This window comes from Pseudophryne corroboree, chromosome 2, assembly GCF_028390025.1.
Source record: "Pseudophryne corroboree isolate aPseCor3 chromosome 2, aPseCor3.hap2, whole genome shotgun sequence".
Lineage (NCBI taxonomy): Eukaryota > Metazoa > Chordata > Amphibia > Anura > Myobatrachidae > Pseudophryne > Pseudophryne corroboree.
The window spans coordinates 649,442,662-650,386,528 of record NC_086445.1 but is presented as its reverse complement, the minus strand read 5'-3'; the positions used below and the strand labels follow the sequence as shown (position 1 = coordinate 650,386,528).

At 46.4% G+C, this 943,867-nt stretch overlaps 3 protein-coding genes across 10 annotated transcripts; 1 reads left to right on the top strand and 2 right to left on the bottom strand.

Moving 5' to 3' along the window:
• Positions 1 to 65,261: 65,261 nt before the first annotated feature.
• PIGW (phosphatidylinositol glycan anchor biosynthesis class W) lies at positions 65,262 to 132,636 on the bottom strand. Of its 4 annotated transcripts, none has more exons than XM_063955001.1 (5): positions 132,443 to 132,636; positions 132,241 to 132,366; positions 107,233 to 107,364; positions 67,956 to 68,046; positions 65,262 to 67,833 (listed from the first exon to the last, which is right to left on the bottom strand). In XM_063955001.1, exon 5 carries the CDS (start codon positions 67,830 to 67,832, stop codon positions 66,333 to 66,335), a length of 1,500 nt encoding a protein of 499 aa, XP_063811071.1. In that variant the 5' UTR covers position 67,833; positions 67,956 to 68,046; positions 107,233 to 107,364; positions 132,241 to 132,366; positions 132,443 to 132,636; the 3' UTR covers positions 65,262 to 66,332. The 4 variants fall into 4 exon arrangements, with proteins under 4 accessions (XP_063811071.1, XP_063811074.1, XP_063811072.1 ...); XM_063955004.1 differs by having other exon boundaries at positions 107,233 to 107,353; XM_063955002.1 differs by having other exon boundaries at positions 132,485 to 132,636.
• A 21-nt stretch (positions 132,637 to 132,657) lies between these two features.
• Positions 132,658 to 583,216, top strand: MYO19 (myosin XIX). The gene is made up of 24 exons (XM_063955000.1): positions 132,658 to 132,820; positions 157,656 to 157,785; positions 213,758 to 213,906; positions 237,856 to 237,969; positions 245,500 to 245,632; positions 246,560 to 246,629; positions 246,917 to 247,019; positions 254,377 to 254,473; positions 258,247 to 258,323; positions 270,654 to 270,744; positions 298,417 to 298,585; positions 304,906 to 304,979; positions 319,785 to 319,906; positions 335,530 to 335,643; positions 404,393 to 404,569; positions 415,128 to 415,268; positions 431,065 to 431,172; positions 436,908 to 436,978; positions 445,765 to 445,871; positions 506,634 to 506,782; positions 555,223 to 555,352; positions 555,512 to 555,597; positions 558,672 to 559,004; positions 582,194 to 583,216. The coding sequence occupies exons 1-24, from the start codon at positions 132,773 to 132,775 to the stop codon at positions 582,311 to 582,313; spliced, it is 2,913 nt and encodes a 970-aa protein (XP_063811070.1). The 5' UTR covers positions 132,658 to 132,772; the 3' UTR covers positions 582,314 to 583,216.
• A 13,888-nt stretch (positions 583,217 to 597,104) lies between these two features.
• On the bottom strand, positions 597,105 to 705,386 carry ZNHIT3 (zinc finger HIT-type containing 3). 5 transcript variants are annotated; one of them, XR_010235441.1, is made up of 5 exons: positions 705,080 to 705,362; positions 634,470 to 634,556; positions 607,808 to 607,867; positions 597,678 to 598,757; positions 597,105 to 597,532 (listed from the first exon to the last, which is right to left on the bottom strand). XR_010235441.1 is itself a non-coding variant. In XM_063954997.1 (5 exons), exons 1-5 carry the CDS (start codon positions 705,357 to 705,359, stop codon positions 598,524 to 598,526), a joined length of 531 nt encoding a protein of 176 aa, XP_063811067.1. In that variant the 5' UTR covers positions 705,360 to 705,370; the 3' UTR covers positions 597,105 to 598,523. The 5 variants fall into 5 exon arrangements, 4 of the variants coding, with proteins under 4 accessions (XP_063811067.1, XP_063811069.1, XP_063811066.1 ...); XM_063954997.1 differs by having other exon boundaries at positions 597,105 to 598,538; positions 598,669 to 598,757; positions 705,080 to 705,370; XM_063954999.1 differs by adding an exon at positions 657,656 to 657,687 and having other exon boundaries at positions 597,105 to 598,757; positions 705,080 to 705,159.
• Between the last annotated feature and the right edge of the window lie 238,481 nt (positions 705,387 to 943,867).

The following is a 943,867-nucleotide window of genomic DNA, read 5'->3' as shown; positions in this document are numbered from 1 at the left end:
TGCAAATAGTTGGCTTGTTGGAATAAAAATCTGGAAATGTATGGGAGCAAATGACATTTATTATTTTGGAACAAACTGCCGATTGTCATTTGCTTCCATACATTATCGGATTTTCATTCTAACCAGCCAACTAGTTGGAGGAAAGTTGGTCTGGTTTATGGCAAACTTAACAATATGTTCTGGTATTTTAAAATCCTCAAATTTACTGTTTGTACAGTATAAAACACAATGCACACAAAATTTCATGCTTTCATTATTTGGTTATAGTCAGATTGAATAAGACAGGACAGGACATGGTTTGCAGAATTCTTTAATCATGCATAGGTGAGTTGATCTACAGAATTTTGCTGGGTCAGTAATTATCCACCTGTTTCCACAGACAAAAATCCTTAAAACATGACCTGATGGGGATACTTGAGCACTAAGGCTGAGAACCGCTGGAATAAGATATTTACAAGTTCCTCTCCTCTGTACTAGAAAGGATGCTGAGAGCTTTGCTGTTTATCCACATATGATGATTATGTTCCACTATAAAAATGTTGGACAGTAGTTCACAATCTCATTGTTACCATTACATATATAGATGTTTCACTGCATAGGTATATTTTACTTCCACTACCTAAATAAATGTATTGGACATATATTAAGTGCAGACCCCTGCTTGATAGCGGCCTCGTAAAAAAAAAAAAAAAAAACAGAGGCCACCATTTCAACCTTTAGGAAAATTATATGGAACAAACTGGCCCAAATGTATTAAGCCTTAACTAGAGATAAATCTGAGACGCATAAGGAGTGATAAATGACCAGCCAATCAGCTTCCTAACAGCCATGTCATGTTAGGAAGTACAGTTAAGAGCTAGTTGAAACCATATGCTGTTCAGATTGTGTGAGCATACACATTCTACCAATACTTGGCAGACTGGCTGCCACTCACACGCATGAATTGGGAGAAGAAATGGACAACCCACTTGTAGGAGTGCACTGTATATTGGTTTTGTGATGGGCCCCTTTGGGTATCCTTGACTCAGAGACTCGAATGACTCATGGTAATAAGAAACTTTTGCCTACTATTTCAATGGTTGCTCATAAATGTATCTTATAGCAATGGCCCTCCTATTTCCCGCACTTCCTTGCCCTATTTCAAGAAAAACATTTTTTTTTTTTAAATATTTAAATAGGATTGAGGCCTACCTACACAAAGAGGTACAAGTTAAAAACTTTTTATGATTTGGAAAAGCCATATTGACCTGATAACACTAAGCCCCAAATCCAAATCTGCTTCCATGCCACACAGTGGTTTGAAACCTGAATATTATTGAGTGACCCTTCAGTGAAACCTGAATATTATTGAGTGACCCTCCAGTGTATAGCTATTTATTTAGTGCATGTCCTCATGAGGGGGGTCTTCTCTGCTTTACCTACCTGCTGCTGCTCCCTGCATAGCAACTTTGTTGTTCTATACACCTTATATGCTCACTGCTTTTTTCTTCCTCCACATTTCCCTTGTTCCCTTTCCCTTTCCTGCTTCCCTCCCCTCTTTTTTCTTTTTGCCTTTGTTATTTTCTCTTCTCTCCTTATGTTTTCTTTCCTTTTGCATACCATATGTTTTCGCCAAAGTCCTCAGCTCTGGACCATAATGAAAAGTGGAAAAGGAAAAACAGATGATCGCTACACTTTTACTTTCTCTTACAGGAAGACCTTGGGAATTATTTTCTGGATTTGTGTCCATTGATGTTTTATACAGTCTACTTTGTATTTGTTAACATATACTACACTGTATGATTTGACTATAATATTCCTCTTTTTTATCTTTTATCCCAATGGTTTCTGGTTGTTGCAGTATTATTAACCTTTGATTATACTGCTATTGTTTGCTCAATAAATACAATATAGAAAAAAATAAGAATTTACTCACCGGTAATTCTATTTCTCGTAGTCTGTAGTGGATGCTGGGAACTCCGTAAGGACCATGGGGAATAGACGGGCTCCAAAGGAGACTGGGCACTCTAAAAGAAAGATTAGGTACTATCTGGTGCGCACTGGCTCCTCCCTCTATGCCCCTCCTCCAGACATCAGTTAGAATCTGTGCCCGGCCAGGGCTGGGTGCTCCTAGTGGGCTCTCCTGAGCTTGCTAGAAAGAAAGTATTTGTTAGTTTTTTTTATTTTCAGGGAGATCTGCTGGCAACAGACTCACTGCTACGAGGGACTGCGGGGAGAGAAGCAAACCTACCTGCTTGCAGATAGCTTGTGCTTCTTAGGCTACTGGACACCATTAGCTCCAGAGGGTTCGAACACAGGGCCCGACCTCGATCGTCCGTTCCCGGAGCCGCGCCGCCGTCCCCCTTGCAGAGCCAGAAGACAGAAGAATCGACGAAAACCGGCGGCTGAAGACTCCTGTCTACATTAAGGTAGCGCACAGCACTGCAGCTGTGCGCCATTGCTCCCACAGCACACCACACGCTCGGGTCACTGGTGGGTGCAGGGCGCTGGGGGGGGGCGCCCTGGGCAGCAATTAGTATACCTTTTGGCAAACTGCACATAATACAGTTTATAAAACTGTATATGTGCCTAATCCCCCGCCATTAACATTATAAAATAAGCGGGAGAAGCCCGCCGTGGAGGGGGCGGGGCTATCTCCCTCAGCACACCAGCGCCATTTTCTCTTCACAGCTCCGCTGGAAGGACGCTCCCCAGGCTCTCCCCTGCAGTATAAACTACAACAAGGGTAAAAAAGAGAGGGGGGGGGGCACATAAATTTAGGCGCAAGTGTGATATAAGCAGCTATTGGGAAAAATTCACTTTTCTGTTAGTGTAAATCCCTGATTTGTGATGTAACCGACCCCAGGAAAACTTGTCAATACAACAGAACTTTGGATGAAAAGACATTCCAGATTTTACAATACTATACTTGCTTAAGGCAGTGTGGACACCACACTTTTATGACACCATGCCTCCGTGAACAGGACACGACAGCCCAGTTCAATGTTTGTTTTATTACACCTTGGAATCTGACAAACCTATAATTACCTATTCCATTGGAAACTATGAGAATATGATAGTTTGAATTGGTAAAATATGAGATAAAAGGACCAGACTTGTAGTTAGAAGGAAGAGGGAGAGGGAGAAGAAGAAGGAGAAGGAAGGAAGTCAGTCAGGAGGAGAAGTCATGGAGAACATGCAGAAGGAATGATTCTTGGGATGGCAATCTTTAACTTGCAAGTATAAATATGATAATAATTGAAACTGTTTGTGAAACTTATGTCATGTTGTTTTATGTTATGTAACGAAGGAAACATAGCATAGCTTAATATAATTATAATTAGTATATATATCACTACTGTGTATATCTTATTCTGTACGATTTGATCTGCCTGTAAATAAAGAATCATATAAAAAGAGCGGTAATATTCAAGCTTGAACTCTCTTTAAGGAATCTTAACTTCATAATTTCATGTCATATGTATATATAAGGACTGCATATATTTATCAGCCAATTAATTTGTAAGCCTGACATAATATATTTGCAGATATATATGATAACGCATATTAATTTAAATATATCCATATATTAATAACCATATATGTTATATTAAATATTAATATTCATAAATATGATTCCATAAAGAAAGATTGGCGACCACGAATTGGACTTGTTATTACTGAATCTGATTATCTGATTTATAATATTTATGAGGAGTAGCAAATGCTATAAGCTGGCTACCAAATCTACAGAATCACGGTGGGGATGTATCTATGAAAATTTATTACCATTGTGTAATGTCAATTTTGTATTCTGTATAACCTAGGATAAATGTGTTAGTGCAATATACGTTATTTTAACTAACATAATATCTATTAGGAAGCAGCACCAATGGCTGTAAGCCTGCTGGCAAAGTACAAGATCACAGTGGAATAGGTTACAAATGAGAATAAAGAATTTAAAGGCCTAGAATAGAAAATGTGCACAGTGGAAATGAGTATTTCCAAATAAATGTATAAATGTACCAGGTATTAGAGTTTAACCTTAAGACACCGGTCAATCTTAAGGAGAGGATACCTTCAGTACTAAAAACAAAGAATATATAAATTTAGCATTGTAATGTTAAATATGCAAAAAGTTGCAGCAGCATTAGGAAAAATGCGCAGAACTGCGGCTTTAGAAGCCAAACAGAAATGTAAAGAAGGATCAGGTTCACGTCTTCGTAAGGCGTGCCTGACCATTAATGCAAAAATGCATTCATTATTTAAGTCCCTTAAACAGAAAAATAAACAAAAAAAGTTTGGGGCAGAAGCAAAAAGCCTGGCAGATTGTAAGCAAACTGTCATGACCTCTCATGAGGAGATAAAAGGAAGTACAAGGGAGAATATTGTAGATGTAGGTGAGACTCAGGACAGCATTGTCCATGTGCAGCACACAGAGTCTGCTATGGTCACACAGACCACAAGCAGAACAGCCTCTTTGGTAAATGAAGAAAGTAGCAATGTGCCGGATGTGTCTATCATCAGACAGCACATTAATGTAAAGGAGGTAGCAGCAATAGGAGATGTCCCCTATACTGTTTCTACTAAAGGGGAAGATTATTGTAACTCAGATTATGAGTATTCTGCTGAATACACTCTCAGAGTTCCCAATGTAAATGAAGAATTTGTTATGCCCTTAGGCAAAGGTGAATTGTCAGCAGATTTAAACACTGATAGCTGCAGTACAGTGCACACAGGGGTGGAGAAGTTCCCCATGGTGAAAACTCCCATGGCAACCAGAGTTGCAAACCTGGAAATGTATTCACCTGGAAACATGTTTAAAGGGAAAATCCATGAAATTAATTCAGGAATGCATGTTTACAAACAAAGTTCCCAAACTTTTGTAACCCCCACACAACACTCAGAGAAATCTAGTGATGGTGCAAATGTTTGCATGCTCTCAGAGAGACCACATGCAGAGTGTCATTCTGCAAACCACACACCAATTAACAATGACACAAAGTATCACCAGGATGAGAATCTTTTTATGCCCTGGTGCCATAACCATTTTATTACAGGTGTGGAAAGACAGAAAGCCCTGGAACCTACAAAACATATTTGGCAAAGTCTAACAAGTTTCTCTCCCCACAAGAATATTTTTCAGGAAATACAAGATGCTTCAAGACCAAGAAGCCATGCCAAGCAGCAAACGCTATGGTTGGAGACAGTCTGGGACCAGGCTGCATCACAAGGGAGTATGGTCACAAGTGAATACGGTAGTATCATTCCTTTACTTGTTAGATCCAATGTAGCCATTGTTTGCTTTGATGTTCCAACAGCCACAGTTTCCAAATTAAACCTGCATCATATCTGCAGCGACAATTGTGCTGCCATTGACACACAAGGTGACAGGAAAGATTGGCACAGGCCAGAAACAATTGTTTGTTTGTTATTCAATCTTTAAAGACACATTTGTAAATTCTGTACCTGATAACATGCAGCAGATAGGACAGAATGCATAGCACGGAAGGTTAAATCACTGTATAAATATCTGTGATATTCATTGTATGTCTTTTTGTTTGATTCATAGTAATCCTGGCAACCTGTATACAGAATGGTGCAAGACTCCAAAAAGACTCTAATTTACAAGGGAAAAGGTCTTCATTAACCCTTTCATCGCTGCTATCCAGCAAAATCTACATAGCATCCCTAAAGACTGATATATGGACAAATCCTCAAGGAGTTTTCCAGTTTCACAAGAAAGGGGAAGGTTTTCATTAACCCTTTCATCACAAGTAATCATTACTTGTCTTTCAAACTACATGTACACCCCCACAACAGTGTACAGCACATCTCATCACTGTGATTATACAGAACTGTCTCATCCCTTCATATACCTTAATCAAATATATATGTAAACATTTGTCTGATATATATATATATATATTTTATATCATTGTATTATATACCTTGTAAATATTTTATGTTTTTTTTATATTACACAGTAGATACTACCTATGCTTCCTTCGTAAAAGCTTCAAAAGTAATTAAATATCTAATACTGGATGGAATTAGATTTAGTCAAAACCATTCCTAAATGATATTTAATATCTGTTTGAAGCAAAATTGTATTCATTTATTGTATTGATAGGATGTTACTATATACACATCAAAAGCATTTTAAATAATTATTAGTCAAAATATAGGTAGGATAGAAAACGCCTTTATATGGGTTAAACTGGTATAGGGTTATTTAAGATTGAGATGTATAAATAGGTACAAGGTAGAATAAGGAGATTTAAGACAGCATGGTAATTTATTCAGTGAGGAAATACAGTAAACAGAGTAGGTGTACTACTCGCAGCCATTTGTGGTACTATTGCCCGAAGACAATTAAGACCTACTATTAACAAGCAAAGAAAGAAAGAAAGAAAGAAAGAAAGAGAAAAAAAAAAGACTGTTTCATATATGCCTGTTCTATTCAAAATCACAACCTGTTTGTGCAAAAGCAATATGGACACTTGTCACAACTGCGGCATTGGAAAAACATTTAAAGGACGCACAAGGCTAAAGACCATTACTGAGGGTCGTCACAAGTACTGAATGTTCAAGACACAGCACTCGACGTACACAGCCCTCTGCCTCAAACAGCGAAATGGCAAGCAAACGCAAGGCGTCTCCAATTGCAAGCAAACCACGCAGATGACAGTCTTATCCCAGTAAATTGCTACAGCCAAGAACAGCAAAAATGTCCAAACGTACTGATCCAGATACAGAAAAAAAGGTCTACAATTGGGCTATGGTATTCCAAATGTCTGTAGAAATTAGTTTTCCTCATGAATACTGAATAAAAACCTCAGTCTTGTCTGCTTTAGTTAAAAGTAAAAGTAGAATAAGGTTAGGTAAGCTAAGAATTTTTAGAGATTTTTAAAATCACAATGGTTATTATTATTACACTTATAGTTTATATTATGGTTACAACGAAAGTTATGTTTGAAGGAATATTTTGAAATGTATTTGGAAGCAATTACGCTAGTTTAATGTGTGGCCAATCAAAAGAATTTCTCATGGCCACAAGGGGGCGACTGTTGCCTTATAGGTAATTGTCTGCACTTCGTCTAATATTAGGGCAATAGATGTTGTCTGAATCAAAATATAATTCATTATAAATAGGCGATGTTACCATAGTGGACAGTATAGTGGATATATATAGTAAGGAATAGATATGAAATAAGTTTGAATGTATGAGGTAATGTTTAGCTGATTTAAGAAATTAGGTTTGTGTATGTGTTTATATAGATATACTGTATATTTGTGTTTTACTGCAAGATGGTAAAAAAAATAGTGTAGGGAACAGGTTTATTCTGCTCTAGTCATAAATAAGGCCAGAGAGGTTACAGTAAGATCAAGAGTCATTGTAGAGAAAAGGTATTAGGCCATAAATGATAATAGGTATGTGACAGAGCTCTGTTGGTCATTGGAATTCACAGGTGTGCTTACAGTAGATCAGAATCTACTGGTTTGTCTATTGTCCAGTGAAGGCTAAAAGCTAGGGAGTATAAATTAACTACTATGAAAAGAGATCACATCCATTGATAAAACATTGTGTAACCGACCCCAGGAAAACTTGTCAATACAACAGAACTTTGGATGAAAAGACATTCCAGATTTTACAATACTATACTTGCTTAAGGCAGTGTGGACACCACACTTTTATGACACCATGCCTCCGTGAACAGGACACGACAGCCCAGTTCAATGTTTGTTTTATTACACCTTGGAATCTGACAAACCTATAATTACCTATTCCATTGGAAACTATGAGAATATGATAGTTTGAATTGGTAAAATATGAGATAAAAGGACCAGACTTGTAGTTAGAAGGAAGAGGGAGAGGGAGAAGAAGAAGGAGAAGGAAGGAAGTCAGTCAGGAGGAGAAGTCATGGAGAACATGCAGAAGGAATGATTCTTGGGATGGCAATCTTTAACTTGCAAGTATAAATATGATAATAATTGAAACTGTTTGTGAAACTTATGTCATGTTGTTTTACGTTATGTAACGAAGGAAACATAGCATAGCTTAATATAATTATAATTAGTATATATATCACTACTGTGTATATCTTATTCTGTACGATTTGATCTGCCTGTAAATAAAGAATCATATAAAAAGAGCGGTAATATTCAAGCTTGAACTCTCTTTAAGGAATCTTAACTTCATAATTTCATGTCATATGTATATATAAGGACTGCATATATTTATCAGCCAATTAATTTGTAAGCCTGACATAATATATTTGCAGATATATATGATAACGCATATTAATTTAAATATATCCATATATTAATAACCATATATGTTATATTAAATATTAATATTCATAAATATGATTCCATAAAGCAAGAATAGCGCTGTGGTGTGTGCTGGCATACTCTCTCTCTGTCTCCCCAAAGGACTTCTGTGGGGTCCTGTCCTCAGTCAGAGCATTCCCTGTGTGTGTGCGGTGTGTCGGTACGGCTGTGTCGACATGTTTGATGAGGAGGGTTACGTGGAGGCCAGAGCCGGATTAAGACCATGGGGGGCCCGGGGCACTTAAGAGAGTGGGGCCCCTAATAGAGAAGGCAGAAAATATATATATATATATATATATATATATATATATACATACATACATACATACATACATACAATACACACATACATACATACATACAATACACACATACATACAATACACACATACATACAATACACACATATATATATATATGTATATATATATATATATATTTGCCTCCCCAAGCAGCACACCCCCTGCCACACCGCAGATCGGATCTCTCTTCCGATCCGATCTGCGGTGCTGTGCTCCCCGGATCCCGTCCTCACTGCAGCAGCGGGCGCACAGACAGGACAGCTGAGCTGAGCGACGGCTCAGCTGTCCAATAAAGTATGAATGAAGCAGCCTGCCGCTCAGTCATTGGCTGGGCACGCAGGCTGTTTCATTGATACATTATTGGACAGCTGAGCCCAGTGGCGTACCTAGAAATTTTTCTCCCCCAAGCCAAAAAATCCTTCGGCGCCCCCCCCCCCCCCATACCCCCCGTAATTGGCACTAGCAAAGGTAGAAAAATGTGCACGCCGCAGGCGTGCGCCAACAAAAAGGGTGTGTGGCTTTGTCGAAATGGGCGTGGCTTTGCGTGGAGGGCGTGGCATTGCAGGAAAAGACTACCTTATACCCCAGTTTTGCAACCTGCACGCCCATACGTTGGCCACCACAGGAAAGAAAAATAATCCTGATTCATGCCCCTTACATTATTTGTCATTTTTCCTCCTTATAGTAATGCCCAGTATACATTATTCCACATACTGCAATGGCCCTTAGACATTATTCCCCACACAATAATGCACATGACACAATATGCACACACTGTAATGCCCCAGACACATTATGCCACACACCGTAATGCCTGTGACACATTATGACAGGAATCGCAATGCCCGTTATACATTATGCTACACACTGCAATGCCCCTGATACATTATAGCACATACAATGTCTGTGACACAGTATGACACACACCACAATGATCCTGAGACATTATACCACATACCACAATGCCCGTTATATAGTATACAACACACCGTAATGCCTGATACATTATGACACACACCGCAATGTCCGTGATACATTATGCCACACACCGTAATGCCCATTACACATTAAGTTCTACAGTAAGGCTTCTAATTACTTTTAAATTACCTGCTCGTTGCCAGGGGTTTCATGTTCTTGGTTCCATGCACGGTGCCAGAGGTTTTCATGCTCAGGGTGTCATGCTCGTTGCTAGGGGGTAGTGCTTGTTGCTAGGGCCATGCTCCCAGTGCCACATATGCCCCCAGTGCCAGATATTCCCCTACAGTGCCAGGTATATGCCCCTAGTGCCAGATATTCCCCCACAGTGCCAGGTACATGCCCCCAGTGCCACATATACCCCCCCCCCCCCAGTGCCACATATGCCCCCTCAGTGCCTGCTCCCCCCAGTGCCAAATATTCCCCCCCAGTGCCAGGTATATGCCCCCAGTGCCAGATATTCCCCCACAGTGCCAGGTATATGCCTCCAGTGCCAGATCTTCCCCCCACAGTGCCAGGTATATGCCCCCAGTGCCAGATCTGCCCCCACAGTGCCAGGTATATGCCTCCAGTGCCAGATCTTCCCCCCACAGTGCCAGGTATATGCCCCCAGTGCCAGATCTGCCCCCACAGTGCCAGGTATATGCCCCCAGTGCCAGATCTGCCCCCCACAGTGCCAGGTATATGCCCCCCAGTGCCAGATCTGCCCCCCACAGTGCCAGGTATATGCCCCCAGTGCCAGATCTGCCCCCCACAGTGCCAGGTATATGCCCCCAGTGCCAGATCTTCCCCCCCACAGTGCCAGGTATATGCCCCCAGTGCCAGATCTTCCCCCCCACAGTGCCAGGTATATGCCCCCCAGTGCCAGATCTTCCCCCCCACAGTGCCAGGTATATGCCCCCAGTGCCAGATCTGCCCCCCACAGTGCCAGGTATATGCCCCCAGTGCCAGATCTGCCCCCCACAGTGCCAGGTATATGCCCCAAGTGCCTGCTCTCCCCCCCCCCCCCCATGTGTTGGAGGGACACGGACCGCATCGCGCGTCTCTCCTGTGTCCCTCCCTGGCTCTCCCCCGCTGGTCTAATACAGGAAGTGCCGGTTCGTGAGCCAATCAGAGCTCACGAACGGCACTTCCTTAGACCGGCCGGGGGAGAGCCAGGGAGGGACGAGAGACGCGCGATGCGCTCCGTGTCCCTCCAACACAGCAGGGAGGGAGAGGAGACCGCAGATTGACATGCGGACGCTCGTCCGCATGTCAATCTGTTCTAAGGGAGCCGCCGAGCCGGGGAGCGGAGCACAGCACCGCAGATTGGATCGGAAGAGAAATCCGATCTGCGGTGTAGCAGGGGGCCCTTTTGGAAAGGGGGGCCCGGGGTACGTATCCCCCGGGCCCCCCCCTTAATCCGGCTCTGGTGGAGGCGGAGCAGGAGCAGATAAGTGTGGTGTTGCCCCCGACGGGGCCGACACCGGAGTGGATGGATATGTGGAAGGTATTAACCGACAGTGTCAACTCCTTACATAAAAGGTTTGATGACGCAACAGCCTTGGGACAGCCGGCTTCTCAGCCCGCGCCTGCCCAGGTGTCTCAGAGGCCATCAGGGGCTCATAAACGCCCGCTAGCTCAGATGGCAGACACAGAACTCCAGTGTAGATGAGGATGAGACAAATGTACAGTCCACAAGGGCCATCCGATGCATGATTACTGCAATGAAAAATGTATTACACATTTCTGACATTAACCCGGTTACCACCAAAAAGGGTATTATGTTTGGGGAGAAAAAACTGCCAGTGACTTTTCCCCCATCTGATGAGTTAAATGAATTGTGTGAAGAAGCGTGGTGTTCCCCTGATAAGAAACTGGTGATTTCTAAGAGGCTACTGATGGCGTACCCTTTCCCGACAACGGATAGGCTACGTTGGGAAACGCCCCCTAGGGTGGACAAGGCGCTCACACGCTTATCAAAAAAGGTGGCACTGCCGTCTCAGGATACGGCCGCCCTAAAGGAGCCTGCAGATAGAAAGCAGGAGGCTATCCTGAAGTCTCTATATACACACTCAGGTACTATACTGAGACCTGCAATTGCTTCAGCATGGATGTGTAGTGCTGCAGCAGCATGGTCTGATACCCTGTCAGACAACATTGATTCCCTCGACAGGGATACTATTTTGCTAACCATAGAGCATATAAAAGACGTTGTCTTATATATGAGGGATGCACAGAGGGACATTTGCCTGCTGGCATCTAGAATTAATGCAATGTCCGTTTCTGCCAGGAGAGTATTATGGACTCGGCAGTGGACAGGTGATGCGGATTCTAAAAGGCACATGGAGGTTTTGCCTTATAAGGGTGAGGAATTGTTTGGGGACGGTCTCTCGGACCTCGTATCCACAGCAACAGCTGGGAAGTCGACTTTTTTACCTCAGGTTCCCTCACAGCCTAAGAAAGCACCGTATTATCAAGTACAGTCCTTTCGGCCTCAGAAAGGCAAGCAGGTCAGAGGCGCATCCTTTCTGCCCAGAGGCAGGGGTAGAGGAAAGAAGCTGCACCATGCAGCCAGTTCCCAGGAACAAAAATCCTCCCCTGCTTCCACTAAGTCCACCGCATGACGCTGGGGCTCCACAAGTGGAGCCAGGTGCGGTGGGGGCGCGTCTCCGGAACTTCAGCGACCAGTGGGTTCGCTCGCAGGTGGATCTCTGGGTTATACAAGTGGTATCTCAGGGATACAAGCAGGAGTTCGAGGCGACTCCCCCTCGCCGTTACCTCAAATCAGCCTTGCCAGCTGCTCCCAGGGAAAGGGAGGTAGTACTGGCGGCAATTCACAAGCTGTACCTCCAGCAGGTGATAATCAAGGTTCCCCTCCTTCAACAGGGATGGGGTTACTATTCCATAATGTTTGTGGTACCGAAACCAGACGGTTCGGTGAGACCCATTCTAAATTTGAAATCCTTGAACACTTATATAAGGAAGTTCAAGTTCAAAATGGAATCGCTCAGGGCGGTTATTGCAAGCCTGGAAGAGGGGGATTTTATGGTGTCGCTGGACATCAAGGATGCTTACCTGCATGTCCCCATTTACCCGCCTCACCAGGAGTACCTCAGGTTTGTGGTACAGGACTGTCATTACCAATTCCAGACGTTGCCGTTTGGTCTGTCCACGGCACCGAGGGTATTTACCAAGGTAATGGCAGAAATGATGATACTCCTCCGAAAGAAGGGAGTTATAATTATCCCGTACTTGGACGATCTCCTTATAAAGGCGAGGTCCAAGGAGCAGTTGTTAGTCAGCGTAGCACTATCTCGGGAAGTGTTGCAACAGCAAGGCTGGATTCTGAATATCCCAAAGTCGCAGCTGATTCCTGCGACGCGTCTGCTGTTCTTGGGCATGATTCTGGACACAGAACAGAAGAAGGTGTTTCTCCCTGGGGAGAAGGCCCAGGAATTGTCATCTCTGGTCAGGGACCTCCTGAAACCAAAACAGGTGTTGGTGCATCAGTGCACGCGGGTCCTGGGAAAGATGGTGGCTTCTTACGAAGCAATTCCTTTCGGCAGATCCATGCAAGGATCTTTCAGTGGGATCTGTTAGACAAATGGTCCGGATTCATCTTCAGATGCATCGGTTGATCACCCTGTCCCCGAGGGCCAGGGTGTCTCTGCTGTGGTGGCTGCAGAGTGCTCATCTTCTCGAGGGCCGCAGATTCGGCATACAGGACTGGGTCCTGGTGACCACGGATGCGAGCCTCCGAGGATGGGGGGCAGTCACTCAGGGAAGAAACTTCCAAGGACAGTGGTCAAGTCAGGAGACTTCCCTACACATAAATATACTGGAACTAAGGGCCATTTACAACGCCCTGAGTCAAGCAGAGCCCCTGCTTCAAAACCAACCGGTGCTGATTCAGTCAGACAACATCACGGCGGTCGCCCATGTAAACCGACAGGGCGGCACAAGAAGCAGGATGGCGATGGCAGAAGCCACAAGGATTCTTCGATGGGCGGAGAATCACGTGCTAGCACTGTCAGCAGTGTTCATTCCGGGAGTGGACAACTGGGAAGCAGACTTCCTCAGCAGGCACGACCTCCACCCAGGAGAGTGGGGACTTCATCCAGAAGTCTTCACACTGATTGTAAATCGTTGGGAACAGCCACAGGTGGACATGATGGCGTCCCGCCTCAACAAAAAGCTAAAAAGATATTGCGCCAGGTCAATGGACCCTCAGGCGATAGCTGTGGACGCACTAGTGACACCATGGGTGTACCAGTCGGTTTATGTGTTCTTTCCTCTTCCTCTCATACCCAAGGTACTGAGGATAATAAGAAAAAGAGGAGTAAGAACTATACTCATCGTTCCCGATTGGCCAAGAAGAACTTGGTACCCAGAACTACAAGAAATGATCTCAGAGGACCCATGGCCTCTGCCTCTCCGACAGGACCTGCTACAGCAGGGGCCCTGTCTGTTCCAAGACTTACCGCGGCTGCGTTTGACGGCATGGCGGTTGAACGCCGGATCCTAACGGAAAAGGGCATTCCAGATGAAGTCATTCCTACGCTGATAAAAGCAATGAAGGATGTGACAGCAAAACATTATCACCGCATATGGCGAAAATATGTTGCTTGGTGTGAGGCCAGGAAGGCCCCAACAGAGGAATTCCAGCTGGGTCAATTTCTGCACTTCCTACAGTCAGGGGTGACTATGGGCCTAAAATTGGGGTCCATAAAGGTCCAGATTTCGGCCCTCTCTATTTTCTTTCAAAAAGAACTGGCTTCACTGCCTGAAGTTCAGACGTTTGTTAAGGGAGTGCTGCATAATCAGCCCCCTTTTGTGCCTCCAGTGGCACCTTGGGATCTCAACGTTGTGTTGGATTTTCTGAAATCACATTGGTTTGAACCACTCACCACTGTGGACTTAAAATATCTCACATGGAAAGTGGTAATGCTGTTGGCCCTGGCTTCAGCCAGGCGTGTCTCAGAATTGGCGGCTTTATCCTATAAAAGCCCTTACCTAATTTTTCATTCGGACAGGGCAGAATTGAGGACTCGTCCTCAATTTCTCCCTAAGGTGGTTTCAGCGTTTCACCTGAACCAGCCTATTGTGGTACCTGCGGCTACTAGGGACTTGGAGGACTCCAAGTTGCTGGACGTAGTCAGGGCCCTGAAAATATATGTTTCCAGGACGGCTGGAGTCAGGAAATCTGACTCGCTGTTTATCCTGTATGCACCCAACAAGCTGGGTGCTCCTGCTTCTAAGCAGACTATTGCTCGCTGGATTTGTAGTACAATTCAGCTTGCACATTCTGTGGCAGGCCTGCCACAGCCAAAATCTGTGAAAGCCCATTCCACAAGGAAGGTGGGCTCATCTTGGGCGGCTGCCCGAGGGGTCTCGGCGTTACAACTTTGCCGAGCAGCTACTTGGTCAGGGGCAAACACGTTTGCTAAATTCTACAAATTTGATACCCTGGCTGAGGAGGACCTGGAGTTCTCTCATTCGGTGCTGCAGAGTCATCCGCACTCTCCCGCCCATTTGGGAGCTTTGGTATAATCCCCATGGTCCTTACGGAGTTCCCAGCATCCACTAGGACGTCAGAGAAAATAAGAATTTACTTACCGATAATTCTATTTCTCGTAGTCCGTAGTGGATGCTGGGCGCCCATCCCAAGTGCGGATTGTCTGCAATACTTGTACATAGTTATTGTTACAAAAATCGGGTTATTATTGTTGTGAGCCATCTTTCCAGAGGCTCCTCTGTTATCATGCTGTTAACTGGGTTCAGATCACAGGTTATATGGTGTGATTGGTGTGGCTGGTATGAGTCTTACCTGGGATTCAAAATCCTTCCTTATTGTGTACGCTCGTCCGGGCACAGTATCCTAACTGAGGCTTGGAGGAGGGTCATAGGGGGAGGAGCCAGTGCACACCAGATAGTCCTAAAGCTTTACTTTTGTGCCCAGTCTCCTGCGGAGCCGCTATTCCCCATGGTCCTTACGGAGTTCCCAGCATCTACTACGGACTACGAGAAATAGAATTATCGGTAAGTAAATTCTTATTTTAAATGTAATTATGTCTTTGTTGTATTTTAATGTGTAGTAACTCGGTTAGGTATTTTATGTTAGTTTGGTAGTGTATAACTTGTATTGTGTATTCTTTTGCGATTGAACGTTCATTCATTCCCTTAAAAGGTGTTAGACCCTTAGACCGGTATTTGAGTGTTTATTATATTGCTAAAGGGTTCTCAGAGCGTAAGAATCGCTCATACAGCTTTCTAACTAACAAGGTTACACTGTGTTGCATTTACACCTTATCACTGCACAAAGGTTTACAATATAAGTACATTGTTTATGATATTGTTACAAAGGTTTAACTCTGTGAGCGTCAGCGCCGCTCGTGATCTCCTCGTGGTCTCGAGCGTCCGCTACGCTGATAGCGTATCATTACGGTAACCGGCAGCCTATTAGCGTGCTTCTGAAGAAACAGCCCCGGTATTAGAGGCTGAGAAACGCGTCAAGCATCCTGCCCGACGTCCTGCCCGGTATCCTGGGTGTTCAACATTCAGCACACCCACAGCACATTCAGCGGTTCCTGCTACGGATGCACGAGCGAACGGCTCCTGACTTCATCAGCCGCGAACGGCTTTCTGGTCTCAGGTAGCCGCGCTCTAAAGTGGTCCCCGTGAAGCGCAGCCTTCAACAGTGATACCGACACCTTGCTGTGCCGCTGTTTAGCGGTGTGGGCAGCCGGCGCCCACCACAGGAAAAGACACTAAAGGGAAATTTCCATCATTTAAAAGTGGGTAAGCTTCATTATATGAGACTGCACAATCAGTGATTTGGCTAAATTATCACTGCACATATATGGAAATTTGCACAAATTAAGCTACCCATAGAAAGTCTACGTGATCTGGATAAGACTGCAATATACAAGCTGATTAATACCATATAAATACTTCACTGTGGATGGACTTTCTAAACAGCATCTAAGGAACCCATGTGAATTAATTAGCCCATGCGTGGAGCTTAACCCTATAAGTACTAGTACATTTTAATTGCTGCAGCATTTATTGGGAATTAAGAGGTTATGTTCTTTTTAAAGGTGATTATTTAGAATGTTTGGTGTGTATTGTATGTTGAACATTCCAGGACAAGCGGATCATTTTATTGAGACTATATTAATTATTTTTAATAAATAAATTTATCAGACTGTTCATTGGTAGCGCTTCTCTGAGTATTTATTGTTTTGCATTTTTTGGGTTGAGGATCAGCATCTCGCCCTTGAGAGGCTGCAGCCAGTGAACAGCTATAATATTTTAGGTGTCCTTTAGCCATGTTTCCTAGCGCCCACACAACTTCTCTCTTTTTTTGTATTAGCGTGCCTGCCTTTACGTTTTAAGCCGTGAGCGAACGTGCCACTCGTGCGTCTCGTCCACGGCTAAGCGTTTGTTACGCTACGTGCGTACTCTTACGGTATTCCATACGCCAATTGCGTACTGTGTTCATTAACCTTTTAGAGTGTTTAATATAGGAGATATATTAGGCTTTGTCAATTGGGGACTCGCCCGCTCTTCACATATCTGCACTAGGTAATTTCAGCAGTTTATCGGTCAGCAAAAGGCGGGAGGTAATATTCCTTGTAGTGCTGACCAGATAAGCGTCTGCTTCGCTTAGTAAGGAGTGCTGAAGGAATCCGGAACCGGAAGGTAGGAACAGTACGTTATTGTCTTTTAAAACCTGTTTAGTTTCTGTTTTGCGAACCTACGCATAAGCACACACACCTGTATTTCGTGTTTAGCATTATTTGTCCGTACCTCATTCTCCTGATTGCCACACACTAGTGATAACGTGTTGAGACATTTGTTGTTATTAATAGTTAAAAGATAAATATTTAAGGGAATAATTGTAAAAGGCACGCACACAGTCTCGCCTAGAAAACAAGGGAGATTTGGGTGGTGTCAGTGAATGATTACTGTTAAAGATCATTCACATTGATAAACGTGTAGTGTGTTACTGTGGACGTACTTGGTCTGCGTACACGTGTCCTTACAAGGGCAGGGCGTACGCAACGCAAGGGTCGACGCACGGAGCGTATATCACGCAACGGAGCGTACGGATACGCCCACATAATACAAACCGCACGATAGTATTGTTTTAATAGGCGATAAGGAAGCAACGCGAAAATAACACAAATCTATCTCAAATCCAAAAGTTTAAAGTTAAAAGAAAAAGACTTTCTCTGTTATAATTCTTCTGGGTTAGACTATTACTGAATGAAAGGAATTCTGTACAGAAATAAGAGTGTTCGAATGTAAGAGTGTGTATATATAAGATTTCTCTTTTATTACGGAAGTGGGAACCATAGGCCAGTGGAAAGAGGTACACCAGCGAGAGTGATAGCGTGGGGTGGCTTGGGAGGCGTCCCTTGTTAATCTCGACATATTTATGAGCAGTAGAGTCTGCTGTACATAACAGACCAGGAGGTCAAGGACCAGGAGGTTCAGGTACAGCAGACTAGAAGTAGAGAAGTGCAAAAAATGGAATTACTAAGTAATTACCTTTGGCGCTCGTAGTGAGTTGCTTTTCCTGTAGCAGCTAATTAAACGGGGTTAGTGAGACCCCCACAACTAAAATACCAATAACAAGAAAAAGCGCTGGGAAACTGGATAAAAATAAACTAACAATTTAATCAAGAATTAAAAATTCATGTATACTGTTGCAACAGATAATAAAAACAGCCGTATATACGATTGAAATTTAGGGCATAGTATAGCACTGCGTAGAGTTTAAAAAGTCCCATATATTTAATATGGATAGAATACTGTTGGCCGGTACTCAAATGAACCAGTTAATCCCCAAATGAGTGCCACAGTCCAGGAACAATTGTAAGCGAATGATAGTATTACCAACTGCAGTTAGAGATGACCTTGTTAGCTTGGTTCAAGATGCTACTTGGTCCAATTGATCGCTCAGGTCCCAAATTTTTGCAGATGTTCAATTCGCTGATGGCAGAGTTCCTATATCCGACTTCTAGGCGTTTGTAGGGGTATAAGGAATGAGAGTCCAGCCAATCCACCGACGCGTTTCGCTGTTTAGCACAGCTTTCTCAAGGTGATAAATTGCAGTGATTGAATGCCCTTTATATAGCAGTGCTAATAGCCCATGTGAGACAGGTGTGTCAAATTACAACATTATAAACAATGTATAAATTAAAATTCTATCCAGTTTCCAAGTGAAGTGACAGACTTTGAGACTAAAAAAACAATAAAGCGTCTTATTTTTCTAAATGCAAAGTCCGTTTTTTATGTATGTAAACAATTTAGTATAGTTGGGCTCCGGTTTCCGATCACGTGATCACAGGTTAATTTCCTGTGTTTGGAGCGCAAAACCGCTCTAATTTCCTATATGTGGAACGCAAATTCGTTCCTATTGGTTGGCGCCCGGTCACGTGGCCGGCACAAAGCCACACCTCCGGTCGGCCCAGCATCCTGTTGCTAGGTGACGGCCTGCTCGAAGGAACCTACTCCGGCCACGTGACCGGACGCTCATCATAACATAGTGCAACACTCGTGGTCTCCGTCACTAGGTTAATTTAAATATCACATGACCGCCCGGACCTATAGTTACACGGACATTTCATACATTAGATCAAACAAGTATATTATATTCCATAATAAAACGGACCTTGCAGAATAAACTGAACATAACATCAGTGCATAAGTATAGTAAATGTCCAATATCATATGGGTATATCCAAAATCATTTATATTCATGTATTATATTATAAATACGGGGATTGGTGCCATCTTGTGGAGAAAAATAAATATTGCACCCTCCACCTAGTTTTTAATCAACATATCCTAAACTTATTTTATCAGGAGCTCATTTGTTATTTCATACTTGTTTTTAATAGTCAAATTTTGTTTATACTGTATACACAAGATGATATGTATTATTTTTCCAAAAAACCTTGTTTTTAGCATTCCAAAAAAAGAGAAAGAATATCCAGATTCTTAAGAAAAAGAATGTTAATACACTTCTTAAATGACTTAGTCTCTGTTGGAAAAGGCTATATTTGAAAAAACATATAGAACTATACATAGATATGGATATATAAAATTATATCAATAAATAGATATAAACACGAGTAGGTATATCAACGATGAAGCAAAATTAAAGGACTGCATTCAGCTCAAGTGCCTCGTTAAGGCCACTGGGAAAGAGTGTATTTAAGTGAAAGGTCCAAAAAATTTCCTGTCTGCAGAGTCTAGTAAACCTATCACCCCCCCTAGTTGTTTTTGGGATGTGTTCTAAACCTGTGATTCTTAGGGTAGATGGATCCTTATTATGAAAAAGGGCAAAATGTCTAGATACGCTATGTTTTGTTACACCATTTATAATGTTTCTTCTGTGTTCCATGAATCTTATTTTTAGCATCCTGGTTGTTCTGCCTACGTATTTTAACTGGCAGTCACAGTGCAAGAGATGCACAACCCATTTAGTATTGCAGTTGATAAAAAATTTTATCGAAATATTTTTCCCTTCTATGGGTAAATGAATAATATTAGTTCTATCACAAGTATGGACACATGTAGTACATCTTGTTGCTCCACACTTAAAAAAACCATTTATCTTATTTTTTAACCAAGTCGAACCCTTATCATGTGTATCTCCCTTAGATCTTAATTGGCTCGGTGCCAGTATGGTTTTTAAAGATTTATTTTTCCTAAAAACAAAGTCAGGCTTCAAAGGCAAAATGTCACACAGGACCGGATCACACCGCAGCATATGGTAATTACGTTTGACTGCGGATCTAATCTCATTGGATCTTGAATTAAATTTCGAAATGAAAGCCCATTCCTTATTTATCCCTGTCGATTTATTTTTATCTTTATCTTTCAAAACTAATAAAGATTCTCTATCCAAGTCCAATACTTCTCTCATAGCTTGATCCAACAAATATTGAGGATAATCTTTATATTGTAATGTCTTTATTAGAGTGTCTGCTTGTTTGATGAAAGACTCTCTAGTGGAACAATTTCTACGGAGACGTAGCAATTGTCCTTTAGGTATATTGTTCTTCCATGCCACATGGTGCGCACTCCTATAGTTCAAAAAAGTGTTACAACCTACTTCTTTAACAAAATTGGAAGTCTGAATCTGGCCGTTGACAATTTCAATAGTCAAATCCAAGAAGTCAAGTTTGGAGACGCTAGAAGAAGAAGTGAAAACTAAATTATAGGTGTTGGTGTTGAGATAATCAACAAAATGTGTGAAAGAAGAAAGATCCCCATCCCAAATAATAAATAGATCGTCTATGTATCGGCCATAGAGGACCAGGCCCGCACCAGGCCCCACTCCCCAGAGGAGCTCCTCCTCCAACTCGCCCACATAAAGGTTGGCATAACTCGGCGCGAACCTGGTCCCCATGGCCGTGCCCATAATCTGACGATAAAAAGTGTCAGAAAAAAGAAAATAATTGTGTGACAGAATAAAAGAAATAGAATCTAGAATAAACTTCCTGTGTCTCTCGGTGAGGTCCCCATCGCGGTCCAAAACTTTCCTAATTGCCTGAACACCAAGTTCAGAGGGGATGTTGGTGTACAGGCTAACCACATCAAGTGTAGCCATGAGGTAAGAGGGCTTCCAGGATATTTCTTTAATTAATTGTAAAAAATGCACGAGGTTGTAAGTATCTGTCAACATAGGCTGAAAGATAAGAAGTTAAAGAATTAACACCCGAAACAATGGGACGTCCAGGAGGTGCAGTGAGGGACTTGTGAATTTTGGGTAAGTGATAGAAAATAGGAATAGTCGGAAATGCTGGAAATAGAAATTTAAACTCCTCCTTGGATATGACGCCATCATCTAGTGCATCTGTAAGTAGATGATGCAATTCACTTAAATAGGAAGGAGTAAGATCACCTGGTAAGACATGGTAGAATTGGTTATCCAATAATTGTCTATGGGCTTCATTTATGTAATCAATTTTGATGAGTATAACTAGGCCTCCGCCTTTATCCGCTTCTTTGATGACTATCGAATCATCCTCTGTTAGTTTTTTTATTTTTATAATTTAGTTTTCACTTCTTCTTCTAGCGTCTCCAAACTTGACTTCTTGGATTTGACTATTGAAATTGTCAACGGCCAGATTCAGACTTCCAATTTTGTTAAAGAAGTAGGTTGTAACGCTTTTTTGAACTATAGGAGTGCACACCATGTGGCATGGAAGAACAATATACCTAAAGGACAATTGCTACGTCTCCGTAGAAATTGTTCCACTAGAGAGTCTTTCATCAAACAAGCAGACACTCTAATAAAGACATTACAATATAAAGATTATCCTCAATATTTGTTGGATCAAGCTATGAGAGAAGTATTGGACTTGGATAGAGAATCTTTATTAGTTTTGAAAGATAAAGATAAAAATAAATCAACAGGGATAAATAAGGAATGGGCTTTCATTTCGAAATTTAATTCAAGATCCAATGAGATTAGATCCGCAGTCAAACGTAATTACCATATGCTGCGGTGTGATCCGGTCCTGTGTGACATTTTGCCTTTGAAGCCTGACTTTGTTTTTAGGAAAAATAAATCTTTAAAAACCATACTGGCACCGAGCCAATTCAGATCTAAGGGAGATACACATGATAAGGGTTCGACTTGGTTAAAAAATAAGATAAAAGGTTTTTTTAAGTGTGGAGCAACAAGATGTACTACATGTGTCCATACTTGTGATAGAACTAATATTATTCATTTACCCATAGAAGGGAAAAATATTTCGATAAAATTTTTTATCAACTGCAATACTAAATGGGTTGTGTATCTCTTGCACTGTGACTGCCAGTTAAAATACGTAGGCAGAACAACCAGGATGCTAAAAATAAGATTCATGGAACACAGAAGAAACATTATAAATGGTGTAACAAAACATAGCGTATCTAGACATTTTGCCCTTTTTCATAATAAGGATCCATCTACCCTAAGAATCACAGGTTTAGAACACATCCCAAAAACAACTAGGGGGGGTGATAGGTTTACTAGACTCTGCAGACAGGAAATTTTTTGGACCTTTCAGTTAAATACACTCTTTCCCAGTGGCCTTAACGAGGCACTTGAGCTGAATGCAGTCCTATAATTTTGCTTCATCGTTGATATACCTACTCGTGTTTATATCTATTTATTGATATAATTTTATATATCCATATCTATGTATAGTTCTATATGTTTTTTCAAATATAGCCTTTTCCAACAGAGACTAAGTCATTTAAGAAGTGTATTAACATTCTTTTTCTTAAGAATCTGGATATTCTTTCTCTTTTTTTGGAATGCTAAAAACAAGGTTTTTTGGAAAAATAATACATATCATCTTGTGTATACAGTATAAACAAAATTTGACTATTAAAAACAAGTATGAAATAACAAATGAGCTCCTGATAAAATAAGTTTAGGATATGTTGATTAAAAACTAGGTGGAGGGTGCAATATTTATTTTTCTCCACAAGATGGCACCAATCCCCGTATTTATAATATAATACATGAATATAAATGATTTTGGATATACCCATATGATATTGGACATTTACTATACTTATGCACTGATGTTATGTTCAGTTTATTCTGCAAGGTCCGTTTTATTATGGAATATAATATACTTGTTTGATCTAATGTATGAAATGTCCGTGTAACTATAGGTCCGGGCGGTCATGTGATATTTAAATTAACCTAGTGACGGAGACCACGAGTGTTGCACTATGTTATGATGAGCGTCCGGTCACGTGGCCGGAGTAGGTTCCTTCGAGCAGGCCGTCACCTAGCAACAGGATGCTGGGCCGACCGGAGGTGTGGCTTTGTGCCGGCCACGTGACCGGGCGCCAACCAATAGGAACGAATTTGCGTTCCACATATAGGAAATTAGAGCGGTTTTGCGCTCCAAACACAGGAAATTAACCTGTGATCACGTGATCGGAAACCGGAGCCCAACTATACTAAATTGTTTACATACATAAAAAACGGACTTTGCATTTAGAAAAATAAGACGCTTTATTGTTTTTTTAGTGTCAAAGTCTGTCACTTCACTTGGAAACTGGATAGAATTTTAATTTATACATTGTTTATAATGTTGTAATTTGACACACCTGTCTCACATGGGCTATTTGAATGCCCTTTATATAGCAGTGCTATCACTGCAATTTATCACCTTGAGAAAGCTGTGCTAAACAGCGAAACGCGTCGGTGGATTGGCTGGACTCTCATTCCTTATACCCCTACAAACGCCTAGAAGTCGGATATAGGAACTCTGCCATCAGCGAATTGAACATCTGCAAAAATTTGGGACCTGAGCGATCAATTGGACCAAGTAGCATCTTGAACCAAGCTAACAAGGTCATCTCTAACTGCAGTTGGTAATACTATCATTCGCTTACAATTGTTCCTGGACTGTGGCACTCATTTGGGGATTAACTGGTTCATTTGAGTACCGGCCAACAGTATTCTATCCATATTAAATATATGGGACTTTTTAAACTCTACGCAGTGCTATACTATGCCCTAAATTTCAATCGTATATACGGCTGTTTTTATTATCTGTTGCAACAGTATACATGAATTTTTAATTCTTGATTAAATTGTTAGTTTATTTTTATCCAGTTTCCCAGCGCTTTTTCTTGTTATTGGTATAGAAGTAGAGAAGCACAACCGAAGAGGGTTGGTGCGAGACCCATATAGGCCAAAGAAGCTCATTGCTGAAGGAATTCGCAGCCGAAATTTTAGATTCCACTGATCTTTCCGCACATAAGATTAGTTGCTTGTGTGCAGATACGATTGTACCGCATGTGATTGTGTGCATTAGCGTGTCTTGAATTCAGAAGAACGCTACTTGCACATTGTTAACGTGATTTGTGTAATTTTTTTATTTTAAGGGAAGTAGCCTGATCACTCAGGGACATTCCAGCGACTGATACTTGCTGGGGAGGGTAAGACACTCCCACACGCCCGAGCAAGTAGACGTACTTAGGGGCCCTACGTTGGGTACGGAACCTCTGGGAACTTTGGTTGCCGTATTGGCCAGCGTGGGTGGAGTTAAGTGGGCGGACCTCGTTGCAAAACCCCCACCGCAGCCTTACCCCGGACATCTTGGTTTTTGTAAGGGTTGCCGAAGACCCTGATTTGAAGTCAGAGGTAGTGAAAGCAGCACCTGCAGAGATGGGGGCCAGTTGTTCAGGTAAGGGGCGATCAACCCAGGTTCAGGTTGATTTGGTAAACCGACCAATCGGGTCGGCAAGGTATATCATGTGTGAGAAATATGGTCATCACACAGAAATGTTGTGCAATGAATGGGAAAGGATGACTGTGCATGACGGGGAAAAGATTCCCCGGGTAGGTAGTTTTAACCCAGAAGTATTACAGAATTTAAGGAGAAGAGTTTGCCTGATTAAATCTTCAAAAAGGCGTATTAGACATTATGATTATTTAACATTGTGGCAACAGGAAGGTGAAATACAAAGGGGGTTGGCACAAGCCACTGGATCTAACCCTATCAGGAAACTGATAGCCACTGCACCCCCACCACCGTACATACCTGGAGAGAAATTGGTTGCAGAGAATGGCACTCAGGGTTATGTTAAATGTGTAGAAGTTAAGGATAATGTAACCAAAGTAATTAATGCTAACACTAATCCGTGCAAGTTGTACCCTGTTTTGAACTTTCCCCAGGATTGTGACCAAGAGGATGAGCCCACAACAATATCAGCACTCTCCCTAGCAGCCACCATATCAGAAACAGCAGTGGGCACGACCCAACCCGTAAGATTAGTAGCAAAGGCCCCTAGCGGAGGGACAGGTGAGGTCGTATCGACTGGTAAGTACGGCACCATACACTATGCTGAAACCATTTCACCACATGTTGTAGAATCTACTCAGAATGATGTTATTGGACTTAATCCCGTTAGGGTAATAGCAGTGCCAAATGGGAAAACTGAAGCTTCAGGAGCAACTCCTGTCAGAAACATCGCCATGCACTGTCCCTTTTCCCGAGCAGAATTAAGATCAATGATGTCTGAATTCCCTGATCCTAGGAAAGACTTAGTTGCATGTCAAAAGTATATTAGGGAGCTAGGAAATTCTGCAGAGCCAAATAACAAAGATTGGAGGACAGTTTTGAGGGCATGTTTACCCCCCAGTGTTGATCCGTTAAAGTTTATAGCTGATTGCAAGTTAGATGAGGAAGTACCACTAACAGACGAGTATAATCAGGATAATGTAAAGAGAATCAACTTACAGTTAGGGGTATATTTTCCTGCAGTAGTAAAGTGGAATAAAATCTTTACAATAAAACAAAAAGAAGGTGAATCCACACCAGAGTATTTTTACCGGGCTCTGCAGGATTATGGCTAGGTACACTGGTATAGATGACATTAAAACTAATGTACACCACAGGGAAGTAGCTGTTTCAGTATTAATGGACGGTCTAAAAGAGGTTTTAAGGAATAGAATACAAGCCACTAGGCCTGATTGGAGAGGTATGTCGGTGGATGCATTGGGAGAGGCTGCTGCTGGGCATGATCGGAATATCATCAGACACAGGGAGTCACAGAGTGATAAGTTAATGGCTGTAAGCATACAGGCCCTCACTACCCGGCCACCTCAGCCCAGAACTGTGACCCCTGTGGGTAAGTCAAGAGGTATAAAATGTTATAGTTGTCACAGAGAGGGACACATGTCACGTGATTGTAAAGCAAGACAAATACAAAATTCATACCAATCCCCTAGACAACGACCTGATACAAGACATTGGGATCAAGGACCGAAAGGGCGGAGCTATGAACCACATGCAGGGGAAACAAAAAGGTATCCCCCAAGAAGAGACTGGCAAATCTCTGATAGTTCCCATCTACCCCCACCACAAGTAATTGCTGCCAGCGCGATTCAGGGAGGTCACCATACCCAATAGGGGTGTGGCCACACCTGTAATCTGCAGCCAGTGAAATTGATTGCAAGTCTTGGAAGTGAACCCGAGATCACAATTGATGTAGCTGGTAAATCATTAAATTTCCTTGTAGATACGGGGGCGGCCAAATCAGTGATAAATTCGACAGTGGGCATGAGAACCACTGGTAAGACAATTCCAGCCATGGGAGTAACGGGAGTAGTACAACACTACCCTGTTAGCAAACCAGCAGAGATTACAATAGGGCCCTTGCATACCAAGCATTCCTTTTTGCTGGCTGCATCGGCACCGACTAATCTCCTGGGAAGAGATTTATTGTGTAAAATGGGGTGCGTCATTTATTGTACTCCAGAAGGTGTATTCTTAGACATACCTGAGAAACACGCCCAGGAAGTACAAGATATGCTAGACTCCCCATCAAAATTAATGTCACATACCCTTATGATAAATAGGAGTCCATCCCAGGTAGAAGAAATGACATCCCAAATACCAGAGTCACTTTGGACTAAAGATGGACAAGACACTGGATTAATGGCAAACATAGCTCCAGTCGTTGTGCAAGTAAAAGATGGTAGGATAGCTCCAAAAATCCCACAATACCCTCTGAAGCCAGAGGTGGAATTAGTAGTGTACCCCGTAATAGAGCGCTTGCTACAACAGGGCATTCTGGTAAGAACATCCAGCACTGCCAATAGTCCCATCTTCCCTGTGAAAAAGAGTGGGGGGAGGGGTTACAGGCTAGTGCAGGATCTAAGGGGGATTAACAAAATAGTTGAGAGCCAGTTCCCCGTAGTGCCAAATCCAGCGGTCATCCTTATGCAAATCCCTCCCACTGCGAAATTTTTCACTGTTATTGACCTCTGCTCCGCCTTCTTCTCGGTACCTCTGCACCCTGACAGCCAATATTTGTTTGCATTCACATACAGAGGAGTCCAATACACATGGACTCGATTACCACAAGGTTTCATAGACAGTCCAAGTATATTTTCACAGGCTTTGCATGATTGTTTACAGTCTTTCCAACCAGAGAGTGGATCAGTATTGATCCAATATGTGGATGATTTACTACTATGTTCAGATTCACTGGAAGCGTCCCTGAAAGATACGAAACAGCTCCTGTTTCATCTTTCAGACACAGGACACAAGGTTTCCAAAGACAAGTTGCAATTATGCCAGACTAAAGTAAAATATCTGGGACACTGTCTGACACAAGGACTGAGACACCTGACCGCTGATAGAATTCAAGCAATTCGAGACATGACACTGCCACAAACTCAGCAACAGATCAGAACATTTTTAGGAATGTGTGGGTATTGCCGTAACTGGATCCCAGGTTTTTCCATTCTAGCATTACCTTTGCAGGAGATGGTCTCATCAAACAAACCTGATCGGATTTCGCATACAGACGAATCCGAGATGGCATTTGAGAAACTTAAACAGTGCCTAACGCAGGCACCAGCATTAGGTATGCCAGACTATGGGAAACTCTTTGAGCTGTACGGAACAGAAAGTGCTGGTTGCGCGGCAGGCGTCCTAACCCAAAAGCACGGTGATGCCAGCAGGCCGGTAGCATACTACAGCGCTCAGCTAGATACGGTAGCGCGATCCCTCCCCACATGCTTGCGAAGTGTAGCTGCGATAGCATTGCTAGTAACGAAAAGCGAAGATGTAGTGCTAGGACACAACCTCACAATCCATACACCTCATGCAGTGTCAGCCTTACTAAATTCTGCCCAAACCAGACATGTCTCATCCGCACGGTTTACAAGGTGGGAATTAGCACTAATGGCCCCTGTAAACATCACCATAAAGAGATGCAGTGCACTAAATCCAGCAACGTATCTCCCAGGTGTGCCTGGACAGGCACAAAGGGTGGGGGATGAGAGTGATGGTGAAGGAGGATTTGGTACAGACACTGACTCACATGACATCAGTGACAACCCACTGGAAGATGTAGATCTTACTTTCTACACTGACGGTAGTTGTCACAGACAGACGGACTCGGGAGACTTGTGTACTGGATACGCAGTCGTAGATGACCAATGCACCATAGAAGCAGAACCGCTAGGCCCACCTCACTCAGCCCAGGTTGCTGAACTGGTTGCCCTAACCAGAGCATGTGAATTGGCTAAGGGCAAAACAGCCAATATCTATACTGATTCTAGATACGCATTCGGAGTAGTCCATGATTTCGGAGCCCTATGGCGCCTCAGAAATTTCATGACGGCAGCTGGTACACCGGTAGCGCATGCAGCTCACATCAAAAGGCTTCTAACTGCGATACAGGAACCTGACAGAGTGGCTGTTATCAAGTGTAAAGCACATACATATAGCCAAGACCCGGTATCACTTGGTAACAGCCGAGCAGACGAAGCTGCTAAGTTAGCAGCTGGTACCCCCAGACAGACAGACACCACACAACTGATGGTATTTAATACCGTCAACACACAGAAATTGTGTGAAATGCAAAATTTGTGTTCCACACAGGAAAAGGCAGTTTGGAGGGCAAAAGGATATGGCCAGGAGTCCTCAGGACTCTGGACAGATGGGCAGGGTAAACCAGTGGCACCCAGAGCATACCTTCCAAGTTTAGCAGAAGCAGCACATGGGCTGACTCATCTAGGCAAGGAAGGGATGTGCAAGTTGGTAAGAGCATATTGGTGCGCCCCAGGATTTTCTTCCCATGCGGGAAAAAGGGCAATGACATGCCTCACCTGCTTGAGGAAGAATATCGGAAAGGCAATACCAACAGAACCATCTCATATCCCACCTACAGGCGGCCCTTTTCAGGTAATACAAATTGATTTCATACAATTACCCCCTTGTCGAAATTTGAAGTATGTACTAGTTTGTATAGATGTGTTTTCAAATTGGGTCGAAGCATTTCCTGCGGCCACAAATACCGCAATGTTTACTGCTAAGAAAATTGTGCAGGAATTTGTGTGTAGATACGGTATCCCTAGGATAATTGAAAGCGATAGGGGTACCCATTTTACAGGTGATGTCTTTTAAGGAATGTGTAAGTTGATGGGAATTGATAGTAAGCTGCACACTCCGTACCGCCCCCAGGCGAGTGCGAAAGTAGAAAGAGTGAACAGCACTATTAAAAATAAATTGAGCAAAGTTATGACGGAAACAGGATTGACATGGCCACAAGCTTTGCCCCTTGTATTATACAGCATCAGAACCACTCCCAGGTCCCCTCTTAATATGTCCCCTTTTGAAATTCTGTTTGGTCGACAACCGCATGTTATGATTAACCCTCAGGATGATTTGAAGTGTAATAATGAAGTGACTGTAAAATACTTGGTTAAGATGAGTAAACAGCTAAGGAATCAGAATGACAATTTGAAGTTGGTGATTCCTGATCTGCCAGATAGTAATTGTCATGACATTGAACCTGGGGATTATGTAATGATACAGAATTTTCTACGCTCAGGTTGCCTTATTGACAGATGGGAAGGACCATGCCAAGTCTTATTGATTAGCATGACAGCATTGAAGGTTGCCGAGAGAGAGACTTGGGTTCATTCGTCCCATTGTAAGAAGGTTGCTGATCCAGAGAGGTCCCGTGATAAAGAACAGACGGTAGAGGAAGTTGTATCACTGGAGTGTCTGTTTCAGGAGGACTGAGACGGCACCTGAGCATTGAGAATAATAAGATCGGAGGCAGTTGTCGATTCCCTGTTCCCTTTTCTTGTTTTTCTCCACTTCCCATCCCATCTCCCTCAATTATTTCTTTCCCCCTTCTCATTCTTCTCCATTTCCTCCTATAAGATGGACTTGCCCCAAGAGACTGTGATCCGGATTTTCCTGTTGACCATGATGTTGACCAGAGCAGTCTGTTCCGGCGAGAGTACCATGGAGGTCGAGAGAGGTTCTGGAATGGGTTCTGATGACAGAGATGGAGGCGTAGATTTCCAAGAACAACATAATCACCGAGTAAAGGCGAGTATCAGAAAACGATCTGGTAGCATTGACAATAGAAGGAATTGTGAAGGATTGTTAGCTGAAGAGAACTGTATCTGTAGACTCTGTGACAGTGTAGTTGAGGATGGGTGTATCAAGAAATGCCAATCCAGTTTTAATATCCACATGGACCGGCATCCATTGAGTGACTATCACTCCTTAGTGGGTAAAGTGTTAAATCAGACAGATTGTTGGGTATGCTCTCAAGTACCTCAAGGCCATAGCAAATCAGGGTTAGTACCATTCCCTCTAACTATAGGGGAGGTACTTGAGCTAAGTGGTGGGAGGCCGGTGGACAGGAGGTTTAATATCTCCAGTCCTCCTAGTTTGAAGCTCCACCAATACCATGTGGATAGATCCCTAGTATGTTTTAACATTTCCAATCCCCGAAAGCCGGGAAATTGGGAAGTGTCATGGAACAACCAAACCATGACCTTTTCATACAGAGCCGATAGAATGCCTACAGATACAGAACTTATACGCCACATAGCCGGTAGTGGAAAATATTTCCGATATAGGTATACCCTAGGAAGTAGGATCATGAGAGTTGGAGAAGTATCACCAGGATACTGTGCACATATCGTACAAACAGATACGTGTACTAAACAGATGGGAGAACTAGGGTTAGGAGATTTCATATGGAAAATTTGTAATATGGTAATGTCCTATTCCGTCCCATATGTTCTCCCCGATGATGCATACTTCATATGCGGGAGGAAGGCGTATAAGTGGCTTGCCCCAAACTCAGAAGGGTTATGATATATTGGAAAAGTACTGCCTGAGGTAATGACCGTATCCCACACTAAAATGAAGGATATTCACCGCAGTGCCCAAGCTCCTTATACTCACACTCATTACGAACACATCGTTAAACGGCACCTGATAGAAAGAACAGAGCATCCGGCTTCTGACATGATCCATGAATCCACCGGGATTCAATTCCTAATCGCGTTAGATATCACTCGTACCGCCAGAGGAGTGATAAATTATAAATATATATCTGCGCTTGCAAATTTATTAGACAATATCACTGAAATGTATGATGACACATTCAGGTATACCGGAAGGGAGCTCCAAGCTTATAAAACAGAACTGGTTCAGCATAGGATGATTCTCAATTATCTCACAGCTGTGACAGGCGGGTATTGTGTTACCCTAGCGACTCAGTATGGAATAAAGTGCTGCACGTATATTACAAACAGCACCGAGGACCCGGCCGAGGTCATAGACCAAAAGATGGATGACATTTTGCAATTAAAATGGGAGTTCCGAAGGAAACACAATCTCACCCTTGCCGCTGTGGGTAATGAGCTGACCGGTTGGGTGTCATGGTTGAACCCGCGAAATTGGTTCTCTGGTTTAGGAGAATGGGCTCAAGGAATTATCATGGATGTAGGGAAATTTCTTTTGTGTATTCTGGGTGTCATCATATTGGTCGGCCTGATATTTAGATGCGTTCGGGTTTTAACAAAGTGTAAACGTAGCGCCCGAGTGATGAGTTTAAGAAGTGAAGATACTGTAATAACAACGACTGATTTGATTTACGACCCAACCATTGAGACAATGTTGTGATGAAAATGTGATTCCACGGTCCGTTTCTTTCACCCGTTTCTCCTTTGTTTTTCTCCAAGGTACAAAGACATCCGCTTGGAAGAAGAATTTGACAACCTTTTACACAGACAACTGATGGACTATGCCATAGACCCCCCATATCCCTAGTAACTTTAACTTTACGCTAGCCCAACATTTTTTGTAAGTCTATGGACATTGAAAAAGCTTTTTGCACACCGTTTATAGCAAAAGCATCGGGAGACTACAGTCAACATGTACATCGAGACAAGACAAGACAAGACCTCAATCGGCAAATGTATATTAAACTCACATAGTTTATGACTGCATTTACCATAATTGCTCTTTATCTTCATTTCTACAACCTTCAGGTAATAACACACATAGTCGATAGGGAATATAGGCACAGATATCAGCACTCACATATCCCCCCATTCATGTATCATCAACTAAAATGTGCTCCCCCATTTTGTTGCAACCAAAAGCCGAAAAGAGCTCGGTAAAGTTTGACAGCCCATCCACAGACCCTTAATACGGGATAAGAAGGAATTCAAATGTATACTTCGCAATACCTCGAAGCTTGATTTAAAACACGTACGGCACGATGATACATGACCCCCCAAACATGGATTCATACACACATGCTTCTACTATCTCACTAGGTCATACCGTTTTCCCACCTTCTTCTCTTCTCCCCTACCCAACCATAGAAATGTATTATACATGACATATATTTTTTCTCTTTTTGAACTGTTTTAGGAAATGGCAGTTATTGGTGACTGCCAAAGGGTGGACTGTCAAAGTCAGAAAAATATCACGCTGCACATTGCCATATATGCACCTCATGCGTGTGCCCGCTGCATGAGCATGAGCTCTCCCGTGCGTGCGTATACTCGCGGTCGCGTGCACTCGCAGGCGCGCGGTATGCGCATTTACGGTAGAGTTTGTGTGCGTCTAGCGGGCGACTCAATCGTAACATAATTTAGTCATATAATGTATTTTGTAGATTATGGTCCCTTTGATAGAATCTGAAAGTTTAGTTAATATAGCATGTTCGGGGACAAAGAGATTCCTCTTTGTTTGATACGAAGGGTCAGACAGGGGTTACACAGTGGTGTTTAGTATCCATCGGAAGAGAATATAATTAGCAATATTCCGGTGTTGGTTTGATGCGGATTACTCGCTCGTGCGTATAGTTATGGACATAAGAAGTTTATGGACATTTACTATATTTGCACTTTATTACCCATGCGGCGGGAAACCCAGTTTCCCTCCCACCTGAGCAGTTTGAAATAGTCACAGCCCACCTGTATGAACCAACCTATGACCTTTTGTTATAATGCGGAGACGGATTCCTGTGTCCAATGAACAATAAGAATGTAGGGACCATTGTACTGTACTGTGTGTAAGTGTATATAAAGACAAGCCGACCTGGGCCAGCTCTCTACTCTTTTCAACGGTTCTCATCACTGATAATCGGGAGCTGGATATCCAGAAAGGCGCTTGCGATTGTTCCCCTTGTGCGTAAGTTCTCTGCAACCATATTTATCTCCCATTTTGTTGTAAGCCATTCTCTCTCTCCTTTCCCCCTTTTAAATGTAATTATGTCTTTGTTGTATTTTAATGTGTAGTAACTCGGTTAGGTATTTTATGTTAGTTTGGTAGTGTATAACTTGTATTGTGTATTCTTTTGCGATTAAACGTTCATTCATTCCCTTAAAAGGTGTTAGACCCTTAGACCGGTATTTGAGTGTTTATTATATTGCTAAAGGGTTCTCAGAGCGTAAGAATCGCTCATACAGCTTTCTAACTAACAAGGTTACACTGTGTTGCATTTACACCTTATCACTGCACAAAGGTTTACAATATAAGTACATTGTTTATGATATTGTTACAAAGGTTTAACTCTGTGAGCGTCAGCGCCGCTCGTGATCTCCTCGTGGTCTCGAGCGTCCGCTACGCTGATAGCATATCATTACGGTAACCGGCAGCCTATTAGCGTGCTTGCCTTTACGTTTTAAGCCGTGAGCGAACGTGCCACTCGTGCGTCTCGTCCACGGCTAAGCGTTTGTTACGCTACGTGCGTACTCTTACGGTATTCCATACGCCAATTGCGTACTGTGTTCATTAACCTTTTAGAGTGTTTAATATAGGAGATATATTAGGCTTTGTCAATACTACAAGTGGTCACTGACTACACAAGTTAATCACTAGTGTTTACAGTTCTCTGCTCACTCTCAAGACTGCACACACATTTCCAACAGGGTATGGGCCCAGGCACAATAGACCACAGACACAGTTACAGCAAGACACTACAAGTCACAAGCACTGCATGAACGCTCCTAGAGCTAGCAACTGTGACAGGAACCCAGCACACTTCACTACAGAAGGGTTACCTCAATATATAATTAGAAGTGGGATTAGAGCCTTCAGAGTATATACAGAAGTGCACAAGGCACAGTGGGAAGATCGTTGGTGCCATCTTGGACACAGGTTAAGTTAGTTAAAGCTGCTGCTGCATACAGAGAGACAAGCACAGTGTATTTTCAGCTAAAAGTTGTAAACAAATCCCCTAATTTTACAGTATCAAAGCTGCTATATAATGTCTGTAAGGAGCACAAGGATAATACATATAATGGGGTTTATTAAACTTTTAAGATGCAGAAAACTAAACATATATATTCACTAAGGAAACTTAAGTGGGATAGACTGTGGAAAGTAACAGTGGATCCTGGTGACTGTCCAAACCCAGATTAAGTAGAGAGAGCCATAGGCTTAAGTGTAGAGCAGCATAAATATTCCATAATACATGGGAAAGTGTCAGCTATGGCCATGTGGATTGCATTGCAAGAAGGAGAATAAACTTAAGGCATGTACTGTCCAACACAAAGTTACATTAATGCAGAAGTATGAATGATTATGTAGACAAGATGGGATGCATTTATGTTACAGGCACTCGGGATCCCAGCAGTCAGCATGCCGATGCCAGGATCCTGAACGCTAAAAATGCCGGCAGTCAGAATACTGACCGAAAGGGTCTATTCCCACTCGAGGGTATCGACACCCATAGAGTGGGAATAGAACCTGTGGCGAGCACAGGGAGCCACCGAGCCCACTGCGTGGAGAGTGCAACAAGCCCGCAAGAGGCTTTGTTGCACTCTCCCCCCCACCGGCATTCTGCTGCTAGGATCCCGGTGTCACTAACCGCTAGGATCCCGGCAGCCGGCATAACATACCCAACCTGACAAAATAATGTCTATATCTCAGCAGTCAGTGTCTGTTGGTGTAAATATAGAAGATAAAGACATTGCAATTGCCATGCTTCTGAATCTAACACCAGCGTTTGACTTTTTAGTCATAGCATTTGAAGCAAACAGTGCAAAATTAACAACAGACATAGAGCAAAGCTAGTAGTTTTCAGGAATGTGTACCCTGTGTAATGTTAAGACAGCTGCACTACAAGCAAAAAGTTTAGAAAACATAAATTCAAGTTTGATTGTTATAATTGTCACAAGGCAATTAATTACTAACAAAGAAAAGTGGATCCAGCCAGAAATGTGATGAGAAGGATCAGTTCACTGTGAGTATAACAGATAACCAGAGAAAAGATTCTTGGTATATCGATTCAGGTGCAGCAAGACATTTCAGATGCATTGAGGAGGGTTCACCAAGTTAAACGAGTAAGACCCTATCACACGGGAATTGGCAATCACTGCCCTCCACAAAAGTTGGGACAATTGAAGCTCAATTGAGTTTTGGATCAAAAACCAAAGTCACACAATTCTAAAATGTATTCTATGTACCAGAAATGGGAACAAGTCTTCATATTAGTTGTCTAGCGCAAAGAGGTCAAAGAGTTCTATTTTGCAAGAGGAAAGTGTATCGTGAGAAACAGAAGTCAGCCAATCAACACTACAGGCACAAGATACTAGCAATTATATGTGCTATACAATGATAACAAGTGAATCACACTCATTGAAACTCTGGCAAAGAAGGTTTGGTCAAAAGTTCAAGAGCTGCAGAATGGGATGATCACAGGAATAACAGTGATTAACACAGTAAAACCCAAGTGTACAAATGGCATATTTAGAAAACAGTCTTCAGGCATTTCCAAAGTCAACCAACGGAGCTAAATTACCACTTGACATGGTACATTCAGACTTGTGTGGACCAATAGATCGAGACTTTGTAACATATATTGACAACTTCACAAGAATGATGCACGTATACTTCATGAAGGAAAAAGCTGAAGTAGCATAGAAAATTGCGGACTACAAGTTTTTGATGCAAAAACAATAGAGGAAGGGAGTTTAATCAGTAACTTAATGAGAAGAAAACTATCTTAGTTTCCAACCTGTTGAAGTTTGGAATCAACAGGTTTGAAAAGGTCTGTGGGTCAGTGCAGGGTCAGTAAAACTCCCAGTGTGAAGATGTTGCACGCCCTGCTCATCACTTTCCTAGATTATTCTCATTTGACTTCCAATCTCTCGTCTTGCTTCTCTTCAGTCTATCCACAATACAGCTGCCAATCTCATTTTCCTCTCATCGATCCTTCTCTTCTCCTTGTCCGTCCCTCCACTGGCTTCCTGCCCTGTATAAAATCAACTTCAAACTACTCTTACCTACAGAAAACCAAACTTAAACTATTTTCACCTCCCTTCTTCTTCAGCTCAATTCCACATGCACACATTTCTGCCCACTATGCTTTGTCAATGACTGCAGCCTCACCTCCTCAATTACAATTTCCCACAGCCACCTTAAAGATTTCATCCATGTTGCTTCCAACCTTTGGAATGCCCTCTCTCACCCAATTTAGTGCCCTTAAGACACATCACGTCATTTAAGCCTACCAACCTTCTAACTTTCCAACATCTCCATTCCCTAACTCTGCTTCTTTCTCTTTCCTTGTGTCCACCCATATCCCCTCTAAATTGTAGGGATCGCCTTTATTTTGTAATTATATAACTTGCTGTCTGTAACTATATAATGTATATTTGTAAACTTGTCTGTAACTAACTTATGTAATTTGTTCTATCCCCTTGTGACACTATATTAAAGATAATAATGCCCTGCAAAAAAGTAGTGAGATGATCAGTTGATCTACCCGATAACTCAATTCCACCAGAAAGACAACATAGTGATATGCGATGCCCATCTTTGATTCATCTGATATCACACATTTATGCCAGGGATGAAAAATGTGTCAGCCCTAAGTCTGATATATATTTAATACAATTAAGACTCTAAGGCAGACTTTCTCAGACAGAAGACACGTCAAGAGAGCAAGGATTAAAATAATTGAACATGGGGTATTCTTCTGTTGATGCGATTTACTTGAGCTTTTGAGAGCAAAGACATACTCCACTCTTATCCTGCCTTCAAATGAGGGTTGGAAGTAAAACATATCGTGCTTCTGCTAGAGATAACCTCTCTCAAACCCAGAAAATTATCGACTGTGTCATACCTGCTCAACAGCTTGTTTGGGGCCAACAAGGAAATGCAGTCTTCTCATGAGTCATCACACAACTCTCTGTCCACATGAGTTGGGATCCTCCTTGGTGGAGGACATGGTCATGGTTAACAAAGAAAAGATCACCTCCTACTTTACAGGTGGAACGGACTTGTCCACCATTTTAGACTGGGCACCAAAAAAATGTTTAACAGATAAACTGTATTGTACCAAATATCACTGAGGTACTCTGAATTGCAATTGTATATAAAGCCCAAAAGCTCCTTCCTAGACCCAGTAATAAACTAGAGCAAACTGCATCAGGAGTAGGGCTGTCTGTGTTCAGATATGGTTGTGTCCCCTACTTTTGTTAATTTGTGTTGCTTGTCTGTTTTGTGTAAGAACTAGTAATTGATCCCACTAAAGTCAGAGAAGCCGTGATATTAGGATCAGTAGTAAAATCTGGAAAAAATGCACCTAAAAATCATGCTTGATGTAGCATATCAGAGGCTAGATCAGGCATTCCCAACCTCAGTCCTCAAGGCACACTAACAGGCCAGGTTTTAGTGATATCCATGCTTGAGCACAGGTGATTTAATTAGTTTCTCAGTTATTTTGATTTAACCGTCTGTGCTGAAGCCAGGATATCACTTAAACCTGCACTGCTAGTGTGCCTTGAGGACTGAGGGTGGGAATGCCTGGGCTAGATCATAGTTTCTGTAATATCCAGCATACTGGCAACTAGAGGCCTAATTCAGATCTAGTCGCAGCAGCAAATTTGTTAGCTAATGGCCAAAACTATGTGCACTGCAGGGGGATCAGATATAACATGTACAGAGAGAGTTACATTTGGGTGGTGTGTGTTCAAACTGAAATCTTAAATTGCAGTGTAAAAATAAAGCAGCCAGTATTTACCCTGCACAGAAACAATATAACCCACCCAAATCTAACTCTCTCTGCACATGTTATATCTGCCCCACCTGCAGTGCGCATGGTTTTGCCCATTAGCTAACAAATTTGTTGCTGTGATTAGTTCTGAATTAGGTCTCCAGTTTTGGAGGTCAGCAAAACCTTTTTTGCAGAATCTTTAGTGTCCATTATAGACAGGGATTACCGCTATTATATATAAACTTGATTACTGAGCAGTTGTGGGGTTTTCAATACAGCTCGAGTTCAGCCAATCCCCATGGTAAGATGTGCATAGCACACATTAGGAGAAAATATGCTATATTTTAATGGGTTTATATTTACCATCATTTATAAATAAAGAATAATAATAATAATAATTTGTGTTTAGACAAATAGACATAGGCTCCATTGCAATATGCATACCCCTCAACTGTACCTTTTAACCAGGTACAGTACCTTTTTTTTATGGTCTGTCCCGATATTTGGCTCTCCAAACTTCCATTGAAAGTATAGGAAAAGGCCTTTACCCGTGGCTATGCCCCCTTTTATCATTTGTACCGATTTTTGTGTGTAAAATGTTGGAGGGTATGCAATATGTACAGTATACACAGGGCCGGCAACAAAAATCTTGGGGCCCTGTACACTGATATCTCTGGGGCCCCATTAGCCCCCTCAATCCCTCCTCCAAACAGTCCTCCCCTGCATGTGCACACATACTTACATATTATATACATACATATACAGTACATAGTACGTATATATATATATATATATATATATATATATATACACACACACACATGCACAATGTTCAAGTGATTTAGATTTATTACTAAACTCATAACAGACTGTCACAGCTAAACTGTTTGGTGAGGATGCCAGGATGAGGCACCTCTGAGAAAGTCTATGACAGTGTACCCAGTATGAGGCTGGGCACATCTGCTGAGCTGGCTGAGGGCTGCTCATCGGCGGTGGCGGCAGGAAGAGACAGGGATAGGTGGATGCTGTGTCTGGCTGGCTCTTTCTGGGCCCTGATGTTTCCTTCTACCATGCTGCCGCAGCTGCTGTGGGAGTCTGGAGACACTCTGTACTGCCGGGGACCACTGCAGTGCGCTGGCTTCCACAGGTCATTACCGGCATGGGCCCTCCCCTTCGTCTTCCAGTTAGCAGTCACATGCTCATTATCACGTCAGTGTGCGGAAACTCTGTCCTCTCCTAGCCAGGGAGGACAGCGGGAGACAGCGTGATCTCTGCAGGTAATTGGTGGGAGGTCAGATTAAAAAAGTATCAATAGGTGCTAGGGCCCTGTTTATTGCGTCCCTGCTCCTTGGGGCCCCTCTGACCCTTGGGGCTTGGAACGGATGTCCCCTTTGCCCCCCCCCCGTCCCGTCGCCGGGCCGGAGTATACAGTATGTGATATTCCATTCTGCAACAGCCCTAACCAGATTAGGCAGAAGCAGTGTTCACGTTACTTAATTAGACCAAAGTGAAGCAGTCACTACTGTATATAATACACATCAACTCAGGACTTGTAGATATTTATATACCAAGTAACTGGTCATTGTTATCAAGCTCCCATCATAGACTTGCCAACCCAATCAGGTCCTGTGTGCTTGCATTGTTTCACTCCCCCTGGATAGTGGTATAAAAAACAGCACTACTGGAAATGGATAGGGTGCTATTCTGACAGAACTGGTTAGAGGTTATCATTTCTACTGGACTACTGAGATCCAGATTGTTGAGGTGGAGCCTAGCATTCTGAGAGAATTAAAGAATCTAAACAACAAATACCCCTTTTCACTGAAATACTGTGTCTGTCCCAGGTTTTGGAACATAATTCCAACTGCAGGTCTGACGCGTGTTATTCCCGGGATAGCCTTTCACACTGCACCTGTGTGCACAGTGTTAACTGTTCTGCCTGTGCGTGGAGATGACATCTCCAAGCACCAGTGAGCCGGCTCTCACTATGTTTTTAATGGGCCCTGGGTTGGATGACCTGGTGCACCCATTTACACTGCCCAGTTACCAGAGTCCTTCCTATGTCCGACCCTGCTCGCTGCTTGGATTCGATTCCAGGGTCACTTTTTTTGGGACCCTTTTCACACTAACGGGTTATTCTGGCAATAAACCGGGTTACTGCAGCAGTGGAAAAGGAGTAGGCATAACTTTTTATTACTTGCTAAGCACTGGGTACAGCAAGTCGTGGTCAATGGGATGTTCTCCAGCTGGGCACCAGTAGTCAGCGGAATACCACAAGGGTCCTTACTGAGGCCAATACTGTTCAACATATTTATCAACGACCTTGAAATAGGCTTGGAAAGCACAGTGTCAAACTTTGTAGATGATACTAAACTGTGTAAGGTAATTAATTCGGAAATAGATGTGAAGTCTCTACAGAAAGACTTATCTAAACTTGAAATCTGGGTGTCTAAATGGAGAATGAGGTTCAATATAGAAAAATGCAAAGTTATGCACTTCGGGACTAAAACAAACTTGCAACCTACATATTAAATGGGGAAAATCTAGAGGGCACAGTATTGGAAAAAGATTTGTGGGTACTCATTGATAACAGGCTTAATAACCGTATACAATGTCAAAATGCAACAAAGAAGGCAAGTAAGGTGCTAGCATGCATAAAACGGGGAATTGAGACAATGGACGAAGATGTAATCCTGCCGCTGTACAAATCATTGGTACGTCCGCACCTGGAATACTGTGTTCCGTTTTGGGCACCACATTATAAAAAAGATATCTGCGAACTCGAAAGGGTTCAAAGGCGTGCTACTAAATTGATTAAAGGGCTAGAGGGACTGGAGAACGAGGAAAGGCTCACTAGGTTGAAGAGGAGACATTATTATATAAAGGGAAATTACAAAGAGTTATCAAAGGAATTGATTAAAAGAACTCTGTATAAGACACAAGGTAACTCGCTGAGGCTAGAGAAGAGAAAATTCCATACACAATGTAGGAAAGGGTTCTTCACTGTTAGGGCAATAAGGATCTGGAATTCCCTGCCAGGGAAGGTGGTAATGGCAGACTCTATGGGGTAAATTTACTAAGGTGGGAGATTTTTAGAACTGGTAATGTTGCCCATGGCAACCAATCAGATTCTACTTACCATTTATCTAGCTGCTTCTAGCAGATAATAGATATAATCTGATTGGTTGCTATGGGCAACATCACTAGTTCTAAAAATCTCCCACCTTAGTAAATTTCCCACTATATCTGCATTTAAAAAAACGGATTGGATAAATTTCTGACTGAAAAAGATATCCAAGGTTATAGCATTTAAAATATTGACATTGTTAATCTGGGAGGAACATGATTTACAGTTGAAAACTAAACATAAAACATTATAATGAACTCGTCTTAAGACAGATTACAGGTTGAACCCGATGGGCATTTTGCCTCTTTTCAACCTCATTAACTATGTAACTATGTAACGGTGTCTTTGAAAACTTTGTTCACACTGTGTATGGATTTGGCTTGCTATAGGTTTTCAAATATTAGTAGTTCGTTAAATATATGCAGTTCTGTTTCTATTTCTGTCTACAAAGAGAAATCACCTCCCATGTACAATTGGTAGGCATATTGAAAAGAAGTTAGACATACAATAGTGCAATAACTTCTAAAAATGATAAATGTAATAGATGACAATCCAATCACAAAAAAACATTAACAATCACATTTAACAAAAAGTGATTAAAACAGTATACAATAAAGTTGCATACAATAATAGCTAAAAATAAGCTATAAAAACTCCTTTAAATAAATTCCAACCAGGGAAATCAATCCAAATGATCAATCCCCGAATTCCAGAGATTGGGTTGAAGATTTTAAAATTAAAATCTTCAGTGCCCCCCTTCCCCTTCCCAGAACCGCCCAGCCCACAGAACTACTCACCAACCTCTGGCAGTGCGGCAGGTTCACTTGCTGTTGGCAGTGGGCGGCGAGGTGCAGTCCGGGTAGAGTGAGCAGCTGGCGTCAGACTGTGCGCACAGCATGGTGCAGGGGGAGCCGGGAGTAGGGAGCTGGGCAGCGTCTGAGCCTCCGGAGGCCGCTCAAAGCTGCCTGGTATTGAAAAACAAGGGGGCTTTCTAATCACGAAATCCCTGGGATTGGAAGCTCAAATCCAGAGATTGAATCCCACCAAATTTTATGCCTAAATCCCGGGATACCGATCCCGGGATTGGCCATCCTATTTTCAACAGAGATCACAGTGGGTACAATGCATGCTTATCCTAGTGACAGATAGGTACAAGTGGAACACTCTAGGGTATTGATGTTTCCAGTATAATGTAATTGCAGACTGAGAATGATGTCTAGAATGTATCTGTCACAGGGTTAATGGTGTGGAGGATGCAGGAACGGATTGGAATGGAAAACCAGCCCAGGAAATTGATGGAAGCAGTCCTAATGGGGGTGGGGTCTGCTGAAGGGGTGGGATCTGTCAAAGTGGGAGGGATCCCTCCTTATAGGGCCCGATTTTCAGTTGGACGCAGTTGCGGCCATCGTTACGTCTTTTGCTACAGTTGTAATTGTGATTTTCTACTAATGCCACAACAATGCATTTACCTGGTGTACAGGCATCTGAATATGTAAGGACCGAGACACCCACTGTGTCTACAGACGCTGAAATCATACTTTGTGCGTCTTTAAACGCTACAGTCGGTCACACCATTGTAACTTTCACCAGCCCTGTGCTAGGTGCAGATCATCTGAGTATGGCCTCCAATATGAGCAATATGTACTGCAACTCTGTATGAACAGCATCAGGACACATGCGCGGTGCAACGCAGATGCATGCACAGACTAAAAACACATTAGGCTCCACAGGAAACACACACACACACACACACACACACACACACACACACACACACACACACACACACACACACACACGTCCTACAGAAAAAAAAAAACACATTGACCAACACAGGAAAAAAAAAATTACTGGTACCCACAGAAACAAAAAAACATTGGCCCCTACAAAAAAAACAATAAAACACTTTGGCCCCAAAGGAAAAAAAAACAACAACTACAACAACAACACATTGACCCTGGACAGTAAGAATGAAAAAATATTATCCCCCACGGGAAAAAAATTAAATACTTTGGCCCGGGGGGGCGTGGCCTGGATGTCCTAGGGAGTGCATGTGGATCCCAGAGCTCCTGCCTAATTAACCCTCATTTCAGGTTTAATACCCTCCTAACCACCCCCAGACTGCCCCTAATTGCCTGGGAACACTCTCTGGCAACTGCTGTAGGGAACCCGCGGAGTCGGGGAGTGCTTTTAAGCACTCCCGCGGATTGCGGCCTTCCCCCTAGCCTAAAGCCTGGGACTCGATTTTGGGGCTGGACGGAACGGGACGGACGTCCCACGAGAGCCTATCGCCTCTCCACCTCACTACAAGTGATCCCCAGCACCTCCGGAGCCGCACCAGAAGAGGAAACGAGCCACGGGGACCTCCTGCTCCCTCTTGCTGCAGACAGCTCGTGACCCGACGGACGCGCCCGGAGCTCAGACCGCAAACCCGCTAGCCGGAAGGAGACGGGATCGGACGTGGACAACGGGATAAGTCGAGAGGCTGACTCTCCCTGCACCCCTAGCCCTAAGACCCGCTGTCCGGAGCCGCAAAGAACAGAGGCCTACCCGCTGGGCCTGAGCCGGGACCTCCAGTGAGACGCCAGCCCGCCCACGGGTCACGGACCCGATTAGCTCACCTGGGAGCCCTTTAACAAGCCCCGAGAGGCCCCTCTCTCCTGCTCCCTCTGCAAATACTCACTCCCCAGCCAGCCCTGCCGCTCCTGACTATGGTAGCCTACCCGGAAGGGCATTGAAGCTGCACGCCGTCTCCCCTCCATCACTACCCCCACAGAGGTCAGACACATCTTTAGCACTAAACCCTGCAGGAGACCCACTTCACCTCTACATAAGTGCTCGCTGGAGCTAGCCCCGAACCCAGCCGGTGATCCTCCTCTCCTGGTCCCAGCTGCAGACCTCATCCCCCGCTGAGTAAAGCCCCCCCGGTCGCTGGCTGGTCCGTGTCCGGGACACGCTTCCGCGTTTTCTGAACGGGGGTCAACGCTATAAACGGCCTCCCCAGGTCATATTACACCCCCCTCCGGTGGAGAGATACCGTGAACGCTCTCATCTGCTTCCTCCCACCGACATTCTCCACATCTGCAGCATTACTCAAACCTCTAAGCTTCTCCTTCTTGCTGCCTGACGCCCACATATCGCTATGTACTGCCCTGGACCTTTGTTTCCTACTACTCTACCCGAAGCCACCTGATGGTCATCTGAAATCAGGCCACGGGGGATGACCGCTTCCTAAGAACCATGTCGCCAAATGTATCCTGCTGATCCTGACACACCCTGAGTTACTTGCAAACATCCTCCCTACTGTTCCCCTTCCGGAATATGAGACGTACCTCGAGATACTCTAAAAGGAGCAAAAACAATCAACCACGAAAAGTCACAAGATCTCAATCTGACCTGAGGCCCTTCCTTCAACCTACGATCTCCCCACAGATGGAGAGCCGTTCCTCTCCCCGCTCCCCTACCTCTCCTTCAGCTTCTTTGACCTCAAATCCGGCTGATGAGATGGCTGACCCTACGGCAGCTAGCAGTCGCGAGCTCCGAGATATCCTGACCTTTATGAAGTCCCTTCCTACGAAGCAAGACCTTCAAGACACCATTAGGAACGAGCTCGCCTCCATCAAAAGCGATATCACACACCTATCCGACCGGGTGGTTACCCTAGAGGAAGACCAAGAAGCCAGCGCTTCCTGTGTGTCCCAGCTGAGAGACTCTGTCCTTGCTCAATCCAAAGAAATCCGAGCTTTACAATCCAGAATGACGGATATCGACAACAGGGGCAGGCGGAACAACATCAGAGTCCGGGGTCTCCCAGAGGAAGTTCCCCAATCTGGGCTAGTGGACGCCCTGTCCAAGATATTCAACGAACTATTGGGAACAAGCTCGGATAATGTCATCACTTTTGACAGAGCCCACAGGGCCCTTAAACCAAGGGGCCTCGCCACTGACCGGCCTCGTGATGTTATCTGCCGGCTCCATTATTTCGCCCAGAAGGAGGAAATCATGTTCAAAGCCAGACAACTTGATGGTATCGATTTCAAGGGCAGCTCCATAAGCCTCTACCAAGATCTTTCCTGGTACACACTCCAACAGCGGAGATCCCTGAAGCCCCTGACAGACGAACTACGGAAACGTCAGATTCGCTACCGCTGGGGATTTCCCTTTCACCTTCAAGCCTGTTCCTCGGGGAAATGGTACACCCTGTCCTCCCACACAGGCCTCATCCCCTTCTGTACCTCCCTGGGCCTCCCTCCAATGTCCATTCCGGACTGGGAATTTCCTCTTTCGGACATACCTCCTCCTAAACGATCTTCTAACGTGGAACCATGGCAAGAGGTTCGAGGCACTAGGAGGAGATCCCAGTCAACTACATCTCCTTCCAAGACCACCTAGCTGTAAAAGACCCTTTTGATGGATATTGTTATTCCCTCCAACAGAAATGCTCGCTGTTAAAGCAATGTGGGAGGGTAATTTTCATTCTCGAATGGGACATGACGAGGTTACAGATCGTTTTCCGGTTGTCTAGGGAGGTTGTTGATAAATGGTTAACATTCCTGCATATGTTGACCGGCGAGGGGAGGGGGCGGCGGACTCTATCGCTGCCCTTGTCCCCCCTCCGGCCACCCCCCTTATTTATCCTTCTCTCCCCCCCCTTTTCCCTGTGTCAGTTTAAATATGTTATTGCTGTTATCATGGTTCGGGTTGCGGTTCACCCCCATTCCCCCCACAATACCCGCCTCTGACTTATTGTCGGTAGGGAGACTGACGGGATTACGATTCAGTCTCTCTCCTGCGGGTCTTTTGCTGATGTCATTACATTGTTTTTGTACTCCTTTCTCTTTTATTTCTTTTTCCATGCTTGCTCTTCCTTCTCCCCTCTCCTCCTCCCTCCACTTTGAGGTTCCTGGAAACGTGTTCTACTTCATTCCACCATGAGCACCCCGGGGAAGATTAAAGTACTGTCCCTCAATGCACGTGGTCTCAACTCTCCGGAGAAGAGATCCAGTCTTCTGCGTCTGTTAAGGTCTAAAAGCAGACGTTGCATTGGTGCAGGAGGCCCATTTCAAGGTTGGGATCCGCAACCCCTCTATCACCAATCGCTACTTCCCAATAGCGTTCTACAGTAACAACCCCGGTGGCAAATCCAAGGGAGTGGCTATTGTTTTCTCTAGGGATTTACATGTCTCAGACGTAGCCTTACACAGGGTGGTTCCGGGAAGGTTCCTTATTTTGATTTGCAAGATCTCCGAGCAAATGTTCACCTTTGCGGTGATGTACGCCCCTAACCAGGCCCAACTATCCTTCTTTAACTCCTTCCTCCCGAAACTAGATTCTTTGATGCAAGGCGTCACGGTCTTAGGTGGTGATTTCAACTGGACATTGGACCCTAATACTGACACCTCATCCCAAACCTCTAGATTTGTTGCATCTAAATACCGCCGCGTTAAACACCTACTCCACACACAACAATTGGCCGACTCCTGGAGAACCCTTAACCCCACAGGACGTGACTACTCCTACTACTCCCATCCCCATAGGGTTTACTCCCGCATTGATTATTTATTCTTCAGCCACAGACACCTCCCTCTTCTTATAGAAGCCACTATAGGCTCGATCACATGGTCTGACCATGCCCCGGTGACTTTAACCTTGTCCCTCCCTCACGGCTCTCACAAACAATGGACCTGGAGAATCAATGAGTCCCTCCTATATGACACACTCTGTAAAGAAGCCTTAGACAAAACTCTAGATGATTATATTGCCACGAACGTCACGGGTGATGTCTCCCATCTCACCGTGTGGGAGGCGCATAAATGTGTCCTTCGCGGTAAGTTGATACAACTAGGCACCCACAAAAAAAAACAGAGACAGTCTCTGATCACAGGTCTTTTACATAAAATTCACGTCCTCGAGACGTACCACAAGGTATCCCTGTCAGATGTGACCCTAGTAGAATTGTCAGAAGCCCGCTCCCAGCTGAATAAGCTCCTCTCTAACAACATAATCCATTCCATCCGTAAATGTAAACAGAAATACTACCAGTGGGGCAACAAGCCCGGCCGAGTCCTAGCCCAGGCCATACGAGCCCAACACTCAGCCTCATTTATTGGCTCAGTGAAGGACGCCGGAGGGACTCCCAAATTTAAATCACCTGAGATTGGGGCCTGTTTCGCACACTTTTACACCTTGCTCTATAATCTAGAGAATACATCCCCTGATACAGATCCCCGTCTTCTACACCAAAAAATAAAGGACTACCTGAAGTCCATCGACTACCCTGTTCTTCCACCTTCGAAGCTTACTACACTAGAAGCCCCCTTCACTACCCAAGAGATAGACCAGGCCATCTCCTCTATGAAGCCGGGGAAAAGTCCTGGCCCCGACGGCTTCACTATAGCATACTATAAGGTGTTTAAAGATAGACTGCTCCCTCTCCTGCTCCGTGCATTTAACTCAATTTCACCTGGCTCCCACTTTTCCCGTGATTCACTTGAAGCCCACGTGTCGGTGATACCGAAACAGGGCAAAGACCCCTCGGCCTGCTCCAGCTACAGACCCATCTCCCTCCTTAACGTAGACCTGAAAATCTATGCGAAGATTTTGGCAAACAGACTTAACGGACTGATCCCTCTCCTGGTCCATAGCGACCAGGTAGGTTTTGTAGTGGGTCGAGAGGCCAAAGACAACACCACCAAAATCCTCAATCTTGTTCACCTAGCATCCCATAGTTCTATCCCCACCATTCTGCTCTCTACTGACGCCGAAAAGGCATTTGATAGGGTTAGTTGGAAATTTATGAAAACGATCCTGGAGCACATAGGACTAGGTCCTAATGCACTCACATGGATAATGGCCCTATATGATTCCCCGACGGCAAGGGTTCGCTTAAATGGCACCCTGTCAGACCCATTCATCATAACCAATGGTACCAGACAGGGCTGCCCACTATCTCCCTTGATTTTCGTGCTATGTATTGAGGCATTGGCCAGGTCCATTCGAGCTAACCAGGCTATCAAAGGTTTCACGGTAGGTAATGACGAATACAAACTAGCCTTATTTGCCGACGACCTCTTGGCCATAATATCACACCCTACTGACTCCCTCCCGCACCTAATGGAAGAACTAGACCTATTTGGACATCTCTCCAATTTTAAAATTAACTATAAAAAGTCTAGTGCTCTGAACATTTCTGCTCCTGCAGACTCCGTTACAGCCCTCAAACACTCTTTCCCTTTCTCATGGCAGCCTTCCCACATAACATACCTAGGTGTTAAGTTGAGCGCTAAAGAGTCCCAGTTATTCTCACTGAACTATCTTCCCCTATTGCAAACGATTCGGAATGACTACTCCAGATGGAATATGAAATTCCTATCCTGGTTCGGGAGGATAAACGTAGTTAAGATGAACACCCTCCCCAAATTATTATATGTAATGCAGACCCTCCCGATCCAAATCCCGGAGACCTGGTTTCGATCTATTTCACTCTTGATCCAACAATTTGTCTGGCAACGGAGAAGACCTAGGATTAGTCGCTCCCAAATGTCAAAACTGATTGTAAAGGGAGGCCTTCAGCTTCCCGACATAAAAAATTACTACCATGCCATTCTCTTGAATAGAATTATAGATTGGACGAGATACCGAGAGCTTAAACAATGGGTGAAGTTGGAGGGTCTGTACGTACACCAATTTCCAGAAATTTTCCCCTGGCTACCCTCCCCCCCCAAACTGCTCAACCCTCATCCCACCATTACTCCTACACTTGCTATATGGAAATCATTACGCACACTACCCTACATCTCTTCTAAATTCGGTCCCCTGACGTCCTTCCTGGCCAACCCTGAATTTGCTCCGGGAATCAACCCAGCCCACTTCTCTCACTGGGCATCAGCAGGCCTGTTCAGGGTCGGCCAGATGGTGTCATCAACTGGAGTTAAGCAGTTCTCAGACCTTAGGGCAAATTGGGACATCCCCCAACAGGACTTTTGGAAATTCCTGCAAATAAGACACTTCTTGATATCTAGCTCTAGACTCCAGAAAGCCGCCAGAGAGATGACCCTTTTCGAGAAACTCTGTGTCGCCGTCCATGACCCGACTCATACTATCTCCACTCTATACAAGATTGTCTGCCATACCCAACCTTCTGACGCTCCATCCTATGCGTTGGCATGGGAAAGAGACCTAGGCATTTCTCTGTCAAGTAGGGACTGGGAAAAAATATGCTTAAAAACCCATACAAGCTCTGTTTGTGTTCAAATAAGAGAGACTCAATATAAAGTCATGACAAGATGGTATAGGCCCCCCTCCCTTCTCCATGCTATGTACCCCTCCTCATCGGCACTCTGCTGGCGCTGCTCCTCCCCCTCTGGCACCCTTCTACATATTTGGTGGACATGTCCACTAATACAACCCTTCTGGCGGGAGGTTATACACATCTCCCAAATCATCCTCAAGACCCAAATCCCACATGACCCTGCATTCTGGCTTATCAACCATTCAACAATTCCAATCTCTCAACACAAACACTCCCTACTACGGCACTTAAGCAATGCAGCACGTGCTGTGATCCCAACCAAGTGGAGATCCCAAATTCCACCCACGAGTCGTACGTGGTTCACTAAACTGAACTACTTCATGAGAATGGAGGATTTGTTCCTCTCATCAATAGGCAAATCTAGTGGATTCGATACCGCGTGGGCCCCTTGGTTGGAATACAAGACCTCCCAGGCCTACCTAGCCACTCCCTTGGATGGTAACTGAAACTTTTCTTCACTACATTCTATAACCTTATTAAGTGGTAACCCCCCCCCCCCCCCTCTACATTTCTAACCCCCTCTGTCCTTCTCTTACCCTCTTCCTTTCTTACCCCACACATCTTTCTACTTCTATCTTATCGCCCTCGGGCGCCCCTATTCTTTGACTCATTTTATTTTATTACTCTACATATTCTTGAGGTGTGGGAGCGCCCTCATGGATTCAGGATGGATTTATCTCCTACATCACTTAGAAGACACCATCCCTAACACATCAATTCGCTACCGCAGGGTTGTTTACTCTTCCCTTTTGACATCTGTTCAATTTGACTTGTACTTAACGAATATGCACTGTTGATGTCGATGTTTTTTCTACCTGTGTTTATGTGGGAGCTTTCCCCCTATCTGTTGATGCAATTAAAACCTTTAATAAAAACGGATTATACAAAAAAAAAAATACTTTGGCCCCACAGAAAAAAAAAAAATACAGACACACTAGCCCCACATGGAAAAAACCCAAACACACATTGGCCTCCATAATAAAAAACACATGTAGTGGACAGTGTATGCCCTGGGATGTGGCAGAGCCTCAGAGGTACTGTGTCTAGGGGGCTGACACACAGACAGACATTGACACACAGACAGTGACACACAGGTGCTGACACAGACAGATGCTGACATTCAGACACTGACACACGGACTCATGCTGGCACACTGACCCTGACACAGACTGGTGCTGGCACACTGACCCTGACACAGACTGGTGCTGGCACACTGACCCTAACACAGACTGGTGCTGGCACACTGACCCTAACACACATACAGATGCTGACACTAACACACAGAAACTGACAGACGCTAACACACAGATGCTGACACACTGACGTGGACACACTGACACATTGAAGCTGACAGATGCTGACACACTGATACACAGAGGCTGACACACTAATGCTGACACAGACATATTCACCTTCCCATAATGTGTTTTGCTCCCCGTGTCCAGCCACCTGATGGGAGCCCAGTACAAGCCACAGCCTTCGGGTGGGAGGGCACAGTATAAGCCAACCGCTCACTGCCACCACGTGGGAGGGGGAAACAGTGCAAGCCACAGCCTGTTTGTGCATGGATGGAGAGTAGACGCGTTGAGCTGCAGCTGGGTCCTAGTGCCTATTGGCTGCTACGGCACTGGTCACGGAGGCAGCGCAGAAAGGATGGACTGGTGCACCCAGCACCTGCCGACTGCCAGTGGGTCCTAGTACCCGCTACCTGCCGCGGTGCTGGAGGGAGGATTGGGGCACCACCAAGCCGGCAAAGTATAAATATATGAAATCGGCATTTAGTATGTGTGTGGGAGCACGGCTACTAAGGAGAGGACAGGTCCCGGCCCAGCAACAAACAATACCAGTGCCCCGCTGGGCCAATCCAACCCTTCTAACAAACACTAATTTATGACATCAGTGATAATAATTTAGACTTTACAATGATGACATCAGAATTTACTGTTTGTAAGCAGAATTATGTAAAGACATTTACTTGTATCATCATTACCTGTGTAATGTATACAACTAAACACCAATCAGAATGTTTTCACCATAAAGTTAGCAGCACAAATGAAAAGACCAGAGGCATTAACAGTTACACAAATTACAGCAATAATCACTGGGTACATGAAGCAATGAAAAACAAGATTTATGGTAAGAACTTACCGTTGTTAAATCTCTTTCTGCAAGGTACACTGGGCTCCACAAGGAATAACATCGGGGTGTAGAGTAGGATCTTGATCCGAGGCACCAACAGACTCAAAGCTTTGACTGTTCCCAAGATGCACAGCGCCGCCTCCTCTATAACCCCGCCTCCGTGCACAGGAGCTCAGTTTCGTTAACCAGCTCAATGCAGTAGCAGGTACTAGAGACAACAATCGCTCGTAGCCAATTACACCACACACTCACCGCAGGAGAGGGTGTCAGCGGCTATGCCACACGAACCCAAAGAAGCCAAGTGCGTCAGGGTGGGCGCCTTGTGGAGCCCAGTGTACCTCGCAGAAAGAGATTTAACAACGGTAAGTTCTTACCATAAATCTTGTTTTCTGCTGCAGGGTACACTGGGCTCCACAAGGAATAACATTGGGGATGTCCTAACGCAGTTCCTTATGGGAGGGGACACACTGTAGCGGGCACAAGAACCCGGCGTCCAAAGGAAGCATCCTGGGAGGTGGAAGTATCAAAGGCATAGAACCTTATAAATGTGTTCCCTGAGGACCACGTAGCCGCCTTGCACAATTGTTCAAGGGTCGCACCACGGTGGGATGCCCAGGAAGGTCCAACCGACCGAGTAGAATGGTAGCAGGAGCTGGACAACCAGCCTGTTCATAAACATGTGCAATCACCATTCTAATCCATCTGGCCAGGGCCTGCTTGGAAGCAGGCCAGCCATGTTTGTGAAAACCAAACAGTACAAACAGGGAATCAGATTTCCTAATGGAGGATGTTCTCTTCACATAGATACGGAGAGCCCGTACCACATCCAAAGGACGCTCTTTGGAAGACAACTCAGGAGAATTAAAGGCCGGAACCACAATCTCCTGGTTAAGGTAGAATGAAGACACCACCTTGGGTAAATAACCCGGTCGTGTTCTAAGAATCGCCCGATCATGATGAAAAATCAAATGGGGGGACTTACAGAATAAGGCACCCAAGTCCGAGATCCTTCTAGCTGAAGCAATAGCTAGCAAAAACAGCACCTTAAGGGAAAACCACTTAAGGTCAGCAGAGGAAAGAGGTTCAAATGGAGACTCTTGCAAGGCCTCCAGTATTACCGACAGATCCCAAGGGGCCACAGGAGGTACATACGGAGGCTAAATCCGCAACACGCCCTGAGCGAATGTATGAACATCCGGAAGGGCAGCAATCTTTCTCTGAAACCACACCGACAAGGGCAAAATGTGAACCTTGAGGGAGGCCAGACGCAGGCCTAAGTCCATGCCCTGTTGTAGGAAGGCCAACAGTTTGGTCGTGCTAAACTTGAAAATATAATTATTGTGAGACGCACACTAAGTAAAGTAAGCATTCCAAACCCTATGGTAAATCCGAGCAGAAGCCGGCTTACGGGCCTTCAACATAGTTTCCTCCTTCTTGCTTGAACTTCCGTATTACTCTGGGCAGGAGTGACACCGGAGGGAACACATACGGCAGCCGAAAGTTCCATGGGATTGACAGAGCATCCACGAACGCTGCCTGAGGATCCCTTGTCCTTGCTCCGAAGACCGGAACCTTGTGACTGTGTCGAGACGCCATCAGGTCCACATCTGGAAGGCCCCACTTGTCCACGAGAAGTTGAAACACCTCTGGATGGAGTCTCCATTCTCCGGGGTGTACGTCCTTACGACTGAGAAAGTCTGCTTCCCAGTTTAGGACTCCCAGAATGAACACTGCGGATATGGGCGGCAGATGGCGTTCTGCCCACTGAAGAATCCGTGATACTTCCCTCATTGCCATGCGCTTCGAGTGCCGCCTTGATGATTGATGTATGCCACCGTGGTGGCGGTGTCCGATTGTACTTGATACTTGAACAGGTCTGTTCTGTATTAGATGCTGGGCCATTGTCAACGCATTGAACACTGCCCGCAGTTCCAGAATATTGATTGGAAGTAGAGACTCCTCCTCGGTCCACCGACCCTGAAGAGAGAGTGTTGTCCCAACCTCTCAGACTGGCATCTGTCGTCAGGAGAACCCAGTTGTATATCCAGAAGGTATTGCCCCTGCTCAATCGTTGGTCCTGAAGCCACCAGCTCAGTGACAGGCGGACCTCCGGAGACAAGGAGATCATGTGAGATGTGATCCGGTGAGGCAGGCCTTCCCACTTGGTCAGAATTAACTTCTACAGAGGGCGAGAATGGAATTGAGCATACTCCACCATGTCGAAAGCAGACACCATGAGACCTAGCACTTGCATTGCCGAATGTATCGACACTTGCGGACAAGATAGGAAGCATCGAATCCTGTCCTGAAGCTTCAGGACTTTCTCCTGCGACAAGAACAACCGTTGGTTGCGAGTGTCCAATACCGCTCCCAGATGTATCATGCTCCGAGCAGGAACCAGGGAAGATTTCTTCCAGTTGATCAGCCACCCGTGGGCGTTCATGCACTGGACTGTCAGATCTAGATGACACATGAGAGGTTCTGGGGAATTTGCCAGGATCAACAAATCATCCAAGTACGGCAGGATCCTGACCCCTTGACGGCGGAGTGTAGCCATCATGACAGTCATAACTTTGCTGAAAACTCGGGGAGCCATTATCAAACCAAAGGGTAACGCCCGAAATTGGTAATGAAGATTGCCCACCGCAAACCTGAGGTACTGCTGATGAGACACTGCAGGAGACCATATAGTCCCCAGGCTCCAAGGCCAGAACAATAGAGCGCAGAGTTTCCATACGAAACTTGGAGACCCGCCCAAACTTGTTCAAGGACTTCAGATTGAGAATGGGCCGGGAGGACCTGTTCGGCTTCGGGACTAGAAACAGCGGTGAATAGTACCCCATGCCTCTCTGAGCGAGAGACACCTGTACCACCACTCCTGTGAACAGAAGGGAATGTACCACCGAATGCAGAGTGTTTGCCTTTGTCGGATCCAGAGGAACATCTGTCAGACAAAATCGATGAGGGGGACGATTCTTGAAGGATACAGCGTAACCTCGCGTGACGACTTCCCTTACCCAGGCATCTGAAGTAGTCTTCAACCATTCCTGGGCAAAACCTAGAAGTCGGCCCCCCACCCTGGAATCCCACAGAGGGGAGGCCCGCCCCGTCATGCTTGTCCATTTTGGAAGCAGGCTGACGGGCAGCTCAGGCTCGTTTTTGTCTGGGCTTGGCAGGTCTGGAAGCACGAGTTTGCTTTGGGTACGCCTGACCTTTTGCTTTTCCTGGAGGACGAAAGGGCTGAGGGAAAGTACTTTTAGCCTTCTGCGTGGAAGGAGCAGTACTAGGTAGGCAAGCTGTTTTAGCCGTAGCCTGATCAGCCACAATCTTATTGAGGTCTTCTCCAAAGAGAATGTCTCCCTTGAAAGGAAGCACCTCCAGGGTTTTCTTGGAATCCATATCCACCGACCAGGATATCAACCAAAGGATACGTCTGGCCAAGACGGACGTAGTAGCAGCCTTGGCCACCAGCACCCCGGCATCAGATGCCGCCTCCTTAAGGTACAGCAAAGCCATGGTAATATACGAGAGACATTGTCGAGCATGCGCAGATGCGTTGGAAGGCAGTTCCGCCTCTAGCTCCTGAGCCCACGCCTCAACAGCTACAGCAGCCCAGGTTGCTGCAATGGTTGGCCTAAGCACAGCCCCTGTTAGGGTGTAATTCACTTTCAAACAACCCTCCACACGTCTATCCGTCGGTTCCTTCAGAGAGGTGACGGAAACTACCATGCGCACTACATGAGAAACTACGGGCGGAGGAGTTTCCCAATTTTTACAAAGTTCCACAGCGAGAGGATAGCGAGCCAACAGTCCATATTCGGTGTGAATTTTGTCCCCAGATTTTCCCATGACTCCTGAAGTATGCCAGCCAGGTGTTGAGAATGAGGTAAAACTTGTTTAACCACCTTCTTACGCCTAAATCTGTCCGGCTTTTTAGAGACAACCTCAGGCTCAGGTTCATCAGAGACCTGAAGAATGAGCCTGATAGCCTCAATCAAATCAGGGACATCCACCGCTGACTTCCCTTCTCCATCAGAAATATCTGAGTCAGTGTCTGTGGGGTCAGTATATGCACCAAACTCCTCAGAGGAAGTGTCTGGGATAACAGTGGATTGTGAGGAGGTAATGGCCCGTTTAGAAGATGTCTTAGTCTTAGGAGGGTCAGAGTGAGATTTAGATTTAGTCAGTGACCGGTTCAATTGCTGTAACTGAGTTGAGATTTGATCTGCCCATGGCGGATTAATTGCCGGGACCATAAACTGCTGCATTGGCACAGGTGGTCCCACAGGGGGCGCCAATTTAGTTACAAGCATGTTTAACAGCGTGGAAAAGGTAGCCCAAGGTGGGTCATTTGTTGCCCCCGATGCTACAGACCCACTGGGGGGTAAGGAACCCCCTGAACTCTCTGCTGCCATATTTTCCTCCCAAATGTCCGTGGCATCACAACCATGCAATGTGGGAGAAGCCCCAGCTCCGTTGCCTCGTGTAGCTCACATACTAGTAAGCACAATAATGGGCAACCTGGTACAATTCTTAGCAGCTATATACCTAGCAAGAACTCCCAGTGAAATGTAACTGTGTCAGCACAAACCGGGAATCCAAGAGATATATGGTGACTATAAATCACAAGGAAAAATAAGATTTTACTCACCGGTAAATCTATTTCTCGTAGTCCGTAGTGGATGCTGGGGACTCCGTAAGGACCATGGGGAATAGTCAAGCTCCGCAGGAGACTGGGCACTCTAAAGAAAGATTTAGTACTACCTGGTGTGCACTGGCTCCTCCCTCAATGCCCCTCCTCCAGACCTCAGTTAAGGAAATTGTGCCCGGAAGAGCTGACAGTACAAGGAAAGGATTTTTGGAATCCAGGGTAAGACTCATACCAGCCACACCAATCACACCGTACAACTTGTGATAAAATACCCAGTTAACAGCATGAACAACAAACAAGCATCACTCAACTGATGCCACATAACATAACCCTTTAGTAAGCAATAACTATATACACGTATTGCAGAAAGTCCGCACTTGGGACGGGCGCCCAGCATCCACTACGGACTACGAGAAATAGATTTACCGGTGAGTAAAATCTTATTTTCTCTAACGTCCTAGTGGATGCTGGGGACTCCGTAAGGACCATGGGGATTATACCAAAGCTCCCAAACGGGCGGGAGAGTGCGGATGACTCTGCAGCACCGAATGGGCAAACACAAGGTCCTCCTCAGCCAGGGTATCAAACTTGTATAATTTTGCAAATGTGTTTGAACCCGACCAAGTAGCAGCTCGGCAAAGCTGTAATGCCGAGACCCCTCGGGCAGCCGCCCAAGAAGAGCCCACCTTCCTTGTGGAATGGGCTTTCACTGATTTTGGATGCAGCAATCCAGCCGCAGAATGAGCCCGCTGAATCGTGTTACAGATCCAGCGAGCAATAGTTTGCTTTGAAGCAGGAGCACCCAGCTTGTTGGATGCATACAGGATAAACAGCGAGTCAGTCTTCTTGACTCCAGCCGTTCTGGTTACATAAATCTTCAAAGCCCGGACTACGTCAAGCAACTTGGAATCCTCCAAGTCACAAGTAGCCACAGGCACCACAATAGGTTGGTTCAAATGAAAGGATGACACCACCTTTGGCAGAAATTGCGGACGAGTCCGCAATTCTGCCCTGTCCATATGGAAAACCAGATAGGGGCTTTTACATGACAAAGCCGCCAATTCTGACACACGCCTAACCGAAGCTAAGGCCAACAGCATGACCACTTTCCACGTGAGATACTTTAGCTCCACGGTCTTAAGTGGCTCAAACCAGTGGGATTTCAGGAAACTCAACACCAAGTTAAGATCCCAAGGTGCCACTGGTGGCACAAAAGGGGGCTGAATATGCAGCACTCCCTTAACAAACGTCTGAACCTCAGGCAGTGAAGCCAGTTCTTTTTGAAAGAAAATGGATAGGGCCGAAATCTTGACCTTTATGGACCCTAATTTTAGGCCCATAGTCACTCCTGACTGTAGGAAGTGCAGGAATCGACCCAGCTGGAATTCCTCTGTAGGGGCCTTCCTGGCCTCACACCAAGCAACATATTTGCGCCATATACGGTGATAATGCTTTGCTGTCACGTCCTTCCTAGCCTTTATCAGCGTAGGAATAACTTCATCCGGAATGCCTTTTTCCGCTAGGATCCGGCGTTCAACCGCCATGCCGTCAAACGCAGCCGCGGTAAGTCTTGGAACAGACAGGGCCCTTGTTGCAACAGGTCCTGTCTGAGAGGCAGAGGCCATGTGTCCTCTGTGAGCATTTCTTGCAGTTCCGGGTACCAAGTCCTTCTTGGCCAATCCGGAACAATGAGTATTGTTCTCACTCCTCTTTTTCTTACAATTCTCAGCACCTTTGGTATGAGAGGAAGAGGAGGAAACACATAGACCAACTGGAACACCCACGGTGTTACTAGTGCGTCCACAGCTATCGCCTGAGGGTCCCTTGACCTGGCGCAATACCTTTTTAGCTTTTTGTTGAGACGGGACGCCATCATGTCCACCTGTGGCAGTTCCCATCGATTTGCAATCTGCGTGAAGACTTCTTGATGAAGTCCCCACTCTCCCGGGTGGAGGTCGTGCCTGCTGAGGAAGTCTGCTTCCTAGTTGTCCACTCCCGGAATGAACACTGCTGACAGTGCTTGTACGTGATTCTCCACCCAACGAAGAATCCTGGTGGCTTCTGCCATTGCCACCCTGCTTCTTGTGCCGCCCCCAGGCGGTTTACATGGGCAACTGCAGTGATGTTGTCTGACTGAATCAGCACTGGTTGGTTTCGAAGCAGAGGCTCCGCTTGACTCAGGGCGTTGTATACGGTCCTTAGTTCCAGGATATTGATGTGCAGACAAGTCTCCTGACTTGACCACAGCCCTTGGAAGTTTCTTCCCTGAGTGACTGCCCCCCATCCTCGGAGGCTTGCATCCGTGGTCACCAGGACCCAGTCCTGTATGCCGAACCTGCGGCCCTCGAGGAGGTGAGCACTTTGCAGCCACCACAGAAGAGACACCCTGGCCCTGGGGGACAGGGTGATCAGCCGATGCATCTGAAGATGCGATCCGGACCACTTGTCCAACAGATCCCACTGAAAGATCCTCGCATGGAACCTGCCGAAGGGAATGGCTTCGTATGACGCCACCATCTTTCCCAGGACTCGCGTACAGTGATGCACCGATACCTGTTTTGGTTTTAGGAGGTCTCTGACCAGAGTCAGGAGCTCCTGAGCCTTCTCCTCCGGGAGAAACACCTTCTTCTGGTTTGTGTCCAGAATCATGCCCAGGAAGGGCAGACGCGTCGTAGGAATCAGCTGCGACTTTGGAATATTCAGAATCCAGCCGTGCTGTCGCAACACTTCCTGAGAGTGTGCTACGCTGATCAGCAACCGCTCCCTGGACCTCGCCTTTATGAGGAGATCATCCAAGTATGGGATAATTGTAACCCCTTGCTTCCGAAGGAGCACCATAATTTCCGCCATCACCTTGGTAAATATTCTCGGTGCCGTGGACAGGCCAAACGGCAACGTCTGGAATTGGTAATGACAGTCCTGTACCAAAAACCTGAGGTACTCTTGATGAGGTGGATAAATGGGGACATGCAAGTACGCATCCTTGATGTCCAGAGACACCATAAAATCCCCCTCCTCCAGGCTTGCAATGACCGCTCTGAGCGATTCCATCTTGAACTTTAATTTCTTCAGATAAATGTTCAGGGATTTTAAATTCCAAATGGGTCTGACCGAACCGTCCGGTTTCGGTTCCACAAACATAGTGGAATAGTAACCCCTTCCCTGTTGAAGGAGGGGAACCTTCACTACCACCTGCTGGAGATATAGCTTGTGAATTGCTGCCAACACTACCTCCCTTTCCATGGGGGAAGCTGGCAAGGCCGATTTTAGGTAACGGTGAGAAGGCGTCACCTCGAACTCCAGCTTGTATCCCTGAGACACAATTTGTAAAGCCCAAGGATCCACCTGTGAGCGAACCCACTGGTGGCTGAAATTTTGGAGACGCGCCCCCACCGCTCCTGGCTCCGATTTAGTGGAAGCCGGGGAGGACTTTTGTTCCTGGGAACGAGCTGCATGGTGCAGCTTTTTTCCTCTACCCCTGCCTCTGGCAAGAAAGGATGCACCTCTGACTTTCTTGCTTTTTTGTGAACGAAAGGACTGCATTTTGGCAATACGGTGCTTTCTTTGGCTGTGAGGGAATATATGGCCAGAAATTTGACTTCCCAGCCGTAGCTGTGGAAACTAGGTCCGAGAGACCGTCCCCAAACAATTCCTCACTCTTATAAGGTAACACCTCCATGTGTTTTTAGAGTCGGCATCACCTGTCCATTGCCGAGTCCACAGGACCCTTCTGGCAGAAATTGACATTGCATTTATTCTAGAGCCCAGTAGGCAAATGTCCCTCTGGGCATCCCTCATATATAGGACAGCGTCTTTTATATGCCCCAGGGTCAGTAAAATGGTATCCTTGTCTAAGGTATCCCGTTCCTCAGACAGATTATCTGTCCAAGCTGCTACAGCACTACACATCCAGGCCGAAGCAATTGCTGGCCTCAGAAGAGTACCAGAATGTGTATAAACAGACTACAGGATACCTTCCTGCTTCCTATCCGCAGGATCCTTTAGGGCGGCCGTATCCTGTGACGGCAGGGCCACCTTCTTAGATAAGCGTGTCAACGCTTTGTCTACCCTAGGGGAGGATTACCAGTGTAACCTATCCGTTGGCGGGAAAGGATACGCCATAAGTAATCTTTTGGAAATCAGTACTTTCCTATCAGGGGAATCCCACGCTTTTTCACATAACTCATTTAATTCACGTGAAGGGGGAAAAGTCACTTCTTGCTTTTTCTCCCCAAACATATAAACCCTCGTCAGGGACAGGGTTTTCCTCCGATATGTGCAATACATCCTTCATTGCTATAATCATGTATCGGATGGCTTTAGTCATTTTAGGCTGCATCTTTGCATTATCGTCATCGACACTGGAGTCAGAATCCGTGTCGACATCTGTGTCAACCAACTGGGATAGTGGGCGCTTTTGAGACCCTGACGGCCTCTGAGCTGTAGAATCAGACATGGGTTGAGACCCTGACTGTCCCAAGGCTTCAGCTTTATCCAACCTTTTATGCAAGGAGCTTACGTTATCATTTAACACCTTCCACAGATCCATCCAATCAGGTGTCGGCGCCAACACCACATTCACTTGCACTTGTTCTGCCTCCACGTAACCGTCCTCGTCAAACATGTCGACACAAACGTACCGACACACCGCACACACACAGGGAATGCTCTAACTGGGGACAGGACCCCACAAGGCCTTTTGGGGAGACAGAGAGTATGCCAGCACACACCCCAGCGCTATATAACCCAGGGATTACACAGTAACTTAGTGTTTACCCAGTAGCTGCTGTTTATGATAATTTGCGCCTAAATTTATGTGCCCCCCCTCTCTTTTTACCCTTTTTCTACCTTGATACTGCAGGGGAGAGCCTGGGGAGCTTCCTCTCAGCGGAGCTGTGGAGAGAAAATGGCGCTGGTGAGTGCTGAGGAAGAAGTCCCCGCCCCCTCAGCGGCGGGCTTCTGTCCCGCTTCTATATGCAAATAATGGCGGGGGCTCGTACATATATACAGTGCCCAGCTGTATATATATGTGTCTTTTTGCAAAGAAGTATCCTAATTGCTGCCCAGGGCGCCCCCCCCTGCGCCCTACACCCTACAGTGACCGGAGTGTGTGGGTAGTGTGGGCGCAATGGCGCACAGCTGCAGTGCTGTGCGCTACCTCATGTGAAGACAGGAGTCTTCTGCCGCCGATTTCGATGTCTTCTTGCTTCTGCCGGCTTCTGACTTCTGGCTCTGCGAGGGGGACGGCGGCGCGGCTCCGGGAACGGACGACCAAGGTTAAGATCCTGTGTTCGAACCCTCTGGAGCTAATGGCGTCCAGTAGCCTAAGAAGCACAACCTAGCCGCAGTTAGTAGGTTTGCTTCTCTCCCCTCAGTCCCTCGTAGCAGAGAGTCTGTTGCCAGCAGAAGCTCTCTGAAAATAAAAAAACCTAACTAAAATACTTTCTTATTAGCAAGCTCAGGAGAGCCCTCTAAAAGCACCCAGCTCTGGCCGGGCACAGATTCTAACTGAGGTCTGGAGGAGGGGCATAGAGGGAGGAGCCAGTGCACACCAGGTAGTACTAAATCTTTCTTTAGAGTGCCCAGTCTCCTGCGGAGCCCGTCTATTCCCCATGGTCCTTACGGAGTTCCCAGCATCCACTAGGACGTTAGAGAAAATACACAGCAAGTATAACTTGTGAAAGACCTATATTATATAGAAAAACACCTGATACACTTAGCCCCCTCAGGTTACGGAATATAGGCGTAGCACGCTGAGTGAAATACCCAATAAGGCAACCATGCAGCAGCTACATGCACACACACATTAATAGTCACAAACCTACCATGCAAAAATTATGTACCATAAAACTGCACTGGAAAAGCAATACAAAGTAATACTCAGTATAGCTATATTTGTAAACAGTTGATATAACAAAACACAGTAGATACTGGATGTATATCACAGGGTGTTTGCACCACACAGCTCTGAATGTATGCACTCTTTCTTAACTAACACTGTCCCAGTGACAGGTAGAATACTTACAGTAAGTGACCATGCACAGCGCTGGCGATCAGGCGACTTTACAGAAGAGGATTTGCCCCAGCAGTCCCAGGAACAGCGCAGCTCCATTGTGATGGCTGCTGACAGGGAGTGAGGGAGAGATATGCAGCTCCAGGGCGGGATCATTCACTGAAATGGCGCCCTGGGGCTGGTGAAGGGGCTACAGGTTAGGCCTTCTCCCCCTGCTGGAATCCCCAACGGGCGCTGCGGGCTATGAAAAATTGGGTTTTATTAGAGGGAAAACCCTCCACCTGTGCCCAGTGTCCCTGGTGACTAGTGGAGCGGCTGCCCAGTAACCACGGCCTCCCACGGCCACGCCGGGTCGCGGTAAACAGTGGCCAAAGAGACCCCTTACCTCCCCATGTGTCTGAGGTCACGTGATCCTGGAGGGCAGCGGCGTGTGTGTGTGACTTACCAGAAGTACACCTGAGCCTCCTCTGTAGTTACCCGGCAACCAGGACGCGGGAGTATACAGCGCCGCTGGGGGTGATGGAGCTGCAGCAAAGTATGTCTATCTGACATTAAACGCTGCAGCCCTTGAAGTATTCTTCTTTCTTCAAATTAAGCTATAAATGGGCTGCAAAACGGCAGTTCCCCTGTTGATTGCCTGCTTACTGCATGGCACCAACTTACAAACTGATCTCCTGTGCACGGAGGCGGAGTTATAGAGGAGGCGGCGCTGTGCATCTTGGGAACAGTCAAAGCTTTGAGCCTGTTGGTGCCTCGGATCAAGATACTACTCTACACCCCGATATTATTCCTTGTGGAGCCCAGTGTACCCCGCAGCAGAAAGTTAGATAAGGAAACATACAGTACAATACCATAGTAATCCCAAAGTTCATCAATCAACAAAAACAGCATAATTCAGTATAAACTGTAGGGAGGGAGTTCATGCAAAGTATGTCCCAATGGATTAAATCAGTGGATGTCAGGTCAAACTTGTAAATTATCCTTGTCTTTTTCCTCTCCTTACCGTCACTCCACCTAAGAAATAATGTATAATGCAGTATCAGATACAGACAGACACTATGGGGGATATTGTTCGAAAAGTCAATTGGGATGTCTGTTTTTTCCTATCTAATAGACAGGAAAAAACAGACACCCAACCGACTTTTCAAACAAATGAATTCCACCCTATGTATACAACTGGATAGATGGGGGATGGTTACTCACCCACAGATGTACATCTTGTTGCTGGTCCTGACTGCTCACAGGTTCCTTCTGCCTTAATGGCGCGTGCATGTGAGGGGAGGTGGTGGTGATTGGTTAAATTAAAGAATTAAATAGACTGTGAATATCTGCTTATACAAATGCTTTTATTGTAACGCTATATAGCAAATGTTACGTTCATCACTGTGTGATCACTGTCCAATAAAGTTCAATATAAGTCCCATTCAAGCAGAACCAACCTGGTTCAATTAGAGTCCGTTAGCTGTGGGGGTCCTATCATGTTTCAGCCAGTGTCTGGACTTCGTTAAAAGCATTGTTAGGTTGTGTCTGTTCTGCTTTATAAATGATCTGTCCCTGTCTCCCGCTGCTGCCGCATCTCCCCGGGTCCTTTGTGAATGCGTTGTCAGCCGCCACTAGAACTCCGCTTCTGGCCACACCGCACATGTGCAGGGACACATTGGATTCCTATCCTAGTGCCCTGAAGATTTTGGTAAGGGTCTGGGGTGCAGCTCCCCCTGGGATTCGAGTGGCCGGGCTGCTGTGGGGTAGCACATTATAATATTTATTTAGCACCCCCTTTAACACTTTTATTAATCCTTTAGGTCTTTTAATTACACCGTCACTAGTATATCACTTTTTGTATATAGATTTTGCTTTCACTTTAATTAACACATACTAATACTTTCACCTTTGCACATGTGTGCTGCCCTGGGGTAACTGGCCTGTGCCTGTTTGTGGGGTCCTGCACCCCAGGCCCAGATATAGTATTAGGACCACCAGCATCAGAGGAGCATTGTTGAGGCCTGGTGGCTTTGCCATATTACTGCAGATATATGTAACTAAGACCTCCGGATTTCAATTATATATAGCTTTTCAACTCATGTTAACAGTATAGTTAGGTGTGCTGGGGGGCACCGGGGGGTAATCCCCATCCTGTCTCTTGCTCAGAATTATCTCTCCCTTTCAAGCACCTGAAGAATATTGTCAAATTGATATGAGCAACTTGCATTCTGTTGTGCCGATTTTGGTAAGATACTGGGTGATTCTTAGAGTCCTGGAAACCCACTCTCCCCAATACTGGTAGGATGGTCTCACACTTGCTGTCCTGTGGAATCGAGAGTGTGCCCTAATGGTCAATGTCATAGATGTTCCCGAAGATCTTTAAGTTCGAATCGCGTTAGCACAATTAGGGGACACCGGCTGCTGCACAGGACAACAGATAAATAATATGTACCAGAGGAAAGATCAGGGCCACCATCAGGAGGGTGCTGCTGGAACTGCAGTTCCAGGCCCAAACAGAGTAGGGTGCCAGCCCCTGGCTCCTACCCTGGGCACTTAACCCGGATGCAATGCGTTACTGCTCGTTAGCCACAGGGCTTAACATAGGATATTCCTCCCAGCCTTAAGAAAAACATAAAGATGCATTAAGGTCATCAGAATATTTTTTCTTTATTATGCATGCTAAGTTAGTTGTAAGAAAATCATAAGTGGAAATCCTGAGCATAAATACATTACTCTGCGATCACCTTATAATTTAACACCAAAAAAACGCATCATCAAACTCCATTCATTCAATTTTAGAAATTTAAGGCCTCAATGAGATTCAGGGTGCAAATTTTCAGGTGCACAAACCATGTTTCAGCGACAACGGTGCATATTCAACTTTTCTCCATGCAGGAAAACAATTCCTCCTTTTGCATGTAGCACTCAATTACTGGGCAGCTTTATTCTAACATTGTAAACTAAGGGATGAATTTAGATACTATTGCAACTCTAAATCTGTCTGCACATCTTAAATGTGGTGCTCCCCAACCTCATTGCTTCACAATATGGATTTGCAAAATTACTTCCCAGTAATTTACTCTAAATGAAATCTAAGTTGCAAAGATGTATAGTGGTATTAGCCATCAACCACTTTGCCAACTCAATCACAGCTAGGAGTGAATCCAATTACAAAGCACAATTTAGTAAATCTGTTACGATGCAATTAAATTGGGATTGTGGTGGTGGTGGTGGTGGTGGTGGTGGGGGGGGGGGGGTGTCAGAATTTAAATTAAAGATTGTAACATGAAAATAAAAATGTCCAGTAATTGTATGTTTTAACAGAAGAAGTAGCCTACTTTGTGAATGCAAATACAAACATGGATTTGCACACATTGCATTAAAAGATGGTTGTCCGGGTGCAAATCTGCTCCCTTTAGCTGGATGTGCTCTTAACTCTAAGGATTATATTTACTTAAGTGTGGGCTTTTAGAAGTGGAGATGTTGCCCATAGCAACCCATCAAATTAGCAACCAATCAGATTTAACTTATTTATCTAGCACTTTCTAGAAAATGTAAAGGTAGACTCTGATTGGTTGCTATGGGTAACATGTCTACTTCTAGAAAACCCACTTTAGTAACTATAGCCCTAAATATCCTCTATGCCAGTTTCAAGCACATTTACTGTATTACTTTACCAATTATTTAATTTTTTGATCAATTAGGGAAATACATTGTATTCACCACCACTTAATAGTAATATTGTTGATGTGTAAAAGGAATGCTATCAAACAGTTTATAAACATGTAGGTGATAAGTATAAAGAGAGAAAATAAATTGTTGCTGTGAATTGTATCTATTAGCATATTTACCATGCCAGTCATGATGTTCGACAGTAAGAAGAACAGCAACTGATTTCTATTGATAGCTTTTATAAGACATAAATGTATTTCCTTTTTTGAATCTCTCAGAGTTGTGATATTTTCCTTAGAAAAATGGTATATATTCCATGTGCTTGGCACACTGCTACCAGGAGTCAAGTATCTGGCAAACACCAGAATCAGGTCACATAATAATATTAGGCAAAGCCAAGCCATACACTGGGCAACAACCCACATACAAAATGGCAAGTTTGCCATTCTGCGGGAAATGGGTTCCACATAAATCTGCAACATAGTGCAACCCATGAACAGCAGCAAAGATATAATAGCTAACTTGTAGATGGGGGTTATCCATTCTTTTACAAACATCCTTTTCTTTAAAATATATAATCCAACTTGTATTCCAACCATGTAGATTGCAATATAACCAACTGAAGAGAAAATCCCTTCTCTGTTGGCATTTATGAAACCTACTCTAGTGTCCTTACCATCACTGCCATGTAAAATAAAACCCTTCAGATTTGTCATCTCCAAAAGAAATTGATAAAATGAGATAATGACTGCAGCCACAATCCATATTTTTTGTGGTGGGATTAATGTGAATAGAGCAGCTGACAACACTCTAACAATCGCCAATGTGAAAAAGAAGTTCCAGTGAATGCCATACTCTGATGTGTGTTCATGATACTCTGTTGCCTTCACGCTTATTAGTCGTCCAAATCCTAGAAGAAGCAGTGGCCACACCGACATCAATTGCTTTATCACTCGCTGAGATTTAGAGGCCACATCTCCTTGTGATCTAGCTTCTGGGGAAACAATAGCGTTTGCAAAGATAAAGCATCCCACTCCTATATCCATAACTCCAGTTCCATAGGTCTCCGTTTTGGCATAACGCCTTGGAAAGATGGGGAAATCCACTGCCAATATGGAAATTGCAGTGACCACATTAATGAAAACACGAAGAAATGTAACAGCTGGCACAGTCCTATTTTCCAACTGTGCATTTAAGAAGGACTTGCAGATACTAAGAGGAGATTTGTTTTTGTAACTCTTTCTACCTATGTATATAGTGTGAAACAACAAAAAAGAAAGTGTAGCAACACATATTGGCACTAGGTAGAGGTGATCAGAGAGGACAGTACAGGACAGTACCTGTGGAAGTACCAGCAGAACAAAGTCAAGGATAAAGTGCCATTTCCATGAGTGGCCAAAGTCACCAATTTTCTGATAAATATATATATACATCAGTCCTCTATAAAGCATGCATAGAGTGGCCACACTTGAGCCTAATGAGATCTCTTCAATACTGGTCCCATTGAGGTTGCTTACAAATGCTTCCTTAAGCTGTTTTTCAGACATTCTGTTACAAGATAAGAAAATTAATGTTATCAACCAAACAATGGAAATTTAAATGAAAAAAAAAAAGAGTCAAGTAGTGGTTAACATTAAGCCAGAATATTTATAAAAAGAAATAAAAATTACCTTATTTGATAATTTCAGGCAAATTTCTGTAGAGTGCGCCTTCACTTGACCAACAGAGGGAGCGCAAGTCGGGTTATCCTGATGACCACACCTGTAAAACCATCAAGTTCATGGCAAATATCAATTGGTGGAAACTACTACACACAATTAAACAACACAAACTAATTAACATATACAGCAGTTGCTGATTCTGCATTGGGAGCAAAGCAAAAAAAGCAAGTAAGTTTGTATATGGAACAAAATTGCAATGCAACGGGTGCAAATATATTTATTATTTTCGCATGCAGGGTAAATCCTGGACAGTTTTATTTTTACATTGAAATTTAGATTTGAGTTAAGCCATACCCCTCTCAAATCGGTGCAACATGGTTTTGCCATGGTACAACGTTACGTCTATTTTTATTATTTTTGGGGGGGTTTGGTCCCCACTCAGGATCAGGCCCATAGCTGAAAACGGATTATTCTTATTTTACATGACCATACTCTAACCTGATTTTTTTTATTTTTTTATAAAATTCTTTATTTTTCAACATTTTTCAGAGGAACCTAGAGCAAGTACAGATGTGTCCTCATACATCTAGCCTCAATACGCCATACAGCATGAGATGCCTGACGCGAATGAGCTGCCAGGTCCTGTGCAACTCTGCTAGCGTTAGGTGTCTTTTTTTGCTGAAAATGCGTCTTAGTCGCAACGTAATACAACTAAGACGCAACATGATAGTGTGACACATGGAACTTGTATTGGAAAAAAGCTGTGGCTACTACACTGGCGCACTTCATATACAGATTCAGAGACTCAGTCGCACACCAATATGTGTCCCATATCAGCACCATCTCCTGGTGCAGCCTAACTACATCACGTTGCGACTAAGACGCATTTTCTGCAAACAAACGAGTTTTATGGTAAGAACTTACCCTTGTTAAAACTCTATCTGCGAGGTATACTGGGCTCCACAAGTCTGGACAATGGGGTGTAGAGTAGGATCTTGAACTGAGGCACAAACAGGCTCAAAGCTTTGACTGTTCCTAGAATGCACAGCGCCGCCTCCTATATCACCCCACCTCCCAGTACAGGAGCTCAGTTTAGTTAACCAGCCCAATGCAGTAGCAGGTACCAGAGACGACAACCGCTCGTAGCCAAGTACACCACACTCTCACGAGAAGAGAAGTGTCAGTGGCTAATGCCAAATGAACCCAAAGAAGCTAAGTGCGTCAGGGTGGGCGCCTTGTGGAGCCCAGTGTACCTCGTAGAAAGAGTTTTAACAAGGGTAAGTTCTTACCATAAAACCCGTTTTCTGCTGCGGGGTACACTGGGCTCCACAAGTCTGGACAATGGGGATGTCCTAAAGCAATTCCTTATGGGAGGGGACGCACTGTTTCGGGCACAAGAACCCGGCGTCCAAAGGAAGCATCCTGGGAAGCGGCAGTATCGAAGGCATAGAACCTTATGAACGTGTTCCCGGAGGACCACGTAGCCGTCTTGCACAATTGGTCAAGGGTCGCACCACGTTGGGACGCCCAAGAAGGTCCAACAGACCGCGTAGAATGGGCCGTAATGTGAACAGGAGCCGACAGACCAGCCTTCACATAAGCATGCACAATCGCCATTCTAATCCACCTGGCCAGGGTCTGCTTGTGAGCAGGCCAGCCACGTTTGTGAAATCCAAAACAAAACAAAGAGAGAATCAGACTTTCGAATAGAAGCAGTTCTCTTCACATAGATACGGAGAGCCCGTACCACATCCAAAGACCGCTCTTTGGGAGACAAATCAGGAGGACAAAAGCTGGAACCACAATCTCCTGATTAAGGTGGAACAAAGAAACCACCTTAGGTAAATATGCAGGACGAGTCCTAAGAACCGCCCGGTCACGGTGAAAAATCAGATATGGGGAACTACAAGACAAGGCACCCAAATCCGACACTCTTCTAGCAGAGGCAATAGCCAGCAAGAACACCACCTTAAGGGAAAGCCACTTAAGGTCAGCTGAACCAAGAGGTTCAAATGGAGGCTCCTGCAACGCCTCCAAAACCACCGACGAGTCCCAAGGAGCCACAGAAGGGACATAGGGAGGTTGGATACGCAACACACCCTGAGTGAAAGTATGAAAATCAGGTAAAGTCGCAATTTTTCTCTGAAACCCCACCGACAAGGCAGACATATGAACCTTGAGGGAGGCCAGATGCAGGCCTAAATCTAGGCCCTGCTGTAGAAAAGCCGAAAGTTTGGCTGTACTAAACTTGGAAGCGTCATAATGATTAGATGCGCACCAAACAAAGTAGGAATGCCAGACCCGATGGTATATCCGAGCAGAGGCCGGTTTCCGGGCCCGCAACATAGTTTTAATGACCTCTTCAGAAAAACCCTTAGCTTTTAAGACGGAAGCTTCAAGAGCCACGCCGTCAAAGACAGCCGGGCTAGGTCCTGGTAGACACAGGGGCCCTGAACGAGGAGGTCTGGGCGTTGTGGAAGTAGAAGTGGACGCTCTGACGATAGGCCTTGCAGGTCTGAGAACCAGTGCCGTCTGGGCCACGCTGGAGCTATGAGAAGCAGATTTCCTTTTTCTTGCTTGAACTTCCGAATTACCCTGGGCAGGAGTGACACCGGAGGGAACAAGTACGGCAGCCGAAACCTCCACGGCACTGCCAGCGCATCCACGAATGCTGCTTGAGGATCCCTTGTCCTTGCTCCGAAGACCGGATTCTTGTGATTGTGTCAAGACGCCATCAGATCCACATCTGGAAGACCCCATCTTTCCATGAGGAGTTGAAACACTTCTGGATGGAGGCCCCACTCGCCGGCATGCACATCCTGATGACTGAGAGAGTCCGCTTCCCAATTCAGGACTCCCGGAATGAATATTGCCGATATTGCCGGTAGATGGCGTTCTGCCCAATGTAGAATCCGTGAGGCTTCCTTCATTGCCAAACGGCTTTGAGTGCCAGCTTGATGATTTATGTAAGCTGCTGTGGTGGCGTTGTCCGACTGCACTTGAACAGGACGGTTCTGAATCAAATGCTGGGCTAGGTTCAACGCATTGAAGACCACCCGCAATTCCAGAATGTTGATCGAGAGAAGAGATTCCTCCTTGGTCCACCGACCCTGCAAGGAGTGCTGCTCCAGCACCGCGCCCCAACCTCTTATACTGGCATCTGTCATCAACAGGACCCAGTTGGATATCCAGAAGGGACGGCCTCTGCACAATTGTCGGTCCAGAAGCCACCAGAGCAGCGACAGACGGATCTCCGGAGTCAAAGAGATCATGTGAGACCTGATCCGGTGAGGCAGGCCGTCCCTCTTGGCTAGAATCAGCTTCTGGAGGGGGCGAGAATGGAATTGAGCATACTCCACCATGTCGAATGCTGACACCATGAGGCCCAGCACCTGCATTGCCGAATGTATCGACACTTGCGGACGAGAAAGGAAGCAACGAATCCTGTCCTGAAGTTTCAGGACTTTCTCCTGAGACAAGAACAACCTCTGGTTGTGAGTGTCCAACAGCGCTCCCAGATGCACCATGCTCTGAGCAGGGACCAGGGAGGATTTCTTCCAGTTGATGAGCCACCCGTGGGCTTGTAAAACCGGACCGTCATATCCAGATGACGCAGGAGAAGATCTGGGGAATTTGCCAGGATTAACAAGCCGTCCAGCTACGGCAGTATCCTGACCCCTTGACGGCGGAGTACCACCGTCAACACCGCCATAACTTTGGTGAAGACTCGCGGAGCCGTTGTTAAACCAAAAGGTAACACCCGAAACTGGTAATGGAGGTTGCCAATAGCGAACCTCAGGTATTGTTGATGTGACACTGCTATAGGAATATGCAGGTAAGCATCCTGTATGTCCAGGGAGACCATATAGTCCCCAGGTTCCAAGGCCAGAACTATAGAGCGAAGGGTTTCCATACGGAACTTGGAAACCTTCACAAACTTGTTCAGTGCCTTGAGGTTGAGAATGGGCCGGGAGTACCCATTCGGTTTCGGGACTAGAAACAGCAGAGAATAGTACCCCCGGCCCCTCTGAGCAAGAGGCACCTGTACTACGACTCCTGTATCCAGGAGGGTCTGTACCACTGAATGCAGAGTGTTTGCCTTTGTCTGGTCCGACGGGACGTCTGTCTGGCAAAATCGAGGAGGGGGTCGGTTTTTGAAGGCTATGGCGTAACCTCGAGTGACGACTTCCGTACCCAGGCATCTGAAGTGGTCTTCAACCATTCCTGGGTATACCCTAGAAGCCGGCCCCCCACCCTGGGATCCCCCAGGAGGAGGCCCGCCCCGTCATGCGGCAGGCTTATCGGTCTTGGCTGCTGGCTGACGGGCAGCCCAGGCTCTTTTGGGCTTCGGCTTACCAGGTTTGGAAGTGCGGGCCTGCTTATGGTACGCCTGACCTTTTGCTTTACCTGAAGGACAAAAGGGGCGAAAGGACGTGCCTTTGGCCTTCGACACAGAAGGAGCTGTATTAGGCAGACAGGCAGTTTTGGCAGTAGCCAAGTCAGCCACTATCCTATTTAAGTCCTCCCCAAACAGAATATCCCCCTTGAAAGGAAGTACCTCCAGGATTTTTCTAGAGTCCAGATCCACAGACCAGGATCTCAGCCACAATATCCGGCGAGCCAGGACTGACGTAGTAGAGGCCTTGGCTGCTAGGATACGGGCATCAGAAGCCGCCTCTTTAATATAGTGAGAAGCTGTGACAATATATGACAAGCATTGTCTAGCATGGTCAGAGATTTCAGCCTCTAACTCCAAGGCCAATGCTTCAATAGCCTCTGCCGCCTATGTAGCTGCAATAGTGGGCCTTTGTGCAGCACCCGTGGGGGTGTAAATCGCTTTTAGACAACCCTCGACACGTTTATCCGTAGGCTCTTTTAGAGACATGACGGTAGTGACAGGTAGAGATGAGGAAGCCAACATCCTAGCCACATGTGAGTCTACTGGAGGAGGCGTTTCCCAATTCTTAGACAGCTCTGGCGTGAGGGGATAGCGAGCCAGCATCTTCTTTTGAGGCACAAACTTCGTACCCGGGCTTTGCCAGGGTTCCTGACGTACAGATATGTCCTGATATAACGTTGCTGCGTACCGCATAGCGGGCGCCATGCAACTCGCGCCAGCTCCTTGCGCTATAACTCCAGTTATAAGATGCGTTGTAAATGTGACGTCACGTTATAATTGTAACATGCATTCTACTTTCTGTCCACCAGATGTCGTTTTTCCTAAACTCTATGGCGAATGCCTCAAATAGCCAACGGACCCTTCGTAGCGCTACCTGCTGATTGGCTGACGGGTTCGAATCCTAGCGGGACAAGAATTATTATTTTTTTGGGAAAAGTCAGGAAAAAAAATGCGTGGGGTCCCCCCTCCAAAGCATAACCAGCCTCGGGCTCTTCGAGCCGGTCCTGGTTCTAAAAATCCGGGGGAAAAACGGACAGGGGTGCTGGTGCAAAAAATACGGGGGACAAAAAGAGTAGGGGTCCCCTGTATTTTTTACACCAGCATCGGGCTCCACTAGCTGGACAGTTAATGCCACAGCCGGGGGTCACTTTTATACAGTGCCCTGCGGCCGTGGCATTAAATATCCAACTAGTCACCCCTGGCCGGGGTACCCTGGGGGAGTGGGGACCCCTTCAATCAAGGGGTCCCCCCCCAGCCACCCAAGGGCCAGGGGTGAAGCCCGAGGCTGTCCCCCCCATCCAAAGGCTGCGGATGGGGGGCTGATAGCCTTGAGAAAATTCAAAGAATATTGTTTTTTTCCAGTAGTACTACAAGTCCCAGCAAGCCTCCCCCGCAAGCTGGTACTTGGAGAACCACAAGTACCAGCATGCGGGAGGAAAACGGGCCCGCTGGTACCTGTAGTTCTACTGGAAAAAAAATACCCAAATAAAAACAGGAGAGACACACCGTGACAGTAAAACTTTATTTCACACCTGCCGACACATACATACTTACCTATGTTGACCCACCGACTGCCACGTCTCCCTCGTCCGGGGTACCTGTGAATAAAATTATACTCACCTGATCCAGAGTATAATCCACGGACTTGTAAAAACAAACAAACCGCAATTACCCGGACCACACGGACTGAAAGGGGTCCCATGTTTACACATGGGACCCCTTTCCACGAATGCCGGGACCCCACGTGACTGCTGTCACAGAGGTCCCTTCAGCCAATCAGGAAGCGCCACTCCGTGGCACTCACCTGATTGGCTCTGTGCGCGGCAGAAGTGACAGAAGCGCATCGCACAGCTCCCTCCATTATATTCAATGGTGGTAACTTTCCGGTCAGCGGTGAGGTCACCCGCGGTCAGCGGCTGACCGCGGGTAACTCCACCGCTGACCGGAAAGTTCCCACCATTGAAACTAATGGAGGGAGCTGTGCGATGCGCTTCTGTCACTTCAGAGGCGCATACAGCCAATCAGCAGAGTGCAAGGACGTTGCGCTCGCTGATTGGCTGAAAAGACACTTCTGTGACAGCAGTCATGGGGGTGTCTTTGCATTCGAGGAAAGGGGTACCATGTGTAAACATGGGACCCCTTTCAGTCCGTGTGGTCCGGGTAATTGCGTTTTTTTTCTTTTTACAAGTCCGTGGATTATACTCTGGACCCTAAATCAGGTGAGTATAATTTTATTCACAGGTACCCCGGATTCTACAGTGACGAGGGAGACGTGGCAGTCGGCGGGTCAACATAGGTAAGTATGTATGTGTCGACAGGTGTGAAATAAAGTTTTACTGTCACGGTGTGTGTCTCCTGTTTTGATTTGGGTATTTTTTCCCCAGTAGAACTACAGGTACCAGCGGGCCCGTTTTTCTCCCGCATGCTGGTACTGTGGTTCTTCAAGTACCAGCTTGCTGGGGAGGCTTGCTGGGACTTGTAGTACTACTGGAAAAAACAATATTCTTTCAATTTTCTGAAGGCTATCAGCCCCCCATCCGCAGCCTTTGGATGGGGGGGGACAGCCTCGGGCTTCACCCCTGGCCCTTGACTAGTTGGATATTTAATGCCACAGCCGCAGGGCATTGTATAAAAGTGACCCCCGGCTGTGGCATTATCTGTCCAGCTAGTGGAGCCCGATGCTGGTGTAAAAAATACGGGGGACCCCTACTCTTTTTGTCCCCCGTATTTTTTGCACCAGCACCAGGCGCAGAGCCCGGTGCTGGTTTTAAAAATACGGGGGATACCCTGTCCGTTTTCTCCCCGGATTTTTAGAACCAGGACCGGCTCGAAGAGCACGAGGCTGGTTATGCTTTGGAGGGGGGACCCCACGCCATTTTTTTTCGGGTTTTCCCCATTCCATTTAAAAAAATAAAAAAATTTAATCTTTTTAAAAATATATAAATAATACTTGAGCCTCCAAAAAAGACAAACCAAGTACCTAATCCCTTCTAATATAAACATGGTTTGTACACAGACACCGGGCAAAATCTGTTAATAGTACAACACATCAAAACACATCATATATTTACCTGGAGTACCAACTCATAACATGGTCAGCAGTGGCATAATGGTTACAGTGTCCGCTTGCAATGCGTGCATCCCGTGTTCGAATCCTGTTGAGACTAGAATTTTTTTTTTGTTTTGTGAATTTATTTAATGTCATTTTTAATGGAATGGGAAAAGTCAGAAAAAAAAATGCGTGGGGTCCCCCCTCCTAAGCATAACCAGCCTCGGGCTCTTCGAGCCGGTCCTGGTTCTAAAAATCCCGGGGAAAAACGGACAGGGGTGCTCTGCGCCTGGTGCTGGTGCAAAAAATACGGGGGACAAAAAGAGTAGGAGTCCCCCGTATTTTTTACACCAGCATCGGGCTCCACTAGCTGGACAGATAATGCCACAGCCGGGGGTCACTTTTATACAGTGCCCTGCGGCCGTGGCATTAAATATCCAACTAGTCACCCCTGGCCGGGGTACCCTGGGGGAGTGGGGACCCCTTCAATCAAGGGGTCCCCCCCCCAGCCACCCAAGGGCCAGGGGTGAAGCCCGAGGCTGTCCCCCCCCATCCAAAGGCTGCGGATGGGGGGCTGATAGCCTTCAGAAAATTCAAAGAATATTGTTTTTTCCAGTAGTACTACAAGTCCCAGCAAGCCTCCCCCGCAAGCTGGTACTTGGAGAACCACAAGTACCAGCATACGGGAGAAAAACGGGCCCGCTGGTACCTGTAGTTCTACTGGGAAAAAAATACCCAAATAAAAACAGGAGACACACACCGTGAGAGTAAAACTTTATTACATACATGTCGACACACATACTTACCTATGTTGACCCGCCGACTGCCACGTCTCCCTCGTATGGCATTCAGTTCTATAGCACAATCGGCGGATCCCCCGCAATCGTTCTAGTCAAAAACCATTCTGTATTAGATAAAGAGCTATGGAGCTGTGACTTGACTGCTGTCGACAAGGTCGTTATATACCTCAAAGAATCTCTGTATCTTAGTATCTTTTTCTAGCAAAATTCCTATCCATTCCATCCGAAAGAGATAAAATGATTTGGCCTTAAATAACTAAAGTGTAGGTGGATCTCTAGCAATCCATACTTGCAGAATAGCCTTCCTGGCCGCTATACTAACTGCCAGCAGTAGCTTTTTACTTCCCTGAGAGAGACGTAGGTCTGGTGAGAATATACCAAAAAGCGCCCATTTTGGGCACAATCTCCAATAATTCACTAGGTTAGTCGTTAAGCAATTCCTTATCCTTATCCAGAACTGTCTAATCAGAGGGCATGTCCACAAGCAGTGATACAGGTCTGCCTGGGGAGAATCACACTTCCAACAAGCATGCGTGTCAGCTAGTCCAATGAGATATCTTCTATGAGGCGATAAATAAGTCCTGTGCAAAATATTAAGAGACATTTCTTTATACCTAGAAGAGGAAAATAGTTTACAAGCTTTTACATGGGCCGTAAGCAAGTCAGACGTCTCGATCCCCGGGAGACATTCCGTCCAGGACCGGATACCTCGCTGTCCCGTAGAGTAGTCTAGAACAGTCCGAAAGTAACCATATGCCATTGATATTGCCTTACTAACTCTAGGGGCTTGTTGCAGTAGTTTGTCTATCGGATTGCTCCAATCCATAGGTGAGAAACAGCTAATAGTAGCAGAAACATAGTGTTGGGCTAATAGAAAGGCCACAGTATATGCCAGTAAAACAGGATGTCTAGTAGTGGCTTCCTGGAACGTGAGCGGCCTCCAGCCCCGCAAATCCACCAAATGAGCAATCTTGGAAACCCCCCCCATCCGCCAGATGTTGAATGGATATTGCGCCCTACCCTCCTGGAAGTCTGGATTAGCCATGAACGGAAGGTACAGTGATTTGTGGGAGTTCAGATCTAATTTATTACGTACATCCGTCCATAGTTTTTTAATGCTCCACAATAGTGGATTCCTCCTCCACTCCCCAGACACCTCCTGAGCATGTAGATGTAAAGGCAACCAGGTCCCCCGCTTGTAAAAATTCTCTGTCTAAGTCAGTATTTGTGTAGTTGTTGTCATTGTGCACCCAGTCATGCAAATACCGTAGTTGAGCGGCATGGGAATACCAAAGAACATTAGGAAAATTCATTCCCCCATTCCCGTGGTTTGCTGTAACTTAATCAACGCTATACGTGGTTTTCTTCCCTGCCAAATAAAGCGTCTAAAAAGAAAATTGATGCGTTGAACATCTTTAGGTAGGAGCACATGTGGCATGGCCTGAATAAAGTACATCAGACGGGGGAATGATATCATCTTTATCAAATTCGCTCTCCCCATGTATGACAAAGGCAGAGATTTCCAGGTGTCAAGTTCTGCCTCAATTTTTCTGATAGCTGAGGTAAAATTTAGGGTGTAAAGTCGCTCCGGTTGTCTCGATATTTGAATCCCCAGATAGGTTAATTGATCTGAGCTCCATGTCAGTGGTAAACCCCCCACCCCGTTTCTCAAAAACGCACCACTCCCCAGTCTTAGTGCCACTGACTTCGACCAGTTAACATTGAAGCCAGAAATATGTCCATACGCCTGCAGTAAATTAAATATATGAGTCAAGGAAGTCCCTGGATCTGAAACATACAGTAGTAGATCCTCAGCAAATGCAGTAAGCTTTAGCTCCCTGCGACCTATCTGAATGCCATGAAACTGAGTGTCAGTCAATAGCAAACGATGGACGGGATCTATGGCCAAATTGAACAACAAGGGTGACAAGGGGCAGCCCTGCCGTGTGCCACGATGCATAATCACCAGATCACTGGTATAGCCATTCAGTAAGAGGGTAGTGGAAGGAGAATCATATAAGTAACGAATAATATTAATAAAGTCTTGGTGGAAGAGTCTACGTTCCAAGACCCTGAATAGATGGGGCCAAAGTACCGTATCGAAGGCCTTAGTAGTGTCCAGACTGAGGAGTATATTCCTGGATTGGGGCGAATGAGCAGTGGCTATGACTGCAGCAATAGCAGCCCGAATTCCTTTTACCGAATGGGTATTACGAACAAAGCCAAACTGATGGTTAGTTAGAGCGTAGGGGAGAATCGTTTGTAGTCGATCTGCCAAAATCTTGGTGAATAATTTTATGTCGGTATTCAACAACGTAATGGGTCTGTATGAATGAAGTCACCAGTTGAGGGTCCTGGGCGAGCTTGGGGATCATAACGGTATGGGCTGTTGTGAAATGATGAAAAGGGGCACGATGATGCAACAGGCCGTTAAACAGTTCTAGCAGAGTCGGAATTATATGAGGCTGGAGGATTTTATAAAATTCATTGGATAGGCCATCCGGGCCCGGGGATTTGTGCAGGTGGCGTTTGGACATAGCCGAGAAGCTCCTCCTCAGTAATTGCACTCGCCAGTAAATCCGACTGCGCACTCGTTATAGGAGGCAAGGCTGAATCAGGTAAAAGTGCGGCGTGAGCACAGTCATTAAAAGGGAGATCTGAATATAAGTCGGCAAAATAAGATTCAAAATGTTTCACTATAGCAGGAGAAGTGGTAAGGAGATGCCCCGTATCCCGATGTTTAACAGCCGTTATGAATTTGAGTATTTTTCTTCCTAGCCATATTAGCCAAAAGTCGACCAGACTTGTTACCCCACTGATCATACTTGTGAGAAGAAAACACCACGTCCCGCTTTGCTTGCGCCAGCAAGTGATCATTCAGTAGTTTTGCCTGCAAATAGAGCCGCAAAGATTCCTCAGTTTGCAGGGTATGGTGACTCTGCAGCGCAGCATCTAACTCCGAATGTAGTGCCGTATAAGTCGCCAGATTTTTCTTCTTCAATCTATGGACATACTCAATAATTTGACCTCGAAGAACAGCCTTCGCCGCACCCCAGAGAATATTTGGGCGATCCCAGTGTTCAAGATTATCGTCTAAGAAATTGGCCCAATTAGTTATCGAAAATTTTCGGAAGTCGTCGCAATTATAAAGATAACTCGGAAACCTCCAGTTTCTGGAGCCCCCCGACTGAAGAGTTCCCTGTAGCGTCAATGTCACCGGAGCGTGATCCAATATCAAAATGTTATGAATATCGGCATGCGCGACTCACGTAACAAGAGAATCCGCAATTAAAATCGAGTCAATCCTGGACCAGGATCGATGAACCCCAGAGAAAAAAGTGAATGATTTGTCAGAGGGGTTTAGGAGACGCCAAACGTCAGTAAGCTGGAGGGAGACCATTAAAGTTTGAAGGTGTGACCAAAAAGAAGATTGGGAAGTGCGTGGGACAGGAGATTTATCAACAGTAGGATCATCAACAGTATTACAGTCACCCCCCAGGACAAGCTGAAAAATGTCGCGTTGCAACAACGGAGAACTCAATTCCCGGAGGAAGGCAGCAGTTTCGACATTGGGTGCGTAGACATTTACTAGTGTATACTTGTTAACCCAAACTTCCACATCTAAAATTAAATAGCGCCCCTGCGGGTCAATAATAGAGTTCAGAATAGTGTATTGTAAACTTTTACTAAATAGGATCGCAACCCCCCTGGTCTTTCGTGTATTGTCAGCGGAAATACAGTCATCTAACCAAGGTGCCCGAAGAGCAGAGGAGGCTCCCGACATCCAGTGGGTCTCTCGGAGAAATATAATCTGGGGTTTAAACCGTTTCAAATGTGTAAGAACCCTCTTACGATTAATCGGGGAGTTGAGGCCGCCCACATTCCAGGACAGAATCTTAAAAAAGGCATCCGAGGAGGAGGCGCCTGTATCGAAGTCAGTCATAAGTCTGCTAACCTACACCCACCCGAGGGTGGCAATCCAGAAGGAACATTACATCACACAGTTGTCCTCCCCCGTCCCAGCGAGCGGAGAGGGATAATCTGAACCACAGTGTACCATAGAGCTCAGCAACGGATCTGGTGAGGTAGGCACGGCACGGGGGAAAAAAAACAAAAAAAAACAAAACAACCACACATTGCTTCACATATCAATTTTCACATTTTCCAAACCAAACTAGTAATAGCGCAAGTGCTAAACCATCCAGTAGCACTGGCGAGGAACACATCAATAATAACTGTAGTAATTGACTTAAAGTAAAATTAAATTAAGCTGAGCAGCAGATAACGAGACCAAAGGCCTCATTCGTGTGTATATTAAACCAACTCAGTATATAAGGTAGGGAATATCAAAACAACTAGAATTCAGCAGCGCAGACGAAGACCACAACAATAATAGATACTTCATTGAAGGTTAAGCTGGTTGGCGTAGAACGGGACTTAAGGTCTCCTAATTGTTGAAGAAAAACCAACTCAAGGCAGTAAACATGTTGTAGAACAATAACTATCACTTGTGTTACGGGTTCTCAGGAGTCAACATACGTGTGACGTGGGATTTGGCAGTAACAGGATCAGCAAATAGTAGTGTGCGACCATTGTCATGCACCCTCAACTTAGCTGGATACATCAACGCAAATCTAGTATTGCTCTCGTGAAGCTTCCTGCAAACGTCAGAAAACTCTCTCCTCTTTTGCGCAACAGAGGCAGAGAAATCCTGAAAGAGCAAAATACGTTTACCATTCACTAGCAATTGCGGGATTTTCCGGTAGAAGCGCAAAACATGTTCCTTCATGCGGAAAGCCATAAACCTTGCAATGACAGGCCGTGGTCGCACATCAACATCAGGGCGAGTGGGACCAATTCTATGCGCTCTTTTAATATGCGTTAGGAATGGGGGATCAGAGATATCTAGAGCTGAGAACAGGTCATTCAGTATAAAGTCAGACAACTACCCGTCCCTGATTGATTCAGGGATGCCCACGAAGCGCAAATTCGACCTCCTATCCCTGTTTTCAAGATCATCTATTTTTGCCTGCAGAGCCTTGAGGGACGAATCTTGGGTGGCAGTAGATCGTTGGAGTGTATGCAACTGATCCTCCCCGTCACTAACCCTTTGCTCTAAGGAGTTTATCCGTGAAGTGTTCTGATCAATCTTTGTAAGTGTGGAATCTAGTAGTGTTTGTATCTGTTTCAATCTTTTATCAATTAACGGCATATTTTCAAGTTTCTTGTCAATTTGGGGCATGAGGAGTCGCGAGATCTCCTGTGCCATATGTATTAAAGAGGGCTGGTCAGGCAGAGCCTCTGTTTCTTGAGGCTGAGCCTGGAGATTGCCCACACCTGGAGGAGAGGGGGGGGTTAAGTTTCCCTGCAGTGTTTTTATTTTTACTCATTCTTGTATTCACTGAGGATTGAGAAGGTCTAACCGCTGAAGTCTTATGGACGTACTTGTCCATCACCCGGTCGTTAGACCGCTAAACATAAAGGGTAGCAGGCCCTGATGTGAACACGCGGTGGTATATGGTAATGAAACACCTCACGTAAGAGCTCAAGTTGGAAGATATGTCAGAGCTACTCAGCGAAAACAAAAAAATCAAAACATCAATTTACATAATATGCATAAGAAGGCACGCCATAATCATGACGTCGCGTATCCATCTAATGGAAATTAAACTCAAAGCAGTACCATAGCTTGCTGGATATGAATAATCCTGTGAGAGCAACCAGAGGTTACACAGCACAGCATAATCCACAATATGCTGTAAATCAATGGAACAATTGGAAGCGACAATGACTACGTTAGCAATAACAGAGGTTGCTCAGGATGAGGAGCTCTGCAGCGTGCATTAAACAGCAAAGGAATTGCGCCAGTAAAGTTATATTGCACAACTGCAAGCAGGCACCAGGTGGCAGCAGAGTCTAAGATATACCTTAACTCCAAAATAGCTCCAAATTTAACCCCTACAAGTGCGTTGTCAAGCCCCGTGAGGCAAATCAAGCAGCAATAACAATGACAGTACAATTGTGGCCCCAGCAGCAGAGTCTCGCAACTAGTGACACAGTCAAAGTTACTGCCAGTAGGACTTCCAGCCACCAAGCAGGTTCAGCTGCAGCAAGAGGTAAGGAGATGCAGCCCCCTTTTGCAAAGCTCCTAAGTCCCAGATACAGACGCAGTCCTCAGCGATAGTCTCCCCTGCGCCTTGCGATCCCCGCAGGACGACAACGGAGATCAGCAGGGGTATCAGTGAGATCACGGGATGTAGGGTCACTGGGCCTGGGAGCAGGGACAGGAGGCAAAAGGTAGTAGAGGGGCAGTAACGGATACCTCCCCGGGGTCTCAGGCACGAATGCCGCTCACCTCACGCGGTTAGGCTTTTTCTGGCAGTCGTCCTCCGCACTCAGGTGCAGCCGGCATCCACCGCGTAGCAGCAAGAGGTAAAACTTGTTTAATAACCTTCTGACGCTTGAACCTATCTGGTTTCATAGGAGGAACGGATGGCTCGGGATCATCCGTAATCTGCAGAATTAACTTAATAGCCTCCAAAAGATCAGGAACATCCACATGTGAACTACCCTCCCCATCAGCCGTATCCGAGTCAGAACCTGTGGGGTCAGTGTATGTGCTGTCTTCATCAGACAAGGTGTCAGTGACAGCAGTGGATTGTGAGGAGACAAGCGCTCGCTTAGAGGACCTCTTGGACTTAGGCGAGCGATGGTCAGACTTTTTAGTAGTCAAGGACTGGTTCAACTTCTTTAATTGAGAAGATAAATCGTCCGCCCACGGCGAGTTAGCTGCAGGGACCACATACGGTTGTACCGGCATTGGGGGTCCCATAGGGGGTGTTAGTTTATGAACTAGCGTATGCAGAAGCGTGGAAAAAGCGGCCCACGGAGGGTCAGTATGTGCCTCCGTTGCCACAGTCCCACTGAGGGGCAAGGAGCCCCCAGAACCAGAGTCCACAGCTGCTATATTCTACATATATGTTCCAGTGGCTTCAGCAACACCAGCAGTGTGTACCGCCCCAGAACCGTTACCCTCAGAAGCAGACATGATATAACTTGCAGTATCAGGTAACACAGTACAATTATTAGCAGCACTATATCCCTAAACCCAAACCCCTGCGCAGTGTAGTCAGCACCAGCAGAGATAAAGGAGAGATATGGTGACTAAATCACAGAGAAAAATACGTAATACAGTATATCTTTGTGAAAATCCTATATTAAATAACACCTGACGCACCAAGCCCCCTCAGGTTATACAATATAGGGATAGCAAGTTGAGTGAAAGACACGAGATGGACACCACTCGGCTATCAATGGACACACAAATAGTCACAGTTTGTACAATGCAGAGGTTATTACAGACAATAATACTGCAGTGGACTAGCTTACACAGCTATATAGTCAATAGATATAACACTTCACAGTAAGAAACTGGATGTATATCACAGGGTAATTGTACTATAAACCCCTGACTAAATGCACTCTTTCTTGCTAACACTGACTAAAAAGGCAGGTAGAATACTTAAGTGTCATGTAAAGTCACAGCACTGACAACCAGGCGGCTTTACATAGGAGGATTTGCCCAAACAGTCCCAGGAACAGTGAGCTGAGGAGTAATGGCGCCGCAGACACTGACAAGGAGTGAGGAAAGACAGAGATGCAGCTCCAGGGCGGGAACACTTGCTGGAGATGGCGCCCTGGGGCTGGGGGAGGGGCTTCAGGTCTAAGCCTTATCCCCCTTGCTGGCAAAACCACCGGGTACTGTGGGCGATATTAAAATCGGTTTTAAGAGAAAACCTGACCTGCGCCCATGCCCTGGTGATCTAGTGGGATCGCCTGTACTGCCACAGTGTCCGCCGCCAGCGCGCGGGCCGCCTCCCACTGACCGCGCCGGATCGCGATTAAGACCGGGTCCCGCTCGCGGGACCCACTTACCACCTCCCGAAGAGCGGCCACGCGATCCTGGAGAGCCCCAGCCGTGTGTGTCTAACGTGAAGTAAACCGGAGCCTCCGCTGTAGGTACCTGGCAACCAGGGCTCGGGAGTGTACAGCGCCACTGGGGAGAGCTGGAGCTGCAGCAGAGAATGTCAGAAGACATTTACCCCTGCTGCTGTCCTTGAAGTCTTCACTTTTTACCTCATAAAAAGCTTTTCTCAGGGCTGCTTGGAGCAGCCCCTCTGTTAAGTGCCTGCTTACTGCAGCACCAACTAACAAACTGAGCTCCTGTGCTGGGAGGCGGGGTGATATAGGAGGCGGCGCTGTGCATTCTGGGAACAGTCAAAGCTTTGAGCCTGTTGGTGCCTCGGATCAAGATCCTACTCTACACCCCATTGTCCAGACTTGTGGAGCCCAGTGTACCCCGCAGCAGAAAGATGGCTGAAGCTAGCAGAGCCTCAAGGGACCTGGCACGCTGAGAGGGTTGTTTGGCACGACTGCAGCAAAGATGTATGAGGACATATAAGCAGTACAGAATGTGTAATGGTTAGTATTACTGCCTCACAGCAGAGGTCATGAGTTAGATTCCCAATATGGTCCTAACCGTGTGGAGTTTGTATATTCTTCATGTGCTTGAGTGTGTTTCCTCCGGGTACTCTGTTTCATTCCACAATCCAAAAATATACTGGTAGGTTAACTGGCTCCCAACAAAAATGAATCCTAGTGTGCAAGTGTGTGTACACACATTGGCAGACTAGATAGGCCAAATGATTCTTCTCTGCCTTCAAATTCTATGTTTCAAATCAGCATAGACAGTAAAAGTTATTATTGATAACACTACAAAATCAGCCAAATTACAAATTTTACAAAATGTATAAGGATAAACGAGAAAATAAATGAAGGAAAAGTAGAAAAAGAAGGGTACGAAGGAGATGGAGTGGACAGCATCCAGGGCTTGAGGAGTGCCACAGAAGTCAGGGTTTATAATTGGCCAAATAACAGAAGGATGCTACTAGGTATAAATAAAACCTAGTAGTACTGGGGAAATGTTAAGGGGCAAGGAATGTGGAATTATTCAGAACATACACAGTGGCTATATCTGTGCTAGGTATTGAAGGACTGTGATGTGATGTTGTGTTCTCCGTTCATTGCAGGTACACTGAACCCTTGCAGTGCTGCGCGGAATACTGAATATATGTTGCAGTCTGACTTTATTATATTTGGATAATTACTATTCCAATATTTATATCAGCAGTTATTAGTCTGTAGTAGGAAGAAACTTTATATAACTTCATAAAGTGGTGTCAATCTACTATCTCAATGTTCGTTTTTAGTGAAGTTTTATTACATGATTTGTATTTGGATGTGGACTGTTGGGTTATTGACTGGAACTATTGAACACACATGCCTAGTATCCATTCTTAAGGAGAACTGCTAGGCTGTTCAGCTGTTTGGCTGGTCAGGGGTTTTCATTCTATAGGGTTTTGTTTTAAAAGGTTAGGAAATATTATGAAAATTCAAGACTTATTCAGGACTTTTATAAACAAGTTGAAAACAGATGGAAAAAATACATCCAATCATCCTTGCAGCTGTAGATCTACCAGAAAATCAACCTGCCTTTCACCCTAATGCAAACTCATCTGTGTATGCAAATGTACATTCATATCTTTCAATCTGAAATCCTCACACTGTCTGAGAACACTATGCAACCAATTTGTATAATATATATGAAAAAAACCTGTTGTAATATCATGATTTGCTTGCAACTGTAATTACCTGTATTTGAAATTTTGATCAGTGATGCATAGTTAATTAAAGACATATTGGGCTGGTCTTTGCAAAGTCAAATACGGTGTTATTTAGAACCTTTCATTAGCTAAACATCTGCCTCACTGGTAGTCTGTATTAATTAGCCATAGAAGTCCTTTAGATGTAACGCAGCAATATAGAAATCCAGTTAACCTCATAGACATCACGTCTCACATCACATTCCAAGTCCTAAAATGTGGCTTATGGAATGCATGCTGTTTGTTACAAATTAAAATCCATCCATGACCTCTTCATCTCTAACAACTTCAACGTGCTGGCTATAACAGAAACATGGCACACACAATCAAACAGGTCCTCCCCTGCAGCACTCTCGCACAGCAGTGTCCACTTCACACACACACATCCAGGCCTGGTAACAGTAAAGGAGGTGGGGATGGAATATTACTATCCCAATTTCTCTTACGTCCTAGAGGATGCTGGGGACTCCGTAAGGACTATGGGGATAGACGGGCTCCGCAGGAGACATGGGCACTAAAAAGAACTTTAGATATGGGTGTGCACTGGCTCCTCCCTCTATGCCCCTCCTCGAGACCTCAGTTTGAGACTGTGCCCAGAGGAGACTGGGTGCATTACAGGGAGCTCTCCTGAGTTCTCTGAAAGAAAAACTTTTGGTAGGTTTTTTATTTTCAGGGAGCCCTGCTGGGACTGGCCAAAAATATATATATAGGCTGCAGGCTGTATATAGGAAATCCCCGCCAGTTTTTAAAGAAATCGAGCGGGACCGAAGCCCGCCACTGAGGGGGCGGAGCTTGATCCCTCAGCACTCACCAGCGCCATTTTCTCCACAGCACATCGCTGAGAAGCTGGCTCCCCGGACTCTCCCCTGCCGAACACGGAGACAAAGGGCTTTAAAGAAGGGGGGGCGGGGCACATAATTTGGCGCAGTGAAAATATATATATATATATATATATATATGTGTAAAAAAGCGTTATATCTATCTGGGAATTTTTCCAGGGTCATTGGCGCTGGGTGTGTGCTGGCATACTCTCTCTCTGTCTTTCCAAAGGGCCTTGTTGGGGAACTGTCTCCAGATTAGAGATTTCCCTGAGTGTGTGGGGTGTCGGTACGCGTGTGTCGGCATGCCTGAAGCGGAAGGCTCTTCTAGGGAGGAGGTGAAGCAAATGAGTGTGGTGTCTCCGTCGGCAATGCCGACACCTGACTGGTTCGATATGTGGAATGTTTTAAATGCAAATGTGAATTTATTACACAAAAAGTTGGACAAAGCAGAGTCCAGGGAATGTACAGGGAGTCAAGCCCTGCCTTTCACTATGTCGCAGGGACCTTGTCAGGTTCGGTTTTACTTGTGTCCCCGGAGCGGGCGCTAGTGGGTCAGTGGAGGTAGGATGGAAGAAGTGAGGAGGCTGGATTGGGTTTCTGCGCATCAGCGCAATGGTGTTTTATTAACATAAAAGTTCACACAATAAGGCAGCAGAATAACGTGCAGGAATAAACAATAAAAAGTATGCAATGGAAATGGTGCAGCTTGGAAGCTGAGAGTCTATGGAGGAAATGGTAATGATGGATAAGTTCACTGGTGTGAGAACCAGAATGGTTTAAAACGTGGAGCCAGCAGAGATGGTAATAAATGTGTAGCAAACCTGGTAGCAGATGCAGGAGACTCAGGTGGAAGTCCACAGTGTAGTTCGTTAGGCACAGGCAGCTAGCAAGCTGCTTCACAGGTGAGGTGATGGAATGCACCTGGAGAGAGTCTCTACTGCTGAGGCTGAAGCACACAGTGGTTGTAGATAGGTGTGGAGCCAAATACAAATGCAGGGATTGCTGATGCTTGTAGTTCCACGGAAATGCAGGAAGGTAACCAGGAACACGGAGGAACAGGTAGGTAACCAGGAACACAGAGGAATCCAGGCACATGGGTCGCAGGAGTGACACAAAGTTCAGGACAACCACAGGCTCACCCTGCAGCTCCTGATATACCCCTGGTGTGCAGACATTGGTTGGAGTGGGAAAAGGAGGTGCGGCCAAGCTCCGGATTGGCCGCCGTACTCTGACCGATGGAGACTGTCATGGCGGCGCCCATGCCGCGGCCCGGCGGGAACGCGGCGTGCTCACACGCCCGCTGTTACAGGAGCGTTCCTAGGCCCAGGATGACGTCTGGCGGCAAAGGAGCGGACGACAGCAGAACGTAGGGACCCCGGACGGAGTCCGCACCGACGGTCAGATGTGGCCGTGGTGAGTCAATTCCTGACAGTACCCCCTCCTTTATGGGTGGGCACTGAACACCCACGTGGCTTGGAAGGATGAGTTCTGTGGAAGACACGGACCAACCTTGGAGTATGGACATCTGACGAATTCACCCAACTTCTCTCCTCAGGACCATAACCGGACCAGTCGATAAGGTATTGTAGACGACCGTACCGGCAACGGGAATCCAGAATCTTCTCTATCTCGAACTCCACGCCCCGCTGAGTTCGCACTTTGGGGCCGACTGGAAGAGCTCTTTGGAAGCGATTCAGGACTAACGGTCTGAGGAGAAACATGAAAGGCATTAGGTATTCGTAGAGAAGGTGGTAACTTGAGCTTGTAGGCCACAGACTGATGACTCTTTCGATGGAAAAGGGACCGATGAAACGTGGTGCAAATTTCATCGACGGGACTCTAAGACGGAGGTTCCGGGTGGAAAGCCAAACCTTGTCACCAGGTTTCAGGCTAGGAACTGCACGTCTTTTGCGGTCAGCAAAGAACTTATACCGGCTAGAAGCCTTCTTGAGAGAAGTATGAATCTTCCTCCAGGTTGAAGAGAACTGACTCAAGACAGCAGTGGCAGCAGGAACATCAATGTGAGGAAGTTCTTGAAAATCTGGAACACGGGGATGTTGTCCATATACAGCAAAGAACGGAGTTGTTTCTGTAGCAGTATGGTAGCGGAAATTGTGGGCAAATTCAGCCCATGGGAGCAGGTCCAACCAGTCATCTTGAGAAGACGAGACATAAAGTCTTAAAAAGGTTTCTAACTCTTAGTTTACCCTCTTCGTCTGCCCAATCGTCTGAGGGTGGTAGGCTGACGAAAACTTGAGGTTGACTTGCCTGGCAGAACAAAGGGCTCTCCAAAATCTTGCCACAAACTGAACTCCACGGTCAGATATAATTTCAGTGGGTAGTCCATGTAAGCGGAAAATCTCCCGTAGGAAGATTTGGGCAAGCTTTGGTGCGGAAGGAAGACCCTGGAGTGGTACAAAATGGGCCATTTTGGTAAACCTGTCAACCACAACCCAGATGGTATTGAATCCTTGAGAAGAGGGAAGGTCAGAGATGAAATCCATGGACAAGTGTGACCAGGGAAGGCTGGGAACAGATAATGGTTGTAACTGACCTGCTGGAGATTGTCGAGGAGTCTTGTGCTGCGCACACTTCGGGCAAGATGCCACGAAATCTTTGATGTCAACTTTCATCTTCGGCCACCAGTATGTCTCAGAGAGGAACTTGAAAGTTTTCAGGACACCAGGATGCCCAGTGAATTTGGACTGATGAGCCCAAGACAGCAACTTGGAACGGAGTTCTGGGGAAACAAAAGTCTTACCAGGAGGTGGAGCAGGAGAAACTTGAGACGAAGCAAATACCACTGGACTCAGGATGGAATGCGGAACCGAGTCGGACGTCTCCTCTTCGGACTCCATAGATCGGGATAAAGCGTCTGCCTTGATATTCTGAGAACCTGGGCGGAAATGAAGCTTAAAGTTAAAACGAGAGAAGAACATAGCCCACCGGGACTGGCGAGGATTGAGGCACTGGGCTGCCTTCAAATAAAGCAGATTTTTATGATCCGTATAGATGTTGAACGGAAATTTGGCCCCTTCCAGGAGATACCTCCATTCCTCAAGGGCCAGCTTGATCGCTAGTAGTTCTTGATCTCCAATGGAATAGTTAGCTTCTGCAGGGAGGAATTTACGAGAATAAAATCCACAAGGGTGAATCTTCCCATCAGTTCCCTTCTGGGAGAGAACAGCTCCAACTCCTACTGTGGAGGCATCCACCTCCAACTCGAATGGCTTGTTTACATCCGGTTGAGACAGAACTGGAGCAGACATAAAGGCCAGCATGATCTTTTGAAATGCCGCTAAAGCTTTTTCTGACCAGTTGGAATGATCTGCCCCTTTCCGAGTTAAGTTGGTAATAGGAGCGATGAGAGTTGAAAATCCTCGGATAAACTTCCTATAATAATTGGCGAATCCCAGGAATCGCTGAATAGACTTGAGACTACTTGGAATGGACCAATTGGCAATGGCTTCCAACTTTGTCGGGTCCATCTGGAGATCCGATCCGGAAATTATATACCCCAGGAAGGGTATGGAGGGAACTTCGAAGGTACACTTGGATAATTTGCCGTAGAGACGGTTCTCACGAAGACGTCGGAGGACCTCACGGACTTGCAGACGATGAGAAGAGAGATCTTGGGAGAAGATGAGGATATCATCCAGGTAAACTACGAGATATTTGTACAGAACGTCACGGAAGATTTCGTTAACAAAGTGCTGGAACACTGCTGGGGCATTGCTCAACCCGAATGGCATTACCAGGTACTCGTAATGACCATCTCGAGTATTAAAAGCTGTCTTCCATTCGTCACCACTACGGATTCTGATGAGGTTGTAGGCACCGTGGAGATCTAACTTGGTGAAGATGCGGGCTCCCTTAACTCTATCAAACAATTCAGTGATGAGTGGTAATGGATAACTGTTTTTGATGGTAATGTCATTGAGACCCCGGTAGTCAATGCATGGACGTAATCCTCCATCCTTTTTTTTAACAAAGAAGAAGCCCGCACCAGCGGGTGAAGACAGATAAATACTTTCTGTAAGTTCTCCCTGATGTAGTCGCTCATCGCCTCAGTTTCAGGAACGGATAACGGATAGGTACGCCCCCTTGGTGGTTTCTTGCCGGGAATGAGGTCAATAGGGCAATCCCACTCTCTATGGGGCGGCAGAACATCAGCGGCCTTTTCACTGAAGACGTCAGAGAAATCTTGGTAAGCCGCAGGAAGATTTGACTGGGTTTTGACTTCAGAAGACTTGATAGGACAAACTTGGGCTAAGCAGGACTGGCGACAATGTGAACCCCAGGAAGTGAGTTGTAACGTAGACCAATCAATATGCGGATTATGTAGTTGGAGCCAGGGCATTCCCAACACGATCTCCTGGGTTGCCTGAGGAATAACTAAAAACTTTATTAATTCAGAATGCAGGAACCCGACTCCCAGAACCACTGGTCTGGTTTGGTGAGAGATATTCCCCTTGGAGATTCGGCTACCATCTACTGCAGTGATGTAGACTGGATATGAGAGTTCGCAGATAGGCAAACGAAACTTATCTACCGCAGCTTGAGTGATGAAGTTTCCTGCGGCTCCACAGTCCACTAACGCAGATGCAGACTGAAGACCATCTGTAGTCTCTAAAGTCACAGGAAGAATGAGGTCTTGGTTTGAAGGAGCTTGTCTAGAAGATCCCAACTTGACTCCTCCTTTACAAGTCAGGATCTGGCGTTTCCCGAACGCACTGTACAAGAATTGATCTGGTGACCTGCAGCCGCACAATAAAGACACAATCTCTCACGGAGTCTTCTTGACCGCTCCTCAGGAGTTAGGCGGGACCTATTGATTTGCATAGGCTCATCAGAAGGTGGAGGCTGAAATTGTACTGAAGGTACCATTCTTTACTTGCGCGGCTCACTACGAGCACGCTCACTGTTGCGTTCGCGGATGCGAGAGTCCAACTTGATGCATAGAGAAATCAGTTCAGGCAATTGCTCAGGGACATCGCGGGTTGCCAGTTCATCCTTGATCCGATCTGAAAGTCCATGCCAGAAGGCTGCTACCAGGGCTTGATTATTCCACTGAATCTCTGCGGCTAACGTCTGGAACTGGATGACATATTGTCCCATACTCCGGGTACCTTGACGAAGCTGAATAATGTCTGCAGAGGCTGATGTTGCACGACCTGGCTCGTCAAAGATACGTCTGAAGGTTGACACGAATTCAGCGTAGTTGTTCATCAGAGGGTCAGCACGTTCCCACAGAGGAGACACCCAACTCAAGGCAGAACCAGAGAGCAGTGAGATAATGTAGGCAACCTTGGATCTTGACGTGGGGAAATTGTGTGATAATAATTCAAACTGGATTTCACATTGGTTAAGGAACCAGCGACATAACTTCGGACTGCCATCATATTTGCTAGGCACGGGCAGGTGCAAGCGTGACACTGGAGCTGATGCAGCCGGCGTAGAAGAACTCACAGCACTTGCAGGTGCTGGGGTAACTGGACTGGAGTAGCAAGTACACTAGGCAGGGTTTGCTGTAGTGTATCAATCAGGGAGGACATCCCTTGCAGAAACTGGAACATCTGCTGCTGCACAGCCTCTTGACCATCCAAGCGGGAGACCAGATTTTGTAAGGCCCCTGACCCCACACTCTGACCACCGTCCGAGTCCATCGGTCCTGAACTTACTGTCAGGTTCGGTTTTACTTGTGTCCCCGGAGGGGGCGCTAGTGGGTCAGTGGAGGTAGGATGGAAGAAGTGAGGAGGCTGGATTGGGTTTCTGCGCATCAGCGCAATGGTGTTTTATTAACATAAAAGTTCACACAATAAGGCAGCAGAATAACGTGCAGGAATAAACAATAAAAAGTATGCAATGGAAATGGTGCAGCTTGGAAGCTGAGAGTCTATGGAGGAAATGGTAATGATGGATAAGTTCACTGGTGTGAGAACCAGAATGGTTTAAAACGTGGAGCCAGCAGAGATGGTAATAAATGTGTAGCAAACCTGGTAGCAGATGCAGGAGACTCAGGTGGAAGTCCACAGTGTAGTTCGTTAGGCACAGGCAGCTAGCAAGCTGCTTCACAGGTGAGGTGATGGAATGCACCTGGAGAGAGTCTCTACTGCTGAGGCTGAAGCACACAGTGGTTGTAGATAGGTGTGGAGCCAAATACAAATGCAGGGATTGCTGATGCTTGTAGTTCCACGGAAATGCAGGAAGGTAACCAGGAACACGGAGGAACAGGTAGGTAACCAGGAACACGGAGGAATCCAGGCACATGGGTCGCAGGAGTGACACAAAGTTCAGGACAACCACAGGCTCACCCTGCAGCTCCTGATATACCCCCTGGTGTGCAGACATTGGTTGGAGTGGGAAAAGGAGGCGCGGCCAAGCTCCGGATTGGCCGCCGTACTCTGACCGATGGAGACTGTCATGGCGGCGCCCATGCCGCGGCCCGGCGGGAACGCGGCGTGCTCACACGCCCGCTGTTACAGGAGCGTTCCTAGGCCCAGGATGACGTCTGGCGGCAAAGGAGCGGACGACAGCAGAACGTAGGGACCCCGGACGGAGTCCGCACCGACGGACAGATGTGGCCGTGGTGAGTCGATTCCTGACAGACCTTCTGGGACTCAAAAGCGCCCACTATCCCAAATAGTAGACACGGATACCGACACGGATTCTGACTACGATGATGCGAAGTTGCAGCCAAAATAGGCTAAAAGTATTCATTATATGATTACTGCAATAAAAGATGTGTTGCATATCACTGATGACCCCTCGGTCCCGGACACGAGGGTGCGCATATATAAGGAAAAGAAACCTGAGGTTACCTTCCCCCCTTCACATGAGCTAAATTAGTTGTTTGAAAGGGCTTGGGAAACTCCAGAAAAGAAACTGCAGATTCCCAAAAGGATTCTTATGGCGTATCCTTTTCCGGCTAAGGATAGGATACGGTGGGAATCCTCCCCAAGGGTGGACAAAGCGTTGACACGCTTATCCAAAAAGGTAGCGTTGCCATCTCAAGATACCCCAACCCTCAAAGATCCTGCTGATCGCAGGCAGGAGACTACCTTGAAGTCAATTTACACACATACTGGTACATTACTCAGACCGGCGATAGCGTCGGCTTGGGTTTGTAGCGCTGTAGCAGCGTGGACAGATACCTTATCTGCTGATATTGATACACTGGATAAGGAAACCATTTTATTGACCCTGGGTCATATTAAGGATGTGGACCTATATATGAGGGATGCTCAGAGAGACGTTGGCCTACTGGGTTCCAGAGCAAACGCGATGGCGATTTCTGCTAGGCGTGCCCTATGGACCCGACAATGGATGGGTGATGCTGACTCGAAGAGGCATATGGAGGTTTTGCCTTACAAGGGTGAGGAATTGTTTGGAGAAGGTCTCACGGACCTGGTTTCCACGGCTACGGCAGGTAAATCAACTTTTTTGCCTTATGTTTCCTCACAGCCTAAGAAAACGCCACATTATCAGATGCAGTCCTTTCGGTCGCATAAATCCAAGAGAGTACGGGGATCTTCCTTTCTTGCCAGAGGTAAGGGCAAGGGGAAAAAGCTGCCAACTACAGCTAGTTCCCAGGAGCAGAAGTCCTCCCCGGCTTCTACAAAATCCACCGCATGACGCTGGGGGTCCGCTGAGGGAGTCCGCCCCAGTGAGGGCACGTGTTCGACTTTTCAGCCATGTCTGGGTTCAATCACAGGTGGATCCCTGGCAATAGACACTGGGGGTAATTCCAAGTTGATCGCAGCAGGAATTCTGTTAGCAATTGGGCAAAACCATGTGCACTGCAGGGGAGGCAGATATAACATATGCAGAGAGAGTTAGATTTGGGTGTGGTGTGTTCAATCTGAAATCTAATTTGCAGTGTAAAAATAAAGCAGCCAGTATTTACCCTGCACAGAAATAAAATAACCCACCCAAATCTAACTCTCTCTGCAAATGTTATATCTGCCACACCTGAGGTGCACATTTTTTTGCCCAACTGCAAAAAAAATTCCTGCTGCGATCAACTTGGAATTACCCCCATTGATTCTCCCAGGGTTACAGGCTGGAATTCGAAGAGGTGCCTCCTCGCCGGTTTTTCAAATCGGCCCTACCGGCTTCTTCCCCAGAGAGGGTGGTGGTTTTAAATGCGATTCAAAAATTGTGTCTTCAACAAGTGGTGGTCAAATTTCCCCTGCTTCAGCAGGGGATGGGGTATTACTCAACCCTGTTTGTGGTCCTGAAACCGGACGGTTCGGTCAGACCCATTCTGAATTTAAAATCCTTAAACCTATACTTAAAAAGGTTCAAGTTCAAGATGGAATCGCTCAGAGCGGTCATCGCCAGCCTGGAAGGGGGGGGGGGGGGATTATATGGTGTCCCTGGACATAAAGGATGCATACCTTCATGTCCCCATATGTCCTCCTCATCAGGCGTTCCTGAGATTTGCTGTACAGGATTGTCATTACCAATTTCAGATGTTGCCGTTTGGGCTTTCCACGGCCCCGAGGGTTTTCACCAAGGTAATGGCGGAAATTATGGTGCTCCTGCGCAGGCAGGGAGTCACAATTATCCCGTACTTGGACAATCTCCTGATAAAAGCGAGATCAAGAGAGCAGTTGTTGAACAGCGTATCACTCTCCCTGAGGGTGTTGCAGCAGCACGGCTGGATTCTCAATCTACCAAAGTCACAGTTGGTTCCAACGAACCGATTGCCTTTCTTAGGCATGATTCTGGACACAGAACAGAAAAGGGTTTTTCTCCCGAGGGAAAAGGCCCAGGAACTCCAGAGCTTGGTCAGGGACCTGTTGAAGCCGAAAAGGGTGTCGGTGCATCTATGCACTCGAGTACTGGGAAAGATAGTGGCGTCTTACGAGGCCTTTCCATTCGGCAGGTTCCATGCAAGGACTTTTCAGTGGGACCTTCTGGACAAGTGGTCTGGGTCACATCTACATATACATCAGATGATCAGCCTGTCCCCAGGGGCCAGGGTATCTCAACTGTGGTGGCTGCAGAGTGCTCACCTTCTACAGGGTCGCAGGTTCGGCATTCAGGACTGGATTCTGGTGACCACGGACGCGAGCCTCCGAGGATGGGGAGCAGTCACACAGGGAAGAAACTTCCAAGGTCTGTGGTCAAGCCAGGAGGCTTGTCTACACATCAACGTACTGGAATTAAGGGCCATATACAACGGACTTCATCAAGCGGAGAATTTGCTTCACGACCTACCGGTTCTGATTCAGTCAGACAACATCACCGCAGTGGCTCACGTAAACTGCCAAGGCGGAACAAAGAGCAGAGTGGCAATGACAGAAGCCACCAGGATTCTTCGCTGGGCGGAAAAAATAAGAATTTACTCACCGGTAATTCTATTTCTCGTAGTCCGTAGTGGATGCTGGGGACTCCGTAAGGACCATGGGGAATAGACGGCTCCGCAGGAGACTGGGCACATCTAAGAAAGATTTAGGACTATCTGGTGTGCACTGGCTCCTCCCCCTATGACCCTCCTCCAAGCCTCAGTTAGGAACTGTGCCCGGAAGAGCTGACACAATAAGGAAGGATATTTGAATCCCGGGTAAGACTCATACCAGCCACACCAATCACACCATATAACACGTGATAGGAACCCCGGTTAACAGTATGATAACAAATGGAGCCTCTGAAGAGATGGCTCACAACAAAACCCGATTTTTGTAACAATAACTATGTACAGGTATTGCAGACAATCCGCACTTGGGATGGGCGCCCAGCATCCACTACGGACTACGAGAAATAGAATTACCGGTGAGTAAATTCTTATTTTCTCTGACGTCCTAGTGGATGCTGGGGACTCCGTAAGGACCATGGGGATTATACCAAAGCTCCCAAACGGGCGGGAGAGTGCGGATGACTCTGCAGCACCGAATGAGAGAATTCCAGGTCCTCCTCAGCCAGGGTATCAAATTTGTAGAATTTTGCAAACGTGTTTGCCCCCGACCAAGTAGCTGCTCGGCAAAGTTGTAAAGCCGAGACCCCTCGGGCAGCCGCCCAAGATGAGCCCACCTTCCGTGTGGAATGGGCTTTTACAGATTTAGGCTGCGGTAAGCCTACCGCAGAATGCGCCAGCTGAATAGTGCTACAAATCCAGCGCGCAATAGACTGCTTAGAAGCAGGAGCACCCAGCTTAGCGGGTGCATACAGGATAAACAGCGAGTCAGTCTTTCTGACTCCAGCCGTTCTGGAAATATAAATTTTTAGGGCCCTGACTACGTCCAGCAACTTGGAATCCTCCAAGTCCCTAGTAGCCGCAGGCACCACAATAGGTTGGTTCAAGTGAAAAGCTGAGACCACCTTTGGGAGAAACTGAGGACGAGTCCTCAATTCTGCCCTATCCATATGGAAAATCAGATAAGGGCTTTTACAAGACAAAGCCGCCAATTCTGAAACCCGCCTGGCCGACGCCAAGGCCAACAGCATGACCACTTTCCACGTGAGATATTTTAAATCCACAGTCTTAAGTGGTTCGAACCAATGTGATTTCAGGAATGCCAAAACCACATTGAGATCCCAAGGTGCCACTGGGGGCACAAAAGGAGGCTGAATATGCAGTACTCCTTTGACAAAAGTCTGAACTTCGGGTAGTGAAGCCAGTTCTTTTTGGAAGAAAATCGACAGAGCCGAAATCTGGACCTTTATGGACCCCAATTTGAAGCCCAACGTCACCCCTGCTTGCAGGAAGTGCAGGAATCGACCCAGTTGAAATTCCTCCGTCGGGGCCTTCAAGGCCTCACACCAAGCAACATATTTTCGCCAAATGCGGTGATAATGTCTTGCGGTGACATCCTTCCTGGCTTTGATCAGGGTAGGGATGACTTCCTCCGGAATACCCTTTTCCTTCAGGATCCGTGTTCAACCGCCATGCTGTCAAACGCAGCCGCGGTAAGTCTTGGAACAGACAGGGTCCCTGCTGCAGCAGGTCTTGTCTGAGCGGCAGAGGCCAAGGGTCCTCTGTAAGCATCTCTTGAAGTTCCGGGTACCAAGCTCTTCTTGGCCAATCTGGAACCACGAGTATGGTTTTCACTCCTCGCCTTCTTATTATTCTCAGTACCTTGGGTATGAGAGGTAGAGGAGGAAACACATAAACCGACTGGTACACCCATGGTGTCACTAGAGCGTCCACCGCTATCGCCTGAGGGTCTCTTGACCGGGAGCAATATCTTTTCAACTTCTTGTTGAGGCGGGACGCCATCATGTCTACCTGTGGTTTTTCCCACCGGTTGACCAGCATTTGGAAGACTTCTGGATGAAGTCCCCATTCTCCCGGGTGGAGGTCGTGCCTGCTGAGGAAGACTGCTTCCCAGTTGTCCACTCCCGGAATGAACACTGCCGTCAGTGCTAATACAGAATTCTCTGCCCATCTGAGAATCCTTGTGGCTTCTGCCATCGCCATCCTGCTTCTCGTGCCGCCCTGTCTGTTTACATGGGCGACCACCGTGATGTTGTCTGACTGGATCAGTACCGGCTGGTTTTGAAGCAGGGGTCTTGCCTGGCTTAGGGCATTGTAAATGGCCCTTAGCTCCAGGATATTTATGTGAAGAGAAATCTCCTGATTTGACCACAGTCCTTGGAAATTTCTTCCCTTTGTGACTGCCCCCCAGCCCCGAAGGCTGGCATCCGTGGTCACCAGGACCCAGTCCTGTATTCCGAATCTGCGGCCCTCTAGTAGATGAGCCCTCTGCAGCCACCACAGCAGCGACACCCTGGTTCTGGCCGATAGGGTTATCCGCTGTTGCATCTGGAGATGGGACCCGGACCATTTGTCCAACAGGTCCCACTGGAACGTCCTTGCGTGGAACCTTCCGAATGGAATTGCTTCGTACGAAGCTACCATTTTTCCCAGGACTCGTGTGCATTGATGTACCGACACTTTTCCTGGTTTTAGGATGTCTCTGACCAGAGATGACAATTCCTCGGCTTTTTCCAGTGGAAGAAACACTCTTTTCTGGTCTGTGTACAGAATCATTCCCAGGAACAGAAGACGTGTCGTCGGGACCAGCTGTGACTTTGGAATGTTTAGAATCCAGCCGTGCTGTTGTAGCACTTCCTGAGAAAGTGCCACCCCCACTATCAACTGTTCTTTGGACCTCGCCTTTATCAGGAGATCGTCCAAGTACGGGATAATTAAAACTCCCTTCTTGCGAAGGAGTATCATCATTTCGGCCATTACCTTGGTAAAGACCCTCGGTGCCGTGGATAACCCGAACGGCAGCGTCTGGAATTGATAGTGACAGTCCTGTACCACAAATCTGAGGTACTCCTGGTGCGGAGGGTAAATGGGGACATGCAGGTACGCATCCTTGATGTCCAGGGATACCATGTAATCCCCCTCCTCCAGGCTCGCAATAACCGCCCTGAGCGATTCCATCTTGAACTTGAACCTTTTGATATAAGTGTTCAAGGTTTTTAAATTTAAGATGGGTCTCACCGAACCGTCCGGTTTCGGTACCACAAACATTGTGGAGTAGTAACCCTTTCCTTGCTGAAGGAGGGGTACCTTGACGATCACTTTCTGTGAATACAGTTTTTGAATAGCCACCAACACTGCCTCCCTGGCAGAGGGAGTTGCCGGCAAGGCAGATTTTAGGAAACGGCGGGGGGGAGACGTCTCGAATTCCAGCCTGTACCCCTGAGATACTACTTGAAGGACCCAGGGATCCACTTGTGAGAGAGCCCACTGTGCGCTGAAAAACCTGAGACGTGCCCCCACCGTTCCCGATTCCGCCTGAGCAGCCCCAGCGTCATGCTGTGGACTTACCGGACGCAGGGGAGGACTTCTGCTCCTGGGAACTAGCTGTGTGCTGCAGCTTTTCCCCCCTTCCTCTGCCCCTCGGCAGAAAGGATGAGCCTCTAGCCCGCTTATTTTTCTGGGGCCGAAAGGACTGTACCTGATAATACGGTGCTTTCTTTTGCTGTGGGGCAGCCTGTGGCAAAAAAGTCGATTTCCCAGCAGTAGCTGTGGAAACGAGGTCTGAAAGACCTTCCCCAAAAAGTTCCACCCCTTTATAGGGTAAAACTTCCATGTGCCGCTTGGAGTCGGCATCACCTGACCATTGCCTAGTCCATAACCCCCGTCTGGCGGCAATGGACATAGCGCTTATTTTTGATGCCAGCCGGCAAATATCCCTCTGTGCATCACGCATGTATAAGACTGCGTCTTTTATATGGTCAATCGTTAGCAAAATATTGTCCCTATCCATGGTATCAATGTTTTCCGACAGGGAGTCTGACCACGCAGCAGCAGCACTGCACATCCAAGCTGATGCAATAGCGGGTCTCAATATAATGCCAGTGTGTGTGTATATAGCTTTTAGGGTACTTTCCAGCTTTCTATCAGCAGGTTCTTTTAGGGCGGCCGTATCCGGAGACGGTAGTGCCACCTTCTTTGATAAGCGTGTCAATGCTTTATCTACCCTAGGGGGTGTTTCCCAGCGTGACCTATCCTCTGGCGGGAAAGGGTACGCAGCCATTAACCGTTTAGAAATGATCAATTTCTTATCTGGGGAAGTCCACGCTTCCTCACACACCTCATTTAATTCGTCAGATGCAGGAAAAACTACTGGTAGTTTTTTCTCACCAAACATAATACCCTTTTTTGTGGTATCATCAGAAATGTGTAAAACATTTTTCATAGCCTCAATCATATAACGGGTGGATCTATTGGAGGGTACACTCGTCTCATCATCGTCGATACTGGAGTCGGTATCCATGTCGACATCTGTATCTGTCATCTGAGGTAGCGGGCGTTTTATAGCCCCTGATGACATTTGAGATGCTTGGATAGGCACAAGCTGAGTAGCCGGCTGTCCTATGTCGTCAAACCTTTTATGTAAGGAGCTGACACTGTCACGTAATTCCTTCCATAAGTCCATCCACACTGGTGTCGACCCCGCAGGGAGTGACATCACATTCACAGGCATTTGCTCCGCCTCCACATCATTATCCTCATGATACATGTCGACACAGCAGTACCGACACACAGCAGACACACAGGGAATGCTCTTACAGAGGACAGGACCCCACAAAGCCCTTTGGGGAGACAGAGGGAGAGTATACCAGCACACACCAGGGCGCTATATAACACAGGGATATCACTATACAGAGTGTTTTCCCCTATAGCTGCCTATAATATATATATATACTGAGCCTAAATTGTGCCCCCCCTCTCTTTTTTACCCTTTCTGTAGTGCAGGACTGCAGGGGAGAGCCAGGGAGCTTCCTTCCAGCGAAGCTGTGAGGGAATAATGGCGCCAGTGTGCTGAGGGAGTTGGCTCCGCCCCTTTTTCGGCGGGCTTTCTCCCGCTATTTTATCGTTTCTGGCAGGGGTTAATATACACCTATATAGCCTCTGGGGCTATATATGGTGTTAGTTTTGCCAGCCAAGGTGTTATTATTGCTGCTCAGGGCGCCCCCCCCCAGCGCCCTGCACCCATCAGTGACCGCAGTGTGTGGTGTGCATGAGGAGCAATGGCGCACAGCTGCAGTGCTGTGCGCTACCTTGGAGAAGACAGAAGTCTTCAGCCGCCGATTTTCCGGACCACCTTCTTGTTTCTGGCTCTGTAAGGGGGACGGCGGCGCGGCTCCGGGAACGGACGACGAGGTCGGGTCCTGTGTTCGATCCCTCTGGAGCTAATGGTGTCCAGTAGCCTAAGAAGCCCAAGCTACCACCACTTAGGTAGGTTCGCTTCTTCTCCCCTTAGTCCCTCGTTGCAGTGAGCCTGTTGCCAGCAGGTCTCACTGAAAATAAAAAACCTAAACTATACTTTCTTCTAGGAGCTCAGGAGAGCCCCTAGTGTGCATCCAGCTCAGCCGGGCACAGAAATCTAACTGAGGCTTGGAGGAGGTTCATAGGGGGAGGAGCCAGTGCACACCAGATAGTCCTAAATCTTTCTTAGATGTGCCCAGTCTCCTGCGGAGCCGTCTATTCCCCATGGTCCTTACGGAGTCCCCAGCATCCACTAGGACGTCAGAGAAATATGTAAGCGCTCTAACAGCAGTCTTCATTCCGGGAGTGGACAACTGGGAAGCAGACTTCCTCAGCAGACACGATCTACATCCCGGAGAGTGGGGACTTTATCTGGAAGTCTTTACAGAGATTACAAGTCAGTGGGGGCTGCCTCAAATAGACATGATGGCGTCCCACCTCAACAAGAAGCTTCCGAGATATTGCGCCAGATCAAGGGACCCTCAGGCGATAGCAGTGGACGCCTCTTCCTTTCATCTCAAAGATATTGAGAATCATAAGACGAAGAGGAGTAGAGACAATTCTCATTGTTCTAGATTGGCCTCGAAGGGCCTGGTATCCGGAGCTGCAGGAAATGCTCACAGAAGATCCATGGCCTCTTCCTCTCAGAGAGGACCTGTTGCAACAGGGTCCCTGTCTATTCCAAGACTTCCCGCGGCTGCGTTTGACGGCTTGGCGGTTGAACGCCGGATCCTAGCTAAAAAGGGCATTCCGGATGAGGTCATTCCTACTCTGATAAAGGCTAGGAAGGAGGTGACGGCAAAACATTATCACCGTATTTGGAGGAAGTATGTGTCTTGGTGTGAGTCCACAAATGCTCCTCCGGAAGAATTCCATCTGGGCCGTTTTCTTCACTTCCTCCAGACTGGCGTGAATTTGGGCCTAAAAATAGGCTCCATTAAAGTTCAGATTTTGTCCCTATCCATTTTCTTTCAGAAGGAATTGGCTTCTCTCCCAGAAGTACAGACTTTTGTGAAGGGAGTGCTGCATATCCAGCCTCCTTTTGTGCCTCCAGTGGCACCATGGGACCTTAACGTAGTGTTACGGTTCCTTAAGTCTCACTGATTTGAGCCGCTTCAAACGGTGGAATTAAAGTATCTCACTTGGAAGGTGGTCATGTTGTTGGCCTTGGCGTCTGCTAGGAGATTATCTGAGTTAGCGGCTTTGTCTCACAAAAGCCCCTATCTGATCTTCCATGTGGATAGAGGTGAGTTGCGGACTCGTCCTCAATTTTTGCCTAAGGTGGTTTCCTCTTTTCATATGAACCAACCTATTGTGGTGCCTGTGGCTACGCGGGACTTGGAGGATTCCGAGTCCCTTGATGTGGTCAGGGCATTGAAAATTTATGTAGCCAGAACGGCTCGGGTTAGGAAAACAGAGGCACTGTTTGTCCTGTATGCAGCCAACAAGGTTGGCGCTCCTGCTTCTAAGCAGACTATTGCTCGCTGGATCTGTAACACGATTCAGCAGGCTCATTCTACGGCTGGATTGCCGTTACCAAATTCAGTAAAGGCCCATTCCACTAGGAAGGTGGGCTCTTCTTGGGCGGCTGCCCGAGGTGTCTCGGCATTACAGCTTTGCCGAGCGGCGACTTGGTCGGGTTCAAACACCTTTGCAAAGTTCTACAAGTTTGATACCCTGGCTGATGAGGACCTCATGTTTGCTCAATCGGTGCTGCAGAGTTATCCGCACTTTCCCGCTTTGGTGTAATCCCCATGGTCCTTACGGAGTCCCCAGCATCCTCTAGGACGTAAGAGAAAATAAGATTTTAAACCTACCGGTAAATCTTTTTCTCCTAGTCCGTAGAGGATGCTGGACGCCCGTCCCAGTGCGGACTACATTCTGCAAGACTTGTATATAGTTTTGGCTTACATAAGCGTTATGTTGCAGTTTTGGTCAGTCTCGGGCTGATGCTGTTTGTTTCATACTGTTAACTGGTTCGTATATTCCATGTTATACGGTGTGGATGGTGTGGGCTGCTATGAATCTTTCCCTTAGATTAACAAAAATCCTTTCCTCGTACTGTCCGTCTCCTCTGGGCACAGTTTTCTAACTGAGGTCTGGAGGAGGGGCATAGAGGGAGGAGCCAGTGCACACCCATATCTAAAGTTCTTTTTAGTGCCCATGTCTCCTGCGGAGCCCGTCTATCCCCATGGTCCTTACGGAGTCCCCAGCATCCTCTACGGATTAGGAGAAAAAGATAAACCGGTAGGTTTAAAATCTTATTATTTCACATTTACAGTTCTACCAAAGGATCCATCACTCACATTCACATCAGTTGAAGTACATTCTTTCAGGATTTATACTCTTTTCTCTCTGCGTGTTGCAGCTATCTATTGCCCACCTAGGCTACCCAAACAATTTCCTGTCTTCCTCATTTCCTATCTTCTTACATCTCCATCATCATGGGTGACTTCAACATCGCTATTTACAGTCCAAAATCTGATGTTCATGCATTCAAACTACTCTCTTTAACCTCCTCTCTCTGCCTCTCCCAACGGACTGACTACTCTACTCATCAGGAGGGACACTGCCTTGATCTTGTATTCACCAGACTTCGCTCAGTTTCTGAATTCACTAAAACTCCTTTCCCTCTCTCAGATCACAATCTTATCACCTGCATTCTCTCCTCCACTGGTCTTACTAAAAAGAGCCTCCCACCACTACAATCCATTCTGACTTCAGCTGCGAAGCTAATCACTAGATGTTTGTATTCAATATAAAAACTTTTACTCACACACAAGGCCATTAACCAAACTACACCAACGCACATCTCTTTGCTTATCTCAAAATATCTCCCACCCCAATCTCTTCACTTGTCACAAGATCTACATCTCTTATACACACTCATTATTCACTCCCATTAATGATTGCAGGACTTTCTTCAGGCTGCACCCGTTCTGTGGAATGCCCTTCCAAGCACAATAACTCTCCTCTAGTCTACAAACCTTCAAGCTTTCCCTGAAAACTCACCTCTTCAGGAAAGCTTCTGAAATTCTGGAACCGCCCACATAACCTTCATAAATTGTACAGTCCAGACATATTTTCTCTTTCTTCACTTTCACATCCTCCTGACCTGTCCAACATTACTGTGAGACCATATCATACAGCCCACTAAAACCTTTTGCAAACTAGTGGACTAGTGCCTATTTCAGTATAGATTGTAAGCTTGCGGGCCCTCCTACCACTATGTATGTCTGTTAATTTTGTTTTAATCACTGTTATTTCCAATAAGTGCAATATAATTTGCTGCACTACATCAGAACTGATAAGATGCACTACATAAGAAACTGATAATAAATAAATAAAGGTGGTTTTGAAATCAATCCTGTGGAACAAGGTGGCAGTGAATTTGGCATGTTTATCAACAATAGAGAAAGCGATAATTTATAGCTATAGTCTTATGACACCACTCATTAAGTCTGAAGGTAGAAACACCAGCACACTGTTATGACAGTCCTGCTGTATTAATATGCTTTAGCAGAGATTTATTTCTAAGGGGCCCTACACACTAGCTAATCCGCCGCCGACCCGGCGGCGGGGGGGGGGGGGGGGGGGGGTTTAGTGACGGGGGGAGTGAAGTTTCTTCACTCCCCCCGTCACCCGGCTCCATTGAAGTGCGGCAAATATGGACGAGATCGTCCATATTGGCCTGCATGCACAGCCGACGGGGGACCAGCGATGAACGTGCGCGGGGCCGCGCATCGTTCATCGCTGGAGCCTCCACACTGAAAGATATGAACGAGTATTTGATCATTCATATCTTTCAAAAAAATCGGCCAGTGTGTAGGGCCTATAAGAGAAAGGTATTGCAGTCTCATAGTAGAACAAGAACCATAACCCAGGGCTGGTGGGCACATTGACCAATGGTTACCTTGGCTAGATTTATTATTTTGGATCAGAAGTGAGTGCAACTCCACCGGATGTGTACCGGAAAGCACCTGATTTTTTTTTTTTTTTATACCCACTGTAAAGAATAGGATACAAAAACATACTTACATGAACAAATATTATTGGGTGAAATCATTAAAGCTAGTTCCTAAGGGATAAAACTAGATTGATTGTTTGGATCAAAATTTCCAAAGCCAATCCTTCTTGCTTGTGTAAAGATTTAAAGAAAATTGGCAGTATGGAGGTGGACATGGTAAAGAGGGATTTCCTATTGTGAACACCAATTAAAAAGCTGGGCACACACTAGACAATATGTCGCAAAATTCTGCAGATGAGCGCAACATATCAGGTACATCTAGTGTGTACCCATGATATGCGTGCTCCTGCGGGTCACTAGCGACTTCTCCCGTCGGCCCTGCAGCAGCATCATTGGGGGATGTCACTAGTAATTTCACGCTGCATAATGCAGCATATCATATGGCTCGCCCTGTCGGACCCGGCATCGAGTCCCATCGGTGGCACCCCCTGTCGGACACGGCATTGGCAATGCTTTAGAGTAAATTTTGTCTCTGGATACAACAAAGATTAGAGGAAAATGCAATCTATTAGTAAAATAAAAATGGGGTACAGATGTGTCCACTTGCTGCATATCTAGTCTTCCTTCACATTAAATAGCCCTTCTACTTACTCTATGTCATGGCATGACTTGGTATTGCCGAGCTTCTTTAACGTGCAACTTTTTCCATTAAAATTAGTTTTATTTTCAAAATACGAATAGGACGCACATGCAACTTTTGCGGATTAAAATGATATGCAGAAAGCCTATATTCAGTCTGCAACCATGGCTGTATATGCATAAGAAATGATACGTAACACTGTTTTCCTAGAAAACACTGTAATGTTGCAATTCTTATGCAGATACAGCCAGAGTCGCACAATGAATATAGGCATGCCACATATAATTTTAATCAGCAGAGTCTGCTTGTGCATCTTATTTGCATACTGATGTGAATAAGAAGCATTTTTGACAAAAAAGATGGCAGATGATTACAGAGTTGTATGGGACCTGTCAGCTCACTCATGCCAGGTATATCCTGCTGTGTGGCGTATTGAGGCCACATCTGTATGTTGAATTCAGAGCAACTTGAATTTAATGGAGAACCCTAGATTCATAGATAGTAGAGCCCTTATTTTGAGGCGATCTCTTGGATATATTCACTTAACCTGCATGTACATATAATCTTTTTGATATGCTGGACATACACTGTGAGATCGAACTCACCATCAGCCAGAAAGGTCAATTATCTGACTATGCAATACACTGTCAGATAACTGGTCTGTCTGATGGTGAGCACATCTACTGTCAGATCCTAACAACAATGATCACATCTGTCATGCATGCTGCAAGATATCTCATGACAGTCAAAGCAGCTTGGTAGTGCCATACACTGTTCAATTATCAGCCAGATCAGCTGATAAGTGCATGGTATATCGCCGCCCTAACACTGGGCCAGTATGGAGTGTTATTCAACTGACTGTTGAAGAAGCCCATCACCAAAATCTGAAAGCTGTTAAACCCATTTCTACGCTTTTACATACTGTAGCTCTATAAGTGCAAGTTTTATTATTTTAATAATAAAACTTTGACAAACGTACGTGTGCAGCGCTCTGCAACTCTATCAATAACAGAAGTAGGAAACAGAAACACCAAGTTGAGCACGATTATTTGGTCTGATAAGACCAAGGTTAAAGTTCCCGTCCTGAGCATTAGGGACCACTTTTGACACAAGCCTAATAATGTACATTATTCTAAGTATGCTTTTCCTACCATGAACCACGGTGGTTGAGACATAATGCTAGGAGATGTTTCTTTGTTTCAGGGACTGGAAATCTTGTCCAAAGAGTGGCCAACATAGATGGAGATAATCCTGAATAAAACCTGCAGCAATCTGCAAAAGTCCTAGAAGAGTATTTATACTGTATTTTAACATGACAATGACCTTTATACAGCACAGACCACATTGAAGTGGCTTAGATATAAATACAAGCAATGTCATGGTAGGAAAACATTGAGTGATATGACAATTATTGTCAACCAATGATCCCCACTCAACGGTATAAAGCTCAAGCAATTACTGTGAAGAAGAATGGGAAATATTGCAGCATCTAGCTATATAAAGCGGGCAGAAACTTGCCCCCACAAAAATAAAAAGTATTATAGCAAAAACAGTAAACACTTATTAAATAAAATATATTTGACAGACTTTTACATTTTTAATTAATTAACAAAAGGCTAATTTGTAACAAGTTGAACTCAGTAACAAGTTTATCTTGATTTCATGATGGAAGAAAAGAAAAATATGAAAAAGAGGGCAACATCTTATTAGCCATTGTATGACAGAAAGCAGGCAGAGAGTTGGCAGACATCTCCCTGAGTTTGCTCATAGCCTGCAGACAGGAGTGCCGCTTCCCTTAGTCAGAGCCATGGGAAAAACGGTTGCATGGAGGTGGTAATGCAGTATTCCAACAAATTTGAGTTTTGAATCACAGTTTCCTTTTCTCCCACTTTGTCCCTATGAAGAGGACCTTGCATACTAAATAGATTTTATACGACGGCAATTTAATTTGTAAATACAAAAGAAAACAAGTGGTAAGCAAGGAATTACCTCAAATAATGATCTCATATACAAAGCTACATTTAAATTCAAAAGCATCAAGCAGAAAAAATGAATATAAAGTAAATAAAACATATATAGCATATTAAAAAAAAATAGTAATCCAGCAAATAGCAATAGACAGCAGTTAAAATAAACCATTATTACGCTGATCAAAGCCAACCTTGCAGTATTGGGGTTTTGAAGGTTTTTTCTCCATTCTATTTATATTACCAACTGCTTGTATATTCCACTTTACTATTTCTCCATCACAAAAACATCTGTATGCCTAGTACATGTGCACAAGAAATATGTCTCAGTTGAGGTAATCATTATTTGGTAGCAGTGCCAGACACTGAGCTGGTTAACATGACAGTGATGTAATCGATTGGAATATATACATATCTCCCAACTGTCCCGATATTCGCAGGACAGTCCTGTTTTTTAGAGACTATCCTGCTGTCCCACACTCAGGCCACAGTGTCCCGCAGTGACGGTGGGGGGTAACAGTTTCGAGGCTCTTGTCACTTACTCAGTGAAAAGACAATGTGCAAAGCATCTATTCACGGGAGATGAACTGGGGGCATGAAAGCAGCTCAGAGGGCTGGGCATTTCCCCACAGTGATGGAGTACAGGGACGTGGCTTGCGATAGTGGCATTGCCATAAAGATACCCCCCCTTTTGATGAGGCCACAACCCCTTTTCAGGAGTATGTGAGAAGTCCCCACCCCTGCAAACACAATGATGGGAAGTATGATATACAGTATATGCCAGAGGGGCTGATGGGCTGATGAGCTTTTCACGCAGCCTCACCTACTGTGGCTCTGCTCAACCAGCATGTAGAGAGATGGGGTGTGCTGTGAGGTGACGCCCCTTTACTTGTTACATACCCCAGTAAGATGTGGCGACTTTCCTGTGAGACTTGGCCAGGACCCTTTTTCGTGCAGGGATGCCGTTCCTGAATTGCAGCCCCAGTACCTTCGTGTCAGGAAATTGTAAAAAAAAAAGTGCTGCTATATACTGTATACTCTCGATATCCATTTGATTTTTTTTTTTTTTTTTGGGGGGGGGATAAATAATAGCTTTTGTTGCTACATATCGACCGCATCATTCATCTTTTATCAGACCATGGGTGGATCCTCAACTTGCAGAAGTTCCACCTGGAGCCAACTCAGAGGCTCCAATTCCTGGGGATGTTGCTGGATACTGTGGCCCAGAAGGTGTTTCTAACAGAGGACAAGGCGAAGACACTTCAGGAGATGGTCCGCATGGTGTTCCGACCTACTCGAGTGTCCATCCATCTCTGCATAAGATTGCTAGGAAAAATGGTTGCCTTATACGAGGTGATCCAGTATGGGAGGGTTCCATGCCAGAACATGTCAATTGGATCTCCTGAGCAAGTGGTCCAGTTCGCATCTCCAGATGCACCGGATAATTCAGCTGTTGCCTCAGGCCAGGATTTCGCTCCTGTGAAGGCTACAGTCCTCCAATCTCCTAGAAGGCTGGAGTTTCTGGATTCAGGATTGGAACCTTCTCACGGTGGATGCAAGTCTACGGGGTTGGGGAGCTGTCACTCAAGGGGCGCAGTTCCCACGAGGCCCTCCATCCGATCACCATTCTGGAACTTCAGGCGATATACAATGCTCTGCTTCAGGCCTCTCCTTCGCTCAAGGATCACGCGATCCAGGCACAGTCGGACAACGCCACGGCTGTGGCGTATATTATTCATCAAGGAGGGACAAAAAGCAGGGCCTACACTCGAAGGGTCTCAAAGATACTCCTTTGGGCAGAATGAAATGCAAGAGCAAAGTCAGCAATCTTCATTCCGGATGTGGACAACTAGGAGGCGGACTTACTGAGTCGTCACAATCTCCACCCGAGGAGTGGGGGCTCCACCATCTGGTGTTCCAACAGTTTATCGCCCGGTGGGGTTGCCCACAAATAGACATGATGGCTCGTCTCAACAAGAAACTTCCCTGGTATTGCTCACGGACCAGGAACCCTCAGGCGAGGGCAGTGGATGCACTGGCGTCGCCTTGGCCGTACCTGCTGGACTACCTGTTTCCTCCGATTCCATTGATCCCGAGGGTGCTAAAGCAAATAAGGAATCAAGGTGTCTAGGCAATTCTGATTGCCCTGGATTGGCCTCGGAGAGCGTAGTACGCGGATATTATGGACATGTCTGTCGAAAACCCTTGGCCTCTACCATTAAGAAGAGATCTTATTTAACAAGGACCGTTCGTATACCCGGATTTACGGCGACTTCATTCGACGACATGGAGGTTGAGCGGAACATCCTAGCTCACAATGGCCTTTCCAAAAAGGTTATTGCTACCATGGTTCAGGCCAGGAAACCTGTAACGTCAAAACACTATCATCATATCTGGAGGAGATATGTCTCTTTGTGCGAGGAATGCATGTATCCGCCTGCAGTACATTACTTGGGACGTTTCCTATGTTTCCTGCAGCCTGGTGTGGATAAGGGCTTATGTCTGGGTTCCATTAAGGTCCAGATTTCATCCCTCTCCATTTTCTTCCAGAAGAAATTGGTGCTGTTGCCTGAAGTTCTGACCTTCTTGCAAGGGGTGCTCCACATACAACCACCTTTGGTACCGCCTACGACACCCTGGGATTTGGATGTTGTGTTGGCATTTCTACAGTCCTCCTGGTTTGAACCGCTGATGACGGTTGAAGACAAGTACCTCATGTGGAAGACAGTGATGTTACTGGCCCTGGCTTCTGCTCAATGTGTTTCAGAATTGGGGGCCTTATCGTGTAAAAGTCCGTACTTGGTCTTTTACGAGGACAGAGCGGAGCTCTGGACTAGGCAGCAGTTCCTGCCGAAGGTTGTCTCCGCGTTTCATCAGAAAAAAAGGGTTGCCCTGCTTCTAAGCAGTCCATTGCTCGTTGGATTAGGCTTAATATCCAGCAGGCCTATGTGTCGGCAGCCTTACCTGTTCCTAGGTCTCTAAAGGCCCACTCTACAAGATCTGTGGGCTCTTCCTGGGCGCCTGCCTGTGGAGTCTCGGCCTTGCAACTATGCCGAGCTGCTACCTGGTCGGGGAAGAACACTTTTGTGAAGTTCTACAAATTTGATACCCTGACCAAAGAGGATACCCAGTTGGGCAGGCGGTGCTGCATCAGTCTCCGCATGTTCCCGCCCGTTCTGGAAGCTTTGGGACGTCCCCATCGTATCAGTTTCCCCCAATATCCCTTATGGATGCTAGAGAAAAATAAGATTTTAAACCTACCGGTAAATCTTTTTCTCCTAGTCCGTAGAGGATGCTGGGGACTCCGTAAGGACCATGGGGTATAGACGGGCTCCGCAGAAGACATGGGCACTCTAAAGACTTTAGAATGGGTGTGCACTGGCTCCTCCCTCTATGCCCCACTTCCAGACCTCAGTTAGAGAAACTGTGCCCAGAGGAGACGGACAGTACGAGGAAAGGATTTTTGTTAATTTAAGGGCAAGATTCATACCAGCCCACACCATCCACACCGTATAACCTGGAATATACGCAACCAGTTAACAGTATGAAACAAAACAGCATCAGCCAACGACTGATCTTAACTGTAACATAACCCTTATGTAATCAACAACTATATACAAGCCTTGCAGAAATATGTCCGCACTGGGACGGGCGCCCATCCTCTACGGACTAGGAGAAAAAGATTTACCGATAGGTTTAAAATCTTATTTTCTCTTACGTCCTAGAGGATGCTGGGGACTCCGTAAGGACCATGGGGATTACACCAAAGCTCCAGACCGGGCGGGAGAGTGCGGATGACTCTGCAGCACCGATTGAGCAAACATGAGTTCCTCATCAGCCATGGTATCAAACCAAGTAGCTGCTCGGCAAAGCAGTAAAGCCGAGACGCCTCGGGCAGCAGCCCAAGAAGAGCCCACCTTCCTAGTGGAATGGGCCTTTACTGAATTTGGTAACGGCAATCCAGCCGTAGAATGAGCCTGTTGAATCGTGTTACAGATCCAGCGAGCAATAGTCTGCTTAGAAGCAGGAACGCCAACCTTGTTGGCCGCATACAGGACAAACAGTGCCTCTGTTTTCCTAACCCGAGCCGTCCTGGCTACGTAAATTTTTAAGGCCCTGACTACATCCAGGGACTTGGAATCCTCCAAGTCTCCCGTAACCACAGGCACCACAATAGGTTGGTTCATATGAAACGATGAAACCACCTTAGGCAAAAATTGAGGACGAGTCCTCAACTCTGCTCTATCCACATGGAAAATCAGATAGGGGCTTTTGTGAGACAAAGCCGCCAATTCGGACACCCGTCTTGCAGATGCCAAGGCCAACAACATGACCATCTTCCAAGTGAGAAATTTTAAATCCACCGTCTGAAGAGGTTCAAACCAGTGAGATTTTAGGAACCGTAACACCACGTTAAGGTCCCATGGTGCCACTGGGGGCACAAAAGGAGGCTGGATGTGCAGCACTCTCTTTACAAAAGTCTGGACTTCTGGGAGAGAAGCCAATTCCTTCTGAAAGAATATAGATAGGCTCCATTAAGGTACAGATTTCGGCCCTAACTTCAGGCCCATATCCACTCCTGCCTGTAGAAAGTGGAGAAAACGGCCCAGGTGGAAATCTTCCGTAGGAGCATTCTTGGCTTCACACCAAGATACATACTTCCTCCAAATACGGTGATAATGTTTCGCCATCACCTCCTTCCTAGCCCTTATCAGAGTAGGGATGACTTCCTCCGGAATACCTTTCCCAGCTAGGATTCGGTGTTCAACCGCCATGCCGTCAAACGTAACCGCGGTAAGTCTTGGAACACGCGGGCCCCTGCTGCAACAGGTCCTCCCTGAGAGGAGGAGGCCATGGATCTTCTGTGAGCATCTCCCGAAGATCCGAATACCAGGCCCTTCGAGGCCAATCTGGAACAATGAGTATTGTCTGCACTCTTTTTCGTCTTATGATTCTCAATATTTTTGAGATGAGTGGAAGAGGAGGGAACACATAGACCGACTGAAACACCCATGGTGTCACCAATGCGTCTGCTGCTACTGCCTGAGGGTCCCTTGACCTGGCACAATACCTCCGAAGCTTCTTGTTGAGGCGTGACGCCATCATGTCTATTTGAGGAAGTCCCCAAAGACTTGTTATCTCTGCAAAAACTTCTTGATGAAGTCCCCACTCTCCTGGATGGAGATCGTGTCTGCTGAGGAAGTCTGCTTCCCAGTTGTCCACTCCCGGAATGAAGACTGCTGACAGAGCGCTTACGCGATTTTTCGCCCAGCGAAGAACCCTGGTGGCTTCCGCCATTGCCACGCTGCTCCTTGTCCCGCCTTGGCGGTTTACAAGAGCCACGGCTGTGACGTTGTCTGATTGAATCAGAACCGGTAGGTCGCAAAGAAGATTCTCCGCTTGTCGTAGGCCGTTGTATATGGCCCTTAATTCCAGTATGTTGATGTGTAGACAAGCCTCCTTGCTTGACCATAGTCCCTGATAGTTTCTTCCTTGTGTGACTGCTCCCCATCCTCGGAGGCCCGCGTCCGTGGTCACCAGAACCCAGTCTTGAATGCCGAACCTGCGACCCTCTAGAAGGGGAGCACTCTGCAGCCACCACAGAAGAGACACCCTGGCCCTGGGGGACAGGCTTATTTTCTGATGAATTTGAAGATGGGACCCGGACCACTTGTCCAGATGGTCCCATTGAAATGTCCTTGCATGAAACCTGCCGAAGGGGATGGCCTCGTAGGTCGCCACCATTTTTCCCAGCACTCGAGTGCATTGATGGACTGACACTCTTTTCGGTTTTAACAGGTCTCTGACCATGTTCTGGAGTTCCTGGGCTTTTCCATTGGGAGAAAAACCCTCTTTTGTTCCGTGTCCAGAATCATGCCTAAGAAAGATAGCAGAGTCGTTGGAACCAACTGTGACTTTGGTAGATTTAGAATCTAGCCATGTTACTGTAGCACTCTCAGGGAGAGCGACACGCTTTTCAGCAACTGATCTCTCGATCTCGCTTTTATCAGATCGTCCAAGTACGGGATAATTGTGACTCCCTGCCTGCGCAGGAGCACCATAATTTCCGCCATTACCTTGGTGAAAATCCTCGGGGCCGTGGAAAGCCCAAACGGCAACTTCTGAAACTGGAAATGACAGTCCTGTACAGCGAATCTCAGGTATGCCTGATGAGGGGGATATCTCCTTCCAGGCAGGAGATAACTGCCCGAAGCGATTCCATCTTGAATTTGAACTTTTTCAAGTACAGGTTTAGGGATTTTAGATTTAGAATGGGCCTGACCGAGCCATCCGGTTTCGGAACCACAAACAGGGTTGAATAGTACCCCTTCCCCTGTTGAACTAGGGGAACTTCGACAACCACTTGTTGACACAGTTTTTGAATTGCAGCTAAAACTATCTCCCTTCCCTGTGGGGGAACATAAGGTAAAAAAGTGGATTTACCCGCAGTAGCTGTGGAACCAGGGCCAATATTTACTAAAAAAATTGAGTTTGTCCGATTTGTGTTTTTTTTCCAAAGTCCCAATCCGGGAATTCACTAAGCACAAATCTTGGCAGTGTCTGGTCTATTCGTAATGGATTTAACGGCAAAGTTCTGAAATACGAATGAATAGACCATCGGTCAAACGCGGCTGTTATTTCATACAATACGGGTATTCACTATTCATTCGTATTTGGGTGTTAGTCTCTGAGTGCTCAAGTGCAGGTCTATTTTTTTGCGATTCGTTAAAAAAAAAAAAAGCAGCAAAAAAATAGACCTGCTTTTTCCAGTCGAGTTTGGATAACCATGCACGGATCAGTGAGATCTGTGCATGGTTATCTATGGGAAAGGGTGTGTTTAGTGTAAAAACAGGAAAAAAAATTGCGTGGGGTCCCCTCTCCTAAGCACAACCAGCCTCGGGCTCTTTTGAGCCGGTCCTGGTTGACAAAATATGGGGAAAAAAAAATGACAGGGGTTCCCCCATATTTCATCAACCAGCACCGGGCTCTGCGCCTGGTTCAAAAAATACGGGGGTCAAAAAGCGTAGGGGTCCCCCGTATTTCTTAAACCAGCACCGGGCTCCACTAGCCAGGTACATCATGCCACAGCCGGGGGACACTTTTATTGTGGTCCAGGCGGCCCTGGCATTACATACCCAACTAGTCACCCCTGGCCGGGGTACCCTGGAGGAGTGGGAACACCTTAAATCAAGGGGTCCCCCCCCTCCAGCCACCCAAGGGCCAGGGGTGAAGCCCGAGGCTGCCCCTCCCATCCAAGAGCGGCGGATGGGGGGCTGATAGCCTTGTGTAAAAAATGAGAATATTGTTTTTAGTAGCAGTACTATAAGTCCCAGCAAGCCTCCCCCGCAAGCTGGTACTTGGAGAACCACAAGTACCAGCATGCGGTGGAAAACCGGGCCCGCTGGTACCTGTAGTACTACTACTAAAAAAAAAAAACCCAACAAAAAACAGGACACACACACCGTGACAGTATAAGTTTATTACATACATGCACACCTCCAAACATACATACTTACCTATGTTCACACGAGGCTCGGTCCTCTTCTCCATGTAGAATCCTCGGGGTACCTGTGAAAAAAAATTATACTCCCAATATCCAGTGTTGCTTGTCTTCTTTGTAAAATCCACGCACTTGGCAAAACAAAAAACGGAAACCCGACCACGCACTGAAAGGGGTCCCATGTTTACACATGGGACCCCTTTCCCCGACTGCCAGGACCCCCCCTGACTCCTGTCAAAGAGGTTCCCTTCAGCCAATCAGGGAGAGCCACGTCGTGGCACTCTCCTGATTGGCTGTGTGCTTCTGTAGTGTCTGTGAGGCTGCACACGGCAGAGATACAATGTAGCGCCTATGCGCTCCATTGTATACAATGGTGGGAACTTTGCGGTCAGCGGTGAGGTTACTTTCGGTCAACCGCTAACCGCAAAGTTCCCCTTTCAGTGTGTGGTCGGGTTTCAGTTTTTTTGTTTTGCCAAGTACGTGGATTTTACAAAGAAGACAAGCAACACTGGATTATGCGAGTATAATTTTTTTCACAGGTACCCCGAGGATTCTACATGGAGAAGGGGACCGAGCCTCGTGTGAACATAGGTAAGTATGTATGTTTGGAGGTGTGCATGTATGTAATAAACTTATACTGTCACGGTGTGTGTGTCCTGTTTTTTGTTGGGTATATTGTAGTAGTAGTACTACAGGTACCAGCGGGCCCGGTTTTCCACCGCATGCTGGTACTTGTGGTTCTCCAAGTACCAGCTTGCGGGGGAGGCTTGCTGGGACTTATAGTACTGCTACTAAAAACAATATTCTCATTTTTTACACAAGGCTATCAGCCCCCCATCCGCCGCCCTTGGATGGGGGGGGGGGGGGGAACAGCCTCGGGCTTCACCCCTGGCCCTTGGGTAGCTGGAGGGGGGGGACCCCTTGATTTAAGGGGTTCCCACTCCTACAGGGTACCCCGGCCAGGGGTGACTAGTTGGGTATGTGATGCCAGGGCCGCCGGGACCACAATAAAAGTGTCCTCCGGCTGTGGCATTATGTACCTGGCTAGTGGAGCCCGGTGCTGGTTTAAGAAATACGGGGGAACCCCGGTCATTCCCCCCCCCCATATTTTGTCAACTAGGACCGGCTCAAAGAGCCCGAGGCTGGTTGTGCTTAGGAGGGGGGACCCCACGCAATTTTTTTCTGATTTTTTAACACTTTAAACACCTTCTTAAGGTACACAATGAAGCCCTGCATGGATCTCACAGATCCGGCCGGGATTCCTTGTGTTTTGTCAGGCAGTGTTTTACTCATCACTCCCGTAAAACACTGCCTGACATTACGAATCACATCAACATCGGAAAATCCGAATTTGGAAAAATCTGCAGCTTAGTGAATGATCGTATCAGAATTCAAAAAGTTGCAGTAAAATGTACCCGATACCATTCGAGTTCAAACACCCTTAAAAACGGCAAAAACACGAATCTTTGTAAATATACCCCCAGGTCCGCGAGACCTTCCCCAAATAAAACCTCACCCTTGTAAGGCAAAACTTCCATATGCCTCTTTGAGTCGGCATCACCCGTCCATTGGCGGGTCCACAGGGCTCGCCTAGCAGAAATCGCCATGGCGTTGGCTCTCGAACCTAGCAGCCCAACGTCTCTCTGAGCGTCTCTCATATAAAAGACTGCGTCTTTAATGTGACCTAAGGTCAATAAAATGGTATCCCTATCTAGGGTATCAATGTCAGCTGACAAGGTATCTGTCCAAGCTGCTACAGCGCTACAAACCAAAGCCAACGCTATTGCCGGTCTGAGCAAAGCACCCGTATGTGTATAAATAAGAATTTACTTACCGATAATTCTATTTCTCGTAGTCCGTAGTGGATGCTGGGGACTCCGTCAGGACCATGGGGATTAGCGGCTCCGCAGGAGACAGGGCACAAAAGTAAAAGCTTTAGGATCAGGTGGTGTGCACTGGCTCCTCCCCCTATGACCCTCCTCCAAGCCTCAGTTAGGATACTGTGCCCGGACGAGCGTACACAATAAGGAAGGATTTTGAATCCCGGGTAAGACTCATACCAGCCACACCAATCACACTGTACAACCTGTGATCTGAACCCAGTTAACAGCATGATAACAGCGGAGCATCTGAAAAGATGGCTCACAACAATAATAACCCGATTTTTGTAACAATAACTATGTACAAGTATTGCAGACAATCCGCACTTGGGATGGGCGCCCAGCATCCACTACGGACTACGAGAAATATAATTATCGGTAAGTAAATTCTTATTTTCTCTGACGTCCTAAGTGGATGCTGGGGACTCCGTCAGGACCATGGGGATTATACCAAAGCTCCCAAACGGGCGGGAGAGTGCGGATGACTCTGCAGCACCGAATGAGAGAACTCCAGGTCCTCCTCAGTCAGGGTGTGCCCCTGACCAAGTATCAGCTCGGCAAAGTTGTAAAGCCGAGACCCCTCGGGCAGCCGCCCAAGATGAGCCCACCTTCCTTGTGGAATGGGCATTTACATATTTTGGCTGTGGCAGGCCTGCCACAGAATGTGCAAGCTGAATTGTACTACACATCCAACTAGCAATCGTCTGCTTAGAAGCAAGAGCACCCAGTTTGTTGGGTGCATACAGGATAACAGCAAGTCAGTTTTCCTGACTCCAGCCATCCTGGAAACTATATTTTCAGGGCCCTGACAACATCTAGCAACTTGGAGTCCTCCAATTCCCTAGTAGCCGCAGGTACCACAATAAGCTGGTTCGGGTGAAACACTGACACCACCTTAGGGAGAAACTGGGGATGAGTCCGCAGCTCTGCCCTGTCCGAATGGACAATCAGATATGGGCTTTTTTGAGACAAACGCCGCCAATTCTGACACTCGCCTGGCCGAGGCCAGGGCCAACAGCATGGTCACTTTCCCTGTGAGATATTTCAAATCCACAGATTTGAGCGGTTTAAACCAATGTAATTTTAGGAATCCCAGAACTACGTTGAGATCCCACAGTGCCACTGGAGGCACAAAAGGGGGTTGTATATGCAGTACTCCCTTGACAAACTTCTGGACTTCAGGAACTGAAGCCAATTCTTTCTGGAAGAAAATCGACAGGGCCGAAATTTGAACCTTAATGGACCCCAATTTGAGGCCCATAGACACTCCTGTTTGCAGGAAATGCAGGAAACGACCGAGTTGAAATTTCTTCATGGGGCCTTCCTGGCCTCACACCACGCAACATATTTTCGCCACATGTGGTGATAATGTTGTGCGGTCACCTCCTTCCTGGCTTTGACCAGGGTAGGAATGACCTCTTCCGGAATGCCTTTTTCCCTTAGGATCCGGCGTTCAACCGCCATGCCGTCAAACGCAGCCGCGGTAAGTCTTGGAACAGACATGGTACTTGCTGAAGCAAGTCCCTTCTTAGCGGCAGAGGCCATGAGTCCTCTGTGAGCATCTCTTGAAGTTCCGGGTACCAAGTCCTTCTTGGCCAATCCGGAGCCACGAGTATAGTTCTTACTCCTCTACGTCTTATAATTCTCAATACCTTGGGTATGAGAAGCAGAGGAGGGAAGACATACACCGACTGGTACACCCACGGTGTTACCAGAACGTCCACAGCTATTGCCTGAGGGTCTTTTGACCTGGCGCAATACTTGTCCAGTTTTTTTGTTCAGGCGGGACGCCATCATGTCCACCTTTGGTCTTTTCCAACGGTTCACAATCATGTGGAAGACTTCCCGATGAAGTCCCCACTCTCCCGGGTGGAGGTTGTGCCTGCTGAGGAAGTCTGCTTCCCAGTTGTCCACTCCCGGAATGAACACTGCTGACAGTGCTATCACATGATTTTCCGCCCAGCGAAAAATCCTTGCAGTTTCTGCCATTGCCCTCCTGCTTCTTGTGCCGCCCTGTCTGTTTACGTGGGCGACTGCCGTGATGTTGTCCCACTGGATCAATACCGGCTGACCTTGAAGCAGAGGTCTTGCTAAGCTTAGAGCATTGTAAATTGCCCTTAGCTCCAGTATATTTATGTGGAGAAAAATCTCCAGACTTGATCACACTCCCTGGAAATTTTTTCCCTGTGTGACTGCTCCCCAGCCTCTCGGGCTGGCCTCCGTGGTCACCAGCATCCAATCCTGAATGCCGAATCTGCGGCCCTCTAGAAGATGAGCACTCTGTAACCACCACAGGAGAGACACCCTAGTCCTTGGAGATAGGGTTATCCGCTGATGCATCTGAAAATGCGATCCGGACCATTTGTCCAGCAGATCCCACTGAAAAGTTCTTGCGTGGAATCTGCCGAATGGAATCGCTTCGTAATAAGCCACCATTTTTCCCAGGACTCTTGTGCAATGATGCACTGACACTTTTCCTGGTTTTAGGAGGTTCCTGACTAGCTCGGATAACTCCCTGGCTTTCTCCTCCGGGAGAAACACCTTTTTCTGGACTGTGTCCAGAACCATCCCTAGGAACAGCAGACGTGTCGTCGGAAACGGCTGCGATTTTGGATATTTAGAATCCACCCGTGCTGTCGTAGAACTACTTGAGATAGTGCTACTCCGACTTCCAACTGTTCTCTGGACCTTGCCCTTATCAGGAGATCGTCCAAGTAAGGGATAATTAAGACGCCTTTTCTTTGAAGAAGAATCATCATTTCGGCCATTACTTTGGTAAAGACCCGGGGTGCCGTGGACAATCCAAACGGCAGCGTCTGAAACTGATAGTGACAGTTCCGTACCACGAACCTGAGGTACCCTTGGTGAGAAGGGCAATTTGGGACATGGAGGTAAGCATCCTTGATGTCCAGGGACACCATATAGTCCCCTTCTTCCTGGTTCGCTATCACTGCTCTGAGTGACTCCATCTTGATTTGAACCTTTGTATGTAAGTGTTCAAAGATTTCCCATTTAGAATAGGTCTCACCGAGCCGTCTGGCTTCAGTACCACAATATAGTGTGGAATAATACCCCTTTCCTTGTTGTAGGAGGGGTACTTTGATTATCACCTGCTGGGAATACAGCTTGTGAATTGTTTCCAATACTGCCTCCCTGTCGGAGGAAGACGTTGGTAAAGCAGACATCAGGAGCCTGCGAGGGGGAGACGTCTCGAATCTCCAGTCTGTACCCCTGGGATACTACTTGTAGGATCCAGGGGTCCACTTGCGAGTGAGCCCACTACGCGCTGAAACTCTTGAGATGACCCCCCACCGCACTTGAGTCCGCTTGTACGGCCCCAGCGTCATGCTGAGGACTTGGCCGAAGCTGTGGAGGGCTTCTGTTCCTGGGAATGGGCTGCCTGCTGCAGTCTTCTTCCCTTTCCTCTATCCCTGGGCAGATATGACTGGCCTTTTGCCCGCTTGCCCTTATGGGGACGAAAGGACTGAGGCTGAAAAGACGGTGTCTTTTTCTGCTGAGATGTGATTTGGGGTAAAAAAAGGTGGATTTTCCAGCTGTTGCCGAGGCCACCAGGTCCGATGGACCGACCCCAAATAACTCCTCCCCTTTATACGGCAATACTTCCATGTGCCGTTTGGAATCTGCATCACCTGACCACTGTCGTGTCCATAAACATCTTCTGGCAGATATGGACATCGCACTTACTCTTGATGCCAGAGTGCAAATATCCCTCTGTGCATCTCGCATATATAGAAATGCATCCTTTAAATGCTCTATAATCAATAAAATACTGTCCCTGTCAAGGGTATCAATATTTTCAGTCAGGGAATCCGACCAAGCCACCCCAGCGCTGCACATCCAGGCTGAGGCGATCGCTGGTCGCAGTATAACACCAGTATGTGTGTATATACCTTTTTAGGATATTTTCCAGCCTCTCAGCTGGCTCCTTGAGGGCGGCCCTATCTGGAGACGGTACCGCCACTTGTTTTGATAAGCGTGTGAGCGCCTTATCCACCCTAAAGGGTGTTTCCCAACGCGCCCTAACTTCTGGCGGGAAAGGGTATACCGCCAATAATTTTCTATCGGGGGAAACCCACGCATCATCACACACTTCACTTAATTTATCTGATTCAGGAAAAACTACAGGTAGTTTTTTCACACCCCACATAATACCCTTCTTGTGGTACTTGTAGTATTAGAAATATGTAACACCTCCTTCATTGCCCTTAACATGTAACGTGTGGCCCTAAAGGAAAATACGTTTGTTTCTTCACCGTCGACACTGGAGTCAGTGTCCGTGTCTGTGTCTGTGTCGACCGACTGAGGTAAATGAGCGTTTTACAGCCCCTGACGGTGTTTGAGACGCCTGGACAGGTACTAATTTGTTTGCCGGCCGTCTCATGTCGTCAACCGACCTTGCAGCGTGTTGACATTATCACGTAATTCCTTAAATAAGCCATCCATTCCGGTGTCGACTCCCTAGAGAGTGACATCACCATTTCAGGCAATTGCTCCGCCTCCTCACCAACATCGTCCTCATACATGTCGACACACATGTACCGACACACAGCACACACACAGGGAATGCTCTGATAGAGGACAGGACCCCACTAGCCCTTTGGGGAGACAGAGGGAGAGTTTGCCAGCACACACCAAAAACGCTATAATTATACAGGGACAACCTTTATATAAGTGTTTTTCCCTTATAGCATTTTAATATATATATACATATCGCCAAATAAGTGCCCCCCCTCTCTGTTTTAACCCTGTTTCTGTAGTGCAGTGCAGGGGAGAGCCTGGGAGCCTTCACACCAGCATTTCTGTGAGGGAAAATGGCGCTGTGTGCTGAGGAGAATAGGCCCCGCCCCCTTTTCGGCGGGCTTCTTCTCCCGTTTTTCTGAGACCTGGCAGGGGTTAAATACATCCATATAGCCCCCAGGGGCTACATGTGATGTATTTTTAGCCAGAATAAGGTACTATCATTGCTGCCCAGGGCGCCCCCCCCCAGCGCCCTGCACCCTCAGTGACCGCTGCTATGAAGTGTGCTGACAACAATGGCGCACAGCTGCAGTGCTGTGCGCTACCTTATGAAGACTGAAGAGTCTTCTGCCGCCGTTTCTGGACCTTCACTTTTCGGCATCTGCAAGGGGGGTCGGCGGCGCGGCTCCGGGACGAACCCCAGGGTGAGACCTGTGTTCCGACTCCCTCTGGAGCTAATGGTGTCCAGTAGCCTAAGAAGCCAATCCATCCTGCACGCAGGTGAGTTCACTTCTCTCCCCTAAGTCCCTCGTAGCAGTGAGCCTGTTGCCAGCAGGACTCACTGAAAATAAAAAACCTAATAAAACTTTTACTCTAAGCAGCTCTTTAGGAGAGCCACCTAGATTGCACCCTTCTCGGCCGGGCACAAAAATCTAACTGAGGCTTGGAGGAGGGTCATAGGGGGAGGAGCCAGTGCACACCACCTGATCCTAAAGCTTTTACTTTTGTGCCCTGTCTCCTGCGGAGCCGCTAATCCCCATGGTCCTGACGGAGTCCCCAGCATCCACTTAGGACGTCAGAGAAAATTGATTTTAAGGTAGTTTCCTGTCTGCGATCAGCAGGATCCTTGAGGGCTGCCGTGTCTGGCTACGGTAGCGCCACCTTCTTGGACAAGCGCATTAAAGCCTTGTCCACTCTGGGCGAGGATTCCCACCGTACCCTGTCCTGTGCAGGGAAAGGATACGCCATAAGAATCCTCTTGGGAATCTGCAGTTTTTTGTCTGGAGTTTCCCAAACTTTCAAATAACGCGTTCTGCTCATGAGATGGGGGAATGGTTACCTCAGGTTTCTTTTCCTTAAACATGCATACCCTCATGTCAGGGACAGAGGGGTCATCTGTGATTTGTAAAACATCTTTTATTGCAATAATCATATAATTAATACTTTTGGCCACCCTTTGGTGTAACCTGGCATCATCATAGTCGACACTGGAGTCAGAATCCGTGTCGGTATCAGTGTCTGCTACTTGGGACAGGGGACGTTTCTGAGACCCTGAAGGGCCCTGTGACACAGTCAACGCCATAGATTGACTACCTGTTTTATCCCTGGACTCTGCATTGTCCAATCTCTGATGTAATAAAGACACATCTGCATTCAAAACATTCCACATATCCAACCAATCAGGTGTTGGCGTTGCCGACGGAGACACCACAATCATCTGCTCCACCTCCTCATTAGATGAGCCTTCCGCTTCAGACATGCCGACACACACGTACCGACACCTCCACACACTCAGGGATATATCTATATGGAGACTGTCCCCCAATAAGGCCCTTTGGAGAGACAGAGAGAGAGTATGCCAGCACACACCCAGCGCCACCGGACACTGGAATAAAATCCCAGTTAGTACAGCGTTTTTACAAAAATATATAAATACACTCACTGCGCCAATTAAATGTGCCCCCCCCCCTCTTTTTTGCCCTCTGTAACCGTGTTCAGCAGGGGAGAGTCCGGGGAGCCAGCTTCTCTGCAGTGTGCTGTGGAGAAAATGGCGCTGGTTAGTGCTGGAGGATCAAGCTCCTCCCCCTCACCGGCAGGCTTCGGTCCTGCTCAAATTATTTATACTGGCGGGGGTTTTCCAATATACTGCCTCTGCAGTATCTAATCTATCTGCCAGTGTCCCTTGAGGTTAATATTGTTGCCCAGGGCGCACCCCCTGCACCCTTACAGTGCCCGCTGTGTGTGTGTGTATGTGTGGGAGCAATGGCGCGCAGCGTTTCCTCAGTGAAGATCTGAAGTCTTCTGCCGCCTTTGAAGTCTTCTTTCTTCTTAATACTCACCCGGCTTCTATCTTCCGGCTCTGTGAGGAGGACGGCGGCGCGGCTCCGGGACGAACGGCGAGGGTGAGACCTGCGTTCCAACCCTCTGGAGCTAATGGTGTCCAGTAGCCTAAGAAGCAGAGCCTATCATTTAAGTAGGTCTGCTTCTCTCCCCTCAGTCCCACGAAGCAGGGAGCCTGTTGCCAGCAGTGCTCCCTGAAAATAAAAAAACCTAACAAAAAGCCTCTTTTCAGAGAAACTCAGGAGAGCTCCCCTGCAGTGCACCCAGTCTCCTCTGGGCACAGGATCTAATTGAGGTCTGGAGGAGGGGCATAGAGAGAGGAGCCAGTACACACCCATTCTAAAGTCTTCAGAGTGCCCATGTCTCCTGCAGAGCCTGTCTATAACCTATGGTCCTTACGGAGTCCCCAGCATCCTCTAGGACGTAAGAGAAATAGGATTTTAATACCTATCGGTAATCCTTTTCTCGTAGTCCATAAGGGATACTGGGCACCCGCTTCAGTGCATGGACTTTTCTGCAGGTTCTTGTTCTATAGTTACCCGTTCAGCTGTTGCTGTTGTTGTTACCAGCTGTTGCCGGTTGTTGTTGTATGTTAGTGGTGTGTCGGTGCGTAAATCTCACCACCTTTTCCGTTATCATGCTCCTTCTCTCATATATGTCCTTTCTCCTTGGGGCACCTTTTTACCTATAACTGCCTTTGGGAGGGGGCATAGAGGGGAGGAGCCAGCACACCCAGTTAAAGAAATTTAAAGTGCACTGGCTCATTTGGACTCCTTATATACCCTATCGTACTAGTTTCCCACAATATCCCTTATAGACTTCGAGAAAAGGATGTACCGGTAGGTATTAAAATCCTATTATATGTAATTATGAAATTGGACAAAAATAGATATATTTAAGATATACAGTGCATCTGGAAAGTATTCACAGCGATTCTCTTTTTACACATTTTGTAATAAATTCATTTTCCCCCTTAAAATTCTACACATACCCCATAATAGCAACATGAAAAAAGGTTTTTTTTTTAGACTTATGCAAATTTATTAAAAAGAAAAATCTAAGAAATCACATGTACATAAGTATTCACAGCCTTTGCCATGAAGCTCAAAAGTGAGCTCAGGTGCATCCTGTTTCCACTGATCATCCTTGAGATGTTCTTACAGCTTAATTGGAGTCCACCTGAGGTAAATTCAGTTGACATGATTTGGAAAGGCACACACCTGTCTGTACAAGGTCCCACACTTGACAGTGCATGTCTGACCACAAACCAAGCATGAAGTCAAAGGAATTGTCTGTAGACCTCTGAGACAGGATTATCTCGAGGCACACATCTGGGGAAGAGTACAGAAAAATATCTGCTGCTTTGAAGGTCCCAATGAGCACAGTTGCTTCCATTATCCATAAATGGAAAAAGTTTGGAACCAACAGAACTCTTCCTGGAGCTGGCCGGCCGTCTAAACTGAGTGATCAGGGGAGAAGGGCCCTAGTCAGTTAGGTGACCAAGAACCCAATGGTCACTCTGTCAGAGCTACAGCATTCCTCTGTGGAGAGAGGAGAACCTTCCAGAAGGTCAGCTATCTCTGCAGCAATCCACCAATCAGGCCTGTATGGTAAAGTAGCCAGACGGAAGCCACTCCTTTGTAAAAATAAGAAATTACTCACCGGTAATTCTATTTCTCGTAGTCCGTAGTGGATGCTGGGAACTCCGTAAGGACCATGGGGAATAGACGAGCTCCGAAGGAGACTGGGCACTATCTGGTGTGCACTGGCTCCTCCCTCTATGCCCCTCCTCCAGACCTCAGTTAAGGAAACTGTGCCCGGAAGAGCTGACATTACAAGGAAAGGATTTGGAATCCAGGGTAAGACTCATACCAGCCACACCAATCACACCGTACAACTCGTGATAACTATACCCAGTTAACAGTATGAACAAAAAACTGAGCCTCATTCAAAAGATGGCTCATAACAATAACCCTTAAGTTAAGCAATAACTATATACATGTATTGCAGAGAGTCCGCACTTGGGACGGGCGCCCAGCATCCACTACGGACTACGAGAAATAGAATTACCGGTGAGTAAATTCTTATTTTTTCTGACGTCCTAGTGGATGCTGGGAACTCCGTAAGGACCATGGGGATTATACCAAAGCTCCCAAACGGGCGGGAGAGTGCAGATAACTCTGCAGCACCGAATGAGCAAACTCAAGGTCCTCCTCAGCCAGGGTATCAAACTTGTAGAATTTTGCAAATGTGTTTGAACCCGACCAAGTAGCAGCTCGGCAAAGCTATAAAGCCGAGACCCCTCGGGCAGCCGCCCAAGAAGAGCCCACCTTCCTTGTGGAATGGGCTTTTACTGATTTAGGATGCGGCAGTCCAGCCGCAAAATGTGCCAGCTGAATCGTGCTACAGATCCAGCGAGCAATAGTCTGCTTTGAAGCAGGAGCACCCAGCTTGTTGAGTGCATGCAGGATAAATAGCGAGTCAGTTTTTCTGACTCTAGCCATCCTGGAAACATAAATTTTCAGGGCCCAGACTACATCCAGCAACTTGGAGTCCTCCAAGTCCCGAGTAGCCGCAGGCACCACAATAGGTTGGTTCAAATGAAACGCTGATACCACCTTTGGGAGAAATTGGGGACGAGTCCTCAATTCCGCCCTGTCCATATGGAAGATCAGATAGGGGCTTTTACATGACAAAGCCGCCAATTCTGACACACGCCTAGCTGAGGCTAAGGCCAACAGCATGACCACCTTCCACGTGAGATACTTTAACTCCACAGTCTTAAGTGGCTCAAACCAATGTGATTTCAGGAAATCCAACACAACGTTGAGATCCCAAGGTGCCACTGGAGGCACAAAAGGGGGCTGAATATGCAGCACTCCCTTAACAAACGTCTGAACTTCAGGCAGTGAAGCCAGTTCTTTTTGAAAGAAAATAGAGAGGGCCGAAATCTGGAACTTTATGGACCCCAATTTTAGTCACCCCTGACTGTAGGAAGTGCAGAAATCGACCCAGCTGGAATTCCTCTGTTGGGGCCTTCCTGGCCTCACACCAAGCAACATATTTTCGCCATATGCGGTGATAATGTTTTGCTGTCACATCCTTCCTAGCTTTTATCAGCGTAGGAATGACTTCATCTGGAATGCCCTTTTCCGATAGGATCCGGCGTTCAACCGCCATGCCGTCAAACGCAGCCGCGGTAAGTCTTGGAACAGACAGGGCCCCTGCTGTAGCAGGTCCTGTCGGAGAGGCAGAGGCCATGGGTCCTCTGAGATCATTTCTTGTAGTTCTGGGTACCAAGTTCTTCTTGGCCAATCCGGAACGATGAGTATAGTTCTTATTCCTCTCTTTCTTATTATCCTCAGTACCATGGATATGAGAGGAAGAGAAGGGAACACATAAACCGACTGGTACACCCACGGTGTCACTAGTGCGTCCACAGCTATCGCCTGAGGGTCCCTTGACCTGGCGCAATATCTTTTTAGCTTTTTGTTGAGGCGGGACGCCATCATCTCCACCTGTGGCCGTTCCCAACGATTTACAATCAGTGTGAAGACTTCTGGATGAAGTCCCCACTCTCCCGGGTGGAGGTCGTGCCTGCTGAGGAAGTCTGCTTCCCAGTTGTCCACTCCCGGAATGAACACCGCTGACAGTGCTAGTACGTGATTCTCCGCCCATCGAAGAATCCTTGTGGCTTCTGCCATCGCCATCCTGCTTCTTGTGCCGCCCTGTCAGTTTACATGGGCGACCGCCGTGATGTTGTCTGACTGAATCAGCACCGGTTGGTTTTGAAGCAGGGGCTCTGCTTGACTCAGGGCGTTGTAAATGGCCCTTAGTTCCAGTATATTTATGTGTAGGGAAGTCTCCTGACTTGACCACTGTCCTTGGAAGTTCCTTCCCTGAGTGACTGCCCCCCATCCTCGGAGGCTCGCATCCGTGGTCACCAGGACCCAGTCCTGTATGCCGAATCTGCGGCCCTCGAGAAGATGAGCACTCTGCAGCCACCACAGCAGAGACACCCTGGCCCTCGGGAACATGGTGATCAACCGATGCATCTGAAGATGCGATCCGGACCATTTGTCTAACAGATCCCACTGAAAGATCCTTGCATGGAATCTGCCGAAGGGAATTGCTTCGAAAGAAGCCACCATCTTTCCCAGGACCCGCGTGCACTGATGCACCGAGACCTGTTTTGGTTTCAGGAGGTCCCTGACCAGATATGACAATTCCTGGGCCTTCTCCCAGGGGAGAAACACCTTCTTCTGTTCTGTGTCCAGAATCATGCCCAAGAACAGCAGACGTGTCGCAGGAATCAGCTGCGACTTTGGGATATTCAGAATCCAGCCATGCTGTTGTAGCACTTCCCGAGATAGTGCTACGCTGACTAACAACTGCTCCTTGGACCTCGCCTTTATAAGGAGATCGTCCAAGTACGGGAGAATTATAACTCCCTTCTTTCGGAGGAGTATCATCATTTCTGCCATTACCTTGGTAAATACCCTCGGTGCCGTGGACAGACCAAACGGCAACGTCTGGAATTGGTAATGACAGTCCTGTACCACAAACCTGAGGTACTCCTGGTGAGGTGGGTAAATGGGGACATGCAGGTAAGCATCCTTGATGTCCAGCGACACCATAAAATCCCCCTCTTCCAGGCTTGCAATAACCGCCCTGAGCGATTCCATTTTGAACTTGAACTTCCTTATATAAGTGTTCAAGGATTTCAAATTTAGAATGGGTCTCACCGAACCGTCTGGTTTCGGTACCACAAACATTGTGGAATAGTAACCCCGTCCCTGTTGAAGGAGGGGAACCTTGATTATCACCTGCTGGAGGTACAGCTTGTGAATTGCCGCCAGTACTACCTCCATTTCCCTGGGAGCAGCTGGCAAGGCTGATTTGAGGTAACGGCGAGGGGGAGTCGCCTCGAACTCCAGCTTGTATCCCTGAGATAGCACTTGTATAACCCAGAGATCCACCTGCGAGCGAACCCACTGGTCGCTGAAGTTCCGGAGACGCGCCCCCACCGCACCTGGCTCCACCTGTGGAGCCCCAGCGTCATGCGGTGGACTTAGTGGAAGCAGGGGAGGATTTTTGTTCCTGGGAACTGGCTGCCTGATGCAGCTTCTTTCCTCTACCCCTGCCTCTGGGCAGAAAGGATGCGCCTCTGACCCGCTTGCCTTTCTGAGGCCGAAAGGACTGTACTTGATAATACGGTGCTTTCTTAGGCTGTGAGGGAACCTGAGGTAAAAAGTCGACTTCCCAGCTGTTGCTGTGGATACGAGGTCCGAGAGACCGTCCCCAAACAATTCCTCACCCTTATAAGGCAAAACCTCCATGTGCCTTTTAGAATCAGCATCACCTGTCCACTGCCGAGTCCATAATACTCTCCTGGCAGAAACGGACATTGCATTAATTCTAGATGCCAGCCGGCAAATGTCCCTCTGTGCATCCCTCATATATAAGATGACGTCTTTTATATGCTCTATGGTTAGCAAAATAGTATCCCTGTCGATGGAATCAATGTTGTCTGACAGGGTATCAGACCATGCTGCTGCAGCACTACATATCCATGCTGAAGCAATTGCAGGTCTCAGTATAGTACCTGAGTGTGTATATACAGACTTCAGGATAGTCTCCTGCTTTCTATCTGCAGGCTCCTTTAGGGCGGCCGTATCCTGAGACGGCAGTGCCACCTTTTTTGATAAGCGTGTGAGCGCCTTGTCCACCCTAGGGGATGTTTCCCAACGTAGCCTATCCGTTGCCGGGAAAGGGTACGCCATCAGTAGCCTCTTAGAAATCACTAGTTTCTTATCAGGGGAACACCACGCTTCTTCACACAATTCATTTAACTCATCAGATGGGGGAAAAGTCACTGGCAGCTTTTTCTCCCCAAACATAATACCCTTTTTGGTGGTAACCGGGTTAATGTCAGAAATGTGCAATACATTTTTCATTGCAGTAATCATGCATCGGATGGCCCTTGTGGACTGTACATTTGTCTCATCCTCATCTACACTGGAGTCAGACTCCGTGTCGACATCTGTGTCTGCCATCTGAGCTAGCGGGCGTTTATGAGCCCCTGATGGCCTCTGAGACGCCTGGGCAGGCGCGGGCTGAGAAGCCGGCTGTTCCAAGGCTGCTGCGTGATCAAACCTTTTATGTAAGGAGTTGACACTGTCGGTTAATACCTTCCACATATCCATCCACTCCGGTGTCGGCCCCGTCGGGGGCGACACTACACTTATCTGCTCCTGCTCCGCCTCCACGTAACCCTCATCAAACATGTCGACACACCGCACACACACAGGGAATGCTCTGACTGAGGACAGGACCCCACAGAAGTCCTTTGGGGAGACAGAGAGAGAGTATGCCAGCACACACCACAGCGCTATATAACACAGGGATTTACACTAACAAAAAAGTGAATTTTTCCCAATAGCTGCTTATATCACATTTGCGCCTAAATTTATGTGCCCCCCCCTCTCTTTTTTACCCTTGTTGTAGTGTATACTGCAGGGGAGTGCCTGGGGAGCGTCCTTCCAGCGGAGCTGTGAAGAGAAAATGGCGCTGGTGTGCTGAGGGAGAAAGCCCCGCCCCCTCCGCGGCGGGCTTCTCCCGCTTTTTTTATAATGTTAATGGCGGGGGTTTAGGCACATATACAGTTTTATAAACTGTATTATGTGCAGTTTGCCAAAAGGTATACTAATTGCTGCCCAGGGCGCCCCCCCCCAGCGCCCTGCACCCACCAGTGACCGGAGTGTGTGGTGTGCTGTGGGAGCAATGGCGCACAGCTGTAGAGCTGTGCGCTACCTTAATGAAGACAGGAGTCTTCAGCCGTCGTTTTTCGATGATTCTTCTGTCTTCTGGCTCTGCAAGGGGGACGGCGGCGCGGCTCCGGGAACGGACGATCGAGGTCGGGCCCTGTGTTCGAACCCTCTGGAGCTAATGGTGTCCAGTAGCCTTAGAAGCACAAGCTAGCTGCAAGCAGGTAGGTTTGCTTCTCTCCCCTCAGTCCCTCGTAGCAGTGAGTCTGTTGCCAGCAGATCTCACTGAAAATAAAAAACCTAACAAATACTTTCTTTCTAGCAAGCTCAGGAGAGCCCACTAGGAGCACCCAGCTCTGGCCGGGCACAGATTCTAACTGAGGTCTGGAGGAGGGGCATAGAGGGAGGAGCCAGTGCACACCAGATAGTACCTAATCTTTCTTTTAGAGTGCCCAGTCTCCTTCGGAGCCCGTCTATTCCCCATGGTCCTTACGGAGTTCCCAGCATCCAGTAGGACGTCAGAGAAAAGCACATGGCAGCCCGCCTGGAGTTTCCCAAAATGCACCTGAAGGACTCTAAGACCATGAGAAACAACATTCTCTGGTCTGATGAGACAAAGATTGAACTCTTTTGAGTGAATGCCATGTGTCATGTTTGAAGCAAACCAGGCACCTCTCATCACCAGGCCAATAGCATCCCTACAGCGAATCATGTTGGTGGCAGCATCATGCTGTGGAGATGTTTTTCAGTGGCCGGAACTGGGAGACTAGTCAGGATAGAGGGAAAGATGAATGCAGAGACATCCTGGAAGAATACCTGCTCCAGAGCACTCTTGACCTCAGACTGGGGTGACGGTTCATCTTTCAGCAGGACAACGACCCTAAGCACACAGACAAGATATCAAAAGAGTGGCCGCTCATCGTTCATCGTTGGTGCCTACACACTGAACGATATGAACCGAGTTCTCATTCATTAATGAACGAGAACGTTCATATCGTTTAGTGGTATCGGCAAGTGTGTAGGGCCCTTAACTATTAGCGTGCAGATTGCTAGTACATGCATGATAATGTAGCAGATTAATAACAGCAATGCACTGTAGAGAATACACCATAGTCCACCACTGACTGAAAAGTATGTGCATTAAATATAAAAATCATTTTTGAAATGAGAGAAATATGTTATATTATATGAACAATGCGACTCGCATACTGTTTATATGTCTTACCTCTGTGTAATGGAACCTCACTTTAAGCATTGCAGCAGCTGCAGGTAATATTGTAACGCTGACAAACAAGTTCCAGAGCCAACACCCCCACACACCCTTCTAATTACAGGTTGCTCCTCATAACATCTGGAATGAGATAGATAGAAAGATACTGCTAGATGATAATCTCAGACGCCAGGCAGGAATAACATCAGTCACTCACCACGCAGCCTGTACAGTCTGTGCGATTTATACCATCACACACCCAGTGAGGGCACTACATACAGACGAGTATGTCAGTAACTGCTGTGGCAGTTGTTAAATCTTTTCCTATACTTCCGGGTCTGCTGTCGTTGCTGCTGTTGCTCGTAGAAAGATTGAATGAATGCTTGGAATGCGGATGATGACGTTGACCAATCGTAACTCGGCAATAGTTGTACGCGATAGGCGGTAGGCGGGACCTTTTCTGGCGGTGGCTCCGCCCCTTGTCCTTCAGGCTCTCGCTGTACAGGTGGTAGCGTTGCGTCCCTGGTGCCAGTCTATAGTCATCATCATGAGCGGCGTTGTCTATGGTCAGGGCACAGCTGGGGAGATAACATGGGTAAGTCACCAGAATGGTCATGTGGGCACTTGTAGTACTTCTTAGTACCTGCCTGCGTGCTTGTTGAAGGGGTATGATGTCAGCACAGAGTGCAGATACCGCAGACGCATTTTTGTATTTGGTTGAGCTGAGCACACTTCTCGAAGTGTAATCAGCGCTTTGGCTATGATGATTTGGAGGTATTGATTTTGCTTGGCTTTGTGTTGGTGCCAGAGTCAGTTTATCTGGGAGAATCGCTGTACAATACTGGCATATGTCTCTGTAGTGGGCACTATATTGTTTATTGTTAGTTTTGTTTCTCCCAACATATGAAGTTGGAGGCACACAGTGTATTTTGGGGCGTACTTATTCCTTTTTTTTGTTACTAACAATGTGAAAATGGTTGTTTTTATAACTTTTTCACATTATTTAGGTATCTCTTAATGGAGACGTTTACGTAAAAAAATAAACCTCTTCCAAAACCTTAAATTTGCGTTCTATTAATTTTGCGGTTTTGCAGAGGCGTATCTAGGGTTTTTGGAGCCTAGGCGCAAGATTAAGAATGCCCCCTCCCTCTATGCCCCTCCCACCAGACTCAGTTTAGAAAATGTGCCCGGAGGAGCCGGTCACATCTCTGGAAGCTTCTGAAGAGTTTTCTGCATTTATTTTTTCTGTTTGTTATTTTCAGGCGGGACTGGATGGCATCATCCTGCCTGCTTCGTGGGACTTAGGAAGGGGGGGAGACGGGGGACGGGCCAACCCCACTAAGGGTTAATGGTCCCGTTCCACGCTGACAGGGCACTAGCTCCTGAGGGAACTATTCGCAAGCCCCACCATGGCAAGCGTACATTCCCGCAGCACGCCGCCACCCCTAACAGAGTCAGAAGAAAGAAGAGTGATGAGTACTTAGCCGGCGTACTGGTTAGCTGACCATTATGGCGGCATTAGGGTACGGAGATGCACGGCTCCCACATGGGGCGGACTGAGTCTCCAGAGTTCGTACACAGTACCCATACCGGCAATACAGGCTTAAAAGGGGACTGTCTGCATTTTATGCACTCAGACACATAAAGCAAGTATAGAGAAGAGCGGGAAGACCACGCACCATTGAAGGGGTGGGGCTTCACTATGAGCGGATCCAGCAGCTCACAGGCGCCATTTTACCCCACTGCAGCTGACATAGACGCTGACTGACAGGGACGCGCAGCTCCTCCGGAGAGCGGTACAGGGGAGAGCTATATACTAGTGTACTAAGGCCCTAATCTAGGTACTTATTCTGCCACCTGGCTAAGATTGGCTTTAGCGATAAGGGCGCCGTGTGCTGGTTCTATCCTCTCTCTGTGTCTCCCGGGAAGGGCTCTTTGTGGGTTAATTGTGCATTTAACCCGTCTCTTACGTTTTAGTGGATACTGGGGATCTGTACTTTAGTACCATGGGGTATAGATCGGGTCCACTGGAGCCTGGCACTTTAAAACCTTTAGTGTGTGTATGTGTGTACTGACTCCTCCGCTCTATGCCCCTCCTTCCAGACTCCGTTTAGAAAAATGTGCCCAAGGAGCCGGTTGCATTTCTCTGGAGCTCCAGAGAGTTTCCTTTTTATTTTTTATTTTATTATTTTCAGGTAGTACTGGTTGGCAATCAGTCTACCTGCTTCGTGGGACTTGGAGGGGGGGACTGAACCAACCTCCTGAGGGTTAATGGTTCATAATCCCAGCTGACAGGACACTGAGCTCCTGAGGTGCTGTTCACACACCGTTAGTGTATGTGCCCACGCCAGCAGCTAACCGCCACCCTCTAACAGATGCTGAAGATCGATGGGTGCAGTAAGTGTTAACACCGTGGTCCCGGTTAGCTGGTCGGGGCTTCCCGGCGCAGGACCAGAGGCTGGAATGCGCCATTTCCTGCTGCTGCGGATCATTAAGGCTGCATGCCCGCTGCTTCTCCAGGGACCCACGCTGTTACAGACTCTATACTGGTACCAGGGGGTCATAGCGGGGGGGGGGGGGGGGGCTGTAGTGCCGCTGCAATCAGGTTATACTCCTAAGTCTCACACTGCGCTGCTGTGTTGTGTTCTGTGTGCTGGTCCCCATTCCTCAGTGTCACTCCAGGGACTCTCTAGGGTCTGTGTGGAGGTGTTTGTCAGTGAGCTGCACTGTATTACAGTTGTGTAGAGATGTCTGTTGACATGGTTATGTGTGCTGCTTGTAACTCTACCCCTTCTTCAGCGTGGTCTCTCATCTGTGAACAGTGCTCTTTATCTCCTCAGGGACACGATTCACCGGCACCTGACTGGATAGATAAGGGGGGAACACATGGAGCGATGTTCAGCTAATTTCTAAGAAATCTGACTAGATTGCTTAGAAATTAGCTGAACATCGCTCCGTGTGTAGGGGAGTCGGCAACAGCGACCAGCCACCGTTCTCAAGTTCTACAAATTAACAGCGTCTTAAACCCCTGCACTTCAGTTCTTCACATCATCAGCGTCTCAGTCACTGTTCACAAGTTCTACAAACTAACAGCGTCTTAAACCACTGCACTTAAACTCTGCAAATCATCAGCGTCCTAAACCTCTGCACGTTAGTTCTACAAATTACCAGTGTCTTAACCACCGCTCACAAGTTCTACAAGGTATCAGTGACTTTTAGACATCACCCACAGTTCCTACAGTCATCAGCATTTCTAATATTGCCCACTAAACCCTTCAATGGGTCTGGACATTCCCTCATAAGTTCCTTTATGATGTATGACTTTAAGTTGTTCTTTTCCTACAATAAAGTTCTTCAATATTTCATCAAACCTTACTGTCAGCGTCCTGTATGAGGAAATCCTATATTAGGCCACCCCAGTTGCAGCTCAGTTGTGGTTCCTCTTCCCGACCATCGGAAGAATCCCCGAGTCCACAACATCCTCAGTCTAGGCCAGTGACAGCTATATCTCGTTCATTACCTGCCCTTCTTGAATTTGTACGGGCGTTTGGCTTTTTCTCAGGCATTTGTATTAATTGAGATAAATCAGTGGTGTTTCCGTTGAATCCCTCTACATTACCTCCCCTTTTCTACGATCTTCCCCTTAAACCCAGTTTAAATATCTCGGTATTCAAATTTCTCATTCTCCTAAAGATTTTGTTGCCTTGAATTTGATCCCTCAGATTGATAATTTGCGTATAAAGACGCAAATCTGGCAAAAACTCCCTTTAACTGTTATGGGTCATGTGAACATTGTTAAAATGATCATCCAACCCAAATTTCTCTATATACTGCAGAATGCACCAGTTTATATCCCTGCCTCCCAGTTCTTGTTGATTTCCCAGTATATCACCTCTTTTATTTGGGGAGCTAAACGGGCCCGCATTGCATATAAAACCCTTAGCAGACCCAGAGTGGAGGGCGGCCTGGCATTGCCGAATATACGTCTATATTATTTAGCTGCCCAACTAATACAACTTTGTGAGTGGATTGCCACGGGGGACTATGGGAATCTCCCAGTGGCTCTTTTGAATAAAGCTGGCCTAACATTTTCTCTATTACAGTTTTTACTGGCACATAATTCATTGTCCTCTCTTCCCCCATTATTAAAACAGGCTCATAGAGTGTGGCTGGCAACTGAGAAATTGCTGGGTGATTCCACAATAGACCCTTGCTCTCCACCGTGGTACAATATGTATTTTTCTGAAACTTGTGGTTTAGAGGGCAACTCCGGCTGGACCTCTTATGGGGTGTCTACCATTGGACAACTTTACCAGGATGGGGTGCTCCATAGTTTTGATTACTTATCTACTACATATGCCATTCCTAGACATTATTTTTTTCGGTACTTACAGCTCCGACATGCACTGACAGCACAGTGGCGAGGCTCTGCTCCTATCTGAATCCCCTGTCCATACAATAATCCGTACGTTACCTTCTTGTGGAAGGGTCTCTGTTCTCTACTCCTCCCTCCTCTCCTGGGTCTGATGGGCTGAGCGCCCTCCGAGATAAATGGGCACAAGATCTGGGTACAATTGATGATGAAGACTGGAACCATATCCTGGCTTCCTCGCATGGGGCCACAGCGAGTGTTAGAGTCCAACAAATACAGCTGTACATTTTACATAGGGGCTACTGGACTCCTTGTGGCTTGTTTAAGTTTGGAGGCTCGACTTCTGATAACTGTCTGAAATGTTCCGCTCCAGCTGCTGGGTTCTGGCACTTGCTTTGGCAGTGTCCACGAGTGCATGCCTTCTGGGAAGATGTCACGTCCTCAGTGTGTCACACAGGTATACAGTTTGCGTTGATGACCCCATGTATTTGTATATTTGGTCTTGATTTACAGGAATTCCTCCCGTCTCATTCTCGTCTTTATGTCAATAACACTTTAGCATTAGCTCGAGTGTGTATAGCCCGTAACTGGATGGCTCATGCCCCGCCGCCATCTGCTGAGTGGGTTGCCCTGGTTAATCTACTCTCTCCCATGAGCGTTATATGTACACTAAACGTAAATGCCTAATGAAATTTGATATGGTATGGGGCCCCTGGAAGAACTCTCGGCACTTTATTGATCCTTAGCTCTACATATTATGTGGAAGTGTTGTATATAACGCTGAGTAGCTCCCGACGCGGGCCAGTCTTCCCCCATACCTCCTCCATGCATCTAAGCACGTAATCAGATTATCTTTTCTTTTTTATATTCTGATAGACGAAATTTACATATCCTTTCAATTTATTAGTGTTATAATATCACTTTTATATTGTCACTTAGTTGACAGGAGCTTAGTTTGTAAGTTGGTGCCATGCAGTAAGCAGGCACTTAACAGGAGGGCTGCCTCAGGCAGTCTATTGATAGCTTAAATGACAAAAAAATGAATATTATTTTCTAATCAAGACTTCAAGGGCTGCTGCAGACAAGTCTTTCTGACTTGCCTCTGTGCGGCTCCCTCACCCCCAGCGGCGCTGTATACTCCCGCACCCTGGTTACAAGGTCACTGCAGCGGAGGCGCCGGCTTCTTCTTAACGTGAGTCACACACACGCTGCCGTCTCCTGGATCGCGGGGCCGCAGACAAGGGGCCGGTAAGGGGCTCCTGTGCCCGCTATCTACCGCGATCCAGTGCGGCCTCAGGAGGCGGCCCGCGCGCTGGCGTGGACACTGAATACTGGGCAGCCACTCCACTATCCACCAGGTTCAACTAATGGGCACAGGTCAGGGGGAAATTTTCTTATAAATCTCCGTTTTACAGTGCCCGCAAGCACCTGGTGGGGATGCCAGCAGGGGGAGCAGGTCGGACCTGAGGCCTCTCCCCCCAGCCCCAGGGCGCCATTCCAGCAATGTTCCAGTCCTGGAGCTGCTTCTCTCTCCCTCACTCCCGGTCAGCAGCCATTACAGACAGAGCCTTGCTGTTCCTGGGACTGCTAGGACAAATCCTCCTCTGTGGAACCGCCTGATTACCAGCGCTGTGCTTCCTACAGGACACTTAAGTATTCTACCTGTCACTGGGACAGTGTTAGTAAGAAAGAGTGCATACATTCAGGGTTGTGTGGTACAACGCCCTGTGATAAACATCCAGTGATTACTGTGCATTGTTATATCTATTATTATCATCATCATCACATATAGCTATACTGAGTATTACTTTGTATTGCTAGTCGAGTGCAGTTTATGGTACATACTTTCTGCATGGTACGCTTGTGACTATATATGTATAGTGTTCACTCTAGGATTTTTTTTAGGGCAGGGGCACATTTTTAAGTTAGAAGGGCAAAATTAGGTACATACTGTAATGCCTGGTGCTCCCATACCTATAGGTTAAAGCATGGACAGTGCGCGCCTAAGGCGTGCAGCAAAAATGTAGGGGCGTTGTTTCGTGGGGAACAGGCGTGGCCACATAATAGTGGCAATTCACATTACACCACACAGTAGTGCACCTAATACACATTGCACCAGGTAGAACCTCCTATACACACTGCGACAGGTAGAGCACATTATACATATTGCGCCAGATAGAGCACGTTATACATATTGCATCAGGCAGAGCACTGAGACACACTGCACCAGGTAGAGAGCACTGAGACACACTGCACCATGTAGAGAGCACTGAGACACATTGCACCAGGTAGAGAGCACTGAGACACATTGCACCAGGTAGAGAGCACTGAGACACACTGCACCAGGTAGAGAGCACTGAGACACACTGCACCAGGTAGAGAGCACTGAGACACACTGCACCAGGTAGAGAGCACTGAGACACACTGCACCAGGTAGAGAGCACTGAGACACACTGCACCATGTAGAGAGCACTGAGACACATTGCACCAGGTAGAGAGCACTGAGACACATTGCACCAGGTAGAGAGCACTGAGACACACTGCACCAGGTAGAGAGCACTGAGGCACACTGCACCAGGTAGAGAGCACTGAGGCACACTGCACCAGGTAGAGAACACTGAGGCACATTGCACCAGGTAGAGAGCACTGAGGCACACTGCACCAGGTAGAGAGCACTGAGGCACACTGCACCAGGTAGAGAGCACTGAGGCACACTGCACCAGGTAGAGAGCACTGAGACACATTGCACCAGGTAGAGAGCACTGAGACACACTGCACTAGGTAGAGAGCACTGAGACACATTGCACCAGGTAGAGAGCACTGAGACACATTGCACCAGGTAGAGAGCACTGAGACACACTGCACCAGGTAGAGAGCACTGAGACACACTGCACCAGGTAGAGAGCACTGAGACACACTGCACTAGGTAGAGAGCACTGAGACACACTGCACCAGGTAGAGAGCACTGAGACACACTGCACCAGGTAGAGCGCACTGAGACACATTGCACCAGGTAGAGCGCACTGAGACACACTGCACCAGGTAGAGAGCACTGAGACACATTGCACCAGGTAGAGCGCACTGAGACACACTGCACCACGTAGAGAGCACTGAGATCGAAGTTTACAGCTGCAGTACTTACAAGGTAAATTTAACCCAGGACACAGAGGGGGAGAGCTGATCACCACACTTGTGGAGCTGCATTAAAGATGGCAACCTGTAGATCCTCCCTGGCATCTCCGAGTCCTTTTAAACATTTATACACAGGAGGGCTGGGTTTGCCATGGCGGGAGAGGCAAACCCAGCCCTCCTGTCACACCAGATCATGAGCAGACCTATAGTCTGCTCGCAGAGGAGGGGAGCTGCTGTCAGTCCCTGTGTCAGCGCAAGGCTGAGACAGCGCCGGCTGACAGCTACGGATGGGCGGGGCGGGCCGCAGGGGACTCTCATGCATGGAGACAGTGTGCTTACCAGGTCCGGCGGCGCACGGTTGGGTCCGGCAGCGCACGGCTAGGACTAGCGGGCAACAAACGGCAGGGCGCACAAAAACGGGCTGTGCGGTATTCAGCTGTTTGAAAAAGGGGCAGAGTGCAGCGCCCTGTGAAAGACACCTAGCGTGAACACTATATGTGTGTGTAGCTGCTGCGTGGTTGCCTTATTGCAGGGTATTTCACTCAGTGGGCTATTCCTATATTGCTATACCTGAGGGGGCAAAGTGTTTCAGGTTTTTCTTTATGTTTAATATAGGATCGTATCACAAGATATACTGACGGTGTATGTTTACTTGTGATTTATAGTCCCCATATAATCTATATCTCTCGGACTCCCAGTCTGTGCTATCATAGGCACACTTTTGTGAGAGTTCTAGGTATAGTGCTGCTACACTTTGTACCAGGTTGCCCACTATTGTGCACATAGTTATGTCTGCTACACGTGGCAACGACGCTGGGGCTTCTCCCACACTGCGTGGTTATGAGGCCGCGGACGTAACGGAGGATAATATGGCAGCTGAGAGTTCAGGTTCAGGGGGTTCATTACCCCCCAGTGGGTCAATAGCACCTGGGGCATCACAAGACCCACCTTGGGCTACATTTTCCACGTTGTAAAACATGCTTGTGACTAAATTGACGCCCCCCGTGGGAGCCATGTCAGGGAAAAAAGCTGTGTGATGGATAAGATTAGACAGAGGGGAGAGCTGTGTTAGGTATAAACTGTGTAAGGGCCCGGGGGAGCTGTGAGAGGGGGGAGCTGAGTGAATTATAAGATGCTTGAGGGTTTAAAATGCATGTGGAATAAGATTAACGTCCCTACTGTACCTTTACTAACTTTGGCATCACAAATGGAACAGATACCTTCACAAATGTAGCCACTGCAACAGGTTATGGTCCCTGCTGTAAACCCGCTATGGGCGGATCAGCTTTCCACTCAGTTACAGCATTTGAACCGATCTATGACTAAATCCAAGTGTCACTCTCGCCCGCCTAAGACTAAGTCGTCTTCTAAATGGGCCATTACCTCCTCCCAATCCACTGCTATTCCAGACAAGTCCTCTGATGAGGATGGCGCATATACTTATCCCACAGACACTGACACTGATGTTTCTGAGGGGGAAGGAAGGTCACTGGTGGATGTCCTGGATTTGATTGAGGCAATCAGGCTCATTCTTCAGGTGGCTGATGATTCTGTGCCTGAGACTGTCTCCAAGAAAGCGGATAGTTTTAAACGTAAGAAGGTGGTTAAACAAGTTTTACCCCATTCTGAACACCTGGTTGACATACGTCAGGAATCCTGGGAAAATCCGGCAACAAAATTTACACAGAATAAGAGACTAATGGCTCGCTATCCTCTCTCTGCAGAGGTATGTAAAAATTGGGAAACCGCTCCGCCCGTAGATTCTCATGTGGCGCGTATGGTTGTTTCCTCTGCTCTGCCAGTAACTACAGTCACCTTCCTGAAGGAACCGACGGATCAACATGTGGAGGGCTGTTTAAAAGTGATTTATACCCTAACGGGGCCTGTGCATAGGCCAACAATTGCAGCGACTTTGGCTGTTGAGGCCTGGGCTCAGGAACTTGAGGCGGAACTGCCTTCCAATGCATCTGAGCATGCTCGACAATGTCTCTCGTATATGGCCACGGCTTCTCTGTACCTTAAGGAGGCGGCCTCCGATGCCGGGGTGCTCGCGGCCAAGGCTGCTACTACGTCCGTCTTGGCCAGACGTATCCTTTGGTTGAGATCCTGGTCGGTGGATATGGATTCCAAGAAAACCCTGGAGGTGCTTCCTTTCAAGGGAGATACTCTCTTTGGAGAAGACCTCAATAAGATTGTGGCTGATCTGGCTACTGCTAAAACAGCTTGCCTACCTAGTACGGCTCCTTCAATGCAGAAGGCTAAAAGTACTTTCCCTCTGCCCTTTCATCCTCCAGGAAAAACAAAAGGTCAGGCATATTTAAAGCAAGCTTGTGCTTCCAGACCTGCCAAGCCCCGACTGAAGCGTGCCTAGTTCGCCCGTCAGTCAGCTTCCAAAACGGACAAGCCTGCCGCATGACGGGGCAGGCCTCCCACTGGGGGATCCCAAGGTGGGGGGCCGACTTCTAGGTTTTTCCCAGGAATGGTTGAAGACCACTTCAGATACCTTGGCGAGGGAAGTCGTCGCTCGAGGTTACGCCATACCCTCCAAGTATCGTCCCCCGCAGCGGGTTTGCCTGACAGATGTGCCTCTGGATCTGGCAAAAGCAAACACGTTGCACTCGGTGGTACATTCCCTCCTGATCACAGGAGTGGTGGTACACGTGCCTCTGGCTCAGAGAGGCAAGGGGTGTACTATTCACCGCTGTTTCTAGTCCCGAAACCGAACGGGTCCTCGCGGCCCATTCTCAATCTGAAGTCCTTGAACAAGCATGTGCGGGTCTCCAAAACTCTGCGCTCTATTGTTCTGGCCCTGGAGCCTGAGGACTATATGGTTTCCCTGGTCATACAGGATGCCTAACTGCATATTCCTATTGCAGTATCTCATCAACCGTACCTGCGGTTTGCGGTGGGCAACGTTTATTACCAATTTCGGGCGTTACCCTTTGGTTTGACAACGGCTCCCCAAGTTTTCACCAAAGTAATGGCGGTCATGACTGCTACACTCCGCCGACAAGGGGTCAGGATCCTACCGTACTTGGACGATTTGTTGATCATGTCAAATTCCCCAGAACTTCTCCTGTGTCATCTCAATCTGACGGTCCAGTATATGACAGCCCACGGGTGGCTGATCAACTGGTAGAAATCCTCCCTGGTTCCTGCTCGGAGCATGTTACACCTGGGAGCGTTATTGGACACTCACAACCAATGGTTGTCCCTGTCTCAGGAGAAAGGCCCTCATTCCGAGTCGTTCGCTCGGTATTTTTCATCGCATCGCAGTGAAATTCCGCTTAGTACGCATGCGCAATATTCGCACTGCGACTGCGCCAAGTAATTTTACAATGGAGATAGTATTTTTACTCACGGCTTTTTCATCGCTCCGGCGATCGTAATGTGATTGACAGGAAATGGGTGTTACTGGGCGGAAACAGGCCGTTTTATGGGCGTGCGGGAAAAAACGCTACCGTTTCCGGAAAAAACGCAGGAGTGGCCGGGGAAACGGGGGAGTGTCTGGGCGAACGCTGGGTGTGTTTGTGACGTCAAAACAGGAACGACAAGCACTGAACTGATCGCAGATGCCGAGTAAGTCTGAAGCTACTCTGAAACTGCTAAGTAGTTTGTAATCGCAATAATGCGAATACATCGGTCGCAATTTTAAGAAGCTAAGATACACTCCCAGTAGGCGTAGGCTTAGCGTGAGCAACTCTGCTAAAATCGCCTTGCGACCGATCAACTCGGAATGAGGGCCAAAGTCCTGAAACTTCAGGACAGGATTTGATGCTTCCTATCTCATCCACAAGTGTCGATACATTCGGTAATGCAAGTTCTAGGTCTCATAGTGTCGGCTTTCGACTTGGTGGAGTATGCTCAGTTTCACTCTTGCCCTCTGCAGAAGTTGATTCTGACCAAGTGGGACGTCCTGCCTCACCGGATAAGATCTCACGTGATCTCATTGTGTCCGGAGGTCCGCCTGTCACTGAGCTGGTGGCTGCAGGACCAACAATTGAGCAGGGGCCGTCCATTCTGGATATCCAACTGGGTCCTTCTGACCACGAATGCCAGTCTGAGAGGTTGGGGCGCGGTGTTGGAACAACACTCTCTTCATTGTCGGACCAAGGAGGAGTCTCTACTCCCGATAAATATTCTGGAACTGCGGGCAGTGTTCAATGTGTTGACAATGGCCCAGCATCTCATACAGAACAGACCTGTTCAAGTACAATCGGACAACGCCACCTCGATGGCGTACATCAATCATCAAGGCGGCACTCGAAGCGCATGGCAATGAAGGAAGTATCAAGGATTCTTCAGTGGGCAGAACGCCATCGGCCGGCCATATCCGCAGTGTTCATTCCGGGCATCCTGAACTGGGAAGCGGACTATCTTAGTTGTCAGGACGTACACGCAGGAGAGTGGAGCCTCCATCCGGAGGTGTTTGAACTTCTCGTGGACACGTGGGGCCTTCCAGATGTGGATCTGATGGCATCTCGACACAATCACAAGGTTCCGGTCTTCGGAGCAAGGACAAGGGATCCTCAAGCTGCGTTGTTGAACGCTCTGTCAATTCCATGCAACTTTCAGCTACCGTACGTTTTGTCTCCAGTGTCGCTCCTGCCCAGAGTAATACAGAAGTTCAAGCAAGAAGGAGGAAACCTGCTTCTGGTCGCTCCAGCGTGGCTCAGATGGCACTGGTTCTCCGATCTGCTGGGTCTCTCGTGGGATCGTACCCTTCTACTTCCACAACGACCAGACCTCCTCGTTCAGGGCCGTTGTGCTTACCAGGATTTAGCCTGTCTGGCTTTGATGGCATTGCCCTTGAGGCTTCCGTCCTGAGGGCTAAGGGTTTTTCTCACAATCATGAAGTTTTCAAGTTTAGCACGGCCAAACTGTTGGCCTTTCTACAACAGGTCCTGGACTTAGGCCTGCGTCTGGCCTCCCTCAAGGTTCACGTGTCTGCCTTGTCGGTTTGGTTTCAGAGAAAAATCGCTACCCTACCTGATGTCCATACATTCATTAAGGGTGTGCTGAGGATTCAGCCGCCTTATGTGCCACCTGTGGCCCCTTGGGATTAGTCGGTGGTTTTGGAGGCCTTCCAGGAGTCTCCGTTAGAGCCTCTTCCCTCTGCTGACCTTAAGTGGCTTTCCCTTAAGGTGTTATTTTTGCTGGCTATTGCTTCAGCTAGAAGGGTCTCGGACTTGGGTGCCTTATCCTATAATTCCCCCTATTTGATTTTTCACCGTGACTGGGCGGTTCTTCGGACACGCCCAGGTTATTTACCCAAGGTGGTGTCTTCTTTCCACCTTAACCAGGAGATTGTGGTTCCAGCCTTTAATTCTTCTGAGTTATCTTCCAAAGAGCGGTCTTTGGATGTGGTACTGGCTCTCCGTATCTATGTGAAGAGAACTTTCTCTGTTAGGAAATCCGATTCTCTTTTTGTGTGGTTTGGTTTTCACAAACGTGGCTGGCCTGCTTCTAAGCAGACCCTGGCCAGATGTCTTAGAATGGTGATTGTACATGCTTATGTACAGGTCGGTCGTCCGGTTACTGCTACCATCAAAGCCCATTCTACTCGGTCGGTTGGACCTTCTTGGGCGGCCCACCGTGGTGCTACCCTTGGACAATTGTGCAAGGCGGCTACGTGGTCCTCTGGGAACACGTTAATTAGGTTCTATGCCTTTTATACTGCCACTTCTCAGGATACTTAATTTGGACGCCGGGTTCCTGTGCCCGCTATAGTGCGTCCCCTCCCATAAGGAACTGCTTTAGGACATCCTTGATGTTATTCCTTGTGGAGCCCAGTGTACCCCGCAGCAGAAAACGAGATTTATGGTAAGAGCTTACTGTTGTTAAATCTCTTTCTGCGAGGTACACTGGGCTCCACAAGGCGCCCACCCTGACGCACTTAGCTCTTTTGGTTTGGTATTGGCATAGCCGCTGACACCCTCTCCTGCAGTGAGTGTGTGGTGTAATTGGCTACGAGCGGTTGTCGTCTCTGGTACCCGGTACTGCATTGGGCTGATTAACTAAACTGATCTCACTGGCATGGAGGCGGGGCTATAGAGGAGGCGGCGCTGTGCATCTTGGGAACAGTCTAAAGCTTTGAGCCTGTTGGTGCCTCGGATCAAGATCCTACTCTACACCCCGATGTTATTCCTTGTGGAGCCCAGTGTACCCCGCAGCAGAAAGTTAGTTAAGGAAACATACAGTACAATACCATAGTAATAACATCTGTAGCCACATGCCACTCACAGAAATAAGTATAGCCTATCAATCACCTGGCCAGGCAGCCTTCACGGAGCTGAGCTTCTGCTTGTCCTTGTAAGTTCTTACCATAAATCTAATTTTCCTGATTGTCGGGACCCCGGCGGTCGAAATACTGACGACGGAATCCCGCCACCCGCTGAAATGCCGGACCGCCACCCGGAATCCCCACTTGGGTAGTATTCCACGCCACCACCCGAGGTGACACGCTGCGCTCGAGATCGAGATTCTGGCGTCAGTATTTATACCGCCGGGATCCCGCCAGTCGGGATTTCCCACAGAATCCATGTGTGTGTGATTATATATATATATATATATATATATATATATATATATATATAGAGATATATATATATATATATAGAGATATATATATATATAGATATATATATATATATATATAGATATATATATATATATATATATAGATATAGATATATATATATATATATATATATATATATATATATATATATATATATATATATATATAGAGAGAGAGAGACCTAGGCGCTTTAGTACAGGTGTGCAGTAATAAGATATTAAAAAACACTCCTTAACCCCTTTCAGAGTTTTAGTGTTTTTTAATATTATGTTATTACTGCACACCTGTACTAAAGCGCCTAGGTCTCTGCTACTATATCTTTACTCTGGTAATTTTCCAAAGGCAGCTAGTACCTGTGCTACATTAATAATGTTTAAAAATAGGGGTCATGAGAAAAGAAATGACCTCTGTCATCAAATATTTGATGAAGGAAACCCCAATAATGGAAAAAAAGATATACCTAATACTTCCGATATAGACTCCCTTTTTTGGGAAGCAGAAAGACTACTTACCAGGGAAATTAAAACATGGTGGGAAATAAAAAGTCTTGAACAATATATCACTGTGAATAGGATCTCTAGGGGCCTAAGACTTTAGAAAAGACCCACATTTTGCCTAGAAAACCAAAAATTTATAAAGAACTGGGATGAGATACTTCATAATTGTTCGATCAACCTCATGAAACTCATTATCAGTGAAATGAAGAATACCCTCACTAAGATCGAAGAAGAACTCACAACTAAAGAACAACAACTAGTGATCCACAAAAACAAAGATGATTTTAGAGCCAACGACACAACCTTGACCAAGAAACTTGAACATATAGAGGAAGAAGTCATTAAAGGCAAACAGAATTTTTTTTTAGAGACAAACAAGACCATCTTAACAACCGCATCCAAAATTGGAGTAGATTTAAAGAGAAAAAATACCCCACCATTCCTGTTTTCCAAGACCCAAGAATGAGAAAATGGAAATCTACCCCATATTACCAAAAAAGGAACAACCGCTTGAACCAATTGGGAAAACAGGGACAACAAGTCAGAGACAAGGTGAATTCTCTGTATCCTACCTATGTGAACACTCACAATAGATTTTCAGCACTTCAAAGATGCGAATCGAATAGTGACTCTGATTTTTTATCTCCGGATCCCACTATAGAAAATCAATCCTCCACAAGGAAAACCTTTTTCCGAGAGAGATTAAAGGGAAGATCCCCCCCTAAAAAGAGGTCTACAAGAAGAAGAGGTACCCGGGGCGGACGCAGGAAGACTGAACAAAAGACGCTATCTCCAATGAAAGACCGAGTTGAACAAGGTATATTCAACTTATCCAACCATAAATTAAAGAAGGACAAAATTACAGTTTTAAGCAAGGGCCTCAAATTTGCGCCATCAAAACAGATGAACAGATTCGACACCTTCATCGATTTAAATAAATTTGCTAGATCTCTGACTCTCAAGAGACATTTTGCCAAGAAAGAACTGGATATGACTCACCTAGTACCTTCTAAATCAGGCCTAAAAAGAAAATCAAAATGTTACCCGCTAGAATCAAAGGATAACCATATTAATGTCTTTCAGGAACTCGTCAAAAAGGACCTATGTGATATTGATCCAACAGGGAAAAAGAAGCCCTGAAAGCTCTACAAGAAAATACAAACATTGTCATAAAGCAAGCGGACAAAGGGGGCGGTATTGTTCTTCTGGACAGGGAAGCCTATGAACAAGAAGCCTACCGCCTTTTGAATGACACAACATCCTATAAGAAGCTCCCAAAAGACCCTACAGGTCTCATTGAGGAATTGAGACCAATACTACATGATTTTCATAACAATACTCTGGACAAGAACGAATTCCAATTCCTATTGATGACAACTCCGGTGATGCCCACCTTTTACTACCTACCCAAGATACATAAATCATTAATCAAACCACCAGGAAGACCCATTATTTTGGGTATTGACTCGCTCACAAGCCACCTTTCTGAATATATTGACATCTTTTTACAAAAATATGTTACTTCATTAACATCTTTTTTGAAAGACACCAGCAGTGTAATCAACATCTTATCTAAAATTGAATGGAAAGAATCATATATGTGGATTACCGTCGACGTCCAAAGTTTATATACCTGCATTAAACAGGTATAGAAGCATGTAGAAGATTCATGGATAGAGATCTGGAAATTTCAACAATCCATAAAAATGCAATCTGTGACTTTATGAAATTTACTGTCAGTCACAATTACTTCATTTTTCAAAAACACTTCTTTCTACAATTCTGCGGGACCGCAATGGGGACTACTTTTGCGCCCAGTTTTGCTAATCTGCTGATGGGATCGTGGGAGGAGGACTGTATCTATAACAACAACCAGTATCTTGAAAATCTGATCTGTTCAAAGAATTATTTGGTATATTGGAATGTAACCACTACAATCTGAAATTTACACACAAAGTCAACAGTGAAAAAATCAAGTATCTAGATCTAACTCTGTCAAATAATGGAACACAGATCATTACCAGCAATCACATTAAAAACGTTGACACTAACAGCTACCTCCATTTCAAAAGCTGTCACGCTAAAAATTGGAAAACGAATATCCCCTATTCTCAATTCTACTGTATTAAGCGGAACTGCAGTGACAAGCAAGACTGTGACAAGCAGCTAACCACATATGCCGATAGATTCAAGGAGAGAAAATATCCTGAAACCGTGATTGACAAAGCATTGAAAAAACAGAGAATACAACGCGACAAGAACTGTTCCACAAAAAAACCAAAGCAAAAGATAAAAACTTCACTCCCTTCATCACCACCTTTAGCAACCAAGAACAGAAATTCAAACAATCCGTTAAGAAACATTGGGACATTCTCCTACTCGACCCGATTCTTAAAGAAATTCTCCCTCCAAAACCGGACATAGTATTCCGAAAAAAACAGCAATTTGAAGGACATTTTGGCCCCCAGCCATCTGCCAACCAAGTCATTGAACACAAGTAATACTTTTGAAACCTGCAAGGGATCCGACAAATGTGGTAACTGTTATGTTTGCAAATTCCTTCACCCGAATAGGAAAACGTTCTTTAATCATAACAACACAAAGGAATACCTAATAAAAGATTTTCTTAACTGCAATTCCACAATGATCATATATGTCTTAGAATGCACCTGTGGATTAAAATATGTTGGCAAAACTAAGAGGATCCTAAAGCTACGCATACAGTAACACTTCAGAAATATCAAGAATAAAGTCGATAATCATACATTATCCAGACATTTTCACAGAAAAACTCAAATCAAACCCTGAAGAAATTACCTTTAAAGCCATTGAATGCGTTAAACTTGGCAATAGAGGAGGTGACATACTCAACAAACTCTCCAAACGAGAGATGTTTTGGATTTATGAACTCCAAACACTTTCACTACAGGGACTCAATGAAGCCTTTGAAATTGCCCCATTTCTTTAATTTTCTAATTCCGTAACCTTGATACTTATACACTCTACACTTTGCTATATATTATTTAAAAGTCGATCCATTCTTTTTAATTGCCCTTCTACTTAAATAATATGTATATCCTTTATTTGTTCTATTTCTATTTTTTCCTACTCTATTTTTTCCTTCTTTACTATATACTTAATAGTACACTTTGTAACTACTAGGGGAATACATAAGTCTTGTTTTTGCTCCCTTTTTCCAGTTGATTCATCTCTATTGAAATCTACAGACGTGATACTCCTATATGTTGGACCCGAACTTCTGGATCTACCTGAAATCTTAATAATTAATTAAAATATTCTAAGTCCCTTTTTACACCTTGGTGGCCATTCTCTCAAAATGGTGGTGTATTTCAAATTTATGTTCCACCGGTATCACTTAAATATAGTGCTGAGCTCTTTAGACACTTCTGTTTTCATATTATTTCCTTAATAAGGCCACACATGTCCCTTTTCACACCTTTCCTGATTTCAAAATGGCAGTGCGTTTCCCCTGCATTATCGGACCTTTGTGCTTATCTCAAAATGGTAGTGCGTTCCACCTTCCGTTTTTAAGATGGCGGTGTGTTCCACCATACTATAACCGCCATGCACAATTTAAATCACCTTTAAACCACCTCTAACTATGTACCTCTAAATAAATATGTATTTTTAATACGTGTTTAACACATTTTACACATTCCACAATGGAGCTGTCCCCCCGCCGGCTACGGCGCTAAGCAGCGGGCACTCTATCACATACAATAGCGGTGCGTTCCACCAGTCCATTGCACGGAGCGGCGGAAGTGACGCATCAAAGATGGCGCTGTATTTCACCTGTTTTTTAGACGGCAGTGCGTTCCAAATTGCATTCCACCGCCGTCTCATCACTAGCCCTCACTTTGTAACATCTTTTCTCTCTTTTTTTGATTAGAATCTGCACTTGTATTCTCTGCACCACTATATAAGCACTCAAGTACTCATTAAAAACGTTGTCTTTGTCTCAATCTTGTGACTAACATATACATCACTACAGGAAGTGATGTCAGATAGACTAGTCATGTGCAATCACCATTTGAATGGTATAAATAGAGCATTTTAGGCCCACTGGCCTTACCCCCTTGAAGAAGTCCAGACTTTGACGGACGAAACGCGTTGGGTCTGTTTTTTTGCTGAACTCAAATGGACAGATACGCGTTTGAACTTTTAATTTTTCTCTACGCATGTTCTCTGCCTATTTTATATCCATTGGGACTGTCTGCTGCTGTGTCCCCTTTTAGATGGACAGATAAGCTTTTTTTTAAAAAACGTTTGATCTTGTACGTGTGTTGTCTAGCCATTGTGTGTCTTTGTATATTAAATTGGTATTATGTTTTTTTAAATGTCTGGGCTACTAAATATGTTTAATTGGGAATAAGCATGTTCCCTAATCTATCGCCCTCCACTGCAAATGCTATTATTTGATTGTGAGAACGGTACACACTATGTTTTGTTGTGTTTTTCTCTTTACATGTTAATCCAAAAACGATGAACACTCGTTGAAAGTTCTTGTAAAACCAGATACAGGTTGAGTATCCCATATCCAAATATCCGAAATACGGAATATTCCGAAATACGGACTTTTTTGAGTGAGAGTGAGATGGTGAAACTTTTGTTTTTTGATGGCTCAATGTACACAAACTTTGTTTAATACACACAGTTATTAAAAATATTGTATTAAATGACCTTCAGGCTGTGTGTATAAGGTGTATATGAAACATAAATGAATTGTGTGAATGTAGACACGCTTTGTTTAATGCACAAAGTTATAAAAAATATTGGCTAAAATTACCTTCAGGCTGTGTGTATAAGGTGTATATAAAACATAAATGTATTCTGTGCTTAGATTTAGGTCCCATTGCCATGATATATCATTATGGTATGCAATTATTCCAAAATACGGAAAAATCCGATATCCAAAATACCTCTGGTCCCAAGCATTTTGGATAAGGGATACTCAACCTGTAACTGTTCTTGGTTATAATTACACCCACCTGGCTATTTCCTCTATAATCCGTTGTTACACTCAGAAGCGCTTATTTTCTCTACTACAATATATATATATATATATATATATATATATATATATATATATATATATATATATATATATATATAGCACTGTCTCCACGTGCGGCACTCCTGGGCATGAAGTAATCAACTCTATTCAGGCAAATAGGGTAACGTTTCAGTGCCCCCTTTATTAAATCGGCACTTTCATCAGACAAACAGGTACAAAATAAACTCTTACCTAAATAAGTGCTCCCATCACCAAGACGCCAATCACCGGAAGCCAGACTATCCGGCACACCCGGTCTCATCAGGAGTGACGTAATTCCCAGACACGCCTCACACGGACGCGCCGGTCCAAAGGTCACCACCCAGTGCACTAATAAAAACAATGCAAAGTACAAGCTACACACTCCTTGCAACTCTCATAATTGTACCAATAATAATACAGGTTATTACATATAACAGTTATTATTAATATCATTTTAAACTGGAGACATGCTTAAACATTAACCATGCATCTAGCTGTTAAGCAAATCCAGAGAATACTACATAATTCCTAAAGTTTCCCAAACCTAGTAACCCTACAAGGACAATAGTGTCTTAGAATTATAAGGATTATAAAAACCAGTTCAAGCCCAGATGTTCGTTTAACCCCTTGGGGCTAAGCGTATCTAACCTAAATATCCACTCTGACTCACGTTGAAGTAATTTGAGTGATCTATTGCCCCCCCGAATCATCGGGGGTACATGATCAATCATGCAATATCGTAAGGTGCTTAATGGATGTGCTGCCATGGAAAAGTGACAGGCTACAGGCTGTTCACTGCCCCCCTTGTTAATGGCTGCCTTAATAGCACTCCGGTGCGCAGCCATACGTTCTTTAAAGGCTCTTTCGGTTTTGCCTATGTATGATTTCCCACAAGGGCAGATAATTTGATAGATAGTGAATTTAGAATTGCATGTCAAAAAGCATGTCGGATCTTATACTTTTTACCTGACCCAGGGTGATAAAATGTGTCACCTGTAATTAAAAATTGACAGGTGGTACAAGCACATCTCATACATACCATTTTCTTCTTTAGAAAGGTTTCTCTAATAGTGGCTTCGGATCTTACATCCGTCCGCACCAGTATATCTCTCAAGTTTCTGCTTCTAGTTTAGCAACTGATAAGTCTGGTGTTATTAAGTTTCAAATCCCCATCTGATTGGATAATGGGCCACACATTTTTCGAGAGTTTACTTATGCTAACACTATGTTGGTTAAAATCCTGTACCCAGGGGATCATATTCATCTCCTTTTTATTTTTACATTGCCTAATTAATGTATCTCTGTCAAGTCTGTGGGCTTTCTCCTTCGCTACCAATAATTGTTCCAGGTTATATCATCTGCAAAGGAATCTACCGATCATAGTGTCCATTTGTTCTTCCGCTCTAATCGGGTCAGATGTGATCCGACGAATGCGGAGCAACTGAGAGAATGGCAAGCCACGTTTAAGTGGTGTGGGGTGAAAACTCCTACCATGAAGTAAATTATTCCTATCTGTCAATTTCGAGTACAAGGAGGTAGAAATCTTACCCCCTTGTTTCTTGATCATGACATCTAGGTAATGAACCTCAGTTCTACTGATAGTGTATGTAAATTTCACCGGATGTTCGCCCTCATTATGTTGCGCAATTACAGATACAAATGACTCCTTAGACCCCTGCCAGAAATCAGCAGGTCATCTATCTATCTGGTATAAAACAATATATTCTTTGCCACCTCTGGTCTAGAAAACAAGATATCATTCTCTTCCTGGAACATATATATATATGTTGGCCTACGATGGGGCCACACTGGCCCCCATCGCACAGCCAACACATTGCAGGTAGTACTGCCCATCAAACATAAAAAAATTCCGGATCAAGACCAAATTCAACAATTCCAACAAGAAATCCAAATCAGGACCCATATTCAGAGCATTATTCATAAGAAAACGTCTAACCGCATTGAGACCCTCCTCATGGGGGATAATCGTATAGAGGCTGCATACATCTATGCTACATAACCATACGTCATCATCTACATCCCCTAGATCTCTAAGTTTACCAAGCAACATAGTGGTATCCAACAAGTGATTAGGGTGCACCTGAATACAAGGCTGCAGCAGCGTATCGATGTATACAGACACAGGTTGAAAAAGGGACTGGACAGCCGCAATAATAGGGCGTCCTGGAGGATTCTCCATTGATTTATGATTTTTTGGCGTAGTATACATAATAGGTACCCTAGGATATGCAGGTACTAGTGCTGCACTCAGTTTAGCTGTTATAATCCTGCTGTCCAGTGCCTGTTTCAATACATTAGAAAGCTCTGATTTAAATACACTAGTAGGATCTTTATCTAGGAGTCTGTATGTATCTTTGTCACCAAGTAATCATTTAACTTCCTCTATATATTTGTCACGATCTTGTATGACAAGAGCTCCCCCCTTATCGGCTGGCCTGAATATGAGGGTTTCATTTTTTGATAGTACAAGTAGAGCTTGATATTCTTCATGCCGTAAATTATGTTGTATAGGTAGTGGATTCTGTATCTGTTCATCTACCTCGCTACCAAGCATCCTCATAAATGTTCTTATAGTGGGATTACCAGACTGCGGGTCAAATGTGGACTTCGGTTGTGATCTTCGCAATTCATATGGAATAGCATCACCTTCCTGTTGCTCAGTAGTGTTTTTACCGAAGTACTCTTTAATTTTAAGTTGTCGACCCAACCTATGCTGTTCCACTTGCCACTGAAACGGTTTAAATAGGTTGGTCGGTACGAATGAAAGGCCCAGCGAAAGTACCTTAGTCTCTAGAGGTGTAAGTTCATAAGAGGAAAGGTTCACAACTAGGCTTTGTTCTGGCTGGGTGGTTTTGCACCCGATCTTGCATCTTGCGTGGAGGCCACTGGCCTCCACGCCTGGTGAATTTTCGTATCCTCTGCCTTTGCCCCCTGTGTATTGTGCCCTGGTCGTCAACCCTAAAGGGCCAGTGGTGCGTTTTGTTCTTTGTCTGTGTGATGGCCTATCAGGATCCGTAGTAGATGAATTAGCCTCGCTATTAGGTCCTGATGTATAATCTCGACCATGGCCTCTACGGAAGAATGGTTGCCTATTATACATACTCCTGGGGCCACTGGTCCACTGATAGACTGTGTTGTTATCATAGTCTGCATCGACTTTCATTCTCTTTTCTTTTTTGAACTTAGTAAGGTCACGCTTGAACACCTGCATCTGGGCAGATAATTTCTCGTACCAATTTACCGAGGTATCATTCATTAAAGTAGCCTTATGTAGCGTTTCATACGCACTGATTTTTTCTTTAACAGCATTCATTTCTTTTGTTGACTGCTCTATAATAAGTAGGATCAGGTCCATTGAGCATTTATTGGTGATGGCCACCCATTTTTTACAGAACATGGCATCTTGCCTGCCTATTGTGGGGCCATTTTTCACTCTTAGACCTCTGGGAATTTTTCTTGCCCGGTGATAATCACTTAGAGAGATACAATGATAATAGTATTCCATTTCTTTTTTATTCAGTTTTAAGAGATCTCTATAAATGTCCTCCAACGGTATCACTTCCAGCTCATTCGTGAGCTCTGCATTATATAGGATGCTTGCAGCTTCAGATTCTGAATAGCTGAAAAGATCACCTATGGCATAAGAAATATGTGTATAGCCCGCAGCACCCACTTCATTCTCAGTATTGGCCACAATATTGAGCAGTGCTGCACAGTAGTGTTGGTATCTCTGTATCCACAAGTCCACAGCTATGCGTCTGGCAAATTAGCAGCAAGCACTTATTGCCAAGGACAATACCTCAATGCAATATATATTCAAATGTCCCCGTCTTGCAAGACAACCACGCAAGGTATGAGCATAAAACACAGTCACTATTAAAATCAACAGCTGCCGCCACACTGTGCGGTCCGGCGCTAGTCAAACTGATGAATAGGATATGACTTATTAGAATCACTGGTAAGGGAGCCTTGACAAAAAGCACTAAGCAAGCCACGCATAGTACTTATCCATATCTCCATAGGTGGTCCGGCTCTCCATATTAGAATATTGCCAACCCGGGTGCCCCCACACCTCTCACAATAGCACTGTCTCCACGTGCGGCACTCCTGGGCATGAAGTAATCAACTCTATTCAGGCAAATAGGGTAACGTTTCAGTGCCCCCTTTATTAAATCGGCACTTTCATCAGACAAACAGGTACAAAATAAACTCTTACCTAAATAAGTGCTCCCATCACCAAGACGCCAATCACCGAAAGCCAGACTATCCGGCACACCCGGTCTCAATATTCTAATATGGAGAGCCGGACCACCTATGGAGATATATATATATATATCTATATCTATCTATCAATGCTTGGTATATGGTTGCGGGCAAAGGACTACAGGGATCATTCTGACCCATTCACACGCTGCTTTTTTTCGCAGCCGTGCGAACGGGTCTGGAATGCGAATGCGCGTCGCTGCCTGGCAACGGGGAACTCCGTGTAGTGACTGAAATAAATAGGAAATCGATCGCTACCGCGATCGCAACGTGATTGACAGGAGGAAGGCGTTCCGGGGTGGCATCTGACCGTTTTCTGGGAGTGGTGAGAAAAACACAGGCGTGTCCAGGCGTTTGCAGGGCGGGTGTCTGACATCAATTCCGGGACCTGACAGGCTGAAGTCATCGCAGTGGGTAAGTAAGTCCAGACCTACTTAGAAACTGCACAAAATGTCTTTGCATAGCTCGGCTGCACAAGCGATCGCAGCCTTGCTATGCAAAAATCCACCCTCCCATAGGCGGCATCTAGTTGATCGCACGTACTGCAAAAAGGGGCAACGTGCGATTAACTCGGAATGAGGGCCTATATTATCTCTTCATTGATGGCAATAATATAATCTTCTCGAACCCAGCTGGAGACGTTTCTTGTTGGTTACTTTAATGGGTTATAGAGCCAAAGGGCAAATGTAAAATACAAAATTACAATAATTGTTTTAAGTACAAGTATTAATGAACATCAGTAAAAGCTGACTAGGAACATGTTCTAGTACTGCAGAGCTGTTGCTCATCTCACTGTAATCCTACAAATAGTTTGCAGAAACATTATTATGAGATCTGCTTACAGATGCATATGCTTCTATTTGGTACTCAGCATGTATGCATTTTGTGTGAACACACACTCACGGGTGGTCTTCAGGTTGCCAGCGGCCGAGCTCCCGACGACCACCATACCGGCGCCGGAATCCCGAACGCCGGCATACCGACATCTTTTCTCCCTCTTGGGGTCCACAACCCCTCTGGAGGGAAAATAGATAGCGTGGCGCGCGTAGTGCTGCGAGCGCAGTGAGCCTGCAAGGGGCTCAGTTGCGCTCGCCCAGCTGTCGGTATGCCGGCGGTCGGGATTCCGGTGCCAGGAGCCCGACCGCCGGCATCACATACTACACCCCACACTCACAGTACGTCACCTACGTTTATACATCCCCTATAAGCCAAAGTTGGCATATTAACGGCGATTTGGTGCAGAGTGCGAATTGTCGCATATTGTAGGGATAAAAAGTAGTGAAATTTGTTTACATCTAGCTCTGCATTAGCCCTGTACAATACTTTGCTTGTCTGGACTGATGTGAGGGGGCATCGCTAATTAAGAAGTAGTGTGGACATAAGCATGTATCCTACAGCTGATCTGGAGTAAAAGAGGGAAATGGCAGGAGTGGAGAGTGAGGACAGTAGTAGATGAACACAACCTTTAATTAAGTAGAAGAATGCTAATTCTTTTTATTTTCATTTTAGCCTAATGGACTGGAGGAGAAAACTTCACATGAATCAATCAGCAAGGAATTAAATGCACTCTTAATTGAGGAAAAACAACTTCATTTGTACGATGATCTCACCAAAGTAAACCCAGTTACCACTGAAACGGGTAAAATAATAATTGTATTTTTCTGTTAAAATATTTGTTCTGGTAATGTAAATAAGAGGTTTCTGGATATTGCTTTTAATTTTGTTTTTCTGTATGTTTAGTTAAAATGTCAAATGTGAATATGTGGCAGGGTCAAGGAAGGGCTGGGCCTAGGCTAGCCTAGTATGGGCACTTCCCATGTGCCAGGTAGACTGCTACATTGACTTGTTTCATGTGACTGTAACGGTACCGAAGGTACAAGGCTTGCATTTAGTGCCTAATTAAGCACTTTTAGAGTCACGCACAGCCAGCATGCATGACAACAGGGAAAACTAGTTGCTTTTACCAGGACCTGCGATGAAGGAATGTACAAGGTACCTATGTGAAATTGTGAATGAGGGGAAACTGTGTCTTCCCTTGACACCTGGTGCCTGATTGAGGTTTCAACGCAAATTTCCGCTGTTCAGTACTTTCCAGGCTACGGGCTACCAGTGATTGACAGTCTGATGCCGTTTGGGGGCACGGAAGTGGTGTCAATGTTGTTGGGGCGGGGGGGTGGGGGCAGGATCACCATGTGAGGATGGAGCTTTCATGGCCTCTTGGTTGGACCTGCCCCATGAGTCACGCGACCAGCCAATGGTGTCAAAGATGATCCGATATTGCGTCCTAGAATGCAGCGCATTATTATCATATTACAGCCATCACTGCTGCTTCCAAGAGAGCAGCAGTGATAGCCTGTCCTACCATATCTAAATCAGTCCACTGGTTCACCGTTTGCTCTCAGCTGATCCATGAGAGAGGACCAATGTAAATCTATTACTGCTCGGGCATCATCTCGTGCTACTTGGTAAATACTAAAGGCGATAAATTCTAGGCCCAGTAATACCAACTGTAATGATCAATGTACTTTTCTTCCTTAACGATCAAGTAACCAACTCTGGCTTATAGTGTCTTCAATCCCATGTATTACATTTTACTATCATTACATAATGTGCTGAAAATCCTGTTATTATGTTTGTCATTTAAAAATAATTTCAACTCCATTCTATATATTCTTTGTATTGCACACAGGCTTCCATACATAAAAACGCATTGTACTGTAGCTGGTGCTGTAAATCAAAAATGAATCCAGTGGAGTGTAGAATTATAATAATAAAAAACATAGGTTACATTGACATGAAAAGTAACCCATGTTCATACATGGCCAGTTATATGTAAATAAACTATGATCGATCATGCCAGTGGCGCAATTTCCAGTTCAGCTAAATACATTACAAAGGAAATTTCATTTTTATAAAATACTTTGTGTAGCTTGATGGATAATATTCCCGCTAAAGCTTCAATGACTTGTATAGTAAATGCTTTAACATAAATGTCAGCAATACATATGAAAACCAAAAGACTAAAATAATCACTAGTTAACACAGGATACAGGTAGGTCTGTGCAATAATCGTACTTTTATGAATGGTTCAAATGAAATGAACTGGTGATCAGTTCCGTAATGAACACCTACAGTACGGGAAGCTTTGTGACATCCACATATGAGCAAAGTGCAAATGAAAGGTTACATAGAAAACAAGGTGAGTCCAGTTGTGTCAGTTCTGTATTCCTCATAAGCACAAGAATATATAATGTGGATGGTTCACAAACTCAGGTGAAAGTGTGAGGGGCGGGTTCGCATACCCTAATTTTGAACATAATTAGAGTGGCTACCATGCTGAAAGTTTTAGTGCCCTACAGGAGAAAGAAGATGCTGGTACACACCCAAAGAACACTAATAGTCAAAACAGGTGTAATAAACTCTGGAAGTCTAATTGAGGCTCTTGGTGCATATAATACCGTATGATGGGGGTAATTCTGAGTTGATCGCAGCAGGATCTTTGTTAGCAGTTGGGCAAAACCATGGGGGTCATTCCGAGTTGTTCGCTCGTTGCCGGTTTTCGCTATACTGCGATTAGTCGCTTACTGCGCATGCGCAAGGTTCGCAGAGCGCATGCACTTAGTTATTTTACACAAAAGTTAGGTATTTTACTCACGGCATAACAAAGCTTTTTCATCGCTGTGCTGATTGGAGTGTGATTGACAGGAAGTGGGTGTTTCTGGGCGGATACTGGCCGTTTTATGGGAGTGTGCGGAAAAACGCAGGCGTTCGAGTTGCAAAACGCAGGAGTGGCTGGAGAAACGGGGGAGTGGTTGGGCAAACACTGGGTGTGTTTGTGACGTCAAACAAGGAACGAAAAGGACTGAGCTGGTCGCAATGGCTGAGTAAGTCTGGAGCTACTCAGAAACTGCTAAGAAATTTCTATTCGCAATTCTGCTAATCTTTCGTTCGCTATTCTGCTAAGCTAAGATACACTCCCAGAGGGCGGCGGCCTAGCGTGTGCAATGCTGCTAAAAGCAGCTAGCGAGCGAACAACTCGGAATCACCCCCCATGTGCACTGCAGGGGAGGCAGATATAACATGTGCAGAGAGATGTCAAAGTCAGAAAAATATCACGCTGCACATTGCCATATATGCACCTCATGCGTGTGCCCGCTGCACGTGCATGAGCCCTCCCGTGCGTGCGTATACTCGCAGTAGCGTGCACTCGCAGGCGCGCGGTATGCGCATTTACGGTAGAGTTTGTGTACGTCTAGCGGGCGACTCGATCGTTACATATTCTAGTCATATAATTTATTTTGTAGATTATGGTCCCTTTGATAGAATCTGAAAGTTTAGTCAATGTAGTATGTTCAGAGACAAAGAGATTCCTCTTTGTTTGATACGAAGGGTCAGACAGGGGTGACACAGTGGTGTTTAGTATCCATCGGAAGAGTATTAAATTAGCAATATTCCGGTGTTGGTTTGAAGCGGATTACTCGCTCGTGCGTATAGTTATGGACATAAGAAGTTTATGGACATTTACTATATTTGCACTTTATTACCCATGCGGTGGGAAACCCAGTTTCCCTCCCACCTGAGCAGTTTGAAATAGTCACAGCCCACCTGTATGAACCAACCTATGACCTTTTGTTATAATGCGGAGACGGATTCCTGTGTCCAATGAACAATAAGAATGTAGGGACCATTGTACTGTACTGTGTGTAAGTGTATATAAAGACAAGCCGACCTGGGCCAGCTCTCTATTCTCTTCTCAACGGTTCTCATCACTGATAATCGGGAGCTGGATATCCAGGAAGGCGCATGCGATTGTTCCCCTTGTGCGTAAGTTCTCTGCAACCATATTTATCTCCTATTTTGTTGTAAGCCATTCTCTCTCTCCTTCCCCCTTAAATGTAATTGTGTCTTTGTTGTATTTTAATGTGTAGTGACTCGGTTAGGTATTTTATGTTAGTTTGGTAGTGTATAACTTGTATTGTGTATTCTTTTGCGATTGAACGTTCATTCTCTCCCTTAAAAGGTGTTAGACCCTTAGACCGGTATTTGAGTGTTTATTATATTGCTAAAGGGTTCTCAGAGCGTAAGAATCGCTCATATAGCTTTTAAACTAACAAGGTTACACTGTGTTGCATTTACACCCTAACACTGCACAAAGGTTTAAAGTATAAGTACATTATTTATGGTATAGTTATAAAGGTTTAACTCTGTGAGTGTCAGCGCCGCTTGTGATCTCCTCGTGGTCTCGAGCGTCCGCTATGCTGATAGCGTATCGTTACGTTAGTCGGCAGCCTATAGCGTGCTTGCCTCTACGCATTAAGCCGTGAGCGAACGTGCCGCTCGTGCGTCTCGTCCACGGCTAAGCGTACGCTACGCTAAGTGCGTACCCTTACGGTACCACATACTCCAATAGCGTACTGAGTCCCTTAACCTTTTAGCGTGTTTAATATAGGATAAATTATAGGCTTTAACAATTGGGGACTCGCCCGCTCTTCACATATCTGCACTAGGTAATTTCAGCAGACATTATCGGTCAGCAAAAGGCGGGAGGTAATATTCCTCGTAGTGCTGACCAGATAAGCGTCTGCTTCGCTTAGTAAGGAGTGCTGAAGGAATCCGGAGCCGGAAGGTAGGAACAGTACGTTATTGTCTTTTAAAACCTGTTTAGTTTCTGTTTTGCGAACGTACGCATAAGCACACACACCTGTATTTCTTGTTTAGTATTATTTGACTGTACCTCATTCTCCTGATTGCCACACACTAGTGATAACGTGTTGAGACATTTGTTGTTATTAATAGTTAAAAGATAAATATTTAAGGGAATAATTGTAAAAGGCACGCACACAGTCTCGCCTAGAAATACAAGGGAGATTTGGGTGGTGTTCAGTGAATGATTACTGTTAAAGATCATTCACATTGATAAACGTGTAGTGTGTTACTGTGGACGTACTTGGTCTGCGTACACGTGTCCTTACAAGGGCAGGGCGTACGCAACGCAAGGGTCGACGCACGGAGCGTATATCACGCAACGGAGCGTACGGATACGCCCACATAATACAAACCGCACGATAGTATTGTTTTAATAGGCGATAAGGAAGTAACGCGAAAATAACACAAATCTATCTCAAATCCAAAAAGTTTAAAGTTAAAAGAAAAGACTTTCTCTGTTGCAATTCTTCTGGGTTAGACTATTACTGAATGAAAGGAATTCTGTACAGAAATAAGAGTGTTCGAATGTAAGAGTGTGTATATATAAGATTTCTCTTTTATTACGGAAGTGGGAACCATAGGCCAGTAGAAAGAGGTACACCAGCGAGAGTGATATCGTGGGGTGGCTTGGGAGGCGTCCCTTGTTAGTCTCGACATATTAATGAGCAGTAGAGTCTGCTGTACATAACAGACCAGGAGGTCACAGACCAGGAGGTCACAGACGAGGAGGTCACAGAACAGGAGGTTCAGGTACAGCAGACTAGAAGTAGAGAGCACAACCGAAGAGGGTTGGTGCGAGACCCATATAGGCCAAAGAAGCTCATTGCTGAAGGAATTCGCAGCCGAAATTTTCGATTCCACTGATCGTTCCGCACATAAGATTAGTTGCTTGTGTGCAGATACGATTGTACCGCATGTGATTGTGTGCATTAGCGTGTCTTGAATTCAGAAGAACGCTACTTGCACATTGTTAACGTGATTTGTGTAATTTTTTTATTTTAAGGGAAGTAGCCTGATCACTCAGGGACATTCCAGCGACTGATACTTGCTGGGGAGGGTAAGACACTCCCACACGCCCGAGCAAGTAGACGTACTTAGGTGCCCTAGGTTGGGTACGGAACCTCTGGGAACTTTGGTCGCCGTATTGGCCAGCGTGGGCGGAGTTAAGTGGGCGGACCTCGTTGCAAAACCCCCACCGCAGCCTTACCCGAGCATCTTGGTTTTTGTAAGGGTTGCCGAAGACCCTGATTTGAAGTCAGAGGTAGTGAAAGCAGCACCTGCAGAGATGGGGGCCAGTTGTTCAGGTAAGGGGCGATCAACCGAGGTTCAGGTTGATTTGGTAAACCGACCAATCGGGTCGGCAAGGTATATCATGTGTGAGAAATATGGACATCACACAGAAATGTTGTGCAATGAATGGGAAAGGATGACTGTGCATGACGGGGAAAAGTTTCCCCGGGTAGGTAGTTTTAACCCAGAAGTATTACAGAATTTAAGGAGAAGAGTTTGCCTGATTAAATCTTCAAAAAGGCGTATTAGACATTATGATTATTTAACATTGTGGCAACAGGAAGGTGAAATACAAAGGGGGTTGGCGCAAGCCGCTGGATCTAACCCTATCAGGAAACTGATAGCCACTGCACCCCCACCACCATACATACCTGGAGAGAAATTGGTTGCAGAGAATGGCACTCAGGGTCATGTTAAATGTATAGAAGTTAAAGATAATGTAACCAAAGTAATTAATGCTAACACTAATCCGTGCAAGTTGTACCCTGTTTTGAACTTTCCCCAGGATTGTGACCAAGAGGATGAGCCCACAACAATATCAGCACTCTCCCTAGCAGCCACCATATCAGAAACAGCAGTGGGCACGACCCAACCCGTAAGATTAGTATCAAAGGCCCCTAGCGGAGGGACAGGTGAGGTCGTATCGACTGGTAAGTACGGCACCATACACTATGCTGAAACCATTTCACCACATGCTTTAGAATCTACTCAGAATGATGTTATTGGACTTAATCCCGTTAGGGTAATAGCAGTGCCAAATGGGAAAACTGAAGCTTCAGGAGCAACTCCTGTCAGGAACATCGCCATGCACTGTCCCTTTTCCCGAGCAGAATTAAGATCAATGATGTCTGAATTCCCTGATCCTAGGAAAGATTTAGTTGCATGTCAAAAGTATATTAGGGAGCTAGGAAATTCTGCAGAGCCAAATAACAAAGATTGGAGGACAGTTTTGAGGGCATGTTTACCCCCCAATGTTGATTCGTTAAAGTTTATCGCTGATTGCAAGTTAGATGAGGAAGTACCACTAACAGACGAGTATAATCAGGATAATGTAAAGAGAATCAACTTACAGTTAGGAGTATATTTTCCTGCAGTTGTAAAGTGGAATAAAATCTTTACAATAAAACAAAAAGAAGGTGAATCCACACCAGAGTATTTTCACCGGGCTCTGCAGGATATGGCTAGGTACACTGGTATAGATGACATTAAAACTAATGTACACCACAGGGAAGTAGCTGTTTCAGTATTAATGGACGGTCTAAAAGAGGTTTTAAGGAATAGAATACAAACCACTAGGCCTGATTGGAGAGGTATGTCGGTGGATGCATTGGGAGAGGCTGCTGCTGGGCATGATCGGAATATCATCAGACACAGGGAGTCACAGAGTGATAAATTAATGGCTGTAAGCATACAGGCTCTTACTACTGGGCCACCACCTCAGCCCAGAACTGTGACCCCTGTGGGTAAGTCAAGAGGTATAAAATGTTATAGTTGTCACAGAGAGGGACACATGTCACGTGATTGTAAAACAAAACAAAGGCAAAATTCATATCAATCCCCTAGACAACGACCTGATACGAGACATTGGGATCAAGGACCGCAGAAGTGGAGCTATGAGCCACATGCAGGGGAAACAAAAAGGTATCCCCCAAGAAGAGACTGGCAAATCTCTGATAGTTCCCATCTACCCCCACCACAAGTAATTGCTGCCAGCGCGATTCAGGGAGGTCACCATACCCAATAGGGGTGTGGCCACACCTGTAATCTGCAGCCAGTGAAATTGATTGCAAGTCTTGGAAGTGAACCCGAGATCACAATTGATGTAGCTGGTAAATCATTAAATTTCCTTGTAGATACGGGGGCGGCCAAATCAGTGATAAATTCGACAGTGGGCATGAGAACCACTAATAAGACAATTCCAGCCATGGGAGTAACGGGAGTAGTACAGCACTACCCTATTAGCAAACCAGCAGAGATTACAATAGGGCCTTTACATACCAAGCATTCCTTTTTGCTGGCTGCATCGGCACCGACTAATCTCCTGGGAAGAGATTTATTGTGTAAAATGGGGTGCGTCATATATTGTACTCCTGAAGGTGTATTCCTAGACATACCTGAGAACCACGCCCAGGAAGTACAAGATATGCTAGACTCCCCATCAAAATTAATGTCACATACCCTTATGATAAATAGGAGTCCATCCCAGGTAGAAGAAATGACATCCCAAATACCAGAGTCACTTTGGACTAACGATGGACAAGACACTGGATTAATGGCAAACGTAGCTCCAGTCGTTGTGCAAGTAAAAGATGGTAGGATAGCTCCAAAAATCCCACAATACCCTCTGAAACCAGAGGTGGAATTAGGAGTATACCCCGTAATAGAGCGCTTGCTACAACAGGGCATTCTCGTAAGAACATCCAGCACTGCCAATAGTCCCATCTTCCCTGTGAAAAAGAGTGGGGGGAGGGGTTACAGGCTAGTGCAGGATCTAAGGGGGATTAACAAAATAGTTGAGTCAGTTCCCCGTAGTGCCAAATCCAGCTGTCATCCTTATGCAAATCCCTCCCACTGCGAAATTTTTCACTGTAATTGACCTCTGCTCCGCCTTCTTCTCTGTACCTCTGCACCCTGACAGCCAATATTTGTTTGCATTCACATACAGAGGAGTCCAATACACATGGACTCGATTACCACAAGGTTTCATAGACAGTCCAAGTATATTTTCACAGGCTTTGCATGATTGTTTACAGTCTTTCCAACCAGAGAGTGGATCAGTATTGATCCAGTACGTGGATGATTTACTACTGTGTTCAGATTCACTGGAAGCGTCCCTGAAAGATACGAAACAGCTCCTGTTTCATCTTTCAGACACAGGACACAAGGTTTCCAAAGACAAGTTGCAATTATGCCAGACTAAAGTAAAATATTTGGGACACTGTCTGACACAAGGACTGAGACACCTGACCGCTGATAGAATTCAAGCAATTCGAGACATGACCCTGCCACAAACCCAGCAACAGATCAGAACGTTTCTAGGAATGTGTGGGTATTGCCGTAACTGGATCCCAGGTTTCTCTAACGTCCTAAGTGGATGCTGGGGACTCCGTAAGGAGGAGGGTCATAGGGGGAGGAGCCAGTGCACACCACCTGATCGGAAAGCTTTACTTTTGTGCCCTGTCTCCTGCGGAGCCGCTATTCCCCATGGTCCTTTCAGGAACCCCAGCATCCACTAGGACGATAGAGAAAATAAGAATTTACTTACCGATAATTCTATTTCTCATAGTCCGTAGTGGATGCTGGGGACTCCGTAAGGACCATGGGGAATAGCGGCTCCGCAGGAGACTGGGCACATCTAAAGAAAGCTTTAGGACTATCTGGTGTGCACTGGCTCCTCCCCCTATGACCCTCCTCCAAGCCTCAGTTAGATCTCTGTGCCCGAACGAGAAGGGTGCACACTAGGGGCTCTCCTGAGCTTCTTAGTGAAAGTTTTAGATTAGGTTTTTTATTTTCAGTGAGACCTGCTGGCAACAGGCTCACTGCATCGAGGGACTAAGGGGAGAAGAAGCGAACTCACCTGCGTGCAGAGTGGATTGGGCTTCTTAGGCTACTGGACATTAGCTCCAGAGGGACGATCACAGGCCCAGCTTGGATGGGTCCCAGAGCAGCGCCGCCGGCCCCCTTACAGAGCCAGAAGGCAGAAGAGGTCCGGAAAATCGGCGGCAGAAGACGTCCTGTCTTCAACAAGGTAGCGCACAGCACTGCAGCTGTGCGCCATTGCTCTCAGCACACTTCACACTTCGGTCACTGAGGGTGCAGGGCGCTGGGGGGGGGGCGCCCTGAGACGCAATAAAAACACCTTGGATGGCAAAAAAATGCATCACATATAGCTCCTGGGCTATATGGATGCATTTAACCCCTGCCAGAATCCATAAAAAAGCAGGAGAAAAGTCCGCAAAAAAGGGGCGGAGCCTATCTCCTCAGCACACTGGCGCCATTTTCCCTCACAGCTCCGTTGGAGGGATGCTCCCTGTCTCTCCCCTGCAGTCACTACACTACAGAAAGGGTTAAAAAAAGAGAGGGGGGCACTAATTAGGCGCAGTATTAACTATACAGCAGCTATAAGGGGAAAAACACTTATATAAGGTTATCCCTGTATATATATAGCGCTCTGGTGTGTGCTGGCAAACTCTCCCTCTGTCTCCCCAAAGGGCTAGTGGGGTCCTGTCCTCTATCAGAGCATTCCCTGTGTGTGTGCTGTATGTCGGTACTTTTGTGTCGACATGTATGAGGAGAAAAATGATGTGGAGACGGAGCAGATTGCCTGTAATAGTGATGTCACCCCCTAGGGGGTCGACACCTGAGTGGATGAACTGTTGGAAGGAATTACGTGACAGTGTCAGCTCTGTATAAAAGACAGTGGTTGACATGAGACAGCCGGCTACTCAGCTTGTGCCTGTCCAGACGTCTCATAGGCCGTCAGGGGCTCTAAAGCGCCCGTTACCTCAGATGGCAGATATAGACGCCGACACGGATACTGACTCCAGTGTCGACGGTGAAGAGACGAATGTGACTTCCAGTAGGGCCACACGTTACATGATTGAGGCAATGAAAAATGTTTTACACATTTCTGATAATACGAGTACCACCAAAAAAAAAAAGGGGTATTATGTTCGGTGAGGAAAAACTACCTGTAGTTTTCCTGAATCTGAGAAATTAAATGAGGTGTGTGATGATGCGTGGGTTTCCCCCGATAACAACAGATAATTTCTAAAATGTTATTGGCATTATATCCTTTCCCGCCAGAGGTTAGGGTGCGTTGGGAAACACCCCCTAGGGGGGATAAAGCGCTCACACGCTTGTAAGGGCTCTACCTTCGCCTGAGATGGCCGCCCTTAAGGATCCTGCTGATAGAAAGCAGGAGGGTATCCTAAAAGGTATTTACACACATACTGGTGTTATACTGCGACCAGCAATCGCCTCAGCCTGGATGTGCAGTGCTGGGTTGGCGTGGTCGGATTCCCTGACTGAAAATATTGATACCCTAGATAGGGACAGTATATTTTTGCCTATAGAGCATTTAAAAGATGCATTTTTATATATGCGTGATGCACAGCGGAATATTTGCCGACTGGCATCAAGTCTAAGCGCGTTGTCCATTTCTACCAGTAGAGGGTTATGGACCCGTCAGTTATCAGGTGATGCGTATTCCAAACGGCATTTGGAAGTATTGCTTTATTAAGGGAGGAGTTATTTGGGGTCGGTCTTTCAGACCTGGTGGCCACGGCAACAGCTGGGAATTCCACGTTTGTACCCCAGGTCGCCTCTCAACATGAGAAGACGCCGTATTATCAGGCGCAGTCTTTTCGTGGACAAGCGGGCAAAAGGTTCCTCATTTCTGCCCCGTGACAGAGGGAGAGGAAAAAGGCTGCAGAAATCAGCCAGTTCCCAGGAACAGAAATCCTCTCCCGCCTCTGCCAAGCCCTCAGTATACGCTGGGGCTTTACAAGCAGAATCAGGCACGGTGGGGGGCCCGTCTCAATGAATTTCAGCGCGCAGTGGGCTCACTCGCAAGTAGACCCCTGGATCCTTCAGGTGATATCTCAGGGGTACAAATTAGAATGCGAGACGTCTCCCCCTCGCCGTTTCCTAAAGTCGGCTTTACCGATGTCTCCTTCTGACAGGGAGACAGTTTTGGAAGCCATTCACAAGCTGTATTCCCAGCAGGTGATAATCAAGATACCCCTCCTGCAACAGGGAACGGGGTATTATTCCACACTGTTGTGGTACCGAAGCCGGACGGCTCGGTGAGACCGATTCTAAATCTAAAATCTTTGAACACTTACGTACAGAGGTTCAGATTCAAGATTGAGTCACTCAGAGCAGTGATTGCGAACCTGGAAGAAGGGGACTACATGATGTCTCGGGACATCAAGGATGCTTACCTTCATGTCAAAATTTACCCTTCTCACCAAGGGTACCTCAGGTTTATGGTACAGAACTGTCACTATCAGTTCAGACGCTGCCGTATGGATGGTACACGGCACCCCGGGTCTTTACCAAGGTAATGGCCGAAATGATGATATTCCTTCGAAGGAAGTGAATTTTAGTTATCCCTTCCTTGGACAATTCCCTGATAAGGGTAAGATCCAGGGAACAGTTGGAGGTCGGTGTAGCACTATCTCAGGTAGTGTTGCGGCAGCACGATTGGATTCTCAATATTCCAAAATCGCACCTGGTTCCGACGACGTGTCTTCTGTTCCTAGGGATGATCCTGGACACAGTCCAGAAAAAGGTGTTTCTCCCGGAGGAGAAAGCCAGGGAGTTATCCGAGCTAGTCAGGAACCTCCTAAAACCGAGCCAAGTCTCAGTGCATCAATGCACAAGGGTTCTGGGTAAAATGGTGGCTTCCTACGAAGCAATCCCATTCGGCAGATTCCACGCAAGAACTTTCCAGTGGGACCTGCTGGACAAATGGTCCGGATAGCATCTTCAGATGCATCAGCGGATAACCCTGTCACCAAGGACAAGGGTGTCCCTCCTGTGGTGGTTGCAGAGTGCTCATCTTCTAGAGGGCCGCAGATTAGGCATTCAGGACTGGATCCTGGTGACCACGGATGCCAGCCTGCGAGGCTGGGGAGCAGTCACACAGGGAAGGAATATCCAGGGCTTATGGTCAAGCCTGGAGACATCACTTCACATAAATATCCTGAAGCTAAGGGCCATTTACAATGCTCTAAGCTTAGCAAGACCTCTGCTTCAAGGTCAGCCGGTGTTGATCCAGTCGGACAACATCACGGCAGTCACCCACGTAAACAGACAGGGTGGCACAAGAAGCAGGAGGGCAATGGCAGAAGCTGCAAGGATTCTTCGCTGGGCGGAAAATCATGTGATAGCACTGTCAGCAGTATTCATTCCGGGAGTGGACAACTGGGAAGCAGACTTCCTCAGCACGACCTCCACCCGGGAGAGTGGGGACTTCACCCAGAAGTCTTCCACATGATTAAAAACTCGACAGGTATTGCGCCAGGTCCAGGGACCCTCAGGCAATAAGCTGTAGACGCTCTGGTAACACCGTGTACCAGTCAGGGTATGTGTTCCCTCCTCTGCCTCTCATACCCAAGGTACTGAGATTGATAAGATGGAGAGGAGTAAGCACTATATTCGTGGTTCCGGATTGGCCAAGAAGGACTTGGTAACCGGAACTTCAAGAGATGCTCACGGAGGATCCGTGGCCTCTACCTCTAAGAAGGGACCTGCTCCAGCAAGGACCCTGTCTGTTCCAAGACTTACCGCGGCTGCGTTTGACGGCATGGCGGTTGAACGCCGGATCCTGAAGGAAAAAAGGCATTCCGGATGAAGTCATCCCTATCCTGATCAAAGCCAGGAAGGATGTAACCGCAAAAACATTATCACCGCAATTGGCGAAAATATGTTGCGTGGTGCGAGGCCAGTAAGGCCCGACGGAGGAAATTCAACTGGGTCGATTCCTACATTTCCTGCAAACAGGAGTGTCTATGGGCCTGAAATTGGGGTCCATTAAGGTTCAAATTTCGGCCCTGTCAATTTTCTTCCAAAAAGAACTAGCTTCAGTCCCTGAAGTTCAGACGTTTGTAAAAGGGGTACTGCATATACAGCCTCCTTTTGTGCCTCCAGTGGCACTTTGGGATCTCAATGTAGTTTTGGGTTCCAAAAGTCACATTGGTTTGAACCACTTAAATCTGTGGAGTTAAAATATCTCACATGGAAAGTGGTCATGCTGTTGGCCCTGGCCTGGGCCAGGCGCGTGTCAGAATTGGCGGCTTTATCCTGAAAAAGCCCTTATCTGATTTTCCATTCGGACAGGGCGGAATTGAGGACTCGTCCTCAGTTTCTCCCCAAGGTGGTTTCAGCGTCTCACCTGAACCAACCTATTGGTGGTGCCTGCGGCTACTAGGGACTTGGAGGCCTCCAAGTTGCTAGACGTTGTCAGTGCCCTAAAAATATATGTTTCCAGGACGGCTGGAGTCAGGAAATCTGACTCGCTGTTTATCCTGTGTGCACCCAACAAGCTGGGTGCTCCTGCTTCTAAGCAGACTATTGCTCGTTGGATTTGTAGTACAATTCAGCTTGCACATTCTGTGGCAGGCCTGCCACAGCCAAAAATCTGTAAATGCCCACTCCACAAGGAAGGTGGGCTCATCTTGGGCGGCTGCCCGAGGGGTCTCGGCTTTACAACTTTGCCGAGCAGCTACTTGGTCAGGAGCAAATATGTTTGTAAAATTCTACAAAATTGATATCCTGGCTGAGGAGGACCTGGAGTTCTCTCATTTGGTGCTGCAGAGTCATCCGCACTCTCCCGCCCGTTTGGGAGCTTTGGTATAATCCCCATGGTCCTTACGGAGTCCCCAGCATCCACTTAGGACGTTAGAGAAAATAAGAATTTACTTACCGATAATTCTATTTCTCATAGTCCGTAGTGGATGCTGGGCGCCCATCCCAAGTGCGGATTGTCTGCAATACTTGTACATAGTTATTGTTACAAAAATCGGGTTATTATTGTTGTGAGCCATCTTTCAGAGGCTCCTCTGTTATCATGCTGTTAACTGGGTTCAGATCACAGGTTATACGGTGTGATTGGTGTGGCTGGTATGAGTCTTACCCGGGATTCAAAATCCTTCCTTATTGTGTACGCTCGTCCGGGCACAGTATCCTAACTGAGGCTTGGAGGAGGGTCATAGGGGGAGGAGCCAGTGCACACCAGATAGTCCTAAAGCTTTCTTTAGATGTGCCCAGTCTCCTGCGGAGCCGCTATTCCCCATGGTCCTTACGGAGTCCCCAGCATCCACTACGGACTATGAGAAATAGAATTATCGGTAAGTAAATTCTTATTTTCTCTATCGTCCTAGTGGATGCTGGGGTTCCTGAAAGGACCATGGGGAATAGCGGCTCCGCAGGAGACAGGGCACAAAAGTAAAGCTTTCCGATCAGGTGGTGTGCACTGGCTCCTCCCCCTATGACCCTCCTCCAAGCCAGTTAGATTTTTGTGCCCGGCCGAGAAGGGTGCAATCTAGGTGGCTCTCCTAAAGAGCTGCTTAGAAAAGTTTAGCTTAGGTTTTTTTATTTTACAGTGAGTCCTGCTGGCAACAGGATCACTGCAACGAGGGACTTAGGGGAGAAGAAGTGAACTCACCTGCGTGCAGGATGGATTGGCTTCTTGGCTACTGGACATCAGCTCCAGAGGGACGATCACAGGTACAGCCTGGATGGTCACCGGAGCCTTGCGGCCGGCCCCCTTGCAGATGCTGAAGTAAGAAGAGGTCCAGAATCGGCGGCAGAAGACTCCTCAGTCTTCTAAAGGTAGCGCACAGCACTGCAGCTGTGCGCCATTTTCCTCTCAGCACACTTCACACGGCAGTCACTGAGGGTGCAGGGCGCTGGGAGGGGGGCGCCCTGGGAGGCAAATGAATACCTATTTTGGCTAAAAATACCTCACATATAGCCTCCGGAGGCTATATGGAGATATTTAACCCCTGCCAGAATCCGTTAAGAGCGGGAGACGAGGCCGCCGAAAAAGGGGCGGGGCCTATCTCCTCAGCACACAGCGCCATTTTCCCTCACAGAAAGGCTGGAGGGAAGGCTCCCAGGCTCTCCCCTGCACTGCACTACAGAAACAGGGTTAAAACAGAGAGGGGGGGCACTAATTTGGCGTTAGAAATATATAAAAAAGATGCTATAAGGGAAAACACTTATATAAGGTTGTCCCTATATAATTATAGCGTTTTTGGTGTGTGCTGGTAAACTCTCCCTCTGTCTCTCCAAAGGGCTAGTGGGTCCTGTCCTCTATCAGAGCATTCCCTGTGTGTGTGCTGTGTGTCGGTACGTGTGTGTCGACATGTATGAGGACGATGTTGGTGAGGAGGCGGAGCAATTGCCTGTAATGGTGATGTCACTCTCTAGGGAGTCGACACCGGAATGGATGGCTTATTTAGGGAATTACGTGATAATGTCAACACGCTGCAAGGTCGGTTGACGACATGAGACGGCCGACAAACAATTAGTACCGGTCCAGACGTCTCGAAAACACCGTCAGGGGTTTTAAAACGCCCGTTTACTTTAGTCGGTCGACACAGACACAGACAGGGACACTGAATCCAGTGTCGATGGTGAATAAACAAACGTATTCCTTATTAGGGCCACACGTTAAAGGAAATGAAGGAGGTGTTACATATTTCTGATACTACAAGTACCACAAAAGAGGGTATTATGTGGGATGTGAAAAAACTACCGTAGTTTTTCCTGAATCAGATAAATTAAATAAAGTGTGTGATGATGCGTGGGTTCCCCCCGATAGAAAATTATGGGCGGTATACCCTTTCCCGCCAGAAGTTAGGGCGCGTTGGGAAACACCCCTTAGGGTGGATAAGGCGCTCACACGCTTATCAAAACAAGTGGCGGTACCGTCTATAGATAGGGCCGTCCTCAAGGACCAGCTGACAGGAGGCTGGAAAATATCATAAAAAGTATATACACACATACTGGTGTTATACTGCGACCAGCGATCGCCTCAGCCTGGATGTGCAGAGCTGGGGTGGCTTGGTCGGATTCCCTGACTAAAAATATTGATACCCTTGACAGGGACAGTATTTTATTGACTATAGAGCATTTAAAGGATGCATTTCTATATATGCGAGATGCACAGAGGGATATTGCACTCTGGCATCAAGAGTAAATGCGATGTCCATATCTGCCAGAAGATGTTATGGACACGACAGTGGTCAGGTGATGCAGATTCCAAACGGCACAAAGGTGTATTGCCGTATAAAGGAAGAGGAGTTATTTGGGGTCGGTCCATCGGACCTGGTGGCCACGGCAACTGCTGGAAAATCCGCCGTTTTTACCCTAAGTCACATCTCTGCAGAAAAAGACACCGTCTTTTCAGCCTCAGTCCTTTCGTCCCTATAAGATCATATCTGCCCAGGGATAGAGGAAAGGGAAGAAGACTGCAGCAGGCAGCCCATTCCCAGGAACAGAAGCGTTCCACCGCTTCTGACAAGTTCTCAGCATGGCGCTGAGACCGTACAGGACCCCTGGATCCTACAAGTAGTATCCCAGGGGTACAGATTGGAATGTCGAGACGTTTCCCCTTCGCAGGCTCCTGAAGTCTGCTTTACCAAGGTCTCCCTCCGACAAGGAGGCAGTATGGGAAAAAATTCACAAGCTGTATTCCCAGCAGGTGATAATTAAATTACCCCTCCTACTACAAGAAAAGGGGTATTATTCCACACTATATTGTGGTACTGAAGCCAGAAGGCTAGGTGAGACTTATTCTAAAAAATTTTTTTGAACACTTACAAAGGTTCAAATCAAGATGGAGTCACTCAGAGCAGTGATAACGAACCAGGAAGAAGGGGACTATATAGTGTCCCGGGACATCAGGGATGCTTACCTCTATGTCCCAAATTTGCCCTTCTCACTAAGGGTACCTCAGGTTCGTGGTGCAGAACTGTCACTATCAGTTTCAGACGCTGCCGTTTGGATTGTCCACGGCACCCAGGGTCTTTACCAAGGTAATGGCCGAAATGATGATTCTTCTTCGAAGAAAAGGCGTCTTAATTATCCCTTACTTGGACGATCTCCTGATAAGGGCATAGTCCAGGGAACAGTTGGAGGTCGGAGTAGCACTATCTCGGATACTGCTACAACAGCACGGGTGGATTCTAAATATTCCAAAATCGCAGCTGATCCCGACGACACGTCTGCTGTGCCTAGGGATGATTCTGGACACAGTCCAGAAAAAGGTGTTTCTCCCGGAAGAGAAAGCCAGGGAGTTATCCGAGCTAGTCAGGAACCTCCTAAAAACAGTGCATCATTGCACAAGGGTCCTGGTAAAAATGGTGGCTTCCTACGAAGCAATTCCATTCGGCAGATTTCACGCAAGAACTTTTCAGTGGGATCTGCTGGACAAATGGTCCGGATCGCATCTTCAGATGCATCAGCGGATAACCCTATATCCAAGGACAAGGGTGTCTCTCCTGTGGTGGTTATAGAGTGCTCATCTTCTAGAGGGCCGCAGATTCGGCATTCAGGATTGGATGCTGGTGACCACGGAGCCCAGCCCGAGAGGCTGGGGAGCAGTCACACAGGGAAAAAATTTCCAGGGAGTGTGATCAAGTCTGGAGACTTTTCTCCACATAAATATACTGGAGCTAAGGGTAAATTTATAATGCTCTAAGCTTAGCAAGACCTCTGCTTCAAGGTCAGCCGGTATTGATCCAGTGGGAAAAACATCACGGCAGTCGCCCACGTAAACAGACAGGGCGACACAAGAAGCAGGAGGGCAATGGCAAAAACTGCAAGGACTTTTCGCTGGGCGGAAAATCATGTGATAGCACTGTCAGCAGTGTTTCATCCCGGGAATGGAAACTGGGAAGCAGACTTCCTCAGCAGGCACGACCTCCACCCGGGAGAGTGGAAACTTCATCGGGAAGTTTTTTCCACATGATTGTAAACCGTTGGGAAATACCAAAGGTGGACATGATGGCGTCCCGTCTGAACAAAAAACGGGACAGGTATTGCGCCAGGTCAAGAGACCCTCGGGCAATAGCTGTGGATGTTCTGGTAACACCGTGGGTGTACCAGTCGGTGTATGTGTTCCCTCCTCTGCTTCTCATACCTAAGGTGCTGAGAATTATAAGACGTAGAGGAGTAAGAACTATACTCATGGCTCCGGATTGGCCAAGAAGGACTTGGTACCCGGAACTTCAAGAGATGCTTACAGAGGTCTTATGGCCTCTGCCGCTAAGAAGGGACTTGCTTCAGCAAGTACCATGTCTGTTCCAAGACTTACCGCAGCTGCGTTTGTCGGCATGGCGGTGGAAAGCCGGATCCTAAGGGAAAAAGGCATTCCGGAAGAGGTCATTCCTACCCTGGTCAAAGCCAGAAAGGAGGTGACCGCACAACATTATCACCACATGTGGCGAAAATATGTTGCGTGGTGTGAGGCCAGGAAGGCCCCACAAAGAAATTTCAACTCGGTCGTTTCCTGCATTTCCTGCAAACAGGAGTGTCTATGGGCCTCAAATTGGGGTCCATTAAGGTTCAAATTTCGGCCCTGTCGATTTTCTTCCAGAAAGAATTGGCTTCAGTTCCTGAAGTCCAGAAGTTTGTCAAGGGAGTATTGCATATACAACCCCCTTTTGTGCCTCCAGTGGCACTGTGGGATCTCAACGTAGTTCTGGGATTCCTCAAATCACATTGGTTTAAAACCAGTCAAATCTGTGGATTTGAAGCATCTCACATGAAAAGTGACCATGCTCTTGGCCCTGGCCTGGACCAGGCGAGTGTCAAATTGGTGGTTTTTTCTCAAAAAAGCCCATATCTGTTTGTCCATTCGGACAGGGCAGAGCTGCGGACTCGTCCCCAGTTCTCTCCCTAAGGTGGTGTCAGTGTTTCACCTGAACCAGCTTATTGTGGTGCCTTGCACCTACTAGGGACTTGGAGGACTCCAGGTTGCTAGATGTTGTCAGGGCCCTGAAAATATGTTCCAGGACGGCTGGAGTCAGGAAAACTGACTTGCTGTTATCCTGTATGCACCCAACAAACTGGGTGCTCTTGCTTCTAAGCAGACTATTGCTAGTTGGATGTGTAATACAATTCAGCTTGCACATTCTGTGGCAGGCCTGCCACAGCCAAAATATGTAAATGCCCATTCCACAAGGAAGGTGGGCTCATCTTGGGCGGCTGCCCGAGGGGTCTCGGCTTTACAACTTTGCCGAGCAGCTACTTGGTCAGGGGCAAACACGTTTGCTAAATTCTACAAATTTGATACCCTGGCTAAGGAGGACCTGGAGTTCTCTCATTCGGTGCTGCAGAGTCATCCGCACTCTCCCGCCCGTTTGGGAGCTTTGGTATAATCCCCATGGTCCTTTCAGGAACCCCAGCATCCACTAGGACGATAGAGAAAATAAGAATTTACTTACCGATAATTCTATTTCTCGGAGTCCGTAGTGGATGCTGGGCGCCCATCCCAAGTGCGGATTATCTGCAATACTTGTACATAGTTACAAAAATCGGGTTATTATTGTTGTGAGCCATCTTTTCAGAGGCTCCGCTGTTATCATACTGTTAACTGGGTTTAGATCACAAGTTGTACGGTGTGATTGGTGTGGCTGGTATGAGTCTTACCCGGGATTCAAAATTCCTCCCTTATTGTGTACGCTCGTCCGGGCACAGTACCTAACTGGCTTGGAGGAGGGTCATAGGGGGAGGAGCCAGTGCACACCACCTGATCGGAAAGCTTTACTTTTGTGCCCTGTCTCCTGCGGAGCCGCTATTCCCCATGGTCCTTTCAGGAACCCCAGCATCCACTACGGACTCCGAGAAATAGAATTATCGGTAAGTAAATTCTTATTTTTTCCATTCTAGCATTACCTTTGCAGGAGATGGTCTCATCAAACAAACCTGATCGGATTTCGCATACAGACGAATCCGAGATGGCATTTGAGAGACTTAAACAGTGCCTAACGCAGGCACCAGCATTAGGTATGCCAGACTATGGGAAACCCTTTGAGCTGTACGGAACAGAAAGTGCTGGTTGCGCGGCAGGCGTCCTAACCCAAAAGCAGGCCGGTAGCCAGCAGGCCGGTAGCATACTACAGCGCTCAGCTAGATACGGTAGCGCGATCCCTCCCCACATGCTTGCGAAGTGTCGCTGCGATAGCATTGCTAGTAACGAAAAGCGAAGATGTAGTGCTAGGACACAACCTCACAATCCATACACCGCATGCAGTATCAGCCTTGCTGAATTCGGCTCAAACCAGACACGTCTCATCAGCGCGGTTTACAAGATGGGAATTGGCATTGATGGCCCCCGTAAACATCACCATAAAGAGATGCAGTGCATTAAATCCTGCAACGTATCTCCCAGGTGTGCCTGGACAGGCACAAAGGGTGGAGGATGAGAGTAATGGTGAAGGAGGATTTAGTATAGGAAAAGACATGCATGATTGTATGGAATATTTGACCCAAAATTTCACGGCAAGGCCTGACATCAGTGACAACCCACTGGAAGATGTAGATCTTACTTTCTACACTGACGGTAGTTGTCACAGACAGACGGACTCGGGAGACTTGTGTACTGGATACGCAGTTGTAGATGACCAAGGCACCATAGAAGCAGAACCGCTAGGCCCACCTCACTCTGCCCAGGTTGCTGAACTGGTTGCCCTAACCAGAGCATGTGAATTGGCTAAGGGCAAATCAGCCAATATCTATACCGATTCTAGATACGCCTTCGGGGTAGTCCATGATTTCGGAGCCCTATGGCGCCTCAGAAATTTCATGACGGCAGCTGGTACACCAGTAGCGCATGCAGCTCACATCAAAAGGCTTCTAACAGCGATACAGGAACCCGACAGAGTGGCTGTTATCAAGTGTAAAGCACACACATATAGCCAAGACCTGGTATCACTTGGTAACAGCCGAGCAGACGAAGCTGCTAAGTTAGCAGCTGGTACCCCCAGACAGACAGACACCACACAACTGATGGTATTTTTTTTTTAAATAGAGTAATTTTTATTCGCCACAAAATTAGAGATACAGACATTTCAGAATACATTACTGGTCATAGTGTATAATCACAGTATTCAGTCATTCATAATATCTTTATGGTATTATACATGCATGAATGAAATTCCCCATATTCCATTTCCGTGCGGTCTTCCCGCGGTATACATATTGTTTGTAGTCTGTAGCCAAGTCATGGTTCACATACTTAACATTTTTCAAGTTTTCTCCCCCCACCTTATGTGTAATTACCCCGTCTAGTGAGCCGTATATAGCCCACAACCCCACTACCCCCGAACTAACCCTCTAAACAAACTCAAGCCTAGTCAAGCTGATGTGTGCATGGTGTGATGCGACAGCTAAGTATTTAAGCAACTGCGTTAGGAGAGGTAAAGGGTTCGGCCCAACGCCCCGGGGCCCAAACAGCGCCCCTGCAGCAATGGCCAGTGCCCGTTACATTTGAAGGGCAAGGGAGGAGTATGTGGAAGTGATCCAAGGAGACCAAATCTTCTCGTATCTGGTAAGGGCATTATATTTCATATATACATATCGTTCTTTTAATAGGGTATCATTGATCAAACTTTTAAGAGCAGGTATTGTGGGAGGGCTGGGGGCCATCCATGTCCGCGCGATACACACTTTTGCAAGTGCGCATACGCTGCGGGCATACATGTTTTCCCATCTAGACCCAGAATCCGAGTCACCCACCCCCAGAATGCAAAATCTCGGAGTCAGCATTCCCCTCTGTGTTCCCGTGTGTTCCAGAATCGACCTGACCCCAGCCCAGAACACCTGTAGCAACGGGCATTCCCATATGAGGTGCCAGAATGTGCCTCCGGCAGCCCCGCACTTGGGACAAACATCAACATTATCAGACCTGAATCTGGCCAGCCTGCTCGGTGTCATGTATGATCTATGCAGAATGAAAAGCTGTATCTGCTGAAACCGTAGCGATTTGGTGGCCTGGCTCGGATTGCCCAGAGCGCCCTCCCAGTCTTCCCCGTCTATGGGACCCAAGTCACACTCCCAGTTCGCCCGAAGATTCGAGAGCGGGTCTGCATGTATTGTTTGAAGGAGGTATGAGTAGGTGAAGGAAATTACCTTGACTCGACCCAGTGTTTGTAGAAATGTTTTGATGGGAAATGGGAGGAGCGCCGGGGGGAGTCTCTAAATTGCGCCTGCAAGGCGTGCCTGAGCTGTAAAAATCTGTAGAAGTAAGAGTTCGGGAGTCCAAACTCCTCCTTTAATTGGTGAAATGATTTCAATGAACCGTCACTATATAATTGGGACAGTGAGTCTATCGAATACGGAGCCCATACCTCCCCGCCCTCTAGGGACCTCAGTTCATTAAGCATTGTGGAGTGCCATAGGGGAGTATCAGGGTCCATGCCTTCATACCCGAGTAGGCCCTTCAATGCTAGCCATATTCTCATCGCCTGAAAGACAATAGGAGGTAAAAATCTGGAAGGGTTTTCCCCCACCAGGACCTGTGCCGGGGAAAGGTCTGGGTAATAGCATTGAAGGAACGCCCGGCCCAGCCCAGCCCCACCCCCCTCCCGAAGCCACATATTGATATGTGATAGCTGAGCAGCATAATAATATAGTTGGAAGTGGGGCAAGGCCAGACCGCCGTCCCCTTTCTGCCTGGTGAGGGTGGTTAATTTAATTCTAGCTCTTTTATTGGCCCATACAAAGGAGGACAGGACGCTATTTAATTTCCTGAAGAAGGCTGGAAAAATGAACACAGGGGACTGTAGTAGAACATACAATAGTTTAGGCAGGACTACCATTTTAATAAGGCCGACCCTGCCCGTCATTGTCAGTGGTAGCTTACCCCAGGCTCTAGATTTGCGCACTACTGTTTGTACTAGGGGGTCGAGGTTTAAGGGCACAAAGTCTGATGGGTCGTGTGTAATTAGAATTCCGAGGTACTTAAACTGAACTGTCCAGCACAGTGGCAGGGATATTTTCGGAATCTGAGGGAGGGGGCCTATAATGGGCATAATAAATGATTTAGTCCAATTTATGCGGAGACCCGAATACCCACCGAATGTCTCGATGACCCGCAGCACAGTGGGCATCTCTACTGCGTAGTCTTGAAGGAATAACAACAAGTCATCCGCATAAAGGGCTATCTTGTCAGTACAGGGGCCGGTACCTATTCCCCCAATGTCCGGGTGCGATCTGATCAGGCAAGCGAGAGGCTCTATGGCTATGGCAAACAGGGCAGGAGAGAGGGGGCATCCTTGTCTGGTGCCCCGTGTCAAAGGGAAGGAGGAGGAAATGTAGCCGTTCACCAAGACCCTGGCGCGTGGATTCTGGTATAGTAGTTTGATCCATTGAATAAAGTTTGGGCCGAAGCCCATGTTCCTCATGACTCCCCACAGGTAAGGCCATTCAACGCTGTCGAATGCCTTGGCTGCATCCAATGAGACTACAGCCGCGTCCGAGGGGAAGTCGCGGGGGGCCTGCAAAATGGTGTATAGCCTGCGCAAGTTAATGGATGTGGATTTCCCAGGCATGAAGCCGGTTTGATCCGGATGAATTATAGATTCAATTACTAGGTTGAGTCGGACCGCAAGAATTTTCGCCAGGATCTTGGCGTCAGTGGGGATAAGGGAGATTGGCCTGTAGGAGTCCAACAACTTGGGGTCCTTTCCAGGCTTTGGAAGCATTATAAGGATCGCCTCGGACATCGAGGGAGGAAGGCTGTTAGTGGCAGTCATTTTAACGTACGTGTCAAGCAGCTGGGGACCAAAGAACTCTATGTACTGTTTATATAGTTCCGTGGGAATACCGTCACTGCCCGGGGATTTACCTCTAGGAGACACCTCCACCGCCGACACCACCTCTTCCAGGGTCAGAGGCGCGTCTAATGCGTCTCTGGCCTCATGGGAGAGTTTAGAAAGGGGAATGTTTGTCAGGTACAGGTCAAGTTCCTCCGTGGAGCATGTCAGTCTACTGTCGTATACTTCTCTGAAGTATTCGAGGAACATCTGAGCGATGCCGGGGGTGGCATCTACCGTGGAGCCGCCTGGGTCTAGCATTTGCGCTATCGTGGTCCCAGGTCGATCGTAGTGCACTAAGTGGGCCATCAGGCTACCTGGTCTGTCCGCCTGCATATATATGTTAGTAGCCCTAAACAAAAGGGAACGTGCGTTTATATCTGAAAGGTGGGCCAGCCAGGCCTCCTGAGCCGCAAGCCAGCGGGCCCTCAGCTCAGGAGTACCCTCTGTCAGGTAACGCATCTCCAGATCTCTACACTCAGTCTCAAGCTGTCTTTCCGTCGCCCTTCTAGCCACCTTGCAGGCTGCAATTTTGCCGATCATTGTACCTCGCAAATACGCCTTGAACGCGTCCCAGACAACCGGGGCCGGGGCCGATCCCACATTGTCTGCAAAAAATCCCTCCCATGTGGACACCAACTCCGGGCATTCGCCCAGCTGGGCCAGCCAGGAAGGGTGTAGCCGCCAATATGACTGTCCCCTCTGACATTCCCCATCTATTGAGAGCACCAGGGGCGAGTGATCTGACACCCCCCGTGCCTCGTAACGGACATCCGTCACGCCAGGCAAAAGCCCAGGCGAGACCAGGGCCAGGTCGATTCTAGAAAAAGAGCCATGTGTACCCGAATAACAGGAGTATTGCCTAAGACTAGGATTCCGAATTCTCCAGACGTCTACCCATTGCATACCGTCTAGAAAGTCTGCGAATTTAGATCCCGATGAGGCTGAACCACCCCCCGTCCCTTGATCCCGGGGAGCCCTCCATCTGTCTAAGGAGGCATCCAACACAGCGTTGAAGTCCCCCAAGCAGATGACAGGGGTGTGTGGGGAGGAGGCAACAAACAAGGCGGCCTTTTGCAGGACATCATATGAAAACGGGGGGGGAACATACACAGACAACAGGAAAAAATTACGTGAGAACAATTTACATTCTATGAACACGTATCTACCATGTGGATCTGTATTTACCCTAATCATCTCAAACTGCACAGTCCTCTTAATCATTACCGACACCCCTCGGGAATAGGAGGAGTGCGAGGAATGATATGCCCAGCCCACCCAAGGCCTACGGAGCGACAACAGCCTATTTCCCTCCAAATGGGTTTCGCTTAAACAGATAATATCTGGGCAATATTTCTTGATCATCTTAAACACTAAGGATCGCTTTACTTTGTTGTTAATGCCCCGGACATTCCACGACAAGATTTTTAAGGGAGGCATGTCAGCCAAGTCATCAGCTGGGGCGCAACACTCCTATCTACCACCCAACCCCCCGGCTCCTTAGTCGCGCCGTCCACCGGCCCCGGACCTCAAGCCAAACCCCTGGAAACAGTGCAACCCCACCACACCCTCCGAATAGCTAATATGTAGGCTTCTTAAATTCAAAACATAAAACAGAAAAACTACTGGGGGACCAACAGCAGCCCCCCGGCATCCCCCCTCCCCGTATACCTCCCCGAACTGTGGCATACCTAAATCCCTAACCGAACTCTAGCCCTGGAGAACCCAAAGCCTACGGCAACACTGTACTAGGCGTACAGATCAAACAACCCAAAATATTTAAACCCTTATACGTTATACGTTTATAACACTTCTCAGCAAAGTCCAGAACCACTAAACGAGAGGAAGCTCCCTGGACTTATACTTGCGAGTTGTAGGCCCATAAAGGAAGGCGACCCGATGTCAGTCTGGAGCCAGCTGGCGTGCCCCCGGAGCATATCTGTCCAACCAGGAAGCCGCTTCCCTGGGCGAGCTGAAGAATTTGGTCTCCCCATCCGCCACCACTCGCAACCTGGAGGGAAACAGCATTGAATAGGATATATTCAGGTCACGAAGGCGTCGCTTTATGGGGAGAAACTGTGCTCTGTCTTTTTGGACGTCCGCTGCAAAGTCCGGAAATGCCGACACCCGGATTCCATTCCGTATCAGGGGACCCTTCACACGTCCCAGGCGCAGGACGGAGTCCCGGTCCTTGTAGTGCAGGAATTTTGCTATAAAAGTTCGTGGTGGGGCACCTGGTGGTAAAGGCCGGAAGGGCACGCGGTGGGCCCGCTCCACTGCAAACTGAGATGTAAAGGATTCAGCACCATATGCCTCTTTTAACCAGGATTCCAGGAAATCCTCGGGGTGTGCCCCTTCTTCTTTTTCGGGGAGGCCTACGAACCTCACGTTGTTTCTGCGGAGTCTGCCCTCCATGTCCAGGAGTTTGGCTTGTATCGTTGTGACCTGCTGTGTAACCGCAGACACCGATTGTTGCAGAGGGCCGCTGAGGTCTTCCAGGTTGGAGACCCTTGTCTCAGTTTCGCCCACCCTCTCCCGTACTCGCTGGACGTCCTGTCGCAGCAGTGATAAATCGCACTGCACCTTCTCCATCTTGTCCGATAGGCGTTGCTCGCTGGCCGCTATGGCCTCCAGGACCTGCTGGATGGAGGGTGCAGACGGCTGCGTATTCGCCCCCGAGTCGGCCCCAGCCGATGGATCCATTCTGGCAGGGGGGGAAGGCTTAGGAGATGACTGCGTCGACTGAGATGTAGGCTGTCGGGCAAACTTCTCCAGTTTAGCCGCGGCCGCACTCTGGCCGCCCCTCACCATCTTGTGGGGGTCCAGCTGTAATGAGAGTCCCGTTATTCAGTGTCAAAAGTATAACAGTGGAAGGTAAATGCAGCAACAGCAGCACGCCAGTCACTGGGAAAGCCAGACGTTGTAATGAAGGGAGAGGGGAGAAGGGGGACCTGGGGGGTCCAATGGTATAAATAAATATGTCCAGTGTGTGGTATTCCAGCAGTATAAGCAGTAGGAGGCAGGGCAGCTGGGACAGTATCAATCCTTCAGCCCAGTGCAGTCTTCACCCACACTGCACCTTGCTGTGTTCAGTGCCTCAGGGAGCTGCAGGTAAAATGGCCGCCCAGCACAAGGATTTCCCCCTCCTTCCCTCTCTGCACCAGCCTTCAGGGTATCAGGATGGCTTCTGTATATGGCCCTGAGGGTGCAGGAGTGGGGTGCCGCTCCTTTCCTGTGCCGCTGGACGCCGCGTCCGCCTCGGGCGCTCGATCGTGTGCGCGCGCGCACGCGCCCGGCGGAGCTTCAAAATCGAGGCCGGGGACTGAGCTGCGGCCTAGGCCCGGAGTCCGGGCGGCCGCCGACGCGAGCCGGGAGCGCTCGCACACACGCTCCACCGCCTCCCCAGCACCGCCGGGCAGGAGATTAGTCCAGAGGAGAGCAGGATCGGGGCCCCAGGATTGTTGCAGGATTAATTATCCAGGGAGCTCCTCGATCCTGCTGCCTAGTCCTCTGCTGCCGTGGCCACGGGGAATACAACTGATGGTATTTAATACCGTCAACACACAGAAATTGTGTGAAATGCAAAATTTGTGTTCCACACAGGAAAAGGCAGTTTGGAGGGCAAAAGGATATGGCCATGAGTCCTCAGGACTCTGGACAGATGGGCAGGGTAAACCAGTGGCACCCAGAGCATACCTTCCAAGTTTAGCGGAAGCAGCACATGGGCTGACTCATCTAGGCAAGGTAGGGATGTGCAAGTTGGTAAGAGCATATTGGTGCGCCCCAGGATTTTCTTCCCATGCGGGAAAAAGGGCAATGACATGCCTCACCTGCTTGAGGAAGAATATCGGAAAGGCAATACCAACAGAACCATCTCATATCCCACCTACAGGCGGCCCTTTTCAGGTAATACAAATTGATTTCATACAATTACCCCCTTGTCGAAATTTGAAGTATGTACTAGTTTGTATAGATGTGTTTTCAAATTGGGTCGAAGCATTTCCTGTGGCCACAAATACCGCTATGTTTACTGCTAAGAAAATTGTACAGGAATTTGTGTGTAGATACGGTATCCCTAGAATAATTGAAAGTGATAGGGGTACCCATTTTACAGGTGATGTCTTTCAAGGAATGTGTAAGTTGATGGGAATTGATAGTAAGCTGCACACTCCGTACCGCCCCCAGGCGAGTGCGAAAGTAGAAAGAGTGAACAGCACTATTAAAAATAAATTGAGCAAAGTTATGGCAGAAACAGGATTGACATGGCCAGAAGCTTTACCCATTGTATTATACAGCATCAGAACCACTCCCAGGTCCCCTCTTAATCTGTCCCCCTTTGAAATTCTGTGCGGTCGACAACCGCATGTTATGATTAACTCTCAGGATGATTTGAAGTGTAACAATGAAGTGACTGTAAAATACTTGGTTAAGATGAGTAAACAGCTAAGGAATCAGAATGACAATTTGAAGTTGGTGATTCCTGATCTGCCAGATAGTAATTGTCATGACATTGAACCTGGGGATTATGTAATGATACGGAATTTTCTACGCTCAGGTTGCCTTATTGACAGATGGGAAGGACCATACCAAGTCTTATTGATTAGCACGACAGCATTGAAGGTTGCTGAGAGAGAGACTTGGGTTCATTCGTCCCATTGTAAGAAGGTTGCTGATCCAGAGAGGTCTCGTGATAAAGAACAGACGGTAGAGGAAGTTGTATCACTGGAGTGTCTGTTTCAGGAAGAGGGAAACGGCACCTGAGCATTGAGAATAATAAGATCGGAGGCAGTTGTCGATCCCCTGTTCCCTTTTATTGTTTTTCTCCACTTCCCATCCCATCTCCCTCAATTATTTCTTTCCCCCTTCTCATTTTTCTCCATCTCCTCCTATAAGATGGACTTGCCCCAAGAGACTGTGATCCGGATTTTCCTGTTGACCATGATGTTGACCAGAGCAGTCTGTTCCGGCGAGAGTACCATGGAGGTCGAGAGAGGTTCTGGAATGGGTTCTGATGACAGAGATGGAGGCGTAGATTTCCAAGAACAACATAATCACCGAGTAAAGGCGAGTATCAGAAAACGATCTGGTAGCATTGACAATAGAAGGAATTGTGAAGGATTGTTAGCTGAAGAAAACTGCATCTGTAGGCATTGTGATAACTTAGTTGAGGATGGGTGCATCAAGAAATGTCAGTCCAGTTTTAACATTAACATGGACCGGCATCCATTGGGTGACTATCACTCATTAGTGGGTAAGGTGTTAAACCAAACAGACTGTTGGGTATGCTCTCAAGTACCTCAAGGTCACAGCAAGTGAGGACTAGTACCATTTCCTTTAACGATAGGGGAGGTACTTGAGTTAAGTGGTGGGAGGCCGGTGGACAAGAGGTTTAATATCTCTAGTCCTCCTAGTTTGAAGCTCCACCAATATCATGTGGATAGGTCCTTAGTGTGTTTTAACATTTCCAATCCCCGAAAGCCGGGAAATTGGGAAGTGTCATGGAATAACCAAACCATGACCTTTTCATACAGAGCCGATAGAATGCCAACAGATACAGAACTTATACGCCACATAGCCGGTAGTGGAAAATATTTCCGATGTAGGTATACCCTAGGAAGTAGGATCATGAGAGTTGGAGAAGTATCACCAGGATACTGTGCACATATCGTACAAACAGATACGTGTACTAAACAGATGGGAGAATTAGGGTTAGGAGATTTCATATGGAAAATGTGTAATATGGTTATGTCCTACTCCGTCCCATATGTTCTCCCCGATGATGCATATTTCATATGCGGGAGGAAGGCGTATAAGTGGCTTGCCCCAAACTCAGAAGGGTTATGTTATATTGGAAAAGTACTGCCTGAGGTAATGACCGTATCCCACACTAAAATGAAGGATATTCACCGCAGTTCCCAAGCTCCTTATACTCACACTCATTACGAACACATCGTTAAACGGCACCTGATAGAAAGAACAGAGCATCCGGCCTCTGACCTGATCCATGAATCCACCGGGATTCAATTCCTAATCGCGTTAGATATCACTGGTACCGCCAGAGGAGTGATAAATTATAAATATATATCTGCGCTTGCAAATTTATTAGACAATATCACTGAAATGTATGATGACACATTCAGGTATACTGGGAGAGTTACAAGCCTACAAAACAGAACTGGTTCAGCATAGGATGATTCTCAATTATCTCACGGCTGTGATAGGCGGGTATTGTGTTACCCTAGCGACTCAGTATGGAATAAAGTGCTGCACGTATATTACAAACAGCACAGAGGACCCAGCCGAGGTCATAGACCAAAAGATGGATGACATTTTGCAATTAAAATGGGAGTTCCGAAGGAAACACAATCTCACCCTTGCCGCTGTGGGTAATGAGCTGACCAGTTGGGTGTCATGGTTGAACCCACGAAATTGGTTCTCTGGTTTAGGAGAATGGACCCAAGGTATTATCATGGATGTAGGGAAATTTCTTTTGTGTATTCTGGGTGTCATCATATTGGTCGGTCTGATATTTAGATGCGTTCGGGTTTTAACAAAGTGTAAACGTAGCGCCCGAGTGATGAGTTTAAGAAGTGAAGATACTGTAATAACAACGACTGATTTGATTTACGACCCAACCATTGAGACAATGTTGTGATGAAAATGTGATTCCACGGTCCGTTTCTTTCACCCGTTTCGCCTTTGTTTTCCTCCAAGGTACAAAGACATCCGCTTGGAAGAAGAATTTGACAACCTTTCACACAGGCCATTGATGGACAATGCCATAGACCCCCAATATCCCTAGCAATTTTAAAATTTTACGATAGCCCAACACTTTTGTAAGTCTATGGACATTGAGAAAGCTTTTTGCTTGCATTTTGGCAAAAGCCCAAAGAGACTACAGTCAACATGTACATCAAGACAAGACACCAGACAAGACCTCAATCGGCAAATGTACATTAAACTCACATAGTTTACGACTGCATTTACCATAATTGCTTCTTATCTTCATCTCTACAACCTTCAGGTAATGACACACATAGTCGATAGGGAATATAGGCACAGATATCAGCACTCACATATCCCCCCATTCATGTATCATCAACTAAAATGTGCTCCCCCATTTTTGTTGCAACCAAAAGCCGAAAAGAGCTCGGTAAAGTTTGACAGCCCATCCACAGACCCGTTCCACGGGATAAGAAGGAATTCAAATGTATACTTCGCAATACCTCGAAGCTTGATTTAAAACACGTACGGCACGATGATACATGACCCCTCAAACATGGACTCATACATACATGCTTCTACTATCTCACTAGGTCATACCTTTTTCCCACCTTCTTCTCTTCTCCCTTACCCAATCATAGAAATGTATTATACATGACATATATTTTTCTCTTTTTGAACTGTTTTAGGAAGTGGCAGTTATTTGGTGACTGCCAAAGGGTGGACTGTCAAAGTCAGAAAAATATCACGCTGCACATTGCCAAATATGCACCTCATGCGTGTGCCCGCTGCACGTGCATGAGCCCTCCCGTGCGTATACTCGCAGTAGCGTGCACTCGCAGGCGCACGGTATGCGCATTTACGGTAGAGTTTGTGTACGTCTAGCGGGCGACTCGATCGTTACATATTCTAGTCATATAATGTATTTTGTAGATTATGGTCCCTTTGATAGAATCTGAAAGTTTAGTTAATGTAGTATGTTCAGAGACAAAGAGATCCCTCTTTGTTTGATACGAAGGGTCAGACAGGGGTGACACAGTGGTGTTTAGTATCCATCGGAAGAGTATTAAATTAGCAATATTCCGGTGTTGGTTTGAAGCGGATTACTCGCTCGTGCGTATAGTTATGGACATAAGAAGTTTATGGACATTTACTATATTTGCACTTTATTACCCATGCGGCGGGAAACCCAGTTTCCCTCCCACCTGAGCAGTTTGAAATAGTCACAGCCCACCTGTATGAACCAACCTATGACCTTTTGTTATAATGCGGAGACGGATTCCTGTGTCCAATGAACAATAAGAATGTAGGGACCATTGTACTGTACTGTGTGTAAGTGTATATAAAGACAAGCCGACCTGGGCCAGCTCTCTACTCTTTTCAACGGTTCTCATCACTGATAATCGGGAGCTGGATATCCAGGAAGGCGCATGCGATTGTTTCCCCTTGTGCGTAAGTTCTCTGCAACCATATTTATCTCCTATTTTGTTGTAAGCCATTCTCTCTCTCCTTCCCCCTTAAATGTAATTGTGTCTTTGTTGTATTTTAATGTGTAGTGACTCGGTTAGGTATTTTATGTTAGTTTGGTAGTGTATAACTTGTATTGTGTATTCTTTTGCGAATGAACGTTCATTCTCTCCCTTAAAAGGTGTTAGACCCTTAGACCGGTATTTGAGTGTTTATTATATTGCTAAAGGGTTCTCAGAGCGTAAGAATCGCTCATATAGCTTTTAAACTAACAAGGTTACACTGTGTTGCATTTACACCCTAACACTGCACAAAGGTTTAAAGTATAAGTACATTATTTATGGTATAGTTATAAAGGTTTAACTCTGTGAGTGTCAGCGCCGCTTGTGATCTCCTCGTGGTCTCGAGCGTCCGCTACGCTGATAGCGTATCGTTACGTTAGTCGGCAGCCTATAGCGTGCTTGCCTCTACGCATTAAGCCGTGAGCGAACGTGCCGCTCGTGCGTCTCGTCCACGGCTAAGCGTACGCTACGCTAAGTGCGTACCCTTACGGTACCACATACTCCAATAGCGTACTGAGTCCCTTAACCTTTTAGCGTGTTTAATATAGGATAAATTATAGGCTTTAACAGAGAGTTAGATTTGGGTGTGGTGTGTTCAATCTGCAATCTAAATTGCAGTGTAAAATAAAGCAGCCAGTATTTACCCTGCACAGAAACAATATAACCCACCCAAATCTAACTCTCTCTGCACATGTTATATCTGGCTCCCCTGCAGTGCACATGGTTTTGCCAAACTGCTAACAAAATTCCTGCTGCGATCAATTACCCCCGATATTTGCAGAGTTTAATATATCTATTTTAACCATCATTGTTCTTGCTGCTTATAGGGGCTAATTCAGACCTGATCGCTAGGCTTCGTTTTTGTAAAACGGGCATTCAGGTCTAAACTGCGCATGCATATGCATCACAATGCGCAGGCGTGTCGCACGGGTACAAAAGCGGATCGCCGCTCAGTGATGGGTTTGTGCAAAGGATCTGTTCGCACGAGCGTTCACAATGAGATTGATAGGAAGAAGGCGTTTGTGGGTTTGTGGGTGGCAACTGACCATTTCAGGGAGTGTTTGGAAAAGCGCAGGCGTGTGCAAGCGTTTGCAGGGAGGGTTCGTGACATTAATTCCGGTCCCGGACAGGCTGATGTGATCGCAGCGGCTGAGTAAGTCCTGGGCTACTCAGAGACTGCACAAAATCTGTTTGTACAGCTCTGCTACACATGCGTTCACATACTTGCATAGCGAAAATACACTCCCCTATGGGTGGCAACTATGCGAACGCAGGACTGCAAAAAACCTTAGCGAGCGAACAGGTCTGAATTTGCCCCATAGTGTGAACCAGCCTATTCTCTTTATATAATGGAGAATGTTCACTGCAATGCTCTTTGTCATAATCCAATATACAGTATATCAAAATCCTGAGGGGAAACCTTCTAGATATTCTTCTTAAGCTTTAGAAGCATGTTCAAGCTTTTCATAAGAAGAAGTTCCTTTCCCCCTACCCGTCTTCTCTGTAATAATTCTTCTCACATTTCTCAGTTATGTCATATAAGATAAATATAAAGGGTACCCCAATAGTGTGTTGCAGTATCTTAAATTAGTTTCTGCTGCGGAGTACACTGGGCTCCACAAGGAATAACATCGGGGTGTAGAGTAGGATCTTTATCCGAGGCATCAACAGGCTCAAAGCTTTGACCTTCCTCCCAAGATGCATAGCGCCGCCTCCTATATCACCCTGCCTCCATGCACAGGAGCTCAGTTTGTAAGTTGGTGCCATGCAGTAAGCAGGCATACAACAGGAGGGCTGCCTTTTGCAGCCTATTGATTTATTTGAAGAAAAAGAAAGAAGAATACTTTTACAGACTTCAGGGCTGCAGCGTGTAAAGTCACATAGACTTTCCTGGCTGCAGCTTCATCATCCCCAGTGGCGCTGTATACTCCCGCGCCCTGGTTGCCGGGTCACTGCAGTGGAGGCTCCGGTATCTTTACAGCGTCAGTCACACACTCGCCGCTGTCCTACTGGATCGCATGGCCGCACTTTACCGCGATCCAGAGCTGCCGTCGGAGGCGGGCCGCGCGCGCGCTGGCGTGGACACTGTTATTGGGCAGCCGCTCCACTAGCCACCAGGGACACTGGGCACAGGTCTGGGGGTTTTTACTCTCAAAAATCCCCGTTTTCAAAGCCCGCAGCGCCCGGTGGGGATGCCATCAGGGGGAGCAGGCCTAACCTGTTGCCCCTCCCCCAGCCCCAGGGCGCCATTTCTGTAAATGTTCCCGTCCTGGATCTGCATTTCTCTCTCTCACTCCCTGTCAGCAGCCATCACAACGGAGCTGCGCTGTTCCTGGGACTGCTGGGGCAAATCCTCCTCTGTAAAGTCGCCTGATCGCCAGCGCTGTGCATATTACAGGACACTTACGTATTCTACCTGTCACTGGGACAGTGGTAGTTAAGAAAGAGTGCATACATTCAGGGTTGTGTGGTACAAACACCCTGTGATATACATCCAGTATCTACTGTGCTTTGTTATATCTATTGTTGACACATAAAGCCATACTGAGTATTACTTTGTATTGCTAGTTCAGTGCAGTTTTATGGTGTATAATTTCTGCATGGTACGGTTGTGACTATATATGTGTGTGTGCATGTAGCTGCTGTGTTGCTACCTTATTGGGTATTTCACTCAACGTGCTACTCTTATATTCCTATACCTGAGAGGGCTAAGTGTATCAGGTTTTTTCTGTATAATATAGGATTTGTTTCACAAGATATACTTGCTGTGTATTTTTACTTGTGATTTATAGATCCTATAGATCTCTTGAACTCCCGGTTTGTGCTGACACAGTCACACTTCACTGGGAGTTCTTGCTAGGAATATTGCTGCTAAGACTTGTACCAGGTTGCCCGATATTGTGCACATCAGTATGTCAGCTACACGAGGCAACGGAGCTGGGGCTTCTCCCACATTATGTGGTGGTGATGCTGCAGACATTTTGGAGGAGAATATGGCAGCAGAGAGTTCTGGTTCAGAGGGTTCCTTGCCCCCAGGTGGGTCCGTAGCATCGGGGGCAACAAATGACCCACCTTGGGCTACCTTTTCCACGCTGTTAAACACACTTGTAACTAAACTGGTGCCCTCTGTGGGACCACCTGTCCCAATGCAGCAGTTTATGGTCCCTGCAATTAATCCACCATGGTCAGATCAAATCTCCACTCCGTTACAGCAATTGAACCGGTCACTGATTAAATCTAACTCTCACTCTCACCTACCTAAGACTAAGATGTCTTCTAAACGGACCATTACCTCCTCACAATCCACTGCTTTCCCGGACAAATCCTCTGAGGAGGATGGTGCATATACAGACCCCACAGTCACTGACTTGGATGCTTCTGATGGGGAAGGGAAGTCAATGGTGGATGTCCCTGATTTGATTGAGGCTATCAGGCTCATTCTTCAGGTCTCTGATGAACCTGAGCCTGCAGTGGTCTCTAAAAATCCGGACAGATTTAAACGTAAGAAGGTGGTTAAACAAGTTTTACCTTATTCTCAACACCTGGCTGACATACGTCAGGACTCATGGGATAATCCGGGAAAGCATAAGAGACTGTTGGCTCGCTATCCTCTCTCTGCGGAGCTATGTAAAAAATTGGGAAACTCCTCCCCCTGTAGATTCTCATGTGGTGCGCATGGTAATTTTCTCTGCTCTGACAGTAACTACCGTCACCTCTCTGAAGGAACTGACGGATAAACGTGTGGAGGGTTGTTTGAAAGCGATTTACACCCTAACGGGGCTGTGCATAGGCCAACCATTGCAGCAACTTGGGCTGCTGAAGCTGTTGAGGCGTGGGCTCAGGAGCTAGAGGTGGAGCTACCTTCCAACACACCTGAGCATGCTCGACAATGTCTCTCGTATATTACCACGGCTTCTCTGTACCTTAAGGAGGCGGCCTCCGATCCCGGGGTGCTGGCGGCCAAGGCTACTATTACGTCCGTCTTGGCTAGACGTATCCTTCGGTTGAGATCCTGGTCAGTGGATTTGGATTCCAAGAAAACCCTTGAGATACTTCCTTTCAAGGGAGACATTCTCTTTGGACGCATGACGGGGGCGGACCTCCCTCTGGGGGATCCCAGGGTGGGGGGTTGACTTCTAGGTTTTGCCCAGGAATGGTTGAAGACCACTTCCGATGCCTTGGTAAGAGAAGCCGTTGCTCGAGGTTACGCCGTACCCTTCAAGAATCGCCCCCCTCATCGATTTTGCCTGACAGATGTTACTCTGGACTCGGCAAAGGCAAACACTCTTCATTCGGTGGTACATTCCCTCCTGACCACAGGAGTGGTAGTACAGGTGCCTCTGACTCAGAGAAGCAAGGGGTACTATTCACCGCTGTTTCTAGTCCCGAAACCGAATGGGTCCTCACGGCCCATTCTCAATCTAAAGTCCTTGAACAAGTATGTGCGGTTCTCCAAGTTTTGTATGGAAACTCTGCGCTGTATTGTTCTGGCCTTGTAGCCTGGGGACTATATGGTCTCCCTGGACATACAGGATGCCTACCTGCATATTCCTATTGCAGTGTCTCATCAGCAGTACCTGAGGTTTGCGATGGGCTACCTTTATTACCAATTTCGGGCGTTACTCTTTGGGTTTTTTTCACCAAAGTAATGGCGGTCATGACGGCTACACTCCGCCGTCAAGGGGTCAGGATCCTACCGTACTTGGGCAATTTGTTGATCCTGGCAAATTCCCAAGAACTTCTCCTGTGTCATGAAAGCCCACGGGTGGATAATCAACTGGAAGAAATCCTTCCTGGTTCCTTCTCGGAGCATGGTATACCTGGGAGCGTTATTGGATGCTCACAACCAACGGTTGTTCTTGTCTCAGGAGAAAGTCCTGAAGCTTCAGGACAGGATTCGATGCTTCCTATCTCGTCCGCAAGTGTCGATACATTCGGCAATGCAAGTGCTAGGTCTCATGGTGTCGGCTTTCGACATGGTGGAGTACGATCAATTCCATTCTCGCCCTCTGCAGAAGTTAATTTTGAACAAGTGGGACGGCCTGCCTCACCGAAACTGATCTCACATGAGCTCCTTGTCTCCGGAGGTCCGCCTGTTACTGAGCTGGTGGCTTCAGGACCAACAATTGGACAAGGGCCGTCCCTTCTGGATATCCAGCTGGGTCCTGCTGACCACGGGTGCCAGTCTGAGAGGTTGGGGCGCGGTGTTGGAACAATACTCTCTTCAGGGTCGGTTGACCAAGGAGGAGTCTCTACTCCCGATAAATATTCTGGAACTGCGGGCAGTGTTCAATGCGTTGACAATGGGCCAGCATCTAATACAGAACAGACCTGGTCAAGTACTGTCGGACAACGCCACCACGGTGGCGTACATGAATCATCAAGGAGGCACTCGAGGCCGAATGGCAATGAAAGACGTATCATGGATTCTTCAGTGGGCAGAACGCCATCGGCCGGCCATATCCGCAGTGTTCATTCCGGGGGTCCTAAACTGTGAAGCGGACTTTCTCAGTTGTCAGGACGTACACGCCGGAGAATGAAGCCTTCATCCACAGGTATTTCAATTTCTCGTGGACAAGTGGGGCCTTCCAGATGTGGACCTGATGGCGTCTCAACACAATCACAAGGTTCCGGTCTTCAGAGCAAGGACAAGGAATCCTCAAGCAGCGTTCGTGGATGCTTTGTCAATCCCATGGAACTATCGGCTGCCGTAAGTGTTCCCTCCGGTGTCACTCCTGCCCAGAGTAATACGGAAGTTCAAGCAAGAAGGAGGAAACCTACTTCTGGTCGCTCCAGCGTGGCCCAGGCGGCACTGGTTCTCCGATCTACAGGGCTTGTCGTTGGATTGTCCCCTTCTACTTCCACAATGACTAGATCTTCTTGTTTAGGGCTCTTGTGTTTTCCAGGACTTGGCCCACCTGGCTTTGATGGCATGGCTCTTGAAACTTCCGTCCTGAGGGCCAAGAGTTTTTCTGAGACGGTCGTTCAAACTATGTTGAAGAACCGTAAGCCGGCTTCTGCTCGGATTTACCATCGGGTCTGGAATGCTTACTTTACTTGGTGTACGTCTCACAATCATGACGTTTTCAAGTTGAGCACGGCCACACTGTTGGCCTTCCTTCTACAGGGCCTGGACTTAGGCCTTCTTCTGGCCTCCCTCAAAGTTCACATTTCTGCCTTGTTGGTTTGGTTTCAGAGAAAGATTGCTGCCCTACCCGATGTTCATACATTCACTCAGGGCGTGTTGCGGATTCAGCCTCCTTATGTACCGCCTGTCGTCCCTTGGTCTCTGTCGGTGGTTCTGGAGGCTTTGCAAGAGACTCCGTTTGAACCTTTTGCATCTGTGGACCTTAAGTGGCTCTCCCTTAAGGTTTTGTTTTTGCTGGCTATCGCTTCAGCTAGTAGGGTCTCGTACTTGGGTGCCTTATCCTGTAAGTCCCACCATTTGTTTTTTCACCGTGACCAGGCGGTTTTTAGAACGCAACCCTGTTATTTACCCAAGGTGGTGTCTTCCTTCCACCTTAACCAGGAGATTGTGGTTCCGGCCTCTAATTCTCCTGAGTTGTCTCCCAAAGAACGATCTTTGGATGTGGTACGGGCTCCCCATATCTCTGTGAAGAGAACATCCTCCATTAGGAAATCTTATTCTCTCTTTGTACTGTTTGGTTTTCACAAACATGGCTGGTCTCCTTCCTGGCCAGATGGATTAGAATGGAGATAGCACATGCTTATGTACAGGCTAGTCGTCCAGCTCTTGCTACCATTGAAGCCCATTCTACTCGGTCGTTTGGACCTTCTTGGGCGGCCCACCGTGGTGCGACCCTTGAACAATTGTGCAAGGCGGCTACGTGGTCCTCAGTGAACACGTTCATGAAGTTATATGCCGTTAATATTTCCGCCTCCCAGGATGCTTCCTTTGGACGCCGGGTTCTTGTGACTGCTACAGTGCGTCCTCTCCCGTAAGGAACTGCTTTAGGACATCCCCGATGTTATTCTTTGTGGGGCCCAGTGTACCCCGCAGCAGAAAACGAGATTTATGGTAAGAACTTACCGTTTTTAAATCTCTTTCTGCGAGGTACACTGGGCTCCACAAGGCGTCCACCCTGACGTACTTAGCTTCTTTGGGTTGGTATGGCATTAGCTGCTGACACCCTCCCCAGTGGTGAGTGTGTGGTCTATGTGGCTACTCATGTTTGTCATCTCTGGTACCTGCTACTGCATTTGGCTGGTTAACGAAACTGAGCTCCTGTACACGGAGGCGGGGTGATATAGGAAGCGGCGCTATGCATCTTGGAAAGAAGGTTAAAGCTTTGAGCCTGTTGGTGCCTCTGATCAAGATCCTACTCTACACCCCGATGTTATTCCTTGTGGAGCCCAGTGTACCTCGCAGAAAGAGATTTAACAACGGTAAGTTCTTACCATAAATCTCGTTTTAATTTGAAGAGGCATAGTTTCCGAGGGGTGGTATTCATCCCGACTGCCCACATGACCTCCACCAACATCCCACCCCGTCACTATCCCGACGGTCAGCATGTTGACCAACATGAGTGGTGTGGTCGCCACCGAGTCCGTAGCGTGGCGAGTGCAGCAAGCCCGCAAGGGGCTTACTGCACTCGCCCCTCCCCGCAGGGATCCCGTCGCCGGTATGCTGCCGGGATCCCGGCGTCAGTATGCTGACCGGCGGTCTCCTGGCCGCTGGTCGGCCATACCACACCTGTTTCCGAGTCATAGGTATGCTTAATGGAATGTGCCCTGATCATTCTCTGTTGGTGTGTCACTTACCGATCTGCAGCATATACATGATGTTACAAGCTCAGTTCAGGAAGTAATCTAATGGATCTTTGAAGTATCTGTGGGAACAGATAACAGCCAAGTAGTAGCCATCAACATGTTTTCAACTTTTGAAAGTTTTTTTTTAATGTGTATTATGGTGGTGAAAGCCTAGCCAAAATATACCACCTCTCATTGAAAAATGCTCGGACCTTAAAATTCCATCTTAATTTACTACTGCTCTCATATGTATACAGGCCCGGCGCTACCCGCTCAGCAAAGGGAATCAAAGCAGGTAGGCGCCAGGCAGGAGAGGCGCTCTGCCTGCTTTGCATCCCTGTGCTGCGCCTGGGACCCTGCTGCTGCCGGCTGCTGTGCCTGCCACATCGTTTGACAGGCAGCGGCTCCGGCAGCTTGATCCTCCTCGTACACACACACACACACACACAACTCCCCCCCTCCCTTTCCTGTAGTTTAATGTCCTGTCCAAAAAGAGGGCGGGGCTACACGGCACCGAGGGGCGGAGCTACACAGGACCAGGCTTCAGTGCAGAGGAGGACAGAAGCTGCTTGTGCTACTACAAATCTGGCCATCCAGCCAGCCAGCCAGCCAGATGGTATGTTGAGGGAGTGAGTGAGTGAGAAGGTGTGTGTGTATCTACAGTGTGTGTGTGTGTGTGTGTGTGTGTGTGTGTGTGTAGCAGCGCCGTAACTACGTTTGTGCCAGGTGTGCCTGGCACACAGCGCAGTTGCCCTGAGGGCGCACGACCAGCGGCTTGTAATGAGTCAAATCGACTTATTACAAGCCGCCTGTTCTGTGCTGTGTGCGCCGCGGCCGGAGGAGAAGAGGAGAGCAGCAGCGCCGGACACAGGGGAGGAGGAGGAGGAGGGAGGGGGACTGGAGCCGCAGCAACGCTATGTAATTGGTAGTGGCACTGCTGCAGTAGTCCCCTCTCCTTCCGCATTGGCTACCCGGCGCTGCTGTAAATACTGGGATGCGCTTCCCTCATCCCAACATTCACAACAGCGGCCAGCCAATGCGAAAGGAGAGGGGACTGCTGCAGCGGCGCCTCTACCAAGGACATAGCGCTGTCTGCCGGAATGTGTAAAAAGGGGGACTGTCTGCCATAATGCGTAAAAAGGGGACGCTGTCTGCCATAATGTGTAAAATTGGGGACGCTGTCTGTCGTAATGTGTAAAAAGGCACGCTGTCTGCCGTAATGTGTAAAAAGGGCGACGCTGTCTGCCGTAATGTATAAAATTGGGGATGCTGTCTGCCGTAATGTGTAAAAAGGGGACGCTGTCTGCCATAATGTGTAAAATTGGGGACGCTGTCTGCCGTAATGTGTAAAAAGGCATGCTGTCTGCCGTAATGTGTAAAAAGGGGTACGCTGTCTGCCGTAATGTGTAAAAAAGGGACGCTGTCTGCCATAATGTGTAAAAAGGGTGATGCTGTCTGCCGTAATGTGTAAAAAGGGGACGCGGTCTGCCGTAATGTGTAAAATTGGGGACTGGCTGCTGTAATGTGTAAAAGGGGCTTTATCTGGTGTAGTGGCGCTACTGTGCAGCGTAATTTGAATAATGGAGACTACTGTGCACCGTAGTATGAATTGGTATTATTTTGAGGCCACGCCCCTTCCCCATGAAGCCACGCCCCTATATATTTTTTGCGCGCCTACGCCGCACACTGCCCCAGTCTTGCATAGGAGGGGAAGGGCTATTATGTGTATAAGCGCCACTAGTACTGGGGCTATTGTGTGTTTCAGTGGCGCTACTACAGGGGTTGTTATGTGTATAAGCGGTGCTTACACAGAGGCTATTTTGCGTACTATAAGCGGTACTACTACTACAGGGGCTATTTGTATAATCGGTGCTACTACAGGGGGTATTATGTGTATAATCAGTGCTACTACAGGGACTATTATGTGTATAAATAGCACCGTGTGGCATAATTTGAAATGGGAGTATTATTGTGTGGTACCACCCCTTCCTTGTGAGACCACACCACTTTTTTGTCGCACGCTGTTCCTTTGTAAACTATGGTAGGGCGCAAATTTATAGTTTACAGGGGGGCGCCAAACACCCTACCACCGGCCCTGTATGTATGTATTTAAAATGGAAACTAAAAATTGGGAGATACTCTACAGTAGTGTCAATATCTTATGAATTATCAAATTATATATATATATATATATATATACATCACAATAAATTCCTTAGGTGCGCCAATATACTCAGGATAAATTTTAAAATTATCCTCTATGGACCTAATGTCCCTTTTCTTACAACACCAATGTCGATATGTTTTATATTTTTTACATTTATTCAAATGTACATATAAAACATTTACATAAAACCCAAACAGCATAATACAATGAATAATATCAACAAGACCTGTCTATTAATACAGAGGCTGGATGTTCATGCACTTTGCCCTTACGGGAGTGTGCTCACTAAAAAAGATACACTGTATATTTTGAGGTCGTTTAAACGTGCATGAACATCCAGCTCTAGTGCCTGCTGTAGGTCCTCCCCAGCCAGGAGTCAAAACATAAGCTTGCAATTCAGCGGCACCCGGACAACATCATAGACACTCCAATGCAGGCTAAATGCAACATTTCGATTTATTTATCCATCGTCATCAGGCATATAAAATAAATGACAAATACAATGCTCACCTTATATCTCCACCATGTGTGTCCCCACCGGAACCGGAAGAATGACACCCACCAATGACCTCATCTCCGCTCATCCGTTACCCAGACTTCCGGCACTAACATAAAAAATTACAGTGCTAAAGTGTAACTTCATATGATACAATTTTTACACACTAATATCGATACAAATAGTATTTACATCAACTGCAACACAAAACTGAGACACAATGCAGATTTGATCCAAAAATGAAGAAGGTTACCGTTAACTACTGCAATTAAAGCTGTGGTATAGGACCATAGTACCGATTACATCAATGCTAGATTAAATAAATGCATGTAATCCTAAACTTTCGTTGAACTCCATGGGCACCAGTGTATTCAGTCTGTGAATCCATCGTGACTCGCTTTTCAATACGTATACTAGCAGGCACATGATCAGTGATCATGTAACGCAGCTTAGCCATATTGTGGCCTGCCTTCACGTGCTATGGATTATTCGCTCTATACCGTTTCAATATACCGTGTGGTGCATGTTACTTAATGATGGATATAAAATCTCTTTCCACAATAGGGGTGGCAAGAACTATTCCCTGAGATCAAATAACGGCATGTTATACAGTTGATACATTTGTAGCACCCAGTTTTTTTACTTAAAAAGTGAGAAGAAGGGGCAACAGAGGTCACGTTGGTAATATCCATTCTCATAACCCAATCACGCATGTTACCAACTATGTGTGTAAAATGGCATCACATTTACCTCCTGTAAATTTAAGTCAGCATCTGATTTTACAATGGGCCATAACCGTTTACAGGCACCCTTGATGTCACCACTGGTTGTATTAAAATGGTTCACCCAAGGCATGCCTTTTACCAGGGTCACGTTTTCTCCCTGTACCAAGAAACTCTTCCCGTGATAGAGCTCTCTGTTTAGCAGTTAATAAATCCGGTAACTAAGTAGGAGAGAGTGCATAGGACAAATAGATCATACCGATATTGCCAGATCTCCAATATCTGGAGTGTATTTCCAGAAATATTGGAGATCTGGCAATATCGGTATGATCTTTTTGTTCTATGCACTCTCTCCTACTTGAGGATATTTATTGTTGGAATTCTTTGCATAGAAGGTAACAACTATATATAGCATCAAAGCTCTTTGGTCTATGCCACCAAAAGGATGTCTAGCTCACATATTTCTTGATGTGAAGTGACTATAGTATCTATTTCGCATTAGCATTGCAGTGATAAACATCATATTTGCGTATATACGCAACTAGAGGTGCTTATTTGCATCTGAGCATGAATGCTACATAGTGGTGGGCCGGGTCGGTACTTGGGTGGGAGACCACCTTGGAACACCCTGGTACTGCAAAAATTGCTGTCTTCTGTATGCCTCAATCATACTTGATAGCTGTGGCATATATCCCCAGAAATATTGGAGACTCGGTAATATTGGTGTAATCCAAATGTTCTATGCATTTATCACTTACAGCATTGGATTAGGTCTATGTCGCTAAATGTATGCTTGATTCATATATTTAAACATTATTGCTGTGAGTGATTATAGAGCATCTATTCAGAGTTAGTGTTACCAGTGACATAGATCACACTTGCGGATATACGCCACAGGTGGTGCTCATTTGCATCTGAGCATTGGTGCCAATTAGTGGAGAACTTGTTCGGTGTTTGGATGGGAGACCATCTTGTAACGCCCTGGTACTGCAAAAAATTGTTGTCTTTTTGTATAAATCATTGCATAAATAATTATAAGGTTACGTAACCATGTGGATTGTATGTGTTTAATAACCACTTTTTGTGCAAATGTGTAATGGTACTCAGTACCGCATAATGATCATACTGGTGACCTAAATTATTTACCATTTCTTGGAATATAAGAAAGGACTGGGACTGCATTGGATAATTGTGGTATTCATTTAGTCTTGCCACATAATTGTTGCATCCATTTTTGTCTATGAGCCTAACTGTCACGTGTGCTCTATTCTAATCTGTCACAACTGAGGGCTGGTGCTGACCAGGAGACACCTCAGTTGTAGGGGCTGGTGTATATGTAAATCTGGGCGGCAGTATAGGACTTCTAGACATGCAGATGGATTTGTACCACCAGGGCCTGAAGGCGTGACCACGACAACAAGGATAACATTAATGAGTATTTATTTAGCACAGTTCCGATGGTACATCGGCAATTGCAGTTGTAAGATATGAAAATAGTTAAAAGCAGTACACAGTTCCACTAGATGCAGCAATAGATGGAATGTCCTTTGGTGTGGTATCCACAACAAGGCAAGCTTGGGGATTAGGAGATGGAAAGTCCTTTTATCAACACCTATGTGCTGAGTGATGAAGTGGAAGCAGGAACTGACCAGCAGATGTTGTACAGAGGCTGAATGTACTGTAGAGTAAATGATACACGTAGACTGCCGGGTTTGCCGGATGGAACCGGTAATGAAGAACTGTTGAAGAAGTGCAGATGAACCAATGTAACAGGAGGAGAGTAGAATGACACTGGTGACGCTAGAGATCGGTGATATTGAAGAATAGATGACAGCACCGATGGTATCAGGAAAACCGATGGCGGAGCACCGATGATATCATGAAGTTGATCACCGCTCAGAGCCAGACGCTGGAAGCCGGTGTTTAGAGCACTGCTAGTCGCAGAGAGCAATGAGGACACTGTAGAGTCAGGCTGCACCGCAAGGTGGTGATTGGTGCGGGTCTCTGGTGGAATGAAGACACAGGAGCTGGAATACCTGGAACAAATAATCAACCACAAGGAGCAGAGACAGGATACACTGGAAATGACAACCAAAGCACTGACAACTTCCTAGTTCAGGAACAGGCCCTTTATACCCAAAGCAGTGCAGGGATTGGATGAACAATCAGGCAGAGTTCAGTGATGCTGTAGATTGGTGGAAATAGCGTCATGTGATTAGAGCCAACATGGCTGCGCCCATACTGGCATTTGGAGGGAAATCTAGTTTGTAGTCCCATGTGAATATTTACAGTAATGGCGGCGGCGGCCGCAGAGGACAGTGGACGCCAACTTGCGCACTTGACACACGGAGCTGGCGGCAGAGGCCGCAACGGGCGAGAAGCGCCATGCAGACCTGTTTGTGCATTTGGAATACAATGATGGTGGCAGAGGCTGCAGCTGACAGGAGATGCCATCTGAGTACTGGAAGTGCAGCAATGGTGGCGGAGGCCACGGAGGGCTATAACGCCATTCCAACTACAGGAGTTCCTTGTGACAGCATCTGCGGACTGGCAGAGAGGAGATGTGAAGTGAGGATGTTATTTAGCATAACTGAAACCTGAGCCAGCCTCAGGAGACACCTGAAAGGTAGGTAATGGCGTCCAGTAACCCGGATCATGACAGCATCATTGTGAGTACATGATAATCCCCACTTTCAGTTAGAGTGACAAGAGGGGCAAGCATAATAATTGCGGGCATACCCCACTGGAGATGCCCAATCTCTTCCTAGCAGTGGAGGGCCGGATTAGTACTTGGATGGGAGACCACCTTGGAACACCCTGGTACTGCAACAAATATTGCTGCCTATCTGTGTGTCACCAACAAAGAATACTGACTGGCACTCGGATCTATATGACCTATGATTTAATTCTCTGCTACTAAATTTCCCTAAGGGATTCTCGCAGAATGAATGATGGTCATACTTTTCATAATGGATATCGCTGTGATCACAATGTGACAATCTATTGGCCATAAAAGACTTTCCGGCTCATTTCATATTATAGCATTTACGCTACTATATACTTATTCTAATTTCTATAATATTTTTGCCTTTGATCCACATATCGATATTAATTGAACTCCTGTAATTATATTTTAATAAGAGTCCATTAAAGATATTATTATATCAGCATAAGGTACTGAAATACATTAGTCCATCTGAGTTTGAATGCTCCCAAATAAGAGTCTTCTTCTGTCCATTCTCTTTATTTGGTATTTTGTTCTGATACTTCCTGACTCAAGGGAGCACCACTGAATGGTAACCCATACATACACCTTAAAAAGATTAATATCTTTCATGTGTATGGTTGCCTTAACCAGAAATAATTCTGAAACATAAATTCAGCTTCTCAGAGGACATTATCTCCAGCGCAGGGTGCGTTAGGGTCCTCTCTCCTGTGTCTCCTCTCACATACAATAGGGCTGGCTTTTATATATATATATATATATATATATATATATCTGTTTTGTGTGCGTATTCTTACTGTTTTCTGCTTGAATATAGTAAAACAGAAGATATGCAGTGTGTGTAATGCTAGATTCTCTACTAGTTCATCTAGCTCCATATCATGTAAACAGTGTAGTCAGCATCTCAGAATGCTGACATCAATGTGGGGGAGAGTCCAGAGCCGCCCTGGTTGGGGGCTATCAAAAGTATGATGTCTGATATGTCATCTCAGCTCACTGCAAAGACTCAGGAACTGCAACAAGCACTGGCAAGTCTAGCTGCTAAACATCCCCCTCTGTCTACTACAGGTGCACAAAAACATGCTCTACCTGCACTCCTATCGGATGTACTATGTGTTGCCGGCGGTCGGGCTCCCGGCGACCAGCATACCGGCGCCGGGAGCCCAACCGCCGGCTTACCGACCGTGTGGCGAGCGCAAATGAGCCCCTTGCGGGCTCGCTGCGCTCGCCACACGCTATTTTATTCTCCTTCCAGGGGGGTCGTGGACCCCCACGAGGGAGAATAAGTGTCGGTATGCCGGCTGTCGGGATTCCGTCGCCGGTATACTGTGCGCCGGAGTCCCGACAGCCGGCATACTGAAGACCACCCCTCCTATCAGATACTAATGATGATATACAGGATGATGGGGATGATGTGGACTCCATAAGTGGGGACTCCACCCCTACCCAGGGTATTGAGCCCCTCATATTGGCTATTAGGGATGTGTTAAAGCTCCCCCTGGAGGATGCTACCACTCAGCTGTCATTTTTCCTCCCACAAGACAAACTGACAGTCACATTTCCTGATTCCAAGGAATTGGATGACTTATTTAAAATAGCCTGGAAGAACCCAGATAAGAAATAATCAGGTGTCAAAATGGTTTTTGCATACATTCCCCTTTGCCCCTGAAGGCAGGAAATTCTGAGAAGAGTCTCCATCGGTGGATGTCTTAGTCTGTTGCCTTTCTAAAAAGGCGGTACTCCCTGCTCCGGGCTCCTTTACGGTAAAAGACCCGGCAGATAGGAAAATTAAGACCACTCTGAAATTTATTTACATTGCTGCAGATGTTGCTCAAAGGCCGGTCATTGCAGGGTGCTGGATGACACATGCAATTCATTCCTGGGCTAATCAAATTAAGAAAGGTCTTTCGGGTGATATGACCTTAGTTAATACTGTTACGTTCCTCAATCACATTTCGGACACGGCAAGAGTCCTCTGTGACTTCCTTAAAAAGATTGGCAATATTAATGCTAGAACCACGGCTATGGTTGTGTCTGCATGCAGAGCCATATGGTTGCGTCAATGGATTGCTGATGCTGACTCCAAACGTAATCTGGAATCTCTTCCCTTCACAGGTGAATGGCTCTTTGGAGGTGAATTCGGCGCATGGATTTCCAAAGCTACTGCTGGAAAATCCTTGTTTCTCCCTTAGGGGGCTCCGCCTGCTAGACGTACCTACCCGGGACCGTCTACTCAGTCCTTTTGGTCCTCCAGATTTTGATCTAGGTCCAGAGGGGCCTCCAACGCATCTAGAGGCTCCAGAGGTAAACCTATGAAACCAGCCATTGCAGGATCTCAGGACCAGAAGACCAGTTCTGCTTCTGCAAAGATTTCAGCATGACGGTGCCCACCCACCCCGAGGGGATCTCGTTGTGGGAGCTCGGTTACGTCACTACAGCCACATCTGGGACGGTTCCTGCCAAGATGCTTGGGTAAGGGACCTTATCTCTCAGGGTTACAAGCTGGTGTTCGTAGGTTCTCTTCCCCAATGATTTTTCAAATCCAGCTTACCAGCTTTAGAAAATATGCGTGGTACGCTACTGCTGGCCATAAACAAGTTGGTTCAGTCCCAGGTCATTGTTCCAATACCCCTTCTACAACAAGGACAAGGTTACTACTCCAGTCTGTTCATAGTACCAAAACCAGATGGGTCTGTGAGACCCATTCTGAATTTGAAGTCATTCAATCATTACCTGAAGGTTTTCAAATTCAAGATGGAATCTTTGAGAGCGGTGATCGCAGGCCTGGAACAACAGGAATTCCTAGTGTCTCTGGATATCAAGGACGCTTACCTATATATCCCAATCTGGCCTCCTCATCAGGCCTATCTGAGGTTTGCCGTGCTGAACAATCACTACCAGTTTCAGCCGTTGCCCTTCGGCCTGGCTACAGCTCCGAGAGTGCTCACGTAGGTAATGGCGGAAATGATGTTTCAACTCGGGGTCCAGGGGGTCAATATAATTCCATACCTGGACGATCTACTGATAAAAGTGAACTCCAGGGAGCAATTGCTCCATATAGATCGCACTATCTAACTTCTGTCACACCACAGGTGGATCCTCAATCTGCACAAGTCCCCCCTGGAACCGTGCTACTGGATACTGTAGCTCAGAAAGTGTTCCTCCCAGAGAAAATAGTAAGAACACTTCAAGAAATGGTTCGCATGGTGCTCCGACCTGCTCGAGTCTCCATTCATCTTTGCATAAAATTGTTGGGAAAGATGGTGGCCTCGTACGAGGTAAATTCAATTCGGAAGGTTTCATGCCAGACCGTTCCAACTGGACATCCTGAACAAGTGGTCCGGTTCCCATCTTCAGATGCACTGGATGATTCGGCTGTCACCCCAGGTCAGGATTTCTCTCCTGTGGTGGCTACAGACTTCCAACCTGCTGGAAGGTCGACGCTTTGGGATTCAGGTTTGGATCCTCCTCATGACGGATGCGAGTCTGAGATGATGGGGAGCTGTCACCCAGGGAGCGCAGTTCCAGGGCAGGTGATCTGCCCAAAAGGCCCTACTTCCAATCAACATTCTGGAACTTCTGGCTATCTACAATGCTCTAATTTAGGCATCCCCTCTACTCCGGGATCAGATGATCCAGGTGCAGTCGGACAACACCACGGCGGTGGCGTACGGGACTAAAAGCAAGACCTGCATGCGAGAAGTGTCAAGAATACTCCTCTGGGCAAAAAGAAATGCAAGAGCACTGTCCGCGATCTTCTTTCTGGGAGTGGGCAACTGGGAAACAGACTTCCTAAGTCATCACGACCTCCATCCGGGGGAGTGGGGACTACACCCTCAGGTGTTTCAGCAAATCATAGACAGGTGGGGATGCCCACGGATCGACTTGATGGCCTCTCGTCTCAACAAGAAGCTTCGCTGCTATTGCTCACGAATCAGGGACCCTCAGGCGAGTGCAGTGGATGCGCTGACATCATCTTGGCCTTACCAGCTGGTCTACCTGTTTCCCCCGATTCCGCAGATCCCAGGGGTGCTCAAACAGATCAGACATCAAAGAGTGGAAGCAATCTTGATTGCCCCGGATTGGTCCCGAAGAGCGTGGTATGCTGCTCTTCTGGACATGTCCGTAGAGGACCCTTGGCCTCTACCACTAAGAAGGGATCTTCTTCAACAAGGACCGTTCCTCTACCCGGATTTACTGCGGCTTCGTTTGATGGCATGGAATTTGAGCGGAACATCCTAGCTCACAAAGGGCTTTCCAGAAAGGTTATTGCCACTATGGTGCAAGCCAGAAAACCTGTGTCGTCGAAACACTGTCATCATATCTGGCGGAGATATGTCTCTGCAGAATTCAACTTGGCAAGGTTCCTACGATTCCTGCAGGCTATACCTGGGATCCATTAAGGTCCAGATTTCAGCTCTTTCCATCTTCTTCCAGAAGCAGTTGGCTCTCTTGCCAGAAGTTCAGACCTTCTTGCAAGGGGTGCTTCACATACAACCTCCATTCGTGCCGCCTATGGCACCTTGGGATCTGGATGTGGTTGTGTTTTCTACAGTCCTCCTGGTTTGAACCTCTGATGACGGTAGAAGATAAGTACCTCACGTGGAAAACGGTGATGTTACTGGCCCTGGCTTCTGCTAGGCGTTTCTCAGAATTGGGGGCCTTGTCGTGCAAAAGTCCGTACTTGGTCTTTTACGAGAACAGAGCGGAGCTCAGGACTAGACAACAATTCCTGCCGAAGGTGGTCTCCGCGTTTTGCTTGAATCAACCTATCGTGATTCTGTCCATTTCTGACACTTCTGCTCCTCCGGAGGCATTGGATGCTGTGCAAGCCTTGAAAATTTATATCAAAAGGACGGCTCTGCTCAGAAAGACGGATTCCTTGTTCATGTTCTATGATGCGCAGAAAAAGGGTTGCCCAGCTTGGTTTAGGCTTACTATAGAACAGGCCTATGTGTCAGCAGCCTTACTGGTTCCACAGTCTCTGAAGGCCCACTCTACAAGATCGGTGGGCTCTTCCTGGGCGGCTGCCCGTGGAGTCTCGGCCCTGCAACTCTGCCGAGCTGCTACCCGGTCATGGAAGAACACCTTTGTGAAGTTCTACAAGTTTCATACCCTGACCAAAAAGGATACCCAGTTTGGGCCGGTGGTGCTGCATATGTCTCTGCATGTTCCCGCCTGTTCTGGAAGCTTTGGGACATCCCCATCAGACAAATTTGTCCCCAATATCCCTTATGGATGCTAGAGAAAATAGGATTTTAAATACCTACCGGTAAATCCTTTTCTCGTAGTCCATAAGGGATATTGGGTGCCCACCTCTGTGCAGTGACTTTCTACAGGTTCTCTGTATGGGTTCCTGTCCAGCTGTCGCTGTTAATGTTGCCAGATGTTGCTGGCTAAGTTATATGTTGGTGTGCTGGTGTGAAATTCTCACACTTTTTGTTAAGTTCCTTCTCTCAAGTATGTAATTCTCCTTCGGGCACTGTTTACCTATAACTGAGCTGCAGGAGGAGGCATAGAGGGGAGGAGCCAGCACACCCAGTTGAAGAAATTTAAAGTGCACTGGCTTCTTTGGACCCGTGTGTACCCCATCGTACTAACCTGTCCCCAATATCCATTATGAACTACGAGAGAGGATTTACCGGTAGGTATTTAAAATCGTATTTTTCTCCGTCTGAAACATACACGCATTTGTGTACGTTGGGGCCACATTGGACCCCATTGCACACCCATACTGTTGCAAATAAAATTTGCCTTAAAAAAAATGAAGTAATTACATGTGAGAATCGTTAAAAGTTCACAGATTAGGGTCACATCAAGTCCATTATAAAGAGGGTTATTTGATATTAAATCACAGATTGCCCTCATATTGTCACTGTTGCAAAAACTGCTTTATTTAATAAATCTGTTAGTTTACGTGTGAAGTCAGATGTTGGATCACCTTCTAATACTTTGTATACACTTTTGTTAGCCAGCTGATGATCCAGCTCATTCTTATAGGACTAAAGGTCCTGTATTACATTTGCCCTGTCTTTATCTGTGGGGCGAATAATTATATCGTTATACGAAGCCAAGTTGCGAAGAGCTTGAAATTCAGCTTTTGATAAATTGTTGGTATCGCACTGTGATGCTACACCTGGTATGATTTCAGTACCAACATCATGCTCAAGCATACGTGTTAAGGTTTTGGTTGAAACATTATTGTAAAAGAGTACAAATGCAGATTTTTTATTTTTTTTGCAGTTTACGTAATTGAGGTGGAATCACCTCAGACACTTCATGGAGGGAACTAGATGATTTGGATCCCCGAAAATGCTCATGTAGGCGGAGTTGTCTATTGAGGCAATATTTCTCAACCTCCCATTTAAAATCATTAAAGTGATTAGTCGGTACAAATGACAATCCGCGACTGTGCACATGAGTTTCCAAATCTTTGAGAGCATGTGAGGGTCAACATCAATTGACATTGTGGTTTGAGTGAAACTACAAGGTCAATTTATGCTGACCCTTGCGGTTACATCACTTAAACGTGATACAGCATAGTAATGAATTGAGCATAGCATCTCCATTCATTACACTGGGGAAGCCACTATTGGCTATACCCTAGCAACATAGAGCTAATCAGGAAGCTGATGCTGCTGCAGTGGCCCCGGATTGGCTGGCGGTACCCTCTATTGATATAACTATCGGTAGAGGGTCCTCATTCGCGTAGTAGAAGTGTATGTGTAAACATACACTTCTACATGTTCGTTGGTCCGGCTAATTGCGTTTTTTTATTTTAACCCCTGGGATGCTTACGTGGATCGAAGAGGACAGATCTACACAGGATTTTTTGTGAATATATTTTTTTAAAACCGGTACCCTTATGGATTCTCCTTGGACAAGGGGACGTGAGTGGCGGCGTGGGATGGAGGTAAGTATGTGTGAGTGTTTAAGTGTGTGCTAATAAACTTCTACTATCACGGTGTGTGTGCTTTGTCTTTTTTGGGGTATTTCTTTTGTTGTGGAACTACAGGTACCAGCGGTCCCTTTAATTCCGTGCATGCTGGTATTTGTGGTTCTCCAAGTACCAGCATGCAGGGGAGAATTGCTGGGACTTGTAGTTCCACAGCAAAAGACAATATTCTTTTTAACACTTTCACGGCTATCAGCTCTCCGTCCAAAGCCCATGGATAAATGGGATAGCCCCGGGCTGTGGTGACTAGTTGGGGGGTTTGTGATGCTTTGGCTGCAGGGACCTATATAAAAGTGTCCCCCGGCTGTAGCATCACCTCCCTGGCTAGTGGAACCTGGTGGTGCTTTCAAAAATTTGTAGAGCGAGAAGGGCGGGTGGGAGTGTAAAGGGAGATAAGTTCAGATATGAAAAAGGGAGAGGAATGGGTGAGAGCTTTGTAAATAAGTGTGAGAAGCTTGAATTGGATTGGTAAGGAAGAAGGCCAATGACAGGCTTGTAAGAGAGGTAAGGTGGACATAGTACTTTGGAGAGAAAGATGATCCAGGCAGCAACATTGAGGATAGATTGGAGTGGAGAGAGGCATTTGTCAGGTAAACTAGATATGAGGAGATTACAATCTGGTGATGACCAGTGAAAGGATGAGGGTCTTAGTAGTATCCAGGGTGAGAAAGTGTCTGTTCCTGGAAGTATTTTAGAGATGGAAACTGCAGGACTGTGAGAGGTACCGAATGTATGGTTTGAAGTAGAGGGAGGAATCAAGGATAACTCCCAAGACCGCATACTTGAGGGCTGGAGGAGATTGTTGTGCTATCAATAGATGGTGAAATTGTGGGAGGTGAGGTTATGCGGGAGGGTGGTCTTAGATATTTTAAGTTTAAGAAAGCGCTGGGACATCCAAGAAGAGATAGAAGAGAGACATTTGGAAATACGAGTGAGGAGAAAGGGGTAGAGGTCAGGTAGATTGAGTATCATTAGCATCAAGATGATATTGTAGTCGAAAGAGTGAATTAGCTGGCCTAGAGAGGACATATAGAGAAAGAAAAGGGGAGGTCCAAGAACGGAGCCTTGGGGGACAATTACTGTTAACGAATTGTGGGAGACGTGGAGCCATGAGTGGAGACAGATGGAGTGGTCAGAGAGGTAAGAGGACAGCCAGGAGAGGGCAGTATTAAACAGACCAATGGGATGAAGGATTTGCAGGAGATTATTTATTATTATTACCAGTTATTTATATAGCGCACACATATTCCGCAGCACTTTACAGAGAATATTTGCCCATTCACACCAGTTCCTGCCCCAGTGGAGCTTACAATCTATATTCACTACCACACGTACATGCACACACATTCACGCTAGGGTTAATTTTTTGTTGTGAGCCAATTAACCTACCAGTATATTTTTGGATGGTGGGAGGAAACCGGAGTACCCGGAGGAAACCCACGCAAGTACGGGGAGAATATACAAACGCCACACAGTGAGGGCCATGGTGGGAATCGAACCCATGATCTCAGTGCTGAGAGGCAGTAATGCTTACCATAACACCATCCGTTCTGCTGTAGGAGATGAGGGTGGTCCACAGTTTTAAAATCAGCAGAGAGGTCAAAGAGATGAAAGGGAGAGTGATTGTGGAGGTGGGGACAGACAGAGGGAGAGAAGTAGCAGAGGAGGCGGGAGGGGGTAGAATCTAGTGGAAAGGGGTGGGAGGACCGGATGAGGGCCATTACTTCATCTTCAGATACATTTGAAAAATAAAAAGAGTTGGTAAGATAGATGGGGAGTGGTGGTCATGAAATGGAGGGGGCAGGCTGATGGTCAATTTTGGATGTGATGTAGGTGCCACAATCAACAGCAGAGAGTGAAGAAGGGAGTTGAGGTGAGGATGGGTAGAGGAGGGAGTTGACAGTGGCAGAGAGACACTGGGGGTTTTAAAGATTGGAAGGAGAGGAGATGCTTGAAGTATGACTGTTTAGAGATGGAAAGGGCAGCAGTGTAGAGAACATAAATTTGAAATGGAGGAAGTCCGCTTTAGAGCATGATATCCTCCTCTTGCTTGGCAGTACGTGAACATTTTTGCAGATATCTGGTGACTAGCTGTTCAACTCATTCTTCGCACGGAAGTTTCTGATTTTCACGGTTGTAAATATAAATGAGTGTTAAAAATTTGGTAAATCTATAGAGATGTAAATTTGAGACGTCTTAATGTAAGTAAATATTAATCTACGGTTCTTGGCGTTACACGAGGAGCACCTGTAGCAGATATGGAAAAACATGACAGGACCATTTTTGTAGTTAATGAAATTCTATACACTGGAGGTGCAATCCAAATTTTGATCTGATTGTTAGTTTGGGCTGTATCGTTCACGCAATGCAAGCCGTGCATCGGTGCTGACGTCATTATGTGTGGAAGTACTTGACTGGCCTGCACAGAGCCCTGACCTCAAGCCCATTGAGCACCTTTGGGATGACCTGGAATGGAGATTGCAAGCGAGGCCTTATCATGCAACATTATTGTCTGACCTCATAAATGCTGTACATAATGAATGGGCACAAATTTCCTCAGAAACACTCCAAAATCTTGTGTAAAGCCTTACAAGAAGAGTGGAAGCTCTTTTAGCTGCAAAGAGGGACCACCTTCATATTAAAGTATATACATTTGAATGCAATGTCATTACAGTCCCTTGTGGTGAATATTCAACTGAACTTTTTCTACCATACTTGTATACTTTCTATAAAAGTCTGGGAGACTCATAGATGCTAGCCTCCATTTCAGCCATCATAGATGAAATAAAAAAAAACTGCAGAATTATGTTTTCATGTGAATACAGAATTTTATTTTCAACAACTCTGTGTTCTATAGTGAACAAGATAGGAATATTTCAATATAGCGTTGTGCCACAAAAGACTAATTGTGCTATTAGTTGTCGTAGCAGTATTGTTGTGTAATAAACGTAGTATCACATAACAATATGACCTACTACAGTGTCTAGTGAGGTTGGGTACGGGATCCTGGTGCTCACAATGCAGACGGTCTGAATACCGACAGTGGCATGCCGATGGTCAGGATCCCAACTCCCGGTGGGTAGGGTAACTAACCTACTTCCCTAACCCCCCCCTACCCTGCAGCCTGGAAATACTTTAATAGTAATGGCTTTATATCTCACATTTCATATATTCATATCTTTACTTTTTATTATAGTGTTGAAGTGTCTTCAAGCCAGATATGCAGAAGAAGTGTTCTACACAAATGCTGGGTGTACTCTTGTTGCAGTCAATCCTTTTCAACCAGTACACAAATTATACAGTCATGAGGTCATGAAACAATACCACATTGCATCTCACCCTCAGGTAACTTCAGATTACTAATATGTGACATATCTTCCTTTGTAAAGTCATTTGAATTCAAAGTTAATTTCAAACACTTTGTGAAATGTCATATGAGCTTCAGTAACAGTATCCACATTATATCAGTGGTTCTTAAAGTGGGCGGTAATATCACCTTGGATGTGGTCGAGGAAAGGAGGAGGGTTGCGGATTGGATAATGAACATATTGTTTTTTATTGTTACTGTTTTGTGTTATCTTCGTAATGTGCTGGGGCCACAGGTTATGAGTTTAGGGAAGTAGGGGGCCAGCAGTCCAAAAAATATTTCTCTATCATCCCTAAGGGATACTGGGGACACTTAGTACGATGGGGTATAGAAGGGGTCCAAAGGAGCTGTTGCACTTTAAATTTCTTCAATAGGGTGTGCTGTCTCCACCCCGCTAGGGGGGGACCTGGTTCTGTGTGCGGCATGAACGCGGGGCGGGCATACGGACCCCCCTTGGGGTGATCCCATAACCCCCCACGTACAATGGCCAGCGGTTGTGAAAATAGGTGTTGGTGCCTTATTTTACACACATTGGGGACATTTGCCAGTATAAATATCATTATAGCTCAGGCGCCATTACAATGGGCGGGGCTTCCTCAGAGCGGGACCAGCTGCTGCAGGACTGCCAGCTCCTCCAGGGATCATCCACGGCCAGACACTGGTACAGGGGTGTAGTTAAGGGGGAGAGCCCGCTGTGGAACCTATATATATTAGTCTCCTCACGCACTATACACCAAATTTCCTCACTTCTAACTGCTAAATTGTTAGTTTCAGGCAGTGTGCTGGTTCCTTCTCTCTGAGTATCTCCACACACAATACACTAGGGAAAGCTTGCTTGTACCTGTTTTTTTCTGTATTTGTGTGTAAATATAAATGTTCTCTGTCAGCATGGGGAAAAGAACTGTGTGCTCTATTTGTCACACCAGGTTTTCCCCCTCCCCTGCAGATTGTGATCAATGCAGCCAGCCCTCACAAGGTAGTGGGGCTGCAGGGGGTGAATTGCAGGAGCCTGCTTGGCTCATCTCTATAAAATCTATGACATGTTAAATGAACTGAGTACTGCTAGACAAGAAAGGCAGCAGTTACAACAGTCTATGGCTGACAAAAGATAGGGCAGTTACCCCACAAAAGGGTGATTCCTTTCAGAATCTGAGGAGGAGGTACCAGAGGTAGAGGAGGGGGAAGAGATAGAATCTAATCCTGAATTAGATGATTCCTCTGCTGCACAAGGAGTAGACTTGTTTATCATTACTATAAGGGATGTCCTCAATATTCCTGGTAATGAGACAGATGTGCAACAATCCTTTTTCTCAACAAAGAAAAAGTTACAGATCACATTTCCTGACTCAAAGGAACTGGATGAACTTTTTAGGGAACTATGGGCAACCCCTGGTAGGAAATTCCAGGTGTCAAACAAATGAATGGCCACCCTCCCTTTTGCCCAAGAGGGGCGCAAGACCTGGGAAACTCCCCCCGCTGTCGATGCATCAGTATCGCGTCTGTCAAAAAAGACAGTACTGCCGGTCCCAGGGGCCTTAAAGAAACCCACAGACAGAAAAATATAAACAACTCTAAAATCTATTTATGTTGCAGCAGGGGCCTCCCAGAGGCCTGTTATTGCAGGTTTGGTTACACATGCCAATTATACTTGGGCTGGTAACCTCCAAGAGGGCCTTACTGGGGATAAATCCCTAGCTGATATGGTAACTAATTCAGCACATCCAGGAGTCTGCCCACTTCCTCTGTGATACCATCAAAGGTATTGGTGTTATAAATGCCCTTACTTTTACCATGGCGGTTTGTGCACATAGAGCGTTGTGGTTACGTCAGTGGGTGGCGGATGTGGAGTCTAAAAAGAGTTTGAAAGCCTTACCCTTCACAGAAGATTGGCTGTTCGGGGCTGAATTGGATACCTGGATTTCGAATGCTACTGCTGGTAAGTCCATGTACCTTCCCTCGGCTGCTCCACCAGCTAGATGTTCCTACACTGGGCCATCTCTGCAATCCTTTCGGGCAGCGCACTTTAAAAGTAAGGCGCAAGGTGTTTAAAATGCGGCACGAGGTTCAAGAGGTAAGTCTGGTAAACCTGCCACCTCTGCTTCCCAGGAACAGAATGTCAGCTCTGTCTCCTCCAAACCCTCAGCATGACAGTGTCCCTCCACTCCAGGGGGACCTCAGGATGGGAGCTCGTCTGAGATTCTTCAGCTCCATTTGGATCAGCTCCTGCCAGGACGCCTGGGTAAAAGACCTGATCTCTCAAGGCTACAAGCTGGAATTCGAAAGTCTTCCACCTCTCCGGTTCTTCAAGTCGGGTTTACCGGCTTCAGAAACCATGCGCCTCACGTTAAAGAGGGCTATTCAAAAGTTAGCTCAGACCCAGGTCATTGTTCCTGTGCCACCTCAACAACAAGGCAAGGGATACTATTCCAGCCTTTTTGTTGTACCAAAACCAGACTGTTCAGTGAGGCCCATTTTTAACCTCAAATCGTTAAACCCATATCTGCGGGTTATTCGGTTCAAAATGGAGTCTCTGAGAGCAGTGATCTCAGGTCTGGAGGAGGGAAATTTCTTTGTCTCCCTCGAAATAAATGATGTTTACCTCCATATACCGATATGGCCGTCTCATCAGGCTTACCTCGGGTTTGCTCTGCTGCAGTAACACTACCAATTCCAGGAGCTACCCTTCAGCCTATTCATGGCCACAAGGGTCTTCACCAAAGTGATGGTGGAAATGATGTTCCAACTCAGAATTCAGGGTGTTAACATTGTCCCATACCTAGACGATCTGCTGATCAAGGCAAGATCAAAGAAATTACTGCTAGACAGCATCTTCCGCACGACTTCCCCGCTATCACGTCACGAGTGGATTCTGATTTTTCAAAAGTCCCACCTGAAGCCAACCCAGCATCTCCAGTTTCTCAGGATGATCCTGGACACGGTGGCTCAAAAAGTATTTCTTCTCACAGACAAGGTGACAGCACTTCAGGATTTGGTTCGAGCTGTTCTGCAGAAGGACCGGTTCTCTGTACATCTCTGCACATGTCTGTTGGGGAAAATGGTGGCCTCCTTCGAGGCCATTCCATTTGGCAGATTCCATACGAGGATATTCCAACTTGACCTCCTGAAAAAATGGTCGGGTTCACATCTGCAGGTGCACCGGGTCATACGTCTCTCACCACAGACCAGGATCTCCCTCCTGTGGTGGTTGCAATCCTCTTGGAGGTTTGGGATCCAGGACTGGATTCTCTTGACCACATATGCCAGCCTTTGGGGCTGGGGAGCGGTGATCTAAGGAAAACAATTCCAGGGTTGTGGTCACACCTCGAAGCCTGTCTTCCTATAAACATACTGGAACTCAGAGCGATATGCAATGCTCTGCTACAGGCAGCTCCTCTGCTCCAAGGCCGAGTCATTCAGGTACAGTTGGACAACGGCACGGCTGTGGCTTATGTCAATCGGCAAGGCAGGACAAAGAACATGGCCTTCATGAGGGAGGTATCCATGATCCTCCTCTGGACTGAAAAGAATGCAAAGGCAGTGTCGGCCATATTCATTAGAGTAGTCGACAACTGGGAGGCGGATATCCTCAGCCGTCACGACCTCCACCTAGGAGAGTGGGGTCTCCATCCTCAGGTGTTTCGACAAATAACCAATATGTGGTGCTGCCCACACATCGATGTGATGGCCTCTTGACTAAACAACAAGCTTCAGTGCTATTGTTCCAGGATGAGGGACCCTCTGGCAATGGCAGTGGATACGCTGACAATTTAATGGGATTACCAGTTGGTATACCTGTTCACTCCGATTCCGTTGCTCCCCAAGGTTCTAAAAAGAATCAGAAGAGAGGGAGCTCAAGCGATCCTCATTGCCCCCAACTGGCCTCGGAGGGTTTGTTACGTGGATCTTCTGCACATGGCCATAGAAGACCCCTAGCACCTGCCACTAAGGGAAGATCTTCAGCAAGAGCCGTTCGTCTACCTGGTTTGACGGCATGGTGGTTCAGTGGAACCTTCTAGCTGAGAAGGGCTTTCCGGGAAAAGTTATTACCACCATGATTCAAGCAAGGAAGGCGGTCACATCAAAGCATTACCACCATAAATGGAAACGATACGTCTCCTGGTGTGAGGGCCGAAGCTATCCTCCTGTGGATTTTAAGCTGGGGCACTTTTTGTAGGCTGGTGTGGATATGGGCTAAGGTTGGGCTCCATAAAGGTTCAAATCTTGGTCTTGTCCATTTTCTTTCAGAAGAAATTGTCTGTTTTACCGGACAGACATTCCTGCAGAATGTCATGCACATCTAACCTCCTTTTCTCTAACGTCCTAAGTGGATGCTGGGGACTCCGTAAGGACCATGGGGAATAGCGGCTCCGCAGGAGACTGGGCACATCTAAAGAAAGCTTTAGGACTATCTGGTGTGCACTGGCTCCTCCCCCTATGACCCTCCTCCAAGCCTCAGTTATATCTTTGTGCCCGAACGAGAAGGGTGCACACTAGGGGCTCTCCTGAGCTTCTTAGTGAAAGTTTTAGTTTAGGTTATTTATTTTCAGTGAGACCTGCTGGCAACAGGCTCACTGCATCGAGGGACTAAGGGGAGAAGAAGCGAACTCACCTGCGTGCAGAGTGGATTGGGCTTCTTAGGCTACTGGACATTAGCTCCAGAGGGACGATCACAGGCCCAGCCATGGATGGGTCCCAGAGCCGTGCCGCCGGCCCCCTTACAGAGCCAGAAGACAGAAGAGGTCCTGAAAATCGGCGGCAGAAGACATCCTGTCTTCACCAAGGTAGCGCACAGCACTGCAGCTGTGCGCCATTGCTCCTCAGCACACTTCACACTTCGGTCACTGAGGGTGCAGGGCGCTGGGGGGGGCGCCCTGAGCAGCAATAAAAACACCTTGGCTGGCGAAAATACATCACATATAGCCCCCAGGGCTATATGGATGAATTTTAACCCCTGCCAGAATCCATAAAAAAGCAGGAGAAAAGTCCGCGAAAAAGGGGCGGAGCCTATCTCCTCAGCACACTGGCGCCATTTTCCCTCACAGCTCCGTTGGAGGGAAGCTCCCCTGGCTCTCCCCTGCAGTCACTACACTACAGAAAGGGTTAAAAAAGAGAGGGGGGCACTAATTAGGCGCAGTATTAACAATACAGCAGCTATAAGGGGAAAAACACTTATATAAGGTTATCCCTGTATATATATAGCGCTTTGGTGTGTGCTGGCACACTCTCCCTCTGTCTCCCCAAAGGGCTAGTGGGGTCCTGTCCTCTATCAGAGCATTCCCTGTGTGTGTGCTGTATGTCGGTACGTTTGTGTCGACATGTATGAGGAAAAAAATGATGTGGAGACGGAGCAGATTGCCTGTAATAGTGATGTCACCCCCTAGGGGGTCGACACCTGAGTGGATGAACTGTTGGAAGGAATTACGTGACAGTGTCAGCTCTGTATAAAAGACAGTGGTTGACATGAGACAGCCGGCTACTCAGCTTGTGCCTGTCCAGACGTCTCATAGGCCGTCAGGGGCTCTAAAGCGCCCGTTACCTCAGATGGCAGATATAGACGCCGACACGGATACTGACTCCAGTGTCGACGGTGAAGAGACAAATGTGACTTCCAGTAGGGCCACACGTTACATGATTGAGGCAATGAAAAATGTTTTACACATTTCTGATAATACGAGTACCACCAAAAAGGGGTATTATGTTCGGTGAGGAAAAACTACCTGTAGTTTTCCTGAATCTGAGAAATTAAATGAGGTGTGTGATGATGCGTGGTTTTCCCCCGATAACAACTGATAATTTCTAAAATGTTATTGGCATTATATCCTTTCCCGCCAGAGGTTAGGGTGCGTTGGGAAACACCCCCTAGGGTGGATAAAGCGCTCACTCGCTTGTAAGGGCTCTACCCTCTCCTGAGATGGCCGCCCTTAAGGATCCTGCTGATAGAAAGCAGGAGGGTATCCTAAAAGGTATTTACACACATACTGGTGTTATACTGCGACCAGCAATCGCCTCAGCCTGGATGTGCAGTGCTGGGTTGGCGTGGTCGGATTCCCTGACTGAAAATATTGATACCCTAGATAGGGACAGTATATTTTTGCCTATAGAACATTTAAAAGATGCATTTCTATATATGCGTGATACACAGCGGAATATTTGCCGACTGGCATCAAGTCTAAGTGCGTTGTCCATTTCTACCAGTAGAGGGTTATGGACCCGTCAGTTATCAGGTGATGCGTATTCAAAACGGCATTTGGAAGTATTGCCTTAATAAGGGGAGGAGTTATTTGGGGTCGGTCTTTCAGACCTGGTGGCCACGGCAACAGCTGGGAAATCCACGTTTGTACCCCAGGTCGCCTCTCAACATGAGAAGACGCCGTATTATCAGGCGCAGTATTTTCGTGGACAAGCGGGCAAAATGTTCCTCATTTCTGCCCCGTGACAGAGGGAGAGGAAAAAGGCTGCAGAAATCAGCCAGTTCCCAGGAACAGAAACCCTCTCCCGCCTCTGCCAAGCCCTCAGTATGACGCTGGGGCTTTACAAGCAGAATCAGGCACGGTGGGGGGCCCGTCTCAGTGAATTTCAGCGCGCAGTGGGCTCACTCGCAAGTAGACCCCTGGATCCTTCAGGTGATATCTCAGGGGTACAAATTAGAATTCGAGACGTCTCCCCCTCGCCGTTTTCCTAAAGTCGGCTTTACCGATGTCTCCTTCTGACAGGGAGACAGTTTTGGAAGCCATTCACAAGCTGTATTCCCAGCAGGTGATAATCAAGGTACCCCTCCTGCAACAGGGAACGGGGTATTATTCCACACTGTTGTGGTACCGAAGCCGGACGGCTCGGTGAGACCGATTCTAAATCTAAAATCTTTGAACACTTACATACAGAGGTTCAAATTCAAGATTGAGTCACTAAGAGCAGTGATTGCGAACCTGGAAGAAGGGGACTACATGATGTCTCGGGACATCAAGGATGCTTACCTTCATGTCAAAATTTACCCTTCTCACCAAGGGTACCTCAGGTTTATGGTACAGAACTGTCACTATCAGTTCAGACGCTGCCGTATGGATGGTCCACGGCACCCCGGGTCTTTACCAAGATAATGGCCGAAATGATGATATTCCTTCGAAGGAAGGGAATTTTAGTTATCCCTTACTTGGACGATTCCCTGATAAGGGTAAGATCCAGGGAACAGTTGGAGGTCGGTGTAGCACTATCTCAGGTAGTGTTGCGGCAGCACGATTGGATTCTCAATATTCCAAAATCGCAGCTGGTTCCGACGACTTGTCTTCTGTTCCTAGGGATGATCCTGGACACAGTCCAGAAAAAGGTGTTTCTCCCGGAGGGGAAAGACAGGGAGTTATCCGAGCTAGTCAGGAACCTCCTAAAACCGAGCCAAGTCTCAGTGCATCAATGCACAAGGGTTCTGGGTAAAATGGTGGCTTCCTACGAAGCAATCCCATTCGGCAGATTCCACGCAAGAACTTTCCAGTGGGACCTGCTGGACAAATGGTCCGGGTCGCATCTATTCTTCAGATGCATCAGCGGATAACCCTGTCACCAAGGACAAGGGTGTCCCTCCTGTGGTGGTTGCAGAGTGCTCATCTTCTAGAGGGCCGCAGATTCGGCATTCAGGACTGGGTCCTGGTGACCACGGATGCCAGCCTGCGAGGCTGGGGAGCAGTCACACAGGGAAGGAATATCCAGGGCTTATGGTCAAGCCTGGAGACATCACTTCACATAAATATCCTGAAGCTAAGGGCCATTTACAATGCTCTAAGCTTAGCAAGACCTCTGCTTCAAGGTCAGCCGGTGTTGATCCAGTCGGACAACATCACGGCAGTCACCCACGTAAACAGACAGGGTGGCACAAGAAGCAGGAGGGCAATGGCAGAAGCTGCAAGGATTCTTCGCTGGGCGGAAAATCATGTGATAGCACTGTCAGCAGTATTCATTCCGGGAGTGGACAACTGGGAAGCAGACTTCCTCAGCACGACCTCCACCCGGGAGAGTGGGGACTTCACCCAGAAGTCTTCCACATGATTATAAACCGTTGGGAAAAACTCGACAGGTATTGCGCCAGGTCAAGGGACCCTCAGGCAATAGCTGTAGACGCTCTGGTAACACCGTGGGTGTACCAGTCAGTGTATGTGTTCCCTCCTCTGCCTCTCATACCCAAGGTACTGAGATTGATAAGATGGAGAGGAGTAAGCACTATATTCGTGGCTCCGGATTGGCCAAGAAGGACTTGGTAACCGGAACTTCAAGAGAATATGGCGAAAATATGTTGCGTGGTGCGAGGCCAGTAAGGCCCGACGGAGGAAATTCAACTGTGTCGATTCCTACATTTCCTGCAAACAGGAGTGTCTGTGGGCCTGAAATTGGGGTCCATTAAGGTTCAAATTTCGGCCCTGTCAATTTTCTTCCAAAAAGAACTAGCTTCAGTCCCTGAAGTTCAGACGTTTGTAAAAGGGGTACTGCATATACAGCCTCCTTTTGTGCCTCCAGTGGCACTTTGGGATCTCAATGTAGTTTTGGGTTCCAAAAGTCACATTGGTTTGAACCACTTAAATCTGTGGAGTTAAAATATCTCACATGGAAAGTGGTCATGCTGTTGGCCCTGGCCTGGGCCAGGCGCGTGTCAGAATTGGCGGCTTTATCCTGTAAAAGCCCTTATCTGATTTTCCATTCGGACAGGGCGGAATTGAGGACTCGTCCTCAGTTTCTCCCTAAGGTGGTTTCAGTGTTTCACCTGAACCAACCTATTGTGGTGCCTGCGGCTACTAGGGACTTGGAGGACTCCAAGTTGCTAGACGTTGTCAGGGCCCTGAAAATATATGTTTCCAGGACGGCTGGAGTCAGAAAATCTGACTCGCTGTTTATCCTGTATGCACCCAACAAGCTGGGTGCTCCTGCTTCTAAGCAGACTATTGCTCGTTGGATTTGTAGTACAATTCAGCTTGCACATTCTGTGGCAGGCCTGCCACAGCCAAAAATCTGTAAATGCCCACTCCACAAGGAAGGTGGGCTCATCTTGGGCGGCTGCCCGAGGGGTCTCGGCTTTACAACTTTGCCGAGCAGCTACTTGGTCAGGAGCAAATATGTTTGTAAAATTCTACAAAATTGATACCCTGGCTGAGGAGGACCTGGAGTTCTCTCAATTGGTGCTGCAGAGTCATCCGCACTCTCCCGCCCGTTTGGGATCTTTGGTATAATCCCCATGGTCCTTACGGAGTCCCCAGCATCCACTTAGGACGTTAGAGAAAATAAGAATTTACTTACCGATAATTCTATTTCTCGTAGTCCGTAGTGGATGCTGGGCGCCCATCCCAAGTGCGGATTGTCTGCAATACTGGTACATAGTTATTGTTACCAAAAAATCGGGTTATTGCTGTAGTGAGCCATCTTTTCTAGAGGCTCCTCTGTTATCATGCTGTTAACTGGGTTCAGATCACAAGTTGTACGGTGTGATTGGTGTGGCTGGTATGAGTCTTACCCGGGATTCAAAATCCTTCCTTATTGTGTACGCTCGTCCGGGCATAGTATCCTAACTGAGGCTTGGAGGAGGGTCATAGGGGGAGGAGCCAGTGCACACCAGATAGTCCTAAAGCTTTCTTTAGATGTGCCCAGTCTCCTGCGGAGCCGCTATTCCCCATGGTCCTTACGGAGTCCCCAGCATCCACTACGGACTACGAGAAATAGAATTATCGGTAAGTAAATTCTTATTTTGTGCAGCCCACGACACCTTCGGATCTAAACGTGGTTTTGTCCTTTCTACAGTCCTCTTGGTTTGAACCTCTGATGTCGATAGAGGACAAATTTCTTACGTGTAAGACGGTTATGCTCTTAGCCTTGGCATCCACTAGGCGCGTTTTGGAACTTGGCTCTTTGTCCTGTTAAAGCACCTACCTGGTCTTTCATAAGGACTCGACAACAGTTCTTGCCAAAGGTAGTTTCTGCCTTGCACTTAAACCAGCCAATTGTGGTTCCAGCGGCTTCGTCCACTTCCACAGTTCCTGATTCATTGGATGTGGTACAAGCCCTGAGAATTTATGTAAAGAGGACTGCTGCTGTCAGAAAATCGGATTCCTTTTTGTGCTCTATGATGCTGTCAAAAAGGGTTGTCCTGCTTCAAGCAGTCCCTTGCCCGTTGGATTAGACTTACATGTACAACAGTCCCACGCTTCGGCGGCCTTGCCTATTCCTCAGCCTCTCAAAGCCCACTTCACTAGGCCTGTAAGTTCTTCCTAGGCGGCTGCCCGGGGTGTGTTGGCCTTGCAACTTGCCGGGCCGCTACCTGGTCAGGGTCAAACACATTTGTCAAGTTTACAGGTTTGATACCCTGGCTGCAGAGGATGCCCAGTTTAGACATACGTTGTTGCAGGCATCTCAGCACGTTCCCACCCGTTCTGGGAGCTTTGGGACATCCCCATCGTACGAAGTGGTCTGTCAGTGATTAAAGGCAGGAAAGAATGCTGGAAAATAGAGAAAAATCTCCACCACAAGCGGCCAGTTTATTGAAAAGTTCTCAGATAAGAACTCCACAGAGCAAATGCAGCATTTTTCAAGATTATGAGTAAAAACATTGATGAAATTACTCTTGATTTCCGAACACTGCAATGCCATATATTCCTAGTGTGAGATAGACAATGGCTATATACACATACTGTAGACATTGAAAAATACATTTCCTGGCTTTGTTTCAGGGGAGCTTTGATATGCATTCACTATCTTTCCTCAAAACAACCCTGTAGCGTAATGTGTTATGTTCTTGGTACTTTCATGGGCATTCAAATAGATATTCGGTTCTAATTTGCTGAGCATTAATGATGTGTATAACTGTAGGCAAAATCCTATGTGATCAGAAACAAGTGCTATACAGAAAACATTTGCAGTGCAGGATTAACAACAGGGTGACCCAAAGGCCCTCACACACAGCTACATCACCAGCATGGTGCACTGTGGCATGTGGAGCGCTGGGAGGTAGCAGGGCACTTGGGTTTCTGCATGGCATAATGTGAACTGGGGGCACTACAGTGTGTTTAACACATTTGTGGTGCTGGGAGTATTTATACTTTTTAATAACATTGAAAGCTTATCATATTGACTATTTTATTGGTAAGGTAGTTTTCCTGCAAAAAAACAACAACATTTATTCAGCCCTAGGCATATGTATACATGGCCACAAGCCTTGGCATTAGATTTATTTTATTCCAGATTACAGATTTTAACTCCATTAGTCATTTGATATACAGTACAGATGTGTCTCTTTTATCCTTGCTGAAATCACATTAAACAGCCCTTCTAGTCACGCCATGCTGTGGCACGACTCGGTAGCGCCGAGCGTCTTTATGTGCAACTTTTTCTGTAAAAATGTGTCTTATGCGCATCGCTATGTGGATAAGATGAACAAGCAGCGGATTAAAATTATAGTGGCATGCCTATATTCTGTGTGAGACTGAAGATGTATCTGCATAGGACGTGCTACGTTACAATGTTTTCCTGGAAATCACTGTAATATAGCATTCCATATGCAGATACAGCCACAGTCCCACACAGACTATAGACATGCCGCATATCATTTTAATCAGTATAAACTGCTTGTGCGTCCTATCCACATAGTGATGCGAATAAGACGTATTTTGGCAAATAAAGATGCCCAAAGTTAGCAGAGTTGCCCAGGATCTGCCAGCTCACTCACGCCAGGCATCTCGTGGTGCATGGCGTATTGAGGCAAGATGTATGAGGACACATCTGTATGAACTGGATATTGCACATTCACTAGAATTGAGGTGACATTGAGCATACTGGGAGAGCCATAATTTTATGTTTAATATTTGACCAAAATCTGTCTTCTTATCTGTATACTGTCTTTTTAAATAGCTACATTCTGACAGAATGCTATAGTTAGTTTTACAGACTTCAATCATTCAATCAAATGTTTTATATACAGTATTTAAATTGAATACCATTCAGTTACATAATGAACTTACTGTATGTTACACAAGTCACGTAACTGCATTTATATTCAGACAAATATGGTAGCTCTTGTACAGTATTTGCGGTAGATTCAGTAAAACTATATTTCTCTGACGTCCTAGTGGATGCTGGGAACTCCGTAAGGACCATGGGGAATAGCGGCTCCGCAGGAGACTGGGCACAACTAAAGAAAGCTTTAGGACTACCTGGTGTGCACTGGCTCCTCCCTCTATGACCCTCCTCCAGACCTCAGTTAGAATTTTGTGCCCGGCTGAGCTGGATGCACACTAGGGGCTCTCCTGAGCTCTTAGAAAAAGAAAGTTTATTTTAGGTTTTCTATTTTCAGTGAGATCTGCTGGCAACAGACTCACTGCTACGAGAGAAGCGAACCTACCTGCTTGCAGCTAGCTTGGGCTTCTAGGCTACTGGACACCATTACCTCCAGAGGGATCGAACACAGGCCCAGCCTCGGTCGACCGGTCCCGGAGCCGCGCCGCCGTCCCACTTACAGAGCCAGAAGCAAGAAGAGGGTCCTGGAAATCGGCGGCAGAAGACTTCGGTCTTCATCAAGGTAGCGCACAGCACTGCAGCTGTGCACCATTGCTTCCCATGCACACCTCACACTCCGGTCACTGATGGGTGCAGGGCGCTGGGGGAGGGCGCCCTGGGCTGCAATATTGAGTACCTTGGCTGGCAAATAACACATAATATAGTCATAGAGACTATATATGTGTAAAATACCCCTGCCAGATATACAGAGAAAAAAGCGGGAGAAGTCCGCCGAAAAAGGGGCGGGGCTATCTCCCTCAGCACACTGGCGCCATTTTCCCTCACAGCTCCGCTGGAAGGATCGCTCCCAGGCTCTCCCCTGCAGTTTCCAGACTACAAAAGGGTAAAAAAGAGAGGGGGGGCACTACATTTAGGCGCAATATTGTGTATACAAGCAGCTATTGTGAAAAATCACTCAGTTATAGTGTTAATCCCTGTGTTATATAGCGCTGTTGGTGTGTGCTGGCATACTCTCTCTCTGTCTCCCCAAAGGGCTTTGTGGGGTCCTGTCTTCAGTCAGAGCATTCCCTGTATGTGTGCGGTGTGTCGGTACGGCTGTGTCGACATGTTTGATGAGGAGGCTTATGTGGAGGCGGAGCAGGTGCCGATAAATGTGATGTCACCCCCTGCGGGGTCGACACCTGAGTGGATGGTTATGTGGAAGGAATTACGCGACAGTGTCGACTCCTTACATAAAAGGTTTGATGACATAGCAGATGTGGGACAGCCGGCTTCTCAGCCTGTGCCTGCCCAGACGTCTCTAAAGCCATCAGGGGCTCTAAAACGCCCGCTACCTCAGATGGCAGACACAGATGTCGACACGGATACTGACTCCAGTGTCGACGATGATGAGACTAGTGTACATTCCAATAGAGCCACCCGTTACATGATTACGGCAATGAAAAATGTGTTGCATATTTCTGATTTCTCTGACGTCCTAGTGGATGCTGGGGACTCCGTAAGGACCATGGGGAATAGACGGGCTCCGCAGGAGACTGGGCACACTATAAGAAAGATTTGGTACTACCTGGTGTGCACTGGCTCCTCCCTCTATGCCCCTCCTCCAGACCTCAGTTAGATTTCTGTGCCCGGCCGAGCTGGATGCACACTAGGGGCTCTCCTGAGCTCCTAGAAAGAAAGTATATATTAGGTTTTTTATTTTACAGTGAGACCTGCTGGCAACAGGCTCACTGCAACGAGGGACTAAGGGGAGAAGAAGCGAACCTACCTGCTTGCAGCTAGCTTGGGCTTCTTAGGCTACTGGACACCATTAGCTCCAGAGGGATCGACCGCAGGACCCGTCCTTGGTGTTCGTTCCCGGAGCCGCGCCGCCGTCCCCCTTACAGAGCCAGAAGCAAGAAGATGGTCCGGAAAATCGGTGGCAGAAGACTTCAGTCTTCACCAAGGTAGCGCACAGCACTGCAGCTGTGCGCCATTGCTCCTCATACACACTTCACACTCCGGTCACTGAGGGTGCAGGGCGCTGGGGGGGGGGGGTGCCCTGAGCAGCAATAAAATCACCTTGGCTGGCAAAATAACCACAATATATAGCCCCAGAGGCTATATATGTGGTAATTACCCCTGCCAGAATACAGAAAAAAGCGGGAGAAAAGTCCGCCGAAAAAGGGGCGGAGCCATCTCCCTCAGCACACTGGCGCCATTTCTCCCTCACAGTTCCGCTGGAAGGAAGCTCCCTGACTCTCCCCTGCAGTCTACACTACAGAAAAGGGTAAAAAAGAGAGGGGGGGCACAAATTTGAGGCGCAGTAAATATTATAGCAGCTATAGGGGACATAATTCAGTTAGTCCCTGCATTATATAGCGCTCTGGTGTGTGCTGGCATACTCTCTCTGTCTCCCCAAAGGGCTTTTGTGGGGTCCTGTCTCCTTTAAGAGCATTCCCTGTGTGTGTGCGGTGTGTCGGTACGGCTGTGTCGACATGTTTGATGAGGAGACTTATGTGGAGGCGGAGCAGATGCCTATAAATGTGATGTCACACCCTGCGGGGCAGACACCTGAGTGGATGGACTTACGGAAGGAATTACGTGCAAGTGTCGACTCCTTACATAAAAAATTTGACGACATGCCAAATGCGGGACAGCCGGCTTCTCAGCTCGTGCCTGCCCAGGCAATTCAAAGGCCATCAGGGGCTCTAAAACGCCCACTACCTCAGATGGCAGACACAGATGTCGACACGGATACTGATACCAGTGTCGACGACGATGAGTCAAATTTAATGTCCACTAGGGCCATTCGTTGCATGATTGAGGCAATGAAAGAGGTTTTACACCTTTCTGATATAAACCCAGGTACCTCAAAAAAGGGTATTATGTTTGGGGAGAAAAAACTACCAATAGTTTTTCCCCCATCTGAAGAATTAAATGAAGTGTGTGAAGAAGCGTGGGCTTTCCCTGATAAAAAATTGGTGATTTCAAAAAAATTACTAATGGCGTTCCCTTTCTCGCCAGAGGATAGGTCACGTTGGGAAACTCCCCCTAGGGTGGATAAAGCGCTCACACGTTTGTCTAAAAAGGTAGCACTACCGTCTCCGGATACGGCCGCCCTAAAGGAACCTGCTGATAGAAAGCAGGAGGCTATCCTAAAGTCTATATATACACACACTGGTGTTATACTGAGACCAGCTATTGCTTCAGCGTGGATGTGCAGTGCTGCTGCTGCTTGGTCAGATTCCCTGTCAGAAAATATTGACACCCTGGACAGGGACACTATATTGCTAACCGTAGAGCATATAAAAGCCTCAGTCTTGTACATGAGAGATGCACAGAGGGAGATCTGCCGGCTGGCATCTAGAATAAGTGCATTGTCCATTTCTGCTAGGAGAGGCTTATGGACTCGGCAGTGGACAGGGGATGCAGATTCTAAAAGGCACATGGAAGTTTTGCCTTATAAGGGTGAGGAGTTATTCGGGGATGGTCTCTCAGACCTTGTTTCCACAGCAACAGCTGGGAAGTCAGCATTTTTGCCCCATGTCCCCTCACAGCCTAAGAAAGCGCCGTATTATCAGGTACAGTCCTTTCGACCCCAGAAAAACAGGCGGGGAAAAGGCGGGTCCTTTCTGTCTAGAGGCAGAGGAAGGGGAAAAAAGCTGCACCACGCAGCAGGTTCCCAGGAACAAAAGTCCTCCCCCGCTTCTTCCAGATCCGCCGCATGACGGTGGGGCTCCACAGGCGGAGCCAGGTACGGTGGGGGGCCGCCTAAAAAATGTCAGCGATCAGTGGGTTCGCTCACGGGTGGATCCCTGGATCCTTCCAAGTAGTATCTCAGGGGTACAAGCTGGAATTCGAGGCGCCTCCCCCCCGCCGTTTCCTCAAATCGGCCTTACCGACAACTCCCTCGGGCAGGGAGGCTGTACTAGAGGCAATTCACAAGCTGTATTCCCAGCAGGTGATAGTCAAAGTACCCCTACTTCAACAAGGACGGGGTTACTATTCCACACTGTTTGTGGTACCGAAACCGGACGGTTCGGTGAGACCCATTTTAAATTTGAAATCCTTGAACACATACATAAAAAGATTCAAGTTCAAGATGGAATCGCTCAGGGCGGTTATTGCAAGCCTGGACGAGGGGGATTACATGGTATCCCTGGACATCAAGGATGCTTACCTGCATGTCCCAATTTACCTTCCTCACCAGGAGTACCTCAGATTTGTGGTACAGGATTGCCATTACCAATTCCAGACAATACCGTTTGGACTGTCCACGGCACCGAGGGTGTTTACCAAGGTAATGGCAGAAATGATGATACTCCTTCGAAAAAAGGGAGTTTTAATTATCCCGTACTTGGACGATCTCCTAATAAAGGCGAGGTCCAGGGAGCAGTTACTGGTCGGAGTAGCACTATCTCGGGAAGTGCTACAACAGCATGGCTGGATTCTAAACATTCCAAAGTCACAACTGGTTCCTTCCACACGCTTACTGTTTCTTGGGATTGATTCTGGACACAGAACAGAAAAAAGTGTTTCTCCCGCAGGAGAAAGCCAAGGAGCTGTCATCTCTAGTCAGAGACCTCCTAAAACCAAAACGGGTATCGGTGCATCACTGCACACGAGTCCTGGGAAAAATGGTGGCTTCGTACGAAGCAATTCCATTCGGCAGGTTCTATGCAAGGACCTTCCAGTGGGACCTCTTGGACAAGTGGTCGGGATCGCATCTTCAGATGCATCAACTGATAACCCTGTCTCCAAGGACCAGGGTGTCTCTACTGTGGTGGCTGCAAAGTGCTCATCTTCTAGAGGGCCGCAGATTCGGCATACAGGACTGGGTCCTGGTGACCACGGATGCCAGGCTTCGGGGCTGAGGCGCAGTCACACAGGGAAGAAATTTCCAGGGACTTTGGTCAAGTCAGGAGTCGTCCCTACACATAAACATTCTTGAACTGAGGGCCATTTACAATGCCCTAAGTCAGGCAAGGCCCCTGCTTCAAAACCAGCCGGTTCTGATCCAATCAGACAACATCACAGCAGTCGCCCATGTAAACCGACAGGGAGGCACAAGAAGCAGGGTGGCCATGGCAGAAGCCACAAGGATTCTCCGATGGGCGGAAAATCACGTATTAGCACTGTCAGCAGTGTTCATTCCGGGAGTGGACAACTGGGAAGCAGACTTCCTCAGCAGACACGACCTACACCCGGGAGAGTGGGGACTTCATCCAGAAGTCTTCCTACTGTTGGTAAACCGTTGGGAAAGGCCACAGGTGGACATGATGGCGTCCCGCCTCAACAAGAAGCTAAAGAGATATTGCGCCAGGTCAAGGGACCCTCAGTCGATAGCTGTGGACGCTCTAGTGACACCGTGGGTGTACCAGTCGGTTTATGTGTTCCCTCCTCTGCCCCTCATACCAAAGGTACTGAGAATAATAAGAAGGCGAGGAGTAAGAACGATACTCGTGGTTCCGGATTGGCCAAGAAGAGCTTGGTACCCGGAACTTCAAGAAATGTTATCAGAGGACCCATGGCCTCTACCGCTCAGACAGGATCTGCTACAGCAGGGGCCCTGTCTGTTCCAAGACTTACCGCGGCTGCGTTTGACGGCATGGCGGTTGAATTCCGGATCCTAAAGGAAAAGGGCATTCCGGAGGAAGTCATTCCTACGCTGATAAAAGCCAGGAAAGAAGTAACCGCAAACCATTATCACCGCATTTGGCGAAAATATGTTGCGTGGTGTGAGGCCAGGAAGGCCCCTACAGAGGAATTTCAGCTGGGTCGTTTTCTGCACTTCCTACAGTCAGGGGTGACTATGGGCCTAAAATTGGGTTCCATTAAGGTCCAGATTTCGGCTCTGTCGATTTTCTTCCAGAAAGAACTGGCTTCACTGCCTGAAGTTCAGACTTTTGTAAAGGGAGTGCTTCATATTCAGCCCCCTTTTGTGCCTCCTGTGGCACCTTGGGATCTCAATGTGGTGTTGAGTTTCCTAAAATCACATTGGTTTGAACCACTTAAAACCGTGGATCTGAAATATCTCACGTGGAAAGTGGTCATGTTATTGGCCTTGGCTTCGGCCAGGCGTGTGTCAGAATTGGCGGCTTTGTCATGTAAAAGCCCTTATCTGATTTTCCATATGGATAGGGCAGAATTGAGGACTCGTCCCCAGTTTCTCCCTAAGGTGGTATCAGCTTTTCACTTGAACCAACCTATTGTGGTGCCTGCGGCTACTAGGGACTTGGAGGATTCCAAGTTACTGGACGTAGTCAGGGCCTTGAAAATTTATGTTTCCAGGACGGCTGGAGTCAGGAAAACTGACTCGCTTTTTATCCTGTATGCACCCAACAAAATAGGTGCTCCTGCTTCAAAGCAGACTATTGCTCGCTGGATCTGTAGCACAATTCAGCTGGCGCATTCTGCGGCTGGATTGCCGCATCCTAAATCAGTGAAAGCCCATTCCACGAGGAAGGTGGGCTCATCTTGGGCGGCTGCCCGAGGGGTCTCGGCTTTACAAATTTGCCGAGCTGCAACTTGGTCAGGGGCAAACACGTTTGCTAAATTCTACAAATTTGATACCCTGGCTGAGGAGGACCTTGAGTTCTCTCATTCGGTGCTGCAGAGTCATCCGCACTCTCCCGCCCGTTTGGGAGCTTTGGTATAATCCCCATGGTCCTCACGGAGTCCCCAGCATCCACTAGGACGTCAGAGAAAATAAGAATTTACTCACCGGTAATTCTATTTCTCGTAGTCCGTAGTGGATGCTGGGCGCCCATCCCAAGTGCGGATTGTCTGCAATACTTGTATATAGTTATTGCCTAACTAAAGGGTTATTGTTGAGCCATCTGTTGAGAGGCTCAGTTGTATTTCATACTGTTAACTGGGTTTAATATCACGAGTTATACGGTGTGATTGGTGTGGCTGGTATGAGTCTTACCCGGGATTCAAAATCCTTCCTTATTGTGTCAGCTCTTCCGGGCACAGTATCCTAACTGAGGTCTGGAGGAGGGGCATAGAGGGAGGAGCCAGTGCACACCAGGTAGTACCAAATCTTTCTTATAGTGTGCCCAGTCTCCTGCGGAGCCCGTCTATTCCCCATGGTCCTTACGGAGTCCCCAGCATCCACTACGGACTACGAGAAATAGAATTACCGGTGAGTAAATTCTTATTATTACCCCAGGTACCACAAAAAAGGGTATTATGTTTGGGGAGAAAAAACTACCAGTGGTTTTCCCCCCATCTGATGAATTAAATGAAGTGTGTGAAGAAGCGTGGGCTTCCCCCGATAAGAAACTGGTAATTTCTAAAAAGTTACTAATGGCGTACCCTTTCCCGCCAGAGGACAGGTCACGTTGGGAGACATCCCCTAGGGTGGATAAGGCGCTCACACGTCTGTCAAAAAAGGTGGCACTACCGTCTCCGGACACGGCCGCCCTAAAGGAGCCTGCAGATAGAAAGCAGGAGGCTATCCTGAAGTCTGTATATACACACTCAGGTATTATACTGAGACCGGCTATTGCTTCAGCATGGATGTGCAGTGCTGCAGCTGCGTGGTCAGATTCCCTGTCGGAAAACATTGATACCCTAGACAGGGACACTATATTGCTAACCGTAGAGCATATTAAAGACGCTGTCTTGTACATGAGAGATGCACAGAGGGATATTTGCCGGCTGGCATCTAAAATAAACGCAATGTCCATTTCTGCCAGGAGAGGATTGTGGACTCGGCAGTGGACAGGAGATGCAGATTCTAAAAGGCACATGGAAGTATTGCCTTACAAGGATGAGGAGTTGTTTGGGGATGGTCTCTCGGACCTCGTTTCCACAGCGACAGCTGGGAAGTCAGCATTTTTACCCCATGTTCCCTCACAGCCAAAGAAAGCATCGTATTATCAGGTACAGTCCTTTCGGCCCCAGAAAGGCAAGCGGGGTAGAGGCGCGTCCTTTCTGCCCAGAGGCAGAGGTAGAGGGAAAAAGCTGCAACATACAGCCAGTTCCCAGGAACAAAAGTCCTCCCCCGCTTCCTCTAAGTCCACCGCATGACGCTGGGGCTCCACAGGCGGAGCCAGGTACGGTGGGGGCCCGTCTCAAGAACTTCAGCGACCAGTGGGCTCGCTCACGGGTGGATTCCTGGATTCTACAAGTAGTATCTCAGGGGTACAAGCTGGAATTCGAGACGTCTCCCCCTCGCCGTTTCCTCAAATCTGCCTTGCCGACAGCTCCCCCGGACAGGGAGGCAGTGCTGGAGGCGATTCACAAGCTGTATTCTCAGCAGGTGATAATCAAGGTACCCCTCCTTCAACAAGGACGGGGTTACTATTCCACAATGTTTGTGGTACCGAAACCGGACGGTTCGGTGAGACCCATTTTAAATTTAAAATCCTTGAACACTTTTATATAAGAAGGTTCAAGTTCAAGATGGAATCGCTCAGGGCGGTGATTGCAAGCCTGGACGAGGGGGATTCCATGGTATCACTGGACATCAAGGATGCTTACCTGCATGTCCCCATTTACCCTCCTCACCAGGAGTACCTCAGATTTGTGGTACAGGACTGTCATTACCAATTCCAGACGTTGCCGTTTGGTCTGTCCACGGCACCGAGGGTATTTACCAAGGTAATGGCCGAAATGATGATACTCCTTCGGAGAAAGGGAGTTTTAATTATCCCGTACTTGGACGATCTCCTTATAAAGGCGAGGTCCAGGGAACAGTTGTTGATCGGTGTAGCACTAGCTCGGGAAGGGCTACAACAGTACGGCTGGATCCTGAATATTCCAAAGTCGCAGCTGGTTCCTACAACGCGTCTACTGTTCCTGGGGATGGTTCTGGACACAGAACAGAAAAAAGTATTTCTCCCGGAGGAGAAGGCCAAGGAATTGTCATCTCTAGTCAGAGACTGCCTAAAACCAAAACAGGTGTCCGTGCACCACTGCACGCGAGTCCTGGGAAAGATGGTGGCTTCTTACGAAGCAATTCCATTCGGAAGGTTCCATGCAAGGATCTTTCAGTGGGTTCTGTTGGACAAGTGGTCCGGATCGCATCTTCAGATGCATCGGCTGATAACCCTGTCTCCAAGGACCAGGGTGTCGCTGTTGTGGTGGCTGCAGAGTGCTCATCTTCTAGAGGGCCGCAGATTCGGCATACAGGACTGGGTCCTGGTGACCACGGATGCCAGCCTTCGAGGTTGGGGGGCAGTCACACAGGGAAGAAACTTCCAGGGACTATGGACAAGTCAGGAGACTTCCCTACACATAAATATTCTGGAACTAAGGGCCATTTACAATGCCCTAAGTCAGGCAAGACCCCTGCTTCAACACCAGCCGGTGCTGATCCAGTCAGACAACATCACGGCGGTCGCCCATGTAAACCGACAGGGCGGCACAAGAAGCAGGATGGCAATGGCGGAAGCCACAAGGATTCTCCGATGGGCGGAAAATCATGTGTTAGCACTGTCAGCAGTGTTCATTCCCGGAGTGGACAACTGGGAAGCAGACTTTCTCAGCAGACACGACCTCCACCCGGGAGAGTGGGGACTTCATCCAGAAGTCTTCCAAATGATTGTACACCGGTGGGAAAGGCCACAGGTAGACATGATGGCGTCCTGCCTCAACAAAAAGCTAAAAAGATATTGCGCCAGGTCAAGGGACCCTCAGGCGATAGCTGTGGACGCTCTGGTAACACCGTCGGTGTACCAGTCGGTGTATGTGTTCCCTCCTCTGCCTCTCATACCCAAGGTACTGAGACTAATAAGAAGGAGAGGAGTAAGAACTATACTCATTGTTCCGGATTGGCCAAGAAGAGCTTGGTACCCAGAACTTCAAGACATGATCTCAGAGGACCCATGGCCTCTGCCGCTCAGACAGGACCTGCTGCAGCAGGGGCCCTGTCTGTTCCAAGACTTACCGCGTCTGCGTTTGACGGCATGGCGGTTGAACGCCGGATCCTGAAGGAAAAGGGCATTCCGGAGTAAGTTATCCCTACGCTTATTAAAGCTAGGAAAGAAGTGACCGCAAACCATTATCACCGCATATGGCGGAAATATGTTGCGTGGTGTGAGGCCAGGAAGGCCCCAACGGAGGAATTTCAGCTATGTCGATTTCTGCACTTCCTACAGTCAGGCGTGACTATGGGCCTAAAATTGGGTTCCATTAAGGTCCAGATTTCGGCCCTATCGATTTTCTTCCAAAAAGAACTGGCTTCACTACCTGAAGTTCAGACATTTGTTAAGGGAGTGCTGCATATTCAGCCCCCTTTTGTGCCCCCAGTGGCACCTTGGGATCTCAACGTGGTGTTGGATTTCCTAATGTCGCATTGGTTTGAACCACTTAAAACCGTGGAACTAAAATATCTCACGTGGAAAGTGGTCATGCTGTTGGCCTTTGCTTTGGCCAGGCGTGTGTCAGAATTGGCGGCTTTGTCTTGTAAAAGCCCTTATCTGATTTTCCATATGTATAGGGCGGAATTGAGGACTCGTCCCCAATTTCTCCCAAAGGTGGTTTCAGCGTTTCATTTGAACCAGCCTATTGTGGTGCCTGCGGCTACTCGTGACTTGGAGGACTCCAAGTTGCTGGATGTAGTCCGGGCCCTAAAAATCTATGTTTCCGGGACAGCCGGAGTCAGAAAGACTGACTCGCTATTTATCCTGCATGCGCCCAACAAGTTGGGTGCGCCTGCTTCAAAGCAGACTATTGCTCGCTGGATCTGTAGCACGATTCAACTTGCACATTCTGCGGCTGGACTGCCGCATCCTAAATCTGTAAAAGCCCATTCCACGAGGAAGATGGGCTCTTCTTGGGCGGCTGCCCGAGGGGTCTCGGCTTTACAACTTTGCCGAGCAGCTACTTGGTCGGGGTCAAACACATTTGCTAAATTCTACAAGTTTGATACCCTGGCTGAGGAGGACCTAGAGTTCGCTCATTCGGTGCTGCAGAGTCATCCGCACTCTCCCGCCGTTTGGGAGCTTTGGTATAATCCCCATGGTCCTTACGGAGTTCCCAGCATCCACTAGGACGTCAGAGAAAATAAGATTTTACTCACCGGTAAATCTATTTCTCGTAGTCCGTTGTGGATGCTGGGCGCCCGTCCCAAGTGCGGATTGTCTGCAATACTTGTATGTAGTTATTGCCTAACTAAAGGGTTATTGTTATGAGCCATCTGTTGAGAGGCTCAGTTATATTTCATACTGTTAACTGGGTATAGTATCACGAGTTATACGGTGTGATTGGTGTGGCTGGTATGAGTCTTACCCGGGATTCAAAATCCTTCCTTGTTGTGTCCGCTCTTCCGGGCACAGTATCCTAACTGAGGTCTGGCGGAGGGTCATAGTGGGAGGAGCCAATGCACACCAGGTAGTCCTAAAGCTTTCTTTAGTTGTGCCCAGTCTCCTGCGGAGCCGCTATTCCCCATGGTCCTTACGGAGTTCCCAGCATCCACTACGGACTACGAGAAATAGATTTACCGGTGAGTAAAATCTTATTATATATTTAGTATTCCTGTTGATTAGTTTTAAGTGCATGCTGTAAACCTAGAGATGTACATAGTATGTTTTAAAAGGGCCCAGCAGGCCTGGTATAGGGATATATGAAAGGGATTCAGTTTGATTTACCGTTGGGCAGGAAGCCGGCTGTCCATATCCTGACAGCGGCATCCCGCCCACCAGAATGCCGGCTCGGTGGCGAGCGCAAATAGTCCCCTTGCGGGTTCGGTGGCTCGCTGCGCTCGCCACAGGATCTCTTCGCACTCTACAGGCATTGTGGACATCCACGAGTGGGAATATTCCTTTTTTGGTGGGATTCTGGCTAGCGCCATTGAAGGCTATCAGGATTCTGGCGTCGGTATTCTGACCGCCGGGATCCAGACAGCCGGCAAATTGAACGTATCTCTATGAAAGAGGTATAGTTTGGCCGTCCTGTTACAGTTTTCAATGACTGGAGACTTAATTTATTTTTTGTTTTACTTTTGCTTTCAGAGCTGTGCACCACACATCTTCACTGTGGCAGAACAAGCCTACCGGAACCTACAAAATCAGATTAATCCAGTAAATCAGTCTACAATTGTCAGTGGGGAGAGTGGTGCTGGGAAGGTAATATAACTGATTTCTTTTTACTTTGCAGAAAATGATGGTTTATTGTTTACTCTAATCTATATTCTTTGTATAGTTCAGTTTGCATTTAGAGATGGCAGAACTCATGTTTCATCAATATAAATCGATAGAACGCATCTCCAAACTATTAATAAAACAGAATAACTATTTTAATTTAACATGGAGAGTCTTTTAACATGTAGCAAAACAAGCAAAGTGCACACATATTCATTGTTTTATTTGTTATGGGCAACAATTCAGAAATAACTGGTTTGGCGGCTACACGTTTCCATATGTCCTGTTTGTGTATTAAACCTATTTCTCATTTACGCTATGACATTTTCAGTATTTACTTTTACATTACCCAAATATTTAATCAAATTACTATTAGCTATATCTGTGACTATTTTTCAAAAAATGCTAATCACTATATTTGCACACTTTGTTTTAGACAACTTAAGATATTGGGGGTAATTCTGAGTTGATCGCAGCATCAAGTTTGTTAGCAATTGGGCAAAACCATTGGGGTAATTCCAAGTTGAACGCAGCAGGATTTTTGATAGCAATTGGGCAAAACCATGTGCACTGCAGGGGAGGCAGATATAACATGTGCAGAAAGAGTTAGATTTGGGTGGGTTATTTTATTTCTGTGCAGGGTAAATACTGGCTGCTTTATTTTTACACTGCAAATTAGATTGCAGATTGAACACACCCCACCCAAATCTAACTCTCTCTGCACATGTTATATCTGCCTCCCCTGCAGTGCACATGGTTTTGCCCAATTGCTAACAAAAATCCTACTGCGATCAACTTGGAATTACCCCCCCATGTGCACTGCAGGGGGGCAGATATAACATTTGCAGAGAGAGTTAGATTTGGGTGGGTTATTTTGTTTTTGTGCAGGGTAAATATTGGTTGCTTTATTTTTACACTGCAATTTAGATTTCAGTTCGAACACACCACACCCAAATCTAACTCTCTCTGCACATGTTATATCTGCCCCTCCTGCAGTGGACATGGGAGGTCATTCCGAGTTGTTCCCTCGCAAGCGGATTTTAGCAGATTTGCTCATGCTAAGCCGCCGCCTACTGGGAGTGAATCTTAGCATCTTAAAATTGCGACCGATGTATTCGCAATATTGCGATTACACACCTCGTAGCAGTTTCTGAGTAGCTCCAGACTTACTCGGCATCTGCGATCAGTTCAGTGCTTGTCGTTCCTGGTTTGACGTCACAAACACACCCAGCGTTCGCCCAGACACTCCCCCGTTTCTCCAGCCACTCCTGCGTTTTTTCCGGAAACGGTAGCGTTTTTTCCCACACGCCCATAAAACGGCCTGTTTCCGCCCAGTAACACCCATTTCCTGTCAATCACATTACGATCGCCAGAACGATGAAAAAGCCGTGAGTAAAATTCCTAACTGCATAGCAAATTTACTTGGCGCAGTCGCAGTGCGGACATTGCGCATGCGCATTAAGCGGAAAATCGCTGTGATGCGAAGAATTTTACCGAGCGAACAACTCGGAATGAGGGCCATGGTTTTTCCCAACTGCCAACAAGTTTGCTGCTGCGATCAACTCACAATTAGGCCCATTGGCCGAGATGTATCAAACCTCGGCGAGTGATAACTTGAGCCAATCTGCTCCTAACTGCCATGTTATAGGCTGTGTTTGAAAAATTACAGAAGCTGATTGGCTGGTACTTTATCACTGTGCAATTTATCACTCTCCAAGGCTTGATACATCTGGCCCAGGATCACTATTTCATAATTCAGCAACACATAAAAGCACCTTGCCCATTGCTTGATTATTATTTACTTAAATAGTTCTGGCATATTCCGTTGCGCTTTCTACAGCCTTATTACATTTATTAAAAATGTTTCAAACTGCTAGAGACTCCTGCTGTGTTGCTCTGTGCTGTGAGCTAATGGTAATCTTCCTGCTCATGGAAATGTCAAACTGTTGTACTAATTGAGAGACCCTTGCTTAGGTGAATCAGATACTGTTCCATGCCTCTGTCAAGGCAATTTGAATCTTGCTCTACAGAAAACTCTACTCTTTTCTCGAACATCATAGAGGATGCTGGGGTCCATATTAGTACCATGGGGTATAGACGGGTCCACCAGGAGCCATTGGCACTTTAAGAGTTTAATAGTGTGGGCTGGCTCCTCCCTCTATGCCCCTCCTACCAGACTCAGTTTAGAAAATGTGCCGGGAGGAGGCGGTCACAGCTAGGGGAGATCTACAGAGTTCTCTTAGAAAAAGTTTTTTTACAGTTTGTTATTTTACAGGGAGACTGCTGGCGACAGCCTCCCTGCATCGAGGGACTGAGGGGGGGAGCAGTGTCCCCCCTGCGGGGTCTTGAGCCACTGCCTCTGCTGACTGGACATTGAGCTCCAGAGGGGTCAGATCGTGCCCCGTCACAGGGGAACGCACACCCCGGCAGCTAGCCGCCACCCCCTCAGGGAGCTGAAGTGTGGCGAGTGAGTCACTGTCCCCCTTACAAGCGGGGGGTCAGTGTGAAGAGGGAGGCTAAAGGGTAGGAGCGCGGTATTAACCGCGTTCCTGGAAGGCTCAGCGGTACTGCGGTGCAGTGCTGTGAGGGGCGCCATGAGCCAGCTCCGGACCCTACAGTGACGAAAACAAGTCTGTCGGGGTCTGTGGATCAAGGTTAGCACAAAATCCTCCGGCCAGTATATTGTTCAAAGAGCGGGAAGACAGCGCCATTGAGGGGGGGGGGGGGGGGAGCTTCTCCTCAGAGCGGACCCAGCAGTGTTCAGCACCATTTTCCTGCCTGCAGCTCACTGCCTGTGGATGCACAGGTCCCTCCAGAGCGACTCCAGCTATCTGTACGGTACCAGGGGGTTGTAGAAGGGAGGGGAGGCTGTGTAAAGACTGTGTCACCAATTAAGGGACACAGTCAGCGCAGGTTTAGGGTTTCCCTGTACTTTAATAGCGCTGTGTGTGGGTTGGCTCCAATCTCTGTGTCTCTCTGCCATGCTTGGGGGGGAAGCTTTGTCTACCCAGTACCCTGTGTGTTTGAGGGGTGTTTGGTGTGTATGTATAACATGTCTAGGGACACTGTTTCATATGCTGCAGAGGATTTGTCTGCCCAGGAAGACTCCATACCTTGTAATCAGGATTGTACTGTTTTAGCACAGTTACTAGCTAGAGAGCCAGAATGGTTAGTCTTTCTGAGGGGGACTATTTCTCAGGTCATCCAATACTCTATGGTTGTTTGTTCTGATACTGCCTCCTCGGGGTCCCCTGTGGTACATTCTCATAAACGTGCACTGCAATTATGCAGGATGACACGGACACTGACTGACGCTGCAGACGGGGATATGTTGCAATGGGGGTGCAGTTGATGATTGAGGCTGTTAGGGATGTTTTACACATTTCGGACACAGCCCTGGAGCAGGTGGAGAAGGCCTTCTTTACAGATAATAAGAAGACCCCCCTCACCTTCCCGGCGTCCAAAGAATTGAATACTATCTTTGAAAAAGCCTGGGAATCTCCGGAAAAGAAATTCCAGATCCCCAAGAGAGTCTTGGTTGCTTTTCCCTTGCCTGAGGAAGATAGAAAGAAATGGGAGTCCCCACCGATAGTCGACGCCTCTGTCTCCAGGCTGTCCAAACAGGTGGTATTACCGGTCCCGGCATCTACCGCGTTAAAGGACCCGGCAGATCGCAAGGTGGATGCTACACTGAAATCCATTTACATGGCTTCAGGGGCTATATTGCGGCCTACTATAGCCTGTGCTTGGATTGCTAAAGCTATTGCCAGGTGGTCAATCACTCTGCAGGAGGAATCAACTACGCTGGATAAAGGTGACTTTGATTTATTATTCAAGATTCTGCAGGGTTCCTGGTGGATTCCATAAAGGACCTGGGTTCCATGGCTGCGGCGATCTCCTCCATGTCCGTCTCGGCTCGTAGGGGTCTCTGGCTGCACCACTGGTCTACAGGAAGAGTGTGGAGGGCCTACCATATAAAGGTCAGGCTCTCTTTGGGGAGGCGCTGGATGCATGGATAGCCACAGCTACGGTAAGTCTCCTTTTCTCCCCTCAGCTGCACTGGCTAAGAAGAAGCCTTTTTCATCAGCCACGTCACAGTCCTTTCGGCCCGCGAGGCCTAGAAAAAACAAGCCTTCGAACACCTTCTTCTGAGGTGGTCGTGCCAAAGGAACGAAACCTGCTCCCGCAGGTTCCCAGACCCAGTAGCCCGCTTCTGATACCCCTAAGTCCTCCACATGACGGTGGACAGCTAGGCCTGGAGGAGGGTCAGGTGGGGCAAGACTCCGGCAGTTCAGCCAAGTCTGGGTGTCGTCGGGTCTGGACCCCTGGGTCCTGGATATAGTGTCCAGAGGGTACAGACTGGCGTTTCAAGATCCCCCGCCTCACCGTTTCTTCAAGTCAGGCTTGCCAGCTCTGCTGGCAGACAGGACAATTCTTCTGGAGGCCATCAGAAAATTGGTGGTGTCAGAGGTCATTGTTCCAGTTCCACTTCAACAGTGGAACAAGGGTTATTATTCGAACCTTTTTGTGGTACCAAAACAGGATGGATCGGTACGGCCTATTCTAAACTTAAACTCCTTGAACCCTTATCTCAGGGAATTCAAATTCAAAATGGAATCTGTGAGAGCTGTCATCTCAGGACTGACGGAGGGGGAGTTCCTGGTGTCTCTGGACATCAAGGATGCTTACCTCCACATTCCCATTTGGTCGCCGCATCAAGCATATCTCAGGTTTGCACTGTTGGACGATCACTATCAGTTCCAGGCGCTGCCGTTTGGCCTATCCACAGCACCAAGGATCTTCTCCAAGGTGATGGCGGAGATGATGGTTCTCCTCTGCAAACAGGGGGTGAACATAATTCCATATCTGGACGATCTCCTGATCAAGGCATCGTCGAGGGAGAGGTTGTTGCGGTCCATCGCGCTCACGACACAGCTGCTCAGGAAGCACGGTTGGATCCTGAACCTTCCAAAGTCTCATCTGGAGCCGACAAGGCGGCTGTCTTTCCTGGGAATGATCCTCGACACGGAAGTGCAGAGGGTATTTCTCCCGGTGAAGAAAGCGCTAGTGATTCAAACAATGGTCCGGGATGTCCTAAAGCCTACCCGGGTATCGGTTCATCAATGCATATACGCCTTCTGAGGAAGATGGTTGCTGCCTATGAGGCTCTGCAGTACGGCAGGTTTCTTGCTCGACCTTTTCAGCCAGACCTCTTGGACCCGTGGTCGGGCTCTCACCTACACATGCACAAGAGGATACGCCTTTCTCCGAAAGCCAGGATTTCACTCCTCTGGTGGCTACAACTTCCGCACCTTCTGGAGGGGCGAAGGTTCATAATTTAAGACTGGATCTTTTTAACCACAGATGCAAGTCTAAGAGGTTGGGGAGCAGTCGCTCTGGGGGAAACCTTTCAGGGACAATGGTCGGATCATAAATCACTTCTACCAATAAACATCCTGGAACTCAGGGCCGTGTACAACGCCCTTCTGCAAGCGGCACACCTTCTACAGGATCGGGCTGTTCAGGTGCAATTGGACAACGTGACCACAGTGGCCTACATAAACCGACAAGGCGGAACGAAGGGTATGGCTGCCATGTCTGAGGTGTCAAAAATCCTCGTCTGGGCAGAAAGGCACGCAGTTGCGATGTCGGCAATCTTCATTCCGGGCGTAGACAGCTGGGAAGCAGACTTCCTCAGCAGACACAATCTCCATCCAGGGGAGTTGGGCCTCCATCTGGAGGTGTTCGAGGAGGTAACCGGTTGGTGGGGGGTTCCTCACATAGACATGATGGCCTCCCGCCTCAACAAGAAGTTACGGAGGTACTGTTCCAGGTCAAGAGACCCACAGGCAGTGGCGGTGGATGCACTGGTAACGCCGTGGGTGTTCAAGTCCGTATATGTGTTCCCTCCACTTCCTCTGATACCAAAGGTTCTTCAACTCGTGAGAAGAACAAAGGTTCTGTCAAACCTCATTGCTCCGGACTGGCCAAGGAGGGCTTGGTACGCGGATCTTCTGCTGGAATATCCACGGCCTTTGCCTCTTTCGGGAGGATCTGCTCCTGCAGGGGCCGTTTGCTTATCAAGACTTACCGCGGCTACGTTTGACAGCATGGCGGTTGAACTCCAGATCTTAGCTCGGAAAGGTATTTCGAGGGAGGTCATTCCTACCCTGATACAGGCTAGGAAAGGGATAACATCTAAACATTACCATCGCATTTGAAAGAAATATGTTTCTTGGTGTGAGGCCAAGAAGTTTCCTGCGGTAGAGTTTCAACTTAGACGTTTTCTCCTTTTCCTGCAAGCAGTGGTGGATATGGCACTGAGATTGGGCTCCATCAAGGTCCAGATCTCTGCTTTGTCCATCCTCTTCCAAAAACAATTGACTGTTCTTCCTGAGGTTCAGACCTTTCTGAAAGGGGTTCTGCACATCCAGCCTCCCTTTGTGGCTCATATGGCACCGTGGTGTTGCAGTTCCTGCAATCTGCTTGGTTTGAGCCTCTACAGGAGGCTGATCTGAAGTTTCTCACGTGGAAGGCGGTCACCTTGTTGGCCTCGGCTTCTGCTTGGCGCGTGTCGGAATTGGGAGCTTTGTCTTGTAAAATCCCCTATTTGATTTTCCATGAAGACAGGGCGGAACTTAGGACTCGTCCACAGTTCTTGCCTAAGGTTGTATCGGCTTTTCATATCAACCAACCTATTGTGGTGCCAGTGGCTACTGACTCCTCAATTACTTCAAAGGCCTTGGATGTAGTGAGGACTTTGAAGATTTACGTGAAGAGGACGGCTCGTCATAGAAAAAGTGCTTATTCCACGGGTCGAACACGTTTGCCAAGTTTTACAAGTTCGATACTTTGGCCTCTGAAAACTTCAAGTTTGGTCAAGCAGTGTTGCAGGAGCCTCGCGCTCTTCCTCCCGTACTGGGAGGTTTGGTACATACCCATGGTACTAATATGGACCCCAGCATCTTCTAGGACATTAGAAAAAATAGGATTTTGGTTACCTACTGGTTAATCCTTTTCTCGTAGTCCGTAGAGGATGCTGGGTGCCCGCCCAGTGCTGCATTTTCCTGTTTTGGTTTTATAGTTCAGTACTGCCTGGTTCCTAGGTAAGTTCTGTGTTTACTGTTTCAGCTGTTGCTGAGTTTTTCCGTCATGTTGGCCGGATTTGCTTGTTGTGTGAGCTGGTATGAATCTCGCCCCTATCTGTGTAATTCCTTCTCTCGAAGAATGTCGTCTCCTCGGGCACAGTTTCTATACTGAGTCTGGTAGGAGGGGCATAGAGGGAGGAGCCAGCCCACACTATTAAACTCTTAAAGTGCCAATGGCTCATGGCGGACCCGTCTATAACCCATGGTACTAATATGGACCCCAGCATCCTCTACGGACTACGAGAAAAGGACTTACCGGTAGTTAACCAAAATCCTTTTTTTACCCTTATTGAGTCTTGTGGGGTTTTTAAAATAATATACAAAAAAGGATCTGCATTGTTCGGATTTTTATTTTCTTCTTTTTTAGACATGGACATCTCGATGTTTAATGAATTTTTATGCGACAGTTGCTGCAACCAGCTGCTCGGAAAGTTCTGACTTAACAGTGGAGCGAATAGAGAGTAGAGTTCTATATTCTAATCCAGTTATGGAAGCATTTGGTAAATAAGCACTTCGTATTTGGAAACATTTTCTAATTGTAAAGCGCAGCAGAATTTGCTGTGCTATATATGAAACTGTTTATAATAATAATTTAAAAAATTCCTATTGCTGCAGAGCCTGTGCCCTAAGCAGGTCGCTAACATTGTTTTCAGATGTTTACTGAATTTGATTTGAATGCATTTTTTTATTTTTAGTACTTCTCTTTAATAAATGTTAACTTGTAAAATATAATAAGTATAGATTATGAGAATTAATTCTAACGTAGAAAATAATATTGTGCTGTAGGTCAGTAATTTAAAATAGGATAACATTTTTCATTTTGGGATACTTTGTTTTGGTCATCTTTCAACTACTGTATTAGCAATTTTTTTTTATTTTTTTTATAGATTATTAATTTGAAATAAAATAAATACCATCTGAATGCAGTTTTAATGTTATCAGCGAGAACTGACTCGTATAGCGAGCTTCAAACTTGGTTTGTTTTTAGTAAATTTTGCATTACACCCAGAAAATGTGTACATCTAAAAAACTGCAGACAGTGGTTGTCCGTGGTTACGGTATAATCAAGACCTATTTTAGAGGAAAATTACTGTAGTGAAATCAAATAAGTAATGACAAAAATGGCTCAGAATTTATAAAAGCATGTAAATAATTCTTACACTCATTTCTTTTTCTCTCTATACCCCTTCCTCCCATTTATTTTTTGAACCCCTCTATATTTCTCTAAATCTTTCTTTCCTCTCTTCTCTCTATCTCCATCTCTCTCTCTCCCATCTTTTGTTTCTTCTCCTCTCACTCTCTTGCATTCTCTGGCGCCTTCTCTCTCTGTCTCTTCACTCTCCCTACATGTTTTTAGCTCCAACTCTCCCTCCCATTGTATTAAAGCTATCATGAAAACTGTGTTTCATTCTCATGGGTTCATCCAGGTAATGCTTGTACATTAAGGAACAACAACAGCAGCCGATTTGGAAAATATATTCAACTCCAGTTAAGCAGGTAATTTAAGTACAGCTATTTTATATAATAATATAAATATAAGTTTGTTTTTTTTAACATGCAGTATAGGTCTTATGAGAAACACGTGTACATTATATTTTTTTTTTAGTGCTTAAGGAAAATTGGGAATAGGGAAATTGTATTTGTATTCTCCAAAAATGTTTCAGATACACAAAAATCTATAGTCATGTGTATAGATTTTTGTATTTTAAATTTAGATATTTGCAATTATCTCCAAAAGCTATAGCATGGTGAATATTCTGTATTTATTTTCTGTGCAATCATAGAACTCAGCAGATAATGGGTGCTTCTATCCAGACTTACCTCCTAGAGAATACACGTGTAGTGCATCAAAACTCTTCAGAAAGGAACTTCCATATCTTTTACCAGGTTAGTCCCCAAATGCATTTTCCAACATATCCAACTATCTTAATTATAAAGTGGAATATGGAACATCTAATGATATTGATGCATGGAATTTGAGACTCTTCGGGTGATATTCAATTCTTTCCGCCTCCTTCCACTCCCGTTCTGTTTCTGCTAACGGGGGTGGTATCATCATTTCAGCTCGCTACCCCGGGGTAGCAAGGCACCCAACCCTTTACACAGCTAAACCTGATTACTATGGGCGCGATAACGGGGATTACTTTAGAAAGGAGATTAGCCATATCATTTAAATACCACCCAATATGTGGAATCTAAAGGATCTCCACATTAAATAGAATAATGTATTTCATTTCAGTTTTTCTCTTACGTCCTAGAGGATGCTGGGGTCCACATTAGTACTATGGGGTATAGACGGGTCCACCAGGAGCCATTGGCACTTTAAAAGTTTGAGAGTGTGGGCTGGCTCCTCCCTCTATGCCCTTCCTACCAGACTCCGTTTAGAAAACGTGCCCGGAGGAGCCGGTCACATCTAGGGGAGCTCTACTGAGCTCTTCTGGTTAAAGTTATTTTTAGAGTTTATTTTTTTTACAGGAGGCTGTTGGCAACAGCCTGCCTGCAACGAGGGACTGAGGGAGGGAGCAGTGTCCACCCTGCGGGGTCTGAGCCACTGTCTCCGCTGACTTTACACTGAGCTCCAGAGGGGTCGGATCGTTCTCCGCCACAGGGGACCGCTCGCCCCAGCAGCATGCCGCCAACCCTTTCCAGTGCTGAAGATTGGTGAGTGAGACACCAAACCCCCCTAGCAAGCGGAGGGCCGGTGTGAAGGTGGCGGCAACGGGGAGGGAGCGCAGTATTAACTGCGCTCCTGTGAAGGTTCAGAGGCACATGGTGCGGCGCTGTGAGGGGCGTCCTGAGCCAGCGCTTACCCACACGCTGGTCATCAAGTCTGTCGCGGTACGCGGATCTCAGCCAGCAAGTTTTACCTCAGGCCAGTATAGATTCTGAAGAGCGGGAAGACAGCGCCATTAAGAGGGCGGAGCTTCTCCTCAGAGCGGACCCAGCAGCGTTCCAGCGCCATTTTCCTGCCTGCACAGTGCTGGATGGAATAACAGGTCCCTCCACAGCAACTCCAGCTATCAGTACACGGTACCAGGGGGTTTTGGAAGGGAGGGGAGGCTGTGAAACGAGTGTGTCTCCTATTAAGGGACACAGTCTGCACTGACAAGGGATCTCCCTTTGCTAAAAGCGCTGTGTATGGGTTGGCTCCGATTTCTTTGTCTCTCTTGCCTTTCTTGGGGGGAAACTCTGTCTGCCCCCACCTTTGTGTGTGTGGAGTGTTTGGTGGTCTCCTTTAGCTATGTCCAGGGACCTTGGGGGTAATGTATGAAAAACGTCCTAACGGACGTTATGTGTCTGGGGGCGTATCACCACATTATCGTGGTGATACGCCCGCACCCGCCGCCACAATGTATTATTCAGGCCCCTGCCGATGTGGGAGTGCGTTATCTTACCTGTTCAGCGATAGCGCACCTTCCACATCGGCTGGGCTGGTATCGCTGCTGCTGGCTGTCTGCGCATGCGCCCTTTTGCCCTTCGCCCGGCTCGTGCCGCTGGCGGCCGGAGGCGCATGCGCTCGCCAGCGCCGGATGTGTTAGGAAGGTCATAGAGGAGGAGGCGTGGGCGGGACTATTGTCCACGAACAATAAAGTTTTTATTTTTAAATTACCTAAAAAAAAAAAACACCCACTTTTTAGTACCTGCAGTGCTGTAGCGCCAGCCCTGACCTGGCGAAGCGATGGAGGAGACTTAACGAGCGGTGAGTGACAGTCCCGCCGTTAATACATCAGGGAGGCAGCAAAAAGGTATAGGCACAGCGCTCAGGACGAAGCGGGACCATGCACAATGTAAATTCGTTAAAGTGCCGCATCATACATCGTGATGATGCGGTACCAGCAGCAGTTAGCGTGCGCTATTTGCTGAATGCACATAGCGCCCCATCATACATCTGCCCCCTTGTGTCATATGCTCCAGAGGATTTATCCTCCCAGGAAGATCCCATTCCATGTAATCAGGATAGCACTGGTTTAGCACAGATACCAGCAAGGGAACCAGAGTGGTTTTCCTCTATCAAATCGTGGATTTCTCAGATTTCTGACAGGGTTGCAAGTAATGAATCTGCAACCCAGGTATTACAGAGCTCTATGGCAGTGTGGCCTGTTTCTGTTACCTCAGGACACCCCGCTATATACCCCCACAATACACATGATGACACGAATACAGATTCTGACACTACAGATGGTGATGGGGATGTGTTACGGGGTCCGCATCTCTTGCAAAGGGGGTGCAATTGTTGATGGAGGCTATCAGAGATGTGTTAAATGTTAATGATACCACACCTGAGCAGGATGAGGCTTTTTTCACTGAAAATAAAAAAGCCTTGCTAACCTTCCCTGCGTCAAAGGAATGGAATGCTATATTTGAAAAAGCATGGGAAAACCCTGAGAAAAAAATTCCAGGTCCCTAAAAGGGTCCAGGTGGCATTTCCTTTCCCTGAGGAGGATAGGAAAAAATGGGAAAACCCACCGATTGTTGACGCCTCTGTGTCCAGACTCTCAAAGAAGGTGGTTCTGCTTGTTCCAGGATCTACCGCCTTAAAGGAGCCAGCTGATAGGAAAATTGATAACACGCTTAAATCAATGTATACTGCTTCAGGGGCCATATTACGTCCCACTATTGCTAGTGCATGGATTGCAAAGGCAACAGTAAAGTGGTCGGCTACCTTACTTGAGGATTTGGATACAATGTATAGGGATGACGTTGCATTGTATTTACGCAACATACATGATTCAGCAGGTTTTATGGTAGAATCCATGAAAGACCTGGGTTCCATGGCTGCGGGAATATCTTCCATGTCTGTTTCAGCTCGTCAGGGACTGTGGCTGCGCCAGTGATCGTCCGACGCGGAATCCAGAAGAAGTGTGGAGTCCCTACCCTATACAGGTCAGGCTCTCTTTGGATAAGCTCTAGACGCGTGGATATCTCCGTATGTCTCAGTTTCTTCCCTCAGCAGCACCTGCTCCAAAGAAATCTTTCTCTCCAGCTGCAACGTAGTCCTTTCGGCCTAACAAGCCTAGAAAGGCCAGAACATCCAATACCTTCTGTAGGGGAGGTCGGGTTAAGTCCAAGAAGCCTGCCACTGCAGGTTTCCAGGAACAAAAGCCTACTTCGGGTACACCTAAGTCCTCCGCATGACGGTGGACTGCACACCGGTGGTGGGGCCAGTGGGAGCGAGACTCAGACACTTCAGTCATGTCTGGGTATCGTCCGGCCTGGATCCCTGGGTGATAGATATTGTGTCTCAGGGATACAGGCTGGAATTTCAAAGTCTCCCTCCTCATCGCTTTTTCATGTCAGGCTTACCAACTCAGTTGGAGGAAAACACAGTATTACAAGACGCTGTCCAAAAGCTGGTGGAGGCACAGGTCGTTGTGCCAGTGCCACCTCACATGCAGACCAAAGCTTACTATTCAAACCTTTTCGTGGTACCGAATCCGGGTGGTTCGGTCAGGCCCATTCTGAACCTAAAATCATTGAACCCCCTTCTAAAGGAGTTCAAGTTCAAGATGGAGCCTCTCAGGGCGGTGATATCAGGTCTGGAAGAAGGGGAATTCCTGGTATCACTGGATATCAAGGATGCGTACTTCCACATTCTGATCTGGCTGCCGCGTCAGGCTTATCTCCGCTTCGTATTGCTGTACTGTCATTTCCAGTTCCAGGCCCTACCATTCGGCCTCTTCACAGCACCGAGAGTGTTTACCCAAGGTGATGGCGGAAATGATGATTCTCCTCCGCAAGCAAGGTGTGAACATCATTCCATATCTGGACGATCTGCTGATAAAGGCATCGTCCAAGGAGATGCTACTGCAGTCCATTAGGAACCAACCCAGAGGTTGTCTTTCTGGGAATGATCCTGGATACGAAAGTGCAGAGGGCCTTTCTTCCGCAAGAAAAGGCGTTGGTGATACAAGCTATGGTCTGGGATGTCCTGAAGCCACCCCGGGTGTCGGTTCATTAATGCATTCACCTTCTGGGGAAGATGGTGGCCTCTTACGAGGCTCTCCAGTACGGGAGGTTCCACACTCTGACCTTCCAACTGGATCTCCTGGACAAGTGGTCGGAATCTCACCTCCACATGCACCAGAGAATTCGTCTGTCACCAAGGGCAAGGATTTCACTCCTCTGGTGGCTTCAATTGCCTCACCTTCTGGAAAGCCGCAGGTTCGGGATTTAGGACTGGATCCTTCTAACCACGGATGCGAGCCTCCGGGGTTGGGGAACAGTCACTCAAGGAGTAACCTTCCAAGGACGGTGGTGAAGCCTGGAAGCCGGCCTGCCCATCAACATCCTGGAACTAAGAGCCATCTATAGTGGTCTTCTTCAGATGGCCCCTCTTCTGAGAAATTGGGCCATTCAAGTGCAGTTGGACAACATAACAACAGTGGATTACATAAACTGACCAGGCGGAAAGAAGAGCAGAGCGGCAATGTCAGAGGTGACAATAATACTCCGCTGGACAGAAAAACACGCGTTAGCGCTGTCAGCCATCTTCATTCCGGGAGTAGACAACTGGGAAGCAGACTTCCTCAGCAGACACGATCTCCATCCAGGAGAGTGGGGACTCCATACGGAGGTGTTCAAGGAAATAACAGATCTTTGGGGCATACCCCAAATAGACATGATGGCCTCTTGTCTCAACAAGAAGGTTTGGCATTATTGTTCAAGGTCGAGGGACCCACAGACAGTGGCAATGGACGCCCTGGTGTCTCCATGGGTGTTCAAGTCAGTGTACATGTTTCCACCACTCCCACTCATCCCAAGAATCCTAAAGCTCATTAGAAGAACAAGGGTTCAAGCGATCCTCATTGCCCCAGACTGGCCAAGAAGGGCTTGGCACGCGGACCTTCTGAATCTACTGCAAGAAGAGCCGAAGCCTCTTCCTCTTCAGGAGGACCTGCTGCAGCAGGGGCCGTTCGCCTATCAAGAGATACCGCGGCTACGTTTGACGGCATGGAAGTTTTGCGCCTGATTCTTGTTCGGAAAGGCATTCCGAAGATGGTTATTCCTACCCTCATACAGGATAGGAAAGGGGTAACGTCTAAACATTACCATCGTATTTGGAAGAAATATGTCTCTTGGTGTGAGTCCAAGAAGTTTCCTATGGTGGAGTTTCAACTGGGACATTTCCTCCTCTTCCTGCAAGCAAGAGTGGATAGGTTGGGATCTGTGAAGGTCCAGATTTCAGCCCTATCCAATTCAGAAACAATTTGCTGCTCTCCCTGAGGTTCAGACTTTTTTTGAAGGGAGTTCTGCACATCCAACTTCCCTTTGTGCCGCCTTGGGACCTTAACGTGGTGTTGCAGTTCCTCCAGTCGGATTGGCTTGAGCATCTACAGGAGGTTGAGGTCAAATTTCTTATATGGAAGGTGGTCACTTTGTTAGCCTTGGCTTCTGCTAGACGTGTGTCAGACTTGGGGGCTTTATCCTGTAAAAGCCCTTACTTGATCTTCCACGAAGATAGAGCTGAGCTCCGGACACGTCAGCAGTTTCTTCCAAAGGTTGTGTCGGCATTTCATATCAACCAACCTATTGTGGTGCCAATGGCTACTGACTCCTCAATTACATCAAAGTCCTTAGATGTCGTAAATGCTCTGAAGATATATGTGAAGAGAACTTCTCGCCACAGAAAGTCGGACTCTGTTTGTCCTATATGATCCCAAGAAAATTGGGTGTCCTGCTTCTAAGCAGACGATCTCTCGCTGGATCAGGTTCACTATCCAGCACGATTACTCTACGGCAGGCCTATTAAGGCCCACTCTGCTCGTAAGGTCGGTTCTTCCTGGGCGGCTGCCCGGGGTGTCTCGGCAGTGCAACTTTGCCAAGCTGCAACTTGGTCTGGGTTGAACACGTTTGCAAAGTTTTACAAGTTCGGTACTTTGGCCTCTGATGATCTGAAGTTCAGTTAATCAGTTCTGCAGGAGCCTCCGCGCTCTCCCTCCCGTTCTGGGAGCTTTGGTACATCCCCATGGTACTAATGTGGACCCCAGCATCCTCTAGGACGTAAGAGAAAATAGGATTTTGGTACCTACCGGTAAATACTTTTCTCGTAGTCCGTAGAAGATGCTGGGCGCCCGCCCAGCGCTTCGTTTTCCTGCAAATGTTATTTGGTTCAGTACAACTTTGTTTTAGTTGAGTACTGCAGTGTTACTTGTTAAGTAATGTTTCAGCTGTTGCTGAGTCGTTCAAGCTAGTTGGCTAGTATGACTCTCACCACTATCTGTGTATAATCCTTCTGTTGAAGTATGTTGTCTCCTCGGGCACAGTTTCTAGACTGAGTCTGGTAGGAGGGGCATAGAGGGAGGAGCCAGCCCAAACTCTCAAACTCTTAAAGTGCCAATGGCTCCTGGTGGACCCGTCTATACCCCATGATACTAATGTGGACCCAGGTCTACGGACTACGAGAATATGATTTATCGGCAGGTACCAAAATCCTATTCTTTTTTTTTTTTATTAAAGTATTTTTATTGAAGAAAAGTTAGTTTCACATTACAGAATTTCCAAGTCATTATAGACATACATATAATAAACCACATAGTAATATCCAATCTGTAGTGATATAAAAGTAAACAATAGGGGGAGAGGAGAAAAGAAAGAGAAAGGGAAATAACAGATACAAATTGTAAGTGTATCGATTAGTCAATAAATATACTGTGATTGAGTATGCACATGCTCTGCAGATTCACACCTATAAATCCATGGGAAAGTAGCATCTGCCTCGCAAGGATGGTTTATATAGTGGTTAAAGAGAAAAAATAAAAAAACATTCTTGAAAGTCAGACTAACACTCAGGGATAGTATCACAAAAAACATTGGAGACATAGAAAAAGGTAATCACATCTTCCCTAGTTCAGGGCGTTGCGCGAAGCAATATGAGTAGTGCAATAAGTCGACCAGAGTAACCATTTGCTCAGTGGAGAAATCCTATTGTTTTCTTTTCATAGCTCCGCTGGGCATAAGATATCTTTGCTAGCTTTGGAGGATCAGTCCTTTTCCAATATCGAGCCAGGACAGCCCTGGTAGTGATCAGTATATGTCCTATAACGTATTTATTAACCCCGTGCAGGGAGGGAGGAAAGTGATGTAAAAAGACAGTTGCAGGAAGCAGTGGAAGAGAGACATCTGTAACCTGCTTAATCAAGTCCAAGACTTCATTCCATAGCAACTTAATTTTCGGACACAACCAGAATATGTGAATTAAAGTATATTCTAGACCACAGTGTCTCCAATAGAATTTTCATTTCAGATTTTTAAAGGTGCCTCACTACATGAAAGAGAAGAATGGAATCTTCCAGAAAATGCAAAGTTCTGCTGGCTTCCAAATTCTGAGAAAAAGCTTGAGGGTAAGTGCTGAATTACAGTGCAGACTTGGCAGTTGTATCCAAAATGTACTAAAATCCAATAAACCTAGCTTCAGTGGATAGAAAAAGTACAATATAAAATCAGATACAGGTCACAGAGCTTTGTTACTGGATATTGAATTGCAGCTACCAACTTAATGCATGAAGAGCTGTAGCCGCATTTCTTCAGCATTCTAGATAGGAGACAACATACAGGCACTATCTTCATACCCTGTATAAAATTAGGGCCTAATTTAGACCTGATCGCAGCAGCAACATTTTTCTCTACGGCCAAAACCATGGCCCTCATTCCGAGTTGTTCGCTCGCAAGCTGCTTTTAGCAGCTTTGCACACGCTAAGCCGCCGCCTACTGGGAGTGAATCTTAGCATAGTAAAATTGCGAACGAAAGATTCTCAAAATTGCGAATAGACAGTTCTTAGCAGTTTCTGAGTAGCTCCAGACTTACTCTGCATCTGCGATCAGTTCAGTGCATGTCGTTCCTGGTTTGACGTCACAAACACACCCAGCGTTCGTCCAGACACTCCTCCGTTTCTCCAGCCACTCCCGCGTTTTTCCCAGAAACGGTAGCGTTTTTTCGCACACACCCATAAAACGGCCTGTTTCCGCCCAGAAACACCCACTTCCTGTCAATCACATTACGATCACCAGAACGAAGAAAAAACCTCGTAATGCCGTGAGTAAAATACCTAACTGCATAGCAAATTTACTTGGCGCAGTCGCAGTGCGGACATTGCGCATGCGCATTAGCGACTTATCGCTCCGTTGCGAGAAAAAAATACAGAGCGAACAACTCGGAATGACCACCCATGTGCAGTGCAGGGGGGGCAGATATAACATGTGCAGAGAGAGTTAGATTTGGGTGCGGTGTGTCTAAACTGAAATTAAATTGCAGTGTAAAAATAAAGCAGCCAGTATTTACTCTGCACAGAAACAAAATAACCCACTCAAATCTAATGCTCTCTGCACATGTTATATCTGCCTCCCCTGCAGTGCACATGGTTTTGCCCATTAGAGAAAGATTTTGCTACTGGGGTCAGGTCTGAATTAGGCCCTTGATTTCACATAGAGATGAGATAAAGTTAATTACCTACTTAGAAACTGTTTTTTTTTTAGGCTACTGTGCAATAGAAGCTACTTTCTGATAGCTAGTGTATATAAAGACTTTGTAATGATAAAGATGCACAAAATTAGTGTTAATCCCCAAAAATACATTCAGGGAGAATATATAAAGTCGCCATCCACCTCTGGGAAATTAATAACTATTAGCATAGAAAGCAAAATACAGCAGTGACAAAAGTATGTACACATAAATAGAATACAATAAACAATAAAATTAATAATGAATGTGATAGATGACTGCTATTAATCAGGCTGTGCATTCGCCTTTCTCCATACTTTAAACTGTGCAAACATAGAATTTGATGGCTTAAAAGAACCAGTTGGCCTATCTTGTCTGCCCCTTTTTTATCTTTATGGTAACCTCAAACCTGAGAAGTCTGACCATTAAATGCGACTTCTGGGCTCTCACACTTCCCACCAACTTTCATTCCATTCCTCATCTAAAAGTCTGCTCCTTCTATCTCTGACAGTTTGAGATTTCTCATTACACCTGAGAGGAGTATTTCAGTCTATACCTTACTTAAGCATTATTAAATGTTGTTTTCTGTGTACAGTACTTCTGTGTTACGAATGGGGGTTCTTTCCCTAGTTGTTTTGTGGTCTACCTAACCATGGACAAATATGGGCAATATATGAAGCATATGTTAGTGGCCCATTGGAGAGGACATATGTAGTTTCATCCAAATGATCTTAAAATCAAACATTGCAAAAGTCCAATAAGTGTAGATGAAGCAAGAAAGGAGGTAGTCAGTGACCGGACTGACCGAGTATCCCTCTCCCAAGTGTATCTATTGATGCAGATTATTGCAGAGTACAACAATCTTACCCATTTTAGGAAATCTGACACATCCCAAAAGGGTTTTAGACATCCAAAATATATGACCACTTCATTGGATCAAAATCCCAGGAGGCATCAAGGGATATCACCACAAATAGGTATCAGTCTTGTGATAATTGTAATAATTGTCGTTTGTTAGAGCAGAATTTCCTGCATTTTTTTGGGAGGTGAATAGTATTAGCTATGACCTTGCTCAATCTCAGAGCAAGAATTTTCACCAAAACTTTCACATCAGTAGATAATGAAGAAATTGGTCTGTAGGAATCGGGATAATATAGGTCTCTACCAGCTGTAGAGATAAGTATGATCTGCACATTAGACATTGAGGATGGAAGCCTTCCTTATGCAAATAACTTTGTGAACATTTTATGTAATTTTGGAGAGAAGAAAAAAGAGTTAGGTTTAGAAAACCCATTTTATCAGCTTGTTGTGTCAAATGTCAATAATCTGTATGCATTCATTACTATAATAAAATCACTGATGCAAATTATAGACCACTCCAAAGACTAAACCATAAAGGCAGACTCATGCAAAATATTGATTGCTAATATCAGAGAGAGAATCGTCTTGATTGGTTTGCGTAACATTTTAACGGCTTAAAGCAGTGCTTCCCAAACTTTTTATAAATCATTGTGCACTAGAGCCGTTTGTTTACAGCATTCCTGTGACAAAAGTTTCTTATTGAAAATGTTATCAAAAATTATTAAAGTAAGTAAATTGTGCTTAGGGTCAGTTATGTGGTTGCACTTCTGTTTGTCCATATATTTTATGATAGGCAGCCACCAGCTATTGTTTAGTCTATCACATGAACCATAAATAATTTGAATTGGTACTTGATCACTAAGTTATGGTGCCACAGTGATGTCATTTTGGACAATATGAAAAGCAGAGACACTTGTTGTGTTTGCAGTAAAGGATGCATGATAGAATATTGTTCATTCTTTGGTATATGTCTAGGGATGCTGTTAAAATACCAACAGTCGGGATCCCGACAGTCAGAAGACTGACAGCAGGATCCCGACGGTCAGAATCGGTGGTAAGTACTGAGGTTGGGGTTAGGCACTAAGGGGAGGGTTAGGATTAGACTGCAGGGGTGGGGGAGGTCAGGATTAGGGTTTTGCTGCAAGAGGGGAATGCAAGGGATAGGCTACGGGTGGGAGAGGTGAGGGTAGGGTAGAAATAGTCCTGATTGCTGGTATTTCATACACAACCATACTGTATGTCTAATAAACTATCCTTGTTTCAAGTGTCTAAGAGACATGGCTAATTTTATAATTTAGACCCCTGACATCCAAGAGAGGACTGAATTATTTGTCATAGAAGTCAAATAGAATATATATATATATATACATTACAAATGGAAACGCAGGTTTCTTTTTTCAAACAAACTGCCCTTATTACAGAAATCACAAAGTAAAATAACAGTAATAATAAATGAGGCCTTTATACTAATCCTAACATAAATTACTAATCCCAAACCATGAAACGAAAACAATATCGAAAAAGGTGCCCAAAACAACCTTGGATATTGGAGACCAAGCTCAATGCTTCTCTCTCAAAAAGAGGGTATAGCCAGCCCCTAAAGATTAGAGAAAAAAGCAGAGTACAAAAAGAGAGAGCACAGTAATGCTCATATTTAATAAGACAGTGAATAATACAATAAATTAAAATCTGTAAATCCTGACACTTGCTGGTTATGAAACTGGACCAGACTAGCTAAACTGAGAGCGTAGTCCTTTTAACTTCAGGTAGATGTGCAGCAAATCAGATAAGTGCATCATGCTTTATTTTCTTTAGAGGATTGCTTTGACGTTACTAAAGATGCCATGTTGCACTTGGGTATCGAAAAATCAACACAGAATAACATGTTCAAGGTGAGTGCTTTATAAATATCTTCACTAAAATATTTAATATTCCGTTTTATTTTCTGACACCCGTTAAAACACCAAAGTGTGTTTCCGTGGAATCTGGAATTTAAAAAATTGTATTGGTTTGGTCACGGAGGAGCACAAATCCACAAGCTATGCACGTTTTTGCAATGCGCTGAACTTTTTAAGTTAATTTAATTTTTTTTCATTTTTCTAGTTTGCGTCTGTATAAAATACTAATATTTCAAAGGAATGCTGAATAGAAGAAGCACAGTAATAATACAGTTTATATACTGGATTCATATTTATATTATGGCAGTGTAATATTAAGGGGATAGTATTGATATCCTGGCGTTTGAAATCAGCAGCATTCAGGCGTTCAATATAACCGTCCCCTCTTGCAGCCTAACCCTGTTGTCATCTCCAAGCACTGGCAGAGGGAAGCCCCAGCAATAACCTGGGTCCGTCCTGCAGTCTAAATAAAATTTCAAGCCGCTGCAACACTGCTTGAAACCCGTATTCAGTGGCTTGGGTTGAACCCAGGTTGGCAATGTAAAAAGGGATATAATTATCTTAAAGGATCTCATCTGATTCCTCTGTGACCTGTTATTCTGTCTGTCTGTCAATGTTCCTTTTCTCAGCCAAGTCCCACAGTGCACCTCTCCCAAGGCACCTGCCTTAGTAAATCACTGCAGTTGTTCTTGGCTTAACTCACTTTCAGCACCCCAGCATACCTTAGAGCTGTTATTACTGATTGTCTGCAACATGTCATGCACAAGTTCTATAGTCTGATTTGTCATTTCCAGGTTGTAATACTTTAAGATGACACTACTTTATTCTTCACTACTGGAGTGACATCAGTGGTGCTGGGGGTAGCCCAAGCTGGTTAGCAATGCTGTGACTGCCAGGGGAGCTTTGAGAGTTGCAGTAGCTCTACTATTGTACCAAATTTGTGTCTTTTTTAGTGTCTAAAAAATGTAAAATCTAAACATTATTTCTCGAACATCCATAAGGGATACTGGGGTTCACTTAACACGATGGGGTGTAGAAGGAATCCAAAGGAGCCGGTACACTTTAAATTTCTTCATCTGGGTGTGCTGGCTCCTCCCCTCTATGCCCCTTCCTACAGCCAATTTAGAAAAATGTGCCCTCAGGAGAGGATGTACACTCTGGAGCTTCCAGAGGATTTTTTGTTCAGTTTATATAAACGTTATTATTTTCGGTATACCATTTTGGCAACAGTATACCTGCACCATGGGAGTTAAGGGGGGGCAGTCACCGGCCTTGCGAGGTTTCAGAGCCGCTTCCCTGCTGCAGAACCACTGTCCTGAGAGGTTGTTGCACCGCGGGGCACTGTGCCATGGCGGTCTCAATCGCAGCACGCCGCACACCCCTAAAAAATAGCCTGAAGGTGGAAGAGTGGTGAGTACAAACCGGAGGCCCCACTAGGGGGATCTACCGGTTCTCTGTGCGGCACGATCGTGGGGGCGGCATACGGGACCCTACTGGCAGCGGACTGTGAAACTAGCAGGCTGCTGTTTTAGTTTACACTGTCAGGAGACTTTTGGCAGTATAAATATCAGTTTAAGCTCTGGTGCTATTACGGGGGCGGAGCTTCCTCAGAGCGGGACCAGCGGCATTTTGGCGCCTTCCTCTGCCCAACGCTGCTGCAGAAAGGACACGCAGCTCCTCCAGCACCCCGGATGCACTGGGAAACTGGTACTGGGGTGTAAAACAGGGGGAGAGCCGCTATTGTACACTGTAATCTGTCCTGGAAAGGACAACAATCCGGTCTTTACTGGGATATATAGAGATATATATAGCGATATATATATATATAGAGAGAGATATATATACACACACAGATGTATCCACATTTATCTTGACGGTTAATAGGATTAACTGTGACTGGCCAGTCAGACTTAATCCCCTGCTGTAATGACTTAATCTCCTGCTGTATTGTTCTCTGTATTGTATTGCAGTTGAAAACAATAGCTGAAGGGTTTATGCTAATAAATCATGTTGTGACTAGGCACAGAAAACTACTCAAGATAATATATATATATCTATATATATATATATATATATATATATATATATATGTATATATATATATTTTAGGCTTCAGTCTTTCTGAGTCTGACAGGCTGGGTTTGCTGTCCCTCTCTGCCTTGGTATTTTCCTCACATACAGTAAAGGGCAGGCTTGCTGACATACCTTGTACTGTAAACATAGTCAAACACCAGATACTCCCCATCATCCACTGGTTCTCTATCTTGTGAACAATGCAGTCAATACTCTCAAATTAGTGAGGAGGCTGGGGGGGGGGGAGAGTCATGAGCCATCCTGGCTGGGCGCAATGAAAACTATGATGGCAGACATAGCTTCTCTGCTCTCTGCCACAAAACAGACAACACAACAAATGCAACAAACTCTTGCAGACCTATCTGCTAAAGTAGATGATAAACAGCCCACTCTCCCTGCGTCAGGGCTAGCTGATATACTCTCAAAATCTGAAGAGGAAGTTCAGGAAGTGGGGGAGGAATTAGAGCCTAATGCAGAGGATTCCACTCCTGCACAAGGTATTGAGACTCTCATCCTTGCTATCCGGGATATACTAAAAATCCCTATGGAAGATGCGGTTGCCCTGCAATCATTCTTCCTAGCTCAGACAAAGCTCAATGTCACTTTCCCTCATTCACCAGAATTAGATGACGTATTTAAGCAAGCCTGGAAAAATCCTGATAAAAAAGATCAGGTTACTTTAAGAGTTTCTGCACACTTTCCCATTTCCACCTGACTGTAGGAAATGCTGGGAAGAGCCCCCGGCAGTGGACGGTTCAGTTTCCCACCTTTCAAAAAAGACGGTGATGCCAGCTCCTGGCTCCTTTCAGTTAAAAGACCCTGGGGATAGGAAGTTAGAAACTACACGGAAGTCTATTTACACAGCGGCTGGCGTATCACAGAGACCTGTGATAGCGGGTTGCTGGATGACACATGCCATCCATACCTGGGTTACTCAGATTCAAGCAGGCCTTGTGGGGGATATGCCCCTGGTCATTACAGTGGCCCTCCTTAAACACATTCAACTGCATGTGTCTTGTGTGATTCCCTTAAGGAAATAGGCACTATCAATGCTAGCACTACTACCATGGCAGTGTCAGTGCGCAGAACATTGTGGCTACGTCAGTGGATTGCGGACCCAGATTCCATGTGCAATGTGGAGGCTGTTCCTTTCTCAGGGGAATAGTTATTTGGGGTTGAGCTAGATGCGTGGATTTCTAAAGTCACTGCAGGCAAATCCACATTTACAGCTCCGTGTTCCTACCTGGGGCCGTCTCCCCAGTCCTTTCGGACTAACAGGTTCAAATCAAGAGTCAGAGGTGCCTCGAATGCTGCACAAGGCACAAGAGGTAAGACAAGAAAACCAGCCGCTGCCGCCTGTTCACAGGAACCAAGCACCAGTCCAGCTTCCACGAAAGCCTCAGCATGATGGTGCCCATTCCGAGGGGATCTCGAGGTGGGAGCTCGACAGCGTCACTTCAGCCGCATCTGGGAATGCTCCTGCCAGGATACCTGGTAAAGGATCTCATCTCTCAGGGCTACAAGCTGGAGTTTGACAGCGCTCCTCCCCAACACTTTTTCAAATCAGGCTTACCAGTTTTGGAGGATACACGAGCTACGCTGCAACAGCCCATTCAAAAGCTTGCCCGGTCATTGTTCCAGTGCCACTACAACAATGAGGAAAGGGTTATTACTCCAACCTGTTTGTAGTACTGAAACTGGACGGTTCGGTAAGGCCCATTCTGAATCTAAAATCTCTGAACCCCTACCTAAAGGTGTTCAAGTTCAAGATGGAATCTGTCACGATCCATGCAGTTTCTCCTCCATGCCTGGAGTGGCGCTCTCTGCTCTGGTGCTCAGCACTCTGCTCTGTATCTGCAGCTTGATTATCAGCTGTTACCACAGCTGTGAGCAGCACCTGAACTCACTACTTAGGCCAGCCACACAGGCTCCCTGCTGCCAGTTCATCGTGTCAAGGTTGTCTCAGTTCCTGGTCCTGGTTATGCTGGTCTCTGCTGCTGAATCATCCATAGAGCTGCCGGGTTCCACAGTGCTATCCTCTGATCCAGCTACAGTGCAATCCTGTGATCCTGCTAAAGTACAATCCTGTTATCCTGGTATGTAGCACACTCTACCACAGTGCTATCCTGTGATCCAGCTACAGTGCAGTCCTGTTATCCTGCTACGTTGCATACTCTACCACAGTGCTATCCTGTGATCCTGCTAAAGTACAATCGTGTTATCCTGGTATGTTACATACTCTACCACAGTGCAATCCTGCAACCCTGCATTCCCTGTTCAAGTGCATCCTGCTATGGTGCAATATCCACTACTGAACAATCCTATTGCAAAGTGCCTTCACAGTCCACAGTGTCTCTAGTATTTCTCATGTACTCACAGTCTCCTGGCATCCCGTGTATTCACAGTCTCCTGGCATCCCTTCATGAACTGAACTGAATTTGAAAAAATGTGGGAAAATCCTGACAAAAAGTTTCTGATTCCCAAAAGGATTCAAATGGCGTATCCCTTCCCTCTGGGGATAGAGAAAAGTGGGAGTCCCCTCCCATTGTGGACAAGGCTCTATCACGGTTGTCTAAAAAGGTGGCTTTACCGTCTCCTGACATGGCAGCCCTTAAGGATCCTGTGGATCGTAGACCGGAAAATACGTTAAAATCCATTTACGTCACCACAAGTACACTACTCAGACCAACTATTGCATCTGCGTGGGTGAGTAGTGCTATCGAAAAGTGGGCAGATAACTTGTCATCTGATATAGATACCCTAGATAGGGATAGCATCCTTTTAACGCTGGGTTATATCAGGGATGCTGCAGCCTACCTAAAGGAAGCGGCGAGAGATATTGGCCTTTTGGGATCAAGGGCCAATGCCATGGCAGTCTCAGCTAGGAGGGCATTGTGGATTCATCAATGGAATGCTGATGCTGACTCTAAGAAAGCTATGGAGTCTCTACCGTATAAAGGTGGTGTATTGTTTGGTGAAGGTCTTGCTGATCTGGTATCTACGGCTACCGCGGGTAAGTCATCATTTTTGCCTTATGTCCCTCCACAACAAAAGAAAGCTCACCACTTGAAGATGCAGTCCTTTCGGTCCAATAAATACAGAAAAGGCCGAGGTTATTCCTTCCTTGCTAATAGAGGAAGAGGAAAATGTAAAAGATCTCTGGCCGTGGCAGGTTCCCAGGAGCAGAAGTCCTCCCCGGCTTCTGCCAAATCCACCGCATGACGCTGGGTCTCCTCTGCGGGAGTCCGCACCGGTGGGGGCACGTCTCAAGCTCTTCAGTCAATTCTGGGCTCGTTCGGCCCTAGACCCATGGATTTTAGAAATAGTGTCCCAGGGGTACAAACTGGAGTTTCAAGACGTTCCCCCTTAACGTTTTTTCAAATCAGCCTTACCAGCTTCTCTTCCGAACAGAGAGGTAGTATGCGATACAATACAAAAGTTGTGTCTGAATCAAGTCATTGTCAGGGTTCCCCTGTCACAACAGGGAGAAGGCTTTTATTCAAGCCTGTTTGTGGTCCCGAAACCGGACGGCTCGGTCAGACCAATTCTGAACCTAAAGTCCCTCAATCTTTACCTAAGAAAATTCAAATTCAATATGGAATCTCTCTGAGCAGTGATCTCCAGTCTGGAGGAAGGGGATTTCATGGTGTCGGTCAACATAAAGGATGCCTACTTACACGTCCCCATATATCCTCCGCATCAGGCTTACCTGAGGTTTGCTATTCAGGATTGTCATTACCAGTTTCAGACGTTGCCGTTTGGTCTATCCACGGCTCCAAGGATTTTCTCCGAGGATTTTCACCAAGGTAATGACAGAAATGATGGTTCTCCTTCGCAAGCAAGGAGTCACAATTATCCCTTACCTGGACGATCTCCTGATAAAGGCGAGATCCAAAGACAGGCTGGAGCAGGACATTGCGCTCTCCCTGACAGATCTGCAACAACATGGTTGGATTCTAATTTTGCCGAAGTCTCAGTTGAATCTGACGAAGCGGCTGTTGTTTTTGGGAATGATTCTGACACGGAATTACAGAGAGTTTTTCTTCTAGAAGAGTAGGCTCTGGAAATTCAGAGTTTGGTCAAACAAATTCTGAAACCAGCGAGAGTATCCATTCATCAATGCACTCGATTGCTGGGGAAGATGGTGGCGGCCTACGAGGCCATTCAGTTTTGCAGATTCCATGTCAGAGTGTTTCAGTGGGACCTATTGGACAAGTGGTCCGGATCCCATCTGCACATGCACTGGAAAATAACCCTGTCCTCCAAGACCAGAATCTCACTCCTGTGGTGGCTGCACAGCTCTCACCTCCTAGAGCAGGCATTCCCAACCACGGTCCTCAAGGCACACCAACAGTGCAGGTTTTAGCGAGATGGTTAAATCAAAATAACTGAGCTACTAATTAAGTCACCGGTGCTGAAGCCTGGATATCACTAAAACCTGCACTGTTAGTGTGCCTTGAGGACCGTGGTTGGGAATGCCTGTCCTAGAGGGACGCAGGTTCGGGATCCAGGACTGGATCCTAGTAACCACAGATGCGAGTCTCCGAGGCTGGGGAGCAGTCACACAGGGGGAAACCTTCCAGGGAAAATGGTCAAGTCAGGAATTTTGTCTACACATAAACGTCCTGGAGTTAAGGGCCATTTACAACGGCCTTCTTCAAGCGGAACGTCTTCTTCGCAACCTGCCTGTCCTAATACAGTCGGACAATATAACAGCAGTAGCGCACATAAACCGCCAGGGCGGAACAAAGAGCAGAGCGGCAATAGCAGAGACCGCAAAAGTTCTCCGCTGGGTGGAAAGACATACAAGTGCTCTGTCAGCAATCTTCATTCCAGGAGTGGACAACTGGGAGGCAGACTTCCTCAGCAGACACGATCTCCATCCAGGAGAGTGGGGTCTTCATCAAGAGGTCTTCACAGAAGTGACAAGTCTTTGGGGAATTCCTCAAATAGACATGATGGCGTCTCGCCTCAACAAGAAACTTCAGAGATATTGTTCCAGGTTGAGGGACCCTCAAGCAATAGCAGTGGACGCGCTGGTGACACCATGGGTGTTTCAGTCGGTGTACGTGTTCCCTCCGCTTCCACTCATTCCAAAGGTGCTAAAGATTATAAGAAGAACAAAGGTTCAGGCAATCCTCATTGTTCCGGACTGGCCAAGGAAGGCTTGGTATCCAGATCTTCAGGAATTACTCATAAGAGATCCCTGGCCTATTCCTCTACGAGAGGATCTGTTGCAGCAGGGGCCGTGTGTGTATCACGACTTACCGCGGCTACGTTTGACGGCTTGGCGGTTGAACGCCGGATCCTAGCCCGAAAGGGTATTCTCAGTGAAGTTATTCCCACAGTTCTTCAGGCTAGAAAAGGAGTAACGTCTAAACATTATCACCATATTTGGAGAAAATATGTGTCTTGGTGGGAATCCAAGAAGGCTCCTATGGAAGAATTTCAGCTAGGGCGTTTTCTGCATTTCCAGCAAGCAGGTGTTGATGCGGGCCTAAAGTTAGGCTCGATTAAAGTACAAATTTCGGCCTTATCGGTTTTCTTTCAAAAACAATTGGCCTCCCTTCCAGAAGTTCAGACTTTCGTGAAAGGAGTTTTGCACATCCAACCTCCATTTGTGCCCCCGGTGGCACCATGGGATCTTAACGTGGTGTTGCATTTCCTTCAATCACATTGGTTTGAACCTTTACAGAAGGTAGAGTTGAAATTTCTCACTTGGAAAGTGGTCATGCTATTGGCTTTAGCATCCGCAAGGCGGGTGTCTGAGTTAGCGGTCTTGTCTCACAAGAGTCCTTATTTAATCTTCCATGAAGATAGAGCGGAGTTGGGGACTCGTCAACAATTTCTGCCGAAGGTGGTTTCATCGTTCCACATGAACCAGCCTATTGTGGTACCGGTGGCTACTGACGCCTTCGCGGAGTCAAAATCTCTCGATGTTGTCAGGGCCTTAAAGATTTATGTCACCAGAACGGCTCAACTTAGGAAAACGGAAGCTCTGTTTGTCCTGTATGCTGCCAACAAGATTGGGACGTCTGCTTCCAAGCAGACTATTGCGCGCTGGCTCTGTAATACGATTTACCATGCTCATTCTACGGCTGGATTGCCGTTATCGAAATCAGTGAAGGCCCACTCTACCAGAAATCATCTGCCCAGAGGGTCTTGGCATTACAACTTTGCCGAGCAGCTACTTGGTCGGGTTCAAACACTTTTGCGAAATTTTACAAGTTTGATACCCTGGCTGATGAGGACCTCATGTTTGCTCAATCGGTGCTGCAGAGTCATCCGCACTCTCTTGCCCGTTCTAGAGCTTTGATATAAACCCCATGGTTCTTATGGTGTCCCCAGCATCCTCTAGGACATATGAGAAATATTGGATTTTAATACCTACCGGTAAATCCTTTTCTCTTAGTCCGTAGAGGATGCTGGGCGCCCGTCTCAGTGCGGACTCTATCTGCAGTTAAAAGTTATGTTTACACATGGGTTGTGTTATGTTATAGTCAGCCTGTTGCTGACGTTGTTCATGCCGTTGACTGGAGTTCTGTTAAATGCCATGTTGTACGGCGTGTTTGAGGTGCGAGCTGGTATGTGTCTCACCTTATTTAACAATAAATCCTTTTCCTAGAAAGGTCCGTCTCCCTGGGCACAGTTCCTATAACTGGAGTCTGGAGGAGGGGCATAGAGGGAGGAGCCAGTTCACACCCCTTTCAAAGTCTTAAAGTGCCCATGTCTCCTGCGGATCCCGTCTATACCCCATGGTTCTTATGGTGTCCCCAGCATCCTCTACGGACTAAGAGAAAAGGATTTACCGGTAGGTATTAAAATACTATTTTCATTGCCGCCCTCTGCAGAGGTCAATCCTTTCCAAGTGGGACGGCCTGCCTCATCGGATCAGGTCTCGCATGATCTCCTTGACTCCGGAGGGTCGTCTGTCGCTGACCTGGTGGTTACAGGACCAGCAGTTGAGTAGGGGCCGTCCCTACTGGATCCCCAGCTGGGTCCTACTGACTATGGATGCCAGTCTGAGGGGTTGGGGCGCGGTGTTGGAGCAACACTTTCCACAGTGGGTGAACAATGGAGGACTCCTTCCTCCCAATAAACATTCTGGAATTGCAGGCAGTGTTCAATGCTTTGTCTCTCACCTTGCTTCTGATACAGAACAGTCCTGTTCAAGTACAGTAAGACAACGCCATCACGGTGGCATACATAAACCATCAAGGTGGCAGTCGAAGCCGCATGGCAATGATGGAAGTGTCAAAAATCCTTTGTTGGGCGGAACGCCATCTGCCAGCAACATCACCAGTGTTCATTCCAGGAGTCTTCAAATGGAAGATGATTTCCTCACTTGTCAGGACGTGCACGCTGGAGAGTGGAGTTTTCATCTGGAAGTCTTTCAACTCCTAGTGAACAAGTGGGGCCTATCAGATGTAGACCTGATGGCGTCTCGACACAGTCACAAAGTTCCGGTCTTCGGATCAAGAACCAGGGATCCTCAAGCGGCGTTCGTGGACACTGGCAATTCCATGGAACTTTCGGCTGCCCTACGTGTTCCCTCCAGTTTCTCTCCTGCCCAGGGTACTGCGGAAGTACAAACTAGAAGGAGGAATACTACTTCTAGTCGCTCCAGCGTGGCCCAGACGGCATTGGTTCTCAGACCTGCAGGGTCTATCGATAGAGCATCCTCTTCTACTTAATCCGCGCCCAGACCTCCTTGTGTCTAACCGGACCTGGCCAGACTGGCTTTGACGGCGTGGCTCTTGAAGCTTCACTCCTAAGGGTCAAAGGATTCTCCGAGGCGGTTATCCAAACTATGCTACTAGCCCGTAAACCATCATGTGCGCGGATTTATTACAGGGTCTGGAATTCCTTCTTCACCTGGTGTTAAGAATTACGATGCATACAAATTCAGTACTTCCAGACTTCTGGCTTTCTGCAACAAGGCTTGGAGTTCAAAGTTCATATCTCTGCCTTGTCGGTGTGGTTTCAGAAAACAATTGCGTCTATACCTGACGTTCATACATTCACTCAGGGTGTTTTACGAATTCAGCCTCCCTATGTTCCTCCTGTGGCTCCATGGGATCTGTCTGATGTCCTGAATGCCCTTGAAGAGTCTCCATTTGAACCTCTTGAGTCAGTGGACCTTAAATGGATCACGGTCAAGGTCCTGTTCCTACTGGCAAGAAAAAAGAAGGCTGCGCGGCCAGAGGAAAGGACAATATCAATCACTAAGTGTGTAAATTTTAAGAACAATTTATTAAAAAACAATAACTCATTAAAAAAATAGTATTCTGTGCAAGATAGTATGCCAAATGCATGCATAAAGGTGAGGTTTTACCCAGGTGTTGGTTCAGGACATGTGTTTTGTATTCTATAGGATCCGTTCCAAATTTTACCCTTAAATAGTAGAAATGTCCAGTTAGAATCCACTGTGGAAAGTCCCTTTTAGATGATATTTAGAGAGTCCATTATAGGTTCAATATGCCGCTAGAGGGTTAATTGCAATGTCCCATGTAATGGTGAGTACCTCATGCAGTGCGGAGATTGGATGGTGCCTCTCTGGGACTCCTCTGGATAGCTGGTGAACAACGAGGGCTGGTTCGGGTCCAAATCAAAGTTGTCCTGTTCCAAAAGAATACCAGACGCGTTTCGCTTCATCAACCTTGCAGCTTTTTCCTGTTTCTACTGGCTATTGCCTCTGCTAGGAGGTGTCGGACCTAGGCGCTCTGTCCTGTCATCCACCCTTTCTGATATTTCATCGTGACCGGTGGTATCATCTTTTCACCTTAACCAATAGATTGTGTTTCCGGCCTTTATCTCTTCTGATTTGTCCACCAAAGAGCGGTCTTTGGATGTGGTAAGGGCTCTCTGTATTTATGTGGAGGGGACTGCCTCTATCAGGAAGTCAGATTCCCTTTTTGTACTTTTTGGTTTTCACAAACGTGGCTTGCCTGAGAATAAGCAAACCTTGTCCAGATGGATTAGAATGGTGATTGCACAAGCATATGTGCAGTCTGGACTCCTAGCTCCTGCTGCTATCAAAGCCCATTCTACTAGATCTGTGGGACATTCTTGGGCGGCCCGCCGAGACGCGTCTGCTGAACAATTGTGCAAGGCGGCTACGTGGTCCTCACTGAACACCTTCATTTGGTTCTATGACTTCGATTCTTCTGCCTCCCAGGATTCTTCCTTTGGACGCCGGGTTCTTATACCCGATACGGCGCTTCCCCTCCCATGAGGAACTGCTTTAGGACATCCCCGATGTTTCCCTGTGGAAACCAATGTATCCTGCGGCAGAAAGGGAGATTTATGGTAGACTTACCATGGTTAAATCTCTTTCTGTGAGGTACATTGGTTCCACGGGACCACCTAGCTTCTATGGGTTTGTATGGCATTAGCCTCTAAACCCTTCTCCTGTCGTGAGAACGTGGTTCTATGTGACTAAGATCTACCTTCTCTTATACCTGCTCCTGCATTGGACTGGTTAACGAAACTGAGCTCACAGTGCCTGGAGGCCCCAATGCATCCTGGGTCAGTTTAAAGCTTTAGCCGGTTGGTCCCTGGATCAAGATCCATCTCTACAGCCCGATGTTTCCCTGCGGAAGCAATGTACCTCGCAGAAAGTGATTTAACCATGGTAAGTCTACCATAAATCTCCTTTTTAATACCTACCGGTAAATCCCTTTCTCATAGTCCATAAGGGATACTGGGCGCCCGCCTCAGTGCATTGACTTGTCTGCAGGTTCTTGTTAAGGTTTCCTGTTCAGCTTTGTTGCTTTGTTACCAGCCATTGCTGGTCGTTTTCTGTTATGGCGTGCTGGTGTATGAATCTCACCACTCGTTGTTATGTTCCTTCTCTCAAGTATGTCCTTTCTCCTTCGGGCACAGTTTTACCTATACTGGCTGTAGGAGGGGGCATAGAGGGGAGGAGCCAGCACACCCAGTTGAAGAAATTTAAAGTGCACCGGCTCCTTTGGACCCCTTCTATACCCCATCGTATTAAGTGAACCCCAGTATCCCTTATGGGCTACGAGAAAGGGATTTACCGTTAGGTATTAAAATCCTGTTTTGTGTGTTTAACTGCATAGTAAATAGTTTTGGTTAACGTTTTTTAGCTATGTATATATACTATCAGTATTTAGTACTACCATTAGAAATTTCTGGTCTGTTATGTTAGTAAACACACAGTAATACATTGTTCTAATTCCTTACTTATATAATCTGGAATTACATTTTTTATATATATATTTTAAGATTTTGGCAGGTCTTTTGCATATTGGAAATTTACATTTCTCTGAATCGTTTGATGAAAGCCAAACATGTGAAGTTTTAAGTGATGCTAAAGGTAAGATCATTTTCCCAAAATTCAAAATGATTTTGAGACTTAATTATGCAATTAATTAATAATTAATACATTATATTGATTGCCCCCTACTGATGTGATGAATGATTTGACTGGTAACAGAGAAGTTGCTGGACTGTTTACAGCCTATATTGAATTGGGCCCTCTGTTTGTGGGGTCTGATTTTTTTCAAGTGACAACCTACAGCGCAGAAGGTGGGTGTCCAAGATAGATCACCACCCTTAAGTTCGTAGGTTATGAGAGTATTGGCATTACATTAACTTAAATGTAACAAACTGTGTGTGGTCCTACTAGTTTATTGTACTGAAATCATGAAATAGTCTTCTCACAGCTTATTATATAGTACATTTTACTATTTCTAACGTTGCCATCCCTAGGTGTTGCTGCAAATATAACCTCTCCAGCATACAATAGAGAATTAAAATGAATAATAATAATAATAATAGGTATAATGTGTTTTTAATACTTAATCCAGTGGTTCTCAAACTGTGTGCCGTGCCACCCTGGGGTGCCTAAGGACACCTGCAGTGGTTCCTTGCACTGGTGATCCAGGACCAATTCAAATTACATATGGTCAATGTAATAGGCAAAACCAGTGATGGTGACTGTCAATCATAAAATATGTCAACAAATAGAAGCAAATATTGTACCTCATCACACAACTAAACATATGGATGACATATAAACACAATTTACTTAATTTATTGTTTCTTTCTAAATTTCTCAGTAAGAATCTTTTGGCCTAGGGGTTCTGATACTTATAGGTGCGCCGTGATTTAAAAAAGTTTGGGAACCATTGACTTAATCCAAAATGAATATGATAACATACAGAATAATAGCCAGTAGTTTATTATGAATAATACTTTTTCTATTACAATATGTACACACTATAATGAGAATTTTACACATGCAAATGAATAGAGGAGGGTGGTCATCATTGTCAAAAGCATCAGGGAGTATAGAGGCGTTGTATTGCTGTAACGAGATCATTGATCACTGTTATGAGTGCAGTCTTAATGGAATTTTGTGGGTGAAAGCCTGATGACTGAACATTAAGAATGGAGTCTGATGAAAGGGAATCTTATAGGCAATTATACAAGAGTCGCTCAGGTAGTTTAGAGGCAAAGGGGTGGAGAAATTTATGGTGGTAGTCGGAGAGAGAGATGTTGGCCTTGAAAAGGGTTTATCAGCTAAAACCCTTTAAATTCTGACTGCTTCTCAAGGAGCATTATTAAATAAGCTGTTGGACATAAACAAATATAAATTTCTCTTATGTCCTAGAGGATGCTGGGACCATGGGGTATAGACGGGATACGCAGGAGACATGGGCACACTATAAGACTTTGAATGGGTGTGAACTGGCACCTCCCTTTATGCCCCTCCTCCAGACCTCAGTTAGATTCTGTGCCCAGAGAGACTGGACACGCACTAGGGGAGCTCTCCTGAGTTTCTCTGAAAAGACTTTCTGTTAGGTTTTTTATTTTCAGGGAGACCTGCTGGCTACAGGCTCCCTGCTTCTTGGGAGTGAGGGGATAGAAGTCGGACCTACTTCTTCTGAGTTAAAGGCTCTGCTTCTTAGGTTACTGGACATCATTATGTCCAAAGGGTTCGATCACTTGGTGCGCCTAGCTGCTTGTTCCCGGAGTCGCGCCGTCAACCCCCTCACAGAAGCCAGAAGAAAGAAGCCGGGTGAGTATATAGAATAAAGAAGACTTCAGTGACGGCAGAAGGCTTCAGTAATGAGGTAGAGCACAGCGGTTGCGCTGCGCGCCATGCTCCCACACACACTTTCAATGGCACTTACAGGGTGCAGGGCGCAGGGGGGGGCGCCCTAGGCAGCATGTTACTGAGGCAATATAACTGTCAAAGAGACATATTATAAGTGCCTAGTCACTAAATATAAGCCCCCGCCAGTATAAATATTTGAAATTGAGCGGGACTACAGCGCGCCGAGGTGGGGGCGTCTTCCCTGTGGGTCTGTCCCCAATAGCCAGTGTGAGTAGGTGTGTGTCGGTACGGTGTGTCGACATGTCTGAGGCTGGGTGCTCCTCCCCGGAGGAAGTTGCTGGGGGCGCAGAGAAGGATTTGGGAGTGACTCTGTTGGCACCGCAGACTGCTGATTGGGTGAATATGTTGAGTACATTGAATGCAAATGTGGCGTTATTGTCTAAAAGGCTGGATAAATCTGAAGCTCAGACACAAATGTGGAGAAAATCCATGGAGGACGCCTTGTCCCAGGTAGAAAAAGATTTACCGGTAGGTATAAAATCTTATTTTCTCCTAGTCCATAGAGGATGCTGGGCGCCCATCTCAGTGCGGACTGTTACTTGCAGTTGTATTGTTAGTTGTTGTTTTCGGTTACACGAAGGTTGTGTATCGGTTATGTTCAGCTAGTTGCTGTTTTTCTTTCATACTGTTCTCTGGTTTCCTGGTAATCCAGTTGTACGGTGTGTTGTGGTGTGAGCTGGTATGTATCAATCTCACCCTTGGTGTAACAAAAATCCTTTTCCTCGAAATGTCCGTCTCCCTGGGCACAGTTCTTATAACTGAGGTCTGGAGAAGGGGCATAGAGGGAGGAGCCAGTTCACACCCATTCAAAGTCTTATAGTGTGCCCATGTCTCCTGCGGATCCCGTCTATAAACCATGGTCCTTTTGGAGTCCCCATCATCCTCTACGGACTATGAGAAAAGGATTTACCGGTAGGTATTAAAATCCTATTTTTTCCAGGCAGTGGTAAACAAAACTCCTTAAATTGGAGGTATTCACAAGCACTCAATTTTTCAACTTTTCGGAGAGATCTCTTTTAAAATGGCTCACTTCAGCAAGAAGTGTCCAAATTGCAAGCACTCTGCGCACAAGAGCCTTGTCTGAGTTTATTTGGGAAAAAAAGTAGTATTTAGAACCAGGGATTTATTGGGGCCTTACAACAGTCCTAAGATAAAATTCTGAAAGGCCAACATTAAAGTGGGCGGACACCATTAACTCTATGCAATACAATACAGAGAGCATGCTGGTGACTACAATAGAACACCTGTTGAGTGGTTATTATACTAATAATAGGAGCAGCTGGGGAGCATTGTCATTTTGCATCTCAGACACCAGGCACTCTGCTTACTGTGTGACCGCAGGTGGATGGCCAGTCAAAGATATGATATTGGGGGTAATTCCAAGTTGATCGCAGCAGGATTTTTGTTAGCAATTGGGCAAAACCATGGGGGTCATTCCGAGTTGTTCGCTCGGTAAAAATCTTCGCATCGCAGCGATTTTCCGCTTAATGCGCATGCGCAATATCCGCACTGCGACTGCGCCAAGTAAATTTGCTATGCACTTAGGAATTTTACTCACGGCTTTTTCTTCGTTCTGGCGATCGTAATGTGATTGACAGGAAATGGGTGTTACTGGGCGGAAACAGGCCGTTTTATGGGCGTGTGGGAAAAAACGCTACCGTTTCCGGAAAAAACGCAGGAGTGGCCGGAGAAACGGGGGAGTGTCTGGGCGAACGCTGGGTGTGTTTGTGACGTCAAACCAGGAACGACAAGCACTGAACTGATCGCAGAAGCCGAGTAAGTCTGGAGCTACTCAGAAACTGCTACGAGGTGTGTAATCGCAATATTGCGAATACATCATTCGCAATTTTAAGATGCTAAGATTCACTCCCAGTAGGCGGCGGCTTAGCATGAGCAAATCTGCTAAAATCCGCTTGTGAGTGAACAACTCGGAATGACCCCCCATGTGCACTGCAGGGGAGGCAGATATAACATGTGCAGAGAGAGTTAGATTTGGGTGGGGTGTGTTCAATCTGCAATCTATTTTGCAGTGTACAAATAAAGCAGCCAGTATTTACCCTGCACAGAAACAAAATAGCCCACCCAAATCTAACTCTCTCGGCACATGTAATATCTGCCTCCCCTGCAGTGCACATGGTTTTGCTCAATTGCTATCAAAAATCCTGCTGCGATCAACTTGGAATTACCCCCATTGTGCAACTCTGAGGGGCATTTTCAAACCAGCCTAGCCTGCTCCTGGAAAATGGACAGACAAATGAATATCCAGACTAAATTGTAATGAGCATGTAACCACTGTAGTGGATGCAGAGTTAGCCACTAATACCCTTTTTACACTGCCCAAATAACCCGGGTTATTGCCCTCATAAAGTACCAGCCAATTGGCTCCTAACTGCCATGTCACAGGCTGTATTTGAAAAATGACAGTTAGGAGCTGGTTGGCTCCTGGAAAGTTGGTTCCACTTTATCTCCATACAAGGCTTAGTAAATAGACCCCTAAGTCTCCTGGGTGGGATCCGGTCTGAAGATCGGCAGTGTCTAGGTCGACCACTATAGGTCGACAGTCACTAGGTCGACATGGATGGAAGGTCGACAGGGTTTCTAGGTCGACATGTGCTAGGTCGACAGGTCTAAAGGTCGACATGAGTTTTTCACTTTTTTTTTTTTTTTACATTTTTTCATACTTAACGATCCACGTGGACTACGATTGGAACGGTAAAGTGTGCCAAGCGAAGGCTCTATGCCCGAAGCATGGCGAGCGAAGCGAGCCATGCGAGGGGACGCGGTGCACTAATTTGGGATCCTGGTCACTTTACGAAGAAAACGACACACAAAAAAAAAAAAAATCCTCATGTCGACCTTTAGACCTGTCGACCTAGCACATGTCGACCTAGAAACCCTGTCGACCTTCCATCCATGTCGACCTAGTGACTGTCAACCTATAGTGGTCGAGCTAAACATTGTCGACCTAGACACTGTCGATAAAACGAACCACACCCCTCCTGGGTATCCATTATCTGTCTAAATCTTCCATTTTGTTCAGGAGGCATTTGTCAGTGATGCAGAGTTATAGATTAGAAGCGTTTAGACGCTGAATGTTAATTCTACCCTTGAATCTAACTAATTAATGTACACAGGGATGCCCAGTTTATGATAATGGCACACTGATTAGCTAAAATCTCTGTTTCTCTAACGTCCTAGTGGATGCTGGGGACTCCGTAAGGACCATGGGGAATGGACGGGCTCCGCAGGAGACTGGGCACTCTAAAGAAAGATTCAGTACTATCTGGTGTGCACTGGCTCCTCCCTCTATGCCCCTCCTCCAGACCTCAGTTAGAATCTGTGCCCGGCCAGAGCTGGGTGCTCCTAGTGGGCTCTCCTGAGCTTGCTAGAAAAGAAAGTATTTTGTCAGGTTTTTTATTTTCAGAGAGCTTCTGCTGGCAACAGACTCTCTGCTACGTGGGACTGAGGGGAGAGAAGCAAACCTACCTGTCTACAGCTAGGTTGCGCTTCTTAGGCTACTGGACACCATTAGCTCCAGAGGGATCGAACACAGGTACCTAACCTTGATCGTCTGTTCCCGGAGCCGCGCCGCCGTCCCCCTCGCAGAGCCAGAAGTACAAAAGCAGCAGAAGCAAGAAGACATCGAAATCGGCGGCAGAAGACTCCTGTCTTCACTTAAGGTAGCGCACAGCTGCACACCCACACACTCCGGTCACTGTAGGGTGCAGGGCGCAGGAAGGGGGGGGCGCCCTGTGCAGCAATTAAGATACCTGATGGCAAAAGTATACATATATACAGTCAGGCACTGTATATATGTGCGAGCCCCCGCCATTTTTACACATGAAAAGCGGGACAGAAGCCCGCCGCTGAGGGGGCAGGGCCTTCTTCCTCAGCACACCAGCGCCATTTTCTCTTCACAGCTCCGCTGGAAGGACGCTCCCCAGGCTCTCCCCTGCAGTATACAGGTGCAATAGAGGGTAAAAAAGAGAGGGGGGGGCACATAAATTTAGGCGCAGATAAAAACAGCAGCTACTGGGTAAACACTAAGGTATAGTGTAATCCCTGGGTTATATAGCGCTGGGGTGTGTGCTGGCATACTTTCTCTCTGTCTCCCCAAAAGCCTTTGTGGGGTCTTGTCCTCAGTCAGAGCGTTCCCTGTATGTGTGCGGTGTGTCGGTACGCCTGTGTCGACATGTTTGACGAGGAAGGATACGTGGAGGCAGAACAAGTGCAAACTGATGTGGTGTCGCCCCCGACGGGGCCGACACCTGATTGGATGGATATGTGGAAGGTGTTAAATGATAATGTAAGCTCCTTACATAACAGATTGGATAAAGCTGTAGCCTTGGGACAGTCGGGGTCTCAACCCATGCCTGCTCCCACAGCGCAGAGGCCGTCAGGGTCTCAAAAGCGCCCAATATCCCAGTTAGTTGACACAGATGTCGACACGGAATCTGATTCCAGTGTCGATGACGATGATGCAAAGTTGCAGCCTAAAATTACTAAAGCCATCCACTACATGATTGTGGCAATGAAGGATGTATTACACATTTCTGAGGAAAATCCTGTCCCTGACAAGAGGATTTATATGTATGGGGAGAAAAAGCAAGAAGTGACTTTTCCCCCGTCACATGAATTGAATTAATTATGTGAAAAAGCATGGGATTCCCCTGATAGGAAAGTAGTAATTTCCAAGAGATTACTGATGGCGTATCCTTTCCCGCCAACGGACAGGTTACGCTGGGAATCCTCCCCCAGGGTAGACAAGGCGTTGACACGCTTGTCTAAGAAGGTGGCCCTGCCGTCTCAGGATACGGCCGCCCTAAAGGATCCTGCGGATAGAAAGCAGGAAGCTATCCTGAAGTCTGTTTACACACATTCTGGTACGCTGCTGAGGCCAGCAATTGCTTCGGCCTGGATGTGTAGTGCGGTAGCAGCATGGACGGATACTCTGTCTGAGGAGTTAGATACCCTGGACAGGGACTCTATTCTAATGACCCTGGCACATATCAAGAACGCGGTCCTATATATGCGGGATGCCCAGAGGGACATTTGTCTGCTGGGCTCTAGAGTAAACGCAATGTCCATTTCTGCCAGAAGGGTCTTATGGACTCGGCAATGGACAGGGGATACCGACTCTAAAAAACACATGGAGGTTTTACCTTATAAGGGTGAGGAATTGTTTGGGGACGGTCTCTCAGACCTAGATTCCATAGCTACGGCTGGGAAGTCAAATTTCTTGCCTTATGTCCCTCCACAGCCTAAGAAAGCACCGTATTACCAAATGTAGTCCTTTCGTTCAGAAAAGAGCAAGAAAGTCAGAGGTGCATCTTTTCTTGCCAGAGGCAGGGGTAAAGGAAAGAGGCTGCACCACGCAGCTAGTTCCCAGGAACAAAAGTCCTCCCCGGCTTCCACTAAATCCACCGCATGACGCTGGGGCTCCACAGGCGGAGCCGTGGGGGCGTGTCTCCGACATTTCAGCCACCAGTGGGTTCGCTCACATGTGGATCCTTGGGCTATACAAGTTGTGTCTCAGGGATACAAGCTGGAATTCGAGGTGACGCCCCCTCACCGTTACCTACAATCGGCCTTGCCAGCTTCCCCCATGGAAAGGGAGGTAGTGCTGGCAGCAATTCACAAGCTATACCTCCAGCAGGTGGTTGTAAAGGTTCCTCTCCTTCAACAGGGAAGGGGTTACTATTCCACTATGTTTGTAGTACCGAAACCGGACGGTTCGGTCAGACCCATCTTGAATTTAAAATCCCTGAACTTTTATCTGAAGAAATTCAAGTTCAAAATGGAATCGCTCAGACCGGTCATTGCAAGCCTGGAAGAGGGGGATTTTATGGTGTCTCTGGACATCAAGGATGCTTACTTGCATGTCCCCATTTATCCACCTCATCAAGAGTACCTCAGGTTTGTGGTACAGGACTGTCATTACCAATTCCAGACGTTGCCGTTTGGCCTGTCCACGGCACCGAGAATATTTACCAAGGTGATGGCAGAAATGATGGTGCTCCTTCGGAAGCAGGGGGTTACCATTATCCCATACTTGGACAATCTCCTCATAAGGGCGAGATCCAGGGAGCAGTTGCTGATCAGCGTAGCACACTCTCAGGAAGTGTTGCGTCAGCACGGCTGGATTCTGAATATTCCAAAGTCGCAGCTGATTCCTACGACGCGTCTGCCCTTCCTGGGCATGATTCTGGACACAGACCAGAAGAAGGTGTTTCTCCCGGCGGAGAAGGCTCAGGAGCTCGTGACTCTGGTCAGAGACCTCCTACAACCAAAACCGGTGTCGGTGCATCACTGCACGCGAGTCCTGGGAAAGATGGTGGCGTCATACGAAGCCATTCCCTTCGGCAGGTTCCATGCGAGGATCTTTCAGTGGGATCTGCTGGACAAGTGGTCCGGATCGCATCTTCAGATGCATCGGACGATCACCCTGTCCCCCAGTGCCAGGGTGTCCCTTCTCTGGTGGCTGCAAAGTGCTCACCTCCTCGAGGGCCGCAGATTCGGCATATAGGACTGGGTCCTGGTGACCAGGGATGCAAGCCTCCGAGGGTGGGGAGCAGTCACTCAAGGAAGAAACTTCCAAGGGCTGTGGTCAAGTCAGGAGACTTGTCTGCACATAAATATTCTGGATATACGGGCCATATACAACGCCCTGAGTCAGGCGGAGCCGCTGCTTCAAGTCCAACCAGTTCTGATTCAGTCAGACAACATCACGGCGGTCGCCCATGTAAACCGCCAGGGAGGCACCAGAAGCAGGGTGGCAATGGCGGAAGCCACCAGGATTCTTCGTTGGACGGAGAATCACGTGCAAGCACTGTCGGCAGTGTTCATTCCGGGAGTGGACAACTGGGAAGCAGACTTCCTCAGCAGACACGACCTCCACCCGGGAAAGTGGGGACTTCATCAAGAAGTCTTCAAGCAGATTGCAAATCGGTGGGAACTGCCACAGGTGGACATGATGGCGTCCCGCCTCAACAAAAAGCTAAGAAGGTATTGCGCCAGGTCAAGGGACCCTCAGGCGATAGCTGTGGACGCACTGGTGACACCGTGGGTGTTCCAGTCGGTCTATGTGTTTCCTCCTCTTCCTCTCATACCCAAGGTACTGAGAATCATAAGAAAATGAAGAGTGAAAACAATACTCATTGTTCCGGACTGGCCAAGAAGGACTTGGTACCCGGAACTGCAAGAAATGCTCACAGAGGAACCATGGCCTCTGCCTCTCAGACAGGACCTGTTGCAACAGGGGCCCTGTCTGTTCCAAGACTTACCGCGGCTGCGTTTGACGGCATGGCGGTTGAACGCCGGATCCTAGCGGAAAAGGGCATTCCGGATGAAGTTATTCCTACGCTGATAAAGGCTAGGAAGGACGTGACAGCACAGCATTATTACCGTATATGGCGAAAATATGTTGCTTGGTGTGAGGCCAGGAAGGCCCCTACAGAGGAATTCCAGCTGGGTCGATTCCTGCACTTCCTACAGTCAGGTGTGACTATGGGCCTAAAATTAGGGTCCATAAAGGTCCAGATTTCGGCCCTATCCATTTTCTTTTAAAGAGAACTGGCTTCACTGCCTGAGGTTCAGACGTTTGTTAAGGGAGTGCTGCATATTCAGCCCCCCTTTGTGCCACCAGTGGCACCTTGGGATCTTAACGTGGTGTTGGATTACCTGAAATCCCACTGGTTTGAGCCACTTAAGACCATGGAACTTAAGTATCTCACGTGGAAAGTGGTCGTGCTGTTGGCTTTAGCTTCAGCTAGGCGTGTGTCAGAATTGGCGGCTTTGTCATGTAAAAGCCCCTATCTGGTTTTCCATATGGACAGGGCAGAATTTCTTCCAAAGGTGGTGTCATCTTTTCATTTGAACCAACCTATTGTGGTGCCTGCGGCTACTCGTGACTTGGAGGACTCCAAGTTGCTGGACGTAGTCCGGGCTTTGAAGATTTATGTAACCAGAACGGCTGGAGTCCGAAAGACTGACTCGCTGTTTATCCTGTATGCATCCAACAAGCTGGGTGCTCCTGCTTCAAAGCAGACTATTGCTCGCTGGATCTGTAACACGATTCAGCAGGCTCATTCTGCGGCGGGATTGCCGCAGCCGAAATCAGTGAAAGCCCATTCCACAAGGAAAGTGGGTTCTTCTTGGGCGGCTGCCCGAGGGGTCTCGGCATTACAGCTTTGCCGAGCTGCTACTTGGTCGGGTTCAAACACTTTTTCAAGATTCTACAGGTTTGATACCCTGGCTGAGGAGGACCTTGTGTTTGCCCATTCGGTGCAGCAGAGTCATCCGCACTCTCCCGCCCGTTTGGGAGCTTTGGTATAATCCCCATGGTCCTTACGGAGTCCCCAGCATCCACTAGGACGTTAGAGAAAATAAGAATTTACTCACCGGTAATTCTATTTCTCGTAGTCCGTAGTGGATGCTGGGCGCCCGTCCCAAGTGCGGACTTTCTGCAATACGTGTATATAGTTATTGCCTAACAAAGGGTTATGTTTATGTGGCATCGGTTGAGTGATGCTCAGTTGTTGTTCATACTGTTAACTGGGTAAGTTTATCACAAGTTTTACAGTGTGATTGGTGTGGCTGATATGAGTCTTACCCTGGATTCCAAAATCCTTTCCTTGTAATGTCAGCTCTTCCGGGCACAGTTTCCTTAACTGAGGTCTGGAGGAGGGGCATAGAGGGAGGAGCCAGTACACACCAGATAGTACTGAATCTTTCTTTAGAGTGCCCAGTCTCCTGCGGAGCCCGTCTATTCCCCATGGTCCTAACGGAGTCCCCAGCATCCACTACGGACTACGAGAAATAGAATTACCGGTGAGTAAATTCTTATTTTCTAACACATATGTTGCAGTATTGAGTATTGATTCTATATTGCAGTGTGTACTCTCAAGATGATTGTTGTTACCAAGAGGTTATACCAGCATGTTAGTAAATAGGGCCAGAAAACGACCACTATCAGACTGCCTAGAAAGCATCAGCAGTAACCAGGTTCTGTTACTATGTCCGTGCTGGTGATTGTCTAGTTCTGCCAAATAGGAGTGGGGCTGAATTAAGCGGGGCTGAATTAAGCCATGAAGTCGCTGTTTTTTTTTACCTGGACAGAGACTGTCCCCTGTGTAGCCAAAATAGTAATAGCACCCGTTGTATGGATTTCTCCCCCCAGGCCAATTCTGTTCAATATTTCCTTAAATCGGTCAAGCCACAATTATTATGTGTTGTCATTTAGTAAATACGCAAGGTAGATTTGGCCTTTGGCTCTGAAATGCATTTTACAAGTAAGGTGGTTATGTGTGGTTTGTTTCAAATACAGAGCTTGAATTTTCATGAATAATTTGAGGTGAGTAATAGTAATGGTGTGTACACACTGGCTGATATATATTGGCCGCTCTATTGAATGGCTGATATATTGCGGGTCCGTCGGCCAGTGTGTACGAACGATATGTCTGAACGCCGTTGTTCACAGAGGTATCATGTTGGCCATGCAGCACAGCCGACGGCCACTATATCTAACGATATATTGGCGCATCGCTGTGTGTGTACGGGCAGTCAGCTGACCGCCCGTGCACAAGCTGCAGTGGCCGACCGGGATTGACGGCTGAACTGGGCGGGCGTGTGTAAATGCCCACCGAGTTCATGACGCCGGTCCCGACGGATCGGGCAGTGTGTATGCTCACCACACTTCCCGGTCCGTCCATAAATATATCTGCAGATCAGTTGATCTGCAGATATATCTATAGGTGTGTACCCATCATAACATAGTAACATAGTTAATGAGGTTGAAAAAAGATAAACTGTCCATCGAATTCAACTTTCATTATAATTCTTACACTGATCTGTATTTCTGCAGCAGTTATATTGGTTTCCACAGGGAAACATTGGGGTGTAGAGTGGATCTTGATCCAGAGGCACCAACAGGCTAAAGCCTTAGGCTATCCCTGGATGCATTGGGGCCTCCTCTATAACCCTGCCTCCAGGAACTGTGAGCTCAGTTTCGAGTTGGTGCCTGCAGCAGCAGGTCACTTAGCAGGGGGGCTGCACTGGGCAGTGTGACATTCAGTGCTGCGGCTCCATCACCTCCAAAGTGGCGTTGCATATTCCCGCGGCTTGTTCCCGGGTACTTGTAGCGGAGATGCTTCTGCCTTAGGCACACGGTCGCAGATACTCTTCTGGTTCGCATGGCTGCTACGGGGAGGAGGTAAGAGGGTCCCCCAGGTGGGACACGCCATTATATTGCATTCTGTCCGCTAGGGAGACATGTCGCGGCGCTGGCATGGATACTGTCACCAATCAGGGACCCCACTAGACCACCAGGGCGTACTGAGTAGAGGTCGGGTGTACTAGTACCCCATTTAATAAGGCTCACAGTACCCAGGGTAAAAATCTAGCATAGGGGAATCGGCACTTGACCTGTAGCCCCTCCCCCTGCCCAGGGCACCATCTACTGCAGATTTCCCACCCTGGAGCTGCCTCACACTCTCCCTCACTCCATGACTGAGGCACGGGTTGCCATCTTCTAAGCATAGCTGTGGCTGGTCTCCGGGACTGCAGGGCAAGGTCTCCCTTGTAAAGCCGCCTGTATACAGTGCTGTGACTTTACAAACACTTGAGTATTCTACATGTCTTTATACAGACAGCGTTAGTTAAGAAAGAGTGTACCTATTACAGGATATATTGATGAGTATTCTGATATATACCTCTGGTCTAGGACCGTGCTGTGCTCTATGTTTATGTATGTATATAATCTGTACATATACTATTCCAGTGCAGTTTTATTGTCATAATAATTATCTGCATTGCCTGTGCCTGTATCTGCTATGTGGTTTCACTCTCCGTGTTTCCCAGATATATCTGTCACTATATTATGTGCCCTAAGGGACTAGGTGCATCTGGGTCATATATATTTAGTTCTTCATAGTATTTACCCATTACATATATTCTAGTGTGTACTCCGTCACATAATACCGGATTTATTCGCAGGTGTTGTGTACTGTGTATTTAGTCACATACTAACTGATTTATTTACAGGTATTGTACTCTGTCTAGCTTTATCGTACTAAGCCGCTCTGTTGTTGCATTTGTGTACAATGTCTAACAAGAAGGGCAGTAAGACTGTGGATGCTCCTGCATCATGCAGAGCATGCGCCAAAGATTTACCAGTGGGGAAAGATTTGTTTGGTGGTCTGTGTACTGTGTGTCATACATCTCCCAGTCAGTCCACAGCTCCTATAACCAATCAGGAGCCATCCTGGGATGCATTCACAAACCTACTGGGTAGTCTGGTGGAACGCCTTATGCCCCCTATGGGACCACCTGTGCCATTACAGCCACATATTGTCCCTATGGTTAATGGTAAATTTGTCTAACCAGTTGCAGCAATTAAATCAATCCTTGGTCAGAAAAAAATCTACTCCAGGTCACTCGCATGTCTGTGGAGGCAGAGGTTACTACTTGACCCTGTTTCTAGTTCCGAAACCCAATGGGTCTTTCTGGCCTATACTCAACCTCAAATCACTGAACAAGTTTGTGAGAGTATCCAAGTTCCATTTGGAAACTCTGCACTCAATTATACTGGCTATGGAAGCCGGACACTATATGGTATCCCTGGATATACAGGATGCGTACCTGCATATACCTATTGCCATGTCGCATCAGCAGTATCTGCAGTTTGCTATTGGCAACCCCCACTATCAGTTCCAGGCTCTGCCATTTGGACTGGTTACGTCTCTTTGGGTCTTCACCAAGGTCATTGCCGTCATGACGGCCCATCTCTGTCACCAGGGAGTCAGGATCCTGCCGTATCTGGACGACTTGCCGATTCTGGCAAACTCCCGCGATGTCCTCCTCAGTCATCTGCAACTGATGGTAACCTTCCTACAAGCCCAACGGTGGCTCGTCAATTGGAAGAAATCCTCGCTGGTCCCGGCTCAGAGCATGTGCGCATGGGGGCACGCCTGGACACACACAGTCAGCGACTGTCTCTGTCTCCAGAAAAAGTCCTGAGACTTCAGGACAGGATAAGATGCTTCCTATGTCGCCCCAGAGTGTCGATACACTCGACGATGCAAGTACTTGGCCTGATGGTGTCTGCATTCAACATGGTAGAGTATGCTCAATTTCATTCCCATCCTCTGCAGAGGTTAATCCTTTCCAAGTTGGATGGCCTACCTCATTGGATCAGATCTCACATGATCACTTTGACTCCGAAGGGATGGTGTGTCGCTGACCTGGTTGTTACAGGACCAGCAATTGAGCAGGGGCCGACCCTTTTGGATCCCCGACTGGGTCCTGCTGACAACGGATGCCAGTCTGAGGGGATGGGGTGCGGTGTTGGAGCAACACTCTTTTTAGGGTCACTGGACCAAGGAGGAATCACTCCTCCCAACAAACATTCTGGAGTTGCAGGCGGTGTTCAATGCATTGACTCTCGCCCTGATTCTGGTACAGAACAGGCCGGTTCAAGTATGGTCAGACAATGTCACCATGGTAGCATACATAAACCATCAAGGTGGCACTCGAAGCTGCATGGCTATGATGGAAGTGTAAAAAATCCTTTGTTGGGCGGAACGCCATCTGCCAGCAATATCGTCAGTGTTCATTCCGGGCATCCTAAACTGGGAAGTGGACGTCCTCAGTCGCCAGGACGTGCACTCCGGAGAGTGGAGTCTTTTTCCAGAAGTCTTTCAACTCCTAGTGGACAAGTGGGGACTACCAGATGTAGATCTGATGGCGCCTCGATGCAATCAGAAGGTTCCGGTCTTCCGATCAAGGACCAGGGATTTTCAAGCAGCGTTCGTGGATGCATTGATAGTTCCATGGAACTTTTGGCTGCCCTACGTGTTCCCTCCAGGGTCCTGTGGAAGTTCAAACAAGAAGGAAGAATACTACTTCTAGTCGCTCCAACGTGGCCCAGACGGCATTGGATCTCAGACCTGCAGGGTTTATCGGCAGAACGTCCCCTTCTACTTCCTCAGCGCCCAGACCTCTTTGTACAGGGCCCTTGTCTTTATTCGGCACATTGTCCTGTCATCCACCCTTTCTGATATTTCAGCGTGACTGGGCAGTTCCTAGAACTCGCCCAGGTTATTTACCTAAGGTGGTGTCAACTCTTCACCTTAACCAAGAGATTGTGGTTCCAGCCTTTCTTTCTTCTGAATTGTCCTCCAAAGAGCGGTCTTTGGATGTGGTAAGGGCTTTCCGTATATATGTGGAGAGGACTGGCTCTATCAGGAGGTGAGATACCCTTTTTGTCCTGTTTGGTTTCCTCAAATGTGGCTTGCCTGCGAATAACCAAACCTTGGCCAGACGGATTATAATGGTGATTGCACAAGCTTTTGCACAGGCTGGTCTCCCAGCTCCTGCTGCTATTAAAGCCCATTCTACTCGGTCTGTTGGAACTTCTTGGGCAGCCCACCATGGCGCGTCTGCAGAACAATTGTGCAAGGCGGCTACGTAGTCCTCAGTGAACACGTTTCTAAGGTTCTATGCCTTTGATACTTCCGCCTCCCAGGATACTTCCTGGAGGCGGGGTTATAGAGGAGGCCTAAATGCATCCTGGGACAGCCTAAAGCTTTAGCCTGTTGGTGCCTCTGGAGTAAGATCCACTCTACACCCCGATGTTTCCCTGTGGAACCCAATGTACCTCGCAGAAAGAGAGTTAACAGTAGTAATTCTACCATAACTCTCCTTTTAACACTAGTTTAAATATAATGACCCACATGAAGTTAAGTATAGCTAACAACTATAATTTGTGCTTTTTCTTAACTATACTCTCTTTAAATGCTATATCTCTGGATATTTCTTTGTTAGGAATTTATCTAACCCATTTTTAAACATATTGATTGAGTCCACCTTCTCAGGCAGAGAATTCCAAATCCTTACTGCCCTTACTGTGAAGAAACCTTTCCTTCATTGGGTATGAAAGTTTCTCTCCTCTAACCTCAGAGGGTGTACACATGTCCTGTGTAGAGATTTTTCAATAAACAAATCTCCTGATAGACCGTTGTATTGTCCCTTTATATGTTTGTAAATATTAATAATGGATCCTCTTAGCCGCCTGTTTCCGAGTGTAAACATATCTAATCTAGTTAGCCTTTCCTCATAATCCAGTGCCGCTAAACCCTTAATCAATTTGGTGGCTCACCTCTGAACCGTTTCAAGTTCCAAGATTTCTTTTTTATAGAGCGATGCCCAGAACTGTACACAATATTCAAGGTGCGGCCGTACCAATGATTTATACAATGGCAGGATTACACTCTCATCCCTTGTCTAAATTCCCCGTTTCTCTGACGTCCTAAGTGGATGCTGGGACTCCGTAAGGACCATGGGGAATAGCGGCTCCGCAGGAGACTGGGCACAACTAAAAGAAAGCTTTTGGTCTAATTGGTGTGCACTGGCTCCTCCCTCTATGACCCTCCTCCAGACTTCAGTTAGAATCTTGTGCCCGGCTGAGCTGGATGCACACTAGGGGCTCTCCTGAGCTCCTAGAAAAGAAAGGTATATTTTAGGTTTTTTATTTTCAGTGAGATCTGCTGGCAACAGACTCACTGCTACGAGGGACTAAGGGGAGAAGAAGCGAACCTACCTGCTTGCAGCTAGCTTGGGCTTCTTAGGCTACTGGACACCATTAGCTCCAGAGGGATCGAACACAGGACCCGACCTCGATCGTCCGGTCCCGGAGCCGCGCCGCCGTCCCCCTTACAGAGCCAGAAGCATGAAGTTGGTCCGGAAAATCGGCGGCAGAAGACTTCGGTCTTCAACAAGGTAGCGCACAGCACTTAAGCTGTGCGCCATTGCTCCTCATGCACACCTCACACTCCGGTCACTGATGGGTGCAGGGCGCTGGGGGGGGGGGGCGCCCTGAGCAGCAATATTAGTACCTTGGCTGGCAAAAAATCACAATATATAGTCCCAGAGGCTATATATGTGATAAATACCCCTGCCAGAATCCACAAAAAAAGCGGGAGAAAAGTCAGCCGAAAAAGGGGCGGGGCTATCTCCCTCAGCACACTGGCGCCATTTTTCCCTCACAGCTCCGCTGGAAGGATCGCTCCCTGGCTCTCCCCTGCAGTTTCAAGCTACAAAAGGGTAAAAAAGAGAGGGGGGGCACTAAATTTAGGCGCAGCAAAATATATATATAAGCAGCTATAAGGGAAAACACTCAGTTATAGTGTTAATCCCTGTGTTATATAGCGCTCTGGTGTGTGCTGGCATACTCTCTCTCTGTCTCACCAAAGGGCTTTGTGGGGTCCTGTCCTCTGTCAGAGCATTCCCGGTGTGTGTGCGGTGTGTCGGTACGGCTGTGTCGACATGTTTGATGAGGAGGCTTATGTGGAGGCGGAGCAGATGCCTATAAATGTGATGTCACCCCCTGCCGGGCCGACACCTGAGTGGATGGTTATGTGGAAGGAATTACGTGACAGTGTCGACTCCTTACATAAAAGGTTTGACGACATACCAAATATGGGACAGCCGGCTTCTCAACCTGTGCCTGCCCAGGCGTCTCAAAAGCCATCAGGGGCTCTAAAACGCCCGCTACCTCAGATGGCAGACACAGATGTCTACACGGATACTGACTCCAGTGTCGACGACGATGAGACTAATGTAACTTCCAATAGGGCCACACGTTACATGATCGAGGCTCTGAAAAATGTGTTGCACATTTCTGATGTTACCCCAGGTACCACAAAAAAGGGTATTATGTTTGGAGAGAAAAAACTACCAGTAGTTTTTCCTCCATCTGAGGAGTTAAATGAAGTGTGTGAAGAAGCGTGGGCTTCCCCCGATAAGAAACTGGTCATTTCTAAAAGGTTACTAATGACGTACCCTTTCCCGCCAGAGGATAGGTCACGTTGGGAAACATCCCCTAGGGTGGATAAAGCGCTCACACGCTTGTCAAAGAAGGTGGCACTACCGTCTCCGGATACGGCCGCCCTAAAGGAGCCTGCTGATAGAAAGCAGGAGGCTATCCTGAAGTCTGTATATACACACACAGGTATTATACTGAGACCAGCTATTGCTTCAGCATGGATGTGCAGTGCTGCAGCTGCGTGGTCAGATTCCCTGTCGGAAAATATTGATACCCTAGACAGGGACACTATATTGCTAACCGTAGAGCATATTAAAGACGCAGTCTTATACATGAGAGATGCACAGAGGGATATTTGCCGGCTGGCATCTAAAATAAGTGCAATGTCCATTTCTGCCAGGAGAGGGTTATGGACTCGGCAGTGGACAGGTGATGCAGATTCTAAAAGGCACATGGAAGTTTTGCCTTATAAGGGTGAGGAGTTGTTCGGGGATGGTCTCTCGGACCTCGTTTCCACAGCGACAGCTGTGCATTTTTACCCCATGTTCCCTCACAGCCAAAGAAAGCACCGTATTATCAGGTACAGTCCTTTCGGCCCCATAAGGGCAAGCGGGTTAAAGGTGCGTCCTTTCTGCCCAGAGGCAGAGGTAGAGGGAAAAAGCTGCAGCATACAGCCAGTTCCCAGGAGCAAAAGTCCTCCCCCGCTTCCTCCAAGTCCACCGCATGACGCTATGGCTCCACAGGCGGAGCCAGGTATGGTGGGGGCCCGTCTAAAAAATTTCAGCAATCAGTGGGCTCGCTCACGGGTGGATCCCTGGATCCTTCAAGTAGTATCTCAGGGATACAAGCTGGAATTCGAGACGTCCCCCCCCCCCCCCCGCCGTTTCCTCAAATCTGCCTTGCCAACAACTCCCTCAGGCAGGGAGGCAGTGCTAGAGGCAATTCACAAGCTGTATTCCCAGCAGGTGATAGTCAAGGTGCCCCTACTTCAACAAGGACGGGGTTACTATTCCACAATGTTTGTGGTACCGAAACCGGACGGTTCGGTGAGACCCATTTTAAATTTGAAATCCTTGAACACATATATAAAAAAATTCAAGTTCAAGATGAAATCGCTCAGGGCGGGTATTGCAAGCCTGGACGAGGGGGATTACATGGTATCACTGGACATCAAGGATGCTTACCTGCATGTCCCCATTTACCATCCTCACCAGGAGTACCTCAGATTTGTGGTACAGGATTGTCATTACCAATTCCAGAAGTTGCCGTTTGGTCTATCCACGGCTCCGAGGGTCTTTACCAAGGTAATGGCCGAAATGATGATACTCCTTCGAAAGAAGGGAGTTTTAATTATCCCGTACTTGGACGATCTCCTGATAAAGGCGAGGTCCAGGGAGCAGTTGTTGGTCGGGGTAGCACTATCTCGGGAGGTGCTACAACAGCACGGCTGGATTCTAAATATTCCGAAGTCACAGCTGGTCCCTACGACACGTCTACTGTTCCTGGGGATGGTTCTGGACACAGAACAGAAAAAAGTGTTTCTCCCGGAGGAGAAGGCCAAGGAGCTGTCATCTCTAGTCAGAGGCCTCCTAAAACCAAAACAGGTGTCGGTGCATCACTGCACGCGGATCCTGGGAAAGATGGTAGCTTCCTATGAAGCAATTCCATTCGGCAGGTTCCATGCAAGAACCTTTCAGTGGGACCTGTTGGACAAGTGGTCCGGATCGCATCTTCAGATGCATCGGCTGATAACCCTGTCTCCAAGGACCAGGGTGTCTCTGCTGTGGTGGCTGCAAAGTGCACATCTTCAAGAGGGCCGCAGATTCGGAATACAGGACTGGGTCCTGGTGACCACGGATGCCAGCCTTCGAGGCTGGGGGGCAGTCACGCAGGGAAGAAACTTCCAAGGACTATGGTCAAGTCAGGAGACTTCCCTACACATAAATATTCTGGAACTGAGGGCCATTTTCAATGCCCTAGGTCAGGCAAAACCCCTGCTTCAAAACCAGCCGGTACTGATCCAGTCAGACAACATCACGGCAGTCGCCCATGTAAACCGACAGGGCGGCACGAGAAGCAGGACGGCGATGGCAGAAGCCACAAGGATTCTCCGATGGGCGGAAAATCACGTGTTAGCACTGTCAGCAGTGTTTATTCCGGGAGTGGACAACTGGGAAGCAGACTTTCTCAGCAGGCACGACCTCCACCCGGGAAAGTGGGGACTTCATCAAGAAGTCTTCAAGCAGATTGCAAATCGGTGGGAACTGCCACAGGTGGACATGATGGCGTCCCGCCTAAACAAAAAGCTAGAAAGATATTGCGCCAGGTCAAGAGACCCTCAGGCGATAGCTGTGGACGCTCTAGTGACACCGTGGGTGTTCCGGTCGGTTTATGTGTTCCCTCCTCTTCCTCTCATACCAAAGGTACTGAGGATAATAAGGAGAAGAGGAGTAAGAACTATACTCATTGTTCCGGATTGGCCAAGAAGAGCTTGGTACCCGGAACTTCAAGAAATGATCTCAGAGGACCCATGGCCTCTGCCGCTCAGACAGGACCTGCTGCAGCAGGGGCCCTGTCTGTTCCAAGACTTACCGCGGCTGCGTTTGACGGCATGGCGGTTGAACACCGGATCCTGAAGGAAAAAGGCATTCCGGAGGAAGTCATTCCTACGCTGATTAAAGCTAGGAAAGAAGTGACCGCAAACCATTATCACCGCATTTGGCGAAAGTATGTTGCGTGGTGTGAGGCCAGGAAGGCCCCAACGGAGGAATTTCAGCTGGGCCGTTTTCTGCACTTCCTACAGTCAGGGGTGACTATGGGCCTCAAATTGGGTTCCATTAAGGTCCAGATTTCGGCTCTATCGATTTTCTTCCAGAGAGAACTGGCTTCACTACCTGAAGTTCAGACTTTTGTTAAAGGAGTGCTGCATATTCAGCCCCCTTTTGTGCCTCCACTGGCACCTTGGGATCTCAACGTGGTGTTGGATTTCCTAAAGTCACATTGGTTTGAGCCACTTAAAACCGTGGAATTGAAATATCTCACGTGGAAAGTGGTCATGTTATTGGCCTTGGCTTCGGCCAGGCGTGTATCAGAATTGGCGGCTTTGTCATGTAAAAGCCCTTATCTGATTTTCCATATGGATAGGGCAGAATTGAGGACTCGTCCCCAGTTTCTCCCTAAGGTGGTATCAGCCTTTCATCTGAACCAACCTATCGTGGTGCCTGCGGCTACTAAAGACTTGGAGGCTTCCAAGTTGTTGGACGTAGTCAGGGCCCTGAAAATTTATGTTTCCAGGACAGCTGGAGTCAGAAAGACTGACTCGCTATTTATCCTGTATGCGCCCCACAAGTTGGGTACACCTTCTTCAAAGCAGACTATTGCTCGCTGGATCTGTAGTACGATTCAGCTTGCACATTCTGCGGCTGGACTGCCGCATCCTAAATCAGTGAAAGCCCATTCCACGAGGAAGGTGGGCTCTTCTTGGGCGGCTGCCCGAGGGGTCTCGGCTCTACAACTTTGCCGAGCAGCTACTTGGTCGGGGTCAAACACATTTGCTAAATTCTACAAGTTTGACACCCTGGCTGAGGAGGACCTAGAGTTTGCCCATTCGGTGCTGCAGAGTCATCCGCACTCTCCCGCCCGTTTGGGAGCTTTGGTATAATCCCCATGGTCCTTACGGAGTCCCAGCATCCACTTAGGACGTCAGAGAAAATAAGAATTTACTCACCGGTAATTCTATTTCTCGTAGTCCGTAGTGGATGCTGGGCGCCCGTCCCAAGTGCGGACTCTCTGCAATACATGTATATAGTTATTGTTTAACTAAAGGGTTATTGTTGAGCCATCTGTTGAGAGGCTCAGTTATTATTCATACTGTTAACTGGGTATTGTATCACGAGTTATACTGTGTGATTGGTGTGGCTGGTATGAGTCTTACCCGGGATTCAAAATCCTTCCTTATTGTGTCAGCTCTTCCGGGCACAGTATCCTAACTGAAGTCTGGAGGAGGGTCATAGAGGGAGGAGCCAGTGCACACCAGTTAGACCAAAAACTTTCTTTTAGTTGTGCCCAGTCTCCTGCGGAGCCGCTATTCCCCATGGTCCTTACGGAGTCCCAGCATCCACTACGGACTACGAGAAATAGAATTACCGGTGAGTAAATTCTTATTTTTATGCATGCTAATACCTTCTTTGCCTTTGATGCTGCACTATGACTTTGGGTACTGCTACTGATGACCTTTGTAGTACAAGTGAAGGATTTTCTTTTCTGCATACCCAGCCTTTTATGAAGCAGGCAGCCTGTTGACAAGCGTCATGCTACTTGCTAAAGCAGTCTGTAGGGAGTAGAACACTTGTGATCAGTGTGGGAATTGTCTGAACACCAGATCCCCATTTATTAGGGTCAGCGGTTTTTACTTAGGATATTTGTCTTTTTATCAATTTTAACTACTTTTCGATATAATCGTTATGGTAAAACTTACCGTTGATAATGCTATTTCTCTCAAGTTCACAGGATAACATTGTGATATGATGATGCGACAGCGGATTTGCATCAAACGGTCAAAGATTTCGGTCTCCCAGCATGCAACAGGCCTGTCCATATAGCCCCGCATCCTGGCTCAGGCAAATAAGTTGTTTTCCCAAAGCTCAAGACAGGGGCATCATAGAGAGCCCTAATCAGTCGAGAAGAACACACATGCACACCCTTCCGTACATGAAGGAAGAGGTTAGTGAGTGAAAAGTATCCTCAAATCAGGTGCATCAGGGTAGGATCCCTGTTGATCCTGTGGACTTAGGAGAAATAGCGTTATCAACGGTAAGTTTTACCATAATGATTATTTCTCCGGCAGGGTCCACAGGTTATTCACAGGAAGCAATTTAGTGGTGGGGATGCTCCTGATTGGACAGGAGAATCCTTCGCCCGAATTCAGTGTCCTGAAAAGCAAAGGTATCAAAGGCATAAAGTCTAATGAATGTGTTAATGGAAGACCATGTGGCTGTCTTACATATCTGTTCTGCTGAAACACCACGTTGTGCTGCCCATGACGGACCTACCTTTCGAGTAGAGTGAGCAGAGACATTAGCCAGAACAGGAAGATCAGCTTGAGAGTATGCTTCTGAAATTGTCATCCAGAGCCACCTCACCAGTGTTTACTTATTAGCAGGCCATCCTCTCTTGTGAAATCTGTAGAGAACGAAGAGAGTGTCTGTCTTTCTGATGGCACTGGTACGATCCACGTAGATCCTTAAGGCACAGACTACGTCCAATGATGCATCTCCCGCAGAAAGGTCCGGTCCCTGGAAGGCCGGGACTACAATTTCTTCGTTGAAGTGGAATTTAGACACCACCTTAGGAAGATACCCAGATTTGGTTCTGAGAACCACTCTATCTGGATAAAAAATCAGAAAAGGAGGGCGGCATAACAATGCCCCTAAATCTGAAACTCTTCTAGCTGAAGCAATATCAAGTAGAAAGAGAACTTTAGCTGTAAACCATTTAAGATCCACTCATTTAAGTTGTTCAAATGGGGCAGCTTGAATGGCCTTTAGGATTAAACTTAAGTCCCAAAGCACTGTAGGAGGAACAAAAGGAGGATGAATGTGCAGCATTCCCTGGAAAAAGAGTGCACATCCTGTAGGTTAGCAATTTTCTTTTGGAACTATTCAGTCAATACTGACACTTGCACTCTCAAGGATGCCACCCATAGACCTTTGTACATTCCTGCCTGAAGGAATACCAAGTCTCTGGAAACTCTGAACGCCCTAGCGTCAAATTTCCGGTCACTGCACCATTGAATATAGACTTGCCATATTCGGTTTTAAATGCGAGCTGAGGAAGGTTTCCTTGCTCTGAGCATTGTTTGAATTACCTGTTGAGACATCCATCCTGAAAGCAAGTGGATTCTCGCAATATCCACGCCGTCAAAGACAGTCGATCCAGGTACTTGTGATAGCAAGGACCCTGAGATAGTAGATCTGGACATTGAGGGAGTAAGACTGGAGCATCCATCGACATCCTCTGCAGATCTGTGTACCCATGTATTCTGGGCCAAGCCGGAGCTATTAGTATCACGGCGCCCTTACCTTGTCTTACCTTTCGCATCACCCTGGTTCACAGGGCGATTGAAGGAAACACATAGGCCAGACGAAAGACCCACCTCACCGACAGGGCATCCACAAATATCGCTCTGGGATCCTTTGTTCTTGACCCATATGCGGGAACTTTGTTGTTCTGGCGTTACACCCTGAGATCTATCTCTGGTAACCCCCATTTGTCTACCAGATTTTGGAAGAACTCTGGTTGTAAAGCCCATTCGTTTGCATGAATAGCTTGTCGACTGTGAATATCCGTTTCCCAGTTTAGGACTCCCGGAATAAACACCGTGGACAAGGCTGGAAGATGAAGTTCTGCTCACTTTATTGTGTGACTTACCTCTTTCATTGCATTCTGGCTACGAGTTCCTTCCTGATGGTTGAGGTACGCTACTGCCGTAGCATTGTCCGAGCGGATTTGGACTGGTTTACCCTGAAGGGTGTCCTTTGCTTGAATAAGTGCCATATATATGGCCCGAAGTTCCAATATATTTATTGGCAGACAACTTTCTTCCTTTGTCCACTGCACCTGGAAGCAACTCCTTTCTGACACTGCTCCCCATCCCTGAAGACTGGCATCCGTTGTCTAAATTTCACAATCTAATATCCAAAAGCGTCTCCTTTTGTCCAGATTAGATGTCTGCAGCCATCAGGCTAATGACCTCCTTACTCCCAGAGGAAGGACCATAGGTGATCATTCCGAGGTGATCGCACGTAGCAACTTTTTGCTGCTCGTGCGATCAACTTGACGCCGCCTATGGGGGAGTGTATTTTAGCATAGCAGGGCTGCGATCGCTTGTCCAGCCTTGATATGCTAAAAAAGTTTCCTGCAAAACAAGACCAGGGTCAGACTTACTTACCCTGTCCGACGGATCCAGCAACGAAGGTCCCGGAATTGACGTCAGACATCCGCCCTCCATACACCTGGACACGCCTGCGTTCGCCTCACCATGCCTGGAAAATGGTCAGTTGACGCCCTGGAATGCCTCCCGCCTGTCAGTCTTCTTACGATCGCTGCTGCGATCACTTTTTCCGCTGCCAGCGTTGCTGCCCAGTGACGACCGTGCGCAATGCGTCCGCCGTGATTGCGCAGTTCCGACCCATTTGCACCGCTGCTACAAACTGCAGCGTGAGAACGGGTCGAAATTACCCCCATAGTCTGCATTTTTATTGTCTGATGACAACCATTCGATTTGGAAAGGATCAGATGTTGCTGAAGCCTCGAATGGAACTGAGCATACTCCACCATATTGAATTTGGACACCATCAGCCCCATCACACGCATTGCGGTGTGAATGGATACCGTTTGACTGTGTAGCAGCTCCTGAATCCTTGACTGAATTTTGGATATTTTGTTCAGAGGTAGAAATACTCCCTGAAGACCTGAATCTAGTACAGCTCCCAAATGAGTCATCCGTTGTGATGGAACCAAGGACGAGAGCCAACCATGTCTCTGTAAACAAGCTATTTTCTGTTGAAGATGACACTGAAGCAATTACTGAGACTGTGCCAGGATTAATAGGTCATCAAGGTATGGAAAAATCCTTATCCCCTGAGGACAGAGATAAGATGCCATCACCACCATCATTTCGTTGAATACTCTGGGAGCTGTGGCCAGTCCAAATGATAGGGCCTGAAACTGAAAAGGATGCTGGAGGATAGCAAACCTGAGATAGCACTGATGGGACAGTGCTATAGGAACATGTAGGTAAGCATCCTGGATATCCAGGGATACCATAAAATACTCCGTCTCCATGGCCAAAAGAATGGAACGTAAAGTCCAAATGAACGTAAACCGAGGCACCCAAATGTACTTGTTCAGCACTTTGAGATTTAGTATGGGCCGGAACGACCCGTTTGGCTTCTAAACTAGAAACAGGTTGGAATAAAAACCTTGTCCTTGTTGTGCAGGAGGTACTGGAATTATCACTCCTGACTGAAGCAACTTCTGAACTGCGTCTTCCAAACCCTGGCCTTCGTTTCCACTGAAGATGGGCTGGCACAAAAAACCTTTGATGAGGGTTTTTCTTGACAGCAATTGCATAACCGTGAGATACCGCTTCTTGCACCCAGGCATCTGTGGTAAAATGCTGCCAGATCTGTGCAAACTGAAGAAGTCGTCCTCCCACCCTGGGTTCCCCCAGGTGAGGGGTGCACCATCAGGCTGATAGCTTATCTTCTGATTTGGAATCTGGTCATCTGGTAGCCCGATGGTTTTTAGCCTTACCAGACTTGTTGGATTTGGACTGTTTGCCATCACCATTTCCTTTTGCTTTTCATTGATTCCGAAAGGGGCCGAAAATCTGGAAATCTGGGCTTGAATTTGTTTGTGGATGGAAACTTCACTTACTTGGAGTCTGCTTCTGACTCCAAAATACTGTTTTATTATTTACCAAAAAGAATATCTCCAGTAAAAGGCAAAGACTCCAGAACCTTTTTGGTTTCTGAGTCAGCTTTCCATGAACGTAGCCAAACCGCTCTGCAAGCTGCTACTGCTGAGGCTGTTGTCTGAAGCAATTGTACCCATATCCAAGTCTGCTTCTTCCATAAACGTTGCCGCCTGTTTGATATGTGCAATATGAGATTTTTGCTCCTTAGATGCCATTGAAAGATCCTCCTCCAATGCATCAGCCCAGACTGCTACTGCTTTGCCATCCAGGCTGTAGCCATGGCTGGTCTTATGATTGCCCCAGACAAAGAGAAAATGGTTTTTGAAAACCATCTATTTTCCTATCCACGGCATCATTTAATGATGTTGACTGCAGAGGTAATGTAGATTTTCGCATCAGTCGAATTACATGCATATCTGAGCCATATCCTGAGCCAGGAGGCGGGGATATATGGACGTGCTCGTTGCATGCTGGGAGTCCGAAAGCTTCGTCCGTTTAGTGCAAATCCGCTGTCGCGTCATCATATCCCAATGTTATCCTGTGGATAACCTGTGGACCATGCCGGAGAAAAAATGGCGCTAGCTAATTAGTATAGACATTCCAACCTGTTAAAAGATTTTTTTTTTTTTTTGTTTTGTTAAAGAAAAAAAGTCTGTATTGCCTAAAGAATCTGAGTTTAGTTAGGTTAGATGACGGACACTGCCATTTGTTTAGTTCAAATACTTTTTTTAAGCCTTTGTCATTTCTTTTGTATCTTTTGTACCTCTATGGAGAAGTGGGGGGATACATTTACTTGCTGTTACGCAACACTATACTATACAACAAATGCGAAAAGCATTCAAGCCCAGTTTATGCCTCAGGCAATTTATAGAACCATATCAAAAAAGTAAATTTAAGTAAGTGTTTAGAGGACAAGCAATAGAATGAACAGGCATTAGTTTGGGAGGTAGCACCACAACATGAGCCAGAAGGCAATTATTTCTGGCTCCACACTTCTAACTAATGAAGACACAACTATCCCAGTCTAGTGTCACAGAGAAAGTAGACTTTTTGAAACCCCTAGACACAAATTCTTGCTACTACACTGAAGAACTGGAGTAAAAGCCATGGGAAGTGTTGGAGGGAGAGTTTGGGCTCTGGGCCAAGGCAGTCAGCTGGATCAGGAGCCACCTGGGCAAACAGATAAGTAACCTGTCCTACTGCAGCTGGCTAGGCCTGTGTCCAGTATTTGAGCATGCCGGGGAGGGCTTCAGAAACAGGCCCCATCAAATTGGTTTAGTTGACATGGAGAAGATTCCACAGACATGACTCTATGTATTACTAGGATATTTGATTATAAGTTAAGTTGCAGTATTCTCCATGGTTCTTCTGCCGTATTCCAGCACTATTCACATCCTGCAATAAAAGCAAACTATAATAGTTAATAGCGTAATACAAACATTTGTCCTTTATATAATTTAAAGCTTGGAAACTTCTTTTGAATGTATTTGATCACCCCATACAGTTATTTTATGTATTTTGTTGTTACTTATATAGTTATTTTCTTTACTCTTCTGATCCCTATCAGAATTCATCATTTCTGCTTCAAATATGTTAAATATACCTGCTGATCACTTGCTGGACAGGATACTTGTCCGAACTATTACAGCCGGGAAGCAGCAAGTATTTAAGAAGCCGTGCAAGAAAACAGAGTGCTACACAAGAAGGGATTGTCTGGCCAAGACAGTCTATGCCAGGTGAGTATCAGCAAAATTAGAAAGACGCAATACAGTCCATCCTGCTCTTTTGATCATGAATGGGACCTGCACAATTAAGCCGCATCAAAGCTTTTCTACTCTTGCTCCCCAATACAGTTATAGTGGATGTAGGCATTGGTGAATCTACTGCACTTGCATTGCAAGATTTACTGCATACTTACAGTATATGGGTGTGAAGGAAAACTAGCAATGTTATTTGTCACAATGTGCTGGTCCACAGGGCTGCAACTAGGAAAGGAGGGGAAAAGGGGGCATGTGACTGGGCACTGGATCAGAGGAGGTGCTGACAGTGGCGTTGTGAGCAACACCTGTTGAAGAGGCACCATTCTCGCTGCGCTGGCCTCACACTATGCGCCGCTTCAGCAGGTGGGACAGGGAGGAGGGGAGCAGCAGGCGAAAAGTGCTGCGGTCTGGAGTCTCTCCATACCATGCGCCCCAGCATATTACTACCTTGCCCCGGGTTCCAAAATGTATGTATGGCACATCACGGTGTAAGCCGAGATTTGAACCATCCTTTTAGAGTGCCAACCTTTTGAATTTATTATATAAATATACATTTTCTCTGACGTCCTAAGTGGATGCTGGGGACTCCGTCAGGACCATGGGGATTAGCGGCTCCGCAGGAGACAGGGCACAAAATTAAAAGTTTGACCACTAGGTGGTGTGCACTGGCTCCTCCCCCTATGACCCTCCTCCAAGCCTCAGTTAGGTTTTTGTGCCCGGCCGAGAAGGGTGCAATCTAGGTGGCTCTCCTAAAGAGCTGCTTAGAATAAAAGTTTGTTAGGTTTTTTATTTTCTGTGAGTCCTGCTGGCAACAGGCTCACTGCAACGCGGGACTAAGGGGAGAAGAAGCGAACTCACCTGCGTGCAGGATGGATTGGCTTCTTAGGCTACTGGACACTAGCTCCAGAGGGACGATCACAGGTACAGCCTGGATGGGTCACCGGAGCCGCGCCGCCGGCCCCCTTACAGATGCTGAAGAGAGAAGAGGTCCAGAAATCGGCGGCTGAAGACGTCCCAGTCTTCTTAAGGTAGCGCACAGCACTGCAGCTGTGCGCCATTGCTCTCAGCACACTTCACACCGCGGTCACTGAGGGTGCAGGGCGCTGGGGGGGGGCGCCCTGGGCAGCAATGTAATTACCTTTACTGGCTAAAAATACATCACATATAGCCCCTGGGCTATATGGATGTATTTAACCCCTGCCAGGATTACAGAAAAAACCGGGAGAAGAGCCCGCCGTGAAGGGGGCGGGGCCTATCTCCTCAGCACACAGCGCCATTTTTCCCACACAGATCCGCTGGTGGGAAGGCTCCCAGGCTCTCCCCTGCACTGCACTACAGAAACAGGGTTAAAACAGAGAGGGGGGGCATATTTTGGCGATATTAATATATATTAAGCTGCTATAAGGGAAAACACTTACTATAAGGTTGTCCCTGTATAATTATAGCGCCTTGGTGTGTGCTGGCAAACTCTCCCTCTGTCTCCCCAAAGGGCTAGTGGGGTCCTGTCCTCTATCAGAGCATTCCCTGTGTGTGTGCTGTGTGTCGGTACGTGTGTGTCGACAGGTATGAGGACGATGTTAGTGGAGGCGGAGCAATTGCCTGTAATGGGATGTCACCCTCTAGGGAGTCGACACCGGAATGGATGGCTTTATTTATGGAATTACGTGATAGTGTCAACACGCTACAAGGTCGGTTGACGATATGAGACGGCCGGCAAACCAATTAGTACCTGTCCAGGCGTCTCAAGCACCGTCAGGGGCTTTAAAACGCCCATTACCTCAGTCGGTCGACATAGACACAGACACGGACACTGACTCCAGTGTCGACGGTGAAGAAACAAACGTATTTTCCAGTAGGGCCACACGTTACATAATCACGGCAATGAAGGAGGCGTTACATATTTCTGATACTACAAGTACCACAAAAATGGGTATTATGTGGGGTGTGAAAAAAACTACCTGTAGTTTTTCCTGAATCAGATAAATTGATTGAAGTGTGTGATGAAGCGTGGGTTACCCCCGATAGGAAGTTGCTAATTTCAAAGAAGTTATTGGCATTATAACCTTTCCCGCCAGAGGTTAGGGCGCGCTGGGAAACACCCCCTAGGGTAGATAAGGCGCTCACACGCTTATCAAAACAAGTGGCGTTACCGTCTCCTGATACGGCCGCCCTCAAAGATCCAGCTGATAGGAGGCTGGAAAATACTCTAAAAAGTATATACACACATACTGATGTTATACTGCGACCAGCAATCGCCCCAGCATGGATGTGCAGTGCTGGGGGGGTTTGATCGGAATCTCTGACTGGAAATATTGATACCCTGAATAGCGACAATATTTTATTGACTATAGAGCATTTAAAGGATGCATTTTCTTTATATGCGAGATGCACAGAGAGATATTGGCACTCTGGCATCAAGGGTAAGTGCGCTGTCCATTTCTGCCAGAAGAAGTTTATGGACGCGACAGTGGTCAGGTGATGCGGATTCCAAGCGGCATATGGAAGTATGCCGTATAAAGGGGAGGAATTATTTGGGATCGGTCTATCGGACTTGGTGGCCACGGCAACAGCCGGAAAATCCACCTTTTTTACCTCAGGTCACCTCCCAACAGAAAAAGACACCGTCTTTTCAGCCTCAGTCCTTTCGTTCTCATAAGAACAAGCGGGCAAAAGGCCATTCATATCTGCCCGAGGCAAAGGAAAGGGTAAGAGACTGCAGCAAGCAGCTCCTTCCCAGGAGCAGAAGCCTTCCTCCGCTTCTGAAAAGTCCTCAGCATGTCGCTGGGGCCCTACAAGCGGACTCAGGTCCGGTGGGGGGGTCGTCTCAAGAATTTCAGCGCGCAGTGGGCTCACTCGCAAGTCGACCCCTGGATCCTGCAGGTAGTATCACAGGGGTACAGATTGGAATTCGAGACGTCTCTTCCTCGCAGATTCCTGAAGTCTGCTTTACCAACATCTCCCTCCGACAGGGAGACGGTGTTGGAAGCTATTCACAAGCTGTATTCCCAGCAAGTAATAGTCAAGGTACCCCTACTACAACAAGGAAAGGGGTATTATTCCACGCTGTTTGTGGTACCGAAGCCGGACGGCTCGGTGAGACCTATTCTAAGTCTGAAATCTTTTGAACACTTACATACAAAGGTTCAAGTTCAAGATGAAATCACTCAGAGCAGTGATAGCGAATCTGGAAGAAGGGGACTTTATGGTGTCCTGGGACATCAAGGATGCTTACCTCCATGTCCTAATTTGCCCTTCACACCAAGGGTACCTCAGGTTCGTGGTACAAAACTGTCACTATCAGTTTCAGACGTTGCCGTTTGGATTGTCCACGGCACCCCGGGTCTTTACCAAGGTAAAGGCTGAAATGATGATTCTACTTCAAAGAAAAGACGTATTAATTATCCCTTACTTGAACGTTCTCCTGATAAGGGCAAGATCCAGAGAACAGTTAGAGGTCGCAGTAGCACTATACCAAGTAGTGCTACAACAGCACGGGTGGATTCTAAATATTCCAAAATCCCAGCTGATCCCGACAACACGTCTGCTGTTCCTAGGGATGATTCTGGACACAGTTCAGAAAAAGGTTTTTCTCCCGGAGGAGAAAGCCAGGGAGTTATCCGAGCTAGTCAGGAACCTCCTAAAACCAAGAAAAGTGTCAGTGCATCAATGCACAAGAGTCCTGGGTAAATGATGGCTTCTTACGAAGCGATTCCATTCGGCAGATTCCACGCAAGAACCTTTCAGTGGGATCTGCTGGACAAATGGTCCGGATCGCATCTTCAGATGCATCAGCGGATAGCCCCGTCTCCAAGGACAAGGGGGTCTCTTCTGTGGTGGTTGCAGAGTGCTCACCTTTTTGGAGGGCCGCAGATTCGGCATTCAGGACTGGGTCCTGGTGACCACGAATGCCAGCCTGAGAGGCTGGGGAGCAGTCACACAGGGAAGAAATTTCCAGGGAGTGTGGTCAAGCCTGGAGACTTCACTTCACATAAATATACTGGAGCTAAGGGCAATTTACAATGCTCTAAGCCTGGCAAGACCTCTGCTTCAGGGTCAGCCGGTGTTGATCCAGTAGGACAACACCACGGCAGTCGCCCACGTAAACAGACAGGGCGACACAAGAAGCAGGAGGGCAATGGCAGAAGCTGCAAGGATTTTTCGCTGGGCAGAAAATCATGTGATAGCACTGTCAGCAGTGTTCATTCCGGGAGTGGACAACTGGGAAGCAGACTTCCTCAGCAGACACGATCACCACCCGGGAGAGTGGGGACTTCACCCAGAAGTCTTCCACATGATTGTGAACCGTTGGGAAAAACCAAAGGTGGACATGATGGCGTCCTGCCTCAACAAAAAACTGGACAGGTATTGCGCCGGGTCAAGAGACCCTCAGGCAATAGCTGGGGACGCATTGGTAGCACCATGGGTGTACCAGTCAATGTATGTGTTCCCCCCTCTGCCTCTCATACCCAAGGTACTGAGAATTATAAGGCGAAGGGGAGTAAGAACGATAATCGTGGCTCCGGATTGGCCAAGAAGGACTTGGTACCCGGAACTTCAAGAGATGCGCACGGAGGATCCGTGCACTCTACCTCTAGACTTACCGCGGCTGCGTTTGACGGCATGGCGGTTGAACGCCGGATCCTGAAGGAGAGGGCTCCGACGGAGGAATTTCAACTGGGTCGATTCCTACATTTCCTGCAAACAGGATTGTCTATGGGCCTCAAATTGGGGTCCATTAAGGTTCAAATTTTGGCCCTGTCGATTTTCTTCCAGAAAGAATTGGCTTCAATTCCTGAAGTCCAAACTTTTGTCAAAGGAGTACTACATATACAGCCCGGTTGTGCCTCCAGTGGCACCGTGGGATCTCAATGTAGTTTTGGGATTTCTCAAATCCCATTGGTTTGAGCCACTCAAATCGGTGGATTTGAAATATCTTACATGGAAAGTGACCATGCTACTGGCCCTGGCTTCGGCCAGGAGAGTGTAAGAATTGGCGGCTTTATCGTACAAAAGCCCATATCTGATTTTCCATTGGGACAGGGCAGAACTGCGGACGCGTCCTCAGTTTCTCCCTAAGGTGGTATCAGCGTTTCACCTGAACCAACCTATTGTGGTGCCTGCGGCTTCTAGCGACTTGGAGGACTCCAAGTTGTTCGACGTTGTCAGAGCCTTAAAAATATATATATATTTAAAGGACGGCTGGAGTCAGAAAGGCTGACTCGCTGTTTATACTGTATGCACCCAACAAGCTGGGTGTTCCTGCGTCTAAGCAGACGATTGCTCGTTGGATTTGTAGCACAATTCAACTTGCGCATTCTGTGGCAGGCCTGCCACAGCCAAAATCTGTAAATGCCCACTCCACAAGGAAGGTGGGCTCACCTTGGGCGGCTGCCCGAGGGGTCTCGGCATTACAACGCTGCCGAGCAGCTAAGTGGTCAGGGGAGAACACGTTTGTAAAATTCTACAAATTTGATACCCTGGCTAAGGAGGACCTGGTGTTCTCTCATTCGGTGCTGCAGAGTCATCCGCACTCTCCCGCCCGTTTGGGAGCTTTGGTATAATCCCCATGGTCCTGACGGAGTCCCCAGCATCCACTTAGGACGTCAGAGAAAATAAGAATTTACTTACCGATAATTCTATTTCTCGTAGTCCGTAGTGGATGCTGGGCGCCCATCCCAAGTGCGGATTGTCTGCAATACTTGTACATAGTTATTGTTACAAAAATCGGGTTATTATTGTTGGAAGCCATCTTTTCAGAGGCTCCTCTGTTATCATGCTGTTAACTGGGTTCAGATCTCAAGTTGTACAGTGTGATTGGTGTGGCTGGTATGAGTCTTACCCGGGATTCAAAATCCTTCCTTATTGTGTACGCTCGTCCGGGCACAGTATCCTAACTGAGGCTTGGAGGAGGGTCATAGGGGGAGGAGCCAGTGCACACCACCTAGTGGTCAAACTTTTAATTTTGTGCCCTGTCTCCTGCGGAGCCGCTAATCCCCATGGTCCTGACGGAGTCCCCAGCATCCACTACGGACTACGAGAAATAGAATTATCGGTAAGTAAATTCTTATTTTTAATTTGCAAACCTTTCTATTTACTAATTCATTCTAGGAATGTTAAGTTAAAATAAACCCTTATTAGAAATAGAGTATATTTTCTCTTTAACTGGAATACCTTAGCAGCAGCCTGATGTATTTGTTATAGGGAAAACATAGTGTGTTTTTTTTATATATACAGTATACAATTTAAGTTCCATTAATAAGACCTGCTGTCACTGACTAGTCTTTTCTGTTTTGCAGGTTGTTTGACTGGCTCTTGACCGTGATAAATGAAAGCATTTGTGCTGAGGCTACTAGATGGACCAATTTTATTGGTATTATTTTATTATGCATACAGACATGATGAAACTGATTAATTTTATGCACCATTACTTGTCATTTAGTTTTTTAGCTATTTAACCTTCATCCACTAGGGTACACTAGAGCCTAAGACACTGGGGTATAGACGAGTGAATGAGTGAAGCCTAGCACTTTACATTTATTTAGAAATGTGACTGGATCCTCCTCCTCTATGCCCCGTCAGGCCCAGTTTTAGAAGTGTGCCCGAGGAAGTCGACCTTTTTTTTTTTTTTTTTAAACAAGAATCCCTTGTGGACAGGTAGACTGCAAGCTGCTGCAGTTTGCCTGTGCAGTGGAAGCTGCCAAGGGGGGGGGGGGGGGGGGGGAGGACGACGACCTTCCATCACTTACTGAGGCTGTGGATACTGGCCCTGACTCTAATTTTGGACCCCGCTTGGGTTAATGCTGGCGGCGGTACTTTTTAAACTGTGGTGGGTACCGGGGCTAGTGGTGCGCACCCAATGACACGCCGCTGTTGGATAAGGCTGTGTGGGGAGGCCCTTGGCTGTCTCAGGGTGGACAGCCAAAGCCAGACACACCTTTACAGACTGGCATGGCCAGACACGTGAGTGGCGCTATCTTCTTTGCCTGCACCACTAGTTGCCGGCAGAAGCATTCGCTCAGCTGCACTCCAGAGTTTTTTCAGTTCATTACTACAGCACAGAATCTATCTATCAGTGTCTTCCAGGGGCTCCAAAAAGGGCTGTGAGTTGCACTGCGGGGGACTGGTGGGGTTGTTTGTGTGAGATATAAAATCCACTGTATTGTGGGACGTTGTGGGGCATTCCTCCAGAGTGTGTGCTGAACAGTGTGGTATCTGTCCCTCAGGTCTGCTGTGTGACTGATTCTGTTTCTGCCAACTATACCATCAAAGGTTACTACTGCTGATAAGGTGTTTGCTTGCACTAGATGCAATAAAAAAAATTCCACAGGCACGCTCCGAGTGCGCGGCACTGCGAGTCTGAGGATTCAGCCCCTTGCGAGGCGCAACCTTTTCAGTCCCGTACTCCTCCTTGGGTAACCATCCTAGCTGGAGTCCTGTCTGAGCTGACTTCTGAGTTGGCGGCTTCCCCTAGGGAACAGGCATCCGCAAGGGAGAAAAGATCCAGTTCTTGTTCCTTGCCTCCCTTACAAGTGGCTGGCCCAGGGTTAGCACAATCTGTTGAGGGGTTCATACAAAGCATGGGGTCCTCTTCTAGACCAAAGAGCGCTGCTCGACACCCATCAAAACAGAGACTTCTGCTGGAGGTTCTCCAGTCTGAAGATGAATCAAACGTAAATCGCTCCTCTCACAAAGAAGAGGCTGAATTATTGGAGGACTCAGAGTTAGAAGAATTCTTGCAGGAGCCGGATAAAGGCACAGAAGGTATTGAAGCCCTCATCCGGGCAGTCCGTCAAATCCTTAAAATCGCCAATTTGGAGCCTGTGAAGTTTACGGGTACATCATTATTTGGTAAGAAACAGAGACCAGCTGTTACCTTCCCCACTTCTATTCAATTAGACAAACAGCTGTCTGCTGCTTGGAAGCATCCAGACAAGCATTTTCTATCCTTTTCCGATAGCTAAAAGGGCCATCTGTCGGTCTCTCGGCTATCAAAGAAGGCCACACTGTCTGTCTCAGGAGCCACAACTTTGAAAAAAAGGTTAGGAGTGCAAGTTGGGCTCGTGTTTTACTCAGGCTGGCTTTAGTTTGCTCTTAGGTAAACAAAGCATAGAAAAATGAACAGAACAGTTAGTCTAGGGACTTTGGTCAAATACTCTGTGAGCTGACCTAATCCCCCTAGCTGAGCATATCTGGTGATCAGCTATTTACCTGGGAGATGCCTCCAGGGATATTGGCCAGGTAGGGTTCAAAATCTTGACGGTTGGGGCTCGCTGCACCCTCTTGCTTTGGGCCTGGCAGGCCGATGCAGAATCTAAACAGGCTGTGGAGGCTCGTTCCTTTCACTGTGGATATCCTGTATGGTCCAGAACTGGACAAATGGATTTCCATGGCCAGTGGTGGCAGGAGTACTTTCTTGCCTTCAACCGCGGCTACTCCCTGCCGGTCCTACTCAGGACCTTACCTTTTGGGCCCCCACCAGATTTGCAAGAAAAGCTAGAGGTACCTCATTTACAGTTAGAGGAGGAAGGACCAGGGCTTGACAACCTGGACCCCAAGCCTTTCCGACAAACCAGTGGTATGATGGTCTTCTGTCCTACCTGAGAAGCCCCACAGTGGGTGCTCCCCTGTTTTAGTTCAACGAGGTTTGGTTCTAGACTTGTTTCGTTGTTTGGGTTTGCAATCTTGTATCCCATGGATACAAGATAGAGTTTGTTTCTTCTTTTAACCACAAGTCTGCCAGTCGCAAAGCAAAAACAAAAGGTGTTGCAGCAGGCAATCGCCAAACTTCTATTTTCCAAGGTGGGCTTGATCCCCATCCCAGTGCATCAACACACTCAAGGATTCTACTCAAATCTGTGGGTCCACAGCTTTGCTGATTAAGTCTGATCTATTTTGAATCTCAAATCATTTAACATTTCACCGGTTGGAGATGGAAACTTGGTGATTGCAGGTCTGTAGGCTGCGGAATTCCTGATATCCTTGATGTCCAATGACACTTACCTTCACATTCCAATCTGGGAACCGCATCAGGTTTTTCTTCTGCTTTGCCATCAGTGAAGTTCATTATCAGGTTTGGGAGCCTTCTGCCTTTCGCACTATTGTCAGCACCCAGGATCTTCACCAAGGTGATGGTGGTGATGATTGCTCATCTTCGATCCATGGGGGTGAAAACTGTCCCTTACCTGGATGACCTCCTCATCAAGGCGTCCTTCACACATCAAGTTCTCATCCAACATGGCTGGATCATCAACTTCCAGAAGTGCAACGTCTGCAGTTTCGGGGGATGATTCTGGACACTTCCCTACAGTGAGTGTTCCTTCCAGTAGACAAATGCATGTAGGAATTGTAAAAAATGGTTTTCAAACCCAACAAGGTGTCAGTTCACCTTTGTTTTCTCCTCCTCCCCAAAGTGGTCGCCTCCTTCTAGGCCATTCACTTTGACAGGCTACATTCCAGACTGTTCAGTTGGATATACTGTCTCAGTTGTTGGGGTCACATCTGCAGATGCACAGTCTGGTGTGTCTTTCCCCTCGGAACTGCATCTCTGTGCTCTGGTGGCTCCAGACTGCCCGTCACTTGGCGTTTAGCTGTTCCAGCTTTTGGGATTGGCTTCTCCTGCCTACAGACACCAGCTTCCTTAGCTGTGTTGCGGTGACACTGTACAGTCAATTTGAGGATCGATGGTCATGCCATGAGCTCAAGATAGTCTCCCTTTCTGCAGGGACTGCCAATTCATGTGCAGTCAGACGGCGAGGGGCAGAACACGCAGTCCAATAGCTGCATCCTACAGTGGGAAGAGAAACATGACATGGCTATCTCCTCCGTGTTCATCCCAGGCTTGGAGATCTTGGAGGTGGACTATCTCAGTCGCCAGGATCTCCATCCTGGGGAATGAGCCCTTTATCAAGACATGTTCCATTACCTGGTCTGACGTTGGGCAGGCCTCAGATAGACTTAATGGCCTCCCAACCCTATTACCATCTGCCGCAGTACTGCTCCAGGACACATAATCCAGCAGCAGATGCGGTAGACTCTCTTACAGTTCGGTGGTAGTACTAGTCTGTGTATCTGTTTCCACTCTTTTCTCTGCTACCGCGGTTGCTCAAATGCATCAAGCACAAGTCCACCACAGTCATCTTGGTGGCTTCGGTTTGGCCTCGTCGGGCATGGTACGCTGACCTTTTTACTTCTTCTTGCAGCAATCCGTGGCTGTTGCCTCTACAGTTGTATATTCTTTAGCAGGGTCTGTACATGTACCCTGACTAAATTCTTCATGCAGCTGCGTTAAATGGTGTTGCTGTTGAAGTCACAATCTTAAGATGCAAGGGTATCCCGGAAGCTGTGATTTCCACCATGTTCAGTGTTTGAAAGCCGGTGACGTCCGCGCACTACCATCATATTTGAAAGTCTTACGTGTTTGGGTGTGAGGGGCATGGGTGCCCCACTGCTTCCGACTTGCCCTCCTGCTACTCTTCCTACTAGCGGGGATGGATGCTGGGCTTCGCTGAAGATAAAAGTGTCTGCCTTTGCCATCTTCTTTCAGCGCTGCTTGGTCTTGCTTCTGGAACTTCAGAACTTCCTGCGAGTCCAGGCGCCTTTTGTTCTGCCTACGGCTCCTTGGGATCTCAACCTTGTGTTGACTTTTCTCCTATTGGCTGTGCTTAAGTCTTTGGAGGAGGTGGACCTCAAGTACTTGTTCTGGAAAACGGTCCTCCTGTTGGCTTTGGCTCAACTTAGAGAGTGTTAGAGATTGGGATATTATCCTGTCCCTCTCCCTACCTTCTCTTTTATGATGATCGGGCTAGTTTCCACCTTCCACATCAACCAGCCTATCGTGGTCCTTGTTTTGTCTGATGCTTCTACGTCTTTGCACTCATTGAATGTGGTTCAGACTCTTCGCATCTATGAAGCCTGGATGGCAGCATTGCGCAAATCGGATGCCCTGTTTGTGCCCTACGATACTGCAAGTCGTGGTTGGCCTGCTTCCAAGCAGACGTTGGCCAAATGGACCCATGTGGCTATTCATTAGGCTTACATAGCCAGTGCTCGGAATCCAGCTGTGTGAAGCTCCTTGGACTGCCCGCAGGGGTGCTTCTGTATCGCAGCTACTGTATGCCATGCAGCTATTTGGTTCACTGTTCACACTTTTGTACGGTTTTACCATTTTGATACCTTTGCGGCTTCAGATTCAGGGTTTGGCCGTAGGGTTTTGCAGGTTTCTTAGCCCTCTCCTACCCGGTAGAAAAGCTTTGGGACATCCCCAGTATTCCAGAGTGGATGAAGGAGAAAACAAGATTTTGGTACTTACCGATAAATCCATTTCTCCAATTCCATAGGGGACACTGGAGGCCCGTCCAGCACTGCATTACCTGCCTTTTTGAGTTCTGGTTGTGTGGTCTAGTGGCCCGGGAATTCCACCTGGGTAGCGAGCAGGGTTGGACACAGGAAGGACCCAGACCATGGGGCAGTGTGAACTGGTGATCCGGGTCATACGACCCGGGTTCAGTTTCCAGCATAGGCAGCCCTGGATCACTGGCGATTGGAGATGATGTCATCTCCTAGCACTGGCAGAACAGTTAATACTGCCCCCGTATTAGGTGTAAACAGGGCTGACCTGGGAATTACCTGGATCGCCAGTGCAGTGGCGTCTGACCCAGGTTGGAACTATTTTCTAAATCCTGGGTCGGACCTGAACAAAACATATGGTCATATCACAATATTCTAAATCTTCTGATCCCTCAGACATGCTTCTTTAGATGTATCCTCAGAAGATATAATAAAAACAGAGAAAAGTAGAACAATAGCTTAATTCTGATATCAATCTCCACGAAAGATGCACAGTTGGAATGTATAAGGTGTGCTCTTAGTGATTCTCAGAATCCAAAAGAGAATGCGCCTCCAATAGACCAGAACAGCCAGATTAATGAGACCACCTTAACAGATTTAAATGCTTACATCCGCTTATCAGCATATAAAGGTTTCCTTATCCATCTGGTGACTCATACATTTGGTGATTCTGGTGACCACATTTCTATAGAATGCTTAATGGTGCCATGTTTGTTCAGATCAGTAAGGTTGACTCACAGACAAACTGATGTTATATACTGTAGTCACCATAGTTACCACCCAGCTATATAGCTAGTATGAGCATTTCCTTGCACTTGAACATGGAACAAATCATAAATCATGCATGGAAGTATAGTAACACCTTGCCACAAGGGCGGTGTGTTACCATTGTGTCATTGGGTGGGTACAGTAGCATCAGACTTCAGGCAAGAGATGTTGCTAAAATACCCCTTTCACACTGAAGCCCCGACTCCAACCCAAGTGGCTTCAGATAGTCTTACTCCTTTCACACTGCCGGAGGGCCCCTGGATCATCACCGTTCACACAGGACGCTTCATCTCCAAGCGCTCTTGAGCCTGTCAATTAGCAGTCTTTCAGGCATGACATGGGTCATGCCATCCACACTGTAGCCAACCCATGTCGGACATGGGATACACAACCCGGGTCGACCCTTTCACACTGAGCCAGGATCTGGGTCGTACCGGCTTGCCCCAGCAATAACCCAGGGTTCTCAGCTTAGTGTAAATTGAGTATTAAGTGATTCTTATCTCCATGCTGGAAAGGAGTAATTGTTATTATAGTTAGTCAGCCTTGGAACCTTGAACCAGCAGCATCTGGGCCTGATTATGAGGCGGAGGCAGATGCAAGCAGCCTGTCAGTGACCTCTGCACACATAGGGCCTTATTTAACAACGTTATTATTTTACGATGGCATATTTTGTTTAGTATCAGGGGACATTAACGAATATGCCGCCTGTATCAGTGATGTGCGGTGAGGTGAGGCAGAGCCTTTCCCGTCACACTCCAGTATATGCCAGAGTTGTAACTATATATAGTATATGAAAAATACAAATAATATATTGTAAATATCTTCTTTGTATTATTCGAATTATTTTTATAGTCAAAAGTAAAAAGTTTATGACCTGCTACCTTTTCCGCTCTAATCTGATCAAAACACACCAAATTTCCAGCAGTATACACTGCTGCACCTTTGTATAATACCCACGTGAACTCTTGGGCTCATACTGTAAATGTATGTGTAAATCTGGCTCTGGTAGAAGGCAGTGACTCCCCAGCCATTTACCTCACCACACGTCACCGGCTTGTATCAACTATAACTGTCTGGTAAGGTCCTTGTGGTGTGTTGCTGTCAGCCTGCTAAATATAGAACAGAAGTCCTGAATACTTTAGCGAGTGGTTACAGGGTTATAACTTTCTTAACTGGATCCCTAAGCATAGAGAGAACAGAAGGGCTGTCCTTTCTAGGGCAATGCATTCTAGTTCCTTGTGAGTAGTGCAGATAAACACTTAGACAGCAGCTCTTTTCTCCTCTGAGTGTCTCCCCTGCAGGACAGTAGCACTAGAGTGGTTGGGTATTACATATTGTTGCAGTGTTATTCCTTACACTTCTATTGCTGGGTCTCTGTGTTTAGTTTTTACAGTGATTACTTGTTCCAGATTGTGTAATCTATATCTGTCCATTTTTCATACTTATCTGTTTAGAAGGGAAGTAATTCTAGAAATATTCTGTTATGCTGGGTATACGCTACACGATAAAGTGGACGATGTGGCAGATACCGACACAACGTTCAAGATATCGTCCAGTGTGTATGCATTATGACGTTGACGATGCCGCCAGCCCACTGGGGCCCATGACACACAATATTGCTGGATACCCACTAATGTCTATTGTGGACCCAGTTTTACACTCACATTACAGACCCTTTAGTTTGGTCATCACATAAACTGACGAGCAAGCCGTCAGACAGTCTTAAAGATGGGCAATATGCCCACCCCTTTTCTTGCTTTTAACTGTTGTAGGGCACTGTCTACTGTCCTATCAGGATCAGTGGTTCATTTCCATTTCAGATGTCTGGGTAAGGGTGTTCTGGATTGATTATATACCATCAATCGCCTCATAAAATCAGTACAACAGTTTTCAATAAGGCTTTCCTAAGGACTAGGTGAAGTACTGGGCCCTGTGAAAAGCCATTAACACGTTTATAATAAAGGGTATGATAGTACCGGTGCATGTAGAATGAAGTGGGGAGGATTTCTTTTAAAACATTATTTAAAAAACCAAACCCATCATGGCAGGGTCTCTGACCTTCTTCGTGTACTTACCTAGAGAGACCGGACTGATTTTGGAGTCCAACAGTTGAATTATCAATTACTAGTAATTCATTAGTAAACCAACCCAAGCATGTGGATATCAAACAAGGGGGGTAATTCCAAGTTGATTGCAGCAGGATTTTTGATAGCAATTGGGCAAAACCATGTGCACTGCAGGGGAGGCAGATATAACATGAGCAGAAAGAGTTAGATTTGGGTGGGTTATTTTATTTCTGTGCAGGGTAAATACTGGCTGCTTTATTTTTACACTGCAAATTAGATTGCAGATTGAACACACCCCACCCAAATCTCTCTCTCTCTGCACATGTTATATCTGCCTCCCCTGCAGTGCACATGGTTTTGCCCAACTGCTAACAAAAATCCTGCTGCGATCAACTTGGAATTACCCCCAAGATCCACACAGATACGACCCTGTCAGGAATTAAACACATTGTATCCTTTGTAGGTGATGGCACACTGAAGTTTGGGTGGGCATTTGAGCATACTTTTGTAAAGTTTTACTTGTTAATCGTTTTGCAGCCAAGATGCAAGTTGCACACTCAAGGAGACAACTTTGTATACTGTAAATCCCATGGACAATTGTCTCCCACATTGATGAAACGAAACCAGTATTTATATACCATTAGATCCTTTTCTCTGAATCCATTGAGGGATAATGCCCGTCCATTTACTTTGTAGCATTTTTGTGAATATTTTACCAAAGTTAAATGTTGCTTCTCTCTCGTTTCATTTCTCTCTAGTGCTCTTCTCTGGTTTATTGTTAGAAAAATAGCTGAGTTAGCTGTAGATTGGTGATATAAAAGAAGGAGCACCAGACATAGTCAATATTTTCAAGTGCCAAAATCCAGTGATTTAGAAAGAAGGATTTACAATATGTATGAACATAAATTTATCATGTTATACAGACATAGACATTCAACATTTGAAGAGCATATGTGCTTTACCTGCTTCAGAAGAACTCTTGCCTACTTACAATAACGAAGACATTTTGCACAACTGGCACGGGGTGTAATGCCGCCCGATTCAGCGGCCGTGCGGGATGCTGCTGAACTCGGATGTTTTTTTTAAAGGAGCAATCACTTACAAGGTATGGTTTTACCTTGTAAATGATTGCCCCTTTAAAAAAAGTCAGAGTTCGATCGGCATCCTGCACGGCCGTCGAACTTGGAGCAGCATTACATCCTGCCTCCGTTCTTGCAGTGTGAATAGAATTTTCGGATTTAATTTTTTTTTTAAATTGAATTAAAAAGATATGCATGCTATTTGCTGCTTTTCACTGATATTTTTGAGAATCTTAGCATATACAGTAAAAAAAATGTAAATTATTTTCTCTATCGTCCTAAGTGGATGCTGGGGTTCCTGAAAGGACCATGGGGAATAGCGGCTCCGCAGGAGACAGGGCACAAAAAAGTAAAGCTTTTACCAGATCAGGTGGTGTGCACTGGCTCCTCCCCCTATGACCCTCCTCCAGACTCCAGTTAGATTTTGTGCCCGAACGAGAAGGGTGCAATCTAGGTGGCTCTCCTAAAGAGCTGCTTAGAGAAAGTTTAGCTTAGGTTTTTTACTTTACAGTGAGTCCTGCTGGCAACAGGATCACTGCAACGAGGGACTTAGGGGAGAAGTAGTGAACTCACCTGCGTGCAGAGTGGATTTGCTGCTTGGCTACTGGACACTAGCTCCAGAGGGACGATCACAGGTACAGCCTGGATGGTCACCGGAGCCGCGCCGCCGGCCCCCTTGCAGACGCTGAAGAGAGAAGAGGTCCAAAATCGGCGGCTGAAGACTCCTGAGTCTTCATAAAGGTAGCGCACAGCACTGCAGCTGTGCGCCATTTTCCTCTCAGCACACTTCACACAACAGTCACTGAGGGTGCAGAGCGCTGGGGGGGGCGCTCTGAGAGGCAAATAAAAACCTTATTAGAGGCAAAAAATACCTCACATATAGCCCACAGAGGCTATATGGAGATATTTAACCCCTGCCTAACTTCAAAAATAGCGGGAGACGAGGCCGCCGAAAAAGGGGCGGGGCCTATCTCCTCAGCACACAGCGCCATTTTCTCTCACAGAAAAGCTGGAGAGAAGGCTCCCAGGCTCTCCCCTGCACTGCACTACAGAAACAGGGTTAAAACAGAGAGGGGGGGCACTGATTTTGGCGATATTGTATATATATAAAAGATGCTATAAGGGAGAAACACTTATATAAGGTTGTCCCTATATAATTATAGCGTTTTTGGTGTGTGCTGGCAGACTCTCCCTCTGTCTCCCCAAAGGGCTAGTGGGTCCTGTCCTCTGTCAGAGCATTCCCGGTGTGTGTGCTGTGTCTCGGTACGTGTGTGTCGACATGTATGAGGACGATGTTGGTGAGGAGGCGGAGAAATTGCCTGTAATGGTGATGTCACTCTCTAGGGAGTCGACACCGGAATGGATGGCTTATTTAGAGAATTACGTGAGAATGTCAACACGCTGCAAGGTCGGTTGACGACATGAGACGGCCGACAATCTATTAGGACCGGTCCAGGCGTCTCAGAAACACCGTCAGGGGTTTTAAAAACGCCCATTTACCTCAGTCGGTCGACACAGACACAGACACGGACACTGAATACAGTGTCGACGGTGAATAAACAAACGTATTTCTCATTAGGGCCACACGTTAAGGGCAATGAAGGAGGTGTTACGTGTTTCTGATACTACAAGTACCACAAGAAAGGGTATTATGTGGGAGTGAAAAAACTACCTGTAGTTTTTCCTGAATCAGATAAAATAAAATGAAGTGTGTGATGATGCGTAGGGTTACCCCGATAGCAAATATTGGCGTTATACCCTTTCCCGCCAGAAATTAGGGTACGTTGGGAAACACCCCTTAGGGTGATAAGGCGCTCACACGCTTATCAAGTGGCGTTACCGTCTCCAGATACGGCCGCCCTCAAGGAGCCAGCTGATAGGAAGCTGGAAAAATATCCTAAAAAGTATATACACACATACGGTGGTTATACTGCGACCAGCGATCGCCATCAGCCTGGAGATGCAGTGCTGGGTTGGCTTGGTCGGATTCCCTGACTGAAAATATTTTATTCATGTAGAGCATTTAATAGGATGCATTCTATATATATGTATGTGAGATGCACAGAGGGATATTTGCTCTCTGGCATCAAGATAAGTGCGTTGTCCATATCTCCCAGAAGATGTCAGGGACACGACAGTGGTCAGGTGATACAGATCCCATACGGCAGATGGAAGTATTGCTGTATAAAGGGAAGGAGTTATTTGGGGGTCGGTCCATCGGACCTGGGGACCACAGCAACAGCTGGGAAATCCAACCTTTTTTACCCCAAGTTACATCTCAGCTAAAAAAGACACCGTCTTTTCAGCCTCAATCTTTCCTTTCCCATGAGGGCATGCAGGCAAAAGGCCAGTCATATCTGCCCAGACATAGAGGTAAGGGAAGTAGACTGCAGCAGGCAGCCCTTTCCCAGGAAAAGAAGCCCTCCACCGCGTCTGCCAAGTCCTCAGCATGACGCTGGGGCCGTGCAAGCGGACTCAAGGTGGGGGGGTAGTCTCAAGAGTCTCAGGGCGCAGTGGGATCACTCGCAAGTTGACCCCTAGATCGTACGAGTATTATCCCAGGGGTAAAGATTGGAGAGTCGAGACATCTTCTCCTCGCAGGTTCCTGAAGTCTGCTTTACCAACGGCTCCCTCCGACAGGGAGGCAGCATTGGAAACAATTCACAAGCTGTATATCCAGCAGGTGATAATCAAAGTACCCCTCCTACGACAAGGAAAAGGGTATTATTTTTCCACACTATATTGTGGTACTGAAGCCAGACGGCTTGGTGACACATAGTCTAAATCTAAAATGTTTTGAACACTTACATAAAAGGTTCAAATCGAGATAAAGTCACTCGGAGCAGTGATAGCGAACCGGAAAAAAGGGGACTATATGGTGTCCCTGGACATCAAGGATTACCTCCATGTCCAAATTTTGTCCTTCTCATCAAGGGTACCTCTGGTTCGTGGTACAGAACTGTCAATATCAGTTTCAGACGATGCCGTTTGAATTATCCACGGCACCCCGGGCCTTTTTACCAAGGTAATGGCCGAAAAGATGTTTCTTCAAAGAAAAAAGGCATCTAAATTATCCCTTACTTGCACGACCTAAAAAGGGCAAGTTCCAGAGAACAGTTGGAGGTCGGAAGAGCACTATCTAAAGTAGTTCTTCGACGGCACGACTGGATTCTAAATATTCCAAGAATCGCAGCTGTTTTCCGACGATACGTCTGCTGTTCCTAGGGATGATTCTGGACACGGTTCAGAAAAAGGTTTTTCTTCCCGAGGAAAAAGCCAAGGAGTTATCCGACCTGTCAGGAACCTCCTAAAACCAGGAAAGGTGTCTGTACATCAATGCACAAGAGTCCTGGGAAAAATGGTGGCTTTTTACGAAGCAATTCCATTCGGCAGATTCCATGCAAGAATTTTCCAAAGGGATCTGTTGGACAAATGGTCAGGGTCGCATCCTCAGATGCACCTGCGAATAACCCTGTCGCCAAGGACAGGGGTATATCTTCTGTGGTGGTTGCAAAAGGCTCATCTATTGGAGGGCCGCAGATTCGGCATACAGGATTTGATCCTGGTGACCACGGACGCCAGCCTGAGAGGTTGGGGAGCAGTCACACAAGGAAGAAACTTCCAGGGGGTATGGACGAACCTGGAAAAGTCTCTTCACATAAACATTCTGGTACTAAGAGCAATCTAAAATGCTCTAAGCCAGGCGGAACCACTCCTGCAAGGAAAACCGGTGTTGATTCAGTCGGACAACATCACGGCGGTCGCCCATGTAAACAGACAGGGCGGCACAAGAAGCAGGAGTGCAATGGCAGAAGCTGCCAAGATTCTTCGCTGGGCGGAGAATCACGTAATAGCACTGTCAGCAGTGTTCTTCCCGGGCGTGGACAACTGGGAAGCATACTTCCTCAGCAGACACGATATTCACCCGGGAGAGGGGGGTCTTCATCCAGAAGTCTTCCACATGCTAATAAACTGTTGGGAAAGACCAATGGTAGACATGATGGCGTCTCGCCTCAACAAGAAACTGGACAAGTATTGCGCCAGGTCAAGAGATCCACAGGCAATAGCTGTGGACGCACTGGTAACACCTTGGGTGTACAAATCAGTATATGTGTTTCCTCCTCTGCCTCTCATACCAAAGGTATTGAAGATTATACGGTGAGGAGGAGTAAGAACAATACTAGTGGCTCCGGATTGGCCAAGAAGGACTTGGTACCCGGAACTTCAAGAGTTGGTCACGGACGACCCGTGCCCTCTACTTCTGAGAAGGGACCTGCTACAACAGGGTCCCTGTCTCTTTCAAGACTTACCGCGGCTGCGTTTGACGGCATGGCGGTTGAACGCCAGATCCTAAAAGGGAAAGGCATTCCAGAAGAAGTCATTCCTACCTTGATTAAGGCAAGGAAGGAAGTCACCGCGAAACATTATCACCGCATTTGGCGAAAATATGTCGCGTGGTGCGAGGATCGGAGTGTTCCGACGGAGGAATTTCAACTGGGTCGTTTCCTACATTTCCTACAATCAGGATTGTCTATGGGTCTCAAATTGAGATCTATTAAGGTTCAAATTTCGGCCCTGTCAATATTCTTCCAAAAAGAATTGGCCTCAGTTCCTGAGGTACAGACTTTTGTTAAAGGAGTACTGCATATACAGCCTCCTGTGGTGCCTCCGGTGGCACCGTGGGATCTAAATGTAGTTTTAGATTTCCTCAAATCCCATTGGTTTGAACCATTGAAAAAGGTGGATTTTAAATATCTCACATGGAAAGTGACTATGTTACTGGCCCTGGCTTCCGCCAGGAGAGTATCTGAATTGGCGGCTTTATCTTATAAAAGCCCTTATCTAATCTTCCATTCGGATAGGGCAGAACTGAGGACTCGTCCGCATTTTCTCCCTAAGGTGGTATCAGCGTTTCACCTGAACCAACCTATTGTGGTGCCTGCGGCCACTGGCGACTTGGAGGACTCCAAGTTGTTGGACGTTGTCAGAGCCTTAAAAATATACATTTCAAGGACGGCTGAAGTCAGAAAATCTGACTCGCTGTTGATACTATATGCACCCAACAAGTTGGGTGCCCCTGCTTCTAAGCAGACGATTGCTCGTTGGATTTGTAACACAATTCAACTTGCTCATTCTGTGGCAGGCCTGCCACAGACTAAATCTGTTAAGGCCCATTCCACAAGGAAGGTGGGCTCATCTTGGGCGGCTGCCCGAGGGGTCTCGGCATTACAATTCTGCCGAGCAGCTACGTGGTCGGGGGAAAACACGTTTGTAAAATTCTACAAATTTGATACCCTGGCAAAAGAGGACTTGGAATTCTCTCATTCGGTGCTGCAGAGTCATCCGCACTCTCCCGCCCGTTTGGGAGCTTTGGTATAATCCCCATGGTCCTTTCAGGAACCCCAGCATCCACTTAGGACGATAGAGAAAATAAGAATTTACTTACCGATAATTCTATTTCTCGGAGTCCGTAGTGGATGCTGGGCGCCCATCCCAAGTGCGGATTATCTGCAATACTGTACATAGTTATTGTTAACAAATTCGGGTTATATTGTTAAGGAGCCATCTTTAAGAGGCTCTTTCTGTTATCATACTGTTAACTGGGTTTAGATCACAAGTTGTACGGTGTGATTGGTGTGGCTGGTATGAGTCTTACCCGGGATTCAAATTGCCTCCCTTATTGTGTACGCTCGTCCGGGCACAGTGCCTAACTGGAGTCTGGAGGAGGGTCATAGGGGGAGGAGCCAGTGCACACCACCTGATCTGGTAAAAGCTTTACTTTTTTGTGCCCTGTCTCCTGCGGAGCCGCTATTCCCCATGGTCCTTTCAGGAACCCCAGCATCCACTACGGACTCCGAGAAATAGAATTATCGGTAAGTAAATTCTTATTTTCTATATATTTCGTTTAACCCCCAGGTTTGTTGGATGTGTATGGATTTGAATCTTTTCCAAAAAACAACCTGGAACAGTTATGTATTAACTATGCTAACGAGAAGCTTCAGCAACATTTTGTATCGCACTACTTGAAAGCTCAACAGGTACGGAGGGTGCAGAGCTGTTATATACAGTCTGTCCAGATCCTTTTGTGTAGCTATGTTTTAGTAATCTTATTTGAACACCTTGGGCAGGATGAAATAAAGTTGACTGGAGGTGCGGGTTCCCGGCTTGACTCAGACGTTTTTTAAAGCAGCAATCATGTTCAAGGCAAAACCATGCCTTGTAAATGATTGCTTCTTTAAAAAAAAGTCTGAGTTTGGCCGAGAATCCGCAACTCTGTCCAACTCGGACTTCCTTACATCCAGCCCCAGGTATTTTTATTAAAATCTTTTAACTATATTTGCTTAGTAATACTTATACATTTTCACCAGTCCCAGATTGCTGAGACACACATTGGGTCAAGTACAGTAAAGGTGACCATACATCTTGGGGAGCTTTGGCCAATTTCCTGTTCTCCCAATGCCTGTCTTTGCTGATCAGCAAAATCTGGCATGTTGGAAATCCTTGATTCGCTGAATTTGACCCAAAAATGATTGCTGATCATTGGAGTTGAGAGATCGTCATTGGTAGAACAGGGAATCAGACCATAGATGTAGAGCTGGTATAAATTTTAGTTGAAGCTGAAATATTGCAACTAAATTTTTATTGCATGCTTCTTTTCTACATATTGTGCCAATTTTTAATTGTGTTGGACTTTTTCAATTTACAGAACGTGAACGTGTTAGTGCATAGCTCTAGTTTTAGTTGCTCTAGGTGTGGTTTGGTCAGGCTATTTGTTATGCTTTTTCAAATATTGTGAGGTACTTAAGTGGCTGGTAGCTGTTATAGGTTTAATTTCTCTATGTTACTGTCCTCTTGCCTACCTTGGCACTCGGCAAAGTGTAGTTAACAACAATACAATTTTCAGATATTATCTATAAAATAAAACAAAACCCTAAAAAATATTTCTCATACGTCCTAGAGGATGCTGGGGACACTTCAAGAACCATGGGGTATAGACGGGATCCGCAGGAGACATGGGCACTTTAAGACTTTGAAGGGGTGTGAACTGGCTCCTGCCTCTATGCCCCTCCTCCAGACTCCAGTTTAGAATCTGTGCCCAGTGAGACTGGATGCACACTGAGGAGCTCTCCTTCGTTTCTCTGAAAAAGACGTTTGTTAGGTTTATTATTTTCAGGGAGACCTGCTGGCAACAGGCTCCCTGCATCGTGGGACTGAGGGGAGAGAAGCATACCTACTTCTGTGAGTTTCAAGGCTCTGCTTCTTTGGCTACAGGACACCATTAGCTCCTGAGGGTCTGAACGCTAGGTACGCTTAGATGCTCGTTCCCAGAGCACGCCGTCACCCCCTTTGCAGAGCCAGAAGTCAGAAGACAGGTGAGTAGAAAAAGATCAGAAGACTTCAGTGACGGCTTTGAGGTATTGCACAGCGGCTGCGCTGTGCGCCATGCTCCCACACACAGCGGCACTACAGGGTGCATGGCGCGCGGGGGGGGGGGGGGGGGGGGGGAGGAGGGGCCTGGGCAGCATTAAAAACCTAATTTCTCTATCGTCCTAGTGGATGCTGGGGTTCCTGAAAGGACCATGGGGAATAGCGGCTCCGCAGGAGACAGGGCACAAAAGTAAAGCTTTCCGATCAGGTGGTGTGCACTGGCTCCTCCCCCTATGACCCTCCTCCAAGCCTCAGTTAGATTTTTGTGCCCGGCCGAGAAGGGTGCAATCTAGGTGGCTCTCCTAAAGAGCTGCTTAGAAAAGTTTAGCTTAGGTTTTTTATTTTACAGTGAGTCCTGCTGGCAACAGGATCACTGCAACGAGGGACTTAGGGGAGAAGAAGTGAACTCACCTGCGTGCAGGATGGATTGGCTTCTTGGCTACTGGACATCAGCTCCAGAGGGACGATCACAGGTACAGCCTGGATGGTCACCGGAGCCTTGCCGCCGGCCCCCTTGCAGATGCTGAAATAAGAAGAGGTCCAGAATCGGCGGCAGAAGACTCCTCAGTCTTCTAAAGGTAGCGCACAGCACTGCAGCTGTGCGCCATTTTCCTCTCAGCACACTTCACACGGCAGTCACTGAGGGTGCAGGGCGCTGGGAGGGGGGCGCCCTGGGAGGCAAATGAAAACCTATTTTGGCTAAAAATACCTCACATATAGCCTCCGGAGGCTATATGGAGATATTTAACCCCTGCCAGAATCCGTTAAGAGCGGGAGACGAGGCCGCCGAAAAAGGGGCGGGGCCTATCTCCTCAGCACACAGCGCCATTTTCCCTCACAGAAAGGCTGGAGGGAAGGCTCCCAGGCTCTCCCCTGCACTGCACTACAGAAACAGGGTTAAAACAGAGAGGGGGGGCACTAATTTGGCGTTAGAAATATATAAAAAAGATGCTATAAGGGAAAACACTTATATAAGGTTGTCCCTATATAATTATAGCGTTTTTGGTGTGTGCTGGCAAACTCTCCCTCTGTCTCTCCAAAGGGCTAGTGGGTCCTGTCCTCTATCAGAGCATTCCCTGTGTGTGTGCTGTGTGTCGGTACGTGTGTGTCGACATGTAGGAGGACGATGTTGGTGAGGAGGCGGAGCAATTGCCTGTAATGGTGATGTCACTCTCTAGGGAGTCGACACCGGAATGGATGGCTTATTTAGGGAATTACGTGATAATGTCAACACGCTGCAAGGTCGGTTGACGACATGAGACGGCCGACAAACAATTAGTACCGGTCCAGACGTCTCAAAAACACCGTCAGGGGTTTTAAAACGCCCGTTTACTTTAGTCGGTCGACACAGACACAGACAGGGACACTGAATCCAGTGTCGACGGTGAATAAACAAACGTATTCCTTATTAGGGCCACACGTTAAAGGCAATGAAGGAGGTGTTACATATTTCTGATACTACAAGTACCACAAAAGAGGGTATTATGTGGGATGTGAAAAAACTACCATAGTTTTTCCTGAATCAGATAAATAAAGTGTGTGATGATGCGTGGGTTCCCCCCGATAGAAAATTGTGGGCGGTATACCCTTTCCCGCCAGAAGTTAGGGCGCGTTGGGAAACACCCCTTAGGGTGGATAAGGCGCTCACACGCTTATCAAAACAAGTGGCGGTACCGTCTATAGATAGGGCCGTCCTCAAGGACCAGCTGACAGGAGGCTGGAAAATATCATAAAAAGTATATACACACATACTGGTGTTATACTGCGACCAGCGATCGCCTCAGCCTGGATGTGCAGAGCTGGGGTGGCTTGGTCGGATTCCCTGACTAAAAATATTGATACCCTTGACAGGGACAGTATTTTATTGACTATAGAGCAGGATGCATTTCTATATATGCGAGATGCACAGAGGGATATTTGCACTCTGGCATCAAGAGTAAATGCGATGTCCATAACTGCCAGAAGATGTTATGGACACGACAGGGGTCAGGTGATGCAGATTCCAAACGGCACAAAGGTGTATTGCCGTATAAAGGAAGAGGAGTTATTTGGGGTCGGTCCATCGGACCTGGTGGCTTCGGCAACTGCTGGAAAATCCACCGTTTTTACCCTAAGTCACATCTCTGCAGAAAAAGACACCGTCTTTTCAGCCTCAGTCCTTTCGTCCCTATAAGATCATATCTGCCCAGGGGTAGAGGAAAGGGAAGAAGACTGCAGCAGGCAGCCCATTCCCAGGAACAGAAGCGTTCCACCGCTTCTGACAAGTTCTCAGCATGGCGCTGAGACCGTACAGGACCCCTGGATCCTACAAGTAGTATCCCAGGGGTACAGATTGGAATGTCGAGACGTTTCCCCTTCGCAGGCTCCTGAAGTCTGCTTTACCAAGGTCTCCCTCCGACAAGGAGGCAGTATGGGAAAAAAATTCACAAGCTGTATTCCCAGCAGGTGATAATTAAATTACCCCTCCTACTACAAGAAAAGGGGTATTATTCCACACTATATTGTGGTACTGAAGCCAGAAGGCTAGGTGAGACTTATTCTAAATCTAAAAAATTTTTGAACACTTACAAAGGTTCAAATCAAGATGGAGTCACTCAGAGCAGTGATAACGAACAGGAAGAAGGGGACTATATAGTGTCCCGGGACATCAGGGATGCTTACCTCTATGTCCCAAATTTGCCCTTCTCACTAAGGGTACCTCAGGTTCGTGGTGCAGAACTGTCACTATCAGTTTTCAGACGCTGCCGTTTGGATTGTCTACGGCACCCCGGGTCTTTACTAAGGTAATGGCCGAAATGATGATTCTTCTTCGAAGAAAAGGCGTCTTAATTATCCCTTACTTGGACGATCTCCTGATAAGGGCATAGTCCAGGGAACAGTTGGAGGTAGGAGTAGCACTATCTCGGATACTGCTACAACAGCACGGGTGGATTCTAAATATTCCAAAATCGCAGCTGATCCCGACGACACGTCTGCTGTGCCTAGGGATGATTCTGGACACAGTCCAGAAAAAGGTGTTTCTCCCGAAAGAGAAAGCCAGGGAGTTATCCGAGCTAGTCAGGAACCTCCTAAAAACAGTGCATCATTGCACAAGGGTCCTGGTAGAAAATGGTGGCTTCCTACGAAGCAATTCCATTCGGCAGATTTCACGCAAGAACTTTTCAGTGGGATCTGCTGGACAAATGGTCCGGATCGCATCTTCAGATGCATCAGCGGATAACCCTATATCCAAGGACAAGGGTGTCTCTCCTGTGGTGGTTATAGAGTGCTCATCTTCTAGAGGGCCGCAGATTCGGCATTCAGGATTGGATGCTGGTGACCACGGAGCCCAGCCCGAGAGGCTGGGGAGCAGTCACACAAGGAAAAAATTTCCAGGGAGTGTGATCAAGTCTGGAGACTTTTCTCCACATAAATATACTGGAGCTAAGGGTAAATTTATAATGCTCTAAGCTTAGCAAGACCTCTGCTTCAAGGTCAGCCGGTATTGATCCAGTGGGAAAAACATCACGGCAGTCGCCCACGTAAACAGACAGGGCGACACAAGAAGCAGGAGGGCAATGGCAAAAACTGCAAGGACTTTTCGCTGGGCGGAAAATCATGTGATAGCACTGTCAGCAGTGTTTCATCCCGGGAATGGAAACTGGGAAGCAGACTTCCTCAGCAGGCACGACCTCCACCCGGGAGAGTGGAAACTTCATCGGGAAGTTTTTTCCACATGATTGTAAACCGTTGGGAAATACCAAAGGTGGACATGATGGCGTCCCGTCTGAACAAAAAACGGGACAGGTATTGCGCCAGGTCAAGAGACCCTCAGGCAATAGCTGTGGACGTTCTGGTAACACCGTGGGTGTACCAGTCGGTGTATGTGTTCCCTCCTCTGCTTCTCATACCTAAGGTGCTGAGAATTATAAGACGTAGAGGAGTAAGAACTATACTCATGGCTCCGGATTGGCCAAGAAGGACTTGGTACCCGGAACTTCAAGAGATGTTTACAGAGGTCTTATGGCCTCTGCCGCTAAGAAGGGACTTGCTTCAGCAAGTACCATGTCTGTTCCAAGACTTACCGCAGCTGCGTTTGTTGGCATGGCGGTGGAACGCCGGATCCTAAGGGAAAAAGGCATTCCGGAAGAGGTCATTCCTACCCTGGTCAAAGCCAGAAAGGAGGTGACCGCACAACATTATCACCACATGTGGCGAAAATATGTTGCGTGGTGTGAGGCCAGGAAGGCCCCACAAAGAAATTTCAACTCGGTCGATTCCTGCATTTCCTGCAAACAGGAGTGTCTATGGGCCTCAAATTGGGGTCCATTAAGGTTCAAATTTCGGCCCTGTCAATTTTCTTCCAGAAAGAATTGGCTTCAGTTCCTGAAGTCCAGAACTTTGTCAAGGGAGTATTGCATATACAACCCTCTTTTGTGCCTCCAGTGGCACTGTGGGATCTCAACGTAGTTCTTGGATTCTTCAAATCACATTGGTTTAAAACCAGTCAAATCTGTGGATTTGAAGCATCTCACATGAAAAGTGACCATGTTCTTGGCCCTGGCCTGGACCAGGCGAGTGTCAAATTGGTGTTTTTTTTCTCAAAAAAGCCCATATTTGTTTGTCCATTCGGACAGGGCAGAGCTGCGGACTCGTCCCCAGTTCTCTCCCTAAGGTGGTGTCAGTGTTTCACCTGAACCAGCTTATTGTGGTGCCTTGCACCTACTAGGGACTTGGAGGACTCCAAGTTGCTAGATGTTGTCAGGGCCCTGAAAATATAGGTTCCAGGACGGCTGGAGTCAGGAAAACTGACTTGCTGTTATCCTGTATGCACCCAACAAACTGGGTGCTCTTGCTTTTAAGCAGACTATTGCTAGTTGGATGTGTAATACAATTCAGCTTGCACATTCTGTGGCAGGCCTGCCACAGCCAAAATATGTAAATGCCCATTCCACAAGGAAGGTGGGCTCATCTTTGGCGGCTGCCCGAGGGGTCTCGGCTTTACAACTTTGCCGAGCGGTTATTTAGTCAGGGGCAAACACGTTTGTAAAATCCTACAAATTTGATACCCTGGCTAAGGAGGACCTGGAGTTCTCTCATTCGGTGCTGCAGAGTCATCCGCACTCTCCCGCCCGTTTGGGAGCTTTGGTATAATCCCCATGGTCCTTTCAGGAACCCCAGCATCCACTAGGACGATAGAGAAAATAAGAATTTACTTACCGATAATTCTATTTCTCGGAGTCCGTAGTGGATGCTGGGCGCCCATCCCAAGTGCGGATTATCTGCAATACTTGTACATAGTTACAAAAATCGGGTTATTATTGTTGTGAGCCATCTTTTCAGAGGCTCCGCTGTTATCATACTGTTAACTGGGTTTAGATCACAAGTTGTACGGTGTGATTGGTGTGGCTGGTATGAGTCTTACCCGGGATTCAAAATTCCTCCCTTTATTGTGTACGCTCGTCCGGGCACAGTACCTAACTGGCTTGGAGGAGGGTCATAGGGGGAGGAGCCAGTGCACACCACCTGATCGGAAAGCTTTACTTTTGTGCCCTGTCTCCTGCGGAGCCGCTATTCCCCATGGTCCTTTCAGGAACCCCAGCATCCACTACGGACTCCGAGAAATAGAATTATCGGTAAGTAAATTCTTATTATAAGACTGGCAAGGTGGTTTTTAGGTTTTTAAATCTGAACCCCCGCCAGTATAAATATTTTAAAAAATAGCGGGGCTGAAGCGCGCCATTAAGGGGGCGGGGCTTAGCCCTCACAGCGCTCAGCGGCGCCATTTTCTCTTCACAGAGCTGCAGAGACGCTGGTCCTTCCTCTACACTGCTGTATCAAGTAACAGGGTGCAAAGCAGGGGGTGGGGCACAGTTATTTGGGTGCTATATATGTATTTATAAAAGCGCTAACAGGTCTGAGGCTTGGTATAAGGGTTTTCAGAACCGGGCTAAGCGCTGGGTTGTGAGCTGACAAAACTGTGTTTCTCTGACAGGCTTTATTGTGGGTATGTCCACCATATGCCCAGTGTGTCTGTGGGTGTCGGTACACGTGTGTCGGCATGTCTGAGGCTGAGTGCTCTTCTCAGGAGGAGGCTGGATTAGGGACAGAAACGGCTGTGGGAGTGACCATGTCGGCACCGCCGACTCCTGATTGGTGAATGTTTTGAGTGCTTTAAATGCAAATGTGGCTTTATTAAATAAAAGATTGGATAAGTCTGAGTCTCAGAACCAGGCATGGAAAAAAATCCGTGTAGGATGTGTTGTCACAGGTCCAGGCCCCCTCAGGGTCACAAAAGCGTTCATTTACCCAGATAGCAGATACCGACACGGACTCTGACTCCAGTGTCAACTATAGTGATGCCAGATTAAATCCTAAACTGGCTAAGAGCATTCAGTACATGATTGTGACGTGTTACATATCACGGAGTATTCTGCTGTTCCTGATACAAGGGTCTGTATGTTTAAAGGAAAGAAACCTGAGGTAACGTTTCCTCCCTCTCATGAACTGAACACGCTTTTTGAAAAGGTTTGGGAAAATCCTGACCAGAAGTTTCAGATTCCCAAGAGAATTCCGGTGGCGTATCCGTTCCCCTATGGGGATAGGGAAAAGTGGGAGTCACCCCCCACTGTAGACAAGGCACTGTCACGACTATCCAAAAAGGTGGCGCCCGTCCCAGTGCGGACTCTGTCTGCAGTTATTAGTTATGTTTACACACAGGTTGTGTTTCGGTTATAATCAGCCCGTTGCTGACATTGTTCATGCCGTGGACTGGAGTTCTGTTAATTGCAATGTTGTACGGTGTGTTTGTGGTGTGAGCTGGTATGTATCTCACCTTAGTTTAACAATAAATCCTTTTCCCTCGAAATGTTTGTCTCCCTGGGCACAGTTCCTATAACTGGAGTCTGGAGGAGGGGCATAAAGGGAGGAGCCAGTTCACACCCCTTCAAAGTCTTAAAGTGCCCATGTCTCCTGCGGATCCGGTCTATACCCCATGGTTCTTGAAGTGTCCCCAGCATCCTCTACGCACTAAGAGAAAAGGATTTACCGGTAGGTATTAAAATTCTATTAAAGTAGATGCTCTTAATCTCACCAAAAGAATAGGTAATTACGTTGCAGGTATGTTGGTACACTTTCTTTCAGACTTCGGCGTGACTATAGATGTGTGGCATTCTGGGCTTTTTGAGAAGACCGTTTTCCAGAAAATTATGACTTTCATCTCTGAAGCCACAGCACCACCCACCGTCTAGCTGCGTCCTATCTTACGCCTAAGCGCTTGCTTAAAATAGGGGGCAGGGAAGACTTTAAGAGCAGTATTCAATTCTTTTCACCCCCTTCCACACCCGTTCTGTTTCTGCTGATGGGTGTGGTATCATCATTTCAGCTTGCTACCCCTTGGGTAGTGAGGCGCCCTAACCCTTTACGCAGCTAAACCTGATTACTATGGGTGCGATATGCGTTATAACGGGGATCACTTTAGAAAGGAGATTGGGCGTGATATATCATTTGAATACCACCTTTTATGTCTTAAATGCAACTCGTTAGATTGCACATTTTGGCACTTATTATGGTCCTATCCTGTAATTAACTCATTCTGGAAGGAAGCCACCCAGATTATGGTTACAATGGGGATTCCCTTCGATGTATTTACCCAACCAGTGTGTGTATTGGCAGCTTGTGAAGATGACACGTTTGATAAATGCACACAGCGATACTTTATTCATTTATGTACGTTGGCAAAGGTATGTGTAGCTAGGTCCTGGTTGGCTTGTACTGACCCCACTATAGGTGCATGGTTATCACTAATTAATGAGGTTGCTAGACATGAAAAAATTGTTTTCTATCTAGGCAGGCGGTAATTAAATATTACAAAATGTGGGATAGGTGGTTGGTGTCTCCCTCTATGCAAGATTATGAGGTCTTGTGTCAGCCCTACCATACTCTATTACATTCATCTTGCAAGGTTAACGTTACACAGACAGTGAAGAGATGTCGATTCAGCTGGCTTGCATAACTTAATTTCATTGTCTACACACCGGATATTGCTTAAACTGCCCAAATACTGTTTCTCTATCGTCCTAGTGGATGCTGGGGTTCCTGAAAGGACCATGGGGAATAGCGGCTCCGCAGGAGACAGGGCACAAAAAGTAAAGCTTTTTCCGATCAGGTGGTGTGCACTGGCTCCTCCCCCTATGACCCTCCTCAAGTTAGATTTTTGTGCCCGGCCGAGAAGGGTGCAATCTAGGTGGCTCTCCTAAAGAGCTGCTTAGAAAAAGTTTAGCTAGGTTTTTTATTTTACAGTGATTCCTGCTGGCAACAGGATCACTGCAGCGAGGGACTGAGGGGAGAAGGAGTCAACTCACCTGCGTGCAGGATGGATTGGCTTCTTGGCTACTGGACATCAAGCTCCAGAGGGACGATCACGGGTACAGCCTGGATGGTCACCGGAGCCACGCCGCCGGCCCCCTTGCAGATGCTGAAGACAGAAGAGGTCCAGAATCGGCGGCTGAAGACTCCTGCAGTCTTCAAAAGGTAGCGCACAGCACTGCAGCTGTGCGCCATTTTCCTCTCAGCACACTTCACACGGCAGTCACTGAGGGTGCAGGGCGCTGGGAGGGGGGCGCCCTGGGAGGCAAAATGATTACCTATAAAGGCTAAAAATACCTCACATATAGCCCTAGAGGCTATATGGAGATATTTAACCCCTGCCTGATTTCTCTAAATAGCGGGAGACGAGCCCGCCAGAAAAGGGGCGGGGCCTATCTCCTCAGCACACGGCGCCATTTCCTCTCACAGTTCCGCTGGTCAGGACGGCTCCCAAGTCTCTCCCCTGCACTGCACTACAGAAACAGGGTAAAACAGAGAGGGGGGGGGCACATTTATGGCGATAAATTGATATAACAAAGCAGCTATAAGGGAGCACTTATTATAAGGCTATCCCTGATATATATATAGCGCTTTTGGTGTGTGCTGGCAAACTCTCCCTCTGTCTCCCCAAAGGGCTAGTGGGTCCTGTCTTCGTTAGGAGCATTCCCTGTGTGTCTGCTGTGTGTCGGTACGTGTGTGTCGACATGTATGAGGACGATATTGGTGTGGAGGCGGAGCAATTGCCAAATATGAGGATGTCACCCCCTAGGGAGTCGACACCGGAATGGATGCCTTTATTTATGGAACTACGGGATAGTGTCAACACGCTAAAGCAGTCGTTTGACGACATGAGGCGGCCGGACAATCAATTAGTGCCTGTCCAGGCGACTCAAACACCGTCAGGGGCTGTGAAACGCCCTTTGCCTCAGTCGGTCGACACAGACCCAGACACAGGCGATGACTCCAGTGGTGACGGTGACGAATCAACCGTATTTTCCAGTAGGGCCACACGTTATATGATTTTGGCAATGAAGGAGGCGTTACATTTAGCTGATACTACAGGTACCACTAAACAGGGTATTATGTGGGGTATGAAAAAACTACCTATAGTTTTTCCTGAATCAGAAGAATTAAATGACGTGTGTAATGAAGCGTGGGTTGCCCCTGATAAAAAACTGATAATTTCAAAGAAATTATTGGCATTATACCCTTTCCCGCCAGAGGTTAGGGAGCGCTGGGAAACACCTCCTAGGGTGGACAAGGCGCTAACACGCTTATCTAAACAAGTGGCGTTACCCTCTCCTGAGACGGCCGCACTTAAAGATCCATCAGATAGGAGGATGGAAAATATCCAAAAAAGTATATACACACATGCAGGTGTTATACTACGACCAGCTGTAGCGACTGCCTGGATGGGCAGTGCTGGGGTAGTTTGGTCAGAGTCCCTGATTGAAAATATTGATACCCTGGACAGGGACAATATTTTACTGTCGTTAGAACAAATAAAGGATGCATTTCTTTATATGCGTGATGCACAGAGGGATATCTGCACACTGGCATCACGGGTAAGTGCTATGTCCATTTCGGCCAGAAGAGCTTTATGGACGCGACAGTGGTCAGGTGATGCGGATTCAAAACGGCATATGGAAGTTTTGCCGTATAAAGGGGAGGAGTTATTTGGAGTCGGTCTATCAGATTTGGTGGCCACGGCTACAGCCGGGAAATCCACCTTTCTACCTCAAGTCACTCCCCCACAGAAAAAGGCACCGACTTTTCAACCGCAGCCCTTTCGTTCCTTTAAAAATAAGAGAGCAAAGGGCTATTCATATCTGCCACGAGGCAAAGGTCGAGGGAAGAGACAGCAACACGCAGCTCCTTCCCAGGAACAGAAGCCCTCCCCGGCTTCTACAAAAGCCTCAGCATGACGCTGGGGCTCCTCAAGCGGACTCGGGGATGGTGGGCGGTCGTCTCAAAAATTACAGCGCGCAGTGGGCTCACTCGCAGGTAGATCCCTGGATCCTGCAGATAATATCTCAAGGGTACAGGTTGGAATTAGAGACGGATCCACCTCGCCGTTTCCTGAAGTCTGCTTTACCAACGTCCCCCTCCGAAAGGGAGACGGTTTTGGAAGCCATTCACAAGCTGTACTCTCAGCAGGTGATAGTCAAGGTACCTCTTCTACAACAAGGGAAGGGGTATTATTCCACTCTTTTTGTGGTACCGAAGCCGGATGGCTCGGTAAGGCCTATTCTAAATCTGAAGTCCTTGAACCTGTACATAAAGAAGTTCAAGTTCAAAATGGAGTCACTCAGAGCAGTGATAGCGAACCTGGAAGAGGGGGACTTTATGGTATCCTTGGACATCAAGGATGCGTATCTCCACGTTCCAATTTACCCCTCACACCAGGGGTACCTCAGGTTCGTTGTACAAAACTGTCACTATCAGTTTCAGACGCTGCCGTTCGGATTGTCCACGGCACCTCGGATCTTTACAAAGGTGATGGCCGAGATGATGATTCTTCTTCGAAGAAAAGGCGTATTAATTATCCCATACTTGGACGATCTCCTAATAAGGGCGAGGTCCAGAGAACAGCTAGAGATGGGATTAGCACTGTCTCAAGAAGTGCTAAAACAGCACGGGTGGATTCTGAATATTCCAAAATCCCAGTTAATGCCGACAACTCGTCTGCTGTTCCTAGGGATGATTCTGGACACGGTTCAGAAAAAGGTTTTTCTCCCGGAGGAAAAAGCCAAGGAGTTATCCGAGCTTGTCAGGAACCTCCTAAAACCAGGAAAGGTGTCTGTACATCAATGCACAAGAGTCCTGGGAAAAATGGTGGCTTCTTACGAAGCAATTCCATTCGGCAGATTCCACGCAAGAATTTTCCAAAGGGATCTGTTGGACAAATGGTCAGGGTCGCATCTTCAGATGCACCTACGGATAACCCTGTCTCCAAGGACAAGGGTGTCTCTTCTGTGGTGGTTGCAGAGTCCTCATCTATTGGAGGGCCGCAGATTCGGCATACAGGATTGGATCCTGGTGACCACGGACGCCAGCCTGAGAGGCTGGGGAGCAGTCACACAAGGAAGAAACTTCCAGGGAGTATGGACGAGCCTGGAAACGTCTCTTCACATAAACATTCTGGAACTAAGAGCAATATACAATGCTCTAAGCCAGGCAGAACCTCTGCTTCAGGGAAAACCGGTGTTGATCCAGTCGGACAACATCACGGCAGTCGCCCATGTGAACAGACAGGGCGGCACAAGAAGCAGGAGTGCAATGGCAGAAGCTGCAAGGATTCTTCGCTGGGCAGAGAATCATGTGATAGCGCTATCAGCAGTGTTCATCCCGGGAGTGGACAACTGGGAAGCAGACTTCCTCAGCAGACACGATCTTCACCCGGGAGAGTGGGGACTTCATCCAGAAGTCTTCCACATGCTGGTAACCCGTTGGGAAAGACCAATGGTGGACATGATGGCGTCTCGCCTCAACAAAAAACTGGACAGGTATTGCGCCAGGTCAAGAGATCCGCAGGCAATAGCTGTGGACGCGCTGGTAACGCCTTGGGTGTACCAGTCGGTGTATGTGTTTCCTCCTCTGCCTCTCATACCAAAAGTATTGAGAATTATACGGCAAAGAGGCGTAAGAACGATACTAGTGGTTCCGGATTGGCCAAGAAGGACTTGGTACCCGGAACTTCAAGAGATGATCACGGAAGATCCGTGGCCTCTACCTCTAAGGAGGGACTTGCTTCAGCAGGGTCCCTGTCTGTTTCAAGACTTACCGCGGCTGCGTTTGACGGCATGGCGGTTGAACGCCGGATCCTAATGGAAAAAGGCATGCCGGAAGAAGTCATTCCTACTTTGATTAAAGCAAGGAAAGAAGTAACCGTGCAACATTATCACCGAATTTGGCGAAAATATGTTGCGTGGTGCGAAGATCGGAGTGCTCCGACGGAGGAATTTCAACTGGGTCGATTCCTACATTTCCTGCAATCAGGATTGTCTATGGGTCTCAAATTGGGATCTATTAAGGTTCAAATTTCGGCCCTGTCGATTTTCTTTCAAAAAGAATTGGCTTCAGTCCCTGAAGTCCAGACCTTTGTGAAGGGAGTGCTGCATATACAGCCTCCTGTGGTGCCTCCAGTGGCACCGTGGGATCTCAATGTAGTTTTGGATTTTCTAAAATCTCATTGGTTTGAACCACTAAATAAGGTGGATTTGAAATATCTCACTTGGAAAGTGACCATGCTTCTAGCCCTGGCTTCTGCCAGGAGAGTGTCAGAATTGGCAGCTTTATCTTACAAAAGCCCATATCTGATTTTCCATTCGGACAGGGCAGAACTGCGGACTCGTCCGCATTTTCTCCCTAAGGTGGTGTCAGCATTTCATCTGAACCAGCCTATTGTAGTGCCTGCGGCTACAAGTGACTTGGAGGACTCCAAGTTACTGGACGTTGTCAGAGCATTAAAAATATATATTGCAAGAACAGCTGGAGTCAGAAAATCTGACTCGTTGTTTATATTGTATGCACCCAACAAGATGGGTGCTCCTGCGTCTAAGCAGACGATTGCTCGTTGGATCTGTAGCACAATCCAACTGGCACATTCTGTGGCAGGCCTGCCACAGCCTAAATCTGTAAAGGCCCACTCCACAAGGAAGGTGGGCTCATCTTGGGCGGCTGCCCGTGGGGTCTCGGCATTACAACTTTGCCGAGCAGCTACGTGGTCAGGGGAGAACACGTTTGTAAAATTTTACAAATTTGATACTCTGGCTAAGGAGGACCTGGAGTTCTCTCATTCGGTGCTGCAGAGTCATCCGCACTCTCCCGCCCGTTTGGGAGCTTTGGTATAATCCCCATGGTCCTTTCAGGAACCCCAGCATCCACTAGGACGATAGAGAAAATAAGATTTTACTTACCGATAAATCTATTTCTCGGAGTCCGTAGTGGATGCTGGGCGCCCATCCCAAGTGCGGATTATCTGCATAAATTGTACATAGTTATTGTTAACTTATTCGGGTTATTGTTGTAGGAAGCCATCTTTCAGAGGCTCCGCTGTTATCATACTGTTAACTGGGTTTAGATCACAAGTTGTACGGTGTGATTGGTGTGGCTGGTATGAGTCTTACCCGGGATTCAAAATCCTCCCTTATTGTGTACGCTCGTCCGGGCACAGTACCTAACTGGAGTCTGGAGGAGGGTCATAGGGGGAGGAGCCAGTGCACACCACCTGATCGGAAAAAGCTTTACTTTTTGTGCCCTGTCTCCTGCGGAGCCGCTATTCCCCATGGTCCTTTCAGGAACCCCAGCATCCACTACGGACTCCGAGAAATAGATTTATCGGTAAGTAAAATCTTATTAATTGTGATTCTATGATATCTTGTGTACTTAACATTATAGAGGCTACAATTGTATTGTTATTATTATTCAATCTTTATGGACAGTGTGACATGGTTACTGTTTTGTAAAGTGACAAACTTATTGTTAATTGGTTTGTATTGTAACAAAAATAAAAAACGTAATAAAAATGTAACACATTTTTTAAAAAGTAAATTTTCTCAGCCTACAAGATCCAGTGACCTTCTGCTCCACAGGAGGATTTTGTCATCACAGAGATCGCCTTAGGACACCTACAGTATGATGTTCTGGCCAGGTCAAACTCCACACCTGGCAAAGTTTGCCTCTCTCCTGCTTGCAACCATACTGTACATATCTTGAGTTATCCAAGAAATACCAAAGAATGGGCTATACTTGCTGTTTGCCAACAGAAATTCATGATCAATGTTGAGAGTATGAATGCAGAGCGATGACGCTATCTGTCACTTGTGTTAAAGAAATTACAAATTTGCAGAGTTAAAAGTTCATGTTATATTTTGTTATGCTGTAGGAGGAATATTCAGCAGAGGGATTAAAATGGTCTTTTATCAGTTACCAAGACAACAAGAACTGTGTGAAGCTCATTGATGGAAGTCCAGTCAGTATCTTCTCTTTGCTAAATGAGGTATGTAATTACAATGTGAGATATTGGAGATATGTGTGCCAATAGTAATACCTATGGTGTACTATATCATATATTTATTATTTTTATTGTTTGGTCTTTTATCAAAAGCTGCAATACTCTTTCCCTACTGCACATGTCCCAAAGGGTACAGAAAGAACGCATTGGTAATTGGTCTTCAGGTCCGCTAAGGGAAAGACCCAACTTATTAAGTCCTAAAGCCTCTAAGATGCAAAAAAGACATTTACTATTTATGCTTGGTCTACAAAACCTCTCGGAGGTCCATCTTTTGCCATAAAGACATTGGGGGAGATGTACTAAGTCTTGGAGAGTGATAAAGTACCAGTCAATCAGCTCCTAACTGCCATGTTACAGGCTGTGTTTGAAAAATGACAGTTAGGAGCTTATTGGTGGGTAGTTTATCTCTCTACACTTTATCACTCTCCAAGGCTTAGTACATCTACCTCCTTGCCTCTAAAAAAACCTTATGGTTCCTTGTGTCTGACTTACATTGTGATAGTGTGGGAAACATACATTTTTACCTAGACTTCATTATAGAGCACATGCTACTATATAAACTCCATTGCACTTACTGGGAACACAGTATGTGGTAGAAGCATACTTTTGTTTTTGAAATGTATGAGCAGATCCCTTTTCTTGTGGGTATGTCTATGCAAAATATCTTTACTTGTGGTGTGTCTGCATGTTTCTAAATATTCTTTCAAAAGATACATACATACAATGTACAGCATAATATAGCAAATTATATTTACCAATGACTGCCATTCTAGTAACAAGCAATGGCCTTCATTCGTTATACCAATACATTACTAACAGTGACATGATACAGAAGATGAAGATGGCCTTGCTCAGATAAGGTGTGGTATGGCCGAAGCATTATTATCCACCAACATTAAAGCTGCCATTGTTGATTGACATGTCTGTGCAGCTAACAGATTAATAAGAGACCATGGAAGGTGGAGACATGAAATATGAATTGGTTACTGTAGTTGTGTTCTCCTACATCATTACTGCAGTTGTGCTGAACAGTCGCTCCTGGCATGCCAGGTACCATAATACTCTGCTAGCCTTGGATGGGTTTTTTTTTGTAGACAATGTGTCTTTTTCACAGCGAGACGCACCAGAGGACTCTGATGATTAATTTGATATTCGACACCTGCACATCTGTGTGCGACTGAGTATCTGAATCTGTATAATGATTGCTACGATGCATTGGCTGCTTTTTTCCATGGCAAGTCCTATTGAGCTTCATATGCAGACTCATCCGCATACAGATATGCAAGTGTCAATTATCATATTAAACAGCACAGTCTCCATGTGTGTCCTAGTCGCATTGCGTCGTGACTAAGATGCATTTTTGGCAAAAAAAGTTACCTGACAATAGCAGAATTGCTGATGACCACCCCGAGCCACGGGGTGGACTATCGCATGGCGATGACCCGCACGTTTTTATAATACCAAAGCTTGAGCAGTGACGTCTGTTTTGTTATTTGTCTGCTGAGTGTATCTTCTACTACTTGATCCCATGGTGAGGGGCAAAAAAGCTAAGACCACGACGAAAGGGACTCCGAGATCTGCCGACTGCCACTCGTCTGATCTACATCAGTTCCTGATATCGCCTAGTGCAGATCCGACTCTTGGCAACGTAGTTCCTGCATCCCCGACTTTGTCCGCATCGTCTAATGGTATGTCTTCATCTGGGGATACACAGCCTCAGGCGGCCTCCTCTTTAACTGCAGAGATAAGTGAAATCTTGTCCCATGTTAAATCGCTACCCACAAAACAGGACTTTCTGGCCTTGGAGTCCCGCTTGCTGCCTACCATTAAACAAGAGGTGGCCATCATTCAAACTGACATGTCTCAACTTGCGACTCGAATTGACACATTGGAGGACCATGGAACGACTACTGTGGACACTTTATATAAATTCAGAGATATGATTTCGCACCAATCCACTGAGATTAATTTCCTTAAATCTCGCATACAGGATGTGGATAATCACGGCAGGCGGAATAATTTCAGGGTTAGAGGCCTCCCTGAGGCTATTCAGCAGATTTATCTAACAGATGTCCTCACAAAAATATTTGGAGAGAATATTGATTTAGACCCCAATAGTGAAATTGCCATCGGATCGCCTGCGTGATGTGCTTTGCTGGCTGCACTATTACACTTAAAAGGAGGAGATATTGAGGAAAGCTTGCCAACTGGATGGAATAGACTTTCAAGGTGACAAGATACAACTGTTTCCAGACTTGGCTTGGTCGACTCTGCAACAGCGTCGGGCCCTGAAACCCCCCACAGATTCCCTCCGGAGAACATGAACTGAAGTATCGTTGGGGTTTCCCATTCTATCTTCAGGTTTCCCACAGTGGCAGGTCGATCACGCTTTCTAAGCCGACGGATTTACCAACTTTCTTTACCTCCCTTAACATATAGCTCCTGGATTTGCTAGATTGGGAATCTTTTCACCGTCAACTCGAGCTTCCACCTATTGCTTAAGACTATGGTACGTGGCAACAAGTGCGGTCTCCGTGGAAAAGTGGGAAACAACCTACTGGTCCACAGTTATCTGAAATGACTTGACTATCATGGTGCACTACCTGTCGGTGAGATGACTCATGTCCTTTGGCGTCATATGCCTAGATTTTTTCTTTTCTTATAACTCTGATATTACATGCTGTTTACCAGTTTATTATTTTACATTAGTTTTAAAAGTATTTTCTATTCTCATCCTATATGTGTGTAGTAATGCTTACAATTTTAGGAATGGCGTTCCTACTTCCGTTTATAATCAAGTTCTCCTGTTGGCTATGTATCTTCTGTTCCCCCTTTTTCTATTTCTCTCCTTTTTCAATATTAGTCTCTGCTTATTGGTATATTTAAGTGTGGGTGATCGCTGTTTTTGGACCCCCTAGAATATCCCCCATTATGCTGCATCCACGGTTTCTCTGGGTTGGGAGGTTTCCACTCCTGATCCGGTTGCAGCTGTCCTTTTCTCAATGTTCACGGTATTTCTATATTGTACGTGTTTCTTCTGCTGTACATCTCTTTGTACTGCTGTCTTTTTTTTAAACTTTTCTGACTTTTTCTCTCTTCTGCTATTTATCCCTAGTGTCTATTCGTATTTTCTATTACCCTTTCCTTGTGACGCGCACTCTAATCACTGGTTCTCATTTCTCCATTATTGTATCGGTTGTTTGACAAATAGCATTTCTTTGCGGTTCGATCTATGATGGGACATGATCATTTACACATAGTTGCTTTTAATGTCAAGGGACTGAACATCCCTGAAAAATGGTCAAAACGTCTTAAATGGCTTAGAGATGATAAGTAACAGTTTCTGAGGGTGAAAAAAGACAATTTGTCCATCCATTTCAACCTATTTGTGATCTCCTATGCTGTATTATTTTTAGGACTAATTTTGTCTGTTTCTAATGTCTGCCGTTTTGTGTATTCCTTTTTTTTTTTAATAACTACTGTATAGTGCGTGACTACGCACCATAACCGTGTATATCTTTATCCATTAGGTACTTATCCGCCATTACTACTCCTTCCGGCAGGGAGTTCCAAACATGTATTGTCCTTACTGTGAAGAAACCTTTATGTGTTTGTGTGTGAAATCTCCTTTCCTCCAACCTAAGCGGGTGTCAACGTGTCCTCTGCTTTGATCTTACCAAAAACAGTTCCCCCGCAAGCTCTGTGTATTGTTCCCTTATATATTTGTAGATGTTGATCATGTCCCCTCTTAGTCTCCTCTTTTTCAGTGTAAACATGCCTAGTCTTGCACGCCTTTCCTCGTATTCCAGCATCTCCATCCCCTTAATTAGTTTGATCGCCCACCTCTGAATCTTTTCTAGCTCCAGGGGTATCCGGTTAGTAGATATACAGTGTCTAATTAGACAGTCAATAGATAGACACCATATGTCAGACAGACATTAGGTCGACAGGGTCAAAAGGTCGACAAGGTCAAAAGGTCATCATGAAAATGGTCGACAGAAAAAAGATATACACATTTTTTGAAAATTTTTACATGTTTTTGGACTATTTCATACCTTCTCTATCCATGTCATAGTAACATAGTAATTGAGGTTGAATAGAGGCAAAATGCCCATCGTGTTCAACCTGTATTAAGTTGTGTTGATTATAATGTACCTGCTGAAGTAATGTTTTATGACTAGTTAATAGCTATAAATCATGTTACACCCAGATTAACAACGTCAGTATTTTAAATGTTATAACCTTGGATATCATTTTCAATCAGAAATTTTCCAATCCTTTTTTAAATGCATTTACAGAGTCCGCCATTACTACCTTCCCTGGCAGTGTATTCCAAATCCTTATTGCCCTAACAGTAAAGAACCCTTTCCTCCATTGCGTACAGAATATTCTCTCCTCCAGCCTCAGCGAGTGCCCATGTGTCCTAAACAGTGTTTTTATAATTCCTCTGATAACTCTTTGTAATGCCACTTTACATATTTGAAGATATTAATAATGTCTCCTCTTAGACGCCTCTTTTCCAGTGTATACATATTCAACCTAGTGAGCCTTTCCTCATAATCCAGTCCCTCTAGCCCTTTAATCAATTTAGTAGCTCGTCTTTGAACCCTTTCGAGTTCACTGATATCTTTTTTTACACAGTGGTGCTCAAAACTGAACACAATATTCCAGGTGCGGACGTACCAATGATTTATACAGCTGCAGGGTTACATCCTCGTCCCTTGTCTCAATTCCCCGTTTTATGCACGCTAGTACCTTACTTGCCTTTTTTACTGCACTTTGACCTTGTGTACGGTTATTAAGCCTATTATCAATAAGTACTCCCAAATCTTTTTCCAATACTGTTACCCCTAGAATTTACCCATTTAATATGTAGGATGCAAGTTTGTTTTTAGTCCCGAAATGCATAACCTTGCATTTTTCTGGTTCCGGTATGAATGGTCGACCATGTTATGGTCGACAGTCATTAGGTCGACCACTATTGGTCGACATTGCCATGGTCGACATGGACACATGGTCGACACATGAAAAGGTCGACATGCGTTTTTTTTACTTTTTTGGGTGTCGTTTTTTGCGTAAAGTGACTGGGAACCCCAATTAGTGCACCGCGTCCCCTCGCATGGCTCACTTCGCTCGCCATGCTTCGGGCATGGTACCTTCGCTCCGCTACCGCTTCGCTCGGCACAGATTACCGTTCCAATCGTAGTCCACGTGGATCATAAAGTATGGAAAAGTTCCCTAAAAGAAAAAAAAGTTTAAAAACTCATGTCGACCTTTTCATGTGTCGACCTTTCATGTGTCGACCATGTGTCCATGGCGACCATGTCAATGTCGACCAATAGTGGTCGACCTAATTACTGTCGACCATAACATGGTCGACCATGTGAACGGATACCCATTTTTCTATATTGAACCTCATTCTCCATTTAGACGCCCAGGTTTCAAGTTTAGATAAATCATTCTGCAGAGACTCCACATCTATTTCCAAATTAATTACCCTACACAGTTTAGTATCATCTGCAAAGATTGACACTGTGCTTTCCAGGCCTATATCTAGGTCATTAATAAATATGTTGAACAGTAGTGGCCCGAGTATGGACCCTTGTGGTATTCCGCTGACTACTGGGGACCAGCTTGAGGACTTCCCATTGACCATTACTCGCTGTACCCTGTTATCCAGCCAGTTACTTATCCATGTACAAACACTTTTCCTAGGCCAAGCTCCTTAAATTTGATTATCAGTCTCCTGTGAGGCACTGTATCGAAGGCTTTTGCAAAATCTAAGTAGACCACATCCACTGCTTTTCCCTGGTCGAGATTATTGCTCACTTCCTCGTAGTAGCTAATTAAGTTAGTTTGACAGGATCTGTCCCTCACAAACCCATGCTGGTTCTTGCTAATAATCATAGCGGTTTGTAGATACTCCTGTATGCTATCCCTTAGAATTCCTTCCAATATTTTCCCCACTATAGACGTCAACCTAACCGGTCTGTAGTTACCCTGATGATTTTTGGATCCCTTTTTAAATAATGGCACTACCTCAGCTATATGCCAATCCTTTGGTACCATGCCTGATCTAATTGAACTATTGAAAGTCAAGTATAGGGGTCTTGCTAGTTCTGACCTAAGCTCCATAAGAACCCTCGGGTGAAGTCCATCAGGACCAGGTGATTTATTCATCTTAATTCTGCTTAGTCTCTCCCGGACTACTTCTTCACTTAAACAAGTATCTAACCACGAATCATTACTGCCACTATCGTTATGCACTCCTCCCACCATCAGTTCTTCTCTGGTGAACACTGATGAAAAAACATTGTTCAGTATTTCCGCTTTTATTTCGTCATCATTTATCAATACTCCAAATTCATCTTTTATGGGACCTATGTTCTCCTTTTTTAACCTTTTACTGTTTATGTAATTAAAAAACTTTTTAGGATTGGTTTTAATCTCTGTAGCGATTTGCTTTTCATTTTCCATTTTAGCTGCTCTTATTGTTTTTTTGCATTTTTTTATTGCATTCTTTGTAATACTTGAATAACTCCTCCTTTCCATTAGATTTAAATGCTTTGAAAGCACGCTTCTTGTTATCCATTTCTGCCTTGACCTTCTTGTTGAGCCACATCGGTTTGAGTTTAGTACTCCTGCGTTTACTGCCCATGGGAATAAATTTGTGAATATTGCTATCTAGCAACCCTTTTAAAGCATCCCACTTTTCCGGAGTGTTCGTGTCATGAAACAAAACTTCCCACTCAATGTGCACATCTCAGCATACTGAAATTAGCCTTCCTAAAGTTAAATGTTTTGGTTGAATCAGGGGCGGAACTCTGGGAGGCAGTGGAGTCGGCTGCCGCCGGGCTCCTGGCCTCAAGGGGGCGCATCTCCTCCACACTGTCTCCCGCTGCCTGACTCCTGAAGAGGAGCTTTCGTGTCAGTGTCAGGGGGAGCCCGCAGATCAGGAGGACTGGAGGAGCTACTCGCAGCCTGGAACCTGTCACCGGAAGAGGAGGAGCTCGTAGCAGCATGAGCACCCTCAGCGTTCTGAGGGAAAATCCCACCGGCCAGCCGCTGTGTGCTCCGGCTCTGCGGGTAAGTGGAGGTCCAGGGCAGCCTCACTTACCCTTCCTTGTGATGGTCACATAATCGTGCGTGCCGAAAGCCGGTGATTGGGGGGCGCGCGCGCGGGGTGGGGGGGGGGGGTCTTATTGTATACATTGCTGGGAGGTGCTGCACTTCGGATCCCTTCAATAATGACACACACAGCAGCACCATTATATAATCAATATTTCAATCTGGTACTATAGATTGTCACCAGGATACCATACCTGATGACAATCTATAGTACCAGATTGAAATATTGATTATATAAAGGTGCTGCTGTGTGTGTCATTACTGAAGGGATCCTAAGTGCAGCACCTCCCAGCAATATATTAAAACTTCTTGTGGGGGCACCAGAATAAGTAAATGTATAGAGAGAGAGAGATGTGGAATTCAGTGGCACTCCACAGACTTGAATATATTAATAATAAATAATTAATCCATGAATTAAATAAAGTATGGAGTATTAACTGTATAGAAGTCTGTGGAGTGCCACTGAATTCTACATCTATATGAGACCGTTGCTTTGACCTAAGGAGGGCACCACAGCAAGAATTCATTGTACCCTCAAAGGAGTGTCAGGCTCACAGTCCTATAAAAAAATAAAATATATAGATAAATAGATAGATAGAGATAGATGATAGATAGATATAGATATAGGCAAAGTGTGACATCCCTAGATGCTCCCAACACCAGGTAAGAGATACTGCATGGCACTCCAGGACGTCTTTGAATCAATTACATTTTACTGCAATATATAACCCAGAATCGTTGATATATTGCGGTAAAAGTTTATTGATTTAAATAAGTCCTGGAGTGCCATGCAGTATCTCTCACCTGGTGTTGGGAGCATCTAAGGAAAGGACGCCACACTTATATACATCATTATCAGCAAGGGCACCCAGGCAACTGCATATACAATAGTGAGTACTGAACCACAAGATGAATATATATATATATATATAGTATTATCATTTACTGTATCAGTGCGCAGTATGTTAGTGTCCATGGAATACAGTGACTTGCATACTCCCTTTTGTGTGGACGGTGTAATGGTTATCATTATGCATCACAGCACTGAGGTCATGGGTTCTGTTCCCGCCATGGCCCTGACTGTGTAGAGTTTGTATAGTCTCCCATTGCTGGCGTGGTTACCACCAGGTACTCTGGATAGGTAGGTTATTTGGCTCCCAACAAATATTAACCCTAGTACATGAGTGTACAGGGGCAGACTACATTGGCCAAGTATTTCTTATCTGCCATCAAATTCTATGTGACAGGTCTCGCAATAGTACAGCTGTCTGGTTCTCGCCTCTGGCCGGGGAGAAGGAGTGCAGACTAGAGTCCTGGGAGCTGCTATCCACCTCCTCCTTCTCCAGTGTGACCTGCCACCTCCACACTTCCCTATGATTTGTCCCTGAACTGTGATCAGGACTAATGCTAGGAGAGAAAGCCTTGTGATGAACATCTGCTTAATTCTCCACGTCCGCCACCCTGCCTGCTGTATGTGAGAGTGTAGAGAGCAGTCACTGGACGTTGTGCCCCCTATACTGAGCGGGATATCAGAGTTATTTCTGCGTCTTCCGTCATTCTGCTGCGGAGCCCATCCACACACTGCTGATGCGGGGGTCACCCACTTTATAGGCTGCTACACAGGTACTTATGGTGTTAAAATAGGAAGAAGAGCTGTTGTGTAGCCTACACATGGAGCCCTTCTCATCAATCCCTATAATTATGGGGATTGTTATTAACTGCGCCAGGGCAGTCGGACTTAATCCCCTGCTGTATTGTTCTTGAAAGTGGCGTTTGTGTGTTGTTTATATATATACTGTATATCGGCACACCACTGCGCCAAAGCATCTACATTGTGACACGCTAGTGGGTGAGGGAGTACTGTAGATTTGCTATAATGGTATGCTGGTGTCTATTTTATTGTGATGACTGACTTGGAGTGCCGTCCACTTTGTATGTGTATATATATTACTATTGGGAAAGGCACCTGAGCACGCTACTACTGTTCAACATGAGTGCCGGATAGCTACATATGAAGGGCGTGTGTGTAGGAGGGGGGGGGGGGGGGGGGGGCACCAACACTTATCATGCCTCCGGGCGACTGGGGCGAACTTACGCCACTGGGTTGAATACTTATAGCTAGGTTTCCTGAAACTGATGTCAAATGTGATCATATAGTGATCACTGTTTCCCAAAGTCTCCCCAAATTTAGTGTTCGATATAATGTCCACATTATTAGTAATTACTAGATCCAGACTAGTTTTACCCCTAGTTGGGTCCTCGACTAATTGAAACTAATTAAGTAATGATCCTTTAACATACTTATGAACCAGTTGCCCCTAGCTTTAACACATGAATCGTTACTCCAATTTATATCAGGATAATTAAAATCCCCAATCACTATGATGTCCCCTAATCCCGCAGCCCTTTCGATTTGCTGCAAGAGTTGTTCTTCCTCGTGTATGCTAATATCCGGCTGTTTGTAGCACGTACCCATGACTAGTTTTTTTGCATCAATACCCCCACTTGAGATTTCTACCCATAGTGACTCCACATTATCGCCAGTCCCCTCATAAACAACCCCCTTTAAGTATGGTTTAAGAGATGGTTTAACAAAGACATAATCCTCCTCCTCTTTTGCTTGCCCTGTCCCTCCTGAAAAGAGAATACCACCCCAAGTTTACAACCCAGTCGTGAGAGTCGTCCCACCATGTTTCCGTAATACCTATAATGTCATACTCAGCCTTTGATGCTAACGATTCCAATTCCTCCATTTTACCTGCTAGACTTCTTGCATTTGCAAGCATACATTTTAGTTTAGCGGTTCCCTTGTCCATTTGTTTTTTTAAAGGTAACCTATCATGGTTTACTAGTGCATCCCTAGAGTTACTCTTACTGGCTGTCCTCCTCACTCCCTCTCCACCCCCACCCCCACCATACTTAATACTGCCCACCTTACTCTTCTCTTTGAGTAACCCAATGTTTCCGTCTAAATTCTCCGCCCTGACATAAGTATTTTCCCTTATGCTCAGTACATCATTTTCTATATGCTGTAATGATGACACAAGATTGTTGTTAGTTAATGTTTTGGCAATACCTTCGTTAATACCCTTTTTAGAACCCATGTAAATACCCTTGCCCTTGCCGGCTGCTCTTTCCCTCCCCCCTTCTCCACCCCCATATAACTCACTACCACCATCGCTACTATTCTCACTGCATGACCCATAGTTTCTAGCTAAACCCTCCCCCCAGGCTCCTAGTTTAAAACCTCCTCCAATGTACTAACCATCTTTCCGCCCCAGCACCGCAGCCCCTCCTTATTCAGGTGCAATCCATCTCAACAAAAAAGATGGCGCCTGACTGAGAAGTCCGCCCAGTGTTCCAAGAACACAAACTCCTCTTTTCTACACCAGTCTCTAAGCCACACAGTTACCTCCCTGATCTCTCTCTGCCTCCCTCGGCTAGCGCGTGGCACTGGTAATATTTCGGAGAATGTTACCTTAGATGTCCTTTTTTTTAGTTTCTGGCCTAAGTCCCTATAATCTTTCTTAAGGACATCCCACCTACCACTAACTTTGTCGTTGGTGCCAATGTGCACCAAGACCGCCAAGTCGTACCCAGCCCCTCCCAACAATCTACATAGTCCGCGATGTGCCGTACCCAAGCACTCGGGAGACAACAGACCATACGGCGATCACGATCCCGGTAGCAGATTGCCCTATCTGCCTTCCTGATGATATAGTCCCCTACCACCACCATCTGCCTGGGTGCCTCTCTATCTTTCATCCCATCTGAGCCAGAGGGATCACTCCTCCGGTTGCTAGAGGGAACAGTCTCCTCCGGCTCCGTAATTTCTCATACGTCCTAGAGGAACCATGGGGTATTGACTAGATCCGCAGGAGACATGGGCATACTATAAGACTTTGAATGGGTGTGAACTGGCTCCTCCCTTTATGCCCCTCCTCCAAACTCCAGTTAGATTCTGTGCCCAGTGAGACTGGATGCACACTGAGGAGCTCTCCAGAGTTTCTCAGAAAAAGACTTTTATTTGGTTTATTATTTTCAGGGAGACCTGCTGGCAACAGGCTCCCTGCATCGTGGGACTGAGGGGAGAGAAGCAGACCTACTTCTCTGAGTTCAAGGGCTCTGCTTCTTAGGCTACTGGACACCATTAGCTCCAGAGGGTTCGATCACTTGGTACGCCTAGCTGCTTGTTCCCGGAGCTGCGCCATCACCCCCCCCACAGAGCCAGAAGACAGAAGCCGGGTGAGTATGAGAAGATCAGAAGACTTCAGTGCCGTCAGAAGACGGCGTTTGAGGTACCGTGCTGCGCGCCATGCTCCCACACATGACTCGGCACTGCAGGCGCAGGGGGTCGCCCTGGGCAGCAAGAACACCACAAACGCCACTGGCATAAGTGATAACAGTGCCTAGGCACTAGTTAAGGGACCCCCGCCAGTATAAAGATAAATTTAAGCGGGACTGAAGCACGCCATGTAGTGGGCGGGGCTTAGCCCACACAGCTCTGACCAGCACCATTTTCTCTTCACAGAAGCTGGCCCTGACCTCCACACCGCTGTACAAGTAACAGGGTGCAAAACGGGGGGGGGGGGGGGGGGCTGGGCACAAGTGATTTGGTGCTAAATTATATATATAGAAAGCACTAACAGGTCTGGGCAGTCTTTTTACTTGCTTCAATACCGGGATAGGCGCTGGGTGTGAGCTGGCAGAACTCCCTCTGTGTCTATCTTACATGCTTTGTTGTGGGTCTGTCTCCTATAGCCCCAGTGTGGTTGTGGGTGTTGGTACGTGTGTGTCGACATGTCTGAGGCTGAGTGCTCTTCCCAGGAGGAGGCTGGAGTGGGGACAGAAAATACTGTGAGAGTGGCCGTGTCGGCACCGCCGATGGATGATTGGGTGAATATGTTGAGTGTTTTAAATGCAAATGTGACTAGGTTGATTAAGAGATTTCATAAATCTGAGTCTAAGAACCACACATGGAGGAAATCCATGGAGGATGCTTTGTCACAAGCCCAGACCCCTTCGGGGTCACAGAAACGTGCATTTACCCATATAGATGATACAGATACAGACACGGACTCTGATTCCAGTGTCGACTATAGTGATGCCAGATTACATCCAAAACTGGCTAAGAGTATTCAGTACATGATTGTGACGATAAAATACGTATTACATATCACTGAGGACCCTGCTGTTCCTGATACGAGGGTCTGTATGTTTAAAGGAAAGAAACCTGAGGTAACGTTTCCTCCCTCTCATGAACTGAATGCACTTTTTGAAAAGGCTTGGGAAAATCCTGACAAGAAGATACAGGTTCCCAAAAGAATTCCAGTGGCATATCCGTTCCCCTCTGGGGACAGGGAAAGGTGGGAGTCAATCCCCACGGTAGACAAAGCTTTATTGCGTCTATCCAAAAAGGTGGCGCTTCCGTCCCCTCACACGACAAGCCTAAAGGATCGTGCTGATCGTAAGCAGGAAAATACACTAAAATCCATTTATGTCACTACAGGGTCGCTACTCAGGCCTGCCATTACTTCGGCATTGGTGAGTAGCAGTATTGAAAAGTGGGCAGATAACTTGTCATCTGAGGTAGATACCCTAGACAGGGATAGTGTGCTTTTGACTCTGAGTCACATCAGGGATGCTGCAGCATATTTAAAAGAAGCTGTAAGGGATATTGGCCTTTTGGGATCAAGGGCCAATGCCATGGCAGTCTCAGCAAGGAGAGCATTGTGGATTCATCAGTGGAATGCTGACGCTGACTCTAAGAAGGCTATGGAGTCTCTACCGTTTAAAGGTAGGGTCTTGTTTGGTGACGGCCTCACTGACCTGGTGTCTACGGCTGCTGCGGGTAAGTCTTCATTTTTACCTTATGTTCCTGCACAGCAGAAGAAATCGCCTCACTATCAGATGCAGTCCTTTCGGCCCAATAAATTAAAAAAAGGACGTGTGTCCTCCTTCCTTGCTGCGAGGGGGAGAGGAAGGGTAAAAAGGTCACAGGCTGTGGCAAGTTCCCAAGAGCAGAAGTCCTCTCCGGCTTCTCCCAAATCCACCACATGACGCTGGGGCTCCTCTGCGGGAGTCCGCACCGGTGGGAGCACGTCTCCAACTCTTCAGTCAGTTCTGGGTGCACTCGGACCTGGATCCTTGGATTGTAGAAATAGTAACCCAAGGATACAGGTTCGAGTTTCAAGACGTGCTCCCTCACCGATTTTTCAAATCGGCCATGTCAGCTTCTCTTCTAGAAAGGGAGATAGTAAGCGCTACAATACTAAAGTTATGTCAAAATCAAGTAATTGTCACAATGCCCCCGTCACAACAGGGGGAAAGGCTTTTATTCGAGCCTGTTCGTGGTCCCGAAGCCGGATGGCTCATTAAGACCGATTCTGAACCTAAAATCCCTCAATTTCTTTCTAAAAAAATTCAAATTCAAGATGGAATCTCTCCAAGCAGTGATCTCCAGTCTGGAAGAAGGGGATTTTATGGTGTCAGTCGACATAAAAGATGCCTACTTGCATGTCCCCTTATATCCTCCACATCAGGCTTACCTGAGATTTGCTGTGCAGGAATGTCATTACCAATTTCAGACGTTGCCGTTTGGTCTGTCCACGGCTCCGAGGATTTCCACCAAAGTAATGGCGGAAATGATGGTTCTCCTGCTCAAGCAGTGAATCACAATTATCCCGTACTTGGACGATCTCCTCATAAAGGCGAGGTCCATCGAGCAATTGCTGAAGAATGTTGCCCTTTCACTGACGATTCTGCAACAACATGGTTGGCTCCTAATTTTGCCAAAATCACAGTTGGATCCGACGACACGGCTGTCGTTCCTGGGTATGATTCTGGATACAGAATTGCAGAGAGTTTTTCTTCCAGTGGAAAAAGCTCTGGAAATACAGAACATGATAAAACAGATTCTGAAACCAGCAAAGGTGTCAGTTCTTCAATACACTTGGTTGCTGGGGAAGATGGTGGCGGCCTACGAGGCCATTCCGTATGACAGGTTCCATGCCAGGGTGTTTTAGTGGAACCTGTTGGACAAGTGGTCCGGGTCTCACCTGGACATGCACCGGAAAATAATTCTATCTCCCAGGACCAGAATCTCCCTTCTGTGGTGGCTGCACAGTTCTCACCTTCTGGAGGGACGCAGGTTCGTGATTCAGGATTGGATCCTGGTGACCACAGATGTAAGCCTCCGAGGCTGGGGAGCAGCCACACAGGGAAGAAACTTTCAGGGAAAGTGGTGAAGCCAGGAAGCTTGTCTACACATAAACATTCTGGAATGAAGGGCCATTTACAACGGCATACTGCAAGCAGAATATCTTGTTCGAGGTCTGCCTGTCTTGATTCAGTCAGACAACGTGACAGCGGTGGCGTACATAAACCGCCAAGGTGTGGAACAAGGAGCAGAGCGGCGATGGCCGAGGCCACGAAGATTCTTTGCTGGGCGGAAAGACATGCCAACGCTCTGTCAGCAGTCTTCATTCCAGGAGTGGACAACTGGGAAGCAGACTTCCTCAGCAGACACGATCTCCATCCAGGAGAGTGGGGTCTTCATCGAGATGTCTTTGCAGAAGTGACAAGTCGTTGGGGAGTTCCTCAAGTAGACATGATGGTGTCCCACCTCAACAAGAAACTTCAGAGATATTGTTCCAGGTCAAGGGACCCTCAAGCGATAGGTGGACGCCCTAGTGACACCGGGGGTGTTTCCGTCGGTATATGTGTTCCCTTCACTTCCACTCATTCCAAAGGTAATAAAAATTATAAGAAGAACAAGGGTTCAGGCGATCCTCATTGTTCCGGATTGGCCAAAGAAGGCCTGGTATCCAGATCTTCAGGAGTTGCTCATAGAAGATCCCTGGCCTCTTCCTCTTCGGGAGGACCTGTTACAACAGGGGCCGTGCGTGTATCAGGACTTACCGCGGCTGCGTTTGACGGCGTGGCGGTTGAACGCCAAATCCTAGCCCGAAAGGGTATTCCCAGTGAAGTGATTCCCACACTTCTTCAGGCTAGAAAAGAAGTAACGGCAAAGCATTACCACCGTATTTGGAGAAAATGTGTCTTGGTGTGAATCCAAGAAGTCTCCTACAGAAGAATTTCACCTGGGGAGTTTGCTCCATATCCTACAAGCAGGTGTGGATGCGGGCCTAAAGTTAGGCTCTATTAAAGTACAGATTTCGGCCTTGTCGATCTTTTTTCAGAAAGAATTGGCTTCTCTTCCAGAAGTTCAGACCTTCGTAAAAGGCGTGCTGCACATCCAACCTCCATTTGTGCCTCCTGTGGCACCGTGGGATCTTAATGTGGTGTTGCAATTCTTTCAATCGCATTGGTTTGAACCTTTGCGCAAGGTTGAGTTTAAATTCCTTACTTGGAAAGTGGTCATGTTGTTGGCCTTGGCGTCCGCAAGGCGAGTGTCTGAGTTGGCTGCTTTGTCTCACAAAAGCCCCTATTTGATTTTCCATGCTGATAGAGCGGAGTTGAGAACTCGTCAACAATTTCTGCCAAAAGTGGTTTCATCATTTCACGTAAATCAGCCTATTGTGGTGCCAGTGGCTACTGACGACTTGGCGGAATCAAAATCTCTCGATGTGGTTAGAGCTTTGAAAATCTATGTCGCCAGAACAGCGCAGATTAGAAAAACAGAGACTCTGTTTGTCCTCTGGGCTCCCAATAAGATTGGGGCTCCTACTTCCAAGCAGACTATTGCACGCTGGATCTGTAATACGATTCAGCAGGCTCATTCTACGGCAGGATTGCCATTACCGAAATCGGTGATAGCCCATTCTACCAGAAAGGTAGGCTCTTCCTGGGCGGTTCCCGGGAGGTCTCGGCATTACAGCTTTGCCGAGCTGCTACTTGGTCGGGTTCAAACACCTTTGCAAAGTTTTACAAGTTTGATACCCTGGCTGAGGAGGACCTCTTGTTTGTCAATTGTTGCTGCAGAGTCATCCGCACTCTCCCGCCCTTTCTAGAGCTTTGGTATAAACCCCATGGTTCTTGAAGCATCCCCAGCATCCTCTAGGACGTATGAGAAAATAGGATTTTTATACGTACTGGTAAATCCTTTTCTCTTAGTCCGTAGAGGATGCTGGGCGCCCGTCCCAGTGCGGGCTGTATCTGCAGTTTGGTTTTAATTACACTCATGTTGTGCTGAGTTCAGTCAGTCTGTGACTGTTGTTGGTCATGCCGTTGCATGCGTTGTTTGTTGAATGCCATGTTGTACGGCGTGTTGGAGGTGTGAGCTGGTATGTATCTCACCTTAGTTTAAAATAATTAAATAAATCCTTTTCCTCGAAATGTCCCTCTCCCTGGGTACAGTTCCTATAACTGGAGTCCGGAGGAGGGGCATAGAGGGAGGAGCCAGTTCACACCCATTCAAAGTCTTATAGTGTGCCCATGTCTACTGCGGATCCCGTCTATACCCATGGTTCTTGAAGCATCCCCAGCATCCTCTACGGACTAAGAGAAAAGGATTTACCGGTAGGTATTAAAATCCTATTTTTGTCACTATCATCCACCGAATCATCGTCCAGTCGGGCAAATTTGTTCGGGTTTGATAGTTCAGAGATGTCGTGCCTCCCCCTCTTTTTCTTCCTTCTAACAGTGACCCAACTGACTACCTGATTACCCTCGTCTACCGGTGACCCCTCCTGCAACTCCTCCACCATTCTATCAAAGCCTTGCTCGAGATTATGAATATCTCTAACAGTCTGCTCTAGATCAGTTACCTGGGCTTCCAGGGCAACCGTTCGCACACATCTTGTGCATATGTATTCGCACTGGGTTGGCTGCTCCAGGTGCGCATACAACTTGCACGACACGCACTGAGTGGGACTCTCAATCACGGCCCCACCCATTTGATTGAAACTCTAACTTCCGATTACCTTCCGAAGACAATGCAAAACAATACAAACTATGCAATATGATATTGACTATGACCTAGCTGTGAAGAGAATCAATATTCACAACACAGCAGAAATAGCCAATACAATCAAATACACAATAAAGTAGATAATCAATACTTATCTGAGTGGACTAGGAGTGGACCAGGGACTATGCCCAAAAGGGAGCTAGACCCAAAAATCTCCACCCAATGCCTTGGAGACAGGAGGAGCCAGCTAACACCACTAACTCCTCTAATTTTTTAGAACGGGAACTATATCCCATTTGGAAGAATGGAAACAGATTCAGTCCCTTAGAAATAAAGTCACCAAAGAGAAGAAGGGAATCAAATTTAGAGGATGTAGAGGAGGAAGAACTGAATCCCGGAAAAATTTCAAAACAGAATTAAGAAACAAAGGGCTATTTAATCTGTCCTCCAAAGTTCTCTCTGAGAGTGAAAAAGCAATTTTAGCTAAAGGGCTAAAGTTTGCACCAACAAAAGATCCTCAGTTCTTCGACCTCTACATCGAACTCAATAGATACACACGCGATCTTTGTAGGAAGAGATATTTTCATAATAAGACCCTTAAAAACAAAGGTATTACAGGGACACCTATAATATTGGATTCAAGCGATCAATTCGCCTTAGATAACCTTATAGACCTACAATTGGAAAGCAGTAAATCGGAAATGGTCCCCATCTTTGATGCAAAAAGTACTAATAATGTCAGTTTGTTCCGCAACAAAAGTGAGTTCTATCCGACATATTACAAAAGTGGTTACATAGAAACCTTTTATACTACCACTCAACAGAATTTCAGAAATCTCTGTGAAAACGTAGGAAAAAAGAAAAAGGACCAATTTTCTAAAAAAAAGCAGAAACAGTAGGGGCGGTAAAACTAGAGATAATCTTCATATTAATGAAAGACGTGCGCTAAGGACTTTGCAAAGAGATGATACTATCATGATCAAGGCAGCTGACTAGGGGGAGGGATCGTTATTCAAGACACTTCGGAATATTTACGGGATGCATATCGTCAACTTGAAAATATTAAATTCTACTTTAAATTACAAGGTGATCCCACTTTGAGATTCACTGATGAACTTAAAGGTTTGCTTATGGGTGCCGTGGCGTGTGGTGCAATATCCAGAACTGAATATCATTTTTTGTTTAATGCACATCCTATTATCCCGACTTACTATCACCTCCCTAAAATTCACAAATCCCTTGCGTCACCACCTGGTCGTCCTATTAGTTCGGGAGTTGGTTCCCTTACTTCTCACCTTTAAATCATATATACATGATACTACTCACTTTCTACAAATGATCAAAAATATCAGCTGTCAGGAGAACTATTTATTAGTTACCTGCGATGCTGAGTCACTATATACACACATCCCTCACAATAATGGATTACAAGTAATTAAACACTATTTGGATCTTGATTCATCTAGCTCCACTCACCTTAACCAATTTATTTTAGAGGCGATTCACTTTATACTAACACGCAATTATTTCACGTTTAATGGTGATTATTATTTACAGATACATGGTACTGCCATGGGCACGAGGTTCGCCCCCAGTTTTTCCAGTCTGTACATGGGACATCTCGAGGATCACTATATCTGGGACGGTCCCTATCGGGCGAACCTGGTGCTCTATGGCAGATACATAGACGATCTTTTTATTATTTGGAATGGGGACACTGTATCAGTCACATCATTTGTTGATTATTTGAACACTAATACCTATGGTCTCACCTTCACTAGCACTATTCACAACACTGAGATCACCTTTCTGGATATTGCACTACACGCCGAACGATCCTTGGGCAAACTATCAACAAAAACTTTCAAGAAAAAAGTTGATTGTAGCTCCTTTTTGAACTATTCGAGTTGTCATTATGGTCCTTGGATAAACAACATACCTAAAAGTCAATATTTAAGGCTGAAGAGAAATTGCTCTAATGTCTCTGATTTTTTAATACAGAGCAATGAGCTCACACAATCATTCAGAGATCAGGGATATCCTCTGGAGGTCTTAGACAAAGCCTTCTCTGAAACTCTTGCAATAGACAGGACCACTGACACTCCCCCCTTGTCGGCATCAAATAATCACGAACCAGCTTTTATCTCTAGATTTAACAATTCCTCAAGCTCACTCAGAAAAATAATCAGGAAAAATTTTCCTATTTTAAAAATGGATAGAATTATTGAAAATTCCTTAGGAAAAGAAGCTAAAATCACTTTTAAGAAGACTATGAACCTTCAAAATTATTTGTCTCCTAGCCATTTATCTCTATCCAATGACTGCAGACCTTTGAGCTCTGACTCAAATGTCCTAAGATCAGGTTGCTATAGATGTAATACATCAAAATGTATCACTTGTATATACATTAAAGAAAGGCCACCATTTTCATCTCTTAGAACAAAGGAATCCTTTGATATAGTGGGCAATATAAACTGCCAAACCACTTTTGTTGTCTATGTAATTTCCTGTAAATGTGGTAGCCAGTATGTTGGCAGAACTATACGTTCTCTCAACACAAGGTTTTTAGAACATAGAAGATTAATTCTCAAGAAATCGACTAAACATAGTATACCTAGGCATGTTACTTCACTTCATGAAGGTGATTGTGGAGTTCTCTCCATACAGGGAGTGGAACACATAAAACAGACATTCCGTGGTGGGGATAGATACAATTTACTTTGCAATAGGGAAGCCTATTGAATCTGTATTCTAGATACCCTGTTTCCTTTGGGTCTTAACGAAAGTATCGAGCTGAATAATGTTTAAGTGTGCCTCTGTATATGTATCCCTTGCTTCTCCATGTTTCTTCTTTTCCAATTTCTCTCCCTTATTGCTGTTCCCTTCCTTTTTCCTCCCCCCTCTTTTCTTATTCTAGTCTTTATGACTCATGTTGTTGTATGACCCATATGTGGTAGAGATGATTCTATATCTAATCACATATGAGGTCTCTCTGCCTCTGGGCCACCTCTGGTTTAATGCACTGCAAATATATCTGCTAGCTATACACACTTTATGAAATATAGATGTTTCTAGAATCACTATTAAATCTGGGAAAATTCCTCTATATAAATATCTCTTAATATGGTATAGTGATTGGCCCTTAATTGTGTTTGGGCATAATCTATTTAGCTATTGAAACATAATATATGTGTAATTTGAACTTATTTCTTAGTATTAACTATTGGTGTATGCTTCTTAAATATTAAAACATATTTTATAAATAAACTTTAATATTAATGTAAAATATATAATGATAAAAATCAGGTCTGTCCAGATTAGACTTGAACCGATATATAACTTGAACCTCACTATAACTCAGTTGCTTATCCACTAGGCTATTACAGCCGCTTAGTTAATTTAAGATCTTTTGAAGTAATTGTTCTCTAGATCTATAGAACTAAATCAAGCCTCATACTCCTCTGGGATGCCTCTTTTTATTCAACATGTGTCTTTAATATATATGTGCGTGGAATGGTGGGAATGACCAGAATCTATGAGACCCCTCTTATATTGGATATATAGGAAGCTTGACACACAAAATATTTATATATATAAAAATATTGAATACGTCTGTAACCCAATTCGGGTGAATATGCTTATACTTTAGGATGTATATGTAGTGATATGCTAATTATATACATGGGGTCTTGTGCGTACGTATACATATATATCTTTTTTATATTTTTTTACCACGCTCCATCATTAACTATATTACATTATATATTCGTAATATATAAACCTTTTTTATTTTAAGTACTGATTTTATATTAAAAGCATTCGTATGAAGTATATCATGTGAATTTACCTAAATTATGTAACAACGAGAGACTACTCAGTTGTATATATCACTACTCTAAAGCTGATTGGATACAAACGATTTAAATATCAACCACCTCTCTTCTGGACATCTATTTCCTCCTGATGAAACCGGAGAAATGCGTTGAGGGCTGTGGCTACTGTTGGTCCATTAAAGGATATCCATTTGCTTTTCACAACCCTGCTATAAATAAGTTAACTGCTCTTCACCGCTGTTTGACGGGACAGCACGTCCCTAGCGCCTGACGCTGTGCTGAGAAGCCCTGTCCACAGATTGATCATCTTGAGCTTGCGGCACTTCCCCCTGCTTCATCTGGGAAGGACACCTGCAGCCGCTTGTATCACTCACTGCACCTTGCTATTGACGGGAACCAGCTGAGATGACCAAAAATGGGTGAGAACAGTGACCTTTAAGTGAGGATATTGAATCTAATAACAAAGTATCCACGTAAACATTGTGGGATTCCTTTGGTATATATACAATTTGGAGGACTTTTACATCATATGATGCTTAACAATGGACTGCAGTATTGCACATATTAAAAGCTGATTCAGCTGAATCTTAATATATTTGTGGTGTAATCAATATTGCTACGGTTACAATTCATTTATCAATTTTCTCATACGTCCTAGAGGATGCTGGGGTCCACTTCATGACCATGGGGTATAGACGGTTCCGCAGGAGCCCTGGGCACTCTTAAGGCTTTGGGTGTGAACTCTTAATGGGTGTGAACTGGCTCCTCCCCCTATGCCCCTCCTCCAGACCTCAGTTTTATAAATGTGCCCAGGCAGACTGGATGCACTCTAGGGGAGCTCTACTGAGCTTCTCTGAAATAATAAATACAAAAAAGCGAAAGGTTCCCCCTTCTTTGCAGGTAGGGGAAGGGGAAAGGGAAAGAAGTCCACAGCGGCTTCAGGTTTCCAGGAGCAGAAGTCTACCCCTACTTCTGCCAAATCTTCAGCATGACGCTGGGGCTCCTTTGCGGGAGGCCACTCGGGTGGGGGCACGTCTCAAACTGTTCAGCCAAGGTTGGATTCTGTCTGGCCTGGACCCCTGGGTTTTGCAGATAGTATCCCAGGGGCACAAGCTGGAGTTTCAAGACGTTTCCCCATGCCGATTTTTCAAATCGACCTTGCCAGCTTCTCTTCCAGAAAGGGAAGCAGTAACAGCGGCAATCCAAAAATTGTGTTAGGATCAGGTCATAGTCCTCGTACCTTTGTCACAACAAGGGGAGGGGTTTTATTCAAGCCTTTTTGTAGTTCCGAAGCTGGACGGCTCGGTCAGACCGATCCTAAACCTAAAAAAATCTGAATCTCTACTTGAAACGATTCAAGTTCAAAATGGAATCACTGAGGGCAGTGATTTCCAGTCTGGAGGAGGGGGACTACATGGTGTAGTATAGACATAATTTAGTGTAGACATAAAGGATGCTTACCTGCATGTTCCCATTCATCCTCCTCACCAGGCTTATTTGAGATTTGCGGTTCAGGATTGCCATTACCAATTCCAGATGTTACCTTTCGGCCTCTCCACGGCGCCGAGGGTATTCACCAAGGTGATGGCGGAGATGATGGTTCTCCTGCGTCAAAAAGGAGTCAATATAATTCCTTATATAGATGATCTCCTGATAAAGGTGAGATCCAGGGAGCAGTTGTTACAAAACATCACACTCTCCCTGTCAATACTCCAACATCACGGTTGGATCATAAATGATCCAAAGTCACAGTTGGAACCGACGACAAGATTCTTTTCTCGGGATGATTCTGGACACAGAAGTTTAGAGAGTATTTCTTCCGGTGGAAAAGGCTCTGGAAATCCAGAAAATTGTAAAACAGATATTGAAACCATCAAGTGTGTCGATCCATCAGTGCATTCGATTGTTGGGGAAGATGGTTGCGGCCTATGAGGCCATACAGTTTGGCAGGTTCCATGCCAGAGTTTTCCAGTGGGACCTGTTGGACAAGTGGTCGGGATCCCACCTACACATGCACCGGAAGATAATCATGTCGTCAAAAGCCAGGATTTCTCTCCTGTGGTGGCTACACAGTTCTCACTTACTTGAGGGACGCAGGTTCGGGATTCAGGACTGGGTCCTGGTAACCACGGATGCAAGTCTCAGAGGCTGGGGTGCTGTCACTCAGGGGGAAAGCTTCCAAGGAAAATGGTCAAGTCAGGAAGCCTGCCTTCACATAAACGTGCTGGAATTGAGAGCCATTTACAACGGCCTTCAACAAGCGATACATCTTCTTCAAGATCATCCCGTGCAGTCGGACAATGTAACAGCAGTCGCGTACATAAACAGGCAGGGCGGAACGAAAAAGCAGAGCAGCAATGGCAGAGGTGACGAAGATCCTCCTCTGGGCAGAAAGACGTGTAAAGGCTCTGTCAGCAATTTTCATTCCGGGAGTAGACAACTGGGAAGCAGACTTTCCTCAGCAGACACGATCTCCATCCAGGAGAGTGGGGCCTCCACCACGGAGTCTTCTTAGAGGTGACAAGTCTTTGGGGAGTGAAATATTGTTCCAGGTCGAGAGATCCTCAAGCAATTGCAGTGGATGCGCTAGTGACCAATTGGGTATTCCGGTCATTGTATGTCTTCCCTCCACTTCCGCTGATCCCAAAAGTTCTCAGGATCATAAAAAGAACAAGGGTTCCAGCAATCTTCATTGCCCCAGACTGGCCAAGGAGGGTGTGGTACCCAGATCTTCAGGAGTTGCTCATAGAAAATCCTCGGCCTCTTCCTGAGGACCTGCTGTAGCTGGGGCCATGCGTTTATCAAGACTTACTGCGGCTATGTTTGACGGCATGGCTGTTGAGTGCCGGATCCTAGCCCGAAAGGGTATTCCCAAGGAAGTCATCCCCACCCTTATTCAGGCCAGGAAAGGAGTAACGTCGAAACATTACCACCGTATTTGGAGAAAATATGTGTCTTGGTGTGAATCCAAGAAGGCTCCTACGGAAGAGTTTCAGTTGGGACGTTTTCTCCATTTTCTGCAGGCTGGTGTGGAGGCAGCCTCTGATTTGGGGTCAATCAATGTCCAGATTTCGGCCTTGTCAGTGTTCTTCCAAAAACAATTGGCCTCTCTTCCAGAGGTTCAGACCTTCGTAAAAGGGGTTCTGCACATCCAGCCTCTATTTGTGCCTCCCATGGCACCATGGGACCTTAACGTGGTGTTGCAGTTCCTTCAATCGGATTGGTTTGAGCCTCTACAAGAGATAGAGTTGAAGTCTCTCACTTGGAAAGTGGTTATGCTTTTGGCATTGGCATCCGTGCGGCGGGTGTCTGAATTGGGGGCCTTGTCTCACAAGAGCCCTTACCTGATCTTCCATGAAGATAGGGCAGAGTTGAGAACTCGCCAACATTTTCTTCCAAAGGTGGTTTCATCTTTCCACATAAACCAACCTATTGTGGTGCCAGTGGTTACTGACACATTCACTGAGTCAAAGTCTCTAGATGTGGTTAGGGCTTTGAAGATCTATATCGCTAGAACAGCTCGAATACGGAAAACAGAGTCGTTGTTTGTCCTGTATGCTCCCAACAATATTGGGTGTCCTGCTTCCAAGCAGACTATTGCACGTTGGATCAGAGGTACGATTCAGTACGCTTATACTACGGCTGGATTGCCGTTACAGACGTCGGTGAAGGCCCATTCCACTAGGAAGGTGGGCTCATCCTGGGGGGTCTCGGCATTGCAACTTTGCCGAGCAGCTACTTGGTCGGGGTCAAATAATTTTGCAAAATTCTACAAGTTTGACATCTTGGCCGATGAAAACCTTAAGTTCGGTCAATCGGTGCTGCAGGGTCATCCGCACTCTCCCGCCCGTACTGGAGCTTTGGTATAAACCCCATGGTCATGAAGTGGACCCCAGCATCCTCTAGGACATATGAGAAAACAGGATTTTGATACCTACCGGTAAATCCTTTTCTCCTAGTCCATAGAGGATGCTGGGCGCCCGTCCCAGTGTGCACTTTACCTGCAGTTTTGTTATTAGAGTTACACAAGTTGTGTTATATTAGTTTCAGCATGTTGCTGTCATTGGTTCATGCTTGGTGGCGTGTGTTCTGTTGAATGCCATGTTGTGCGGCATGGTTGAGGTGTGAGATGGTATGTATCTCACCACTAGTATTAAAGTAAATCCTTTCCTCGAAATGTCCGTCTCCCTGGGCACAGTTCCTATAACTGAGGACTGGAGGAGGGGCATAGGGGGAGGAGCCAGTTCACACCCATTGAAAAGCCTTAAGAGTGCCCCTGGCTCCTGCGGAACCGTCTATACCAAGGTCATGAAGTGGAACCCAGCATCCTCTACGGACTAGGAGAAAAGGATTTACCGGTAGGTATCAAAATCCTGTTATTGGCTTGATTGTTCTTATTGTTTTAATAAATAATAATAAAAATACATATTTTTTGTATCCATATACTATTAGCGCTCCTTCAATGTTTCTCTAGAAACTTGAATAATTACTTATCTGAGTGGGCCCTCTCCTGCATCACCGATACTCCTCCTTGCAGTTGCTCCAGCTCTCCGCACCCCCTTCTCACTCGCTTCCAGCACCTACTTCGTCCACAGTCCGCAGACCTCTCTCACGCAGGCTGTGGCTGCAGCATCGCACGCTCCCCCACTAGCAGCAGCCCTCACACACTTTCTCACCCCTAGCAACACTCTTACTCACTTTCACCCTGCAGCAGCACTCATACTCTTTCTCACCCCCCGCAGCGCACACTCAGTCACTCACCCAGCAGCAGCACTCACACTTGCCTTCTTTCTCACACTTCCTCACACTTACACACACATGCACTTACTTTCTCACTCACTCACTCACTCACTCACTCACTCCACAAGCTGCAGTAGCAGCAGCAGTCTGGCAGTGCCCTCTCACTCACTCCCACACACACTCACACAGCAGTGGAAGCGCACACACAGCAGCGGCAGCAAGAGCGATCTCCCGCTGCCCACTCCGCTGTACGCAGGCCGACGCCGCTCAGCTCAGCGCCGCTTCCTGACTCCCGGCCTCCTACCGCACTTCTTCGTCACTTCCACTTCCGCTTTGTCAGCGTCTCCTCCTCCAGTCAGCAATAGAGTTGGTTATAAACCTTGTGGCGAGCGTATGCCTTTCTAAAATTGGTGGTCCCAGATGACAAAACTATCAACAGAAACCACTAGAATGCAAAAAACATGGTGTCTACCTTTTTTATGTCGACCATTTTCATGTTGACCTTTTGACCCTGTCGATCTTTTGTACTGTCTACCTTTTTCATGTCGACCGTTTGACCCTGTTGACCTAATGTCTGTCTAACATATATGGTGTCTGTCTATTGACTGTCTAACTAGACATTGTCTAGCTATCAACCCACACCCTTTCCAGAATATCCTTTTCATATTATGGTGCCCAAAATTGTGCACAGTATTCAAGATGTGGCCTCACTAGGGATTTATATAATGGGAGTATAACACTCTCATCCCTTGCGTCAGTTCCCTGCTTTATGCTTTAATTCCTTGTTAGCCTTCTTTCCTGCAATCCTACTGCTGCTTAGTTTGCTATCTATGTTAACACCTAAGTCTTTTTCCAGTACAGATATTTGTAGATGTTGCTCTAATTCAAAAAACACATTTTAAGATTGGTCATGTCCCGTCGCTTAAATGTCGCTATTACCCCCACATTTTTACTGCTAATAACCCCTCTGGGAAGACTCTGGGAGTGGCTATATTGCTGGCCCGACATTTACCTATTTCGAATGTTATCTCTCATAAAATAGTGGAAGGCAGATGTGACATTAATAACTAACATTTTTCCTTCTTGAGCATATATACCCCTATTTTGAAGAAACCTTCTTTCCTATCCTCTGTTTTAGAAAAAGCTGACCCCTCCTTGAGGTAATAGTGGTAACGGGTGGTGATTTAAATTTGGCCCTTGACCCTCTTCGCGGCACGGCAAAAAGAGTTTTATGTAGACCTGAGAAGGAGTATAGGAAGATAAGACGTACTCTGCTTGACCACCAGCTGATGGACACTTGGAGATTAACTCATCCCTCTGACACTGATTATGCCTATTTCTCTAACGTCCTAGTGGATACTGGTACGACATTAGTACCACGGGGTATAGATCGGGTCCATTGTAGCCTGGAACTTTAAGAGATCAATAGTGTGTGCTGGCTCCTCCCCTCTATGCCCCTCCTGCAGACTCAGTTTAGAAAAATGTGCCCAAGGAGCCAGGTTAATTCCTCTGGAGCTTCAGAGAGTTTTCTTCAATGTTTTATTTAGTTTGTTTTTTTCTCTTACGTTCTAGAGGATGCTGGGGGCCACATTAGTACCATGGGGGTATAGACGGGTCCACCAGGAGCCATTGGCACTTTAAGAGTTTGAAAGTGTGGACTGGCTCCTCCCCCTATGCCCCTCATACCAGACTCAGTTTGGTGAGCTCTCCAGAGCTTTTCTAGTAAAATGTTATTTTAGAGTTTTTTTATTTTACAGGGAGGCTGCTGGCAACAGCCTACCTGCAGCGTGGGACTAAGGGGGGGGAGTAGAGTCTGCCTGCGGGGTCTGAGCCACTCCGCTGACAGGACACTGAGCTCCTGAGGGGTCATATCGTTCGCCGCCGCAGGGGATCGCTCGCCCCAGCAGCACGCCACCACCCCTTTACAGAGCTGAAGAATCTGTGGCGAGTGAGGCACCGACCCCCCTAGCAAGCGGGGGGTCGGTATGAAGATGGCGGCAGCAGGGTAGGAGCGCAGTATTAACTGTGCTCTGGAAGGCTCAGCGGTACATGGTGAGGGGCGCCCTCAGGACGCTCCGCTATATAGCCCCACAAACATGCGCTTGTTCATGTCACGAAAGATGACACGGATAGCGATTCTGACACCACAGACGATAATGGGGATGTGTTGCGGGTGTCTGCCTCTCTTGCAAAGGTGGTGCAATTGATGATAGAGGCTATCAGGGATGTGTTGAAGATTAATGATACCACACCTTAGGTTGAGGAGGCTTTTTTCGCTGAAAATAAGAAAGCCTCGCTAACCTTCCCTGCGTCAAAGGAATTAAATGCTATATTTAAAAAAGCATGGGAAAACCCTGAGAAAAAATTCCAGATCCCTGAAAGCGTCCAGGTGATGTTCCCTTTCCCTGAGGAGGATAGAAAAAAATGGGAAAACCCGCCAATTGTTGAAGCATCTGTGTCCAGGCTCTCAAAAAAGGTGGTTTTGCCTGTTCTGGGATCTACCGCCTTAAAGGAGCCGGCTGATCACAAAATTGCTAATACACTTAAATCAATGTACACCGCTTCGGGGGCCATATTACGTCCCACTATTGCTAGTGCATAGATTGCAAAAGCTATAGTAAAGTGGTCAGGCACCTTACTTGAGGATTTGGATACGATAGATAAGAGTGATGTTGAATTGTTTTTGCGTAACATTCACGATTCAACAGGTTTTATGATAGAATCCATGAAAGACCTGGGTCCCATGGCTGTGGGAATCTCTTCCATGTCTGTTTCAATTCGTCGAGGACTGTGGCCTCGCTAGTGGTCGGCAGACGCGGAATCCAGGAAAAGCGTGGAGTCCCTACCCTACACAGATCAGGCTCTTTGGGTAAGCTTTGGATGTGTGGATATCCACGGCCACAGTGGGTAAGTCTCCATTTCTTCCATCCGTTACGCCTGCTCCGAAGAAATCCTTTTCTTCATCAGCATCACAGTCCTTTCAGCCTAACAAGCCTAGAAAGGCCAAACCGTCCAGTACCTTCTTTCAGGGAGGTCGAGTTAAATCCAGGAAAGCTGCTGCCACAGGTTCCCAGGAACAAAATCCTGTTTCAGATACGCCAAAGTCCTCCGCATGACGGTGGACCGCGCGGCCTGGAGGTGGGGCCAGTGGGAGCGAGACTCAGACAGTTCAGTCACGTCTGGGTATCGTCCGGCCTGGATCCCTGGGTGATAGATATTGTGTCCCAGGGATTCAGGCTGGAATTTCAAAATCTCCCTCCTCGCCGATTTTTTTAAATCAGCCTTGCCAGTTTTACTGGCAGACAGAAATGTCCTACAAGAGGCTTTCCAGAAGTTGGTGGAGGCACAGGTCATTGTGCCAGCTCCTCCTCCTCTGCAAACCACAGGTTACTATTCGACCTTTTCGAGGTACCGAAACCGGATGGTTCGGTCTGGCCCATTCTGAACCTAAAATCACTGAACCCCTTTCTAAAGGAGTTACATTTCAAAATGGAGTCTCTCTGGGCGGTGATAACAGGTTTGGAAGAGGGGGAATTTCTGGTATCTCTGGATATCAAGGATGCATACCTCCACATTGCGATTTGGCTGCCACATCAGGCTTATCTCTGTTTCGCATTACTGGACTGTCATTTCCAGTTCCAGGCCCTGCCATTCGGCCTCTCAACAGCACCAAGGGTGTTCACCAAGGTAATAAATAGCAAAGATGATGGACATCATACCATAGCTGGACGATCTGCTAATAAAGGCATCGTCCAAGGAGAGGCTGTTGCAGTCCACAACTACTCAGACTCCACGGTTGGATTCTGAACATTCCAGAATCATATTTGGAACCAACCCAGAGGCTGTCTTTTCTGGGGATGATCATCGTGCAGAGGGTGTTTCTCCCACAGAAAAAGGCGTTGGTGATACAAACAATGGTCCGGGATGTCCTGAAGCCAGCCCGGGTGTCGGTTCATCAATGCATTCGCCTTTTGGGAAAGATGGTGGCCTCTTACGAGGCTCTCCAGTATGGGAGGTTCCATGCTCGGGCCTTCCAACTGTATCTCCTGGATAAGTGGTCAGGATCTCATCTCCACATGCACCAGATTCGTCTGTCGCCAAAGGTCAGGATTTCACTCCTCTGGTGGCTCCAATTGCCTCATCTTCTGGAGGGCCGCAGGTTCGGGATTCAGGACTGGGTCCTTCTAACCACGTATGCGAGCCTCCGGGGCTGGGGTGCAATCACTCAGGGGGAATCCTTCCAAGGAAGGTGGTCAAGTCTGGAGTCCAGCCTGCTGATCAACCTCCTGGAACTAAGAGCCGTCTACAACGGTCTTTTTCAGGCGGCCCATCTTCTAAAAAATCGGGGCATTCAAGTACAGTCGGACAATGTAACGACGGTGGCTTACATAAACCGACAGGGAGGAACAAAGAGCAGAGCTGCAATGGCAGAGGTAACAAGAATCATCCTCTGGGCAGAAAGACACGTGTTCGCGCTCTCAGCAATCTTCATTCAGGGAGTGGACAGCTGGGAAGTAGATTTCCTCAGCAGACACGATCTCCATCCAGGGGAGTGAGGTCTCCATCCGGAGGTGTTCAAGGAAATAACAGACCTTTGGGAGTTACCCCAAATAGACATGATGGCCTCTCGTCTCAACAAGAAGCTTTGACGCTATTTTTCCAGGTCGAGGAACCTAAAAGTAGTGGCAGTGGATGCCCTGGTGTCTTCGTGGGTGTTCCAGTCGGTGTACGTGTTTCCACCGCTTCCACTTCTTCCAAGAGTTCTAAAGCTCATAAGGAGAACAAGAGTTCAAACGATCCTCATTGCTCCAGACTGGCCAATGCGGGCTTGGTACGCAGACCTTCTGAATCTCTTGCAGGAAGAGCCGAGGCCTTTTCTTCTTCGGGAGGACCTGCTACAGCAGGGGCTGTTCGCCTATCAAGAGTTACCACGGCTACGTTTGACGGCATGGAAGTTGAGCGCCTGATACTTGCTCGGAAGGGCATTTCCGAAGAAGGTCATTCCTACCCTAATACAGGCTAGGAAAGGGGTAACGTCTAAACATTATCATCGTATTTGGAAGAAATATGTCTCTTGTTGTGAGTCCAAGAAATTTCCTGCGGTGGAGTTTCAACTGGGACGGTTTCTCCTCTTCCTGCAAGCAGGTGTGGATATGGGTCTGCGGTTAGGATCTGGGAAGGTCCAGATTTTGTCCCTGTCCATTTTCTTACAGAAACAATTGGCTGCCCTGCCAGAGGTTCAGACCTTTATGAAGGGAGTTCTGCACATCCAACCTCCCTTTGTACCGCCTATGGTGCCTTGGGACCTTAACGTGGTGTTGCAGTTTCTCCAATCAGACTGGTTTGAGCCTCTACAGGAGGTTGAGGTCAAATTTCTTACATGGAAGGCTGTCACATTGTTGGCCTTAGCTTCTGCTAGACGTGTGTCAGACTTGGGGGCTTTGTCCTGTAAAAGCCCTTACTTGATCTTCCACGAAGATAGAGCTGAGCTCAGAACACAACAGCAGTTTCTTCCGAAGGTTGTGTCTGCATTTCATATCAACCAACATATTGTGGTGCCAGTGGCTACTGACTCCTCAATTTCATCAAAGTCCTTAGATGTTGTGAGGGCTTTGAAAATCTATGTGAAGAGGACTGCTCGTCACAGGATATCGGACTCTGACCTGTATGATCCCAAGAAAATTGCGTGTCCTGCTTCAAAGCAGACTATCTCGCTAAATTAGATTCACTATCCAGCATGCATATGCTACGGCAGGATAGCTGTGTGCAAAATATGTTAAGGCCTACTCTACTCGTAAGGTGGGTTCTTCCTGTACGGCTGCCCGGGGTGTCTCGGCGTTACAACTTTGCCGAGCGGCCACTTGGTCTGGGTCTAACACGATACTTTGGCCTCTGATGATCTGAAGTTCAGTCAATCAGTTCTGCAGGAGCCTCCACACTTTCCCTCCCCTTCTGGGAGCTTTGGTACATCCCCATAGTACTAATGTGGACCCCAGCATCCTCTAGGACGTAAGAGAAAATAGGATTTGAATTACCTACCGGTAAATCCTTTCTCGTAGTCCGCCCGCCCAGCACTTTGTTTTCCTGCAACCGTTATCTGGTTCAGTGCATCTTTGTTTAGTTATGTACTGCATTGTTACTTGGTAAGTAATGTTTCAGCAGTTTTTTTTATAATGCTTGATGTGCATTGTATGTGTGAGCTGGTATGAATCTTGCCACTATCTGTGTTAAATCCTTCTCTCAAAGATGTCCGTCTACTCGGGCACAGTTTACTAGACTGAGTCTGGTAGGAGGGGCATAGAGGGAGGAGCCAGCCCTCACTCTCAAACTCTTAAAGTGCCATTGGCTCCTGGTGGCCCCGTCTATACCCCATGGTACTAATGTGGACCCCAGCATCCTCTATGGACTACGAGAAAAGGATTTACCGGTAGGTAACCAAAATCCTATTTTCAGCATTGGCAACCAGTCTGCCTGCGTTGTGGGACTTGGGGGGGGTGGGGAGAAGGACCAACTTCCTGTAAAGTTAATGGTTCGTATCTCCGCTGACAGGACACTGAGCTCCTGAGGCGCTATTTCACATACCCCCAGGGTGTGCGCACACGCCAGCATCATGCCGCTACCCCTAACAGATGCTGAAGTAGACGCGGTGCGGTGAGTTATTACACCAGGGTCCCGGTTAGCAGGTCCCCTGTGATGATGGCATTAGGGCGCGGCGGTCACCGGGCTGCGAGCTGCAGTGCCTGCCTCGGACTCATACTGGCACTGAGGTAAAGGGGGATTTTAAGGCCCTGATTTATGCTATTGGGGAAGTCCTCAACATACCGGATAAGGGGACAGAACCAGAAGAAGAATTGTTTTTCAATGTGAAACCAAAATCCTTTGCCACCTTCCCTATATCAAAGGAATTAAACTCCCTTTCTAAAGAGGCGTGGGCAAACCCTGAAAATAAATTTATTACTCCTAAACGGTTACTGAATTCTTTTCTTTTTCCTGCTGAGGATAGGAAAATATGGGAAAATCCCCTGTCAGAGGATACTTCAGTGTCCAGGCTGTCACATAAAATTGTACTGCCTGTACCTGGGACTATCTCTCTCAAGGACCCAGCTGACCGCAAAATTGAGAGTACACTAAAATCAATTTATACTGCAGTGGGCGTAGCTCAACAGCCCACTATAGCTTGCGGCTGGATTTCAAGAGCCGTGGTAAAATGGTCTGATAATATAATAAGGGGGTTTGACCCCCTGCCTCAGGAGGAGAACATTACACTACTGCAGCATATCCAGGATTCTGCAAATTATATGAGGGAGGCCATTAATGAATTGTCTCATCAATGACCGTACCACAGCTATGGCAGTCTTGGCTTGCAGAGCTCTGTGGCTGCAACAATAGTCAACGAATGCTGATTCCAAAAAAAGGTGTGGAGAATCTTCCATTTACAGGGGATGCCTTGTTTGGGGAAGAACTGAACAAGTGGATCTCTCAGACGACGGCATATAAGTCTACATATCTGCCGTCTGCTGCGCAGACATCCCTACCCTGGGCCCTCTCTGCAGTCCTTTCGTATGGCCAGATTCAGAGGCAGAGCCAGAGGTGCCTCCAATGCTGCTAGAGGATCTCGCGGTAAGTCCCGTAAACCAGTGGCTGCTCGATCTCTTGACCAGGCCTCCAGATCCTCATCCACGAAGCCCTCCGCGTGATGGATGGCCCCAGCAGTATGGCGACTTCCAGGTAGGCGTTCGACTTTAGCACTTCGTCCATGTGTGGGCACTGCCCTGCTGGGATCCTTGGGTGAGGGACCTCATATCCCAAAGATACCGGTTGGAATTTCAAGCACTATCTCCTCTCAGATTCTTCAAGTCAAGCTTACTAGCTTCACCCATAGCAAGAGTTACCTTGCAAGACACCATTCAAAAACTGCTACAAATGGGGGTTGTTGTCCCAGTGCCGCCTCCATTGCACAACAGGGGTTTTTACTCCAGTCTATTTGTTGTACCGAAACTGGACCTAAAATCTCTGAACCCATATCTACGCGTGTTCAAATTCAAGATGGAATCCCTGCGGGCGGTGGTCTCAGGTCTGGAGGAGGGGGAATTCCTAGTATCCCTGGATGTAAAGGATGCTTACGTACACATTCCTATATGGCCTCCCCATCAGGCTTACCACCGGTTTGCTATACTGGATCACCACTTCCAGTTTCAGGCCTTACCCTTTGTTCTCTCCACAGCCCCAAGGGTATTCACAAAAGTCATGGCGGAGATGATGCTGGAGTGATGATGATAGAGTCAACGTAGTCCCCTACTTGGACGATCTCCTGATAAAGGCGGTGTCCAGGGAACGTGTGCTACACAGCATCGACCTGACAACTCGCCTGCTTACGGATTATGGGTGGATCCTAAATTTCCAGAAGTCTCATCTGGAACCATCACATCGAATTCAGTTCCTGGGATTGATACTGGACACATTGTCTTAGAAGGTGTTCCTTCCAATGGACAAGGCCATGACTATCCAGGCTATGGTCCGCTCGGTGCTCAGGCCCTGCAAAATCTCAATTCATCTTTGCTTTTGCTTACTGACCAAGTTGGTAGTCTCCTACAAGGCAATCCAGTTAGGCAGGTTTCATGCCCGTCCGTTCCAGCTGGATCTGCTGGACAAGTGGTCGGGTCTTACCTGCACATGCACCAGAGTGTAACTCTGTCGCCAATAGCATGGATTTTCCTGTTATGGTGGCTACAAGTTTCTCGCCTTGTGGAGGGTTGCAGTTTCAGTACCCAGTCATGGATCCTACTGACAACAGATGCCAGCCTCTGAGGTTGGGGGGCTTTGACCCACCGGGCCCATTTCCAGAGGAAGTGGTCGAGTCAGGAATCTGTACTCTCAATAAATGTACTGGAACTCAGGGCAATTTACAATGCTCTTCTGCAGGCCTCCTCTCTTCTCCGGAATCAAGCCATCCGTTACAGTCGTACAACGCCACGGCGGTGGTGTACATAAACCAACAGGGAGAAACAAGAAGCAGGGCCGCAGTGCGAGAGGTGTCAAAGATACTCCTCTGGGCAGAGGCCAACGCAAGGGCCATCTCAGCCATATTCATTCCAGGTGTGGACAATTTGGAAGCGGACTTCCACAGCAGGCACGACCTCCTTCCCGGGGAATGGGGCCTTCACCCTCAGGTATTTCAACAAATGGTTCACCGGTGGGGCTGTCCGCAGATAGACCTGATGGCTTCTCGTTTCAACAAGAAGCTCCATCGTTACTGTTCCAGAACAAGGGATCTGCAGGTTCCAGCAGTGGACGCTCTGACGGCGCCGTAGACTTACCAGTTTGTATACCAGTTTCCTTCAATCCCTCTCATTCCCAGAGTTCTAAAACAACTCAAAGGGTAAAGCGTTCAGGCAATTCTAATTGCCCCGGACTGGCCTTGACGGGCTTGGTATGCAGACCTTCTGACCGTGTCTCTGGAGGAACCCTGGCCTCTGCCGCTTCTCAAGGACCTTCTTCAACAAAAACCATTTGTCTATCCAGACTTAAGCGGCTACGTTTGAAGGTTTGGAAGTTGAGCGGGAGATTCTATCCAGAAAAGGTCTTCCCTCCAAGTTTATTTCCACTATGGTCCAGGCCCGGAAATTGGTCACGACAAAACATTACCACCGTATCTGGAAGATATGTTTCTTGGTGTGAGGGTAGAAAATATTCTCCTGTGGAGTTTCGACTTGGTCGTTTTCTACTCTTCCTGTAAGAAGGCATGGATATGGGTCTACAGTTAGGCTCCATCAAAGTCCAGATTTCGTGTCTCTCCATCATCTTCGAGAAAAAAATTGCAGTATTGCCGGAAGTACAGACATTCCTGAAGGGTGGTCTTCACATTCAACCACCCTTCGTACCTCCCACGGCTCCGTGGGATCTCAGTGTTGTCTTGACTTTTCTACAGTCGGACTGGTTTGAACCCTTGCAAAGCGTGGACTTGAAATATCTAACTTGAAAGACTTTCATGTTGCTGGCGTTAGCCTCTGCAAGACGTGTTCCGGAATTGGGGGCCTTATCCTGTAAGAGTCCAAATTTGATATTTCATGAGAATAGGGCGGAGCTCAGGACTCGCATGAAGTTTTTGCTGAAAGTAGTATCTGCTTTTCACTTAAATCAACCTATAGTGGTTCCTGTGATGGCTGACACATCAATTGCTCAAAAGTCCTTGGACATGGTGAGGGCTTTGAAAATTTACGTCAAGGGGACTGTTCGTAACAGGAATCTGACTCGCTTTTTGTCCTTTATGACGCTACCAAAATTGCTCGTCCTGCTTCTAAGCAGTCCATTGCTCGTTGGCTCAGTTTGACCATTCAACAAGCCTATTCTTTGGCAGCATTGCCGCTGCCAAATTCTGTCCAGGCCCACTCCACAAGGTCGGTGGGTTCTTCTTGGGCGGCAGCCCAAGGCGTCTCGGCCTTACAGTTGTGCCGTGCAGCTACTTGGTCTGGTTCAAACATGTTCATTAAGTTCTACAGGTTCGACACTTTTTGGCCAGAGATGACCTTCAGTTTGGTCAGCAGACGGTTTTGCAGGGGTCTCAGCACTCTCCTACCCGTTCTGGGAGCTTTGGGACTTCCCCATGGTACTAATGTCATTCCAGTATCCACAAGGACGTTAGAGAAAATAGGAATTTAATACCTACCGGTAATTTTTTTTCTCGTAGTCCGTAGTCCTCAGTGCTTCGTATTCCTGCTTATATGGTTGTAAGTGTTCTTGGTTGGGTCTGCTGTTGCTGTGCCTGTTCCATGTTGGTTAGAGTTGCTATCCTTTGTTGTAGTTAGCGTTGCAATCCTTTGTTTTGGTTAGCGCTGCTATCCTTTATTACTGTTTTGTGTTGGTTCGTTGCCGCACCGCTGTTTATGTATATATCCTTCTCTCAAAGTTTGTCCGTCTCCTCGGGCACAGTTTTCCTAGACTGAGTCTGCAGGAGGGGCATAGAGGGGAGGAGCCAGCACACACTATTGATTTCTTAAAGTGCCAGGCTCCAATAGACCCGATCTACACCGCATGCTACTAATGTCATCCCTGTATCCACTACGGACTACGAGAAAAGGAATTACCGGTAGGTATTAAATTCCTATTTTTTCACATCCACACCAAACATATTCCAGATTTGACTATTTGTTTTTAAGTCAGCGGCACCTTCATCTTCTGTCTGCAGCCTCCATAGGACAAATTACATGGTCAAACCATGCCCCTGTTAGCCTTAAGCCACGTCTTCCCGATCAGCCGTGGAAGTCTTGGACGTGGCGTTTTAATGACACTTTTCTTCAGGATGTCTTTTATACATCCCAATTGGATTCCGCCATAGATTCCTATATTAGCAATAACGACTGTGGCAAGACTTCTAAGGTTACAATACGGGAAGCACATAAGTGTATTTTGAGGGGCACATGTATTCACTTGGGGTCCTATATGAAGAGTCAAAAGATGCAATGGCGGGATGACTTACTGGCCAAGATCAAATTATTAGAAATCTTGCATAAGGCATATAAGTCTTCCCAATCTTCTATTGATCTTGAGGAAGCCCGAGCCTCTTTAAACAAACTTCTTTCAAATAATATTAAATTTTCATACCGTAAATGTCGCAGCCGTTACTACCAATGGGGAAATAAACCTGGTAAATTGTTGGCTAAGGCTCTTCGGGAACAACTGGCAATCACCTTTAATCAAGCGATAAAAGTTACACAGGGCCATACTCATCATAAAACACACAATATTGCCGAGGCTTTTCAAGCTTATTATTCCCAATCTATATAATCTTTCAGGTATGTATGGGAGGGTAGACACATTATCACACCAGTCGGCTGTATCTGCCTACTTATAAATCTTTAAATTTCCCTGTCCTGTCTAAAGAGGATGCAAATTCCTTAGATGACTCCTTCTCCACTGAGGAGGTTGCTAAAGTTATTGATTCCTCGCCAAACAGTAAAAGCCCTGGTCCGGATGTTTTTTTTTTATTGCCTATTACAAGTCTTTTAAAGGGAAACTGGCACCTCTACTCACACAGGCACTTAATGCCATTTCGGACAAGTCACATTTTTCTACACAATCACTTGAGGCCCATATCACCATATTACCAAAGGATGGTAAAGATCCTAGTCTGTGTTCGAACTATAGGCTGATTTCTTTGTTCAATATAGATCTCAAAATCTTCGCCAGATTGATTGCAAATCGTCTTAAATTATTATTACCGACACTGATTCATGGAGATCAAGTAGGCTTTGTCTTGGGTCGGTCGACAATACTTCTAAAGTGATCAATATGATCCATTATGCATCCCTATCCTAATCCCCCTCTATTGTAACATCGACTGATGCTGAAAAAGCGGTTGACGGGGTGGTTTTGGGGTTTCATGTCCGGCGTTCTGCGACACCTGGGACTGGGCAATGCCTGTCTCCATGGAATCCTATCCCTTTATGATTCCCCGACCATGCAAATTAGAATGAATGGCTCTTTATCAGATTCCTTTACTATATTTAATGGTACGAGACATGGGTGCCCCTTATCTCCCTTGTTATTTGTGTTATGTATAGAAGCTTTGGCCAGGGCTATTAGGGTTAACCAAAATATTTCAGGCTTGCGATTGAAAGGACAAGAATATAAATTGGCTCTCTATTCTGACGATTTACTTGCCCTAATTTCGAACCTGACAATCTCTCTTCCAAACTTGATCTCTGAATTCCACAGATTTGAAGCTCTTTTAAATTTTAAGATAAACTATTCCAAATCTATAGCAATGAACTTGACGACCCCTCCTCATGTGGTTGATGGTATGAAGCAATCATTCCCCTTTATGTGGCACGATCACAAGCTGAAATATTTAGCTGTTCAGATCTCCAATGATTTGACTAAATTGTTTTCTTTAAATTTGATTCCATTACTGAAATCACTCCGTTTAGACTATCAAAAGTGGTGGTGTTTACGTCTGTCGTGGTTTGGTAGAACAAAAGTGGTTAAAATGAATTCTTTGCCCAAAATTTTTTTTCTGCAAACTCCCCATATATATTCCGCCATAATGGTTTAGTTCCGTTCAGAGTCTTATTCGTACATTTGTCTGAGGAAGCACCACACCGCGTTTTAAACATGATATATTATTCATGAGGAAACATAAAGGAGGCCAACAATTGCCACACATCCCCAGTTACTACCACACAGTGATGTTAAATAGAATTCTTGAATGGTCCCGTGCAAAAGACCGTAAACAATGGGTGTCATTGGAAGAAGGTTGCTTCTCACACTTTATTGAAGCTGTTCCTTGGCTGCCTTCTCTTCCAAATGTTACTCATCCTACGGCCTCTCCCACTCTTAAAATATAGGGTAAGCTTCGGTTACGTAGCCAAATATCGTCCAAATTGTCCCCTCTCACCTCTTTCCTATTTAACCCAGAATTTATTCCAGGTCTTCATGGTACTGCTTTTACACAGTGCGCTGAGACTGGGGTCTTCAGAGTGGGTCAGCTGGTGTGCTCAGGCAGGGTACGGTCTTTTTCAGATATTCAATCACTCTGGAACTTTTTAGGCTCCTAATTCTGGAAATATCTTCAACTACTTCACTTTATTTTTTTTATTTATTGTCAAGATTTCTGATATAACGAGATCTAACCGTTTTTGAAAGATTGTGTTTCCCCTCAATCTCCTACTCATACTATCTCCCAGATATATACCTTTATAATTGAAAACCTTTTTACCTGGCCTTTTCAGTTTACAATTTCTTGGGAGAGAGATCTTCAAGGCCTAGTCACACAGTTTAACTGGGATTTGATATTTCGCAGAACACAAGCGAGTTCGCTCTGTTTATCCACGTTGGAAAATCTTTATAATATTTTGTATCGATGGTATAGAATACCCCTGATTCTAAATAATATGTATTCTACTGTATCTGGCCAATGTTGGAAATGGAAATCTGCTCCAGGGAGTTTTATACATATATGGTGGGATTGTACCCTTATATCTTCTTGAACCGAGGTGTTTAAATGTTCAGAGTTAATACTTAAAGATGTAGTGCCCACAGATCCAGGATTCTGGTTACTTATTTTAACCTCTGCTAATGCACACACCTACAAACATTCGCTACTTAGACATTTTAATAACGCAGCTAAAGCTATGATACCTGCGAATTAGAGATCTACTATGCCTCCCTCGATTAAACACTGGTTTACGAAGATTGAGTATTTCATAGAGATGGAGGATCTTATCTCTTTCTCTAGCATCCATGAGGGATATTGGGGACAGATTAGTACGATGGGTATGGACGGATCTAAAGGAGCCAGTGCACTTTAAATTTCTTCAACTGGATGTGCTGGCTCCTCCCCTCTATGCCTCCTCCTACAGCTCAGTTTAGAAAAAAGTGCCCTCAGGAGAGGATGCACACTTCTTCAATTTCTTTTTAAAAGTTTTAATTCTTTCGGTATGTTGTATGGGCAACAGCATACCTGCACCGTGGGTGTTGGGAAGGGGGGGGGGGGAACGGTCCCCGGCCTCTTGAGGTGCAGAGCTGCTTTCCCGCTGCAGGACCACTGTCCTGAGGGGCTGTTTGTTCAACGGGGCATGGCACCTTGACTCTCGCAGCCACAGCATGCCGCACACCCCTAACGCTGCCTGAAGGTGATCATCGGTGGTGAGTACCAACCGGGGACGCCGCTAGGGGGCCCCCCGGTTTTACTGTGCGGCTGAAAGCGCGGGTGTGGCGTACGGGTCCCTTCTGGGGGGACCCGCTATAGCCCCTGCGTGAGACTGGCTAAATATAGTACACCAAGTATTTATGTGAGGTTGTACATATTGGGAGACATGGCCAGTATAAATATACAGAAGTAGCTCCGGCGCCATGGCGGTGAGCGGAACTACACAAGAGCGGGGTCAGCGTCATTTTGTCGCCTTCCTCTGCATAACAGCAGCAGCAGTAGCCTCCTCAGCTCCTCGAAACAGTCCCTGGATCGCTGGTACTGGGTGTAGAGGGGGAGAGCCGCTATACTAGTGCACAATAACATCCCTCTGAGGGATTTTATCATATTACAGTCTCACTGTGTTTACACATAAAAACATTGACAGCCTCACTGGGGCTGTGCAGCGCTGGGTGCGAAGGGGTCCTCTCTCCTGTTCTCCTCTCACATGCAATAGGGCAGGCTTGCAATATGTCAATATCAGTCTGTGTTGTATGTGTATTATACCTGTTTTTCTGATTCACAATGGTAAAACAGAAGTCATGCAGTGTATGTAATGCTAGATTCTCTCCTAGTTCATCTGGCTCAATATCATGTGAGCAGTGTAGTCAGCCATCTCAGAATGCTGATTTTAATGTGGGGTAGAGTCCAGAGCCCTCCTGGTTGGGGGCTATCAAAAATATGATGTCTGATATGTCATCACAACTCACTGCAAATGCCAATAAGACTCAGGAACTGCAACAAGCAGTGGCTAGTCTAGCTGCTAAACATCCCCCCCCGTCTACTACAGGTGCACAAAAACGTGCTCTACCTGCACTCCTATCAGAGGTTGATGGGGATGATGTGGACCCCATAAGTGGGGATTCCACCCTTACCAAGGGTATTGAACCCCTGGAGGATGCTACTACTCAGCAGTAATTTCTCATATGTCCTAGAGGATTCTGGGGTCACCATTAGAACCATGGGGTATAGACGGGTTCCGCAGTAGACATAGGCACTTTAGGACTTTCAAAGGGTGTGAACTGGCTCCTCCCTCTATGCCCCTCCTCCAGACTCCAGTTTTAGAATTGTGCCCAGTGAGACTGGATGCACTACAGGGGAGCTCTACTGTTTCTCTGAAAGAAGACTTATTAGGTTTTTTATGTTCAGGGATACTGCTGGCAACAGTCTCCCTGCTTCGTGGGACTTAGGGGAGAGAAGTATGACCAACTTCCAATGAGTTCAATGGCTCTGCTTCTGGCTACAGGACACCATTAGCTCCTGGAGGTGCTGATCGCTGGGTACGCCTAGATGCTCACTCCCGCAGCCGTCCATCACCCCCTTACATAGTCAGAAGTCAGAAGACAGGTGAGTAGCAGAAGAAAAGAAGACTTCAGTGACTGCATTTCTGAGGTACCGCGCAGCGGTCGGACGCTGCGCGCCTGGCTCCCACACACGCACACAGCACTACAGGGTGCAGGGGGGGGGGGGGGGTGCCCTGGGCAGCTAAAAATCCTCAGTGTACACAGGCAAGAAAGGACATTAGTGCCAAGGCACTGTCCTAACCCCCGCCAGTATAAACATTTATTGAAATAAGTGGGACAGAAGCACGCCATTAAGGGGGCGGAGCTTTGTCCTCACGACTCACTCTGCGCCATTTCCTCTCCTCTGGCTGCAGAGAAGCCGGTCCTTCCTCACACTGCTGACAAGTATCAGGGTGCAAAACAGGGGGGAGGGGGGGGGGCACAGGATAATTGGTGCAATATATTTAATATTAAAAGCGCTGCAGGTCTGGGGCATTTTTTAGTATTTTCAGACCCATCAACTTGGCGCTGGGTTGTGAGCTGGCAAATCCTCTCTGTGTCTCTCTGACAGACTTTATTGTGGGTCTGTCCCCTATATGCCCGGTGTGTCTGTGGGTGTTTGGTACACGTGTGTCGACATGTCTGAGGCTGAGTGCTCTTCCCAGGAGGAGGCTGTATTAGGGACACAAACGGCTGTGGGGGTGACCCTGTCGGCACCGCCGACTCCTGATTGGGTAAATGTTTTGAATGCTTTGAATCCTAATGTGGCTCTTATTAGTAAGAGATTACATAAGTCTGAGTCTCAGACCCAGGCATGGAAAAAATCTGTGGAGGATGTGTTATTACAAGTTCAGGACCCCTCGGGGTCACACAAACGTACTTTTGCCCAGTTGGCAGACACTGGTACCGACACGGACACTGATTCCGGTGTCGACTATAGTGATTCCATAATAGATCCAAAATTGGCAAAGAGCATTCAGTACATGATTGTGGTGGTTAAAGATGTATTACATATCACTGTTCCTGATAAAAGGGTCTGTTTGTATAAGGAAAAGAAACCTGAGATAACGTTTCCTCCCTCATGAACTGAACACTCTTTTTGAAAAAGTCTGGGAAAGCCCAGACAGAAAGTTTCAGATTCCTTAAAGGATTCCGGTGGCTTATCCGTTTCCCTATGAGGATAGGGAAAAGTGGGAGTCACCGCCCATTGTAGACAAGGCCCTATCACGTTTGTCTAAATGGTGGCTCACCTGGCATGGCAGCCCTTAAGGATCCTGCAGATCGTAAGCAAGAAAATACGTTAAAATCCATTATGCGACCACAGGTACACTACTCAGACATGTCATTGCATCTGCGTGGGTGAGTAGTGCTATCGAAAAAAAGTGGACAGATAACTTGTCATCTGATATAGATACCCTAGATAAGGATAGCATCCTCTTGACGCTGGGTTATATCAAGGACGCTGCAGCGTACCTAAAGGAAACTGTGAGAGATATTGGCCTTTTGGGATCAAAGGCCAATGCCATGGCAGTCTCAGCTAAGCAAGCATTCTGGATTCACCAATGGAATGCTGATGCTGACTCCAAGAAAAATATGCAATCTCTACCATGTAAAGGTGGTGCCTTGTTTGGTGACGGCCTCGCTGATTTGGTATCTACAGCTACCGCGGGTAAGTCATCCTTTTTTTTGCCTTATGTTCCTCCACTATAAAAGAAAACACACCACTATCAAATGCAGTCCTTTCGGCCCAATAAATACAGAAAAGGGCGAGGTTCTTCCTTCCTTGATACTAGAGGAAGGGGAAGAGGTAAAAGATCACCAGCCTTGTCGGGTTACCAGGAGCAGAAGTCCTCCCCGGCTTCTGCAAACTCCACCACATGACGCTGGGGCTCCTCTGCGGGAGTCCGCACCGGTGGGGGCACATCTAAAACTCTTCAGTCAGTTCTGGTTTTGTTCGGACCTGGACCCATGGGTTTTACAAATAGTATCCCAAGGGTACAAACTGGAGTTTCAAGACGTTCCCCCTCGCCGATTTTTCATATCGGCCTTACCAGCTTCTCTCCCGGACAGGGAGGTAGTATGTGACGCAATACAAACTTGTGTCAAAATCAGGTCATTGTCATGATTCCCCCGTCACAACAGGGAGAAGACTTTTATTCAAGCATGTTCGTGGTCCCGAAGCCGGACAGCTAGGTTAGACCGATCCTAAACCTAAAATCCCTCAATTTCTACCTGAAAAAATAAAAATAAAAATTCAAGAAGGAGTCTCTCCGGGCAGTGATCTCCAGTCTGGAGGAAGGGGATTTTATGGTGTCGGTGGACATAAAGGATACCTCTTTACATGTTCCCATTTATTCTCCGCACCAGGCTTACCTGAGGTTTGCAATTCAGGATTGTCATTACCTATTTCAGACGTTGTCGTTTGGTCTGTCCACGGCTCCGAGGATTTTCACCGAAGTGATGGCGGAAATGGTGGTTCTCCTTCGCGAGCAAGTAGTCACGATTATCCCGTACTTGGACGATCTCCTGATAAAGGCGAGATCCATGGATCAGTTGGTGCAAAACATTTCTCTCTCCCTGACCGTTCTTCAACAACATGGTTGGCTCCTAAACTTATGGAATCAAATCCCCATAGAAAGGGGAACAGGGTAAGAAACCAGATAAAATTTAAGGTGCACTCATCCAACTGATAAATCTTGATATGATTGTTATTGTGAAACATGTATATCCACAGCAGCAATATCAAATAAAGGCTTAAATGCTCAATAACCTAAATCGATGTAGAAGTTTATTTTATTATATATTTATATGGGACTAAATTGTCCTTAATTGAGAATAGAGCGAAATATTAAAATTCATAGAATAAGAAAAAAAGATAGAAAGTGACAGAAATTGAACTATGTGTGAATAAAGATTTAAAAACAAAGCTAATGTGTTTTTCCCTTCATATATTTTCCTGTTTTTATTTTAATTGTGCACTCACATACATATATTTGTGCAGCACTGTATCAGTGCTATATTCATATGAGACCTGCAATTTTCGTATTCACTGGAGCCTGTGTACTGTGATAGAGGAAAATATGCTGTATTCCTTTCGAGTCACAAACTGTTACATCAAATTGTAACCAAGTTTTTAGAAATGTGCAACAATAGATCTCCACTCCTGCCCTTAAGGCTGTAAATATGGTAAATTGATTCTAATGTTACGAATTGAGGAGTGAAACAATGTTGCTGAATATGTGACTTGTGCCTGAAATCCTAGAATATCATACAATGCAAAAAATGCTAGTATGATATTATATAAGTGTTAGAGAGAACTAATGGGGATAAGCCTTGGTCAACAGTCTCACTGCCCTGTGTTCAAAGCTGTCTACTTTATAGATCTTAACAATCTCTGATACCCACTACTGCTATTAATAATGCATGAATAAATGTGCAGAAAAGATGAGTTAAGTATATCCCATATGATGTCCGTTCACAGTGATCGATAATTCTATTACATTGTGTTGGATTGTATCAATGTAATAGCTTGTTGCAGTGATTAATATCCACTGGCCATACTCTTAATATATTATACCTAATACATAGAGATATTTAACAAGTGTACAGGGAACATATACACGCACCCCAAATTTCTGCACTGTATGTATGAGTTGGTATTACATATAGATTTAGCAGCAGTTTCTGGTACTAAGCAATGTTAAATTGTGTCCATGCAGGACATATTAATAGCACTTAAATATTGCTAACCGTGTTCAAATAAATTATAATCTGTATAGGTACCAGAGGATCGTGCCCCTGTTTATAGATAGACAGCAGTATATATACAATTGCACTAAATGTCCGCTAAGCACAGAGACAGTATTGCATGTGAGACATTTAAGAGAGAGATCATTTCATTTTATCCCATATCTGGCATTAAACTCCGTTGTCTCTCTTATTTGATATTAATGAAAACTGACCCACAGCATATGGATAGAGTATCGGTAAATATAATATGCGTTCAAAGATTCCTTTATGACATAAACAGGTTTGGCTCCTAATCACACACTATAGGTCTCGAATGTATGTTATATACCATTAGCACATTTTAAATATTGTTACTAATGCGGGAACACATTGCTAAAGCCTATGCGCATTTCACTCCTATTGAGCTTCCTCAGGGCACTATAGTAAAAAAAGAGTTTTGGCTCCTAAACTTGCCAAAATCACAGTTGATTCCGACGATGCGGTTTTTGGGAATGATACTGGACACAGAACTACAGAGAGTTTTTCTTCCAGTGAGATAGGCTCTGGAACTTCAGAGTCTGGTCAAACAAATTCTGAAACCAGCAAGAGTGTCAATCCATCAATACACTCGGTTGCTGGGGAAACTGGTTGCAGCCTACGAGGCCATTCAGTTTGGCAGATTCCATGCCAGAGTGTTTCAGTGGGACCTGTTGGACAAGTGGTCCGGATCCCACCTGGACATGCACCGAAGGATAATCCTGTTTTCCAAGACCAGATTCTCACTCCTGTGGTGGCTGCATAGCTCTCACCTCCTAGAGGGGCGCAGGTTCGGGATCCAGGGCTGGATCCGAGTAACCACGGATGCAAGTCTCCGAGGCTGGGGAGCAGTCACACAGGGGGAAAACTTCCAAGGAAGATGGTCAAGCCAGGAAACTTGTCTCCACATAAACGTTCTGGAGACACACCCCTGTTGGCTGATCTGGGTAATCTGGAGCCCTGGGGAAGCACTGCAAACACCTGCCCAGCTGAACGGCCCCCTGACAGGGCCTGCCCTCCAATTTGGGGCATTGGAGAGGAGCCGCCAGCACAGCACGCCACGCAGCACCTTGGGAAAAGGTTAGGCGATACCGGCATTGTGGTACACCTGCTTTATTTCACGGAGTACAGAGCCACTACAACTAGATGCATCATCATCATTTCCAGTTATAACGCTCTATCATGTCGAGATATAACGTGTATGCCTCAGACACATTGCTCCTGCGTGCCTCTGCCACATGGAACTTTGACATGCCTATCTACCTCTTTGTGATGTAGCTCTCTAGATTACGCCTTTCACTGATGTGACCCTTCCTAATCTACTCTCTGCATTGACCATTACCACATGTAATGTATTTTTGCCTCTTCTGACCTCACATGAAAAAGTTCCTGTTTTCCACACCTATGTCCTCCTCTGGTCCTACTCCAGGCGTTCGCGAGGACACCTTCCACAGAAACTCTTCCGACTCTGACTGCTCCACCACTCGCTCTCGTTCCCAATGGAAACGTACTAACACTGCGACTACTAAACAACATAAAATGAAACCTACAGATATTGCAGTGGTGTTGGGGCCTCTCCTAGATGAGAAGCTGGCAGGCATTAACTAGATGAGAAGCTGGCAGGCATAGACTCCACCTTGACCCAACTGACCCAACATAATGGCCGCTTGGATGAAGTCGAGCAGAGGGTCTCAACGTTGGAGGACGACCTGCAATCTGCGCAGGCCACTTTAGAGTCCCAAACTAAGGAAATTAGAGGCCTCACTGATAAGCTCGATGACTTGGAGAATCGGAGCTGCGAAATAACCTGAGGGTGGTGGGCATTTCGGAGTCGGTAAGGGGTCATTCACTGATTGACCTTCTTTCCACCTGGCTGCCCAAAAAATTGGACATGGATCTGCACGGTTCACCTTTAGCCATTGAACGGGCTCATAGACTGGGACCTGAGCTCAGAGATTCTGCTGGACGCCCTCGCCCTGTTATTATGAGAATACTCAATTATGCGGACAAAACCAGGCTCTTAGATCATTAACGCAAATCGGAAAGTCTACTTTACAAGGGAGAAAGATTACTTATATTCCAGGACTTTTCCACCTGTGTCGCTAATAGACGCAGAGAGTTCGCCCCACTGTGCAAACAACTATTTGAAGATAAACGTTCTGGAGTTAAGGGCCATTTACAGCGGCCGTCTACAAGCGGAACATCTTCTTCGCAATCTGCCTGTACTGATACAGTCGGACAATGTAACAGCAGTAGCGTACATAAACCGCCAGGGCGGAACAAAAAGCATACAAGCACTCTGTCAGCGATCTTCATTCCAGGAGTGGACAACTGGGAAGCAGACTTCCTCAGCAGACACGATCTCCATCCAGGAGAGTGGGGCCTCCATCAAGAGGTCTTCACAGAAGTGACAAGTCCTTGGGTAATTCCTCAAATAGACATGATGGCATCTTGTCTCAACAAGAAGCCTCAGAGATATTGTTCCAGGTCGAGGGACCCTCAAGCAGTAGCAGTGGATGCACTGGTGACACCAGGGGTGTTTCAGTCGGTGTATGTATTCCCTCTACTTCCTCTCATTCCAAAAGTTCTAAAAACAAAGATTCAAGCGATCCTCATTATCCCAGACTCGCCAAGGAGGGCTTGGTATCCAGATTTTCAGGAATTATTCATAGGAGATCCCTGTTACATCAGGGGCCGTGCATGTGTCAAGACTTGGCGCGGCTATGTTTGACGGCATGGCGGTTGAACGCCAAATCCTACCCCGAAATGGTATTCCCAGTGGAGTCATTCCCACGCTTATTCAGGCCAGGAAATGAGTAACGTCTAAACATTACCACCGTATTTGGAGAAAATATGTTTCTTGGTGTGAATCCAAGAAGGCTCATATGGAAGAATTTCAGCTAGGACGTTTTCTCCATTTTCTACAAGCAGGTGTGGATGTGGGCCAAAAGTTGGGCTCAATTAAGGTACAAATTTCAGCCTTATCGGTTTTATTTCAAAAACAATTGGCCTCCCTTCCAGAAGTTCAGACTTTTGTGAAAGGTGTGTTGCACATCCAACCTCCATTTGTGCCCCCAGTGGCACCATGGGATCTTAAAGTGGTGTTGCAGTTCCCTCAATCACATTGGTTTGAACCTTTACAGAAGGTGGGGTTGAAGTTCCTCACTTGGAAAGTGGTCATTCGGTTGGCCTTGGCATCCGCAAGGCGGGTGTCTTGAGTTAGCGGTCTTGTCTCACAAGAGCCCTTATTTGATCTTCCATGAAGATAGAGCAGAGTTGAGGATTCGTCAGCAATTTCTGCCGAAGGTGGTTTCATCTTTCCACATGAACCAACCTATTGTGGTGCCAGTGGCTACTGACGCCTTAATTGAATCAAAGTCTCTTGATGTCGTCGTAGCTTTGAAAATTTATGTAGCCAGAACGGCTCAGGTTAGGAAAACGGAGGCTTGTTTGTCCTGTAAGCTCCCAACAAGATTGGGACGCCTGCTTCCAAGCAGACCATTGCACGCTGGATCTGTAATACAATTCAGCATGCTCATTCCACAGCTGGATTACCGTTACCGAAATCGGTGAAGGCCCATTCTACTTGATAGGTGGGCTCGTCCTGGGCGGCTGCCCGGAGGTTCTCGGCATTGCAACTTTGCCGAGCAGCTACTTGGTCGGGTTCAAATACTTTTGCAAAGTTTTACAAGTTTGATTCCATCCGCACTCTCCCGCCCGTCCTAGAGCTTTGGTATAAACCCATGGTTCTAATGGTTACCCCAGCATCCTCTAGGACGTATGAGAAAATAGGATTTTAATACCTACCGGTAAATCCTTTTCTCTTAGTCCGTAGATGATTCTGGGCGCCCATCCCAGTGCGTACTGTATACTGTATCTGCAATTATTTGTTGTGGTTACATACATGTTGTGTTACATTTATGGTCAGCCTGTTGCTGAAATTGTTCATGCATTGACTTGTGTTCTGTTGAATGCCACGTTGTGCGGCATGCATGAGGTGTGAGCTGGTATGAATCTCACCTTAGTTTAACAATATATCCTTTCCTCGAAATGTCCGTCTCCCTTGGCACAGTTCCTAATACTGGAGTCTGGAGAAGGGGCATAGAGGGAGGAGCCAGTTCACACCCTTTGAAAGTCTTAAAGTGCCCATGTCTTCTGCGGATCCCATCTATACCCCATGGTTCTAACGGTGACCCCAGCATCCTCTACAGACTAAGAGAAAAGGATTTACCGATAGGTATTAAAATCCTATTTTTCCTCCCACAAGACGAACTGACAGTCACATTTCCTGATTCCAAGGAATTGGATGACTTTTTTAATAATAATAATAATAATAATCATAATAATAGTCTGGAAGGCTCCAGATAAGAAATATCAGGTGTCAAAACGGTTTTTGCATACATTCCTCTTTGCCCCTGAAGGCAGGAAATTCTGGGAGGAGTCTCCAGCGGTAGACGTCTCAGTCTCTCGACTTTCTAAAAAGGCGGTACTCTCTGCTCTGGGCTCCTTTACGGTTAAGGACCCGGCAGATAAGAAACTTGAGACCACTCTGAAATATATTTATTTATTTATTTATTAACAGTTTCTTATATAGCGCAGCATATTCCGTTGCGCTTAAATCTATTTACATTGCTGCAGGTGTTGCCCAAAGGCCGGTCACTGCAGGTTGCTGGATGACACATGCAATTCATTTCTGGGCTAAGCAAATTAAGGAAGGTCTTTCGGGTGATATGACCTTTAGTTAATACTGTTACTTTCCTGAATCACATTCAGAAAACGGCAAAAGTCCTCTGTGACTCCCTTAAAGAGATTGGCAATATTGATGCTAGGACCACGGCTATGGCTGTGTCTGCGCGCAGATCCATATGGTTGTGTCAGTGGAGTGCTGATGCTGACTCAAAACATAATGTGGAATCTCTTTTCTTCACAGGGGAATGGCTCTTTGGAGGTGAATTGGACGCATGGATTTCCAAAGCTACTGCTGGAAAATCCACATTTCTTCCATCAGGAGCTCCACCTGCTAGATGTACATACCTGGGACCGGCTACCCAGTCCTTTCGGTTCTCCAGATTTCGATCTTGGGCCAGGGGTGCCTCCAACGCAGCTAGAGGTTGCAGAGGTAAACCTAAGAAACCAGCCATTGCTGGATCTCAGGACGAGAACACCAGCTCTGCTTCCGCAAAGACTTCAGCATGACGGTGCCCACCCACCCTGAGGGAATCTTGTGGTGGGAGCTTGGTTACGTCACTACAGCCACATCTGGGACGGTTCCTGCCAAGATGCTTGGGTAAAGGACCTCATCTCTCAGGGTTACAAGCTGGAGTTCGACAGTTCTCCTCCCCAACGATTTTTCAAATCAAGCTTACCAGCTTTAGAAAATATGCGTGGTATGTTACTGCTGGCCATCAACAAGTTGGTTCAGTCTCAGGTCATTGTTCCAGTACCCCTACTACAACGAGGACAGGGTTACTACTCCAGTCTGTTCATAGTACCAAAACTAGACGGGTCTGTGAGACTCATTCTGAATCTGAAGTCTTTGAATCCTTACCTGAAGGTTTTCAGATTCAAGATGAAGTCTTTGAGAGCGGTGATTGCAGGCCTGGAACAACAAGAATTCCTTGTGTCTCTGGATATCAAGGGCGCTTACCTACAAATCCCAATTTGGCCTCCTTATCAAGCCTATCTGAGGTTTGCCCTGTTGAACGATCACTACCAGTTTCAGGCGTTACCCTTCGTCCTGTCTACAGCTCCGAGGGTGTTCATGAAGGTGATGGCGGAAATGATGTTTCAACTCAGGGTCCTGGGGGTCAATGTTATTCCATACCTGGACGATCCCCTGATATAAGCGTTCTCCAGGGAGCTTCTATTGCTCCATATAGATCGCACTATCCAACTTCTGTCACACCACGGGTGGATCCTCAATCTGCAGAAGTCCCACCTGGAGCTGTCTCAACGGCTCCTGTTTCTGGGGATGCTACTGGATACTGTAGCATAGAAAGTGTTCCTCCCAGAAGACAAAGTAAAAATACTTCAAGAAATGGTTGGCATGGTGCTCCGACCTGCTCGAGTCTCCATTAATCTTTGCATAAAATTGTTGGGAAAGATGGTGGCCTTATATGAGGCAATTCAATTCGGAAGGTTTCATGTCAGACCGTTTCAACTGGACATCCTGAACAAGTGGTCCAGTTCCCATCTTCAGATGCACCGGATGATTCGGCTGTCACCTCAGGCCAGAATCTCTCTCCTGTGGTGGCTAAAGTCTTTCAACCTGCTGGAAGGTCGACGCTTTGGTATTCAGGATTGGATCTTCCTCACAACGGATGAAAGTCTGAGAGGATGGGGAGCTTTCACCCAGGGGGCTCAGTTCCAGGGCATGTTGTCTGCCCAAGAGGCCCTTCTTCCGATCAACATTTTGGAACTTCGGGCTATCTACAATGCTCCGATTCAGGCATCCCCTCTACTCCGGGATCAGGCGATCAATGTGCAGGGAGAGACAAAAAGCAAGGCCTGCATGCGAGAAGTGTCAAGATTACTCCTGTGGGCAGAAAGAAATGCAAGAGCACTGTCCGCGATCTTCATTCCGGGGGTGGACAACTGGGAAGCGGACTTCCATCCGGGGGAGTGGGTACTACACCCTCAGGTGTTCCAGCAAATTATCAACAGGTGGGGATGCCCACAGATCGACTTGATGGCCTCTCTTCTCAACAAGAAGCTTCGCTGCTATGAACCAGGGACCCGCAGGCGTGCGCAGTGGATGCGCTGACATCGCCTTGGCCTTACCAGCTGGTCTACCTGTTTCCTCCGATTCTGCTGATCCCAAGGGTGCTCCAGTGGATCAGACATTTAAGAGTGGAAGCAATCTTGATTGCCCCGGATTGGCCCCGAAGAACGTGGTACGTGGCTGTGACGACGCTGCCGGCCAATTCCACAAATATGCCAATTTGAGAACTGCCACATGCGACGTACGGGGTCACTTTTGACACACAGGATTAATTAAATACTTTCAGCTGCCACCAGCAAAGACTTTTCAACGTATTACGGATGTTGCAGGCGTCTTTAGCTTTACTTGTCACACACACACTGCAATACTTAGAAAAATAGGTAGGCGTGAGCCACACACAGCCTTGGAGTTCATAAGAACAACAGAAATCAGAACTAAAATTAGGATTTTAATTTCAAGAATACTTCAGAGCTTTGCTTACAAAGATTATTAAGAATATTTTAAAAACACACACAGAATACAGCAATTTCAATAAATGAAAAGGAAATAAAAACTTACAGAAACCCTAATTCACTTACGCTAACGAATATTGGATATTTCTACCATGGGGGACTTCACAGAATAAGTCATGTCATCTCCAGCATATACTAGCTGTGTCCCCAAGAGATCACAACTTCTATTTTCATGAGAGTGTCAGATATAGTCTCTAGCTTCATCAGGCCCCCTCCCATGGGATTTTTAACTGTATCCCTGTTGGACATACTTGGTGCTTGGCAACAGCCAAGGGGGGAGGTAAGGGGTGTACTCTATGAATCTCTTTCAAAGAAAGTGAGGTTTATGACATTAGCCAGGAAACAGGATCCCTGGTCTGTTTACAGCCCCTCTGTTTACACAACAAACACATTGGCCTTATCAGCCCTCAATGTCCAGAGCTTGCAAATCTCTGCTTTGATGTAGAAATGTCATCCCCCTTTACAATGGCCCAGTCAGGCACATGTCATCTCAAACTTTATGGTCTGCAGGTCTCCCCCAGCCTGGACCTATTGAGGTCAAATGCAGGATATTGCCTGTCAGCCATGTTGTCACATCTAGGCTGAAAAGAATACAAAATTATATATATACAGTCACTTGAAAACATTATTGGTGATTATTCCTGCAGGTAATCACCACACCTTAGATCACATATAATTTGTGATCCTCCTTTCTGTATTTAAACGTGACAGCGGCTCTTCTGGACATGTCCGTAGAGGACCCTTGCCCTCTACCGCTAATAAGGGATCTTCTTCAACAAGGACCGTTCCTCTACCCGGACTTACGGCGGCTTCGTTTGACGCCATGGAAGTTGAGCGGAACATCCTAGCGCACAAAGGGCTTTCCAGAAAGGTAATTGCCACTATGGTGTCAAAACACTATTATCATATCTGGTGGAGATATGTCTCTTGGTGCGAGGAATGCACATATCCCTCTGCAGAATTCAACTTGGGAAGATTCCTACTATTCCTGCAGGCTGGAGTGGATAAAAGGCTTACGTCTGGGATCCATTAAAGTCCAGATTTCAGCTCTTTCCATCTTTTTCCAGAAGAAGTTGGCTCTCTTGCCAGAAGTTCAGACCTTCTTGCAAGAGGTGCTTCACATACAACCTCCATTTGTGCCCCCTACGGCACCTTGGGATCTGTATGTAGTGTTAAATTTTCTCTTACGTCCTAGAGGATGCTGGAGTCCATATTAGTACCATGGGGTATAGACGGGTCCACCAGGAGCCATTGGCACTTTAAGAGTTTAATAGTGTGGGCTGGCTCCTCCCTCTATGCCCCTCCTACCAGACTCAGTTTAGAAAATGTCCTCGGAGGAGCCGGTCACAGCTAGGGGAACTCTGCGCAACTTCTTTGGAAAAAGTTTTTTTTAAAGTTTGTTATTTTACAGGGAGGCTGCTGGCAACAGCCTCCCTGCATCGAGGGACTGAGGGGGGGGGGGGGCAGTGTCCGCCCTGCGGGGTCTTGAGCCACTGCCTTTGCTGACTGGACATTGAGCTCCAGAGGAGACAGATCGCGCCCCACCACAGGGGAACGCTCACCCCGGCAGCCAGCTGCCACCCTCTCATAGTGCTGAAGCATGGCGAGTTAGTCACTGTCCCCCTTACAAGCGGGGGGTCAGTGTGAAGAGGGCGGCTTAAGGATGGGAGCGCGGACAGGTGCGCTCCAGGACGGCTCAGCGGTACTGCGGTGCGGTGCTGTGAGGGGGCGCCCTGAGCCAGCACAGAACCCTGCACTGACCATTTCCAGCCTGTCGGCGGCCGCAGATCTCAGCCAGCACAAATTTCCTCAGGCCAGTATAATCTTCATGAGCGGGAAGACAGCGCCATTGAAGGGGCGGAGCTTCTCCTCAGAGCGGACCCAGCAGTGTTCAGCGCCATTTTTCCTGCCTGCACTCACTGCCAGTGGATGTCCAGGTCCCTCCAGAGCAACTCCAGCTATCTGTACGGTACCAGGGGGTTGTAGAAGGGAGGGGAGGCTGTATTTAGGCTGTGTCACCTATTAAGGGACACAGTCAGCACTGGTTAGGGTCTCCCTATACCTCTAATAGCGCTGTGTGTGGGTTGGCTCCAATCTCTGTGTCTCTCTGCCTTTCTTGGGGGGAAACTCTAAGTAAATACCCTGTGTGTTTGTGGGACAACATGTCTAAGGACACTTTCATATGCTGCAGAGGATTTGTCTTCCCAGGAAGACTCCATACCAAATAATCACGATTGCACTGTTGTAGCGCAGATCCCGGCTAGAGAGCCAGAATGGTTAGTCTCTCTGAGGGGGACTATTTCTCAGATTTCTGATAGGGTTGCTAGGACTGAGCATGCTACTCAGGTCCTACAATCCTCGATGGTTGTATGGTCTAATACTGAGGACGTGGAATCCAGGAAGAGTGTATACAGGTCAGGCTCTCTTTAGGGAGGCGCTGGATGCCTGGATTGCTATCAGTTCCAGGCGCTGCCGTTTGGCCTCTCCACAGCACCAAGGATCTTCATCAAGGTGATGGCGGAGATGATGGTTCTCCTCCGCAAGCAGGGGGTGAACATAATTCCATATCTGGACGATCTCCTGATCAAGGCGTTGTCCAGGGAGAGGTTGTTGCGATCCATCGCGCTCACGACACAGCTGCTCAGGAAGCACGGTTGGATCCTGAACCTTCCAAAGTCATCTGGAGCCGACATGGAGGCTGTCTTTCCTGGGAATGATCCTCGACACGGAAGTGCAGAGGGTTTTTCTTCCGGTGGAGAAAGCATTGGTGTTTCAAACAATGTTCCGGGATGTCTTAAAGCCTCCCCGGGTATCGGTTCATCAATGCATCCGTCTTCTGGGGAAGATGGTTGCCGCCTACGAGGCTCTGCAGTACGGCAAGTTTCATGCTCGACTTTTTCAGCTGGACCTATTGGACCAGTGGTCGGGCTCTCACCTGCACATGCACAAGAGGATACGCCTGTCTCCGAAAGCCAGGATTTCATTCCTCTGGTGGCTGCAACTTCCGCACCTTTTGGAAGGCCGAAGGTTCGGAATTCAGAACTGGATCCTTTTAACCACCGATGCAAGTCTAAGAGGTTGGGGAGCAGTCGCTCTGGGGGAAACATTTCAGGGAAGGTGGTGCTATCAAGATCCTTTCTCCCAATAAACATTTTGGAGCTAAGGGCCGTGTACAACGCCCTTCTGCAAGCTACACACCTTCTACAGGATCGGCCTGTTCTGGTGCAGTCGGGCAACGTGACCACTGTAGCCTACTTAAACCGACATGGCGGAACGAAGAGCAGGGCTGCTATGTCAGTGGTGTCAAGAATCCTCCTCTGGGCGGAAAGGCATGCTGTGGCGGTATCGGCAATCTGCATTCCGTGAGTAGACAACTGGGAAGCAGACTTCCTCAGCAGACACGATCTCCATCCAGGGGAGTGGGGCCTCCATCCGGAGATGTTCGAGGAGGTAACCGTTTTGTGGGGGTTTTCTCACATAGACATGATGGCCTCCCGCCTCAACAAGAAGCTGGGGAGGTACTGTTCCCGGTCAAGAGACCCTCAGTCAGTGGCGGTGGACGCACTGGTAACTCCGTGGATGTTCCCGTCAGTGTATGTGTTCCGTCCACTTCCTCTGATCCCAAAGGTTCTTCAGCTGGTAAGAAGAACAAGGGTTCTGGCAATCCTCATTGCTCCGGTCTGGCCAAGGAGGGCTTGGTATGCGGATCTACTGGATCTTCTGCTGGAGAATCCAAGGCCTTTACCTCTTTGGGAGGATCTGCTACTGCAGGGGCCGTTCGCCTATCAAGACTTACCACGGCTACGTTTGACAGCATGGCGATTGAGCACCATATCTTAGCTCGGAAAGGTATCCCGAGTGAAGTAACTACTACCCTGATAAAGGCTCGGAAGGTAACGTCTAAACAATACCACCGTATTTGGAAGAAATATGTTTCTTGGTGTGAATCAAGAAAATTTCCTGCGGTGGAGTTTAAACTTGAACGTTTTCTCCTTTTCCTGCAGGCTGGAGTGGATATGGGCCTGAGATTGGGCTCCATCAAGGTCCAGATCTCTGCTTTGCCCATATTTTTTCAAAAACAATTGGCTGTCCTCCCGGAGGTTCAGACCTTTTCGAAAGGGGTTCTGCACATCCTCCCTTTCTGGTGCCAACGGCACCCTGAGATCTAGATGTGGTGTTGCAGTTTCTACAAGCAGCTTGGTTTGAGCCTCTACTGGAGGCTGACATCAAGTTTCTCACGTGGAAGGCGGTCACTTTATTGGCCTTGGTTTCTGCCCGACGCGTGTCGGAATTGGGGGTTTTCTCTTGTAAAAGCCCTTATCTGATCTTCCATGAAGACATGGCGGAACTTAGGAATTCGTCCGCAGTTCATGAAGACATGGCGGAACTTAGGACTCGTCCGCTGTTCCTGCCTAGAGTTGTATCGGCTTTCAATATCAACCAACCTATTGTGGTGCCAGCGGGTACTGACTCCTCAATTGCTTCAAAGTTTTTGGATGTTGTCAGGGCTTTGAAGATCTACGTGAAGAGGACGGCTCGTCATAGAAAGACTGACTCTCTCTTTGTCCTCTACGATCCCAAGATAATTGGGTGTCCTGCTTCTAAGCAGTCGATTTCGCGCTGGATCAGGTTCTCTATCCAGCATGCGTATTCTACGGCAAGATTGCCGTGTCCGAAATCGGTTAAGGCCCACTCTACTCATAAAGTGGGTTCTTCCTGGGCGGCTGCCAGGGGTTTGGCCTCTGATGACCTCAAGTTTGGTCAAGCAGTGTTGCAGGAGCCTCCGCGCTCTCCCTCCCGTACTGGGAGCTTTGGTACATCCCCATGGTACTAATATGGACCCCAGCATCCTCTAGGACGTAAGAGAAAATAGGATTTTAATTACCTACCAGTAAATACTTTTCTCGTAGTCCGTAGAGGATGCTGGGCGCCCGCCCAGCACTTAGTTTTCCTGCGTTGGTTTTATAGTTCAGTACGGCCTGGTTGCTAGATGAGTTCTGCGTTATTTACTGTTTAAGTACTGTTTCAGCTGTTGCTGAGTTTTTCCGGCATGTTAGCCGTATTTGCCTGTTGTGTGAGCTGCTATGAATCTCGCCACTATCTGTGTAATTCCTTCTCTCGAAGTAGGTCGTCTTTTCGGGCACAGTTTCTAGACTGAGTCTGGTAGGAGGAGCATAGAGGCAGGAGCCAGCCCACACTATTAAACTCTAAAAGTGCCAATGGCTCCTGGTGGACCCGTCTATGCCCCATGGTACTAATATGGACCCCAGCATCCTCTACGGACTACAAGAAAAGGATTTACCGGTAGGTAATTAAAATCCAATTTTCTACAGTTCTCCTGGTTTGAACCTCTGACGACAGTAGAAGATAAGTACCTCACGTGAGAAAACGGTGATGTTACTGGCCCTGGCTTCTGCTAGGCGTGTCTCAGAATTGGGGACCTTGTCGTGCAAAAGTCTGTACTTGGTCTTTTACGAGAACAGAGCGGAGCTCAAGACTAGACAGCAGTTCCTGCCGAAGGTGGTCTCCGCGTTTCACTTGAATCAACCTATTGTGATGCCGTCCAGTTCTGACACTTCTGCTCCTCCGGAGGCATTGGATGCTGTGCGAGCCTTGAAAATTTATCTCAAAAAGGACGGCTCGGCTCAGAAAGACGGATTCCTTGTTCATGCACTATGATGCGCAGAAAAAGGGTTGCCCTGCTTCCAAGCAGTCTATTGCTCGTTGGATTAGGCTTCCTATTCAACAGGCCTATGCATCGGCAGCCTTACCGGTTCCACGGTCTCTGAAGGCCCACTCTACAAGATCGGTGGGGTCTTCCTGGACGGCTGCCCGTGGAGTCTCGGCCCTACAACTGTGCCGAGCTGCTACCTGGTCGGGGAAGAACACCTTTGTGAAGTTCTACAAGTTTGATACCCTGACCAAAGAGGATATCCAGTTTGGGCAGGCGGTGCTGCAAATGTATCCGTACGTTCCCGCCCATTCTGGAAGCTTTGGGACATCCCCATCATACTAATGTTTATTCAATATCCCTTATGGATGCTAGAGAAAATAGGATTTTAAATATCTACCGGTAAATCCTTTTCTCGTAGTCCATAAGAGATATTGGGCACCCGCCTCTGTGCGGTGACTTTTTGCAGGTTCTCTGTTATGTGTTCCTGTTCAGCTGATGTTGTTAATGTTGCCAGATGTTGCTGGCTAAGTTATATATTGGTGTGCAAATCTCACCACACTTTCTCTGACGTCCTAAGTGGAGCTGGGACTCCGTAAGGACCATGGGGAATAGCGGCTCCGCAGGAGACTGAGCACAACTAAAGAAAGCTTTAGGACTACCTGGTGTGCACTGGCTCCTCGCTCTATGACCCTCCTCCAGACCTCAGTTAGAATTTTGTGCCCGGCTGAGCTGGATGCACACTAGGGGCTCTCCTGAGCTCTTAGAAAAAGAAAGTTTATTTTAGGTTTTTTATTTTCAGTGAGATCTGCTGGCAACAGACTCACTGCTACGAGGGACTAAGGGGAGAGAAGCGAACCTACCTGCTTGCAGCTAGCTTGGGCTTCTAGGCTACTGGACACCATTAGCTCCAGAGGGATCGAACACAGGCCCAGCCTCGGTCGTCCGGTCCCGGAGCCGCGCCGCCGTCCCCTTTACAGAGCCAGAAGCAAAAAGAGGGTCCGGAAATCGGCGGCAGAAGACTTCGGTCTTCATCAAGGTAGCGCACAGCACTGCAGCTGTGCGCCATTGCTTCCCATGCACACCTCACCCTCCGGTCACTGATGGGTGCAGGGCGCTGGGGGGGGGGGGGGCGCCCTGGGCTGCAATGAGTACCTTGCTTGGCAAAATAACACATAATATAGTCATTAAGACTATATATGTGTAAAATCCCCTGCCAAAATATCCATAAAAAAGCGGGAGAAGTCAGCCGAAAAAGGGGCGGGGCTATCTCCCTCAGCACACTGGCGCCATTTCCTCTCACAGCTCCGCTGGAAGTACGCTCCCCAGGCTCTCCCCTGCAGTTTCCAGACTACATAGGGTAAAAAAGAGAGGGGGGGGCACTAAATTTAGGCGCAATATTGTGTATACAAGCAGCTATTGGGAAAAATCACTCAGTTATAGTGTTAATCCCTGTGTTATATAGCGCTGTTGGTGTGTGCTGGCATACTCTCTCTCGGTCTCCCCAAAGGGCTTTGTGGGGTCCTGTCCTCATTCAGAGCATTCCCTGTGTGTGTGCGGTGTGTCGGTACGGCTGTGTCGACATGTTTGATGAGGAGGCTTATGTGGAGGCGGAGCAGGTGCCGATAAATGTGATGTCACCCCCTGCGGGGCCGACACCTGAGTGGATGGACTTGTGGAAGGAATTACGTGAAAGTGTCAACTCCTTACATAAAAGGTTTGACGACATAGCAGATGTGGGACAGCCGGCTTCTCAGCTTGTGCCTGCCCAGCTGTCTCAAAAGCCATCAGGGGCTCTAAAACGCCCGCTACCTCAGATGGCGGACCCAGATGTCAACACGGATACTGAATCCAGTGTCGACGACGATGAGACTAATGTACATTCCAATAGGGCCACACGTTACATGATTGCGGCAATGAAAAATGTGTTGCACATTTCTGATATTACCCCAGGAACCACAAAAAAGGGTATTATGTGTGGGGAGAAAAAACTACCAGTGGTTTTTCCCCCATCTGATGAATTAAATGAAGTGTGTGAAGAAGCGTGGGCTTCCCCCGATAAGAAAGTAGTAATTTCTAAAAGGTTACTAATGGCGTACCCTTTCCCGCCAGAGGATAGGTCACGTTGGGAAACATCCCCTAGGGTGAATAAAGCGCTCACACGTCTGTCAAAGAAGGTGGCACTACCGTCTCCGGACACGGCCGCCCTAAAGGAGCCTGCTGATAGAAAGCAGGAGGCTATCCTGAAGTCTGTATGTACACACTCAGGTATTATACTGAGACCAGCTATTGCTTCAGCATGGATGTGCAGTGCTGCAGCTGCGTGGTCAGATTCCCTGTCAGAAAATATTGATACCCTAGAAAGGGACACTATATTGCTAACCATAGAGCATATAAAAGACGCAGTCTTATACATGAGAGATGCACAGAGGGATATTTGCCGGCTGGCATCTAAAATAAGTGCAATGTCCATTTCTGCCAGGAGAGGATTATGAACTCGGCAGTGGACGGGTGATGCAGATTCTAAAAGGCACATGGAAGTTTTGCCTTATAAGGGTGAGGAGTTGTTTGGGGATGGTCTCTCGGACCTCGTTTCCACAGCGACAGCTGGGAAGTCAACATTTTTACCCCATGTTCCCTCACAGCCAAAGAAAGCACCGTATTATCAGGTACAGTCCTTTCGGCCCCAGAAAGGCAAGCGGGTTAAAGGCGCTTCCTTTCTGCCCAGAGGCAGAGGTAGAGGGAAAAAGCTGCAGCATACAGCCAGTTCCCTGGAACAAAAGTCCTCCCCCGCTTCCTCTAAGTCCACCGCATGACGCTGGGGTTCCACAGGCGGAGCCAGGTACGGTGGGGGCCCGTCTCAAGAACTTTAGCAATCAGTGGGCTCGCTCACGGGTGGATCCCTGGATTCTTCAAGTGGTATCTCAGGGGTACAAGCTGGATTTCGAGACGTCTCCCCCTCGCCGTTTCCTCAAATCTGCCTTGCTAACAACTCCCTCAGACAGGGAGGCAGTGCTAGAGGCAATTCACAAGCTGTATTCCCAGCAGGTGATAGTCAAGGTGCCCCTCCTTCAACAAGGACGGGGTTACTATTCCACAATGTTTGTGGTACCGAAACCGGACGGTTCGGTGAGACCCATTTTAAATTTGAAATCCTTGAACACTTATATAAAAAAATTCAAGTTCAAGATGGAATCGCTCAGGGCGGTTATTTCAAGCCTGGACGAGGGGGATTACATGGTATCACTGGACATCAAGGATGCTTACCTGCATGTTCCCATTTACCATCCTCACCAGGAGTACCTCAGATTTGTGGTACAGGATTGTCATTACCAATTCCAGACGTTGCCGTTTGGTCTGTCCACGGCACCGAGGGTATTTACCAAGGTAATGGCCGAAATGATGATACTCCTTCGAAAAAAGGGAGTTTTAATTATCCCGTACTTGGACGATCTCCTGATAAAGGCGAGGTCCAGGGAGCAGTTGTTGGTCGGGGTAGCACTATCTCGGGAGGTGCTACAACAGCACGGTTGGATTCTAAATATTCCAAATTCACAGCTGGTCCCTACGACACGTTTACTGTTCCTGGGGATGGTTCTGGACACAGAACAGAATAAAGTGTTTCTCCCGGAGGAGAAAGTCAAGGAGCTGTCATCTCTAGTCAGAGGCCTCCTGAAACCAAAACAGGTGTCGGTGCATCACTGCACGCGAGTCCTGGGAAAAATGGTAGCTTCCTACGAAGCAATTCCATTCGGCAGGTTCCATGCAAGGACTTTTCAGTGGGACCTGTTGGACAAGTGGTCCGGATCGCATCTTCAGATGCATCGGCTGATAACCCTGTCTCCAAGGACCAGGGTGTCTCTGCTGTGGTGGCTGCAGAGTGCTTATCTTCAAGAGGGCCACTGATTCGGCATACAGGACTGGGTCCTGGTGACCACGGATGCCAGCCTTCGAGGCTGGGGGGCAGTCACACAGGGAAGAAACTTCCAAGGACTATGGTCAAGTCAGGAGACTTCCCTACACATAAATATTCTAGAACTGAGGGCCATTTACAATGCCCTAAGTCAGGCAAGACCCGTGCTTCAAAACCAGCCGGTACTGATCCAGTCAGACAACATCACGGCAGTCGCCCATGTAAACCGACAGGGCGGCACAAGAAGCAGGATGGCGATGGCAGAAGCCACAAGGATTCTCCGATGGGCGGAAAATCACGTGTTAGCACTGTCAGCAGTGTTCATTCCGGGAGTGGACAACTGGGAAGCAGACTTCCTCAGCAGGCACGACCTCCACCCGGGAGAGTGGGGACTTCATCCAGAAGTCTTCCAGCTGATTGTAAGCCGTTGGGAACGGCCACAGGTGGACATGATGGCGTCCCGCCTAAACAAAAAGCTAGAAAGATATTGCGCCAGGTCGAGAGACCCTCAGGCAATAGCTGTGGACGCTCTAGTGACACCGTGGGTGTTCCAGTCGGTTTATGTGTTCCCTCCTCTTCCTCTCATACCCAAGGTACTAAGGATAATAAGGAAAAGAGGAGTAAGAACTATACTCATTGTTCCGGATTGGCCAAGAAGAGCTTGGTACCCGGAACTTCAAGAAATGATCTCAGAGGACCCATGGCCTCTGCCGCTCAGACAGGACCTGCTGCAGCAGGGGCCCTGTCTGTTCCAAGACTTACCACGGCTGCATTTGACGGCATGGCGGTTGAACGCCGGATCCTGAAGGAAAAGGGCATTCCGGAGGAAGTCATCCCTACGCTGATTAAAGCTAGGAAAGAAGTGACCGCAAACCATTATCACCGCATATGGTGAAAATATGTTGCGTGGTGTGAGGCCAGGAAGGCCCCAACGGAGGAATTTCAGCTGGGCCGTTTTCTGCACTTCCTACAGTCAGGGGTGACTATGGGCCTAAAATTGGGTTCCATTAAGGTCCAGATTTCGGCTCTATCGATTTTCTTCCAGAAAGAACTGGCTTCCCTACCTGAAGTTCAGACGTTTGTTAAGGGAGTGCTGCATATTCAGCCCCCTTTTGTGCCTCCAGTGGCACCTTGGGATCTCAACGTGGTGTTGGATTTCCTAAAGTCACATTGGTTTGAGCCACTTAAAACCGTGGAATTAAAATATCTCACGTGGAAAGTGGTCATGCTGTTGACCTCGGCTTCGGCCAGGCGTGTGTCAGAATTGGCGGCTTTGTCATGTAAAAGCCCTTATCTGATTTTCCATATGGATAGGGCAGAATTGAGGACTCGTCCCTAGTTTCTCCCTAAGGTGGTATCAGCCTTTCATTTGAACCAACCTATTGTGGTGCCTGCGGCTACTAAAGACTTGGAGGATTCCAAGTTGTTGGACGTAGTCAGGGCCCTGAAAATTTATGTTTCCAGGACAGCTGGTGTCAGGAAAACTGACTCGCTATTTATCCTGTATGCACCCAACAAGCTGGGTGCTCCTGCTTCAAAGCAGACTATTGCTCGCTGGATCTGTAGTACGATTCAGCTTGCACATTCTGCGGCTGGACTGCCGCATCCTAGATCAGTGAAAGCCCATTCCACGAGGAAGGTGGGCTCTTCTTGGGCGGCTGCCCGAGGGGTCTCGGCTTTACAAGTTTGATACCCTGGCTGAGGAGGACCTAGAGTTTGCTCATTCGGAGCTGCAGAGTCATCCGCACTCTCCCGCCCGTTTGGGAGCTTTGGTATAATCCCCATGGTCCTTACGGAGTCCCAGCATCCACTTAGGACGTCAGAGAAAATAAGATTTTACTCACCGGTAAATCTATTTCTCGTAGTCCGTAGTGGATGCTGGGCGCCCATCCCAAGTGCGGATTGTCTGCAATACTTGTATATAGTTATTGTTTAACTAAAGGGTTATTGTTGAGCCATCTGTTGAGAGGCTCAGATATATTTCATACTGTTAACTGGGTATAGTATCACGAGTTATACGGTGTGATTGGTGTGGCTGGTATGAGTCTTACCCGGGATTCAAAATCCTTCCTTATTGTGTCAGCTCTTCTGGGCACAGTTTCCCTAACTGAGGTCTGGAGGAGGGTCATAGAGGGAGGAGCCAGTGCACACCAGGTAGTCCTAAAGCTTTCTTTAGTTGTGCCCAGTCTCCTGCGGAGCCGCTATTCCCCATGGTCCTTACGGAGTCCCAGCATCAACTACGGACTACGAGAAATAGATTTACCAGTGAGTAAAATCTTATTTTTTGTTATATTCCTTCTCTCAAGTATGTCATTCTCCTGCGGGCACTGTTTACCTATAACTGAGCTGTAGGAGGGGGCATAGAGGGGAGGAGCCAGCACATCCAGTTGAAGAAATTTAAAGTGCACTGGCTCCTTTGGACCTGTCTATACCCATCGTACTAATCTGTCCCCAATATCCCTTATGGAGTACAAGAAAAGGATTTACCGGTAGGTATTTAAAATCCTATTTTTTTTCTATGGGGTAAATCTCAAATTTCGCAGCTATTTGGCTATCTTGGCTGGAGTTTAAGGGAACGCCGACATACCGCACTTACATGTATTTGTAGGCCGGTTTTCAGTGCTTCTTCCAGTACAATTTAGTTTATTGGAAGTTGAGATGGTTATAATATGCCTACTTTGCTAGTCACCCTGTTTTCACTAGGGATACCTTTTCTCCTGTTTTTGTTACTCTTTCTCTTTTCTTTCTTTCCTTTATGTCTCTTTTTATCAGGTGTTTTGATATTCAGCTTTAAAGGTAGACTTTTCTGTATTATTGTAAATAGAGGCAGTTATTCTTGGAGATTGTACAAAATATTGAAATGTTCTCAACTATGTTTCACTGCGCCTTTACTAATAATGGGACAGATGTATTAACCTGGAGGAGGCATAAGGAAGTATTAAAACAGTGATAAGTGCAAGGTGATAAACGTACCAGCCAGTCAGCTCTTAACTGTCAATTTACATATTGAAGCTGATTGGCTGGTGCGTTTATCACCTTGCACTCAGAGCTGGATTAAGGCATCAGGGGGCCTGGGGTACTAAAGACAGGGGGGGCCCTAAGGTGTAAATGTAAAATTATAATGTGTATATATATATATATATATATATACATACACTCTGTATCATTTGAACTAAGGGGAGTATCGGGTAGTTTGGGTTAATTACCTATTTCATATATACATACACACACACACATATATACCCATACACACACACACACACACACACACACACACACACACATACATATGGGTTGGTCTGATAAGCCGGCGGTATCCCAATGATGAAAATCCTGACAGGGGCAAGGTAAGTATACTTACCTTTCCACAATGCCCCGCTAACCCTCCCCCACCTCTGCAGCCTAACCATAACCCTCCCCGGGTGTGCTTAAACCTAACCTTCCCTTCGCGCAGCCTAATCCTAAACACCCCCCCCCCACACACACACACACCCCACCCGCAGCCTAACCATAACCCTCCCCGGGGGTGCCTAAACTAAACCTAATCTCCCTGTAGCCTAAACCTAGCCACCTCTCCACAGCCTGACCCTAACTGACCCCCACCACCATGGATTACTTCTCCGGTGGCCCAGCAAACACTCGTTCGGGTTTCCAGTGGTCGGGGTTCCTAGCACTGCAGGGATCCTGACCTGATCACACACACACACACACACACACACACACACACACACACACACACACACATGGAAAGTTGACCAGCACTCCCTTACCATAGGTTAATTGCCCAGGTGCCATCCAACTGTAATAGAACTTCTAAAGGACAGGTAGCGCCACTCACAGGTCCTGCGAGACCTGTGAGTGCCGTTCCCTGTCATTTAGAAGTTTTAGATAGATAGATAGATAGACAGAACTCAGAGCCTGACTTCAAATTTAAAGCCTAACTTAAAAAAAATAAAATTCTGACTTACAAACATAAGAGGAGAGTGGGAGCTTGAATATTCCACTCCTTCTCTGTAGTGCACCCCGCCAGCACTAATCCCCACACGCTACCAGGGAACTTCCTCCTTTCAGCCTGAGGCTGCAGCTTGACTTCCTCCTATTGGGCGGCTGCAGGGGCAAACGCAGGATTTACTGGTGGGGGTTTCCATGTTGCACACATATGCACATTGCAGACACATACATTGCACACACACACACACACACACACACACACACACACACACACACACACACACACATTGTACACGCATACAAAGCACACCATACTTACTGACTTTCTAGCTGCCCAGACACACATACGTAGTACACCACATATATACACACTGCACACACATACATAGCACACCACACACAAACACACACACACACATATTGCACACACAGGGCGGTATGTACTATCACTGATCGCAGGTAATTGACGGTCATCGCAATGATGCTAATCGCATATGTACTAACATATGCGATTAGTATCGCAATGCAATGCCAGGGGAGCCCTGCTGTCAGTGGTAGTCCCGAGGGGAAGCCCTGCAGCTCAGCACCCACCGCACCCTGACCTCCTGCAGCATGGAGTACGGTCTGAGACCCCCTGCCGGCACCCGCCCATATCCCATTATATGCTCCTGCGTCCGGTCGCTACCACCATCAGCACCTGGAACCCCGGCACTACAAGCAGCTGTGTGGCCGGGGCAGGATGCGGGGCAGCTGCAGGAAGCACGGAGTGCACCGGCTTTCGGAGGACAGGGAGGAGGAATAGGAGGATCCCCACCAGCTGCTGCAGGAGCTCGGAGGCAGGTGAGGATCCTGGAGCAGGCTGCCAGGACCCTGGTGAGAGAGGGGTCAGCATTTGGCGGCGAGTGCGGTGGATTGCGGAAAGAAGCCCATAGGCTTCTATAGGGTGTCGCCATAAAAAGATGGCGATACCCTCCGCACCGATATGTGGGTCTAGGGTACATTTCAAAATGCTTTAAAACCCCCGAAAACGGGGTTTACCGCATTTTTCCCTTAGTACATCCTGCCCACTGCATACCACAAACAAACATAGCACACCATACTCCTACACATTGCACATACACATATCACACTATACACGTACATAGTACACCATACACATTGCACACACAGCACACCACACATACAGTGCACACAAATACATTTCACACCCCACACACATACATAGCACACCCCACACACACATTCTCACCATACGCATTGCACACACGCATACATAGTACAGTACACCACATACACAGCACACATACAAAATAAATTAAGCTGTCATCATTTATTAAAGATCGCCCCCCCTCTCCCCCATTCACCTTCCCCCGCAAGACACACACACCTGTCTCCCCAAAGTAGAGCGGCTCCGGAAGACACAACTCAGCAACCCCGGGTCAGCAGGTCTCACACGGAACTGCCTAGGAGGGGCTGACGCTGCAGCTCCCCCTACAGTCAGCCAGCCAGCCTCTTTGTCAGTGTGATGAGCAGACAGCTGCACGTTACTGACACAGCTGCCTGCGTTCCACACTGTCTCGTCCCTCTCCTTCCCCAAAAGAATCATCAGTGAGGATGGATCGGTGACCAGGCCCCTGCGTGCGCTGTGCTGAGCCATCGCTCAGTAAGCTCTGCAGTGGGGAGGGGAGCGCAATGCCCCGCAGTGCAGTGCCGCTGATCAGATCGGATTAGAGATCTGATCTCCGGCGATTGGAGGGGGGCCCTTTTCTGACAGGGGGGCCTGGGGTACTTAACCCCGGAGCCCCCCCGTTAATCCGGCTCTGCTTGCACTTATCACTGGTTTATCACTTCCTTATGCCTTCTCCAGGTTAATACATCTGCCCCAATGTTTTGATGTCTGTATTCATTGCTCTGTCTGTATGTTACTGGCTTAATAAAAACAGTTTAAATAAAAATAAATAAAAAAGGTACTAAACTACACAGGGGAAAACAATATTATTTGTGGGATTGCTGATTTAAGATGTGCCATTCCATTCCAAAACGTTTTGTTAGATTATTGCTACTTCATCCAGATTTGTATTCGTACATTTGTATTCACTATCTGAAGGCAAATCTGTCTTTTGTGTGCCAAATCTATGTTAAGAAGAATATAAAGGGCCGTATTCACGGGGCGATTTGGGGAGAGATGTATGCTGAGCAGTTCGCTCAGCATACATCTCTCCCCCCGCTCAGCACAGCGCGATGCAGCGGGTGAAGTCAGCGACCTGCTAGATTGGCCTGCAACCAATCTAGCACCAGCGATAGCGATGCGCGGGGCTGCGCATCGCTATCGCTGTGAGGGGTACACACGGAGTGATCACTGATTAAAATCTAAGCAATCTAGTCAGATTGCTTAGACTTTAAGCAGCGATCGCTCCGTGAGTAGCCCCCTTAACTTGTCAGGTAGTCAGATCCTTATTACTGGTCATGAAGTGCCTCAGTAAAGTCAGGTTCAAAGTAAATGCATAGATTGTGATCTCCTAATAATGAAAATATCCACAAAGTCTGCTTCCATTAGAGGTGCATTTTTAAAGTGAAACAAAACAAATGAAGTATTTGAACAAAATGTTCTACAAAATAACTTGTAATGATCTGAGTTGCTGTTTGCTTGTCCTCTGTAGGAATGCCGTCTGAACAGGCCTTCAGATGCTGGCCAACTCCAGTCTCGGTTAGAAAAAATTCTTTCCCACAACAAGTGTTTTGGATGGGACAAATGCAGTGAAAAGCCTAACTTTATAATATCGCACTATGCTGGAAAAGTGACATACCATATACAGCACATGGCAGAGAAAAATAAGGTATGTAGTCCGCATGTAAACTATTTACATTCAGAAATGTTATTTTAATTCTGTTACACCATGTATGACTTTGCTTGCCTGCTTAGTGATCAGAGATAAATATGTGGTGTGGAATTTGTAGTTGCCTTGAACCCAAGCTATACTATTTGAAAAGGACACACCTCCTAAAAAATGCATTTTCTCTTACGTCCTAGAGGATGCTGGGGTTCCATTTAGTACCATGGGGTATAGACGAGTCCACTAGGAGCCATGGGCACTTTAAGAATTTTATAGTGTGGACTGGCTCCTCCCTCTATGCCCCTCCTACCAGACTCAGTTTAGAAAATATGCCCGGAGGAGCTGGTCACGCTAATACACCTAGGGGGGAAACGGTCCAACCTCTTGAAGGGTTAATGGTCCCATTCCCCGCTGACAGGACACTAGCTCCTGAGGGAGCTATTCGCAAGCCCCACCACGGCGTGCGTACATTCCCGCAGCACACCGCCACCCTTAACAGAGCCAGAAGAAAGAAGAGTGGTGAGTACTAAGCCGGCGTCCCGGTTAGCGGGTCGCCGGCCATTATGGTGGCATAAGGGTACGGAGACATACGGCTTCTAACCGGGGTGGATTGCGTCTCCAGACTCAGTACACAACTGCGTCTCACTATACTGTACACAGTACCCACACTGGCAAACTAAGCATTAAAATTGTTCTGTCTCCATTTTAAGCATAAATTACCTCAGCCAGTATAAAAAAGCGGGAAGACCGCGCGCCATTGAAGGGGCGCGGCTTCACTATGAGAGGATCCAGCAGCTCACCAGCGCCATTTTCCTTCTACAGTGGACACAAACGCTGACTGACAGGGACGTGTAGCTCCTCCGGTGTGACTCCAGTTTACCTCAGAGGTACCAGGGGGTCATAGCAGGGAAAGGGGGAGCGATTTCTCGTGTACTAAATCCCCAATCTGGGTACTTAGTCTGCAACCTGGCTAAGCTTGACATTAGTGATAAAGGCGCTGTGTGCTCCACTATACCTCTGTGTCTCCCTAGAAGGGCTCTTTGTGGGTTAATTGTGCTTTTAACCTTTCCTGTGTGTGTGTGTGTACTGTCACATTTACAAATGTCAGGCAAAGAGTGTATTTCATGTACGGCAGATTGTTCCTCTTCCCCAGGGAGCTCACTACTATGTACTCAGTGTAGCGCACCTTCTCAGACTGGCGGGGCTGAACCAGTGTGGCTGAATTATATTAAAGGAATAATTTCCACTATTTCTAATAAATTGTCCCGCTATAAGAAAGAGACGCAGTACTTAAGAGTTCATGAACAGAGACTCAGTCCCCAAACCAGCGTCTCAGTCCCCTGTCCACAAAAGTGAACTCTGGCATTGTCCTGCAGTCTGATTCTGACACTGAAGGGTCAGACATGGAGGAGGGGGAGGTAAATACAGAAGGGGGGGATGCTGCTCTGTGACAGGGAAAAGCAGCTCTCATAGAGACGTTCTGCAAATTCCTGATTAGATGACAGAGGAGTGTGAGGAATCTTATTTTAGTGTAAAAGAAGTACTCAGTCACTTTTCATGTTAAAGGAATGGCATACTCATCGGTTAATCCTGAAAGGAAATTTCAAATCCCTAAAAGGTTACTCTAATTTTTTCCTTTTCCTCCTGAGGATAGGAAAAAATGGGAACATTCATGGATAGTGGATGCATCAGTGTCTAGGCTGTCACGGAAAATACATGTAGTAATGCCTGGCCCTGGTGCAGCCTCCCAAAAAGTCATGGATGATCATAAAATTGAGACTACACTCAAATCATCGTAAACAGCTGTGGGGGTGGCCCAAAGACCCACTATTGCATTTGTGTGGATTACAAAAAGCCATTGCTAAATGGTCAAATAACCTAATTGACGGGTTAGATTCCTTGCCTAGGGGGGAGATTGTTTTACTCCTGCAATATATACAAAGCCATAAAAGAGATAGGCTAGCTTAATGCACGCACCACTGCTATGGCAGTGTCAACACGCATGGGCTCGTGGCTACACCAGTGGACTGCTGATGCGGACACCAGGAAAAGCGTGGAAGGTCTACCATTCACAGGAGAAACCTTATTTGCAGACGAACTAGACAAAAGGGATCTCCAAAACTACTTCGGGTAAGTCTTCATATCTTCCTTCCGCAGCTCCCCCACCCAGGAAAGCTTACTCAGCTTCAAATTTACAGTCCTTTCGGAAAGCCAAGTTTAAGGGTAAATCCAGATGTGCTTCTACAGCCACCAGAGGCATAAGAGTTTAACTACGGAAACCAGCAACTGCCGGTTCTCAGGAACAGAGCTAAGGCTCTGCTTCCTCAAAGCCTTCAGCATGACGGTGGACCGCGATGCCTGGAAGACTGGCAGGTGGGAGGCCAGCAAAAATTCTTCAGTCACATCTGGACGATCTTCTGATAAAGGCGCCGTCCAGCTAGAGGTTGCTGGACCGCATTGGTCTTTCAACCAGACTTCTCAAGGATCACGGGTGGATTCTGAACCTTTCGAAATCTCAGAGCCGACACGGAGGCTTCCATTCCTGGGAATGATACTGCACACGGAGTCGTAGAAGATGTTCTGTAGTGGAATTTCATCTGGGACCTTTCCTACACAGGCAGGTGTGGAGGTGGGCCTCAATCTGGGCTCCATAAAAGTCCAGATTTCGGCATTATCCATTTTCTTTCAGAAACAATTGGCTCCTCTCCCTGAGGTCCAGACATTCTTGAAAGGTATTCTGCACATCCAACCTCCCTTTGTGCCTCCCACAGCACCTTGGGATCTCAATTTGGTGCTGTAGTTCCTCCAATCAGACTGGTTTGAACCATGACCGAAGGTAGACATAGAATATCTTACGTGGGAGGCCGTCACACTGTTGGCCTTAGCTGTTGGCGAGGCATGTTTCGTAGCTGGGGCATTGTGTCACAAGAGCCCCTATTTAATTTTCCATGAGGATAGAGCTGTACTGAGAACTCATCAGCATTTTCTTCCTAAAGTGGTGTCGGCGTTTCACATCAACCAACCTATTGTGGTTCCGGTGTTTACCAACACTTCTGCTAATTCAAAGTCTTTCGATGTGGTGAGGGCTTTGAAGGAGTATGAAAAGAGAACAGCTCGTCACAGAAAATCGAAAGCAATGTTTGTTCTTTATGATCCCAATAAGATTGGGTGTCCTGCTTCTAAGCAGTAAATTGCACGCTGGATCAGGCTCACTATCCAGCATGCTTATTCGACTGCAGGTTTGCCGGTTCCAGAATCTGTACAGGCCCACTCTACTAGGTCGGTGGGTTCTTTTTGGGCGGCTGCCTGCGGTGTCTCGGCTTTACAGCTCTGCCAAGCAGCTACTTGGTCGGGTTCGAAAACGTTTGCCAAGCTTTACAAGTTCGATACTTTGACCTCTAAGGACCTTCAGATTGGTCAGTCAGTTCTGCAGGAACCTCCGCACTCTCCCACCCGGTTTGGGAGCTTTGGTACTTCCCCATGGTACTAAATGGAACCCCAGTATTCTCTAGGACGTAAGAGAAAATAGGTTTTTAATACCTACCGGTAAATCCTTTTCTCTAACGTCCTAGTGGATGCTGGAGACTCCGTAAGGACCATGGGGAATAGACGGGCTCCGCAGGAGACTGGGCACTCTAAAGAAAGATTTAGTACTATCTGGTGTGCACTGGCTCCTCCCTCTATGCCCCTCCTCCAGACCTCAGTTAGAATCTGTGCCCGGCCAGAGCTGGGTGCCTTTAGTGGGCTCTCCTGAGCTTACTAAGAAAGAAAGTATTTTAGTTAGGTTTTTTATTTTCAGAGAGCTTCTGCTGGCAACAGACTCTCTGCTACGAGGGACTGAGGGGAGAGAAGCAAACCTACTAACTGCGGCTAGGTTGCGCTTCTTAGGCTACTGTACACCATTAGCTCCAGAGGGATCGAACACAGGTACCTAACCTTGATCGTCCGTTCCCGGAGCCGCGCCGCCGCCCCCCTCGCAGCAGAAGCATGAAGACATCGAAATCGGCGGCAGAAGACTCCTGTCTTCACGTAAGGTAGCACGCAGCACTGCAGCTGTGCGCCATTGCTCCCACAGCACACCCGCACACTCCGGTCACTGTAGGGTGCAGGGCGCAGTGGGGGGGGCGCCCTGGGCAGCAATTAAGATACCTTTTGGCAAAATTATACATATATACAGTCAGGCACTGTATATATGTACGAGCCCCCGCCATTATTTTTACACAGAAACGGGACAGAAGCCCGCCACTGAGGGGGCGGGGCCTTCTTCCTCAGCACTCACCAGCGCCATTTTCTCTCCACAGATCCGCTGAGAGAAGCTCCCCAGGCTCTCCCCTGCAGTAGAAGAGGGTAAAAAGAGAGGGGGGGCACATAAATTTGGTGCAAAAACAATATATACAGCAGCTACTGGGTTAACACTAAGTTACTGTGTGATTCCTGGGTCATATAGCGCTGGAGTGTGTGCTGGCATACTCTCTCTCTGTCTCTCCAAAGGGCCTTGTGGGGGAACTGTCTTCAAATAGAGCATCCCCTGTGTGTGTGGTGTGTCGGTACGTGTATGTCGACATGTCTGAGGTAAAAGGCTCCCCTAAGGAGGAGATAGAGCAAATATGTGTGTGAGAGGGTGCCTCCGTCGACAATGCCGACACCTGTTTGGATATGTGCAAGTGCTAAGGTGAATTTATTGCACAAAAGATTAGGGAACAGACAGGAAATCTACCCATGTCTGTCCCTATGTCACAGAGACCTTCAGAGTCTCACAATGCTCACTATCCAAAATAACAAACACTGATATCGACACGGAGTGTGACTGCCAGAATGGCAGAAAAGTATTCAATATATGATTATTGTAGTAAAAAATGATTTGCATGTCACTGATGACTCATCTGTCCCTGACACTAGGGTACACATGTTAAGCTTAAGAAAGCTGAGGTAAATTTTCCTCCTCTCATGAGGAAAAAGAGCGGGAATCTCCAGACAAGAGACTGCAGCTTCCCACAAAGTATTCTCAGGCAGTATCCTTTCCCCACTAGGGCCAGGATGTGATGGGAATCTTCCCCTAGGGTGTCACGTTTGCCCAGAAGGTAGCCCTAGCTATTCACAGGGATCCTGCAAATAGCGTGCACATTCTGGTACTTGTAATTGTGTCAGCATGGGTTTATAGCACTGTGGCAGCGTGGACAGGTACCTTATCAGCAGAGATTGAGACCCTAGTATACATATAGATATGTATAGGTATATATAGGTAAAGATGCTGTCTTAAGAGATATGTATATATATAAGACATGCCCAAGGAGACATGTGTATACTGGGTCCTAGAGTAATAGCTATGTCGATTTCTGCTTGACGTGTCCTGTAGAATATGCAATGGACAGATGATGCAGATTTAAGATTCTGATATTTTGCCTTATATTCCTGCACAGCCTAGGAAAGCACGGCATTATCAAATGCGGCCTTTCGAATAAAGAAACAAGAAAGTCCGAGGTGCGTCCTTTCTTGCCAGAGGCGGGGGCAGAGAAAAGAAGCTGCACAACACAGCTAGTTCCCAGGAGCAGAAGTCCTCCCCGGCCTCTGCAAAAATCCACTGCATGTCGCTGGAGCTCCACAGGCGGAGCTAGGCCCGGTGGGGGCACGCTTTCGTAAGTTCAGCCACAAGTGGGTTCACTCCCTATTAGATCCCTGGGCAATAGATGTTGTGTCTCCGGGATACAAGCTGGATTTGGAGAAGATGCCTCCTCACTGACGGCCCTGCCGGCTTCCCCCTGCGAGAGGGTAACAGGGTTAACTGCAATTCACAAGTTGTATTTTCAACAGGTGGTGGTCAAGGTTCCCTTCCTTCAACAAGGAGGGGGTTATTATTCCACCAGGTTGTAGTCCCGAAACCGGAAGGTTCGGTCAGACCCATATTGAATTTAAAATCCCTGAACATATACCTGGAAAGGTTCAAGTGCAAGATGAAATCACTAAGAGCGGTCATTGCAAGCCTAAAAAGGGGGAGATTTTATGATGTCTCGGGGCAAAAGGGATGCATACCTTCGTGTCCCCATTTATCCACCTAATCAGGCGTACCTCAGAATTGCGGTACGGAATTGTCATTACCAATTTCTGACGTGGCCGGTTGGTCTCTCCACGGCCCTGAGAGTTTTCACCAAAGTGATGGCGGAAATGATGGTGCTCCTGCGGAAGCAAGGTGTCACTATTATCACGTTCTTGGTCGATCTCCTCATAAGAGTGAGATTGAGAGAGCAGTTGCGGAACAGCGTATCACTTTCTCTGGAAGTGTAACGGCAACACGGCTGGATTCTATGTATTCCAGTGTCGCAGTTGGTTCCTACAGCTCATCTGGTGTTGAGTTTCCTGAAATCCCACTGGTTTAAGCCAATTAAAACCATGGAGCTAAAGTATCTCACGTGGAAAGTGGTCATGCTGTTGGCCTTAGCTTCGGCTAGGCGTGTGTCAGAATTGGCAGCTTTGTCATGTAAAAGCCCCTATCTGGTTTTCCATATGGACAGGGCAGAATTGCGGACTCGTCCGCAATTTCAGCCAAAGGTGGTGTCATCTTTTCATTTGAACCAACCTATTGTGGTGCCTGCGGCTACTCGTGACTTGGAGGATTCCAAGTTGCTTGACGTAGTCCGGGCTTTGAAGGTTTAGGTAACCAAAACGGCTGGAGTCAGGAAGACTGACTCGCTGTTTATCCTGTATGCATCCAACAAGCTTGGGTGCTCCTGCTTCAAAGCAAACTATTGCTCGCTGGATCTGTAACACGATTCAGCAGGCTCATTCTGCGGCTGGCTTGCCGCATCCAAAATCAGTGAAAGCCCATTCCCTGAGGAAGGTGGGCTCTTCTTGGGCGGCTGCCCGAGGGGTCTCGGCATTACAGCTTTGCCGAGCTGCTACTTGGTCGGGTTCAAACACATTTGCAAAATTCTACAAGTTTGATACCCTGGCTGAGGAGGACCTTGTGTTTGCCCATTCGGTGCTGCAGAGTCATCCGCACTCTCCCGCCCGTTTGGAGGCTTTGGTATAATCCCCATGGTCCTTACGGAGTCCCCAGCATCCACTGAGGACGTTAGAGAAAATAAGATTTTACTCACCGGTAAATCTATTTCTCGTAGTCCGTAGTGGATGCTGGGCGCCCGTCCCAAGTGCGGACTTCTTCTGCAATACTTGTATATAGTTATTGCTTCACTAAGGGTTATTTTATGGTTGCATCAGGTTTATCTGATGCTCTGTTGTTGTTCATACTGTTAACTGGGTAAGTTTATAACAAGTTATACGGTGTGATTGGTGTGGCTGGTATGAGTCTTACCCTGGATTCCAAAAATCCTTTCCTTGTAATGTCAGCTCTTCCGGGCACAGTTTCCTTAACTGTGGTCTGGAGGAGGGGCATAGAGGGAGGAGCCAGTGCACACCAGATAGTACTAAATCTTTCTTTAGAGTGCCCAGTTTCCTGCGGAGCCCGTCTGTTCCTCGTGGTCCTTACGGAGTCCTCAGCATCCACTACGGACTACGAGAAATAGATTTACCGGTGAGTAAAATCTTATTTTCTCCTAGTCCGTAGAGGATGCTGGGCGCCCATCCCAGTGCGTACTGTTACTTGCAGTTGTATTGTTAGTTGTTGGTTTCGGTTACACGAAGGTTGTGTATCGGTTATGTTCAGCTTGTTGCTGTTTTTTCGTTCATACTGTTATCTGGTTTTCTTGGTAATCCAGTTGTATGGTGTGTTGTGGTGTGAGCTGGTATGTGTCTCACCCTTGGTTTAACAAATATCCGTTTCCTCGAAATGTCCGAAATGTTCTTATAGCTGAGGTCTGGAGGAGGGGCATAGAGGGAGGAGCCAGTTCACACCCAGTCAAAGTCTTTTAGTGTGCCCATGTCTCCTGCGAATCTCGTCTATACCCCATGGTCCTTTTGTAGTTCCCAGCATCCTCTACGGACTAGGAGAAAAGGATTTACCGGCAGGTATTAAAATCCTATTTTTAATGCAGTCCAAATAGATAATCCTAGAACACATTACATGACAGGAAAGATGACAAATTACTGGAAACTATATTTACTGTATAATTTTATATTCTGGAAGAGTCGCATTTGAATTACTCTTCATAGGTACCTCATTGCTTACTAGCACTCTTTTCACACTGTCCTTTAAGCTATTTAGAAGTTGCCCAATCCAGTACTTTACCCAGGTGCATTTTAAAACATGAGGAGTCCATGTGCAGATGTTGGGGCCCTCTCCCCCTTGGAAATATTGTGCATTCGACGAAGATATGGCACTTGCACATAAGGTAACAGACTTTAAATTTACCTTCTGCACATGCATCCTACTTCCACTGATTTCTTCAGAAATACAGTATAGTACCAGCCCCTCCATATTTCTGAAGTATTAACAGTAAACTTGGCGTTCAGCGATTGAAACACTGCAATGGGTGCCGGCTGGGAACAACAACACCCCCTCCCCCTTCCTCCACTCAAGGGCTTATGTGCGCCACACACCCTTTGCCAATTATGGATACACCACTTCCATTACCGCTGAAGGGTCATTCTACATCAAATCACCACCGTTTTTGAAAATATTCTTCCTTAAAATCTCTAATTTCAATTACATTTGGTATAATTAATACTGCCAATGGTGTAAAGAAAACCCACAAATCCTAGGCTGATATGTACACTGGTTTAGAAGTTATTTGTCTTTAAAGCTACAATTTTTTTAACCAAAAATTTGCTATTAACCTTTTTTTATAAATTGCATTTGCAGCTCATCTAATTGAGCTGGAGTTGGACAAGGTCTCATTTTAACCTCTTTTTATGGGCTATCATATGATATATAAAACAGTAGTATGTTTCAATAAAAAGGAAAAATATGTTTTAAAAAGACAATAAGTGATTTTCTCAAAAAGCCAACTTTTTAAAAATTTGAGAAAAATTGAAAAAATTCTTCATACTGTTAATAAATCCCCAAAGTTTTATACACTTTGGACTGTTTTTTAAAATAGCGAAAATGAGAACTATCTAGGCCTGTTCATTACTTTAAATTTATCTTCTTAAACAATATATTTGATGGATACAGTGATAGCTCTATGCCTCATCCTGCATGACAAGTGAGTAGTTCTCAGCAAAATCAAAATCTGAAATGGAAATACCACAAAGAAATGAACTTTCAGCCAGTTCCACCCATTAAGTAGCACCATCCACCCAGAGCACCAGTGGTAAGCGTTCTTAAAATATGTTAAAGACATAAAATGATCTCCAAACTTTTAAATATTTTAGTAATAGCATACTATGTCACTGTACATTATATACATCAAAGGGATTGTTTAAGGAAATAAATAAAAAGTAATGAACAGTTTTTAAAGAACGTTAATAGCAAATTTTTCATAAAACATTGCAGATATAAAGGCATATAACTTCAAAACCAGTGTGCATATCAACCTAAGATTTAGACATTATCGTCACAACCAAGGTATTAATTAATATACAAAATTTTATACAAAATGGTCAGTTTGAAACCCTGTGTTTTGGAATAACCCTGAAATAACATCCATCTTTTTCATACTAGCCATCATAAAATCACTATCAAAACAGTATATAATATAGAAAACCTGTCATCACAATGTACATAAATAAATAATATATATATTTTAGATGTATGAAATATATTTTACTCACATGATAACAACATAGATGATACAATATAAATATCCACAGCATTCGCCAGCTTTCCAGTTCTCCACTGTTCTGACTTTAGTTTTTGTTAACCTTCTCATTATATGTACATTTTTGTTACTCTTAACTAACTTACATTCATACCTATGTATCTCCCATATATCCCCATTATGTCTGACATGTTTCCATGTGTTTATGCATTCCCTGGTGGTAGGGGAATGGGATATACATGGGTGTTTGGCTGTGTTAAAGAGAGAGAGAGGTTCATGAATGAGTAGCGCCTCTAATACATGAAGCATCGTCTAAACATTGATATATAAATTGGATCCTATTCACAACAGAGAACTAAGGGCCTAATTCAGCTTGAGTTGTAGTTTTGCGAGAAATTACAAAACTACAACTCCATTCTCTAGCATGTGGGGGGCTGCCCAGCACAGAGCAAGACCGTGCCGCATGCCTGGTCCCCGCCCCCCCTAGCACCATTATGCTGAAATGCAAGCGCATTGCTAAACATGCTTGCATCTTAACGGTAGGCCTCTGCCTCCGCAGCCTAGCTGCAAATGTTTTGAGTCACATCAGCTGCGTGTTACGTCACGCAGCCACCGTGTGGCCCGCCCCACAAATGTACGGGCAGCGCTCCAACAATGCTGCGTCGACGCTCCCAAAACACGGCATCCACACCCCTGCCGGGACTTAGATTGTGATTGGGCGCGGTTGCAATCTAAGTCCTCGTGCAAGCACGCAGCGATGTGCGCGCATGCGCAGAAGTGGGGAAATTGCCATATATAGCTAAATTAATACACCATTGCCTAATTTGATTTCTTTCTTAACTTAATTTCTTTTTTTGGATAACCATATTCTGTCTATTACTGTTCTACTTGGTTTATTTTTTACACAGGACCCAGTACCTCCAGAGCTCATCCAACTTCTGCAAGAGTCTAAGAACAGCCTGCTTCAAAAGCTATTTCCACCAGATAACAATAAATACGCTGATGTGGGCACACACAGATCAGTTGTGACGTTAGTTTCCAAATTTAAGGTTAGTTGCGTCACTATGGTTTCTGTTAAATGGGAAAAGATCAGAGAACGTCAGCAAGAGATTTTTATTTATATAAATACCTAGGTTTGGATTTTGAGTTGCAATTGCTTTTAAACTGTAACTTGAACAATGTAAAGTATTTATATAAAAACTAAATGTAAAGGCTAAAATTTAGTACTTCAAAACTAATATAGTATTTCTCCGGCAGGGTCCACAGGTTATCCACAGGATAACATTGGGATATGATGACGCGACAGCGAATTTGCACCAATTGGTCAAAGCTTTCGGCCTCCCAGCATGCAACAGGCCTGTCCATATGTCCCTGCCTCCTGGCTCAGGCAAGTCAGTTTTTTGTTTGGTGCGGCAGGAGCCGGACCATGGTCAATGGACTACTGTTTTTATTAGCAGCCATAAGCTTTTTTATTTTATTTTTATAGTCTTACTATTTTTTCTGAGCAATCTTTCTAAAAAGCGTCTTATACGTACCTTGGAAAGAGTTGCACCGAAAACTCCCCGCCGGGTCGCAGCAACGCTTACCCGCGTGTACAGTGCTGTTTTTCGGCGGGTGTCTATGTCGGATGTACTAGCAAGTCCAGCAGACGTTACCAGGCTGTGGCCAGAGCACGGGGATAAGGTAAGGCATCACAGCTGCACTGTTTCGGGAGGAGACTACCGAACTGTCTCTGATGCGGCTGCCACCACGGGTGCACTAGCGCTAGGCCTCAGGGATCATAGGCTCCAGAGGTAGTATGAGGCCGCGATCCCTAGGGATGATGTCAACAATGGGGAGTAAGACGCTCCCTTGGTCATCCCTCCCCACGGTTCATGACCAGTTTCTTCTGAGTCTCCCGCAATGAACTGAGTTCCCGCTTCTGTCCGAGACGCTGTGTATCTAAAAGGACCCAGTTGCAGCTTAGGCGGCTGTGTGACTGGTGCGTCAGTGTTCACTTGGGCGGCTGTGTTCACTGTAGGTTCACGGGGCAAGTGTGTGCACTAATAGCGTCTGGATCCACTCAGCATTTGCTAACGTATTTGATCGATCCTGGAAGCGGGGTAAAGTCTCCCTGTATCCCACTCTCCTGAGCCGGGTGATACAGCACTAAATCTGTATCTACCTTTGAGTACGAATAGTTGGATAAGTGCCTGATGCATATGAGTTTGATAATTATTGCTGCTGTTTTCTCTCGCTGGGCGACTGAATACGTTTAAAATTCCTATATAAGGTAATGCAGTAATATGTTTTCCTACATACTTGAAATGTATTTGTAATTATATGCTCATATTGCTTATTATACAAATGTATAACCTGTGACAAAATGCTAGTGTGATTGCTGACTTTACTATAATTCCGTCAAGTTTTCTGTGTATTTCGATCCTCAATGCTGGTGCAAAGCAGGGCGGGGTCAGATTGTAGGTCACTTTAACAAATTTTAAAGTGATTACGGTCACAAAATGTGTAGTTAACACTGTACAGGTGTGTGATTTATTTATCATGTCTAAGTGCGGCAAGGGTGAGGAAAATACACTCTCCACAGCAGCACCAACACTCATGTCATTGTCTTGCAAAGCTGAGTTAACCTCTCAGGTTCTGGTTTAAAATAGATTGTGTGCAAACTGTTTTAGCTTCCACCAAAGCTTCTTGAATTATCCAAGGCAGGCACCGGTTCAAGTTAAACCCCCATGGGCTACTTTTGCACAGACATTATCCAGTATAGGTGAGCGGATAATGCCAGCTTCTATACCAGGGATAGGTTACACTATTAACCCTTACATGCAACATTCTACCTGGCGTTATTACATCCAGCAGGGGAAGTGGCAGCCTCTCAACAGAAACAGGTTGAAAGGCCGGTGGTAAGTAAATCACATAGACATGAAACATCTTCCCAGTCTACACATGTTTCAGATAAAGGACTCATCATCACACTCTGGGTCTGCATACAGAGATGACGAGGAAGGCTTCAGCTCAGTGGACATATCTGAGCTAATTAGGGCAATTAAAGCCATTGTATCCTTAGAAGAGGCAGCAGATCCTGTGTTAAAATCTAAGGCACCTGTGTTATACTTCCCAAAACAGTTAGGACTGAGTTTCCTGGGTCAGAACAGCTGACAGAAATTATGCAAGAGGCTTGGGTTACGCCCAGTAAGAAGTTTTGAATTCCAAGGAAAGGGAATTCCAATTATCCTCTTCCGGCTGGGCACTGTTTAAACAGGGAGGTGGCTCCCAAAGTAGATACGCATGTCATTAGATTGGTGCGAAAATCTACATTACCTCTGCCTCAATAAATGATGTCACGTATAGGAGAGTCAATGGTTTTCTAAAAAAAACATGTTTTTTCCTTTTCTTGGGCAATCATAAGACCAGCCATGGCTTCAGCCTGGATGGCGAAAGCAGTGGCAGCCTGGGCTGATGCTTTGGAGGAGGATCTTTTAAATGACATCTAGAGGGCAAAATATCCCATATTGCACATATCAAACAGGCGGCGAAGTTTATGGAAGCGGCCTTGGATATGGGTACAATTGCCTCTAAGGCATCTGCTTCAGCAGTAGCAGCTCGCAGAGCGGTTTGGCTACATACATGGAAGGTTCTGGAGTCTTTGCCTTTTTTACTGGAGATACAGGTTGAGTATCCCATATCCAAATATTCCGAAATACGGAATATTCCGAAATACGGACTTTTTTGAGTGAGAGTGAGATAGTGAAACCTTTGTGTTTTGATGGCTCAATGTACACAAACTTTGTTTAATACACAAAGTTATTAAAAATATTGTATTAAATGACCCCCAGGCTGTTTGTATAAGGTGTATATGAAACATAAGTGAATTGTGTGAATGTACACTTGCTTTGTTTACTGCACAAAGTTATAAAAAATATTGTCTAAAATTACCTTCAGGCTGTGTATATAAGGTGTATATGTAACATAAAAACATTCTGTGCTTATATTTAGGTCCCATCACCATGATATCTCCTTATGGTATGCAATTATTCCAAAATACGGAAAAATCCGATATCCAAAATACCTCTGGTCCCAAGCATTTTGGATAAGGGATACTCAACCTATATTCCTTTTGGTAAAGAATTAAACAGTATTTTGGAGTCAGAAGCAGACTCCAAGAAAGTGAAGTTTCCTTCCACACAAAAAGGGTGATGGCAAACAGTTCTAATCCAACAAGTCTGGTAAGACTAAAAAAGCATTGGACTACCGAAGGACCAGCTCTAAATCAGAAGACAAGCCATCAGCCTGATGGTGCGGTCCTCCACCTGGGGAACCCCAGGGTGGGAGGCTGACTTCTTCAGTTTGCACAGATTTGGTAGCAGTCTACCACAGATGCCTGGGTGCAAGAAGGTTTCACAGTTATGCATTTGCTTTCAAGAAACACCCTCCTGAAAGGTATTTTTTTAGTGCTACACCGTTTTCAGTGGAAATGAAGGTCAGGGCTTTGCAAAAGGCAGTTCAGCAGTTTCTTCAGTCAGGAGGAATAATCCAATTTCTCCTGCACAAGGAGGACAGGTTTTATCACAAATGGGTTGTTCCAGCCCATACTCAGTCTTAAAGTGCTGAACTAATACATTTGGGTGCCTCGGGTTCATATGGAGACTTTGGGGTAAATTTACTAAGGTGGGAGATTTTTAGAACTGGAGATGTTGCCAATGGCAACCAATCAGATTCTACTTACCATTTATCTAGCTGCTTTTAGCAGATAATAGATATAATCTGATTAGTTGCTATGGGCAACATCACCAGTTTTAAAAATCTCCCACCTTAGTAAATTTACCCCTTTATGTTCCATTCTGTTGGCCACGGAGCTAGAGGTTTTTATGGTATTCCTGGATATCCAGGAGGCTTATTTACATGCGCTTATAGCACTGTCCCATCAGCACTATTTTAAGTTGCTATCCTCCAGCAACATTTTTCAGTTCAGGTCCTACCATTTGAACTGGCCACAGCTCCCAGAGTATTCACCAAAATTATGATGGTAATCTTATCTCCTTCAGCGGGGGATAAGGATTTTCCCATACATCAATGAGTTATTAATCCTGGCACAATCTCAGGAATGGATTCCGTATCGTCTGCAAAAGACAATAGCTTGTTTGCAGTGACACGATTGGCAAAGTTGTCTCTGGTTCCGTCACAACGGATGACTCACTTGGGGGCTGTGTTGGAATCGGGTATTCAGAGAGTAATTTTACCTCTGAACAAAATATCTAAAATTCATTCAAGGATTCAGGAGCTGCTACACAGTCAAACGGTATCCATTTATGCGGCAATGCATGTGATGGGATTGATGGTGTAGACATTAGACATGATGGAGGATACTCCGTTCCACTCTTTACATCTGCAACGTCTGATCTTTTCCAAGTGGAATGGTTTTCATCAGACAATAAAAACACAGATTATGGTCCTTCCTCTGGAAGTAAGGAGTTCAATAGCCTGGTGGCTACAGACATATCCTATCTGGACAAAGGGAGACTCCTTTGGATATCAGATTGGTAAACTCTGACAACAGATGCCAGCCTTCAGGGCTGGGAAGCAGTATCAGGAAGAAGTTGCTTCCAGGGGCAGTGGACCAAGTAAGAAAGTTGCCTGCCAATAAATATATTGGAACTTCAGGCCATATATATGGCACTTATTCAGGCAAAGGTTATTCTTCAGGGGAAACCAGTTCAAATCCTCTTGGACAATGCAATGGCAGTAGCTTACCTCAACCATCAGGGAGAAACTCGCAGCCAAAACACAATGAAGAAGGTAAGTCACACGTTAAGGTGGGTAGAACTTCATTATCCAGCCTTGTCCGCAGTATTCATTCTGGGAGTCCTAAAGTGGGAAGTGGATTTTTTCAGTAGACACGCATTTCATGTACGAATGGGCTTTACACCCCAGGGTCTTACAAACTCTGGGGTAAATTTACTAAGGTGGGAGATTTTTAGAACTGGTGATGTTGCCCATAGCAACCAATTGAGATTTTATCTATTATCTGCTAGAAGCAGCTAGATAAATGGTAAGTAGAATCTGATTGGTTGCCATGGGCAACATCACCAGTTCTAAAAATCTCCCATCTTTGTAAATTTACCCCTCTGTGTCACAACTGAGAGCTGGAGCTGACGAGAGGAAGCCTCAGTTGTAGGTGCTGAGGTAAACTTAAACTTAGGGGGTTGAATCAGACCACTAGACGTGCAGATGAGCTGCAGTACAAATGCCGAAGATGTGACCACGACAAATGAGATAAAAGTCTATGGATTTGATTGAGCACAGTTCTTTAAACACAGCAGTAGTACTTTGCATAAATATAATGAATGCAGAAATAACCACAGTTCCTTAGAGCTTGCAGAATGGTGGTTGCCACAGGGCACTGGTAATATCAGGTACAGTTCTTATAGACCAGGAGTTGGTATGTCCTTAGCCGGAGAACCCGGCTAGCAGCCAGCAGGTGTTTCTTAGAAGCTGACAATACTGAATTATGTGGTAGACTGCTGGGCGTACCGGACGGAACCAGTCAGATGACAAGGTAACGAGTACTGTGCTGGTATGATGCTAGAGTGCGATGAAACAGTAGATAACCAGCGGCAGAGCACTGGTAATGTAAGGAAACAAACACCACTGTAAGCTTGGCGCTGGAAGCTGGTGTCACAATAGCCAGGAGTGACAAAGGCAGAGCACTGAGGAGTCAGGCGGCCCCGCAAGGTGGAAGGCTGGTGCAGGTCTCTAGTGGAGGTTGAGAGCAGGAGCTGGAGACCTGTAACAGCAATGTTCAAAGCAAGGACAGACCTGGTAACACAAGGTTTGACAACCAAAGCACTGACAGATTCTAGGCCGAGACATAGGATATTAATACCTGCAGGGAGGCAGGCATTGGCTGAGCAAACATGCCGATTTCAGTGGAGCAGCAGATTGGAGTAAAGTGAATCATAAGACTGAATCCCACATGGCTGTGCCCATGCAGCGCTTGGAGCGAAAAGTTAGTTAGAGAAAACCATGTGGAAAGTTCAGTAGTAATGGCGGCGGATGCCACAGAGAGCAAGAGCCGCCACACAGACAACTTGTACATTAGAACTCCCAAGCGACATTAGAAGCCGCAGCAGACAGTAGACGCTATCCTGAAGACTCTGTGAATTGCAAACATAGGAGCTGCAGTGGAGGCCGCGGCAGCCGTGACAGCGCTGCGGGATGACAGAAGAGAAACACAGACCATGGATCTCAGCTACACCGCCGAGATCCAGCCCCGGAACACCGAGCCAGCCTCAGGAGACATCTGGATGGTAAGTAATGGCGTCCAGTTACCTGGATCGTGACACTCTGGTAGACAATCGGGGTTACCGGAGATAGATCTCATTTCGTCCTGTCAAAACAACAAAGTTTCCGCTTACGGGTCAAGAACAAAGGATCCCAGAGCGACCTTTGTGGATGACCTGTCAGTGAGATGGGACTTTCGTCTGGCTTATGTGTTTCCACCAATTGCCCTGTAACCCAGGGTGATGTGTAAGGTAAGAGAAGGTACGGGTGCCGTGATACTAATAGCTCTGGCTTGGTCCAGAAGGCAGTTACACAGATCTGCAGAGGATGTCGATGGATGCTCCATCCCTACTCCCTGAACATCCAGATCTACTGGCTCAGGGTCCTTGCTATTACAAACACTTGGATCAACTGTCTTTCACGGCGTGGCTCTTGAGACTTTCATCCTGAAAGCAATAGGATCTCACAACAGTCATTTAAAAAAAATGCTCAGAGTAAGGAAACCTTCCTTAATTCGCATTATCGACGAATATGGCAAGTAATATATTCAATGGTGCAGTGACTGGAAATTTGACCTTAGGTTTCAGAATTTCAGAGTCTTAGCATTCCTTTAGGCAGGAATGGACTAAGGTCTGTGGGTGGCTCCTTGAGAGTATAAGTGTCAACATTGACTGTATGGTTCCAAAAGGAAAACTGCTAACCTACAGAATGTGCACACTTTTTTCCAGGTAATACTGCACATTCAACCTCCTTTTGTTCCTCCTACAGTGCCTTGGGATTTAAGGTTAGTCCTAAAAGGACTTTCAAGTTGCCCCATTTCAACCACTAAAAAGAGTGGATCTTAAATGGTTGACAGCCAAAGTTCTCTTTCTACTGGCTATTGCTTCAGCTAGAAGAGTTTCAGATTTAGGGGCATTGTTACTGTATGTCACTCTCCATTTCTCATTTTTTTTTATCCAGATAGAGTGATTCTCAGAATTAAGTCTAGGTATCTTCCTAAAGTGGTGTCTAAATTCCACCTTAATGAAGAAATTGTAGTCCCGGCCTTCCAGTGGCCAGACTTTTCTGCGGGATATGCTTTGTTGGACATAGTCCGTGCCTTAAGAATCTACGTGGATCGTACCAGTGCCATCAGAAAGACAGACACTCTCTTCGTTCTCTACGGATTTCACAAGAGAGAATGGCCTGTTGATAAGCAGACACTGGCGAAGTGGCTTCGGAAGACTATTTCAGAAGCATACTCTCAAGCTGATCTCCGTGTTCTGGCTAATGTCTCTGCTCACACTAATCGTAAGGTAGGTCCGTTATGGGCAGCACAACATGGTGCTTCAGGAGAATAGATATGTAAGACAGCCACATGGTCTTCCATTAATACATTCATTAGACATTATGCCTTTTGTAACGAAACGAGATGGGCTTGGACTGAGAACCTTTTTATTTATCTCTCGTTTCTCATAGTATAATGTACTTTTTAATCCTTGGCCCAGTGTAGGTATATACTCCAGAGCATAGGTGTATCATGTATACTGTTATTTCATGTTATTAGGTATTTATTGTACTTGCTATTACCTGCAATATGGTATGCATTGGAGATATAAAGACAATTGCCATACTGTGTGACTATAGCAGGACAGGCCATAGTGTGTGACAGGAGGAGAGCCAGGCCGCTGTGCTAGCTCATTACCATGTGTATCACATATGTGAGTCCATTGTGTGAGGTGTGATAGGTGTTGCTGGTAATGTAATCAGAACAATGACTGAGTGACTGGTAAGATAACTAGCTGCCAGCCCAAGTTATTTATCTAGGTCAGAGGTTCTCAAACTTGGTCCTCGTGGGCCCACACAGTGCATGTTTTGCAGGTCTCCTCACAGAATTACAAGTGAAATAATTAGCTCCACCTGTGGACCTTTTAAAATGTGTCAGTGAGTAATTAATACACCTGTGCACCTGCTGGGTTACCTGCAAAACATGCACTGTGTGGGCCCACGAGGACCAAGTTTGAGAACCTCTGATCTAGGTCATCAGGTAATCTGGGAGGTAATTAGGTTAGAACTCCCAGAGGATGTAAAATGGGTCTCCACAGCACTATTTTGGCTGAAATAGCCTTGGGATATCCTGACCCAACCTCCTGAGTAGACTGTTTGGCACCAGAGGGGATCTGCAGTCAGATATATAAGGAGAGCAGGTCTCAATGGAAGGGAGTCTATTGGGGTGGATCCTGTGAATCAGACATCAGCAGGAAACACTCTGAGCTGGGCATCTCTGTGCCACCAGAGTAACCACCGTCCCAGCGAAGCGTGGTTTCCTCACACCTTTGATACATTTGCCTCTCAGGACGCTGAATTTGGGTGAAGGATTCTCCTGTTCAATCACGAGTTTCCCCACCGCTAAATTGCTTTGGGACATCCCAATGTTATCCTGTGGACCCTGCCCGAGAAATATTCGTTATGGTAAAACTTACCGTAGATAACGTTTCCTAAGTCCGCAGGATCCACAGGAATCCCACCCTGACGCATTTGATTTGAGGATACTTTTCACTCACTAACCTCTTTCTTCTTGTACGGAAGGGTGTGCATGTATGTTCTTCTCGCCTGTTTAGGGCTCTCTATGATGCTCCTGCCTTAAGCTTTGGAAAAACATCTGACTTGCCTGAGCCAGGAGGCAGGGATATATGGACTGGCTCATTGCATGCTAGGAGACCGAAAGCTTTGACCGATTGGTGCAAATCCGCTGTCGCTTCATCATATCCCAGTGTTATCCTGTGGAATTAGGAGAAATAACGTTATCAACGGTAAGTTTTCCCATAACATATATTTCTCTATCGTCCTAAGTGGATGCTGGGGTTCCTGAAAGGACCATGGGGAATAGCGGCTCCGCAGGAGACAGGGCACAAAAAAGTAAAGCTTTACTAGGTCAGGTGGTGTGCACTGGCTCCTCCCCCTATGACCCTCCTCCAGACTCCAGTTAGATTTTGTGCCCGAACGAGAAGGGTGCAATCTAGGTGGCTCTCCTAAAGAGCTGCTTAGAGAAAGTTTAGTTTAGGTTTTTTTTCTTTACAGTGAGTCCTGCTGGCAACAGGATCACTGCAACGTGGGACTTAGGGGGAAAGTAGTAAACTCACCTGCATGCAGAGTGGATTTGCTGCTTGGCTACTGGACACCATTAGCTCCAGAGGGATCGAACACAGGCCCAGCCGTGGAGTCCGGTCCCGGAGCCGCGCCGCCGACCCCCTTGCAGATGCTGAAGCGTGAAGAGGTCCGGAAACCGGCGGCTGAAGACTCCTCAGTCTTCATAAGGTAGCGCACAGCACTGCAGCTGTGCGCCATTTTCCTCTCAGCACACTTCACTGGGCAGTCACTGAGGGTGCAGAGCGCTGGGGGGGGGCGCTCTGAGAGGCAAATATAAACCTTATACAAGGCTAAAAATACCTCACATATAGCCCATAGGGGCTATATGGAGATATTTAACCCCTGCCTGACTGGAAAAATAGCGGGAGAAGAACCCGCCGAAAAAGGGGCGGGGCCTATCTCCTCAGCACACGGCGCCATTTTCTGTCACAGCTCCGCTGGTCAGAACGGCTCCCAGGTCTCTCCCCTGCACTGCACTACAGAAACAGGGTAAAACAGAGAGGGGGGGCACATTAATGGCTATATATATATATATTAAAGCAGCTATAAGGGAGCACTTAATATAAGGATATCCCTTGTATATATAGCGCTTTGTGGTGTGTGCTGGCAGACTCTCCCTCTGTCTCCCCAAAAGGGCTAGTGGGTCCTGTCTTCATTAGAGCATTCCCTGTGAGTTTGCGGTGTGTGTCGGTACGTGGTGTCGACATGTATGAGGACGATATTGGTGTGGAGGCGGAGCAATTGCCAAATATGCAGATGTCACCCCCCAGGGGGTCGACACCAGAATGGATGCCTTTATTTGTGGAATTACGTGATGGTTTATCTTCCCTTAAACAGTCAGTTGAGGACATGAGGCGGCCGGACAATCAATTAATGCCTGTCCAGGCGCCTCAAACACCGTCAGGGGCTGTAAAACGCCCTTTGCCTCAGTCGGTCGACACAGACCCAGACACGGGCACTGATTCCAGTGACGACGGTAGAAATTCAAACGTATTTTCCAGTAGGGCCACACGTTATATGATTTTGGCAATGAAGGAGACGTTACATTTAGCTGATACTACAGATACCGTAAAACAGGGTATTATGTATGGTGTGAAAAAACTACAAACAGTTTTTCCTGAATCAGAAGAATTAAATGACGTGTGTGATGAAGCGTGGGTTGCTCCTGATAAAAAGTTGATAATTTCAAAAAAGTTATTGGCATTATACCCTTTCCCGCCAGAGGTTAGGGCGCGCTGGGAAACACCCCCTAAGGTGGACAAGGCGCTCACACGCTTATCCAAACAAGTGGCGTTACCCTCTCCTGAGACGGCCGCACTTAAGGATCCATCAGATAGAAAGATGGAAGTTATTCAAAAGAATATATACACACATGCAGGTGTTATACTACGACCAGCTATAGCAACTGCCTGGATGTGCAGTGCTGGAGTAGTTTGGTCAGAATCCCTGATTGAAAATATTGATACCCTAGATAGGGACAATGTTTTACTGTCGTTAGAACAAATAAAGGATGCATTTATCTATATGCGTGATGCACAGAGGGATATTTGCACACTGGCATCTCGGGTGAGTGCTATGTCCATTTCAGCCAGAAGAGCCTTATGGACACGACAGTGGACAGCCGATGCGGATTCAAAACGTCACATGGAGGTTTTGCCGTATAAAGGGGAGGAGTTATTTGGAGTTGGTCTATCAGACTTGGTGGCCACGGCTACTGCCGGGAAATCCACTTTTTACCTCAAGTCACTCCCCAACAGAGAAAGGCACCGACCTTTCAACCGCAGCCTTTTCGCTCCTACAAAAATAAGAGAGCAAAGGGCTTGTCGTACCTGCCACGAGGCAGAGGAAGAGGGAAGAGACACCAACAGGCAGCTCCTTCCCAGGAACAGAAGCCCTCCCCGGCTCCTGCAAAAACCTCAGCATGACGCTGGGGCCTCTCAAGCGGACTCGGGGACAGTGGGGGGCCGTCTCAAAAATTACAGCGCGCAGTGGGCTCACTCGCAGGTAGACCCCTGGATCCTGCAGATAATATCTCAGGGGTACAGGTTGGAATTAGAGACGGATCCTCCTCATCGTTTCCTGAAGTCTGCCTTACCAACCGTCTCTTCCGAAAGGGAGAGGGTGTTGGAAGCCATTCACAAGCTGTACGCTCAGCAGGTGATAGTCAAAGTACCCCTATTACAACAAGGAAAGGGGTATTATTCCACTCTATTTGTGGTACCGAAGCCGGATGGCTCGGTAAGGCCTATTCTAAATCTGAAGTCCTTGAACCTCTACATAAAAAAGTTCAAGTTCAAGATGGAGTCACTCAGAGCAGTGATAGCGAACCTGGAAGAAGGGGACTTTATGGTATCCTTGGACATCAAGGATGCGTATCTACACGTTCCGATTTACCCCGCACACCAGGGGTACCTCAGGTTCATTGTTCAAAACTGTCACTATCAGTTTCAGACGCTGCCGTTCGGATTGTCCACGGCGCCTCGGGTCTTTACCAAGGTAATGGCCGAGATGATGATTCTTCTTCGAAGAAAAGGCGTATTAGTTATCCCATACTTGGACGATCTCCTAATAAGGGCAAGGTCCAGAGAACAGCTGGAGACAGCTTTAGCACTATCTCAAGAGGTGCTAAGACAACACGGGTGGATTCTGAATATTCCAAAATCCCATTTAATCCCGACAACTCGTCTGCTGTTCCTAGGAATGATTCTGGACACGGTTCAGAAAAAGGTTTTCCTTCCAGAGGAAAAAGCCAAGGAGTTATCCGATCTGGTCAGGAACCTCCTAAAACCAGGAAAAGTGTCAGTACATCAATGCACAAGAGTCCTGGGAAAAATGGTGGCTTCTTACGAAGCAATTCCATTCGGCAGATTCCATGCAAGAATATTCCAAAGGGATCTGTTGGACAAATGGTCAGGGTCGCATCTGCAGATGCACCTGCGAATAACCCTGTCACCAAAGACAAGGGTGTCACTTCTGTGGTGGTTGCAGAAGGCTCACCTATTAGAAGGCCGCAGATTCGGCATTCAGGATTGGATCCTGGTGACCACGGACGCCAGCCTGAGAGGCTGGGGAGCAGTCACACAAGGAAGAAACTTCCAGGGAGTATGGACGAGTCTGGAAAAGTCTCTTCACATAAACATTCTGGAACTAAGAGCAATCTACAATGCTCTAAGCCAGGCGGAACTTCTCCTGCAAGGAAAGCCGGTGTTGATTCAGTCGGACAACATCACGGCGGTCGCCCACGTAAACAGGCAGGGCGGCACAAGAAGCAGGAGTGCAATGGCAGAAGCTGCCAAGATTCTTCGCTGGGCGGAGAATCACGTGATAGCACTGTCAGCAGTGTTCATCCCGGGCGTGGACAACTGGGAAGCAGACTTCCTCAGCAGACACGATCTTCATCCGGGAGAGTGGGGTCTACATCCAGAAGTCTTCAACATGTTAATAGACCGTTGGGAAAGACCAATTGTAGACATGATGGCGTCTCGCCTCAACAAGAAACTGGACAAATATTGCGCCAGGTCAAGAGATCCACAGGCAATAGCTGTGGACGCACTGGTAACTCCTTGGGTGTACCAGTCAGTGTATGTGTTTCCTCCTCTGCCGCTCATACCAAAGGTATTGAAGATCATACGGCAAAGAAGAGTAAGAACAATACTAGTGGTTCCGGATTGGCCGAGAAGGACTTGGTATCCGGAACTTCAAGAGATGCTCACGGACGAACCGTGGCCTCTACCTCTGAGAAGGGACCTGCTACAGCAGGGTCCCTGTCTTTTTCAAGACTTACCGCGGCTGCGTTTGACGGCATGGCGGTTGAACGCCAGATCCTAAAAGGGAAAGGCATTCCAGAAGAAGTCATTCCTACCTTGATTAAGGCACGGAAGGAAGTCACCGTGAAACATTATCACCGCATTTGGCGAAAATATGTAGCGTGGTGCGAGGATCGGAGGGTTCCGACGGAGGAATTCCAACTGGGTCGTTTCCTACATTTCCTGCAATCAGGATTATCTATGGGTCTCAAATTGGGATCCATTAAGGTTCAAATTTCGGCCCTGTCAATATTCTTCCAAAAAGAATTGGCCTCTGTCCCTGAGGTCCAGACTTTTGTCAAGGGAGTACTGCATATACAGCCTCCTGTGGTGCCTCCGGTGGCACCGTGGGATCTAAATGTAGTTTTAGATTTCCTCAAATCCCATTGGTTTGAACCATTGAAAAAGGTGGATTTGAAATATCTCACATTGAAAGTGACTATGTTACTAGCCCTGGCCTCTGCCAGGAGAGTATCTGAATTGGCGGCTTTATCTTATAAAAGTCCTTATCTAATCTTCCATTCGGATAGGGCAGAACTGCGGACTCGTCCGCATTTTCTCCCTAAAGTGGTATCAGCATTTCATCTGAACCAACCTATTGTGGTGCCTGCGGCCACTAGCGACTTGGAGGACTCCAAGTTGTTGGACGTTGTCAGAGCCTTAAAAATATACATTGCAAGGACGGCTGGAGTCAGAAAATCTGACTCGCTGTTTATATTGTATGCACCCAACAAGTTGGGCGCACCTGCTTCTAAGCAGTCGATTGCTCGTTGGATTTGTAACACAATTCAACTTGCACATTCTGTGGCAGGCCTGCCACAGCCTAAAACTGTAAAAGCCCACTCCACAAGGAAGGTGGGCTCATCTTGGGCGGCTGCCCGAGGGGTCTCGGCATTACAACTCTGCCGAGCAGCTACGTGGTCGGGGGAGAACACGTTTGTAAAATTTTACAAATTTGATACCCTGGCAAAGGAGGACCTGGAGTTCTCTCATTCGGTGCTGCAGAGTCATCCGCACTCTCCCGCCCGTTTGGGAGCTTTGGTATAATCCCCATGGTCCTTTCAGGAACCCCAGCATCCACTTAGGACGATAGAGAAAATAAGAATTTACTTACCGATAATTCTATTTCTCGGAGTCCGTAGTGGATGCTGGGCGCCCATCCCAAGTGCGGATTATCTGCAATACTTGTACATAGTTATTGTTAACTAATTCGGGTTATTGTTAAGGAGCCATCTTTAAGAGGCCCTTTCTGTTGTCATACTGTTAACTGGGTTTAGATCACAAGTTGTACGGTGTGATTGGTGTGGCTGGTATGAGTCTTACCCGGGATTCAAAATGCCTCCCTTATTGTGTATGCTCGTCCGGGCACAGTACCTAACTGGAGTCTGGAGGAGGGTCATAGGGGGAGGAGCCAGTGCACACCACCTGACCTAGTAAAGCTTTACTTTTTTGTGCCCTGTCTCCTGCGGAGCCGCTATTCCCCATGGTCCTTTCAGGAACCCCAGCATCCACTACGGACTCCGAGAAATAGAATTATCGGTAAGTAAATTCTTATTTTCATACAGCTCTGTAGATAGATTAATGGAGGCCATGATGATGGTTTCAAAGGAAACTATTCAGTAATACTATGTATAAGATAAATGGCAGACTTAACAGACCTGTTCTGTAGATTGTTTTATGTTTACTTTCATAGCTGTTTATATATTTTCCGTTTGATTGCACTACAAGGAGCACCAATAGAAACTAGACAAAATGTCCTAATAAATCACTTATATAGTAACTTCCCTGTCACATAGACAATGATCATCAAGCTCACACAAGAAATATCAAAAGGCAAAAAGAAATACACAATATATCAAATTGTTTATTAGGTACAGTATATACAGTTAAATATATATTTAGATTGTTAAATCTGCATTTGATTTTTATATTATAGGAACTATATTGTGTAACAGGAGTTTTTCCTATGACGCCCATATGTCACTGTTGGTCTTTACTAACTAGTTAAGCACAGGCTTTAATTTCTGCCATACGGCACCCATCACCACCCTAGGTGTGGTTGCTGCGGTGGATTATGTGGACGGTGTGCAGTCTCTCTCTTAGAGGGGAATGCAATAGCCATGCTGTACAGCAGTCCGATCTCACACTTTTGTGCAAATCTGGCATTCTACTGGTCGGGTGAAGGGTGCAAGATGGGGTGTTGTCTTTTTTTTTTTTAATGCAATGACAGTTAGCACCTTTCGCCGGCACTTGAATTCCTCCCTTAAGCTAGGTACACATTAGCAGATTATTCAAATTATTTGCCCAATTCCGACGGATCGGAACGACAAATTGTTAAAATTATCCAGTTTGTACTCACTATGTCGCTGACAATGCGCACTCCTGCGGGTTATCAGCGACATTGCCCGTCTGATCGGATCTGCATGCAGCTCAATCTAGCGACATCACTGCGTCGCTGCCGGTCTCAGCAAGTGTTTATGTACTTGCCGATTCCGGCACCCCTGCTGGGTCCTGTTGTAGCCGATGTCGTGCTGGGTACCCACTGTCCAGTAGGTAGAACTTTTTTGCAAAAAAGCTTCTCCGTTTTCCTCTTATATCCCTGCAAACACTTTATGTATTTTTTTTTCTTAAGGGATCTCTTGAAAGTTTAATGCATATCCTGAATAACACAACCCCTCACTATATTCGATGTATCAAGCCAAATATGGACTGCGAAGCAATGGTTTTCAGGAAGGAAGAGGTAAATCATGCTGCTAAAATGTAAACACTATTCTGTCACTTTTTGTATTATAATGTGACTTATCTTTGTGTTAAAGTCTAATAAAATAAGATTGTGTTAGTATTGTTCACAAATTTCTCTAACGTCCTAGTGGATGCTGGGGACTCCGTCAGGACCATGGGGAATAGCGGGCTCCGCAGGAGACAGGGCACATCTAAAAAAGCTTTTAGGTCACATGGTGTGTACTGGCTCCTCCCCCTATGACCCTCCTCCAAGCCTCAGTTAGGTTTTTGTGCCCGTCCGAGAGGGTGCAATCTAGGTGGCTCTCTTAAAGAGCTGTTTAGAAAAGTTTTTTTTTAGGTTTCTAATCAGTGATTCCTGCTGGCGACAGGATCACTGCAACGAGGGACTTAGGGGAGAGACTTGCAACTCACCTGCGTGCAGGAGGATTGAAGTTTTAGGCTACTGGACACTGAGCTCCAGAGGGAGTCGGAACACAGGTCAGCCTGGGGTTCGTCCCGGAGCCGCGCCGCCGATCCCCCTTACAGACGCTGAAGAACGGCAGAACGGAGGTCCGGAAACAGGCGGCAGAAGACTCCTCAGTCTTCATGAAGGTAGCGCACAGCACTGCAGCTGTGCGCCATTGTTGCTACACGGCTCACTGATCTCGGTCACGGAGGGTGCAGGGCGCTGCTGGGGGCGCCCTGGGCAGCAATATAGATTACCTTAGAGGCAAATAAATACATCACATATAGCCATTAAGGCTATATGTATGTATTTAACCCAGGCCAGTTTTCCTAATAACCGGGAGAAAAGCCCGCCGTGAAAGGGGCGGAGCTTATTCTCCTCAGCACTCAGCGCCATTTTCCTGACCAGCTCCGCTGGTGAGGAAGGCTCCCACTCTCCCCTGCACTACAGAAACAGGGTTAAAGAGAAGGGGGGCATAAATTGGCGATATCATTATATATTAAGAGCCCATATATAGAAACAACACCTTCTAGGGTTGTTATATACATTATGGCGCTTTTGGTGTGTGCTGGCAAACTCTCCCTCTGTCTCCCCAAAGGGCTAGTGGGTCCTGTCCTCTATCAGAGCATTCCCTGTATGTGTGTGCTGTAGGTCGGTACGTGTGTGTCGACATGTATGAGGAAAATGTTGGTGAGGAGACGGAGAAAATTGCCTGTAATGGTGATGTCACTCTCTAGGGAGTCGACACCAGAATGGATGGCTTACTTATGGAATTACGTGATAATGTCAACACGCTGCAAGCCGGTTGACGACATGAGACAGCCGGCGGACAAATTAGTATCGGTCCAGGCGTCTCAGACACCGTCAGGGGCTTGTAAAAACGCCCATTTACCTCAGTCGGTCGACAGACACTGACACGGACACTGACCCCAGTGTCGACGGTGAAGAAACAAACGTATTTTTCCTTTAGGGCCACAAGTTACATGTTAAGGGCAATGAAGGAGGTGTTACGTATTTCTGATACCACAAGTACCACAAATAAGGGTATTTTGTAGGGTGGGAATAAACTACTTGTAGTTTTGCCTGAATCAGATAAATTAAATGAAGTGTGTGATGATACGTGGGGTTCCTCCGACAGAAAGTTATGGGCGGTATACCCTTTTTCCCGCCAGTAGTAAGGGCGAGTTGGAAAACACACCTTAGGGTGGACAAGGCGCTCACACGCTTATAAAAAACATGGCGTTACCGTTTCCAGATACGGCCGCCCTCAAGGAGCCAGCTGATAGGAAGCTGGAAAATATCATAACAGTATATACACACATACTGGTGTTATACTACGACCAGCAATCGCCTCAGCCTGGATGTGCAGCGCTGAGGGGGCTTGGTCGGATTTCCTGACTGAAAATTTTGATACCCTTGACAGGGACAGGATTTTATTGTCTATAGAGCATTTTAAGGATGCATTTCTATATATGTGTGATGCGCAGAGGCATATTTGCATTCTGGCATCAAGAGTAAATGTGATGTACATATCTGCCAGACGAAGACACGACAGTGGTCAGGTGAGGCAGATTCCAGACGGCATATGGAAGTATTGCCGTATAAAGGGGCGGTCCATTGGACCTGGTGGCCATGGCAACAGCTGAAAAATCCACCTTTTGTTACCCCGAGTCACATATTGGCAGAAAAGGACACAGTCTTTTCAGTCTCAGTCCTTTCGTCCCCATACGGGCAGGCGGGGGCGAAGGCCAGTCATATCTGCCCAGGGGGAGAGGAAAGGGAAGAAGACTGCAGCAAGCAGCTCATTCCCAGGAACAGAAGCTCCTCACGGCTTCTGCCAAGTCCGCAGCATAACGCTGGGGCCGTACAAGCGGACTCAGGTGCGGTAGGGGGTCATCTCAAGAGTTTCAGCAACACTCGCAAGGGAACTCCGGGATCCTACATGTAATATCCCAGGTGTACATTGGAAATTCGAGACGTCTCCCCCTCACACAATTCACAGGCTGTAATCCCAGCAGGTGATAATCAAAGTACCCTTCTTACAACAAGGAAGGGGGTAGTATTCCACACTATATTGTGGTACTGAAGCCAACCGGCTCGGTGAGATCTGAAATATTTGAACACTTACATACAAGCGTTCAAATCAAGATGGAGTCACTCGGAGCAGTGATAGCGAACCAGGAAGAAGGGGACGATATGATGTCACTGGATATCAGGGACGTTTACCTACAGGTCCAAATTTGCCCTTCTCACCAAGGGTACTTCAGGTTCCTGGTACAGAACTGTCACTATCAGTTCAGACGCTGCCGTTTGGATTGTCCACGGCGCCCCGGGTCTTTACCAAGGTAATGGCCGGAATGATGATTTTTCTTAAAAGAAACATGGACGCTTTCCTGATAAGGGCAAGGTCCAGAGAACAGTTGGAGGTCGGAGTAGCACTATCTTAAGTAGTTCTACGACAGCACGAGTGGATTCTAAATATTCCAAAATCGCAGCTTTTTCCGACGACACGTCTACTGTTCCTAGGGAAGATTCTGGACACAGTCCAGAAAAACGTGTTTCTCCCAGTGGAGAAAACCAGGGAGTTATCCGAGCTAATCGGGATCCTCCTAAAACCAGGAAAAGTGTCAGTGCATCATTGCACAAGAGTCCTGGTAAAAATGGTGGCTTATTACGAAGCAATTCCATTCGGCAGATTTCCCGCAAGAACTCTTCAGTGGGATCTGCTGGACAAATGGTCCGGATCGCATCCTCAGATGCATCAGCGGATAACCCTATATCCAAGGAAAAGGGTGTCTCTCCTGTGGTGATTACAGAGTGCTCATCTTCTAGAGGGCCGCAGATTCGGCATTCAGGATTGGATGCCGGTGACCACGGAGGCCAGCCTGAGAGGCTGGGGAACAGTCACACGGGGAAAACATTTCCAGGGAAGTGTGATTAAGTCTGGAGAATTCTCTCCGCATAAATAAGCTTAGAGCAATTTTATAATGCTCTAAACTTAGCTAGACCTCTGCTTCAAGGTCAGCCGGTATTGATCCAGTGGGATAACATCACGGCAGTCGCCCACGTAAACAGAAGGGCGGCACAAGAAGCAGGAGGGCAGTGAAAACTGCAAGGATTTTTCGCTAGGCGGAAAATCATGTGATAGCACTGTCAGCAGTGTTCTTTCCGGGAGTGGACGACTGGGAAGCAGACTTCCTCAGCAGGCATGACCTCCACCCGGGAGAGTGGAAACTTCATAGGGAAGTTTTTCAACATGATTGTGGACCGTTGGCAAAGACCAAAGGTGGACATGATGGCGTCCCGCCCGAACAAAAAACGGGACAGGTATTCCGCCAGGTCATGAGACCTTCAGGCGATAGCTGTGGATGTTCTGGTAACACCGTGGGTGTACCAGTCTGTGTATGTGTTCCCTCCTCTGTTTCTCATAACCAGGGTATTGAGAATTATAAGACATAGAGGAGTATGAACTATACTAGTGGCTCCGGATTGGCCAAGAGGGACTTGGTACCCGGAACTTCAAGAAATGCTCACAGAGGACTAAGGGCCTGGGGAGCTAAGAAGGGACTTGATTCAGCAAGTACCATGTCTATTCCAAGACTTACCGCGGCTGCGTTTGACGGCATGGCGGTTGAATGCCGGATCCTGAGGGGAAAAGGCATTCCATAAGAGGTCATACCTACCCTGGTCAAAGCCAGGAAGGAGGTGACCGCACAACGTCATCACCACATGTGGTGAAAATATGTTGCGTGGGTGAGGCCAGGAAGGCTCCACGACGGAAATTCAACTAGGTCGATTTCTACACTTCCTGAAAACAGGAGTGTTTTGGACCTCAAATTGGGGTTCATTAACATTTAAATTTCGGCCCTGTAGATTTTCTTCCAGAAAGAATTGACTTCAGTTCCTGAAGTCCAGATTGTAAAGGATGTATTGCATATACAGCTTTTTTGTGCCCCTAGGGGCACCGTGAGATCTCAACATAGTGTTGGGATTTCTTAAAATCATATTGGTTTGAACCGCTCAAATCTGTGGATTTGAAATATCTCACATGGAAAGTGACCATGCTGTTGACAAATATCTCACATGGGAAGTGACCATGTTGTTAGCCCTGGCCTCGGCCAGGCGATTGTCAGAATGGGCGGCTTTGTCTTACAAAAGCCCATATTAAAATTTTCCATTTGAACAGGACAGAACTGGGACTCGTCTCCAGTTTCTTCATAAAGGGGTGTCAGCGTTTTCACCTGAAACAACCTCTTGTGGTGCCTGCGGCTACTAGGGACTTGGAGGACTCCAAGTTACTAGACGTGGTCAGGGCCCTAAAAATATATATATATATATATATATATATATATATATATATATATAGTTAGGACGGCTGGAGTCAGAAAGTCTGACTTGCTGTTTATACTGTATACACCCAACAAGCTGGGTGCTCATGCTTCTAAGCAGTCTATTGCACGCTGGATTTGTAGTACAATTCAGCTTGCACATTCTGTGGCAGGCCTGCCACAGACGAAATATGTAGATGCCCATTCCACAAGGAAGGTGGGCTCATCCTGGGCGGCTGCCCGAGGAGTCTCGGCATTACAACTTTGCCGAGCAGCTACGTGGTCAGGGGAGAACACGTTTGTAAAATTTTACAAATTTTGATACTCTGGCTAAGGAGGACCTGGAGTTCTCTCATTCGGTGCTGCAGAGTCATCCGCACTCTCCCGCCCGTTTGGGAGCTTTGGTATAATCCCCATGGTCCTGACGGAGTCCCCAGCATCCACTAGGACGTTATAGAAAATAAGAATTTACTTACCGATAATTCTATTTCTCGTAGTCCGTAGTGGATGCTGGGCGCCCATCCCAAGTGCGGATTGTCTGCAATGCTTGTACATAGTTATTGTTACAAAAATCGGGTTATTACTATTGTTGTGAGCCATCTTTTCGGAGGCTACTTCGTTTTGTTATCATACTGTTAACTGGGTTCAGATCACAAGTTGTACGGTGTGATTGGTGTGGCTGGTATGAGTCTTACCCGGGATTCAAGATCCTTCCTTATTGTGTACGCTCGTCCGGGCACAGTACCTAACTGAGGCTTGGAGGAGGGTCATAGGGGGAGGAGCCAGTACACACCATGTGACCTAAAAGCTTTTTTAGATGTGCCCTGTCTCCTGCGGAGCCCGCTATTCCCCATGGTCCTGACGGAGTCCCCAGCATCCACTACGGACTACGAGAAATAGAATTATCGGTAAGTAAATTCTTATTTTCTGTATCCATATAATTATAATTTTTTTTTTCAGGTGCTTAGTCAGCTAGAAGCATGTGGTATTGTGGAGACCATTAAAATAAGTGCTGCAGGCTTTCCTCTGAGGTAAGTTGCACATATTTTTCAAGGGGCTAGCAACAGCAGAGGGCCATAGAGCTGAGCGGTTCTGTTGTAATGGTGCGTGCCGATGCCAGCAGTGAAGATCAGAGGAATGTGCTAACACCAACACGTAATCAGCCAGGGCAGTGGGCATTTACTTAATGTAGTCAAAGATCACTAATGGTGGTGTGCAGTCTATATCAGGGGAAATATCTACTTCTATCTTGTCATGAAAATCCCATACATATACACTGAAATGCCAAAGGTCATGGGATAGGTGAGCAAAGTGCAGCAACTCAACGTAGCATCGATTACATAAGTGAATTGAAGACCTCTGGAGAGATGTTGACCTATACCATCTGGATATCTTCCCACAGCTACCTAATATTTAATATTTGTAGGGCAAGATTTTAGGTGCCAATGAACCCTCTCCACTCCTTCTCATAAATTCTCGATCGGGTTCATGGGACTAATTCAGATCTGATCGCTGCTGTGCGTTTTTGTACAGCAGGCGATCAGGTCTGAGCGGCACATGTGCCGCAGTGCGCATGTGCATGCAAGAGATGCTATCGGCATCTCAGCCCAGCGATCTCCTCTGCCTGATTGACAGACAGAGGCGTTTTGGGGGCGTTGTCTGGGCAACGCATGCGTGCCCGGACAGTGTGGGAGGCGGGCCGCGGCGGCTGCATGACGTCACACGCAGCCGCTGCGACCTGGGATGTGACAAGTAGTTCCCTGCCAGCACGCAGGAGCTGCACAGGATGGGAGCTACTTGTCAAATACAAAAGCATTGCCGCTGTGCGATGCCTTTGTACTTGTGCGCGGGGGCTTGGGCCTGACATGTAGGGCGGACTAGCCCCGTGCTGGGTATCCCCCCGCATGTCAAAGTAAATGATCGTAAATATGCTAAATTTAGCACATCTATGATCAACTCTGAATTACCCCCCATGTTGGACAAACGTGGTGGCCACAGCATTCATTGGAACTCTCCAGAATGCTACTCTGGAGCAAATTGGGGGATCAGTATGATATACTCCCAGTCGGGATGCCGTCCGTCAGTATTCTGACAACGGCATCCCCCGCCGGCAAATTAACTGCATCCCCAAATTGGGATCGATGACACTGTGCATTATTTTGCTGGAATATTCCATTATTGTGGGAGAACATGAAGTCCATGAAGGGCTGCAAATGGTCACCAAGCACTGCAATGTAGCTGTTACTGGTCAATGACATGTTCAGATGGTCCAGCTGATCCAACCTATGCCATGGGAACTCACCATTATGGACTTACGGACTCACCACCAGCCTTCATGATTTCTTGTTGACAACTAGGGTCCATGACCTCATGGGTTCTGCGCCACACCTGAACCCTACTATCTGCCTGAAAAAATAACCATGTCTCATTGGACCACGTCACATGTTGCTAGTCCTCCAGGGTCCATTTAGCAACATCACTAGCCCAGGTAAGGCGGTGCATACAGATGTGCAATACTGTCATTTTGTAAGCCCATTGATTTTTTCTTGTTATGTATCTTACTTTCTCTTATGTCCTAGAGGATGCTGGAGTCCATATTAGTACCATGGGGTATAGACTGGTCCACCAGGAGCCATTGGCACTTTAAGAGTTTAATAGTGTGGGTTGGCTCCTCCCTCTGTGCCCCTCCTACCAGACTCAGGGGAGCTCTACAGAGTTCTCTTGGTAAAGAGTATTTTTCTTCCTTTTCAGGTTTTTTTATATTACAGGGAGGCTGTTGGCGACAGCCTCCCTGCAGCGTGGGACTGTGGGGGGAAGGAGCAGTGTCCGCCCCGCGGGGTCTTGAGCCACTGCTCCCGCTAACTGGACGTTGGCTCCAGAGGGGTCTGATCGCGCCCCGCTGCAGGGGAACGCTCACCGCGGCAGCTAGCCGCCACCGCCTCAAGAGCTGAAGAGTGGCGAGTGAGTCACTGTCCTCCCTTGCAAGCGGGGGGACATTGTGAAGAGGGCGGCTACAGGTTCAGGAGCGCAGTCTTACCCGTGCTCCTGGAAGGCTCAGCGGGACGTTGGTGCGGCACTAGGAGGGAGCGCCTCGGCCAGCTCCGGACCCTATACTGGTCGTTTCAGGCATGTCGGGGGCTTCGGATCCAGGTCAGCACAATCCTCCGGGCCCCCTTCAATGGCGCTGTCTTCATGTAGGCGGGAAGACAGCGCCATTGAAGGGGGCGGAGCTTCTCCTCAGAGCGGACCCAGCAGCGCTCAGCCCCATTTTTCCTGCCTGCAGTCACGGTTCACTGGATCCAGGTCCCTCCAGAGCTTTCTCCAGCAGTCTGTACGGTACCAGGGGGCTGTAGAAGGGAGGGGAGGCTGCTTAAGGGCTGTGTCACCTATTAAGGGACACAGTCAGCGCTGGGAAGGGACTCCCTTTACCTGAAAAGCGCTGTGTGTGGGTTGGCTCCAATCTCTGTGTCTCTCTGCCATTCTTGGGGGGAAACTCTGTCTACATAATACCCTGTGTGTTTGTGGGGTGTTTGAGTGTGTGGGACAACATGTCTAGGGACACTGTTTCATATGCTGCAGAGGTTTTGTCTTCCCAGGAAGACTCCATTCCATGTAATCAGGATTGCACTGTTAGCCCAGATCCCTGCTAGAGAGCCAGAATGGTTAGTCTCTCTGAGGGGGGACTATTTCTCAGATATCTGATAGAGTTGCTAGGACTGAGCATGCCACTCAGGTCCTCCAGTCCTCTATGGTGGTATGGTCTGATTCTGCCTCCTCGGGGTCTCCTGCAGTACATTCTCATAAACGTGCGCTTGCAATTTTGCCTGATGACACGGACACCGACTCTGATGCTGCAGACGGTGATGGGGATGTGTTGAGGGGGACGGAATCACTTGCCAAGGGGGTGCAGTTGATGATTGAGGCTGTTAGGGATGTTTTAAACATTTCGGACACAGCTCCGGAACAGGTGGAGGAGGCCTTCTTTACGGATAAAGATAGTCGACGCCTCTGTATGCAGGCTGTTCAAGCAGGTGGTATTACCGGTCCCGGGATCTACCGCGTTAAAGGACCCGGCAGATCGCAAGGTGGATGCTACGCTAAAATCCATTTACACGGCTTCAGAGGCTTTATTGCGGCCTTCTATAGCCTGTGCTTCGATTGCTTTAGTTATTGCCAGGTGGTCAATCACTCTGCAGGAGGAATCTACTACGCTGGACAAAGGTGACGTTGATTTATTTTTACGTAATATTCAGGATTCTGCAGGGTTCCTGGTGGATTCCATGAAGCACCTGGGTTCCATGGCTGCGGGGATCTCCTCCATGTTTGTCTCGGCTCACAGAGGTCTCTGGCTGCGCAACTGGTCTGCGGACGCGGAATCCAGGAAGTGTGTGGAGGGCCTACCATACAATGGTCAGGCTCTCTATGGAGAGGCGCTGGATGCGTGGATTGCCATGGCTACTGAGGGTAAGTCTTCTTTTCTCCCCTCAGCTGCACCGGCTACGAAGAAGCTTTTTACACCAGTCACGTCACAGTCCTTTTGGGCCGCGAGGTCTAGAAAGAACAAGCCTTCGAACACCTTCTTCAGAGGTGGTCGTGCCAAGGAAAAGAAACCTGTTCCCGCAGGCTCCCAAGCCCAGGAGCCCGCTTCTGATACCCCTAGGTCCTCCGCATGACGGTGGACAGCTAGGCCTGGAAGAAGGTCAGGTGGGGGCAAGACTCCGGCAGTTCAGCCATGTCTGGGTGTTGTCGGGCCTGGACCCCTAGGTCCTGGATATAGTGTCCAGGGGGTACAGACTAGAGTTTCAAGATCCCCCACCACACCGTTTCTTCAAGTCCGGCTTGTCAGCTCTGCTGGCGGACAGAACAATTCTTCTGGAGGCCATCAGAAAATTGATGGTGTCAGAGGTCATTGTTCCAGTTCCACCTCAGCAGTGGAACAAGGGTTATTATTCGAACCTTTTTGTGGTACCAAAACCAGATGGTTCGGTACGGCCTATTCTAAACTTAAAGTCTTTGAACCCTTATCTCAGGGAGTTCAAATTGAAGATGGAATCTGTGAGAGCTGTCATCTCAGGACTCACGGAGGGGGAGTTCCTGGTGTCGCTGGACATCAAGGATGCTTACCTCCACATTCCCATTTAGTCGCCGCATCAGGCATATCTCCAGTTTGCACTGTTGGACGATCACTATCAGTTCCAGGCGCTGCCGTTTGGCCTCTCCACAGCACCAAGGATCTTCACCAAGGTGATGGCGGAGATGATGGTTCTCCTCCGCAAGCAAGGGGTGAACATAATTCCATATCTGGACGATCTCCTGATCAAGGCGTCCAGGGAGAGGTTGTTGCGATCCATAGCGCTCATGACACAGCTGCTCAGGAAGCACGGTAGGATCCTGAACCTTCCAAAGTCTCATCTGGAGCCGACAAGGAGGCTGTCTTTCCTGGGAATAATCCTCGACACGGAAGCAATGGTCCGGGATGTCTTAAAACCTACCCGGGTATCGGTTCATCAATGCATCCGTCTTCTGGGGAAGATGGTTGCCACCTACGAGGCTCTGCAGTACGGCAAGTTTCATGCTCGACCTTTTCAGCTGGACCTATTGGACCAGTGGTCGGGCTCTCACACATGCACAAGAGGATACACCTGTCTCCGAAGGCCAGGATTCCCACAGATGCAAGTCTAAGAGGTTGGGGAGCAGTCGCTTTGGGGGAAACCTTTCAGGGAAGGTGGTCGAATCAAGAATCCCTTCTCCCAATAAACATCCTGGAGCTAAGGGCCGTGTACAACGCCCTTCTGCAAGCAGCACACCTTCTACAGGATCGGGCTGTTCAGGTGCAGTCGGACAACGTGACCACGGTGGCCTACATAAACCGACAAGGCGGGAACGAAGAGCAGGGCTGCCATGTCAGAGGTGTCAAGAATCCTCCTCTGGGCAGAAAGACACGCGGTGGCGATGTCGGCAATCTTCATTCCGGGAGTAGACAACTGGGAAGCAGACTTCCTCAGCCGCCACGATCTCCATCCGGGAGAGTGGGGCCTCCACCCGGAGGTGTTCGAGGAGGTAACCGGTTGGTGGGGGGTTCCTCACATAGACATGATGGCCTCCCGCCTCAACAAGAAGCTGGGGAGGTACTGTTCCAGGTCAAGAGACCCACAGGCAGTGGCGGTGGACGCACTGGTGACACCGTGGGTGTTCAAATCAGTGTATGTGTTTCCTCCACTTCCTCTGATACCAAAGGTTCTTCAGCTGGTGAGAAGAACAAAGGTTCTGGCAATCATCATTGGTCCGGACTGGCCAAGGAGAGCTTGGTATGCGGATCTGCTGGATCTTCTGTTAGAGGATTAAAGGCCCTCTGTTAGAGGATTCAAGGCCCTTACCTCTTCGGGAGGATCTGCTACTGCAGGGGCCGTTCGCTTATCAAGACTTACCACGGCTACGTTTGACGGCATGGCGGTTGAATGCCAGATCTTAGCTCGGAAAGGTATCCCGAGTGAGGTTATTCTTACCCTGATACAGGCTAGAAAGGGGGTAACGTCTAAACATTACCATCGTATTTGGAAAAAATGTTTCTTGGTGTGAATCCAAGAAATTTCCTGCGGTGGAGTTTGAACTTGGTCGTTTGTTCCTTTTCCTGCAAGCAGGTGTGGATATGGGTCTGAGATTGGGCTCCATCAAGGTCCAAATCTCTGCTTTGTCCATCTTCTTCCAAAAACAATTGGCTGTCCTCCCTGAGGTTCAGACCTTTTTGAAAGGGGTTCTGCACATCCAGCCTCCCTTTGTGGCGCCGACGGCTCCCTGGGATCTGGACGTGGTGCTGTAGTTCCTGCAATCTGCTTGGTTTGAGCCTCTGCTGGAGGCTGACATCAAGTTTCTCACGTGGAAGGCGTTCACTTTGTTGGCCTTAGCTTCTGCTCACGCGTGTCGGAATTGGCGGCTTTATCCTGGAAGAGTCCCTATCTGATCTTCCATGAAGATAGGGCGGAACTTAGGACTCGTCCACAGTTCCTGCCTAAGGTTGTATCGGCTTTCCATATCAACCAGCCTATTGTGGTGCCAGTGGCTACTGACTCCTCAATTGCTTCAGAGGCCTTGGATATTGTGAGGGCTTTGAAGATTTATGTGAACGGACAGCTCGTCATCGAAAGACTGACTCCTTGTTTGTCCTCTATGATCCCAAGAAAATTGGGTGTCCTGCTTCTAAGCAGTCGATTTCACGCTGGATCAGGTTCACCATCCAGCATGCATATTCTACGGCAGGATTGCCGTGTCCAAAATCTGTTAAGGCCCATTCTACTCGTAAAGTGGGCTCTTCCTGGGCGGCTGTACAACTTTGCCGAGCTGCTATTTGGTCTGGGTCGAACACGTTTGCCAAGGTTTACAAGTTCGATACTTTGGCCTCTGATGACCTCAAGTTTGGTCAAGCAGTGTTGCAGGAGCCTCCGCTCTCTCCCTCCCGTACTGGGAGCTTTGGTACATCCCCATGGTACTAATATAGACCCCAGCATCCTCTAGGACGTAAGAGAAAATAGGATTTTAATTACCTGAACGGTAAATCCTTTTCTCGTAGTCCGTAGAGGATGCTGGGCGCCCGCCCAGCGCTTCGTTTACCTGCTTTGGTTTTTGTAGTTCAGTACTGCCTGGTTCCTAGGTAAGTTCTGCGTTATTTACTGTTTCAGTACTGTTTCAGCTGTTGCTTAGTTGTTCTGTCATGTTGGCCGGATTTGCCTGTTGTGTGAGCTGGTATGAATCTCGCCACTATCTGTAATTCCTTCTCTCGAAGTATGTTGTCTCCTCGGGCACAGTTTCTAGACTGAGTCTGGTAGGAGGGGCATAGAGGGAGGAGCCAGCCCACAATATTAAACTCTTAAAGTGCCAGTGGCTCCTGGTGGACCCGTCTATACCCCATGGTACTAATATGGATCCCAGCATCCTCTACGGACTACGAGAAAAGGTTTTACCGTTCAGGTAATTAAAATCCTATTTTAATATAAGACCTGAAATACAGTCCGATTGATCAACACAAATTATACATATACAGTAGAATGCCACTGCAGTTGGTTGCTGGTTTTGATAATACTGACACATTGACAATACAATGCATAATGCATATGAGCACCATACAAAAGGTCATGTGATACATTAGCTGCCCATGTGCACGGTTTCAGTTTCTGGAGCCAAATGGAGGCTGCTATTATTATCATCGTAAAATTGTTATCCTGCCAGATTGCCTCCATAGAATTAAACAAACGTACCCAAACTCCAAAATCTTCGCTGTTCGGGGCTTGATACATAGGGGTCAGACAGTAGTTCCCATTGATAATATTGCAGAATACGGTCTGTAGCACTACTTAGCTTTGTGCAGGAGATTGAATTAGGCTGTTAGTATATAGTAGGAATACATACAATTCTTTAGAAACAGTTTATTCTTAATTTTAAGAAAAATGGGCTTTATATATAGATCCCTGTGTCCATTAGACCCATAGCCAGTGATGCCTGTCGAGGGATAGTCTTTGTATCAATCAATATTTACGTTGGGCACGCTACATTGGTTACAATGTGCAAAGTAAACACTACAAGGAGAGAAGAGATACAAGAATAAAATGAATTGACAGGATAACCACTGCCTAAATTCAGTGGATTGCTTGTTCGGGTGTAGTATGGTATGCCGGTGGCCGGGCGAGTACAAATGAGCCCCTTTCGGGCACGGTGGTGGGCTACGCACGCCGCGCTATTTATTCTCCTTCCAGGGGGGTTGTGGACCCCCAAGAGGGAGAAAATATGTCGGTATACCGGGTGTTGGTATTCCGGCGCCGGGATCCCGACAGCCAGCAAACTGAAGACCACCTGCTCATTCTGCCCTTAAAAGTACCAGGAGAGCAGCCATCTAGGGAGCACTTCATAGGTTACATTGGGCAGGCTAAGCAATTCACAGAAGTGAAAAATTACAGAGAAAAGAAAACAAACTGTTTATGTGGCGTCCATGATACGGCAGTAAGGAGAGACCATGGGTGGTAGCATCAACATCAAGCCCTCTGTGCCTGTGGAATTCTCACTGTATCTAACAAGAATCTTTTCCACTACCCTATTTTATAGTTTGCTGCTCTTTCTTGCTTTACACCCAGTGGGCTGATGTGCTTAATACCCTATTTCTCCTATTGTTAATATAGAGTTTTCTCCACTGACCTGGAAGATGATCTGTTTTGCAGATAAGTAGCTGCGGCTGATATTTACCCCAGTATTTCTGTCTGTTTGGCACATTGCCCAAGTCTACGGAACCACAGAGAGTAGGGACCCACAAGGAGTCTGCACATGGGCCCCCTTCTCTCTTAAACTGCCCCTGATGGGGTCTGAGTAGTGTTTGGTGCGGCAGGGGCTCATTTTATCAGTGTTATTGCTGGCTTTGCACATGTTTAACCTATGTGGTGTTACTAGATAAAATAATCTTGTGGCTGTTTATGGCTTTAGAGGGGTACACATTTCTATTTCTAGTACATGCTCCCCAGATTTGCATATAATTGGTATCTATACAAAGAGGAGATCTGTGTGACTATACTGACATATTTGAAAATAATTTGAAATGCAATTTTCTTTCTCTTTAGTAGTCTTAATTTTGGTAAATTAGAAAATTTAAATATACCTATTTATTCATACTAACAAATGCAAACCATATCTATTGGAAATGTATAACATTCACATGATTACATGTTACAGCTAATTGCTAATGAATGCCATATACTATGATTACTTATAGTTCTGACATCAGTGTGTAGAAGGCTTCTAAAGTTATTACTATACATATTCATAACCTTTATTACAGGATTTCTTTTGAAAGCTTTGTGAAACGCTATGGATTCATTGCACCTATACATTTGAGGAGGAAAATGCAGAAAGAGATGAATTGTCCTACTGCAGAAAGAATACAAGGTAGTTTTATTTTTGTAATTTTTTTATTCATATTTTTAGGTCACTTTGGCAGAAATACTAAATTACATCAGATGATTAAACATTACAGTTTTAACATAAATTCAGCTCATACTGAGAACAACTTGCTGTAAACAGTGAAGATTAGATTTGTCTAATGGAGTACGAACTAAAATAACAAAGCAAATGTATTTGCATACACGCCAGAAGTAACCAGAGGGACATGGTTCTGTCTATGGCCAATACAAATGTAATGAAAAGAGAGAAGAGGGTTAATGACGGGGATAGAGAGGAAATAGAAAACAAGAAGTGGAATTGAGGGAAAAGGGAAAAAAGAAGTGGAAGGAAGGAGGAGATTAGGAGGAGGGATGGGGGAGGGGGGAGTGGAGGGAGCTGAACGAGGCAGAAAACCAGAAAACTATTGGAGAGTGAAGATTCACTTGGTGGCAGGTAAAGATGAGCCACTGTGAGCCAAACAGTTTGGAATCACTCCAGTTTTGTTTTGAAGGCAAGTGATATACTGTAATCCACAATCATTACCTTTTCAAGGTTTTAAGAGTAAAGGGGAAATTTGTATTCTGCCACTTGCATACTAGTTGATATCTTCCCCTGTGTGCAGGCCATATTTATTTATTACCAGTTATTTATATACAGTAGCACACTAATATTCCGCAGCACTTTAGAGAATATTTGGTCATCACATCAGTCCATGCCCCAGTGGAGCTTACAATCTATGTTCCCTACCACATGTACATGCACACACATTCACGATAGGGTTCATTTTGTTGCGATCCAATTAAGCTACCAGTATATTTTTGGATTGTGGGAGGAAACCCATGCAAGTACTGGGAGAATATTCAAGCTCCACACAGTTAGGGTCATGGTCGGAATCGACCCCATGACCTCAGTGCTCTGAGGCACTAGTGCTAACCATTACATCTTCTGTACTGCCCATATGGGAGAGTAGTTTGTTTGTAGTCTTAGCAACTTGTCTAATTGGGACACAAAGTAGGTGGTGTAAAGAATTAAGAGACATTGGATATCCTTTGATCCTGGTTATTAAGAGACACGCTTTGTACAGGTCCACTAGATATGAAAGAATGTGCCCACCTGGAAGCACTCTTTCCAACACAGGCCACAGGTAACCGGATACATTTGGTGGAGACTCTGTGGGACCAGGCACCACTTCCTGAAGCTTTTAAAAGAGTTCTTAATCGCAACACTGATTGGGGATTTTAATGTGTTACCCCCTTCTTGGCTTATTTTATTTTTGCACACTTTATGGTTTCAAAGGCAACCTGAGTAGAAAATACTAGGAAAGAAATCGGGAAAAGGAAAACGTTTTCACGCCAATGTATGATGTGCCAAGTGTCAGCCCTCAAAGAGAGTCCTGGTCAAATTTGCAGGCTAATTTGTGAACATACTGTAGATGGTAGATTAGTCTGGAGTTAAAATGGTATGGTACAGGAAAATATGCATTGTTATTAGGATCTTCTGTACAATACTGTTCCATTGGTGTATAGAAAAAGTTGAGGTCGGGATCCCAGCCGCCAGAATGCCGGCAAGGGGGCATGCGCAAAGAAGCCCCTTGCGGGCTCACTTAGCTTGCCATGCTGTGGGCTCAGTGGCTCGCTGCACTTGCCACAGGTTCTATTCCCACTCTATGGGTGTCATGGACACCCATGAGTGGCAATAGCCCTCTGCCCCCTGCCGGCATTCTGGCGTCCGGAATCCCGTCCGCTGGGATCGTGGCTATATCCCAATAGAAGGTCATTTTAAGTTACACAATAGGTTATATTTGTGTGCCAAGTGTATTTAACTCCTTTTACAAATGGTAGTTTGCAGATATACCTTCATTTTAAAACAGAATTACGCCATTTCTTGTACCTTAAACATCACATGAAGATTCTAAAGTATACTTAACATATTGATTAAAATTGTTATTATTTTTCTTCCTGTTAGTCCAAGTCCATCTTATGTTGTTTGCTAAATTTATTTCCTTGTGAATGTGTCATTTTGTAGAATATGTCAATCTAGCTGGTCTTGTCTACATGTGTTTGTTTTATTGGGAGAATGCCGCTTTAATTAGTGAACTTAACTGTGGAGCTGATGCAGAGTTGTGTCACAACTGAGGGCTGGGGTTGACGAGAGGAAGCCTCAGTTGTAGGGGCTGAGGTATAGTTGAACCTAGGCGGTAGTATGAGACTCTTTGACATACAGTACCCAAGCCCGAAGGCGTGACCACGACAACAGGGATAAGGTTAAAAGTTTTATTCAAGCACAGTTCTGGTGATACATCAGCAGCAACGTCAGACAAGGTAAAAGAATATGCAATACACAGTTCCTGTAGATGCAGTAGAGATGCAGGTGCCTCTGGGTGCGGTAATGTTAGGTATCAGTCTTGGCAGACTAGGAGATGGAATGTCCTTAACCGGCACCCAAGTACTGAGTGGTAGTATGAGTACAGGAACTGACCAGCAGGTGGACCACTTGAAACTGGATGTATTGGCTGGAAGATAAGTTGGCTGCTGGGTAGGCCGAACGGAACCGGGCTGAATGGAGTGCTTGATGCACCAATGTAGCTGGAGGATAGCTTGTAGCACTCACTGGTGATGCTAGGGATCGCTGAAATGAGGAAGTCGATGGCGGAGCACCGATGGTATCTGGTATTCGATGGCGGAGCACCGATGGTATCTGGTATTTGATGGCGGAGCACCGATGGTATCTGGTAACTGAACACCGCTGGAAGCCGATGTTAAACACTGCCAGTTGCAGGGGGCAATGCTGGAACACTGCTGAGTCAGGCTGCACCGCTAGATGTTAACTGGTGCTGGTCTCTAGTGGAGTTGGAGACAGGAGCTGGAATACCTGTAATAGCAAACAACTACAACGCAGGGAGACTGGTAACACTGGGTTTGACAACCAAAGCATTGACAACTTCCTGGTTTAGGAACAGAATATTTATACCTGCAGCAGGGCAGGCATTGGCTGATCAATTAGGCAGGGTTCAGTTGTACAACGGATTGGTGAAGGTAATGTCATGTGACTGAAATCAACATGGCTGCGCCCATACTAACATTTGGAGGGAAAGTTAGTTTGTGGAAACGTGAGGAGAAACAGTAATGGCGGCAGAGGGCAGGAAACGCCAACTTGCACTCTTGATCCACAGAGATGGCGGCGGAGGCTGCAGCGGGCAGGAGACGCCATGCAGACTTTTATGCACATTTGAACCACAGAGATGGTGGCAGAGGCCGCAGCGGGCAGGAGACGCCATGCAGACTAATTTGAATACTGGAGGCGCAGGAATGGCGGCGGAGGCCGCAGAGGGCTGGAGACGCCATTCTTAACTTTAGGAGCTACTGTGACAGCGCCTGTGGAATGACAGGGCGGAGTGAGGATGTCAGCAGCGCGACTGAGACCTAGCCCTGGAACGCTGAGCCAGCCTCAGGAGACACCTGAAAGGTAGATAATGGCGTCCAGTAACCCGGATCGTGACAAATTGGTAGCAACAAGGGCACAAATTACTCTAGAAAGTAGTGCTACTGCCAGTTCAGGCACCCTGCAAGTTACAAACAGGCGCTACGTGGCAGTGACGGCAATGCTTACACACCCCTTGTTACGGCCCTGATCTGCACAAGCATTATACACACCTGGTTTACTACATTATGCGGTGGGTGAGCATTTAGTTTCTGAATGCACAAAAAGTATTATATTTACAAACAAAGTGAAATCAATATTTTCAAAGTATTCACCACTTGGTGAAGCAGCTGGGCCAGTCCATAGCAGGTACATTATGTCTTCTACATGCTGGATGAAGGTCTCCACTGCAGCTTCCGATGACTCAAGACGAATCCCACACATCTTGAGCTTGATTTGTGGGAACACAAAGAAGTTGCAGGGGGCCAGGCCTGGACTGTACCAAGCTCCATGATGCATTCATGAGCCAGAAAATCCACCAATTTCCTGGACTTGTGGGCAGGTGCATTGTCATGATAGAGAAGGGCACCACGAGCGTGAGTTCTTGGATGGCGCCTGGAAATGGCTTCCAGCACTTGCGGCAGGCATTGGTTGGCCTACCAGTCCCCAATGATGGTACACTGCTTTACAAGTGGTACAGTAGCTATGGAATATATGTTTAACAAGCAGACGGGATGCTGTGTGTCAGTATACCAACAGTGGAATGCCGGCAGCGAGCCTCTTCGTGGTTTCGCTGCAATAACCACACTTCGGGCCCAGTGGCTTGCTTGGCTCGCCACAGGTTATGGGGGTCATTCCGAGTTGTTCGCTCGCAAGCTGCTTTTAGCAGCTTTGCACACGCTAAGCCGCCGCCTACTGGGAGTGAATCTTAGCTTCTTAAAATTGCAAACGAAAGATTCGCAATATTGCGATAAGACATCTCTGTGCAGTTTCTGAGTAGCTCCAGACTTACTCGGCATCTGCGATCAGTTCAGTGCTTGTCGTTCCTGGTTTGACGTCACAAACACACCCAGCGTTCGCCCAGACACTCCTCCGTTTCTCCAGCCACTCCCGCGTTTTTCCCAGAAACGGTAGCGTTTTTTCACACACTCCTATAAAACGGCCAGTTTCCGCCCAGAAACACCCACTTCCTGTCAATCACATTACGATCACCAGAACGAGGAAAAAACCGTGAGTAAAATTCCTAACTGCATAGCAAATTTACTTGGTGCAGTCGCAGTGCGAACATTGCGCATGCGCACTAAGCGGAAAATCGCTGCGATGCGAAGAAATTTACTGAGCGAACGACTCGGAATGACCCCCTATATTTCCACTCGGGAGTGGAATTAACCTGCGGTAGTCGGGATTCTGTTTGTCTGTGTTTCACCGGCTGTCAGTATTCCACATCGGTCTCCTGATCGCTGGGATCCTGACAGACGGTATTTCTCTAGCATCCATAAGGGATATTGGGGAATTAGTACGATGGGGTACAGATGGGGTCCAAAGGAGCCAGTGCACTTTAAATTTCTTCAACTGGGTGTGCTGGCTCCTCCCCTCTATGCCCCCTCCCACAGGCAGTTTAGAAAAAAGTGCCCTCAGGAGAGGATGCACATCTCTGCAGCTCCAGAGAGTTTTCGGTCTTCGGCCTCTGTAAGGTGTCTGAGCCGCTTCCCCGCTGCAGGATCACCGTCCTGGGAGGTTGTTGTTCAGCGGGGCACTGCGCCTTAGCAGTCACAATCCCAGCATGCCGCAAACCCCTAACATTGCCTGAAGGTGACGACAGTGGTGAGTACAAACCGGGAGCCCCGGTTCTTGGTGCAGCAAAAAAGTGGGGTCAGCATACGGGATCCTCCTGGGGGGAAGGGACCCGCTATAGCCTCCTTGTGTGCACTGGCGGCGTTAGTAAAAACTAACACTTGCTGTAATGTTTTACACTTATAGGGAGACTTTGCCAGTATAAATATCACTGAAGCTCTGGCGCCATTACAGGGGGCGGAGCTTCCTCAGAGCGGGACAAGCAGCGTTTTGGCACCTTCCTCTTCTTACAGCTGCAGCAGTAGGCACACACAGCTCCTCCAGACACTCAGGATACACAGGAAAACTGGTACAGGGGTGTAGCAAAGGGGGAGAGCCGCTAATGTACACAATCTGTGTCCTAAAAAGGACTAATACTCCAGTGTTACACCGTGATATAACAGTTTGCAGCCTCACTGGGGCTGTTTAGTTTGGGTGTGCTGTTCCCTTCTCTCTGTCTCCCTCTCACATACAGTAAGGGCCAGCTTGCTATTGTATTACTTGTCTGTGTGGATGTGTATATAAGTGTTGTTTACTGTGAACATGGTAAAACACCAATTATGCAGTGTATGTCATACCAGATTCTCTCCCTCTACATCTAGAGCCGTCTTTTCATATGGGCTCAGTGGGCACCTGCCCAAGGGCCCCAGGATTATAAGGGACTTGGACTGATAGCTGAGGGTTCTCTCTTTCCAGGGGTATCAGATTTTTGAAAATCGGCCCTGGGGAGCCGGTGATATCTGACTTCAAAGCAGTGGTCCCCATCCAAGCCTGTTAATTGCTCTTCCCAGCCAGATATCTCGGGTTCTGTCTGACTTAGAGTTTTTCTGAGGGTATACTCCAAAAGCTAGCCTTTTGTTGTACACTGGCAGCTTGTCTCTACTATGCCCAGAAGCACAGATATCCGCCTTCAAGCAGCAGGTCCCTGCTCCAGCTCTACATGCCTAATATGCAGTTTTATATTTTTGATGGTAGATTGTTCTGGCTCCTGAACTCTGATCCCCAAGTTCCCAATACCTCCTGAAAGGTGGGACTCTCTAGTTTTTTATCCCATTCAAAGCTAAGAAATGTATTTTCATGAACTTGAGATATCTGCAGTCAAGCATGCTTCCCTCCCACCTGAAAATGATGAAAAATAAGCCCACTCCCCTAATCACCCCTTCCCTACATATTAAACACCCCCTACCACACTGGAAGTCAAGTACCAGGGCCACTTCATTCAGCCCAATGCCCACGTCTACAGTTTAGTATTCTCCCTCCCACCCCATCTGTGCAGTAAATGAGTAATTAGCAGAAATTACTTCTCCAGGTCCTACATGCTGAGTGGAAGATAGAACACCTCCTACCGCCCGCTGGACATCAAAGCTGCCGCTGATAGCACCCCCCACACCTACCACTGGAGGATGGGTAGGGGCCCCAGTGCATTGCTGTGCCCAGGGGCCTACACTGCTGTTAAGACAGCCCTGTCTACATCTGGTTCCATTTCATGTGAACAATGCAGCCAGTCCTCACAACTCAGTGAGGGGGCTGGGGGAGGGGGGGTCAAGAGCCTTCCCGCCTAGCTGCCATAAAATCCATGATGTCAGATATGTCCTCTCAGGTCAATGCTAATACTCAGAAAACTCAGCAGGCTTTTGCAGACCTAGCTGCAACAGCCCCCCTCTCTAGATCAGGACCACAGAAGCGTGGGTTTCCTGCTTTACTCTCAGACTCTGATGAGGAAATACAGGAGGAGGTGGAGGAATTGGATCCTGTTACAGGGGATACCCCTTCTACACAGGGTGTTAAACCCCTCATTCTAGCTATACGGGATGTGTTAAAACTCCCTCTAGAGGACGCTGTGGCACAGCAGTCGTTTTTCTTAACACAGAGCAAACTCAGTGTCCCTTTCCCTGGTTCTGCAGTTAGATGACCTGTTTAAGTTAATATGAAAAAATTCAGGTAAAAAATACCAAGCGTCAAGACGGTTTTTGCACACTTTCCCATTTGCTCTTGAAGGCAGGAAAATCTGGGAAGAACCCCCGGCTTTTGACGTATCAGTCGCGTGCCTCTCTAAAAAGGCAGTACTGCCAGCTCTGGGCTCCTTTACCGTAAAGGACCCTGGTTGCTGGATGACTCATGCCATTCATACGTGGGCTACTCAATTTCAGGAGGGCCTCTCAGGGAATATGTCCCTGGTCACTACGGTGACTCTCCTAAAACACATTCAGGACACTACACGCGTCCTGTGTGACTCTCTCAAGGAGATAGGCAATATTAATGTTAGGACCATTGCTATGGCAGTGTCGGCGCGCAGGGCTTTGTGGTTGCATCCGTGGATAGCGGATGCAGAGTCTAAGCGCAGTGTAGAGTCTCTTCCTTTTTCAGTAGATTGGCTTTCGGGGTGGAATTGGATACGTGGCTTTCTTAAAATTATGCTGCAACATGCCGTCCTAAAATTGGTCCAGTCCCAAGTCATTGTTCCAGTGCCACTGCAACAACAGGGAAAGGATTACTACTCCAACCTGTTCGTGGTACTGAAACCGGACTGTTCGGTAAGGCCCATTTTGAATCTAAAATTCTTGAACCCTTACCTAAAGGTTTTCAAGTTCAAGATGGAGTCCTTGCGAGCAGTGATTGGAAGAACGGGAATTCATGGTCTCCCTGGATATAGAGGACGCCTATCTCCATATCCCGATTTAGCCACCTCACCAGGCTTACCTGAGGTTTGCCCTGCTGAACAATCACTACCAGTTCCAGGCACTACCCTTCGGCCTGTCCACGGCTCCGATGGTGTTCACGAAGGTGTTGGCGGAGATGATGTTACAACTGCGGGTCCAAGGGGTCAATATTGTCTCTTATCTGGATGATCTCTTGATAAAGGCGAGATCCAGGGAGCTTTTATTGCTCCATATAGACCAAACTATCCAACTTCTGTCACAGCATGGGGTGGATCCTCAATTTACAGAAGTCCCACCTGGAGCCAACTCAGCGGCTCCTGTTCATGGGAATGTTGCTGCATACTGTGGCCCAGAAAGTGTTCCTCCCAGAGTACAAAGCGAGAACAGTCCAGGAGATGGTCCGCATGGTTCTACTGCCTACTCGAATATCCATCCATCTTTGTGTAAGATTGTTGGGGAAATGTTAGCCTCATAAGAGGCAATCCAGTATGGAAGGTTCCGTGCCAGAACATTTCAATTGGATCTCCTGAGCAAGTGGTCCGGATCACATCTTCAGATGCAGTGGATAATTCGGCTGTCACCTCAGGCCAGGATTTCCCTCCTGTGGTGGCTGCAGTCCTCAAATCCACTTGAAGGTCGAAGTTTCGGGATTCAGGATTGGATCCTGCTCACCACAGGTGCGAGTCTGACCACCTGCCCAGGGGGCTCAGTTCCAGGGCAGGTGGTCAACCCATGAATCCCTACTTCTGATCAACATGTTGGAACTTCGGGAAATCTTCAGTGCTCTACTTCAAGCATCTCCTCTACTCAGGGATCACGCTATCCAAGTTCAGTCGGACAACGCCATGGCAGTGGCTTACAAAAATCGGCAAGGAGCAACAAAAAGCAGAGCCTGCATGCGAGAGGTGTCAAAGATACTACTCCACTGGGCAGAAAGAAATGCAAGCAATCTCCGCAATCTTCATTCCGGGAGTAGACAATTGGGAAGCGGATGTCCTGAGTCGTCACGATCTCCACCCGGGAGAGTGGGGTCTCCACCATCAGGTGTTTCAGCAGATCATAGACAAGGTGGCTTCTTGACTCAACAAGAAGCTTCACTGGTATTGCTCACGAACCAGGGACCCTCAGGCGAGGGCAGTAGCTGCACTGACGTCACCTTGGCCTTACCAGCTAGTCTACCTGTTTCCTCCAATTCCATTGCTCCCAAGGGTGCTAAAGCAAATCAGGAATCAAAGAGTCCAGGCAATTCTGATTGCCCGGATTGGCCTCGGAGGGCGTGGTACGCGGATCTTCTGGACATGTCTGTAGAAGACCCTTGGCCTTTGCCAATAAGAAGAGATCTTCTTCAACAAGGACCGTTCGTCTACCCAAACTTACGGCGACTTCGTTTGACGGCATGGAGGTTGAGCAGCATATCCTAGCTCACAAAGGCCTTTCCAAAAAGCTTATTGCTACCATGGTTCAGGCCAGGAAACCTGTGACGTCAAAACACTATCATCATTTCTGGAGAAGATTTGTCTCTTGGTGCGAGGACCGCACGTATCCACCTGCGGAGTTCCACTTGGGACATTTCCTGCAAACTGGTGTGGATAAGAGCTTGTGTCTGGGTTCCATTAAAGTCCAGATTTCAGCTCTCAATTTCTTCCAGAGGTAATTGGCAGTGTTGCCAGAATTCAGACCTTCTTGCAAGGGGTACTTCACATACAACCTCCTTTTGTGCCACCCACGGCACCCTTGGTTTTGAATGCAGTGTTGGAATTTCTACAGTCCTTTGAACCTCTGATGACGGTAGAACACAAGTACTTCACTTGGAAGACGGTGATGTTATTGGCCCTTGCTTCTGCTAGGCGTGTTTCAGAATTGGGGGCACTATCGTGTAAAAGTCCCTACTTTTTCGAGGGCAGAGCGGAGCTCAGGACTAGACAGCAGTTCCTGCTGTAGGTTGTCTGTGCGTTCCACTTGAATCAACCTATTGAGGTTCCATCAAGTTCTGGCACTTCTGCTCCTCCAGAGGCATTGGATGCTGTGTGAGCCTTGAAGATCTATATCAAGAGGACGACTCTGATCAGAAAGACTTATTCCTTGTTTGTGCTAAATGATGGGCAGAAAAACGGGTGCCCTGCTTCTAAGGAGTCCATTGCTCGTTAGCTTAGGCTTACTATTGAACAGGCCTATGTGAAAAAGTCACGAGTTGCGTGACGAAACGCGTCAGGACTCCTCCCCTTCATTCACTAAACTGACCACACATCTTGGGACGCACTCACAACTGCCCCTCTCCATCGGATACAGCAGTGGGCGATACACGTCCCAAGATAGGATACGGACGGTCTATGGGATCCGTGCGGCTGCCTTAAGTCATCCATATCAGCCTCTCTCCCTTTGACCATCAACGGACGACGCACGTCCAGGGATTACAGGAGGAGACCCATGCGCAGTAGGACCCTCACAGCTGCCTTCAGCTGGCTAGGTACACATTCACTTTCTTCCGGTGATTCTGCATCAGGCGGTGCACGCCTAGGGTAATTGAGGAGACCATCGGCAGTGGGATCCCTGTGGCCCGCACAGACACACAAGCTACGTACCCTCCTGCTTTACATCAGTTTGGGCAAACGTTGGACGCTCGGGTTCACCAGCCCCATTGGAGAGGTAACAAATCACTCTAATTGCTGTGTTTATATCAGCTGCTTGAACTCGGAGGCTTTCTTATTACGGCTAAACATATATCTAAGAGCCCTATACTTGCAATCAGCAACTATCACATACAAAGTAACTGTGTTCAAGTTAACAGGAAACATTATTCTACAACAGTGTTTGCTACAGTGTTCCACAAGTATTATAAACAGCGTGTTACATTTGGACTGCAACCAGTTATTTAGTTAACTATACGGCTCCAACTGGCTATTGGAATAATATAAACTTTATTCATGTGAATTTTTTATATCCATATATTGTGGTCTTTCAGTGAAAATAGGGACAGCACACTGTGTTTTATATACTATATTTTTCTAAAGAAACTGTTTTTTATTTATTTTCTTCTGACAAATAAATATATATTTTTAATTTTCATTGACTCTGGTTGTAAAAATGATTCAGGGTATTATAATGTTATAATGATATGAGCGCTTCTATTATTTTTCTCTTTTTGCTCAACTAATACATATAGGAGTATCACACAACTCCTTATAGAGGCGTACGTGCATTTAACATTCTCTAATCCCTGGTTTGGGTTATTAGATTTGTTTGCTGAGTAATTACTATACACAGGCGCAGCTATTTTTTTTGTTGTTTTTCTATGTGTCGGCAGCCTTACCTTTTCCACAGTCTCTGAAGGCCCACTCTGCAAGATCAGTGGGGTCTTCCTGGGCGGCTGCCCGTGGAGTCTCGGCCTTGCAACTATGCCAAGCTGCTACCTGGTCGGGGAAGAACACCTTTGTGAAGTTCTACAGGTTTGATACCCTGGCCAAAGAGGATACCCAGTTTGGGCAGGAGGCGCTGCAGACATCTCCGCACATTCCTGCCCGTTCTTGAAGCTTTGGGACGTCCCCATTGTACTAATTCCCCGATAACCCTTATGGATGCTAGAAAAAATAGGATTTTAATTACCTACCGGTAAATCCTTTTCTCGTAGTCCATAAGGGATATTAGGCGTCCGCCTCAGTGTGTTGACTTTTCTGCAGGTTTTCTCTTCTATGGTTACCTGTTCAGATGTTGCTGTTTTCTTACCAGCCATTGCTGGTAGTTTTATGTTCTTGGTGTGCTGGTGTGTGAATCTCACCACTCATTGTTGTTATGTTCCTTCTCTCAAGTATGTCCATTCTCCTTCAGGCACTATTTTACCTATAACTGCCTGTGGGAGGGGGCATAGAGGGGAGGAGCCAGCACACCCAGTTGAAGAAATTGAAAGTGCATCGGCTCATTTGGACTCTGTCTATACCCCATCGTACTAATTTCCCAATATCCCTTATGGACTACGAGAAACGGATTTACCGGTAGGTAATTAAAATCCTATTTTTAACTGCATCCCATAACTACATGACAAATCTCGGCCATAAAAAACAGCCACCATCTGCTTGGCCAAGCGCTCACACACATCTGTGGCAGCGCACCTCCAACTGTTGTTTGGTCTTTGGGTCAAAATGCAGATCCAGGATTCATCGCCACTGATGATCTCCCAAACAGAGATTGAGTGACCTCCATCAAACCTGGCTAGAATCTCCTTCTCTAACTTGGCCACGGTCACCCTGGTGCCAACCTCAACTATGGCCTGCACAGTAGCAACATTGTCTTTGGTGATGGTGGACACAGGTCGGCCGCAGCGCTCCTAGTCTTCCAGGGACCGTCTCCCACGCTGAAATTCCGCAAACCACTGAACACAGTGGTTTGGGAAGGTGCTTCCTCCACAAAAGCAGTTTGTACTCGGTCAAAACTCTCTTGTATTCTTGAAGTCGTAGAAGATCATGATTCTTCAGTTGCCTCTGTTGAGCTCCATATCGAGTTTGAAGAAGTCAACAAGTTCACTTCCTTCACAGTGTGCAGTGCTTCTTTTATACGGTTCTTTGTCTTGACATTTCACAAGAACTTTAGTCAGAGATTAAAGTTCACAATCAGACATATTGTGTCTACTCTACCTATGCACTGCACATCCAGAAACGTATTGCACATCCCTCGTATGCGCATGTATTTTCACAACACTGTATATTGCTAGTGCAAAAGATACTGGCATATGTGCGCATAATTACTGGTATGAATAAGAAGCAATTGCATTAACTTGCTCTTACTGAATATTGCCCAGACCCCTCTATCCCACCTCTCTAGTCGTAAGGTTCACGTACATTATGTGAACCATATTGCTTAACTTTCCCAGCATCGGCAGTGCAAAAATATGCAAAATATGCCATGACAACAGAGACCGTATTCACACTACTTAAGTCCTTAAGTGATCAGTGTGGTAAATTGGTGCACAAAGCTTAATTACAGGCACATTGCTTACTGAGTGTCTTTCACAAATACAAGTACATGAAATTGTTAGCTTAAATGATTGTATGAAAAAACAGATCCAGTTGTGCATTCTTTACATATCTTCCTTCTTAAGCTCCTGTTTGGGTTCTTTGTCTTTTAGGGGGGTATATATCAAAGCTTGAAGAGAGATGAAATTGTGAGAAATAAAGTACCAACCAATCAGCTCATAACTGTCCTTTTTCAAATAGTGCAGTAGCCTATTGGCTGGCACTTTGTCTCTCACACTTTTATCTCTCTCTGAGCTTTGATAAATACCCCTCTTACTCTAGATTTCTTTGGGGGTTACATATATATATATATATATATATATATATATATATATATATATATATATATATATAAATGTATTTAAATGCCAGCTGTAATTTGATGCATAAAAGCTAACATGGAGGAGAGCAATGATTCTTAGCAGATATTGCCTAACCTACGCATTTCCAGTCTTTCTGCTATTTTTACTCTTCTTCTTTCATGTTTTCTTTGTCAGTCTTGACTCTTGCTTACAGTACTACTTACTTTCTGCATGGATCTCACCTTCCTCTGTGCCACTCGTTATCTCATGATTGGATCAAGAAACTATAAAAGTATGTAAAATTGTAAATATTTAGTGTGCCAATATGTTGTGAATTGGGGTGTTTTGATTGTTGTTGCTGTCCTTAATCCTTGTTGCATCATTTGAATGACAGCTATAATTGCAAACATAATTCTAACTAATCCAGATTTTTACATTTTAACAGTATCAGTCATCCTGTTTTCTGTGCACATAATTAAAAACAACAGATATTTTACCATAGTAAAGCTCCATCAGCAAGCAGTATCCCAAAACTCTCTATACTTGCGTACATTTGCAATATATACACAAATAGCAGGTAAAATTTTCAATAGCGGTCATATATATTCTGTTTTCCTTCTTAGAGCATGCCATGGTTAATGAGATTAAACATCGAGGGGGGGGGGGGGGGTCCAATTAGAGGGGAATTAACATCAGGTGTGAATAATGATTTTTCCCGAAAAAGTCCTCCAGTGGACTCACATGTGGCCAGGGTGGTGGTTTCCTCAGCTCTGCCTGTCACTACCATCACGTCTCTAAAAGAGCCTACGGATAAGCGTGTGGAGGGTTGTCTGAAAGCGTTTTACACCCTCACGGGTGCTGAGCAAAGGCCCACTATTGCAGCTACATTGGCTGCGGAGACTATTGAAGCATGGGCCTTGGAGTTAGATACTGAAATCTCCTCTGACCATGCTAGACAATGCTTGTCATATATTGTCACAGCTTCTCGCTATATTAAAGAGGCGGCTTCGGATGCCGGTATCCTAGCAGCCAAGGCCTCTACTACGTCAGTCCTGGCTCGCCGGATATTGTGTGGATCTGGACTCTAGAAAAACCCTGGAGGTACTCCCTTTCAAAGGAGATATTCTGTTTGGGGAGGACTTAAATAAGATAGTGGCTGACTTGGCTACTGCCAAAACTGCCTGTCTACCACATACCGCTTCTTCTGTGTCGAAGGCTAAAGGTACGTCCTTTCGTCCTTCAGGTTAAGCAAAAGGCCAGGTGTACCACAAGCAGGCCCGCACCTCCAAACTTGGTAAGCCGAAGCCCGAAAGAGCCTGGGCTGCCCGTCAGCCAGCTACCAAGACCGATAAGCCTGCTGCATGACGGAGCGGGCCTCCCCCTGGGGGATCCCAGGGTGGGGGGCGGCTTCTAGAGTATACCCAGGAATGGTTGAAGACCACTTCAGATGCCTGGGTACGGGAAGTCGTCACTCGAGGTTACGCCATAGCCTTCAAAAACCGACCCCCTCATCGATTTTGCCAGACAGACGTCCCGTCGGACCAGACAAAGGCAAACACTCTGCATTCGGTGGTACAGACCCTCCTGGATACAGGAGTTGTAGTACAGGTGCCTCTTGCTCAGAGGGCCGGGGGTACTATTCTCCGCTGTTTCTAGTCCCGAAACCGAATGGGTCCTCCCGGCCCATTCTCAACCTCAATTTGTGAAGGTTTCCAAGTTCCGTATGGAAACCCTTCGCTCTATAGTTCTGGCCTTGGAAGCTGGGGACTACATTGTCTACCTGGATATACAGGATGCTTACCTGCATATTTCTATAGCAGCGTCACATCAGCAATACCTGAGGTTCGCTATTGGCAACCTTCATTACCAGTTTCGGGCGTTACCTTTTGGTTTAACAACGGCTCCGTGAGTTTTCACCAAAGTAATGGCGGTGATGACGGTGGTACTCCGCCGTCAAGGGGTCAGGATACTGGCAAATTCCCCAGAACTTTTCCTGTGTCATCTGGATATGACGGTCCGGTTTCAACAAGCCCACGGGTGGCTCATCAACTGGAAGAAATCCTCCCTGGTCCCTGCTCAGAGCATGGTGCACCTGGGAGCGCTATTGGACCCTCACAACCAGCGGTTGTTCTTGTCTCAGGAGAAAGTCCTGAAGCTTCAGGACAGGATTCGTTGCTTCCTTTCTCGTCTGCAAGTGTCGATACATTCGGCGATGCAGGTGCTGGACCTCATGGTCTCAGCATTCGACATGGTGGAGTATGCTCAATTCTATTCTCGCCCCCTCCAGGGGCTGATTCTAGCCAAGTGGGACGACCTGCCTCACCGGATCAGGTCTCACATGATCTCATTGATTCCGGAGGTCCGTCTGTCGCTACTTTGGTGGCTTTGGGACCAACAGTTGTGCAGGGGCCGTCCCTTCTGGATATCCAACTGGGTCCTGTTGATGACAGATGCCAGTCTAAGAGGTTGGGGCACGGTGCTGGAGCAACACTCCCTTCAGGGTCGGTGGACCAAGGAGGAATCTCTCCTCTCGATAAACATTCTGGAATTGCGGGCAGTCTTCTGTGACAACTGAGGGCCTGAGCTGACGGGAGGAAGCCTCAGTTTTAGGGGCTGAGGTGAAACTAAACTTGGGAGGTTTAATCAGACCCCTAGACATATGAGTACGGTGTAGGAAGGTTGCCCGAAGACGTGACCATGACAACCAGGATTAAAAGTCAATAAAAGTTTATTAACAGAACTCCATGTATTCACAGCAGTGGTAAATGAATGAAGATATACAGTAGTAAACATAAAACAGTTCCTGGATCACTATAGGCTTTGCAGAAACCACAGGGTCCTGGTAGCAAAGGGTACAGTTCTTAATGTCCCGGAGATGGAATGTCCTTACCAGACCCGTCCGTAGTAGTGAGAGTAGCCGAAGAACACACCAGCAGATGTATCACTGGAAGCTGGTAGCACTGTAGTTGAGGTAACTGCTGTGAATGCTGGATGGAACCAGCCAGGTGTTGAAAACATGGAGTGGATGCTGGATGGAACCAGCCAGGTGGTAGAATGAAGCTAGGGAGCGAAGATATAGGAAATGATAATATGCAAGTACCGATGGTTCGTGGGTACCGATGGTATGTAGGTATCCGCTGGAAAAGCACCGGCACTTTAAGGTAGTTGATCACTGCTGGAAGCTGACCGCTGGAAGCAGATGGATCTGTAGCTGGAAGCTGGAGTAGTCATAGAAGACTGCAGAGTCAGGCTGCACCGCAAGGTGATAAGCTGGTGCGGGTCTCTTAGTGGTAACTGGAGACAGGAGCTGGAAACCTGGAACAAAACAACCACAGGAGATAGAGACTGGAAACAAGGTTTGACAACCAAAGCACTGACGATTTCCTAGTGCAGGCTCAGTCCCTTTATACCCTTAGGTATGCAGGGATTGGATGACCAATTAGGCAGACTTCAGCGGAGCTATGGATTGGAGGTCAGGATCATGTGACTGGAACCAAGATGGCTGCGCCCATACCGGCCAGTGGAGGGAAACCTTGTTTGTAACACCACATGGAGATTCCTCTGTAATGGCGGCGGTGAACACAGAGAACGCCGACTTGCGTCTCAAACCTTCAGCACGGACGGCCGCGGCCACAGTAGGTGAGGAGTGCCACATACCCTGTAATGAGTTGAGAATACGGAGATGATGCCTGAGGCCCCACTGGCAGGTGACGCTATGCCAGTCGCCCGGGCATTAGAAGGACAACATTCACGGATCAGTAGAGATGAGACATGATGTATGAATGCTAGCCACACAGCTGGGAACCGGGCCTAGGACGCTGGGACAGCCTTAGGAGACACCTGAAAGGTAAATAATGGCGTCCAGATACCCGGATCGTGACATCTTCAATGTTTTGAACCTGGCCCAGCATTTAATTCAGAATCGTCCTGTTCAAGTACAGTCGGACAACGCCACCACAGTGGCTTACATATATCATCAAAGCGGCACTCAAAGCCGTTTCGCAATGAAGGAAGTCTCACGGATTCTATGTTGGGCGGAACGCCATCTACCGGCCATATCGGCAATATTCATTCCGGCAGTCCTGAATTGGGAAGCAGACTTTCTCAGTCGTCAGGACGTGCATGCCGGCGAGTGGGGCCTCCATCCAGTTGTGTTTCAACTCCTCATGGAAAAGTGGGGTCTTCCAGACGTGGATCTGATGGCGTCTCGACACAATCACAAGGTTCCGGCCTTCGGAGCAAGGACAAGGGATCCTCAAGCAGCATTCGTGGATGCGCTGGCGGTGCCGTGGAGGTTTCGGCTGCCGTACGTGCTCCCTCCGGTGTTACTCCTGCCCAGGGTAATTCGGAAGTTCAAGCAAGAAAAAGGAAATCTGCTTCTCATAGCTCCGGCGTGGCCCAGACGGCCCTGGTTCTCAGACCTGCAAGGCTTATCGTCAGAGCGTCCACTTCTGCTTCCACAACGCCCAGACCTCCTCGTTCAGGGCCCCTGTGTCTACCAGGACCTAGCCCGACTGTCTTTGACGGCATGGCTCTTGAAACTTCCGTCTTAAGGGCTAAGGGTTTTTCTGAAGAGGTCATTAAAACTATGTTGCGGGCCCGGAAACCGACTTCTGCTCGGATTTACTATAGGGGCTGGCATTCCTACTTTGTTTGGTGCGCATCTAATAATTATGACGCTTCCAAGTTTAGTAAAGCCAAACTTTTGGCTTTTCTGCAGCAGGGCCTAGATTTAGGCCTGCATCTGGCCTCCCTCACGGTTCATATTTCTGCCTTGTCGGTGTGGTTTCAGAGAAAAAATTGCGACTTTACCTGATGTTCATACTTTCACTCAGGGTGTGTTGCGTATCCAACCTCCCTATGTCCTGCCTGTGGCTCCTTGGGACTTGTCGGTGGTTTTGGAGGCGTTGCAGGAGCCTCCGTTTGAACCCCTGGGTTCAGCTGACCTTAAGTGGCTTTCCCTTAAGGTGGTGTTCTTGCTGGCTATTGCCTCTGCTAGAAGAGTGTCGGATCTGGGTGCCTTGTCTTGTAGTTCCCCATATCTAATTTTTCACAGTGACCGGGCATTTCTTAGGACTCGTCCCGGATATTTACCTAAGGTGGTTTCTTCGTTCCACCTTAATCAGGAGATTGTGGTTCCGGCCTTTGTCTCTCCTGATTTGTCTCCCAAAGAGCGGTCTTTGGATGTGGTACGGGCTCTCCGTATCTACGTGAAGAGAACTGCTTCTGTTCGAAAATCTGATTCTCTCTTTGTTTTGTTTGGATTTCACAAACGTGGCTGGACTGCTCACAAGCAGACCCTGGCCAGATGGATTAGAATGGTGATTGCACATGCTTATGTGAAGGCTGGTCTGTCAGCTCCTGCTCACATTACGGCCCATTCTACTCGGTCTGTTGGACCTTCTTGGGCGGCCTGCCGTGATGCGACCCTTGAAACAATTGTGCAAGGCGGCTACGTGGTCCTCAGTGAACACGTTAATAAGGTTCTATGCCTTCGATACTGCCGCTTCCCAGGATGCTTCCTTTGGACGCCGGGTTCTTGTGCCCGCTACAGTGCGACCCTTCCATAAGGAACTGCTTTAGAACATCCCCATTGTCCAATACTTGTGGAGCCCAGTGTACCCCGCAGCAGAAAACATGATTTATGGTAAGAACTTACCTTTGTTAAATCTCCTTCTGCGAGGTACACTGGGCTCCATAAGGCGCCCACCCTGACGCACTTAGCTTCTTTGGGTTGGTATGGCATTAGCCGCTGACACTTCTCTTGTCGTGAGAGTGTGGTGTATGTGGCTACTAACCGTTGTCGTCTCTTTTCCTGCTACTGCATTGGGCTGGTTAACTAAAAACTAAGCTCCTGTGCAGGGAGGCGGGGTTATAGAGGAGGCGGCGCTGTGCATCTTTGGAACAGTCAAAGCTTTGAGCCTGTTGGTGCCTCGGATCAAGATCCTACTCTACACCCCATTGTCTAATCCTTGTGGAGCCCAGTGTACCTCGCAGAAAGAGATTTAACAAAGGTAAGTTCTTACCATAAATCTCGTTTTTAAAATCTGCTGCACCTCTCCCAAAGGTCAACTCTGGATTCCTGGAGTAGTTTAGATTCTAGATACAAATATAGGAGGAGGGGGCGCTCATAGTGGAGATCAATTTTTAATTTTAGTTTAAAACATGTAAAAACAAAACAATCAATGTTAGTGAGACTTGTACCTTGAAGCCAGGACAGCTGCTCCACATCAAAGTCGAGCTGTTTGTAATTAAAATACACATCATCTAAACTCCAATACTTTGTAACATAATAATAGTATTTACATACATTCCTTAAACAACGTGAACAAATGGTCATAAAAAATTCATATAAAATAGATTCATTTGCATATCGGAAACAGCATGATAGGACCATTACGGGAATAGGGAATATATATAGAATATTTGTCACTGGTGATACCTGAAGATTCATCATACACAGATACTAGTACACTCTCTGTTGCACACAGCAATTTACAGTAAATACTTAAAACATATATTTTATACAATAATATTAATGTCACCGTCATTTGCATCACATTAAACTACATGTAGCCCGTTGGGTATAACTGGGCTAGTAATGCTAATATTGTAAGGACTGATGTATTTATTTAATAAGTAATAATTGTATGTGTGGCTGCTGTACATGTTATGTCAGGCACCGTGTATCCCCATAGTGTAGCTGCATTGGGGTAGCCGGTTAGCATAAATGTCATGGGGGAAAGGGGATCCGGTCTCTAGATCGACCACTATTGGTCGACAGTAACTAGGTCGACAGGGTCTCTTTTTCGACATGTTCTAGGTCGACAGGTCAAAAGGTCGACATGAGTTTTTTTTTCCTTTTTTTCAACCTTTTCATACTTAACGATCCACGTGGACTAAAGTTGGAACGCTAATCTGTGCCGAGCGAAACGAGGCACCTTGCCCGAAGCATGGCAAGCGAAGCGAGCCATGCAAGGGGACACGGTGCACTAATTTGGGTTCCCGGTCACTCTACGAAGCAAACCACACCAAAAAACATAAAAAACTCATGTCGACTTTTTGACCTGTCGACGTAGACCCTGTCGACCTAGAGACCCTGTCGACCTAGAGACCCTGTCGACCTAGTTACTATCTACCTTCCATACCACACCCGGGGGGAGCACTGGGGTGCGCTGTAACTGCCAGGAAGTTTCTTGAGGCTGCACGCAGGAGAGTAAGGGACGAGTGGTTGGTAGCACGGGGGAGAAATGGAGGAGAACGGCGAGAACCGGGAGGAGGGAGCCTTGCTTGGCTGCCTATTGCTAGGGTATCCTCTCACCTACCAGATCGGGGACCTCAGCTGATGCGCCTCGTCGGACCGCCAGCCGCTGCTAGATGCGAGGTAGAGAGCCGGAGGAGGGGAGCGGAGAGAGTCAGTGGCTATTGCTAGGAGGAGGGAGAAGAGGTTCCCGCAGTACCGCCCCAATGCTCAGATCCGGTTGAGGTCTCTCCTCACCGCGGTTACCGGCTGCAGCAGTGCATCTGCAGAGGTAGACTAGGCCTGGAGGTCCCAGAGGCAATGCATTAATCTACCCTGTCAACTGCTGGACTCGTTAGCTGCGTTTGGGAGTGATTATTCATCAGAGGCCACCACCCACCACAGAGTCGGGGGAGTGATTATAGCGGAGTACAGGAAGATCGCAGCACAGCAACTGTGGAGAGCAGGGGGAGTGAGCCAATAGAGAGGATTGATGCCTGTTACATCCTAGCTGGAGTTTAGCTCCCCGGCCACAGATCAAGCATCTGACACATAATATCAGACAATAGCTCACAAGCAGCGGAGACAGTGTGAGAGAACTTTTGTTATGCATACCAGGAAGGTACTACTGTGATAACCTCTACCCAGTATCCCCGAGTTACATCCAGTGAGAGACTATCATTTTGGTGAACTGGTGCATGTAAGGCATTACCTCTCACCGCGTGGACAATAGTATACCTAGAGTATCTGGTGACCAGGGAGCTACATCACAGTGTATAGATTACAACGCGTTCCTGAGACTTTATTCACCCTGTATTGTGGCGTGGAAGCAGAGCGAGACCAGGAACTTTCTCCAGGAACGAAGAGCCCAAGGACATATAAGGTTATATACATATATTTAGAGTACCGTTACACCTGGATATGTCTACAATCTGCTACATGGCCATTTGTTGCTCCCGCTAAAGGCCTATGCGTTAAACTCTGCCCTGGACCCTAGTGCAGAGTTTAGACCCCATCCCCTAATACTGATTCTCCGGATACCGTCACCAGTGCATCATTTAAATCCCTTTGCCCATTCCGTCCTACCATCCAGGAGGAGAGGAATTGCTCAAGAGATTGTACCTTATTCCTCTCAGATGCCACCTTAGTTGCTCCTGTCAATTCCCACAGATACCCGCAGTGAATATACAGTGGGGCAAAAAAGTATTTGGACAGCCACCGACTGTGCAGGTTGACCCACTTAAAAAGATGAGAGGGGTCTGTAATTTCCATCATAGGTACACTTCAATTGTGAGAGACAGAATCTGAAAAAAAAACTAGGAAATCACATTGTATGATTTTTAAACAATTTATTTGTATATTCTTGCGGAAAATAAATATTTGGACAATCAAAAAGTTTAACTCAATACTTTGTAATATGACCTCGGTTGGCAATTACAGAGGTCAAACGTTTGCTGTAGTTCTTGACCAGGTTTGTACATACTGTAGCAGGTATTTTGGCCCACTCTTCCATGCAGATCTTCTCTAGATCTGTCATGTTTTGGGGCTGTCGCTGGGCAACACGGACTTTCAACTCCCTCCACAGATTTTCTATTGGGTTGAGGTCTGGAGACTGGCTAGGCCACTACAGGACCTTGAAATGCTTCTTACGGAGCCACTCCTTAGTTACCCGGGCAGTGTGTTTGGGGTTATTGTCATGCTGGAAGACCCAGCCACGTTCCATCTTCAATGTTCTTACTGAGGGAAGGAGTTTTTTGCCCATAATCTCACGATACATGGCCCCATTCATCCTCTCCTTAATATGGATCAGTCGTCCTGTACCCTTTGAAGAAAAGCAGCCCAAAAGCATGATGTTTCCACCCCATACTTCACAGTGGGTATGGTGTTCTTGGGATGCCATTCATTATTCTTCTCCCTCTAAACCCGGCGAGTGTATTTTATACCAAAAAGTTTGATTTTGCTCTCATCTGACCACATTACATTCTCCCAATCCTCCTCTGGATCATCCAGATGGTCACTGGCAAACTTTAAATGGGCCTGGGCATGTGCCGGCTTAAGCAGGGGGATCTTTCGGCCGTAGCAGGATTTCAATCCATGATGACGTAGTGTGGTACTAATGGTAACCTTTGTGACTGTGGTCCCAGCTCTCTTGGGGTCATTTACCAGGTACCCCCATGTAGTTCTGGGCTGATTCCTCACCATTCTCAAGATCATTGATACCCCACGAGGTGAGATCTTGCATGGAGCCCCAGGTCGAGGTAGATTGTCAGTGATCTTGTATTTCTTCCATTTTTTAATAATTGCACAAACAGTTGATCTCTTCTCACCAAGCTGCTTGCCTATTGTCGAGTAGCTCATCCCAGCCTTGTGCAGCTCTACAATTTTGTCCCTGGTGTCCTTAGACAGCTCTCTGGTCTTGGCCATGGTGGAGAGGTAGCAGTCTGACTGTTTGAGGGTGTGGACAGGTGTCTTTTATACAGATAACCAGTTCAAACAGGTACCATTAATACAGGTAACGAGTGGAGGATAGAAGAGCTTCTTAAAGAAGAAGTAACAGGTTTGTGAGAGATAAAATCTTGCTGCTTGGTAGGTGTCCAGATATTTATTTTCCACAAGAATATACAAGTAATTGTTTAAAAATCATACAATGTGATTTCCTGTTTTTTTTCCCTCCAGATTCTGTCTCTCACAGTTGAAGTGTACCTATGATGGAAATTACAGACCTCTCATCTTTTTAAGTGGGTCAACTTGCACAATCGGTGGCTGTCCAAATACTTTTTTGCCCCACTGTATATCTCCCGCCAATAGACGGTGTATTAGAAGGGGAACTCACTGACTGCTACGGAACAATAGTAATAGTGAGAACTACCTTTTATTGACTCCCTCACTGCGCAGGTATCTTTGTTTCTGCAGCGAGGTACACTGGGGTTCCACAGGGAATAACATCGGGGTGTAGTGTAGGATCGTGATCCGAGGCACTAACAGGCTAAAAGCTTTGACTGTTCCAAGATGCTCAGCGCCGCCTCCTCTATAACCCCGCCTCCGTGCACAGGAGCTCAGTTTATAAGTTGGTGCCCTGCAGGCAGGACACTAACAGGAAGGGCTGCTCCAGCAGCCCTTAAAAGAGCTTTTTTAAAAGAAGATAGAAGTCTTCAAGGGCTGCAGAGGCATTCTTAGTGCTAGATGTCATTCTGACATCTCCTGCTGCAGCTCCATCACTTCCCGCGGCGGCGCTGTATACTCCCACATCCCTGGTTGCCGGTTACTTACAGCGGAGGCTCCTGTCCTTCACCTAGGGCGCGCACACTTGCCGCAGCTCTCCAGGATTGCGTGGCCGCATCAAGGGAGGAGGTAAGAGGGTTCCCCAGGCGGGACCCGCCGAAAACTGCGATCTGGTGCTGGCGTGGACACTGTGTTGGTACAGGGACCCCACTAGACCACCAGGGCAGGGGCACAGGTCGGTTATATATATATATATATATATATATATATATATATATAAAACCATTTTATTATGGCCCACAGTACCCGGTGGTGAAGTCCAGCAAGGGGATAAGTCCCTGACCTGTAGCCCCTCCCCCAGCCCCTGGGCGGCATTTAGAGTAAATGTTCCCGCCCTTCAGCTGCATCTCTCTGTCTTCCTCACTCCCTGTCAGCGTTTGGGCGCCATTACACACATGCTACGCTGACTCTGGGACTGGTCAGCAGTGCCTCCTCTGTAATGCCGCCTGCTTCATCAGTGCTGTGCATTTACAGGACACTTAAGTATTCTATATGTCATCTAGACAGTATTAGTTAAGAACAAGTGCATACATTCAAGGTTATTTAGTACAAGTACCCTGTGATGCACATCCAGTCTTTACTGTGCATTGTTATCTCTCTCTCTCTCTCTCTCTCTCTATATATATATATATATATATATAAAAAAATATATATATAGACAAATAAAAAACCACAGCACTCGCCACCCCAGAAGCTGGGTGCAATGCCTGCACTCACCACTCATAGGGTGGAGTGCATGTAGCCCATGGCCATCTACTTAAATATATAAAAACAGAAAATTCAGCACTCACCATAGCAAGCTCACTTGTCCTCACAACATCAATAAATAAATGATGGGGGTTTAGTTAGTGAATTGGCCAATGCAAGGAAGCCTGCATACCGCTCGCCAAGGTACCCCACCTTCATGCAGGTCCTACACTATATCTCTGAGTCTTAAAAATTTAAACCTGGCAACTGTATCACACATAATATAACTGCAAATATGCCCACTAGGTTTAATGTGTACCTGCCATATACCTTATGGCTTTTAAAGGTACACTAGTTACCTGGCTGATAAATTACTAAGGAGCAGCTGACACAGGTTTAGAACGATTGAGTTTACATAGGGGTGCATGAAAAAGCTTGCAGCCACAGTTAATAAGAGTTAGCCAAAGATTAACCCTGCAATATACAAGGGTTATTAGATAATATAGGTATTTCACAGGATATACGTATTTTAATCTGTTTTTCATTCACAGTTTATCTCACATTTTGCCTCACATTTTACCTCAGAAATCCTCTGTTAGTGTTCTGCCTTGCAGGCACACCATACAGGGGATTTTTGTCAGGTAGTAGTTTGTCTGCTTATCTTGTACTGTTACACCCTGGGGTTACGCTTACATATCATGTCTGCTACACAGGGTGGTAAATCCATGGCTGATCCTGCACCATGCAGTGTTGATGCCACGGATTTGTCGGAGGAAAACGTAGCAGCTGAGGGTTCAGGTACTGGGGGGTTCTAATACCCCATGGTCAGTCTGCAGCAAAGGGGGCAAATCATTACTCACCTTAGGTTGTTTTCTCTAATTTACTGACAACTGGTAATTAGACTTGCGTCCCCTGTGGGACCTCCTGTGCGATTACAGTCACATATTGTCCCTGCAGTTAATACGCCGTGGGCAGATACTCTGTTCTCTCGGTTACTGCAATTACATCAGTCACTGGCTAAGCAAAATCCTGACTCTCGTCCGCCTAAGACCAAGGGGTCATCTAAACAGGCCATTACTTCCTCACAATCCACACATGTTTCGGATACCTCATCCGATGTTGATGGCGCTTTCACTGACCCTTCAGACTCTGATGCAGATGCTTCTGATGGGGAATTTCTGACACAGGTGGATGTTCCTGACCGCTTGGAGGCTATCAGGCTGATACTTCAAATCAATGATGATGAAGGGCTTCCAGCTACCTCTGCGAAACCAGATAACTTTAAACGTCAGAAGGTTACTAAGTTGGTTTTACCTCATTCTGACCACTTGGTTGATATTAGTCAGGAATCCTAGGAAAACCGGGTAAGAAGTTTTCCTTGTCTACGAAGATGCTAGCTCGTTATCCCCTCGCTGCAGAGTTAAGTAACAATTAGGAAACACCGCTGCTGGTGGATTCACAAGTTGCACGTCTGGTGTTCTCATCTGCTCTGCCTGTCACTACCGTCGCCTCCCTAAGGGGACCGACGAATAAGTGTGTGGAGGGTTGCTCGAAGTCTATTTACACTCTTGCCTGAGCTATGCATAGGCTTACTATTGCATCCTCTTGGGCTGCTAAAGCTATAGAGGCGGAACTACCGTCTAATTTTCTTGATAATGCTAGGCAGTGTCTTTCATATATTGTTGTGGCATCTGATGCAGGTATCCTGGTGGCCAGAGCATCTACTACGTCTATTCTGGCTCGCCGGATTCTCTGGTTGCGGTCCTGGTCTGTAGATCTGGACTCTAGAAAGGCCTTGGAGGTGATCCCTTTTGAGGGAAACATACTTTTTGGGGAAGATCTCAACAAGATCATTGCTGATTTAGCATCTGCTAAGACTGCATGTCTGCCTAGTACTAGTCCTTCGGCTCCAAAGGCTAAGAGTACTTCCTTTCGTTCCTTTCGACCTGCAGGTTAGGCAAAGGGTCAAGCATACCCGATACAGGCTCGCACTTCCAAATCCACTAAGCCCAAACCTAAACGTGCCTGGGCTGCCCATCAGCCTGCTTCCAAAATAGAGTTGAAGACAACTTCAGACGCCTGGGTACAGGAAGTTGTCACTCACGGAAACACCATATCCTTCAAGAAACGCCCCCCTCATCACTTTTGCCTGACAGACATCTCTTCGGATCAGGTAAAGGCAAAGACTCTGTGTTCAGTGGTTCAGTCCCTCTTGGACACAGGAGTGGTAGTGCCGGTGCCTTTGGCTCAGAGGCAGGAGGTACTATTCAACGCTGTTCCTAGTCCCGAAACCGAATGATTCCTCTCGGCCCATTCTCAACCTCAAGTCTTTGAACAAGTTTGTGAGGGTCTCCAAGTTTTGTAAGGAAACCCTTCGCTCTATTGTCCTGGCTTTGGGACCAGGGGACTATATGGTATCCTTGGACATACAGGATGCTTAACTACATATACCTATTTCCATGTCGCATTAGCAATACCTGCGGTTTGCTATCGGCAACCTCCATTATCAATTCCGAGCCTTACTCTTTGGACTGACTACGGCTCAGCGAATCTTCACCAAGGTAATGGCGGTGATGACGGACCTGCTCCGCCGTCAGGGTATCAGGATCCTACTGTATCTGGATGTCTTGCTGATCCTGGCGAATTCCCCAGACGTTCTCCGTCATTTGGATCTGACGGTCCAGTTTCTGCAAGCCCACGGGAGGCTCATCAACTGGAAACAATCATCCCTGGTCCCTGCTCAGAGCATGGTGAACCTGGGGGCGTTGTTGAACAGACACAACCAGCGGTTGTTCTTGTCTCAGGAGAAAATCTTGAAACTTCAGGTCAGGATGCGATGCTTCCTCTCTCGCCCGCGAGTGTCGATACACTCTGCAATGCAAGTACTAGGCCTCATGGTGTCGGGTTTCGACATGGTAGAGTACGCTCAATTTCAGTGAGGAAGTTCAAGCAAGAAGGAGGAATCCTACTTCTGATAGCTCAGGCTTGGCCCAGATGGCATAGGTTCTCAGACCTACAGGGTCTCCCACTGGAGCGTCCTCTTCTGCTTCCACAACGACCAGACCTCCTCGTTCAGGGCCCTTGTGTCTTCCAGGTTCTGGCCCGGCTGGGTTTGACGGCATGGCCCTTGAAGCTCCCGTACTGAGGGCCAAATGATTTTCTGAGGCGGTCTTTCAAACTATGTTGAAGGCTCGTAAGCCGGCTTCTGCACGGATTTACCATAGGGTCTGGAATTCTTACTTTGCTTGGTGCGCATCTAACAATCATGTAGTTTACAGGTTTAGTACGGCCTAATTTTTGGCCTTCCTACAACAGGGCCTGGACTTGGGCCTTCGGCTGGCCTCCCTCAAGGTTCATATTTCTGCCTTCTCGGTATGGTTTCAGAGAAAAACTGCGACTCTGCCTGATGTTCATACATTCACTCAGGGTGTTTTACGGATTTAACCTCCCTATGTCCCACCTGTGGCTCCTTAGTATTTGTCAGTGGTTCTGGAGGCCTTGCAAGAGTCTCCGTTTTAACCTCTTGAATCTGCGGACCGTGGGGGTAATTCCAAGTTGATCGCAGCAGGATTTTTGTATCTGCCTCCCCTGCAGTGCACATGGTTTTGCCCAATTGCTAACAAAAATCCTTCTGCGATCAACTTGGAATTACCCCCCTTAAGTGGCTTTCTCTTAAGGTATTGTTTCTGCTGGCTATTGCCTCTGCTAGACGGGTATCAGATTTGGGTGCCTTGTCTTGTAGGTCCCCCAATCTGATTTTTCACAGTGATCGAGCGGTTCTTCGACCGCGCCCTGGTTATCTACCTAAGGTGGTGTCTTCTTTCCACCTTAACTAGGAGATTGTGGTTCCGGCCTTTGTCTCTCCCGAATTGTCTTCCAAAGAGAGGTCTTTGGATGTGGTACGGGCTCTCCGTATCTATGTGAAGAGGACAGCCTTCATTAGGAAGTCTGATTCTCTCTTTGTGCTGTTTGGTTTTCACAAACGTGGCTGGCCTGCTAACAAGCAGACCTTGGCCAGATGGATTAGAATGGTGATTGCACATGCTTATGTACAGGCTGGCCTTCCAGCTCCTGCTACCATCAAAGCCCATTCTGCTCGGTCTGTTGGATCTTCTTGGGCGGCCCACCGTGGTGCGACCCTTGAACAATTGTGCAAGGCGGCTACGTGGTCCTCAGTGAACACTTTCATAAGGTTCTATGCCTTTGATACTTCCGCCTACCAGGATGCTTCCTTTGGACGCCAGGTTCTTGTGCCCGCTACAGTTCGTCCCCTCCCATAAGGAACTGCTTTAGGGCATCCCCGATGTTATTCCCTGTGGAATCCCAGTGTACCCCACTGCAGAAAAGGAGATTCATGGTTAGATCTTACCTTTGTTAAATCTCTTTCTGCAAGGTACACTGGGTTCCACAGGGCACCCACCCTGACGCACTTAGCTTCTTTGGGTTTGTATGGCATTAGCCGCTGATACCTTCTCCTGTCGTGAGAATGTGGTGTATGTGGCTACTAACGGTTGTCGTCTCTTTTACCTGCTGCTGCATTGGACTGGTTAATAAAACTGAGCTGTGCACGGAGGCGGGGTTATAGAGGAGGCGGCACTGAGCATCTTGGGAACAGTCAAAGCTTTTAGCCTGTTTGTGCCTTGGATCAAGATCCTACTCTACACCCCAATGTTATTCACTGTGGAACCCAGTGTACCTCGCAGAAAGAGATTTAACAAAGGTAAGTTCTTACCATAAATCTCCTTTTCTTTTTAAATCCCGGGTCTATAGTCTACTTGGCTATTGAAAAGGTACCAATGGTTTTTTTTGTATTGCATGGACCACTGAGACGGAGGGTTTAGTGGGGTTTATATTAAGTCAGTGTTATCCGCATTCATGCTATTTTGGTTCATACTTAAAGGTGTATAAGTACATTGTAATAAATAAAAAAAGGATACTCACCTGGTATAATATTCGACCGAGGGACACTCCAACCTGAAATGGAAACGAGAAGAACAGGTACATCATGGTATGTAGGTATCTTAGTGCAAAGTTATAAAGTGACGCCCGTATATGTAACAAGCACCCATAAATATATATATATATATATATATATATATAGTACCCCAAAGGTTAACGTGAGGTGCATTAACAGTAATTCGCACCGTTGGCTTACCCAGGCAAGCAGTGAAATAACATATAGCTTGGGCAGAGGCACATAACTAGCATTAGCTCTGCAGAGTAGTGTGTAGATCGAAGTCAAGGATGGCTAAGCTACCAATAGATTTTACCCACAAGTGGGGAGAGGGTTACATACACACAGTCTGATCATCTACTAGTCACATCCATGATATGTTGGGGCATGGCCTGCCAGACGTGCTGTCTCCAATTGAGCCCCGGTCCGACAAGTCATGGCTGTTATCTGCAGCCGGGCGGCACGGTGTGAGGTCCCGAACACAGGACAGCGGTATGCGATCTGTGCACTTTGGAGTTGGTCATATCATGTGGTAACCGGCCCACACAGTGAGCTTCATGGTATGAGTTTCAGTAACATTGATTGTTTTGTTTTTACATGTTTTAAACTAAAATAAAAAATTGATCTGCACTATGAGCGCCCCCTCCTCCTATCTTTGTATCTATATATTTATCAATGTATTGATTCACATGTTTTAATGAATACATGGTAACTGTTATCACGACGGCCTATTTAATACCATACTAGAGTGCTGTGTATTTTCTTTATTTTTGTTTTGGACTGGCTATCCCACACAGCTGCTTAGTGTTGGTAATTGAAAGGATTTCTCTTTCAGCACCTGGGGAATTTACTTTTTTTCTTTCCAAGTTAACTGCAGAGAACAACTAAAACCTATCTTTTTTCAAAGTTATACAAGGATTTCTTAAGATTGTTTTATTCCTTTCTGGGGGAAAAAGGATAACTGGCGCTGACACCAAACGTGAGCTGCTGCTGTCAAGAGGTCTTTGCAAATAAATTCAGACGTGTTTGATAGAGATGGGAGGGAAGACTGTGCTGTTCAGTTGTACTCTTCATTTTGTAGCATGTATATTTAGTAAACTGTGTCAGGAAAAGAGTAAGATGTACATAACATTAGTAGATACCATGTATATAAAATAAACGTTGCACTGAATAAAAAAATAAATATAAATCTAAAAAGCATATGCATAATAACACCACACTCTAAAGAATCTATTGGTCCATAAGTGTGGAAACACCCTAATAAAGAGGAAGTTGGTAAGGAAATATTAATCCAGTGTCTGCACATATATTATGGGAGTGGTGGAAAAGGTTTTAGGGTATGTCACCAGTATGGCGACCATCTTGAAGTCAGCCATCTTGGATGCAACTCTATTTTTTAAATTGGGAAGATAGTCATGTGACATATCAAACAGATGCAGAATTGCACAAAAATAACCAATGGTGCTCTTCATTTTAATGTATCCTTATTCGAGTTTTAACATAACGTTTATAGGATATGTTCGAAGTGCTGCCCACCATGTTGCAGTGTTAAGACTATTCTCTTTTCCCATTCCTGATTAACCTTGACCAACATGTCTGGCTGAATCTGAGAACAAGCATCAGCCGTTTGTTGTATGTATTTTAAGAGCATAAACATGTTCCTTCAGGTAACTCCACAGAAAGATGGACTGGACCTCTACGGCCAGTCCACATATGGGGATTGTTTGTGTTAGTGCTATTGTCATTAATGTCACTACCTGCAAAAGAAAACTCCGTTAAAACTTGAGAATTAATCAAGATATGTCAAAACAAAGAACACCATTGTTTTTCTTATGAAATTCTGCATCTGTTTGACATGTCAAGACTACCTTCCAAATTAAAAATATAGTCCTATCCAGGATGGCTAACTTCAAGAGGGCTGCCATACTGGTGACATACCCTAAAAAGTTTTCTCCCACATTATATGTGTAGACACTGGATTAATATTTCCTTACTCGTTTGCCTTTTATAAGGGTACCCTTATGGACCACCCTGTATATTCAAATAGAGCAAGCTTATGAAAACAATGGCTGTTCTTCACTAAATGTAGTTTACAATATAGACTCGTGTAAAAAATCTGACACTGTAAAGCTGGGTACAAACTAGACAATGCAGGGATCATGGCCGACGGCACGAGATGTCCGTCATCCGTACACACTGAGCCACATTCAGCAGCATGATGTCGGCCGATAGGTCATCATATCTACCTGCTACATTGACGGGCTGAGACAACTTATTAAAGATGGTTATACTGTACTCCCTAAATTTTTTTATGTTTTTCATAATACCACTGCTTTTCTTCCCACGGTGCTATTTAGACAAATTGATAGCCTTGTTTCAGCTTTTATATGGGCGCGAGTAAAATTTTATATAATTACAAGACCTAGAACACATTTCTGCAGCAGGGTACACTGTGTTCCACAGGAAAACATTAAGGTGTAGAATGGATCTTGATCTAGAGGCACCAACAGGCTAAAGCTTAAAGCTGTCTCTGGATGCATTGGGGCCTCCTCTGTAACCCCACCTCCAGGCACTGTGAGCTCAGTTTCGAGTTGGTACCTGTAGTAGCAGGTAACCTAACAGGGGCTGTGCTGGGCAGCCCTGAAAAAGATTAATAAGAAGACTTCAAGGGATGCAGCACTGTTACATGTTAGGGTGACATTCAAGCTGCATCCCCGTCACCTCCCAAGCGGCGTCGTATACTCCCGCAGCCTGTTCCTGGGTACTTACTCCCTGGCCCAGGGCGACATCTACTGCAGATTTTCCCGCCCTGGAGCTGCCTAACACTTTCCCACACTCCCTTAGATGCTGGACGCCGTCTTATAATAAGATTTTACTCACCGGTAAATCTATTTCTCGTAGTCCGTAGTGGATGCTGGGGACTCCGTAAGGACCATGGGGAATAGCGGCTCCGCAGGAGACTGGGCACAGCTAAGAAAGATTTAGGACTACCTGGTGTGCACTGGCTCCTCCCACTATGACCCTCCTCCAGACCTCAGTTAGGATACTGTGCCCGGAAGAGCTGACACAATAAGGAAGGATTTTGAATCCCGGGTAAGACTCATACCAGCCACACCAATCACACCGTATAACTCGTGATATGATACCCAGTTAACAGTATGAACATAACAGAGCCTCTCAACAGATGGCTCAACAATAACCCTTTTAGTTAATGATAACTATATACAAGTATTGCAGACAGTCCGCACTTGGGACGGGCGCCCAGCATCCACTACGGACTACGAGAAATAGATTTACCGGTGAGTAAAATCTTATTTTCTCTGACGTCCTAGTGGATGCTGGGGACTCCGTAAGGACCATGGGGATTATACCAAAGCTCCCAAACGGGCGGGAGAGTGCGGATGACTCTGCAGCACCGAATGAGAGAACTCAAGGTCCTCCTCAGCCAGGGTATCAAATTTGTAGAATTTTGCAAACGTGTTTGCCCCTGACCAAGTAGCAGCTCGGCAAAGTTGTAAAGCCGAGACCCCTCGGGCAGCCGCCCAAGAAGAGCCCACTTTCCTCGTGGAATGGGCTTTTACAGATTTAGGGTGTGGCAGTCCAGCCGCAGAATGTGCAAGTTGAATCGTGCTATAGATCCAGCGAGCAATCGTCTGCTTAGAAGCAGGAGCACCCAGCTTGTTGGGTGCATACAGGATAAATAGCGAGTCAGTCTTCCTGACTCCAGCTGTCCTGGAAACATATACTTTTCAGGGACCTGACTACATCCAGTAACTTGGAATCCTCCAAGTCCCAAGTAGCCGCAGGCACCACAATAGGTTGGTTCACATGAAAAACTGATACCACCTTAGGAAGGAATTGGGAACGAGTCCTCAATTTCGCCTTTCCCATATAAAATACAGATAAGGGCTTTTGTCAATTCTGATACACGCCTGGCCGACGCCAAGGCCCACAGAATGACCACTTTCCACGTGAGGTATTATAGCTCCACAGATTTAAGTGGCTCAACCCAATGCGACTTCAGGAAATCCAACACCACGTTGAGATCCCACGGTGCCACTGGAGGCACAAACGGGGGCTGACTATGCAGCCCTCCCTTAACAAAAGTCTGAACTTCAGGCAGTGAAGCCAGTTCCATTTTGGAAGAAAATCGATAGAGCCGAAATCTGGACCTTAATGGAACCCAATTGTAGGCCCATAGTCACCTCTGACTGTAGGAAGTGCAGAAATCGACCTAGCTGAAATTTCTCCTTTGGGGCCTTCCTGGCCTCACAGTACGCAACATTTCTCTGACGTCCTAGTGGATGCTGGGAACTCCGTAAGGACCATGGGGAATAGCGGGCTCCGAAGGAGGCTGGGCACTCTAGAAAGATTTATGACTACCTGGTGTGCACTGGCTCCTCCCACTATGACCCTCCTCCAAGCCTCAGTTAGATTTTGTGCCCGGCCAAGGTTGGATGCACACTAGGGGCTCTCCTGAGCCTTTAGAAAGAAAGATAGAAATTAGGTTTTTTATTTTCAGTGAGACCTGCTGGCAACAGGCTCACTGCAGCGAGGGACTAAGGGGAGAAGAAGCGAACCTGCCTGCTTGCAGCCAGCTTGGGCTTCTTAGGCTACTGGACACCATTAGCTCCAGAGGGATCGAGCGCAGGCCCAGTCCTTGGTGTTCGGTCCCGGAGCCGCGCCGCCGTCCCCCTTACAGAGCCAGAAGCAAGAAGAGGTCTGGAAAATCGGCGGCAGAAGACATCAGTCTTCACCAAGGTAGCGCACAGCACTGCAGCTGTGCGCCATTGCTCCTCACACACACTTCACACTCCGGTCACTGAGGGTGCAGGGCGCTGGGGGGGGGGGGGGGGGCGCCCTGAGAAGCAATAATAACACCTTGGCTGGCAAAAATACCACAATATATAGCCCCAGAGGCTATATATGTGAAAAATACCCCTGCCAGAATATAGGAAAAAGCGGGAGAATATTCTGCGGAAAAGGGGCGGAGCTATCTCCCTCAGCACACTGGCGCCATTTCTCCTTCACAGATCCGCTGGAAGGAAGCTCCCTGGCTCTCCCCTGCAGTCTACACTACAGCAAAGGGTAAAAAAGAGAGGGGGGGGCACTAAATTTAGGCGCAGTATACAATTATATAGAAAAGCAGCTATAGGGGACATAACTCAGTTAGTCCCTGCATTATATAGCGCTCTGGTGTGTGCTGGCATACTCTCACTCTGTCCCCCCAAAGGGCTTTTGTGGGTCCTGTCCTCTGTTGGAGCATTCCCAGTGTGTATGCGGTGTGTCGGTACGGCTGTGTCGACATGTTTGATGAGCATAATGATGTGGAGACGGAGCAGATGCCTTTAGAAGGGATGTCACCCCCTGCGGGGCAGACACCTGAGTGGTTGAACTTATGGAAAGAAATGAGTGCACGTATAGACTCCTTACATAAGAAATTTGACGACATGCCTAATGTGGGACAGCCGACTTCTCAGCTCGTGCCTGTCCAGGCGTCGCACAGGTCATCAGGGGCTCTAAAACGCCCGCTACCTCAGACCGCAGACCCAGATATCGACACTGATACTGACACCAGTGTCGACGGCGATGAGTCTAACCTGATGCCCACTAAGGCCATTCACTACATGATTGAGGCAATGAAAGAGGTGTTACACATTTCTGATATAAATACAGGTACCACTAAAAAGGGTATTATGTTTGGGGAGAAAAAACTACCCGTAGTTTTTCCCCCATCAGATGAATTAAATGAAGTGTGTGAAGAAGCGTGGGCTTTCCCTGATAAAAAATTGGTAATTCCTAAGAAGGTACTAATGGCGTTCCCTTTCCCGCCAGAGGATAGGTCACGTTGGGAAACACCTCCTAAGGTGGATAAAGCGCTCACACATTTGTCTAAAAAGGTGGCACTACCGTCTCCGGATACGGCCGCCCTCAAGGAACCTGCTGATATAAAGCAGGAGGCGATCCTGAAGTCTGTATATACACACTCAGGCATTATACTTAGGCCAGCTATTGCGTCAGCTTGGATGTGCAGTGCTGCCGCTGCGTGGTCAGATAAACTGTCAGAAAATATTGACACATTAGACAGAGACACGATCCTGTTAACCATAGACCATATCAAAGACTCAGTCTTATATATGAGAGATGCACAGAGGGAAATCTGCCGACTGGCATCTAAAGTAAGTGCATTGTCCATTTCTGCTAGGAGAGGCTTATGGACTCGCCAGTGGACAGGAGATGCAGATTCTAAAAGGCATATGGAAGTGTTGCCATATAAGGGTGAGGAATTATTTGGGGATGGTCTCTCGGACCTAGTTTCCACAGCAACGTCTGGGAAGTCAGCATTTTTACCCCATGTCCCCTCACAGCCTAAGAAGGCGCCGTTTTATCAGGTTCAGTCCTTTCGGACCCAGAAAAACAGGCGTGGAAAAGGCGGGTCTTTTCTGTCCAGAGGCAGAGGTAGGGGAAAAAGGCTGCAACAAACAGCAGGTTCCCAGGAGCAAAAGTCCTCCCCCCGCTTCTTCTTCCAAGTCCATCGCATGACGGTGGGGCTCCACAGGCGGAGCCAGGTACGGTGGGGGGCCGCCTCAAGAATTTCAGCGATCAGTGGGCTCGCTCACAGGTGGATCCCTGGATCCTTCAAATAGTATCTCAGGGGTACAAACTGGAATTCGAGGCGTCTCCACCCCACCGGTTCCTAAAATCTGCCTTGCCGATTGCTCCCTCAGACAGGGAGGCGGTGCTAGCGGCAATTCAGAAGCTGTATTCCCAGCAGGTGATAATCAAGGTACCCCTACTTCAACAAGGCCGGGGTTACTATTCCACACTATTTGTGGTACCGAAACCGGACGGTTCGGTGAGACCCATTTTAAATTTGAAATCCTTGAACACATACATAAAAAAATTCAAGTTCAAGATGGAATCGCTCAGGGCGGTTATTGCAAGCCTGGACGAGGGGGATTACATGGTATCCCTGGACATCAAGGATGCTTACTTGCATGTCCCCATTTACCATCCTCACCAGGAGTACCTCAGATTTGTGGTACAGGATTGCCATTACCAATTCCAGACGCTGCCGTTTGGACTGTCCACGGCACCCAGGGTATTTACCAAGGTTATGGCGGAAATGATCATACTCCTTCGAAAAAAGGAAGTTTTAATTATCCCGTACTTGGACGATCTCCTAATAAAAGCGAGGTCCAAGGAACAGTTGTTGGTGGGAGTAGCACTATCTCAGGAGGTGCTGCACCAGCACGGCTGGATTCTGAATATCCCAAAGTCACAGCTGGTTCCGACGACACGGCTACTGTTCCTGGGTATGATTCTGGATACAGTCCAGAAAAAAGTGTTTCTCCCGGAGGAGAAAGCCAGGGAGTTGTCATCTCTAGTCAGAGACCTCCTGAAACCAAAACAGGTATCAGTGCATCGCTGCACGCGGGTCCTGGGAAAGATGGTGGCTTCTTACGAAGCAATTCCCTTCGGCAGGTTCCATGCCAGAATCTTTCAGTGGGACCTGTTGGACCAGTGGTCCGGATCGCATCTTCAGATGCATCGCTTAATAACCCTGTCTCCAAGAACCAGGGTGTCTCTACTGTGGTGGCTGCAGAGTGCCCATCTTCTAGAGGGCCGCGGTTCGGCATACAGGACTGGGTCCTGGTGACCACGGATGCCAGCCTTCGAGGCTTGGGGGCAGTCACACAGGGAAGAAACTTCCAAGGACTATGGTCGAGTCAGGAGACTTCCCTTCACATAAATATTCTGGAACTAAGGGCCATCTACAATGCCCTAAGTCAAGCAAAATCCCTGCTCCTACACCAGCCGGTGCTGATCCAGTCAGACAACATCACGGCAGTCGCCCATGTAAATCGACAGGGCGGCACAAGAAGCAGGATGGCGATGGCAGAAGCCACAAGAATTCTCCGATGGGCGGAGAATCATGTACTAGCACTGTCAGCAGTGTTCATTCCGGGAGTGGACAACTGGGAAGCAGACTTCCTCAGCAGACACGACCTCCACCCGGGAGAGTGGGGACTTCATCCAGAAGTCTTCCAGATGCTGGTAAACCGTTGGGAAAAACCACAGGTGGACATGATGGCGTCCCGCCTCAACAAAAAGTTAAAAAGATATTGCGCCAGGTCAAGGGACCCTCAGGCGATAGCTGTGGACGCTCTAGTGACACCGTGGGTGTACCAGTCGGTTTATGTGTTCCCTCCTCTGCCTCTCATACCAAAGGTATTGAGAATAATAAGAAAGCGAGGAGTAAACACAATTCTCGTGGTTCCGGATTGGCCAAGACGAGCGTGGTACCCGGAACTTCAAGAGATGCTCTCAGAGGACCCGTGGCCTCTACCGCTCAGACAGGACCTGCTACAGCAGGGGCCCTGTCTGTTCCAATACTTACCGCGGCTGCGTTTGACGGCATGGCGGTTGAACACCGGATCCTGAAGGAAAAGGGTATTCCGGAAGAAGTCATTCCTACGCTTATTAAGGCCAGGAAGGATGTTACGGCAAAGCATTATCACTGCATATGGCGGAAATATGTTGCATGGTGCGAGGCAAAAAAGGCCCCAACAGAGGAATTTCAGCTGGGTCGATTTCTGCATTTCCTGCAAGCAGGAGTGAATATGGGCCTAAAACTAGGCTCCATTAAAGTACAGATCTCGGCTCTGTCGATTTTCTTTCAAAAAGAACTAGCTTCAGTACCTGAAGTTCAGACATTTGTGAAAGGAGTGCTGCATATTCAGCCCCCGTTTGTGCCCCCTGTGGCACCTTGGGATCTCAACGTAATGTTGAGTTTCTTAAAATCACATTGGTTTGAACCACTAAAAACCGTGGATCTAAAATATCTCACGTGGAAAGTGGTCATGTTATTGGCCTTGGCTTCAGCCAGGCGAGTGTCAGAATTGGCGGCTTTATCATGTAAAAGCCCTTATCAGATTTTCCATATGGATAGGGCAGAATTGAGGACTCGTCCCCAGTTTCTACCTAAGGTGGTGTCAGCGTTTCACCTGAACCAGCCTATTGTGGTGCCTGCGGCTACTAAGGATTTGGAGGACTCCAAGTTGCTAGACGTTGTCAGGGCCCTAAAAATATATGTTTCCAGGACGGCTGGAGTCAGAAAATCTGACTCGCTGTTTATCCTGTATGCACCCAACAAGCTGGGTGCTCCTGCTTCTAAGCAGACTATTGCTCGCTGGATTTGTAGTACAATTCAGCTTGCACATTCTGTGGCAGGCCTGCCACAGCCAAAATCTGTAAATGCCCAATCCACAAGGAAAGTGGGCTCATCTTGGGCGGCTGCCCGAGGGGTCTCGGCTTTACAACTTTGCCGAGCAGCTACTTGGTCAGGGGCAAACACGTTTGCAAAATTCTACAAATTTGATACCCTGGCTGAGGAGGACCTGGAGTTCTCTCATTCGGTGCTGCAGAGTCATCCGCACTCTCCCGCCCGTTTGGGAGCTTTGGTATAATCCCCATGGTCCTTACGGAGTTCCCAGCATCCACTAGGACGTCAGAGAAAATAAGAATTTACTCACCGGTAATTCTATTTCTCGTAGTCCGTAGTGGATGCTGGGCGCCCATCCCAAGTGCGGATTGTCTGCAATACTTGTAAATAGTTACTGTTAACTAAAGGGTTATTGTTGAGCCATCTGTTGAGAGGCTCAGTTGTTTTTTCATACTGTCAAACTGGATATAGTATCACGAGTTGTACAGTGTGATTGGTGTGGCTGGTATGAGTCTTACCCGGGATTCAAAATCCTTCCTTATTATGTCAGCTCGTCCGGGCACAGTGTCCTAACTGAGGCTTGGAGGAGGGTCATAGTGGGAGGAGCCAGTGCACACCAGGTAGTCATAAATCTTTCTAGAGTGCCCAGCCTCCTTCGGAGCCCGCTATTCCCCATGGTCCTTACGGAGTTCCCAGCATCCACTACGGACTACGAGAAATAGAATTACCGGTGAGTAAATTCTTATTATTTCCGCCATATGCGGTGATAATGGTTAGCGTTCACTTCTTTCCTAGCTTTAAATAGCTTAGGGATAACTTCCTCCGGAATTCCCTTTTCCTTCAGGATCCGACGTTCAACCGCCATGCCGTCCAACGCAGCCGCGGTACGTCTTGGAACAGACAGGCCCCCTGCTGCAGCAGGTCCTGTCTGAGCGGCAGAGGCCATGGGTCCTCTGAGATCATTTCTTGGAGTTCTGGTTACCAAGCTCTTCTTGGCCCACCCGGAACAATGAGTATAGTTCTTACTCCTCTCCTTATTATTCTCATTACCCTGGGTAAGAGAGGCAGAGAAGGGAACACATACACCGACTGGTACACCCACGGTGTTACCAGAGCGTCCACAGCTATCGCCTGAGGGTCCTTGACCTGGCGCAATATCTTTGTAACTTTTAGTTGAGGCGGGATGCCATCATGTCCACCTGTGGCCTTTCCCAACGGTGTACAATCATTTGGAAGACTTCTGGATGAAGTCCCCACTCTCCCGGGTGGAGGTCGTGTCTTCTGAGAAAGTCTGCTTCTCAGTTGTCCACTCCGGGAATGAACACTGCTGACAGTGCTAACACATGATTTTCCGCCCATCGGAGAATCCTTGTGGCTTCTGCCATCACCATCCTGCTTCTTGTGCCGCCCTGTCGTTTACATGAGCGACCGCCGTGATGTTGTCTGACTGGATCAGCACCGGCCGGTGTTGAAGCAGGGGTCTAGCCTGACTTAGGGCATTGTAAATGGCCCTTAGTTCCAGAATATTTATGTGTAGGGAAGTCTCCTGACTTTTCCATAGCCTTGGAAGTTTCTTCCCTGTGTGACTGCCCCCCAGCCTCGAAGGCTGGCATCCGTGGTCACCAGGACCCAGTCCTGTATGCCGAATCTGCGGCCCCCTAGAAGATGAGCACTCTGCAGCCACCACCACAGCGACACCCTGGCCCTTGGAGACAGGGTTATCCGCCGATGCATCTGAAGATGCGACCCGGACCACATGTCCAACAGATCCCACTGGAAAATCCTTGTATGGGACCTGGCGAATGGAATTTCTTCGTAAGAAGCTACCATCCTTCCCAGGGCTCGCGTGCATTGATGCACCGACACCTGTATACGTATTAGGAGGTCTCTGTCTAGAGACGACAACTCCTTGGACTTCTCCTCCGGGAGAAACCCTTTTTATCCTGTTCTGTGTCCAGAACCATACTCAGGAACAGTAGACGCGTCGTAGGAACCAGCTGCGACTTTGGATATTCAGAATCCAGCCGTGCTGTTGTAGCACTTCCCGAGATAGTGCTACTCTGCCGAACAACTGCTCCCTGGACCTCGCCTTTATAAGGAGATCGTCCAATTACGGGATAATTATTTCGGCCATTACCTTGGTAAATACCTCGGTGCCGTGGACAGACCAACGGCAACGTCTGGAATTGGTAATGACAATCCTGTACCACAATTTTGAGGTACTCCTGGTGAAGAGGGTAAATAGGGACATGCAGGTAAGCATCCTTGATGTCCAGTGATACCATGAAATTCTCCAGGCTTGCAATAATCGCCCTGAGCGATTCCATTTCGAACTTGAACCTTCGTATATAAGTGTTCAAGGCTTTCAATTTTAGAATGGGTCTCACCAAACCGTCTGATTTCGGTACCACAACATTTTGGAATAGTAACCCCGGCCTTGAAGGAGGGGTACCTTGATTTCACCTGCTGGAAGTGCAGCTTGTGAATTGCCGCCAGTACTACCTTTCTCCGAGGGCAGCAGGCAAGGCTGAGGTGAGGTAACGGCGAGGGGGAGTCGCCTCGAACTCCAGCCTGTATCCCTGTGATACTATTTGCAGAACCTAGGGATCCACCTGTGGGCAAACCCACTGGTCCCTGAAGTTCCCGAGACGCGCCCCTACCGCACCTGTCTCCACCTGTGGAGCCCCAACGTCAAGCGGTGGACTCAGAGGAAGCTGGGGAAGATTTTTGATCCTGGGAACTGGCTGCTGGTGCAGCTTTTTCCTTCTTCCCTTGTCTCTGTGCAGAAAGGAAGCGCCTTTGACCCGCTTGCTTTTCTGAAGACGAAAGGACTCTACCTGAAAATACGGTGCTTTCTTAGGCTGTGAGGAAACCTGAGGTAAAAAAATTTTCTCCCCAGCTGTTGCTGTGGATACGAGGTCCCAGAGACCATCCCCAAACAATTCCTCACCCTTATAAGGCAGAATCTCCATGTGCCTTTTATAGGCAGCATCACCTGTCCACTGCCGGGTTTCTAATACCCTCCTGGCAGAATGGACATTGCATTTATTCTGGATGCCAGCCGGCAAATATCCCTCTGTGCATCCTTTATATATAAGACGACGTCTTTAATATGCTCTATGTTAGCAAACTATTATCCCTGTCTTAGAGTATTAATATTATCTGACAGGGTATCAGACCACGCTGCAGCAGCACTATTTATGCTGAGGCAATTGCAGGTCTCAGTATATAACCTGAGTGTGTATATACAGACTTCAGGATAGCCTCCTGTTTTTTATCAGCAGGCTCCTTCAAGGTGGCCGTATCCTAAGACGGCAGTGCCACCTTTTTTGACAAACATGTGAGCGCCTTATCCACCCTAAGGGATATCTCCCAACGTGACCTATCCTCTGGCGGGAAAGGGTACGCCATCAGTAACTTTTTAGAAATTACCAGTTTCTTATTGGGGGAACCCACGCTACTTTACACACTTCATTCATTCATCTGATGGGGGAACAAAACACTGGCTGCTTTTTCTCCCCAAAAATAAAACCCCTTTTATGTGGTACTTGGGTTCATGTCAGAAATGCGTAACACATTTTTCATTGCCGAGATCATGTAATGGATGTTCCTAGTGGATTGTGTATATGTCTCAACCTCGTCGACACTGAAGTCAGACTCCGTGTCGACATCTGTGTCTGCCATCTGAGGTAACGGGCGCTTTTTTGAGCCCCTGATGGCCTTTGAGACGCCTGGGCAGGCGCGGGCTGAGAAGCCGGCTGTCCCACAGCTGTTTTACGTCATCCAGCCTTGTAAGGAGTTGACATTGTCGGTTAATACCTTCCACCTATCCATCCACTCTGGTGTCGGCCCCACAGGGGACGACATCTCATTTATCGGCCTCTGCTCCACCTCCACGTAACCTTCCTCATCCCACATGTCGACACAGCCGTACCGACACACAGCACACACACAGGGAATGCTCTGACTGAGGACAGGACCCCACAAAGTCCTTTGGGGAGACAGAGAGAGAGTATGCCAGCACACACCAGAGCGCTATATAATGCAGGGATTAACACTATAACTGAGTGATTTTTCCCCCAATAGCTGCTTGTATAAACAATATTGCGCCTAAATTTAGTGCCCCCCCTCTCTTTTTAACCCTTTGAGCCTGAAAACTACAGGGGAGAGCCCGGGGAGCTGTCTTCCAGCTGCACTGTGAAGAGAAAATGGCGCCAGTGTGCTGAGGGAGATAGCTCCGCCCCTTTTTCGCTGACTTTTCTCCCGCTTTTTTATGGATTCTGGCAGGGGTATTTATCACATATATAGCCTCTGGGGCTATATATTGTGATATATTTACCAGCCAAGGTGTTTTTATTGCTGCTCAGGGCGCCCCCCCCCCAGCGCCCTGCACCCTCAGTGACCGGAGAGTGAAGTGTGTATGTGGAGCAATGGCGCACAGCTGCAGTACTGTGCGCGCTACCTTGGTGAAGACCGATGTCTTCTGCCGCCGATTTTCCGGACTCTTCTTGCTTCTGGCTCTGTAAGGGGGCCGGCGGCGCGGCTCTGGGACCGAACATCAATGGCCGGTTCCATGCGGTCGATCCCTCTGGAGCTAATGGTGTCTAGTAGCCTAAGAAGCCCAAGCTACCACCAGTTAGGTAGGTTCGCTTCTTCTCCCCTTAGTCCCTCGCTGCAGTGAGTCTGTTGCCAGCAGATCTCACTGTAAAATAAAAAACCTAAAATATACTTTCTCTCTAGGAGCTCAGGAGAGCCCCTAGTGTGCATCCAGCTCAGCCGGGCACAGGATTCTAACTGAGGTCTGGAGGAGGGTCATAGTGGGAGGAGCCAGTGCACACCAGGTAGTCCTAAATCTTTCTTAGCTGTGCCCAGTCTCCTGCGGAGCCGCTATTCCCCATGGTCCTTACGGAGTCCCCAGCATCCACTAGGACGTCAGAGAAAAGTATAGCTGCGTCTGGTCTCTGGGACTGCAGGGCAAGATCTCCCTTGTAATGCTGCCTGTATACAGCGCTGTGACTTTACAAACACTTGAGTACTTTATACAGACAGTGTTAGTTAAGAAAAAGTGTACCGAATACAGAATATATTGTACGTGTATTCTGATATATACCTCCGTTCCAGAACCGCGCTGTTATTTATTAATATATATATATATATACATACACACACATATATATATATATATATATATATATATATAGTAGAAGTCCAGCACTCTCATCTTGATAATCAGCAGCGGGGTGCACTACACAACCCACTTAAGCAAGGAGGATTTCCGATAGATATAGTCCAAACATAGGCACTCTCCAAAGTTCAGTAAGCTTTAAGGTATTTTTAATCCAATACTCACAACACAGAAATACAAGGCTTTTTTAGATGCATGGCAGTGAAAACAGCGACATTTCTGTCCACATGGACCTTTTTCAAGCTTTCCATCATTACATGCCCATAAAGAATCTAAGATAGCAGAGTTACTTCCGCTCTAATGTATAATGTATATATATATAGGAAAACCAATATTATGAGGGCGCTCAATTGTGAATATTTACCAAGATTTTTGACCAACAGAAGGCACATCTCAAGAACTGATTTTTTAATAAAATTGTCATAACACAGAATTCACTAAAAACAATTCCACATCAACCATCATACAGTTCAATAAATTTTGGATGGTGACCTTCATGTAACCCAACGCGTTTCGTCCTCAACGGACTTCATCAGGGGTGTAGACTTCCGATATCAATATCCAAAACGGTGATCAAACGTACGTGATTCAGGGATTGACCCTTTAAAACTCCAAATATTGAGACAGGTGGATAAACCACCAAGAGATAGTAGTTCCAACTTCCTAGGTTGAAATCTGTTGTTATATACTCCCGCTACTATGGAATATCAAAACCTTCTTCCCATACACTGATACAACTCTTAATATTGAGTTAGTGAATCTCAATCCATATGGCAGTATTTCAGGGAATCAAAAGCTTTTCAATAGGAGGGATCTGTCCTTGTGTGTGCTCCTTCCTTCCAAAAAAGCACTTTGAGGTACTCCCTTTTAAGGGAGACCTCTTGTTTGGGGAAGACATAAATAAAGTTGGGTCTGAACTGGCGGCTGCTAAGACTGCCTTTCTCCCAAATACTAATCCTTCTACACAGAAGGCAAAAAGTACCACTTTTCGTTCCTTTCAACCTCAAGGGAAAGCAAAAGGTCAGGCATACCCAAGACAGTCTCGTGCTTCCAAAACCACTAAGCCCAGGACAAAGCAGTCCTGGGCGGCCCGTCAGCCTGCTTCTAAACAAGACAAGCCTGCCGCATGACGGGGCGGGCCTCCTCCTAGGGGACCCCAGGGTGGGAGGCAGGCTTCTGCGGTTCACCCAGGCCTTGTTGAAGACCACTTCAGACGCATGGGTGCAAGAAGTTGTCTCTCACGGGTACACAGTCTCTTTCTAGAGACGTCCCCCTTGTCAGTTTTGCACCAAGGTCATCCCTTCGGATCCACTAAAGTCGCAAACTCTGCATAAGGTTGTGAGTTCTCTCCTGGATATAGGAGTGGTAGTGCCGGTACCTCTGTCCCAAAGGGGCAGTGGTTACTACTCGACCCTGTTTCTAGTCCCGAAACCCAACAGGTCTTTTCGGCCAATACTCAACCTCAAATCTTTAAACAAATTTTTGAGAGTGTCCAAGTTCCATATGGAGATGCTACGCTCAGTTGTACTGGCGATGGAACCCGGAGACTACATGGTATCCCTGGATATTCAGGATGCATACCTGCATATACCTATTGCCACATCAGCAGTATCTGCGGTTTGCTATTGGCAACCTACACTGTCAGTTTCCAGGCTCTGCCATTTGGACTGGTTACAGCTCCTCTGATCTTCACCAAGGTTATGGCCGTAATGACTGCACATCTCCATCGTCTGGATCCTGCCATATCTGGATGACTTGCTGATCCTGGCAAACTCCCACGATGTCCTCCTCAGTCATCTACAACTGACTGTAAGCTTCCTACAAGCCCACAGGTGGCTCATCAACTGGAAGAAATCCTCTCTGGTCCCAGCTCAGAGCATGGTGCACCTGGGGGCACTCCTGGACACACACACAGTCAACATCTGTTCCTGTCTCTGGAGAAAGTCCTGAAACTTCAGGACAGGATAAGATGCTTCCTTTGTCGCCTCAGAGTGTCTATACACTCGGCAAAGCAAGTACTTGGCCTGATGGTGTCAGCATTCGTTGCTGGGCTGGGATTTAATGAAGAATCCATTCGCACAGCCAATCGCAAGAAGATTGACAGGAAGAAGGCGTTTATAGGTGTCAACTGACATGGGAGTGGTTGGAAAAACGCAGGCGTGCCCAAGCATTTTTAGGGCGGGTGTCTGACGTCAATTTGGGTACCGGACAGGCTGAAGTGATCGCATCGGCTGAGTAAGTTCAGACCTACTCAGAAACTGCACAAACTGTGTTTGTACTGCTCGGCTGCACAGACGTTCACACACTTGCAAAGCTAAAATACACTCCCCAGTGGGCAGCGACTATGCGTTTGCACGGCTGCAAAAAGTAGCTAGCGAGCGATCAACTCGGAATGACCCCCATAGTCGGAATGACCTTGTCAGGAACCCCTCTCCAGCCGTTCAGCCTTCATGCCGTTAAACGTAGTTGCGGTAAATCTTGATAGACGAACGGGCCCTGTTGTAGAAGATCCTCAGAGTCAGAGGCCGCGGATCTTCAAGGAGCATCTCCAGAAGGTCCGCGTACCAGGCCCTTCTTGGTCAGTCCGGAGCAATGAGTATTGCTTGAACCTTTTCCCTTCTTATTCTGTTTAGAATTCTTGGGATCAGAGGAAGTGGAGGAAACACGAACACCATCTGGTAGACCCACGGAGTTGGCAGCGCATCTGCCACTTCTTGTGGGTTTCTTGACCTGGAACAATACCGCTTGAGCTTCTGGTTGAGACGAGAGGCCATCATGTCGATTTGTGAATATCCCCACCGACTTGTCAAGCACCTGAACACTTCCAGGTGAAGGCTCCACTCCCCCGGGTGCAGGTCGTGTCTGCTGAGGAAGTCTGCTTCCCAGTTGTCTACTCCGGGAATGAAGACCGCCGACAACGCCACGGCGTGTTTTTCCACCCAGAGGAGAATTTTTGACACCTCTGACATTGCTGCTCTGCTTTTCGTTCCGCCTTGTCGGTTTATGTACGTTACCGCCGTTACATTGTCTGACTGGACTTGAATGGCCTGATTCCAAAGTAGGGATGAGGCCTGCAGAAGGACGTTGTAGATAGCCCTGAATTCCAGGATGTTTATTGGAAGGACGACTTCCTGACTTGACCATTTTCCTTGAAACTGACTGCTCCCCAACCTCTGAGACTTGCATCAGTGGTTAGCAGAATCCAATTCTCAATCCCGAACTTCCGACCCTCGACGAGGTGAGAAGTCTGTAGCCACTACAGAAGGGAGATCCTGGCACTTGGCGACAGACTGATCCTCTGTTGTATGTGAAGATGTGATCTGGACCATTTTTGCTGGAAGGGCCTCGCATGAAAACTTCTGTACGAAGAGGCCACCATTTTACACAGAAGGCGAATGCACAGATGCACGGAAATCTGGGTTGGCTTCAGGACAGTCCGAACCATCGACTGGATTTCCATAGCCTTCTCCACAGGAAGGAACACTCTCTGAGATTCCGTGTCCAGTATCATTCCCAGAAATGAAAGTCTCTGTGTCGGTTCCAGGTGAGATTTTGGTAAATTCAGAATCCACCCGTGATCCAGGAGTAACATGGTTGAGAGGCGAATACTATCCATCAACCACTCCCTGGACGGTGCCTTTATCAGAAGATCGTCCAGGTATGGAATTACAGTTGGGCAAAAAAGTATTTGGACAGCCACCGATTGTGCAAGTTGACCCACTTAAAAAGATGAGAGGTCTGTAATTTCCATCAACAGTACACTTCAACTGATAGAGACAGAATCTGAAAAAAATAAACATGAAATCACATTGTATGAATTTTAAACAATTTACTTGTATATTCTTGTGGAAAACAAATATTTGGACACCTACCAAGCAGCAAGATTTCTGGCACTCACAGACCTGTTACTTCTTGTCACAACTGAGGGTTTAGGCTGACAAGAGGAAGCCTCAGTTGTAGGGGCTGAAATGAAATTAAACTTGGGAGGTTTAATCAGACCCCTGGACATGTAAGTGTAGAAGGATTACCCGAAGGTGTGACCATGACAACCAGGTTAAAAGTCAATAAAATCTTTATTAACAGATTCCGTGTAGAAACAACAGTATTCACAGTTGATAATGAGCAGTGACAAATAATACAGTTCCTGGATCACTATAACCATAAAAGGTATCACAGAGCACTGGTAGGTTAAGGAATAGATGTTAAAGTCCTTTGATGGAATAACCTTACGAGGCCTGGCTGTAGTAGTGAAGGTAGCCGAGGAACACGCCAGTAGGTGTATTAGATGAAGCTGGTAACTTGAATAGACTGTTGTAGATACTGGATGGAACCAGCCAGGTGGTAGAGACACGGAGTGAACGCTGAATGGAATCAGCCAGGTGATGAAGACACGGAGTGGATGCTGGATGGAACCAGCCAGGTGATGAAGACACGGAGTGGATGCTGGACGGAACCAGCCAGGTGATGAAGACACGGAGTGAATACTGTAAGATGCTAGGGAGCGTGGAAACAGAAGAGTTGAAAAGAGGTTACCGGTGGTTGTGGATACTGCTGGTAAGTAAGGATCCGCTGGAACAACACCGGCACTTTAAGGAAGCTGGATACTGCTGGAAGCTGACCGCTGGAAGCAGATGGGTTAATAGCTGGAAGCTGGAATAGCCACGGAGGACTGCAGAGTCAGGCTGCACCGCAGGATGGAAGGCAGGTGCGGGTCTCTTAGTGGATACTGGAGACAGGAGATGGAACCTGGAGAAACAACCACAGGAGAGAGAGACTGGAACTAGGTTTGACAACCAAAGCACTGACCATTTCCTGGTTCAGGCACAGGATACTTATACCTGCTGCAATGCAGGCATTGGCTGACCAATCATGCAGATTCCACAGTGCAGCGGATTGGTGGAGATAGAACATGTGACTGGAACCAACATGGCTGCGCCCATGTTAGTACTTGGAGGGAAAGTTGGTTTAGAAAACCATGTGGAAACAGCAGCAATGGCGGCGCCGGCCGCGGAGGACAGGAAACGCCAGACTGACAACTGCACACTGAGACACATGGATGACAGCGGAGGCCGCGGCAGGCATGAGACACCACTCTGACAACCTGCATACTGGAACACAGGAGCGGAGGACGGGAGACGCCATACAGGATTCAAACATGGCGCCGCTGCGACAGCGTCTCAGAGCGACAGGAGGGACATGCAGAGTGTAGACATCAGTAACACAGATGAGATCCAGCCCTGGAACGCTGAGCCAGCCTCAGGAGACATCTAAAAGGCAAATAAACACGGATCGTGACACTTCTTCTTTAAGAAGCTCTTCTATCCTCGACTCATTACCTGTATTAATGGCACCTGTTTGAACTGGTTATCTGTATAAAAGAGACCTGTCCACACCCTCAAACAGTCAGACTGCTACCTCTTCACCATGGCCAAGACCAGAGAGCTGTCTAAGGACACCAGGGACAAAATTGTAGAGCTGCACAAGGCTGGGATGAGCTACTCGACAATAGGCAAGCAGCTTGGTGAGAAGAGATCAACTGTTGGCACAATTATAAAAAAAATGGAAGAAATACAAGATCAATGACAATCTACCTCGACCTGGGGCTCCGTGCAAGATCTCACCTCGTGGGGTATCAATGATCTTGAGAACGGTAAGGAATCAATCCAGAACTACACGGGGGGACCTGGTCAATGACCTCAAGAGAGCTGGGACCACAGTCACAAAGGTTACCCATAAGTAACACACTACGTCGTCATGGATTGAAATCCTACAGTGCCAGAAAGGTCCCCCTGCTTAAGCCAGCACATGTCCAGGCCCGTCTAAAGTTTGCCAGTAACCATCTGGATGATCCAGAGGAGGATTGGGAGAATCTAATGTGGTCAGATGAGAGCAAAATCGAACTTTTTGGTATAAACTCCACACGCCGTGTTTGGAGGGAGAAGAATGATGAATGGCATCCCAAGAACACCATACCCACTGTGAAGCATGGTGGTGGAAACATCATGCTTTGGGGCTGCTTTTCTGCAAAGGGGACAGGACGACTGATCCATATTAAGGAGAGGATGAATGGGGCCATGTATCATGTGATTTTGGGCAAAAATCTCCTCCCTGAGTAAGAGCATTGAAGATGGAAAGTGGCTGGGTCTTCCAGCATGACATTGACCCCAAACACGCTGCACGGGCAACTAAGGAGTGGCTCCGTAAGAAGCATTTCAAGGTCCTGTAGTGGCCTAGCCAGTCTCCAGACCTCAACCCAATAGAAAATCTGTGGAGGGAGTCGAAAGTCTGTGTTGCCCGGTGACAGCCCCAAAACATGACAGATCTAGGGAAGATCTGCATGGAAGAGTGGGCCAAAATACCTGCTACAGTGTGTGCAAACCTGGTCAAGAACTACAGGAAATGTTTGACCTCTGTAATTGCCAACCGAGGTTATATTACAAAGAATTGAGTTAAACTTTTTGATTGTTCAAATATTTATTTTCCACAAGAATATACAAATAAATTGTTAAAAATCATACAATGTGATTTCCTAGGTTTTTTTTTTTCCTTCAGATTCTCTCTCTCACAGTTGAGTGTACCTATGATGGAAATTACAGAGCTCTCTAATCTTTTTAAGTGGGTCAACTTGCACAATTGGTGGCTGTCCAAATAATTTTTTGCCCCACTGTATGTTCACTCCGTTTGCGGAGTAGAAACATCATCTCTGCCATCACCTTGGTGAACACTCTTGGTGCCGTGGAGAGACCAAATGGCAGGGCTTGAAACTGGTAGTGGCAGTAGTGCAGTGCAAACCGTAGATAAGCCTGATGAGGCGGCCAGATCGGAATGTGTAGGTATGCTTCTTTGATATGCAGAGACATCCAGAGACCTGAGATCACCGCTCTCAGAGACTCCATCTTAAATTTGAACACTCGTAAGTACGGGTTCAACGACTTGAGGTTCAAAATCGGCCTTACCGAACCGTCCGGTTTCGGTACTACAAACAGGGTGGAATAATATCCCCTGTTTTGCAGGTGAGGTGGAACTGGAACAATGACCCGAGTCTACCAGTTTTTGAATGGCATCCTGTAAGGTTATACTTGCTTCCTGTGAAACTGGTAAGCCTGATTTTAAGAATCTGTGAGGTGGGAGCTCCTGAAACTTCAGTCTGTAGCCCTGGGAAATAAGATCTATGGCCCAGGGATCCCGGCATGATGTTGTCCAGATGTGACTGAAAATTTTTAGTCGGGCTGCCACCTGCCGGTCTTCCAGGCATCGCGGTCCACCGTCATGCTGAAGGCTTTGAGGAAACAGAACTTGAGCTCTGTTGCTGTGAACCTGCATTTGCTGGTTTTCATGGTTTACCTCTAGCGCCTCTGGTGGCTATAGAACATCTGGTTTTGCCCTTGAACTTGGCAGTCGAAAAGGTCTGTAGTTTAGGTCCTGAGTAAGCCTTCCTGGCTGGGGGAGCTGCGGAAGGAAGATACGTGGACTTACCCGCAGTAGCTTTGGAGATCCATTTGTATAGTTCATCTCCAAATAAGGCGCCTCCTGTGAAGGGTAGGCCTTTCACGCCTTTCCTGGAATCCGCGTCGGCAGTCCACTGGCGTAACCATAAGCCTCTGCGTGCTGACACTGCCATAGCAGTGGTGCATGCATTAAGCAATCCTATTTCTTTTATGGCTTCCACCATACATTTTGTCCTGTATATGTTGCAGGAGTAGAATAATCTCCCCGTTAGGCAAGGTACCTAACCCCTCAATTAGGTTACCCGACCATTTTGTGATGGCCTTCGTAATCCACCCACATGCTATAGTGGGTCTCTGTTCTACCCTCAGCAGCTGTATACAAAGATTTGAGTGTATTCTCAATTCTACGATCAGCCGTGTCTTTTAGGGAGGCTGCACCAGGGACAGGCAATACAATTTTTCGTGACAGCCTGGCTACTGATGCATCCACTGTCGGTGGATTTTGCCATTTTTTTTCTATCCTCAGGAGAAAAGGGAAAAGATGATATCAGCCTTCTAGGGATTTGACATTTCCTATCAGGATTAACCCACGGTTCTTCTTTGACACCGGAAAAGTGACTGAGGATTTCTTTTTTACATTAAAATGAGATTCCTCAGTCTCTTCTGTTACCTTATCAGGGTATGCAGAAGCTCTCTAATAGCTTCTATGAGAGCCTCTATTCCCTGTGACAGAGTAGCCTCCCCCACCTCTGCATCCACCTCCCCCTCCTCCATGTCTGACCCCTCATCATCAGAGTCAGACTGCAGGATATGGGCCAAAGGACGTTTTTGCGGACAAATGGCAGGGGACTGAGACGCTGGTTTGGGTACTGAGTCTCTGTTCATAAACTCAGTCATCGATTGTCTTTAGTATTGAGTCTCTTTCTCATCGCGGGACAATTTTGTGTAAATATTGGAGATCATTCCCCTAATGGAATCCAGCCAAGCTGGTTCTGCCCCGCTAGCCTGGGAGGGTGCACTGCATTGAGTACACTGTAGTCAACCCCCTGGAAAAGAGGAACACTGTGCCTTACAAGAAACACACTCTTTGTCTGACATACTGTGACAGTGACAGCACACACACACACAGGAACAGGTTAAAAGCACAATTAACCCACAAAGAGCCCTTCAAGAGAGACACAGAGATAGCCTGGAGCCAGCACACAGCGCCCTTGCTGCTAATGCCAAGCTTAGCCGGGTTGCAGACTAAGTATCCAGATTGGGGACTTAATACACTAGTCAGCGCTCCCCCCTGCTATGACCCCCTGGTACCACTGAGGTAATCTGGAGTCTCTCCGGAGGAGCTGCGCGTCCCCGTCAGTCAGCGTCTGTGTCCACTACTGAGGGAAAACGGCGCTGGTGAACTGCTGGATCCGCTCATAGTGAAGCCCCGCCCCTTCAATGGCGCGCGGTCTTCCCGCTTTTTTTATACTGGCTGAGGTAATTTTTAATGCTTAAAATGGAGTCAGTTGCCTTTTAAGTTTGTAATCCATGTCTGGGTACTGTGTACACTCGTAGTGTACTTAGACTCAGTTAGTTCCCTCAGAAGCAGTGCATCCGCAGTGTGTACTGAGCCCCAAGACTCCGCCGCCCCCGTAGAAGTCTTGTGTCTCTGTACCCTCATACCGCCATAATGGCTGGCGACCTGCTAACCAGGACGCCTGCTTAATACGCACCACTATTCTTCTGGCTCTGTTAAGGGTGGCAACATGCTGCGGGAATGTACGCTTGTCGTGGTGGGGCATGCAAATAGTTCCCTCAGGAGTTAGTGTCCCGTCAGTGGGGAACGGGACCATTAACCCTTCAAGAGGCTGGGTCCTCCTTACCCCCCCCCCCTACCTCCCCCATGTCCCACAAAGCAGGCAGGCTGGTGCCATCCAGTCCTGCCTGAAAATAACAAACAGATAAAATAAATGGAGCTTCCATGCGACGTGACCGGCTCCTCCGGGCACATTTTCTAAACTGAATCTGGTAGGCGGGGCATAGAGGAAGGAGCCAGCGCACACTATCAAATTTTTAAAGTGCCCAAGACTCCTAGTGGACCCATCTATACCCCATGGCACTAAATGGATTCCCAGTATCCTATGGGACATAAGAGAAATGGGAGATATTTGTATTACAATTTACTTTTTTAGCTCTCTTTTTTATATGAATGTTTTGTTTTTATGTGATTTTATTTGTTTTGTAATGTGTGTTAATGATGTGAAAAATTCTAATATAAAGTATTAAATCTAAAAACCTAGTTCAGACCTGGCCAACCTGTTGCTTTCCAGTTATTGTGAAACTGCAAGTTCCAGCATACCCTCCCACCAGTCAGCTGGTATATCATGTAGGGATTTGTAGTTTCACAACAGCTTGAGAGCCACAGGTTGGCCCAGCCTGTTCTAGATGAAGTGTGTGCTGCTTAAAGATCATTGCAGAGTCCTTAAAGCATAAGGTTTTAAATCAATCCCCTCCTCTATACGTCCGTGATACATGTTCTACCTCAATCACTGTTACTTCTTTTGTAGACCCATATTTTTTGGGATCACCTTTCCTTGTTTAGTGCCTTATTCTGTATTCATTTCTTAAAGGATATATTTAAATGTTTTATGGGGTGATATTCAATGAGTTAATGTAGATAACTGTATTTACCAAGCATGCACCATTCCTTTGATACTCAGTGCTCCCTGACGGCTTTAACAGTCCCACATGCTACTCTCAAGTCATTTAATATAAATGGAAGGTTCACAGGGGAAAGTGTATGGTGCTTCCAAACTTGGTTTATTAAAGCCAACAGTCAGTGGCAAACGCAGGATTTCCATGGGGGGGGGGGGTTTCCAAACGTGTGTGTGTATATATCTCTGGTAAAAAAGGCAGGGGTACACATATTTTATCAAAAAACTCTAATGGTGCAAAATTACAGGATACCAACGTGTCGTGGCTACGGGCCCCGAAACGTTGATATGCTGTGACTTTGCATCATTACAATTTCTTGACAAAATCTCTGATTGCCCCTGGCTTTTTTACCGGTATTACAATTAATTACAGAGGGCACTTGAGTATCATTTTGCATGTCAGGAGTGCTGGACTGCCATACATACACATACAGTAGCATACTTACAAACACAGCATACATACATACATACATACATACATACATACATACATACACACACAGTATAGATACACACACACACACACACACACACACTCTACATGCACACAGCACACACAGTATACATGCACACTTACACAGTATACATGCACACAGCATACATACATACATACATACATACATACATACATACATACACACAGCACATACATACACACACTATACATGCACAAAGACACACACACACACACACACACTATTCATGCACACATACATACGCAAAGTATACATGCACACAGACATACACACCGTATACATGCACACAGCACACATACATACACAAAGTATACATGCACACAGACATGCACACAGTATACATGCATACAGCACAGACATACACACAGTATACATGCACACAGCACATACATACACACAGTATACATGCACACAGACATACACACAGAATACATGCACACAGCACATAAATACACACAGTATACATGCACACAGCACATACATACACACAGTATACATGCACACAGACATACACAAAGTATACATGCACACAGCACAGACATACACACAGTATACATGCACACAGCACATACACACAGCACAGACATACACACAGTATATATGCACACAGCACATACATACACACAGTATACATGCACACAGCACAGACATACACACAGTATACATGCACACAGCACATACATACACACAGTATACATGCACACAGCACATACATACACACAGTATACATGCACACAGACATACACACAGTATACATGCACACAGCAGACATACACACAGTATATATGCACACAGCACATACATACACACAGTATACATGCACACAGCACATACATACACACAGTATACATGCACAGACATACACAAAGTATACATGCACACAGCACATACATACACACACACTATATATGCACACTACACACAGTATACATACACACATACACAGTATACATGCACACAGCCCACATACATACACAAAGTATACATGCACACAGAGATACACACAGTATACATGCACACAGCACATACATACACACAGTATACATGCACACAGACATACACACAGTATACATGCACACAGACATACACACAGTATACATGCACACAGCACATACATACACACAGCACATACATACACACACTATACATGCACACAGCGCACACAGTATACATGCGCACACATACATACACAAAGTATACATGCACACAGCACATACATACACACAGTATACATGCACACAGCACAGACATACACACAGTATACATGCACACAGCACAGACATACACACAGTATACATGCACACAGACATACACACAGTATACATGCACACAGACATACACACAGTATACATGCACACAGCACATACATACACACAGCACATACATACACACACTATACATGCACACAGCGCACACAGTATACATGCGCACACATACATACACAAAGTATACATGCACACAGCACATACATACACACAGTATACATGCACACAGCACAGACATACACACAGTATACATGCACACAGCACAGACATACACACAGTATACATGCACACAGCACAGACATACACACAGTATACATGCACACAGCACAGACATACACACAGTATACATGCACACAGCACAGACATACACACAGTATACATGCACACAGCACATACATACACACAGTATACATGCACACAGCACATACATACACACAGTATACATGCACACAGACATACACACAGTATACATGCACACAGCAGACATACACACAGTATATATGCACACAGCACATACATACACACAGTATACATGCACACAGCACATACATACACACAGTATACATGCACAGACATACACAAAGTATACATGCACACAGCACATACATACACACACACTATATATGCACACTACACACAGTATACATACACACATACACAGTATACATGCACACAGCCAACATACATACACAAAGTATACATGCACACAGAGATACACACAGTATACATGCACACAGCACATACATACACACAGTATACATGCACACAGACATACACACAGTATACATGCACACAGACATACACACAGTATACATGCACACAGCACATACATACACACAGCACATACATACACACACTATACATGCACACAGCGCACACAGTATACATGCGCACACATACATACACAAAGTATACATGCACACAGCACATACATACACACAGTATACATGCACACAGCACAGACATACACACAGTATACATGCACACAGCACAGACATACACACAGTATACATGCACACAGCACAGACATACACACAGTATACATGCACACAGCACAGACATACACACAGTATACATGCACACAGACATACACACAGTATACATGCACACAGCACATACATACACACAGTATACATGCACACAGCACATACATACACACAGTATACATGCACACAGCACAGACATACACACAGTATACATGCACACAGCACAGACATACACACAGTATACATGCACACAGACATACACACAGTATACATGCACACAGCACATACATACACACAGTATACATGCACACAGCACATACATACACACAGTATACATGCACACAGCACATACATACACACAGTATACATGCACACAGCACATACATACACACAGTATACATGCACACAGCACATACATACACACAGTATACATGCACACAGCACAGACATACACACAGTATACATGCACACAGCACAGACATACACACAGTATACATGCACACAGACATACACACAGTATACATGCACACAGCACATACATACACACAGTATACATGCACACAGCACATACATACACACAGTATACATGCACACAGCACAGACATACACACAGTATACATGCACACAGCACATACATACACACAGTATACATGCACACAGCACATACATACACACAGTATACATGCACACAGACATACACACAGTATACATGCACACAGCAGACATACACACAGTATATATGCACACAGCACATACATACACACAGTATACATGCACACAGCACATACATACACACAGTATACATGCACAGACATACACAAAGTATACATGCACACAGCACATACATACACACACACTATATATGCACACTACACACAGTATACATACACACATACACAGTATACATGCACACAGCCCACATACATACACAAAGTATACATGCACACAGAGATACACACAGTATACATGCACACAGCACATACATACACACAGTATACATGCACACAGACATACACACAGTATACATGCACACAGACATACACACAGTATACATGCACACAGCACATACATACACACAGCACATACATACACACACTATACATGCACACAGTATACATGCGCACACATACATACACAAAGTATACATGCACACAGCACATACATACACACAGTATACATGCACACAGCACAGACATACACACAGTATACATGCACACAGCACAGACATACACACAGTATACATGCACACAGACATACACACAGTATACATGCACACAGACATACACACAGTATACATGCACACAGCACATACATACACACAGCACATACATACACACACTATACATGCACACAGCGCACACAGTATACATGCGCACACATACATACACAAAGTATACATGCACACAGCACATACATACACACAGTATACATGCACACAGCACAGACATACACACAGTATACATGCACACAGCACAGACATACACACAGTATACATGCACACAGCACAGACATACACACAGTATACATGCACACAGCACAGACATACACACAGTATACATGCACACAGCACAGACATACACACAGTATACATGCACACAGCACATACATACACACAGTATACATGCACACAGACATACACACAGTATACATGCACACAGCAGACATACACACAGTATATATGCACACAGCACATACATACACACAGTATACATGCACACAGCACATACATACACACAGTATACATGCACAGACATACACAAAGTATACATGCACACAGCACATACATACACACACTATATATGCACACTACACACAGTATACATACACACATACACAGTATACATGCACACAGCCCACATACATACACAAAGTATACATGCACACAGAGATACACACAGTATACATGCACACAGCACATACATACACACAGTATACATGCACACAGACATACACACAGTATACATGCACACAGACATACACACAGTATACATGCACACAGCACATACATACATACACACAGCACATACATACACACACTATACATGCACACAGCGCACACAGTATACATGCGCACACATACATACACAAAGTATACATGCACACAGCACATACATACACACAGTATACATGCACACAGCACAGACATACACACAGTATACATGCACACAGCACAGACATACACACAGTATACATGCACACAGCACAGACATACACACAGTATACATGCACACAGCACAGACATACACACAGTATACATGCACACAGACATACACACAGTATACATGCACACAGCACATACATACACACAGTATACATGCACACAGCACATACATACACACAGTATACATGCACACAGCACATACATACACACAGTATACATGCACACAGCACATACATACACACAGTATACATGCACACAGCACAGACATACACACAGTATACATGCACACAGCACAGACATACACACAGTATACATGCACACAGACATACACACAGTATACATGCACACAGCACATACATACACACAGTATACATGCACACAGCACAGACATACACACAGTATACATGCACACAGCACAGACATACACACAGTATACATGCACACAGCACATACATACACACAGTATACATGCACACAGCACATACATACACACAGTATACATGCACACAGCACAGACATACACACAGTATACATGCACACAGCACAGACATACACACAGTATACATGCACACAGACATACACACAGTATACATGCACACAGCACAGACATACACACAGTATACATGCACACAGCACATACATACACACAGTATACATGCACACAGCACATACATACACACAGTATACATGCACACAGCACATACATACACACAGTATACATGCACACAGCACATACATACACACAGTATACATGCACACAGCACATACATACACACAGTATACATGCACACAGCACATACATACACACAGTATACATGCACACAGCACAGACATACACACAGTATACATGCACACAGCACAGACATACACACAGTATACATGCACACAGACATACACACAGTATACATGCACACAGCACAGACATACACACAGTATACATGCACACAGCACACATACATACACACAGTATACATGCACACAGCACAGACATACACACAGTATACATGCACACAGCACAGACATACACACAGTATACATGCACACTGCATACATACACAAACAGTATACATGCATACATACCACACACACACACACACACACACACCATCCACATGCTACTAACACTGCAGCAGTTACAGGAACAGCATGTACCTCTTCTAGCCAGCATATTTTATTAAAGACCACAGGCCTCTCCTTCACCCCCGAGATATGAGAAAAGCACATGGAGTCAGTGACAGCATCATACAGCTACTGCCCAGTGGGTTGGTTCTATATCGGAGTGGGAGAAGGGACCTTGTGACGTACCTAGGGGAGGAGACACGTCACCAGGGGGAGGAGCTACGGCCAAACAGGGTACCCGAAAAGTACCCTCGCGGGCTCGCTTCGCTCGCCACGCTTCGGGCTCGGTGGCTCGCTTCGCTCGCCACCTAATTACTAAAGGTAATAGTTGGTGGCGGGGATAGTAGAGCAACTGTCCCACTGGCCTAGCTCCTCCCCCTTGTGTCGTGGCTCCTCCCCCTTACGGAAAAGGTCCCTTAGGCCACTTGGATCTAGCCTCAACCCTGCCCAGTGTCCTCACCAGGCTCTCTGTCTCTTTCAATACCCCACATGCTGCCTGAGAGGAGCTGCGCGCTGTCGTAGCAGCTCCCCCTACAGGCACCCAGCAGCAAGCTTCTCTCACTGGTACAGTAGTGTATGGAGGGAGCTGCTGCAGCCGCCGTGGGTGCCCTCAGTCTGCCTGTGCTCCTCCTTACTGTACACACACACAAGAAACATCGGTTAGCAGCGCAGATGGTTCGGCGGCCAGGGTTTTTTTTCTAGATACTCAGAAACCCCCCCTGCGTGCGCGTATGACAGTCGATAGAGCTGTTTGTGCCACGGTAAGTACTGTTTTGTATTTTGTATTAACGCTTCTTTAATAAATACCTGTACTGCTTGCAGGTCCTGTACCAGTGGAGGGGAGTGATGACTTAAAGCTTATGTCACAAAACATTCTACATGTTGTTTTGCCACAACTACAACTAGACACTACATCAAACAACACACTAGTACACTGCGGCACCACAAAGGTGTTCTTGACTCACTTGATGGTAAGAAATTCTGTTATCTTTTTATACGATTCTGAAGTAAATATTACGGTGTATTCTGTTAGTGTTTACATTTATTTAAAATATTGTGTGTGTGTATATATATATATATATATATATATATATATATATATAAAATGCCTGATGGGTATTGCATAAAAAAGAAAACAACAAAAAAAAATCTTGACCTTGTATCGTCTTTTTTTTTTTAATAAAGATTTTTCTTATTATTAGAGCTTCATTTGTGCCATAAATCAAACAGTACAGCAAGACAATAACAGTAGATAATGTCAAAGCATATCACAGAGGACAATGACAAAGACATTCACAAACAGAACACAGTATCATAGCAGTAAATAGTCAAGTACAATAACAAAATAAAATATAAACAAAGAAAAGTGTCTCCGGAGAAGATAATAATAATAATGCATTCAGATCATAGAAAATAGGATTTTAATACCTACCAGTAAATCTTTTTCTCATAGTCCATAATGGATATTGGGGAAATCTAGTACGATGGGGTATAGACGGGGTCCAAAGGAGCAAGTGCACTATAAAATTCTTCAACTGGGTGTTCTGGATCCTCCCATCTATGCCCCCTCCCACAGGCAGTTATAGGTAAAAAAAGGTGCCTGAAGGAGAAAGAACATATATGAGAGAAGGAAATATGATAAAGAGTGGTGAGATTTACAAACCAGCACACCACTAATAACAACAGCTGAACAGGTAACTACATAACAAGAACCTGCAGAAAAGTCAACGCATTGAGGCGGGCGCCCAATATCACTTATGGACTACGAGAAAAGTATTTACCAGTAGGTATTAAAATCCTATTTTCTCATATGTCCTAGAGGATGCTGGGGATGCTTCAAGAACCATGGGGTATAGACGGGATCCGCAGGAGACATGGGCACTTTAAGACTTTAAAAGGGGTGTGAACTGGCTCCTCCCTCTATGCCCCTCCTCCAGACTCCAGTTAGATTCTGTGCCCAGTGAGACTGGATGCACACTGGGGAGCTCTCCAGAGTTTCTCAGAACAAGATTTTATGTTAGGTTTATTATTTTCAGGGAGACCTGCTGGCAACAGGCTCCCTGCATCGTGGGACTGAGGGGAGAGAAGCAGACCTACTTCTGTGAGTTTCAAGGCTCTGCTTCTTAGGCTACTGGACACCATTATCTCCAGAGGGTCTGATCGCTAGGTACGCCTAGATGCTTGTTCCCGGAGCCACGCCATCAACCCCCTTGCAGAGCCAGAAGTCTGAAGCCAGGTGAGTAGAAGAAGATCAGAAGACTTCAGTGACGGCAGAAGATTTCAGTGACGGCTTTTGAGGTACTGCGCAGCGGGCGCGTTGCGCGCCATGCTCTCACATACAAAATGGCACTGCAGGGCGCAGGGGGGGCGCCCTGGGCAGCATAAAACCTCAAATAGCAACTGGCACAAGTGTATACAGTGCCTGGGCACTAAATACAGACCCCCGCCAGTATAAAGATGTAAAAATAAGCGGGACTGAAGCGTGCCATTAACGGGGCGTGGCTTAGCCCTCACAGCTCTGACCAGCGCCATTTTCTCTGCAGAGATGCTGAGCCTGGCCTCCCACACTACTGTACAAGTAACAGGGTGCAAAACGGAGGGGGGGGGGGCACAAGTGATTTGGTGCTATTTTATTGAATGTAAAAGTGCTAACAGGTCTGGGCAGTATATTACTCGCTTCAGAACCGGGATATACGCTGGGTTGTGAGCTGGCAGAACTCCCTCTGTGTTTCTCTAACAGGCTTTGCTTTGGGTCTGTCTCCTATAGCCCCAGTGTGATTGTGGGTGTCGGTAAACGCGTGTCGGCATGTCTGAGGCTGAGTGCTCTACCCAGGAGGAGGCTGGAGTGGGGACAGAAAAGGCTGTGGGAGTGACCGTGTCGGCACCGCCGATGGCTGATTGGGTAAATATGTTGAGTGTTTTGAATGCAAATGTGGCTCGGTTGACTAAGAGATTAGATAAATCTGAGTCTAAGAACCAGACATGGAGGAAATCCATGGAGGATGCATTGTCGCAGGCTCAGACCCCTTCGGGGTCACAGAAACGTGCATTTACCCAGATAGCTGATACCGACACAGACTCTGATTCCAGTGTCGACTATAGTGATGCCAGATTAAATCCTAAACTGGCTAAGAGCATTCAGTACATGATTGTGGCGATAAAAGACGTATTACATATCACGGAGGACCCTGCTGATCCTGATACAAGGGTCTGTATGTTTAAAGGAAAGAAACCTGAGGTAACGTTTCCTCCCTCTCATGAACTGAACGCTCTTTTTGAAAAAGCTTGAGAAAATCCTGACAAGAGGGTATAGGTTCCCAAAAGAATTCCAGTGGCATATCCGTTCCCCCCTGGGGACAGGGAAAAGTGGGAGTCAACCCCCACTGTAGACAAAGCTCTATCGCGGCTGTCCAAAAAGGTAGCGCTTCCATCTCCTGACACGGCAGACCTAAAGTATCCTGCGGATCGTAAGCAGGAAAATACACTAAAATCCATTTATGTCACTACAGGTACGCTGCTCAGGCCTGCCGTTGCTTAGGGATGGGTGAGTAGCGCTATTGAAAAGTGGGCAGATAACTTGTCATCTGAGATAGATACCCTAGACAGGGATAGCTTGCTTTTGACTCTGGGTCATATCAGGGATGCTGCAGCATATTTAAAAGAAGCTGCGAGGGATATTGGTCTTTTGGGATCAAGGGCCAATGCCATGGCAGTCTCGGCTAGGAGGGCATTGTGGATTCATCAATTGAATGCTGATGCTGACTCTAAGAAGACTATGGAGTCTCTACCGTTTAACGGTAGTGTCTTGTTTGGTGACGGCCTCACTGACCTGGTATCTACGGCTACCGCGGGTAAGTCATCATTTTTACCTTATGTTCCTGCACAACAAAAGAAAACGCCCCACTATCAGATGCAGTCCTTTCGGCCCAATAAATTAAAAAAAGGACGAGGATTCTCCTTCCTTGCTGCGAGAGGAAGAGGAAAAGGTCACAGGCTGTGGCAAGTTCCCAAGAACAGAAGTCCTCTCTGGCTTCTAACAAATGCACCGCATGACGCTGGGGCTCCTCTGCGGGAGTCCGCACCAGTGGGGGTACATCTCAAACTCTTCAGTCAGATCTGGGTTCACTTGGGCCTGGATCCTTGGATATTAGAAATAGTAACCCAAGGGTACAAATTAGAGTTTCAAGACGTGACCCCTCACCAATTTTTCAAATCGGCCTTGCCAGCTTCTCTTCCAGAAAGGGAGGTAGTATGCGCTGTGATACTAAAGCTGTGTCAAAATCAAGTCATTGTCACAGTACCCCCGTCACAACAGGGGGAGGGCTTTTATTCGAGTCTGTTCGTGGTACCGAAGCCGGATGGCTCAGTCAGACCGATTCTGAACCTAAAATCCCTCAATTTCTTTCTTAAAAAAATTCTAATTCAAGATAGAATCTCTCAGAGCAGTGATCTCCAGTCTGGAGGAGGGGGATTTTATGGTGTCGGTCGACATAAAGGATGCCTACTTACACGTCTCCATATATCCTCCACATCAGGCTTACCTGAGGTTTGCGGTTCAATATTGTCATTACCAATTTCAGACGTTGTCGTTTGGTCTGTCCACAGCTCCGAGGATTTTCACCAAGGTTATGGCGGAAATTATGGTTTTCCTGCGCAAGCAGGGAATCACAATTATTCCATATTTGGACGATCTCCTCATAAAGGCGAGATCCAAGGAGCAATTGCTGAAAAAGCGCTCTCCCTGACGATTCTGCAACAACATGGTTGGCTCTTAAACTTGCCAAAATCACAGTTGGTTCCGACGACACGGCTGTCGTTCCTGGGTATGATTCTGGATACAGAATTACAGAGAGTTTTTCTTCCAGTGGAAAAGGCTCTGGAAATACAGAACATGGTAAAACAGATTCTGAAACCAGCAAGAGTGTCGATTCTTCAATGCACTCGGTTGCTGGGGAAGATGGTGGCGGCCTACGAGGCCATTCAGTATGGCGGGTTCCATGCCAGGGTGTTTCAGTGGGACCTGTTGGACAAGTGGTCCGGGTCTCACCTGGACATGCACCAGAAAATAGTCCTATCTTCCAGGACCAGGATCTCCCTCCTGTGGTGGCTGCACAGTTCTCACCTTCTGTAGGGACGCAGGTTTGGGATTCAGGATTGGATCCTGGTGACCACAGATGCAAGTCTTCGAGGCTGGGGAGCAGTCACACAGGGGAAACATTTTCAGGGAAAATGGTCAAGCCAGAAAGCTTGTCTGCACATAAACATTCTGGAATTAAGGGCCATTTACAATGGCATTCTGCAAGCGGATCATCTTCTTCGCGGTCTGCCCGTCTTGATTCAGTCAGACAACATAACAGCAGTGGCGTACATAAACCGCCAGGGTGGAACAAAGAGCAGAGCGGCAATGGCCGAGGCCACGAAAGTTCTTCGCTGGGCGGAGAGACATGCAAGCGCTCTGTCAGCAGTCTTCATTCCAGGAGTGAACAACTGGGAAGCAGACTTCCTCAGCAGACACGATCTCCATCCAGGAGAGTGGGGTCTTCATCAAGAGGTCTTCGCAGAAGTGACAAGTCGTTGGGGAACTCCTCAAATAGACATGATGGCATCCCGCCTCAACAAGAAACTTCAGAGATATTGTTCCAGGTCGAGCGACCCTCAAGCAATAGTGGTGGCCGCCCTAGTGACACTGTTGGGTGTTTCCGTCGGTCTATGTGTTCCCTCCACTTCCACTCATTCCAAAGGTGATAAAGATTATAAGAAGAACAAGGGTTCAGGCGATCCTCATTGTTCCAGATTGGCCAAAGAGGGCCTGGTATCCAGATCTTCAGGAGTTGCTCATAGAAGATCCCTGGCCTCTTCCTCTACGGGATCAGGACTTACCGCGGCTGGCAAATCCTAGCCCAGAAGGGTATGCCCAGTGAAGTCATTCCCACACTTCTTCAGGCTAGAAAAGAAGTAACGGCAAAGCATTACCACCATATTTGGAGGAAATATATATCTTGGTGTGAATCCAAGAAGGCTCCTACGGAAGAATTTCAGCTGGGGTGTTTGCTCCATTTTTTGCAAGCAGGTGTGGATGCGGGTCTAAAGTTAGGCTCTTTTAAGGTACAAACTTCGGCCTTATCAATCTTCTTTCAGAAAGAATTGGCCTCCCTTCCAGAAGTTCAGACCTTCGTGAAAGGCGTGCTGCACATCCAACCTCCATTTGTGCCCCCTGTGGCAACATGGGATCTTAATGTGGCATTGCAGTTCCTGCAATCTCATTGGTTTTAACCTTTACATAAGGTTGAGTTAAAATTCCTTACTTGGAAAGTAGTCATGTTGTTGGCCTTGGCATCCGCAAGACGGGTATCTGAGTTGGCGGCTTTGTCTCACAAAAGCCCCTATTTAATCTTCCATGCTGATAGAGCGGAATTGAGAACTCTTCAGCAATTTCTGCCAAAAGTGGTTTCATCATTTCACGTAAACCAGCCTATTGTGGTGCCAGTGGCTACTGACGCCTTGGCGGAATCGAAGTCTCTCGATGTGGTCAGAGTTTTGAAAATCTATGTCGCCCGATCGGCGCAGATTAGGAAAACAGAGGCTCTGTTTGTCTTGTGGGCTCCCAACAAGATAGGGGCTCCTGCTTCCAAGCAGTCTATTGCGCGCTGGATCTATAATACGATTCAGCAGGCTCATTCTATGGCAGGATTGCCGTTACCGAAATCAGTGAAAGCCCATTCTACCAGAAAGGTGGGCTCATCCTCGGCGGCTGCCCGAGGGGTCTCGGCATTACAGCTTTGCCGAGCTGCTACTTGGTCAGGTTCAAACACCTTTGCGAAGTTTTACAAGTTTGATACCCTGGCTGAGGAGGACCTCTTGTTTGGTCAATCGGTGCTGCAGAGTCATCCGCACTCTCCCGCCCGTTCTAGAGCTTTGGTATAAACCCCATGGTTCTTGAAGCATCCCCGGCATCCTCTAGGACGTATGAGAAAATAGGATTTTAATACCTACAGGTAAATCCTTTTCTCTTAGTCCGTAGAGGATGCTGGGCGCACGTCCCAGTGTGTACTGTATCTGCAGTTTGGTTATGGTAACACTCATGTTGAGTTAAGTACAGTCAGTCTGTGGCTGATGTTGGTCATGCTGTTGCATGCGTTGTTGTTGAATGCCATGTTGTACGGCGTGTTTGAGGTGTGAGCTGGTATGTATCTCACCTTAGTTTTAAAAAATAAATAAATCCTTTTCCTCGAAATGTCCGTCTCCCTGGGCACAGTTCCTATAACTGGAGTCTGGAGGAGGGGCATAGAGGGAGGAGCCAGTTCACACCCCTTTTAAAGTCTTAAAGTGCCCATGTCTCCTGCGGATCCCGTCTATACCCCATGGTTCTTGAAGCATCCCCAGCATCCTCTACGGACTAAGAGAAAAGGATTTACCGGTAGGTATTAAAATCCTATTTTCTCTAGTATCCATAAGGAATATTGGGGAAATATTGTACGATGGGGATGTCCCAAAGCTTTGAAGTAGGACAACACTTTTTTCTGCGCATCATAGAGCATGAACAAAGAATCCGTCTTTCTGATCCGAGCGTTCTCTTGACATAGATTTTCAAGGTTCGCACAGCATCTAATGCCTCCGGAGGAGCAGAAGCATCAGAACTGGATGGAATCACAATAGGCTGATTCAAGTGAAACGCAGAGACAGCCTTTGGCAGGAACTGCTGTCTTGTCCGGAGCTCTGCTCTGTCCTCGTAAAAGACCAAGGGGTATATTTACTAACATTCGTAATTTTCGGAAAAAGGTCAAAGTTCAATCACGAATGACATCGAAAGTGTAAAACTGCAACTTTTTGAATTTATTACGCCTAATTTACTAAGCTGTCGTATTCGGATTTTTCATTTGTTCCGATGTCGATGTCATTCGTGTTTTTTTCCCGTTTTTTACGGCAGTGATTAGCAAAACACTGCCGACTTTATCACAATGAATCTCGGCCGGATCTGTGTGATCCGTGCTGGGGTTAATTTTTTTATTTTTTTTTAAATAAACACTGTAAAACGGTGAAAAAAAATGCGTGGGGTCCCCCCTCCTAAGCATAATAACTTTGTAGTCAGCGGTTGACCAAAAGTGACCTCACCGCTCACCACAAAGTTCCCACCATTGGTTACAATGGAGAGCATAGGCGCTACATTGTAACACTGCCGCGTGCTGCCTGTCAGTCAGTACAGGAGCACACAGCCGATCAGGAGGGTGCTACAACGTGGCGCTCCCTGATTGGCTGAAGAAACCCACTTAGACATCAGTCAGAGTGGGTTTCTGGCATTCGGGGAAAGGGGACCCGTGTGAAAACATGGGTCCCCTTTCAGTGCGTGGCTCGGGTATCCGTTTTATTTTTTTAATCAAGTACGTGGATTACAAAAGGATTATCCGAGGAGCCTGGTACCCTGGATCTGGTGAGTAGAATTTATTCAACAGGTACCCCATGGATTCTACTGGAGAAGAGGACCGACCCTCGTGTGAACATAAGGTAAGTATGTATGTATGTATGTTTGTGTGGATGCATGTAATAAAACTTTACTTTCAAGGTGTGTGTGTCTTGTCTTTTTTGGGGTATTTTTTTAGTAGTAGTACTACAGGTACCAGCGGGCCCGTTTTTCTGCCGCATGCTGGTACTTGTGGTTCTCCAAGTACCAGCATGCGGGGGTGGCTTGCTGGGCCTTGTAGTACTGCTACTAAAAACAATATCTTTTCATTTTCACAAAAGGCTATCAGCCCCCCATCCGCAGCCAATTGGATGGGGGGGACAGCCTCGGGCTTCACCCCTGGCCCTTGGGTGGCTGGGGGGGGGGGACCCCTTGATTGAAGGGGTCCCCACTCCCCCAGGGTACCCCGGCCAGGGGTGACTATTTGGATTTTTGATGCCACGGCCGCAGGGCACTATATAAAAGTGACCCCCGGCTGTGGCATTATCTGTCCAGCTAGTGGAGCCCGGTGCTGGTTTTAGAAATACGGGGGACCCCTACTCTTTTTGTCCCCCGTATTTTTGGAACCAGGACCTGGCGCAGAGCCCGATGCTGGTTGCTTAAATATGGGGGAACCCCTGTCATTTTTTTCCCCATATTTCTGCAACCAGGATCGGCTCAAAGAGCCCGAGGCTGGTTATGCTTAGGAGGGGGGACCCCACGCAAATTTTTTTCAGAAAAGAAACACTTTCCCACCCCTTCCCACTGATATACATGCACGGATCTCATGGATCTCTGCATACTATACAATCACGGATTAAAAAAGCTGGTCTGTTTTTTTTTAGCACTTCTTTACGAGTTTTGACCGATGGTGTATTCATTCGTATTTTTTTCTTGGACTTCCAAAAAATTACGAATGCCCTCATCACTGCCGTGATTATTGCTTAGTAAATTACCGAGATGACACTTTGATGAAAAAACGGCATCTCGGTCAAAATCGGGACCTTAGTAAATATACCCCCAAGTATGGACCTTTACACGACAAGGTCCCCAATTCTGAGACACGGCAAGCAGAAGCCAGGGCCAGTAACATCACCGCCTTCCACGTGAGGTACCTGTCTTCTACCATCATCAGAGGTTCAAACCAGGAGGACTGCAGGAAAGCCAATACCACAGGCGGATACATGCGTTCCTCGCACCAAAAGACATATCTTCTCCAGATATGATGATAGTGTTTTGACGTCACAGGTTTCCTGGTCTGAACCATGGTAGCAACCTTCTTGGAAAGGCCCTTGTGAGCTAGGATGTTCCGTTCAACCTCCATGCCGTCAAATGAAGATCACTTCTTAGTGGTAGAGGCCAAGGGACTTGTCTAGAAGATCCGCGGCCAATCCAGGGCAATCAGAATTGCCTGGACTCTTTGATTCCTGATTCGCTTGAGCACCCTTGGGAGCAATGGAATCAGAGGAAAGAGGTAGACCAGCCGGTAAGGCCAAGGCGACGCCAGTGCATTCACTGCCCTCACCCAAGGGTCCCTGGTCCTTGAGCAATACCAGGGAAGTTTCTTGTTGAGACGAGAAGCCATCATGTGTAATTGTGGACAACCTCACCGGTCGATGATCTGGTGAAACACCAGATAGTGGAGTCCCCACTCCCCCGGTTGGAGATGGTGATGACTCAGGAAGTCCGCTTCCCAGTTGTCCACACCAGGAATGAAGATTGCTGACATTGTTTTTGCATTTGTTTCCACCCAGAGGAGTATTTTTGACACCTCTTGCATTCAGGCCCTGCTCTTTGCCCCCCCCCTTAACGATTGATATATGCCACAGCCGTGGCATTGTCCGACTGTATCTGGATCGCGTGATCTTTGAGCAGAGGAGAGGCCTGAATCAGAGCATTGTCGATCGCCCGAAGTTCCAGAATGTTGATTGGAAGGAGGGCTTTGTGGTCTGACCACCTGCCCTGGAACTGCGCCCCTTGGGTGACAGTTCCTCATCCCCGTAAACTCGCATCCGTCGTGAGGAGAGTCCAATCTTGAATCCCGAAACTCTGGCCTTCCAGTAGATTGAGGACTGTAGCCACCACAGGAGGGAAATCCTGGCCTGAGGTGACAGCCGAATCATCCAGTGCATCTTTAGATGTGATCCGGACCACTTGCTCAGGAGATCCAACTGAAATGTTCTGGCATGGAATCTCCCATACTGGATCGCCTCGTATGAGGCAACCATCTTTCCCAACAATCTTATACAATGGTGGACGGACACTCGAGTAGGTCGGAGCACCATGTGGACCATCTTCTGAAGTGTTTTTGCCTTGTCCTCTGGTAGAAACACGTTTTGAAGGAAAAGGATGGAAATTGGACTTGGGGTGACGCACTTAAAGCTAAATATTCACAAAATTAAAATATAACTTTTATTTCCATCTTAATAAAAGAGCCAAAAACTGAAAATTTGAAAATAAAAAAAAAGACAAGTGTGGGACACAGTGCAACATATAATATTAAAAAACACACTCTTTTAATCCACTGTGTTGTGCAATGTCTTATATGGGTAGTAAGATTATCTCAGGTTCTATGACCTTAATAAGAATTAGTTGGTGCCGTCAGAATTTCAATCTCAGTATTTAGTCTGGGCTTATTAAATGCAAACTTGCCGGGAATACACATAAATATGATGTTAATTATTAAGTTGATATTAAATGGATTCCCTGTGACTGGTCGGCTGGTGTTTTCAATTTCTACTGTCAATACCACTAGATTGACATGTGCATATGGTATGCATCACTGGAGAATAGATACTTTATGCCAATATGTATTCCAGGGCATATTATTTAAAGCATCTATACCTTAATTCATATAAATTGTTGGTTCACGTTCTCAGTCTCTGCTGTCAACGCACTCCTAATCTGCCCCTATAAGAGATAACTTGTGTATGTCAATGGCTGACTAACCTTCTCAATGTCTACAGTCAGCGTCTTTGACTTATCATTTGCATGGTACCAATATTCATATGCTTCTATGGTCATAGGATATACAATTCTATACTAAATAAAATGCATAGGTTTGCATATAATATCAATCAGCGCTCTCAGTCTCTGCAGTCAGCGCTTAGAAGCGTTCTACTATTGGAAAATTTCTAAGGACAGCTTTCAAATATGAAATAGGGCAAAACTTCTCATTTATAGTGGCTTCTTTTTACCAGTATGATATTCACACCAATACACAGAAACCTCCTAGTGTATACATCAAGTGTCTCTGATAATCAGCGCTCTTAGTCTCTGCTGTCAGCGCTTGAAATTATTCCATAAGTAAACACATTTTTTTATAACAGAGACAACTTTTAGATATGAAATATAGCAAGTTTTTATTTTATGATGGCTTGTCTGTACCAAATTAATACTTTCTGGCCATGTTAACATATATCCAGACAGTTGCACCTATAATCTCTTATCATAGCGTTGTTACCACAGATATTATGTGTAACATTGGTTAGTGCCTTCTCCCTATATGGGCCATGTCAAACATAAGTACTCATTGTATGGCCTACAAATGCTATAATAGTTTGCTATTCATGTATTTTTATTGCAAACACTGTGTTTAACATTTATTAAAATCTGCACGCTGTGTGGGCCATATTAAGCCTAAATAAACCATGTATGGCCTGCAAATGGATACAAGTGCTTAACACTGTGACACATAACCAATGTTACTTTTTGAACCGCTACATTAAAGTTCTCTGTCTATGCAGGATAATTTCGGCTGCACTTAAATGACATTTATAAATTCGGTGAGATTACTCTATATGCTATCCTCTATGCAGACCAAGCGATACTTCAGTGTTAGGCTATATCTGTATGAATGAATATTAGGCTGTAGGAGTAATTAGGGAGCCTGCACTGCACTTAGAATTCTGTAGGTATCCTGCCTAGTATTCACTGATCTAAATACATTTTCTAACTAGCACACCTAAATCTGACATGCACATTTTGTTGAACACATGGAAAGAGTGTGAATCGCCGACGCGCGTTTCAGTTTAGTTTCGTCAGGGCTAACCAGAATGTTTACCCTGATCAGATTATCATCGTTTAGCCGCCCCAATCACGGAGCGGTATACCGTTCACGTGACAATTACGGCCTATCACAATGCGGCTCTCGTCATTCGGGATCTAGCAATGCAGCCGGTCTGGTCATGTGACTCAGGCGGACCAATTGTGACCCTGATACTACATTCACTAGAGAGAAAGATAGATGCTGATTTCATGTTTGCTAGGCTGGACTCCATTCTACTGTCATTAAGTCTGAGCATTCTGGTTATCCCTATCATATATTACTATATCCCCGGGAGTTCTATGTTTAATAGGCTGAATTCTTCCGTACGGGTACCTCATAGTCATATTTATGTACTATGAGACCACACAAATAATTAACATGAGACATAATTCCGTGTAAGGAAATAAAACTGTGAAAAAAATTAAAATATGAAAAGTGATAAACCAATACCAACAAAACTAGTGTGCTTACACTTAATGATGAGTGAGTAGACACTTCTACCCAGTGGGGTTGAATGAGTATAACAGTTATCTCCCATTCCTGTAAGAATAATTCCCCCCTTGTAGAGAAAAAAACAATTTGTCTCTGTATTTTAAAAGTGTGTATAATACATCTAGAAATATATACACAATTTTTCTCTTCCCTTTTTTAAGAGGACCTGTCTGTAGACTAAACAAAACAACGTTTTAATGAAAAGAGAATACAGTACATGGAATCCAGGACATTTTCCAATTGAGCGGACAGCTAACTTTTGAATTTCTAAAGACAAAATCCAGATCAAGTAATCCGTTCAATTGTCATATACTTACCATAGTGATCAGATTGGATGAACCTGCATAGAAACAATAGAGAGAAATAAATAATAAACAATAAAATAAAACAAAAAATCTATAATGTAGTAATTAAGATGCATGATATGAATGTCTCCATAAATGACCTGGAATGCTAGGGATATAAATATATCAGATTGGTGAGTCATCATACTAGTACTGATAGGGCTATATCCCATGCAGTAATTAATAGAGCTATAATTGAAGATCTGTGGATCCCTAAGAGATTTACATTATGATACGTACATTTTCTATACGTGTAATCTTTATATGAGATATATATATATATATATATATATATATATATATATAGTACCGATAGGGATTATTTATAACGACTCCGTCAGGATAGAGGTAGAATATATAGTCTGATTAGCTAGGGACTAAATATATCCTTTCATATATGAATTCAATCTGTCTCAAAATATGTTTGAATGGGATATATAATGGATTCCAGCTTCAGGATATTACAAATCTACCCTATATCACTTCATGAGCAATATACACGATAATGGAAGATAATTATGAATAATCACAATTCTATATAGGAACATAATAAGAGTTACACATATATAATAAAAACACAATGATTGTTATAACACAATTGGTCACTACATGGCACAGATAATTTAATTTTCACTTCAAAAGGGCACCTTCTTCACTATAATCGTGGTATCATATTACCATGTTTATTTTTTAAATCAATAATCGTTACATTATATTTAGTTTAATTAGAATATAGATACTTTTTTGCACGTTTTAATATTTTTTCACTATCATTGAAAATTCTTTTTATTTCATTATTTATTTTCACCCTTATCCAACATTTTCTCACTTTAATAATATACACGAGACATTTAAACTATCTCATTATAACTTTCACATAGAAGTGTCTACTCACTCATCATTAAGTGTAAGCACACTAGTTTTGTTGGTATTGGTTTGTCACTTCATATTTTAATTTTTTCTTTTTTTCATGGTTTTATTTCCTTACACGGAATTATGTCTCATGTCTAATTATTTGTGTGGTCTCATAGTACATACATATGACTATGAGGTACCCGTACGGAAGAATTCAGCCTATTAAACAGAACTCCCGAGGATATAGTAATATATGATAGGGATAACCAGGATGCTCAGACTTAATGACAGTAGAATGGAGTCCAGCCTAGCAGACATGAAATCAGCATCTTACTTTCTCTCTAGTGAATGTAGTAACAGGGTCACAATTGGTCCGCCTGAGTCACATGACCAGACCGGCTGCATTGCTAGATCCCGAATGACGAGAGCCGCTTTGTGATAGGCCGTAATTGTCACGTGACCGGGATACCGCTCCGTGATTGGGGCGGCTAAACGATGATAATCTGATCAGGGGAGACATTCTGGTTAGCCCTGACGAAACTAAACTGTGAAACGCGCATCGGCGATTCACACTCTTTCCATGTGTTCAACAAAATGTGCATGTCAGATTTACCGAACTCTATGTGCAGTGCAGGCTCCCTAATTACTCCTACAGCCTAATATTCATTCATACAGATATAGCCTAACACTGAACTATCGCTTGGTTTGCATAGAGGATAGCATATAGAGTAATCTCACCGAATGTATAAATGTAATTGAAGTGCAGCCGAAATTATCCTGCATAGACAGAGAACTTTAATGTAGCCGTTCAAAAAGTAACATTGGTTATGTGTCACAGTGTTAAGCACTTGTATCCATTTGCAGGCCATACATGGTTTATTTAGGCTTAATATGGCCCACACAGCGTGCTGGTTTTAATAAATGTTAAACACAGTGTTTGCAATAAAAACACATGAATAGCAAACTATAAGTGCAATAGCACGGATACAAATCAATACCATCCAAATGCATTAACGCTTGTACTTTACATATACACTGGAAGATTTCTGTGGATTACTGTGAACTATAGACTGACATAGACAAACAATTGCTAATAAAGAGCTTGTTACATGCTATATTTAAAACTATCTCTGCCACACAAATCCTTTATAGAACAGCCTCAAGTGCTGACAGCAGAGACTGAGAGCGCTGTGATAGAGATTTGTAGCTGTTCATGATTGTAACAGTATCTACACTCCACAGTGTTAACAATTGTATCCTTTGGTTATAGAACAGCCTCAAGCGTTGACAGCAGAGACTGAGAGCGCTGTGATAGAGATTTGTAGCTGTTCATGATTGTAACAGTATCCACACTCCACAGTGTTAACAAATGTATCCTTTGGTTATAGAACAGCCTCAAGCGCTGACAGCAGAGACTGAGAGCGCTGTGATAGAGATTTGTAGCTGTTCATGATAGGAACAGTATTCGCATTCTACAGTGTTAACAATTGTATGCATTTGTGGGCCATACAATGAGTACTTATGTTTGACATGGCCCATATAGGGAGAAGGCACTAACCAATGTTACACATAATATCTGTGGTAACAACGCTATGATAAGAGATTATAGGTGCAACTGTCTGGATATATGTTAACATGGCCAGAAAGTATCAATTTGGTACAGACAAGCCATCATAAAATAAAAACTTGTTATATTTCATATCTAAAAGTTGTCTCCGTTATACAAAAATGTGTTTACTTATGGAATAATTTCAAGCGCTGACAGCAGAGACTAAGAGCGCTGATTATCAGAGACACTTGATGTATACACTAGGAGGTTTCTGTGTATTGGTGTGAATATCATACTGGTAAAAAGAAGCCACTATAAATGAGAAGTTTTGCCCTATTTCATATTTGAAAGCTGTCCTTAGAAATTTTCCAATAGTAGAACGCTTCTAAGCGCTGACTGCAGAGACTGAGAGCGCTGATTGATATTATATGCAAACCTATGCATTTTATTTAGTATAGAATTGTATATCCTATGACCATAGAAGCATATGAATATTGGTACCATGCAAATGATTAGTCAAAGACGCTGACTGTAGACATTGAGAAGGTTAGTCAGCCATTGACATACACAAGTTATCTCTTATAGGGGCAGATTAGGAGTGCGTTGACAGCAGAGACTGAGAACGTGAACCAACAATTTATATGAATTAAGGTATAGATGCTTTAAATAATATGCCCTGGAATACATATTGGCATAAAGTATCTATTCTCCAGTGATGCATGTTAAAGCTAAATATAGTAAGGGTACGCACGTTGCGTATCAATCGCTTAGCCGTAGTCGAGACGCTCACGTGTTACGTTCGCTCACGGCCAAGAGATCACAGGCAGGCCCGCTATTGGCTGCCGACTAACGTTATGGTTCGCTATAGCGTAGCGGACGCTCGGGACCACGAGGAGATCACCAGCGGCGCAGACGCTCACAATGTTAAACCTTTACATGTAAACCATGAACAATGTATTATACAGAAAAACCTTAGTGTAATGGTGGGGTGTAGATGCAACACAATGTAACCTTATTAACTTAAAGCTGTTCGAGCGTCTCCGACGCTCTGAGAATACTTAACACTATAAGAAATACACAAATGCCGGGCTTAGGGTCTAACGCCTTATATGAATGTTATACTCGCAAAAGAATAATACAATACAAGTCATACACTACCAATATAACATAGACTAACTAACCAGGTAACTACACAGGAAATACAATACAATACAAGTACGTTTAAGGGAAAATGAGAGAAAGAGGAGAAGAGAGAGAGAGAGAGAGAGATATGGCCCACAATACCAATAAAGACAATATGATTGCGGAGAAAACTTACGCACAAGGGGAACGATCGCATGCGCCTCTGGATATCCAGCTCCCGATTATCAGCAATGAGAACCGTTGAAGAGTGAGAGCTGGATAGGATCGGCTTGTCTATTTATGCCCCACACACAATGCAATTCAATGGTCCCTACAATCTCATTGTTCATTGGACACAGGAATTCGTCTTCGCATTATAACAAAAGGTCATAGGTTGGTTCATACAGGTGGGCTGTGACTATTTCCAACTGCTCAGGTGGGTGGGAAACTAGGTTTCCCGCCGCATGGATAAGTAAGTGCAAATAATAGTAAAAGTACATAAACTTCTTATGTCCATAACTATTCGCACAAGCGATTAATCTGCTCCAAACCAACACCGGAATATTGCTAATTAAATACTCTTCCGATGGATACTAAACACCACTGTATGACTCATGTCTGACCCTTCGTATCAAACAAAGAGGGATCTCTATGTCCATGAACATGCTATATTAACTAAACTTTCAGAATCTATCAAAGGGACCATAATCTACAAAATACATTATATAGTTAAAATATGTTACGAACGAGTCGCCCGCCAGACGCACATAAACTTTACCGTAAATGCGCACACTGTGCGCCCGCGGGTGCACGCAACAGCGAGTATGCGCACGCACGGCAGGGCTCATGAACGTGCAACAGGCACTCGCATGAGGTGCAAATATGGCAGTGTGTAGCGTGATATTTTTTCTGACTTTGACAGGCCACCCTTTGGCAGTCAACAATAACTGCCACTTCCTAAAACATTTCAAAAAGAGAAAAATATATGTCATGTGTAAATATTTCTATGGTTGGGTAGGGGAGGAGAGGAGAAGGTAGGAAAAGGGTATGACCTAGTGAGATAGCAGAAGCATGTGTGTATGAATCCATGTTTGGGGGGTCATGTATCATCGTGCCGTACGTGTTTTAAATCAAGCTTCGAGGTATTGCGAAGTATACATTCGAATTCCTTCTTATCCCGTGGTACGGGTCTGTGGATGGGCTGTCAAACTTTACCGAGCTCTCTTCGGCTTTTGGTTGCAACAAAATGGGGGAGCACATTTTAGTTGATGATACATGAATGGGGGAATATGTGAATGCTGATATCTGTGCCGGTATTCCCTATCGCCTATGTGTGTGCTTTACCTTAAGGTTGTAGAGATGAAGATAAGACACAATTATGGTAAATGCAGTGGTATTCTATGTCAGGTTAATGAACATTTGTCGGTTGAAGTCTTGTCTGGTGTCTGTTGAATGCAGTCTTCTTTGGGCTTTTGCCAAAAGGTGTGGGCAAAAGCTTTGTCAATGTCCATAGACTTACAAAAGTGTTGGGCTAGCGTAAATTTAAAATTTCTAGGGAAACTGGGGGTCTATGGCATAGTTCATCAAATATCTGTGTATAAGGTTGTCAAAACTTCTTCTTTAATCCATCAGTTGTCTGTATACAGGGTCATCAAATTCCTCGTCAAAAGTGGGTCTTTTTACCTTGGAAAAACCGAAAAAACAGGTGAAAGAAACGAACCGTATAATCGCATTTTCATCACATCATTGTTTCTACAGTTGGGTCATAAACCAAATCCATTGGAATTACAATTTCCTCACTCCTTAGACTCATTACCCTGGTACTACGTTTGCACTTCATTAAAGCCTGACCGCATCTAAATATCAAGCCAATAGTTATGACAACACCTAAGATACATAGGAGAAACTTCCCTACATCCATTATGACTCCTTGAGCCCATTCTCCTAAACCAGAGAACCAATTTCGCGGGTTCAACCATGACACCCAACCAGTCAGCTCATTACCCACAGCAGCAAGGGTGAGATTGTGTCTCCTGCGAAATTCCCACTTTAATTGGAGAATATCGTCCATCTTTTGGTCTATGACCTCGACCGGATCCTCGGTACTATTCGTTATATATGTGCAGCATTTCACGCCGTACTGCGTTGCCAGTGTGACACAATATCCACCTGTCACTGCCGTGAGATAATTGAGAACCATTCTATGCTGAACCAGTTCTGTTTTATAAGCTTGAAGTTCTCTTCCAGTATACCTAAACGTGTCATCATACATTTCTGTGATATTGTCTAACAAATTTGCGAGCGCGGATATGTATTTATAATTCAACACTCCTCTGGCGGTGCGAGTGATGTCTAACGCGAGTAGAACCTGAATCCCGGTGGATTCATGGATCATGTCAGAGGCCGGGTGCTCTGTTCTTTCTATCAGGTGCCGCTTAACTACGTGCTCGTAATGAGTGTGAGTATAAGGAGCTTGGGCACCACGGTGAATATCTTTCATTTTGGCATGTGATACAGTCATTACTTCAGGCAGTACTTTTCCAATATAACACAATCCTTCAGAGTTTGGGGCAAGCCACTTATACGCCTTCCTCCCGCATATGAAATATGCATCATCGGGGAGAACATATGGGACGGAGTAGTACATAACCATATTACACATCTTCCATGTGAAATCTCCTAACCCTAATTCTCCCATCTGTCTGGTACACGTATCAGTTTGTACGATATGTGCACAGTATCCTGGTGATACCTCTCCAACTCTCATAATCCTACTTCCTAGGGTATACCTATATCGGAAAGATTTTTCTCTACTGGCTATGTGGCGTATAAGCTCTGTATCTGTCGGCATTCTATCTGCTCTATATGAAAAGGTCATGGTTTGGTTACTCCATGACACTTCCCAATTTCCCGGCTTTCGGGGATTGGAAATGTTAAAACATATTAGGGATCTATCCACATGATATTGGTGGAGCTTCAAACTAGGAGGACTGGAGATATTAAACCTCCTGTCCACCGGTCTCCCACCCTTTAGCTCAAGTACCTCCCCTACCGTTAAAGGAAATGGTACTAGTCCTGATTTGCTATGACCTTGAGGTACTTGAGAGCATACCCAACAATCTGTTTGATTTAACACACTACCCACTAAGGAGTGATAGTCACTCAAGGGGTGCCGGTCCATGTGGATATTAAAACTGGATTGGCATTTCTTGATGCACCCATCCTCAACTACATTGTCACAGAGCCTACAGATACAGTTTTCTTCAGCTAACAATCCTTCACAATTCCTTCTATTGTCAATGCTATCGGATCGTTTTCTGATACTCGCCTTTACTTGTTGGTTAAGTTGTTCTTGGAAATCTACGCCTCCATCTTTGTCATCAGAACCCATTCCAGAACCTCTCTCGACCTCCATGGTACTCTTGCCGGAACAGACTGCTCTGGTCAACATCATGGTCAACAGGAAAATCCGGATCACAGTCTCTTGGGGCAAGTCCATCTTATAGGAGGAAACGAAGAAGAATGAGAAGGGGGGAAAAATAATTTGAGGGAGAGGGGATGGGAAGTGGAGAAAAACAATAAAAGGGAACAGGGAATCGACAACTGCTTTTGATCTTGTGATTTTTCAACGCTGAGGTGCCGCCTCAGTCCTCCTGGAACAGACACTCCAGTGATACAACTTCCTCTACCGTCTGTTCCTTATCACGGGACCTCTCTGGATCAGCAACCTTCTTACAATGGGACGAATGAACCCAAGTCTCTCTCTCGGCAACCTTCAATGCTGTAGTGCTAGTCAATAAGACTTGGTATGGTCCTTCCCATCTGTCAATAAGGCAACCTGAGCGTAGAAAATTCCGTATCATTACATAATCCCCAGGTTCAATGTCATGACAATTACTATCTGGTAAATCAGGAATCACTAACTTCAAATTATCATTTTGATTCCTTAGCTGTTTACTCATGTTAATCAGGTACTTTACAGTCACTTCATTGTTACACTTCAAATCATCCTGAGGGTTAATCATAACATGCGGTTGTCGACCAAACAAGATTTCAAAGGGAGACAGATTAAGAGGGGACCTGGGAGTGGTTCTGATGCTGTATAGTACAATGGGTAAAGCTTCTGGCCATGTCAATCCTGTCTCTGCCATAACTTTGCTCAGTTTATTTTTAATAGTGCTGTTCACTCTTTCCACCTTCGCACTCGCCTGTGGACGGTATGGAGTGTGCAGCTTGCTATCAATTCCCATCAACTTACACATTCCTTGAAGACATCACCTGTAAAATGGGTACCCCTATCACTTTCGATAATTCTAGGGATACCATATCTACATACAAATTCCTGCACAATTTTCTTAGCAGTGAACATAGCGGTATTTGTGGCCGCAGGAAATGCTTCGACCCAATTTGAGAATACATCTATACAAACAAGTACATATTTCAAATTTCGACAAGGGGGTAATTGAATAAAGTCAATCTGTATTACCTGAAAAGGGCCGCCTGTAGGTGGGATATGCGATGGTTCTGTTGGTATTGCCTTTCCGATATTCTTTCTCAAGCAGGTAAGGCATGACATTGCTCTCTTACCTGCATGAGATGAAAATCCTGGGGCGCACCAATATGCTCTTACCAACTTACACATTCCTTCCTTGCCCAGATGAGTCAGCCCGTGTGCTGCCTCAGCTAAACATGGAAGATATGCTCTGGGGGCCACTGGTTTACCCTGTCCATCTGTCCAGAGTCCTGAGGACTCCTGGCCATATCCCTTTGCCTTCCAGACTGCCTTTTCCTGTGTGGAACACAAATTTTGCATTTCACACAGCTTCTGTGTGTTGATGGTATTAAATACCATCAATTGTGTGGTGTCTGTCTGTCTGGGGGTACCGGCTGCTAACTTAGCAGCTTCGTCTGCTCGGCTGTTACCAAGTGATACTGGGTCCTGGCTATATGTGTGTGCTTTACACTTGATAACAGCCACTCTGTCGGGTTCCTGTATCGCTGTTAGAAGCCTTTTTATGTGAGCTGCATGCGCTATCGGTGTACCAGCTGCCGTCATGAAATTTCTGAGGCGCCATAGGGCTCCGAAATCATGGACTACCCCGAATGCGTATCTGGAGTCGGTGTAGATATTGGCTGATTTGCCCTTAGCCAATTCACATGCTCTGGTTAGGGCGACCAGTTCAGCAACCTGGGCTGAGTGAGGCGGGCCTAGCGGTTCTGCTTCTATGGTGCCTTGGTCATCTACGACTGCGTATCCAGTACACAAGTCTCCCGAGTCTGACTGTCTGTGACAACTACCATCCGTGTAGAAGGTAAGGTCTACATCTTCCAGTGGGTTGTCACTGATGTCAGGCCTTGCGGTAAAATTTTGGGTCAAATATTCCATACAATCATGTGTGTCCTCCTTTGTATTAAATTCTCCTTCCCCACCACTCTCATCTTCCACCCTTTGTGCCTGTCCAGGCACACCTGGGAGATATGTTGCAGGATTTAATGCACTGCATCTCCTTATGGTGATGTTTACGGGGGCCATTAGTGCCAATTCCCATCTTGTAAACCGCGCTGATGAGACGTGTCTGGTTTGGGCAGAATTTAGCAAGGCTGACACTGCATGTGGTGTATGAATTGTGAGGTTGTGACCTAGCACTACATCTTCGCTTTTCGTTACTAGCAATGCTATCGCAGCAACGCTTCGCAAGCATGTGGGGAGGGATCGCGCTACCGTATCTAGCTGAGCGCTGTAGTATGCTACCGGCCTGCTGGCATCACCGTGCTTTTGGGTTAGGACACCTGCCGCGCAACCAGCACTTTCTGTTCCGTACAGCTCAAAGGGTTTCCCATAGTCTGGCATACCTAATGCTGGTGCCTGCGTTAGGCACTGTTTAAGTCTCTCAAATGCCATCTCGGACTCGTCTGTGTGCGAAATCCGATCAGGCTTGTTTGAGGAAACCATCTCCTGCAAAGGTAATGCTAGAATGGAAAATCCTGGGATCCAGTTACGGCAATACCCACACATTCCTAAAAACGTTCTGATCTGTTGCTGGGTTTGTGGCAGAGTCATGTCTCTAATTGCTTGAATTCTATCAGCGGTCAGGTGTCTCAGTCCTTGTGTTAGACAGTGTCCCAAATATTTTACTTTAGTTTGGCATAATTGCTAGTGATGAGCGAGGTTCGGTTTTACTCGGTTTTACTCGGTTTTACTCGGTTCTCAAAACGGCATCTTATTGGCTATCCAAAACACGTGACATCCGTGAGCCAATAAGATGCCGTTTTGAGAACCGAGTAAAACCGAGTAAAACCGAGTAAAACCGAATCCGCTCATCACTAATTGCAACTTGTCTTTGGAAACCTTGTGTCCTGTGTCTGAAAGATGAAACAGGAGCTGTTTCGTATCCTTCAGGGGCGCTTCCAATGAATCTGAACACAGTAGTAAATCATCCACATACTGTATCAATACTGATCCACTCTCTGGTTGGAAAGACTCTAAACAATCATGCAAAGCCTGGGAAAATATACTTGGACTGTCTATGAAACCTTGTGGTAATCGAGTCCATGTGTATTGGACTCCTCTGTATGTAAATGCAAACAAATATTGGCTGTTAGGGTGCAGGGGTACCGAAAAGAAAGCGGAGCAGAGGTCAATAACAGTGAAAAATTTCGCAGTGGGAGGGATTTGCATAAGGATGACAGCTGGATTTGGCACTACGGGGAACTGACTCAACTATTTTGTTAATCCCCCTTAGATCCTGCACTAGCCTGTAACCCCTCCCCCCACTCTTTTTAACAGGGAAGATGGGACTATTGGCTGTGCTGGATGTTCTTACCAAAATGCCCTGTTGTAGCAAGCGCTCTATTACTGGGTAAACTCCTAACTCCACCTCTGGCTTCAGAGGGTATTGTGGGATTTTTGGAGCTATCCTACCATCTTTTACTTGCACAACTACTGGAGCTACGTTTGCCATCAATCCAGTGTCTTGTCCGTCTTTAGTCCACAGTGACTCTGGTATCTGGGATGTCATTTCTTCTACTTGGGATGGAGTCCTATTTGTCATAATGGTATGTGACATTAATTTTGATGGGGAGTCTAACATGTCTCGCACTTCCTGAGCGTGATTCTCAGGTATGTCCAAGAATACACCTTCAGGAGTACAATAAATGACGCACCCCATTTTACACAATAAGTCTCTTCCCAGGAGATTTGTCGGTGCCGATGCAGCCAGCAAAAAGGAATGCTTGGTATGTAAAGGCCCTATTGTAATCTCGGCTGGTTTGCTAACAGGGTAATGCTGGACTACTCCCGTTACTCCCATGGCTGGAATTGTCTTACCAGTGGTTCTCATGCCCACTGTCGAATTTATCACTGATTTGGCCGCCCCCGTATCTACAAGAAAGTTTAATGTTTTACCAGCTACATTAATTGCAATTTCGGGTTCACTTCCAAGACTTGCAATCAATTTTACTGGCTGCAGATTACAGGTATGGCCACACCCCTATTGGGTATGGTGACCTCCCTGAATCCCGCTGGCAGCAACTACTTGTGAAGGGGTTAAATGGGAACTACCAGAGGCTTGCCAGTCTCTGTTCGGGGGGTATCTTTTTGTTTCCCCTGCATGTGGCTCATAACTCCGTTTCTGCGGACCCTGCTCCCAATGTCGTGTGTCGTGTCGTTGTCTAGGGGGTTGATAAGACTTTTGTATGTTTCTCGATTTACAGTCTCGTGCAAAGTGTCCCTCTCTATGACAGAAATAACAGGTTACCACATTTGACTTACCCACAGGGTTTGGTGATCTATACAAAGGCTGCCTTGTGGTCAGGGCCTGTATACTTACGGCCATTAACTTATCACCTTGTAATTCCCTGTGTCTGGTGATATTCCGATCGTGATCCACAGCTGCCTCTCTCAAAGTAGCCACCGACAGACCTCGCCAACATGGTTGCGTGGTCTGTACCCTTGTCTTTAATGCCTCTTTTAAACCATCCATTAGTACAGATACTGCTACTTCTCGATGGTTTATGTTTGTTTTAATGTCCTCTATGCCTGTGTATTTTGCCATATCTAGTAATGCCCTGTGAAAATATTCTGCAGCAGTTTCTGACTCTTTTTGTTTAATGGAGAAAATCTTGTTCCATTTAACTACAGCTGGAAAATACTCCTTTAACTGTAAACTTATCCTTTTTACATTGTCTTTGTTGTACACATCTGTAAGAGGTACATCCTGATCCAATCCACAGTCAGCTAAAAATTGAGCCGAGTCGACATTGGAGGGTAAACAAGCCCTCAGCAATACCTGCCAGTCTTTGTTATTGGGCTCTAAAGTGTTCCCTAGGTCTCTGATGTATTTCTGGCTAGCAACTAAGTCTTTCCTAGGGTCAGGGAATTCAGACACTATGGTTCTTAATTCCATTCGGGAAAATGGGCTGTACATGGCAATGTTCCTAACAGGAGTGACTCCTGTCGTGTCAGTTTTCCCATTTGGCACTGCTATTACCCTAACAGGATTTAGCATAGCAACATCATTCTGTGTAGATTCTACAGCCTGTGGTGAAATGGTTTCAGCATAGTGTATGGTGCCGTACTTACCCGTAGATACGACCTCACCTGTCCCTCCGCTAGGGGCCTTTGTTACTAATCTTATGGGTTGGGCCGTGCCTACTGTTGTTTCTGATATGGTGGCTGCTAGAGAGAGCGCCGATATTGTTGCCGATTCGTCCTCTTGATCACACTCCTGGGGAAAGTTCAAAACAGGGTACAACTTGCACGGGTTAATACTTGCATTGGTTAACTTATTAACATTTACACAGTTGCTAAGTGTTTGTTTGTTACACCCTAATGCGTCATTCTCCGCAACCAATTTCTCTCCTGATATGTATGGTGGCGGCGGGGCCGTGGCTATCAGTTTCCTGATAGGATTAGATCCCGCCGCCTGAGCCAATCCTCTCTGTATTTCACCCTCCTGTTGCCATAACTGCAAATAATCATAATGTTTGATTCGTCTCTTTGTTGATTTAATGAGACATATCCTCCTCCTTAGATTTTGTAACACTTCTGGGCTAAAGCTGCCTACTCTTGGGAACTTCTCCCCGTCATGTACCGTCATTCTCTCCCATTCATCACATAAAACCTGTGTGTGTGAACCGTATTTTTCACACATTACGTACCTTGCCGACCCGATTGGTCGGTTTACTGAATCAACCCGAACCGAGGTTGATCGCCCCCTACCTGAACAATTGGCCCCCATACCTGTAGGTGTTGCTTTCACCACCTCTGACCTTCAATCAGGGTCTTCAGCGAACCCTTACAAAAACCAAAATGTTCACGATAGGCTGACGGTGGCGGTTTACCGAGTACCCCACTCACTCGCCCACGCCGACCAATACGACCTACACACTGCCCTAGTGCTGGCGTACTCGACCCAGGGCCCCTATGAACCTTTGTTTACTGGAACATGTGAGTGTGATCCGCAGAGCATTAACCCTTTCCAGTAACTGTTGGTTGTTGGATAATTCCTGAGTGACCAGCGAACTTCCCTTTAGAAAATAAAAAATTACACAAATCACGTCAGAATGTACAAATAGTGTTTATGACCCGTTTCGTACACAAATTGTACTGGTCAGATTAACTAATGCACACAATTACGTGCGGTACAATCAGTCTGCACATAAGCAACTAATCTTATGTGCAGAGCGACCAGTGGAATCGAAAATTGCGGCTGCGAATTCCTTCAGCATGAGCTTTAATGGCCTATATGGGTTCTGCACCAACCCCCTGGGTTGTGCTCTTTTCTCTATTTATAGCGGACTTCCTTGTCTGCTGTACCTGGACCTCCTGGTCAATTCCGGACCTCCTGGTCTGTGCTACAATAGACCTCCTGGTCTGCTATACTCTAATGCTCAGATTTTTATGTTTAACAGGGGATGCCTCCCTTGCCACCATGCACGTCACTTACATGTATGTACCCTGCGAGAACTCGACTTCTTGTGGTTCAACCTCAAAAAATTGTAGAAACTTATATATGCAAACACTCACTCACCACATGTACACTTTTGTTTCTATTTCTATTTCTGCGCAGAAATTTTCTTTCCTTTAGACCAGATGTGTTGTAAATTTGGAGAAGGATCTGTTAGTCTAAATTTCGGACACTAAAATAGATTTGCGCTATTTATCGCGTTGCCACCTTTTCGCCTGTTACAATAACACTAGCGTGTGATTTGAGTTACGTGGGCGTACCCGGATGCTCCGTTGCGTAATATACGCTGCGTGCGTCGGCCTTTGAGTTGCGTACGCGAGTCTCACCCTTTGTTAGAGACACGTGTACACAAAGCAAATATCCACCGTAACACAATTTTACACGTTTATCAATGTAGATGATCCTCGATCATCTACCGAACACCACACCAATCTCTCTTTGTATCTTTAGGTAGAGCTGCGTGCGTGCTTTGCAATTTATCCCTTAATGTTTTACTTTTATACTTTAACTATGAAATAGCGACAAATCTCTCTTAGCACGTTTATCAATTGTGAAATGGCAAACAGGAGAGTGATATGAAAATACACAAATGAAAAGAAATGCAGATATATGCGTGCGTGCGTACGCAAGACAGAAATAAACAGTTTTAAAAGACTGTTGTTGTTCTTACCTCCGGTTCCGGATTCCTTCAGCACCCTTTACTAAGCGAAGCAGACGCTTATCCAGACAGCACTACGAGGAATATGATCTCCCGCCCTTTGCTGATGGATAATGTCTGCTGAAATTACCTAGTATAGATATGTGAAGGACGGACGAGCCGCCAATTGTTAAAGCTAAATATTTATCTTACTTAAAACCCTTTAAGAGGCCTAAGAACACTGTACGCTATTGACGTCCGGAGTACCGTAAGGGTACGCACGTTGCGTATCAATCGCTTAGCCGTAGTCGAGACGCTCACGCGTTACGTTCGCTCACGGCCAAGAGATCACAGGCAGGCCCGCTATTGGCTGCCGACTAACGTTATGGTTCGCTATAGCGTAGCGGACGCTCGGGACCACGAGGAGATCACCAGCGGCGCAGACGCTCACAATGTTAAACCTTTACATGTAAACCATGAACAATGTATTATACAGAAAAACCTTAGTGTAATGGTGGGGTGTAGATGCAACACAATGTAACCTTATTAACTTAAAGCTGTTCGAGCGTCTCCGACGCTCTGAGAATACTTAACACTATAAGAAATACACAAATGCCGGGCTTAGGGTCTAACGCCTTATATGAATGTTATACTCGCAAAAGAATAATACAATACAAGTCATACACTACCAATATAACATAGACTAACTAACCAGGTAACTACACAGGAAATACAATACAATACAAGTACGTTTAAGGGAAAATGAGAGAAAGAGGAGAAGAGAGAGAGAGAGAGATATGGCCCACAATACCAATAAAGACAATATGATTGCGGAGAAAACTTACGCACAAGGGGAGCGATCGCATGCGCCTCTGGATATCCAGCTCCCGATTATCAGCAATGAGAACCGTTGAAGAGTGAGAGCTGGATAGGATCGGCTTGTCTATTTATGCCCCACACACAATGCAATTCAATGGTCCCTACAATCTCATTGTTCATTGGACACAGGAATTCGTCTTCGCATTATAACAAAAGGTCATAGGTTGGTTCATACAGGTGGGCTGTGACTATTTCCAACTGCTCAGGTGGGTGGGAAACTAGGTTTCCCGCCGCATGGATAAGTAAGTGCAAATAATAGTAAAAGTACATAAACTTCTTATGTCCATAACTATTCGCACGAGCGATTAATCTGCTCCAAACCAACACCGGAATATTGCTAATTAAATACTCTTCCGATGGATACTAAACACCACTGTATGACTCATGTCTGACCCTTCGTATCAAACAAAGAGGGATCTCTATGTCCATGAACATGCTATATTAACTAAACTTTCAGAATCTATCAAAGGGACCATAATCTACAAAATACATTATATAGTTAAAATATGTTACGAACGAGTCGCCCGCCAGACGCGCACAAACTTTACCGTAAATGCGCACACTGTGCGCCCGCGGGTGCACGCAACAGCGAGTATGCGCACGCACGGCAGGGCTCATGAACGTGCAACAGGCACTCGCATGAGGTGCAAATATGGCAGTGTGTAGCGTGATATTTTTCTGACTTTGACATGCATACCATATGCACATGTCAATCTAGTGGTATTGACAGTAGAAATTGAAAACACCAGCCGACCAGTCACAGGGAATCCATTTAATATCAACTTAATAATTAACATCATATTTATGTGTATTCCAGGCAAGTTTGCATTTAATAAGCCCAGACTAAATACTGAGATTGAAATTCTGACAGCACCAACTAATTTTTATTAAGGTCATAGAACCTGAGATAATCTTACTACCCATATAAGACATTGCACAGCATAGTGGATTAAAAGAGTGTGTTTTTTAACATTATATGTTGCACTGTGTCCCACACTTGTCTTTTTTTTTTTTCCACAGTTTTTGGCTCTTTTATTAAGATGGAAATAAAAGTTATATTTTAATTTTGTGAATATTTAGCTTTAAGTGCGCCACCCCAAGTCCAATTTCCTTCAAAACGTGTTTCATATATTGGCAACAATATATGGTGTGACAACACCCCCTAAGCTTGACCAGTTATAAGGCGGTATAATATAAGAAGGGGTATTCCATTTACGATTTATCCAAATTTCAACACTAGTGCAGTAGCTTCCCCATTCCCTTTTTCCTAATTTCAAACTTCTGGTAGAAACACCTTCTGTGCCACAGTATCCAGGAACAGGAGTCTCTGAGTTGGCTCCAGGTGGTACTTCTTAAAGTTGAGGAACCACCCATGGTCTCACAGAAGATGGATGGTGCGGTCGATATGGAGCAGCAAAAGCTCCCTGGATTGTGCCTTTATCAGAAGTTCGTCCAGATAAGGGACCACATTGACCCCCTGGACCTGGAGTTGGAACATCATCTCCGCCATCACCTTTGTGAATACCCTCGGGGCGGGTGGTAGTCATGTGACCGCCGGTCGGCTGACCGACAGTCACATGACCTCCTCCGTGAGCCCGACGGCTCACTATCCCGATGGTCGGCATGCCGACCAACAGGGACTATTTCCACTCGTGGGTGTCCACGACACCCATAGAGTGGGAATAGAACCCGTGGCGACCGCTGGTCGCCACCGAGCCCGCAAGGGGCTTGCTGCACTCGCCCCTCCTCGCCGGGATCCCGGCGTCGGTAAGGTGACCGGCAGTCAGGAGACCGCCGGTCACCCATACTACACCCCTCGGGGCTGTGTACAGACCGAAGGCTAGTGCCTGGAATTGGAAGTGATTGTCCAGTAGGGCAAACCGCAGGTACGCCTGATGAGTCGGCCAAATCGGAATATGGAGATAGGCTTCCTTGATATCCGAGGAGTCCATAAATCCCTGTTCTTCAAAGCTCACAATCACTGCTCATTGATCATGTAAGGGATCAATGGATCTGACCGAACTGTCCGATTTCAGCACCACAAACAGATTTGAGTAAAACCACTTGCCGCGTTGCGGTAGTGGAACTGGAACAATGATGCAGGACTGGACCAACTTTCGGATTGTCTGTTGTACATAACTTGCATATCCTCCAAAGCTGGTAAGCTTGATTTGAAAAATCGTTGGGGGAGGAAGGGGGGGGGGGGCGGTGGAAGTACTGTCGAACTCCAGCTTGTAGTCCTGAGAAACAAGATCTCTGACCCAGGTATCCTGGCAGGAAGTCTCCCAGACGCGACTGAAGTGACGCAGTCGAGCTCCCACCTCGAGATCCCCTCGGGGTGGGTGGGTACAGTCATGCTGAAACCTTAGTGGGAGCAGAACCGGTGGACTGTTCCTAAGAAATGGTGCTTGCAGGTTTTGCGGACTTACCTCTGGTGCCTGTTGTCGCATTGGAGGCACCTCTGGCCTTAGATCGAAATCTTTGAGACCGAAAGGACTGGACAGACGGCCCTGGATAGAAGTGTTGCGCCGGCAGGGCCCCAGAGGGGAGAGAAACATGGATTTCCCAGCCGTAAATTTGGAAATCCAGGTATCAAATTTGACCCAAAAAGCCATTCCCCGGAAAAAGGGAGGGATTCCACACTACGTTTGGATTCTGCGTCCACAATCCACTGACGCAACCACAAGGCCCTGTGCGCCGACACTCACATGGCAAAAGTCCGAGCATTAATGTTTCCCATCTCCTTGAGTGAATCACAGAGGACACGTGTAGTGTCCTGAATGTGTTTTAGGAGAGTCACCATAGTAACTAAAGGCATATCTCCCGAGAGGCCCCCCTGAATCTGAATGGCTCAGGAATGAATGGCATGGGTCATCCAGCAACCCGCAATGACCGGTCTTTGTGATATACCAGCTGCCGTGTATATAGACTTTAGGGTAGTTTTTCCTTCATGGTAAAAGAGCCGCCATCTTAGACAGGCGAGAGACAGATACATCCACCCCAGGGGGTTCATACTACAGGAGCAAATGGGAAAGTGCGCAAAAACTTTTTGGACACTTGCAATTTTTTGTCTGGATTTTTCCAGGTTTGTTTGAATAGGTCATCTAACTCTGTAGAGTCCGTGAAAGTGACATTAGGCTTTTTTCTGCTGCGGGGTACACTGGGCTCCACAGGGAATGACATTGGGGTGTAGAGTAGGATCTTGATCCTAGGCACCAACAGGCTAAAAGCTTTGACTGTTCCCACAATGCATAGCGCCGCCTACTCTATAACCCCGCCTCCGTGCACAGGAGCTCAGTTTTGTAGTTGGTGCGATGCAGTGCAGGCATACAACAGGGGGGCTGCTCCAGCAGCCCTGAGAAGAGCTTTTCAAAGTGAAAAATTAAGACTTTAAGGGCTGCAGTAGAGACAGTGTTAGATGTCAGTCAAACATCTCCTGCTGCAACTCCATCACCTCCCCCAGCGGCGCTGTACACTCCCACGCCCTGGACCCGCGGTAAATTGCAATCCGGTGCGGGCAGTGGGAGGCGGGCCGCGCACACTGGTGTGGACACTGTGGCAGTACAGGGACCCCACTACACCACCAGTGCAAGGGCACAGGTCGGTTTTATTAAAATCCATTTATTATACAGCCCCCGGTACCCGGTGAAGTCCAGCAGGGGGGGATAAGGCTTTGACCTGTAGCCACTCCCCCAGCCCCAGGGCACCATTTAGAGTAAATGTTCCCACCCTGGAGCTGCATATCTCTCACTCCTTGTCAGCGTTTGGGTGCCATTAGGACAAGCTGAGCTGATTCTGGGACTGTTTGGGCAAATCCTCCTCTGTAAAGCCGCCTGCATGTCAGCGCTGTGCATTTTACAGGACACTTAAGTATTCTACATGTCTGTTGACAGTGTTAGTTAAGAAAGAGTGCATTTAGTCAGGATTATTTAGTACAGGTTTCCTGTGATATACATCCAGTATTTACTGTGCATTGTTACATCTATTGTCTGTATAGCCATACTTAGTATTACTCTGTATTGATAGTCCAGTGCAGTTTTATTGCATGTCAGAATTTCTGCACTGTTTATTGTGACTCTATGTGTGTGCATATAGCTGCTGTGTGACCTCCATTTCGTGTATCTCACTCAGATTGCTATCCCTATATTCTATAACCTGAGGGGGCTACGTGCGTCAGGGTTATTATCTAATACAGGTGTTTCACAAGATATACTTACTGTGTATTTTTCTCTGTGAATTTTAGTCGCCATATACCTCTGGAATTCTCTGTTTGTGCACATACACTACAGAGGGGGTTCGTGTCAGGTATTGTTCTGCTGTTATTGTACTGGGTTGCCTCGCATTGAGCTTTCAGACATGTCAGCTACAAGGGGCGATGGAGCTGGGGCTGATCCCACATTGTGTGGTGGTGACGCTGCAGACATGTTTGAGGAGACTTTAGCAGCTGAAGGTTCTGGTTCTGGGGGTTCCTTGCCCCCCAGTGGGACCATAGCAACGAGGATTCAAAATGACCCGCCTTGGGCTACTTTTTCCACGTTATTGAGTACGCTAGTAACTAGACTTGCGCCCCCTATGGGACCTCCTGTGCCGGTACAACCGCTTATGGTCCCTGCGGTTAATCCGCCATGGGTAGATCAACTGTCCTCTCGGTTACAGCAATTGAATCAATCTCTGACTAAATAGAAATCTAACCCTCACCCGCCTAAGACCACGGGGTCCTCAAAGCGGGCTATTACTTCCTCACAATCCACCAACGTCCCAGACACCTCGTCTGATGAGGATGGCGTATATACTGACCCCACAGATTCTGATCCTGATGCTTCTGATGGGGAATCTGTTTCACAGGTGGATGTTCCTGACTTGTTGGAGGCTATCAGGCTAATTCTTCAAATTACTGATGACCCAGAGCCGGATGCTGCCCCTAAGAAACCGGACAGGTTTAAACGTCAGAAAGTGGTTAAACAAGTTTTACCTCATTCTGACCATTTGGTTGAAATACGTCAGGAATCCTGGGAAAATCCAGGAAAGAAATTCACACCTCACAGGAAGATGCTGGCTCGCTATCCCCTCGCGGCGGGGCTAAGTAAAAATTTGGAGACACCCCCGCCAGTGGATTCGCAGGTGGCGCGGCTGGTGGTATCCTCTGCTCTGCCTGTAATACCATCACGTCTCTGAAAGAACCAATGGATAAACGTGTGGAGGATTGTTTAAAGGCGATTTACACTCTAACGGATGCTGTGCATCGGCCCACCATTGCAGCGATTTGGGCTGCAGAGGCTATTGAAGCGTGGGCTCAGGAGTTGGAAGCTGAGATGTCTTCCAACGCTTCTGATCATGCTAGACAATGTCTATTGTATATTGTCACAGCTTCTCATTACGTTAAGGAGGCGACTTCTGATGCTGGTATTCTGACGGCCAAGGTTTCTACTACGTCCATACTGGCTCGCCGGGTTCTCTGGCTGCGATCCTGGTCCATGGATCTGGACTCGAAGAAAACCCTGGAGGTGCTCCCTTTTAAGGGAGACATTCTTTTCGGAAAAGACCTCAACTAGATGGTGGCTGACTTAGCTTGTGCTAAAACAACTTGTCTGCCTAGTACTGCTCCTTCGGTACCGAAGGCTAAGAGTACTTCCTTTTGCTCCTTTCGTCCTTCAGGGTCAGGCGTACCCAAACAGGCTTGCACTTCCAAACCTACTAAGCCCAAACCCAAACGGGCCTGGGCTTCCTGTCAGCCTGCTTCCAAGACTGACAAGCCTGCTGCATGACGGGGCGGGCCTCCCTCTGGGGGATCCCAGGGTGGGGGGCCGACTTCTAGGGTATACTCAGGAATGGTTGAAGACCACTTCCGATGCCTGGGTATGGGAAGTCGTCACTCGAGGTTACGCCATATCCTTCAAGAATCGTCCCCTTCATCGATTTTGCCTGACAAACGTCCCTTCGGATCAGGTGAAGGCAAAAACTCTTCAGTCGGTGGTACAGTCCTTCCTGGACACAGGAGTGGTAGTACAGGTGGCTCTGGCTCAGAGAGGCAAGGGGTACTATTCACCGCTGTTCCTAGTCCCGAAACCGAATGGGTCCTCCCGGCCTATTCTCAACCTCAAGTCCTTGAACAAATTTGTGAGGGTCTCCAAGTTTCGTATGGAAACTCTTCGCTCTATTGTTCTAGCCTTGGAACCTGGGGATTATATGGTCTCCCTGGACATACAGGATGCTTACCTGCATATTCCTATTGCAATGTCGCATCAGCAATACCTGAGGTTTGCAGTTGGCAACCTCTATTACCAGTTTCGGGCATTACCTTTTGGTTTGACCACGGCTCTGCGAGTCTCCACCAAGGTCATGGTGGTAATGACGGCTGTACTCCGCCGTCAAGGGGTCAGGATCCTACCGTACCTGGATGACTTGTTGATCCTGGCAAATTCCCCAGAAATTCTCCTACGCCATCTGGATCTGACTATCCAGTTTCTGCAAGCCCACGGGTGGCTCATCAACTGGAAGAAATCTTCCCTGGTCCCTGCTCAGAGCATGGTGCATTTGGGGGCATTGTAGGACACTCACAACCAGCAGTTGTTCTTGTCTCAGGAGAAAGTCCTGAAGCTTCAGGACAGCATTCTATGCTTCCTATCTCGTCCGCAAGTGTCGATACATTTGGCGATGCAAATGCTAGGTCTCATGGTGTCGGCTTTTCGACATGGTGGAGTACGCTCAATTCCATTCCCGCCCTCTACAGAAGCTGATTCTTGCCAAGTGGGATGGCCTGCCTCACCAGATCGGGTCTCAAATGATCTCTTTGTCTCCGGAAGTCCGTCTGTCACTGAGTTAGTGGCTTCAGGACCAACGATTGAGCAGGAGTCGTCTCATCTGGGTCTCCAACTGGGTCCTTCTGATGACGGATGCCAGTCTGAGAGGTTGGGGCGCGGTGTTGGTGTTGGACCAACACTCCCTTCAGGGTCGGTGGACCAAGGAGGAGTCTCTCCTCCCGATAAACTTTCTGGAGTTGCGGGCAGTGTTCAACTAATTGAACTTGGCCCAGCATTTAATACAACACAGACCTGTTCAAGTACAGTCGGACAATGCCACCACGGTGACATACATTAATCATCAAGGCGACACTCTAAGCCGCATGGCAATGAGGGAAGCATCACAGATCCTTCAGTGTGCGAAACGCCATCTGCCAGCCATATCAGCAGTATTCATTCCGGGGGTCCTAAACTGGGAAGTGGACTTTCTCAGTCGTCAGGACGTACACGCCAGCGAGTGGAGCCTCCTTCCAGAAGTGTTTCAACTCCTCGTGGATAGGTGGGGCCTTCCAGATGTGGACCTGATGGCGTCTCGACACAATCACAAGGTTCCGGTCTTCGGATCAAGGACAAGGGATCCTCAAGCAGCGTTCGTGGAAGCACTGGCAATTCCATGGAACTTTCAGCTGCCATATGTGTTCCCTCCGGTGTCACTACTGCCCAGAGTAATAAGGAAGTTCAAGCAAAAAGGAGGAATCCTACTTCTGATTGCTTCCGCGTGGCTCAGACGGCATTGGTTCTCAGACCTTCAGGGTCTCTTGATAGCGCGTCCCCTTCTACTTCCACAGCACCCAGATCTCCTCGTTCAGGGCCCTTGTGTATATTAGGATTTAGCCTGGTTGGCTTTGACGGCGTGGCTCTTGAAGCTTCCGTCTTGAGGGCCAAAGGATTTTCTGAGGCGGTTATTCAAACCATGTTGAAGGCCCGGAAACCGGCTTCTGCTCGGATTTACTATAGGGTCTGGAATTCTTACTTTGCTTGGTGCGCTTCTAACAATTATGATGCTCACAAGTTTTGTACGGCCAAACTTTTGGCCTTTCTACAACAGGGCCTGGACTTGGGCCTTCGTCTGGCCTCCATCAAGGTTCATATATCTGCCTTGTTGGTTTGGTTTCAGAGAAAAATTGCGACCTTACCTGATGTGCATACGTTCACTCAGGGTGTGTTGCGGATTCAACCTCCTAATGTCCCGCCTGTGGCTCCTTGGGACTTGTCGATGGTTCTGGAGGCGTTGCAAGGGTCTCCGTTTGAGCCTTTTGAATCTGCAGACCTTAAGTGGCTTTCTCTTAAGGTAGTGTTTCTGCTGGCTATTGCCTCTGCTAGACGGGTGTCGGATTTGGGTGCCTTGTCTTGTAGGTCACCATATCTGATTTTTCACCGTGATCGGGCGGTTCTTAGAGCACGTCCCGGGAATTTACCTAAGGTGGTGTCTTCTTTCCACCTTAATCAGGAGATTGTGGTTCCGGCTTTTGCCTCTCCTGAATTGTCTTCCAAAGAGTGGTCTTTGGATGTGGTATGGGCTCTCCATATCTACAGTATGTGAAGAGAACTGCTTCCCTTTGGAAGTCGGATTCTCTTTGTACTGTTTGGTTTTCACAAACGTGGCTGGCCTGCTCACAAGCAGACCCTAGCTAAATGGATTAGAATGGTGATTGCACATGCTTATGTACAGGCTGGCCTTCCAGCTCCTGCTACCATTAAGGCCCATTCTACTCGGTCTGTTGGACCTTCTTGGGCGGCCTGCCGTGGTGTGACCCTTGAACAATTGTACAAGGCGGCTACCTGGTCCCCAGTGAACACGTTCATAAGGTTCTCTGCCTTTGACACTTCCGCCTCCCAGGATGCTTCCTTTGGACGCCGGGTTCTTGTGCCCACTACAGTGCGTCCCCTACCATGAGGAACTGCTTTAGGACATCCCCAATGTCATTCCCTGTGGAGCCCAGTGTACCCCGCAGCAGAAAACGAGATTTATGGTAAGAACTTACCGTTGTTGCATCTCTTTCTGCGAGGTACACTGGGCTCCACAGGGCGCCCACCCTGATGCACTTAGCTTCTTTGGGTTGGTAAGGCATTAGCCGCTGACACCTTCTCCTGTCGTGAAAATGTGATGTATGTGGCTACTAACGGTTGTCGTCTCTTTTGCCTGCTACTGCATTGGACTGGTTAACAAAAACTGAGCTCCTGTGCACGGAGGCGGGGTTATAGAGAAGACGGCGATATGCATTCTGGGAACAGTCAAAGCTTTTAGCCGGTTGGTGCCTCGGATCAAGATCCTATACTACACCCCAATGTCATTCCCTGTGGAGCTCAGTGTAACTCACAGAAAGAGATTTAACAACAGTAAGTTCTTACCATAAATCTCATTTTTGTATAAAGAAAAACGACTGCTGTGATGGAGCGTCCTCTAGAGGGAGCTTTAACACGTCCCATATAGCCAGAATTTGGGGTTCAATACCCTGAGCAGAATCGGGAACCCCACTAACGGGATCCAGGTCATCCCCATCCTCCTGTATATCATCATCTGTATCAGAGAGTAGAGCAGGTAAACCACGCTTCTGTGGACCTGCATGAGAGAGGGGGGGCTGTACATCTACCCTAGTAGCCAAATCTGCAACAGCTTGTTGTAGTAGCTGAGTCTTCTGCCCATTAGCAGTGAGCTGGGATGACATATCTGACATCATAGTTTTAAGAGACCCTAACCAGCGGGGCTCTGGAGAACCTCTCCCCCAGCCCCTTCACTAATTTGTGAAGATTGACTGCAATGTTCACATGAAACAGAATCAGTACATAATGGAAAGAATCTGGTGTGGCATACACTGCACAGCTTGTGTTTACCCATGTTTCACAGTAAGCACAACAACATATAAACAGACCATTTTATTGCAAGCCTGCCCTACTGTATGTGAGAGGAGACACACAGAGAGAGAGAGAGAGAGAGGACACCAGCACACCCTGAGCTGCACAGCCCCAGTGGGGATGTCAGCTCACTATAACACTATAAACACTAACAATTTCTATCCTAAATAGGATTTATATAGTGTACACAAGCAGCTCTCCCACTTTGCTACACTCTGTACCAGATATCCAGCGTGTCTGAGGATCAGGAAGCGCTGTGTGTGCGGTCTGTGCTGCAGTAAGCAGAGGAAGGCTCCAAAACGCTGCAGGTCCTGCTCTGAGGTAGCTCCGCCCCCGCAAATGGCGCCAGAAATACAGTACCTAATAGTATTATACTGGCAAAGTCTCAGTTTTTGCTCAAAACCTCACAACAAGTGCTTAGTCAAGCGTTTGTGCTAGTTTCCACATGGGGGATCTTAGCCGAACTCCCCCGGGAGGGTCCCGTATGCCGCGCCCGTGGTCAGCCGCACTTTGAACCGGGGGACCTCCCTAGCAGGGCACCCGGTTTGTACTCACCACCGATCTCACCTTCAGGCAGCGTGCTGCGGCAGCGCCCCGCTGAATAACAACCCCTCAGGACTCTGCACTTCATAAGGCCGGTGACCGCAACCTCCTTCCCCACCTCTCACGGTGCAGGTATGCCATTGCCCAGACAGCATACCGAAAATAACAAGCAGAAAACAAAGAAATTGAAGAAACTCTCTGGAGCTCAGGGATGTGCATTTTCTCCTGAGGGCACTTTTTTCTAAACTGCCTGTGGGAGGGGGCATAGAGGGGAGGAGCCAACACACCCAGTCTATACCCCATCATACTAGATTTCCCCAATATCCCTTAAGGATGCTAGAGAAATACCTATAATTGTAAAAGGGAGTTTCATCTCTCGTCCTCCCAAAATCCTTCTAATGACCTTTCTAAAGGCTGGTATTTAAAGCTACATCTACAACTCAAAATAAAATAGGAGGATCCTCTGCTATCTCATTATTGCATTAAAAACCAAGAAGTAAAAAGTAGACTTTTATGTAGTTGATCCATAGTTTGGGTGATATGGTTTCATTGTAACTCTCCCACATGTCAAAGTTACTTTAGCTATATCCAATTCATTCTAAAAAGATAAAAAGTTTGGCCTTGAATAATGATAGAGCAGGTGCAGAAGGGTGATTTCAAGTCTGGAGTTTAGCCTTACGAGCTGCCACACTAATAGCCATTAACAATTGTCTCTTGCGGCTCTCTTTTAACCACCACTAAATTTTTTGCCTCCAAAGAACCTGGGCAGCTTCTCTATATCAGCCTCTGTAGCTTCCTCTCCTCTCATTACTCCTGTGACCCACTCCCTCTATTTCACAGTCTGTTTCAGCTAAAGTCACTAATGACTAATGATCTCTAGAGAGTATGTCCTTCCAAGCAAGGCCCTATCTCCTTCTAAGTAACTAAGTAATCTGCAGACTTTCATTATATATACCTTTACAGTTACAGTATGTTCTTATATGTAACTACTCTGTCTGAAGACCCTTCTGTTGTGTAATGTTACTATATACAGAGCTGTTGAACCTTTGTGGTGCCTTTAAAAGTGACAAAAAAAGAATGTCAAGTCCAAGGGTCTTATCTTCTTACTCATTCTCCGGATCCTCTCAGCAGCTTTCATTAAATTTGATTGCCCTTTCTGACACCATCTTCTTCTGGTTCACCTCCTACTATTCAAACCACTCTTTATCGGATTCTGATTTTCTTGATTGCTTCTGTTATACTTTCCCCATTCCCTCTGTTTCTACTTCTGAATCCTCCCATCCCCTCTACACATGGGTCTGTTTTTGGCTTTTTCCATTGCAAACTTCCACCCTGTTTGTTGTAAAGTTTCTTTGGCCTATCTTACCTCTTTGACCTGACCGCAACAAGAAACCTGTCATCTTCTCTCCTTTCTTGCATAACAATCTGCCTCTCGCCCATCTCTGATATCTTTAGTCAAAATGGCCAAAACTGAACTTCTATTGTCTTCCCTCCAGAGTGCTTACACGTCTGTACTGTTGGCAATACTATGCTCTCCCTAAGTCTGATGTCGTCCTCAACTGCACCCTTCTCACAATCTTGCCACGGCACACTGATGAAAGATTCTTGATAGACAGTATGCTGACATTGTTAAAAGGTAGACAGTGCTTAAGGTCGACAAATTCAAAAGGTTAACATGAAATGGATGACACACATATGGTCTACCCAAGCTGGGGGTTTTCACGTTTTTCAACTTTTGCTTGATTTACCATTGTGTCAGTATGAGGTTAAATTACAATATGACATGACATGTATTCTGTGTAGAGCAGTAGGGATCCACCCACGCAGCAGAAAAAGCAGGTGTGAGAACATCTAATTGCTGCAGTGGAGAGTCAGACTGGTAGACTGCAGTCAGGATAGGTTGTGACCTGTGTAAGCAGCCCTGTTGACACAAAGCCCGATAGAGTTCATTGTACTATTGAGACATTGAGGGCCAGGAGGCCTGAGCCTAAAACTGTAGGGATAGAGTAGACCATGAAACTCTGGGACTGAGCTACAGTACACTTTTTTTGGAAGAAGCCAGGTGGCTAACCTTGAGTTTGAGTAGGCCAGAGCCTGTGTTATGCTTATAGGAAGCAGGACTGAGACTGTGCACGCCACCTGTGAGACACAGGACTAAGATTTCATTTAAGAAACTTCAGGCTGTATGTTTCTTTGCTTGGCAAGTGATAAAATGGAGAGAAAAAAAAGTACCAGTCAATCAGCTCCTAACTGCGATGTTACAGGTTGTGTTTGAAAAATGACAGGAGCTTGTTTGTTGGTACTTTCTCTCCATTTAATCACTCTCCAAGCAATGATGCTTCTCGCCCTATGTTTGCAGATTAACTGCCTAAGGTGAGTCAGTGCTCTGAATGGGGGTTAAGCGTTTGTTATTTTGTGTTCACTTGAATTGTTCCATTTATGCTGAAAGTAAAACACAATTTCATTAATTTTACCTAAAAAGCTGTGTTGGATCCAGTTTGAGCACCTAGACACTGCACAGATTCACCCCTCTACAAAGCTAATTACCCCATGTTGTCACACCATCCACTTGGACTATGAGTGGGAATAGATCTCTGTGCCGAGCGCAATGGTAGCAGAGCGAGGTACCTTGCCCAAAGCATGGTGAGCTCAATGAGCACACACATGTGTATGTTGGCTATAATTGGGGTCACATATCATAAAACAGAGAATGACACAAAAAAGGTCTACCTTTTCTACTGTCTACCTTTTCCATTTTGACCCTGTGGACCTAATGCATGTTGAGCATATAGGGTTGATCTAATGACTGTCTATCTAATTCCTGTAGATCGTCTATACCACACCCTCCTGCCACTTGTATGTTTTCAACATCATAGTTGATTCCAACACAACTGTAACCACTCTCTTTTGTGACGCATTTACTGCAGCCTACTCCTGTCTCTTTTTTTCTATCTCTCTCCCTATCCCCAGTCCAATATATTAACAACAATACTGTTAAAATTAGTTTTATCTAGCTCCACTCTGCATCTGCATTCCCTGTCTGCCAGTTACCGTACTATCTCCCTGTTGTGATGGTACTGCAGTAATGTGTAGCTCTGTTTGCCAGTACACACAATGCAAACAATATTAAACACTGTTTGCAAGAGAAGGGTGGTCCAGTGGGCTAAATCCCTATTTTCAAGATCCTGACACCATATATCTCATCACATTACTCCCTTTCTTAAACCTGACTAAAGCCAGTTACCTTACTACCGGCAGTCAGCACAGATCAGGGCATGTGGGGACACCGTAGTCCACTACACAAAATAACTGTGCAGTCTATAGGGGGAATTCAATTAGCACTAATTGCCGCTCCAGTGGTATTCAATTAGCAGTGAATATCCCGCGCACAAGTTCCCGCTGTCGGACTGAAGAGGTAAAGTCTGTGGAAAAACCCACAAAATCAGGTCATGCACGGGAAGAAACCTATTGGTTTGGCAGATTACACGTAATCAGTGGGTTTCCGCGTTTGAGTCCCTATTTTTCGGAGCGGAAACAAACTATCTGATTAAATAGTCTTTCCCTGTGCCGCAGGGATTTTTGCTGCCAATTAGTTGCGGGGTAATCACTAAGCCTTTGGTTTTCCACTACAACATGTGCACTTACCTTTTCAGATATCCGTGATCCAATAAACTTATGATGCTGGCTTTCTGTCCTAGGTTAATCCTGCTTCACATGTCTCTGTAAGTGGTTTATTGCTTTTTCTGGAGGATACTATATATTCCTCTTTCTAGCAGCTGGGTTCATTGGCCTGTACATAACTTTTTCTTTTAGCTGTATCTTATTTATTTCAATGTACAACACACATTTTGTAATACAATATCTCGGCACCATTTTGGTGTACTTGCTAAATACATATAAGGTTATCAATGTATGATACGATAAATGTTAAACACATTTTGGACTTGAAGGTGTGTATAGCAATCAGAAATTCTATTTTAAGGACCCGGAACCTGCATCTTGTCACCACGTTATAGAATCCAATTTAAACTCCTTGCCCTCTTGTCCTTACATGTAGATATAGAATTTGGTAGCAGATAAGAATCACTTGGCCCATCTAGTCCGCCCTTTTTTTAAAGTTTTGGTAACTTCAACCATACTGTATCCTTAGTTCTTTGTAAGGATATCCTTATGCCTATCCCAAGTATGTTTAAATTGCTCTACCATCTTAGCCTCTACCACCTCTGATGAGAGCCTATTCCACCTATCCACTTCCCTTTCTGTGAAGGTTTCAGTTACCTTTGAACCTACCTCCCTCCAGTTTCACTGCATGTACTTTGAAAAATGTTCCCTCTTGTAACTTGTTAAAAACCCTTCATATACTGTCTTTGAAAGTTTCTATCATGTCCGGGGGGTGAGTTGAGGTGCTGTTGGCAGTGTTTCCATGCAGGTAATAGGGCAACATGTCCCTCTCACCGCTAATTAAGTTGACCCCTGAAAATCACACTACTGTGATCTGGATTGAAAGTTATGAATTACAAGAACGTCTTTGATTGACAGCTGTATATTGTAGATTCAATTGTTCTACAACTTATTGCGCAGTTATTTTTCCAGTTGGTTATTATTTTCTCTAACGTCCTAGTGGATGCTGGGGACTCCGTAAGGACCATGGGGAATAGACGGGCTCCGCAGGAGACTGGGCACTCTAAAGAAAGATTTAGTACTACTGGTGTGCACTGGCTCCTCCCTCTATGCCCCTCCTCCAGACCTCAGTTAGAATCTGTGCCCGGCCAGAGCTGGGTGCTTTTAGTGGGCTCTCCTGAGCTTGCTAATAAGAAAGTATTTTAGTTAGGTTTTTTATTTTCAGAGAGCTTCTGCTGGCAACAGACTCTCTGCTACGAGGGACTGAGGGGAGAGAAGCAAACCTACTAACTGCGGCTAGGTTGCGCTTCTTAGGCTACTGGACACCATTAGCTCCAGAGGGATCGAACACAGGTACCTAACCTTGATAGTCTGTTCCCGGAGCCGCACCGCCGTCCCCCTCGCAGAGCCAGAAGTACAGAAGCAGGCAGAAGCAAGAAGACATCGAAATCGGCGGCAGAAGACTCCTGTCTTCACTTAAGGTAGCGCACAGCACTGCAGCTGTGCGCCATTGCTCCCACAGCACACCCGCACACTACGGTCACTGTAGGGTGCAGGGGGGGAGGGGGGCGCCCTGGGCAGCAATTAGAGTACCTTTGGCAAAATAACACATATATACAGCCAGGCACTGTATATATGTGCAAGCCCCCGCCATTTTTTACACATAGAAGCGGGACATAAGCCCGCCGCTGAGGGGGCGGGGACTTCTTCCTCAGCACACCAGTGCCATTTTCTCTCCACAGCTCCGCTGGAAAGAAGCTCCCCAGGCTCTCCCCTGCAGTATCAAGGTAGAAAAAGGGTGAAAAAGAGAGGGGGGGCACATAAATTTAGGCGCATTTTATATAAAACAGCAGCTACTGGGTAAACACTAAGGTACTGTGTAATCCCTGGGTTATATAGTGCTGGGGTGTGTGCTGGCATACTCTCTCTCTGTCTCCCCAAAGCCTTTGTGGGGTCCTGTCCTCAGTCAGAGTATTCCCTGTGTGTGTGCGGTGTGTCGGTACGTCAGTGTCGACATGTTTGATGAGGAAGGATACGTGGAGGCAGAACAAGTGCAGATGAATGTGGTGTCGCCGCCGACGGTGCCGACACCTGATTGGATGGCTATGTGGAAGGTGTTAAATGATAATGTAAGCTCCTTGCATAAAAGGTTGGATAAAGCTGAAGTATTGGGACAGTCAGGGTCTCAACCCGTGTCGGATCCCACAGCTCAGAGGCCGTCAGGGTCTCATAAGCGCCCACTATCCCAGATGGTTGACACAGATGCCGACACGGAGTCTGACTCCAGTGTCGATGACGATGATGCAAAGTTGCAGCCTAAAATGACTTAAGCCATCCGCTACATGATTATAGCAATGAAGGATGTATTGCACATATCAGAGGAAAACCCTGTCCCTGACAAGAGGGTTTATATGTATGGGGAGAAAAAGCAAGAAGTGACTTTTCCCCCTTCACATGAATTAAATGAATTATGTGAAAAAGCGTGGGATTCCCCTGATAGGAAAGTAGTAATTTCCAAGAGATTACTGATGGCGTATCCTTTCCCGCCAACGGATAGGTTATGCTGGGAATCCTCCCCTAGGGTAGACAAGGCGTTGACACGCTTATCTAAGAGGGTGGCTCTGCCGTCTCAGGATACGGCCGCCCTGAAGGATCCTACGGATAGAAAGCAGGAAGCTATCCTGAAGTCTGTATATACACATTCTGGTACTCTACTGAGGCCAGCAATTGCTTCGGCCTGGATGTGTAGTGCGGTAGCAGCATGGACTGATAATCTCTCGGAGGAGATAGATACAATACACAAAATGGAAAGCTGCTCAATCAGATTGTAATGTCACTCAGGTGCTAAAAGGGAGGGGTAATTCTGTGTAGGAAAAAACTGTGTTCCCTAATGCACACCGAGTGAAAAATATTACTACATAATAGTCAGATAATACGGAGATCTTAGTTGCGTATATCTGCAGATATAGGGTTAAGCCCCCAGGCCGATCGACAAGGCTTCTCTGTCACTGGGGGTCCCTAATACTAGGTATGGGTCCGGGGTGCAGGACCCCACGATGTCGGCACAGGTCGGCCACCCCAGGTCAGCACACAGGTGAGAATTAATAGGGGTTAATAAGAAGCACAGAATTACTATGTAAGTGGTGTGATTAAAATAATATATACAAAGTGATAGGGAAAATCATAAGTGTTAATAAAGTGTTAGGGTGTGCCGACCTGAAGCAGCCCAGCCATACCGACACAAGGGGCCACCGCACCCCACACCCACCCCATAAATAATTACAAATATGTCTGGGTTAAATTCCCAGTGTAAGGCCACATGGTAATGGCTCCTACAGCATCTGAGAGACAGCTTACCTGGGGATACCCCTGGCTTCCCCTATGGCACTCTGGAGTCAGCAATCCCTCCTAATGCTGACCCGTCTATGCCTCTCTAAATACAATACACAAAATGGAAAGCTGCTCAATCAGATTGTAATGTCACTCAGGTGCTAAAAGGGAGGGGTAATTCTGTGTAGAAAAAAAACTGTGTTCCCTAATGCACACCGAGTGAAAAATATTACTACATAATAGTCAGATAATACGGAGATCTTAGTTAATTCTCACCTGTGTGCTGACCTGGGGTGGCCTGGACAGGGAAACTGTTCTACTGATCCTGGGACATATCAAAGACGCTGTCCTATATATGCGGGATGCCCAGAGGGACATTTGCCTGCTGGGCTCTAGAATAAACGCAATGTCCATTTCGGCCAGAAGGGTCTTATGGACTCGGCAATGGACAGGGGATGCCGACTCTAAAAAACACATGGAGGTTTTGCCTTATAAGGGCGAGGAATTATTTGGGGACGGTCTCTCGGACCTAGTTTCCACAGCTACAGCTGGGAAGTCAAATTTCTTGCTATATATTCCTTCCCAACCGAAGAAAGCACCGTATTACCAAATGCAGTCCTTTCGTTCACAAAAAAGCAAGAGAGTCAGAGGTGCATCTTTTCTTGCCAGAGGCAGGGGTAGAGGGAAAAAGCTACACCATACAGCTAGTTCCCAGGAACCAAAGTCCTCCCCGGCTTCCACTAAATCCACCGCATGACGCTGGGGCTCCACAGGCGGAGCCAGGTGCAGTGGGGGCGCGTCTCCGAAATTTCAGCCACCAGTGGGTTCTCTCACGGGTGGATCCTTGGGCTATACAAATTGTGTCTCAGGGATACAAGCTGGAATTCGAGGTAACGCCCCCTCACCGTTTCCTAAAATCGGCATTGCCAGTTTCCCCCATGGAAAGGGAGGTAGTATTGGCGGCCATTCACAAACTATATCTCCAGCAAGTGGTGGTAAAGGTTCCCCTCATTCAACAGGGAAGCGGTTACTATTCCACTATGTTTGTGTTACCGAAACCGGACGGTTCGGTCAGGCCCATCTTGAATTTAATCTTTAAAAAAAAACTGGCTTCACTGCCTGAGGTTCAGACTTTTGTTAAGGGAGTGGCACCTTGGGATCTCAACGTGGTGTTGGGATTCCTGAAATCCCACTGGTTTGAGCCACTTAAGACCGTGGAGCTAAAGCATCTCACGTGGAAAGTGGTCATGCTGTTGGCCTTAGCTTCGGCTAGGCGAGTGTCAGAATTGGCGGCTTTGTCATGTAAAAGCCCCTATCTGGTTTACCATATGGACAGGGCAGAATTGCGGACTTGTCCGCAATTTCTACCAAAGGTTGTATCTTCGTTTCATTTGAACCAACCTATTGTGGTGCCTGCGGCTACTCGTGACTTGGAGGATTCCAAGTTGCTGGACGTGGTCCGGGCTTTGAAGATTTATGTTATCAGAACGGCTGGAGTCAGGAAGACTGACTCGCTGTTTATCCTGTATGCATCCAACAAGCTGGGTGCTCCTGCTTCAAAGCAAACTATTGCGCACTGGATCTGTAACACGATTCAGCAGGCTCATTCTGCGGCAGGATTGCCGCGTCCAAAATCAGTGACAGCCCACTCCACAAGGAAGGTGGGCTCTTCTTGGGCGGCTGCCCGAGGGGTCTCGGCATTACAGCTTTGCTGAGCTGCTACTTGGTCGGGTTCAAATACATTTGCAAAATTCTACAAGTTTGATACCCTGGCTGAGGAGGACCTTGTGTTTGCCCATTCGGTGCTGCAGAGTCATCCGCACTCTCCCGCCCGTTTGTGAGCTTTGGTATAATCCCCATGCTCCTTACGGAGTCCCCAGCATCCACTAGGACGTTAGAGAAAATAAGAATTTACTCACCGGTAAATCTATTTCTCGTAGTCCGTAGTGGATGCTGGGCGCCCGTCCCAAGTGCGGACTTTCTGCAATACGTGTATATAGTTATTGCTTAATAAATGGTTATGTTATGTTGGCATCCATTGGTTGATGCTCAGTTGTTATTCATACTGTTAACTGGGTAAGTTTATCACGAGTTGTACGGTGTGATTGGTGTGGCTGGTATGAGTCTTACCCTGGATTCCAAAATCCTTTCCTTGTCATGTCAGCTCTTCCGGGCACAGTTTCCTTAACTGAGGTCTGGAGGAGGGGCATAGAGGGAGGAGCCAGTGCACACCAGATAGTACTAAATCTTAATTTAGAGTGCCCAGTCTCCTGCGGTGCTCGTCTATTCCCCATGGTCCTTACGGAGTCCCCAGCATCCACTACGGACTACGAGAAATAGATTTACCGGTGAGTAAAATCTTATTTTTTCTTATTGTTTTTATATTAATACATTGTACTATTATACCACAAAGAACTTCGATTTTCATACATATCACTCAGTCCACGGCGCTGCCTTCCTCTGTTTTTTTTTCTGCTTATGTAATATTTTTCCAAGATGATTGTGTTAACAAGAAAAAGGAGCTTTTGTAGTCACATGTTCATTCATCTCCCCAAAATTAGAGTAGAGCAGATGAACGTTAATAATAAAAAAATATAAGCATTAAGAAGGAAAGGGCAAATAGGGGATTATCAAGACAGGAACATATTATATCTGAAACAATATAATCATTTATATCCCACCAGACCACACTAAGCAACAGTGCTAAATGTACTTTTCTTTCAGAGCTTTCCAGAATATTGCATAGTTGAACACTATTCATGTATGAGACCTGTCAAGCAAATCAATACCACAGAAAAGGAAAAAAAAAAACTATTCCTCATCCCTGACCTACCCCCGTGCACCCTCGCCCCCTGTTCAGTGTTGTTAATAGACACACAGGGAGGCAGTAGAAGCTAAGGAGAGGTCATATGAGCTGTATTTCCACAACCCTAGTACCTGAGCTGTGACTCTAAAATTACAATACACAGACTCACTATATGTGTGTCGGTGCTACAGCCACTGTGAAAACCTGTGGATCTTATGTTTTGATCACCCAGGCCATTTCACACAACATGTTACATATGTATACTTCTACCTGTAACTACCAATCTAATAGTTTGTTGAGTTATGATCTTTGCAATATACATAGTTGACTAAACACAGCCTTGAGATATATGTAATTGAAGGATTATGGATGATCCACTTATTTTGATCATAGAATTCATCGGCTGTAACATTCCTTTATTTTTATAGATCAGACTAAGGTACAGATTCAACAAAGGTTGCATACCAAGGCTACTCTTTCAACTTCTAAGAAAGAGCAAAGTTGAGAATAATACACCATCACAATTGTATTACTTTTTTGTATAGATGAATACAGATTTTGGATAAGGGATACTCAACCTGTAATATACTCAGTGTATACTCATAATGGCCAAATGGCATGTTTACTATTTTAATGTAATTTCTAATAGAGAGGTAATAATTAGTCTGAACAACCGTTTTTGTCTGTTTTCCTGCGTTTGGGAGTAAATGATCGATTGTCAATTGCTTTCATAAATTACCAGATTTTAATACGTACCAGTCTAATTGGACAGATTCTTTGCCTGTTAAAATAATAACATAATAAAAACATTGTAGCATTTCATATGCAGATTCAGAGACTCTGATGCACACAGATATTACAAGTGTCACATATAAAATTAATTAGCAGTCTCCTGTCCAAGTTGCATTTTTTGTCTCACAGGAATTTGCGCGCCAAGAGGGGCTGTTTGGCTTGACTGCAGCAATGATGTACAAGGACACCACATCTGTATCTGTATATGCTCATTCCCCTTACACAGTGATGCAGAGCTATGTGGTACTTCATAAATAATTGAGGATGATGAATAGTAGAAAATACTATCTTTAACAGAGGATAATTTGTTTTGTATTTTGCTTAAATATTAGATTAATGTACTTGAAAAGCAAAGAGACTTGGCTCTTTCCAGAAAAGCATTTTGCATTCAGAGCTGTTGGAGGCAACACAGACATAGGAAGCTGGCCAGACAAAGGAGGGCAGCCATGACTCTCCAAGCAGGTACAGTAACACTGGATTTAAGCCTGTATTTTTAATTCAGCTAAATGTTACAGGGCTTATTTTCATATAGTTCCTTGCTTACACTGTATGAATATGCAAAGTAGTTTATAAAAGCATCTGATGTATTGATAACAATGATATATTCCTTTTATAATCTAGCTGTAAGGGGTTGGCTTGCAAGGAAGCACATTGAGAGAATGCACAAGGCCGCAGATCTTATCAAGAGGACATGGAAAAATTGGAAGGTTAGTGTTCTTATTTTCCCCTTCATTCCTTAGTATAGAAAAGTAGGGTCATTACGTGCCCAGGTCACACTTAAGGAGATCTCTCACTAAGGCTGGCATGTCCAAACTGTGGCCCTCCAGCTGTTGTGAAACTACATATCCCAGCATGCCCTGATGTCAGTGAATGCTAAAGCTGTGTCAGGGCATGCTGGGATGTGTAGTTTCTAAACAGCTGGAGGGCCGCAGTTTGGACATGCCTGCAATAAGGGGTATATTCAGTTGCAGTCGAAAGCTGCCGTCTGTTGGCAAGACGGCAGTTTTTGACTTTTTTAGGTCGGAAGTGGTTCCGACCTATTCAGTACACCCCAGAATTATTCGACAAGACAACGGAATAGCCGCAGATCCACGTGCTTCTCTCGGAAACTGGGCCAAATCCAACAGGTTTTGTCCCCCTTTCCGACCATCCCAAGTCGACTTTAAAAAAAATTTGGTTTGAGAGGAGGAGAGACGGGGGACTCCAGCGGCTACAGCAGTATAGGATGATGCGACAAATGCATGCATGTCAGAACGGATCCTACTTTAATTGAATATACCCCTAAAACTTTACACACCACAAAGGGGTGAATTCAATTGTTTTCTTCCCACCGATCTCCCGTCTAAAGTGACAGATCGCAGGGTGATCAATTTATCCCCATTATCGCACTGATTGCGCCCATTTCAGTCGAGTTTTACTGTAAAACGGCAATACCCGACAAAATCACTTTTTGCGCATTTTAATTCGCCACTCCTGTGGGTAGCGAGCTGAAATTAAGTTCTCGGGCCAGTTGGCAGCAACATTTGAATAGCTGCCGGCGTGTGTGGGGACAGTCGATAAGATTTGAATGTGTAAGTAGGATAATTATTATCTCAATAAATGTATTGAAAATAATGTTCTCTTGGAAAAGATAGCCTGGTTTCCCAAATATTTGAAACGTTATTGTGGGTTATGGTCTGTCCTAAATTTGCAACCAACCTTGATTTCTTAATCCATGCTAGATTTTATTTTTCTCAAATATTGAACAAAATTGATCTGGCCAGTGCCACTAAACTACCACATCCTGTAGCCTTAAAGTTCTGTCACTTCAACAATTCACTTTTCACCATTCCCTTGATCCAAACTAATTCCTTGTTGGTCTCCCTGACTTCACTGGATGCCCTTTTATTATCTTTATTTATTAGGCACTACAAAATGTGCACAACACTGTATAAGGGATAGACCTAAAATGCAATACACAACAGTAAACCATTGTACGAGAACAAAACCACAGATAGGGAGTAACAAGTACAGAGGAAAGGCTAGGTCGATTTCCTGTAGCTTGTAAGACTATATAGTAGTGCGTCATAGGGGGAAGTTTCAACAGTTCTCAATGATCTTGTACCTATTGTATGGTCAAGCAAACAGTATCAGTGTTGCCAGAGACTAGTCCCACATAGTCAAGATGGTGGCTGCGGCACTGAGGGGGTTAATCCTTGTGCTTCTGCATCATTTTTGAATGGACCAAACAGCGCTGAGGTGCCAGTTGCACAAGTGATAGCCATTGGCAAAGAGCAGGACTGCAGCAAGGAACGCTTAAACCCAGGCTGTAGAATAAGGCTGCCCTCTGCATGATGCTGGGACATGGCATAGACAAGTTCCAGTGCTGGGACTATGGCCAATAGCAATGCACATACATTATTTATTTATTAAAAAAAAAATTGAACTGTATTAAAATATATATTGCTGTAGAGCCCTGCAGCTGATCTGCAGTGCATTCTGTATAAGACAGAGTGTATTTAATAGTCTAATGTATTTAAATGAGTATTTATGATGTGCTTAAATGCATTAACTGTATACGTCTGTATAAGTAATGGCCATCTTCTGTGAGTGCAGGAAATTAGATGTTAATTGTCATTTACTAGCAGGCGGTCTGGTGAATGACAAGTCCTTTTGATATTGGTCCGTGCACTCCAGGTGATCTGGATTATGCAGTATCCTGTGAGAAGGTGTTAAGAGTGAAGTGACCAAGACTTTGGTTACAGCACTTCTTTTAAAATGGCCCCTAGCTGCTCTCGTGTGCAAGGAAGTAAAATGCAAACATTATTGCTGCGTAAACTACATTGATACTTTGAATCTGTGTGATAAATTTATCAGGAGGAAACTGCTTTATCCAATTGTTTAACTCCTTTTTAAATGTAATCTGTGTTTATATTTATTGTCTTAATAAAACAAACACTGAGACTTAATAGGTGTTTCTGAAAATTGCTTCGCTGTAGCCTGTATAACCCAAATTAACAAATGGCAACCTTGATAACATCATAATGTTATATGCATTTAAGACAGTATCTCAAGAGCCTTTTGGTATAGGTGGAAGATGACTGCAGGCTGGTCATACGGGTCTGGGACTGAGGGTCGACAGCAAAAAGGTCGACACACCTTAGGTCTACATGGTCAAAAGGTCGGCAGGAAAAAGGTCGACATGGGTTTTTTATGTTTTTTTTGGTGTTTTCTTCGTAGAGTGACCGGGAACCCCAATTAGTGCATGGCTCGCTTCGCTCGCCATGCTTCGGGCATGGTGCCTTCGCTCCGCTACCGCTTCGCTCGGCACACTTTACCGTTCCAATCGTAGTCCACATGGATCGTTAAGTATGAAAAGGTTCCAAAAAAGAAAAAAAAATCGTGAAAAAGTCATGTCGACCTTTTTTCCATGTCGACCTTGTTCCTGTCGACCTTTTGTCCATGTCGACCTAAGGTGTGTCGACCAATTGGCGTCGACCTAAGGTGTGTCGACCTTTTTGCTGTCGACCTGGAGTCCGGATACCGGTCATACAGTATTACTGCATTTACAAACATGTCACTATTGATTTGGCTATTGAGTATGGTGGCATATTTCAGGGTCAAAGGTCATGCCAGAGTGAGAGTGCTAAACTTGCTTATGTCAGCAGAACTTGGCCAAAAGTGAACTTGCCCTTTTGAGTACTATACATTTGTGATTAGAGCTACACTTTTTGGAATTGTACAACTTATTTGTGATGCAGTTATTCATGCTGCCAACATTGTAATTCACTTTTGTTTTTAGGAACAGATGGAAGCGTTAGCTGCGTGGGAGCTAGATGACAGTACAGAAGTGATGGAAAACACTACACTACTTATGCCAGATAATGTTGTTAACTTCCCAACAACAAATTCAGTGCAAATCAAACAGCTGACCACCATTGCAATATTCCAGTCTTGGATTCTTGGCTTTGTGTTGTCCAGAGCACCACCCATGAGGAAGACCGTGCTGGCTGGAGGCTTTAACAGGCACATCCATGTGTTAGCATGTCTAAATGCACTGACGAGAAATAATTGTTATACGTTACAAACAAATCGATCAGAAAATGGCATCACATCCATCAGAGCAACTCCCCAGGTAAATTTATTAAAAGAAATTTCAGTTACTTATTTAAAATTACATTCAGTGAGATTCCAAGACACCTTTAGATTACAATGTAATCTACACTGTTGAAGAATATCTTCATGATGTACAGTATTTAGCATGTAAGCCCCTCCCCATACTTGTGTAGAGCATTATAGCACTATGGATACACAGCTTGCCTTCTCTATGGTTTTCCAGGCTACACTAAAGGCCCATACACACTGGGTGATTTTGAGCTGAAAGCAGGTCACTTTTGGGGTTTTGAGCTGCTTTCAGCTCAAAGCCGCCCAGTGCGTATGCTTCGGCAATGAGCGCTGATGCGTGCTCCCACTTCATCGCCCCCGGCCGCTGTTCATCTACTAGAATTTCCAGCAGATGAACGGCGGGGTGACCGGCTTTCCATAGCATCCTGCTATGGGAAGCCGCTCACCCCCGCTGACATCGCTGGACAGGGGGGAAAAGCGCTCAGTGTGTACGCACTGAGCGATTTTCAGCCCAGCGATGTCAGCGATCATCGCTGTGCATACACGCTGGGCAAAAACGCAAAATGTGTATGCACCTTAAGGCATCTCATAACATCTTAAAGATTTGTTTTTAGATAATTTTCATTATGAATATTGACATCACACACACATAGGAATTAATCATTCTGAGTGCAAATACAAGCAACATGCTATACAGCTTTCCAATTAGGAATGTTCACAGCAGTTTAACAATATCTGAACTGAGCATGGTTTGCTGTGTGTGTCATTTTCATGATGGAGTGGAAAAGAAACTGCCTACAATATTTTCCACATCGTGATTCAGAAATTAAACTATTTTGGGGAAATTGTTAATATAGTGTTTCCCTATCGTCCTAGTGGATGCTGGGGTTCCTGAAAGGACCATGGGGAATAGCGGCTCCGCAGGAGACAGGGCACAAAAAGTAAAGCTTTAGGATCAGGTGGTGTGCACTGGCTCCTCCCCCTATGACCCTCCTCCAAGCCAGTTAGATTTTTGTGCCCGGCCGAGAAGGGTGCAATCTAGGTGGCTCTCCTAAAGAGCTGCTTAGAAAAGTTTAGCTTAGGTTTTTTATTTTACAGTGAGTCCTGCTGGCAACAGGATCACTGCAACGAGGGACTTAGGGGAGAAGAAGTGAACTCACCTGCGTGCAGGATGGATTGGCTTCTTGGCTACTGGACATCAGCTCCAGAGGGACGATCACAGGTACAGCCTGGATGGTCACCGGAGCCTTGCCGCCGGCCCCCTTGCAGATGCTGAAGTAAGAAGAGGTCCAGAATCGGCGGCAGAAGACTCCTCAGTCTTCTAAAGGTAGCGCACAGCACTGCAGCTGTGCGCCATTTTCCTCTCAGCACACTTCACACGGCAGTCACTGAGGGTGCAGGGCGCTGGGAGGGGGGCGCCCTGGGAGGCAAATGAAAACCTATTTTGGCTAAAAATACCTCACATATAGCCTCCGGAGGCTATATGGAGATATTTAACCCCTGCCAGAATCCGTTAAAAGCGGGAGACGAGGCCGCCGAAAAAGGGGCGGGGCCTATCTCCTCAGCACACAGCGCCATTTTCCCTCACAGAAAGGCTGGAGGGAAGGCTCCCAGGCTCTCCCCTGCACTGCACTACAGAAACAGGGTTAAAACAGAGAGGGGGGGCACTAATTTGGCGTTAGAAATATATAAAACAGATGCTATAAGGGAAAACACTTATATAAGGTTGTCCCTATATAATTATAGCGTTTTTGGTGTGTGCTGGCAAACTCTCCCTCTGTCTCTCCAAAGGGCTAGTGGGTCCTGTCCTCTATCAGAGCATTCCCTGTGTGTGTGCTGTGTGTCGGTACGTGTGTGTCGACATGTATGAGGACGATGTTGGTGAGGAGGCGGAGCAATTGCCTGTAATGGTGATGTCACTCTCTAGGGAGTCGACACCGGAATGGATGGCTTATTTAGGGAATTACGTGATAATGTCAACACGCTGCAAGGTCGGTTGACGACATGAGACGGCCGACAAACAATTAGTACCGGTCCAGACGTCTCAAAAACACCGTCAGGGGTTTTAAAACGCCCGTTTACTTTAGTCGGTCGACACAGACACAGACAGGGACACTGAATCCAGTGTCGACGGTGAATAAACAAACGTATTCCTTATTAGGGCCACACGTTAAAGGCAATGAAGGAGGTGTTACATATTTCTGATACTACAAGTACCACAAAAGAGGGTATTATGTGGGATGTGAAAAAACTACAGTAGTTTTTCCTGAATCAGATAAATTAAATAAAGTGTGTGATGATGCGTGGGTTCCCCCCGATAGAAAATTATGGGCGGTATACCCTTTCCCGCCAGAAGTTAGGGCGCGTTGGGAAACACCCCTTAGGGTGGATAAGGCGCTCACACGCTTATCAAAACAAGTGGCGGTACCGTCTATAGATAGGGCCGTCCTCAAGGACCAGCTGACAGGAGGCTGGAAAATATCATAAAAAGTATATACACACATACTGGTGTTATACTGCGACCAGCGATCGCCTCAGCCTGGATGTGCAGAGCTGGGGTGGCTTGGTCGGATTCCCTGACTAAAAATATTGATACCCTTGACAGGGACAGTATTTTATTGACTATAGAGCATTTAAAGGATGCATTTCTATATATGCGAGATGCACAGAGGGATATTTGCACTCTGGCATCAAGAGTAAATGCGATGTCCATATCTGCCAGAAGATGTTATGGACACGACAGTGGTCAGGTGATGCAGATTCCAAACGGCAAAAAGGTGTATTGCCGTATAAAGGAAGAGGAGTTTTTTGGGGTCGGTCCATCGGACCTGGTGGCCACGGCAACTGCTGGAAAATCCACCGTTTTTACCCTAAGTCACATCTCTGCAGAAAAAGACACCGTCTTTTCAACCTCAGTCTTTTCGTCCCTATAAGATCATATCTGCCCAGGGATAGAGGAAAGGGAAGAAGACTGCAGCAGGCAGCCCATTCCCAGGAACAGAAGCGCTCCACCGCTTCTGACAAGTTCTCAGCATGGCGCTGAGACCGTACAGGACCCCTGGATCCTACAAGTAGTATCCCAGGGGTACAGATTGGAATGTAGAGACGTTTCCTCTTCGCAGGCTCCTGAAGTCTGCTTTACCAAGGTCTCCCTCCGACAAGGAGGCAGTATGGGAAAAAATTCACAAGCTGTATTCCCAGCAGGTGATAATTAAATTACCCCTCCTACTACAAGGAAAAGGGGTATTATTCCACACTATATTGTGGTACTGAAGCCAGAAGGCTAGGTGAGACTTATTCTAAAAAATTTTTTTGAACACTTACAAAGGTTCAAATCAAGATGGAGTCACTCAGAGCAGTGATAACGAACCAGGAAGAAGGGGACTATATAGTGTCCGGGGACATCAGGGATGCTTACCTCTATGTCCCAAATTTGCCCTTCTCACTAAGGGTACCTCAGGTTCGTGGTGCAGAACTGTCACTATCAGTTTTAGACGCTGCCGTTTGGATTGTCCACGGCACCCCGGGTCTTTACCAAGGTAATGGCCGAAATGATGATTCTTCTTCGAAGAAAAGGCGTCTTAATTATCCCTTACTTGGACGATCTCCTGATAAGGGCATAGTCCAGGGAACAGTTGGAGGTCGGAGTAGCACTATCTCGGATACTGCTACAACAGCACGGGTGGATTCTAAATATTCCAAAATCGCAGCTGATCCCGACGACACGTCTGCTGTGCCTAGGGATGATTCTGGACACAGTCCAGAAAAAGGTGTTTCTCCCGGAAGAGAAAGCCAGGGAGTTATCCGAGCTAGTCAGGAACCTCCTAAAAACAGTGCATCATTGCACAAGGGTCCTGGTAAAAATGGTGGCTTCCTACGAAGCAATTCCATTCGGCAGATTTCACGCAAGAACTTTTCAGTGGGATCTGCTGGACAAATAATCCGGATCGCATCTTCAGATGCATCAGCGGATAACCCTATATCCAAGGACAAGGGTGTCTCTCCTGTGGTGGTTATAGAGTGCCCATCTTCTAGAGGGCCGCAGATTTGGCATTCAGGATTGGATGCTGGTGACCACGGAGCCCAGCCCGAGAGGCTGGGGAGCAGTCACACAAGGAAAAAATTTCCAGGGAGTGTGATCAAGTCTGGAGACTTTTCTCCACATAAATATACTGGAGCTAAGGGTAAATTTATAATACTCTAAGCTTAGCAAGACCTCTGCTTCAAGGTCAGCCGGTATTGATCCAGTGGGAAAAACATCACGGCAGTCGCCCACGTAAACAGACAGGGCGACACAAGAAGCAGGAGGGCAATGGCAAAAACTGCAAGGACTTTTCGCTGGGCGGAAAATCATGTGATAGCACTGTCAGCAGTGTTTCATCCCGGGAATGGAAACTGGGAAGCAGACTTCCTCAGCAGGCACGACCTCCACCCGGGAGAGTGGAAACTTCATCGGGAAGTTTTTTCCACATGATTGTAAACCGTTGGGAAATACCAAAGGTGGACATGATGGCGTCCCGTCTGAACAAAAAACGGGACAGGTATTGCGCCAGGTCAAGAGACCCTCAGGCAATAGCTGTGGACGTTCTGGTAACACCGTGGGTGTACCAGTCGGTGTATGTGTTCCCTCCTCTGCTTCTCATACCTAAGGTGCTGAGAATTATAAGACGTAGAGGAGTAAGAACTATACTCATGGCTCCGGATTGGCCAAGAAGGACTTGGTACCCGGAACTTCAAGAGATGCTTACAGAGGTTTTATGGCCTCTGCCGCTAAGAAGGGACTTGCTTCAGCAAGTACCATGTCTGTTCCAAGACTTACCGCAGCTGCGTTTGTCGGCATGGCGGTGGAACGCCGGATCCTAAGGGAAAAAGGCATTCCGGAAGAGGTCATTCCTACCCTGGTCAAAGCCAGAAAGGAGGTGACCGCACAACATTATCACCACATGTGGCGAAAATATGTTGCGTGGTGTGAGGCCAGGAAGGCCCCACAAAGAAATTTCAACTCGGTCGTTTCCTGCATTTCCTGAAAACAGGAGTGTCTATGGGCCTCAAATTGGGGTCCATTAAGGTTCAAATTTCGGCCCTGTCGATTTTCTTCCAGAAAGAATTGGCTTCAGTTCCTGAAGTCCAGAATTTTGTCAAGGGAGTATTGCATATACAACCCCCTTTTGTGCCTCCAGTGGCACTGTGGGATCTCAACGTAGTTCTGGGATTCCTCAAATCACATTGGTTTAAAACCAGTCAAATCTGTGGATTTGAAGCATCTCACATGAAAAGTGACCATGATCTTGGCCCTGGCCTGGACCAGGCGAGTGTCAAATTGGTGGTTTTTTCTCAAAAAAGCCCATATCTGTTTGTCCATTCGGACAGGGCAGAGCTGCGGACTCGTCCCCAGTTCTCTCCCTAAGGTGGTGTCAGTGTTTCACCTGAACCAGCTTATTGTGGTGCCTTGCACCTACTAGGGACTTGGAGAACTCCAAGTTGCTAGATGTTGTCAGGGCCCTGAAAATATGTTCCAGGACGGCTGGAGTCAGGAAAACTGACTTGCTGTTATCCTTTATGCACCCAACAAACTGGGTGCTTTTGCTTCTAAGCAGACTATTGCTAGTTGGATGTGTAATACAATTCAGCTTGCACATTCTGTGGCAGGCCTGCCACAGCCAAAATATGTAAATGCCCATTCCACAAGGAAGGTGGGCTCATCTTGGGCGGCTGCCCGAGGGGTCTCGGCTTTTACAACTTTGCCGAGCGGTTATTTAGTCAGGGGCAAACACGTTTGTAAAATCCTACAAATTTGATACCCTGGCTAAGGAGGACCTGGAGTTCTCTCATTCGGTGCTGCAGAGTCATCCGCACTCTCCCGCCCGTTTGGGAGCTTTGGTATTATCCCCATGGTCCTTTCAGGAACCCCAGCATCCACTAGGACGATAGAGAAAATAAGAATTTACTTACCGATAATTCTATTTCTCGGAGTCCGTAGTGGATGCTGGGCGCCCATCCCAAGTGCGGATTATCTGCAATACTTGTACATAGTTACAAAAATCGGGTTATTATTGTTGTGAGCCATCTTTTCAGAGGCTCCGCTGTTATCATACTGTTAACTGGGTTCAGATCACAGGTTGTACAGTGTGATTGGTGTGGCTGGTATGAGTCTTACCCGGGATTCAAAATCCTTCCTTATTATGTACGCTCGTCCGGGCACAGTATCTAACTGGCTTGGAGGAGGGTCATAGGGGGAGGAGCCAGTGCACACCACCTGATCCTAAAGCTTTACTTTTTGTGCCCTGTCTCCTGCGGAGCCGCTATTCCCCATGGTCCTTTCAGGAACCCCAGCATCCACTACGGACTCCGAGAAATAGAATTATCGGTAAGTAAATTCTTATTTTCTCTAACGTCCTAGTGGATGCTGAGGACTCCGAAAGGACCATGGGGAATAGCGGCTCCGCAGGAGACTGGGCACAAAGTAAAAGCTTTAGGACTAGCTGGTGTGCACTGGCTCCTCCCCCTATGACCCTCCTCCAAGCCTCAGTTAGATTTTGTGCCCGAACGAGAAGGGTGCAATCTAGGTGGCTCTCCTGAGCTGCTTAGAGTAAAAGTTTAAATAGGTTTTTTATATTCAGTGAGACCTGCTGGCAACAGGCTCACTGCATCGAGGGACTTAGGGGAGAGAAACGAACTCACCTGCGTGCAGAGTGGATTGGGTTTCTTAGGCTACTGGACATTAGCTCCAGAGGGACGATCACAGGCCCAGCCATGGATGGGTCCCGGAGCCGCGCCGCCGGCCCCCTTACAGATGCTGAAGCAAGAAGAGGTCCATAAATCGGCGGCAGAAGACTTTCCTGTCTTCATAAGGTAGCGCACAGCACTGCAGCTGTGCGCCATTGCTCTCAGCACACTTCACACTCCGGTCACTGAGGGTGCAGGACGCTGGGGGGGGGCGTCCTGGGAAGCAATGAATTTACCTTAGTTGGCGAAAAATACATCACATATAGCTCCTGGGCTATATGGATGTATTTAACCCCTGCCAGTTTTCCAGTAAAAAGCGGGAGAAGAGCCCGCCGTGAAGAGGGCGGGGCCTATCTCCTCAGCACACAGCGCCATTTTTCCCACACAGCTCCGCTGGTAGGAAGGCTCCCAGAATCTCCCCTGCATCCTGCAACTACAGAAACAGGGTAAAAAAGAGGGGGGGGGCACTTATTTGGCAAAATAACAGATATAAGCAGCTATAAGGGATAGACACTTATTGTAAGGTTGTCCCTATACATATATAGCGCTCTGGTGTGTGCTGGCAAACTCTCCCTCTGTCTCCCCAAAGGGCTAAGTGGGTCCTGTCCTCTATCAGAGCATTCCCTGTGTGTGTGCTGGGTGTCGGTACGTGTGTGTCGACATGTATGAGGAGGAAAATGATGTGGAGGCGGAGCAGAGTGTCTGTAACAGTGATGTCACCCCCTAGGGGGTCGACACCTGAGTGGATGTACTGTTGAAAATTACGTGACAGTGTCAGCTCTATATAAAAAAACAGTGGTTGACATGAGACAGCCGGCTACTCAGCTTGTGCCTGTCCAGACGTCTCATAGGCCGTCAGGCAGATGGCAGATACAGACGCCGACACGGATACTGACTCCTGTGTCGACGGTGAAGAGACAACCGTGATTTCCAGTAGGGCCACACGTTACATGATTGAGACAATGGAAAATGTTTTATACATTTCTGATAATACGAGTACCACCAAAAAAGGGGTATTATGTTCGGTGAGGGAAAAACTACCTGTAGTTTTCCTGAATCTGAGAAATAAAATGTGTGATGATGCGTGGGTTTCCCCCCGATAAAAATTAATAATTTCTTAAAAAGTATTGGCTGCATACCCTTTCCCGCCAGAGGTTAGGATGCATTGGGAAACACCCCCTAGGGGGGATAAGGCGCTCACACGCTTGTAAGAACAAGGGCTCTACCCTCTCATGAGATGGCCGCCCTTAAGGATCCTGCTGATAGAAAGCAGGAGGGTATCCAAAAAAAGGTATTTACACACATACTGGTGTTATACTGCGACCAGCTATCGCCTCAGCCTGGAGGTGCAGTGCTGGGTTGGCATGGTCGGATTCCCTGACTGGAAATATTGATATCCTAGATAAGGATAGTATATTATTGCCTATAGAGCATTTAAAAGATGCATTTCTATATATGCATGATGCACAGCGGAATAATTGCCGACTGGCATCAAGTATAAGTGCGTTGTCCAATTCTACCAGTAAAATGGTCAGGTGATGCGGATTCCAAACGTCATTTGGAAGTATTGCCTTTGAAAGGGGACATTTGGGGTCGGTCTTTTAGACCTGGTGGCCACGGCAACAGCTGGGAAATCCACGTTTGTACCCCAGGTCGCCTCTCAAAATAAGACGCCGTATTATCAGGCGCAGTCCTTTGTTGGCAAGCGGACAAAAGGTTCCTCTTTTCTGCTCGTGACAGAGGGAGAGGAAAAAGGCTGCAGAGATCAGCCAGTTCCCAGGAACAGAAACCCTTTCCAGCCTCTGCCAAGCCCTCAGTATGACGCTAGGGCTTTACAAGCTCAGGCACGGTGGGGGCCCGTTCTCAATGAATTTCAGTGCGCAGTGGGCTCACTCGCAAGTAGACCCCTGGATCCTTCAGGTAATATCTCAGGGGTACATATTGGAATTCGAGACGTCTCCCCCCCCCCGCCGTTTCCAAAAGTCGACTTTACCGACGTCTCCCTCGGACAGGGAGGCAGTTTTGGAAGCCATTCACAAGCTGTATTCCCAGCAGGTGATAATCAAGGTACCCCTCCTGCAACAGGGAACGGGGTATTATTCCACACTATTGTGGTACCGAAGCCAGACGGCTCGGTGAGACCGATTCTAAAATCTAAAATCTTTGAACACTTACATACAGAGGTTCAAATTCAAGATTGAGTCACTCAGAGCAGTGATTGCGAACCTGGAAGAAGGGGACTACATGATGTCTCGGGACATCAAGGATGCTTACCTTCATGTCAAAATTTACCCTTCTCACCAAGGGTACCTCAGGTTTATGGTACAGAACTGTCACTATCAGTTCAGACGCTGCCGTAGGGATGGTCCACGGCACCCCGGGTCTTTACCAAGGTAATGGCCGAAATGATGATGTTCCTTCGAAGGAAGGGAATTTTAGTTATCCCTTACTTGGACGATTCCCTGATAAGGGTAAGATCCAGGGAACAGTTGGAGGTCGGTGTAGCACTATCTCAGATAGTGTTGCGGCAGCACGATTGGATTCTCAATATTCCAAAATCGCAGCTGGTTCCGTCGACGTGTCTTCTGTTCCTAGGGATGATCCTGGACACAGTCCAGAAAAAGGTGTTTCTCCCGGAGGAGAAAGCCAGGGAGTTATCCGAGCTAGTCAGGAACCTCCTCAAACCGAGCCAAGTCTCAGTGCATCAATGCACAAGGGTTCTGGGTAAAATGGGGGCTTCCTACGAAGCAATCCCATTTGGCAGATTCCACGCAAGAACTTTCCAGTGGGACCTGCTGGACAAATGGTCCGGGTCGCATCTTCAGATGCATCAGCGGATAACCCTGTCACCAAGGACAAGGGTGTCCCTCCTGTGGTGGTTGCAGAGTGCTCATCTTCTAGAGGGCCGCAGATTCGGCATTCAGGACTGGGTCCTGGTAACCACGGATGCCAGCCTGCGAGGCTGGGGAGCAGTCACACAGGGAAGGAATATCCAGGACTTATGGTCAAGCCTGGAGACATCACTTCACATAAATATCCTGAAGCTAAGGGACATTTACAATGCTCTAAGCTTAGCAAGACCTTTGCTTCAAGGACAGCCGGTGTTGATCCAGTCGGACAACATCACGGCAGTCACCCACGTAAACAGACAGGGTGGCACAAGAAGCAGAAGGGCAATGACAGAAGCTGCAAGGATTCTTCGCTGGGCGGAAAATCATGGGATAGCACTGTCAGCAGTATTCATTCCGGGAGTGGACAACTGGGAAGCAGACTTCCTCAGCACGACCTCCACCCGGGGAGAGTGGGGACTTCACCCAGAAGTCTTCCACAGGATTATAAACCGTTGGGAAAAACTCGACAGGTATTGCGCCAGGTCCAGGGACCCTCAGGCAATAGCTGTAGACGCTCTGGTAACACCGTGGGTGTACCAGTCAGGGTATGTGTTTCCTCCTCTGCCTCTCATACCCAAGGTACTGAGATTGATAAGATGGTGAGGAGTAAGCACTATATTCGTGGCTCCGGATTGGCCAAGAAGGACTTGGTAACCGGAACTTCAAGAGATGCTCACGGAGGATCCGTGGCCTCTACCTCTAAGAAGGGACCTGCTCCAGCAAGGACCCTGTCTGTTCCAAGACTTACCGCGGCTGCGTTTGACGGCATGTCGGTTGAACGCCGGATCCTGAAGGAAAAAGGGCATTCCGGATGAAGTCATCCCTATCCTGATCAAAGCCAGGAAGGATGTAACCGCAAAAACATTATCACCGCAATTGGCGAAAATATGTTGCGTGGTGCGAGGCCAGTAAGGCCCGACGGTGGAAATTCGACTGGGTCGATTCCTACATTTCCTGCAAACAGGAGTGTCTATGGGCCTGAAATTGGGGTCCATTAAGGTTCAAATTTCGGCCCTGTCAATTTTCTTCCAAAAAGAACTAGCTTCAGTCCCTGAAGTTCAGACGTTTGTAAAAGGGGTACTGCATATACAGCCACCTTTTGTGCCTCCAGTGGCACTTGGGATCTCAATGTAGTTTTTTTTTTGGATTCCAAAAGTCACATTGGTTTGAACCACTTAAATCTGTGGAGTTAAAATATCTCACATGGAAAGTGGTCATGCTGTTGGCCCTGGCCTGGGCCAGGCGCGTGTCAGAATTGGCGGCTTTATCCTGTAAAAGCCCTTATCTGATTTTCCATTCGGACAGGGCGGAATTGAGGACTCGTCCTCAATTTCTCCCTAAGGTGTTTTCAGCATTTCACTTAAACCAACCTATTGTGGTGCCTGCGGCTACTAGGGACTTGGAGGATTCCAAGTTGCTGGACGTAGTCAGGGCCCTGAAAATATATGTTTCCAGGACGGCTGGAGTCAGAAAATCTGACTCGCTGTTTATCCTGTATGCACCCAACAAGCTGGGTGCTCCTGCTTCTAAGCAGACGATTGCTCGTTGGATTTGCAGTACAATTCAGCTTGCACATTCTGTGGCAGGCCTGCCACAGCCAAAATCTGTAAAAGCCCATTCCACACGGAAAGTGGGCTCATCTTGGGCGGCTGCCCGAGGGGTCTCGGCTTTACAACTTTGCCGAGCAGCTACTTGGTCAGGGGCAAACACGTTTGCTAAATTCTACAAATTTGATACCCTGGCTGAGGAGGACCTGGAGTTCTCTCATTCGGTGCTGCAGAGTCATCCGCACTCTCCCGCCCGTTTGGGAGCTTTGGTATAATCCCCATGGTCCTTTCGGAGTCCCCAGCATCCACTAGGACGTTAGAGAAAATAAGAATTTACTTACCGATAATTCTATTTCTCATAGTCCGTAGTGGATGCTGGGCGCCCATCCCAAGTGCGGATTGTCTGCATTACTTGTACATAGTTATTGTTACAAAAATCGGGTTATTGTTGTTGTGAGCCATCTTTTCAGAGGCTCCTTCTGTTATCATGCTGTTAACTGGGTTCAGATCACAAGTTGTACGGTGTGATTGGTGTGGCTGGTAATGAGTCTTACCCGGGATTCAAAATCCTTCCTTATTGTGTACGCTCGTCCGGGCACAGTATCCTAACTGAGGCTTGGAGGAGGGTCATAGGGGGAGGAGCCAGTGCACACCAGCTAGTCCTAAAGCTTTTACTTTGTGCCCAGTCTCCTGCGGAGCCGCTATTCCCCATGGTCCTTTCGGAGTCCCCAGCATCCACTACGGACTATGAGAAATAGAATTATCGGTAAGTAAATTCTTATTTTTTACATTTTAACATACAAATACTGCATGAGACGTTTGTAAATGTTCATTACATGGCCAGGATATCACCATGTGAGATTACCCCTACCCGCTACAAGAAAAGAAATTTGTTAAAATCCCCATTTTCCTCAGTATATATCTGTCCTACAAGAAATAGGAGCAGGTGAGTTGTAGTGCGTACAAGAACACAAATTATTTCTATCCTACACTGAGGTTTTTTCCTGGCTGACTTGCATTATTAGACCATATGAAATAAGATGGCATTTTTGGGCTGTGGTCAGCAGTTTTGCGAGTTCCCAAAATGGTCAGATTTGACAATGGCATTTTCTCTTATGTCCTAGAGCAGGCTTGTCCAAACTGCGGCCCTCCAGCTGTTGAGAAACTACACATCCCAGCATGCCCTGACACAGCTTTAACATTCTCTGACAGCAAAACTGTGTCAGGGCATGCTGGGATATGTAGTTTCACAACAGCTGGAGGGCCGCAGTTTGGACATGCCTGTCTTAGAGGATGCTGGGGTGCACATTAGTACCGTGGGGTATAGACAGGTCCCTTGGGAGCCATGGGCACTTTAAGAGTTTAATAGTGCGGGTTGGCTCCTCCCTCTATGCCCCCCCCCCCCCCCCCCCTTCGCCACCAGACTCAGTTTAGAAAAAGTGCACAGTGGAGCCGGTCACAGCTAGGGGAGCTCCTAGGAGTTTCTCTAGTTTTATCTTTTTTTTTTGAAGAGTTAGGTACAGGGAGGTTGCAGGCAACAACTTCCCTGCTTCGTGGGACTTGGGGGGGGGGGGGGGGGAGGTTAATGGCTCCTATCTCCGCTGACAGGACACTGAACTCCTGAGGGTGATGATCGCAAGCCCACGAGGCGACCGCTCACTCCCGCAGCACACCCGCTACGCCCTAACAGAGCCAGAAGATGGAGTGGTGAGTATGACACCAGTGCCACGGTAAGTGGGTCACCGGCGGGAAATGGCGGCACAAGGGTAGGAGCGCAGCTCTGACAGGCTGCGATCTGGAGGGCTCAGTAGTACTGTGGTGCGGCGCTGTGCGGGGCGCCCTGGGCTAGCGCAATACCCTACACTGGTCACATATAGCTGACAAGGTCTAACCCACTGTTTGCTGCAGATTTACCTCAGGCCAGTATAATCTCTAAGTGCGAGAAGACGCGCCATTACAGGGGGCGGAGCTTCTTCCTCAGAGCGGATCCAGCACTCACCAGCGCCATTTTCTCCCTGCATATCACACTGAAGAGATGCTGACAGGGAGCGCTGCCCTCCACATAACTCCAGCATACCTCTGCGGTACCAGGGTGTTATAGACGGGGGGAGGAGTGAGATATTTTTAATCTATTAAGGTTATTTAGTCAGCGCCGTCTGTTTTCTATATAAACTGCCTACTGGGGCGCTGTGTGGCTGGCTCCTTATACTCTGTGTCTCTCTGAAGGTACTCTGGGGGAAACGGTGTCTGACATTTTCCTGTGTGTGTGTGTGTGTTTGTATAGCTCACATAAACATGTCTCAGAACTCTGTATCCTGTCCTGCAGAGTGTGTATCTTCTCCAGAAGAGTCTATTCCTTGTACTCAGGACTGTAGTATACTGTCTCAGCCTCCTGAATCCGAACCCCCATGGGTGGATTCTCTTAGGGGTATGATATCCCAGATTTCATCTCGGATAGCTCATAATGAGACGGAAACACAGGTTTTGAAAAAGTCTGTTTAGGTTTTGTCATATTCAGCTCCCACTGCCTCTTCACAGACCCTAATTAATTACCCTAAGAAGCGTGCTCTTGCCCAGATAATGCAAGTTGACACAGATACCGACTCTGATACAAGGGACGGTGATAGGGCTATGCGGGGGTGAGATGCATCCCTTGCTAAGTGGGTGCAACTTATGATTGAGGCGATTAGGGACGTTTTACACATTACTGATAAGGTACCTGAGCCTGCAGAGGAGACTTACTTTACTGATACTAAGAAATCCTCTGTTACATTCCCTGCGTCTAAGGAATTAAACGCATTATTTAAAAAATCATGGGAAAACCCGGAGAAAAAATTCCAGATCCCAAAAAAGATTCTCATTTCTTTTCTTCCTTTCGCTGAGGAGGACAGGAAAAAATGGGAAATCCCGCCTGTAGTAGATGCTTCTGTGTCTAGGTTGTCTAAAAAAGTGTTTCTACCTATCCAAGGGTCCACCCCTTTAAAAGAGCCGGCTGACCGTAAGATTGAGACTATACTCAAATCTTTATACACAGCTACTGGCATGGCTTTAAGGTCTACTATTGCTTGTGTGTGGATTTCTATAGCCATAGTAAAGTGGTCAGGCACTTTACTAGAGGAATTAGACTATGGATAGAAGTGACATTGAATTGTTCTTACGTCACATACAGGACTCTGCAGGTTTCATGGTGGAGGCCATGAAGGACCTTGGGCATCTCAATGCAAGGGCCTCTTCATGGCTGTCTCGGCACGCAGGGGACTCTGACTGCGCCAATGGTCTGCGGATGCGGCATCCAAGAAGAGTGTGGAGAACCTACCCTTCACAGGTCAGGCTCTGTTTGGGGAAGCATTAGATGCGTGGATTTCCACGGCAACTGCGGGTAAGTCAACATTCCTTCCCTCAGCTACACCACCTGCTAGGAAATCTTATCCTACATCTACCATGCAGTCCTTTCAGACTGCGAAAGCTAAGAAGTCCAAACCCCTTTCCACTTTCTTTAGAGGAGGTTGGGGGAAATCCAGAAAACCTGCACCAACAGGTTCACAGGAACAGAAACCCGGTTCTGCTTCCTCAAAATCCTCAGCATGGTGTGGACCTCTCAGCCTGGAGATCGGGCAGGTGGGAGCAAGATTAAAAAATTTCAGTCATGTCTGGGCGTCCTCAGGCCTAGACCCCTGGGTACTAGACATTGTTGCCCAGGGGTACAGACTGGAGTTTCAAGAACTCCCAACTCACAGATTCTTCAACTCAGGCTTACCAGTGCTATCCTACAGGAAGCCATTCAAAAATTGCTAAGGTCAAATGTTATTGTTCCAGTTCCACCTCACTTAACAAACAAGGGTTATTGCTCAAACCTGTTTGTGGTACCGAAACCGGACGGTTCGGTCAGGCCAATATTGAATCTAAAGCCATTGAACGCTTATTTGAGGGAATTCAAAAGATGGAGTCTCTGAGAGCAGTCATCTCAGGTCTGGAGGAGGGGGAATGTCTAGTATCCCTGGACATCAAGGTTGCGTACCTTCACATTCTGATCTGGTCGCCTCACCAGGCTTATCTAAGATTTGCCGTTGGCACCGAGGTCATGGCGGAGATGATGCTACTTCTCCGGAAGCAGGGGGTGAACATAATTCCTTATCTGGACGATCTGCTGATAAAAGCATCTTCCAGGGAGAAGCTGATTCAGAGCATTGCTCTTTCAACTCAACTACTCCAGGATCACGGGTGGATCCTAAATCTTCCAAAGTCGCATTTGGAGCCGACAAGGAAAGTGTCTTTCCTGGGGATGATACTCGACACGGAAGTACAGAGGGTGTTTCTGCCGGAGGAGAAAGCCTTGGTGATACAGGCAATGTTCCGGGGTGTCCTGAAGCCAGCCCGGGGCTCGGTTCATCAGTGCATTGGTCTTCTGGGAAAGACGGTTGCCTCCTATGAGGCTTTACAGTACGGAAGATTTCACGCAAGGTCTTTCCAACTGGATCTCCTGGACAAATGGTCGGGATCTCATCTTCACATGCACCAGAGGATACATCTGTCACCGAAAGCCAGAATATCGCTCCTCTGGTGGCTGCAAACTTCTCACCTGCTAGAGGGCCGCAGGTTCGGGATTCAGAATAGGATCCTCCTAACCACGGATGCAAGTCTCAGGTGTTGGGGAGCAGTCACCCAAGGGGAAAACTTCCAAGGAAGTTGGTCAAGTCTGGAATACATCCTTCTGATAAACATTCTGGAACTAAGGGCCATGTACAACGGTCTTCTGCAAGTGGCACATCGTTTGAAAGATCAGGCCATTCAGGTTCAGTTGGACAATGTAACGACAGTGGCCTACATAAACCGACAAGGCAGAACGAAGAGCAGAGCTGCAATGTCAGAAGTAACAAGAATCATCCTCTGGGTGGAAAAGCAGGTGGTGGCGCTGTCAGCAATCTTCAATCCAGGAGTGGACAACTGGGAAGCGGACTTCCTCAGCAGACACGGGGGTATATGCAATTGCGGTAGAATTGCCGAAAAACGGGGCATTTTCGACAAAAAAAACCTGTCGAATTGGATTTGACAATGCAATACAGTACTTTTCGACAAAAAACCTGCCGCTTCAAATTTGACTTTTTGCAATTCGACATTTCTCAAATTCGACATGTCTGCAATGGTAAAAATGCGGCTTTTCGACAAAAGTATATTCAATTGAAGAATGTCGATTCGACAACAGTGCTTTTCGACAGTCAGTCCGTCAATTTCATTCTGCCTCATTTTGCTGTCGTGATCTAATAATTTTTTTTTAAAACATCTTTTTTTTGTTTTTTTTTGATTGCTAATAGCATGTCTATTTATATTAGAAGGGATTATCTACTTTGTTTTGTCTATTTAGGAGCCACAAGTATTATTTAATATATTTTTTAAAATATATATATATTTTTTTTTTCTTACTAAAATAATATGGAGAGATTAGTGCATGTTTTTCAGTGGGATGGGAATGAGTTAAAATTCCTGGAAAAAATTGCGTGGGGTCCCCCCTCCTAAGCATAACCAGCCTCGGGCTCTTTGAGCCGGTCCTGGTTGTAAAAATACGGGGGGGGGGGAATGACAGGGGATCCCCCGTATTTTAACAACCAGCACAGGACTCTGCGCCCGGTCCTGGTGCCAAAAATACGGGGGACAAAACACGTAGGGGTTCCCCGTATTTTTAACACCAGCACCGGGTTCCACTAGCTAGAGAGATAATGCCACAGCCGGAGGACACTTTTATACCGGTCCCTGCGGCCGTGGCATTAAGTCCCCAACTAGTCACCCCTGGCCGGGGTACCCTGGAGGAGTGGGGACCACTTAGTAGAACTACAAGTCCCAGCAAGCCTCTCCCGCAAGCTGGTACTTGGAGAACCACAAGTACCAGCATGTGGGTGGAAAACGGGCCCGCTGGTACCTGTAGTTCTACTACAAAAAAAATACCCAAATAAAAACAATACACACACACCGTGACAGTATAACTTTATTACATACATGCACACCGACATACACACATACTTACCTATGTTGACACGAGGCTCAATCCCCTTGTCCACGTAGAATCCACGGGGTACCTGTAAATAAAATTATACTCACAACAATCCTGTGTAGATCGGTCCTCTTCAGAGTTTGTAATCCACGTACTTGGCAAAATAAAAAAACGCAAAACACAATCCACGCACTGAAAGGGGTCCCATGTTTACACATGGGACCCCTTTCCCCGACTGCCGGGACCCCCCGTGACTGCTGTCAAAGAGGGTCCCTTCAGCTAATCAGGGAGCGCCACGTCGTGGCACTCTCCTGATAGGCTGTGCGCGTCTGAGCTGTCAGGCGGCGCATAGGCGCTCCATTATATTTAATGGTGGGAACTTTGCGGTCACCAGTTGACCGCGAGTAACCTCGCGGTCAACCGTGAACCGCAAAGTTCCCACCATTGAATACAATGGAGCGCCTATGTGCTACATTGTATCTCGAGTGCGCCGCCTGACAGCTCAGACACGCACAGCCAATCAGGAGAGTGCCACGACGTGGCGCTCCCTGATTGGCTAATGGGACCCTCTTTGACAGCAGTCACGGGGGGTCCCGGCAGTCGGGGATCGTGTTTTGCGTTTTTTTATTTTGCCAAGTACGTGGATTACAAACTCTGAAGAGGACCGATCTACACAGGATTGTCGTGAGTATAATTTTAATTACAGGTACCCTGTGGATTCTACGTGGACAAGGGGACCGAGCCTCGTGTCAACATAGGTAAGTATGTGTGTATGTCGATGTGCATGTATGTAATAAAGTTATACTGTCACGGTGTGTGTGTACTGTTTTTATTTGGGTATTTTTTTTGCAGTAGAACTACAGGTACCAGCGGGCCCGTTTCCCCCCCCGCATGCTGGTACTTGTGGTTCTCCAAGTACCAGCTTGCGGGGAGGCTTGCTGTGACTTGTAGTTGTGCTACAAAAAAAAAACATTCTTTTTTTGAGACTTGGCTATCAGCCTCCCATCCGCTGCCCTTGGATGGGGGGGGGGGGGGGGACAGCCTCGGGCTTCACCCATGGCCCTTGGGTGGCTGGAGGGGCGGGGACCCCTTGATTTAAGTGGTCCCTACTCCTCCAGGGTACCCTGGCCAGGGGTGACTAGTTGGGGATTTAATGCCACGGCCGCGGGGACCGGTATAAAAGTGACCCCCGGCTGTGGCATTATCTCTCTAGCTAGTGGAGCCCGGTGCTGGTGTTAAAAATACGGGGGACCCTTACGTGTTTTGTCTCCCGTATTTTTGGCACCAGGATCGGATGCAGAGCCCGGTGCTGGTTGTTAAAATACGGGGGATCACCTGTCATTTTCCCCCCCGTATTTTTACAACCAGGACCAGCTCAAAGAGCCCGAGGCTGCTTATGCTTTAGGAGGGGTAACCCCACGCAATTTTTTTCAGGGTTTTTTGAACACTTTTGTGCCGTCCATGAAGTCGAATCCAGGACGCACACTATCGTCAATTGGTCCGTTTTTCGACAGCGGGACTGTCAAATCCGTTTTTTATTGAATATGTCAAATTCGGGTCCCGGCGGCCGGGATTCGACTGTCGAATTGTGTCGAATCCAAAAACGGTCGAATTCCAGCCGGTATTCGACCGCAATTGCATATACCCCACGATCTCCATCTGGGAGAGTGGGGCCTCCTCCCAGAGGTGTTCGCAGAGATGACAAGTCTTTGGGGCATTCCTCATATAGACATGATGGCCTCACGCCTCAACAAGAAGCTTCGGAAGTATTGTTCCAGGTCGAGGGATCCACAGGCAGTGGCGGTGGACGCCCTGGTAACTCCGTGGGTGTTCAAGTCAGTGTATGTGTTCCCTCCACTTCCACTCATCCCAAGGATTCTCAAAAGAACAAGAATTCAGGCAATCCTCATTGCTACGGACTGGTCAAAAAGGGCTTGGTACGCGGATCTTCTGGAGTTACTGCTGGAAGGTCCGAGGCCTCTTCCTCTTTGAGAGGACCTTCTGCAACAGGGGCCATTCGCTTATCAAGACTTACCACGGCTACGTTTGACGGCATGGAGGTTGAACGCCAAATCTTAGCTCGGATTTGGAAAAAGTATGTGTCTTGGTGTGAATCCAAGAAGTTTCCTACGGTGGAGTTTCAACTTGGACGGTTTCTCCTCTTCCTGCAAGCAGGGGTGAATGTGGGCCTGATGCTCAATAAAAGTCCAGATTTTGGCCTTGTCCATTTTCTTCCAGAAACAATTGGCTGCCCTCCCTGAGGTTCAGACTTTCTTGCAGACAAACAATTTGGAAGCTGCTCAATCATACCTGGAGACAATTATATATCAGGTGCTGGAAGGGGGAGGGGTCACAGACAAACAAACAAAGAGGAAGGGGGGTGCAAATCCCAACCCCCAAATTCCCTTCCGCACACTGAAAATTACCTGTAACCATCCCTGAATCTATCTGGTAATAAAATTCAGAGAATTCGTCACAAATGTTTGCAAAAACATGTTTAGCTGCTGGCCACTTCACAGCTTCTCTGATACAGCAGTCCTAACTACTTGATAGCAGTGCCCACATTGGGCCATGTAATTTGTCACAGTATGCCTCATAATAAAGGCCATTACTAAAACAGTTCCAGACTGAGAGCTAACTTACCAGGGAGCCACCCCCAGGATCTCCCATTGGCACAACAAGGAACAGCATGCCTGTGACCCCTCCCCCTTCCAGCACCTGATATATAATTATCTCCAGGTATGATTGAGCAGCTTCCAAATTGTTTGCTTGTGTGCATGAGGCATTGAATGGGAGCAGCATTTGGAAGGCATGCTGTTCCTTGTTGTGCCAATGGGAGATCCTGGGGGTGGCTCCCTGGTAAGTTAGCTCTCAGTCTGGAACTGTTTTAGTAATGGCCTTTATTATGAGGCATACTGTGACAAATTACATGGCCCAATGTGGGCACTGCTATCAAGTAGTTAGGACTGCTGTATCAGAGAAGCCGTGAAGTGGCCAGCAGCTAAACATGTGTTTGCAAACATTTGTGACGAATTCTCTGAATTTTATTACCAGATAGATTCAGGGATGGTTACAAGTAATTTTCAGTGTGCGGAAGGGAATTTGGGGGTGGGGATTTGCACCCCGCTTCCTCTTTGTTTGTTTGTTCAGACTTTCTTGAAAGAGGTTCTGCACATCCAACCTCCCTTTGTGCCTCCTAAGGCACCTTGGGATCTTAACGTGGTACTGCAGTTCCTGCAGTCGGATTGGTTCGAGCCTTTACAGAAGGTTGAGTTCAAGTTTCGTACTTGGAAGACTGTCACACTGTTGGCATTGGCATCTGCTAGACGTGTGTCAGAATTGGGGGCATTGTCCTACAAGAGCCCCTACTTTATTTTCCATGAAGATAGAGCTGAGCTCAGGATGTGTCAGCAATTTCTTCCGAAGGTTGTGTCGGCTTTTCATATCAACTAACCTATTGTGGTGCCAGTGGCTACTGACTCCTCAATTACCTCAAAGTCCTTGGACGTTGTACAGGCTTTGAAGATTTGTGTGAAGAGAACTTCTCGTCACAGAAAGTCGGACGCTCTGTTTGCCGTTTATGATCCCAACAAGGTTGGGTGGCCTGCTTCTAAGCAGACGATTTCTCGCTGGATCAGGTTAACTATCCAGCATGCCTATTCTACAGTAGGATTGCCGTGTCCAAAATCCGTTAAGGCCTACTTTACTCGTAAAGTGGGTTCTTCCTGGGCAGCTGCTCGGGGTGTCTCGGCTTTACAGCTTAGCCGAGCAGCTACTTGGTGAAGGTCAAACACGTTTGCTAAGTTCTACAAGTTCGATACTTTGGCCTCTGAGGACCTAAAGTTTGGTCAATCGGTTCTGCAGGAGCCTCTGCGCTCTCCCTCCCGTACTGGGAGCTTTGGTACATCCCCATGGTACAAATGTGGACCCCCAGCATCCTCAAGGACGTTTAAGAGAAAATAGGATTTCAATTACCTACAGGTAAATCCTTTTCTTGTAGTCCGTAGAGGATCAGGGCTCTCGCCCAGCGCTTCGTTTCCCTGCAGTTGTTACTTGGTTGAGTACTGCATTGTTACTTGGTTAAGTACTGTTGTTCAGCCATTGCCGAGTTGTTTCAAGCTGGTTGCTTGATTTTCTGTTATGTGTGAGCTGGTGTGAATCTCACCACTATCTGTGTATTTCCTTCTCTCGAAGTATGTCCATCTCTCGGGCACAGTTTCGAGACTGAATCTGGTAGGCGGGGCATAGAGGGAGGAGCCAGCCCACACTATTAAACTCTGAAAGTGTCCATGGCTCCCAAGGGACCAGTCTATACTCCATGGTACTAATGTGGACCCCAGCATCCTCTTCGGTCTATGAGAAAAGGCTTTAACGGTAGGTAATTAAAATCCTATTTTTTCACACATCTGTCTTCATTGCAGAACTAAGAGTGGAAGAGAGCCTTCAGAACATAGAAGGCTGGGGGGAAGGGAAAGACAATCTGCAGGTGAATTTAAGCCACTGGGTCCTCCAGTAGAGGTTTCCCTACAATATGGAGTCTACAGCGAATGCTTGGTTGCACCCTGCTTGCATAAACTGCATTCTCTCAGCGAGCAAGAGTTTTGCTAGGAGATTTTTATGTATTTGTTTAAACCAGGGTAATATCCTTCCAGTTCTGGAAATTAGCTATCAGAAAGCAATCGCAATATCCCTGTTGTGTGCCTGATCAAAATACTTATTTAACTATTAGTACCTTGTACCTAAATGTGCCATTCAGAATCCTAAGTTTCCTCTTTTGTTCAGAGCTATGAAAGTTAGCTGCAAAACATACGGAATTCAAATCTGTACAATGTCCTGCTGGTAATGGCCACGTTTTTACCATATCGTTATCTTACAGTAGTGCCAACAGTGCACAATTTCCCTCACACCTCTATGGGGTCACTGGGACTGGTGACACTTGGTGCGCAAAATAGAGCACATCCAAAAAAGGGGCATGGACCCCATTTTCATCACTGGTGGCATGCGTAGCATTCCTGTAGACTCTGCCTGCACCATAATGCTGGGCGCTGCACAGTAATGTAACAGTGCAGCACTTGGCTTACAGTCACTAAAGAGGAGCAGTTTTGTGGTCTCCCCCTCCAAGGATGATACCTGGGTTCAGTTCACAACCCCCTAGTGATGTCTGTGATGGGATGCAAGGAAAAATGTGTGATGCCAGCAGATGATGTGTGCCATACTGGCGCAGCACATCAGGTTGATGCTGAGGGATTGAATTCCCCTGTAAAAGTTTTTACAGTTTACACATGGAGAATAAATAGCGCAGCGCGCCACAGTGCCCGCAGAAAGCCAGCAAGGGGCTCTTTTAAGCTCACCCCGCTGCCTGCTTGCAGTCGTTCGGGATCCCAGCGCTGGTATGCTGGGCGCTGGCATAACATACTACACCCCTGCTGGACTGGTATTTGATGAATAGGATCTGAATTAAACCAGAAAATGGCTGCACCTCCTGACTGAGCAGTCTGCTTAATACGGGGATTGTTAAAGTCTATAATCAAAATAGTGTTTAATCAATGCCATTTAGTAAATAAGCTCCAAACGTAGGTATACAAATATAGTATATTTAGGTTTTTGTAAACCCATATCATTGACTCACGTGCAGCATGTTAAGAGTATAGAAGCCACTCGGCTATGAATAGATGGCAAATACGTTTGACTTGTCTCGCTTTCTGTTATTTTAGAAAAATAATCTCCTATACTCCTAACTTTGTTAGGAAGTTTTGTTAAGAAGTTTTACTGCTAAAGTGTAGTGTTTGGTTTAACATTTCCTTTAAATTCACTTCATAATCTACAGTGGTATTAAGTAAATATCCCTATAGTGAAGATTTGAAAATGTGAATGCTGTGTATTGTTAGTACTGTATATTCCTATTTGTCTTAGCTTCTAGGTTCAATACAGAGCATGCTAAACTGTTCTCTTGCAGGTATAACATGTAATCTTTATTCTGATAACTACATATATAATATATTCATTTTGAGTAATGTGCATCTTCTCTGTAACATCTTTTTCTCCCCAGGGATCTGTGAAGTTTCACTACAAGAGGTCTCCATTGCATTTTGCCAACATATGTCCGGCAGCGTTCAACTGTGGTCTATTGGGATTTAATGAAATATTGCTGGAAAAAAAAGTCAATTGAAGACTGTTGGTATAAGCACAAATAATTTTAATACCATCTAGGAAAATGAACTTTCTTCAGGGACTTCTGAAACAATTATGCACCAAATATTCCAGTGCTGCTATTATCGCTAGTGCATATTTATATAGCCTCTAATTTTTATATACAAGAACTGGATCTGTACAAAATATATTTATCCTAGGTTGACTTGTAATAGCAGGTTATGTTGTCTATGTAAAGTCTACTACAATAGAGAACGCCATGATTTAGTTGTACCCATACCTTAAGGAGTATTAGCTAGCCACATTATATATATATATATATATATATATATATATATATATATATATATATATATATATATATTGTGAGATTTTGCACTGACCTACTGTATGTATGTATTCTGAAAGTAGTCCTAATGGCAGTAACACTAACTTATAATAATACACATTAATTTGTCAATCTGTACTATATTTTTTCTGTATTACACAAGTAATTTTTGAGTGTGGTGCGCTCGTCCGGCGGTCAGGAGACAAACAGTCAACATATAGACGTTGGGATCCCAGCTGCGGAATCCTAGCCCGGGGTGGCGAGTGCAGTAAGCCCCTTGCAGGTTCACTACGCTGCAGGCTCGGTCTTTGGGTGTCATGGACACCCACGAGTTGAAAAGTCCATTGGTCGGCATGCCAACTGTTGGGATTATGACAGAGCGGGATGTAGGGGGAGGTTATGTGACAGTCGGTCTCCTGACCACATCCCATAATTCTAAATATTTAATAAGATGGTTAAATATAAACAAGAATCCTTATGGTGTGTGTACACGGTAAGATCCTTATTATGTTTGATGTTGACTATGCGATTTCCTTGAACTCTGGTCACACAGCCGCCTATGCTGCGACTGGATCCCCTTGTGGTAGCACACAATGAACACAGACGCACCGGTCACACAGCCACCTATGATACGATAGTGCCACCTCGTGGTAGAGTCTGAGACGGAAAAAAGGAAACCGTTCATAGCGGGAGCCTCGACGGAAACTGGTCATGAATTGGGGGAAGGGGCAAACAGGAGAGCGTCTGACTGCCCCTGCTGACATCAACCCTAGGGATCGCAGCCTCATGCTATTCCTGGAGCCTATGATCCCTAAGGCCTAGCGCTGGAGCACCGGTGTTGGCGGCGCGTCAGCTACCGTCTGGTAGTCTCCTTCCCAAAACAGTGTGGCTGTGTCAACATTCCACTTCTTAGCGGAACCGATGCCTTACCTTATCCCCATTCTCCGGCCACAGCCTGGTAACGTCTGCTGGACCTGCTAGTATATCCGACGCCCGCCGAAACAGCACTGTACTGTAAGAGTTGTCGCGACCCTGCGGAGAGTTGTTGGAGCGACTCTTTCTAATATGCGTACAAGATGCTGTTTAGAAAGATCACTCAAAAAAAAAAAATAGTAAGACTATAAAAATAAAATAAGAAAGCTTAGGGCTTAAAAAAAAAAAAAAAAAAAAACAGCAGCACTCTGACCATGGTCCGGCTCCTGCCGCACCAAACAAAAAACTGATTTGCCTGAGCCAGGGGGCGGGGATATATGGACGGGCCCGTTGCATCCTGGGAGGCCAGAAAACTTTGATCGATTGGTGCCAATCCGCTGATGCTCCATCATATCCCATTGTTATCCTGTGGACCATGCCCGAGAAAGCACAGATTTTGACGATCTGTACTTGAGATTTTGTCTATGTACGATTCTGACTAAGTGCCAATTTTGCCTATACTTTGTAATAGATCGTACACTAGATAGATAGATAGATTGTGCAGGCAAGTCAATCTTGACTATCTAACCTTGCAATACCGATCTCACAGGAGTGCGCACCGGGATCAAATCGGTTTCGCAAGCTTCTTAACACCATGAGATCTGCACTAACGTTCCTTAAGATTTTAACTACATAGTCAACATCTTACAGATTTTTCTCACCGTGTGTACACACCTTAACATGGATTTAGTTGCACAAGAACAAGCATCGTAAAATTCTGTAGTACTGTAAATGTGCAGTAAGAATAAGACATGCATTAAAAAAAATAAAAAATAGGATTTTGATTACCTACCGGTAAATCCTTTTCTCGTAGTCCGTAGAGGATGCTGGGGTCCACATCAGTACCATGGGGTATAGACCGGTCCACTAGGAGCCACTGGCAGTTTGAGAGTGTGGCCTGTCTTCTCCATCTATGCCCCTCCTACCAGACTCAGTATAGGAACTGTGCCGGCAGAGACAGACAACTTCGAGAGAAGGTTTTTTCACAGATAGTGGCGAGATTCACACCAGCTCACACATACAAGGCAAACCAAGCTAACCAGCTTGAAAACTCAGCAACGGCTGAACAAGATCACTTAACCAAGTAACAAGGCAGTACTTAACTAAGCAACCACTGCAGGATCACGAAGCGCTGGGCGGGCGCCCAGCATACTCTACGGACTATGAGAAAAGGATTTACCGGTAGGTAATTAAAATCCTATTTCTCTGACGTCCTAGTGGATGCTGGGAACTCCGTAAGGACCATGGGGAATAGCGGCTCCGCAGGAGACTGGGCACAAAAAGAAAAGCTTTAGGACTACCTGGTGTGCACTGGCTACTCCCCCTATGACCCTCCTCCAAGCCTCAGTTAGATTTTTGTGCCCGACCGAGCAGGGTGCAATCTAGGGGGCTCTCCTGAGCTTCTTAGAAAAAAGTTAGTTTTAGGTTTTTTATTTTCAGTGAGACCTGCTGGCAACAGGCTCACTGCATCGAGGGACTAAGGGGAGAAGAAGCGAACCTGCCTGCTTGCAGCCAGCTTGGGCTTCTTAGGCTACTGGACACCATTAGCTCCAGAGGGATCGAACACAGGCCCAGCCTCGGAGTCCGGTCCCAGAGCCGCGCCGCCGGCCCCCTTACAGAGCCAGAAGCAAGAAGAGGTCCGGAAAAACGGCGGCAGAAGACATCAGTCTTCATCAAGGTAGCGCACAGCACTGCAGCTGTGCGCCATTGCTCCTCATGCACACCTCACACTGCGGTCACTGATGGGTGCAGGGCGCTGGGGGGGGGGGGGGGGGGGCGCCCTGAGCAGCAATATTAACACCTTGGCTGGCAAAAATACATCACATATAGCCCCCAGGGCTATATGGATGTACATTAACCCCTGCCAGATTTTACAAAAAAGCATGAGAAAAGTCAGCCAAAAAGGGGGCGGAGCTATCTCTCAGCACACTGGCGCCATTTTCCCTCACAGCTCCGCTGGAAGGACATCTCCCTGACTCTCCCCTGCAGTCCTGCACTACAGAAAAGGGTAACAAAGAGAAGGGGGGCACTAATTAGGCGCAGTATTACAGATAACAGCAGCTATAAGGGAAAACACTCTATATAGTGATATCCCTGTGTATATATAGCGCTCTGGTGTGTGCTGGCATACTCTCCCTCTGTCTCCCCAAAGGGCTAGTGGGGTCCTGTCCTCTATCAGAGCATTCCCGGTGTGTGTGCTGTGTGTCGGTACGGCTGTGTCGACATGTATGAAGAGGAAAATGATGTGGAGGCGGAGCAATTGCCTGTAGTGGAGATGTCACCCCCTAGGGGGTCGACACCTGAGTGGATGGGCTTATGGAAGGAATTACGTGAAAGTGTCAACTCTTTACATAAGAAGTTTGATGACATGGGACAGCCGGCTTCTCAGCTTGTGCCTGTCCAGGAGTCTCAAAGGCCATCAGGGGCTCTAAAACGCCCGCTACCTCAGATGGCAGATACAGACGTCGACACGGATACTGACTCCAGTGTCGACGACGAGGAGACAAATGTAACTTCCAGTAGGGCCACACGTTACATGATTGAGGCAATGAAAAATGTTTTACACATTTCTGATAATACCACAGGTACCACTAAAAAGGGTATTATGTTTGGTGAGAAAAAACTACCGGTAGTTTTTCCTGCATCTGAGGAATTAAATGAAGTGTGTGATGAAGCGTGGGTTTCTCCTGATAAAAAACAAATAATTCCTAGGAAGTTATTGGCAATGTACCCTTTCCCGCCAGAGGATAGGGCGCGTTGGGAAACTCCCCCTAGGGTAGATAAAGCGCTCACACGCTTGTCCAAACAGGTGGCACTACCGTCTCCGGATACGGCCGCCCTTAAGGATCCTGCTGACAGAAAGCAGGAGACTATCCTGAAGTGTATATACACACACACGCTGGTGTTATACTGCGACCAGTAATCGCCTCAGCCTGGATGTGCAGTGCTGGGGTGGCTTGGTCAGACTCCCTGACAGACAATATTGATACCCTGGATAGGGACAGTATATTACTGACTGTAGAGCATTTAAAAGATGCATTTTTATACATGCGTGATGCACAGAGGGATATTTGCCGACTGGCATCACGAGTAAGTGATGTCCATTTCCGCCAGAAGGGGGTTATGGACTCGGCAGTGGTCAGGTGATGCCGATTCTAAAAGGCATATGGAAGTATTGCCTTATAAAGGGGAGGAGTTATTTGGGGTAGGTCTGTCAGACCTGGTTTCCACGGCAACTGCTGGGAAATCAACGTTTTTACCCCAGGTCGCCTCTCAACAAAAGAAGACATCGTATTATCATGCGCAGTCCTTTCGGCCCCATAAGGGCAAGCGGGCAAAAGGCTCCTCTTTTCTGCCCCGTGGCAGAGGGAGAGCAAAAAGGCTGCAGCAAACAGCCAGTTCCCAGGAACAGAAGTCCTCCCCCGCTTCCGCCAAGTCCTCAGCATGACGCTGGGGCTCTACAGGCGGACTCAGGTACGGTGGGGGCCCGTCTCAAGAATTTCAGCGCACAGTGGGCTCGCTCACAAGTAGATCCCTGGATCCTTCAGGTAGTATCTCAGGGGTACAAATTGGAATTCGAGACGTCTCCCCCTCGCCGTTTCCTAAAGTCTGCCTTACCGACGACTCCTTCCGACAGGGAGGCGGTATTAGAAGCTATCCACAAGCTGTATTCCCAGCAGGTGATAATCAAGGTACCCCTCCTGCAACAAGGAAAGGGGTATTATTCCACAATGTTTGTGGTACCGAAGCCGGACGGCTCGGTGAGACCCATTTTAAATCTAAAGTCATTGAACACTTACATAAAGAAGTTCAAATTCAAGATGGAGTCACTCAGAGCGGTTATCTCGAGCCTGGAGGAAGGGGATTATATGGTGTCTCTGGACATCAAGGATGCTTACCTGCATGTCCCAATTTACCCTTCTCACCAAGGGTACCTCAGGTTTGTGGTACAGAACTGCCACTATCAGTTCCAAACGCTGCCGTTTGGATTGTCCACGGCACCGCGGGTCTTTACCAAGGTAATGGCCGAAATGATGATACTCCTTCGAAGGAAGGGAGTTTTAATTATCCCGTACTTGGACGATCTCCTGATAAGGGCGAGATCCAGGGAACAGTTGGTAGTCGGGGTAGCACTATCTCTAGAAGTGTTACGACAGCACGGTTGGATTCTCAATATTCCAAAATCGCAGCTGATCCCGACGACACGTCTTCTGTTCCTAGGGATGATTCTGGACACAGTCCAGAAAAAGGTATTTCTCCCGGAGGAGAAAGCCAGGGAGTTATCCGATCTAGTCAGAAACCTCCTAAAACCAGGTCAAGTATCGGTGCATCAATGCACAAGGGTCCTGGGAAAAATGGTGGCTTCTTACGAAGCAATTCCATTCGGCAGATTCCACGCAAGAACTTTCCAGTGGGACCTGCTGGACAAATGGTCCGGATCGCATCTTCAGATGCATCAGAGGATAACCCTGTCACCAACGACAAGGGTGTCTCTCCTGTGGTGGTTGCAGAGTGCCCATCTTTTAGAGGGCCACAGATTCGGCATTCAGGACTGGGTCCTGGTGACCACGGATGCCAGCCTTCGAGGCTGGGGAGCAGTCACACAGGGAAGAAATTTCCAGGGAGTGTGGTCAAACCTGAAGACCTCACTTCACATAAATATCCTGGAGCTAAGGGCCATTTACAATGCCCTAAGCCAAGCGAGACCTCTGCTTCAGGACCAGCCGGTGTTGATCCAGTCGGACAACATCACGGCGGTCGCCCACGTAAACAGACAGGGCGGCACAAGAAGCAGGAGGGCAATGGCAGAAGCTGCAAGGATTCTCCGATGGGCGGAAAATCATGTGATAGCACTGTCAGCAGTGTTTATTCCGGGAGTGGACAACTGGGAAGCAGACTTCCTCAGCAGACACGACCTCCACCCGGGAGAGTGGGGACTTCACCCGGAGGTTTTCCACATGATTGTAAGCCGTTGGGAAAAACCAAAGGTGGACATGATGGCGTCCCGCCTCAACAAAAAACTAAAAAGTTATTGCGCCAGGTCAAGGGACCCTCAGGCGATAGCTGTGGACGCCCTGGTAAAGCCGTGGGTGTACCAGTCGGTTTATGTGTTCCCTCCTCTGCCGCTCATACCCAAGGTACTGAGAATTATAAGACTGAGAGGAGTAAGAACTATACTCGTGGCTCCGGATTGGCCAAGAAGGACTTGGTACCCGGAACTTCAAGAGATGCTCACAGAGGACCCGTGGCCTCTACCTCTAAGAAGGGACCTGCTCCAGCAAGGACCCTGTCTGTTCCAAGACTTACCGCGGCTGCGTTTGACGGCATGGCGGTTGAACGCCGGATCCTGAAGGAAAAAGGCATTCCAGAAGAAGTCATCCCTACTTTGATAAAAGCCAGAAAGGATGTAACCGCAAAGCATTATCACCGCATTTGGCGAAAATATGTTGCGTGGTGCGAGGCCAGGAAGGCCCCGACGGAGGAATTTCAACTGGGTCGATTCCTGCATTTCCTGCAAACAGGAGTGTCTATGGGCCTCAAATTGGGATCCATTAAGGTTCAGATTTCGGCCCTGTCGATTTTCTTCCAGAAAGAACTGGCTTCAGTTCCTGAAGTTCAGACGTTTGTCAAGGGGGTGCTGCATATACAGCCTCCTTTTGTGCCTCCAGTGGCACCTTGGGATCTCAATGTAGTTTTGGGGTTCCTAAAATCACATTGGTTTGAACCGCTTAAATTTGTGGATTTAAAATATCTCACGTGGAAAGTGGTCATGCTGTTGGCCCTGGCTTCGGCCAGGCGCGTGTCGGAATGGGCGGCTTTATCCTGTAAAAGCCCTTATCTGATTTTCCATTCGGACAGGGCGGAATTGAGGACTCGTCCTCAGTTTCTCCCTAAGGTGGTGTCAGCGTTTCACCTGAACCAGCCTATTGTGGTGCCTGCAGCTACTAGGGACTTGGAGAACTCCAAGTTGCTAGACGTTGTCAGGGCCCTGAAAATATATATTTCCAGGACGGCTGGAGTCAGAAAATCTGACTCGCTGTTTATCCTGTACGCACCCAACAAGCTGGGTGCTCCTGCTTCTAAGCAGACTATTGCTCGCTGGATTTGTAATACAATTCAGCTTGCGCATTCTGTGGCAGGCCTGCCACAGCCAAAATCTGTAAAAGCCCACTCCACAAAGAAGGTGGGCTCATCCTGGGCGGCTGCCCGAGGGGTCTCGGCTTTACAACTTTGCCGAGCTGCTACTTGGTCAGGGTCAAATACCTTTGTAAAATTTTACAAATTTGACACTCTGGCTGAGGAGGACCTTGAGTTTTCTCATTCGGTGCTGCAGAGTCATCCGCACTCTCCCGCCCGTTTGGGAGCTTTGGTATAATCCCCATGGTCCTTACGGAGTTCCCAGCATCCACTAGGACGTCAGAGAAAATAAGAATTTACTTACCGATAATTCTATTTCTCGTAGTCCGTAGTGGATGCTGGGCGCCCATCCCAAGTGCGGATTGTCTGCAATACTTGTACATAGTTATTGTTAACTAATCGGTTTCTTGTTGTGAGCCATCTATTCAGAGGCTCCTCTGTTATCATGCTGTTAACTGGGTTCAGATCACAAGTTGTACGGTGTGATTGGTGTGGCTGGTATGAGTCTTACCCGGGATTCAAAAATCCTTCCTTATTGTGTACGCTCGTCCGGGCACAGTATCCTAACTGAGGCTTGGAGGAGGGTCATAGGGGGAGGAGCCAGTGCACACCAGGTAGTCCTAAAGCTTTTCTTTTTGTGCCCAGTCTCCTGCGGAGCCGCTATTCCCCATGGTCCTTACGGAGTTCCCAGCATCCACTACGGACTACGAGAAATAGAATTATCGGTAAGTAAATTCTTATTTTTCTCTTACGTCCTAGAGGATGCTGGGGTCCACATCAGTACAATGGGGATGTACCAAAGCTCCCGGAACGGGAGAGAGAGCGCAGAGGCTCCTGCAGAACTGATTGGCCTCTGAGGACCTGAAATTTGGTCAAAATATTGAACTTGTAAAACTTAGCAAACATGTTCGACCTTGACCAAGTAGCCGCTCTGCAAAGCTGTAAAGCTGAGATACCCCGGGCAACCGCCCAGGGAGAACTTACCTTACACGTAGAGTGGGCCTTAACAGATGTAGGACACAGCAATTCTGCTGTAAAATACACATGCTGGATAGTGAACCTGATCCAGTGAGACATCGTCTGCTTAGAAGCAAGACACCCAAGTTTCTTTGGATCATACAGGACAAACAGAGAGTCCGATTTTCTGGGGCGAACAGTCCTCTTCACATAGATTTTCAGAGCCCCAACAACATCCAAGGACTTTGATGACATTGAGGAGTCAGTAGTGACCGGCACCACAATAGGTTGGTTGATATAAAATGGCGACACAACATAGTAACATAGTATCTGAGGTTGAAAAAAGACAATTGTCCATCGAGTTCAACCTATTTGTGGTCTCCTATGCATGATGATTTGACTAAAATTTCTGACTGATGCTGCTGTCAGCCGTTGCATTTTATCCCTATTTATAGTAACTATAATGCATGGCTATGCACCATACCCCTGGATATCCTTATCCATTAGGAATTTATCTAACCCATTCTTAAAGGTGTTGACAGATTCCGCCATTACAACTCTCTCAGGCAGGGTATTCCAAACACGTATTGTCCTTACCGTGAAAAAGCCTTTACGCCGTGTTGTGCGGAATCTCCTCTCCTCTAATCTGAGTGAGTGTCCACAAGTCCTATGTATTGATCTAACCAAAAACAGGTCCCGCGCAAGCTCTGTGTATTGTCCCTTTATATATTTGTAGATGTTGATCATATCCCCTCTTATCCAATATAAACATGCCTAGTCTTTCAAGCCTTTCCTTGTATTCCATCGTCTCCATGCCCTTAATTAGTTTGGTCGCCCTCCTCTGAACTTTTCTAGCTCCAGGATATCCTTTTTGTAGTACGGTGCCCAGAATTGTACACAGTATTCAAGGTGTGGCCTCACTAGTGATTTATATACCGGGAGTATAATACTCTCGTCCCTAGCATCAATACCCCGTTTTATGAATGCTAATATCTTATTAGCCTTCTTTGCTGCAGTCCTACTGCTTAGTTTGCTATCTATGAGGACACCTAAGTCCTTTTCCAGTACAGAATCCCCTAATTTTACCCCATTTAGTAGGTAGGTGTAATTTTTGTTCTTGTTAACACAGTGCATTACCTTACACTTGTCTGTGTTGAAGCGCATTCTCCATTTGGCTGCCAATGCTTCTAATTTAACTAAGTCGTTCTGAAGAGACTCGGCATTCTCCTCTGTATTTATAGCCTTACACAATTTGGTATCATCTGCAAAAATTGACACCATGCACTCTAGACCTTCTGTTAGATCGTTAATGAAAATATTGAACAATAGCGGTCCTAATACTGAGCCTTGCGGCACACCACTTAGCACTTCAGTCCAACCTTCGGAAGGAACTGCTGATGTGTCCGGAGCTCAGCTCTATCTTAATGGAAGATCAAGTAGGGGCTCTTACAAGACAAAGCCCCCAACTCTGACACACGTCTAGCAGAAGCTAAGGCCAACAGAGTGACAGCCTTCCATGTGAGAAACTTGTCCGCAACATCCGGTAGAGGTTTGAACCAATCCGATTGGAGGAACTGTAACACCACGTTAAGATCCCAGGGCGCCGTAGGTGGCACAAAGGGAGGCTGGATGTGCAGAACCCCATTCAAAAAAGTCTGAACCTCAGGGAGGGAAGCCAACTGTTTCTGGAAGAAAATGGATAGGGCCGAAATCTGGACCTTTACGGATCCCAACCGCTGGCCCATATCTACACCTGCTTTCAGGAAGAGGAGAAAACGTTCCAGCTGAAACTCCACCGTGAGAAACTTCTTGGACTCGCACCAAGATACATACGTTTTTCAAATGCGATGGTAATGTTTAGACGTTACTCCTTTCCTAGCCTGTATCATGGTAGGAATAACCCTGTTCGGAATACCCTTCCAAGCTAAGATCTCGCGTTCAACCTCCATGCCGTCAAATGTAGCCGTGGTAAGTCTTGATATGCAAACGGCCCCTGCTGCAGCAGGTCCTCCCGAAGAGGAAGAGGCACTTCTAGCAGTAGATCCAAAAGGATTGCAGGAACTCTTGTTCTCCTTATGAGCTTTAGAACTATTGGAATTAGGGGAAGTGGAGGAAACACGTACACCGACTGGAACACCCAGGGCGTCCACCGCCACTGTCTGCGGGTCTCTTGACCTGGAGCAATACCTCTGAAGTTTTTTGTTGAGGCGGGAGGCCATCATGTCTATTTGAGGAACCCCCCAAAGATTTGTCACCTCTGTAAACACCTCTGGATGGAGGCCCCACTCTCCTGGATGGAGATCATGTCTGCTGAGGAAATCTGCTTCCCAGTTGTCCACTCCCGGAATGATGATTTCTGACAGTGCCACTGCGTGCTTTTCCACTCAGAGGATGATTTTGGTTACCTCTGACATTGCAGCTCTGCTCTTTGTTCCGCCTGGTCGGTTTATGTAGGCCACTGTCGTTACATTGTCCGAATGAACTTGAATGGTCAGATCTTTCAGAAGATGTGCCACTTGCAGAAGACCGTTGTACATGGCCCTTAGTTCCAGAATGTTTATTGGAAGACTGGATTCCAGGCTTGCCCACCTTCCTTGGAAGGTTTCCCCTTGAGTGACTGCACCCCAGCCCTGGAGACTTGCATCCGTGGTTAGAAGGATCCAGTCCTGAATCCTGAACCTGTGGCCCTCCAGAAGGTAAGGCATTTGTAGCCACCAGAGAAGTGAAATCCTTGCTTTCGGCAACAGATGTATCCTCAGGTGCATCTGTAGATGAGAACCCGACCACTTGTCTAGGAGATCAAATTGGAAGGATCGAGCATGAAACCTTCCAAACTGCAGAGCCTCGTAAGAGGCAACCATCTTCCCCAGAAGACGAATGCACTGATGAATCGATACCCAGGCCGGCTTCAGGACATCCCAGACCATTGATTGTATCACCAGCACCTTCTCCACCGGTAGAAACATCCTCTGCACTTCCGTGTCAAGGTTCATCACCAGGAAAGACACTCTCCTTGTCGGCTCCAAATGAGACTTTGGAAGGTTCAGGATCCAACCATGGACCCTGAGCAGATGAGTCGTGAGAGCAATGGACTGCAACAGCTTCTCCCTGAACAACGCCTTTATAAGCAGATCGTCCAGGTATGGAATTCTGTTCACTCCCTGTCTGCAGAGGAGAACCATCATCTCTGACATCACTTGGTGAACACCCTTGGTGCCGTAGAGAGACCGAATGGCAGCGCCTGAAACTGATAGTGACTGTAACAGTGCAAATCTGAGATAAGCCTGGTGCAGAGGCCAAATCAGAATGTGGAGATACGAATCCTTGATATCTAGGGATACCAGGAACTGCCCCTCCTCCAGACCTGAGATCACCGCTCTCAGAGACTCCATTTTGAATTTGAATTTCCTGAGATAAGGGTTTAACGAAAATTGGTCTAACTGAACCATCCGGTTTCGGTACCACAAAAAGGTTTGAATAGTAACCCACGTTGTACATATGAGGTGGAACTGGGACAATGACCTGACTTTTTCAATTTCTGGATAGCTTCCAGTAGGATAGTTCTGTCTGTCAGTAAAGCCGGCAAGCCTGATTTAAAGAATCGGTGAGGTGGGGTTTCTTGAAACTCCAGTCTGTACCACTGGGACACAATATCCTGTACTGAGAGATCCAGGCCGGACGACACCCAGACGTGGCTGAAACGTCTGAGTCTCGCCCCCACCAGCCCGTCCTCTAGGCTGTGTGGTCCACCGTCATGCTGAGGATTTTGAGGTACAATACCAGAAGCATGCTTTTGGTACTGGGAGCCTGCGGGTGCAGGCTTTTTGGATTTTGCCCGCCCACCTCTAAAGAAGGTGGTAGGAGGCTTGGACTTTTTTGTCTTAGCGGTCCGAAAGGACTGCGATGCAGATGAAGAAAAAGTTTTTTTCCTAGAAGGCGTAGCTGAGGGAAGAAATGGTGACTTACCCGCGGTTGCTGTGGAAATCCACGCATTCAACGCTTCCCCAAATAGAGCCTGACCTGTGTAGGGTAGGTTATCCACACTTCTCCTGGATTACGCATCTGCAGACCATTGGCGTAGCCAGAGTCCCCTGCGAGCTGAGACAGACATGGAAGATATCCTTGCAGTCAGCGTACCAAAGTCCTTCATGGATTCCACCATGAATCCCGCATGTTACGTAAAAATTATTCAATGTCACTTCTATCCATTGAATCCAAATCCTCTAGTAATGTGCCTGACCACTTTACTATAGCTTTAGAGATCCATGCGCAGGCATTAGTAGGCCTCAGCGCCACCCCTGAAGCAGTGTATATGGATTTGAGCATAGTTTCAATCTTACGATCAGCCAGTTCTTTTAACGCGGTAGATCCAGGGACATGTGAAACCACCTTTTTAGTCAGTCTGGAGACAGATGCGTGAACTATGGGTGGGTTTTCCCATTTTTTCCTATCTTCCTCAGGGAAGGGAAAGGCAACCAGAATCCTTTTTGGAATCTGAATTTTTTTCTCCATGTTTTCCCAGGTCTTTTCAAATAAAGCGTTTAATTCTTTAGACACAGGGAAGGTTAGCGAGACTTTATTATTGTCTGTGAAGTAAGCCTCCTCAACCTGCTCAGGTGTTGTGTCAGTAATATTTAACATCTCTAATGGCCTCAATCATTAGCTGCACCCATTTTGCAAGGGATGCCGCCCCCCTCAGCACATCCCCATCACTGAGTTGTTATCCGTGTCATCTTGCGTAATCTGGGCAAGTGCACGTTTCTGTGGGTATATGCTAGGAGATTTTGAAGGAATAGGAACAGAACCTGACCAAACTGCCATAGACTTCTTTAAAACCTGAGTTCCTGTCTCAGTACGAGTCACCCTAGTAGAGATCTGAGAGATCATACCCTTAAGAGAGGTTAACCACTCAGGCTCATTAATGGGGATGAGACAAGACATTACATTCCTGTGCATACAATGGATTCCTCCTGAGAGGAAATGTCATCCACAGCATAAGACACATTGTTGTCTCACATAGCCATGTCTAGGGACTAACACCCACACAGGTATGCCACAGAGAGACACAGAGATTGGAGCCAACCCACACACAGTGCTTCCCTAGGTAGCTATAACACCACTACCTAGCGCTTGCTGTGTACCTTAATAGACTACACAGTATTTACACAACCTCCCCCCCCCCCCCCCCCCCATTCTACAACCCCTTGGTACCACACGGGATAACTGGTGTTGCTTGGAAGGACAGCTCTCCCGTTTTCACACCGGCTCCCCGCTTGCCAGGGAGGGCGGTGACTCACTCGCCACCAGAATCTTCTGGTTCTGTAAGGAGGTGGCGGCATGCTGCGGGAGTGAGCAGTCGCCTGGGGCGGCTAACGATCATCACCCTCAGGAACTCAGTGTCCTGTCAGCGGAAATAGTGTTTTGAACCCCGCAGGGCGGACACTACTCCCCTCCCTTAGTCCCACGAAGCAGTGAGGCTGTTGCCTCCCTGTGCCTAACTACTCTTAGTTTTATTTTTTTCTAAAGAAGCTCTAGGAGCTCCCCTAGCTGTGATTGGCTCCTCCGGGCACATCTTCTAAACTGAGTCTGGTAGGAGGGGCATAGAGGGAGAAGCCAGCCCACACTCTCAAACTCTTAAATTGCTAGTGTATCCCAGTGGACCCGTCTATAACCCGTGTTACTGATGTGGACCCTAGCATCCTCTAGGACGTAAGAGAAATTGTTCTTGCCTTATCCATAATACAGATATGGTTAACAAACCAAGCAAATAAGTATTACTGTATTTAGAGGGGATCGGTATGAAAGGAGGTATGAAATACCTCCAATTAAAATGTTGACGTTCAAAATCCCGACACTAATTGACCGATGGTCAAAATCCCGACAAGGTCAAAATCCCGACATGGACAAAATACCGACATGGACAAACTACCGACATGTAAAATGCAGACAGGTCAAAATACCGACATGCGGTTTTTGTTGTTTTTTTGTGTATTTTGACACAAGTCAACATAGACACCATATAAAGTGTACCGCGTCCCCTCGCATAACTCGCGGCTGCGCTCGGCACACTATTATATTCCCCCTCCAGGTCCATTGGGATTGAACAAGCCGGTTTCAATGAAAAAAATCATGAAAAACTCATGTCGGTATTTTGACCTGTCGGCATTTTACATGTAGGTATTTTGACCTTGTCAGTATTTTAAATGTCGGTATTTTGTCCATGTCGGGATTTTGACCATCGGTCAATTGGTGTCGGGATTTTGATTGGAGGTAAACGGACTGCATCCCATTTAGAGCCTTCTTACACACATATTGTATAACCTACTAGTCATAAATAGGTGAATAAGCAAGCTCCATTTGAAAGTCTAAAAAAATAAAAATAAATTATAAAGCAATTAAGAAAACAAAATTAGCATTTGTGCAAGAAGGTAACCATTTTAATGGAGTCCTGGTCAGCTGTAAATTGCATTTATTTATACAAAAATAGTTCACAAACAGGTTGAAACAAACCAGAACAAAATATTATTGTTGGCCTGAACTCCCTAGCAGAACACAACTTGGCATAAAGACAGCCTTCTCTAATTGAGCAGACAGAAGAGTAGCTAAAGAAAGTTTGTTTAAAAACCCATGTATATATACAGTATATGGAGCGTCATCCTTCTGGGCATCAATCACATTGAGATCTGTGCCAACAGCATTCACGTTATACATTCCTACATAATGGGTATAACATACAATATAAATGCATTTTTTTATTTTTCTTATTCAAAGCACTGTGCATTTTACATTAAAGCTGAAATTAAATCCAGTTGGTCTTGTTACTCTAAAGCATGGGTCTGCAACCTGCGGCTCTCCAGCTGCTGTGGAACTACACATCCCAGCATGCCATAGTTTTGCTTTTAAGGCATGCTAAAACTGAGCAGGGCATGCTGGGATGTGTAGTTCCATAGCAGCTGGAGAGCCGCAGGTTGCAGACCCTTGCTCTAACGGATACTATAAGCCCTTTAAGAATTATTGCTGGCTCATTGAATGTACATTTCTGTAATAGTTTTAGGGTCCTATTGGTCGTGGTAGAGAATAAGTTGTATTTATTCAAGAATATGGAATTGGGGGATAATAAGGGATGAAACTGTTTGACCCCTTAAAACAGGGGCACTGCAACTAATGAGGAACTACACTTCTCAGCATGCCCTGTCACAGTTTGAGCATTCATTACCAGCAAAACTATGGTAATGCATCATGGCATGCGTCGTTCAACAGCAGCTGAAGTGCCACATGTTGTCTGCCCCTGCATTACAGTAATATCCAAGTCACAGGTGCCTTTGTGACATTGTGCCTGACATACAGCAGGTGAAATCATTCCAAAGGAATATTGTTCAGACATTTCTAGCACAACCTCTCAACATACCTTGCTTTAAGATTCTGTAACTCTCAAACTGAAAAAGATTTTCTGAAACAGGAGTACCAAAATATACAGATTCTTACAAAGTCAAGCACATCACATATTAAGCCCAATTTATTTTTATTTATTTACATGTACTGTAACTTGGGAAGGTATGGGCCCCCTAATGAGCTTGCAGAGGTTTCAAGTAAAGAGACAAGTCATTCATTTCATTTTGCCTGCAGCACTCATTTGCTTTGCTAGAGCTCTGTATTAAGATTGCCCAGCAGACCTCTAACTGCAAACAGACACAAGAAGAGGTCCATCAAGTCTCTTCATGGTTAACCATTACAGTAACCTTTGTATATTGATTTTTCCATCATAGTCCAAAAATCTTAGTTTCTCGATGTCAGACATCAACTTGGTCTTGATAAAGGGAATACAGAATGACCGTTACATCACAAATGCCTAGAACCATTGTAAAACAAAAGTACCATCAGTCTGGAAAAATATTTTCTTTTTCCTCATTATCCACAACAGACAAACATTTGTCTGCAAATTCTGCAAACAGCGGCTCTTGCATATATTCTTTCAGTACCTCCTCTTTCTTCTCTGCCCGCTCCAGAGCAAGCAGCACTTGTCTAAGATGAGTGTTCTGCAATAGCTGCTTCAGGTCTTCTGATTCCTCTATGAAAAGGATCACAACAAAAACAATATTACATATAGCAGTGGTTCCCAATCTTTATTGACATTTAGGGAAAAAATAAATAAAAATAAGTTCATCGTGCTTACCTGTCATCCTTTAGTTCAGTTATGTGGTGGTGGGACAGGGTTGTGCTCCTGTTGGTCCATTTAGTTTATGTTAGCAGCCACAAGTATTTGTTATATTGACTATAAATAATTTTATTTGGTACTAGGTCACCAACCAGTGGCACCATTGGAAGTGCCCTGCAGCACAACAGCGTTAGAGGGATATAAACAAAATGGATTGCATCAGGGAGATCATATCACACAGCAGAGGAGAATGTAGTGTTTCTGTTTCACATGCACAACCTCCTTCATCACTGGGCTCTGGCTATGAAGGTATTTTTAGTAGATGAGCAAGTGTGGCATATAGGAAGGACTGAGGGAATTTAGTGATGTGCTCATATTCTGAAGGAAATTAGAGATATATTGGGATGGGCGATGTGGTTTAGCCACGACAGTTTTGGGGGCCGTTTCAGTCTTTAAATTAAAGGTAATTTGCATCTCTTTTGAAAGCTGGCAGGTCACACATGCGGACCTTGGGGGGATTGCTGGTCTACAAACAGCATTTAGTGATTTTGCAGTGTTACCCAGTATAACTTTTTATATTCATGTATTAGTGCTTTCCTTATAATAACCATTTAAAACAAATACGTAGTTGTATGGTGTGAATATTTCAAAGTGGTAACCTATTAAACGGTACTGTACATTGAGGGGGATCATGACAGAAATAAAATACATGCATCAATATGAAACAAGCCATATATAACTCTGCCCACATCTTACAACAGGCATGTCCACTACAGGCATGTCCAAAGTCCGGCCCGGGGGCCAATTGTAGCCCCTGCTCACATTTCCACAGGCCCGCAGCCTCTGCAGCCCTCAGCTATCAGGTACACTGCCTTTGCAGACCGCTGCCCGTTGCTGTCAGCTAACTTCCCCTCCTCTGCGTGCAGACTATAGGATGGTCTGATTATTTGGTGAGACAGGAGGGCTGGGGTTGCCTCTCCCGCCGAGACAAACCCAACCCTCCTGTGTGTATGAATCTATAAAAGGAGACAGCAGGGAGGATCATCACGGTGGCCATCTTTACTGCATATCCGCAGCAGTGTGCGGTGATCAGCGGTCTCAATAAGTTCAGTGCTTCACCCCCTCATAGGTGTTCTGGGCTAAAGCATTTTCACTTGTAAGTAGTTCTCCAATGTGCATCTGGCAGCACTGCTGGGGGGCATATAATAATGTGCATCTGGCAGCACTGCTGGGGGGCATATAATAATGTGCATCTGGCAGCACTGCTGGGGGGCATATAATAATGTGCATCTGGCAGCACTGCTGGGGGGCATATAATAATGTGCATCTGGCAGCACTGCTGGGGGCCATATAATAATGTGCATCTGGCAGCACTGCTGGAGGGCATATAATAATGTGCATCTGGCAGCACTACTGGGGGGCATATAATAATGTGCATCTGGCAGCACTGCTGGGGGGCATATAATAATGTGCCTCTGGCAGCACTGCTGGGGGCATATAATAATGTGCATCTGGCAGCACTGCTGGGGGGCATATAATAATGTGCATCTGGCAGCACTGCTGGGGGGCATATAATAATGTGCATCTGGCAGCACTGCTGGGGGGCATATAATAATGTGCATCTGGCAGCACTGCTGGGGGGCATATAATAATGTGTATCTGGCAGCACTGCCGGGGGGCATATAATAATGTGTATCTGGCAGCACTGCCGGGGGGCATATAATAATGTGCATCTGGCAGCACTGCTGGGGGGCATATAATAATGTGTATCTGGCAGCACGGCTGGGGGCATATAATGTGTATCTGGCAGCACTGCTGGGGGCATATAATGTGCATCTGGCAGCACTGCTGGGGGCATATAATGTGCATCTGGAAGCACTGCTGGGGGCATAGAATGTATCTGGCAGCACTGCTGAGGGCAAATAATGTGCATCTGGCAGCACTGTGGCAGCATGTGTGTATCTGGCAGCACTGCTGAGGGCATATAATGTGCTTCTGGCAGCACTGTGGCAGCATGTGTGTATCTGGCAGCACTGCTGGGGGCATATAATGTGTATCTGGCAGCACTGCTGGGGGCATATAATGTGCATCTGGCAGCACGGGGGGCATTTGTGTATCTGGCAGCACTGCTGGGGGCATTTGTGTATCTGGTCGGCCCACACACATTTTCTCCTCACCAAATCTGGCCCTCTTTGCAAAAAGTTTGGACACCTCTATCTTACAATCTATGGGATGCTGATCATTTAATACATAAAGTAGTAGAATAAATTTAGATTGTAGCTACTAGTGGAGATCTTGTCACAAGCACTATGCTAAGCAGCTAAAAAATGACATGTACAGCACCAGTAGCTGGGGTTGGTCATTTAAATATGTATGGGAAACCCAAAAGGAGAGTTATGGTAGACTTTGTTGACTCTTTCTGTGAGGTACACTGGGTTGCACAGGAAAACTGGGTGTAGAGTAGATCTTGACCCAGAGGTACCAACAGGCTAACGCTTTAGGCTGTCCCAGGATGCATTGAGGTCTCCTCTGCAACACCGCTTCCAGGGACTGTGAGCTGTTTCGTTAACTAGTCCAGTGTAGGAGTAGGTAAGAGAGAAGGCAGATGTTAGTCATGTAGAACCACATTCTCACGACAGGAGAAGGGACCAGCAGCTAATGCCATACAAACCCATAGAAGCTAGGTGCGTCTGAGTGAGCGCCCTGTGGAACCCGTGTACCTCGCAGAAAAAGAGTTAACATTGTTAAGACTACCATAACACTCCTTTTCTGCAGCAGGGTACACCATGTTCCACAGGAAAACATCGGGGATGTCAAAGCAGTTCCTCAAGGGAGGGGACGCGCCTTAGCGTGTATGAGAAAACGGCGTCCACTAGAAGCATCCTAGAAGGCGGAAGTATCAAAGGCACAGAACATAATGAACGTGTTCACTGAGGACCACGTAGCCGCCTTGCACAATTGTTCTGCGGACACGCCATGGCAGACCACCTAAGTAGTATGGGATTTAATTAATACCAGCAGGAGCTGGAAGTCAAGCCTGCGCATAAGCTTGTGCAATCACCATTCTAATCCATCTGGCCAAGATTTGGCTTATTCGCAGGCCAGCCACGTTTGTGGAAACCAAACAGGACAAAAAGTATATCTGACCTCCTGATAGAGGCAGTCCTCTCCACGTATATCCGGAAAGCCCTTACGACATCCAAAGACCACTCTTTGGGGGACAAATCCAAAGAGATAAAGACCGGGACCACAATCTCTGAGTTAAAGGTGAAAAGATGACACAACTTTAAGTAAATAACCTGAGCGAGTTCTAAGAACTGCCCGGTCATGATGGAATATTAGAAAGGGTGGATGAGAGGACAAAACACCTAAGTCAGACACCCTTCTAGCAGAGGCAATAGCCAGCAGGAACAGGACCTTGGCTGAGAGCCATTTAAGGTCCACTGACTCAAGAGGTTCAGGACAACAGACAGATCCCATGGAGCTACTGGAGGGACACAGAAAGGCTGAATCCTTAACACACCCTGAGTGAATGTATGAACGTCATGAATAGACGCAATTTTCTGAGCTGGGACCAGTGAGGATTTCTTCCAGTTGATGAGCCACCCGTGGGCTCACCGTCAGTTGTAGATGACTGAGGACATCATGGGAGTTTGCAAGGATCAGCAAGTTGTCCAGATACGGCAGGATCCAGACTCCCTGGCGACGGAAATGTGCCATCATTACGGCCATGACCTTGGTAAAGATCCGAGGAGCCATAGCCAGTCCAAATGGCAGAGTGTGGAACTGATAGTGTAAGTTGCCAATAGCAAACCGCAGATACTGCAGATGTGACTTGGCAATAGGTATATGCATCCTGATTATTCAGGGATACCATATAGTCTCCGGGTTACATCGCCAGTACAGTTGAGCGCAGCGTTTCCATACGGAACTTGGACACTCGCACAAACTTGTTTAGTGATTTGGAGGTTGAGTTTAGGCCGGAAAGACCCGTTGGGTTTCGGGACTAGAAACAGGGTCGAGTAAAAACCACTGCCCCTTTGGAACAGAGATACCGGCACTACCACTTCTGTATCCAGGAAAACTCACAACCTGCTGCAGTTTGCGCCTTTAGTGGATCAGAAGGGATGACCGTGGTGCTAAACTGGTGAGGGGGACATCTCTTGAAAGAGACTGCGTACCCGTGAGAGACTTCTCGCACCAATGCATCTGAAGTGGTCTTCAACCAAACCTGGGTGAACTGCAGAAGTTGGCCTCCCACCCTGTGGTCCCCCAGGGGGAGGCGGCCCCGTCATGCGGCATGTTTGTCTTGTTTAGAAGCAGGCTGATGGGCCGCCCAGGACGGCTTTGTCTTGGGCTTAGTGGTTTTGGAAGCACGAGATTGTCTCGGGTATGCCTGACCTTTTGCTTTCCCTTGAGGTCAAAAGGAATGAAAAGTGGTACCTTTTGCTTACTGTGCAGAAGGATTAGTATTTAGGAGAAAGGCAGTCTTAGCAGCCGCCAATTCAGACACAATTTTATTTAGGGGCTACAGGTCAAGTGCCGATTTCCCTATGCTGGCCTTCCACTCTAGGTACTATTGAGCCTTATTAAATGGGGAGTTAGTACACCAGACCCGTGCTCTATTGCCCTGGTGGTCTAGTGGGGTCCTTGCCCGGTAAGTGTCCACGACAGCGTCACGGTTCGTCTCCCTAGGCCGCGACAGGAATGCAATTTAATGGTGGCTCCTGCCTGGGGGACCCTCTTACCTCCTCCCCGTAGCAGCCCGAACCAAGAGAGCATTTGAGACCGCGTGCCTAAAGCCGTAACATCTCCGCCGCAAGTACCCGGGAACAGGCTGCAGAGTATGCAACGCCGCTTGGTAGGTGATGGAGACGCAGCGCTGAATGTCACCCTGTGCTGCGTCCCTTGAAGTCTTAAGCTTTTTCAGGGCTGCCCAGCACAGCCCCTCTGTTAGGTGACCTGCTGCTACAGGCTCCAACTCAAAACCGAGCTCACAGTGCCTGGAGTTGGTGTTAAAGAGGAGGCCCCAATGCATTTTCTCAATGGACCTCACACCCCTACTCACAATCTCGGCCACTCTCTCGACCTTGTCGTCACCCACCGATGTGATCTCTCTGCTTTCTCAAACTCTTCCTTTCCTCTCTCTGACCACCATCTGTTTTCTTTCACCCTCTCATCCTCCTTCCTCCTCTCCACGCCCAGATCTACCACCACCAGACGCAATCTCGGGTCTCGACCCCACTTTCATATCCTCCCTAGAGACTTTCCTCTCTCCACTTTGACCTGTCCCAACCAGGCAAGCCTCCTTCTATAACTCTTCCCTAACCACTGCTCTCAACTCTGTGGCCCCCCTCTCCTCTGTCTCCCTCCGCCGCTCCAAACCCCAACCCTGGCACACCAAAATAACACGTTTCTTACAAAAATGCTCACGCTCCACTGAACGCTCCTGGAGGAAATCTCACTCTCTACCATACTTCCTCCATTTCAAGTTTATACTCTCCTCCTACAGCTCTGCTCTTTCCCTCGCCAAGCAATCATTTTTCCAAGTACTTATCTCTTCTCAGTCCTCCTGTCCACGCCATCTGTTTGAAACTTTCAACACTCTCCTTCGCCCCCCTCCTCTCCTCCCTCACTGCCACTGACTATGCCTCCTTCTTCATCTCCAAAATTGAGCACATCCGACACGACATCTCCCGCCGCCACCCCTCTGCTACCCCCCCCCCCCCCCATGCCTCCATCATCCCTCCCCTCCATCTATCCCACCCTGTCCTCCTTCCGTCCCACTTCTGACAATGAAGTCCACTCCCTCATCTTATCCCCCCCCCCTTTCCTCCCACCTGCCCCCTGGACTCCCTTCCCTCCTGTCTTCTCCGCTCCCTCTCACCCACTGCCTGCTCCCACCTTGCTCACCTCTTTAATCTATCGTTCTCTACCGACATCTTCCCCTCACCACTCAAACATGCTCTGCTCTCACCTATCCTCAAAAAACCCAACCTCGACCCTGCATCACCCACAAACTACCGCCCCATCGCTCTTCTCCCTTTCGCCTCCAAATAACCCACTAACTACCGCCCCATCTCTCGTCTCCCTTTCGCCTCCAAATTACTTGAACAGCTGCTCTACAGCCATTTCACAAGCTACCTCTCTGACAATTCCATCCTTGATCCACTACAATCTGGCTTTCGCCCACTCCACCGAGACTGCCCTAGTGAAAGGCACCAATGACCTGCTTTCGGCCAAATCCAGGGGCCACTACTCTCTGCTTAGCCTTCTGGTCCTCTCTGCTGCCTTTGACACCGTGGAACATCCTCTCCTCCGCACACTCCAAAACACTGGCCTCTCTAGCACTGTCATTGACTGGTTTTTTTCTTACCTTACTAACCGCTCCTTCTCCGTGTCTGCCTCCGGCACCACCTCACACCCTTCCATCCTTCCTGTTGGTGTCCCTCAGGGTTCTGTCCTTGGCTCCCTTCTGTTCTCCCTGTACACCTCTTCCCTGGGTGCGCTCTAACTTCTTTGGCCTTCAATACCACCTCTATGCTGATGACACACAACTCTACCTCTCCTGATCTATTCCCCTCTGTACTCGCTCAGGTTTCCAGCTGCCTCTCCGCAATCTCCTCCTGGATGTCTGAGCGCTCTCTGAAGCTCAACATGGACAAAACTGAACTCATCATCTTTCGACCATCCAGAGTAACACCCCCGACCAATATCTATCTCATTGTTGACAACACCACCACCTCCCCAACTCCGCTGCTTGGGCATCACTCGTGACTCCTCCCTCTCCTTTGCACCCCACATCCAAGCTCTGGCACAATCCTGCCAGTTCCAGCTACGCAACATTGCTTGTATCAGGCCATTTCTCTCCCAGAGTGCAACTAAACTTATCATCCACTCACTGGTCATCTCACGACTCAACTACTGCAATGTTCTCCTCGCTGGCCTTGATTGCTCCCATCTTTGCTCCCCTCCAATCTGTCCTGAACTGCGCAGCTAGGCTTATCTTCCTCTCCCGCCGCTCCACATCTGCTACTCCCCTTCGACAAAATCTACACTGGCTCCCATTCCTCTACAGAATCCTCTTCAAACTCCTCATCCTCACATACAAGGCGATCTCTAATTCCACTGCTCCCTACATCTCCAACCTCCTCTCCCTTCATACTCCCTCCCGCCCCCTACGCTCAGCCAATGACCGTCGCCTCTCCACCGCCCTGGTCACTACTTCCCATTCTCGAGTTCAAAACTATGCCCGTGCTGAGTGGAACGCACTCCCCCGCTCCATTAGACTCTGCCTTGCAAAGCTTCAAACGGGCACTAAAAACCCACCTATTTATCAAAGCATACCCTCCCAATGCATAACCTAGTCCTGTGGCCGCTCCTCCATCCCCCTGCCTCACGCCTTGAACATCTCAGCTTTGCTTGCATACTGCCATCAGGCTACCTCCCACTTGCTTGCACCTCATGTCATCTGTCTGTCGACCCTTCCCACTAGATTGTTAGCTCTTCAGGGCAGGGCCCTCTTTCCTCTTGTTATCTAAGCCATCTTCTAGACACATTTCACTCGCAGCTCTACCCTACTCAGTGACCATCTTTACCGCTTTTTCTCCTGTTAGTAAAGGCTCATTTCCATCTATGACCTCCAGCCCCTAGTACAGTGATGGCTAACCTTGGCACTCCAGCTGTTGAACTACACATCCCAGCATGCCCTTCATCAGTTTTAGCATGGCCAAACAACAACTGTAGCAGGGCATGCTGGGATATGTAGTTCAACAACAGCTGGAGTGTCAAGGTTAGCCATCACTGCCCTAGTAGTACAATGATCACTCCTTCACTACTATCATCTTAGTTGTATTATGTCTTCAGAATGTGTGGTGCTCCTTGTTACCTGTACTTTATTTTTCTATTAATGTGATGACGTTTGTCTCCCTGTACTGTTCTTTGTACGGCGCTTCGAAACACGTGTAAATAAATAAATAAATAAAATGTAAAAATAATCCTGGGACAGCCTGTGCCTCTGGATCAAGATCCACTCTACACCCGATGTTTTCCTGTTGGAACCCTGTTGTACCCTGCTGCAGAAACTACTAATATTAAGACATTTACTAGTATTTTTTTTTATTCATTAAGCCAACCCTCCATAAAATAAATAAAAACATTTCGTTTGAAGGTATAAATGTACCATATGTGCTATCTGCAGTTAAAATGTGAGAAGACCACTTCCACAGCTACTAATAAGGCTTTTTTTGTTTAAAATTAATACTTTGATTTTTTTTCCCCCCGCATACATCATCCCTGCTCTAAATAGATGGCACACTGGGCAGCTACACATTATGGGGTATATTCAATAAGAGTCTGATCCATTCCGACATGCATTTGTCGGAATGGATCCGACAACCCCTATTCAAAGAGTGGCCAAATCCGACTGTTTGATTTGAGCCTAATCCGACTGTCGGATTTGGCCGCTGCTGCTGATGCTCACCCCGGCTCTACTCCTCACCCTGTTGCCACTCCCCTCACCCCAGCGCCACCCTGGAGCGCGAGATCATCAGCTCGGCAGAGTGGATGGAGACGGCAGCAATGTCATTCCGACTTTTTACAAAGTCGGAATGACATTTTCGGAAACAGGACCAAACCGGATTGATTTGGTCCCCTTTCCAACAGAAGCACGTGGATCGGCGGAATAGCCGCCGATCCACATGCATTCTGACAGCTTTCCGACAAGTCAGATTTCCCGACTGGTCGGAAAAAAGGGGGCCGCATTGAATAGGTCGGTACCCCTTCTGACCTAAACCTGTCAGAAACTGCAGTCTTTCCGACAAGACGGCAGTTTCCGTCAGGTATTGAATACACCCCTATGTCTGGCAGTCCGTACTTTTCACCTTTTATTTATAAAGGATAGTCAACATAAAAGTCTAGCTTGCACGGTTTAAATTGCCATAAAATAAAATAGTAAATATTACCCAGCAGCTTTAGCTTCTGTAGAGGAACTGTATCCGATTCATCGTCTTCAAGCAGATCATCTAGAAAGGAAAATGCATGCAAACATTTAATATACATAGGTAGTTATGTATGTATAGTTATTTATTTTAAGCCCATACTACGACCTCACAGATCTATTGCTGGCCGTGCGATCAGGTAGACGCCGCCTATGGAGGAGTGTTTTTTTGCATAGCAAGGCTGCGTTCGCTTGTGCAGCCGTGCTATGCCAAAAAAGTTTTGTGCAAAAGTAGACTAGGGCTAGACATACTTACGCTGTGCGATCACTTCAGCGTGGCAGGTCCAGGAATTGACGTCAGACATCCGCCCTCCAAACGCCTCGATACGCCTGCGTTCGGATCTCCACGCCCCGAAAGCAGTCAGTTGATGCCCGGATCCTTCCTCCTGTCAATCTTCTTGCGGTCGCTGCTGCAACATCTTTCTTCGTTGGAGGCGTCGCTGCCCGGCGATTGCCGTCGCCAGGCAACGACGTGGATGCGCAATGCGGCTACAGCGCATGCACAGTTCTGACCCGATCGCACAGCTGCGAAAAAGTGCAGCGTGCGATTGGGTCGGAATGACCCCCTATGTGCACTCCGCTGCTTGAGCCCACTGTGACCGTGCTAATTTGCAAGGGAAATAGGAGAGACCTATGGTTTATTACAGAACAATAGCAGGAAATAACTGGGCCAAGATTCACGTATGGATGAAGTGTGCAAAAATGTATTTGAGCAGTAAAGCAATGGCTTCCTTTTGCGGTTGTGCCAACACATCTGTATGCTCTAACACAGAAAAATAATAAACACAGAAAATTAATCAGACTAATTTTTTTTTCCTTTTAACACCTGAGTAAGCCTAAGGGCTGGATGTAATGAAGTCAGAGTTGGCTGGTGGTGCGGATTCCCAGTTGAACTCTGACGTTTTTTAAAGGGGCCATCATTTACAAGACATGGTTTTGCCTTGTAAATGATTGCCCCTTTAAAAAAAAACCACACCTGGGATTTCCGGTTTTATGGAGTGAGGAGCTCCGTACCTGGGCTCCGTCTCCTACTCCCCTGCACCCTCCGATGTCATGGCTTTCAAGCCTCCCTCCGGCTCCGGCACCCTGCACATCGCCTCCGGGATCGGCAGCGCTCCAGATGGACTGCTTTTCGGCCCCACAGCTGCCGCACGCACCGTCGTCCCAGCACCCGCCGCCATTACCGCAGCAGATAACGCTGCAAAGAGCGCTCTCCCTCTTCACAAAAAGCCTGCAGCAGAGGGACAATCTCCGGAAGGACATGCGAGTGCCGGCTTTGATGCCCCTGTTACTTATAAGGATGTGGTAGACGCCATTACTGCCACTATGTCCCCACTCTTATCTAAAGCTGTTGCTGACATCACCGGTCAGCTGCAGCAATTAAGTCACAGGGTTAGTTAATGAGCAGCAGCTAGCTGTAGTCTCCCATGATGTTGGTGACCTGCAACACTCAGTCACACGCCTCACTAAAGAGAATGATCAGATTTGGAACAAGATAGACGACTTGGAAAATTGTTTGTGTCGTAATAACATTAGACTGGTTGGCCTGCCTGAATCTGTCAAGGGGACAGTCCTGTCCCATTTTGTCCGCAACACTCTCCCCTCGCTCTTAGGCATGGAGGCGGTTTGCCAAGACATGGTTATCGAGAGGGTACATAGAGTGGGTCCAACACCATCCCCTAACCGGCTGAGACCTCGTGTTACCCTGTTCCGCTGTCTGAACTATCGACACAAAATGGAAATCTGGTCAGCCTCGTGTAAGGCGACGGCTCTATCCTGGGAAGATCACAAACTACACATATTTCAAGACTACTCCGCTGAACTGTCAAGGGCTAGGAAGTCCTTCTCCCCTGTTTGCTCCCGTCTCGTGGCTGAAGGACGCAAGTTTGGCCTTCTATACCCTGCCAGGCATAGATACTATGAAGGCTCATCTTTCAGAGCCTTCTCTAACCCCTCTGATGCTATGGCGTTTCTACAGGAACTTGCACAAGCTAGGGATGCTGATATCTCCGATGCTGCAGAATAAATACTAGGAGCCCCTCTCCGCACCCTTTCCTGATCGTTTAACTTGTTGCTGCCCTCACTCTTGTTCTGGCCATGTTTATATTAAGTTATAATTAACTGCACCAGCTTGAAACGGCCCGCTTCACCTTAGCAGTGTATCTGTGGTGTGTGCGCGGCCGCAACGCTAATGATTTAAGCTAATACACGTCATAGTTTGTTTTCTAATTTTTTTCTCCCCTCTATGTTTACTTGTTGATGTTTAGTGTGGAGGTCTCCAGACCTTAGTTCTTTTTATAATTGCCTGGGGAGTGGGAGCGGAACCATTGCTCTCCCCACGGATGACTGTCGCTGTTTTGTTGGTATAATTTATATGCCTAGGAAGTCCTGCAGCACGCGTCCTCGCGTGTTTGCTCACTCTAAGGTTTGCCTATACTTCTCCCCGACCCCCCTTACCTACTATCCCTCCCCCTCCCCCACTTTATGCACTGCCCTTTGTTTTTTAGGTGCAAGTGATGATGGTGCACCATGCTGGATTTATGTTGTAGCAGCCTACTTGTACTTCCCACTCGTTCCTTGAATAATGCCTGATCTGCGCTGCGCCACTTGGAATGTTGGAGGCATTAACTCCCCGGCCAAGAGGAGGAAAATCCTTATGTATTTGCAGAAAAGTAACGTGGATGTGGCATTTCTTCAAGAAACGCACCTTACCGCCCCCGAAAAAACTAAGCTCAGCTGGTCAGTTTTGGCTTCATCTTCCTACAATTCCAGAGCCAAGGGTATAGTAATCCTGATTAGACGCGCCCTCCCCTTCGAAGTCACGCATGTCACTGCTGATGCCAATGGTCGTCATGTGATAGCCTCGGTCACTATACTGGGTAGGCAGCTAATATATATGCCCCCCCTCCCTACTCTAGGTCCTACTTTCGGCGACTAATCACACTTCTGACCCCCTTTATGGGAGATAACCTAGTTATTGGCGGGGACTTCAAACTGATCTCCTCCTCCCTGCTAGATAAATCCATGGTACGGGGGACATCGGCTGCGATTGCTAGATTGGAGGGATAGGCCACCCTTCCCCTATCATGATTAGGCAGAATTGCCGTCCTCAAGTCTGGCATCTTCCCAAAAATATTCTACATTATCCAGTCTCTCCCGATTCGCCTCCGCGACTCGGATGAGACACGATCGCGCAGGGCAATGGCGCGATTTTTGTGGCAGGGGAAGAAATCAAAAATTGCCTTCTCCAAACTTGTGATGGATCAGTCAGTTGGTGGAGCTGGAGTTCACGATTTTCTTTCATACTCCTTAGTGGGTTTTTCTCCGTTACTCAGCTGACTGGTTGTGGGTAAAAGTACATATACTCAGCTGACTGGTTGCTGGGTAAAAATACATATACTGACCTGACCCTGGATACTTCTATTTTCCACCCCTACTCCCCTGGCACACTTTTACACTCACAGAAGTCTTATATCCCCTCTCATATCATGAGACATCCTCTATTTAGGGATACCTACCTCTGCTGGGTGAAAATACATAAACTGAAATGTGATCACACCTCCTCCACATATGTCACCCTATGGGGGTACCCCTCATTCACTCCCTCTCTTCACAATGCTCTTTTCCTCCAATGGCGTGAGAGGGGGTTGTGCTCAGCCTCGCAGGTTTTTGATCCTGGAGGCCATGTTACTTAATCTGGCACACTGAGAGACAGGTATTCCCCTTCCCTTGTCACACTTCTTCATGTTCCTCCAAACTAGACATTATGTCTCCTCTCTAAGGCTTGGGCCTTATATACCTAACCCCACTTCTCCTCTAGCTAGAGTTTTTAAATACTGGGAATCTCACCCTTACAAACTTAAGCACATTTACTCTCTCATAGTCAATCTACCTGCTACTCCACACCTGAATAGATTGGTTGATTCCTGGAAATCAGATATTACGGATGTAACCTCCTCCCTCTCCTGCAGCATTTTCATTCTACCATGTCCACTTTAGGTTCGGCTTATCTACAGGAGGTACATCTTAAATCTCTTCACAGAGCCTATCTATCCCCGTGCATCCAAGCATATATCGACCCGACTGTTACTGACAGATGTCCAAAAAGTAGAGGGGCGAGGGCTAAGTTTTTCCACTGCTTCTGGAATTGTACTACGATCAGGCGCTTTTGGAACAAATTATTCGGATTCATATATAATCACTTCCCCCTCTCTCTCCGCCCTGATCCCTTAGCATGCTTATGTATTAATTTTTCTGTATGGATTGATATTAGGAGGTGTTAAACCACTAGTCCAGAGGTTCCCAAACTGTGTGTCGTGGCTCCCTGGGGTGCCTCGGGACACTTGCAGGGGTGCCCTGGGTTGGTGGTCCAGGACCAATTCAAATTATTCATGGTCAATATAATAGGCAAAACCAGTGCTGGTGGCTGCCAGTCATAAAATATGTGGCCAAACAAAAGCAAATCTTGTCCCTTACCATACAACTGACCCTAAAGATGACATATAAACGCAATCTACTTAATGTAATATTTGTTTCTAAATTTCTCAATAAAAATTTTTTGGCCTAGGGGTGCCGTGAAAAAAAATAAGATTTTACTCACCGGTAAATCTATTTCTCGTAGTCCGTAGTGGATGCTGGGAACTCCGAAAGGACCATGGGGAATAGCGGCTCCGCAGGAGACTGGGCACAACTAAAGAAAGCTTTTAGGTCACCTGGTGTGCACTGGCTCCTCCCACTATGACCCTCCTCCAAGCCTCAGTTAGGACACTGTGCCCGGACGAGCTGACATAATAAGGAAGGATTTTGAATCCCAGGTAAGACTCTTACCAGCCACACCAATCACACCGTATAACTCGTGATACTATACCCAGTTTAACAGTATGAAAACAACTGAGCCTCTCAACAAATGGCTCAACAATAACCCTTTAGTTAACAATAACTATGTACAAGTATTGCAGACAATCCGCACTTGGGATGGGCGCCCAGCATCCACTACGGACTACGAGAAATAGATTTACCGGTGAGTAAAATCTTATTTTCTCTGACGTCCTAGTGGATGCTGGGAACTCCGAAAGGACCATGGGGATTATACCAAAGCTCCCAAACGGGCGGGAGAGTGCGGATGACTCTGCAGCACCGAATGAGAGAACTCAAGGTCCTCCTCAGCCAGGGTATCAAATTTGTAGAATGTTGCAAACGTGTTTGCCCCTGACCAAGTAGCAGCTCGGCAAAGTTGTAAAGCCGAGACCCCTCGGGCAGCCGCCCAAGATGAGCCCACCTTCCTTGTGGAATGGGCTTTTACTGATTTAGGATGCGGCAGTCCAGCCGCAGAATGCGCCAGCTGAATTGTGCTACAAATCCAGCGAGCAATAGTCTGCTTAGAAGCAGGAGCACCCAGTTTGTTGGGTGCATACAGGATAAAATAAGAATTTACTTACCGATAATTCTATTTCTCGGAGTCCGTAGTGGATGCTGGGGTTCCTGAAAGGACCATGGGGAATAGCGGCTCCGCAGGAGACAGGGCACAAAAGTAAAGCTTTCCGATCAGGTGGTGTGCACTGGCTCCTCCCCCTATGACCCTCCTCCAAGCCAGTTAGGTACTGTGCCCGGACGAGCGTACACAATAAGGGAAGAATTTTGAATCCCGGGTAAGACTCATACCAGCCACACCAATCACACCGTACAACTTGTGATCTAAACCCAGTTAACAGTATGATAACAGCGGAGCCTCTGAAAAGATGGCTCACAACAATAATAACCCGATTTTTGTAACTATGTACAAGTATTGCAGATAATCCGCACTTGGGATGGGCGCCCAGCATCCACTACGGACTCCGAGAAATAGAATTATCGGTAAGTAAATTCTTATTTTCTCTATCGTCCTAGTGGATGCTGGGGTTCCTGAAAGGACCATGGGGATTATACCAAAGCTCCCAAACGGGCGGGAGAGTGCGGATGACTCTGCAGCACCGAATGAGAGAACTCCAGGTCCTCCTTAGCCAGGGTATCAAATTTGTAGAATTTAGCAAACGTGTTTGCCCCTGACCAAGTAGCTGCTCGGCAAAGTTGTAAAGCCGAGACCCCTCGGGCAGCCGCCCAAGATGAGCCCACCTTCCTTGTGGAATGGGCATTTACATATTTTGGCTGTGGCAGGCCTGCCACAGAATGTGCAAGCTGAATTGTATTACACATCCAACTAGCAATAGTCTGCTTAGAAGCAAGAGCACCCAGTTTGTTGGGTGCATACAGGATAACAGCAAGTCAGTTTTCCTGACTCCAGCCGTCCTGGAACATATTTTCAGGGCCCTGACAACATCTAGCAACTTGGAGTCCTCCAAGTCCCTAGTAGGTGCAAGGCACCACAATAAGCTGGTTCAGGTGAAACACTGACACCACCTTTAGGGAGAGAACTGGGGACGAGTCCGCAGCTCTGCCCTGTCCGAATGGACAAACAGATATGGGCTTTTTTGAGAAAAAACCACCAATTTGACACTCGCCTGGTCCAGGCCAGGGCCAAGAGCATGGTCACTTTTCATGTGAGATGCTTCAAATCCACAGATTTGACTGGTTTTAAACCAATGTGATTTGAGGAATCCCAGAACTACGTTGAGATCCCACAGTGCCACTGGAGGCACAAAAGGGGGTTGTATATGCAATACTCCCTTGACAAACTTCTGGACTTCAGGAACTGAAGCCAATTCTTTCTGGAAGAAAATCGACAGGGCCGAAATTTGAACCTTAATGGACCCCAATTTGAGGCCCATAGACACTCCTGTTTGCAGGAAATGCAGGAACGACCGAGTTGAAATTTCTTTGTGGGGCCTTCCTGGCCTCACACCACGCAACATATTTTCGCCACATGTGGTGATAATGTTGTGCGGTCACCTCCTTTCTGGCTTTGACCAGGGTAGGAATGACCTCTTCCGGAATGCCTTTTTCCCTTAGGATCCGGCTTTCCACCGCCATGCCGACAAACGCAGCTGCGGTAAGTCTTGGAACAGACATGGTACTTGCTGAAGCAAGTCCCCTCTTAGCGGCAGAGGCCATAAGACCTCTGTAAGCATCTCTTGAAGTTCCGGGTACCAAGTCCTTCTTGGCCAATCCGGAGCCATGAGTATAGTTCTTACTCCTCTACTTCTTATAATTCTCAGCACCTTAGGTATGAGAAGCAGAGGAGGGAACACATACACCGACTGGTACACCCACGGTGTTACCAGAACGTCCACAGCTATTGCCTGAGGGTCTCTTGACCTGGCGCAATACCTGTCCCGTTTTTTGTTCAGACGGGACGCCATCATGTCCACCTTTGGTATTTCCCAACGGTTTACAATCATGTGGAAAAAACTTCCCGATGAAGTTTCCACTCTCCCGGGTGGAGGTCGTGCCTGCTGAGGAAGTCTGCTTCCCAGTTTCCATTCCCGGGATGAAACACTGCTGACAGTGCTATCACATGATTTTCCGCCCAGCGAAAAGTCCTTGCAGTTTTTGCCATTGCCCTCCTGCTTCTTGTGTCGCCCTGTCTGTTTACGTGGGCGACTGCCGTGATGTTTTTCCCACTGGATCAATACCGGCTGACCTTGAAGCAGAGGTCTTGCTAAGCTTAGAGCATTATAAATTTACCCTTAGCTCCAGTATATTTATGTGGAGAAAAGTCTCCAGACTTGATCACACTCCCTGGAAATTTTTTCCTTGTGTGACTGCTCCCCAGCCTCTCGGGCTGGGCTCCGTGGTCACCAGCATCCAATCCTGAATGCCGAATCTGCGGCCCTCTAGAAGATGAGCACTCGATAACCACCACAGGAGAGACACCCTTGTCCTTGGATATAGGGTTATCCGCTGATGCATCTGAAGATGCGATCCGGACCATTTGTCCAGCAGATCCCACTGAAAAGTTCTTGCGTGAAATCTGCCGAATGGAATTGCTTCGTAGGAAGCCACCATTTTTACCAGGACCCTTGTGCAATGATGCACTGTTTTTAGGAGGTTCCTGACTAGCTCGGATAACTCCCTGGCTTTCTCTTCCGGGAGAAACACCTTTTTCTGGACTGTGTCCAGAATCATCCCTAGGCACAGCAGACGTGTCGTCGGGATCAGCTGCGATTTTGGAATATTTAGAATCCACCCGTGCTGTTGTAGCAGTATCCGAGATAGTGCTACTCCGACCTCCAACTGTTCCCTGGACTATGCCCTTATCAGGAGATCGTCCAAGTAAGGGATAATTAAGACACCTTTTCTTCGAAGAAGAATCATCATTTCGGCCATTACCTTGGTAAAGACCCGGGGTGCCGTGGACAATCCAAACGGCAGCGTCTGAAACTGATAGTGACAGTTCTGCACCACGAACCTGAGGTACCCTTAGTGAGAAGGGCAAATTTGGGACATAGAGGTAAGCATCCCTGATGTCCCGGGACACTATATAGTCCCCTTCTTCCTGGTTCGTTATCACTGCTCTGAGTGACTCCATCTTGATTTGAACCTTTGTAAGTGTTCAAAAAAATTTTTAGAATAAGTCTCACCTAGCCTTCTGGCTTCAGTACCACAATATAGTGTGGAATAATACCCCTTTTCTTGTAGTAGGAGGGGTAATTTAATTAACACCTGCTGGGAATACAGCTTGTGAATTTTTTCCCATACTGCCTCCTTGTCGGAGGGAGACCTTGGTAAAGCAGACTTCAGGAGCCTGCGAAGGGGAAACGTCTCGACATTCCAATCTGTACCCCTGGGATACTACTTGTAGGATCCAGGGGTCCTGTACGGTCTCAGCGCCATGCTGAGAACTTGTCAGAAGCGGTGGAACGCTTCTGTTCCTGGGAATGGGCTGCCTGCTGCAGTCTTCTTCCCTTTCCTCTATCCCTGGGCAGATATGATCTTATAGGGACGAAAGGACTGAGGCTGAAAAGACGGTGTCTTTTTCTGCAGAGATGTGACTTAGGGTAAAAACGGCGGATTTTCCAGCAGTTGCCGTGGCCACCAGGTCCGATGGACCGACCCCAAATAACTCCTCTTCCTTTATACGGCAATACACCTTTGTGCCGTTTGGAATCTGCATCACCTGACCACTGTCGTGTCCATAACATCTTCTGGCAGATATGGACATCGCATTTACTCTTGATGCCAGAGTGCAAATATCCCTCTGTGCATCTCGCATATATAGAAATGCATCCTTTAAATGCTCTATAGTCAATAAAATACTGTCCCTGTCAAGGGTATCAATATTTTTAGTCAGGGAATCCGACCAAGCCACCCCAGCTCTGCACATCCAGGCTGAGGCGATCGCTGGTCGCAGTATAACACCAGTATGTGTGTATATACTTTTTATGATATTTTCCAGCCTCCTGTCAGCTGGTCCTTGAGGACGGCCCTATCTATAGACGGTACCGCCACTTGTTTTGATAAGCGTGTGAGCGCCTTATCCACCCTAAGGGGTGTTTCCCAACGCGCCCTAACTTCTGGCGGGAAAGGGTATACCGCCCATAATTTTCTATCGGGGGGAACCCACGCATCATCACACACTTTATTTAATTTATCTGATTCAGGAAAAACTACGGTAGTTTTTTCACATCCCACATAATACCCTCTTTTGTGGTACTTGTAGTATCAGAAATATGAAACACCTCCTTCATTGCCTTTAACGTGTGGCCCTAATAAGGAATACGTTTGTTTATTCACCGTCGACACTGGATTCAGTGTCCCTGTCTGTGTCTGTGTCGACCGACTAAAGTAAACGGGCGTTTTAAAACCCCTGACGGTGTTTTTGAGACGTCTGGACCGGTACTAATTGTTTGTCGGCCGTCTCATGTCGTCAACCGACCTTGCAGCGTGTTGACATTATCACGTAATTCCCTAAATAAGCCATCCATTCCGGTGTCGACTCCCTAGAGAGTGACATCACCATTACAGGCAATTGCTCCGCCTCCTCACCAACATCGTCCTCATACATGTCGACACACACGTACCGACACACAGCACACACACAGGGAATGCTCTGATAGAGGACAGGACCCACTAGCCCTTTGGAGAGACAGAGGGAGAGTTTACCAGCACACACCAAAAACGCTATAATTATATAGGGACAACCTTATATAAGTGTTTTCCCTTATAGCATCTTTTTTATATATTTCCAACGCCAAATTAGTGCCCCCCCTCTCTGTTTTAACCCTGTTTCTGTAGTGCAGTGCAGGGGAGAGCCTGGGAGCCTTCCCTCCAGCCTTTCTGTGAGGGAAAATGGCGCTGTGTGCTGAGGAGATAGGCCCCGCCCCTTTTTCGGCGGCCTCGTCTCCCGCTCTTAACGGATTCTGGCAGGGGTTAAATATCTCCATATAGCCTCCGGAGGCTATATGTGAGGTATTTTTAGCCAAAATAGGTATTCATTTGCCTCCCAGGGCGCCCCCCTCCCAGCGCCCTGCACCCTCAGTGACTGCCGTGTGAAGTGTGCTGAGAGGAAAATGGCGCACAGCTGCAGTGCTGTGCGCTACCTTTAGAAGACTGAGGAGTCTTCTGCCGCCGATTCTGGACCTCTTCTTACTTCAGCATCTGCAAGGGGGCCGGCGGCAAGGCTCCGGTGACCATCCAGGCTGTACCTGTGATCGTCCCTCTGGAGCTGATGTCCAGTAGCCAAGAAGCCAATCCATCCTGCACGCAGGTGAGTTCACTTCTTCTCCCCTAAGTCCCTCGTTGCAGTGATCCTGTTGCCAGCAGGACTCACTGTAAAATAAAAAACCTAAGCTAAACTTTTCTAAGCAGCTCTTTAGGAGAGCCACCTAGATTGCACCCTTCTCGGCCGGGCACAAAAATCTAACTGGCTTGGAGGAGGGTCATAGGGGGAGGAGCCAGTGCACACCACCTGATCGGAAAGCTTTACTTTTGTGCCCCGTCTCCTGCGGAGCCGCTATTCCCCATGGTCCTTTCAGGAACCCCAGCATCCACTAGGACGATAGAGAAATAGCGAGTCAGTTTTCCTGACTCTAGCCGTCCTGGAAACATAAATTTTCAAGGCCCTGACTACGTCCAGTAACTTGGAATCCTCCAAGTCCCTAGTAGCCGCAGGCACCACAATAGGTTGGTTCAAATGAAAAGCTGATACCACCTTAGGGAGAAACTGGGGACGAGTCCTCAATTCCGCCCTATCCATATGGAAAATCAGATAAGGGCTTTTACATGACAAAGCTGCCAATTCTGACACACGCCTGGCTGAAGCCAAGGCCAATAACATGACCACTTTCCACGTGAGATATTTTAGATCCACGGTTTTAAGTGGCTCAAACCAATGTGATTTTAAGAAACTCAACACCACGTTGAGATCCCAAGGTGCCACTGGAGGCACAAACGGGGGCTGAATATGCAGCACTCCTTTCACAAACGTCTGAACTTCAGGTAGTGAAGCTAGTTCTTTCTGGAAGAAAATCGACAGAGCCGAGATCTGTACCTTAATGGAGCCTAATTTCAGGCCCATAGTCACTCCTGCTTGTAGGAAATGCAGAAATCGACCTAGTTGAAATTCCTCTGTTGGGGCCTTTTTGGCCTCACACCAAGCAACATATTTCCGCCATATGCGGTGATAATGCTTTGCAGTTACATCTTTCCTGGCTTTAATCAGCGTAGGCATGACTTCCTCCGGAATGCCCTTTTCCTTCAGGATCCGGCGTTCAACCGCCATGCCGTCAAACGCAGCCGCGGTAAGTCTTGGAACAGACAGGGCCCCTGCTGCAGCAGGTCCTGTCTGAGCGGCAGAGGCCATGGGTCCTCTGAGATCATCTCTTGAAGTTCCGGGTACCACGCTCGTCTTGGCCAATCCGGAACCACGAGTATTGTTCTTACTCCTCGTTTTCTTATTATTCTCAGTACCCTTGGTATGAGAGGCAGAGGAGGGAACACAAACTGACTGGTACACCCACGGTGTCACTAGAGCGTCCACAGCTATCGCCTGAGGGTCCCTTGACCTGGCGCAATATCTCTCTAGTTTTTTGTTTAGGCGGGACGCCATCATGTCCACCTGTGGCCGTTCCCATCGATTTACAATCAGCGTGAAGACTTCTGGATGAAGTCCCCACTCTCCCGGGTGGAGGTCGTGCCTGCTGAGAAAGTCTGCTTCCCAGTTGTCCACTCCCGGAACGAACACTGCTGACAGTGCTAATACGTGATTTTCCGCTCATCGGAGAATCCTTGTGGCTTCTGCCATTGCCATCCTGCTTCTTGTGCCGCCCTGTCGATTTACATGGGCGACTGCCGTGATGTTGTCTGACTGGATCAGTACCGGCTGGTGTAGAAGCAGGGATTTTGCCTGTCTTAGGGCATTGTAAATGGCCCTTAGTTCCAGAATATTTATGTGTAGGGAAGTCTCCTGACTCGACCATAGTCCTTGGAAGTTTCTTCCCTGTGTGACTGCCCCCCAGCCTCGAAGGCTGGCATCCGTGGTCACCAGGACCCAGTCCTGTATGCCGAATCTGCGGCCCTCTAGAAGATGAGCACTCTGCAGCCACCACAGCAGAGACACCCTGGTTCTTGGAGACAGGGTTATTAGGCGATGCATCTGAAGATGCGATCCGGACCATTGGTCCAACAGGTCCCAGTGAAAGATTCTGGCATGGAACCTGTTCAGAATCCAACCGTGCTGGTGTAGCACCTCCTGAGATAGTGCTACTCCCACCAACAACTGCTCCTTGGACCTCGCCTTTATTAGGAGATCGTCCAAGTACGGGATAATTAAAACTCCCTTTCTTTCTTCGAAGGAGTATCATAATTTCCGCCATTACCTTGGTAAACACCCTCGGTGCCGTGGAGAGTCCAAACGGCAGCGTCTGGAATTGGTAATGGCAATCCTGTACCACAAATCTGAGGTACTCCTGGTGAGGATAGTAAATGGGGACATGCAGGTAAGCATCCTTGATGTCCAGGGATATCATGTAATCCCCCTCGTCCAGGCTTGCAATAACCGCCCTGAGCGATTCCATCTTGAACTTGAATTTTTTTATGTATGTGTTCAAGGATTTCAAATTTAAAATGGGTCTCACCGAACCGTCCGGTTTCGGTACCACAAACAGTGTGGAATAGTAACCCCGTCCTTGTTGAAGTAGGGGCACCTTGATTATCACCTGCTGGGAATACAGCTTGTGAATTGCCGCTAGCACAGCCTCCCTGTCTGAAGGAGTAATCGGCAAGGCAGATTTTAGGAACCGGTGGGGTGGAGACGCCTCGAATTCCAGTTTGTACCCTTGAGATACTATTTGCAGGATCCAGGGATCCACCTGTGAGCGAGCCCACTGATCGCTGAAATTTTTGAGGCGGCCCCCCACCGTACCTGGCTCCGCCTGTGGAGCCCCACCGTCATGCGGCGGACTCGGAAGAAGCGGGGGAGGACTTTTGCTCCTGGGAACCTGCTGTTTGTTGCAGCCTTTTTCCCCTACCTCTGCCTCTGGACAGAAAAGACCCGCCTTTTCCACGCCTGTTTTTCTGAGTCCGAAAGGACTGTACCTGATAAAACGGCGCCTTTTTAGGCTGTGAGGGAACATGGGGTAAAAATGCTGACTTCCCAGCAGTTGCTGTGGAAACTAGGTCCGAGAGACCATCCCCAAATAACTCCTCACCCTTATAAGGCAAAACTTCCATGTGCCTTTTTGAATCTGCATCCCCTGTCCACTGGCGAGTCCATAAGCCTCTCCTAGCAGAAATGGACAATGCACTTATTTTAGATGCCAGCCGGCAGATCTCCCTCTGTGAATCTCTCATGTATAAGACTGAGTCTTTAATATGCTCTATGGTTAGCAGAATAGTGTCCCTGTCTAGGGTGTCAATATTTTCTGACAGGGAATCTGACCACGCAGCGGCAGCACTGCACATCCATGCTGACGCAATAGCTGGTCTAAGTATAATGCCTGAGTGTGTATACACAGACTTCAGGATCGCCTCCTGCTTTCTATCAGCAGGTTCCTTGAGGGCGGCCGTATCCGGAGACGGTAGTGCCACCTTTTTAGACAAACGTGTGAGCGCTTTATCCACCCTAGGGGGTGTCTCCCAACGTGACCTATCCTCTGGCGGGAAAGGGAACGTCATTAGTAACTTCTTAGAGATTACCAATCTTTTATCAGGGAAAGCCCATGCTTCTTCACACACACTTCATTTAATTCTTCTGATGGGGGAAAAACTACGGGTAGTTTTTTCTCCCCAAACATAATACCCTTTTTAGTGGTACCTGGGTTTATATCAGAAATTTGTAACACCTCTTTCATTGCTTCAATCATGCAACAAATGGCCTTAGTGGACATTAGACTAGACTCATCGTCGTCGACACTGGTGTCAGTATCCGTGTCGACATCCGCGTCTGCCATCTGAGGTAGCAGGCGTTTTAGAGCCCCCGATGGCCTTTGAGACGCCTGGACAGGCACGAGCTGAGAAGCCGGCTGTCCCGCATTTGGCATGTCGTCAAATTTTGTGTAAGGAGTCGACACGTGCACGCAATTCTTTCCATAAGTCCATCCACTCAGGTGTCTGCTCCGCAGGGGGTGACATCCCTTCTATAGGCATCTGCTCCGCCTCCACATCATTATCCTCATCAAACATGTCGACACAGCCGTACCGACACACCGCACACACACAGGGAATGCTCTAACAGAGGACAGGACCCACAAAAGCCCTTTGGGGAGACAGAGTGAGAGTATGCCAGCACACACCAGAGCGCTATATAATGCAGGGACTAACTGAGTTATGTCCCCTATAGCTGCTGTTATATATATATATACTGCGCCTAAATTTAGTGCCCCCCCCCTCTCTTTTTTACCCTTTTCTGTAGTGTAGACTGCAGGGGAGAGCCAGGGAGCTTCCTTCCAGCGGATCTGTGAAGGAGAAATGGCGCCAGTGTGCTGAAGGAGATAGCTCCGCCCCTTTTTTGCTGACTTTTCTCCCGCTTTTTTATGGATTCTGGCAGGGGTAATTATCACATATATAGCCTCTGGGGCTATATATTGTGGTATTTTTGCCAGCCAAGGTGTTTTTATTGCTGCTCAGGGCGCCCCCCCCCTAGCGCCCTGCACCCTCAGTGACCGGAGTGTGAAGTGTGTATGAGGAGCAATGGCGCACAGCTGCAGTGCTGTGCGCTACCTTGGTGAAGACTGATGTCTTCTGCCGCCGATTTTCCGGACCTCATCTTGCCTCTGGCTCTGTAAGGGGGACGGCGGCGTGGCTCCGGGACCGAACACCAAGGCCAGTTCCATGCGGTCGATCCCTCTGGAGCTAATGGTGTCCAGTAGCCTAAGAAGCCCAAGCTAGCTGCAAGCAGGTAGGTTCGCTTCTTCTCCCCTTAGTCCCTCGCTGCAGTGAGCCTGTTGCCAGCAGGTCTCACTGTAAAATAAAAAACCTAATTATATACTTTCTTTTTAGAAGCTCAGGAGAGCCCCTAGTGTGCATCCAACCTCGGCCGGGCACAAAATCTAACTGAGGCTTGGAGGAGGGTCATAGTGGGAGGAGCCAGTGCACACCAGGTGACCTAAAAGCTTTCTTTAGTTGTGCCCAGTCTCCTGCGGAGCCGCTATTCCCCATGGTCCTTTCGGAGTTCCCAGCATCCACTAGGACGTCAGAGAAATTCTGATATTCTAGGGCGCCGTGATTCGAAAAAGTTTGGAAACCACTGCACTAGTCCCTATGCTTACTATGCTTTTTAGAGCAGCAAAAAAGATGATTTTGAAACACTGGATCGTTAGATCCGTCGGAAGTCTTAAAAATTATGTTACAGAATTTATACTTAGACCGTAGGACCACCACAATCGCACTGGCCTAGCGAGTTATCACAAGAAATGGGACCCTTATATTTCCACACTGGACCCTGCAACCCACACTCAGTTTGTTCAGGCGGTTGAGAACACCTCTTGGAGCATCACCGCATAAATCCTCCTGGTCAAGAACCCCGCGCCCACCAGGTCCACTTCATTTTACCCCCCTTCTCACTCTCTCCTTTGTACACACCTCTGTAATCTGCCATACCTGACTACATGATTACTTAAGGCGGTGTGGGTGTGGGTATGGCCCCCCCCCCCTTTTGTTTGTCTTCTCTTTCCTCTCTCTTCCTCATACTTGGCTGCTTTAAGACTTGTAGCTACTCAACTGTAATACTATTACTGCAATGCCTCCAGCAGGATATGTATGTATACATGCTGTTTTCCATAGTCATGTACCTTATCGTTTAGTCGCTCTTACCATGTCAGTGCTACCCCACCCCACCTTCTGTTCATTCTTATTTTTGTCTCATACATGTTGGTAATCGATGCGACTCCTTAATCTAGGTGTTATTGATGCTTCTTTTGTAATTTCACTCGCACTTATACGACCTTTGTTGGCTTTCGATATCATTGTACTGCCTGTTCAACTTACTGCATTGTATACTCATTTGTTTTTTCCCCATTACAAAACCGAATAAAAACAGTTTATTAATTAAAAAAAAAAAACACCACACCTCTGGCAAACTGGACTTCATTACATCTGACCCCAATTCTGTCTTTTCTGTGCTCTCAGCAGACTGCATCACCCCCTTAGCTCATATTCAGAAAAAAAAACCTCTATGCATTTCCAGGTAATTAATAAAAAAATTAAATATAAATATAAAGTAGGTAAAGATGATGTTCGCCCATCATATGCACAATTGCATCAAGTCTACCAATGCCTGGAACTGCAGGAAGATGCAGCACTATTTTACAAGGAAACAGCACTAAACCAACGCCTGGCTGATAGTGGAAAATGCTGTCTCAGGGATCCTTACCAGAGCATCCCATAAATGCACAAAATGGTGTGGAGATGTAGTAGACAAATACAGACATGACATGGCATGTCGTGAACCTCATTGTTAATGCTCACCACATAAGCTTCATTGATGGCTGCATTGTCATTGTAGAAGGCTCCACGATCAGTAGGAAAGAATAGTGCACATGGGGATAGATTCAGTTACCCTCAAGTTCCAGTTACTTGGCATGTTAGATCTCAGTGGTGGATTTCTGCTAACAAATGTGTGAGCAGAAGTCAGGCTACAGTAGGTGTGTGTAAGCCAGTGGCAGCTAATTTAGTCATCCCCTAGGAGTGGACCATTCGCTCAGAACCATTCATTTTCTATTGGCATTGTTGTCAAAGGTAATAACTTCAACAAAAGTAGGCTGACCATATTATCCCTTTAACCTGGGACACTCATGAATTACACAGGTTCTGTGGCTGGCTGACTACAAGCCTGCATTTCACCTGGTTTTAAGCAGACACAGAGCCTGTGTAATTCATGAGTGTCCCAGGTTAAAGGGATAATATGGTCAGCCTACCAAAAGCATGCCATAAGAGAGTGTTCTACATAATTTCACTGTCAAAAATAAGCTGTGGAGATCTTTAAATGCCACAAGTGTATCAAGAATACATGTGAGAATGACTTATCTGACATCACCTTTCTCCCTGCTCAGGAGTCATTTATCTGCACAGATGATGTGCATTGTCAGGGGTGATTAAATGATATATGCACTGCAACCCAAGTCGGTTTTGATGGAACTGGCTGCCTGTGCCACATGTTAAAATATTATAGGCAATTTGTATTAAGTTGCTCGATGGCAATATAGAGCGATGTAATGCACGAATATCCCAACCCTAGAGTATGCACTTCTGACTGCTTTTGTGATTTGATGAATAAGTGAGAAAGTGGTTTAATTTTTTGTTTCAATACATAAAACACAAATATGAAAAAAGTGTTACATTTTTTCTCTAGCATCCATAAGGGATATCGGGAACACATTAGTACGATGGGTATAAACGGGGTCCAAAAGGAGCCAGTGCACTTTACATTTCTTCAAATGGATGTGCTGACTCCTCCCCTCTATGCCCCCTTCCACAGGCAGTTTAGAAAAAAGTGCCCTCAGGAGAGGATGCACACTGTTAGCTCGAGTTTTTCTTCATTTTATTTTAAACTTTTGTTTATTTCGGTATGCTGTTTGGGTAACAGCATACCTGCGCTGTGGGAGTTAGGGGGTGGCGGTCACCGGCTTTGCAAAGTGCAGAGCCGGTTCCCCTGCTGCAGGACCACAGTCTTCAGGGGTTGTTTGTTCAGCGGGGCACTGTGCCTTGGCTGTCACAACCGCAGCATGCCACACACCCCTAACAGACGCCTGAAGGTGAACGTCGGTGGGGAGTACAAACCGGGAAACCTGCTAGGGGGGGGTCCCCCGGATCATGTTACAGCTGTCACACGGGTGAGGCATACGGGTCCCTCCTGGTGCGAAACCGCTATAACCCCTGTGTAAAACTGGCTAGTGGTGGGCTGAACTAGGCATTCATGTGAGGTTACAGCATGTTTTGGTGACATGGCCTTTCCAAAAAAGGTCATTGCCACTATGGTGCAAGCCAGGAAACCTGTGACGTCAGAATCATACTATCTGGCTGAGATATGTCTCCTGGTGTGAGGGACGCACATTTCCATCTGCCGAATTCCACTTGGGTAGATTTTTTCATTTCCTGCAGGCTGGAGTGGATAAAGGCTTACGTCTGGGATCCATTAAGGTCCAGATTTCAGCTCTTTCAATCTTCTTCCAAAAGAAGTTGGCTATGCTGCCTGAAGTTCAGACCTTCTTGCAAGGGGTGCTTCACATACAACCTCCATTTGTGCCGCCTATGGCACCTTGGGATTTGGATGTGGTGTTACGATTTCTGCAGTCCTCCAAGTTTGAACCTCTGATGACGGTGGAAGACAAGTACCTCACGTGGAAGATGGTGATGTTCCTGGCCCTGGCTTCGCTAGGCGTGTCTCGGAATTGGGGGCCTTATCGTGTAAGAGCCCTTACTTGGTCTCTTACGAGAACAGATCGGAGCTCAGGACTAGACAGCAGTTCCTGATGAACCTATTGTGATCCCGTCCAGTTCTGGCACGTCTGCCCCTCTGGAGGCACTGGATGCGGTCCGAGCCTTGAAGATCTATGTCAAGAGGACGACTCGGATCAGAAAGACGGATTCCTTGTTCGTGCTCTATGATGCACAGAAAAAGGGTTGCCCTGCTTTGAAGCAGTCCATTGCTCGTTGGCTTTGGCTTACTATCCATCAGGCCTATGTGCTGTCAGCCTTACCTGTTCCACAGTCTCTGAAGGCCCACTCTACAAGATCGGTGGGGTCTTCCTGGGCGGCTGCCCCTGGTGTCTCAGCCCTGCAACTGTGCCGAGCAGCTACCTGGTTGGGGAAGAACACCTTTGTGAAGTTCTACAAGTTTGAAGTTCTGGCCAAAGATGATTCCCAGTTTGGGCAGGTGGTGCTGCAGATGTCTCCGCACGTTCTGGAAGCTTAGGGACATACCCATCGTATATGTCCCAAACTGCCTATAACTGCCTGTGGGAGGGGGCAGCACACCCAGTTGAAGAAAGTTAAAGTGCACTGGCTCCTTTGGACCCAGTCTATACCCATCGTACTAATGTGTCCCCAGTATCCCTTATGGGACTACGAGAAAAGGATTTACCGGTAGGTATTTAAAATCCTATTTTCTCTGACGTCCTAGTGGATGCTGGGGACTCCGTCAGGACCATGGGGATTAGCGGCTCCGCAGGAGACAGGGCACAAAAATAAAGCTTTAGGATCAGGTGGTGTGCACTGGCTCCTCCCCCTATGACCCTCCTCCAAGCCTCAGTTAGGTTTTTGTGCCCGTCCGAGCAGGGTGCAATCTAGGTGGCTCTCCTAAAGAGCTGCTTAGAAAAAGTTTTTAGGTTTTTTATTTTACAGTGAGTCCTGCTGGCAACAGGCTCACTGCAACGAGGGACTTAGGGGAGAAGAAGTGAACTCACCTGCGTGCAGGATGGATTGGCTTCTTAGGCTACTGGACACCATTAGCTCCAGAGGGATCGAACACAGGCCCAGCCATGGAGTCCGGTCCCGGAGCCGCGCCGCCGACCCCCTTGCAGATGCCGAAAAGTGAAGAGGTCCAGAAACCGGCGGCAGAAGACTTTTCAGTCTTCATGAGGTAGCGCACAGCACTGCAGCTGTGCGCCATTGTTGTCACACACTTCACACCAACGGTCACGGAGGGTGCAGGGCGCTGCAGGGGGCGCCCTGGGCAGCAATGAGAATACCTTGTTCTGGCTAAAAAAATACATCACATATAGCCCCTGGGGCTATATGGATGTATTTAACCCCTGCCAGGTCTCACAAACTCCGGAGAAGAGCCCGTCGAAATAGGGGGCGGGGCCTATCTCCTCAGCACACAGCGCCATTTTCCTGCTCAGCTCCGCTGCGAGGAAGGCTCCCAGGACTCTCCCCTGCACTGCACTACAGAAACAGGGTAAAACAGAGAGGGAGGGGGGCACTTTTTTGGCGTTTTTTGATATATATTAAGCTGCTATAAGGGAGACAACACTTCTATAGGGTTGTTCCTATATATATATTTATAGCGCTTGGGTGTGTGCTGGCAAACTCTCCCTCTGTCTCCCCAAAGGGCTAGTGGGGTCCTGTCTTCGATAAGAGCATTCCCTGTGTGTCTGCTGTGTGTCGGTACGTGTGTGTCGACATGTATGAGGACGATGTTGGTGTGGAGGCGGAGCAATTGCCGGTAATGGTGATGTCACCCCCTAGGGAGTCGACACCGGAATGGATGGCTTTGTTTATGGAATTACGTGATAATGTCAGCACATTACAAAAATCAGTTGACGACATGAGACGGCCGGCAAACCAGTTAGTACCTGTACAGGCGTCTCAGACACCGTCAGGGGCTGTAAAACGCCCTTTACCTCAGTCGGTCGACACAGACCCAGACACGGACACCGAATCTAGTGTCGACGGTGAAGAAACAAACGTATTTTCCAGTAGGGCCACACGTTATATGATCACGGCAATGAAGGAGGCTTTGCATATCTCTGATACTGCATGTACCACAAAAAGGGGTATTATGTGGGGTCTGAAAAAACTACCTGTAGTTTTTCCTGAATCAGACGAATTGAATGAAGTGTGTGATGAAGCGTGGGTTAACCCCGGTAGAAAACTGCTAATTTCAAAGAAGTTATTGGCATTATATCCTTTCCCGCCAGAGGTTAGGGCGCGCTGGGAAACACCCTCTAGGGTGGATAAGGCGCTCACACGCTTATCAAAACAAGTGGCGTTACCGTCTCCTGAAACGGCCGCCCTCAAGGATCCAGCGGATAGGAGGCTGGAAACTACCCTGAAAAGTATATACACTCATACTGGTGTTATACTGCGACCAGCCATCGCCTCTGCATGGATGTGCAGTGCTGGGGTGGTTTGGTCGGATTCCCTGACTGAAAATATTGATACCCTAGATAGGGACAGTATTTTATTGACTTTAGAGCAATTAAAGGATGCTTTTCTTTATATGCGAGATGCTCAGAGGGATATTTGCACTCTGGCATCGAGAGTAAGTGCGATGTCCATATCTGCCAGAAGAAGTTTATGGACGCGACAATGGTCAGGTGATGCGGATTCCAAACGGCATATGGAAGTATTGCCGTATAAGGGGGAGGAATTATTTGGGGTCGGTCTATCGGATTTGGTGGCCACGGCAACAGCCGGGAAATCCACCTTTTTACCTCAGGTCCCCTCCCAACAGAAAAAGACACCGTCTTTTCAGCCGCAGTCCTTTCGTTCCTATAGGAATAAGCGGGCGAAAGGACAGTCATATTTGCCCCGAGGCAAAGGAAAGGGTAAGAGAGTGCACCAAGCAGCTTCTTCCCAGGAGCAGAAGCCCCCCCCGGCTTCTGCAAAGCCCTCAGCATGACGTTGGGGCTTTACAAGCGGACTCAGGGGCGGTGGGGGGTCGACTCAAGAATTTCAGCGCACAGTGGGCTCACTCACAGGTGGACCCCTGGATCCTGCAGATAGTATCTCAGGGTTACAGGTTGGAATTCGAGAAGTCTCCCCCTCGCCGGTTCCTAAAGTCTGCTCTGCCAACGTCTCCCTCAGACAAGGCGACGGTATTGGAAGCCATTCACAAGCTGTATTCTCAGCAGGTGATAGTCAAGGTACCCCTCCTACAACAGGGAAAGGGGTATTATTCCACACTATTTGTGGTACCGAAGCCGGACGGCTCGGTAAGACCTATTCTAAATCTGAAATCTTTGAACCTGTACATACAAAAATTCAAGTTCAAGATGGAGTCACTCAGAGCAGTGATAGCGAACCTGGAAGAAGGGGACTTTATGGTGTCCCTGGACATCAAGGATGCTTACCTGCATGTCCCAATTTGCCCTTCACATCAAGGGTACCTCAGGTTCGTGGTGCAAAACTGTCATCAGTTTCAGACGCTGCCGTTTGGATTGTCCACGGCACCTCGGGTCTTTACCAAGGTAATGGCCGAAATGATGTTTCTTCTGCGAAGAAAAGGCGTATTAATTATCCCTTACTTGGACGATCTCCTGATAAGGGCAAGGTCCAGGGAACAGCTGGGGGACGTAGTAGCACTAACCCAAGTAGTGCTGCAACAGCACGGGTGGATTCTGAATTTTCCAAAATCTCAATTGACCCCGACGACACGTCTGCTGTTCCTGGGAATGATTCTGGACACGGTTCAGAAAAAGGTGTTTCTTCCGGAGGAGAAAGCCAGGGAGTTATCCGAACTTGTCAGGAACCTCCTAAAACCAGGGAAAGTGTCTGTGCATCAATGCACAAGAGTCCTGGGAAAGATGGTGGCTTCTTACGAAGCGATTCCATTCGGCAGATTCCACGCAAGAACTTTTCAGTGGGATCTGCTGGACAAATGGTCCGGATCGCATCTGCAGATGCATCAGCGGATAACCTTATCGCCACGGACAAGGGTGTCTCTTCTGTGGTGGTTGCAGAGTGCTCATCTGTTAGAGGGCCGCAGATTCGGCATACAGGACTGGGTCCTGGTGACCACGGATGCCAGTCTGAGAGGCTGGGGAGCGGTCACACAGGGAAGAAACTTCCAGGGAGTATGGTCAAGCCTGGAGATGTCTCTTCACATAAATATACTGGAGCTAAGAGCGATTTACAATGCTCTAAGCCTGGCAAAACCCCTGCTTCAGGGTCAGCCGGTGTTGATCCAGTCGGACAACATCACGGCAGTCGCCCACGTAAACAGACAGGGCGGCACAAGAAGCAGGAGAGCAATGGCAGAAGCTGCAAGGATTCTTCGCTGGGCGGAAGATCATGTGATAGCACTGTCAGCAGTATTCATTCCGGGAGTGGACAACTGGGAAGCAGACTTCCTCAGCAGACACGACATCCACCCGGGAGAGTGGGGACTTCATCCAGAAGTCTTCCACATGATTGTGAACCGTTGGGAAAAACCAAAGGTGGACATGATGGCGTCTCGCCTCAACAAAAAACTGGACAGGTATTGCGCCAGGTCAAGAGACCCTCAGGCAATAGCTGTGGACGCTCTGGTAACACCGTGGGTGTTCCAGTCAGTGTATGTGTTTCCTCCTCTGCCTCTCATACCAAAAGTACTGAGAATTATACGGCAAAGGGGAGTAAGAACGATACTCGTGGCTCCGGATTGGCCAAGAAGAACTTGGTACCCGGAACTTCAGGAGATGCTCACGGAAGATCCGTGGCCTCTACCTCTAAGACGGGACCTGCTTCAGCAGGGACCGTGTCTATTCCAAGACTTACCGCGGCTGCGTTTGACGGCATGGCGGTTGAACGCCGAATTCTAAAAGGAAAAAGGCATTCCGGAAGAGGTCATTCCTACACTGGTAAAAGCCAGGAAGGAGGTGACTGCACAACATTATCACCGCATTTGGAGAAAATATGTTGCGTGGTGTGAAGCCAGGAAGGCCCCCACGGAGGAATTTCAATTGGGTCGATTCCTACATTTCCTGCAAACAGGATTGTCTATGGGCCTCAAATTGGGGTCCATTAAGGTTCAAATTTCGGCCCTGTCGATTTTCTTCCAGAAAGAATTGGCTTCAGTTCCTGAAGTCCAGACTTTTGTAAAAGGAGTACTACATATACAGCCCCCGGTTGTGCCCCCAGTGGCTCCGTGGGACCTTAATGTAGTTTTGGATTTTCTCAAATCCCATTGGTTTGAGCCACTCAAATCGGTGGATTTGAAATATCTTACATGGAAAGTAACCATGCTACTGGCCCTGGCTTCAGCCAGGAGAGTGTCAGAATTGGCGGCTTTATCGTATAAAAGCCCATATCTGATTTTCCATTCGGACAGGGCAGAACTGCGGACGCGTCCTCATTTTCTGCCTAAGGTGGTGTCAGCGTTTCACCTGAACCAGCCTATTGTGGTGCCTGCGGCTACTAGCGATTTGGAGGATTCCAAGTTGCTGGACGTTGTCAGGGCATTGAAAATATATATTTCAAGGACGGCTGGAGTCAGAAAATCTGACTCGCTGTTTATACTGTATGCACCCAACAAGCTGGGTGCTCCTGCTTCTAAGCAGACGATTGCTCGTTGGATTTGTAGCACAATTCAACTTGCACATTCTGTGGCAGGCCTGCCACAGCCTAAATCTGTCAAGGCCCATTCCACAAGGAAGGTGGGCTCATCCTGGGCGGCTGCCCGAGGGGTCTCGGCATTACAACTCTGCCGAGCAGCTACGTGGTCGGGGGAGAACACGTTTGTAAAATTCTACAAATTTGATACCCTGGCTAAAGAGGACCTGGAGTTCTCTCATTCGGTGCTGCAGAGTCATCCGCACTCTCCCGCCCGTTTGGGAGCTTTGGTATAATCCCCATGGTCCTGACGGAGTCCCCAGCATCCACTAGGACGTCAGAGAAAATAAGATTTTACTTACCGATAAATCTATTTCTCATAGTCCGTAGTGGATGCTGGGCGCCCATCCCAAGTGCGGATTGTCTGCAATATTTGTACATAGTTATTGTTACAAAAAAATCGGGTTGTTATTGTTGTGAGCCGTCTGTTCAGAGGCTCCTACGTTTGTCATACTGTTAACTGGGTTCAGATCACAAGTTGTACGGTGTGATTGGTGTGGCTGGTTTGAGTCTTACCCGGGATTCAAAATCCTTCCTTATTGTGTACGCTCGTCCGGGCACAGTATCCTAACTGAGGCTTGGAGGAGGGTCATAGGGGGAGGAGCCAGTGCACACCACCTGATCCTAAAGCTTTATTTTTGTGCCCTGTCTCCTGCGGAGCCGCTAATCCCCATGGTCCTGACGGAGTCCCCAGCATCCACTACGGACTATGAGAAATAGATTTATCGGTAAGTAAAATCTTATTTTTTACATATACCATAATATAAAGTAATAGGCATCCAGCAAAACAGGAAAAACAAATCTATAATATTGATTTGAAAAAAATAAAATTCCATGATACAAATGCATTATATATTAAAAGAAAAAAAATCTTTACAATCTGGTGTTAAATTGTCAACTCATTCTTGAAACAAACATGAATGGAGGAGTTTCTTGCAGAATTTAATGTTCATAAAACATTAGTAGGATACAAAATTATATATAATTTTCATTAATTCTGATGAAAACTGTATTCAATTGATTATTGGGCTCGATCTCCCGTCTAAAGTGATAGGTGGCTGAGATTCAATTGTATCCGTTTTCCGCACCCATACAGGTCAGGTTTAGCCGCGTAAAGCAGCTAAACCCTACCAAAGTGCTGGATGTGATCTTGAAAAGTGGCGTTTGGACGCCCAAACATGTCACTTTAGCGCATTTTAGCTTTCCGCCTCCAGGGGGTGTGAGCCACAATGCAAGGGGCCGGCAGCCATCGTGCCCAAATGGAGCTACAATTTAATAGCTCTGTTTGGGCACCATCTAGTGGCTGTCAGCGTGATAACAACTGAATCTCTCCCTAAACGTCAAAGCAACACTTAGATTAGCCTGGTCATGAACAGGTCAACTTAAGCTTTAAATGCATACCACACTCCTTTCCTACTGTAACTATTTTATCTAGTGGTTCTCAAACTATGTCCTCAAGGCACCCTAATAGCCCAGATGATATAATCAAACTGACTGAGGTACTAATTATACCATGTGTGCTTAAGCATGGATATTTTTAAAACCTGGACTGTTAGGTGCCTTGAGGACCAAGTTTGAGAACCACTGACCAAATCAATCACCAAAATTGGCAGCCATGCCCGAATCCCTTTGCTTCACAGACATTTTAGTATTTGTATCTCCTCTAGGGCTAATGGTAGAAGGGGTGTTTATAGGAAACCTTTAAACTTAGGTGGGCTTTAAGGTTTTTCATCGCACTGATGCATCACTTGTATATTGTGTGTGGTCTGTATGCGGGGTAGAACAGAACTTCTATTGGAAAAAGCTGTGGCTTCTACAGTGTAGCATTTCATATGCAGATTCAGACTTGGTTACACACAGATACATAAGTGTTATGTATCAAATTCATCAGCGCAGTCTCTTCTCATGTCCTAGTCACATTGCGTTACAACTAAGATGCATTTTTGGCAAATAAGATACCCAATGTTAGAAGATTCTCATGCGACTTGGCATGCCAAGAGGGGTGGTTATGCATGACTGCAGCAAAGATGTATGAGGACATATCTGTATCCTCTGTTGGTAAGCAACCCATTGAGGACAGCGGTGAGATACTGTGTGCACTAATGTCACCTCACTTTTTTTTTTGCGTGTCAAATCCCGTTAGTGTTTAATGATCCCTGGTGGCAAAAACCTGAACAGAAACACCAGGGACACAGAAAAGAGGACTGCAACATTATTAGTACCTTTCCTCTCAAATTGCTGATAACTGCTGCTAGCTGGCTGAGCTGCAGCATCTGTTGTTTCTGGCGCTTCTTTTGGAGTACACTCCTCTATAAAAAGAATTCACATTGTCAGAAGATATGCTTTAAAAAACAACAAAAAAACAACAACAACAAAAAAAAACCAACAACAACTTCTATAGGTGAACTAACCAAGCAATCAAAGAGCTGCTGCATGTACCAACATTTGCCAAGTAACAAATCTATATACACACACATACCCTCACTAGTCCAAAGTAACGGTCTCCTTAACAATTTTGTAACCAATGAAGGTAAAACCAAATTAAACAATCAAGATTCTTCAAACCACATTTCATGTAATTAATGGTTAAAGAGAAACATCAAGATGAGAATTGCTAAAAACATTTTTTGGGATAATTTGAAAACTACTGAGACAGTCTGACGGCAAACAGCCACATTACATATTGTAATATGCGTGAAGAAGCATTTGTTTAATGTTTGAGCAGGTCTTTCAGAACCAGAGATAAGAGATGGGCTCTGAGTGGCTGGATATCCGGCCTCCCCGACAAACTCATTTTGTGTTGGGAGCAGTTATTGATGCTTTTATGGGTTATATTTTTCTCCCTCCAATTGATTACAGACCAAGAAATGAAGATAATTTGTAGGAATGTAAATTTTACCATCCACTATACTACAGAAATATTAGAGATATAAATAAATAAATTGTATTTTATTTTTTATAAACAATACTCTTGGCCATGGATAGATCCCAGAATACACATTCAGCAGTCTCATTGCTGGGTAGGACTGTCAGCTAACTTAAAGAAAAAAAAAAAGGGTGGGAAACAAACAATGTTAATAAAGGAGATTTATCGTAGACTTACCATTGTTAACTCGCTTTCTGCGAGGTACACTGGGTTCCACCGGAAAACATTGGGGGTGTAGAGTGGATCTTGATCCAAAGGCACCAACAGGCTAAAGCTTTAGGCTGTCCCAGGATGCATTGGGGCCTCCTCTGTAACCCCACCTCCAGGCACTGTGAGCTCCTTTTCGTTACCAGTCCAATGTAGGAGCAGGTAAGAGAGAAGGCAGATGTTAGTCACATAGAACCAAATTCTCACGACAGGAGGAGGAGAAGAGACCAGCGGCTAATGCCATACAAACTCATAGAAGCTAGGTGCGTCAGGGTGAGCGCCCTGTGCACCTTGCAGAAAGAGAGTTAACAATGGTAAGTCTGCCATAACACTATTTCTGCGGCAGGGTACACTGTGTTCCATAGGAAAACATTGGGGATGTCCTAAAGCAGTTCCTCAAGGGAGGGGACGTGCCTTAGTGTGTACGAGAACCCGGCGTCCAACAGAAGCATCCTAGAAGGTGGAAGTATTAATGGCATAGAACCTAATGAACGTGTTTACTGAGGACCACGTAGCCGCCTTACACACGCGGGCCGCCCAAGAAGGTCCAACAGACAGAGTAGAAATGGACTTTAATAGCAACAGGAGCTGGAAGTCCAGCCTGCGCATAGGCTTGTGCATCACAATTCTTATTCATCTGGCCAAGGTTTGCTTATTCGCAGGCGAGCCACGTTTGTGGAAACCAAACAGTACAAAAATGGTATCTGATCTCCTGATAGAGACAGTCTTCTCCATATATATCCGGAGAGCCCTTACAACATCGAACGACCGCTCTTTGTGGGACAAATCCAAAAAGATAAAGGCTGGGACCACAATCTCTTGGTTAAAAGGTGAAAAGATGACACCACTTTCAGTAAATAACCTGGGCGAGTTCTAAGAACTGCCCGGTCATGATGGAATATTAGAAAGGGTGGACGACAGGATAAAGCGCCTAGGTCCGACACCCTTCTAACAGAGGCAATAGCCAGCAGAAATAGCACATTGGCTGTGAGCCATTTAAGGTCCACTGACTCAAGAGGTTCAAATGGAGACTCAATCAGGGCACCCAGGACAACAGACAGATCCCATGGAGCCACAGGAGGGACATAGGGAGGCTGAGTCCATAACACACCCTGAGTGAATGTATGAACGTCAGGTATAGACGCAATTTTTCTCTGAAACCACACCGACAAGGCAGATATGTGAACCTTGAGGGAGGCCAGACAAAGGCCTAAGTCCAGGCCTTGTTGAAGGAAATTTGAACAAGAATTGTTTCTAAACAAAAGCTCTATGCGCAAAACACTGCTGCCAGCTCACAAACTCACACGAGGTCCCTTCACCCCTCACCAACGTGATGCAATACGAAGAAAAAATTGGAGAGAATGACTTAGCCGGCGCTGTCAGAATGTTGTTCTCATCAAACTGTACCGTCAATCTTCCATTTGCATGATATTCAGTTTCACCATAGGGCAGGCATTTTCAACCAGTGTGCCGTGGCACACTAGTGTGCCGCGACCAGTTGCAAGGTGTGCCGCGGAGCCAGAGCAGCTTCCTGCACCTTCAGAGTGAACTGTTGGCCCAGGCTCTTCTTAGAGGATCAGTCATACTCCGGCCGTGACCTATGCCTTGAAAACGGTGTGATATCATAGGTCACGGCTGCCACGTCTCACCACCCAGCCAGCCAGCCCACCTGCCTGCATACACATCTTCCAGTTCCCGCCTGCATACACAGCTTGCCTTGCCCATCCACATCCACACCTGCCCGCCCGCCAGCTGCTCAGTATTCGCAGAACTCCACTATGAACAACCCCCGCAGTTGAGGGACAGGGAGGAGGACAGCTGAAAATAATATTTGTTATTTTATTTCTCCTGTGGGGAACAATAGGATTTCAATAGGATTTATGTGGGGAGAATAAGAATTTATGGATGTATTGGGGGAACAATGTGAATAATTCATGTGGGGAGCAATAGGATTTATGTGGGGAGAAATTTAATTGATTTATGTGTGGAGCAATAGGATTTATGTAGGGAGCAACATGATTTATGTGGGGAGCAATGTGATTGTTTTTTTCTGTGTAGGCCAATGTATGTGTGGATTTTTGTTTTACTGTGAGGGCCAATGTGTGTGTTTTGTTTTTTTTCTGTGGGAAACTTATGGTGTGCCTTGGCAATTTTAAAATATTGTTCGGTGTGCCACGAGTAAAAAAAAGGTTGAAAATCACTGCCATAGGGAAATGAAACAAAATGGCAATAGTGAAGCTTGTTTAATACACGTAGAGAACAATACAATACAATACAATACATAAAATTGGATAGGTTGGAATTGTGTCAATAACTCCACCAAATGGCTACTGGTGACTTAAAAATGCAGGCTAATTACCAGAAGACAATGGAACGAGGAGCATTAAAAAATTTGAAGGCGAATGAAGAGCTAGTCATCAAACCAGCAAATAAGGGGGGGGGGGGGGGGGGTCGTGATAATGACCAGAGGCAATTATGAAAAAGAGGTATTGTCACAATTGGAAGATGGCCTCACTTAAAGTAAACTTAGAATGGATCCCACTAACCACATACAAAAGGAATTGATGAAAATGGTGGATGAATTTTGGACCAAAGGAACTCTAGAAGAAAGAGACAAAAAATTCATTTTGATTGAAGAGCCCACTATTCCAGTGTTGTATATTTTGCCGAAGGTCCATAAGGATCCAATTAATCCCCCAGGACGTCCTATAGTGTCCGCACTAGGTTCAATAACATCGAACCTTTCCAAATACATAGATTACCACCTCCAGCCTCTAGTGATAGGCAATAAGGCTCATCTGAAAGACACTAAGAATTTTCTGGAAACCATAAAACCGATTGAGTGGAAAGAGAATTACATCCTGGTTACAGCAGACGTCAAGTCTCTTTACACTATTATTAGGCACCAGGATGGCATTGAGGCTTTAGCTACCACTCTGAGGGAAAGTGACCTGAACACAGATTTACAAGAATTTTTAATAAAGGGTGTGAAGTTTATCTTAGAAAACAATTATTTTGTTTTTAACGGGATTTTTTATCTACAGAACGTCGGCACAGCAATGGGCACCAGGTTCGCTACAAGTTACGCAAATATTTTTATGGGGCAATGGGAAGAAAATAACATTTGGAACAATTGCCCCTTTGGAGCGAACCTGGTGTCCTAGAAGAGATATATAGATGACATATTTTTCATATGGGAGGGAGGAGAGGATCTCCTTAAGGAATTTTTTATTCATCTGAACGACAATATTTTAAATATACATTTTACTTTTATGTACAGTGCCACCACCATAGATTTTTTAGATATTACTGTCTTTATTGAAGATGAGACAATCAGAACGAAAAATTTCATAAAACCAACGGATTCGGGGACTTATATTAAAATGACAAGTCGCCATCACCCGGACTGGTTAAGCTCTATACCAGAGGGTCAATTTAAACGCTTGAAGTGCAACTGTAACGATACGGAGATATTTGCCATACAGGCAGAAGAGATGCAGGATAGGTTCATCAATTCAGGGTATAATTTTGAAAAGGTGGACAATGCGAGGAAAAAAATCATGTCCATAGACAGGGAACAGTTATTCAATACAGCCAAAAAGAAGGAAAAAAAAGACCATTTAGAGTGGGCCTTTGTAACCTCATTTAGCTCGCAATATAAAACCATTGAAACTGCGATTAAGAAACATTGGGGAATACTCAAAAAGGACCCAGTGATAGGGAGTCATTTACCCACAAAACCTAAGTGCATCTTCAGACGAGCACCCAATTTAAAATGGAATTTAGTGAAGAGTGCTCTCCTGACGAAAAAAGCGATGGGAACCATCAAATCAAAAGGTTTCTTCAGGTGCGGATTATGTTTAGGATGTAGGGGGGTTAACTCTGACAAGAGTAAGATCACCAACGTTGACGTAAATAAAAAAAGTTTTAACATCATAGATTTCATTACCTGCAATAGTTCTAATGTAATTTATGGAATAGAATGTGCATGTGGTTTATGGTACGTAGGCAGGACTTCAAGACCCCTTAAAGTACGACTTGGGGAGCATTTAAGGAATATTAAAAAAGGTATGACAACCCATGCACTTTCAGAACACTTTAGAGTACAACACGGTTGTAATCCTACCGCCATCAAACAATTTTGTGGTCTGAAACATATTAAAGGTCATTGGAGAAGGAAATATTTACCAAATCAATTAGCTCAGGCTGAAATGAAAATGATTTTTAATTTAGGCACACTTATGCCGGGAGGTTTGAATGCTGATTTAGAAATTAAATGGTTTTTATGAGGTTTTAATAGGCATTCCCTCCACCCTCAGTATTTTAGGTAGTCAATAGATTCTTATGCACTCAGAACTTCTAGCACTTTATATCGAAACTGCACTTTACCCATACCTATTTTATTTGTATGGTTTTAAACTTAATTCTGTCATTGAAAATGAATGTTGAATCTAATATTATGGTTCTAATAGTCTTGTTATTTCTCATTAAAGATACTTTTTGCTCATTACACAGAAAGAAACGGGGTATTTGGAGTCTTGGATGCTAAAGGAAACAAATAATTTAGCACCATGTGAACTGTAACACATTCAAAGGTCGATCTTGGAATGTCAGAAAAGATCAATGTCTGACACTTATGCCGGGTTGTCACGGAGACCGGCATCCGCTATATTTTTCATTAAGCCACCTTTGTTCTTTTCACATAAAGGAACGGGGCATTTGGAGCTTTGAAAGTTAAAGCAAATCAACCACTAAGCACCATGTGAACTTGCTACAAATCTAAAAGCTGATCCCGGAACGCCAGTAAGAAGCTATGTCTGACGCTCGATCCGGGTTGTTATGGAAACCGGCATACGCGTCAGAGGAAGTGACGCAACGCAGTTCCACCAGGTTACCATGGAGAGAGAGGTGCGCGTCACAGAACGTGACGCGAGGGGGAGGAAGTGCTGCCATGGAGACCATCAGAATAACACTCTCCGGGATGACTATTGGAATCCCGCACTATACGGACAGCTGGTCACCAGGGAAACCAGGCAAAAACGTCACCGGATGTGACGTGATACGGGAATTATGGGAATTCAGTTACTATAGTGATTAGGGTTTTGTTTATGGACACAGCCAATAGGGAGGGGCACAGTAGATGCCAAAGGACTTAGTAGGAAGTTGATGTTTAGGGTCCATATTAATGATATTCTTTCATATTTGAGGCTTTCCAATCATTTTGGCATACGTCAGAAAGTCAGGTCCTTTTGAATGCTGGTGACCATTAATTCTTGAATTTAAGTAGCCCTATTGGGGACATACTTATCAAATAATCCTTTATGACCACTCCCCGGTCCCATCAATACAGACATTCTGTACTGGTCAGGGGAAATGGGGGTAAGACGATCAAATGTCTACAACCTTTCCAATCACACACTGTTATAAAACAGACCAGAACATTTAAAAAAATCTTTAATTATAATATCTTTATTTCACATGGATCATTTATATGGGTAATTTCGTTTTAAACGTTAACATTAAAAATCATGTTTTAAATATTTATTTTCATAGGTCATAGGAATTTTCCTTCCTTTCTAAAGAGTGCGCCCACACAAGAGCCTTCTTTCTCTCCCCTTTGACAGTACATGTACTCTCTGGCTCTGGGCGCACAACCAACTAGGACCTCGCCATTAATTTAAGAAAAAACAGAAGTTTTTTTTCTTCCCAATTTTGGAGGGTTTATTTGTCCGATTTTGGTTTTCTTATATTAATACTGTATCAATTTGACTGGTGCCCGATCGTCGTCTGTCTAGGTCATAAAGGCAGTCTTAGCAGCCACCAGTTCAGATACAATTTTATTTAGGTCTTCCCCAAACAAGATGTCTCCCTTAAAAGGGAGTACCTCAAAGGTTTTTTTTTGGAGTCCAGGTCCACCTTCCATGACCTCAACCACAGAATACGGCGAACCAGGACAGAAATAGGAGACGCCTTGGCTGACAACACGCCCGCCTCAGAGGACGCCTCTTGAATTTAATAAGAGGCGGTGGTGATGTAAGACAGGTATTGTTTGGCACTGTCAGATATATCCTCGGGCAGCTCTTCCTCTAATGCCTGAATCCATGCTTCAAGACCTTTAGCAGCCCAGAAGGCAGCAATAGTGGGTCTATGTACAGCACCTATCAGGGAGTTAATAGATTTCAGGCATCCCTCCACACACTTATATGTTGGTTCTTTCAGTGAAGCGACAGTGGTGACAGGCAGAGTGGATGACACCACTAGGTGGGTGACATGAGAATCCACCGGCAGTGAATTTTTCTTCTTGTTACATAACTCTGAATGGAGAGGGTAGCGAGCAAAGGCCCGTTTAGAGAGAGGGAATTTCTTCCCTGGATTAGACCAAAGTTCCTGCCTGAGGTCCACCAAATGGCCAGAATGGGGTAACAGATTTTTACCCACCTTCTGCCATTTAAACATGTCAGTTTTCTTTGTGACAGTAGTGGGTTCCTCATCAGAGATTTGTAGGATTTGCGTAATAGCAACCACTAGTGCAGGGATGTCAATTTGCATTGTAGAATCGTCGCCAGAAACGCCTGATTCAGTGTCTGACACGACAGTATGGTCCCCCCTCCTCTTCAGATGACACATCTGAGAGATTTGTGGATTGTAAGGAGGAAGCAGTCCGCTTAGATGACCCAGCAACACGGGAGTGACCTGGGGTAGATTTTTATCTGACCAAAGAATGAGTCAACTACTGCAACTGGTTAGACAAGTTTTCCGCCCAAGGCGGATTAACCATTGGAACTATTTGAGGCTGTAATGGTACAAGTGGTGCCACAGGGGGTGTTATGCGTTCCACTAGAGTACCCAGCAGGCTTGAGAACGCTGCCCAGGGTGGCTCCTGATTGGATACAGGAGCTGCGGACTGAGTAGAGGGTGCATGACACATAGTACACAGACCATCATACACAGCTTCCCCCTCTGGTAAATCTTTGGCACATACTCTGCATGATGCAGGAGTGTCCACAGACTTACTACCCTTTCTATTAGACATTGTACACAAATATAACACAGAGCGGTTTAGTACGATGAAGGCAGACAGAGTCTAATACCTGAGAATAAATCCAGTACTATGTGACTGAGTACACAGTAGAATACCCTTAATAGGTAAATACTGTGGTGCACTATATAAATGACCCTGATGCAACTAATCCCTCACAGCAGATACAGGCACACACAGTAACATTAGCAATGCAGATAATTAATGTTATGGCAGTAAAACTGCACTGAACATTATACAGTGGGGCAAAAAAGTATTTGGACAGCCACCGATTGTGCAAGTTGACCCACTTAAAAAGATGACAGGTCTGTAACTTCCATCATAGGTACACTTCAACTGTGAGTGACAATCTGAAAAAAAAAAAAACCACTAGGAAATCACATTGCATGATTTTTAAACAATTTGTATATTCTTATAAATAAATATTTGATCAAAAAGTTTAACTCAATACTTTGTAATACAACCTCGGTTGGCTATTACAGAGGTCAAACGTTTCCTGTAGTTCTTGACCAGGTTTGCACACACTGTAGCAGGTATTTTGGCCACTTTTCCATGCAGATCTTCTCCAGATCTGTCATGTTTTGGGGCTGTCGCCGGGCAACACGGACTTTCAACTCCCTCCACAGATTTTCTATTGAGTTGAGGTCTGGAGACTGGCTAGGCCACTCCAGGACCTTGAAATGCTTCTTATGGAGCCACTACTTAGTTGCCCGGGTGGTGTGTTTGGGGGTCATTGTCATGCTGGAAGATCCAGCCACGTTCTATCTTCAATGTTCTTACTGAGGGAAGGAGTTTTTGGGGCAAAATCTCACGATACATGGCCCCATTCATCCTCTCCTAAATACGGCTTAGTCGTCCTGTCCCCTTTGCAGAAAAGCAGCCCCATAGCATGATGTTTCCACCCCCATGCTTCACAGTGGGTATGGTGTTCTTGGGATGCCATTCATCATTCTTCTCCCTCCAAACACAGCGAGTGGAGTTTATACCAAAAGGTTCGATTTTGCTCTCATCTGACCACATTACATTCTCCCAATCCTCCTCTGAATCATCCAGATGGTCACTGGCAAACTTTAAACGGGCCTGGACATGTGCTGGCTTAAGCAGGGGGACCTTTCGGGCGCTGCAGGATTTCAATCCAGGAAGACGTAGCGTGTTACTAATGATAACCTTTGTGACTGTGGTCCCAGCTCTCGAGGTCATTGAAAAGGTCCCCTGTGTAGTTCTGGGCTTATTCCTCACCGTTCTCAAGATCATTGATAACCCAAGAGGTAAGATCTTGCATTTTGCATGGAGCCCCAGGTCGAGGGAGGTTGTCCATGATCTTGTATTTCTTCCATTTTTTAATATTTGTGCCAACGGTTGATCTCTTCTCACCAAGCTGCTTGCCTATTGTCGAGTAGCTCATCCCAGCTTTGTGCATCTCTACAATTTTGTCCCTGGTGTCCTTTGACAGCTCTCTGGTCTTGGCCATGGTGAAGAGGGAGCAGTCTGACTGTTTGAGGGTGTGGACAGGTGTCTTTTATACAGATAACCAGTTCAAACAGGTGCCATTAATACAGGTAACAAGTGGAGGATAGAAAAGCTTCTTAAAGAAGTAGTAAGAGGTCTGTGAGAGCAAGAAGTCTTGCTGCTTGGTAGGTGTCCAAATATTTATTTTCCACAAGAATATACAAGTAAATTGTTTAAAAATCATACAATGTGATTTCCTGATTTCTTTTGAGATTCTGTCACAGTTGAAGTGTACCTATAATAGAAATTACAGACCTCTCATCTTTTTAAGTGGGTCAACTTGCACAATCGGTGGCTGTCCAAATTTTTTTTTGCCCCACTGTGTGTGTCACAATACTCGTACAATATATTCTGTATTTGGTACACTTTTTCTTAACTAACGCTGTCTGTATAAACACATGTAGAATACTCAAATGTTAGTAAAGTCACAGCGCTGTATACAGACGGCTTTACAAGGGAGACCTTGTCCTGCAGACCCGGAGACCAGTCGCAGCTATATTCATTAGATGGCGCCCAGCGTCTCAGGGAGTGCGGGAAAGTGTGAGGCAGCTGGAGGACGGGAAAATCTGCAGTAGATGTTCCTCTGGGCCAGGGAAGGGCTACAAGTCAAGCGCCGACTCCCCTATTGAGCCTTATTAAATGGGGAGTTAGTACACCCGACCTGTGCTCTATTGCCCTGGTGGTCTAGTGGGGTCCTGGCTTGGTGACAGTGTCCACGCCAGCGCCGCAGTCCGTCTCCCTAGACCGCGACAGGAATGCGATTTAGTGGCGGTTCCCGCTTGGGGGACTTTCTTACCTCCTTCCCGTAGCAGCCACGCGAACCAGGAGAGCTTCTGCCGTAGCGTCTCAGACGCAAGTACCTTGGAACAGGCCGTGGGAGTATGCAACGCCACTTGGGGGGGGGGGGGGGGGGGGGGGCGACGTAGATGCAGCGCTGAATGTCACCCTGATATTTAAAAGCTTCGTCCCTTGAAGTCTTTTATTAAGCTTTTTCAGGGCTGCCCAGCGCAGCCTCCGTTAGTTGACCTGTTGCCAGAGGCACCAACTTGAAACAGAGCTCACCGTGCCTGGAGGCAGGGTTACAGAGGAAGCCCCAATGCATCCTGAGACAGCCTAAAGCTTTATCCTGTTGGTGTCTTTGGACTAAAATCTACACCCCAATGTTTTCCTGTGGAACACAGTGTACCCTTCTGCAGAAAAACTCATTAACACGAAACTAAGGGGTAGATGTACAATGTGTGTTGCTATAGCTAAGTGATGATACGCTGTGTCTCTCCCTCTGGCTTGCTCCGGAGCGCATGTGCAAGATCTTGCCCAGGGCCAGCAACCAAGGGCAGATGCACCGGCTGTGGTGATGAGGCAACATTACCTTCAGCTACTGAAATTAATAGCTGTAGGTGTTTGAACGGTCAGTGCAACTGACAGTTCATACATTGCCTTGCAAATCGGCGTGCTATCTTACAGATTGCGCAGATAATGACAGGGGCATTCATTTGCTGCCAATCACGCCTGTCTTAAGGTGCATACACAGTGAGATATTGACTATGGCTGATTTTGACTATGCGATTTCCCTTGAATTCCCCCAGAGCCACCAAAAAGTCTAGAAACTGTGCCCGAGGAGACAACATACTTCGAGAGAAGGAATTACAGATAGTGGCGAGATTCATACCAGCTCACACAACATACAAATCTAGCCAACATGCCGGAAAACTCAGCAACAGCTGACACAGTACTGAAACAGTAACCAAAGTAGAACTTACCTAAGAACCAGACAGTACTGAACTATGAAACCAATGCAGGAAAACGAAGCGCTGGGCGAGCGCCCAGCATCCTCTACGGACTACGAGAAAAGGATTTACCGCAGGTAATTAAAATTCTATTTTCTCCTACGTCCTAGAGGATGCTGGGGTCCATATTAGTACCATGGGGATGTACCAAAGCTCCCAGTACGGGAGGGAGAGCGCGGAGGCTCCTGCAAGACTGCTTGACCAAACCCGAGGTCATCAGAGGCCAAAGTATCAAACTTGTAAAACTTGGTAAACGTGTTCGAACCAGACCAAGTAGCAGCTCGGCAAAGCTGTAAGGCAGAGACACCCCGGGCAGCCGCCCAGGAAGAACCCACTTTACGAGTAGATTGGCCCTTAACCGATTTCAGACACGGCAATCCCGCCGTAGAATAAGCATGATTGATAGTGAACCTGATCCAGCGTGAAATAGACTACTTAGAAGCAGGACACCCAATTTTCTTTGGATCGTAGAGGACAAATAGCGTCAGTTTTCCTATGATGAGCAGTCCTCTTCACATAGAGTTTCAAAGCCCTCACAACATCCAAGGCCTTTGAAAAATTGAGTCAGTAGCCACTGGCACCACAATAGGCTGGTTGATATGGAAAGCCGATACAACCTTAGGCAGGAACTGCGGACGAGTCCTAAGTTCCGCCCTGTCTTCATGAAAGATCAGATAAGGGCTATTACAAGATAAAGCCCCCAATTCCGACACGTCAGGCAGAAGCCAAGGCCAACAAAGTGACCGCCTTCCACGTGAGAAACTTGATGTCAGCCTTCAATAGAGTCTCAAACCAAGGTGATTGTAGGAACTGCAACACCACATCCAGATCCCAGGGTGCCGTTGGCACCACAAAGGGAGGTTGGATGTGCAAAACCCCTTTCAAAAAGGTCTGAACCTCAGGGAGGACAGCCAATTGTATTTGAAAGATGGACAAGGCAGAGATCTGGACCTTGATGGCGCCCAATCTCAGACCCATATCCACTCCTGCTTGCAGGAAAAGGAGAAAAAGTCCAAGTTGAAATTCCACCGCAGGAAATTTCCTGGATTCACACCAAGAAACATATTTCTTCCAAATACGGTGATAATGTTTAGACGTTACTTCCTTCCTAGCCTGAATCAGGGTAGGAATAAACTCACTCGGAATACCTTTCCGAGCTAAGATCTGGCGTTCAACCGCCATGCCGTCAAACGTAGCCATGGTAAGTTTGGATAGGCAAACTGCCCCTGCAGTAGCAGATCCTCCCGAAGAAGTAAGGGCCTTGGATCCTCTAGCAGAAGATCCAGCAGATCCGCATACCAAGCCCGTCTTGGCCAGTCCGGAGCAATGAGGATTGCCAGAACCTTTGTTCTTCTTACCAGCTGAAGAACTTTTGGTATCAGAGGAAGTGGAGGGAACACATACACTGACTTGAACACCCACGGTGTTAGCAGTGCATCCACTGCCTGAGGGTCTCTTGACCTGGAACAGTACCTCCCCAACTTTTTGTTGAGGCGGGAAGCCATCATGTCGATGTGAGGAACCCCCCACCAACCGGTTACCTCCTCAAACACCTTCGGATGGAGGACCCATCCCCCTGGATGGAAATAGTGTCTGCTGAGGAAGTCTGCTTCCCAGTTGTCTACTCCCGGAATGAAGATTGCCGACATCGCTACAGCGTGTCAATCTGCCCAAAGGAGGATTCTTGCCACCTCTGACATTGCAGCCCTGCTCTTCGTTCCGCTTTGTCGGTTTATGTAGGCACCGGTGGTCACGTTGTCCGACTGCACCTGAACAGCCCAATCCTGTAGCAGGTGTGCTGCTTGCAGAGGGGCATTGTACACAGCCCGTAGCTCCAGGATGTTTTTTGGGAGAAGGGATTCTTGATTCGACCACCTTCCTTGGAAGGTTTACCCCAGGGCGACTGCTCTCCAACCTCTTGAGACTTGCATATGTGGTTAAAAGGATCCAGTCCTGAACTCCGAACCTTCGGCCTTCCAGAAGGTGTGGGAGTTGTAGCCACCAGAGGAGCGAAATCCTGGCTTTCGGAGACAGGCGTATCCTCTGGTGCATGTGTAGGCGAGAGCCCGACCACTGGTCCAAGAGATCCAGCTGAAAAGGTCGAGCATGAAACCTGCCATACTGCAGAGCCTCGTATGCGGCAACCATCTTCCCCAGAAGGCAGATGCACTGATAAACCGATACCCGGGTAGGCTTTAAGACATCCCGGACCATTGACTGAATCACCAATGCTTTGTCCACCGGGAGAAATACCCTCTGCACTTCCGTGTCGAGGATCATTCCCAGGAAAGACAGCCTCCTTGTCGGCTCCAAATGAGACTTTGGAAGTTCAGGATCCAACCGTGATTCCTGAGCAGTTGTGTAGTGAGCGCGATGGATCGTAATAACCTCTCTCTGGATGACGCCTTGATCAGGAGACCGTCCAGATAAGGTATTATGTTCACCCCCTGTTTGCGGAGAACCATCATCTCCGCCATCATCTTGGTGAATATCCTCGGTGCTGTGGAAAGGCCAAACGGCAGCGCCTGGAACTGATAGTGATCGTCCAATAGAGCAAACCTGAGATATGCCTGATGCGGCGACCAAATGAGAATGTAGAGGTACGCATCCTTGATGTCCAGAGACACCAGGAACTCCCCCTCCGTTAGTCCTGAGATGACAGCTCTCAGAGATTCCATCTTGAATTTGAACTCCCTGAGATAAGGGTTCAAAGACTTTAAATTCAGAATTGGCCGTACCGAACCATCAGGTTTCGGTACCATGAAAAGGTTCGAATAATAACCTTTGTTCCACTGTTGATGCGGATCTGGAACAATGACCTCCGACACCACCAATTTTCTGATGGCCTCCAGAAGAATTGTTCTGTCTGCTGGCAGAGCTGGTAAGCCTGACTTGAAGAAACAGTGAGGTGTGGGATCTTGAAACTCCAGTCTGTACCCCCTGAACACTATATCCAGGACCCAGGTGTACAGGCCAGACGACACCCAGACTTGGCTGAACTGTCGGAGTCTTGCCCCCACCTGACCTTCGACCAGGCCTAGCTGACCACCGTCATGCGCAGGACTTAGGGGTATCAGAAGCGGGATTCTGGGTTTGGTAACCTGCGGAAGCAGGTTTCTTTCCCTTGGCACGACCACCTCTGAAGAAGGTGTTCGAAGGCTTGTTCTTTCTAGGCCTCGCGGGCCGAAAGGACTGTGACGCAGCTGGCGTGAAAGACTTCTTCGTAGCCGGTGCATCTGAGGGGTGAAAAGTAGACTTACCCGCGAGAGCCGTGGCAATCCACGCATCCAGTGCCTCCCCAAAGAGGGCCTGACCTGTGTAGGGAAGGCCCTCCACGCTCTTCCTGGATTCCGCGTCCGCACACCATTGGCGTAGCCAGAGACCCCTGCGAGCCGAGACGGACATGGAGGAGATCCCTGCAGCCATGGAACCCAGGTCCTTTATGGAATCCACCAGGAACCCTGCAAAATCCTGAATATTGCGTAAAAATAAATCAACATCACCTTTATCCAGCATAGTTGATTCCTCCTAGTGATTGACCACCTGGCAATAGCTTTTGCAATCCAAGCACAGGCTATAGTAGGCCTTAATATAGCCCCTGAAGCCGTGTAAATGGATTTAAGCGTAGCGTCCCCCTTGCGATCTGCCATATCCTTCAATGTGGTAGAACCCGGGACTGACACCACCACCTGTTTGGACAGCCTAGAGACAGAGGCGTCGACTATCGGCGGGGAGTCCCATTTCTTTCTATCTTCCTCTGGGAATGGAAAAGCAACTAAGACCCTATTAGGGATCTGGAATTTCTTTTCCGGAGTTTCCCATGCCTTTTCAAAGATAACGTTTGATTCTTTGGATGCTGGGAAGGTGAGGGGGGGGGGGCTTCTTATTATCTGTAAAGAAGGCCTCCTCCACCTGTTCAGGGACCATATCAGAAATGTGTAAAACATCCCTTACGGCTTCAATCATCAACTGCACCCCCTTGGCAAGTGATGCTGTCTCCCTCAACACATCCCCGTCACCGTCTGCAGTGTCAGAATCGGTGTCCGTGTCATCCTGCATAATTGCAAGTGCATGTTTGTGAGAATGTTCCGCAGGGGACCCCGAGGAAACAGTATTAGACCATACAACCATCGAGGATTGCAGGACCTGAGTGGCATGTTCAGTCCTAGCAACCCTATCAGAAATCTGAGAAATAGTTCCCCTAAGAGAGACTAACCATTCTGGCTCTCTAGCTGGGATCTGCGCTATGACAGTGCAATCCTGATTACATGGTATGGAGTCTTCCTGGGAAGACAAATCCTCTGCAGCATATGAAACAGTGTCCCTAGACATGTTGCCACACACACACACACACCCCACAAATACACAGGGTATTATGTAGACAGAGTTCCCCCCCCCCCCCCCCAAGAACAGCAGAGAGACACAGAGATTGGAGCCAACCCACACACAGCACTATTCGAGGTATAGGGAGTCCCTAACCAGCGCTGACTGTGTCCCTTAATAGGTGACACAGCCTTTATACAGCCTCCCCTCCCTTCTACAACCCCCTGGTACCGTACAGATAGATGGAGATTGCTCTGGAGGGACTTGGATCCACTTGGCTGTGAGTGCAGGCAGGAAAAATGGCGCAGAACGCTTCTGGGTCCGCTCTGAGAAACTCTGCACCTTCAATGGCGCTGTCTTCCCGCTCTTGTAGATTATACTGGCCTGAGGAATTTAGTGCTGGCTGAGATCCGCGGACCCCGACAGGCTTAATGTGGTCAGTGTGGGGCCCAGTGCTAACTCAGGGCGCTCCCCACAGCGCCGCACCTTAGTACCGCTGAGCCTTCCCGCCCTTAGCTGCCTTCTTCTCACTGACCCCCCCCCCCCCCCCCCCCCGCTTGTAACAGGGGACAGTGACTAACTCGCCACACTTCAGCTAACTCCCCACACTTCAGCACACAGAGGGGGTGGCAGCTGGCTGCTGGGATGAGCGTTCCCCTGTGGCGGGGCGCGATCTGTCCCCTCTGGAGCTCAATGTCCAGTCAGCGGAGGCAGTGGCTCAAGACCCCACAGGGCGGACACTGCTCCCCCCCCCTCAGTCCCTCGTTGCAGGTAGACTGTGACCAGCAGCCTCCTGTAAAAAAAAAAAAATCTGAAAATAAACTTTTCCTAAAGAAGCTCTGTAGAGCTCCCCTAGCTGTGACCAGCTCCTCCGGGCACATTTTCTAAAATGAGTCTGGTAGGAGGGGCATAGAGGGAGGAGCCAGCCCACACTATTAAATTCTGAAAGTGCCCATGGCTCCTGGTGGACCCGTCTATACCCCATGGTACTAATGTGGACCCCAGCATCCTCTAGGACGCAAGAGGAAAGCCCTTTCAAATAGTCATATATAGATTATTAAAAGGAGCATGTTCCTTAAATTGGTTAGGTTAGAAGTCACAGTCTGTGCTGTATAGTCACACAGTGGAGGGGGCAGAACTGTCTCTACATATGCGCTATGTTGAACTGTGTAATGGATAAAGTGATAAAACTGTTGAACAGCTTAGTAGATGACATACAAAGGGAGGGTACTGGCCACGCTGTAAGTCAGCACCTTGCTTGACCTCACCCCCCCACACACACACACACTTATCTGCAGTTATGGTTGTTCTTGCACATGCCGGGGAATGTGCTGATCTGTTTCTTACCCCAGTTTGAGAAGCAGTGTATGGAGGACACAGTCACCTCGCGACCTGTTCAGAATGACAGTGGGCACTTTACCGAAATAGCAGGACTGTGTCAGCAATCCGAATAAGGACTGCTATTACCCCTCTTGGACTCCGTTCCAAAGCGGACAGCCTTATTTGGATCACTGTGTCCTCCATGCATGACTTCTAAAACTGGGGTACGAAACATATTAGCACATCCCCCGGCAAGGGATTATGGGAAAGCCAGAAAAGCTGCAGTTTTACAGCCATCGTTTCCATAGTAAAAACAGGATTTTGAATACCTACCGGTAAATCCTTAACTTGTAGTCCGTAGAGGATGTTGGGCGCCCACCACTTTTCTAGCTTGAATAAGCGTAGGAATTACTTCGTTCGGAGTACCCTTCCGAGCCAAGATCTGGCGTTTGACCTCCATTCCATCAAACTTAGTTGCGGTAAGTTTCAGCAAAGAACTGGTTCCTGCCAACTCAAGTCTTCTTGACGAGGAAGAATTCTTGGAACTCTTTGAAATAATCTGAGAGTCAGATAGCAAACGCTCCTTAGCCCTCTTGGGGTCACGATCAGATTTTGTGATCTTGTTAGTGGAACTGGAGTGAATACTTTCCGTAACTAAAATGCCCTCGGAACCAACCAGGGCTTTTTTGCCACTGCATGTGGGCTTGTTCACCTGGAACAATGTGTTCATAACTTCTTTGAGATAAAACAGTCTTATGACCCTTTGAGGAATGTTTCAAAGGTCTTGTTTCCTTGCGGGATCCTCCCAACGGAACTTTTGTTGACTTAGAATTTGTTTATCCTTCTTCTCCGAATGCTTGTGTGAAGAAGTGCTCTTGGCTTTGATACTCTTCCCTGGAAGTTCTTTCTTAAATTATTCGCCAGGTCGGATTCCTGAACCTGCGTCCCACGCGTAGATGGGACTTGTTCCCTCTTTATAGGGAAGATTTCCAAGTGTACGGTCAACAGTGTACTCCCTGCAACATCCAAAGATGTGCACTGAACATCATGTTGTAGAGATCAATCTGGAAGACTTTGTGGTGGAATAATTAATTCCCCTACATCTGTGCTGCAAGATATCACTTTATCTATTGAGATGTCAACATCTGGACAAGAAGCCTCTATCTGGAAGAGGTCTAATAACATCTGGAATTGCATTCAATAATATTTCATTGCCAATCTTGTTTGGGCTAGAAACAAAGGTTAAAAGGGGTGTTGGCAGAGCGCCGCTAATCTTAGAGACTGTTTTTTGAATTTTAGTCAGAGATTCAACTAATTTTCCTAATTTTTCCTGAAAAGTCTGCCAGGTGGGAGCTCTTAAACCCTTGTGGCAATCCCTATTCTTAGTGGATTTTGGTCTCCCCCCTGACTGAACTCCCGGCTTGGTGGAACAGATGTTGTTTTCTGTTCCAGAGAAACCCCTGCTGCAGGCTTCTTTCATCGCCCCCTTCATCTACCAAAGAAGGGGGTGGAGCCTCTGGCCCTCCCTGCTTTCCCACCTCGAAAGGAATTTTGTCGCGGGCCCAAAAATGGTTTCTTTGCAGGAGGCGCTGCGGAAGGAAGAAAAGACAATTTACCCGATGTTGTTTTAGATATCCACTTATCTAATGAGTCCCCAAAGAGGGCTTTACCTTCATAAGGGAGGGTTTCCACATTTTTCTTAGATTCTGCGTCCACTGCCCACTAGTTTAACCAGAGGCCTCTGCGCGCTGACACCACCATGGATGACGACCGTGTAGCCATTAATCCAATGTCCTTCATGGCCCCAACCATGAATCCCGCATAATCCTTTATAGGACATAGGGTTGTGATACTCTCATCCTTGTCAATTGTGTCTATATTTTCTAACAGATTCTCTGCATATTTTTCAATAGCATTTGAAACCTATGCACCCGCAATAGTGGGTCTGATAGTAGTACCGCTAGCCGTATAAATTGATTTAAGTGTAGTCTCAATCTTGCGGTCAGCCCGTTCTTATAATGAAGCCGTGCCTGGGACGGGTAAGGTAATCTTTTTGGTAATCTGGACACGGATGCATCCACCATGGGAAAATTTTCCCACTTTGCCCTATCACCTTCTGGAAAGGGATAAGCTATTAAGATTCTTTTAGGAATCTGAAATGTCTTGTCTGGGCATTTCCAGGCATTTTAAAACATAGCAGTTATCACAGGTTTCTTATTTTTAGTAAAATAGGCCCTTTTCTCCTCTGCTGGAGGGGCATCTGTGATTTCCAACACCTCTCTGATGTTTGTAATCATTGACTGAATGCTTTTCGAAAGGGTAGCATCTGCTCCCCTAATGTCATCAATGTCCCCCGTGTCGTTATCAGTGTCTGTGTCGACATTCATTATGCGTACAAGAGAACGCTTTAATATGGCTGAGGTGGGTTGACGTGAAGGAGATGGGCCAGTGTATAAGGCATCTATGTATAAGACATACACACACACACAGGGTATTTGTAATAAACATTTCCCTCACTGAGTAACACAGAAAGAAGAGCCAGCTCCACCCAGCGTTTTTAGATGTGTTCAAAATAAACCTACGCTAATTTTGTAACCTAATAGGTTATTCTATCACACACACATATCCCTCCCTAATATATATATATATATATATATATATTTTACATAAGCACCAAAAGTACTCTCCCCCCTTTCTATAACACCCTGGTACGATAGTGAGTTATGAAGGAGGTCAGCGCTCCTTGCAGCCTGTCTTCTGCAGTGACTGCAGCTTAAAATGGCGCTGGTCTGTTGCTGGATCTGTAATGAGAAGAGGCCCTGCCCCCAAAATGATGCGGCTCTCCCACGTTTTAATGATTTATACTGGGCTGAGGGATTTGTTGTAAACGGAGGGTTTTTCACCCCCGTTTACTGTAGTGACCAGTTTGGGGATTTTTTGCCAGCTCAGAGTGCCCCTCCTGCGGTATATATGAACCGGTAGAGCACAGCCTGTTGCTATACTCCGTTCCCCTCAGCCGCCATTAACACCAGCTTTCCGTTTTAACGGATCGCTGGTGTGTAGTACTCACCACCTTGTCACCTTCTGGCAGCTGCAGGGGGTGGCGGCTTTTGCTGTGGGAGTGAGCGTTCGCCATCGGGGGCTATGCGATCAGTACCCTTCAGGAGCTAATGGTGTCCTGTCAGCGGGAACAGGAGCCATTAACTCTTCAGGAAGTTGGTTCCTGCTCCTTCTCCCTGCGTCCCACAAAGCAGGGAGGCTGTTGTCAGCAGCCTCCCTGTAATTTTAGAACTTAGAAATATCCTTTTCTGAACTCCCTGGAAGTGTGTCCGGCTCTCTCTGCACAATTTCTAAATGGAGGTCTGGAGGAAGGGCATAGAGGGAGGAGCCAGCCCACACTATTAAAGTTTTATAGTGCCGAAGGCTCCACAGGACCAGTCTATACCCCATGGTACTTATATGGACCCCATCATCATCTAGGACGTAAGAGAAAGCAAAATGTTAACATGGAGAGAAACTCAGCATTATAATAAACAGTTGCCTTTATTAACATCAGTCAGTGCCAAGTTCTGCCAAGGTAACAGGTAGTAACTAGCACACAAGGGGATGATCACACTACACATCCATCTTGTGAAATAACCCTATTACAATATGACCTGTGATTGGCCATTTGTCCCAGGATGGGACAAGATAGGAGGGAATTTTAATGGAGAGAAAAGAACAGCTTCAGGAGACAAAAGAAGGGGCATGCACGTAGTGTTCATTCTAGCACCATGCACCTAATCAGTGAGGGAATATTTTAATTTTTACTGGCAACATTTTAAAATATATCGCTACAGTAGCTATAACAATACATCATGTCTAAATTATTGCCCTTTAAAAATTAAAATATGCCCTACTCACCGATTAGGTGCATGGTGCTAGAATGTACACTACGGACATCAGTCAGAACTTGGGATGTGGAGTAATGGAACACAGGGTCAGATGTATTAAGCTTGGAGAAGTGATAAAGCAGTGATAAGTGGAAGGTGATAACGCACCAGCCAATCAGCTCCTAACTCATTTTTCAAAATCGTAATGATTGGCTGGTGCATTATCACCTTCCACTTATCATTGCTTTATCACTTCTCCAGGCTTAATACATCTGCCCCACAGTGTGGGTAATATCTGATGTAGGAGATCTGGTGATAAACATTGTATTTTATTGCTACCTTAGCATATAACAATGATGAAGGTGAAACTTCCCTGTGGTCATGTCTCCGCGGTGCTGAACCCTAAGGCACCCCATCTTAGCTAATGATCATTAAGACCGCCATCAACTAGTGAGACTTATCTGAACTGAAAGTTGGATCAGATTTTCCCCCGACTTTTCCGGGAGTCTTGAGAGTACGATTTGCAACTTAAGTGTTTTTTTACATCTGATATATCGCATCCGATATATCGCATGCTGCTGCTGGGCGTGTGGATAGGGGTGACCAGGTACCAGTCAAGTGACTCCTCCAAGTTAACGCATGCGATTGGATCGCAGGTGTACGAAAAGCACTACGATGTGCACCTTTTTCCCTCAGATTGCGATAAATAATCGTGGCAGCCATGGCGATCTGCGACTCCAATCCGAGGAGCACGGGAACGCACCTTGGATCAGAGCAGGATGAAAATGACATGTGATGTGTCACTTTTCATCCGATCCATCAATCCGAAAGCTCAGAATCGGATGAAAAGTTACCATATCGCACTAGTAGATGGGGAACTTTAGACACCCTGCAATACTGCCACAAAGATATTCCTATAGTTTTCTACAGAGATTACTACGGTATTGCTGCTTTACAATTTACTGGGACCTTGGATAATTATGAGACTTGCTTTGACTGTAGTTCTCTTACCTTAACTGTTCAATCTACACAAAATTACAAATTAATCAATTCTGTACTACAGAATAGTTTACATTACTATTTTGCTTGTTCAATGAATTACTCTTCCACAGTACATAAGCAGTACCCCTTCTCCTACACTCCTTTCCCTTTATACCCTCTTAAAAATTTGAATACAACGATTCTGTGAAATCTACTGCATTAGGCCACTAGTAACATAGTGCTAATGCTGTACTTTCTGCATACATTTATGAAATGCCGCCCTGAAAAATAGGCAGGATCATAATAAAATATAAACAGAAAATAGTAATAAAACAGTTTACTCTGGAAAACATGTCTCTATAGATATGAAGTGACTGCATACTCGGGAGGCCAATCCCGGGCCGTTTTTTCAATCCCAGGATTCGGGATTGAAAAACGGTCAATCCCGGGATTCCCGGGATTGCAGTAGGGATCAGTAAAGAAGGGTGTAGGGAGCAGCGCTGTAGGGTAGGTAGCAGTGCGGGAGGGTGTAGGTAGCGGCGGGGAAGGGAGGGAGGGTGTAGGTAGCAGTGCAGGAGGGTGTAGGTAGCGGTGCGGAGGGTGTAGGTAGCGGTGCGGAGGGTGTAGGTAGCGGTGCGGAGGGTGTAGGTAGCGGTGCGGAGGGTGTAGGTAGCTGGGCGGGAGGGTGTAGGTAGCTGGGCGGGAGGGTGTAGGTAGCTGGGCGGGAGGGTGTAGGTAGCTGGGCGGGAGGGTGTAGGTAGCGGGGAGGGTTGGTAGCGGCGCGGGAGGGAGGCTGGGTGTAACTTAAGTAATAACACTTACTATTAGGTGGGCGCCAGCCATGGACACACTAAACGCGGCGGCATTTCAAATGAAGCGCCGGCGGGCAGCCAACCAGAGCAGGCGGACCAGCAGCCAATCAGGGAAGCGGCAGCAGCAGTCGCTCCTAATTGGCTGCCGGTCCGCCAGCTCTGATTGGCTGGCGGCCGGCGCCACATTTGAAGTGTCGCCGCGTTCAGCGTTAGTCTATGGCTGCCGCCCGCCTAAGTGTAAGTAGTATTACTTACACACACTCCCTCCCGCACATGCACAGTGCAATCCCGTGAATCCCGGGATTGGATGCTCCAATCCCAGGATTCAAATCCCGGCATTTTTGGGCCCAAATCCCGGGATCCCGCCGATCCCGGGATTGGCCTCCCTACTGCATACAAAGAGTTATACCTTATACCATATTCTGTGAATAAGCAGCATCTGTTCTGTTATATCCTCTGTACAATACCACCGTTGCTGCTGCCGGTTTCAGTATGTACCACAAGGGAAGTACTTAACAATGAAGTCCGAATGCCCTTAAGCCAATGTAAGGTTGTAAACAGATTGTTTAAATGAATGAGCTATCATCCCAAAACATAGATTTAAATATGACCAAAAAAAAAAAAAAAATTACCTTTATGCTTCTTGCAACATAAAAGGGAACAACTATAGAAAAAGGAAAAAAACAAAACAAATTAAAAACTTCAAAAATTTAACACAGATTTATAGTACATTCAATAAACTAGGCACCTCCAGTGACAGTGTACAATGATATATATCTATTTACCCGACTTAGAGGTCTATTCAGAAAGCTGACAAAAGCCCTATTTTGTATTAAACAGGGATTTTCTCTGCTTACCGCAATTCAGTGCGGTTTACCGTGAAGCAGTTACAGACTTCTCCAACGGGCACCCCCCGACTGTGCCTGAATCGTACCACCATACTTTAGTGTGGCAAATGCAATTCATGAAGGAATGGAAAGCTCTGCTTTCTGTTTCTCCATGGAGTTTAGGTTCGCCATCTCAGGATGGTGTAACCTGAACTGCGGTAACTGCAGGGAAGCTCAATGCTTCCCTAATCTCTGTCCAGCACACGTGCTGGCTCTGCCCCCCTGCCCTCCCAACAGCCACTGCTTCCTGCCGGGAGGTCAACAGACGACCAATGTGCAGAGGGACCCCTCGGACATCTCAGAAGGGGACAGCGTCGCTGGACCCCCGGATTTTGCACTGCCGGAAGAGTGAGTATATGTGAATTACTACTTAGAACAGCTATACATTGAATCGAACCGTATCCATTTGCTTTTTAGTTTCTTTATGAATAGACCTCTTTGGGGTCTATTCATGTTACAGTGAAATGCTTTTTATAAGTGAAATCTCAGATTTCTCCAAGGCTGACCCAGATTAGTGTACATATCGCTTCCCTATACAGTAATATGGAGAGAGCGATTCATAGAAGCACAGAAAGCTCCGCTTTCCATTTTGCTTCTCAAAAAGAATATGCCATCTCAGGATGGTGCAATAGGTTTGTCGGGTGGAGTAGAGCAGGGGAAACCGCAGTCTCCCTGCCTCCTCCACCCCTTCTGTAATCCCTGGCCAACCAGAGGTGCCTGGGGCTGGGCTACTCTGCTTGTCCACACTCAGCCCAGCTGGGGAGATATAAGTTACAGTATCTCCCCAAGTCCCCAAACCATCTCTACATACATTGGGGGCTGGGATAATGTGTGCCTGCCTGGCAGGAATACACACAGATACACCAGCAGCCTGCCTGTAGATCCCACATTGCAGACCTGATCAGCGAGTGACTGACCCCTCCAGATGCCATCCTGCCTGCAGAGCATGGTGCTGCATGCAGGCTAGAAAGGTGAAATACATGAATAGACCCAATTGTCAATTCTCAGAAAAACGGCTTATTTGTGTAAATAACTCCAGGAGGTGGGCACTGCCATATTTAATTGAATTGTTTTGTAATTCTGTAAGTGCTCACCACAAAAAACAGTTACATAACAGGAAAAATAGAAGCAAAATACGATAGCTATTTTACAGTAGGAAGAAATACAGAAACTGAATCCAATGGCAACAGGTATACCTACACTACAAAAACTTATTATTATTTTTTTTAAACGTTACAGGTGTAACTCAGAAAATTAGAATATCGTTCGGAAGTTCATTTATTTCAGTAATTCAACTTAAAAAGGTGAAACTAATATATTATATAGACTGATTACATGTAAAGTGAGATATTTCAAGCTTTTATTTGTTATAATTTTGATGATTGTGGCTTACAGTTTAAAATAACCCCAGATCCATAGTCCTAAAATTAGAATATTACATTAAAAAAAAAAAAAAAGGGATGGTTGATTTTAAATACAGAAACGTCAGCCCTCTGAAAAGTATAATCATGCATATGTACTCAGAACTTGGTTTAGGCCCCTTTTGCATTAATTACTGCCACGATGCGGCGTGGCATGGATTCTATCAGCCTGTGGCACTGCTGAGCTATTATGGGAGACCAGGATGCTTCAATAGCGGCCTTCAGCTCTTTTGCATTGTTCGGTCTCATGTCTCATATTTCTCTTGGCAATGCCCCATAGATTCCACTGCAGGAAATTTCCTGTGTTCACACCACGAGACATACTTTTTCCAAATACGGTGGTAATTTCTAGACATTACCCCTTTCCTGGCCTGGATCAGGGTTAGAATAACCCTGTTCAGAATACCTTTCCGGGCTAAAATCTGACGCTCAACTTCCATGCCGTCAAACGCAGCCGCTGTAATTCTTGAAAGATGAACGGCCCCTGCTGCAGAAGATCCTCTCGTAGAGGTAGAAGCCACGGGTCCTCCAGGAGCAACCCCAGGAGATCCACGTACTAGGCCCTTCTCGGTCATTCCGGAGCAATGAAAATTGCCTGAACCTTTTCCCTTTTTATTCTTTTGAGAATTCCTGGGATCAGCGGAAGAGGTGGGAACACGTACACCATCTGATAAAGCCATGGAGTCACCAGAGCGTCCACCGCCACCGCTTGTGGGTCCCTTGACCTGGAACAATAGCGCTCGAGCATATTGTTGAGACAAGATGCCATTATGTCTATCTGTGGAATCCCACACCGAAGTGTCAATGATTCGAACACCTGTGGGTGAAGGCCCCACTCGCCTAAGTGGAGGTCATGTCTGCTGAGGAAGTCCGCAATGAAGATTAACGACAGCGCCACCGCGTGTCTTTCTGCCCAGAGGAAAATTCTTGTTACCTCTGACATCGCAGCTCTGCTCTTCGTTCCTCCCTGTCGGTTTATGTACATTACAACCGTCACGTTGTCCGACTGAACCTAAATGGCTTGATCTTGAAGAAGATGCGATGCCTGAAGAAGGGCGTTGTATATGGCCCTTCGTTCCAGAATGTTGATCGGAAGCATGGCTTACAGACTTGACCATCTTCCCTGGAACTGCTCCCCTTGGGTGACTGCTCCCCAACCTCTGAGGCTTGCATCTGTGGTTAGCAGAATCCAATTTTGAATCCCGAACCGGCGGCCTTCGGTCAGGTGAGATGTCTGTCCCCAAAAGCCAGGATCTCCCTTCTGTGGTGGCTTCAGACATATTCTGGTGCATGTGAAGATGCGATACAGACCACGTGTCCAAGAGATCCAGCTAAAAGGGCCTTGCATGGAACCTTCAGTACTGTAGCACCCCGTAGGCGGCTTCCATCTTACCCAGAAGGCGGATGCATAAATGCACCGATATCCGGGATGGCTCCAGTACATCCTGCACCATTGACTGGATTACCATCGCCTTTTCCAATGGAACGAACACCCTCTGTGTCTCAGTATCATCCCCAGAAACTGAAGTCTCTGTGTTGGTTTCAGGTGAGATTTTGGCAGGTTCAGAATCCACCCATGATGCTGGAGTTATCAAGTTGAGAGGGCAATGTTTTCCAACAACCTTTCCCTGGAAGGTGCCTTTATCAGCAGGTCGTCCAGGTACGGAATTATGTTCACTCCCATCTTGCGGAGGAGAAACATCATCTCTGCCATCACCTTGGTGAACAGCCACGGAAAGGCCAAATGGCAGTGCCTGTTACTGGTAGTGACAGTCCTGTAGTACAAACCGTAGATAAGCCTGATGAGGCGGCCAAATTTGAATGTGAAGGTACGCATCCTTGATGTCCAGGGACACCAGGAATTCTCCCTCCTCCAGACCTGAGATCACCGTTCGAGACTCCATCTTGAATTTGAACACCCGTAAATACAGGTTTAGGGATTTGAGGTTGAGCATAGGCCTCACCGAACCGTCCGGTTTCGGGACCACAAACAGGTTGGAGCAATAACCCTTGTTTTGTTGCTGAAGTGGAACTGGAAAAATTACCTGAGTCTGTACCAGTTTTTGAATTGCTGCCTGTAAGGTCAAACTTGCTGCTGGAGAAGCTCGTAAGCTGGATTTGAAGAATCTGGGGAGGTAGGAGTTCCTGAAAATCCAGTCTGCATCCCTGTGCGATAAAATCTTTGACCCAGGGATCCTGGCAAGAAGTTGCCCAAACGTGACTAAAATAACGTAACCGGGCTCCCACCTGCCTTCCAGGCAGTGCGGTCCACCGTCATGGTGAAGGCTTTGAGGAGGCAGCCCGAGGACTGTTCCTGAGAACCTGCAGCTGCGGGTTTTCTGGGTTTACCTCTATTACCCCTGAAGGTTGTAGAGGAACCCCTGGATTTACCTTTAAGTTTGACTGTCCGAAAGGACTGCAGAGTAGGAGTAGAGTAGGTTTTCCTAGCTGGTGTTGTTGCTGAAGGAAGATAAGTAGACTTACCCGCCGTAGCCTTGGATATCCACTTATCTAGTCATCACCAAAAAGAGCCTCACACGTAGGCTTTCCACGTCCCTCCTGGACTCTGCATCCGCAGTCCATTGTCGCCGCCACAAGCCCCATCCGTGCCGACACTGCCATGGCAGAGGTGCGTGCGTTGAGTAAGCCAACTTCCTTTAAGGCTTTCACCATAAAGTTTGCAGAATCTTGAATATGCCGTAAGAGTAAAATAGTATCGTCCCTGGTTAAGGAATCTAAACCATCAATCAGATTACCTGACCATTTTGCAATGGCCAGAGTGATCCATGCACAAGCAATAGTGGGTCTCTGGGCCACTCCGGCCAACGTATATAAAGATTTATATGGTCTCAATCTTGCGGTCAGCTGTGTCCTTTACGCGATAACCTGGATATAGATGCATCCACAATTGGCGGGTTTTCCCCATTTCTTCCTATCCTCCGAAGGAAAAGGAAAGGAAGAAATCAACCGTTTAGGGATCTGAATTATTTTGTCAGGATTTACCCGCGCCCCCTCAAAAAAGGTGTTTAATTCCTTTGAAGCAGGTTAAGTAGCCGAGGATTTATTTTTAGTATTTAAATAGGATTTTAATACCTACCGGTAAATCCTTTTCTCTTAAGTCCGTAGAGGATGCTGGGGACGCTTCAAGAACCATGGGGTATAGACGGGATCCGCAGGAGACATGGGCACTTTAAGACTTTTAAGGGGTGTGACCTGGCTCCTCCCTCTATGCCCCTCCTCCAGACTCCACAGTTATAGGAACTGTGCCCAGGGAGACGGACATTTCGAGGAAAAGGATACACACCAGCTCACACCACAAACACGCTGTACAATATGGCATTCAACAGAACTCCAGTCAGCGACATGAACCATGTCAGCAACAGGCTGACTATAACAGAAACACAACCTCTGTGTAAATATAACTAATAACTGCAGATAGAGTCCGCACTGGGATGGGCGCCCAGCATCCTCTACGAACTAAGAAAAGCATTTACCGGTAGGTATTAAAATCCTATTTTCTCATACGTCCTAGAGGATGCTGGGGACGCTTCAAGAACCATGGGGTTAATACCAAAGCTCTAGAACGGGCGGGAGAGTGCGGATGACTCTGCAACACCGATTGAGCAAACATGAGGTCCTTATCAGCCAGGGTATCAAACTTGTAAAATTTCGCTTAAGTGTTTGAACCCGACCAAGTAACTGCTCGGCAGAGTTGTAATGCAGCCGCCCAGGACAAGCCCACCTTTCTGGTAGAGTGGACCATTACTGAATTCAGTAACGGCAATCCAGCCGTAGAATGAGCATGCTGAATCGTATTACAGATCCAGCTGTAATAGTCTGCTTGGAAGCAGGCGTCCCAATCTTGTTGGCAGCATATAGGACAAACAGAGCTTCCGTTTTCCTAAGATGAGCCGTTCTGGTGACAAATCTTTAAGGCCCTGACAACATCGAGAGATTCTGACTCCGCGAAGGCATCAGCCACCGGTACCACAATAGGCTGGTTCATGTGGAACGATGAAACCACTTTTGGCAGAAATTGTTGACGAGTCCTCAACTCCGCTCTATCTTCATGGAAGATTAAATAAGGACTCTTGTGAGACAAAGCCGCTAACTCAGCCACCCGCCTTGCGGATGCCAAGGCCAATAGCAAGACCACTTTCCAAGTGAGATATTTCAACTCTACCTTCTGTAAAGGTTCAAACCAATGTGACTGAAGGAAATGCACCACCACGTTAAGATCCAATGGCACACTGGGGGCACAAACGGAGGTTGGATGTGCAAAACTCCTTTCACGAAAGTCTGAACTTCTGGAAAGGAGGCCAATTGTTTCTGAAAGAAAACCGATAAGGCCGAAATTTGTACTTTAAATCGAGCCTAACTTTAGGCCCGCATCCACACCTACTTGCAGGAAATGGAGAAAACGCCCTTTCCGTAGGAGCCTTCTTGGAATAACACCAAGACACACATTTTCTCCAAAAACGGCGATAATGTGTAGACGTTACCCCTTTTCTAGCCTGAATAAGTGTGGGAATGACTTCACTGGGAATACCCTTTCGGGCTAGGATCCGGCGTTCAACCGCCAAGCCGTCAAACGTAGCCGCGGTAAGTCGTGATATATATGCACGGCCCCTGCTGTAACAGATACTCTCGTAGAGGAAGAGGCCAGGGATCTCTTATGAGTAATTCCTGAAGATCTGGATACCAAGCCCTCCTTGGCCAATCCGGAACAATGAGGATCGCCTGAACCTTTGTTCTTCTTATGATCTTTAGCACCTATGGAATGAGTGGAAGTGGAGGGAACACGTACACCGACTGAAACACCCACGGTGTCACTAGCACATCCACTGCTATTGCTTGTGGATCCCTCGACCTGGAACAATATCTCTGAAGTTTTGAGGCGAGAGCCATCATGTCTATTTGAGGAATTCCCCAAAGACTTGTCACTTCTGTGAAGACCTCTTGATGAAGACCCCACTCTCCTGGATGGAGATAGTGTCTGCTTCCCAGTTGTCCACTCCTGGAATGAAGATTGCCGACAGAGCGCTTGTATGTCTTTCCGCCCAGCGGAGAACTTTTGTGGCCTCTCCCATTGCCGCCCTGCTCTTTGTTCCGCCCTGGCGGTTTATGTGCGCTACTGCTGTTATGTTGCCCGACTGTATTAGGACGGGCAGGTTGTGAAGAAGACGTTCCGCTTGAAGCAGCGTTGTAAATGGTCCTTAACTCTAGAACGTTTATGTGTAGACAAACTTCCTGGCTTGACCATTTTCCCTGGAAGGTTTCCCCCTTTGCGACTGCTCCCCAGCCTCGGAGACTCGCATCCGTGGTTACTAGGATCCAGTCCTGGATCCCGAACCTGCGTCCTTGTAGGAGGTGAGAGCTGTGCAGCCACCACAGGAATGAGAGTCTGGTCTTGGCGGACAGGATTATTTTCCGGTGCATGTGCAGATGGGATCCGGACCACTTGTCCAACAGGTCCCACTGAAACACTCTGGCATGGAATCTGCCAAATTGAATGGCCTCGTAGGCCGCCACCATCTTCCACAGCAATCGAATGCATTGATGGATTGACACTCTCGCTGGTTTCAGAATTTGCTTGACCAAACTCTGAATTTCCAGAGCCTTCTCTTCTGGTAGAAAAACTCTGTAATTCTGTGTCCAGAATCATTACCAAAGACGACAGCCATTTTGTCGGATTCAACTGTGACTTTGGCAAGTTTAGGATCCAACCATGTTGTTGTATAACTGTCAGGGAGAGCGTAATGTCCTGCACCAGCTTGTCTTTGGATCTTGCCTTTATCAGGAGATCGTCCAAGTACAGGCAGGATAATTGTGAATCCTTGCTTGCGAAGGAGAACCATCATTTCTGCCATTACCTTAGTGAAAATCCTGGGAGCCGTGGACAGACCAAACGGCAACGTCTGAAATTGGTAATGACAATCCTGAATAGCAAACCTCAGGTAAACCTGATGCGGAGGATATATGGGGATGTGTAAGTAGGCATCCTTTATGTCGACCGACACCATAAAATCCCCTTCCTCCAGACTGGAGATCACAGATCGGAGAGATTCCAATCTTGAATTTGAATTTTCTTAGGTAAAAAATGAGATTTTACTTACCGGTAAATCTATTTCTCGTAGTCTGTAGTGGATGCTGGGGACTCCGTAAGGACCATGGGGAATAGACGGGCTCCGCAGGAGACATGGGCACTTTAAGAAAGAATTTGGATTCTGGTGTGCTCTGGCTCCTGCCTCTATGTCCCTCCTCCAGACCTCAGTTAAAGAAACTGTGCCCGGAAGAGCTGACAGTACAAGGAAAGGATTTTGGGAATCCAGGGTAAGACTCCTACCAGTCACACCATATAACTTGTGATAACTTTACCCAGTTAACAGTATGAACAATAATAGAGCATCAGATAAACCCTGATGCAACTATAACATAACCCTTATTTAAGCAATAACTATATACAAGCATTGCAGAAAAAGTCCGCGCTTGGGACGGGCGAACCAGCATCCACTACGGACTACGAGAAAGATTTACCGGTAAGTAAAATCCCATTTTCTCTAACGTCCTAGTGGATGCTGGGGACTCCGTAAGGACCATGGGGATTATACCAAAGCTCCCAAACGGGCGGGAGAGTGCGGATGACTCAGCAGCACCGATTGAGCATACTCAAGGTCCTCCTCAGCCAGGGTATCAAACTTGCAGAATTTTGCAAACGTATTTGAACCTGACCAAGTAGCAGCTCGGCATAGCTGTAATGCCGAGACCCCTGGGGCAGCCGCCCAAGAAGAGCCCACCTTCCTAGTGGAAGGGGCTTTCACTGATTTTGGCTGCGGCAATCCAGCCACAGAATGAGCCTGCTGAATCGTGTTACAGATCCAGCGAGCAATAGTCTGCTTTGAAGCAGGAGCACCAAGCTTGTTGGATGCATACAGGATAAACAGTGACTCCGTTTTTCCTCACTCTAGCCGTTCTGGCTACATAAACTTTTAAAGCCCTGACTACATCTAGTAACTCGGAATCCTCCAAGTCACGAGTAGCCACAGGCACCGCAATAGGTTGGTTCATATGAAAGGATGAGACCACTTTTGGCAGAAATTGTGGACGTGTCCTCAATTCCGCTCTATCCATATGGAAAACCAGATATGGGCTTTAATGAGACAAAGCCGCTAATTCTGACACGCGCTTAGCCGAAGCCAAGGCTAATAGCATGACCACCTTCCACGTGAGATATTTCAACTCCACTGTTTTAAGTGGTTCAAACCAGTGTGATTTCAGGAAACTCAACACCACGTTAAGATCCCAAGGTGCCACTGGAGGCACAAAAGGAGGCAGAATATGCAGCACTCCTTTCACAAATGTCTGAACTTCTGGCAGAGAAGCCAACTCCTTTTGAAAGAAAATGGAAAGGGCCGAAATCTGGACCTTAATTGAGCCTAACTTCAGGCCCAAATACACTCCTGACTGAAGGAAGTGAAGGAAACGGCCCAGCTGAAACTCCTCTGTAGGAGCATTGCTGGCCTCACACCAAGAAACATATTTCCGCCATATCCGGTGATAATGTTTAGCTGTTACGTCCTTCCTAGCCTTTATCAGCATAGGAATGACCTCCTCCGGAATGACCTCTGCTAGGATCCGGCGTTCAACCGCCATGCCGTCAAACGCAGCCGCGGTAAGTCTTGGAAGAGACAGGGTGCCTGTTGCAACAGGTCCTGTCTTAGAGGAAGAGGCCACAGATCCTCTGTGAGCAATTCTTGCAGATCTGGATACCAAGTCCTTTGTGGCCAATCTGGAACAATGAGAATTGTTCTTACTATCCTCAGTACCTTGGGTATAAGAGGAAGAGGAGGAAATACATAGACCGACTGGAACACCCACGGTGTCACCAGGGCGTCTACAGCTACCGCCTGAGGGTCCCTTGACCTGGCGCAATAGCTCTGTAGCTTCTTGTTGAAGCGTGATGCCATCATGTCTATCTGTGGTAGTTCCCACCGACTTGTAATCTGTGTGAAGACTTCTTGATGAAGTCCCCACTCTCCCGGGGGGAGGTCGTGCCTGCTGAGGAAGTCTGCTTCCCAGTTGTCCACTCCCGGGATGAACACTGCTGACAGTGCGCTTACGTGATTCTCCGCCCAGCGAAGAATCCTGGTGGCTTCCGCCATCGCCACTCTGCTCCTTGTGCCGCCTTGGCGGTTTACATGAGCCACTGCGGTTATGTTGTCTGACTGAATCAGAACCGGTTGGTCGCGAAGTAGGGACTCCGCTTGACGTAGGGCGTTGTATATGGCCCTTAGTTCTAGGATGTTGATGTGAAGGCAAGTCTCCTGACTTGACCACAGGCCTTGGAAATTTCTTCCCTGTGTGACTGCCCCCCACCCCCGGAGGCTTGCATCCGTGGTCACCAGGACCCAGTCCTGAATGCCGAATCTGCGGCCCTCCAGAAGGTGTGCACTCTGCAGCCACCACAGGAGAGACACCCTGGCCCTGGGGGATAGGGTGATTAACCGATGCATCTGAAGATGTGATCCGGACCATTTGTCCAGGAGTTCCCATTGAAAGGTCCTCGCATGGAACCTGCCTAAGGGAATGGCCTCGTATGATGCCACCATCTTTCCCAGGACTCGTGTGCAGTGATGCACCGACACCTTTTTTGGTTTTAATACGTCTCTGACCAATGTCATGAGTTCCTGAGCCTTCTCCATCGGGAGATAAACCCTCTTCTGGTCTGTGTCCAGAATCATGCCCAGGAAGGGCAGACGAGTCGTAGGAATCAACTGCGACTTTGGAATATTCAGAATCCAGCCGTGCTGTCCTAACACTTCCAGAGAGCGTGCTACGCTGATCAGTAACTGCTCTCTTGACCTCGCTTTTATGAGGAGATCGTCCAAGTATGGGATAATTGTGACCCCTTGCTTCCGCAGGAGTACCATCATTTCTGCCATCACCTTGGTAAATATTCTCGGTGCCGTGGAGAGACCAAACGGCAACGTCTGAAATTGGTAATGACAATCCTGTACCACAAATCTGAGGTACGCCTGCTGAGGTGGATAAATGGGGACATGAAGGTATGCATCCTTTATGTCCAGAGACACTATAAAATCACCCTCTTCCAGGCTTGCAATGACCGCTCTGAGCGATTCCATCTTGAACTTGAACCTTTTCAGGTATATGTTCAGGGATTTTAAATACAATATGGGTGTGACCTAACCGTCCGGTTTCGGTACCACAAACATGGTCGAATAATAACCCTTCCCTTGTTGAAGGAGGGGAACCTTGACCACCACCTGCTGAAGATACAATTTGTGAATTGCAGCTAACACTATTTTCCTCTCTAATGGGGAAGCTGGCAGGGTCAATTTGAGGTATTGGTGAGGGGGCATCTCTTCGAATTCCAGCTTGTATCCCTGAGACACAATCTCTATTGCCCAGGGATCCACCTGGAAGTGAACCCACTTGTGGCTGAAATTTCGGAGACGCGCACCCACCGGGCCTAGCTCCGCCTGTGGATCCCCAGCGTCCTGCGGTGGATTTAGTGGAAGCCGGGGAGGACTTCTGTTCCTGGGAACTAGCTGTGTTGTGCAGCTTCCTTCCTCTGCCCCTGCCTCTGGCAAGAAAGGACGCACCTCGGACTTTCTTGCCTTTTTGTGATCGAAAGGACTGCATTTGGTAATGCGGTGCTTTCTTAGGTTGTGAGGGAACATATGACAAAAAAATTTGACTTTCCAGCAGTAGCTGTGGAGACCAGGTCCGAGAGACCCTCCCCAAACAATTTCTCACCCTTGTAAGGTAAAACCTCCATGTGCCTTTTTGAGTCGGCATCGCCTGTCCATTGCCGAGTCCACAGGACCCTTCTGGCAGAAATCGACATTGCATTTATTCTAGAGCCCAGTAGGCTAATGTCTCTTTGAGCATCTCTCATATATAGGACAGCGTCTTTTATATGCCCCAGGGTCATTAATATAGTATCCTTATCTAAGGTATCAAGTTCCTCAGATAAGGTATCCGTCCATGCTGCTACAGCACTACACACCCAGGCCGACGCAATTGCCGGCCTTAGTAAGGTACCTGAATGTGTATAAATGGACTTCACGGTACCCTCTTGCTTTCTATCCGCAGCATCTTTTAGGGTGGCCATATCCTGTGACGGCAGGGCTACCCTCTTGGATAAGCGTGTTAGAGCTTTGTCCACCCTAGGGGAGGATTCCCAGCGTAACCTGTCCGTTGGCGGGAAGGGATACGCCATAAGCATCCTCTTGGAAATCAGCAGTTTTTTATCTGGAGATTCCCAAGCCTTTTCACATAACTCATTTAGCTCATGTGAAGGGGGAAAGGTCACCTCCTGCCTTTTTTCCCCATACATATGAACCCTCTTGTCAGGGACTGGGGTTTCCTCTGTGATGTGCAACACATCCTTCATTGCTATAATCATATAACGGATGGCTTTAGCCAATTTAGGCTGTAACCTTGCATCATCGTAATCGACACTGGAGTCAGAATCCATGTCGGTATCTGTGTCAACAATTTGGGATAGTGGGCGCTTCTGAGACCCTGACGGCCTCTGCGACATCGGATCAGGCATGGGCTGAGACCCTGACTGTCCTAAGGTTTCAGCTTTATCCAACCTTTTATGCAAGGAATTAACATTATCATTTAAAACCTTCCACATATACATCCAATCAGGTGTCGGCGCGGTCGGCAGAGACACCACATTCATTTGCTCCCGCTCTGCTTCCACATAGCCTTCCTCGTCAAACATGTCGACACAAGCAAACCGACACCACACACACAGGGGATGCTCTTTTTTGAAGACCGTTCCCCCACAAGGCCCTTTGGAGAGACAGAGAGAGAGTATGCCAGCACACACCCCAGCGTTATATGTCCCAGGAATCACACAGTAACTTAGTGTTAACCCAGTGGCTTCTGTACATTATGTGTTTGCGCATAATTTATGTGCCCCCCCCCCCCCCTCTCTTTTTACCCTCTTCTCGGGGAATCTGCAGGGGAGAGCCTGGGGAGCTTCCTCTCGGCGGAGCTGTGGAGAGAAAATGGCGCTGGTGAGTGCTGAAGAAGCCCCGCCCCCTCGGCCGGGGCTCATACATATATACAGTGCCCAACTGTATATATGTCTAACTTTTGCCAAGAGGTCCTAATTGCTGCCCAGGGAGCCCCCCCCCTGCGCCCTACAGTGACCGAAGTATGTGGGTGTAGTGTGGGAGCAATGGCGCACAGCTGCAGTGCTGTGCGCTACCTCAGTGAAGACTGGAGTCTTCTGCCGCCGATTTTGAAGTCTTCTTGCTTCTTCCAGGCTTCTGTCTTCCGACTCTGCGAGGGGGACGGCGGCGCTGCTCCGGGATCGGACGACAAAGGGTGAGATCCTGTGTACGATCCCTCTGGAGCTAATGGTGTCCAGTAGCCTAAGAAACAGGACCTAGCTTCAGAGAGTAGGGCTGCTTCTCTCCCCTCAGTCCCACGATGCAGGGAGCCTGTTGCCAGCAGATCTCCCTGAAAATAAAAAACCTAACAAAATACTTTTATAGCAAGCTCAGGAGAGCTCACTAAACAGCACCCAGCTCGTTCGGGCACAGATTCAAACTGAGGTCTGAAGGAGGGTCATAGAGGGAGGAGCCAGAGCACACCAAAATCCAAATTCTTTCTTAAAGTGCCCATGTCTCCTGCGGAGCCCGTCTATTCCCCATGGTCCTTACAGAGTCCCCAGCATCCACTAGGACGTTAGAGAAATTGAGGGGATTCAGGTTCAGAATTGGTCTGACCGAACCGTCCGGCTTCAGGACCACAAACAGGCTTGAATAAAAGCCTTCTCCCTGTTGAGATGGGGGAACCCTGATAATGACTTGATTTAGACACAACTTTTGTATTGCATCGCAAACAACCTTCCTGTCAGGAAGAGAAGCTGGTAAGGCAGATTTGAAAAATCGGTGAGGGGGGGGGCGGAACGACTTGAAACTCCAGTTTGTACCCCTGGGACACTATTTCTAAAACCCATGGGTCCAGTGCCGAACAAGCCCAGAATTGACTGAAGAGCCGGAGACATGCCCCCACCGGTGCGGACTGCCGCAGGGGAGACCCAGCGTCATGCGGTGGATTTGGCAGAAGCCGGGGAGGACTTCTGCTCCTGGGAACCTGCCACGGCCAGAGATCTTTTACCTTTTCCTCTTCCCCTATTAGCAAGGAAGGAATAACCTCAGCCTTTTTTGTATTTATTTGGCCGAAAGGACAGCATCTGAAATTGGTGTGCTTTCTTTTGTTGTGGAGGAACAGAAGGCAAAAAATAAGAATTTACTCACCGGTAATTCTATTTCTCGTAGTCCGTAGTGGATGCTGGGTACTCCGTAAGGACCATGGGGAATAGCGGGCTCCGCAGGAGACTGGGCACTCTAAAAGAAAGATTAGGTACTATCTGGTGTGCACTGGCTCCTCCCTCTATGCCCCTCCTCCAGACCTCAGTTAGGGAAACTGTGCCCGGAAGAGCTGACATTACTAGGAAAGGATTTGGAATCCAGGGTAAGACTCATACCAGCCACACCAATCACACCGTACAACTTGTGATAACTATACCCAGTTAACAGTATGAAAACAATAATGAGCCTCATTAACAGATGGCTCATAACAAAAACCCTTTAGTTACGCAATAACTATATACATGTATTGCAGAGAGTCCGCACTTGGGACGGGCTCCCAGCATCCACTACGGACTATGAGAAAATAAGAATTTACTTACCGATAATTCTATTTCTCGGAGTCCGTAGTGGATGCTGGGGTTCCTGAAAGGACCATGGGGAATAGCGGCTCCGCAGGAGACAGGGCACAAAAAAGTAAAGCTTTTACCAGATCAGGTGGTGTGCACTGGCTCCTCCCCCTATGACCCTCCTCCAGACTCCAGTTAGGTACTGTGCCCGGACGAGCGTACACAATAAGGGAGGCAATTTGAATCCCGGGTAAGACTCATACCAGCCACACCAATCACACCGTACAACTTGTGATCTAAACCCAGTTAACAGTATGATAACAGAAAGAGCCTCTTAAAGATGGCTCCTTAACAATATAACCCGAATTTGTTAACAATAACTATGTACAGTATTGCAGATAATCCGCACTTGGGATGGGCGCCCAGCATCCACTACGGACTCCGAGAAATAGAATTATCGGTAAGTAAATTCTTATTTTCTCTATCGTCCTAAGTGGATGCTGGGGTTCCTGAAAGGACCATGGGGATTATACCAAAGCTCCCAAACGGGCGGGAGAGTGCGGATGACTCTGCAGCACCGAATGAGAGAATTCCAAGTCCTCTTTTGCCAGGGTATCAAATTTGTAGAATTTTACAAACGTGTTTTCCCCCGACCACGTAGCTGCTCGGCAGAATTGTAATGCCGAGACCCCTCGGGCAGCCGCCCAAGATGAGCCCACCTTCCTTGTGGAATGGGCCTTAACAGATTTAGGCTGTGGCAGGCCTGCCACAGAATGAGCAAGTTGAATTGTGTTACAAATCCAACGAGCAATCGTCTGCTTAGAAGCAGGGGCACCCAACTTGTTGGGTGCATATAGTATCAACAGCGAGTCAGATTTTCTGACTTCAGCCGTCCTTGAAATGTATATTTTTAAGGCTCTGACAACGTCCAACAACTTGGAGTCCTCCAAGTCGCCAGTGGCCGCAGGCACCACAATAGGTTGGTTCAGGTGAAACGCTGATACCACCTTAGGGAGAAAATGCGGACGAGTCCTCAGTTCTGCCCTATCCGAATGGAAGATTAGATAAGGGCTTTTATAAGATAAAGCCGCCAATTCAGATACTTTCCTGGCGGAAGCCAGGGCCAGTAACATAGTCACTTTCCATGTGAGATATTTAAAATCCACCTTATTCAATGGTTCAAACCAATGGGATTTGAGGAAATCTAAAACTACATTTAGATCCCACGGTGCCACCGGAGGCACCACAGGAGGCTGTATATGCAGTACTCCTTTAACAAAAGTCTGTACCTCAGGAACTGAGGCCAATTCTTTTTGGAAGAATATTGACAGGGCCGAAATTTGAACCTTAATAGATCTCAATTTGAGACCCATAGACAATCCTGATTGTAGGAAATGTAGGAAACGACCCAGTTGAAATTCCTCCGTCGGAACACTCCGATCCTCGCACCACGCGACATATTTTCGCCAAATGCGGTGATAATGTTTCGCGGTGACTTCCTTCCTTGCCTTAATCAAGGTAGGAATGACTTCTTCTGGAATGCCTTTCCCTTTTAGGATCTGGCGTTCAACCGCCATGCCGTCAAACGCAGCCGCGGTAAGTCTTGAAAGAGACAGGGACCCTGTTGTAGCAGGTCCCTTCTCAGAAGTAGAGGGCACGGGTCGTCCGTGACCAACTCTTGAAGTTCCGGGTACCAAGTCCTTCTTGGCCAATCCGGAGCCACTAGTATTGTTCTTACTCCTCTTCACCGTATAATCTTCAATACCGTTGGTATGAGAGGCAGAGGAGGAAACACATATACTGATTTGTACACCCAAGGTGTTACCAGTGCGTCCACAGCTATTGCCTGTGGATCTCTTGACCTGGCGCAATACTTGTCCAGTTTCTTGTTGAGGCGAGACGCCATCATGTCTACCATTGGTCTTTCCCAACAGTTTATTAGCATGTGGAAGACTTCTGGATGAAGACCCCCCTCTCCCGGGTGAATATCGTGTCTGCTGAGGAAGTCTGCTTCCCAGTTGTCCACGCCCGGGAAGAACACTGCTGACAGTGCTATTACGTGATTCTCCGCCCAGCGAAGAATCTTGGCAGCTTCTGCCATTGCACTCCTGCTTCTTGTGCCGCCCTGTCTGTTTACATGGGCGACCGCCGTGATGTTGTCCGACTGAATCAACACCGGTTTTCCTTGCAGGAGTGGTTCCGCCTGGCTTAGAGCATTTTAGATTGCTCTTAGTACCAGAATGTTTATGTGAAGAGACTTTTCCAGGTTCGTCCATACCCCCTGGAAGTTTCTTCCTTGTGTGACTGCTCCCCAACCTCTCAGGCTGGCGTCCGTGGTCACCAGGATCAAATCCTGTATGCCGAATCTGCGGCCCTCCAATAGATGAGCCTTTTGCAACCACCACAGAAGATATACCCTTGTCCTTGGCGACAGGGTTATTCGCAGGTGCATCTGAGGATGCGACCCTGACCATTTGTCCAACAGATCCCTTTGGAAAATTCTTGCATGGAATCTGCCTAATGGAATTGCTTCGTAAAAAGCCACCATTTTTCCCAGGACTCTTGTGCATTGATGTACAGACACCTTTCCTGGTTTTAGGAGGTTCCTGACAGGTCGGATAACTCCTTGGCTTTTTCCTCGGGAAGAAAAACCTTTTTCTGAACCGTGTCCAGAATCATCCCTAGGAACAGCAGACGTATCGTCGGAAAACAGCTGCGATTCTTGGAATATTTAGAATCCAGTCGTGCCGTCGAAGAACTACTTTAGATAGTGCTCTTCCGACCTCCAACTGTTCTCTGGAACTTGCCCTTTTTAGGTCGTGCAAGTAAGGGATAATTTAGATGCCTTTTTTCTTTGAAGAAACATCTTTTCGGCCATTACCTTGGTAAAAAGGCCCGGGGTGCCGTGGATAATTCAAACGGCATCGTCTGAAACTGATATTGACAGTTCTGTACCACGAACCAGAGGTACCCTTGATGAGAAGGACAAAATTTGGACATGGAGGTAATCCTTGATGTCCAGGGACACCATATAGTCCCCTTTTTTCCGGTTCGCTATCACTGCTCTGAGTGACTTTATCTCGATTTGAACCTTTTATGTAAGTGTTCAAAACATTTTAGATTTAGACTATGTGTCACCAAGCCGTCTGGCTTCAGTACCACAATATAGTGTGGAAAAATAATACCCTTTTCCTTGTCGTAGGAGGGGTACTTTGATTATCACCTGCTGGATATACAGCTTGTGAATTGTTTCCAATGCTGCCTCCCTGTCGGAGGGAGCCGTTGGTAAAGCAGACTTCAGGAACCTGCGAGGAGAAGATGTCTCGACTCTCCAATCTTTACCCCTGGGATAATACTCGTACGATCTAGGGGTCAACTTGCGAGTGATCCCACTGCGCCCTGAGACTCTTGAGACTACCCCCCCACCTTGAGTCCGCTTGCACGGCCCCAGCGTCATGCTGAGGACTTGGCAGACGCGGTGGAGGGCTTCTTTTCCTGGGAAAGGGCTGCCTGCTGCAGTCTACTTCCCTTACCTCTATGTCTGGGCAGATATGACTGGCCTTTTGCCTGCATGCCCTCATGGGAAAGGAAAGATTGAGGCTGAAAAGACGGTGTCTTTTTTAGCTGAGATGTAACTTGGGGTAAAAAAGGTTGGATTTCCCAGCTGTTGCTGTGGTCCCCAGGTCCGATGGACCGACCCCCAAATAACTCCTTCCCTTTATACAGCAATACTTCCATCTGCCGTATGGGATCTGTATCACCTGACCACTGTCGTGTCCCTGACATCTTCTGGGAGATATGGACAACGCACTTATCTTGATGCCAGAGAGCAAATATCCCTCTGTGCATCTCACATACATATATATAGAATGCATCCTATTAAATGCTCTACATGAATAAAATATTTTCAGTCAGGGAAACCGACCAAGCCAACCCAGCACTGCATCTCCAGGCTGATGGCGATCGCTGGTCGCAGTATAACCACCGTATGTGTGTATATACTTTTTAGGATATTTTTCCAGCTTCCTATCAGCTGGCTCCTTGAGGGCGGCCGTATCTGGAGACGGTAACGCCACTTGATAAGCGTGTGAGCGCCTTATCACCCTAAGGGGTGTTTCCCAACGTACCCTAATTTCTGGCGGGAAAGGGTATAACGCCAATATTTGCTATCGGGGTAACCCTACGCATCATCACACACTTCATTTTATTTTATCTGATTCAGGAAAAACTACAGGTAGTTTTTTCACTCCCACATAATACCCTTTCTTGTGGTACTTGTAGTATCAGAAACACGTAACACCTCCTTCATTGCCCTTAACGTGTGGCCCTAATGAGAAATACGTTTGTTTATTCACCGTCGACACTGTATTCAGTGTCCGTGTCTGTGTCTGTGTCGACCGACTGAGGTAAATGGGCGTTTTTAAAACCCCTGACGGTGTTTCTGAGACGCCTGGACCGGTCCTAATAGATTGTCGGCCGTCTCATGTCGTCAACCGACCTTGCAGCGTGTTGACATTCTCACGTAATTCTCTAAATAAGCCATCCATTCCGGTGTCGACTCCCTAGAGAGTGACATCACCATTACAGGCAATTTCTCCGCCTCCTCACCAACATCGTCCTCATACATGTCGACACACACGTACCGACACACAGCACACACACCGGGAATGCTCTGACAGAGGACAGGACCCACTAGCCCTTTGGGGAGACAGAGGGAGAGTCTGCCAGCACACACCAAAAACGCTATAATTATATAGGGACAACCTTATATAAGTGTTTCTCCCTTATAGCATCTTTTATATATATACAATATCGCCAAAATCAGTGCCCCCCCTCTCTGTTTTAACCCTGTTTCTGTAGTGCAGTGCAGGGGAGAGCCTGGGAGCCTTCTCTCCAGCTTTTCTGTGAGAGAAAATGGCGCTGTGTGCTGAGGAGATAGGCCCCGCCCCTTTTTCGGCGGGCTCGTCTCCCGCTATTTTTGAAGTTAGGCAGGGGTTAAATATCTCCATATAGCCTCTGTGGGCTATATGTGAGGTATTTTTTGCCTCTAATAAGGTTTTTATTTGCCTCTCAGAGCGCCCCCCCCAGCGCTCTGCACCCTCAGTGACTGTTGTGTGAAGTGTGCTGAGAGGAAAATGGCGCACAGCTGCAGTGCTGTGCGCTACCTTTAGAAGACTGCAGGAGTCTTCAGCCGCCGATTCTGGACCTCTTCTGTCTTCAGCATCTGCAAGGGGGCCGGCGGCGCGGCTCCGGTGACCATCCAGGCTGTACCTGTGATCGTCCCTCTGGAGCTTGATGTCCAGTAGCCAAGAAGCCAATCCATCCTGCACGCAGGTGAGTTGACTCCTTCTCCCCTCAGTCCCTCGCTGCAGTGATCCTGTTGCCAGCAGGAATCACTGTAACATAAAAAACCTAGCTAAACTTTCTCTAAGCAGCTCTTTAGGAGAGCCACCTAGATTGCACCCTTCTCGGCCGGGCACAAAAATCTAACTGGAGTCTGGAGGAGGGTCATAGGGGGAGGAGCCAGTGCACACCACCTGATCTGGTAAAAGCTTTACTTTTTTGTGCCCTGTCTCCTGCGGAGCCGCTATTCCCCATGGTCCTTTCAGGAACCCCAGCATCCACTTAGGACGATAGAGAAATAGAATTACCGGTGAGTAAATTCTTATTTTCTCTGACGTCCTAGTGGATGCTGGGTACTCCGTAAGGACCATGGGGATTATACCAAAGCTCCCAAACGGGCGGGAGAATGCGGATGACTCTGCAGCACCAAATGAGCAAACTCAAGGTCCTCCTCAGCCAGGGTATCAAACTTGTAGAATTTTGCAAAAGTGCTTGAACCCGACCAAGTAGCAGCTCGGCAAAGTTGTAAAGCCGAGACCCCTCGGGCAGCCGCCCAAGAAGAGCCCACTTTCCTCGTGGAATGGGCTTTTACAGATTTAGGATGCGGCAGTCCAGCCGCAGAATGTGCAAGTTGAATCGTGCTACAGATCCAGCGAGCAATAGTCTGCTTTGAAGCAGGAGCACCCAGCTTGTTGGGTGCATACAGGATAAATAGCGAGTCAGTTTTCCTGACTCCAGCCGTCCTGGAAACATAGATTTTCAGGGCCCTGACTACGTCCAGCAACTTGGAGTCCTCCAAGTCCCGAGTAGCCGCAGGCACCACAATAGGTTGGTTCAAATGAAACGCTGATACCACCTTAGGAAGAAATTGGGGACGAGTCCTCAATTCCACCCTATCCATATGGAAAATCAGATATGGGCTTTTACATGACAAAGCCGCCAATTCTGACACACGCCTGGCCGAAGCCAAGGCCAACAGCATGACTACTTTCCACGTGAGATATTTTAGCTCCACGGTTTTAAGTGGCTCAAACCAATGCGACTTTAGGAAATCCAACACCACGTTGAGATCCCAAGGTGCCACTGGAGGCACAAAAGGGGGCTGAATATGCAGCACTCCTTTAACAAAATGTCTGAACTTCAGGCAGTGAAACCAGTTCTTTTTGGAAGAAAATCGACAGAGACGAAATCTGGACCTTAATGGAACCCAATTTGAGGCCCATAGTCACCCCTGACTGTAGGAAGTGCAGAAATCGACCCAGCTGAAATTCCTCCGTTGGGGCCTTCCTGGCCTCACACCAAGCAACATATTTCCGCCATATGCGGTGATAATGTTTTGCGGTCACATCCTTCCTAGCTTTAATCAGCGTAGGAATGACTTCCTCCGGAATGCCCTTTTCCTTTAGGATCCGGTGTTCAGCCGCCATGCCGTCAAACGCAGCCGCGGTAAGTCTTGGAACAGACAGGGCCCTTGCTGCAGCAGGTCCTGTCTGAGCGGCAGAGGCCATGGGTCCTCTGAGATCATTTCTTGAAGTTCTGGGTACCAAGCTCTTCTTGGCCAATCCGGAACAATGAGTATAGTTCTTACTCCTCTCCTTCTTATTATCCTCAGTACCTTGGGTATGAGAGGAAGAGGAGGGAACACATAAACCGACTGGTACACCCACGGTGTCACTAGAGCGTCCACAGCTATCGCCTGAGGGTCCCTTGACCTGGCGCAATATCTTTTTAGCTTTTTGTTGAGGCGGGACGCCATCATGTCCACCTGTGGCCGTTCCCAACGGTTTACAATCAGCTGGAAAACTTCTGGATGAAGTCCCCACTCTCCCGGGTGGAGGTCGTGCCTGCTGAGGAAGTCTGCTTCCCAGTTGTCCACTCCAGGAATGAACACTGCTGACAGTGCTATCACGTGACTCTCCGCCCATCGAAGAATCCTTGTGGCTTCTGCCATTGCCACCCTGCTTCTTGTGCCGCCCTGGCGGTTTACATGGGCGACCGCTGTGATGTTGTCTGACTGAATCAGAACCGGTTGGTTTTGAAGCAGGGGTTCTGCTTGAGCACTCTGCAGCCACCACAGCAGAGACACCCTGGCCCTCGGGGACAGGGTGATTAACCGATGCATCTGGAGATGCGATCCGGACCACTTGTCCAACAGATCCCACTGGAAGATCCTTGCATGGAATCTGCCGAAGGGAATTGCTTCGTAAGAAGCTACCATCTTTCCCAGGACTCGTGTGCAGTGATGAACCGACACCTGCTTTGGTTTCAGGAGGTCCCTGACCAGAGATGATAATTCCTGGGCCTTCTCCTCCGGGAGAAAGATCTTCTTCTGTTCTGTGTCCAGAATCATGCCCAAGAACAGCAGACACGTCGCAGGAATCAGCTGCGACTTTGGGATATTCAGAATGCAGCACTTCCTGAGATAGTGCTACGCTGACTAGCAACTGCTCTTTGGACCTCGCCTTTATAAGGAGATCGTCCAAGTACGGAATAATCATGACTCCCTTCTTTCGGAGGAGCATCATCATTTCGGCCATTACCTTGGTAAATACCCGCGGTGCCGTGGACAGATCAAACGGCAACATCTGGAATTGGTAATGACAGTCCTGTACCACAAACCTGAGGTACTCCTGGTGGGGTGGATAAATGGGGACATGCAGGTAAGCATCCTTGATGTCCAACGACACCATAAAATCCCCCTCTTCCAGGCTTGCAATAACCGCCCTGAGCGATTCCATCTTGAACCTGAACTTTTTTATATAAATGTTCAAGGATTTTAAATTTAGAATGGGTCTCACCGAACCGTCTGGTTTCGGGACCACAAACATTGTGGAATAGTAACCCCGTCCCTGTTGAAGGAGGGGTACCTTGATTATCACCTGCTGAAGATACAGCTTGTGAATTGCCGCCAGTACTACCTCCCTTTCTCCGAGGGCAGCAGGCAAGGCTGATTTGAGGTAACGGTGAGGGGGAGTCGCCTCGAACTCCAGCTTGTATCCCTGTGATACTACTTGCAGAACCCAGGGATCCACCTGTGAGCAAGCCCACTGGTCGCTGAAGTTCCGGAGACGCGCCTCCACCGCACCTGGCTCCGCCTGTGGAGCCCCAGCGTCATGCGGTGGACTTAGAGGAAGCGGGGGAAGATTTTTGATCCTGGGAACTGGCTGTCTGGTGCAGCTTTTTCCCTCTTCCCTTGCCTCTGGGCAGAAAGGAAGCGCCTTTGACCCGCTTGCTTTTCTGAGGCCGAAAGAACTGTACCTGATAATACGGTGCTTTCTTAGGCTGTGAGGGAACCTGAGGTAACAATGTCAACTTCCCAGCTGTTGCTGTGGATACGAGGTCCGAGAGACCATCCCCAAACAATTCCTCACCCTTATAAGGCAGAACCTCCATGTGCCTTTTAGAATCAGCATCACCTGTCCACTGCCGGGTCCATAATACCCTCCTGGCAGAAATGGACATTGCATTAATTCTGGATGCCAGCCGGCAAATATCCCTCTGTGCATCTCTCATATACAAGACGACGTCTTTAATATGCTCTATGTTAGCAAAATAGTATCCCTGTCGAGGGTATCAATATTATCTGGCAGGGTATCAGACCACGCTGCAGCAGCACTACACATCCATGCTGAGGCAATTGCGGGTCTCAGTATAGTACCTGAGTGTGTATATACAGATTTCAGGATCGCCTCCTGCTTTCTATCAGCAGGCTCCTTTAAGGCGACCGTATCCTGAGACGGCAGTGCCACCTTTTTTGACAAACGTGTGAGCGCCTTATCCACCCTAGGGGATATCTCCCAACGTGACCTATCCTCTGGCGGGAAAGGGTACGCCATCAGTAACTTTTTAGAAATTACCAGTTTATCATCGGGGGAAGCCCACGCTTCTTCACACACTTCATTCAACTCATCTGATGGGGGAAAAAACACTGGCTGCTTTTTCTCCCCAAACATAATACCCTTTTTAGTGGTACTTGGGTTAATGTCAGAAATGTGTAACACATTTTTCATTGCCGTAATCATGCAACGGATGCCCCTAGTGGATTGTGTATATGTCTCATCCTCGTCGACACTGGAGTCAGACTCCGTGTCGACATCTGTGTCTGCCATCTGAGGTAGCGGGCGTTTTTGAGCCCCTGATGGCCTTTGAGACGCCTGGGCAGGCGTGGGCTGAGAAGCCGGCTGTCCCACGGCTGTTACGTCATCCAGCCTTTTATGTAAGGAGTTGACACTGTCGGTTAATACCTTCCACATATCCACCCAGTCTGGTGTCGGCCCCGCAGGGGGTGACATCACATTTATCGGCACCTGCTCAGCCTCCACATAAGCTTCCTCATCAAACATGTCGACACAGCCGTACCGACACACCGCACACACACAGGGAATGCTCTGACTGAGGACAGGACCCCACAAAGTCCTTTGGGGAGACAGAGAGAGTGTATGCCAGCACACACCATAGCGCTATTTAATCAGGGATTTACACTAACAGAAAGTGATTTTCCCTATAGCTGCTTTTCATATACAGTTTGTGCCTAAATTTAGTGCCCCCCCCTCTCTTTTTTACCCTTTGAGCCTGGAAACTGCAGGGGAGAGCCTGGGGAGCTGTCTTCCAGCGGAGCTGTGAAGAGAAAATGGCGTCAGTGTGCTGAGGGAGATAGCCCCGCCCCTTTTTCCGCGGACTTCTCCCGCTCTTATATTTATATTATGGCAGGGGATTTTTGCACATATATAGCTTATTAGGCTATATTATGTGCCATTTGCCAATGTAAGGTACTCTAATTGCAGCCCAGGGCGCCCCCCCCCAGCGCCCTGCACCCATCAGTGACCGGAGTATGTGGTGTGCATAGGGAGCAATGGCGCACAGCTGCAGTGCTGTGCGCTACCTTAATGAAGACCGAAGTCTTCAGCCGCCGATTTCCAGGATGTTCTTCTTGCTTCTGGCTCTGTAAGGGGGACGGCGGCGCGGCTCCGGGACCAGACGACCGAGGCTGGGCCTGTGTTCGATCCCTCTGGAGCTAATGGTGTCCAGTAGCCTAAGAAGCCCAAGCTAGCTGCAAGCAGGTAGGTTCGCTTCTTCTCCCCTTAGTCCCTCGTAGCAGTGAGTCTGTTGCCAGCAGATCTCACTGAAAATAAAAGACCTAACAAATACTTTCTTTACTAGGAGCTCAGGAGAGCCCCTAGTGTGCAACCAGCTCGGGCCGGCACAGATTCTAACTGAGGTCTGGAGGAGGGGCATAGAGGGAGGAGCCAGTGCACACCAGATAGTACCTAATCTTTCTTTTAGAGTGCCCAGTCTCCTGCGGAGCCCGCTATTCCCCATGGTCCTTACGGAGTACCCAGCATCCACTAGGACGTCAGAGAAATGTCGACTTACCCGCGGTAGCCGTAGATACCAAATCAGTGAGACCCTCACCAAACAAGACACTACCTTTATATGGGAGACGTCATAGCTTTCTTAGAGTCAGCATCAGCATTCCATTGATGAATCCACAATGCCCTCCTAGCGGAAACTGACATGGCATTGGCTTTTGATCCCAAAATGCCAATATCTCTCGCGGCCTCCTTTAGGTAGGCTGCAGAGTCCTTGATATAACCCAGAGTTAACAGGACACTATCCCTATCTAGGGTACCTATATCAGATGACAAGTTATCTGCCCACTTTTCGATAGCACTACTCACCCACGCAGATGCGATGGTTGGTCGGTCTGAGCAGTGTACCCGTGGTGACGTAAATGGATTTTAAAGTATTTTCCTGTATACGATCCGCAGGATCCTTAAGGGCTGCCGTGTCAGGAGACTGTAAAGCCACCTTTTTAGACAACCGTGATAGAGCCTTGTCCACAATGGGGGATGACTCCCACTTTTCTCTATCCTTAGAGGGGAACGGATACGCCACCTGAATCCTTTTGGGAATCAGAAACTTTTTGTCAGGATTTTCCCACATTTTTTCAAACAGAGTATTCAGTTCATGAGAGGGAGTAAACGTTACCTCAGGCTTCTTTCCCTTATACATACAGACCCTAGTATCAGGAACCGCAGGGTCTTCAGTGATATGTAACACGTCTATTATTGCCACAATCATGTACTGAATGTTCTTTGCCAATTTTGGGTCTAATCTGGCATCACTATAGTCGACACTGGAGTCCGTGTCGGTATCAGTTTCTGCCAACTGAGCAAAGGAACGTTTTTGTGACCCCGACGGGGTCTGAACCTGTGATAACACATCCTCCACAGATTTCTTCCATGCCTGGTTCTGAGAATCAGATCTATCTAATCTCTTATTAATAAGTGCCACATTAGCATTCAACACATTTACCCAATCAGGAGTCGGCGGTGCCGACAGGGTCACTCCCACAGCCGTTTCTGCCCCTAACACAGCCTCCTTCTGGGAAGAGCACTCCACCTCAGACATGCCGACACACGCGTGCCGACACACGCGTACCGACACCCACAAACACACTGGGCCAAAGGGGGACAAACCCACAGTAAAGCCTGTCAGAGAAACACAGCGGGAGTTTGCCAGCTCACACCCCAGCGCTCAATCCCAGCTCTGAAACGTTAATATAAAGCCTCAGACCCTGCAGCGCTTTTATAATACTTATATTTGCACCAAATAAACTGTGCCCCCCCCCCCCCCGTTTTGCACCCTGTCACCTGTACAGCTCAGAGAAGAGAAAATGGCGCTGTTGAGAGCTGTGAGGGCTAAGCCCCGCCCCTCAATGGCATGCTTCAGCCCCGCTATTTTTAACTATAATCACACTGGCGGGGGTTAAGATTTTGTGCCTAGGGACTTAAAATCCACTTTGCCAGCCCTAATGAGGAGTTTTATGCTGCCCAGGGCGCCCTGCACCCTGTAGTGCTGCTGTGTGTGGGAGCATGGCGCGCAGCGCGATCGCTGTGCAGTACCTCAGAAGCCGTCACTGAAGGCTTCTTTCTTTCTCTACTCACCTGTCTTCTGACTCTGCAAGGGGGGTGACGGCGGGCTCTGGGAGTGAACCCCTAGGCGTACCTAGTGTTCCAAACCCTCAGGATCTAATGGTGTCCTATAGCCAAGAAGCAGAGCCTTTAAACTCACTAGAAGTAGGTCTGACTTCTCTCCCCTAAGTCCCACGATGCAGGGAGACTATTGCCAGTAGTCCTCCCTGAAAATAAAAAACCTAACAAAGTATTTTCAGAGAAACTCAGTAGAGCTCCTCTAAGTGCATCCAGTCTGCCTGGGCACAATTATAAAACTGGGGTCTGGAGGAGGGGCATAGAGGAAGGAGCCAGGTCACACCCCTTAAAAAGTCTTAAAGTGCCCATGTCTCCTGCGGATCCAGTCTATACCCCAATGGTTCTTGAAGCGTCCCCAGCATCCTCTAGGACGTATGAGAAAATAAGATTCCTCTTCCACCTCCTCCGACTTGTCAGGAATGTGCAAGAATATTCTGATCGCCTCAATGAGGGCCTGTATTCCCTGTGACAGGACAGCATCCCCCTCACCTACGTCCACTTTACCCTCCTCTGGATCAGACGTACCAGGGTCAGTATCACCCTGCATGATTTGGGCCAGAGTACGCTTTTGTGGGCAAATGGCTAGGGCTGGGGGTGGAGGTATGGAAGCAGAGTCCCTATTCATCAGGTCATCCATACATTGTCGTAACAACTGGGTCTCCTTCTCATTATGAGACAGTTTTGTAGAAATAGTAGAGATCATACCTTTAATGGAAGCTAACCAAGGGGGAGTAAGTACTTTCCTGAGTACAGGGTTGTGAGTCCCCAGGGGATGATAGACATTCTGCTGTACAAGACACACAGTTCCTGGACATGATTGGATAGGGATACCCACACACAGACACTGGGTGAAAGCACAGTATAAGAAGGCAGGGTCCTCAGAAAGACACAGAAGCCCTATAGCAACAGTAAAATAAGAATTTACTTACCGATAATTCTATTTCTCGGAGTCCGTAGTGGATGCTGGGGTTCCTGAAAGGACCATGGGGAATAGCGGCTCCGCAGGAGACAGGGCACAAAAAGTAAAGCTTTAGGATCAGGTGGTGTGCACTGGCTCCTCCCCCTATGACCCTCCTCCAAGCCAGTTAGGTACTGTGCCCGGACGAGCGTACACAATAAGGGAGGAATTTTGAATCCCGGGTAAGACTCATACCAGCCACACCAATCACACCGTACAACTTGTGATCTAAACCCAGTTAACAGTATGATAACAGCGGAGCCTCTAAAAAGATGGCTCACAACAATAATAACCCGATTTTTGTAACTATGTACAAGTATTGCAGATAATCCGCACTTGGGATGGGCGCCCAGCATCCACTACGGACTCCGAGAAATAGAATTATCGGTAAGTAAATTCTTATTTTCTCTATCGTCCTAGTGGATGCTGGGGTTCCTGAAAGGACCATGGGGATTATACCAAAGCTCCCAAACGGGCGGGAGAGTGCGGATGACTCTGCAGCACCGAATGAGAGAACTCCAGGTCCTCTTTTGCCAGGATATCAAATTTGTAGAATTTTACAAACGTGTTCTCCCCTGACCACGTAGCTGCTCGGCAGAGTTGTAATGCCGAGACCTCTCGGGCAGCCGCCCAAGATGAGCCCACCTTCCTTGTGGAATGGGCCTTAACCGATTTAGACTGTGGCAGGCCTGCCTCAGAATGTGCAAGTTGAATTGTGTTACAAATCCAACGAGCAATCGCCTGCTTAGAAGCAGGCGCACCCAACTTGTCAGGTGCATACAGTATAAACAGCGAGTCAGATTTTCTGACTCCAGCTGTCCTGGAACATATTTTCAGGGCCCTGACAACTCCTAGCAACTTGGAGTCCTCCAAGTCCCTAGTAGGTGCAAGGCACCACAATAAGCTGGTTCAGGTGAAACACTGACACCACCTTAGGGAGAGAACTGGGGACGAGTCCGCAGCTCTGCCCTGTCCGAATGGACAAACAGATATGGGCTTTTTTTTTTTTTTTGAGAAAAAACCACCAATTTGACACTCGCCTGGTCCAGGCCAGGGCCAAGAGCATGGTCACTTTTTATGTGAGATGCTTCAAATCCACATATTTGACTGGTTTTAAACCAATGTGATTTGAGGAATCCCAGAACTACGTTGAGATCCCACAGTGCCACTGGAGGCACAAAAAAGGGGTTTGTATATGCAATACTCCCTTGACAAACTTCTGGACTTCAAGAACTGAAACCAATTCTTTCTGGAAGAAAATTTACAGGGCCGAATTTGAACCTTAATGGACCCCAATTTGAGGCCCATAGACACTCCTGTTTGCAGGAAATGCAGGAAACGACCGAGTTGAAATTTCTTTGTGGGGCCTTCCTGGCCTCACACCACGCAACATATTTTCGCCACACGTGGTGATAATGTTGTGCGGTCACCTCCTTTCTGGCTTTGACCAGGGTAGGAATGACCTCTTCCGGAACGCCTTTTTTCCCTTAGGATCCGGCTTTCCATCGCCATGCCGACAAACGCAGCTGCGGTAAGTCTTGGAACAGACATGGTACTTGCTGAAGCAAGTCCCTTCTTAGCGGCAGAGGCCATAAGACCTCTGTAAGCATCTCTTGAAGTTCCGGGTACCAAGTCTTTCTTGGCCAATCCGGAGCCATGAGTATAGTTCTTACTCCTCTACGTCTTATAATTCTCAGCACCTTAGGTATGAGAAGCAGAGGAGGGAACACATACACCGACTGGTACACCCACGGTGTTACCAGAACGTCCACATCTATTGCCTGAGGGTCTCTTGACCTGGCGCAATACCTGTCCCGTTTTTTGTTCAGACGGGACGCCATCATGTCCACCTTTGGTATTTCCCAACGGTTTACAATCATGTGGAAAAAACTTCTCAATGAAGTTTCCACTCTCCCGGGTGGAGGTCGTGCTGAGGAAGTCTGCTTCCCAGTTTCCATTCCCGGGATGAAAAACTGCTGACAGTGTTATCACATGATTTTCCGCCCAGCGAAAAGTCCTTGCAGTTTCTGCCATTGCCCTCCTGCTTCTTGTGTCGCCCTGTCTGTTTACGTGGGCGACTGCCGTGATGTTTTTCCCACTGGATCAATACCGGCTGACCTTGAAGCAGAGGTCTTGCTAAGCTTAGAGCATTATAAATTTACCCTTAGCTCCAGTATATTTATGTGGAGAAAAGTCTCCATACTTGATCACACTCCCTGGAAATTTTTTCCTTGTGTGACTGCTCCCCAGCCTCTCAGGCTGGGCTCCGTGGTTACCAGCATCCAATCCTGAATGCCGAATCTGCTGCCCTCTAGAAGATGAGCACTCTATAACCACCACAGGAGAGACACCCTTGTCCTTGGATATTGGGTTATCCGCTGATGCATCTTAAGATGCGATCCGGACCATTTGTCCAGCAGATCCCACTGAAAAGTTCTTACGTGAAATCTGCCGAATGGAATTGCTTCGTAGGAAGCCACCATTTTTACCAGGACCCTTGTGCAATGATGCACTGTTTTTAGGAGGTTCCTGACTTGCTCGGATAACTCCCTGGCTTTCTCTTCCGGGAGAAACACCTTTTTCTGGACTGTGTCCAGAATCATCCCTAGGCACAGCAGACGTGTCGTCGGGATCAGCTGCGATTTTGGAATATTTAGAATCCACCCGTGCTGATTGTAGCAGTATCCGAGATAGTGCTACTCCGACCTCCAACTGTTCCCTGGACTATGCCCCTATCAGGAGATCGTCCAAGTAAGGGATAATTAAGACGCCTTTTCTTCGAAGAAGAATCATCAATTCGGCCATTACCTTGGTAAAGACCCCAGGGTGCCGTGGACAATCCAAACGGCAGCGTCTGAAACTGATAGTGACAGTTCTGCACCACGAACCTGAGGTACCCTTAGTGAGAAGGGCAAATTTGGGACATAGAGGTAAGCATCCCTGATGTCCCGGGACACTATATAGTCCCCTTATTCCTGGTTCGTTATCACTGCTCTGAGTGACTTCATCTTAATTTGAACCTTTGTAAGTGTTCAAAAAAAATTTTTTAGAATAAGTCTCACCTAGCCTTCTGGCTTCAGTACCACAATATAGTGTGGAATAATACCCCTTTTCTGTAGTAGGAGGGGTAATTTAATTATCACCTGCTGGGAATACAGCTTGTGAATTTTTTCCCATACTACCTCCTTGTCGGAGGGAGACTTGGTAAAGCAGACTTCAGGAGCCTGCGAAGGGGAAACGTCTCGACATTCCCATCTGTACCCCCGGGATACTACTTGTAGGATCCAGGGGTCCTGTACGGTCTCAGCGCCATGCTGAGAACTTGTCAGACGCGGTGGAACGCTTCTGTTCCTGGGAATGGGCTGCCTGCTGCAGTCTTCTTCCCTTTCCTCTATCCCTGGGCAGCTATGTTCTTATAGGGACGAGAGGACTGAGGCTGAAAAGACGGTGTCTTTTTCTGCAGAGATGTGACTTAGGGTAAAAAACGGTGGATTTTCCAGCAGTTGCCGTGACCACCAGGTCCGATGGACCGACCCCAAACAAGTCCTCTTCCTGTATACGGCCATACTGTGCCGTTTGGAATCTGCATCACCTGACCACTGTCGTGTCCATAACATCTTCTGGCAGTTATGGACATCGCGTTTATTCATGATGCCAGAGTGCAAATATCCCTCTGTGCATCTCGCATATATAGAAATGCTCTATAGTCAATAAAATACTGTCCCTGTCAAGGGTATCAATATTTTTAGTCAGGGAATCCGACCAAGCCACCCTAGCTCTGCACATCCAGGCTGAGGCGATCGCTGGCCGCAGTATAACACCAGTATGTGTGTATATACTTTTTATTATATTTTCCAGCCTTGTCAGCTGGTCCTTGAGGACGGCCCTATCTATAGACGGTACCGCCACTTGTTTTGATAAGCGTGTGAGCGCCTTATCCACCTTAAAGGGTGTTTCCCAACGCGCCCTAACTTCTGGCGGGAAAGGGTATACCGCCCATAATTTTCTATCGGGGGGAACCCACGCATCATCACACACTTTATTTAATTTATCTGATTCAGGAAAAACTATGGTAGTTTTTTCACATCCCACATAATACCCTCTTTTGTGGTACTTGTAGTATCAGAAATACGTAACACCTCCTTCATTGCCTTTAACGTGTGGCCCTAATAAGGAATACGTTTGTTTATTCACCGTCGACACTGGATTCAGTGTCCCTGTCTGTGTCTGTGTCGACCGACTAAAGTAAACGGGCGTTTTAAAACCCTTGACGGTGTTTTTGAGACGTCTGGACCGTACTAATTGTTTGTCGGCCGTCTCATGTCGTCAACCGACCTTGCAGCGTGTTGACATTATCACGTAATTTCCTAAATAAGCCATCCATTCCGGTGTCGACTCCCTAGAGAGTGACATCACCATTACAGGCAATTGCTCCGCCTCCTCACCAACCTCGTCCTCCTACCTGTCGACACACACGTACCGACACACAGCACACACACAGGGAATGCTCTGATAGAGGACAGGACCCACTAGCCCTTTGGAGAGACAGAGGGAGAGTTTGCCAGCACACACCAAAAACGCTATAATTATATAGGGACAACCTTATATAAGTGTTTTCCCTTATAGCATCTTAATATATATATAAGCATATCGCCAAATTAGTGCCCCCCCTCTCTGTTTTAACCCTGTTTCTGTAGTGCAGTGCAGGGGAGAGCCTGGGAGCCTTCCCTCCAGCCTTTCTGTGAGGGAAAATGGCGCTGTGTGCTGAGGAGATAGGCCCCGCCCCTTTTTCGGCGGCCTCGTCTCCCGCTCTTAACGGATTCTGGCAGGGGTTAAATATCTCCATATAGCCTCCGGAGGCTATATGTGAGGTATTTTTAGCCAAAATAGGTATTCATTTGCCTCCCAGGGCGCCCCCCTCCCAGCGCCCTGCACCCTCAGTGACTGCCGTGTGAAGTGTGCTGAGAGGAAAATGGCACACAGCTGCAGTGCTGTGCGCTACCTTTAGAAGACTGAGGAGTCTTCTGCCGCCGATTCTGGACCTCTTCTTACTTCAGCATCTGCAAGGGGGCCGGCGGCAAGGCTCCGGTGACCATCCAGGCTGTACCTGTGATCGTCCCTCTGGAGCTGATGTCCAGTAGCCAAGAAGCCAATCCATCCTGCACGCAGGTGAGTTCACTTCTTCTCCCCTAAGTCCCTCGTTGCAGTGATCCTGTTGCCAGCAGGACTCACTGTAAAATAAAAAACCTAAGCTAAACTTTCCTAAGCAGCTCTTTAGGAGAGCCACCTAGATTGCACCCTTCTCGGCCGGGCACAAAAATCTAACTGGCTTGGAGGAGGGTCATAGGGGGAGGAGCCAGTGCACACCACCTGATCCTAAAGCTTTACTTTTTGTGCCCTGTCTCCTGCGGAGCCGCTATTCCCCATGGTCCTTTCAGGAACCCCAGCATCCACTAGGACGATAGAGAAAACTAAGCTGGGTCACAAGAATAAAGCACCTGAGTAGTGCTTACAGTCCCAACATTGCTCCCCACCTGCACTAAGACCCCTGGTACCACTGAGGAGACTGGAGTCCTTGTGGAAGGAGCTGCGCTTCCCTGTGAGTGCTGTCTGATCAAGCTGCAGAGGAAAATGGCACTGGAGAGCTGTGTGATCTGCTCTGAGTGAAGCCTTGCCTCCTGTAATGGCGCACCGCTTCCCACATTTTTATAATGGCCCTGAGGTAGAAAGTGTGCCTAACTAGGAGACTGAACCTCTGTTAGGATGTGCGCCAGTGTGGGTATAACAGGAGGCTCAGCACGCCCCTCACAGCGTGTCCTGTGAGCCTCCCCGGAGCGCAGCCTGTATCAGAGCTGCGCTCCTACCCTAATGTTGCCATGTCCGCTGGTGACCCGCTAACCGGGACGCCGGCGCCGTACTCACCACTCTTCCGTCTTCAAGCTCTGTTAGAGGGTGGCGGAGTACTATGGGAAGGGTACGCTACACCATGGTGTGGCTTGCGAAAGACTCCCTCAGTGTCATGTCCGCAGAGAAACGGGACCATTAACTCTAAGGATGTTGGGCCGTTCTCTCCCTAAAATCTCACGAAGCAGTCAGGGTGTTGCCTAAACAGCCCTGACTGAAAATAACAAACTTTGAAAATAAATGTAGAAAACTCTTCAGGAGCTCTCCAAAGCGTGACCGGCTCCTCCGGGCACAATTTATAAACAGAGTCTAGTAGGAGGGGCATAGAGGGAGGAGCCAACCCACACTATTGATTTCTTAAAGTGCTCATGGCTCCTAGTGGACCAAGTCGATACCCCATGATACTAATGTGGACCCCAGTATCCTCTAGGACGTAAGAGAAATAAGGGATCAATCCAATTATCACTTTATGGCAGCCCGAATTCGCAAAGTGTCCGCCACCCCATAGAGGTCAGAGCAGTTTCGTGCAAATTGGGGCTAATTTCAGCCTGCAAAGGGTTAGAGATTGGGTGCAGTTGCAGTCGTTGAAACGCCACAGCAACAGCACATCACAAGCTTTGAGGCTAATTGGGTTGACCCATAAGTGCCTATTACTTTTTGCAATCTAAGCAGAGTTTTCCTAAGTAGGTGCTGGTTAATTTTGTGTCTGTCTGAAAAATCTCATCTGAAGCTCAATAATAGAAACGTGCTACATTAGCCTGTGCTTACTTCTACAAGGAAAGTACAAGTTACTATATGCACCTAGGAATGTCTATGCAGTACAAAAGGAGTTTGTGCAGTATCAGACTGCAGCTGAAGCAAAGGGCCAAAGCTGCAAAACAATCCGCCTCACAGTATGCATTGAGATGGGTTCAGTATGATTTACCGCCGCTCGTCAATATACAGACAGCGGCACCCCAGCCACCAGTATGCAGCAGTGGGGCAAGCGCAAAGAGTCCCCTTGCGCTCGCCACAGGTTCTATTCCCAATCAATGGGCGTCATGGACAGCCACGAGTGGAATAGTGCTGTAGCGCCGGTATTCCAGCTGCTGGCATTGCCATCTATCGGGATTCCGGCGGCAGTATCCTGACAGCCGGCAAATTAAACGTCCCTTGACCTGGAACAATACCTCGGAAGCTTCTTGTTGAGGCGAGACGCCATCATGTCTATTTGAGGAATTCCCCAACGCCTTGTCACTTCTGCAAATACCTCTTAATGAAGAGCCCACTCTCCTGGATGGAGATCGTGTCTGCTGAGGAAGTCTTCTTCCCAGTTGTCCACGCCCGGAAGGAAGACTACTGACAGAGCGCTCACGTGTTTTTCCACCCAGCGGAGAACCCTTGTGGCCTCAGACATCGCCGCTCTGCTCTTTGTTCCGCCCTGGCGGTTTTCGTACGCCACCGCAGTTATGTTGTCCAACTGAATCAGGACAGGTAGACCTCGAAGAAGGTGTTCCGCTTGCAGAAGGCCGTTGTAAATGGCTCTTAACTCGAGAACGTTTATGTGGAGACAAGTTTCCTGGCTTGACCATTTTCCCTGGAAACTTCTTCCTTGCGTGACTGCTCCCCAGCCTCGGAGACTTGCATCCGTGGTCAGCAGGACCCAATCCTGGATCCCGAACCTGCGTCCCTCTAGAAGGTGAGAACTTTGCAGCCACCACAGGAGAGAAATTCTGGTCCTGGAAGATAGACTTATTTTCCGGTGCATGTGCAGGTGAGACCCGGACCATTTGTCCAGCAGGTCCCATTGAAACACCCGGGCATGAAACCTGCCAAACGGAACGGCTTTGTAAGCCGCAACCATCTTCCCTAGCACTCGAGTGCATTGATGAATCGACACTCTTGCCGGTTTCAGAGTATCCTTGACCATGCATTGGATTTCCAGAGCTTTTTCCGCCGGAAGAAACACTCTCTGCAGTCCCGTGTCCAGGATCATGCCCAAGAAGGGCAGCCGAGTTGTCGGAATCAACTGAGACTTTGGCAAATTTAGAATCCAACCATGATGTTGCAGAACCGTCAGGGAGAGTTCCACATTTCTTAGCAACTGCTCCTTCGATCTCGCCTTTATCAGGAGATCATCCAAGTACGGGATAATTGTGACACCCGGCTTGTGTAGGAGTACCATCATTTCCGCCATCACCTTGGTGAAGACCCTCGGGGCCGTGGAAAGACCAAACGGCAACATCTGAAATTGGTAATGAGAATCCTGCACCGCAAATCTCAGGAAAGCCTGATGTGGATGATATATCGGGATGTGTAAGTAGGCATCTTATATGTCGACTGACGCCATAAAATCTCCCCCCTTCTAGACTGGAGATGACTGCTCGAAGAGATTCCATCTTGAACTTGAAAGTTTTTAATTACAGATTGAGGGATTTTAAGTTCAGGATCGGTCTGACCGAGCCGTCCGGCTTTGGCACAACAAAGAGGCTCGAATAAAACCCTTCTCCCTGTTGGGACCGGGGTACCGGGACAATGACACTCTGGAGACACAACTTTTGTAGCGCAGCACTCACTACTTCCCTTTCTGGGATAGAAACTGGCAAGGCTGATTTAAAAAAATCGGTGGGGGGGCACCTCCTGAAACTCCAGTTTGCACCCTTGGGACACTATGTCTAACACCCAAGGATCTAGGCCCGAGTGACACCAGACCTGACTGAAGAGTCGGAGACGCGCCCCCACCGGCACGGACTCCCGTAGGGGAGCCCCAGCGTCATGCAGTGGACTTGGCAGACGCCAGGGAGGACTTTTCGTCCTGGGAGCCCGACACACCAGGCGGCCTTTTTCCCCTTCCTCTGCCTTTTGAAGCAAGGAAGACGAGACTCTTCCTTTTTTGTATTTATTAGGCCGAAAGGACTGCATCTGATAATGGGGTGCCTTTTCCTGTTGTGCCGGAACATGAGGAAGAAAAGATGACTTACCCGCTGTAGCGGTAGACACCAGGTCAGCGAGGCCGTCTCCAAACAAGACACTACCTATATAAGGCAGAGCTTTCACAGCTTTCTTGGAGTCGGCATCAGCATTCCATTGATGAATCCACAGCGCTCTCCTGGTCGAGACTGCCATGGCATTGGCCCTTGATCCCAAGAGGCCAATATCCCTCACGCCATCCTTTAGGTAAGCTGCAGCGTCCCCGATATAACCGAGAGTCAAAAGAATGTTATCCCTATCCAGGGTATCCATGTCAGATGCCAAATTATCAGCCCACATAGCAATAGCACTACTCGCCCAAGCCGACGCCACGGCAGGTGTGAGGAGTGCACCCGTAGTGACATAAATGGCCTTTAATGTCGTTTCCTGCTTACGATCCGCAGGATCCTTGAGGGAAGCAGTGTCGGGAGATGGAAGCGCCACCTTCTTGGACAGCCGGGACAGAGCCTTGTCCACATTGGGAGAGGACTCCCACTTTTCCCTGTCGTCAGAGGGGAAAGGATATGCCATAAGAATTCTTTTGGGAATCTGCCACCTTTTATCAGGTGATTCCCAAGCCTTTTCACAAAGAGCATTCAGTTCATGAGAGGGGGGAAACGTCACCCCAGGTTTCTTTCCCTTATACAAACATACCCTTGTATCAGGAACAGCAGGTACTTCAGAAATATGTAAAACATCTTTAATAGCCACAATCATGTACTGAATACTCTTAACCAATTTTGGATGTAAACTGGCCTCACTATAGTCGACACTGGAGTCAGAGTCCGTGTCGGTATCCGTATCAGCTATTTGGGTAAATGAACGCTTTTGTGACCCTGAGGGGGCCTATACCTAGGATAAGGCGTCCTCCATGGATTTTCTCCACGTTTGTGTCTGAGAATCAGATTTATCCAACCTCTTAGACAATAACGCCACATTTGCATTCAATGTACTCAACATATTCACCCAATCAGCAGTCGGCGGTGCCGACAGTCACTTCCAAATCCTTCTCTGCACCCCCAGTATCTTCCTCCGGGGAGGAGCACTCAGCCTCAGACATGTCGACACACCGTACTGACACACACTCTCACACTGGCAATAGTAAACAGACCCACAGGGAAGCCTGTTAGAGAGAACACAGAGGGAGTATAGCAGCTCACACCCCAGCACCCATATACTACTGAAAAAAAATAAGAATTTACATACCGATAATTCTATTTCTCGTAGTCCGTAGTGGATGCTGGGGACTCCGTCAGGACCATGGGGAATAGCGGCTCCGCAGGAGACAGGGCACAAAATTAAAAGTTTGACCACTAGGTGGTGTGCACTGGCTCCTCCCCCTATGACCCTCCTCCAAGCCTCAGTTAGGATACTGTGCCCGGACGAGCGTACACAATAAGGAAGGATTTTGAATCCCGGGTAAGACTCATACCAGCCACACCAATCACACTGTACAACTTAAGATCTGAACCCAATTAACAGCATGATAACAGAGGAGCCTCTGAAAAGATGGCTTCCAACAATAATAACCCGATTTTTGTAACAATAACTATGTACAAGTATTGCAGACAATCCGCACTTGGGATGGGCGCCCAGCATCCACTACGGACTACGAGAAATAGAATTATCGGTAAGTAAATTCTTATTTTCTCTGACGTCCTAAGTGGATGCTGGGGACTCCGTCAGGACCATGGGGATTATACCAAAGCTCCCAAACGGGCGGGAGAGTGCGGATGACTCTGCAGCACCGAATGAGAGAACTCCAGGTCCTCCTTAGCCAGGGTATCAAATTTGTAGAATTTTACAAACGTGTTCTCCCCTGACCACGTAACTGCTCGGCAGCGTTGTAATGCCGAGACCCCTCGGGCAGCCGCCCAAGGTGAGCCCACCTTCCTTGTGGAGTGGGCATTTACAGATTTTGGCTGTGGCAGGCCCTGCCACAGAATGCGCAAGTTGAATTGTGCTACAAATCCAACGAGCAATCGTCTGCTTAGACGCAGGAACACCCAGCTTGTTGGGTGCATACAGTATAAACAGCGAATCAGACTTTCTGACTCCAGCCGTCCTTGAAATAAATATATATATATATATATATATATATATATATATATATATTTTTTTTTTTTTTTTAAGGCTCTGACAACGTCGAACAACTTGGAGTCCTCCAAGTCGCTAGAAGCCGCAGGCACTACAATAGGTTGGTTCAGGTGAAACGCTGATACCACCTTAGGGAGAAACTGAGGACGCGTCCGCAGTTCTGCCCTGTCCCAATGGAAAATCAGATATGGCTTTTGTACGAAAAAGCCGCCAATTCTGACACTCTCCTGGCCGAAGCCAGGGCCAGTAGCATGGTCACTTTCCATGTAAGATATTTCAAATCCACCGATTTGAGTGGCTCAACCAATGGGATTTGAGGAATCCCAAAACTACATTGAGATCCCACGGTGCCACTGGAGGCACAACCGGGGCTGTATATGTAGTACTCCTTTGACAAAAGCTTGGACTTCAGGAACTGAAGCCAATTCTTTCTGGAAGAAAATCGACAGGGCCGAAATTTGAACCTTAATGGACCCCAATTTGAGGCCCATAGACAATCCTGTTTGCAGGAAATGTAGGAATCGACCCAGTTGAAATTCCTCCGTCGGAGCCCTCTCCTTCAGGATCCGGCGTTCAACCGCCATGCCGTTAAACGCAGCCGCGGTAAGTCTAGAGGTAGAGTGCACGGATCCTCCGTGCGCATCTCTTGAAGTTCCGAGTACCAAGTCTTTCTTGGCAAATCCGGAACCACGAGTATCGTTCTTACTCCCCTTCGCCTTATAATTCTCAGTACCTTGGGTATGAGAGGCAGAGGGGGGAACACATACATTGACTGGTACACCCATGGTGTTACCAACGCGTCCACAGCTATTGCCTGAGGGTCTCTTGACCTGGCGCAATACCTGTCCAGTTTTTTGTTGAGGCGGGACGCCATCCTGTCCACCTTTGGTTTTTCCCAACGGTTCACAATCATGTGGAAGACTTCTGGATGAAGTCCCCACTCTCCCGGGTGGTGATCGTGTCTGCTGAGGAAGTCTGCTTCCCAGTTGTCCACTCCCGGAATGAACACTGCTGACAGTGCTATCACATGATTTTCTGCCCAGTGAAAAATCCTTGCAGCTTCTGCCATTGCCCTCCTGTTTCTTGTGTCGCCCTGTCTGTTTACGTGGGCGACTGCCGTGGTGTTGCCCTACTGGTTCAACACCGGCTGACCCTGAAGCAGAGGTCTTGCCAGGCTTAGAGCATTGTAAATTGCCATTAGCTCCAGTATATTTATGTGAAGTGAAGTCTCCAGGCTTGACCACACTCCCTGGAAATTTCTTCCCTGTGTGACTGCTCCCAAGCCTCTCAGGCTGGCATTCGTGGTCACCAGGACCCAGTCCTGAATGCCGAATCTGCGGCCCTCCAAAAAGGTGAGCACTCTGCAACCACCACAGAAGAGACCCCCTTGTCCTTGGAGACGGGGCTATCCGCTGATGCATCTGAAGATGCGATCCGGACCATTCGTCCAGCAGATTCCACTGAAAGGTTCTTGCGTGGAATCTGCCGAATGGAATCGCTTCGTAAGAAGCCATCATTTACCGAGGACTCTTGTGCATTGATGCACTGACACTTTTCCTGGTTTTAGGAGGTTCCTGACTAGCTCGGATAACTCCCTGGCTTTCTCCTCCGGGAGAAAAACCTTTTTCTGAACCGTGTCCAGAATCATCCCTAGGAACAGCAGACGTGTCGTCGGGCTCAGCTGGGATTTTGGAAAATTTAGAATCCACCCGTGCTGTTGCAGCACTACTTGGGTTAGTGCTACACCGGCCTCTAACTGTTCTCTGGATCTTGCCCTTATCAGGAGATCGTCCAAGTAAGGGATAATTAATACGCCTTTTCTTCGAAGAAGAATCATCATTTCGGCCATTACCTTGGTAAAGACCCGGGGTGCCGTGGACAATCCAAACGGCAACGTCTGAAACTGATAGTGACAGTTTTGTACCACGAACCTGAGGTACCCTTGTTTGAAGGGCAAATTGGGACATGGAGGTAAGCATCCTTGATGTCCAAGGACACCATAAAGTCCCCTTCTTCCAGATTCGCTATCACTGCTCTGAGTGATTTCATCTTGAACTTGAACCTTTGTATGTAAGTGTTCAAAAGATTTCAGACTTAGAATAGGTCTCACCGAGCCATCCGGCTTCGGTACCACAAACAGCGTGGAATAATACCCCTTTCCTTGTTGTATTAGGGGTACCTTGACTATTACTTGCTGGGAATACAGCTTGTGAATAGCTTCCAACACCGTCTCCCTGTCGGAGGGAGATGTTGGTAAAGCAGACTTCAGGAATCTGCGAGGAAGAGACGTCTCGAATTCCAATCTGTACCCCTGTGATACTACCTGCAGGATCCAGGGGTCGACTTGCGAGTGAGCCCACTGCGCGATGAAATTCTTGAGACTACCCCCCCACCGGACCTGAGTCCGCTTGTAAGACCCCAGCGACATGCTGAGGACTTTTCAGAAGCGGGGGAGTGCTTCTGCTCCTGGGAAGGAGCTGCTTGCTGCAGTCTCTTACCCTTTCCTTTGCCTCGGGCAGATATGAATGGCCTTTTGCCCGCTTGTTCTTATGAGAACGAAAGGACTGAGGCTGAAAAGACGGTGTCTTTTTCTGTTGGGAGGTGACCGGAGGTAAAAAAGGTGGATTTTCCGGCTGTTGCCATGGCCACCAAGTCCGATAGACCGACCCCAAATAATTCCTCCCCTTTATACGGCAAACTTCCATATGCCGCTTGGAATCCGCATTACCTGACCACTGTCGCGTCCATAAAACTTCTTCTGGCAGAAATGGACAGCGCACTTACCCTTGATGCCAGAGTGCAAATATCCCTCTGTGCATCTCGCATATAAAGAAAATGCATCCTTTAAATGCTCTATAGTCAATAAAATATTGTCGCTATTCAGGGTATCAATATTTCCAGTCAGAGATTCCGACCAAACCCCCCCAGCACTGCACATCCATGCTGGGGCGATTGCTGGTCGCAGTATAACATCAGTATGTGTGTATATACTTTTTAGAGTATTTTCCAGCCTCCTATCAGCTGGATTTTGAGGGCGGCCGTATCAGGAGACGGTAACGCCACTTATTTTGATAAGCGTGTGAGCGCCTTATCTACCCTAGAGGGTGTTTCCCAGCGCGCCCTAACCTCTGGCGGGAAAGGGTATAATGCCAATAACTTCTCTGAAATTAGCAACTTCCTATCGGGGGTAACCCACGCTTCATCACACACTTCAATCAATTCATCTGATTTCAGGAAAAACTACAGGTAGTTTTTTCACACCCCACATAATACCCATTTTTGTGGTACTTGTAGTATCAGAAATATGTAACGCCTCCTTCATTGCCGTGATTATGTAACGTGTGGCCCTACTGGAAAATACGTTTGTTTCTTCACCGTCGACACTGGAGTCAGTGTCCGTGTCTGTGTCTGTCGACCGACTGAGGTAATGGGCGTTTTAAAGCCCCTGACGGTGTTTGAGACGCCTGGACAGGTACTAATTGGTTTGCCGGCCGTCTCATATCGTCAACCGACCTTGTAGCGTGTTGACACTATCACGTAATTCCATAAATAAAGCCATCCATTCCGGTGTCGACTCCCTAGGGGGTGACATCCCATTACAGGCAATTGCTCCGCCTCCACACCAATATCATCCTCATACCTGTCGACACACACGTACCGACACACAGCACACACACAGGGAATGCTCTGATAGAGGACAGGACCCCACTAGCCTTTTGGGGAGACAGAGGGAGAGTTTGCCAGCACACACCAAAGCGCTATAATTATACAGGGACCACCTTATAGTAAGTGTTTTCCCTTATAGCAGCTTAATATATAATAATATCGCCAAAAAATGCCCCCCCCTCTCTGTTTTAACCCTGTTTCTGTAGTGCAGTGCAGGGGAGAGCCTGGGAGCCTTCCCACCAGCGGATCTGTGTGGGAAAAATGGCGCTGTGTGCTGAGGAGATAGGCCCCGCCCCCTTCACGGCGGGCTCTTCTCCCGGTTTTTTCTGTAATCCTGGCAGGGGTTAAATACATCCATATAGCCCAGGGGCTATATGTGATGTATTTTTAGCCAGTAAAGGTAATTACATTGCTGCCCAGGGCGCCCCCCCCCCAGCGCCCTGCACCCTCAGTGACCGCGGTGTGAAGTGTGCTGAGAGCAATGGCGCACAGCTGCAGTGCTGTGCGCTACCTTAAGAAGACTGGGAAGTCTTCAACCGCCGATTTCTGGACCTCTTCTCTCTTCAGCATCTGTAAGGGGGCCGGCGGCGCGGCTCCGGTGACCCATCCAGGCTGTACCTGTGATCGTCCCTCTGGAGCTAGTGTCCAGTAGCCTAAGAAGCCAATCCATCCTGCACGCAGGTGAGTTCGCTTCTTCTCCCCTTAGTCCCGCGTTGCAGTGAGCCTGTTGCCAGCAGGACTCACTGAAAATAAAAAACCTAACAAACTTTTATTCTAAGCAGCTCTTTAGGAGAGCCACCTAGATTGCACCCTTCTCGGCCGGGCACAAAAACCTAACTGAGGCTTGGAGGAGGGTCATAGGGGGAGGAGCCAGTGCACACCACCTAGTGGTCAAACTTTTAATTTTGTGCCCTGTCTCCTGCGGAGCCGCTATTCCCCATGGTCCTGACGGAGTCCCCAGCATCCACTTAGGACGTCAGAGAAATAATATATGATCACTGCGCTGTTTAAATAGCACAGAATATAACTGAGGTCTTGAGGAGGGGCATAGAGGGAGGAGCCAGTTCCCACCCATTCAAAGTCATATAGTGTGCCCATGTCTCCTGCGGATCCCTTCTATACCCCATGGTCCTTTTGGAGTCCCCAGCATCCTCTAGGACGTAAGAGAAAATAATAAAAATAATAATATTAAATAAATAAAATAATTGGCAAAACAAATGAAGTCACCTGAATACATTTTCAGGTCTAATTGAATAGCCCCCCATGTATTGTAACAAGGGGTAACCATAATAAACAAAAAAAACTTGTAATTGCTGTGATGCAGTGTGAAGGAGACCAGAAATGGAGAGACGCCATATTAGTAAAAGTATCAGGGAAGGAGAAAGATAATTGGAAATGAAGGTGGAATGTCCCTTTTCTTACAAAATATGATCAGTGCAGCCTTATTTATTTTCTACATCAATTTTAGGACATTCACTAAACTGCATAACTACTGCAAGGCCTCACAGTGCTTTAAAAATGAACAAGAAAATAATTATTTTGATTTAAATACAAGATAATAAAATAGTATGTTTGGCTTTGTAGCATGAATAAAAATAAATCAGATACTCACATACCACCAGAGAATTTGCCAGGTCTAGCAAGCCGGCAAATTCCCGGGTCCCAGCCTGGCCCTGGTAAAGAGCAGGGTTGTTTCCATCCACACATACCGAAACCCCGGGTTGATCCACATTCACGTGCAAAAACCCGGGATTTTTATTTAAGTATGAAAGGGGTATTAGTGACACTTTAGACCCCTTACATAATGATATCAATATACATTAATTTACTACTTTTTATCACTTAACACTACTAAAAGAAAAACTTTTACATTAACAGAATGCGCTGTCTCTCACTGACCTGTGTGCACTTCAGCCAATAAGAATCCTCAGTCTGTCGCCCCATCCAATCACTGCAACCAGCGTCTCCCCCACGGAATCACCACCTGAGATCTCCCTACCTGCCAGCGCAGCACTACAGGCAGAGTGCAAGTGAGTGAGTAGAGACTCAGAGCTCCGAGTAGCAGCAGTGGGCACCGGACAGTGATGTGTGACAGTGGCTACCTCCCTGCACTCTACTTACACTGCGGCATGTCTGTGAAGGCAGTCCCAGCCAATTATGAAGGCGGACCCAGCGTGAAGGCGGCTCTGGCGCTACACGAGGAGCTGGTAAGACAGTGGCTACACTCCCCGAGAGGATTCAAGTAAAAGTGGGTAGCGGGTAGGGGTTTGGTTTGATGCTGTGGTGGGTGTGGGTGCTGCTTATAATATAGTGTGGACACTTTGTGTGGCAAGCAATGGGCCAACTGCTACTACTAATATAAGCTGCCATCTACCCTTACCCCCAGCGCTAGCTGCACCTAACCTCCGCCCTCTCCCCATTATTGCACCAGCTGTTATCTACCCTTAGCCTTTTACTCACACCAGCACTAGGTGCCCCTAACCCCGTCCTTGGCCGCCAATTCTGCCTCAGACATCTACCCTTGCGCCCACCCAACCCTCAGCACTGCCTGTCACTAGCCCCCTAGTACTGTCCCAACTGCTGTCTGCCCCTTCTCCCTGCCTCTACACCCACCTGCTTCTTGCCCTTAACCACCTCTAACCCAATTGTTATGTGTCCCCAGCACTGCTTAAGTTGCCACCTGAACCCAGCTCAGCTGCCTTCTCTCACAATCCATAATAGGTGATGGGATCCAGAAACAGCGGAGTAGGACCCCAGTCATTTAACCCCTTCAGTGGTATGCCTGGAAATCTTCCTGGGTAGCCAGCCCTGCAGCGCTGGCAACCCCAGAAGATTTCCGGGCATACTACTAACCGATTCCCCGGGGACAGCCGTGCAGCGTGCACTGCGCCCGGGAATCAGTATACTCCATCATGGAGTTTAGCCCGCCCCCCAGACTCCAATTCGCCAGTGGGCGGACTTAGCTGTAAAATGGCCTATGCTGATTCCCGGGCGCCGCAAGGCGGCCAGGAATCAGCGCTGGGGTTGGCGATCGCCAGGCGATTACTTCACCCCATCGCTCGACCCCCTGCACCTCCCCCACCCACTTCAGTTTAAAAACACAACCCCCAGGGTGTGTTTTTAAATTGAAAATCCGCCACTGAAGGGGTTAAAGTGAGGGGTCCCTGTGACCCACAAATTGTTTTACTCAATGCGATCACTGAGAAATGGAAACCTTTGATTTAATTTACCACAATATCTACTAACATATGCACTTAAGTGCATTTTTGCTGCTATCCCATTTTTAGACGTCAGGTCAGTTTACTTGGATTTACAAGTGAATATATTGGAGTCGTGGGAGTATTACATTGACACACTGCACCCTACTGCTAGTGTATGAGACGCAGCGTCACTGGCATTTAGAGCCCGATTTATTAATCGCCATAAAACCTTTCTGCATTCATCTGCCCTAAAAAACATGTATGCACCCTAAATAGCCAAGGTCATGACTTTAGCAAATTTAGCATGTGTCATAACTATAACACAGGGGACATACTGTAAATTAAAGTGTTACTTTTACACGCACACTAGCCTGATGTGTTCTTCAGGCTAGTGTGTACTCATTACCATGTACACGTAAAAAAAAAACAGATATGGCAGTGCACATGTGACTTGCCTAGGACGGTGTTGAATTTTTCATGTTGATTTTTATTCTCATTCATTTATTATAAGGATATCCAGAGATATAACATTTAAAAAGACTGTATTGAGTTACTACAGGTATACTTTGGTTACATTCATAACAGTATAGGATGAAAACTAAGGTTGAACTCTATAGACAACTTGTCTTTTTTCAACCTCACTAACTATCAGTAGCGGCTCTTGCCGCAGGCAAGCAGGCTTTTTGTCCGGGCGCCGCTACCCCGAAGGCGGCGAGAGCTGCTACTCCTGATACCCCCTCTCCCCGGCTGCAGCAGGCGCCGTGGGCTGTGTGGGCGCCCGCTGCAGCCGGCGTCGGAGACTGACACTAGAGGTCATAATTGACCCCTAGTGTCAGTGCGGCGGTGCTATGGGAGAGACATCATGACATCTCTCCCATAGAGGAGCCGGCGGCCGGAGACAGCAGCAGCAGCGGTCCAGAAGCAGGAGCCGGGCTGGCAAGTATTGTTTTTTCGTTTGTTTTTCTTGTTTGCAAGCGGCGCTACTACAGGTGGCACAGCTATTGGGGTAGGGGCAAATCTACGGGGGCCACAGCTACAGGGGACCACAGGTCAGCTACTCGGGGAGCAGCTACAGGGGGATAACTGTGGCCATGCCCCTTCCCTATGAAGAAGCCACGCACCTATTTTTGAATGCGCGCCTTCGGCACACACCAACTCTATTTTGCCTTTGGGGGGAAGGGGGGTCGTCGCCACAGGAAACTTTTGCCCTGGGTGCCACAAGGACCGGCCCTGCTATGTATGTGTCAGTGTCCAAATATATATGAACCCAACTATTTTGCACCAAGGGTCAAGCAGTCACAAAGTAGTAATCTCCTGACATGTGTACCTGCAGCTGCTTCAACCTCTAGCGTACATCCTGTGGAAAGTGTGATCCTGCGGAAGGTGTGCAAAACATTAAGTCATAAGAATAAGATCTACGTACTAAGCCTTGGATGGAGATAAAGCAGACAAAAGTACCAGCCAATCAGGTACTAACTGCCATGTCACAGGCTGTGTTTGAAAAATGACAGTTAGGAGCTGATTGGCTGGTACTTTATCTCCATCCACTTTACAAAGTTCAAGGTTTAGTAAATAGACCCCTTGGCAAGACACTGTTAACTTTACAATAGAAGCAACTGTTACGCAAATTCATTTTTCAATGTGCAATACAAAAAAAAAACAGTTAACCCAAATACACCGTTTACAGCCAACTTTTATCAGGTCAGCAGGATCTAAAACCAGCTTGAGTCCTGTGCGACAAAGATGCTGTGGGTTTCCCTGTTACCACTGGTAGCTGACCTGTAAATCTTAAACTATTTAAAACGACATTCACTAGATTTTGTTTGTGGTCAAACAAAACAATTTGATAAACTACTCAATGACATAGAACCTGGAACATAATGCACAGAGGTGCACATGTAAGCAGGTGACTGCTAGTTCACACAATACTTACTAGCGAGCGCGGCAGCCGGGGCAGCGGTACTTCCCGGTGTCCACAGAACACACGCAGCATGGCGCCTGCATGCTCTCCAAAGTCCAAGCACCGATAACACTGTGTATCTGCTGAAGCGTACGATTTTGCTCCTTACGATGATGTTGCCTGAACCTGAGCACCATGTGCAGAACTCAGCTTCCGGGTTACTTAGCCCAAAGTCATCCGTAATTGGTTCATTGTCGATTCTATAGAGAAATAAACAGTAGAGTAGAAAATGTATTTCCATTTCAGTCCCCATTTATGGAGCAACTTGGTCTCCGCCTTAATGTCTCACAAGTAGCAATGATTTTTACGTCACAATGTTTATAGTCCGATGGATGGTCATTGGTAAGAGTACAGACTCTACTGTGGTTAATGTTATTCATTCTGTTGCACAGTATGAAAGTTGTTCATATAGAATATTTTTGTAAATAATGAACTGACATCTACCCTTCAACATTTCACACATGAAAAACCAGTACAAATTAGTAAAGGGGCGTGGTCACGGTTAAAGGGGGCGTGGCCCTTTTCCTATAATTTCAATCTTAATTTGGAGAGTTAAAAATCGGTACAAAGCTCTTTTAGTCAGGTACAAACCATAGAAAAAAGGTTCTGTACCTGCCAAAAAGGTACATATGCTGATATTTTCGGACACAGGTATGAAGGGCCTGTTTTGTTCATACGTTTGTAAATCCAGTCATCAGGACCAGTGGCGGAACTAGCGAGCGGTGGGCCCAGATGCGACAAAATGCTTTGCCCCCCCCCCCCCCCCCCCCCCCACACACATCCCATCCAAGTCCACCCCCTCACCCCTGGAGAGGATCTGGTGAGAGGGACCTGCTCAGGGCCAGAGAAATGGATACCAAGCAACAGTGCCGTGACTAGACATTTTAGCACTGTGTGCAAGAAACTGCATCGGAGCCCCACCCCTAAATGCAAAACAGGGGCAGTGCGCGCCGTAGGCGCGTGCAAAAATACATAGTGGCGTGGCTACGTGGGGAAGGGGTGTGGCCACAAAATAATACCAATTCATAAAACGGTGCACAGTAGTCTCCATTCTTCAAATTACACCGCACAGTGGCACCACTACACCAGGTAGAGACCCTTTTACACCTTACAGCGGACAGATTCCTCTTTTTACACATAACGGCAGACAGCGTGCACTTTTTACACAACGGCAGACAGCGTCCCCTTTTTACACATAACGGCAGACAGCGTGCCCTTGTTACACATAGCGGCAGACAGCGTACACTTTTTACACATAACGGCAGACAGCGTGCCCTTGTTAAACATAGCGGCAGACAGCGTACACTTTTTACACATAACGGCAGACAGCGTGCCCTTGTTAAACATAGCGGCAGACAGCGTCCCCTTTTTTACACATTACGGCAGACAGCGTACACTTTTTACACATAACGGCAGACAGCGTACACTTTTTACACAACGGCAGACAGCGTACACTTTTTACACATAACGGCAGACAGCGTCCCCTTTTTACACATTAAGGCAGACAGCGTGCCCTTGTTACACATTACGGCAGACGGCGTCCCCCTTTTTACACATTACGGCAGGCAGATTCCTCTTTTTACACATAACGGCAGACAGCGTGCACTTTTTACACAACGGCAGACAGCGTCCCCTTTTTACACATAACGGCAGACAGCGTGCCCTTGTTACACATAGCGGCAGACAGCGTACACTTTTTACACATAACGGCAGACAGCGTGCCCTTGTTAAACATAGCGGCAGACAGCGTACACTTTTTACACAACGGCAGACAGCGTGCCCTTGTTAAACATAGCGGCAGACAGCGTCCCCTTTTTTACACATTACGGCAGACAGCGTACACTTTTTACACATAACGGCAGACAGCGTACACTTTTTACACAACGGCAGACAGCGTACACTTTTTACACATAACGGCAGACAGCGTCCCCTTTTTACACATAACGGCAGACAGCGTCCCCTTTTTACACATTAAGGCAGACAGCGTGCCCTTGTTACACATTACGGCAGACAGCGTCCCCCTTTTTACACATTACGGCAGGCAGATTCCCCCTTTTTACACATAGCGGCAGGCAGATTCCCCCTTTTTACACATAGCGGCAGGCAGATTCCCCATTTTTACACATAGCGGCAGGCAGTCCCCCCTTTTTACACTGTGCGGCAGGCAGATTCCCCATTTTTACACATTGCGGCAGGCAGATTCCCCAGTTTTACACATTGCGGCAGGCAGATTCCCCAGTTTTACACATTGCGGCAGGCAGATTCCCCATTTTTACACATTGCGGCAGGCAGATTCCCCAATTTTACACATTGCGGCATGCAGATTCCCCATTTTTACACATAGCGGCAGGCAGATTCCCCATTTTTACACATTACATCAGGCAGTCCCCCCTTTTTACACATTGTGGCAGGCAGATTCACCATTTTTACACATTACGTCAGGCAGTCCCCACTTTTTACACATTACGGCAGGCAGATTCCCCATTTTTACACATTGCGGCAGGCAGATTCCCCAGTTTTACACATTGCGGCAGGCAGATTCCCCCTTTTTACACATAGCGGCAGGCAGTCCCAGAAGAAAGAAAGAAAGAAAGAAAGAAAGAAAGAAAGAAAGAAAGAAAGAAAGAAAGAAAGAAAGAAAGAAAGAAAGAAAGAAAGAAAGAAAGAAGAATTATACTTACCCTCTCCACTGGCTCAGGCTCCTCGGTGCAGCTTCTGGTCACGATTCCCGGGCAGTAGAGAAGGAGGAGGACGGAGGTGAAGGAGGGAGCCGCAGCAGCGCTTTGTTACTGGTGGAGGCGCTGCTGCTGCTGCCCCTCTGCTTCACTATAGGCTGTTCTCGGAAGACAGCCTATAGTGAAGCAGAGGAGCAGCAGCGCCTCCACCAGTAACAAAGCACTGCTGCGGCTCCCTCCTTCACCTCCCTCCTCCTCCTTCCCCCGTCCGTGCCGCTGCTCCTCTCCTCTCCGGGCGGCTGTGCGCTGCAGGCAGCGGTTGCCCGCAGCGTACAGCGGCATGTAATGAGTCAGTTTGACTCATTACATGCTTGGGCCCCTGGACAGAGGCGGGCCCCAGTGCAACGCACTGCTTGCACTGCCGGTAGTTCCGCCTCTGATCAGGACACAGAGACATGTGAGTTCACTGTGCTGTGCTGTTTATTCCATCCAACTCCAGGCACACTGCACACTGGACCACCCACTTCCCAGCAACCCCCTTGTCCCAGGGACCATCACTGAAGATTCAGGTTTACACAGATTAGTAAGGGAGTGTCTACATATATTAAGCATTCTAATACACTAACATCACATCCTCTTTTCTTTAAAGATAAGCCCTATACGCTTCAATGCAACAATTAACAACGTCATATTAAGAACATCATCTAACACGTTTCAATGAGTCTCTCAGGTCTGCGTATTTCACTTTTGGGTCTTTCACACACAGTCTGTGTTTCATCGACCATGTAGGACCTTTCTAGAATCGTGGCTGGTTCATCATTATCAGAATCATCATACATATCAGATGAAGGGTATTCTTCAGTCATGTTTTCTTCATTATGGTTAGGTTGAGATCTTAAATCCACCGGATTTCTTCTTACTTCCGTTCCATGCTCTGTACGTATAGTATAAGATCTTGGTGCTACTTGTGCTTGCACAATACCTTTCTGCACCCAAATACCTTTCTCGTGATCTCTGAGACGGACTTGGTCACCCGATTTTAGATCAGATAAGCTTTTTGCTTGCCTGTCATGGAACAGTTTCTGTTTCGCCTGTTGACGTTCCTTACTCAGTCTGACCAACGCTGAGTTATGTGTATTAAGCAGTTCATCATGTATCGGCAGATTTGCTCTAATCCTCCTTCCCATCAGCATTTGTGCAGGAGAAAGTCCATTCTGTAAAGGTGTACTGCGGTAGATTAAAAGACTTTTGTAGAAATCTTCTTTACCTTCTTGAGCTTTTTTCATGAGACTCTTTACAGTTTTTACTGAACTTTCCACCAACCCATTTGAGCATGGATAGTGGGGACTTGACATAGTATGGACAAATTCCCACTCATCAGCAAATTGTCTAAATTCAGCATTGGAAAACTGAGGACCATTGTCAGTGAACACTTCCATAGGAACACCATGCCTTGCACAGATTGACTTCATGCAATTGATTACGGCTTTACTAGTTGTTGTATGTAGTGTCTTCACCTCAGGGTAGTTGGATTAATAATCAGTCACGACAATGAACATTTTCCCATTACAATCAAACAAATCTGCTCCAACTTTCTGGTACGGTCTCTCTGGCACTGCGTGAGGACTCAGTGGCTCGACTTGTTGTTTCGATCTATACGTAAGACATAATTCACATGTAGCTGTAGTCTGTGCTATGTCTTGGTTCATTCTTGGCCAATACATAACTTCACGCGCTCTTCGCTTCTAATTTTTCTTCTCCTAAGTGGCCTTCATGTATCTTGCACAGCATAGTTTTTCTTAGTCGTGCAGGTATTACAAACCTATTGCCTTTGTAAATAATACCATCGACAACTGTAAGGTCACTGCGGTACATCCAATAATCATGGATAGACAGCGGGCACGCATGTTTTTCTGCTGGCCAACCTTTCAGAATTATATCTTTCAACACTTTCATTGTGTCATCTGTCTCAGTTTCTTTCCTAATCTATTTTTGTCTTGCAAGAGACACTGGTAGAGAAGCTACGATCAAATTAACATAGGCTTCTATCTCTTCATCCATCAGACTTTTGGAACCTTCACTTTTGTCCACAGCACGAGAAAGTGTATCAGCAATGTACATGTATTTGCCAGGACAGTACAGCAAGTGTACATCATATTTCTGTAGTCTGATAAGCATTCGTTGAATTCTCATGGGACAGTCATGGGATTTAGTCATGATAGCTATCAATGGCTTGTGGTCAGTTTCCACTGTAAATGTTTGACCATACACAAACTGATGAAATAGCTCACATGCATATGTGATCGCTAGAAGTTCTTTTTCTATCTCAGCATACCTTGTTTCCGCACTTGTCAGTGCTCTTGATGCATAGATTACTGGTTGCCATGTATCTTCATGTTTTTGTAACAGCACTGAGCCTAGGCCAAATTGCGAAGCATCTGCTGAAATTCTTATTCTTTTCGCAGGATCAAAGAATTTTAGCACTGGTTGCTCTGTAATGATCTATTTCAAGTTTTGCCAACTTTCTTCTTGTTCATGTGACCACATCCACTCGTTATCTTTGTCCAACAACCATCTAAGAGAGGCTGTTCGTTCAGAGAGTTGAGAAATAAACTTTCCTAAGTAAGTAATCATTCCTAGGAATCTTCTGACGTCGTCTTTGTTGTTAGGACGTTCCATGTTCACTATGGCTGATATTTTCCTTGAGTCTGGTTTTACACCTTGATCCGAGACCACATCGCCCATAAAGGTAAGTATATTCACGCCAAATTCACATTTGTCCTTGTTTAGCTTTAGATTCACTTTGACAAGTTCCATTACTTGTCTTAATCTAGAATCATGTTCTTCCTTTGTAGATCCCCAGACAATAATGTCATCCATCATTGTTTCAACACCTGGAATATGTTCAAAAATCATGTGTTTCTTTTTGTGATATACTTCTGGAGCAGACAATATTCCATATGGTAGTCAAAGAAATCTGTATTGACCTTCTGGTGTATTAAATGTACAAAGCTTTGAGCTGGCCTCATCTAGCTTCATTTGCCAGAATCCTGAAGATGCGTCCAATTTACTGAATCATTTTGCTCCCGCAAATTGCAACATGATGTCATCTCTGGTTGGTAGTTTGAAATGCTCTCGTTTAATAGCTTTGTTTAATTCTCTGGGGTCTAGACATATTCGGAGTTGTCCATTTTTCTTTTCAACAATTACTAAGGAGCTTACCCATTCAGTAGGCTCATCAACTTTCTGTATCACACCCAAGGCTTCCATGCGATTTAACTCTTGTTTCAGTTTTTCTCTCAGCGCAAACGGCACTTTTCTACAGGGGTGTATCACTGAAGAAACTTGCGTGTCTATATTTTATGCTCTCCAGGCAAACAACCTAGACCTTCAAACAAGTCTCTGTATTCTGTAAACATTGATTTGCAGTCATCTTCTACTTGTGATGTCACCATAAAAACTTTCTTTAGCAAGCTTAGTTTCTCACAGGAACTTAATCCTAGAATCGGTTGCACATTTTTATACACAATCAGTAGAGTTGTTTTAAACTGTTGTCCCTTATATTTCAGTGTCACTAAGCATGTACCTTTCACAGGAATTTCCTCCCCAGTGTACCCTGTAACTTTCACTTTGGCTGGGTGAATTTTAGGTTTTACTCTAAAAGTCTTATAGTCTTGAAATTATATTAAATTCACCTGCACACCAGTATCAAGCTTAAAGGGAATGACGATCTCGTTCACAGTTAAAGGGACAATCCATTCTTTCTTATCTGCACTGCAAAGTTCAATGCAATCCACAAAGAATTCATCTGTTTGTTTAACAGCATGCACTTTGGTTGTTTTACTTTTAATTTTACAGCATTTGGCAAAGTGATCAGGTCTACCACATTTCATGCAGGTTTTACCATAAACAGGGCACATTTTGGGATTGTGAGCATTTCCACATCTACTACACATTTCCTTATTAGACTGTGACTTAGACTGCTTCATTCTTGAGAATGGAGGTTTGCATGGCTCTGTTTTCTGCACTACATGCACATCAGCTTCCTTGTGTAACTTTTTGGCTTGAAATCTAGTTATTTCTGGAGATCTACACAGTCACTGCCTTTTCTAGTGTTAAATCTTGCTCTCTCAGTAATCTCTCTCTGAGTCCATTATCAGGTATTCCACAGACAATACGATCTCTAATCAGTGAATCCTTTAAATCACCAAACTCACAGGTTTTACTGAGTGATTGCAGATCTGTAACATACTGATCAAATCCATCTACAGACTTCTGATCACATGTGAAAAACTTATATCTTTCATATGTCACATTTTTCCTTGGCACAAAGTAATCTTCAAACTTTTGCATTATAGAAGATAGCATAGCACCATATTCTGCCCCTCATCAAACTGAAAACTATTATAAATGTCCTGCACATCCTCTACTGTCACATGGAGGAAAATCGATGCCTTCGTTTTGTCAGCCTCTGAATCAGCTCCACATGCAGCAAGGTATATATTAAACCTTTGATTAAATCTTTTCCAGTTTTCAGACAAGTTACCAGACCTCAGCATGCTGGTTGGAGGAGCTAGTTTATCCATGGTTACTCACTGTTTGAAGAGAGGAGCACACGGCAGGCTTTGCAGACACTGAGTATCACAGCCTTACAGACTTCTGCAAGATTCTTTCACACTCTGAGAGCACTAGCAGTCCAAGTTAAACTTCTTCTGACACCACGTTTTGTTCATACATTTGTAAATCCAGTCATCAGGACACAGAGACATGTGAGTTCACTGCTGTGCCGTTTATTCCATCCAACTCCAGGCACACTGCACACTGGGCCACCCTTTTCCCAGCATCCCCCTGGTCCCAGGGACCATCACTGAAGATTCAAGCTTACACAGATTAGTAAGGGAGTGTCTACAAATATTAAGCATTCTAATACACTAACATCACGGGCCCTCTAGCGGAGTGCATTGGTAGGCGGCACCCATGCATGAGGGTGTTGCCAGTCTGCAGAGAGAGTGTGGCTAGACACCACAGACTTTTGGCTAACCATTAGAGAGTGCATGGTCTGGACTCCTTGTAGGGATTGCCATCAGTGGCTTAACCATATATAGTCACCATTGATTGTACCATTGGAGGTTAACATCGATGGTATAAAACCATTTGTAGGGAAACGATTGTCATTCCTGTTCGATAGCTTACTAAGCTGCCGGCCAATCAAAGCCTGCAGGAGGGGCTTCATGGACCCATGGGGGGAGGAGCTAGGCTCTGTACCCGGCATTAAGTAGGAAAAAAATAAATTGTGGACTCTATGTAGAGAACCATTGGACCTCTGCCGTAGATGGCAAAACTATTTGACATTAGTGATTACCCCTTAATGGTTTGTAATTATCGAAGGTCGATGGACATCCCTAGCTCCTTGATAAATATATATATTAAATAATGCTAATGCAGTATATGATAATGTACCACATTAATAATTAATACACTGCAGAAAATACAGTCCTGTGCAGTATAATGTAACATATAATGTATAAGAAAGTGTACTGTCTGGAGCCTAATCTCTACAGGGAGGTGGGCACTCAGGTAGTGGGGCCCACCGGGGATTTCCTCTGTACCACTGTGGGCCAGTCTGACCTTGCTTAAACATAAACGTTACCAATAGCGGAACTTGTGAGTGGTGGGCCCAGGTGCAAAAACATAATTTAGGTCCCCCTCCTTCTCCCCAACCCAAGTTCACAATATGTCACACGGCAATGGGTTTCAGGGAGAGGCATGGGTTGACAGCGTAAGGCAGGGGGAGGCAGAGGATAACAAACAGGCAGAGAGTGACAACGGAAGGCAAGGGGAGGCAGAAGGTGACAGCGGAAAGCAGGCAGATGGTTTAAAGGGAGAGGCAGTAAGTGATAGAGAGGAAGTGACAGGGAGAGACAGTGATTGACTGGGGTACAAGCATAGTGTCCTGTGTAGTTCGGAGAACGGGGCATGTTCCTTGGTAGGGGCAGGAACACAGCGGTCTCTGCTCTGTCTGTGACGGAGTACCCACCCCTTGTGCTTTCCTCAGTTTGGCAGGAAGACGCTGACAGTGCCAGTACCTGTTGTGAGCTGCCTTTAACCACTTGCCTGGCATGGTCATACCAGCAAGTTTCTTATCTGATGTGGTCGCACAGGATGCAACCAGTCAGATAAACAGTATTAGCAGCAGCAGGGAAGAAGAACTTCCCTCCGCTACTGCTCTCAGAGGGACCGGAAGGTCCCTCTGCCTCCCTGCACTCTCCCCTCAGTTTTGTAATGCTGCTGATCACTGCTAATTGGTCAGCACGGCAGGATCCCCCACCCAGTGGCTGCAGACAAACGAGGGGTGGCCAGACCTTTGAAGTTGGTGATCTACTTTGAAAGCTGAAAAGCTTCCGTGATCTACCTAGGTGGGACAAAAGTGCGCGCCACAGACACATGCCCAAAAAGGGGACAAGGCATAACAAAAAGGGGGGCGTGACCTCCTAGGGTGTAGGGACTGTGTCACCCGAAATCACAAATTGGCCCCCCACAAGTAAAAACCTCAACACATTGGCCACCACACAGTAGTAAAAATACATTGCCCCCACACACTAGTAAAATTGCCCCATACAAGTAAAAAAAAATTGTCTCCCACAAAAAAATAAAACATATATTAAATTGTCTCAGACCTCGTTCCTCCTCCCTCCACCTTCCCCATATAAAACTTCAATAACACACTACCAAACACTACCTACCGAGCAGGCAGCCAGGTGGAACAGCTGCTCCCTATGACAGCACGTCATGACAGGCAGGCCAGGAGGTCAAAGGAAAAGAAGCAGCGGTGGTGGGCTCCTCACAGTGTGCGGGTGACATCATGATGTCACCGGCGCGCCGCAGTATTGGGAGCTGGTTTAGTTAAGTTGTTTGGGATCTACCAGCGGGTGCTCCGCGAGCTACTGGTAGATCGCGGTCTTCCTTTTGGCCACCCCTGGTGTAAACCAAACCCCCCCCGCCCCCTCCCGTTTGCCTGTCAGCTGTCTTATTGTTGCAATGTTACCTATGTTCCGATGTTATCGATCTTCCGATCGATGTTCCGATGTTTGAGGGAAATAATTTTTTTTTAAAAGAAAATGTGATCCTAATTTTTTTTTTTTTACCTAAAATCATTTTGGATAATTCATGCTCTTCACCTAATTCACTCATAAACATCCCCCACCCCTCCCCCGACAATTTCTGAGCATTCCTTTGGGGGGGAAATCATCAGTTTAGTGGTTGATTCACATAAAAAATGTACATCTGTCTGTTAATTAGAAACAGTGTGTAGCTGTGGTTATCAGCACTGATAGGTGGTAGGACTCCTCTGTCAGTCCGGCTAACACAAGCCAAGCCCTGTCTCCTTAAGGGAAAGGGCAGGTCTCTCAGGCTGTGGGGCCGACTCTTCTCTCTGCACTGGGCCATTCATATGAGATTGCTCAAAATAGTCTGCTGCCAGGAAATAACTCATTGCTGGTCGGGGGCGGGGCAGCATTGGGCCCAGTGGTGTCCCAGTGCAATGCACGTACTGCACCAATGGTAGTTACACCTCTAATGTTTCCCACTCTTCACAATATTTGCAAAAAATAAATAAATGTAACCAGTTTTATCAATATTTTGCACTACAGGGAACTGGTCAGTATATCGATAGGTGTGGTTTAGAGTTTTAACAATATGGACATATGATCTTCATTTGGGGAATATTGTCCACATAAAGCCCCTTTCTATTACGTCCTAGAGGATGCTGGAGTCCACATTAGTACCATGGGGTATAGACGGGTCCACCAGGAGCCACTGGCACTTTAAGAGTTTTAGAGTGTGGGCTGGATCCTCCCTCTATGCCCCTCCTACCAGACTCAGTTTAGAAAATGTGCCCGGAGGAGCCGGTCACAGCTAGGGGAGCTCCATAGGAGTTTCTTTAGTTTTATTTTTTTGAATAGAGTTTAGGCACAGGGAGACTGCTGGCAACAGCCTCCCTGCTTCGTGGGACTAAGGATGGGGAGTAGTGTCCGCCCTGAGGAGTGCGAGCCACTATCTACGCTGACAGGACACTGAGCTCCTGAGGGGACAGATCGATTGCCGCCACAGGGGATCGCTCACCCCAGCAGCATGCCGCCAACCCCCTTACAGAGCCAGAAGACGTCGGTGGCGAGTTAGTCACCAGCCCCCTAACAAGCGGCGAGCCATTGTGAAGATGGTGGCATCAGGGTAGGGAGCGCAGTACTAACTGCGCTCCTGGGCTCAGCGGTACATGATGCGGCGCTGTGAGGGGCGCCCTGAGTCAGCGCCTACACCCTAAACTGGTCACACAGCCTGTCGGGGACCCCGGATCACCGCCAGCAATTCACCTCAGGCCAGTATAAAAATTTAAATATGAGCGGGTGCCAGCGCCATGGAAGGGGCCGGAGCTTCTCCTCACAGCAGACCCATCAGCTTTCAGCACCATCTTTCCTGCATGCAGACGCTGACAGGGAGAGCTGTCTCTCCACATCGACTCCAGCTGCCTTGTTACGGTACCAGGGGGTTGTAGAGGGGCGGGGGGGATTCTGTGATTTAGACTGTGTAACCTATTAAGGTACACAGCTAGCACTGGTAAGGGGTGTCCTTATCTCTCAAGGCACTGTGTGTGGGTTGGCTCCATACTATGTGTCTCTCTTGGCGTTCTTAGTGGGGGAACTCGGTCTGCCATTTCCCTGTGTGTGTGGGGGTGCTTGCTGTCTCACATAAGCCATGTCTAGGGATTCTGTGTCATATGCTGTGGAAGATATGTTATCTCAGGATGATCCCATTCCATGTAATCAGGATTGCTCTGGTTTAGCACAGATTCCATTAAGAGAACCGGAGTGGTTAACCTCTATCAAGAGTATGATTTCTCAGATTTCTACTAGAGTAACACAAAATGAAAATGCAACTCTGGTTTTACAGACCTCTATGGCTGTTTGGTCCGGGTCGGCACCTTCAGGGCCCCCTGGCACTCACTCTCAAAAACGTGCTCTTGCCCAGATTATGCAAGATGACACAGACACCGACTCTGACACAGTAGACGGTGATGGGGAAGTGCTGAGGTGGGTGGTATCTCTTGCAAAAGGGGTGCAGTTAATGATTGAAGCCATTAGAGATGTATTAAATCTTGTTGACAATACCTGAGCAGGTTGAGGAGGCTTACTTCACGGATACTAAGAAAGTGTCACACATCAGAGGCGGCGTTCGCCGCGCTTACCCCTGCGTGTCTGCTGGTCGGTGTTGCGGCCTCTGCCTTCGGTGGGCCACGGGCTCCGGCGTCCGGCTGGCGCGGCTCCCGGCGGTTCTCCGGGGCATGGGCGCCGCCATGACACCCGGCTTCGCGTGGACGGGGGGCGGGTGACGTCATCTGACTGCTCCGCCAATCCAGCGGTGGCGGGGAATTCAAAGTCTGACGCCGGACGGAGCCTTAGTGCCTGAGTATCGTCTTTCCCTGATGTAGATGCCAGCGCTCTCGTTCCCGGCAAGGATCTCTGCAGGTTTACTCCAGTGTCTCCGGCATTTCCAGTCTGCCAGTTCGCTGCACCGGTTCCAGTGTACTCAGCGGCCGGTATATCTCACCAGTCACCAGTGCTCCTAGGAATCAGCGTGGCTGCGGGCATAAATCACCGTTCTCAAGTTCTACAAATTAACAGCGTCTAAAACCCCTGCACCTCAGCTCCTCATATCATCAGCGTCTCAGTCACCGTTCTCAAGTCCTACAAAATAATAGCGTCTAAAACCCCTGCACTTCAGTTCCTCATATCATCAGCGTCTCAGTCACCGTTCTCAAGTTCTACAAAATAACAGCGTCTAAAACCCCTGCACTTCAGTTCTTCACATCATCAGCTCACAAGTTCTTTATCCATCTGTGCCTTATCATTATTTATAAGTTATCAGTGACTTTTAAACATCACCCACAGTTTCCTCTGTTTCCAGCATCTCTAATCCTGCTCATAAAACCCCTCAGTGGGTCTGGACATTTCTCACATTTATTCCTTTTTGTCATTTGACTTTAAGTTGTTTTCCCTGCAATAAAACTCTTCAATATTTCATCAAACACCACTGTCAGCATCCGGTATGAGGAAATCCTATATTAGGCCTCCCCTTTTCTGGCTCAGTTGTGGTTCCTCTTCCCAACCATCGGAAGAATCCCAGAGTTCACAACACCCTCAGTCTAGGCCAGTGACAGTATACTCAGGCCTCATGGACCCGGGGAATCGGAACCCAGAGGCAAGCGCCATGCAGGACCTGGTTTCCCGAGTACAGAGTCAGGAAGCAGCACAGAATCAGGTGATGCACTATCTCCAGGAATTATCTGGCCGGCTGGATCAAATCCAGACTTCGCTGGCTTCAGTGGTCCAAGCTACAGTTCCAGTATCCGCTCCAGTGGTTGTATCTGGCAATGTTCCCTCCTTGTCTGGAACCAGGTCACGCCTTCAGCTTCCCACTCCTCCTCGTTATAACGGGAATCCGAAGAATTGCCGTGGATTCCTCAATCAGTGTGAGGTACACTTCGAACTTCTCTCACATAACTTACCTACTGATCGGTCTAAAGTGGCATACATTATCTCTTTGCTTGAGGGTTCAGCGTTGGAGTGGGTGTCACCGTTGTGGGAGCGATCAGATCCGTTAGTCTCTAGTTATACCAACTTCATTACGTCGTTCCGAAGGATCTTTGACGAGCCTGGCCGGACGACTGCTGCCTCAGCTGACTTGCTCAGAGTTCGACAAGGCTCTCGTACAGTGGGACAGTATGTAATTCACTTTCAAACTATAGCTTCTGAACTGAGCTGGAATAATGATGCCCTTCGGGCTGCTTTTTGGAACGGGCTCTCGGATCGTTTAAAAGACGAATTGATTACTAGAGATCTGCCAGATTCCTTGGAACAGTTGGTCTCACTCTGTGTAAAGGTGGATCTTCGTATGCAGGAATGAGGTGGTGGTGAACGTAGTCGGTCAGATCGGTTGAGACTCCGATCTCTTCCTTCTAAGCAAACAGTTAATTCCAGTCCAGACGTACCCATGCAGATTAATCGGTCTCGGCTGTCCCCAGAAGAGCGTCAGCGTGAGGGTAGACTTTGCCTCTACTGTGGAGCCGCGGATCATTTCCTCAAGTCTTGCAAGTCTCGCCCGGGAAACGGGCAGTCCTAGCTTGTTCTGGAGAAGTTAAGCTAGGGGTTGTTTCCAATCTTCTCCAGCAGTGGACTGTCTGCTTTCTGTATCTCTGTCTGCTGAGTCTGAAGTCAAAACCGTTAAGGCACTGTTGGATTCAGGAGCTGCGGAAATGTTATTTCCCTTTCCTGTGCCCAGAATCTGGGTTTGAAGTTACAGTCGGTCGAACGACCTATTACGATAACTGCTATTAATGGTACCCAAATTTCTAATGCTCTGATTACAAGTCATACTATGCCAATCAAGCTGCAAGTGGGAGCTTTGCACCAAGAACATCTGGAGTTCCTTGTGATTCAGGAGATGTCTCACGATCTCGTCCTTGGTCTTCCCTGGCTCAAGTTACACAGCCCTCACGTCGACTGGAGGTCGACACAGATAATTTCTTGGAGTCCATTCTGTCATTTGAATTGTCTTACTCCTGTCTACCCGCTTCGTGCATCGTTCAAGTCGGATGTAGAGCTTATTCCAGAGGCTTATCGAGAGTTTACAGATGTTTTCTCGGAACAGGCGGCCGATAAGTTACCACCGCATAGACCTTGGGACTGTCCTATTGAGCTCATACCGGGGAAAATGCCACCTCGAGGTCGTACCTATCCTTTGTCAGTACCTGAGACTCAAGCCATGTCAGAATATATCAAGTCTAATCTGCAGAAGGGATTCATCCGCCCCTCTACTTCCCCAGCGGGAGCAGGCTTCTTCTTTGTGAAGAAAAAAGACGGAGGCCTGAGGCATGTATCAATTATCGTGGTCTAAATGAAGTCACCATTAAGAATAAGTATCCTCTGCCGCTCATCACGGAGCTTTTCGATAAAGTTTGCGGAGCTCGAGTCTTCACTAAGCTCGACTTAAGGGGAGCTTATAACTTGATACGTATCCGACAAGGGGACGAATGGAAGACGGCCTTCAATACTAGGGACGGGCATTATGAGTACTTGGTAATGCCGTTTGGCCTCAGCAACGCCCCCGCCGTCTTCCAGGGATTCATTAATGAAGTCTTTCGGGACATGTTATACCTAAATGTGGTGGTATATTTGGATGATATCCTGATATTTTCGAAGACTCTCACTGAGCACAGAATACAAGTTAAGGAGGTACTCCTTCGGATGCGAGAGAACCATCTTTACGGCAAGATTTCCAAATGCACCTTTGAGGTCCCCTCTATTCCATTTCTGGGCTACATTATTTCAGGTACGGAGTTGCTTATGGATCCGGAGAAACTTTCTGCTATTCGGGACTGGACTCAGCCTCTTTCCTTGAAAGCAGTACAACGGTTTCTAGGGTTCGCAAATTACTACCGGAAATTCATAAGGGGTTTCTCTACTATTGTGCCTCCTATTACTGCCCTAACCAAGAAAGAGGCTGACCCAAGCCATTGGTCCTCTGAAGCTGTAGCAGCGTTCGCCCAGTTGAAGGCAGCCTTTATGACCGCTCCGGTGCTTCAGCAACCAGACTTTCTGAAACCATTCTTTATGGAGGTTGATGCTTCTACGGTAGGCATAGGTGCTGTACTTTCGCAGTATGCTTCAGATGGAAAGTTACATCCATGTGGTTTCCATTCTTGCAAGTTCTCCCCTGCTTGTCACAACTGAGGGTTTTGGCTGACAGGAGGAAGCCTCAGTTGTAGGGGCTGAAATGAAATTAAACTTGGGAGGTTTAATCAGACCCCTGGACATGTAAGTGTAGTAGGATTACCCAAAGGTGTGACCATGACAACCAGGTTAAAAGTCAATAAAAGTTTTATTAACAGACTCCGTGTAATAACAACAGCATTCACAGTTGATAATAGCAGTGGCAGATAATACAGTTCCTGGATCACTTTGACAAAAAACAAGTGGATGTACTTGACACCCAAATCCCAGGCGCAAAATTCTATAATTAATTAATTCACTTGTATTAGGTAGACACTAGCTGCACAAACTAAGGCTTTGCAAGAGCCTAGAAAGCAAACTAGAATACAATCGGAGGTGTCTGTGCGCTTCAGTGACTCCAAATACAGTGATAAAAATGAATGTTTGCCTTTACTAAAAAACCAAGAGACTTGTTATATTATATTCTTTTACTAGTAACAAATAGTGTTACACTTAAATAAATACACTTGTTAAAATACACAATAAAATGTATCAGCTCAATTGCTATTATATTTCAACCAGAATGCATTCCTTATTTAGTGAAGTGTTATGGTAAAAAAACTTATTTAATTAAACCCGTATTTCTTACAGAGGTATCCAATTAGTAAGAAACATTAATCAATTATTTCATTTGCCGTTAATGCCACATAATTCTCATCACTAAATGCCAGTTTGTAAATATATAAATGATTAAATAAAAGTCTCCACTTGACCGGTCACTGGCGTCCCAGTGCAGGATTAGTCCTTCGTGATGTGTTTTGCCCGATCAAACGGGGTTAATAATTACCCTTTCCCGGAAATGTCCTCCGCTACAGCACTATAGCACAAGTGCAGGGATTTATTTTTAGGTAAATACCTTAGGGAGTTCCAGACTGATGGGCAGCGTTTGTAAGCACACAATCAGAGGTAGTGGAGACTTTAACAAGCCGTCGGTGCTGCACCAAGCAGCGTCCAGGGAGCCACAGTAGCAGTGAGCCGTAGGTGTAAATGTCCTCTGTGTATAGCACACACCGTGATCGGCAGCCGAATGGCACAGATGGATGAGGCAGAGGTGAGCGGCAAGAGACCGGCACAGCTGAGAACGGCAGGAGCGTCAGGAGCAGCCAAAGACACAGTCACACATGCAGCGGTTGAAAACGGGTGATGACGTCAACGCGTTTCGTCCCGATAATTCTCGGGACTTCCTCAAGACGGATCACTTTAACCATAAAAGGTGTCACAGAGCACTGGTAGGTTGAAGAACAGATGTTAAAGTCCTTTGATGGAATAACCTTACCAGGCCTGGCTGTAGTAGTGGAGATAGCCGAGGAACACGCCAGTAGGTGTATTAGATGAAGCTGGTAACTGGAATAAACTGTTGTAGTTACTGGATGGAACCAGCCAGGTGGTGGAGACACGGAGTGGATGCTGAATGGAATCAGCCAGGTGATGAAGACACGAAGTAGATACTGTAAGATGCTAGGGAGTGTGGAAACAGAAGAGTTGAAAAGTGGTTACCGGTGGTTAGTGGATACTGCTGGTAAGTAGGAATCCGCTGGAACAACACCGGCACTTTAAGGAGGCTGGAATCTGCTGAAAGCTGACTGCTGGAAGCAGATGGGTTAATAGCTGGAAGCTGGAACAGCCACAGAGGACTGCAGAGTCAGGCTGCACCGCACGATGGAAGGCAGGTGCGGGTCTCTTAGTAGATGCTGGAGACAGGAGCTGGAACCTGGAGAAACAACCACAGGAGAGAGAGACTGGAACAAGGTTTGACAAACAAAGCACTGACCATTTCCTGGTTCAGGCACAGGATACTTATACCTGCTGCAGGGCAGGCATTGGCTGACCAATTATGCAGATTCCACAGCGCAGCAGATTGGTGGAGATTGAACATGTGACTGGAACCAACATGGCTGCGCCCATGTTAGCACTTGGAGGGAAAGCTGGTTTGGAAAATCATGTGGAAACATTGCAGCAATGGCGGCGCCGGCCGCAGAGGACAGGAGATGCCAGATTGACAACTGTACACTGAGACACGTGGATGAAAGCGGAGGCCGCGGCAGACATGAAGCACCACTCTGACAACCTGCAAACTATAACACAGGAGCGGCGGCAGAGGCCGCGGAGGACGGGAAATGCCATGCAGGATTCAAACATGGCGCCGCTGTGGCAGCGTCTCAGAGTGACAGGAGGGATATGCAGAGTGTAGACACAGATGAGAACCGGCCTTGGAACGCTGAGCCAGCCTCAGGAGACATCTAAAAGGCAAGTAATGGCGTCCAGATACCCGGATCGTGACACTGCTGAATTAAATTACACCATTGGAGACAAAGAGCTGTTGGCAATAAAATCTGCCTTAGAAGAATGGAGATATCTTTTGGAAGGGGCTAAACACCTAATTACAATTTTCACGGTTCACAAGAATATACTGTATCTTAAAACGGCCCAGTCCCCGTCAAGCAAGATGGGCGCTCTTCTTTGCTCGATTTACGTTTGTCATTAAGTACCGGGCTGGAACTCTTAACACCAAGGCGGATGCCCTATCCCGTTCCTTAATGGCTTCGTATGAGGAGAATTCCGTTGAAAAGGCGTTGATCCTCAGTCCTGTTTCTATTTCTGCGGCTCCCACTGCGTTGGGTCCTCCTCCTGGAAGAATGTCTGTGCCAGCTAAATTTCGATCAAGATTGTTGCAGTGGGCTCACGTTTCCAAGTTTTCTGGCCATCCGGGAGTTCAAAAGATGTGGGAATTTCTACGAAGATCTTACTGGTGGGACACTATGAAGAAGGACGTTCAAGAATATGTCAACTCGTGTCCTCAATGTGCTCAGCACAAAATTCTTCGTCTGCCTCCTGCGGGGTTGTTGCACCCATTGTCCATTCCTAAGAGGCCTTGGACTCATATCTCTATGGATTTTGTTACTGAACTGCCTCTCTTTAAGGGTCATAACACCGTCTGGGTGATTATCGACCGATTCTCTAAGATGGCACATTTTGTTCCGTTGACCGGATTACCATCAGCTTCTAAGTTGGCTTTGTTATTCATTCAGGAACACTTCCGCCTGCACGGGTTACCTCTAGAAATAGTCTCGGATCGAGGGGTACAGTTTACGGCAAGATTCTGGAGAGCCCTCTGCACGGCCCTACAAATAAAACTCAAGTTTTCATCTGCTTACCATCCACAGACCAATGGGCAAACTGAACGCGTCAATCAAGATCTAGAGACTTTTCTCTGTGTTTACCTCTCCCCCTCACAAAATAATTGGGTGGAGTTGTTGCCTTGGGCCGAGTTTGCCCATAATCATTTATATCACTCCTCGACTGGTGAGTCTCCATTTTTCATTAATTACGGATTTCATCCCCAAGTTCCAGAATTACCCATTTGTCCTCCAGAAGAAGTTCCTGCTGCAGCCTCTACTCTCCGGCATTTTAGTCAAATCTGGAGTCGAGTCCATGCCAATCTCAAGAGAGTTTCCGGTCGCTACAAGTTCTTTGCGGATAGGAAATGACGGGCAGCTCCTCAATACAAGGTTGGTGACAGGGTATGGCTCTCTACCCGCAATCTTCGTTTAAAGGTGCCCACTATGAAGTTCGCTCCAAGGTTCATTGGTACTTATCCCGTGTTACAAGTTTTGAATCCGGTTGCCTGCAAATTGGGATTGCCTTCCCATCTCCGGATACCAAATTCCTTCCATGTCTCTCTTCTTCGCCCTCTTGTTTTGAACCGGTTTCATTCCAAGTCTCCAAGGCCAATCTCTGCAGAGGCTGAAGAGGGTACGGACTTTGAGATCAAAGCTATTCTTGATTCTCGCTATCTTCACAAGAATCTACAGTATTTGGTGGAATGGAAAGGTTTTTGCCCTGAGGAAAGGAGCTGGGTCAAAGCTACTGAAGTTACGGCTCCCCGACTGGTGCGGATGTTCCATTCCAGACATCCAACAAAACCTGGAAAGTGTCCAGGGGCCACTCCTGGAGGAGGGGGTACTGTCACACACCAGAGGCGGCGTTCGCTGCGCTTACCCCTGCGTGTCTGCTGGTTGGTGTTGCGGCCTCTGCCTTCGGTGAGCCACGGGTTCCGGCGTCTGGCTGGCGCGGCTCCTGGCGGTTTTCCGGGGCATGGGCGCTGCCATGACACCCGGCTTCGCGTGGACGGGGGACAGGTGACGTCATCTGACTGCTCCGCCAATCCAGCGGTGGCGGGGAATTCAAAGTCTGACGCCGGACGGAGCCTTAGTGCCTGAGCATCGTCTTTCCCTGACGTAGATGCCAGCGCTCTCGTTCCCGGCAAGGATCTCTGCAGTTGTACTCCAGTGTCTCCGGCATTTCCAGTCTGCCAGTTCGCTGCATCGGTTCCAGTGTACTCAGCGGCGGTTATATCTCTCCGCGGTCCAGTCACCAGTGCTCCTAGGAATCAGCGTGGCTGCGGGCCTAAATCACCGTTCTCAAGTTCTACAAATTAACAGCGTCTAAAACCCCTGCACCTCAGCTCCTCATATCATCAGCGTCTCAGTCACCGTTCTCAAGTTCTACAAAATAACAGCGTCTAAAACCCCTGCACTTCAGTTCCTCATATCATCAGCGTCTCAGTCACCGTTCTCAAGTTCTACAAAATAACAGCGTCTAAAACCCCTGCACTTCAGTTCCTCATATCATCAGCGTCTCAGTCACCGTTCTCAAGTTCTACAAAACAACAGCGTCTAAAACCCCTGCACTTCAGTTCTTCACATCATCAGCTCACAAGTTCTTTATCCATCTGTGCCTTTTCATTATTTATAAGTTATCAGTGACTTTTAAACATCACCCACAGTTTCCTCTGTTTCCAGCATCGCTAATTCTGCTCATAAAACCCCTCAGTGGGTCTGGACATTTCTCACATTTATTCCTTTTTGTCATTTGACTTTAAGTTGTTTTCCCTGCAATAAAACTCTTCAATATTTAATCAAACTCCACTGTCAGCATCCTGTATGAGGAAATCCTATATTAGGCCTCCCCTTTTCCGGCTCAGTTGTGGTTCCTCTTCCCAACCATCGGAAGAATCCCCGAGTTCACAACACCCTCAATCTAGGCCAGTGACAGAAAGCCTCGCTAACCTTTCCTGTGTCTAAAGAAATAAATGCTATATTCGAAAAATCCTGGGAAAACCCAGAGAAAAAATTCCAGATCCCAAGAAAGGCTCTGGTTGCATTCCCCTTCCCTGAGGAGGACAGAAAGAAATGGGAAACCTCACCCATAGTTGACGCATCGGTATCCAGAATGTCAAAAAAGGTTGTTTTTTTCCAGTCCCGGGATCTGCCGTGTTGAAAGATCGGCAGATCGCAAAATTGACACTACACTCAAATCTATATACACGGCTTCTGAGGCGATATTACGGCCTACTATTGCCTGTGCATGGATTTCTAAAGCTATAGTAAAGTGGTCTAGCACGTCACTTGAGGAATTGGATACAATGGATAAATGTGACATTGAATTGTTCTGACGTAACATACAGGTTTCTGCGGGATTTAGGATGGAATCCATGAAGGACTTGGGCTCGATGGCTGCTGGGATATCTTCCATTTCAGTCTCAGCTCATAGAGGGTTCTGGCTGTGCCAATGGTCTGCCGACACAGAATCCAGGAAAGGTGTGGAGAACCTACCCTACACAGTTCAGGCCCTTTTTGGGGAAGCGCTAGATGCGTGGATCTCCACAGCAACGGTGGGTAAGTCACCCTTTCTTCCTTCAGCAGCACCTGCCACAAATAATTTTTTTTCTTAAGCTACGTCACAGTCCTTTCGGACTCCTAAAATGAGAACAAAAAAGCAGCATAACACCTACTTTAGAGGAGGGTGGGCAAAATCCAAAAAACCTTCTGCTGCAGGATACCAATACCAGAAGCCTGCTCCTGGTACATCAAAATCCTCAGCATGACAGTGGGCCACATGGCCTGGAGGAGGGACCGGTGGGGGCAAGGCTCAGAAGGTTCAGTCACGTTTGGGTGACGGTGGGCCTGGACCCCTGGGTGCAAGATATTGTGTCCCAGGGGTACAGGCTGGACTTTCAGGAGCTCCTGCCTCACCGATTCTTCAAATCAGGCTTGCGAGCTTTGCTGCCAGACAGGGCTATCCTACAGGAAGCCATCCAAAAATTAGCAGGGTCACAGGTCATTGTCCCAGTTCCATCTCATATGCAAAACAAGGGTTACTATTCAAACCTTTTTGTGGTACCGAAACCAGTTGGTTCGGTCAGACCAATTTTGAATCTGAAATCATTAAACCCCTATCTGAGGGAGTTCAAATTCAAAATGGAGTCTCTGAGATCGGTGATCTCAGGTCTGGAGGAGGGGGAGCTTCTGGTATCCCTGGATATCAAGGAAGCGTACCTCCACATTCCGATTTGGCCGCCGCACCAGGCTTATCTCAGATTTGAACTGTTAGACAGTCACTATCAGTTTCAGGCTCTGCCATTCAGCCTCTCCACAGCACCAAGGGTGTTCACCAAGGTGATGGCAGAGATGATGGTTCTCCGCAGGTAGGGAGTAAACATAATTACATACCTGGACGATCTGCTGATAAAGGCAGTATCCAGGGAGAGGTTGTTACAGTCTATTACTGTTACGACTCTGCTGCTCAGGAATCATGATTGGATCCTGAACCTTCCGAAATCACATGTGGAGCCGACAAGGAGATTGTCTTTTTTGGGGATGGTCCTCGACACGGAAGTGCAGAGGGTGTTTCTTCCAAGGGAGAAAGTGTTGGTGATACAGTCTATGGTCTGGGATGTCTTGAAGCCTGCCCGGGTATCGGTTCATCAGTGCATTCGCCTTCTGGGGAAGATGGTGGCCTCATACAAGGCTCTACAGTAAGAAAGATTCCATGCCTGACTCTTCCAACTGGATCTCCTGGACAAATGGTCGGAGTCTCATCTGCACATGCACCAGAGGATACGTCTGTCGCCAAAGGCAAGGATTTCGCTCCTCTGGTGGCTGCAAATGCCTCACCTTCTGGAGGGCCGCAGGTTCGGAATTCAGAACTGGATCCTTCTGACCACGGATGCAAGTCTCAGAGGTTGGGAAGCGGTCACCCAGGGGTAAACTTTACAAGGAAGATGGTCAAATCAGGAAGCCATTGTTCCAATAAATATTCTGGAATTAAGAGCCACGTATAACGGTCTTCTCCAAGCGGCTCATCTTCTACAAGATCGGGCCATTCAAGTACAGTTGGACACTGTAACGGCTGTGGCCTACATAAACCGACAGGGAGGAACAAAGAGCAGAGCTGCAATGTCAGAGGTGACAAGAATCCTACTCTGGGAAGAAAGGCACACTATGGCGCTGTCAGCGATCTTCCTTCCGGGCGTGGACAACTGTGAAGCAGATTTCCTCAGCAGACTCTCCAACCAGGGTAATGGGGCCTCCATCCGGAGGTGTTCACAGACGTGACCAGTCGTTGGGGCGTGCCTCAAATAGACATGATGGCCTCACGTCTCAACAAGAAACTTCGGAGGTACTGTTCTAGGTCCAGAGACCCACAAGCAGTGGCGGTGGATGCCCTGGTAACTCCGTGGGTGTTCCAGTCAGTGTATGTGTTACCTCTGCTTCCACTCTTTCCAAGAATCCTAAAGCTTATAAAGAGAACAAGGGTTCGGGAAATTCTCATTGCTCCTGGCTGGCCAGGGCGAGCTTGGTACGCGGATCTTCTGGATCTACTGCTGGAAGAACCGTGGCCTCTTCCACTTTGCGAGGACCTTCTGCAACAAGGGCTATTCGCTTATCAGGACTTACCGCGGCTACGTTTGATGGCATGGAGGTTGAACGCCAGATCTTAGCCCGTAAGGGTATTCCGAGCAAGGTTATTCCTACCCTGATACAGGCTAGGAAAGGGGTAACGTCTAAACATTACCATCGCATTTGGAAAAAATGTGTATCTTGGTGTGAATCCAAGAAATTTCCTATGGTGGAGTTTCAACTTGTACGGTTTCTCCTCTTCCTGCAAGCAGGTGTGGATATGGGCCTGAAGTTGGGATCCATAAAGGTCCAGATTTCTGCCTTATCTATTTTTTTTACAGCCAATTTTTACACAATTGGCTGCCTGCCCTGAGGTTCAGACCTTTTTGAAAGGGGTTCTGCACATCCAGCCTCCCTTTGTGGTGCCGACGGCACCCTGGGATCTTAACGTGGTATTGCAGTTCATGCAATCGGATTGGCTTGAGCCTCTACAGGAGGTTGAGGTCAAGTTTCTCACGTGGAAGGCTGTCACTTTGTTGGCCTTAGCTTTTGCTCGGAGTTGAGGCTTTATCCTGTAAAAGCCCCTATTTAATCTTCCATGAAGATAGAGCTGAGCTCAGGACGCGTCAGCAGTTCCTTCCAAAGGTTGTGTCGGCTTTTCATATCAACCAACCTATTTTGATGCCAGTGGCTACTGACTCCTCAATTACAAAGTCCTTGGACGTGGTGAGGGCTTTGAAGATCTATGTGAAGAGGACTGCTCATCACAGAAAATCGGACTCTTTGTTTGTCCTGTATGATCCCAAGAAAATTGGGTGTCCTGCTTCTAAGCAGACGATTTCTTGCTGGATTAGGTTCACTATCCAGCATGCATATTCTATGGCAGGATTGCCGTGTCCAAAATCTGTTAAGGCCCACTCTACTCGTAAGGTGGGTTCTTCCTGGGTGGCTGCTCGGGGTGTCTTGGCTTTACAACTTTGCCGAGTGGCTACTTGGTCAGGGTCGAACACGTTTGCTAAGTTCTACAAGTTCGAAACTTTGGCCTCTGAGGACCTAAAGTTTGGTCAGTCAGTTCTGCAGGAGCCTCCGCACTCTCCCTCCCGTTCTGGGAGCTTTGGTACATCCCCATGGTACTAATATGGACCCCAGCATCCTCTAGGATGTAAGAGAAAATAGGATTTTAATTACCTACTGGTTAATCCTTTTCTCGTAGTCCATAGAGGATGCTGGGCGCCCGCCCAGTGCTTCATGATCCTGCAGTGGTTATCTGTTTCAGTTTAACTTTGTTCTTGGTTGAGTACTGCCTTTGTTAGTTGGTTAAGTAATGTTTCAGCTTTTGCTGAGTTTCAAGCTCGTTAGCTTGGTTTGCCTTGTATGTGTTGTAAATGCCAAATTGCTTTCTAACAAATATTTAAAATGCCCGCTCTAATATATATTGTGGACGCCTGTGCATCTTATTACCATGTGCTATGAATGTACGCGTTTCGCTGTTTAGCACAGCTTTTTCAAGGTGATGTGTTTGCAGTGACTGATTGCCCTTTATATAGCAGTGCTAATAGCCCATGTAAAACAGGTGTAACAAATTGCGGTAAATCTTTTTCTCCTAGTCCGTAGAGGATGCTGGGGACTCCGTAAGGAGTCCCCAGCATCCTCTACGGACTAGGAGAAAAAGACAAACTCATCACCTTGAAAAAGCTGTGCTAAACAGCGAAACGCGTCGGTGGGACAGCTGGACTCTATTTCCTCAACTCCTTTTAACAGCCTAGAAGTCGGATATAGGAACTACCATCATCAGCAAATTGGATATCTGCAGTATTGGACCCGAGCAAACCAATTGGACCAAGTATCATCTTGAACCAGCTATGTAAGGTCTATTCCAACAGCAGTTGATTATTTCCATTTGCTTGCAAACTGTTCCTGGACTGTGGCAATTGCGTTTGAGGCTAAACTGGCTTATTTGAGTACCGGCAAACAAACCATATCCCAATATATGGAACTTTTTAAGGTCTTGCAGTGCTAATCTATGCCCAAAATTTAATACTACACACTGTGTTTTAATTGATTGTTGCAACAATATTATTATTTTTAATCAATTTATTAAATTTGTGATTATAAAATCTCTAATCCAGTTTCCAAGCGCTAATAATTTGTTTGTTGTCGATTTAGTTGTGGGGCCTAACTAACCCCTTATATTTAGCTGCTATAAGAAAAGCAACCCATTGATAGCGCCATAGGTATTACTTGTTAATCCCTTTTTTTTCCACATTTATATATATAGTTACATGGTTACAATTTACACAGTAAGCAGTTAATAAAAACTAATTCATTACAGACACGGCCAGTAATACATCACCATCTCCCTCAATGCAGTTTATAATTGCTCCAGTTTCTCCATCTTCAGCTGTGTCTCAACTCCAGCTAACAGAAGCAAAATATTACCAACACTCCATCTCGCTCAGGACCCAAGGGAAAACAGAGACTTCTGTGTGTCTGATCAGCAATACACTGAGAGTTGGGGGTGTGCACAGATCTCTTGTGTCTAGTCTAGGGGAGGGAACTTTCTCATTCATGATGAGTCATTGGTCAGTTCATATGAAAGCAAGGTCCAGCCTTGATGGTGTAATCACAGAAGATAGGCACTGGCTACAGGCTACAATCATGCTGTCTTCCAGGAAATCCATTGTTCTAATAAGAGTGACTATAGCTTTCGTACATTTAATCATATCTACTTGTTGCAATGAGCTACAACATAATAACAGGCATCAAATTGATATACACATTAATCTGGTTGCTTTAATACCAAACACGACATGTCCATCTTGCTTTGTTCCAATAATACACATACATGACGTTACTCCATTATATAATTTTAAAACATTATGATGTGTGGCGCTTGATATGTTATAATTATGTGCTGTATGAAATATGTGTCGAATCTATCTCTGTGGCATGTCTGTGTAAATGCATATGTTACCATATATTGCTGTGCTCGCTGCGTGTATTTGCAAGTTTAGCTACTTATAATGTGTGGAGTCTGTATGTTCTCTCTATGTAATATTTTTTACATCTACAGTCCACCCTTTGGCAGTAAACAATAACTGCCATAAATTATTAACATAAGAAAAATATTTCAGACAATAATCGGTGACCTAGACACACGTATGTATTCATTTTGCAAATCAGACATTTTACTATATTTGGGCAAGACAGGGAGGGGGACGAGACATCCTCTGTATGCACTCGGCGGTCACGAGACCACTGGTTGGGTGTGGGACAACATTCAACCTATAGAATATGCTGGGACAGTGCTTTGGCCTATAATGTCTGATTTGGACGAACATTTCACACATACATGTACCTACGTCTTCGTACACTGATGTTCGGATTCGATTGAGGTTCTGGGTAGAGGGAGAAGACACAAACAAATCGTGAAAGTGACATATAAAGTTTTCATGATTTACATATTCCTATAATTTTCTGAACATTGGCCCTCATTCCGAGTCGTTCGCTCGGTATATTTCATCGCATCGCAGTAAAATTCCGCTTAGTACGCATGCGCAATATTCGCACTGCGACTGCGCCAAGTAATTTAACAATGAAGATAGTATTTTTACTCACGGCTTTTTCTTCGCTCCGGCGATCGTAATGTGATTGACAGGAAATGGGTGTTACTGGGCGGAAACACGGCGTTTCAGGGGCGTGTGGTTAAAAACGCTACCGTTTCCGGAAAAAACGCAGGAGTGGCCGGAGAAACGGAGGAGTGTCTGGGCGAACGCTGGGTGTGTTTATGACGTCAAACCAGGAACGACAAGCACTGAACTGATCGCAGATGCCGAGTAAGTCTGAAGCTACTCTGAAACTGCTAAGTAGTTTGTAATCGCAATATTGCGAATACATCGGTCGCAATTTTAAGAAGCTAAGATTCACTCCCAGTAGGCGGCGGCTTAGCGTGTGTAACTCTGCTAAAATCGCCTTGCGAGCGATCAACTCGGAATGAGGGCCATTGTTTCCATTTCTGGAAAGTATGCTAGGTCTGTTTAATCATTGAACAAGGGTTATAAGTAGTGTCCTTCCTAGATAACATAAACCTTCAGAGTTCAGGGAGAGTCACTCATAAACCTTTCTTCCACATATATTAATGAGCTCTTTATCTGCTATGTGTGAATAGCCATTGTCTGATTGTTCCTGATTACCTCCCAATTTCCTGAAATTGGTGAGATTTAAACATACCAAGGATTTATCTATGGTACTGGTGGATCCTAAGGCTAGGGGTCTAGTTATATTATATTCTTTGCCCACCGGTCCCCTCCCCCTTCCGTGTAATTCAAGTACCTCAGCTAACTCTAAAAAGAAATGGCACTAATCCTGCATCTTTTCGTTTTAGAGGTACCTGTGAGCACATCCAACATTCCGTTTGGTTTAAGACCTTACCCACTAGTGAGCAGTAATCACTCAAGCAATGTCTGTCACCTTATTGCTGGACTGACATCTCTGGATGCTCTCATCTTCAAATATGGGGTCACAATAACTACAAAATACAGTATTCCTCAGACAATAGCCTATCACGTTACCTCCAAACTCCGCAACTACTAGACCTTTGATTTTCTCTGGCTTTAAGAAACTGATCGGCTAATCCTTGGATCCTATAAGGAAATCACTCCTTCCTCTAGAACCAGTTCCAGTCCCACACTCGACTCCTCATGAAAAACCTTGCAAAAATAGAATGCCCTGAAAAAAATGTTTGTCAGCGGGAAAGAGAGAAAAGAGAACTAGAACAAAACAACTCTTGTTCATAGCAAATCAATTACAATGACTGGTCTTTCTGCAATTCTTCAGCACGCTCAGATAGTGTTCAACAGTGCCGCCTCTCAGTCTTCACGGAACAGACTCTCTGGTGATACTTTTACGATCTCACTCCATTTACGAGTTCCTTCCGGACTACCAACTTTCCTGCAATGGGAATCGTGGACCCAAGTCTCTCGGCTACTTTCACTGGGATAGTGCTGTCATCAAAACTTGGTATGGTCCTTCCCACCTGTCTATTAGGCAACCTGAGCGTAAGAACAATCACACAGTCTCTTGGTTCACAATCAAGACAGTTAGTATTTGGCATACCAGGAATCAACAGTTTCAAGTTCTTTTGTCAAGTTCTCAAATGCTGGCTCATCTGGATAAGGTACTGTACTGTCACCTCATTGGTGTATTTCTGATCATTGTGCGGATCAATCATGGCATGAGGTTGTCTTCCAAAAAAACAAAAAGACACAAAAACCAAAACAAAAATTTCAAAGAGGGTGATTCGTTAAGTGAAGATCTGGGAGTGGTTCCAATGCTACATAATACTAGTGGCAGTGTCTATGACCACAATAGTCCAGTATCACTTTGCTCCTACTTCTTGGGGTACCATATCTACACACAAATTTCTGCGCAATTTTCTTTGCGGTAAACACAGCAGCATCCGTGGCGGCAGGAAATGCCTCTACCCAGTTTGAGAAAACATCAGTGCACAGCAATACATAACAATAATTCCTAAAGGGTGTTAACTGTACAAAGTCGATTTGTATTACCAGAAAAGGTCCATCTGCAAGAGGGATATGGGATGGCTCTATTAGTACTACCTTACCAAATGTTCTTCCTCATGCAAGTAAGACAGGTCATTGCTTTCCTGCTTGCCTAAGAAAACCCTGGTACACGCCAGTAAGCTCTTACCAATTTGCACATACCTTCCTTACCCTAGGTGAGTCAGACCATATGCCGCCTCAGCTAGGCTTGGGAGATACGTCCTGCGGGCCACTGGCTTACCTTGTCCATCTCTCCAGAGTCCTGGGGACTCCTAACCATACCTCTTCGACTTCCAGACCTCCTTTTCCTGTAGGGAACACACATTTGTATCTTAATTGAACTGTTGTGTGCTTGCAATGTAGAGTACCATGAGCATAACTCAAAAAAAAAACATCTCTAGAGGAGAGAAAAAAGGAGAAAATGAAAAAGAAAATGTCAGGTTTGCCATTCACCAACAGGAATATCAGTGTCTATACAAAATTTCCCTTCACCAGTATTCTCATCCTTCCTCCACCCTTTGTGCATGACAAAGCACACTGCAGTAATACTGGTGTTATCATGTTGGTGAGATATACTGGGTTCGGCAGAACTCTGATGGACCAATTAGGCATGTAGTGTTTGAACTATAATCGGGTCCTTGTATTGTACCACCCTGTGTGAATGCAAAAGATGAAGAGGAAACTGTGGAGAAACAGAATGGAGGTTGGTGACAGTTGGAGAAGATTTTATTAAAATGACAACTGGATTGGGCACTACGGGGAATTGACTCTCAACTATCTTGTTTATCCTCCTTAGATCCTGCACTAGCCTGTAACCCCTCCCCCCACTTTTTTTTCACAGGGAAGATGGGACTATTGGCTGTGCTGGACGTCCTGACTAGGATGCCCTGCTGTAGCAGCCGCTCTATGACAAGGTACACTCCTAACTCTACCTCTGCTTCAGAGGATATTGAGGGATTTTTGGAGCTATCCTGCCATATTTTACTTGTACTGCTACTGGAGCTACATTCGCCATCAATCCAGTGTCCTGTCCATCTTTGGTCCAAAGGGAGCCCGGTATTTGCGAGATCATTTCCTCTACCTTTGATGGATACATGTCTATAACAGTGTAATGCAACATTAGTCTTTGAGGGTATCTAACATACCTTGTACTTCCTGAGTGGGAGTACAATATATGTATTTTACATTTACCAAAATCTCTGTTACGTTAATCAGGGGCCATTTCTGTTAGGAAAAAGAAGGAAAGGAAAGGGTTTAGCATTGTAGGGGCCTAATCGTAACTTCAGCAGATTTTTTTGTCAAAGGGTAATGTTGCACACTTCTTTCGTTCCTCCCATTTTCCGAATTAGTGTTTACCAGTGATCTTATCCAGTCGGAGAGTCTTCTATTACTGCAAAAGACAAAAAAAATAATTTAACAAGCTTCTAGGTCATGCGAAGTATTCATTCAATCCTTCTCATCCCGTATTAAGGGTCTGTACATGGTCCAACAAACATTTCCGAGCTCATCTTGACTAGGGGCATTACTAGGAATGAATACTTCTTATATGGTAACTAAAAGAAATACCCAGGGGTTACCCTGTCTCTGTCCGCTTTCCTACTTGTTTTTCTCCATTTCTGACGTTACTTTCTTGATTTTTATTTTATTTTTGGGTTTTGCTATATATGTACATGAATGACACCATTCTTACCAGTTCCACTGGTCTCAGCCACTTCCCCCGCAGGCTACTGCTCTTCTTTTACCTGTTGGATACTCCTCTGAGTGCATGAGAAATGGCTGAAACCAGTCAGGTCGCCTTCTACTCCTAGATAAAACTTCGACATTCATTAGTACATATATAGGTTACATTCATATTTCTCTTACGTCCTAGAGGATGCTGGGGACTCCGTAAGGACCATGGGGTATAGACGGGCTCCGCAGGAGACATGGGCACTTTAAGACCTTTTAATGGGCGTGAACTGGCTCCTCCCTCTATGCCCCTCCTCCAGACCTCAGTTACATTCTGTGCCCAGAGGAGACTGGTCACACACTAGGGGAGCTCTACTGAGTTTCTCTGGAAAAAGACTTTGTTAGGTTTTTTTATTTTCAGGGAGCTCTGCTGGTAACAGGCTCCCTGCTTCGTGGGACTGAGGGGAGAGAAGCAGACCTATTTTACTGATAGGCTCTGCTTCTTAGGCTACTGGACACCATCAGCTCCAGAGGGTCGGAACACTTGGTATGCCTAGCTGTTCGTCTCAGAGCAGCGCCACCGTCCTCTTCACAGAGCCGGAAGATAGAAGCCGGGTGAGTATGAGAAGCAAGAAAACATCAAAGGCGGCAGAAGACTTCAGATCCTCGTGAGGTACCACGCAGCGGTCGCGCTGCGCGCCATTGCTCCCACACACACACACATACACAAGGCACAGCAAGGGTGCAGGGTGCAGGGGGGGCGCCCTGGGCAGCAATAATTACCTCATTAAAGGTCATTGGCACGCATACATACTGCATGGGCAGTATATACAGACCCCCGCCAGTATAAAAATTAGCGGGACCGAGGCGCGCCATCGAGGGGGCGGAGCTTAATCCCTCAGCTCTAACCAGCGCCATTTTTCTCCACAGCTTACTGCAAAGACGCTGCTCCCGGACTCCCTTCACCGCTGTATACAAGTAACAGGGTGCAGAACAGGGGGGGAGGGGCACATTAATTTGGTGCTAGTGTGATACAAAAAGCGCTTACAGGTCTGGGACATTATTAATATTTCAGACCGCAGTGGCGCTGGATGTGAGCTGGCAAACTCCCTCTCTGTCTCTCCAAAAGACCTTATTGTGGGTCTGTCCCCTATATCCAAATATGTGTGGGGGTGTCAGTACGTGTGTGTCGACATGTCTGATGCGGAAGGCTCTTCCAGAGAGGAGGCAGAGCAGAATGTAATGGTGATTCCGTCAGCACCGCCGACTGCTGATTGGGTAGACATGTGGAATGTTTTGAATGCAAGTGTGGCTTTATTACATAAAAAGTTGGACAAATCTGACTCCCAGAACCAAGCATGGAGACAATCCATGGATATTACTGTGTCACAGAACCCATCAGGGTCCCAGAAATGTCCCTTTACCCAGATAGCAGACACTGATACCAACACAGATTCCGACTTCAGTGTCGACTGTGATGACGCGCGGTTACACCCAAGGGTGGCCAAGAGTATTCAGTACATGATTATTGCAATAAAGGATGTATTACATATTACAGAGGACCCTTCTGTCCCTGACACACGGGTCTGTATGTTTAAGGGGAAGAAACCTGAGGTAACATTTCCCCCATCCCACGAGCTGAACGCTCTATTTGAAAAAGCTTGGGAAACTCCAGATAAAAGACTGCAGATTCCTAAGAGAATTGTTATGGCGTATCCTTTCCCTTCACAGGACAGGTTACGGTGGGAATCATCACCCACGGCAGATAAGGCTTTGACACGTTTATCCAAGAAGTTGGCCCTACCGTCTCAGGACACGGCGACACTAAAGGATCCTGCGGACCGCAGGCAGGAAACTACCTTGAAATCGATTTATGTGACTACGGGAACCCTGCTCAGACCGGCGGTAGCGTCGGCATGGTTGAGTAGCGTGATTGCAGGATGGGCAGATAACTTGTCATCTGACATGGACACCCTCGACAGGGAGAGTGTATTGTTGACATTGGGTCACATCAAGGACGCAGGGTTATACTTAAGGGAGGCTGCAAGAGATATTGGCCTCTTGGTATCAAGGGCCAGTGCCATGGCAATTTCAGCTAGGAGGGCGTTGTGGACCCGTCAATGGACTGGTGATGCTGACTCCAAGAGAATTATGGAGGCCATGCCTTACAAGGGTGACCTTTTGTTTGGGGACGGCCTCACGGACCTGGTTTTCACAGCTACCGCGGGTAAGTCTTCTTTTTTGCCTTTTGTTCCCCCACAGCAAAAGAAAACGCCTCCTTACCAGATGCAGTCCTTTCGGTCTCATAAATTCAGAAAGGGACGTGGATCATCTTTCCTCACCAGAGGCAAGGGTAGAGGGAAAAGAACACCAGCTGCGGCTAGTTCCCAGGAGCAGAAGTCCTCCCCGGCCTCTACCAAATCCACCACATGACGCTGGGGCTCCGCTGCGGGAGTCCGCACCGGTGGGGGCACGTCTTCAGCTCTTAAGCCAGGTCTGGATTCATTCGAACTTGTATCCTTGGGTGCTAGAAATTGTAACCCAAGGATACAGACTGGAGTTCGAAGACGTGCCTCCACACCGATTTTTCAAATCGGCCTTACCAGCTTCTCTCCCAGAGAGAGAAATAGTTTCAGCTGCAATACAAAAGCTGTGTTAACAGCAAGTGATTATCACAGTTCCCCTGTTACAACAGGGAAAGGGGTTTTATTCAACTCTATTTGTGGTCCCGAAGCCAGACGGCTCAGTCAGACCAACTCTGAACCTAAAATCTCTAAACCTGTATTTTAAAAGATTCAAATTCAAGATGGAATCTCTCCGGGCAGTGATTTCCAGTCTGGACGGTGGGGATTTTATGGTGTCGCTAGACATAAAGGATGCTTACCTTCATGTCCCCATATATCCTCCTCATTAGGCGTTCCTGAGATTCGCTGTACAGGATTGTCATTACCAATTTCAGACGTTGCCGTTTGGGCTTTCCACGGCCCGAGGATTTTCACCAAGGTAATGGCGGAAACGATGCTGCGCAAGCAAAGTGTCACAATTATCCCGTACTTGGACGATCTCCTGATAAAGGCGAGATCAAGAGACCAGTTACTCTCTGAGGGCACTACAACAATACAGCTGGCTATCAAATTTGCCAAAGTCGCAGTTGATACCGACAACTCGACTGTCGTTTTTGGGCATGATTCTGGACACGGAACGACAGAGGGTTTTTCTCCCAATGGAAAAAGCTCTGGAAATCCAGAACATGGTCAGGGATCTGCTGAAGCCAAAAAGAGTGTTGATTCATCAATGCACTCGAGTGTTGGGAAAGATGGTGGCGGCCTACGAGGCCATTCCATTTGGCAGGTTCCATGCAAGAACGTTTCAGTGGGACCTACTGGACAAATGGTTAGGGTCCCATCTCCAAATGCATTGGATGATAAGCCTGTCCCCCAGGGCCAGGATATCTCTCCTGTGGTGGCTCCACAGTGCTCACCTCCTAGAGGGTCGCAGGTTCAGAATCCAGGATTGGGTTTTGGTGACCACGGACGCGAGCCTCCGAGGCTGGGGAGCGGTCACACAAGGAAAACATTTTCAAGGAATATGGTCAAGCCAGGAGACTTGTCTGCACATAAATGTGCTGGAATTGAGGGCCATATACAACGGCCTGAGACAGGCGGAGCATCTTCTTCGCAGCCTGCCTGTACTGATCCAGTCAGACATCACAGCCGTGGCAGATGTAAACCGCCAGGGCGGAACAAGAAGCATAGCAGCGATGGCGGAGGCCACCAGGATTCTTTGCTGGGCGGAAAATCATGTAAGCGCTCTGTCAGCTGTCTTCATCCCAGGAGTGGACAACTGGGAAGCAGACTTCCTCAGCAGACATGATCTCCATCCAGGAGAGTGGGGGTTTCATCAAGAGGTCTTTGCAGAAGTGACAAACGGTTGGGGACTCCCTCAAATAAACATGATGGCGTCACGCCTCAAAAAAAAGCTTCGGACGTATTGTTCCAGGTCGAGGGACCCTCAAGCAATAGCAGTAGACGCACTAGTGACACCGTGGGTGTATCAGTCGGTCTATGTGTTCCCTCCACTTCCACTCATCTCAAAGATATTGAGGATCATAAGAAGAACAAGAGTTCAAACGATACTCATTGTTCCAGACTGGCCTCGAAGGGCCTGGTATCCAGATCTTCAGGAAATGCTCACAGAAGATCCTTGGTCTCTTCCCCTAAGAGAGGACCTGTTACAACAGGGGCCATGTGTGTTCCAAGACTTACCGCGGTTACGTTTGACGGCATGGCGGTTGAACGCCAAATCCTAGCTAGGAAAGGTATTCCAGAAGGGGTCATCCCTACTCTACTTAAAGCTAGGAAGGAGGTAACGGCAAAGAATTATCACTGTATCTGGAGGAAGTATGCGTCTTGGTGTGAATCCAGGAATGCTCCTATGGAGGTTTTTCAGCTGGGTTATTTTCTCCATTTTCTACAGGCAGGGCTGGATATGGGCCTAAAGTTAAGCTCCATTAAGGTGCAGATTTCGGCTTTAGCAATATTTTTTCAGAAGCAATTGGACTCTCTTCCAGAAGTGCAGACTTTTGTGAAGGGAGTACTGCACATCCAACCTCCTTTTGTGCCCCCAGTGGCACCGTGTGACCTTAACGTGGTGTTACAGTTCCTTAAATCACATTGGTTTGAACAACTTCAAACTGTTGAGTTAAAAATTTCTCACTTGGAAAGTAGTCATGTTATTGACCTTGGCATCTGCAAGGCGGGTGTCAGAATTGGCGGCCTTGTCTTACAAGAGCCCCTATCTGATTTTCCATATGGATAGAGCGGAATTGAGAACTCGTCCGCATTTTCTACCTAAGGTGGTTTCGTCGTTTCACATGAACCAACCTATTGTAGTGCCGATGGCTACGGATGTCTTGGAGGATTCCAAGTCCCTTGATGTAGTCAGGGCTTTAAAAATCTATGTAGCCAGAACGGCTCGTATTAGGAAGACAGAGGCTCTGTTTATCCTATATGCGGCCAACAAGGTTGGCGCTCCTGCTTCCAGGCAGACTATCGCACGCTGGATCTGTAACACAATTTAGCAGGCTCATTCTACGGCTGGATTGCCGTTACCAAAACTGGTAAATGCCCATTACACTAGCAAGGTGGGCTCTTCTTGGGCGGCTGCCTGTGGCATCTCGGCATTACAACATTGCAAAGCAGCTACTTGGTCGGGTTCAAACACTTTTGCAAAATTCTATAAGTTTGATACCCTGGCTGATGAGGACCTCTCTTTTGCTCAATCGGTGCTGCAGAGTAATTCGCACTCTCCCACCCGGTCTGGAGCTTTGGTATAATCCCCATGGTCCTTACGGAGTCCCCAGCATCCTCTAGGACGTAAGAGAAAATAATATTTTAAACTTACCGGTAAATATTTTTCTCCTAGTCTGTAGAGGATGCTGGGCGCCCGTCCCAGTGCGGAATTAATCTGCAGTACTTGTACATAGTTATTGATATGTCTACACAAAGTTTGTGTTGCAGTTCAGATCTAGCTGTTGCGGATCTTATTTGTTCATACTGTTAACTGGTTTAGTTATATCCCAGGTTGTACAGTGTGTTGTGGTGTGAGCTGGTATGTATCTCACCCTTAATTAACAAAATCCTTTCCTCGAAATGTACGTCTCCTCTGGGCACAGTTCCTGAGGTCTGGGGTAGGGGCATAGAGGGAGGAGCCTGTTCACGCCCATTAAAAGGTCTTAAAGTGCCCATGTCTCCTGCGGAGCCCGTCTATACCCCATGGTCCTTACGGAGTCCCCAGCATCCTCTACGGACTAGGAGAAAAAGATTTACCGGTAGGTTTAAAATCTTATTTTTTCATATTTTTATTATTTTCTTAGTTTGTATGATGGCCGTAACTGCTTCCACATCTACATATTGCGGTGTACTTGCATTCTCTTTTTTCTTCCTACTAGTTTATTGTTGCTACAAGTTCAAACAGTTCTTATATTTCCGTTCTTGTCTTATATGACTTTGGTTAGACATACCACCTGCAATACCTTAGGATCAAACTCACCAACTCCAGAGAATGATACGCTATCTTCAGCAGTCATACGTACCAATTCATTGCAAAAAGCCTCCGTGTGTGAACCATATTTCTCACACATAATAAACCTTGCTGACCCCCTGGGCCGCAATTCTCCAGCCTGAACCCTAGCTACCAAACGACCACAGCTTGTGCAATTGGATCCCATCGCAGACTTTTTTCCTGTAAACGCAATCCCCAAATGCACAACACACTAGACGGTGAAAGACACCTAACGCTTTCACTCGTTCCTTCTCCGCTGATGTACCACGACTCACTCCAATAGTGACCACTGCGTACCCAGTGAGGCCCTAACTGGCTTCTATTCACTGGAAGTTTTCGGAGTAACTTACCTTTTCCAGTGAATATCTACCGTTGAAGATTTTCCTGAGAGAGACCAGCGAAAACTTCCCTTTTGACGTACACAAATCACGCTTGCGTGTGCACTACACAGCGCTAATGATACCGCAATTTTATGCAAAAGTTCGCAAAGGGGGTATCAAGTTGTGTCACGTATCACACCCACAAACATGCGGTCCAATCGCACAGCGTATAAGTACTTGTTACCTATCCGCCCTACGATCACTGGAGTCGAATATACAAGCTGCACTCCTCAGCCGGAGCGTAATACAAAACCTTTAAACTTCAATTCACAATTTCTAAACTTCACAATGCACAATTCTATATCACTGTCAGGAACTGGTGCAGAATCCGAAATTCGGGATCAGGTACCAAGTGGTTGACGTTACCCAGAACAGAGGCGCGGAGTCTAACACGCCGGAAGGTTTTCACCAGGGAACCCCGCAAGGGGATATGGGCTTCGCGGCTTCCGACGTGCAGGTCGCGGCCCCCCGTCTGGGTTACTTGATACCTGAACTAGACTAGAGTTATGGTAGAGGTGTTGTATATGACCAACCGCAGGGATACACAGGAACAAACAGGAACTGGAGAAGGTGGCAGGGTGCACACGGCCAGATCGTATGCTGGGGCCGTGGAGATGGAACAGCAGCAGGCACTCCAGGGATGACACAGGAGGTAGCGGTACATGGACAGACTGGGGTGCAGACACTTGGAGACAGGGTAACGGCAGTCGGCAGACTAAAGTCGTCAGCAAGATGTTGAAGCTGGAATTCAATACTGGAACAAGGCAATACCCACTGGACAGATGAACTGAGACCAGAGATGAACCAGAGAGCAGAACACCACATGGAGTAGCTATAACTGGCAAAGCCTCTTGGGATTGAGAGGCTTAAAAGAACAGGCTGGACCAATCAGTTGTGAGCACCAGACAGGCCCCCAGTAATTGATATAACATGCAGCTGCAGTGCAGACTGAGCAGGCTGACAAGCTGAATAGTAGTTTTCAGGTAACGAGCTGTAATTACAGAATCCAGACACCTGTGAAGTCAGTTGCTGAGTGCAGGAGCAAAGGCACTGGGAGACAACTATGCAGGAGCTAGCTGTGACCTGTAGTTCCACAAACTGAAGCAAAGGTAATTTAAACAATAACAAAACATGAGTGCTCAGGATTGTAACAGTACCCCCTCCCCCCCCCTTGAAGAGGGGTTAAGAACCCCTAGAACCAGGCTTATCCGCAAATTCACAGAAGAAAGACCTCTTAAGTCTGGGTGCATGAAGAAACCGCTCTGGTACCCAGGTTCTCTCTTCCGGACCGTAACCCTTCCAATGCACGAGGAAATGAACTTGACCCCTCCTGAACTTGGAATCCAGAATCTTTTCCACAACAAACTCCTTGTGACCTTGGACTAACACAGCGGCAGGCCTTCTGGAAGGAGATCTTCTAAATCTCTGGGACACAAATGCTGGTTTCAACAAGGAACAGTGGAAAGTGTTATTGATCTTAAGTGATTTTGGTAAAAGGAGTCGAAAGGCTACTGGATTAATCTGTCTAATAATCCGGAATGGACCAATGAACCTAGGCCCAAATTTTTGAGAGGGCTAGCGTAACTTGATATTTCGAGTGGACAGCCACACCATGTCACCCACTTTTAAAGTACAAGGTCTTCTTCGTCTGTCAGCAAATTGTTTGGAACGAACAGAGACTTGGTTGAGTGCCAGACGTACTCTCCTCCAAATTTTCCTCAGACGAGCTACAGGATCAAGGGAAGAAGTCTGTTACTGCAGGATGTCAAAAGCGTTAGACCTAGGATGGAACCCAGAGAGACAAAAGAAGGGTGACATGGATGAAGAAGAGTGACTGGAATTATTATATGCAAATTCAGCAAATGCCAGATGGTCCACCCAATTGTTATGGTACTTGGAAACATAACAACGGAGATACTGTTCAAGAGACTGGTTCACTCGCTCAGTCTGTCCATTGGATTGTGGATGATAACCAGAGGACAGACTAAGATTAATATCCAAGGCTGAACAGAAGGCTCGCCAGAATTGAGCAATAAACTGAGTTCCTCTGTCGGAGACGATGTCCTGTGGTAATCCATGTAATTTAAAGATATGTAGGATAAACAAGGTTGCCAATTCCCTGGCACTGGGGAGCTTGCGAAGAGGAACAAAGTGAGCCATCTTACTGAACCGGTCTACCACAACCCAAATGGTATTGTACCCCGATGACTTAGGAAGATCAACCACAAAGTCCATAGAAATATGGGACCAAGGTCTTGATGGAACCGTAAGAGGCGTAAGATGTCCCATGGGAGCTTTACAAGGAGTTTTATGTTGAGCACAGATCTCACAAGCAAGAATGAACTCTCTAACATCTTGATACATAGAAGGCCACCAAACTGAGCGAGACAATAAATCCAGAGTCTTAGAAATCCCTGGATGCCCAGAGACTCTTTTTACATGAAATTCAGATAAAACTGCTTTCCTGTACTCTTTAGGGACAAAGAGGAGTCTTGAGGGAGTCCCCATGGGTGCAAGAGACTGTTTGGCTTGAATCTGGGAGACTAAATCTTGAGCAAGACCAGCATGGATATTGGAAACAGGAATAATTGGTTCAGAAGAGCAGGATGAATTTTGAATTGGAAGGAAGCTTCGTGACAAGGCATCTGCTTTAAGATTCTTCGATCCTGGCCGATAGGAAATCACATAGTTGAATCTAGTGAAGAATAATGCCCATCGTACCTGTCTTGGATTCAGTCTCTTGGCTGATTCAATATAGGATAGGTTTTTATGGTCAGTGAGGATTGTAATCACGTGTCTCGCCCCTTCCAACCAATGCCTTCATTCTTCTAGAGCCCACTTGATAGCAAGCAGTTCACGATTTCCAACATCATAGTTGGCTTCGGCAGGAGAGAACTTTCTGGACAGAAAAGAGCACGGGTGAAGTTTAGAATCCACTGGATCTTTCTGCGATAGGACTGCTCCCACTCCCACTTTAGAAGCATCCACTGTGTGCAAGGCGGGATTCTCCGTTTTTAATCCGAACGCCCAGGACTGGGGTTCCCCCTGCAGGAGGGAGATGATGATACCTACTCGCTGAGCCTCAGAACCAGATGATAATGGCCGGAGTCTGAAATATAGCTTGCAGCTATCACGGAAATTCTGGAACTGTTTCCGGTCACCTGTAAACCGATCTGGAAGATGCAGCTTTGGTTCAGGCCCAGGAGCTCTGGTTACAACTAATGACCTGCTAGTTTCTTCCTGGGTGGAAACTCGGAGCTTTAGATCTTGCAGTTGCTGCGTCAAATTTTGTATTTGACCAGCCAAGATTTGAGCCGGACTTTGCTGTGACGGGTCTATGCCCAGGAAGTGGTGGGCCAGTTATAATGTCAGAAACTGGTGCAGAATCCAGAATTCGGGATCAGGTACCAAGTGGTTGACGTTACCCAGAACAGAGGCGCGAAGTCTAACACGCCGGAAGGTTTTCACCAGGGAACCCCGCAAAGGGATATGGGCTTCGCGGCTTCCGACGTGCAGGTCGCGGCCCCCCGTCTGGGTTACTTGATACCTGAACTGGACTAAAGTTATGGTAGAGGTGTTGTATATGACCAACCGCAGGGATACACAGGAACAAACAGGAACTGGAGAAGGTGGCAGGGTGCACACGGCCAGATGGTATGCTGGGGCCGTGGAGATGGAACAGCAGCAGGCACTCCAGGGGTGACACAGGAGGTAGCAGCACACGGACGGACTGGGGTGCAGACACTTGGAGACAGGGTAACGGCAGTCGGCAGACTAAAGTCGTCAGCAAGATGTTGAAGCTGGAATTCAATACTGGAACAAGGCAATACCCACTGGACAGATGAACTGAGACCAGAGATGAACCCGAGAGCAGAACACCACATGGAGTAGCTATAACTGGCAAAGCCTCTTGGGATTGAGAGGCTTAAAAGAACAAGCTGGACCAATCAGTTGTGAGCACCAAACAGGCCCCCAGTAATTGATATAACATGCAGCTGCAGTGCAGACTGAGCAGGCTGACAAGCTGAATAGTAGTTTTCAGGTAACGAGCTGTAATTACAGAATCCAGACACCTGTGAAGTCAGTTGCTGAGTGCAGGAGCAAAGGCACTGGGAGACAACTATGCAGGAGCTAGCTGTGACCTGTAGTTCCACAAACTGAAGCAAAGGTAATTTAAACAATAACAAAACATGAGTGCTCAGGATTGTAACAGTACCCCCTCCCCCCCCCCTTGAAGAGGGGTTAAGAACCCCTAGAACCAGGCTTATCCGCAAATTCACAGAAGAAAGACCTCTTAAGTCTGGGTGCATGAAGAAACCGCTCTGGTACCCAGGTTCTCTCTTCCGGATCGTAACCCTTCCAATGCACGAGGAAATGAACTTGACCCCTCCTGAACTTGGAATCCAGAATCTTTTCCACAACAAACTCCTTGTGACCTTGGACAAACACAGCGGCAGGCCTTCTGGAAGGAGATCTTCTAAATCTCTGGGACACAAATGCTGGTTTCAACAAGGAACAGTGGAAAGTGTTATTGATCTTAAGTGATTTTGGTAAAAGGAGTCGAAAGGCTACTGGATTAATCTGTCTAATAATCCGGAATGGACCAATGAACCTAGGCCCAAATTTTTGAGAGGGCTGGCGTAACTTGATATTTCGAGTGGACAGCCACACCATGTCACCCACTTTTAAAGTACAAGGTCTTCTTCGTCTGTCAGCAAATTGTTTGGAACGAACAGAGACTTGGTTGAGTGCCAGACGTACTCTCCTCCAAATTTTCCTCAGACGAGCTACAGGATCAAGGGAAGAAGTCTGTTACTGCAGGATGTCAAAAGCGTTAGACCTAGGATGGAACCCAGAGAGACAAAAGAAGGGTGACATGGATGAAGAAGAGTGACTGGAATTATTATATGCAAATTCAGCAAATGCCAGATGGTCCACCCAATCGTTATGGTACTTGGAAACATAACAACGGAGATACTGTTCAAGAGACTGGTTCACTCGCTCAGTCTGTCCATTGGATTGTGGAGGATAACCAGATGATAGACTAAGATTATTATCCAAGGCTGAACAGAAGGCTCGCCAGAATTGAGCAATAAACTGAGTTCCTCTGTCGGAGATGATGTCCTGTGGTAATCCATGTAATTTAAAGATATGTCGGATAAACAAGGTTGCCAATTCCGTGGCACTGGGGAGCTTGCGAAGAGGAACAAAGTGAGCCATCTTACTGAACCGGTCTACCACAACCCAAATGGTATTGTACCCCGATGACTTAGGAAGATCAACCACAAAGTCCATAGAAATATGGGACCAAGGTCTTGAGGGAACCGTAAGAGGCGTAAGATGTCCCATGGGAGCTTTACGAGGAGTTTTATGTTGAGCACAGATCTCACAAGCAAGAATGAACTCTCTAACATCTTGATACATAGAAGGCCACCAAACTGAGCGAGACAATAAATCCAGAGTCTTAGAAATCCCTGGATGCCCAGAGACTCTTTTTACATAAAATTCAGATAAAACTGCTTTCCTGTACTCTTTAGGGACAAAGAGGAGTCTTGAGGGAGTCCCCATGGGTGCAAGAGACTGTTTGGCTTGAATCTGGGAGACTAAATCTTGAGCAAGACCAGCATGGATATTGGAAACAGGAATAATTGGTTCAGAAGAGCAGGATGAATTTTGAATTGGAAGGAAGCTTCGCGACAAGGCATCTGCTTTAAGATTCTTCGATCCTGGCCGATAGAAAATCACATAGTTGAATCTAGTGAAGAATAATGCCCATCGTGCCTGTCTTGGATTCAGTCTCTTGGCTGATTCAATATAGGATAGGTTTTTATGGTCAGTGAGGATTGTAATCACGTGTCTCGCCCCTTCCAACCAATGCCTCCATTCTTCTAGAGCCCACTTGATAGCAAGCAGTTCACGATTTCCAACATCATAGTTGGCTTCGGCAGGAGAGAACTTTCTGGACAGAAAAGAGCACTGGTGAAGTTTAGAATCCACTGGATCTTTCTGCGATAGGACTGCTCCCACTCCCACTTCAGAAGCATCAACTGTGTGCAAGGCGGGATTCTCCATTTTTAATCCGAACGCCCAGGACTGGGGTTCCCCCTGCAGGAGGGAGATGATGATACCTACTCGCTGAGCCTCAGAACCAGACGATAATGGCCGGAGTCTGAAATATAGCTTGCAGCTATCACGGAAATTCTGGAACTGTTTCCGGTCACCTGTAAACCGATCTGGAAGATGCAGCTTTGGTTCAGGCCCAGGAGCTCTGGTTACAACCAATGACCTGCTAGTTTCTTCCTGGGTGGAAACTCGGAGCTTTAGATCTTGCAGTTGCTGCGTCAAATTTTGTATTTGACCAGCCAAGATTTGAGCCGGATTTTGCTGTGACGGGTCCATGCCCAGGAAGTGGTGGGCCAGTTATAATGTCAGGAACTGGTGCAGAATCCGGAATTCGGGATCAGGTACCAAGTGGTTGACGTTACCCAGAACAGAGGCGCGGAGTCTAACACGCCGGAAGGTTTTCACCAGGGAACCCCGCAAGGGGATATGGGCTTCGCGGCTTCTGACGTGCAGGTCGCGGCCCCCCGTCTGGGTTACTTGATACCTGAACTGGACTAGAGTTATGGTAGAGGTGTTGTATATGACCAACCGCAGGGATACACAGGAACAAACAGGAACTGGAGAAGGTGGCAGGGTGCACATGGCCAGATCGTATGCTGGGGCCGTGGAGATGGAACAGCAGCAGGCACTCCAGGGGTGACACAGGAGGTAGCAGCACACGGACGGACTGGGGTGCAGACACTTGGAGACAGGGTAACGGCAGTCGGCAGACTAAAGTCGTCAGCAAGATGTTGAAGCTGGAATTCAATACTGGAACAAGGCAATACCCACTGGACAGATGAACTGAGACCAGAGATGAACCAGAGAGCAGAACACCACATGGAGTAGCTATAACTGGCAAAGCCTCTTGGGATTGAGAGGCTTAAAAGAACAGGCTGGACCAATCAGTTGTGAGCACCAGACAGGCCCCCAGTAATTGATATAGCATGCAGCTGCAGTGCAGACTGAGCAGGCTGACAAGCTGAATAGTAGTTTTCAGGTAACGAGCTGTAATTACAGAATCCAGACACATGTGAAGTCAGTTGCTGAGTGCAGGAGCAAAGACACTGGGAGACAACTATGCAGGAGCTAGCTGTGACCTGTAGTTCCACAAACTGAAGCAAAGGTAATTTAAACAATAACAAAACATGAGTGCTCAGGATTGTAACAATCACGCTCTTCTGCAAATCTCACGATTTGTGTATTATCTCTATCTGTATTAACGTAAGTCAGCCGCCTCACGCCACTAAGCCTCCACTTACTTGGTGTACCACGGGACCCGAATCTCCGGGGTTCAACTCCCCTTACTTTCACTCACTCACTCAAATACACGTTGTTTTTCTTTTCTGTACAGAAAATTCCACTCCCTTCAATTGATGGTTTTAACCCAAAGGCAGTACCGTTTAAACAAAGTCTTACACTAATCTACTTTTGAAATCGGATAGTTATGTGCTATCTATTAAATGTATACTATCCCGCCTTTAATTGAACATCTATCGTGCGATTTGTACTTTGTGCCCACAATCCTACGCAACCTTGCGTAAACACGCGACCGTGCGTGCCTCGTTCGCTATGTGCGCTCCTGTACTTTGTCCGTACCACGTGTACAACCTATGTCCACAATTCAACAAACCACACAGTCTCTATAAATGTGAGCAATACTAACTATAATCGCTCACTTAACACAGCAGCCAGTTTTTCTGTATAAACCTTAACAACCAGGCCAGAACTGCATTTTGTGTTTTAGAATTACACCCTTAAATACATTTATTTCAAATTTATCTATATAGCAAACAAATGTATCCGATTTCACATAGATCTATAATGACTGCAATAACATATGATTTAAATGCTATGATTCAGATTGGATAGCTATCTTGCAGAACATACACTGATTTAAATATACACATAATTATAATAATATTACACACACACACACACACACACACACACACACACACACACACACACACACACACACACTATATTCAGCACTTCTATGAAACCCCTTCATATTGTATTTGTGGGCATACTGAATGACTAGTTTCTCTCAAGGCCTCTAATTTGCATATCAAAGGTATTTGCCTTGCCTATACTAAAAAAAAGTAGTCACACAAGTTAATTTGTATTTCAATGGCTATACTACCTAGTAAGCAGACTCTACAAGTCTTGGAAGAAAAGAATGGGAACAAAAACCCTATTTTTTTCCCTTTTCCTATTCTGTGTGCAACCCCCCTGCCCCCCCCCCCCCCCACACACACACACTTGATGTAAGGTTATTACACACAGGCAAGAAGAGAAGGGGAAAAAAATCACTTACTTCGACATTTACTCTCACTAGGCCCAATTGAAACTATTTGTCATTGATTATGGCATGGGTTAAATAAATTCATTGGTAACTCATAAATGGTGCTGGATTTGTGACAAAGGAAACTGATTGTTCTGAGCAGACTGAAAATCAGCTATTTAGAAAGTGACCTTCCTAAAATGGCCACTGCTCCTCCCTTTTCCACATCCATGAGGTTTACACAAGATGGTGGACACGCCATGTGGCTCCTTTGTCACAAAGAAATCACACTCCATACAGGCACCAATGTTACTTTAGGCCTGAGTTTAAAAATATACACATTTTCTCAGTATGCTAACACAGCTATGCAGCAAATTTTAAATGTACTTTTAAATCTACTTAACAGATAAACAATACAATCTGAATCAAACACAATATTACTTATTTGAACTTTGTTTTGCAACAATAAAAATACGCTTTAGCATCTTAAATATTATGAGAAACACACTGTCTCTTGAATTTCATATCAACGCCTTACTAATAACACAACAGAACACACGGATGTGATTTGTCAGCGTCACGATGCATCCACCATTAGCTGGTCGACCACAGCGTTGTGTTTGTAATGTACAGTGCATCATAAAGAACGTGATATTGCAGACGCAGCCCCCATCTGTAAATGCCAAATTGCTTTCTAACAATTATTTAAAATGCCCGCTCTAATATATATTGTTTACGCCTGCACATCTTAATACCATGTGCTATGAATGTGCGCTATACATCGCAAAACACTGCATCCCATAAGAGAAAACAATACACCCACACATTATCTGAGTTTCAAAGCTCATTGATGTATATATTTGTTATTAAAAGGATATGTATTCAATATATCACAATGTACAGTATATATATATATATATATATATATATATATATAGTTACATGGTTACAATTTACACATTACAGACACGGCCAGTAATACATCACCATCTCCCTCAATGCACTTTATAATTGCTCCAGTTCCTCCATCTTCAGCTGTGTCTCAACTCCAGCTAACAGAAGCAAAATATTACCAACACTCCATCTCGCTCAGGACCCAGGGGAAAACAGAGACTTCTGTGTGTCTGATCAGCAATACACTGAGAGTTGGGGGCGTGCACAGATCTCTTGTATCTAGTCTAGGGGAGGGAACTTTCTCATTCATGATGAGTCATTGGTCAGTTCATATGCAAGCAAGGTCCAGCCTTGATGGTGTAATCACAGGAGATAGGCACTGGCTACAGGCTACAATCATGCTGTCTTCCAGGAAATCCATTGTTCTAATAAGAGTGACTATAGCTTTCATACATTTAATCATATCTACTTGTTGCAATGAGCTACAACTTAATAACAGGCATCAAATTGATATACACATTAATCTGGTTGCTTTAATACCAAACACGACATGTTCATATTGCTTCGTTCCAATAATACACGTACATGACGTTACTCCATGATATAATTTTAAAACATTATGATGTGTGGCGCTTGATATGTTATAATTATGTGCTGTATGAAATATGTGTCGAATCTATCTCTGTGGCATGTCTGTGTAAATGCATTGGCATGTCTGTGTAAATGCATATGTTACCATATATTGCTGTGCTCGCTGCGCGTATTTGCAAGCTGTCTGTATGTTCTCTCTATGTAATATTTTTGACTTCGACAGTGTGAGCTGGTATGAATCTCACCACTATCTGTGTACAATCCTTCTCTCGAAGATGTCGGTCTCCTCTTGCACAGTTTTTAGACTGAGTCTGGTAGGAGGGGCATAGAGGGAGGAGCCAGCCCACACTCTCAAACTCTTAAAGTGCCAATGGCTCCTGGTGGACCTGTCTATACCCCATGGTACTTATGTGGTCACCAGCATTCTCTACGGACTACGAGAAAAAGATTTACCGGTAGGTCATTAAAATCCAATGTATTCTAAGTTGCACCCAGCAGCTAACTGCCAATTTTTTGTCTAGGGGGTAAATGCAAACAAGTGGCCCTGGCGTACCCAATGGAAAAATGTATGCGAAAAATCCTGTAGGAATGGTTTGTCAAAAGTGGGGGTAGTTTAAAATTGGTAAGTTTTAAAGAAGAGTTTCCCAAACTCCGCCATTATAGGTTTTAACGATATCCATGCTTGAGTCCAGAAGGTTAAAATCAGATTGACAGAGGTGATAATTAAATCACATGTGCTCAAGCATGGATATCCTTAAAACCTGGACTGTAATGTTGGTGTTTGGTAAACTCTGTTTTAGAGCTAAATTAAAAACTACACATAAGAGGAAGCTTTCCAGTATCCAATGCAAATGTATAGAGCAGTGAAGGGACGTGGTCACAAAATGATACCTATTCAGATTACACTGTACAGTAGTCTCCATTATTTAAATTACGCCGCACAGTAGTGCCACTTACATACATTACACAAGGTAGAGCCCCTTTTACACATTACGTCAGGTAGAGCCCCTGTCACACATTATGCCAGGTACAGCCCCATTGCTCCAGGTAGATCTCATATCACATATTACGCCAGTTAGAGTTCCCTTTTACACAGTACAGCAGGTAGAGTCCCATTTTTCACAGTACAGCAGGTAGCGTCTCTTTTACACATTACGCCAGATAGAGTCCCCTTTTACACATTACGCCAGAAAGAAACCCCTTTTACACATTACGCCAGATAGAGTTCCCTTTTACACAGTACGGTAGGTAGAGTCCCCTTTTACACATTACGGCATGCAGAGCTCCCTTTACACATTACGGCAGGTAGAGTCCCTTTTACACAGTATGATAGGTAGATTCCCCTTTTACACATTACGGCAGCAGAATCTCCCTTTTTAAGGCCCCCATCCACTAGTGAGACTTATCTGAACTGAAAGTCGGATCTGATTTTCCCCCAACCTTCCCGGGAGTCTTGCAATTACGGTTTACAACTAGTTTTACATGTGATGTATCACATCCAATTTATCAAGCGGGAATCTATCTGATGTGATACAGGTTGAGTATCCCATATCCAAAAATTCTGAAATATGGAATATTCCGAAATACGGAATTTTTTGAGAGAGAGTGAGATAGTGAAACCTTTGTTTTTGATGGCTCAATGTATAACAACTTTGTTTAATACACAAAGTTATTAAAATACTTAACATATATATAAATATATAACAATACAAGAGAGCGCAAGATAGTGTAGTAAAAACAATTTATTAAAATTTTGACCATATGAAATATATAAGCAACAATATTGCTGAATAAGCAGAGCTTTAGAATCCACTGACCACCACTAATATAATGTTGGATCAATAAAAATATCCCATTTATTTTTATATTAGTGTCCAGTTGTTTCCACTAGAATGAGACTTTGTAATCCTATAGAAAGTTCACCATTTCAAGTTCAAAAAGAGAGTATTTAGAAGATAAACAATGGTAATTTTGAGATCCATCTGTAAATGATGTGTTCACAAAAGCATGATTGTGGTGTTAATTAGTAGCCACCTGAAGGAGTCTGGTTTTCAGATTCTCCTAGTCAGCTTCTTACTTCACTGCTCAACCCCCACACACACATCCATCAATATGACACTGAGCTCACCGCAGATAAGATGATGCAGTTGCCATGTCCCATAGCACAAGGACACAGCCTATTATGTCAATTTATAGTGGACACCATTAGGTTCATATTATCACATAATTATTTCACTTTCGATGGTTTGTTTTATTTACAGGTCCTCGGTGTGGTGATGGGTGCCAGGTTCGCCCCAAGTTTTGCCAACCTCTATATGGGTCAATTAGAACAGTCCCTCATTTGGGGAGGCCCATTTGGGGCGAACCTAGTACTCTACGGTCGCTACATCGACGACCTGTTCTTTATTTGGGATGGGGATTTACAATCCACTGTATCATTTCTCACATACCTTAATTCTAATGATTTTGGTTTACAGTTCACTAGTACAGTTCACGCTTCACATATTAATTTTTGGGATATAGATCTAATAATCATTGATGATACAATTGTTACTTCCACTTTCCGTAAGGAGGTGGATACTAATAATTTCTTAATCTATAGAAGCTGCCACTTTCGTCCGTGGCTTAATAACATCCCAAAAAGCCAATATCTTAGAATCCGCCGCAATTGTTCTCAGATGGAACAAGTTGAGAGACAAGCTTTAGAACTTACTTCCTCGTTTAAGGATCAGGGCTATCCCAATAAAGTAGTTGAGGATGCTTTATCAGAGACACGTTTGAGGGATAGAGAATCATTATTGTCATTCAAAACAGAAAAAGATTCTTCTCTCAAAAATAATGCACAACAGCCGAGATTTGTTACTAGATTTAATACATGTTCAAAAGAACTTCAAACCATAATAAATAAAAATTATTCTGTATTGAAAACAGACAGAATTTTATCTACTATACTAGGTGAGAAACCTTGTATCACTTTTAAAAAAGCTTCAAATCTACAAACTTACCTTGCTCCCAGTCACTTTAGAACAGTAGATACCCACTCAATAACCAACAAAGATATGTGGCTACATAGATATAAAAACCCACATGAGTGCTACAAATGTAGAAAAAAAAGAGGTGTAGTACCTGTTTATTTATCATGGATAGGACCACTAAGGTACATTCAAACACTTATGGAACACAATTTGAGATACGGGGCAGTATAAATTGTAGGACTAATTATGTTGTGTATGTCATAAGTTGTGTGTGTGGTACCCAATATGTAAGTCGAACGACACGCCTGCTATACACAAGATTTTTGGAACACAAGAACAACATCAATAGAGGCACTAGTCAACATAGCCTGGTTAGACATGTCCTTGATACTCATGATGGAGACGTTAAAAGTATAAATATACAAGGTATAGAATATATTGAATCTACTGTTAGGGGAGGGGATAGGTATAATCTTTTGTGTAAACATGAGGCTTTCTGGATACACACTCTGGGTACTCTCTTTCCTGATGGTCTAAATAACTGTATTGAAAAGAATAATATCTGATTTAGATGATTTAGTGATTAAAATAAGATAAATTACAAAATTATGGCCTTAGACACAATACTTTTGTAAATAACTATATTTGGTCTTAGTTGCCATTTTCATTATAAATAATCCTAATCGGATTTTTTCCGATATTTGTATTGGCCTTATGTTGGTGTATGTGAACATATAGGTGCACTAATGTGGTGATTAATATATAATAGAATAAATATCGAGAACACTAGATCATTGTGTCTATATAAGTGCTTTACTATAAAGTTATATAGACCATAATAGGAATGCCTGTAATTAGCCCTAGAAAACAGATATTGAGGTTGATACTTCATTTAAAATGAATGTATATGTACTTCTTATTCATCGGTATTCCATGTGATATATATCTGTTGAAATTCTTGTTTGTTTTTGTTTTTTGTTTTTTTTATATATCATTTTATTTTTACACTGTATATGGTTCCATTTTTCAGGCCATTTTCGAGACCTGTGTGTGCACATGTGTATGTATACGGGTGCTATTCACATGCGTATACATATGTGCATATATACGATATTTGGTTATGTGTTATCATCCTCTCATGTATAGTAATGGTATTGATGGTAAATAATTAATATATAAATAACAAATGAAAATAAGAATAATAAAAATAGCTATAATAATGAATTGGTCCTACATTTCTGTAATGTGGTTTATAATGGGTAATTAAGAGATAGCTAATATATTCATATAATGGACCCATAAGAGGGTTCTAAATAGAATTATAGTTATATATTTAAATACTAGAAAATAAAAAAGAACAATAAAATATAATAATAAAAAATGAAAAAGTATCTGAGGTGGTACTTGAACCCAGTCCTCCGTGGTTGGGTACTCAGGGGATTAGTGTGCTGAGCCACCCTGTCTCATAGTCAGCTTAGGCTCCAATTGGTATATTTAACATACTGATATGATACTAATGTGCTGTATATCTCTCCGTACTGACTATATTTAATTATTTATTTATTAATTTGAATGGTTATATATGTTTAGATAAAAATATATAGCTTGTTTTGTATCTTATATTATAAATATTTTGTTGTATATACTTTATTGCATTTAATAAGGCTCACACCAAGCATTAATCCACACATGTGTTTTCAATATAATGAGAGAGCCGGGGAGGAATTTTGATTGGATAAGCATCTCTTTAAATAGCAGTAACCTCCAAGGCTTAGGAACTTATTCTGATGAAACCGACTGCCCTTACGTCGGAGAAACGCGTCAATTAGGGCTGGAGTCGTATGATCCACGCTTCTGACTGCCTTGCACACTTGTGTCAGACTTACAGCTGATCTTCCTTGCTGCACCTGAGCCGTGCCTGCTTTCCCCTGGGACCTGCCAACGTTCACACACTGACACGCTTGGGACCTGCCATCGTCTCCACATCGCTGCTCCCGCATTGCCTGGTTGTCCTTGTGCTATGGGACACGGCAACTGCATCATCTTAGTGTCATATTGATGGATGTGTGTGTGGGGGTTGAGCAGTGAAGTAAGAAGCTGACTAGGAGAATCTGAAAACCAGACTCCTTCAGGTGGCTACTAATTAACACCACAAGCATGCTTTTGTGAACACATCATTTACAGAGGGATCTTCAAATTACCATTGTTTATCTTCTAAATACTCTCTTTTTGAACTTGAAATGGTAAACTTTCTATAGGATTACAAAGTCTCATTCTAGTGGAAACATCTGGACACTAATATAAAAATAAGTGGGACATTTTTATTGATCCAACATTATATTAGTGGTGGTCAGTGGATTCTAAAGCTCTGCTTATTCAGCAATATTGTTGCTTATATATTTCATATGGTCAAAATTTTAATAAATTGTTTTTACTACTATACTATCTTGCGCTCTCTTGTATAGTTATATATTTATATCTATATTATATATTGTTTATCAGGGGATTACAGAAACCCCTTATGGGAGCTGCAGCTATTTATTAAATGCATTAGTGTGAATTTATATTAGAATTTTTACCATAAGCGCCTGTATTGATTTTGCTTTGTTAGGAATATCAACATTATTTATTAAAAATATTGTATTAAATGACCTTCAGGCTGTTTGTATAAGGTGTATATGAAACATAAATTAATTGTGTGAATGTACACACTTTGTTTAATGCACAAAGTTATTAAAAATATTGTCTAAAATTACTTTCAGGCTGGATGTATAAGGTGTATATAAAACATAAATGTGCTTAGACTTGGGTCCTATCGCCATGGTATCTCATTATGGTGTACAATTATTCCAAAATATGTAAAAATCCGATATCCAAAATACTTCTGGTCCCAATAATTTTAAATAAGGGATACCCAACCTGTATATTTGAAAGGACATTTTTTTAACATACCCTTTACACATCAGATTTATTTGGTGGGATGGGCTAAATAAGCATATGTAATCAGTAGCCATTTTTAACTCTGGGCACACTCTGCTTTGTGATTAGTGAGGATGGTTTAACACTTAAAAGATAACAAAAAGAGAACAATTGCATACACACAGAGTAACGAAATGGCCACAGAGAAACTTACACACGTGGGAATGACTCGCAGGCGCTATCTGGAAACCAGCCCTCAGCTTTTCACCATGAAAACCCTTGTAGAGAGAAGAGAGTGCTGGTCTAGCTATGGGGGTCCTTATATACACAACATACAGTACACTACAATGGGCCCTACAATCTCATTGTTCATTGGACACAGGAATGTGTCTCTGCATTATAACAAAAGGTCATAGGTGGATTCGAACAGGTGGGCTGTGACTATTTCAAACTGCTCAGGTGGGAGGTATCCTCAGGATTCCCGCCGCATGGATAATGAACTGCAAATACAGTAAATGTCCATAAACTACTCATAGACATAACTATACGCAGGAGCGATTAATCTCTTCCTAACCAACACCGGAATGTTTCTAATAAAATACTCTTCAGTTAGGTACTAGACACCACTGTTCAACCTTTGTCAGACCCTTTGTATCATGCAAAGCAGGATTCCCATGTCCATGAACTATTTACACTAAACATACTTGTAGATGTTATTAAGGGGAATATTATCTACAAAACACGCTATATGGGTTAACTATGCTATAAACGAGTCGCCAGCTACAGGCTCACAAACTCCGCCGTAAATACCCACATTATGCGCACTATCGCCGGAGCGATATTACGCAACTTCCGGATGTGTGCACGTACGGTGGACTGAGTGCACGAGCAGCGGGCATGTGCATTGGGGTTAGTACATGGCAATGTGAAGCATGATATTTTTCGACTTTGACAGTCCACCCTTTGGCAGTCACCAATAACTGCCACTTTCTAAACAATTCAAACAGAAAAATATATGTCATCTTGGAATACCTTTTTATGATTGGGTAGAGGGAGGAGAGGAGAGGAGAAGGTGAGAAAGATATGACCTAGTGAGATAGTAAAAGCATGTGTGTATGAGATCCATGTCTGAGGGGTCATGTATCATCGTGCCGTACGTGTTCTAAATCAAGCTTCGAGGTATTGCGAAGTATACATTGAATCCTTCTTATCCCGTATCAAGGGTCTGTGGATGGGCTGTCAAACTCTACCGAGCTCTTTTCGGCTTTTTATTACAACAAATGGGGTGCACATTAATTGATGATACATGAAGGGGGAGAGTATGTGAATGCTAATATGTGAAAATCACCTGTCGACTATGTGGGGTACTACCTGGAGGTTGTAGAGATGAAGATAAGAAACAAGCGTTATAAATGCAGTCATATAACTATGTGAGATTTAGTATGCAGTCGCCGATTGGGGTCTTGTTGAGGTCTTGTCTGATGTCTTGTCTGGATTGTCGTATCTTTACTGTAGCTTTAAGGTTTATTGGCAAACAAAAAGCTTCTTCAAGTGTCCATAAAAAGAATTACAGTCTCTAAAAGCTCGTTAGGTGTCTGTGACACAGTTCATCAGTGGTCTTGTATAAAAGGTCATCAAATTCTTCTTCCAGGCGGATCTCTTGGTACCTCGGAGAAAATCAAAGGAGAAACGGGTGAAAGAAACGGACCGTGGAATCACATTTTATCACAACATTGTCTCGATTGACGGGTCATAAATTAAATCAGTTGTTGTTACAATGCCCTCACTCCTCAGACTCATCAATTTGGTACTACGCTTGCAATTTGTTAGAATCCGAACACATCTGAATATCAGACCAATCATTACGACAACTCCTAGGATACATAGGAGGAACTTCCCTAAAGTAACGATAACATTTTGAGCCCATTCTCCTAAACCTGAGAACCAATTTCGTGGGTTCAACCATGATACCCAGCCGGTTAGTTCATTACCCACAGAAGCAAGGGTTAGGTTGTGCCTCCTTCGGAACTCCCATTTCAATTGCAAGATATCGTCCATCTTTTGATCTATGACCTCTGTTGGGTCCTCAGTGCTGTTTGTGATATATGTACAACATTTCACACCATACTGAGTTGCTAGGGTGACACAATACCCTCCTGTTACTGCTGTGAGGTAATTTAGAACCATCCTGTGCTGTACCAGTTCCATTTTGTAAGCTTGCAATTCTCTTCCGGTATACCTGAAGGTGTCATCATACATCTCTGTGATATTATCTAACAGGTTCGCTAGCGCAGATATATACCTATAATTTATAACTCCTCTGGCGGTACGGGTGATATCTAACGCGAGTAGGAATTGAATCCCGGTGGATTCATGAATCAAATCAGAGGCCACATGCTCTGTCCTATCTACAAGGTGTCTTTTAACGATGTGTTCGTAATGAGTGTGAGTGTAAGGAGCTTGGGCACTGCGGTGAATGTCTTTCATTTTGTTATGGGCAATGGTCATTACTTCAGGCAGTACTTTTCCAACGTAACACAATCCCTCTGAGTTTGGGGCAAGCCACTTATACGCCTTTCTCCCACATATGAAATAGAATCATCGGGAAGAACATATGGGATAGAGAATGACATAACCATATTACAAACCTTCCATGAAAACAGTCCTATCCCTAACTCTCTCATTTGTCTAGTACACGTATCAGGCTGTATGACATGTGCACAGTATCCTGGTGATACTTCTCCAACTCGCATGATCCTATTTCCTAGAGTGTACCTATACTGGAAATATTTTCCACTGTCGGCTATGTGGCGTATAAGCTCTGAATCTATGGGCATTTTGTCGGCTCTGTGTGAAAATGTCATGGTTTGGTTGTTCCATGACACCTCCCAATTTCCCGGCTTTCGGGGATTGGAAATGTTAAAACATATTAGGGACCTATCTACATGGTATTGATGGAGCTTCAAACTAGGAGGACTAGAAATATTAAATCTCTTGTCCACCGGGCTCCCACCCTTTAACTCAAGTACCTCATCTACCGTTAAAGGATATGGCACTAGTCCTGACTTTCTATGACCTTGAGGTACTTGTGAGCACACCCAACAGTCTGTCTGATTTAACACTTTACCCACCAATGAGTGATAGTCACTCAATGGATGCCGGTCCATATTGATATTAAAATGGGACTGACATTCCTTGATGCAGCCGTCCTCAACTATGTTGTCACAATTCCTACAGATACAAAATTCTCTTCAGCTAACAATCCTTCACAATGTCTATTGATAACATGGCTACCAGATCGTTTTCGGATACTCACCTTTGCTCTGTGATTGTGCTGCTCTTGGAACTCTACGCCTCCATCCTGATCATCAGATCCCATTCCAGATCCCTCTTTGGCCTCTCTGGTACTCTCACCGAAACAGACTGCTCTGGTCAACAACAGGAAAATCCGGAACACAGTCTCTTGGGGCAAGTCCATCTTAGAGGAGGGAAAGGAGAAGAATAAGAAGGGGGGAGGAGAATAGGAGGGAGATGGGAACTGGAGAAAATAACAAAAGGGAAAAATAATTCTGGCTCGACAACCGCCTCCGATCTTATTGTTTTCAGCGCTCAGGTGCCGTCTCAACCTTCCTGGAACAGACACTCTAACAATACAATTTCCTCTACTGTCTGTTCTTTGTCACGGGACCTCTCTGGATCAGCGACCTTCTTACAGTGAGACGAATGAACCCAAGTCTCTCTCTCGGCAACCTTTAACGCTGTCGTGCTGGTCAATAAGACTTGATATGGTCCTTCCCATCTGTCATTAAGGCAACCTGAGCGTAGAAAGTTTTGAATCATTACATAATCCCCAGGTTCAATGTCATGACAATTGCTGTCTGGCAGATCAGGAATTACTAGCTTTAGATTGTCATTTTGATTCCTTAACTGCTTACTCATCTTAACCAGATACTTTACTTCATTGTTACATTTCAAATCATCCTGGGGGTCAATCATTACATGGGGCTGTCGACCAAACAGAATCTCAAAGGGTGACAGGTTAAGAGGGGACCTGGGAGTGGTTCTGATGCTATACAATACAAGTGGCAAAGCTTCCGGCCACAACAATCCTGTGTCAGCCATCACCTTGCTCAATTTGTTCTTAATAGTGCTGTTTACTCTTTCCACTTTCCCACTCGCCTGGGGGCGGTATGGAGTATGCAGCTTACTATTAATTCCCATGATAGAAAATAGGAGTATAGCGCCACGTGTGAGGGAAAAAAACACCTAAAAATGAAAGAATATATTTATATGTAAAAAAACACTCCCTTATGAGTAATAGGGTGTCAGCCGTCCCCTAAAATTTCAGCATTGGTAAGATGCTGTGTAATATTAAGGTGAATATGGGTAGGTAGGGGCTCTGGCGACCAACTGGTGTTTATAATAAAAAAATATTTAGCGGACTAAAATGCAATTTACGAAGGACATGATAAAAAGACCTTTTTTTTGTAAAAGAATAAAAACATTTATTTTGCAAAACGTAAAAAACACAATTTTTTTTTAAAAAACTGTTTTTTTACACAGAACTGCATATATGATAAAAAATATATAGTAAAACAGAATGCATACTAAAAAACGGATGTATAAAAATCTTAAGACATAAAAAGAATAAAGAAATGTATAATTATTAAAAAAACTGCTTAACTTAAGATGGAGGGTCATACAGGATATTCCAACGCGTTTCGTCTATCTGACTTCATCAAATTAATTCCCATTAATTTACACATTACCAGAAAGACTTCACCTGTAAAATGGGTACCCCTATCGCTTTCAATTATCCTGGGGATACCGTACCTACACACAAATTCCTGCACAATTTTCTTTGCAGTAAATGTAGCGGTATTTGTGGCAGCGGGAAATGATTCAACCCAATTTGAAAATACATCAATACAAACCAATACATACTTTAAATTTCTACAAGGTGGTAACTGTATGAAATCAATTTGTATTACCTGAAAAGGACCATCTATAGGAGGGATATGGGATGGCTCTGTTGGTATTGTTTTTCCAATATTCTTCCTCAAGCAGGTGAGGCATGTCATCGCTCTTTTACCCGCATGGGAAGAAAATCCTGGCGCGCACCAATAGGCTCTTACCAACTTGCACATTCCTTCTTTGCCTAGATGAGTCAGCCCATGTGCCGCTTCCGCTAGACTTGGAAGGTATGCTCTGGGTGCCACTGGCTTCCCCTGTCCATCTGTCCAGAGTCCTGAGGACTCCTGGCCATATCCTTTTGACCTCCAAACTGCCTTTTCTTGTGGTGAACACAAATTTTGCATTTCATATAATTTCTGTGTGTTTACAGTATTAAATACCATCAGTTGAGTGGTGTCTGTCTGTCTGGGGGTACTGGCTGCTGATTTAGCAGCTTCGTCTGCTCGGCTGTTACCAAGTGACACTGGGTCTTGGTTGTATGTGTGGGCTTTACACTTGATAACAGCCACTCTGTCAGGTTCTTGTATTGCTGCTAAAAGTCTTTTGATGTGGGTTGCATGTGCCACGGGTGTGCCAGCTGCCGTCATGAAATTTCTGAGGCGCCATAGGGCCCCGAAATCATGAACTACTCCAAAGGCGTACCTAGAAGCTGTGTAGATATTGGCTGACTTACCTTTAGCCAGTGCACACGCTCTGGTTAGGGCGACCAGTTCAGCAACTTGTGCTGAGTGAGGTGGGCCCAGGGGTTCCCTTCTATGGTACCTTTGTCATCTACGACTGCGTATCCAGTACACAAGTCTCCTGAGTCCGTCTGTCTATGGCAACTACCGTCAGTGTAGAAAGTAAAATCTACACCTTCCAGTGGATTGTCACTGATGTCAGGCCTTGCCGTGAAATTTTGGGTCAAATATTCCATACAATCATGTGAGTCAGTGTCTGTACTAAATCCTCCTTCGCCATCATTCTCATCCCCCACCCTTTGTGCCTGTCCAGGCACACCTGGGAGATACGTTGCCGGATTTAGTGCACTGCATCTCTTTATAGTAATGTTTACAGGGGCCATTAGTGCTAATTCCCACCTTGTAAACCGTGCGGATGAGACGTGTCTGGTTTGGGCAGAATTTAATAAGGCTGACACTGCATGAGGTGTATGGATTGTGAGGTTGTGTCCTAGCACTACATCTTCGCTTTTACTTACTAGCAATGCTATCGCTGCAACACTTCGCAAGCATGTGGGGAGGGATCGCGCTACCGTGTCTAGCTGAGCGCTGTAGTAGGCTACCGGCCTGCTGGCATCACCGTGCTTCTGGGTTAGGACATCTGCCGCACATCCAGCATTTTCCGTACCGTACAGTTGAAAGGGTTTTCCATAATCTGGCATACCTAATGCTGGTGCCTGCGTTAGGCACTGCTTGAGTCTCTCAAATGCCATTTCAGACTCGTCTGTGTGCGAAATCCGATCGGGTTTGTTTGATGAGACCATCTCCTGCAAAGGTAGGACTAGTATGGAAAATCCTGGGATCCAGTTACGACAGTACCCACACATTCCTAGGAATGTGCGAATCTGTTGCTGAGTTTGCGGCAGAGTCATGTCGTGAATTGCCTGTACTCTATCAGTAGTGAGATGTCTCAGTCCTTGTGTCAAACAATGCCCCAAATATTTTACCTTGGTTTGGCATAATTGTAACTTGTCCTTTGAAACCTTGTGTCCTGTATCAGAAAGATGAAACAGAAGCTATTTCGTGTCTCTCAAGGACGATTCGAGTGAATCAGAACACAGCAGTAAGTCGTCTACATACTGTATTAATATTGATCCGCTCTCAGGTTGAAAGGATTGTAAACAATCATGCAAAGCCTGCGAGAAAATACTTGGGCTGTCGATGAAACCTTGTGGTAAATGAGTCCAGGTGTACTGTACTCCTCTATATGTAAATGCAAACAAATATTGACTGTCAGGGTGCAGAGGTACAGAGAAGAAGGTGGAGCAGAGGTCAATTACAGTGAAAAATTTGGCAGTGGTAGGGATTTGCATAAGGATGACAGCTGGATTTGGCACTACGGGGAATTGGCTCTCAACTATTTTGTTGATCCCCCTTAGATCCTGCACTAACCTGTAACCCCTCCCCCCACTCTTTTTCACAGGGAAGATGGGACTATTGGCAGTGCTCGATGTTCTAACCAGAATGCCCTGTTGTAGCAATCGCTCTATTACTGGGTAAACTCCTAACTCCACCTCTGGCTTCAGAGGATACTCTGGGATTTTTGGAGCTATCCTACCATCTTTTACTTGAACTACTACCGGAGCTACATTTGCCATTAATCCAGTGTCTTGTCCATCCTTGGTCCAAAATGATTCTGGTATCTGGGAAATCATTTCCTCTACCTTGGACGGACACTTATCTGTAACAGCAGTATGCATCATCAACCTTTGTGGGGAATCTAGCATATCCTGTACTTCCTGAGCATGATTCTCGGGAATATCTAAGAACACACCTCCAGGAGTACAATATATGACACACCCTATCTTGCACAGTAAATATCTCCCAAGTAGATTAGTCGGAGCCGATGCAGCTAGCAAAAAGGAATGCTTGGTCTGCAAAGGCCCTATCGTAATCTCTGCTGGTTTGCTTAAAGGGTAGTGTTGTACTACTCCTGTTACTCCCATGGCTGGAATTGTCTTACCAGTGGTCTTCATACCCACTGTTGAATTTATCACTGACTTGGCCGCCCCCGTATCTACAAGGAAAGGTAGAGATCCACCAGCTACATCAATTGTGACCTCGGGTTCACTTCCAAGGCTCGCAATTAACTTCACTGGCTGCAGACTAAAGGTGTGGCCCCACCCCTATTGTATGTGGTGACCTCCCTGGAGTGCGTTGGCAGCTACAACATGTGAAGGAGGCAACTGGGAATTATCAGAGACTTGCCAGTCTCTTTTTGGTGGGTACCTTTTTGTTTCCCCTGCATGTGGCTCATAACTCCGTCTCTGCGGTCCCTGATCCCAATTTCGTGTGTCTTGTCGTTGTCTAGGGGGTTGATATACCTTGTGTGTGTCTTTATACATACAATTCCGTGCAATATGTCCCTCTTTCCGACAGTTGTAACATGTTATTACATTTGACTTACCCACAGGGGTCTGGGACCTATACTGAGGTGGCTTTGTTGTAAGGGCTTGTATACTCACTGCCATCAGCTTATCGCCCTGTGACTCCCTGTGTCTCGTGATGTTCCGATCATGGTCAATAGCGGCCTCTCTCAAAGGAGCCACCGACAAACCTCGCCAACATGGTTGGGTGGTCTGTACCCTCGTCCTCAATACTTCCTTTAAACCATCCATTAACACAGAAACTGCTACTTCTCTATGATTCACATTTGTCTTAATATCTTCTATCCCTGTATACTTAGCCATTTCCTGCAGTGCCCGATGGAAATAATCAGAAGCCATTTCACCCTCTTTTTGTCTTATGGAGAAGATTTTGCTCCACTTGACAACAGCTGGGAAATATGCTCCTAACTGCAGGTTTATTCGTCTTACATTCTCCTGATTGTACTCATCAGTGAGGGGCATTTCTTAATCTAACCCACAATCTGTGATAAATCTTACAGAGTCAATGTTGGGGGGCAAACATGCCCTTAACACTGCTCGCCAATCTTTGTTATTGGGTTCTGCGGAGTTACCTAGTTCTCTAACGAACCTTTGGCATGCAGCTAGATCTTTCCTAGGATCAGGGAATTCAGACATAATTGCTCTTAATTCTGTCCGGGAAAAGGGGCAATGCATCGCAATGTTTCTGACGGGAGTGACTCCCGAAGTGTCAGTTTTCCCATTTGGGACCGCAATTACCCTGACAGGATTAAGTTCAATAACATCCCTCTGGGTTGATTCTACAATATGTGGTGTAATTGTTTCAGCGTAGTGTACAGTGCTGTACTTACCTGCCGACACGACCTCACCTGTCCCTCCACTAGGGGCCTTTGCTACTCCTCTTACTGGTTGGGCCGTGCCCACTGTAGTCTCTGCTATGTGGCTGCTAGAGAGAGTGCCGATATTGTGGTAGGCTCATCTTCCTGCTCGCAATCCTGGGGGAAGTTTAAGATGGGATACAACTTGCACGGGTTAACATTAGTATCAATACACTTATCCACTTTACTCTTATCACTATCACATTTATCAAGTACATTTTTATCATATACCAGTGTGCCATTCTCTGCAGCCATTTTCTCTCCTGTTATGTATGGTGGTGGTGGTGCGGTAGCTATCAGTTTCCTGATAGGATTGGAACCAGCTGCTTGAGCTAATCCTCTTTGAATCTCACCTTCCTGTTGCCATAACTGTAAATAATCATAATGTCTAATTCTTTGCTTCCCGGACTTTATTAGACATATCCTTCTTCTTAAATTGTGCAACACCTCGGGGTTAAAACTGCCCACCCTTTGGAACTTTTCCCCATCGTTCACAGTCATTCGTTCCCATTCATTGCATAAAACCTCGGTGTGTGAACCATATTTCTCACACATTATGTACCTGGCCGACCAGGCAGGTCGTGGTACTAAATCAACCTGAACCTTGGTTGATCGCCCCTTACTTGAGCAACTGGCCCCCATTATTTTGCAGTTATTGCTTTTTCAGCGAATTTCCTACAAAAACAACCAAGTTCCCAGAGGTAAGGTGACGGTGAAAGTTCAACGAGTGCCTTCACCCACTCTCGCCCACGTCGACCAATACGCCCACACACTGCCTTAGCGCTGGCGTACTCAACCCAGGGCCCCTGCAACCTGAACCTCTATTTACTGGGGTGTGTGGGAGTATGCTACCCTGCCCAGTAAATATCAGTTGCTGGAGAATTCCTGTGTGATCAGCGAACCTCCCTTAAAATAAAAAAAACCTACACAAATCACGTTAGAATGTACAAATAGCGTTTATGATCCCACAGTAAATTTTTAGTGGGTACCAAGGTAACAAACTAATGCACACAATTACATGCGGTACATTCGCACTGTGTATAAATAACTATTATTTATACGCTGTACGACCAACGGAATCGGTTGTTTAGGCTGCGAAACCTTCAGCCGGAGCTTTATCAAAACGGGCCTATATGGGTCTTACCTTTTACCTTAGCGGACCTCCTGGTCGGCTATAACACTAATTGCTCCTTTTACCTTGAATCACTGTTAACGTGAGATGGCCTTCTCCCACGCCACCACGTGTTCACTTCACGGATGTACTTCTACGAGATCTCGAATTCTCTCAAGGTTCCACCAAAGAAATTTTTTTTTACTTGCATACACACGCTTCTTTTACTTTTGATTTTTCTGTACAGAAAATTTCTTTCATTCAAGTAACACAGATTAATCCCAGAGGTGATGCAGCAAGAGAAGGAACTTTTTAAAACTAGTTTTGGGAACTGAAAGAACTTGTGCTATTATCATATAGCTACTATACCGCCCACACTAAAACAATGCTATCGTGTGTTTTGTATCTAGTGGGCGTATCTGTACGCACGTTGCGTGATATACGCTACGTGTGTACGCCTTTGCGTCGCGTACGCTTGACTCGCACTCGGTGAGAGACACATGTACACCGGCCGGATACGTCCACAGTAATACACATAACACGCTTCTATAAATGTAAGCGATATTTAACTATAATCGCTTACCGAACACCACACAGTATTCTACTGTATCAACCTCTTAACTAGGCCAGGCTGTGTGCGTGCTTTACAACTACTCCCTTTAAGTATTAATGTTTACTTTTAACTAAAATAGCAGCAAATTTCCTCAGTACGTTATCAAATGCAAATGGCAAACAGGATGGTGAGATATGTGAAAAATACACAAAATGAAAATACAGGTGTGTGTGTGTTGCGTATGCAATTTGCACCAATACAGAAATTTAGACCAGATTTAAAAGACAATAGCTTACCGTTCTTACCTTCCGGTTCCGGATTCCACCAGCATCCCCGCAAACCGAGCGGAGCAGATGCAGACGCTTACTCAATCAGCACTACCGTATCCCCTCCGCCCTTTGCTGATGAATAAAGTCTGCACGGCTTCGCTAAGCTGCGGACAAGAGGAGGACAGACGAGCCCTCAATTGATAGAGTCAAATATCTACCTTTTAACATAAGCTATATACTAATACCGAGTAGCCGTAATGGCCGCTAAACCACGTGCACGTGCTGCGTACTTTATGCGCAGTTTGCGTATAAAGAACCGTACGTGGTACGCACGTTGCGTACACACGCTGCGCTGAGTCTATGGAATACACGCAGCGAGCGTACACACAGTTGTTAACCTTTAAACCTTTTTCAATGAATTAAGGGTATGCTGATACTGTAAACCTTAGTACTGTAATATTACCACAATGTAACGCTGATTAACCTTTGTTATATGAAAGCTGTTTGAACGATTGAGATGCTCAGAAACCCTCTATAATAACTAGTGAAACACACACTACTTGCTAAGGTTCCAACACCTTTATGGACGATATTTTGTACGTAAAAAGGGAAAAAACAGTTACAGCTCATACACTACAGACCTAACATTAATACCTAAACAGAATAACTAAACAGAAGTATAAACAATAGCGAACGATCGCAAATACAAATAAACAGAAAGAGAATAAATGGCAAACACTTAAAGGATAACAAAAAGAGAACAATTGCATACACACAGAGTAACGAAATGGCCACAGAGAAACTTACACACGTGGGAATGACTCGCAGTCGCTATCTGGAAACCAGCCCTCAGCTTTTCACCATGAAAACCCTTGTAGAGAGAAGAGAGTGCTGGTCTAGCTATGGGGGTCCTTATATACACAACATACAGTACACTACAATGGGCCCTACAATCTCATTGTTCATTGGACACAGGAATGTGTCTCTGCATTATAACAAAAGGTCAAAGGTGGATTCGAACAGGTGGGCTGTGACTATTTCAAACTGCTCAGGTGGGAGGTATCCTCAGGATTCCCGCCGCATGGATAATGAACTGCAAATACAGTAAATGTCCATAAACTACTTAGTACATGGCAATGTGAAGCATGATATTTTTCGACTTTGACACTTTGTTACCCAGTTTGGTTTACATTTGTGTTGCCACTGATATTCACTATTTCCACGAGTCTCAGCGTAAAGGCACAGCTGCAGTGTTTCATCTTAAAGGCACAGTACAGTATTCCATAGTCTCAACTGAAAACCACAGCTGCCGTGTTTCATCTTTACTGCTGTTGTAGTTGTGATCTCCAGAGCTCCCGTATCCCTGTGGCTTCAGTGCCTCCAGCACCTCCGTGCCTCCAAGCACCTCCGTGCCTCCAAGCACCTCCGTGCCTCCAAGCACCTCAGTCCCTCCAAGCACCTCAGTGTCTCCAAGCACTTCTGCACCTACAAACACCTCAGTGCCTCCAGGCACTTCTGTACCTACAAGCACCTCAGTGCCTCCTAGCGCCTCAGTGCCTCCAAACACCCAGTGCTCACAAGCGTAGTTGGTGTCTCCAGCATCCGGTACTCCTTCATTCATTCCTCAGCACCTTTTCAAGTTCTGTCTTTCAGGAGACATCCAGCATCCATACGTGCCTCCTGTCTGCCGACCAAATCCTGCATGAGGAGAACCTAGATTCGGCCATCTCTGCTGCGGTCCAGCTGCCGTTCCTCTTCCCGGTCACCGGAAGAGACCCCGAGTCCACAACACTCCCAAACCAGGTCAGTGATAGTATTCACATAGTCCTCCAGTTGCCCGCACAGACTTCACTAAACACCGGGTTCACAAAACCAGTCATGACAGTAGGAACTGGCCACATGGACCCGGCCGAAAGTGTTTGTCTGATGCAGGACCTTCTAAGCAATATTGCAGGACGCTTGGAGGGTTTGAAATCGACTCCGCATCAATTGGCACAGTGTCTGCAGCAGAATTCGTTCTCAGGAGATTCTCTGACCTTCTTCACTAAGACTCCTGACCAACTGCAGATTTTCTACCAGATGTTATTACAGTCACAAGAACTTTTGTCTAGTATTCTTTCTGTGATGCCTGATCTCTTCAGGAATACTACCAACGTTGTTCATGTTTTGTCCCATCCAGTTAATAGAGTCTCTTCCTCTGTGCAAGGAAAAGTTGTTCATCAGAGCTATCCACGGCCCAAGCTCTCTGAAGCTGAACGTCAGCGGCGTAGGGAGCTACACCTCTGTCTTTACTGTGGAAATTCCGGTCATTTTGTTAAAGACTGCATTCTTTGCAAGCCAGGGAATGGTGACAAATCTCAGTATCATAGTGCTCATGTCTACAAGTCATCCACAATAGCCGATCCTGCTACTGCTGACGGGGGTATCAAGAAGGCTACTCTGAAAGAGACTCAAATTTATGACTGGGGTCCGGTGATTAAAAGACCTTATCCCAAGTTGGGTGTCCAGAGAAGAATGTTCAAGCCATTTAGAGTCACAGAGGAGTCTGTATATTCAGCCCAAGGAGGGGCGTCCATGTCTTCAGCCCAAGGAGGGGCATCCGTGTCATCAGCCCTAGTGAGGGGTTCAGAGCGTCCAAGCCCCAGTGAGGGGTTCAGAGCGTCCAGCCCCAGTGAGGGGTTCAGAGGGTCCAGCCCCAGGGAGTCTTCAGAGCGCTGCCCAGCCAGAGAGTCTTCAGAGCGCTGCCCAGCCAGAGAGTTTTCAGAGCGCTGCCCAGCCAGAGAGTCTTCAGAGCGCTGGCCAGCCAGAGAGTCTTCAGAGCGCTGCCCAGCCAGAGAGTCTTCAGAGCGCTGCCCAGCCAGAGAGTCTTCAGAGCGCTACCCAGCCAGAGAGTCTACAGAGTGCTGCCCAGCCCCGCAACGTGGGGGCTCTTGCCTCTGCCCAGCCTCGTGAAGTGGGGGCTCTTGCCTCAGCCCAGCCCCGTGAAGTGGGGGCTCTTGCCTCAGCCTAGCCCCGTGAAGTGGGGGCTCTTGCCTCAGCCCAGCCCCGTGAAGTGGGGGCTCTTGCCTCAGCCCAGCCCCGTGAAGTGGGGGCTCTTGCCTCAGCCCAGCCCCGTGAAGTGGGGGCTCTTGCCTCAGCCCAGCCCCATGAAGTGGGGGCTCCTGCCTTAGATCAGCCCCGTGAAGAAAGGGCTCCTGCCGGTCCAGCAATATTCCAGGCTCCACCTGGTCAGTCCGTCCCGGTTCCAGCCAGTCCAGCAATATTCCAGGCTCCACCTGGTCAGTCCGTCCCGGTTCCAGCCGGTCAAGCAATACTCCAGGCCCAGCCTGGTCAGTCCGTCCCGGTTCCAGCCGGTCCAGCAATACTCCAGGCTCCACCTGGTCAGCCCGTCATGGTTCCAGCCGGTCCAGCAATACTCCAGGCTCCGCCTGGTCAGTCCGTCCCGGTTCCAGCGATACTCCAGGACAGCCTGGTCAGTCTCCTTTGGCTCCAGCCAATTCAAGTATCCTCAGATCCAATCCTGTCCTACTCATCCAGCCAAAGATTTCTCCAGTTTCAGTCTGTTCAAGCTCATCTGGACTCAAACCGATCCAAGCATTGGTCCGAGTAAAGAACTTTTGTCAGTTGGTCCCAGTAAAGGACTTCCACCATCTAGTTCTAAAATTAGACTTCAGTCTGTCTATGACTCTGTTTCCTTGTCTTCCAGCACTGAGTCCACAGCTTCCGCGGGGAATTCTAATACCTCATCTCCTCGATGTCGGGATAATTCTGCTGTAGCATTTAAAGTCAAGAAAAATACCAAGGCTATTGACCTAATGTCTGAATGTGTTCCTCAGTCTAATGTTGTTTCAGGGGCATCTGTTTCCTTGAGTCCAATTTCATCCTCCACTCAGTCTTCAAAACATTCAGCCGATGCTCCGTTTTCTGACCCATCGCTTTCTGAGCAAGATAATGCCTTGATGAACCAATACATTAGGAATTTCAGGAATGCCAAGAATTGGAAAATAGTACAAAGACAACAGCCTGTTGATTTAAGAGTTGGTTATGTTTCCATTGATTCCACTCCAAGTTCCTTGTGTTGTTCTGAACTTGATAATGCAGCTTACAAAACGCATGTAGTTACTCCCAAAGAAGACTGGTATCTTCCAATAGACTTGGACTCAGACTCTGAATTTGATCCAGTTTATGATGCTACTTCTTTCAGGGGAGGTCCCATGTTTTCTAAGGAAGTTTTTTTCTTTACAGGAGATTCCCCTCTCCCTGGTCAAAACCAAATGTTCCCGTAAGAAGAAGAGGCATCAACGAAGGTCCTAAGTTCTTCTATATGAATTTCTCAAGTTCCTCTAAAACCAAAGATGGGTGTCCGGAGTCCACTCTTGAAGAGGAGGGTACTGTCACGATCCTAACTGTAGTTCTCGTAGTTGGTGACTTACCCCTGCCATCTGTCCTGGATCCTGTGCCGTTTTTACTCACTGAGATAAACAGCTTGTCAGCACCATGAGTTTCCTGAGTTCTCTGCCTGGAAGGTAATAGTTAATGAGCTCCACCTGTGGTGATCTTCTGTGTGAGTCTGAATTCAGCAATCTGAAGTTTAGGCCTAAAAGCCAGCATCCTCTGTTTGCAGAAGTTCAGGCTTCAGTGTTTTCTCTGCCTACTAGGCCTCGCTCCACTTCACAGCCTAGTCTAGAGTACTCACATGACAGTGACTGTTCACCTGACCCAGAGCTGTCCAATCCTGTGCCAGCTCTGAATCACCTGACACTGCTCACCAATCACCAAGGACCAGGAAGTATAAGTCTGAAGGCTGGAGTTGGAAACTGGGCCAGATCCTCGTGTCACATACAGCTCTGTGTGAGCTTTGAAGCTGAGCTCCCTAAAGGTAACCTTTGTACTTTAGTTCCTGTGAAAACTCTGTTCCTTTGTTACCCAGTTTGGTTTACATTTGTGTTGCCACTGATATTCCCTATTTCCATGAGTCTCAACGTAAAGGCACAGCTGCAGTGTTTCATCTTAAAGGCACAGTGCAGTATTCCATAGTCTCAACTGAAAACCACAGCTGCCGTGTTTCATCTTTACTGCTGTTGTAGTTGTGATCTCCAGAGCTCCCGTATCCCTGTGGCTTCAGTGCCTCCAGCACCTCCGTGCCTCCAAGCACCTCCGTGCCTCCAAGCACTTCAGTGCCTCCAAGCACCTTAGTGTCTCCAAGCACTTCTGCACCTACAAACACCTCAGTGCCTCCAGGCACTTCTGCACCTAAAACAAGAACAAAAGAACAGAAAGCGCTACTAGATTACTTATTTAAAAAGGTTTTTTTATTATTATTTTTATTTTACTTTTTAAAAAAAATAATAATTATAGGGCCCCTTAGTTCACCTATACATCAGAATACACATTCCAAAATTCCCTTTATACAATATTGTAAAAAAATCTGGCCAGTTTAAAACAATAATAACACATTCCAAAGAATGAATACTCTGCTCAGTGCAATAAAATAACAATTAGATACAAATGGATCCCGCTGTTTCCTTTTGATATTACAAGGTAACTATGCTCCTGATTGAAGCTTGAACCTTCACCTACAAGCACCTCAGTGCCTCCTAGCGCCTCAGTGCCTCCAAACACCCAGTGCTCACAAGCGTAGTTGGTGTCTCCAGCATCCGGTACTCCTTCATTCATTCCTCAGCACCTTTTCAAGTTCTGTCTTTCAGGAGACCTCCAGCATCCATACGTGCCTCCTGTCTGCCGACCAAATCCTGCATGAGGAGAACCTAGATTCGGCCATCTCTGCTGCGGTCCAGCTGCCGTTCCTCTTCCCGGTCACCGGAAGAGACCCCGAGTCCACAACACTCCCAAACCAGGTCGGTGATAGTATTCACATAGTCCTCCAGTTGCCCGCACAGACTTCACTAAACACCGGGTTCACAAAACCACAGTCATGACACTGAGGAGCTAAGCGCACACCACATACAGGGCAGTGCTGCAGCTGTGGCCGGGCGGCGGAGAGTGAGAAAGAGAGCGGCTGTGCGGGCAGTGCTGCCAGTTGGTGCACCCACAGTGCATATGCGCTGTGAGCAAGGCACCTAGTTATGGCCCTGCTTCTATGTCTGCTATTGCTTGTAATTCCATTTCTGTCCTAGGATATGGGTCATTACCTGGTATGGGAGAGGGTATTGTGTCTGGAATAAATATTTTCTTTGCTCGTGAAATTTGATGAGTAGCAATTTTATGCAGAAAAGGTTAAGATCTTTCTCCCATTTAAATCTACCTATTTTGGATTTTGGGGAAAAGGAGAGGCCTTTGCTTAAAACCAATATATGGTCTTCTGTTAGGTTTATTACTTGGAGGGGATTTTGGTAAGTTGTTAAACTTATCTTGGTGACTGCCTCTGTGGGAGAGATGTCCCCCATACCTCCAATTCCTATCCTCTTGTCACAACTGAGGGTCTGGGCTGACAGGAGGAAGCCTCAGTTGTAGGGGCTGGGATAAACTTAAACTTGGAAGGTTTAATCAGACCCCTGGACATGTAAGTGTAGTGAAGAAGGATCACCCGAAGGTGTGACCATGACAACCAGGGTTTAAAAGTCAATAAAAGTTTTATTAACAAACTCCGTATTTTGCACAGCAGTAAATAAAGAACAAGCAGTGATTAAATGGTACAGTTCCTGGATCGCTAAGATCTTGGCTGGAGCCGCAGAGCACTGGTAGGATATGGATCAGATGTTAAAGTCCCATAGATGGATTGTCCTTACCAGGCCTGTCTGTAGTAGTGAGGATAGCCGAGGAACACGTCAGCAGATGTAATTCTTGGAGCTGGATCACTGTAGCTGAAAGGACTGCTGTGAATGCTGGATGGAACCAGCCAGATAATGAAAACACAGAGTGGATGCTGGATGGAACCAGCCAGGTGATTGAATGAAGCTAGGGAGCGTGGATACTGGAAAGATGAAAGGTGGTTACCGATGGTTTGTGGATACTGCTGGTATGTAGGTATCCGCTGGAACAACACCGGCACTTTAAGGAAGCTGGATACTGGAAAGATGAAAGGTGGTTACCGATGGTTTGTGGATACTGCTGGTATGTAGTTATCCACTGGAACAACACCGGCACTTTAAGGAAGCTGGATACTGCTGGAAGCTGACCGCTGGAAGCAGATAGTTGGTAGCTGGAAGCTGGAGTAGTCACGGAGGACTGCAGAGTCAGGCTGCACCGCAAGATGGAAAGCAGGTGCGGGTCTCTAGTGGCTGCTGGTAACAGGAGCTGGAAACCTGGAGAAACAATCACAGGAGAGAGAGACTGGAACAAGGTTTGACAACCAAAGCACTGACGCCTTCCTGGCCCAGGCACAGGATACTTATACCTGCAGCAAGGCAGGCATTGGCTGGGCAATTATGCAGATTCCAGAAGCAGCGGATTGGTGGAAACTGAGGCATGTTACAGAAACCAACATGGCTGCGCCCATGTTAGCACTTGGAGGGAAAGTTAGTTTGAGAAACCATGTGGATATTCAGCAGTAATGGCGGCGCAGACCGCGGAGGGCAGGAGACGTCACACTGGTAACCTGCACACTGGAACCACATGGATGACAGCGGAGATCGCGGCAGACATGAAATGCCACACTGACAATCAGTAATCTGGAAACTGCGGAGGCCGCAGAGGCTGGAGATGCCAAACGTGATGCCGCTGTGACAGCATCTCAAAGTGACAGGAGGGAGATGTAGAACATGGACATCAGTAACACAGGTGAGATCCGGTCCTGGGACACTGAGCCAGCCTCAGGAGACATCTAAATGGCATATAATGGCGTCCAGATACCCGGATCGTGACAGCACCCCCCTTTAGGAGTGGCCCCAGGACACTTCTTAGGCTTCTGAGGAAATTTAGAGTGGAAATTCCGGACCAAGGCAGGAGCATGGACATCTGAAGCATTGGTCCAAGAGCGTTCTTCAGAACCATAGCCCTTCCAGTTGATAAGATATTGCAAACGACCGTAACGGAAACGTGAATCCAGAATCTTGGCAACTTCATACTGAGTCTGGACTTTAGGAGCCGGAGGTAGTGCAGAATGAAAGCGATTCAGAATCAGTGGTTTCAGAAGGGAAACATGGAATGTCCTAGGTATTTTCAAAAAGGGGGGTAACTGGAGTCTGTAAGCAACAGGATTGACGACTTGTTCAACTCGAAAAGGACCGATGTAACGAGGTGCAAACTTCATGCTGGGAACTCTTAACCTCAAATTCTTCGTAGACAACCACACACGATCACCCACCTTGAGAGCAGGAACTGCCCTACGCTTCCTATCCGCAAACTTCTTGTATCTAAATGATGCTTTGAGCAGAGCCGCTCGCACATTTTTCCAGTTATTTGAAAAATGGCGTAAGGTGATATCCACTGCTGGTACCGAAGTTGCTGGAAGCGGCTGGAATTCTGGAACTTTAGGGTGGAATCTATAGTTAATGAAGAATGGTGTTGAAGAAGATGAGGAATGATATTGGTTGTTATGGCTGAACACAGACCAGGGAAGGAGTTGAACCCAGTCGTCTGGAGAGGAAGATACATAGATGCGGAGCAAGGCCTCCAAGTCCTGATTCACCCTCTCAGTTTGACCATTGGTCTGAGGATGGTAAGCTGTAGAAAACTTTAATTTGACTTGGAGGGCTTGACACAAACTTCGGCAGAACTTGGCTACAAATTGTACTCCTCTATCAGAGATGACCTCTTAAGGAAGACCGTGAAGTCGGAAGATTTCTTGAATGAATACTTGAGCCAACTTGGAAGCTGACGGAAGACCGGTGAGAGGAATGAAATGTGCCATCTTGGTGAATCGGTCAACTACCACCCAGATGGTATTAAACTTGTTGCACATAGGCAGGTCTGTAACAAAGTCCATCGACAAATGGGTCCATGGTCGACGGGGAACGGATAACGGAACCAGTTGCCCCGCAGGCAACTGGCGGGATACTTTGTGTTGGGCACATTTTGTGCAAGATGCAATAAACTCCATGTCGTCCTTCTTCAGAGTTGGCCACCGATAAGACCTGGAGATAAACTCAAGGGTTTTCTGAATGCCTGTATGTCCGGCGAAACGGGAAGCATGGGCCCAATGCATGAGCTTCTTCCTTAATACCGGTTTCACAAAACTTTTCCCTGGTGGGGGCGTAGAGTCCATCCTTACCATGGAGAATGCCAACGGATTAATAATAGGATGCTTGTCAGAAGACTCCGACTCATTTTCTTGCTCCCAAGAGCGGGAAAGGGCATCGGCCTTGCGATTCTGAGAGCCCGGACAGAACTGGAGTTTAAAGTCGAACCTGGAAAAGAAAAGTGCCAATCTGGCCTGACGAGGGTTAAGACATTGTGCGCCTTTCAGATATAAAAGATTTTTGTGGTCGGTGAGTATGGTAACTGAATGAGAAGCTCCCTCCAACAGGTATCTCCACTCCTCTAGAGCGAGTTTGATTGCCAGCAACTCCTGATCGCCAATGGCATAGTTGCGCTCAGCTGGGGAGAACTTCCGGGAGAAGAAACTGCAAGGATGTAGATGACCATCTTTAGCTCTCTGGGATAACACCGCTCCTACTACAATGGAGGAGGCATCCACCTCTAGGATGAAAGGAGAGTCGATGTCAGGCTGTTTCAAAACCGGAGCAGAGATGAATCGTTGCTTTAAAAGATGAAAAGCTTGCGTAGCTTCTTCAGACCACTTGGACGGATTAGCACCCTTCATAGTCAACGCAGTGATAGGCGCCACAATGGTGGAAAAGTCTTGTATAAACTTTCTGTAGTAATTGGCGAATCCTAGAAACCTCTGGACCCTTTTGAGGGTTAAGGGTATCGGCCAATTCTGGATTGCTTGTAGTTTCTCAGGTTCCATCTCTAGTCCGGAACCGGACACAATGTAGCCTAGAAACGGAATGGATTTGACTTCAAAAACACACTTCTCTAATTTGCAATAGAGATGATTGACTCGGAGACGGGACAGAACCTCCTTTACCCAGAAACGATGTTCCTCTAGATTATTGGCAAAGATGAGTATATCATCTAGATAAACCACGACATGACGATATAAGATGTCTCTGAAGATCTCATTCACGAAATGCTGGAAGACAGCTGGAGCATTACTTAATCCGAAGGGCATGACGAGGTACTCATAATGTCCATCACGGGTGTTAAAGGCGGTCTTCCACTCGTCACCCTCTCGGATCCGGATGAGATTGTAGGCACCCCTCAAATCCAACTTTGTAAAGATGGTTGCTCCGCTAACTCTATCGAAGAGTTCTGTAATCAAGGGTAAAGGATATCGGTTCTTAACGGTAATGTCATTCAAGCCTCTGTAGTCGATGCACAGCCGCAGGCCACCGTCTTTCTTCTTCACGAAGAAGAAACCTGCACCTGCTGGAGAAGAAGAAGGTCGGATGAAACCCTTCGCCAAATTCTCCTTAATGTATTCTTCCATAGAATGCGTCTCTGGTAAGGACAACGGATAAGTTCGGCCTCGAGGTGGAACTTTCCCTGGGATGAGATCGATTGGACAGTCCCATTCCCTATGAGGAGGAAGGATGTCAGCAGAAGCTTTACTGAACACGTCCGTGTAGTCTCGATATGGAGGAGGTGGAACATCAGATGACCTAGAGGAGGAAGAACAAACAGGAAACACTTTGGACAAACAGGTCTCAGCACAGGAGGGTCCCCATACTAGTATTTGCGTAGTCTTCCAGTCAATCGATGGATTGTGGAGACGAAGCCATGGAAGGCCCAAAACCACTGGATGTGTGGCTCTTGGAATCACTAGAAAAGAAATAAATTCTGAATGAATAACTCCTACTCTCAGACGAACTGGTAGAGTCCTTAAAGAAATAACTGCATCAAAAATCTTACTGCCATCCACGGCAGTCAAGGAAATGGATGAGGAAAGTCTCTTGGTGGGTAGGGACCACCGTTTAACATATGCTTCAGTTATGAAATTCCCAGCTGCTCCGGAATCTAGGAGGGCAATGACGTTCCTATAACGTTGAGCAATTTGAAGCGAGACTGGGAGATTACAATCATGAGGAGATGGAGAGGAGAGCATTAGTCCTAGCCGGCCCTCTCCTTGGCGAGCTAGGACTTGAAGTTTCCCGGACGTTTGGGACAAGCATTGATTGCGTGAGACGGAGCTGCACAGTAAAGACAGAGGGACTCGGAAAGACGTCTTCGGCGCTCAGCAGGAGATAGACGGGAACGACCAATTTGCATGGGTTCATCTTTGGATGGAGACGGTTGACGAGGGGGAGGAGCAGAAGATTTTGGAGTAGATGACCTTCCCCGCTCAGTTGCTCTTTCTCTGAACCGTAGATCAACTTTTGTGCATAATGAGATTAGCTCATCCAACTTAGAGGGCAAGTCTCTGGTAGCTAATTTATCCTTGATGCGTTCTGATAAGCTATGCCAGAATGCAGCATACAGGGCTTCGTCGTTCCATGCCAGTTCGGATGCCAGTATCTTGAACTGTATAAGATACTGTCCCACAGTACGCGTTCCTTGGCGTAAACGGAGAATCTCAGAAGAAGCTGAAGTTATTCGGCCTGGCTCGTCGAAGATGCGCCTAAATGTTGTTACAAAGTCAGTATAGGAGGACAGCAGGGTATCGGACTTCTCCCATAAAGGTGATGCCCAGTCAAGGGCTGAGCCACTGAGAAGGGAAATAATATAGACAATTTTAGTACGGTCACTGGGAAAACTGCCGGGTTGTAGCTCAAAGTGAATTTCACATTGATTGAGAAATCCCCTGCAGAATCTTGGAGATCCATCAAATTTTGCTGGCGTTGGAAGATGAAGACGTGGAGCAGAAATGGGTAAGGTGGGTGGGGTTACAGCTGGTGTCACTGTGGTGGACGCACCGGATGCGCCAGATCCACGGAGAGTCGTTTGGATCCCATCCAGCCGAGTAGAGAGATCCTGGAGACAGCGGATGATGTAGCCTTGTGCAGCCTCCTGATGTTCGAGTCTGGCTGCCAGTTCTTGCATCGGCCTGGCTGCTTGATCCTGGTCTCCGGCTGGATTCATATGGTCAGTGCTTACTGTCACAACTGAGGGTCTGGGCTGACAGGAGAAAGCCTCAGTTGTAGGGGCTGGGATAAACTTAAACTTGAAAGGTTTAATCAGACCCCTGGACATGTAAGTGTAGTGAAGAAGGATCACCCGAAGGTGTGACCATGACAACCAGGGTTTAAAAGTCAATAAAAGTTTTATTAACAAACTCCGTATTTTGCACAGCAGTAAATAAAGAACAAGCAGTGATTAAATGGTACAGTTCCTGGATCGCTAAGATCTTGGCTGGAGCCGCAGAGCACTGGTAGGATATGGATCAGATGTTAAAGTCCCATAGATGGATTGTCCTTACCAGGCCTGTCTGTAGTAGTGAGGATAGCCGAGGAACACGTCAGTGTCAGGAACTGGTGCAGAATCCGGAATTCGGGATCAGATACCAAGTGGTTGACGTTACCCAGAACAGAGGCGCGGAGTCTAACACGCCGGAAGGTTTTCACCAGGGAACCCTGCAAGGGGATATGGGCTTCGCGGCTTCCGACGTGCAGGTCGCGGCCCCCTGTCTGGGTCACTTGATACCTGAACTGGACTAGAGTTATGGTAGAGGTGTTGTATATGACCAAGGGATACACAGGAACAAACAGGAACTGGAAAAGGTGGTAGGGTGCACACGGCCAGATGGTACGCTGGGCCGTGGAGATGGAACAGCAGCAGGCACTCCAGGGGTGACACAGGAGGTAGCGGCACACGGACGGACTGGGGTGCAGACACTTGGAGACAGGGTAACGGCAGTCGGCAGACTAAAGTCGTCTGCAAGATGTTGAAGCTGGAATTCAATACTGGAACAAGGCAATACCCACTGGACAGATGAACTGAGACCAGAGATGAACCAGCGAGCAGAACACCACATGGAGTAGCTATAACTGGCAAAGCCTCTTGGGATTGAGAGGCTTAAAATAACAGGCTGGACCAATCAGTTGTGAGCACCAGACAGGCCCCCAGTAATTGATATAACATGCAGCTGCAGTACGGACTGAGCAGGCTGACAAGCTGAATAGTAGTTTTCAGGTAACGAGCTGTAATTACAGAATCCAGACACCTGTGAAGTCAGTTGCTGAGTGCAGGAGCAAAGGCACTGGGAGACAATTATGCAGGAGCTAGCTGTGACCTGTAGTTCCACAAACTGAAGCAAAGGTAATTTAAACAATAACAAAACATGAGTGCTCAGGATTGTAACAGTCAGCAGATGTAATCCTTGGAGCTGGATCACTGTAGCTGAAAGGACTGCTGTGAATGCTGGATGGAACCTGCCAGATGAAGAAAACACAGAGTGGATGCTGGATGGAACCAGCCAGGTGATTGAATGAAGCTAGGGAGCGTGGATACTGGAAAGATGAAAGGTGGTTACCGATGGTTTGTGGATACTGCTGGTATGTAGGTATCCGCTGGAACAACACCGGCACTTTAAGGAAGCTAGTTACTGGAAAGATGAAAGGTGGTTACCGATGGTTTGTGGATACTGCTGGTATGTAGTTATCCACTGGAACAACACCGGCACTTTAAGGAAGCTGGATACTGCTGGAAGCTGACCGCTGGAAGCAGATAGTTGGTAGCTGGAAGCTGGAGTAGTCACGGAGGACTGCAGAGTCAGGCTGCACCGCAAGATGGAAAGCAGGTGTGGGTCTCTAGTGGCTGCTGGTAACAGGAGCTGGTAACCTGGAGAAACAATCACAGGAGAGAGAGACTGGAACAAGGTTTGACAACCAAAGCACTGACGCCTTCCTGGCCCAGGCACAGGATACTTATACCTGCAGCAAGGCAGGCATTGGCTGGGCAATTATGCAGATTCCAGAAGCAGCAGATTGGTGGAAACTGAGGCATGTGACAGAAACCAACATGGCTGCGCCCATGTTAGCACTTGGAGGGAAAGTTAGTTTGAGAAACCATGTGGAGATTCAGCAGTAATGGCGGCGCAGACCGCGGAGGGCAGGAGACGTCACACTGGTAACCTGCACACTGGAACCACATGGATGACAGCGGAGATTGCGGCAGACATGAAACGCCACACTGACAATCAGTAATCTGGAATCACAGGAGCGGTGGCGGAGGCCGCAGAGGCTGGAGACGCCAAACGTGATGCCGCTGTGACAGCGTCTCAAAGTGACAGGAGGGAGACGTAGAACATGGACATCAGTAACACAGGTGAGATCTGGTCCTGGGACGCTGAGCCAGCCTCAGGAGACATCTAAATGGCAAATAATGGCGTCCAGATACCCGGATCGTGACACCTCTTCTTCTAGCTCCTCCTTGTCCTCCTCCCTGCCTTCGGTATCTTCCTCTTCCCATTCTGCCTTGCTCTAAAAATGATGATGAGATATTTATTGGTTTGAAGGCTGAGTCCACTCTATGGTGTTGTTCTGGAAATTCCTCTGTCCCAGAGGATTCAGCTTCGGATGAGGAATATTGATAACTTGCTGCTCTGTGATGTTCTCTAGGACATGGTTTACTCCATTTGAAGAGGTTTCCCGAGGAGTAATCTTTCTTGTCTCTTATAAATGTATTCTTCTTTCGATCCATAATTGTTTACTCATAGCTCTCCAGGTCTTTGTTATTCTTCTCAAAACTCTGTTGGAAATAGCTATCTTTCTCCCATTCTTCCAACTGAGCACATGCCTAAGAGAAAGGGGATATAGCAACAGAAGCATAATAAAAGCAATTTACCTTACCTCCAACACAAACAAAGATGACCTTATCTTCCCAGTTAACAAGAAGACAACAATAAAAAAAAAAAAAAATTACATTCTTGGGAGAGTTTTGCGTAGACTGGCAAAAAAATCGCAAATATTGCTCAAGTACATTGGCCAATCTCCTGACCGACAAAGATCTCAAAGGCAAACTCGAATCTTAACCAACTATGAGTTGGAGATCATGAAACTTAAGGGATATTCTGGTCAACAGCCACTTCGAAAGAGGAACAAGAAAAACCCAAAGACTGAAGGGCTCTTTCCCATGTGGAGGCTGTAACGTATGCCAATATATGTACAAAACAGATCATGTAATGGACAGAACAGGCAGAAGAGTAATATATTGCATTCCATGTGCATGTGGAAAGATATATGTCGGAATGACTTCCAGAGCCCTAAAACAAAGAATTCTGGAGCACATGGGAAATATAAGAAACATGACCTTTGACCTTAATAAAATGAAGAAAATCTTCCCGGTAGCCAGACACTCACACAACAAACATGATGGCATCTGCAAAAATCTCCTTGTTTTTGGACTGGAAAAAAAATCAGACTTGGGAGGTGGGACTATCAACAAAACCCTACTACAAAGAGAAAGTATGTGGATTTTCAAATTGGTACCCTTAATCCTAAAGGACTCAATGAAAATCAGAACTTTGGGTCATTCCTCTGAGACTCTTCTGACATCTAAATCATCCCAATACTCCATTAGATACAATCTATTATCAATATTTGTTCTTTTTACTTAATTCTGAATACAAAAGTTATTTCAACATTTTTTGGTGTTTACTTATATTATAGCCATCAGTTTATCATCAACTGTATAATAACACATAATTTTATTAACATACAGAATTATCAGTTCTTCTGTATACACTGATCAAGAGGGTATCATCCCAAGTACTATCCCCTAGGGCAGTAGTCTCCAACCTTAATTGGGGTGTGAGCTACTTTTGGAAATAAAACCTCTGAAGGAGCTACCCCCTCCCCCCAATGCGCATGCATTCCTGCAAAAGTGGGTGTGACATAGTAACATAGTAATTGAGGTTGAATAGAGGCAAATTGCCCATCGTGTTCAACCTGTTTTAAGTTGTGATGATTCTACATACTTGCTGAATAATGTTTTATGACTAGTTAGCTACTATAACTCATGTTACCCCCGGATTAACCACGTTGATATTTTAAGTATTATAACCTTGGATAGCTTTTTCATTCAGAAATGTATCCTTTCCTTTTTTAAATCCAATTACAGAGTCCGCCATTACCACCTGCCCTGGCAGGGAATTCCACATCCTGATTGCCCTAACAGTGAAGAAGCCTTTCCCCCGATGCGTTCGGAACTTTCTCTCCTCCAGTCGCAGCGAGTGCCCACGTGTCCTAAACTGTGTTCTTTTAATAAATAATTCCTCTGATAACTCTTTGTGATGTCCATTTACATATTTGAAGATATTAATAATATCTCCTCTTTGGCGCCTCTTTTCTAGTGTATACATATTCAGCCTAGTAAGTCTTTCCTTATAGTCCAGTGCTTCTAGGCCTTTAATCAATTTAGTAGCTCGCCTTTGAACACTTTTGAGTTCACTGATGTCTTTTTTATATAATGGTGCCCAAAACTGAACACAATATTCCAGGTGCGGACGTATCAATGCCTTATACAGCGGCATGATTACATCCGAGTCCCTTGTCTCAATTCCCCTTTTTACGCACGCTAGCACCTTACTTGTCTTCTTTACTGCATTTTGACATTGAGTACGGTTATTAAGCCTATTATCAATGAATACCCCCAAATCTTTTTTCAACTCTGTTTCCCCTAGGCATTCCCCATTTAATATGTAGGATGCAAGTTTGTTTTGTGCCCTCACAAAAGTGGGTGTGGCCTCACAACTACAAGTAATGCCCCGCTGCGTAGTGCCAGATACACAAATAATGCTCCTCAGCAGTGCCAGATACACAAATAATGCCCCTCAGCAGTGCCAGATATTCAAATAATGCCTCCCAGCAGTGCCAGATACACAAATAATGCACCCAGCAGTACCAGATACACAAATAATGCATCCCAGCAGTGCCAGATACACAAATAATGCCCCCAGCAGTACCAGATACACAAATAATGCCTCCCAGCAGTGCCAGATACACAAATAATGCCCCCAGCAGTACCAGATAACAAATAATGCCCCCCCCCGCCCCCCACACACACAGTGTCCGATACAGTGCCCCACACAGTGCTAACCCTTGCTGGCTTCTTCTATTGCCGCTGGTGCTGCTCCTCCTGTATGAGGGACGGAATGGGAGGAGAGCGGCTGCGGTGAGGGTGACGGGGTCTTCGGTGGTGGCAGGCATTTAAAATATGGTGTCGGTAAGTGAGCCAATCAAAACTCGTGGTCCGGCAGGCAATCAGGTGCCGCCACTGCCGGTCCACAAGCTGTGATTGGCTGATATTAAAAATTAAGGGAGGAGGAGTGCCAGTGACTGCCCAAGCCCGTACGCTCTGTGAACTACCAAAAATACTATGGCGAGCTACCAGTAGCTCACGAGCTACAGGTTGGAGGTCACTGCCCTAGGGTGACACAATCATAAAGACATAGAATTTATCTCTTTTATCAGTTTTCCTAATAATAATTCGAGCCACTTTATATTTTCAATCATACATTACACAGTGGTAGCCATGCACTAAATCTCCCTTTCCCCTGGTCTATACTACTAAATGCCACCAGGTACATGTTTATATTATTATTTATTACCAGGTATTTATATAGCGCACACATATTCCGTAGCGCTTTACAGAGAATATTTTGCCCATTCACATTAGTCCCTGCGCCAGTGGAGCTTACAATCTATATTCCCTATCGCATATACACAGAGAAACATTCACATTAGGGTTAACTTAGTTGTGAGCCAATTAACCTACCAGTATATTTTTGAATTGTGGGAGGAAACCGGAGTACCCGGAGGAAACCCACGTAAGTACGGGGAGAATATTCAAACTCCGCACAGTTAGGGCCATGATGGGAATTGAACACATGACCTCAGTGCTGTGAGGCAGTAATGCTAACCATTACACCATGTTTAACACTGTAATCACCCCTATATCAGCATACCATACAAATTAGTATCTCTTACACTTCACTCTCCAAACATTAATTTTTTTACATGTTCACTTTTGCTTTCACATTATTTTCCAGTTCATAAGTTATTCACTTTGTCAAACTGCGCATGCGCAATGTTCGCACTGCGGCTGCGCCAAGTAAATTTGCTAAGAAGTTTGGTATTTTACTCACGGCATTACAAGGTTTTTTCTTCGCTCTGGTGATCGGAGTGTGATTGACAGGAAGTGGGTGTTTCTGGGCAGAAACTGCCCGTTTTATGGGTGTGTGTGAAAAAACGCTGCCGTTTCTGGGAAAAACGCGGAAGTGGCTGGAGAAACGGAGGAGTGTCTGGACGAACGCTGGGTGTGTTTGTGACGTCAAACCAGGAATGACAAGCACTGAACTTATCGCACTGGAAGAGTAAGACTCAAGCTACTCAGAAACTGCACAGAAAAATATTTTCGTAATATTGCGAATCTTTCGTTCGCAATTCTGCTAAGCTAAGATTCACTCCCAGAGGGCGGCGGCTTAGCGTGTGCACTGCTGCAAAAAGCGTCTTGCGAGTGAACTCGGAATGAGGGCCATAGTGCCTTACTGTTACCTACAGTGTATACACTGAAATATAATATTGAATAACTCCCAACATAATATTTTCTTTATAATCATTGCTAACTACTGGGATGTTAGTGTATTAGAATGCTTAATATTTGTAGACACTCCCTTACTAATCTGTGTAAGCCTGAATCTTCAGTGATGGTCCCTGGGACCAGGGGGATGCTGGGAAGTGGGTGGTCCAGTGTGCAGTGTGCCTGGAGTTGGTGAGGGAATAAACAGCACAGCAGTGAACTGACATTTCTCTGTGTCCTGATGACTGGATTTACAAACGTATGAACAAAACATGGCATCAGAAGAAGTTTAACTTGGACTGCTAGTGCTCTCAGAGTGTGAAAGAATCTTGCAGAAGTCTGTGGCTGTAATACTCTGTGTCTGCAAAGCCTGCCGTGTGCTCCTATCTTCAAACAGTGAGTAACCATGGATAAACTGGCTCCTCCAACCGGCATGCTGATGTCTGGTAACTTGTCTGAAAACTGGAAAAGATTAAACAAAGGTTTAATATATATCTTGCTGCATGTGCAGCTGATTCAGAGGCTGACAAAACGAAGGCATCCATTTTCCTCCATGTGATTGGAGAGGATGTGCTGTACATTTATAATAATTTTCAGTTTGATGAGGGGCAGAATATGGTGCTATCTTCTATAATGCAAAAGTTTGAAGATTCCTTTGTGCCAAGGAAAAATGTGACATATGAAAGATATAAGTCTTTCACATGTGATCAGAAGTCTGTAGATGGATTTGATCAGTATGTTACAGAGCTGCAATCACTCAATAAAACCTGTGAGTTTGGTGATTTAAAGGATTCACTGATTAGAGATCGTATTGTCTGTGGAATACCTGATAATGGACTCAGAGAGAGATTACTGAGAGAGCAAGACCTAACACTAGAAAAGGCAGTGACTATGTGTAGATCTGCATAAATAACTAGATTTCAAGCCAAAAAGTTACACAAGGAAGCTGATGTGCATGTAGTGCAAAAAACAGAGCCATGCAAACCTTCATTCTCAAGAATGAAGCAGTCTAAGCCACAGTCTAATAAGGAAATGTGTAGTAGATGTGGAAATGCTCACAATCCTAAAATGTGCCCTGCTTATGGTAAAATCACTTTGCCAAATGCTGTAAAATTAAAAGTAAAACAACCAAAGTACATGCTGTTAAACAAACAGATGAATTCCTTGTGGATTGCATTGAACTTTGCAGTGCAGATAAGAAAGAATGGATTGTCCCTTTAACTGTGAATGAGATTGTCTTTCCCTTTAAGCTTGATACTGGTGCGCAGGTGAATTTAATATCATTTCAGGACTATAAGACTTTTAGAGTAAAACCTAAAATGATCCAGCCAAAGTAAAAGTTACAGGGTACACTGGGGAGGAAATTCCTGTGAAAGGTACATGCTTAGTGACACTGAAATATAAGGGACAACAGTTTAAAACATCTCTACTGATTGTGGATAAAAATGTGCAACCGATTCTAGGATTAAGTTCCTGTGAGAAACTAAGCTTGCTAAAGAAAGTTTTTATGGTGACATCACAAGTAGAAGATGACTGCAAATCAATGTTTACAGAATGCAGAGACTTGTTTGCCTGGAGAGCATAAAATAAATATAGACACGCAAGTTTCTTCAGTGATCGCCCCTGTAGAAAAGTGCCGTTTGCGCTGAGAGAAAAACTGAAACAAGAGTTAAATCGCATGGAATCCTTGGGTGTGATACAGAAAGTTGATGAGCCTACTGAATGGGTAAGCTCCTTAGTAATTGTTGAAAAGAAAAATGGACAACTCCGAATATGTCTAGACCCCAGAGATTTAAACAAAGCTATTAAACGAGAACATTTCAAACTACCAACCAGAGATGAAATCATGTCGCAATTTGCGGGAGCAAAATGGTTCAGTAAATTGGACGCATCTTCAGGATTCTGGCAAATGAAGCTAGATGAGGCCAGCTCAAAACTTTGCACATTTAATACACCAGAAGGTCGATACAGATTCCTTCGACTACCATATGGAATATTGTCTGCTCCAGAAGTATATCACAAAAAGATACACATGATTTTTGAACATATTCCAGGTGTTGAAACAATGATGGATGACATTATTGTCTGGGGATCTACAAAGGAAAACATGATTCTAGATTAAGACAAGTAATGGAACTTGTCAAGAAAGTGAATCTAAAGCTAAACAAGGACAAATGTGAATTTGGCGTGAATACAGTTACTTTTATGGGCGACGTGGACTCGGATCAAGGTGTAAAACCAGACCCAAGGAAAATATCAGCCATAGTGAACATGGAACGTCCTAACAACAAAGACGACGTCAGAAGATTCCTAGGAATGATTACTTACTTAGGAAAGTTTATTTCTCAACTCTCTTAACGAACAGCCTCTCTTAGATGGTTGTTGGACAAAGATAACGAGTGGATGTGGTCACATGAACAAGAAGAAAGTTGGCAAAACTTGAAACAGATCATTACAGAGCAACCAGTGCTAAAATTCTTTGATCCTGCGAAAAGAAAAAGAATTTCAGCAGATGCTTCGCAATTTGGCCTAGGCTCAGTGCTGTTACAAGAACATGAGGATACATGGCAACCAGTAGTCTATGCATCAAGAGCACTGACAAGTGCTGAAACAAGGTATGCTCAGATAGAAAAAGAACTTCTAGCGATCACATATGCATGTGAGCAATTTCATCAGTTTGTGTATGGTCAAACATTTACAGTGGAAACTGACTACAAGTCATTGATAGCTATCATGACTAAATCATTACATGACTGTCCCATGAGAATTCAACAAATGCTTATCAGACTACAGAAATATGATGTACACTTGCTGTACTGTCCTGGCAAATACATGTACATTGCTGATACACTTTCTCATGCTGTGGACAAAAGTGAAGGTTCCAAAAGTCTGATGGATGAAGAGATAGAAGCCTATGTTAATTTGATCATAGCTTCTCTACCAGTGTCTCTTGCAAGACAAGAACAGATTTGGAAAGAAACTGAGACAGATGACACAATGAAAGTGTTGAAAGATATAATTCTGAAAGGTTGGCCACCAGAAAAACATGCGTGCCCACTGTCTATCTATGATTATGGGATGTACCGCAGTGACCTTACAGTTGTCAATGGTATTATTTAAAAAGGCAATAGGTTTGTCATACCTGCACGACTAAGAAAAACTATGCTGTGCAAGATACATGAAGGTCACTTAGGAGAAGAAAAATGTAAGCGGAGAGCGCGTGAAGTTATGTATTGGCCAAGAATGAACCAAGACATAGCACAGACTACAGCTACATGTGAATTATGTCTTACGTATAGACCGAAACAACAGGTCGAGCCACTGAGTCCTCATGCAGTGCCAGTGAGACTGTACCAGAAAGCTGGCGCAGATTTGTTTGATTGTAATGGGAAAACGTACATTATTGTGACTGATTATTACTCTAACCACCCTGAGGTGAAGACACTACATACAACTACTAGTAAAGCTGTAATCAATTGCATGAAGTCAATCTTTGCAAGGCATGGTGTTCCTATGGAAGTGTTCACTGACAATGGTCCTCAGTTTTCCAGTGCTGAATTTAGACAATTTGCTGATGAGTGGGAATTTGTCCATACTACATCAAGTCCCCACTGTCCACGCTCAAATGGGTTGGTGGAAAGTTCAGTAAAAACTGTAAAGAGTCTCATGAAAAAAGCTCAAGAAGGTAAAGAAGATTTCTACAAAAGTCTTTTAATCTACCGCAGTACACCTTTACAGAATGGACTTTCTCCTGCACAAATGCTGATGGGAAGGAGGATTAGAGCAAATCTTCCGATACATGATGAACGGCTTAATACACATAACTCAGCGTTGGTCAGACTGACTAAGGAACGTCAACAGGCGAAACAGAAACTGTTCCATGACAGGCAAGCAAAAAGCTTATCTGATCTAAAATCGGGTGACCAAGTCAGTCTCAGAGATCACGAGAAAGGTATTTGGGTGCAGAAAGGTATTGTGCAAGCACAAGTAGCACCAAGATCTTATACTATACGTACAGAGCATGGAACGGAAGTAAGAAGAAATTGGGTGGATTTAAGATCTCAATCTAACCATAATGAAGACAACATGACTGAAGAATACCCTTCATCTGACATGTATGATGATCCTGATAATGGTGAACAAACCACGATTCTAGAAAGGTCCAACATGGTCGATGAAACACAGACTGTGTATGAAATACCCAAAAGGGAAATACGCAGACCTGAGAGACTCATTGAAACGTGTTAGATGATGTTCTTAATATGACGTTGTTAATTGTTGCATTGAAGCGTACAGGGCTTATCTTTAAAGAAAAGAGGATGTGATGTTAGTGTATTAAAATGCTTAATATTTGTAGACACTCCCTTACTAATCTGTGTAAGCCTGAATCTTCAGTGATGGTCCCTGGGTCCATGGGGATGCTGGGAAGTGGGTGGTCCAGTGTGCAGTGTGCCTGTAGTTGGCGAGGGAATAAACAGCACAGCAGTGAACTCACATGTCTCTGTGTCCTGATGACTGGATTTACAAACGTATGAACTAAACAACTACCAGAATTTAAATAAACTACTCTTACTATTAGTGTAGGACTACATTTCCCAAACTACACTTACTTTAACCTTTGCAGTTCCCCCAATTTTAGGAACAGTATAATCTAAAAATTTACTAATAAAATTAACATATCAATATTAGCTATTAACGCGGTTATAAATAATTTTAACAAAATAGATATTTATGCATCTCTCCTCATACCATCAATATCCCATTATGCCGTATACCCTCCAAAAAAGCTTTCCGGGTATTGTTACCAATCATTTGAGTCGCAACTAATACATTTTAGCTACAACTTGCAATTAAGTGTAGGACTACATTTCCCATGATACATCTCACTATTCACTACGATCCCATTGGAAGACAATGTGACAATCAAAGGATTGGTTAATCCTATTGCCACCCCGGGTTTAAAATGACAGTCACAAAGGTAGGAACACACAGTTCCTGAGTAAGCTTCCCATCGAAACATGCATGTCAGACAAACATTGAGTGTTGATGTAGCACAAAGTTATTATTAAAATACCAGCATCACCTGGGACCCACCCAGGGGTGTTTCTAGAGAGGAGGAGGCCCGTGTGTAGGATCCATCTGGGCCCCCTCTTCTCTAGGCGGCAGTGCTGTACAGTCCTGGGCACTAGGGTCCCTAAGGGACCCTAGCACTGTCCCAGAGCTCCGCACCATTTGCCCAGTGATTTCTGCAGCGCTGCTGCTGCGCCATGGAATCCCATTGAATGACTGAGAGTAAAAGACCCTGGTAAATACCGGCGACGCATAGGACCCACTCATTTTTTATGCTGCTTACTAAATTCAGCTGCACTAGGGAGTCCCGTCGAATGACAGACATTGATGCCAAGGGATCCCACACACTGAAACACTTAGCGGATCTAGCCCCACTACAAGTTCCTGTTTGATGTCGCGGCTCAATGCTGCCATAGGACCTATATAACTAAGGAAATTATATAGCAGCTCTAACCACAGGAAGCGGTCTGGCAGATCATGCACAAATATTATTATTATTATCAAATGTTAAATTGTTGTAATATTTGCAGTATTGGAGATTCAAATACCGGTATACAACCAGCTCACATAGCCTTACCAGGTACCGACGCCGGAATCCCGACCATCGCTTCACTCGCCACAGGTTCTATTTCCACTCCGTGGGTGTCGGGGACACCCAGGAGTGGGAATAGCTGTGTCAGCGCTGCCGGTATTCTAGCGGTTGGGATTCCTACGTCGGTATTTTGACCATCGGGATTCCGACCACCGGGATTCCAACTACATCCCACCTTACCAGCAAAAGGAAATCCAGCTGCATATCATAATTTAATACTCAAAGATAGTACATACAGACGCTGTGATTCGATAGGAATAGAATACTGCTTTTTATTAATGATGTTTTATTAACTATATGTTACACTCTAATGAATGATACTAACAGATGGTAATTACGGTACAACGGAGCGGGGTTTTTCACATTTTTTGATGATTGTAGCAGTCTATATATACATTTTGTATGGTTATTAAAAATCCACATGTGTAGCAGCTATTATATCACAACAGAATGGTTATTGCCACATTATGATGTTCATAGTTGCTTCTTTATACATCTGTATGTTTGTTGAAATCTCATCATGAGACACACTTATGTGGAGATTAGAAATTGTGAACTATAATAATAGAGTGTCATCACAAATACTTGCAGATACAGGTGCCACTACTTCTACTCGGGATGTGGTCAATTTCCCTGCAATCAAAATCCCGACAACCACTGACCGAAGGTCAAAATCCCGACAAGGTCAAAATCCCAACATGGTCAAAATACCCAAATACCGACATTTAAAATTCCGACAAGGTAAAAATACCGACATTTAAAATGTCGACAGGTCAAAAAGTCGCCATGGGTTTTTATGATTTTTTTTCCATTGAAACCAACTTGTTCATACTTTGCCATCCCGGTGGACCAGGAGGAGGAATACAATGCCCAAAGCATGCAAGGGGACACGGTACACTTATATGGTGTCCATGTCAACCTATGTCGACATACACACAAAAAAACACTAAATACTCTGTGTCGACTTTTTGATCCGTCAACATTTTAAATGGCTGTATTTTGACCTTGTCGAAATTTTGACCGTCAATCAATTGTTGTCAGTATTTTGACCGTCGGGATTTTGATTGTAGGTATTTCATACTAAACCCCTTCTACTCCTCTCTTTATCTTTCCTCAAACTTTTCTTTCGGTGCTCTCTCATCAGCCCTAGTGTCATACAGAGGAACCAATTTATGTTTTTGCTGGTGGGTGCTCGGTGGGAGGCGGCAACGGGAAAGAACTGGTGGCTGCGGCAGTGACTAATGCCTATTACACATTATGCCACACACCGTAATGCCTATTACATGTTATGCAACACACTGTAATGTCCATTACACATTATGCAACACACTGTAATGTCCATTACGCAATATACTACACACCATAATGCCTATAACACAGGGCTGGCCAAACCGGTCCTCGAGATCTACCAACAGTTTATGTGTTCCAGGCCTCCTGGATATCTGTAGAATTGTCAGTTAGGAATGAATGCAGCACATCTTAATTAGTAATTACTACACCTGTGCACCAGCTAGGAGGTCTGGAAAATGTGAACTGTTGGTAGATCTCGAGGACTGGTTTGGCCAGCTCTGCTATAACACATTATGCCACACACTGTAATACCCATTATGTGTTATGCCACACACTGTAATGCCAATTACATATTATGCCACATACAGTTATGGCCCGGACACCATTTTATGCCCCACACACAATAATGACCCTTACAAATTATGCCACACAGTAAGGTTTCTAATTACTTTTAAATTACCTGCCAGTTGTCAGGGGTCTCATGCTCATTGCCAAGAGTTTCATGCATGTTGTCGGAGGTTCATGCTCTGGGTTCCATGCTCGCAGGGGTCTCATGTGCGTTGTCATGGGTCTCCTTTGCATTGCTGGGTGTTTCATGTGCATTGCCAGGTGTTTCATGGGCATTGCCAGGGGTTTCCTGACCGCTGCCCCAGTAAGGTTTGGGAGGGTGGGTGCAGGTATCAATGGGCATCAGTAAGTACACCGCTAGCCCCCACAGCCCCTGCAGTTGATTAAGACACGCTGGGAGCTGCGGAAGCACTTCTGTCCATAGCAGTGTAAAAAAAACCCTCTTAAAATGTCCACCCCGGAGGAGACAGGTGCTAGAGGTCAAATGTGACCTCTAGCATCTGTCACCACCTTTGTGGTGACCATTTTTGGTTTTTTTTTTACACTGCTATGGATGGAAGCGCTTCTGCAGCCCACAGCGCGTCTCAGTCCACTGTGGGGGCTAGCATTATGCTTACTGATGCCCACCCTCCCAAACTTTACTGATGCAGTGGCTGGTTCCGTGGGTGCTCATAATTTTCCGTGGGTGCTCGGGCCCGGGAGCACCCATGGAATCGGTACCTATGGTGTCACAGACACGCCTTACAGGGGATGACAGCAGAAGCACATTTTCTTTCCACAGAGACACCAGGGATTCTCTCATCATCAATCTAATGTCATAGATATAATTGATGACAGCAGAAATTCTTGGAGTTTTCATGCATGGAAACTTCTTTCCTAGAAATCCTGACTTACCTGTGTCCGCATAACATTCATTACTGTCAAAGCAGTAAATATTAACAAAACTGCATCACATTAATTAGCTCTTTTCAGAGCATAAAATAATTATATCACAGTAATATAACTGTCTATTTAAATATAGCTATTTATTTACTTATATATTTCCTTGGGCAAATAATATGTACAATTTATACTGTTTAATATTCAACACAGCATGAAGACCTCTCTACTGCACAACAGACAGGGGTATGAACCTGTTGTGGTGCAGGTGGATTCAACACTTACCGAGTGACGTCTCTCTATCCCCTTCGGGCGCTCCTAGGTCACACTGAGGGTGGTTCCGGATTGCTAAATGAGGATGAGCCGAGGTGCCCTCCATCGTTCCTGTAAAGAAACAAACACGTACACATGCACGAACAGAGAGGAAGAGAAGGGAAAATCCCCCCCAGTGGGCTTAATGATGGGTCATCACTGGCACTTATGGCCACATGACTCAGATGGGGTGTATGGAATGGGACTACTGAACTGCTCACAAGACACTATCTTGCCAGCTTGCGTGCCGAGTGGTCTCACTTCCTGCACCTAGGATAGAATACACAAGAGAGGCACCGCAGGGTGTGACACAGTACAGGGCAGAAGCGTAGTGGGCACTCCTGACTACTTACAAAACAGTCTACCTTTAATGGGGGCATGGCTGCGGAGCGACTGCTCGGACACGGCCTATGCTCCTCGTACCTGCGACCTAGCGCCAAAACAAGGCCTATGGCCTAGCACCTGAACAGTGCATGCGGGGCCTAGCACCTGAATAATGCTTGCAGCCTAGCACCTGAATAATGCCTGCTGCTTAGCGCCTGAACAATGCATGCGGACCAGCACCTAACATAGCAAACACAGTGCAGTACATGGGGCCTAGTGCCTGCTACAATCTAAACACAGCAAACACAGTAAAGTAAATGGGGCCTAGTGGCCACTACAACCTAAACACAGCAAACACAGTAAAGTAAATGGGGCCAAGTGCCCACTACAATCTAGGAAATACACAGAGGAAGCCTCAATGAGGGCCTACCTGGGCTGCAGCCGTAGCAGTAGTGGCAGCAGTGTCCATTGCTGGGTCTTCCTTTCTCTCTCCCTCTGGAGCAGTAGCAGCAGATTCCTCTCTTCTCCTTGGCTCCACATGCAGCAGCCCCGGCTCTCTTCTGCCCCTCAAATACCCCCCCAGTGCTCCTGGGATGGGTGACGTGACAACCCCTGATTTGTTGATCACGTTGACTGCCTTGCCCGGGTCACCTGTGCATGCCCGGCGACAAGGGGACCAGCTGTGGTTTCCAGCCCCATGGATGTGGCGTGCGACCCGGTGACCGGGAGCTGGGGGGAAAGGGGTCGCCTGTGGCAACCCACACAGATTCTGTGAGACATATATCCTCTGTACCAATCAAGGCTCTCTCATTGGAATTTTCGATGCGCTAATATGGCAGAATATCAAAAGTAGAAACCTGGTACAGCTTCTGTCTCTCTTCCTTCCAACTTTGCTTTAGCTCTCTATTTGCCTCTCAGCAACCAGCAATCCATATGTATTGTGTCTTGCAAATTACCTGCCTAGATATTAAAGTCGTGAACTTTCGGGATAAAGGTTAACATGGGCATTTGGTCGACATGACAAATGTCGACACATGAAAATGTTGACATACGGTTTTCACAATTTTTTCATTTTTTTAACTTTTTCATACTTTACGATCCACGTGGATTATGATTGGGAATAGTAACCTTGCCTGAAGCATGGCGAGTGAAGTGCGCAAGGAGACACTGTGCACTAATTGGGGTTCTCGGTCACTTTATGAAGAAAACATATAAAACTAACATGTCGACCTTTTCCCATGTCGACCATTTCAACCATAATGACATCCTCCAGGTGGCAAAACGCGCTAAGGATAAGGATTGACGGCATCCTCTACTTCCCGCCTGTTATGTGACTGCCGGTACATAGCATGGAGATGGACAGCAGTGTACGAGCTTCGGTCTCCCTCCCACCTCTTGCTTCTAAAATCTTGCAACACTCACCTACTCACTAATGGCCAACCAAGCTTTATGAATTAAAAGCGACTATACATTCTAGACAGCTACCAAAAGGAATCAGTGAGACTGTGAGCGGGAGGTAGTAGCATACCGCAGGCAGATGATTGCTACACTTTAAACTGTCTGCTAAATTAAGGATCCATGGCAAACAGTCATATGGCTATATAAGGAACTGGAATTTGTTAATGTAACATAGTGGGATATAGACGTTATGGTAAGAATTTACCGTTGATAACGTAATTTCTCCTATGTCCACAGGTATCCACAGGATAAAAAAGGGGCAGACTAGATGGGCCAAGTGGTTCTTATCTGCCGACAAATTCTATGTTTCTATGTTTATGCCGGAGTGACAGCATAAATGGCACCAAACGGTCACAAGCTTTCTGGCCTCCCAGGATGCATCGGGCTCCTCCATATAATCCCGCCCACTGACTCAGTCAAATCAGTTATTTCCACAGCAATTTAGGCAGGAGCATCAGGTAGAAACCTATTCAGGCAATAAGAACACACATGCACACCCTTCCATGCAAGAGGGAAGAGTTTTAGTGATTGTAAAGATCCTCAAATCAGGTGCGTCAGCGTGGGACCCCTGTGGATACCTGTGGACATAGGAGAAATTACGTTATCAATGGTAAGTTCTTACCATAACGTCTATTTCTCCGGCTGGGTCCACAGCTTATCCACAGGATAACACTGGGATTCCCAAAGCAATTTTTAGTGGTGGGGACGCTCCTGATTAAACAGGAGAATCTTTCGCCTGAATTCAGCATGATGAGAGGCAAAAGTATCCACGGCAAAATGTCTAATGAAAGTGTTAATGGAAGACCATGTGGCTGCCTTACAAATCTGTTCTGCTGAAGCACCATGCTGTGTTGCCCATGAAGGACCTACCTTACGTGTAGAGTGAGCAGAAACATTAGCCAGAGTAGGGAGATCAGCACGAGAATAAGCTTCTGAAATCACCATTCGGAGACATCTTGCCAGCCTCTGTTTACTAGCAGGCCATCCTCTTCTGTAAAATCCATAGAGGATGAAGGGAGAATCTGTTTTTTGATGGCACTAGTACGATCTATGTAGATTCTTAACGCTCGGACCACGTCCAGCGAAGCTTCTCCCGCAGAAAGTCCCGATACCTGAATAGCTGGGACTACAATCTCTTCGTTAAGGTGACATTTTTAAACCACCTTTGGAAGATAACCAGGCCTAGTTCTGAGAACTGCCTTATCTGGAAAAAATATTAGAAAAGGAGACTTACACGACAGTGCTCCTAAATCTGACACACTTCTAGCTATTGCCAGTAGAAAGAGCACTTTAGCTGTCAACCATTTAAGATCTTCTCTCTTAAGTGTTTCAAACGGAGGTCCCTGAAGGATTTTAAGAACCAGATTCAAATCCCAGGGAGCTGCAGGAGGAACAAACGGAGGTTGAATGTGTAAAACTCCCTGAAAGAAAGTACGCACATCCTGTAAGTCAGCAATCTTTCTCTGAAACCATACACTTAATGCTGATACTTGAACTTTCAAGGAAGCTACTTTTAACCCCTTATACAATCCTGCTTGAAGAAAATCCAAAATCCTGGATACTTTAAAACATCTTGGATTCAAACTTTTTTCACTACACCAATGAATATAGGCTTGCCATATTCGATGATAAATATGAGCTGAAGAAGGTTTTCTTGCTCTAAGCATAGTTTGAATTACTTGTTTTGAAAATCCTCTAGCTTCTAGGATAGAGGTCTCAATAGCCACGCCGTCAATGCTAGACTATCCAGATGGCTGTGACAACAAGGACCCTGCATTAGCAGATCTGGACGTTGAGGGAGCAATATTGGTGCTTCCATGGACATCCTTAGTAGATCTGTGTACCAATGCCTTCTGGGCCAAGCTGGAGCTATTAGAATTATGGCTCCCTTTGCTTGCTTTATTTTCCTCACTACTCTGGGTAACAGAGAGATTGAAGGGAACAGATATGTCAGATGAAATTTCCAATTTACTGACAGTGCGTCTACAAAGATCGCTCCGGGATCCTTTGTTCTTGATCCGTACATTGGAACTTTGTTGTTCAGATGAGACGCCATGAGATCTATCTCTGGCAGACCCCATCTGTTCACTATAGTCTGAAACACATCTGGGTGTAATGCCCATTCGGTTTCCTGAATGGTGTGTCGACTGAGAAAATCCACTTCCCAGTACAGTACACCTGCAACAAACACTGCTGACAATGGAAGATGGAGCTCTGACTACCTTAGTATGGGAGTTCCTTCCTCCATCAGTCTTTTGCTGTGAGTTCCACCCTGATGATTAAGGTACGCTACCGCTGTTGCATTGTCTGAGCGGATCTGGACTGGTCTTCCTTGCAGACTGTCCTTTGCCTGAACTAGAGCCACATATATGGCCCTTATTTCCAACAGATTTTTGGCAGGCGACTTTCCCAAGGCTTTTGAGCACCGCTCCCCAGCCCTGAAGACTGGCATCTGTTGTCAGGACTTGCCATTCCTTTATCCAAAAGGATCTCCCCTTGTTTAAATGGTCCCTCTGTAGCCACCAAGCTAGAGACCTTCTTATGTTTACCGGAAACTTTATAATCTGTTTTTTTATTGTCTGATGATTTCCATTCCACTTGGTCAGAATAAGGTGCTGTAGACGTCTGGAGTGGAATTGTGCATATTCCACCATGTTGAAGGTTAACACCATCAGACCCAACAGTCACATTGCTGCATGGACTGACATTGTCTGAGTGTGCAACGACTATTGAGTCATTTACCTGCACCTTGGATATCTTTTTCTCTGGTAAGAAAATTCTCTGTAGACCTGAATCCAATATGGCCCCCAAATGACCCATCCGTTGTGACGGATTCAGAGACAACTTTTCCCAGTTTATGAGCCACCTGTGTCTTTGTAGACAAACTACTGTCTGTTGAAGATGGCTCAAAAGTAATTCCTGTGAATGTGCTTGGATTAAAAGGTTGTCGAGGTATGGAAATATTCTTATCCCCTGCTTGCGGAGATAAGCTGCCATAACCACCATAATTTTTGTAAATACCCTGGGTGCTGTTGCTAGCCCAAAAGGCAAGGCTTGGAACTGAAAATGTTGCTGGAGGATGGCAAACCTGAGGTAACATTGATGAGACCGTGCTATGGGCACATGTAGGTAAGCAGCCTGTATAGCCAGAGATACCATGTAATCTCCCGGTTCCATAGCCAAAACTATGGAGCATAACATCTCCATGTGGAACCTTGGAATCCAAATGTATTTAACATTCTGAGATTGAGAATTGGTCGGAATGACCCATTTGGCTTCTGAATCAAAAATAGATTGGAGTAAAAACCTTGTCCCCGTTGCGATGGGGGTACTGGGATAATTACACCAGACTGAAGTAATTTCTGAACGGCTTCCTGCAGAGCTCAGGCCTATAAGATACGGGCTGGTGCAAAAAAACCTTTGAGGAGGCTGCCTCCTGAAGGGGAAACCATAACCGAGAGATACCACCTTCTGCACCCAAGCATCTGTCGTTAACTACTGCCATATGTGTGCAAATTGAAGGAGTCGGCCCCCAACCCTGGAATCCTCCAGGCGGAGGCCCATATCCTCAGACTGATGGCTTATGTTCTGTCTTTGAAGCTGTCCTTCTACTAGTTCATTGATTCCTACCCCGGGCTGATCTATTGAACTGGGGTTGCTTAGCCTCCTCTTTTGCTTTTGCTTTGCCTAGCCATTGAAATGGCCGAAATTTTGAACCCCTAGTCTTAGCGTTATAACTAGCCAGAAATCTCACCTTTTTGGATTCCGCTTCCGATTCTTGAATATCTGACAATTGTTTTCCAAACAATATATTACCAGTGAAAGGCAAAGCTTCTAGAGCTTTCTTGGATTCTGCATCTGCTTTCCAAGTGCGTAGCCAAACTGCTCTACGAGCGGATACCGTCAAGGCTGATGCTTTAGAAGCAATCGTACCCATATCAATTGCTGTTTCTTCCAAATACTGCGCAGCTTGTCTTATATGGCCTAGATGAGACTCCTGCTCCCTGTTAGGAGGGGAGAGGCCATTCTCTAGTTCCTCCACCCATTCTACCATTGCCCTTGCCATCCAGGCTGAAGCCATAGCAGGCCTTGCCACTGCTCCGGAGAGAGAAAAAAATATTTTTCAAGAAGCTATCTACTCTTCTATCTGTGACATCATTTAGTGAGGTAGAAGACAATGGCAAAGCAGATTTATGCACAAGTCACAGTACATGTGCATCTACTTTAGGAGGAACTTCTCTTTTTGAACAATCCACAGCTGGAAATGGATAATAAGAATCCCACTTTTTCGGAATCTTATATTTTTTACTGGGCGTAACCCAGGGTTCTTCCATCAGTTCTGTCAGATACTCTGACCCTGGGAATTCAGTCTTAACTGTTTTTGTTCGTTTAAACACAGGTGCTTTAGGTTTTGACACTGTTTTGGCTGATTCCCCCAAAGAGAGAATAGCCTTCATTGCATCAATAAGTTCAGCTACATCCTCTGAGCTGAAACCCTCCAACTTATCATCATACGGAGTATTTGAATATACTGTATCATCATCTGTTTTATAATCTTGTGTAGTTTGCAACATGGATGTATCTATACTAGTCTTACCTGCACCTTTTTTAATAACCTGGTTACTTGTAGAAGCTACTGGAACCAAACCATAAGGAGGGAGCTGCATGTATGGGTTAACAGTGTAACCTATACCCTGTGGTGGACCTGCAGGAGTTAATCTGTCCGCTATTGAAGACAAAGTCTGCACGAACATACTCCATGGTGGCTCTATTGGTTGCTGAACCAAATCCTGTTTTTTACTTTGCCGATAACCAAAACAGTTTGCACATAACCCCTCATAAGTGACCAACTGGCATATTCCAATTAACCCTGTTTTACAAGACATACATGTTAAGGTTGTAGGAGTGCCTGATAAATTCTCATCGTCACTTTTGCTGCTCACAGACATAGTAAATATTATGTTTTTACAACTACACAATTTGTGACTGAAAATCACCTATATATAGAAGTGAGATCAATCTGACCACAACCATGCACCTGAATTCAGAACAAGGTTCAGAACAAAACTGACAATTTATAAAAGTCGGCACACATACTAGCAGTCAGTCATATATTAAATATTAGACATTGTCATATGAGAATACAATCAACCATCATAATTACTTACAAGTAAGTGGGACAATTGTATTTCTGTTTTTAACCAGTTTTTCAGACATATCATGCAGAAAACAACAGTAATATACAGGCCTCATATGCAATCCGTACCAAAATTAGCAATTCATACTATCAAGTAGAAAGAATTTTAGTACTGTATAACCCTTTCTCTGTAGAGTGGGATACAGGGAGACTCACCCCACTTCCAGGATCGATCAATACGCACGAAAGACGCTGAGTGGATTCAGACGCTACTAGTGTACACTGCCGCTCTGATAACTGATGAGAGACACAGATGCTCATTAACGGACCCAGACGCTCAGAGAATGATAAGTGTATGCAGACGCTCCTTCTGCGACCCGGTCTAGGCAGTAAGTCTAGTGTGCACCATCGCAGCGTCTAAGCTGCGACCGAGTACTCTCGTGGTAGTGTCTGAGATGGATGTGAGGTCATTAGTTCATGGACAGGAGACACAAGGAAACTGGTCATGAACTTGGGGGAGGGGCGACCATGAGAGCATCTAACTCCCCCCTGTTGAAATAAACTCTAAGGATCATGGCCTCAACCTAATCCTGGCCCTAAAGCATAGCGCTGTTGCACTTTAGAGTGGCGGTGCATCAACCACTGTTTGTAGTCTCCTCCAATACAGTGTAGCTGTGTCTGGAACCCTCTAGTAAGAGGAAACCGATGACTTACCTTCTCCGGTAAGCGTTGTTGCGACCCGGCGGAGAGTTGTTGGAGCGACTCTTTCTAGCATGCGTTTAAGACGCTGTTAAGAAAGATCACTCAAAACATAGTAAGACTATAAAAATAAAATAATAAAAGCTTCAGGCTGCTATTAACAGCAGCCCTGTGACCATGGTCCAGTTCCTGCCACACCAAACAAAAAACTGATTTGACTGAGTCAGTGGGCGGGATTATATGGAGGAGCCCGATGCATCCTGGGAAGCCAGAAAGCTCGTGACCGTTTGGTGCCATTTACGCTGTCGCTCCGGCATATCAGACACTGGTGACAGAGCTCTCTATCATTTCCATTATCACAATGCTCTAAATTCAGTATATGTTATTTAGATATACACTGCAGGTCACATATCAGTCCATCAACAACTCAATATTTTTTCAATTGCATTTCTGAATTTTGTCAGTTAGGATTACTGCGGATAGTGGGGGATTGTACTATTAAACATCTTTGAACCGAGGTACACAGCAAAGATGCCAGCGCGCATGCTTTGCTGAAGCTTTGAAATGCTAGGCTAATGTTTAATAGTGCAATCTACCACCATCCGCAGTAGAGGGACTGATATGTGACATTAGTGTCTTCAGAGAATTGCTACTCAAAAATTGTGAATTAACAATGATAGGTGACCAGATATCTGTGAGAATCACATAAACTGCAGTGATGGGGAACCTTTGGCACTCCAGCTGTTGATGAACTATACATCTCAACATGCCCTTCTATAATTTTAGCATGACCAAACAGCAAATACTGTAGTAGGGCATGCTGGGATGTGTAGTTCAACAACTGCTGGAGTGTTAAAGGTTCCCCATCACAGATAAAAAGTAATCATTGTAGGCACACTGAACACGTGTTCACAATCATTAGGGATCTCTATCTTTCTAATATACAGTATACAGTAAATGGCATTATAATTTGTAGAGTGACATGGAGTAGTACTGTACCAAGATATACTACTTGAGAAAATATGCTAAAGGGGACCTTTTGATACTGAATATTCTACACTGATTACTCTGAGCATTAAATCCTTCCGGGTGTAATTAAATTAACAAGATTAGAGCACCTACAATATCTATAATGATTTAACTTCAGCATGCAATTTTCTGTGTCTGTTTGTTAAGTGGTTTAGTAATAAAACGCTAAAAAAAAACCTGCAGTGTATATTGTATCTAAATAATATATACTGAATGGAGAGCACTATGGTAATGGATACAGAGGCATTATAGAGAACTGTGCCTCCAGTGTTTGTCGAGATAGTAACATTTCTGACACTGGCGGTAATTCAGACCTGATCGCTCGATAGCATTTTTTGCAACGCTGCGATCAGGTCAGAACTGAGCATGCGTGTGCACTGCAATGTGCAGGCGCGTCGCACGGGTACAAAGGGGATCGTTGCTGTGCAATGGGTTTTACGAAGAATCTATTTGCACAGCCGATCGCAAAGAGATTGACAGGAAGAAGGCGTTTGTGGGTGGCAACTGACCGTTTTTTTGGGAGTGGTTGGAAAAATGCAGACGTGTCTAAGCGTTTGCAGGGTGGGTGTCTGATTCCGGCCCCAGACAGGCTGAAGTGATCACAGGGGCTGAGTAAGTTCTGGACAACTCAGAAACTGCACAAAGTTTAGTTGTACCGCTCAGCTACACATGCGTTCGCACACTTGCACAGCTAAAATACACTCCCCTGTAGGTGGCGACTATCTGATCACAGCGCTACTAAAAACTGGCAGTGAGCAATTAGGTCTGACTTACCCCCATTCATTGGCAGAAATAAAATTAATTTACGGCTGCTTGCTTTGTTAGCTAATACAGACATACTCTAGGGAGTATTATCTCCAGTGTCTGTAACAGAAAGACCACTATATATTATTATACCCCTAATGGTGAATGACAACAGATACAACCAATTCTCAATGTCTGTTTATTAAGTGGTTTAGTATTAAAATATTATAAATATCCAACACAGGCATTTTAAAAGGAAGCTTTTACTAATCAGTATCCCTCTTGCGAGATGATTATACAACATTGACTACAAATTAATTTCTATTTTGGCACTAAATAAGTCACCCTAGGCTTAGACAGAGAAGTATATGCTAATCTGGGTAATAAATATCGCAAATACATATTTAAAAAATTTAGCCCCCAAGACACTATTTAATTATCTCCCTTAGAAATACTACTTTCAGTGGGTTATAGGAGAGAAGGTAATTAAGTGGATTGCTACAAATAACAAATAAAAATCAAACACGAACTGGAACACATCAGATTTTTTAATTCACCTTTCATTTTGTTTTGTTTTCTTCACGTTTCACTTTTAAAAGTTATATTTCGTTTTCCATATTAAAACCTGAACGGGTATTATATTTTTAAAAGGATGTAATAACAAGTTGAATTTTAAAACTTGGATCATTTCTGTTCTTCAGCCTGTCACATACGGACCTGCTTTTTACTTTTATGTATAAATCTGTACTTAAAACTGTAGGTCCGGGGTAGCACCCCCTTCTTATTCCCACCTTTGAAGCATATTAATGGTATATGAATTTGATAATAGGGGGTAGACTACGAGATATAATAAGTACTAGTGCAGTAGAACCCATTCTCTATATATCTATGGATATAACTAAAACCTGGACCATTGGGGTGCCCTGAGGACCACATTTGAGAACTTCTGCCTTAAGCAGGGTATACACTGGATGACATGAAACATGAACGATATCAGACAAATAATATAGTGCGTACACACTGAGTGATTTTTACGAACGGCCAACGATATTTAGGAGTCATTTGATATTACCAAATTGTTGGGTTTCAGCCTAATTTAACATGTTATTCATAGCATACACACTGGACGATATGCACCTTGTCATTAATGACATAGCCCAAATTGACCTGCATGTACAGACAACAGGAGACCCCTTTAACGATCTGTGGGAGCATGCATCATTGACTATATAGTGTGTACACACTGGATGATTTGACAAAGCTGTCATTCAGAAATGTCATTATTGCCAATATTGTTAAAAAAGTCATCCATTGTTAACCCAGCTTAAGAGCTTTGTGTGCTAATGCCAGGGGCATGGCACAGAGGTTCTCAAATGTGGTCCATAAGGCACCCCAATGGTTCAGGTTTTAGGTATAACCATGTCTCAGCAGAGATTGATAAATCAAATCGACTGAAGTGTTAATTAAGTCACCTGTGGCCAAATATGGATAAACCTAAAACCTGGACCATTGGGGAGCTTCAAGGACTGCATTTGAGAACCTCTGGCTTAGGAGATACAGTAAATTATCTGAACTAATTGCAATAGGGGCAAGGGATGATCTAGATATCATGTCAATTACAGTCATGCTGCAATGAAAATCATGACTGGGACATAGCTATACCAGGCTATACTTTATTTAGAAAGGACATGTGGGAAAAATCAGAGGAGGGGTAGTAATATGTGTGAAAAACAACATACATACTACTTTAATACAAAATATGAAGAAAAAACTCAGGCCTTTTGGGTGACCATAGAAATGGGGGACAAAGACATAATTAGCATTAGAGTGATCTATAGACCACCTGACCAGGGAAAGAAACTGGACAGGTACCTATAGCAGGACATCATTAGGATAGCTGTAAAAGAAGAGGTCATAATCATGGGATACTTTAATACTGCTTCTCCATCGAAATGCTGGGTCGCACCTGGGATTTTGTAGCGGCTACAACCTGGATGTGATCCAGGTGATACCCTGATCAGACTGGCAGTAGGACCTGGCTTATTGCCAGGTCAGTGACATCAGTAGTCATGTGTGCAGTGCTGGCACTAAGTGATGAGATCATCTCCTAGCACTGACTCTCTCCCTATGCAATAAATGGGTCCCAGGTCGCATCGAACTGGCTTACTAGTTTAAACTGCACTGTGACCCAGGTCCTTCCTGGGACCAACCCTGCAAGCTAGCTGGGTAAACCTTTTCCACTGAGCCACTCTGGGTTATCACAGCAAAAGCCCATGTTTTTGGTGGCAGTGGAAAAGGGGTATAATTTACCTGATGTAAATTGTGAAGTGGGGACTTTCTAAAATCCTTGCAGGGTGCCTCCCTTAAGTAGTTAGTGAGGGAGCCCACTTGCAAAAATGCTATTTTAGACTTGATACTCACAAATGGTGACAGAATATTAGACGCAGTAGTGAATTTTCCGTTAGGCATGTGTGACAAGGATTTACTGGTAAGTTCATGGCGGGAGACTCAGAGGAAACTGGTCCCCACTGCTGACATCAACTCTACGGATCGTGGCCTCATACTACCCCTGGAGCCTATGATCCCTAAGGCCTAGCGCTGGTGCACTCTCGGTGACAGCCACGTCAGCAACTGTTTGGTAGTCTCCTCCCAAAGCAGTGTGGCTGTGTCCTCGTTCCCCCTCTAAGGGGAACCGATGCCTTACCTTCTCCCCGTGCTCCGGCCACAGCCTGGTAAGGTCTGCTGGACCTGCTAGTATGTCCGACACAGAAGCCCGCTGAAACAGCACTGCACTTGTGGGTAAGCGATGTCGTGACCTGGCGGGGAGCTGTTGGAGCGACTCTTTCTAAAGTACATATAAGACGCTTTTTAGAAAGATTACTCAGAAAAAATAGTAAGACTATAAAAAAAAAAAGAAAAGAAAGCTTATGGCTGCTAAAAAACAGCAGGCCCCTGACCATGGTCCGGCTCCTGCCTCACAAAACAAAAAACTGATTTGCCTGAGCCAGGAGGTGGGATATATGGATGGGCCCGTTGCATGCTGGGAGGCCGAAAAGCTTTGACTGTTTGGTGCAAATCCGCTGTCGCTCCACCATATCCCAATGTATCCTGTGGATACCCTGTGGACCCTGCAGGAGAAAATCCAGTTTTCCCTTTCACCCAATCTGGGGGACACTAGACCATGGGATGTTCAAAATCCGTCCCTAGGGGTGGGTATGCTCAGAAAAAAACTGAATGGAAGACTTTCCAACTGATCTTTGGATGTTAACACCGGAAATCAAGAAAGTGGTAAAAATGCTGGACCAACAATGGCATAGCGTCTCCCACAAAAAAATCCATAAGTTGTATATAGGGAGAAAAAATTAATTGAAAAATAACCCACTTCAAGAAATGCGTTGATACCAGAAACTAAAGGACTACCCAGAGAGGAAAGAAATAAGCATAGCAATCACTTAAAATATAGAAAGGCAGTGTCTTGTTTTGATGTCTTGGCTGCTGAATACTGGCCCTGCACAGTTGCAATCTCACTTTTGATCAACATGGGGCATAGACCTGCTCTGTTAACAACCAGCACTGAGTAACACCTCTAACCTGGTGCCTCTGGGCTCAACCAGAGCTACCGTCCTAATGGTGAACTAAATGCAGATACCTGATTAGCATAGCTCAATGGGGGGCAAAACTCTTAAGACTGCTAATACTTCAACAGCCTTAGCCCTCTAAATAAGTGGGATTGGCAACAGCCACCACAGTATCTGGCCACACAGAAAACATATGCAAACAGTGCACGTCTGTGACAGATGGAGCTCTAAAAAATAGTTAAAAAGGAAACAATTGTGTCCTTTGGAGAGCAACAGGGACAGCGGCTGGTGAAGTTTTTGATCTACTATGTTTCCTTTCTGGCAGCGACTGATTATGCTATATTATCTGTGCTCACAGGCAGCCACTGGTCAGTTTTGATATACTATTTCTCACGGACTGCAGCTGGACAGTTTTGATGTACTATATTTCCTAGCGGGTGGCGACTAGACGGTTTTGATATACTGCATTTCCCTGATTCCCGCCATCAGCTGGCCATGATGGTCAGACTGCACCAGAATAATGCGGCTGCAGCGAAATTAGAAAAATTTGCTAGAAATCCTCCAGCTCGGCCACAACGTGGGGAGGATGCCCACTCGGCCTCCTCACCGTCACCACCGTCGCCTTCTGCAGAGGCTTTGGATGCTGCTTTGCAGAAGATACTGGATGCGGTCACCGCCAGCGAGGCCCGCTTGGCCGACAGGATCGGTCAGGTTCAGGCGGACCTATCCATTATACACCAAGACCTCCAACAGGTCCGGGAAAGGGTCGGCAAGGTTGAAACGCGCTGTGAGGATACGGGGTTCTTCTAATCACTCAGACACAGAGCCGATGAAACCAAAGTGATGGTTTATTTCTCACAGCACACAGGAATAGATAATTCACAGGAAACAGATGTAAATATAGCCCAGAAACAGTATACAGGTAGCAGTCCAGATAGTATGTCTCAGTAGAGGATTTAGGTCCACAGCAATTCCACACAGAAGTTCCAGATAAACAGGTCCACACAGCAGAACTATCACTGAGTCCACACAGCAGAACTATCACTGAGTCCACACAGCAGTGATAGCAAATTAGTCCATGCAGTAGTAAGTACATATAAGTCCACACAGCACTGGTGATGCGTTCCACAAGGTGCCCTGGCAGAGTATCACCCCTCAGCCAGAGTCCTGCAACTAACATCCGGACCTGACCTGTGCAACCTCTTTTAAAACCTTCCAAATGCCCATCATGCCGCGCTCACCTGGGGAGGAGACGCAGGTTCCTGATTGGTGGTATCCCACCTCAGGTATTTCCCTAATCCCTCCCACAGCTGGCCTTATCCTGCTGACCACATGCTGGGTCAGGCTCCGTGTTGTCTGTGAGAGACCAGGATGGAACAGAAGACAGTAAACAGAAGGAACAATGACAGGGAAATTGGTTTAAGTCCTGATTGTCCCTTGTGAAGGAGAAGCTTCAAAGAGACATTACCTGGTCCTCAAATGTATTTCCTTGTGACCATATAAGGATAATAGATGGAATTAATAGGCATAGCAATGATAACCTGTAATAACCTCATACCAGACTGGCATTCTCCTACAATAACATAACATGACAGCACTATGGGCCAGGTCACAGCACACCTGTATTTACCTGGGTAAGATTATAGTTCAGAATATATAGGCTAATGGATGAACACACACATGGAATAATAGTGACACAAGCCAGAGAGATATGGGAACAGAAGGAATAAAAAGTACTTTAAACGCTGTACAGATTGAAACACCACAAATACAGTATTAGCCCCTGCCTATATCCCCACACGGGTGTAGTACGGCTGACCGCCGGTCAGCTTACCGACGCCGGGATCCCGGCAGGGACGGGCAAGTGCAGCAAGCCCCTTGCGGGCTCGCTGCGCTCGCCACGCTGCGCTCGCCACGCTGCGGACTCGGTGGCGACCTTTGGCCACGGGTTCTATTCCCACTCTATGGGTGTCGTGGACACCCACGAGTGGAAATAGTCCCTGTTGGTCGGCATGCCGACCATCGGGACAGTGACCCGTCGGCCTGGTGGAGGGGGTCATGTGACTGTCGGACAGCTGACCGGCGGTCACATGAATACCATTCCCCCACACACGCATTTCCACGCTGGAAGACACGTTATCGCCACTTGGTAGACGTACCACTGCTCTGGAGTCCCAGATGATGGAGGTACACAAGAGGATGACAGATATGGAGGGGAGATTGCGAAGGAACAATGTCCGTTTTGTCGGCCTGCCCAAGAAAGAGGAGGGTGCCTCCCCCCAAAAAAATCTTGAATGCTGGCTGTTGGATGCATTTGGAGCAGAGGAGTTTACCTCACACTTTGCAGTGGAGCGCGCCAACAGAGTCCCGATGCGTCCACTACCCCCAGGGGCACCTCCCCGTACGTTCATAGCCAAGCTCCTTCATTATCGTGATGGGGATGTGATTTTGAAATTGGCCCGCACCAAGGGTCCTCTCATGTGGAACAGATCTCCGATTTCAGTCTTCCCAGATTTTGCCATTGATGTTCAGAAAGACAGAGCTCAGTTTGTCCCTGTGAAACGCAGGCTGCGAGAACTGAATATCCCCTATGCCATGCTCTTCCCGTCTAAACTGAGGGTGGTTTCAGACGGAGAAACTAAATTCTTCATGACTCCCCGCGAAGCATCAGTTTAGCTGGACATACGCTTTCCGGCTCGGCGGGCGTTAGCCGCTGATTGAACTCCTGCACTTAGTTTCTCTACTAACCAATATTTTGCTCCCTGCTTTCCTGCTATGTCATTTATGAGTGTGGTCTAGGGGGGGAGGGGGGTTTCTCATGTTGCTGTTTTGTGTGGTGTTGCTAAGTTGGGCCTATAAGGGCTCGCTGCTGCTTATTACAAGCCTTTGCCGGGTTTGTGTAGCTGTGGGGGGACGAGGTAACTACGAGTTGATACTTCCATACTGTTTTTTATGCTATATATTATAGATGTCTGTCCCACTATATAGCCCCCGGGGGTAGATGTTTTCTTCAGTTGGGGTGGTTGTAGTGGCCTCGGGGGGGGGGGGGGGGGGGGCATTTCAGTTTAGCTGGGAGATTTCCCTGTCTCAAGGTTATTCAATTCTTCACCCCCTTTTGGAGATTGGATTTTGGTGTTAAGTATTGGCAGAGTATGTAACGGTATTTTCTGCCTTAATTGTTACTGTTCATATTTAGGGAATTTTGTTTGTTAGGGAACCAGGTATGGGGCAAGTTTTAAGTGGTATACGGGGTGGGGGTGGAAGTTACCTTAGGATAATATTGTTTGTTTGTTTTCATTACCTGCTGTGCATTGCGTTTGTTTCTGCTATGCTTATGTTGCAACTGACCGCGGGCACATTTACCTTGATGTTTGCTGTAGGTGGTTGGTCGCGGGTAGTCTGCTTTATTAAAAGGATGCTGTGCTATGGCTTCGGTTAGGTTTCTGTCATGGAAGGTGCGGGGCATCAATGACAAGATTAAGCGCTCCCTCGTACTTCGACAGATTAAGCATTATGCATTGGATATAACCTGCCTGATGGAAACCCACCTAGTGGGTTCTAAGGTTATGTCTCTTAAAAAGCCTTGGGTGGGCTGGGCTTTCCATTCCATGCATACCGCTGCGTCACGGGGGGTGTCGATCCTAATTAAAAAATCTGTCCCCTTCTTGATTGATAGTGTGTAAACAGATCAATCGGATAGATATGTGTTTCTAAAGTGTAGAATTAACTCCGTCCCCCTATTACTGCTGGCTGTATATGTGCCCCCTCCATACTCGCATGACGTGCTTAAAAAGGCGTCCGCTTTTATGGCTGCATCCCCTGGAGTGTCTGTTATCTGTATGGGTGACTTTAACAATGTGTTAAACCAGGAGAAGGATAGGTTGTCTGCGGCATCCCCCAACCCACAGCCAAAGCGATCTCCGTTTGCAGACACTGTCTCGGAGCTGGGTTTGGTTGATCCCTGGAGATTGAAATATCCCAATTTGAGGCATTATTCATGTTTTTTGCACTCTCACTCTTTCTTCTCTAGCATAGATTTGGCTCTCCTTTCTTAAGAGCTACTGTCTAAAGTTCAAAGTGTCAGATATGAGACTAGGGGTATTTCGGATCACTCCCCTATATCGCTACAAATTGACTTAGACTGCCAGCGGGGACAAGCAGTGTGGAAATTTAACCCTTTCTGGCTGACGCATATGGGGGAGGGATCTGAGTTGGAGGCTAGCTGGCTAGAATTCTTTGTTTTGCATGGAGACACCACCGATGTGTCTATGCTCTGGGACACTTTTAAGGCTTTTCTGAGAGGTACTTTGATTAAAAGGGTTGGAAGCATTAAATCCTCCTTTAGAAAACATGAAGCTGACTTGGAAGCCCGGTTTGTTGCGTCAGAGGCGATATATATGCAAGATGGCTTGGATGCCTCCAAGCTGGATTGGCTCCGTGCTCAGGGTGAATGGAAGGAATATCTGTGGGGGAAAACCCAACACAGACTTCTCTTCTCCTCGCATGTCCAATATGCTACAGGAGATAGACGAGTTCTTATTTGGCTAATCTTGCAAGAGGGGATCGATCCTCTCATACAGTAGTTTAGGTTTTGAATTCGGCATGGACAGTACAGGACCACACCCCCCAGATTGCGGCGAGATTTGTTTCGTACTATCAAGCATTATATAGTTCCAAATTGACCTGTTCCCCGCTAGAACTGTGTGATTACTTAGATGGCATTCCACTGCCCTGTATCTCTAGTAAAGCCAGAGCCCTTCTTGATGCCCCATTTTCATTGGAGGAGGTTGAAATGGCGATCTCTGCTTCCCCTGATGGTAAGGCCTCTGGCCTCGATGGCATTCCATCAGAATTGTACAAGAAGCATGCTAAATTTTTCGCCCCTCAATTGCTTAGCTTGTTCAATACAATTTTTTCCCAAAACGTGCTTCCCCCATCTATGGCGGAGGCATTAATTATAGTGATTTCTAAGCCAGATAAGGACCCCAAGAGAGTTGAATCATACCGTCCTATCTCCCTGCTGCCCACGGATATTAAAATCCTAGCCAAGGTTCTGGCTTCCAGACTTAATTGGGTTGTCGCCCAAATCATTCACCCCGACCAAACGGGTTTTATGCCTGGTAAGTCCACTTCTGTTAACTTGAGACGCCTGTTCACTCATTTACAGGTTTCTCGGGGGGAGGCCTGCTCTGCCGTTGTAGCCTCTTTAGATGCCGCGAAGGCCTTTGACTCGGTGGAGTGGGCCTTCCTCTGGGAGGCTATGAGTCAGTTTGGCATGGGTCCCAACTTTATCAGCCATGTTAAACTACTGTATTTTAAGCCCATGGCCAGAGTCTCGGTGAACGGGTTTGTGTCGCACTCCATCCCCCTGTCCAGGGGGACGAGACAAGGCTGCCCTCTGTCCCCGACTCTGTTTGCCATTGCTATCGAGCCACTGGCATGTCTGATTAGAGCTACTCAAGATATTGTAGGTATTAGGGTGGGAGCGAGAGAGGACATAATAGCATTATACGCTGATGACCTTTTGTTATTCGTTGATGATTATGTTTCCTCTATGCCTAAAATCCTCGATTTGATAACTAATTATGGTCACTTCTCAAAATTAACTGGGATAAGTCCACATTTACTCTGCTTAAGGGCACGATCCCGATTGCCCCATTGATCCATATCCCGCTTAAGTGGGTAGACTCTTTCAAGTACCTGCGCATATGGGTATCGAATGACCCTTGTACTTATGTATCCCTTAATGTTAAGCCACTAATTGCGTATCTTCGTTCAAAGGTCAGGGTTTGCGGGACTCTGCCTCTGACTGTTACTGGTAGAGTCAATTTGGTGAAAATGGTGTATTTGCCTAAGCTTCTTTATGTCCTCCAGCAGTCCCCTATATATATATATGCTTAAAAATATTCACAAAGATTGACAGTTTGCTATCTTCCTTGCTCTGGGCCAGTAGGAGAGCACGGTTAAAGCTTGACATCCCGTCTAGACCAAAAGCGCTGGGAGGCCTAGCTCTCCCTATCTTTAGATTTTATTACTATTAGTGATGAGCGAAGTTCGGTTTTACTCGGTTTTACTCGGTTCTCAAAACGGCATCTTATTGGCTATCCAAAACACGTGACATCCGTGAGCCAATAAGATGCCGTTTTGAGAACCGAGTAAAACCGAGTAAAACCGAGTAAAACCGAATCCGCTCATCACTAATTACTATGCAGCGCAGCTGGCACACGTATGGGAATGGGTGACTGATTCTGATACCCTCTCTATACACTCGCAAGTGCTTCAACAGGAGTATCCTCATGGCTCTCCATTACAGTTGCTTCTCTGTGGGAACCCTAAACTGTCCAAGATCCCTATAATGAAACAGGCCATTCTTATATGGAAACGGGTACATGTTATCTTGTTGGGCACAGGTATAGACTCAGACACTCCGTTGGACAATGTCCTCAGTTTCCCAGAATTGGCCCAGCTGCAGCCTGGGGCGGTGTGGGGGAGGTGGGGTGTGACGTCCCTGGGACACTTGTATAATGATGGTATATTGAAATCCTTCCTGCAACTCCAACAAGAATACAATATACCCTCTTCTCATTTCTACCGCTACCTGCAATTGAGACATGCGATTAACGCGCAGTTTCCCGATACCCCTCCAATGATTACTGACTCCCCAGTTAAGTCTCTCCTACTGACCCTGGGGAATAGACACCTGGGCCTATATTTACTAAAAACTCGAGTTTGCCCGATTTGTGTTTTTTTTTCTAAGTCCCAATCCGGAAATTCACTAAGCACCAATTTCGGCAGTGTTTGGACTATTTGTAATGGTTTGATTTGCCAAGTTCAGAAATACGAATGAATAGACCATCGGTGAAATGCGGCGGTTATTTCATACAATATGGGAATTCACTATTCATTCATATTTGGGTGTTAGTCTCTGAGTGCTCAAATGCGTTTTTTTTTTTTTTTTGCGAATCGTTAAAAAAAGCGGCAAAAAAATAGACCTGCTTTTTTCAGCAGTGTTTACATGTGTTGCAACTCAAAAATCAATCACACCTGAATACGGATGCCTATAAAAGGATGTTAGGCCCAATTCAATCCACCTACACTCAGAAATGGCAGCAGGACTGTGGACCAGTGATATTTTGTGTGCTGTGGGATTCCTCAGACTCAGACATCAGCCTGTATGTAATCAGGGCCAACAAACTGAACATGGTCAGCAGGTTGTACAGGTTCCGCGGAGGCGGCGCAGGCCTTGTTTTTTTAGGGGGCGTTTAAACTTGAACGCATTGTCCGATGATATGGTCATACAGATGTTCCGTCTAAATCGTAACAACATTTTCCGTCTGTATGACCTTGTCAAACTGGGCCTAGACCCTGAGACAGCACGCTCTCGCTCTGTCTCAGGCCTGCACAAACTCCTGGCTGTGTTGCACTTTATGGCTACTGGCAGCTTTCAGGCTGTGTCTGGGGATGTCATAGGAATCCCACAGCCCTCATTTTCGAGAATATTAACACAGGTGATGTATACCTAACTACCTCTTCTTTTTTTTTTTTTTTAATTTCTCGGTGGACAGTTCTGTCGTAAAATCTCATGTTTATTGTTCTTTCAAATATACACACAGGTGTTGGCTGTTTTGCAGCCCCACATCGATGCCTCAATCTGCTTCCCTACCCAGGAGTCTCAGTGGCATGCCGTCAGGGTAGATTTCTATGAGCTGGCTGGCATGCCCAATGTGCTTGGAGCCATAGATTGCACACACATTCAGCTGAGACCACCTAGGGGCAGGCAGCACATATATACTAATCGCCATCAAGAACACTCCACAAATGTGCAGGTGGTTTGTGATGCAAATCTCAAAATAATGAGTGTTATTGCTGGTTACCCTGAGGGCTGCCATGACTCCTTCATCCTCAGTAAGTCATCCCTCTTTGATAAGTTTGAGGATGGACAAATGCCAGATGGATGGCTGCTGGGTATGTCATTTGATATGTGTAGGCCTGCGTATACTTTGTCCAAATACAGGGGCAGATGTATTAACCTGTAGAAGGTATAAGGAAGTGAGAAACCAGTGATATGTGTAAGGTGATAAAGGCACCAGCCAATCAGGTCCAATATGTAAATGAACATTTAGTAACAGATTGTCCGCTGCCTTTATTACCTTGCACATATCACTGGTTTATCACTTCCTTATGCCTTCTACAGGTTAATACATCTGCCCCACAGTGTGTTACTTATGTGTTGTTGTATCTTAACATGAATCACGTTACTATATCTGTCTTTTAAGTGATGGAGGATATGGCTGTTTCTCTTGGCTTCTAACTCCATTGTCCCGACCTGATACCCCTGCTGAACACAATTACAATCATGCACATAAGTCCACGTGGAATGTGATAGAAAGATGTTTTGTTGTGCTGAAATCTAGGTTTCGGTGTCTGGAAAAGTCTGGTGGCCTTTTGTTGTATAGTCCCTCGAAGGTGACTCAAATTGTGTTCTGCTGCTGCTTTCTTCATAACATGTGTTTGCAACAACATCTGCCACATGTTGAGGAGGAGGATGAAGAAAGCAGCCAGCAAGCAGAGGAATTAGAGACATCTGGTGATACTTGGAGTACAGATGTAGGGAGGCAGGTTAGGCAAGAGCTCATCACTCGCTATTTCTAAGGTAAGTTTGGTTTGCTAATTTCATTTGTTGTGTAATCATAAATAGATGTTGGCCCATTTTTATTGTAAAAACCATTACTCAGAATGTGTCCGTCTCCTTGAGACATACAAACATACCCTCGCTTTATGCAAAACTAATGTCGCATGTGTATTGTGTTTATTTGAAAAATAAAAGCAACAGATTATGAGTGGCATACATTAAGTCTGGATAAGTGTTCTTAAACTTGCACTGATAATTGATTACAAGCACACATAATCCACATAGTAATTTATTTAGTATTTTACTTTATGATTATGTGCAACATCCTAATGCACAGGTTCTCAAACTCGGCCCTCAAGACCCCGCACAGTGCATGTTTTGCAGGTAACCAAGTAGAAGCACAGATGTATGAATTACTCACATACACATTTTTAAAGGTTCACAGGTGGAGCTTATTATGTCACTTGTGATTCTGTGAGGAGACCTGCAAAACATGCACTATGTGGGGTCCTGAGGGCCGAGTTTGAGAACCTGTGTTCTAAATAAACAGTCCTCAACATATAATATGTTAGCCTTGAGGAATACATGTGTCCCTATGTGTGATGTTCCATCATATTGAAGGGACACAAACTTACTCTCATCCAAAATAATTTATTTCGTAATGTTTGCTGCAGTAAACTTGCTGATTTGTAAGTAAATACACAGTTTGCCACATATATACATTATTATACACATTATTTTTTTTGGATTAAAAAATTATTTTTGGGGGTTTTCTGCATCATGTGTAATAACATTATTACTCATTTTTAACACACCAAACATGGCCCAACAGTAATGACATTCATTTTGGCAATGAATTATCTCAATTCAATGACAACATATTAAAAGCTTTTTACGCAACTCAATTGTGTTATTCTTGTAATGTTGTATAGAGAAGAAATGTAAAATAGTTAACAATCACATTGTAATGTGTATGGGCTGCAGGATAGGAGAATGATTGGAATCTAGAAAGAGTAATGATTAGAAAAAAATCAAGTGGTCTGGTTACTTCCTGCTAACATGTATGTGCAGCTCCAACAACATTTCCCTCCTCCAAAAGAAAACAAAGATGGTAAAGAATAAATGTGTGTACAATTTTTATGCTGTTGTTTGTACCACTTATAATTAATGATGTTGTATAAATTGTCAAGGAGCTAAGGGTTATATATATTTTGCCAAACATACACTTACTAACTATTTTGAATTACTTCTCAGAAATGTAAAATGTGTGTGTTTTGTGTTATTTTTTTTGGGGTGCCTGCTTGTCCTGCCCTTTGCCTTTAGCACTGTCATGTTGTCGTGCTCTGGTGGAGCGTCTTCGTGGTGATGAGACTGGCGTGATATTTGGAGTAGTCGTACCAGAACTGCTGCTTGTTTGCTGTTGGCGCATGGATCTGAGTGTTTCATTCAGGTTATTGAGGGTGGCATTGAGTTCACGTGTAGCAGCATTTTGATTGTCTACAATTCAGAATAAACTTTCATGAATCTTTTGATTGTTTTGAAAAATGTTCATATAACTTTGCTGTTGTCTGTGCTGTTCTTCCATTAGTCTGTGCTGTTCTTCCATTATGCGCTGTAAGTTGCCCATGACCTGTGTAATGTCTGTACGCATGAGTTCCATGGTATTGCCAATTCTGGTTGTATGTTCATTTTGTCTACTCATATTTCTGGTTATTCTTCTGAGGTGACATGGTAGGCTTGCAAACATTTGTGTCTGCCTACGCAGGCAATCTTTATTAGTGGCCTGCTGTCTAGCCCAAATGGTCCAAAACACCTGATCAGGGCCTTGTGTTACTGGTGTTGATGGGCTGTGTTGTGGTGGTGGTGTGCTTTGCTGCAGTGGTGTACTCACAGGTGCTGGGGGGCTGATTCCTTGGCTTAATGGCTGCATTTCTAAGATGATTGTCTCCTCCATGTCACTGTGTTGCTGTTGTTGCAGAGGGATGCTGTTACCAGGACTAGACACTGAAATGTATTAAAATTTGCCGTTAGCTATCCATATGTTTGATAACTGAAAAAATAAGAATTTACTTACCGATAATTCTATTTCTCGTAGTCCGTAGTGGATGCTGGGGACTCCGTCAGGACCATGGGGATTAGCGGCTCCGCAGGAGACGGGGCACAAAAGTAAAAGCTTTAGGACTAGGTGGTGTGCACTGGCTCCTCCCCCTATGACCCTCCTCCAAGCCTCAGTTAGGATACTGTGCCCGGACGAGCGTACACAATAAGGAAAGATTTTGAATCCCGGGTAAGACTCATACCAGCCACACCAATCACACTGTACAACTTGTGATCTGAACCCAGTTAACAGCATGATAACAGAGGAGCCTCTGAAAAGATGGCTCACAACAATAATAACCCGATTTTTGTAACAATAACTATGTACAAGTATTGCAGACAATCCGCACTTGGGATGGGCGCCCAGCATCCACTACGGACTACGAGAAATAGAATTATCGGTAAGTAAATTCTTATTTTCTCTGACGTCCTAAGTGGATGCTGGGGACTCCGTCAGGACCATGGGGATTATACCAAAGCTCCCAAACGGGCGGGAGAGTGCGGATGACTCTGCAGCACCGAATGAGAGAACTCCAGGTCCTCCTCAGCCAGGGTATCAAATTTGTAGAATTTAGCAAACGTGTTTGCCCCTGACCAAGTAGCAGCTCGGCAAAGTTGTAAAGCCGAGACCCCTCGGGCAGCCGCCCAAGATGAGCCCACCTTCCTTGTGGAATGAGCATTTACAGATTTTGGCTGTGGCAGGCCTGCCACAGAATGTGCAAGCTGAATTGTACTACAAATCCAACGAGCAATCGTCTGCTTAGAAGCAGGAGCACCCAGCTTGTTGGGTGCATACAGGATAAACAGCGAGTCAGTTTTCCTGACTCCAGCCGTCCTGGAAATATATATTTTCAGGGCCCTGACAACATCTAGCAACTTGGAGTCCTCCAAGTCCCTAGTAGCCGCAGGCACCACAATAGGTTGGTTCAGGTGAAACGCTGACACCACCTTAGGGAGAAACTGGGGACGAGTCTGCAGTTCTGCCCTGTCCGAATGGAAAATCAGATATGGGCTTTTGTGAGACAAAGCCGCCAATTCTGACACTCGCCTGGCCGAGGCCAGGGCCAACAGCATGGTCACTTTCCATGTGAGATATTTCAAATCCACAGATTTGAGCGGTTCAAACCAATGTGATTTGAGGAATCCCAGAACTACGTTGAGATCCCACGGTGCCACTGGAGGCACAAAAGGGGGTTGTATATGCAGTACTCCCTTGACGAATGTCTGGACTTCAGGAACTGAAGCCAATTCTTTCTGGAAGAAAATCGACAGGGCCGAAATTTGAACCTTAATGTACCCCAATTTGAGGCCCATAGACAATCCTGTTTGCAGGAAATGCAGGAATCGACCAAGTTGAAATTCCTCCGTGGGGGCCTTCCTGGCCTCACACCACGCAACATATTTTCGCCAAATGCGGTGATAATGTTGTGCGGTCACCTCCTTCCTGGCTTTGACCAGGGTAGGTATGACCTCTTCCGGAATGCCTTTTTCCCTTAGGATCCGGCGTTCAACCGCCATGCCGTCAAACGCAGCCGCGGTAAGTCTTGGAACAGACAGGGTCCTTGCTGAAGCAAGTCCCTTCTTAGCGGCAGAGGCCATGGGTCCTCTGTGAGCATCTCTTGTGGCTCCGGATTGGCCAAGGAGGACTTGGTACCCGGAACTTCGAGTATAGTTCTTACTCCTCTCCGTCTTATAATTCTCAGTACCTTGGGTATGAGAGGAAGAGGAGGGAACACATACACTGACTGGTACACCCACGGTGTTACCAGAGCGTCCACAGCTATTGCCTGAGGGTCCCTTGACCTGGCGCAATACCTGTCCAGTTTTTTGTTGAGGCGGGACGCCATCATGTCCACCCTTGGTTTTTCGAATGGTTCACAATCATGTGGAAGACTTCCGTGTGAAGTCCCCACTCTCCCGGGTGGAGGTCGTGCCTGCTGAGGAAGTCTGCTTCCCAGTTGTCCACTCCCGGAATGAACACTGCTGACAGTGCTATCACATGATTTTCCGCCCAGCGAAGAATCCTTGCAGCTTCTGCCATTGCCCTCCTGCTTCTTGTGCCGCCCTGTCTGTTTACGTGGGCAACTGCCGTGATGTTGTCCGACTGGATCAGCACCGGCTGACCTTGAAGCAGAGGTCTTGCTAGGCATAGAGCATTGTAAATTGCCCTTAGCTCCAGTATATTTATGTGGAGAGAAGTCTCTAGACTTGACCACGTTCCCTGGAAATTTCTTCCCTGTGTGACTGCTCCCCAGCCTCTCAGGCTGGCATCCGTGGTCACCAGGATCCAATCCTGAATGCCGAATCTGCGGCCCTCTAGTAGATGAGCACTCTGCAGCCACCACAGAAGAGACACCCTTGTCCTCGGAGACAGGGTTATCCGCTGATGCATCTGAAGATGCGATCCGGACCATTTGTCCAGCAGATCCCACTGAAAAGTTCTTGCGTGAAATCTGCCGAATGGAATCGCTTCGTAAGAAGCCACCATTTTTCCCAGGACCCTTGTGCAATGATGCACTGACACTTTTCCTGGTTTTAGGAGGTTCCTGACTAGCTCGGATAACTCCCTGGCTTTCTCCTCCGGGAGAAACACCTTTTTCTGGACTGTGTCCAGAATCATCCCTAGGAACAGCAGACGTGTCGTCGGGATCAGCTGCGATTTTGGAATATTTAGAATCCACCCGTGCTGTTGTAGCAGTACCCGAGATAGTGCTACTCCGACCTCCAACTGTTCCCTGGACTTTGCCCTTATCAGGAGATCGTCCAAGTAAGGGATAATTAAGACGCCTTTTCTTCGATGAAGAATCATCATTTCGGCCATTACCTTGGTAAAGACCCGGGGTGCCGTGGACAATCCAAACGGCAGCGTCTGAACTGATAATGACAGTTCTGTACTACGAACCTGAGGTACTCTTGGTGAGAAGGGCAAATTGGGACATGAAGGTAAGCATCCTTGATGTCCAGGGACACCATATAGTCCCCTTCTTCCAGGTTCGCTATCACTGCTCTGAGTGACTCCATCTTGAATTTGAACCTTTGTATGTAAGTGTTCAAAGATTTCAGATTTAGAATAGGTCTCACCGAGCCGTCTGGCTTCGGTACCACAAATAGTGTGGAATAATACCCCTTTCCCTGTTGTAGGAGGGGTACTTTGATTATCACCTGCTGGGAATACAGCTTGTGAATTGCTTCCAATACTGCCTCCCTGTCGGAGGGAGACGTTGGTAAAGCAGACTTCAGGAACCTGCGAGGGGGAGACGTCTCGAATTCCAATCTGTACCCCTGGGATACTACCTGCAGGATCCAGGGGTCCACTTGCGAGTGAGCCCACTGCGCGCTGAAACTCTTGAGACGACCCCCCACCGCACCTGAGTCCGCTTGTAAGGCCCCAGCGTCATGCTGAGGACTTGGCAGAAGCGGTGGAGGGCTTCTGTTCCTGGGAAGAGGCTGTCTGCTGCAGTCTTTTTCCCTTTCCTCTACCCCGGGGCAGATATGACTGGCCTTTTGCCCGCTTGCCCTTATGGGGACGAAAGGACTGAGGCTGAAAAGACGGTGTCTTTTTCTGCTGAGAGGTGAGTTGGGGTAAAAAGGTGGATTTTCCAGCTGTTGCCGTGGCCACCAGGTCCGAAAGACCGACCCCAAATAACTCCTCCCCTTTATACGGCAATACTTCCATATGCCGTTTGGAATCCGCATCACCTGACCACTGTCGTGTCCATAAACATCTTCTGGCAGAAATGGACATCGCACTTACTCTTGATGCCAGGGTGCAAATATCCCTCTGTGCATCACGCATATATAGAAACGCATCTTTTAAACGCTCTATAGTCAATAAAATACTGTCCCTGTCCAGGGTATCAATATTTTCAGTCAGGGACTCCGACCACGCCACCCCAGCGCTGCACATCCAGGCTGAGGCAATCGCTGGTCGCAGTATAACACCAGTATGTGTGTATATACTTTTTAGGACATTTTCCAGCTTCCTATCAACTGGCTCCTTGAGGGCGGCCGTATCAGGAGACGGTAACGCCACTTTTTATTCTAAGCAGCTCAGGAGAGCTACCTAGATTGCACCCTTCTCGGCCGGGCACAAAAACCTAACTGAGGCTTGGAGGAGGGTCATAGGGGGAGGAGCCAGTGCACACCACCTAGTCCTAAAGCTTTTACTTTTGTGCCCTGTCTCCTGCGGAGCCGCTAATCCCCATGGTCCTGACGGAGTCCCCAGCATCCACTTAGGACGTCAGAGAAAAAATCACTACACATGGAACACATGTCATTCACTGTTGCTTTCAGATATTCTGCCTAGCAACATCATCACTCATAACTTAAATACATACATATGCCTGTTTGTGGCAAATGAGTCTGGTTACTTAATTGTGAAAGCAAACACTTTAGTTTCATTGTAGATCAGACATACTCCACCATAAAAACACATTGTAATCCATAATGTGTTACTTATAGCTTTTCTAAAACAAACATAGTAATGTTTTTATATGTATTTGACAATGTGAGCTCAAACACACATGTGAAAATTTGATAAACAACATTACTATTTGCAAACATGAAACATGACTTTCTGTTGTAGCATCTTACACACAATGTGCTACTGTATGGCTCAAGTGGACATACATATCTTTACTGGATGTGGACAAGGCCATTTTGGTTGGATTCCATTTCATGTTTTACTTACTTCGGTAAGTATATAAGTTTTTGATGTGTTTTGACTTAATGCGGTTAAGAAAAAGTTTGATTACGATCTAATTTACATTTATTTCAGTTTGATACTCACAATCAAGATGAGGGGAGTGTGGATGACGTCTTGGAGGTGTGTCCAAAATTTGGAGTGGTGGGACCAAACATACTGTCGATAATCTTCGTGGCGGGGTAGCCTGCTGTGGTTGGCCCTGGACATCAGACCTTGCTTTCTTTGCTGCCACAGGTTTTTTGTGGCGATGTCTTACAGAAGTCCCACTTCTGCTGCTCCAGACTTCTTTTGATGGACCTATTAATGAAAGTGAAATTTTGTTATGGCCATTCCTTTACAAACATACCCTATACTACAATGGACACTTTACCTGTTTCCGCAGCATCATCATCATCAGATGTGCTGGGAGTTACTGGAGGACGAGTAGTACTGCTTTTTTCAAACACTGTAAAAAAAAAAAACCACTCATGTATTCATGCTATTGTTGATACATCCACCCATTATGCTTATAAACATGTATTCTTTAAGAAATACTTGCTTTATTTTTATGAAAAACATAAGGACCGGAAACAAAAAAAACCACTACATAAAACAATAAACATTGTCCAATAGCCATATGCACTATGGAAAGTTCAACACAGGAAAACATGTACAGGACACTGACATAGGCCACAAGTAAAAATACATACATTAACAACCACAAACACACACATCTTCATTTTGTAATGAAAGGAAAAATATTACAGATGCAATATATAAATTGCTCTGTGATGTGCCACTCCAAACACACATTACCACTATATGAGCCAAACAAAAAAACAAAAAAAAATTACACTGCAGTGTTGTGTCACGGTACAAATACAAACTCAAACTGAACAAACAAACTAAAAAATATTACATTCTGTAATAATGACATTACACATGTAAGTGGTTTCCAAACCACTTTCCACTACTCCAGCCTCTAACATGACAACCACTGTTTTTGAAACAATGCAGATGGATCACCTAAATATAAAACATAGTCCAAATTAAAAAACAAAATATGTCCAAAAGGAAAACATTATTGCAGGACAATTCAATGACACACCAAGTCCAAACTACACATGCAAAATATACTGGAAAAAAACACATGACATACAAAAAAGTAAGATGTTACATTGGCTTTTGTATAAAACATTACCCAAAACAATGTATTTGCTGACACACACTTGAAGATGGGAGTAATATGCAACGTCACATGACACACATTTAAAAAAAAAAAAAAGTCATAGAATGTTAATGCAAATACACATGCTCACCATTCTTCCTGGGCCTATCTGAATCCCGGACATGGGTTGCAGAGACTACTTCAGGAGGTATTACACTCCGCATGGGCTCCTCATACTCCAGATATCTTGCAATATAGGGCTGGCCACCACCGGTTTTTCGAGCCGACTTCACTTCCTTGGCCATTTTGGACTTGACATGTCGCTTTATGTCATAGTACCGTTTGCGGCACGTGTCCTCCGTCCGCTTGACCACCCCCTCACTATTGACAGCAGCAACAACTTTCGCCCACAACAACATCTTCCTCCGTGTTGGCACCTTGGCGGACTCAGGCCCAAATAGCTGCCGCTGATCCTTCATCAGCTCACGCACCAATGCAATATTTTCAGCAAAACTAAACTTTACATTCCGCCCAGTCTTAGTAGTGGTGCGTGGCTGCGGAGCTGTCTGACTGTCACTATCACTGTCACTTGAGGCTGCTGCACCAACCTAACCCACCTCCTCCACCTGACTGACCTCCTCCCCCTCACTCACACCCTCTACCTCACCCACCTCTGAGTCACACATAATTGTGTGTCTAAACACTTAACACAGAAAAAAAAATAGACAAACAACACACTCCTCCACTACCACTACACAACACACACACACACACACACAAACACACACACACACACACACACACACACACTGACAAGGGACTATAAAGAAAAATAACTTGAACAAAAAATGAGGCAAAACCACAAAAAACAAGACTACAAGAATGACAAGACGACTTTCAAACACAATACCACACTCAGAAATCGCGACCAACACTCCTCACCAAACCACAAATTCACCTACCTCCACAGCACAACCTCCCTCCTCCTCACCACTAACTAAACCCACGAGGTGCGGACGGTTTGGGGCGTATTTATAAGGTTGCGCACAGACACTCCTACATCTGAAACACAACCAATCACAAACGGGGATGAAAAACGAAACTAAAAGTGAAAATGCGGCCGGGGTCTTAAAAAAAACCCTGCCGCATTTAACTTAGAAAAAATACCGGTAAAAACAACCAAAAGACATACGCAAATGACAATGACGACCGAGAATGCCCCCCAAAAAAACGACTGGCATCGACATCGGAAAACACGAAAACCATAAAGTCGACTGCTTCGTAACTTTGCGTATATAGTTTCAAAAAGTTGCATGAAAATGCACCCGATACAAAACGAGTTTAAACACTACACAAACTGACTCAAACACGAATATTCGTAAATATTGCCCCTGGTATCCAATATTTATACATGTGTACTCTAGTCTCACTACTTTGACCCGTTATCCCCTCTTAGGAATAAGTGGGAATCTGATCTGGGATCCATCTCTGATGAGCTATGGGAGAGTGCTCTATGCTCTCCACGATTATCTACCACCACCACTAGATATCAACAAATCCAACGGTTTATTATACACAGAGTATATATGACTCCAGTGCGATTGTGTCACATAGGGGGTACTCATTCTACCAGATGTCCTAAATGTGGCAGTCTGAACGCAGATTTCTGGCATATTATCTGGCTCTGCCCCAAGATTGCTGTATTTTGGTCTGGTGTTATTAACGCCCTGGTGTCGACTGGTATTCCATCATCTGTATGCTCCCCGTTGATGTGTGTGTTATCAGCTATAGAGGATGAAGCCTTGGATCCCCCCGCCAGACGATATGTAATTAACTTTTGTGGCCTGGCCAAGGTGTGTATTGCCAGACTCTGGCTGGCCAAAGATACGCCCACAGTACAGTCCTGGGTTTCGCTTGTTAATGATAAAGCCTCTCATGAAAAATACGTATACTTAGCTAGGATGGCGAGGAAAAAATATCAAGATTTGTGGGGTAGATGGCTTGAGTCCCCATACTCACAGAACCGGTGTAGCGGAGCACTCGCCACTGTAAGCTCCGTGTCTGGGTGTGTGGAGGATTAGACATATGCCGGAGGGTTTGAGTGGGATTGTGACATTAGCTCCAATGCGAGAGATTTGCCTCGCCTTCCACTTTGATGTTTTCTGGCGCCTGCGACCGGCCACCCCTCTGCCAGTACCTTTTGTTATGTGAATTGCTGCCTTACTATGTCCTGTTGCCATAGGCGACTTTGTATATAATACCTGAAGGATCTGCGATGACTCGTGACATTATTTCCAATTTTAAAGATATGTGTCCTGAAATCCAAACCTGCACTTCTCTACTGTTATTGTAGTTAATTTTTGAGCCGGGAATCTGTGCATTCCCTAGAGTAGGAAATGTTTTTGTTTTGCTGTTTTGTCTGTTGGTTATGTTAAAAAACTGAAAATCAATAAAAAATATTGAATTAAAAAAAAAAGGAAACAATTTAGAGATGCCAGAATGCAAATGGATTCAGCACACCACACCTAGCCACCAAAAAAAAGCAAAGCCAAAACAGTCTGACAAGTTTGGACTACTTCCTCAAGGACAAAAACAAAAAGAAAATGGTCTTTAAAACACCACAAATACAGTATTAGCCCCTGCCTATATCCCCACACGGGTGTAGTACGGCTGACCGCCGGTCAGCTTACCGACGCCGGTATCCCATCAGGGAGGGGCAAGTGCAGCAAGCCCTTTGCGGGCTTGCTGCGCTCGCCACGCTGCGCTCGCCACGCTGCGGACTCGGTGGCGACCTTCGGCCACGGGTTCTATTCCCACTCTATGGGTGTCGTGGACACCCACAAGTGGAAACAGTCCCTGTTGGTCGGCATGCCGACCATCGGGACAGTGACCCGTCGGCCTGGTGGAGGTCATGTGACTGTCGGACAGCTGACCGGCGGTCACATGAATACCACCCCCCCACACACGCATTTCCACGCTGGAAGACACGTTATCGCCACTTGGTAGACGTACCACTGCTCTGGAGTCCCAGATGATGGAGGTACACAAGAGGATGACAGATATGGAGGGGAGATTGCGACGGAACAATGTCCGTTTTGTCGGCCTGCCCAAGAAAGAGGAGGGTGCCTCCCCAAAAATTTTTCTTGAATGCTGGCTGTTGGATGCATTTGGAGCGGAGGAGTTTACCTCACACTTTGCAGTGGAGCGCGCCAACAGAGTCCCGATGCGTCCACTACCCCCAGGGGCACCTCCCCGTACGTTCATAGCCAAGCCCCTTCATTATCGTGATGGGGATGTGATTTTGAAATTGGCCCACACCAAGGGTCCTCTCATGTGGAACGGATCTCCGATTTCAGTCTTCCCAGATTTTGCCATTGATGTTCAGAAAGACAGAGCTCAGTTTGTCCCTGTGAAACGCAGGCTGCGAGAACTGAATATCCCCTATGCCATGCTCTTCCCGTCTAAACTGAGGGTGGTTTCAGACGGAGAAACTAAATTCTTCATGACTCCCCGCGAAGCATCAGTTTAGCTGGACATACGCTTTCCGGCTCGGCGGGCGTTAGCCGCTGATTGAACTCCTGCACTTAGTTTCTCTACTAACCAATATTTTGCTCCCTGCTTTCCTGCTATGTCATTTATGAGTGTGGTCTAGGGGGGGAGGGGGTTTCTCATGTTGCTGTTTTGTGTTGTGTTGCTAAGTTGGGCCTATAAGGGCTCGCTGGGGCTTATTACAAGCCTTTGCCGGGTTTGTGTAGCTGTGGGGGGACGAGGTAACTACGAGTTGATACTTCCATACTGTTTTTTATGCTATATATTATAGATGTCTGTCCCACTATATAGCCCCCGGGGAAGAAGTTTTCTTCAGTTGGTGTGGTTGTAGTGGCCTCGGGGGGGGGGGGGGGGGGGGATTTCAGTTTAGCTGGGAGATGTCCCTGTCTCAAGGTTATTCAATTCTTCACCCCCTTTTGGAGATTGGATTTTGGTGTTAAGTATTGGCAGAGTATGTAACGGTATTTTCTGCCTTAATTGTATCACTGACCTGGTTTGAGGAGGTTGTGGACTCGGGGCTTCTTCCGATGACCGGGAAGAGGAACCGCAACTGGGCCGCAGCAGAGATGGCCGGATGTAAGTCTTCCTCATGCAGGATCTGATCGGCGGACAGGAGGCACGTGCGGACGCAGAAGGTCTCCTGAAAGAGAGAACTTGACAGGTGCTGGTAAATCACGAAGGTGCTGGGAGGCACGGAGGTGCTTGGAGGCACGGAAGTACGAAGGTGCTGGAGGCACGGAGGTGCTTGGAGGCACGGAGGTGCTGGAGGCACGGAGGTGCTTGGAGGCACGGAGGTGCTTGGAGGCACGGAGGTGCTTGGGGGCATGGAGGTGCTTGGAGGCACGGAGGTGCTGGAGGCACGGAGGTGCTTGGAGGCACGGATGTGCTGGAGGCACGGAAGTGCTTGGAGGCACAGAGGTGCTTGGAGGCACGGAGGTGCTTGGAGGCACTTGGAGGCACGGATGTGCTTGGAGGCACGGAAGTGCTTGGAGGCACGGAAGTGCTTGGAGGCACGGATGTGCTTGGAGGCACGGATGTGCTGGAGGCACGGAGCACTGGAGATCACAGGTACAGTTGAACGATGATACTCAGGCGCCGGAGCACTGCCCGGCATCTGAATTTAAACTTCCCGCCAGGGCCTGATTGGAGGACGGGCCGATGACGTCACCCGTAGCTCCCGAGGACGTCGGACGTGGAGGACTGCTAGACGGAGCGCCGGACGCCGAGGACCCGTCAGCGAGGACGGCCGCACGGAGACCCAGCGCGCCCGGAGAGGTAAGTATGAAGACCGCAGCGCCGTGACAGTACCCCCTCCTCTAGGAGTGGCCCCTGGACACTTTCCCGGCTTCGTAGGATGTCTAGCATGGAGGATCCGGACTAGTCGAGGAGCCAAGACCTCAGAAGCCTTTATCCAACTTCTCTCCTCAGGACCATATCCTTTCCATTCCACCAGATATTGCAGATTCTTGTGAAGGTAACGCGAGTATAGAATATTTTTGATCTCGAAGTCTGTTCCTGTTTCAGTCTCCACTGAGGTGGGGCTAGAGGTCTTTGAATGGAAACGATTAAGTACGAGAGGACGAAGAAGAGAAACATGGAAGGCGTTCGCTATACGTAGGTGTGAAGGTAAACCCAGCTTGCAGACCACAGGATTCAGGACTTGTAGCACAGGGTAAGGACCGATGAATCTTGGAGCAAACTTCATGGTGGGCACCTTCAACCGGAGATTACTGTGGACAGCCATACCCTGTCGCCAACCTTGTATTGTGGAGCGGCTCGCCGTTTCTTATCCGCAAAGAACTTGTACCGGAATGAAACCTTCTTAAGATTAGCATGAACCTTACTCCAAATTTGTCTGAAGTGTAGTAGAGTGGACGTTACGGCTGGAACCTCTTCCATCGGAAGGCTTAGTAATTCTGGAACACTTGGATGGAACACATAGTTGATGAAAAATGGAGATTCACCAGTGGAAGAATGAAACGAATGATTATGGGCAAACTCCGCCCAAGGTAACAACTCCACCCAATTGTCCTGTGAAGGGGAGAGATAAAGACGGAGGAAAGTCTCTAGATCTTGATTGACTCGTTCCGTTTGTCCATTCGTTTGGGGATGATAAGCGGAGGAAAACTTAAGTTTAATCTGTAGAGTCGAACAGAGGGCTTTCCAAAACCTTGCGGTGAACTGTACCCCACGATCAGAGACTATTTCCTGTGGCAACCCATGCAACCGAAAATGTTCTTGGATGAACAGTAGAGCTAGTTTCGGGGCTGTTGGTAGACCAGTCAAAGGAACGAAGTGTGCCATCTTCGAAAAACGGTCAACGATTACCCAAACGATGTTGCAACCCTTGGAATGGGGCAAGTCAGTGATGAAGTCCATGGAAATATGAGTCCAGGGTTTCATAGGAATGGACAGAGGACGAAGCAACGCAGCAGGAGGTAAACGGGGAGATTTATGCTGTATATACTGGGGACAGGAATTAACGTAATCCTGTACATCCTTCCTCATGGAGTCCCACCAGTAAGATCTTTGCAGAAACTTGTACATCTTCTGGGCGCCGGGATGACCGGAGAATTTGGAGATATGGGCCCACTGAAGTATCCTCGACCGGAATTTGACCGGTACGGACATTCTTCCAGGAAGAGGACCTGGAGTAGTCGAGGCAGCAGAGACAGAAATTGGATTTAGAATTAAACTCCGTTCAAAGGAATCCTCATCATCTGTGGGAGTTTGTGAACGGGACAGTGCATCCGCTTTGGTATCGAAAGTCCCGGCTCGGTATTTGATAATGAAAGAAAATCGAGTGAAGAAGAGTGCCCATCTAGCTTGGCGAGGATTCAAACACTGTGCGGTTTTGATATACAACAAATTTTTGTGATCAGTGTAAATGGTAGTCACATGTTTGGCCCCCTCTAAGAGATATCTCCACTCTTCCAAGGCAGATTTAATCGCCAAGAGTTCCTAGTCTCCAATAGTGTAATTCCGTTCAGCTGGAGAGAATTTACGAGAGTGAAAGCCGCACGGATGTAATTTCTTATCTGAGGCATACTGAGAGAGAACGGCCCCAACTCCGACCGAGGATGCGTCGACTTCTAGGAAGAAAGGTTCCTCGAAATTTGGTTGTTGGAGTACTGGAGCGGACATAAAAGCTGATTTCAAGTGGGAAAAGGCCTCTATGGCTTCGGGAGACCACAACCCCGGGTTGGAACCCTTTCTCGTTAGGGCGGTAATGGGTGCAACAATGGTGGAGAAACCTCTAATGAACTTTCTATAATAGTTCGCAAAACCCAGGAACCTTTGTATTGCTTTCAAGGAGAGTGGCTGTGCCCAGTCCCGAATGGCAGAGAGTTTCTCCGGATCCATGCGAAGCTCCTTCCCCGAGATAATATAACCGAGGAACGGTATTGATGTTACTTCAAAGGTACACTTGGACATCTTGGCATAGAGATGATTCTCACGTAGACGGCGGAGTACCTCTTTGACTTGTAATCTGTGTTCAGCAAGGTCTTTTGAAAAAAATCAGGATGTCATCCAAATACACCACGACACTTAGGTATAACATGTCTCGGAATATTTCGTTGACGAATCCCTGGAAGACAGCAGGAGCATTGCTAAGACCGAACGGCATCACCAGGTACTCATAATGCCCATCCCGGGTATTGAAGGCGGTCTTCCATTCATCTCCCTCTCTGATGCGTATAAGGTTATAGGCCCCCCTCAAATCGAGCTTGGAAAAAACATGGGCACCACGAACTCTATCAAATAACTCTGTGATTAGAGGCAAGGGGTATTTATTTTTGATGGTAATTTCATTTAAGCCGCGGTAGTCGATACATGGTCTTAACCCTCCGTCCTTTTTTTTCACGAAGAAAAAGCCCGCTCCAGCCGGGGAAGTAGAGGGGCGGATGAATCCCTTGTGAAGATTGGTTTTGATATAGTCAGACATAGCCTGTGTCTCTGGGAGAGACAGAGGATAAATGCGACCCCGAGGCGGCATTTTTCCAGGGATAAGGTCAATGGGGCAGTCCCAAGCTCTATGGGGTGGTAACTGGTCGGCTGCTTGTTCCGAAAACACATCTCTAAATTCTTGGTATGCCTCTGGAATAGGTTCCTCCTCCGCCTTAGAAGAAACACGAAGCGGACAAACAGGGGTGAGTCAGTTAACGTGACAAAAAGAACCCCAAGACCGAATCTGTGCGGTCTTCCAATCGATACGGGGATTGTGACTTTTGAGCCAAGGTATTCCGAGAACCAGATCGTGATGCATTTCCGGGATCACCAGGAACTCCAAGTATTCTTGATGTAGAGCCCTGACCTGTAGTTTAACTGGAACCGTGCGTTCTGTTATGATACCCTTTGATATCCTAGTACCATTGATGGCTGTCAAGGAAATAGGCCGTTCGATGGACCGTACTTCCAAATTCAGGCTTTGAACACAGAGGGAAGAAACGAAATTCCCCGCAGCTCAAGAGTCCAACAGGGCTTCAAAAGACTTGGAAGTGGCATTGGTGATTAACGTTACAGGAAGCAAACAGTCCGAAGTGGGAGAAGATTTGGTCGTAACCCCCAACTTGACTCCTCCGGAACAAGCTAGGCCTTATCGTTTCCCGGACGGGATTTGCAGGACTTGATGAAGTGACCCGCAGCTCCGCAGTACAGGCAGAGCTTACCCTCATGACGACGTTGCCGCTCCTCCGGGGACAATCGGGATCGGTTAATCTGCATGGGTTCGTCTGGACTTGGACCCACCGCTTGCCTTGCAGGAGGAAGCCGGAACCTAGAACGATCCGATCGACTACGTTCTCCTCCACGTTCCTGCATCCGGAGATCTACCTTGACACAGAGGGAGATCAATTCCTCTAAAGAACCCGGAAGCTCTCGAGTGACCAACTCGTCCTTAAGGCGATCAGAAAGACCGTTCCAGAAAGCAGCTCTCAGAGCCTCATTATTCCAACGAAGTTCAGAGGCAATGGTTTGGAAATGAACCACAAACTGACCCACGGATCGGGAGCCTTGATGGATGCGGAGTAAGTCAGAAGAGGCCGAGGTCATCCAGCCGGGCTCGTCAAAAATTCGTCGAAAAGACATGATGAATTCGGAGTAATTGGAAACCAGTGAATCAGAACGTTCCCATAATGGAGACACCCAGTCCAAGGCAGATCCTTCCAGCAGAGAAATAATATATGCTACCTTGGACCGGTCTGTAGGAAAGTTGTGAGCTAGTAGCTCGAAATGTACCTCGCATTGGTTTAAGAAACCACGACAATTCTTAGGATTCCCATTGTAACGGGATGGCGTAGGCAGCTGAAGGCGCGGAGTGGCACCGGCCGATGGTTGGACATTGCTGGAGGTGGCAAGTGGTGCAGCTACCGGAACTGGTGCCGGAATTACTGAGGCTAGAGACGCCTGAATCTGATCCAGACGTCCGGACAACTCCTGGAGGTACTGCATCACCTGACCTTGTGCCGCTTCCTGACTTTGTACACGGGAAGCCAGGTCCTGGATGGCACTTGAGTCCGTGTTCCGATTCCCCGGGTCAATGTGGCCTGAGTATACTATCACTGACCTGGTTTGAGGAGGTTGTGGACTCGGGGCTTCTTCCGATGACCGGGAAGAGGAACCGCAACTGGGCCGCAGCAGAGATGGCCGGATGTAAGTCTTCCTCATGCAGGATCTGATCGGCGGACAGGAGGCACGTGCGGACGCTGAAGGTCTCCTGAAAGAGAGAACTTGACAGGTGCTGGTAAATCACGAAGGTGCTGGGAGGCACGGAGGTGCTTGGAGGCACGGAGGTACGAAGGTGCTGGAGGCACGGAGGTGCTTGGAGGCACGGAGGTGCTTGGAGGCACGGAGGTGCTTGGAGGCACGGAGGTGTTGGAGGCACGGAGGTGCTTGGAGGCACGGAGGTGCTGGAGGCACGGAAGTGCTTGGAGGCACGGAGGTGCTTGGGGGCACGGAGGTGCTTGGAGGCACGGATGTGCTGGAGGCACGGAGGTGCTTGGAGGCACGGAGGTGCTTGGAGGCACGGAGGTGCTTGGAGGCACGGATGTGCTGGAGGCACGGAAGTGCTTGGAGGCACGGAAGTGCTTGGAGGCACGGATGTGCTGGAGGCACGGATGTGCTTGGAGGCACGGATGTGCTGGAGGCACGGAGCACTGGAGATCACAGGTACAGTTGAACGATGATACTCAGGCGCCGGAGCACTGCCCGGCATCTGAATTTAAACTTCCCGCCAGGGCCTGATTGGAGGACGGGCCGATGACGTCACCCGCAGCTCCCGAGGACGTCGGACGTGGAGGACTGCTAGACGGAGCGCCGGATGCCGGGGACCCGCCAGCGAGGACGGCCGCACGGAGACCAAGCGCGCCCGGAGAGGTAAGTATGAAGACCGCGGCGCCGTGACAAATTGTTACTGTTCATATTTAGGGAATTTTGTTTGTTAGGGAACCAGGTATGAGGCAAGTTTTAAGTGGTATACGGGGTGGGGGTGGAAGTTACCTTAGGATAATATTGTTTGTTTGTTTTCATTACCTGCTGTGCATTGCGTTTGTTTCTGCTATGCTTATGTTGCAACTGACCGCGGGCACATTTACCTTGATGTTTGCTGTAGGTGGTTGGTCGCGGGTAGTCTGCTTTATTAAAAGGATGCTGTGCTATGGCTTCGGTTAGGTTTCTGTCATGGAACGTGCGGGGCATCAATGACAAGATTAAGCGCTCCCTCGTACTTCGACAGATTAAGCATTATGCATCGGATATAACCTGCCTGATGGAAACCCACCTAGTGGGTTCTAAGGTTATGTCTCTTAAAAAGCCTTGGGTGGGCTGGGCTTTCCATTCCATGCATACCGCTGCGTCACGGGGGGTGTCGATCCTAATTAAAAAAATCTGTCCCCTTCTTGATTGATAGTGTGTGAACAGATCAATCGGATAGATATGTGTTTCTAAAGTGTAGAATTAACTCCGTCCCCCTATTACTGCTGGCTGTATATGTGCCCCCTCCATACTCGCATGACGTGCTTAAAAAGGCGTCCGCTTTTATGGCTGCATCCCCTGGAGTGTCTGTTATCTGTATGGGTGACTTTAACAATGGGGTATATTTACTAAGGTCCCGATTTTGACCGAGATGCCGTTTTTTCTTCAAAGTGTCATCTCGGTCATTTACTAAACTCAAATCTCGGCAGTGATGAGGGCATTCGTATTTTTTTTGAAGTCCAACAAAAAAAATACGAATTAATACACCATCGGTCAAAACGCGGCTGTTTAAGTATGAATCTCGGTCATTTACTAAGAAGTGCAAAGCAAAAAAAAAAAAAAACACTGCAGTGAAAAAATACAACTCGTAAAAAAGTGCTAAAAAAAAACAGACCTGCTTTTTTGAGCCGTGATTGGATAGGCATGCACGGATCCATGAGATCCGTGCATGTATATCAGTGGGAAGGGGTGGGAAAGTGTTATTTTTTTGGAAAAAAATTGCGTGGGGTCCCCCCTCCTAAGCATAACCAGCCTCGGGCTCTTTGAGCCGATCCTGGTTGCAGAAATATGGGAAAGAAAATGACAGGGGTTCCCCCATATTTAAGCAATCAGCATCGGGCTCTGCGCCTGGTCCTGGTTCCAAAAATACGGGGGACAAAAAGCGTAGGGGTCCCCCGTATTTTTAAAACCAGCACCGGGCTCCACTAGCTGGACAGATAATGCCACAGCCGGGGGTCACTTTTATACAGTGCCCTGCGGCCGTGGCATCAAATATCCAACTAGTCACCCCTGGCCGGGGTACCCTGGGGGAGTGGGGACCCCTTCAATCAAGGGGTCCCCCCCAGCCACCCAAGGGCCAGGGGTGAAGCCCGAGGCTGTCCCCCCCATCCAATAGGCTGCGGATGGGGGGCTGATAGCCTTTGTGAAAAGTGATTGATATTGTTTTTAGTAGCAGTACTACAAGGCCCAGCAAGCCTCCCCCGCAAGCTGGTACTTGGAGAACCACAAGTACCAGCATGCGGCGGAAAAATGGGCCCGCTGGTACCTGTAGTACTACTACTAAAAAAAATACCCCAAAAAAGACATTACACACACACACCTTGAAAGTAAAACTTTAATACATCCATCCACAACCTCCATATACACATACTTACCTTATGTTCCCACGCAGGTCGGTCCTCTTCTCCAGTAGAATCCATGGTGTACCTGTAGAAAAAATTATACTCACATAATCCAGTGTTTTCGGCTCCTCGGTAAATCCTTTTGTAATCCACGTACTTGAAAAAATAAAAAAACGGATACCCGACCACGAACTGAAAGGGGACCCATGTTTTCACATGGGCCCCCTTTCCCCGAATGCCAGAAACCCACTCTGACTGATGTCTAAGTGGGTTTCTTCAGCCAATCAGGGAGCGCCACGTTGTAGCACCCTCCTGATCGGCTGTGTGCTCCTGTACTGTCTGACAGGCGGCACACGGCAGTGTTACAATGTAGCGCCTATGCGCTCCATTGTAACCAATGGTGGGAACTTTCAGGTCAGCGGTGAGGTCACTTTCGGTCAACCGCTGACCTGAAAGTTCCCACCATTGGTTACAATGGAGCGCATAGGCGCTACATTGTAACACTGCCGTGTGCCGCCTGTCATACAGTACAGGAGCACACAGCCGATCAGGAGGGTGCTACAACGTGGCGCTCCCTGATTGGCTGAAGAAACCCACTTAGGGGTATATGCAATTCACGGCGAATCGCGGCAAATTATCGCCGTTTTTAAATTCGACACAATTCGACAGGTGAATTCTGGCAGGTGGCTGCCGGAATTCACCATATTCAATGCAAAACGGATTCGACAGTCCCGCGGGCGAAAATCGGCCGATTTGGCGGATTTTGCCGCGATTTTAAAAAACGGGAAAAAACGGGAAAAAGCCTGAAAAAAAAAATGGCGTGGGGTCCCCCGTCCAAAGCATAACCAGCCTCGGGCTCTTCGAGCTGGTCCTGGTTCTAAAAATGCGGGGAAAAATTGGGCAGGGATCCCCCGTATTTTTAAAACCAGCACCAGGCTCTGCGCCTGGTGCTGGTGCAAAAAATACGGGGGACAAAAAGAGTAGGGGTCCCCCGTATTTTTAACACCAGCATCGGGCTCCACTAGCTGGACAGATAATGCCACAGCCAGGGGTCACTTTTATGCCGTGCCCTGCGGCCGTGGCATTAACTACCCAACTAGTCACCCCTGGCCGGGGTACCCTGGGGGAGTGGATAGATTGCACACACATTCAGCTGAGACCACCTAGGGGCAGGCAGCACACATATATTAATCGCCATCAAGAACACTCCACAAATGTGCAGGTGGTTTGTGATGCAAATCTCAAAATAATGAGTGTTGTTGCTGGTTACCCTGAGGGCTGCCATGACTCCTTCATCCTCAGTCAGTCATCCCTCTTTGATAAGTTTGAGGATGGACAAATGCCAGATGGATGGCTGCTGGGTATGTCATTTGATATGTGTAGGCCTGCGTATACTTTGTCCAAATACAGGGGCAGATGTATTAACCTGTAGAAGGTATAAGGAAGTGAGAAACCAGTGATATGTGCAAGGTGATAAAGGCACCAGCCGATCAGGTCCAATATGTAAATGAACATTTAGTAACAGATTATCCGCTGCCTTTATTACCTTGCACATATCACTGGTTTATCACTTCCTTATGCCTTCTACAAGTTAATACATCTGCCCCACAGTGTGTTACTTATGTGTTGTTGTATCTTAACATGAATCACGTTACTATATCTGTCTTTTAAGTGATGGAGGATATGGCTGTTTCTCTTGGCTTCTAACTCCATTGTCCCAACCTGATACCCCTGCTGAACACAATTACAATCATGCACATAAGTCCACGTGGAATGTGATAGAAAGATGTTTTGTTGTGCTGAAATCTAGGTTTCGGTGTCTGGAAAAGTCTGGTGGCCTTTTGTTGTATAGTCCCTCGAAGGTGACTCAAATTGTGTTCTGCTGCTGCTTTCTTCATAACATGTGTTTGCAACAACATCTGCCACATGTTGAGAAGGAGGAGGAGGATGAAGAAAGCAGCCAGCAAGCAGAGCAATTAGAGACATCTGGTGATACTTGGAGTACAGATGTAGGGAGGCAGGTTAGGCAAGAGCTCATCACTCGCTATTTCTAAGGTAAGTTTGGTTTGCTAATTTCATTTGTTGTGTAATCATAAATAGATGTTGGCCCATTTTTATTGTAAAAACCATTACTCAGAATGTGTCTGTCTCCTTGAGACATACAAACATACCCTCGCTTTATGCAAAACTAATGTCGCATGTGTATTGTGTTTATTTGAAAAATAAAAGCAACAGATTATGAGTGGCATACATTAAGTCTGGATAAGTGTTCTTAAACTTGCACTGATAATTGATTACAAGCACACATAATCCACATAGTAATTTATTTAGTATTTTACTTTATGATTATGTGCAACATCCTAATGCACAGGTTTTCAAACTCGCCCCTCAGGACCCCACACAGTGCATGTTTTGCAGGTAACCCAGTAGAAGCACAGGTGTATGAATTACTCACATACACATAGTAACATACATAGTAACATAGTAACATAGTATCCGAGGTTGAAAAAAGACAATTGTCCATCGAGTTCAACCTATTTGTGGTGTCCTATGCATGATGATTTGACTAAAATTTCTGACTGATGCTGCTGTCAGCCATTGCATTTTATCCCTATTTATAGTAACTATAATGCATGACTATGCACCATACCCCTGGATATCCTTATCCAATAGGAATTTATCTAACCCATTCTTAAAGGTGTTGACAGATTCCGCCATTACAACTCCCTCGGGCAGGGAATTCCAAACACGTATTGTCCTTACCGTGAAAAAGCCTTTACGCCGTATTGTGCGGAATCTCCTTTCCTCTAACCTGAGCGAGTGTCCACAAGTCCTCTGTGTTGATCTAACCAAAAACAGGTCCCGTGCAAGCTCTGTGTATTGTCCCCTTATATATTTGTAGATGTTGATCATATCCCCTCTTAGTCTCCGCTTTTCCAATGTAAACATGCCTAGTCTTTCAAGCCTTTCCTTGTATTCCATCGTCTCCATGCCCTTAATTAGTTTGGTCGCCCTCCTCTGTACCTTTTCAAGCTCCAGGATATCCTTTTTGTAGTACGGTGCCCAGAACTGTACACAGTATTCAAGGTGTGGCCTCACTAGTGATTTATATAACGGGAGTATAATACTCTCGTCCCTAGCACCAATACCCCGTTTTATGCATGCTAATATCTTATTAGCCTTCTTTGCTGCAGTCCTACTTTGGGTACTACTGCTTAAGCTTGCTATCTATGAGGACACCTAAGTCCTTTTCCAGTACAGAATCCCCTAATTTTACCCCATTTAGTAGGTAGGTGTAATTTTTGTTCTTGTTACCACAGTGCATTACCTTACACTTGTCTGTGTTGAAGCGCATTCTCCATTTGGCTGCCCATGCTTCTAATTTAACTAAGTCGTTCTGAAGAGACTCGGCATTCTCCTCTGTATTTATAGCCTTACACAATTTGGTATCATCTGCAAAAATTGACACCATGCTCTCTAGACCTTCTGTTAAGTCGTTAATGAAAATAACATTTTTAAAGGTTCACAGGTGGAGCTAATTATGTCACTTGTGATTCTGTGAGGAGACCTGCAAAACATGCACTGTGTGGGGTCCTGAGGGCCGAGTTTGAGAACCTGTGTTCTAAATAAACAGTCCTCAACATATAATATGTTAGCCTTGAGGAATACATGTGTCCCTATGTGTGATGTTCCATCATATTGAAGGGACACTCTCATCCAAAATAATTTATTTCGTAATGTTTGCTGCAGTAAACTTGCTGATTTGTAAGTAAATACACAGTTTGCCACATATATACATTATTATACACATTATTATTTTTTTGGATTAAAAAATTATTTTTGGGGGGTTTCTGCATCATGTGTAATAACATTATTACTCATTTTTAACACACCAAACATGGCCCAACAGTAATGACATTCATTTTGGCAATGAATTATCTCAATTCAATGACAACATATTAAAAGCTTTTTACGCAACTCAATTGTGTTATTCTTGTAATGTTGTATAGAGAAGAAATGTAAAATAGTTAACAATCACATTATAATGTGTATGGGCTGCAGGATAGGAGAATGATTGGAATCTAGAAAGAGTAATGATTAGAAAAAAATCAAGTGGTCTGGTTACTTCCTGCTAACATGTATGTGCAGCTCCAACAACATTTCCCTCCTCCAAAAGAAAACAAAGATGGTAAAGAATAAATGTGCGTACAATTTTTATGCTGTTGTTTGTACCACTTATTATTAATGATGTTGTATAAATTGTCAAGGAGCTAAGCGTTATATATATTTTGCCAAACATACACTTACTAACTATTTCGAATTACTTCTCAGAAATGTAAAATGTGTGTGTTTTGTGTTATTTTTTTTTTGGGGTGCCTGCTTGTCCTGCCCTTTGCCTTTAGCACTGTCATGTTGTCGTGCTCTGGTGGAGCGTCTTTGTGGTGATGAGACTGGCGTGATATTTGGAGTAGTCGTACCAGAACTGCTGCTTGTTTGCTGTTGGTGCATGGATCTGAGTGTTTCATTCAGGTTATTGAGGGTGGCATTGAGTTCACGTGTAGCAGCATTTTGATTGTCTACAATTCAGAATAAACTTTCATGAATCTTTTGATTGTTTTGAAAAATGTTCATATAACTTTGCTGTTGTCTGTGCTGTTCTTCCATTAGTCTGTGCTGTTCTTCCATTATGCGCTGTAAGTTGCCCATGACCTGTGTAATGTCTGTACGCATGAGTTCCATGGTATTGCCAATTCTGGTTGTTTGTTCATTTTGTCTACTCATATTTCTGGTTATTCTTCTGAGGTGACATGGTAGGCTTGCAAACATTTGTGTCTGCTTACGCAGGCAATCTTCATTAGTGGCCTGCTGTCTAGCCCAGATGGTCCAAAACACCTGATCAGGGCCTTGTGTTACTGGTGTTGTTGGGCTGTGTTGTGGTGGTGGTGGTGGTGGTGTGCTTTGCTGCAGTGGTGTACTCACAGGTGCTGGGGGGCTGATTCCTTGGCTTAATGGCTGCATTTCTAAGATGATTGTCTCCTCCATGTCACTGTGTTGCTGTTGTTGCGGAGGGATGCTGTTAACAGGACTAGACACTGAAATGTATTAAAATTTGCCGTTAGCTATCCATATGTTTGATAAATGAAAAAAAATCACTACACATGGAACACATGTCATTCACTGTTGCTTTCAGATATTCTGCCTAGCAACATCATCACTCATAACTTAAATACATACATATGTTTGTGGCAAATGAGTCTGGTTACTTAATTGTGAAAGCAAACACTTTAGTTTTAATGTAGATCAGACATACTCCACCATAAAAACACATTGTAATCCATAATGTGTTACCTTATAGCTTTTCTAAAAAAAACATAGTAATGTTTTTATATGTATTTGACAATTTGAGCTCAAACACACGTGAAAATTTGATAAACAACATTACTATTTGCAAACATGAAACATGACTTTCTGTTGCAGCATTGTGCTACTGTATGGCTCAAGTGGACATACATATCTTTACTGGATGTGGACAAGACCATTTTGGTTGGATTCCATTTCATGTTTTACTTACTTCGGTAAGTATATAAGTTTTTGATGTGTTTTGACTTAATGCGGTTAAGAAAAAGTTTGATTACGATCTAATTTACATTTATTTCAGTTTGATACTCACAATCAAGATGAGGGGAGTGTGGATGACGTCTTGGAGGTGTGTCCAAAATTTGGAGTGGTGGGACCAAAGATACGGTCGATAATCTTCGTGGCGGGGTAGCCTGCTGTGGTTGGCCCTGGACATCAGACCTTGCTTTCTTTGCTGCCACAGGTTTTTTGTGGCGATGTCTTACAGAAGTCCCACTTCTGCTGCTCCAGACTTCTTTTGATGGACCTATTGATGAAAGTGAAATTTTGTTATGGCCATTCCTTTACAAACATACCCTATACTACAATGGACACTTTACCTGTTTCCGCAGCATCATCATCATCAGATGTGCTGGGAGTTACTGGAGGACGAGTAGTACTGCTTTTTTCAAACACTTTAAAAAAAAAAAAACACTCATGTATTCATGCTATTGTTGATACATCCACCCATTATGCTTATAAACATGTATTCTTTAAGAAATGCTTTTCTTTATTTTTATGAAAAACATAAGGACCGGAAACAAAAAAAAACACTACATAGAACAATAAACATTGTCCAATAGCCATATGCACTATGGAAAGCTCAACACAGGAAAACATGTACAGGACACTGACATAGGCCACAAGTAAAAATACATACATTAACAACCACAAACCACAAACACACACATCTTAATTTTGTAATGAAAGGAAAAATATTACAGATGCAATATATAAATTGCTCTGTGATGTGCCACTCCAAACACACATTACCACTATATGAGCCAAACAAAAAAAACAAAACACTGCAGTGATGTGTCACGGTACAAATACAAACTCAAACTTAACAAACAAATACTGTTTTTTTAACTAAAAAATATTACATTCTGTAATAATGACATTACACATGTAAGTGGTTTCCAAACCACTTTCCACTACTCCAGCCTCTAACATGACAACCACTGTTTTTGAAACATTGCAGATGGATAACCTAAATATAAAACATAGTCCAAATTAAAAAACAAAATATGTCCAAAAGGAAAACATTATTGCAGGACAATTCAATGACACACCAAGTCCAAACTACACATGCAAAATATACTGGAAAAAAAACACATGACATACAAAAAAGTAAGATGTTACATTGGCTTTTGTACAAAACATTACCCAAAACAATGTATTTGCTGACACACACTTGAAGATGGGAGTAATATGCAACGTCACATGACACACATTTAAAAAAAAAAAAAAGTCATAGAATGTTAATGCAAATACACATGCTCACCATTCTTCCTGGGCCTATCTGAATCCCGGACATGGGTTGCAGAGACTACTTCAGGAGGTATTACACTCCGCATGGGCTCCTCATACTCCAGATATCTTGCAATATAGGGCTGGCCACCACCGGTTTTTCGAGCCGACTTCACCTCCTTGGCCATTTTGTACTTGACATGTCGCTTTATGTCATAGTACCGTTTGCGGCACGTGTCCTCCGTCCGCTTGACCACCCCCTCACTATTGACAGCAGCAACAACTTTCGCCCACAACATCATCTTCCTCCGTGTTGGCACCTTGGCAGACTCAGGCCCAAATAGCTGCCGCTGATACTTCATCAGCTCACGCACCAATGCAATATTTTCAGCAAAACTAAACTTTACATTCCGCCCAGTCTTAGTAGTGGTGCGTGGCTGCGGAGCTGTCTGACTGTCACTATCACTGTCACTTGAGGCTGCTGCACCAACCTAACCCACCTCCTCCACCTGACTGACCTCCTCCCCCTCACTCACACCCTCCACCTCACCCACCTCTGAGTCACACATAATTGTGTGTCTAAACACTTAACACAGAAAAAAAAAATAGACAAACACACTCCTCCACTACCACTACACAACTCACACACACACACACACACACACACACACACACACACACACACACACACACACACACACGGGACTATAAAGAAAAATAACTTGAACAAAAAATGAGGCAAAACCACAAAAAACAAGACTACAAGAATGACAAGACGACTTTCAAACACAATACCACACTCAGAAATCGCGACCAACACTCCTCACCAAACCACAAATTCACCTACCTCCACAGCACAACCTCCCTCCTCCTCACCACTAACTAAACCCACGAGGTGCGGACGGTTTGGGGCGTATTTATATGGTTGCGCACAGACACTCCTACATCTGAAACACAACCAATCACGAACGGGGATGAAAAACGAAACTAAAAGTGAAAATGCGGCCAGGGTCTTAAAAAAACCCTGCCGCGTTTAACTTAGAAAAAATACCGGTAAAAACAACCAAAAGACATACGCAAATGACAATGCCTGTGCGATCAGTTCAGTGCTTGTCGTTCCTGGTTGACGTCACAAACACACCCAGCGTTCGCCCAGGCACTCCCACTGTTTCTCCGGCCACTCCTGCGTTTTTTCCGGAAACGGTAGCGTTTTCAGCCACACGCCCATGAAACGCCGTGTTTCCGCCCAGTAACACCCATTTCCTGTCAATCACATTACGATCGCCGGAGCGAAGAAAAAGCCGTGAGTAAAAATACTTTCTTCATAGTAAAGTTACTTGGCGCAGTCGCAGTGCGAACATTGCGCATGCGTACTAAGCGGATTTTCACTGCGATGCGATGAAAAATACCGAGCGAACAACTCGGAATGAGGGCCCTAGTTTCAAAAAGTTGCATGAAAATGCACCCGATACAAAACGAGTTTAAACACTGCACAAACTGACTCAAACACGAATATTAGTAAATATTGCCCCTGGTATCCAATATTTATACATGTGTACTCCAGTCTCACTACTCTGACCCGTTATCCCCTCTTAGGAATAAGTGGGAATCTGATCTGGGATCCATCTCTGATGAGCTATGGGAGAGTGCTCTATGCTCTCCACGATTATCTACCACCACCACTAGAGATCAACAAATCCAACTGTTTATTATACACAGAGTATATATGACTCCAGTGCGATTGTGTCACATAGGGGGTACTCATTCTACCAGATGTCCTAAATGTGGCAGTCTGAACGCAGATTTCTGGCATATTATCTGGCTCTGCCCCAAGATTGCTGTATTTTGGTCTGGTGTTATTAACGCCCTGGTGTCGACTGGTATTCCATCATCTGTATGCTCCCCGTTGACGTGTGTGTTATCAGCTATAGAGGATGAAGCCTTGGATCCCCCCGGCCAGACGATATGTAATTAACTTTTGTGGCCTGGCCAAGGTGTGTATTGCCAGACTCTGGCTGGCCAAAGATACGCCCACAGTACAGTCCTGGGTTTCGCTTGTTAATGATAAAGCCTCTCATGAAAAATACGTATACTTAGCTAGGATGGCGAGGAAAAAATATCAAGATTTGTGGGGTAGATGGCTTGAGTCCCCATACTCACAGAACCGGTGTAGCGGAGCACTCGCCACTGTAAGCTCCGTGTCTGGGTGTGTGGAGGATTAGACATATGCCGGAGGGTTTGAGTGGGATTGTGACATTAGCTCCAATGCGGGAGATTTGCCTCGCCTTCCACTTTGATGTTTTCTGGCGCCTGCGACCGGCCACCCCTCTGCCAGTACCTTTTGTTATGTGAATTGCTGCCTTACTATGTCCTGTTGCCATAGGCGACTTTGCATATAATACCTGAAGGATCTGCGATGACTCGTGACATTATTTCCAATTTTAAAGATATGTGTCCTGAAATCCAAACCTGCACTTCTCTACTGTTATTGTAGTTAATTTTTGAGCCGGGAATCTGTGCATTCCCTAGAGTAGGAAATGTTTTTGTTTTGCTGTTTTGTCTGTTGGTTATGTTAAAAAACTGAAAATCAATAAAAAATAATGAATAAAAAAAAAAAAAAAAGGAAACAACTTAGAGATGCCAGAATGCAAATGGATTCAGCACACCACACCTAGCCACCAAAAAAAGCAAAGCCAAAACAGTCTGACAAGTTTGGACTACTTCCTCAAGGACAAAAACAAAAAGAAAATGGTCTTTACAAAGGCAACGGCAAAAGACCAAACAAAGTAATGAAACAGAACCAGACATTTGTTCAGAATAAGTGCCCAGAGGAGAAGACATCAGGGAGTACCAAAACATAGGGCCTGCAAACAGCACACATGCTCATTAAGAAAAATTTGACCCAGGGGGACTGGGACCCAGTCCTTGTGCAGCAAAAGTTGATGATACACACCCAGGCTTCAACGGTGCAACAAAAGGCACTAAGACACACGAACTCCCTATTAAAAATGCAGAGAGAAATAATCCAATACTTAGGAAAAAAACATTCAGTTCTATATGCAATTAATACAAATATGGAGGCAACATGTAGAGCAACTGAGACTCCCATTCTAGAAGCACAAGTGTAGAACAGAAACATAGAATTTGACAGCAGATAAGAACCACTTGTCCCATCTAGTCATCCCCTTTTTTACCTCAAATCTTATTTGATCCTTATTTCATTGTAAGGATATCCTTATGTCTATGCCATGCATGTTTAAATTGCTCTACTGTCCTAGCCTATACCATCTCTGATGGGAGGCTATTCCACTTGTCCACTAACCTTTCTGTGAAGTAATTTTTCCTCAAATTTCCCCTAAAACTACCTACCTCCAGTCTCAGGGCATGTCCTCGTGTCGTATTGCTGCTCTTCATTTGAAGAATGTTTCCCTCCTGGACTTTGTTAAAACCTTTGATATATTTGAAAGTTTCTATCATGTCCCCCTTTCCCTTCTCTGCTCCAAACTATATTGAGATTTTTTTTTAGTCTTTCTGGGTAGGTTTTGTGGTGTAGGCCATGCACCATTTTAGTTGCCCTTCTTTGTACAGTCTCTAATATATTAATATCCTTATGAAGATATGGCCTCCAGAATTGAGCACAGTATTCTAGATGAGGCCGTACCAATGACCTATTCAGGGGCATTAATTCTTTCTTTCTGCTGCTGATTCCTCTCCCAATGCAGCCAAGCATCTAACTAGCCTTCCTCATTGCTTTGTTATATTGCTTACCTGCCTTTAAGTCACCTGAAATAGTGACTCCTGAATACCTTTCCTCCTCAGTAGTTTCCAGTATAGTGCCATTAATACTATATTTAGCCTTTGGATATTTTGCATGATTTTGCATTTTTTGGCATTAAACTGTAATGCCACACCAAGGCAATGAAGAGAACAGCTTAATAAGATTCTGACTCCAGAATCAGAAACACTTGGCAACGATTGATGCAGTTGTCCAGTGCTAGTCCACATTGTAGGTCCCAGAACAGAGTAGTAACAACCAACCCATCTAGATGACCATCTCCAGAAAAAGCAAGGCTAGGACCAACCCAGTTTCTGCATAAACCAACCCTGAGACTGAACAAGGAGAATAAACATCCAAGAAAGACATCAACCAATCACTGTAGCTGAAGAGAAGCCTCAGAAGACCAACCACTGTAAGCAGAGCTGAGACTACTGTGGAATACAATAAATACCAAGATTATGAAGAACATATCTGTAGAGGAGCTGCAGGATGTGGGACTCCGACATGTACCAAAGGAGAACTGGACACTGGAATCGACTTAGATTCTCTGTCAAGCCACACAACTGAATCAAACCAACTGAAAACATGTTCCTGGGCCCTCATATCAGAACCAATGGCTCCAGTTGAACCACACCACAAAATCAGAGGTGAGCAAAGAAGTACTATAAAAAATCTTGTAGCTCACTGTTATTAGCTACCCGAAGGGGACCTAACAGGCTGTGACCATGCCACTAATTAGGAAGTAAATCACCACTGCGAACTAGTCACAGTGTAGGAGAGCCACTAAGGACTCAAAACCACTGCAGGGATTACCATCCCTGAAAAAGACAAAACCAAGGACACAGACTTAGGCGTAGACACTGGGAGTACTCTTGCCACTTCTAGTTGGCCCAAAGAAAATGGCAACTATGAGGGAAAGCACTACTAGTGTTTTCTAGTGCAAGGACTGGCATTTTGTCTCTGGGTCATGCTGGAAAATCCATCATGCTTGCATTTGCTCCAAAATGTCTGTACAAATTTGCTTTAGAGTTTCTTTCTGCTTAGCAGTGAGAAGCCTTGGAAACCAAACTTCTGTCATGTTACAATCTTTATTTAAAACATTCCTAACCCAGTTGGGGGGCAGGACGGCCAAAATTGCTCTCTATGCCGATGATATTCTTTTATATATATCTGACTACTCCAATACTATGCACCATGTTCTGGATATAATTAACACTTTTGGGGGATTCTCTGGTTTGACTATTAACTGGGACAAGTCCTGTATCCTTCTGTCCTGCTAACCCACCTGGGGGCCTGCCGCTTCGGTGGGTGGATTCCTTTAAATACTTGGGCATATGGATAACTAATCAATCTTCACAATTCACTGCCTTGAATTTACATCCACAAATGGATTATTTACATTCATGTATTAGAGTGTGGGAGAAATTACCACTTACTGTCACAGGTAGAATTAATCTTATCAAAATGGTCACATTACCCAAATCACTGTATATTTTACAACATTCCGCTATTTATCTCCCTCAGAAAATATATGATAAAATTGATGGTCTTTTATCTTCACTAGTCTGGGCTAATTGTAGAGCTAGAATCAAATTGGATACTCTTACAAGATCTCGTGATTCGGGCAGTCTTGCGCTCCCTAAATTTAAGTTGTATTACGTGGCAGCCCAATTGTCACATTTGATTCCCTGTGTCACTGACCCCAATGGGGATACATTTATATCCCAACTGCTTCTTAATAATTGGACAGGATTAAAACCAAGGAAAAATCTGCTTTAAGCGCCTAAAATTAATAATGCCTAGTTTAAACAACACCCAAGCGCTGCCCAAAAAAGCACTGTGTATGTGCTTTTAAAGTGTATTCAATTGGAAGAAAGAAGAAAAGGCTGTGCTTATGGTGTTGTTAATAAACCATATTTATGGAGAGCTGACAAACAAGGTTAATACAGGTTGAGTATCCCATATCCAAATATTCCGAAATACGGAATATTCCGAAATACGGACTTTTTTGCGTGAGAGTGAGATAGTGAAACCTTTGTTTTTTGATGGCTCAATGTACACAAACTTTGTTTAATACACACAGTTATTAAAAATATTGTATTAAATGACCTTCAGGCTGTGTGTATAAGGTGTATATGAAACATAAATGAATTGTGTGACTATACATACACTTTGTTCAATGCACAAAGTTACAAAAAATATTGTCTAAAATTACCTTCCAGCTGTGTGTATAAGGTGTATATGTAACATAAATGCATTCTGTGCTTGGACTTAGGTCCCATCACCATGATATCTCATTATGGTATGCAATTATTCCAAAATACGGAAAAATCCAATATCCAAAATACCTCTGGTCCCAAGCATTTTGGATAAGGGATACTCATCCTGTATATAAAAGGTTATTTATTTGTTTTAATAACACACCAATAAAAAACATATACACAATATGTAAAAAATGATAAAATTATGTATACTCTGAAGAACCGTACATTATTATTAATAAACAGTTGGTAATACTGTTTAGAAAAGTAACATTAATGTAACTGCTCACTAGGAATGTATCACTCCAGGGATTTAAACCTCTATGTAAGCAATAGAGAAACTTCAAACTTTGTATAAGTGCAGAGGCAACATGCACTTAGTTGCTGGTGGATAGTGGAAGTCCCGGCAACAAATTAAATGACAATTGGTATAAAAATATAAAGTTACCTCTCCTGGGCCAATAACACAGAGTGTCCTCGGTGGAGTCCACTATAGCCCACTAATTGTAATGATGAGGCAGAAGAAATAAAGCACAATTGCTTTGACAGGGGCTGCTCTTTGATAGTAAACGGCGTCCCTATGTGGAATACAGAAGGCGTTCCTTTGATCTCCCAAGGGCTGGTGAAAATCCTTTGCAATGCCCACTTGGATGAAGGAGAGAGAGGTGTGCTATCCGATAACACCAATTAGAACTGCCGCTGGTAGCTGCTAACAGCGGGAGGAGCCTTATAGTGGCGCTGGCTGGAGCCACCGTTAATTATGGGGAAAGTCCTCTGGCAGAGAGCAGGGATATTCCACGTGAGTGACTGAAGCCACTAGCAGCGGAGAGAAAGCGCTGTGTAATAGCGCTAGCCAGAGCAGCCACCGTAGGTGAGCAGTACTGGTGGTGATAATTCGGTGATCAGAGTATAAAGTGGGAGGAGCCTAACGTGTTTCATCACGAATCGCGTGACTTTCTCAAAGGAATACCTCCTCTAGAGCATTTCTCAGTATTTATAGCAATTGTGTGAATAAAGCCAGGTGAGGCTCATACATAATAAACAAGCAATTAAGAAAAAAAGAGTCAGCTCTCCACAACATAGCTTATATAGTTTTAAATATCTATACGGTTTAATCCTTATATATATAAATGAATAAATATATATAAACTTATATATAAAAAAAGAGGAGCAAACATGAATTAAGAATATATCAAGCAAATATACAAACTACCAACAGCTGTAGCACATAAGTGACAGAAAAACACGCATTTGGCATTGAGATCCTAATGCTCTATAATATAGGACTTATAATCTATTTAGATCAAATCTTAAAATGAGCAACAAAAGAACAATATGCATCTTTAGAGTTATTTAGAATTATTTAGTTTAATTATTTCAATACATTTCCCCACTGATAGGTTCAATGAACTGGGGAGTGATTTTACATTACCAGGGAAAAAAACCTGATTTTGCCAGAAGGCTAGGAACAAGTCACATACATATATACTGAACTAATTATAGAAAATCCATAGTACGTGTCCTGCGGATTCAATTGCACATGAAATGGTACTTTAAATTAGAAAGTACTAAAGAAAGCACATCTCTGTTTACTATCAAAGAGCAGCCTCTGTCAGAGCAATTGTGCTTTATTTCCTCTGCCTCATCAATACAATTAGTGGGCTATAGTGGACTCCACTGAGGACGCTCGGTGTTATTAGCCCAGGAGAGGTAACTTAATATGTTTATACCAATTGTCATTTAATTTGTTGCCGGGACTTCCACTATCCATCAGCAACTAAGGGGGTAATTCCAAGTTGATCGCAGCAGGAAATTTTTTAGCAATTGGGCAAAACCATGTGCACTGCAGGGGAGGCAGATATAACATGTGCAGAGAGAGTTAGATTTGGGTGGGTTATTTTGTTTCTGTGCAGGGTAAATACTGGCTGCTTTATTTTTACACTGCAATTTAGATTGCAGATTGAACTCACCACACCCAAATCTATCTCTCTCTGCACATGTTATAAGCTGCATCCCCTGCAGTGCACATGGTTTTGCCCAACTGCTAAAAAATTTCCTGCTGCGATCAACTTGGAATTACCCCCTAAGTGCATGTTGCCTCTGCACTTATACAAAGTTTGAAGTTTCTCTATTGCTTACATAGAGGTTTAAGGGGAACATTTACTAAGTAGTGATAAGAGCGGAGAAGTGAGCCAGTGGAGCAGTTGCCCCATCAACCAATCAGCAGCTCTGTATAATTTTATAGTATGCAAATTATAGATGTTACTTCAGTGCTGATTGGTTGCCATGGGCAACGTCTCCACTGGCTCACTTCTCTACTCTTATCACTGCTTAGTAAATGTACCCCTAAATCCCTGGAGTGATACATTCCTAGTGAGCAGTTACATTAATGTTACTTTTCTAAACAGTATTACCAATTCAAATTGCACGGATTTAACACCTTATATATTAGAATAGTAAATTCATTCTGTGGCTACTGTTTATTGAAAATATGTACAGTTCTTCAGAGTATACATAATTTTATAATTTTTTACATATTGTGTATATGTTTTTTATTGGTGTGTTATTAAAACAAATAAGTAACCTTTTATATATTAACCTTGTTTGTCAGCTCTCCATAAATAATAATCGGACAGGCCTCACGCCAACACAACTATTACTGAGCGATAAAATAACGGTCCTTGCTATGCCACTTGTTTAACAGGCTATTATGATATGGAGACAAGTACATTGTATGATGCAAGGGGAGGGATGAGACCCCGACACCCCTTTAACTCACACTCGTACCTTTTGTGAATTTGCTTCTCTGCAGATGGAATTGGTGTGGGGATGCTGGGGTATATGATCCAATAGTCATTTATATGTATCGGGTACTTTAAAAACATTTGACCAATTGCGTATAGACTTTAACTTGCCTACATCTTACTCTTACCGATATCTTCAGCTTTGTCATGCTTGTTCGTCTCAGTTTGGTGCTGCGCCACCTCTTCTTCAGACATCTGTTTATTTGCTTTTAACATCCACTGGACATCCTAGGACCATTTCTGCTTTCTGCTCTGTGCCACCCACACTGGATCTCTCCCTAGCCTTAAAACTAAATGGGAGGCTGACCTGGGACCCATCTCTCCAAGTGTTTGGGATGTAGCCCTGGGGGCTTCTTGTACAGCTACTACCTCTACTCATTTTCAACAAATACACTTGTATATATTACATTGAATATATATTACTACTACTCGATTGTCTAGGATAGGAGGGCATGGTGACTCCAGTTGCTCAAAGTGTGCCACATTAGATGGCACATTTTGGCACCTGCTATGGACTTGCCCTGTGGTAAATGCCTTTTGGCAAGCTGTGATAGAGATCATAATCTCTACGGGTATACCATCTGATATTCTTACCCCCACTGTCTGTATTCTTGCAGTGATTGACGAGGAAATATTGGATGTACATTCTAGACGGTATATTCTTAATTTATGTGCTCTTGCTAAGGCGCTGATAGCACGTACGTGGATGGCGCGAATGGGCCCCAATGTTAATATATGGACACCTCTGGTGACTTCGGTTGTATCACATGACAAGTTTGTATACATTTCTAGAACAGCCCCTGATAAATTTTATAGGATCTGGTACAGATGGCTTTCTTCCCCGTATAGTCAGGGCCTCTCTATATCTGCTATATAATACTGTTTGGTTGTCATGCTCAATATACTGATTACTGGTATATGCTATAATATATGCAACTCCAATGTATTCTTTGGTTAAGATAAATTTGGTTTATTTGTCTGTGTGTTTTGCAAGGATATGTGGAACAGTATCGTTTGATAAGAATGAGCTCACACCAGGTTGTTGTATTTCTTTTACCTTTTTTGGTATACTTTTCTTTTATTATTTGTTTATGCATACATGTTATGGCTTGGATATCCTTTGATACTACTGCATATGTTCTTGTCTGTTTGTGTGTCTTAAAACCAAATAAAAAGTATTGAATAAAAAATACAAAAAACTTTCCTAACAGTTTCTTTGTTGTTGTTTACTATTTCTGCTATCTTTTGTATGCCAGGTGGCGGTCGGTTCTAACAATTTTATTTCTCCATTTTCATTTGTTTTTGATGTGCAAGGCCTTGCGGGATGTTCATTATCTTCGACATCCTCAGGATCACTTCTAAATTTTTTGTGCTACTTCAACACATGTGCACGTGACATACAATCTGCCTCGTAAGCCTTGGTTAGCATATGGAAAGATTTGGTGGGCATTTTGTTCAATTTAACTAAATATTTTAAATTAACATGTTGCTCTACTTTTGAATTAAGCATTTTAACGATGCATGGTAAAAATACAACTTCTTCGAACGTTGTGTGACAGCAAACTATCTGTGCAAGAGGGATGAAACTTGCAAAACTGTTTTAGGATAGTCCAAGGTCAGTATTCCCCCACTCCCTTTTAACTCATGCAGTATGGTTTATGTTTACAAGCACAGTCTTGTTATTTAATAGCCACACCTCATATGTATAGTTCAGAAAAGAGGGGACATTCCAGAAACGTTCAAATATATTAGGAGTTTTAACAAGGTACAGGAGGGTGACTGTTAAAAGAAGAGGAGTATTAGGAAACAAGGACATGCACCGAAACTAGATGGAGTTAGGCTCATAGGAAATTTGAGGAAAATGACTTTATATAAAGGATAGTGGATAAGTGGAAAAGCCTCTAACACCACTGATGGGAGGCTGAGACAGTAGAACAATTTACACATGCTAGGGGATAGGCATACTGTAGGAATAGCCTTACAAAGACCTAAGGAACAAATAGGTTTGAAGTTACAATCACTACACAAGGTAAGCTAATGATAAAGCTAAATATTTATCTTATATAAAACCCTTTATGAGGTCTAAGAACACTGTACGCTATTCACGTATGGAGTACCGTAAGGGTACGCACGTTGCGTAACAATCGCTTAGCCGTAGTCGAGACGCTCAAGCGTCACGTTCGCTCACGGCCAAGAGATCACAGGCAGGCACGCTATTGGCTGCCGACTAACGTAATGATTCGCTATAGCGTAGCGGACGCTCGGGACCACGAGGAGATCACCAGCGGCGCTGACGCTCACAATGTTAAACCTTTATATCTAAACCATAAACAATGTATTATGCAGCAAAACCTTAGTGTAATGATAGAGTGTAGATGCAACACAGTGTAACCTTATTAACTTAAAAGCTGTTCGAGCGTCACCGACGCTCTGGGACTACTTAACACTATAAGAAATACACCGATACCTGGGCTTAGGGTCCAACGCCTTATATATATATTATGGATGTTATACTTGCAAAAGAATTAATACAATACAAGTCATACACTACAATATAACATAGACTAACTAACCAGATAACTACACAGGAAATACAATACAATACAATTACGTTTTAAGGGAAAATAAGAGAGAAAGAGGAGAAGAGAGAGAGAGAGATGGCTCACAATGACAATAAGACAATATGATTGCGGAGAAAAACTTACGCACAAAGGGGAACGATCGCATGCGCCTCTGGACATCCAGCTCCCGATTATCAGCAATGAGAACCGTTGAAGAGTGAGCTGGATGTGATCGGCTTGTCTATTTATGCCCCACACACAATACAATTCAATGGTCCCTACAATCTCATTGTTCATTGGACACAGGAATTCCTCCTCGCATTACAACAAAAGGTCATAGGTTGATTCATACAGGTGGGCTGTGACAATTTCCAACTGCTCAGGTGGGTGGGAAACTAGGTTTCCCGCCGCATGGATAAGTAAGTGCAAATAATAGTAAATGGACATAAACTTCTTATGTCCATAACTATTCGCACGAGCGATTAATTCGCTTCAAACCAACACCGGAATATTGCTAATTAAATACTCTTCCGATGGATACTAAACATCACTGTATTACTCCTGTCTGACCCTTCGTATCAAACAAAGAGGGATTTCTCTGTCCATGAACATTCTACATTAACCAAACTTTCAGATTCTATCAAAGGGACCATGATCTATAAAATACATTATAAAGTGAAAATATGTAACGATTGAGTCGAAAGCTACGAACACATAAACTCTACCGTAAATGCACATACCGTGCGCCTGCGGGTGCACGCGACTGCGTGTATGCGCACGCACGGGAGAGCATGCGCAGAGCGGACATGTATGAGGTGCAAATATGGCAGTGTGCATAGTGATATTTTTCTGACTTTGACAGTCCACCCTTTGGCAGTCAACAATAACTGCCACTTCCTAAAACATTTCAAAAAGAGAAAAATATATGTCAAGTGTAAATACATTTCCATGGTTGGGTAGGGGAGGAGAGGAGAAGGTAGGAAAAAGGGTATGACCTAGTGAGATAGCAGAAGCATGTGTGTATGAATCCGTGTTTGGGGGTCATGTATCATCGTGCCGTACGTGTTTTAAATCAAGCTTCGAGGTATTGCGAAGTATACATTTGAATTCCTTCTTATCCCGTGGTACGGGTCTGTGGATGGGCTGTCAAACTTTACCGAGCTCTTTTCGGATTTTGGTTGCAACAAAATGGGGGAGCACATTTTAGTTGATGATACATGAATGGGGGAATATGTGATTGCTGATATCTGTGCCTGTATTCCCTATCGACTATATGTGTCATTACCTGAAGGTTGTAGAGATGAAGAAAAGACATAATTACGGTAAATGCAGTGGTATTCTATGTCAGGTTAATGAACATTTTGTCGGTTGAAGTCTTGTTCGGTGTCTGTTGAATGTAGTCTTCTTTGTGCTTTTGCCAAAAGGCGTGTGGGCAAAAAGCTTGGTCAATGTCCATAGGCTTACAAAAGTGTTGGGCTAGAGTAATTTTAAAATTTCTAGGGAAACTGGGGGTCTATGGCATAGTTCATCAAATATCTGTGTATAAGGTTGTCAAAACTTCTTCTTTAATCCATCAGTTGTCTGTATACAGGATCATCAAATTCCTCGTCAAAAGTGGGTCTTTTTACCTTGGAAAAACCAGAAAAACAGGTGAAAAAAACGGACCGTAGAAATCGCATTTTCATCACATCATTGTTTCTACATTTGGGTCATAAATCAAATCCATTGGAATTATAATTTCCTCACTCCTTAGACTCATTACCCTGGTACGGCGTTTGCACTTCATTAAAGCCTGACCGCATCTAAATATCAAGCCAATGGCTATGACAACACCTAAGATACATAGAAGAAACTTCCCAACATCCATTATGACTCCTTGAGCCCATTCTCCTAAACCAGAGAACCAATTTCGCGGGTTCAACCATGACACCCAACCAGTCAGCTTATTACCTACAGCAGCAAGAGTGAGATTGTGTCTCCTGCGAAATTCCCACTTCAATTGGAGAATATCGTCCATCTTTTGGTCTATGACCTCGACCGGGTCCTCGGTACTATTCGTTATATATGTGCAGCATTTCACGCCGTACTGCGTTGCCAGTGTGACGCAATATCCGCCTGTCACTGCTGTGAGATAATTAAGAACCATTCTATGCTGGACCAGTTCTGTTTTATAAGCTTGAAGTTCTCTTCCAGTATACCTGAACGTGTCATCATACATTTCAGTGATATTATCTAACAAATTTGCAAGCGCAGATATGTATTTATAATTCAACACTCCTCTGGCGGTGCGAGTGAAATCTAACGCGATTAGAAACTGAATCCCGGTGGATTCATGGATCATGTCAGAGGCCGGATGCTCTGTTCTTTCTATCAGGTGCCGTTTAACTACGTGCTCGTAATGGGTGTGAGTATAAGGAGCTTGGGCAACACGGTGTATATCTTTCATTTTGGCATGTGATACAGTCATTACCTCAGGCAGTACTTTTCCAATATAACACAATCCTTCAGAGTTTGGGGCAAGCCACTTATACGCCTTCCTTCCGCATATGAAATATGCATCATCGGGGAGAACATATGGGACAGAGTAGGACATAACCATATTACACATCTTCCATGTGAAATCTCCTAACCCTAATTCTCCCATCTGTTTAGTACACGTATCAGTTTGTACGATATGTGCACAGTATCCTGGTGATACCTCTCCAACTCTCGTAATCCTACTTCCTAGGGTATACCTATATCGGAAAGATTTTTCTCTACTGGCTATGTGGCATATAAGCTCTGTATCTGTCGGCATTCTATCTGCTCTATATGAAAAGGTCATGGTTTGGTTGCTCCATGACACTTCCCAACTTCCCGGCTTTCGGGGATTGGTAATGTTAAAACATATTAGGGATCTATCCACATGATATTGGTGGAGCTTCAAACTAGGAGGACTGGAGATATTAAACCTCCTGTCCACCGGTCTCCCACCCTTTAGCTCAAGTACCTCCCCTATCGTTAAAGGAAATGGTACTAGTCCTGATTTGCTATGACCTTGAGGTACTTGAGAGCATACCCAACAATCTGTTTGATTTAACACACTACCCACTAAGGAGTGATAGTCACTCAATGGATGCCGGTCCATGTGGATATTAAAACTGGATTGGCATTTCTTAATGCACCCATCCTCAACTACGTTGTCACAGAGCCTACAGATACAGTTTTCTTCAGCTAACAATCCTTCACAATTCCTTCTATTGTCAATGCTATCGGATCGTTTTCTGATACTCGCCTTTGCTTGTTGGTTAAGTTGTTCTTGGAAAACTACGCCTCCATCTTTGTCATCAGAACCCATTCCAGAACCTCTCTCGACCTCCATGGTACTCTCGCCGGAACAGACTGCTCTGGTCAACATCATGGTCAACAGGAAAATCCGGATCACAGTCTCTTGAGGCAAGTCCATCTTATAGGAGGAAACGAAGAAGAATGAGAAGGGGAAAAAAATAATTTGAGGGAGAGGGGATGGGAAGTGGAGAAAAACAATAAAAGAGAACAGGGGATCGACAACTGCTTTTGATCTTGTGATTCTCAATGCTCAGGTGCCGCCTCAGTCCTCTTGGAACAGACACTCCAGTGATACAACTTCCTCTACCGCCTGTTCCTTATCACGGGACCTCTCTGGATCAGCAACCTTCTTACAGTGGGACGAATGAACCCAAGTCTCTCTCTCGGCAACCTTCAATGCTGTAGTGCTAGTCAATAAGACTTGGTATGGTCCTTCCCATCTGTCAATAAGGCAACCTGAGCGTAGAAAATTCCGTATCATTACATAATCCCCAGGTTCAATGTCATGACAATTACTATCTGGTAAATCAGGAATCACCAACTTCAAATTATCATTTTGATTCCTTAGCTGTTTACTCATGTTAATCAAGTATTTTACAGTCACTTCATTGTTACACTTCAAATCATCCTGAGGGTTAATCATAACATGCGGTTGTCGACCAAACAAGATTTCAAAGGGAGACAGATTAAGAGGGGACCTGGGAGTGGTTCTGATGCTGTACAGTACAATGGGTAAAGCTTCTGGCCATGTCAATCCTGTCTCTGCCATAACTTTGCTCAGTTTATTTTTAATAGTGCTGTTCACTCTTTCCACCTTCGCACTCGCCTGTGGACGGTATGGAGTGTGCAGCTTGCTATCAATTCCCATCAACTTACACATTCCTTGAAAGACATCACCTGTAAAATGGGTACCCCTATCACTTTCGATAATTCTAGGGATACCATATCTACATACAAATTCCTGCACAATTTTCTTAGCAGTAAACATAGCGGTATTTGTGGCCGCAGGAAATGCTTCGACCCAATTTGAGAAAACATCTATACAAACAAGTACATATTTCAAATTTCGACAAGGGGGTAATTGAATGAAGTCAATCTGTATTACCTGGAAAGGGCCGCCTGCAGGTGGGACATGAGATGGTTCTGTTGGTATTGCCTTTCCTATGTTCTTTCTCAAACAGGTAAGGCATGACATTGCTCTCTTACCTGCATGAGATGAGAATCCTGGGGCGCACCAATATGCTCTTACCAACTTGCACATTCCTTCCTTGCCCAGATGAGTCAGCCCGTGAGCTGCCTCAGCTAAACATGGAAGGTACGCTCTGGGGGCCACCGGTTTACCATGTCCATCCGTCCAGAGTCCTGAGGACTCCTGGCCATATCCCTTTGCCTTCCAGACTGCCTTCTCCTGTGTGGAACACAAATTTTGCATTTCACACAACTTCTGTGTGTTGATGGTATTAAATACCATCAGTTGTGTGGTGTCTGTCTGTCTGGGGGTACCAGCTGCTAACTTAGCTGCTTCGTCTGCTCGGCTGTTACCAAGTGATACTGGGTCCTGGCTATACGTGTGTGCTTTACACTTGATAACAGCCACTCTGTCGGGTTCCTGTATCGCTGTTAGAAGTCTTTTAATGTGAGCTGCATGCGCTACCGGTGTACCAGCTGCCGTCATGAAATTTCTGAGGCGCCATAGGGCTCCGAAATCATGGACTACCCCGAATGCGTATCTAGAATCGGTGTAGATATTGGCTGATTTGCCCTTAGCCAATTCACATGCTCTGGTTAGGGCGACCAGTTCAGCAACCTGGGCTGAGTGAGGTGGGCCTAGCGGTTCTACTTCTATGGTGCCTTGGTCATCTACGACTGCGTATCCAGTACACAAGTCTCCCGAGTCTGACTGTCTATGACAACTACCATCCGTGTAGAACGTGAGCTCTACATCTTCCAGTGGGTTGTCACTGATGTCAGGCCTTGCGGTAAAATTTTGGGTCAAATATTCCATACAATCATGTGTGTCCTCCTTTGTATTAAATCCTCCTTCCCCACCACTCTCATCCTCCACCCTTTGTGCCTGTCCAGGCACACCTGGGAGATATGTTGCAGGATTTAATGCACTGCATCTCCTTATGGTGATGTTTACGGGGGCCATTAGTGCCAATTCCCATCTTGTAAACCGCGCTGATGAGACGTGCCTGGTTTGGGCAGAATTTAGCAAGGCTGACACTGCATGTGGTGTATGAATTGTGAGGTTGTGACCTAGCACTACATCTTCGCTTTTTGTTACTAGCAATGCTATCGCAGCAACGCTTCGCAAGCATGTGGGGAGGGATCGCGCTACCGTATCTAGTTGAGCGCTGTAGTATGCTACTGGCCTGCTGGCATCACCGTGCTTTTGGGTTAGGACGCCTGCCGCGCAACCAGCACTTTCTGTTCCGTACAGCTCAAAGGGTTTCCCATAGTCTGGCATACCTAATGCTGGTGCCTGCGTTAGGCACTGTTTAAGTCTCTCAAATGCCATTTCGGACTCGTCTGTGTGCGAAATCCGATCAGGTTTGTTTGAGGAGACCATCTCCTGCAAAGGTAATGCCAGAATGGAAAATCCTGGGATCCAGTTACGGCAATACCCACACATTCCTAAAAACGTTCTGATCTGTTGCTGGGTTTGTGGCAGAGTCATGTCTCTAATTGCTTGAATTCTATCAGCGGTCAGGTGTCTTAGTCCTTGTGTTAGACAGTGTCCCAAATATTTTACTTTAGTTTGGCATAATTGTAACTTGTCTTTGGAAACCTTGTGTCCTGTGTCTGAAAGATGAAACAGGAGCTGTTTCGTATCCTTCAGGGATGCTTCCACTGAATCAGAACACAGTAGTAGATCATCCACGTACTGTATTAATACTGATCCACTCTCTGGCTGGAAAGACTGTAAACAATCATGCAAAGCCTGGGAAAATATACTTGGACTGTCTATGAAACCTTGTGGTAATCGAGTCCATGTGTATTGGACTCCTCTGTATGTGAATGCAAACAAGTATTGGCTGTCAGGGTGCAGAGGTACCGAAAAGAAAGCGGAGCAGAGGTCAATAACAGTGAAAAATTTCGCAGTGGGAGGGATTTGCATAAGGATGACAGCTGGATTTGGCACTATGGGGAACTGACTCTCAACTATTTTGTTAATCCCCCTTAGATCCTGCACTAGCCGGTAACCCCTCCCCCCACTCTTTTTCACAGGGAAGATGGGACTATTGGCAGTGCTGGACGTTCTTACCAGAATGCCCTGTTGTAGCAAGCGCTCTATTACGGGATACACTCCTAACTCCACCTCTGGCTTCAGAGGGTATTGTGGGATTTTTGGAGCTATCCTACCATCTTTTACTTGTACAACTACCGGAGCTACGTTTGCCATTAATCCAGTGTCCTGTCCATCTTTAGTCCAAAGTGACTCTGGTATCTGGGATGTCATTTCTTCTACTTGGGATGGAGTCCTATTTGTCATAATGGTATGTGACATTAATTTTGATGGGGAGTCTAACATGTCTCGCACTTCCTGAGCGTGATTCTCAGGTATGTCCAAGAATACACCTTCAGGAGTACAATAAATGACGCACCCCATTTTACACAATAAATCTCTTCCCAGGAGATTAGTCGGTGCCGATGCAGCCAGCAAAAAGGAATGCTTGGTATGTAAAGGCCCTATTGTAATCTCGGCTGGTTTGCTAACAGGGTAGTGCTGGACTACTCCCGTTACTCCCATGGCTGGAATTGTCTTATCAGTGGTTCTCATGCCCACTGTCGAATTTATCACTGATTTGGCCGCCCCCGTATCTACAAGAAAGTTTAATGATTTACCAGCTACATTTATTGCAATCTCGGGTTCACTTCCAAGATTTGCAATCAATTTTACTGGCTGCAGATTACAGGTATGGCCACACCCCTATTGGGTATGGTGACCTCCCTGAATCCCGCTGGCAGCAACTACTTGTGAGGGAGTTAGCTGGGAACTACTAGAGGCGTGCCAGTCTCTGTTCGGGGGGTATCTTTTTGTTTCCCCTGTATGTGGCTCATAACTCCGTCTCTGCGGACCCTGATCCCAATGTCGTGTGTCGTGTCGTTGTCTAGGGGGTTGGTATGATTTTTGCGAATTTTTCGCTCTACAGTCTCGTGCTATGTGTCCCTGTTTATGACAAAAATAACATGTTACCACATTTGACTTACCCACAGGGTTTGGTGATATAAACACAGGCTGTTTTGTGGTCAGGGCCTGTATACTTACTGACATTAACTTATCACCTTGTGACTCCCTGTGTCTGGTGATATTCCGGTCGTGATCAATAGCAGCCTCTCTCAAAGTAGCCACCGACAGACCTCGCCAACATGGTTGTGTGGTCTGTACCCTGGTCTTTAATGCCTCTTTTAAACCATCCATTAGCACAGATACTGCTACTTCTTGATGGTTTGCATTGGTCCTAATGTCCTCTATGCCAGTGTACTTTGCCATTTCTACTAGTGCCCGGTGAAAATAATCAGCAGCTGTTTCTGTCTCTTTTTGTTTAATGGAAAAAATTCTATTCCATTTGGCCACAGCTGGAAAATACTCTTTTAACTGTAAACTTATTCTTTTTACGTTATCTTTGTTGTACACATCTGTAAGAGGTACATCCTGATCCAGTCCACAGTCAGCTAAAAATTGAGCTGCGTCGACATTGGAGGGTAAACAAGCCCTCAGCAATATCTGCCAATCTTTGTTATTGGGCTCTAAAGTGTTTCCTAGGTCTCTGATGTATTTTTTGGCTAGCAACTAAGTCTTTTCTGGGGTCAGGGAATTCAGACACTATGGTCCTTAATTCCATTCGGGAAAACGGGCTGTACATGGCAATGTTCCTAACAGGAGTGACTCCTGAAGTGTCCGTTTTCCCATTTGGCACTACTACTACCTTAACAGGATTAATTCTAACAACATCATTCTGTGTAGATTCTACAGCCTGTGGTGAAATAGTTTCAGCATAGTGTATGGTGCCGTACTTACCCGTTGATACGACCTCACCTGTCCCTCCGCTAGGGGGCTTTGTTACTAATCTTATGGGTTGGGCCGTGCCTACTGTTGTTTCTGATATGGTGGCTGCTAGAGAGAGCGCCGATATTGTTGCCGATTCGTCCTCTTGATCACACTCCTGGGGAAAGTTCAAAACAGGGTACAACTTGCACGGGTTAATACTTGCATGGGTTAACTTATTAACATTATCCTTAACATTTATACAGTTGCTAAGTGCCTGTTTGTTACCCCCTGATGCGTCATTCTCCGCAACCAATTTCTCTCCTGATATGTATGGTGGCGGCGGGGCCGTGGCTATCAGTTTCCTGATAGGGCCAGATCCCGCCGCCTGAGCCTATCCTCTCTGTATTTCACCCTCCTGTTGCCATAGCTGCAAATAATCATAATGTTTGATTCGTCTCTTTGCTGATTTAATGAGACATATCCTCCTCCTTAAATTTTGCAACACTTCTGGGCTGAAGCTGCCTACTCTTGGGAATTTCTCCCCGTCATGTACAGTCATTTTCTCCCATTCATCACATAAAATTTCTGTGTGTCTTCCGTATTTTTCACACATTACATACCTTGCCGACCCGACTGGTCGGATTACAGAATCAACCCGAACCGAGGTTGATCGCCCCCTTCCTGAACAACTGGCCCCCATAATTTGCAGATGTTGCTTGCTCTACCTCTGACCTTTATATCAGGGTCTTCAGCGAACCCTTACAAAAAACCAAAATATTCAAAGATAGGTTGACGGTGAAGTTTACCGAGCACCTCACTCACTCGCCCACGCCGACCAATATGCCCACACACTGATATAGTGCTGGCGTACTCGACCCAGGGCCCATATTAACCTTCGTTTACTGGAACATGTGAGTGTGATCCGTAGAGCATTAACCCTTTCCAGTAAAGGTGGGGTTGTCGGATAATTCCTGAGTGACCAGCGAACTTCCCTTTTTGAAAAAATAAAAAATTACACAAATCACGTTAGAATGTACAAATAGTGTTTATGACCGGGTTCGTACACAAATGGTACTGGTCAGGTTAACTAATGCACACAATTACGTGCGGTACAATCGTTCAGTACATAAGCAACTAATCTTATGTACGGAGCGACCAGTGGAATAGACATTCAGCAGCTGCGAATTCCTTCAGCCTGAGCTTTATGGCCTATATGGGTGTTGCACCAACCCTTCTTGGTGTTGTGCCTTGTCTCTATAGCGGACTTCTTTGTACCTAGACCTCCTGGTCTGTTATACGACCTCCTGGTCTGACCTCCTGGTCTGCTATACCTCCTGGTCCGCTACACTCTAATGCTCAAATTTTATGTTTAACCAGAGATGCCTCCCTAGCCACCACGTATGTCACTTACACGTATGTACCTTCACGAGAACTCGATGATTTCTGTGGTTCAATCCCCAAAATTGTAAAAACAAACACTCACTCACCACATATACACTTTTGTTTCTATTTCTATTTCTGCGCAGAAATTTTCTTTAGACCAGATGTGTTGTAAATTTGGAGAAGGATCTGTTAATTTAAATTTCGGATATTAAAATAGATTTGCGCTATTTATCGCTCTTTGCGCTATTTATCGCCTTGCCACCTTTTCGCTTGTTAAAAATCAACACTATCGTGTGACTTGAGTTACGTGGGCGTACCCAGACGCTCCATTGCGTAATTTACGCTGCGTGCGTCGGCCTTTGCGTACGCGAGTCTCAGCCCTTTGTTAGAGACACGTGTACACAAAACCAATGTCCACCGTAACACAATGTACACGTTTATCAATGTAGATGATCCTCGATCCTCTACTGAACCCCACACCAATCTCTCCTTGTACCTTTAGGTAGAGCTGCGTGTGTGCTTTACACTTTATCCCTTAATGCATTACTTTTACACTTTAACTATGAAATAGCGACAAATCTCTCTTAGTACGTTTTATCAATTTATAAAATGGCAAACAGGAGAGTGATATATGAAAATACACGAAAAAGAAATGCAGATATGCGTGTGTGCGTACGCAAGATAGAAATAAACAGTTTTAAAAGACACTAGCGTGTTGTTCTTACCTCCGGTTCCGGATTCCCTCAGCACCCTTTACTAAGCGAAGCAGACGCTTATCCCGTCAGCACTGCGAAGAATATGATCTCCCGCCCTTTGCTGATGGATAATGTCTGCTGAAATTGCCTAGCAGAGATATGTGAAGGACAGGACGAGCCGCCAATTGATAAAGCTAAATATTTATCTTATATAAAACCCTTTATGAGGTCTAAGAACACTGTACGCTATTCACGTATGGAGTACCGTAAGGGTACGCACGTTGCGTAACAATCGCTTAGCCGTAGTCGAGACGCTCAAGCGTCACGTTCGCTCACGGCCAAGAGATCACAGGCAGGCACGCTATTGGCTGCCGACTAACGTAATGACTCGCTATAGCGTAGCGGACGCTCGGGACCACGAGGAGATCACCAGCGGCGCTGACGCTCACAATGTTAAACCTTTATATCTAAACCATAAACAATGTATTATGCAGCAAAACCTTAGTGTAATGATAGAGTGTAGATGCAACACAGTGTAACCTTATTAACTTAAAAGCTGTTCGAGCGTCACCGACGCTCTGGGACTACTTAACACTATAAGAAATACACAGATACCTGGGCTTAGGGTCCAACGCCTTATATATATATTATGGATGTTATACTTGCAAAAGAATTAATACAATACAAGTCATACACTACAATATAACATAGACTAACTAACCAGATAACTACACAGGAAATACAATACAATACAATTACGTTTTAAGGGAAAATAAGAGAGAAAGAGGAGAAGAGAGAGAGAGAGAGATGGCTGACAATAAGACAATATGATTGCGGAGAAAAACTTACGCACAAAGGGGAACGATCGCATGCGCCTCTGGACATCCAGCTCCCGATTATCAGCAATGAGAACCGTTGAAGAGTGAGCTGGATGTGATCGGCTTGTCTATTTATGCCCCACACACAATACAATTCAATGGTCCCTACAATCTCATTGTTCATTGGACACAGGAATTCCTCCTCGCATTACAACAAAAGGTCATAGGTTGATTCATACAGGTGGGCTGTGACAATTTCCAACTGCTCAGGTGGGTGGGAAACTAGGTTTCCCGCCGCATGGATAAGTAAGTGCAAATAATAGTAAATGGACATAAACTTCTTATGTCCATAACTATTCGCACGAGCGATTAATTCGCTTCAAACCAACACCGGAATATTGCTAATTAAATACTCTTCCGATGGATACTAAACATCACTGTATTACTCCTGTCTGACCCTTCGTATCAAACAAAGAGGGATTTCTCTGTCCATGAACATTCTACATTAACCAAACTTTCAGATTCTATCAAAGGGACCATGATCTATAAAATACATTATAAAGTGAAAATATGTAACGATTGAGTCGCACGCTACGAACACAAACTCTACCGTAAATGCACATACCGTGCGCCTGCGGGTGCACGCGACTGCCTGTATGCGCACGCACGGGAGAGCGTACGCATGCGCAGAGCGGACATGTATGAGGTGCAAATATGGCAGTGTGCATAGTGATATTTTTCTGACTTTGACACTAAATCAACAACATAAAACATGGAAGTATTTTTGACTTGTATAAAATTGGGAGCAACCAAAATGAAGTCCAGAAATAGTTATTGTGTGATTCTCAAAACTGAGGGCTTTTTTTTCTTGTCCATTTAAGAACAGCATCCCAAAAAGAAACATAGAGACATTAACTTTGACGGCAGATAAGAACCACATGGCCCATCTAGTCTGCCCTTATTTTAACCATATTGTTACCTTAAACCCGATTTGATCCTTATTTCTTTGGAAGGATATTCTTATGTCTATCCCATGCATGTTTAAATTGCTCTACAGTCTTAGCCTCTACCACCTCTGATGGGAGGCTATTCCACTTGTCCACTACCCTTTCTTTGAAGTCATTTTTTCTCAAATTTATCCTGCACTTCCAGTGTATGTCCTCGTGTTCTAATACTTCTCTAAAAAAAAAAAAAAAACTCATCAAAGTGGCTCTAATACACGATTAACCATCAGCTGTGAGGAGGGGTGTCAATACCTCCTATTGATCTCAAAGGAGATCTGCATGCATACATGGAAATTTGAAGGGAAACACAGTGCTAATGGATAAAGTGTAACTGCCCATTTATGTATCCATTTGAACATGCATAAAATTAGTTCACCAGCCAATAGAAAGATTCCAGTGACTCTGCTTAATTTAAAAGGGCTGCTTATGCACTGCATGAAGAAAACACCAGCATATGAATAGAAGCGATATTACCAGACTCGACGAGGGGGAGTCCCAATTAGCAAGGTGATCCTTTGCACTGGAAGACCGTGTGCGCTCTCAACTGCAAATATAATAAAAACCTCTCCTTGCCAAATTCATAGACAAAATAGTTTTCCATTGTATTGGATAAATACAGTACCTGAGCACACAGGGGGTAATTCCGAGTTGTTCGCTCGTTGCCGATTTTCGCTATACTGCGATTAGTCGCTTACTGCGCATGCGCAAGGTTCGCAGACCGCATGCGATTAGTTATTTTACACAAAAGTTAGGTATTTTACTCACGGCATAACAAAGCTTTTTCATCGCTGTGCTGATCGTAGTGTGATTGACAGGAAGTGGGTGTTTCTGGGCGATAATCGGCCGTTTTATGGGAGTGTGCGGAAAAAAACGCAGGTGTTCGAGTTGTAAAACGCAGGAGTGGCTGGAGAAAGGGGGAGTGGTTGGGCAAATGCTGGGTGCGTTTGTGACGTCAAACCAGGAACGAAAAGGACTGAGCTGGTCGCAATGGCTGAGTAAGTCTGGAGCTACTCAGAAACTGCTAAGAAATTTCTATTCGCAATTCTGCTAATCTTTCGTTCGCAATTCTGCTAAGCTAAGATACACTCCCAGAGGGCGGCGGCTTAGCATGTGCAATGCTGCTAAAAGCAGCTAGCAAGCGAACAACTCGGAATCACCCCCACAGTCCCTGTAGGACAGTGAGATGGGAGCTGGTGTATGGAGCACAAACACATTTTCCATCTGAACAAAAGTGATGAGTCTTTGTTGCTTCAACCACTTTCCCAATACAGGAGGCTACCACTGTAATACCAATTTTATCTACCGTCAAGTTTTAACACTGTATAGAGCATAAATTAACTAACTACCCACAATATTGATTTTGTGCAGGTTATAGGACAACTTCATATTGAACTTCTGAACAGTATATATTAACTACTCCTTCAGAAGTACTCTGCATATCATAAACATTCTATGGAATACAGTAGATTCAGTTAGGGGAGATATGTGAGCTATGCCCACATTGTGACATTGGAACACTGATAATGGCTTCCGATATCATCCTCAATTTAACAGCTAAATATATATATATATATATATATATATATATACACATACATACACACACACACACACACACACACACACACACACACACACACACACACACACGTTATGGTAAGAACTCACCGTTTTCCTATGTCCACAGGTATCCACAGGATAACATTGGGACATGCCAGAGCGACAGCGGAAATGGCACCAAATAGTCACAAGCTTTCTGGCCTCCCAGGATGCATCGGGCTCGTCTATATAATCCCGCCCAATGACTCAGTCAAATCAGTGGTTTTCACAGCATTTAGGCAGGAGCATCATGTTCAGGTGATAAGAACACACATGCACACCCTTCCATACAAGAGGGAAGAGGTTTAGTGATTGTAAAGATCGTCAAATCAAGTGCGTCAGGGTGGGATCCCTGTGGATACCTGTGGACATAGGAGAAATTCCGTTATCAATGGTAAGTTCTTACCATAAAGTACATTTCTCCGGCTGCATCCAGAGGTTATCCACAGGATAACATTGAAATTCCCAAAGCCATTTTTAGTGGTGGGGACGCTCCTGATTAGACAGGAGAACCTTTGCCCAAATTCCGCATCATGAGAGGCAAAAGTATCCAAGGTATAATGTCTAATGAATGTGTTAATGGAAGACCATCTGGCTGCCTTACAAATCTGTTCTGCTGAAGCACTATGTTCTGCTGCCCATGAAGGACCTACCTTACGTGTAGAGTGCGCAGAGACATTAGCTAGAGCAGGGAGATCAGCACGAGAATATGCTTCTGAAATTATCATTCGGAGCCATCTTACTAGCATCTGTTTACTAGCAGGCCATCCTCTTTTGTGAAATCCATAGAGAATGAAGAGAGAATCTGTCTTTCTGATTGCACTAGTACGATCTACGTAAATTCTTAATGCACGGACTACGTCCAGCGACGTTTCTCTCGCAGAAAGTCCCGATACCTGAAAAGCCGGGACTACAATTTCTTTAGAAGATAACCAGATCTAGTTCTGAGAACTGCTTTATCTGGATAAAAGATCAGAAAAGGAGACTTGCATGACAGCACTCCTAAATCTGACACTCTTCTAGCGGACGCCATCGTCAGTAGAAAGAGAACTTTAGCCGTCAACCATTTAAGATCTGCTCTCTTAAGTGGTTCAAACGGAGCCCCCTAAAGGATTTTAAAAACCAGATTTAAATCCCAGGGTACTGCAGGAGGAACAAATGGTGGTTGAATGTACAACATTCCTGGAAAAAAAGTATGCACATCCTGTAGGTTAGCAATCTTTTTATGAAACCATACAGTTAATGCTGATACTTGAACTCTCAAGGAAGCCACCTTTAAACCCTTATCCATTCCTGCCTGGAGGAAATCCAAAATCCTGGATGCTTTAAAAGATTTTGGATCCATACCTCTTTCTCTACACCAATGAATATTCGTTTATAAACTATATTCGATATAAATACGATATGCCATATTCGATGATAAATACGAGCTGAGAAGGCTTTCTTGCTCTAAGCATGGTTTGAATTACCTGTTGTGAAAATCCTCTTGATTTTAGGATAGAGGTTTCAACAGCCATGCCGTCAAAGACAGACATTCCAGATGGCTGTGATAACAAGGACCCTGCATTAGTAGATCTGGACGTTGAGGAAGCAGTATTGGAGCTTCCACGGACATCCTTAGTAGATCTATGGACCAATGCCTTCTGGGCCAAGCTGAAGCTATTAGAATTATGGCTTCCTTTGCTTGCTTTATTTTCCTCACCACCTTGGGTAACAGGGAGATTGGAGGAAACAGAAATGCCAGATGAAATTCCCATCTCTCTGACAGTGCGTCTACAAGGATCGCCCCGGGATCCTTTGTTCTTGACCCGTATACCGGAACTTTGTTGTTCAGAAGGGACGCCTTGAGATCTATCACTGGCAGACCCCATCTGTTTACTAGAGTCTGAAATACTTCCAGGTGTAATGCCCATTCGGTCTCCAGAATGGTGTGTTGACTTAGAAAGTCCGCTTCCCAGTTCAGCACTCGTGGCACAAACACTGCGGACAATGCCGGAAGATGGAGTTCTGCCGATCTTAGTATGTGAGTCACTTCCTCCATCAATATTTTGCTGTGAGTTCATCCCTGATGGTTGAGGTACGCTACTGCTGTTGCATTGTCTGAGCGGATCTGGACTGGTCTTTCTTGCAGAATATCCTTTGCCTGAACCAGAGCCGTATATATGGCCTTTATTTCCAACAGATTTATTGGCAGGCAACTTTCCCTTGTGGTCTATTTTCCCTGGAACCAAAAAATTTCGAACACTGCTCCCCAGCCTTGAAGACTGGCATCCATTGTTAGTACTTGCCAATCTGCTATCCAAAAGGGTCTCCCCTTGTCTAGATGGTCCATCTCTAGCCATCAGGCTAGTGACCTTTTTACGTTTACTGGAAGCTTTATCATCTGTCTTTTTATTGTTTGATGTTTTCCTTTCATCTGTTTAGAATGAGGTGCTGTAGAGGTCTGGAGTGGAATTGTGCATATTCCACAATGTCGAATGTTGACACCATCAGACCCATCACTTGCATTGCTGCATGGACTGATACTGTCTGACTGTGTAACAATTCCCGAGTCATTACCTGCACTTTGGATATATTTTTCCCAGGTAAGATTATTCTTTGTAGACTTTAATCCAATATGGCCCCCAAGTGAACCATCCGTTGTGATGGACTCAGAGATGACGTTTCCCAATTTATGAGCCATCCATGCCTTTGTAGACAAGCTATTGTCTGTTGGAGATGGCCCAAGAGTAATTCCTGGGATTGTGCCAGAATTAAAAGTTCGTCAAGGTATGGAAAAATTCTTATCCCCTGCTGGCGGAGATAAGATGCCATAACAACCATAATTTTGGTAAATACCCTGGGGGCTCTCGCTAGCCCAAAGGGCAAAGCCTGGAACTGAAAATGTTGCTGGAGGATGGCAGACCTGCGGTAACACTGATGGGACCGTGCTATGGACACATGCAGGTAAGCATCCTGTACATCCAGAGATACCATGTAATCTCCTTGTTCCATGGCCAAAACTATGGAGCGTAACGTCACCATGTGAAACTTTGGAACCCAATTGTATTCGTTTAACATCTTGAGTTTGAGAATTGGTTGGAATGATCCATTTGGCATCTGAATCAAAAATAGGTTGGAGTAAAACCCCCGTCCCCTTTGTGTCAGGGGTACTGGGATAATTACCCCAGACTGAAGCAATTTCTGAACTGCTTCTTACAGAGCTCTGACCTTCAACTCTATACAAGATGGGCTGGTGCAAAAAACCTTTGAGGAGGCTGCTTCTTGAAAGGGAAACCATAACCGAGAGATACCACCTTGGCGCACCCAAGCATCTGTCGTCGACTGCTGCCATATGTGTGCAAAGTGAAGGAGTCGGCCCCCAACCCTGGAATCCTCCAGGCGGAGGCCCGCACCTTCAGACTGATGTCTTCTGTTCTGGCTTGGAAGCTGGCCGTCTATTGGCCCATTGATTCCTAACCATAGCTGATTTATTGTACTGGGGTTGCTTAGAATCATCCTTTCCTTTTGCTTTACCTTGCCATCGAAATGGACGAAATTTTGAACCCCTCGGTTTAGGATTATAACTAGCCGGAAACCTAATATTTCTGGATTCAGCTTCTGATTCCAGAATATCTGTCAATTGTTTTCCAAACAGAATATTACCAGCGAAAGGCAAAGCTTCCAGAACTTTCTTGGATTCTTCATCCGCTTTCCAAGTATGTAGGCAAATTGCTCTACGAGCGGCTACCGTTAAGGCTGATGCTTTAGAAGCAATCGTACCCATATCAATTGCTGCTTCTTCCAAATATTGCGCAGCTTGTTTTATATGGCCAAGATGAGACTCCTGCTCCCTGGTAGGTGTGGAGAGGCCACTCTCTAGTTCCTCCGCCCATTCTACCATTGCTTTTGCCATCCAGGCTGAAGCCAAAGCTGGCCTTACAACAGCCCATGACAGAGAAAAAATGCTTTTCAAGAAACCATCTACTCTTCTATCTGTGACATAATTCAGTGAGGTAGAGGGCAACGGTAAAATAGATTTTCGCACAAGTCGCACAAAATGTGCATCTACTTTAGGAGGAACTTCTCTTTTAGAACAGTCCTCAGCCGGAAAAGGATAGTAAGAATCCCACTTTTTCGGAATTCTATATTTCTTATTGGGTGTAGCCCAAGGTTCTCCATAATTTCCGTCAGATCTTCTGACCCTGGAAACTCAATCCTAACACAGGTGCTTTAGATTTTGATATTGAATTGGCTGATTCTTCCAGAGACATAATAGCCTTCAAGGCATCAATAAGCTCAGCTATATCCTCTGAGCTGAAACCATCCGACTGGTCGTCATATGGGGTATTTGAATACACTGTATCCTCATATGTTGTATCGTCTTGTGTAGTCTTTAACATAGATGGATTTATCCTGGTTTTACTAGCCTGCTTACTAGTTGAAGCTGCTGGAATGAAACCACAAGAAGGGAGCTGCATGTAAGGGTTAATAGTGTATCCTACTCCCGGTTTTGGAACTGCAGGTGCTAATCTGTCAGCTATTGTAGATAAAGCCTGTGCAAACACACCCCATGGTGGATCTACTGGTTGCTGAACCAGAACCTGTCTTTTACTTTGCTGATACGCACAACAGTTTGCACATAACCCGTCATAAGTTAGATACTGGGCTAACACCCCTACTTTACAAAATAAACATGTTAAGGGTGTAGGAGTCCCTGATAAAGTATCCTCGTCACTTTTGCACTCACAGACATGGTAAATAATCTGTTTATACAATATACTACACTCTGTGACTGAAATCACTTATATTAATATAGAAGTAATATCAATCTGACCACAACCCGAGCACCCGAATTGTGGTTCAGAAACAATACTGACAAACATATAAAAGTCAGCAATCACACCAGCAGTCAGTCACATGATAAATATTAGCCATTGTCATATGAGTATATAATCAACCACAAAAATACTTCTCCAGTATGTAGGAGTACAATTACCATATTCTGTTTTTAAACAGCTATTTCAACAAACTTTTCAGACATATTATGCAGAAAAGGACAGTACTGTACAGGCCTCATATGCATTGTGTATCAAAATGAACTATTCATACTACACAGTAGATAGAATTTTAGTGCTGTATACCCTTAATCAGTAGAGTGGGGTGCAGGGAGACTCACCCCACTTCCAGGATCAATCAATATGCTCGAAAGACGCTAGTGGATCCAGACGCTACTAGTGTACACTGCCGCTCCGGTAACTGATAAAGGACACAGACGCTCAGTGAACGATTAGTGTATGCAGACACTCCTCTCCGTGACCCCATCTTGGCAGCAAACTCTAGTGTACATGGTTGCAGCGGCCTAAGCTGCGACGAGTTCCCTCATGGTAGCGTCTTAGCCGGAAGTGAGGCAATCAGTTCATGGGCGGGAGACACACGGAAACTGGTAATGAACTGGGAGGAGGGGTGACCAGGAGAGCGTCTGACTTCTCCTGCTGACAAACTCCAGGGATCGTGGCCTCAACCTAGTCCTGGCGCCTATGATCCCTAAAGCATAGCGCTGGAGCACCTAAGGGTGGCAGCGCGTCAACCTCTGTTTGTAGTCTCCACTAATACAGTGCAGCTGTGTCCGAATTCCCCTAGTAAGTGGAACCGATGCCTTACATAGAAACATAGAATTTGACGGCAGATAAGAACCACTTGGCCCATCTAGTCTGCCCCTTTTTTTTATCCTTTAGGTAATCTCAACCCTTACCTTCTCCCCATGCTCCGGCCACAGCCTGGTAACGTCTGGTGGACCTGCTAGAACATCCGACACAGACGCCCGCCGAGACAGCTCTAGTACCCGGAGGTAAGCGTTGTTGCGAGTGCGACCCGGTGGAGAGTTGTTGGAGCAACTCTTTCTAGCATGCGTTTAAGACACTGTTAAGAAAGATCACTCAAAACATAGTACGACTATAAAAAGAAAATAATAAAGCTTAGGGTTGCCTTAATAGCAGCCCTGTGACCATGGTCTGGCTCCTGCCGCACCAAACAAAAAACTGATTTGACTGAGTCGGTGGGTGGGATTATATGGACGAGCCCGATGCATCCTGGGAGGCCAGAAAGCTTGTGACTATTTGTGCCATTTCCGCTGTCGCTCCGGCATATCCCAATGTTATCCTGTGGACCCAGCCGGAGGAAAAAATAAAATAAAATAAAAATAATATATATATACACACACACACACACACACACACACACACACACACACACACACACACACACCTCCCCCCCCTATGGAAAGGGTAGGCTGCTATTCTCACTTCGTTCCCTGTTAGAACTAAAAAAGAAGATGGAACAATATGGTAGTGAGACAGCGCCAATAGGGGTGTGAAATTTGAGATATATGCAAATATAGAAAAAAATTGTAAAATGACTGATTGGGAACCATTTGTCACAACTGAGGGCCTGAGCTGACGGGAGGCAGCCTCAGTTGTAGGGGCTGAGATGTACCGGAACCTGGGAGGTTGTATCAGACCCCTGGACATGTAAGTAACATGAATAATAACTGCCCGAAGGCGTGACCACGACAACTTGGATAAAAGTCAATGATGTTTATTATGACAACTCCGCAACACAGCAGCAGTAAAAGAAAACGTAAAAGTCAGCAAATAATAAATACAGTTCCTGGGTACTACAGGATGGCAGGAGCCACAGGGCACTGGTAGTGTGAGATAGTTCTTATGATCTTCTAGATGGAAAGTCCTTACCAGGCCCGACTGTAGCAATGGAGATAACCCAGGATTGTGCCAGCTGGTGTTCCAGGAAAAGCTGGGTTGCTGAAGGTAAAACAGCTGCTGTGGATACTGGCTGGAACCAGACTGTTGTTAGCACGGAGTGGATACTGGCTGGAACCAGTTAAATAATAAATGAACTTGGGAGCGATGAAATATGAACTGAAATGTAGAACTTGAGAGCGGAGAAATAATAATACCGGTGGAGAGTGGTAAAGTGTAGAAAGGACACCGGCCCTTTAAGGGAAGCTGTACTCTGCTGGAAGCTGAGCTGGAAACAGATGAATCCACAATGGATTGGAGAGTCAGGCTACACCGCAGGTGGAATGCTGGTGCGGGTCTCTATGGTGGAAGTCTTGAGACAGGAGCTGGAACCTGGAAGACAATCACAGGAGAGAGACAAACAGGAACTAGGTTTGACAACCAAAGCACTGACGCCTTCCTTGCTCAGGCACAGTGTATTTATACCTGCAGCAAGGAAGGGATTGGCTAGGCAATTATGCAGATTAACAATACTGACAACAGATTGGAGGAAATGATCAGCTGACAGAATCCAAGATGGCTGCGCCCATGCAGACACTTGGAGGGAAGTTTGGTTTGTAATCCATGTGGTAATGAAAACAGTAATGGCGGCGCCGGCCACTGGAGACAGGAGACGCCAGGCTGACAAGTGCACATCCAACCACGCGGACACAGCGGAGGCCGCGGCTGACGTAATCGCCACTCTGACACTCTGCATGCAGAAGCTCAGGGACGGCGGCGGAGGCCGCGGGAGACGCCATGCCAGATGTAATAAGGCGTTACTGTGACAGCGTCTCAGAGAGACAGGAGAGGATGCAGGAATGTGAACATTAGGATAACAGATGGGATCCGGTCCTGGAGCGCTGAGCCAGCCTTAGGAGGCATCTGATGGGTAAGAAATGGCGTCCAGATACCCGGATCGTGACAGCACCCCCCCCTTTAGGAGTGGCCCCAGGACACTTCTTTGGCTTTTGAGGAAACTTGGAATGGAATCTCCGGACCAAGGCAGGAGCATGGACATCAGAAGCATTGGTCCATGAACGTTCCTCAGGACCATAACCCTTCCAGTCAATAAGATATTGTAGTTGACCGTAACGGTGACGTGAGTCCAGGATCTTGGCCACTTCATACTCAACGCCTCGTTGAGTTTGGACTTTCGGAGTTGGAGGAAGTGAGGAATGAAACCGATTCAAGATCAGCGGTTTCAACAGGGAAACATGGAATGTCCTGGGTATTTTTAAGAAGGGAGGCAACTGGAGTCTGTAAGCAACAGGATTGATGACTTGTTCAATCTTGAAAGGACCGATATAGCGAGGTGCAAACTTCATACTGGGAACTCTTAACCTCAAATTCTTCGTGGATAACCATACCCGATCACCCACCTTGAGAGCAGGAACTGCTCGACGCTTCTTATCCGCAAACTTCTTGTACCTGAACGATGCCTTGAGCAGAGCTGATCGTACGCTCTTCCAGATATTGGCAAACTGATGCAAGGTGATATCCACTGCGGGAACAGAAGTTGCTGGAAGCGGTTGGAACTCAGGAACTTTAGGGTGGAATCCAAAGTTAGTGAAGAATGGTGTTGAAGCAGATGAAGAATGATACTGGTTGTTATGACAGAACTCGGCCCAGGGAAGTAATTGAACCCAGTCATCTTGAGAGGAGGACACATAGATGCGGGGGAAGGCCTCCAAGTCCTGATTCACCCTCTCGGTTTGACCATTGGTCTGAGGATGGTAAGCCGTGGAAAACTTTAGCTTGACTTGGAGGACTTGACATAAACTTCGCCAGAATTTGGCTGTGAATTGAACTTCTCGATCTGAGATAATTTCTTCAGGAAGACCGTGGAGTCGGAAGATCTCTTGTATGAATACTTGAGCCAACTTGGAAGCTGACGGAAGACCGGTGAGAGGAATGAAGTGTGCCATCTTGGTGAACCGGTCAACTACCACCTAGATGGTATTGAACTTGTTGCACATGGGTAAGTCTGTAATGAAATCCATCGACAAGTGGGTCCATGGTCGACGGGGAACGGATAGTGGAACCAGTTGCCCCGCAGGCGACTGGCGGGATACTTTATGTTGGGCACACTTTGGGCAAGATGCAATAAACTCCAAGACGTCCTTTTTCAGAGTTGGCCACCAATAGGACCTAGAGATAAACTCCAGGGTTTTTTGGATACCTGTATGTCCGGCAAAACGGGAAGCATGGGCCCAATGCATGAGCTTCTTCCTTAGCATCGGCTTCACAAAACTTTTCCCTGATGGGGGCGTAGAGTCCATCCCTACCGTGGAGAATGCCAACGGATTTATAATAGGATGCTTGTCTGAAGACTCTGACTCATTTTCTTGCTCCCATGAGCGGGAAAGGGCATCGGCCTTGCGATTCTGAGAGCCCGGACAGAACTGGAGTTTAAAGTCGAACCTGGAAAAGAAAAGTGCCCATCTGGCCTGACGAGGGTTGAGACATTGTGCGCCCTTCAGGTATAAAAGGTTCTTGTGGTCTGTAAGTATGGTGATTAAATGAGAAGCTCCCTCCAACAGATACCTCCACTCTTCTAGAGCGAGCTTGATGGCTAGCAACTCCTGGTCGCCAATGGCATAGTTGCGCTCAGCTGGGGAGAACTTCCGGGAGAAGAAACTGCAAGGATGTAAATGGCCATCTTTAGCCCTCTGAGATAACACCGCTCCTACTCCAACGGAGGAGGCATCCACCTCTAGGATGAAAGGAGAGTCGATGTCAGGCTGTTTCAGGACAGGCGCAGAGATGAACCTCTGTTTTAAAAGATGAAAAGCTTGCATGGCTTCTTCAGACCACTTGGACGGGTTAGCACCCTTCTTGGTGAAAGCAGTAATAGGCGCCACAATGGTGGAAAAGTCTCGTATAAACTTTCGGTAATAATTGGCGAACCCTAAGAACCTCTGGACCCCTTTGAGGGTTAAGGGTACCGGCCAATTCTGAATTGCTTGTAGTTTCTCAGGATCCATCTCTAGTCCGGAACCGGACACAATGTACCCTAGAAACGGAATGGACTTGACTTCAAAGACGCATTTTTCTAATTTGCAATAGAGATGATTGACACGGAGACGGGACAGAACCTCTTTAACCCAAAAACGATGTTCCTCTAAATCGTTGGCAAAAATGAGGATATCGTCTAGATAGACCACGACATGACGGTATAGAATGTCTCTGAAAATCTCATTGACAAAATGCTGGAAGACAGCTGGAGCATTGCTCAATCCGAAGGGCATGACGAGGTACTCATAATGTCCGTCACGGGTGTTAAAGGCGGTCTTCCACTCGTCACCCTCACGGATCCGGATGAGATTGTATGCACCTCGCAAGTCCAGCTTTGTAAAGATGGTAGCTCCGCTAACTCTGTCAAAGAGCTCAGTAATCAGGGGTAAAGGATAACGGTTCTTGATGGTAATGTCGTTCAAACCTCTGTAGTCGATGCACGGCCGCAGACCACCATCTTTCTTTTTTACAAAAAAGAAGCCTGCGCCGGCTGGGGAAGAAGAAGGTCGAATGAACCCCTTTGCTAGGTTCTCTTTAATGTATTCCTCCATAGAATGCGTCTCAGGCAGAGACAACGGATAAGTTCGGCCTCGAGGTGGAACCTTCCCTGGAACGAGATCAATCGGGCAGTCCCATTCTCTATGAGGAGGAAGGATATCAGCAGAAGCTTTACTGAACACATCCGTGAAATCTTGATATGGAGGAGGTGGAACATCAGACGACCTGGGGGAGGAAGAACAGACAGGCAATACTTTAAACAAACATGTCTCTGCACAGGAGGAACCCCATGCCAGGATTTGCGTAGTCGTCCAATCAATTGTAGGATTGTGAAGACGGAGCCATGGAAGGCCCAGGACCACAGGATGTGTGGCTCTTGGAATCACTAAAAGTGAAATAAGTTCGGAATGAAGAACTCCCACTCTCAGACGAACTGGTAGAGTCCTTAGAGCAATAACAGTATCAAAAATTTTACTGCCATCCACGGCAGTTAAGGAAAAGGAGGAAGGAAGTCTCTCGGTGGGTAGGGACCACCGTTTAACATAGGCTTCAGTAATAAAGTTCCCAGCTGCTCCGGAATCAAGGAGAGCAATGACGTTCCGATAACGTTGAGCAACTTGAAGCGAGACTGGGAGATTACAATCATGAGGAGATGGAGAGAAGATCATTACTCCTAGCCGGCCCTCTCCTGGGCGAGCTAGGGTTTGGAGTTTTCCCGGACGTTCGGGACAGGCATTGATGGTGTGAGACGGAGCTGCACAGTAAAGACAAAGAGACTCAGAGAGACGTCTTCGGCGCTCAGCAGGAGTTAAATGGGAACGGCCAATTTGCATGGGCTCATCTTTAGATGGTGACAGTTGACGAGGAGGAGGAGCAGAAGATTTTGGAGCAGATGATCTTCCACGCTCAGTTGCTCTCTCTCTGAAACGTAAATCAACTTTCGTGCAGAGTGAGATTAGCTCATCTAACTTAGAAGGTAAGTCTCTGGTAGCTAACTCATCTTTAATAAGCTCAGATAAGCCATGCCAGAATGCAGCATACAGGGCCTCATCGTTCCATGCCAGTTCGGATGCCAGGATCTGGAACTGTATCAGATATTGTCCTACAGTACGTGACCCCTGGCGTAAACGGAGAATCTCGGATGAAGCTGAGGTTACCCGGCCTGGCTCGTCGAAGATGCGCCTGAATGTTGACACGAATGCAGTGTAAGAAGATAGCAGGGTGTCGGACCTCTCCCATAACGGTGATGCCCAGTCAAGGGCGGAGCCACTGAGAAGAGAGATGATGTGGGCAATTTTTGTACGGTCACTGGGAAAATTGCCAGATTGTAGCTCAAACTGAATCTCACACTGGTTGAGAAATCCCCTGCAGAATCTTGGAGATCCGTCAAATTTTGCTGGCGTTGGAAGATGAAGACGTGGAGCAGAAATGGGTAAGGTGGGTGGGGTTATAGCTGGAGTCACTGTGGTTGACGCACCAGATGCGCCTGATCCACGGAGAGTTGTCTGAATCCCATCCAGCCGAGTAGAGAGATCCTGGAGACAGCGGATGATGTGGCCCTGTGCAGCCTCCTGATGTTCTAGTCGGGCTGCCAGTTCTTGCATCGGCCTGGCCGCTTGATCCTGGTCTCCGGCTGGATTCATTAGGTCAGTGCTTACTGTCACAACTGAGGGCCTGAGCTGACGGGAGGCAGCCTCAGTTGTAGGGGCTGAGATGTACCGGAACCTGGGAGGTTGTATCAGACCCCTGGACATGTAAGTAACATGAATAATAACTGCCCGAAGGCGTGACCACGACAACTTGGATAAAAGTCAATGATGTTTATTATGACAACTCCACAACACAGCAGCAGTAAAAGAAAACGTAAAAGTCAGCAAATAATAAATACAGTTCCTGGGTACTACAGGATGGCAGGAGCCACAGGGCACTGGTAGTGTGAGATAGTTCTTATGATCTTCTAGATGGAAAGTCCTTACCAGGCCCGACTGTAGCAATGGAGATAACCCAGGATTGTGCCAGCTGGTGTTCCAGGAAAAGCTGGGTTGCTGAAGGTAAAACAGCTGCTGTGGATACTGGCTGGAACCAGACTGTTGTTAGCACGGAGTGGATACTGGCTGGAACCAGTTAAATAATAAATGAACTTGGGAGCGATGAAATATGAACTGAAATGTAGAACTTGAGAGCGGAGAAATAATAATACCGGTGGAGAGTGGTAAAGTGTAGAAAGGACACCGGCCCTTTAAGGGAAGCTGTACTCTGCTGGAAGCTGAGCTGGAAACAGATGAATCCACAATGGATTGGAGAGTCAGGCTACACCGCAGGTGGAATGCTGGTGCGGGTCTCTATGGTGGAAGTCTTGAGACAGGAGCTGGAACCTGGAAGACAATCACAGGAGAGAGACAAACAGGAACTAGGTTTGACAACCAAAGCACTGACGCCTTCCTTGCTCAGGCACAGTGTATTTATACCTGCAGCAAGGAAGGGATTGGCTAGGCAATTATGCAGATTAACAATACTGACAACAGATTGGAGGAAATGATCAGCTGACAGAATCCAAGATGGCTGCGCCCATGCAGACACTTGGAGGGAAGTTTGGTTTGTAATCCATGTGGTAATGAAAACAGTAATGGCGGCGCCGGCCACTGGAGACAGGAGACGCCAGGCTGACAAGTGCACATCCAACCACGCGGACACAGCGGAGGCCGCGGCTGACGTAATCGCCACTCTGACACTCTGCATGCAGAAGCTCAGGGACGGCGGCGGAGGCCGCGGGAGACGTCATGCCAGATGTAATAAGGCGTTACTGTGACAGCGTCTCAGAGAGACAGGAGAGGATGCAGGAATGTGAACATTAGGATAACAGATGGGATCCGGTCCTGGAGCGCTGAGCCAGCCTTAGGAGGCATCTGATGGGTAAGAAATGGCGTCCAGATACCCGGATCGTGACACCATTGGAGAAACATCACCACTGGAGTGAGGCAGAACCTTCTGTACTTGTTTTCTGGTGAATTCAATTGACCAATCATTGGCTTTTATACATATACTCAGTACTTTGAAGTATCATGTTTTTTCTTTTTTTTTTTTAATTCTTTATTTTGCGTGGTTGAACAGATTGGGCAAACAATACAATAAGAAAAGGGACACGCGGTCAAGAGGACCAACGCCCAACAATAACCACATTTTTAAAGTGAAAAAAAAAACCAACCAAACAATCAAAGGTAAAACAATGAAAACAAAGTATCAAATATGGGGGAAAGGGGGAGAAAGGTGAGGGGGTAGTGGTAAGACCCATCTTCAGGGAGTGGGAATCCCAAATTCTAAGATTAAATTTAATAGTGGGGAGGAGTTTGGAGGTTGGGGGTCGGGAGGTAGGGGCAAACCCCATAAGGGGGTCAGGTCCGGAAGGTTGACGTAGGCTGCTTCGATATCCAACCAGGATACAGACCCCGGAGGAGCGTAAGAGGTGACAATATGGGAGAGATGAGAGGCAAGGTAATAGAGTTTGATATCAGGAAGACCCCTACCGCCGGTGGAAGTAGGTCTTTTCAGAGTGTTGGCAGCGATGCGGGAAGGGGGGGTGGGTGGGTGTCTGTGATTCCAGATAAGGCGCACGAGGGCACGCTGGATAGTACGAAGGAAGGAGGCTGGGACAGCCACAGGCAGGGTCTGAAAGAGATAGAGCCACCCCACTTGGGAACTATGCTCATTTTAACCGCAATGATCCTACCCAGCCACGATATGAAGAGACTGTTCCAGGACATCAGGTCAGCGTGTGTTTTGGTGTGAAGGGGTGGGAAGCTTTCACGGAAGAGAGTGTCGTAGCGGGAGGTCAGATAAATCCCAAAATATTTGATCTTCCTGGGCTCCCATTTAAAATTGAAGTTGGCGCGAAGGGATTCAGCTTCTCGCTGGAGGACATGTAGCAGCATAGCCTCGGACTTGGAATAATTGATCTTGTAGCCTGATACAAGGCTATAAGAATGCAAAACTGAAAATAAATTTGGGAGCGAGATAAGGGGCTGGGTCAGGGAAAGTAGAATGTCGTCAGCGAAGAGGGAGATTTTAGGATCGGTGCGGCCTACTTGTATACCATGTATACCTTGATGGGCTCTAATTTGAGAGGCGAGCGGCTCAATAATAAGGGCAAATATTAGCGGCAATAGACGGCATCCCTGACGTGTACCATTTGATATGCGGAGTGGAGCAGACGGGACGCCATTGATTAAGACTGTGGCAGAGGAGGTGGAGTATAGTGCCAGAACACCAGTGAGAAAGACACCAGACAAGCCATAGGCCTCGAGGGCGGCTCTCAAAAAAGTATGCAATACGTCAGTTTATATATGGTGATTAATAATTTGTCATTCAACTCCTTACTGGAATTGTTGCTTTCAATAAATATATGAAACTGAACTTTCTTCGTCCTCCCTGCTTTCTTCATACCCCAGCACCTACACCTTTGGTTGGTCCAGGGTTAACGGATTCACAAAAACACTCAGCCCTGACAGTAAGCACTGGCCACATGGATCCGTCAGGTGACCAATTCGCAGGAGGCGGTGCTACGGCAGACATACTTTCCTGTCTGGAAAATCAGGAGTCTATACAGACGCAAATAGTTCAGTTTATGCAAACTATGGCAGATCGTTTGGAGGTTCTTCATACGGCTATAAAGACATCTCAAGTCCAAGTCCCAACTCCGGTTGTTCCGGCTACCACAACGGTTTCTCCTGTGACGCTGCCTATGTCCCGTTCTCAACGAGTGAGTTTGACGGGACTCCAAAGCTTTGATAGGATTTCTGAACCAATGCGAGATCCAGTTCGAACTGTTGTCCGCTAGTTTCCCATCAGCCCATTCTAAGGTCGCATATATTATTGCCCTCCTGTCCGGTCAGGCTTTGGAGTGGGCGTCGCCACTATGGGAGAGGGGAGATTCTATTCTCTCTAATTACAAAGAGTTCGTATCATCCTTACGGAAAATCTTCGATGAACCAGGCAGAACCACCTCAGCATCTTTGGAGATTCTCCGTCTACGTCAAGGTTTACGGCCTGTCAGTGAATATATTATTCAGTTTCGCACGTTGTCTTCAGAGTTAAACTGGAATAAGGAGGCCCTGATCGCGGCGTTTTGGAATGGACATTCAGAGAAAATCAAGGATGATTTAACCATTCGGGATGTGCCAACTAAGCTGGATGAATTGATTTCTATCTGTAATAAACTTGACCTACGCTACAGAGAGCGATGTTTAGAGAAATCCAAGGCAGAGCGATCTAGTCCGCGCTATCATCCTAGACCTCGACAGAAGAACCTATGCAGATCGGGCGCTCTCGCCTCACAGAGGAGGAACGAATTAGTCGTCGACAGGGTAACCTCTGCATGTACTGCGGGTCCTCCGAACATTTAGTTAAGTCTTGCAAACTCCGGCCGGGAAACTCTCGCTCCTAGCTTATTCAAGAGAGGTTAAGCTAGGAGTTACTTTGGAATCACGTTCTGGGAAAGAGACGACTTTGCCTATTCATTTAGAAGTTCCAAGTTCTACAGTTAAAGTTTCAGCTCTCCTAGATTCCGGTGCAGCCGAGAACTTCATCACCTCAGCCTTTGTCATACGATCTAAAGTTTAAACTATGCATCTGGGAGCAGCAGTTGCTGTTACAGCAGTGGATGGAAGTCGAATTCCAGATGGCATAATTCGTATGTCTCAAGATGAAAGTAGGTGTGCTCCATTCCAAATATATTTCCTTCTTCGTGATTCCCAAAGCCTCTCATGATTTGATACTTGGATTACCTTGGCTACAGAAACATAATTCACAATTTAATTGGCAATCCATGGAAGTTCTTTCGTGGGGTAAATCCTGTACCAAGGACTGTTTAGCTTCAATTATACCTCTCCGGTCAGTTAGTCTTCCCGACTTACCCTCAGTCTATCAATCTTTTGTGGATGTCTTCAGTAAACAAGCGGCAGACTCCTTACCCCCTCATCGCGAATGGGATTGCCCAATCGTTTTGGTACCGGGCAAAACACCTCCTAGGGGGCGAATTTATCCGCTATCCATCCCAGAGACTCAAGCTATGTCTGATTATATACAAGAGAATTTAACCAAAGGATTTATCAGACCATCTTCTTCACCTGCAGGAGCCGGATTCTTCTTCGTTAAGAAGAAAGATGGTGGGTTACGACCATGCATAGATTACCGTGGACTTAATGAGATCACTGTGAAAAACAAGTACCCATTACCATTAATTCCAGAATTATTTGACCGGGTAAAGGGAGCTACTGTGTTTACAAAATTAGATCTTCGAGGGGCCTTCAATTTAATCCGCATCCGTGCAGGGGACGAATGGAAGACTGCCTTTAATACCCGGGATGGGCATTACGAATACCTTGTAATATGGGGTAGGAAATTGGAAAAAATCCTGCCATGCCCTCTGGACTGCTGCAAAAGGTAGGTAAAAGGGGATGTCACACAATCTCCGGAATCGCAAATGTACAGAAAGAAAGATTTTACCACCTAAATGCGCTGTTCCAATCAATTTACCAAACATAAGCATAAATGGGAATATCCCAACAATGCGGGGTGAATGTTCAATGTCGTGGATGAGGTAGGTCAAATGTACGTGTGTGTTTCTTTTCAGATCCACTGGCGGGATGTCTCTATCGGGGAAGTCCTTCAAGCAAGTAGGCCTAATTTCCTTAACTTCTATATATTGAGGTGATGTCAAATCCTCTTAGCGGTCGTCATACCGGGCCCTCCTGAAGGGTAGATCCTCAGTGTGTCACGGGTTTATAAAAAATAAATAGAAAGACCATATAGTGTAATACGTTTTGATGTATCATGAGCATAAATCTCCCCTCATTCGCAATTATCGTTAGAAGTCGCCCTTCAGATAGATAAATCTGCAACTGGTCAGTATAGTGCCACACACCTTCTACAAATAGTGACACCCAAGCAGTAGTGCAAGAAAACGGTAGGATTAAATCAATTACCGGAATGAGCAATAAGTGGGCATAGATCTCCTCTCGTCACAATTGTCACAAGTGGTCGCCCTTCTCCAACTAATAACACCCAAGCGGTGGTGCAAGAAAATGGTAGAATTAAATCAATTACCAGAATAAGCAATATGTGAGCATAAATCTCCTCTCTTCACAGTTGTCACGGGTGGTCGCCCGACTGACTGTCTGCTCAGCGGTGTGTCTCACTCGGCTCCAGCTCCGACTCTGAGCTCTCCCGAGAGGAATGGTGGCCTGAGGCTGTGGCTGCACACCGGCAGAGCGCGGACGGGAAGGGGGAGAGAGTCGCAGACGGGAGGGGGAGACAGAGCGCGGACGGGAGACAACTGTGAAGAGAGGAGATTTATGCTCACATATTGCTTATTCTGGTAATTGATTTAATTCTACCGTTTTCTTGCACCACCGCTTGGGTATTATTAGTTGGAGAAGGGCGACCACTTGTGACAATTGTGAAGAGAGGAGATCTATGCCCACTTATTGCTCATTCCGGTAATTGATTTAATCCTACCGTTTTCTTGCACCACTGCTTGGGTGTCACTATTTGTAGAAGGTGTGTGGCACTATACTGACCAGTTGCAGATTTATCTATCTGAAGGGCGACTTCTAACGATAATTGTGAATGAGGGGAAATTTATGCTCATGATACATCAAAACGTATTACACTATATTGTCTTTCTATTTATTTTTTATAAACCCGTGACACACTGAGGATCTACCCTTTAGGAGGGCCCGGTATGATGACCGCTAAGAGGATTTGACATCACCTCAATATATAGAAGTTAAAGAAATTAGGCCTACTTGCTTGAAGGACTTCCACGATAGAGACATCCCGCCAGTGGATCTGAAAAGAAACACACACGAACATTTGACCTACCTCATCCACGACATTGAACATTCACCCCTCATTGTTGGAATACCTTGTAATGCCTTTTGGTCTTTGTAATGCGCCTGCAGTTTTCCAAAGCTATGTGAATGAACTTTTTCGTGATCTTCTCTACAAGTGTCTAGTAGTGTACTTGGATGATATATTAATATTCTCCAAGGATCTGAAGTCTCACCATCACCAAGTTAAAGAGGTACTGACACGTTTGAGGAAAAAACGATTATATTGTAAGTTGGAGAAGTGTACTTTTGAAGTATCCTCCATACCGTTCCTTGGTTACATCATTTCCGGATCAGAGCTATGTATGGATCCTGTAAAGGTACAAGCTATCCGAGACTGGTCCACTCCTACGACTCTCAAGGGGATTCAGCTATTCCTTGGCTTTGCTAATTTCTATAGGAGATTCATTAAGAATTACTCTACGTTGGCCGCTCCCATCACAGCCTTGACTCGCAAGGGAGCAAATCCTATGAACTGGTCTTCTGAAGCAATCAAAGCCTTCTCTGATTTAAAACAAGCCTTTGTGTCAGCCCCCATTCTTCGACAGCCAGATTTCAACCGTCCCTTTATACTGGAGGTGGATGCATCTACGGAAGCAGTAGGAGCTGTGTTATCACAAGTCTTTGAAGATAAAAAAGTCCATCCCTGCGGATATTTCTCCCGTAAGTTCCTACCGGCTGAACGTAATTATGCAATTGGGGAGCAGGAATTACTTGCAATCAAGTTGGCATTTGAGGAGTGGAGATACCTTCTAGAGGGAGCACAACATCCCATTACAGTATATACTGATCATAAGAATCTCCTATATCTGCAGTCAGCTCAGTGTTTGAATCCATGACAAGCTCGATGGGCGCTTTTCTTCACACAATTTAATTTCAAGCTCACCTATCATCCAGGGTCTCAGAACAAAAAGGCAGATGCCCTTTCTCGGTCCTTCAATTCTTCTGAATTAAATGATGCTACCACGAATCAAGCCATTGTGAGTCCTACGTCCTTATTAATGACTCGAACTTCCTCCGCCTGGCAAAATCTTTGTCGCCACAAATCTTCGAAAACGACTGCTTACTTGGGCTCACTTCATTTTTCATGGGTCATCCTGGGGTTCTAAAGACTCTCAGATTTATTCAACAGTCTTACTGGTGGCCACGTCTTAAAGCTGATGTTCAAGAGTTTATAGCAGCATGTCCTAAATGTGCCCAACATAAGAGTCCAAGGGGTTCTCCGCCAGGTTTGTTACATCCATTATCTATACCCAAACAACCGTGGACTCAGATCTCAATGGATTTCGTGACCGATTTACCTCCATCAAAAGGGCGGAATACCATTTGGGTGATAGTGGATCGATTTTCGAAAATGGCGCATTTCATTCCATTAATTAGCCTTTTCACTAGCCAGATTGTTCATTTCTGAGATCTTCAAGTTGCATGGCCTTCCTCGAGAGATCATCTCTGATCCGGGAACACAGTTTGTAGCCAAGTTTTGGAGGTCGCTTTGTTCATCTTTAAACATTAAGTTGAATTTTTCTTCGGCATATCATCCTCAGACAGATGGACAAACTGAGAGAGTAAATCAAGATCTTGAGACCTTTCTCCGGCTATACATATCGTCCTCACAGGATGATTGGGTTGACTACCTTCCATTAGCAGAATTCGCTCATAATAATCTCTTTCATTCATCTTCTGAATCTACGCCATTTTAAACTAACTTTGGTTTTCATCCTCGTGTGCCAGAGTTCCATCCGTTGCCAGCCCTAGAGGTTCCAGCAGCAGATCAAGAGCTTCAACGTTTATCTAGAATCTGGAGTTGTGTGCGCAAGTCGTTGGTCAAATCTTCTGCTCGTTATAAATCTTTCGCAGATAGAAAACGTAAGGCTGTACCAAACTACAAGGTAGGAGACCAAGTTTGGATTTCTACTCGCAATCATAAGTTCAAAGTTCCTTCTAAGAAGTTTGCTCCCAAGTTTATTGGCCCATTTCCCATTGTAAAGGTACTCAATCCTGTATCATACAAAGTCAAGTTGCCACCGTCTTTGAAAATTCCTAACGCCTTTCATACATCGTTATTGAAACCTTTGATTCTCAATAAGTTTCGTACTACCCTGTCCAAACCTCCTAAAGTTCACTCTTTGCAGGATGAGGAATTTGAGGTTAAGGAGATTGTGGACTTACGTCGCTGATATGGACGTCTGCAGTTTTTGGTCGACTGGAAGGGTTATGGTCCAGATGAGAGGTCATAGGTTTTTGCCGAAGATGTTCATGCTCCAAGACTGGTACAGAAATTCTATTCCAAGAATCCTGATAAAGCTCAAAGGTGTCCGGAGACCACCATTAAAGGAGGCGGTACTGTCATGAACCGATCTCTCACCTCTGTGGGTTCTGGGGTTCATCCGTTGCCAGTGCGGTTGATCGTGGTGCTGTGCGGCCGTGTGGGGACGCGGCATGATCAGTGGCACAGGTGATGCAGGTTCTGGGAGCTGGGAGTGCGGGGACCAAATGGTTAAAGGAACCGCTGTGTGTCTGCAGTGTAGGAGGCAGCCATGTTGGAGACCAAATAAGCAATACAGAGCACTTGTGAAAACACCTGTGGGTAAGTGTAAGCCAATCCCGTGCTTGTGCTGCCTTTAAGTAAGCTGGGATTATGCTACTCTGGGCCAGAGCTTTGTTGTATCTACTCTATGCCCGAGCTCTGTGCTCTCTCCGTGCATTCCTGTGTGATTCCCGTGGTTCAGATATCGCCTCCGCTCCCAGAGGTCTGCCTGCAGCCTTCACTGCTAAAGATCCACCAGCTCCCTGCTGTGCTGTCAGTCAATCACTCTCCCAGTGGCAAACAAGTGGATTCCCAGAGTCTTGTAAGAGGTTACCCTGTCTGCCTGCTTCAAACACACAGGCTTTGGAGGATTCTACTAACATCAGCTGTTCGTTTGTTCTGCTCCAAACTTAACCCATTCATCACCATTGTCGTCTGCTGCAGTTTCACAGTGATCTTCAGAACTCGCAAGTAACCCATTTCAGTACTGTATTTTCTGTGTTGCTACAATCAAGGATAATTCTTCACAGCCTTTCAGTTAAATTTCTAAACTTCATTACAAGTCTCTACAGTTACTCATTTATGTCTGCATTATCCAGTTAACACTCTTTACAGTTCAGCATCAAATCTTGTTGCCTTTGGACAATTCATCATTCATTCACAAGCCTGTTTAAAACGCAGTTCTATGAACATTTCCTCAATGTATCTTTAAGACTGTTCCTGTTTATCATTCTACCACTTTATGCAATACGTCAGTTTATATATGGTGATTAATAATTTGTCATTCAACGCCTTACTGGAATTGTTGCTTTCAATAAATATATGAAACAGAACTTTCTTCGTCCTCCCTCCTTTCTTCATACCCCAGCACCTACACCTTTGGTTGGTCCAGGGTTAACGGATTCACAAAAACACTCAGCCCTGACAGAAGTAGTGCATTCGGAGAATGACATCCCTGGGCCGAGAAGAGTCCTGGGAACGAGGTCGAAGGGCTCGATGTGCTCGGTTCAGTAGAAGATGGTCTTCAGGGGTGTCAGGGGATAGGTGGGCAAAGAGGCGCGTAAGGTAAATATCAAGGTGGGCTTCTTCAACCTCTTCAGGAATACCCCGAATCCTCAAATTATTTTGCCTCGCCCTATTGTCTTGGTCTTCATGCTCCTCCCGCAATTGGGCAACATCTTGGCGGAGATGGTGGAAGTCTGTCTCGACCGATTGTTGGAACGTAACCACCTCCTCCACTCTCCATTCAAGTTGATCAGTTCTGGAGCCAATTTCGGCAATATCGGACTTCAGGGAGTGGAGAGCCTGGTCAGAGGTCTTAACATCCCGCATCTCCTTAAGGAGGGAGAGAAAGTCCCTACGGGAAAGGGGCATGAGATCGTCATCTTCGGGATCGGAGTTGGAGGGACCATGAGGGTGTTCAGGAGCATCAGACCTGTTCTTGTCCGGAGTGCTTTTTTTTAGTAAGGAATGGCGTAAGGTTAGATCCCTGCGATTTTTTGCCACCTCTGGGCATCTTGAACAGATGAGAAAGGGGGTAGTTGGCAGAATGGGAGGTAGAGAAGGCACTCCAGCAATATGGCTCAGGACCAGGGGGGGGGAAGGCGGGGGTACTAGAGGAGTATCATGACGTGGCCAGCAAAGCAGCGTAGGTGGGAGAGGGCCAGGGAGCTGCGGTAGAAAGAAGGGTCCACGTGGGTCCTTGGGAGAGCCAGACAGACAAAGGTTGCAGGAGATGAACCGGTGGACTCCCGAAACCCACCCCGTCCAGGATCCGCAGGGATGAGGCCGACACGGACCAGCCAGTGACCGGGGCAGTACAAGGATCAGGCGGCAGGGGAGGGGTGTCCGGTCCCAGTAGTAGCAAGGGACCCCACAGGTACCGGGAGAGGGAGGAGCCTACAGGGGGGGCAGGGCCCAAGAGAGGGCCGGGGCCCTCAGGCAGGTTGGAATAGGGGCTCCGGAGGGCCGCAGCCAACAGGCTCCCACTCAGCCTCCAGAGAATATGAGCACGGGGGTGGGGGGGGGGGGGCGGAGAGATGACCCAGGAGGGTCAGGCCGTATAATGCAGGGCCAGGGGAAGTCAAAAGCCAGCCCCAGGATAAGCAGTCAGGGGTAATGGGCCTGCTTTCAGTCTGGTGCCCCACTCAGGATCCCCAGTGATTGCCACCCGCAGGCAGCAAGTACAAGGCTGCAGTGAGAGGAGGGGGCAGGGAGTTCACCGACGGGCCAGGGGAGCAGCTCACCTCAGCAGGAGGAAGTGGTACTGGAGCCAAGAGTCCCCTGCGTCCTTCCACGGCTCCTGAGATCCAAGATGGCCGCCGCCGCCGGGACTCCGGAGCTCCCGTGTCCGGCCAGGTCCGCAGCCCTCCTGCAGCGCCGCCAGCACCCGCAGCCCAGGTGAGGGAATCCAGCCGCAGCAGGGACGTGCAGTCAGGGGAGGCAGGGGAGGCAGTGCCTCCCCTCTCATTAATGATTAAAATAATACAAAGAAGATACTTATGACACATATTTTGTGTCATAAGTATCTGCTTTAGGCTGTGCATTATTTTAATCATTTTACCCTATAAAACTGTTTTTAAATGTGTTTCGGAGGCACCGTTCTCGGTGCCTCCCGATGTCACTGAGAAAGGTCCGAAAGCGGGGGCGGGGCCAATCATCGGGCAGTGAAAGCCCATTGAAAAAAGACCTATAAGCGGCACCTACTAGCAGTGCCGCTTTGACAGGGGCGTGCTTTCAGCTCATTTGAAAGCACGCCCCTGTTGAAGATAGGATTGGGCAGCGGGAGGGCCGGCCCTATCGTTAACCCTGGACCTGGTATGAGGCTAAGGTGCAGCGCTGGCCGACATTCCCTGCCACGGTGAGTGTCTATTGCTGTCCCTGCAGACGGAGTGCACAAACCCCTGTGTTCCCCCTGGTGTCTCTTTGTTCCACGCTGCTGGAGCCTGTGCGTTTTCCTTCCCCCTGGCATCCGCGCTGCCAGCGCACGCAGTCCCCTGTCTCTCTCCCCCAACCAACCAAGACACCCCCCCCTGTGTGTCCATGCAGACTTTTTTTTTTTTCAGAGACGGAGACAACTTCGTCTCCGTCTCTATACCACCTGCCTGCGCACCCACATCCCATTGCTGCTGCCCGGCGGTTCAGCTGTTAGCGCATCCGCGACAGGTGGCTTTCCTATCCATACCACCAAACGCGGAGCGCAGGCAGCTGAAGCGCCAGTGGCCGGGCAGCACATCGCGAGCACGCTATGCCAGCCCTAAATGTGAGGAGGATGAGGAGGTTCTGCGCCGCCAACCCCCCAGTCATGGAGGAGATCCTGACTTGCAGCAGAAAGCTGCATGTGAAGTATGGGGGAAAGGAAGGGGGCAAGGGGATGCGTGTGTATGCCCTGTCTGTTTTTATAACGTGTGTGTGTGTACTTTGTGTGTGTGTGTATGCCCTGGGTGTTTTTATAACGTGTGTGTGTGTGTGTGTACTGTGTGTGTGTGTGTGTGTGTGTGTGTGTGTGTGTGTATGCCCTGGGTGTTTTTATAACGTGTGTGTGTGTGTGTGTGTGTGTGTGTGTGTGTGTACTTTGTGTGTGTGTGTGTGTGTGTGTGTGTGTGTATGCCCTGGGTGTTTTTATAATGTGTGTGTGTGTACTTTGTGTGTGTGTGTGTGTCTGCCCTGTGTGTTTTTATAACGTGTGTGTGTGTGTACTTTGTGTGTGTGTGTGTATGCCCTGGTGTTTTTATAATGTGTGTGTGTGTGTACTGTGTGTGTGTGTGTGTGTGTGTGTGTGTGTGTGTGTATGCCCTGGGTGTTTTTATAACGTGTGTGTGTGTATACTTTGTGTGTGTGTGTGTGTGTGTGTATGCCCTGGGTGTTTTTATAACGTGTGTGTGTGTACTTTGTGTGTGTGTCTGCCCTGTGTGTTTTTATAACGTGTGTGTGTGTGTACTTTGTGTGTGTGTGTATGCCCTGGGTGTTTTTATAATGTGTGTGTGTACTTTGTGTGTGTGTGTGTGTGTGTATGCCCTGGGTGTTTTTATAACGTGTGTGTGTGTGTGTGTACTTTGTGTGTGTGTGTGTGTGCGCCCTGGGTGTTTTTATAATGTGTGTGTACTTTGTGTGTGTGTGTGTGTGTGTGTGTGTGTATGCCCTGGGTGTTTTTATAACGTGTGTGTGTGTGTGTGTGTGTGTGTGTGTGTGTGTACTTTGTGTGTGTGTGTGTGTGTGTGTATGCCCTGGGTGTTTTTATAACGCGTGTGTGTGTACTTTGTGTGTGTCTGCCCTGTGTGTTTTTATAACGTGTGTGTACTTTGTGTGTGTGTGTGTATGCCCTGGGTGTTTTTATAACGTGTGTGTGTGTACTTTGTGTGTGTGTCTGCCCTGTGTGTTTTTATAACGCGTGTGTACTTTGTGTGTGTGTGTATGCCCTGGGTGTTTTTATAATGTGTGTGTGTACTTTGTGTGTGTGTATGCCTGGGTGCTTTTATAATGTGTGTGTGTGTGTGTGTGTGTGTGTGTACTTGTGTGTGTGTGTGTATGCCCTGTGTGTTTTTACAACGTGTGTGTGTGTGTGTGTGTGTGTATGTATATATATATATATATATATATATATATATAAAATTTAAATTATTGTTATTATGATGATGATTATTATTATTATTTTTATTTTTTTAGATGTGTATTTTTTTTATTGTATATAGTACAAGAAAAAGGCCAGCACACCAATAATATAGCAAAACTTGCCATGGTGCCCTCCCGGTAAACCGATGCCCATATTATACCAGATGCAAATGGCGGCACTCAATGGTCTATATTAGTAAAGAATTACACGACTCACGAGGATTCTTGATAAAGGTGGAAACCCTGAAACTTTTTGTGCTAAAAAGGACTTGGGGTCACGTGATTCTTTACTAATATAGATCGCTGAGTGCTACCATTTGCATCTGATATATAATATGTGTATATACCGTAGATAAGATAGATATTTATATATTGCCCCTGTGCCCGGCAGTGTGAGAAATGCTGTCTGTGAGGTGAGGGAGTGGCGGGACATGTCTGCAGCCACAGTGACCCATGCTGAGTCTGCCTGGCTGACAGGGGACCTTCAGGGGCGAATGTAAGGGTTAGGACGCTCCTAGGTACAATATTATTGCTGCCGCCCCACCCCCCCATCCCACACACCTATTTTAACATATTAATTATTGGATTATTACTCGTAACATGCAGGCCACACTGACTTTGCTGCTGTAAATTAATGTCCCCCTGAGGCTGTGAGCGTCGCCGCTGGCGTGGGCGCTTGCTGCTCTCTCCTCCTCTGCAGGCGCTCTGCTGTTAATGTCCCCCCCTGAGGCTGAGGCTGTGAGCAGTGCTGTTGGCGTGGGGCGGGCGCTCGCTGCTCTCTCCTCCTCCTCCCTGATGTCATTATCAATTCAATTTGCCACAGTGGCGAATTGACAGCAATAAGGAGGAGAGAGCGGCGAGCGCCCACGCTGCCGCCACTGCGGCTCTCAGCCTCAGCCCCAGGGAAACATTAACAGCAGAAGAGGAGAGAGCATAGCAGTGAGCGCCCACGCCAGGGGCCACGCTCACAACCGGGTGGACATTATCACTAATTTATCAGGTAACCAGGGCTGCTGTATTCCTAATCAGAAGCAACCGGTGGCCAGTGGGATATCAGCTAGACTAATTGGGGGGGGGGGGGGGGGGGGGGTCTAAGGCAGGAGGATGGGGGGGTCTATGGCAGGAGGATTACTGCAGCAATGGACAGTCACAGAGCTGTGAAAACGGTGGGGAGACAGCGGGGAGGGATCTGAAAAGATCCCTCACCTGCACAAGCTGCCTCATCAGTGACGGCGGCAGTAACTGGCAGTGGCTTCGGGGTGGTAGTGGACATCAGCACAGGGGTGGCAGCGGGCATCAGCACAGCAGCTATATGGGTCATCGGCGGGATTCGGCAAACATTATGGCTGCAGTGCCTCACCAGCTGCTGACCTCACCGCACGCCACTGAGCCGCAGGGGTGTAGAGTGAGGGTCCGCCGTCCGGTGCTCCACAAGAGTGTGCCGCTGGCGGCGGGCAGCGCCGGTCCCAAATCGAGGCCCCGGCTTCTGTGAGGTGGACAGGCCGCAATCCACGGGAGCCAGTAGACCGGCTCCCCGATTCCACAGCACTAGTCCACCACGGTGGGGGGTCCCCACCGAAGTATTCAGGTTTTTTCTATAAAATTCATCCTACAAATACTTTTATCTAAAACAAACAATAAAGTACTTCACATCGCTGCTCTTTATAAAAAGTCTCTAAGGGATACCACACTTTCAAAGTATCTGGAGATAGTCCATATATTTTGTCCGCTTTAAATAAACAATTTCTCTGATATACTTCACAATGTTGCTCTTATACTCCCTCTCCGGAGCATACCATGTTAATCATGAAAAAGACAGTCTATTTGAATGTCCACTTCAATAACGAATTTTCCAATGCAGATATAAAAGGAAAACACACTTTATTTTAAAAGATCCACTGTTAAAAAAGTTCACTCTTTACCAAGTCCACTGATATGAACGTTATCTTCTGTTCTATGTACAGTATAGCAGTTTCAGTTACATTCGGTTTAGCAGTTAGGTCTGGCATAGATGGATGTTCCCAGGTGGGAGCTCACCAAATTCCCTGGACGCCGATTTCCTTAGTGGGGGCTTTCTACTCGGGAAATGCGTTACCCGTATACACTGCCGTTCTCTCCGCTGGCTGTCCTCCGGCTGTGAACCTCCCGGCGCTGCATACGCTTCTGACCGCTCTGCTCTCCTCCCGTCCCTGAATGCTTTCTGCTGTTCTCGAATAGTGACCACGTCCACCTGCTGACCACGTCCATCTAAGATTTCTATATCAACACTGTTATTGGAGCTATACCCCTGATGAAGTCTCTGTGAGAGAACTTCTCTACAAGGGATCAGGGGAAAAAAAAATAAGATTTTACTTACCGATAAATCTATTTCTCGGAGTCCGTAGTGGATGCTGGGGTTCCTGAAAGGACCATGGGGAATAGCGGCTCCGCAGGAGACAGGGCACAAAAAGTAAAGCTTTTCCAGATCAGGTGGTGTGCACTGGCTCCTCCCCCTATGACCCTCCTCCAGACTCCAGTTAGGTACTGTGCCCGGACGAGCGTACACAATAAGGGAGGATTTTGAATCCCGGGTAAGACTCATACCAGCCACACCAATCACACCGTACAACCTGTGATCTAAACCCAGTTAACAGTATGATAACAGCGGAGCCTCTGAAAGATGGCTTCCTTCAACAATAACCCGAATTAGTTAACAATAACTATGTACAATTTATGCAGATAATCCGCACTTGGGATGGGCGCCCAGCATCCACTACGGACTCCGAGAAATAGATTTATCGGTAAGTAAAATCTTATTTTCTCTATCGTCCTAGTGGATGCTGGGGTTCCTGAAAGGACCATGGGGATTATACCAAAGCTCCCAAACGGGCGGGAGAGTGCGGATGACTCTGCAGCACCGAATGAGAGAACTCCAGGTCCTCCTTAGCCAGAGTATCAAATTTGTAAAATTTTACAAACGTGTTCTCCCCTGACCACGTAGCTGCTCGGCAAAGTTGTAATGCCGAGACCCCTCGGGCAGCCGCCCAAGATGAGCCCACCTTCCTTGTGGAGTGGGCCTTTACAGATTTAGGCTGTGGCAGGCCTGCCACAGAATGTGCAAGTTGGATTGTGCTACAGATCCAACGAGCAATCGTCTGCTTAGACGCAGGAGCACCCATCTTGTTGGGTGCATACAATATAAACAACGAGTCAGATTTTCTGACTCCAGCTGTCCTTGCAATATATATTTTTAATGCTCTGACAACGTCCAGTAACTTGGAGTCCTCCAAGTCACTTGTAGCCGCAGGCACTACAATAGGCTGGTTCAGATGAAATGCTGACACCACCTTAGGGAGAAAATGCGGACGAGTCCGCAGTTCTGCCCTGTCCGAATGGAAAATCAGATATGGGCTTTTGTAAGATAAAGCTGCCAATTCTGATACTCTCCTGGCAGAAGCCAGGGCTAGAAGCATGGTCACTTTCCAAGTGAGATATTTCAAATCCACCTTTTTTAGTGGTTCAAACCAATGAGATTTTAGAAAGTCCAAAACCACATTGAGATCCCACGGTGCCACTGGAGGCACCACAGGAGGCTGTATATGCAGCACTCCCTTAACAAAGGTCTGGACTTCAGGGACTGAAGCCAATTCTTTTTGAAAGAAAATCGACAGGGCCGAAATTTGAACCTTAATAGATCCCAATTTGAGACCCATAGACAATCCTGATTGCAGGAAATGTAGGAATCGACCCAGTTGAAATTCCTCCGTCGGAGCACTCCGATGCGTGGAATCTGCCGAATGGAATTGCTTCGTAAGAAGCCACCATTTTTCCCAGGACTCTTGTGCATTGATGTACAGACACCTTTCCTGGTTTTAGGAGGTTCCTGACAAGCTCGGATAACTCCTTGGCTTTTTCCTCCGGGAGAAAAACCTTTTTCTGAACCGTGTCCAGAATCATCCCTAGGAACAGCAGACGAGTTGTCGGCATTAACTGGGATTTTGGAATATTCAGAATCCACCCGTGCTGTTTTAGCACTTCTTGAGACAGTGCTAATCCCATCTCTAGCTGTTCTCTGGACCTTGCCCTTATTAGGAGATCGTCCAAGTATGGGATAATTAATATGCCTTTTCTTCGAAGAAGAATCATCATCTCGGCCATTACCTTTGTAAAGATCCGAGGTGCCGTGGACAATCCGAACGGCAGCGTCTGAAACTGATAGTGACAGTTTTGTACAACGAACCTGAGGTACCCCTGGTGTGAGGGGTAAATTGGAACGTGGAGATACGCATCCTTGATGTCCAAGGATACCATAAAGTCCCCCTCTTCCAGGTTCGCTATCACTGCTCTGAGTGACTCCATCTTGAACTTGAACTTCTTTATGTACAGGTTCAAGGACTTCAGATTTAGAATAGGCCTTACCGAGCCATCCGGCTTCGGTACCACAAAAAGAGTGGAATAATACCCCTTCCCTTGTTGTAGAAGAGGTACCTTGACTATCACCTGCTGAGAGTACAGCTTGTGAATGGCTTCCAAAACCGTCTCCCTTTCGGAGGGGGACGTTGGTAAAGCAGACTTCAGGAAACGGCGAGGTGGATCTGTCTCTAATTCCAACCTGTACCCTTGAGATATTATCTGCAGGATCCAGGGATCTACCTGCGAGTGAGCCCACTGCGCGCTGTAATTTTTGAGACGACCGCCCACCGTCCCCGAGTCCGCTTGAGAAGCCCCAGCGTCATGCTGAGGCTTTTGTAGAAGCCGGGGAGGGCTTCTGTTCCTGGGAAGGAGCTGCGTGTTGCTGTCTCTTCCCTCGACCTCTGCCTCGTGGCAGATATGAATAGCCCTTTGCTCTCTTATTTTTAAAGGAACGAAAGGGCTGCGGTTGAAAAGTCGGTGCCTTTTTCTGTTGGGGAGTGACTTGAGGTAGAAAGGTGGATTTCCCGGCTGTAGCCGTGGCCACCAAATCTGATAGACCGACTCCAAATAACTCCTCCCCTTTATACGGCAAAACTTCCATATGCCGTTTTGAATCCGCATCGCCTGTCCACTGTCGCGTCCATAAAGCTCTTCTGGCCGAAATGGACATAGCACTTACCCGTGATGCCAGTGTGCAGATATCCCTCTGTGCATCACGCATATAAAGAAATGCATCCTTTATTTGTTCTAACGACAGTAAAATATTGTCCCTGTCCAGGGTATCAATATTTTCAATCAGGGACTCTGACCAAACTACCCCAGCACTGCACATCCAGGCAGTCGCTACAGCTGGTCGTAGTATAACACCTGCATGTGTGTATATACTTTTTTGGATATTTTCCATCCTCCTATCTGATGGATCTTTAAGTGCGGCCGTCTCAGGAGAGGGTAACGCCACTTGTTTAGATAAGCGTGTTAGCGCCTTGTCCACCCTAGGAGGTGTTTCCCAGCGCTCCCTAACCTCTGGCGGGAAAGGGTATAATGCCAATAATTTCTTTGAAATTATCAGCTTTTTATCAGGGGCAACCCACGCTTCATTACACACGTCATTTAATTCTTCTGATTCAGGAAAAACTATAGGTAGTTTTTTCACACCCCACATAATACCCTGTTTAGTGGTACCTGTAGTATCAGCTAAATGTAACGCCTCCTTCATTGCCAAAATCATATAACGTGTGGCCCTACTGGAAAATACGGTTGATTCGTCACCGTCACCACTGGAGTCAGTGCCTGTGTCTGGGTCTGTGTCGACCGACTGAGGCAAAGGGCGTTTCACAGCCCCTGACGGTGTTTGAGTCGCCTGGACAGGCACTAATTGATTGTCCGGCCGCCTCATGTCGTCAAACGACTGCTTTAGCGTGTTGACACTATCCCGTAGTTCCATAAATAAAGGCATCCATTCTGGTGTCGACTCCCTAGGGGGTGACATCCTCATATTTGGCAATTGCTCCGCCTCCACACCAATATCGTCCTCATACATGTCGACACACACGTACCGACACACAGCAGACACACAGGGAATGCTCCTAACGAAGACAGGACCCACTAGCCCTTTGGGGAGACAGAGGGAGAGTTTGCCAGCACACACCAAGAGCGCTATATATATATCAGGGATAGCCTTATAATAAGTGCTCCCTTATAGCTGCTTTGTTATATCAAAATATCGCCATAAATTTGCCCCCCCCTCTCTGTTTTACCATGTTTCTGTAGTGCAGTGCAGGGGAGAGACTTGGGAGCCGTCCTGACCAGCGGAGCTGTGAGAGGAAATGGCGCCGTGTGCTGAGGAGATAGGCCCCGCCCCTTTTCTGGCGGGCTCGTCTCCCGCTATTTAGAGAAATCAGGCAGGGGTTAAATATCTCCATATAAGCCTCTAGGGGCTATATGTGAGGTATTTTTAGCCTTTATATAGGTTACATTTGCCTCCCAGGGCGCCCCCCCACAGCGCCCTGCACCCTCAGTGACCGCGTGTGAAGTGTGCTGAGAGGAAAATGGCGCACAGCTGCAGTGCTGTGCGCTACCTTTAGAAGACTGCAGGAGTCTTCAGCCGCCGATTCTGGACCTCTTCTGACTTCAGCATCTGCAAGGGGGCCGGCGGCGCGGCTCCGGTGACCATCCAGGCTGTACCTGTGATCGTCCCTCTGGAGCTTGATGTCCAGTAGCCAAGAAGCCAATCCATCCTGCACGCAGGTGAGTTGACTCCTTCTCCCCTCAGTCCCTCGCTGCAGTGATCCTGTTGCCAGCAGGAATCACTGTAAAATAAAAAACCTAGCTAAACTTTTTCTAAGCAGCTCTTTAGGAGAGCCACCTAGATTGCACCCTTCTCGGCCGGGCACAAAAATCTAACTGGAGTCTGGAGGAGGGTCATAGGGGGAGGAGCCAGTGCACACCACCTGATCTGGAAAAGCTTTACTTTTTGTGCCCTGTCTCCTGCGGAGCCGCTATTCCCCATGGTCCTTTCAGGAACCCCAGCATCCACTGGGACGATAGAGAAATACGATTATAACATGGATGATTTTTTTTTACTCTGATCATATGCTTGGTCTTTTATACGAAAAAAGGTCATTTTTATTACATTTTTAAAATTGAAACGTACAATTTTTTCTATATTTGCATATATCTCAAATTTCTGTTCAGATCACAAAAGCAATTGTTGGGGAATATATACACACCACTATTGGTGCTGGTTCACTACCATATTGTTCCATTTTCCTTTCTAGTTTCGTCTAACAGGGAACTAATTTATGTCACAACTGAGGGTTTTGGCTGACAGGAGAAAGCCTCAGTTGTAGGGGCTGAGAGGAACTTAAACCGGGGAGGTTTAATCAGACCCCTGGACATGTAAGTGTTTAAAGGAAACCCGAAGGTGTGACCATGACAACCAGGTAAAAGTCAAAATAAAATTTTATTAACAGACTCCGTGTAAACAGACAGCATTCAAGGTTAATAATGGCAATGATAAATAATATGATTCCTGGAGCACTCTGACCATGAAATGGTATCACAGGGCACTGGTAGGTTAAGAACAGCTGTTAAAGTCCTTAGATGGAATAACCTTACCAGGCCTGGCTGTAGTAGTGAAGATATCCAAGGAACATGCCAGTAGATGGAACAGATGAAGCTGGTAACTTGAATAAGCGGTTGTATTTGCTGGATAGAACCAGCCAGGTGGTAAGACACGGAGTGGATGCTGAATGGGATCAGCCAGATGATAAAGTCACTGAGTGAATGCTGGGTGGAACCAGCCAGGTGATGAAACACGGAGTGGATATAGTAAGATGCTAGGGAGCGTTGAAACAGAGGAGTTGAAGGATGGTTACCGGTGGTAGTGGATATTGCTGGAAGCAGATGTAATAGCTGGAAGCTGGATCAGCCCTTGAGGACTGCAGAGTCAGGCTGCACCGCAGGATGGTAGACAGGTGCGGGTCTCTTTAGTGGATGCTGGAGACAGGAGCTGGAACCTGGAGAAACAACCACAGGAGAGAGACTGGAACAAGGTATGACAAACAAAGCACTGACCATTTCCTGGCAGGGAAACATGGAATGTCCTGGTTATTTTCAAGAAGGGAGGTAACTGAAGCCTGTAAGCAACGGGATTGATGACCTGTTCAATTTTAAAAGGACTGATGAAACGAGGTGCAAATTTCATGCTGGGAACTCTCAACCTCAAATTCTTCGTGGACAACCATACACGATCACCCACCTTGAGAGCAGGAACCGCTCTACGCTTCCTATCAGCAAACTTCTTGTACCTGAATGAGGCTTTAAGCAGGGCCGCGCGGACATTCTTCCAGTTATTTGAAAACTGACGCAAGGCGACATCCACTGCTGGAACAGAAGTTGCTGGAAGCGGTTGGAATTCTGGAACTTTAGGGTGGAATCCGTAGTTGATGAAAAATGGTGTTGAAGAAGATGAGGAATGGTATTGATTGTTGTGGCTAAACTCGGCCCAAGGAAGGAGTTGAACCCAGTCATCTTGGGAGGAAGAAACATAAATGCGGAGGAAGGCCTCCAGGTCCTGATTCACCCTCTCAGTTTGACCATTGGTCTGAGGATGATAAGCTGTAGAAAACTTTAACTTGACTTGGAGGGCTTGACACAAACTTCGCCAGAATTTGGCTACGAATTGTACTCCACGATCAGAGATGATCTCTTCAGGAAGACCGTGAAGTCGGAAGATCTCTTGGATAAACACTTGAGCCAACTTGGAAGCTGACCGAAGACTGGTGAGGGGTATGAAATGTGCCATCTTGGTGAACCGGTCAACTACCACCCAGATGGTATTAAACTTGTTGCATATAGGCAGATCTGTAACAAAGTCCATCGACAAATGAGTCCACGGTCGACGGGGAACAGATAATGGAACCAGTTGCCCTGCAGGCGACTGGCGGGGAACTTTGTGTTGGGCACACTTTGGGCAAGAGGCAATAAACTCCGTGATGTCCTTCTTCAGAGTTGGCCACCAGTAGGACCTAGAGATAAACTCAAGGGTTTTCTGAATGCCTGTATGTCCGGCAAAACGGGAAGCATGGGCCCAATGCATGAGCTTCTTCCTTAACACCGGCTTCACAAAACTTTTCCCTGGTGGAGGCGTAGAGTCCATCCCTACCGTGGAGAATGGCAACGGATTAATAATAGGATGCTTGTCTGAAGACTCTGACTCATTTTCTTGCTCCCAAGAGCGGGAAAGGGCATCGCCTTGCGATTCTGAGAGCCCGGACAGAAATGGAGTTTAAAGTCGAACCTGGAATAGAATAGTGCCCATCTGGCCTGACGAGGGTTAAGACATTGTGCGCCTTTCAGGTATAAAAGATTCTTGTGGTCGGTAAGTATAGTGATTGAATGAGAAGCTCCCTCCAACAGATATCTCCACTCCTCTAGAGCGAGCTTGATGGCTAGCAACTCCTGGTCGCCAATGGCATAGTTGCTCTCAGCTGGGGAGAACTTCCGGGAGAAGAAACTGCAAGGATGTAGATGGCCATCTTTAGCCCTCTGGGATAACACCGCTCCTACTCCAACGGAGGAGGCATCCACCTCTAAGATGAAAGGAGAGTCGATGTCGGGCTGTTTCAGAACTGGTGCAGAGATGTAACGTTGCTTTAGAAGATGAAAAGCTTGCGTAGCTTCTTCAGACCACTTGGACGGGTTAGCACCCTTCTTGGTTAATGCAGTGATAGGCGCCACAATGGTGGAAAAGTCTCGTATAAACTTTCTGTAATAATTGGCGAACCCTAAGAACCTCTGGACCCCTTTGAGGGTTAAGGGTATCGGCCAATTCTGAATTGCTTGTAGTTTCTCAGGATCCATCTCTAGTCCAGAACCGGACACAATGTAACCTAGAAACGGAATGGATTTAACTTCAAAAACACATTTCTCCAATTTGCAATAGAGATGATTGACACGGAGACGGGACAGAACCTCCTTTACCCAGAAACGATGTTCCTCTAGAATATTGGCAAAGATGAGGATATCGTCTAGATATACCACGACATGGCGGTATAAGATGTCTCTGAAGATCTCATTCACGAAATGCTGGAAGACAGCTGGAGCGTTGCTCAATCCGAAGGGCATGACGAGGTACTCATAATGTCCATCACGGGTGTTAAAGGCGGTCTTCCACTCGTCATCCTCACAGATCCGGATGAGATTGTAGGCACCCCTCAAATCCAACTTAGTAAAGATGGTTGCTCCGCTGACTCTATCGAAGAGCTCTGTAATCAAGGGTAAAGGATATCGATTCTTGATGGTAATGTCATTCAGACCTCTGTAGCCGATGCATGGTCGCAGACCGTCTTTCTTCTTAACGAAGAAGAAGCCTGCGCCGGCTGGAGAAGAAGAAGGTCGAATAAAACCTTTCGCCAGGTTCTGCTTGATGTACTCCTCCATGGAGTGCGTCTCAGGCAGAGACAACGGGTAAGTTCGGCCTCGAGGTGGAACCTTCCCTGGAATGAGATCAATTGGGCAGTCCCATTCTCTATGAGGAGGAAGGATATCAGCAGAAGCTTTACTGAACACGTCCGTGTAGTCTTGATATGAAGGAGGTGGAACATCAGACGACCTGGGGAAAGAAGAACAAACAGGAAGCACTTTGGACAAACAAGTCTCAGCACAGGAGGGACCCCATGCTAGTATTTGCGTAGTCGTCCAGTCAATCGACGGATTGTGGAGACGGAGCCATGGAAGGCCCAAAACCACTGGATGTGTGGCTCTTGGAATCACTATGAAGGAAATAAATTCTGCATGAAGAACTCCCACTCTCAGACGAACTGGTAGAGTCCTTCGAGAAATAACTGCGTCAAAAATCTTGCTGCCATCCACGGCAGTTAAGGAGATGGACGAGGGAAGTCTCTCGGTGGGTAGGGACCACCGTTTAACATAAGCTTCGGTTATGAAATTCCCAGCTGCTCCGGAATCAAGGAGGGCAATGACGTTCCTGTAACGTTGAGCAATTTGGAGCGAGACTGGGAGATTACAATCATGAGGAGATGGAGAGGAGATCATTACTCGTAGCCAGCCCTCTCCTTGGCGAGCTAGGATTTGGAGTTTCCCGGACGTTTGGGACAGGCATTGATAGTGTGAGACGGAGCTGCACAGTAGAGACAGAGAGACGTCTTATGCACTCAGCAGGAGATAGACGGGAATGACCAATTTGCATGGGCTCATCCTTGAATGGAGATGGTTGACGAGGAGGAGGAGCAGAAGATTTAGGAGTAGATGATCTTCCTTGCTTGGTTGCTCTCTCTCTGAACCGTAGATCAACCTTCGTGCAAAGTGAAATTAGCTCATCCAACTTAGAGGGCAAGTCTCTGGTAGCTAACTCATCCTTGATGCGTTCTGATAAGCCATGCCAGAATGCAGCATACAGGGCCTCGTCATTCCATGCCAGTTCGGATGCCAGGATTTTGAACTGTATAAGATACTGTCCCACAGTACGTGTTCCCTGGCGTAAACAGAGAATCTCAGATGAAGCAGAGGTTACCCGGCCTGGCTCGTCGAAGATGCGCCTGAATGTAGCTACAAAGTCAGTATAGGAGGACAGCAGGGGATCAGACTTCTCCCATAAAGGTGATGCCCAGTCAAGGGCTGAGCCACTGAGAAGGGAAATGATATAGGCAATTTTGGTATGGTCACTGAAGAAATTGCCAGGTTGAAGCTCAAAGTGGATTTCACATTGGTTGAGAAATCTCCTGCAGAACCTTGGAGATCCGTCAAATTTTGCTGGCGTTGGAAGATGAAGACGTGGACTGAAAATGGGTAAGGTGGGTGGGGTTACAGCTGCTGTCACTGTAGTGGACGCACCGGATGTGCCAGGTCCATGGAGGGTCGTTTGAATCCCATCCAGCCGCGTAAAGAGATCCTGGAGACAGCGGATGATGTGGCCTTGTGCAGCCTCCTGATGTTCGAGTCTGGCTGCCAGTTCTTGCATCGGCCTAGCCGCTTGATCCTGGTCTCCGGCTAGATTCATATGGTCAGTGCTTACTGTCACAACTGAGGGTTTTGGCTGACAGGAGAAAGCCTCAGTTGTAGGGGCTGAGAGGAACTTAAACCGGAGAGGTTTAATCAGACCCCTGGACATGTAAGTGTTTAAAGGAAACCCGAAGGTGTGACCATGACAACCAGGTAAAAGTCAAAATAAAAGTTTATTAACAGACTCCGTGTAAACAGACAGCATTCAAGGTTAATAATGACAATGATAAATAATATGATTCCTGGAGCACTCTGATCATGAAATGGTATCACAGGGCACTGGTAGGTTAAGAACAGCTGTTAAAGTCCTTAGATGGAATAACCTTACCAGGCCTGGCTGTAGTAGTGAAGATATCAGAGGAACATGCCAGTAGATGGAACAGATGAAGCTGGTAACTTGAATAAGCTGTTGTATTTACTGGATAGAACCAGCCAGGTGGTAAGACACGGAGTGGATGCTGAATGGGATCAGCCAGATGATAAAGTCACTGAGTGAATGCTGGGTGGAACCAGCCAGGTGATGAAACACGGAGTGGATATAGTAAGATGCTAGGGAGCGTGGAAACAGAGGAGTTGAAGGATGGTTACCGGTGGTAGTGGATATTGCTGGAAGCAGATGTAATAGCTGGAAGCTGGAAACTGGATCAGCCCTTGAGGACTGCAGAGTCAGGCTGCACCGCAGGATGGTAGACATATGCGGGTCTCTTTAGTGGATGCTGGAGACAGGAGCTGGAACCTTGAGAAACAACCACAGGAGAGAGACTGGAACAAGGTATGACAAACAAAGCACTGACCATTTCCTGGCCCAGGCACAGGATACTTATGCCTGCAGCAATGCAGGTATTGGCTGAGCAATTATGCAGATTTCCAGGCAGTGGATTGGAGGAACTGAAGCATGTGATTGGATCCAACATGGCTGCGCCCATGTTAGAACTTGGAGGGAAACTGGTTTGGGAATCCATGTGGAAACATAACTATAATGGCGGCGCCGGCCGCAGAGGACAAGAGACGCCAGACTGACAAACGTATGCTGAGACTCGTGGATAACAGCGGAGACCGCGGCAGGCATGAAACACCACACTGACAACCTGCACTTATAACACAGGAGCGGCGGCGGAGGCCGCGGAGGACGGGAGACGCCATGCAGGATTCAAACATGGCGCCGCTGTGACAGCATCTCAGCGTGACAGGAGGGATATGCAGTATGTGAACACAGATGAGATCCGGCCTTGGAACGCTGAGCCAGCCTCAGGAGACATCTGAAAGGCAGGTAATGGCGTCCAGATACCCATATCGTGACAATTTAGAATAGCAGACAACCCTTTCCATATAAGCGCAGATTTAAGTATTGTGTTTTTTGGATATATATCTCGTATATAATAGCCCAGATGTGACTCTATGACTGTGTGGCTAATGCTGGGCGTGGCTAGGAGCTCTCATTTGGTTAGCAGCAGGTCTATCACACCCAGTACACAGCTGATTGGGCGAGAAACACCCTCCCACACAGGTTACATCCAATGGGAGGCTCTGCCCTTTGGCTGCTGTGTGTTTCCAGAGCAGGATTAACAATGGGGCTGTTGGAGCTGCAGTTTGAGTTCCATACCCCAAAATAGGTCTACTGCATCTGCAGCAACATACCTCCAACAATTTACACATAAAAATCATTACAAATTTGAAAGGGGGCATGGTCTCGGATAAAGTGGCGTGGCCACGTCCCTTTTCCTATACTTTCAAGTAAAGTTTGGAGAGCTAAAAATCGGTACAGACTATAAAAAAGGTACTGTACCTGCCAGAAAGGTACAGAGTCTCTGCGCTGTAGATAGGAAAAAAAAAAATCCTTTTACTACAGCGTCCTATGTCCTGCTGCCAGTCCGCCTGCCCCCTCCAGCATCAACAGTCCCCACTCCCTAGCCGCAGGGTGCAGGTGGAAAAATGGGTGTGGCCTCAATAAAACGGGCGTGGTCTCTGTAAAATGGGCGTGGCCTCGTTTGAAAAGACTACCTTACACCCTAGTTTTTGACCTTACACCAACAGATCACGGCGAGCACAGGAAAAAAATAAAATATATATATTATGCCATACACCGCAATACCCTTGATACATTAGATCCCATTACGGCAGGCAAGAATCCTCATTTTACACAATATAGCAGGCAAGAATCCCCATTTTACACAATACGGCAGGCAAGAATCCCCATTTTCCACATTACGGCAGGCAAGAGTCCCCATTTTCCACAATACGGCAGGCAAGTGTCCCCATTTTACACATTACGGCAGGCAGGAGTCCCCATTTTACACAATACGGCAGGCAAGAGTCCCCATTTTACACATTACGACAGGCAGGAGTCCCCATTTTACACATTGCAGCAGGCAGGTGTCCCCATTTACACATTACAGCAGGCAAGTGTCCCCATTTTACACAATACGCAAGGCAAGAGTCCCCATTTTACACATGATGGCAGACAGGGCGGGGGGAGAGAGAGGGAGAGGCTCACTTACGTTTGAAGCGGTTCTTCCCGCTCTTCCGCAGCCTCTCCGTCGTCTTTGCGGCGCTTGGTTCCCCCTCCTGGCCTCCTCCTAAGTACCCAGCTCGGGGGGCAGGAGGAGGGAGGAGGGGGGTCAAAGAACACAAGAAGTGTTGCGGCGGGCGCCCCGTGTGGTTGCACGGCTCGCCCACCGCAAGAAACCGCACTGAACCTGTAGTGTGTTTTTCCACTTTAATTTTGTGTGTGACTCCAAATCCAGACCTCCATGGGTTAATAAATTTGATTTCCATTGATAATTTGTGTGTGATTTTGTTGTCAGCACATTCAACTATGTAAAGAACAAAGTATTTAGTAAGAATTTTTCATTCATTTAGATCTACTGTAGGATGCGTTATTTTAGTGTTCCCTTTATTTTTTGAGCAGTGTATACATAACGAGATTTATGGTAAGAACTTACCTTTGTTAAATCTCTTTCTGCGAGGTACACTGGGCTCCACAAGGATAGACATTGGGGTGTAGAATAGGATCTTGATCCGAGGCACCAACAGGCTCAAAGCTTTGACTGTTCCCAGAATGCACAGCACCGCCTCCTCTATAACCCCGGCTCCCTGCACAGGAGCTCAGTTTTTAGTTAACCAGCCCAATGCAGTAGCAGGAAAAGAGACGACAACGGTTAGTAGCCACATACACCACACTCTCACGACAAGAGAAGTGTCAGCGGCTAATGCCATACCAACCCAAAGAAGCTAAGTGTGTCAGGGTAGGCGTCTTGTGGAACCCAGTGTACCTCGCAGAAAGAGATTTAACAAATGTAAGTTCTTACCATAAATCTCGTTTTCTGCTGCGGGGTACACTGGGCTCCACAAGGATAGACATTGGGGATGTCCTAAAGCAGTTCCTTATGGGAGGGGATGCACTGTAGCGGGCACAAGAACCCTGCGTCCAAATGAAGCATCCTGGGAAGCGGCAGTATCGAAGGCATAGAACCTTATGAACGTGTTCACAGATGACCACGTAGCCGCCTTGCACAATTGTTCAAGGGTCGCACCACGGTGGGCCGCCCAAGAAGGTCCCACAGACCGAGTAGAATGGGCCGTAATGTGAGCAGGAGCAGAGAGGCCAGCCCTCACATAAGCATGTGCAATCACCATTCTAATCCATCTGTCCAAAGTCTGCTTGTGAGCAGGCCAGCCACGTTTGTGAAATCCAAACAGCACAAAGAGAGAATCAGATTTCCTAACAGAAGCAGTTCTCTTCATATAGATACGGAGAGCCCGTACCACATCCAAAGACCTCTGTTTGGAAGCCAGATCAGGAGAAACAAGTGCCGTAACCACAATCTCCTGGTTAAGGTGGAACGAAGAAACCACCTCAGGTAAGTATCCGGGACGAGTCCTAAGAACCACCTGGTCACGGTGAAATATCAGATATGGGGAACTACAGGACAAGGCACCCAAATCCGACACTCTTCTAGCTGAGGCAATAGCCAGCAGAAACACCACCTTAAGGGAAAGCCACTTAAGATCAGCTGAACCAAGAGGTTCAAGCGGAGACTCTTGTAACGCCTCCAAAACCACGACAAGTCCCAAGGAGCCACACGTGGGACATATGGAGGATTGCACATCAGGTAAGGTTGCAATTTTTCTCTGAAACCACACCAACAAGGCAGATATTTGAACCTTGAGAGAGGCCAGACACAGGCCTAAGTCCAGGCCCTGCTGAAGAAAAGCCAACAACTTGGCTATACTAAACTTGGAAGCGTCATAATCGTTAGATGCGCACCAAACAAAGTAAGAATGCCAGACCCTATAGTAAATCCGAGCCGAAGCCGGTTTCCGAGCCTGCAACATAGTATGAATGACCGCCTCAGAAAACCCTTTAGCCCTTAAGACGGAAGCTTCAAGAGCCACGCCGTCAAAGACAGCCGGGCTAGGTCCTGGTAGACACAGAGGCCCTGAACGAGGAGGTCTGGGCGTTGTGGAAGCAGAATTGGATGCTCTGACGATAGGCCTTGCAGGTCTGAGAACCAGTGCCGTCTGGGCCTCGCTGGAGCTATGAGAAGCAGATTTCCTTTTTCTTGCTTGAACTTCTGAATTATGGCAGCTGAAACCTCCACGGCACGGCCAGCGCATCCACTAATGCTGCTTGAGGATCCCTTGTCCTTGCTCCGAAGACCGGAACCTTGTGATTGTGTCGAGACGCCATCAGATCTACGTCTGGAAGGCCCCACTTTTCCACTAGGAGTTGAAACACTTCTGGATGGAGGCCCCACTCGCTGGCATGTACGTCCTGATGACTGAGAAAGTCCGCTTCCCAATTCAGGACTCCCGGAATTAATATTGCCGATATGGCCGGTAGATGGCGTTCCGTCCAATGTAGAATCCGTGAGACTTCCTTCATTGCCAAACGGCTTTGAGTGCCGCCTTGATGATTTATGTAAGCCACTGTGGTGGCGTTGTCCGACTGTACTTGAACAGGACGGTTCTGAATTAAATGCTGGGCAAGGTTCAACGCATTGAATACCGCCCGCAATTCCAGAATGTTAATAGAGAGGAGGGATTCCTCCTCGGTCCACCGACCCTGAAGGGAGTGTTGCTCCAGCACCACGCCCCAACCTTTTAGACTGACATCTGTCGTCAACAGGAACCAGTTGTATATCCAGAATGGACGGCCCCTGCACAATTGTCGGTCCTGGAGCCACCAGAGCAGCGACAGACGGACCTCCGGAGTCAATGAGATCATGTGAGACCTGATCCGGTGAGGCAGGCCATCCCACTTGGCTAGAATCAGCTTCTGGAGGGGACGAGAATGGAATTGAGCATACTCCACCATGTGGAATGCCGAGACCATGAGGCCCAGCACCTGCATTGCTGAATGTATCGACACTTGTGGACGAGAAAGGAAGCAACGAATCCTGTCCTGAAGTTTCAGGACTTTCTCCTGAGACAAGAACAACCGCTGGTTGTGAGTGTCCAATAGCGCTTCCAGGTGCACCATGCTCTGAGCAGGGACCAGGGAGGATTTCTTCCAGTTGATGAGGCACCCGTGGGCTTGTAGAAACTGGACAGTCATATCCAGATGACACAGGCACAGGAGAATTTCTGGGGAATTTGCCAGGGTTAACAAGTCATCCAAATACAGCAGTATCCTGACCCCTTGACGGCAGAGTACCACCGTCATCACCACCATGACTTTGGTGAAGACTCGCGGAGCCGTAGTTAAACCAAAAGGTTACGCCCGAAACTGGTAATGGAGGTTGCCAATCGCAAACCTGAGGTATTGCTGATGCGACTCTGCTATAGGAATATGCAGGTAAGTATCCTGTATGTCCAGGGAGACCATGTAGTCCCCAGGCCAGAACTATAGAGCGAAGGGTTTCCATATGGAACTTGGAAATCTTCACAAACCTGTTCAATGCCTTGACGTTGAGAATGGGCCAGGAGGACCCATTCGGTTTCGGGACTAGAAGCAGCGGAGAATAGCACCCCCGGCCCCTCTGAGCAAGAGGCACCTGTACTACGACTCCTGTATCCAGGAGGGTCTGTACCACCGAATGTAGAGTGTTTGCCTTTGTCTGGTCCAACGGGACGTCTGTTCGGCAAAATCAATGAGGGGGTCGGTTTTTGAAGGCTATGGCGTAACCTCGAGTGACGACTTCCCATACCCAGGCATCTTCAACCATTCCTGAGTATACCTTAGAAGCCAGCCCCCCACCCTGGGATCCCCCAGGGGGAGGCCCGCCCCATCATGTGGTAGGCTTATCGTTCTTGAAAGCTGGCTGACGGGCCGCCCAGGCTCTTTTGGGCTTTGGCTTACCAGGTTTGGAAGTGCAGGCCTGCCCTTGTACACCTGACCTTTTGCTTAACCTGAAAGACGAAAGGGGTGAAAGGAAGTACCTTTAGCCTTCGACACAGAAGGAGCGGTACTTGGCAGACAGGCAGTTTTGGCAGTAGCCAAGTCAGCCACAATCTTATTTAAGGCCTCCCCAAACAGAATATATCCCTTGAAAGGGAGTACCCTCCACGATTTTTCTAGAGTCCAGATCCACAGACCAGGATCTCAGTCACAATATCCGGTGAGCCAGGACTGATGTAGTAGAGGCCTTGGCTGCTAGGATACCGGCATCAGAAGCCGCCTCTTTAATATAGCGAGAAGCTGTGACAATATATGACAAGCATTGTCTAGCATGGTCAGAAGAGATTTCAGCTTCTAACTCCAAGGCCCATGCTTCAATAGCCTCTGCAGCCCATGTTGCTGCAATAGTGGGCCTTTGTGCAGCACCCGTGAGGGTGTAAATCGCTTTCAGTCAACCCTCCACACGTTTATCCGTAGGCTCTTTTAGAGACGTGACGGTAGTGACAGGTAGAGCTGAGGAAACCACCATCCTAGCCACATGTGAGTCTACTGGAGGAGGCGTTTCCCCATTCTTAGACAGCTCTGGTGCAAGGGGATAGCGAGCCAGCATCTTCTTTTGAGGCACAAACTTCGTACCCGGGTTTTCCCAGGGTTCCTGACGTATATCCACTAGGTGGTCAGAGTGAGGTAAAACTTGTTTAACCACCTTCTGACGCTTGAACCTATCTGGTTTCTTAAGAGGGACGGATGGCTCGGGATCATCCGTAATCTGCAGAATCAACTTAATAGCCCCCAAAAGATCAGGAACATCCACATGTGAACTACCCTCCCCATCAGCCGTATCTGAGTCAGAACCTGTGGGGTCAGTGTAAGTGCCGTCTTCATCAGACGAGGTGTCAGTGACAGCAGTGGATTGTGAGGAGACAAGAACTCGCTTAGAGGACCCCTTGGGCTTAGGCGAGCGATGGTCAGACTTTTTAGTAGTCAGGGACTGGTTCAACTTCCTCAATTGAGCAGATAAATCATCCGTCCATGGCGGGTTAGCTGCAGGGACCACATACGGCTGTACCGGCATAGGGGGTCCCATAGGGGGTGTTGGTTTATTAACTAGCGTATGTAGAAGCGTGGAAAAAGCGGCCCATGGTGGGTCATTATGTGCCCCCATTGCCACAGTCCCACTGGGGGGCAAGGAGCCCCCAGAACCAGAGCCCCCAGCTGCTATATTTTCCTCATAGGGGTCTGTGGCTTTAGCAACACCTGTAGTGTGTTCAGCCCCAGAACCGTTACCCTCAGAAGCAGACATGATATAACTTGAAGTATCAGGTAGCACAGTACAATTATCAGCAGTACAATACCTCTTACCCAAACCCCTGTGCAGTGTAGTATTAATACGTATTAAAGTATATCTTTGTGAAAATCCTATATCAATATAAAAGCCGACACACCAAGTGGGTGGGTTATTTTGTTTCTGTGCAGGGTAAATACTGGCTGCTTTATTTTTACACTGCAAATTAGATTGCAGATTGAACACACCACGCCCAAATCTAACTCTCTCTGCACATGTTAAATTTGCCTCCCCTGCAGTGCACATGGTTTTGCCCAACTGCTAACAAAATTCCTGCTGCAATCAACTTGGAATTACCCCCTAAATGCACTCTTTCTTAACTAGCACTGTCTAAAAAGGCAGGTAGAATACTTAAGTGTCATGTAAAGTCACAGCACTGACAACCAGGCGGCTTTACACAGGAGGATTTGCCCAAGCAGTCCCAGGAACAGTGAAGCTGAGAGATAATGGCACCCAGACACTGACAGGGAGTGAGGAAGAGACAGATATGCAGCTCCAGGGCAGGAACATTTGCGGGAAATGGCACCCTGGGGCTGGGGGAGGGGCTTCAGGTCTAAGCATTATTCCCCTGCTGGCAAAACCACCGGGTACTGTGGGCTACTGAAAATGGTTTAGAGAGAAAACCTGACTTGCACCCATGCCCTGGTGATCTAGTGGGATTGCCTGTACTGCCACAGTGTCCACCACCAGAGCGCGCGGCCCGCCTCCCACTGACCGCGCCGGATCGTGATAAAGACCAGGTCCCGCAAGCGGGACCCACTTACCACCTCCCGAAGCGCGGCCACGTGATCACGGAGAACCCCCATCATGTGTGCCTGACTGTGAAGAAAACCGGAGCCTCCTGCTGTAGTTACCCAGCAACCAGGGCTCGGGAGTGTACAGCGCCGCTGGGGAGAGCTGGAGCTGCAGCAGTGAATGTCTTCTGACATTTACCACCGCTGCTGCCCTTGTAGTCTTCACTTTTTTCTTCAAAAAAAGCTCTTCTTAGGGCTGCCTGGAGCAGCCCCTCTGTTATGTGCCTGCTTACTGCAGCACCAACTACAAAAACTGAGCTCCTGTGCAGGGAGGCGGGGTTATAGAGGAGGCGGTGCTGTGCATTCTGGGAACAGTCAAAGCTTTCAGCCTGTTGGTGCCTCGGATCAAGATCCTACTCTACACCCCAATGTCTATCCTTGTGGAGCCCAGTGTACCACGCAGCAGAAATATATATATATATATATATATATATATATATATATAAATTCCTTGTAGAGAAATTTGCACACTAATCCAGCAAATAATGAATGGTGCTCCCTTAAAGCTGTTCCAAACGGGTCCGGAAAAAATATAACATTGTAGGACAAAGCACTCACAGATATATAGAAAAACACATTAACCGTTCAAGTCATCTGATGCCTCTTGACAGTGGAGGGTGACAGTGATGTGATGAGGGGTCTTGAACGGTTATTTACTGACCAAGGTCAATGGATCAATAAGTGACCATTTCACCTTCTCTTTTATCTATACTATGATTATGAGTTTTGCAACCATGATAACTGCTACTATGGATGTATTTATGCCAATTGGATATTTATTCTGAACCACCACTACTTTGAAACTTTTTTTTTTACAAAGTGCCCAGTTAGGGTGAAAATAAAAGTTGATGTGTTTTTCTATATATCTGTGAGTGCCCTTTCCTACAGTGTTCTATATATACAGTGCCTTGCTAAAGTATTCACCCCCCTTGGCTTTTTACCTACAGTATTTTGTTACATTACAACCTGTAATTTATTTATTTTTTATCTGAATTTTATTTGATGGATATGCACAAAATAGTCTAATTTGGTGAAGTGAGAAAAATTTATATAAAATAATTTTTATAAATAAAAAATTAAAAATTGGCATGTGCATATGTATTGACCCCCTTTGCTATGCAGTTCCTCAAAAGTTCAAAAATCCAAATCTTTGGTGATCCCCTGGAGCACCATCAAATCCATCATCTTCAAATGGAAAGAACATGGTACCACAACAAACCTGCCAAGAGAGGGCCGGCCACCAAAACTCACAGACCGGGCAAGGAGGGCATTAATCAGAGAGGCAGCACAGAGACCAAATGTAATTCTGAAAGAGCTGCAGAGTTCCACAGCAGAGACTGCTTTATCTGCGCATGTTACCACAATAAGCCATACACTCCATAGAGCTGGCCATAGAAAAAGCCATTACTTAGTGCTAAAAATAAGAAGGCAGTTAGCCAAAAGATACGTGGACGACTTCCCAAATGTATGGAGGAAGGTACTCTGGTCAGATGAGACAAAATTTTAAATTTTCGGCCAGCGAGGAAAACGCTATGTCTGGCGCAAACCCAACACATCGCATCACCCCAAGAACACCATTTGGGATCAGAAGAATCGAACTTTTAATCAAACGTGTTACATGAACATCCACAGTAGGTGGATGTTCCGATTTTGTACAGTCAGCCATGGGTAACGGATAAAAGGAGCTCAGCCTCTTTGGAACCATAAAACTTCTTACTAGGAGTTTTCCATGCCTCATTCATAGCTACAGAGAAATGATCCTAGTTTGGAACTCAGCTACTACAGACTTCTGTCGTTTAAACAAAGGATCCTTAGATTTTGCGTCCAGTTCATTATCCTCCAGCTGGAGTGAGAATTTAACCGCTCTAACAAAAGCAGCCACATTAAATTTGGACTGTACATCTTCCTCCACACAGGGGGGAGTCTGCATCAGAGACCTCGGCCTGATCTGCTGCAGCAGAAGTTTCATCAGAATGTAAAAGTGGTGTAGACTGTGAGGATGGCACAGTACGCTTAGTGGCAGTACATGTAGGCAGTGTCACCTGGCCCTGTAATATGTTCTGAAATGCAGCCGATGAAGCAGCCAGACTCTGTATAGAGGTAGAGAATAAGTCCAACCAGGGAGGAGGGATGGGTGGGACTGGTATGTGCTGATAAATAGGCTGTAATGGCTGTGGGAGACCCATACGAGGAGCCACAATATGGTCAGCAATTTTAACCAACATGTTAGAAAAAGAGGCCCATGGTGGCTCTTGTGCTGGAGCTGGGGGAGCTGATGGGCCCGAGAGCACAAAACAAGCAGTGCACTTACCATACCATAATAAATCCTGAGGTAAAACCTCTGTTACAGGTCCTACATGATACAAGAGTAGGTGCTTCAGACTGATTAGCTGCCTTGTCTTTGTTAGACATAACTGAAATATACGTTATGGTAAGAACTTACCGTTGATAATGGTATTTCTCCTAAGTCCACAGGATCCACATGATAACAATGGGATATGATGAAGCAACAGCGGATTGGCACCAATCGATCAAAGATTTCTGACCTCCCAGCATGCAACGGGCCCGTCCATATATCCCCGCCTCCTGGCTCAGGCAAATCAGTTGTATTCCAAAGCACAAGGCAGGAGCATCATGTAGAGCCCTAATCAGGTGAGAAGAACACATATGCACACCCTTCCGTACAAGAAAGAAGAGGTTAGTGAGTAAAAGGATCATCAAATCAGGTGTGTCAGGGTGGGATCCCTGTGGACTTAAGAGAAATACCGTTATCAATGGTAAGTTCTTACCATAAAGTATATTTCTCCGGCAGGGTCCACAGGTTATCCACAGGATAACAATGGGATTTCCCAAAGCAATTTAGAGGCGGGGACTCTCCTGATTGGACAGGAGAACCCTTCGCCTGAATTCAGTGTCATGACAGGCAAAAGTATCCAAGGCATAATGTCTAATTAATGTGTTAATGGAAGACCATGTGACTGCCTTACATATCTGTTCTGCTGAACCACCACGCTGTACTGCCCATGAGGGACCTACCTTACAAGTGGAGTGAGCAGAGCCATTAGCCGAAACTGGGAGATCAGCCTGAGAATATGCTTCTGAAATTGTCACCCCAAGCCATCTTGCCAGCGTTTGTTTACTAGCAGGCCATCCTCTCTTGTGAAATCCATATAGAGAATGAAGAGAGAATCTGTCTTTCTAATGGCACTGGTACGATCCACGTAGATCCTTAATGCACGGACCATGTCCAGCGATGTATCTCCAGCAGAAAGTCCCGGTACCTGAAAAGCTGGGACTACAATTTCTTCATTAAGGTAGAATTTAGACACCACCTTAGGAAGATACCCAGATCTAGTTCTGAGAACTGCTTTATCTGGATAAAAAAAAATCAGAAATGGGGAACGACATGACAAAGCCCCTAAATCTGATACTCTTCTAGCTGACGCCATAGTCAGTAGAAAGAGCACTTTAGTTGTTAACCACTTAAGTGGTTCAAATGGGGCAACTTGAAGGGCTGTCAGGACTAAACATAAGTCCCATGGCACTGTAGGCGGAACATATGGAGGTTGAATGCGCAGCATTCCCTGGAAAAAGGTACGCACATCCTGTAAATTGGCGATTTTCTTTTGGAACCATAAAGTCAATGCCGACACTTACACTCTCAAGAAAGCCACCTTCAAACCTTTATCCATTCCTGCCTGAAGGAATGTTAAGAACCTGGAAACTGAAAGATTTAGGGTCCACCTTTCTTTCATTGCACTAATGAATATAGGTTTGCTATATTCGGTGATAAATACGAGCTGAGGAAGGTTTACTTGCTCTGAGCATTGTTTGAATTACCTGTTGTGAGAATCCTCTTGACTTCAGGATAGAGGTTTTAAGAGCCATGCCGTCAAAGACAGTCGATCCAGATGTCTGTGATAACAAGGACCCTGTGTCAGTAGGTCTGGACGTTGAGGGAGCAGAAATGGAGCATCCATCAACATTCTCTGCAGATCCGTATACCAATGCCTTCTGGGCCAAGCCAGAGCTATTAGTATCACGGCACCCTTTCCTTGCTTTATCTTTCTCACCACCCTTGGTAATAGAGTGGTTGGAGGGAACACATAAGCCAGATGAAAGTCCCATCTCACAGACAAGGCATCCACAAAGATCGCTCTGGGATCCTTTTTTCTTGACCCATATGTGAGCACTTTTTTTGTTCAGACGGGACGCCATGAGATCTATCTCTGGCAACCCCCATTTGTCTACTAGAGTCTAGACCTCTGGGTGTAGAGTCCATTTGTTTGCTTGAATGGTGTGTCAACTGAGAAAGCTTCCCAGTTTAGGACTCCCGGAACGAACACTGTGGACAAGGCTGGATGATGAAGTTCTGGCCACTTTAGTATGTGACTTACCTCGTTCATTGCTTTTTGACTGCGAGTTCCTCCCTGATGGTTGAGGTACGCTACTGCCGTCACATTGTCTGAATGGATCTGGACTGGCTTTCCATTGAAGAATGTCCTTTGCCTGAATCAGTGCCATATATATGTCCCAAGGTTCCAGCACATTTATTGGCAGGCAACTTTCTTCTTTGGTCCATTGCCCCTGGAGACACAACCTTCTGGATACTGCTCCCCAGCCCTGGAGACTGACATCTGTTGTCAGTGTTTCCCAATCTGATATCCAAAAGGGTCTCCCCTTGTCCAGATGGGACGTCTGTAGCGACCAGGCTAATGACCTTCTTACTTTTATCGAAAGTACCATAGTCTGTGTTTTTATCGTCTGATGTAATCCATTCCATTTGGCAAGAATCAGATGCTGAAAAAAGCCTTGAGTGGAATTGTGCATACTCCCCCATGTCGAATGCTGACATCATCAAACCCATCACTCGCATTGCTACATGAATGGATACTGTTTGACTGTGTAGCAAGTCTTGAATCCTTGACTGAACCTTGGATATCTTGCTCCAAGGTAAAATTACTCTCTGCAGACCTGAATCCAGTACAGCCCCCCAAGTGAGTCATCCGTTGTGATGGAACTAGAGACGATTTTGTCCAATTTATGAGCCACCCGTGCCTCTGTAGACATGTTATTGTCTGTTGGAGATGACATAGGAGCAATTCCTGTGACTGTCAGGATTAAAAGATCGTCGAGGTATGGAAAAATTCTTATCCACTGCTGGCGGAGATAAGCTGCCATAACCATTATAATTTTGGTAAATACTCTGGTGGGCTGTGGCTAACCCAAAGGGTAGGGCCTGGAACTGAAAATGCTGTTGGAGGATAGTGAACCTGAGATAACACTGATGATACAGTGCTATCGGAACATGTAGGTAAGCATCCTGTATATCCAGGGATTCCATATAATCCCCTGGCTCCATGGCCAAGACTATGGAATGTAACGTCTCCATGTGAAACCGACGTACCCAAATGTATTTGTTTATCATTTTGATATTGAGAATGGGCTGAAATGACCCATTTGGCTTCGGAACCAAAAACAAGCTGGAGTAAAAACCCTGTCCTCGTTTTGCAGGGGGAACTGGAATGACTACACCTGACTGCAGCAATTTCTGAACCGCTTCTTGCAAAGCCCTGGCCTTCATCTCTATCCGTGATGGGCTGGTACAAAAAAACCTTCAAGGAGGATGCTTCTTGAAGGGAAAAGCATAAACCTAGAGATACCGCTTCCTGCACCCAGGCATCTGTTGTAGACTGCTGCCAGATTTGTGCAAACTGAAGAAGTCGACCCCCTACCCTGGGGTCCCACAGGTGGAGGTCCGCACCATCAGCTCTCTGGTAGCTCAATGCTTTTTTGACTTACCAGGCTTGTTGTATTGGGGCCGAAAAGGCGGAACTTTAGGTTTGAAGCTGTATGTGAAAGGAAACCTGACCTTTTTGGAGTCTGCTTTTGATTCCAGAATATCTGTCAATTCTTTACCAAAAAGAATATTTCTAGAAAAAGGCAAAGATTCCAAAACCTTCTTAGATTCTGAATCCGCCTTCCACATACGTAACCAAACTGCTCTGTGAGCAGCTATTGTCGAAGCTGATGCCCTGGAGGCAAGAGTACCCATATCTAATGCTGCTTCTTCCAAGAATATTGCAGCCTGTTTTATGTGAGCTATATGGGACTTTTGCTCTCAGGAAGCTACAGGAAAAATCCCCCTCCAATGTATCAGCCCAGGCAGCCACTGCCTTTGCCATCCAAGCTGAAGCCATGGCTGGCCTTACGACTGCCCCAGACAGGGAAAATATGCTTTTTAGAAACCCATCCACTCTCCTATCCGTTACATCATTTAATGATGTTGAAGGCAAAGGTAATATAGATTTTTGCACTAATCGAATCACATGCATATCTACTTCAGGAGCCACCTCCCTTTTTAAACAATCCCCAGCTGGAAGAGGATAATTGGAATCCCATTTTTTAGGAATTCTAAACTTCTTATTGGGTGTAGTCCAAGCCTCTTCGATGATTTCCGTAGGCTGATCTGACCCTGGAAACTCGGTTTTAACTATTTTGGGACGTTTAAACACAGGTGCCTTGGTTTTTAACACAGGCTTTGCTGAATCCTCTAAGGATAGAATGGCTTTCATTGCGTTAATTAACTCCCCTATATCCACTGAGCTGAGACCTTCTGAGACCTTCTTCCTCCTCTTCGTATGCTGAAGTAGAATTAATTGAGCTTTCATCTTCCAATGAATCCTTCTCTGCCTCATGTGTAGCCTGTGAAGGTGAAGATTTACTTAACATCGGTTTATCAGCTTATCTCTTTTGAGAAGCTGCTGGTGGAATTGATATACCGTAGGTAGGGAGCTGCATGCAAGGGTTAATAGTGTAACCTATTCCTGGTACAGAAGCTGTAGGAATTATCCATTCAGCTAAACTGTATAAGGTCTGTGCAAACATAGCCCATGGTGGATCCATCTGTACCTGACGTTGCACAGGGATCTGCCTTGTATTTTGCTGAAAACTAAAACAATTTGCACACAAACCATCCTGAATCAGATCCTGAGAGGATAATACAGTTTTGCAAGACAAACATGATATGAGTGTTGATGTTGCTGCGAGTGTATCTTCCCCACCTTTGCCGCTCTTAGACATGATAAATAATCAGCACTTTCACAATGTACTACACAGTTTGTGACTGTAATCACTTTAAACTTTCTAAAGAGACATACAATCTGACCCTACCCATGCACCAGCATTGAGGATCAGAAAAACAAACTGACAGACATGTAGTACAGTCAGCAATCACACTAGCAGTCAGTCACATGTTATACATTAGCATAATTAGCAATATGAGCACATCAACTACAAACACATTTTTAAGTATGTAGGAGAACATGTTACTGATCATGTTTAAATGGATCTAACGTATACTGACGCAATGTGAAAGAAACAACAGTAAATGTAAACAGACTCATATGCAATAGGCACTTATCTAACTATTCATACTCAAAAGGTAGAGATTTAGTGCTGTATAACCCATACTCAGTAGAGTGGGATACAGGGAGACTCACCTCGCTTCCAGGATCGATCAATACATTAGCGAACGCTGAGTGGATCCAGAAGCTACTAGTGTACACTGCTGCTCCATGAACCTATAGTGAACACACACGCTCAGTGAACACAGACACACCAGTCACACAGCCGCCTATGGTGCGACCAGGTCCCCTCGTGCACAGCGTCTTGGATGGATGCGAGGAAACAGTTCATGGAGGGAGACTCAGAGGAAACTGGTCATGAGAGCATCTGACTCCCCCTGCTAACATCAACCCTAGGGATTGTGGCCTCATGCTATTCCTGAAGCCTATGATCCCTAAGGCCTAGTGCTGCTGCACCCACGGTGGCAGCCGCGTCAGCTACTGTTTGGTAGTCTCCTCCCAAAACAGTGCGGCTGTCTGTATTCCATCTGTCACGATCCGGGTATCTGGACGCCATTACCTGCCGTTTAGGTGTCTTCTGAGACTGGCCCAGCGTTCCAAATCCGGATCTCATCTGTGTCAACACTCTGCACATCTCTCCTGTCATTCTGAGACACTACCGCAGCGGCGCCATGTTTGAATCCAACATGGCGTCTCCCGTCCTCCGCCGCCGTTCCTGTGTTATTGCTGCAGGTTCTCAGTGTAGTGTATCAAGCCTGCCGCGGCCTCTGCTGCCCTCCAAGTGTCTCAGCAGATAACAGTCATCTGGCGCCGCCATTATCACTATGTTTGCACATTTCATTTCAAACCAGTTTTCCCTCCAGGTTCCAGCATGGGCGCAGCCATGTTGGATTTGATCACATGCTCCAATTCCTCCAATCCACCATCTCTGGAATCTGCATAATTGCCCAGCCAATGCCTGCATAGCAGCAGGTATAAGTATCCTGTGTCTGGGCCAGATAGATGTCAGTGCTTTGAATGTCATACCTTGTTCCAGTCTCTCTCTCCTGTGGCTTGTTTCTCCAGGTTCCAGTTCCTGTCTCCAGCATCCACAAAGAGACCTGCACCTGCTTTCCATCTTGCAGTGCAGCCTGACTCTACAGCCTTCCGTGGCTGTCCAGTTTCCAGCTATCTACTATCTGCTTCCAGCAGTCAGCTTTCAACAGATTTCAGCTTCTATCAAACACCGGTGCAGATCCAGCGGATCCTATCTTACCAGCAGTATCCTCTATCACCGGTAATCATCTTTCAGCTAATCTGTTTCTACGCTCCCAAGCATCTCTCATCATCCACTCTGTGTTTACCTGGCTGATTCCATTCAGCATTCACTCTGTGTTTCATCACCCGGCTGATTCCACTCAGCATCCACTCCGTGTCATACCACCTTGCTGGTTCCATCCAGCTGATACAGCAGCATACTCAAGTTACAGATTCACCTGTTACAACTACTGGCATGTTCCTCGGCTATCTCCACTACTACAACCAGGCCTGGTAAGGTGATTCCATCAAAGGACTTTTACATCTGTTCTATACCTACCAGTGCTCTGAGATACCTCCTATGGTTATGTGATCCAGGAACTGTGTTATTTGCCACTGTCTTTGATTTACTTTGAATGCTGCTTGTCATTTCACGGAGTCTGTTAAATAAACTTTTATTTTGAATTTTAAACTGGTTGTCATGGTCACACCTTCGGGTAATCAATCTGCACTTACATGTCCAGGGGTCTGATTAAACCTCCCAGGTTTAATTTCATCTCAGCCCCTACAACTGAGGCTTCCTCCCGTCAGCCTAAACCCTCAGTTGTGACAGTAAGCACTGACCATATGAATCCAGCCGGAGACCAGGATCAAGCGGCTAGACCTATGCAAGAACTGGCAGCCAGACTCGAACATCAGGAGGCTGCACAAGGTCACATCATCCGCTGTCTCCAGGATCTCTCTACTCGGCTGGATGGGATTCAGACAACCCTCCGTGGACCTGGCACGTCTGGTGCGTCCACCACAGTGACTCCAGCTGTAACCCCACCCACCTTACCCATTTCCATACCACGTCTTCATCTTCCAACGCCAGCAAAATTTGACGGATCTCCAAGGTTCTGCAGGGGATTTCTCAACCAATGCGAAATCCATTTTGAGCTTCAACCTGGCAACTTCCCCTGTGACCGTACCAAAGTTGCTCATATTATTTCTCTCCTCAGTGGCTCAGCCCTTGATTGGGCATCACTGTTATGGGAGAAGTATGATCCCCTGCTGTCCTCCTATACTGACTTTGTAGCATCATTCAGGCGCATCTTCGACGAGCCGGGCCGGGTTTCCTCTGCTTCATCTGAGATTCTCCGTCTACGCCAGGGAACACGTACTGTGGGACAGTATCTTATACAGTTCAAAATCCTGGCATCTGAACTGGCCTGGAACGACGAGGCCCTGTATGCTGCATTCTGGCATGGCTTGTCAGAACGCATTAAAGATGAGTTAGCTACCAGAGACTTGCCTTCTAAGTTGGATGAGCTAATTTCACTATGCACGAAGGTTGATCTACGTGCATAGGGAGCAACCGGGCGAGGAAGATCATCCGCTCCTAAATCTTCTGCTCCTCCTCCTCGTCAACCATCTCCATCCAAGGATGAGCCTATGCAAATTGGTCGTTCCGTCTATCTCCCGCTGAGCGCCAAAGACGCCTCTCCGAGTCTCTATGTCTCTACTGTGCAGCTCCGTCGCACACTATCAACGCCTGTCCCAAACGTTCGGGAAACTCCAGATCCTAGCTCGCCAAGGAGAGGGCCGGCTAGGAGTAATGATCTCCTCTCCATCTCCTCATGATTGTAACCTCCCAGTGTCGCTCCAAATTGCTCAACGTTACAGGAACGTCATTGCCCTCCTTGATTCCGGAGCAGCTGGGAATTTCATAACCGAAGCTTATGTTAAACGGTGGTCCCTACCCACCGAGAGACTGTCCTCGTCCATCTCTTTGACTGCCGTGGATGGCAGCAAGATTTTTGACGCAGTCATTTCCTTAAGGACTCTTCCAGTTCGTCTGAGAGTGGGAGTTCTTCATTCTGAGTATATTTCTTTTCTAGTGATTCCAAGAGCCACACATCCAGTGGTTTTAGGCCTTCCATGGCTCCGTCTCCACAACCCATTGATTGACTGGACGACTACGCAAATACTGGCATGGGGTCCCTCCTGTGCTGAGACTTGTTTAGCCAAAGTTCTTCCTGTTTGTTCTTCCTTCCCCAGGTCATCTGATGTTCCACCTCCTCCATATCAAGACTTCACGGACGTGTTCAGTAAAGCCTCTGCTGATATCCTTCCTCCTCATAGAGAATGGAACTGCCCAATCGACCTCATTCCAGGGAAGGTTCCACCGCGAGGCCGAACTTATCCGTTGTCTCTGCCTGAGACACACTCCATGGAAGAGTACATCAAAGAGAACCTGGCGAAGGGTTTCATCCGACCATCTTCTTCTCCAGCCGGCGCAGGCTTCTTCTTCGTTAAGAAGAAAGACGGTGGTCTGCGTCCGTGCATCGACTACAGAGGTCTGAACGACATTACCGTCAAGAACCGATACCCTTTACCCCTGATTACAGAGCTCTTTGATAGAGTTAGTGGTGCAACCATTTTTACAAAGCTGGACTTGAGGGGTGCCTACAATCTCATCCGAATCCGTGAGGGTGACGAGTGGAAGACCGCCTTTAACACCCGTGACGGACATTATGAGTACCTCGTCATGCCCTTCGGATTGAGCAACGCTCCAGCAGTCTTCCAGCACTTCGTGAATGAGATCTTCAGGGACATCTTATACCGCCATGTCGTGGTTTATCTAGATGACATCCTCATCTTTGCTAATAATCTAGAAGATCATCGTTTCTGGGTAAAGGAGGTTCTTTCCCGTCTCCGTGTCAATCACCTCTATTGTAAATTGGAGAAGTGTGTGTTTGAAGTTAAAACCATTCCGTTTCTAGGTTACATTGTGTCCGGTTCCGGACTAGAGATGGATCCTGGAAAACTCCAAGCAATCCAGAATTGGCCTATACCCTTAACTCTCAAAGGGGTCCAGAGGTTCTTAGGGTTCGCCAATTATTATAGAAAGTTTATATGAGACTTTTCCACCATTGTGGTGCCTATCACTGCATTTACCAAGAAAGGTGCTAATCCGTCCAAGTGGTCCGAAGAAGCTACGCAGGCCTTTCACCTTATGAAGCAACGGTTCATCTCTGCACCAGTTCTGAAACAGCCCGACACCGACTCTCCTTTTATCTTAGAGGTAGATGCCTCCTCCGCTGGAGTAGGAGCGGTGTTATCCCAGAGGGCCAAAGATGGACATCTACATCCTTGCAGTTTCTTCTCCCGGAAGTTCTCCCTAGCTGAGCGCAACTATGCCATTGGCGATCAGGAGTTGCTAGCCATCAAGCTCGCTCTGGAGGAGTGGAGATACCTGTTGGAGGGAGCTTCTCATTCAATCACCATACTTACCGACCACAAAAATCTTTTATATCTCAAAGGCGCACAATGTCTGAACCCTCGTCAGGCCAGATGGGCACTTTTCTTCTCTAGGTTTGACTTTAAACTCCAGTTCTGTCCGGGTTCTCAGAATCGTAAAGCCGATGCCCTTTCCCGCTCATGGGAGCAAGAAAATGAGTCCGAGTCTGCAGACAAGCATCCTATTATTAATCCGTTGCCATTCTCCACGGTAGGGATGGACTCTACGCCCCCACCAGGGAAAAGTTTTGTTAAGCCAGTTCTAAGGAAGAAGCTCATGCATTGGGCCCATGCTTCCCGTTTTGCTGGACATACAGGCATTCAGAAAACCCTTGAGTTTATCTCTAGGTCCTACTGGTGGCCAACTCTGAAGAAGGACGTTATGGAATTTATTGCCTCCTGCCCAAAGTGTGCCCAACACAAAGTCTCCCGCCAGTCGCCTGCGGGGCAACTGGTTCCATTATCTGTTCCCCGTCGACCTTGGACCCATTTGTCGATGGACTTTGTTTCCGATCTACCTATCTGCAACAAGTTTAATACCATCTGGGTGGTAGTTGACCGGTTCACCAAGATGGCACATTTCATCCCTCTCACCGGTCTTCCGTCAGCTTCCAAGTTGGCTCAAGTGTTTATACAAGAGATCTTCCGACTTCACGGTCTTCCTGAAGAGATCATTTTGGATCGTGGAGTACAATTTGTAGCCAAATTTTGGCGAAGTTTGTGTCAAGCCCTCCAAGTCAAGTTAAAGTTTTCCACAGCTTACCATCCTCAGACCAATGGTCAAACCGACAGGGTGAATCAGGACTTGGAGGCCTTCCTCCGTATATATGTGTCTTCCTCTCAAGATGACTGGGTTCAACTCCTTCCTTGGGCCGAGTTCAGCCACAACAATCAATACCATTCCTCATCTTCTTCGACACCATTCTTCATTAATTATGGATTCCACCCTAAAGTCCCAGAATTTCAACCGCTTCCTGCAACTTCTGTTCCAGCAGTGGATGTCACCTTGCGTCAGTTTTCAAATAACTGGAAGAACGTCCGCGCAGCCCTGCTTAAAGCCTCATCCAGGTATAAGAAGTTTGCCGATTGGAAGCGTAGAGCGGTTCCTGCTCTCAAGGTGGGTGATCGTGTGTGGTTGTCCACGAAGAATTTGAGGTTGAGAGTTCCCAGCATGCAATTTGCACCTCGCTACATCGGTACCTTCAAGATTGAACAAGTCATCAACCCTGTTGCCTACAGATTACAGTTACCACCCTTCTTGAAAATACCCAGGACATTTCATGTTTCCTTGTTGAAACCGCTGATCCTGAATCGGTTTCATTCCGCACTTCCTCCAGCTCCCAAAGTTCATACTCAACGGGGAGTCGAGTACGAGGTGGCCAAGATTTTGGACTCACGTTTCCGTTACGGTCAGTTACAGTATCTCATTGACTGGAAGGGCTATGGTCCTGAAGAACACTCTTGGACCAATGCCTCAGATGTCCATGCTCCTACCTTGGTCCGAAATTTCCACTCAAAGTTTCCTTTAAAGCCTAAGAAGTTACCTGGTGCCACTCCTAAAGGGGGGGGGGGGGTGCTGTCATGATCCGGGTATCTGGACGCCATTACCTGCCGTTTAGGTGTCTTCTGAGACTGGCCCAGTGTTCCAAATCCGGATCTCATCTGTGTCAACACTCTGCACATCTCTCCTGTCATTCTGAGACACTACCGCAGCGGCGCCATGTTTGAATCCAACATGGCGTCTCCCGTCCTCCGCCGCCGTCCCTGTGTTATTGCTGCAGGTTCTCAGTGTAGTGTATCAAGCCTGCCGCGGTCTCTGCTGCCCTCCAAGTGTCTCAGCAGATAACAGTCATCTGGCGCCGCCATTATCACTATGTTTGCACATTTCATTTCAAACCAGTTTTCCCTCCAGGTTCCAGCATGGGCGCAGCCATGTTGAATTTGATCACATGCTCCAATTCCTCCAATCCACCATCTCTGGAATCTGCATAATTGCCCAGCCAATGCCTGCATAGCAGCAGGTATAAGTATCCTGTGTCTGGGCCAGATAGATGTCAGTGCTTTGAATGTCATACCTTGTTCCAGTGTCTCTCTCCTGTGGCTTGTTTCTCCAGGTTCCAATTCCTGTCTCCAGCATCCACAAAGAGACCCGCACCTGCTTTCCATCTTGCAGTGCAGCCTGACTCTACAGCCTTCCGTGGCTGTCCAGTTTCCAGCTATCTACTATCTGCTTCCAGCAGTCAGCTTTCAACAGATTTCAGCTTCTATCAAACACCGGTGCAGATCCAGCGGATCCTATCTTACCAGCAGTATCCTCTATCACCGGTAATCATCTTTCAGCTAATCTGTTTCTACACTCCCAAGCATCTCTCATCATCCACTCTGTGTTTACCTGGCTGATTCCATTCAGCATTCACTCTGTGTTTCATCACCCGGCTGATTCCACTCAGCATCCACTCCGTGTCATACCACCTGGCTGGTTCCATCCAGCTGATACAGCAGCATACTCAAGTTACAGATTCACCTGTTACAACTACTGGCATGTTCCTCGGCTATCTCCACTACTACAACCAGGCCTGGTAAGGTGATTCCATCAAAGGACTTTTACATCTGTTCTATACCTACCAGTGCTCTGAGATACCTCCTATGGTTATGTGATCCAGGAACTGTGTTATTTGCCACTGTCTTTGATTTACTTTGAATGCTGCTTGTCATTTCACGGAGTCTGTTAAATAAACTTTTATTTTGAATTTTAAACTGGTTGTCTTGGTTACACCTTCGGGTAATCAATCTGCACTTACATGTCCAGGGGTCTGATTAAACCTCCCAGGTTTAATTTCATCTCAGCCCCTACAACTGAGGCTTCCTCCCGTCAGCCTAAACCCTCAGTTGTGACACCATCTAACTAAGCGGAACCGATTCCTTACCTTCTCCCAGTGCGCCGGCCACAGCCTGGTACGTCTGCTGGACCTGTTAGTATATCCGACACAGACGCCCGCCACTGTACTAGTGGGTAAGCGTTGTCGCTACCCGGCGGAGAGTTGTTGGAGCAACTCTTTCTAATATACGTATAGGACGCGGTTTAGAAAAATCACTCAAAAAACTAGTAAGACTATAAAAAGAAATTAAGAAAGCTTAGGGATGCTAAAAAGCAGCAGCCCTCTGACCATGGTCTGGCTCCTGCCGCACCAAACAAAAACTGATTTGCCTGAGCCAGGAGGCCGGGATATATGGACGGGCCCATTGCATGCTGGGAGGCTGGAAAGCTTTGATCGATTGGTGCCAATCCGCTCTCGCTTCATCATATCCTATTGTTATGCTGTGGATAACCTGTGGACCCTGACGTAGAAAGGACTGTACACACAATATGGTAATGTACAGCGCGTAACTCAGAATAGTAACAGTGACAATGAGCCTGCACAAATACAATAATTTGCAATGTGTGGCAAAGTAAACCCTGTACACACCAGTATTCAAGGGTTACTGTAATAAGAAAGGAACAGGGAAAGCAATATAATGTACAGAGAAAGAAGTACAGACAGCAGCACTAGCATAAGTCACATACAATGCAGAATTACAATTTAACTGCAGTGGGCACTGATATCAACTACCCAGCTATTATAAGAGCTGGTAGGAAGCAGCGCTGTGTATAACCTGACTTCCAAGGAGATGTATACAGCGAGACCAAACCCAGCGTTCCTGGAGACCTTCAGAGCTTTTGTAATGGAGGGTGAGGGAGAAGCAGCCCAGGGCGGAAAGACCTCAGCAGAATGGTTCCCTGGTCTGGGGGAGTGTACGCTGGGGAAGCGCTGACCTCCCCTTGCTGACATCCACCACCAGTTCCCTGTCCTGTAAAAATAATCCCCATCACCAATAATATTACTTCCTGGGGGTCTAGTGGTGCCCAAGGTCACGCAATGGTCTGGGAGCATGTCAGCATCAATCTGTCTCCCGGGACCGGTGGTATAGGACTGCTGTTATTCTGGGATGCAGGACCCCGCCTTATCTTGTCCCCCATGATTCCTGGTGCAGTCTGGAGTGCCTATATGTGCCCCTGCTAGCAGAAGGTGCCAGGGTCCTGCTGAAATCACTGAGCCATGGCTGTTGTCGTGACGCCAGTGTGGGTGATGCGGCAGCACGCTAGCATCCCATGGACTGCCTAGAGCTGCTTGCTCAGCAAAAACAAATTTTTAAAAGATTGGGCTGCATCATCAAAAGCTTTGCTGTTCAGTGCCTGAACCTGATCTCCACCAAGCATACCCCCCAAGGTTAACCCTGTGGAGATAATGGACCCTGAAGAAGAAAATTTGATACTTCCTATCAGGGTTGGCTGGGTTAAACCAAATTTTTTTTTTTAAACACTTTTTTTTATATGCTGTGACAACAGGCACAACATTGTGACTTGTTAAAAAAAAGCCTATTGTAAGGGAATTTCTGATATTATTCCACATTCTTGTTGCTTGTGGTCTTCATCTAAGTAAGCTGAAACAATGCAATAAATCACACACACAACAAAGATGTAGGGAGGTAAATCAGATAAGAGAGGTGCTAGATCTGCCTAGCATCAAGCTTCTCCCCCAACATTCCCATAGGACAAGAAAAAAAATACAGTTAACACTCACAGTCTTAAAGAGTAAATACAACCAATACATTAAACAGGCACTACACAGAAAAACACCTCATGGTTTAATCTTCATGTTTACTTCAATTCAAAACCTTCAGTCCTATTGAGATGAGAGAAAGAAAGAAAGAAAGAAAGAAAGAAAGAAAGAAAGAAAGAAAGAAAGAAAGAAAGAAAGAAAGAAAGAAAGAAAGAAAGAAAGAAAGATTTAGTCTGGCTCTCTTTTGAGGAGATAAAAAATGAGAGCACAAAAGGATGTAGAGCCAAATGCAAGAAACATGGGTATGAGATGCAGAGCCGGCCTTAACCAATATGATGCCCTAGGCAAGATTTTGGCTGGTGCCCCCTAGCACCGCCGCTAGTTCTGCAGCAGATGCCTGGCATGAGTCAGCTGGTAGCTCTGCTAACGTCGGGCGCCTTTTGTTTATGAAAATGCATCTTATTTGCATTACTATGTGGCTAGGATGCACAAGCAGCTTCTGCTGATTAAAATGATATGCAGCATGCATATATTCTGTGTGCGACTGTGGCTGTATCTGCATATGAAATGCTACATTACAGTGATTTCCAGGAATACACTGCAATATAGCAAATCGTATGTAGATACAGCCGCAGTCACACACACAATATAGGCATGCTGCATATCATTTTAATCAGCAGAAGCTGCTGGTGCCCCTAAGCATACCAAATGCCCTAGGCATTTGCCTAGTTTACCTATGCCTAAGGCCGTCTCTGATGAGATGGAAAGACAAATCCACACAATGAAGAATCATTTAGAAAACTGTAAAGAAGCCAACAGTGATGAAGGTATGATATTCATTTTTACAGAGCATTTCTACAGTTTGTATAATTCACTTCAGTTCCTCTTATGCTAAAAAAGAACTATAGATTTTTTGTGCTTTTTTTTCTCCCAGACACTGTCTCACTTAGAAGTAGCAAGTCAACAAGCAAAGGAATATCACCAGAGCGCCCACCAAGCAAAAAAAAAAAAAGATTTGTGTATGCTACCAATACTGCATTTCGCAGTGTGGAACACCCACAATTTGTCCAGCTAATGCAGCAACTGTGTCCTGGTTATAATCCACCAAATAGAAAAGAAATAGCAAGTTCTTTATTGGACACTGTTTACAAGGAAGAAAAAAGCAAGTGTTCTTCAATGTTAAAATTTTTTGTGTAGGGATCGACGGATGGTCATATGTCCGTAATGAACCAATAGTGTGCTTAACAGTAAAAACTGCAACAGGGCATACATATTTGGTAGATGCTGTGGACACATCAGGAAATCCACATACATCAGAACACCTGGCAGAGATGGCATCTAGTAGCATCAAGAAATGTGAAGAAGAGTTTAAGTGTTTTGTGCATTCAGTTGTGACAGATAATGCACCTAATGTTTCACGGATTCGTGACTTGCTAGAAAACCACGAAGACATGAATGTAATAACCTATGGCTGTTTGGCACATCTTCTGAATCTCTTACTGACTGTCAGTTTCCGAACCTGAAAGAACATGTTCTCAATATTGTTAAATATTTTTCGAAACATCCGTTTTGCAAATTGCTCTCTACAGGCAATCAGGTGCTCCAAAAGTTATGCCAGCTGAAACCCGTTGGAACAGTTTAGTGGATTGTCTGGATGCTTACATTAAAGGCTGGCCTATACTTCTAAAAATCTGTGAAGATAATCCGAACAAAACTGATAGCAATGCACAAGCAAAAGTGGCCAATGTTATGCTTAAGAGGAATGTTCAAGATACGATTTGGATTTTGAAGTCTATCGCTGAGACTTGATGAAGCACAAAATAAACTTATGTTCCATTGCTCATGTTGTATATCTATGGAAAACAACTTAAAAAACATATATGGGATGTGACAGAAGATGAGAATATTAAAAGTAACTTTGTACACAGATATAACATAGCTCTAACTCCAGCTTATTTTCTCGCTTACATGCTGGATCCAAAGCAAATCAATAACACTGAACTTCAACTAAGTGAAAACGGGAAGAAATTGGAACTTGATTTTGCAAGCTCAAAGTATGAGTCAAGTTTTCTCCTACCATTAATACTGAAGTTCCAGGCAAAAGCTGCACTATTCCAGGAATCATTTGTCAATGAATCTGTGGTGTCGCAAGTGTTATCTTATGAATGGTGGACGAGCCAAAAAAGCGCAATTGAAAAAGTTAATCCTAATGTATTTCCCATTATTGAACAACTTCTGACTGCTCAATCATCTTCGGCTAGAGTAGAAATTATTTTTTCCTCTTTTGGTTTAGTTCATTCGAAGCTTCGAAACAGACTGGGAACTGAAAAGGCATCTAAACTGGTGTTTTTATTCATAATGTTTAATACCAGTGACATATCAATTGCTAATGCTTATCTCCTATTTTTTTGTGTTTGTGTGTTTCTCTGAAAAGTACTTTTGCATGTTTTAATTATATTTAGTCTAAAATTGGTTTTATTGAAAGATTTCAAATAAACCATATCAAAGCCTAATAACTTTGGATTGTAAATGTTAGAAAGCATTAAAACATGGTTGATCAAGGTTTCTAATACATAGCAATGTTTCACAGCATTATAACAAACAGGATTACATTTGTTTTTCATTAAAACGTTAATGCAAAAAAAAAAAAAAAAAAAAACTGGTTTAAAAACAAAACAAAAAACTGTTTAAAAAAAAAAGTGGTTATTTTTTTAATTAAAAGAAACAAACTTTTTTTCCCCAACCCTGCTTCCCAGCAATTTTCTGTTGTGAAAAAGACTTATTTGAAAGAATTCTAAAGCAAAACATTTATTAATGCTATTTGGCATGCTCTTTTATGGTTACCTTATTAATAAAAACACCAATCGTGCCACCACCAAGAGGTTGACTTGGAGATGCCCCTCCAACTGCGGGTCTTCAGTTACACTTTTCTAGAATGATAAACTTTTGAATGAAGTTTTACATTTAAGTAATCACTTCAAATCTTATGGTTACAAAAGTTTACAAAGACAAGTATAAGTTCACGTACGTTACCACAATTTTAAGAAAGAAAATAAAGGGGAAAACAAAGTTCAGATCACCTGGACAGTGCAGAACAATGGCGGAAGTGAGGTTTCTTCCTGACCATCGTGGTCCTCTCATAAAAATGATTGTCTATTATTACCCCGTCATGTTTTTTTACTGTTTGCAAATATTTAATTATTTATTTTGTTTTACGTCATCACTGTTTCCAATTGTAAAGTGCAACAGAATTTGCTGCACTACTGTATATAAGAAACGGTTAATAAATAATAAAATATAGTTTTAGTAGTCTCTGAGGTGTTCCCTTTAAATATGTGTCTGATCTTGAGCTTACACTACTAAGTTGAAGGCCAGGCTGCCACCAAGTACCAATGAATGATTGTAGTTCCAGGAAAAGAGCTGTTATAGGTGAAGCAATTGGATAATATAAGATCAAGGTCATGGTAGGCACTCATTACAGTGTCATGCCTCATTCTCATCAATGTAGAGCTGATTTTGTACCCATAAGCTCCTTCATCACGTGTTACAGCATTCTTGCACATTTTATTGTGATTGAAGTCGCCATGATATCATGATATTACATTAATATGCTTTTGCTATTTTTAGATTTCTGGACATTACGGAATACTGTAACACTGTACAGGTGGCTAGGCAAGGACCACAGCTGCCCAGATTGCTGCTGTACACATTACTGGGCATTAGGTCCATTATAGTGTACAGATGGCTAGACATCAGTACCCCTGCTGTAGATTACTGAGCATTAGTACCATAACTGAACAGAGCACAAGGCAGTAGCTCCACCGCTGTACAGATCACTAGGCATTAGTATCACCGCTGTAGAAATAACTATAAATAATTACACTGCTGCATAGGTTACTGTGAATTACAGCGGTACCAATACTGTACAGATTACTGCTAAAACAAATGCTTACAGGAAAATTTATGCATATGTAAAATGTGTACATTAGTAGCACCACTATACACAATTAATACAAAAGCTGTGATAATCACTGGGCATTAGTATGACTGCTGCAGAAATAGCAGATAATAAGTTCCACTGCTGTACAGATTGCTGGGCAATAGTACCTCCACTGTACACATTACTGGGCAACAGCACCACCACTGTACACATTACTGGGCAATAGTACCACCACTGTACACATTACTGGGCAATAGTACACCCCTGTACACATTACTGGGCAACAGTACCACCACTGTACACATTACTGGGCAACAGTACCACCACTGTACACATTACTGGCCAATAATACCACCACTGTACACATTACTGGGCAATAGTACCACCACTGTACACATTACTGGGCAATAGTACCTCCACTGTACACATTACTGGGCAACAGTACCACCACTGTACACATTACTGGGCAATAGTACCACCACTGTACACATTACTGGGCAATAGTACCCTCCACTGTACACATTACTGGGCAATAGTACCACCACTGTACACATTACTGGGCAATATTACCCTCCACTGTACACATTACTGGGCAATAGTACCTCCACTGTACACATTACTTGGAAATAATACCACCACTGTACACATTACTGGGCAATAGTACCTCCACTGTACACATTACTGGGCAATAGTGCCACAGCTGTACACATTACTGGGCAATAGTACCTCCACTGTACACATTACAGGCCATTAGTACCACCACTGTACACATTACTGGGCAATAGTACCACCACTGTACACATTTCTGGGCAATAGTACTTCCACTGTACACATTACTGGGCAACAGTACATCCACTGTACACATTACTGGGCAATAGTACTTCCACTGTACGCATTACTGGCCATTAGTACCTCCACTGTACACATTTCTGGGCAACAGAACCATCACCGTACACATTACTGGGCAACAGTACCACCACTGTACACATTACTGGGCAATAGTACCATCACTGTACACATTACTGGGCAATAGTGCCTCCACTGTACACATGACTGGGCAACAGTACCACCACTGTACACATTACTGGGCAATAGTACCACCACTGTACACATTACTGGGCAATAGTGCCTCCACTGTACACATGACTGGGCAACAGTACCACCACTGTACACATTACTGGCCAATAGTACCACCACTGTACACATTACTGGGCAATAGTACCACCACTGTACACATTTCTGGGCAATAGTACTTCCACTGTACACATTACTGGGCAACAGTACATCCACTGTACACATTACTGGGCAATAGTACTTCCACTGTACGCATTACTGGCCATTAGTACCTCCACTGTACACATTTCTGGGCAACAGAACCATCACTGTACACATTACTGGGCAACAGTACCACCACTGTACACATTACTGGGCAATAGTACCATCACTGTACACATTACTGGGCAATAGTGCCTCCACTGTACACATGACTGGGCAACAGTACCACCACTGTACACATTACTGGGCAATAGTACCACCACTGTACACATTACTGGGCAATAGTACCTCCACTGTACACATGACTGGGCAACAGTACCACCACTGTACACATTACTGGCCAATAGTACCACCACTGTACACATTACTGGGCAATAGTACCTCCACTGTACACATTACTGGGCAACAGTACCACCACTGTACACATTACTGGGCAATAGTACCACCACTGTACACATTACTGGGCAATAGTACCCTCCACTGTACACATTACTGGGCAATAGTACCACCACTGTACACATTACTGGGCAATAGTACCCTCCACTGTACACATTACTGGGCAATAGTACCTCCACTGTACACATTACTTGGAAATAGTACCACCACTGTACACATTACTGGGCAATAGTACCACCACTATACACATTACGGGCAATAGTACACCCCTGTTCACATTACGGGCAATAGTACCACCACTGTACACATTACGGGCACATTTATATGATCGCTGTAGAAATAACTGGGCACTAGTTCCACTGCTGTATAGATTTCTGAGAATTAGTACTAATACTGTACAGACGGGCAATAGTATCACCACTGTACACATTACTGGACTATAGGACCCCCACTGTACACATTACTGGGTAAAAGTTCCATCACTGAACACATTATTGGGCAACAAAACCTCCACTGTACACAAAACTGGGTCATAGTACCTCCACTGTAAATATTACTGGGCAAAAGTTCCATCACTGACCACATTACTGGCAACAGAACCTCCACTGTACACATTACGGGCAATAATACCTCCACTGTACACATTACTGGGCAATAGTACCTCCACTGTACACATTACTGGCCAATAGTACCACTACTGTGAAGATCAGTGCACATTGGCCCTCATTCAGAGTTGTTCGCTCGCTAGCTGCTTTTAGCAGCATTGCACACGCTAAGTCGCCGCCCTCTGAGAGTATATCTTAGCTTAGCAGAATTGCAAACGAAAGATTTGCAGAATTACGAATAGAAATTTCTTAGCAGTTTCTGAGTAGCTCCAGACTTACTCAGCCATTGCGATCAGTTCAGTCAGTTTTGTTCCTGGTTTGACGTCACAAACACACCCAGCGTTCGCCCAGACACTCCCCCCGTTTCTTCAGACACTCCCGCGTTTTTCCCAGAAACGCCAGCGTTTTTTTGCACACGCCCAGAAAACGGAAAGTTTCCGCCCAGAAACACCCACTTCCTGTCAATCACAGTACAATCACCAGAACGATGAAAAATCCTTGTTATGCCGTGAGTAAAATACCTAACTTTTGTGTAAAATAACTAAGCGCATGCGCTCTGCGAACCTTGCGCATGTGCAGTAAGCGACTAATCGCAATATAGCGAAAATCGGCAACGAGCGAACAACTCGGAATGACCCCCATTGGTATGACTGCTGTAGAAATAACTGGGGACTAGTTCCACTGCTGTATAGATTAGTACTAATACTGTACAGACGGGCAATTGTACCACCACTGTACACATTACGGGCAATAGTAGTGTCATGATTGGACACCATTCTGACGGCAGAACGTGCATAACTGCAAATAATATTGTATTGATCAATGTCTGCAAATGCCCTATGTGTGGTTATGTGTAAATCCTGTGTGAAAAGGTCATAGGAGACTTCAGCCTGATGTGCCACTGCTCCCTTGCTGATCTTAAAGGGGGATGTGTCATGATCCAGGCTATTTCAAGTAGGAATATGCCTGTTAATAAAGTAGTGTGATATCAATATAGATGACACCAGGATATCTGAGTGATGTATCATTGGATGTGATGCCAATGCATCTGGGTTATATTGAAATGGGCATGATTGAAATTTGTATTATTCCAATTGATGTATCAAGGTACCAGTATGTGATAACTGTCTTTGCATGTTAAATGGTTGGAGCTTGATTGATCTGCTGGCATTTCATTGTAGCCACAGAACACAGAGACACACTGACTGCTTAGGTGTGAAGTTTAGTTTACTTATCCCAGAATCAGAACTGAGATCTTAAAGTAAACGCAGGTCAGGCCTGAAATGTGTTTTCTCAACTGGCTTGTGTATCTCCCAACAGGTTGTTTCCTGACCCCAGGGGGTCACCAGAGAGACATGCTGGCTAGGGAAGGTGATTAAAAACTTCCTTCAGCCAGCTATAACAGTGTCTTAGTATGATTGATAAATCTGATTGCCCATCTTCAAAAGGAAGGGGAAGAGTAATTAGCCAGCCCCTGCATATATGACCAAAATACCTCATGTTACAGTTGAATTTACACAATTAACTCTGATCTGGAAAAGGTTAACAGTAACACTCCAGAGGGAGGGGGGTTGAAGGGACAGCATGTTTTTTAAATAGGAGACCCACAGAGTGTAAGTTGTCCATTATCAAAGAAGCGAGTCAGGAGAACGTTCTGGCTCTGTAATGTTCCGATATCCGAAGCGGCTTCACTTCACCTCATCATTCTACTTTGCATGCGTGCTAGGATCGGTGGGTTTATCTCTATTTTTTTTTTTCCAAATATGTTTATTAAATACCTCCAAAACACAGTACAGAAATAAGGAAAAAACAGCATACATATCAGACATATCAATATCAAAGTAAGCAGATAAAGGAAGTAAAAGTATACAGCATATGTGAGTAAGCGGAGGAAATTTTCCAATTTTCTATAATAATCAACAATAACAAACTGTAAACCACCAGAAGAGCGGCGGCCAGGCTGTAGTATTTTAAGAATGGGACTGAATACGACTGACTTTAAACTGACACTCAATTCTGACAGTTCAAATAAAGAAAAAGAAAAGAACATCACAAAAACGTTAGAACAAAGTGAACAAAAACACCTACCAAGAGCTACAGGCCACCGATCCGTCCATAGAAGTGTCCATCCAATCCGCCAGGGAAGAAACAGAAGAAATAAGGAGAGAAGGGGAAGAAAAGAAGAAGTGTGTGGAGAGGGAAGCACGAATGAAGAAGGGGAGGGGAAGAGAGGAGGCTCAGTCAGTTAGAGAAACTCGGCTATCAAGTTGTCGGAGAGAGTACCAAAAGTTAGATTGGAAACATTTATGTATTGCTAGCTTAGTGTGGGGAGGAAGGGTACAAATGTGCTTATCCCAGCACTTAAAGAGTGCAGGAGTCAGGGATTCCTTATGGATAGAGGCCTCCAACCAGTCCATATTAAATAAAAAGAGTAACCTAGAAGTAGCCATAGGAAGAGTAGGAGAGGTAGGATGGATCCACTGTTGCAATATCGCTTTTTTCCCCACTGCTGAGAGTAACACTATAAATTTTTTATCAGTGCGTGGAATTCCAGGTTGGTCCGACATATGCCCAAAGAGGGCCCAGGGAACAGTACATTGAAAGGGGATGCCTAGCGTTGAGGTGCCATAATGGTGTAAGGTATGCCAGAATTTTTGAATGACAGGGCAGGCCCAGAGACAATGGAAAAGATCAGCTTCTACCGTTGGGCATTTATTACATCCGGCCCTATCTGATATACCCATTAGAAAACCTTGTTTAGGCGAGATATATGCCCTGTGTAGCAGTTTATAGGCCATTTCCGGATATATACTTGCCGGTATTAGTTTAAGGGTCGCAAGAAAAGTATCTAATAGGGTTTCCACTGTGAGTGTAGGAACTTGGGAGATCCATTTAGCTAGATCAGGAAAATCAGTGTGGGGGTTTAGTTCCAAGCGGATACGGGCATAAATAGAAGATATGGAGTATGTATTGGAGCGTAAAAGAGAATCTAAGGGGTTAACAAAGTCTTTTTCTGTAAGGTGAGGGAGAACGGACGTAAGATAATGTATAGCCTGGGAGTAGTAAAATCCATGGGCGAGATTGTATATTTCTCAATAGCCTCCTGGAATGGCAAAGGAGTATGAGAAGGTGTCATCAGATTACGTAAAGTTCTTAAACCAGAGGAGCACCAAGCACTAAAAGGCAAAGAGGCAGTACCATTCTGGAACTCCAGGTTTCCAAGCAGGGGTAGAGATACTGAGTAATAATATTTGAGACCAAGAGCTTTCCTAGCCATTTTCCACGCCTTAATAGTGGAAGACAGTAGCGGGTTATCAAATTGGGAAGATTTTATTTGAGAGGGCCGGGCATGTAGAAGGTAAGCAAGAGAGAGGGGAGTACAAAGCTGAGATTCTAACTTGGTATCCGTGAATACATCGTTGCCACTGAGCCAATCCATAGCGAAACGTAGTAAGCAGGCTAGATTGTATTGTTTAATGTTTGGTAGGTTTACACCCCCTTGGCGTACAGATTGCAACATTTTTTTAAGACTTATCCTGGGACGTTTACGGTTCCATATAAACTTGGAAAGCAAGGTATTAAGTAAAGAAAAGTCGGAATTAGTGAGAAGAATGGGAGTCATTTGAAGAATATACAGGAGTTTCGGGAAGCTTGCCATTTTAAACAGGTTGCATCTCCCTAACACGTTAAGGGAAAGGTTTTGCCATAGGCTAAGTTCAGCCTGGATTTTATGTATGATCGGGGTAATATTACGTGCATAGAGGGTGGAGAGATGTTGCGGTAGAGCCACTCCTAAAAAGGTGATATGCGAGGGGGCCCATCTAAACGGGAAGGGTCTAGCCCAACCCAGTCTCGCCTGGCCAAATATGGCCAGGGCTTCAGACTTGGCAAAGTTAATGGAGAAGCCAGCAAAAGACGAAAATCTGTCAATTGCCTCTACCAATACAGGAAGGTCTGAGGTACATAAAAGTAGGTCATCTGCGAAGGCTATAACTTTGAGTTCGCGATCCCCAATAACAATACCCCTAAACCCAGGTAGCAGTTGGACATAACGAATAAAAGGTTCCAAGGACAAATCAAAGAGCAAAGGGGAGAGAGGGCATCCTTGTCTGGTGCCTCTCTCAAGAAAAAAGGAAGAGGAGGCCACATTATTGACTACCACCTGGGCCATCGGAGCAGTGCAGAGGGTTCGCATTAGACTACAGAAATTAGTGCCAAATTGCTGATGGGAGAGCACTCTAAAAAGGTGTGGCCAAGCGATTTTATCGAAGGCCTTTTCGGCATCTAGATTAATAAGAATATTGTCTTCCAAATTATGAAGGCTGGTATGGGAAATAGCAGCTATCGCCGATCTAATACCTTGTACAGATTGTCTGCCTTTAATAAAGCCTAACTGAGCCGGGGAAATGAGATGAGGCAGACAAGACTGTAGACGGTTGGCCATTAGTTTGGTAAGCAATTTGAAGTCTTGGTTAAGAAGTGAGATAGGGCGATAGGAACCCACGAGGGAGGGATCTTTACCCGGCTTGGCTATTACGATTATCCGCGCCTCATTGAAATATAAAGGTATGGTTCCGGAGGTAAAGATATGATTATATAGTTTGGCTAAAGTAGGTGTGAGTTCAACACTAAGTAATTTATAATATTCAGCCCCAAAGCCATCAGGGCCTGGGCTCTTGCCGTTTGGTAAAGATTTGATAGTTGTGAGTATCTCTTCCTCAGTTATAGACATCTCGAGAAGGTCCCTGTCATCTCGAGAGAGGACAGGAAGCTGAGCGTCATGCAAAAAGGATTGACCTGTCTCCACGTTATCTGGCTCTGCTGTATATAGGGATTTGTAAAACTGCATAAATTCAGCGCAAATGGCTGTCGGATCTGATAGAATAGTGTCTGAAGATTTAACCACCTCAACCCACGTACGGGTGCGGGGTCCCCGAGCGAGGTTTGCCAAAAGTCTGCCCGATTTATTACCCCATCTAAAAAATTTGTTCCGCTGGTAATCATATCGTGTCTGGGCCTGCTCTGTTAGGAAGGTATCGTATTCTTGTTTAGCAGTCAGGTACGCCTCTTTATGTGCAGGAGTGTCAGAACGCTTATACGTTCTATAAGTTGAGGTGAGAATGGAACTCAGTTCATGGAGGCGGGAGTTAAATGCTTTGCGCCTAGAATTTACGTATGAGATAATGTGGCCCCGGATAACAGCTTTAGAGGCGCTCCAGAACAGTGAGACATCCTCCGCCTGGGCTAAATTATCAGAAACGTAAGTGTGCCAAGTGTGTCTAAGATGTAGGAGAAAATCCTCCGAGTGAATAAGATAAGCAGGGAATCGCCAGCATCTGGAGAAGCATTGAGGCAAAGAAAGCTTAAGAGAAATCATAATAGGGTCATGGTCTGAGATAACAATATTTTTGATCGAGGTGTGAGTGACTTTAGGGAAGAGGTGTCGGGATAGGAAAATATAATCAATACGGGAGTGTGTAGAGTGGGGGTGAGAGTAGAAAGAGTAATCACGAAGAAGAGGATGATGAATACGCCAAGGGTCGGAAAGAGCAAGTTGCGAACAGAGGGAAGAAAGAAGATCACAGCCGGATTTGGAGGATGAAGTACTCACCCCAGACCTGTCCATGGACGGATTGATGACCGTGTTGAAATCTCCTCCCAGGATTAGATTAGAGCTCCCCCAAGATAAAAGTTTCTGTAGAACAACTGCAAAAAAATCCTGTTGAGAGACATTTGGGGCATATAGATTAAGGAGAGTATACAAGACATTATCAATAATCACATCCAGCAAAATAAATCTCCCATTGGGATCGAGAAACTTTCTGCGTATCGAATATTGTAAGGACTTGTGAAAAAGGATGGCAACTCCCCATGTTTTATCAGAATAAGGGGCAGAGATACAATCCCCAATCCAGGGGGCACGTAAAGTGTTACGGGGATCATCCAGCCAATGTGTTTCCTGTAGGAAGGTGATGTGAGGGGTTAGACGGTGGAGGTGGGAGAGCACTTTCTTACGCTTTACTGGAGCGTTAAGGCCCTCCACATTCCATGACACTATATTAAAAGCAAGGAGTGGAGTATCTTCCGCGGCGGCGGGGGGAATAGGAGCAGGGTCAGCTATATCAGCCTATGCCGATAGATGGGAATGCAAGCTAATATATACTAAAGGTAAAGTAGGGCCCCTGCCCGTCCCAGCGAGTGGGAAGGGGTTGACCCATAGAGGATTGGGGTCGGCAGGTCCGGCAGGTACAACCAACAATACTAAACAGTAACAAAGAAAACAAACAAGAAAAACAAGAAAAAGTACAGCTCATTGTATACACAGAGCTGCGCAATTATTCCTCTCCACGTGACCTACAGATGGAGGGAAAAAAAAAAGGGAGAAAAACAGGCATGCAAGCAATAATAACAGTGCAACATTCAAGTGGGTAGACTCGAGAAGTGGGCCTTGGCGAGTGTTATGTCATCGAAGAACAACGGCTTGCCGTCCTCGAAGACCCGCAGACGAGCCGGGAACAGGAGAGAGAATTTGATTTTGGCGTCAAACAGTTGCTTGCACAACGGGGCAAACTCCTTGCTCTTAGCAGCGACAATAGTGGAA

What these genes read in the sequence shown, in the direction of transcription:
- ZNHIT3 (XM_063954996.1), bottom strand. Translation starts at nt 705,359, where the DNA reads ATGGGGACTGAAATGGAAATACATTTTCTACTCTACTGTTTATTTCTC. An exon ending in CCCGGCTGCCGCGCTCGCTA is followed by an intron (nt 634,557 to 705,079) that starts GTAAGTATTGTG and finishes TTCTTTTTATAG; the next exon opens with AGGAGTGTACTCCAAAAGAA. An exon ending in TCAGCAATTTGAGAGGAAAG is followed by an intron (nt 607,868 to 634,469) that starts GTACTAATAATG and finishes TTTCCTTTCTAG; the next exon opens with ATGATCTGCTTGAAGACGAT.
- PIGW (XM_063955001.1), bottom strand. Translation starts at nt 67,832, where the DNA reads ATGTCTGAAAAACAGCTTAAGGAAGCATTTGTAAGCAACCTCAATGGG.
- MYO19 (XM_063955000.1), top strand. Translation starts at nt 132,773, where the DNA reads ATGAGCGGCGTTGTCTATGGTCAGGGCACAGCTGGGGAGATAACATGG. An exon ending in CACAGAATAACATGTTCAAG is followed by an intron (nt 258,324 to 270,653) that starts GTGAGTGCTTTA and finishes ATATATTTTAAG; the next exon opens with ATTTTGGCAGGTCTTTTGCA. An exon ending in TCTTCTCTTTGCTAAATGAG is followed by an intron (nt 335,644 to 404,392) that starts GTATGTAATTAC and finishes TGTCCTCTGTAG; the next exon opens with GAATGCCGTCTGAACAGGCC.